This window comes from Acomys minous, assembly GCF_964271855.1.
Source record: "Acomys minous genome assembly, chromosome: 1".
Classification (NCBI taxonomy): domain Eukaryota; kingdom Metazoa; phylum Chordata; class Mammalia; order Rodentia; family Muridae; genus Acomys; species Acomys minous.
Window position 1 is genome coordinate 59,371,640 of NC_140483.1, and position 1,153,433 is coordinate 60,525,072.

General features: G+C 41.4%; 1 protein-coding gene and 1 long non-coding RNA gene across 6 annotated transcripts; one reads left to right on the plus strand and one right to left on the minus strand.

Annotated features, from left to right (window-relative positions):
- Nucleotides 1-54,202: 54,202 nt before the first annotated feature.
- On the minus strand, nt 54,203-891,781 carry THSD7B (thrombospondin type 1 domain containing 7B). Of its 5 annotated transcripts, XM_084778449.1 has the most exons (30): nt 787,821-787,959; nt 787,617-787,706; nt 784,083-784,160; nt 743,438-743,610; nt 588,409-589,219; nt 569,688-569,936; nt 555,854-556,023; nt 518,519-518,674; nt 506,092-506,289; nt 438,785-438,976; nt 436,249-436,483; nt 427,772-427,887; nt 398,577-398,706; nt 392,965-393,068; nt 305,791-305,985; nt 301,157-301,423; nt 267,439-267,617; nt 141,643-141,776; nt 135,543-135,693; nt 99,858-99,999; nt 98,179-98,294; nt 95,963-96,080; nt 79,316-79,461; nt 71,624-71,783; nt 70,332-70,505; nt 70,134-70,229; nt 67,870-67,952; nt 65,506-65,698; nt 62,634-62,721; nt 54,203-55,412 (listed from the first exon to the last, which is right to left on the minus strand). In XM_084778449.1, exons 4-30 carry the CDS (start codon nt 743,574-743,576, stop codon nt 55,331-55,333), a joined length of 4,824 nt encoding a protein of 1,607 aa, XP_084634575.1. In that variant the 5' UTR covers nt 743,577-743,610; nt 784,083-784,160; nt 787,617-787,706; nt 787,821-787,959; the 3' UTR covers nt 54,203-55,330. The 5 variants fall into 5 exon arrangements, with proteins under 5 accessions (XP_084634575.1, XP_084634576.1, XP_084634578.1 ...); XM_084778450.1 differs by lacking the exons at nt 784,083-784,160; nt 787,617-787,706; nt 787,821-787,959 and adding an exon at nt 891,499-891,781; XM_084778452.1 differs by lacking the exons at nt 784,083-784,160; nt 787,617-787,706; nt 787,821-787,959 and adding an exon at nt 814,943-814,964.
- A 173,431-nt stretch (nt 891,782-1,065,212) lies between these two features.
- On the plus strand, nt 1,065,213-1,082,107 carry LOC311595726. Its single transcript, XR_014778554.1, has 4 exons — nt 1,065,213-1,065,376; nt 1,068,259-1,068,381; nt 1,071,332-1,071,432; nt 1,080,720-1,082,107. It is a non-coding gene; the product is annotated as an uncharacterized lncRNA (long non-coding RNA).
- Nucleotides 1,082,108-1,153,433: the final 71,326 nt, after the last annotated feature.

Sequence of the window (1,153,433 nt, forward strand, 5' to 3'; positions counted from 1 at the left end):
TTCTGACTTTGCTCTTAGTGTTTTCAGCACAGGTGGGGCTGGGATTGCTGATTATTTTTCTGGGTCAGTGGAAGCACCACACTGTTTCTATGCTGTCTTATGTCAACTTACTCCCTATGCTGAACTATCTCAGAACCTTTTACAAAGAATCTATGTGCGTGTAATGTTTGGCGTCTGACTTCTTACTAACATGGCCAGGGACTTAAGAAGATTTAATCAGTGGAATCCAGAGGTTCCACTGGATGGCGTCAGTGGTCTAGTTGGGGCATTGGCTTCCCCGTTATTTGGTGACTGTATTTAGAACTACTTCATATATGTATATGTTTTTTTTTACAAGCTTCTACTGTAGCTGGTTTTCATATGAGTTCACAAATGACGTCATATGATTTTAGTGTTAACTTTCCCTCTTTATATTTCTTTCTTCACTCCTCTCTTCCATCTCCCTCTTTATTTAATTCTCCCACTCCAGACTTCTCTTCTCTTTCCATAACAATGTATTCTATTTCCCCTTACTTGAAGATTTTCTCTTTTCTGCTAGTCCCTTATGAGATACATAACCTCTGTGGTTAGTCAGATTGTAGCACAAATATCGAAGGATAAAGAGAGAGAACACACGATATACGCCTTTTTGGGCCTGTGCCACTCAGGATGATTTTTTTCTTGCTTTCTCTATTTATCTATACATTTAATACTTCTATTTTAAACAGATAAATAATATTCTATTGTGTATTAAATCAGTAGCCAGTTAAAACATATACATACCAATTCAGCCCCGCCCCAAACAATTGTGAAGACCGTCATGTGAAGTTTTAAAATTGGTATGAGATGACTTACTAATTTTTGTCTAAATTACTTGGATTTGTCCAAAGAAAAATTTTGATTCTACTTATTTTCTAGATAGTTTGAAATCTACATTTTATATCATTTAACTGATAACCTAACAATTTGAGAATACAGAGAAAATAGCAAAAAAAGTTAATGGGAAATTAGCTGTTTTGAATGTTTTTAAAGTTTCTAGCTTCATAGGGAAGTTATAGTTGATAACTGACACATGTATTCCTCACGTTATCATCTAGTCAGGTAGGAAAGTACAATGGTTAGGGCTTGGGGGCTGAGTTGACTAAATCTACACCTGGACATTACTCATTTCCTAGCCCTGTAAAGCCTTTCAATTTTCTTAATGCCTCCTAAACTTCCTTAAGTCACATATAATACAGAAATGACGCATATCATATGATTGGTAATGAAATGTTTTGATTACAAAAGCATTAAAGGTAGAAACAGACACAAAGTTATTTTATTAATGGTTGAAAGTTTTAAAAAAATGCTTTTAATTGAAATAGAATTGCATCACTTTCCCCTGCCCTTTCCTTTCTCCAGCCCCTCCCAGCTAGCTGCCTTCCCTTGGACCTCTGCTATGCTTCCTCCCTCTCTGACTGATATCCTCTTCTTCTTTGATTATTATGGTTATGTACAGTGTATATATGCATGTGTATGCACAAATATATATGAATAGCACACAAATAAATATACATGTCCTGAAGAAGCTGGACTTAATAATGGCAGCAACAGGATCAGGGAACTTGTCAGCAAGAGTGACAACAAACAGGCAAAGAGCAAAGTCTCCTTCTTCTATGTCCTTCCAGAAGGATGGCCCGGGCTTAGGATGGGTCTTCTTGCTCCAAATGATCTGACTAAGAAAATCCCTCACAGGAGTTCCCAGCAGCCTGTGTGTTAGTTGATTCCAGAGGTGGATAGTTGGCAGCCATGATCTGCCATCACAGCTTGCATAAAATCCCTGCCAAGGATAACATGTCACCATTGTCCTTATTCTGTACATGGAAGAAGAAATGATACCTATACAGGGTGTATTCAATGTCAAGACAGGAGAAGGGAACGTGGCAGGACATGATGGTTCCAAATGCTCTGACTCAGTTACTTGTATGTTCTTGCTCAAAACAAGTTATAGGGAAGATTAAGTTAATATACTGCAGATATAATCCTCCCATAAGAAAAAGTAAAGAATATATTTCATATAAAATGAATGGGGTCTCCATCCTCAATTCTCTTGCACACAAAAGAGAAATCACATGAGTTAAATAAATACTAATATTGATAAGGATGCTCAGGTCCCAAATTATTATTTATTCTGATTTTAATGATAAAGAAATCACATTTTCTCTCATGCTATATCAGATAGGTTCCCAACAAAAGATAATTTCCCTTTATTGGTCTGGTGCACCTGGATGCAAGCTCTGAACATTGGCCTTTTGTCATGCTATCAGAGTAGGCTTATTGACATGGATTTGGATGTCACAAAAACACTTACATAATGATTTAAACCCAATTTTGAGGGTCCCAGAAGTCTAAATCATAAGCACCAGAAAAAGAAGTGATGTTCAAAAGAGAGCTCTCCAACTGTTACAGTTTAGTGGGGTCACTGCTGAAAACCACTGAATAGAAAGCTAAGCAAAAAAAAACCCCAAACCAAACCAAAACAAAACAACAACAACAACAACAACAACAACAACAAAAAACAAAAAACAAAAACAAAACCAAAAAACTTTGTGAGAGATGATGTTCGGTTTGGGAAATTGCTATTCTGACTCACCATAAGTAAACTACTTCACTGTGTGTTTCTTGAAACGTTAGCCAATCAATCTCCTTTCTGTGCATACTATAATAGTCATCTACTTTATGTGAGTGTTATGATGTGTAGAAAACCGTTCCCAAGGTCACTCACTGGAGCAGAAGCTGAAGTAGCTATGTATGTATAATGTCCTTAGCCCACTTTCAAGGACCCCGAAGACTCCATGGCATTACCATAAGCTTACAAGCTGGTTCGATAACCATCTTATCGATGCTGGTAGTTCATATGGGATTCCTGGGTTAGCGATATCAGTGTTGGCTAAGATATGGGCAGCTTTATACTGTGCCTCCAGGTCCCAAATTCCACATGGTTATATGATGAAAAGCAAACAGCCCTAACACATGCTGTGGTTTGTGATAGGGAAGGACTGATGTGCTCAGGGTCTTAATATATATATATTTTTTTTAGTATGTGATCAGTATGCCTAGGCTTTGCCCCGCAGGGAAAATGTCTTCATTAAATCTGATAGGAAGACTTATTTGTCTTTTTCCTGGATAGAATTATTATTACCATCTTCAAAGGCTGATCACTATACAAATATCACTGAAATAACAGAATGAGAGGCAGTGCTACTTCTCCAAAGACATGTAAACCATGTAAACCATGTAAACCATGTAAAACATGTAAACCATGAAACTCCCTGAAGGGCGTTCCAACCACATCTGACCCAGGGTGCTATTCCTCCTTGGCTTCCATCGTATTTTCCAATTACTATGCTACTCTGTTAGCCACTTGCATTAAACTCGGGGGAGGGCAACAGCATCAATTTATTTCATGTACATCACTTAATTAAGACTGCCGTCACCTGGACTACAAGGAACAAGAGCAGACCAATCTGCAGAATTGGCCATTTTCCACCCCCCAGCAAGGAGATAAATTTATTCCATAAACCATTACAGTCTCACTTAGACACCCAAGTGGTTTATTCTCAAATTTATGCCCTGATATCTTACTTTTTCCAAGTCCCTAATGCAGGTGTAAGGTCCACCTGTGATTTCACAGACTTCATTTTTTCTTGGAAGGAGACTATCTGAAGCATTTTCTTCACCTATCCCAAACCTCTGTGTCACTGTCTGTGGACCATCTGAATGCGGTCCAGAATTGAGCTGGTACTATTGATCACTTCAGCTAAGTCAGGGTCAAGTTTCTAATGAGATTCCCCCACCCTGACCCCCTCTGTGGGGTTAACTGCCCACAGGGCAAATATCAGTAATGCTATTTGATTTTTTTAGGAATCTCCTCAGGGGAGCTTAAAGTTGTTAAACTTTGGAGACAGTTTTCCTGGTTACACATAGTCTATACAATCCCCATGTGTTATCTTAAGGGCATGGGAGTCTTTTTAGGGCAAGATCCATGATCTCAGGGAGAAAGCATTTAGTCCCTTGGAAGACACTCAAAGAAATATTGTTTTAAACTGTTGGTGTTCCCACAGCAGGACCTACGTGGTGAGGGATGTAATTAGGTCCCTCTCCCCATTCTCAAATGTGTCCTTACTGGCCACTGGGCATTTAGCAACGTCCAGTGCTTGGTTGAGAATAGCGGGTCCAAAATTCCCTGTAGGTGTATGCCAACTATTGGTAGAATTATTCTGTTTTGGGAAAGAGGCTAGAGTAGAAATCTCGAGCAACTAGAAAGAAGGATGAGAAAAGACACTTGGATGTGTGGACAGATGCTCCATGTGGGCAGAAGGGAGGGGGAGATATTCTTTTCCAAATAGATTTCATAGTGAGTTTAAGGAGAACAAGGACCAAATCATGGTTACAGAGGGGTTGTGTTGAGACGTAGTAGACTACACAGTCAGGTATGTTTAAGACCTTAGGTCATCTTAGGGGACCAAAATCAGTGACTTCTCCCATGTTAAAGGGCTACCGAGGCAGAGCCGAGAGAGCTAAGAGTCCTTCCTCCTGTGCCTCTTCTTGTGCCTGAGTTGTTCCAACATCCGGTAAGAGTGTGCAGTTCTGCACTGCTGGAATTTGATGGGGTTCATGTCCGTTTCTGTAAGGCCACCTATTGCTTGAATCATCTCCTTCTCAAACCTAGACCTTTTATTTCAGAAAGTTCAAGTATAAAAGAAGCAAGAGTATTTTAAAAAATTGACAAAAGCCCTTCATACTTTCAAATTTGTTCTGAGCAGATCTCTGATGGGTGGAGCCAGGATTGGTCTCAACCAAGGGATCATTAGCGTGTGATCCAACATTATATTGGTCCAACAAGAGAACCTTAGTAGCTGAATCAGTGTAAAAACCAGATTTGGGACTCACTTTAACCCTCTCAAAGCAGACTAATCTGCATAGCCTAGATTTCTCACTGGATGTCAAATAATGATCAAGGGAGAATTCTGAATTTTCAAAAGAAGTCCACTTAATTTGTTCCCCTGACATTGGTCTTGAGAATAACTTAAGACAAAAACTACAAGGAGATGTTTAATTTTGGGGGACAGTTGCATGGGGAAACAAAGCTCCTGTATTACTTTGTGTGAACCAGGAGACTCATGTGAGAAACAGGATTGAATTTTCAGAAGTGTGCTCTAATGCATAGGTAACAAAATCGTGTGTCTGCAGATGGACAGGGGTGTGAAGCTCCACCACATTCCTTGCAATTAACATATTGCCAAGGAGCTTTTCTAATAAAAAGTATCTGCCAGAAGGTATATGGTCTGGAAGGCCAGCCACATGATAAGGATTGATTTCAAGGGCCACCGTTGTAGTCAGACCCTCACTGTGAACATCTACACATATAACCATGGGGCATCTATTAATGAGGCTGTTCGCACAGTTTGTGTATCCAAAAAGCACTTACGATAACTATCCCACTTGTTGTGTACCAAGCAGGGCCAATTAGGTAGCTAAGACGTCTAGAGCTGGGGAAAACTATGAGAGAGCTGGTTGTCTCAGTTACTGTGATAAAACACCTTAAACAAAGAAACTTATAAAGGAAAGTATTTACCTGGGCTTGCGTTGCTAGAGGGCTAAAGTCGGTGATGGTGGCATGGAGGCATAGTAGCAGGAACAGCTGGGAGTTCCCGTATTCAACCGCGAGGAAGAAACAGGCAGAACTAACTCCAATGGTGCAAATCTTTGGACACTCCCAAGCCCAGCCCGGGTGACAATACCTCCTCATCCATCAAGATGACATTTCCCCATCCTCCCCTTCCCAGCCGCTACCTGGGAAGCAAGTATGCAAATGCATGAGACTTTGAGGGAGGAGAATCTCATTCAAAACACCATGCAAAGTTAGAGGGGCTTCTATCCCTGATCCTGAGGTGTCATCAGACTGCCTACAGTGTGGCTTCATGAGTTTTGTTCGGTGAAATTATCTTGGTGTGGTTTCTCTATTTTGACCCTTTACCATCATTTGGACTTACTGCTGTTTTGATGTGGTCACCAGACCTACCCTTTTGGGGGAAAAAAAGATAGTAACTTACCGTCAGATTCTTGTTGAAACTGAGCACAAAACATTCCACACGGCATAAAGGGTAATAATGATTGACAGCCGAGTTCTCACCGGAAGCACCTAAGACCAGAAGAACTTGGCAGGACACCTTCGAATTGCTGGAGCCCTGTATCTACAAAAGTTACTTTAATAAAAGAAAAAAGGAAAGAACTTTTTAGATCAAGAAGAAAGATAATTTATTTCAGGTATCTTTTATTGCAAGAAATGCTCAAAAAAAATCCTCACCCCAATGGAAAACAGACTCAGATGAAGATGATAAAAGCCTGGATTCCTAAAGCCACTGAAGATAACTGAAAATGGAAACATGTGAGTAAATATGAAAACCATAAACTTATTTCCATGTTCCTTCTGGGATGTGTTGTACTACAATCCAGAATGGCTTTTGTGCCATTAAAACAAACAAACAAACAAACAAACAAACAATTTTTACTCTTTGCTGTTGATTCCAGAATTTTTATGAATGACTGGTGCCTTAGGTGCTAAACAGTTTGTTAGTGAGGATGCTGCTGTTTCTTGAGACCCAGGACAAGTGGCTCCAGGCTCCTCCTGCATCCCTTGGCCCCTACCTGCTGTGGGGCCTGGCTGGGATACCCTGCCCTCTTCTATCCTGATTTCCCCAGCCCAGGGGCGGGGCTTCCCCTCTCCCAGAGGCTCTACACTACACAATCCTGACATTTTGGCTCATCCCCTCTCTTCTTTCACTCACTCTTTGTCCCTTCTTTTGGTGTTCCATCACTTAATGTCTTCTCTCTCTCTCTCTCTCTCTCTCTCTCTCTCTCTCTCTCTCTCTCTCCTCTCTCTGCGAGTGTTTCCCCAAACCCCCAAACACCATGGCGGCCAAGAGCTGCTTCCAATAAACCCGCATTTACATACTTTCACTTGTCTTGCACTAGTTCATATTGCCACGTCAGAAGGTTCATCAGGTACGCTAAATTATGCTAAAACTTTCTGAATAGGTAACAGGTAAGTGTAGTTGAGCTGTACTCAACCTTATTTTAATATCAGAACATGCCATTTATTTTATTGCTGGGTCATATTTCATATGGTAAAGAAAACATTCTTTGGCAGATACTGTGGTCTTTGTGCTTAACTTTAAGGATTCTTTATTTGTGTTATAGTAAATAAATGATCTTGAGGGGGGGAAAACGAAGGCTAGCTATGCGTAGTCAAATCTGACAGCTGGGCTTCTGTGGTGGCTCTGGTGGTTTGAATGAGAAATGTTTCCTATGGGATCATGTATTTGAACACTTGGCCTCCAGTTTTGGGCATTGTCTAAGGAGGTTATAGGGCTTTTAGGCAGTAGGGGCTTGTTGGAGGAAGACACTAACGGTAGCCTCAACTCTCCCCACTTGCTTCCTGCGTAAGCATGAAAATATGATCAACCAGCTTCCTGCTCTTTCTGCACCATGCCTTCCCGACCTGGCAGCCTCTATCTCTCTGGAGCTATAAGCCAGAATAAACTATTTCTTACTTTATAAAATGGCTATGTAAATATGATCTTGTTATTAAAAATAATTTATTTGTATTTTATGTGCAGGCATTGGTGTTTTGCCTGCATGTGTCTGTGTGAGGATGTCAGATCCTCTAGAACTGGAGTTACAGTTGTGAACTGACCTGTAGGTGCTGGGAACTGAACCTGGGTTCTCTAGAAGAGCAGCCAGTGCTTTTAACCCCTGAGACATCTCTCCCCAGGCCCCCAATCTTGTTTTGTTTTTGAAGAATAGATTACAAATGTTTAAATCAACGTTTCACAGTGTGCCGGTACAATGAAATGAACACATGAAAGTAGTGGGATTTAAAGTACCGCTAGGATACTGTTGCAAGATTTCTATAATTTACATGAAGAAGTATCAATGCTAGATGCATTATAAATACTACAAGGTTCGTTAAATACACTCTAGAATAATCACTAAATAAAATAAAGCCAGGGCATAGAACAAAAAGCCAGGAGAGAAATGAAAATGAAATTCTCAAAATATATTTGTTACCCCAAAAGTAGAAATAAAAGAAGGAACAGAGTAATGCAAAATAAATAAACCAAATGGAAAATAAATAACAGGTTTATTACAGCCAAATTAAGACAAAAATGGGCTGCAGGTCACTTTCAAAATGCTCTGCACTGTCAGGTTAGATTGAAGGTACAACACTAATATTGATGTGTTTCTCGTAAAAGATGCACAGTAGGCACACAATTAACTTGTACGTGGTTGTTCTAAACTCGAGTCTTAAATTGCCTGGCAATTTCAAGGCAAAATTTGTAAAGACTGAGCAAGGAGTTATATTGGAGCCTCTTATTAGTTTATTGTTACTGTTATTGCTAAGACAGAAATATAGTCCAGGAAAATGAAAACACAATCTAAAATATATTTGAAAGGAAGAGAAAACTGGAACTCAATCCTAGGATTGATATAAGCTATATGCTGGGTACAGTATAAAGGTAAAATAGCTTTGGGCTCATTACAGTGACATTTGCAAATGAGCATTTATTGTCCAGCTCTTCTTTTGAGCATTTGAGAGATCGGAATAAGTGCCACAAAGGAAGCAGACACAGTTCTGTCTGTTGATGTCCTTTCCCCCCTTTTTTCTTTTTTCTAATTTTGCAGCAGTTATTGGTGAATGAACTCTTAATGTGAGCAAAGAGCTTTATACCCAGAGCCTTAAATTTTGGGGAACATAGAAAACTCAAATAGTTTGAGTTTTTCTCACAAAGATTTTTTTTTGTTTTTTTGAGACAGGGCCTCTCTGTGTAGCCTTGGCTGTCCTGGACTCATTCTGTAGACCATGCTGCCCTTGAACTCACAGCGATCCACCTGCCTCTGCCTCCCAGGGATTAAAGGCGTGTGCCACCACCGCCTGGCCTTTTAACTTTTTTTTTCTCACAAAGATTTTACTTCTCTGTATTTGTTAGCTAAATTTTTCCTACCAGAACTGTCAAAATGCCAGGTGTCTTTTCTTCTTACTATTCTTACAGATTCTTGCATGCAGGTTTTCTTTTTTATGTAATAGAAAGGCTTAACTGGCTGAGAAAATAAACTCCAAATACATAATTTACTAATGATGCAAAGAACCCATAGTGCTTGCCTTCCCAATACAACATGCAGAGATACGTACATCACCTAGGAGACCGTGGAGAAAATTCCACCCAATCATTTGACTTCAATAGGGTTGATTCATGACAAAGAAGACACCTACAAGTCAAAGCTGCTTTGATTGATCCATGGAATGCCCAGGCTCATTGTAACCCACCCTGGGAATCTGCCTAAAGAGGAGGATGAGTGGAGAGTGAGCTGTAATCCCCCGTCTGTCCTTGCAATGGCATCCTGTTGGTATCACTCCTAACACATTTTTCCTCTGATGTCAATGATTTAGATTAACTCATGAGCTCATATCAGCAGAGCAAACAGCCTCATAGGGGAGCACATCTCAGAAGGAAATAGTAGGAGTTCAAATAATTCCCAGCTGCTCTCAGGAGATAAGATATGAAGAAATGAACAGAAAGCTGGCTGTAGATTGCACAGGAGATATCAATTACACAAAAAGCTATTTAGGAAGGAGATGATCTACTAGTTTCCATCTGGGTTCAACTTTAGTTAGTGATGTAGTGACTCACTATGGCAGAAACTCCCAAGTTTGTTAAGTCTTCTTCCTGTCTTCCAGCAACACTGGCTTTTATTAAGTCTTGGATCATATATTGTACTTTGAAGGCAGTTTAGAGGAGAACATGAAAGTAGTTCCATCGCTGTTTTCTCTCTCCAACCTTGCTGAGTATCCACAAGGAGGCCATAGTCAGTAGTAACTGCAAATACACAAGGAAACTCATTTCTATCTAGAAAGTTAAAAAGAACAGTGTTGAGTGGAGCGTCTCTCCTTTGGACTATTCATTGATTCTGTTTGTTGAGATCTTGACCTCAGTTTTGATGGGCACTTATAACTGAGCCTCATTAAGCCTGCCTGTCTTGTCTTCCTATTCTATTGCTCCCTCATTAACACACAGTGCTGCTTACCTTTCCCATGCATGTGGGACGCCAAAATCTTCACTACCATTTACCAAGCTGTTGTCCATTCACTTTGCAGCAAAACGTAAAGCTCTCTTTAACTGCGCACTATTTGACAGGATAAAAAAAAAAGACAATAGAAAGTACATAACAGTTCATTTTCACATATAATGAACTCTCAAGAAATCCTATGGTTTTGATATGCGTTGACAGTCCTGATACGTGTGACACTAATACTCTGTAGTGTGACAAGACAAGGGCCTAAAGCTCTGAGCTTCTCTGGTTTCTTTCCTGAGAAGTCTTACAACATCTGCTCCCCTCCTCTTCCTCCTCCTCCTCCTCCTCCTCCTCCTCCAAGTGCTGGAAAGCTTATTCTCTGCCCCGCCCCTACTCCCTTAGCTTGCTGGATGGCCTTCCGTGACAGGTCTCTGCAGAAACCTGCTTGTAATCCCATGGTCTCTAAGGAGTGCTAACTTTGTGGTCTTGATCTTATCAAATTAACTGTAGGCTGCTGCAAGCTCTGCTCCTTCATTGATGGGGCGCTGCGTGCGGTCACTATGGCTTGTCTTTGGGGTCCGCTGTGAGACGGAAAGGGTTTTTCAGAACTTCATCGATGGGAAAGCCGTTTTCTGTTCACCTGGCTCACAGGAACTGTGCTGCCTTCTGGTCTTTCTCAGCTCTGAGGTGCTGCCAGTTACCCAGCGGTAGACGGGGGCGGATGGTAGCCTTTACACATACCACCAAGAAGTCAATTACACTAAAAACAAATTCTGCCACACACATAATTTATTAGCAGCCATGCTTGCAAAACAACCAGGAGATTTTCAATCCATTGACGATCAGGCTTCTAACCATTCCTGTTCCAATATCACCTAAGTAATCACTGCATGTAGAGGGCAAAAGGCCTGTGTGCACAGGCAAGCACAGGAGAAGCCAGGGAAGCTAACCACACAGGAGTGCACAGCTGCTCCTCCCGGACTGCCAGGAGTGTAGTTTATAACCCAGAGATCCTTTGCTGTCCATTGAAATCATCTCTGTCCAGATTCTCTTTTACTACTCCAGGCCATTTCCCCCTAAATCTTGAGCATTGCTTTTAGACCATAAAACTCATTCTGTTGTTTTTTTTTTTTTTTAATAATTAAAACATTTTATTATTATGTATTCAGTGCTCTGACTGCATGTACACCCGCATGCCAGAAGAGGGCATCAGATCACACTATAGATGGTTGTGAGTCACCATGTGGTTGCTGGGGACGGAATTCAGGACCTCTGGAAGAGCAGTCAGTGTTCTTATCCTCTGAGTCATCTCTCCAGCCCCATAAAACTCATTCTTATGAATGATGTCTCGTGTGCTTTGCAACAGCCTAAGTGACTTCTATGTTATCTTAATCCTGACACCCACCTGTTATGTTGACCCCTGTCATTCTCTGTAGACCCTTATCTTGAACATTGTTTCTAAGTCAGCAAGAAACAAGCCGTATGTCCCTTTGCTAAGAATTTCAATGTCAGCATGGCTTAAGCCTTTGTTGTACTCGTGGGGCTGAGTTAGTTGTTATCTGAATACATTCTCCAAGAATTGAGCTGTACTTAAATGTATGGTTAAAGTAAAATGATCTGAGCCAGACTCTAGATGCCTTGGCCTAGCACTGGTTACAATAAAATTGGACTGAGCCGAGCTTCATTCATACCTCACCCTGATCTGTTCTCCCTACCTGCTATAAAGCCGGCAGGGGACTCACCATGGCCACAGATAATGTGGTACCATCCCAGAGGCTGTATATGCTCTATCTAATAGAGGCCCTGACCAAATCTGGGGACAGGTGGTTGTGAAAATTAGCTTTGCATGCTAACCTGATTAGGCCACAAGATGAAGAATTTGGTCAACTATTATTTTGTGTGTTTCCACAGGCTATTGTGATATATTTAGTATTTAGAACTATATGTCCAATACAGCAGATTATTCTCTAATGTTGGTGAGACTTTTCCATTCACTAGAAGGTTTGAATGGAACAAAATCTTAGCATTCCTTTAAGTAGGTGACAATTTGTCGACTGACTCTTTTATTGACCTGAGACAGTGCTTTTCTGTCACTTCCTGTGTATCAAGCCCAGCAACTATATATCCAGGAATTTGACTTTTTTTTTTGCCTATAATCATGCACATTTCTCTTTCTTGTATTTATTTTTTCCCATTTTACTTCACTTGTGTGCTTACATGCTCTCATAGGTACTTGAACTCTTCCACACACGTATAGTGGGTTTTGTTTCTTTCGATAAACCTTAACTAATGCAGTTGTAAAATATAGGTCCAATTTCAGAACCCAAGTCTAAGGCAGCGTTCTGCAGTATTAAGCCTGTTGGGCTTGCTAATTCTTACTCTGTATTCTCACACAGGCTTGGAGTGGAACATAGCTCCAGAAACAGTTGTTATAGGGAACCTCCCAGAGAAGAACACTCAGGTATGGCTTTTAGTCAATTGAAAGTCTTTATTCCAGCCAGCTGAGACTACACTTCGGCATCCAGGACTCGTGTAGCCCTGAGTGTTTAGAGGAAGGAGTTGGTAAAGGCAAAACATACATCCCCTTATTTTACTCAGTAGCGGCAGAGGGAGGTTTTGCACAAGCAAGCAATCTAAAAACAAAACAAAACAAAAACAAAACCAGCAGTTAGTTAGGGCAGGAAGTTTGCCTAAGAAGTCAGCTTAACAGAAGTCAATATAAGCTAGCTGGAACACCTTGACCTCAGGTTCCTAGAATAGAGTTGGCTAATCTCCCACAGGATTTTTTCATGAAGGAGACCAAATTCTAGTTAAAACTAATATGACCCCAGCAGGAATACAAGGTGGAGAAACCTCTGCACTGTCTTGCCCTGTCATACAGTAGCTATCCCGGAGTTCAGATTGTTTTGCACATGGCTCATTGCATTGACGAAAAACCAGTTTAATTCTTTGCATCTTCTCATTTAAGGGCTCTGACGTTGATTAGAGATAAAGACAGCTGAGGTCTGTGGCTTGTATATTCAGCAAAGAAATGCTAAGTATTTACAAACTGTTCCAGTTGCACATTAACGTACAGTTGTAAGATATTGAAAATCAAGTATGGACAATATAATAGATTGGGGCTGTTAATTCAAATACATGGCTAGAGCAGGAATTCTTCCTGCACAGGTTGCGGTTTGCCTCAGTACTACCAGCAGGAGGCTTACCTTTCCTCTTATTCTACATTCTGTATTATAAGCCTATCCAAGAAATATGACACTTCATATTTTATATAAGACCAAATCTTCACACTTACCCTCTTATTATCAATATTTTTAAGAACCTACGGAAACAAGTGTCTTAACATGACATATTCTTATAGGCTTGTGTTCAGAATTCAGATCTCACAGGCTTTCCTGAAGACATGCTATTCCATTGCCCAAGGATAAATGCATCTTGCAAAATTTTCTGGAAGCATATTGCATGGCTTCTGAGGTCTTATGAATTTGCAAATCCACAGGCACAGAACGGATATTGTCTCTGCGTTATCCCAGCCTCCCGGGGCATGTAGCTCTTCACAATGAGCCATACGCATCTCTAGTCTTAGAAAGACTTTGAAAATTATTGATTTTATTTTCTAAACGCTACATAGCACAGAGCTATCCTTTGTGTGAAGCCCTTGCATGTCTATGAGATTGATTAGAGACGAACGCTGGTCACTTCTGGGTGTGAGTTCCCGTGACTCAGCTTGGAGATATCTCCGGGGGCTGAGTTAGGCTGTCATTAATCACTAGCTAACTGCACCCATTTGCAGCTTCAGTGCCACTAGGCAATTTAAATTGCAAAGGGATGAGCAAATAAAAGAAACTGTTTTGAATCAAAGACCCCATCCTGACAGGGTACCTCTTCTATGAAGGTGGCACTTGTCACAGGAAAGACACACAGTATAGGAGATTCTGGGTGTCCTTTCAGGCAGCAGCAGCTGGTCCCCTCCCTCATCTCTTCAAGTCCTGTCAGGCTGCCAGGAAGCCACAGCCACATTTTGGTTTCTCTCTCTCTCTCTCTCTCTCTCTCTCTCTCTCTCTCTCTCTCTCTCTCTCTTTTTTTAATTGAGAATAATTTTGTGTATAATATAGTCTGATGATGGTTTTCTCTCCCTATCTCCTCCCAGATTCTTCCTACTCCCCTCACCCCATCCAACTCCATGCCTTCTTTCTTCTTTTCTTTAGGAAACAAATAGGGAGGAAAAAGGTCTTAAAGGCATAATAGCAATGTATGCCTTAAGGAAGTCTTACTTGGGCTAAAGCCTGGGATATTTCCCTGGGATAGAAGTTTGAGGAATTGGAGTTTCCTTCGAACCTGACAGTAATGAATGAAGTGGCACCCTTTCTAGTGAGGAGTGAGCTCTAAACCATGATGGTCCAATCAGACAGATTCTCACAACACTTTCCAAACCCAAGGGGCAGCAGTTGGACGAGGAAGCTTATCATTATGCATAACTCTCACTTGCGCCTGTGTCACTTTGCAGTCACTGTGCCTGCCCCTGTTGCATTTGAGGACCATCTGAGACAGGCTGCTTTGTTTGAGCATGTTTTTATTTTGCCCAGTAACCTGAGTTCCCAGAGAGCCAGACAATAAAAGATGGTGGCAAAAAAATTATTTGAAACACAATTTGGGTGGGAAGAAGTTTTTGTTTGTTATCTGTTTGTTTTTTTGTTTGTGGGTGTTTTGTTTTGTTTTGTTTTGAAACAGGGTTTCCCTACATAGCCCTGGCTGTCCTGGAACTCACTCTGTAGACCAGACTGATCTCAAACTCAGAAATCCACCTGCCTTTGCCTCCCAAGTGCTGGGATTAAAGAAAGGCATGCGCCACCAAGTAGGCTAAGAAGAAGACATCTCCAAGGTTTTTATGGACAACAGGAAAGAAGTCAGGGGCAGATCAATGACATAATGAGCCATCTCTGCACCCCCACATGGGTGGAGCTTGGACTATGCCTACAACTTTGAGCTCTTTTTATACTTAGGCCTGTAGTCTGTGATAAGGAAATGCAAACGTGGCCAGTGGGGGAGAGGTATAATGCACTCAGTCTCCAAGTGACAAGTCCTAGTTGTCCCACCAGGCCTTGTAAAGAACACACTATTAAAATTGCCAGGCAGAAACCTCAGGCTCCTCAGCCTGTTTGAGGTTCACTCAGCCCTACTGCAGCTGGGCTAGCATTCCAGTGACTGAAGAGGAGGAGCTGAGCAAACGCTATGTGGTAGGCTAGATTTCCAGCCCTTCATTCAGTGAACCTGCCTGAAGAGTACTGTGTGGTTTTCCTTCAAGCCTTGGTCATTGAGAGGCGACTTCTGGCGTCCTATGCCATGGATTCAAGTTGTAGTTCTGCCACGTGGAGCGCGTGACTCCTGACTCTTCTCTGCTTTTAAGTCCTCACCCAGAAAATGAGGCAACGAACCCTTTTGCAAGGCACAATGTGAATGAAAGACGAGCTTGCACCACTGCCTGGATGCTTGCCACAGCCAGCGTGGCCCCCTGAACGTTCTATGCAGTTTCTCACAACCCCCACATCTCACATGAGGCTGTGCTGAAGCCAAAGTCTTTGCAAACCAGTGCTTTCTCTTAAGACTGGGAATTCATGTAATGATGTGGTGCCTCTTTAAAATGAGGAGCTTGAGCTCTGAGGACAGGCAGGAAGTTGACAGGAATTTCTGGGGCACCATGGCACCTACCTGCAGGGAAAAGTTCCCTTAGGAGTGACGGGCTGCCATACACACAACCGGGGGTGATAGGTGGCCTTGTCTTTCCTTTCTGAATCTAACAGAAGCAACAAAGTTCCCTCACGTCTTCTCTTGGTGTTTCTGAGAGCATGCTTCTAGAGAGTTCAAGGTGGTCCAACAGCATTACCCATAAAGCTCAGCTATTTCCTGACTCCTGTTGGAACATAACTTGTGAGTGACAGGGCAGTGCTAAGCCATTCCTGTGTTGAGGGACTGGAGTTCCCTATTAAGTTAATGAAGAACCAAGTCTTCTGTCTGCAGTTTGATTATCTATTCAGTTTTCGTCTTCCTCATTTTCAGAATACTGGCTACGGGAACTAAGTTTTATTTCTTTGAGTTGAAGCAGATTTTTTATGTTCATTTAGCCACTGGGTGGCATTTTTATGTCAAGAAAACCCCATTTAGCGCAGGGAAATGACCCTGAGGTAATAAGCCGTGAAATGCCCTCAGAAGGTGCTGAGAGATTTTTGGCGTTATGAGTGAATAGCAGAGAAATGTGGAGGCAGTGTTCCTTTCCCACCAGGGTTGCCTGAGGAGGCTGCCTAGCAGCAAGACCCATTTACTACACAAATCACCGGGAGGGTGGTGAATCACGATGGCGGTTTTATTTAGTTGCCCTTTTAATTGGGCCAGACCTGGAGGAAGAAGGTGGAGGCAAAACTGTGATATCAAAGCTCATTGGAGAATTAGAGATCATCTTAAAGGGGACCTGCACCTCCACGACCTCATAGCTTGTCTAGTGCAGATGTAGAGGAATGAGCTTTAGATTTGAGATTGTGTGTGTGTGTGTGTGTGTGTGTGCATGTGAGTGTGGGCATGTGTATGTGGGTGTGTATGAGCATGTGTACATATGTGTATTTAAGTGTGCATAGGCGTGTATGTGTACGTGAATGTGTGTGTGTATGTGCTGATGTGTGTATGTGCGTGAAGAGAAAGAATAAGTCTTTATAGGCGTACTCTAAAAACATAATAAAATGAAATCATTGATTAAATAAAAAGCACACACAGGCAGAAAAAGATAAGATGTTAGATAAAAGCAAAGCAGTGGTGGACGGGGCGATGATAAGGAGAAGGAGATACTGAGATGCCAAGGAAAAGGGATTGGAAGGCAGGGAAGAGACTAAAAGTAGAAGCCAGTCTGTCAACTGCTAATGTGTAAGATGCTAAGGGCTAGAACCCTTAGGGAGCATCTTTGTTAAAGGACGGGAGAGAAGGAGAACGGATGGGCACTGCTTCCCTGGTGATTACACAGATAACTGAGAAGAAAGTCTTGCCACTGTCACCCGGAGGGGATGCAAGCTGAGGGCAGCTGTGGAAAATGCCCTGCGTCCCACCTCACACACTTCAGTTTTGTTTTATTTATGTCTCTCCCCTTAGCCTTTGAATGTAGGGACTGAGTTTTCTCCTTGTAACATAATACGTTTGGATGTCTAGCGTGCACATGCCATGGGAGGCTCATATGTAGCATTTGCAGGCCCATGTCTGCTATTTGAAGGTTAATCTGCACCCAGGGTCTCCTGCCTTCTTTGCCTTCATTTCCAGTCATCAAGGAATATGTTTTTGTACAGTTTTCATGTTCTGTAATGGAAGAAGAGAGAGGCAACTGTAAATAAAAAAAGGCACAGACCTCTTGCACATCCCACTTTAAAAGAGGCTCTCTCTCTGGGCCCGGTGTCCATTACTATAATCCCAGCCTTTCAGAAGTGGAGGTAGGATAATCATAATTTCCAGGGTGCCCTGGACTCCATACTGAGACCCTGGCTTAGTAGAGGGACCCATAAAGACAGGGAGAGCCATTGCAGGGGCTGGAGGTAAATCTGGAGCGAGGACTGCTTCTGGGAATGCTTCTATAGGCCTGCTACTGTACATCTCACCTCCCATCTATCCCTACGTGTGGGGGCGAGAGGTCGTGCAGTTTCCTATGTCTTTTGTTTTTGTTTTTAACCGTAGTCCTTTGTTGCTTCACATGAATTAGAGTTTCAGCAAAGGACAGAAAGAATAGCAGGACAATCTTCTTTTTTTTTAATTACACAAATTTATTATAGTCACCATAATAACAGATTGTTCTGGCTTCACTGCTGCTTTGCTGATGATATTTCAGATCAGACAATGTCAAATAATAACTTACTGACAAAAAATAGAAAACATGCCAGGTATGGCCAGGTGCCTCTGTGAGAACTCAGAAAGTAGAAGAGAGGCTCTTGTTTCTTGGGCTAGGAAAACAAACAAGCAAACAAACAAACAAACAAACAAATGCCAGCATGCACAGATGCTTTTAGGGAAATTGAAGCCACTTTTTGTTTGTTGGAATCCTTATGCCTGATCGTATTGTGAGACTGGGAGGAAACAGACCCCAGACCCCAGCTGTTCTCTCTGTAAGAAGGAGACTCAGTCTCTCCAAGGCCACAGCTACTCCGAGGGTTGCCTGAAGGGCTTGTCTATTCTTGTATGGTAGGAAAAAGAATGCCCCAGCCACGTGGGAGACACTGAGAAACACCAGTTACTCGATCTAGCATGTGTCCCGCTATCACGGTGTCTGCACTCAGCTGAGTGCGGAGATAGTGGGCGGCAGGTCACAGGTCATAGGACTTCCCCCTTTAGGAGGGAAATGTTCACCAGAGTGTCCAGTGATGCAATTCGTGTGAATGTGATGCGAGCAGCTGGCTTCAACATCTCTTACAGTATTGGAAGGGTAGAGAACCATGCAGACCCCTGAGTGCTACTAAGAACAAGAGGTCAGACTGAGGTATCACACAGACTTTTAGGGGCCATTAGAATCTCTGGCTAGACTGACTGGCAAAGGCAGTCTCCTGAGGCTGGCTTGTACCAATAGGGAAACATATTAAAAACTCATAAAAAATGACCTAAAACCATCATTACTGCTGTTGCAATGTATAACTTACCTGCAGGAACTCAAGTGGACAATTGTAAAGATGTTCACTGAGATCAGGACAGTAGGACACACACAGAATTTTGGTTCAGAGGTAGAAAATACAGCAGTGCACCAAACAGAAACGACGGCCGTGAAGAACGTAGAAACCGCGAAGGCAGGTTCACTAAAGGGATTCAGCAGCAGCTTGATCTGAGGGAAGGAGCAGAAAGCTGGAAGCTGCCGCAAATTATTCAACCTGGGTAATAAAAAGGTCATCACAAGACAGAAAGAAACGTGAGGGACATGAGGCACAGGAAGAATGCCCACATTATAGAAATCTTGGAGGGAGAAGACAAAAGTAAAGAGACCATAAAGATTATTTAATGATGAGTAAAACCTGTGCATCCTGGGAAATAAAATGATGGTTCAGATCCCCAAAGCCCAAAGCATTCCAAAAGCTTAGCTAGCATTCTTTGGGTGACCTCCAAAGCCGGCACGGCAGCATTGTGCCACTCTGTACCTTGCTTCTGAGGTCACATCTTGTTTTCCTTGTATTCCTTAGGATCCTTGTAAACGAACTTACCTGAGAAAGACGAGGAAGGATGACCTTACCTTAATCATATCTGCCAAGTATGCTTCATCACGCAAGGTATCACACTCACAGGTCGCCAGGACTAGGAATGGGCATCTTCAGAGGCCACTGTTCTGTCTCTTCTGAACAGTTTGCTGGGATTGTATGTTGCACACATGATTTTTTTCATAATATTTTTATTGATTATTTGGGAACTTCACATCAGGAAGCCCGAACACAGTCTCTTCTCAGTCCTTCCATGTCTTCTCAATACCCTTGTGACCTCCCCCAAAAGAAGAAAAAAAAACCCAACAAGTCCAATTTGCATTGCCCATATACTCACTGGAGCTTGGTCAAACTTCTGGTGACCAGTTCCTTAAAGAGAACTCAGCCTTCCCACCCACACTCCTGTCAGAAGCCATCAATTGTTGCAGAGCTGTACTTTAGCATCCTTATCAAAATTTTAAAGTTCTCTTTGGTGGCTTTCTGTCTAGGCTGTTACATTTGGGGGTGGGGTAGGGTAGAGAGATGTTAAGGGTTGTCACAGAAGCCATCTGTTCCTCTTTCTCAACTGTAGTTCGCCTGTCACCAATACCGTGACTGAAGTAGCTTCCTTGCCCTTTACAGTCAGAGAGAACATGGATTATGGACTTACACATGGTTTCTGGATGCTGCAGCACAGACCACAGGCATCCACATGGTCTCTGGTATCAGTATGTGCCATGGACCTCAGCATGATTTCTGGTGACAATACAGACTATGACCGTGAACCCGGACAGCCCTCTGATGTGGAAGGACCACAGCCCAGACCCAGGCATCACCACAGCCTCAGTTTGCAGCACAGTGCATGGACCATGTACACATGAACTTCCAGCTTCAGCACAGCTTGGGAAAGTGGACCACAGACACCAAAGTGGCCTCCAGGGACAGCACAGACCCTAGAGGTCTTTTAAGGAGGTCCAATCCAGAAAATGCCCCATCCTTCATCTTGGACATCCTGTCATTGCAAAGAACCAGGGCAGTGTGTTGGGAAAGCTGTGTCAGAGTGCAAACTCCAGGCTGCTGCATACTACCTACCCTGTTGGTCTTAGGTAACAATATGCTCCCCTGCCCACCAAAGGCTTCTCTCACACCTATCACCACCATTGCTTCTCTAGTCCCGCCTTTCTCCACCTCTCACTCACTGTTCTGTATCTCCATCTTTCCTCTCTCTCCTCCTCCCCCACCATATGCATCTCTCTGTCTCTCTCTGTCTCTGTCTCTGTCTCTGTCTCTGTCTCTCTCTCTCTCTGTCTCTCTCTCTCTCTCTTTCTCTCTCTCCCTCTGTGTATGTGTGTGTGTGTGTGTGTGTGTCTGTGTGTGTGTGTGTGTGTCTGTGTGTGTTGCCCAGACAGCTTTGCATGCAAACATTCATTGTGATGAGTCATTGGTCTGGCTCAAGGTTGCTGGTATCTGAAGCACCATAAACACTGGACCATTACTGAGGCTCCTTTTGTATATATCCTGCTGTTTCCAGAGTGGTGGTGATGCTGCAGCTCTGGTTCTGCAGCACTGGCCCATCCATCCACTCCAGCAGCTTGTAGATGGGGTAGATGTTGGTGTGGACCAACTCATAGCCCTGGTTCAGGGCCCAGATGGTATTAGCTGACTGAGTTGGTCAGCTGGCAGTGGGGCCGGCCCAGCTTCTGCGCACACACAATTTAAGAAAAGTTTTCTGGGGAATCGGACAAGCCAAGAATATAAATAAAAATCCTTAAATTCTTGTGGCTGTGAGTCTGGGTAAAGATTTTTTATGTATAATCCTTAAAATACAGACAACAAAGGCAAAAAATGATAAATCGACTACATTAAACTAAAAGGCTTTTACACAGCAGAGAACTCAACACAGTACAGAGATAAGCTGCAGAATGGAAGAAAAATATTTTGCTGAGTATTCACGAAAAAGGGATTATGATTCGGAATATGTAAGAATCTCAGTCTTAAACAGGAAAATAAAAATCTTATTGAGAAATGGGCAAATTATCTGAATAGATTTTTCTTACCTGGAGATATACAAGCACGTAGGCAAAACCTCAGTGACTCTAATCACTGGAAAAATTGAACAAGAAATGAGATAGCACCTCACTCCAGTTGGAACGGTGTTTATTGCAAAGACAAGGAAAATGCTACTGAAAATGTGCGTCTCAAGAAACAGAAAATTTCACATACTGTTCATGGGGATGTGAAATAGCATAGTGCATGTGAGAACAAATGTGGAAGTTCCTCAATGTCCAGAATGAGAAAGAACTGCTCTCACTTGAGTATATAAGCCAAAGGAGAGGAAGCCAGCCCATCTGCATCCGCATGCTTAGTGTCATGCTCTTACGATCTGCAAAGACGCAATTCTGTATCGTGCCCACGGCTGGATGAGTAAAGAAGTGAGCTGCGTGTACCCTGCAGACTATTATTCACCCAGGACGTCAGGTGCATCCACGTGGATGAGCTGGCTGAGCGTCACGGTAAGCAGAGTATGCCGGGCTTCCAAAGACAGGCTCTGCTTATTCTCACAGAAATGGAAAAGCCTCCACAGCACATGGATCAGAGATTCGTGATTACTAGAGGACTTTGTAGACATTTCCTTCCCCAGATTCACTGTGGTGCTAAGAACAATTGTTAAGATATGAGACGCTGTGGGATGGGCACAGAGCGGGAGCTTTTAAAAAATTTTATTTTATTAATTTATTCATATTACATCTAAATTGTTATCCCATCTCTTATATCCTTCCATTCCTCCCTCCCTCCCACTTTCCCCTTACCCCCCTCCCCTATGACTGTGACTGAGGGGGACCTCCTCCCGCTGTATATGCTCATAGGGCATCAAGTCTCTTCTTAGTAGCCTGCTATCCTTCTTCTGAGTGCCACCAGGTCTCCCCATCCAGGGGACATGGTCAAATATGGGGCACCAGAGTTCATGTGAGCTTTTTAAAGCCTTTCAAAAGGAAGACATTCTGAAATGTGCAACCTCGTGAATACACTTGAGGACACTTTTCTAAACGGACCAAGTCAGTCACAGGAAGACAGACTCTGTGTGATTCTGCTAATATGACATATTGAATTTAGCCAGACTCCCGAAGACAAGAGGGGAAAGAGCTACTGGGGGCAACAGGAAGAGGAACAGGAGTTATGAACAATGGGCATAAAGGTTCAATTATGCAACGTCAATAAGTTTAGTTTGTAGTAACGTGTCTAACTAAAGCATGCCATGTTATATGCATTAACCATTTTTAAGAGAGTGCATATTATGTTGCATACTTTATCAAAATAAGGTTAATTTTGATTTTGTTTTTGCATTTCTGTTTTTGAGACAGGGTTTCTTTGTGTATCCTTGGCTGTCCTGGACTTACTTTGGAGACCAGGCTGGCCTCGAACTCACAAACCCCACCTGCCTTTGAGTCCCGAGTGCTGGAATTACAGGCCCACTCCACCATGCCTGGTTTAAGGTTAAAATGTTAAAATCTGCTGTAAAATGCAATGAAATGATTGCTAAAATCTTCAGTCTTTACATTTAATAGACTTAAAATGAGGGAAATTAAAAAACTGATTTACACAAATATAAATGGGTGAACGATCTTATGAACAAGAGCCATATGAGTAAAATATATGAATATACTACTTGTATCAGTGGCGTGGATGCCCACAAATCTCTGGGAGGGGGAATCATTTGCAAACAGAATTCTTTGTTTTTAAAACTAGTAAGGATATTCCTGTTTTTCAGTTTAAACACCGGGCTTTTTATGATGAGCTGGTGAATTATTTAACTGCATAATTCTCACTGGTCTCCTAACAGAGTCATTTTCAACCTGTAGGTCAAGACCCCTTTGGGAGTCAAATGACTCTTTCACAGAGGTTGTCTAAAGACTATTGGAAAACAAAGATATTTACATTATGATTCATAACTGTGGAAATTACAGTTACAAAGTAGCAATGAAAGTAATTTTATGATTGGGGGGGTCACCACAACATAAGGAACTGTATGAGAGGGTTGCAGCATTAGGAACCATTTTCCTAACATGTCTTTATTACAGTCCTTCTGTTTTAAAGGTTTCTTCATGGACAAAAGTGGCCTCTAGATCTCAAACTATCTTATTTTCCACACAAACAATAAAAAAATCACCAAAATGGGTAAGAGCCGAGACACTGTGGAGTTCCCCCTGGATGGCTTTGCTCTAAGTCCCACATAGGTCATCTGGGTGTATCACACTGGAAGCAAAACAGACACATTGCCCAGGCCCTGTTGAAAGGATGGCATGAGACAGTCATGGCAGGGTAATATCATCACTCTACATAAAAAAAAAATGAGTTTTATATGTTATGGGAGAAATAGAGAGCAGATACTGAATAACAATTAGCACTATCTGCCACAGCAATTTAAAAATAGTCCATGTCTATGCTACCAGAAACAGGTAACTAGCTTACTAGTTACAGGTAATTACTAGAAAAACTAACTCCATGGTGTGTGTGTGTGTGTGTGTGTGTGTGTAAACAAATCAGTGATGGAGGCCAAATAAACAACCCGTTTTAATTTCTGTACACACTTCTCTTTGCACTCTCCACTCTCGTTTTGGGTACCTGCTCAGATTTCGGCTAGCATTTGGTATTACTTCCCTACAGGACTGAAGATCCAGCCTTGAAAGGCTTGTAGAGTAATCAAGGTGCTCACGCAGGGGCGAGAGACGATCATGGCACCCAATGAAGAGAGTGATGCTATGCGCCACTTTAAACCATATGATCGTGGTCATACAAGACCTTTCTCCTTTGGAAGCCGCACAGCTTTACTTCCTGGGCCTTCTTCAGGAGACACTCCCCTCATCTTTTTGTCAGCCCAAACCCTAAATCAGATTCTCAAGTTCTCGTGTCTCATTTATGGCACAAGCCATCAACAAGACCGGAAGTCCTCCACTTCCGGTATACTACATGGCATCCCATAATTAACTTTAAACATATTGAACTCTAAGAACCCCAAGATATACCAAGAGTAGACACTCTTAGACAGACCAAGGTTCTCCATACGCAGCAGGTGGCAATTGCCTATGAAGAATGGTTGACAGGCTCCAGGCTGAACCGCCCGATGAGTGCCAGAGAAAAGTAGCACGTGAACTGCATGGAGGCAAAGGTTTGCTCTGTGTGGACAACAGTGATGAGCACCAAGGAGAAAGGTCAAGCAAGAATCTCCTTTATTCTAATGAGGTCAGACATGCCTCGCCTGCAGTTCACGCTTCTCCCCAGGGTGGTTTCTTTCAACAAATTTTCTTCTGTGGTCTTTTGTGACCATGGTTTCCCCATATGCTTTTGTTTTAAAAAAAAGAAGATGGAAACAGGAATTTGTCTGCTTTTTATTTTTTTGCGGTGGCGGATGAAAACGTTTGATCATATAGGACCTAGCGGAGTCAGTTTTACTGATGTGAGTGAGTGGTTCTCACTAGCCAGTGTGAACCAAACGTGGCTGACTCTGTGACAATTAATTATATAATAAATCCACTTGGGATCAAATAGACGCGATGGTATATGGGACGTACTTAGACTTTTACCCCAGTCACTCAGCATGGGCTCCTCGCCATGCTGCTAAACACTTTCATCTCCAAGCGATCTGGGGCAAATTATTAATCCTCCCTGAGCCTCAGCTGCCTCGTCTGACTAACGGAGATAACGCCATCCTTCTCCTGAGATCCAGCAAGCAGTCAGTAGAATAGCATGCTGAAACCAGCTCCCATGTCACGGACACCGGCTACATTCATTTTCTTACATACTAACTTTTATTTGTTCATTTTTATTTTTATTTTTACAAAAAAATAATTGCTGAAAGACAAAATGCTATCTTATTGCATCTTTATTTCCTCAATCATACAAGGCCATTTTATTTTCCAACTTTTCTTAGTGATGGCAGAATAAAAAACCACTTTAATTCCTAGTAGCTCTAGTCTTATAAGGCAATATCCAAAAGCAGAATAGAGGTGACACAGTGAGTGTAACTTTGGTATCAGTCGTGGGGATAAAGTAGGGAGTGGCCGGGTCTGTCCTCAGCAGAATTGAGCCTGAGGAACTACTGACGATGGCTGTAGTTCATGTAACATGCAGACTTAGAACTGCCAGAGGTTTTCATTTTCCTTAAGAAATTAGGACTCTATATTTTTTGAAACTTGCTGACTTCAGGTATCTTCTTTTAAAACACCGTAAAGCCACTGCCTCATAGGGTCGGCCTGACGTATGGGCTATTGCTTTCCTGCTTCTGCATCAGCGAGTGGACTTAGAGGGCGGGGAAGCTGAGGAGTATGTAGGGGCAGGGATGATTGTGAGGCCAGGGCCTGGGGCACAGTCACTGCAATGCAAGAGAAGCCAATCAGAACCATTGGGAGAACCGGGCAATCTCAAATCCAGGAAATATGAGTTTTCTTTAAAAGAAAATGGACGGGAAACTCATTTTCATAAAAATTAATTGATTGGTAGTAGAAGACAGATGCAATGGTTCAAATTAAGTGGGTTTATTTCTTTTCTTTCAAAATGTTTTATTAAACATTTTTACATATATATTTGTTTTTATACATATATACAATAAATTACCCATAGCAAGAATAACCATAAAACAATAAGGAACTATATAGATGTTACATTTATAGTGTTTGGCTATTTGTATTTGGCAGCTTTGAAGAAAACATCTTTCCTATTTTGGTGAGTCTAAATTCTGAATGCAAATCAATATCTATCATATCTTATCATTATCAACTTAAAACATCTATCTGGACCTAAGAATTCTGCCTAAAAATGGGCAAGCTTGGATGTACGCAAAGTTGATGGCCAAACTCTGCCAAGACAGGGTTAGTAAGTCCTCAATGGTTCCTGCCTCTAAAATATGTCTGTCAGATATATTGGGCCAGAAGGCTGAAGATGATGCTCCAATATTATAGAGAGTTTTGGGAGACTGTTCAGGTAGCAAACTGTCTCTGCCATCTTCTCATTTGGGAAGCTGCTAAGCTGCACTTCCTGTTTACTCAGGTAATTAATTTTATTCTTTCTCAAGTCTCTGAAGGGGTTGAAGACCAGATAGTTTAGTTTTACAATTAAGCTTAGTTGTTTAGGGGATAAGATGTTTTTCTTTTCTTTTTTTAATTCTTTGGGTCTTTTTGTTTGTTTTCTTTCCTTTTCTTGTTTTCTTTTTTTTGCAGAATCTGGTCTGTGACCCCATTTGGGCAGATCCTCCCTCCTCTGCCTCCTCGTTAAGTGTTTAGAAGCTTCATCTTCAATGGTAGGCTGCCTATGCTTGGATCTAGCTCAGAATGTCATAATTGTGTAGCTGTAAGTGACTTATATTTGTCAGTTGCTGACTTGTAAAATATAGTATTTTTGTTCTTTGATAATTCTATACATATTTACTCCAATCTTTGCAGATGCACACCAAGTTTCCACTCCCTTTCTACTTCTTGTCTTTGTTATTTTTTCATAACTCATTAGTCAGTTTATTATGCTCATATGCTCATGAATGTGGGGCCATCGCCCAGAGTGTGACCAACCTTCCAGAGTCCACATCCTTGAAGAAACTATTGACTGCCAATACATCCTCAGGTTTCGCTGAGGGCTTATGGGGTCAGCCCCCTTCATGCTGGAATGTTGACTGGCTCAGTTTTATGCAGATCTTGTATAGGCAACTACAGCTGCTCTGAGGTCATGAGTGTGGAGTCTAGCCATGTCCAGTGGACACTGATTTCTATGTGTACTCCTTGACCCCTGATTCCTATACTTTTTTTTTTTTTTACTCCTCTTCCTTGAAGGTCCTTCAACATTGGGGTCAAGGACTGTGAAGAAGGTGGCCCGCTTGTGCCTGAGCATTACTAGGTCATGCCTAGGTTGTGCACAGCACAGAAACAGCATGCAAAGCATGGCTATTTCTCCCCAATAAACAAAGGGCTCAAGAAGCAGGCAGTTGTATGAAGAGGTCAACTTATAATGCACATAAATATTATACAGTGAAAATCTGGTATCCTGAAAAGAGAGAAGGAAAGAAAAGCATCAAAGAATGGGCTGGAGTCTTTTTTGTTTTCATTTTCGTTTTTCTTTTTGTCAAATAAACCAGTGTCCTACAGTAGATAAAGACCTTGGATTGAACAGGTAGCCATTTAAAGCTGATAGCGATCAAAGAGAGAATTGCCTACAGCAGCCTATGTTTATTGTTCTTGAAAAAAACCTATGTAAAACATGACCCATTTAGCACTGGGGAAAAAGGATAAAGAAAAGAAAACCAAATGAACTGGACAATCAGTGGGAAACGGTGACTTCAGATAGGATGATGGAGGGGTCCTTCAGCAGAGGGAGATTCTGTTGGAGGTGGAGCCCCATGGTGGTGTTATAGGAGAGGACTGTGAGGGCAGAGGTGAAGCGGCCAGGAGTTATTTCAGGTGAGCAAGATGATGCTGAAGAGAGAAGAGCCAAGGAGTGATTCAGGAGAGGGATGTGATGGCAGAGGTGGAGGACCACGGGGTCTTGTGGAAAGGATCATGCTGTTGTAGGTGGAAGCCCCCAGGGATGGTTTAGGAGATGCTCTGATCTATGAGTGTAGCAGAGCAGGACTTTCTTCCACAAGTCAGCTGAGGAGCGCTCCCTACAGGGAGCAGTAGAGAAGTAATCAGAAAGAATTCAAAGATCCCTAAAGGACAAAGGGAAAACGCTGAGATTTCTAGGGGTTCTCATCTGTACAGTACAGAGTCAGCCAGCTTAACCTCTGGATCACAAATAGTTGTCTCATCACAGTGGACACATCTGGTTTACATGGACAGGCCCCAACGGCGTAATGCCACTGCACTAAGGACATAGTCATGCCATTCAAAATTTATCAACATCTGCACTACTGACGTGGTGACTGGGTAGAGCACTGTGGGGACTGTGCTGTGAGCTGCAATGTGGTTAACAGTGTGTCTCTCCTCTATATGCTGAAGCAGCTCTGTTCTGCACATGTCATGACAGAAATGTTCCCTGTCATCAAATGTCCCCCACAGGACAAAATTAAATCCCGCCCTCTGCAATGGAATGGTGGCTCTAGCAATACTAGCCAACCGAGGGTTTCTGTCTTCCACAGGAGAATAAAATAGCTACCTAGGCAAGGAAGCTCCTAGAACAATAAAATTACCACCACTAGGCCTATGAGAGGTAGGGGTCACATATACATATATGCATATCTGCCAAATGGAAAAGTTATGCTTTCAAGTACCTAACAAGTAGGAAAGGATGAAGTTATAAAACTGAAAAAATAAATTAACCATTATATCTGAGCAGATATGCCAGAGGGTAGTATTTTCATTTAGTGGCAAATACAATTAAACAGACATTCAGTTCAAAGCAAATAAAATCCCCCATATATCTGGTGGCATCTTTACACGGATATAAATTGCAGTGAGAGGCAATTTGTATAAATCACTATTATTCCAGAGAGAGAGATATACAGACCAAGCAAATCTAATGTGACAGATGTTATAAACGTTGTCATTATGGTTTTTCATTCCAATTCAAACAGTTCGTAGACTTCCTCTCCGGGTCGCATTAAGCAGGGGGTTGGAACTGCTTCTGTCGAGAAAGAACAGCTCCGCGTGCAGCAAATTTGTTCACTCAGGTTGAGCGTTTTCTGCTTCTCATTGATGAATCAGGCTCCACAATACAGGATACGTAGCAAATCCCCTGGCTTAGAAACAGGCCGAGGATGTGTCACGCAGTAAGATGAAATGAGTAAGAAGCAAAAAGGAACATCTGGTCAGTAGCTAAAACTAATTTTAAATAAGTCTTTGGAAAATAATGATGCGTTTTTAGTATTTTTTCCTCATATACTAAGCATTAAAATTCACCATAGGGATGATAACATTGATGTAAGTATAGTCTAAATTTTTTAATGCAGAGACTTTAAAGGCTGCGTTATAGTGGATGCTGATGTTTTCATTTTCTTTTTTCTTTTCCTATGAAACGGATGATGTAGAGTGAATTTTAGCTGCCTGGGTGTGTGGGTCTCTGAGCTATTTCATGGCTAAGGCTATTTTCTTTTAATGCTTTTTCATAAAATAGGTGGATCTATTGGGAGCAAAGTGACTACTATGCACTCTTAATAGCAAAATACAATCTTCTTTGAGATCTATACCAGAATTACAGGTCTTATACTTGTTAAGTGTGAATGCTTCATAAAATATTTGTGCAATTACCATTAATATAAATATATACATATAAGATCAAAATGTGGTGACACTAAACAACAATCTATGAAAGCTTGACTTTTTCTTTACCATTTTCTATGTATATGTTCATGTGCATGTGTCTGGGTGTCTGTGTCAGAGTGCACCTGTGGAGGTCAGAGGTCAACTTTTGAGTCCTTTAGTTCTCTCTCTTTATCATGTATGTCTAGGGGACTGAACACATGTCATCAGGCCTGGAAGCAGATGCCTTTACCCAACTGAGACATCTCGCTGACCAAAGAGCAGATACCAATATAACCACATTAGCCCCAGATTTAGTAGATAATTTGTACTCCAATGCATTCAACCATACATCATTAAACTGAATCTCTGAACCCCACAGTGTCTGTATTTGGAGACAAGACTTTTACTGAATTAAAATTAAATGAAGTCATAAGGATGGGACTCTAGTTCAATAAATCTGCTATCCTCACAAGACTAGGAAGCTGCACAGGGATATGCTTGCTGAGGGAAGGTCCTGTGAGGACAGCCAGCTGCGGGCCCGGGGAAGCCAAAGCTGTGCGTATCTAGAGCTCCAAGTCTGTGCTATGACATTTTGTTATGAAACCCCAGAAGACAAATACATTAGACAAAGTCATCTTTCCTCAATCCTCCGAAAACCTTGAGGTTCAACATTACCAACTCATAGACCACTGAGAATATCAAAGCTCTGATATCTACCTCTGCAAATATCACCATCCAGCATATAAATGTACATTTATGCAAATGATGAAGAATAGTGTAAGCCAAGTTGTCCTTTGGTCTTCATGGGCAGAACACTACATTCTTGGTTTTAAGTGTAGTTGTCTGCAAAACTTAGGTTGCTACCATTTGAGTTTGTGTGTCACAATGCTAGCTGTAGAAAATCTAACATAGCTGTTATTATCTTGTAAGACTGGCCTGGAAAATTAACTGCTGTCATTACAATTTGGATGTCATTTCCACAGCAAAGACTAGTGTTGCTGGCCCCATTACTGTAGCTGTTGGGCATAGATCTCAAAACAGCAAGGGTAAACTATCCATTCATACAGACCTCATAATTTCATGAACAGAAGCAAAACTTAAATAAATAGTATGATAATTACAGTCAGAGTCCTTATATAGCCAAATTGCCTAACCAAGATTTGAAGGTGTGTGTGTGTGTGTGTGTGTGTGTTGTCAGGGGGAGGGAGGTTGTTCGCTGATGGAACAAATTCAAAGCTGAGGTAAGTATATGGAGGTCTGCTACTGGAAAAGTCAGCTAATAAAGAGTGGTTAGTAACACTTCAGGAATCACAGATGTCAGGGAAATCTGGGCAACACTGTCAGTGGCCATGAGCAACACACTGATAAAGGGAAGGAAAGAAGAGCATAAGTGCTTGCCGGAGGAAGATAGGAGGAGAGCATAGAACCAGATGTTTGCAAACCACATTTCAGATCTGAGAAAAAGAGGCACAAACAGTGCAAAGGCAGGAGAGGAGGGGAAATGGAGAGGAATAACCAATGCTGAAAACCTTGGGGAAAGTGGAAGCGTACTATGTAGGAACCTCCAGGTAGGTAAGTAGATAGGTAGATAGATGGGTAGAGATGGATAGATAGATAATAGGTAGATGGATAAATAGATGATTGATAGATGGATAAATAATAGATAGAGATGATAGATAGATAATGGATAGATTGATAAATAGATAGATAAATAGATGGATAGATAGATAGACAAATGATAGAGTTAAATTGGACTTACCCTACAATGGTATAACAATGCTATTTCTAGACATCATAAGCAAACAAATCTCAGTGCCAGGAATGGATTGCACTTTTTGGAGTTTTGGGCCATGGAGGTCCCATAGACCAGCTCCCCCCTGCCCCCCCCAACATTACAGGCTATTGCCAGTGCTCATGGTTATCCTCCAGAACCTGATGGTGAGAGCCTATTGCTGAAGACACCACATGCCTGAGCTATAGACCACGGGGATGATCTGGAAGCTTCATACCTACTGGCAGGGTTTCACAGTGATGGAAGACAGTACGCACACTGAAAGGACATGTCATCACTAGTCTTAGTCATCTGTGAACCCTGAGAGCTGCAACAATGACCAACCTGACATATGCTGATGGCACAACCATGTCACAAATATCATGGGAATAGCGAAGTGTTTTATAATTGGGTTTAAAGGCTCAAGTTGAAACCTGTATCTCATATTGACTAGGGCTAAGAACCTGTGGCTAGGCAGGTCATAGGCCCTAAAGAAAAAAATACTATGATTATTCTGTCAAATGGAGAGAATATCACAGGACTCTTAATGATTTGCTCTTATACCCATAGATTAGTATGTCTCTCAACTCTCACGAGAAAAGCATCTATTTACAGCCAGTGGTGACTGATACGGAGGCCCGCAACTGCTCAGAGTGCAAAGAATAAGAGACTTCAGGATTCTCAGCCTTAAAAGGGACAACCATACCACAACCCCAACTCCCACAGCTCAGGACTTACTGCAGATGTGGGTGCAGAAAGATCGGGAAAGGCGATGAGGACGGCAAGGGAACCGTGTATTCCAACACACAGCAGGGCAGCTGCAGGTCGGAACTGCCAGCAGCTGGGACAGCGTGTACAAGATCTGTGTCCAAGCTCAAGTCAGACAAAGTCCCACCATGGAGAGCGGGAGGTGGGCACGAAGTCCCGCCCCCTCCTGAGGAGCTATTGGCAACTGACAGCTGCAGGGAGAGGTAAGTCAGTTTTCTCTAAGGGAGGTTGTTGTAGAAAATAAGAAGGTTGTTAATGTTTACTATCAATAGCCTTTAATTATTTTGCTGGTTATTATTCAACCGCTACCATATCACTAAAAGAGACAGACACCTGTTAGATTTTTACTATGCCTTAAACTCTGGGGCTGGGCAGATATAAACAAACTCCCTAAGCTCCCATGTGCCTCGCAGCCCCACATCCCAGGCCATTTGCTCTAATCACTCCTATCTGGGCTACTTCCCATCCAATCTCCATAAATACTTGCACCTGCTTTCCATGTGGGCTGCTTCTCTGGTGCCATGCTAATCCTCAGAGCGGGCTTCTCCAGTCCCGGCTGCTTCTCTTCAGGGAACCCATGGCGGCCCTGACTCCTCCTCCTCTTTCTCCTCTCCCTGTCTCTCCCTTCCCATGATCCTCCTGTCCTCCAAACCTGCGAATCTTAGCTCAGCCTACCTCATCTCTGTCCTGCCTAGGTGTGTAGACAATTTTATTTAGCCAATCAGGGGTAATTTTGGAGGCAAAGTTTCACAGTATCACTTGAGGGACTGCCTTTAGAACAGTAAGAATCTCGGGATGAGGCAAGCAATTTACATCTGAATACAAAGCACTGCCCAAGCCCCTACCTGTAAGAGATGTTGGCCCTGGTGAGTGATTCCAGCCCCCGTGCAAGACCATGCACCTGAAAAATATATAGGCAGCATCAATTGTGCCTGATCCTTTTTAAAAAGAGGACAGCACAAAGTTGGGTGTGTAAGGAAGGAGGGTGGGTCTAGAGTTAGTGGATGTAGCAAAGGAGTAGATACCATCAAAGCACATTGTGTGAAATTCTCAAAGAACTGAGTGAGAAAAAAGCTAACTATCTTAGGTGATTAATTTTTACTTATCAAATAATTCCAGGACAAATTGCCTTGATAATGATGATTTCGTATCTATATTGTCAGTAAGTGAACAGTCAAATGGGATGGATGTGATAGATCCCGTGATGACTTCTCTGGAGCTGTTGTAGACGCAGCCAATTAGCCTGTTGCTGGAGACCGCCGGTGCGTGGAAGCAAAGGAGTGCGCTCAGGATTTGCGGAGCAGTCCTCTTGCTCAGGAAAGAACAGAGTTATGTCTGTACATTTTTACTGGTCCAAGTGGCCCGCTGTCTGAACATGTATAGATCTTGAAATGCTTTTCTTGCCAAACGAGGGATGCTGAGAATAAAAACAGCTCAGAGGGAGCTCAACTGCCTGGCTATTTACCCGTTCTCCTGAAAGAAGACAAAAGTGTGTGGTTCTCTCCCAGTGTTGTCGTGTGTCCTCGTCAGGGATGCTGCATAGGAACTGTATTTTTGATGACAGATCAGCAAAATTAGTGCGCATGTCCCCGGCTCATGTTGTTGTTCGAGGAAAACTCCTGTTTGCTTTAGTCATCATGTCCAAGCCAAAGTAGCCGTGAGAGTCTTAAACAGCCAGCGCCCCTGCTGTCTATTGTAGCCCAGGCCAATAATGTCAGCAAATGGCTCTTAAATGCAAATGGGCCAACAAGGCGTAGAGCCTATACTTTATTCCTAAGCACTTACTATTGTCTACCCTAGAGCTGTTAAAATTGTTTAATTTAGAAAAAAATATGCCTTTAAAAATGAAAACTATGTAATAAGGAATAGCTGTCAAAATACCTCCAGGCACCCAGCAGGGTCTTAAAGCAAGGATAACGGGTGAAATGAGCTTTTTAACGTTGGTATCGATGGCTTATGTGGTAGTGCCTAGAATACATATCTGAGTGCTATAGATAAAGGAGTCTCTGTGTGAGACAGGTAAAATGGCAAACACCTATAATCCCAGCGCTCAGGAGACTGAGGTGGGAAGGTTAGTGGCAAACAGGAGGCCATCCTGGTCTGCCCAGTGAGTTCCAGATCAGGTAGGGGTATAGAGATAAGAATATCTCTTCTGTTGAAAAGTTATCAAGCCAAAGAATGATATAAGAACCATGTTGAGGGATAGAGAGAGAGAGACCCTGGCTCAGAAACAAACGAACACACACACACACACACACACACACACACACACACACACACACACACAAACCCTCAGAAAAAATGCTGTCTGCTAAGATTTTGCTCTCATGTGTTTCTTATTCATCTTGAGAGGGATTAACTCATAATAAAGAGGGATAGCTCTGGTCCACCTGTGTCAGCTAACCTTCAGCAGCGTACCACTGAGCAGTGGCTATATTTACACTAAGGTACACCAAGGGAATGATGTGTGTGTGTGTGTGTGTGTGTGTGTGTGTGTGTGTGTGTGTGTTAAGACAAAGATAAAATATAGAAATCTCTCACTTTTCCTCCAAAAGCTAAGTATTAATGGGAAAGAGAGCAGTCCCTTGACAAATACAGCTATGTGCTGACAGACACCACAATTGGAAGTGTCCTTAGACCAAGGTTTTGGTGTCAGTTGATCATGAGATGTGAGAAAAACAAGGAAAATATTGGGAAGCTTCACATAACATTGAACATATTTTCTTGAAAGTAATTAAATTAATCCTAAAAGAAAAAAATCTTTTCTGGCATTTTGAAGTAAAATTTTTTTTTTTTTTTTTTTTTTTTTTTTTTTTTTTTTAGTTTTTCGAGACAGGGTTTCTCTGTGTGGCCTTGGCTGTCCAGGACTCACTTTGTAGACCAGGCTGGCCTCGAACTCACAGCAATTCATCTGCCTCTGCCTCCCGAGTGCTGGGATTAAAGGTGTGTGTCACTACTGCCCGGAAGTAAAAAATAATTATTCTATGAAATATAGGGCTATAAGTGATGAGATAGGAGATCCTGTGACTCATTCATATTCTCTCTGTTTTAAAAGATAAAAAATAAAATCTGAATATTGTGTGTAATAGCTACTATTTTGAGAGCCAAAGCTCATACCAGTAGATACTGAGCATTTAAGGGATTATCTCTGAGAATCTGGAATTGGTTCCAAAAGACCACACATCACCTGTGTGAAGGTGGGAATTTGGGATTATGAGGTGACAATATCCTCTACCTTTTTTTTTTTCAGCAAGACCCGTGAACTTTTAAAAATCTATCTATCTATCTATCTATCTATCTATCTATCTATCTATCTATCAATCTATCTAAACACTTTATAGCCTGATCACAGCCCCATCCCTCCTCTGCTCCCAGTCCTGCCCTTAAGGCTCCTTCTCCCTTCCCTTTCTTCTTAGGGAAGAGGAGGACTCCCACTGGTACCAACCTACTCTGGCACATCAAGTCAAGGCAGGGCTAAGGGCATCCTCTCCCACTGAGTCTAGACAAAACAGGCCAGCTAGGGGAATGGAATCCAAAGGCAGGCAACCAAGTCAGAGACAAGCCCTGCTCCCATTGTTAGGGGATCCACACGATGACCAAGCTGCACTCCTGCTACACATGTGTAGAAGGTCTAGGTCTAGCCCATGCATGCTCTTTGGCTGATGGCTCAGGCTCCGTGAGCCCCTTGGGCCCAGGTTAGCTTACTCTGTATGTCTTCTTGTGGTGTCCTTGACCCCTCTGAATCCCTCAATCCTTCCTCCTACTCTTCCACAGAACCCACGGAGCTTGGCCTATTGTTTGGCTGTGAAGACCCAGGAACTCTTACATTTAGTTCTAATATTGTTCCTTGACTTGGTTACTTTTTAATAGAAGAGTTAGTAGTAAATACAAGTAAACTAGTAAACATTAAAAAGCAGAAATATAAGGTATATAGAAATTATAGCATCAGACGATGTCTTCTGCTTCCTCTTTCTCTCCCCTCTGTAAGTTGTCCTATGGATGTTGGGCTTGAGTCTCTGGTTCAAGGCCAGGCTGGAATGCATGCAGTCTTTCAGTAGAGTTCAGATAAGTTACCTATGGGCTAAATTTCCAGCCCAGGTTTCAAGGGTCGCTTCCCTTAGGAGTTTCAAAATTATTCCCTCCAGTCCAGTTACTACTGTCTTCCTCCAGGTGTGATGGGCTGTTAAGCCTGATGCCCATGGATATCAATGCATGCCGTTCTGATTTGGCCACACTCACACTTGGATTTAGGGGAGCCAGGATGACTTTCTTCATATACTTGATGTCTTAGCACAAGTGAATTTGCTCCATGGAGTTTTCAGTTCAGGTCAGCCCCTGTGAAATGTTCATGTGGTTCCGAGGTTCTGTGGGTCATATGGTGTCATGCATGGAAGGCGAATATTAGGGTTTAGATATGTGACTATATAACAATAGTTTTCAAATGCTTTAACACTGATGGTCAGAGCCACATTATATTACAATTTTTCTTTGTATTACACTTTGGTCTTTTGTTTTTTCCTTAAAAGCTTCTAATATTTTGTCTTTATTTTATATATTTGTATACACAGTAACTTTGGATGATTCTCCTGCTCTGGGTTTCAATCCTTACCTCTTCCCTAAGAAGAGATGTGTTGCTGAAGATGGTTTAGCAGAAATATCACATTAATCATGCATACATTGATAGCTATATATTCAATTGTTTAGTGATTTTTATAGAAAATGGTAACATTCTGTATGCGTCCCTCAATTTCAACATCTTGCCTTGTTATATGGATATCTTTGTAAGTTAAATGATATACTAATTTATATTGGTACTCACATAGTATTCTGTGATGTGCACATATTATTACCTAACATTTCCTAACTAAGGGACATTTGTTTCAGTTTCTTTGATCATGAGAAAGGCTGTGATTGACATCATTGCACACATGTGATATGCTGCAGTGATATAATTTCCATTGTATGATTCCTTAGGGAACAGATTACTAAAAATGTCCAAACATGCATTTGATTTGGGACATTATCTTTCATATGTAAATTATATACAAATCTTGTGTGAATACCACATAATGTCAAATGTGGAAGATCATCTTTATGATAAACTTTATATGGGATCATAAAGTACAGAATTTCTTGTGATTAAGATGGACTTGTTGAATCAATGCTTCTTGTGCAGTCATGTTATATTATATGTTGTCTGTTTATCTGTCTGTCTATCTATCTATCTATCTATCTATCTATCTATCTATCTATCTATCATCTACCTTCATATCTATTTTGTGTACACAACTCATAATAAGTAAGAATATAATGATTGGGTCATAAGGAATAACTTTATTCACATTAATGAGCAAGTACTCTGAGTTTTACTCAAAGGGTTTGATTCAACTGACAAGTTAATGATATATGAAGATTCCCACTATGCCATGCTTTGACCAATAATTTATAATGTCTCTAACTTTTAAATTTGAATTTTATTATAACTGTTTAATATGATGCTAAATCATTCTGATTCAACCTCAATGTTTTTAAGTAAGTTAGCAATGTTTTTCATTAAACATTTGTATATTAGCTTTAGAATTATCTATTCAGCCAACATTCAGAGGCAGAGGCAGATGTAGGTAGTTCTGTGAGTTCAAGACCGGCCTGGTTTGCATATGAGTTCCAGGCCAGCTAGGACTTTATAGTAAGGCCCCTTCTCAAGATGAATACAATATAATAATATTAAAAATCAACTATGCAGTTTGTTCATTTTCTCGTATTTTTCTTTAATTATAACAGTTCTTCATATATTCTAGGTGTACATATATATGTATATATACAGATAATATATATTATATGCATATGTAAATTTTTCTCCTGCTACCTACTTTACCATTTTTAAATGATGTTTTAGTTAATAGATATTTTAAATTTAATGCAACTCATTAACCAATCTTTTTTTCTATACCTTATGTTTTTATATCTAGAAAAATAAATCTCTACCAACTTCAAGTGTATAGAGGAGGTCTGGCATATTTTGTCCCAGAAGTTTTAGTGCTTCATTTAATCACATTTAGATTTACAGTCATTCTGGAATTGATTTTTGCATATGGTGTGAGCAATGTGTCAAGATTAAATATTTTTCGATATGAATATCTGGTTGACTCAGCATCAATTACTGAAAGGACTCTCTTTCCACGGTGTATTATAGAGTCCTCTTTGAGATAAATCAAGTGACTGTCTAAGTATAGACTTTCCTTCACATCCTTTATGCTGGTTCCATAATTTATTAGTTTATCTTTCACTGTCACCACATGGCTCTAATTAGTATAGCTTTATATAAAGTTTTGATATCTGGTAATAAAATTCCTCCAATTTTGTTTTTCTTTTGTGGACTTATGTATTCTTAGCCACCACATTGTCATGTATTTTAGAACATGCTTGTCCTAAGATTTCCTTTAATTTATAGATCAATTTGGAGATAATTGGCATCGTTTCTATTCTGACGATTGTAATATAGAGAGCCTCATTTACTTCGAGGACCGTAATTTTTCTTAGTGTTGGAGGTTTTCTGTGTTGATATCTTACTAGCAGGAGCTTATGATGGATCTCAATGCTAAGGTAAATGGTATTCTAAGAAAAACTTGCTTCCAGTTGTATCTATCATTATGTAGAAATATGTTTATATATTGAATTTGTTTTTAGACAATTCAGTAAATTGTTTTCATTCTACTTTAATTATTTCGTGGATTCTCTACGTACACAACGATGTTAGCACGGATGGCAACTGTTTTTATATTTCTCCCAACTTAGAGCATTTTCCTTTCTTCAGTTTTTCTCTCCAGGCTGGAACAGAGAGCTTTTTACATCTATTTACAACGTTGAATAGAGTTGATAGCAACGGGCTTACCTTGCTTTAAATTTTATTATAAAAGTCTGACAGACCAGTAATAGTTTGTGTTAGTTCCTTTCCTGTTTCTGTGATAAAATAGCCTGCCGATAACAACTCAGAGAAGGAGGGGCTTCTTTCGGCTCACACAGTCTATCATTGGGAGCAAGGCACAGTGGTAAGCAGGGAAGGCATGGTGGCAGATGCAAGAGAATGTCTGGTCACCGTGCATTCACCACCAGGTGATCAGTGGTTGCATGCTAGGCTCCCTGCCCCATTAATACAGCCTAGAATCCGAGCACAGAGAACCAACACCACGAACCGCAGTGAGGACCTACCACCACATCAGTTAACCTAACCCAGGTAGTCCACCACAGGCTAGCCCAGAAACTTACCTAACCTTAATCAACATTTATCTCAATGTTTATTTATATAAACAATCTCATAATCGCTGTAGGATCAAGACCTAGCTAATCCCAACATTCCAGGAGAGTCATATGTATTCTAATCTTACTCCTAGCGTAGCAACTGGATACAACTAACACTAGGTAGTGAAGGATCTTACTGAAGGAATCCATACATCATTTTCTGGAGCACAGAGAATGTGGGGAAACCTGAAAGTGAAGCCTGGAGGTGCCGAAAGGACAGATACAGCCACAAAGACCACGCTTTGCTTTTGTGCTATTGAAAACATACCCATATGCAGAGTAGTAATGGCTTCTACATCATCCTGAAATGACGTTGATCCCCATTCCTCTGCTGGAGACCGGAAGCAGTGCTCTTTGGTCTTCATATAAGACATTAGTGAAAAGCAAGCCATCTGTTAATTCTTTTGAGTTCTTTATTATGTCTATCACTTTGGCTTCAGAATGTTCACTTTGCAAAGTGAACGTCATGGTGTCAGAAGCACAAAGCGAAGGAACCCCGACATGGTGGGCAAAAAGCAATGAGTGTAACAGAAGGGGCCGGAAACAAAACAGTGCCAAGAGCCCATGCCATGTCTCACTTCCCTCAGTTAGACGCCACATCTTGCTTTTCATCAGTTCCAAAGAGTGAAATTGTATTACAAAGCCATCAAAAGGTTGCGGCAACTCATTATGTTAGAACTCTCACGATAAAATCATGTATGAAATGGGAGGGAGGGAAGAATGGAAGGATACAAGGGATGGGATAACCATTGAGATATAACAAGAATAAATTAATAAAAAATTTAAAAAAATCATGTATGGAAAACCCAGAAGAGAGACACTTGGAGGTGTGCTTTACTCATCACCTTGTAAGAGGTACTGCTGGGGAAGCAGACACAGGGCCTTACTAGCCAGTCAGCCTAGCCTACTTGGAAGACATTAGACCATTGATGGACCTTGATTTAAGAAGAAGGTGTGTAGTGTCTGACTTCCACTTGACTCACACACATATTCATTGCATAGGCACACACGAACAAGCACATTACATACACCAAAAAACCCTCATGATATGTTCAATTTAAGAGGAAGGCATATTTATTTGGCCTCTTGATTTTAGGAGATTCAGCCCACAGTCTCTTAGCCTTGTTGCCTTTGGTCTTGTGGTGAGGCAAGGCACACTATTGGGTAGTACACATGGAGCAAGCTGCTCCCCTAATGCCAACTGGGAAGCAAAGAGGAAGAGGAGAGGCCAAGTTCCTAATATCATATGAAGAGAAGACATTGGACTTGGCCTTGCTTCTTACAGATTCTACTACCTCCCAGCCACACCATGGGTTGGGAACCAAGCTTTTGATTCAGAGACATTTGGGGAGAATGTATAGCAACAATTTGTAACTTTCCACACCATTTTCTTAGGCTGATGGCTGTTATTTATGTATGCTATTGAAAATTCATGGGGGCATAAGGATTCTTCATTTTGTTCCTGATTCAAAGTGAACATTTTAGTATTCCATTCTCTGTTCACAATAACTTTGTACCATGTATATTAGTTGATTTATTGCTGCATAACAAAATACTTTAGACATTAATGGCTTAAAAAATGAGCTTGGTGTAGAAGAATGTTAAGTCAAAACATAGCTGTTGTGGCAAGAGATCACTTCCAAAGATCTTCTAGGTCTGTGTGATCCTGCTGGATACAAACATGCCTTTAATCCAGGAGATAGAGGCAAACAGGTCTGAGTTCAAGGCCAGCCTGGTCTAGAGCAAGTATCAGGTAAAGAAAAGCTTAGATACAGACACAGAAGTAAAGTTAGTTTGTAGAATGAAACACCCATGTTTGAAAGTGATGTCTAATTGAGTGACAGAAAAGGTAATGAATCAAAGAAGATTTGACAGAATAGAATACACCCAACTCTCATGAGAAGAGAGTGAAAAGGGAAGCTACTTAGAGGCAGCTTTTCAGAGAGAGGAGGCACGTTTTACCAGGACAGTAATAGAGAGATGGGTTGCAGAGAGAGAGAGAGAGAGAGAACTCAGGTGAAGATGGAAAAATTCAAAAAACAAAAAGCCAGAAGATTAGAACAGATTGTTGAGTTAGTTTGAGGCCAAGCAGAACAATTCTGGGCTGATAGAGAGGACAGGTTAAATTAGTCAGCTGAGAGAAGAGTTTAAACCAGAACAGCTGAGTTGAACCAGTCACCCCAGAGCTCAGAAAGAGCAAGTAAGGGTGAGCTTACTAAGCAGTAAGTCTCAGAGACTGAAAACATTCTAGGCCTATGTTAGATTGTACAGAGGGTAGAAGCTTCCAGGATTAGGCCTAGGTTGGCAGATAGAGGCAGTAAGCCTCCTAGACAACAACTGAGCCAGGAGAATAAAAGTTACTTTTACAGCTTAGGAACATCTTTTAAAAAAGTTATAATAAAAATTGACGGTTTTTCTGAAAGATATTATTTCTTTTAATTTTTAAATTTTAATTTTTAAATATTTTTTTCAGATTACATCCCTAATGTTATCCCCTCACTGTATCTTCCCATTCCCAACCTCCCTCCCTTTTCTGCCCTATTCCCCTCCCCTAGACTTCTCTCTGACAGAAGAGGACCTCTTCCCCCCGCTATATGACCACAGTCTATCAGGTCTCAACTGGATAGCCTGCTTCCCCTTCCTGTGTGTGATGCCAGGTCTCCCCACCAAGGGGAAGTGTTGGATCAGGGACACCAGAGTTCATGTCAGAGGCAGTTCCCACTATCCCCACAACTGTAGAGAATGAGCTGTCCATTGGCTAGATCTGAACAGGGAGTCTAGGTTTACTGCATGCACTGTCCTTGGTTGGTGCAACAGTTTGTGTAGCCCCACCCCTGGGTCCAGATCTGCTGCCCCTGCCCTTGACAGTCTCCTTGTGGGGCTCTTGAACCCTCTGGGTCCTTCCATCCCCCCATACTTGCACACCACTCTCATTGCTCCACCCAGAGTGCTTAGGGGAGGTGCGATTCTGGTTTGAATTCTGCAGTGTTGAAATCCTAATATTAGCTAGGGCCACACTCATCTGGTAGCCTGCCTGGAGATGGATTGTTGGCTCCCGAACTGGCTCAGGCATACAGCTGCAAGCTGATGCTGGAGTTGGACCCTGGGCAGAGATAACTCATCTTTTCCATAGGCTTCCTATAGGATTTTTTTTGTATATATGTACAACACAATGTCAATCTTTACTTAAGTGGACCACACAATGACAGCAGGTAGAAATCAAACTGTTTTTATGTGAACCTTGAATCACATCTTTTATTTCTATAGTAGTCTGAGTGTACAGATCTACCTGACAGTGTGCAAGACAATAAATAAAATGTACAGGAAGTTGTTTTCTACTGAACTCCTGCAGCGAGCTCCAGAAAATCAAGGCATTATAAAATGAAATCACCCTTACTGGGTGCCATCAAATCAAATTGAACATAGCAACAGAGCAGTTTCCCAAGAAATAGTGAGTTGAAAGCAACCTCATGCTAGATGTCTGGCCAGCGTAGACTAGCAATATGAAGTCTTCTCTCCTTCAGCTTTATTAGAAAGCAACCTCAGAGTCACTCGTCGACTTCTCGTTCATTATTCCTGCTTCATATAACTTTTCTGAAAAACTGACTTCAAGGCATTCTTAAATAAAATAATAGGTTAACCCAAGAAAGGAGGAACCATGGGATCTGAGTAACAGTGGACCCTCCAATAGTGGAGGGTTCTAGAATGTCTCTATAAAGTCCCAAAGAGCAGGTAGTGTAGATTAAGAAAAAGAATAAAGGGCTCTATAATTTGGTAAGTGGTAAAAAGATTTATGTATATAGTCTGTCTTTATGAAATATTAGGCAGATTTATGCCAAATCAATTAAAGGAGAAAGTGATATAGACACTTCAAAGGTGGGAGAATTGATGAGAATGAATCTTCCAGATATTGACTAAGGAAAAAAGTATCCCTTTAGGGAACTGATGAAAGAAAACATCTACTGGCCTGGGTGCCGGCTGGAGAATGTAATCAAACACGCTTCTTGGCCAGAGTAGAGTGCATTAAACATGACTTTGGCATACAGAGGCAGAGGAAATAGAATTGTTAGAACTGATGAAAAAGGTCAGATATGTCATTGTGGAAGACAAGTTTCTATATACATTTAAATTTTAAATATGACAGAGTATCTAAGATAAAGCGAATATGTAAAGGGGGAAAAGGAGAATTATGTGACTTCAATACTATTTCATATCATGTAATCGACTGCACATTTTCAAAAGCGAATAAATCAATAACCACAACTTGTCTGGTTTGCTTAAGTGTCACTGTGATATATACTGACCAGAAGCAACTTGGGGAGGAAAGGGCTTAGGTCACCTTGCAGGTGGCGGTCGATCACTGGGGGAAGTCGAGGGAGGACCCTGGAGGCAGGACCTGATGCAGAGGCTACACAAAGACTGCTTGCAGGCTTGCTTACCTGGCCTGCTCAGCTTCCTTTTTTATACCATCTAGGACCACCTGACCATAGGTGGCACCAGCAGCTGTAAAACGCTCCTCCCACACCCACCATTATCAAGAAAAGGCCCCACAGACTTGTCTACAGGCCAATCCAATGGCGGGAATGCCTCAGCTGCTCCCTTCCTAGGTGGCTCTTGTTTGCGTTAGGTTGATTAAAAACTAAGCATCTCACCAGTAGAAGTGTATTTTCTTAAACTATGGGGCTAGTCATTCCCTTATGCAAAGGCAAAGGAGGGAGTGAAGAAAGCCTGTGTGTCTGCGGCCAGCCACTCCACTTCATCTCAACAGTAGAGTCTAAACGCTCCGAAAACCCACTACCTATAGATAAAACAGTGGGGTCTCTGAAGCATCTCTGCATCTCTATGCTAACACTGTTTCTTGCATACGCTTTTTCAGAATCTGGTTCTTCAAAGAAAGACTTGAATGGTCTGACCCATAGTAGCTCTGGAATTGATAAAACAGGGTCCTGCTGGCCATGAGGAGAGTATATTGGTAATTCTAACCCCCGATGCTTAATGCACATCTGAGTGAGAGGTACCAACACCACAGACACGTTGGATAAGATACTCATGGAAAAATATTGGTTAATTTGATCAATTGCCGGACTACAGACAAGTAGAAATATTATGAACGTGTTCTGGGGTGACCACCTAAAATACAGGGCACTCTGATGGCTTGTGCGTAGGACTCACTGGTGGCTAGCCAATGAATATTGGGACAATGTACTGAGACATCATGACAACATTACACTACCTGGGGCATGGTGACTTTTGTACATGGATCTGTCTATAAGCCCAGAATTTGTTGATGACAGCTTCAGCTTTTCTGGTGAAGCTAACCCTTAATGGTGATGCAAATCCACAACCTGCGGCTAAGCAGACTATAATGGGCCACAGCCAGGTAAGACAGTGATCTCTCGGAGGCCATCAGCATGGCATAGGATTCAATTGAAGCTGCAAGCCTGTTATAGGAAGGCATCCACATATTGTGGGCTATGATTTTCTCTTACTTTTGCTATCATGAGAGATTCTTCATAGTATCTATTAATAAACTGTGCTTAGACATATATCCTGCAGGTTGTAGGAATGACTGTCTTTCTTAAGAGAGCCAAGGGCAGCCCGTTATTCCCTCCAGCCTCCAGGAACCAGCATGCTTTAACATATGTAGCATACATTACAGGTCATCTTAGTTTTTTGTATGAAAGGGATTGAGATCGTTTTACCAAAGAAGCTCAGTCAACATACACGGAAGCTGGGGCAGGTACATTAGCATCTCAGAGGATCAAGTGGTATAACAGGTTCAACTGAATAAAGCCATAATGTACATTTCAGAGCACTGTTTGGAATGAAAATCAATTCTGTATTTGAACTGAATTCAAATAAATCTATCTCTGTGCACTTGCACGCCATACACCCAGCCTAGGATTTCTATCAACTATTTGCAAGAACATCTTATTTAAACTTTCCAGAGGTGCATACAGTTACCATTTGTCATGAACTGTAAAGCCAAGCCCAAGAGATTTAGAGAAAAACATTTTAACCTCCAAAGTAACAAATGCTGATATTTTGTTTTCCCTGGTTCTATATAGGTATAATTATTAAACATTTAAATTTATAAATTTACTCACTTTCTTTAAGGCAGATATGTAAGGTAAAATGTAGTATCATATTAGTCAATGTCAAAGAGGCTTAGCATGGCAAATATTTGGGATTTCCATATGTTGAGGGAATAAAGACAATTTTAAGGGAAATCTAGGAAGGTAAGGAGTTAGAATTAGAATCCAGTGTTAAAAACATTTTTATTTTCTCTGAATCCTAGGCTGGGACACAATAGTGATTATTGTCGTGTTTGAAAGATACACACCCAAGAAGTATGCAAAACTCTTCTGCAAAACAACTTCAAGATTCTAAAGAAAGAAACTAAAGAAGATATTAAAAGATGGAACCTTCGTAAGGTCATAACAGGCAGATTTAATGTTGTGAAAATGCCTACATTACTGAAAGCAAAGTACAGACTCAATGTAATCCCCACGAGACCTCCAATGGCGTTCTTCACAGAACCAGAGAAATAAAACAATCCTCACATTCATATAGAAGCACAAAAGGCTGTAAATACATAATGCAACCTACATCAAGGAAGGACTCACAACACCCAATCTCAAATTATGTTATAAGCCATAGTGGAAAAGGCAAAAGAACACATCATGTTCCTGGCACAGAAGCAGATATGTAGCCTGGTGGGATGAAGCAGATGACTCCAAAATAAAAGTACAAGTTGCAGACATTTCACTTTAACAGGTCTGAAAGGAATACCCAGCAGAGAAGTGACAGCATCATTAACAAATGTGCTGGGTGCTGGGGAAACTGGATTTCCACATACAGAAGCATGAAAGTAGATGACTGATGTCTCTCACCCTACATAAGAATCTACCAAAATGGATCGAAGACTTGATGGAGGGTCTGGGACCATAAGAGTTCTGGAGAAAACCATACACAAAACACTTTGAAGTAGAGACACTGATGAAGGTTTTCTGAGCAGGACTCCAATAGCAAAGGACATAATCTTTAGAGTTGACAAATGGGATTATGTGAAACTAAAACACATTGGCACAATGACTAGTCAAGAGGCAGCCTACAGAACAGGGAAAATGCTAACTGCATATCAGCAGTAGTGTGTTAATATCTGCAAGGAATTAACACCAAATCCTACAAAATATCTAACCACCATCTAATATCTCATGAGCTAATGAACTGAACAGGCCATTCTCAAAAGAAGAAATACAAGTGGTCAATAAAAACTTGAAAGTGTTTTTCATCTTTAGCCGTTAGAGAAAATGCAAATTAACTGCCTTTGAGAGTCTGTATCAGCCCAGTCAGAATTACTATCAGCAAGAAACTAAATATTAAGTGCTGACAAGGATGCTTTGGAGAAAAGGAACCCATATACTCTAGTGGTAAGAATGCTGACTGTGTCAGACACTTCTGAAACTAGTGTAGTGTTTCCGAATAAAACTAAAAATGCAACTACCACACCAACTCTACCACTGACACATGCATCTAAAAACTCTAAACAACTCAGCCTGGGGATTTTTGTTGTTTCATGTTTATTGTTGTAATAGAAACAGTATCCATGAAATGGAACAGCCCAGGTATCCATCAACAGGTAAGGATAAATAAAATACGGAGCACATGGCCAATGCACCTGTAAAGAAAGGTGAACGTCTCTTTGACATCAAGAAAACCTCATTTTGCAACAGAGAAAACACAGTCAGTCAAATGTAGAGTATATATCCCCAATGGATATATCTACAAGACATTCCCACACCTAATGATCAGGGAACATTGCAGAAGAGAGAGTGGAAAGATTGAAAGAGGATCAGGGAGTTTGCGATGAGATTGTGTTTCCTAGTAACATCAGAAGCTACCCCCGCAAAGACTCAGTTACATGACTTCCCAAAGGTAAGCTGCACAGGGATGACACCAACGGGCATGCCAAATTGGATGAAGAAAAACCAAAGTTGCCCCAGACCTACACAAAGAACCCCTAGGCAACTGAGGAAAGCAGGGAGTGGGAGAGATCTTCCTCCCCAGGGAAGAGCAAATCAACTGGTTGCCCAGTGTCAACTAAGTGTTCCTGAAAACATACATACAAATAACATTATATGAACTCAAATGATGATATTTAGAAATATGTATGTATATACAAACACATAATACAACAAACAATAACAACTAGTGGGAAAAACAGAGGCCACGAATTTGAAGGAGAATGAGGTGTAGTACATGGGAGGGTTTGGAGGGGGGAAAGACAAGAGAGAGAGGGTGTAATTAAGGTATAACCTCAAAAATAAACTGCAAAAAGAAAAGCAACAACACAGCAAATGTAGGAAGATGAATGCAACTGGAGATCATCATGTTAAGCAAGATAAGCCGGACTCAGAAAGACAAATACTGCATGTTGACTCACATATGCAGAACCTAAATTTAAAATTTTCTCTCTCCCCCTTTCTTTCTGATCCTGTCTCTCTCTGTCTCTGTCTCTCTCTGTCTCTGTGTCTGTCTGTCTCTCTGTCCCTGTGTCTGTCTCTGTGTCTGTCTGTCTCTGTGTCTGTCTCTGTCTCTGTTTCTCTCTCTCTCTCTCTCTCTCTCTCTCTCTCTCTCTCTCTCTCTCTCTCTCGCCTCTCTCTCTCTCTCTCTCTCTCTCTCTGTGTGTGTGTGTGTGTGTGTGTGTGTGTGTGTAGATCATGAAACTGGAAAAGGGATCACGAAGGGGGAAGATCTTAAGGGAGGTGTGAAGGAATAGAGTGGGCACTGGAATTCAGGAAATAGGAAAGTAGCAGGAGAAAGAAAGGGAAGCAGCACTGAGCTCTATTAAAAAACACCAGGGGCCTGTCCATTGGCTAGATCTCGGTAGAGGTTTGAAGTTTACAGCCTGTATTGTTCTTGGCTGGGAGGAAGTCCCCTCAGTCACAGTCATAGGGGAGGGGAGTAAGGGGAAAATGGGAAGGAGGGAGGAATGGGAGGATACAAGGGATGGGATAACCATTGAGATGTAATATGAATAAATTTATAAAATAAAAAATATTAAAAAATAAAACAAACAAACAAAGAAACAAAATACTAGGGGCCAGAGGGATGGCTCTGTACAAAACCCAAGGCCCATATGCCTACTGGACAAGTGCTCTATCACAGAGTTAATCCTAAAGTGTCTTAAAATTATTTTTATGCTGATGGCTTTGGATCCATCTGATTTCAATTAGTAACTGCAACTTCCTCTCATTATTTAGGTCCCATTCGTCCAATTGGTCTGCAATTTCTCACGGCATCCTATATGTTGTTCTAAATTAATGTTCTCTTATTACCTTTCTGTCATATATGATGCTGTTTTTTTTCCTCTCTCCATCTTAACACAAGCTAGTGTCATCTGGGAAGAAGGAACTTCAGTTGGCAAATAGCCAACATCAGATTGGTCTGTAGGCAAGTCTATGAAGACGCTTTCTGATTAATGATTAATGTGGGATGGTCCAGCCTTCTGTGGGTGATGCTACCACTGGGCAGGTGGTTCTTTATTGCACAGATAAAGAGAGATGAGCAAAGCAGAAATAGGAAGCCAAGGCCTTCAATGGTGTCTGCTTCAGTTCCTGCCTCCAGGTTTCTGCGTTGAGCTCCTGATTTGGCCTCTCTTGATGGTGAACTATAACCCATAAGTCAAATATACCCTCTGCCCCTCCAGTTGGCTTTGCTCGGTGTCTTATTGTGTAAGTAGAAAGCAATCCAGGACATGTAGTTGTGTTGCCAACTTGCTAGGGGTGATGAGCAATAAAGGGTGTGGTAGTAGAAAAATTAGGAACGAATAAAGCATGTTTTCCCACTTTAAGGTGAATCTCAATAAAAAATGTTCGCATGCAATTCATTTATGAAGGATGAGTGGTTATGTGCAAAACATCCCTTTACTGCTCCCTTTGTGTTTTAACTATGTAGCAAATCAATAGGTTTGATAGAGAGATATTTGGAGATTTGAGAAATAAATTGAAGTTGTATTTTTATGAACAACAACAACAACAAAAAATGAGACTTAAGCAGTTATTCATCCCTCAGATGAAAAACAATCTTCTAGAAAATCGACATGGGTATCTGACACCATCATGCACTTGCAGCCACCCAGAAATATAGCTCTGATTGGCTATGTATCAAAAGTCTCTCGAGGATTACATCCACAGTTCTAAATTTATGAAGATAATACACCAAAACAGAGCCATCTGTCAGACTGTGGTAAACTACTGGCTTGGGGTAGTTCATATTTCAACATGGGATTATAGCACGTTTCTTCCGATGATGTCACATCTTTATGAAGCTGGTTATCATTGACCGCTGTGATGAAAATCAATAGAGAGCAGGAAATAAGGGGGCGGTGGCTGGTCTCCTTCGCAGGTCTGGAAGGCTGCAGGAGCCCACAGTCACTTAGGTGTCTAGGAATTTGAAAATTGTGGTTGTTTAAAAGTTAAATAAAGCAGCAGTTCTCTCTTAATTTATTGTCTTAAAAAAGCTACTGTATTCTTAAGCCATGAATTATTATGCTTTTGTTTTGGGCATGGCCAAATCTTAAAACAGTTTAGAACTGGCACGGGGATGTCAAACGCAGCAACAGGATTACTGGTGAACTGAGGGCCCCTGAACCAAGCAAGCTTGGTAACCTCTAAATCATAGTGTTTGCTTTCTGATCCTGGTAATCCTTTAAGTAGGTTCAATTTTCTTTATGAACAACAAAGGAAAAAAAAAAAAAACAAAGGAAGGCCCAGTGCCACTTTAAGAAATTGATTTGATTTGTCTACACGTGGAAACATATGATAAGTGGGCTTGTGGTTAAATTCCCCTAGCTTCTTAGTTCCTCAAACATTGAATTTGGGAAGAGTTTTAATTAAGTGGTTGAATAGCGCCCATGATTAATTCCCACTTCTAGAATGGTATTTCTGAGGCTGCACTTTGGTAGACATGGACTATACACCCACTTGGAGGAAGCCTCTAGCCACTGAGTTCCGGGTGTTCAGAGATGTGGGGAGCCGAGTCGGTTCATTCTCCTTGATGAAGGACCTGATGAAATAGCATCCTTGGACCAGCCCAGCACTGTGATGCTTATCTTTAGTCACATTTCCCCCGAAGGACTGTTAAAATAACCTTGAATCTTTGGGACAGCAAATGATCAACCACCTCTCCCTTTACCTCCAACAAAATGACTTGATTCTTCAACGTGTAGCCAGATGTTTAGTTCTCCCAAAGTCTTTTCTCAGTATTCTGCGTTCAATCCTTCAGGATTGTATTTATGAATTCATTTATATCACTATCAAGATCACAGGAAACTTTAATAAATTGTTCTAATGAGCTGAACAATCTTAGGAGTAGCTCTGAATCTTTTTTTTTGTGTGGAAAATGCATATTAACAGATTTTAATTGGTATCCATTGTCACATGCACAAATTTTATGAGATTTCATAGACAAGGATAACACAGAACCCAATAGCATCAATGGATGAGGCCATTCTAGTTTGGCTTTCCTCAAGCCAGGGCGAAACCGCTATCTGAGCATCTGTGTTAGGCATGATCAGAACGCTGCTGTGCTCCAACACATCAGGGGGCAGCGAAGCTCTACTGTAGCTGGGTTATATTGAAGTTGGAACTACGGTGGCCTGGCCTTGTCATTTCACCCCACTCTTTGACAACCTCCTGCAGCTGTCTGTGGCATCAGGAATACGGTATAAGTCACTCACTGTGGCTGTGCACTGAATACTATTCATTTCTATACTTCATGTAGTTATTCCACAGACATTCCTTGAGCACCAATCATATGGCAAATAGTTGAGGTAGTTTAGTGAAAAAAAAAATAAGATTCTTGTCTCAATGGGGTAAATATCTTAATATGAAGACAAAAGAAACAGTATGTTATAATGTAAAATAATTAACAGGTTCAGGTTGTGAGAGACAGACAGACAGGCAGACAGGCAGACAGGCAGACAGGCAGACAGGCAGGCAGACAGACAGACAGACAGATAGACACACACACACACACACACACACACACACACACACAGAGACAGAGAGAGAGAGAGAGAGAGAGAGAGAGAGAGAGAGAGAGAGAGAGAGAGACAGAGAGAGAGAGAGAGACAGAGAGAGAGAGAGAGAGAGAGAGAGAGAGAGAGAGAGAGAGAGAGAGAGAGAGAACCAGAAAAAGTAGGAGAGGCTGGTACCAGCCAGAGGCTGTCAATTGTATGTGTCAACAGGGAAGGTGGCGGTAATTGTTTTTCTGGGTAGTCTAGTCAGCTCTGTGGGCCATAGAATCTCAGATCTCAGATGTAAGGATCCACACTGCCCCTGGTACAAAAGGCCACAGATAACCTATGAGGGACTGGACATGGTGTCCATTCTTGTCTCTTGTCTAGGTCTCCAAGTTATGTTCAGAAAAGAAAAACATGTCCAGTGTACATTAAATATTCTGGAAATACCTTCGATGAGGAGGCTGCATGCCCTTCCTGAAGAGTTGGCCAGCAGTCCGTTGATAACAGCGTTTATGTTACTATGAAAGTGGTAACGAAAATCTGAAATTTCCAGGGAAGCTAGAAATCCATATGTTTGTTTGAAATGTCTAAGTTAAAAAAGTTAAACCAAAAGTAAAAAAGACCTTTTTCTTGTCAAATGCAGTATCTCCATGCTACCTACCTGGGTCGTGTGTTGTGTGCCTTCAGTGATACACAATTGGCTTTCTTCAGATCTTCATTATTCAAGGTCATTTTATTGTTTTAATAATTTTTCATATATACAATATATTCTGACCATACTCTCCCCTCCCTCCCTATCCATCCGACTCCATATTCTTTTACTCACCTTTCTCCCCCCGCCAAAAAAAAACCAAAGAAAAGAGCAAAGGTCACAGTAGACAAACAAAAAGTGCACACACACATACACACACACACACGAACAAAAAAACAAAAACAAAAACAAACCACACACATGCCTCAAAACCCAGGATGGCCTCTGTTTTGTGTTTGCCAACTACTTTTGGACCTGTGTCCTGCCCTGGAGAGTGGTTGATATACCTAGTGACACTCCGTTGAAGAAATCCGATTTCCCTTCCTCAGAAGGTACCTGTCATAAACGGCATCTTGACTGGAAGCAGGACGTTGTATACACTTCCCCTTCTCCATGTCAAGGCCCTGTCTGGTTGAACTTGTGCAGGCCTTGTGCCTGCTGCCAGTCTCTGTGACTTCATATGTGCCTCAGCCCTGTTGTGTCTGGACAGTGTTTCCTTGCAGTCATCAACCAACCCCCTCTGGCTCTTAGAATCTTTCTGTCTCCTCTTCCTCATAGATCCCTGAATCTATGAGGAATTGAGTGGCTGGAGAAGACGTCCCACTTAAGGCTGAGTGCTTCAAGGTGCCGTTCTCTGTGCGGAGCAGCTGTGGGTCTCCGTGCTAACTGCTGTCCGCTGCAAGGAGAAGCATTTGCGATGAGCGTTCAGCGATGCTCTGATATATGGGCGTAGCAGCGTGGTGTTAGGAGTCATGTTATTGCTTTGTTCTTGTAGCAGGAAATAGTAGTGAGTTGAAAGGGAGACGTTAGATGACTTAAGGCCAGTAGCTACTACGTGGCTCTATACTTCTTGTCTTTAGACATACCCTTTTATACTCAAAAGAACTACATAGAGTGAAATTATTATTAACTTTTTGTTTTACAAGTCATATGCTTCATTTAGATAAAGTACTGATATACCTGGTGGATAAAGTGTGGGAGCTGATGTCAGCTCACGGGATGTATTTGTATTGGTAATGTTTGGCTGTCTTTTCTACAGCAGGGTAGAGTTCCTGTCTTTAAATCTTTGCGGCATAATATTAAAGTACTATAAAAGTCAGGAAAGACTATATTTTATTGATTCAACAATGTACCTCTGAGCACTGTGCCAATTTTTGGCGGATGTTCAATAAATATGTATTGTTTTAATAAATGGATAGACTATATTAGAATCTGTGTGGGTAATGTAAGTAAATGAAAATAAACCCATTTTGTGTAATTCTGTATTATTGGAGAAACAATTTTACCCAAGCCAGAAATGTGCAAAATCTAATATTTTAATGCAAATTCAATATATATTATAACAGTTGAATCTGTAATGAATGAGGACATGTAATGACCCCAGGGCCCCAACCCTGAATGTGCTCTAAAGTGCTAATCACAGGATTTATTGTGACGCTACTGAATAACGGGCTTTCATGCTTACTAGCAACATGCATGTTTAAAAAGGGTTTATCTCCCATCTTTGGTTATAATTTATTTTCCTGTCAAGAGTCACATGGGCAGTGAAAGGCAGTATCAGGGCAGTAAGGTAGGTGCGCTTGAGCTAATTTGAGCCTGCATGATATTTCAGAGAAACTAAAGAAAGAAAGCCCAGCTCTGAGAGTGTTGGTAGTAAACAAATCTCTTTCACGTCCTGTTTCCTGTTAAACATGGCTGCATGGGTAAGAGCAATTATCAAAGGCTTACTTATCTGTTAACAGATGTCACCATGGAAATTAAAACACCCTGGTTTGCTCCTTCGCATGTTTCTGCCTTTACCAGTTTCTTAGCTCTCTTGGGTCATTTACATATCAGAGTTTGCAGGATTACAGCAGTTGGTTGGTCTGATATCATCTGGGTTACTAATCTTCCACACTGCTCAGTGTCAGTGATTGACGCCTATATCTTGGCACAGTTGATAACACTGAGAAACCAAGGCTTCTTTTTCTCTATCAGTGATTTTTATCTGCCAATCCTTAAAACGGTGGCACAGGGAAATGAGTATTAAATTATTTCTGTCAAAGCCCAGGGCTTTGGAAGTAAATAAATATAAACCAGCCAATGTTACAGTCTTTTGAGCACTTTATTTGTTATAAAGACAAGTCCATAGCACACAATGGCACCTTCTTACTTCCAACATCCGGGATTACAAACGATTAGCTCATAAAATGGCCTCATTTTTTTTTAATGTGTTGTTTTAGATATTATTGAAACCTTATAAAAACAAGACTTGCTACAAACAGGATTGGTGTTCAATGTATATTAAATGAGGTCAGATAATTAAGTTCAAAATAATTTATAAATATTCAGATAAGAAAATTGAAATTACAAAAGCATATTTTGGTCAACATTAAACTGAATTACAACTGTGTGTGGTTGATGCTATATCTACACAGCTAAGTGTTTTGTTAAAATACAGATTTAGTTATCAAACAATCTACCTCATTCTCCAGCTCAATCAGTAGACATTTCACCCGGAAACCACCCACTCTACTCTAGCCCAGCTCTAACACACACTCTTACGTCTCAACAGATGCCGCCCACAAAGTGCCATCATCCCCTGGCTACAAAATAAAATATAATATTTAAAGGTTAAAAACTCAGAGAACTTCTGAAATGGGTAACCACTCTCCTCTGTGTTCATGAAAATAGGCAATCCAATTTACAAGTTTTCAAACCAATGTAAACTCTAGAAAACTCATGTTGAAGGATGTGGAGAAGGACTCTGCACTAATATAGTGCATAACAATACAGTGTCAGACGCCATGTACAGTGAATGCCTCCGTTAGACCTTTCCCCGTGGATTGTCAATATGCGGCTGAAGATCAAGTTTACTCAAGTCTGTGCGAAATCCTTCACGTTTTTCTTCCTCTCATTTTCAAACAGGAAGAGAAGGGTTTTCAGGCCTCTTGGGAAAACCAAAAAAGAAAAATAATAAAATAAAATAAAATAATAAAAAAATAAATTAAAACACTCACACCCACAAACAACTTGAAAACAAAAACGGCAGACCCAGTAACCCTTGACTCCACGTCCAAACGAAGTTGAGGGGCGCTATGACTTTTGCAGTAGTTGTTCCTGCCCGAGTTATCACGTTGTGAGATTCCTCAAAGAACTGAGAAGTCTGGGAGCTACAAAAGAGAAAGCATTTAAGGCAGCAGTTGATGTCTACACTTGGATTCCTTTGTCAAGTTACATGTCCAAGTCCCCATCGTAGGCCAAGGTGAGTGGCTTCTGATGGCGAGGTGTGCTTTGATGTGGTTTTGGCTTCTTGCTGCAAAGGGGGAAAAAACAAGAGAGAGAGAGAGAGAGAGAGAGTTTTTCAAGTAAAGGGTATAGAGCTTTCCTTCACTTGCCAAAGACAAGCTTGAAGACTAGAAATTCGAGTGGAAAAATTAGAAATGGCTCGTTTATCAGTAAATAGGAGTTTTCTCTTTTGAATATGTCACGTACCTCTTATCAATGGAGTGCACTGTGGGAAGATTTACCTTGGTGTGAGCAGGATAGCTCATGCTCTCCCAAGCTAAGCTGAGTCGAGCTTCGCTGGGTCCATAGTATAGGGGTATATGCAGCCAGCATGATTAGACACTGCAGGGTGGTTTGTTTGTTTGTTTGTTTGTTTGTTTGTTCTGGTGTATGGATGTATTCCTCAAATTAACTCTTTTAAAATATAAACCACCATATTTTCAAAATGAAAAAAAAATGGCTTAGTGGATTGAGGAGAAGGACCATTTTCTGGATTTGTTCTTGCCACACACACACACACACACACACACACACACACACACACACAGAACAAGGTGGACATCTGTTGTTCACTAATTCCTAAGCTACCGTGGCCTCTCGCAGCATCCCAGAGGTTTAGCATTTTAAGCAGCTGGGGCAGCCAAGCTCCTGTGTCTTGATCTGGCCTTGGTTTTAAGCAAACATATTTCTGCTCTGGCCTGAAAACTAGTGTTTCGTTGCCAAGTCACTGTCACCTAGAAGAACAAGTTCACCAGTTGTCGATAAAACCACCCTCGCCTGGTCCTCAGTCTGTGAACGACAGTTTTGTCACATTGAAGGAAGCTGTTTTTCCTATGGATACCCTGAAAGACCAACCACACGGCCATGCACCATGTACTTTTATTCTTGTTTCTCATTTATAACTGAAATTTTGTTGTATATTCCCTTTTCCACACAGAACCCCCTTCTTCCCAGAGCCTGGCTTGGTCACATCTTCAGAGGCTAGCCCTCTTCCTCTGTCCTCATCAGGGACCGACCTCTCTCTCTCTCTCTCTCTCTCTCTCTCTCTCTCTCTCTCTCTGTCTCACTGTTCTGGTATATAGTAGCATCTATTATTTATTTTTATTCAGTTCAGACTGAGTGCCAAGTCCACGCTGGACATTTTATATTTATTCTTTCAGTAAGTCCCAGAACTACTTTGAGAGAGAGGTACTTGTTAGAAATGGCATTCCTCTTTGCCTGGAAAAGTAAATTGGATTTTATATCCAGACTGAATTTAAGTTAAAATTAAACATTTTAGTTTATAAAATGCAGTGGTAGCATTTACTGTTGTGTCATCTGCTGTCATCGCCATCTGTCATGGGAGCATCTTCATCACTGAGCAGTGTCCCCTGTTTCCTCATGTTCCCTGGCAACTGCTAATCAACTTTCTGCTTCTACGCATCTCTTAATCTGATCCTGGATATCTCACAGAAATGAAGTCCACCGGCTGTGGCCTTTTGTGTCTAGCTTCTTTCGCTCAATGGTTAAAGTCCCGTTATCTGAATTTATTTGAAGATGTAAGTTTGACAGAACCAGTGGTAGGAAGGATTTCCTAATTTAAAATGCTCAAGTTCTAATTTAAGGAGCAAAATTAATTTTTCTGATTGATGTCTGAAGCAAGCCACAGGAGTTAAAGAGCTAAAAATTATTTCCGAAGCTCCACTGAATGGAACCACACATTCTTTCAAGGGCCCTCATCCAGCGTGCAGCGGGCTCCCATGGAGGATCTGGGCACAGGCTGCAGGCAAACAGCTCCCAGGCAGAGAAGCTGAGGGCGGGCGGCAACTTGATTTAGTGTCTTCTGCAAGGAGAGTATAAGCTCGGCATTTCCTGCCTTCCAGGCCCTCTCCAGTTCTCAGAGGGGCATTGCACAATTACTTAACTAGCATCCAATTTAACTTCGTCCACTTGAATCATAAGTGTATTCCTGAGGCTTTCTTTGCAGCTGGGTGGAGCTTCTAGCGTGAATAATAAAGCTGGCTTCAAGCAGGGTTCTTGGCATGCTGACCCATGTGTTTAAAGGCAGTAAGAAAACCAAAGGAGAGGCTGGGATGTCGTGGAAGTGACACCTTTCTTCTGAAGTAATAGTAAAGATGTCCCCCTATCCCTGCTCTGTGTGACAGAATAGGGGACAGAGGGTGGAGAATCGTGGAACCTACAAACCGTTTTTGGAAGTCTGCCCTTATTTTGTACGTGCTACGTGCTCCTAGCTGAAGAGACACGGGAGCTGGGGACCTGGGGAGTGAAGACCGGAAACAGCAATGGCTAGATTTGTATGAGGAGATAAAAAATCACTGCCTGGGAGGCATGTAAACTTGACTAGGCTCTATGAATAGGACCTGGAAAATTCTACTCAAAATGTGCACCGAGGTTTTTAATGTCTGCTTCCATAGGTAGATTTCTGGGCACAGTGTCCACCTCTGAGACAATGGAGGGGTGGCGACCTCAGTGGGCCATGATGGCGTGCAGTCCCTGAGACCAGAAACCCATTGTCTGTGAGTCATTTCATAGTGTGTGTTCCATGGACCCTATGAACCCAATTGTCTTAATTATGAATGCCTAGGATCTGAGAACCTTTGGGTTATTTAAAACAAATGAAATTCCTCCTAACGCTAATCTGGAAACTCTTTAATACAGCCCCCCATGCAGCTGTAGTTTAATAAAACTTCTAGGCCAGTTAAAAAGTCTCCTAAAAGAACAGGTGAGCATGGCCTCTGAGTGAAAGCCCATCAGCTAAGACGCCTGTCTTTGAAGATCTTGGCTCCCTTTTCTTCTGCTTTTTGGAGCATGTCTTCTTTAAATTAAATGCCTCTCATGTTTTTTTTTTTTATCCCTAAACTCTGATGTCAGGAAAAGCATAATCACCTTTCATCCCCAAGCAAACTGAGGAACCACAAAGGCTTGCACAAAATCCACCACTACGGGCGCCCAGCCAGTGTCTATCCCCTCATATGTCACTCTCCTGCCGAGCCTGGCAGAGTGCTCTGGACAGCCACTACTGCTTACAGAGTCACCCAAAGCATCGGGCCACAAAGCAAAGTGTCCTGCCTGGGAGAGAACATCGGAGACACATTTTAAAGTGACCTCTTCCGAGAATATATGCATTTTTAGCAGAGGGTAAATGCATATATGTTTAGTAAAGGCAAGCAGACTGGCAGGCAAGAGGCTGACACTCATAAGTGCCTTGGAATGGCACCCACAAGGAACACCCCTCGTTGCATAGTTTGATGGAAGCAGCGGACATTTTCATTTGGACAGCTGCCTTTGAGGGAAAAGCCATTGGAAGGCGGGGCAGCACTCTCAACCATCGATGAAGAAGCTGTTACCAGATGTGTTGGCAGTACGGGCACAGCTACCAGAGTGTCTTCCCGGCACGGTGTTCAGGTTAACTCCAAGCTCACCTAGTGAGCAGCTTCAGCAAATCCTTCTCTGATGTTTACTGCCAGGGAACCTTTCAAAGTCCCCAACTCTCATGGCAGGTGCTCAGAAGGCCGTCACCGAAAGGAGTGCTTAGGGAGACTGCTTTTCAGCTTTTCTCAAAAGTTCTTCCAAGTTTTATTATAAAGAGCTTTCATTTAAAGTATAAGTTTAAGCCCTGGCATATGGTAGACATTTTACTACCATAAACTTTTTATTTTGGTGGAAAATAGAACATCTCTAAACTGTCACCCTTTAATGCTGTTGCAAGCCGTTTTAATAGAATGAGCTGCCATGAAAACATCTATTTGGGTGTCTGTAGGCAGCTCCTTTGAGGCAGGCAATGGCAAGCGTGTTTCTTCAGGGCTGTGGCTTGTTCACTTTACCTGTAGAACGTATGACACCTCAGGTGTTTTGGCGTAAAGTGGAAAGGACAACTATGCAAACACAACGTCAGCAGGAAGTAAATGCCACAGAAAGGAGACACCGACAAGCTATTCCAGCCTCTTAGAAAAGGAGAAAGGGGGATCTCCTCCCCCGGAGGGGAGTAGGGGGGGGAAGTGGGAGGAAGGGAGGGATGGGAGGATACATGGGATGGGCTAACAACTGAGATGTAATATGTATAAATTAATAAAAATGTATTAAAAAAAATTAAATAAAAGTTACACTCAGGTAAAAAAAAAAAAAAAAAGAAAAGGAGAAAGGCTGGGAGCTTTACTGGAAGCATGGGTTAAGCTCCAATAGCTAGTCAAAACTATGGGTTTTTTTTGTTTGTTTGTTTGTTTGGTTTTTTTTTTTTTTTTTTTGGTGAAAGGGTCAGAAGGATTAAACTGTGAGAAATACCTTTGTTATATGGAAAAGTTTTATTTAGTGGATGTTATAAGCAAACACACAGGACAACTACAATGGCCTAAGAAATGTGACCAGATAGAGTTGGCTGTTGGGATAAAACATCTGAAACAGCGACACAGATCGGCACACAGTATCTCAACCGTGTGTGTGTGTGTGTGTGTGTGTGTGTGTGTGTGTGTGTGTGTGGAAATGAATGCGGTACAGAGGAAAGAGTAGACTTGATTGTCAATGGAGGAGCAGATGGGATTGGCAAGTGGCAGGTGTGAGAGCACACGTGAACAACGCATAAAACTGCCACTACCACGAAATGAGAGAAGCCGATACTTCAAGCTGAATATCGATACATGGCACAGGCTTTGGGATTGAGTTTGTGATTAAACATCTTGATTAAATACTTGAGTAAACATTTTAAAAACTTAATCTAAATAGAAAAATAGATTTAAGCTGGTCAGATTTTAAAAGACACTTTCCTGCTGTGAGACAATCAAGACAAATGATTTGCATTGATGTGGCACACGTTAGTCAGTCCAGGATCCAGGGAATAGCAGAAGATGGAATTAAGAGTTGTTTGGTTTCTGGTCAGGAAAGACTTCAGACAATGGAACCTGAGTTCATTAGTAAAATGAGGCATTACTAATGGCTAAAGGAGAGAGGTGATGGTCACTGGAGGTATGTTTTAGGAAGACCAATAGGCCACAGAATGAAGGAACAATAGTGTGTAAATCCAGACGTGGGTCTTTTATGCAATGTGAGTAGGTCACTTAACACACAAGGGAGAAGAAATTCTACTGATGTTTTGTAATTGGATCTTCTCAACAAGCATGGTGGTATACTCTTAGTCCCAGTGTTGGCAAGATCAAATTGAGTTTAGATCAGCCTCCTCTTCTGGAGCCTCAGAGGAAGGGGGAGAATGAGGAAGGGGAAAGGTAAGAGGGAGGGATAGAGAGAGGCAGACAGACAGGGAGGGAGAGAGGCAGAGACAGAGACAGAGAGATAAAGAGACAGACACACAGAGAGAGGCAGAGAGAGAGACAGAGAGACAGAGAGACAGAGAGGGAGGCAGAAAAAGAGAGACAGAGACAGACAGATACACATAGAGAGGGAGAGACAGAGACAGAGAGACATAGAGGCAGAGAGACAGACACAGAGGAGGGATTGGTTAAAAAAAAAACCTCTTACCACCAGAATTCAGAATGCCAGGCCTGGAGTCATATATATATATATATATATATTACATGCGTGCCGCTGGAAGAGTGGACTAGAGTTTTAAAATGTGTAAGTTGTAAAGAAGGGAGAAAACATCGAAGAATGTATTCATGGGCTTACATGAATATTCTACATGCATAAATATTAACAACTACATGCCAGTTTTCAATTTCTTGGGTATAACAGTGCAGAGGGAACAGCAGAATCTACACTGGGGTTGGGGCTCTGGGTGGCGAGGATGTCACTTGTTTTTATAGGCCCATCAGGAACCTTGAAGAGCATTGTCTTATATACCGTAAGTACCTTCCTGTGCTCTCCCATGACTTCTAGCACGTCCCCTTTCTAACCTCTTCTGGCGGCGGGTACCTCGGTAGACCCTGAAACTCCTAGAAGCTTTCCAGCCCTCATTTGTTCATTATGACTAGCTGTCCGCAGTGCTTGCCAAACTTATCAGCTGAAACCCTTAAGCTGGTCCAATCATTTGATTGCAGGGTGGATCACTGCCGGAGACAGCGCTTTCCACTACAACACTCTGGAAATACTAGCTGGGTAGAAATCTTATTTCTAGGAATTCAATTTTGATCACTACAGGTGGCAAAGGGGATAAAGTCAGCTGATTTTCCACCAATTTTAACTGACCGAAAAAACAAAGATGTAAAAGTCTGTGTAGCCTTGGAAATAGAATCTGAGGATAAATATACAGATTTGAATCAAAATTAAAACTTGAGGAAAAATTCTCAAGAAATATTCTACGGGACAGACGAGGAATGTAAATATCTCAGTTGGGAGTGGAAAAAAAATCCAAATAACACTTTGATCTCATAAAAATTTTCTTGAAACTGTTGCTTTGGAAGCTAATATGATATTCTTCACATGCTTTAAAATATTCAAATTTATTTATGTGTATGTAGTCTCAAGAACTGCTCATCAACTAAAATATATTCTGTACAATAAACTAATTAGAATTTCCAGAGAGTAGGCAGTAGGGCTGACAGTCAGTTGCAATGCAGGGGCCCTGGAATGGACAGCTCGTTAGATGTGAGCGGTTAATGGTCTCTTTGTTATCTGAAGTGCATTAACAAGGGGGGAGCAACTGTTTGATGTATCCCCAATTTCTCAAAACAAGCCAGATTAAGAACTAATAATAATTAAGAATGATTTAATAACTAGAATTATTTAGTGTGGTGTTCTCAGATTGGCAACTGATTAGAATTGTCTGGGGAGTTTACATGTGTGCAGAAGTCCTGGCCACACTCAAAAGTAACTAATTTCAGATCCTTGAGTGTGGAACTCAGCACTGGTTTGTAGGAGATGTCTTATATGCACAGTGATAAGACCATATTCCAAATCAAATGCTAAGTGCAAAAGTGCCCAGACATATTTTTAATATCTTCTAATATTAACAAAAAGCCAAAGCCGGGCGTGGTGGCGCACGCTTTTAATCCCAGCACTCAGGAGGCAGAGGAGGGCGGATCACTGTGAGTTCGAGGCCAGCCTGGTCTACAAGGTGAGTCCAGGACGGCCAAGGCTACACAGAGAAACCCTGTCTCAAAAAACCAAAAAAAAAAAAAAAAAAAAAAAAAAAAAAAAAAAGCCAATACTGTTAAAGATCCCATATTTCAACTGATAATTTCTCATTTTTTTAATGATCTGGAGATCCTGTCACTTTCATCAATATTAAAAAATATGGTTTCCTTTTAACATGCTACACACAAAAACAGGAGGTATACAGTTTTCATTCTTTGGTACTTACCAAACGAGATAGGAAGTAAATACTAGGAAAATCATGATAAGAAGACTGCCACCCGAAACGCCATAAACCCAAATTTTTACTCGGCCATCTGTTTGAGAGAAATACATAACAACCTTAGCACATGAAGTCTACAACATTTAGGAGAGAAAGTGCACACACAGAGTACCCTAATGCTTGACCACCCAAAGCTGTGGCTAATTCTAGACCTGAAATGGGCTCCTCAGCTGGCTGATTACTCAGTGGGAGAAGTTAGCCATGTTTTGGCATGATCTGTGAGATACCCCATGGATTCAGATGCTCTGTCTTGAGCATCACGAGAATGTGGATTATTTACTAGAGAGATACCTGAAACAATGGTTAGAAAATATAGGCCACAAATTTGAATAAAAGCAAGGAGGGGCACACGAGAGGGTTCGGCCGGAGGAAGGTGTGCGATGTGTCTCATAGGTGCACTGAAGTAGGCTAAGCCTGCTTTTGTGGCCTAGGACTAGCACTAACCCATCTACACTGGTTCAGCGTGCCTATGAGACAGGTCGCACACAGTTGAAACATGATCATGAATATATGGTATTCCATTTATGGGCATCTCAATCAGTCATGTAAGAGGGATCATTTGCATTCTTACCTGTATGTATGCGCAGGGGGGATTATTTAGAGAGCAATTTCAGATCAGACTGTGTGGCAGCTGACTTTACTCTGACAGCCTCCATGTGCCCTGAGGGTCTGGTTCCGATTACGCTCTTACCGTCAGGATTACAAACTGACCAGGCTTAAAAGTGTTTTGGGGAGACTGTTCTGTGATTGCAGAACTTACCATACAAGTGTGAGGAGGACTGGAGTTCAGCCACTCAGCACTCATGGAAAAGCTAGGCCAGCATAGTGGCCCGCAATCCCAGCATTGGAAAGTCAGGCGAGCCCCAGAGGCAGGCAAGCCCCAGAGGCAGGTGAGCCCCAGAGCGAGCAGCCAGATAGACTAGCTGACCTGGCAAACGCTAGGTCCGGCTGAGCGCCATTGCCTCAATATATAAGGTGGAGAGCAATGGAGGAAAACACCTGATGACAACCTTGGGCCTCCATACACTTGTACACACAAATACACAAGCATTTACACAAGCACATGTACCCCAGCACATGAAAACATGTACATACACATGCTGCCATAGCACATGCAAACACACCTAAAAATGTTGATATATCTACACATATAGATCTATACATATATATATGTACACATATTTAGAAGGCATCTATACATCCTCATGTGTGCATGCATATACATTTTTGCATGTGTTTATACACCTGTATACATGTGTATTTGCACATTCACTATTATTTATCTATACAGTGACACATGATTGTTTACACACACACACACACACACACACACACACACACACAATATTGCTGGTGCTGTAGTTAGATCCATAGTCCACTCACAGATTAGAAATTAAGGCTCTCCCCTCCTTCCCCCATCCCCCACCCCCTCTCTGTTTTTTTGAGACAGGGTTTCTCTGTGTAGCTCTGGCTCTCCTAGAATCCACTCTGTCGAACAGGCTGGCCTCAAATTCAGAGACCTGCCTGCCTCTGCCGCCCAAATGCTGGGATTCAAGGCATGTGCCACTGCCATCCAGCAAGGATCTCTTTTGTATATATGGAGATTAATTTCAGTTCTAATCATTTTCTTGAAATTGCATGTGTCACAGATGAAAAGTCTACATGGCATATTATCCCCACCAGCATTTAAATCTGCCCCTGCTTTGCTCTTAAACCTAAAATGTTTTTAAAATATCTTTGACAATAAGTGAATCAGAAGTTGAGTGAGACGTGCTGCTCATTCTGAGGAGCCAGTGTATAAACCTGTTTCTCCAACAGGATGGAGCATCCTTTGCACCCTGGCTCTGTATTAAACGTGCCACCAGGGGACTATGATCTAAGGCTTCAGCCCAAAAGGAAAGTTTCCAGAGTCCACCTGTTTGTCGCTGGTCCCTAACAGGTGCTGTCACTTAGGTGGCTCTGTCTGGTAGTTTGAAGTGTTTCACTTTGAAAAAGAGGTTAGTGTGAGAGATAGAGATGCTCGCCCAGTCCACAGAGTGGCACGTGAGAGACTTAGTTACCTGCACCTCGAAACTCACACTTGTCACTTTCTGCTGTGATCCTGGTGAAGTTACCCGGTGCTGCCAGTTTTGGTTTTCTTAATCTCCCCAGCAAGGCCGATGGTGTTTGGCACGCAGGCACTCAGATGGCATTCGGCACGTTTTCTTCCCTGCTCCTAATAAACACTAATTTCTCAGCCCTAGAGGATGGGACGCTCGGAAAAGTGGGTGCCACCACACTGAGCTTATAGGTAAAGGAACTGAAGCAAAGCAGGTACGAAGTCACACTTGTTTGAACGCAGGTGGTTCAGGCCGGGGTGCTCAAAAGGCCCGCTTCCCTTGGAAACGGGGTCTCCCTACCATCTCCCCAGTGTCTCTAAAACCACAACAGGTCTGGGGGGGGCGCATTTCCTGTAAGTTGCTGTGATTCTATTCCAGTTTCCCCTTTAATTTTATTTAAATGCACAAATCCAGTTATGGAAGCAGCATCATTTTCCAAGTAAAAGACAGTTCTCCAGGGTACCGCATTGTCCCTTTACCTCACTACCTCCTAGACTGTGATTGACAGGCCAATAAGCATGCATGAAAAAACACTTTATGCTCAAATAGGACCATGCATCCCAAACCACTCAAATAAGAGAAACCTTGAGCGGAAACCATGCGCTTCATCCTTCTTCCCCCATTCCTTCCTTCCCTCCATTCTGTCCACAGGGACAGATGGTCACAGTGACAGCTCACCGGAAGAAAGTTTGCGTCCCTTATTTACAGCGGAAACACACCTGGGTCCAGAGGTTGGAGAGACCATCCTTTAAAAATATCATGTATTTTGGAATTCACGGGTCTGTTTTTTCCAGAAAGGTTTTTCACATCAGCCTTTTTGTCCTCCGAGCCAGGGACCTTCATGCAGTAATCCAGGAAGCCGCTTGATCTCATGATCTCTGTGTAGCCTTTCTCACAGCCGCAGACTCCGCCCTGCAGCACAGAACGCACACACTTGTGGTTACACGGGAGCTGTGAGAATGAGTAAAGAAGTATTCAAACACCAGTTAAATCACCTAATGTCTGCCTTTGATGTGTCTTGGAAATGTGGGGGTTTTCCACAACTGATTTACCAATGGGATATGTGATTCCGTTTTCTGCATCCAGTGTCAGCACTAATTCGCTAGGCGTTTTTAATGTGCATATAGTTCGGACATTTTCTAAGCATGACGTCATAGTTCTTTGAGAACAGGGTGTGTTACTATGTTGCTTCTAGTCTTTTAAGATGTCTATATACCATTTTTTTTAAAATCAAAATTTCATCTTCAACTTTCCCTCACTGGTTTCAGATGTCGCCCACAGGTTTCAGTTTCTCTTCACACCGCAAAGGAAAGCCATGGGTCTGTGCACAGGTTTTCTTTGCATTAGGTGATGCCTGAGTGCTGTGATTATCCCAGATGCCTGATGCTTTTATCACTCTGTGTCATCTGTGCTTAACTACTTGTGACTGCCTTTCTGCTCCTAGGGTGGAGATCCAGGTGGAGGAAATCACATATAAGAAAAAGATGCCATCTCTCTCCCTCTCTCTCTCTCTCAATTACTCTTCACTGTAGTATCTCAAGTGCTGCACTATAACACATCCCTACTTGACATCATGACAACGCGTCCTTTATATTTGCTTCTGCAGTTTTTGGTCACTTTCGTGTGTAATGGGTATCTTTGACAAGCTGACAATGATGAGAAATATTAGACAAGGGTTCCTATGTGTCTTGTGAAGTGAATCAGAAAATAATTCCTCTTAGTTCAACAGACAGACCCTGGAAAATCAGAGAAAAGAATGAGGGTATGATTATCAGCATTCATGACTCTGCCTTTATGGCTCTGTAGGTATCATTCACCTTCTGGCATTTTCTGAACCATCTCCATCTCTTGGAGCCACTTAGGCCAGTCCTCATCAGCTAGGCTTGCTGGGACCATCAGTTGTTGACTAAATTTGATTTTAAGGAGCAAATAGTTACTGAAACTGAATAAGGCACCTTGATGCTCTACAAAAGGCCAGATGGCAGACAGAAAAGCAAGTGCTATAACTAACTGCCCACTGTTCAGTATAGAATGAAGCTATTGCAATCCTCTGCATTGTCTGTTGAGGTAAGGTATCACATGGTGGTATTATTGAAGGCATCTTTACAAGAGGAATCTCTATTGTTATTCTGAGAGAAGAGTTGTATTCAATTTGTTGTATATGCCAAGGGTTTAGGCAGAGTTATTTATGTTTTATTAACACTGGTATCTATAAGGTTAGGGAAAGATTTTGCAAACATTTTCAGGAAAAACAAATAAATACTTATTTATTTATTTTGTTTTTGTTTCTATCTTCTGCAAACCTGACCATATCTTTTCTGTAGTAAAGAATTAATTTGTCTTGAATTATAAAAGTCAGAACACATGATTGGGTTCTTAAGTTAATTTCATTACGTTGCTTTTCAGGATACACACACTGCAGAAAGAAACCTGCCTCTCTAAGATATGCAACACAGATTTAAAATACTATATATGCATTGTAACTAGTAAGAGCCACTAGTTACAATACAGTGCACATTTTACATCAGTTCCCAAGCAGAAGTATGTGGAAGGAATGGGGAAAAAACAAAAATCCTGCATAAAAATCATATATATATATAAATATATATGTATATATGCATGTGAACACACACACACACACACACACACACACACACACACACACACACACACACAGGCAGATTTTTCCAGCCATGGCCATATGTTTAACTCTTCTTTAGCAAATTAAAACTTTAACTCTCTTAGTTCAACAAACAGACCCTGTCTGTATTTCAGTACAAGTTTTACAAAATATCTTTTATCAAATACGAACAACACATACACATTGTTCAAAACAGTTCAGTCGTATGAAATGTTGAAAATAGAATACACACAGTAACTAAAAAAATTATTGGTAGACAGGTGAAAGGCAGATTTGACGAAGTGCAGCCTTGGCTGATGGTGTTCTCTCTCCAAGTGCCTCTAGATGGCGATATAGGCACATAAGATTGCTGCCTGGTCTTAGGTGCACGCCCCACACTGCGCATATAAGTACATCTTGCTGAAACTATAGTGCCTGTAGGGGAGTCCAGAATGTGACTCACCTGTGTGCAGTAAGAGAAAGGTTTCCTGCAAGCTGGAATGCATTGCCGAATAGCAGCGGGACGAGCCTGAGGGGAGCAGCCTCCTACAAAGAAAATATCACTGTTATTTGCTTTATCTATGAAAATCATATTTAAAAGTTTGCTATTCCCCTCATACTGGGTTCACAGTGATTATTGCTAACATCATCATTATTTTATCATGGCTTAAATGTATACATCAGCCACGTGCTACAACTCAAGCTTATTAATCACTCTAGGATGTGTTTAAAATGAGACATATATAGTGTTTCCCCGCACCGAGAGTCTATCGTGTGTCTATAATTGAGGGCAAAGCCTGTGAGCACCAGGATCAGTATAAGAATTGATGAAATCTCCAGTTAGGCTTAAGAGCAGTAAACACCACTGCTTAGAGACTCACCCCATGTGGGTCTGGTTTCTCCAGTTCTTCAAAAACTAGGCTGATTCCAAAAGCCGAGCAAAAAGAACGTCATCATTGCTCCATGGGCCACAGTGACAAGCACCGTGGCAACGATTTTTATATGAACCAGGCATAATGAACATACACAGTCACATAGGATCTCTCTCTTTATCATGTGTGCAGAAGTGAAGGCATGAAGTCTAGACGGGCAGTCTGATGCCTGGCACAGCACTTGCAGGTGTTATGTACACAGCCGAGGGAACAGAAGGAGTGAAGCGTGTCATAACAGCCTAAAACCCACCCTTGCACTACACCGCGTTTGCCTTCCTTGAATCAAAGTGCTAATAGACACGAAATAAGTTTCAAGATAATTAGATTGAGAAGTTGATGCACTTAAGGGCAGTGTGTAAACTATACTCATATGATGCCAGTGGAATTTATAGGCTCTAGCTTTGCGGTGCAATGATTGTCAACCAATTACACTTTATGGTGTGGCGGCTGGCAAATGGGTTTCAGGCTCAAGGCTATATAGGAAAGAGGGAGGCTTAGGCATTTCCTGGGAATGAAGCAGCTAAGTTGTCACCACCGCTCAAAAGCTAGGACAAATAACAGACACCAAAATTAGAAACACAGCAAAGCACAAAACCGCTGCAGTCTAGAGGTAGCACCTGGGAGTTGAAACTGGTCATGTGGCCTTTTGTAGTGACGCCCACACAGTACCTGCCTGTTTTACCATCATGGCTGGGGAGAGGACATTCACTCTTTACTGCAGTGGTCTCCGAAGTGGATTGCTCCAACTGGCACCGATTACAGAACATGGTTTTAAATTTTAAGAGTGAAATTGGGCTCTAGTTATATTTACCAGGTGATCCTGATGGCCCACGCTTGCTTGTCTGATGGCCTCGTGCATGCCCCGTACTGAGGAGGTCCACTATGTTAGCAGAGCCCTCACCACTCGGTAAGCTTTCTGCTCTCTTTTGGTTCCAGGCTAGGCATGTTTACAGAATACTTAGTTTTAACAGCTTACAGAATGAAAAAAAAAAGTAGCTCAAAATAAATTACTGTATGGATTAAACTATGGGTTAATACCAATAATGTAAAGGCATGTAAACAGGAAGAAGGTGGGGCCACAATTCTCCTGCCTTTGCACACTTCTCCCAGCCTTGCATAAGCTGTTTGTCAGTTGCAGTACTAAAGAAAAATCAATGTCGATTTAATTTGCTTTGACAAGAAGACATCAAAAAATCTTTAAAATTATTGAGAAAACCGTTTGTACAATCAAATTGAACCCTCTTTTAAGAATAAGGAATCTTTCCTTCAGACTATTTTTAGGCATTAAGTAATTGCCCTAACCAGGAAAACATGCAGAATCAGCCTGCAGTGGGCAAATAGGAGCACTTAAAGTTTCTCTTTGCATCATTAATGAAAAGCATTTCAATTTAAAAATGGTGTGTTTATCAACACTTAATTGCAGAGTAGTTAGAGCACGTGGGACTGGAACTTATGGTTAACCGTTCAGTGTGGTTACAAAGATGGCACATGGGTTAACAGTTTAGGGACCGCCATTTTATAAACTAGCCTGCATCTTCCTCAGATTTATCTGAGATCATGAATTTAGGACTATTTTATTGTATTCTGACTGGATCTGTTGGCTTATATATTCTATGAGTCTTCACACAGAATTGTTGATTTCACAGATGGGAGTGAGGGTCTAATGAAAACCCGCCACGCAGGTCATCTCAGCCACCTGCTCTTCAACCTTGCTTCCATTTGTAAGCGAATTCCTCAACAGGAGCACACTGTGAGAGCTTTTTGAAGGCTCCACATGAATCTTAGGAAGGAATACCTGTGACATTAAGGCCATCTGAACGCTGGCACCACACAGTCCGCTCATTATTGTTCCAAAGGCTGGCTTTCCATATATAGTGGTAACATTTGCCACCTGCAAGTGAATTATGAAAACAGCAATTCTAGTACATCTCTCTTGTCAACAGAATAAGCATCACCCATTCCAAGGTAGAGCACTGAAAAGTGGTCCTGGTACCTGTGCACGGTCTTGTTTCTAGGACCTGTTGGGGGCAGCTGTCTTGATTCTCGAAAGACTGGATTATGAAAGTCCTTGACCTAGATTGGCGTCCCGTGGTCTCGAAGCTTCTTCCATCGATGCAGGTTAACTCACATTTGCTCCACTCAGACCACGGGGTTATATGGCAGTCTCCTGGAGAGTCACACAGCGCAGGGCAGGAGAAGCATTGTGAAACCAGGTGCTGGACATCAGCGACCGGAATAGGGCACGCAAGGGGCATGTGGTGGAAACGTAGGAACATGGACAAGTCCAAATATTGGCAGTTTTCCCAGTCTAGAAGCACTAATATTGGTGAAATAACTTATAGTTTGGTCTAGTTTAGTAAAAGATTACAGATTGCCATAACTCTGCTTGAAATGGGAGTTGTCACAAGTAGAGCATAATGTGGCTGCTAGATGGGGTCTGGGAGAAGTTGGTGGGAGGAAAACAGAAATAAGAATATTTTCTATGACAGGGGCTATTTTCAATAAAAGAAAAGTAAAATAAAAATTTTAAAGGAGATGTAAATATTATAATGACTTAACTTCCAACATTGTAAAACGGGTGTGCCCAGAAACCATGGAAAAGATTACTTAAGTAGACTGTGCATAGGCATATTTAGTTGGAAATGTAAACATATGGAATAGACATATGGCACATAACAAATATAAACATGTACATGTGAATGATATACACGTAAAATATACATGTGCATATGTAACATGGTAACATCCATACATATGCACATACTGTATTGTAAAGAAATACTGTGAAACCTTAAATCATTCACTGCAAGCTAAATTGCATAGTTAGTATCAAAATAAAACAATCACTTTCTGTTTCTAGTAATGATCTTCAGATCTACACAGAAGCTGAGGGCATATAGAGTGAACTCACAAGCTCCTTGCTTCACTCGCATCAATCTCAAGATCCAGGGAGCATCATGAGTGTGGGGGCAATGTCGAGACATTGCTGGACCAACCTGTTATCTCGATACTGACTCCACTGCTCAGTGAAGCTGGTGAAATGAGTTGAGATTCTAGCATAGGCTTGTTTTCAAAGCCAGTACTGTTTTTTCCCCTTACTCTGTGTCTTTCAAAATGTTGCTATACAGTTCAAACGCATTAAATCTAACAAATAACTCAATGTTGAGGTGATAGAGCTTTTCAAGGGAAAAACTCAGTGTAAATAAAATAAAATAAAATAAAATAAAATAAAATAAAATAAAACGAGATCACCCATCACCACTGGGGGCTCTGCTCGTTGCACACCTGGGCAAGGCACAGAGCACAACTGCTTCAGGACTCCTTCTTGGAAGGGCACTTCTCCACACAGGGCATCCTCCACGTGGACAGCTGTGTGGGATATGGAGCCGTTGTGGACTACACAGGAAAAGCTGCGCACCTGGACTCCTTCCCCACAGTCTCCACCCTGAGAGAAAAAAAGAATGCGCTCAGGATTAGCCAGATAGTTAGACTCTCAAAGTTTTGGTCCCCAATGAAACCATAAGGACACACAGAGCAGCTTCTTTCTCTTTAGAATTCCCTCTTGACCACTGACAACAAAGCATCACTGAGCTTCTTGGGTTGACAAGGGAAGTGACATAGAAACACAAACACATGCTTTAGTGTATATATCCCCAGAATAAGACCATTTATTTTGGGATTTGGGTAGATTTGCCAAAATGAGAAAAACCTGCATAATTTGCCTCTGCCTACAAGAGAACACAGTCTGATCTACAGTCATCTCCCAGAGAGCATGCACAGCCCCGGGGTATGAATTTCTCTTTTATTTTCCTAATTTTTTTCTTGTACAGAATTTGGTTCTGTCTCACACAGATCAGATTGGGATTCAAATACAACTCTGATATTTCTCTGTTGCTGTTCGAAGTGATTTTGCCAGCTCGGCTTCTGTCTTGAGTAATATCCTTTGAGGATGTCTCATGCTAGTGCCACTCAGGAAGCTGAGCGATGGGGGAAATTTATACAGCCCCTGATTGAAAAAGAAATGTAAAGTATAAGGCTTGGTAGTTACTGAGCTCAGCCATCTACGGACGGAAATAGGACTACTTTAAGGCTTTGGCAGATACTCGTGAGATGGATGTCTCCCCAGGATTTCACGTATTTCAGAAGGAAGTCCTTTGGAAATTTGGATGACTTCAGCTGACAGCTACACTGCCTCACATATGCTTAGGAAGCAGAGCTGGAGGCGAAGCTTTAATGTTAAGGAAGCCCTGTGCCAGAATACCAGTGGGGAGGGGGGCAGGTAGAACAAGAGCCAAGGAGGAAGGAAAGCAAACCCCAGGCAATGCATTACACACAGGGCTCAGCGTCACAAACAGCTACAGATGTGTCTTGGTTGTTCTTAATACCTTCCAGGTATGGGATCCCATGCCTCAGTACTACCCTTAAGGGATAAAGAACCAAAGGTGTGTGAAGGGCAGGAATTTAGGATGCCAGAAGCTCTGAATCCTAGTCTCACTGACTACTGTTCATCCAGGTTTCCATTTACTCACATAACCAAATTGAATTTGTGTCCATTAAGTCTAAGAGCTGCTGGAGAGCTAGTTTTCAAATTCTTCTTGCTATAGTGACTACTCTGTGTGCCTGCCTGTGAAGAGGTGGGGCAGAAAAAATGCAGATATTGCTTCATTAGGTGACAGTGTCACAACCCTATACAGTAGAAACTTGGGTTTCACCCCTTTCTTGCTCCGTCCTCTCTACTGAGGATAGATGCTGCACTTCCTGGATGCTCAAGACTAAGGTGCCAGTAGGTGGTTCCTCATAGATGGGACTTCTGCATGTCCTCAGTAGCAAAGGACAGTCCCCTTGGTTCTTTTTTTTTTCAGGATGATAGGACATTTCAATCCCCTCCTATGGATATCACTCTTCTCTTATATTAGTGGCCAGTCTTCAAAGTAAGAGTTATGAAGAGCCCAGACATAACACAGCAGAGTGAGATTCCCACACTGGATCTATCAGGATCTTATCACTACTAGGATTGCTCGTGTGACATCACTTATTTATGGAAAGTAACATAATTTTAGGTCTAAATGCATTTTTTGACAGAAGAAGTGTAAAATCAATCCACAGCACAGCTTTCAAAACAAATGTTCTAATAAAAATTCACTTCCCAGGTGACCTTGGGAGAAGAGATCCTTTGGCCTGTCACTGTTGGCCCCTCGGGGGCTCACTTCACCTACGGACACTTGATTTTTGACAAAGAAGCCAAAACCATACAGTGGAAAAAAAAGATAGGATCTTCAACAAATGGTACTGGTCTAACTAGATGTCCACATATAGAAAATTGCAAATAGATCCATATTTATCACCCTGTAAAAAAATAAAGTCCAAGTGGATTAAAGACTTCAACATATAACCAGGCACCCTAAATCTGCTAGAAGAAAAAGTGGGAAAGAGCCTTGAACTTATTGACACAGGAGACAACTTTCTGAACAGAACATCAATAGCTCAGGCTCTATGGTCAACAATTAATAAAAGGCACCTCACGAAACTGAAAAGTTTCTGTAAGGCAAAGGACACTGTCAAGAGAAAAAAAAATGACAGCCTACAGACTGGGAAAAGATCTTAATCAACCCTCTATCTGACAAGGGGCTAATCTCCAAAATATAGAAAGAACTCAAGAAATTAAACACCATCAAACCAAATATACAATTAAAAATGGGCTACAGAGCTAAACAGAGAATTCTCAACAGAGAAACATTGAATGTCTGAGAAACACCTAAAGAAATGCTCAAGGTCCTTAGTTAGTTATCAGGGAAATGCAAATTAAAATGACTCTGAGATCCCATCTTACACCTATTAGAATGGCTAACATCAAAAACTCAAGTGACCACATATTCTGGGGAGGATGTGGAGAAAGGGGAACACTCCTCCAATGCTGGTGGGAGTGCAAACTTGTACAACCACTTCGGAATCCATCTGGTGCGTTGCCAGAAAATTGGGAATAGGTCTACCTCAAGACCCTGCTATTCAACTCCTGGGCATAGAACTGGAAAGATGCTCCATCATACAACAAGGACATTTGCTCAACTATGTTCATAGCAGCTTTATTTGTAATAGCCAGAATCTGGAAACAACCGAGGGACGTCCCTCAACTGAAGAAAGGGTAAAGAAACTGTGGTACATTTGCATAATAAAATACTATTCAGCTATTAAAAACAAGGAAATCTTGAAAAATTCAGGCAAATGGAGGGAACTAGAAAAGATCAGGCTGAGTGAGGTAAGTCAGAAAGACACACATGGTATGTACTCACTTATAAATGGATTTTAGCCTAGCATAGAATTCCTCTGAGACTCTCCATCTAGTCGCTGTTTGGGTGTTTGGGTCAGATACTGGGACTTGCAGCTGGACCTTGGGCAGAGAGCTGAGAGTTGTATGGAAGAGGGGAGGTGGGAGGGGGAGGGGAGGGGATGGAAGGACACAGAGTGTCAGGAGATCACTCAGGCCATCGGATCTAGACCCAAGGGATCTGCACAAACTGATGCACCAAGCAAGGACAATGCATGCAGAGTACCTAGACCCACTGTTCAGTTGTAGCTGATGGACAGGACAGCTCATTCTCCATGGGTGTGGGGAGTGGGGGAGAGAGGGGATGGCCTCTGACATGAACTTTGGTGCCTGCAGTGTGATCACTGCCCCTTGTGGCATACAGAGGAGGGGGGTGCAGGCCACCCTGATGAGACCTGATAGACTGTGATCAGACGGTGGGGGAGGAGGCCCCTCTCCCCCTGTCAGAGGTCTAGGGGAGAGGAATCAGGCAAAAGAGGGAGGGAGGGTGGGAACTGGAAGATAAGAGTGAGGGGGTTTAATGTGAATAAATTATAATAAATAAGTAAATTTTTTAAAATTGAAAAAAAAAAAGAAAAAGAAAGAAAAAAAGAAACAAAAAATTTACTGCCCTAAATGGAAAACAGGAAGAATAAACTACATTTCCTCATTGGTGGGGAGTGCTCCTTCTAATGTAATATCCGGATGATGAGTCTGTTGAATTTTCTGGGTGCATTTTTGTAAACGAGTACTAGGACTTTGTGTACTTGGAGACAAGTCTAAAGGTGCTTCAGCAGATGTGGGCTTTGAAAGTCCTGATGCCTTCAATAGGGTGAATTGAGGAGAGTTTCCTCTGACATCCCATCAGGCAGCTTGTGCAGCAGTGCAGAAAAGGAGCCTGCCCTAGGGATCATCTTAAAAACCAAAAGTAAACAGCGATAGGCTTCTGCTGTGTATCCTAGGATCAGCCCACATTCCACCTTAATCCCTTATGCTTTTAAGGGCAGCTACCGCGTGAAGAGAAATCAGCATCACAGTGGCAATTCCATTCGGAATCAAACACTCCCTTGCGCGGGAGTTTACACACTATGGTCTGAAGGCAGACTGAAGCTTCCTAGTGTGAGATGGTAAATGGGGCCATCCCTCACTCACCCTCACTGCCTCCATCATCAGTGGGGTTTTGTATACATTTGAATTTTCACTCCTACCTCAGATGTGAACAGGCAGATGACACTAATAAACACAATCATAATTTCAATCAAATTTATGGTAGCACATATAATTCACCAAGCTCTTAATTTATATTAGGTGCTGTGCGAAGTATTCATATAAATTATCTAAAAAATATCTGCAAGAATCAATATTCTCCATTTTTGGAGTTGACCAATCGAAGATTAAAATTTTTGTTAAAAAAACAAAACAAAACCCAAACTTCCAGATTAAACAGGCATAGGTTTTCTTTTTGTCATTATTCCTTATGGTATATAATATAACAAATGTTTGCATACCATTTACCTCCTAATAATTAGCACTATGATTAATGAAGAAATACTAATATATACAGCCAAATGAAGAATATAGGTTATATGCAAATTTACATGAAGGATTGGAGCTTCTAAAGCTGTTGATATTAGTGATGAGGGCATCTGGGAGTCAGTCTAGTTCATATTTACATCATTTAGATAAGAAAGTGATGCTTGGAGTGTTTATATAATTGGAAAGAAGAAGCTCACAGCTAAAACTTGCCAGAACTGAGCAACAATATGGTTGCTAGGCTCCAAGACCTCCACTCTTTTTTTCCCTAATGTTTTACTATGAAAAATAAAGACTGACTTGTAACACTCACGGTGCCATTCGCAAGCCTCCATCAGTACTACCTGACACTTCCCGAAGTCAAGCAGCCACTGACATGCTATTGCCACCCTCAGTGAGAGACGGGGAAGCTTTGGGGGACAGTCAGTCTTCCTTTGTGTGAAAGGCCTGCAAGCATTTTGACCAGCAATACCAGGAACTTAGCTATACATTTAAGAAAAGATAACATCCGTGAAAATATTCTGAGTGCTTATTTCAGAAGAGGCAGCAGGCCTCAGGAAAGTCAGATGCATCTGGAACTCAGGACAGTCAGCCCAGGTATCATCGAGGTGGTGCCTTTCTCTTGTGCCTCTGCTTTACTTGTGTTTTCTTTGGAGCTATCTTGCTTTTAAGTGACTGACTTTATCCACCAGGTGGAAGAATGCAGCAGCCAAGACTTTGTGATGGCAGGATTTTTATTTATTTATTTTTCTGTTTTTTTTTTTTTTAAGGGAGACCTGGTGGCACTCAGAGGAAGGATAGCAGGTTACCAAAAAGAGACTGGATACCCTATGAACATATACAGGGGGAGGTAATCCCCCTCAGGAACAGTCATAGGGGAGGGGAATAAGGGGAAAATGGGAGGGAGGGAAGAATGGGAGGATACAAGGGATGGGATAACCATTGAGATGTAACAAGAATAAATTAATAAAGGAGAAAAAAATTAATTTATTTTCTCATATATTACACCCCGGCCACAGTTTCCCTTCCCGCCTCTCCTCCTAGTCCTCCCTGCACCCCACCTCATCCACCCCTCCTCCTTCCCTCCAGCAAGGGCAGACTCCCAGAGAGATCAATAAAGCATGGCATATCCAGTTGCAGTAAGACTAGGCACTTCCCTCATATTAAGGCTGGATGAGGCAACCCAGTAGGAGGAAAAGGGTCCCCAAAGCAGGCAAAAGCATCAGAAAGAGCCCCCTCTCCCTCTTTTAACGACTCCCACAAAAATGCCAAGCTGTACACTATAACATATACACAGAGGGTCTATGCTAGATCCACTAGGGGTCCCTGATTGTCACTTAGTCTCAGTGAGCACCTATGAGCCCAGGTTTGTTGATTCGGTGTTTTTTTTTTTTTTTTTTCATGGTGTCCTTGACCCTTCTGGCTCCTAAGATCTTTCCTCCCCTTTCTTGGCAGGATTTACCAAGTTCTGCCTAATGTTTGGCTGTGGGTTTCTGCTTCTGTTTCCATCAGTGACTGCAGGTTCTATAACCAGGTTCAAATCACTTCAAAATCACTGGAAGGGACGTTGACTGCCCTTGTGTGGGTGGGTACCCAGGCATGAAGTGAACTGGAAGTTTCTCCCTGAGGACATGGAATGCTACTGGGTAGGACTCACCCTGGGGCCTCTAAATCAGTGCCCCAAGCAGGGAAACCACCACCCTGCACCCACACCAGTGCCGCCACAGACCATGCTCACTGCCCGTCTTTGTCCCTGCAGTTCTGGCAGAAGCTCAGCATGACAGCAACAAATTCTGTTGGGCATTTGCCCAACATGATTCTGTGAGACAGGTCGCTGGAGGTTATCAAAGACTAAAAGGCTGCTGACACGCGAGAAGGAAAGAGGAAAGTGCAAAGACAGAAGAGGAGTGCATGCTGGGTAAGACTTGGAAGGTAGCTGTTCTCTGCCCCTGAGCTTTTCTCTTTTCTCATACCCGCCTCTGTTTTTGTTAACTTTATTCTCCTTTGCCCTATAAAGGCTCCTTAAACCCTTAAACCCCTTATTTACTCTTTCAAAGTTGTCATAATTAGAAAGGGAACCATTTTGTCCCTTTTCTTGGTTTCAGTCATTTCAGATAGTGCCTCAAGTTGCCAAAGACTTGAGAGAGATCATCAGACAAGTCGACAAGGTTTAAATACTTAGAGCTATTGGGTTATTTCTGAGTTCATCAATTTGCATGACTACCTTATCTTGGAAAAACAAAACAAAACAGGAATACTGAACAAACATGACACATGATTTTGGTCCTCTGAGACCTATTACGATACATGGGTGTGTAATTTCTGCAGGATTACAAAACTGCTCAATATGCTATCCTGGCAGGGCACTAAACATCTTTATGGGAGTACTCTGTAGATTTCTTAATGTGTAATCAAAGTTACTGTTGCCTAATTAAATATGCTTCAGAATATGAGCTGAGGGATAAACTATTAAAAGACAGAAGTAAAGAAAATCAATACACCTTTTCTTAAGCCAGAAGTCAGAGATAACATGTAGTCAAATATCTTTGCTGACCAAGCACAAGCTCAGCGTCTGCCACATACGATGATGTCATCAAGCATTTATATTTAAGGTCAATAAAAAAGTAATTATTGAGGAAAGGGTAGTAACCTTTCTTCATGTAATAATGTTAGAATGTAGCTTTTTCCACTTTTTTTCATCCACTTTTCATCTTCTGCCCATATGCAAGGCATTGTCAAAGCTGAAAGCTAACTTTTAAGAAACACAGCCCAAAGCAGGCTGTGCATTTCTACAGAGTCAGGGTCTTGCTTAATTAAATAATCCATTGATACTCTCAGCAAGCAAAGAGAGAGAGAGAGAGAAAAAAAGCGAAGAAATTTTGAGGATGCCAAAGAGATCAGCAGTTTTGTGACCCAGCTTATTACAATCAGTGCCCAATGAATGGCTGTTTACTTTCTTAGCAGTGTCACTCTGCGTGACGCTAACTCACTCGCCTGCATTTTCCCATGTTCTCCATTGTGTTAAAAATAATATGTGCACAGAACCTGGTGCTGCGTAATTTATTCAATTACTGTATTTGATGAGACAAGTGCTTTGCACATACTGAGAAGCATTCTCTAAGTGTCATTGCAAGACCTACCTCCAATTTACATGTAGACCAGTTGCCAAGGACCCAGCTGTAGCAGGGGGTCACTGGGCAGGGCTTCTGCTGGGTGAGCTCTGTGGGGCATCGCCGTCCTTCTCCCTGGGTTGGCATAGTGATAAACCGAGTCCGGCTCATTCGACCTGAAATAACAGGGGAGGTGGCAGTTATTGGTTACAGTTTGGCTTGGAGATGGGGGGGGGGAGGGAAGAATTCTTGCCTTGTGTGTGTAAGTCTTCATTACACGACACTGATCTTGGGCTTGTCTTACTAGTTTTCTGGTTTTTGCCATTTCACTTTAGATTTCCAGAGACACAAACTATCTCAATATTGATATTTCAAAAGATCTGAAATTCTGCCCAGCTTCTGCATCTGTCAAACAGGCTGGCTTTTATAAATGTACTGATGTCTATTTACTTAACAAATATTTATTTATCAATCTTTATCGTGATCAAGGCATCTTGCTATGCATTAGCTTTAATGGTAAATTAGTCAGATATATCTTCTGCCTCTAACAGGGGGTGCAGATATTAAACATAAATAGAGAAAGTCCCACAATTTTGTCTGTTGGCGTCTGAATTAGTGAGGTATGAATGTCACATGAGCCAAGCTACTTTAAGACATTGCACAGGAAGGTCAGTTTCCACGGTTCTCGCAGTTTTCCTTGGTTAATTCAACACAGACAATTTCCCTAGAGATTGGGGATTCATTTCTTCCTTCACTGAGCACAAGGGAAAAAATTGCAGGTTGGCTTATGTGGAGGAACCAATGCTACTTTAAAAATATATATGTATATATATACACATATATATTCAAATAGGTGTATTCCATGTCACAGTGAAACGAAAGGGTGGATAAATGAATGGCTGAGGAAATAGCAGTGTTTCTTCATATCACAGATGCGCTTCCATAGTAAGCTCAACGGAAATGTGAATGGAGTGACCCCAACTCTTTAGTCATATGCTTTCTTCTGTTTCATGGCCCCTTCATTACTGGTTTTCTTACTGATGAGTACAAGACACATTTAGTTCAATTATTATCTATTGTGATTCATCTTATTTGTGAATATGATATTATTTCTTTGTTATAAAGTAAATCATGCTAGTATATTTGACACATGTTTAAAAAAATCAGAGTTTATGGGAGTGTTCACAGAAGCATGCTCCCCTTTTCCCGTGCTAGAATGAATCAGAGACAATTTTCATGAAAAGCTGAACTTGAAACAGAAGACCTATGAGCAGGTGCACCATGAGAAGAGAGGTCTGTGCACGGAGAGAGGAGGGGGTGCCTCAAACTTCAGGGAAGGAGCCAAACCTGACAACCTGACAGCAGCCACAGGGCTCGGATGATTGTGAGGAAGGGAAGGTGTAGAGAAAATTTGGGGTCTTTTAGCAAGCATGAAAGATTCTACGTGTATATCCAAAGAGAAATGGAATGATGCTTTCATAGCGGTCACTTGAAAGCTTAGGGTAACACACTTTCATAGGACCAGATCTCTTACTGTCAATCAGAATATTATCACAGACTTTAGTGGTCAAATAAATCTCTCCTGGATGGGTGTGGTGGTGTACGCCTGTAACCCTGGGAGGCAGAGGCAGGTGGATCGCTGTGAGTTCCAGGCCAGCCTGGTCTACAAAGTGAGTCCAGGACAGCCAAGGCTACACAGAGAAACTCTGTCTTGATAAACCAAAACAACCAAACCAAACCAACCAAACAACAACAACAAAAAAAACCAAGCAAGAACAACAACAGCAACTTAAATCTCTCCTTGAAGTAAGTTGAGAAAAAACCAGGTATTTCCTGAGAATCTAAATTTTTTTGATGGTTGAGACCTGTCACTAACATTGTACTCTCTATACATTAAGTACTAATTGAAAAGAGTACTGCTTGAGGGGTGCTCAGTGGTAGAGCACCTTCCTAGCATGTGTGAAACCTTGGGTTCTCACTAAAAGACAGTCGCTGAAAATTTCTTATGTGTTTATTTCATAATTTAAAATAAATATCTACATTATATTAATATCTACAATGTATGATAATATAATAATATCAAAGTGCTATTGAAAAGGTATCATGTGCTTGACAATACTCTAAACAGGTTAGATGTACTGACTCATATAATAGAACAACCCTGGGGAAAAAAATCTATTGGGAGATGGTCTGAATGTTTTTTGTTGCTAATTTTTAAAAAATTTCAATATTTTATTTTATTTTAATTTTTTATTGATTCATTCATTTTACATCTCAATAGTTATCCCATCCCTTGTATCCTCCCATTCCTCCCTCCCTCCCTCTTTCCTCCTACTTCCCTCCCCTATGACTGTGACTGAGGGGGGCCTCCTCCCCCTGTATATGCTCATAGGGTATCAAGTGTTTTCTTGGTACCTGCTATCCTTCCTCTGAGTGCCACCAGGCCTCCCCATCCAGGAGACATGGTCAAATATGAGGCACCAGGGTTTGCGTGAAAGTCAGTCCCCACTCTCCGCTTAGCTGTGGAGAGTGTCCTGACCATTGGCTAGATCTGGGTAGGGGTTCGATGTTTACTGCAAGTATATTCCTTGGCTGGTGTCCTGGGCCCAGATCCACCGTCATAATGTTCTTCTTGTAGGTTTCTAGGACCCTCTGGATCCTTCTATTTCCCCATGGCCCCAGTCAAGTAGAATTTGATTCTAATTAATAAAAAGCCATCCCACCTGGGCAGGGCAGAGGAGATAGAGGTGTGACTAAGGTACCTGGGCTGGGGGGGGGGTGTGGTGGTGGCGAATCCTGGTAAGAAGAAGAAAGAGGGACTCAAGGAGTAAGGAGAAAGACCCCAGGAGACGGTCTCAAGAAGAGAAGGAGAGAGACCTGAGGAGAAAGGAGAAAAAGGAAGGCCGCCATGGGTTAGATGGAGGAGAAGCACGTGGCAGGCGTGGATGGAGATTTGGCCCAGATGAAGAGCATTAGCAAGTATTTGGCGTTGTGGATGGGAGGTAGCTTGACAGAAGTTATTAGAAACAGATGTCATGGGATTGTGATACCTGCCTCACTATGGGAAGGGTTAATGTCTGCACTGCCCCAGGTTAACTAAGGGTATTTTAAAATATAACAAGTGTCAGTGTCTTAATTGATAGCTTGCGGGCATACTAATAATACTGATAATTTAAAAACTACAAAAATCTATTTTTTGTCTGTATTATCAGTGAAAAAATAGTCCTAAAGCACTGAGGGCAGATGCCTGAAGTTAAACACTAATCAGGAGGAGAACAAGGCCGTGCCTAGGAAGCTTCAACGATGCTGTTGGGTTGAACAGCGAGATTAGGTGAGCTAACTACAGAGGAAGATTATAGGGGATATTGAAGGAATCTGTATCTGTGATAATATGAGATTGCTGAATCACTGTTCACCTTGAGTGCAGATATCCTGTATATGCATTTGGACATTTCCCAGAACCATTAAAGTCAAATTATAACTCGGGCATCATTCATCAAATGCGATCTATAGCCTATGACCGTATTTGGCTCAAGATTTCATATGAATTTTTGATCAACAACTCAAGTTTACATTTTATGTCTACATTATTGGCCCAAACACATATTGCCTAATGTGTGAGAGTTGCATTGTTTTCTGGTTTTGTAACCATATTTACAGTGTAATGATAAAAAAAATACTGTATCTTATTATGAACAAATAATACTCCTCTGGGCTTTTTCTCAACTTGATGGTGTGTTGATGGCCAGTACTTAGAATGATGTCATTTATTTCCATTCAAGTGATATATATTTTCTGTTGTAGATGAAAGTGGAAGAAATCTAGTAAACGCAGAGGAAAAGTTGATGGTGTTACAGGTGGTACAAGTGGAAAAGGGAGAGAGAATTAGTTTTCTCTAAGGGCGTGTTCCCTGGTAGGTCAACCGGGATGTAGTAATTGCCCCATATTATGCAGCTCAAATTGTATTTGTCAGTTTTAAAATAAAATAAAATAATAAAGAGAATATGGCATTGGGGAGTGAGGAGGTGGGAGTGGCTTGGGAGATATCATGGGGAGCAAAGGATGAGGAGATGGGGGCTGATTGGAAGATATTATAGAGATGAAGGGACCAGAGTGACCAAACACATAGTATAAACTTCTCAAAGAATTAGTAAAAGTATTGATGAAGTAATTTTTTTAAACAATGAAACCCTAAGGCCAGTCATCAGGAGTGTAACCATAAGGACCACTCTATCTTTTGTTAACCAAATGCAAAGATAAGAGGCCCATGGGGGCTCACAGAGTCTGAACCACCAACCAAAGAGCATGCATGGACTGGACCTAGGCCCCCCCCCACACACATATGTAGTTGATGGGCAGCTTCATCTTCACGTGTGTTCCCTGGGATGTTGAGCAGGCGCTGTCTATGACATGGGCTCTATTGCCTGTTTTTCGAATCACTTCCCCCTAATGTGGGCTGCGATGCCTGGCCTCAGTGGATGAGGAGGAGCTCAGTCCTGATCTGATTTGATGTGTTCGGGGTGAGGTGGGGGCATTTCCTCTTTTCTGAGGACAAGGGAAAGGGGGATGGGGGAAAGAGGGTGAGAGGGAGGAACCAGGAGGAGAGGAGGGAGGGGGTTACAATTGGAATGTAAGGGGAATATATAAGCTAAAAATAAAATTGAAAAAATCTTCAGATGTGCCCATCACCAGCAAGAAACATACAGTAAATATTTATTCAAAGCACCGTGTTATCCAAGGCTGTTTAAGGTGCCACATGAATATTTCCAGCGAAGACAGGAAAGATGAACAGACCCGGAAATTCTACAGGCACTTCCCACCCCCCATTATGTCATCTTTTCTTTTTTAAGCCAAGAATATTTTTTATTATATTAAATAGCCAGTGTGACCCTACAACTAAAGGCTCCCAAATTCTGAGCTTTCTCTGTTCCTCCCTCCCTCCCTCCCTCCCTTTCTTCCTTCCCTTCCTTCCTTCCTTTCTCTTTTTTTTCTTTTTGAGACAGGGTTTCTCTGTGCAGCTGTCCTGGACTCACTTTGTGGACCAAGCTGGCCTCAAACTCACAGAGATCCTCTGCCTCCCAGAAGTGCTGGGATTATAGGTGGGTGCCACCATGCCTGGCTGATTCTGAACTTTCAAATTAAAAAAAGGTGCAGACGGTACCATGATGTGGGCTTGATCCTCCTATAACAGAGATCCAGGCTTCTCAGGATCCACTGCAGACTGGACAGAACCCACAACCTAGATGTTTCTTTCTCTTAGCAGTGCTTATTAGAGACCACAAGCCATAGGAGCCTGGATGACCTGGTTTGTGGTTATGAATTTTGCTGGGGGAGGAAAAATGTGAAAGATATGGTCAAACGACAGGAATTAAAAAGCCTAATAGGGATGGAGGAAGAAGATTTTAAACCAGCTGAGGCACAGTAGAAAGAAACTGGACTTGGCACCAGTCACCCATAGTTGGAAACAGTGCTTTCAAATTAACAGCTAGGAAATGATGTGACCGTATGGAAGCAATTTGAGTCCTCTGAGCATGAATTTCCTGTTCTGTAAAATAAGACTAAGAATACAGAAGGGCCTTATTATCTGAGGATAATTCAGGTTGGGGAAAATGACATTTAAAAGTGAGTTTCTTTTAAATGGAAATGAAATTATTTTTAATAACTACTAAAAATGTTTAAATGGGATTCTTTTTCTGGAACTTAGAAGTCTGTAACTGAGTTTATCCAATGTCGAGTGCCATCCAGATCATAATTATCATGGTGTGCTCACCATCAGGATAAAGAATAAATCAGCCATGCAGGTTTCTTACATAAGTTCTGATTACACTATGAAAATACATTTTTCCATGAGTGGTATTTGTAGCATGATCATAAAGTCTTTGATCTTTCAGTCACTTTTCTGTGCCTTGGCCTCCTTTGAATCTTCAATGTGAAGACCATGCCTTTTAATAATGCCTTTGTTGTGGGTCCGATTCTACCTGCGGCTAGTGACTGATTAACGCATTAGTTGGCCAGCGGTAGAACGGTGTGCTACAGAGGAAGCCAATGGAATGGAGTCTGGGTTGTCTAAGCTCATGCGCATTCTAACGTGATGCGGGATACAGAGTCCTGGAGACCCACATCAAGAAGACTTGGGTGCGGAACATTCAGGTGGTGAGAGTAAGCTTGATATAGCTCACGCTCTATGTGGACGGCCTACCTATGGTGGGATCTAAAATATAGTAAACATTTGGTAAAATGTTGACAGTTTGAACTTTTGAGATTATAATTCCAACATTTATCCTTTTCCTTTCCTCCCTTCAAGCCTTTCCACACACCCTTCCTTGGTTTGAAAAATTATATTATTTTTTCTTCAATTGTTGCATACATAGTATATAGGTATATATTTCTAAATATAATCTGCTCAGTCCGTGCAATGTTCCTTGCATGTGTGTTTTTTCAGGAATACCGTTTTCCATCTCTTCTAAGGACTAGCCTGCAAACAGGTCTGTGATGAATTCACAAACCATGCTTCCTGTTGCCTCCTGTACCTTGTTGCTTATGGGGTGTATATGATGATGATGTTCATAACCTGCCACATCCCTTATGTTCTGGCTGGGGTGTCTTCTGTTTTCTAGGTGACAGTAAACAGTGATGCCGTATGTATCCCAGGATTCCAAAGTGAGAAGGAGGAGTTTCCTTGGGCACTTTCTTGCCTTCTCTTGCTTGCACTTATATTTCTCAATGAAAGCATGAAAGAAGACCCCAGCCATCCAGGGGAACCTGGGTTTGGTGAGGAGTGTGGGCAGCAGGTCTAGTGACTGGCATCTATGAACGGAGGGAAGGAGGTGACTTTTCTTTGTTCAGGTTCAGCCTGCAAAATGATCTCCCAGTTTAAGAAGGACCTAAATTATGATGGGTCAAGTCTACTGTCAGCTAGCAGGTTACCTCTCTGAGCTGTTTTGTTTTCTTCCTATGGGAATACCAAGACCTTGTTATAGCAAACATTGGTACTGTACTTACTATCAAATTAGCAATAGTTACCGTGAAGGACAAAAACAAAACAAAACAAAACAAAAAGCATCCAAGACCTTCAGAGAAAAATAAGGCATATAATACTAGTTATGAAAACTGAGCTGAAAACAGAGACAGGCCAGTCCTGGTCCTGACATATTGATTTGAAGTATATATTGGCACGGTTCACATTCCTTTTGAACCCAGCAGCCTTCAGACTGCATAATGAGGCTACACTGACAAGGTGCTTGAGAGGCATTTTTAAACAAATTCTAAAGACCTCCAAGTTGACTAAACACTTGTCAAGATTTTTCACAGAGAAATGAAACGAATATAAAGATTCCTTTTCTAAAAGCTTGTCTCAGACAAAGACAGCACAAGTACAGCAATTGGCAACTCTGACTGTACAACCAGATCCCAGCGGCCATTGTGTGTATTCCTGCAGCTTCAGATAAAAAGTCTTCTCAGGCCTGGCACAAAGTTGCTGAGTTAGCTGTTTTGGATAACTGTAGACGGGTTTGATATGACCCAAGAAAATAAGACAGTGGGTAGTATATGTCTAGGTAAGGGATGATGGATAGAAGGCAAGAATAACAAAAAGAGCACTGAGGAAGATGTCCATGATCTTCCACCATTAATTATAGGAAACCCCTGAGCAGCCCACATAAATACACTGATCGATGCCTGGGCACTGAGTGTGCAGACATGGAGATGTACTATGTGACCTGAACATGAAGTCACACGGCCTGCTGATGTGCTTTCGAACCTTTCGACTTGTGCCTCACTTTCCAATACAGCACAATTTATTTCAAACATGAGCTGAATCCCGTAAGCATATACTGCAGTCATTGGTGTGCAAAGGCCTTCAGAAGCTGAAAGCTCAAGGAGCTGGTAATAGGGGACTGTGTCATGAAATTCAGTGTAACACAGATCTTTCCAGATGGGCACACACACACACACACACACACAAAATTTGTATAAAGTATTTCCACTTTCTACTTCTTACCTCTACAGATTTATTCTTATTTTTGGCACTTGGTTATTTACTCTTGCTTGGTAGTAAACACTAGCAGATGATAAGACAACTGAGAGAGAAGCCGATAGACGGTCACGGTCCCCTCGTTAACTTAATCATGTTTCTCTATGGTTAAGGCATTTTCTGGAGAAGCTTAAGCCTGGGAAAGCCCTACCAAGGAAGGATGGGGCCATGGCTGCCATGTGCTTTGATACAGGGATGATATGCCCGTTCTTGCTCACATCCTTTCTCGCCCTTGTTCTGTTTGAACTCCCCTCATAGTAACCTCCAATCTGCATGCCATTGGCCCACCAAACAAATCGTTTCCACAGGACCTCGGTCTGGGCTGCAACTCAGGAGCACTGTTACTAATCTTATTTAAGGCATGACTAACTGAAACTTACAGAAGTTACACTATATATATATATATATATATATATATATATATACACACACACACACACACACACACACACACACACACACACACACACATATATATATATATATATATATATATATATATATATATATATTTGCAGAATCACAATTAGTAGTGGGTCACTTTATCCCAAAAGCATGTGCTTTCCAGTAAATCTCATGTGTCTCCTGTCATGGGTGTTGGGTGCTATAATTCAGTTGCTAGGTCTCTTGAGGAACTTCAGTATTACATTTAGCCTTGTCCTCTGCGTTCCTATGAATTTGTCCCTTCACAGTTTCCTTTAGCAAAAACTGACCCATAGTAGCATGTCCATGCCTTTCTCCTATGAAAAACTATTTATGTGGCTTTACGTACTCATCCTAGGAAGTTGGCTTAGAGGTCAGGATAGACTGTGGTAGCAGAAGAGGTCTTTGAAAGGAAGATGATTAAGTTCCGTTATGTTCTGCTTTGTTGTGAGAGCTCTAGGCTTGCGGTGGTAGGCTGCGTATGTGTGACCGAGCTCTAGGCTTTAGGTGGTAGGCGGCTGTGTAAGTGTGATTTAACAGCTCACCCATTGTTAGTTCTCAACCATCACAGCAATTCTGTTAAGCACCACTGAAAGCTGCCATGGCTTTGTAATGCAGACAAACAGTGAAAGTACTGACTTGAAGAGATCTGAGAGGGTCCAAGGTCACAGAGAAGGGCTTAGCAATCTTGTAGCTACTCTGTCCATTCTTTTCTGAAAAGAGCATCAGGACCATTAATTTCCTGTCTATAATATTAATAGCTATCATCCTAGAAGACAGATGAGACATTACATACTATTCTGGAGACTATATTCAGAGGGGATTTCTTTCTTTCTTTCTTCCTTTTCTTTATTTCTTTTTCTTTTTAGAAAAAATATTCTTTGAGAAGTTCATATAACATGTTTGATTATATTCACCCCTCATTCTATTTCCTAAAGCACCAATGTGCCATGTTCCAAGCTAAGATAGAGTTCCCCTGCTTCTTCTGGAATCTATGTGTGGAATACAATAATTTTCATAAAGTGGTGTAGCATCAAACCAGGATCATGTGCATAGGAGGTGCCTACAGACTATCAAACGCAAAGGGGCCTTGAAGCCATCTGCACCCAGGTCCCAATGCAGCCTCTGCATCCCGCACACTGTGTCTCTGTGCTGGCTATGTTACCCCCTATGACCCAGCTGCAAATTAGGAGACTACAACATGCAACCATTATGAAAACATTACTAAGACAAGTCTGGTGTTGATAATTGTGCCCCTGACCAATGGATATTTTACAAAATGCCACTCTGATATTTCTCCATTTTATAGAATAAGATGCTAGGAGCCCCACACAAGACAAGTTAGCATTTCAGGGCTCTGAAATTTTCCTCTGGGAAATCAGGCTCTGAAGCCAAGGTCCTGGGTCTTTGTGTCTGGCCTTTTGCACTCTCTCAGGTATCTTCCTGAGCTCCTGTCATAAGAACCAATTATCCTATAGTAAATGAGTTTGAACTGTCATAATGATTAGTCTTGTGCCTAGTCAAGAATTCCACTCCAGTCAAATTTTATGCAGACACCGAAGTAAAGACCAAAATGCAGACACTGATTTGCCTTGACACTGTGAAACTTATATAATAATAATAATAATAATAATAATAATAATAATAATAATAACAACAACAACAACAACAATGAAAAATTTTCATGCTTTGGAGCCATCTGGGAAGCACAAGACATAGCCTGGATAGTATGGTATAGAAAAATAATATCCACTCAATGCACTGAATGAAAAACTATAAAATAGAAAAAAGTCATAGTCTGGAATTAACATTTTTACAGTCTTACTTGGTTAAGTGATAGTTATGAATAATTCATGATATGCTAAATATAGGGAGTTCTACATTCCACTGAGTCGATGAAAACTCAATAGACAAAGAACATGACTAATCCAAATATTAAGCCCTTCTATTACTAGCTTTGATCTTGGAGAGCTATCTAAAAAGATCCCTCAATGAAGCTGAGACCCAGCCTCTCTCTCTAACCTGGAAGAAATTGGATTCAAACCATTCTGACCTTGAAATCGTTAACACAATTAAAAACTATATGACAAGCTCCAGGTGTGCACTAAAGAGGCAGCTCGCAAGCTTGGAAGATAAAGTCAGAAGCCATTTCAAAATTTCCATCAGATCAATGACAGTGTGCGAGTTTGTTGGCAAAATGTGGTCCACTGGTCCAACAACTCGGTGAATTCGTAAACAGAGGGAACTGTGTGAACTTCTGCGTTTGATACAGAAGTCAGCCCTGAGATGCAGGTGTGCTGAAGGCTGACTCTCAGGTAACTCCCTCACTCCTTTAATGTGACTGTGTACACTTTATCTCATCTCTCTGTCCCCTGGCCATAATCATCAGGACAAAAGACTGGCTCATACAGAAAGCAGACACAGGCACACTGCTTAGCACAGACAAGTATGTCTGCAGATGTTTCCCAACGATAGCACTCAACCTTTTCAGCTCCAAGAATAAGTCTGTGCAGTACATCTCTGCTTCTGATGGGAGCTGCTTGTTTCCTGTCTCCTGTCTGGGGCATGCAGAGATGAAGGCATGATTTAGTACAGAAATTTTCCCAGTTTGCAAACAGGGAGGAGTGCTGCCCCAAAGGTTGCAGCAGATAGGCTGTATGGTGGGGAAGTGGCTGATGGGGTGCAACTGTGACTGCCATTCCTTCCACACGGTGAGGGAAGGCGCTTAGAAAGCCAGTGGCCACATATACAGTTCTCCTGTGTACTGTGCTATTTACTCACTTTTTAATCTATCAAATCAAGGCCAGGTTCAAGTCTATCTAAATAGAATGATGCTCATCTTTACATGTCTGTCTGTAGGTTGTAACCTAACCATTTAACACAAAACACTGTCAAAATGCTTAGGAGATTAAATGTTGAACATCCTTGTAATGGTTTTACTAGCTTTAATTTTTAAAAAAAATTTATTATAATTTATTCGCATCACATCCTGGTTGTTGTCCCCTCCTCATCCTTATCTTCCTGTCCCCATCCCTCCCTCTTCTGTCCTATTCCCCTCCCCTAGACCTCTAAAAGGAGGGATGCCTCCTCCTCCATGGTGGATCACAGTCTATCAGGCCTCATCAAGGTAGCCTGAGGATGAAGGTACCACCAGTTTTATGGCACACCTTCCTATTCAACTTTGGCATAGTATCAAGCTCTCAGTGTTGCCCTCCGGGTTCTCTCCTCACAGAGTCTTGTGATTTTTCCATCAGTTTTACTTTGCCATATCACGTAGTATTTCTAATTCCTGCATTGGTCTCATCACTCATCTTTGCACTGGGAAACTGAAGGTTGTGTCCTTTGCCCAAGAGCTTACTTATTCCATGCAGTTTATTCTGAGCCACTGGAAGAGGGTCTTGCTGGAAGGGGGGGAGTCTTACTGTTATTTCTCAGTGACTTGTTACAGTGGCATAATTAAGCTTTGCAGGACAAGTTACAAGAAATGTGCTTTCTGTCTCCACCTGTTAGACACATTCTCTTGGAGAACAAAGGATTTCATTGCTTAGGCGGAGAGAAAGGAAAACATCCAGTGACAGGGGCTGGCTGCCTTTAGGCTCAAGAGCCAGGTTGCAAACTTGCCTCCACTTTGAGTTTACTTCTCATGGCCTAGAGTCATCTGGACAAGGAGAGATGACAACTGACATTCTTCCTGCAACACCTACAGTGTGCTACACTGGGACAGAGGAGACTGGCCCATGCAGAGTCAAAACAAGGGTGGCAGCCTCTGGGGAAACATGGACATGACGTTGAGGAAGCAGCAGTGGTAGTGATGGGAAGACGCTCAGTGGAAGGGAATGTGCCGAGATGGAGAAAAGTATGATCTGACCTGGATAGCGCTGGGAATAGCCTGTGCTGGAGCAGAGGGAGGCAGCAGGTGGGGAGGCAAGAGAGACAGTGTGAGCAAGCTCTCTCCCTTAAGGCCCATCCTCACAAGAAAAAAAAAACCACACCCTTTAACTGCTTTTGCCTGTTACCCTTTACTTCCTGGGGAGTAGAGCACCCCAATATGACCCTCAATCAGACTGCAATGCATATGGCTGAGGTGTGTCACCTCTGGGCTGAAGAGAGATGGCTGTGGTGTTGGGCATTAAATTGTGAACAACACCGTCATCTGTGTAAGTCTTAATCAGCATGCCCTGCCCTCTGCCTGTTTCTATCCGTTGTCCTCCAGCTAGACTGTAAGCTGTATGAAATCAGGGAAATTGTCACTGTGTTTCCACTGTGGCCCCCTCAAGACTTACAGCACCTTTAATATTTGTTTAACAGATTTAATGAATGCGTGAGCAATGAGAAGTCAGAAAGAAAACACTTGACATTGTCCCTTTAAAATATCACTTAGTTTAATACTAAAGCATGTTGGATTAGGGTTAGAGAGCCGGCTCAGCGCTTAAGAGAACATATTGCTCTTGCAGGGAACCTGGAATTGTTTCAAGCACCCAACTCCAGGGGCTCACAACAATCTGACACTTCAGCTGGGGGAATATGACCCCCTCTTCTGGCCTTTGTGGGTATGTGCAGTCATGCACAAAGACACAAATATCTACATGATTAAAAAAGCAAAATTAGAGTTTATAAGAATGGTGAATAAACTAAAAGGATGAGTTATAAAAGTTGGAACAAAGATGATTGAATCTATTGGAGAGTTTTAAAACATATCCCAGGGGCCTTGAAATCTCCAATCATATTGATGGGTAGGAGGTAGAAATTAGCATAAAGCAAACACTCCAATAAGACAGCTGTTATACTGTGTGCTGGATAGTTTTACAACAATTTGACACAAGCTAAAGTCATCTGAGAGGCGGAAACCTCAATTAAGAAAATGCCCCCAGATCTTGAACTGTTTTATTGATTTCCTTCATCCGGTTGTTTGTATTCCACTCCTTGGAATATACCCAGAAGATGCTCCACCACACAACAGGAACATATGCTCAACCATGTTCATAGCAGCCCTTATTCATAATAGCCAGAACATGGAAACAGCCTAAGGTTCCCTCAGTAGAAGAATGGATAAAGAAACTGTGGTACATTTACACTATGGAATACTACTCAGCTAGTAAGAACCAGGAATTCCTGAAATTTGTGGACAAATGGATTGAACTAGAAATGATCATAATGAGTGAGTTCACCCAGAAGCAGAAAGAGTCAAATGGTATAGACTCATTTATATCTGGACACTAGCACAAGGGGCATGTCTCATGAAAATCTTTACTTACCAGGAAAGTGGGTCAGAGGGAAGGACATCCTATTGGGACTTTAGGTGAGAGAAGCATGGGAGAATGAGGAAATAAAAGGATCCAGAGGGTCCTAGAAACCTACAAGAAGAACATTATGATGGGCAGATCTGGGCCCAGGCATCTTGCTCAAACTATGGCACCAGCCAAGGACAATATGTGCAGTAAACTTTGAACCCCTACACAGATCTAGCGAATGGACAGGACATTTTCCACAGTTGAATGGAGAGTGAGGTATGACTTTCATACGATCTCTGGTGCCCCATATTTGACTATGTCCCCTTGATGAGGAAGCCTGGTGGCACTCAGAGGAAGGCTATCAAGAAGAGGCTTGATACCCTATGAACATATACAGGGGGAGGAGGTCCCCCTCAGTCACAGACATAGGGGAAGGGAGTAGGGGGAAAGCAGAAGGGAGGGAGGAATGGGAGGATACAAGGGATGGGATAACAATTAAGATGTAATATGAATAAATTAATAAAATATTAAAAAAAGAAAATGCCCCCATATAAGCCTGTAAGGCATTTTCTTAATTAGTGACTGATAGCGGAGAGCCCACTGCATTGTGCGTGGTGTCATCCCTGGGCTGGTCATTCTGGAGTCTGTAAGAAAGCAGGCTGAGCAAGCCATGAGGAGCAAGCCAGTAAGCAGCACCCCTTCACGGCCTCTGCATCAGCTCCTGCCTCCATGTTCCTGTCCTGTCTGAGGTCTCATCCTGGCTTCCTTCAGTGATGATGGACTATGGTGTGGACGTGTAAACCAAATAAACTCTTTCTTCCTCAGCTTGTTTTAGCCATGGTGTTTTATTGCAGCAATAGAAACCCAAAATAACACACCAGGTGACTTCTTAAACCTCATGGGAGCTGCTGACCCCAGCAAAATCAAATGCCTGAATAGCTAGGTACAATTTGAACCTGGATTGATCTGATTTTGAAGTGGTCCCTCATGGAAGCTGCCTCTCAGGCATGTTTTAGGAACTGTGTATAACAATCACTAACACTTGCTTCTAAGACAACATTTGGTGTCCAGTGGCTTTTGTTTACATTTGTGCAGAAGATTACCTACAGTATCTGCGATGATGATGAGGATGATGATGATGATGATAATGATTAGAATATAAGATTCTCATACTTTCATTTTGAGTGATGTTCTTTGTAAAACAGCTGTTGCCCTTAGCTACATTTTCCCAGTGCACTTTCTGGTTGCTGTTTTCATCTTTGCCCTCTCTGGGATCTTACAGCTGAGTTCTCAGATGAGCTCCTGTTGCATGCTGGCTTCTGCCTGGCTCCGAATTGAGCCAGGACTAAGACAAAGACTGAAGAACTCCACTATCCTGATTTGTATAGCTTAGAAGGAAGCTCATGCCATAGTTCAGTCTTGGGGTTTCTAGAAAATGGTTTCTGAGTATTGCTGGTGATCAATGAGATCCAGATCTTTAAAAAATATTATTTTTTCACTTAACATCCTAATCTTAGCCTCCTCCCTCCTCTCCTCGCAGTTCCACCCTTCCTCCCTCTTACCCGTATTGTCCTTCCCATGCTCCTCAGAAAAGGGGATTCCCCACCCACCAACCCACCTGAGTACAGCATCTCACATCAGGACTGAGCATATCCTCTTCATCTGTTGCCTGGTGAAGCAGCCTTACCATGAGGAAGTGTTTGAAAAGCAGGCAAAAGAGCCCATGTCAGAAACAGTCCCCACTGCGTCACTAGATGACCCACATGAAGACCTAGCTGCCCATCGGCTACATCTGTGTAGGGGGCCTAGGTCCGCCTGTGTGGTTCTTGGTTGGTGCTTCAGTTGCCGTAAGCCCTCCTGGGCCCTGGCTGGTTGGCCCTGTTGGTATTTTTGTGGGGCTACTGACCCCTCTCTTCTATCCTTCCCCCCCCCCCAGCTCTTCCCCAAGTCTCCCTGTGCTCTGCCCAATGTTTGGCTGTGAGTCTCAGCATCTGTTGCAACCCACAGCGGGGCGGAGCCTCTCAGAGGACAGCTATGTTAGGCTGAGAGCCAGATCTTAATGTCTTCTTCTATGCTATCCCATGATTCCTCCAACTTAAAGGTCCTTCCTTCTTCTGCTCTGCCTGGTGACTATCCATAATGTCAAGATTTCTTCCTGTGTTTCTAACATTTACTTGCTGATAACCTGCAGCCCTTCAATGATCTGGCCACTCTATGCCCACTGTATGCTTTTCTTTCATGACCCTCTCGCCCACAGATAAATGCTAAGACTCTTGCTTTGCCTACTGCCTAGCTTCCTAAAATTGTCTGCCATCGACATCCCCTGCCACTGTGTATATTTCTATACCAAAGTCCTGAGACTTTACCAGTGTGACTGACAGCTAACCACTCACCAAGACTCACATCCCTCCACATAATAAGGGGGAGATTTATTGAGAAGCAGCTGGCCATGAGAAACTACAGTTCTTGTCCTAACCTTCTTGCCCTGAGTTTGGAACAATGACCAGATTTTCTTTCATAGAATATATAAGGAAGAGAGGTACACAACTCCAAACATGGCTCTGAAGAACATGACAAGGATGTCACCATCCAGGAAAATGGTGTTGTTAACATCCTGTAATCTCTGTCAGCCTGTGGGCTTGATTAACTCTTTGATGCAGAAACAAGCCCTTTCTGTACATGGGTGGAAACAAGTATCTAATCATTGTGTCCAGCTGTACTGGTATAATACGTAGTCTAAGACCACCATGGCCACATGTTTTCATCTGGTAGAGTTTAGGACCTTCTGACAGGCCACGGACCCACAGGTTAGCCAGCTCTTCTGCGACCTGCCACTTTAACAGTCATTTCTTCCACCTTTGAGCCTTTAGCACTGTTTAGAGGTCTGTTCTCCTCTGGGTCAGCCTTGTGTAAGCTTCGGCTTCTCATTACAGTTTGTTGCAGTTGTCAAGCTACTTTTAGTACTAGGAACAAACAGGGAAAAGTGAATACCTCCTTGGCCACAGGACTGTGAGCACTCTGTCCATGCCGTCCATCCCGAGAGCTGACAGTTGACCACGCATTCCACCAGACAGGGAATACTCATTCTCTGGGGCTTTTCCAGATTACGCTGCAGATGCAACAAGACACGCCTTCAATATCAAACCAGATCGCTATTCTTTTATGGGCGAGAGTGCCCTTTATTCTATAATAAATGACCTTCCCACATTGTGGTGGGAGAGCAAATGTCCATTGCTTTATAAATTGGTAGCCACAGAAATGACTGTTGTTATTTGACTAGCCATTTAATGTTTGGTCAGTCAAAATTTCTTATTATAAACTCTGAGCACGAGCAGGGGCCCACCACTCAAGTGCTGGGAAAGTATGAGGCCACATGGCACAGAGATCTACCATGCTGCTCAGTCAGCAACAAAGTAGGAAGATATGTCATCATTCCATCCAGAAGCCCTGGGATGAGTTGGCAGCCCATGGAGACATCAAAATTGGTAGCGAAGCTAGTACCACACAGAATAGGAACAAAGTAGAACACATGACTCATCTGAAACCCCAAATGACCAACTGGACAGTGTAATTACAGCTCTAATCTGGAGACAAATTGATAAGGCAGTGTATGTTCTTCTCTGAAATTAGTGTTTAGACTAAATGTGTACATCACATTATGACCAAGGTAGAAGACATCTCAGTGAAGGAATAAATTACCTAAGAATCTGATAGCAAATACTGAGGTCTGACTGTATGCTTGATTAGGAAAGGTTTGGTACCCAACACATGTTAAATATTATTAGTACATCTACCCAAAGCTAAAATTAGGTATCACAGCATGATGACTTTCCAAGTGGGCAACACAGAAAAAGCACCATAAAAGGATCTGTGACTATTGCTGTGATACAGAAATATTAGCTAGGTTAATAGCTTGGGACTTCTTTAAACGAATAGTTGCTAAATATATGTTTGATACATGCCATTCAGAAAAAAGAAAACTGTTATTTTTATTAATGAGTAATTTACATCTCTTCTTGCATCAAAAGAAAGTAATTTTTTTTACACACCTAGGAAACTCAAAACTGATAGCTAACAAGGTTCAAAAAACAAAATAGGGACAGAAATAAAGTCAGCAACTCATCTGAACTGCTATAGTCCAACAGTATGCTCCTGTCAGTTAAAACACCATTACTTTCCTTCTCACTTACGCACTGGGAAGGAATATTAACTTCGTAGGGACAAGTCTGTGTGCACCCATTGTTTATCTGGGACAGTAGATGGGTGACTTCTTTCCTGGGGCAGTCAGTATATTAGAGGCCAACTAAATGAGATTAAGTCTTCAAATAAAGCAACAATTGGCAAACAGTCTTCTATAGGACATGAGCCATTTTCAGAACGCTGTCCATTGGGGCATCCAGTCTTGGGCAGACTAGTTCCTAGTGAGCATTAGGGATGACATCCGCGCTGCTAGGGAGCAATTGTGACGATACTTAGGGTTGGTTTAGGAGTGGTGGGGAAGTCTTTGCTTTAATTTCTGCTTACTTCTTCTACATATGTTATAACAACTGAGGCAGACCTTTGTCTGTCAACATGTTACAGACAATGCCTCTGATTGCGGGTGCCCTATCCTCAATCCTGAAGACAGTTTCTGTGATGCCTGCCGTATGATAACATGTCCATTTCTGTTGAGCTGTTCCTATCATCTGGGCAGGGAGTGCCAGCTTCTTTGGAACGTGTCTGACTGCAGTTTTTCTCCAAATTCCATAAAATTAGAAATAAAATCAGAACTATGAAAATTGACACAGAGATCTTTTGTATAGATTGTGAAGAAAAAGACAGTTGTACTGTTATAGCTGGAAAATATTTGTTGAGAAAATTGTCAATGCATTCAACATCCAGGGTCAGGATCCATCTTATGTGAAGAGGACACACTTATTGTGCGAGCACAGGAATCACTTGCTGGTATAGGGGAGTCACACTACAGTAGAAAAGGGCACCAAGAGTTTGTTGGAAAACAAGAACATTTTAGCAAATTCTTACGAGTAATGACTCTATTTCTTACCAGCCCCATTTCTTCAATGCAAAATGACCTTCCGCCACTATTTTGAGTAAGGCCATACATACAACTGCTGCGCACCACATCTTCAGTCCGTGTCTGTAATGTCTACCAGGTGTTGTGAAGGTTGAGGACTAAAGCTAAGAGATTCCCATCACGCACAAGTTACCTGCTCGCAGTGGTCCATGCCAACTGGCCTGCCATCACTGCGCACACAGCTCAGCAGCCGAGTCCTCACACCCTGGCCGCAGGACGCATTTTCGCTCAGCTGGCATGTGCTCCACTCTATAGGAAAAGGAACATAAACACTGAGTTTTACAGGTCTAGGAGTTTGACATACCCAAACTATGATCTGTGGGTAAATCCATAGTCTCCCATCTTCCTAAGTAGCTTTGGAAAGCCTTGTACGATCGTTACAAAAATTGTGTCAGAAGACAAACATGTAAAAAAAAAATGTACTGAGTTAATTTTCTGTTTTATTTGTTTTGTAAAACAAATTAAAATGAAAAGCCAAATGGTTGTACTAACCATTTGATAGGATAGGAGAGACACTAGCAAGAGAGTAAAGAAAGACAAGTTTTAGGAAGCAATTTGCTGTAGATAATTGAGAGAGAAAACAATCAAAGCATGGCACCAAGCCTATGTTTATGCACCAATCCCAGGCCCGTATCCTCAAATCTTAACTTCCAAGATGGTATAAGTAGGGAGAGGGGCCTTTGGATGGTGATTGGATAAAGACAATGGAAAGCTCAGAAATAAGATTACTGTCTTTTTGGCAGACTCTAGGGAGCTTGTCTGGAGACATCCTGTGAGAGTGCTCAAAGGGGCCATCTCTGGGCAAATAAGTTTTAGAGGGCTGCCTAATGATATTTTAAACTGACCATGGCCATGCAAGGTGACTCCCCTCCATAATTAATTTGATTTAAAACAACAAAGGAAGAAAACTTTTCTTATAGGTGTGTGTGTGTGTGTGTGTGTGTGTGTGAAAGATCCTTGACCATGTTAATAAAAAACTCTTCAATTTTTTCTATATCTAAGAGTCTAATAACATGTATGGTTAAAGAAGATTTAGTGTTAAAATAAATGCTTTCTTCGTAAAACAAAATTCCATTGTACTTCTGAAAAATTACTATAAACACCAAAGACCCAAGGAGGAAGGGTGAATCTACCATGCTGTTGTTCACCTAGGAAAGAACTAGACACCTGCATAGCATTTCCAAGGTTTTCATCACTAGGGATCTCAGCTGTCCCAGTGTGCACAGAACAGGGAGGCTTTGTGCAAAAGATGTTGCTTTGTCCACGCAGGCATGTGGCATAGTGTTCCTAAGCACGGACTCCAATGCTTAGACCTAATGTGGTCCCACATTTGGTGGAATTTTCGCCTAGCCTCTGCTGGGGGGAGGATGGTAGGAAGCAGATGAGAGCAATAGCAACTCTTCTTTTGGGCCACGTGTGTTCAGACAATCAGAGTGGCCGAAGAAGTCACCTAATGTGATTTTCATTGCCTCTCAAACATCCTGACTGGCTGGTCAGGATTCTCTATTTTTTATATTACCTATGAGAAAAATATGCCATAGACTTGAGTTACAAAATTTATGAAAGGCGTGGGACTCCATTTCAGTATTTTTTTTTAAAAAAAGTCCCACTGTTCTTCAGAGACCATGGGTGGCCTTGATACATTTAATACCATGAATGAATGTTTGTTTTCATGAAGGGCAACGGGAACCAAGGCCTCAGCTCTTCATGTGTCCACATACATTGTCCTCTCCTTCCCTAATGCCAGGAAGGGATGCACACACAAAGGTTAGACAGTTCAGGGAGAGCAGACATAGTGAGTTTCAAGTATACCTGTCACGTTGTACTGGAACTGGAAACAGTTTTCATTGAGGAGACAGGGCCGCACCTGTGAGTCTTCGCCACACGTTCTTGAGTTCAGCGAGGGCCTCAGCAGATGCCGAGTTCTTCTCTGCATTGCATGGGGGTCACATGACTATGAAAGTCAAGAGCAGGCAGACAAGGACACACAGTGAATGATGTGTTATGCAGGTTACATGTGCATATGCAGGCATAGAACAGCTACAGAGAGAAAACTGTAGTTCCAGCAATGAGGTCCTGGCTTCACCTAAAAATGTTACAGCTGTGGTTAGCAGAAAGAAGGCTTCTGCAATGCATAGACGTCTTCTATTTTCATTTCATTTGACAACCAATATATGTTCATCTTTAAATGAAATAAAAAATGACTTCAGTCACTCTAGGCTAACAGAAATAATCACACAGAATATTAAAATGTGAAAATAATTTTTAAAAATCCCAGGATAAACAACTCCATGTAAGAATGAAATTATAAAACTAATATGGATGAAGTAGAGCCTTCTTTTTATTTGGGTACTCTTTGACCCAGGGGGATGAATTACTATATAAACTTGTCCAACTCCATCAAAATAAATGTATAAAGGCAAACTCCAAAGATTTACTGAAAAATCACCATTACCTGGTGCTGCCTGTTCTTTCACTGTATTGGACCATGTAATAATGGTAGAGGCAGATAAATCTACTTGCCACATTTCATACAACTGGTCTACCCAGAGAAGAGCTTCCAGCTCCTGCTTGGGAACAACCTTCTTTAATATGTCCTTTACACCTAATTCTTCATCTTCCCCAGAGAAGTAATTCATGTTTGTTCCCCCAAAAAGCTGACTTCTAATGGTGCTAAGTTCTTCTTTTGTTTATGAGAAAATTTTACTTATCTCCATGGATTTGTCTATGGATTTATTTCTAAATACATATGTGCACATGCTATGCCTGTCTTTAAGCTGACATAATTTCTTTATTACTTGTTTCTTCTTTAAAAAAATTCATTAAGGCATGATGGACAACAGCTTCTGATTCTCTTATTACCTAGTGGAATCCTGAAATAAGTGGTGTAAAGCAGTTTCCCAATAAATATCAGGAATATATTCACAACATGAAGTTTCAGACACTGAAAAATCAGAAAAGGTTTATAAGCTGGAAGAATAAAAGGTTTTGAATTGTGATCACTAAATCACCATTTCTGCACCTGAGATGTCATTTTATTTATTCTTCTCCCTTTAGCTTTTTTCAGGTAGCACAGTAAGAATACATTCTGTATACTGAATCTTGGCTGATTCATAGTGACAGTTTTGGATTACACTGAACTGTGGGGGGAAAATCATACATTTTCCCTCTAAGGTTTAGGTAATTGAAACATCTTTGCTGTCCATGTGATCTCACACTCAAATACTCTGTCAATACTCTAAAATTTTATATATTGTATTACATTGTATCCAGAAGATCAGGAAGGAACAAACAAGTAATTGATTATATGTACACAAATCCTACCCTAATGCTTACCAATAATTTATTTCTATTTTGCCATTTATTGGAATTCATGTCCTTATGGGGAGGAATAAAATCTTAAGGAATTTGTCAATAAAGGAAAGTGATAGAATCCTGGTGGATTTTCTAGACTAGGGCTCTGCTGAAATTGTTTTTTTTTTTTAATAAAGTAATCAATCAGTGTTTGAAATAAGTGACTGTGTACAAGGACCTATGTATCTGATTAGTCTAAACCACCAAATAAAAGAGAAGATGAAACAGACACACAAATCAAATGCATCTTCAGTGCTTGGGGGTCAGCAGTTTTGGGATTTGGACATTTTTCAGACTTTGGAATATTTTTTCAGCTTTAGGGATTGGCATGTCTGCTCTGAAAATACAAAGTCTGAAACGTCTAAAACTGCATGAGGTAAATTTGAACAACCATGCATGGTACACTGGTCTTCACGTAAACTTGCAGGAGACAGGTGGATCACAAGCAGCTATAATTTGATGAGATTTTTAGGATTTTGTCTGTAGTGCATACACTTGTTTAACATGGCTTTACGTTATCCTCTTAGGCTTAACTTTCTGTTTTGACAATCTAGATATATTGAAATCTAACATTAAAGCTAACTCTCTTATCAATTCCTTATCCATAGAAGGAGTTGAAGAAGAGCCCATGGTTGCCTGGAATTCACATAAATACAAACTCTTAGATTTTTTTCTTATGAAAGAAGCAGCTCTTATGAAATTCTTCATATGGAAATTATCTTGATATTGATAAGCGAGAGATTGATGTTTCCTCTTATCTTTTTCCTATTAGGTATTTGTCAAAACTCAGTGGTCATGTCTTTATCACTTCCTTTTCCTTAGTAGCTTTTACAAGACATTTAAAAATGTCGTAGCAGGTGAAGAAGAAGTAGAAAAAGCTTCTAGGTCAGTGGTTCTCAACTTTCCTAAAGCTGTGGCCCCTAAATAGTGTCCATCATGTCCTGGTGACCTCAGCCGTAAAATTATTTTTATTACTACTTCATAGCTGTAATTTTGATACCATTATTAATCATAATTTAATGAAGTGTGATGTTCAAATGGTCTTATGTGATCCCCGTGAAAGGATCCTTCAAACCCCAAATGAGTCTCGACCCAAAGGCTGAGAAAATCTGCTCTAGATCTTGTGATGTGAGGACAGTTAACTAGAGTCAGCTCAGGATCGATCTTAAAACGATTAAGGCACACAGCTGTTTTCTAAGTAGCCTGTAACTGGTAGAACCACTTCTCCTCTAGCTCTTGAAGTCTTCACAAGAATTGGCTTTATAACAGGTGACAGATAAGTTAAAACATTAAAAATAAATTCAAATTGAAGGCATTATTTGATATCACTGAACTATTAAAAATTTCAATTTAGCAAAACCTGTGATAGGGCTAGGTATTTGAGAATATAGATCACTCTGCAGATTCCTTGCTTGGGGATGAGTATGACGTCAAAGCTTGCTCTTGCCAGCTCCCACTGGACACAGGAAGTCAGTGCAGTCACTGGGTTACAGTTTATCTAAGAACTGATAGAGAGCTCCTCCTTCAGTTGTCTGGTACTCACAAGGTCATTGGATGCATGCCCCTGAAACTCCATCTTTCTTATTTGGACACACGTAGCAAAAAGTGTGCAAAGGACTATTGGGACGCTTTGTTAGAATTTTAAAAAGAAATTAAACCTTGCTTGAAAGGTTAAGAAAAATCTGAGCCTAAAATATTTCTCCTTATGCATTTCATGAGATTCCAAAGAGCTAGCAAGTCACATAAAAAGGGTTTTGCACATCAAATACAATGGGACAGCAAAGTCAAAACCAACAGAGAACATTGACTCATCTCCATAAGCCTGAATAGCGATTGAGTGAGAGGCAGTGGTAGGACTGTACAGGATGCTGATGACATGGGAGAACAAGGCAGGACAAAGCAGAATAGGAAAATGGGACATGGGTCAGAGCTATGGCCACAAGCAGACAAGAAATGGAGACACAGAAGGTCTGCATAAAGGGATAGGAGCACAAAAGACCTGTGGAGTGCCCTGGGGGTCCCTGCTCCTAATTCTTTAGCTCTTTGTACCAATAGGCCAACCCTCCTTCCAGAATGCTCTACAGCCCTTCACCACACCACTGTAGACAAACAGATTATTAGATCTTCAAACTGAGACAATCAGGAAGAGCCACTTCAAAGGATCAGGAGAGTCTGCCCAGAGCAGCTGGAGGGGAAAGAGAAATCTGGAAATCTTAGGGTAGCAGATTTAGTTTTGGACAGTCTCTTCTAAAAGTTCACACAAGTGATTTTACAGAGCAACAAACAAAGGAGAACAAATCCAAATTCCACATGAGAATCATTAAGAGAATAACATCTCACAGGTAAGACAGTGAAGCAGAGAAGTGGGAAAACAGACGGGAAAGTGTACTTTCAAAAGGAACCACGCTAGCGCGGAAATGACTCAGGAACAAAAAGATGTAAACATGAATAAGAATTATAGTAACTCAGAAATTGAGTAACTGACTTCAGTGAACAATTCAAAGTAAAAGGAAAAGTCACTTTCGGAAATGAAAAAGAACAGGAGATTAAGAAGTCTAACAAATCATGTCTTTATAGACATTTAAAAAAACCTCAAAAAAGCTGAAATAAAGAATTTGAGAAAAGCTGGTGAATAGAGAAATGAGGCAAAACAAACATCACATATTGTAAGACTTCATAAGAAACTAAAGCAGAGGCACAGAATCTAATGATTAAAACAACAACAACAAACAAAAACAAGACAAAAAACCTTTAAGGAAATGAAACAATAAAAACAAAAATGATTTGAAACTGCCCATTGCAAAGAGCACACCAGAGTTGTCAATACTGAAACACATTCTTGTATAATTATTTAGCTTTGAACAGGAGGGAGCAGTAACTTTGAATATCTAGGAAAGGATGCCAGACAGCTTATAGAGGACACAAAAATCATATTCCCACATTGTGACAGGGGAACTTTACGTTAGAAAAGCACAGAAATATAATAAAGAGTCACATTCAAACGGGTCTGAGGATACCATTACACAGCAGGGCTGACTCTCAATTACACAGACTGAAGATGAACTGTCAGTAATGTACAAGTACGTAACAAAATTGCTGCTGTGAGCACAGTCTTCAGGACTTACTGGAGACTAATTTAAGTGTGTCCAAGTGGCTAGAAAACACCAATGTACAGCTAGGAAATGAACCAACCTTATATGTAGGACATCTGTAAAGGCTGAGTGCTCTAGAGAAACACACACAACACCAATGCAAAAGAGTAAAGCACGTCCAAAAAAATGCTCAAAACTTAAAGTATCTATATTAGTGATCATTTAGTGATCATTATTATCAGGAGATTTGCCCCTGTGGATTTGGAATAAAGAATGTAATCATGATCTATGCTATGCCTATAATCACCCATTCTCCCTGGTAACTTCATTTATATTATGAAAGCAGGTGAGATACAAATACGAGAAAGAGCACACGCGGACCTAGGTAGTACCACATGCAAGTGATAAACACCAACATGAGGCGTCTTTATGTTTCATCTTCAAAGTAAAGGGAATAATAAGCTACACTTCAAAGTGCTGCCTCCGGAAGCAGCTTAGAAACAAGGGCACACTGATGCACGGGCGATGAGGCAAACTGTGCTCTCTAAGTGAACCTTCAGGAAGAATCCTTTATTTTCCATTTTAAGACTATGCATAATTGGACGTGGATATTATTAAAATCAGATGCATTGTGAGAAGGGGCTTGTGCCTTAGAGAGCAAGCTTATACAGATTAATATGTCAGTCAAAGCCAAGACCCTTCCCCACTACACCCCTTAGCAACAATAATTGGCACCAAAGGCCCTTGAGTGTCTTGAGTCATGTGGCCTGTTGTCTTGGCTGCAATATCACCCTCCTTTTGGTCTTGAGTAAATTTTTCCTTGTTACTTTGTCATTCATGTGTGTTTACTTCAATTCCCTGACTAGGGTACCAAGAACCTAGAAATACTCATCCCAGATTACAGCTACTTATAACATAATCTATACTGTTTACTGGACTCTGACTACAGGTATGAAAAGAAAAAGATGATGTAGAAATTAGGACTTGTCTTTTGTGGGGAAGGAGAGGTTCCAAGCACAAGGGAGGCAGGGCTGGGAGGTTCTTCCAGGGCACTGGGGAGGCTGTGCTGCCCTCACTGCTGTTTTGAGGAGTTAATTGCACAGTTGTTATGTGTCTTTTATATTTGTGTTATAACTAGCAAGTTAAAAAAGTTAAGTGAAATCTCTTACTACTCTTAGAATAAGAAGATTGCTTCCACTATGAGATTTGATGGAATCTCATCAATGGTCCTTTTCAAAGTGTCTTGTTGCCTACAGCATAATAGATGCCAAGAAAGAAAAACAAAACAAAAACACCGCCCGGCCCTGCAAAGACATTAGTTAAGCATCTAGAGTTCATTGAGCTCAGTGTGCTAAAGAAGGATTGGTTTTATTTTTAACTCACAGAACTGAACTTGTTTGGCATAGTCTCAGTTTGCACTGAAACCCTCTCCTTTCTTTCCAGGAAATGGATTGGACTGTGTATCTCAGCTTTCCTTGTCGAACCATGTGATTAGGCAATGGCTGAGTTTAGATACTAGCAGGTTGAGAGCATATGTAATCCCTCTACCCCCCAACCCAGCTACCTCTCACATCTACAGGTGATCCTCCAGGCTCTTCCTTTTCTTTGAGGGAGGTACAACAGTGGTCTCAGAATGGCCTTGGAAGCCAAGCTTGAAGTGGCAGATTTGTCATCTGACATGAGGCTCTAAGCCTGGAAATCAACCCGGGACTGTTTATATTTCTTAGGATCTTCCACAGTTTGAGGTAATTTGCTTTTTTACAAATTATCTATATTTGCTACAATTTACATTGGACTTTCTACAACTCAAAATTTAAACATTTTAGCTTTTCATGTAACATTGTGTATTACAGAATCAAAAGACATTAAGGAGTACCAAACACTTGTTAATTTATCCTCTGTGAATTCCTTAGAGTACCTGAAAATTCATGTTAAGGTCTCTTTTCATTTAAAAAAATAACGTTTAAATTAAATACAAGGCATCACAATTATGAATAAAATACCACTACACAGATTATTTTTATATTCTGTAGTTTTCAAGGATCATAACTTGCTTTCCCAAAAGATATACAATTGTACTTTAAAGGAATGTAATAAGGATTTTTTTAAAAAAGGGGTTATTTTATCTTCTCTTTCAAAGAAAAGTACTTGTTAAATTTGCTATAGAAGAAGTTAAGGTTATTTTACTGATATTTTGTGCATTGAAAGTTAAGACAGCAGACATCTTTTTTTTTCTAATGTCTCCTTGAGAACATACATTAAAAACACAATTCAAAGGATGTGTTTCAGCTCACGGTTCAAGACACAGTCACTTAATGGCAGGGAGTCAAGGCAAGAGGAGCTGTAGTAGCTGACTGTGTCACACTCAGTGGGAGGAAGAAGGGAGTAAGGAGTAAGCTTGTGCTCAGCTTACTTTCCTCTTTTTTTATAGACTCCAGGATCCCACCCCAGGGAAAGGCATAACCTACACCAGGTGGGTCTTCCCATCACAATCAGGATGGCCACCTAGGGTAGCCTAACCTAGATGCTCACCACAGGCCTGCCAAGAGGCCAACATAAGCTAGATCACCCTCATAGGTCTGCCTTGAGATTTTTCTCTTAGGTAACTTGGATCATGTCAAGATGACAATTAGCACCAACTGAAGGGAAGGCTGTAACATTATTGTTATTTCCCAAGGACTTCAAGTCATTACACAAGTGGGGTGTGAGAACAACAATTTAGTGAACATTTTTCTAATGTTTCTAGGTACCAGTCTAGCCAATTACATCTAGGTTCTTAATTAATTCCACCCATTTAATGCATTGTAATGTGCATATATGGTGAGTGCCTTTATGCTGATGGCATGGAGATATTAAATGATTTCTTTCATATCATACCATGAGAGTAAGGAATAGAGACAAGATTCAAACCCTATCAGTCTTATAAGTCCCCATTTAAGTTATATCTTTTTGGTCTTCAATTTTGTTTCATATTTAAAATTTTTTTTTACATATACATTTATATTATTATACATATATACAATAAACTACCTATAGCAAAAAGAACAATGAAACAATTAGGAATTATATAAATGTTACATTCTTAGTGTTTTGGCTATTTGTATTTGACAGCCTTGGAGAAAACATCTTTCCTGTCTTGGTGAGTCTAAAATTCTGAATGTAAATCAATCTCCAACACATCTTGTCATTATCAACTTAAAACATCTACCTAGATCTAAAACATTGTAAAACTAAACTACACGGTCTTCAACTCTATCAGAGACTTGAGAAGGAATAAACTTGCTTACCCCAGTATCCCGGTAGTGCAGGTTAGTGGCTTTCTAAATGAGAAGATGACAGAGACAGTTTTCTACCTGAATAGTCACCCAAAACTCTCTGTAATGTTGGAGCATCTTCTTCAGCTTTCTGGCCCAATGTATCTGACAGACATATTAGTGAGGCAGGAATTATTGAGAACTTGCTTACCCTGTCTTGGCAGAGTTTGGCTATCAACTCTGCCTGCATCCAAGCTTGCCCTTTTTAAGGCAGAATTCTGTCTGTGGTAGAAATGTGGAAATTTTGCCCAGTGGCTTGTTTACCACATTTGAAGCTATCAATATAAGGAGGTTCTTTGATGCTCATCATCCTCTTTGAGGTAGGCTAGGCGTTGCCAGGAGTTAACCTGTCTCATTGTCAGTGAATCTTTAATAAAAACATTTTTAAAATGCTATATTCTGCATGTCTCTGAGGTTTTTGAAGACCTTATCCAACTATCCTACCTTATCTTTCTATAGAATCATATCTATCTGTTACACCTAAGATCTTGTGATAAAAGTAGACTAGTAATTGACATGACCATGATTTAATAAACTAACAGTTAACTTGTATAACTTATTTATCATAAACAGCCTGCAATAGTTCTTTCAAAGTATTGGAAGTAAACTTTGTATTATAATTGAGTTATATGGGTACAATAACTCATATATATATGTGTGAAGAATAATCTTACATTTGAATTCTATACCACTGTCTCTAGACTTAAACATATTTTGCATCTACACATAAAATTCTATACCAGTGAATTAAAAATAATCTCATGAGTGACAATTGAGGCATTAAGTTAAGGAATACATTCACTAATCTATAGTTTGCTCTATCTTCCCTATATATTTCTTTTTTTTTTTTGTCTTCTAACCTGATCAATCAGTAGAGACTTGATTACAATAAAATTTTGCCATCGGCATTGACCTGATATTTGTGTTATGTTGGATCTAAGCAGACCCCAAAACATTTGATGCATTGGCTGGGATTCCAATCTCCCTACCCAGGTCCATGGTTTGTAGTTATCTGCATTCTTTTTTTCCTTCTTTCTTTTCAACACATATCTTCAAACCTAAGAATGTAAGGTAATGGAAAAGAGAGACATCATTGAGTCTAACCTTGTTTTCTCTCTAGATAAGACTAGTAATAACTTTTAACCAACTCCCATTGATAATAATTCTCTATAGCTCAAGAAAGAAACCAAAAACCTACCTGGCTCCCTTAAAGGAAATGGGGTGTCCTTCTCTTAAGGTTTCTTCATGTTGATTTGGGACGAATGATACATTTGTAGGGGCCCAAATAAAATTGGGTAAATGGTTAAACAAGCTAGGAATAGCATTTATAGAAAAAGAAGGTCATTACCAAACTCATTCTGTGAGGCTACAGTTACCTTGATACTTGGTCTTCAACTTAATGTGTCAAAATTGGTAATGTAAAAAATGACAGGACAGAGTATATAAAATGTATCATGTACTTAAGAAAAATAATTATTTTATAGAACTTTTATTTTTGATATTTATACTCAGTGATGAAACAAAAGTAGCTATGGTCAAAGTGTTTACAAGTCAGCAATCTAATTAAGCATCTTTATCAAAAGAGCCACTTTAAAGCCTATGACCATAACTTCAAAATTATTTCTGTACTTAGATTTGCTTTGTTTGCCTGTTTATTTTTTGCAAGAACCATTTTCTCACCACAGTATTTCCCTGTAGAGCAAGAACTGTTTTCTACTTTCTAATACCAGGATTAATTTCATGATAAAACAACTATTGGATTAAGCTTGTACCTAGGAAACACATTTATTTTCAATTACATGGGATAAAAACTATAAACGCAATCCCCATGTTTCTTATGCATATCCTTTCCCATAAGACATGTGTGTAAGTGATGCCTGCCCTACTTCAAACTGTACCTAAGCAAAGATAGGATGGAAAGGGTACGTCTGTAACTCTTCCCCTGTTAGAAAAGTGACCCCATCCTCTATGGTACAGAAGGTCCCTGGAGTAGCATGGCTTGTCTTTATGATATTTAGACGTTCCAGTTGTGCAAAAGTGGTGTGAACTAAGTAGAAACTGTTTGTGGTGTTTGAGTTGGCACTAAACTCAGGTCCTTTAGGTGTATTAGTCAAGTCTTCTACTGCCAAGTTACACCTTAAATTCCTAAAGGATTTGTGATTTATAATATTTTTGATTTCTATTATCCTATGGCAAACCCAGCATCAATTGTGTTCCTGTTTCACAGAGTATGTATGAAGTACAGCTAAAACTTAAAAGTTCAGACAAGATCTGGTGTGTTCTGAGTGGTATGAACATGGAAACCTAACTGCTGTAGAAGCATCCTAAAATATAGTCATAAATGAAGAGAATTTAAATGGTGTTATCCTATAATAGGAAAACAATATCCTAAGTAAACACCACATAGCAATAAAATGCCCAGTACCAGGTACTGGCTACCTTGTGGAAGAGGCTCCCTTAAATCCCCAAACACTGCTGGCTTTTGTCAAAGCTCGTAGTTGCTCTCCAGAACTTGGCCGTAAGACCTTATTCCAAGACCCCACACATTTGAATCCTATATAGAACATGGAGAAAAAAAATCAATCTAATACTCATGTGGAAGCCTCATCCTTATTATGTAGCTTTCACAGTACCGGCAGGTGTTATGCCTGCTACCAGATGAGAAAAGTCTCACCTAGCTACGAAGACTATCAGCTATAATATGGATTGGCCTGACAAGATATGGCTACTGAAGCCGAGTGTGGTGGCACATGCAGGAGGCAGAGGCAGGCAGATCGCTGTGAGTTCAAGGCCAGCCTGGTCTACAAAGTGAGTCTAGTACAGCCAAGGCTACACAGAGAAACCCTGTCTCAAAAAACCAAACAACCAACCAACCAAACAGATATGGCCACTGCTACAAAAGTGTCATGGATCTTATGGGAGTAACCAATCATTTTCTGATTAGGTCTATACTGGCTAGTTATATGTCAAATTGACACAAACTACAGTTACTGAAAGGAGGGAACCTAAATTGGGAAAAGGCCTCCATAAGTTCTGACTGTAGAGCATTTTCTTAATTATTTGGGGAGGGTTCAGCCCATTGTGAGTGGTGCTGTTCCTGGGCTGGAAATTCTGGGAAGCAGGCTGAGCAAATGTTAGGTGGAGCTTGGAAATCCTGCTGAAGAGGGGAGGAAGAATTGTAGGAAGCAGAGGAGTCAAAGACACCATAAGGAAACACACAGACTCAACTAACCTAGGCTCATAGAGGCTTACAGAAACTGAACCAACAAAGAGAGAGCCTGCTTGGGCTGACCGAGGCACTCTGCAAATATGTTACGATTGTGTAGTGTAAATGTTTCGGGACAAATGTGAATGTTGTTTTCATTTCTTGAGATGAGGAGATGAGATGAGAGCCACACCCAACTTGTGCAAATACACGGCTTGGATTGAGATCAGAGTATTTCTTTCTGTGTTTTAACTATCCCTAGGCCTAGGCCTGAAAGCTTCTAGCCTCTGGTCAATCTAATCTTTTGTAACCCGAACCGGAAGGCTTCAGCTTGCAGTCTCTGTCGGCTAACCTAGGCCTAGAATGTTTTCAGCCTCTGAGACTTACTGCTGAATAGAGTCACCCTTTCTAACTCTTTCTGAACTCCCTCTGGCTGGTTCAACTCAGCTGTTCTGGTCCAGACTCCTCTCCAAGCTGACTGATTCCATCTGGCTTTTCTCCTGACTTCTGACTGAATTGCTCTGCTTGGCCTCATACTAACTCTGGCCACATGATCTAATCTTCTGGCTTCTTCTCATTCTCTGGTCCATTCTCTCTGTAGCCTGTCTCTGTAAAACTATCCCAGTAAAACTGCCACACACATTATTACCACCACCACGTCTTCTATGCTACCTTTCCTTCCTGGCACTGCTCTTAAGTAGCCTCTCTTTCCTGTGTTCTTTTTTGTGAGAGTTGGGTGTATATCCCATCTTTGACTCATTTTGTCAAATCTTTCTCTCATTCACCACTTTGTCTTCCCTTCTTAGATGTCACTTTCAAACATCACTGCTTCCTTCTATAAACTAATCCTACTTTTATTGTTTGAGATTAAAAACATGTGCTAAGGGTGCAATTGCGTTCCAGTCAGATCATACTGTAGACAAGGGTGTGTCTGTATTCCTGCCAGATCACATAAATCTAGAAGGTCATTAGAATGTGATCCCTTGCCAGAGCAGCCATGTTGCTGAATCAAAATTCCTCTACAGTTATAGACTGGTGTTGTTTTTTTGTTTTGCTTTGTTGTTGTTGTTGTTGTTTTGTGGGCCTCTTTAACAGTAGGAGAATGGGCTATCTCTGACTCTTTTGCCTGACCTTGAGTCCCTTTTCCTCATACTGAGTTGTCTTGCCCAGCATTAATATGAGGGGAGGTGCCTAGCCTTACTGAAACTTGATACACCATGTTTGGTTGATATCTGGGGAAGCCTGTCCTTTTCTGAAAAGAAACAGAGGAGGAGCAAATAGAGGAGGGCAAAGGGGAGATGGGAGGAGAGGACAGGGCAGAAACTGTATTTGAGATGTAAAAAAAATTAATAAAAATAAAATTTAAAAAGAAAAAAAAATAAAGTAGTCTGAGAAAATCATGATGAACAAGCTAGTAAGCAGCACCCCTCCATGGCTTTTTACATCAGCTCCTGACTCCAGGTTCCAGTCCTGATTGAGCTCCTGTCCTGGTTTTCTTCAAAGATGGACTACTGTTTACCACCTTAATTGGCAGTGTGAACTTTTGAAAACGGAGCCTGAAAATGAGGTGCACTAAAGTCTCGTGCAATACATAACATTATTCAGAGCATCAGAAATTTATACCCTGAGGACTGAAAGTCCAATTATAAAAATAAGTCGCACATGGAGGGCAAGCTTCATGAGGTGGAAAGCGGCACATGGCAAAACCATGTTTTTCAATAGAGGCATATAAACAAGTAACAACAGCCAGTTATAATGAATAATCTAAAATAAACTCACTGGTATCTGCTACACCTGAGAGGGGCAGGAAAGCTCACTCCAAAACCAATTCTGCTTTTTTTTTTTTTTTTTTTTTTTTTTTTGAGAAACTGAAGTCATGAGACTCTTGTACTGTTTTCTCTGAGTTTTCTCATAAGCACTCAGAATTCCCTCATGTGACTCCATTCTTGGACTGTGCTCCTACAGATTATGATGTGGCAGTATAAGGCAAATAAACCATTTTCTCCCGGCCTGTTTTTAGTCATGGTGTTTCATCACCGCAAGAGAAAACCCTAACTAAGACAAGATCTAAGGCCTGCTCCATGAGATAAAGCCCTTAACTGGCCCTGCTAACAGGACCAAGAGTCTAGAGCCGTGTAAATCTTAGACTCTAGGGAAGACCTCAATACTACAATTCTGTTAAGTGCATATACTATTCAACCAACTCCTAGACTTAATGTCATACCTATAAAGCAGCATATCTCTCAGCCTTCTTCAGAAAAAAACCTTCTTCTTTCATTAGATGGCAGTTATCATAGAAGCTTTAAACTGGCCAGTATGCAGAAAGTAAGAAACTGTGGGGTGCTCAACCTGAAATGGAATGTATGTATCATCTCCTTTCCCCAAGGCCCAGGATCTTCTCAGAAGAGATGAGCAGGAAGATTGTAACATAGAGGACACTGTTTTCCAGATGCCAGATGCAATAGAGCAGTTGTCATGGTGATTGTTATAGCATGCTCAAGACCTGTTCATGCTCAAGCAAGACAAAATACCAGCATGGCAGGTTGAAGGTGGGCATGGAATCCAACCACCTAGATGAAGAGCTATTGCTTGGGAAAGGGAGAGCCAATTTCCACACATCAGTTCCTGCTTCCTGGTTCCTGCCTTGAGTTCCTGCCTTGACAGTCATACGTGATTCGCTGTGGCCTAGAATTGCACAATGAAATATCCTTTTTTCCTCCCCAGGTTAGTTTTCATAGGTGTTTTATTACAGCAGCAGAGAGAAAATGAGATCACCCGAGATCATTTAGTGTGGACAGTGGTAATAAGGAAAGGAGGAGAGATGACAGTGACAAGAAAACATCTCATGCACCAACCAAGATCAAGCAAAATCAGAACGGAGTAGGAGAAAGAACCAAGGGATAGCGTGGTGAAGAAGGCTTGCTGCTGCCTTTGTGGAGTATACACTTCATAAAAGATGCGCACATCTGGAGACCTGGCTTGTCAAATTTAGAGAGTTAATTGGAAGGAGGAATGCCAGGTACATGTCTCAGCATAATGGGACTGACAAGAGCAGGGCAGGAGCTATGATCTAATCAAGATGATATAATGTTCCTTATAGGGCTTCCCTGGCCTGCTGTAAAGAGGAAGTTAGGAAAATGCATAAATATCAGTTGAGTTTTGCTTAGCTAAGGTGTTTGAGTGAGGATTTTATAATGGCCAGGGACATCCCCACATAGTCTTTCTGGCCAGTGTTTTATGACACTGAGGAGTAGGGACAGCACATATTTGGATCCAATCAGAAGCTTGGGAACATATGAATGATGGATGGTACATCCAATCCCAGAATTTCAGGCTGTCAGCTGCTTATATTACAGCTGTTGCTTAGGGATAAAGGAAACAAAACGACCTGGTTATGATCCAAAATCTTGGCCTGAATTCTTCAAAACTGTCAATGTCTTCTTGTTGAAAGAGAAAGAAAGAATGACGAGATTAAAGAGATACCGCCATTAAATGCTGGAGAATAGAGGCTCACAGTGTGGTTCTTATACTCACAAGATTACAAATGCTGGGCAGTAATTATGGAAGAAACTGAGGACACTGAAGCCTGGCCCACAGATCAGCCCACAGATAGAGCATCACTCTTATAGGCTTTGCAATTCTTCACTATCTGCACCTTCTTTGGAGAATGTTCATTCACTTAGGAATGCTTGCTGCATATAAACATTAAAGGGTAAGAGGGATGCTGGCTGCAACATAGACTCAACTGATTCAAGAAATGAAAACACTATACATATGTATACCCATATGGGAGGAGGATATGAAACGGGGAAGCATGTGTAGTAAATGTAAATATTTGTGTTGCAATTTTGTGTCAATTTGTATATGAAATATTTCTTTTCCAACGATACAGAAACAAGTGTCTATGGCACAAGCCCCATGTTTGTGAGACAATGATGGATGAGGAGCGAGCACATACTAGTCACTGTCTGGTTTTCATCTGGAAGGTTCTCAGGTAGCGATTGCTATTTCAATTGAGACTGACAAACCCTCCATCTGAATTCCAGGCATGCCTCCTCTCTTCCTTTTCTTCTTCCTTCTCCTCCTCCCTCTTCCACGTGACACTTCTCTTCCTTCACTCTAAGTCTCAACCTTCCAAGAACAGACAGAAAGTCTGTCAGAATAAACAATGCAGCATCTAAAGTCTTCTGTCTGTGAGGGCTCCAGAGTGCTGTCTTGGATCAGAAATCTCTGCAGAGTATAAGTGTGCTGGGTCTCTCTCCTGACACCAGAACAGTACAAAGTGGGGGCTCTTCTGTAACATTTTATTTTAATGTCTGTGCCTCTTTTCTTACCACAATTTCTCATACACCAAAAGGACCAGATAGAGTCTCCCTTACTTATTCTCTTCCATGAGAATAACTTTGGGATCTTCCCTCTCAGGTGACTCTCATCCATGGTTGGTCAGAGGCACCTGATCTGCTCATTAAAGGTTTATTCAGCTATACGCATAGCCTACTGTACCGAGAATTTGGTGTCTTTAAAAAACACAGAGATGTTATGGGAATATATTTTTGTTTTAATCCCAGGTGTGGGATATAGGGCTGCTTCAGATTGTCCACAGAAGCTGACTGTGTTTTCTCTTTGCTTGGGTAGGGGGCGTGATCTTGCCAGATGCACATAGTTTCTGCAAGGGCATGACTTTTGGAATTCAGTGGACCCTTGAGAGGGGTTATAAATTCTAGAGCCCCGAGAGGGGATGTGGAGGCTACCACTCCTCTTCCTGTTGGCTGGCATTTGCTGCTGTTGAGGTTGGTTGCTGTTTGTCAAGTGGTCATGTGTAAAGAGTTGAGTAGAAGAAGAAATTAAATATTCCTTGGGGCTCAAACTTGCCCCAAGGAACTTGACATCTTTAATTAGCAGGAAGTAGTTTAATGATATTAATGTCCCCTTTCCTCTCTAACTACCTAATGTTGGGGCATTGGAAGGGTGGAATAAGGGTGAAGCAGGGTGGTAGAAAAATGGATCCACAAAACAGCCACTAGTCCAGCTACAGTCTAGCACCAGAGAGGTCTCACACAAGCTCAGGCCTGTTGGGTTCTTTCTGGACACTACACTGCTACAGGCTCTTTCTTCCTCGTTGCCTCTGGGACCTTTCTCCCTTTATTTTCTTCCTCTTTACTCCTCTACTCTTTCTTGCCTAATTCACTCATCTCTCAGGTTCTCTTTCTGATGACGAAGAGTCATTGATGCTCATTGGAATTAGGACAGTCAGTATTTGTCAATCAACATGCCCTCACTCAGCATGCTTGGCCTTTCCTCTTTAACACTCTGTCTGTGGACATGGATGTTGATTTTTTTTTTTTGCATTCCTCACTGAACTGTAGTTTTCTGGGGTGCAGAATCAGTATCTCCATGTGGTAGATGCTGATGAGGAATTGAATCGGTTAGCAGCCTTGACTTGGTTTTTGTACATGTGCATCATGTGCCTTCTGAGGTGATTTGTATCCATCCATCCTGGCACTGTCTTAGGAGATGCCTGATTTACTGAAGTTACGGTGTCATGCCTATATGTCCACACAAGAACGGAAGAGGGAGGAAGGGAGTGACATGCATGTGTCTGCAAAGCTCACTTCACATGGTTGTTTACTCAGCTGTGCTAAGGACTTAACACTCCCCTTTCAACACAGAAATTAACACTGGGAAAATTGAAAAGGTCCTTGCATGTAGGATCCTCTAAACAGGGAAAACCACCTTGAAAATGGAATTCTCTACAGAACTTATTCTTAAAAGCTAATATCAAGGTTAAAAACAACCACAAGACTTTCATAAGAATTTTCAGAATCATCTTTATCACTTTCCACTTACGTAAGTTAAAAAATAAAAGCCCGAAGTGGTGGCTCATTCCCATAAGCATAGCAGATGGAAGGCCCAGGCAGAACTGCCACAAGTCCTTGGGTATGTATTGAGTTGCCCAGGCTGCATTATGACAATTTGCCCCAAAGAACAAGCAGACAAACAAGCATATAAACAAAAACACTGTAAAGACAAATATACAGAACTAAGACATAGACATCATAAATCTAATACAGACAAATATATTATTCTTTAAGAAATGTCATTAACTTAAAATTATTCTTTTTTTTTTTTTCAATATATGGTCTCTCTGTGTAGCCTTGGCTGTTCTGGACTCGCTTTTTGTAGACCAGGCTGGCCTGGAACTCACAGAGATCTGCCTGCCTCTGCCTCCCTAGTGCTGGGATTAAAGGCGTGCACTACCACACCTGGCCTTTTCACCTTTAGTTTTGAAGGCAACAAGTTCCATAGGATGCTAAGATTTGGTGATGAAATCTATACAAAGAGAATGAGAGATTGAGGTGTCTGCCATCAGCCCACCACTTTATGTGCAGGTTTATTGTCACCTGGGACATATCTCCACACTCTTCCCCAAATTAACCAACTTTGGGGATGGAAACAATGCAAGAAGGACACGTAGGACACGTAGGATGGAGGAAAACCTTCATGTGCTTTCACGACATGGTTTAAATTTGAAGTGAAAGTTTGGCCTTTTCTTCTTGGGCGTGAAGCCGACATTTGCGATGAAATAGGAAGTGCAAGGAAAATGGATTATAGATCACACACTCAAGTTCAGAGCTGGTAACGCACTACAGTTTGACACAGGAGTTTTAATAATAGCCAGCATAATTATGAAATATCATTGCCAGTGAGGACCCATGTCCCAGAGTTTGGAAATAAATTGTCATTTAGAAGTTTTAAATTTGTGTATTTTAGGGACTGGAGAGATGTCTCAAAAGTTAAGAGCACTTGTTCTTCTTGCAGAGGACCCAGAGGGTCTCTATATGGTGGCTCACAAAAGTCTGTAATTCCACTTTCAGGGCATCAGATACCCCCGCCTTGCTTCACTGGCTACTGCATGTGGTGCACGGATATATATGCAGGAAAAACACACACACGTATGAAACACATCTTCAAAACAATTGTATTTTCAGTATTTTATAAACTTGTTTAAAAGTTTGTATATGTTTGCCGAAAGCTCAGAGCAGTTAGAAATATTTATGCCATTATTAAATTTGACTTCTTAGTTTTGTTTTGAAATTTGTAATTGTGATTTTTGTTGTCATTTAATTTTTTTTTAAAGTCTGAGAGGTGCTATGTAGCTAGGGCTAACCTAGAGCCAATATGTAACCCAGGCTACCTTGAAGCATGCTATCCTGCCTCAACCTCCCAAGCACTGAGATTATAGACATATGCTAACAAGCATGCCCACAAATACTACATAATGCTAATATAATCAAGATCGGGCCTCCCACGGAACAGACTGTAGAGGAACAAGGTCCAATAAGACTAGGTACTAGAAGAAGTTATTATATTCTGTTTTATAAATCTGAGTGTCAGCCACCTGTCAAGTTCACTCAGCGTAATAAGCAAAACACAGGCTGGAATCAAGACATCCTCTCCCACTGCCTTCCTGGGTGTCAGGTGCCCCCTTCAGCACAGTCTCAAAGCACCTGCTCCATGTTAACTGCAATCGCTCCATCACTGCAGTAACGGGCACTGAGGTTTCAGGCTGCAGTCTTACTAACTGGGTGAATCAACTCTTGTACGTACAGTGTTAATGATCTAGATGTTTGAATGTCCAAAGTTTGAACAAACAAACAAAAAGTCACTCTCTAGAAATAAGTTCTTTCTGTGCATCTGAGTTACTTTTCTTTCTCTCTGGTGCTGGGGATGGAAGCCAGGTGGTGCTCCTGCCTTCTAAGCCAGTGCTCTGTTCCTGGTATGCTCCTGCCCTCCAGCCTCAGTTATTTCACTTGTAACTATTCTCTATGCTATCACCAAGGATATAAAGAGGGAGTGAGGTAAGTGTGGGAAGGTGTTAAACAGCACAAGGCAGTCAACAGCTATGAAGGGAGGTTGCCTAGGTTGCCCTTGCAAAGGTGTCGTGTTGGTGGTGATGAAGCTCATCCATAAAGCACCATAAAGCTCCATAAAGCACCACCTGAATGGAGAGTAGGCTCCACTGAGGATCAAATCACCATCTTTATATAGGGGTCACAGTAAGTCAATCAAATGCCAACAGAAATGAAGAGAAATTGGGGGGGTCACTAAATAGAGATGGTGAGATATATCTAGCGCATGTTGAGGGGTGATGACCACAGAAGGAGGATCTCAGGGTGTGGAAAGTGCCTGGACCCTCCCCCCCCCCCATCCCAACCCCATCACAAGCTTTTCATACCTATGTAGCCTAGAAACAGCATCGGATAGAACTGGAATGTTTTCCCTTCAAGTAGCTTAGAATGGATTTTCTCTAAAGCTAAAAGCCCCAAATGATCACAACAATATATATACTTAGGAGGGAGCAGCAAACTGCAAAGTTGGAAACCAAAACCCAGCTAACAGGTGTGAGCATCAGAGTGCTCAACTGCAAAGAAAGGGCGACTTTGCATCAGATTATAATAGCTTGCTACAGCTGCAAACAGGTGGATGTGAAAGAGCACAGATGTGTGGTTTTTGAATTAGGCCTAATTTCAAATATTGGATCTGCAGCGAACAGTATCATCTTTGACTTGTTATTTTACTTCTGTGTCATTCATTTTACTTACCAATGCAGGAATGAGCTAAGCATGCTTTGGGTTGAGCATTAAAGGAAATGATATATACACCCTGGGCAGAGGGGTGGGGGCAGGACTTTTGATTTAAAAGACACACTGAAACTCATCACAAAGATACTTTCAAAGCTGAATGCTCATTTTGAATGCTTCCGATGTTTTCTTACACCTAGTGAGATCAAAACATTCGCACACTGATTCCTGAAAAACAAGTGGTGTGTGTGTGTGTGTGTGTGTGTGTGTGTGTGTGTGTGTGTGTGTGTGTGTGTATACACACAGTGTATGTTTGGGGATGAGGGGAAGGCAGAGAAAGAGGCAGAAGGGGAGAGAGGACAGTTAGAGGAGAGACCAACACAGAGACCAACCTGGAAGTTGAAAGCATTGGAGGATTGTCACTATATGTGTGCTGCCAAAATTTCTGGGCACTCCCATGACAGCTTGGCAGAGAAAAGGAAGAAAAATGCTTGGATGGTGAGGCAGCCATGTGCACGGAGAGTACGCCATATGCTTTTTGGTTTTGGTTGAACCTTTCTTATTATACATTAAATTATGTAGATTTTATTAAGAAAATTCTGCTTTATAGAAACATTCAAACATTTTTCTCAGCTAGATGCTTGTCAATATTCTACAAAGAGTGGGAGAGGGAAGGAACAGGAGAGCATTCTGTGAGGTTTTCTTTAGAGGGTTGCAAATCACAGGGTTATGAGTTAGACAGATATTTACAAGCTTGGCCCAGACAGAGCAGAGTAATCTATAAATGCTATTCAAGTGATTTACAGAAGGACTGTTCTAGAACATTCACGGTATCTGAAAATGTATTTAATTTATTCTCAGGGCTGCACATTTGCATTATTCACAACAAGCCATTTACAGGGAAATGTGCCGCCCTTAAACTAAAGTGTCTCTAGTGGGTTTGGAGCAGTTGTAACTGTCTAATAAATGCTTCCATCCTCACTTACTGTACAAGCCCATGTAAATGTTCACCAGCCATTCGGCAACCACTTTATTCTACGGGTTGAGGGAACGGTCTGAGGCGCATGGCTGAAGGCTACACCCTGAATGATAAAGAGCCTGTGTGGTAGAAAAGCCAGTTTCCTTGCTGGGTTTTGCAGGAACACGGAGAGAAAGCCGCACTTTCCTGCAGATGTTATCCTGTAGATTTTCCAGCTATAGCGGCACGACCCGACTCAAGCTTTTGAGGCTCTGCTAACAAGTTGGATATTCTGAAAAAGCTGCCACAGTTGTGACATTGAACAAATGTGCACTCTTCTGGCACTCAGGATTAAAAAAAAAAAACTACATTCCAGATTTTGGTGTATTGTTATAAAACTATTCTTCTGTTCTCACCAGGAAGTATAGGGTCCTATGAAAGAGAGCAAGCTGTGTAGAAATGACTGGAGAGAGGAGACTAGGCCCCCCCACAGGCTTGTATTTTGAATACCCTGATCTTCAGCTGGTGGTACTGTTTGGGAAAGCTGTGGAATACTAGGAGATGGAAACCCACCAGAAGAACTAAATCACTGGAGACAGGCCTTGAAGTTTTCAAAGCCAGGACCACTTTCTGTTTACTCTCTGATTCTTGACTAAGGGTACAATGTGACCAGCCCCACTTCCTGTTTACTCTCTGCTTCCTGAGATACAAAGTGACCAGTTCCTTAGGCTATGACTTCTTGACATGGTGGATTAAATCCCCTCAGCACTGTGGGTCTAAGTCCTTCCTCCTTGGAGTGAGAAAGCAGCCAACAGACTCAGGGAAAAGAGAGGAAGGGAATGACAGAGGGAGAAAACCAGAGAGCGAGCTCCAAGCTGAAGCACCTGTAGATTGTGTGTGTGTGTGTGTGTGCGTGTGCGTGTGCGTGTGCGTGTGCGTGTGTGTGTGTGTGTGTTGAGACAGGGTTTCTCTGTGTAGCCTTGGTTGTCCTGGACTCACTTTATAGACCAGGCTGGCCTTGAACTCACAGTGATCCACCTGCCTCTGCCTCCTGAGAATGGAGATTAAAGGCGTGCGCCACTACATCCGGCACACCTGTAGATTTCGTGTTCCATTGTCTATGTGTCTCAGGAACCCTTAGAGTAAGAAGCGCTATCACTGTGTCACAGAGGTGGCGTTGAACTTGCTTTCTTTCTGCCTGAGCTGGGATCATAGCCATGTGCTGCCACCCCAGGCTGCTACTCTAGTGGCTCATATTTTAACCCTAAACACTATCAACTCAGTTCCATTAAATCTGAAATAACAAAGCTGTGAGTCCTTTGCAATCTTCCTCCAGGCCACACAGTATAGAGTATATTTCCTTTCTACACATTGAGTTTCCCCAAAAGGATATGTGAGACCAGACTTTTTTTGGGGGGGGGTCTGAGACAGGGTCTCTCTGTGTAGCCTTGGCTGTCCTGGACTCACTCTGTAGACCAGGCTGGCCTCGAACTCACAGTGTCTGCGTGCCTCTGCCTTTCAGAGTGCTGGGATTAAAGGTGTGCGAGACCAGACTTTTTACTAACTGCTTGTCCTTTGTCCTGGGAGTGGCCCCAGCTGCTGCTCATATGTTCCCGGTCTCTCGGACACTGGTTACCTTTTCCTTTATATCCATGCAATTTAGGGCCCTATAAGCTGGTTCTTCGTATCACAGGCATGTGAGTCTTGCCACAGTGCTCACTACACAGCCAACTGACTCTCTTCTGAAGAAAAGCATCATTCTTTTGCTCACTGAATCCTTTCGGTCAGAGATTCTGGTAGCCAGTGCTTGCTCTCTGGTCTGACGGACACAGGAACCAAGAAATCCTAAGTCAGTTATGCTGGGGTTTGATAATACAGGAGGGCTCCAGTGAGTCTTCAGCTCATTATAACAGGGTTGTACTGAACAGTTTATTTCTATATTCAGTTCGGTTGCCTATGACCACAATCTTTTCTTTTCTTTCTTTCTTTCTTTCTTTTTTTTACAATTATAATAATGTACCAGTATGCTATTTCCCGTGAGGAAGGAACCTACGATACTAGAATTGCTAGTATCAAATATTATTTTTAAGTAAAATATCACAAAATGGCTCCTGAAATATTTATGAGGTCAATGAAATAGTTACTGTGTCCTGGAATCTCGTCAGTTACTGCAAAGCAGTACTGCTTCATTATCTCATGAGAAATCTTTGAAATTAGCTTGACATGCACAGTAACAAAAGAGAAATAATGCTGAGCAATTCTCTGCCATTGGACCCCAGTACTCAGAACCCTGAGAATGAAGAAAGGAGAAGGTTAGTGAAGAGAAGGGAGGGGGCTGGAGAAGAGGGGAAAGAAAAATAAGGCAGGGATAACGGCTTGCTCCTATAACTACAGCATTCAAAAAGTTGAAAGCTGGTGAGGATGTGGAGAAAGAGGAACACTTCTTCATTGCTGGTGGGAATGCAAACTTGTACAACCACTTTGGAAATCTATCTGGCACTTTCTCAGAAGACTGAGAATAGGGCTTCCTCAAGACCTAGCTATTCCACTCCTTGGAATATACCCAGAAGATGCTCCACCACACAACAGGAACATATGCTCAACCATGTTCATAGCAGCCCTTATTCATAATAGCCAGAACATGGAAACAGCCTAAGGTTCCCTCAGTAGAAGAATGGATAAAGAAACGGTGGTATATTTACACTATAGAATACTACTCAGCTACTAAAAACATGGAAATCCCGAAATTTGTGGACAAACGGAAGAGACTAAAAGTGATCATACTGAGTGAGTTAACCCAGAAGCAGAAAGACTCATATGGTATATACTCACTTAAAATTGGGCACTAGCCCCAAAAGCATGTCCAATGAAAGTCTTCACTTACCAGGAGATTGGGATAGATGTGAGGACATCCCCTTGGGATGCTAGGAGAGAGAAATATAGGAGATAGGGAAATAGAAGGATCCATAGGGCCCTAAAAACTACAAGAACATTATGATGGGTGGATCAGGGCCCAGGGTGGTTTGCTCTAACTATTGCACTAACCAAGGACAATACAAGTACTAAACATCAAACCCCTACTCTGATCTAGCCAATGGACAGGACATTCTCCACAGTTATGTGGAGAGCAGGGACTGACTCTGACATGAACTCTGGTGCCCCATATTTGACCACCTCCCCTTGGTGGGGAGGCCTGGTGGCACTCAAAGAAAGAATAAACAGGCTACCAAGATGAGACTTGATAGCCTGTGATCATATAGTGGGGAGGAGGTCCCCTCGATCATAGACCTGGTTGGGGGAATAGGGTGAAAGCAGGAGGGAGGGAGGAATAGGAGGATACAAGTGATGGGATAACAATTGAGTTGTAATCTGAATATATTAATTAAATAAAAAAGAAGTTGAAATAGGATTCCCTGACTATGAGGCCAGCCTAGTCTATATACTAAATTCTAGGCTAGCCTGCACTACAGAATTCCTATGAAAAAAGAAAAAGTGTTCACATATTTACATTAGGGACTCCTAGCACCCATCCTGCGTTAATTCAATTTGTGCACTGGTTAACTTTATTAAAGTCATTTTACTTCAGTGTATGATAAACTTAAGCTGAGCCACAGATATAATTGCTTGATATTTGATCAGAGTATGCTTAACCATGATTATAACATTTTCATTTCAGGAGCTATCCAAATGAAGTCTAATTGAAAACCTTTAATAGAAATTTTGACAGAGCTTACCAATGATTTCAAAACACATGAAACATCTTTATAATGACAACATGAAAATAATTCTTTAATATACCATTCAACGCCTTTGTTATTTGCACCAGCATAAGTGATTGCTGTTGCTTATTAAGAACTGTACCCTACCCAGGTGTGGCAATCCTAGCCTGCCTCTGGGGCGCGCTACTGGTGTCAAGCCCTTTGCCTATGGTGATTTTTCTGTGTGTTCTCTATCTTTGTAAAGCAAAAGATGGCTTTTTTTTCAGGCATCTTTTGGTCTATCTGACTTAGAATATTTTATTCTTTTCTTTTTCTTTTAAAAAATTTTTAATTTTAATTTTATTAATTTATTCAGATTATGACTTAATTGTTATTCCATCACTTGTATCCTCCCATTCTTCTCTCCCTCCTGCTTTCACCTTATTTCCCTCCCCTAGGTCTATGACCAAGAGGCACCTTTTCCCCCACTATATGGTAATAGGCTATCAAGTCTCATCTTGGTAGCCTGCTTATTCTTTCTTTGAGTGCCACCAGGCCTCCCCACCAAGGGGAGGTGGTCAAATATGGGGCACCAGAGTTCATGTCAGAGTCAGTCGCTGTTCTCCACATAACTGTGGAGAATGTCCTGTCCATTGGCTAGATTAGAGAAGGGATTCGCTGTTTACTATTGTGTTGTAACCTGCTGAGCCATCTCTCTTATTTAGGGATGAGCAAGTAATGTAATAAATACCTCAAAAGTACAAAACAATATATAAGTTCCCTAAAATATTCCCAAAACAACTCAAATCATTAAAAACTAGTTCACCTTTTATTCAAAATGATGTTGAGTATTTCTGAGCATTCAGGACCAACATGGTAAATGTGGAATTGAGCTTTCCAAGACTGATAATTGAAGAAGTTTGACCCTCAACAGAAGTTAGCTAAGAATTGTATAAAGAGGACAATTCAATTGCAGGAAACTCAGAATTATTTTTGTATGCGTGTCTTCCTATTCCAGCCCCTTTGGGAAAATATTTATCTCTTGGTGCCTAGGATGTTTACCTAGTTGTCTATATGCTAAAAATGTGGACATCAGGTCAAGGTGTTCTGGCATTACTACCTGTGGGAAGATACAGGGAGAATGGGGAGACTTTGAAAGATGGAAATACAATGAAGATGAATAATTTTCATGTGTTTTCCAACTACAGTTTGCCATGTTGAGAGGGTTTGGCTTTCTTTCTTTCTTTCTTTTTTTTTTTTTCGAGACAGCGTTTCTCTATGTAGCCTTGGCTGTCCTAGACTCGCTTTGTAGACCAGGCTGGCCTCGAACTCACAGCTATCCGCCTGCCTCTGCCTCCCGAGTGCTGGGATTAAAGGCGTGCGCCACCCATGCCCAGCATGAGGGTTTGGCTTTCAAGGCCACGTGCATGTTAGCGTTATGAAATATCACAAAGGAATGAGTCTATCTCAAACACTGGAAAGATGTTCCCACAGAAAGAATGATTTTTGCATTAGTAAATCTAGCACCGCAGTCAGATATAAGGTTAGTGTTTTAAAATTAATTGAATGCCTGTACAAAATGAGGCAACAAAGAGAAAATGAAAATAGCAATACAATTTCACCTGCAGCAATATTAAAGACATGCAAACACAGTAATAAATTAAGAGATACATGACCTTTGTGGTGAAAGCCACAAAGCATTGCTAAAAGACCTTGGCAATGGTGTTCCACACCATGTTCAGGACTTTAGTAGCTATTTATAAGACTAGTCCTGTCCACATTGATCTAGAGACACTATGTATTATCTGTTAAAATGCAATAAATTTACTGTAAGATAATACCAATTTAACTATAAAATTTCTTTGAAATGCAGATATAATAGTTATGATATACTTGAAGAATTAAATAAAAATAGATAATTCCTATTATTGGCTTTTGAGATGTTCTAAGTCTCCAGTAATTAAGGGAGTGCCATATTAGTGTGTGCACAGATGAGTAATCAGTCAGTGGATTAGGAACAGACCGTTTGTAAGTACTCAGTTGATGGTCCCTGAAAGCAACAATGTAATCGGAAGATCCTGTCAAATGGTGCTAGAGAAAATGGCTGCTTGATAATGGGGAGTAATGAGCCTATAGAAGATAAGCTTGGAGCCTCGCCAGCGGCCTGGGATGCTTTCAGATTTGAGGATCTTTTGTGCCTCTCTGCCTGACTTATTGCTGCTGACCTGTGCCCAAGTCTCTCCAGTGACTGCCATAGGAACTCATCCTACACTTTCAAATAGATTTGAAAGTGCCTAATAGATTTACCAGCCATGCAGGTACCACCAGGACCAATCAAGTGCTGTATGAGACAGAGCTGACTTTACCCCCAGAAGGCAGATTTCTGTAGCGTATTGATGGTCCTCCTGGCAGGATCTAGGACCATCTTGGCTTCATCTGAAATTGTGATTCTTTTTTTTTTAGTTCTTCCATTTTCTCCTCATTTACCTTGGTCCGTGTTTCTTCTGGGCACTGTGAATATTTCCTTTACAAATAATTTGCAGTGTATTGTTAGCTCAGGATCTACTCTTGGAAGAACTTAACCAGATGGACACACATGCATTTGCACACACACACACACACACACACACACACACACACACACACACACACAGAGACATGTGTGGGTACACACACACACACACACACACACACACACACACACACACACACAAGCTGAACAAAAATGAATACATCATGACCTAAAATACAGATCTAAATGTTAAAGCTCATCCTACAAAAATTACAGAAATATAGAGTCATGTTTTCATGGCCTTGGATTAGGAAAATACTACTTCAGATAAATTTTATATTCAGTATAAAGAAAAACAGTACATTTGGCAATGATAAAACTAATATTGTCTAATAAAGAAAAATGAAACATAGTATAGAAAGTAAGAGATGCAAAAGCCTGGGAATTTTTAACAGTACACATTATCCGATATAGCATTTACACTCACAATGTGGCAAAATTTCTTTAATCAATGAAAATTGGGTTATTAAAAATAAATTGCTCAATAATCACTTTTAAAATATAGCTTATTTAATACTGTTTGAAGATTTCTAATAATAAAGTTGTACCTACCCTTTGTGGCAAGCTATCCTACTCTCTAAATATGGGCTTATGAGTAATGACTGCACAGCTTTGAATTCTTACAATATACTCACAGTGACCACTGTGTGGCCATGCCCCCAAGCTAGAAATGATACAGTTGCCTTTTAACAACATACACAGGAAGGAATGCTACTACGTTTCTCACTCAAGCAGCAGAAGGGCAATCTATGGACCTTCCAACAACACTTGTAAATCTCATAAACACTATGCTAAGCCAAAAGAACAGAACATTAAAGGACTGTGTGATTCTTTAAATATAAGCAGCAAGATACAGTGTTAACTAATAAAATCAACATAAAGGGAACATGAAGTAACAGAAGTTCAAAGCAGGTAAATTTTTTGGGTGTAGAAGTAAGAATGATAACAACCTTTGGAAGAAAACTATGTGCGTAAACTGAAAAGTCACATCAAAGATGTAGTGAGCAGAAGTTGACTCACATTTCTATGTGTTTGATAGTTAATAAGATAAATATAAAAATTTTAAAAAGCTTTAAATTTCCTAAGATTAGAAACAAAATATGTACATAAAACTATAGACCTTAGCATACTCAGTAACAGAAAAAAATGTAGTTGGATAAAAATGCATCCCACCGTGTGAGCTGTGAATTCAAAATTAAAAGTCATGGTCTTCAAATACACTAAAGCGTTTGAACTTGGAATTTGTCACAGCCAGGTAAACATATTCAAGGGCTCATTCCCGCGTGCTCAGGGTGGGTTTTCATAAGTACAAGGTGCATGATAAAGAATAGCACACCCCTTCGAGCAAAAATAGTCTAAAAGTGGACAACGGATGAATATTTTATAAGCAGATCTGTAAATATGAATTATTATGTGAAACAGAAGGTGAAAATATAACCGTCTATGTCCCTAAATACAGGTTACATTCATAAAGATAGGAAGTTTGACAGAAAAGGGAAACAAAGTACATTGTGGCATTAATTCATAATTCATGATTTTGTTCCTAATTCAAATTCTCTCACATTTGTATGCAGAGAAGTATGTGTGCAGAATATATATTATATGTTTTTATGAGAATGAAGAGAATCATTACTGTATTTAACCAGCCAAAAACACAATACCATTTCCTTAAAAGAAAGGCAGACCAAAAAAAAAAAAAAAAAAAAAAAAAGTGAAGATACAGAAAAAAACATAAACAGTAAAAGAAAAGAAAGTGACACTATTTATCAAACAAGTCCAAGGAGGAAGTTCTGATGTACAAGCTATCAACTGAATATTACAGAGGCCAGCTTTTGTGAACTTCATTGTGTTAAAGAGCATGGTATATCGTATAGGGGTGACCTATCATAATAGCAGGAAAGATGTGATTGAAATATAACTGCCATGGCATCCCTAGTAGATGGCTGCCATCTATAGCTTTTCAATTTGCTAATGGCAAATAATGACTCAAGCATATTGAAAAATATAATAAATGGAGCTGAAAATGTCAATATAAATGTACCCTCATAAAAACATATGATGTTGGCCAAAAATTGCAATCTTATCAAATTTGAGTCAAGCAGCCATTGCTTATATATATCATACATATATATGTATGTGTATATATATATGTATGTATATATATATATATATATATATATATATATATATATATATATATATATAAGAGCAAACCAAAATTACTAAATTAATGCTTAAGCAATTAGAAATTTTTTGAAATTTAAAAGCTGACCTCAATTTTGTAAATCTGTTCAGGAAAGGATACTTATATCTTTGAGGGCTTTGTGACAGTAGTGACTGTGGGAGCACCAAGTGTCGGAGTCATCCCTGACTCCTCCAGCTAGGCTGCCATGCTCACAGGTGGATTAATAACCTCTACAGGTCTCGTCACTACAAAACATGCTAGTTAGAAAATGTACACATTGCAACCCAAGGGAAGTGGCATGAATATAAGAAAGAACTTAACATATTAGAAAACAAGAATTTAAAAATTAGCATCAGTATAGATTAAATCACTAAAACTAACTCCTGACAAAATGACATAGGTATGAGAAATGAGGAGAAAAATTTAGTGAGGCAATAGGAAAGGTGAAATCTACACACACACACACACACACACACACACACACAGAGAGAGAGAGAGAGAGAGAGAGAGAGAGAGAGAGAGAGAGAGAGAGAGAGAGAGGGAATGCGCTTTTTCAAGGGGATTTTTAAAAACCTGTATCAGAAATAACTCTGCATAATGAACTCAGAAAGAGATTCCAGTCTTGTGTATACTGATCAGCTTGAGAGCAAGTGAGAAAGTGATCCCCATCCCTAGACAAAGCTGCTGTGCTCCCAGAGAATCACCACATTCTCCCAGGTCCATTCACGGTCTCAAGCATGCAAAAATGCAGTTCATTATATAGAACTAAGGTGCCAAATTTATAGCATCAGTTCCTCAAAGAAGAAAGTAAACCAACTCATGTACAGAAATACATCACAAAAGTGCTTCATTTTGATTACGTAATGCAGATAGAAAAAATTTTCACAAAACCAAATGTTCTATTTTAAAATGCAATGCATTCTTGATGAAGGGACTTTTTTTTTCCAAGACAGGGTTTCTCTGTGTAGCCCTGGCTGTGCTATACTCACTTTGTAGAAGCGACTGTCTTTTAAACACACACACACACACACACACACACACACACACACACATCCTTGTAAAATAGCATAAAATATATTGGTTTGCATATGTATATGCAAATCATCTTTGAAGTTCATGCTAAGTACTCATTCAAGAAAATCTAAAATCTATACTATACTTGCTGTCTGGAGAGATGGATGGATAGATTAGATAGATAGATAGATAAATGGACAGTCAGCAAATAGGTGGTGGAGAGAGGGGAAGAAAGAGATATAAATTTCAGAATATATACCCCATGTCTGTACTCCAAGTTAATAATATTGAGAATCAAAGAGATGAGACTATATTAAGGAGAATCATAACAGCCATATCAAATTTCAAATGAGAAGTTGCTATAAATGTTTTTTTATTGGGCTCTTGTTTTTCTGCTCCAATGCATGAAGTGAGTAAGATTTCTGCTGCTCAGCAAGAACGCTCTTCCCACGTAGCTCTGGAAACAAGGCTGGCCCTAAAAGAATATTAAACCTGAGAGTGCTGGGGTAAAACACACCTCCACAACCCAGAGTGATGAACTGTTGTCTTTGGCCAAGCACCAGTATCGGTTTAGAAATACCCAGATTCACAGTTGAGATGATGGGAAATCACCATCCTCCTCTAGCTGAGATTCAAAAGAAAAATCTTGGGTAGCCCAAGGACCTTGGTCACTCTACTTGTACTCCAGAGAGCAACATCTCTTGTTAAAGAAGGTTGGGGTGGGGGCGGCTAAAAAAAGTGGTTGTAGCACTAGACACTGGGGCAAAGTGCTTCCTGAAACCCAGCTTGCAAAAGTACTGCTAAGTGGCATCCATCTCTCATAAAACCTCCTGGCTCACAGACATCCCCCAAGTCAGGCCAGAGCACTGTGAATACAAAAGAAATGGATCGATTCTCAGAAAATAGGCATCCATTTCTCTGTGTCTTCTAAGCAGAGTCGGCCTGGAGGAACAGCAGCCACGTTCTGCCCTGGCTTGCACTGGAAGTTGATGCACTTATGCAGGGTTAGGCAAAGAGGGGAAGGGTGGAAAGGGGGCGCATTGTGCACAGGATCAAGTCAGTGACCAAGTTCCAATTCCAGATTACACTTCAGCCCAGTGCAGGTTATTTGCAAACCTCCCCTCGTGATTCATCAGAGGTTGTCCCTGTGACAATACCCTGATGTCAGTGTTTGATTCTGAGTGTTCTGAACTAGTCTTCAGTGAGCATCCGGTTCCCTCTGGCTGAGGGGAGGAGACATCATCCTCCCTGCCTGCATCCAGCCCTGCTCTTGTACCTGCCAGAGGGGATCTGTTAAACTTCACTCAGGTTTTTGAGCCTAAGCCATAATTTCTCACCGAAGTTCTCAGTCTTGCTTCTGTAGAAAATGATTCAGGTTGATATTCACCGGCAAGATCTTTGCTTTCTCATGTCAATATTTATTTCTTAAGCGATTCTGTTGGCAAACCTCCAAGGGCAGCCCTAAATAGAAAATCTGTATCACCCCCATGGAAAACTTCAGCAGAGACTGGTAGTGTAAATAAATCATCACCCGGATAGTTTCAAATATGTAAGACAGACGAATAAAGAAATTTGTAAACCAGTTTGAAGAATATGGGATTCTAAGACTACCCGAGAGGGATATAGGATCAGGGGAAACAAGAGAAATGCACTAGCTAAAGGGGAAAATATGTAATAAATAAAGTCTAAGTATACCACAAGCATTTGCTTGACTATATGAATTCAAATATGCATATGGTTATACGCACATAAAATACCTCTCTCCCCCATCAAATAAATGTCTCATGGCAACAGATGCAGACCATTACAGAAAACCACAATGGATCAAAACATAGGGAACAAGTGACTGTGTGGTGGTGACCAGCCCCAACTGATACTAACTGGTACCTAAGTCTCAGAGACATTATGGAGGAGTGAGTGGAGAGATTTTCAATAGCCAGAGGAATGGCAAGTTTGCTGTGAGATTTCGTGTCCTAGAAACGTCAGAGGCTACACCCCTGAAGTCTCACTGGTACGCCTGCCTAAATAAGACCTGAAGAAGGATGACACTGGCAGATACAATCACACAGAATGGGGATAATCTCATGAGTTCTCAATCTCAGACAAAGGACTACAGCTAACTAAAAACGATGACAGGAAAAAATGTTTCTTCTGTAGGGAAGAGCACACAAACTGCTTGTCCAACAGTATCTAGTATCAAGTAGCTAGCCCTGAGATCATATACAAACATAAGGAGTGAGCAGACTCCTTATATATATGTGTGTGTGTGTGTGTGTGTGTGTGTGTGTATATGTGTGTGTGTGTGTGTGTGTGTGTGTGTGTGTGTGTGTGTGTGTAAAGGGTTGGGGCTTGCAAGGGAAAAGGAGAAAATGTAATTATATTTAATATCAAGAAATACAAATGTTTTAAAAAGGAAACAATAGAGAGGCAAGTGGTGAGACCAATGTACATTTCAAGGGGTCAGCACTGTTGGGAAACCTCTTCTAGGAGCAACCACGATTGCGCCGGCACCCTTTCATATTAAAGGTCCACAAAGCGAGTGAGTGGGAATAAAGAATACATGACATACATGTGTCATGGGAACCAACCATCGCCCATGCATATGAAATAGTAAATCATGAGAGCCCTCATTTCTTTCAGTTTCTGCCTTGGACTGACTTGGCTTTCCTCGCCTCACTGTTAGTCTCCAGCTCTCGCCCTCACCACTTTCCCAGTGCCCTCCCTACCATTTCTAACACGTTGCCTTGTTCTTCTAACTGTTTTGCAGTGAGCAAGGTCATCGGTAGCCCAGTCATTCTCTATCCAGTGTCTTATTTGGGGGATTTTGATGAAATAAAACAAAAAAAAAATCATATTTCAGGAAAAGAATGTCTTTTTATTTTTGTAAGATTGAATAGGAACTTGCCTGTGTAGAAGAATAGATGTTTCCTACAGAGCTCAAAAATATCCTGCTGCAGGGCTCTGGCTTCCCACCCACACTGCAATCGATACACAGGGTCAACTAGAGGCTCCTTTTCTCCCCTCTCTCCTATCAACTTGATAGTACAAATACCCTCACCTTCTACATGTCATTTCCAGCCTGAATACCCTGGAACAATAGTTGCCATTGTCCTTGTGTCCTGACAAGGACCCTGTAGCCTAGAAGTTTAATCACCATGTCACCATCACACTTGAAGACATATGAAGGTCATTTATATGTTGGTGGAATAGAAAAAGAAAGAAGAATAAGAAATTAGTTTCAGTTATGTATATCACACTGACTATTAAAGGAGAATTTGGCAAGATAACAGTGAACAGACCTGTTAAATCAACACACGGTACAGGGGATAATTATGAAATAATGCTTCCTCTTCCTCAGGAAATGTGGATCAAAATGCTAATTAAACTTTAGGCACAATGATCCAGCTTCCTGTCTTTGCAACGCTCATCTCCATCATCAGCACTGATTAGCTCTGAGGATGCTGGGGCATTATGCAAAGATCTCACAACTTGATACAACTGTGCAATATACTTAGATATAGGCAAGTAATCAGCTGTAAGTCCTCATTACCATTCCCACTCAAAGTCTCTATTTACAGTGAGATTAGCATGGTGGATGAGAGAAGACATGGCCCCAGTGGTCAGGGCACTGACAAGGACCTGGCACCTTAACTCTGTTGTTACGAAACAGTGTTTCATCCATCCATCCATCACAGCGATGCCTCCATGAGACTGCTCAGAGTTATTATTGTCAAGGCTACTATTACTATCACTAAGTAATGCTGCACAAGCTTTTAAAGGAACAGCCTTCTCATTTCACACTGACATGCGAGCAATTGTCTGTATCATCTTGAAGGTGCATGAATGGAGGTTAAAGTATTTTCTCCATCTCTACTTTTTCTAAACTTCTGAAATACAGAACGGTTACACTGGAAAACCTTAAAGACAAATAGGCCTCCCAAGGAAGCAAAAGCAGATGGCCATCATGCCAGAACACAATCAGAACTGTTCCTGCAACAAATAAGTTATCCCAATCACCAAATGCTTTCACCTGAGAACAAGACTTCCATAGCAAACTTAGGACTTACTGGCACCTTCTGTGAGTGAGTTAGAACAAGTGAGGAAGGCCATAACCACGGATGTACTTAAACTCCTTCAGGCTGCTTATTCTTCCACATGTAGATTAATAAAGACCATGTCAGTGTACATCTTAATGTCAGGGCATGTATCCAGTCACGGTAAAGCTATGCAGATAGTTAAAACATGTTGCTGTTAAAGTAAACACTACATTTCAAAGAAAGAACAGTGTTCAGTCCAGCTAGACCTCAAGTCTCCCAAAATTAGGGGAGTCAAATGATACAAGCCCCAAACCTCTGGCTTCCTCAGACAGAGAAGATTCTTGTGAGATCAGCACTTATTAACTTGAGAACTTTGTCCCAGCTCCCAGCGGAACAGTCACCTACTACTAAGAAGTACCTAAGCAGACAGAGTAATGAAGCAACTAAAGTTAACATCCCTTGCCTGTGCCTGCCTCTAAGTGGCCCCAGATCTTAACTTTCAGTGTAGTTAAATGGTCCATACACAGATGATGCTGAACTGGTGACGCGTAGCGTTACCGTGGAGTGCTCTCCTGGTGGGTCACCTTGGTACAGTACTGCCTTCGGAACCACTCAACAAATAAAGATAGTACATAGTGGAACTCACATAAAGGCAGCAGTCATTAGTAAGGAATCAATAATTAGTACATACAAATGTGAGTTATTAACTTGTTTCAAAGATACTTTCAATTGCAACAGCACGGTTTCTCTAATTGTTCCACACTCCACAGTAGGGCAGTTTAAAACAGCGTAACTTAATGCATCCAATTTATTTCGTCACATTATTTGGAATTCATCCTTTATTTTTCTTTCCCTATCTTCAAGCAGAAATACAAGTTTAAAACATCAAAATTTACCATCTGGAAATACCATTTTGATTATGCTATTTAATAATTTCCATTTTGCTATTACATTTCCATTTTTCTAAAAGAGGAAAAATAAGGCAAATGGTTCATCTTAATTTTTTTTGTCAGCTCTGGAAGAAGCAGGGACATAGGAAAAAGAATGTGTCATCGTTAGGAAAACAGCAAAAGGCAAATAGAGAGTCACGAATAGAAGCAGCATTGCATAGTGGGGTTGAACTCTTAGAAGGAAACTGACACTTCCAGGATGAAAATGGAACAGAACCAAGACATTATAGTGAGAGTCATTTGGTGCTGGAGAAGACTCATTAAAAAACAGTGCACAGTGGACTCACAGTGTGATCGTTACAGGCTATTTTCCGTGGTCACAATCTCAACATAAGTGTTTTGGAAGAGGCAACAGTATTTTAAACAGCTCATTCACATTTACAATTTCTTTCATTCTCTTCAAGTTATGGGTGGGTTCTTGCAAAATATTTTTTCCATGTCACTAGAGGAGAGCCTAGAAAAGTCATTCTGTAAATTTATAGAGAAGAAAGTAGAAGGAAACACTGGGAGATTCAGGGATCAACAAAAGAAATTACCTGTGGGCATTTGCTCCATGTTCCCCACTCAGACATGACACACTCACTGGGACACAGAAGAGAGCAGGCCTGGGTTTCTAGGGGAGCATCTTCCTGGTTGCACAGGCTCCTGTTCACTGCCCCGCCTTCACTGTCTGCAGTATTCACACACCTGTTAGGCAGTGTTGGTGATAAAGATAGATACATTTCAATTAGGATGAGCAGAGAAACCAGGAAAAGCAAACCAGCAACTTGATCTTCCTTATTCAGTGAGTACCTATTGAAATGACAAGTAAAATGAATGTTTCTGGTAGTGTCTGTCCTGTGCAGTGCCCACTCTCCAGGGGCCTAGAGTGTACCCAAGTTCAGAGCTAAGTGAATATTCCTTCCATTTTTACAAATCTTGAAAGTTTCCTTCTGTAAATACTGAATAGATGACTTTATTTCAGCCAGAACCTTCATAGTTTCTGTGTCTCAAAGTTCCCAAACCATCTCAGCATTTCCTCCGCATATTGTAGGGGATAGGAAAATAATGTGAAAGTAATCAGTCATTATTACAAGCTTTGCATTTTACATGGCTTTGTGGGAGGCAGCTGTGACAATCAAAGGATGATGTGTAGACACTGCCATTTCCCACAACACCCAAGGCTATCCATTACACCCGCATGGCCAACCAAGCCTCTACATCAGCTTTGAGATAAAACACACATAACGACATCTGTCATCGAGTTCTGGTTACACACGATGAAAAGTTCATCATATCTAAATCAGTGTTATACCCAGAATACCTGGACAGTATCAAGATTTGGCAGAAATGTCTGTAAATCACCTTGCATTGTTGGTTGGAAAGCACTGAAAACAAAACAGGACGGGTGTTTCTACCCCACATAATCTGGCATTTAAGAAGAAATGTGCACAATTCACAACGAACCAACCACAAGCTGGAAATGTACTTATGGTGGCAGCCTTCATACAAAACCCAGCTAGAAATAGTCCGACTGTTCAATATTAAATAACAGTTGCGCCCACTGTGCTAAATTCCACTGAATCCAACAAAGGGTGATAATGCTTGGAGTATTGGCATGCAAAAGGACATGGGAGGCGCAGATATGCTATTAAAGGTTGTCACACACAAAGTGTCTATGCTCTATGATGATTCTTTCATATAGATGTTTAATGCAGAGCAATACTAATTTGTGAGATCAGACTAGAGGTTAACCTTAAAGGAGTGGTTGGTGGCTAATAGGGCATAGGTAATACCAGAAATATTTTGCTTCTGACTTTGGGTTTGGTTCTAGAAGAACACTGCTTTAGGAAAACTTGCCCAGCCACAGTTACGTGGTCATTTATTTCTATTTGTATCTCAGAAATATATTTTAATTTTCTCTCCCTCCAAAAGTTAAAGAATGTGTTATCCACCGGGCTCTTTTGCTAGATGTCAGAAATTATTTATTGTCAATACTTATTGATTTAGTCAATTTTTGAATCAAGGTCTAATGTACTCCAGGGTGCCCTTTGAATCTCTAATACTCCTGGCTTTACCTCTTAAATATTAAAAATTATAAACATAGCACCTGGTCTTATTTAATAAATAATTTTGAGGGCTTACTATGGCATCACTGCCCTAACTGGTTATTGAGGTACAAAACCATAAGAAAATTAGACAGTCACTGTGTTTGTGAGTGTTTTGTTCTAGTGATGACAATAAAAATGAAGATAAACATGGCAGCAATATCTAGACAGTGGTACACACTTAATAACTCAGGTCTTAGGAGTCTATGGCATGAAGATTGTGACTTCAGGGCTGCTAGAGACCAGCTTGACACACGGCATTTGCTAGGCTAATAATGCCAGATATCAGGGTGTTCACTGCATCCATCTTAAGAGCAATATCCCATGGCACGTGATGCCTGCCCCCTGCCCTAATTATGCTATCTTTCACCCTAAGAGTTCCTTTTAAAACATTAAAACAGAAACTTCAGGAAATGGGGTGGAAAATTAAAACAAGCTATATGAGTGAAGTAATGAAAATTTAACCATTGTATACAGAAGAGTAACAGAGTGTGGTGGGTCAACAGGAAGAGTAAGGCCAGGCACAGCATCATCGCTAGTTTTCATTTCTTCTGAGTTAGGAGTCAGTAGGAGAAGGCTGGTCCATAGAGTAGCTTCAGCCTCTTTCCTGGGACAAACTGAAAAAAGCCAGGAAGTGCTTTCTTTCTCGACTGCACAAACTAATCTGACATTTCTTTGTTTCACTGAGAAAGAGACGTAAGTCTTCTGGATGGTGATAGCCAGCGGATGCAGGCATTGATTTCTGCTCACTTCCAATACTCCACAAAGCCAGTAATAAAGGCATTTGCCACCAAAGTATAATGAATGGTGATGATTAGAAGAATCACATCTTCCTCTTCTCGCCTCCCCACGCTTACAGACCCTGGTGAACAAACTGTGGGGTGAGGGAAGCTATGTCTCCCAACTACTAGGAACATGGGTACCAGATCTTTGCAACAGATCAGATGACTCACATTGAGTAGTAAGGCTTTAAGAAACATTAATGAAAATAACTACATTTACATTACAGAAACCTCTGATGGAAAATTCTAGAATTTGTAGTATCAAGTATTTGGGGATATGTGTTGCGGTGAAGATGGGTAAAACACTAGATGGCTCTGAGAACGTGTGTAAGAGGTATATAGACCCTCAGATGCCCTCCTGCAAGGCACACCATGTGGGGATTTGTCCCTCTTCTCTCTGCAAGCAACTCGAGGCTTAATATCTAGAGAAGGTATCCAATGGCCACGGATTAGAGAATCCTTGGCACACTAAAAGACTTTATATGTCAACAGGAATTCCAGTAGTACCGACTGAAAATGACATCATCACTAACTTAGTGGCTTAATCAGTGGGAGGTTATTTTCTTATACCCATGCAGCACAGATACTCAACATAGGTTTTCTGGAGCCTGAGTGTAGATGCAAGGGTTGACAGAAATGCAACCACTCGCATTCTTTGCCTGGCACTTTCCTCCATCTTCAAGACAGGGTCCTCACACTTTTCATATCTTCCATCTGCTGCCCCGTCTTTCTCTTTTCTCGTTCCTCTACTATTTTAAAGTCTCTTGTGAACAAACCGTGCCCACCCAGACAGCGCAGAATTGTTGTCTCGTTGCAAGGTCTTTACCTCAGCCATGCCTGCAATTCCTTTTTTTTTTTTTTTTTTTTTTTTTTATGAAACACACACCAGAATCTAGGAATTGGAATGCAAACATCATTGGGGGCTGCCGTCCTCTTTGCCACACTAGAATTCTTCCAATGCACACCAAGAATACTGGCTATTAGAATTATCTACTTGATTCATGATTGGAGAAGAAGCGTTTTGGGGGATTCTGAGCAGTCCACACGTAAAAGACTTAAAAAGACTGAAATTGAAGGTGTTCCCCAGTGAAGTGCGGTAATCCGTTATATATCCATGTCATCAATTTCCTTGCCCAACTTCCCTTCAACAATCACTCACTTCACTCAAATGCTGCAAAACTGCTTTTAGGCAATTTCTTTGTTTGCTGTCAACACTTCCTGCCTTTTCTCCCCTCCACTATTACATCTTGAACCGCTCTAGCTGTGCTTCCATTGTCACTGCAGATAGCCCTCACATCGAATCATTCAGAGACTCCCCACTGCCAAGGTCTGAGGTCAGCGCTTATCTTGGGGAACCCAGTGGCAGTTGAGACAATTGATTCTTGCACCTTCCTTTTTTGAAAAAAACAAAAAAACCAAAAAACCAAAAAACCAAAACCAACTCTGATTGAGTTCTTATTCCCTTTGTTTTCTTCTTGCTCCCCTGGATATTTCTCAGCCTCATTTTTAGAAATATTGTCTTTGAATCTTTCTAGCTTATAAATGTTGGAGTTACCAAGGGCTCAAAACATTATGAACATATACTGAATTTATAAGCTAATGGCAGTGAAATTTATAACCTTAATCTCTCCTCTGAACATAAACCTATAATAGCTCAGTTGGAAAGCTAGTATCATATCTCAAATTTAACGTGTTTGAAAGCTAACTTGTTTTCCTGTCAAGCCTGATTCTCACATTTCCCAACTCAACAAATGGCATCACCATTACTCTTGTTGATCAGCCAGTTAACAGTCGTCTCCGCATTTCTTTCTTTCCCATTCTCTGGTCATTCAATCATCATATCCTATGTTCTGTAGCTTTGGAACTTATTCTAAATTTGACATTCTTACCATCTTCATTTTATTAAACCAAATTCAACTGACAGTCGCTCTCACCTGGAATTCAGCAATGGCCTCAAGATTGCATATTTGTACCCAAACTCTGTACCCTTTAGAATCTTTTCTTTACCACCCAGGGTAGGTTCTTTTTGACAAGTTATAAGTGGTACGTCATCTCTACCCCAAAACTTCTACAGCTTTCTGTCTTCATGCTGAAGTTAAAATAACATCCTGCCTTTGCCTTCTTTCAGAACACAACATGATTTTCACACCAACACCAGCAATGTGGGATACCTGGTTATTCTCCCATCAAGCCAGGAAGTATCTGTCACACATTGCTCCTTCACATCCAGGCACGTCACTTATTTTATTCAGGTTCCTGACCAAATTTTACCTTGTTGACCAACCTCTCTGAAATGGGACCTCCCAAACCCACTTCAATTTTATTCTTGGCATTTCAAAGTGAAGCCATCTCATTATAAATTAATTTATGTATTTAAATTTTGTGAGTTTTACTTTTCATTGAGGAAACAGATATTGCTTGTTCACTATTTTATTTCCTAGACCTCAAACAATGTCTGGGACACAGGAAGCAAATAACTGTAACTACGGCTTGAACTAAGAATCATCACAGTCATGAATGAACCGTGGATTGGTATTCTAGCACTGAGGTTGTAAGCAGCAGAACAGATAATGTATCATTTGTTGTAGCTATCTCACATTAAGGTCAATAATAATTTGTAGTTCAAGGTGCCGGGAAGATTTGCTTCACGTATTTGAATGTGACATTACAGTGAATGTGTGTTGGTCAGCTAGGGTCACCGTACCAAAGAGAAAACCACTGTGAGAAAGTAGCACAGGCCATACAGATGTGTTTTCTCCTCGTTCTAACACCTAGAGATATGAGAACAAGTTGCTGGCAGATAGCTTTTTTCCTTTGTGCCTGTGGTCTTTCCTCTGCATATATCTGTGTCCTTCTCTCCTTTATTTTGCATTATAGAGAGGGCCTCACACAGCCCAGCATGGCCTCAAATGTCTGTTTCTTCTTTTTGAGCCAAGGAGTCCGTGGAACAGCAGTGGACACAAAGAAAGGGGGGTTAAGTTCACTGCTAGCTTTTTGTTTGGGCTACTGAAAACCGTCTTTATAATTCTTCTCTCAGCTGATGTTTTTGCCATGCCTTTCTGAGACTTTGAGGCATTGGAACTGCTAAGGTGGCCATTATGGGGCGATTTACTGAATGATTAAGCTTCTTAAGGATCACAAGCAACACAAGTAAATAGGATATTCCTTGGACATACCTAGACTCCCAGCTAAGAGTTACCTCAACAGACAGCTATCTGAATCAGGCATTATCTATCCTTTTCTAATGGAGTTTTTTTTACATCTGAATAATTAATGCCCTATGCTATTCATGTGGGTAATTGACGACACTAATCTTTGTTCTTATTTTACACACTGCTAACTGTGCATCCGTATTTTGGTTTTTGCTTGTCCAAATGATAACATGTATATTACTATTATGCCATGTTGGGAAGGCAATTCTTTGGTTACAAGTTATTTCCAAATGTGCCAACTCGGCAAAGTCTAACATAAGATGTTATTTGGTTCCAGGGCTTAACGTTTAGGACAAAATCCTTTGACAAGCTTCCTCAGAGTGACTGACCCAGCATCTATTATTATTTTTTAGATATGCTTATTATGTCATGGGATGGGCTAACAACTGAGATGTAATATGTATAAATTAATAAAAATGTATTTAAAAAAAAAGAATTATAACTGTTATTAATAGATCTCACTGAACATCAGTGTCTAGAGCTAAATGTCATCACGTGTCTGGACAGCGTTTTCTACAAAGAGCACACACGCTCCACCACCTCAGGGGCACACACCTGATTCTCCTGGATTGTGTTCCTCTTCCACAACGTGGGGATCTCAGCTCGTTGTTGATTTTGCATGGGGACCAGTGTTCCACAACCCAGGAATATTGATCACACTCACTGTAGCATGGGACTGCCTCATGAACCTGTCAAGAACAGGAAAGAAAGAAAATAATATTATATAGAATGGTCCAAGTCATTGACAATCCTTTAGTAATGCCTGCCGAACAGAACCTGAGAAATGGCACTGTTGCCATTAGCCAAATTACATACCCCCAGAGGAAGACCCTCAAAGGCTTCTCTGAATTTAGTGAGCTGCCTGAAGAAGCATAGAGGGAAATCAGCTGAAGTCAGATAGTGTGCCTTCACAGACAAGGACAAAGGACAGCCATGCCCCTGCCAGGAGCACGAATCCCATTATCATTTCATTTCCTCAAAACGCTGGCTCATCTGTATTAGGTGCCAGTTCTCAATTAGATGGTATACTGTATCCCCAGATGTACTTTAACATGTCAATTGAAACAAAAACATGCAAGGCAAATTTACTCTTGAATATGAGGGGCTTTTAGAATGCATAAGAAAAGTAGAATTATTTACACAGGAAATCTCTTTCTTTCTTTCTTTCTTTCTTTCTTTCTTTCTTTCTTTCTGTCTGTCTTTCTATTTTTTTTTTTTTTTGCCTCCAAGTGATTAATGCTAATAGGCAATCATTTGGCTTCCTTAGCATGTGGCTTCATAGGGATGTAGTTATTTGTTGCATGGTTTTACAGCATAGCTAAAACGAGAATATGTTCACAAACATAAGCATACACACACACAACACAAGATAAACCCCTACCAAAACATTACTCATTTGATATGCTTACTAGGGACATCTATAATTTTATGATTAAAAAATAAAACAGTGAAGACATTGAGCTCTCCTTCTTTTCCCTCTCATTTGCTTATGGTAAGGCTTTCCTGAATGTGCCACTGTACGTCACAGGTACCCCACGTTTATTTGAGGTGGCCTTGGGCATCCATTGCTGGTCATCACAGACACGGGACCCTTGTAGTGTAAGAGGCATTGGGAAAATAAAACCCTCTGGCTTATAGCGATGATCCCAGTACTGACAGTGAAGAGGAGGGACCTGGTCTCTTATCAAAGATATAATTAAGCTTTTCTTTTTAAACAAGTATTAAATATCAGTTTCTTTCCACAACTTCCTTTCTAATTCCATAAAACTGAAGAAGGAGACTAAGCAGAGCTATCTGAACGGAGGCACCACCTATAAGTTCCCATCACGTGCAAGGAAAAGCACCGAGCAACGGAACAATCAGAGCAGGATTGGAGCTCTGCTGGCGTGCTCACGGAAGTCACATGTGAGCCAGTGACTGGAGACACCAGTTCTTAGGAATCACAATGTCAGGGACGATCTTGAACCATAGCGTTCTATTTAGTCCTGGCACATAGGGCACACCAGGACGAGAGTGAACCCAAGGTGAAGGAAGTGTATGGGCACAATCAAAGGGGGAAGGAAGACAGAGGGGAGATGGATGTGTGGAAAGAGAAGAGTCAAGTAATAAAATACAACACCTTCATGCTGTGGGTGCTGACAAGAATGGGGTGGCATGGTTGGAACCCTTGCTATAGTAGAATAAGGGGGCAGCTACTTACAGCTGAGAAACGTCTGCTGCTATTCCCAGAGGACAGTAGAGGGAAGAGAAGAATCTCTCCAAATGGAAAGGCAAGAATTCTATCAGATAGGAACTCAGCTAACAACCATAAATCTATGGCTCTCACTGAATATACATGTTATCTGTCTAATTCTTTAATACACATGAATATGTATTTTCATAAACACTTTCATATGCCACCCATGACAAACTCCTTCAAGCAACTAAGAAATAGATAAAAAATCATTTAAAAAGCTATTTTTTCTGTACTTCATGAACAAGCTGGACAGAAAATAGGTGGAAAACCCTTTTGGGGGAATGCACTCAGTTTTCTTAAGCTGGCAATACTGTGAAAATCTCGCATGTCTACACCACACTCCCTGCCATGTAAAGCTCCAAGATTAGACGGGAAATGAGAAAGTGCTCAGCTGCATGGACCTGCCTCGTCATCACTGGCTTTCTGTCTTTTATCCCTTTACTCTCCAGTGATCCGAGAAGCAAGCCACAGTGACAAACTGCTGCAAGGCTCAGAGAGGACCTGTGTAGGAAGATGATGTGCCATCGTCTTGTCTGGGAGTGTAAAAACCCAGAACCTCTTCAAAGCCAGCCACGTGGAGTTACTTGGCATTTTCACTTCTCCATATGTACATTCCAGTTTTGTCTATTTTTAGCACTGGAAATTAAACCCACAGCCTTGCTTATGCTGAGCAGGACTGTACTGGTGAGCAACATTCCTAGACCATAGTCTCTATTTTTAAACCTGTCCATGCTGTTAATTCTAGCTGACGAATGTCTGCCCTCCCCTTAAAGCCCAGAAAATTTAACACCTTAGTCTCCATAGACAATCCTCTCAAGGTCCATACACACCAGCCCAGCATGGTGGTTAGTGCTGTCGTGTGCATGACTGGGGAGCAAACCCACAAGAATATTCTCACCTCTACCCTGTCTGTGGTTGTCTTTTTTTCTCTCAGCATCTTAATATTTTTTCACTTTGGGTGTATTAACAATCTGTATAATTTGTACCTTAAATAATGCTGAGAAAATATACTAACCCTCACCCTCCATGATTTATACTCTACATACATGTATTTGCTTTTGATCCTAAATAAAGCCAGACCTGTGCATGTGTTTCCTGGAGAGAAGAGAAGAGAAGAGAAGGGAAGAGAAGAGAAGAGAGACTATATTTATTAGCAATCTGTGGTAGGAGGCAGGGAAAGCATACATTTTGGGAGGTCTTATTTCATAAAATATGGAGTGAAGGAGGATTCTCTATTTTGTTTGTTTGTTTGTTTGTTTGTTTGTTTGAGACAGGGGTTCTCTGTGTAACCTTGGCTACCCTCAACTTGCTTTGTAGATCAGGCTGGCCTCAAACTCATGCCTCTGCCTCCTGAGCACAAACAAAACATCCACAGTAGGCAAGAAGAAGATTAATGCTATAGGTTCTGATTTCTCTCTGCCATCTCTTCATTCTGGCCACTGTGTATTGCTGTTTGCTGGTTTTATTATTATAGCTTTATAATGAAATGTGCTAGTGCGTGGACTTTATCAGGGAATCATACGAAAATGTTCTGCAGTGGAGAAATGAGCCGTGGGAAAGTTAAATGAAAATCAGTTCTAAATGGCACAAATTAGGGGAAAATAACAGCTTTTAATAGGGCCATAGATGCTAACTACATAGCCGAAAACTCTAAATCCTCTGAGAGAGGCAGCAGTTCACTCTCCTAGAAATGAGTCCTATTTATTACGTCTTCGCTGGGGACCTCAGTTTTTATAATTTTGCCAGCCCCAGATTCATATCATAAACTCGTTCACTGAGTCGGTCTTTTAATATTCATGAAATAAACCTGTACTGCGGCAGCAGATCAGTTTAATTAAGCAGTGCTTTCAGAGACCCCTTTCCAGCTAGCTGGACTTGCTTGGCATAAGCTTGAAAGCAAGATCTCAGTGGGGATCAGAGGTTGTCTTTATTGTGTGTCACCATCTTAGAGTTCAATGCCCTTAAACTAAATTATCATGTGGCAAAAATGATTAATAAATGCAGAGGAAGTGAGAGAGGAAAGATGGGTGGGGATGGGGAGAAAGGGGGCGGGGCTCACAGCCTCTCATTTGCTGTTACTATAAACCTTGTAGGGAAGCTGTCATTGACGGCCTAGGTAGAATACTTCCACTCCAAGGCTTTGTGTCTCAACACTGGAAATTTGGCAGGATTTAAAAGTCTGTCCAAAGGTCCATTTTGGATCAAGTTGGAGCCAGGCTCTACCCTACTGCAATGAGATAAGATGGTCTGCAGGGGCACTGACATCCGTAGCACAGTGTGCATCCTTCTGCCCTAAGTGTTGTGAACACTTCACATAAGAGGCATGAATCTACCTCTGATGAAGCCAGGACTCCTAGCCCATAATAATTCTCATATTCTCTCTCTCTCTCTCTCTCTCTCTCTCTCTCTCTCTCTCTCTCTCTCTCTCTCTCTCTCTCTCCTCCATGGCTCCCTTTTTCTCTCCAGATGGGTTCCCTCTCTCAGCTTATCAATATGATCCTTTTAGAGCTTAGTCAATAACTTTCACTCATCTCTATTCTGACTGAAGTTTCAGATTACTCCAAGAGCTTTTGTTTCCAGCTTCATCAGTCTGGTTTGTATGTGGTCATGCACCGTGTAATGCATGTGGTGGTGAAGATCCGATAGAAAGCAGCTGTGCCCACGTTCTGAACAACTGTGCCATCATGACCAATAAAGGTACCACAATAATCCTGTGTGTAAAATATTCTGCCTCAAATCTTCATCATCAGCATCACTTGAGTTTGGCAAGGCTGGTATGATCCTTATATGTAGCTAAAAGCCTGGATCATGGGAGTGGCTGTCTGAGATTTCCACTCTGGAGACGTCTGCCCCCATAGGTCTGCTCAGCTTGCTGCAGCTAGTTACCAGTCACCAAAGGACGGCTTGTATTAATGATATTCTTGTTGCTGTAACCAAATATCTGGTGGCTAGCTATGTAAGGGAAGAAAATTTTAGTCTGCTCATGCTTAGTGTTACAGTCATTCCTGTCGGGAAAGACAGGACTCGAGGCTTCAGCAGCATGAAATAGAATGGGTTGTATGCCACCATCAGGCACAAAGCAGAGAGCAGAGCAGAGCCATGGAAGGGCTACAAAACCTCAAGTTCACCCTCCTCCGGAGAGCCTCTACACACTAAAGGTCAGCAGTGGTTCTCAGCTTTTGGGTACTGGCCCTTTTTTGGGGGGGGGTGTCAAACAACCCTTTCATAAGGGTTGCCTAAGATACTTAGATTATGATTCATAGCAGTAGTAAAATTACCGTGGCGAAGTAGCAACAACAATAATCTTATGGTTTGGGGGGCACCACAGCACGTGGAATTAAGGGGTCACAGCTAATATCAGAAAGATTGGGAGCTGCTGCTTCTCTACAGCCTCCGCAAACAGTGCCACCAACGAGGGGTCAAGTGTTTAAACTGTGAGTCTGAGGGGGGACATTTCACCCTGAAAGCTTAAGAATATTGCCTGCTTCTTCAGGGGTGCAGATGACGTTGATAGTCAGTTCTCCATATTTTCAGGCCAACCAATCACATACCACGAGTACTCAAAAGGAAATATTGCAGCTGTAAGATTTTTTTCCATTATCATTACCTTCCTAAGTAATGAAACAACCATTTCTACATCCTTTATATTGTATTACTTATGATAAGTAATACTGAGTTGACTTAAAATATACCTGAGAAAAATGCATAGCCAGTATGCTAATACTATGCTATTTGCATAATGTACTTGAAAGTGTACAGACTTAAGTTTCTACAGACAGTCCTGGGACCAGCCCTTTGAGGACAGTGAGGGATAGTTACAATTTAAAATTCCTACAAAAGGAAAACCATAAAATAAGTGTTTGAAGTCTATCAGATAATGTCTGGTTTTTCATATAGAAAAATTGCACAAGTAATTTATTCCTAATCTGTGGGTATGGAGGCTCCTTTGACAATTTCAAAAAGGCAGACTATCTTTTTAAAGAAACAACTTCTGAAATTGAAGCAAGAGCAGACATATGTCTTTCGAATGGTTGAAATTATTTTAATTAAAGAAGGTGGATGGAAGAGAAAAATCCATAAATGTGTTCAAATTGGTATCTACAGGCAAATCATCCTGTCTGTGATTTTGTGCTGGGGCTCCTTGCAGGGAAATGTGGAGTCGGTTTTCTCTGTAGATTCTTTCTAGGTCAAGTGAACAGTGCTCAGAAGTGTTGGCAATTGCCAGTTTAGTTCACGTGCTGCCATGAGGTTGGGGTCCCCTCTACTTCCCAGGCATGTTTACATGCTACATTTGTGCGGCTACTGAAGGGGCCTCCTCAGACTGTCATCAGTCCGGGCTGGTTAGTAGTCACCACTGGCTTTACTTATGCATTATATATTTCCAGTTTTGATATTAAAAATGATCCTTACAATGCTAAATGAGCACTGTTTACAAAATCTCCTGATGAACACATTATTGAGAAATGTGATGTTAAATAGTAAAGAAAATAGTTGCTGGCTATATTCTGTCTTCCCATGGTTTGTAGAGTCTGAGGAGGGATCAACACGCCAAACTTATTTACAGTTTCAATGGACAATGTAACCTGAGCCACATCAGTATCATCTTTTGTCAAAAGATGTGGCACTGTTGTGATTAATGAAATTGTAATTTAGTTTGAGAGCCCTGCTGCATTTGAATTAGTTTATCTCTCATTAGGAGCTTTTCAAACCGTGGCTAAGGTCTGGCTAAGCTGAAGGTCCTCGTGGAACAAGATGAAGGGACAATGCCCATGAGCAACAGGTATGCCCAGAATGCAACCCTCAGGTAGCCGCAGCCACACTCCAGCTCAGTCCTTTCCTTCTCTAAGCTTTAGTTGCTTTTGGCGATATATAAGGATAACATCTCCTTGTTGAACTCAAGGAGACAGGGAACTCCCTCCTCTTCACGTAAGAAAGAAACTGACTTTTAAGAAGGCTAGACCCTAAATTTGCAATGCTGCTTAGATTTTAGTAAAAGGCATTCTGCATGGAATAGCTTTTCCCCTGAAAGTAATAATGAAGGCTCCTCCCTGCCCCAGAAGCTCTCAATGCCATTTTCCTTTCCTCTCTCCTTTCCTTCCCACAGATGTACAGTCTTCTTTTTGGCCTAAATCAATGATAATTTTTTTTTGAAATGGGGTTTCATTATATAGCCCTTAGAGCTCACAGAGGTCTGTTTGTGTCCCATTTGAAGCATTAAGATTAAAGGCTTGTGCCACCTGGCCACATTAGTCACCCTTTAAACACTGAGCACTCAAGGCCAACACCTTTACGATGGGACAACTGTTTGTGTGGCTTTGACTTGAATGTAGTTGTCCTACTTACTCTGAGGTCACGTAGGGATCCAGGACCCAAGGTCTTATACTGTGAGATTGAAAGTAGAAATCCAGTGTGACTATTGCTTTTTTGGTTTTTGTTTTTGTTTTTGAGCGAGGCTTCTAAGAAATGAATAGATTAGTAGATTAGGTGTCATTTGTCAGGAACTGTCATTACTAAAGGTATGGTGGCTTCATGAGGACCAGGGGAGGACACACATGCGCAGAAAAATGTGTATTCAATCCATGGGTGATTCAGCCTTTCAAGGACGAGGTGTTGCCACTTGGGCTTCCAGTCACAAAGATTGGTGATTAAAAGTACATTTCTACCCCGGGTATTTATTACAGAAATGAAAATCTGACCACAGCATGAGTGATTCACAGAAATCTACTTCCTTCTTTGTAGTGACAGAAATGAGACTAAAGTACACTAAACTGAATGAATCTGTATCCATTTCTTTCATGCCCTCTTGCCTTCTTCAGAGACTTCACAGAGCATCAGGTCATCACTACAGAATGTGGCTAACAGAGAGGGTGTGCAAGGCTCTCATCTAAAGGCCCAGAGTCACCTGTGCTGACATAGTTTAGATTATTCAAGATGACAAATAATTGGAAATAATTTAATTAAAAATCTCTATATACCTTGAGTATCCCTAACACAATATCCAGAATATGAAATATCCCCAAATCTGTGAGTTTTTGAGTCCCATGGGATATCATAGGTCAAACATTTCACATCTTATCTCCTGAGATGGGCTGCAATGAAAACACAGGTATACCAAAATCCTGCAAAAATTAGCTTCAGCTTATGTGTATAAACACAAATTATTTTCATGTGTGAGCTCAGTCCCCATTGCCAAGGCATCTTATTATGTAGACACAGCATTCCAAATTCAAAATAAGTTCCCACATCCTGTCTTAAGTATTCCAGATGAAGGTACCCCACCAGTGACCCTCTGTCTTCACTTATACCTGATTTATGATTGTTACTGTGTCTTATTTAAGTGAACGTGAAAACAAGTCATGGTCTTAAAGTGAAATGCACCATAAAGAGCAGTCAGTCAGCAACATAAATTATTATTATTTTTTTTCAGCCCTATAAACTGTGTGATATTGTACAAGGACAGCAGTAACATGCATGCATGCACACTTGCCATGTCTGGTGCAGCTTACAGAGCAGAGAAAGCATACCAACCTTGGCAATGTGGGAAAGTCGAACTAAAAAGCCTAACGGGGCCTGACAGCCCTTGACAGATAATCACAAGGAATACAGAATACAACACGAGGAGGAATCTCTTTCTCAGAACTGAATGCTTTGCCTGTGTCAGTGCTTTTGGGAGAGGCTTCTTCCTGACGTGTTCTGGGTAGTATGAAATCGTGAGAGAGTGTGGAGATTGTTCATGGAATGCAGGGATCCCAGACACAGTGGCCATTCCACTATTTACAGAACAGATTGCAGTTATCTGTCAAGGTCAAATGAACAGCAGCCACACCATGACAGCTACGCTTGATGTTTCCAGAAAATACTGCATGAGGCACATGCCTAGCACTTCAGAAAAGAGATCACAAATAGAAAGGGCATGAAATGACTCAATCAGAGAAGGACAGGTACTGTGCGATTCTACTTGTACCTGGTGTCTAAAACAATCAAGTAGACGCGAGTGAAGAGCAGGACGGTGGGTATGAGAGGATGGGACCCAGGAGATGGAACATTGCTAATCAAGTGGTGTAAAATTAGTTACACAGGCTGAGTTATCGAGATCTTCCACATGGCACCATGCCTGTAGATGGCAAGTCTGTGGTATATGTGGAGATCTTTAAAGTGGTAGGTTTCATATTTAGTTCCCTTATTACGATAGAACTGTTTAAAAATTGGAAAAGAGGATGTCTCTCTCAGAGGAGTTTAGGGTACATGGTACATTGTGTGCAATCTAGTGTGACAGTAAATGCACGATGAGTAGATGATAGGAGATGGTGAAAAGGTGATGGGTAGAAATGATGGATGGTGGATGAAAGGTAGATGATAATTAAACTATTGATAGATGACGGACACAGGTGACAGGTATGTGACAGATTGGTAGGTAGAAATAGATATACAGGTAGACAGGCAGACATAAAGACATACAGATAGCAAATCTGTGTCCTAAGATATCACAGACAGAAATCCACCAAGAAAGCAGTTTTTTTCTGGGTAATAGAAAAGAGACTGGGAGCTGGAGAGAGGGCTCAGTGGTTAAGTGCCACACCGCTCTTACAGAGGGCCAGAGTTGGTTCCCAGTTCACAACTGCTTGAAGCTCCAGCTCCAACACCCACTTCTTGCCTCGGTGGGCACCTGCGCTCCCATGTACACAATCAACATACTCATATAATATAAGCTTAAAAAATTAAAAGGAGATAAACTAAGATGTGACTGCCTTGGCAGATGATACAGGCTATTGACCTCCCCTCCAACTCAAAGGAATAAGGTGGGGCTGAACTGCCCACTGCTTAACAGATCTCTTGTCTCAGGAACAATGTTCTTCTAATGGTAAGTTCATCAGAAGATATTTGGTGGTATTTGGTATTTATCAAGAAAGGGAGATACCAAGGTGAGACTTGATAGCCTATGACCATATAGTGGGGGAGGAGGTCCCCCTTGGTCATAGACCTAGGGGAGGGGAATAGGGTGAAAGTGGGAGGGAGGGAGGAATGGGAGGGTACAAGTGATGGGATAACAATTGAGTTGTAATCTGAATAAATTAATTAAATAAAAATTAAAAATAAAAGAAAGGGAGAAAGTGCCTGACATTAAGCTTACAGCTTTTTATTCTATAGAAATGCAAGCTCTGGCAGGGTGGGGGCAGAGAGGGGCTTTCTTCATGGGCTTCTATGGGGAGAACGGACTTCACAACTTACTCCCAGGGGCTCAGAGCTTCACACTTTCTCTGTTCTCTAGGTTACACATCCCCACCTACCACTCAACGTGTGCAAGAAGCCTTTGGAGAACACTCAGGAAAATAAAATCATTTGTGTCATAAAGAGTCTTTGAATTAGGAAGCAATATAGCTCGAGGTACCCATTCCCATGGCAGGAAGTCCAGTAAATGTGTGCTTAGACTATCAAATGCAAACGCACAGGGATTAATAGCCCTTCTTAGTTTTAATCTAAATTGAACTGATGTGGACAAGCAGGTGGTTAGTCAATCAAGAGAACAAACGAATCTAAGTGTAGTTCTCATGAATGGTGCAGAGATGCCATGATTCACGAAGGATGAAGCCTGGGGACTCGAGGTAATGGGGTAAGAAAAGGGGAGAGTGATGACGTAAGGTTTTATAAGACTTATTTCTGATAGTCATACCAGGGTACGTCAAGGGACAGTGGGGAGGAATAGGAAGCCATCTTGAATGGGAAGGAAATGGGAGTGAGCAGGACAGCCAAGGGAGGAGGAAGGAAGGAACCTGGCGTGGTCTCAGCGTGAGGTCACGGCCATGGGCTAATGAGCATGCGAGTACCCTAGCCACTGTCTTCAGCGCTGGTCCAGGGAGCTTCTAACATGTAAGGAGGAAGAAGATGCTGCAAGGTGCAGAGGTGAAAATGAGAGTCGATGAAAATTATTTAATGTATTCTAGATTGGAGGGGAGTGTTCAAATGCTTGTGTTATAAACCACAGAGTGAGGGAAAGGAAAGGTATGTGCTCGCCGACCAAGTGCTCTGATTCGAGAAAGTACCCATCCCTCAGGAGAGGAGCAGCAGAAGCCGCAGGGTACCTGCCAAGAAGAGCACTTCCTCGTCTATTTTCTCCTTATTCCCTTCTGTGTCACCTGACTGGGATAAATCCCACGCCAGGTGTGACCTGAAAACAACCCAGCCTTCAGAACATTTGCTCCCAACTGGCTACATTCCCAGCAACAAGACCAAAACTCAGTCTATCTTGAATTCCAGGAAAGCTCATAGTTAGCAGGAACCGCCTTTTCACACCGCCCTCTCCATCCCACTAGGGACCTCTGCCCAGCTCTGCAGTGTGTTAATCACCGTGCCGGCGAGCAACCCTTCTCTACTGCAAAATGCGCCAGAGTTCTTGGACATTGCTCATCCACAGCCTGTCAGGAAGCAAGGAGAAACCGTGCACATATCCTTTATTCTGCCCAGAAGACTAAGTTTTAAAGAAAAAAAAATCCCAGTCTCTAAGCGGTTGCAAACTTGCCCAATGTTCCAAATGAGGCTGTCACCCTCATAGTGGGGAGGAGTTGTTGCACAGTTCGAGCAGGTAGACAGATTACTATAATCTTGTCAGTTGGAAAAAATGTACAGATTAAAATAATAATAAAACACCCCTAAAAAGATCTTTGTATAGAAAACACCTGCTACCAATATGTACATGTGCACACACACACACACACACACACACACACACACACACACACACGCACACACAATCTCCCAGACCCCCCAAAACAAAACAAAAAAGCCATGTGGTTTTCCTGCCCTCCCATAGAAAAGTGGGATGATATGCTCTCTGAATGCAGGGACCCCTAATGAGTTAGAGGTTAAGGGTAGGCACAGCACAGAATCACTTAAAAATAGGAATTTGTAGTCTATGTCCTTCCACTGTGAACTTGATCTGTCTAGGATGAAAGTAAAGTGGAAAGTAGAGGCCGAAGTGGAGGTTTATAATCACGGGGCACAGAGCCCAACCTCTGTAGAAAGTGCAGCAGGATTGATTGAGTAATAGAATCCCCGCCATTCACTCACAAGCCAATAAATTGGGATCTTGGTTCTGATTTTCACCCTAATTCCATCAGTCTGACACATGGATTAAGGACTAATTGAAAGCTGCAGGTTTTTTGGAATAAAAAACGTTTTGTTCCAAACACTCTTCCTGTGAGGCAGCCGGAAATGGAGAGAGATAAAGGCAGAAGTAGCCCTCTGCTCCATCCAGAATAAAAGCAGGATATACTGCTGAGCAGAGAGCGGTCGTCGAAAGCCAGTCTTACTTGTCCTTTATCCTAGTAAAATCATGTGGTCGAGCAAAAGAAAAATAGCTGATGATCCTGCTTAAGCAACGCACAGTAAGTGGAACTATTAGTGCTAGGAGCCAGTCACGTGGGCTTTCAAATGTGATTCCGAATGGCTGAGTTATTCATTATGTAAAGAGGGCAGGCTTTTGTAAGTTTGGCTTTGGTGGTGAGTTAAAATGGAAAATTCACAAACAGATAATGCCTGAAAACTGCAAATGCTGTAAGTCACATTTTTGGAAACAAAAATACGAACTTTGGCCCACTAAGAAAAAAAATGAAGACTATCCTGTCCACTGGCTAGATCTGGGTAGGGGTTTGAAGTTTACTGCACATATTGTCCTTGGCTGGTGCAATAGTTTGAGCAGGATCCCTGGGCCCAGATCTGCCCATCATAATGTTCTTCTTGTAGGTTTCTAGGACCCTCTGGATCCTTCTATTTCCCCATTCTCCCGTGCTTCTCTCCCCTACCCAGATCTAGCCAATGGACAGGACATTCTTCACAGTTGAGTGGAGAGTGGGGACTGACTTTCACATGAACTCTGGTGTCCCATATTTGACCACATCCCCTGGATGGGGAGGCCTGGTGGCACTTAGAGGAAGGATAGAAGGTACCAAGAAGAGACTTGATACCCTATGAGCATATACAAGGGAGGAGGAGGTCCCCCTCAGTCACAGTCATAGGGGAGGGGAGTAGGAGAAAATGGGAGGGAGGGAAGAATGGGAGGATACAAGGGATGGGGTAACAATTGAGATGTAATATGAATAAATTAATAAAATATATTAAAACAAAGAAAAAATGAAGAAAGCAGACAGAAGTGGGTACAGTTCGGTTCAAATATGTGCTCTAGAGGGGTGCACTGACATACACGGAGCAAAGCACTGCAGAAATACTCCAGGCAAGTGCCCTGAGGTCACACACTCTGATGATGCTGTCACCAGAAGCTAAAACTTCTGTCACTTTTACTATCTGTGTAAGAACTGTCAAATTTGGCCCGATTTCCTGTCTGATTGCATTAGTAATCTGATTCCATGTCAGGATGGTTCTGGAAACCCAAGTGAATCCATAGCCTTGAATAATTCTTACATTTATGTGAACCTAAAAGTCATCCGTCCATCTCTGATTGATCTGAGCATTGCTGACAGCAAAGGAAAAACCTTACTCCGCTCTCCTGTCCCAGCTAGGAATGCCCTAGGTTAATTAAGAAAATAGATGGGTGGTTCTGAAAACTCCCATTTCATATTATTTCCATTCTGTTCCAGGTTGGGCATTCAACATTCACTGTGCACAGTTAGAGCCAGACTCTGCTGGCATGGGGTGGGGGGGAGGTTCGCAGTGACAATTTGCATTCAGAACGTAGCACCCGTGTCTTAACACAACATTTCTGTTGCACACAGTGTATGGTACGAGCAGGACTCCCCAAAGTTTCCCATCAGTGCATGTGGGCTAAGTTCTAGGAAGTATAGAGCTTTTGGTTCTAGGCCTGCCAGGGTTGCCTGTTAAGATATATCCTGCCTTAGCAGGGAACACACCGCTTCTAATTGATGAAGTGACATTTTCAGGACAGCTTAAGGGATGGGAAACATCAGGCAGTTTGTTCATATTGGATTCCTGTCCTTCACTGTAGAAGTCCTATTAAATTGATAATGCAATCCTCTCTGTGGGTGGCTTCCTCTCGGAAAAGGGTGAAGTGAGTTATTCCATTGGGGGAAGTATGATGTGTGATGGCATGGTGAGCACGCCAGGCTGAGGGAAGCCTTGAGAAAGGGCTTGTTTCAGGCTCTGCCATTGATTTTTAAGGCCACCCATGTAGGGATCCCTTGGGCCTAGATATTCACCTCATAACCTGGCACTAACAGGTAGCATTTTCAGAGACATGTAGCAATGGCATACATGTTTGGGAAACCAAAAGAGTTCACTGTATTAAGTACCATTTGGTTTGAGTGTTATTATGATACGAAGGCAAAGTGATTTGAAAGCCACAGATCAGCCTCATGTTCACCATCAAATGATGCTCCTGAACTCCCAAGTAGTCCAATCCAATAAACTTTAAATACTTGCTAACACTGCACCCTTAAAGCCTGGGCGAAGCGAGAGAGAGAAATTAAATGCATGCCTTAAAGTTTTATGCTTTCACACCCTCAGAGCGCTGATAAACTGCTGAGAACAAAGGCTGCCCAAAAAGTAACAGCTGAGCCAGCAAAGTGCCCCAGTCACCCAAAAATAGCTTTACTGTGTCTCATAAAGAGACAAGAGGGATGTACTGTCCCACACTCATGTCAACTCCTGGCATTTCTCGAGTGTGGAATGTTTCTCCCGGAAAAGTCCTTCTATCCTGAAGGGCTTAATTGAAATCACATCATTTCCTACTAAGGGAAGGCATACTGGGCTCATCCAAGGTAAACAATATTGATGAAGAATACAAAGAAATGAGTGTATGGACCTCACAAAGTGACTCATGATTAAAAATAAACATCTGATAATGGCAGTTGCAGATTGTAATTTTTCTTTTTTTTTCTAAAATTGATTTTAATTTTCTGCATATGAGTCTTTTGTCTGAACGTATGCATATGTGCCATGTGCATGCCTGGAGTCCTTGAAGGCCAGAAGAGGACATCAGCGCCCTGGGACTATAGTTATAGATGGCTGTGAGATGCCATGTAAATGCTGGGATCCAAGCTCATCCTCTATAAGATCAACAAGTGCTCTTAACCACTGAGCAATCTTTCCAGCCTGGAGATTATAGTTTTTTCACTTGAGCCAGATGGTCATGTTTATTCACTCTTCAGTCCATCAGACCCTCCCTGACGTCCGCTCAACCTCCTCTTCTTCCATCAGCAAACACCAATCAAGCTCTGCCCTATGGAGCTGCCTGGTTTTGCACATTTCAGACAATGAATCAAATGAACATGTAATCTCTGCTTTATTACTACATTCATATGATATGTTTATCATTTATAATGTGCACATAGTCTACATTATTTTTTATGATTGAATAATAGCCAATTATATGGGCAAAGTCCGTTGTGTTCATGTTCTTTCTTCACATACTGGGCACAAATGGCTCCAGGCATCTATGAACAGTCACATGGCAGCTTTTTAATTAATGCATGGCATCAAATTTTGGGGTTACAAACCTATATTGCATGGAGATGGCATTTACTTTTCAGAGAAACTGGAAGACCACATAACAAACACATTACAGTTCACCAGCAATGATGAAGGTTACCGTGTGTTCACCTCCTTACCAGTGCTTATGGTCATCTGGCTATTTTAGTATAGCCATCTAAATAGGGATGAAGGCTTACTCATTTTAGCTTTCATTTGTATTTCATATACTTTGTGGAAATTTGTATATTGCCTCCAAGGATTTGTTTTTGTAGAAAAGTATAATCAAAGTCATGTCTGTGTAGACTTGTCTGTTTAAGAGTTCATTATATAGCCACAGGAGTAGGTCTTTACCAATATATTATTTGAAAGCATATCCTTGCCCCATTTGTTGCTTTTTTTCCCACACCAGGTTCTTCTTGTTTTTATGCAAGGGAAGATTTTAGATCTTTGTCTACAATTTTGCTGATATTGCCATTTTTTCAATCATGTTTTAGTGGGCTGAAGCTCTGCTTGTTTACACATATGCTGTCTGTGGAGGAGCTGGATAATTCTGGTCAAATTGCCTGCAAAGTCTTTTGCATAGACCACATTCTCCTTGGATCACTGTCCATCTTGCATGGGACACTATAAACTGTATCAAAACACTAGTTTTTTTTTAATTTCATAAAGTGTTGCTCAGTTTGGGGGTTATTTTCAAACGTGTCCTCTTAAAGTGCAAAATGAAGTAAAACTGATTATTCAGTGAAAATTGATTACTCAGAAGGAAATATGTCATGAATTAGGCTAATGTCCAACCATGGTCTTCAGCCTCAAAAATGACCTTAAGAACATGGTGAAACTTTTTGAGTAAAGAAACTAAAATAATCAGTGACGTCCTATGCATCATGCAGCATACTACACAGTTCTACATGCAAAAGGACATTATTTGTAAACAGAGAAAAATTTCAACAGGATTAGAAGTATTCTTTTTGATCAACATTCATAACAATTATGGGAGTTAAACATAAGAGCAGGAAATATACCTTTAATTTTATCAAAATCATCTTTTGCTCAAGTTGGTTCTACTTGCCCAGAGCATCAAATGGGGGCCAATCTCAAGAACTGCAATGATTTTTATAGACCATAAAACTCAAAAGGCCAAATTGAGCATTTTAGTTGGAGCACACCAGAAAGTAAGATCGCATAAAATTTGTGGATCTGAAACTCTGCATGTGGCCACCAATCCGCAGAAGACACTCATAGGTCTAGAATTGGACATCCCATAACACCCCAGCCCATGAGATCAAACTATAAACTCATTTTATTTTCCTTTTTAATCCTTATAAGACTCTGAATGTGAGGGGCATCTGTATTCTCCAGTGATTGATAAACTCACTTTAGCTGCACTTAGCTCCCAGCCCCTGAGGCGTCATAAACATGATTCCAGCCTACACTGCTTCTAGCCTCTAAAAGCATTACTGATGTTTTTATTCATTATATGACCAACAGTATTTCAAACATGAATTGGGTTGGACTGAAATAGCATGTGGATTTATTTAAACTATAAAAGTAAAGAACTTGAGATTTATATGATATATTGATGGAATCTTGAAAGCAGATTAATGGCTGTAAAAAATATGGAATGAGTGAGAGAGCAAGAGAGAGAGACAAGACGGAGAGACCATGAATCTTATGAGTGCAGTAGCTGGGGATTTGGAGGTCCTAGAAGCAGTGCGGAATTCTTAAACACTATTTGGAACTATCCGGAGTGTGCATCTAGAATTCTGAAGACATTTTGAAAGCGTGGGGCAGATTCCATAGCAGAAAGCTTTTGGAGGATGGTGTACTGTGTGGTTGTGAAACCTCAGGGCAGTGTTTTCTCCCCAACACAAGGAAGGCAAGCACAGCACATTCAAGCAGGTATAAGTCATTTGGGGGCTCTCTGAATCAGCCATTCTGACTCAATAAAGGAACTCATTTGATAGCAACGATTTAAAAAACTGAGTTCTCTATGGGATGCTTTTTTCCCCCTTCCATGTGTGAACGATGTTTTGATCAGAATTTACAAAGGGGGAAAAACGCTGGCTTGTGAAGGAAAAACCATCAAAGCTTCTTTCACTAAATGACAACAGTAAAGATGAGAACAGACAGCAGCACCAACCTGAGCCTTTGTAGGATCCGTGTTAGCAGTGCGTGACGAACAAAAGGGAAAGAAAATTATAGACGCATTAGTTGAGCTGCTATTACAACACAGAATTGAAAAAAAAAAACCTAAAAAGTCCTTTCCCCTGGTCATTGATTATTGGTGGCTCCACTTGATTCATAGTTTGAATGCGTTCCTCTCAAGCCTGTAAGTGAAAGAGCCCTCTAGGTGGAGCCCAAACATGCGTGTTGGGAATAGAGAGCACACAGCCCTGAGTGACTTTCTCAACCTGAATCTTAAGATCAGGGGCCCAGTGAGAATGGGGTGTTGAAGTCTCCCACTATTAAAAAAAAAGAAAAACAATATTAACCACAAATATTTTCACAATGAATGAAAATACATCTATGTTATGTGCCACAAGTTTGAAAGTAAGCAGATTATATCTGTTTTTTAGCCAATGGACAGGACATTCTCCACAGTTGAGTGGAGAGTGGGGTCTGACTTTCACACATACTCTGGTGCCTCATATTTGACCATGCTCCCTGGAGGAGGAGACCTGGTGGCACTCAGAGGAAGGACAGCAGGCTACCAAGAAGAGACTTGATACCCTATGAGCATATACAGGGGGAGGAGGTCCCCCTCAGGCACAGTCATAGGGGAGGGGAATAAGGGGAAAATGGGAGGGAGGGAAGAATGGGAGGATACAAGGGATGGGATAACCATTGAGGTGTAACAAGAGTAAATTAAAAAAAAAAAAAAAAGATCAGGGGCCCAGGAATTGAAATGAAACTCTGCAGCTGAACTCAGGCTCCTGAAGAAGAGAAGAGCTGTTGTCGCAGTTCATCAATTAGCAAAATTCACAAGAATTGTTATTTCTGCACATTTGCACATCACACTGACCAGACTGACTTAGAATACAGATCCTGTCACACTTATTCCAGGCTCCCTTATTTTTACAGAAGCTTGAAATTTGAATTTATGTGAATGATACTTTAACTATTGTCATCTCTAGAACTGGACTGTGTGTTCTCTGAGGCCATGTTGGAGGTTTTCTTATTTCTAGCATTAGAGTCTTAATACTTAAGTCATTCATATTTGGTATACAGCCTATATTTCAAAATCTGTAGAGAGATGAATGAATTCATGAATATAATCCTAAGAAAATTAATTGTAAGTGTTTTAATATGGCTGAAAAACTATAACCCCAATCTAAAATCCATTTTTATTTTAATTCAATGTTTGCTCTTTTATATAATAAATTAAAATCTTAATTAACAGAATAGTATTTCTCAGGGAGCTAAGTTGGGTAGGTCAACTAAATACCCATATATTTGGTGTCTTGAAGGTTCTAATTATTTTTGAATCTACCCGTCATCATCTCAATTTGTAAGTAATGGTAGCTTATAAGCAGAAATCACTGTACAACAAACTAAACAGGTGGCTACTTTTGCTCTCACTATTATGGAAATTTCACTAAAATAATTAATTTTAGAGTTATGAATTATATCAGCTCATCAGAAGAAGAATGCCATTGGCTTTTTATACAAGTATAAGCCATTAAAATATTTAATGGTAAGAAGCTAAAAAAAATCCTTGACAGAAATGTCTGCTTCATAATATATGCAGACATAATTAGCCCAGAGCCAAGCTATCAATGATCTCTGAACAGTGTTTACACACTTGCTTTACTGCACATCAATGCCACGTTTTGGCAGAGGAGTACATGCTGACTGACCATAGCTACCAAATCTTGCCAATGGTTGCCCACTGATTGGAATTTAGACTGTTGACTATGGAAACTTGAAGCTATGACTAGGTTCACTCCTGCCTTTGGGTGGGTCTCCAGAGATTTCCTGTGTCCAGAACTCTGAGTGAGTAGAGCTCTTGGGATGGAACTGAGGGGTGGCCAGACTATTTGGTTTCATTTCATTGCAGCAAAGTTCAAAGTTTGTGCTGGGCAAATATCAAATTCATCAGTACTTTAAACATCATTGGTACTATCTCATTGAAAACCACTAAGGAATTTCCTCAATCTGTTAAATTTATATTGGGTAACAATTACACATAATCAAAACTTACTTTTGACATTTATAAGGGTACATGGCAAAGAATCTTTCAAAATCACTAACAAACATATTACACACAGGAATTCAGCCACACCATGAGAAACTAAACTGTATTTGAAATTACATATATATTATTTTTCCTTTCTGTCTTTTATGATTGCTTCAGCATCACACTTATTTATTCTTGGTTAAAGTGTGAACTTCCTGAGCACAGTGAATCCTCTATTGCTGTTGAACCAAGTTCTTTAAGATTCCCCAGTTGCTGGACCCATATTTGTCACCTTGTACAAAACTCAAATCCAAATGGATTAAAGACCTCAACATAAAACCAGAGACACTAAATCACTTAGAAGAAAAAGTGGGGAAGAGCCTGGAACATATTGGCACAGGAGACAACTTCCTGAACAGAACACCAACAGCCCAGGCATTAATGTCAACAATTAATAAATGGGACCTCATGAGGCTGAGAAGCTTCTGTAAGGCAGGTGACATGGTAAAGAGAACAAAGCGACAGCCTACAGACTGGGAAAAGATCTTCACCAACCCTACATCTGACAAAGGTCTAATATCCAAAATATATAAAGAACTCAAGAAATTAAATACCACCAAACCAAATAACCCAATCGAGAAATGGGGCATGGAACTAAACAGAGAATTCTCAACAGAGGAATATCAAATGGCTGAGAAACACTTAAAGAAATGCTCAACCTCCTTAATCATCAGGGAAATGCAAATCAAAACAACGCTGAGATTCCATCTTACACCCATCAGGATGGCTAAGATCAAAAATTCAAGCGACACCACATGCTGGCGAGGATGTGGGGAGAGAGGAACACTCCTTTATTGCTGGTGGGAATGCAAACTAGTACAACCACTTTGGAAATCTATCTGGTGCTATCTCAGAAAAATTGGAATAGGGCTTCCTCAAGACCCAGCTATTCCACTCCTTGGAATATACCCAGAAGATGCTCCAGCACACAGCAAGAAAATTTGCTCAACCATGTTCATAGCAGCCTTATTCATAATAGCCAGAACATGGAAACAGCCTAAGTGTCCCTCAATAGAAGAATGGATAAAGAAACTGTGGTACATATACACTATGGAATACTATTCAGCTATTAAAAACAAGGAATTCCCGAAATTTGTGGATAAATGGATTGAGCTAGAAATGATCATAATGAGTGAGTTAACCCAGAAGCAGAAAGACTCAAATGGTATATACTCACTTATATCTGCATATTAGCCCAAGGGGCATGTCCCACGAAAGCCTTCACTTACCAGGAAACTGAGACAGAGGAGAGGACATTCTAGTGGGACTCTAGATGAGAGAATCATGGGAGAAAGGCAAAGTAGAAGGACCCAGAGGGTCCTAGAAGCCTACAAATAGAACATTATGATAGGCAGATTTGGGCCCAGGGGTCCTGCTCAAACTAAGGCACCAGCCAAGGACAATACAGGCGGTAAACCTTAAGCCCCTACCCAGATCTAGCCAATGGACAGAACACTCTCCACAGTAGAGTGGAGAGTGGGATATTACTTTCTCACATACTCTGGTGCCTCACCTTTGACCATGTCCCCTGGAAGGGGAGACCTGGTGGCACTCAGAGGAAGGACAGCAGGTTACCAAGAAGAGACTTGATACCCTATGAACATATACAGGAGGAGGTAATCCCCCTCAGGAACAGTCATAGGGGAGGGGAATAAGGGGAAAATGGGAGGGAGGGAGGAATGGGAGGATACAAGGGATGGGATAACCATTGAGATGTAACAAGAATAAATTAATAAAGGAGGAAAAAAAAAGATTCCCCAGTTGCCTTTATCTCTCTGAATAGTCTTTCTCTTTTTCTTTAGCTTTATTCAAACTACTCCTGTCTATTTCCACTGTCAAATACTGCTTCCAGTGGAAAATTGATGTGTCAAAATTGTTTAAATCTCTCACTGGGCCAACTATATATCCATATATTTAAATATTACTCTCTCTTGAAACATAACTTGATCTTTCACTATTTCTTGCAATAAATTTCCTCAACTCTGTGCTGCCATCAATCCCGAGACAAACCAGACAGTACTGCAGGTTTGGATTTGGGTACACAAAGGTTTCTCTCCACAGAGAGAGACAGAGTCAGTTGCTCATCTTATGCCATCATCCATGGAACTGACGCCCACTTGCTCATCTTTCCATGTGGACTCACAGCAGGCAGCCCCCAGGCTTCCAGTCTCACATTGATGTTACATTATTGGCTCTTTATGCCCTGAGGCTTTCAGCTTCTTGAACCGAGTAGCTACTTGTGCCTCTGGCTCTTCAGCCTGCAGAAGGCTATGGTTGGTCTTTCTAAGCCAAGCAAACAACTCAGTTTTCTTTTGTTCTATTGGCTTTATTGCCCTAGAGTCCAGATTCTTAATTCTTGAGTTATGATCCTGCATGGGGTGGAGGACATGTAATTGAATATGGAGGCTACAAAAATGAGGTAACAGTAGATGGTTTCTTAATATACACCGAAGAAAAATTAATTCGAAGTGAAATGTGTGATCACTCTTAGGTGTTTCTGGTGGCTCTCCCATGTGTTCACTTTGGAACACAGAGTGTGTACACACTGGCAAGCATTGTCTCAGTTCAGACTTGATTTGAGACTATTGATTGATTTTGGAAATTCAGTGCTCTTACTGTGCATGCAAAGTTTTCTGCTCTCATAGAAACAACAATTTAATTATGGAAATGAAGACTTTTAATATTGTTCTACCATCATTCCTTAGCATGTAACATATCAGGATAGCTTTGAGTTATGTTCTACTAGAATATTTATTTTAAAAATTGCTATGTGTGTTACTGATTTGAGTTTCATTAGAAATCACTAAATGGATTTGTCGTGAGATTAGAATGGGATTTCTTAACATCTCAGATTTAGCCTTAAACATACATTTGTCACTTTGTACTGTGTTCTTAGTGAAACTCAATTCTCAGCACTGATGAGTATAAAGTTAAACTACAGATCTACCGTGGTAAGAGTTGAAGATACCTACATCCTACAGTAAGGATCTACTCAGCTAAGATTTAATTCTTCATATATTAAAAAAAGTCCCACAACTATCTCACTGGCATGTAAATTAGTACTGGTAGCATATATACCAAAGAATTGTTTCAAAGTGACTATCTTTGTAGTTTATTATCAGTAATACTTGGATTCTGTGCTACTTTTATCCGTCCAGGCTCATTGCAAAAGTTGGTAGGGGGTGAGTCATGAGTGGGAACATTTAAGAAAAACCCATCTCTGAGACTCATAGCACTCTGCTCCATCCTCCAACCCCTCAGACCACACATTTCTCTCTGCCTGAGAGTTCCTTCTCTGTCTCAGGCCATCACAGCACATTTCCTCATGGACTGCACTCTCTTTACTTCCTGACTGTTCTATCCTGCAACCCAAATCTTTTATTCATATTACCCTTCTTATTTGCAAATACATCAATATACATGCATACACATACACAAACACCCCTGCTCATGCATTTCTCAGCAAACTATTTCCTTCACTAGAATTTGACTACCTTGGGCTATATTAGATAAGTGCTTATTTAGCAAATAATTATTTCTCAGTGGGTAAGAACCTACTACATCTTAACTAAGGACTATGAGGAGTCATAGCTACAGAGTGAGAAGATATGGTGAGAAGACACATCGAGGCGATATTATAATGCACGGGTCATTACACAGAGAAATCGGGAGGGAGCTTACAATCCGTTTTCATTAAATTGGATTTGCTCATTACGTGAAATGAAATATAATTTATAGCTAATGCAAAGGGTAATTGAGGTGCCTCGTGAGGACATATGAACCTGTCCTGTTCCTCAGGATCAGAAAAGCGCATACCATCTCTGCATACCGTTTCAGTGTAGTGCATGGACAAGAATGCCCAGAACCACTGTATACCTGCACCACACATCTGAAAGCACCAGATTTCATAAAGTTAAATAAGATGCTAAAGAGTATGTGAACATCTGTCCTTATAAAAACAACAGAGAAAAGTAAAATTTTGAATGGATAGGTAATTAAGTAGCACTTCAACAGACAAGTCAGACTACATCCTTAGGGGGAAAAATAAAATTTGAATGTATCTATTTGTTCTTGTGAAATTTTATATTTTTATGAGTAAATGAGACATTATAACTAATGGCCATAACTACTTTGCCATGAGATCGCTTGAAATGGTACATTATACGTTTCTATGTTAAAGCTCCCTGGTATGAGTCCTAATTTAGAATGTCAAAGATGGAAATTATATGTTTACTGCTCAGATAAACCTATGTGTGTGTTTCTATAATTTTAATATGAGGTGCATAAAACCTTATAATTTAAGTATATCTTGCATGAAGTGAGGAATTACATTCATTTTACAGGCAAAGCAAAAGAAAGCTGAGCAACACAGATACAGTCCAAAATCCTCCAAAATTCCTCCTTCCTGGGGTGCCTGCCTTCTGAGGCCTCCCCAGAGTCCGATGAGGAAGAAGATGCATTGCCTAGGAAGCTCAGCTGTGGTGTTGTGAGTGCAGCTTCCAGCTGGTTGTAAAATGCTCTCCCATGTAACACGAGAGGGCTCGCTATACATGACTTGGCAGCCACCAGCAATGCTAAAAATAGCTGCACCACTCTTAGAACTCTGGTTCTCATTAATCCTTAAACCCTCCACAAATAGAACAGGAGACAGAAAGAGGTGACTATTTGTTTTTGACAGCCCAGACACAAGCAATGCAGCAATGAATGTAGATCACAGGCAGGAGGAGAAATGGAAGGATTAGAAAATAATCAGTATTTCAAACATGGGGGAAAACCAAAATTAGGACATAAAAATGTTTCCTCCCATACCATTGTGGGGTATGTATGTGTGTGTGTGTGTGTGTGTGTGTGTGTGTGTGTGTGTGTGTCCTTGCACGTGTGATGTGTGTGTGCATGTGTGTGTTCATGTGCACATTTACACAAATGGGCATAGTTGTTGTGTTTACTGTTCTTTTAAATTTTAGCTAAAAGAAAGTAATATTGGAGAGAGAAAACACTTAAGGATGTCACTTCTAAATTGTCTAGTCAGTCTTTACTGTGTTTTTATGTAATAACAGAGACAATCTATCAAGCAGGCAAACAACCCCGTCAAGAGCAAACGGCTGTTTCCCAGAGTGCTTTACTCATAAGCAACTTACAGAATTTACCCTAGATAGAACAACAGCGCAGATTCAGCCTCCTTGCCTATAACCCTGTGAAATGGTTGTAATAATTTGGAAAGAGAGAGAGAGAGAGAGAGAGAGAGAGAGAGAGAGAGAGAGAGAGAGAGAGAGAAACTCTTTCTTTACAAAGGACTCATTTATAGAACTCTTGGCCCTCACTTAGTGAACCAGGTCACTAAGCCCTCTGTAAAGGGGGAAGATATCAAACAAACAGGCAGACAACAAAGTGAGAACAATGACAAGAAACATTCAGAATGCTGTGCTGTCTCACGCTGTGCATCAGGGTGGATTTGCGGACACACGTGTGGCTTTGTGATGAGGGATAAGACTGAAGTTACTGGGTGCAAGTGAGTTCAGATCTAATGAACACATAGAAAAGAAAGTGTCTTTTGTGGGACTCTGGAGGAGAGCTGACTTAACCAGTGTTTGAGGGCCAGACCTTGCTCACATCTGTTTCTATGGGAGAAGAGTCCAGACAGACTCTCTGAAGAACTGAACCATTCTAAGATGCTCCAACAGGTATATGAATGCATGTTGACCAAATTGCTCCCCTGCCTGTTATCTGTACTTTCATTTACATATGGTCCCACACACATACATGGCATTATATGACTACATAAAATCTAGGAGCCACAAATTAAGAAAAGATGACATTTCTCCCTCTGAGACAAGGTTAATTTGTTTAAATCAATGCTCTCCAGTTGCATTCATTTTTTACGCAAACGACATAACTTTGTTCTTTATGGATGACAACACTTCCGTTGTCTAGTCTTCTGTTGATGGCACCTAGGTTGGCTCCATAATCTAGTCATTTGTGACTAGTGCTGCAGGCAATATGGACATGTAAGGATCTCTGTAATTTATTGGTTTGCAGTTCTGGGGACAGGCTCAGGGATGGTATGGCTGAGTTAATGGTATGTCTTGTTCTTGCACTTATGAACCCTCCATATTGAGTTTTATAGACATTGGACTAGCTTGTGTTTCCCAGCAGCAGTGTGCAGGGTTACTGAAGTCAAACATTCTACCACATTTCAGCACTGGAGGAACAAATCAGGAGTGATTCATTCTGAAGAAATTAATTTAATAATAGTAAGTCAACTGTATTTAAACAAAGTTTTATGATTGATGATAAAGGAAATATATCCCATCTTTTTTGCTATATCATAGATACATTACTGAGTAAACATTATGTCAATATACCTATCTGAATAATTATCGATTTATATATGAATATTATTGTGTGTTCATATATTATAAACTTTCTATTACATATATAGATATAGGCACAGATTTGTGGTTATATATGAATCCACAATTCATGGAAATATATATATCTTAAGGTTTTAATGTGTATACTCATTAATTACCTTATGAATATATTTCAATTATGTAATTTTAAATATTAATTATTAAAAGAACAACTGAGATCATAAAATCTGCAGAGACAGAACAAGAAATAAAATCAGAAAAAAAATAAAGCAAAGGCCAATTGTATTTCGTATTTGAAACTAACTCTGAAGGACACAGACATGTTTTGTCTATTCCTTAACCAAGTAGCTTAATAGTTTATAGCAAGTCATTTAATTTCTTACACTCTCTAATGAGGATGTCTTATCTTGGAGATGTTAAGTTTTCCCCAAGGGCTGTGAGTCCATGAAATTAAACCTAAATTAAATGTGTATCATAGGAATTGAAAAGTAAGTTATAAAGCCCATAGAAACAAAACAATCTAGACTAATTTTTCCCTTTGATCTAAAAGGTTTTCTTTTTCTATAATTAGATTATGTGCAGTTGCTTCAACAAGTAGTGCTGTATGAGACTGGAGAGCTTCTCCTTTATATCCTGAAGCAGTAATTGCTTCACGTGCTTATAAAAACATTCATGGCTGACATTTGATGTGCAGAACTAGCTGGATATGTTATTCTTGGCTCTACTGACACCCTAAGATGCAGATTCAAGATTGTTCTAAGAAAACCACTAGTGTTGTTTACTCATTTGTTAAACACGCATTCTCACTGTAACACTAAACCATGACAAACAACTTAACACACTCAAAATTAGCATGAGACATGATGCTGTGGTAGAACACACCAGGATGTTAGCAGAAGAAAACGGTTGCATTGGTGCCTTTGTCTGAACCTCACCTCCAGGCGCTGCAATTAACTACAGGTGTGAAAAATTATATGCCGCCGTAATTACGCCTAAAAATACCTAGCGCAGGTGTAACTGGTCAGTTGTATCCTCTCCAGGGAACTGTTGGTTAATTGTGCCAATTATTAGATAATTATAAATATAATCACACGGATTTCCATGTAATTTTATTGCTTAAAAAGTCTAGTGCCGAGAAAAAGCCATAAACATAAGCTTTCATTGAGGGTGCCACCAGCTGAGCCTCAAGAGCTGAGGATCTAGCTCTCACAGTGATCATTTTGTGCTTGGTCACCTGCTTCTGAATCGTCACTATTTACTTAGGACTTGCTCTCTGTTCAGAATAGGGATGAAGATGAAGGCGTCTTCATAGGGGTACTGTTGTTGGTCCAGTGTGAAGCCTTAATGCCATGACAGAATGCAGAAAGCTTCTGCGTGTGGACCAGACTGCTTCACAGGTCTCATGAGTACAATCAAGGTGAATGATGTCCACCCAGCTAGGAAAGCAGGGTGTGCACCCACTGCGTAGGGCATTAGTGCTCGAGGCTAGACTGCTTAACCTCACAGAATGATCTTGTCCACTGTGGTTTCGTCTTATCATCTGGTCATGCAAGCGATGGATCTGTAATCTTCATAAAGACATTAGCTATGACCCAAAATAGCTTGCCTTGATAGAGAAACTATCTCAAACATCACCTATTCTGATACTGGACAGCAGAGGAAAGTTCTGTTCATGATGTGTGTGTCCCTATATCAGAATTCAAGCATCGATGTTACTTGTGGTACCCTGTGTAACAATTTCAGTAAGTCAGCTCTTGCCACGTTCCTTGTGGGACCAATTCCACTCACTTATTGTTATCACGGTGATAGGCTCTGCTTCTCTTCCACATGCTTTAGTTTGTCTTCTGCTGACTGTATTTGCTATTTCCAGGCTTCCTGGTATACTTCTCACAGAAGTATCCTGGCTCTATGTGAACCACTAGAACCCTACAGACTGAAGGTGTCCCCTGTAAAGATCTAGGTGTTGCCCCTGGAGTGGTACTGGGGAATGGAACTTCTGGAGATGATGAGGAGATGAGGTCTTCTAAGTTAGAGAAATTAGGTCCTTTCTTAAAACACACATGGTGCAATGTTTAGTCTCTTGTTCATCTCCCTTCTGCTCTCTGAACATAGCATTTCCTCCTTTGGAGAATGCAACTCTCAGTAGCCTGCTAGGTCTTTGACTTTGAAGCCTCACAAACGTTAAACAATGCATTTAAAATGATAAATCATCCAGTTTATGGCATTTTGTCATAGCAACACACCATGGACTAAGACACCCTCCTTATTGCTGATGTTGGGATCTCCCAATTTTGTCCATAAACACCCATCTCTGATGGGTTACATGTCTATGCTTGGTAAAGCAGCTTAGTGCCCAAACAGTGTCATTTAAGCAAGACAGGTGTCTAATGTGTCTTGGCGTTTTCTCCTGTCAACGTGGTGGTGGCTCATAGCTGGAAAGTCTTTGCCACAGTACCTACTAGTGCCATATATGTTATGATTTGGTGACTCTGAAGTCAGCGGCTACAGTACTGAGAAACACAGTAGACTGGCAGGACACACAGCCATATCCAACAGTGTCTCATCAACTCTCAATGATCACCGAACAGATCAGACTTCAGCATCTTGAGTTAAAAGAAAAGGATGCAAATTCACAGACTGTGCAATCATGGCCAACTTAGTAGTGCTGATGTTGTGACTCAACTGGACATTTAGAGTGAATATACAGTCCTTAGGTTTGGTTCCTGCAATGTCATAAAAATCATCTATGGTCACTTTATGAGATGGTGCTCCCTCCCCCTACTCCTCCCTCCCTATACTGTTTCTAACAATCTCAAAGATGCTTGCTTTAACTAAGTAAAATCATGGCTTTCATCCTTATTCCAACATGGACTTTTTGAGTTGCTTAACATTCTGTTAATAATCTTTCTAGCATCTGTAGAATATGCTCTGGGAGTCATCTCTCAGAAGCTCCAGTGTAGACATAAGCTGCTTTTTGCGTTCACTTCTCTTGTGTCCTTGCAGCTTCTCTGCCTGACACTCAGTCAATTATTAGCTACTGCGAAGTTTTGGAGTAACAGAAACATTTCTGCAGAAGAAGCATCACTGGGGCATTAGTGTGAGACTGAGTGTTTTCTTCAGACACACCAACTTTGACTCCAACTCTCCCAAAGTTAATACAGAACATGTTATGTTCCTAATAGGAATTAGTTTCCATTTAACAGCCACTATTTAAAGGGATAAGGAAACAAATCCTAAAGTCCACTTTCCACTTAATGTTTCCCATACTCTGAACACATGCTTCTTTTCTCTTTTGATGCTAACTGGGCCATCATTCCCTCCTCTCTCAAGTTCCAAGGTCGTAATAGAGATATACACAGTTGGACGGTCACTACCACCTCACTTGCCTGTGTTTTCCTGTTTCACCTCAATCACAGCAGGAAAGAATGTTTGTCTTAAAACACCAATTTATATCTTCTGATTGTTTTAAAGTCACAAGCTCTCAAGAAGTTTTAACTTCCAACTTGAATGTCAATTTTCTGTCTTCTGCTGGTCTTTTAAAACAAAGGTACCCTGTGTGTGCCTTTCTCCTTTGACTTTCTTTTGGCATCATTGTTTTAATTATTTTTAAGTAACTAAATAATTAGTTTTACATCCCAACTGCAGTTTCCCCTCCTCTCCTCCCAGTCATCCCCCTTCCCCTCCCCCTGCATCCATTTCTCCATTTTTCTTCAGAGAAGGGGAGGCTTCATATGGATGCCAACCAGCCCTGGCATATCAGGTTGAAGTAAGACCAGTTTCTTTCTCTCCTATTAAGGTAGATGAATCAACCCTGTAGGAGAAAAGGGTCCTAAAGGCAAACAACAGAGTCAGGGCCAGCTCCCGTCCTGCTGTTAGGAGTTCCATATGAAGACCAAGCTGCACAACTGTAACAAATGTGCAGACGGCCTGGGCCAGCCACCTGTGGGCTTCATGGTTGACAGTTCAGTCTCTGTGAGTCCCTATGGGCCCATGTTGATTCTGCAGGTTTTCTTGTGGTGTCCTTGACTCCTCTGGCTCCTCCAATCCTCTCCCCGCCCCTCTTCCACAGGATTCCCCAAGCTCCACCTAATGTTTGGCTGTGCATCTCTGCATCTGTTTCTATCAGTTGCTGGATAAAGCCTCTCTAATCACAATTGTGCAAGCTCCATCCTGCTCTACCCATTTGTATTTCTTAGGGAGAGTCTGTAAGATACCTGGACACTCTACACCTGTTGACTTCTGATGCTTGTTTGCTATTCTCAACAAAGCGACAGCCTACAGACTGGGAAAAGATCTTCACCAACCCTTCATCTGACAAAGGTCTAATATCCAAAATATATAAAGAACTCAAGAAATTAAACACCACCAAACCAAATAACCCAATAGAGAAATGGGGCACAGAGCTAAACAGAGAATTCTCAACAGAGGAATATCAAATGGCTGAGAAACACTTAAAGAAATGCTCGACCTCCTTAGTCATCAGAGAAATGCAAATCAAAATGACACTGAGATTCCATCTTACACCCATCAGAATGGCTAAGATCAATAACTCAACTGACACCTCATGCTGGCGAGGGTGTGGAGAAAGAGGAACACTCCTGCATTGCTGGTGGGAATGCAAACTAGTACAACCACTTTGGAAAGCTATCTGGTGCTTTCTCAGAAAAATGGGAATAGGGCTTCCTCAAGACCCAGCTATTCCACTCCTTGGAATATACCCAGAGGATGCACTACCACACAACAGGGACATATGCTCAACCATGTTCATAGCTGCCTTATTCATAATAGCCAGAACTTGGAAACAACCTACGTGTCCCTCAATAGAAGAATGGATAAAGAAACTGTGGTACATTTACACTATGGAATACTACTCAGCTATTAAAAACAAGGAATTTCCAAAATTTGTGGACAAATGGATTGAACTAGAAATTGTCATAATGAGTGAGTTCACACAGAAGCAAAAAGAGCTAAATGGTATATACTCACTTATATTGAGACACTAGTCCAAGGTGTACGTCCCCATGAAAAACTGTACCTACTAGGATAGTGGGTAAGAGGGGAGGACATCCTATTGAAACTTTAGGTGTGAGAAGCCTGGGAGAAAGAGGAAATAGAAGGATCCAGCGGGTCAGGGAAAACTACAGGCGAGTCTGGGCCCTGGGGTCCTCCGCAAACTGTGGCAACAGCCAAGGAAAAAATAGGCAGCAAACCTCGAACCCCTACCCGGACTAGCCGATGGACATTCTCCACTGTTGAGTGGAGAAGGAGTTCTAACTTTCACACAAACTCTGGTGCCCCATATTTGAACATGTCCCTTGGATGGAGATGCCTGGTGGCACTCAGAGGAAAGATAATAGGTCACCAAGGAGAGACTTGATACCGTATGAGCATATTCAGGGGGAGAGGTCCCTCTCAGACACAGACTTAGGGGAGGGGAGGGGAGTAGGGGGGAAGAGGGAGGAAGGGAGGAATGGGAGGATACATGGGATGGGCTAACAACTGAGATGTAATATGAATAAATTAATTAAAAAAATAAAAAAATAAAAATATTAAATGAAAAAAAAGGATCCACTATCAATTCATTGTCTTTATGAGGTCTCCCAAAAAAACTCTTTATGTGGGATCAACATTAGCATCCCAACATGCACAGAACTCCTGATTTTTCAGTAAATTTTATGTGAAGGAGCTGATTGTCGGGCTCCACTGAAAATGGCAGTTTTGCTGTCTGTTGTGTTCTCAGTGACTATCCCAATTATCAGTCTGTGGTTTAGCCATTCATTTATTCAGTTGACATCGTTAGAGCATCCCATTAGGTAAGGGTGATCATACATGGGCCACTGATAGTCTAGTGGAGGAGAACAGCAGAGGACCACAATTGTGTAAAATAATTCCTGAAATGGAAAGTATATTAGAAAGAAGAACTCTTTTGTGAACTGCAGGAAAGTGCTTGGGGGAGGGGTATGGAGATCCAGGAGATTAAGTTTAGCTGCCATGATGCATGAGAAAAGGGATTTGTGGGATGAAGACTTTTCAGATGAAAGTGATTGAGTATACGGAAATGCAACCTCTAAAGAGAACTGTGTGGTGTGTGTGTGCTTGAGAAATGCAAAGACTATTTGATGTGGTGGCTCCAGTGGATAATCAAAGGGTAAGCCTGGGACGTGGTGGGTTGCAAATGCTTTGTTTTCCATGCCACTCATCAGGGTCTTTTCCCCTTCACTAGCAACATGCTTGGCTATCGGCATATTGTTCAGCAGCGTCTTATGCAGGAGGCTGGAGATTTGTACCATGGACAGCTCTAGAGATTGCAACACAAGTTTTCCTCAGATAAAACAGTGAGAAAGCTTATCGGTATGCAGTGAGATGCTCAAAGGAACTGTTGCATAGGCAGTGTGGGGACAGATACGCTAAAGAATGTACACCCACTGTGGGATGAGGATGCTAACAAGAGTAGTATTAGTCTTAACGAAGATGATGAGCAGCCTGTGATTCTCCTTAGCCACTACTAACTCTACACAACACAGCATTGCACCTGTGTGGGTTGGTAAGCGAAGGCATTGACATACGTGTTCTCTGTAATCTAGTTGCTATCATTCTTCTCTCATTATACAACACATCCCGTCACTGAGGCCTCAACAACCTCTTAGGTAGTTCTTCCCTGTTTCTGTTTAACACACAAGGAAAGGAGATCTTGGAGAAGTGAAATAGCATATGGTATTGTGAAGAGTAAAACTGAGGTCTCTCTGATTCTTTTCTTCACCGGGCTATTTTGCAAACAGTTGTGATTTAATTCCAAACGAGGGATGGTGCAAGCAAGCAAGCAAGCAAGCAAGAAAATACAACATACAACAATTTGTTCCCAACAAATCTGAACAGGAATTTGATTGTTATTGCATTTAAAAGTACGGGTAATCCAACTAATGTGTGTCAAGATTGCTCTTGCACCTGACAGAAACCAAATCCTAAGAGGTTTAAGCAAAATCATTCCTTATTGATTCTCATGGCTGAAAATTCCATGACAGACACTGGGGATCAATCACTCAGGGAACCATAAAGTAACTTTATTTCACTGGCGATGATGGTAAGATGGCTTCATCCTGGAAAACTCAGGATCAAAGTTCAGAGAGCCTTCCTTTCCCCAAGTGGTCCCTGCTCACTGCTGTTCTTGCTGGTTTAAGGTCCATCTCAGAGTCAACGCCTATATCCAATCATCTCAATGCCCTGATTGCCATGTGGGAGTGTAATGTTTGCCCTGGACACAGCCCACAGTCAACACCATTCACATGCATCAGACTATATGACTGTGTGCAATACACACATGTGTTGATGGGCTTGAGAAAGGAAGCGTCTACACGATGAGAGCCACACTGACAAATACCCACAGTGCTTAGTTAAAATAGAGTAGGAAAATTCAACATGGCTTTTATGACTGGGGCAGAATCAATTAACTCATTGATTCATTAGATGATGTTTTCCTAAATTTCTTAATTTTTTCAAAAGGCACCCCACCACAAAAATGATAATTATTTTAGCAAGAACTTTTATTTTTGATGGGTTCTAAACAGATACAAACAATAACATTGTGCCATTTCCTATAAGAGTGTTTTTTAGACATGTACCAAATCCATTCAAATAAAGTTATTCTGTAAGCAACTGTTGGAATTCTTTTTTTGTTTGTTTGTTTTAAAAGTAACACAGTATTCAATCAAATTCAAGCCCATTTTTGAACTTTAAACTAATTTGTTTCTACATATAGCTAGAATCATTCTTCAGCCCAAACACATGGGTTCCCTTAATCCTTTAATCAATATTTTATTCTAGCTATTAATTTACTTTTTCTCTCAAGATCATTCATTTCTCTGAGGAAAGTGGCAGTTTACTGACTCATCTTTTTGGTGGTTTACTACAAAGTAGATTAGCTTTCAAATTTCATTTACAAAATGCTTTCAAACACTACTGTTTAGTGATATTTTATTTTATGTCCACTTGGATGAAGTTGTTTTAAATCTCATTATAATAATAAAATTAATTATGCTATTAAAAATCCCTGCTTCCCCTGCTATTAACTGGAAACTCATTGAAGTCACAGGCATGGGTTCGCCTTCTTAGCTCTCACCAGTTTCTCCAAATACTAATGAGTAGACGTCTATTAATCAACACTGAAGGTTGCCTTTTATCAGGAAGTGGGCTTCGTGTACTCCTCCCAAGGGAATTGGTATGGAATAGAATTATACTCTGTAGCCAGGACTCCTATTAATATTCACCAGTCAGGGAGAAAATGGTAGAGCATGTGGCTCTCTTCCCAGCTCTGTGTATGCAGAAAGTGTAGGAAACCCAGAGAAAGGAGAAGTGTCAGAGAAAGTGGCAGACAGACTGACAGGGTGGAAGGGATGGTCTGGGTGAAATGTCTCCAAGTGAAGTGTCATGTTAGGTAAACAAAGAGAAGAGGTCAGGGGCTGGAGAGAACTCAGTGGTTCAATTCTAAGCACCTACATGGCAGCTTACAAATACCTGTAATGTCAAGATTAGACACCCTCACACAGAATTACATGCAGGCAAATCATCAATGCACATAAAATAAAAATAAATTATTAAAAAGGAAAAGAAAAGAGTTCAGATAAGAGGTCCTTATAGACTAGGTAGGGAAAGGCCAGCTGGTACACCAGCTATGGCAGGAACTTGGAGAAGGCAGATTTTATTTGACTCACCAGGGAAATATGACTACATTTGGAGCTAGGAAAGTGAGAGTAATTTGGATACATAGCCACTTACTTATGTAGCCCCCTCTGACTCATTAAATACATATAAATATGTGATTTCACCAGTAGCTCTTTGCTCTAGCTTTCTTTCTATTAGATACTAGGCTGTAACTATATTATTTCCATTTCTAGGCATGGCACATTATAAAATATTGGTATTAATGATATTTATACAAATTAAATTGCACCATTATGTTTGCAAAATGTGGCCCACATCTATCAACGCAACAAATTACAGATGCAAAACACTACTTAAACTGCATAATGACAGCACACTCTAAAATGTATCCCTGAGCGCTAGTTAGGAATTTCAAGGGAAGAGAGAAGAATTATACACAGCTAGGAAATAGATACATAAAAAATAAATAACTCATTCTTGGGAAGGGGTTTACCCAATCAAATACATGCCTCAAAGATATGCAAATGAGCTGTCTTTCAAAGTGCAGAGACCTTGGTAAGTACCCAGGAGCTGGCAGCTCCCGCACCAGCTACTCTCTGAAGCAATGGCTCTCCTCTAGCACGTGAAGAGTGAGAGTTAACTGGGATGTTTGGTGTCAAGGCTAGTGCCGGAAAGAATGCGTGAAGTTTGCCTTCTGTTTCCTCTGTAGTGAGCCATGCTGTGAGTCCATCGCTCATGGGAACACAGTAGTCATGGGTGATTCCAGCAGTCTTTGCTCTCTTTTGATCTCTTACTCAAACAACAAAGATTTATTTCACATCAAGTGCCAAGGCTGGTGCCAGGCATGTGGAAAAGTCTGCTACATAGAAAGCCACCCACAAAGAAAAACCACACCTAATGAAACCACCGTAAACCATGACGCAGGAGCCCTCGTTGCCACCGAATTAATGGAGGACACAAATGAAAAATAAATAACAGGATGCTATCTACCATCAATGTGACTGCAAGTTCAAACTGTGACTGTCTCTTAAATACTGCACATCTGGCTCGTATCCATTAACCAGTCCCCAGACAGACAAGACAGAGCCTTGCACATATCACTTCTAATAGGAAGGGTAGCCATTGTGTACGAACAATGCCATCCTGGGAGGCTCACTTCTGTTGCATGGCACATTACTTTCCTGACCTTATGAACATATATACTTACATATATATGTGTATGTATATATTCTTATACTATAATATTATTTACACTATACATATGAAAACTGTCTCTATAAATATATACATGTAAGCATGCATGCATGTATATTCTTTTTCTGCACACTCCACACTTGCAAAACAGATTTTAAACAACTCAAGTATTGGGATCACTTCTTGGGCAATGTTTAATATGGGACAAATATATAATAATACTTTGAGGGACATACATAAAGATGCGGCCATCATGCTGAGAACTGTAGTGGCTTCAGACCAGACTGCTTGGGGGAAGTGATCAGGCAGCTTGTACACCAAAACAGGTTGAATTTCCAATAGAGGTGACCATGAAAGAAAGTATGAGCAATGAGCTTTAACAAATTGGGGCCTCATGCTCGGCCAGGCAGGCGGTGGCTTTCAGTGGCCCCTAGTGTGCAGGTGATGCCGAAGCTCGTCCAGACAGCTTCTTCATGAGTCAGAAACGGTAGAATGTCCACAAGCCAGCTGGGGACATTCCAGGGGCTTCCTGAATATCCTGTTAGTACCCCAAGGCACTCCTTCAAAATGAGTTTTTGGTGCCAAATCTTTTGACATTTTGATCGGATACAAAACTCACAGCATGAGGTGTTCCACGCCTGCCAACACTCAAGGTTTAGTGTAGAAAACACACAGGCGCTTTCACTTATGGACGGTAAATGGAGTTGGCTGCAAGCCAGAATTGATTAGCACAGTACTTCAATGGAGAAAACCATTAAAGACTAACTTTGCATAAAATGAAATTCCTTCCCTTTACTTTTTAAACTATGAGCCATGTGTTGACACTACATTTGTTCAGTATATGACCCAGAATTGGTTTCATATCTAGAGTTATGTGGGGATTATTTTTAAATGATGGCACCTGAATTCCTTGCGTAGTTGAGTTTTCTTTAATTTTTCTTTTATGCAAATGAGTGTTTTGAACCCTTTGTGTGCCTGGTGTCTGCAGAGGCCAGAAGAGGGCATCAGATCCCCAGGCATTAGAGTTACACATAGCCATAAGCCACCATACTGGTACCAGAATAGAACTTAGTTCCTCTGGAAGAATATCATGTGTTCTTAACCTTTGACCTATCTCTCCTGCCCTACCATTGGGATTTTTTAAAAATCTTTTTAATGCTGTTCCTTAGATATTTAAATGAAGATGAAAGAACAAAGTCTTAGGCTGTCTGGAGCGGGCAAATGTAGCATAGCTATGTTTGTCTCCAGAGACTGTTTGGTCATTGTGGCTGAGCTGGACACAGATCCAACTGAGTACTCTTGGGTTCAGTGAACATGTGTGGGAATAGCTAAATAAGTAGGACAGGAAGTGGAGAGAAAAATGGCTGTTGCGTAGGCAAGATGTGCGCGGGCAACTGACTGTGGCTGCCATACATTGTAAAAGTCTGAAGTCACTCCTGAGACTGTGGAACGATGGGGAGAACTCGCAGTCGAAGATGAAGATGATAGATCCTGACCCATCAAGTACTCCAGCGCCCTTCTCATTTCATGGGAATACACAGACGTAGCTGGACCTACCTCAACTGGCCCTAGGTCCAATCATGTTTAGCTTCTTCTTACCGATAAGAAAATAAGACTTAAGACATGGTGGGAAATCCCGAGCGTGAGAAGAAACCAAGGACGTCTGGGCTTGACAAGTGATAGTCTCATGGAGGCATACCTTGGTCACATGATAGATGGCTAAAGGTTGTACCGACAGCTACAACTGGTGTGGCAAAGTGACACTTCTGAAGTAAAGGTTGGCAAGGCCGTTAACAAAATAACTCAACCTACAGTAAGGAGGATGATGACTGTGCACAGTCCAATTTGACATTCTATGACACGTGGCATGTGAATGCCGGAGTCACATGACATTATGTGAACCTGAAATACGGTTTATGTCTTTGAATTAATCTGAGAAATGTGCGTCACTCTGCAGAATTTGTGGGTTATAGGATTGCCGCCAACATTCATTTTTAAGCATATTTATTCAAAACATATGCCTGTTTAATAGCTGGTGTGGGGACAGGACTCTACAATGCAGCATGGATATTTAAAGCTGAGTGGGGGTATAATCTTGCCCTTCAGACAGGTAACTTGGTCTGAATGTAATCAATGCTGAGTCCTACATGCAGAAGTGACCAATCAAATTCCTTGGAGCTGTTCTCTGTCTGCAGCCTGCCTGTCACAGTCTGCTTTGTTCTCATCTAAGTAGTGGGGGTTTGCTACAAACTTTTGCCTCCATGAAGCTGGATTTTTCAATGTCAGTGACATAACAGGAAGAAGCATGAATCCCTGAGAAAGTGGAGCAAGGGGTGCCCAACTACAATGGAATGCCATAGTGGCTTTAATTTATATAGTCTTTCTCACACAAATAAAAGGCAAAATAAACAAATGGCGGAAATAAAAATTGAAGAAAGAACTCATAGTAAACTGTTTATTTTTCCCCCCTCATCATTAGTTTATTCAACTAGCATTCATCCAGACCTTCTTTGTGAGAAGGAATGGCTTAATGTAGTGAAGAGAGAGATGTATACAGACAGTCTAAGTTCCTTGGAATTCCTGGGCTATAATCAGATGCCGACTTACTAATGCTAAGAAGGAACAAGCAGAGATACAGGAATTAGGCTTATCTCCCATGTGCCCAGATGCTGTCTGTGTATTATCTGAGGGAACACAGGCTGTCTACAAAGAACTCTGCAGGACTCTTAGAACTGTGCCCTGATAAACATCTCAGGCTCACAGTGTGACACCTTGTGGGTGCTATGGTTATCAGAACCACAGGGGTTTATCTGAGTTGCTCCAAATCTCAGAAACCGTCAACACCACCAACATAGTCCTCAGGATGAGTTGAGAAAAAAAATACAAAAAGAATCATCTCTGTTTAGGAGACTTTCGTGGTTATAAAGTGTAGGACTAGAGTAAATGGCCATGGGGTGCTGAGTGCTGAAAGAAGACAGTGTTGCACACCAGGAAAGAGTCCACCAGCATCCCAGGGGCATGTGCTGGGAGAGCCTTTCAGTGATGTGGACATCTCAGGACTAGACAGGCTGGCCCTTTGAAGCTCATCCCTGTGACCCATTGACTATTAAGCACTCCTGCACTGGGAAGAGCCAGATTGTCAGAAAAGTTTCCAAAGCTTGGCAGATGGCAGCCCACACCCCTGTCCCTTATTGGACAGAATGGTCTTACCAGGTGGAACTTTTGCTTCTTCCAGTCCTATTGTTACCACAGAAAACAAATAGGGTGGGGACACTAACAACTTTATCCCATTCTCACTACAGCTCTACACCAAGATGTTCTCAGTTAATGGTTAATGGAGAAGAAAGGAAGTCTGAACTGAAGACACAAAGGGAAGAGCAAGAATGTGCCTCTCCCAACTTTCTTTGCTCTGAACGTGGAATGCTATATTTTGCATATACTATTATGACTGAAAGACCTTCCTTTCCATACAGTACAAAAGCATTGATGACAAACATGGTTGATTGATATGGTCACAGCCCCTACCTAGCACAAGAGCTCTGAAAATATCTGTTTTTGTTGTTTGTTGGCTCTTGTAATAAATTGGCGTGATGAAAAATGGGGGAAACCAATCAAGGGCTGCAAAAATTCCTGTCCTCTGAATCCTGAAGTTCCTGAAACACCTCCTTTCCAATCAGACATGAGTATAAATGACACGTATTCCATGGAAAATGGTCAATTTTTTATTTGCTTTGAATGCAATGTTACCCTTTTGGCAGCAACATTACAAAGCATTAAAGATGATCCCGATGCAACAATGCATCAGACGAATGAATAGAAATGGTGGCTGTATATCTTAGCTAGAGATTTTATTGCTGTGATAAATACCATGACCAAATGTGGCTTGGGGAAGAAAGGGTTTGTTTCATCTTACAGCTTGTAGTCCATCATCTAGGGAAGTCAGAGCAGGAACTCAAGGCAGAGGGCAGGAGGCAGGAGGCAGGGGGCAGGGGGCAGGAGGTAGGGGGCAGGGGGCAGGAGGCAGGGGGCAGGAGGTAGGGGGCAGGGGGCAGGAGGCAGGGGGCAGGGGGCAAGAGGCAGGGGGCAGGAGGCAGGAGGCAGGGGGCAGGAGGCAGGGGGCAGGAGGCAGGGGGCAGGGGGCAGGGGGCAGGGGCAGGAGGCAGGGGGGAGGAGGCAGGGGGCAGGGGGCAGGGGGCAGGGGGCAGGGGGCAGGAGGCAGGGGGCAGGAGGCAGGGGGCAGGGGGCAGGGGGCAGGAGGCAGGGGGCAGGAGGCAGGGGGCAGGGGGCAGGGGGCAGGAGGCAGGGGGCAGGAGGCAGGGGGCAGGGGGCAGGGGGCAGGGGCAGGAGGCAGGGGGCAGGAGGCAGGGGGCAGGGGGCAGGGGGCAGGGGGCAGGGGGCAGGGGGCAGGGGGCAGGGGGCAGGAGGCAGAAGCTGATTCAGAAACCATGGAGGAGTGCTGCTTACTGTCTTGCACCACCTGGAGTGGCTTTATGCTCAGTGGGCTGGGCCCTTCCACATCACTCATCAGTCAAGAAAATCCTTGATAGGCTGGTGCACAGGCCAATGTGGTAGAGGCATTTTCTCAGGTGAGTTTCATTCTTCTAAAATAACTTTAGCTTGTGTCAGGTGACATAAAGCTAGCCAGCATGAGGGATGATTATTTTCCTTCTATCTGACCACAGAGTTTACAATACTTTAAATACGACTTGCATGGAACTTAAAAAGTGTCACCAAAATCCAAGTGCTGATGATTTTGAACTCTGATTATGATTCATCTAACTCTCAAGATTATATCATTTAATTAATAGAGATTACACCATCATCTAGCAATATAAAAGGGTGATTTATATATTTATATGTACACTCATATACATATATATATAATTTCAATTTAAGTCATTGCTATGTTTAAAGGGTTCCTGGCATGTGCACTGTGGCATACAGCTGATGAAGATGAAGGAATCTGTGCTAAGAAAAGGAATGAGAAGAGAATGACAAAAGGAAACCAAGCCACAAACTAACCCACCCACTGGGCAAGAGTTCTTGCCTTTCTGATGCCTTTCTCATGAACCTTGGCACACAAAATCTACTTGCATTTATATATGTCTTCCTTGTATGTGCTCATTGTTTTTTTTCTTTTTTTTTACTTTATTAATTTATTCTTGTTACATCTCAATGGTTATCCCATCCCTTGTATCCTCCCATTCTTCCCTCCCTCCCATTTTCCCCTTATTTCCCTCCCCTATGACTGTTCCTGAGGGGGATTACCTCCCCCTGTATATGTTCATAGGGTATCAAGTCTCTTCTTGGTAACCTGCTGTCCTTCCTCTGAGTGCCACCAGGTCTCCCCCTCCAGGGGACATGGTCAAAGGTGAGGCACCAGAGTATGTGAGAAAGTAATATCCCACTCTCCACTTTACTGTGGAGAGTGTTCTGTCCATTGGCTAGATCTGGGTAGGGGTTTAAGGTTTACCGCCTGTATTGTCCTTGGCTGGTGCCTTAGTTTGAGCGAGACCCCTGGGCCCAAATCTGCCTATCATAATGTTCTATTTGTAGGCTTCTAGGACCCTCTGGATCCTTCTACTTTGCCATTCTCCCATGCTTCTCTCATCTAGAGTCCCAATAGGATGTCCTCCCCTCTGTCCCAGTTTCCTGGTAAGTGAAGGCTTTCATGGGACATGCCCCTTGGGCTAATATGCAGATATAAGTGAGTATATACCATTTGAGTCTTTCTGCTTCTGGGTTAACTCACTCATTATGATCATTTCTAGCTCAATCCATTTATCCACAAATTTCGGGAATTCCTTGTTTTTAATAGCTGAGTAGTATTCCATAGTGTATATGTACCACAGTTTCTTTATCCATTCTTCTACTGATGGACACTTAGGCTGTTTCCGTGTTCTGGCTATTATGAATAAGGCTGCTATGAACATGGTTGAGCAAATTTTCTTGTTGTGTGCTGGAGCATCTTCTGGGTATATTCCGCTCATTGTTTTCAATAGGGACTTGAGACATAATTTCAACTCTAGGCTTAGTTACCATTACATAACAAGAGGACTAACTTCACTTGTTTATAGTTAACTTTCTCCGGTGTTAAACTGAAAATGCTTTAAACGTATTAGCAATGGTCATTCCAGTACATTCAGGGGACTTATTCTGGTGCCTGCAGTATGCATTGGACAGCACTCAATAAAAGTGCAATTCACCATCATCATCATCATCATCGTCGTCATCATCATCATCACCATCTTGCTGAAACAGCAGTAAAGCTGGACAAACCGCAAGAGAATTAACTACCCTGTACTTTCAATCCTCTCTAATGGGAAAGTGCAGCCAGTCTACTAATGTATTATTAGTATCACCCAAACAATCAGTAGGAAAACAAACAATAATTATTTCTGTAATAAAACACCCTGGCCAAGGTGAATTAAGGAATACGTCTAATTTGGGCCTTATGGTTGAAAGGGTTAATTAACGACTATCACTGCGTGAAACCTCAACACCAGTATCAGTGACTCATCTCCTCCAATAAAGGCTACATACAACTCCTAATCGTTTTGAAACAGTTCCATTTTCAAATATATAATTCAATGAGGAACATTGTCACTCAGACCATCACAGTCTCCTAACTCTCAGTCTAGAGATTTTTCACACAATAAATTTCTAAATAATAGGAACTTCTTTCAGTCAGAAAGGGCACTGGGTAACTGGGTAATATCAGGAAATAGATAATGCCTGCCTTTCAGAGTCTCTCGTACTATGTTCAAGTTACAGTGCAGAACACATTGCAGGCTGTAGTTTCATCTGCTTAGCTGTCTTCAAATGCCAGGGGGAGAGAGAGAGAGAGAGAGAGAGAGAGAGAGAGAGAGAGAGAGAGAGAGAGAGAGAGAGAGAGAGAGAGAAGATAGAATAGGTATTCAGATATCTTATTCACTTTTGCAGAGATTCCCTCATTGTCTGAAGCATGTTTCTTTTTCAAGCTTTTATGCACAAGTTAAGTTGTATTCTTCCACTTGAAATATTCATTAGGCAAGCCTAAGGATTTGGGTGGGGAAAGGTATAAGATATTCTAAAAGTATAAGAAGAGGAGCACTAATGACCATCTATGGCAGGTATTTTATCCTTTGCGTCCTCTAGTGTATTAGATACTAACCTATTATTGAGTCTCAGACCAGTCCATTTCCTCTCTGCTCCTTTAAAAGCGGAATAGTGTATAAGCTATGATGTGCAGGCTTCCTTGCTAGCAGATGTCTGGCCATGTTTGACCAATCAGAAGCCAGATGCCAAGATGGAAACCAGCAAGGAGATAGTCATTCTCTTTCTTTGGCACATGTTCCTGTGCTTTGATCATTAAACACATCAGAATTCCATCCAGTGAAGAGACATGCTCCTACTTTTTCCAGCTGCCACAGCACCAGCGATGCTGACCGCAACTCTTCTAACAAAGCGACTTCCTCTAAGGCAGTGGCCCCAACATGGCACCATCTTGCTAGTGTCTGGAGACAGTCTCTTCCCCTTCTTCTCCAGCCTTTCCAGCACCTTTGTTAACCTTCTTGAAATAAGTCTTCTGATTCCAACCTGACTGGTGTTGATTTCCCGAATAGACAGCGACTGAAAGATTCACTTAATTCTCACAATGCCTCTTCAGCAGGCCTGTTTATTTTTGCCTTGCAGATGAGGAAAATAACTCTTAAAATAGTTAAGAGACATGACCAAAGCGTTCTGACAAACAAATAGAAGGGCTAGAATTATAACTGTAGTTGCAAGAGACACATTTTCCCTTCTTACCTGACGTTAAAAACTACTTAAGTGTGTTGAGAAAACACTAGTGTAATATGTTCCAATTTGAAAGTGCACATGCATAGCAAATAGGTAGAATTTATACGGATATAAGAAACTAATATTGCCTTTTATGTTTCCCAATGACCTGAATACCACGTGGTCAGTGTTCATGGCCTTTGATGAATGTGGTGTTCATTACAATATATATCACATGCGCTGTCACATATATCATCAGGAACAGAAAGTGCAAAGTCAAGTCTGAGGCATCCATCAAATTCAGCTAATGTCTCACGGCAAAACAGTATCAATACTGAAAAAGGATACGTCGTCACAGAAAGGGGGCAGGGCAGAGAAATGTGGTGAGTGGCAGACACAGAAAGTAGCTGGGTTGCCACTTCGAGATAGTAAGATCAGATTCTACTAATGTGACTTAACAAAATAGATGTGTGACACCAACGTGCATACATCCTTTCAGGTCTGTAGATACCATCTCTGTCTCACATCACTGAGCGGGGCCATAGAGACTCCCAGATTCCATTACTGGCTAATCTTCCACCTCTGCTGGTTGCCTGGGAGACCTCTGATCAAGTTTCAGGTCCAAAATCAACTCCCACTATCCTTGCTATATCTCTTTCCATAGAGAAATTCATCCTCAGCAAAACAATCAGCTTTTTAAATTAGGTTATTTTTGGCCAGCTTTATACTAGATGGTTTTTGTTACCCTTAGTATGTGCGGGTATATTTTATTCGTCATGGGCAGATTAGAATCATGATGATGCACAATGTACAACACTCAGGTCTTAGTTCTCCCACCATAGATCATTAGAAGGTTTTATCTTTGCCTTTATGCTCCATTGGTCAATCTTGGATTTTTATGTGATATGCAAGCCTACAGTTTCCAATCCTTCAATTAAAACACCACCCTTATGGTGAGGCCATCTATTTCAAATGATGTACTTTATTAGGATCTTTCAGAGGTGTGTTACAGTGAAATATACTCTCCTCTCAACTCAAAACAGGTATGTTGAATCTCAATATCATCTATCGCTTATTATTCTGGTTCACATGCGAGATAGGAGGGATTCATTAGAGATATAAACAGACAGAGTGTTAAACATGACAAGACAACCCCAATGGCTTAAAAACTGAGGTTCTTTAATGAGATAAAGCTTCAGGAAAAGACTGGGAGGTGTCAGAGTTCTGTGCAGCTTTCAGAGGTTTGCAGTGCTGTTGTTTGGACATTTTTTCATAACTCAGCGAGGCTCAGGAGATAGATAATAGTCCTTAAGGCATCACACTACCCTTGGCCTATGCTTCCCATGGTGCGAAACTGGAGCATGTGAAAGGTCACGCTGACTATTGACTGCTGCAGAAATACAAATCGTGGCTTTGCTGTTAGGGAACCAGTGGACCTGGGGCATGTTTTTTTTTTTTTTAAATCATGTCTCTGTTTAGTGTATTCTTTTGTTTTGTTTATTCTTTAGGATAATGATAATGCTGCCTTGCTATTATTACATGAAAAGTTTATAGCAAGTCACCTGCATAAGTTAATTTCAAATATACATACTATTATCATCATATGTTTTCAAGCCCATTAGGAATCCTCAGTAAGATGGACATGGTGGCACACACCTTTAATCCCAGCACTCTGAAAGGCAGAAGCAGGCAGACGCTGTGAGTTCAAGGCCAGCCTGGTCTACAAAGTGAGTTCAGGACAGCCAAGCTACACAGAGAGACTCTATCTGAAAAAAAAAAAAAGCTCTAAAACCCTTATAGTCATGGTTGGTGGTTTGTGGTTGTTCATGGGGATTGGCTTCAGCTTGTTAATAGTGGTGCTCAAATAAGAAAAAAGAAATTAGATACAAGGATCTCTCTCTCTCTGTCTCTTCTCTCCTTCTTTCCCTCCTATCTAGTAATAGGGGTGACACTAGGGTAGGGGACAGGGAATAAAGGGTAAGAAAAAGAACCCACAAAGTAGCAAGGACAAGCTACAAAGTAGGGGTCTGAGAGATGACTCAGAAGTTAAGTGCACTGGCTGCTCTTGTAGAGGATATGGTTTTGGTTTGCAGTACCGACATGCAGGCTCACAATCATTTGTAACTCCAGTTTCAGGAACTCTGATTCCCTCTTTTAGCTTCTGAAGGCACTGGTACTCATGTGATGCACATATACACATGTAGACAAACACTCATAAAATGAAAAATAAATCTGTAAAAGTTCTCAGTGATGAGTAAAACGAACAAGAAAATACAAGTAAACCAGACTGGCCTTTGAGTGATTTATAAACTCAAACTCATTTAAGAAAAAGTTAAAGAAATTTACTTTTTAAAAATAATGTCTTGGTCTGAAAGGCTTGTGATGAAATTCAGAAAACAAGCCCAATATTTGTCAACATTATGAAGAATAATCATCTTAGGATACTGAAAATGTTACTGCATGGACTCAGGAGGAGGCCATGCCAAGCTGTGGGCAGTTGATTGCTTGTTAGGGAAACCAAGTCAGCTTTCTTGTGGGACATGTCCTCCAAATGCATTCTCTGGCACATGGCCTTACCCCCATGCATGTACAGGCAGAGCTAAGAGTACTCAGAATTTTAGTAAAAAAGATCACAAGAACTTAGGAAGGGAACGTGGTGGCCGACATAGGGTAGAACCCAGAGGGCAGGGAATGGAGGTGGATTTGATCAAAACACACTATGTGCAGATTTAAATTTTTGATCAGATTTAATATTTAATGAAAGAATGCCATTATAAAGCCTATTCTTGTAAACAACAATATGCTCTAATATAAGAAATATTCTTTGAAGTTAAGAATAAAAGACCAAGGTAGGCAATGGTGTGAGAATAGGTTATTCCTGAAACACTACCCGCTCTGCAGAATGAGCAGTGCTCTGGACCATAAGACATGGGCATCTCTCTCCCCACAGTGAACTCAGACAGTCTCTCAGGCTTATACTTTTTATTTTCAACATACGTGACCAAGCAACAGAACATTTAGTGGGAAATTTTGAAACCGTTGCTCTATAGTGCAGCTTAAGATCCAGGATGGAGATTCCTCTAGAAGATCTTTTATTGTATAGGGTCATTTTAGCTATTCTGTTTTTTTCCCATATGAAGTTGAGAATTGATCTTTCAAGGTAATTAAAGAATTGTATGGGTATTTTGATGGGAATTGCATTGAATCTGTAGATGGTAAGATGGCCATTTTTACTATGTTGATTATCCTTATCCACGTGCATGGGAGATCTTTCTATCTTCTGAAATATTTTTCAGATTGTTTCCTCAGAGATTTGAAGGGTTTTTTTTTTCATAGAAATCTTTCACTTTCTTGGTTAGGGTTACACCAAGATACTTTAGGTTATTTGTGGCTATTGCAAAGGGTGTAGATTCCCTAACTTTTTTCTCAGTCTGTTTGCCATTTGTATACAGGAGGGCTATTGATTTTTTTTTAGTTGATTTTGTATTCAGCCACTTTGCTGAAGGTGTTTATTAGCTGTAGGAGTTTCTTGATAGAATTTTTGGGTTCACTTATGTATATTATCATGTCATCTGCGAATAGTCATAGTTTGACTCCTTCTTTTCTGATTTGCATCCCCTTGATTTCCTGTAGGTGTCTTATTGCTCTATCTAGGACTTCGAGTGCTATATTGAAGAGATACAGAGAGAGTGGACAGCCTTGTCTTGTCCCTGATTTCCTTCCCAAGTCTCTGATGGAGTTGAAGACCAGGTAAATTAGTTTAAAATGAAGCTTAGTTGTTTAGGGGTTAAGATGCTTTTAGGTCTAGATAGATGTTTTAAGTTGATAATGACAAGATGTGATGGAGACTGATTTACATTCAGAATTTCAGATGCACCAAGATAGGTGAGATGTTTTCTTCAAGGCTGTCAAACACAAATAGCCAAAACACTAAGAATGCAACATTTATATAATTCCTGATTGTGTCGTGGTTCTTCTTGCTATAGTTAATTTATTGTATATATGTGTAATAATATAAATGTATATGTAAAAAATAAAACAAAGTTTAATTAATAATAAGAAAAGAAAAAAAAGAAAATTTGAAACTGAAGGAACTGTAGAAAAAGTGGAGTAAATTATCCTTCTATTCATCTCTGGTTTTCTTAAATTCCTCTGCAGAGGGCACAGTGGTGATTTAGGTAAGAACAGAAAGCCTGGGGAGAAGGAAGAATCTGTTGCAACTTGGAGTCCTCTTGTCAATCAACACATAGCTCAGGGGGCAATGGCTGGAAGGGTGACAGGATTGTGGAGTGCAGATGTGACCTCTGCAAATGTCATTGGCTGACCATCAAATGACAAGGGCACCAGGCAATCTAACACTGAAAAGACTTGTTGGAGACCACACAGCATGGCCCCCAAGCGCCACAGTTTAAGCCCACATATATATACATATTAAAATAAAATAAAACACACAAACAAAAAGCAACATTCCTTAGGAGGAGGGAAAAATTAATTTGCCAAAAAGTAACTGACACATGCCTCCGTTGTCTAGGTTCTCACAAAATTAATTACTATTATGCAAATAAGTAGGAATGCACACAACACACACACACACACACACACACACACACACACACACACACACACGAAAACAGCTTATATAGGGGTGCCTAGGGGTAGATCTGGACTTCAGAGTAGCTGTTTTATATATTCTCAGATTTAAAGAAAATATATTCAAGAAATTAGAAAAGTATGTTCAAGTGTTTTAAATGGAAATATTGAGTGAACAAATTGATATGTGAACTTATGTCTAATTCAAAGAATCAGACATGTGTTTAAGTGACAGAACTCTTTGATACAATGTCAAATGTTCCCATAATCTTTTAAGTATACTTCTATAAGGGAGGAAAAAGAAAGAAGAAGAAAGTCAGTTTACCTAACGACAGAAACCTAAGTTGGTGAAAAGTATTCATTTATGTGACTAAGCATATTAACATTTCCACACTGCAAAACAAAAGGAAGAGGCATCAGGCAGTTTTCTCAGTTCTGTGATCAGATATCTGACAGAAACAGCTCATAGAAGGCAGCATTCAGTCTGCCTCAGGGTCTCTGGGTTCTCAGCCCACAGTTGCCTGGCCTCGTGCATGTGGAAAAAGAAGCTTCCTCATACATGATGGGTAATAGCAAAGAGGAGAGGGGAGATAGGCAATGCCTAGACCAGCCTTTCTTCAGCCTCTCCACCTCCTCCTCATCCTATGCTATCGTATTATGATTCCATCAAGGATGAGTCCTCAAGACCTGTCAGTGGAAACTCCTTAACGCACACACCCAGAAGCAAGCTGCACTAGCCCCCAAGTGATTTCACTCTTAGGAGAATTAAGCATCTTAGGCCTGTCCCTAGACACTTGACGGACTATCTTCTGATAGACACAAATAAAGAGAGAATTCTGAAAACAGCAAAAGCGACAACCCACAGCTAATAAAAAGTACACGTTTAGAAGCAGAATGCTCTTCAGGAACAATGTGGTGCAGAGGAGATATTGGAATGACATTCAAACTGTTGACAGGGGTGGGGGGTGGGGAATGCTAAGGATTTTATATCTAGCAAGACCATCCATCAAAACTGAAAGAGAAATAAGACTTTTTCAAGTAAAGGAAAAGCAAAAATAATTCATTGCCAGGAGAATTTCACGACACAGGGTACCAAAGTGTCCTTTAGATGATGGAAGGAAAGTAACAAAAAATGATAACTTGCCCTACACAGGAGATATGAGGAGCACAGGGAACAGTAAGCGGGGGTTGGGGGGGGATGGATGCTTCAAACAACCAAACACACAAACACACAACCTGATACTCATTTTTCTTAATTTCTTCAAAGCTTAGAATATTTTAAGGAAACTATGCACCTACACTTTGGGGCTTAAATTATATGGATAGCACCAAAAGAACGTACATTTATATTAGATTAGCATACATTAGTGATGCATATTAAATACCTAACTGCTTCAAAAAGCATAAGAACTTGGCTAAAAGTTAAAGACTAGGTGATATGATTATTAAAATATGTAGAGGGTAGGGATATGGCTCAGCGAGTAAGGACACCTGCTGCCCATCATGAGGACCTGAGTTCAAATCTTACATCAAAAGCTGGGCATGTGCCCACACTCCCAGTGAGGGACAGTGACAGGGGATCACGGTACTTGCTGGGTGCCAGCCAAGCTCCGTTTCAGTGAGAGAATCTGTCTCGAGCGAATAAGGTAAAAAGTGATATCTACATCATCCTTGGGTTTCTGCATATGCACACACAAACATATGTACTTTCAGACACATATATGTGCACTATATATATATCACCTACACTGCACATCCACCCACAAACACTCCCCCTATGAATATGCATATGCTTAAGATAAAATATGTAGTTATAGAAATCAGCTAGATTCTATTTCTAAACCCAAATATATCAATTATGATATTAAATGTGAGTCCAGTGAACACTAAACAGCAGAGACACTGGTGTTTGGAAGCAGTTCGGGTCCTCTGAAATCAGTGTGCACACACTCTTCTAGCAGCCTCGTCTCACAGGACTCTCTAAAGGCACGCTGCTTAAGCTCTGAAGCATGGCTCAAGTCGGCTGATCCTTTCGGAATCCAGGAACTGCATATGGTGCCCCAGGCTGGCCACACTGTGGGGAGTCCTGGGACTCATTGGTGTGTTCTCGGACTCACCGGTGTGTTCTGGGACTCACTGGTGTGTTCTGGGACTCACTGGTATGTTGTGCTATTGACTTGAACATGGAGCAGAAGAGTATGTTGTGCTATTGACTTGAACACGGAGCAGAAGAGTCTTTCAGAGGAAGGCACTGGAAAGGGCCTGCACTGCAGTGTGTCTAGGTCTGGACTAAGGCTTCTCCTGATAGTAATATGCAGTCTTGATGACTCTAGGCAACAGGCATTTTCTACCAGAAATGGTATTCCAAAATGTACTCTCCTCTGGGAAAACCTGGGGTTCACTTCTTCAGAGTTTAGGGCCAAATTGAGAGGAAACACGTGGACATCCTACCTGACTAATCTGCCTTAAATGCTTTCTTTCAAACAACTGAAATCTGTGCTCAGCTCTTTTTTTTTTATAACATGATACAGTGTCTTATTTTAAAAATGTAACAACTACTATATGCAGTCAGTATTTGAGACGCAAGTATTTAATTTATAAATGTGACAAGCTTGTGATGTAAACGTGGGCATTTTTGTGCTTTTCCTATCCTTTCAAGCCTTTTAAAAACAGGTAAATGTACAGAGAGGCTTGCTTTTCCCATGCTTATGGAAGACAGGATTTGATCCCAAGGAGCTTGGCTCTCTACCACTCACTTGTAATCATTGTACTCTGTAAATTAAAGCCCAGATCCACTTACAATTGATTCATTGTTTTTAGCCCAAATCATCCTTCGGAAATATCCATTTCGCCCAGCACAATCAAAACAAAAAGGAAGTAGAGAAAGCAGGTACAGGAGGGTAAAAGGGCAAAGGGACTTAAATATAATAAGGAAGATTCAGGGTTTGGAATTAATCTAGTTGAAAGGCAACCACAGCGTTACAGAAAGATTTACGGCCATTCATTGCCTAATCCGGGTCCTTATTAAAGCCATGGGGAAGGAATGAAGATTTATGATCTCATGGATGTTAGGCATCCACATAGAACACAGCGCTGGGCAGTAGAGTAGCTCAGGTCGGAAAACTGCGTGGGAATCAGTATACCCTCACTTCTTAGACCCCACAACCCCCTTCCTTAAGCTTTGGGTCAGGCTTCTGGACACATTAGTTATATAAGACATACTCATCTAAGCTGGCAACCTGCCCCTCCAAGGATGAAGGCACCAGGACAATAAAGGTAACTTCAAAATTTGTGGGGACATTTACCATGTCCTGGGGCACATCTCCAGGAGAGACACCCAGAGATCTCCAGCCATTGCCAGGCACCTTCTAAGAACAGCTGAGCCCTTAGGTAACCTACCCCCTCATGACACTGGCCTCCTCAAGCAAAGAATCTGTTTTACAAAAGCCAATTCCTTCTCCAAGGCTCTCTGGCTAGGTCATTAAACATCTTGTGAAATATTTGGAGAGCACTCCCTGGCGGTCACTCAAGCAGCTGCAACTTCTTCCTCCTCTAAAAGAAGGCTATTCCTATTCAATCCATTTGTCCACAAATTTCGGGAATTCCATGTTTTTAATAGCTGAGTAGTATTCCATAGTGCAAATGCACCACAGTTTCTTTATCCATTCTTCTATTGAGGGACACTTAGGCTGTTTCCAGGTTCTGGCTATTATGAATAAGGCTGCTATGAACATGGTTGAGCAAATCTTCTTCTTATGTGCTGGAGCATCTTCTGAGTACATTCCAAGGAGTGGAATAGCTGGGTCTTGAGGAAACCTTATTCCCAATTTTCTGATATAGTGCCAGATAGATTTCTAAATCATGAGTGAGTTAACCCAGAAGCAGAAAAGAGTCAAATGGTACATGCTCACTTACATCTGGACACTAGCCCAAGGGGCATGTACCAAGAAAGTCTTCACTTACCAGGATAATGGGACAGAGGGGAAGGCTTCCTATTGGGACTCTAGGTGAGAGAATCAAGGGAGAATGGGGAAATAGAAGGACCCAGAGGGTCCTAGAAACCTACAAGTAGATCATTATGATGGGCGGATCTGGGCCCAGGCTTCCTGTTCAAACTATGGCACCAGCCAAGGACAATACGTGCAGTAAACTTCGAACCCCTACCCAGATCTACCCAATGGACAAGACATTCTTCACAGATGAGTGGAGAGTGGGGTCTGACTTTCACACGAACTCTGTTGCCCCATATTTGACCACATCCCCTGGATGGGGAGGCCTGGGGGCACTCAGAGGAAGGATAGCAGGCTACCAAGAGGAGACTTGATATCTTGTGAGCATATACATGGGGAAGAGGTCCCCCTCAGTCACAGTCATAGGGGAGGGGAGTAAGGGGAAATGGGAGGGAGGGAGGAATGGGAGGAAACAAAGGATGGGATAATCATTGAGATGTAATATGAATAAATTAAAAAAAATATTAAAAAAGAAAGCTATTCCATGAGTACCCATGAGGCTCTGTGTGGTGTTCAACTTCCCTCAACTCCTGCCCTTGTGCTTCCCGCTATTTAATCCTAAAGCTTGTGTCAGTTTGCTGAATGGAGGGGTTAGGAGGCACTCAGCCTCCCTGTCTTCCCTTCTGATCGTGCTGAAAATTCAATCCCTGCTCGCCTTTCATAGTTATGTTTCCATTTGATCTCTGGGGCGAGGAGCTGGCCCTGATGTGCTGGGAGCTCCCTTAGCTGGGCCTCTGACCTAGGAGAATGTTAATAGTAGCAGAGAGGATCCTCTGAATTAACCCTTTTTCATCAAACGTCACTCCAGAATTTTCAAATTACTTCTCTGCAACATCAGGGCCACTTGCCGCGGTGAGAGAACAGAGGACCCTGAAGGGGTTGTCAAGAGTTCCATTCAAGGATTCAAGGTCACCATTATGTCAGCTGCTGTTCTTCCAAATACTCCACCTTTCTGGAAATTTAGTGTGCAGGATTCTATTTGGAGTCTTATATTCTTACTAAGATGCCAGGAGCCAGCAGACCTCTTACAGTAGCTTTCAGAATATTCCTAAACAGCAAAGACTTAAAGCCCATTTACAGCAAATATAGTGTACATCATACGGACATCACAAACCTTTTTTAAAACTTCTTGAATGAGGAGGCGCTGGTGAGGGAGCCAGTGGCTGGAAGAGCTAATGGAAAACCTTGCTTATGAGTTGTGTTGAACTTCCCCACCCTACGACTTATCTAGGCATCCCACGCCTCCTCTGCTTTCCACAAGACCATGTTTGAGGGGCAGAGCTGTCAAGACTGGAAGCCAGGCAGCTCCAATCTGCTTAGAGGAAATGAAGGGTCACTTTAACTGGCTGCTACTGGTATAAAAACAAGGGGTTGAATAAGTTTCTAGTCAAGAACATTAGAAAAGCTGAGAGAAGGGAAGATAATTCTTATTCAGACTAGAAAACATTTTCCCCAAGGGTGTAACAAATCTCTAGAGAAAATCCAGGTGTATGTAGTGCAGCCAAGAGCTGCATTAACCTTTTTCTACTTTGTGAACTTGACTATTTGGCCTCTGTTCTCCTTTCAGCCGCTGGGCATACCTCGTGCTGGGAGGCTGGGTAAACCACTCCAGTCCCTGACTCCTCCTACACCTCTTCTTCTGTGGAATCCGTTTCCCCAGTGGTGCACATCTTAAATACCAGACAACCTGGAGTCCATGCCTCACGTTGTGTTTCATGCTACCTCACCCAGCATCACACTACCTGTTTGAAGGACTCCATAACTAAGCATTAGTCAATGCGAGAGGCCCCTATGCCAACAACTTAAACTTGCTACACTGAAGCTGGCCTACTCTGCCTCTCCCATTCTTTCCTGGAAAGCCATAGTGCAAATTCTTATAGCATTTCTTCCCTGGCGACCTAGGTATTGTCCAGTGTGAACTCCAACGTGTGGCATGACCCTCTTCCTGAGTGTGTGTTTTGAGTTTGCACACTGCCATTTCGATGGTAGGCATATTGACTGCTGACCACAATGTATCTCCAATTCCCATGATGACAACGTATTTTTAAACACCAGCTACTTATTATGGGAGGCCACCAGCCATCCTTTATACAGTGTTATCCTAGAAGGCTGACACAAAGCACTGCTCCAGGGGTAATCGTGTGACACCGAGTGATGATCTACGCAGGGATCTTTAGTTCATGAGTCATCAGGTACAAAAGCTCTGTGGAACTAGTCTTCCTTGATTGCAAATGAACCTAGCAACAGCACGTGTACATGGATGAACCCACGCCCACAAGTAAATCAAGCTGCAGTCCCATGTAGCTGGCATTAGTGGGTTCTAAGAGTTTGTTAGAGCTACAGAATCTTGGGTCTCTCCTCAGCCTTCCCATATCTGCTCAGACAAGATTTGCCTTTAATAAAAACTCCTAAGTGATTTTCATTCTCATTAAATTTAGAAAGCACCTTGGCGGTCAACAGGATACATCTCTCAGGGCCCCGGGTGGCTGAACCCTGAGATCTTCCATTGCATTTGCACATCATGCCGTGGTGCAAATAGCACTTTTCCCCATGGCTGCTCCTAACCTGTGACTCAGAGATATAAAGGCAGTCTCACTCCTGGACCTGGGAGACACAGAGTTGGTGGCAGGACTCTCTAGTGGTTGGCTGAATTTCTCTTAGAACTGACTTCTGAAATGTCTCAACCAACCTTCTGTCCCTCGTGCCTGGACTCTAGGTCAGAATCCAGGGGCCCTCCAGGACCACTCCATGAACACTTCCTCCTAATACAATGCTTCTGAGTCTGTTTTTAAAACTTAAATTTCTGTGAGCCTAAAACTCTACAGGAGGAACCCTATGTTTTCTGTTGGTCATTTTAGATAAAGTCAGTGGTGTCTCCTGCTTTGAAGGACAGTTTTTGTTTTTGTTTTGTTTTGTTTTTAATTTTTATTTTACTGATGGGTCCAAATAGTAGGAATTGTTGCTGTTATCTTGCACTTGTCAATAATACTTTATCTATATAGGTTAGTTGGAATCTATCCAACATCCAACAATAGCCCTCTGGGCATCACACTAAGAGGTAAGATAGTGACTGCCACTGTCTCAAAGACAATGGCAGCAGCAAAACACAAGCTGAGGGACAGACTTGGCCAAGTGTATCGTGTGTTATATGTGGCCATCTCTAGTTTTCACTAACTTCTGCAGTATAGACCCTGTTACAAACATAGCCGATCACCCCTGAAGCCAATATCATAGACGATGACCCACGGAGGCTGGAGAAGGCACGGAGCTGGGGTTAGTGAGAGACAGTATGCAAATCAGAGGAGAGTTGAGAAAGGGATGTCCATAATGATGAAGGTGAATGTCTCCTCGCTGGAGGCGCCCCACATTTCATTCCACCTGCCCTTCTATATCCCACACCTGAGCAACATCTCCATTTAAAAGAAAAGGAATGGGGCTGGAGAGATGGCTCAGTGGTTAAGACTGCCACCTGCTCTTCCAGAGGTCCTGACTTCAATTTCCAGCAACCACATGGTGGCTCACAACCATCTATAATGTAATCTGATGCCCTCTTCTGCAGATAAAGCAGTCATACGCAATAAATAAAATAAATAAATCTTAAAAAAAAAGAAAAGACAAGGAAGTCAGGGTTTACAGAGGTTAGGTCACTTGAATTGACAGCTATGACACAAAAACAAGCTAACCTGAACATGAAACCATGTCTGAAGTATGATCAGCTCTGTGCTTGCTTATTTAAGGCATTGATAATGTTCTTCTCATGAGAATGGCATAACTATAAGATTACTTGGCAACAGTACCTCACGTACAGACGCATCACATTTTTCAAACTGTTCCTTCCGTATGTCTCTGCTCCCGGCACATGCTATGGCTTCTTTGTATGTAATGGGAAATGGGATAGAAACAGAATAGCTCTGAGTTTGAGCCATGCCCTGCAGGTGAAAGCAAGACAGGTGACGGTTGGCAACAAATGAGGAAAATGTGTTGTGTGGGAGTGTGGTAAGTACTCAGAGTTAGACTAGAGTAGTGATTACACCAATCCATAGAGTTGCTACCAATCACTCAGCAGTGCTGAGGACTGCACTTTGTCATCTAATTACATCATACAAATGTTGGTTTTCAAGTCAAGCGAAAGCCCCAGGGTTGTAGCAGAGCTTATGGATAATCGTATACATGGTCTCTTTGGATGTTCAATGCTCTGCAAAGAGTAATTATACAATGGAAGATTTCAATTGAATGTTTGTTCTTCCCTGCTGGATCTTTGGAACAGTGTCTGGCTGTTATGGTGATGCCAAAATATTTGGCACTTTAAAAAAAATACAAAGAGGAAAGTTTTATTACAGGTATGTTATATCCTTATATGAACATATGCTCTATGTACAACTTTCTAAAGTACTCTAGAGCAAAAAACTTAGCAACATAAAAAGAAGCATTATAACCATCATTCACAGAGTCTGTGACGCTGCGCAGGGCTGAGGCTGAGAGAGAACACAAGGGGCCATCATAGTAAGACTAAGCTGTGGACAGGTTATAGTCACACTGTGTGAAATGGCTGATTGCCTCAACAATAAAAATTCCAGTTCATTAAAATTGATACAGTGATTGTATGATGGAAAAGAGGAGGGAGGGAAGAATGGGAGGATACAAGGGATGGGGTAACCATTGGGATGTAACAAGAATAAATTAATAAATGAAAAAAAAGTTAAAAAAAAGAAAATCTCAACTTTCTCAAGTCAGTTGGCTTCCCCACATTTCACTCAATGCACAAGAAAGTCATCTTGACTCCATAGATTTGGCTTAGCACTGAGGACCAAGCTTAGGAACTCACTAGCTTATATTCCATTGCCCTCATAGCTTAATTAATAAAATCTGTGTATTCTGTCCAAATGTCAAAACTGTTTCTTACTTTTCTCCCATTCTCCCATTTCCCTGCTCCCTTTCTACATATATGTTTATAGATTTATAATTTAGAAACATGTGTGCATAAATATAAATGGGGTTGTGTTGCATAGTGAGCTAATAGTCTAGTGTAGTACACAATGTAACTAGAAGATGCTCAAATCATCATGATGACAGAACATGAATGATGAATAATAAATCCAAGGATCGTGTTCTTGGTGCACAGCTTGACTTCATCATTGGTGTCATCTGCTATAATTTCCTATTATACCAACATGCTTCCACAATGCATCATTTGGTGGCTTATGAGTTTCTTGTATTTAGGTTTAGGAGAAGTACTGAGAGCTGTCAAATCAACATGAATAGCTATGCTTTGCTCATCAGTGCACATTTAGTCCTTTCCTGTGTAAATTTCACAATCCATTAGGAAGGCTACAGCTGCCAAAGCACTTCCGGTTGTGTTCACCGGAAACTCAGTCTCTCTACTGGAGAAGAGCCCTTGCTCAGAGTTCTCATGGCGCCTCCACATTAACCACTGGATTTAACTTGATTCTGCTCCTGACTATGTCAGAGATGTAAAGTTCCTTGCTAGCCCAGACAATTTACAAAGACTCATGGGTATTTTCCTTGAAGAAGTCTTGAGTGAGATTGTATCTCCTAGAAATGTCACAAGCTATACCCATGAAGTTTCACCAACATGGCTGCCTAAGCATGACCTAAAGATGGACAATACCAACAGACATGCTAACATGAGATATGGAAGTTCAGGGGGCCTCAACCCTAGCAAAGAACTACAGGCAACTAAGGCATGCTGAGAGTAGGGAAAATAGTCTTTCCTGGGAAAGAGCATACCAATTAGTTATCCAATACCAAATGGTCAGGCTCAAAAACATACATACATGTAACATTATACAGACAAAACAGTTTGTATTTATATATTTATGTAATGAAAATTAAAGAAAGAGAAGTCTGAAAATTAAAAGAGCGCAAGGGGGTGGGGCAAATGGAAAGATTTGATGTGAGGAAAGAGTAGAGGAAAAGTATGTAGTTAGAATCTCAAAAAAGTATTTAAAAGTTGTCAATCACCTAAATGACCTCTATAAGGACCATCACAGAGGGCCATGTAAAATGATCACTCTAGAATACAAACTTACTGCTTCTAGGCTGGTTTCCTCTCAGCAGAGAGGTCAGCTAGTAATACAAAGCAAAATGTGTGGAAGGATGGGCACATGTTCACAACAACATACTGAGAATTATATATTTTGACCTCTTCAATAATACACCCCTGTCAAAACTGTTTATATGAGGGTAAATTCACAGCATATTGGTGTGCTACTGAAGTGGCTAATACAAGAAAGGAATCCATGTAGCCTTCCCTGCTTCCTGGGTGTGTATTCTCTCACAGGCCCTTCATGGATGATGAGGATCGTACTCCAGTGAGAGGTACTTTCCTTAGATTGTGGACTCTCTTCCTTTTCAGCATGTGAATGCTCTTCAGCATGGATAACGAGACATATTTTCATGCACCAGTGGTACCTAATCCCTAAAGGAATGGATGAAGTGAACTCTTGGTTCTGATCAAAGGAAGCTGGAGATAGGGGCACACTCCCTACAGAGCCATCTTTTTGTCGGAAATGTCACAACCCAAGGTAGGTCTAATTCTAAACTGCTTCTGCCACACTGCTGATTTTACCCTTTAAGCATTTGTGAGATGTTTTCAATCTCAGGCAACAGGCAAAATTTGGAACTTCTTTTAAAAATGTATAACGTGAAAAACCTTGTAAGACCTGAAATGTGCAAACTCAACATTTCTCTGTAAAGTTTTAAATAATCTCTCTTGTGCAATTATCAAGCTCCAGGCTCCAGATGAGGCAGGAAGGAGGCATCGAATGATGGACTTGGTGACAGAGGTTGCTATGCTTCTTGGGAATGCACTGACATGTTTAGCTAACGTGTAAACGAATGAAGGCTGCTAATGAATGCTTACTGAATTCCAGACTCTGTACTGAGAACTGTACCTATATGGCTTTGTTTAGCTCTCATAGAAATTCTCGCAGGACTCAGAAACATACTGTATTAGCACTTTGGCCCATCACATAATGAGACATCCTAATCAGATGATGAGCTGGTGGAGCTCAGGATGGTAGAGTTTGTGCAACACACACACACACACGCACACACACACAGACAGACACAGTCACAGACACAGACACACACACACACAGACACAGTCACAGACACACACACACACACACACACACACACACACACACACACGGCCCTGGGCTAGACCACAGGCAGGATGGCGATGAGGGAAACAAGGGAAAGGTAGAAAGGGCCCTCTAACATAGTCTTGAACGTGGATGCAAAATTAGACTGACAAGAAAAGGAGGTGTTTCAGTGGGTAGCAGGGGTGGGTGGTGGGGGTGGGGTGGTATTGTGTCATTGAAGACGATTCTGACTACAATGTGCTCAGGCTGAAGCGATCCATATCCACTTTCACTTTGGAACCACAAAGTTTCAGCTTTGTGATTTCTCAAAATTCTCCAGCGTGGATCACCCCTTGCGATCTGTATGTGATCTTGCTAACAGGAGGACTGGACACTGTAGTAGAAAAAGTGCTCTAAGTAAATGACACTGGAACTCACTGTTAACCTAGGCATAATTGGCCCTCCTATTACAATCACTAAAAATTCATCAATTTTGTCTCTTCTGCTCATCTCAGATGTCCACATATACCCCTCTCCTCAGAGACTCTCTGGCCTACTTCATAGTTCTTGGTAACTCTGGACAAGAGCTTAGAAGCCTGTAGCCAGGCCATCCCATGACAATCCGTCATGAGAGCCATAGTCCCTCCATGCTCACTCTGCGTTGTCATGTTGACTGTGTAGTGGGCATGGTGATCCTCCTATATCCTGGCCGTGTGTGCAGTCTGCCTCTGGTCCTCCAAGGCCAGTACACAGTTTGTCTGGAGGAAGTGAGGGATCTACTTTTCCTCAACACAGTAGGGCCCACTTTCATGCAGGCTCTAGGAACCTTCTCGTTTCCTGAATTTTATAAGGGACATGATGAAAGTAGCACTCACCTTACCTTTTCTTCTTTTTTAAAAATCTCTTATAACAAGTTAAAGTAACTAACTTCCCTTGTTTTATTATTTGTGACCGTGGTGGTTTGGATGGTCCCCCATAGTCTCATATTGGATTGACCTCCTCATCTCTAGTTGGTGGGTGTTTGGGAAGAATTAGGATGTGTAGCTTTGCTGGACAAATTATGTCACTGGGGTGAGCTTTGAGGCTTCAAAAGCCTTGCCCCCCATCTCTTCCTTGCTGGGACCACTGGCACATACAATCACTTACAGTTTATGCGCTGCGAGTGTCAAACCCAGTGCTTTATGCATGCTAGGTAAACACTCTACCAAGTGAGATAGATCTCCATTCCCTTGTTCTAGATTAGCTTGAGAAGATACTTAGGGTTAGCTCATTAGATTATTTCACTAAAGTTTAAGAGAGTTAGAGATTGAGATCCTAAAGGAGCCGCTAATGTCTCAGGGGCATGTGGTTTTAAATAGTTCAAATATCTGTATCCTGACATCATGTTCTCATTACACAAAGAGTTATAAGATACACAACGTAGAATTTTTAAATCCATCTTTATTTCTCATGCATAGCCCAATATGTAGGAAGTGGGTAAGGACTAGATAAATACATCTTAAATGAGGTAGAATAGAACCCATAAGAATCTCAGGGTCTAATTTTATTTTTATCTGAAAATCTGTAATGTGCCACTGGAAATCACAGCAGCTATTAGCTGTCATGATATCATTTCATATTTGAGAACTTTCTTTGTGCCGTAGATAATTCAAATTGCAGTGAGAGTGCAGTCAGCAGAGTATGGGGCAGAGGTCACTCTCAGCACTCAGTGTTCTGCATAAACTGTCATTGAGGTGAAGTTCAAACAGGAAAATTACTTTTAGCTTCATCTTGGTAAGAAATATATGGCTAGGTTTCTAGTGCCAGGCATGATTTCCCTCTAGTTGAGTGAGCTTTAAGTGCAATTCAACAGTTGTTGGTTTCCAGCCAGATATGCGCACCACTATTGCACCTTTAGGCAATCTTTTCATGCAGGTCACTGCTGTGGTTCATAGGTGTCAAAGATCAGCAAGATGACTGATTTCTTCACTCCCTTGGAAGCTTGCACAGCACTTCTAGTACAACGAAAGCGAGGCAGCAGGAAGGATAGACAGAAGTTAGATACAGCTAGCCCAAACCTTGCAAGTCCTGTGTCCAAAGTGTGCAATGTGTCCAGGACTTATCTTCAACATCTGAGAGGTAACCAAGGGCAAGAGCAACAACTTATATTGTTTTTGGACACACACACACACACACACACACACACACACACCTCCCTACACCTTTATGTACTATATATAATTTAGGTGAATATAAGATAACATGGTTCCTTGAGGTTTTAGCAACATCCTTATTTTGATTTCTCCCTCTTCCCTTCTTTTCTTTTTATGTTGATCTCTCCTCCCACTTCCCAATTAAAGCCTCCTCCACATCTATCCAATTTCCTCTTCATATCACATGTATCTTGCTGTCCATCTCTTTAGCTCTCCCCCATGGTCTCTTCTTACTTTACTGGTTTTTGTGGTTATATCATGTTTCATACCCACACACAGTGATTTGCAGATAGGAAGCACAGATGAGAGAAAAAAGAAGCTTCTCTTTTCAGCAAATTGAGTGCATTGTGGAAAACCACAATTGGTTAAAATGCAGAGATCAACTGATCAGGGGAATCTGTCCTCAGTTGATATATCTGCAATACGACTTTTGCATACAAGGCTTAGGGAACATCAAAAGAGAGGCAGCAGAGATTGTAAGAGCAGAGGAGCAGGAAGTCTGCTGTGAGAGTGTCTGAAACTCTGGGGCAGATTGTAGGAGGTTGTGGACTGCTCATGCTGGGAGTTGATTAAGGGTGAACGCATTCTTTGCTTGTGGAAATTCAAACTTGTACAGTCATTATGGAAATAAGTGTGGTGGTTTGTTGGGAAGCTCGAAATAGATCTATTTCAAGATCCAGTTCTATTATTCTTGGGCATATATCCCTATGTCTTACTACAGAGACGCTCTATTTATAATAGCAAGAAATTGAAAACAGCCTAGATGTTCATCAATGCATGAACAGGTAAGAAAAATATAGTAATAACATAACAACAAAATATTATTCAGATATTAAGAAAGATGAAATTATAAAAATTATAAATTTCGTTGGTGAATGAATGTATCTAGACAAAAATCTTGATTGAAACAACCTAGCTAGGAAAGACAGAAACTATGTTTTCACTTATATGTAGATGATACATTTTTAGCTTTCCGTATGTGTGATACAATGTATATACCCAAAGAGGTTAGGTACATAGTAAGGGCCTAGAGGGGAGTAGAAAATCTCCCAAGGAAGGGTAAATACAATACATTTTTATGGAGAGTCAAAAGTGCACATAGAATACGAGGAATAAGTAGGAGTTAAATAAGAAAGGGAGAGAAGGGCAAATGGGAAAGTATGGGGAGGAAGACCTATCACTAAGGACATTTCCAAAGCCATATGGAAATTTCCAGAAGCTTCCTAAAGTATGTACATATATTAAAGGAATCTAAATGAAGTCACTCAATAGCAGGGGATACATTGCCCCAATTAGACATCTGATACCACCAAGTTAAAAATAAACCCTTCAGTGTGAGGAAGCACTTCATCTTGTGTCATGGTCAAAAGGAGAAAACATTTTGGAAATCCCCAAACATCACAGGCTATTACCAAGGTGTTTGGTAACACTCCACAACCTGATAGTCAGGCCTCTATTACTGAAGACAACACTTGCTTATGTCATCAAACATGTAGAAGCCAAGGGGATGCCTAACTAGAAGTTTCACACCTACTGACTAGTATTCATGTTACTGCAAGTTATTCTGGATGATATTAAAGGAGAAAAGTAATCATCAGTATCACTCAGCTATGAACCCTGTGACCTACAACAATGACCTGCCTGTAAGATATACTGGTGCAACAGTTGCATAAGTGTTACAGAAGCAACCAACCAGTTTTAATTCCCAGTCCATGATACATAATCCATAAGGAAACACAATTAATGTGTCCAAGAATCTGAAACTATATAAATCACGGACCTAGGGGAAAACCTAATACTATTATTACTGTGCTGAAGAAACAGCAACAAAATGTCTTTGCATGACACACTGCTATACATAAATGCCTTTCTCAACCCTCATTAGAGAAGCTTCATCTTGCAGGAGATGGTAACTAGAACAGGAATTCAGAAATGGACAATGTGCTAAGTGTGAGACACTTTGGAACACTCATTCCCAAATGGCATTTCTCCCCTCATAGGTGTGTAAAAAGAGGCAGAAAGATTATAAACGTGAACAACAGTGGGTAGTCCCAAGGAAACCATGTCCTCGGGACATAACAGGACTGAAACGCATATAAACTCACACGGCTATGGTAATACATACAAGACATGCACTGGTTCAAGTCAGACAGGGTTCCAGAGCTGAGAGCGGGATTTGGACAAGGGCTGTCTCACTCCAACCCCAGCAGCTATCTACAAATTGGTACCTGCGGGCAAAGGGACGATTCATTTTCTTCAGTGGAGTCTCATGGATATTTTGATCTCAATCCATGTCAAGCTCCATACTCAGGAGTATTTGGTCTATGCAAATCAAATTCAATGGTATTTTGTTTTATTGGGGTGTGTGTGTGTTTGTCTGTATTATTGGTCTTTTGCTTGTTTATATTGACTTTTGGTTTTGTGTTTATATGGAGTTTGCGCTTCTTTTTTGTTTGTTTTTATTTTTTGTTTACTAGATTTTTTTTGTTGTTGAGAAAGAAAAAGAACATAAATTTGGGTGTGCAGGATGGTGGGGAGGGTCAAGATATATTATATAGAAAACAATGTTTTCAATGGAAAAACTAAGTAAGAACTTTTGTTAAAAGTCTGTTGAAGTAAAAAATACTTAAAAGTTATTTTACCATAAACATTAACCAGCAGATTTTCATTTTTTTTCCAAGTAGAAATCTAATGCAAGAGCTACTATGTGTTCGGAGGGGAATGAAAGAGGTGTGTGTGTGTGTGTGTGTGTGTGTGTGTGTGTGTGTGTGTGTGTGTGTTGTGCAGAGTCCCACTCCTCTCAGTGCTTTAGAAAGCATTAGACACTTATTCTGGATGTCTTTAGCTGTATTTCATTTTGAATACTTGTTAGTGTGTATTTGTAATATTTATTTACCTACTTTGGGATTGTAATCATTTGAAAATTATGCCTATTCTCTGAAGAATGACTATTTCTTCGTAGAAAAAAGTGAATGCCTATAAAAACAACCATTTGATACTCTGCCTGCCATTTGCGATGATCTGCTGACCCCAGCTGAACTAGTGCAGTAGACAACTGAAACTGCCCAGCAGAAACCTCTGGTTCAATTTTTATATTCCTGTGGCCAGACATGCTGTAGGCACAAAACATTGCCTGAATAAAAGATGATCATTATGAAAAAAATTAATGAGAAGTCAAACCCTATGAAAAGAAATTAAAATCCATTTTGTACATGTCCCTATTCACTGGGTATTTACAACATAGTGATCATTTGCGCACCCTTCCAATTACACGAGTTTGTCTTATGAATAAATAAATCAGAAACTTGTGTTGCCAGTAGAGATCAACTACTGCTTATATTTTCTAAACAGTGTGGCTTAAGGAGAGGAATTACTGAAAGAGCTATAATTACAATGGATGATATTGTGAAGGAGAGTGCCGTGGAGAGAAATCTATACAAATAACCACAGGCAACAGAGGATAGCTGGGGATGGAAGAGAGAAGAGCACATCACTTGCTTGTCCAGTGCCAAATGACTAGCCCTGAAAATATACATACAAGTCATATTATATGGACTTAGCAGGTTGTATTTAGGAGTGTGTGTGTGTATGTGTGTGTGTACATTCCTAAATATATATTTATTTCTATGTATGTATGTGTGTACATATATGTACACAATAGCAATTAGCTAAAAAACACCGAGGCCACAAATTTGAAGAACAGTGCTGAGGGGTTTATGGGAGGGCTTGAAGACAGAAAAAGCACGGGAGAAATTTTGTAATCAAATTCCAATCTCAAAAAAAGCCCCTACACATAATAAAATGCTAGCTGTGTATTTGGAAGTGTGAAAAAGACACACACACACACACACACACACACACACACACACACACCAGAGAGAATTCAACAATGTCAGAAGTGGGCCTCTAGTGTGGCAGAAGTGTGGCAGAAGTGTGGATGGTGCCATGATTAGCATGTTTTTATCTATGTTTGTCTATTTTTTTAAATTTATAATTTATTCAGATTCTATCCCGATTGTCATTCCCTCACTTGTATTTTTCCCATTCCCTCTCCCTCTTTTGCTCTTTTCCCCTCCCCTAGATCTCTGACAGAAGGAGGCCTCCTCCCCCACCGTATGATCACAGTGTATTTATCTTTGAAAGATGGAAAGTACTAGACTAGCCAAACTTGACAATGCATTAATTTTATTGTTAGGAAATGAGTTTCAGTCCTCATCTATTTCTCCCTTGGCTATGGAAGAATCTAGAAATGCTATCTTATAGCACTGAGTCTGGAGCCAACACATACCCTGTAAACACAAGAGCATTATTGGGCTAAATCTCAATGTCTATAATACATTTTAGATATTGTCTTTCTGCAGTACATCTCTAGTTGTATAATTTCAAAAAATGGCTCACATTTAAACTTCTTGTATTTTTTCTTATATTTTGCGGACTTGTTTCTGGAGCATATATTTTAAAGTAAAACTAAAATGATGAAGTCAAATAAGTAAGTCTGAATCGAAATGTGATTCAGTAGGCACATTTTATTTTTTTTTAATATTTAAAAGAAATTACCTGTGCTCTTTGTGGGAAAATATAGTTTGTAAATGAATGTAGCAGGATCACTATGCAGAGAAGCATAATTTGTTTGTTGGCTTTGGAAGATCTCAGCATTTAATGGTGTGAGGTGTATATTTTCTTCCAGTACTGCTATCAAAGATACTTTGGAGCAGAACTACTTTGTGAAGGATACAAATGTTTCCTTTTAATTACACAGCCCCTCACAGTTGGGCAGTTGGAGCATGTAGACAAAAGCTTCACCAACCACTGAGTGGTTTAAGAGAGATGAGGCTTAGGTATTCTAAATTACCAACAAGTCATTCTACAGTGTCTCCCAAGACACCCCTTAGAGTGATGGAAAGTTCTCACTTGGAGATGGTTTTTTACATGCAGAGAAGAATCAGACAGATAAAACTGTTCTATGCCTTTTTAGATTCTGGGGTTGCTGTAGGTAAAACCTTGCGTGACTGAGAGGTAAAAATCTAACTTCTTGCCAAAATCAGGAAAGGACAGAGTGTTTCTGCTAAGCAGAGACTAAAGGTATATTGCTTTTTTGCCTAGTGGTAGCAAATATTAAACCTATTTTTATTCCTTGAGAATCACATAATTCACTGAATCACATAATTCACTGAAGTTCTTAAGCTTTTGTTTTAGATAATTATAATATAAAATACAAATTCAGTGGGTAGGAAATAGGCATATGGTCCATAGCACAGTACCAGGGACTCCATCACATAGGAATAGAAAATTAAAGGATGACATTATAGTAAGCCATGAGTGTTGGAAGATGCCCTAGTATTTTTCTGAATGCAAAATAGCTTGTCCTGTGGTTTGGGATGGAGATGACCTAATCAAGATTCTTGGAGAAGGCAACTAGCAAGGAATATTAATGCACAAATTCAGAGAAATGGATCAGAATACGAATAAAACAGAGGGCATTGTTTATGAGACAGAAGGTAGGCTGGATGGAATTCTAGATGACAGGGGAAGGAGCATCTACAGAAACGTATCATCAGGCCATGAAAGGCCATCCTTGCACTGGTAAGAACAGCACACATTCTCTTGGTATAGTAGTTGGTAGCTACAAAACTTGTTTTGTCAATAACATATATCTTAAGAAGTTAAAAGTAAATTTAAGATGGCAATATTCAGGAAGGTAATGGGGTGTTAGGTAGGCATGATCAGATAGTGCTTGATAAATCCTTTTTTAAAATTTATATAATTTATTCAGATTACATCTCAATTGTTGTCCCCTCACTTGTATCTTCCTGTTCCCCTTTCCATCTCTCTTTCACCCTGTTCCCCTCCCCTAGATCTGTGACAGAAGGGGACCTCCTCCCCCACCACATGATCACACCTATCAGGTCTCATCCTGGTAGCCTGTTTCCCCTTCCTCTGAGTGCCACCAGGCCTCCCTACCAAAGGGAAGTGATCAAATAGGGGGCACCAGAGTTCATGTCAGAGTCAGTCTTTGTTCTCCACACATCCTATTGGGACTTCCAGTGAGAGAAGCATGGGAGAATGGGGAAATAGAAGGATCTGGAAGGTCCTAGACACATACAAGAAGATCAACAAGGCTGGCGGACCTGGACCCAGAGGGGTCTGCTCAAACTACTGCACCAACCAAGGACAATGCATGCAGTAAACCTAGAATGCCTATTCAGATGTAGCCAATGGATAAATCCTTTTTAAAGTAAAACTAGCTTAGCATTTTGTTTCTACTTGCTACCAAATCTTTAAGCAGCCAGAAAAACATGGACTTGGAGCCCACAACATGCATTGTGAGAAGACAGGTTCATTTTAGATCAGATATAGTATTTTAAGCAAATAGTACCTTCTCTTATAATTGATTCACAGAAATAAAGATATTTGAAGAATAACTGACAAAGTAAAATTGTATTCCAACGAATACAGTTAGTGGTTGCTGTCTGAGCCCTCCTATATCTTGCTGGTCTTCATTTGTGGCATTGTTGTGTACAAAACCGACAATATTAAGGAAATTCAAGGTGCCCAATCATCAGAAAGTATGCCAATTGCTTAGTTCAACACATCACATTCTATTTAATAAGGCTGTGAAGTACACTAGCAAATTTTAAGCTATTTCCAAGAGCAAAGACTAAATTAGTAACTTTGTAATAACCACAGCTTAAAATTTAATAACAAAGGCTCTTCTTGCATCTGTGTGTAATCAAGAGGCAGGAAGATTGATTTCTGTTGAGAAAATGATACACCATTGTTCATTTATTTGTTGTATTTTATATTCAAAACTTAATGTATCAACTAATATTATTAGCCAGATAGTTCTATGTAAAATAGGTAAAGTACTATGAAATGCAAAGGTTTAAGCCAGGATATATTAACAGAATCATTTCCAAATACTGTGGAAGACAAAATATACACTGGGGAGTAGCTATTTGTTTCCCAGTATTGCTATCATTTTTATTAAAAAGTACCTGATCAAAATGGAAGAATAAGAAGCTAAATACAGAACATCAACCACTCCTAGTATGTCATTACTTTTTAGATGTTCGAAGCTGTTAGTATCTTAGCTCACATCTGTGTGGCTTTGTTTCTCTCCAGCCCATAGACAAAGGTGAGATTGGACCTATGAGCTGACCTTCATCACCAGCCATTCTCTTATTTGGAAATAGTAATGGTTTTTACTTGCGGCAGGAGCCGTGAATTCCTAGTGCCCACATTCATCTTACTGTTCAGGTGTGTGAGGTGGTGGTAGGCAGGGAGGAGCTTAGCATCACAGAGAGCAGACAGAGCCATGTCATGTTTTATTAGCCTTGGGATCTTCTCTGATTACATATAATAAAGTTAATCTCTTGCTGACATTTAACTTGCCTATTTTTTTGTGGCCAAAATAATAAGATTTGCTCTACAAGCAGATAGAGAAAGCAATTGTAAAACTGTAAAGGGGGAAAAAAGCTTCAGTAAATTTAGTACCTAACTTTCTATAAATCCCTTTGGAGAATAACAATGAAGATTCATGCATGAGGTACGAACGACATATGAGAACAACCACAGAATTGTTTTCTCAAAATATCTTCCTTAGCTCACTGCCAAAGTACATGCCACCGCACCCTGTCTTAAGTGCCAATTTCTTGTGGCATTTAAGAACTTCTAATAATATATCCTGCATGGGATATTTGAGATAGTCCACCCAATTGAATTCTGGTAAGAGTCCTGTAACCTCTGCTATTTGTTTATACAGAGGAGGAAACTGAGAAATGAATGGGATCAGGATGGCAGCACAAGGCCCCAGCTCTTTCCATTAAGCCCTCCTGCTTTCCTCCTTATGAACTTGGCATTTGAAATATTTCCTTTAGAAACACGTTATCCCAGTCAGACAGTGCCAAAAAGCTACATGTACCAATGTGTGACATGTTGATTCAGTGGCTTATCCTCTAGAGGTGAGTTGTCAATGACATTTGAGGTGGAGAGCAGGGGAGCAGGTCTGAGGAGGACAGCTATGGTAAGAGGCTCCTAGTAGGTAGGAGTCCTGAACTCTGGAAAACAAAACTCAGATGAGAAGAGAGGGCCATTTTCCCCAACTTAAGCTTTATCATCGTACTGATAGCTAGCTCTCGTTAGCTGAGGTTGGAATTCGTTCTGAAATGAGCAATAAGCATAAATGGAGTCCCTCTTCACTGGCTTTGTAACAGCAAGTAGATGCATGTGTCCTAAAGTGGCAGAGGAGGAGTTGGGGTTAAATGTAATGGATAGAGCTCAAAATGGAGCTAATCAAGAAATTGCTCTGTCTCCCTTATTGAGATGCAAAGATTAGCTTGAACCAAGACTAGATTAGAAGTAATGTGCCTTTAAAAAAGGGAGCAGGTTCTGCAAATCTCAAACTCATCACTGATTGCTTAATAAAGTCGGGTAATAATCAAGGCACGTAGGACACTAGAAACTTGTTCATTAATCTTCTGGGAAGAACTTAATTCATCTCCCCTCCCCTTTCCTTCGGTTAATAGTTAAGTTGGGAATGCAAAAGCCTCCTAAATAAATCAGAATATGATTTCACCAGAGTATCATATTCTTGGCCTTAGTATGACCTTATGCCCATCCAAGTATCCAACTCACAGTGAGCCTCTGATCATCTGTCATAGTGAACTTTGGCTCTTAACCTGACACAAATGTTGAATCACCTTGGAAGAGTCAACCTCAGCCAATGCATTGTTCAGATAAGACTGGGTATGGCTATGAGATATTTTTTTAAATATTTATTTATTTATTTATTTATTTATTTATTTATTTATTACTATGTATATGTGTACACCTGCAGGCCAGAAGAGGCCATCAGATCACACTATAGATGGTTGTGAGCCACCATGTGGCTGCTGGGAATTGAACTCAGGACCTCTGGAAGAGCAGACAGTGCTCTTAACCTCTGAGCCATCTCTCCAGCCCCCGCTATGAGATATTTTTAAACTACTAATTGATTACAGAAGTACCAGTCCACTGTGAGTGGTGCTACTCCAGGAAGGTAGTGCTTGATGGTATAAGAAAGCAGGCCAAGCAAACCAGAGTAAAGAAGCCAGCATGTCGCATTCTTCCATAGTCCTTGCTTCTGTCTCTACTATAGGTTCTTTGCTTTGTATCTCTTAGTGGTGGACTGTTTCCTGTAAGTCAAATGTTTATTTTTTCCTATAAGCTGCTTTGATCATTATTTCATCATGGCAATAGAGAAGCAAACTAGAACAGAAGTTGACACTAGAGTGGCCTCTTGCTGGTATGGACTTGACCAACCACCTTGTTTTGGGCGAGGATTGTGGAAGTGTCTCGAATTTGGGGCTGGAAAAAACTGTTGCCTGCTCAGAGCTTAATGAGTCCTTATGGGACCTTGGAAGATAAGAGTGTTGAGAGAAGTCCAAACAATAAAGGCCTGATTTATGATGATTCAGATGACTCTGTGTGATGTTTTAAATTAAGAGTCTGTGGTTTCTGACCAGCTGGGGCTGGAGAACCACCTCTAATTAGTAAGAGACCAGAACAACAAAAGTGAAACTGGGGCAATGAAAGAAAGCTAGTTAGCTAGTACTCAAAAATCAGCTCATTAATAAGAGGTTAGTATCATCAAGACAAAACGTCCTGAGGGGCAGCACACAGTTTCTGTGGTCCAACAAAGGCCAGGGCTGCATTTCAAGCTGGAGGCTGAGCCTAGCAATGTATAAGAGTGCCTCACATGGTATTTGTTCTAAAGGCATGAAGAGGGCATGGAGAACAGCCAACACTTGGCACTGTGTTTCATAGTCAGAACCTCCCTGAAGGGAGAACGGGAAAGACCATTGTTGAAGTTGAAGCCTCAGGTGCAGTGCAGTCCCCAAGATATTGAAGATTCCAAGAACTTACGATGTCTAGAAAGAACAGGGACAGGCATGGTATATAGTTGGTCTGCTCCTTTGAGAGAGGCTGTGGGTGATGCAGATGACTAGGCTAGAGAGGAAGGGTTACCTGAGCCCTTTGGAGCCCAGAAGATCATGAGTGAGTTCCTGATGCCAGACATTGAGTTTTTTATACTATTAGACTTGGGTTTTGTTTTGCTTTGATTGTAACTCTGATGTAGTACTTCTTTTGTATAAAAAGAAAACATGTAGTTTATTTGGTGCTTAACAGGAGTTCATAGTAAGAGAATTTGTATTTTTAAAGAAAACTTGAATATTTAAAGTGTCAAAAATGTTAAAGAGTGTGGAACTGTTAAAATTGAAGGGCACTAGTACACTTTATATTGTGACTTAAAGAAATCCTCAGTGTCCTTAGTCATCAGGCAAATGGCTGATGGGAGTGAAAACTTGTAGAACCACTTTGGAAATCAATCTGGCTCTTTCTCAAAAAATTGGGAGTAGTGCTACCTCAATATGCAGCTTTAGCACTCTTGAGCATATACCCGAAATGAGCTCCACCATAGAACTATGTTCATAGCAGCTTTATCTATAATAGCCAGAATGTGAAAACAACTTAGATGTCCCTCAACCGAGGAATGGATAAAGAAAATCTCATACATTTACACAATGGAATACTATTCAGCTAGCAAAAACAAAGAAATCTTGAAATTTGCAAGCAAATGCATGGAACTAGAAAAGATCATCCTGAGTGAGGTAACCCAGACCCAGAAAGATGCACTTGGTATATACTAACTTATAAGTGGATATTAGCCCAACATAGATGTCCCCTGAGAGACTCTACCCTGCAAGGGATCAGGACAGATTCTAGGACTCACAGCCAGACTCTGGGGGATGCACTGTAAGTTGTATGAAAGAGTTGGAGGATGAAAGGATCGAGGGGGTGGTTGTCAGGAGCTCCACAAGGCCAGTGGATCTGGACCCAGGGGCCCCTGCACAAACTGTTGCACCAACAAAGGACATTGCAAGCAGAGAACTTAACCCCCTGTTCAGACGTAGCCAATGGACTGCTCATCCTCTACATGAGGAAGAGGGGTGTGAGAGCTGGGGACTACCTCCAATAGAAACTCTGATGCCCCTGATTTGATCACTGCCCCCTTGGAAGAGAGGCCCTGTGGGAACACAGAGCAAGGGGATGCAGGCTATCCAGAGACCTGATAGGCTGTACCAGAGAGTGGGGGAGAAGGACCGTACCAGTCAGAGGTCTAGGGGAGGGGAATAGGTTGGCAGATGGAGGGAGAGTGGGAACAAGAAGATAAGAGGGAGGGTGATTAGAGTCAAGATGTAATGTGAATAAATTATAATAAAATAAAATTTTAAAAAAGAAAGGAAAAGTTGTTGTTTAGCTGTGATGTGATTGTCAAAGGTGACACAGAATGAGATGTCATTATTAGCTTTAGCTTTCAACTTGTCATAAACCTAGGGTCACCATCAGAGACAGACCTCAACTAACTTAGATTGGACTGTAGATATGACTATGAGGCATTTTCTTAATTTCAAATTGTTGTAGAAATGTCTAGAACATGGGGAAGTACCATTCTGAACTGAAAGCTAGCTGAGTAAGCTAGAGAGAACAAGCCAATAAGCAGCTTTCCTCCATGGTCCAAGTTTCTGCTTCAGTTCCTGCCTTGGCTTTATGTGATGATGAGCTGTAACCTATGAGCCAGGTAAGCCCTTTCCTCATCTAAGCTGCTTTGGGCAGTGCTTCCTCACAGCAGCAGAGAGCCCATTGCACTGCCAGCCACCATGCCAATCTGCATCACACCATAGCGAAGTCGCGGTTTGTATACTTAAAAAGAAAAGAACAAAAGGCAAGGGTCTAAGACATTGTCTGACATCATCCACAAACAACTGGGCACTTAATTTTTCATGCATCTCCCCCTGGATTCTGTTCCAGGAGTCCAGGTCAACAGGAAAAGAGGGAAACAGGAAAAATTTTCTAAAAGGTAGCCATGCCTGCAATTATTGATAGTTTCCCATAATTGGTTCGCAAAGAAAGATGGGCGTGCTTTCTTCTTCTCTCTCTTGATTTTGCCTTCTCTTACATCTGACTGGGGAGGGGAAATGACAGACCCTTTCATGCATATGTGTGGAACATAAATCTCCATAAGGACTTGGATTTATGCATCTCAAACCTAAATGTATAGGGCCTGTTGTGGGCTTGCATGAGATAGCCTCCAAATTTGGGGGCATTTGAACACTTGGTCCTCAGTTGGTGGTGCTGTTCATGTAGGTTTGCTGGCGTAGCATGCCAGTGGGAAAAGGCTTTGAGGTTTAAAATGTCACACACTATTCCAAGTTCATTCTCTTTGCTTCCTGCTTATAGCTCAAGACGTGGACTCTCAGTTTGCTGCTCCAGCTGCTATCCTCATCTGCCACCTTCCAGCATACTTGCACGCCACAATGATCTCTCGGCCCTCTGGAACCGTAAGCCCAAATAAGCGCGCACTCTATGTTGCCTTAGTTACAGTGTTTTATCACCATGAAACTTAAGACAGGGCTGTAAAAATAAATCTGAAAAGTTGCACCAGTTGGTGAATTTGGGATTTAAGATCTTAAAGAAAACCATCCAGTGATTGTAAATACAAAGGCCAATAAAATTTTGAGAAATTGTATTGGGATATTTAGTGTTTATTTGAATAATTCAGAATATGTTTGAGATTTTTCCTTGCATAAGAATTACACCTGTTATTAAGAGATAATCATAAATATATGCATACATAATTCTATAGGAAAGCCTTGTAGGCCCTTAGACTGTGTTTATTGTCCCTTATGGATTCTCAGTCTCCAGCAGGAAAAAAAATCTCTTAATACAGAGGATTAATATATTTATTACTTTCATTGAATATTTCTCTTAGCATCCTGTGTTGGACAAAATCAGGCTTTTTTCCTTTTGTTGGTCTGTCTTGTCTGACTTCAGTGTAATAGCTCTTTATTTATCTTATTGCATTTTAAAAAACAGGAAAGAAAAAATGAATATAAATCTAGTCATTAGGGTAAAGGTGAACAACAGAACCATCATTTATACCTGCTGGGAGAGGGAAAATCAGTTTTCCCCAATGGAATGACCCTGGCTATATCAACACTCCAGGGCAGGTCTCATGCTCAGGAGTAGCTGGACCACAAATAATGGACTACATAGGTTTTTGTGTGTGCTTTTATTTGTTTATATTTTGGTGAGGGATTTTATTTTTGTTTTTTGCTTTCCTTTTTGGGTGATATTGTATTTTATATTTTACATTTGGGGCATTTTGTTGTTGCATTGGATTTTTGTTTCATTTTCTGAGGAAGAATTTAAAGTTTGATGGGTAAGGATGAGGAGGAGATCTGGTTGAGCCTGTGGAAGGGGAAGAATATGATCAAAATGTATTTAAATTTAAAAATTGCTTTAAAAATAAAAATTAAAAGATATATGATAGAAGAAGTAAAAGTAAAAAGTGAAGTAAAACAATTAAATCTAAGGTAAATGATGGGTTCATTTGGAAAGATGCACACATGTAGGCCCATGGTGAGGGATGCTGGTCACACAACAGGCTAGCAAGTGTGACTGTGTGGTACATGGGGGTTTTTGTTCCTTTTGCTCAATTTTGCTATGACATAAATTTGGCCTAAAAAATTACTTAAAACATAAATCAATTTGAAAAGAATTTCTTGTACAAAATGCAAGGAGATTTCAAGTAAGCAGTTTAACACTATATCTCATGAAACTATAAATGCAGGAGAAAATAAAAGAAGGAAAGTTGGGGGGGATTCCAAGATGGCGTCGACCAGTAGGCACCATAGCTGATCTACTCTGAGGAGACCAGGGATGTGATTGAAGCGATAGGCTGCTGAATTTTGAGAACTGTAGGTGATTGGGGCCCCAAACTCCGCAGACCACCAGGGGGTCTAACCCCGGGGCAAGCAACAGCCTAGAGGTGCTAAACGCACTCCCCAAACTCTGAAACAGAATCCACAACCAAGCTGCAGCCGGCACATAAAACCCAAACTCATCATTTGGGGAGGGAATCTTCCAGAGCCCCCAGCCTGAGGAGTCTCAGTGAATAGGGTGAAATTACCATTGAACATCTCCATCCACACCATGCCAAACTGCGGAGGTCACCTGCCTAGCCCGGGTGGAAACACAGGTGGCGGGTCTCACCAAAAACAGCTAGAACTGGCTTATAGCTCGCATACCCCGTCCTGAGCCCAATCTGAAGCCAGACACAAAGGATTGACCCTGCAAACAGAGGCAGTTAGAAACCAGCGTGGACTGCTCCCACAACCCAGTGGGACCGCCAACGATATAGGGAGCCATGGGTCTTGCTTGCAGGGTCTAACTGCTGACCTAAAGCGACCTGGGAGCATTCTGGCTTTCACTGGCGGAAAGAGAAGATAAAGGGGATTCCCGCCAGCGGTCTGAATCGCCATTGTCGCCAGCCACAGGGCCAGGCTGCCGGCACTGACCCGGCACTCCCCAAACAACAGAACCTAGCTGGGTCCATTCTTGCGGGTGCAACAGGACTTCCCATGATATAGGGAGCTGTGGATCATGCTTGCAGGGTCTAACTGCTGATCTATAGCAATCTGGGAGCATCCTGGCTTACAGGAGCGTGGAAATTGCTGCTTCCTTGGATATTGCCAGTGGCCTGAAACCATATTATCTCAGGCACACCAGGCACTGATCCTGTAATCTCCAACAGGCAGTACCTAGCTGGGTCAGCTCCTGCAGACCCAGCAAGAACTCCCAAATTCATGGGAGAGGCTGGATGCTCCTAAAGAATATAGAGGCAGAGCTAAAAGACAGCTACAACCCAGAAGATCTGATCCACCTGGGGTCTTGGCTACAAAGCTACAGGAAAGACAGGCAGCTGGGACCAACCTACACAACCAGAGAGCTTGTGTGCTGACCTTACTTTAGATCCCAAAACTGCCGATCTGAGTTGCAGCAGTAAGGTGAAAAGGCCCAAACAGAAACCTACTTTGAAAGACTCAGCCTGGAGCCTAAGGTGTTGAGAAAAATCTCCAGGAGTAGATTCTGAATCACCTGTCTGGTCCAGGGAAATACTCCCTGATCCCCACAGGCAAGGGCACCCTATGTATAATCAGGCATCAACTATCCACTCCTGAACAGGGAAGGTCACTACAAACCACCTCCCAACATCAGAGTAACCAAAATGACAAGGGGACAATGAAAGAACACTAACAAAAACTAAAACAGGATGACATCTCCAGATCCCAGCAATCCCAATGAAAACAACCTGGAGAACTCAACAACAATTGATATACAAGAAAACGACCTCAAGTCCTTAGTAAGTAAGATGATAATGGAAGAAACAAATAAAATCTGTAAACAAATGCAGGAGGAGGCAAACAAGAGAGCTGAAGACTTAAAAGAGTCATATAAAGAAGCATTTGAAGAATTTCGGAAAAATACAAATAACCAGATGAAGGAAATCATTAAAATAGTTCAAGACCTGAAGATAAAAATGGAAGCTATCATAAAGGAACACACGGAAGAAAAACGTGATCGAGAAGCATCAGAAAAGAAAGCAAGCATCTCAGAGGTGGCCTTATCTAACAGATTGCAAGAAATGGAAGAATGGATATCGGGACTTGAAGATACAATTGCAGAACTGGAAACAACCATCAAGGGAAATTCTAAATCTGAAAAGTGCCTGACACAGAGCATTCAAGAAATCAAGGACACCATGAAAAGATGAAACTTGAGAATAATAGGGATAGAGGAAAGAGAAAGCAACCGACTCCACAGCCCAGAAAATATCTTTAATAGAATAATAGAAGAAAATTTCCCCAACTTGAAGAAGGAGATGCATATGAGCATACAAGAGGCATACAGAACACCTAATAGAATAGATCTGAAAAGAAAATCTTCCCACCACATAATAATAACAACACAAAATATACAGAACAAAGAAAAAATATTAAAAGCGGCAAGAGAAAAAGGCCGAGTAACATATGAAGGCAAACCTATCAGAATTACTCCTGACTTCTCAGCAGAGACTATGAAAGCCAGAAGGGCCTGGACAGAGGTTCTGAAAACCCTAAGAGAACACAGATACCAGGCAAGAATACTATACCCAGCGAAGTTATCAATAACCATTGACAGAGAAAACAAGATATTCCATGACAAAAACAAAGTCAAACAGTACCTAACCACAAATCTAGCTTTACAGAAGTTACTACAAGGAAAACTCCACCCCAAAGGGTCAAACTACAACCAAAACTACATAGGAAATAGGTAACTATACCATTGCAAAATCACAACCTCACAAAATCTCGACTGTTACAAATACCAAAAATGAAGGGACTTAGCAATCACTGGTCATTAATCTCTCAACGTCAATGGTCTCAATTCTCCAATAAAAAGACACTACCTAACTGAGTGGATGCATAAACATGACCCAACATTCTTCTGCATTCAAGAAACACATCTCAACCACAAGGACAGATATTGCCTCAGAGTAAAAGGTTGGGGAAAAATATTCCAAGCAAATGGTCACAAGAAACAAGCTGGGGTAGCCATTCTAATATCTAATAAAATAGACTTTCAACCAAAATTAATCAAAAGGGATGAAGAAGGACATTTCGTACTCATGAATAGTAAAATCAACCAAGAAGACATCATGATTTTGAACATCTCTGCTCCTAATACAAGAGCTCCCACATTTGTAAAAGAGCTATTAACAAAGCTTGAGCAACTCATTGAAACCCACACATTAATAGTGGGAGACTTCAACACCGCACTTTCACTCAAGAATAGGTCTTTGAATCAAAAACTAAGCAGGAAAATAACTTCATTAATAAATGTCATGAATCAAATGGATCTAACAGATATCTACAGAACTTTTCACCCAAACACAAAGGAGTATACCTTTTTCTCAGCACCTCATGGAATGTTCTCTAAAATTGATCACATAGTAGGTCATGAAGCAAGCCTCAACAGATACAAGAAGATTGAAATAATACCTTGTATCTTTTCAGATCACCATGGTCTAAGGCTGGACTTCAACAACAACAGAAATAACAAAAAGCATACTAACATATGGAAACTAAACAACTTTCTACTTAATGACACATGAGTCATGGAAGAAATAAGAGGAGAAATAAAAGACTTCCTGAAATTCAATGAAAATGATGGAACAACATATCCAAATTTGTGGGACACATTGAAAGCAGTGCTAAGAGGAAAATTCATAGCACTAAGTGCCTTTAAAAAGAAAATGGAATCATCCCACATAAACAACTTAACAACACATCTGGAAGCTTTAGAAAAAAAAGAAGCAGAAACACCCAATAGGAGTAGACACCTACAAATAATCAAACTCAGGGCTGAAATCAATAAATTAGAAACAAGGAGAACAATCCAAAGAATCAACAAAACCAAGAGCTGGTTCTTTGGGAAAATTAACAAGATAGACAAACCAGTAGCCAATCTAATGAAAAGACAGAGAAACACTATCCAAATAAACAAAATCAGAAATGAAAAGGGAGACATAACAACAGACACCGAAGAAATACAAAGAATCTTAAGAACCTACTTTAAAAGCATTTATGCCACAAAATTTGAAAATCTAAGGGAAATGGACATTTTTCTCGACCGATTCCATTTGCCAAAATTGAATCAAGACCAGAAAAACAAATTAAATAGCCCTATTTTGCCTATAGAAATAGAAGCAACCATTGATAGTCTCCCAACCAAAAAAAGCCCAGGGCCAGATGGTTTTAGTGCAGAATTCTACCAGTCTTTCAAAGAGGAGCTAATATCAATACTATTCAAGCTATTCTGAAAGATAGAAATAGATGGAATATTACCAAATTCATTCTATGAGGCCACAGTCACATTGATACCTAAACCCCACAAAGACTCAACAAAAAAGAGAGAATTTCAGACCAATTTCTCTTATGAACATTGATGCAAAAATACTCAACAAAATACTTGCAAAGCGAATACAACAGCATATCAAAGACATCATTCACCATGACCAGGTAGGCTTCATTCCAGGCATGCAGGGATGGTTTAACATATGGAAATCCATCAATGTAATCTACCATATAAACAAACTGAAAGAGAAAAAACCACATGATCATCTCTTTAGATGCAGAAAAAGCATTTGATAAAATCCAACACCCATTTATGTTTAAAGTTCTGGAGAGATCAGGAATATAAGGCACTTATCTAAACATAATAAAGGCTATATACAGCAAACCAATAGCCAACATTAAATTAAATGGAGAGATACTCAAGGAAATCCCTCTAAAATCGGGGACCAGACAAGGCTGCCCACTTTCCCCATATCTCTTCAATATAGTTGTTGAAGTTCTAGCCAGAGCAATAAGACATCAAAATGAGATCAAGGGGATCCAAATGGGAAAGGAAGAAGTCAAATTATCCCTATTTGCAGATGATATGATAGTGTATATAAGTGACCACCAAAATTTCACCAGAGAACTCCTACAGCTGATAAACACCTTCAGCAAATTGGCTGGATACAAAATAAACTCAAAAAAGTCAGTAGCTTTCCTATATACAAATGACAAACAGGCAGAGTAAAAAATTAGGAAACTTACTCCCTTCACGATAGCCACAAGCAATATAAAATATCTAGGAATAACCCTAACCAAGTAAGTAAAGGACTTATTTGAAAAAAAAATTTAAATCTCTGAAGAAAGAGATTGAAAATGACATCAGAAGATAGTGGGATCTACCTTGCTCGTGGATCGGGAGAATTAACATAGTAAAAAATGGCCATCTTACCAAAAGCAATTTACAGATTCAATGCAATCCCTATCAGAATACCTACAAAATATTTTGAAGATATTGAAAGAACAATTCTCAACTTCATATGGAGAAACAAAAAGCCCAGAATAGCAAAAACAATCCTATAAAATAAAAGATGCTCTGGAGGAATCTCCATACCTGATCTCAAGTTGTACTATAGAGCAATAGTAATTAAAACAGCATGGTACTGGCACAGCAATAGGCTAGTGGATCAATGTAATCGAACTGAAGACCCAGAAATGAATCCACACACATTTGGTCACTTGATTTTTGACAAAGATGCCAAATCCAATCAATGGAAAAATGACAGCATCTTCAACAAATGGTGCTGGTCTAACTGGATGTCCTCATGTAGAAAAATGTAATTAGACCCCTACTTGTCACCATGCACAAAACTCAAGTCCAAGTGGATTAAAGACCTCAACCTAAAACCAGAGACATTAATCTAGTTAGAGGAAAAAGTGGAGAAGAGTCTGGAACACATAGGCACAAGAGACAACTTCCTGAACAGAACACCAATGGCCCAGGCCTTAACGTCAACAATTAATAAATGGGACCTCATGAGGCTGAGAAGCTTCTGTAAGGCAGGAGACACTGTCAAGAGAACAAAACGACAGCCTACAGACTGGGAAAAGATCTTCACTAACCCTTCATCTGACAAAGGTCTAATATCCAAAATATATAAAGAACTCAAGAAATTAAACACCACCAAACCAAATAACCCAATAGAGAAATGGGGCGCAGAACTAAACACAGAATTCTCAACAGAGGAATATCAAATGGTGGAGAAACACTTAAAGAAATGCTCGACCTCCTTGGTCATCAGAGAAATGCAAATCAAACGACACTGAGATTCCATCTTACACCCATCAGAATGGCTAAGATCAGTAACTCAACTGATACCACATGCTGGCGAGGATGTGGAGAGAGAGGAATACTCCTTCATTGCTGGTGGGAATACAAACTAGTACAGCCACTTTGGAAATCTATCTGGCGCTTTCTCAGAAAAATGGGAGTAGGGCTTCCTCAAGACCCAGCTATTCCACTCCTTGGAATATACCCAGAAGATGCACTACCACACAACAGTGACATATGCTCAACCATGTTCATAGCTGCCTTATTCATAATAGCCAGAACATGGAAGCAGCCTACGTGTCCCTCAGTAGAAGAATGGATAAAGAAACTGTGGTACATTTACATTATAGAATACTATTCAGCTATTAAAAACAAGGAATTCCCGAAATTTGTGGACAAATGAATTGAACTAGAAATTGTCATAATGAGTGAGTTCACCCAGAAGCAAAAAGAGTCACATGGTATATACTCACTTATATCGAGACACTAGTCCAAGGGGTACGCCCCCATGAAAAACTTTATCTACTAGGAAAGTGGTTCAGAGGGGAGGACATCCTATTGAGACTTTAAGTGTGAGAAGCCTGGGAGAATGAGGAAATAGAAGGATCCAGAGGGTCCTGGAAAACTACAGGTGGGTCTGGGCCCTGGGGTCCTCCTCAAACTATGGCACCAGCCAAGGAAAATATAGGCAGTAAACTTTGAACCCCTACCCAGTCTAGCCTATTGACAGGACATTCTCCACCGTTAAGTGGAGAAGGAGATCTGACTTTCACAGAAACGATGGTGCCCCATATTGGACCATGTCCCTTGGATGGGGAGGCCTGGTGGCACTCAGAGGAAGGATAATAGGTCACCAAGAAGAGACTCGATACCCTATGAGCATATACAGGGGGAGGAGGTCCCCCTCAGTCACAGACATAGGGGAGGGGAGTAGAGGGGGAAGCGGGAGGGAGGGAGGAGTGGGAGGATACAAGGGATGGGCTAACAATTGAGATGTAATATGAATAAATTAATAAAAATTAAAAAAGAAAGAAAGTTGGAGAAGGAAAAAAATAATAGGCAACAGCAAATGTATAGTAAAATATACTTTTATATTTTATAAAATAGAGTTGTTCATTCATAAAAATAAACAAAATTGTCAAACCTTTAGGTAAATATACTCAGAGTAGACATTACAAATTACACCAAAGAAATAGAAAGGATAATTATACATTATTATGAATAAGTATTGCCAATATGTTTGAGACATAAAAGAAATTGGAATGTTCTGCATAATGCCATAGATGAATTATGAGAAGAACAATAACAAGTAATACAATTACATAATTAATAAAAAGGCCCATTTCTGAGAAAAGCCCAGGACCAGATAGCTACATTCCTAACTTAAAAATGTATGTAGGTATATATATATATATATATATATATATATATATATATAGATATACATATATGCAGATGCTGACAATTAGGAGAAAAGGAGGCCATGAATGTGAAGGAGAGCAATATGGGCATATGAGACTTGTTTGGAGGAAGTAAAGGGAAGGGAGAAATGCAATTATAACATCCAAAATTACAGGCCAATATCCTTAGTGAGCAAAGACACTAAATTACTTACCAAGATGCTTACAAACCACATCAACACTATACTAAAAGGATTACTTACTGGTCAAATGGGTTTGGTCTCTGAGGTGCAAGAATGTCTCATTGTATGTAAATAAACAGACACAATACAAGACATCAGCATAGTAAAGGACAGAAATGTCAGGACTGTCTACTGTCCAGAAAAAGCATTGGATGAAAAGATGAAAGCTTTTGCCCTAAGATCTTGAATTGGAAAACAGTTTCTTTCAACTTAGGACAGAAGGGCATCCAAACTGAAAAGAAGTGATATCAAGATATTTGGAACCAGTTAATTAGAACTCAACACATTTGGACAGTATAGACACAAACAAAACCAGCATTTTTACACCCCAATAGGAAATTATATGAAGGAAAATTTAGAGAGCAAACTCACATGGTTGCAATAAAATATCTAGGAATAAGTTTGGTGGCACTCAGAGGAAGGATAGCAGGTTACCAAGAAGAGACTTGATACCCTATGATCATATACAGGGGGAGGAAATCCCCCTCAGGAACAGTCATAGGGGAGGGGAATAAGGGGAAAATGGGAGGGAGGGAAGAGTGGGAGGATACAAGGGATGGGATAACCATTGAGATGTAACAAGAATAAATTAATAAAAAAATTTAAAAAAAGTTTAACCGAAGACTTCTATGATGAAAACTACAAAACACTGAAGAAAAAAAAATGAAGATGACACACAGAAAATGGGTAGATACCTATGTTCATGAAGGAATTGGTACTGGTAAAGTGTTCATGCCTCCTATGTAGAACACAGGTCTGAAATAATCATTACCACCATAGTAGTAACATTCCTCACAGAGTTAGGATAAAAGTCTTAAAATGTGCACGGAAACAACAACAACAACAACAACAAATACAAGACTGATGTGGGAGCATCTTTACTACTTGTCACTGTTGATTTTGCAGCATATCCCAGTGCTTCAGGATATTGAAGTGAGTATAAGTCTTTTAAAAGGGGATCCCAAAGACATGGGACTCAAAGGGGAAAAAAAAAAGAGGATTACAATAAGCTAAAGGCTTACATATAACAAAGATATAATAATGAGTGTGAAATGAAGCCTAATGAGAGAAACTATGAGCAGACTGTACACTCAGCAAAAGTGTTCAGAATATAAAAACAAAACCCAAACAACAACAATAACAACAAAAAAGATCAATAAAAACTCAATTTAGAAATGGGTGATAGTCAAAGATAGTTCCCAAAAGAAGACTTATAAATGACTAACATATGTATGAAAAGATGTTCAACATCATAATTCATCATGTAAATGCAAATCAAAACCATTTGCTTCCTTTGTTCAAAATAATGATTATCAAAAAGATACAAGGTAATAAATATTGGCTAACATGTTTAGAAAAGGGAGCACTTGTACACTGTCCATGGGAATGAAAATCAATGTAGATACTATGTAGCTACAAATCAATGTAGCACAGATGTTTCTCAGAAAATGGCAAATAGAACTTCCATGCCATCCAGTAACCCACTCTTAGGTATTAATCAGAAGGACATTAAATCACTACACCAAAGAGACATCTGTGTTCATCGTAGCACTAGCCCAGGAGCCAAGAGATGGCAACAACCCAAATGTGCATTAGCTCAACAGATGAAAAAGAAAATGAAGTGCATGCACTTATTCAGCCATAAAAAAAAACCAAAATCCTTTCCTTTGTGATCACATGGATGTGACCAGAAATGACTGAGTAAATGAAGAGAGCTGGACACAGAGGTAAGCAGGTACTGTATGGACTCACTCGAATCAAATGCAAAACTATTGACATCATCAAAGGGGAGAACAGAATAGTACCAGCGGCTAATGCACACAAGGATGATCAGGAGAGATATTGTGCATTGTGTGTCTTCAAGGGCTGAAGGGAGGATTTTATAAGCTTTAACTTTAAGAAGTGGTGTTTGGAAAGACATACAGATTTACCCTTGTTACACTACATGTACAAGCCTTGAAAATATCGCACCATGCCCATTATTCTGTACCCTTTTACCTCTCATGTATTGGTTAAAATAAAGTCATAAGCACAAATAACTTTTGAAAATAAAACAAGATTTTGGGTATTTTCACAACAAAGATGGATTTTTTTTTTAAGAAGATGGATACGCTTAAGCCAACTAACCATTACATTGTGCATGCATGGATCAAAACATCACATGGTTGGTACCATATCAATATGCATCATTTCTATGGGTTTTTTGTATCAGATAAAAATTACTTTAATAAATAAAATATAAATATTATATAAAAGCCAAATAAATAATAAAAAAGTAAAGTCTTCTGAACAACAAATTGTCCTGGTTTGTTCTCTGTTGCTGTGAAGAACACTGTGGCCCAGAGCAGCTCGAGAAGGAAAGGGTTTATTTTAGCAAACAGGTTTTAGTGTGTCACTGAGAGAAGCCAAGGCAGGAACTTGAAGTAGGAACCAATTGGACACACTGCTTACTGGTTTGCTCCACAGGCTGGTACTAACCCAACTGTCTTACACAATGCAAGGTCAATGTCAAGAGGCAGCATGGTCTACCATGGGCTGAGCTCTCCTACATCAATTAGTCAACCAGACAATATCCTACAGACATGCCATGGGCCAATCTGTTGGAGGCAATTCCTCAACTGAAATTCTCTCTTCCTACCTAGGTCTTTCAACAGGCAAGACTGGCTACCAAACAAATTTTTAAAAATTCATAACTTTAACTCATCTTACTTTATAACATCCATATATTTGAAAACACATGCAAGAGTGATGGGGCTTATTAGGGTAGGGGGCCAGTTTGAAGAGACCACAAGATAAGGAAGGGAGAGAGATAGAAGAGGCTCATTACAAACTATGTATGAAGGTCCTCTAGTGAAACCCACTATTTTGTATACTTTAAAAAAAATACAAATACACATAATTGTTGCCCTTAATTGAATGCTGAATGAGTCCTAGTGGTCAAATACCATAGCCAGAACATATACCTTTTTACTGAAGTCACTTCAAACCACCAATAATGTCTTCATTCCTGCTAGCTAACCCTTAACATATTGTTTGTTCAATGTATTTGCATTGCTTCTCAGAGGAACTCAAATTACCATTGATTTCTCGGATGGATTTTTCTAGTGAATTACCATTGTTCTCGGCCTGTTCCAAATGTTTCCAGTATGTGATACCACATAGAATTGAAAAGAAGGTTGCTCTATAGACTTTGCAATCCTTTGGGACACATGTGGTTGAAAGAACATTGATAACGGAAGGAATGACTTTCCCTTGAACTGTGGATGCTTTAAGGTATGGTCAAGGATCTAGACTGGAAAAGTACAAAAACATTTCATGGCAAGAATGTATGTTGAACTTGCTTGTGCATATGATCATGACTGGCCATTGGGAAAAATGCTGAGTTCTGATCAGAACCTCTTGTTCTTTTTTCTTAAATGTACATTGGTGTTTTGCCTGCATGTATGCCTGTGGGGGGTGTCAGATCTTGGAGTAACAGACAGTCGTGAGCTGCCATATGTGTACTGGGAATTGAACCCAGGTCCTTTGGAAGAAGAGTCAGTGCTCTTAAATGCTGAGCCATCTCAGCCATCTCTATAGCCCTGAACCTCCTGTTCTTAACCATCCATAGTATGACTAACCTGCACCAGATACAAAGACTTCATCAGTAAGATATATTTTCAGCAATGAGTTTGATTGAAATTTAACATAGACCCTAAAAACCAAAACTCAAAGCTAAAGCACTAGTGGCCATTAAGTTTATAAACACCAAAGAAAGAAAATTAATCATTCTGATTGTTATGAGATTAGATATTCCAACATTTTCCCAAGATAAGTAAATAAGTTCTTTGTTACACCATAAGTTGAACTAGTTGATAGGAGAAAAAAAATCATTTCTCCTAAATTTTTAGTCATTTCTAATTTAATTTTAGTTTGGTTTGTGGTTCTTCTCATAGGGCAAGACACCTGCATGGCTGATTATCTTGTGTCAGGTTCTGTCATGTGGGAAGAGGAAACCTTCATCAAATCATCTCCTCCATCAGACTGGCCTGTTAGCATATCTATGGAGGCATTTTCTTGATTCATGACTGATGTGAAAGACCTAGCACACTGGGCAGTCCCACTCCTAGGCAGGTGGTTCTGGGTTGTATAAAAAGGAGGATGAGCAAGCCATGGGTAGCACGTGAGTAGGCAGTGCTCTTCTGTGTCCCCTGCTTTTGTTCCTGCCTCACACTGCCTCCCCAGCTTCCCCAGTCAATGGACTAGAACCTCACATGTGAAATAAATCTTTTCCTTCTCTAACTTCTGGTACTGGTGTTTCTCACAGCAGCAGAGATGCCAGAAAATGCAACAGGTGAGCTCCATCATCTCAAAGAAATGGCCAGAGCATCCCTTAGCTTTACCTTGGGGGGCTTCTGGTTCTGGGTAACATACTAAGCTCATGTACATATGCATGTGTGGAAGGAAAGCAGACACCATGAAAGAAGAATGATGAAATGACATTTTCTGAGCACTGCTCTCTCAAATGTAAGAATCATTCCTTGCAAGTTCTTTATTTTAAAGGTGACAGATAAAATTACATGTAAGTCCAGTCTTAAAGATTTCCTTCTATTTTAAAGGCTTAAAACTCAATGTGCTTTTATACAAAGTATACACATACAATCTTTTATATATAATGAATGTGATGGATATATATTATTTATATATTAAGTTTTACATATACAAATAGCTATGCACAAGTCAAAATATCAAAACTAGTTAATGGCACATATTTCACAGTATATATAATGTATGGAGTTTAAGTTATTGTATTTTAAAGCTCTGTCAGTTTAAATGTTATACTTTTTCACTTCCACCTCAGTCTGTACTTTACTGGGAATTTTGTTGTGCTTCCAGTCTAAATACTCCACTACTGGGAAGCTGAAGCCAAATACCTTAAAAAAAAACCTCAACTAAGCCTGCTGACAGCTAACCACATGATCCCGTCCAACCCTTGGGGTAGTCTCTGTCCACTAATGGCTTTATTCCAGCAGCCGCCCAGCCTTGAGAAGTGATCTTCCTTAGCACTCTCTACCTCAAGTTCCAATCCATCAGTGTGTCCTATAAATTCTGGAAAAGTATTCCTGGGGCTGCAGCCACTGTTCTGGACAGCACTCTGCTCCCTGTCTGCACCAAGGCCTTCTGGTCTTCCTTTCTGTTTATTAGAGTCCCACAAGCCTGGCTCATTCATTACTCCTATGAAATGACCCCTAGCTTCATTGACTAGAACTAGCTGCCCCTGCCTCAGCATTTTCACGACTCCTTCTACTGAGTGAGCAAATAGATGGGAGTTGGAATTCAGTGGAACAGATCCTGTGAACATGTCTTGAGAGAGAAGGTCAGATCATGTTCACTTCTGAAAGCTTCTGGTACCTTGCCCAGCACCCTTAATGATTGATGGGGGCTTCTGTTCCTGAATCATTAAGGAGTAAGAGACACCTAAGAATCTCGATATACTCTCTCTTGTGATTTGTCCCATATTCATGACTTCCGAGCTATGCAACTTTTGTCTGCTACATACACTTCCCTGAAAGAGTCACTTCAGTCACCCTCTAAAAAGGTGCATGGCAGCAGCTCCTACTCCAGGGTGTGATTCAAGAATCAAAACAAATAATGTCTGGAAGTACACTGTTCATTACCTTGAAGTTTCAATCGTATTATTATGTCAAGTAGAGTCACAAGAACACCGGGATAGCTGGTATCTCTGATGGCTGATAGCCAGCGGGAGGGGAGCTGCCTAGTGTGATAAACACACTCACTGCTGGCCATTGACAACCTTTCCCCATGATCAATATGCTTGCTAAAAAGCAGTAGCAGCAAGTGGTGACGTGCAGACATCTCTACCTAAGCGTCTATATCCACAGAACGCAACCTGTCATTATTCTTTGCTCTGCTCTGGATCAAAGTGAGGAAGTTGGAACACAAACAGTGGTGAAAAGAGAAAAGTAATACTCTTACTAAAGCTCAAGGGCTGCCCAAGAGAAGTGTAGCTATTCCTCGGTGGCTGCTGGGCCTTTCTGCTGGGACAGAAGTTTTCCGAGGGCCAGTAATACTCAAAAATGTGCTCAGGAACCCCCAGGCCCAAGATGATATATGTGAGTGTGTTTCAAAATGTTCCATGTACCATGTGTGATGGCTCACTAGAGATCCTATGAAAGGTATGTTTAGAGAACACAGGGTGCCACATCTATCCCTCCCCCTTGGAAGTCCTTACTTTGCCTTGGTATGTTAAAACAATAAATTCTACAGTAGTCATGATGATCTTGTAATATGGACATGTAAATGCAAGCAGTTACCTCTGTGCTTAAGTCTGAATTAATGGGCAAAATATAGAACAGAAGTTGCCTGGCTTCAGTGTTAGTTATTATGTAAGCCAACCTTTCATCACTGGGAGAGAATGCACTTAGTCCGGCTGTGACTTGAGGTGCCAGGGTGGATTGGTACCCGTTAGAGCCCCCTCCCTTCTCTGAGAAGAAGAGGAAGGGGAGATGGGGCAGAGGGGACCATGATAGCAAGACTGGGAGAAGAGGGTCCAGGGGGCTGGATCAGGCTGTAAAGTGATTAAGTAAAATACTAATAATAGTGACTAACACTGTCATCAGCCAACACGTGGCTGGATGGACTAGTGGTGAAGCTCTCAGAGAATACTGTTGCAGGGATCCAATGGATCCAGGCCCTTCAGGTTTGCAGGCATCATCCTGTAAATGCAAGAAAGGTCTGGAAGGATCTGCTCCTTTACATATGTGATGTCTGAAACTGTTCATCTGTCAGAGGTGGAGATCCAAGGCAAAATGTAGCACTCAAACCATACCCAGACCACTGTCTTTTTACAAGTAAAGTTTTATTGAAACACAGCCATGCCCATTAATTTACTTATAGTTATAAGTTGCTTTTGTAACACAGCAAAAAAAAAACCACCTTTGTAGTTATGACACTGAGTGTGTGATGATATATAAAATATTTCCCCTCTGCTCCTTTACTGAATTAGGATATTTTAAATTTAAATATATTTATTAATTTATTCTCTTTACATCTCTATTGTACACCCCTCTCACTTGTCTCCTCTAGGTCCCACCGTTCCCCCTTTCCTATTTCTCTCTATGCCCCTACCTTAGTCCTCAGAGAGGGGCCATTTCCTCCCATACCAACTGACCGACCCTAGTCTATCATCAAGTCTCATCAAGACTGCCTGCATCCTCTTCCTCTGGGGCCTGGTAAGGCCACTCCACCAGGGGGAAGAGCTCAAAGATCAAGTAACAGTCTATTATAGAGACAACCCATGCTCCCCTTACTAGAGGACCCATATGGAGACTGAGCTGCCTACTGGGTACATCTGAGCAGGGCGCATAGGTCTTCTCTATATATGGTCCTTGTTTGGTTCATCAGTATACAAACACCCCCCTGGGCACAGATTTGTTGGCCCTGTTGGTCTTCTTGTGGCGCTCTTGTCCCCTCTGGGTCATTCTTACCCCCACTCCTCCATATCAGTCCCTGCCCTCTGCCCAACGTTTGGCTGTGAGACTCAGCATCTATTGTTGAAGATGCTATCTTTCTTTCCATTGTATGGTTTTGGCTTCTTTGTAAAAAAAAAAGTGTCCATAGGTGTGTTTATTTCTGGGTCTTCTATTCAATTCCATTGATCCACCAGTCTGTTTCTATGCTAGTACCATACAGTTTTAAATTACTGTTGCTCTATACTACAGCTTGAAATTAGGGATGAGGATACCTCCAGAAGATCTTTTATTATACAGGATTGTCTTAGCTATTGGGTTTTTTCCATATGAAATTGAGAATTGTACTTTCACGGCCTGTAAAGAATTGTGTTGGTATTTTATGGGAATTGTATAGAATCTGCAGGTTGCTTTTCGTAAGATGGCCATTTTTTTACTATGTTAATCCTATCAATCCATGAACATGAGAGATCTTTCCATCTTTTGATATCTTCTTCAAAATTTTTCTTCAGAGACAGTCCTTCACTTTCTTGGTTAGCATTACCCCAAGATATTTAATGGGCTATTTTTGTGGCTGTTATAAAGGATATTAGTTTTTAAATTTATTTCTCAGCCCACTTATCTCCTGTATACAGGAGGGCCAATTTTTGAGTTGATTTTGTATTCAGCCACTTTGATGAAGGTATTTATCAGATTTTGGAGTTCCTTGGTAGAATTTTTAGGGTCACTTATGCATACTACTATGTGACCCACAAATAATGATACTTTGACTTCTTCCTTTCCAATATGTATCCCTCTTGATCTCCTTTATTTGTCTTATTGCTCTATTGAAGAGATACAGAGAGTGTAAACAGCCTTGTAGTTTCCCTGATTTCACTGGAATTTATTTACGTTTCTCTCCATTCAGTTTGTTTGGCTAAAGGCTTGCTGTGTACTGTCTTTACTAAGGTTAAGTATGTGCCTTGTATACCTGATCTTGCCAAGACTTTTAACATGAATGGGTGTTGTATTTAGATTTTAAAAACACTTTTTTCAGCATCTAAGGAGATGATCATGTGGGTTTTTTGTTTCATTTTGTTTATATGGTGGGTTACATTGATGGATTTCCATCATTGAACCATCCCTGCATGCCTGAGATGAAGCCTACTTGGCCATGGTTAATGATAGTTTTGATGTGTTCCTGGATTTAGTTTGTGAGTATTTTATTGAGTATTTTTTGCATCAATGTTCATAAGGGAAGCTGGTCTGAAATTCACTTTCTTTGTTGGATCTTTGTGTATTTGTTATTTCTGTTGTTGTTGATGTCCAGCTTTAGTCCATGGAGGTCTGATAATATTCAAGGGATTATTTCAGTCTTCTTGTATCTGTTCAGGTTTGCTTTGTTACCAAGTATTGGTCAATTTTTGAAAAGGTCCCATGAGGTGCTGAGAAGGTATAATCTTTTGTGTTTGGGTGAAAGGTTCTGTAGATGTCTGTTGATTTATGACATGTTAGTGCCATTATTTCTCTGCTTACTTCTGTTTTGTTGACCTGTTCTTTGGCGAGAGAGTGGGTGTTGAAGTCTCTCACTATTAATGTGTGGAAATTGATATGTGGTTTAAGCTTTATCAATGTTTAATTTACAAATATGGTGCTTTTGCATTTGAGGAATAGATGTTCAGAATTGAGATGCCATCTTGGTGGATTTTTTCTTTGATGAGTATGAAGTGTCCTTCCTCATCTCCTTTGATTAATTTTGGTTGAAAGTTTATTTTATTAGATATTAGATTGGCTACTCCAGCTTGCTTCTTGGGTTTATGTGCTTGGAAAACCTTTTCCTATCTCTTTACTCTGAGGTAATGTCTATCTTTTTGGCTGAGGTGTGTTTCTTGTATGCAGCAGAATGATGAATCTTGTTTATGAATGTTTATACATCCATTCTGTTAGTCTGTGCCTTTTTATTGGAGAATTGAATCCAATTGATGTTCAGAGACATTAATGACCAGCGACTGTTGGTTAATTTTATTTTGATGTTGGTTATGGTAATGGGATTGTGTGCTTGCCTTCTTTGGGTTTTGCTGTAGTGAAGCTATTTATATTCTGTGTTTCTTGGGGTGTAGTTAACCTTGTAAGGTGGGAATCTTCCTTCTAGTATCTTCTGGATGACTGGGTTTGTGCATAGATATTGTTTAACTTTGGTTCTGTTGTGGAATATCTTGATTTCTCCATCTATGATGATTGAAAGTTTCACTGGATATAGTAGTCTGGATTGGCATTTGTGGTCTCTTAGGGTTTTCAATACATCTGCCCAGGACCTTCTGGCTTTTGTGGATTCTGCTGAGAAGTCCGATGTGATTCTGATAGATTTGTCCTTATATGATATTTGGCCTTTTTCCCTGGCAGCTTTTAATAAATGTTTTGTTGTTTGTACATTTAGTATTTTGATTATTATGTGGTGAGAGGATTTTCTTTTCTGGTCCAATCTATTTGGTGTTCTGTAGGCCTCTTATATACTTATAGGCATATTATTTCTTTAGATTAGGGAAATTTTCTTTTATGATTTTGTTGAAAATAATTGTTGGGCCTTGGAGCCAAGAAATCTTTTCTTTCTTCTCTTTCTATTATTCTTAGGTTTCATCTTTCATGGTGTTCTTGACTTCTTGGATGTTTTGTGTCAGGAATTTTTTAGATTACATTTTATTTGACAGATGCACAATTTCTTCCATTGTATATTCTATGCCTGTGATTCTTTCCTCTGTCTCTTGTATTCTTTTGACAATGCTTATCTCTGAACTTCCTGTTTTATTCCCTAACTTCTCCATCTTCAGGATTTCCTGAGTTTGTTATTTCTTTATTGTTTCTACTTCCATCGTCAGGTATTGAACTGCTTTATTGACATCTTTCACCTCTTTGTATTTGTCTGTATTTCTTTAAATGATGTTTTTAGTTCCTTCACCTGTTTACTTGTATTTTCTGTATATCTTTGATGATTTATTCATTTCCTCTTTTAAGACCTCAGTCTGTTTGATTCTATTTTCCTGTATATCTTTAAGTTTCCTCTTTAGTATAGCTTTAAGGTCAGTTTTTGTGTTTTAGTTGTGTTATGGTATTCATGGCTACTTGCTTGAGATAACTTTGCCCTGTAAATGCCATATTGCTCTGGCTTTTGTTGATTGTTTTTATGCTGGCCTTTAGCTATCTGTTTGTCTACAGCATTGGCTGGTAGTGCCCGGTGCCTGCTAGAGTTCTCAGATGTGCAAGAAGAGCCCTGGGCAGGAAGCTGGATGTTCCTGCAGTATCACTCTTCAGAATGGTGGGTATGGTCTCTGACTGGAGGGTGGTTCTCAGGAAATTGCCTCAGATGTATGATCTTCAGGGCTCACTAGGTTTCTCAGGAGTCTGGGGGCCCTCCTCTGCCAGAAGTCCTAGAGTCAGCTGCCCTGCTACTGGATTTCTTGATCCAAGGTTAATGATGTCCAGCTGCCCAGCCATAGTGTTCACGCACTATACTCAATGGGCACAGCCATTTTGTAGAACCCATGAGCTCAGAGGTCTGGCTGGTCTTCTTGTGGAGACTCATTGAGCTTTGGAGTAGTATCTGGAGGCCTGAGGTTGGAGTTGCATGCCCCTGGTACCCAGAAGGTATCCACAGAATGCTGAGAGAAGTAGGTTGCTAGAGGCTGAGACCAGGCTTCAGCAGAAACCTGGGAGATTTCCCCATGATTAACTAGGTGACCTGAGGTTGGGTCCATTTGTTTTCCCCACCATGGGCTCTCCTCTCACCTGTGACTCACAGACGTTGGCATTTTGGGGTACACAGCAAGGCCTATCAGTTGCTCTGCAATTGTTGATATTTGGCTGCTCGGATACCATGCAGGATTTATCAGTATCTCCATCTTGAAAAGCTTGAATCAGGTTGTCAATCCTGAATCTTAAGGTTTTTTTTTTCATTTAAAGATCAATTCTTAAAAAAAAATTTATTCATATTGCATCCAGATTGTTATCCATTCATTCCCATCTTCCTATTACGACCCTCCCTCCCTCTTCTACCATATTCCTCTGATGTGGGGGTGAGGAGGGGAGGGTGCTTTCCTTCCCCACCATCTGACCACAGCCTTGCATGTCTCATCAGGATAGACTGCATTCCTTTCCTTTGTATGCCCTCCAGGCCTTCCCTCCAAGCAGAAGTGATCAAATTGAGGGTACTAGAGTTCATGTCAGAGACAGTTCCCACCTCATCAAACTGTGAAGAATGAGCTGTCATTGGATGCATCTGTATAGTGGGGTCTGGTTTCTCTGCATTCATTGTCCTTGATTTGGGCATCAATTTGTACAGGCTCTTCCTGGGCCCAGATCTGTTGACCTTGATGGTCTCCTTGTGGGGCTCCTTACCCTTCCAGGTTCTTTCATCCTCCCACTCTTCCATACAACTCTCAGTGCTCCTCCCAGTTGTCTGGTTGTGAATCTCAGTGTCTGTTCACTGGGTGGAGTTTCTCAGAGGACATCTATGCTGAGCTTATAGCCATTTATAAGTGAGTATATATCATGCATGTCTTTCTGGGTCTGAGTTATCTCATCCAGCATGATCATTTCTAGTTCAATCCATTTGCCTGCCAATTTTAAGATTTTCTTGTTTTTAATAGCTGAGTAGTAATCCATTGTGTAAATGTACCACAGTCTCTTTTTCCATTCTTCCACTGAGGGACATTTAGGTTGTTTTCAGATCTGGTTATTATGAATAAAGCTGTTGTGAACATAGTTGAGCAAATGTCCTTGTTGTATGGTGGGGCATCTTTCTGGGACATGCCCAATCAGATGACAGTTTTCTATGAGAAATCTTAGAGGAGATGTTAGCCAAAAATAATCTCAGTCTGGAAAATGTCTAGCTAATAACCTCCTCTAATGCCAGGACATATACTTGGGACTATCATAGATATAAAAATGAAACACTTAAAGCTGGCATTGCCCTGTGAGCTTTGAAAGCCATAGCAGAAAGTAAAACTCAGCATCCTGACAGGTAACTAAAAGTTGCATACACATGTCTGTTTGCATTACTACAAAAAATATTCAAAACTGGACGATTTATGAGACATTAACAGTTTAATTGTAGGAATTCTGAAGGGTGGCATGTCCAAGACCACAGTGCCAGGCCTGGGTTTGGTGAAGATAGCTGTTTTCCATGTGATATTGTCAAGCCTGCTTCAAGAAACAATGAGTGTCCTCACATGTGACAGAAGGGACAGAAAGATGAACTTTTCTCTGACCTTCTATCCCTCTGTGTGGTACTAACCCTATTCATTAGCATCCTATGCTCATAGATCACCCACTTTCTAAGACAGCCCAATTCCTAAAACTAATGTGATAGTGATCAAGATCCAGCATTAATTTTTTAATGAAGTCACAAATCTTCAAAGTTCAGCATGTAACCATTTTAATTACTTTAAAATTCTGGTGTGATTTCTAAAAGCATTTCTAAAGTTTTTTTTTTTAAACCATCCAGAGACTTTTCTTGGCCCTTCCCCTGGCTAAACTTTTAATCTGGTTAATTATTAATGTACTTAAATTTAGCCTCTTCTGAACACTAATGAAAAATCTCTATTTGAATTATAATTAATTGGGAGGCTCTTGAAACATGTACTTTAGCTTAATCAAAAGTGAAAATTCTCATCTTTTCTCAATAAAGAGAGAACTTCAACATAATTGCTCAAACTGCAGAACACTCTACATGTAAGTTTAATAAAATAATCTAACATGTCCAGCTCATTTTAAAAATTGAATTGCAGAATTTGATGAGAACTACACGGTGCCTTGATAAATGTCTTAGGTTAAATTACAAATTGATATAATATACTATAAATCAAAAATAAGTTCTCTACAACTTCACAATATAAATGTGCAAATATTGAAATCATAGCCACAACTTAAAAACTCTGATGAAAGTATGTTTTGAGTATACACATTCTTTATAAAACTGATAACAGTGTTCTAACACATGCTATGTTCCTTTTCTAGATATTTAAGATGTCCCATAAAAATCTGATAAAATGACAAACTCAAAGATTTATCACTAAGTGGGTACCTAAGTATATACTAATAAAATGGCCCATGCAACTGCTTGCTAGAAACATTCCAGGAGAACATATGACTTTACCCCCAAACATAGAGGGCACTACACTGCCTGACAAGGCTCGTTTCTTTCTAGACTCCTAGGAAAAGAACCCAAAATTCCACAGAAATTCATGATTAGATATAACTGTGAATACATCTGAAGTAATGAATTAAACAGAATATAAGTACTTCCTAATCGACTAACCTTGCAATACTGTCTATCATTCATAAAAGATGGTTAATATACAATAGACTTTTGGGTATGAGCTTGTCTACTGCCTTTTCTAGTGATGTACATGCTATTGTCACCATTGGTGATGAAGTTGTTGGAATTCTGAGAGTTTAGTCTAGCTCAAGTAATTAATATCTATGATAAAAAAACTTAAGACAGTAAGACCAGATCTTTGAAACAATGTCCCTAAACCCACAATAGAGAAACCCATTGATAGAAGTAAATTTAAATATGGAAAAAGCATTTACTCTCCAAAAATCTCTCAGTATCTGTATAATGTAATGCCCTGGATTAAAGTAATGTCAAGCTAGTGGGAAAAATAAAGGATTTGTGTGTGTGTGTGTGTGTGTGTGTGTGTGTGTGTGTGTGAAATAGGTACCTCAGTCTTATTGACAGAGTTCAGCTGATGAGAAAGTTTCTATATTGGGAAGATGGGATGAAGAGTACCAGGGATAAAGAAAAAAAAAGGCATACACTGGAATTGAGATTTAAACAGTGAATTTTTAAATAAATCTGCATTACTAAAGACTAATGACTTAAAAGTGAGCAGGAACAAAAAGAAAGGAATTGAAGGAGAAAGGTAAGATGACTAGAAGTCCATCAAAGTAGTGAAGTTTGTGTAGCCAGAAAGCAGTGTTCACAAAAGGGAAATGTAAATGATGTTGTAAGTATTGGATTTAAACTTTAGTAGGAATGATCTACATAATGAGTTAGAATGAAGCTTTTCAAAAAAAGAAAGTGTGTGTGTGTGTGTGTGTGTGTGTGTGTGTGTGTGTGTGTGTGAGAGAGAGGGGGGGGGGAGGGAGGGAGAGGGAAGTGGGGAAGATTTCAAGTCTTGTTGGCTAGAGGGACTATGTCTATAGAGGCTTTAAACTATATTATGTCCACAGGCCAGAATTACCAGGGATACTAGAAAGAATATTCCAGTGTGGATGGAAGATTAAGCAAACCCAAGAAGATGTAAGAAATAATCAATCCCAGAATGGTTAACCAAAGATGTCTAAGAGAACACTACCAACACCACAAAATAAATAATGAACTTTTAAAACAAGAGCTTTCAATATGAGCAATCTTAAGACCCCAATAAAAAGACACAGACTAATACATTAGATTAGAAAACAAAATCCGTCTTTCCGCTGTCTCTCAGAAACACACCTCACCACCAAGGACAGATACTATTCTAGAATAAAAGTATAGCAAAGAAGGGCATTCACCAGCAAATAAAAATAAGAAATAATCAGTTATTTTAGTATCTGACAAAATAGACTTCAAACCAAAACTAGTCAGAAGAGATACAGAAGGAAACTATATATTCATTAGAGAAAGACAAAATTCATCAGGAGGATATTACAATTCTAGATCTTGCCACATCAAGCACATGGGCACCCAATTTCATAAAAGACATACTATTAGATCTAAAAGTCACATATTGATCCTAACACAGTGACAGTAGGTGACTTTAGGATCCTACTCTTACCAAATGTTAGGATCCAGATAAAAGCTAAACATAGAAACTCTGGAGGTTGAATAATATCCTAAATTGCCAGGCATGGTGGCGCACGCCTTTAATCCCAGCTCTTGTGAGGCAGAGGCAGGCAGATCTCTGTGAATTCGAGGCCATCCTGGTCTACAAAGAGAATCCAGGACAGCCAAGGCTCTGTGTAACAGAGAAAGCCTGTCTCAAAAAACAAACAAACAAACAAACAAAATAGATATAATCAAATGGATGCAATGGACATCTACAGATCATTTTACTCAAACACTTAAAAAAAATGCTTTCTTCTCAGCCACTCATGCAATATTTTCCAAAATTGACTGAATGTTAGGACACAAAGCAAGTTTCAACAAATACAGGAAAATTGAAATTACACCCTGAATTCTATCTGACCACCATCTGTTAAAGCTTGATTTATTGTTTTTAAAATTACATGTACTATCTGTAGGCCTGGCTAGCAATCAATCAAGACACACACACTTGTTATATTTTAAAATAGCCTTAGTTAACCTGGGGCAGGGCAGATATCAATCCTCTAAATTGCCTCCCATAATGGGGTAGCCATGGGATCCCTGCCTCAATCCCATGCCATCTGCTTCTAATAACTTCTATCAAGCTACCTCCCATCCATAATCCCAAATACTTGCTCATGTTCTTCATCTGGGCTGGATTCTCCATCCATGCTGTGGGCCATGTGCTTCTCCTCCAGCTAACACATGGCGGCCTTCCTCTCTTCCCTTCAGGTCTCTCTCCTTCTCCTCTCCTGATGGTGGTCCTTCTTCTTCCCAGAATTCCTCTCTCTCCTAGCCCCACATTTGCCCTGCTCAGGTGGGATGGCTTTTTATTAAGCAAAAGGTTGGTCACAGAGACAGTAAGCATTCAAGAAACACATCTCATCAACAAAGATAGACATTACCTGAGAATAAACGGCTGGAAAATTTTCAAGCAAGTGGTCTCAGGAAGCAAGCGGGAGTAGTCATTTTAATATCTGACAAAATAGACTTTCAATTAAAATTGATCAAGAAAGATCGAGAAGGACACTTTGTCCTAATCAAAGGAAAAATCCACCAAGAGAACATCACCATCCTAAATATCTATGCCCCAAATATTAGGGCACCTGCATTTGTAAAAGAAATACTTTTAAAGTTTAAATCACCCATTGATCCCAACACAATAATAGTGGGAGACCTCAATACCCCACTATCCCCAATGGACAGATCCTCAAGGAAGAAATAAAATAGAGAAATAATCAAGCTAACAGAGGTCATGAACCAAATGACAGACATTCACAGAGCTTTTTACCCAAATAGAAAAGAATATACTTTCTTCTCTGTGCCACATGGAACCTTCTCCAAAATAGACCATAGAATTGGTCACAAAACAAGCCACAATAGACACTAAAAAATTCAAATAATCCCTTGCATCCTATCAGACCACTATGGCCTAAAGCTGAGCATCAACAACAATAGAAATAACAAAAAGCCGGAGGATCCAAGATGGTGGCGAGCAGTGTGGACCGTGTTTGAAAGCTCCAGTGAACAATTCAGGGAATTGCACAGATTTCTGAGCCAGGAACACCAAGGTCCCCACACCACGGCAGCAGAAGTGCTCCATGGTTCGGAGGGACCAGGGTGCAGAAGACCTGCTTGCCCCGGCACATGGGAGGAGCGCAGACTTTCTCGGATCAGAGCAGTAGCGGCAGAGACAGCAGTGCCACCAGCGGCACCAGCGGCACCAGCAGCTCCAGCGGCACCAGTGGCGGTGGCTGAGGTTTGCAGCTCAGAGCCTTCTAGTGGAGGCGATTGGTGTGGCGGATGGTGGGAGTTGCTGCGGGAGAGGGGACTCGGGACAGGATTTGGGTCACATGGTGCCTTGAGACCCAAACTGGACTCAGCAGACAGTTCAGCCCCAGAGTCCTGGGTTTGCACAGTGAGCTGTGCCATGGGGAAGCTGGCTCAGCTCAGCAAGTAATTCTGCCTGAGGCACAGCTCCCCTGCTGTGACCCAGGCTGGGTGGAGCGCTCACTTCCACCCTAGGCGCTTGCTCAGTGTAGTCGCAGTTCTCGTGCTGTGGCAGACGGTTCAGGCCCTGAGAAACTAGCTGAGCTCAACTGGTGGTTTAGGCCCAGTATCCCTGGCTGGACTTGGCAGGGGACCCAAAAGGTTGTGGATACCTTGGCCTGATCCAACGCACACTCAGAGACCCAGAACGATTGCAGGACCCACAGCAAAGGGGAGCTGATTATCACTGGCTGTGAGAGCCAAAAACTACAGGGCTAACCTCCTGCCATCCACACCAGTGAAGTATCATGGCTTCCAGCCTACGGAAATCGTGAGAAAACAAGTGAATCTATCATCAGACTCCCTCCACCCAACTCTGGAAGTTACCCAACAAAAACAGAGACAGCAAGATGTCTAAAGGACAGCGTAAAAGCATACGCAAAAACCCCCAAAACAACATGGCGTCTCCAGTTCCCAGCCATCCCAAAGAAAACAACCCAGAGAACTCAAATACAACAAAACACAAGAAAATGATCTCAAATCCTTGGTAATGAGGATGATAACGGAGGAAACAAATGAAATTCGAAATCAGATGCAGGAAGACGCAGCCAAGCAGGTGCGAGACATAAAAGAAGCACATAGAGTGGAACTGGAAAATTTTCAGGAAAATGTAAACAACCAGATGAAAGAAATCAAAAAATCCATTCAAGATATGAAGATGAAAATGGATTCAATGATAAACACACAGACAGAAGAAAAATGAGAACGTGAGGCCTCAGAGAAGAAGGCGAATGACACAGTGCTGAGCTTTTCTAACAGAATCAAAGAGATGGAAGAACAAATCTCAAGTCTAGAAGATACAATAACAGATCTTGAAGCAACCATTAAAGAAAATGCCAAATCTGGAAAACTCCTGACACAAAACATGCAAGAAATTAAGGACACCATGAAAAGAAGAAATCTGAGGATAATAGGCATTGAAGAAAGAGAAGATATCAGACTCCAAGGCACAGAAACTATTCTCAACAAAATCATAGAAGAAAATTTCCCCAATCTAAAGAAAGAGATGCCTATAAACATACAAGAGGCATACAGAACACCAAATAGAATTGACCAGAAAAGAAAAACTGCCCGTCACATAATAATCAAAACACAAAACATACAGAACAAAGAAAAAATATTAAAAGCTGCAAGGGAAAAGGGCCAAATAACATTTAATGGCAAACCTATCAGAATTACACCCGACTTCTCAGCAGAGACCATCAAAGCCAGAAGGGCCTGGACAGAGATCTTGAAAACCCTAAGAGACCACAGATGCCAGGCCAGAATACTTTACCCAGCAAAACTATCAATAATCAATGATGGAGAAAACAAAATATTCCATGACAAAACCAAATTCAAACAGTACCTATCCACAAATCCAGCTTTACAGAAGGTACTAGAAGGAAAACTCCATCCCAAAGGGTCAAGCTACAACCAAAACTACTCAGGAAATAGATAACTATACCATGGCAAAAACACAACTACACAAATGCTCAACTGGAACCAACATCAAAATTAAGACTCTTAATAGTAACTGGTCATTAATATCTCTCAACATCAATGGTCTCAATTCTCCAATAAAAAGACACAGACTAACTGAATGGGTGCATAAACAGGATCCAACCTTCTTCTGTATTCAAGAAACACATCTTACCCATAATGATAGGCATTACTTCAGGATAAAAGGTTGGAAAAAAATATTCCAAGTAAATGGTCACAAGAAGCAAGCCGGCATAGCCATTTTAATATTGAACAAAATAGACTTTCAACCAAGATTAATCAAAAGGGATGAGGATGGACACTTCATACTCATCAAAGGTAAAGTCAACCAAGATGACATCACAATTCTGAACATCTATGCTCCCAATACAAGGGCACCCACATTTGTAAAAGATCTGCTAAAAAGGCTTAAATCACACATTGATCCCCACTCAATAATAATGGGAGACTTCAACACCCCACTCTCACTGAAGGACAAGTCATTGAAACAGAAACTAAGCCGAGAAATAACATCATTAACCAATGCCATGGGTCAAATGGATCTAACAGATATCTATAGAATCTTTCACCCAAACAAGAAAGAATATACCTTCTTCTCTGCACCCCATGGAACCTTCTCCAAAATTGATCACATCGTAGTTCACAAAGAAAGCCTCAACAGATACAAGAGGATTGAAATAATACCTTGTATCCTATCAGATCATCATGGGCTTAGGGTGCAATTCAACAACAACAGAAATAACAAAAAGCCTACACGTGTGTGGAAACTAAACAACTCTCTGCTAAATGACACCTGGGTCAGGGAAGAAATAAAGAAAGAAATCAAGGATTTTCTGAAATTCAATGAAAATGAAGGAACAACATACCCAAATTTGTGGGATACATTGAAAGCAGTGCTAAGAGGAAAATTCATAGCACTAAGTGCCTTTAGAAAGAAATTGGAAGCATCGCACATAAACACCTTAACGACACAACTGGAAGCCCTAGAAAAAAAAGAAGCAGAAATACACAAAAGGAGTAGACGTCTGGAAATAATCAAACTCAGGGGTGAAATTAACAAATTAGAAACTAAGAAAACAGTCCAAAGAATCAACAAAACCAAGAGCTGGTTCTTTGAGAAAGTCAACAAGATAGACAGACCATTAGCCAAACTAACTAAAAGGCAGAGAGACAGTATTGAAATCAACAAAATCAGAAATGAAAAGGGAGACATAACAGACACTGAAGAAATACAAAGAATCATAAGACCCTACTTTGAAGGCATATATGCCACAATATTTGAAAATCTAAGGGAAATGGATGGTTTTCTTGATCAATTTCACTTGCCAAAGTAGAGTGAAGAACAGATAAACAAGCTAAATAGTCCCATTTCCCCTACAGAAATTGAAGTAGTCATTGATAGTCTCCCAACCAAAAAAAGCCCAGGGCCAGATGGTTTTAGTGCAGAATTCTACCAGACCTTCAAGGGCGAGCTAACACCGATACTCTTCAAGCTATTCCAAAAGATAGAAAGGGATGGAACATTACCAAATTCATTCTTTGAGGCCATAGTCTCATTGATACCTAAACCTCACAAAGATTCAACAAAGAAAGAGAATTTCAGACCAATTTCTCTTATGAACATCGATGCAAAAATACTAAGTAAAATACTTGCAAAACGAATACAAGAGCACATCAGAGATATCATTCATCATGACCAAGTAGGCTTCATTCCGTGCATGCAGGGATGTTTTAATATACAGAAATCCATCAATGTAATCCACCACATAAACAAACTGAAAATAAAAAACCACACGATCATCTCTTTAGATGCAGAGAAAGCATTTGATAAAATCCAACACCCATTCATGTTTAAAGTTTTAGAGAGATCGGGAATACAAGGCACTTTCCTCAATATAATAAAGGCTATATATAGGAAGCCAATAGCCAAAATCAAAGTAAATGGTGAGATACTCAAGGAAATTCCTCTAAAATCAGGAACAAGGCAAGGCTGTCCACTCTCTCCATATCTCTTCAATATAGTACTCGAAGTTGTAGCCAGAGCAATAAGACAACAAAAGGAGATCAAGGGTATTCAAATGGGAAAGGAGGAAGTCAAATTATCCCTATTTGCAGATGATATGATAGTCTACATAAGTGACCCTCAAAATTCCACCAGAGAACTCCTATAGCTGATAAACACCTTCAGCAAATTGGCTGGATACAAAATTAACTCAAAAAAGTCAGTAGCCTTCCTATACACAAATGACAAGCTTGCAGAGGAAGAAATTAGGAAAACTACACCCTTCACATTAGCCACAAGCAATATAAAGTACTTAGGAGTTACTCTAACTAAGCAAGTGAAGGACTTGTTTGAAAAAAATGTCAAAACTCTAAAGAAAGAGATTGAAGATGACATGAGAAGATGGAAGGATCTTCCTTGCTCATGGATCGGGAGAATTAACATAATAAAAATGGCCATCCTACCAAAAGCAATCTACAGATTCAATGCAATCCCTATCAAAATACCTACACAATTTTTTAAAGACATTGAAAGCTCAATTCTGAACTTCATATGGAAAACCAAAAAACCCAGAATAGCTAAAACAATCTTGTACAATAAAAGGTGCTCCAGAGGAGTCGCCATACCTGATCTCAAACTGTACTATAAAGCAATAGTAATTAAAACAGCATGGTACTGGCACAGCAACAGGCTGGTTGATGAGTGGAATCGAATCGAAGACCCAGATATGAATCCACACACATATGGTCATTTGATTTTTGACAAAGAAGCCAAATCCATTCGATGGAAAAGGGATAGCATCTTCAACAAATGGTGCTGGTCTAACTGGATGTCTATGTGTAAAAAAATGCAACTGGACCCATATTTGTCACCTTGTACAAAACTCAAATCCAAGTGGATTAAAGACCTCAACATAAAACCAGAGACACTAAGTCACTTAGAAGAAAAAATGGGAAAGAGCCTGGAACATATTGGCACAGGAGACAACTTCCTGAACAGAACACCAACAGCCCAGGCATTAATGTCAACAATTAATAAATGGGACCTCATGAGGCTGAGAAGCTTCTGTAAGGCAGGAGACACTGTCAAGAGAACAAAGCAACAGCCTACAGACTGGGAAAAGATCTTCACCAACCCTACATCTGACAAAGGTCTAATATCCAAAATATATAAAGAACTCAAGAAATTAAACACCACCAAACCAAATAACCTAATTGAGAAATGGGGCATGGAAATGGGGCAGAGAAATGGGGCAGAGAATTCTCAACAGAGGAATATCAAATGGCTGAGAAACACTTAAAGAAATGCTCAACCTCCTTAATCATCAGGGAAATGCAAATCAAAACAACTCTGAGATTCCATCTTACACCCATCAGAATGGCTAAGATCAAAAATTCAAGCGACACCACATGCTGGCGAGGATGTGGGGAGAGAGGAACACTCCTTCATTGCTGGTGGGAATGCAAACTAGTACAACCACTTTGGAAATCTATCTGGTGCTATCTCAGAAAAATGGGAATAGGGCTTCCTCAAGACCCAGCTATTCCACTTCTTGGAATATACCCAGAAGATGCTCCAGCACACAACAAGAATATTTGCTCAACCATGTTCATAGCAGCCTTATTCATAATATCCAGAACATGGAAACAGACTAAGTGTCCATCAGTAGAAGAATGGATAAAGAAACTGTGGTACATATACACTATGGAATACTATTCAGCTATTAAAAACAAGGAATTCCCGAAATTTGTGGATAAATGGATTGAGCTAGAAATGATCATAATGAGTGAGTTAACCCAGAAGCAGAAAGATTCAAATGGTATATACTCACTTATATCTGCATATTAGCCCAAGGGGCATGTCCCACGAAAGCCTTCACTTACCAGGAAACTGAGACAGTGGGGAGGACATTCTAGTGGGACTCTAGATGAGAGAAGCATGGGAGAAAGGCAAAGTAGAAGGATCCAGAGGGTCCTAGAAACCTACAAGAAGAACATTATGATAGGCAGATTTGGGCCCAGGGGTCTCGCTCAAACTAAGGCACCAGCCAAGGACAATACAGGCAGTAAACCTTAAACCCCTACCCAGATCTAGACAATGGTCAGAACACTCTCCACAGTAGAGTGGAGAGTGGGATATTACTTTCTCACATACTCTGGTGCCTCACCTTTGACCATGTCCCCTGGAGGGGGAGACCTGGTGGCACTCAGAGGAAGGACAGCAGGTTACCAAGAAGAGACTTGGTACCCTATGAACATATACAGGGGGAGGTAATCCCCCTCAGGCACAGTCATAGGGGAGGGGAATAAGGGGAAAATGGGAGGGAGGGAAGAATGGGAGGATACAAGGGATGGGATAACCATTGAGATGTAACAAGAATAAATTAATAAAGGAGGAAAAAATAACAAAAAGCCTACAATACACATGGAAACTGAACAATCTTCTACTCAATGACAACTGGGTCAGGCATGAAATAAAGAAAGAAATCAAAGATACTTATTTTCTAAATGTTGTTTGTAGATACCTAAGGGTGACTGGCACAGTATCAGAGGTTCCAAAATACTATTTGTTTTTTTGTAAACCAATGGCATTAGTAACCATAATGTAAAAGCACGAAGGGCTGTTTATATAAAAATAAATGCATCTTAATATAAAAAAAGCCCTTAAGGACAAACTGCAGGTACCTAATATTAATCAAAAAATGGCACCGAACTGCACAGGCAATCATTGTAGCTTTTGTCACTGAAAACTCAATTTTATATTTTTATAATATCTATGCAGCTGACTCTGAAATGAGTACAGAGCAGTTAGGCTGCACAAAGGAGCTTCACTCCATGGCTTTTCTTTTAAAAAGGCACTCACTGGTTTCCATGACTCTGGAATAGCTTGTAGACACATAAGGCTATCTCCTCTTGCACTATTTGGAGATTACTTCTCAGATAATGAATGAAGGAAAACAGGTACTGGTGCTCATTTGCAAGGACAATATTCAATGAAAATTAGAATTTTGGCTGGGTGGTGGTAGCACATGCCTTTAATCCCAGCACTTGGCAGGCAGAGGCAAGTGAGTTCTGTGAGTCCGAGGCCAGCCTAGACTACAGAGCGAGTTCCAAGACAGCCAGAGCTGTTACATACAGAGAAAGCTGTCTCAAAAAAGAAAAAAAAAATTAGACTTTTGGAAAACTTTCTTCTACCTCCATCTTCCCAGGAGCCCTGTAAGAGCTAAGACTTTTCTAAGTCCATTGATGGTATTAAAGAACATGACTGCTTAATTATATGTGTTAAGTACATTAACCTTTATTGTATGCCAATGCTCAAATATCTCTAAAAGTTAAACACATGATATTAATAAAATAATGGCTGTATTGCTGATTTACCTGCTAGCCCAGCAGATTTTAAAATTCTGAAGAATAAAAAGTGACTTCAGGTTCAACACTGCCATTGACCATGGGAGAAAACTGTCATTTGCCAAGGTTTGCTCTAACATCAGACTTTAGTAATGGTATCTTAGATGGCTATGAAAACACTTGTGTGTGTGTGTGTGTGTGTGTGTGTGTGTGTGTGTGTGTGTGTGCGCGCACGCGCGTGTGTGTGTTTGTGTGTGTGTGTGTATAATAAAATACTGCATTTACAAGTACATTCAAGAACTTGGTTATATTTTATAATAAAGGAAGTGTGCTAAAATATAAAAACATGTTATGTAATGAAAGCTATACCATGTTTGTGAATGTAGTTTTTCCTTTTTTAGTAGAAATTGCATTGGTATAGTGTAGCAGGTAGTAGGCCAATTTTAATGATTTTAGATGACCTAACAGTGTATTTTTTTTTCAATTTTTCTTTCAATTTTACCATAGCAAACATAAAGAGATGCAGGTCATATAAACAAACATTCTTTTGGATGGATTTTTGATTGAAGCATAAAAGATCCTGAGACTAGAAAGTTTGAGTATCACTGGTTCTAAATATTTTAATTTTTTATTCATATGGGGATGTCAGTGGAGGACAGAGGAAAGTCTCAGGCTTCATAGCACTGAAGCTACAGGCCCTTGTGAGTTGAAAGACATGGATATCGAGACTGAACTATAGTTCTCTGCAAAAGCAGCTAGTTATAACAGCTAAGCCTTCCCTTCAGTCTACAGATCCAATGTTGTAAGTGTCCTTTACTAGAAGGCTTTTAGGTGAAATTTTTCTATCTTTTATCCTATTTCAACTGGAATAATTTAATAAGTGTTCTACATGTTTCATACTCTGGAGTAAAGATGAGCAATTAAGATGCATGAGCAAACACTAAGTACCATAAATACAGCATTCAAAAGAAGGGGAAGGGAAGGAGGCTGACCAACCGGCAGCACAGACCTTGAGCAATGGCAGATTCTAGGCTCGTGACCTAAGTCAGTAAAATCAAAAGCCTCCGTTAAGATCTAAGGCCTCTCCATTTCTATGAACCAGTCCACATTGCTTCTCCTTCTTTCATGTGAGACTATTCAAGAGAAATGTAAATTTCAAAAGCAATTGCTTAATTTGAACGACACCGTAGACAACAGTAACACAAGCCACAGAATGTGCTCCAGGCCAGCTGCCTTGTGTGGGCATCTTTTCCTGCACCTCTCCACAGCCAGGGAGAACCTGTAGCATCAAGGCAAAGCCACTCCTGACTCCTAGAGATCACTTCTCTGAACTTTGGACCCAAGAAGTAGCTTCCAAATGGATCCGGGCTGTCATTCCTGGTTTGTGTGAATCTTTCTCCTCAGATGTCCCTAGCTGGGGGCAAGAACTGCTCCTGCTTGTGTGAGTCCAGCTAGGGCTTCGGTGTAGGCATGTCTGATACTTGTTGCAGATATAGCTTGCACAAAGAGACTAGGGTGCCTCGGACAGCATAGAGGCTGAAAAGCAGGGTATAAGATACAGACTACACACTGACTTTCCTAGTACCACAATCTCTCCCAGAATTTTGTCAGTCCCAAATTTGAATTTAGCTTTGAAGGTTGTAACAAAGATGTGTCTATCAAAGCAAAAAGACAATCATGCATGTTATATGACTAGTTTTATCTTGGTTTATAATGCAATTATTGAAACATGAAATGTCATTTTCTATTTGAATTATCTCTCCCCAAGTCACATATAATAAAGCCCAGCCTGGCTGTTGATGCTTGGCTTAAGAGTTCCACATCCCTCACATTGACATGAAAACAAGCAATTACTGTGGATGAGCAGCTACTAAGAACATTACACATAGCATTTCATATGGTCAGGAGGACAATGACTAAACCAACCACCTAGACCCTGAATACCCATGGATTCTAGGCATCTGATACAAACAAATAAAGCCGTCTTATTTAAGAATAAACTATAATGTATTTGAAGGGAGACTAAATTCAAAGAGTGATTACTGCACAGTCATGAGGACTGGGGATCAGATTCTGGCACCACGTAACAATCCGAGCATCCTGAAAAATGCCTATTAACTCCAGTTCCAGAATAGAAAACCTTCCTCTGATATCATGAACCTCTATCATAGCATGTGCTTACACACACACACACACACACACACACACACACACACACACGCATATATGCACATGCACACAGGGGACATGGGGAGGGAGAGAGAGAGAGAGAGAGAGAGAGAGAGAGAGAGAGAGAGAGAGAGAGAGAGAGAGAGAGAGAAGAGAACTTTAATACAGGAACAGGAACAACCTTAAGGGACTTGGGAGTGGTGTGAATCAAGATTGTCACTGTACTGTTATATTCTGTTTGAATAGAACAGGCATTTTCAGATTTAACTCAAGTTTATCAGATATCCTGATATCGGAAGGGATTAGGAATTCAATTTTTATTGCAAGAATTCCTAGTCTAAAATTTTTAATAACAAACTTAAAAATAATATCAAGAAAGCAAACACTAAATAGTCCAAATGACCCATTCCCTGGCCCAGCTCTGTCCCCTACACTGTAGCCTCTGGTCTTGTGGAATGTTTGTAATACATGGGGTCACCAAGACCTTCTGAAGCCCCATTAGTGGTGCTGTGAAAATAAGAACAATGTCAGTTATATCAGCTATGGATAACAACATGCCAGGCATTACACTATAGCTGCTTTTTCTCAGCACCACCCGGAATGCAAACATGTCACATCCATAGGAATGTTTTGAACCAGAACCATCAGTCTTCACTTAGAGGCAGTCACCTTTAAAATTATTTTTGTCAAGAAATCTGTTCATGTTTTCCTCATCAACTTGGCTGCAGCTAAGTGGAAAGTATGCGGCATACATTTGAACAATTTACCTGGTCTGCAGAGGGATTAAACCTTGGCACAATCTGTAATTAAGTGAGTTAATCGGCTTCTCATATTGATTTCAGATTTGTAATTCAATCATAGTGAAACTTGAACTCTTTTGAGAGATGTAGGCATTGGGCATTAAAAAAAAAAACTCTTTTGTTTCTGTGCCAATTAAATGACAACTCTTGGTTATAACTCTTTTTATAGCCTTTCCATAACTCCTTCAAATGTTCTTCTGGATGGGCTATAAAGTAGTTAATCAGAATAAATTAAAATTTGTTCTTAGTACTAAAATGTAAATTAATTGTATGTTTCTTCCCAAATCTAGTCATTCGAAACATCTGGTACCTATATATTTTAGTGCTCTGTTCACTCTAATGGAGATAGAATTTCCAGGTTGTTGAGATTGCTTCTTTCTTCCTCACAGAGTCATTCAGAAGAAACAGCCAGTGTCTCAGCACCAGGGCATCTCCTACAGACTCATTAGGGTAACAGTGAGTCCACGGTGGTTCATCTTAACATAAAACAGAGCCAGAGCAGAGAATTACCCTCTGTGCTCAGCCATCCAGACAGTGAAGCTGTGTCCCTCACTGTGAAGGAAGAGTGAAGTTTCCAAGAACCAATGGCAGTAAGTACAAAAAATTAATCTTTCAATGCCAACTTTTATACTTGCACATATCAATTTTCCCAGCTGTGACAGCTTCCTTTGTAACATCTGCTGGAGAGAAGGAATGCTTAGTGGCTGTATTTAAGCAAAGGAATACCTTTCTGATGATTAGAGCAAACAGACTTATGGGAAATTGGTGACTCAGAAATGATATAAATTATATATAGATTGAAAAATGCTCATAACTTGCTTTTAATTAAGTAATAAGCCAGAACAGACTTGGGTATTTCTGAGTAATGTGCTGTTCCAGATGACAAGCAATAATTCATGTGAAAAGGCTCATATATTGACTTCAAGATGCTCATTTTTCATTCCTTCACCACCAAGTTCCTGCCTTTTATCCTCAGTTCTGTTCTCTCTGTTTGGACCTAAGTTGCTACCTCAACCGCTTTCCACAGGATTTGCTCAACATTTTACTCAATCACCTTTCTTTGGTTTCCTAGACACTGGGCTCTTAGATTGCAGTGCCTGTAGTCAACGGAGCTTTATCTTCCTAAAGTTAAAGAGTCTAGATGGATCCAGGCCAGTGTAAACTCACCCAGAGTTCCAGTTTGCAAGGCTTCTGCCCTTGAACTTTATCACACCTATCACGCCTTTCATCCCCCTTCCATATACGTCCAGTCAGCTACAGGAGAACCGGTATTTGTTAAAAGGTGCCAAGGCATACAGTTGCCAAGTCAGTGGAACAAAAGATGGCTCAGTAGTTTTTTCACCAAAAAGAGAAGAGTGAGCCACACCAAGTCACACAAGCCACACATCAGTAGTAGATGAAGCAAACATTCCTTTTCTTTCTCTCTACCCCAGGCCTCGACTCTACCTGTCAAGCTCCTAAGTTTGGTTGTTATGCATAGAATGAGAAATTCACTGTAGGATGTCTCAAAAGCAGTAAACATAATGCTGAAATGGAACGTGGACAGAACACACTTAAATACACATGCACGTATGATTCTCCAATAATAACATGCAATTCACTGACAGCAAAAGAGAAAGCAATAATTTCATTGTGTCAAAGGGCATAGTCTCACAAAAAAGAATCTGTCTGTTTCTAAAACTTTTTTTCTCTTTATATCATTAGGAAGTAACATGAACTTTATTTTTTATGTTTTATGTTTATTGTTGTAATTAGTTTATAAAGGGACAGGTTTAAAAAAGAGGTGTCCATGTTATACTTTTGTTGCTTGTCCCACAGCCTTTAATCCTTGTGTTCCCCTCGACCAACTGATCTCTTTCTCCCCCACTAATTCCACTTTGCTTTGTTGTCTTCCCCCAACCCTTAAAGCTTTCCCCCTCCATTTTGATGGCCCCTTTCTACTCTCCTGACTTTACCCATATTTATTCTTGCCTGGATATATGTAATTAACAGCTATAACCTGAGACCCACATAAGAGAATACACACACTCTCCCTCTGAGCCTGGCTTGCCTCCATGAACACAATCCTTTCCAGGCTCCTTGATTGGAAGATTTACTATGATGTAAATAGCTGCATGACCAAAAGCAACCCACATATTCACTGCACTCTCTACCAAAATTTCAGCAGCAGTCTTTATAGAACTGGAGGAAAAAAAATCTTAAAATTCATATGGAAACACAAAAGGCCACAGATAGCAAAAGCAGTTATAAGCAGAAAGAACTCAGCCAGAGGCATCATATTATCTGAGTCCAAATTGTACTACAGAGCCATAGTGACAGACACAATATGGTTTTGGCACAGAAATGGACATATAGATCAACGAAGCATTATAGAAGGCCCAGAACCAAACCCATAAAGCTGCAAACTCCGGTTTTGACAAAAGTGTCAAAAACATACAGTAAAATACAGGGATTTACTTGTGAGTGCTCCGCCCTTTGCGGATTAAAACAGAATTAGAAGGCAAATTACCTGCTTCTAACAGCCTTGGGATTGGAGGGTGTGTGTACGCAGACATATATAAAATGAAACACTTAACTATTCACAAAGACTGCACATGCTAAATCAAGCTTTAAGTCCCTGGTATCTTGTCCCTTATCTCATTCCGTTGTCTCAATGTCAGACTCCAGGAGCTTTTTAACTCTGTAAAACAATTGGATGTCAAGAGCTAAGTACATCAACCTACTTAAGTGCCTGATTTTCACTAAGGTTTCTCTTTCATTGAGGTCAGGAAAACCAGAGAGGAAATGTGGTTCATGACTACATTGCTTATCTGGTTTGGGAGTCACTTATTTATCGTAGGAGCAAGGCACCTGCAGGCTACTTACACAAATACCTGCCAAATGACATCAGGCCCTTTTCCTCATCACTTCAAAAAGAAAGTATCATGGAAGAGCCCTGGGCAAGGCAACATGTCATCAGAGGAAAGCTTTACATATTTTTCTTAACAGTGACATTTCAATTTTAAAAATCACTTAATTTTCCATCTCAATATGTCCAAATGTTAATTTAATGAATCATACTCATAGATTAGGCATGCTGTAGTGAGAGTTTTTGGTTTCTTAAAAAACCCAGTTATGATATGCGAATATGTTTTTGTTTTAATCCCAGGTGTGGGATATGGGGCTGATTCAGCTTGTCCACAGCCATTAGCTATGCCTGTCTTATGCACTAGGAGGGATGTGATCATTGCCTGTTGCAGATAGTTTAATTCTGGGGACTCTAGAGAGGGAATAAATGCCAGAGCCCAGAGAGGGACTGGGTGGCCCTAAGAAGAAGGAGGTTGTGGCTCCCTGCCTGCTGTTTCCGGTTGCTGTTGTTGTGGTTTGTCAAGTGGTCATGAGAAAAGAGACTAGAAAAAGAAGTTGAAGGTATCCTGACTAGAGGAAGATTGGACTTTCCCCCAAGGAACTATGTTCCTAATCAGCAGGAGGTAGTCTATAGAGGTCTGTGTCCTCTTTTTCCCCTCTAACCTTCCTTCTCCCCTACCTAGTGTTGGAGGATTAGAAGGGATTAGGGTAGGACAAGGGTTGGAATGGAGGTAGCGCTATAAGATCCCAAGTAATATAATACACCTATAGCATCCAAAAGAGAGGAAAATCAAGAGTATGTGGCGAGCTTCTAGGTTGTTTCTCAATGTGCCCTCTGCTCCTGTGGTTAGTCACTAAATGAAATAATAATGTGTAAGTAATGGCACAAATGCACTGCCAGTTTCCTTTCCAAGTATTTTCAATTATTTGAATTATCTTTTTGAAAACCACTAGCACCCATCCAAAAAAAATCACTAACACTAAAAGTTCTCATTCACACTACTCTAGCCTGTTATCTTAAACACCACCACCCCTAAAGTCATGTGGTCCCTATCTTGACACTACTGGGAAGTATCATAAACTTAAATAGGTGGGACCTAGTGGAAGACAGGTCTAAAGGAATAAGGGTAGAATGCCCTTTAAGGGGTTTGTTGGGTACCAATACCTCTTTTTTCTTTTTTTTTTTAATTACCCATCTATGATGTGTTTACTTTTTTACACCACTTAATCCCTCATCATACAGTAAAAAATAACCAACTATACAACCAACTATAGACAGGAATCTACAAATCTGTAGCTACAGTAAGCATTTTGTCTTTGGAAGATGATTTTCTCACATATGTATTGGAGCAGATTAAATGCATATATTTATTATGCATTTATTATTTTATTCACCTACACAAAACTTCCACCTGCCTATTTTTGACATCTCTAATTACATAGCATGAGCACAAACATGCAATATTTGTTAAAGGTACAAAGAAAAATGCACTGACCACTATTTCAGTTATTTTTTCCTCAGTATTTCAATAAAAAATTAATTTTCTATGTGCAGTTTTCAACCAGCACCATGAGGCCATTAGATATGGCACATTTACCTTTCTACACATGGAGTTATATATAATTATCCAGGTATACCCACACCTATATGGGGGTCAGACAACTGTTAGTTTCTGTTCAGTAAAACACTTCTTCAAGAGATTCTTGTGTATGGTACAAGCCACTCAATGTTGGTGGCACAAACAGAATGACGGTCAGACTAAAGTGCTTCGGGATGAAGTCAGGATGCTCCTTGGCTGTTTGCCTATGAGAGACCAGTGAATGTGATGTTTCTCATGGCACCTGTGATCATTTGGATGGGAGAGATGTCCAAGAGGGGAAGGACAACAGGCTGGGAGTCAGGACCCTCATTCTAGTTGGTAATTAGATGTCAAGCCACTTCTGTGAGCCCTGCATACCTCATTTCACAAGATAATGTGCTCGCTGGAGACACCAGTTCTTATTAGATTCACTAGAGATTTAAGAAATATCGACAGTTAGATCCTATCACCAGAAATTCTGGCTTAATTGGTCTGTAGGTGAGGTAGGATGCACGCTCAAGAAAAATCTCATGTGAAGCCATGATGGAGAGGTCAGCCAGTGAGATTTTTGAGGTTTCTTGACCATTTGAACTACTTATCGTTCCCAAAGCTAGTCCACCTGGGGACTTAGCTTTATCTGGATCGGAGGACCACTGGCTGAGTGGCTCACAAGCAAATCCACCTCATGCTTATACCTATTTTTTTTCCAGTGAGCAAAGCTATACTCTGAAGCAAAGATAGAAAAGATTCGATATATGAGCAAGCCCATGAATGAAAGAAAAGGAGGATACACAGCAGGTAGCTCCAAGCACTTTGAATTTCATTATGTCCCTAAGAACTGGGTATAGCTTGGTCTCTGCAACTGGATTTACTCATTTCCTTTTCCCACCAAGGACAAGGAGTGAGCACTAGGTTGACCACAGGTGACCAAGCAGCCAGTGCCATACTCCATGTCAGCCACAGCAAAGCATATTCTCAGTGGAAAAAAGGCACACTTGTGGTTTGACATAACACTGACAAATCATTAGTCCCAAGAAATGAGCTGGGTCACTAGAGTGTTCCTATCCTTGCCATGTAGTGATAAACTGACCAGCAACTTTTCACTATGCTCTGGTCTCACTCCAACACCGGTACTTGCATTTCTGCACTTAAAGGCTTTGTCTTGGCCAGAGGGAGACTGCTTAGGTGCAGCCTGCAATGTATTGACCTGACTTTCCTTCAAATAGGTAAAAACTTGCAAGCCCCCAGGCCCTTCAGGTGTAGTTAGTTTGAGATATGTGTACTTCAGTCTCTGCAAGCTGCCTGCAGGATTAGTGGCACCATGGCTCCTGGCTCAACTGCATACCACTTGCTGGCTTCTTCCCTTCTCTGCTATATTTAAGGGTGTTCCCTAAGTGTTTGAGAAATAAAATTCTTGTTCTGGAATGCCATCTCTGACACTGCTTCTGGGAGAATCTGGCCTAAGAGAATATGACTGCCAGGCTTTAATTAATGGTGGTGGTGGTGGTGATGATGATGATGATGATGATGATGATGATGATGATGATTGTGGTGGGGTGGTAGGAAAAGAAACAGTAGGAATGACACAATATGGTAGGAAAAGAAAATTCAAGAAATGTCCACGAGAGGAGATACAAGAGATGGGGGGGAGGCCTTGAAGTTGTATGAACTAGGTGAACAAATAAGGAATGGGAAGAAATTGAATTTCAGTAACATTTTAAAGCATAACAGATTATATGTGTGTATATATGTATATATGTATACATATATTCCAAATGAACAAACTATATGTCCAAGACAGTTGTTTATAATTTTCCACAAAAAACAGAGAAAAGTAATAGCTATGTCAGTGACTCTTGCATTATGGATTTCACACTGGTTCATGCTACGTTGTCCGTGTTTGGCCTCAGTTTATATAGGCTGTATCAGAGAGCCAGGTCAATTCACACTGATTCTTTTTTTTTTTTTAATTAATTTATTCAGATTACATCACAATTGTTATGCCGTCACTTGTATCTACCAGTTCCTCCCTCCCTCCTGCTTTCAGCCTATTCCCCTCCCCTAGGTCTATGACCAAAGGGGACCTCCTCCCCCACTATATGGTCATAGGCTATCAAGTTTCATCTTGGTAGCCTGCTTATTCTTTCTCTGAGTGTCACTGATTCTTAATGTTGTTACTCGAACTAATTTGCCTTTGGTCTAATAATGACAAGGTTGTTCTGTTTCAGAGTAGAAGATGGGCTTTGGAGAGTGTGTGCTGTTTGGAGAAATCCTTCACAAGTATACATTATAATGAACTCTGTACCTGTTTTCAGCATTAATAATAAACACCATGTCTCTTCCTTGTCAACCAAGCAAAAGAAATTTCTCTTGTGATAATAAGGCAACAACTCTATTCTGTCCTAAACAATCTATATTTAAATGACAGTGGGACAGAATTTTAATGCAAATGCAATAAATTTGGTGGATCTTTCCTACAGGAAGGGCAATAGAGTAGACTCAAATATGTAATGTCATTAAACAATGTCTCATTGTGGCAAAGTAAATGGAAAATAGAATTTCTGTAAGAAGATACTGTTGAAGAATGTGAAACTTTCACACTCTCTGAGAAATCCTATGTGAGGGCTGACAGGGAAAGTAAAAGACAGCAGTCTAGCACCCCTAAAACAGCCCCATCATGATGGCCTTGCTATCAATGCATGTAACCTCACACTGGTACACAGAGTTGGGGTTCAATCATAAGTCTGAGAAAACATATCATATAGCTGGCACTTCATGTACAGACAATAAAGGCCCCCTTTATTATATGTAGATATAAAATAAAAGAAATAAAATATATTATATTTAGATATAATCAGATTTGGGGCACAGAGAACTCCTGAAACTGCTTTGTCCATAACAGAATGCAGGACAGAGGAGAGTAGAAGAAGAGGGACCGCGATAGCTGCTCGGGAGGAAGACAGGCTGAGCGCACAAGGGAGGGGATGCTCGTGCTGTTCCTCTGTCTGTGGAGAGACATAGGGGTCCAAAGCTTGCTGGGAGGGAGGAAGAGATGAACAGTCACTGCACCCACAGGACAGTCACGTCTCCTGCATGGTGGCAGACAGGGGTCTATTTCAAGGCAATATATAGAAATAGGCATTCTCTGCACACAGGAAGACCTATGATAGTGCAGATCCTGAAATGCGTGCTGTCCCTGATGCTGAATGTATGTTATTCTACAGTGAAGGAGCCAGTTTTTCAGTAGGTATGTGAGAGGACAGACGTTGCTAAAAGGCTCATGGCTAGAGTAATGTAGCATCCGTGAGCACTGGCCATTCGCAGTCAGAGTCACATACCAACAGATAGGATTCCCCTAGAAGCCTTTACAAGAGCCTGTGAGCTCCTCCTCAGGGTCGCCACCATTTTGTGTGGATGGTTGACCCCTGCATGCAGGTTGTTCTGCAGAATAAATGCTCTTTGTCTTTTACATACTGTTTGGGTCTGGGGTCCTCCTTCAGCGATGTTTGGACTCTTACATATGTATGCACTGAAAGATCCATATAAGAATGGTCATAACAATATTATCTGTAATAATTCTAAACTACAAAAAAAAAAACCCAACTGTCTATTAACAAGGAAATGATAAACTGTGCTAAATATAATACCACAATGAATATTGTATGAGGTAAGTAAGGGTATGTGCTGAAGTAAGTAAAAGGATGTGTTTGACTCTCACAAACACAGAGAAAAGAAGATGGAGGAGACACAGTGCCTCTTCCATTAAGAGCAAGGTGTGGTTAGTCTGTTAAGGGGACCGCATTACCAGCCTGCACCCTAGCCCCCTTAGGCAGGGAAGGGCAGTCATGAAGGACTATGGAGACATTTTTATTAGTCACTGTGTTAATGCTACCCGTTGACTAGTGATTGAGTGACAAAGTATGCTTTGTGGAAATTGACAGCGTTATGTTTCTGTCTCTTTCTTTCTGTTTTCTTTTTTGAGACAGGGTTTCTCTGCATAGCCTTGACTGTGCTGGACTTGCTTTGTAGATCAGGCTGGCCCTGAACTCACAGTGATCTGCCTGTCTCTGCCTCCCAAGTGCTGGGATTAAAGGTGTGTGCCATAACAGGCTAGCTTACATTTATGTCTCTTTGTCGTCTGTCAGTTCTTCAAGATATTTAAAATAAACCATAAAACTTCAAGTACACAAAATTAGTTTTAACTGCATTAGAGTTGTTCTTAGTTCTTCTACTAAGAAAAAAGTATAGTACCAAATAGTATGTGTGAAGGGAGGTCTAATGGAGTGGGTTGTTTGTTTGTTTGGCTTGATTTGGTTTTTTTTTCCTAAACAGCTGAGTAGAGTCCTTGCAACCTACACATCTGACTACAAATGACCCTGTAGCTGGATGTAAAAGGAAGCGCAGCCTGCACAGATTAGCTCCGGGAGGCTGAGAGAGGACAATTATGTGTTAAACGTTAGGAGGAAATGGTCTTATCTAACATTCCTCACTCATTTATTATGTGCCAGGGTAGTAAGATGGCTTCCAAATTAAAGGTGCCTGCTGACAAGCCTGAGGACCTGAGTTTAATCTCAGAGGCTCACATGGCAGAACGAAACTCCCTTAGTTGACCTTTGTCCTCCATTTGTATGGTGTGGTACGTATGTAGATGCCCACATGCACACACAGGTATGTACACACCCACATAGAAATAAACAAACAAATGAATGAATGCATCAATTGTGGGTCAGGCAATGAGACAGGAAATGAACACTGATATTTAATACCAATAAATTCAGAAGTGGCTATCAGCTCCCTATCTGAGAAATTATAAAACTGAGACTCAAAGTTTAAACTTGAGCCCAAACCTGACTGTATCTTAACATTTTAAACACCCACCCCCACCATGGCTGGCACTGGGCAGCTGAAGCTTAGGCTCTTCTGTAAGATGGAAAGGTTTCTGATGGTTTGCCCTGAGGAAGCCAATGAGTGATTCCTTGTTTGAATACACAAGAAAAGCTAAGTCAGCAATCTAGCTGCTCTTTTTAGGGCTTAATTTACCAACAGTTCTGGCTTCGATGAGCGAGTATCTCAACAGCAGCAGCATTCAGGAACCTTTCTGACCAGAACAATCAGCACACAGGAAACATTTTCAGCAAAGCCCTGGATCCTGGATCCTCTCTAGTGTACTGAGTCACAGCGTGGAGGGCAGGGTCCTGGGACACCGTTGCCATGGCAACTCCTCAACCTCAGTGTTCTCTTTGTGCTCAAGATCAATAGCAGTTATGAAATAAATGACTCTGGGGTTCAGAAGTCAGAGGCAGGCTTTTTAGAGAAACAACTTACCTTGACTCCTAAAACCAAATCACCTCTCTACAAATGCTATTCTACAAGGACCTACACAGGACCAAAAATTTACCTTCTGTGAAAAAAATTTGGGGAAAAATTCTTGAAAATAATATCAACTGAAGAACCAGAGAATCAGTACACCATTTCAAATATGCTTTCAGATATGGCCTAAGACTTTATTTTAAAGTTGATTTTCTATTTAAGAAAGCACCACAGCCCATCAGTTTGGGTATAAATGCCCTAACACTCAACTCTGAACAGCAAACCACACTTACAGTTTATTTCAAATCCATATATTTTCAGGGACTGAAAGGGGAGGGGCTTTTCCTTCCATATTTATAACTTAAATGGAGGACTCAGGAAAGATGGAAAGGCAGACTTTGTCAATACTTTTCTAGGAAGTGCTCAATAACTTCTGCTTCCTATGTGCTAAAGAAAAATGGTTTCACAAAAATTGAAAACAGATGATGCGACATGCATGCCAAAGTTGGTGTCATCTAGTACTTCAGCGGGGTTTAGAGTTGAGGGGTTAAGTATAATTTGAGGCTTGGGATGACAAGAAGGAATTATAAAATGAAACCTCACAAGATCTCCCCACTTTCTAATTTTACAGCAGCATAAAGGCACCATGTAGGAACTGTGCTGGGACACTTCTAGAAGGTACATAGTTAACATCCTGAGAGGCAACCTAAGTGACTCCAAGTGCAAACAGGATAGCAATTTATCACATTAGAATAAGAGCAACAGTAACAGCAGTTCTGAAATGGAGGATGAACGGGCAACAGGTATAAGCACTGTTTTCTCCGGAATGCTTCCAGGGGCTCTTAACGATGAAGGTTCACAGGTGCTCACAGGCCAGAGGGATGCGGCTTTGGGATAATGAAGGGTAGGGTATCTATGGACACAGGTGCTGGAGGAGGGGATCTCTGAGAAGCAAAGCAACAGCGTGTCTTGGAGATGGCACCTGGGCAAGAGCTGAGGAGAAAAATCAGGCTTTTTTTTTTTTTTCCTGTGAGCTCAATAAAGGCCATGCCACACCCTTAAAGCACAGAGTTAGTCTGGCAGCTGGGTGTAAAGGTTACAAAGTTAAAACAGCCCATCACAGGGGCTGTTTCCCACTGTTCACAGGTGGGGTGAGGTGGGCCTGGGCTTTGGGATGACGACAATGTGAGAGAGGGAAAGGAAGTGTGCTATGAGTTTCCAACCTTGCTGAAACCTTCCAACCACTCTTAAGGATGAAAGCCCTGTGCAGTCCTTCACTCCTCACCACATGGTGTCCCACAGGGAACACAAGTTCAAAGGTCAACCACCAATCACCCTCCCCCACAGCAAGAGTCCGCTGGCTGTCTAATCCCGGGTCAGTTTGAGTCACCTTCCCCCTAACTCTGAGGAAAAAGGCTTCTTCCTCCACTGCAGCCTGAGGCTCTTGCCAAAGCACCGAGTCTAAGCTAAGCAGCTAGGAATGATTTGGTGGGAGTCAGGACCTGTGTGAAGATACCCAAACTGGCTAAATCAAATTAAATCTTAAGTGTTAGTCTTGTTATTTTTCTGGATCAAAATGACAACAAAACAAAACAAAACAGAAAAATACAGAGAGGATAACAGTGACTGTCTGAAGTGGACATATGAACGGACGCTCATATAACTAAGCGTGAGCCCAGGCTAGCCTACATAGGACCCTTTGCTCAGCCTCAAGGCCTGTACGGAAGATGGATTAATGGCAAAATACATTTACATATCATTATAAAGAAACCCTTTAAAAAATGATTACCCTGGTTTGAAAAATAAAATACATTGTCCTCATTTGTAAATTTAGGTCACCTTTCACTGGGGAGGAGACACACCTTTAAAATAGCAATCATTTCTAGAGAACTCGCATACTTAATTCATAGTCTCCAAGTAAATCAGAGGCACTAAAGTCCTCCAAAATGTGTTTAAGTAAAGTGTACCTTGAAAATGTGTAGGTAATGAATCTCTTTCAAGAATTGTTCTCAAACTGTGAATACAGTGCCTTTGACGTATAAACAAAAAGCGGTTTTTCTAAAGCACCCCTGACTTGAATCATGTAAAGAACTCTTAAAAGGAAAAACGTAAGTCCAGTGGGGCTTTATGGCCCTCATATTTAATCTGCTAATAGCATCATTTCAAAGAAAGAATATATACAGTGCAAGTGCATTCAAATCCATTCAACACATGTAGACTGTAAAAATTAAAATATATTGTCTATTTTATTATGCACAACAGAGTCAAGGACATCAGCCAACTGACCTGATAATCCAATAAACTGTGTTGAAGGCATTTCTGCCTAGATAAGAGCTCAGGGATCTCTGCATTGTGAGCTATTTAGCATCACAAACACACTTAGCAGAAGCTGCTCAAGTATGCCTGTCACTGGGGCACTTGCAGAGCAAGAGCTAGTGGGTTGATAGGGTTTGCTTTAAAAGGGAGGCTTTCATGAGAGATTATAAATATTGATTTCACTGAAGGAGTCAGAACAGTTTATGGGTGTGTGTACATGATGCCAACCTCTCCATTTATATTATTGGGCTAGTCTTCAATGGGATCTAAATGTCAAAGTTTTTCAGGGCAATCTTGAAAGACCTCTTGGGAAACAATTTGGAGCTTATTTCTTTCTTCTAGAAGGACTCAAGCTTTTGAGAATATAAATAATGATTTTTACATGAGAGACTACCCTAATGTGTTTGGTGACTTTGATGGAGGCGCCCTCTCTCAGCGGGGAAGGATGCTTTTCATTTAGGCCTCTCATGACTATAAGTTGACAACCCGCAACCATACACCAGAGAAAGGAATGTTTTTCAAAATAAAGAGATATTGCTCTCAAATACACTCCATGTGCCAAAAAGAAACAGACTGAGAATGAATATGTCAGCGGACTAATATTTACCCAGAAATAGTAGTTCAATGTTCTTATGAACAGTGTGCTAGATTCAATGTGACACACAATGCATTTTCTTCATGCCAAAGTACTGAAGAACTGTGCCCCTCTTGCTACTGTAATTTGGTTACTTCTGACATAAACAGTAAAGCTGGCACTATTTTCTAAAGAATAAGAGTCACTGACAGCCTATATCTTTGTTAGGTAAACTGAAAAGTATGAATTCAAACAAGCTGTATATGCAGCACAAGACACACATTCGCACACGCACACAAACACATGTACATACAGACACATGTACACACACACATATATATGCACACACATCCATAAGCAAACACACATGCAGAAGATGCTACTACAAGGCAAAGGTAAATATATAATGAGGCCAGCACAGATAACTTCCCACAAATTACTTGATAAGGGTCAGGGGTCTTGCTTTAGAGATGGAATTAGTCTTAGGAGAATTTCTTTTAAATACCTTTCTTTGCCCAACTGAAGCTTCCTCTGTCATTCACAGACTTATGAGTGAGGGTGAGGATTTACAACTTGCCCTGGTCAATTAATATAGGTTAAGATACAAATCATGTGTAGGTAAATAAAGTAGAATTCTTACACATTTTTTTATGGAATTGTAATATAGAACATTTTTGGAGGTTTGTTATAAAACTGAAAATAGAACATGCTTCTGCAGTCCTGGGTCTAGTGTTTACCATGACAACTTGAAATCGGTATGTTAAAGTGATGTCTATACATCCTTTCTCTGTGCATTGCCACACTGCTCATGGTTGCTAAATTATACAATCAGTCTAAGTCTAAGATGAGATGGAAAAGAGTATGTGGTACATATACGAAATGAACACTGTGTGCCCTCTAAAAGGAAAGAAGTGTCATTAGCGGTGAACATGTGGATAGATCTTGAGCCCACTGTGGTGAGTGCAGGAAGCTGGGCGCAGAAAGGCAAAGCCTGGCTGTGCATGGCTTCCCTCACCTGTACTCCCAAGACCCCCAGGGCTAAAGCAGGGCAATGCCAGGAAGTTCAAGGCCAATCTGAATTGCATAGTGAGTTCCAGGGCAGCTTGGGCTGCAGAGTAAGACCCTGTTGTCTCAAAGGCCAAAAATGTAAATATGTAGAACAAAAAATGCGTGTTCTTACATAGGTTTGGGGTCTAAAACAAGCCAACTCAGAAACAGAGATGGGTAATGGGGAGGGGGAGGGGGAAAATGGGTGGTGGCCACCAGCTGCCTGAGACATCACTTTCCTTTAGCTGAAACCTGTCATGGCACTCTTAAGATAGTTAATAAAAGCATACTGCACATCTCAAAACTGCTGAGAGTAAATTACAAATGTCCTTAGCACAAAATAGTTGAAGTGAACGATTTCTATTATACTGATTTAATCACTTCATGTTATATTCATAAGAAATAACATCATTTCACCCCATTAATATATATAACTATCATTTGTTAATTTGCAATGAAAATGAAGGTTAAAAATATAGGAGGTAACCTGGGTGTGATGGCACATGCCTTTAATCCCAGCACTCAGGGAGGCAGAGGCAGGTGGATTGCTGTAATTTCAAGACCAACCTGGCCTACAAAGTGAGTTCAGGATAGCCGAGGTTACACAGAGAAACCCTGTCTTGAAAAACATATATATGTATATATGGAGAGAGAGAGAGAGAGTACAAATTGAGGTTACTTTTTTACTTGTACATACTGGCCAGGTGCCTAAAATTTTGCTATATAATAATAAATTCCATAATAAATTCTGTTCTGCTCATTAAAGTCTAGGATTCATTTCTGATTATCACAAAACCAAATGACTTTGGCCACTGCTCCCTTTTTTAATTCAAAACTTAGAAACATGCCCTGCAGACAGCCCTCCTTTGCTTAATTTTCACTTACCAGATACATCTAAATTATTCTTAAACTTGGACTTAATTTCTAGTTCATGCTGCCTTTCAGGGTTATACGTGTTATGTCTTAGGTAAGTATGAACAACAAATATTCTCCAAGTCAGAGCAGGCAGAGTTCTGTCATTAACTCCTTCCTGTTCTCACATTTAGCAGACGGATTTCTGTACATTTCCCCTCACCCAACTTCCTCATTTATGAAAGCAGAATATTACAATGAATGGTTGTCTGTAGTTTTACAAAGGCTCAGCTTTCATTAGTTATTTTGAAGAAGATGAAATGATAAATGTAAATGCTCATAAATACGGCTGCTGAGCAGTTCTTTTTTCCATTTTGAAAGCCTGGGCAATTCCCTGGAGATGGGGGAATGTTATTCACCCGAAAGTCACCCTCCTCGATGCAAACCTCCATTATTACTCTGTAAGGTTTATTTCTGCTGTGGCTGTTCCTTCCCATTTTTATTAATACTGTTTCACTCTTTTCTCCACCGAGCTTCTGTACCTATGAGGGCTACTCACCACTTTATGCTGTTTTCGTTCTCACAATCCTTTGGGGTTCCCCCCCCAAAAAAAAGGTTTACATGTTGCAAGAAGATGTAATAATCATTATTTTGCAATTAAGAAAACAGGACACTCATATTAAGTTTGCCTAATTTTACAACTTAAATCTTTCTCAGTTGATTGCTAACTTGTAGTAATTAATATGTTGGTCTTATATGTGATAGTTGCCCCCTCCCATTAACAACTTATATGTTATCAAAATCAAAAGTGGGGCTAGGAGGAGAGAGAGAAACAAAAAAATCTGCAATAGATGTTTGTGGAGCTTTCTGTTGAAAGTTTCCCAAGTAAAATGATAGTCAGAGTCATGTGAGATACACCTCACTACCTTTATGACAGAGACCTTTTAGCTGGCTTCACTCATGTGCTATCTATTAAATTGATTTGTAAAATCATCAGCCCTGATCTAATAATCAGTATGCGGCTGTGGATGAACTCTGAGTTCTTCATTATCACTCTTATTCTAAAGTTTAGGCGCTGGGTGGAATAAGCTGGAGTGTGCTACCGTCAACTCTGACTGCGGAGTATGACATTTTTATTAGACAGCTATATGGAAAGGTATCCATCAGGACGTCACTTGTAAAAATAAGTATGACTTCTGGGGAAACACGTAGAGAAATAGTCAAAATGGATCTGGAGAGTCGTAGAAGAACTGGCAAGATTGACAGCAATGAAAATTAGAATAGAGCCTTAGGTAAAAGGAAACTAGAACACCACTTCTGGATTTTTTAAAAAAAATACTAGATTATGAATATATTATCATGAATTAATTGATAGTATCTGAGTTTTATTACTTATGTTTAAACAATATAAGTATTTTTCACATTTTAAAATATCAAATTGTGCTATTTTAAATCACTTATATGTAATTTATATATATAATATTTCTAAGGGTGCCAAGTTGGGCTCTTCATTGTGCAAGATTGGGCAGAGCTTACTGTGTACTCTGCTATCTCAGTTCCGGCCCTTGCTCCTCTTTCACCTTTGGGAGGCTCTCTGTATGAGAACAAGTCCATTTCCAACCAGAAATACGTGTATGTTCAGTAGTAGTTCACTTTACCTGATTCTTGAGATCCAGTTTGGGACATGGTCGACCTCCACTGTAAGGCTTTTCTTTTAGCCATTTAGATCGAATTCTCACTCCAATGCCACAAGATGAGCTGCAAGCCCCCCAGCTGGACCAGTCACTTAGCTTGCAGTCAAACGGGCAGGGGATGATACATTCTTCTTGAATATAACCTGAAAGAAAAATCTTTCGGTGAATACAGGACAGTATCAGACATACTGCTCAAATTATCGATGTCTACAATTACAGCTCAGATTTATCACCGGCGCTGCCACTGTGTCTCCAACACACTTCTATTTGTAACGACAGCAACATTTGAAGAGACATAAATATATATATATATATATATATATATATATATAAAACATCTGCATCTAGTTTGTGTTATTCTGTTTGCTTCACTGAAATTCTAAATGGGAGAAACAGCATAAGAAGAATGGAAGTAGTTCAAGGTAAACAATGTGATCATCTCCGCTCGGTGATCCTTGTATTCCCCAACCTAAAATTCTTTTTTTTTATTTATTTACTTATTTTTACAGTAAAAGTTCTTTTTTAAAATTTTTTTTACTTTATTAATTTATTCTTGTTACATCTCAATGGTTATCCCATCCCTTGTATCCTCCCATTCTTCCCTCCCTCCCATTTTCCCCTTATTCCCCTCCCCTATGACTGTTCCTGAGGGGGATTACCTCCCCCTGTATATGCTCATAGGGTATCAAGTCTCTTCTTGGTAACCTGCTGTCCTTCCTCTGAGTGCCACCAGGTCTCCCCCTCCAGGGGACATGGTCAAAGGTGAGGTACCAGAGTATGTGAGAAAGTAATATCCCACTCTCCACTCTACTGTGGAGAGTGTTCTGTCCATTGGCTAGATCTGGGTATGGGTTTAAGGTTTACCGCCTGTATTGTCCTTGGCTGGTGCCTTAGTTTGAACGGGACCCCTGTGCCCAAATCTGCCTATCATAATGTTCTACTTGTAGGTTCTAGGACCCTCTGGATCCTTCTACTTTGCCATTCTCCCATGCTTCTCTCATCTAGAGTCCCACTAGAATGTCCTCCCCTCTGTCTCAGTTTCCTGGTAAGTGAAGGCTTTCGTGGGACATGCCCCTTGGGCTAATATGCAGATATAAGTGAGTATATACCATTTGAGTCTTTCTGCTTCTGGGTTAACTCACTCATTATGATCATTTCTAGCTCAAAATTCTTACAGTTCTCCATCGAGAACAGGCAGCATATGCAGATGAACCTTTCATCCATCTGTTACCTGCAAGGTTTCAGCACTGTCTGCTTTTCCCGAGGTCCTGAGTTCAATTCCCAGCAACCACATGTGGCTCATAACCATCTATGATTAGATATGGTGACCTCTTCTGGTGTGCAGGTTATACACATAGGAAGAACACTGAACACTGTATATGTAATAAATAAATCTTACCAAAAAAAAAAAAAGACATTGACTCTCTCTTCTATGTATTGTAACTTGAAGGTAGAAGAGAGATAGGGAGAAGACTGTAGTACCATTGGAAGTAGAAAGACACTAATTTCTGCCTGACATTACAAAGAGAGAACAATTTGGGGTCAAGAGATGAGTTGAGAAGTATTGGGCCACTTCAGAAGCCTGATGTGAGCCTGGGACTGGCGGAGGATGTGTGGTTCAGCAGAACTGTTTGGGATTTTTGACATAGGAATGGTGATGAGTATTAGTGTATGGTCAGAAGGACTGAATGTGATAAGATGTGTTCTGCTTGGTTCATACCTTGGCTGTTGACAACTACATAACAAATTGCCACAGAGACTGCAATGCAAAGCAGCCCTTCTTAGGCCACTATTTCCATGAGGTAGGAGTCTAGATCTCCTCTGTCCTCTGCTTAAGGGTCTCACGGAGAAGTAAAGCATGGCCTTGGTTGAGTTTCCATCACAGGCTCAGCGAGGAGAAGCTCTTCTTAGGAGCTCCCCTAGGATTTTAGCAGAGTTCACCGTCATATAGACTTATAATCTCCATTTGCACAAAGGAACCAGCTGGGAGTTTGCAGCTGAGGAGCCAGGACCACGCAGGGTCATCTCCAGTCTGATGACCTCACATCAGTCAGCTGAATTGGCACAGGAATTATGGGAGCTACCCCTACTATGGTCACTGTAGCCTCATCATGAGACCCTGTCACAGGCACAAGGAAGTGAATTCCTAAGAATGCAGATCCAGGTGCAGGGGTCTGGGGACATTGTGCAGAGTGCAGATCACATGGCTGAAAACCACCTCAAGCTTGTGATGGCTCCCCTCCTTCTACCTCCTGTACCTTGAAGTCTTCCTTCACGAGGTACTCCATCACCAATACCTGACACACCTTTGCTGATACAGAACGTGCTCTTTCCTAACCAGCTAGCCTCCCTAGGTCTGACTTCAGCCTCTCTCTCCCATTACCGCCATGCCAGGGGCCAAACTTTCAGACTTTGGCCAGTCCTGTTGCCTTCCTTCTCTGTGCTTAAAGCCAACTGCCACCAGAGACAGGAAAGTGCTAGGTCTGTACCGATGGCACTTCCTGGTGTGCTCCGTTTTCGTTCCGGTACTTCTACTGCCTGAGAGTTCTTCTTAGTTTCCTTCTCATTCACAGCAGACCTTTCAAATCATCTCCATTCACTTTAGATACTACTCCCAGGCTAGAAACAACACCAAGGCTGGAGCACAATGCCCTTGATTTCCTGTGCTGCCATGGATGTGCAATCCCAACCCTCTTTCTTAGGGTTCAAATGGAATGGCGCCCACTTGCTACACAGTGCCTTCTTCTCCTCCACCTGGCCCTGGCTTCTCCAAGTCTTCAGACTCCCCACTAACCTCTTTTCCTTGCATCTTTCTTCTTCTCCCCTCTCTCCCTCACCTCTTCTTTTTTATTGTTATCTTTATTTTTTCCTTTCTCTCTCTCTCTTTCTGTTCGCTTCTCTTTCCTTCTCCTTCCATCTCCTTGTCTTGATCCTTCTCTTCCCATTATTCTTTGCCTTTTCACTCTCATTTTACTCATATGCTTGTATTTACCTTAGAATATGATTAGAATTGTTTGATGTCATCTAGGCAATACTTATCAATAAATGAATACCCCAATTTCCAAATGACGGAAAAGTTTCTTGGAGTTAGAAAATAAAACTCCTCCCATTAAGATAGTTAAAAGGATAATATGTTTGCTATTTAAAAGCCTTAATTCTTATTAATTTCTAGTGGGGATTTATAATCAACCAGATATTGGCAACATGGTCAATGTTACTTAAAGAATTAAAGAGATGCCACATAAATTATATCATTTTATAGAAAAAACAAGTCACAAAGTGATTTCATTGGTCACAAAGGGAAAGAATAGGATAGGAATTTAGCATTTATCCTCATGACATATTGAGTTCAAATATGCAAATATGAATGTCCAGAATATTTCACATAAATATTAAATATTTGAGTGTCTGTGTAGGTCCTATTTTAAAACACACTTTCAACTAGACAGCCTTCTAATTGAGTGAGACTTTAAATCCTCCTCATCTATGCTGCACACTCAAGGACTTTAATCAGCCAGCCTGTAGCAGTAGTTTTTGTCTTCTTCCCATGATAAGAGGTAAACCCAGAGGATCCTCATGAAAGTCAAAGTTATAAATTCAATGAGCGTGAAATAATTTTGAAGTTCAGCAAGACTAAGCAACAGTGACATTTATTTTTCAAGAAAATTTCCATGCTAGAGTCTACCCCGAAGGAAAGTCCATAGTGAGGCCCATTAATAACTGTACGTTCTTAGGCTGGGTCATAACTGAAAAGATTGGTTTTACCCTCACACTTAATGCTTGCATATTTTTGGCAATAAAATATGATGAAATATAACCGTCACAATGTTAACATTCTATATGAGAATTTCAATAGATAACCGTTGAAACAATACAAATGTTTGAAAGACTAATTTTCATAGACTATATGACAGAATATCTGTTTCCTTCTAGGTAACACTTCATTGGCAACATTTTATGTCTAAACCTAATTTCTGTGAAAGAAAAAATACTTTTATCAAAACTGCATTTTCTACTGGCAGTCATATGCATAGCACATTGCTTGGGCCACTGACTGACCTAGAAAAACCTTGTTGCTCCATTTCACTAATCTACACAACTACAAATTAACTTGTGAAGTAGTCAGTATGTAATTATTTGTGCTGCATGCAATCAAATCTTAAGCCATATACATGGCATACATGGCAGGGGGCCTAAATAGCTTACCATGGATGAGGATGGACTGATGAGGACCCCTTGCAACCATCTCCACCAGTGATGAAGGTAGAGGTATTTGTTCAATGACATAGTAGAGACACTGTATAGAATGGCAGGATCCTTGTCACTATTCCTCAAACCTCCCCCACTAACATGCATTAGGATAAACAGTTCTGAATAAACAGTCTTTTTAATGTAACCACTTTCCAGACTTTTGCCTTGTGTTCTTTATTTCACTCCCTAACACATTTCTCCCATTAAGATCTTGTTTTGGAGGATGTAAAAGAGGAAAATATTGATTACAGGAAGGTTAAGAAAACAACCCAGACCAATTCACTTGCACTTGCTTATGCTGTAAAGCAGTTATCAATGGACATCGTATGAGACAGTTTATGTTTTACATTCACCAACTCTGCACTCAAATTATCAAAATAGGAAATGAGGTAAAGTACAATCATATCGCACTATCCCTTCCCTGTTTTAAAGATTTGATGTTCTCATTTTATATTTTAGTACTTCCAGGTTTGTTATTTTATGTATTTAGTGAAAATGCAGCATGCTAAAACCACAATGGACTCTTTAAGGAATATTGTCATGAGAGTTGGGAGAAAATTGTTATGTATGCTTTTAATATCATCTAAGAAAGATGATTAAAATAAGTTAGAACAATATTTCCACTGTCTTATGATGGTGGTGGGCACTCTATAGTAGCAGGTGCATGATGAACACACGGAGGGACTGCTTGACCCCAGCAGCAGGCTTGCAGCAAGCTTTGCAATCGTGCTTTGGGTATGGAAAGCTGCTGTGAAGTATCTGCCCGCCCTCAAAGATGCTTAGGTCTGTAGGGTGTTAGGGAGGGACGAAATGGAATCGCCCAAATTATTGTCACTTCTTTTGAAAAAGTTGATACTAAAATATATTTTGAAAAGGCTGTTATTTAACAGAAAAGTCATTTTATTCAATTATGTAAACTTCAAAGATATTGGAACAGGTGAATAGATCCTGGATAGAATGCTGCCAACCCAGGAAACAATAATAATAATTAGCAAATAGGCTTGTGCCGAATTTAAAAACTTTCTGCATAGTAAATGGTACACAGGGTGAAGAGGCGGACTTAAAAAAATAGGATGGCTTTTTAAACAACTATTTATCTGACAGAGGACTAATAAAAATTGCTGTACAGAAATTGAAAAATTCAACACCAAGGGATGGGTTACATTATGAGTTACTGGGCACATCACCGAACAGACAGTTCTTGAACTAATTATGCATGACCTAAAATTACTTAAAAAACATCTTTAGCATCTTTGACATTGTAAAAATGCAAATATAAATGATACAGAGATTCCACATCAGCCCAGTCAGAATCAGTAAAAAATGCCAGTGAGGATGGAGGATGGAAAAGAAATCACTTGCCCTGTTGTGGGAATGAACACTAGTCTAGGCGGTATGGAAGTCACAGTAAAATGGCAGTCCTTCAAAAGAAACCACAAACAGAGCTACCATAGGAGCCACTCACATAGCATAAGCCCCAAGGAACAAAGAATCAGCTTAGAAATACCTGTGCACCCATGTTTAGTGCAGCACTATTTCCAAGGATCAAGATATGGAATCAGCCTGTGTGTTTATCAACGGACAAATGAACAAAGTGTGCTGTATGAGTACCATTTACCCTGGAAGAATAAAATTATGTCACTCCCAGGTAAATAGATGGAGCTGTAAATTATAGCATAAAACAAAGTAAACCAGACTCGGAAAGGCAAGTGCCTTATCTGTTCTTTTTCATGGGAAATCTAGAGAGACTAAATATATACATATAAATGAACAATGTGAAACTAGAACAGGGTTTCTTAATGAAAGAAAAGGCATCCAGGGAAGATAATGCAAGGAAGGTTGGATGATGGCAAAGTAGATTATATAAATATGGGATTTCACCATTGTGTGAATTCAACACATGTTAATAAAAATGAAAACTATACTGATGTGCTTCAATAACTAAAGTGCTGTTTTCAAATTCTGAACCTATTTTGACACCTGAAATATTGCTATTTTAAAATACTCATAAAGTTCAAACAACTTACTGACCAGTGTGCAGCTAGATTCCATGAGACTCAAATATTGTAAAGCATCCTTGTTGAATATTTCACACCCATCGAGAAGCCATTTATGAGAACCATTTTTTAATTAAAAATAGAATTCAATCTATAGGTATGTTTTGCGTTGTGTGTAGACGAATTACTCACTGAGATTTAGACAAGAGGTTTTGTGTAAAAGCAGAAAGTAGAAAAGAACCAGGACCCAGAATTGACTGGAATTTCCAATGAAGCATCAGGAAGAGCAAGAAGTGACGGAGGACAGCTGTGAAACAGGACTGCCCAACATGTCAGGGATGCTGTGCATGGGAACTCACAGCAGCTCTGCTGGCCCACACAAGACCTGCACATGACCAAGCCTGTCGACATGGTAACATAGGTGGGGGAGAGGTACCTGAGACCCATCTCTTAGTTTAGTTGCTATTGGCAGTTGATGGCTTGTAGGGAAGAGAGCATCATTTTTCTTCAGGGATATGGCTTGGGGTAGGCTGGCCATGTACCACTGAATAGCCCTACGCTCACACACTCATGTATTGGTGACACCAATCAGACTCTAAGTTAAAAACAGGGCAGGAAGTAAAGATGGGGAAGTGATGGTGAGATGCTGGAAAGAGAATAGAAGGTGGCTCTGGTAAAACACATTCATGTATGAAGTTCATAAACAATAAAACAAAAAATTGAATTTTAAAAGTGAACAATAAATACATAAAGGTCACACTGTCCCCAAATATTCATGTTACAGTGCTATAGTGGTAAGGTGTAAAATTATGCTACTATTGAGGTTAATTACTATTAGAAGGAATCATTCTTATGAATGAAGAAAAATTGGCTGTACATTCAGAAGCATAGATTATCTGATACGAATTCTGCGATGATATACGGCAGCATGAATGGATGCCAGCTTTAATTTCCTACTTTTCATTTGAAAGATATTTCATATGGTAGATATGGGGCTTTGACTTAATTGCTGGGTCTGGTTAATGTGCTATAACTAAATGTCTTGGGTGTCAGTTTAATATAACACCATAAGGAACTGATCTTTTAAATTGAATCATCCAGGCAATTTAATCAAGACAGAATCACCAGTTGTTCATATAGACAGAGTTTCAACAGGAACTCCCTGTGCCAATTTCCTCCAGGCGGAGAAAAAAAGACATTTTTTTTCCTTAGAAGCTATTGGAGATATTAGGGAGAAAATAGAACACTAGACACAGAATAATCAGGACAGTTAGGACTGTACATACACCCACAGTTTCTCTCATTACTGCAAATAAGTGCTGTTAAAATTAAAGTGACTGAATGGCTCACCGCATAATCAGCTTGGCCTCAGCAGCATGGAATGGCACACAGTTTGTTGACAAGGCAATGTGACCCAGTGATTCTTGCCACCGTGGCTGCCGCCTATGCGACGTCCCCTCATCACACCTCTCTGCGGTGAGATAGCTGCACGGTGAACTATACCCCGTGCTCTACATCTCATGTTCCCTTTGCAGTTTCTAAAAGCTGACCTCTGAGCATATCTGGTATCCATCAGGCTCTCTCTCAAATATCTCAGCTTCCACCCCAGGGCAGGTGCTAAGGTTCTACTTGTCCCTCCGAGCTAGGTTTGACCTTATTATTATCATCTGCTTTGACCAATTAAACATGAGCAGAAGTGAAGCAAGCTTCAGAGCTAAAGTACGTCTGATCCTTGGTTTCCTGTTACTACTGAGGTCAGCAATGCACTAGACAGTGGCTGCTCAGTCATCCAGGGGGTCAAAAGCAAAGCTGACTGGAGCAGAGGCCCCAGACCATTCCTATAGACAAGGACAGCAAGTGACCTCGGACTGTTAGCCACTGGCCATTGAGATTAGGAACTTGTTTCATTTGTTCCTTTAAAGTACCTTATTCTGATGCGATGGACCAGCCCTGGCACAGAAGGTGGCCTTCAGGGGGTCAGAGTACATGGAGCGCACGCCTGGAGCAGTTTAGGGAAAGAGGAAACATTCTTAGAAAATAAGACCATTCTGTTTCAGTGGTTATCACAAGCTGAACAGCAGCACTAGCAACAGAGAAAGTGGCTTTGCAGAAGTTGACTCTCTCTCTCTCTCTCTCTCTCTCTCTCTCTCTCTCTCTCTCTCTCTCTCTCCATATGTGTGTGTGTGTGTGTGTGTGTGTGTGTGTGTGTGTGTGTGTGTACGTATATATATTTCAGGAGCATTCATTATTTATTATTTTAAAAAAAAAAGGCCTAGAAAAATGGATAATAAATCAGGCCTAACCTTATGTGATCTGAGATAAAATATTAAACCTTAATATTTGAGCTCCCCTGTATTGAGATAAAAACATAGCAATACTTCCCCTTTGTACCTCCCTATAATACTGTAAGGTCAAAAATATAATAAGTATAACATTGTGGAAAAAGATTACTCTACACTATAAATGACATAGTAATATTTTACCACTACTTAAGTCTATATGGTAAAGTTAAAATATCCTCTCCTCGTCATGGTCTTGGTAGTAATGATTGATAGAGAATATAATTCTGAAAAGATATTTTAGCACAGAGATTACAGGATAATAATTTTCAAATTTGGATGCCATTTCCCATTGCAGATCATTTCCATGTAAATTAAATCTGGAATAACAGTGACGCATGAGAGATGCTGCCTTGGGTCAGTAAATCAGTTGTAGTTTGATCCTATCTTCCTCTTTCCAGCTCTGCCACCAGCCAAGGCCAAGCATTCATTATATCCCAGTTGCACTGCTTTAACACTCTATTTACTGGACTCCGGGTCTCAATTTTTTTTTAATCCAGTTGATATCTGATCAGCTGTCGTATTAATATCCATAAAGCAAAAACACTACATACACTATAGTTTGCAGTAAAATAAATAACCTTGACAACACAGCAGAATTTTGACGAATAGATGGCATAAGAGAAAACACATATCAAATACAGAAGGTGGAAATCAGCCCTGTGTGCCCACTAATCAACAGAGAAGTCCTCATAAGAAGAGTTTCCGTTTGACCATGAGCATGAACTTGGCTAGATCAGTGAGAGGCCACTCTGGGAAGTCATGGCACACAGCTTAAAAAAATGATCAAGAACACTCATGTTAGTTTGGATACGCATATTCATATACACACACATTAAAACCTGTAGACATACATATAAACACATACATAAACATAAGTGCATAATCCAACATATACATGTACACAACTATGTATCATGCACACACACACACACACACACACACACACACACACACACACAATTTAGGACCAGGTTGTTAGATTAAAGTGTGTGAATGATGACAAAATATTGCTTATAATATTCCTTACCTATCTGTGGCATGTACACATGGCTGTTACTCACCCTGTTGGAAAGAGAGCTTCACAGTGACTGATGAATATAGCCTTACGGAGCAATTGACTCCCTCTCCAATGCAGCTAGGATATAACCACAGCTGGCATTCTCCTCATGCCAGGGACTGAGCACAGATGGGGACTTCTTTATTTTTGTCTTTATTTCCCTGTGCACTGTGACCTGAGTCTAGCTGCTATAATTGGCCAGCACCATGAACTCATGTATTGGCCTCTTGCATAGTTATTTGCTTGTTTCTTTACATATTCATATATTTATTTGAAGGTCCTGAACTTAAATTCAATGATTCCACACGGAAATAAAGATTTCTGACTTCTCTTAATGATATGGGTAACTGGGGACACATGGATATTTTAGATTCTGTCCAGTGCAGCCAACATGAGGCAGAGATGAATGGCAGTGTTTGTGAAATGGAAGTTGCCTTCATGATCCTCCAAAGTATCTAATCTCATGACCTTTTTTCTCTAAATAAAACAAACCAAAAGTGTAGTTATTAGCCACATGAAAACATCAGATACAATGAGGTTTTATCTGAGTGGGCAAAGTGGAAGACACAGAGACCTTCCGGTCACAGGAAGGTGTTTATGAGGAGGTCAGCCGGGCACCCCATCCAGTCTGATATCCCTGGGGGGGACCAGACTATGCCTTGTTGTCAGAACTAAGTATCTGGGCCGTGAAGATAGATTAATAGTGATTTTGTTTTGGAGGTTTCTGTTTTTTGTTTTTTCCTTTCTGGTTTTTTCAAAATACAAAATTGACTTCAGCTGCTTTACTTCTCCACTGCCTGATCACTAAATGCCAACATCAAATGGAATTCTTAGAGGTAGCAAGAGGAGGTATCCCAGAGCCCAAGGACTGCATGGGTGTGGCAAGTACACTCGCCCAACACTACAGCTGGACGGTCACAGTGTGGAACACCATCAGGTATGCAGGAACCAGACTTCCAAGATGAAATTCCATTCTCAAACTTTCCTTTCTACACCACTAGGTCATCCTGACAAATATTTGCATTCAGGAAGAGCGAGAGGAGTTATTATAAAATCTGAGTTGTGAGTTACATGATGAGGAAAATTCACCTCTAAAAGCTTGTGTTTGCTGAGGAATTGTGTCTTTCACTGAGCTAATGCAGAAATCAATGTACTGGAATGAATTCGCAGCACATTAACTCCTTGCAAGTTACTGTAAAAACCTTTGAACTCTCGCCAAGGTGCGCAGCTAAGTACGACTTCTGCTCTTGATTTATATTTGCTGGTAACGGTGAATTTGTTTCACTTATCAATAAATTTGTTTCCTAATGGATTATGCACTATCTACAGATTTACATTCAGGCTTCTCTTGTTTTCACTTGACAGATATTGTATGCTTTACCCAGTGGTATTTAATGATGCATCTTTTACAGGAAGGAAAAAAAAAGCTCAGATGTTTACACTTATTTACCTAAAATTTATTTAACTTATTCACTGAGAAAATTTAAATCGTTATCAATCTCCTTGTTACACTAATATTAGTGTCAGGGGATGACGGAGAATCCCAGATCACACACAAAGATGGTGATTTAAACTCAGAGATGGATCAAGAGGAGGAGGAGGAGAAGAAGAAGAAAACAAAGAGCAGCAGCAAATGAGAGCTTATTAGTTTTCTAGGAGTTTCAATTTAGTTGAAGCTAAGTCACGGGAAAGAAGAAGAAAAACCTGTTCCCATCTAGCTCTGCCACAACAGCTTGCGCTTTTACACCCCTGCACCGGAAGCCTGCTGTCAGGGTGCTTGCAGCACTATGTTCCTCCTTGTATAAGAGAGGGCCCTCCCCTTTCTTCACAGGCTTCCTGTGGACCTCCAAGGGCTGCTGTGCTTTACTTCAACATATTTACTATCCCTGCCCTAATGTCTCAATCCTCTTTCCCTTCTGCTATAAAGACAGCAGTCAGCCTAACCTAGACTGACTCAACTGTCTTAACTAAAGACATCTGCGAAGGCTGCGGTCTGAATGACATCATGTGCATGTGTACTGAAGGTTAGATTTTAAACATGTCTTTTGAGTTATGAATACGGAGGCTAAACGAAGACTGTACCGAGGAACAAACATCTGGGGGCCCAGACACTAGCCACTATTTGACCTAGAACCCAGCTGCTTTTACATGAGATGCCTTCACCTTCTAAGATTTTGGTTTTATTACGGACAACGGTATTTGCAAACGTGTGGCTTGCACGTCAAATCTGGCCTCTGTGCAGAAGGTACAGTTTTTGTTTGCTTGCTTTTAGATAGAGCGACCAACATCTGTTCAAGCACTTCCTTTGTTGGTGATCATACTCTGACAGCAGAGGTGACAGTTGTGACAGACATGGTCTGGCTTACAAGGCTGGACACATTCCCTGCCTTGACCTTTAGCAACACTTGCAGCTTCTCATTAAGAAGTAGGCTAACAGGAGGTATAGCGTGTGATGAAGGGCAAATGCCAAGCACAGTGAGATGTCAATAAGGATGCTTGGCTCTTTCTGACAGAGGCACCGTGCCATGATAAATAATGAATGGCTGAAAAAGCTATGGTGATCTAAACCCCCAATCAGCCTGGACACTAGGTACACATGGCCTTAGACTTGTCATTTAAACCCTCCGTGGATTAATTTTCTCATGAGAAACTGGAGATAATAATTGTACTTCCTTCAAAGAATCTGAGACAAGAGACAAACCATGGTTGCTATGATTATCTTTCAGGCAAAGAGATAAAACATGACCTTCAGTGTATGAGATGGAAGAGGGAGAGAGCAGAGAAATTCTACCATGAAATCCCTCAGGAAAAGGCCCACTGGCTACTTGAGGTCAAAACTTCTGTAGGAATCATGAAGGAATCATCACTGTGAGTTAAATCTATTGTTGAGGAAACAAATCATCTGATGATTGAGATTTAGAGCAATCTATGCCCCTGTGCTGATCAAAGGGACAGTAAAGTGTTGACCAGCTGGTCTGAGACCACTTTTGGTTGGGATCTGTTCACAGGCCTTCAGAAAACCCACACTGAACTAGTAATTACCTCCCATCCTGACCAACCCTGTTCCTCATCTCATGTCCAAGGTCTTTGAAATGCCGCAAAGGGATATCCACAATCTCTTGCTTCTTTGGCCTTCCCACTGTTTAGAAGGTCCATTTCCTTGAATGTACATGAAATCCCATAACTCCTTGCTTCTTTGAATGTAACTTCTCTGTGTAGAGCTAGAAATAAAAAAACTTCTAGAGCTGGTATGGTGTTTTGAATAGGAATAACCCACGTGTTTGAATGCTTGGCCTATGGGGAGTAGCATTATCAAGAGGCGTGGCCTTGCTGGAGAACGTGTGTCACTCTGGATGTGGGCTTTGAGGTGTCATATGCTCAAATTACTCCCAGTGTGGCATACAGTCTCCTGCCGCCTGTAGATGTTCAACTCTTGGCTCCTTCAGCACCATGTTTGCCTACATGCTGCCCTGTTTCCCACCATGACAACAATGGGCTAAACCTCTGAACTGTAAGTCAGCCCCAATTAAATATTTTTCCCTTTATAAGAACAACCATTAGTTTATTGGAATAGATCGATGGTTAGCCCAGTTGTCATCAGAGAGGCTTTCACTCAGCAACTGATGGTAATGGATACAGAGACCCACAGCCAAACATTAGGCAGAGCTTGGGGAAGCCTGCATAAGATGGGGAGGAAAGACTGTAGGAGCCAGAGGGGTCAAGGACACCATAAGGAAATCCACAGACTCAATTAAGTTGGTCTCATAGGGATTCATAGAGACTGAGCTGACAACCAGGGAGCCTGCATGGGACTGACTTTGGGCCTCTGCACACGTTACAGTTGTGTAGCTTTCTCTTCCTGTGGAACTTCCAACAGTGGGAGCAGGGCCTATCTCTGACTTTGTTGCCTGCCTTTGGGACCCGGACCCTTTCTTCCTACTGGGTTGTCTCATCTAACCTTAATAGAAGAGGAGGTGCCTAGTCTTACTGCAACTTGTATGCCATGGCTGGTTGATATACATAGGAAACCTACTGTTTTCTGAAGAAAGATGGAGGAGCCGATAATGGAGGAGAAAAGTAGGAAAAGGGTGGTGTGGGGAAGGGTCCAGGAAGAGAGGAGAAAGAGGAAGTGGTAGATCAAGATGTTAAAAAAAATAATAGTTTCCCTGGTCATGGTTTCTATTCAAACCAGTAAAACTCAAACTAAGACAAATGGTACAAGTTTGCACTCCCTGAATCAATGAAGGAGTGTTCCCTTTCTCCACATCCTCACCAACATGTGCTGTCACTTGAATTTTGATCTTAGTCATTCTGAGGGTATAAGATGGAATCTCAGAGTTGTTTTGATTTGTATTTTCCTAATGACTAAAGACATTGAGCATTTCTTTAAGTGTTTCTCAGCCATTCGATATTCCTCTGTTGAGAATTCTTTGTTTAGCTCTAAACCCCATTACTTAATTGGAAAGATCTTCCTTTTTCCATGGATCGGGAGAATTAACATAGTAAAAATGGCCATCTTACCAAAAGCAATTTGCAGATTCAATGCAATCCATATCAAAATACCTACACAATTTTTAAAGACATTGAAAGATCAATTCTCAATTTCATATGGGAAAACAAAAAGCAAGAATAGCTAAAACAATCCTGTACAGTAAAAGATCTTCCAGAGAAATCTCCATGCCTAACCTCAAGATGTACTATAGAGCAATAGTAATTAAAACAGCATGGTTCTGGCATAGCAAAAGGATGGTTGATCAAGGGAATAGAATAGAAGACCCAGAAATGAATCCATACACATATGGACACTTGATTTTTGACAAAGAAGCCAGATCTATTCAATGGAAAAATGCTAGCATTTTCAACAAATGGTGCTGGTCTAACTGGATATCTATATGTAGAAAAATACAAGTAGACCCATATTTATCACCATGCACAAAACTCAAGTCCAAGTGGATTAAAGACCTCAATATAAAACCAGAGACACTAAATCTGTTAGAAGAAAAAGTTGGGAAGAGCCTGAAACTCATTGGCATAGGAGACAACTTCCTGAACAGAACTCCAACAGCACAACAATTAATAAATGGCACCTCATGAGCCTGAGAAGCTTCTGTAGGTAGAAGACACTGTCAACAGAACAAAGCAACAGCCTACAGACTGGGAAAAGATCTTCACCAACCCTACATCTGACAAATGTCTAATATCCAAAATATATAAAGAGATCAAGAAATTAAACACCACCAAACCAAATAGGCCAATGAAGATGTGAAGCTCAGAATTAAACAGAGAATTCTCAACAAAGGAATATCAAATGGCTGAGAAACACTTAAAGAAGTGCTCAACATCCTTAGTTATAAAAGAAGTGCAAATCAAAGTGACTCTGAGATTCCATCTTACACCCATCAGAATGGCTAAGACCAAAAACTCAAGTAACAGCACGTGCTGGTGAGGATGTGGAGAAAGGGGAACTCTCCTTAATTGCTGGTGGGAATGCAAACTTGTACAAGCACTTTGGAAATCAATCTGGCACTTTTTCAGAAAACTGGGAATAGGGCTACCTCAAGACCCAAACTATTCCATTCCTTGGAATATACCAAGAAAATGCTCCACCACACAACAGGGACAAATGCACAACCTTGTTTATAATAGCAGCCTTATTCATAGCAGCCAGAACCGGGAAACAATCTAAATGTCCTTCAGTTGAAGAGTGGATAAAGAAACTGTGTTACATTTACACTATGGAATACTACTCAGCTATTAAAAACAAGGAAATCCTGAAAGTTGCAGGCAAAGAGATGGAACTAGAAATGATCATACTGAGTGAGTTAACCCAGACCCAGATAGACTCACATGGTATATACTCACTTATAATTGAACACTAGCCCAAAAGGGGATGTTCCATGAAAGTCTTGACTTATGAGGAGATTGAGATAGATGTAGAGACTTCCTATTGGGACTCTACGTGAGAGAAGTATGGGAGAATGAGGAAATAGAAAGATGCAGAGGGTCCCAGAACACGGGGGGGGGGCTCTGCTCAAACTACTGTACCAGCCAAGGAAAATACATGCAATAAACGTTGAACCCCTTTTCAGATTTAGCCAGTAGACAGGACACTCTCCAAAGTTGTGTGGAGAGCAGGAACTGATTCTGATTTGAACTCTGGTGCCCCATATTTGACCACTTTCCCTTGGTGTGGAGGCCTGGAGGCACACAGAGAAAGGATAAGCAGGCTACCAGGATGAGACTTGATAGGCTGTGACCATATAGTGGGGGGAGGAGGTCCCCTTCTGTCACACCCCTGGGGGAGGGGAATAGGGTGAAAGAGGGAGGGAGGGAGGAATGAGAGGGGGACAACAGTCAGGATGTAATCTGAATAAATTAGTTAAATAAAAATAAAATTAAAAAAAAAAGAGGGAGGACTGAACTACGAGGCCGCTGAAAAGGAAGCAGGAGTTGAAGTCACATGATCAGCAGTATCTTAGAATAGACAGAGAGCCAAGGCACAGGTCAAGTTGGATCCCTTGACCTTACTGACTAGAGATGAATTCTCTGTCCTTAGACTTGATATGTCACTTTCAATTAACCATGGCACTAAAGTCTGCTCCTGTGTGCTTGTGGTTGGGAATTTAAAACAGCCTCCTACCACATTAGTTTGATGAGTCAGAATATGAAGAATGTTGGGCTGAGGATAAAAGTTAAAGAACACAGAAAACTGTTGTAATGGCATTAAAGATAATTTGTTACTTTTCTCTTCAAAGTTCTTCAGTGGACAAAGAATGGAAATCACAACAGAAAAACAAAGTAGTCACCTTCCTTATCCATAGATTTAAAAAAAAAATCACCTCTTTTATTTTAGGAATTATAATAAAATTACGTTATTTCCTCATTCCCTTTTCCTTCATCCAAACCCTCCCAAGTACCCATCCTTGCTCTCTTTCAAATTTATAGCCCTCTTTTCATTAATTATTGTTATATACGTATTGGGTGTACATATATATTTTCCTAATACATAAATAAAGCCTGCTCAGTCTGTATAATGCTACTACTATGTACATGTTTGCAGATTAATCCTTTGCTGTTGGATAATGGATTGTTTTGCTCTACTCTGAGTGAGTCTGTTTCTCCCATTCTCAGCATTCCTCAGTTACCTGTAATTCTTTGTCTAAGTTTGAGAAGCCCTGGCCGTTCCCATGTCCATATTAGTATGTCCATTGCTACTGTCCTTGTTCCGTTCATGCTTAGGTAGTCGTGTGGGTGGGGATTCATGGGTGTAGCTTCTGACATCAATAAGAGATACAGTCTCATAGCAATCTTTCCTCCCCTCTCCCACAGTGTTCCTTGAGCCTTAGGCATGGGAGTTGTTTTGTAAATCTGTTCATTGGGACTGAGCTCCACAATTCTGCCTTTAGAGAGTTAGAGCAATGCTAATCAAAGCCCACACCTCATTCTGGACAGAAATAGAAAAAAAAACTATCCTAAAATTCACATGAAGCCACAAACAACCCCCAGATAATATAATATAATACTGGGCAAAAATAGCAATACTGAAGGGACTTCCATTCTAGATATTAAGATATATTACAGTGACATAATACTAAAAACAATATATTTACTATCAAGTTCTGGAGGGCAACCACAAGCATTGGCAACAGTCTGTAAGGCTTCAGGGTCTATGCTTCATCACTGGCCAACAACTCCAAAGAAGATAACCATTACTGAAATTGAACTTTTTATTTATTAGCCTGTCGCATCTCGTAGGGACCGTGTCACCTCATTATATGGCAAATCTGTTTGAGCTATTTTTGTATATGTGCATGTATATATTTTAAGACGCCTCTATAGTGGTGAGCTTCCATATGACTTTTTCAGAAGGTGTTTAGTTATTCCACTCCATTTTTCATTCTACCCTTCACCCTGCCCTTCTACTCTAAACCCCAGTTTAGCCCTTTCCACTCCATTATTTCTCTTTGTGCTTTATACCTTTGTGTCTTATCGCCCTTACCTTGAAAACTTCCTCTTTATGGCTCCTTATTAATTTTCTGATCTCTACTGGTATTCCAAACACGCATATCTGAAGATTCAAAACTAACATCTACAAATGAGAGAAAATATGTGACCTTCGTCTTTTTTGAGTCTGAGTTACCTTACACAGAATGATTATTTCTAGCTCTATCCACTTACCTGGCTTTCTTAAGATTTTTGTTTTTCTTAACAGTTCAATAATAATCCACTGCATAAATGTAGCATGTACTTATTATCCATTCATCAGCTGATAGACATGTAGGTTGTTTCCATTCCCTGGCTATTATGAATAGAGCCTATTATTCTCCTAAATGGACATAGCATTAAATCAACTCCTACTGAGTTATTGTTATTAAGACATCTCTCAACTCTCATTTGACAAGTTCCTTATGAAGTCAATTGCAGTTAGCATGAAGACTAGCAACTGGTCTGGGTATTAAGAAAATGTGCCCTAAATGGTACATCTATATCATACTGTCTTCTCCCAAGTCTCAATAATCATTGTGGCATAGGGGATAGAAAGGCTCTAAGAGTCTTTTAGAAGAAGTTTTTGAGAAAGGAAGAAAAGGCAAAGTACAGATAGTACTAAAGATGACTATCCTATTATTCAGCCTGAGATATGTAATAGGCCCCTGGAAAAATTATTAAGAGCAACTTCAAAGGATGAAAAAGATGTTTTTAGTTTATATGAACTATAGGACATAAAGCCGAACTTGACAGTGAGAAGAAGCAATGTCATCAAGCTGAGAGCATGACACACATCAAGGCTAGATATCTCATAACAAGAAATAGGGGAGAGATTGAGGAACAAACTTATAGGTCCCATGTTTTTTTAATTTTTATTTTCATTGTTGTGATAAAACTAACCAAAAGCAACTTGTGGGAAGAAAGAGTTTATTTGGCCTACACTTCTAGATCACAGGCCATCACTGAGGAAACTGAGGGCAGAAACTGAAGCAGAAACCACACAGGAACACCACTTCTGGGCTTTCTCTTTTGATCACTCAGTTAGCTTTCTATTACAGATCAGTTCCATATACCCAGGAATGGTGCCACTCACTGTGTGCTAGGCTCTCACACATCAATCAAGACAATTTCTCAGAGACATGGCCATGGGCCAATCTGTTAAGGGTATTTCCTCAATGAAGTTCCCTCTTCCCAGATGACTCTAGGTTGTATCAAAATGACAGTTAAAAACTGACCAGCACAATCATCCTTGACAGCTTGATGCACTAACATATTATTAAACTACAATGATTTCTTTCTCTGTTCCCAAGATCTCATGCTATTGTCATAATATAAGACATGATACAACTTTTAAAAGCCCCAACATCTTTCAAAAATTCCTACACTTTAAAAGTTCAGTGTTTCTTTAAATGTTAAAACAACTTAACTATGAGCTCTTGTAGAATAAAAGTAACATAACTTTCTGGAAAGGAAGGACTACAGGAAAATAAAACCCATACCTTAGCAAAATTAAGTTCCAACAGTATAGCTCAGTATCTGACATCTTAGACTCACTCACAATCTTCTGGGTTCCAAAGAGTTTGGGCATCCCTACCTCTGTAGCCCTGCCATCTGCAGTACCCTCAGTTTGTCTCAAAGACTAACACCACAGTCCTGGCATTTTCAGTATCCTGGACTCTCCACTGCAACCTCTTGAATTATCTTCAGAGACTGACCCTGCCACATGGTGCCAGGCCTCAGCCACGCTACACAACCTCCTCAATCTTGCATATCTCATTCCTTCAAAACCAGTTTAACTACTAGCTTGAGAAAAAGAGAACATTTGCTGCCTTCAGTTACAGCTTCTTTATGCTGAACTTATAATACTTCCCAGGAGATGTCACTTTAATGATGCAGCTCTCACATTAACCACAGTTGATTTTCAACGCCAGCACTACAGAGTCTTAATCTAAAGCACCACACAAATGATGCTGGTCGCCTTTTTTTCTGTCCCAAACCTCAAAACCCAGCTCTCTATTGTCTGCATTTGCATTCTGCACCCCAGCCTCCATTAAGCTTTTAGCAGTCAGGATCTGTTCATCTCAAAAATTCCAAAATGCTCCATAGCTTTCCGCCATAGTAGTCTAAAGATATAAAAAGTTACACAGTCAGGTTCATCACAGAAACCGCAGAATGGGCAAGCAAACCCAGCAAGGAAAGACTGTTCTGCACAAGGTAGAAAATGTTCTCTTTAGTCGTAGCACACATTGCTTTACTGCCTGCTTTGTAGCGCTGCAATCTGAAGAGAACAATGAACCAGCACCATACCCACTCTCCTCGAAGGCTGTAGAACTCAGCCTGGGTTTTGAGCCATTTAGATGGTTTACCCAGAAAAGTTGGGCTTCCCTAGGGAATGATGCTGTTCAGGAGTTTTAAGTGAAAAAAAAATCTCTCATGGTGTCAGATTCTGGCATACTCCATGAGCATACAAAAAAGAGCACTTGGGGGCTGCAAGAAAAAAGGTGGCATTGAAATGAAGTCTTTTGGTATCTTCAGAGAAAGTCATCCAATTTCCTACTTTATGGGTCTATTCAGCTTGTAGAGAAGACACAAGATAGCAAAGAGAAGGATCTAACAAAAGTTCCCGTGGCCTTCTCATAAACAAACAGGAGACAGTGGATGGAATTGTGTGGTTCCACAGGCAAGCTGATTAATTGATCAGTGCCATCCTGGGGGACATCTTTCTGTACCTGATTGCTGATAGGAAAAGTAGGTCCCATTTTACAACATTTTGATTAACAACTTGGATATAGACACAGATGGCATGCTTATCAAATTCTGGGATGATATAAAGCCCAGAGTTATAGCTAATATGTTGGATGTCAGAGCTAAAGATTTAGAGCTCTTAACAAGCAGGAATAATGAAGTACAGCAAAAACGCTGAGAGGGTATAAGGTAAAAGCAGTTTTGCATTTTGATCCCCAAAAGGCTGCTCAACATGTGTGCTCAGAATGGGGCATACAAAACTTTATAGCAACTTCTAAAACACAGACTTCAGGTTTTTTTTTATTGCAAAATGAAGCTGTCAATAGCTACTATATTGCTGTGCATTTTACCTACTTTAACGTAGATGTCATTTACCAAGAAGCATTTGAAAATATTTATAAAACATATCCAAAAACAGTACTTACCAGGTTCAAAGGTAACAGGAAAATAGGGTAGGGCATTGAAAATATTACATTCATAATTAGTTTTGTTTGTTGATCATCTGGCAGAGAAGTGTCCCATGCCTATTGGCATACCTAACTGCCATTGGTGTTTCACAGCATATTTTCTCTTCAGTATTTTTGACCAATCTCCAATTTTTAATGTACCTCCATTTAACTATGACCCTTTTTGCATAGCAGTTAGACGTATTCTTGGTGCTGTATCTTCTTGATATCTCCCAATTAGATAGAGCTCAGGGTTTTCTTTATTCTAACGCTATGTATCAAACATGTAGCATAGTTCTTAGCACATAGTAGACATTCAATAAGGATGTTCTACATCAGATGTTAAATGAGAAAGGAATTCAAGGGGAACAATGGAGAGAGGAAGAAAGATGCACAGAGAGAAACCCACCGTAAATCACAGCCCACGGAAAGCACATTTAAATCTCCCTGGGAAGCTGGGGAAAAGGCTTCCATAAGAAATGGACTTCCATTAATGCTCAACAGGTCAGAAAAAGGTCACCTTGCAAAAAGTCTCCAAATACAGTGGGAAAAAGCATGCAAAGCAGCTGAGTCAAAGAAGGGGCATATGATGCGTGGGGGCCAGTGAAAGGATGATTGGAGCATACGGGACAGAGAATGTGTGCAGGAAATGACACTGGGACACCATGTTCTCTTTTCCATCATTTAAGTGGCTGCTGCCAACTGGAAACAAGCTGAGAAAAAGCCAAGCACAACGACGAAATGAGGCTCGTCTGGCATTTGAATAAAATTGAATACTTAGCCTGAATATAAGATGTGGGTAAAGGGAAGGGGCATCATGTGCCTTTTTCAAATTTTTGAAATACTTTTTATATAGACTGTGTTTTCAATTCATATTTAATTTAATAAAATAAATTAGGAATCAATGGACTATTGGAGCCTTGCTAAAACTTAAAAAATGTTTTCTTTTTCTAGTTTCAAGGGCAATCAGATAGGTATGGGAGGTTCTAGGAAGCTGAAACAGGCTCCTCTGTCAGCCCTGAGGGACTAGTTCATAAGTGCTCTGGTATCTCCATTCCAGGTCAGTCCTTTCTTATAGCCTATCATGCTACCTACAAGGTGTTGTGAGCTCTACGCCCCAAATGCTGAAATGCATTTCTTTCTCTCAAGTTCAACCAAGTAGTTTCATTTGAGTGCATTTGCATCCTCAGCATTTATTCCGTTCATTATTCCCATCATCCAATACCGAGTTTCCCAACTGCTCACTTATACGCTAAATTTCCATTTTCAATGTTAGTCCTGATTCTACCCTATTTCTGTATCTCTAACAAAAGTTACCCTTGAGCCTCTGTCATATTGACCTTCGATCTCTAACTTTTATATGGCTCGTGGGGACATTGTTTCATGTGTTCCATTTCCCCTAATTTCTCTACCCTCCAACTTTAACCCAAATAAACACATAATGTGATCATAGCCCTGGGCACTATGTGTACCGTGTACCATCCAAAGTAGCAATATCCTGGTGATTGCGGGTGGAAGAAGCACTGGGGAGACCAAGGTAAGTGAGGACAAGGGCTCTTGTGTTTCCCACCCCAGCAGGTGACCATTTCCATTTGGCCTGGCAGACCCCAGCAACACAGCCCTTCTGAAGCTGTAGAGGAGCCACCAGACTAGTCACGCTGAGAGTGACGGCTTCCAGTTCTCTCTTGCTGTCCTCCACATACTTGATCTCTCCTGTTCCCCTTCCCACTCCCTCTCCTTTCCAGTTGTCTCCCTCCATCCATCACAGATCTATATTTTATTTCCCCTTCTGAGTGAGATTCAAGCATCCTCCCTTGGGTCATCCTTGTTACTTTGCTTCTTTAGGTATGTGGATTGTAGTATGTTTATCTTGTACTATATGGCTAATATCTGCTTATAAGTGAGCATATACTATGTACATCTTTTTGGACTTGGGTTATCTCAGTCAGGATGATCTTTTCTAGTTCCATCCATTTGCCCAAAAATTTCATGATTTCCTTATTTTTAATAGCTGAATAGTATTCCATTGAGTAAATGTAACACATTTTCTTTATCCATTCTTCAGTTGAGGGACATCTAGGTTGTTTCCAGTTTCTTGCTATTACAAATAAAGTTGCTATGAACATAGTTGATTAAGTGTCTTTGTTGTGTGGTGGAGCATCTTTCAGGTATATGCCCGGGAGTGGTATAGCTGGGTCTTGAGGTAGAACTATTCCTAATTTTCTGAGAGACTGTCAGACTGTTTTCTAAAGTGGTTGTACAAATTTGTATTTCTACCAGCAATAGAAGGGTGTTCACCTTTCTCCACATCCTTGCCAGCATGAGCTGTCACTTGTTTTTTGATCTTAGCCATTCTGAGGGTGTAAGATGGCATCTCAGAGTCATTTTTTATTTTGATTTCCCTAATGACCAAAGATATTAAACATTTCTTTAGGTGCTTCTCAGCCACTAAAGATTCCTCTGTTGGGAATTCTCCATTCAGCCTTGTACCCCATTTTAATTGGATTATTTTGATTGTTGGTGTTTGATTTCTTGAGTTCTTTAAATATTTTAGATAGTAGCCCTCTTTCAGATGTAGGGTTCATAAAGATCTTTTCCCATTCTGTAGGCTGCCATTTTATCCTTTCGACCGTGTCCATTGCCCCACAGAAGCTCTTCAGTTCATTCCATGAGATCCCATTTATTAATTGTTGGTCTTAGTGCCTGAGCTGTTGGTGTTCTGTTAAGAGAGTTGTCTTCTTGAAGGCATTTTGTTGAGGAGGTTGTCTCCAGTGTCAATGCATTCAAGATTATTCCCACTTTTTTTCAATCAGATTTAGTGTATCTGGCTTTATGTTGAGGTCTTTGATCCACTTGGACTGAAGTTTTGTGCAGGGTGATAGATATGGATCTATCTGCACTTTTCTACATCCAGACATCCAGTTAGAGCAGCACCATTTGTTGAAGATGCTTTCTTTGTTCCATTATATAATTTTGGCTTCTTTGTCAAAAATCAGGTGTCCATATTTATGTGTGTTTACTTCTGGGTCTTTGATTCTATTCCATTGAACCTATTTTTAACACCAATACCATTTGAGTTTTATTATAATTGCTCTGTAGTACAGCTTGAGATTAGGGATGGAATACATTGGGAGAGACACCTGAAATCAGTATGGGGGAGGGCATCTCTTGGACAAGCTAGAAATCTAGATCAATGGCAACTCCCAGAAATCTATGTGGGTGTCCCAGCTAAGACCCCTAGCAACAGAGAATATGGAGCATGACACAGTCACCTCCTGTAACCAGGAAACACTTCCAGTGGAGGGATTGGGATGCCAACTTAGTCACGAAACCTTTAACTCATAATTTTTCCTGCCTATAAGAGGGTCAGAGATAAAAAGAGAGCATAAAGTGAGAGAATGGCCAATAATGAGTCCCATGCCATGAGAGAGAGTCCACCCCTGGCATTATTAATAATATTTTGCTCTATGCGGAGACAGAAGGCTAGGATAACTGTCATTTGAGTGGCTTCACCCAGCACTTGTTAAAAACAGTTGTTGAGACCCATGGCCAAACATTAGGTGGAGCTCAAGGAATATTCTGGAAGAAGGGAGGAAGGATTGAATGAGCCAGAGAGATCAAGTACACCACAAGAAAATCTACAGAGTCAACTAACCTGGGCTCATGGGGGCTCACAGAAACTGAACCATCAACCAGAGAGCATCCGTGGGACAGAGCTAGGCTCCTTACACATATGTAACATATTCATAGCTTGGTCCTTCTGTGGGACTTCTAACAGCAGGAGCTTTCCTTTAAATCCCTTTCCACTAACTGGATGGCCTTGCCTAGCCTTAATAGAAAAAGCCCAGTCCTATTACAGCTTAGTAAGTCAAGGAAGGTAGATGACTACAGTAGGTTTTTCCCCTTCTCTGAGGAGAAATGGATGGGGCATAGAGGGATGGAAGAGAAAAAGCATCTAGGAAGAGAGGAGGGAGTGAGAGGGCGGGACTGGAAAGAGATGATGGAGGGGAAGTTCCTACCAGGATGTAAAGTAATTAAATAAATTAATTAAAAATGCTTATCTCTTATTTCATTAAGCTATACTCTAAGACCATAAGCAGAACATGTATAATTTGCTCTTGATATATAAAATAATTATATATCATATGCATATAATACAAATTATGTATAAAATGATTGTATTTAACAGTGAAGATCTGTTAATTTGTTTCCTTACAAAACCTCCATTTGTCCTTGAAGTCTCAAATTAAACACCCTTTCTGCTGAGATGCTATTTCAAAGCCCAAGACAATCCCAGAAGTAATCTATTTTTTTCCGGTCACTGTATTCATATCTTCTTAATATATTCTACATTTTACTGATTATCACTGTCTATTTTATTATGAGAGTCTACAGCAGAGACCTGAGATGAGCCAAGGTCCCAAGTGCCAATGATTTGCATCTGAGTATGCCTATGTGTGTGTTTACTTTTTTTCTTATGCTTTAAGTGTCATAAAAAATCATCACCAAGACCTGTATTGCTGAGATTATGATTTAGTTTATGGTTTTGAGTTTTATGGTTATGTGTCTAGTATATTTGAGTTTATTATTATGGTGTAAGGGAAAAATCCAGTTGCATGTTGGGTGCGTGTGAATACAAGCGTATCAACATCATTTATCGGAGAGACTGTCCTAGATACAGCATGTGTTCTTAGCACCTCTGATAGCTATCCTTGGCCGTCAACTGGGCTACAGCTGGGTTTAACTGAAAAAACTCCAGCAGCTGGGTACACTTGTGAAGGAATTTTTGTCTTCATTAAATAATTTGATATGGGAAGACCAATTTTTAATCTGAATCTTTACAGATGGGAAGATCCACTTTTAATCTGGGCCATAGCTTCTCTGCCTGCTTGCTCTCACTCTCACAGCAAGTCCGTTCCTTCACAGACATTAGAGCCTACTTTTGGGTTCTGGTGTAAACCGAAGACCAGCTGAGACATCATATTTGTGGACTGAACAACCACTGGATTCTTGGACCTTCTGTAGACAGTCATTGCTGGACTAGCTAGACCACCCTGTAAACCACTCTTATAAACACCCTGTCTGCCTATCTATCTATCTATCTATCTATCTATCTATCTATCTATCTATCCATCTATCTTCTATAATCTCTGTCTCTCTCCTCCCTTCTCTCTCTATGCACATAAATAGTTATTCTGTAAGTTCTGTTTCTCTATAGAACCATGACCAATAAAGCACACTTGTGTAGAGATTCATAGAGTGTATGCCTTTGGTGCTTATTTCTGGACTTATGTGCTTAAGTCTACTCTATTCTACTGGTTGACGTATCTGCTTTTATGCTTGTACCATACTGTCTAAATCAATTGAGCTTTGCAATACTATATGAAAACAGGAAGTGATGATTTCATCTCTGTTCTTCTTGTTCATCATACTTCAGCTATTCTGGGTCATTTATTGTTCCACACACTTTTTAAGGTTACTTTACCTACTTCTCTGGAAAATGTTACTGGAATTTTGATAGTAATGGCATTGAATCAGTAAATTTCTTATGCTACAACGGATATTTTGACCATATTACTCCTTTGATCCAGAAATGCAGGCTATGCTTCCACTTACTATGTTTCCTTGATTTCTTTCATCAAGGTCTTTTAGAAGTCAGTGAAGTGATCTTTTGTTTCCCTGTTTAAATTTATTACCATTTTATTTTATTTTTTAGAAATTTCTGTAAATAGAATCATTTAAGTTTTGAGATTATAATATAATTATAACTTTTCTCTTTTCTCTTTACTCTTCCGCCCTTCCAATTTACCATTTTCCACTTTTCTTAAAATTCAATTATTGCAATAAGATGTGCACGCATGCACACACACACACACACACACACACACACACACATTCCTAAATATAGCCTGGTCAGTCTGTATACTATTATTTGCAGGTATGCTTTCAGAGCTGATTGTTTGGTATTAGATAACCAATTGGTGAGCTCTTTTTTAGAGATATCCACCTTTCCAGCACTCAGTTTTACTCATTGCTTATAGTTCTCTCTCTTTTTTAATTTAATCACTTTACAGCCTGATACCACCTCCCTCCCTCCTTTCCTCACAGTCCTACCCTCATGCCTTCCCTTCCTCCATTACACACCTCTTTTCCTCAGAGAGGTACCCACCCTGGCACCTCAAGTTGCAGCAGGATTAAGTGCACCCTCTCCCACTGAGGTCAGACAAGGCAGCCAAGACAGGGGAAAGGGATCCAAAGGCAGAGAACAGAGTCAGAGACAGCCCCCACTCCAGCTGTTAGTGACCCAGTGTGACCCAGGCTGCACATCTGGTACATATGTGTAGGGAGTTTAGGCTCAGCTCTTTGGTTTGTGGTTCAGTCTCTGTGAACTTCCATGGGCCCAAGTTGGTTTATTCTGTAGGTTTTCTTGTGATGTCCTTGACCCCTCCTGCTCTACCACAAAACTCCCTGAGCTCAGCCTATTGTTTGGCTGTGGGTCTCTGCATCTGTTTCCATCAGCTGCTGGATGAAGCATCTCAGGAGACAGTTATGCTAGGCATGTGTCTGCAAGCATAGCAGAGTATCATTAATAGTATCAGGGGTTGGCTCTCTCCCATGAGGTGGGTCTCAATTTGGGCCACTCATTCGTTTGCCATTTCCTCAATCTCTGTTCCATCTTTATTCCTACATTTCTTGTAGACAGGACAAAGTTTGGGTCCTATATCCATTTTGCATTGAGCTTTGATTTGGGGTGAGGACAGTTTTAAGCTTGATCCATTTGTATGTCCACATTTGCCAGCATCACTTTTCGAACAAACTATTCTTTTCTTATAGAATTATCCTGGATCCCATGCTGAACATCAGTTTCTTATAAATGAAAGCATGTACTTTATTCTCAGCTCTATCTCATTCTTATATGTTCCCCTGATGACAGCATCCATGGTCTTAACAACTGTGTCTTTGTAAGATGTTTTAAAATCAGGAACCACGGTCTTCTCCTCCAAGATTATGCAGACATTCCTGGTTTACTATATTCCCATACCATTTTAGGATTATATTTCAATTTATTCAAAAAATGAAGCCAAACTTTAGGCAGGGATTACACTGAATCTGTAGTTAAACTAAGAAATACTTGAATTTTAACCATTTTAAGATTCCCCATTCGGAGGACATTCTAGTGGGACTCTAGATGAGAGAATCATGGGAGAATGGCAAAGTAGAAGGATCCAGAGGGTCCTAGAAGCCTACAAGTAGAACATTATGATAGGCAGATTTGGGCACAGGGGTCCCACTCAAACTAAGGCACCAGCCAAGGACAATACAGGCGGTAAACCTTAAGCCCCTACCCAGATCTAGCCAATGGACAGAACACTCTCCACAGTAGAGTGGAGAGTGGGATATTACTTTCTCACATACTCTGGTGCCTCACCTTTGACCATGTCCCCTGGATGGGGAGACCTGGTGGCAATCAGAGGAAGGACAGCAGGTTACCAAGAAGAGACTTGATACCCTATGATCATATAGAGGGGGAGGTAATCCCCCTCAGGAACAGTCATAGGGGAGGGGAATAAGGGGAAATTGGGAGGGAGGGAAGAATGGGAGGATACAAGGGATGGGATAACCATTGAGATGTAACAAGAATAAATTAATAAAGGAGGAAAAAAAATTCCCCATTCATTCATTACCATGGTGTACTCCCATTTATTTAGGTACCTGACTTCTGTCAACAGTGCTTTATTGCTTTCAGAATGCATGTTCTGAATGTTTTTGTTAAAATTTCTTGTTAAGTACACTGGATTTTCTGATGCTATTATTAATACAAATTTCTTCTTAGTTACATTTTGTGATTATTCCTCTTTAGTGTATACAATTATAGCTGATTTCTGAAATATGATCTTGTACCCTGCAAACTTACTGGGCTCATTTATTAAGTGCAGAGGGTTGGGGAAAGTGGGCTTCCTTGAGGTTTTCTATTTGATGGTGCACATTACTTGCAAGAATAATGCTTTTTCATCTTTCTTTAAAATCTTGGCACTTTACAACTTTATTTCATTTATTTTGCAATTTGCCACTTTGCTTGGGATAGACTCTCCAGGGCAATGCCTAATGGAAGTTGACAGTACACATCTTGGCTGGTCACCACTCCATCTTTATATTATATTATATTATATTATATTATATTATATTATATTATATTATATTATATCATTGTGTGTATGTGTGTGTGTGTGCACGCGCGTGCACGCTGTGTAGTGATGCAGATGCACATGCATATGTGGGTCTTTGAGCCTGTGCAGAAAGTCTCTCTCTTCTTGCCCCAGGGAAAAAAGTCTCTTACTGAACCTGAAGTGTACTGATTTGGTGAGGCTGGTTGGCCAGAGCATTCTTGGGATCGATTTTCTTGACCCCCAAATGCTGAGGCTATTAGGCACAGGCAGCAACGTCCAATGCTTTGCTTTCTGTGGGTGCTGGATATTGGGGATTCAAACTAGGTCCTCACGGTTGCAAAGCAAGGGTTCTTTCTCAGCCTCTAATGTATTTTTAATAGCATGGCAGATAATGAGTTACTTTGCAGCTCTTCATAGGATTTCTACTTGTTTGCACTGAAGAAAATCAGGAAAGCCTATTGACTAATTAATTGAAAACCACGTGTTTGCAAGTTGTTTGCCATCTCACTCAGCATAAACATATAGCTCTTAATTACACTTAGGCTGAAGGAAGTTAGACATGGTTTCATATTGGGATTCTCCCTTTAAAAGAATCAAGATACACCCTCTTTTCTCCAGAAAGGCATTAAGGGCTCTGGAAAAGTCTTACTCCATACCCACTGCTCTTTAGGAGGTTAAGGCATATGTCAGAAGATCAAAGTCCTTGCAGGTGGCTCCTAAAAGGATACTGTATGGGGCTGAGAAACCAAAATGGCAATGAAGACCCTGGAAAGAAAGACTGTCTGTGTGCAGAGCCAACATCAGGCAGAGGGCATCAGAATGAGGACCAGCACTACCGCAGGGCTCGGTTTACCTTGGGCATTGTCACCGGAGCTCATATTGCCCTGTTGTGATCTGAGGGATCCAGACAAAGTTTTCATATTTACCCTGTTAGGTCAGCTTGCTTTGGTCTAATAACTTCTTTGCTTTTTCTCTATCCCTCTTTTTTTTACTATAGGAAAGCATGCTGTGTCTACTTTTGTATGCGCAAATATACGTTTTCATTTTGATTTTGCATGGTTCACAATGAAGAGTTTACCTAGAGTCTCACAAGACACTTGGAACTTGGAACTTTTGTGCGATGCTGGAAGGGTTAGGACTGCAAAGGCTGTTGGAGATGAACTAAGTATAGCTTGCATGGGGAGAGAAACATGAGTTTGAGGGTATTGGGAGTACTAACTGTGACTTTCAATTTGACTGGGTTACTAAACCCCAAGGTCACCTTGGGTACGTCCATGAAAATGTTTCCATAAGGACTGACTTTGAGGAAGACCTACCTTGAATGTCCTAGGCTGAAATCCTGCACAGAAGAACTGGGGGGAAAAGAAAAAAGTCAGCCTAGCATTGACATTCCCCTAATCTGTGTGAAGGGAGACTCATATTCCTTCCCCCACATCCATGAGCATCTCCTGTAACCATGCCTCCCTGCTATGAAGGACTGTACCTTCAAGCCAAGGACCGAAATCATCACTTCTCCCTCTGACAAACTGCTTTAGTCACAGTCACATGTTTTATCACAGTGCCAAGAAGAGTCATTAGTGTAGGGGTCCAGGGGTGAAATGTTAAAGGGAGGATGTGAAATGTTCTGTACTAAAGTGCATGTGTAGTGGGTATGGTCTCCAGCAGGAGCTGCTATGGAGAGGTAACTGGATCACGAGGTCATTTACTCTTTCAGTGGGTTAGTCTGCTGGTGAGTTCATATTAGGGCTGTGACTTGGAAAAAGCAGTAGTAGCATCATGTGTTTGAAAGCTGTAGCTTCCTCCCACCCCCTACCCCCGTTCTCTCTGCTCCCTGGAAACTGTGAGGTGAGCAGTTTTCCTCTACCACATCATAGAGTTATATTGTATCTTTGCTACAGGTCCAAATGCAATGGGAGATGGCTGGCAATGCATTGAAAACTCTGGGACAATGACCTTCACTAGCATGTACCCACTTTTGAAGTTGCCTTCTTGGGTATCTTGTCACCATGATGGCAGAGCCAATTAACAACACCCGAAGATGACTGTCCTTGTGAGCGAAGAATCTCTTCAACTCAGTGTGCTGTCCGTACTCTAAAAGGCAGCTCTTTGTGTATCTTTATCACCCATCCTCTCCTTTCCTCCCACCAGGCCTTGCCTTGGCTAACAGCCATAGTTTACAGGGCTGGGTCTCTTTTCCCTTTTTAAGTCCTTCTGCAGACAGTGCCTAGAGGCAGTCCTTTTGAAAGATGGATTGCATCTGCTGCCCTCTCCCTCCCTGCTTATTGCTGGAGCTGAATGAGGTCCATGCTCCTGGGATGCCTTCATAAAACTCCGCTGACTTCAACCTCACTTCATGCAGCTCCTGCTCACTGTGCATTCACACTACATGTGTTCCTTTTTGCACTCTTATTTTCCAGAGCATCCTTCCTGCTTGAGATCTTACTGGGGGAAGTGGTCTTGTTAGTCTACTCTCCAGCCTTCTCATCCTTCTGATCCCAGGTTGATACCATGCCAGTGGGCACCCTTCCTAAAGTCTAGCTAAGTACTCTCAAGCCAGCACCCTCAGGGGTAACCAGGACTTAAATTCCATTTGTGCATCTTTAAATGTCAATCTCTCACTGTAAAAATTCTTCCTGGGTCACTCTAGAACCTCATACTAGTAAATGCAAATTATAGAAGATGATTAAGTATACATCTGGGTGATCCTAAACCTCTGGAGCCTAGCAGAGATCAGCCTTGTTGGCATTTGGACAGAAGAAGAGGAGGTATGCAGCAAATAGTCAATATATATGCTTTTACATAGTGAATATATAAAAACCACTATGTACAAACAAGCTGAATATCACCAATTCTGGCTTCCTTATAATGTTTCCAAAAGCCAAATCATTCCATAAAATTAAGAAGACAAACCAAGGAACCAGGTGGTGGTTCAAAGGACCACTGGGCCTTGAGTTGAGTCTAACAATGATGTAGGCATGTCTTATGTAAAGATGACCTAGCACACTGTCTATAGAAGAACTGCCATTATCCCTATGCTTACATTAGAAACAAATTTAATTTGTAATCTCTGGTATTAATGACAATTTCTAGACACATGACATTAATGACAAAGAATAATCTGCTTCCACAATTAGCCAAACATAAATTTCCTCATTCTCCACTCCTTAGCAGAATCCACACCTTGTTTGGTTTTGTAAACAAGGTAGCCTAGGAGGAAAACTAAAGGCAGCATTAAACTACAACTCAAATGCATAGACCCCATCCTGACCACCAGCTCAGCCTTGCCTGCCACCTGCACTGCAGCTGAATTTAGCCTTCCATTCACACACGGAAGCGCAGAAATTCTAAGGCTCAAAAATTCAAACTTTCTCTCCAAATAACGTCTAGCAAAACTCACCCAGAAGACCCCATTAATTTCCATCATCTTATTCACTCCTATGCATTTATATTTACACTGGAAACACTGAAAGTCAAATTTTTTCATTGATATTTTATCACCTACCTCAGATGAAACTCAAGAATGAATACACACACACACACACACACACACACACACACACACACACACACACACACAAAATCTGCATTCATTTCTCTGGGGCTTGAGATCTCAGTGAAGAGGAACAACCATGCTGACAACTGGGAAATAAGTGACCAGTAAACCAAAGAAAGACATGGTAGGAGGGTGGGGGGTGTGGAGGTTTAGGGGTATAGAGAAATTTTAATTCAGAAAATGGCTGCTGCATATGCAAAGATCTTCTAGGTCTATGTGATCTAGATGGGATACCAGTATGCCTTTAAACACAGGAGACATGCAAACAGATCTGAGTTCAAGGCCAGCCTGTATAGAGCAAGTTTCAGGTAAAGAAAAGCTTAAGTCCCCGTGTGCTGAGTGATACACACATTTAATCCCAGCATTTAAGAGATGGAAGTACGCAGGGCTCAGAGTTCTGTTCAGGCAATTCAGTTGAGTCAGTGAGTTGGGAAGCCGCGTAGTGAAATTGAGTTCATGACAGTTCAGTTTGTAGAATTCAGAGGCAGTTTTTACAGGGAGAGTTTTACAGAGAGAGGTTGAGGAAATAACAAATTATACACAGGTGAAGACAGAACAAGTCAGAGAATGAGAAGGAGCCAGAAGATTAGAACAGATTGCTAGAGTTAGTTTGAGGCCAATCATAACAATTCAGTCAGAGGCTGAGAGGGAAGTCAGGTTGAATTAGTCAGTTGGGAGAGGAGTTTAAGCCAGAACAACTGAGTTGAACCAGCCAGCCAGAGTTCAGAAAAAGCTAGAGTGAACTTATTCAGCAGTAAGTCTTAGAGGCTGAAAACATTCTAGGTCTAGATTAGATTGTACAGAGGCTATAAGCTTCCAAGACAGGGTCTAGGCTAGCAGACAGAGGCAGTAAGCCTTGGAGATGAAAATTACATCAGGTGAATAAAAGTTGCTTTTACGTGGGAGAGTTGAGGAGTGGGTGGGGGCCAAGCATCTGCAGTAGGTGTAGTTCAGATAATAGTGGAGATAAATATGTGTGCATTTCCTCTGCTCTGAGTTTATGGTGACAGTATGCTACTGGCAGATGAGAATGATAATAATTCTTTAAGAATGGATCAATGACAATGGCCACACTGTGGACAAGCGTCCTGAGCTGGGTGCAAGTTCCCATCTTCCACTTCTCACCCTTGGCCTTACCAGAGCTGTTGCAGAAGGAGGGGTCAACAGGTCTCCCATTTATGTCAGAGCACGCTATTGCTCGAAAGCGCACCCCTTCTCCACATTCCTTGTCTTCTCCTTGCACCCACAGTCCTCCTCGCTGGGAATCCCTTTTGCCTTCCGGTAGAATGCAAGCCGACCAGTTTCCGTAAGGATGAGCCATGAATGTGTCACAGGGACAGGGTTCCATTTCCACCAGAGGGTACAGGGCAGCATCCTGACACTTCTCCTTCTTCCTGCTTTTGCCTGTTACGACACAATGCATGGCGCTATTAATTTGTATCTGATGCTCTGTTAAAAGTCACTCACATTCCTGTACATACAACCACTGGAACATTAAACCTTAGATGATGTTTCTTTTTTACTTTTTTTTTTGCCATGGAAATAAAATCTAGGACAATGTAAGCAGTATTCTAGGAACCTATGATGTTCAAATTAATTCAAACATAATTTTAAAAATATGGCACAAAGCATTATGCTTAATATGTCAGTTCAGTAATTAGAAAACTTTTATTAATTTGTTTTATGTTTTCTCTCTCCTAATCCAATACTAACCCAGCCAGACTTGTCTTGGACTAGCTGGGGTGTGCACAGGTGGTGTCACTGTCATTCTGTTTAGTAACAACAGTTTGGTTAAGCCTGTCTTCAAGGGAAATCAATAAAAACATAAGCAGTAAGCTCTTTTCTTTTCCTGAAAAGAGCTACAAGTTAACTTCTCCAAAAAGCAAAACTTATATTCTCCATCTAACAAGCTCAAAATGAATTTGGAGTTTACTTCAGTGCTATAGAGTGTAACTAATCTTGTTTTCTGAAATAAGATAAGCATAAATATTAACACTAACAAAAATTGAAATAAAAGATCAGACCATGTTCCATGGTTTGAGAAAAATCAGTGACCTTCCATTTGAGAGTCCTCTGGACTTGAGCACCTGGTGTAACATCACCTTACACACTAACTTTGGTGGGACATTTAGCTGTTTGCCAACTTGGAGTAATAACTGTGTAGAAACATTTGCAGGCCTGTGATTACTTAATAATAGTGTTTCCTGGGTTTCAGCTTGGTCTGAGACTTGATGCGACTTTTCTGGCAACATGTTTCCTCTATGTTGCTAAAACGTTCCTAGATGTAATAATTTCACCATTTCTTCCCTCATTGGTGAGTCATTAACTAGAGTCATAGCTGGTTATAAAAATCAGAGGCAGCTTTACTGGTCTATTTGTGGGCTTTATTGCTATCTGGGAAATACTTCATATAAGCTGATGCATAGGAAGTCGTCTCCTTGTCACATGGCTTGCCTCATGCAGTTAAACAAATTCTGCCTGGAGATTGATTTATGGACACATCATTTATGCCTACAAATAACTTGAGAAATTCCTGTGGAATCTGAATCACTCTTGTGTGAGCCAGAACCAGCCCATGTCCCTGAACTCTTCTACCATAATGTGCGCCAACTAGTGGCTTCTCAGGGTCTGCCATTATGAACACAGCTTGGGAAGCGCAGATGTCATCTCTCCCTGAGAACTTTCTGACTATGACGTTCATCACTACACAGTCCCATTCCCTCCTCACATGAAATGGTGTTGAACTTCACCTCCATTTCTGCACCTTCCTCGCTGTTTTCAGCCTACTTAGTCTTGGATTCCAAGCTGGCCCTGGACCTTGGCATCATTTTTACAAAAGTGATAAACAAACCTAATACATCAGGAAGCAATTTCTTATCTTTCAAACTTGGCGATCTCTCAGAATGCCAACTACAACCTTATTTTTGAGATATTCTTCCTAAATTCCATCATAATATGCACCTCTCCCCTTACTCCTGTTCTGGCTTCTGCCATCCCTCTAGCCACATTTCATTACTTACTGCTTTACTCATTTAGTGAATTTTCTCCCTCTTCTTGGCTGGTGAGATCCTTCACTGGACCATCCTGGGTTCTCATGTCTTGGTTCCAATATGTTCACCCTAGCTGGGAGCTTAAACTACTATGTATAATTCCTATACTCCAAATTAATTAATTTGATCTGCAATATCTTGCTCCAATTTTCTGAGGCAAAGGATGCATAGTAACTTTGACTTAAAACCAGACTCACCCCTGCATCACACACACAGTCTCCCTGTGTTTGCCAACAGTGCCAAGCGGAGAATACAATGCTGTCACACTTGAGTTGTTTTGGTACAATCCATGCATAGGACTAATGACAAATTCTAGGCTAATACTCCAGGGGCCCTTAAGCCATCTTTTCTTTCTTTCTAATGACAGCACTGTATTTGCTCACACCTCTAGGTCCCTAACTTATTTCTCTCTCTAGAGTGGGAGAAAAATGGAAGACAAAAGGGGTTGAAAAGAAGGAAGACCAGAAAACACAGGTAACATTCATCGGCAAAGCAAACAGAAGTTACCAGCAGAAAAACCATTCTGTACAAATAGATGCTGTCTCTGTTTGTGATTTCTCTCTTAATTACATGGCAGCCCTTTTGGAGGATGGATTGAACTAAGTGAGTTAATTCGGAAACAATTCTCCTAATAAGAAACACATTAGTGCCGGGCCTTCACTTTGATTACATTCTAATAAAAATCAGCGCTGACCTTTAGATTAAGGCCAAGGTAGACTAAGGGGGAAAAAATCAATCCCTAGTACAAAGAACATTTCCCCTTAACTCAAAGTGTAAGTGATCTATTTTGAACACATCTCTATTCCCATACCTGGATAATAAATTGAATATGTCCCTTATTAAATAAACTATTGTTTTAATTACCACTCATTCTAGAATCTGTAAAGATCTAGTTTAAAAACAAACACGGAACACACAGATGGTAAATTAAAAACCCTCATTAAAGTTGTAACAAGAAAAGTAATATTCTAGATGCCCAATATTCACTGGAGTGCCTTGTATTAGGATCTGCGTCACATGGTCTAAATCATATGGTTTCTATTGCCACCCACATTTGAGAATGTTCATTAAAATTTCTGTCAAGTATCATGGAAGAAAGTCAAAATAAAATAACTAACATCATAATATTAAGTTCACTAGTGTGTCCTTGGTTTTTTGTTTATCAATATTGTTCTAAATGGTTGGTTGTGTTTTCATGACTAATATATTTTATGAGATTGATCAATTGTGTTGTCAGCTAGCAGGAGTGCAAAGATCAATTAGCTCCCTAAAATAGTAGCAGCTAATAAAACATACAATAAACCTGAGCAGCCCTTTCGTATAAATAATCACTAACTTTGAATCATAGAATAATTTATTACAACCTTCAATATGTACTTTTATAGACAATACATCTTAGAAGTCATTCATTCAGCTTTTAATGATTTATAACACAAAGGGTGCTGGCTGTAAAATGAGACAAAACAGTTGCTCTTATTTTGCAGGTGCTAAGTATCATCAGCAAACTTCGAAGGCAAGGGATGCAGCTGGCTACCAACTATACTCTTTCCCATCAAAGGAAGTTCTCATTCACCTCAGATGTGAAGTGTTGCTAGGGCAACGGCTCCCAGCACACTGTGCGTGTGCAGGACAGCAAAGTAGCTGCAAAGTGGTCTCTAACTTCAGATTTGGTCTGTCCTGTGTCTCTTGGATCGCCTTTTCTCCCAGGCGTTTTCGTCTGAATCATGTAAGCAGTTACTTACCATTATGTATGGATAGTCATTTTGTATAAAGCAGCAAGGGCAGCATGCCTCATTTATAAAGTCTCTTGTGGTTATATATTTTATCTTTGCTTGCCATGTAGATTTTTGAGGTCCAGTGTGCATTCAGAAATTCTGCAAAAGCTTTAGTCCATCGACTGAACCAATTTTAGAGAGTTGGATTATATGTGTGACCAGGTTAACAGTGCACTAGAATGTTGAGTCTTGGACCCAAGAGACCCTGAACTACCCATGAAAACATGATCATCTCTTCTCAGCTCTGCTATCCTGATGCCAAACATAACTCTGGTATTTTTTCTTTTGGTTTTTACATTCCCCAAATTTAATTTCCTACACACACACAAATGCATGCGTACTTAAGAGAAATAATAGGCATTATCCACACAAATGGTAAGTTTTGTTACTGCAGCAGTGATTTTTACAATGGTAGCAAAAATTGCTCTAATATCTCAACTAAACTAGGATTTGCTTCAATTTCCATTAACCTTTGCAGAGGTACATGGTACTGACAGACAGTAATAAGACACAAATGAGTCTGCATGTGTGATTTGACTTTTACTTTATAATATTAAAGAATGAAAGAGTCAAACTGCTTATCAGGTAACGGCAAAAAGACAATGGTGTCAGTTCATTCGCCTTCTAAAAAAGTAGCAGTGACTGTTTTAAGCTTGGGAAGCTTCTGCTAAGGCAGAATTTGCCAGGAGACATGCAAATAAATTCTGTGGCTATGGAGAACAGTTGATTGACATAATAAATGCCCCTATCTCTCATTCATGAAACACATATTAGCCACGTATATATTGGGTATTGAGCATCGAGGTTAGCCTTAAGGATATGTAGTGGGGATGAGGAGGAAGGAGGTATCTGATCTCTTATCTTTCTGCTGGAACTTATGTTCTTTTATAGATGATATTCAGAGAAGTGTGGCTTGGTTGAAGCTGCAATGGCAGGCACACCCTACCTGTGAGCTGCCGCCTCCTGATCTGGGTTGCTTCACAGTTCTTGGAGCAAGGTGTAAACTTAGACCATGGGGTGAAGGTGCAGTCTTCCCGACAGGGAATGGTGCATTCTTGGACCAGGGCAGGCATGCCATTCATCTGCTTGAGGCATTCTGTCATTTCTGCAGACTGGTTATCATCAGAGATGCATGAGACAGCTAGGAAAGAGCACACGTTCTTTTGTTATTTCTTTGATTAAATCAATGAAGTGTTTTTTCTTTTTCTTTGACAAAATAGTTGAAGTCCCCGGTGTTGGAAAATATGTGATTGCATATGGTGTTCAACATAGCTAACCTTACTGCTCCCTGGAAATTAAATTTTTATTGTTGCCATTGGAGGTATTTGAGGATTTAATTGGTTTCATTATTAATCCAAACCTTGCACTGACAGGAACCAAAATAACTTCGAGTAATTTATTATGCTTCCTTCTTAGGAGCATTTGGTCCCTAGAGATGCAACAAAAGTAGGCAAGCACATCTGTAAAACAGACTGAGATGAGGGCAAAAAAAGACAAACTCATTGTTAGAAAATCCATGCAGACTTTTGCCAGGCAGGGGTTCTTTGGTTGGCTGGTTAGAGGACTGTAATGGTAAGGAAGTCATTTCAGTTACATCATAGTCAGTACTTTAAAGGAAACTTCTGCTATCTCTAAATGTGCCTTTCCACTTTGTTAATAGTTAAGCATCAGTTAACATTTGAATCATTTTCTCAGAACAGTCAACATGTAACCAGATAGTTCCCACTTGGAACATCTTATCAGGTCCAAGTAACTTCTCAAAATTTCTTCCACAACCTTTTTCAATTAAACTGTGTCAATTCAATTACAATTACATATCATCATTAACAATTATGAGGTAAAATACTTTTGAAATTTCATCTGAATTTTATTTGATTCTTTGGGATAATGTCATTTAAAATCCTTGATTAAGAATACTTGACACTTTGATTCACTTGATTTATTATGAACTCTGCAAGGTGTATATGACATATAGCTATGTCTATAGATGAGCATTTCGCAATCTTAGTGCTATTGACATTTTAGACTGTGAAAAAAACACCCAACATTTGTAGGTGCCTGAGTGTGGGCTCTGCCTGATAAGGTATATAGTAGCCTCCCTAGGAGCTCTACCCATCGCGTGCAATTAACACAGACACCACTCCAGGTTGTTACCGCTGGAAACAGCTCCATATGGGCTGCTTTTGAAGAACTGGTTTCCATAGTGCTGTACTAATATGCGTTTCTCTATCATCATCTCTAGCAATATGTTTAAGTCTCCATATGATTCTGATGCACCCTTCACTACTACTCACATTTGGCATGTTGCGATTGGATATTATATCTGTTCCATTAGTTAAATTCTTTGAACGTTTGTGAGGCAATGACTTCATTTCCTTTGTATTCCTAGGTATTGCCTAGAGGACAGTTTTGTTACTTAGGAACCACCATATAGTTCCTTATAAGGACTGAATATGTCTGTACTTCCATCAACACTGTGCAAGAGTCCTCTTTCCTCTGACCCCAACCTTCAGCCCTGTAAATTTTTGTTATCTTTGAATTTGTATGTTATAGTTATTAGCAATCTTTATATACAACATTATTGCCATGTATTTGTTATGTAGAGTCCTAGATTTTATAAACACGTGTTCATATAAATGTATAGTATATTTTGACAATGGCTTGCATACTCCCCATCTCCCTATTCTTCTGTCTCTCGTCTTGTTAGTGCCCTCACACCCTTATACATCTCCCCTTCTACTTTTATGCCATGAATATGTTTACATAATTTTATATATTTATATAAGATATAGGACCTACCAATAAAACAAAACATAGTGTTTATCTTTTAAACTTAATTTAATTTGATTAAAAGGATAACCTTCAGTTGCATGAGTTTTCTTGTATATTGAACAACCGTGTTAATGAATGAATAAAATTCTTTCTGTGTATATATACCATATTACCTTTTATATTTAAATTTTTATTTCTCAAGAAATCATTCATGAGTATCCTATTTATGTCACTTTTACCTTTCCCTCGAGTACATTTCCAACTCATCCAGGGTCCCACCTCTCTCCCTCTCAAATTCATGACCTTTTCCTCTTTAATTACTATTGTTATGGAACACACACACACACACACACACACACACACACACACACACACACGAGAGAGAGAGAGAGAGAGAGAGAGAGAGAGAGAGAGAGAGAGAGAGGGAGGGAGGGAGGGAGGGAGGGCTTACTGAATCCATTAGTGTTTTTTACTGTTGGGGATATTATCTCTGGAAAAAAACAGTTCCCCCTCTTTCAGTAACCATTAATTTCCTATGACTCTTCATCTAGTAGTGGGAACTTTTGAACCCCCCACATTAAACAGGCTTGTCAACTCATACTGTTTAGATTTTGTTTAGGTGTCCATATTGTTGTTGAAATATCAAAGGAGTAGCTTTCTTGTCATGCTGTAATATTCTCTCTGTAAACATATGTATACCAGTACTTTTTGGCTTTTATAATATTTCTGCCTTCTCTTCTGCATAGCTCTCTAAGCCTTGAGAGAAGAGGTTTTATAAAAGCATCCCATTGAGGACTGAGTCCTCCAAAGCCACTCACTCCATGAATATTGTCTAGTTGTGGATCTATTTGTTCTTTGCTATCTACTGTAAAACACAACAAAACAAAACAACAACAACAACAAAAACCCACTTCTTTAATGAGGGATGAGAACAAAACTCTGATATTGTGTTGTAGCAATATGTCACTGAAAGTTATTTTAACTGATATGTCCTTTTAGCATAATAATAGCATTGGTTTTTCTCAATATTGTTGTATTATAATAATAGGATAGAAAATTTCCCCTATACCTTTGATGTATCTAGTCTCAGGTTGTTGGCCACTTTAATAGTCTTATATATGGATATATATATCATGTAATGGGCTTTAAATCCAATTAAAAAGTGGTTGGTTACTCCCATAATACTTGTACCACAATTGAACTAGTGTATCTTACAGGCTGTTGTATGTCACAGAGTTTGTAGCTAGGTGACATTAATGCTTATGTTTATCCTCCAGTGGCATGAAATGCATCTTCCATAACCATGAGCACAGGTCAGTAGCAGTGAAGTTTTCAGATGGGCAGGTGCTCAATTTCTTCATGTTCAATGATATAAGAAGCTTTTTTCCTCAATAGAGCCTTACAATGAGGTTACAGATGGTAACCCACAGGCTTGAAAATATCTTGTAATGTTTGAGTGAGTGGGGGGTACTATGAGGACCTTTTGGCCAATGACTTAAGAAGACATAACCCATTCCTGGCATTGAAATCTTTGCTTGGTGGTATAAGTTGTAGTGATGGGGAATTGTCTTCCCCTTATATAGTGACTTCCTTTTCATTTCCTTCATCTATGTATATATTTTAAGAAGATTCTATAGTAGTAAGTCTACATATGGTTTTAAAAAAGGCTTTTAGTATTAGTTTTCCCTCAAAATATTTTCTCCTTTACCTTGCTTTCCCATGTTCCTCCCCACTTAATTCTCCTATTATTATCTCCTTTTTAGCTCTTTATAGCTCTATGTTTTATGTCTCTGTCTTGCAAAGTATCCTCATCCTTCCTGGTCCCTTACAATTCCACAAAGCAATTCTCAACAGATAAGAAAAAATTTAAGTAGCTCCTTAAATTCTATCTGATCACTGTGGATTTAAAAAGCTGGACATCAGCTAATACAGTTGCAGACTGTATACAAACTCATGGAAAGTGAACAAATCAATACTGATTAAAAATTAGTCAAAAAGATATCAAAATAAAACAAAAATGTTTTAGAATTGAATGAAAGTGAAAGCACAACATGTTCAAACCTAAGGAACACAGTGAAAGAAGTAGTTCAAAGGGACAATGTTATAGCACTAAGTGCCTTCATAAAAGTCTGAAAAAATCTATATTAATCTTAATGACACATTTGATATCTCTATAAAAATGATTAGAAAAATACCTCAAAAAATAGAAGACAATAAATAATCAAAATCAGGGCTGAAATCAATGAAATAGAAACAAACAGAAACAAACATGCAAAGAATTGATGAAACAAAGATGGTTCCTTTAGAAAATCAAAAAAGTTGCCAACCTTTAACCAAATTAGGCAAAAGACAGATTAAATTAAAGATGAAAGGGAAACATAAAAGCCAACAAGGAAATTCAGAATGTTATAAGGTAATACATTGAAAACTCTATATTTTACCAAAATGGAAACACTAAAAGAATTTCTTGAATTTCTTGGTATACATGAAGTTAAGTCAAGATGAAACAAAAAATTTAAACAAAGACATAACCCCAAGTAGAAATTAAAAATCTCCCCTCAAACAAACAAACAATAAAGCTGTGGAACCAGGTGGATCCAGAGCAGGATTCTACCAGACCTTCAAAAAAGAACAACTTTGCTAAAATACTTCTGCAAAAACAGAAGGAACATTGACTAATTCTTTTTGTGAGGCTCCAATTACCCTTACACCTAAACCATATAAAGAATTAACAAAGAAAGTGAATTACAGACCAATTTCACTTATAAACACAGATGAAAAATTATCAATAAAATGCTTTCAGACCCATTTCAAGAAAACATCAAAAGGATTATCCACCATGAATGAGTTGGCTTCACTCAAGAGGTGGATCAACATATGTAAGTCAATAAATGTAATCTACCACATAAGCAGACTAAAAGTAGAAAAACCCACATGATCACCTCATCAGTTGGAGAAAAGTCTTTGGACAGTATAGAACATCTCTTCATGACAAAAGTCATAGAGATACTAGGATACAGGGCTTATACTTGAATTTAATAAAGGCAGTTTCCAGCAAACCCATAGCCAACATCACCCAAATGTAGAGAAACCAAAATATTTCCACTGAAACCAGGAACAAGACAAGAATTTCCACCTCCCCATAACTATTCAGTATAGTACTTGCTAGCTTATTTAGAGAAATGAAAACCAGAGTCTATGAGGTGAATTCAAATATCCTTATTTTATACGTAAAAGACCCTAAAGAACCCACCAAGAAACTTCTATAGCTAATAAACACCTTCAGCATAGTAGCAGGGTACAAAATTAATACATAAAATATCAATGGCTTTTCTATATACAAATGACAAACAGCCTGTGAAAATGATTAAGGAAAGAACCTTTTATTATAGCCTTAAAAATTCTTAATATAACTCTAAATAACCAAGTAAAATATTTGTACAGTAAAAACTTTAAGACTCTGGAGAAGAAGGGGCAGAGGACACCAGATGATGGAAAGGTCTCAGGCCCAGTGATGAGAAGGATTAATAGTGTGAAAATGGCCATCCAACCAAAATTAACCTACAGATACAATGCAATTTCCACCAAAATTCCTACATAATTATTCACAGAAATTGAAAAAAATAATCTTCAACCTAATATGGAAACACACACACACACACACAATCAAATAGGGTAGATTTTAAAAATTCTGAATAATTGAATAACATCTGAAAGTATCATCATTCTAGATTTCCAGTTATATTGCATAGCTATGGTCATAAAACAGCCAGATATTGTCATAAAAACAGACATATTTGACAGGTGGAATAGGATTAAAACCTCATTCTGCATACCCATGGACTCCTTACATTTGACAAAGATGCCAAAATTACACACTGGAGAAAAGACAGCATCTTCAAAAAAAGATACTGGTCAAATTAGACAGATGGCTGCTCCAGTTTTCTTACAATAGCCGTTCTGACTGGGTCCAAAAGGAATCTCGTTTCTCTGATGGGTAATGATGTTGAAATCTTTTCATGTTTATACTTTAAAGTTGTACAGTTGTGCTTTATCTTTTAAGAACTATCTGTTCATTTCTTTTGCTAGTTATTATGTTTTTATATTGATATTTTATTCTATTTTGAGTGTTTTATCTGTGTGTGTGTGTGTGTGTGCACGTGTGCCCTGTGACTGGCCCTCACAGAGTTCACAAGAGGACATTAGATCCTCTGAAGCTGGAGCTATGGATGATTGTGAACCACCATGTGTGTTCTGGGAACTGAACCTGGGTCTTTAACAAGAGCAACAAGAAGTGCTCTTAGCCACCCAGTCATCTCCTCAGCCCCTGTAATTGGGTTATTTGATTCCTGGTATTTAGTCTTAAAATGCTTTATATACCCTAGGTATTAATGCTCTGCCAGGCATGCAGTTAAAAAGCTTTCTCCAATCCTGTAGGCTTTTATGTCACTGTCTCCCTTGCTGGGCTAGAGACTTTCACACAACTCAAATGACCATTTGTAGGCATCACTTCACAAATGACTAGAATCACTCTCCAGAAGCTGTTGCTTAATTCTGTATCTTGAGATGATTTCTCCATGACTTAACAGTTTCAGAATCTCAGGTCCTATGCTAAGGAGGCCTTTGACCCAGGAAGGGTTGGTTTTATACAAGGTGGGAGATAGAGATTTAATTTCACTCTTCTGTGTGTAGACATCTGGTTTCCTCACACAATCTCTTGTTCTTTTCCTTTGGGGTTTTAATTTGTCCACTGTAAAGGTCTTTCATCTCCCCAAGTGAAGCTCAAGGTTAGGTATTTGAGTAGATTGTTCTGAGGTTACGGTGACTTAGGTTGTTTTCCTTTTTTGTCCTAGGCATGTTTCTCATTGGCATATAGGAAGGTTATTGATTTTTAGTGTTCACTTTGTAACTTGCCAATTTTCTCTAAGTGTTTATCGGCTCTAAGAGCTTTCAGGTAGTCTTCGGAGTCTCTTCTCTATAGGATGACAGGATCATTTGAAGTAAAACTATTTTGACATTTCCTTTCCTATTTATATCCCTTTTATTTCCCTCTTGTACATTATTGCTCTAGCTAGGAACTCAAGTACTGTGTGTGTGTGTGTATGTGTGTGTGTGTGTGTGTGTGTGTGTGTGTGTGTGTGTGTGTGTGTGTGTGGTGTTACTAACATTTACAACCCTCAGGTCACACTTCATCTCTGAGGGAACTCAAGCCAGGAACCTGAAGGCATTGCTGGAGGAGAGGTGTTGCTTACTGCTTTGCTCCTCAGGGCTTGCCAGACTTGCTTGATACCCCAGGGCACCTGCCAGGAGTGGTACCACCCACAGTGGCCTGGACCCTCTCAAATCAATTATTAATTAAGACAATGCCCCACGGGATTATATCTTATAATCAGCCTTTACCATGTGGGATATGTTCCTTCTACCTCTCATCTCTTCAGGGTGATTGTTGTGAAGGCATGTTATATTTTTTTCAGACTCTTTTTTTTACATAAATTGAGATGGTTATGCAATTTCTGTTCTCAAGTCTACTTATATATTGAAAAAAAGTTATTGATTTGTCCATGTTGAAACGAACTTGCATCCCTGAGAAGAAATGAACTTGCTCATAATTAATGATACTTTTGATGTGTTACTGAATTCAGTTTGCCAACATTCCTTCATTTAGACTTCTTGCATCTATCTTCATTGTGGGAAATGATCTATGGTTTTCTTTTTGATTATGCTTTTTGATTTTGGAATTGGAGCAACAGTGGTTTCCTGAAAATAGCTTGGTAATATTCTTTCTTTTTCTAATCATGGATTAGTTTGAGGTGCACAAGTGTTAGTCCTCCTATGAAAGTAAGATCACAACTTACTCAGGACTTGGACATTTATTTTCAGCAGGGAGATAGGTTTTTGTTTGTTTTTTGATTAGTGATTCAATCTTCTTGCTTGTTAAAGATTTTTTTTGTTAAGCTGTTTATACTGCCATGGTTTAATGTGTTGTGTGCTCTATGTCTCGATTTTTACCATTTACTTTTAAATTATTTATTGGAATATATTTAAGGTATATTTTGCTGTATAAAACCTGTCACAATTGGGGCATTTTTATTAGAACTCATTAATAGATGCCATGCGACAAAGGCAATAAGCCCTAAATACAGAGTTAGTGTAAGTAAGAACACTATAAGCATCTGTAATCAGGGAGAGTATACATGCAGCCCCTTCAGTTGCCTATTGTTGTATTCTAAATTTATTATTTTTTATTCAGAGCACAAGAGAGAACAAGTTTATGTGAATACTACAAATCCTTTTTAGAGATGGTGCAAGCCAAAGCCATTTAATGTTTAAGGCCAAGAAACTGGCCCATATGAAAATGGAAATGCACATTACTTCCCATTTGTACATCTGTTCCATAGCAGGTGGAGCTATTCATTCATTTCAATTATTTTTTTTATCAACATCTTGGTAAAAAAATCCATTTCACATCAAGCCAACATCACCTGCATCTTTTTTTGTTGAGAATATCACAGCCATTAATGACAAACACAGCAAAATACATTATCTAATGTAGGGTACAAGCAAATGGTATTCGAATTGCACATTTAGATAACCAATTTTGAGTCAATTTAGAGAACTTTGTCCAGACTAGTTAATTTTTTTCCAAGATGACAATACACTGAATAATAAGACAAGAAATTTAAATAATTATAAAAAGCAACACCATCTGAAATATAATCCCCTGATGTATATCAATGAGAATTTTTTTGTCTACAAGAAAATGCTTTATTCCTTTTCTATAATTTCTTATGATCTGGAAGCTATGATGAATAAAAGCTTACTTATACTTGGTATTTTTTAAACCACCCAAATTGGAACACACTAGGGTTTTGAAGTCTGTACTAAGCTATTACAAAATTGTAAAGGAAGGAATAAGGAAGAAAAGCAAGACTCTATGCATGACTGGAGAGGTCACAGACACTAGATCAGAACTAATGTGACCAATTTGCTAAACTGACAAAGTATCTGACTTCCTTCAAAACAGTTACCTTTGTACTCACAGACCTCATCTCAGAAGCTGCTTGTTTCTTTCTTTCTTTTTTTTTTTTTTACAGGAGTGGAATTGTTTGCAGGGTACCCTAAATGGCCAAAATGCGGAGAAGATGTGGGCTGCCCATCCCTGGAGGGTACAGCTACAAAACAACCTTTACACCACCCGAGGCTGGAAAGACTGCAAGAGATAGAGGACCAGGAAGACTGCTGATGTAAAATAGTGTCTCCTGGATGTGACATGGATGCTACAACCCCAGCCTCATAAGGAAATAAGAAAGTGGCTTCCTGCACACCACCACACCAGTCAACATTCCAACATGATGTGCTGAAGGAGGGAGGTGAGCTTTCTTCAAGGACTAGCAACCGGAGAAGTTCATACCCCAGAGGTCAGCCCCACTCCCAGGTACGCAGTGGCAACACTAATTTTACTTATCAGGGTGTGTGTGTGTGTGTGTGTGTGTGTGTGTGTTACAGAAATGTATACATATATGTGTGTATGGATATACATATATAACTATCAAAGAAGAGAAAATAAATTTGAAGAAGGGGTTGGAAAGAGGAGAATTAGGTAGGTAAAATGAAAATCATTATAGTCAGGTTCATAATCTCAAATACTAGTAACAAGAAAGTAAGAGAGAGAATCTAAAGCATCTGATTGAATTCTCGGTGTAGTCAGATGTCAAAAGTACAGATATCAGCTACAAACACAGACTATTTAGGTCTGTTCAACCTTCAGTCTCCTCTTTAAAATAAGAACTTCCATTAAAATAGAGTAGTGAAAATATATCATATACACTACAATCTCAATACATTCTATCAGTTATTAGAATCCTTTAAATGCGTTTTTAAAATATAAATAATCCAATGTGTGCATGCACGCACACACACACACACACTCACATACACAGACACACACACACACACAGACACATAAGCACGCACACACACTGTCCCCTGTGCCTTGCTTGCCAGCTGGCTACTGGGTAGCCATCCAGTAAAGCTACCCTTACTGGAAGGGTAAATCAGGTAAATGCCTTGTTTCAATTGCCATTGACTCACATGCTATCATTATAAATATTCATCATTAACCAGCCAATTGATCATATATGGCAAGACCTCATGCGTATCATTAGCATGGCTACTCTGAGATTAGAGCTGTGTCACTTCTATACAAGACAGTGTGGCAGTGTAATCCAATATGAACAGTCAAGGTCTCTGGGGTGGGGTGGGGGTCACAGAATGTATCCAGTGAAGCTTGAAGTTGGTAATCCCCACATTCCCTGAGCTCCATAGTTCTGGTAAAGAAACCCAATGTGTGGTTTTTGAGAAGGAATTGTGGTCTTCAAATTTTTCCAAGTTAATTTTTATAATGCCAAGTATGAAAAGATCATTGGAAATGAAAACACAATCAAGTGACAATTTCCTTTATGGGAGTGCTCTAATGTAAATAATTTTGTTGGATGAGAATTTATTGAATTCATTTAATTATCCTATAGAATAGGAAAATGCTGAAAAAAATACTGAGTAAGTAGGTTATAGCACTTGAAAAAAAAATCACAGAAAATGAAGCTAGGGGAAATGCAAAAAGAAAAGACCAGAATGAATGGAGACACACAGAGGCCAGAGGCACTAGCTAATTTGGCACTCTTTGCGTTGTACAACCCACAGGCAAAAGCTATTTTTAAACTATATACCTTGCATATAGCCTATGACGTAGCTCAGTGACTGCCATTAAGGGTAGCCAGCTTCCTTAAGTCAGACAGCTTCTTTTGGAGAACAGATCAGAGGCGAGAGCCTTTCTATGAGACTACAGACTTTGGTGCCAAACAGAACTAAGGGCAAGTGCCCAGTTTTCACAGTGGCCTCTGGCAGTTAATGCACTGCTCTTCAGACTCAACTTATTTAAGGAAGGAGAATAGTAAACACCAACCAATAAACTGACTGAGGTGAATTGCTTAACACAAAGCCAAGCACATATGACATTAGTTGTGAGGCCAGGATTAGATCACTGTATTATCAGCCAAACAGCTACCTCCGTGGAATTAAGGAGCAGGAAAGAACCCAAACTCTCCAGTTGTGGCTCAAGAAAGGTATTCCAAGTTTCATTGACTCACTTGAGCCCCAAGTGTGACTGGAGCTATTGACACAACACAGCACTCGGCGCTACAGGCAGCACGGCCTGGAGGATACTGTCTGCTAAGTGTTAAGCCATGTGCTGTACTCAGTGCCTATAGAAATAAGGCATATACGCTATGGCAAAAGACCACAATGCCAAGGAAAGGTAGGAACTCAAATGCAAGGCATGATGGGAATTCTTCCTGGAAATGCTACAGTGCAAGATCTTTAAAAACACTAAATAAGGACTTTCACATGAGAAAGTAAAAATTGGGTTCTTTGCTAAAGCTAAATTGAAGAGGGTCTTAATTTTAGCAAGACTTCAACTCATGTGATAAAGGGTTTCCAATCGTGATAACAATTTGGGCTTCATTGCTGATGGAAAGAGAAGTGAACATAAGATGCAAAGAGTAGTAATTCCTAAAGATCAGACGCAAAGCTGTGAAATGCCACCTTCTCCCTGTACAGGGTGGCTGAGATACTGCACTGTGGTTAAAAGCCTTGATTGTTCATACTTACCTATGGCTCCTTTTGCAAAGCATCTTGTACTGGTTGATCACACACTGAGCTGAACACACACACACACATACACACACACACACAAAGAGAGAGAGAGAGAGAGAGAGAGAGAGAGAGAGAGAGGCCAAAATGCTAACAAAGGTATCATGCATGCACAGAAATATCCATATATATATTATATATAAACATATATCTATAAATAGATACATGGAAGCTGTTCTACAAGGGCATGGAAATGACAGCTGCAGGAAGAAGACAGATATTGGGACAACATTGTCCTTTCCCTGATAGAGATAACTCAGGGAAAGCTTGGCTTGAAGCCACACTTATGCACTTTAGTCTTGAATGAATGGGCATATAATGGGCAAGTTAAAAAAAAGTCATGGGTGAGAATTTATTTGTGAGAGAGCCACTTGGAGTTCAGCTTAGTTGAATTCCAAGGCCTGGATTCTTCAGATAATGACAAATCACTTGCAGGCCACCATCCAGGGGAAGATTTCTCGTTCAGTGCTTTCAAGCTTTCCAAGTACTTTATACTATACTAGTGGGAAATTATTTCCATTAGGGTAAGGAGAGGGGTTCTCTTCCAACCTTCTCTGCCATATATTTCCAAATGGACTGAAACTCCAAAGGGAGTGGCAATTCAGTCCTTCATTATATTTCATTTATAATACTTACAAGACTGCTGGCTTCACAGGAGACAGTCATACTTCTAGGTAAAATTATTGCAAACTGATCCAGAAGGATCTCATTACTAGGCATTGCTTCAACTTCAGCTTTCTTAAGCTCTGGACAGATATCTCTGAGTTGCTGCAGGGATGGTAGGGGTTCTTTTCTAGAAATAAAGGGAATTGGGTTTCTGAGCCTGGCTGTGGCAGGGGTGGGGAATGCTGAAAATTTCCCCAAACCTTGGTATCTACATTACGTCTGCCTGTTCTAGTATCTATCAAAGTCTGTAATGCATGGGGAGATTAGAGAGAGGGGGAGAGGGAGAGAGATAGAGGGGGGGAGAGGGAGAGAAAGAGAGAGAGAGAGAGAGAGAGAGAGAGAGAGAGAGAGAGAGAGAGAGAGAGAGAGACTGTGTATGTGAATATGGGGGAGGACCCAGGTGTTATTAATTACTAGAAGAGGCTATAGAGTACAAAACAATTTGTGAATTCAGAAACAGAATCAGGAAAGGATTGATGTGAATTCTCAGCATGTTTGAGAGTTTTTCAAATGGGAGATGAACTGACAACTGAAATCAGCAGATCTGGACCTTTACTAAGTGGTTGGTCCTCCTGCCCCTTTTCACCTCTGCACTACGCTACCTAGCCACACTGTGATAAGTGTCTCCTCCTTTCAATTATTCTGTGATGAGGACAAGGGTTGGTGGCCTGATGACAAGAAATGATAATGTTCTGCCAGGAAGACAAAATAAGGATGGAGCCGGATACTTCAGATCTATGGAGCCCGTTACTTCAAATCTGCCCAAGCTCATCACCCTTGCCAAGGACACCCAAATCACTGTGAAGTTACTTCTGACCAGAATTCAACCCTAATCACTGAAAGAAAAGGCTAGAATGAATTTCTTTTAAGAGGTCATGTTTCCAGGATCTGGGTGTGAGGTATTAGAAGATTAGAAAGGCTGAAACTATGAGCAGTGGCTGTCCTATGAAAAAGGGTGGCCTCGGATGAGGTTCAGAACTCAGCACACACACACATCCAGAAGCCGAGCAGGTGAGTAGCAATGGCTCAGCACAGCAAACTTCCCTGGTATATTTTCTGTATCTGTGTCCCAGTATGACAGATGTAAAGAGCATAAAAATAAAAATCCACAGCACCCAGGGACTCCAAGAGCCCAGCAGCATAGCCTCAGGCACTGAGTATTGGGTAGGGTTGTCCAGAAAGAAACCATGTATGAAGGGTGAGTGGGATGTGTCCAGGGGGCTAGAACATATGGTGCCTGCAAAGAGAAAAAAAATATGAAGGATGAGCCGGCATTCCATTCTTGTTGCTGCTTTTCATAGACCCCTCATCAACAACGTTGCCATTACATATTCTATCCTATGTATGAGGTGGCAATGCCAAGTTGACTTTACCATGAGGAAAGAATTTAGAACACAAGAATTGTTCACAATCTCAAAGAGCCAAAGGCTAAAATTTAAATGTAAAAATGTATAAGAAATCAGTTTCTATCCTCCTACTTGAACAAATCGTTTACCATAATAAGCAGGCTGCTAAACTCCCTAGTCTTTTGAGATGTTTCCAATCCTATATTTTTTTCAGGGTGTGCTAATTGCTTGTAACTGGTATAATAAATGACCTATAAGGTGAGTGGATAAAAAGAAGAGAAATTCATTCTATTAAAGAATTCATGATTAGAAATCTGAAATTCTCCTCCAGCCAAGAGGGCAACAGACTTGGTTCTTCGTCCTTGCTCTGCTAGAGAATTCATGGCCTTGTCCTGATCAATTTCCAGAGGCTACCTCTAATCCTTGGCTCACAGTCTCTTCCTCTGACTTCAATCCCAGCAAAACCTTCACTTCCCCTTCCATTTTTCTCCTTTACAATACCCTCTGCTCATCATCCTCTCTGAGGAACTACACTTGAAGTGTCTGAAGAATTCTGCAGGATCTCAGATTAGTAGTTGTAATGTAGTCTGGTCTACAAAATATCCTTGGCCGTGGATGCTAACATAGTCTCAGGTTCTCAGGGTTATGAATTAGCTATCAATGGGGCCAATATTCATCTTACCCATACAAATGAGAACAAAGCCAACATCATTTATTTCCAATAGCTGAATAAAAAACAGACCTGACACTGTACCTTTTCATATTTTCTGCTCTTACAAAACTTGTTTCTCCATGAATTTAGCTTTCTTTTTTTTCCAGCTAGCCTACCCATGCAGCTCTTTCCATGTATCCAGCTAGTATCTCCTTCAGGGGGGCAAACTGACAAATCTCTTACCATAGATGAGTCATAATTAAACCTTAACCGCATTCCAATGACAAATGCAATGATTTGAATTATGGAAAGTGCAAATCTACTTTCCCTCATCCAACTCTCATGGCCCAATTGTAGGTTTTAGAATGAGAGACAATCTCTTTAGAACAGTATTAGTGTTGAGAATGGAGTAAGAGTAGCTGGAAAAAACTGAGAGCTCTGTGTCCTCAACAACAAGGCAAACGTTGAGCTTATTTCCTAGGAAAAGTAGGTTTCTGTGAAGTCTTCACTGAAGATATACTCTTAACAATCCACCTCCAGGAAGGACAGTAGCTTTGGACCACTCTCACACTCAAGACCCATCCTCTGGCCTGGGTAAGGAGGCTCTTAAATATGGTGGCAAACATCTTTTGGATAAAGGCCTTCCTCACTTATCTCTGCCTCATTACTTGGGCTGCAAGGAAGGCTAAAGATTCTTCTAGATATTTTCTCAGATGGTAAGTGCTGTTTTGAGGCAGAATAAAGAGGAAGGGCCTCCACCTAGCACCATTTCTATAGGACAGATAATACCCTAGCCTTTCCAAGCCAACTTTTTATTCACAGCAAACCCCAGCCAGTCTCCTTTGGAGAGAAATCACTTGAGCTGGGGTAACTGATATCTTCCTAACTTCATCCATTCACAAGATGTCCAGCAACTCTTTTTCTGTGACAACTATCATCATCAGTGGAGACAGCATTTTTACTTGCTATTTTTCCAAATCAATCAATGTGGAAGTTAAAGCCAGTTCCTGGCATACCCTGTATGCTTTTGTATCCCCCTTGGAGTTAATCACTCTCTGTGCAGAGCCTGGTGGGGAGCACAGTATCTGGAGGCCTTGTTCTGCAAACCAGTGTTTGAGGAAAGCATAGGCTTATGATTGCATGCTGATTGACATGTATGCAACTTTTGAGTGGGAGCAGCATGAGTTGTGGAAATTGAATTAAACAATAAACCTGTAATTGCTTGTTAGGGTGTTTTAATTGACTCCTAAGTGCCATATGTGGAGCTGCGTGGCTGCAGGAGCCCAATTATAAGCTTGCTTATGGAAAGATACAACTCATTTTTGCATGTTGGAAATATATTCCCCAATTATTATTGCCCTCTCCGAAAAGAAGGATTTTCAAATAAATAAAGAATGCCTGTTAAGCTCCTAATATACACTTAGTCCCTAGGTAACCTAGAAGCATTTTACTTAGGTTCTAATACAAGATCAGAAAATATGTAGTTAAAAAATGTACTTTTGCTTTATTCCTAGGCATTTGTTGAGCCCTGGAGCCCTCTGTGTTCCCTGCTAACTAAAGTAATGTGCACAGCTAGGGCTCTGGGCTTCAAGCTATTTGAACCCTCACTATGAACTACTGATGAAAGTAAACACTCTAAGAGAGAGGATAAAATGGAATGACAAACAATTCATTATTATGATTTAAAGACACAGGGATATCTGTGTGGCTCACAGAGGAGAAAGGAAGATGAGACAAAACACCAGCTGCTCATCTGCTGTAGACACCTCCAGAAGCTGGTGTTGGATTTTTGGTCAAGTTATCTAGTTACAGAGGGAGAGAAGACAGCAGGGCCAGCTTTGGGCCTTGGGAATGTGGGGAGAAGTCAAGGTCATAGATGACCCAAGGTAACTTACTGGCCAAAGCCGAAAAGCAGGAGCTTCCCGCTGAGGAAAGAGCTAATGAGGGAATGAATAACTGGGGAATCCAAGAAGAGGAGACAAAAAGGAGGATAAAAATATAGCCTGTGGGACTGAGGAGTTGGCTCAGGGTAAAGAGCACTTGTTGCTCTTCCAGAGAAACTGGGTTCACTTCCTAGTGCCAACATGGGGGCTCCTCACAACCACCTGTAAGTTCAGTTCCTGGAGGGTCTGGTGCCATCTTCTAGCTGCATGCACATGGCACCCAGACACACATGTGGCCAAACCACTCATGAACATGAAATAAAAGTGAGGTCTAAAGAACAATTTAGATTGTCAATTTTTTTTTTAAAGCAGCTTGAAGAGGATGTCGCAAGAAGTAACTACACTGATGCTCACCAACCACGAAGAGGTAAGTTCAAACTGTAGCATGCTTACTGGTAGAAGTGCAAGACAAGACTCTTCGGGGGTGTATATGTGATACACCTGTGCCTACACACATTCACATGTGTGGGGACACATGTATGTCTAAGCCTGGGGTTCGTGTCAGGTGTTTTGTTTAGTGATTCTCCACTCTATACGTTGAGTCAGAGTCTCCTCTTGAACCCAGGTTTGGCGTTTCTGCTAGTCTGTCTGGCCATCTTGTTTTTAGGGATACTCCATCTGTACCTCCATGGTGCTGTGGCTTCTGACAGGTCACCAGGCCCACCTGGCTTTTAATGTGGATTCTAGGGATTGGAGCCCAAGTCCTCATGTTTACACACTAAGGGTTTTATCCACAGAACTGTTTCCCCAATCCGCCCTCCCCCCCAAGGAAAACACTTCCAGTTTCAGCTAGACTGGACCAAATGTGTATTCACGCTGAATGGAAGGAGAGGGAGTGCTGTGAAAATTCAACTTTGAGAGGTGTTCCTGAGCCGTACCTTCCACTTAGGCCACCTCTCTGAACCCTTCCAGTAGAGGACCGCTACAGCCTGAGTTTGAGAAGATTGTTATAAACATGCATAAATTACATCCAGTAAAAGGTTTTCTAGCAATCATTCTAAATAAAGACATGTCAGTGACAGGATGGGGAGGAAGAAGAGATCACTGCAAGCAAACTTGCTAATTTTTATTTTTGAATAGGTCGGCGACTCTCTCCTCAGCTGTGTGGCACCTCAGGGAAATTCCATTTTTCTCTGTTCATTTTCTCCCATCGAAAGTACTTTAGTGGGAAATGGCTGCTAATGAGTTTAGAGTTTCTTTGAGGGGGAATGGTAAATAAAAGTATTGTAGACTTAGGTATTAATAGGGGATACACAACTCTGTGGATATGCTTACTCTCTATCAAACAGCATGTTTAAAAAAATAAATTTCATCTCAGTAAGAGTAACATTAACAACTCATAATTTGAAAATTCCGAATCTTAAATAAATAAATGCCATTGCAGAAAAGCAGTTCAGATACAATTCTACAAATTTACACCAATTCCTTGTTAGATTTCTAGGGATCCTGGGAAACACATGAATTTACAAAATAGTAAAGAGATTATATGCCTAAAGGTTATGTTCAAAATTTGTTCATATAAAATTCATAAACATCTGGGATGGAGAGATGGCTCACTACTTAAGAAGCATGTACTGCTCTTACAGATGTTTCCAGAATCCACCTTGGCCCACAATTCCCTGAATGTCAAGCTCCCTAGGATCCTATGTCTTCTTCTGGACTCCTTGGGCACCTGCAAGGAGACCCACATGCAATTATAAATCAGGGTTTACTTCCAGCACCTTGAAAGTGGTATTGGAGGTTATTCCTTTTTATGTGGCAGGAGTTTTGCAGTTCTTTTTACTTTGTTTTGTTTGTGTTTGGTTGGGGGTGTGAATTGCTTGAAACAGAAACTCTCTGTTGTTGTTTCCAAGACAGGGTTTCTGTGTGTAACAGCCCTGGCTGTCCTGGAACTCACTTTGTAGACCAGGCTGGCCTCGAACTCACAGAGACCCACCTGCCTCTGCCTCCCGAGTGCTGGGATTAAAGGCGTCACTACCATGCCTGGTGAAACAGAATCTTTCTATGTAGCCTAGTCTTTTATTAAACTTGTTTTCATCTTGGTTAGCCTCCTAATGCTGGCAAAGCATTTTACCGTTACGCCTGGAATAATGTGGCTTATTTACAGAATTATGTCTTCGGCATTTTTATTTTAAACTTTCCCCTTCATTTAGTTATAAAAAAAATACACCTATCAGTATGTTATTAACCAAGTAAAAACTCTGTTAGGATACAGTCAGTTGACTATCCCATGTACAGAGACTTTCTGCCCTAAGAAATTTCCCTAAGGCTCATAATCTAAGTAGATTTCTTCATTTTCAAAGATAGAGGAAAAAAAGCCAGCAAATATACAAACAGTTATGAGTCAATTGTGACTGAATATATGCTTAATATCCAAGCACTGGGTATTTGCTTGCTGTTTAAGTTTCTTACCACGTTATACAAATCTAACTCCTCTTGTAAATGTGAGTTATTTTTTCCTAGCTTCCTTCTACATCACAGCCTCATTAGAGAAATAAACTAATGACGAGGTACTTTCTAGTGTTTCTGAGTCATTTTTTTCTCACCACTATTAAAAAGACATCAGCTTCCTTTGGAAATATGTCTCCCATCTAAGTTCTGTGCCTTACTGTGAACAGAGTCCTCAGTTGAAAAATCACATGAGCCTTTCTGGCACTTCTTTTATATATACGAGAAAACTTGTGCACCTTCCATTCTACAGACTGTTGCCTCTTACTATCTGCAGTGGTAGAAGCTTTATGCTCCTCAAACCCCTATTTTATGTACATCTACAAGGAAAATGCACATTTGACAGGTATGAGGGAATAAATATGCTAATTCACACGCTGCATGTGAAAGGTGACTTATCCCACTTTTGAAGGGACGTGGCAGTATTTACCTAAGTTTTTACCTGTATCTCTGCAAACAGCTGTTGTGCGAGTAACTTCCAAATCAGGAGAAAACAGGAAAGAAAGGCTGCATAGGTTTTAATAGTTGCTTAGAGGTTGACGGACGATATGCTTTGTCATCTGCTATAGTTCATAAAAATGTCCCAGGGAAGAGTGGTGCCATAGCACTGCAGCCAATAATGGAAAGTTATTTAAAATGCACTTAGAGAGGGAAAGGTAAGACTCTTAAAAGGCCTGTCTGTAACTGAAGTTCCAGCCCTGTGTGCCACAATATAAGCTCTTTGCAGAACACATGCTGCATCATTTATCAGGAAGCTAAACTTCAAATCACATAATTATTCTAGCAGCAGCAACTAAGTACCAAATGAGATGTGAAACATGAATTGAGGGATAATTTGGCATTCTATATTGAAAAACAAAAGCAAAGATCCAAGATATTAATTACCACATTGCTACCGAGAACAATAAAATATTACAGTATCCGCATTTATTTTCACCACTCGCCAGAGGCTGCTACATCTTTGTGGGTTCTGGCTTCTAAGAAAGTCTTCTAAAACATCTCACCTTCCTATTTTAATATTTTTTTTCTCCATTTTCCACTGAAATGTACTGCCTGCATGTATCCCAAGGTGCACTTAGCAGAGGGTTTAGTACAGGTCTACGCTGCATAAAGATCAGGCCGGAATAATTGGCATATAGACCACCTTTGTATTAAAAACACAATCATGCTTAGCTATTTTGGAGAATTCAGTTACTTGCTGTCAACCGTAGTTACCCACTGTGCCTTAGATTACCCTGCTGTTGGGTAGCAATGCGCCGTTTTCTGCAGACGTTCCTCCGGTGGCTCGCTGGGAGTACGCAGCCTTCACACATGATCATTATCCCCATCATTAAAATAGATCGTCTATTAGCACAAAGCCAATGCCACGTCAGGAAGGCATTTGTTTTTATTTGGTCCTCCTTCACCTGCATAGACCCTGCCATGATGCCAGTGGAACTGAGTTTATTCATCTTCATATCCTCTTCCGTCCCTCAGGAAACTGTACATTTGCTACAGTCTTTGTGAAAAACACATTCGTTGCCCCTGAAGTCTGCTCTCGAATCTCAAACTTAACAAAATCCTATAAGGCGAGTCTGAGAGATGGCAGGTTAGGTGGCTCATGCTGCAGTTCTTACATAGGGCGTACACGCGCTGGTGAATCAGCATAGTGTGCCTCGCACAAGACTTTACAGTGAAGAACAGCACACTTTCTGTAATGTGTAGATGTGCTCCCAAGAAAAAAACAAGAAAGGATGGGACAATGAATCTATTTTAAGGCAAAGGGAATCCTGCTGGTGACAGGCTTTCCATCCTGGATAATGGTATTTAACCTAAGACTTATTTTTCATTTTAAACACATGTTCTGCATATGTGTAATTGAATTTGCTTAAAGTGCTAGGCATTGCAAAAGCAAAAAATAAATGACCTCCGATTTCCTGTGTGTAATTTTTACCTGCTAAAGTGAGCTAAGAATAAAATATACTTTCAAATATCTTGGAAACTGTAAGGCCTTAGAGTAGGGAACTTACCTATTTTTAGCATTGAACACTGAATGTAGCAAACCTTAAAGCAAGTATATATAATTCATACATCTGTCTGCTTTGAGGTAGTACTAGCCACCTTAGTGATTAAAATTGCCCAGGTTAGCTAACTTGTAACCAGATCTTTTGAAACAATACATGAATTGATACTTGGCTAGAATTTGCTTTAGGTCATAGTTCATTCCATGACCAGGCCACCAGCACCACAGCCCAACAGGCAGCAAGCTGTAACAGCGGGGTATACTTCTATCAGTGGTTCTCAGCTTCCCAGCGCTGAGACCCTTTACTGCAGTTCCTCATGTTGTGGTGACCCCACGAACCAGTCATAAAATTATTTTGCTGCTCTTTCATATCTGAAATTTTGCCACTGTTATGAATCATAATGCAAATAATGGTATGCAGGATATCTGATATGCAACCCTGATGAACAGGTCCTTTTAATCCCAAAGGGGTTGTGACACACAGGTTGAGAGCCACTAACTTATATGCAAAATGAAGAGATTGGATCAGGATGTGTGGGCTTCCTTCCGGCTCTGATACTGCAGGAAACGCTACAGTCACAAACTGGCACACAACGTTGTCTGGAGAGCTGTACTCCATGGCCCTCCTGAGGACTTCTCAGATGAGTGCAACCAGATTAGATGAAAGAAAACGTTTGTGCACAGCTATTTCCTGTTTGTTTTAATTGGTGCCATGTTGTTAGGAACACAGAGCATACTGACATGCTACATAAAAATACATTCTAAAATCTTGGTTTAGGAAATATATTCCTTAATTAGGAAGACACTTTCCAAGGCACATTTGAGTCAGGTGTCCTTCTAGGTACCAAGAGCTGAGTCAAACAAACCCTGAGTTTCTGCTTCCTTGCAACATCTCTGAAAGTTCGTTAGCCCTTAACACATCAGGAACAAAGAAAATGAGAAAGAGCAGAATGGCGGTGTTCTTCTGGAAATCATATAACAGTGAATAAGAGGGAAGGAATGGCAGAGGGGAAAGGAAATCATAAATTAAGATAGCAAATTGCAAAAGTATTATAGCAACTTGAATCGTATCACCAAATATCCCAGAATATTACTGAATACTGCAGGGACTGGGATGAGAGAAAATACCCAGAATACCACCAGGCAGTTAGGTACCACTGCCACCCTCTCGCCCCTCCCCCACCCTGTGCACTTGCTGCCAGTGAGATGGACATTACCATGTCAGCATGCTGATCTTCCCTTTCTATTGTGAGACTGAGGTTAGGCTCTCTGAGCCAGCAGTGGCAAAGACATACTTGAAAGAACTTGACCTAGGTCCCATGAATCCGGAGGCCCTCCAAAAACCCCAGTTCTCAAGAACTGTGAGAACCAGGCTTTCTGCTTCAGGTACCACCAATCTACCTCTTCTCTGGATAGTCCAACCAGTGCAAGAGAAGGACTTGGCCAAGTAGAGTCAAATAGACTGCCATTTTGTTCATCTAGCAAGGCAGGCAAACTCATTTAATTTAATCTTTTCACTCACTCCCAAAGAGAAGCAAAAACCCAAGAGTTGCCAGACACAAAAACTGGTCAAAACAGACTAGGACAAGTAAAAATATTGTAGAAGGTCAACACTGAACAAGAAAACACATACCCCAAATATGTAAAAAATACAGTAAGTTACAAAATAATTCTATAAAATGAGTAGATGGCTTAGCATGTAAAAGTGCTTTCTGTGTAAGCATTAGGACCTCGGGTCAAATCTTGAGCAACTGTGCTAGCGGCTGATTGTGGCTGTGTGCACTATGACTCCAGCACTAATGGGGAGGCAGAGAGTAGGAGGTTCCTGGGGCTTGCTGGCTGCCAGCCTAGCTACAGGTTCAGTGAGAAATCCTTATTCCACAGAAGAAGATGGTTAGTGATAAAGGATGCTATTGACAGGTGATTGGAGCCTGATGGTCTAACCAGGGATGAACTCACAGGTAAAGGGGCTGGCCAACCTGGGGCCTGCTTGGCGGAAGTGAGTCAAGGAGGCACACCTTTGAAGGGTGCATTTCATCCCCTGCCCTTCCTAGTAGCTCTGTTTCGTGGCTGTTGTTATGCGAACAGCCTCCCTCCAACCATGCCTGTCTTCTGTGGCACTCTGCTTCACCACAGGCTTTACAGCAAGGGAGTCAATCAACATGGAAGCTCTGAAAATGTGAGTCAAAATAAGTCTTCTTCCTTGCAAGGCCATTCTGTTGTGTATTTTGTTATGGCAACTACACAGTAACTAAGACAATTAGTCAACACCATTGACAGCAGTTGACACAGGTGAGGGGCAAAAGATAAAAACAATTCAACTACTTAATTTTGAAAAGATTCTGATTACAGAATTTGAGTCTTTAAGCTGTGGGGCACACACATGTTTGATAAAAAATAATATGTAAAGCTAAAAAGAATAAGGGACGAGATAAAACAGCAAATGCAATTTCTTTGAACTACTCTCATGTAAGCTTATACATTAGTGCTTTTAACACAAACTATGCCATGTATTTCTTTATAGGCAAAAACTTCCTGGTTGTCCCATCTGTTGAAGATACTCTAATTGAGCCTAAGATTAGAGTTCATCTCCACAAATATTGTATTTCTTTATTTCTCATCTTTTAAAAACCAACATGACACAAGAAGAGACATTATTCTCTTTGCGTTGCATACCCACGGTAGGGCAAGGTACCCATTCAGTTCCCTGATTGTGTCTGACTTCATGCCAGGTGATCCATTAGGCATTACAGAGCAGAACTGTACAGGAGAAAACGCAGACCTTGGCTTTTGACTGTGTAAACAGGCAGCTGAGGAGAATGGTGGTCAGATAGCAGATGCAGTTTACTTTTAATATTTCAAAAATTCGAACAAATCACAGAGAAAGAGCTCTTGACAAGAGAGGGCTAAGGGATGCAGTGGAATGAATGGGAGGCTTGTCCATAGTGAGGGATGAGCTGGCTTGAAGTCAAGGCCTGCCTAGGAAAAATTGTGAAGCTGGGCTGTGTGCAAGGCAAACGCTGCAGGTGACTTAGCACCTCAGAGGGTCACTTTCCTTACTTTGAATGAATCTACTTTGTTCCATTACAACCAACACCCAAAGATTATTGATTTAGAAAACACGTGACCTCGGATGGCATCCCTACCCGTCTACTTCCAGGACAGCGGCATTAATATCTCATTAGGCACAAAGACACAGTCCAGTAGGAATTCAAATCCAGAGACATGGATTCAGGTGTTATGGGTATCTCAGGCTTTTCCAAGTTGATGCCAGGAGGGCAAGCAAAGCCAGACGGCAATATGAAAGACAGCTGACAGCCGCACACTCACCCAGGCCAAAAGAATCTCATTTTACTCTCAGCCAAGATAAACTCATTAGCAACTATGAGGTGTCTGCTTCCTTCCAAAACAGAGTAACCTTGTGGGGAAATAGAATGTAAATGCACAGAATTGCCTGAGGTTATTAAAAACAGAAAACCAAAACAGAAACAGAAGCCAGAAAGAGCGTAGCAAACCCACGTCAAACCAATTGGTTTCACAGTGATAGAAACTAGTATTTGCTATGGCACATTTAAGGAACTATTAACTTCCCAATGCCCTAGCAGTCTATTTCCTGGGAACTTTGAGCCTATTAAGATGTAACAGCTGATATGAAAAGGAGACCCAAGCCCAAGAAATTCCCAGCAGAGTTCTTAAGACAGTCTTGCTTAAATATGACTGAAGATTCTAAAAATTATATCATAGCAATCTTCCTGTGGCCAGGATACCAAGATCAGCTGGCATTACGAAGGCATTGCATTCACTCCCACCTGCAATATTCATAACTGGGAATAAAGGAATTGCCACGGAGCTGACACTCAACATGCAGAGTACCTCAGGCTCAAGATGAAAGCTCCTTTCTTTAGAAACTGATTTTCCAATTTTTTAGCAGCGAAATTCTCTTGCTTCTGTGATTGTCAGTTCTGATCTTATACATTGGCACCATGAAATACATTTAGAGTCAACACATACTTGAACAGGATAAAGACAAAAATGGCCTCCTACACAGTTAATAGAATTCATAATGACCTCTACAAAAAGATAGAGTGAGAACAACAGAATTAATTTAGATAATACTATTGTTTTTCGATAACAGGGTTGTTATTGGGCAAATCAAAAGATCTGATCAGTTCTTAAGTTCCACTATGTAAATCCTTCATTGATACTTTAGTTTTTGTTAAAAAAAAAAAAGTCAAATTTAAATTGTCCTGTGGATAAGAAATGCTGAATGAAACTGCAACATTTTTAAATGTGGAGATTTGAGTTTGGGATTTATATTTTATCCGTGCCTCCTTCATTCTGCACGCTGGCAACTTTTACTTTCCAAAGTACAAAATGTGGCCTCACGTTTCTGGGTTTCTGTCTCAGGAATGTGAGGTCTTTGGTCCTTTTAACCAGGCTTATAGAGGAAAATGGCCTGGAACCCTTCAACATCACTAAGCATAAAACCCACTCTTCTGGACGTTTTGAGGAAAGGCAGACAGGCCGTGTTAGGCCTGACCGTTTGTGTCTCTCAAATCCAAGTTTTGTTTTGTTTTGTTTTGTTTTAATTTCTTTCTTTTTTTTTTTTATTAATTTATTCTTGTTACATCTCAATGGTTATCCCATCCCTTGTCTCCTCCCATTCTTCCCTCCCTCCCATTTTCCCCTTATTCCCCTCCCCTATGACTGTTCCTGAGGGGGATTACCTCCCCTTGTATATGCTCATAAGGTATCAAGTCTCTTCTTGGTAACCTGCTGTCCTTCCTCTGAGTGCCACCAGGTCTCCCCCTCCAGGGGACATGGTCAAAGGTGAGGCACCAGAGTACGTGAGAAAGTCATATCCCACTCTCCACTCTACTGTGGAGAATGTTCTGACCATTGGCTAGATCTGGGTAGAGGTTTAAAGTTTTATGGCCTGTATTGTCCTTGGCTGGTGCCTTAGTTTGAGCGGGACCCCTGTGCCCAAATCTGCCTATCATAATGTTCTACTTATAGGTTTCTAGGATCCTCTGGAGCCTTCTACTTTGCCATTCTCCCATGCTTCTCTCATCTAGAGTCCCAATAGAATATCTTCCCCTCTGTCTCAGTTTCCTGGTGAGTGAAGGCTTTCGTGGGACATGCCCCTTGGGCTAATATGCAGATATAAGTGACTATCAAATCCAAGTTTCGAATCTCCTAACTGCAACGTGATGCTATTTGAAAACACAGGTCTTTGGAATGCAATTAGGGCTTTATTAGTCTTGGTGGTGGAGTGATGATTTTGACACCTTGTAAGAGAATAACATTCCCATGCAGGGACCTCAGATTCCCAGCTTCCCAAATCATGAGAAAATAAATGACTGTGGCTTAAAAGCCACACCCATGGTGTTTGTTACATCATAAGAGAAAACTAACATAAGTTATGCATATTATAGAACATATGTGAACATAGAGTTGACTTATTCTGAGTCAAACCTTGGCGACTTTTGAGTTAGATTCTAGATAAGATTTGCTTTTTTTGTGCAGGGAATTAAAAAAAAACCACACATTGTGGAGGGAAGTGACAACCACAACTTTACACAGCCTGCCACTTCAACTGCCTCACTCAGACTCTAATAAGGCAGTTGTCCTAACCCACTCCATCCCCACAGCCAACTGCTGCCAACTCCTTTCTCTTGTAGGTGAGGAGATCTTCAATGAAAGGTGATCTGCTCAAATGGAGACAGAAGGATCTAGAGTCCAAGTCTTTTGCCTAATTGTCTCTTGAAAAATATCCATGAGGACTTGGGGTTGTTCATTTGTTTGCACCAGCTGAGAGCATCAAACCATCTGAAAATGGCTGTGAGGAGTACAGACATCAGGAGAGTGAGCACCAGGAGGTTGGGTACCAGAGAACACGGCTGTGTGAAGTAGGAGTGAAGGGAGAGGGATGTGATCCAAAGGCATTGGGTGTCAGAAGTATAGGTGCCTGGAGCATGGGTGTGAGGGATGTCAGTCCCTGAATCATGGCTAGCGGTGGCATGGGTACCAGGAGCAAGGGTGCTTGAAGCCATGGATACCAGGAGTACAGGGGCCTGAAGCACAGGTTCCAAGGTAAAAGGTCAAGTGAGAAGAAGAGTGGAAGCTCTTTAGACTTTGGCTATACATATCTGTCCAGGTGGAATAGTTCCAAAATTAGAGGAAGAAGAATCAAAGTGAACAAGCAAACAGAGCAAATCTTTTCACTGTATTCCTTCAAATTTGTCTCTTAAGTTAAACAACTGAGAGAGGCCAATAAGGGTTGGGGGAAGAAAACACAATAGTAGAAGTTACCAGATGGGTGAAAAACAGAAATGGCAGTTATCAGTATGCTATACAGAACAAATGCATCTGCTGTGGCTTATATGTTAAATGTGCGTGACAGCCTCATGCATTTGAACATGTAATTTCCAGTGGATGGAGCTGTCTTGTCTGGTTCTGGAACCTACACTGAGGAGGCAGAGTCTTGCCAGAGAAGGGCACTACAGATGTGCCTTGATATTTTATAGCCCACTCTCACTTACTGTCTTCTCTCTGCCTTCTGAGTGTAGATGCCACCACGTGCCAAACCCTCCTCACACTCTTGTCTCTGTCTTCCCCACTGTACGCCTCCAAACTGTGAGCCAAATTATGCCTCCCTCCATTTGTCTTGCACTCGATCAGAGCCACAAGCAGCTAATACACCTACTAAAATGTTTATATTTAAACCTAATTACACAAGACCCTAGAAAATATTAATTATTAAAATAAAAGTTTTCTAAGTTGTTCCTTCCCACCTCGTTATTTACACTGGATTTTTATTCTGGTATTATTTTCTTCCCAAACTATTCTATTAGCATAAATAGTAAATGAAAAAAAGGAGACAAACCAGGCCACTGTTGCACTTTCCTAACATAGCCACGCAAGATCTGGAAATGCTAGGTAATCAAGGAATTTTTTACTGTGTTAACAAGCCTCTGCCTCTGCTTGGTAAAGGAACTGGGCATTGAAGAAAGTAATGCCGTATGCAGGCTCATGTGCAGGAGTTGTCCAGAGGCAATGTTTACTTCCCTAAAGAAGGAAGACACTGACTGTCCTAACAGGTGCTGTGGTTATGATCACTATGTGATACCCTTCTTCTTTACAATGCACGTTAGGAATAAATCTATATGATTAGCCAGGTTCCTGTCTGTAGCATCCTTCATACCTACCTAATTACCCACCTTAACTGAGAGCCGAGGCAGAACCACCTGTCGCCCTACTAATGAGCCCTAGGAACCATCACCAGGATCTCTTTGCTCTTTCCCACTACCTCTACTCTAATGTCTTCACCCAGACTGGCCTCAGTTTACCTTTAAGCCATTTTAAGTAAATGAGGCTTTTTCATGTCTTGGTCATACATCCCAACAGTACTTTGTGCCAAATACAAGCCATCAAAGCACACTCTCCTCCTACAGCACACCCACATCCAAGTGATCTGGCTAAGGTACTCATGTGATATCACCTTCAGACACTAGGAGTGATGGATGTGAGTATGTGTGACATTAGGCAGAGGGACAAACTAAAGAGAGGGAATATGTGGCCAATGAGCTCTCTTTGGGCTAAAGCCCAAGGTTCTTGTGGAGGAAGACTATAAAGATGAGCACGTATGATGTCCTAGAGGGCCTTAGATGCTATACTAAAGGTCTCACAGGTCATGTGAATCCATGGATTCATTTACAGAAGAGAAGTAGGTGTTCCAAGGCATACAAAGTTCCAAAGTGTGAAACCTTTGAAAACAGCTGCAAGCAGTCTGCCTGCAAACCCATACATTCCCTGCCAAGCAGGGGAAGCCATGTGAAGGTCAGCCATCAGAGTGTGATGATGGGAGGACTAAAGTTAGGAAGACTGCAGTGAGACAGCCACCCACCTAGAACTTTCTAAATGTGAGATGCTGTGCTTGGCACGGAAGGCTAGCCATAGCTTAAGCCATGGCAGACGACTCCTAAGCACTTCCCAGCAAACTTCCCACGTCATGACAACTGACACCATGCCTAGAAGGGAAGCCACTGGAGCCTCAGTGGCGTTGCTGAGTGGAGAGGCAGCCTCCACAGCAGAGACCCAAGTGTCCTGAGATGCCATCTCCCACAGTTCACCAAAGGCCATGGCATTGTTTAAGACACACTGCCAAGCAAATGTCACATATTCATATCCAGGCTTAAATAAACATTTTCCTGTACATTTGAGCAGCTGTAATAAGCTTATGTCTGAATCATCCACCGTCTTCAAATTAAATCAGCCCTTACTCACAGCTAGAAGTGCTTTTATAGATGCTATTACAGGAGAGTGAAAGGTCAGCTCTGTTTAGAATCAATTTATAAAACATGAGACAGAGAAACAAGCTTCGCATTAGAACCGTGATGAGCAATTTGGGAAAAAAAAAAAAACAAACCAAAAACGTGTGTTTTCAGAGAATCCCTCTAAGGAAATTTGAGTGGGAATCTTAGAATTTCTCTTAGGGGGAAGAAAGATAACTGAAGGGTCTTCCCTGCAAAAGGCTTATCTGTTTTTCAGGTGTTTGAAAGCAGCAGCTCTCAGGATTGGGGCCTGAGGGCATCGGTGCTCACTGCAGCAAAAGAGAGAGAGAGAGAGAGAAAGAGAGAGAGAGAGAGAGAGAGAAAAAAGAAGATGGAAAATCACTGCAAGAAAGGGAAAGTGTAGGCGAAGATGACACTAGAGAGTAAGTGAAGAGGCGCTTCCTAGGAAATATGAAGAAGAGGCAGAAGTGAGCAGCACACCATGGGGTGAGACAGTCCTCTGCCCTGAGACACTGGCTGTGTGACAGTGTGACCTACAGATGGCCCAGGGCTTCCCAGTGTTACAGCAAGCAGAAGCTGTGGCCACACCTTGGGTACCACCCCTGTGGGGTAGGTAGTGTCTTAACACTCAGGGCAAGATGCTTAAAGGGAACTGCTGGTCCTGTAACATTCCTCAGATGAGAACGGCAAATTGAGATATCCACTTTCTTCAGTTTTCCTCCCCAAACATCAATTCTTTCCAGTGGCTTGATTTGAAGTGCTTCCAGACGGTAGGTCACAGATCTAGCAAGATAATGGCAGAAACAAACAAACAAACAAACAAACAAAAAACGCCGGACACAATCTGCAGCTACGAAGACACAAGGGCTTAGGATTTGGCACAAGCCTTGTGAACTCATGGTCTGTTAGCCACAAGAACCCTGTAAATGAGCTAATGCAGTGTCCAGTCTGTAAATGGAGAGACTCAAACTCAAACAGGCCCATTATTTTATACCCAAATCTGAGAGCTGGCAAAAAGACTGAGATTTAAACCCATGGCCACCGAGTTGGTAATTTTGAAACATAGGTACATCGAGAGATATTTAATTGTAAATATCAATTTTTTTTCCTTGTTCATATTTTCCTTAAGACTGACTTTTAACAATACTTAGCAAAATATTTTCTGAGACATTCATAAAACCTGTGGTGATACTAATTGCGCACATGCAATATTTTTAATGAGTTCTTCCCAGTACAATATGGAACTATGTATTTCCTATGAAAACATAATATACTTTCAGGACAAAACAGTAATGTCTGCTACTGAAGAATGCAAGTACACATATGTGTTTTTTCCTTTTCTTGGCAGGAGGATGATGGGAATTAGTTCAGTTTGAAATAATAGATGAAGACACTGCATCAGGAGCGTATACCTGCATACAAGTAACCTCGGAGTGAAGGCTTAAAAGAAATAATGGGTTCCGGGCAGTCCTGGGTTTGCCTGGCTCACCTGTGGACGTTCGTACAGCTAGAAGTAGGACTGAGTTTTCACAGACGTGTGGCTGGATTGCTTTTCCAAGTGCAGACGTGTATTCAGAGAATTAAGATAGGGCTTCCCCAGATTGGGGTGGGGCTGCTCCCCAACAGGACAAGCTCCTCAGAGACAGCACTTTGAAAATCGATGTCTGTGCGTGGTCTTCTGACCAAAGCCGTTATCGTGGGCATGCGCAGGAACAGTGCTGGAGAAGAACCCATGGAAATAGGCACCAGATCTGAAATTCTGTGAAATCTAGCACAGTAGCAGTCAACACCGATGGCTCTAAGTGATCAAAGACCTCAAAGACCTCCTGTGTTCAGGATCTTGAGACAGCTTGTGATTTGAAGATTCATTTAGAAAAGATGTCTATATTTTATGAACACTTCTGAAGGAGAGAAGAGTTGTATAGCTCAGATCCAGAGTTGGGGAATCAAGGAATCAGCCTAGAACACAGCCTCGGTGTGAGTAACAGAACTGAACATGCCGATACACACATCCGGGCACCCACTATGGTTGCCAGCCTGACTGGATCAGAATCAACTGCATGTCTGTGCAAACATGCAAGGGATTTCCTTGATCGGGTTATTTGAAGAGGGAAGACCCAGCCCAAGGGTAGGTGGCGTCAGCTACGTGAGAGGAGGTCCGGGAGGAAAGCTCCTCTTTGTGCCTCACTACCTTCCCGTCTCCTTGGTGGCTGCCATCCACTGCGTTCCCTTGCAGACATCACAATGCAGCATCTTCAAGCTGCCAGGATGAACTGAAGACCAATGGGTCTCCAGGAACTAGGTCTTCAGCACTAGACTGGGGCAGCGGAGACATCTTTCAGATTCTCAGACTCTCATTGTGAAGATATCCACTGTTAGTCTTATTTTGTAAGACACACATATATGTATATATGCACATATATATATACAATATGTGGCTTTACTAGATTATATATAATTATATATCACATATAATATGTTACATATATTATAGTAATATAAAATATGATGTGTATCATATTCATATATCACAATTATATGTTATATAATTATTTATATAGTTATATATTATATATGAATAAATGTAATAATTATGTACATAATATATTACACATTATGTACTATAATATGTTATATAATATATATAATCAACACATATATCATATGTAATATGTTACACCTATTATAACACACATAATTATAACATAACTCATATACTATATCATAGCATATAAAACAAATTATATATCATAACATATAAAATATATATGTTATATATTGCATATAATTTTATTATATATTTTATAGAATAGTTTATTATATATATTCATTTCATCACTTCTCTTCCTCTAGAGAATTCTAATTAATACATCCATCACATGCACTCTTGGCCAAAATTTAAACTCAGAATTGTAGGGCTGCTTCCCCCACCACTCCTACCATACACAGAAGGAAAAAACTACTGAGGACTCAGCAACACTTTATGCCAGTCAACATTACAGATCAATTGCAACACAGTGGTCTTGATTGTAACCCCGTGGCTCCGGGAGGAGACCCAGCTAATGTGGACCACCCCGATACTAGAAATCTCCTCCTGACTTGATGTATGTGACAGACTACCATGGCTGTGATTCTCAGGCGAGAATATCATAAGGAAACTGGGCAAAACGCCTAGCATCACTGGCCACAGTGCCAGATGCCCATAATCTCCAGAGATATGCAGAAAAGCAGGATTTTGAGTGCATGGTTAGTCTGGGGTACCCTGCCTTAGAAAAAGGAGGGAACAGAAAGGGGGAGGAAGGGGGGGGGAGAGAGGTGAGGGAGGGAGAACACACCAGGGAGGGAGAGGAGAGGAGGGAATGAAGGAAGGATGGACATGCCTGGCACGCTGCTGGCCAAACTTTGCAAAGTGTTCATTATGTGCCAGGTATTCTCATGCCCACTCTAGAGTTGGGTCCTATTCTCCTCCCACTTGATAGAGATGGAAACAGGGGCAAGGAAAGGTTAATTAACTTGGAATCCAAGTAGCTACTATACAGCAAAGGCGGGACACCAAGCCAGGAATCCTGGCTCCACAGCCTACCTCAGAACCACTAGTCGTAGTGTCTACTGTCTACTGTCTTCTCTGGAATCGATCAATTAGAAAAGTAATTGTTGTAACTCCATCTGGCCTTGTTTGGAACTTCCATGCTGCATTTGAAAGCACTCACAAATTGGATGGTGCCCACCAATGTGTTTTGATCTCAACTATATTCTGGCCCCTCTGCAGACCTGCACAAAAGTTTTATTTTTTTTCCATGACGAACTTTCTTTATACTTTTAAATCATGTATTATGAGAACATATGGTTATTCATATGTGCCTAAAATGAAATAATTCTAGCTATACATCCTATTTATAGCTGTGCAAGGTATTTCTTAGTAAAATAAATATCAATCCTAATATTTTGCAATGTAATTCAGATGAGCAATGCTGCACTATGGACTTTGTGGCACTTCAGTGGCCGACCATGTTAGATTCTGTGGCAACCAGTTCATTTTCACTGGTCTAAGTTCAGAAAAGGTAAAACTCAATATAGGGATATGAAGCTTTTAAGAGTCCTTAAAACTTGTGGCTCATTCTTAAAAAGCATAAATATTTGAAGTCTGTAATTCATTCATGAGCACTCCTTTCATGAACCACCAAAATACGAGCCATTCCAAACAGACCTATTAAGAAGCCTCACAATGGATCTTCTCTGAAGTTTGTTTTCATTTGGTTGTTTCTTTGCCATTTATCTCTGACAGCAGTGGTCACTGCTGGGCTTTTACTACTACTGTGCAATAATTATTTGCTACTTTCTTAATGTATCCTTATATAGCCTTATGGCTAATTTTATGCAGAATGACTGTGCACTCAAGATACTCCCTTCTCATTGTATGCTCAAGCTAAAAGTGAAATGTCTGCTTGGATATGCAGAAGGTCCTGAAATACAAATCTCAGTCAAAATTAGACTGAAGTGTGTGTGTGTGTGTGTGTGTGTGTGTGTGTGTGTGTGTGTGGTATTTGTGTGTGTATGTGCATTGGCATTCACTGTGTGCATGTCCATGTGTAGTTAACTGTGTCCGTGTGTGTGTGTGTGTGTGTGTGTGTGTGTGTGTGTGTGGTGTTTATGTGTTTATATGTACATCAGCAGTCACTGTGTGCAGATCTCTGTGTGTTTGTGTGTATGTGTGTGTGTGTAGTACATGTGTGTGTATATGTTCGTGGTCATCCACTTTATGCACATATGTGATTATGTGTGTGTGTGGTGGATGTGTGTATATATATAAATATGGTCATCTACTGGGTGCACATGTGTATGTGTGTGGTGTTTCTATATGGATATGTTCATCAGCAGTCACTATGTGCATATCTGTGCATGTGTGTGTAGTATATGTGTGTGTATATGTGCATGGTCATCTACATTGTGCACATGTGTGTTTGTGTATGGTGTACTTGTGTGTATATAAGTATTGTCATCCACTGTGTGCACATGTGTCTGTGTGTAGTGTATATGTGTGTGCTTGTAGATGGATACTCACGTGTGTGTGTGTGTGTGTGTGTGTGTGTGTGTGTGTGTGTGTGTAAGACAAGTAGACCTCAAATGTCTTCCTCTGCTGCTCCCTATCTTAATTTAAAGACAACTTCTTTCACTGAACTTGGAGCTCACCAATCCAGCAAGTCCATCAAGGGAGAAAGCCCAGAGATCTGCCTGCCCCTGCACGCCCCCTCCGAATGCGAGAATTAGGGATGCGTGTTACTGTGCCCGGATTTTGACTTGACATGGGTGCTGGGAATATGAGCTCATTGCCCAGCAAACATTTTACTGGCTAAGCCATCTCTCCAGCCCCGGGTTAAAGGGCACCTATATAAACAAAACTCATTCTTTTTGTTTCTTGTCAATACTAAGCTACATACAAGATCACTGTTGGTCTCACAGCACAATATGTAACCATCAAGGAAACTGCAGAATAGCATTCAGAAGTGTTTGGTTGCTGAAACTTACATTTCAACCTGTTGTCTGGAGGCTATTTCCTATCTGGCAAAATACCCAGCAGATATTTTATAGAGCAAAGTATAGAATTAATTTTTTTTACATCTATAAAAACTAAAATTGTCACAAGCAGTTATGTTATTTTAAAAATTATTTTTTCCAAAACTGTTTAAATAGATTATGAAAGAGAAATGCATGCAATTGGTCTAACTATGAATAAAATAGTGATGTTGCAGAAATGAGACAGGTACTAGCCATGCTTACAAGGTCAGATGGTTTCATCATGAACAGAATAAGCTTGAGACATAGAAGAACCAGACATAGACCCTGATGGAAAACACACACACACACACATACACACACACACACACACACACACACACACACACACACACACACACACACATACACACACACACACACAGCAATATTGCCTCTTTTTTGGCATTTTCAGCTTTTATTAAAAGATGACAAAAAGTTTACTCAACAGAAGTAATTTCATTACTATTCAGGGGAAGGAAATCACCAATATTTTGTGTGTGTGCAAACATTGCTTTAAGACTGACCTTTTTCCAGTAAAAAGAGACAGACTGACTTAGACCTGTGCTCTTCTTCAGACTTTGTCATTTTCTCCTCCTCTCCTTCCCTTCCTCTTTCTCTGTCTCCTTCTTTGGCTGTAAATACAACTTACCAATTTGTACTAAGTGCTCACCTGCCTTAGCTGAACCTCTGTGCCCCATGTTTAACATCTTTCAACCACAAACTACATCCAGTCCCGCACTAACCATTGCCTGGGTTAGCTCTTGCTTAACTCTACCCAGACTCTCTCATCTGCAGTCCCACTCTGTCTGAGCTCTGCTTTCTATTTAGTTGGAAGTGGCTCTGAGCAGAAATGCCCACTAATGTGATAACTTGCCCTGTCTATGTCTAGAAAATATGGGACCTCGCTGATAGTAGTCAAACACATAAGTATGTGGTTTCAGCGAGCTGATCTAATTATTAATTTCACATAGTACAAAAATGACCCTTCAGAACTCATACTGCGTTCTGAACTTGAGCCTTTAAATACCGAAGTTCCCTGGGCGTGGCTTTAAAGCTGTAGACACCCTTGGTGTGTCTCATGCTGGTGGCTCACATCCGAGCCATCAGTCAGTGACTGCTGGAAACAGAAAACCTCGACTGAACGGACTGCAAATTGAGGCCCGCCAATAGGTGCCTCTCTTCCTTGCTGGTTCACTCGATACTTTTGTGTAATTTCAGGTAATTCTCCGTATCGACAGCTGTGATTTTCCAGATTTGAATCTGCAGCCCAGCCATTTTTATATTGCTCCTCTTGTCTATTAAACAGTCTCTCTGGGGCGCCTTCTTAAAGGATCTTCAACCTACCTACCTGAATGTAAGTGTCAATGACAGGTCTCACTTCCAGCTGTGTCCCATGGCGGCCTCACCCTTGGCATGGCATCGTCAGTGCTGTGCTTCTTCAAGCCAGAAATCTAGGTCTGGGCCAAACACATCCTTCCCTTTCTACATTTAGATCCAACTCGCCTTTGGTAACGCATCGTTTAGAGATGCCCTCAGCACGTGCTTTGGTCCCTAGGTCCACCAGCAGCAGCATGGCTTCTACTATTACATCTCCCTTAAGTTTCAAAGGAGCCTCCTATCTTTTCCCTCTCAATCCAATTTTCCATCCCACCCCACAGGCCGCCTACCTCATGCATTTCTCTATCTTTAAACCTATGTGACCCACTCTTCAACTTTAAAGTTTACAACCCCCTTATAAAGAATAAACAGGCGACTGTGACTTATAAACTCCCCATGAACCCCTTGTCCTTTACCACAGCCAACATAGCTCCCCAATTCTACTCTCAGATCACCCCTGCTGTTGCACTGAATTTAGCCACAGTGGACTGACTTGAATTATTCCAATGTCTGAAACATCTTCACATACAGAATTCCACACATTATTTCCACATGTTGGATACAACACTCTTGAGCAAATTTTCTTTATTCAGTCTTATTTTAAACTGTATGTCATCAAGGCCATCTTCAAGGATCCCTAGCCTATGAAAGTTACTCATCGTACCTTTAGTTTTCATTTTTAATACTCATCACAACAACAACTGATAATTTTTATGTAAGTTTGTCTGGTGCATAGCTTTACCATTAAGTCTAAGGGTGTATGATGGTGTCATATATACCATGCCATCTATTCTAATGCTTGAGCCTTCATACATTATAGATAATTAAATGGTAGTTATTCTTGAAAATAAAAACTACCTTATGAAAAAAATAAATGATAGTTGAGAGACATTATTCAGAGTTGCATGGCAATTACACCACTGTATTCAACTCCTGTGTATTCCATGTGAGAAGGATGAGAAGCCTAGCCTTGCAAATTATAATTAACAAATGTCATACTTTATAATGTATCTGGCACTGGGTAGACATGATAGACACTCCAAAAGCCTTTCCCTTTCATTATCCCTGGTGGCTTTTTTGATAGTATGAATTTAGCATGTGATGGTCGTCACTAGTTGATCAGATACAGAATATTTAGTTAGAATGAACATATTTTTTTAAATCAGAGAAAGAATTGAAATTCAAAATAATTATGTCAAGTAATGGCTTATGTATTCAAGAGTCAAAGGAAAATGGGCTCAAAAAGAGCATTGCACACAGCAGACAACGAAAAGAGCCTCCTCTGAAACTACACGGAGCCTGGAGTTTGCAATAACCATAAGTGGGTCAGACAGCTTTGGTCTCCTGGCGTAAGTTTTGAAGGTAATTGAAAGGTTCATGAATTAAAGATAGGACTTTCTAAAACATTACAAATCTATAGCCATCACCTGGCACGTTATTTAACAAATCGCTGAGGATTTTTATGAACTTTGGGCTTGCCGTACATGATTCTTACAAACAGCGCTGGGGACTGCGTCCTCGTTGGCATTAATCAGCTGAGATGGAATGCAATCACCATCACAAATTAATAATCTTCCTTTTCACGATCGTTATCCCCATAAAGAAGTGACAAATGTGGAAAATTGCTGTTAAAAATCAGAAAATAATACCTCCATAGGGAACATCTGTTAGCTTCGTCCAAGGAGGTGTGTGATTGCTTGTGCTTGATTTCCCAAAGCAGTGGGGTTGAGTGAGGCTTCCAAAGCCTTCTTCTATCTTGATCAAAGACCAAAAAAGGGCTTTGCCACGCATGGGGCGGGGCAAGGAGAGTATCACTAACTGTCCTTAACTTTACCACTATCCATTGAAATATTATGCATGTGCAAGTACATATGCTCACACTGGTAACAGCCCACATCTGTTCAATTTTAGAATGTTAGTGATGGTTTTGAAAATATTCAAGTTCATTTTTTATTCTTTAATAACTGTAGAGAAGTAAAGTGAAGTATGCTGACGTTAAGAGAGGTATTATTTACCTGCTTACACCGATACATTTTGTAGATAATAGAGATGCAACTGTGGCATTTAGACCTCAGCCTTGACCTTGACTTCACCTTTAAGTTGTAGTTCTCTGCCCTCTACCCTAACCTCCCGGGTAGATCCAGAGAAGAGAGAAACAGTTTAGAGAAATAGGACACGGAACCATTCCACGCAGCTCATGAAATACTACAACAGCTTCCGATAGACACTTTGATTTAATGTGCTTTGGCAGACAATTTGAAAATTATGACTGAGTCCTTATGTGACATGCATACCCGCTGCAAAGCTTGAATTACTCATTTGTTTATCTCATAAAGTATGGGCTGGTGCAACATAAGGACATTTCCAGCACACTCCATGGAGACATAATCCGTAACTGTTTAAAATGATAAAGGGCTTAAAAAATGGATTGAATGCTATGCTGTGAGGACGTATGATTAACAGCACTCAGAAACTCTTTAAAAATGAGAGAAAACACCACACACACAGACACACACAGACACACACACAGACACACACAGACACACAAACACACACACACGCACACGCACAGAGGAATCTGACCAGCTGGCCTTGCAGCTAGACGCTCATTGGCAAACAATTGCTTTTTTACTGTTAAATCATGCTCAGTTTTTGACACCTGCTCGTGAACTTGAATGTCTCCTGGTGACATTTTAATCATGGCTTCTTTCTAGTACCCACACCACTTGGATATCTGTGGAATTACATTTGCTTCTTTCCTAATACGTCTTTACACAAGAGCCTTAAATTGGTCCAAGCGCTTCCACGTGCATTTTCCAAATCATTTAATTAACACAAACAGATGATTAGTGGTCCAGGTGAGCGCAGTCACTATGAATCTCTGACCTAGAGCCCTTCTAGTGATGTCGTATTAAAAACACAAAGCGCAAGCTAAATTTACGTGTGGCTCAGTTGAGTTCTAAAATCCCTCCTTGGGAATTGCTCATAAACACTTGTCTCCGATTCTGACGACATCTTGACATTTGACAACTAAGCATGTCCTTTCTAGTACAACTGCAACATCGAAGCCACTTGGCATGTAAGCACATTTTACATTACTCTGTGAGTCCAACTTCCTGGATACAGCAGGAAATGGCCAAAGCTTTTGGCCACCCAAAAGTAATCCTAGGGGTTAAATGCAAGTAGTTTTTACAAAAGAAACGTACTCCAAATCACACAACTCCATAGTGACTAAGTCAAGGGGAACCGGCCCATTGTCTTTAACTGTGGTCCTTAACTCCCTCCGTCTTGTTATCACTTTAAGTTAAAAAATCCACGAGCGCAGTCCCATACTGCAGAGCGCCCAGCCTCTCTTCTCCGGCTCCGTGGAATAACTGTAGCTCCTCACTGTCTGTAACTATAAATTCTGTGTCTCTTCTGCTGTTGATTTGTTCGTTGGTGGGACATGGCTGACTTCCCACTATGATAACATTCAGCTGACAGACACATTGGCTCTCCGCACTCCCTAAGATGAGGATGACACGAGTGCTTCTACTTTGATGCCCACCTCTCCTTTCGTCTTTCGTCTCAATTTCTTTCCCCTGCAATTCTGAGTTGTCAAAGCTAGGGGATGTTTCATTCTCTATGTTTCTTCCTGCTTTATCTTCAAGGCAGGGGCAGCTCCTTCTCTTATGCAGAAATGGACCTCTCTGTGTACTGTAGATGATGTGGCTGGCTCGGTAGCTATGGAAACCAGTATGAAAGGTAACAAACAAACAAAACCAAACCTACTGCATAACCAGACATGTTATTTTTGAGTGTTTACGCAAAGCAATTAATTGAAGATAGAATCTCAAAGAGATATTTGCCCATAGAAATTCACTGCAAAACAGTCAGAATATCCCAGATGGGAATTGACTGAGTGTGGCTAACATTTGTAAAGGCTACTGTTTCACCTTACAAAAAAAAAGAAGGACACCCAGGCATGTGTTGAACACTCTTGACCCTTGAGGATATCAGGCTTTGTGAAATGTCTGCTACAAACCAAACAGACCCAGATTCTGCACCGTCCCACTTAGGTGTCTAACGTGTCTTTGAAGACTGAAAGGCGGTGTCTAGGTCTAGACGGGATAGGACACGCGACTGATCAACAGTCAGCTTTCACAGATGAAAATGTTCTAGAAAGTTACAGCACCACACCCTGCATGTGGTTAGCACACGCACTCGTAAAACCATTATGATGGTATGTTTTATGGCACGTGCTTTCTTTAAAACCACAATAAAAATCCTCCTAAGAAGAGCAAAGAGATCCTGTAGAAATCCGAAAAGTGGGGATGGAGACAACACCCAGGCTTCTAAAATAAATTAAGGCAAGCGTCTCTCTCTACTCCCACTCTCCCTAGCTTGTCAAGCAACCTAGATGCTTGATATAGAGGACAGGCACTTACTGCGGCTCACACACCTAGTTTCTGCCTGGATAATTCTTGTCTATGCTCTTCGAGTGTTTAATTTTGCATCTCTGAATTATTCAATTATAAAGAGGTTTCATCTCAAATATGGGGCAGACCATGGAATCTCTGTTGCCCCTTCTTTCTTCTGCCATTTGGATTAGAGTCAACGGGTTTTATGCCCAGCTACGTAAAAAAAAAAACTCTATTCATGTTTTTTTTGGGGGGGGGGGAGTTTCACAGTCTTTTTCCTGTTCTCCCTCCTTCCCTTCATCTCTCGTGTCCTGTCTCTCCCCCCCCCTTTATCCTCTGCCCCTTCTAATCTTTCTTTTCTTCCTCTGTTCTCTGCCTCTTAGTTTGATTGACTAAGACTCTTGCAGAACATTGACTCTTAACATCTCTTGTTATTTTTAAAAATAGTTTTTCTTCTTTTAACCCTTTATGAGAATTCTACATCTGCAAACCATTATACATCTATGCATGGCTCTTTTCCTTTTTTTCCCACTCATATATGAGGAGTGGGTACTTGCCATAAAATGTTCCTGCCCTCTGATGGGCAGGCATCTCTATGGTCATGGATCTAGAGGAGCTGATCAGGAACCCAATGCCAACCCTCATCGATTCTTGGTGTACATGCTCAACCAACTCCTTTCTTGTGAGACGTGTCCACCTGCTGAGTTTAGTAATACTGGTTTTTCTTCAGATTTGCAGTGCTCATAATTATTTGTACATTATGATTAAGATTTTTTCAATAGAGCATGCCATATATTAGCTCTATCGCATATCTGAAGATGGAACTTGAGTAGAAAAATAGTAACTTCTGCCACTTATTTTCAAGCCCATTTTCAGAACTCAGGGAGAACTGGATGGCAGAGTAGGGACTGAGAGAAGATCGCAAGGCCAGTGCATAAGTGGGGCATGCCCTGTTCCACCTGGGTATTGTTGTTTGTATCTGCATACAACCTGTCTGTTATTAGACTGTCTCTCATAAAACATACCCCTAAAACTGCTGCCTGACCCAGTCTGTAGCAGAGAGGATATACAGAGTGTGCCCATACACTTCTGCTCTGTCAATAACTAGCACATTTCTGGACCTTAGACCATCACTGTGCTCATTCTGTCCCTCACAGTCACTCTGGAAGGCATGATGTACCTTTGTCTTGTAACAATTTACTCCTTTGTTAAAAAGACAAACTGATCCTTCTTGATTTCTGATGTTGTTTGTTTGCCTTTTCATGGGAAGGAGGCCTGCAAACTATTAAGAGTCCAGATCTGTCTCATCTACACTTCCTCTTCCCAGGGAGCAAAGGGAATTGGTTGCGGTATTTGGAAATATATGCCATACGCAATGCAATGTATTTTTTTCTCTCTCTCACTCTAGAGTGGGCATCTTGAGGAAATCATGAGTCCTCCCTGACACACCCCCCCCCCCCCGTCCCCAGGTAGGAGCAATTTCTCTAAATGTCAGGAAACATACCCAGTCTAATTTTACCATGACTAGGTGTTAGGGCCACTTCCTTTTTAGATAAGAAAGCTTACTTGTCCACAGATGTTAGTCATATTCTCAAATATTAGCTGGATATGTGAGCTATCATGTCTTTGTTCTCTATTGCTTCAGAACAGGAGCAACAAGGGAGGTGTTCTTGGACAGACAGACCTCTTCAAGGACTCCAGCAAACCTATTTGATACCTTTATCTGCTACTTTATGTTAGCAAGTTGTGGATTATGAAAAACTGGATACACGATAAAACACTGAAGTTACACAATAATAAAATTTTACATCCTTTCTAAGGACCAATAAGTGCCTTCTCTGATTGAAATCTGACATGACAAATAAAAATCTGGGGATCCAGGTCCATGGTAGAACACTTGCCTATCATTACACAAGTCCGTATGCTGCAACATACCAGCAGTGAAACATCATGATTGTGATCTTGATCATGATTATCATAACCATCACCACAGTCATCACCATCACCACCACCACTATGATCACCATCACCGTCAACATCATCACCATCACCACCATCATCATCACCATCATCACTATCACCATCACTATCATCATCACCATCACAATCATCACCATCATCAGCATCACCATCACCACCACCACCACCATCACCATCACCACCATCATTATCATCACCTTCACCATCACTATCATCATCACCATCATCACCACCACCATCATCATGAAGAAGAAGAAGAAGAAGAAGAAGAAGAAGAAGAAGAAGAACAACAACAACAACAACAACAACAACAACAACAACAACAACAACTTGTAGTAAAAGAAATAAAGAAAGTAACCTGTAGTGCAGGAATTCCCACCTTGGAACCTGCACTTTGTATAGATTTCAAAGTGACGAGAATGGATCTTGGTTGTCCTAGGGTTGGGAGGCATTAGTGCCTGGGTTAGAAGTAGTCCTACACAGTGATTCATCCTGTGGCAAACACCACCATGCCCCTGTTGTGAAGCTTAACTCAGGGTGCCACTGCAGTGACTTACCAAGTTCTCCTCTGGAAACTCCACACAACCTCCACCTCCCTTGCACAGGACTTTTACAATTCCATCTGAAGCTTGGAGTTTTAAAGTGAGGTCCAAAGTACACTTCCTTAAACTTATACAATATGGAGGCTCTATCTTAGATTTGTGTCTATTTGATTAAAGGAAAGGAGTGGAAGTAAAATCTCAGTTGAAGATAAAATATCTATAAAAGGGAAAATGATTTCAACATTTATTGACTGTAAATCACAATGATACAGTCTATATGATGCACTTATCTGGTATAGCAGACACTAACTCAGTAGGTTTCCACATCAGACAATGGCATATCCTTTATACCCAGACACCACAGCACAGAGAAGTAGACTACAGCACACCAGGAAACATGACAGACCACCTCCTGCCTAGTAAGTAAAGGATCACACACACACACACACACACACACACACACACACACACACACACACACTTATACACATATACTCACAGACACATACACACATACTCACACATACACACACTCACATATACATTCACACGTACACATGCACACACACATACACACTCACACACATATACACACACTCAACACCATACACACATACACACTCAAACGCATATACATAAGCACACCCGTACACACGGCCCCACTTGCCTTGATAGTGTTGGGTTAAGTAGCACTACAGAGCTAAGGGAGATGATGCTGGTGACAGAGAGCTATGAATGGAAGTGAAAAAGAAACAACCCCTACAACCCTCTTTGCTTCCCTCCTATCTGTCCCAGACCTCACCCACATCACAGGCTGAAATTCTCAGAATTGCTTCTCCCTGAGGTTGATCTTTCTTTTCAAGCACATCTGGGCAAATTATGGAGTCCATAGAACTTTGTTATTTTCAACAACAGGATTATTCATTAACAATGGCTACCTTAACAATTTCTCAACATTCTAATCCACAAATTCCAAATATTTTCAAATTTATTCACTTCAGAAATTTGGGCATCCATATAACCCTATCTGACATGCCCTCACATGTGCACGCATGCTCGCGCGAGCACACACACACACACACACACACACACACACACACACACACACACACACACACTTCATTTTTCACGGTTCCAGTATGGCCGGAGAGATGCTCTCTTGCTGTTTTATCGTCTCTGCCCCAGAGCGCTGAGCATAGCTCAGAAGAGCTGGTCTCATTTGCTTTTCTCCAGTTTTTTTTGCATCCTGGCAAACACACCTGTTCCAGTGACTCCGGATGCGCTGGGCGCTGGCCAGCTGACAGAGCTGTTGAGCTGGTCTGGGAGCAGGACTGCTTCTAATGCTGCAGGGCTGCCCGCAGGGTTCTCAGACACAAGCACCTGAGGTCAGCCTCTAATTGCTTTACAAAAGGTATTCATTTGAAAAAATATGTATTTTTCTTTCTTACCAACTTTCGAGAGAAAGCTGGAGCTGCCACATGTGTCTATATTACAGAAAAATAAATCGTAGTTTCCCGAAGGGGGAGGTCACATCACAGGCCATGCACCTATCTGGGGCATGCACATAAGAATCCAATTAACCAAGCACCCATGGAAGAGACCACTGGCTGCCCCAAAGAGTGTAATACAAAAATGCAAGCGACAATTGTCCCCATAGCCTTTGCCCTAATTTAGAGATGAAGTGTTTCTGAGTGTTGAAGGTTTGGTCACTATCATGGTGCTGATGGGAGGTAGGGAAACATTTAAGCTATGATCCTATCAGGAGGCTTTCGTATAATTTGGGTGTACCCTAGAAAAACACACAGGGACCTGGTCCTCTTCACTTCATCTTTCTTGGGTGGGTCCTATCTGTGAGGGAGCAGTTTTGTTCTTGTAACACACTCCTGCGAAATGTGCTGACTCACAGCAGGCCTACCTGCTGCAAGGAAGAAAGCATTCACAACGGAGCCAAAACAAATGTTTCTATTTCATAAGTTGATTACCTCAGGTTATTTGTTATAGTGTTGAAAAGCTGTCAGCGTCAGGGACTCAAGTGTATTTTCTGTCCTAATAATTTTCTCAACCTGTAAGGATTCCGTGACAAACAGGAGGTGGGCAGGAAAGCTATGCAGTTGAGTAAAGGATGGGGTCTGAGAGGTCAAACTCAAACCTGCTCGCATACGGCAGCCAGTGACACACCTTAAACATCAGCTTGTTTTCAATGAAGCAACATCCTCTGTGTGGAAGAAACGAACAAAGAACAAGGGGAGGAAACAGGAACATAAAACTATGGAAGTCAGTATGAGATCTGGGCTGACTCTTCAACCAGAGAGTTGAGGCTAAAGAAAATTAATGGGGCAGGAGCTGATGAAATCTTAGTATTAAGTCTAAAGATTTTATGGTTATTACATCAATAGTAGTTTTCTGATTTAGATAATTGTAGCACAACTATCACCCAACGTATGAGTAACAAGGGAGGCCGCTACACAAGAAATCAATGCCTAATTATTTTTCTTCATTTGTAGTTGATAAAATATTAAAAATAGAAATAAATATGAAACAGATTCATTACTAAAAGATCAGTATGAAGGGTAATTAGGTCTCACCTAAAATTGCTTCATTCTATTCATGAAAAACACATTTCAATGAATTTGTTTAGAGTTTTTTTTGGGGGGGAGGGAGATTTTATGCACAGAATGCTCCCACAGAAAGTTTCAAAACTAAGAAAAATGCTGATCCATAAACTGAGACTGACACTTGCTATTGTGTTGTCCTCCCTCGGAGAGCACAGCTGTGTCAGGTAACTGCCCCTCCCATATTCTATCACATCCTAGCTCCTCTTGCTGTTCAGCACAAGGAGCAAAGAGCTGCCGTGAGTAACCTGGCGAGCACTCTGCACGTGTGTTGAATTGTGTTCAGTGAGCACCCGCTCTGGAGGTGGCGTCAGGGAGGGAAAGAGTGGGGATTCTCTGACACCTCCTCCATTAAACAGCTGTAATCACAGGGAGACTGGCTGTCAGACCACACGGAGTCTGAAACACTCTACACCACGGTTTCTAATAGATTGGTCCAGGAGTTGAAGAGGTGAAAACAAAAACGTCCCTCGGGTAGAAGTGAGATCAGATAGCCATGCTGTTTCTACCTCGCAGAGGGCAACAGCGTCAGGGGTGGGAGCAGATCACGTGCAGACTCTACTTGCACATGTACTCGCACTGCAGCGTTAGCAGGCAGTTTTCTGAATGTCAGTGTCAATCTTAAACTGCACACAGCTCCCATATTATAAAGTCATCTCGAAAGCTTTCCATGGCCTCCCCCTCCCCTGGGTGGTTTTGTATGCTCCTGCACTCCTGGGCTTTCCATGTTGGGTGTTATTCCACCGTGTCAAGGAAACAACCCTTATCTTCCAATTAAGTAGTAATCATATGAGCTTTGCAAATCAGTAAACATCTACTTTCTTTAAAAATAAAGACTGTTGCATAATATCAATGAATTGTTCATGAGTGCAATGTCTCAGTTGCATTAGAATGACATAAAACAAAAGGACAAGAGGAAGTGAGGCTGGAAGAGAATTATTAAAAACTAAGAAAGACCATACAAACGGGCATGAATCTTTATAATGTAAATATTGTTCATTTAAAACACTCAAAACTGTTCTTCTGAGTGTGCTGTGCCTAGAATCCTAATACCCATTCTCTATGCAGGTGAAATCACATAAAATCAATATTCTGCCTTTCTTAGGCTGTTTCCACCTTGAAAACCTGCATCTGATCTATTTACGTAAGGTGCACCGAAGGGCAACAACCACAATTCAAAATCACCTTACTTCCCCTCTATCCTTAATCTGGTTCCATCCTTCTAAGCTACTGTAAAAACATGCCAAACATTATTTATCTCCCCAATCCAATATCCTCACCAACTGGTGCTCATTTATTTATAGGTAGAAAGCATGGGCTATTAACTTTGGCAGAAAAATGCAATGTGGATGAGAAAAGCCTCCTTCCAAGAGGGAGGAATAAAAGAAAGGTTAGAATAAAATAAACAGAAACTGATGCACCAGCAGCTAATCTCTTCTGTGTTGTTTCACCTACCCTCGATGGAAGGAGGGAAGGAGGAAGGTGAGGCCCTGTCCACAGCACCCACAGACAGTACAACAATGCTTCCATCTTCACAAGATCCCTACATTAGGCCATCCTTGCCTTAAGTGGCATCTAGGAGGATGGTTTATTGTTTTCTAGAAGGTCACATGTTATGATTAATTCAATTTCATTCTCTGAATAACAAACACCTGTATTTTCTAATTAAAATAAAACTGATGAGAGATTATATAAATCCAATTAATCTAACTCTAATATTATCGGTCTTCTTGAGCATCACCTCTATAGAGAAATGCCATTTACCTATACACTTGGAAATGCCAGGAACACATGTCCTCAGTAGCTTTTCCATCAGTGACATCAGTGACATGGTGACTAGCCACAGTCTTTAGAGACCATAGGAGAATGGGATGGGGCACAGTGAAAACATGTAAGCATTTGGTAGGGGGTGGGGGATGTGGTGAGGACTTAGTATTAGGATGAAATGTCAGAGAAAATTTGGCCCAAGCCAGAAGAGTAGCAGAAAGAATGGGAGTCTTCAGATATGGAAGCAAGGTATAGAAGTCAGGGCTATCTTCCTGGAAGCAAGGTGCAGAAGTCAGGGCTATCTTCCTGGAAGCAAGGTGCAGAAGGCAGGGCTATCTTCCTGGAAGCAAGGTGTAGGAGTCAGGGCTATCTTCCTGCTCCCATCATGCCCTTTCCTTTCATCCTCTGATTTCTTTGCAGTTGGTGCTGGGCTGGGGTGAGCTGAGAGGCCAAGAAGACTAATGGAAGAAAACAATGTCACATGTCTCTTTTCGTGTCATCTGCTTTTGCCCACTTACTACTGAAATGGGAATGAGATGGTCCGTGAAAGGATCCAGCAGAAAAACAACCCATCAATGGAATAGGATTTCAGCCTGATTTTAAATATTACTGGATCACAGCCATATGCATTTTGCAGATATATGTCCAAGCTAAGCAGTTGAGCAGAAACCTATAAATCTACAAAACTCAAGGTAGCTAATATTTTGGCTCTTGCCAAAATACAAACAAACAAACAAACAAAAACAATGAAAAAGCACTTGCAAACCCTTGACTTTGAATATTACTGGAGCTCAGGTTTACATCTGGAGTAGAACACCATTCTTTTCTTTTCTTTTCTTTTATTAATTTATTCTTGTTACATCTCAATGGTTATCCCATCCCTTGTATCCTCCCATTCTTCTTTCCCTCCCATTTTTCCCTTATTCCCCTCCCCTATGACTGTTCCTGAGGGGGATTTCTCCCCCTGTATATGCTCATAGGGTATCAAGTCTCTTCTTGGTAGCCTGCTATCCTTTAAACCCCTACCCAGATCTAGCCAATGGGCAGAACATTCTCCACAGTTGAGTGGAGAGTGGGGTATGACTTTCACACGTACTCTGGTGCCTCATATTTGACCATGTCCCCTGGAGGGGGAGACCTGGTAGAATACCATTCTTATCAAGGGAGAGTTTCAACATTTCCATCTCCTCCACCTCACTCCTCTATTCCTAAGCATGCCCAAGTTCTCTATGGTTGCTGTTATACCAGGATGCTATAAAGTGAAAAAAAAAAAGACACCAGTGAAGAGAGGAGATAAAGATTCTAAGTAGTGAGATGAGGTACCAAGCTAGAGATAAAAGGTGAGACGAATGTTCCCAAAGCATTAGAAGAGCGGGCTAACCACTGTGGTGAACTGAAGAAGCTGCCTGTTGTACAGAAGGTGAGATGAAGGGCGCATGGAGTGTTCTTGCTGACTATCTGGCTTTATTTACAGTTGTGCCTGTCTTCTGGCATGTGGTCTCTCTCTTTAGTGAAATAAGGGTCCATTTTCTCAATTAGGCAGTATTTTCCTTACATTCGTCGTCTATATTCTAGTATTAAGAAAGTAACTTTGCTCAGTAACAATCTGTACATATAACACTGATCCTATGGAACTCAAAACTTTCCTTTTCCCAGTGCTGTCAAGGCTACAATAGAATCATGTGTAACTTACATGTTTGTGCTCATACTAGTATGAGCATACTGATTTTTCTGACAGCCATGAAATACTGTATTTAGCATATACAATATACATTATACACAATACTTGATAAATAATGGTGTTTCTGAATTATGTAATTATTATATGTATTTTTACCACTAACTTAGAATGCATCTGTTATCCTTATGAAACTTGTTCCCATTATAATAGTATCACATGTGTGTATGAAGGAGCAGCTTCCTGCAGCTTATGGTTACTTCACCTCTTTGCATTAAGGAAAAACACCTAGTGCCTGACCTTCAGGCAGATGTTAACACACTGTGATGTTTGCACAATGGTAAAAATCATCCAACAGTGTGAATCCTAGACCAGGTCACCCGTTAAGTGACACATGACCATGAATATCCCTTATATATTCCTAGAAACTGGTACAGTGTAGGCGTCTGTTACTACCTCATCTCACAGGCAGTCTAGATTCAGATGGTAGTCACATGCTGAAAGCATTCAGAAAAAAGAGAATAGAAGACTTAATCAGATAGATGAACAATCTAGAAAGTTCAGAGCATTACAATTTTCATCATAAACCCCTAAATTTTCCAGAATTTCAAAAAAAACCCTGGAAAATAAAAAATATTTTATTAAAATTTAAAATTAATTTTAGGAAACTGCTTTCAGAGATACGCATTTTATCCTTTTTATGACTGTTGTACATTTTGTGTTTCAATACAGGGTTTGCACCACTGAGCCATCACACATGAGATTCTATGAGTTGTCAAACAGTAAAGAAACAGCACTCTGGATGCATCCCCTAGGAGGATATAGTATTCAGTTCGTGACATCTGCTGGTTCTCAAGTGCTTCAAAGAAATACTCAGGTAATGGTTGATTTTCAGTGTCAAGTTCGTGGGGTTTGAAATCACCTCAAAGACACAACTCTGTGTCTGTCTTTGCATAGGTCTTCCAAGAGAACTAGGATACATCCTTACATCCTTAGTATGGTGGGATCACCCCCTGGTAACAGGTGTCCTAGGTTGAGGGAAAGGGGAACTTGGAGGGATTCAGAAGAGCACTGACTGGCTGCTGTCTCTGCCTCCTGGCCAGCGATACACAGAGAGAGGCTCCCAGTGCCATGCCTTCTCTGGTGGCATTTTGTTTGTTTGTTTTAATATATTTTATTAATTTATTCATATTACATCTAAATTGTTATCGCATCCCTTGTATCTTCCCATTCCCCTCTCCTTCCCATTTACTCCTTACTCCCCTCCCCTATGACTGTGACTGATGGAGACCTCCTCCCCCTGTATATGCACATAGTGTATCAAGTCTCTTCTTGGCAGCCTGCTATCCTCCCTCTGAGTGCCACCAGGCCTCCCCACCTAGGGTATGTAGTCAGATATGGGTCACCAGAATTTATGTGAAAGTCAGACCCCGCTCTCCACTCAACTGTGGAGAATGTCCTGTCCATTGGTTAGATCTGGGTAGGGGTTTGAAGTTTACTGCACATATTGTCGTTGGCTGGTGCCATAGTTTGAGCAGGAGCCCTGGGCCTAGATCTGTCCATCCTAATGTTCTTCTTGTAGGTTTCTAGGACCCTCTGGATCCTTCTATATCCACATTCTCCCATGCTTCTCTCACCCAGAGTCCCACTAGAATATCCTCTGCTCTGTCCCACTTTCCTGGTAAGTGAAGACTTTCATGGGACATATCCCTTGGGCTAGTGTCCAGATATAAGTGAGTGTATACCAGTTGAGTCTTTCTGCTTCTGGGTTAACTCACTCATTATGATAATTTCTAGTTCAATCCATTTGTCCACAAATTTCAGGAATTTCTTGTTTTTACTAGCTGAGTAGTATTCCATAGTGTAAATGTACCACAGTTTCTTTATCCATTCTTCTACTGAGGGACACTTAGGCTGTTTACAGGTTCTGGCTATTATGAATAAGGCTGCTATGAACATAGTTCTCAATAGAGGAATATTGAAAGACTGAGAAATATTTAAAGAAATGCTCACCCTCCTCAGTCATCAGGGAAATGCAAATCAAAACAACTCTGAGATTCCATCGTACACCCATCAGAATGGCTAAGATCAAAAATTCAAATGACACCACATGCTGGTGAGGATGTGGAAAGAGAGGAACACTCCTTCATTGCTGGTGGGAATGCAAACTAGTATAGCCTCTTTGGAAATCTTTCTGGTGCTACCTCAGAAAACTGGGAATAGGGCTTCCTTAAGACCCAGCTATTCCACTCCTTGGAATATACCCAGAAAATGCTCCAGCACACAACAAGAACATTTGCTCAACCATGTTCTGTTGACATTTTTTGAAGCGTGAACCAAAATAAGCCCTTCCTCTCTTAGGTTGCATTTGTCCAGTATTTGATCATAGAATTGAGATAAAACGATGGACAGGCTCAGTAACCAAAGACTACCTTTGCAACTTTATTCAGTGTAGTGGACTAGGCCACTATCAATTGCCTTCAGGGGAAATTAAAATGCTGATTAATTCAATATCATCACAGAGCTAATAAAATAATAGCAGCATGGTTTTATGGCATTCATTATGTTAGCAGACATTATCTAATTGATTCTTTACATTAAGCATAATCAATATGTGTATAAGGATTATTAACTGTTAGAAACTGAGTCTGTGAAAGATTATATAATTTGGCCAAGGTTACTCAGCCAGTTACTAAAGAAGTCAAGCCTAGAATTCTAGTCAACGTGATAGACACAGATTCATGCATGTCCCTGTGGTGGTTTCTGTAAGGACTGTCCTCTAGGAGCTAACATATTTGCATACTTTGCTCTGGCTGATAGCACTGTTGGAGGTAGCTATGAAACCCTTGGAGGTGGAAGCTAGACTTTTGGAGTGTAGAACCTTACTTTAGTTCTAGTTTGCTTTCTCTCTGCTTCCTGCCTGTGGATAGATTCTGAGCTCTTAACTTCCTGCTCTGGCTGCCTGCTGCCATGCCCTCCTCTTCACTACGGAGTCTCTCTCTCTCTTGAACTGTAAGTCAAAATAAACTATCCCTTCCATAAGTAACTTTGGGTCATGGTATTTCATCACACTAGCAAGCAACTAGTATATTTTTCTGTATTGGACTTTCAGTCAATTTATACAATCATAAATCAGAGTTTCTAAGCATTAGACTAGGTCCTGGGAAATCAAGAGCAAGAGCTACAGGCGTAAGTTTACAGTCAAGTTATTAAGAGTTCGTAAAATGATATGATGGTTTCCTCACATCACTGAGTAGAGTATAGATACAATCAACTAATGACACAAATGTGTAAATGAAAGCTGTGACAGGTGCCATGAAGACAGGTAGTGGTATATGAAATCCTGAATGGTCTAGAACTGGGACAATTCTCCTCCTGAAAGGAGCACTTAAGGATGAAGGACAAATCTGCAAAGAAAGAGTCTTTCTTGAAAAAAAAAAAGCATCAGTGTGGCTCCATCATGGCCTGACGTGCAAAGTTTCCCTAGCTTGGAAAGGAACAGAGGGGAGCAAGAGAGCATTGCTCATCATGCCAAGGATTGGGCCTTGATTCTAAGATTAAAGGATCATCATATGGGTTTTTAGGGTACAAATATTTTATTTGCATACTTACATCATTTGGACTATAGAATAAATACTGAAGTGCTGACCTGAACTACTGTGCAGGTGGTGGTGGGGGAGGTAGAAACAATTTGAGATTATTTAGAAGCTGGAGATGAAGGAAGGTCATGTGTTCAGGATGGCTTCCAAAACGCCAACATGTGTGAGACCCCTCTTCAACCACAGCTGTTTCCTCTAGTAGACCTTCCCTGTCATGTTTTCTTTGAGCAGCTTATGATAAATGGATGCTGTGGCTCCTTTAGCTATTAGAACCATGTCAATGGATACTTCTCGGCCACACACCATGTCCTATGGCTCACTGAAACTTTCTGTGTCAACTGGATGCTAGGCAACACACACACAATGCAGAGTAGTAAAACCAGACAGGCCTCGCTGGATGGATCATTGACTTGCTGTGTCCGCTCACAAAGGGAGAAATATAATCTCTATTTGCATGTATTCACCATGGTGCTTCCTCAGAAGTAGGGAGACAATTTTCTCTTAAATAACATTTTAATGTTTTGAATTAAAATCAGAAATATTTTTCTAGTAATTCAGTGTAAGTATTCTTTAAAGCACAGGGATAAGTAAATTTCTACTGTTTATAAAACTGGCAATTGGATTTATTCACTGGTTCATTTTTGGTGGTGGTGGTGGTGTGTGTGTGTGTATGTGTGTGTGTGTGTGTGTGTGTCTGTGTGTCTGTGTGTCTGTGTGATGTTGTGTATAGTGTATGTGTATACATATGTGCATAGGCTCATATATGTGGGCATATGTGACTGTCAGAAAGGCAGCAGCCGACTTTGAGTGTCTCCCACTATCACTCTCCGCATTATGTTTCAAGTCAGGGTCTCTCACTGAACCTAGAGCTGGCCATGTTTTCTGGCCAGCAAGCCCTAGGGATCCCCTATCTCATCCCCCAGTATGAAGGTTACCTGTGCACACCACCATAAAGCTAAATTCTTGTTGGTACTAAAGCTGATTAAGTTCGTTCACATTTTGTTATTATATGATTTTTCAGTAGAGAAATGCTTATGGGGTTAAAGTTTATTCCCTACATTTATTTTAAAAAATAATATTCTGCCTTTAATAGATTTGGCCTGACATGTTTATCTGAGGGGAAGACATAAACCACATGCACTCGTTATCCCCTACAAAAGGGGGAGTGGAGAGGTAAAAATACCAGTGATGTGTGGAAATCTGATTAGGAAGCAAGCTTATTCTGTGAGTGGAGCAGAGGCGGAGCTGGCCTTTGGATGCTTTGCCTACATGGTGACCTCTTATAATCAACTTGATTTATCTGCTTTTGGAAATGTCAGCATATCACTCACAAAATGCCCCTCAGAGAATTCTTTGGAACTTCCAAAGGCCACATCTGTAGGTCTTGATATCTTTTGTATAAAATGATAAATTACAGTTTAGCTATGATGATGAAACTAAGTACATGTGTGCTAACAGAAATTACAATTAAAGCCAGTCTTCAGCAGTTGTGCGACTGTAGCTTGAGCTCACTGTTTTTGTTTGTTTGTTTGGTTGGTTGGTTGTGTGTTTTTTTTGTTTTCAATAAAAGGTTTTTTTCAATTTAAATACATTTATTTTATTACACGTTTATAAAGCAAACTACATACAGCAGGGAGAACCATGTGACAATCATGGGGATCATGAGTTCTATAAATGTTACATTCATAGCGGTTTGGCTATTTGTATTTGTCCAGTTTGAAGTAAATGTCTTTCCTGTCTTGTTGGGTCTCATTTTCTGAATGAAATTCAATATCTATCCCATCTCAACTCTAATAACTTAACTTCTTTATCTTGATCTAAAACGATCTTATCCCCTAACCAAATAAACTTGATTGTAAAGCTATACTATCTGGCCTTCAATGCCCCTCAGAGACTTGAGAAGGAATAAAACTTAAATTTCTGAGTGAACCAGCAGTGTAGGTTAGCAGCTTACAAAATGAACAAATTGACTAAGATGGTTTGCTGCCTGAATAGTCACCCAATGCTCTCTATAACATGGGAGCCTCATCTTTGGCTTTCTGGCCAGTATCTCCGACAGACTTATTCGCAGGGCAGGAACTATTGAGGACTTGCTTACCCTCTCTTGGCAGAGTGTGGCCATCAACTCTGCCTGCATCTAAAATGCCCATTTTTAGGCAGATTCTGTTTGTGGTAGGAACAAAGCCATTTTGCCAAGTGGCTGGTTTACCGCATTTGAAGCCACCTCCATAAGGAGGCTCTTTGATGCTCATCATCTTCTTTGAGGTTGGCTGGGTGTTGTCAGGAGTTAACTTGTCTTGTTGTCAAAGAAATTTAGGATTATAAAAACAACTTTAAATGCTATATTCTGTGTATCTCTGAGGGTTTTGAAGACCTTACTCAACTATTTTACCTCCTATATCGATAGAGTCATATCTGTTAGACTTAAGATATATATTCTTGTGCTAAAATCCGATAAGTATTTGGAATGCCCATGTTTATTATCAATATACTAAATTCTATAACAATGACTTAGACATAACTTTCATTATGAGTAACAATTAAGGCCTTGAGTTAAGGAGTAGAACAAAATAACTGGACACTAATGCTGGATCAGACCTGATGGGAATCATCCATCTCAGCGTTATGGACACTGACATCCTGCATCCTCCTAGCCCCATCCCTGGATGATTCATTTGCTGTTACCCATCAGGTTTGGACAGCTTCCTGGACAACATTGTAGAAAACTTCTGATCCCATTTGGACCACCATTTCAATCTCCTACTAAGACTGGAATCTCTCAACATTTAGAAACTGGACCACAAGTGCAATCCCTGGCTTGCTTAACCATTTTCTCCAAATTTTGGGGGCCCATTCCAAGGTATTATTCATCCCAATTCAACCTGAAGAAAACTTAAGAGAACAACACCCCATTCCCTCTAAGGGGGCGTTGTATAGGTTTCTCTTTGCTCTCTTGGTCTACAAATGCTTATTCTCAGCAGAAGGTGATCATAAGTCATTATTGGTCTCATACAGAGAAAAAACTAGGTGAAACGTAGGGAGGTCTCTCTTTTCCTTTATCTTGCATATGTAGGTAAGGAGATAGGAGATGAAAAGAAAGAAAAGGAGATATAGGAACATAGAGAGAGGACAGAACAAAAGCTAGATGATTGAGCTCACTGTTTTAAAGCATCCAGCATGGCATCGATCAGTGTGTGTGTGTGTGTGTGTGTGTGTGTGTGTGTGTGTGTGTAGTAGAGGCAGAGGGATGGCAGGGGACAGGAAGTTATGTGCTATAAATGGTCTCCCTTCAGTTCACTGAGTAATCTATAAACACTCTTGCAGCATTTAGTAGTAGAGTTAAGTAGAGGTGTGTATAAGCTACGGAAGCTGGTGTGCTCAGCTCCCTTCATCCTCTGTATTCACTCTAAGACCCAAGCTCATGGAAAGGTGCTGTTCAGAGTCAGGGATGGGCTTCCCAACTCTATTAATCTCAACTAGAAACTCCCTTACACACATGTCCAGAGCTTTGTCTCTTGTGTGATTCTAGTTTCTGGAGAGCTCACACACAATACTGACTGTTCCTGGGAGAAAGGAATAACATGTAAAGGCACAGAGGGTGGCGTAAAGAAGTGTGCACGAAAGGAAGTGGGAAGGAAAGAGTTAAAGAAAGAAGGAATGAGAGGAAGAAGGGATGCCATTGGAAGGTCGGAGGCTGGCCTAACTGGACATAACAAAACTATGGCCACTTTTGATACTTTAATAGAAGTAAAACTCATGCTAATGGCTGATGAGTTCCTTTTACTGCCCAGTGACAAACCTGAGCTAAGTAATCAAATCCTCTAGACCCTGGGAGATGGCAGAGCTGGCGCTCTTGGGACAGACAAATGAAGAGGTTGTAGTATATTCAGAAGATGTCACCAAATGTCCTAAACTTGTCAGACAGTCAGCCTTACTGCCCCACCTCTCTCTAGAAGAGTGCTGCTCTTTAAACCAGGGGAGGTAGGGCGAGAATATGCAAATCCTAAGAAAAAGCTTGCTAGGCTTTCATGCAGAGATGACAAATAGCCACTCAGCAGCAAAGGAAGGAAAAGTTAGTCAAATACAAACAAAACCGTGGCATGTGGGGATGAATGTGTTTTCCAGAAAAAGTCATCCTGCCTAAGTTTTCCAGCCCTGACCTGCAGAGCACTCTTACATATCTATTATTTTCACATTTCAACATTTATCACAAAGAGTACGTAAGCATGCCTGTGATGTGTGTGGAACCACTGTCCATTTTCTAGGCTCAAAAGTCTGTGTTTACAAAGAAAGAGCACAACACATAGAGACACACAAGTTAACAGATCGAGGAACTTCCTTTGATGCTCTTGTTCTTTGAATGGCGGTTGTCAGAGAAGGAGGCAAATTTTTTTCTGGCATCCTTACATTGATTTGTGCCGGTATCCTTTCAATTTGGAAGAACTCAAGTCATTTTCACCTGTGCACATCCAATTTTGTCAACTGTGTTTTAGGTTTCCAGAGAGCATTCATTCCGGTGTCCTATTTATTTTGATGTCTGCAAATGGCTCTGCATTTGATAGGTCTGAAATCAATGCCTCGAACTAACTGATGGCTTTTCTTACCAAGGAGGACAGCGTGGGGGAACCAGCAGGATGAGATGTGTATGGGTACATTTCACAATTTCAAGTAAAAACACAAGTGGAAATCTAGATCAGTTGGTAGACTGCTGCTTGCCTGGCATGCAGGAAGCACTGGGTGTGGTGGCGGCAAAGGCTTGTATTCCTAACAGATGTTCACGTCCATCCTTATCTACGTGCTGAAGTTAAGGCTAACCTGGGCTACCTGAGACCCTGCCCTCAAAGATAAAAAGTATCAGCCGACTAAGTAACTTAAATTAAAACTACAGATCCTTTCATTGGTTAATCAATCTATTGTTTTAGGAGACAGGGTGGCCTGGGATAAATTACTATGAAGTTTCTATAATGTTTGTTTTTGTTGATATTTATATAAGTTTATATTTAAAACATGTTGATAGGGTATTTTTGTTTGTTTTATTTTTTTGCTTTTTGTTTTGTTGAAGAATGTGATAGAGCCATGAGGAGAAAAGATTAAAAGACATACATGAATCTACATGGGAGAAGAGTTGCATGTCATGCAAAGATATGCTTATATCATTATAATACTGTTCACTATGTGTTTTTATTCATTCTTTCTTCTCATGAGAAATGGGTTTCCACATCAACTGGCTGCTGTCATGTAAGGTCCCCTCCAGTGCCAGAGCTAGGCTTGGTGGGTCTGAAGACAGTGCCTACTAGAATGTCTATTCAAGAGACGACTTGACATGAAGTGGTCATTTGTGATACGATGCTCATGATGGACTTGACATGAAGTGGTCATTTGTGATACGATGCTCATGATGATGAGTCTAGAGTGGAATTGTAGGGATCTTAGACGATGTCAATGAATGCAGACTCACCAGACAGAGTCATGACAAATCAGAAAACAGTGGAGCAGGCGGCACTTTTGGACAGCAGAGCATAAATACAGTTGAAAGTTACTCGCAGCATCCTTGCAAATACATTTCTCTAATTTCATCTCATCTTGTAAAATTTGAGAAGTGTGGAGCTGTTGCCATTTGCCTGTATTAAATATAGCTAATCTGCAGACTGTCAGGTGGTATGCTAAACACACATGGGCACATTATCTCGTTTGATTTTTCAAATGACTCTACAAGGCTTAACTATTATTATCATCTTATAGACTATGAAGCTGTTGATGAATAGATAATTTTGGCACAATTAAGACCAAATAAAGCCTAAAGGGGTGCAGGTCTGAACTCCCCCACCCGTGTGTCCACACACACAACACCAGGCTACTTCTGCTAACTATTATTCTATGCACATACATTTTCAACCCGATTTACTATTGTTTTAGCTTTTTCCTAAGGGAAAGAAAACAAAGGCACTTTTTAAAAAACACGACTGCAAAGCAAGTTAATGGTCAACCACACATTCTGCCTTTGTTCTCAAGGCTTCTAACAGGCTCAGAGGTGTAGCTTCTCTCTGTTACTAGTTTGTTTTATTGTTTTAGATTTTTTTCCGGACAACATGGTAAAAAGTGTTGGAATTGAGAGAGTTGATTTCTTATTAACCTGGAGCCATCTGTCTAGGGACTTCTCTTCATAGAACCACCATCCCCAAAAGACACAGTGCTTAAAGCCAACCTACATCAAATCAACAGGTCAGATGTTTTAAATAAAACCACAGAATTGGAGGATGTCTGTCACAGCACATCATGCAGACTGAGCAAGGAGCTGCAAGCAGCTAAGTATGAAATGGAGTTGGCTGACCTCTGTGCATAGGAAGAGATACCCATTGATCAAGTTGACTTAAGGGCCAAGGTTTGCCTCTTCCTGGGATAGAAAGCTCTTGGGAAAAGGGTTAGCTACATGAAGTTTGATTTTGTTTTGCACTGATTTTTAATTCATCATTTTGTCCTTTCCTTAACAGAAAAACTTGCTCTTAAAAATTAGTATCTTCCGTGGTATTATATATAAGCACTGTATATTGCATAACTTATTTTCCTATAGACTTATATTTTTCCTGATATTATTCGCCCACTTAAAAAACCTTTTCTATATGAATAAATAGAAGATAGGGCCAGTGCTATCACACAGTTTGTCTACAATATCATTAAAATCCGGTTAGTCACAATCATTACAATAGCAGACACCATAGAGGTTATCTTTGCATCTCACAAGATGCCTTGTAAACTTCACACTGAGAAATGAATGGATTCTGCAGTAGATGGTAATTTCTCATCAGAGGAAATAAATAAAATGAAAGTAATTAATTATTGACTGACTGCATTTTTCTTGTTAAGAAACTAAGCACTGTAAATTCAGACATGACTTCATAACCCACTAGAAAAGAGGATGTTATACTTTTGGTATCTACAAATTTCTTTCGAGTCCTAAAAGTGTGCCCCAAAACACTAAGCATGGGCCATATTTGATAAAAAAAAAAACCAAACAAATAAACAAATAAAAACAAAACAGAACCTTAATCTTTGCTTTATGGTATTTGGGATACAGAAAAACTGAAAATTGTAAAATAGCATGACAACTGAAAATGGATTTTTTCTGTTCTCCTTGTCACATTTCCCTTTGAAACATATTGTGTTAAGAATTTTGACAATATGGTGCAGGGAGATGCTTCAGTGGTTAAAGTCCTTGCTACTAAAGCATGCATACTACATTCAAATTACTGATAATTACTGATAATGATAAACATTCCAGGCATTGTAGCCTGCAAGCTCAGCACTAGGGTGGCAAAGACAAGAAAATTCTGGGACTTGTTGGCCAGCCAACCCAACCAGTTGATGGGCAGGGAGAGACCTTGCCTAGAAAAAATAAGATGGGAAGAAATTGAAGAAGCCACTTGATGCTGGTCTTTGGCTTCCATATCTACCTCCACCTGCACATGAACACACATATGAACACATGAACACACACACACACACACACACACACACACACACACACACACACACACGCACACACACACACACACACTTTAAATACAGAAAATGATCTAAGCCTGAAGCAACAACAATTGTTCCATGACCACTTCTTGCTATGGGCCTCAGAGAGTGATGTATTTTCTTATTTAAAATTCACCTCCAAAATGATTATGACTTAGAGAAAACATGGAAATAAATGAAAGGTATTACTCTGACAATAACATGGCATTTTGCTTTGCTAGAGCCACAGCATTTGTTCTTGTCAAATATAACCTAATTCATCTTCCCTAAATTTTCTCATATAAAATGATGAATATTCGCCCGTGAAATTTATGGAATTAATATCTTTCAAAATTACCGATCCACTGCAGTTTGCTGCCAGTTTATCTCAGAGACAAATTTGTCATCAGGTTTCTAGTCAACCTCATTCACATAAGCAGGAGACTAAACACTCACCTAGTCACAACTACTTAATCACAACGCCCACTACTCCCTCAACGGCTAATGAGTGTCAAAGATGAGATCCAGGCCCTGAGCTCCGCGAAGCCCAAGTTCTCTCATTATCGACACACTGCTTCTTATTAGAGTCAGTGAAGAGTAGGGGCTTTAATTCACTTTTGAAAAATAAAAGGAAGTGGCTCATGATCTCTCAGTAAATAGTACAGATGTGATCTCAGCTTACTTTCTCAGGCAATAGCAAAGCAGGAGTCATAGAAGCACATAAGATGCTTTGCACAGTAAGTTGTGGATGAGAGAGGAGGGTTGACCATAAGGTGAGGCTACGAGCTCCCTTGTTTTCAGAGTCTTAATCACAGTCTTTGTCAAGACAGCTCTGTCTCGACCTCCTATTTGTTCTAGTTTATGTTCGGTGTGTGTCACCTGTGCTGATTTCCCGCTCTTCTCCTTGGTAGATGTTTTTAATATCGATGGTCTCTTCTCATTCATGGCTGCCTCGTTCAAAGGTTCCAACTAAATGTGACCCATCATGATGCTGCTGGCTTTGCCATCCTTTGGGTTTCTGTGACACACTGTATGTCACTTGTGTGCTCACTTGTTTGGGCCAGTGAGATTTTTTTTTTATGATTGGAAATGTACAGGTAAATGAAAATAATCCCATGTGTATGAGTATGTCTGTGTGGGGTACCTTAATATCACAAAAGCTAAAGAGTTGTCAGGCAGCATCCTATATGTGTCATGACTCAGACAGGAAAAGCCCTTGCTTCCAAATCTTTGCATGTCAGTCAGCCTAGGCAACAGGCTTGGCAACATTCAGAGGTTTTACCAATTTTGAAATGAACTCATGTGCCACCTCAAGGTTAAAATATACTTGTGTCAGCTGTGGGAAGATTTTTCAACTAATGCAAATGAAAGGCATGCAGGAAACCAGCCCTGGACTCATAGTGTGTGGCCTTCAGTATTATTGATTCATACTTTCCCCAGAAATAAGTTCCCCAGAAAAAAAATAAAGTTAATTTCTTTTACATCCAATCCCAGCATAGATACAATGGGCATAATCATAGTATCCACCTTATAGTATTTCTTAAGGACTAAATACATCAATAGATAGATAGAAGTTAGGACAGACACTTAACAGTGACTGTCTCAAGCAATGGCCATTGCTACATGCCCAGCCTCCTGCTATGTACTCGCCTCATAATTTCATTTTAATCATCACTGTATGCCTACTGGGGAACTGTTAGTATGAGCCTTTGACAGAGAAGGTGGTAGATGGTGAACTTGAATTAAATTTTCACAGGAACTTCCAGTGCAGTGATTTGTAACTTTATAAAAGCTTCCACTCAAGTTCAAGATTAGAGCTTAAATTATGACCCTCCACCAGGGTAGAAAAAGGAGTTAAGTTTTGGAATGAGCAAAAGACTTTTTAAGGTTTCAAAATTATGTCCCCACTGGGGTATTAACACTTGACAACCTCAATGCTCTACAACCCTAAAACCCTGCTTAATTCAGCGTCTGAGGAGTAATGGCGGCGCACCGGCTGCAGTGACGCTGAGTCGAGGAGTGCATAAAAAGCATCTGTTTCCCCATAATGCCTCAATGAATCATTATGACAAACAGAAATAAAGCCAATGCATCTCACTGTATAGCTGATGCTGCTTTTCTGCTCACAAGGCACAGAAGTTAATTACTGTGAACAGATGTGCTTAGATTGGACAAGAATTTATACTCCATGAAATTCAGCATGGACTAAAACAACACAATATGGTTGGCGTGTTTGTACTTCTTGGGTGGCTGTTGAAAGAAAGAAGCAGTGCTCCATCTCAGTGTTCATGTGAGGGCCTTGAGGGCCTGATTTATCAGTTGCTATTCTCTTTCAGACACTTCATGTCACACAAATCCAACATGGTGGTTTAAACGAGAGAAATCGTCCCCATGCCCATGTCTCCCACCATTGGGGGTGGTTCCATTTGGGAAGGTCACAGAATCTTTAGGATGTGGATCCTTGTTAGAGGAAGTAGGTCCCTGGGAATGGACTTCGGGGTTTTATAGCCTGGCTTGCTTCCTGATGTCTCTCTGCTTCCTGTATCCTGGGGAAATGAAATCTGCTTCTGGACAGGCAAGCTGAACTCACTTCTATTATTTCTTTCCTGTAATGCTGGACTCCTCCCCCCTCTGGAACTGGAAGCTAAACCAAAACCCTCATTTCCTCTAAGTTGCTTGTAGTCATGGTATTTTTTTTAACACAGCAACAGGAAAGTAACTAATACATGCTTTCTTCTGCATTGATATACTGACGCTGTCTGATTCCTTTGATACCTGTCACTGGCTGCCTGAACTATTCATGTGCCGGACTAATGGAGCCAGTTCCGTATGTATCTCCACATGAAGAAGTTAATTGCATTCAATATCATGATAGGGCATTCTCTTCCTTCTGGTACAGGTAGCCTCAGAAAAGAACAGTCTCATTCCTTCTAGGTTAGCTGACCAGGATAATCACAGAGTCATTAATTTTAATCATGGCATCATTTTCATCCCTTCTGGAGCAGGTAACCAGAGAGCTGAAGATTAATTCTCATGAATGTACACTTCTATAAAAGTTCAAAATGTGTGTACGAGATTCTTATAATCACAGCACAAAGTGTAGAACAATAATTGTTAGCTCATTATATTTAAAAGATGTCTTAGGTTTATTCACCTCAATGGATACATTATTTGCTACTTAGGCCCAAAGTATATAACAGGAGTCGAAAGTTTTTCTCTTCCACACCACATATGGGATGTAAAAACAACTCTACAGCATATGTTAAGTGTTGGCATGGAAAGCCTGTTTTCCCAAAGACTCTGAAGGTGATAATGAAGAAAAAGGATCCTATAATTTAAGGGTTAAATATGAGCTGGCTTCCCTATGGAGATTATGGTCATCTATAACTAACCTCATTTATCTTGCAGTCACTTGTGGCACATGCGTTGCCACTGTTGCTAGTCTAAAGATGAGACCCTAGAGGGTTGGTGAAGCTGAGTGGGCTAAAGAACACAGAGAGCCCACAAGACTGCAGATGCATCGGCTTCATTCCTCTGGGAAGTGATGGAGCCGGGAGGGTAGGTACCCACTCCATGGGCTCTGCTGTTGAACTGGGGAAGGATTCTCAGAGAAGCTACCATGTGACCTGGGCACTTGAAATGCTCCTACAGAGAACTGCTTCAGAGAAGGCTTCGAGAGGTTCCGGGTTCTGGCTGCTGCTCTGGGTTCCAACAGTCCTCTTTGCTGAATTTCTGGTTTGCTGTTTAGTGGGTCTGCTGAAATCCTGGCAGCTAAACCAGTGGAATTGCTTCCAGGAACTTCTCCTGTTCCCATTAACCTCTTTTCTCTCCTATCTAGTGGAGGTGGGTTGGAAGGAAGGTGTAAGCATGAAAGAACCCCAAATAAAGTAGGTTTGAAAAAGTTCGAAGCCTACACACCACCTTAACTTTTGAGACAAGGTCTCTCATTAAATTTAGAGCTCACCAATTAGGCTAGACTGCCTACCCAGTAAGTTGCAGGGACCATTGTCCCTGCTTCCCCAGCTCTGGGATGGCAGGATCACGTAGCTGCATGCGGCCTTTATGTCAGTACTGAAGAGCTGAAGTCAGACCCTCAATAATATGCAGCAAACACTCTATCCCTGAGCCACGTTCCCAGCACTATTTCGCCATTGTCCTCAAAACTTCCAGTTTGATGGTGACTATTCCTAAAACTACAGACACAACACAGATCAATTTTCTCAGAGGTTATCAGAGGCTGGAGAAATGTTTTAGAGTCCAGAGCAAGATGGTGGCAAGCCTTTTCCATTATAAAAATTCTACCCAGTCACTGTTATTTTCAGATGTACAAACTGTTCCTTTTCCATGGTGATGAAATTTCATCTCCATGGACTTCCTGTTGGAGACATGAGAAAACTAGAGGACTGGGGGCTTAGAAGGTAGATTTAGTGATGCACACTTACGACAAGAAACAAACCTCAAATCCAGTGTAATAGATCCTAAATCCTTTGCTGTGTCTGCTAGGGAGGAGTAGAGATTAGTGGTGGATATTGAATTTCTGATGACACCGTGGCCACGGGTAGATTCCCCTTGTTTTTTTGTTTGTTTGTTTGCTTGTTTTTTGTTTTATATGACTGTTTATTTCGGTGAAATTATTACAACTTTTAAAATTGATTGTAATTTATTCAGAGTCCATCCCTAATGGTATTCCCTCCCTCCCTGTTCTGTCCTCTTCCCCTCCCTACACCTCTGACAGAATGGGACCTCCTCCCCCACCATATGACCACAGCCCATCAGGTCTCATCCAGATAGCCTGCTTCCCCTTCCTCTGTGTGCCACCAGGCCTCCCCACCAAGGGGAAGTGATCGAATTGGGGGCAACAGAGTTCATGTCAGGGACAGTCCTCGCTTTCCCTACAACTGCAGAGAATACCAATGGCCTGATTTTTCTTCCAGAGGAGAAGGTATTCTTGCGGTCAGTTTGATGTATTCGGAATAAACCTGGCCCCACCATTGCACTTTCTGGTATGGGAAAGGGATGTCAATTTGGCCAATGGCAAGGTCATAGACAACCCCCAAACAATGGATTAAACATCAATTCCTAACCTTTGCAGCCATTTAAAGGAATATTTCTTGTAAGTCTATGCTTCGTTAAGCCTACACCATGAACCACATTGTCACGCGTGAGGAAGACCTGGGTCTCAAGGAAGCACTAGGGAGGTAAGGCCAAGGAGTCATCAAGGAGCCACAGAGAGCAGTCATGCCTGAAGCCAAATAGAGACTTCAGAGCTCCCATTATGTAAAGCACTGAGGCCTCCTATTCTGCCATTAGCCTACTACCCAGAAGACAAAAATAGTCTACGTTCATTCGAGGCAATTCACAGTATCTAACAGAGGTCTCAGTCTGGAATGGCTACATAGAAGCCAGCTTCAAAGAACCTGCATGCTGTGATTCCTCAAAATGACTCTGTCCTCCAGAGATTTGTTATCTTTTTTTTCCTGGTAATATCTAGTGAACAATAGGACTATTCCAGAGTCCTAATGAGTGCAGGAGAACAGTTATTATATTATGAGAAATTGGCTCATCATACAATATCAATCACGTAATTCTTGTAAAAATACTTATTTTTAGCATATGGATGGATTTGGTGGCTCAGATTAGTCGTGGGAAAGTCAAATAGACCAGGCAACTACAATGGTGTATTCTTATCATAGGCATAAAAATACCTCATCAAAACCCCACATATATAATAGACAACATCATCTAGGAAAATCCACCAACTACGCATAAGGTTCAATTTTCTGCTTTGAAAAAGAATTGAGTATACAAAGGATTTCAATTTAACTTCTAAATATTATATACTTCTCTCCAATTTTTTTCTTTTTATTCTTGGAATACAGATTATGTTAGAACCTTCCAAATCAGAGAATTAAGAAGCCCCAATTAGGGGTAGAGAGATGGATGAAAAATTAAGAGCATTGACTGCTCTTCCAGAGGACTCAGATTTAATCTCAGCACACACACATGCCTGCTCACAGTCATCTGTAACTCCAGCTCCAGGGGATCTGGTGCCTTGTCTGGTGTCTGTGATTATTGGAAACACATGGTGTGCAGAAATACATGCAGTGAAAACACCTATACACAGAAAATAAAATGTTCTTTAGGAAGTTCCAGCCCTAATTATGCCCTAAGGAGTAATGGTTATCCATCAGGCTTTTTTTTCCCTCTGCCCAACTAACCTCTTCCACCTGTTCTGCCTCCTAACGCATCACATCACACAACTGACCACAGTTTCTCTCCAGCAGTTAGTTCTCAGCTAAAGGATTAACTTGTATGAGTCTAAATATTTTTAATACCTGGGGAAAATCTCTTCTTTAAAATGGATGTGGGGAATAAATCCACCAGAGAACCTGCTAGGGTGAATTCCTAATGACTTCTTTCTAGCCTAAAACGTGAACGATTATTTTTAGTATAAAAATGGAGTCTGAGATATTTTTAGATGACTAATTTAGTTTTTCTTATGGCCTTCCGTTTCTTAGTTTTGAGGATTTGCTAAAATACAGGCTGTGGTCAGTTCCTTTTTCACACATACAGGCTACACAAAGACTACAAGCTCTAACAGGTCTGTGAAAATTATCATTACCAATGTAGTCCCACTAGATAAATCTTGCTGACATAGTGTGTTTTACAAGAGGAAAACACCTGAGATGATATCAAAGGACTGTGTAGCAAACACGGTACCAAGACTTGAGAATTAAAATAAAAGCACATTAAATACAAAACTTTATATGGAAATATAAATATATGTCATTATAAAAAGTGAAATGGTAAGAGATTGCCTTAGTAGATGCTGAAATATATTATAACGCTGATTTATGAAAACATGGGTCAAAAAAATACTAAGACTTGGCAAGAAAACTCTACACAAGTCACATGCAAAAGGCTTTAAAAATCATGGGGTATTAAGGCTCAGCAGTTAAGACCACTTGCTGCTTTGCAGAGGACCTATATTCAGTATACAATGCCCACATCGATGGTTTACAACGACTTGTAATACTAATGGTAAGAGATCTGATGCCATCTTCTGGCCTCCATGAACACCAGTCGTGTGTGTGTGTGTGTGTGTGTGTGTGTGTGTGTGTGTGTGTGTGTGTGTGTGTGTGTGCACATAGGCACCCACATACACATGAGGTACAAATAAAGTCTTTATAAATCATGGACTAGTAGGGATGACTGCATGGAGAAAACACACTACATCTGTTCTTTTTCAAAATATAGTCACAAGAATAAAGTACAGCTACATACACTCACAGTCTCAAATGGGACTGTAAAATGTTTTTGATGAGATTCAAGTCCACAATAAGGTTACCATCAGGCATTGGAGCTGCTTCCTGTAATCCCACCTACTAGGAATACTGAGGCGGGAAATGGGAAACATCAATTCCTCCTGTTATTGTTTCTCATTTCCACTTGAAGATAAGCCTGCAGGCGCAGAGCTTGCAAGGGAGGAAGTGGTCTCTGCCTCCAAGGAAATCCCTACATCCTTACTGGATGTAGAAGCTCCTTTGAGGGACTCTTAACAGACATCAGAGTCCACATAGAGGGAGACCCCTGGTGGACAATCTTGCAAAAGCCAGGTTACAAACAAGTCCAGCTAGGAGCAAGAAAGCCCTGAAGGCTTCTAAGACTTGAAAGAGGAAGGACAGCAGGTTACCATGAGGAGACTTGATACCCTATGAACATATAGAGGGGGAGGTAATCCCCCTCAGGAACAGTCATAGGGGAGGGGAGTAAGGGGAAAATGGGAGGGAGGGAAGAATGGGAGGATACAAGGGAGGGGATAACCATTGAGATGTAACAAGAATAAATTAATAATAAAAAAAAGAGAGAAAAAAAAGATAACGGTATATACTCACTTATATCAAAACACTAGTCCAAGGGATACGTACCATAAAACCTTTACTTACCAAGAAAGTGGGTCAGAGGAGAGGACATCCTATTGAGACTTTAGGCGAGAGTAGCATGGAAGAATGGGGAAATAGAAGGATCCACAGGGTCCTGGAAACCTACAAGAAGAACTTTATGACAGGCAGATCTGGGTCCTGGGGTCCTCCTCAAACTAAGGCACCAGCCAAGGAGAATATAGATAGTAAACTTTGAACCCCTACCAAGACCTAGCCGACGAACATGATATTCTCCACCATTGAGTGGAGAGTGAGATCTGACTCTCACATGAACTCTGGTGCCCCTTTTCTGACCACGTCCCCTGTATGGGGAGGCCTGGCGGCGCTCAGAGGAAGGATAGCAAGTTACCAAGAGACTCGATATTCTAAGAGCATATATAGGGGAAGGAGGTCTCCCTCAATCACAGACATAAGGGAGGGGAGAAGGGGGGAAGTGGGAGGGAGGGAAGAATGGGAGGAAACAGGAGAAGGGCTAACAATCGAGATGTAATATGAATAAATTAATAAAAAAGATTATACCTGATAGAAAAAGGTCCAGGTGGACAGAGAATGCAGTCACAGAGAAGACTTTTAAAGTGCTCTTGATTTCAAAGATGTTAGAAAACGTGTGTGTGTATGTGTGTGTGTGTGTGTGTGTGTGTGTGTGTGTGTGTGTGTGTATGTTCACTTGGTAAAGGGCATTGAACAGGGCCCCCTGCCTGACAGGAAGCAAGAGCTTATCCTTTAGACTACATCCACAGATTTGCATCACTAAATAATTTATTATTTTTATTTTATTTGGCAAAAAATAGCAGTATTAGTGGTTTTTTAAAATGGCACTTGCAAACATTCCATAAAGACACTTATGTTAAAAGAGACATAGCTGAAATCTATTTACAATCTGAACAAAGCAGTTTTCAAAAGGAAAAAGATAGAAAGAAATAAATATATTAGAAAATGTAAAGGCAGAACAAGCAGGTGTAAAGCCATATTTATCAGTCTAAATGTAGTATAGCAAAAGGAAAGTATAGAAACAGTAAAATGCAATTCTTTTTTGCTAGGGCCATGTAAGTCTTAAATTTTTTCCCACTAAGTACAGGGCACAATTTAAGAATATTTTCTTATGATAATAAATAATATAAATGATACTGAGAATGACCATGGTTATAATAAACACATTGAAAAATATGTAAAAGGATGGGAGGGAGGGAATAAAAGGCACAGACACAGTTTACCTAAAACTGCATCACAAGAAGCAGAGCTAGGCCTCTGTCTTTGGTCAGTTTGTCCTATCTGACCTACATTGCACAGAATTTCCTTTGTTGTAATTGCAGAGAAAAACATCAATGTGTAAGTAATAAAACTACAAAGACGAGAAGGCCTTCTAGACGTACTGAGTCCAGTGTGGTTTGTGACTTCTATTTAATGTGTACTATGAACAATCATTACTATATAACTTGCCATGGCTCATGTGAAATATTTTGCCATCAAATCAGCCTTTATCCTGTCATTTGTCAACTCAGGATGACATCTGAAAATTTAATCTCATTTTTTTTGGATTAATGATAGCTTAATAAGAAAGGAATTTATTTACATTGAAAACTATTGCTTGCCTACTGCCTGGAGTCACGGATACCACAGACCATGCAATCGGTACCTCCTAAATTAATTACTCAAAAGAAAAAAATCAGGAAGATTTATGTTGATGTTGTGATACAGAACTACATTCCAACCATTAGAAGGTAACTGCCAGGCATAGAAAACTATAACCTCTTAGAAACAGTCTATAAAATACACAAATGACAAATACAACTTCTTCATATTTTCAACATTAAATTATAAAGTTTGAGGACATAATTTTATGTAACAAAGCAGCACTTAGGTGTCAGAGATTCACTCATGTACATCTTTATTCTTTTTTATTTTGTTAAATTAATGAATACAACATGTATACTTTTATTCCTTTTTTAAAAAATTTTGCTAATTAACAAATACAAAAGGTAACATTTAGGCAGCCCAGGTTTCAGGTGGGTCTCCTAGCAAGAAAAGCAGGGCTGTCTCTGACATGGACCTTGTTGCCTGATTTCTGATTATTTCCCCCTGGCAGGGCTGGCTCAACAGGTCACAGGGGAAGAGGATGCACTCAGTCCTGATGTGATTTGATGTGCTGAGGTGGGCTGGTAGGGGCTCCCCTTTTCTGAGGAGCAAGGGAGGGGAGTAGTGGGAGGAGAGAGGGAGGGTGGGTCCAGGAGGAGAGGAAGGAGGGGGCTACAATAGGGATGTAAAGTGAGTAAATAAATTAATTAAAAAACAAACAGAAGGGTAACATTTTATGATAATATTAACGGAGATTTCCTGTGACTGAGTTAAGGATAAATAATTTTCTTCACAATGCAGTAGAATTCTTTTGTTTCTGCTTTTCAAATATTTTAACAAAAACATTAATATTTTTCAGAAACAGGAAAGTCAAATTAAGTGCAAATCTGAGATATTACCTACATATTATGTTATGAAGAGATCATTTTATTATTGCTACTTAATAAAATCTCAACAGTTGTAGTACAGTGTGTTCTCTTATTCTCTCTCTCTCTCTCACATCTCTCTCTCTCTCTCTCTCTCTCTCTCTCTCTCTCTCTCTCTCTCTCTCTCTCTCTCTCTGTGTGTGTGTGTGTGTGTGTGTGTGTGTGTGTGTGTGTGTGTATGTATGTACTTGTACATTTTTTTTCAGGAAGATTATCCACCATGTAACTTTGAATTCATGCAATAAGGGGAAACTTTGGTGGAAGGATGAAAAGGATGAATGACTACATTTTTTCCTACTTTTAATGATTCTAAACTTATTTTATTCAACACAGAAACACTTTAAGAGATGGAGCACATTTTGTCATGCCTTTTAGAACACTGGTTCCTCCATCCCAACAAGCTCTCCTCCCTGTTGGAATCACTCCCTTTGGCTATTATTTCCCCGGGGACAGAAACGAAACACTCCCTTGACAGCACCCTGCTCCTCCTGGCACCTCAGTTGTCCTACCTGCCACCAGAGCTTGTAATGAGGTCTTTTCTTATTGTACCCGCTGCTCTCCCAAAGGCCCTTCAAGGTGTGTTCTTGTAACTCCCGTGCTCATTTGTCTGTTCTTGTCAACATCACTACTGACCCCTCTAAGGGTCAGTCTCCAGCAATGCTCAGCACAGTGAGGTGTCACCCACTCTCCTGTCCTGAGTCCGAGGCCTCATGGTCCTGCTTTCCCACTGAAGCACTGGCGACACCTTTGAGTCTGCTGGTCCCCAGTCTCCTATGTCTGACTTTCCTTTGCACTCACAGATAAAAACAATCTTTCCGGCTGGATCTCACACCATCTGATATCAAACTTGGGCTCATGGTCCCCTCAACGACATCTCTATTCATTCTCGGCTCATCCTTTTTCTTAAACTACGAGCATGTTTCAGTATTCCTACTCTCAAACACATTCAAAACCTACCCAATTCTTCCCGTGTGTGTGTGTGTGTGTGTGTGTGTGTGTGTGTGTGTGTGTGTGTGTGTGTAGAGGGAGAGAGGGGGGAGGCGGGAGGGAGAGAGAGAATAATTGGTATCTTTGCTTGCCCTTCTACTTATTGTCTCTCATCTGCTCAGTGGTCATGTGAAGCCAAGCGCATCTTCTGAGTAAAACCTGCTGTCAGGACCCATTGCACTCACAGCAAGCGTCTGACATTAGCACCAGGCTCTATACAATTGGCTGCTGCCTCTCTGCTGCTCTGGCCTCATCTCTCATTTTTTTCTTTTGCTGGCTTTTCTTGCTCAACTTCACTGACCTTTGGTATTCACCAGATACTGCAGGGCCTTTCCTGTCGGGGAGCTTCTCATCTCACAGGCATAAGCATCTCCACTCCTCCCCTCCTTCTCGTACCTGCTGGAAGATTCCCTTCCTCAGCACGTGTTTCCTGTTGACGTAATTAAACTTAACTGTTCCTTTTGCTCCACTCCTTCATCCCTTATTCTTTTCCTATTCAGTTTTCTCCACAGTGTTCACCACCACTGATAGCAGATACCAGACATTCATTTGGCGTTAAGCTAATTTGTAGTGGATGTAAACATGGTTTTGTTTTGATCCCAACTGTGGGATGTGTGAGGGTGTGTGGTGTTCGTTCACTGGAATCAGACTTGTGAGAGGACACATGGTGTTTGTCCACCAGAAGAGGAACTGCCTCTTGTAGAGGCATGGTCTTTGCCAACCGATAAACATCCTAGTGTGAACTCTGAGAGGATGTGTGTGTGTGTGTGTGTGTGTGTGTGTGTGTGTGTGTGTCTGTGTGTCTGTGTGTGTGTGTGTGCTCCCCAAACCAGAGGCTTGGGTTTTTGGTTTTGCCATTGCTCCCCATCGTTTAGCTGTTCATCAATCCACTTTGAGATGGAGAGAGAGAGAGAGAGAGAGAGAGAGAGAGAGAGAGAGAGAGAGAAAGAGAAATGCTCCAGAGAACGCTTCAAGGTTCTGGGTTCTGGCTGCTGTGGTTGCAGTCACTTTTGCTGAATTTCTGGTGTGTTCCTTAACGGGTCTGCTGGAATCCTGACGATAAAGAGTAGAATTGCTCCAAGGCAATGAGTCTAAAAAGGTCTACTTCTCCTGTTCCCCATCCACCTCTTTTCTCTCCTATCTGGGAATAGATGGGTTGGAAGGGAGGTATAGGCATAAAAGAACCCCAAATAAAGTAGATTTGAAAAGGTTCCAAGGCTACACTACTTCTTTCCATACCACATTTATTACAGAAGATATGGGATGTCTACTCTATCCCTGTATTCCAGGATCTAGAACTGGCGCCTGTAATCTAGTAGGTGCTCACTAACGATCTTTAAAGTGAATGAACATATCCGGGAAGAGATAGCCACACAACCGTGCCTGAAAGCGCCAGAAGCAGCTACAGAAAGCTGCCGAGGTCAGAGCCAGTTGCCTGGGAGCCAGGGAAGGGAAAGGCAGAGCAGCTGTTCACAGAGCAGCTGAGAGCAGTTGGGTTAATGCCTATCATAAACATTAATGGGCCAGCTGCGAGGCAGTGTGCCACTACGCAGTGTTTTTAAAGAGTCAGGAGGAGAGGATTCAGTGTCACAACATAAATTAACGGGAGGTTACCGGGTTCGGCTGTGAAGAGTCTTCTATCCCTGTACCACAAAGGAGAGAAGCTCAGTGAAGAATGCTGCGCCTCCGAGGGGCACACAGTCTTCATTGCCACAGCGCTGGAACCAGAGCTTTCCAGAGTTGGGTGTTTTCGCCACAGGGAGATGCTGTCCATCCCTGCTGGTCTGGCTTATGCTCTATTCTCCTTAGGGGTGGGTCATAAGAGCCTTTTCAGCTTCCCTCCGTACACACTTGTTCAGCCACGTACTCGTCCCATGCTCCAAGTCAGGCGCTCCATTACTGATGAGCACAAACACGGCTCTTTTCTCTTAGCTGCTTTTGTGGTACCCCCTTCCAGGGTCTGGGTTTTATTTCAGGAGCATTATCCTCTTGTAGAGTCTTAGCAATCATCCAGCTTTACAGCTTGTCAGGCAGTGCTCTGTACATGTGAGGAAGTTATCCCCTCTGTTCTATATAGATTTAGTAGTACATTTTTAAATTTTTCATTTTCCATTTGGAGAGGACCTAACGCAGAATCCCTGCATACAAAACACACATTCACGGGAACATTCCATAATCTTTGGTTAAACTGTGCAACTTAACTAGCAGGTGAAGCAGACATGAGACGCAATTATCAGTAAGAGAAAGGAGAGAAAGAGGAAGGGAGAGAGGAAGGTGAGAGGGAAGGAGAGGAGAGGAAAGAAACAACGGAGGAGGTAAATAGACGCTGAATGCTCACAACTTCCTACAAATTAGAGGAGAGCTCGTTAGGGCTAAGTTCTTAATTACACATGATTAACAGATACCGCCATAAGAAATATGGATATTTTGTGAAAATAAATTAACTTCTTTCCTTTTTCTTTTTAATTTTTAATTTTTTTTGGTTTAGAAACTTATAAGAACATGGACACACAGGAATAAAAAGCAATTTAAAAAGCATTAGGCTTTTAAATGCTAAGTATAATGAAATTCCTGTTTGATTTCCCTTAGCACACGAATTGTAGCAGAACAATTCTATCCGTGAAACAATTCTGTGAAGCCGTAATCAACCTTTATCTGATCCCACTCATTTCACAAAGTGGATGACATATTCTCATCAAGCACATAACAGTGGGCACATGGCAATTCTCTTATCAGGAATATTGTTCAATATTTTTTTAACCCAATTGAAAGAACTATGCAGATGACTGTATGCAACATTGTGTTTTCTAGTTTAAAGGCAATCTATAAAAGATACAACAAATCTATAAATATATATAGAGTTTATAACTTTTATCTATCATTCACTTATGGCAAATCAATTTTGCATCCTGCATAGAGAAAAGGCACGATGCAGGAGCAGTGATTCAAACTTAAAACTGTGCATAATATTTAACAGCCAGTTAAGTCTACAAGTTTAGACATTCTTTAACGTGTACAATGAGCTGTCATTCTTCAAAGAAAATTGTCTCCTCAAATCTTTCTATATTTCAATAGAAGTTGGCGGCTGCAGTAAAACATTATTTTCTAACTGCCTCTGAGATTTCTGGCTCTCCTAGAACATGAACACTGTAGCGTAAAGTACAATCAATAGCTCTTGTAGCTCATCTTAGATGCACTTGTGCTTAAATAAAGAGTACACCAATTTAGTTCAGTGGAGTTACAGCATGTTGCCTATGAAGGGGAAGATAGGCACTTTGGGTTCATTCCAGGAGTGTAAGAGGATCAATCATGGGCAGTACCTACTTCATAAGAATGCACTGAGGCACGCTGGGTCTTTGTTTCTTTAAGTTTAGAAGTTGCCATACTTACATAATCAATTTGTGATGGCTGATTTACTTCTTTTTAAATATTTGAGAAATCTTAAGTGGACATTTTTGGCTTTAAAAATGCTATCAAATCTAACCAGAACTCAGTGTGTTTACAGACAAAACAATTAATAGCAGGGCAGAGAGAGACCCCACTTTCTATTTCCTGAAGTCCCCCATAACCTTAACATATAAAAGTCTTCAGAAATGACAAGTCAAAATACTAATATGCAATCCAAGTATTAACAAGATTACAGATAAGGTAGGTGTGGTGATTCAGTCCTGTAATCCCAGCCCTTGTGAAGCTGATCCAGGAAGGTCATGAATTAGAAATGGACATGGCTAAGAATCAAGTTTCAGACCAACCTGGGCTACATGGTGAGACTATCCAAAAATAAAAGAAGTAAAATTAAAAGTAAAAAATAACCAAGAAGAAAATAACAATGAAGCCCTTTCTTGGAAATAAAATAGGACAGGCAAAATAAGAAACACGAGGTAGATATTTGACCCTGGTTTGCCAAAGACCCTAGCTTGAAGTTGGCTTTCACTTAAGGAGCTACTGAGTGTTCTGTGATGGACCATCCAAGAAGGAAGGAGTCACAGGAGTCACAGATCCAGCAGCCACTGGAATGACCGTCTACCCACACCAGATGCTGGCTCGGGATGCTTTGCTACCAGTGAGGGATGAGAAAAAGCGAGCTTCTGGGGGTCTTCAAAAGATCTGCAACTCCTGTCTCCTTACGTGCAGAAGCTTTGATCTCAGAAGCTGCCACAAAACATTCAGTTTTCGCCAAGGTGAAACCAGTATGAAATGTAAATTGCTCAATGGGATTTAAACATCTTCTCTGGAGATTATGAGTCTAGAGCTCCAGGAAATCACGTTGTTCTGAACTTGGGAATCAAGAATCAAGGATGGTTTATGGAATATCTGTGATGTATAGTAAGTGAGAGTCAACTGTCTTATTTACCCACAGGCTAGGCCCTCACACTTGAGACACCTGCATCTCACAGAAAGTTCTGCATTAATTTAGGTAGTAGAGTGGATCATAGTAACCACAAAGACAGACTAGATGAAATTAAATAAATGAAAACGAGAAAAAGAGTCTTTAAGGATAATTGAGTACAGGTAAAGAAAACAGGTGAAAAATAACTGTTAGCATAAGACTAATGATTTACATTTACAGGCAACGTATGGACTGTGAATTCTCTTCACTGTCTAGGAAACTATTCGTCAGTAGGAAACAAACAAAAGGCAATCATCATAGGGAATGATGAAGGTAAGAGAAATGGTATTTTCATGCCGAGTAGGTTATTTCCCCCACATGCTTCCTTATTCACTTAAAACAGACAGAGAATGCAAAGTTGACTTTTGACAGTCTGGGTTATCCTCTTGTAAAGTTACTTAAAGATAATCATAATGGTTTTTTTTTTAATTACACGATGATAACTATAAATTATGTCCCATGAACAAGAGTTCAAGGGTCTTTGTGTCTTCCAAACGCAGTTAGCATTAGATAATTAACAACATAAAACGAAGACTAATATTAGCAGTAAGAGCAACCATGGAGATGTGTATTTTCCTGGTAGTGAAAAGTGTAAAAGCTACTTATAAAATACCAACTGTGCCCACCATAAATTGCATTGTTCCAATAATACCAATACAAATTAAACTGAGCAGGCCCTAAAATACAAACATGGATTAAATAGCTCTTTATGTGGAATATAATTACACCATTTACGTCACTCCAAACCCAGACTCCCAGGGTGGTTGCTGATAAGATGGTACGTTTTTCAACATTTCAGTCTGTGCAAGTATTTCAGAATTTCCTTATGAGTTTAGAGGTTTGCAACAGTCATATTCCCATCCACCACCCAATTATAAATTCTGAAATGCATGTTGAAACAAGTGATTTCTTAAAAATGTGTTTAGCACTACTCCAAACAAAAGTGCATTATAATTAATTTACAACTGCAAGCACAGTTAAGCAATTAGCTTGTTATTAACCACGAGTGCATGCTATAGGAACTGTTATTTGTATGGGCAGCATCTTAAGTAGGCCTGACAATGACAGGATGTTTTCAAAATAAATGAGTCTGTGTAGGAGAAAGTGAAGTTAGATTCCACCTCTAATTATATAGCAGTGGTTTTTAACTGTACGTGGATTGTATCAGAGCAAGAAGAGGGCCACCCTTATATATACGTGTGTGTGTGTGTGTGTGTGTGTGTGTGTGTGTGTGTGTGTGTGTGTGTGTACGAGCACACACATGCACATGCATCTGCACATGTCCCTTGGTTATGAGGAATTCATGCATGGTTAAATAAAGCAGCTCCAGAGAAATAGAGCAGAACTTTTGGCCCAGAGGGGGACGTAACCCCATCCTCCTACACATCTGGCAAGCAGCATTTGACAACTGTATAAATCATGGTCTCAGCATGGGGATCTCAGATCGGTGATATTTAACTTCAACTTAATTTTTGTTTTAGTTTTTGGAGTAATTTGTAAACTACCCATGCTTGGAATAAGCTGACACAGTGTTTGCTCTCTTGGAGATTAGTTTCTTATAAGCACATTTTTTTCACTACCCGAATTAAGTATATATAAACTGTTTCTTAATAATTTTAATATTTCATAATTCTGATCTTATTGTAAAAAGAAATCATACACATATTGAGGAATATCAGAGGATTATATCCTTCCCTGAGGAAGAGGTGAGCACGGTTAAATGTGAATAATTACGATTTGATGCTATCATAGCTGTGAATTCCATGTTGAGCTTTCATTAAGCCTTTATTCTATACAATTTTCTGGTATTTACTGTGAGTTGTTGAAACTGTTCATGGACCATTTAATGGGCCCCTCCCCTTATACTCGACAGGCTGATATTTAACAAGTCCCCATTATCAGTTAACCACTGCCTTCATTACTGTGTGAACATACACTGGTTGTCTTAAGAATGTTAAACCACAGTTTCTTGCTATCAATGTGGCCACGTGCGAGGCCAATGCCAACCCAAGTCTAAAGAAATGAGCTACAAAACCTAAGAACCTAGAGCCATAGTTTCTAGCCTCTCATGTCCAGAGTTACATTAACCCAGTCCACAGGACTTGAGTATGTGCAGCTCAGTTCATAACCCATTGGCATTCAAGGGCCCAAGTCTGCCAAGACCAGAAGAGCTATTCCTCATCCATGACTGACTTCTAAGTGTAGCCCAAACCCTCAGGTACCTACCTGCCTGGTAATAGTATTCTATATGTTTTTATCTTCACATTTTGCTACCATCCTATACTTTTAAAAATTAAGTAATTTATTTGTTCAATTTACATCTCGGTTGCAGCCCCTTTCTTCCTCTCCTCCCAGTCGCACCCTCCCTTCCTCTTCACCATCTCCCCTCACATATTCCTCCTCAAAGGGGAGCCTCTCTGCCTTCCCACACTAGCGTTATCAAGTTGTACCAAGACTCAGCACATCCTCTTCCCCTGTCCACCGTTTATACCCCACTGGCCTGCTCCAGACATGGGCATCTGTTCACTCAGTCCTTGCCGCCTCCTCACAGCTTCTGGTATTTCTCCCACTGGTTAGTTTTGATCCTGTCTTTATATTTGCATGGGATAGATAGCTCTCTTCTTTATAGCCTTGAGCTATATCGTACTTCTTCCTTGGTCTTCTCTGACAAGTATTTTCCATATTACCCACTCATTACCCATGTCCTCCGGATTCTTGTTCCCAAAACTATGAATGCTTTCAACCTTCCGTTGCTGTGCTGAGACTAGGCTTCATCTTCTCAGTTGTACCTATTCAATTAGTAAATATAATACTCGTTCAGTCTTTACACATTTATAAAAATTTGATAATGCCACACACAGTGTTGTTAAAAGTTATACCTCTGTAAATTTTATAATATCTAGGCTCAAAGAGCAGTTCTCTCTCTCTCTCTCTCTCTCTCTCTCTCTCTCTCTCTCTCATTTTTTTTTGAGACAGAGCTCTGTCTAGGAACTCACTTGGTACCACCACCACCAGGCTCACTACTCTGTTCACTGGAGCAATTTGATTACTTTCCACATGCTAGCTCTGTACCAAGCCTTTCCCACAGAAAGATGCTTTGGTCCCACAGCCTCCACCATTTCCTATATACCAAGTTAATATCTCCCCTGATTACCAGCAGTTTACTTTTAAGAACCACATTAGAAATACTCACAGCCCCTCCTTCCGGTGTAATTACTACTGTCTTCCCAGGTTTACAAGGAAAATGAAATTAACAGTTCCACAGAAACTATAACCACTTGTAAAAGCATCAGCAAGATGGAACTATTTTGCCTAGGAAATATGAGGCTCTGAGAAGAGAGCTGACATAACCGGACCAACCCCACACAAATACTGAGAGACAGAGCCAGCCTTTGTCAGACATGCTGCTTTATACTTTAAGAAAAGGACTATTCTTTTGAGACCAGTCTTTCAGTACTGGTCCTCTACACTTTTTTCTCTTGCACTGTGGAATCACATGGTATTCTCTATTATTTTTGATCATACAGTTCCAAATATGTATATGTGGAATGGGTGGCTCTTGATATCTGCTAGGTTGGTTTTAGTGTTAACTTCCCACATCTGGAATCACCTGGGTTGGAGATGTCGCTTGAAGAAGCATCCTGATGGCCTTATTTGAAGGGGAAGAGCCACTCTGATTATAGACAGCCTCTTCCAGCAGACCCCGAGAAAAAGGGTGTGTCAGAAAAAAAGATCATATCGCCTCAGGTTCTCTTGGTCTCTTGGCTCTGTTCCTTAAGAGAACCTGACTAAAATAATATCCAAACAAGGCCTCTCTGACTGTGTGAGTATGCCCCGAGTTCATTTTGTATCAATAATTTATGGCAACTTTCTCCCTCCTCCAACTTGCCCAGTCCTCATTGGTCTCTACTGAGTGCTTTCAACTCATTGCGATGTTTTTCATGGTGTGTAAGATTAGCTACTGGCTGGCATTGATTTCTTTTTCTTAAATGCCTTTTATGTGTGTTCCTTCTAATCCATCCCCAGTATTACTATTCTACTGTGTGCTTCCAAATTCCTTCCTGGCATAATTTCAAAGGCTCCATGAGCTACCACCCTCTCTACTTTCAGTGTCTATTTTTCATAGCCTTCCAGAAAACAGATGACTAGAAGTGCCTGCTTACTTTAATCAACTCTAGTGTGTTTTCAATTCTCACTTCCCATATACCTGGGCTAAAAGAGGGTTATTTAGTCTTTTTTGGTTTACTCGCCATGTAACTTCTTTATAGCATGGTTGGCCTTAAATGCCATTCTCTTTAGGCTTGCACATCTGTATGAATTCAGAGTTTCCATAGAGATGAGGCTTGGCACACCTGGGTAGATTTTACAGCCACTGGCACAAGTGTGAGTTTCTTGTTCAGTTTGCTTCTTTCTGGATTGAGGTCTTGCTTTCATTTGGCAATGCACACAGACATGCACAAATCTATCTCCTTCTGCGACAGCCCTGAGAGGGAGGCCTCGGTAAACAGAAACAAATGCTTTGACCTTACTTGCACCAGTGCTAAGGGAAGACAGGGGGTGCGCTTCTACTTAACGAGGTGGGATTTGGCTCTTCACAGAAGACATGTAATCCTCTTACATGTATACGGTTTCCTGTAGACTTTAACATTCCTATCAGTGTTTCCTGACGGGAACATAGTTCTGTAAGTGAGAATAATATGGCTGGGAGAGAAACTTTTCACTCAGAGTTTTGCAAATGACTGCATTCAGCAGTTGAACTTTCTTTTATCCATCCTCATTATCGGCATCCATTTCTTTAGTGAAACATCATCTGAGGATTTGAGCGGGATGGACATGGGGGAAGGCTGACTCTGCCCTTGGAATCAAAGCTTATTATATTAAAAGCAGAGAGGCTAGTGCAAGGAGATACTACCGAAGCAACAGTTAGTTAACACCATGTAACTAAAGCATTCTGCCTCAGGTTGCCCATCTCCTTTAATATTTATATTTAATTTATCACCGAGTTTTAAAATATGCATATTTTACCTGCAGTTACCACAAAAGCCACAGAGATAATCCTACCTCGAAACACATAAAGGAAATGAAAAAAAATGCCTCCAAGAGGCATGACTCACTTATATTAAAATTCAGTCTCTGCTCTGAACTGAGCCTTCCACTCTTGAAGCCAAAGCCTGTGGCATCATCAAACCCATCCTGGTGTCATGCGCACAGGATATTTCAATTCTGAGAGGTGCCCTACACTGTCAACTTAATTTCTACAGTCTAACCTGGTCACCCTTGTTTTCACACTTTCAGCAATTATATTTAAGAGAGAGTCTCTTTCAAAGAATTACTCTTTAGGGCTGGAGAGATGACTCCATGATTAAGAGCGTTTGCTCCTCTAACAGAGGACCTAGATTTGTTTCCCAGCACCCAGTGGTGGCTTATGATGATCTTCAACTTCAGTCCCAGAAGAGCCATCTCCTGCTGGCTTTATAGCACCATGCACACAGATAGCGCAAAGGCATACGTGCAAGCAAAACACTCACACACATAAAAATCCATATATTTTTAAAATGGCTCTTATATTATTTTATGATACTTGTAATTAATTTTTGGTACCTTTAACCCAACAACAACGGCTTGAGTTGTTAAAGAGCATCATGCGCTTTGCATTCTGGCACTGTTGTCTTTATGTTGGTGGCGATCTGTTTTCTTTAGATAGGGTTTTTAGTGTATAGGGAAGGGTGGCTTTGAACTAAATGCTCCTTCGGCCTCATCCTCCTGAGCTGAGATTAGAGACATGTCGTGGATGTGAGCATGACCACATCGCAGACAACAGTGCCTCAGACACATGAGAATGGCAAAGGTTTCCCCTGGTCTGTGTATGAGTGTTGGCACCCTGTGCAGAAATTAAAGACAACAGCATCGTCCTGCATGTTAACAGCCTGGGTCTGCTTCCCTACAAGACCTCCTACCGAGGTTAGCCAGCCCACCTCCTCCTTCAGCTGTCTACAGTAATCCCATCCTCCTCTATTCAGGGGGAACAAAGTAAATGCTCTGAGTTTCCAGGCTGCTGCTGGTGCATCTCCATCAGAGCACACGGCCCAGCTTTTCTGGACTACACATGAGTGTCTGTCCTTTCTTAATTGTCTTATTACCCCACTCAGGTTTCCAGGACTCAAAGCTGTGTAAGTCGCTGCATCCTTCCATAAATTCACAGAGGGGAAAAGAGATTTCTATCCCTTACAAAAAGGCTTATGGGTAGAAGGGTTTCCTGGGGTGGGTCTCAATGGCCCTCCATTCCTAACTGGCAGGCCCACAGTAAGAGACAACGTAGCTCATTTCTAAGTCTAGAAGTACCCAAAGGAAACCACTGTTTCTTTTCCCCAGAAAACACATTCCTCCCTCCTTCAACAGAAAACAAACCTAATGAAACGACAAAGGCGAAGACTACACACGTCTCCGACTACAGCTCTTAATTACTATAATCAACACGGAGGCATATGTTTCCCCCAGTGAACCTGTGGAAATAATTGTCTGGTTTCGACCTATGTAGGAGAACACGGCGGACTCTCTGTAATAAAATCGTGCCTCTATTTGGAAAATAAAAATGCAAAGATATAGAAGTTTGTTCTTTGTACACACACACACACACACACACACACACACACACACACACACAAAATATATATATATATGTCTGCCCTGGGAGAGAAGAGACTGAGTGGCCGATGGCTGTCCTCTGGATCCTGTTTGTTTCCTGTGCCTCATAGGTAAAGGCTTGACTTCTAGCCTTTGATCCTAGGGGACGGTTGTGGATCCCTTATGAGGAGTGGTGAGAGCAGGGCAGACCACTTGGGTTGCATTCTGGAAGGAGATGCTAGGAACTTGGCTCTTACCTGCATCTATTTTTACAGCCCTACTGTGATGTGCAGCCTTACCACACTACCAGAAGCACTGGGTCAACTGACCATGAACTGGAATCCTAAGAAGCAGAAGTATGATACTTCTTTCCCCCTTTAGGTTGATTTTCCTGAGGTAGCCTGTCACAGTGTCAGAAACTAACACTCGGATTGACAGTTTTGACACCTGATTGCCTTTATCAGACTGTGTTTGCACTGTATTTCTATATGTTTTCTACACCAAAGTGGGTGATAAGATAATGGTGGCTGCTGATCTTTACCTCTCCTTTTCTTTCTAGGAAGAAAATGTAACACAGGACAAAAGTTACTAGTCAGAGAGTTAAAACAATGAGACTTGCAATATGAGTAGTCTGTTCCAAATCCAGTTTATATAACTTATTGACTGATTTAGAGCCTATGATTTGTATAAACTTGGGAAATTGGATAAATCAAACTTTAAAGATTTGATCACAAATTAAGGACTTTAGGAAGAAATTAGATTATGAAAAATTATGACATGAAGCATACCTTACCAACATAACAGACATACAGATATACACATGCAGCGTATATATTTCCACCTTTGGAAACCAAGTATTATGACCACCATTCAATTACAATTTTAAAACACACTGTTCTTTCAACTTTCTCTGCCTATTTTGTACTCTGCCCTTTATTCAAAAATAATCCTTATACTGGGTTAGTTCATACATTTTTAAAAGTAGAAAAAAAAACCACCTTCAGTTTTAGGAGATTCTTTAAAGGCAAAGCACACAGAGTCCCTTAAACTATTGTGTGAGCAGTCTGTGCCTCTCATTGTGATGAAAACTAATTAAGAAAGAACAAAAATATTTTATGATTATAAGACCTGACGTCTTCATTTCTCATAAATATTACGCGGTGAAAGTAAACTGAAGAGGAGTGTTGGCACCTCACGGTGTCGAGAACATCTTAGACACAAACATGTACTCCTCTCTCTCCTGATTCGTCTCCATCACACAGTGCCACAGTGTTGTCTTTCTGAGAAAGGGAGCACTTAACACTTGACAAAGCAGGTATGGTCCAAAAGGAAAATGCCTGGGTGTCTTTTGAGCCAGCTTTAAGGGAGTCACTGTGGGTAGCAAAATGAATATTACTCCACAGATAATTTCACACTTCTAGGAGTTTCAGGACCCTTACTGTTTCCCTTTGTATCACTAAAACTTTTACCCCTTTAAGCATAGTTATTTAAAAAAATAAAAGTATGTAGATTTCTTTCTTCTACATTACCATTTGTTACAAACTATGAACCCATATTCCTTCCTTATTCAAACTGAGCACAATAAAACTGGGTAGAAAAATACCTGGCTCTTTATAAAGGATAGGAATCTCAGATAGTGGACCCTGAAGTCTCGCTGCACTGAATAAAGCACAGATATGTTGTTATAGCTGTAACTCTGTCTGCTCTTTTTCTTCATTCTTCCTTGATTAGAAGAGAATTACATACGTGAGTTTTAAGTGTGCATCCATTAAATAAGTTGACAACATAAACAACAAAATAAAGCAATGGATCTTTATATTTCTAGAAATACAACGATTAAAAATATTAAGTGAATGAAACATATAAGGAGCAGTTAAGATATATATCTAAATTTATTCCTGAGTTAATTCAACATAGTCCCAAAACAAAATTGAAGTCATAGATTTGCCTGGTAAGCCAGGGCTAGGACTCTCCCCTCCTAGGGTGTCTGTCAAATCTCACAGCTATCCTAGAAAAACAGGTGTAAATATACCTAAGCCTTGCTCCACACCAGTGGTTCTTAGCCTTCTGAACTCTGTGACCCTTTAATACAGCTCATGTAGCAGTGACCTCCAACCGTAAAATTATTTCATTGCTACTTCATAACTGTAATGTTGCTACTGTTATAAATCAAGACATGAGTATCTGATATGCAAGATATCTGATATGTGAGCCCTGTGAAAGGGTCCTTTGACACCCAAGGGGACCATGACCCACAGGCTGAGAACCGCTGCTCTAGGCACCGTGACAAATTTTACACTAGAAGAAATGACAGCAAAGCTAGCCCCAGTGTTTGCAAGTGAACTGTGTGTGAACAAATCTGCCAAGCATGAGGTCTCAGCGAGGTCACTTGCGTTTCTGAAACAGCTTTGAATGGCAAGAGGGGAGCGTGACTCATGAGAGTTTACTGTATGGTCATACTCTCTCTGCGCCACAGAGGATCCACCGAGAGAAGACGGAGGCTCCATCAAAGTGGACACAACACACAGAGACAAACCATTTGCAAGGGAATCCAATGTCACTGTAAGCCACAGAGAATTTCCACACACAAGACTCTCTTCAGCGGTAGAACAGAAACATCAGAGTGAGATTAGGACTAGCGGCCGCAGATGTAGCTGGCAGTGCTTCCCTGTACTGTCTATGGCCAGGCTTGTGCACTACTTTGGTCTTGGGCTTACCCCTCGCTGTTCTCTTTTCCAGGGAAAATGGTATCCGTTCCAAGGATGATTCCCAATTGCGCTAGTTCGTTCATATTATACCTCTGGTGATGGGATATATCAGGCAAACTTTAGGGGGTTTTGGTTTCCTAAGATATTTTCCCTTGCCTTGGTCCTTGGGAGATCTTATGATGCAGAGTAAGACCCAGTTTATTAGCCCTCGATGGATTGCTTTGTTCTCTTTACTTTCCCAAACTGATGCTGAGAACTCCTGTGTGCAGGAGATAGGCTTGTAAATTCATCTGGAATGCTGGGGACCACATCACTTTCCTACGTCTCTCAATTTCACAATGATGGGTGTGACGTAAGTCCTTTCTCAATTATTTTGACCTTGCTCAATCGAGCTATGTATAGTTTCCCAAAGTGGCTATTTATTTTCTTGGATTACTTATATGATAATTTTTTTTATATATTTGGCTTTATTTTTCTTGAACTCTAGAAGTTTGGTGTTCATCTTTCTGTATTGATTTTCTGTTTGATTCCTTCCTATTCTTTTCTTTCTTATACTGCAGAACTTTTCGAAAGCACAGTGACACATTTTTCTATTAATTACATAGTACTAATATTTAGAGGATTTTATGGGCATTAGGGGCATGTTTTCTGATAGACATTCAAGAATATCCAATGTGCAACTAACCAGGGCCTGGGGAGCGGGGGCTATGGAGACTGACACTTCAACCAAGGACCATGCATGGCCTGAATATAGGCCCTTTCACAGATGTAACAGAGATGGGTAGCTCACCCTCATATGGATTCCCTAGTAAGGGGGCTGGAGCATGTTTCTGACATGGACTCTGTTGCCTGTTTTTTGATCATTTTCTCCTGATGGGGCTGCCTTGTCTGGCCACAGGGAAAGAAGATGTGTTGAGTCCTGATGGGACTTGACATGCTGAGGTGGGGAGGTAGGGGTGGCTCCCCTTCTCAGAAGAGCAGGGGAGGGAGGAGGATAGGAGAAACAGGGAGGAAGGGCAGGACCAGAAAAAGAGGAGGGAGGGGGCTATGGCCAGGATGTAAAATGAATAATTAATATAGTAAAGAAAAAAAAAGAATAGCCAACGTGCAACCTGACAATATTGATTTCTAAATGTCATTATCTGTAAGTAAGAAAAAGAAATCCAATCTTGTCTAGGTCTCATTGCGTGAATGGAGCTAGAAGTGCAGGGAGGCTGCCCTGTAAGGTGGCAAAAGCCGACGACGGAAGAGAGCTGAGTGTTGTAAGTCCACACTGAGCTGTCCCCAAAGGCTCTCTGGGTCTCAGTCTGGCCCTTCATCTCCTCTGCCCTCTCACTGTTTTCCAATGCCACAACCTCTCATGTCCTGTGTCTGGATAACAAACCAAGAGGCTCCGACAAAAGTCAGAAAAACATGAGTGACAAAGTCATTCTATTTTCAGAATAAATCGCTTCCTACCAAGCCCCATATAGTTAGCCCCTGCCTTAAGAGTGAGGCAGAAAAGGAGCCAGCCTGAGTCACTGGGTGCTTTACAAAGCTCTGCTGCCCTTCCTAGAGGTTCATAATAAAACATCTATTATTTCAGACACAAAAGCCTATCACAATGCCTTTTAGAAATTTTGATACTTTCTTTTTTATGCATATTACACACAGTAAACACACACACACACACACACACACACACACACACACACAACTGTGCTTAAGCCATCATTAATATTAGCCAATTCACCCAGTTATGTTTTTATTCATATATTGAATGAGCACAGAAACATGCAATGTAAACAAAGTGCAATGTGCTTTCATATCTGATTTTGGCATTTCCTTAACACCTTGGCTGATATCCAACATATATTCACAATATAGACATTGAGGTCAGTCGAGATTGAGATATAGTTATTTATGCAGTTTTGCTTTAGTACTGAGATGCAGTGAAAGGTGATAGTTAATTGATATTTAACTGATAACACTCACTAATGCCAAGAGTAAATTTAGTGATAAATATAAATGCCTCAACCCAGAAATAGCCCAACTTGCCCAAATAGAAGAGTCAACAAGCAAGTACAGAATAGTGCGACTTTAAACCACACAGGAACACAAAGCTATTTAAAACTCTGCTTACCTCTTGTCTGCAGCCCCTTCCCACACGCCTCGCTGGTGCCTGCTCTCCCCTGTCTCACAGACTCTGGAACCAAGATACAAGGGCTCCATTTCTGTGGTTTCCACCTGTGACCACAAAGAAGAACAGAACAGGACTGTTAGCACAACAAATATGCAGAGGAAATACTTGAGATATTGACTTAGAAGTGCAGAAATAGAAAGACCAGGATTTAATTAGCCTGGGTTTGAAACAAACTGCGTCTGCTACCATAAGCCTTGCCAGTCACTTATGGCTAGTGAGGTCATGGACCCCAGGCAACTGTAACTTCTAACTGCATTCTAAAGCCTTATCTCTATACCCATGGATAAGTGTAGCTCTAACCCTTCATGAGAGAAATCTTTTTCTGCAGCAAATTGAGAGTATTGGACACATTCACAGTGGTTCAAAGTACAAAGAACAGCCGACCATACGGGACCCAACCCCAACACATACACCTACAATGTCTCAGGGAGTACCACTGAATGAGGAGATAGTGGATTTTAAGATCCAGAGAATCAGGACATCTTCACTGGGATAATGACTTCTATATAAGACAGGAAAGTTGTACCTAAGAAATTGCAAAAAGATGGCAGCCTTGACAAGGCCTGCTCAATGACACCATCCGATGGCCTGCCAATACAAATATAAGACACTTCCCAGGGTCCCGGTCCTACATAAAGAACTACAGGTAATTAATTGATGTTGAAAGAGGAAGAGTACCTCAACCGAAGGATGGATAAAGAAACTGTGGTACATTTACACACTGGAATACGATTCAGCTATCAAAAACAAGGAAATCTGGAAATTGGGGAGGCAAATGGATGGAATTAGAAAATTTCATTCTGAGTGAGGTAACTCAGACTGAGAAAGACACACATGAGCCCAACATAGATGTCCTCTGGGAGACTTCCACCCAGAAAGGAATTGGACAGATACTGGGGCTCAATAGCTGGACTCTGAGCTAAGTGCTGAGGGTCCCATGGAAGAGTTGGAGGACGTCAGGACCTGGAGGGATCAGTAGCTTCACAATGAGACCATCAAGCCCAGGGGGATTTGGACCCAAGGGAAGCACTAAACAAACTGATGCACTAACCAAGGACATTGTAAGCAGAGAGCCTAGACCGGCTGCTCAGATGTAGCCAATGGACAGCTCATTCTCCACATGGAGGGTGGGAAGGGAACAGGGACTGCCTCTCCTACCCATGGTGGGGAGGCCTGGGGAAAAGAGAGGAAGGTGGAAGGAGAAGTAGGCTATCCAGATGAGACCTGCTTGCTGTGGTAATATGGCAAGGGAGCGTGTCCCTTCTGTCAGAGGTCTAGGGGAGGGGAATAGGGCCAAAGAGGGAGCGAGGGTGGTAATGGGAAGATAAGAGTGAGGTGATAGCAATTGGGATATAATGTGAATAAATCACAATAAATCAAATTTTTATAAGAATGAAAGAAAGAGCAAGAGTATGTTTTCTACAGAGATATACTCCATGACAGGTTGTCAAGCCCAAATAGTCAGCCTTAAACACATATATGTATAAAAACGTTATATGTATATATATATATACATATATGTGTGTGTGTGTGTGTGTGTGTGTGTGTGTGTATATACATACATATCTATATACTGATACATTCACACATATGTGTATTACAATAAATGAATAAAGAATATAAAAATCCAGCCTTAGTGAGTGCTAAGGATGGTAAGAGTTGAACTGTTGACTTCACTCTCCAACCAGATTCCTGATTACAGCCGTGATTCTCCTTTGGGGAATTTGATATTTTCGTATAGAAAACTGAAAGGAGAAGCTGAAAAAAAAACACAGATTACTCTGCCTATTTATAGCCATTAAAAAATGTCAAGATGAAAGGGGAACAATCCACATGCCCTACTAAAACAGAAGATTCAAAGTTTGACCATCTGAAATCTTGGGGCACAAACTTCCACCCATGCTCTTGTGCTTCTGTCTTCTTTCTGAGTATGGTACTTTTAGGGTCCAGGCATAACTCTGCCATTTCCAAGAGTCATGGAATGAAATGCAAAAGGTTCCTCTAGGGACTGACTTTACCCCAAGTTCATCTCCGGGAAGAAGCACGCATGTTACCAGACGAGATCGCAGGACTTGCTTGCCTCTGAGGAAATGGTCCCTAAGGAAGCCATCTGGCTTCTCTCTGCTTAGCTCCCTGAAGTTAATAAAAGTGTCTATTTTTCACACAGAGGAAGGCTTCTGCTCTTAAAATTACTTCTGCGCAATATTCCAGAAAACTCAAGGCCAAAGTCTGAGAGTGGATTTTGTTCTTTCTGTTAGTGTGCCCTTATGGTCTGTCTCTTATAAAGCCAAGAACTCAGATGAAACAGGAGCTACTGTGCCCACTGGCCCACACTTTATAGCTCCTCAAAAATTATGACCATTAATGAAAAACATCACTGATCCCCTTCAGATGGCTTCTTAAATGAAAATGACAAAAGAGTTTGGTTGGAAATCATGAAACTTAAACAGGCAGCATGTTCAAGATCAGATAAATCAGCTATTAACTTCCACAGGATTTAATGTACTTTGATTACACATAGATTCCCTCAACATAGTCACACCCACAATAGCTCAGGTGGTGAATCGGCATGTGTTATTCGTGTGGATTCCTCAAGCTGAGTTCACACAGGCTTCTCAGGCCAACGTGAAGCCAGTGTATTCACTCTAGTTTAGTGAGCTGTGTAGACAGAAAGGGATGGAAGGAGATTTCAGAGTGCCTTTGGTACAGTCTCAGGTTTGAGATAATGAACTACAATTCATTCACAGTAAGTGGCAGCCTGAGACTGGACTGTTCTGGTTATGTGCTCATTGGCTCTTGGTTATGTCTCACCATCAATTATGTATAAAGATTAATGTCTTTATGTCATTCTCTTCTTTAATCTCTCATTTAATGTACTGAATGATTCAGGATAACCTAGTTGGCATGTCACCTCTCTTCTAATTTGGTAAAAGTGGACATATAGCCTTAATTTGGTTATGTGAATGAACCAGGAGATGATAGTGATTAAAAGCAAACAAACACTACCTAAACTTGTGTTTTAGGATAGCTTTACCCAGAATACTGGTGTAGGGGAAGCACACTCTAACTGGAATTAGAGTGAATCAGCATTACAGCATCTTTTACGAGGATCAGAGACTTGTGTTCCTTTGGATGCAGTTTGACGTGCACATCAGGAGGTAGGAACTGCATAAGGCAGAAGTGGTTTCTAAGGAAATGGCAGGAGGTAAATAAGGAAAAAAATCAGTTCAAACACACAGAGTTAAATTGAAGGGCTGCCAAATAGCAAGGAGGGGGGAAAACCGACTGGTCCACCAATGGCTTCTGAGATTTCAGCAGATCATAATGGCTCTGGGTTGATTTAAATGTCTGATAACATCAGATTTGGCTAAGTTTTTCACTTGGCTACTTTCCCTGAGAGTGCTGTTCTGGACATAGGAGTTTCAATATTTACCTAAAGCACAAATGGGTAATGGCTGACAGTGATGCCACAGCAGCCCCCGTGGTTCTGGGAGCAGGGACAGCCTGGACCTGATCCCAGTGATTATCTCCATCCTCTCCAAACTGTCCATCAAATTGGCATGATGGCGTGAAACACAGACAGAGCAGTGGGGTTGCACTTCTCGGTGGTACACTTACATCGTACCTGAAGTGAGCTCTCCTTGGAAGTGCAACGAAACTACGTTATTCCTGAATAAATTAGCGCTTAAGCCTCACAGATTTAAGACACAGTTTCTGAAATTATCAGGATAAAACATTAGATAAATTTTCAAAAATACATTTTTGAGTGATTTGGTAAAACTATATGAATTTTAAACCACGAGCCATTATCATAAATCAGCGACTATGTTTAAGATTATTTAAAAGCAATGGTATCATTGAATTTGAAACTTTCAAATTGTAAAAAACTGAAAGATTAAGACTAGAAAAAGAAATTTGGATATGGTTTCATAAACAGTAATTACTAATTTCTAAAAGGGAAGATAGAAGGAGCATAGAAAATTAAGTATTAACCCTTTTCTCTTATTAAAAGGAGGGGAGTTGGGGATAAGTATCATCAAAGAAACATTATATATATTGGTGAAATGTACCAAGAGTACCTTGGGGACACACAGAGGAAGGGTATGCAGGCTACCCTGATGAGGCTCGGCAGACTGTGAGGAAGGAGGGCCCCACCAGAGGTCTAGGGGAGGGGAATAGGGTGGAAGAGGGAGGGATGGTGGGAATTGGAAGATAAGAGTGAGGGCATAAGAATCAGGATGTAATGTGAATAAATTATAGTAAAAAAGACATAAAAAAGAAATTTACCAAGAATGAATAAAAATGTTATTATCCAATTGGCTACTAAACATGCATCTTATTTATTTTTGAGACTGGAGGCCTATCTATCTATCTATCTATCTATCTATCTATCTATCTATCTATCTATCTAATTATCTATCTATCTAATTATCTATCTATCTATCTATCTATCTATCTATCTAATTATCTATCTATCTATCTATCTATCTAATTATCTATCTATCTATCTATCTATCTATCTATCTATCTCTTGAACTCATGATCCTCTTCCCTCAGTCTCCCAAGAGACAGAGAACAGGTGCATGTTATCATAACCAGCTTGCTCTTTAATGGCTTGTTGTAAATTCTAAGATAAGAGAAACAGGGTAAGTATGTACTTTATGGTGTGGTGGTATTTTGTACATTTGTATGTTGTGTTTGCACATGTATGTATATGTATCTGCATGTGTTCATTTGTGTGCATGTATATGTATGTCTATGTATCTCTGTGTGTATCTGTCTATGTGCATGTATATATATGTACGTGCATGTTATGCATGTATATGATTGTGTGAATGTGTATGTGTTTATATGGTGTTTGTGTGTGTTTATGTATGTGTGTATGTGAGTCTGGGTGTATTTGTGTATATATGTGGTTTTGTGTATTTCTCTAGCTATGTGTATGTGTCTATGTGTGTGATTGTATATGTGTCTGTGTATCTGTATGTCTGTGTCTACGTGTTTCTATGTGTATACATTTTTATGTTCATGTATGTAAGTCTGCATATGTGTGTATCTGTTTATATGTATGTACATATATTTTGTGTATCTATATATCTTTTTGTGTGTATGTGTATCCTGTGTATATATTTTGTATGGGCCTATGTGTTTATATGTGTTTGTGTCTGATTGTGTGTGTCTATCTTATACATTTGTGTGTGTGTGTGTCTGTGGTGTGTGTGTGTGTGTGTGTGTGTTTGTGTGTGTGTGTGTGTGTGTTCTATATAAAAATCCTGTCTCTCTTTGGATCATTATCTAGAGAGCTAATTGCAGAAGAGGCAGCATCCCAATAGCTCACTTATAGCCAATCATGCTCCAGTTTTACTCTGCCATTAATTACGTATTCATGTTCTTTATTCCTTTTGAATACATTCTAGTAAAGAAAAGAAAATTACTGAACATTTGCAGGTATAAAATGTTACAACCTAAGAAATTCACTAAGCAACCATATATAAGAGAAAATATGGTACGGTTATGCTCAGGCCTAAGGAAATTCAAAAGTAACTCATTACCGGTATGTAGGACACACTGAGATATCTTCACACTCTCTCTCTTCAAATAAGGTATCTGGGCACTCGTGACCTCCATTGGCTGCTTCCTGAATGATAATCCTGTATCGAGACTGTTTTATTGTGGTATTTCCTGAAGGAAATGAGAAATAAAATTATAGTCCCTGTTACATCGGCACAGATCAAATCCAAGTAGCACCTGGAAGCAAAGTGACAAAGAGTTAAGCTAAGCATATTTGTAATGGGAAGCTGAGATGAGGGCAGTGAATGCTGGGAGCTGGTGCTCAGTCACCCTCCTGGGCAAGAAGCTCTGCGCTGAGGCACTGTAAATTCAAATGTTATTTCAGATTTGTATGTTCTTATGGTCAAAAACTGCTTTCTATGGTCCTAATGTATTTTTAGTTAAAGTGGCTTTTAAAAGAAGCCTTGTGTTACATTTGATGTGTATGTGTGTGTGTGTGTCTTCCTTCATGATGTCTATGAACCTAGTGAGTGCCTTATGGATACCTGGGAATAGCATCTAACCCCCAGACCTAGAGTTACACTCAGCTCTGAGCTGCCTTTTGGGTGCTGATAATAAAACTCTCATCTTTTTCAAGAGCTACAAATACTCTTCGGTGTTGAGCCATTTCTCCAGCTCCAAATGCATTTTAACTTGATGATGCCTTACACATCAGGTGACATAAGAACACCAGATCATGGTGTGGGGCTCATATCCCCTCCTGCAGCTCAGAGAGCAGCTGAAGGGCCTGGATTTCCATTGTTCATCTCCTTCCTCCAGTATGAAGTTTCTCTTTATAGACTGCTCTATATAGTAACAACTCTTCTATTAAAATTAGCAATTCTAATAGTATCTGATTTACTTATAGGTATTAGTTTATTAGGTAACTTAGTCTTCATAATCAATATGTTTGTGAAAAGACAGTACAACTGAAAGAGGACAGAATATTGTTTACTTCAAAAATTTTCTGAGAAGTATTAGTAGGCTACTGACTGGGCATACCACAGTGTTCCCTTGGACATGTCACTCGGTGCAGTTTTCAGATGCCCTCTGCCACCTGCCATCAGATGCCACCACCACCAAATGTCCTCTATGTTACCATGTTTAGCAAAGATTTCATTCACTATATTCAAAATATACTACCAGCTTTAGAATTTCAAATAAAATTCCAGTATGACAGAACTTACAATAGAACTGGAAGTAAAGGGCAGCAGATACAACCCTGGTAGTTAAAAGACACACGCAGTGTAAGGAGGGTCAGAAGATGGAGAAATCATTTATTGTTTGGCTTAGAAAACCAAAGGTTTTACTCTAAGCACAGACAGCTACATAGCAAAATTAAAGCACAAAGGACAAAACCATTTCAAGTCAAGGAAAAAGACTGAGACGTGGCAGTGTGCAGAACCTATAGGGGAAGCCATGATGCTCTCAACGAGAAAACGTGTGTGTGTGTGTGTGTGTGTGTGTGTGTGTGTGTGTGTGTGTGTGTGTGTGTAAGTGGGGAGTGTGAGAAGAGAGAGGCACAGGAGGCATAAAGAATGAAGATGGGTGTGTGCAGAAGACAAAGGAACCAGTTGGTAGATGTGGGACAGGTAATGGGCTTAACCATGTTAATAAGTTAATTTCTAGGAAGCCAGTAAACTAAATGGAGCAAATCAAATGGAGGAAAGAGCATTTGTGGCAATTATGCATGCAGGTGGATTTTTAAAAATTCATTAATACAAGAAGACTTACCTAGAAAGACAAGTGACCCACAATTCCCCTCCCTCTGCCTCCCGCCTCGGAAGGATCACGTCCAACTATTCTTTTTATACTTAATTTAAATCATCTGCTTTTGTTATTACTTCTTGATGTCCAACCTTGAAAATTACATGATGGTATTCTGCTGTAGTTGATGGAAATTTACCTTCCACTAATTTTCAGTTTTTACAATTATTTAGATATTTTCATGCTTTTATTATTATCTTTTAGCCATTCAGTAGCCAATAGTTGTTTGCAGCCCATACTCCTCACTCTTACCTCCTATCTGCACAGTCTCCACTGGTTTGCAGTCCCCATAACTCAGTGGATTTTCCTCTCAGTTGCCACCACCTTATGCTAGTTAGGGCCACACTCTCTGCAAGTTATGTCTGTTTTCTACAAATGTGTTTTGATCTCCTATCTAAGGGCAATATTTCCTCTTATTCCTGAAAATAACCCGTTCCTGTCTTTTGTGAGACCTTCAGAAGGAAAGAGGAACCTAGCATCTGTGCATGTCCTGACCTTGAGCCAGAAGTGAAGATGTATAGGCTCTTCGCCATTTGCTCTCCAGATGCATGCTGTCCCTGTATAACCTGCTGGGCACCTGGGGAGGGAGCTAACCATGCCAGGATGCCATCAGCCCTATTGCACACTGGCTCGTTTGAGGTTTGTCTAATGGAATGATGGTCACACGACTGGGAAGGGGACCAAAAGAGGGCAGGAGACAAGAGATCATAATGATTACTCCATTAGACACCTTCCTCCCAGTCACCTCCCTGCTGCTCCCTCCCCCATCTTCCGAAAGCCACCCTTCCTGTTTTTACACATCTTTATTAACACTTGTCTCTGCCTTTTGGTTACGGTACTTGCATCCTTCCCTATCATCGATCAGTATCCCAAATGTCTCTTGCCTGGGTCTCAACCATCATCCCTTGTTAGATCAGGATAACATTGTATATTCCATGGAAATTACCCCTTATTAAACTGTCCCATCTGAAGGACTTGTTTCCTACCAAGGAGCGCCATAATTCCAAGGAGAGAGCTGCTCTCAAACAAGGCAAATGGTATGATCATCTGCCTCCCCAGGTGGGCTGGGAAAGAGTGAGGGAACAGCAACAGTCACTGAAATGCTGCTTCAGGATCACAGTCTCTTCATCTGGGTATTGACAGCACTTATAGATAGTCACAAGTTAGGAGGAAGTCTCCCCAAACACGCTCAATCATTCCAGACATTACTCTTTAGCTAGACTTTGTACATGAGTGTGGGCTTGTATGTATGCCACTCAGATATTACCTTGGGAGACATGAAATATATATCCAAAATAATGGGAAGAAATGAGTGAGCTGTGTGACAGCATTACAAAGGCGGATAAAGATTGTTGAGGAAGGCCTGCCCCTTCCACGGGGATATACAGGCAGTTAATGGTTGCAGGGGGTAAGATGGGCATTTTCGTCCCTCGTTTAGTCACTAGTCAGTTGCTCATGCTCCTGGCTAGAACCCATTCACTCATTACCCTGGAAACAACCCTAATTGAAGCACCTGAATAGGGTCAGGGCAAAGGGAAAAGGAAGAGACAGACAGACAGACAGACAGACAGACAGACAGACAGAGACATAGAGAACAACCAGTGAAGGCATGACCAGAGGGCTTAATAGACTCAGTTCTCTGTCTCTCTCTCTCTCTCTCTCTCTCTCTCTCTCTCTCTCTCTCTTCTCTCTCTCTCTCTCTCTCTCACACACACACACACACACACACACACACACACACACACATTTTGCTTAGATGGTGTGACTCCAGAGTAAATTGTTCAAAGTCTGTGTAAGAGTTACACTAATAGGTTTTTCAGATGGAAGCTGAAAAAGGTGGATTCTATGGTTAAAAAAAAAATCAACTAGCATATGGGTAAATTCTCATAGAGGGGAAAATAATGGTCTCTTTATATAATTGAAGGAAAATATATATGACTTTAAAGATGGGCTTAGAATTAATAAGGAGCTTGAGATATGGAAACAGTACCAGGATGTATAGGACATCCATTAAATTCTCTGTGTTATGGCCTTCTCTTTGTATGGTCATAATGAACAGTCAGTCCTGAAAGGTTTTCCAGGAGTCTGTCACGAGTAAAAGATTTGATACAGTGATCCCTGTGGCAAAGGCAATGGCGGGCAGTGTGCCCAAGTTGAGTGGGGAAGCCAGCCTCAGGGCTGTGAATTTGTATCTACTCAAGACAAATAAGAAAAGCAAAGGCTTTGGCAGCCTCCATGCATGGTGTGAAGGCAGACAAGTCAAGGTAAGCAAAACCGAGGGTCCTCTCATGAAATCACAGCAGACAACGCATTCTTCCTTTACACACTACACAGAGAGATACTTTCTGAGGAGCAGGTGTGGAAGTAGATACGGTGGCCTGCAGATAGAAGATACCTGGACTACGTATACATATGAAACCAAAGGTTCTCAGGAGTTGTCCATAAGCTTAATGTCAGTCCATTCTGAACATTTTACACGTACTGCCTTGTTTTATTATTATGACTCCTGGGAATGAAATTAGTATTATTAACACTATCATTATTATTGTTCCCACTTTACAGATAAGAACTGGACAGTGGTAGAAGGAAACAGTTTCTAAAAATCACTTTTATACAATCAGACTGCCATACACAGACATCAAAGTCTGTGATCTTTCCACTAAGAGAGGGAACATTCCAGAGGAAAGAGTTCCAATCACAGCTCATGGTTTCAGGTTTCCTTTCAAACAGTTCTTCAGCTGCCCTCAGATCTGCAGAAGGCTCAAATATCAATGATGTGAGTGATGTTTCCCACCTCATTAGGCCTATGAAAAATAACAATAAATTAAAGCGCTCATTTGCAAAATAAACAATTGCTTAAGAATGATTATGGCTAACAAACATTTCTCTTAAGTTCAGTTTTGATTTATGCATGTACTGTCATCACTAAGTCATCAGGGATAATTAAGCTTAAGTTATTAATTATAGTGGGAAGATGTAACATTTAGAAAAGATGGCAATTTAAAGATCAAGAATTAGATTTAACATAGAAAATACATGTGAGTGGGCTGCAAACACTAAGGGATATTTATAGAGTTACTGTGGGGGCTTATATCACCAATTTCCAGCACAAATGGTAGCAAAATCAGAAGAAATAAGTATGAAAAATGACGTGGGAGATTTTTCAGTTAGGTAGACTGGAGTACACCACACTGAATTAAATGCCACCAAGTGTTGATCCCTGATGCTGGATGTTATTCAATTAGAGTTTTGGAATAATGAATAGACATTAAGTTTATAACTGACTGAACATGCTAGTGCAGATGGCGAGCATGCCTGACAGAGCAGGGGTGAAGCTATGAGACCCAGGTGAACACACATGGCAGGAAGCTCCTGGAGCTCAGTGGGTATATAAAAATAAAACAGGATGGTTGGCTATTAGTAAAACAGGAGTTACTGCAACATCACAGGCAGCATTCTGATTTCCCCTCTTGTCTCCCATCTAACGCTCCCTCCTGCCTCTCAAATGTCCCCACTGTTGATAGACCTCAAGGATGCAGCATGCCTCATGACACTGATGCTCCTCCAAGCATTCCATCATGAACCCTTCCTTCTCAGCCTACTCCCTTTCACAGAGACAGTATGCCATTCCAAGAAATAAATATGCCAGTAAGTCCTCTCTAGCCATCTGGAAGCAAAAAACAAAAACAAAAACAAAAAACAAAACAAAACAAAACAACAACAAACAAAAACAAAAAACCCCACCATGATTCCAATGATATTTTAGGATCTACATTTTATAAGCAGCCATGCAGTAACTACCGCCTAGGCACACATACCCCTCTGCAACTCCAGTAGCTACTAGAATCCAGGCATTTCCTTTACAACTTCCCTGGCTATAAAAAATGTTTCTTGTTTCTGATTGATGTAAAAATGTCATGAGATATCACATATAAAGCATATGCACATTGCCCAGGATGGTGACCTTTTCTAGTGCAATTTTAGTTCATGAAACAAGGTAAGAAGAAAGAAAACAGAGTGAGTAAAACATTCCAGTAGTTGAATCAGCTCTAATTTTCTGAAAGGTGAAGAGAAGTTAGAGGCTAATCTTTTATTCCATAGTGTGTGCTTTCAGAGGTGACCATCAATAACTTCTCTCTACCTTATGTTCCTAGTGAGCTGCCTTCTCCTATCAATGAAGAGGAAGAGATGTGATGGTCAGATGCCTTGTTTGTTGAGAAAAGTCCTGGGTAATGTTGCTGTCTTGACTTGAAGAGCAATAGTTTGTTGGTGTACTTTTACAAGTGCCTCAGTTTGCATAAACATTTTGACCACTCAGACGAACATTATCAACACCATCACCTATTTGAATGTAAGAAAAATACCAGATTTGGCTTCTTCTGAAGCCCAGGATTTCATTTTAAGAGTGTATAAAAGTCAGACTACACCGCGGTTCCCCAAATCATCTACATTACCTGGCCACTGACTCTTTTTATATTTTTGAATCCAAATATGATTTGAGATAGCAGCTCACCCATCTGGCGAGTAAGTACTATTTGATGCCCCTAGAATTCTTCTTCCTGAATCATTAAATTAAGAACTACAGGGGAAGGGAAATGTACTTTAGATGGGTGCTTAGGGTAGAAGCATCACAAATAAATGCTACACGTGAGTGAGAGTTGGCAGCCTCTCAGCGCAGTGCGTGGGCATGAAGGAAAGGGGCTCACACTCAGCTTGTCAATCAACTGGCAAAGACTGTAGTCTGCGGTAGGGCAGCCTGAGTCTCTTCATTACATCCCTGGGTAACTATACACAATAAGAGAATGCCTCTCTACCGTTTCATCACAGCTCTTGGAGAAAGTTGGAGTTGCCTTCCTTTATAGAAAATGGACAAAATCAGGGATTTGGTGCTAGCCCATTGCCCATTTGAATAGGAGGTCATCAAGACTCTTGAGGTCTCAGAAGGAAACCCTTGCATATGCAGTGATGTTATTGTTGGTAAATATTTACCAGGCATCTGCTGTCTATGGGTCATTCAGCTGGGTTCTGTGCGAGAAACTGGGATGTACATACCCACATTGTGCAATTTCCTTGCGCGGCAAAAGTGAAACTCAGTGGGCAGATAACAACGCAAACTTTCTCTTTGAAAACCTTCATACAGTTCTATGTGGGCTCAGAGATGATAATATAAGCTCTGCATTGATTTTCCAAAGGCCACCAGCCTTGTATTCTCACTCTTTGTTCAAGGAGAAACAGAAGCATAAGTGGTTTAAAAAAAAAAAAGTAGCAGAAGAGCTTCATGCAGAAAGTTTTTCATATAGTTCCTTCCTATTCATCCTGGCACCGTGTGTTCAGAGCTGGGACATCAAGTACAGCCTTGAAGAACTTCAAGATGCACAGGAAGCCACAGACCCCATCTATGCTCGGGTGAAACTAAGCGAGATTGCCAAGCTCTTCTGTCACACTTTCTAGGAATGCGGGAAACAGGCTCTGGTTTATGCATCTATTTCTTTCACTTTGAAACATTGCCGGAAAAGCGCGTCTTCTGTACTCTTAAATTTTCATAATCATCCCTCACGTTGCAGCAGAAACCAAATTCAATGGAACTGGCAACAGGCAGGACCTCTGGGCGGTGGTGTCTAATCCCAGCTCATTACTGAGCTGCTACATGACCTTGGGCGATGCACTTAACACCTCAGAACTTCAATTTTCTTACTTGTCCTGTGTGGGTAATATTGCCTGGCCAATTCACAGGGCAGCTGTTAGGGATGCCTGATTAAATGGGATTTAAAGCACCTTGCAAATGGTGGAGATGGGGGGTGGGGTGGGAGGGGAAGCAACCAGTGAACTTAAAATGCTCTCTGTGTAAGCCTTTCGCATATACTTCAGAGGGAGCAATTCATGTTTATATTTGCATAAACTACGCAAGATAGGAGTCAAGACAAATAAACATTTTCTCTCTTTGGTAAGTGCCATGTACGTGATAAAGCCTAAGCAATAATTTTTAACTTCCAGGGCCTTTCTCCACTTTCTCCTACTTCCTTTCTCTGATCACTGCTGCTTCTCCCCAGCCCCACCCCCAATCTCTCTCTCTCTCTCTCTCTCTCTCTCTCTCTCTCTCTCTCTCTCTCTCTCTCTTATTCTTCTGTCATGCAATACATCCTGACCACAATTTCCCCTCCTTTCACTCTTCCCAGTACCCCTATGCCACTTTCAGATGCACACATCCTGTTTCCCTTCAGAAAAGATCCAACCTTCCAGGGATATCAACCAAACATTGCATAACAAGTTACAGTATGACTAGGCACAAACTCTCACATCAAAGCTGGGCAAGGCAACCCAGTAGACAGAAAAGGGTCCCTAGTCAGGTGAAAGAGTCAGAGACACCCCTACTCCCACTGTCAAAGTCCCACATAGGCAACATTGCTTCTCTTAAAACACCTACAGTTTAAAGAGCTTATCTTACAGAGCATGGATGGACAGCCCTTGAGCTTGTACTCTCTCCATCATCCCGCAAGTCACCCACGCCTGATCGCAAGGCCCTACTCAACTTCTGTTGCTAAGCCTGGCCGCAAATCAGAAGAATCTCAAGAGATGTTGTCCCAAACTGCCACCCCCTACAGGCCAAATAGTTCAATCAGAATGTCTGTGTTTTTATGGTGACAACAAGAGAAGTTTTCAGGGTGAGGAAAAAGCTGATTTTGACTAATTATAGCAAAGTCCACCATTCACTTAGCAGGTAGAACAAAAAAAGGAACACACAGTATGCTTAGCCAAGCCGCAGGGAACCAAGGCATTGAGTAAATCACTTCAGATCTGAACCCATCTAAAACTGCCACCTGCCCTCCAGCCAAGCACATTGTAATGGGTATCATTAGAAATGTGTACTGTAAACAAGGGAGTTAACTACATCACTTGCATTGATGAGTTTCACTCGTCTTTTCTTCTCATTGATATGACAGGGATTTATCCATCCCCTGCCCTCATCTTGACCTCTTTTCCTTTTAGATGATGAGGTGGTGAGTGGCTGCCTGCTACAGGGTTCCTAATGTGTTGTGCTCCATCAGCATTAAGACCAAAACCCCATGTTGTGCTGCACTCAAACAGGTTCTTGGGGCGCAGATGCCCTGTGCAACAGAGACTCAAGATACTGTCACCACCATCACCCAGGAATACCAGAGGACTTATTAGGACAACTTTTTTTTTTTACAGTAATTCACACTGTCTAGTGCTATTGATGCTTTAGGTCCTGGGGGTCAGGAAGGAATGCTGTTTATGTATGAGGTTGTATTAAACGCTAGAGGACAGATTCCATGCAGGTGACACTTCTGGGTCACGGGAGGAGGAAAACGTAGCTCAGAGAGGCACAGGAAGTGGGAAGCTCTGCATAGCCTGGCTCTCTGACTCCTTCCATTTTGTTCACAGGAGGGTGAAGTGTATTGTGTAGCTATCTGCTGTGATTAAGCTTGCTGTGTTTGAAAGCTACCACCAGCCACTGTGGCTTGGCTCCACAAATGCTGGCTTCTCAATGTCCCTTCAAGGATGTATACAAAGTGGTCTACTGTGCACAAGGTCCCAGGTATAGCATGGATATTAAACATTAGTTCTAGGAGTATGGTTTTTATTTGGGGAATATTAAGTAGTAGGGTGGGTTAAAAGAAAGAATTCTGATATCAAAACAGTGAAATTTTTCCTTTTTCACCATAGGTTTTATTAGAAGGTAAACATAGCCTATTGGCACATTTATGCATATGGTATGTTTATACTGGTTCTTAATTTTTTGTTATTTTTTTGCAGCCATTACATGAAGTATCAGCATTTGAAATCATAACCCCTCCCCATATTTGGCTCAGACTTGACATTATAATAGGACTTTTTAGAATCATAGAGTTTGGAAACCGAGGTTGACAAACTTTAGGAGATTATTTTTTAGTGCCTCAAAGGGAGGAAATATTTCATTAATGAAACTCTAAAGCATAATAATTAGGCCCAGGCTAAACTTCTGTCATCTGAAAATCTGAAAGTTTGTGAGCACTGAGGTGAGCACCATCTAAAATAACTTCCAGGCTATGCATATACAATGCATGTAGATAAAAATAAATACCATGTCTGCTCGGTTTCCAGCATACGATATGTCACCATGGTCATGAAAATACTCCCAAGGAAAAAGAAACATTCCCAACCCATAATGCTGCTAGTCTTCGGCACCTCAGAGGAGGAGTCCTCAGTTTGTGGTGTGAGACTGAGTAGTTAGTTCAGGGTCTGGTATCTAGTGAGCAACCAGCATTGCATGAGGTCCACTGGGCTGTGTTTGTTTCCTGTCTCTACAGTTATATACTTCCTTTGCCTCCCTAGAGACAGGGCAGAAGGTCAGCTCCTTCAAGATTTCCCCATCTCCTTCTTCAGGAATCCCTCGGTCTCCCCATGCATGTATAGGTAAAACTTCATTCCCATTTTTGACTCTTCTACTGAACAATGAGATACTTTCAGTCTTGCTGTAGCTCTTTAAACCCAGTAGGCAACCCCACAAACGGTTGTTAAATTAAAAAAGACTATGAATAAATACATAGCCACTCACAACATACTTTTTCATCAATGGTAAAATGGAGACATTAGTAGCGAATAACAGACATCCTTGTAAAACTTGCCTGGCACAGAGAAACTACGACTCAGGAACCGTTTGGTTTTCTTTAAGTGCATTTGTTTTATTTTGTATATTGTAGAGCTTATCAAAAGAACCCAGAGATGACCAGCACCAGCAGAAATCATCAGCTCATGGGTAAGTTTACATCTTTTACAACCCAACCCACTCATATATAGCAAAATCAGTTTTGTAAAAATCCACTATTATAATACTCCCATATGGATGCTTCAGCATAATTAACAAAAGAGTTTTCCTTAAAAAACAAAGCCACAATGACACTATTGACAATGCGATGGCAACACAGTGCACATCATAACACTGATTCTCTTAAATACTAATACAGACTCATCTCTCCTGCGTTACCATCGGCTGACATGCCCCTTCAGTTACACTCACATTCCTTGTTTCCCTTGTGATTTCCTTTGAAATTTTTTCATAACGTTTTACAAATGCATGTTTATAAAAGCAAGAAAAGGAGAAAGCATCTCAGCACCCCAGCCCTCAGGAAATTGTCTCTGTGGCAGTGGTGAGAGCCCTGCTCTTAGGCAGTTGTACTAAATTAAGAAACATAATATAGAGCCTGTGGCCAGAGTACAGAGCAGGCTTTAGTCAAACACTGCCCCTTAACACACACACACACACACACACACACACACACACACACACACACCACACATCACCCCACACAAGAAGAATAAACACACTTTGACTGTGGCCTAGGAAGAAAACTCATGTCCAATAGAGAGGAAGAGTGATGGTTGTCATCCATCTTGGCTTTGACTCTGGGAAGAAGAGGAACAAAGGAGACCCTGCTAGATACTAGGAATCCCCGTTCATGTATTGTGGAGTTACGATTCATACTGTTCTGAGTAGAAGATAAAAACTGTATAGGAACTCTGGACTCTTCTAGAGGAACATCATGAAATTTGCAGGAAGATGGATGGAACCAGAAAAGATCATCCTTAGTGAGGTAACTCAGACCCAGAAAGACACGCATGGCATGTACTCACTCATAAGGGGATATTAGCCATATAATACAGGATAACCATATTACAATCCACAGACCTCAAGAAGCTAAATAACAAGGAGGGCCCTAGGGAGGGCCCTTAACTCTCATTCAGAAGGGCAAATAGAACATATACTGAATGCAGTTGAAGAGAGGGAACAGGGCAGGTGCCTACCTTAGAGGTCCTCTGAAAGACTCCATTCAGCAGGGCATCGAAGCAGCCAAACTTTGGGCAGAGCACAGAGAGCCCTATGGAAGAGTAGGGGGATCGAAGGACCCAGAGGTGACAGGGGCTCCACAAGAAGACCAACAGAGCCAACAAATCTGGGCTTAGGGGGGCTTGTAGAGACTGCTACACTAAACAAGGACCATGCATGGAGAGGACTAAGGCACCCCCCCAAAGATGTAGCTGGCAAGTAGCTTAGTCTCAATAGGGGTTCCCTATTATTAAGGGGAGTAGGGCCTGGCCCTACCATGGACTCTGTTGTCTGCACTTTGACCACTTCCCCCTGTTGGGGTGCCTTACCAGGCCACAGAAGAAGAGGATGCAGGCAGGCCTGATGAGACTTGATAGGCTGGGGTGTGTTGGTAGGGGAGAAGGGCTCCTCCTCTCTGAAGACTAGGATAAGGGAATAGGAGGGAAGAAGGCACCAAGGTGGGACCAGAAGGAGACATGGGAAGGGGCTACGAATAGTATATAAAGTGAATTCATTTTTAAAAATAAACTTAAAAAATTTAAAAAGGAAATTCTGTTCATCTCCTCCTATTGTTTCTCCATGAAACAATAATACAATTTTTTTTTTGTAATTAAGAAAGTTCAGTGTCCTAGCTTTTGTTGTTGTTGTTTGTTTGTTGTTTGTTTTTTTTCTTTGTTACAACCCTGACCAAAACTAACTCGGAGAGGAAAGGAATTTTTTTTTTGTTGGCTCGGCTTACAGGTCACAGTTGGTTATGGAATAATCCAAGGCAAGAACTCAGAGTAGGGACTTGGAGCAATAACTATGGGTGGATAGTGCTTGCTGGCTAGCTTCTCTGCCGAACTTAGCTAGCTGTTTTATACAGCCCAGGGCTCCTGCATGGGGCTATCACTGCCCACACTTGGTAAGGTCTTCTCACTTCTAATGTCAATCAAGAAAATACCTCACAGACAGAGCCACAGGTCAGTCTGATCCGGGCAATTCCTTACTTGAGGTTGTTTCCCCACAACACGATTCAGGACTGTTTCAAGCTGATAGCTGAAACTAACTGTGATATTCAGGACAGAAAACATAACCTTTAAGACAAAGAAAGTTAACCCCTGTGCCCATCACCTACCAGGTTCTTTGTGGGAGCTGACTCATCCCAACTTGAACAGATTGCTAGTCTTGTCAGTTCAACTTTTTGATATGTTTTGTATTTCTTCAAAGTCTAGGTAAGTGCCACACAGGGTTTGGAGCCAGGAAGCCTGGGTCATCCTGTCTGCTATGAAAGGCTCTGCCTTGTTGCCAATTGGCAAAGTGAACATTTTTCAGGTCGTGGTTTCTCCAATCCTTATTTTTTCACAGGTCAGACAAGGAGAATTGCATTCCAATACAATAATATATAAATAGATGAATCATTGGATATTGCAACTATTTGCAGGAATCAAAACTCAAAACTTATTCTTGATGGTTCCCAGACACTAGATGGAACCATTAAGGTCTGTATTTAGCATCCTAGGCATGTGATTTGCTCAGGATGTAAGTGCATTCATGTTCTGAGGCTACAGCCTTAAAATCTCTATAATTTTTAAGCAATAGAGCCTACACGTTCATTTGGATGGGGCCCTGTAAACTATTCATAGGTCATAACAAGAGCAGATGGGAAATTCCATGGCTACTCTCCAATATTTTGCTTGCTGGAAGCAAACTCTCATAGCAGGTAGAAAAGGTTGTTGGCTTGAACTTTTGATACTTCCCCAGTCTTGTTTTGTTTCTCTGGGCACTAAAATACCTTACCCATATGAGTGTGTTTGCATAATCACCTAGGAGTGTGGACTTGCAGGATGGATGGCAGACTCAGCACTCCCAGCATGCTCCAGGTCATGAGGATACTATTAAATGGTGCTGAGTTATGGTCATCAGGCCACAAGGACATGCTGTTAAACAATGCTGTGTATGCTCATTTGTTTGCTTTGCTGAGAGCCACATAATCTATTCAGGGAAATAAATGATTCTCATTTCTTGTCCTCATAATTGAGTGGCTGCCTAATTTCCCCACTAGCTTCCAATTTTGTCTCACCTCTTTATTTACTATGCTGGTTTGTAAAAAAGTACCAAGTGTGATTTTTTTATCACATCGAGGCTTACCATTTAAACTGCTCCATAAGAATTCAAGATAATGTTGAGATTCCTCAGACTGGTATAAATATTTTCTCCAGCTGTCTACCACGTATCTGACCATTTCTCTTATCAGTCTTTCATATGTGTTAAGTATCCTTGCTTCTTAACTAGTAACTATTCCTTCAATTATGCTACCCTTTAGCAAGACCAGCTGCTACACGCACATACATCCCCTACTGCCTGATGTCTCTAAACCCAGCATCTGCCCAGTGACTCGATGGACCAAAGCCCAGGGTTTTTATATATTCCTCAATAGCCTCATTATGGTAAGTTACTTCTGTCTGCACACATGCCTATGTTAATCCAGGTGCAAAGAAACATGCATTTATATTCCCTAGTCCTTTATTTAGAAGTCTGTTAAGAATCCTCATGGTATTCACTTTAATGTAGATAGCAATCATCATAAAATTAGTATATAGTAAGTTCAATGTAAATAATTCCTGAAGTAGTGATACAGTGCTGTGGTAGTATTCACTTAGTAAAAATCCAGCCACTGTTCAGAATTGCACAATCCAGAGCTCACAGTCAGGTCAGAATAATGGGGCTAGTGCTATAAGGAAGCCAGCAGAGAGGTTCCATGACTTTGTAAGCTGTTGACCCCTTCCTTCCTGGGCTGCAAGTGCTTTCAAAGGCATCCATTGTTCCAAGCCTACCTTACACCATAGCTCAGCAGCAGAGTGCACTGCAGAGCATTGCTTATTCCTCCTCCAGATCACACAGGTGACAGCGAGTTCAGGACCTTCCTGCACTGTGGATGGTTATGGAGCCACATGTCACTAGTTTAGGAAAAGACCAGGACTAAGGTCTGAAGTTCCTCTTCCATCGATTGAAAACAGTTCTGTACAGCTGAACAGTCTTCCAGTGATGAAGAAAAGAAAAAGAAGAGGAGTTGCAGAAGTCAGTGGGTCGGGGTCTCTCGGAGGTGATGGCATTGGAATGGAGCAAAGCAGGTGTGAAGAGGCTCCAGTGCACATGCCTGAGAGAAGGAACAGCATATGCAAGTCTGAAATCAATGGAAGAGGCCTGGTCAGAACGGATGATGCCAAGGAGTGGGAGCGGGCAGGCTTGCAAGGCAGGGTGTGGTTCCACATGTGGGAGGGCATAGGGGACTCCCAGTAGGGATCTTTTCCACACAGAGGAAACCCCACAAGCTTAGCCATCTCAGTTCCTGTATTCTTCCAAGCTCTGCTTTGGGGAGTCCATGTGACATTAGTACCACGGCTCTGGGAGAAAGAACTAGATGTGTGTGGCTGATTTCTTGCTCTCCCTTTTCTGGGTGGCCTGTCTGCTCAGAAGACACACAGATTCTGATCTGCTAGTAGAGGTGTTCATTCCAGGAATGGCTTCAGCTGTCTGGTGCACGCTGAGACAGGAGATGCAAAATTGTGAATCAGCTGTTTTCCATTCTCTACTTTGACTGATTCTCAATTCTTTGGGATTTGAAATGGAAAGAAAGAGGAGTGCAGAAAAGGCAGGACTCCGCACAGTCCAAGATGAAGTATGGCCATGTTGGCCACATGCCAACCTAATTCCTAATCTGTGAAACTCAATTCAATATGTAACTACTAAACTGTCTTGTTTTCTGTTAAAAGGCCATTTTTCTCTCTTTAAGATACACGGATGCATGCAAATTTCTGAGTATCTTATTTTTTTAATTTATATTTAATTAACTTATTCAGATTACATCTCAGTTGTCATCCCCTCACTTGTATCTTCCCATTCCACCCTCCCTATTTCTTTCTTTTAAAAAAATATATTTTATTAATTTATTCATATTACATCTCAATTGTTATCCCATCCGTTGTATCCTCTCTTTCTTCCCTCCCTCCCATTTTTCCCTTACTCCTCTCCCCTATGACTGTGGCTGAAGGGGACCTCTTTCACCCTATTCCCTTCACCATATGGTCACAGCCTATCAAGTCTCATCCTGGTAGCCTGCTTATCCTTCCTCTGAGTGCCACCAGGCCTCCCCACCAAGGCAAAGTGGTCACATATGGGGCACCAGAGTTCATGTCAGAGCCAGTCCCTGCACCCCACACAACTGTGGAGAATGTCCTGTCCACTGGCTAGATCTGAATAGGGGTTCAATGTTTCCTGCATGCATTGTCCTTGATTGGTACAGTAGTTTGAGCAGAGCCCCCTGTGTCCAGATATGCCTGCCATGATGTTCTTCTCAACCATGTTCAAAGCAGCCTTATTTATAATAGCCAGAACCTGGAAACAATCTAAATGTCCCTGAGTTGAAGAATGGATAAAGAAACTGTAGTACATTTACACTATGAAATAGTACTATTTTGCTATTAAAAACAAGGAAATCCTGAAATTTGCAGGCAAATGAACAGAGCTAGAAATGATGATCCTGAGTGAGTTAACCCAGACCCAGAAAGACTCACATGAAATATATTCACTTATAATTGGACACTAGCCCAAAAGGGATGCCCCATGAAAGTCTTCACTTACCAGAGGATTGGGATAGATTCTGGCACTTCCTATTGGGACTTTAGGTGAGAGAAGTATAGGAGAATGGGGAAATAGAAGGATCTAGAGGGTCATAGAAACCTTGAAGAGTATCTTATTTTTAAAAGTCATAATTCTTGATGCTTGAACTTGAGTCATCATGGATTCTACACTCAGATATGAAACAGATTATAAAGAATATGGAGGAAATCACTCCAAATAACTACTGCTGACCTAGCCTCCCTGCATGGGATAGAAGTACCTTCTTGGCATACTGCCTCACAAATGCCACATGTTACCTCTATGTTACATATAAGCCCCGAGACTCTCAGAGTTTAACTAATACAGTTAAGCGGTAGCAACACCTGGAGTCCACCACAGTTCTGCTGGACTTTAACAAGTTCTAGTGCTTTCCACTGTACATGAGCAAATCAGAGGTATGCTCAAGACAGGAGATAATTAGGTGCCGGAATGAACAGAGTTAAATGCCAGCCCCGTGCAATTCATCAGTTGATAGCATATGAAATGAATGGAGACAGTCATTGGAAGTTAGCATTAAACACGCTCCCTGTAGAACTGCTGGCCATGAGTGTAACCATCACTCATAGGCTTATTATCCATAATGGTTCAAAGTATAGTCATAATAACTGAATTCAGGTATCAAAAAATTAAATTTAGCTTGGAAAGATTAAATGACAGCTATCCCATCACACCTGGCATACTTCTTTGGGGATATGTTATTTCTTATCACTGAAAACCTGCCATTTGGAATTTCCATCTAATCCATCTTTATGTAGCAACTTGAGTGTGAAGCAACACAAAGATATTCACAGAATGTTCAGTGCTGACTTTTTACATTAGGGAACATTTTCAAATTGCTGGTCGTAAAACATGAGCAATTTACCTCATTCTGAATATGAATTTCATCTCATTGATTTATTATCTTATTTAAATTACTTGATTGTTTTATAAAATCTAAAATTTCAATGTGACATATTAAGATCACAACATTTAACTCTACCTCTAGCTTTCTTGTAGTAGCAAAAGTGAAAACAGTTTATAAGCTCCCTGTCATGTTAGCTGATGCAGTGAGTCAAACTATCTGGAAGTCACGTTCTAATTTAGAATCATATTAAAATGGGACCAAAGCCAAGAAGTATGAAATAATTAATTTATTCTTTTCATTTGCAAAATATTTAATAAATGTAATATTCCAGCTAACTCAAAACTAATTTATTTTATTTGTTCATTGGAAGTACATTGAAAGTCTAAAAATACAATACTAATTAACATGGGTTTCTTGGTTTCTGAAAAGCAACTATTTCTATATATTAATAAGGATCACATTGTATAATCCACAGAGTCCTTGTGCAGGTGTGAGAATGCACCCAACCCAACGTGAAAGCATTTTGAAAGGAAAAAGAAAATTCACATGAAAAAAAGTCACACTTTTGCGACCCGTGTTAATAATAAATCATTCTGAATATCCATGTATACTGTGGAACTTATGAATGGTAATGTAGCTTGGCTGTTCAGTGAAGAAAATTAATAGGGCTTTAAAGCAGTGTTTAGATGCGAAATAAGAAGGCAGGAAGTGGGCTCCAGGTTGAGCTGAAATTCCATTCACCAAATCCACTTTTATTGATTTTATTTGCTTTGGCATTGCTGGGTATGCTGGTTTATGTTTGTAAAACAATACTGATTATGACAGGAGTGGATAGAAATCATAGCTGAGTCATTTGGGTAGGAATTCAAGTACACACAGAATGTGGATTTGGTTTGTTTGAAATACAGCATCTATCTGGCCCAGGCTATGCTCTTGCCTAGTGCTTTTTCCATTCTCAGTTTCTATTCCACATGAAGAATTCTGTGGTCTCTATACTCTCTGGGGCTTCATTTACTCTTTCTGAATTCCTATGTAACTTACAACAGCTTTCTTCCTTGCTTGAGGCTGTGCAAAGAGAAATTGCTGGCTTTTGGATAAAAAAAACAAAACAAAAAACCTGATACCTTCTGCCTGTAGATCAGCACACGGGAGGATGATGCATAACTTGGAGAAGGGGTTACCTCCAAAGCTAAGCTTGAGCATGTTGAATAATTTAGCCTGAACCCTGCACTACCAAAACCCATTTGAGGCCTTGCCCCAACATCACTGCCTGCTGCCCCCAGGCATCACTGTTTCCTTCCTCTCAGGGAAGACTTTATTGGCGGTATTACTCCAAGATGCTGCTGAGAACTGAGGTACCAACATGAAAATAGCAACTGGATGACAAGTTGCTTTCTCTTGGTAGCTGGGAGAAAGAGTTTCCTCCACAGCTAAGTTTGAGCATCTTGGAGAATCTTGCCTGAACCCTAGACCTCCCCAAGCCCATCTTAGAGCTTAGGTACCTCAGTAACATCTTAGAGGAGGGATGTGTCTATTGAGGTTGAGTGTAGGTACCTCAGTAACATCTTAGAGGAGGGATGTGTCTATTGAGATTGAGTGCTGAGTTGGTTTGAAACTAGATGGTCATTCCATTATGAGAGTGTAGAGCAGAGTAAATGCCACGACCCTAAGAGGAATTTCAGTTTTTTGCTTGCATTTTTGGTTCTAACATACAACAATGGATTTTGTTTTATAACTTCTAAACATGCCAGGTATCATGTTATAACCTTAAAATCAAGCCCTTCCTTTTTTTCTAATGAAGCTTCAAGGTTTTTTTTTGTTTTGTTTTGTTTTTTGTTTTTGTTTTTGTTTTTGTTTTTTTTTTGGTCTCACAGACTGAATAGCTTTGATTATAAGAGTTATAGTATGTGTTCATTATGTCTCCTTTAAATTTCTGTTGGTCAGTGATTAAACCATTTCTCCAACACAGTGGTTTTCAAACTTCAGTTTGTCTTAGAATCACAGGGGAAGTTTGTTTAAAAATGTAGATATTGAGGGTCTAGTCCCAATGTCATAATCAGAATTTCTTAGAGTGGAAACAAACAGCCTGCATTATTCTGACCTAGGTATCCTTGAAAGTCACTTTACGAACCAGATCCAGTCATTTTAAGCTTTGCATTGGGGTCAGTCATGACTACAAAAATGCCTGTGATTGGAACTTTCGATTTCATTCTTTGAGAGTTGGATTTTATCAAACAAGAAGCCCCTATAACATCTTGCATTGGATTTCCCTAGGCTATATTACTGAGAACAGCAACTTGCCCCTCTGGTAGTTACTCTTGTTGAAAGGTGAGATTCTGTTTGAAGTGACCTGGGTGAGTTAGCAGTTGACTGAGCCTTTGATTGCCTGAGATAGTCTTATACTTTCGTTACACTTAATAATAAAGTGATAATAGACACATAAATCAATGAGTAAGTAAATAAGGATGATAAGGAAAGTGCTTCCTTCTTAGCTCTGTTTACTAGGAAAACACAGAGTATGATTCTCTAAGTCCATCTCACTTTGTGACTTGCATCAGACAAAACATTCTTACAAAATTTTATGAGAAAAGTATGCTTATAGATGTAGGCCTCCTCCTCTTTACTTTGGCAGTTTTGGCACAGCTGGCATCGATCTGGATTTGTCATGGGTTGCTAAGATCTAGTTTACCCTCTGTTTTGACTAGACATTCCAGGAGGTGGGAATAGCAAGGTGCAAGACTTTATTTAGATCACTGAGTTCCCATTCTTCAGAGGTTAACAAAGCCCCTTTTCTGGGAGCTCCAAGGCAAGCAACCATCCTGACAGGTGACTGGTGGGACCTAGGAGAGACAGGAGCCTTATTTCTAGCAGAAGGGTCAGGTCAGGCTTTGTGGAAAATAGCTCACAGCCTGGTATGATTCAGGCAAGGAGTGATGGTGGTGAGAAAGGCGTTCAAAGCAGAGAGGGAGCAGGCTTTGTTTGGTGAAAGAGGACCCTCTTCCACTCAAGTCTGTTGTCCCTAAGGAAACTGTGCTCTCCATCCTTTAGGACCTAGCTACGTTGACCTTGGCACTCTGTATAATCTACAGCCTGGAAGGATAATGGGTCAATGTCTGGGAGCCAAATATTTGCTGCTGTATACGCGTTTAGGGTCTTAGGTTTTCAAGTGCCTTTGATACATCTTAGCTTAGCAAATTGGGCTCTATGTTTAAACTTCTATTTACTTACACAGAAAATGAAGTAATAACGATGCTCCCCCATAAGGTTGAGGAAAGAATGAAATAGGTTAATGAAAACATTTAAAACTGCTTTTGTAGCACGTTGAAATACACATTATTAATTATAGTCAGGTGATAGATAAGCTAACTAATGTATTGAAGCATTGTACCGTATAGACATTTATCAAAATGTCACATTTTACCCCATGAATTTATGAAAATACAGTTTTAAAGAAAATCAAAAGAAATAAATTAGCTCATTCATGTCAACAGATTATGGTATCTATAAACATGATAAGAAGCAGTGTGATGTGTAAATGTACCAGGGGAAGACTTCCTATTGGGACTCTAGGGGAGAGAAGCATGGGAGAATGGGGAAATAGAAGAATCGAGAGGATTCTAGAAACCTACAAGAAGAACATTATGATGGGTGGATCTGGGCCCAGGGGTCCTGCTCGGACTATGGCATGAACCAAGGACCAATACATGAAGTAAACTTTGAACCCCTACCTCTATCCCTACCCAGATCTAGCCAATAGACACAGATGAGTGGAGAGTGGGGACTGATGTTCACACAAACTCTGGTGCCCCATATTTGACCATGTCCCCTGGATGGGGAGGCCTGGTGGCACTCAGAGGAAGGATAGCAGGCTACCAAGATGAGTCTTGATACCCTATGAGCATATACAGGGGGAGGAGGTCCTCCTCAGTCACATTCACAGGGGAGGGGAGTAAAGGAAAAATGGGAGGGAGGGAGGAATGGGAGGATGCAAGGGATGGGATAACAATTGAGATGTAATATGAATAAATTAATAAAATATATTTTTAAAAAAGAAGCAGTGTGATAAAGTAAAGTTCCATGATTCCGTAGGAGTTAAGTGTGTCAGGTTTTCCATCCTAGACTTCAGGACACAGAAGGGCTCCTGAGTTTGATCTTTACTGCTTTGGGGACTCTCACAATGGCTCCCTTGAGGAGAATGTTTCCTCATATGCAGAGTGATAGTAGCAAAAGACTTTCCTTTGTCACTGAATATCCTGACAGCTATGGGACAGCATATGAAAACAATGTGTAGGGCTTCTATGAACTAAATTTTGCTCCCAGAACATTTGCACTTGTAAGCTCAGTCCCAGGGAGGTGGAGGCCAGAGAATCACTAGGGTTCACTGGCCAGCCTTACCTACTTAGAGAGTTCCAGGTCAGGGAGAGACCTTGTCTCAGAAACACAAGATAGATGGGAGCTGAGAACCCTGGATGGCCTCTATACACACCTACATCTGCACTCACATGCATACCTGTACACACACACACACACACACACACACACACACACACACACACACCACAGAAGGCAATGTGCAATCTATGCAGTGAAACATCTACTTCACAAATACCAGGACTCAGATTCTCTATCTAGGGGCCATTAAACAAGATAAACTATGGGATGATAGACTGCTCTATAGTCAAAGATGTCTGCTCTGCATGACGTAGAATACTCTGAGAAACCTAGTGTAATTTCCTTTTCTTTCTCAGTCTGGGTCTCTCATCTGCTAATAAAGCTTATATTTCCCTCCTGGGAGTAGTGAAAGAGGGAAAGAAGAATGTGGCTGATGACTCTGGACTCCAAATATTCGTAATTATACATGAGTCTCTATTTAAGGAGGAAAAGCAAGAAAAGGGACAACAGGAACTACATCTAGCCTGGAAGCAGGGGCTTCTTTGTGAAGCGCTTCCTGGCTGGACACTAACTGTAGGATGGAAAGTTCTAAGTACTGACTAGAAATTCTTATTCTAAGCCATGTTCCTGCTTGTATAGACAAAATGGTCAGGAGAATCTGAGGTAATGTATGTATACAACATAGATACATAAATACATACATACATACACATTAGATTATATATGTTGAATTTTAACAGAGACAGGCAGAGATGTCATACTTTTAGAAATCTCATGGCAGAAACACAATTTAATCAAATTTTAATTGAGAAAATTTCATTCACTAACAGGTCTGCCATGTGAGTTGGGGGAGGAAAGTGTTGTGAATTTCCATGCAGAACTCCTTGGTTTGGCAGGAAAGTGATTGTCCACTGGAATATCTACAAACTCAAGTGTTTGCCATGCTTCCTATTAAATGATCAGGAATATTTATTGAGCACAGTGATCAGTGGGCTTTAAATTACACACTTATGAGAGAAAATCACAGCCAGCAGCACCCGCAGAGACAAACGCACTCTATCTCAGGCCTGAGTTGAGAGACATACATGAGCTACACATGTCAATTGAATTCTTAAGGGAAAAAAAAGACAGCATTGAAGAGAAAACATTATCCAGAATTCAGAAGGGTAATAACTCAGCTGTGGGTTTTGTTTCTTTATTGAGTAAGGAAAGGGTTACCTTCAACGCTCATCATTTTGAGGCCAGTGTTCTGGGCTCAAAATCTCAATTACTCAAGTGCATGAGAGCCATAGTTATTTGGGAATAAGTTAGCACTTTCTTATCCACTGCTCAAATTGACAAAGGCTTGAATGGGCCTGTAGTCCAGAAGAGGAGAGGAGATGAGGGGCCTGAAATGGACCATGAAGAGGAGTTTGTATGTGCATGCACTGACTGGGAGGCATGTTAAAGTCCTGACTAGAACATCCTAACCGTGGACACTCATTATGACTGTCATATCCTGCCTGGATCTGCTAAAATAATCTGTGGAAGCAAAAATTTAAGAACAAGAAATTATTATGAGGAAGACCTGGAATTCATTAATACATTCATTACTCAATTACTTAATATCTTAATTACTGAGGACCCACTGCATTAGGCTTTTCGTCATTGTGACAAAACACCTGACATGGCAATTTGGAAGGAGAAATGAGTTATTTTGGACCACAGGTTTCAGAGGTTTCTGCTTATAGGCTGAGCTTTACTATTTTGGGATATGATGGGGTGAGCATCACAGGAGGGAAGGTTAGGAAAAGCAAATTGTTCAAGAGATAGCCGTGACCAAGAACACACTCAGTAAACTAGTCCTCCAGTGAAGACCTCTCCTACAGTTTTCACACTCTCCCAAAATAGCCCTGCCCACAGTGGGGCAAGCTGACAAAACGTGAAGCTTTTGGAAAGGAGCAGTTAGTACCCAGATCGTAACACCCATCATATGCCAGCCATCGGAGAATTGAAAATTCTTGTTCTCTGCTGTTCATTCATCTGTCTATGGAGACATGGAAACACATGCCATAATCTTAGCATAGAAAAGACTTCATAATGCACAGTATCCTGGTAACAAAACTCCCTGACTTTCAGGAAATGTTATTTTCATTGTCAGGATCATCATTATCACCTAATAATAATGATAAGGGCTATAATATGTATCTATGAGCCTGACATTTCTCAGCCTCCTTATAACACTTTTATGAAATAAGCACTAATTTATCTCATCTTAAGGAGAAAATTGAACTGCAATACGTTTCAAGTAACTTGTAATTTCAAATCAGGGTTTAAAAGCATGACACTTACTGCAAGAATCCACAATAGTAGCTTTGAGTCAGAGCAACTGTGGAGGTCAGGAAATGGGTGGGAGGTCAGGAGGGGACATTTCAATAGAAGAGCAATGGGACATAGTTGGTGTGAAGGCATAGTGGAGGATGATGGAGAAGAAAGAATTGGGTGGTGTGGGGGGGGTACGGAAGAACAGGTAGAGAAGGGAATGTGGGAAGAAACAGCTAACACTAGAGGACTTTGGAAAAGTCATTTAAAAACCTAATGCTCTAGAGGCTCCCCAAAATACATATGTACACATGCAAAGAAAGAGTTTAAATTAACTGACATTAAAATGGAAGGCAGTCTCTCCCTAGATACCGTGGCTAAAAGGCCAGTGGTAGAAGTAGGCTACCTCTTCGGTGTTGTTGATGTGGGTGTCATAGACCCTCAAACAGCACTGGTATACCAGTTCTTTGTGACACCTTAGAACTTGATGCCAAGATCCTATTGCTAAAGATATCACCTACTAAGTCACAAAATATGGAGAAATAAAGCTGGACCAAATCTGAAAGAGTCATACCCACTAGTTAGCTTTCATAATACTGGAAGACACAGTGCTTGGTAAACAGAGAAAAACAATCATGAATCTTACCCAGCTGTGAACACTGCAAGCTACAATAACAACCCACCTGGTAGGAAGTGCCCGCTGGTACAATAACAGCAGAAATGTTATGGGAGTAACCAACCACTTTCTGATTGGATTTAGGTCCTCTTCCACAGGATGGAACATAAACCTTGTACTGTTATCTTGGCTTATAAATTGTTGCTAGTAGGGCGTAGGTCCTGGGGGAGAATCTACTATTATTCTGCCAAGCAAACATTGTTAAATCAATTTGTAATAACTTGTTTTTATATCTGTAGATTAGTGCATCTCTCAAAGCTCATCAGAGATGCTCCTTTTAGCAGCATATGAAGATTAACACAGAGGACCACAACTGGTCAATGTACAGAAAATAAGAGACTATGGAGTGCTCAAGCCTATATGGGTCATCTCTGTCACAGCCTTCCTCCAAAGGCTCAAGGATAATTATTGAAAAGGAGGGAGTAAGAGTATAAGGGAGAGAGGTGGTAGATGTCTACAAGGAGACAGTGTGCTTTTAGGTATCACCGAGAGGTTGCACATGTGAACTCATAGCACTTGTGATAGCATCTACACATGATCAAACCAGACAAAATCGCATCATGGAGTTGGGAGGTGGTCAGGCAGTTTCAACCTCAGTGCTCAGGTGACTCTACAGCTATACACACAAGCTTAAGTCTTTGAGCATTAGGTCAGCTCGATGGGTTAAGAAAATCTAAAAACAAAGAATAAGCACATGAAGTTAGGATGGAATTTAAAAAAGGAATTAAAACAAGGGAATAAAGAGGTTAAAACTTGATTAAAAACAAAACAAAACAACAAAATACCAAGGATTCCTAATCTTATCTGTTATGACACGTTATCCAAGATTTTCTTTTTAATCACTGATTTTGAATTTGGAAACTTAAGACTTAATTCCCAAGGCTGACACCGGGGAGAATGGAAACCATCAAATGAGGTCGCCTGCTGGCTCCTAGCACAGCCTGCAGCTGCAGGTCTTCCTGTTACCATGGCTTTGCCACCCAGTCACTCCTGGAGATTAAAGCAGGAGGTGCTCCCTGGGCCCTTAATTAGGAGATTGACAGATAATTAACTATCAACCCCAAGGTTTCTTGGAAGGTACAGAAGATATGCTTTGCATATGCTTCATTTCATTCTCCAGACTGATAACTTTATATCCTCCATAGTCTTCCTTCCATAAGGTGGTCTATATATCTAGGAAATATTTCAATTAGTGCCTTCTAGAGAGGAGATGCAATTGGAAAGTTTAGACAAATAAAGAATGCCCTATGCTGTGATCACAGTTCTGAGAAGACATGGAGTGTTTTGTGCTAATTAGATATACATGATACTTAACATTTTATTAAGTTATACATGTGTGTGTCTGAAATTTTATATGCTAATTAAATGTTGAAAATACAAAATGAGTCTCATATAAGGCAGCCTGATAGAAATCTTGTAGGATCAACATCATTGACTTTAAATGTGGTGATTCATATCTGTAAATCTAGCATTCCAGAGCTGAGGCAGAAGGATTTCCATGAAGTAAGATAATAATTGACTAAGACGATTATTTGCAATAAGAAATAAGCAATGTTTTCCTCTAGTAGACTATAATGTTTGTGAATATATATTGTAAAATATTAAGCTCTGTATAAGTGTTTCCAATCCCCACCACAGGGAAGCATCACCTACGGGGAGTCTCAATGCTCTACATGCCCTTTTAACCTGAAGAGATTGAGCCCAGGGTGGGCTAGGGTGATCCTCAGACAAGAGTGCACTGAGGAAATTCCCCAGGGGTGAGAAAGGATGCAAGAGGCATATTACATTCATCATTAATGAGCCAAGATCAGGTCCTTTTGGGCAGACATTTGCTGTATAGGCTGAAGAAGGCATGGAGAAAATAGCGTGAGGGAAGTGCCACAAAAAGCTCCTTAAGCATCCAATTAGTTTATGACAGGGACTTAAAAATTAGAGAGGCCACCACAGGGCTGAGCCCCGACAGAACTTTGATTTGCGTAGAAAGGATGTGGGATGATTATTACCGCTTTAAGGAAAGGCTTAGATAAGGAAGAATGGGAAAAGAAATCTGTTTGGCTACTGGCCAGAGATTGTTCATGTCTTGAAAATACCTTTTAGACTAAGGGATTTAGCTCATAATGCCGACCAGGACAAAATAAATCCTGACACAGCCCACTCATTGCTAAGATACAAATCACTGTTAATGTTCCGGGCTTCTGAACCACCTTGGCTTGTCTGGGGGTTTAGAATAGATTAGGCTGGAGAATCACATAATCTAGTGATTTCCCAATCACACCGCAGGCGCATTAAACCAGACTACCTGACAATAGGATTCAGGAGCTGACATTTTCTTACACTCCCCGGAGATTCCATCACAAAGGCAACTTTGACCAATACACACATACATCACATCACTGTCCGTCAACTCTGATGACCCCACCTAGAGTCAGAAATGCATCTGTCCTGAAGTTAAAAATTACTTCAGTCTGTCCTCCTCCTGGTATGCACATGAGTTTTCAGTAGGGGCCAACAATTTTTTTTCTCAACCCCACCATCACTCTACTTGGGTTTTTAACCTGCTAGTCAGGCCCAAATCTATGAACCCACTTTTGGCTTTGAAGGTGACATGTTTTCTTGCCAAGAAATTGCTAATTATTTCCACTCCACTAAGAGTTTTGCACCCAAAGTATAGGAAACAGCTGGGTGCCTAGAAAGAAACAACCCTCCATGCAAACCAGGTCTACTGAATTAGAATCTGCGTTTAACAAGATCCTTGGGGGATATGATTTCAGTTTCAGGTTTGAAATGTATTACTCTGAAGTCTCATCCCTCAAAGCATTCCTAAGGACAGTCTGAAGAGCAGAGAATCAACCATTTTAGCATCTCTTTACAGTGTCAGCGTCCCATAGCATAGGAGCCAACGGTCCTGGTTACCTACCTGTCTAATGTCTCCTGTGTGTGAGGCAGTGGTCTCAATTTACTTCCCTTCTGACAAGTGCAATTACTGAACCCATTTTTCCAAGTGAAGAAACCGAGGCAGAAAAGACTAGTATTAAGTCTATGACCCCAAACCTGTAAATACAACCCCAGCCACACATCTTCTGCATTAAATACTCCCAGCCCTCAGATTGTTGAACTGAAAGATGCTGAGGTGGGGGCAGTGGACACACACTCAGCATGACAGCAGAGGGGGTAATGTCAAATAAAGGATCACCTTTTGGGCTTCATACAGTTGCTGGTGCCTATCCACAGCTACTGAACCCAGACTCCTAGGCATCAATTCAACAGTCTGCAAATCTCTTTGCTTCCAGGTGATTCAGGGGCAACACCAACATTTGAGAACAGCAGCCTTAAAATGACCATTTGTTTACCAAAGCATCCCCATCTCTTAGCATCCTCTGATTAGCCAGGCCTGGGGCTAAAAGCAAGAGGAAGCAGGAAGCCAGAAGAAATGTAAACATTGAGTCATTACTCCTTCAGGCTCCTGGCTACAAAATTATGAAAGGACTTACCTAGACTTGAAGAGTTGGAGACAAAAAGATACCACAGTGGCTTAGAAATGATAGTTCTTGCAATACCTATTATTTAAACAACTAATTGAGTCTCTGGAAATCAGAGTAAAATTTAAAGTCACTCCGAGAGAACAGTTATACTACAAGGCGTGGCTCTCATACCCTCAGCCAAAGTTAGAAAACCACTCTCGGAAAGCAATGCAAGCCGTATTGCCTGTAGACTGCACAGAGAGGCTGAAGTAATCTCTGCTCACCAGGGTGAACTGCCTCAACTACAGGCATCTGTCTTCCAAAGTGACACTTCGTTATCACCTTAACAGAAGTGATGCTGCCCATGAATCAGAAAGGCAGGAAACACAGACAGCATGGCTGGGACTCTCTAGGGGGAGCAGGAAGTGCTCAGTGCCCCACAAGTGCTCTATACACAACTGAACACTTTCTTTTTCTAGGGATCACACCATGATCACGAGTATGTGTGGGAGATCGTCACCTCAGGGCACTGTGGGTACTGTTTTTACTCTTCTGGCTTTTGTTAGATTTTCCTTTTCTCTTACCATGGCAGGGGACCAGGACTCAGGGTGTGAAACTATTGTGAAAGAGCAAGTTGTTTACTCTGGGCAAATGCTTAGTCTAATATGCTCGCTCAGCTGAGACTTGGGTCTTCAGTGTCCTAACACCCAGGCACACAAAATCACCAGGAGAAATGAAGAAATATCGATCTCATATTTCCAATGTCTGTACTTGTTCAAGGCATACTGACATATTTGCTCTTGTTTCCCCACACAGTTATGCTCCTTACCAGTTTCAAGACAGCGATTATGGTCTATATGTTATTATTGAAACCGAGATGAGTGCACACAGCAGCCCTGGGGTGGTAATGATACTTCAGAAGGAATCCCATAGGAATGGATGTCCAAAGTAAGGCATTAATAATGACGGTCAAATACGTGGTGACTACTTGAAGAAGTCTTCAAGACATAGGCCAGTGGGTCATGTGTATTTTTAGGATGTATACCAGTGGAATGGTGACATAGAATATCTGAACATATTTTCTTTTCCATGTCCTACAGAACATCATATGCAGGACTTTATTTGCACCCCTTTACTCACTCTATTGTCAATCTAACACAGAGATGGATGAAAAAGATGCTTACGTCACACAATCTCCCGCATATGATGTTGTGGGAAATGGATCAGATGTTAGAAGGGAAAGCAGGATAAGAGCAACCAACACCTACCTGGCTGACACGACCGCGGGCAGGGTGTCCACTCGCTGAAAGCAGTCACAAGGCAGTCTTTCTTGCACGGGAGGAAACAGGGTCTCACAGTTTCAGGTCGTGTGGACTCTGGACATCTGTCGAGGCAAAGAGACTATGTCAGTATGTTGGAGAGGAGGAATGGATGACTTAGAACTGTAGGATTTCAGGCAAAAAAAATGTATCTTTTATAGATGATGCAAGAAGGACTCAGGGCATTGATGTCCTTCGCACAGGAGGTCATGGCCAGTGGCAAAGCTCAAGCCAACTCCACCTCACTTGATTCAGGTGCCAAAGTGCTTTTCACTACTGCAAGGAAGAAAGATGCAGTTCTTAAAATTAAGAAAAGAAATAATGTCAACTGCCACACCATCGAGGTCAGTTCAAATAATATTTGGTATTTATTTTTCAGAATGAACAAGTCAGAAATATTTTCTTTCCGGGTAATATATCAAATTATTGATGTGCTGCAAGAAGATGGTGAGGATGCAGAGCAAGGAATTGGTACCCAGGAAGGAAATGTTGTTGAGGTTCACTTAAAGTGTTGAGCATCTCTGAACACTAACCATATTGGAATATTTAAATAGTTGCTATGCTTTCCAAGGAACATGCAGGGTGATGACACAGGGAACACATGATACTGGAAACCACAGGTAACAAGTATGTTAGCTATCACTGAGCATAGAAAGACGTGAAAGCTGTTAGTCCATTGAGGACTAAGTTAATGTGTACAACTGGGAATGGCATGATATAGTCAATCACTTGGAAAAAAGAAAGCTCTGATAAACAACAAAAAAGTTTCATTCTTTTCATTTCTTTCTTGCTTCTGAATATTGAGAGCTGAAAGACATATTGTCTTCTACAACAGAAATAAAACAAGGATGGGGACAGAGAGGCACTTTACTATGCGCATGTGGGATGTCAATCCATAAAGTTCACATAAAGCCTAGACATGTCAGGTGTGTTTTAGGAATGATGATAGATAGCATCAGAGCCATGTGTGGCTAAGTGCTTTCCCTGAACACTTATTTGTGATACCAGTGCAGAGGGATGTTCAACTGAAGGGCTTCCGTAATAAATACTAAACCCCAAACTATAAGAAGACCAAGCACTTGAAAAAGATATACCATAGCAGGAAAAATATTACATAGCAAGTCTAACAGTTAGTAGACTTTCAGTAGGAGAAAACAAGAAACAGAAGAGATAAGATTAACAGAGAGATAATGGGCCAGAGCTTCACAATACCACAGAATAGTAATTCAGAATAAAATCTCTCCAGGTGTGACAAATGACCAAAATGCAAATACTAGGATGCATCAAATTTAAAGACTCATGTTAGGAGCAAAGAGGAAGAAAAAATTGTCAGTTAAGAAGAAAGAGAATCCTGCTGACATTGAACCTTAACTGGTAGAATTATAAATAGGAAAGAAAAACTATTTCCATAATTTGAAAAGCTTTAGAAGCAGCATAGAGAATGGAAGAGGCTGTCCCGTTTGGAATGAGGTGCTCAAAAATGCGGGTCTAGTTAGGTCAGACAAAGATGCATGAGGTATGGCTGGGCATCAACAGTGAGGAGGCAGAGTCTGAGGCCCTTACGCAATGAAGCAAGGGTTCAGAGTCTAAATGAAAGAGGAAAGAAGATGTTATGTGCGGTGGCTTCTCTTGTCAACTTGATGAGATCTAGAATCACCATGGAAACAGATCTTTAGCCATACCCATGAGGGAGCTTCTAGATTAGATGAACTGACTTGGGAAGGTCTACCCTTAACGTGGGCAGAACTCTTCTTCCCTGGCCTGAGGGTTGAGACTGAATGAAAAAGAGAAAGGGAATTTGAGCACCAGCTTCCAACTCTCTGCGTCCTGTTTATAGGTATGATGTGGCCAGTGACCTCCAGCACTGGCCCCAAGACTTCTCTCTTCCACAGTAGACATTGTAACTTGGAGCAATAACTCCAAATAATCCTCCTGTTCTTATGTTGTTCTGTAAAGCATTTTGTCCCAGCGATGAGACAAATCGCTAATGCACATTGGAAGGCAAGTTTGTGTTTCTCGGATGTTGAAACCGTAGCCTTCAAAGTGATAGCACTTGAAGGTGGGGTCTTTAGGAGGTGAGTAGTTTATGTGAGTGAAGCCCTCACAGGAGGACCAGCTCCCTGACATCAGAATGCTTGTTCCTTCTTCCTGCTCATTCTCATGTCAAGATACAGCAAGTAGTCTATTGAAAAATTAGGAAGAAAGAAACCCTTATTCTCCCCTGGCCAGACTGTTAGCTTGAGACTCCGAACCCTCCAAGACTATGAGTAATAATCCTCTAATTTCTGGTCACTGCACTATGCCATTTTCCTTTATTAGAGCAGCTCAAATTGACTAAGTCAAAGCTTCCAAAAATATTAATCAAAAGTATAAATATACACTTCTGGCAGAATGCCCAATCTGCCAAGATTCCAGGAAGGTCCTTACAAGAGGACCTAAGCTTTATTGCTTTGACAGGTAACTAATCAATGGATACATTTTATATTGATAAACAGAAGCATCACATTACTGATGTCTAGAAGTATTTTATTTAAAATTAAGAGGGAAATGAGAGAAAGAAAAGAGGGCTGAGAGTGCATGCATGTATTTGTTGATGCAGAGAAGAATGGATAGCACAGGCAGACAAGAAACAGAGAAGACACAATTAGTGGCCTAGAAGGAGGAGAGAAAGCCTGGGTGCTCACTGCTGTCCTCTCAGGTTTCCATGGAGGAGTTAGGTGAATTCTTACATAGCCAATAGGAAGACACCAGTTGAAAACCAAGTTGTGTTTATGGGAAATCGGGTGTAGAGCTGGGAAAGGCTGGGGACTGAGTGAATTCTGCCATCAATCCTAGTGTAATGTTCACCTCCGCCGAGTATGAAATACTCTGATAAAAGCAAATTACAGTGAAAAAATGTACACGCACAGAAAATAGTTACCAAGTAATGAATAATAAATGAATTCTTATTAGTGGCATTGTTCTTAACCATAATTAATTCAAACAAACTATTATTAAATAGATTTGTTCAATGAGCAAAGCTGTAGGAGGGAGAGGCTCTTTATAAGGATATAGTGTCATTGAAACAACCCACTCCAGTAAGGAAAATTTATAGCATACCTCAGTCAGACAGTAAAAAACACTGAAATCATTCCCAGGACTTTTATTCATACACTGAGGTCTAATAAAAATAAAGTGAACTGCCATTTATCCTAACCCCTCTGCTGCCTTGTGGGCCCCAGAGTTGGCAGCGGAGTGCCGTCTAAGCACCACTGGAGTGTCTCCAGCAATATAGGCTCTTCTGCGGGAGAACATTAGAGGTAGGGCTCACACCCACCTACAGAAAACTCCTTTGAGCAGTCAAAGAATAGATAAAGTTACAGTGATGCTGGCTTTCAAGTTATTCATAAGGTGTTATTACTGTGGGGACTTTGGCCACTCAAGCTAGAGTTAGTACTATTCTCTCCTGGAGAAATGGGAGCCCGGTCCTGCTGACTGGGGAAGCTCACTGATAAGGCATCTCACCTCTTTAAGGTGGACACACTCCATGTGCTCTGCACTTAGGTAGTGAGGAGAAACACAGCCATCTTCTCCCTGAAAAGCCTGGCCCAAGGTTACAGTGCTTTATGGAATCCAGAAGTCCAGGGTTCTCATGAAAGGGTGCATGCTTTCTGATCCAAAAAGAGTCAGCTCTTCTCTTGCCTATGAAATTGTGTTTTTGTTAATTTCTTCCAGTAGGTGTTACCTTTTCCTCCCAGGCACAACTTCCTTTTATTTACGAGCATGTTGTGTAAGACTTCACACTTGATCTCATTTCCAATTTCCATAAATTTCCTATCAGAGTTCCAAAATATCACCATTGTCAACCAGCAGATTTGGTGTCCTCTGCCTGGGAAGACTGCAAGGTTGATTTTCTGCATCAGTTCAGTGATTGACCACACCAAGAACTTTGATATTGTTTGTGTTCGAACTTAGGTATTAATGTTCTATCCATAACACCTGTAACACACCAGTGCCTCTCTGATTGTCGTGATGACAGCATTCTGTCTTATTTACTAAAGATGCCAGGTCCTAGCCCAGTATAAATAATAACTGTAACTGCATCATTTACTATTTTGTTGTTGTTGTTGTTGTTATTGGAGCCAAAAGATGAAACCATTTGTGGGGATATTTTCTAATTTTCTAATTTCTCCAGCTATTTTCAAGTTGAAGTCACAGCCTAAAAACCCAGGAAGACACAAATTTGCTGTTCGATTAGTAGAAAAATCATGGCTCCCTGCCCTTGGAGACTTTCTCCCTATATCTATGGTACTCTGAATTGCACTGCTTTTGATATTAGACATATGAATCTTGTTTTGATACAGTCATTGTCTTAGACTTCTTCTGGAAGGCTCTGCACACGTGGTCTTTTATTCTGGTTTGTAGCTCCACACCGACATGAGGAGTACCAGAAGGAGCCACAAAACCATGCGTGTTTCCACTATGACTGTCTCATCATAGTGTAAGCTCTGTGCCCTAATCACTCATCTGACCCAGCCACAGTCTTATTCATCTTACTCAGCGGGATGGAGCCTATCGGCCAACATTTTATAGACTAGATGTTTAAACACAGCTATTTTTTATTTTACTATATCTTCCCAAATCGCCAGGTGTTTCCATGGTAAAGTTAGGGAATGCCTTATCAGAAACTTTGGAAGGCTTGGGACTGTGTTTTTTAGTCTTTGTTGTGATTATTATTTTTCACTTTACAACTGGAAAACATTGAATAATGAAACAAAACCACAGAAATGCCCATGTGAGCTATGACTTCTGGTTCGGTAGTGTGGCGGCTGGTTCTCATTTTCTGATATGATCAGTTTTATTACTCATACAATGGGAACATTCTCACCCACACAATCACATGCAAACAAAACTCAGACTCAGCAGTGTGAGAAGAGGAACTTTGTGCCTCTTGGTCGAGGCTGTTAGGGACAAAACTCATCACTTTAGCACATCTCTTCCTTCTCTCTACCCCAAAGTTTTCCTTAAAGAAACACTGTTCTTCCTTTATGTCTCTAACCCTCATTTTACTCCACAGAGTTCACAAGTGACAGTGTTGACATGAGCTATCACACTAAAAAGAACATGAGTGTATATATTTTTGGAAAGGGTAAAGCAAGCCTACTTTGTATTGCTGCTAATCTCACGGGGTATTCCACTGGGGTATTATCTTGTTATTTAATTTAATGTGGTTGACCTCAAGAATTTTAATTAAGTAAGCTGACTAAAGTCAACGTACGCTGCTCATATTTAGCTGGATGGTTTGGAGACACAGAGTAAGAATGAAAACTTCATTGTTAGCTTTACAGCTTCATTAATAGTGCATGAAGTAATTAGCATTAGCAATCCCCCAACTCCCCATGTCTGTGTGTGTTATGTGAAACATCCATCAAAGTGCCTTTTGGCCCATGGCAAAACTGGAGGCTATTCACTGAAATAATATTTTATAGTTCATATACAATTTTTCAAAAAATATATACTCCATAATAAATTATTCTTTAATACCTACACTTTTGGTACTGTGATGTATTTTAACCACAGAACACCTTTAAGTTAATGTTCTAGCTTTATCTCTGACCAAAAGAAACTTAGCAGAAGAAATGGTTTCTGGGGTTCTCACTTACATGTCCATCCTAAAGTCAAGTCAGGGCAGGGACTCAAGTAGGAATTTGAAGAAGAAACACTCTCTGATGGACCACTCACAGGTTGATGGTTAGCTAGCTTTCTTATACAGTACAAGACCATCAGCTCAGGGAATGGTGCTGCCCACAGTGGGTTGGCCTTTCTATACCAATAAAGAAACAAGGCAAACCCCTACAGACGTGCCCACAGGCCAATCTGAATTAGGAAATCCATGACCTGAGACTTTCTTCTCAGGTAGTTTTATGTTTTGTCAAGCTGGCAGCAATCCTAACCAGGCCAGTTAACATTTGAAAAAAGGGGTGTGTTCAGACATCTTTATACCTAACTCTTATTCATAGTAATTATGAGATGCTAGAGGACCGCGGAGGCTGCTTAACATACAGATCAGCATTTTTTGTCCTTTTGTTAAGAAATGAGAAAAAAATTTACCTTAACACAAAGTGGATTTTTCCAGCCTTAGTTAAGAGCTGAAAACTTAGGGGAGAGAGTTCAGACTCCAAGCTTGCTAAATTTCTCCTTCATAACAACAAGTAAAATTGTACTCCACGCCAGTCATGGTTGCCCTATTTTTTAAGCTATGTCTGTGTTTCATGAATGGTTTGGCAAAGTTGAAAATTTAGGCCCCAAATTTAATAAGGTTGCAGCCCTTTCCAGAAAAAGAGATCCCATGTCCACACAATACAATTATACTAAAACTCTTATAGGATTTCGCCATGGATCCCATTATATTATTGGTTGGACTGGGTGACATGAAGTGCGTTGTTCAAGTTTGTCTAGAAAACCATTGTTTCATTGACCCATGCAGTCTGCATGTTACCATGGCTACTAAGTAAGTTGAAAGATGCAACTGATGCAAGTTGATACCCTCAAACACCACAAGTACTATAAAGTCAGACCTAGGGCAGCAATGGCATGCTTGCATCAGTAAAACAGGTCATGGTTACAAATGGCTCTTCATGCTCGTACCTTTGGATGCCATCTGTTGTGGTGCACACCTATCTGCATAAGGTAAAAAGGTGAAGCCAGGTTCTCTGGATCTTTTGTCCTGTATGTTTAATCCTTATCAAACCCCATCACTCCCCTACACAGTTATCATTCATTCCTGAAACCCAGAAATGAGTATGGGATTCTGACGATATGGAGGTCAGGAATGCAACAGTAAAGAACAATTAAGGCGAGTCTTCAAAGTTATATTCAGGAAGTCACAAAGGTAAAGGCTTCTAGGCAGTGCTTAGACTCTCGTCAGCTGACTTTGATCATATCTTCAGAACCATCAGCTCATCAGACACACGAGTACCAGGGGTGGGGCCACATCTGCCAGCATTCTTCCTAGGACAGGCAGTTTTGTTCCCTTGACCTTGGTTTCTATGGTTTCACTCAGAGCAGCATGGAAAGGCACAGCCCCTCAATGTGGTGCCAAAGAGTGAAGACGCTCAAGTGTTAAAGTTGCCACAATAGACATACATTGAACTGAATCTGTCAGATGGGAAAAATAAATATGCCTACATTATCTAAAAGCATAGGGGTGTGGTGAGGAGGGCTGGGCATGATGCTGCCTACACTTGTGCTGTAAATATTTCTCCATCTCTCTGAGCATTACCTCCAATCTTTTCTCCTGCTTTTACCACCTGACTACAGCACACCTAATTCATGTGATTAGAGAAATGAGAAAGGAGAGTTTTCTTTTTCCTAGACTGAAAATTCTTATTTCCTAGGGGGACCCTGAATTGACAAGCTGATGTCAACATGCTAAGATTTCTACCAGCATAATTCCATGACTCAGCACTCCTGTGACCTGAGTGGGGTCTTCTGTCACAGCTACAAAGGAATTTCTGAGGATCAGTCAACTACCTCATCTCTGAACATAGTACAGGCCCTTACATCCTCTCTTTTATATCAGATTCCAAGCAAGAGATAGAGCCAGAGATGAAACTGTCCTAGTGGAGTTCAGTAGCCATTTTTTTTTTAAAGTCATCACTTAAAATAATTATTGACATGGTTTTTACAATCTAGATCTAAGCTCCCATGTCAATGCATCCCTATTACCTTAAAAATGTATTATCCTCATTACAGAGGACACAAAAAACACAGGACTATACTCTACATAAATATTTGCATAAATTAGGCAAGCCAAAATTTCCATGGTAGGAGAGATCTGGGAATCTGAACAATAGTAAAAGATTACCATTCAAAGAACAGATCCTGTCTACAGGTTGACCTAATCTCTGTAAGAGCTGAGAAGAGCCAAAGACACAGAGGTGAGCCACAGAAAGCTTGTTTGATTGCTCAAATTTACTTCATGTTTCTGGAAACCATTACTTCTTTTTATTGCCTGTTACATAAGCTATAAATACACTTCTGCAGCATACTATTGGATATACTTAACTTTGAAGGGTACGTGTTAATCTTAGAGGGGTGTGAAACAGGAACAACAGGCTCTGGCGAGATGGTTTGATGGTTAAGAGCATGCACCGCTCTTTAAGAGAACCAGGGTTTGCTTCCTGGAACTCAAGTAGGATGTGACCTACAACCACCATAACCGCAGCTTCAGGAGACCTGATGCCCTTTCTGGCCTGCACACCTATGTGCATGCCCACACGTTACATATAAATAAAAATTAAATATGGAACTTTCAAAGAACAACACACTTTATGTTACTTTAGAACCAAGCTAGGCCTATCAGTTGTTTGATAATCATTGTCTACTGAAATATACAGTTATAAAATGGTCATATGCACTTTTTTTCAGCAGAAGGCTGGAGGTACCTTTTGGTCATTACTTGTCCCACATGACTCTTAATACAGAAGACCCTCCGTGTCTGAATGCCCACTCCACACGTCGCCTCTCCATTCCAGCCAATGGTCACATTGAGGGCAGTCACGAGAGTATTTTCAGAGCAGGGACCCCAAGCAGACGTCTCCCAGTAGAGCTGTGGGCAGGAATGATCATTGCATAGGCGGTACTCTTGGAGCTCCTGGCTACTGGGGCAGGGCTTGCCACCTGTGGGCATTTTAAATGAGAAAGAAAGCATTAGTCACGCTGCTATCAGTCTTGCTTTTGTTTAATTCTGTGACCCGGAGACTGAATCTACTGTATCTTTCTGACTCTAAGACCAGAAATTTTTGTCCTGTGCCACAACCGAAGGATAGTGGTACGTTCTTGTCTTGCAGTTTAACAGGTAGCAAGCAGGTCCATGTTCAGCAGAGCACAAGAATAATTTAGTTTACTACTATCCACATATGGAGTACACATCTCTGAAACGGACTCCAAAGAAATCAGCTTTTCCTTTGATATTATTATGTTTGCATAAGCTAACAAGTGAGATAGACTAGCCCAGGATCTTGGAGTGACATTGTGACAAATGCATGCAATACATATGTTAAACAGTGACATATGGAATAGGCTATAACCTTGGAGTAACATGATGTAAAATAAATGCTATTCAAAATTTTCCTTCTTAAGGAAGATATGTTTCTCTGAGTGCCATTTTACTGCCATTTGAGCAATTCAGAGGCATTTGTTAACATCTGGCAAGAGAAAGCTCATCTTAAACCCTAAAATAGTTCTGACAACTGATGACGCCCTGGCAAGGAGATCAGGCAGATGTCCACCTTTACACCCATGGCTGAATCTGATAACCAAACCTCATCACTCTCCTTTTACAGTTTTATTACAGTGTACAAAGTGGTATGTCCCCAAAGGACTTACCCACACTGTACCACAGTGCTTTGTCCAGTGGGACAAACAGCTCAGATGCATAGCCTCTTGTTAATTTTATTCTAATTAGTACTAATCCTTGCCCCTCCACCTCCCCCCTGCCTCATTCTAGAAATATCAAAGCCAGGATATATCAAAGCAGTTGCACTTTAAGATAACACAATTCTTCCTTTACGATGACCTTGGCCCTATTTCTCATGATCACAGTACTGATATCTTGGTTAAGACACTGCTCACAGCTGGGGTCCCACTGTCAGGCTGTTCTAATGGAGCCAAAGAAAGAGGAAGCCCAGGGAGGACAAGAGGAGAATAAATGTGTATCTAGGGATGGTGTCCATTGCATGGAATGACGGGAGCTGCTGTTCCCCTAATTTGCTCTGAAGTTACTCCTTACATCACCACAGCTCCCTTTACCTTCTACAAAGCTATTTTCATTGCTTTCATGGTCCCTCCCTGGCCCCTGGCACTGGGCGTTCTGGAAAAGGAAACCAGGACAGAGATCAGTACCTCACAGATACTATTGACAGATCTTGGTGGAAATGCCAGGTCTCTTAATTCCTGCTTTGGAGCTCTTTATGCTAGACATATCCAATTATGCTCCCAATTGTACAAGGTAACTGAGCCTGAATGTGTGACCATACTTTGCTTCCTTCTCTAAGAAGTAGAATAATTGGGATAGATGTGAGGACATCCTACTGAGACTCTAGGTAAGAGAAATATAGGAGATGGGGAAATAGAAGGACTCAGAGGGTCCTAGAAACCTACAAAAAGAGCATCATGATGGGTGGATCAGGGCCCCGGGGAGTCTTCTCAAACTATTGCACTAACCAAGGACAATACAATAGTAAACATCAAACCCTTACTCTGATCTACCCAATGGAAAGGACATTCTCCACAGTTATGTGGAGAGCGGGGACTGACTCTGAAATGAACTCTGGTGCCACATATTTGACCACCTCCCCTTGGTGGGGAGGCCTGGTGGCACTCAAAGAAAGAATAAGCAGGCTACCAAGATGAGACTTGATAGCCTATGACCATATAGTGAGGGAGGAGGTCCCCTCGGTCACAGACCTAGGAGAGGGGAATAGGGTGAAAGCAGAAGGGAGGGAGGAATGGAAGGATACAAGTGATGGGATAACAATTGAGTTGTAATCTGAAAAAATTAATAAAATTAAAAAATAGACTATAGCTTTAAAGGAAACATAATGGCACTATCATCTAAACAGTAACCACTTTATACATATTAAAGCTATTTACTGCCATTACTTCCAAATAAATCTTTTTTATGTTAAAAAAAATAAGTAGAATAAAAAGAACATCTCACTCATTAGACTGGACCATATGAGCATTTGAACTAAATCGACTTATGTCGAAAAATGAGCTCAGCATAGATAAAGTATAGAGGACTCACAGAAAAGAAAGAATGTGTGGAAATGAAATGGTTAATGCACATTGAAAGAACGGAGATATCATCTAAATCTATCTACCTGCAGGGAAAGGATGCCTCTGATATATATATATATATATATATATATATATATATATATATAAATTTATGGCTGAAGCAATGGCTCTGTTACTCACCTTCTCCAGCCAACGCCAGGATAGACCGTGACCTGGTTTGTTTCCCATCCGAGTTTTTATTTGAACAGGATTGGGAGCAGGAGGACCACACCGTCCACTCGCTCAGCACACAGTCCATTCGGCAGGGAATTTCACAAGCTGTCCGCTCAGGAGGAGAAGGCATTGGGCAGAGACTTCCTGATACTTCCTCTCCTGTAATGAAACAGTCAGAGACGGTTGCTCAGCTATGAAAACCCGAGGTCAGCCCAAGGAATGCACTGGTCCATTGGTTTCTCTATAATCCCACTTTGTCTTGGAAGCCTTCAGTGGGTGTCTAAACCATAAAGTACAAATATGGAGTTACTGTCAATTATCCATAATGCTTATGTCAAGAAAGCTATGCCAAGAAGTAATGTGATATTTAAAAAGGTAGATAATATGGCCAAATTCTCATTTGTCATCCTCCATAAAGACAACATTGGCTTCTTCTAGAAATGATTTTAGCCACGGATGGCTGGAACTAAGTATGACTGACATGTTAATGGCAGACATATGGATCGAGTGTTCATCCATCTTCAAAGTGGAGACCAGGTGCTCTGAAGCTCACGACTGATGCCAGCCATCACAATCTACCCCAATAAGGAGAATCTCATCAGCATAGCTATCTTTCCAGTGTGTTTGCCTCTGAATACTTACTGTCTAGCAAAGATTATCACGTGATTTTTGTCTTCTTTGCACAAAGGAATAAATAAACCTAACTACAATGGAAAAGCCCAAGGCTGAAATTGCACACTATATTGACAACAGTTGAAAGCCAAGCTTAGGTCCTTTCTAATACATTTGATAATAATCTGAGCAACTTCCAGATAAACAATAACTGTACCTGAAACCACAGTACAAACAAACCAAATATCAGAGATTGCCAGCATTTCTATTGACAAAGGGCCTTTAGTGCGCATCCATAAAAGCCGTTTACAATCTTTTGATATCAGATCCTGCTACAATTTTTTTGTAAGTTCTGAAATAAGGCAGGGTCGTGCTTAACAATGAGCAGATGGGTAAAACAGAGGGGATCATTTCTAAGTTACTTTTCATATCTCAAAAGATAACAATGGTGTCTTGAAAAATAAAGCACTTTGGGGATTGTTTATCATGACGAATTCCTTAGATACAGTAATTCCATTCTCTCTCCCCCTTCCCCCCCCCCGTCCATTCACAGTCCCCTCATAAAAGAGGACACGAAGAATAAAGGCAGCATTCATTATTTGAGATAACAACATAAAATGTGGGGTGACAGCTATATAATACAGGCAGTTTTGTCTGAGTACTTTACAGTTTGGAGATTTCCTGTCGGGATCAACCTGACACACGAAAGTAACTGCCAAGGAGATGAGTATTTATTGAGCGCCTCCTCGATGCAGATTGCTTATTTTGCATACATTATACATGTTTTCATGCACACTTAGGAGAAGCTTGCGGGGGTCAGAATGCTCTGCCCCAGCTCACGGATACAGAGTCTGAGGGTCAGAGTGGAAAAGTGGCTCGTGGTCACCGGGGGAACAGTTGGGAATCACAGCTAACCCTCCTGATTCCTGAGCTTCCAGTATCCCGTTATCCACATTCCAGTTAATCCCCTGGAGATGGATATTCTTTTTCCGAGGAAGTAAATAAGACAAGCTGACAGCAAGCCTGCCTGAAGGAGAAGACAGTGCGTGGTGAATATCTGCATTCATATTTGTAAATGAGGCCAGGCTCATTGCCCTTGAGGTACAAATAAAATTTTTCAAGCATATTATGAGAAGTAATAGAGATTCCGGCAGATAATCAAGCCGGAAGCTGGGATCCAATCATTCTCCTTTCAGCCTCAATCTGTTTTCAGGTTGAGTCCACACAGGGTACCCCCCCGCCCCCCCCCACAGGAAGTCAGCTAGGGGCAGTTCATTTCCACACATGGAAGCCAGCAGGCCAGGAGAAAAAAAAAAGCATCCTACATCTAATCAAAATTTAATTCCCACTCTTGAGGATATGATTAGTAAAATTTTAACACAAAGCTTTCTAAAGTAATAATGGTCTGAAAAAGACATTTCCAGGGATAAGGAATACTCATAGAAAACTTAGGAGCAGAAGAGGTAGACAGTGTGCTGGGATGTACTGGGTTAAACATGGGACACGCTCTTAGAACTGACTAATCTAACAGGATATTGACAATATGAGCAAACACCAAATTTTTCTCAGGAAAAAAAAAAAAGGTGTGTAGGGTCTTCCCACAACAGCTCATCAATGGTCATACAACCACCTGTTAAGGAATGTCTCTCTAAAACAAATAGAGTCCTTTTTTTTTTTTACTATACTTTAAGAAAACCTTGTATTAAAGAATTATAAAATTGGGGCTGGAGAGATGGCTCAGTGGTTAAGAGCATTGCCTGTTCTTCCAAAGGTCCTGATTTCAATTCCCAGCAACCATATGGTGGTTCATGTCCATCTATAAAGGAATCTGATGCCCTCTTCTGATGTCTGGGCATACATGGCAAATAGAGAGCTGTATACATAATAATAATCTTTAAAAATAGTCTTTAAAAACATTTTAAAAAGAGAATTATAAAATTGCCTATTATTTAAGGAGTTAAAACTATTTCCAGTGTCTCTAGTGGAATGAGAACACAGGCTCAGTGTCATAAACTTCTACAGTCACCACGGTCCACATACACACAGACATACGAAATTAAAGTGAATCTAAAAGTAGCAGATAGATGACACAGACAGAAAACACCATGGAGATTCATGACAGAGCACCTGTTGGAATTAGTAAGTACCACAGCATGCTTTTAGATGAAGTAGAGACAGGCTGAGCTCAGTGACAAGAAAGGAAGGATGCCCCAGGCAAGGGGGACAGTCCTAAAGGCACAGAGTCAGGAAAGTAAAGTTATGTGGAAGGCAGACCATACTGATCATCCTCTGAGATGAAAACCCACACACTGGGGGTGTTATTTGACATTGAGTTCTAATGGGTAATGAAATTGTAGAAATGAGTTTTTATTTACCTGCCTTCTTTAAGCTCTCAGTCGGGTCACCTTCTCATGACCCAACTTTTACCTCCTTTCTAGGCATCCCACACTCATACCTCTCAGCATTGACTTCCACGCCTCAAGCCCTTTCTGAAACAAAGCGGTGTCATGAACGGATACGTCTATTGCTGGCGCAGCGCTATGACAATAGACCCAGCAACGCTCAGGCAGCTTGTCCTTGCAGCCTAATGCAGATCTATGAACAAATAGATCAGAGTGGCTTTAAGGAAATCAAACTGATAGCCAAAAGCAGCTCCTGCAAATCCCACATGTCTTTTTGCATAAGAAATCTCACTAAAGAAAAGAATAAGGGGCATTCGAGCAGCAGTGGGTCCCAGCTAGTCAGGTGAGGGTTGTAAGTTTATTGTAGCTACCAGCATTTGCCCTCTTAAAGAAGACTACTTAGCACCATTTCTTTTCTGTTATCTCATTGTAAGAATGAAGCAAGAACATCACGTTTGCAGGAGAGCCCAAGGACGAAGGGTTACTTAGACATCACACATCTAAAGTAATATAACACACGGCAGGCTCATAATAGGAAGGGAACTTATAAGGCACTATTTGCAAATAGGTTAACAAGCAACACATGCATGGACACACATACCAACCACTAGATGGAAAGCCTTTTCATTGATAAATCTCAGCTTTTGTGTTGTAATCATGGAACATACTACTTTTCTGATTCTACTGGGTATGAATCAGTGGCTATGTTGGCTCACACAAATGGCAGAAATACTTATAATCACCTAACCTGTTGATTAACTAACAAATCCTTCAAAATCCCATTAAAGCATCTGAGCCTAAAAACCTCACCCCACCTAGGTTTGTGTGTATATTAAGCCACAGAGAGAGAAAAATCCAAGTTCTTTTTTTTTAAATTTTCTTTTGGATGGATCAATGAGATCAAGTGATTCCAGGCCTGAGAGGGAAACACAGCAACCTATGGAAGAGAAGCTAACCCATTAATGGTGATTATTCATTCACAAGCTCTGAAAATTTAACACCATAGTAAAAAACACAGGTACATTATAGCAAAACTGAATCCGTCTTCCAAAGGGGAATACAAAATTACTCCCAGCTTTCACCAAACTCCTGGAATCAATGCTGAACAAACAAGGCTAGATTGCCACCTCGGAGTAGACTTACAGATGTACTGGGAGCATGGGACTCTTCTGATCTCATCTAATAATTAAAACATAACCAATATGGTGAAATTATATAAAGTTAACTATTCTAAACTTACCACCTGGTATATAACATTAAAAATACATTCATCACTTCAAAGTTAAGGCAAGTTTCCAGTAATCTCTCTGTTGTCCCTTTACCTGGAAACTAAGTAATAGCATTTAGATTATTAAAAAAAAATGCCTCCCAGATATATCAATATAATCAAGGGTTGTTCTTCTTGTCTGTTTCTCAGTACACTGCCATTGAATGACACCACTGACTTATTTTATTTTTAATTATTTTTTTGGTGCAAATCCTCGCTCAGTTGCCCAGCCTAGGTTCTAACTTGAGAGCCTCTTGCTTCAGTTCTCTGAGAAGCCTGGATTGCAGATATCCACCTGGATTCAGCATTAGATGATAATTAAGAACTTTTGTTTTTCTAGCTCCAGTGTATATAGTAGCTAATGGCAAACTGCAAATAGTTTACCACAGGTTCTCCGTGGCCACCTAGCAAGGAACTATTCTAAATTTAAGACTAGAATAGTTATCAGAAATTGGCCTTTTTTCTATAAGAAGAATATATTTAACACTTTCATCTGCTCTGCTCAAATTCCTGTGTCATGGTTCTATTGCCCCCTTTTATAATAATAAACAAATAAACAACATAACACAAAATTCTTAGTTCCGTAACCTAAATTACAAGTGTTTAAATCAATAAAGGAAAAGGAAAAAAAAAGCATGGAAAAAAAGCATGGAATATCCACATAAAATATGCAGTACGATTTGAAACACAGACAGGCATTTGGTTATTATGTCTATGCTAAATGGCATACTTTTCCAGAAACGATGCTCACTAGTTGCTTTATTGATATTTCTACCTGTATGCTACTGTACCATCTATAGAAAATATTGAAGCCATTATCAAAAATACTCTACATGTCATAAAATTTTATGACCTATTTAAATCTCAGAAAAGAATGCCAATAAATGCTGATTAAATGCTTGCCAACAGTGGAGAAAGCTATCAGCAGACTTTCCAGAACAAATTAAGTGGGATACATCTCTGTTTAATTCTATACTTTAAACATAAATGTTACCTCCTGAAATGCAAGTAGCCTCTGTGCACTTCTAGACAGTGATCCTAAGCAAATAAGGACATGCTTTTATTTCAACGCAATAAAATATGGAGCCAAAGCTCCACGGGAGAAGCAGATCACATCTGTGACAGTCTAATATCGTCAGCAATGTGACTGCTGCTTCTGCTCGCTTATGTCAGAAGTTAGCACTTACATGTGTGTGCCTAGTTGACATACACAGGGAGAGGAACAAAGAAACCATAATAGTAATAGTAATAATGACAGTGTCAAAAGCTGTGTGGCCATAGCAATAGAACTAACATTTAGAGAAGTTTATAGTGAGTTAAGCTAACCATTCCTATTAGCAATGACACTTTATTGACTATCCACATTAACATCATTAGTTTAGTTGTTACTATTGTAATACCCAAAGCATAGAGATGTCTAAATTTTAATTTCCTTTCTTTCTTTCTTTCCTTCTTTCTTTCTTTCTTTGTTTTTTTGTTTGTTTTTTGTTTTGTTTTGTTTTGTTTTGTTTTGAGACAGGGTTTCTCTGTGTAGCCTTGGCTGTCTTTGACTCACTTTGTAGACCAGGCTGGCCTAGAACTCACAGAGATCTCCCTGCCTCTGTGTCCCTGAGTGCTGGGATTATAGGCGAGTGCCACCACACCCAGCTTAAAAACTTGATTTTTACAATTTTGCACCCAGTGTCTAAGCTAAGCCTATAATCAGATCTGTAAGACATCGCAGGCTATGGTTTTATCCATTCTGATGTGTTGTCTCCTGGCTTATATCCAATGAGTATCTTTTTCTTTCCGTTCTTTCAGCTGACAAGCAGCCATGGGGATGAGGGTCTGTAAAACTCATTGTTAGGCCATTAGTTAAATGAGTACAGGAGAGACTTGGCCCATCAAGGGAGATGCTTCAATTACCTGGTCCACATAGCACGGGTGGGCAGGAACATCATTTCAAAAATAGAAAAGGTAAGACAATAAAAAAAGAAAACGATTAGAGGTAGAAGTGTAAAGCAGAGCTCATTGGGAAATTATAGACAGCCATTCAAACAGTACAATATACAATGCGAAGTACAGCACAAAAATCATGGGAAAGATGTGAGGATGTTCGCAAAAGGAAAAGCAATGAAGCTCTAATCACTGATATTTAGAGAAAAAAAGACAAAGCGAAGTCTACAATGAGTTCAGACAATGCCTCCAAAGAATTACTACAATGGTAGTATTTCAGGTAAGGAATGGTAATAGACAAGCAAAACATATTTTCAAGGTAAATGTTTTTACAGAGGCCAGGAAGTGCTAAAATTTATCCCTGACACAGGCAAGATGCCCCTTAGAAGCCTTCTGCCTGAGCAGCAGCCCTGATGCTTATAATACTGTCAAGACAGCAGCCAGCCCTTTAGTCATGTAGACTGCCCCCAACACTGTATCTAATGTAATCAGCTGCCCCCACCCCCAGGTCTTAAGGAAAATAAAAACCACATGCATGGTGCTTAGTAGATGCCAGCCCCCAGGGAACAACAGAACACAGGCAACAGGCATTTAAAATTCACAGCAGGAGAACTGTGCTAAGGGTCCATGAGCTAAAGGTCCATGTGCTAAGGGCTTGCACGGCTCTTGCAGAGGAATGGAGCTATGTTCCGTTCCCAGCATCCAAAGGAGGTGACTCACAACCATCTGTAACTCCAGCTCCAAGGGAGCATCTTATAACACTAGCCTCATGTTCATACCCCCCCCCCCCACACACACATATCCCTCCCCATACTATGCATGCACACATCATTTAAAAATAAAGACAGGAGATCTCCAGCGTTTGAAAGAGTTCTACAAGACAAGACCTTTACTAGGCTCGCTTTGTGTGTGATAACCTCTACTTTTGGACAAAGTTTAATAACTGTCTGAGTGCGAATTCCAAGTTCAGTAAGAGAGCGGGAGTTTGAGACTGGAAAACCAAGATCTAAAATTCGTGTCCGAGACAGGACACTCCATTGTCTTCCGTGCTCTCTGTTTTGGAATTCATGTCTTTTCTTTTCTTTCAGGACACTGTCTGTGCCTTCTTGCATCACAGGCAAGCTAAGTCTAGTGGGAGTCAGTCACCACAACATGGCCACATAAACGCTTTATCAGGTTTTTGTCTTTGGTGGGAGAAGCTCTCAAAGTCTGGGAACAGCACAATTCTTCTGTGATGTGGTGTCCTGGTGCTGGAACATCTGTTTCCTGGCTTCTAGTGACATATTCCAGGAGGCAATAAGCACTGTTTTTTATGTGTGTGTAAATGTTAAAAAGTTCACACTATGACTTCATTATAAAGAAAATAAACAAGTTTTACAAAATAAAAAAAAAATCTGTCATTGATCTCACACCTCCCAATGTGGTCAGTGTGTCATTCAGATTCAGATCCAGTGTCACTTAGAACCATGTGGCAAAACAAAATCTTTTTAGAGTGAATGAAGACTTATTATGGGAAAAAAAATTTAATCCCTACTTCTTTTGGTCTTTGTAAGTGTCAAAGAAATGTGTAAGTGCTGATGTTGGACTTTGTAGAGAGATTCACAAGGCCTCTAGATGAACTATTTCTGTCAAACCTAGCTTCTTGGTTTGGCTTGGAAGCACACCTGCAGCCACGGCTGCTGCCTTGCGTCCTGCGACAGTGGCAGATTTCCTGTCTGCATACTTCATACATAGCCACATCCAAACTAAGCAACTTCCTGTTCGCTGACCGGTCAGCAGGCAGGGGCTCGAGGCTCCCTATTTCACAGAGGGTGAGCAGCTGCCAGTTCAAGTCTGTATTGTACATAAACACTCTGCCCTTGTTTTTTGTTTTAGGCAATCCTATAGCTCCGTGCCTGCATTTCGTCACTGCTCACTCCACACACAGAATAGCCAGGAAGCATTTTCTGTCTTCCCTCGGCTAGTCTCCCCTGATGCAAGGAACCAGACAGTGAAGGTCCTGGGTTTTACTGACATTCTGAGACCTACAGCCCTCTTTGTTATTCGAGTGAGCTCGACTAGTCTAGTTCACAGGCTTATTCGAGCCTCCTTTTCCCTTATTATTATATCTGCGATAAGAGCTTGCACCCCCCCTTTTTTCAATAACTACATCAAATCACCAAACCTCTTAACCAGAGGCAAGTGTTGTAGCACACCTCTGTAACTCTGGTGCACAAGCAGCTAAGACAGTAGGATCTTGATTTCAAGGCCAGCGTTGGCTATGAAAGGAGCTCGATGCTACTGTGGGTTCCACAGTGATGTCCCATCTCAACAAAACAAAAAGTACCCTACTTTTTCTAGACACAGTAGATGGCTTAACACAAGGACTACATCATCCAAAAGGCACAGGAAAGCACTTGGGATGGTTCATACCTTGTTGATGTGGAAGCCAAGTGTCTCCAGGGGTTTTTATTTTTTTAACTGAACAATTTAAGTTGCCTAAGTAAGAAAAGTAAAAGGACAAATATTCATCTTCTAGGATACAATAAGTCAGTCTTCAAAGAAAGAAACAGTGAAACAGTGCAATGTTGGAGGGACAGGGGTAGGGGTATTATTATATTAATTAAAATGTTAATTTTAAATATGCAGTGCAATATAAAGTAATAGGCTTATTTGTTTGTTTATTTAGTGTTTGTATGTGTGTGTGTATGTGTGTGTGTGTGTGTGTGTGTGTGTGTGTGTGTGTGTGTGTGTGTTCAGTTTTTGAGACAGGATCTCATAGAACCCAAACTCACATGCCTAGAGATAGCCTTGAACTCCTGATTCTCCTTTTCCTCCATCTCAAACTCTTGCATTACAAACATGTACCATTTAGAGAGGAGGAATGACATCTAGTCAGATTGTCTTGGACATCCACCAAAATGTGACCTTGAAAACTTAAATTTCTTCAGGCCCTAAGCATGTGCAATAAATGCAGAGAGGGCCTGACTGTCACCCTACTTATATTACTTGGGTTGGTGATAGATCAGAGAGCTAATACGAAATAATACTTAGAAAATTGCAAAGTACGATTTATATATAATGTGACTTTTTTTATTATGGGTGAAAATGAGAAAAAATGGGCACTTCAAATAGAGAAATGATTTGGGCCAAAGATATTCATCCCAATTTTGTCCTAGGTGGGAGACTAGCAGGAGAGATGCAGTTATTTTGAAAACATGAGTAATAGCTAGTTAGCAAGCTCTGTGGAAGGATTCAGCTAGTTTCAGTAAGAGGGTTCCCCTAGAAAGCACTCAGGTCCTGATAGGCTTTTTTATTTTAATACTGAAAAATCAATCCTTTTAAGTTAGACCAGACAAGTCAATAGAGTAAACTGATACCATGTCAGTGATGAATAATCACCCCTTCTGTAATTAACCTTCAGGAACATAATTAGGTGCCCATACATAGGAAATGCATCACAATTTAATTGCACAATCAAGAGGTTTTCAATTCCTCTAAATAACACCAATGGCAAAGAACATTCCTGACCACGCCATTGATTGCTTTCCTATGAACAATCCAAAAATGGGGAAAAATAAGCTCAAGGGGTCTGAACTTCATGAGGATTATTCCAGAAAGTATGTGTAAGTTTGCTTCTACCCCTATTATTTACGACCACCCATAACTTTTTAGACTGTTACACATAAATTCACTTTTTGCATTATATAGATCATATATGTTTTAGAAGGTGTATCATTTCATAGACCCTGATATGAGCAATTCTGTCAAAACACACACACACATGCACACACAAACACACACACACACACACACACACACACACACACACACACACACAAAGCTCTACTTTCCCAGTCCTAACCCTTGGCAATAATTGATCTGTTTTCTGTCCCTAAAGTTTTCCTTATGCCCTGAGAATGCCATGCAAATAAAATTATGCAGCCTGCACCCCTGAGGTCCTACTCCTTGTGCTTAGCCAAGTGCGCACGGGTTCATCTGCTCTGGAACCCTATCAATAATTCATCCCTCTAGCTGCTGAGTGGGGCTGGCTGTGTTATGGATGGAGTGTATTTTGTTTACCCACTTCCCTGCTGAAAGACATTTGGGTTATATTTTGGTTTCTATGATTATGAATAAAGCTGCTGCTGAACAGGTTTTTTTGTTTTGTTTTGTATTGTTTTTTTTTTTTTTAGCATGAATACAAATTTTCATTTCCCTTGGGTAAACAATTAAGGGGAAAATGCTGAGTGTCAATTTACAAGGGATCAAGAAACTGTTCCAGTGCCTTGGGACATTTTGCCTCATCATGAGGAGATGAGTAGAAAGCCTAGTTACTCTTTGTCCACACCAGCACTTGCTATATGACCTGATGCTTTGTTGCTCTTCTTTTACTGTCTTCTTATGGGCACAGTGATAGCACACTACACTGTAAATGAGACCTGTGCCTTCCTGATGGCTTACGGTCTTCAATGTCTTCTAATGCATGCCTCTTCCATTAGAACATCTTGTTTGGTGAAGGACCTTTGCAATTTGACTGACAGTTTTAATTAGTCTGCTTGTTTGTTTTACCATTGAGTTACTGAAGTTCTCCATACATTTGAGGGAGACATCTATTGCTAAATATGATTTGTAAATATATTTTCAGTCTGGGTATTTTCTTCTCATCACTTAATTTTATCTTCTGTAAAATAAAGGGTTTACCTTGGGAAAGGTCTATTTTATAATCTTTTCTCCAACTTTGGGTTATCTATGGATGTATAAGGCTGTTTTACAGAACAAAACAAAACATAATTTCAAACAACAACAACAACACACACATACACACACACACTGATGATGTCATTATAAGCAGAAAGAAGTTTTCATTACATGTTCTTGCTGCCAAAACTTTTATGATGCTGACCCCAGACTTGCAAACTGTCAGTTACACAGTAGGCCTCAGCGAATTCAGGCTAGTGCAATAAACAGGAAACATGCTGGTTGATTTCTTGTGTTCCTAAAGCATCGTGTTCATTGCAGCTCCCTTAAAAATCAAATTTCTAACTCCCAAGTTACCTGACAGGCGCGGCACTGCAGTGACTCGGGAGTCAGAATCCCTGACTCAACAGTCCTCCCCTGCCACTTCTTTGCTGACTCTATTTAACTTCTTTGTGGCCCAGCCTTCTCATCAGGCTGTGAGATAGGTTTTACAGAGAGACTTGGAGGCATGAGAGGTTATTTCATAATCTTATACTCTTTGGTTTCTATACGACCAATAATTTGATATGAACACACACACACACACACACACACACACACACACACACACACGCTAAGATGGAAGCTTGTTATAACATATTTATAAATAATATAAAATATAATCTTGTTAGTAACACGTTCAAAGAATGTTTACTTTCTAATACATTCTGATTCCTAGGCCTCCAGGAAGCCTGACTTTGAATAAAGTACAAGAGGAACAAGATAAGTTTGTCTTTTCTTGAGTTGTTAGTCAGATAGTTTTTTTTTTAAACAGGGATGAATCACATGTCTATTGCATGCTTACTATTCCAGCAATCATGATATTTACAGATACTGAACTTATATACCACACATTTCAGACTGCATGATGAATGTGCAATTCATTAGCTTCTAAGAGTTCTTTCCATGAAGAACATCACAACAACAGAGCACATGAAAGCAAGCCAATTTCATTGACTTTATAAATCTTGGTTAATAATATTTTGTGTTCCCTTTCCAAAGTATTCTTGATGTATTTTTCCATATTTAGACCTCCAGCTATTAAATGGTTCCTATTCAATCTTCGTAGAGTGCAGCAGAGGTCTAATGATGAGGAATCCACTCTATGCTAAGGAAGTACAGCAGAAACCATGGAGGAATACTGCTTTTGGGCTTCCTTGGAGGCTTGCGCTTACTTATATAGCCCAGAACAACCTGCCCAGGGAATGGTGCTGCCCACAGTGGGCTGGACCTATCTGAATCAGTTAGCAACCAAGACAATCTCCCACAGACATACTGGTGGGGCAATTTGATCTTACTCAGCTGAGGATTCTCCTCTCAGCTTTCTGTCAGCTTTGCTAGCTTGACAGATAGAGATAAGTGGGACGACAATTCTCTCCTGAAAATGTTGGGAACTAATGAAGATCCTAAAATAATGAAAGATAGTGCTTTTCCTAGTTTGCTTAAGAAAATTGAATTAGATATAGGTTACAACGTCATAAGCTGGGGGTCTCACACACACATACGAACACTCAGCTTCATCGACTATTCATAAGAACTAAGGTTCAAACAGTATGCAGAAAAATCACATTTTTAAAAGTTTTGGTTCAGTCATTAATGAAATAAGACAAATGTAAAAATAACAACATACAATAGAAACTAAGCAGACGAAAATTGGGAAGTGGGGTGGTGAAAAAATAAATATTGAATATATAATTCTAAAACCACATATCACAACCAGTAACTAAAAGCCTGCACAAGTAGGCATGGCCTCACCCTGATGCAATTACACACAGTGGAAAGCTGAAGATGTCTCCATTAAAATCGTAAGTAGGATATGTTTTTAATGTCATATTAAAACTGATCATGATGCCATTTCCTATTAAAGGAATACTAAGCTGCAATAATTCATTTCTCCATCTTCCAAAGTTAATCATATAATCACACAGTTCTATATGACTTAACATCCTAGGCAATATCAAACAATTCTGAGAAGACTATCCTAATTTAAAAATATAAACAAAATACCTAGTGAGATATTTCAAAATAAAAGGAGTAAATTTAAGTAAATGTTTCAAAACTCCCAACACCTTTTCTCACCCTTGCTGATGGTAGCCGTCATGTTATAATAGTGGCATTTAATTCAGACAGGATACTTAAAGGGACATCAGATAAGAACACAGAAAACTGTACACTGTTCTTTCTTTTGCACTAAGAACAAAAAAGGAAACCTGTTCTTATTTCAGGATTATTTTATTGGATGTCTGACTTACTTAAGCGGTCAGGTTCTTAATTACAATGTTAACAATTGTACTGACAGTTACTGCCTGCAAGGTCAGGTTTCACTGGAGACAATCTAAGAACATGAGGCATCTCTGATCATTTATTTCATCCCAACTTACTCACTGGCTTAAAGAAATGATTTTTAATTAATTAATGTATTTATTCACTTTACATTCTGATTGCATCCCCATCCTTTCTCTCCTCCTGGCCCCCCCATCCCTTCCTCTTCCCCTATTCCCTCCCCTGTTCCTCAGAGAAAGAGAGCCCCCCACCAACCTACCCCAGCTCATCAAGTCACATCAGGACTGAACACATCCTTTCCCCCCACCCCCCCACTCCGTGGCCTGGTGAGGCAGCCCCACCAGGAGGGAAGTGATTGAAAAGCAGGCAGCAGAGACAGCTCCTGCTCCCCTTACTAGGGGCCCCACATGGAGCCTGTGCTGGCCATCTGCTATAAAGAAATAATTTTCTAATTCTTCTACATCAGTAGTGCTCAACATGTGGGTCACAAACCCTTTGGGGTGGGTCACATATCAAATAGTGTACATATCAAATATTTATTTACATTATGAGCCAGAATTGTAGCAAAGTTACAGGTACGAAATAGCAACAAAATAGTTTTATGGCTGGGGGTCACCACAACACGAGGAGCTGTATTAAAGAGCTGCATCATTAGGAAGGTTGAGAACCATTGTTCTAGAAAGATAGGCCCATACTCATCTCATTATTTGTGCATAGACATTTACTTTCTGACGTGGAACAAAGATCTGATACAAAGATAAAAGTCACCTAACATATAAAATGACTATAGCACTTGCTTTGACAGAAGAGAAAATGAGTCATAGAAACTTCAGAATCACTGGTGCCTAAAGTAGCACTGGACCCATAGTAATTATTTAATAAAGGTTAACTGAATCAAACTCAGTATTATCAAGCTAAAGAGAGAGAGAGAGAGAGAGAGAGAGAGAGAGAGAGAGAGAGAGAGAGAGAGAGAGAGAGAGAGATGATTTAGCACCTCAGACATTTCTTTGGACATGCAGACAGATGGATTGGCAAAACTATAGTTTTTAAGGGCACATAGGCCTGAGTTTGAAGTCTCAATTGCCCTTACTAATTGTGTAACTATAGACAAATTATTTCTGTTTTCTAAATGCTGGCTTCATCACTTAAATTGGTGAATTACTATACCACTGGAGTTATATGCTGGTGGAATGAAAAAAAGTTAAAGTAGAATTTAGCAAATATTCCATTTGCATTAGCAGTGGCCGTGGTGGGGAAGGTAGTATCATGTCTACCAACCTTCCCTGCAGCCGTTAGATTTTATAGCAGTTTACTGTAAATGCAATCAAGGCTGTGAAAATCCTTATTACATAAAGGAGAAGGAGGCTAGGAAATGACGGGCATAGCAAGAGGCACTTGCGTAAAGCTTGCTGAGGCGCCATCTGACTTGACAGTGTGCTGGCTTTGGATGCTTGGTTTGCTGGCCTAGGATTCTAATTTTGTGGTTTGTGGTTATATTTCACTGACGTCCATTTCCTCAGGGGCAAGGCGGAAAGGGAACATGGGGTGGCAGAAGGGCCACATCTAAAAGGCATATTTTCAACAGGGGCTCTCATTTCAATAACCAAAGATGACTGAAAATGCCGACCGAAAACAATAAAAACTGTACAAGTGTTAAATTCCCACTGTGTGAGTCTCTGGGAAGCTGCTCGTAGGGGGCTTCCCATGGGTGACCAATGGGAAAAACAGAGAGCACCAGCTGATCACCCATGACAATAAGAACCTTGATGTTGGCCGTCTGGCCTGGTGTGCCTTTCTTTTGTGAATCTCAGCCAAGCTGAAAAAAAACCACATTTTTTTCCCCTGTGAAACTTCACAAACTATTAAAGCTTAATTATCAGCACATTTTGAATATGTAGCCAAAGCTAAACTAACTCAAAGATCTTGCTGGCATGCCAAGCCCATCTGTGGACATCTGGGCATCACAGGGCAATGTGTCCAACTCATAAGTAATTGTGTTCAGTTTACTGCCAGGCTACAAGGGAAGGTCCCATAATTTTGTATCTATGAAATTTTAGCAAAGTGGAAAGGGAAATCTGCTTCATTTCTCTCGTTTATTGCTTTTCCTAAAAATCTCAAGTCTGTCAAAGCTAATTTCGGTTCATTCTTCCAAACTGATATGTATAAATGGAAATGGAAAAAGAGTCTCAAAATAAAAAAAAAAATAAGCCCCAAAGTTAGGAAAAGCAATATTGTCTCCCTAACTTAAGATGCATTCTCCAATTCTCTATACTCTTCAGCTATTATAATGGAAGAAAATTTCTTGCCAACTGCTTTCGGCAGAATTTTTTATAACTATATGTGTAAAGAAATAAGTATGTAAACAGAGAAAAATATTAAAACTTTCAATGTTAATCTATATTTTAAAACCCCAGCCTATCTTGACAAACTTTCAAATACAGAATGCATGAAGTTCATAAAATATATATGAGTGTGATTATATTACGGTTTCTAATTTACTTTGCCCCCTCACAAAATTCTGCCTTTGAATGCTTATTTATTATGGCTTTTATTCAATTGAGTACTCAGGCAGAAAATACAATAAAGCTTTGCTAATTTCATAAAATATTGAAACATTGACACTGCAAATAGAATTTCACTGTCTTTATGCACTTCTGGGTCTATCTCACAGTGTAATCTAAAAACCTACTTAAAGAATGCATGATTTCCTAGCCCTCTCTTCAGACAAATTATCTTTACTATCTTACAAAAGAAATATTTAACATCTGAAAATACCATTTCTAGTGGCCAAAAGAAGTCAAATTTTAGTTTGCAGAGATTAAGAAATCAAAAGAGAGAATAAAAGTGCCTAATGTCTTGCCATCAGCCTCCACAGTGTATTTCCTATCCTCTTGCATGCTGTGTGGCATCCGGAAAGTCTTCTCAACACATAACGGTTACTTTTAGATAACTATTTTCATAGATAAGTATTTTAAAAGACCCAGAGTGAGGACCCTGAGATTCTGTAAGTACGCTCCTCTCTGGCAAGCATGTATATAAGCACACTGTAAATTCAAACAAGTCTGTAAAAAGACAGTTGTAGGAGAAGAGTGAGAGTTAGAGAGAATGATGTGCATTTCTTTCTTTTTTTTAAAGATTTATTTATTATTTATACAGTATCCTGCCCACACGTGTGCCTGCCCACCACAAGAAGACACCAGATCTCATTACAGGTGGTTGTGAGCCACCATGTGGCTGCTGGGAATTGAACTCAGGACCTTCGGAAGAGCAGATAGTGATCTTAACCTCTGAGCCATCTCTCCAGCTCATGATGTGCATTTCAAAAGTGCTGGTGCAAAACGTTGTAAGGACGGATGTGATCTGCCATACGTTATGGCTTTGGTGATGAGATTTGCCTGTTCACCGTTACAATGCCATTTCAGATAATAATCTACACGGCCAACCGTTCTTATGATCTACCTTCTCTAGACTATCTCCCTTTCAGAATTGACTTGGGCCTGTTTTAGCTTAAGTTTTTATCAAAGTGCATAAGAAAATGTGTGTAAAAACGTCCACATCTCTTCACTTTCAATCCAAGATATCATTTTTGATTCATGTATTTATGGCATGCCACCCTAGAGACACTTATAAGAGCTTACATTCTTTTTGATAACTGCTTTATTATTGAAGATTTCACATATGCATATAATATATTTTGATCAAATCTACACATTATTCCCTTCTCTCTAATTATTTTATCTATCCACTCACCACTTTCCCTCTTAACTTCATGTTTTTTTTTTTAACACATTGATTCTAGTTAGTGTTGACTATACATGCCTTGCTCTGGAACCATCTCAGAGGCCATGTCCCTAAAGAAAAAGACCATCCCTTCTCCCGGAGCGACAACTGACAGTAGCCCCTGAAACTGTAGTAGGCCTTTGTGAGCTCCTCCCCAGTCCGGGCTGGGACTGTGGCTGGCTTGATCATGTGCAAGCCTTTCACATGCAGTGACAACTTCTACAAGTCCATGTGTGCGAGAGTGGTATCGTGTCTGGCAAATACTCTTTCCCTACAGACATCCAGTCTCTCATGCTTTAGAATCATTGTGTTCTCTCTTCTGAGAGAGAGAGCCTTGTGGGAAGAGGGCACGAGATAGATGTCTCATTTAAACCGGAGAACTCCACAGTTTCTCACTTTCTACACATTGTCCAGTTTTTGTTCTCTGTCTTAATCACCATCTAATAGAAAAGAAGCTTCTCTTATAAAGATTGAAAGACACACTATCTGTGGGTATAAATGTATAAATTTATGGGGCAGTTGACTGTTATTATATATATTTAGGAGACTATTAGCCTTCACTCAGGGTCTATGCCCTAGCCAGCATCAGGGTTTTGGCTTGGTTGATCATATCAGGCATGGCTTCTGCTGTGTAGAGCAGGCTTTAAATCCAATAAGGAAGTGGTTGGTTACTTCCATAACCTACATGCCACTACTATACCAGTGTGTATATCTTGTCAGGCCAGTCATAGTTGTAGGTTGTGAGGTTCAGTCAGGTAAGATGCTTGGCGTCTTTTCCTCCAGGAGCGTGCATACCATCTTCTTGCACTATGAAAGCTGGCTAGCAGGGACAAAGAGTCCAGGTAGGGATCATCTTGATTTCTCCATGTCCTATGACTCAAGCACACAGTATCCTTAGCAATATGATCTTTTCAGTACTTTCTGTGCAGTAACTGACAGATCCAGCAATAGCCTGTAATGTTAGGGAAGTCTATGACACCCTGCTGACCAATAACTTGAGAATAGGTAATCCGTACTTGCTCTTTACTTGATAGCCTCTGGTGTTTGGAGGTGACATTATCCCTTTGTCATAGGGTAATTTCGTGTGTGTGTGTGTGTGTGTGTGTGTGAGAGAGAGAGAGAGAGAGAGAGAGAGAGAGAGAGAGAGAGAGAGAGAGAGAGAGGGAGAGAGCGCAGTTTTTAAAGTTTGAAACATTGTAATTTTTCCATTCACCTGTGCTTATCTATAAAGGATATTAAATAATTGCCATGCCAAAATAAAACTAAACTAATAAAACTATAGCAGAATTTTAATTAATGGTTTTAGAATATCAGAGTTTTAATAAATTAACTCTTAAGTGCACAGAATACAGAATGACACTTTTAGGAGACTAATGGAATAGGGGGTATTGCTGAAAGAGTTAGCCAGCCAGGTCATCCAGGACTTGGATCTGGGACCATTTCTATTGGGTCATCACTGGTGATCATGACCTCCGTTGATATCATTGAATACTGGCTGAAACTTTAAGGACCAAGATCAAATTGTTAAATGTGTTCCTTGATATGCTTAGGCATGAGCAGGCTGTGAGAACACTGAAAAGGACAGGGAAACTCTCTGTTTTACTGTTGAAGTAGTCTTCAGTATCAGTACATAATTATATATTACCTCAAGTTATATTTCTTGGCCTGCTTATATATTAGTTTGGTTCCAGTATTTAACAATATTAAACATACCACATTATATTTCATATTATATAGTCAACTACTGAATTATGTTAAAATTTGTTACTATGTTACATATCTTATATGTTTTATAGCTTAATGGAATAGTAGAAACAAATGTAAACTATGGTATATGTGTTACAATATATGCTATTTTATAGTACAGTGCATTATAGACAATGTAATCCATAGGATTAGAATATGTCAGCATGTATATTAAATATCAACAGTATATACATTATCCACAATTATTTACTAATAGTATAATATTCAAATTGAGGGAAAAGGTGGTAATATATAACACAGGAATATTGAAGATATCTTAAGTATTTTATATCCATATCAACCTATCATCTGTCTACATACCTATCAATCCATCTATCAGTAGAATATAAACTAAAAAATATAGTAACATAAAATATGGAGGCCAAAGAATGCACACTCGAATGATCCAAGTATAGTAATATCCCTTGGTGCATTTTAAATGACATCAAAGGCTCCTTCAAGTCCAGGCTTTCAAAGACACAACACACCTGACATATTTCCCTACCATGTTGTTCAGCACAGACATTAGATTATAGAGTGTAAAACAATTTCTGCTTAGAGGATGCTGTGAGTTCAGAACTAAGTATGAAATTCATTCCTGTCCTTGAATTTCAGTGGAGGCTTGAGCCAGGGAGGGACACTGCTTGGCATTTAGACCACTGGATCGTAACTTCATCTCAGTTGCTGTTCCTCCAGCTCTACACTGTACCCTGCCTTGGTTTTGTCCCTGATGCGATCCGCAAGAGTCTGAGAGCCTTCCTACATACTAAACATGCTTAGTACTCAGCGCAAAAATGCTTCATACTCATTGAGTATGACGTGATGAGCTTCATACTCATCACTGCCCTGAGCAGTGAAGTTTATAGACAGGATAAAAATGATATTCTTTGTATACTAAAAAAAATGCCCAGTTAGAGATGAGACCCGTCTTCCAGTACAATTATCTTATCAGCCTGCAGTACTCTTTATTTGGTAAAGCCACTTGCTCTCAATCTAGAGTTCATTTTAGTTTGCTTTAAAATTATTCTACATATCATTTTTTCTTGAGCACATTTTCAATTACCAAGTCTGATGAAAATCTTGAGATGTCAAATTAGACTTTGAATAATTTTTTAAGCATCCTCAAAGATTGGCAGTATTGGTAAAGTATATCTTATGAACACTTCTCATGAATTTGACCAGAGAGCTTTTCTGTACTATTGAAGTTGTCTCTTAAGTAAAATTAATAAAACAGTCTATTTACTTACTCATCACAAATTAAATTCATCATCAACAACACATGATAACTATGACATTGGTTAAAAACAAGCAGAAGGTGAAAACTGACAAAAATCATAGGGTAGCACATACCAAACCAACATAATTTTATATAAAATACAATATTTCTAGATAGTTAATAAAATGATTATTGACTTACTTGTGTTTATTTGCTTACTAATTTTTTGTGGCATTGGGACTGAACCCAGGGCCACCATGCGTACTGAGAAATCCTGCTACTTTGTAGCTGTATCTGTTGTTCTAAAGTAAAATTTTGTTTAGTTGCTTGGATGGCAATAAGACTATTTTTTCTTTCATTGAAAATGAATTTTTTTCTCACATAATATATCTGGATTACTGTTTCCCCTTCCCCTGCTCCTCCTACATCTTACCTTTTTCCCTCAGGCAATTGTGGAATAATGATAATAATAATAATAATAATAATAATAATAATAATAATAATAATAACAACAACAACAATAAATTATAATAAGGTAAAACAAAAACAATACATGCAAATTGGACAAAACAAACAAACAGAAGGAATGGATCCAGAGAGAAGGGATAAGAAACAACGATCTACTCATTTACACATCCAGGAGTCCCATGAAACATTAAACTGGAAGCCATAATATATACATAAAAGACCTTTAAGGTAAAAATAGAGATGAAAAATATAAATTAAATTCAATTAAAATAAGAAGATAAAAGTAAACCAAGAAAAAAGCTGCAGTCAATAAAGGAACACATGCTTGCACAGTAGGATTGGCAGATTTGTATATAGCAGCCTGCAGCTTACCCAGGGTCAGCCTCTGAACAAGCTGCTCAGTTCCATGAATGCCCTGCCTATGAGCAGCAATAAGATGAAGAATGGTTCATTTCCTGCACTGGATCATCTCAAAAGATGTCAGTGGTTCCTCTGAGTGCCACCAGGTCTCCCCCTCCAGGGGACATGGTCAAAGGTGAGGCACCAGAGTATGTGAGAAAGTCATATCCCACTCTCCACTCTACTGTTGAGAATGTTCTGAGGAAGGACAGCAGCTTACCAAGAAGAGACTTGGTACCCTATGAGCATATACAGGGGGAGGTAATCCTCCTCAGGAACAGTCATAGGGGAGGGGAATAAGGGGAAAATGGGAGGGAGGGAAAAATGGGAGGATACAAGGGATGGGATAACCATTGAGATGTAACAAGAATAAATTAATAAAGGAAAAAAAAACAACAAAAAAAGATGTCAGTGGTTTGTACTTCCCCTCAGTGGTCATGCTTATATCAATGGCCTATACACCTGGTCCAGGCTATGACAAAGCCCAAAGGCCATATATTCATGACCTGTCCCTGGACTAGAAACCAGACAGATATTCTTGGTGCGAGCTGATGCTGAAGACCTGGTGGATGTTTCTGGTCCTCACTGTTTCCAGAAATCATGAAGAGACCAAGTATCGGTACTCCCACGGGCACTGAAGTGACTTGTGGTCACTTGTGGTCATTCTGATACCTCTGAAATGTTGAATACTGGAGAAATATTTTGCAATAATAAACTCTCAATGAGTGTGCATTCCAAGAAGCTTTCAATGTTTCAGGGCAGAGGATATTATATATTGTATATTATAATATAAATTTTATATTCATAATATAAATATTACAAATATTAATAACATATAATATACATATTATATATTTATATAATATACAGTATGTGTGTATTATATAATACATATATAATAACATTATATTATATGTGTATAGAATATATAGTATAGTATTATATATTATATACTTATTATATATAATATTATATATATATCCCATGCCCTGGAGGGGTATATGTATATTATATTTATATATATATTATTTATGACTATTTACTTATTTATTTTGTAGTACTAGAGGTTGACATTAAGCTCTCATGCATGCCAGGCAAGCTCTCTACCAGTGAGCCCTATCATAACTAATGTGATGAAGCATAAATAAAAGTCCGTTCTCTACAAGAGTATGTTACCTACTCATAAAAGAATAGTCCCTATTCCTGCAGTAAACAGGGTTGAATTTTGAAAGAAACACCAGATTATGATTCTGTGCTTCTTTTTTCCCCAAGGGAATGTGTCTTAGCTTGTTTTCTACTGTGGCGACAAACACCACAACCAAAATCTTGCAACTTGTGATGATAGAAAGGGCTTCTGTCCCCTAATCGTTTATGGGCCTCCACGACAGGAAGTCAGGGAATGGACTCCACTAGAAACTCAGGGTCACGAAACAGAGCAGAACCGTGGGGGGATTGCTGGTGACTGGCTTGCTCAGCCTGCTTTCTTACACATCCCTGGGTCACATACCTAGGATTGGTACCTCTCATGGTGGCCTGGGCACTTCCTCATCAATTGTCTATCAAGAAAAAGCTCTACAAGCTTGCCTGTGGGAGCAATCCTATGGGAGCATTTTCTTCATGAGGCTCCTTCTTCTCAAATGACTCTAGCTTATACAAAGTTGGCAAAACAAGCAAACAAAATAATCTAAGCAGCACAGTATCCTCCTAACAACCACTCAGAATTCATGAAAGACAGATAAAAGGTTCAAAAAGTTCATGACATCGGAAAGCGAAATGCACCCAGGGAGCTAAACACCATCTTCCGAATAACTCAACAAAGTGTTTAACTAGAGCGTCATCTCATTTAAGGACATAATGCAAAAGTGAGTGTAGACATTGCACAGGAGGAATGTTAAACACTTTCCGGGGAAATTAATGTTTATAGCTGGAGCCTTTGCGCCTTCTTTCATCTCTACTTAAATGCAGTTTAAATGTATTACTGTACATCAAACCAAGGCAGCCTAGTAATTTCTTATAAAATGCTCCCACTCAAAGTTTATAAAGATTTGACAAAAACTTATAGGTGTTTTACAAAGAGATTTATCCTTGAATGCTTTGAGTGTTTCAATTTGAAAAGAAAAAAATAAAAAGACTCCCACATGATCAAGGACACTCTTCGCGTCAGACCCACTAGGCATTTTTAAATGAATGTGTGTATATGTGTATCTACACATATATGTGTGTGTATAATTATACAGCCTTTGTTTTCCTCATTTATCACCAATTTAATGATGCATTCCCTACTTCATGTGGCAAAATTAAATTTTTATGTGTGTGTGTGTATAAAATATGTGGGGGCTACAATGCTACAGGATGTGTATAGAAGTTAGAATAAAATTGTGTAGATTTTATTTTTCTCCTCCTACCATTATTAGGCTCTTGGGATGGAAATAAGATATCGAGGCTAACATGTTCCCCAGCCAATCTTTAATGTTGTGTGCCTGTATGTGTAGGCATCATATATATATATATATATATTGATCATGTAGCATTAATCGCCTTTGTAATATCAAAAGTCAAACAGTTTGAAGACTATAAAGGACACTGAAGATGCAGCATCATTGAGAAGTAAGTGTATCTTGGGCTGTGCAAGTCCACCTGGGCCCCCTTAACTAGGTGCTGTAGACCCTATGGATAGAACAGAAATTTCGATTGTTAACAGTTCTGGGTGCTGGAAGTTCAAGGTCAAAGGGTCGGTGCCCACAGGATTGGCTTCTTCTGAAGACTTCTTCCTTATCTTACGGACGGTCACCTTCTCACTGTTCCTCACCAGGCTTCAGCGCACAAGCATCCAATGTGCCTTTGTGCCCATCCTTCCTCTTTATAAGGATACCAGCCACATTTGATGAGGGTTCACCTTAGCCGCCTAATTTGAAGTTACACCATTCTTTAAGAATCTATTTCTAGACACGGTTATGAGTTGTTAGATGTTTACAGATGAAGGCTCCAACACAGGAATTTTAAGGTGACGGTGGCTATAACTGTATTATTATTATTTTTTAAATTTTGCATAATGCTCAGCGGCTCACTAACTTCTTACCCTCCAGACAATTGAAATAGTGGGCCCTTTAAAGAGCTGTCTTGTCACAATGTGGAAGCGAGATCCTTTGCAGGAGCCAGCAATGCCTAGTTCAAGGTTCTAAATTTGAATCAAAGAAGTGAGTTTGCAAATATGGCCAGATTCTTCAACACACTCTGCCTGCACAAAAGCCTTAGGTAAACGGCATAACTGTAACGTGGTTTGGTTGTTTGTAACCACAGGTCATTTAATGATATTCATCAGAGAAGGAGAAAACATACCTATTCGTTCAGTCACTCATTTAATGTTAGCACTCTTAATTTAATGAAGGAAGGGGCCGCAGGGCAGCAGCTCTTAAGATTCAAGAAGAGATGGGGCTGGAGAGATGGCTCAGAGATTAAGAGCACTGACTGCTCTTCCAGAGGTCCTGAGTTCAATTCCCAGCAACCACATGGGGGCTCACAGCCATTTGTCATGAGATCTAATGCCCTCTTCTGGCCTGCAGGTGTACATGCAGACAGAGCACTGTATACATAATAAATAAATAAATCTTTAAAAAAAAAAAGATTCAAGAAGAGCTAAAGCAGGCTTCTTAAGAGGATCAGAATACCGAGGAGTGTGCTGTGTAAGCCAAGTGGGCTTCCTGGAAGAGGAAAAAGAGCAGGGTGTGTAGGAACTCACTAACCTCCAGGAGAGAAGCAGCCTCCAGCTTTCTGTCCATCACCTCATTCTTAAATGATGCTTTACCCCCCTCCCTCCTGCCCACCCATTGTATACAAATAATTCAACCCAATACTGCTCCTCTGTACTTTTTCTAAGACTATGGGGACACCAGTGCTGAAGCTCAGCTAATTTCTCTTCCCACCTCTGTTCACACCTCAGGGGTTATTGTTATCATTTCATTCTCAAAAACTATTTACCTTATGCTCTGTGGGCAGAAGATTTGTCGCCACTTGTGGGGCTCAGATGCATTCACCCAATGGTCTTGATTAACTGGCCCTTTATAAAGAATGCCCCTCACACGGCAGTGGGCTTCCTCACAGAGTGCATGCTGGGCAATGAGCAGACTGCGGCCCAGAAGGATGTGGACTTGAGTGGCAATGTCACCCATTTCTAATCTTCTGGCCTTGAGCAAATCATTTAAATCTATGGAGCCGCATTCATAACAAGAGTCCCAATAAACTCCACCTGTCTTAATGGCTAAAACCACCCAAAATGGACATATGCCGCTGAACTGTAAAGGAGTCACTTTTTCTTCCTTTTTATCCCCCAAATCTATTAGCTTCCTTTGGTTCTACTGGATACACTTCTTTTTTATTTTATTTTATTTTGTTAATTTATTCATATTACATCTCAATGGTTATCCCATCCCTTGTATCCTCCCATTCCTCCCTCCCTCCCATTTCCCCTTACTCCCCTCCCCTATGACTGTGACTGAGGGGGACTTCCTCCCCCTTTATATGTTCATAGGGTATCATGTCTCTTCTTGGTAGCTTCGAAGTTAGCTATTTAAATATTTCCATTTTTAATACCATCGACCTCTCTCCCCTCTGAACTTTCCAGCAAAGTCATGATCACCCTTGCCAAGGGTCTCTGGATCGATTCACTTGCACGCCTGGGAAAGCCAGACGCAGCATCCATTCCTGCTTTAAGGAGACAGAATCCTTCTTCACCTAATTGCTTTCATATCTTTCGCTGTACTAATTTGTATTCACTACCCCAACCAAGCAAATGCATCTGTTATGCTGTTTGCATTCATTTAAACTTCAAGGACTCAGTCTAGGCAAACAATGTCTCTATGAGCAGGGACTACCTAATAAAGTAAGACAAAATAGACCCTTGCCCTTGCTCAGAAAACATCTCTCTTGTCTCTAACTCAGCCAGCATTGTCCACACTCCTGCTCTCTTCACCCACGGCCCTGCTGACTTGCACATACTGTGTGTAGCTTCCTCGGTGATTAGGAACAACTGGGATCTTAACACTTATTCGGATGCTGGGACTCGGTCCAAGTCTAACTAAGTCGCTGTGCTTTGAGATGGAGTTGATAAGCGTGATATGCTCTATTTTTAAATGGTTTTTTTCTTTTTGAGGGTATAATATAATTATAGCTTTTTCCCCTTCCCTCCCTTCCCTTCAGGCTCTCCCTCTCCCCCTCTCCCCCTCTCTCAGATTCATGGTCTCACATGTTTTTAATTCCTTTTACATTCATCTTATTTAACATGTGTAAGTGTTTTGCCTGTATGTATGTATGCACAGGCAAGGTGTACAGTGTTCCTTCTAATAGACAACAGAGAGTGAGGCCTTGGGTTGCTACCTGGTACACACAAGTGCGTGCGTTGAACTGAATGTGAACACACTTGATCAATGGTTTTCCCTTATTAGTTATGCTGTGGAAAGTCAGGACCGTTTCCCTGTTTACTTTGCACCATGTAGTAGACATACGCCCTTTGGCAACTCATTTAATGTCTTATGACCATAGTGGAAGATCCTTAGCCCCAGCTGACTCCATGCTGCTGCCAAGAACTACGTGGCCCAGTTAGAGGGTGAACCAGTAGCCACTTAAAAATCACCTACTCAAATAGTGTCTGCCTTCATCATCCTCCACAAGATCCACAAAAGGTGAAAAATGGAGGTTTAAAAAATTAGTCTTAGCTAGCAATATAAACTTTTACATAGTGAAAAAGGCAAAATTGCACTGTCTATTGACTTTAGCAATGCTAAGCAATGTGAGAAGAAGGTATTAATATGTAGAAATGTGCTGACAACAATCATCCAGGGGCATTGTTCTTATTCTGCACACACAGATAAATAATGTAGTAGCAGAGCAGGGAGGGCCTGTGTTAATGCAAAGCACTGTAAAACGGATGTATGGTGAGTGTAGAATCACTTCCCGGGGATTGAAAATGCACATGATATTGAAAGTGAAAATATTGAAATTCAAAAGTAGCCCTCTCTGGGACCTTTTAATAGGGAACTACTCCAAATTGCCTGTAGTTTTTTAGAGAGGGGAAATCCTGAAGGGAAACAGCATGTAAAGTGAAATGACTTTCAAAGTCATCTACAATAAAGTCTTACATCTACTTAACTCAGGGATACAAAGACCTCTGCCGTATCAAAACTAAAGAAAAAAAAACCTGACACAGTTAAGTTAAAAAGATGTGAGCATTCGTTTCATTAATTTCCTGACTACCACCACAGAAAGGAATCTTTCTTTACTTCAACTTTTACAGTGGTGACAAACTTTATGTCATAATTCGCTCACTGAAAAGGCTTTCTTTTGAATTTTACCTGTTTCTGGGGGAGAACTTTGGGATTCGCAGATTCCTCTGTCTCGGTGCCTACTACGCAGCCTCAGGCGGGTTCTACCTGACAGATGTTTAAATGCCCAGTGCTCGGCTCTGCTGCTTACAACAGCCTTCTCCTACCTCACCTCCACTGACACTGACCAGCAAGGAATTTGACGTTAGAAACTGGTGGCCCAAGGACCTGGCTATAGCTACTCCCCCCTGTGATTGAGGAAGTGGGGAAGAATGTATGGCCTTATCTAAACATGGCAGACCAAGGCCAGTGTCAGCTCCCCAATCTAGCCTCTCACACAGTCCTTGGATCTTCTTCAATGAGGAAGACTTCTCACATGACTTTTACACTCTCTGTTTCTCCATTTTCTTGGTAAATCATTTCACTGTTGTTTCAAACTACTTCACTGTTTTTATTTACATTGAGTAAATACACTAAATGTCTATACTAACTTATTATATTATTATGGTGGCTTACATGAGAAATGCCCTGCACAGGCTCACGTATTTAAAGATTGACCTTGGTGGATGGTGCCTTTTAAACATGTTACAGGAAAGCGCAGTCTTGCTGGAGGAAATACGAGATTAGCAGTTGGTTTTAAGAGTCTCTGGCCTTGCTCCACTTTCACTTAGAAATTGACTTCTGTTTTGTATTTATGGTAGAAGATATGAATTCTCTGCTTCCTGTTCCGGCTTCCTGCTGCCAGGCTTTTTCTGCCACTATGGACTCTCCCTTTACATCGGTAAGCCCAAATAATTTCTTCCTTGTATGGGCCATGGGATTTTATCATGACAACAGGAAAGCTTCTAAACTAAGCACGATCTGTGAAAATGATTCATATCCAAACCCCACACTTTCAAGTATGATTTTTGAATATATTTAGTAGACTCGAATCTCTTGATGTATTCCCTGCGGGATGTGTGCTAGCACAAAGCTATGCATAAACTAAGTTGGTTAATATTTATATAAATGCATCAATGTTTGCGTTTCCAAATAAAAATTCCTCATTTCTCAAACAATTTCACTGAAAGTCAACTATAAAATGCTAACCAGATATTTTCAAAATGTCTTAATCTCTAATCAGATGTCAGTCCCACTTAGATAAGGGAACAGCAGATAAATTAACATTCACAGTATCCCTAACAAAATCAATGATTAAAATGTAGCTCAGAAAAATGTGGAAATGTGAAGACTACAAGAAAAGGAGAGAAAAATTCCACATTGTCCTCCTGAACCTGCATTCCTAATTGATGATAACTAATAAAGAAGAAAAAATCTAATTTTGCTAGATTTTGCTTGTATTCAATGCCCTTGATAAGCCACTTCTAGGCATATACTGAAAGGACTGTCAAATATATACAACAATATACCTGCACATCCATGTTACTGCAATACTATTCATGCTAGTCAACTTATAAAATCAGCCTAGGTGTCATTATAAGATGACTGGATTAAAAACTATGCCATATGTACACAGTGAAGTTTTCTTCAACCATAATGAAGAGTGAAATTGTATCTTTTTCTGATAAAGAGATGTAAACAGAGATCATCATGTTAAGGAAAATACATCAGATAAGGAAAAATGAGTGTTGCATGGTTTCTCTCACTAATAGGTCTTAGAATTATTTATGTAGACATACATGGTGTGATGCATGTACACATGTATACACACAGTTTTCTGAGCATAGTCAATGCAAGAGCAGAAGGGACAATTAGGGAAAGTAGGAGAGAAAATAAAAGTGGAGATGAAGGTTAAAAACAGGAGGGCAAATGTGATCAAATTCCACAATATACTTGACCAGAACTGTAGTGTAAAACTGTGTGCAATAAATGTCCAGCAGTCAAGATGAAAAAGATTCTGATATGTTCATATCTTCTTAGACTTAGACCATTTATTTCTTCAGGGTTTTTTTTTTTCAATACCTGTCACTGTCAACTAACAGACTGGAAATTTCTTTTCATGTTGGCCATCTTATGTAGCATGCAACAAACAGCCTGTAGTGTAGCCAGAAGCCCAAGAGGATGAGCAATAAATCTCAAGCAATTATGCTCACATCAGCAATCCAAGGAACACTTGGCATTAATTCCCTTGTAGCTCCAACCTTTTCCCTTTCCCTTGGGACCAGCAGTGTTTGCATTTCTTTCATAAACTCATCATTCGCGCCCAGTTCTCTGTGCTCTGTGCTGACCAAGGAGAGGGTAGCCTCTGGGGAGCCTGTTACTTAGCAGCACGGTGTTTTCAGGGTCCTTGCAGGGCAAACTTTGTTCAAAGGTGAGTGCATGAAGAGAGGCTTGTTTAATGTTCTGCTTGGAATTTCATTCATCCACAGCCTTCCAAAGTGAGAAACCTACTGTTCAACATCTTCTTCTAAGCATTTTCTAAATTTAACAAACTACACTTTTAAATATGCACACACACACACACACACACACAGAGAGAGAGAGAGAGAGAGAGAGAGAGAGAGAGAGAGAGAGAGAGAGAGAGAAACAGAGACACTCAATACCATGCTCTTCTGTGTTTGCTTTCAAGTGTATCAAGTAATCCTCATAGGTACCAATAACTCACATTTTAAACTAGTAACAAATAACAAAGAGTTAAGTTTCCTTATTTTAATTATTAATAACAATGTGCATTTTAAACAGTTGTTCCTGTGGCTCTTATGAGTGGGCTGATGACCTGAGTTTGACCCATATGTCCCATAAAAGTGGGAAGAGACAACAACCCTCCCAGGAGTTGTGCTGTGACTTCAAATACCTCTCTCTCACTCTCTCTCTCTCTCTCTCTCTCTCTCTCTCTCTCTCTCCTTTCACCCTCTCTCTGTCTCTTCCTCTCCTTGCTCCTTCTTGCTCCCACTCACTCTTGCTCTCTCTCATTAAAATACCGAAAAATAAATAAATTGATTGTTCCTATCTCTTCTACAATACAAAATAAAAATATGCTCTTAAACTGCAAACATAAGTAAGATATAGTCCCACATTCACAAAGTAAATAAATAAATAAGTAAATAAAATTAAGGCCTTTGTTTGCATTTTTGTTTTGAGATGAGGCTTTCCATAAATTACCCAGGCTGGTCTTGAACTCCTGAGCTCAGGTAATCCTCTTGGAAGATCGGAGTTAACTTCCCAAATAGTCGGGGTGGCAACATTTCACCATGGCCAGCATAGATTTATTTACTTTGCATTCTACTGTTAAGTATTATACAAATTCAATTAATTAAGAAATGAATTATCCATCTTACGCTCACATTCCAATATCAGTGGCAGAAAATCAAGCACAATGATTTTTCTCCTATTCAGGAAAGAATAAATAAAAATGTAGTTTTATTTGAAATATGAGAAGAAAAATGGGATTCTTATATTCACTGCCTTGTACCATAGTACAGACAATATTTTACCTGAGGATTGGAAACAGTTCTTAATGTTCTATCAAGGAAGTAAAATTATGTGAAAACATGGGGATTTCTTAATTAAAAAATTTGCATCAGACTTTTAGTTATAATGGACTATCTTTAAATATACTCAAATGCTACTAAAATTAGTAACAAAATAAAATGATATATGTCTGTCCATTCATTTGTGATCTGGCTATATTTCTGTGTCATCAATATATCTATGCATTTGTCTGCCTGTCTGTCTGTCCATGCTGTCTATCATTTCTATCTGTCTACCCATCTATCTGAAGGCACAAGAAAACAGCATGGCCAAGCAGGAGCTGCGAGGCCCAGGTCTCAAAGAGCAAAAATCATAGGATCTTTTTCTTTTTAATTAGGGCAAGTCTTACTGTAGGAGAGAAAGTGGAAAGGGAAGATAAAGAAAGACAGAGAGGAAGGGACAGAAGGAGAGAGAGAGAGAGAGAGAGAGAGAGAGAGAGAGAGAGGCTAACTGTCAGGAACAGGGAGGAGCAGAGAGAATTGCCAGAAAGAAGCAGACTGCAGATTGCCACAGCTATCTCTAGAGAGCAGATAGGACAGTCACAGGATCTTGACTATAACCTGGAGCCTGTCTGTTCCCACAGCTGATTCTCAATGTGAATGTCACCAACCAACCTCACAGAGGCAGATGCTTAGGCAACTTTAGTAAGCACTTCTGGGCCTGTGCTAACAAGCTGTTATATACCCAATGTCTAGGACAATGAACATGTATTCTTTCAAGGCTCTAAAGAAGAAAGTGTGAGGTGAAGGTGCTGTCAGCAAAGCCACTCCAATGCAGGCTCCAGGAGACACTGCTCCCTCCTGTGTCTGCTCATAACAGTGCTCCCTTTTGATGCTCACATCCTTCTCTGTTGTCCTTTATGTGCCTCAGGCCACCTCTCTGTCCCTTCCCTTCTCCATGTGTCTCCTATAAGAAAACTTGTGATGATATCTAGAGCTAATTTAAGAAAACCAGTGATTATCTTTTATCTGTTCTTCTTAATGCCTTAACCACAGCCAAACAACTAACACTCAGGTTAGGGACTTTGGAGTGTAGCCTTTGGAGAATTATGTTTTTCATCCAACTGTAACACCCTTAAGAAGAAAATAAAGTACCAACAATCATGAACTCACCCAAGAGTAGAATCTTTGAAGGAAAATAGTAATGTATTTTTTACATGAAAGTGAAGAGCTCATCTTTTTCAAAGAACTGTGCTGTGAAATCAAAAGGGCTCAATGTACCTACCAATGGGGGAGAAAGATTTTGGGACAAAGGACCTGATTGCATGCAGAATGCAGAGAGAAGCAGGAACTTTTGGAAACTAATGGGAGAAAGACAGAGAAGCCATCAGAAGAAAAGGGAGGAGTAAAGGCTTGAACAGGAACTGCACACAGGACATGTACAAAACGCTGGTAAGATTAGTCACCAGGGAGCTGAAAGTTGCACCACAAATGACAAGTAACTACCCTCCCACCCACCCAAGGACCAAATGCACCAAGGCAGACAGGTGAAGCTGCCTTGGGCACATTGGGTTTGTGACCTGTACTGCTGCTTCCGTGCAAGGCTGTACACTCTCACCACTCACTGCGTCAATCAGCATTTCTGCACCAAGGTGTGGCTCAATTTATTTTGGTCCAGTCTTTGTTTTTATTTTTAATTGATGAATACTCCCTGCCTATATGCTTAGGGAAAAGCTCTGGTGAGAAAATGTATAGAAGTTCCTATAAACAAACAAATAAACAAACAAACTTGTCAAATCACTTCTGAGCATGAGTCCAAAGGAATCCACATCACCATTTCTAAGAGAAACCTCACTCCATACTCTCTGCAGCCCTGGAGTTAGCAGGAAAACCATGTAATGAGCCAATGCAAAGCTACAGTGTGCAATCACACCATTCCCCACCTCTGCATCGCTGTATCTCTCTCTCACACACATGCATAGAGAAGGGGAGGGAGTGTTAGAGAGGAATCCAGTGCCAGGGAAGACAGAGAGAGATGACTATGAGACAGAGAGACAGACAGATATGTCAGAGACAGACAAAGAGAAGCCCTACAATTAATTATCTTAAAAAGAAGAGAATTCTGTCCTGTTCTACTGAGGAGCAAATGTAACAAAGTTAGAAATGGCCATCAAAATACAATAAATATATCCATTATTGACAAAAACAGAAATGAATGAAGTGTTGTTTAGAATTAAAAAAAATGATCTCTCTATATAAAACATATCATTAATATTCAATGTGAATGAGTCACGTACATAATACATAATACATAAAATGATGTGAAATACTCAATATCTACATAAAAGACAAAAACAGATAAAAATTACATAATGGAGTTGGGAGTCAAAATATTGGTTCCCTTGAATGATGTGTGTGAGTAAAATGGAGCAGAAGAGGATTATGGGGATTGCTTTAAAAACAAACACGCCAAAGTCATTTTTAAAATCGAGTTTCTGAAAAACCAAGAGACATTTTTTTAAATGTGAAGATTGGTCTAAAACTGCTTAAACATTCAGGTTAGTCATGGATGTATAAGTTCAACAGTCTTGGATGTATATATTACAGTGAGGAGTGAGCTCAACAGTCTTGGATGCGTATGGTGTAATGAGGGATGGGTTAAACAGTTCTGGATACGTATGATGCACTGGTGAATGGGTTAACCAGCCTTGGATGCATTATGTGTTACACTTCAATGCAATACAATGCACATAATACATAATGCAATGATGAGTGGGTTAAACAGCCTTGGGTGTACATAATAAAATGATGAATGGGATAAATAGGATGAATTAACTTCCCTAGCGTCTGTATCATACACAAATTGGATGCGATAGTAAGATATGCAAGAATATAGAGAGGGGAAGAGGAATATTCATGTTCTTAAATGATTTTTAGGCTTCTAGAGAAAAACTACATATACTCCCTATACACATAAAGACACCCAGGCACACATACATACATATAAACATATATATTTACATCACATGACACAGACCTACAAACATACGTATACGCACATGACACACACACACACACACACACACACACACACACACACACACAGATACATGACTTGTTTGAAGACTTTATGTAGCTATTGACTATCTTATACTTTGTTTCTATGATTCACCTAAACCTACAAGTCCACTTTTATGCATGAATGTATAAACATATGTATATATCTTATATGTGATTGAGTGTTGAAGAAAGAGTACACTGGGGTAAAATCAAGGATCTAAGCAATGGAAGAAAACCCAGAGATTGAAAAAAAAAAGCCTTCAATGATCCTTAAGAGTTAAAGAGACTGGGTTACAAAAAGGTTGTCAGCAATTTCATCAGACTCTGGGCTGATTCTTTCACGGTCACAGCATCATCTTCACATTAACAATTCTACTCACCCCGGCCTGTGTGTGGCTATTTAAATCATATTCATATCTTTAAAAATAGTCTATTTTATACCCCCTTCATATTTTTCCCAAAACCTATTTCTGAGTGAAGTTAAAAACTGTAATGCCAGGTTCTCAGATTTGCCCAGTTTCCTTAGTTAAATACAACACATAGAGCGATTTTTGAAGATGTGAGATAGTAAACAAACCATCTTCACCTGTGTCGGTGCACTCATCTGAGACACACTCCTCACAGGCTGAGATAGCTCCGCTACTTGCAGAAATCAGTGTTGAATTCGCTTCCAGCCTTTTAGGAGACAGCATCGCCACACGCCACACCCAAGTACCACAGATCTTCAGGAATTAACTAAAGCAGGTGACAGATACGTCTGTATTGCACGTGTTAGCATACACTGATGTGTGCACACGGGAAGGTTTAAAACATCAAGGTAATAATATCCTAAGCATTGTTAATTCCTTGAACTTCTGAGAGTGGGTGAACCAGAGGGAGGTGTTTTGAGAATGAACTTATTCTAAATGTGCCTGAGCATTTTAGGCATTCACAACATATGCAAACTTTTATAGTGCGCATTGACGCTGTGCAAGAGCAGAGAGAGCATGTTGACTTTCGGTGCAGTTTTGTGGGGGGAGGGGTGAAAAATAAAAGCAAGAGCAGAACACTGCTCTTAAAGCAGGCTTCCCTCAGATGTGCTTGCTGTCCTGTGTGAGGAGCAGTGTGCGAAAGTTTCTCTGTGTAACTCACTTGTACGAACAGGAAGGCAAACAGTGTGGCCCCCTTAGACTTCAGTCACATGGCCGGTGCCAAGGCTTAACGGCAGACAATTGGAACACTGTTGAGAAGTTGTGGAAGCTGGATACACCAAACTCCAATGTTTAGAGTCATTCATTTTAAAGACACTTAAAATACTTTATTTCTCTCCCTGCCTTACCTGTCTTTTTTTTTTTAAGAAGGGAGGCTTTTACAGCTACACATCCCAGATTGATTGCATATTTTCTTTATATAGCATTAATAGTTCTGTAAAAACCAGATATAAAAACGATGTCTTTACAAACCCCACTCTCAATTCCATTTATCTTTTCCTACCGTGTCTATCTGAATGCAGAAAATATCCAATTTTACTAATCTCTGCTTCCCTCTCTTTGTTCTTTAATTTTTCTTGCCTAAACTGGACACATTATGCTAACATGCTGAGCCTTCTGTCTTTCGCTGAAAAACAATCTCTCTCAGCTTCATGGTGTTTCCTTCATTCTCCTTTTCCCTTGAAGGCACTTCACTGTGTCCCCATATCATGGTATTGAACCATCTCATATCATGCATTTTCCTACATACAAACATTTGACTATCAATATTTTTTAGTCTCAAACAATGACACAGTGACTTAGTGCATAGCATGCTTGTGCCAGTGAAAGTGTGTTTGGTGGGTGTATAGTTATAAGTAGGAATGCCACATCAAAATGCACAAGTTTGAGGATACTGCCAAACTCTACTGGCAACATGTACAATGCTTCCTGTGCACCTGTCCATTGCTGAGTGTGAGGCTATGTTTCTTAGAATTGTATCTGTGTGGTTTGCATTTGCTTCAGGAGAAGATGAATCTTTACACCGTTAAAGGTGATGTATGCATAGTTCCCATGAATAATGATTTCTTGTTTTTTCTAAATTTTATGTTGATTTTTAATTTCATCACTAACTTTAATTTTTATCTATTATTTGTATGCCTGTGATTGTATGTTTAAGTGTGTGTGTGTGTGTGTGTGTGTGTGTGTGTGTGTGTGTCTGTCTGTCTGTCTGTCTGTGTATGTATGTGGTACTATCATGCCATGGTATGTATGTAGAGATCAGAGGACAACTTTGGAGAGGAAGTTCTCGTCTTCTACCATGTGATCAGGGGTTGGAGCTAAGGTTGCCAGACCTGTGCAGCAAGAGCCTCAACCCTGAGCCATCCATCTCATTGGTCCCAAGCATTCAAAGTCCTTTCTATTTGTTTTTGTTTTTTCTTCTGGTGCTGGAGATTTAATCTGGAGCCTTCCATGCTACACTACACCCCTGAGATATCCCCAGCTATTAATTCTGAGTGTAAAGTGTCCTTCTATGTTGAGAATGCTAACTCTCTGTCTATAGGATACAAATAAGCAAAACTCAGGAAGAAGTATTTCTCTAATCAGAGAGAATTCTAACACAACCACAAGGTATTATTTGCTAAAAGTCTACATAAAGAAATTTAAAACTGCAGTGGAAATAGCTACTTTCTGAGGGAAATAATCACTTCTGCACAGGAAGTAAAAAAAAAAAAAAAAAAAAACGTAAGCATACCAAATTTCCTAGATGATATTAAAAGACTGACCATACACCTAAGCCACAGGCAACAATCCTACAGAGTTCTATAGAGAGGTTATTTCAAATATTCAAAGACCCGACGTCACCATGCTTCACAGACTGTGGACAGGACAAAATGCCAGTCAGAACACCTAATACTTTGGGAGGGGTGGTGCTGAAGAGACAGCTCAGCACTTGGGTACTCTCTGCTCTTGCAGAGTACTCCTCAAAGTTGTCTTGCAGAGGGTCTGAGTTTGGCTTCCAGCACCCATATCGGGTGGCTCACAGCTGCCTATAAGACAATATGAAGGGGTCTAGTGCCCTCTTCTGGCCTCCATGGGCAGTGTACCCGTGTGCACAGATCCGTGCACAGACCTAAACATAAACACCAAATTAGAGTAAAATCTTTAAAAGTAAGAAAATCTGATAGAGTATGTAAAATAATAGGAGAATTCATTTAAGCAGAGGTGGAAATATATAAATATAGCAGCTTCCCCTTATTACATCAATAGCAACATCTTTAGAAAGTATAATATGCAACAGTTTTTCTATTCTTATTAATACAAAAACCTTCAACTTTTCCTTAAGTCAATTTACTACCTTTCTCTAGGAAAATATAATTGGAAGCATGGCATGATGGGACATCCAGTGAGTAAAACAAAAGTGTCTAGAATACAAGCTCCATGGAACCAGCACGGTATATCTGAAACCAAAACGTCTGAGTGGAAACAGGGCAGGGAGCACACACAGAGTGGACACACTGACCAAGGAGAGGAGGCATGCTTTCATTTGTAGCTGTGGGTCTTTAGAGATTTCTTTATACTACTCACTAGCACATGATGCAACTGAAAACAAAGGAATCTGAGGGAGGATCCAAGATGGCGGCTCCGACCATTCACTGTGTCTGATTGGCAGGAAGGAGCCTACTGTCCTGCCTGGGAGTTACAGACCACAAGAAATGGAGAGCCCTCGGTGAGAGGGCTCTATACGGTGCAGAGCACAGGTAGGTCTGGCCTTGGGCCAGCCAACTGGTCCACGGAGGACAGGTGCCTATTCCCCCAAGACTGGCCGCATACCGACAGTGAGCTGCAGCTGTGCTCTGTATCTCAGACTGGCTATCTGGGACTGAACTGTGAGTGTGAAACACCAGTGTCTGGATCTGCTAGCCCGGGGGGGGGGGGGGGAACCCAGGAGAACCAGTGGATCTGACCTCACTCCACTCTGCCGGTCCACAGAAAGCCGTAAGGCCAGGACCGCAGGCAAAGCCTCCAAAGCCCAGAGCAGCCTATCGGGCTGTTCCTTCACTCTCTCTGACTGAATTGTGAACTACAGAAGACCAGCATCCGTGTCTTCTGGCCCAGTGGAGAGCCCAGAGTGTGGAGTTGGGATAGATTTGACTTTGGATCACCCTGCCCGTCCACGGAGGGACCCAGGGCCCAGGCGCCTGTGGACATGCTCTCCAAAGCCCAGACAGACACCTCAGACTAGGGCAAGGTATGTGCAGCTGACTGAACCAAGGCCCCAGGCTTGGGCAGGCACAGACACTCTCAACCAAAGCCTGAGCAACAGCCTTCAGACTGGAAAAAGATCTTCACCAATTTTACATCAGACAAAAGGCTAAATATCCAATATATATAAAGACCTCAAGAGATTAAACACCATCAAATCAAATAACCCCGTTAAGAAATGGGATTCAGAGCTTAACAGAGAACTTTCAACAGAGGAATATTGAATGGCTGAGAAACACTTAAATGCTCAATATCCTTAGTCATCAGAGAAAAGCAAATCAAAATGGAACCGAGATTCCATCTTACACCCATCAGAATGGCTAAGCTTAAAAACTCAAGTGATAGCACATGGTGGCGAAGATGTGGAGAAACGAGAACATTCCTTCATTGCTGGTGGGAGTGCAAACTTGTACAACCTCTTTGGAAATAAATCTGGACTTTTCTCAGAAAACTGGGAATAGGGCTACCTGAAGACCAAGCTATTCAACTCCTTGGAATATACCTGAAAGATGTTCCACCACACAACAAAGACGCTTGCTCAACTGTGTTCATAGCAACCTTATTCATAATAGCCAGGGTCTGGAAACAACCTAAATGCCCCTTAGTTTAAGAATGGATCAAGAAATTGTGGTACATTTACACTATGGAATACTGCTCAGCTTTTAAAAACAAGGAATTATTGGAATTTGCAGGCAAATGGATGGAACGAGAAATGATCATCCTAAGTGAGTTAACCCAGACACAGAAAGACATACATGGTATATACTCACTTATAATTGCATACTAGGCCAACAGGGATGGTCTCTGAGAGTCTTCACTCAGCAGCAGATTGGGACAGATGCTGGGAATCACTATTGGACTAGAAGTGAGAGTGGTATGGAAGAATGGGAGAGAGAAGGACCCAGGCAGTTCAGGAACCCTACAAGAAGACCATCAAGGCTGGCAGATCTGGACCCAAGAGGGTCTTCACAAACTGCTCTACCAAACAAGGACAATGCATGCAATAAACCTAGACCCCCTATTTAGAGCTAGGCAATGGACAGTGCATTCTCCATGGTTGTGGGCAGAGCAGGGACTGCCTCTGGTGCCCCCTATTTGACCACTTCCCCTTGGTAAAAAGGCCTGGTGGCACTCAGAGGAAGGAAAGCAGGCTATTCGAATGAGACCAGATAGACTGTGATCATATGGTAAGGGAGGAGGTCCCCTTCTGTCATAGGTCTAGGGGAGGGGAATAGGGTGAAAGAGGGAGGGAGTGGGGAATGGGAAGATACAAGTGAGGGGATAACAATCAGAATGTAATCTGAATAAATTATTTTAAAAATAAAAATCAAAATATATACAAATCTATTGGTTCTGGATGTTCCGTTTCTAAGACTGCAGCTATCTGAGTGTAACTATGAGGAGCAAATCATAGCTAAGCAAGAACTGCTACAAACTGTTAGTGAGGATATTCCAGTAATATGTGGAAAATATGCCATAGCATACATTAACAAACAAACAACAGCAACAATAACAACAACAACAAAAAACCAAGGTGGGTTCAATGTTAGAACATCTATTCCTGTGATACCCTGTACTAAAAATCCTAGGGGAAATTATGTATTTTGCCATCAATGCCTATTCAAAAGCCAGTGATATAATTAGGCATTCATTGCCTGTGCAGCTGAGAAAACAGGAACCAGACCAAGGAACTACTAAGGTTCACCGGCATCACCTCCAAAGCCAGTGTTGCTCTTAATGAGGGACACTGGAGGCGTCTCCAAAAAAGTGAGATTTCCAGCTATGTCTACCAGCACTAGTCATGTACTCCTGGTGCACTTAGACAATAGAAACTCCTTGATGGAATAAAAATGTGAAGCGTGTATGCAGATGATATGATTGCTCAATAGAGTCCGTGGAAGAATGAACTCATTGTAACAGAACTCAGCAGAGCGGCAAGCTGTAATATTAACATAAGAAACCAGAACTGCTTTTTTTTTTACATATATAAAAATTAATTAGGGCTACAAAGAGAGCAAAAATATCATTTGCAACACCAACAAAAGAACACAGTATTTAGAATTATGTTTAATAAATGTGCAAAGCTCATATCAGAAAAACACTGACATATCTTGAAATGCAAAGGTTGATTTGAGCCCTTGTGAGCATATCTTGTTTTCTGAGCGGAAGAATCAACATCACACAAGTAAAAGTTCTCTACACATTAATTTATAAAGCAAATAAAATATTCATAATAAATGTATTATAATGCAGATAACAATTTTAACCTGATTGCTTTGCTCCATGCAGCATTGCCTTCTACGTACAAAGATCTGATAGTCAGGAGCCAGTCCCTTTACTGGAAAGAGTGTTTGAAAATGGAGATAAACCTTGCAACCATTTCAATATCCACACCCAGTGATGCTTTGCATCCCTGTGGTAGCTTCTGTCCAGTGTTAGATATGCTGCTAGCCCTCTGTTCCTTTTCCCACATCACAGCCCTTTTCCATACCCCAGCCACCGAAGCCCAGGGAGTACCAGAGAGCTCACTGGCACTTACTCTGCATCCTTCTTCCCAATACAACTAAAAGCTGAGTCTTTGCCTTCATCCGGTGATGCAGATGGGTTATGAGTTTTCTGTACACTTGTCATGTACTCTCATATTTTGCCATTACTTCAGCTTTGGTTGAACTATCAACTCTAGGTGGACTGTGTTGCTCTTACGTCATTTACTCTTCATAAGTATGCTGTGAGGTGTGACTATTAATCCAGTTTCCAGATGAGAAGATGTACTTCTGACTGTTAAGATTCCCATCCAAGGACAAATAACTACAGGGTGAAGGAGTAAGAACTGACAGCAGGAAAACCTCAGGATGATGCCCTCATTTCAGTGGCTCCCATATACATCTAAAAACAGACGGTGCTCTACGATGTGTGGCTCATTAGTACCAAATGCATCCTTTATCCTAGTGGCTTCTGGTGTAACTATCAGTCTTTGAAATAGCACAGCCTCTATTTCCTAGAAATATATTGTTATTACAAAGCCAGGAAGCACGCTTGTCACTGCGTATCAGCAAGGTGGGTCAGTACTTTCAGTAGTATCTGTAGTCAGTCTTGAGCTTCAAAATTGGATTAAGCAGACTGCTTTCTTATTTGTTGTTTGTATCAGTTTGTTTGTATTTTCTGCTTCTGTTTCCAGCTCTCAACAATCAACTATTAGGGCAGAAGCAATGGCTCAGTCTGTAAAATACTTGCCACACATACTTGAAGACTTGAGATTGATCCTAGCACCCTTTTATAAAGCCAGATGTGATGGAACATACACACCTTGTTACCCTAATGTTGGGGAGACAGAGATAGCCAGATGCCCTGGGGTCCCTGGCCAGCCAGCCCAGAGGAATAAGTGAGCCCTAGTTCTCAATGAGAAACTCTGTCTCAAAAATAACACAGATGGATTTCCAAAATGGTTTTCCTAGTTTACATTCCCACCAGCAATGAAGGAGTGTTCCTCTCTCTCCACATCCTCGCCAGCATGTGGTGCCACTTGAATTTTTGATCTTAGACATTCTGATGGGTGTAAGATGGAATCTCAGAGTTGTTTTTATTTGCATTTCCCTGATGAATAAAGATGTTGGACATTTCTTTAAGTGTTTCTTAGCCATTTGATATTCCTGTGTTGAGAATTCTCTGTTTAGTTCTGAGGCCCATTTCTCAAATGGGTTATTTGGTTTGGTGATGTTTACTTTCTTGAGTTCTTATGTAATTTGGATAGTAGACCTTTGTCAGATGTAGGGTTGGTGAAGCTCTTTTCCCAGTCTGTAGGCTGTCACTTTGTTCTGTTGACAGTGTCACCTGCCTTACAGAAGCTTCTCAGCCTCATGAGGTCCCATTTATTAACTGTTGGCCTTAAGGCCTGGGCTGCTGGTGTTCTGTTCAGGAAGTTGTCTCCTGTGTCACTTTGGAAATCTATCTGGCACTATCTCAGAAAACTGGGAATAAGGCTTCATTAAGACCCAGCTATTCTACTCCTTGGAATACACCCAGAAATGTTCCAGCACACAACAAGAACATTTTCTCAACCATGTTCATAGCAGCCTTCTTCATAATAGCCAGAACATGGAAACAGCTTAAGTGTCCCTCAATAGAAGAATGGATAAAGAAACTGTGGTACATTTACACTATAGAATACTACTCAGCTATTAAAAACAAGGAATTCCCGAAATTTGTAGACAAATGGAGTGGACTAGAAATGATCATAATGAGTGAGTTAACCCAGAAGCAGAAAGACTCAAATGGTATATACTCACTTATATCTGGACACTAGCCCAAGGGGCATGTCCCATGAAAGTCTTCACTTACCAGGAAAGTGGGACAGAGGAGAAGACATCCTATTGGGACTTTAGATGAGAGAAGCATGGGAAAATGGGAAATAGAAGGATCCAGAGGGTCCTAGAAACCTACAAGAAGAACATTATGATGGGCAGATCTGGGCCCAGGGGTCCTGCTCAAACTATGGCACCAGCCAAGGACAATACATGCAGTAAACTTCAAACCCTTACCCAGATCTAGCCAATGGACAGGACATTCTCCACAGTTGAGTGGAGAGTGGAGACTGACTTTCACATGAACTCTGGTGTCTCATATTTGACCATGTTCCCTGGATGGGAAGGCCTCGCGACACTCAGAGGAAGGATAGCAGGGTACCAAGAAGACTTGATACTCTATGAGCATATACAGGGAGAGGAGGTCCCCCTCAGTTACAGTCATAGGGGAGGGGAGTAAGGGGAAAATGGAAGGGAGAGAGGAATGGGAGGATGTAAGGGATGGGGTAACAATTGAGATGTAATATGAATAAATTAATAAAATACATTTAAAATATAACACAGATGGCTTCTGAGGAATGATCCCCAATATTGACTTCTGGCCTCCTCATAGACATATTTGGATATGGACTCACAAAAAAAAATGATTAAAATGATGAAAAATTTAAAATGAGTTAGCATAACATCACACAAGCTTATACACATATATCAAGGTTCTGAACTCTTAATCTGTCTTCCTCCCACTCTTTTCTCTCTGTCCCTCCAGTTGTTACTTGTACGTGACAACATAGGAGCGTGACTTCAAAATATTAAAGCACAGTATTTATTAATCCATACTGAAGTATTTCAATATTTACCGACTCAGAATATACTCTGAAAACAGATACAATGTGCTTTTGTGCACAAGCACACACACACACACACACACACACACACACACACACACACACACACAGAGCATACACTTCTTCTAGGCTGTTGAAAAACAAATCAAGATCAGACATAGACGTTCCATGTGAAATCATATATCTTAACCTATATAAACTCATTTTTTTGCTATTTTCTGTCTTTTTGTCTTTAGTTCTAGACTTCCCAACAATGAATATAAGTGGTTGAGTCCTGGTGTTCTCTTTAAATTAAAATATGTTTCTTCTTATGTATTTATTGAATTGAGAAGATTTAGTAACTTTTAAACATATACTCAGAGTATATTACTAAAGTGAGAAATATAAACGTGTATATAAATAAGATTTGTGACTATTCATATGAAAATTTGAAAAACTGACTTCTTTGGAAGGATTCTGGAAGATGCTGGCTGCTTTCCTGCCTCCAACCTTTTCTTTTACAATTCTTTATGATTAGAATTTTCTCTATATATTTTATATTTTCTCCAATAAGCCCAATATACCTGCATTTTGAGTTGCATTTCATCTGAAGGCATCCTGATCCCAGCCACTCTGCAAAAAATATTGCTGATCGATCAGCATGAGTATTATTTTACCACTGACCCATGAATTCCCTTCTCTGTGCAACAATCTCATTCCTGCACTGTAAAATTCTCAGAGTCTAGTTAACACTCCTTTCTGTGGCCCACAATGTATCTGTTATTTCATTCAATAAACTATATACATATATATTATGAATATAAAATTTGAAATTTTTTCTCTGATATCACTCTTTGGAGCACTCTCTGATTTTAATATTTCTTTCACAATATGGTCCAATGCCCAAGCCTGGTGTCATTATATGGTTAGTAATCCCACAAAGCACACAAGGGAACATCAGCAATCTCTCTTCCAGTTCTTCATCCAAACTCATAAGGTTTCAATTACTAGCATATCCATCTCGGCATTATTTATAACAGACAAAATAATTGAAACAACCTCCCGTATCCAGGAGCAGCTGAATTTTTTGTTCTGTTTTTTGAGACAAGGTTTCTCTGTGTCACTTTGGCTGTCCTGGATTCACTCCTGTAGACCAGGTTGGCCTCGAACTCACAGAGATCCACTTGCCTCTGCCTCCCTGAGAGCATGTGCTACAGATCCCGGCTCAGATTTCTTAAATAAAACATAAATGCAGTTGCTCTATGATGTTTAATGAAGTTATTAGATAACAATATGAGAAAATAGAAATGATAAATAAAAGGTTTAGAACAAAGATACTGGCAAGTACACAATACATTATGGATCAGCAGACTTGGGGCTTTGCCTGATTTCCCGTAGGCTGCAATGGGGAAACATTTGGAGTGTCAACTGGAGGGAAAAAAAACTCTTGAGATGAGATGAGTGACAGACCTGAGGGAACAGGTGAGCGATGGGACTATAGTGTATGTATCCTGCAGAGTCTTAAAAACTGCGGCGGCCGCCACTCTATTTGGTCACATAACTGAATGTGAGAGTGGCGCAAAACTTGACAAATGTGGAAGGCTTACAAACACTCAGCAGCCAAAAATGAGTTCAGAATGAAATGTGTGTGATCAAAGGTCTTAGGCTTGTGTAGGTGCTTGGCCAGGTTGTGTGGAAAGGCTCGTCCGCAGCCTAAGCTCTGAGTGCGCATGTATATATACACTTGTCACTGTGTGGGCCAACATGACACACAGGGCCAAAGAAAGACGCCTGGGATACCATACGCTATGAATTGCAGGTTCTTTGGTTTTTGGTTTTTATGCCTGTGCATGTGTACGCATGCACTTTCTACTTTTCTAGAAATGCAGTGGTCTAAATAAGGAAAAGGCTGACTTAATAGTTTTCTGCCATTGTTTCCCACAATGTAAGTGTCAAGTCACTGTCCCTTTGGATTGCAATGTGTTAGAATCGCTTTTGTTTTTTTTTTTTTTAATTATAAGTTGTTGACTTGAGTCTCATAAAAATAATTAAACAAATTTTAGCCTAGGATTAGTAAAACACAACCAGCAATTTCTGCAATAGCTGAAATCTAAATCTAAACATAATTGTACCATTTGTTATATGTATTTAAGAAACATGGCAGTCTCAGCATTGAATATTACAGAATTAAGATATCAATAAAGTTTGAAAAATGCTGAGGATGCCCTACATAATACAATCTAAAGACTTCGATATAATATTGCTTTGTACGGTTAGCCAAAATGTATAATTGCTCCTCCCCCCATCTTCTGCTCTTGGTTTTCTTATAAAACACTGCCCTAAGAATAGGTCGATGTCACAGTTGGGCTCTCAAGTTCTGTGTCCATGGTCATGACCAGATTTGGGGTATTGCATTCAAATTAAACCATCTCTAACTGAAAAAAAAAAAAAGACTTCGGCTAAGATGAATTCTTTATGTGTTTATTCCCATTCACCTTGTTAGTATGTAAATTTATTTTGTCTTTTAAACCATCTAGTTATATGTACACCACAGGATTATTTAGAAATACATTTATTTCTTTATGGTTTATTATCAGTAAAAGCAATTTGTATGCTTATTTTGTATACCCATATAATTGGAGTCGTGTAAAATGTCTTAGGTGAAGTGGAGTAGATGGATGGGAAAGATTTAAATGTCCCAGTATGCCGCAGGCACCAAGCACCCGGGCAGCACCAAGTAAAGGCCCAGGGTCAAGAGGAGTTTAGGATCTAGGTGCCTTGAGTAGTTCCTCTTACATCACACCCAGATACCTAGGAATATCTGCAGTAGCAGCAGGCTGGGCAAGCTTCAGGTCATCTGCTGTGCTGTCAGGATGCTTCAAAGCAGCGTGTCCCTGTGTGTGTCCCATTTTAGTTATTCATAAGAGTCACTGATACATAAGTAAACAGCTAATTTGTAGAAACCTCCAAAAATAATATATATATAATTTATATATACATTTTCTATTCGTTTATTATATCATATAATATAATATATTATTCTATATTATAAAAGAAACACAGTAGTACCTTGTGGTACCAAATGGATATACAAAGGACAAAGTCGAGGAAAGACTCCTGAGTCCTGCCCGTAGAAGACAGTAGGAGAGTGTGCTGAGTGTCCTCTCTTGGTTAAGTACTTGGTGACCCAGGGAAGCAATATTTGTGATTTTACACAGCTTGCCTTGCCCAAGAAGACAATGCCACCTACAAGGGTCACCATCAGAACCTCTGCAGACCTAAAGGACACCACAAGAGGCCTTCCCACGAAACACTCCATCTGTGTGCGCCCCAGGAACTTTGAGAAGACTCAAGGTCTATTGTAGATGTTGGCTCAGCTTGGAGACACTGGCCAGCAGCAAGATCGCATTGGAAACTGCAGCAACTTGTAACAGGGTAGCTATGAAATTGTGTTGGCTTAATTCCCTGATAAGTGATCTGTTTGGAGGAGACATACAGCAGCCTGCTGCCAGTGAACAGTCACCAGGCTGTCGGGGAGCGACCCACTCTCTGAGCAGCAGAGACAGCCGACAAGGTCGTGCCCCATCAACTCTCCATGGGAGAGAGAAGGCACATTCCCAGTAAAAGCTCTGAGGACATGGCAGTTGGCAGAAATGTGTTTAGCTGACTCTGTGAATGGCAAGTTATTTCTTCTCTGAATTAAAGTGGCGGGTATTGCATGTGTGGTTTAACCAGCTCCTGAGGAGTCCTGTGCAGCATTCAGACTGATGCTGTCGTTCTAACACCCTGAATGCTCAGAAGGGCCCTGCTACCAGAAAACTAAAGCCACTGGCACCTGAGAATAACTTTGCCTGGTGTTATCAAAGTCAACGGGTTTGGAGAGAGAGCAAGCTCCCTGGCTGGAGGAGGGTCTGGCAGACTCCTTGTCACTATGGAAATCTCACACTCTCAGCCCTCCTCAGAGACAGCTGGGAGCAGATGTTACATTGCTGATTCTATATCTGCTGCTGTCCAAAGTTAAGCAGCCTGCTTCAGTTCTGCCAGCCATTTGAAGACACACAGACACACAGACACACACACACACACACACACACACACACACACACACACACAGAGAGAGAGAGAGAGAGAGAGAGAGAGAGAGAGAGAGAGACAGAGACAGAGACAGAGACAGAGACAGAGACAGAGACAGAGAGAGGACTTTAAAACCACCAATAAGACAGTTGCTATTAACTACGTAAACTAAGTAGCAGGCATGTCTCAGACTCTGAATGGCACCTGACATACAAGATACTTCCTGGTCTCCCTTGGGGTCTTCACACCATAGCCAACAAGTTGTTCTCATTTGTCCAAACCTGTACAGTAGATAGCAGTAATCCCCCAAATGTCATCTGTAGGAATACTCTTCTATAATGTACCTGGGTGTATATCTCAGATGTGCAGTATACAATGCTCTACACTCCCAAAGATGGACAATGTAAACAGGCTTCTTCTAGAATGCCTTTATTTCCTAATATGTATCAGAGGTTTTGCTAAAAGAGAAGGTATTCAGTCTTTCCCATTCTCACACACAGAGTCTACCTTTTAGACTCTTCACTACCAAGGAGTAGAACTAATGTCCCATGGCACATGATCTGGGAAGCACTCAGTTAAGTGTACAGGGCAGCAGATTTCTCAAAGAAAAATCTACACTCCATGCCTTAGCTCATCAAGGCAAGAACATGGAAGGTGCCACTGCTCTGTGAATGGCAGTAGTGATTTGGTGATGAGCTGACAGGAAAGGCACTTGACAGTATATACAATGACTCAACTTAGGTTTGATGCTACTTCTCTTTGGGAAAGCAAAACTGTTGAATCTCAGTACGGTGGGGTCTAAGTCAATGCTGAGTCATTTCCTCCCTTAATGTATATTCAGTATTCCTTTAATTCTTTGATCCAGTTTCCTTTCTCTAGTTGTGACAAACACCATAACCAATAACAGCTTAGGGCAGGGAAGGACTTAGTTCAGTTTACAGTCCCAGGTCTTAGTCCATCATCATGGGAAATTAGCATAGGAACTCAAGCAGAAGCCATGGAGGAACCATGCTTAGTGGATAGCTCCCTGGACTGTTCTCCTAGCCTTATACACTGTCCAGACTTACCTGCCTAGGGATGGTGTTGCCCACAGTGGGCTGACTTCCTACACTAATCAGCAATCAAGACAGTCTCTCACAGACATGGCCACAAGCCAATCTGTTAAAGGTAGTTCTTCCTTTGAAGTTCCCTCTCCCCAGGTAGCCCAAGGCTTTGTCAAATTGACACAAAAATCTAACCAGGGCACCCCTAAAAGAAATACTGAAAACCTACAGGGTGTCTGATGCCTTACCCTAAATGCTAAGAATACAGAATGAACAAGTTCCATCCTTACAATATGTTTATCTGGCATTCTTTTTCTGAGGAATTTTCTATAAGAAGCTTTTTAAAAAAATATTAGTGTTAAAATCTCCAAGCAGAAGTGAATACATTGCTAAGAGGGTGTACAAGCAGCAGAAACATTTTAAAAAATTAAATGTAATTTAAAATTTTAATTGAACTTGAAAACATTGAACTATACACAGAATTATACAATCAAGAGAATATTGATCAACACAAAATTATCTAAACAACAACATCAGCCTTTCACCAAAGTTATGGTTCCCTCACTCAGGATTCTCAGGCTTTTTTAAGAGTATATAGAGGCTTTGGTAATTATCCAATTTCTCTACAAGCCTCCCAAATTTTATCCAGAAATCTTTGATGTCTATCCTCTCATAAGCAAAATGCTCAAGAATGCATCTACGGAAAGTATACAGCATATCATGTGCATATCTACTACAGTTCAAGACACAAATTTAGCCAACAGGAAGTAACTTCAAATTCAAACCACCATCATCCTCTAAATGCTAAGAAAGAGGATTTCTCTTGAAATTTGCATAAACCACAGTCTATATGGTCTGTGTGTCTATGTGTCTGGGTGGGTTGTTGTGCAGAGCACAGAAAGCTCCTTGGGATGGGCAAGTCTTTCCTTGCTGAGACTCAGCCACACTCTAGTTTCTACACATGCATGCTGTTCATGTTAGACTTTAAGAAGCCAAGCTTCCTTCCCCAAGGTTGCCGCTAACCTCACCGAAAGCTTGTGAAGTCTGTAGATACCTAGTGTAAAAGGTCTAGAAATAGTCTGCACAGTCACAGACAATAGAGCATCTTCAAATGTCATTGAAGAATGAAAACAAAAAGATGGCATGTGTCCATAACCTTTAATTCAATCATATGATCTTCCTATTTGTTTGAACAGAGAGACTTGAAAAGGCAATGGCGAGAAACCTTCACAGTCAGCCCTGAGGCTTGAAAGCTCCTATTGATTTTCAACATGCATGCACATGTGAGCAAACACACACACACACACACACACACACACACACACACACACACACACACACCTAAATTTCACTGAACAGGATCTGTTCATTTCTGGAATGCATTTACCTTGTCATTTCTAGTGCTCATGTTGGAGAGAGAGCCAAATCTCCTGCTTAAATGTCACCTTTATTATTATACACTGTGTGTATACTGTACTGTATTATATACTATATGTATATACTATGTGGCCCCTGTTCCACATATTGCCATGCTTGCATCAATGATAGAAAGAGATACCAAAACAAAGCAAAACAAACAAACAAACCAAAAGCTGCTCCTTGGGACTCTCTATATAAAACTCAACAGAACCTAAAATCTTGTTCTAATACCTTATTTTGGGAAAGCAGAATAAACCTTCTTCCCTGGAGCACATCAGCACTCCCATCAAATCATCTCCACCATTCAACACATTTCAATGCCCATGGACCAACTTCTCCTCCTCAAATCATCCGTCTAAGGAATAAGTGGTTTCCAAAGTAGCCAAGCATAGCACAGACAGCCTCAGGCAAGCCATGTGACTACACTGGTCTTCAGTCCCTCCAGCTGCAAATGGGGTGTAAGTCACTACTGTGCTTTGATGCTCTTTCCACCAAAGTTCACCCATGGAAGCATAGACAGGGCTCTGCCTTAGGGCTTCTCCCTCCTGAAAGGGATGTGGTTCCTGTGAAAGAGTCCACATAACACTGTGCCCGCTCTACCCTCCTTTGCTCTTCTTCAGTGTGAGAGCACAGATCCCCCACCTCCGTGAGATGCAATAACACACAGTCAACTTGGAAATGGAGGTCAGTCCTTTACCAAACCCTGCCCTATCAACACCCTGACCTCAGCCTTGTAGCCCCTAAAGTGATGGGGACATCCTTTCCGACAACTGGCCAGGGAAGATGTTTAGAGGAAATTAAATCAGCTAAATGAAAGGACATGGTTGGACATTGCACATTAGTATATAAATGAAAGGTCTATTCTCAGAGAATATAACTATTTTCATCCTTCTTGCATATCATAAACATATTTGAACCCTGAAAATGAAATTAGCCCAAAGTAAAATGTTAGAACGACCATGAGTCTTTTTTTTTTTACAAGTCAGACATTGATTTTTCCACAGATGGACTTTTCTCTGCATGTGAAAGCCTGTACCCATCATCAACACCCACATCCCTGGCTTGGATGTGGGCATCATTATGGCCAGTCACATGTCTGCTTGCCTTACATCATTGTCAGAGGCTTGAGCTGCTCAGTTTTCTCCCTCTTCCCACAGGGATCCTGCAGGATTGATAGAAAATAGTATTGCTGGCAAGGGGTTTTCTTTAATTAGTTACAAAACATAAAAGCTGTGTCTAGGTACATTATCTAAGCCTAAATGTGGGTTATGGTTTACACCTTCTGCTTCAAAGCTGTGTTCCTTTCATGGTCACCAGGTGAACAATGCTTCTGAATGCCAATTTGGAAGGCCACCAGATACGTCATTTGGGACAATAAGTTTCTAGAATGACTACAATAACTTAGATATTCTTTTAAAACTTCCATATCGTTATTATTTAACCCTCAGAAGAAGTTGTGCTATGCCAACCTTAATTTCTGACTGGTGTTAATTAAGCTACGGTTATGTGAGATGCTCGCCATGAGGCAGTTGGTGACAGAAGGAAGAAAACTTACTACTTTTTAGTCTTCAGATTTTCAAGTTCAAAATTTTAATATAAAATGAAAGAAAAAATTCAGAATCTTTGTAACCATGAGTGTAGAAATGAGGACTTTGAGAAACTAGCATTTTTGCCGAAGCCTCTTATTCTTATCAAGTTGATTCTATAGCATGTCTAAGGAAGATAATTTATACAAAATAAATGATAATATTTACAGCAACAGGAAGAACAGTCAACATATTTTGCAACTGTTGTCATGTACCAGAAATTATCTGTGGAACTTGGCACAGATTAAATCAATATCTATAGCAAAAGCATAATGAGGGCCCTATCTCATTCCAGTTCTCACTAGAAAGCTGAGCTTCCAAGGAGATCTCTAACTTGCTGAAGAGCCCACACCGACTAAACAGCAAAACTAGAAGATGTTACAGAGGATACAACCTGACATTGTGAATAGCAAGATAAAATTCAGGGATGAAGAGGAAAAGCATGAAATGAGGAGGGGTACAATAATTTCGTATTATTAGCCTGGTCAACAGGACAATAACTTGGAGTGCATTCCATCCATGTTAACCAGATGGTCATGAGATAGGCAAGGGTGCTTGACTTAGTTTTGACTACTGTTTCCCCTAAGGATCTCACACAGAAGGCTGATGAATGCCATTTCAAGTGGTACCCCTCCTATGTTTTGAAGAAGCTACACTGAGTTTCCCATCAACACAGTTTAGGTAGCTCACTTAAACAATGCTATGTACCATTTTCTCTGAATGAAAGCATAGACTTCTGGGAGAAGACTCATTAAAGAGTCAGGAAGTAAATACAATCTGTAAATTTCAGCAAGCTCTTGACAAAGGATTCACAAGTCTCCTCCCCAAGATTAGCAGTTGCTGGAGGGAGAAAGATGGCCAGAGCTGCCTACAGGTCACAAAGGAGCCTCTGAGGATGCTGTTTCCATATGCTAGGCTCTTCAGAGATGTAGCTGCATTTGTGTCACCAGTTTTTCTAAGCCTGGCTTGCATGTAGTCATTTTGTTGGCCTTCTGTTTGTCCCAATCCAGGGTGAAAGATATTTTTTTAACATAAAGATTTTTTTATTAATTTATTCTTGTTACATCTCAATGGTTATCCCATCCCTTATATCCTCCCATTCTTCCCTCCCTCCCATTTTCCCCTTACTCCCCTCCGCTATGACTGTGACTAAGGGGGACTTCCTTCCCCTTTATATGCTCATAGGGTATCAAGTCTCTTCTTGGTAGCCTGCTATCCTTCCTCTGAGTGCCACCAGGTCTCCCCCTCCAGGGGACATGGTCAAATATGAGGCACCAGGTGAAAGATATTTGTTCACATCTCCTCAGGAAAAGACACACAGGAGTAACAAGCTAATCTGTTAAGGTAGCTAATCGGTTAAGAGTGCTTGTTGCTTTTGCTGAGGATCCATGTTTGATTCCCAGCACCTGTGTGTTGGCTCACAGCCATCCATAAACCCAGCCCCAGGGATGCAAAATAGCACACATGCGGTACACACGCATAATGTAGGTAAAAACACTCATGCATATTAGTTAATTAAACAAATACATATTTTCTAAAAAGAAAAACAATTCTGTTTAAAAAGTTAAATAGGTTCTAGACAGCTCATACTGTGAGCACACTACACTCCAGTCTAATGATTCAATCAAAAGAAAGATTTTAGAGTGACTGGTTGCTTTTCTTCTGTAGATTTATGGACATGCTTTTGTGACTGGGCTTCTTGACAAGTTCCTACAGCAGAGGGTCCAAGCTCTCTTCTTCTTCTTCTTCTTCTTCTTCTTCTTCTTCTTCTTCTTCTTCTTCTTCTTCTTCTTCTTCTTCTTCCTCTTCCTCTTCCTCTTCTTCTTCTTCTTTTCTCTCTCTCTCTCTCTCTCTCTCTCTCTCTCTCTCATACACACACACACACACACACACACACACACACATAAACTGAGCAAATATTGAAAGAGAAAGCTATTATTTCCCCTCTTAGACTGTTCCTTCATATGCCTTCAAACACCTTATGAAGAGCAAATCTTATTTATTAGCCAAAATGCTAACTAGCTTGTCTAGAGAAGTGAATTTTCTCTTTTGCTGATATATATAAACCAACTAACAGCCTGGTTTTATTTTAACTTTTAAGTGCAGTGTGTTAGAAATATAGTATGGGTTTTCTAACCTTAATTTTATAAATTGTTAAACATTACTATTATGTTAAATAACATTAACAATTAAACAAAAGCCTTTTTTTTTGGAACTTGATAGAGTCAGGATAATATTATTATATTGGAGATAAATGAAGCATGTGCCCTTATTTTACCAAGTGACAAGGGTACTCTGGCAATGTATTTCAGGAGCTTCAGGGATACTAATAATCTCAATTTCAGGACAGTTGAGGAAATACAGAGCTGCACTGTCCAAAACACCAACAGATAGCCCACAAAGTTATCCACCAAAACAATATAGATGCCCATTGCATTGTCTAAGAGTAGGACCCAGCTTAGGTGGAGATGATCCCCAGATCCTGTAGAGCTCCCCACTCAGGTGTCTGTACTCCCTAGATAGAGCACAGATTCTCAGAGTAAGTCAAGATTCTTTCTGTTTCAATTTTTACCAGTTTGTTTGGAGAATAATTCAGAGAAATCACCTTACCTTTTAAATAAATCATCACTTCAATATAATTTGGTAAGCTAATGCAGTAGGAAGGATTGCTTTTGTGCACAGCACTTTGCTTTCATTTCAACAAACTCCATCAGATTTCATAATATGGTAGTATTAGCAATTTGATCATCACCTCCCTCTAAGAATACTTTCACTGTGATGGACTGGAAAAACTACCGCTATTTTTAACAGCTGCTTCCTATCTCTGCTTTGCGTTTTCTCATATCTCCCTTTTTCAGCAAATCTGCTGTTCTCCTTACTCCCAACCCAGCATGCTGAAGAAATTCTAAATTGCTTAGCTGTCTGGATGTGATCAAGATTAGAGTTACAGTTGCCGGGGAAAGCCAGATAACTAAGTCGTGTATCTCTAACTCGACTTCCCTCTGTGCTGGAAGGAAATGTGGGTGGGCTCCATGTTTGCTCTGGGCCCACTGATCTTGCGCTTGCTTTTAGCCCACACCGAGGAAAAGAGAGGTGGTAAGCTCACAGGGTGGCCCAGAAATAGGTTGCACGGGCTCACTGCAGTGACTTGGCATGAATGTCCTCAATACAGCATTGAGAGTGACTCACAGGTCACATTTGTCTTAACAAAACACAACCCCAAGCCATCTTAATTAAATGAGAGCTATCACATGGATCTGCAGGATGTCAGTGCATTCTCTGTCATTGACAAAGTGAAACCAGCACATGTTTAGGCTTTCAAGACAGGAAGCCACAGTTCTGGTGTTAGACCGTTTTGGTGGCATAATTTTAGGGTATCAGAGTTTCTGAGCTGCAAAACTGGACTATGAATAATGGTTCCACAGTAGGCTGTCATGTGACAGAATTTAAATAACTTTCCTAAGCTCAGCAAACATTTGTTGAGTCTCTTAATATACCAGACACTCTGGCACCACCCCAAGAATAAAGCAGTGAAAGAGTCAAGGTTTCTACCCTTGAGAAGCTAAGAGTCAAATAGGAGAAGCAGGCAAGTGAGAAGTAATTTCAATATAATGCAGTAACAGTGTCGATAACTAAATCATAAGGTGTTATGAGAATGCTGAAGCCAGGCACTCTATCAATTAAGACCTTGTCTGAACAGGTGATGCAAACTCTGGTCGACATTGGCTTTAACAAGGAGAAAGGGATTGTCTTGACTAATAGCCAGGGCTTATATAGCCATAAAGAGACATCAAATGTGTCTTCTAGGACCCAGGGTTTCTTTTAATCTCTGCCCCGCTGCATAGAGTAGGTCACACCTTCATTATGAGGCCACGGTAGCCTCGGTAGCCAGCCTCGTTACAGGTTGTAAGCCAGTGAGAGACAGTGAGGGTAAAAAGGAAGACAGCAAAGTGTCGCAGGCAGGCAGGGAAACAGCATGGCCATGGCATGCAGGCTGCCTGCTGCAGATGCAACACAGCAGAGTGGACACTTAGGAGACCTGAGTTCCTAGAAGCTCACCTCACTCTCAGCTAAATATATGGAGTAAGAAAATTATCATTATTGTAAAAGAAAATGATTGGATTCTCTTTCAACCATGTACAGCTTTAATTCCTGTTTTTATTTTGAAATAAATATCTCTGACATCTTTCCATAGATGATTTGTTTTCTTTGTGTCTATAAGACACCCCATTAAGTATGAACTAAATGGCAGGAATGGTACACTATGGAGTCTTAATTTTGACCCACCAATCATTAAAGCGCATGTGTAAAGTACATTTCTTAAGTTTTTCTCACTGTAGTTTTAGTTATTTTAGCTAAACTCTGGTATAAAAATATTGAATGGAAAATTCCAGAAGTAAACAGTAAATGTACATTGCCTGTCACTGAGAGTGGTGTAATGAAATTTCCGTCTACCTTTCCACTCATTGAATAGGTATGGCCCGCACAGGCTCATGTGTTTGAATGCTTGGCCCATAAGGAGTGGCACTTTAGGAGATGTGGTCTTGTTGAAGAAAGTGTGTTAGTAGGGGACAGACTTTGAGGTCTCAGAAGCTCAAGCCCAGGCTCAGTGGCTCATGCTCTCTTCCTGCTGCCTGCCTCTCCGGATGTAGGCTCTCAGCTGCTTTGCCAGCACCATGTCTGCCCACATGCTGTCATGCTTCTCGCCATGGTGATGATGGACAAAACATAAACCAATCGCAATGAAATGTTTTTCTTTGTAAGAGTTGCTGTGGTCATGGTGTCTCGTCATAGCAATAGAAACCCTAAGGCACACCCACTCTATCGTGCCTGGATTATGAACTTTGTTTTTGTCTAATACATTCATGATTCATATGCTACATTCCCATTAGTCATCTATAACCCTCTCAGTGATCAGCCAGTTGTCATATTACCGAAGGGTTGTGTTCATGCCACCTTCATGCAGGATCCTGATCCTCCCTCACCATGCCTACACATGTTGTTAATATCTAACTTAGAAGGTAAACTTTAGCACAGGTACACACATATAGCAAGATAGCATAGTACCTGTATATTCAGAGTCTAGTAGTATGCACAGTTTCAGGTGCGTGTTGGGAATATCAATATACCCTGATAAGAAAGATTATTATATAGTCTCTTTTAGTTTAGTAACTAAAAGATTTTAGTTATAAAAACAATTAAGAATATTTTCTAATTGCTTTTTAGTGGAATAAATGGACCTTCCCAGGAGATTAATTTCATTGTACTTAACCATAATTACATGGGCACATTTTTGGTAAGCCTATCACTGAGGTGGAATTCATCCTAGGGAATTTGCATTTTAATTCATACTCCTTTTACTTTTTCTGCCTATACAGAATGGAGACTGGAAATTGCGTATCAAGAGCTACAGGCATGTGTGATGTGAGACAGCACATTAAGTACATATCTAAGTGAGAAAACTGTAACCCCATGGGCAACACAGTAGGGAGCTCCTATTGTTGATACTCTAATGGTATACAGAGATTGAGGACACACTCAGAGGGAGGTTTAGAGTAACAGCGAGGAAAGACATCTCTCAGGACTTTATCCTAAGAACTACCTTTGGAAGTATTAGTGCAGTCTGTGGTTTATTCATATGGGATGGGCATACACAGACAACTCCCCAAGACGAATTTTGGAGGAGACAGAAAAAGAAGACAGTTCTGTGAGATGCAGGCACCCACATAAGTGGATTTATTCCATCGACACAATTTCTGAACAGTAAAACCTTGAAAAAAAATCAGTGTATACTTAGCCTGATTGGGGAATGTAGGGGGAATAATGATTGCACACAATAATTTATTTAGATGCATCAATAATAGAGGAAAGGGGTGGACGCTTCCGTGTAATGTCTAGGATGTAGCAGGATGGAAGGGGAGGTAATTCAGAACACAATGCCTGTTTATCGGGAGGTGGCACACAGTGACTGTATTTTAACCTACCTTGCAGGGCTTCTCTCTTTAGCATTTAAATTGATTCGCCCGTTTATATCTATTCCCCACCATCCTGCCCAACTCAGATGGTGAAAGCATGATTAGAAGGAGCCTCCATTTTCTCCTTTGGATTCTTTCATTGACAAACAGTATTACAGTTTCATCTTTAATTTTGCTGCAAAACATCTAAATAGAAGAGGATGAGGAGCTTGGCTATAGGAACTCTCCAATTTAATCTCCTTTGCAGTCTGATTCCGGCAGCGTGAATGGCACGGTCTGATCTTATTGGTACTTTCTACTGCAACGCCAGGTTCATTTCAAAATTGAGTACAGTGTATTTGTCATCCGCACACTCTTCTCGCTGTAAGGACTCTGCTACCAAATGGCTACCGGTTGGTGGTCTGAGAAAGATAGCTTGCTGAAAATGAGAACTGTCCTCTAAACCGAAATCACTCATCTCACACGTCCCGTGTCTTCTGTCTTTGCAGGGGACACTATTGCTTTCCACCGTATGATCATTTAGTAATCCATTCAGGTAACCGTAAAGGAAACAGAGGAATATTTACTCACTGCCGGCTTCAGAGGGAGAGTAATGCATTTCGTGGGTTTCACAAATAACTTCCTCAGCAGGAAACAAGAGACAACAGATTACGATCAATCAGTAAGACTGTCGATTCTCAGTGTAAGCCACGCTTTGCACAGCTTTGACCCACTGCTGTTACACTCTGACATGACCAGGCAGCCCATCAGCCCCATCTGGCTCAGAACTGTGGTCCCTGAGTCAGCACTGTCTTCATTACTGAGGAATTTATTAGAAACCCAAATCCTTCCACTGAATCATACATTCTACAACGGCAGTCAAAATGTGTGTCTTTGCAAGCCTTCAAGGGGATTTGATTTACACTAACTTGTTAACTATTGATCTAGAAGAAAAGGGATAGAGTAAAATGATTCTTTAACATCCCAGAACCAGATTTTCCATACAAGGAGTGACTGTTGACTATTATTGCCTGGTCACATATGCTTCACGTTAACAAGTGGAAGGGTGGCGGGAAGCCCATACCCACCACGTTAAATGAGTTTAACCTTCCATTCCATTATAGGATCTGTGACTACTCCCCCTTTATACAGAAAGTCCAGACTTAGAAAACAAACATTATATTTTGTAAAACGAGAGTTTCTGGACTTTCTTCCTATTTTTGCTTCAGGCTGTCTTCTGAAGGTTATGAAGAGGCAATTGTTTACCTCACCTAATTAAACCCCTAGAAAGTTGCCAAGGTTCCATTCAGGGGCCGCAGGAACCCTGAAGACTTCATAGTTCCTCTGCCCAACAGGGCTAGATCTCTCATCTATACACCTCAGGATTACTGCTCGTACCACCTACCACTATCTCTACTACTGTTATCATTGCCCTATGTGCTCTTTGCAGTATGAGTAGCTGTATCTATCTGCACACATACAGACAGAATTAGACAGAGATAACATGGGTCTTCAATCAAGCTACAAGCTCTTTGAGAATAGTGGCTTTGTTCTATTCATGCCCGAGTGCACCATGACTCTTGCTCTCCTGGATGTTTCTAGTCTCCTGGACTTGTCAGCCCTTACCTCTCTTACTCCGTTTACCACTGATAGAGTAGTCAATCACAACCCTTTGCTAGACGAGCTATTTCCTAAGGTCATATGTTCCCTTGTTAGTCAATATTATACTTTGAACCTGATTAAATGTTCCTTGGAATGCAAGGTGTTTAAGGGAAAATATCCACTGAGGAAACTCTGGGCTCTCCTGGAAAACCTTCAGAGGAGTGAGTGTATTTGGATGATAGATTTTCCTACTTCAACTTTATCTAAATTTCTGGGTTTTTTCTTCTTCTTTTAAGCATCTATTTTTGTAATTAGGTTTTATTTTAATTTTTTAAAAAACATCGTGGGGGGATCTGCTTCTCTCGTTATTATGCAGGACCAGGCAATACACTGTGAGTCCACTACAAAGTTGTGTCTTCCAAAAGCTTCATGACAATTGGTGGAAAATAAGACTCAAGACAGGACATGAGTTATCCAAACGGTCAGAATAGGAAGATAATATTGAATGTGATATTAGGTTGTTGTTGTTGTTGTTGTTGTTTTCAAAAGGAGGAACAGAGCAGCATGTATAAGTTCTTAGATTATTAATAAACAATTGACAAAATTAGATATTCAAAGTATTAAGTGGGCTCTGGTTCCTTCTTTAGAAGGGGATTCTTTAAATGCTGTGCTTACTGTGGTACAAGGTATTTGAATCTTCTGTCTTCTGAAGGAATGGATCCACTAAGTCTTTCCAAGCACAATTATCTTTGATATACAACAAGTAAAACCCCAGCAATAATTCTTCAACAATGAGGAGAGTGGGGAGCTGGGACCAGAAAGGGAAGACGGCTAAAGTACATGTAGGTAAACAGTTTCCACAGTAGTTCCTCATCTTACTGGCAGTGAGAGGATGTGATACCTAGACCTCAAGCTCATTTGAAGCACTCCCTGAAGGTTTCTTTCTAGAGTTACGTATGTCCTGGAAAGGCTCCTGTGGCCCGAGAAAGCCCTCAGGTACCGAGATGCACCTGAGTCCGTGAGTGTTTCATGTCTACATGTTCAAGAATGGTCAGTGAGGGTGAATGTTCTGAGCTGGGAACCACAGCTTTTGCTAGGATCCACTAACTGTCATTAATCCAAAAACCCCATTTGCCTGGGCTTTCATTCTTTATGTAAAATACACAGCCATTTTTACCCTCTCTTTGATCTTTTTGAATGGGCCAACATAATTTAAGAATGACATCCTGACGTGAAGGTGGGTTCTTTGTTTTCCTATTTAAAAGTGAAACAAGTGTCTTTCTTTAAAAAAAAAATCCAATTCTCATTATCTATTCTAAAGCACACATCTTAATAAACTGCAGACTTATTTCAAGCCGAGCTACCATGGCTCAAATGTTTTAGAAAATTCGTGTTTGAATTTTGTTTCAGATCTTCTAAATCTCAGCAGTGGCTCTAATTTGAATACATCTCTTTAATATGTCTCTTCACCACCGGAATCTACTCATGTGGTAAAGGAATGTCTATCAAATTAGTACCCTTTCTTTTCCCTCTAATGTTCAATAAAGTAAATCTCATCCTGAAATGAAATTTAGAAAGTCTTCTAAGAGATAGAAAAGGTAAACAGAGGGGGAACTAAAGCTTCGTCTGAGAAACACGAGATGCAGGGTAATCAAAGGGCTCAGAAGTGAAAGACTTGGCACATAAGAGGTTCTCCTTAGAGTCCTCATGAAGCTCACAAACAATGGAGCTGTCTCTGGAGTTTGACATCAACTCCAGAGATGAAAATCGAGACCACTCCTTAAGACAGAAATAGAAAACAAACAAACAAAGCTTCTAACTCCAAGCATCGATTTAAAAAACATTCAGCCATCTTAATCTAATGGAAATAAAGAATATCCTGGCAGGCCTCACTAAATAAAGCCACCCCGCTGTGAAGGTCCCACCATCCTTGGTGTCAGTGCATGCACTTGAGGTAAGAGGAAAGAATAGCTTCTTGGATTATTAGTGGAAGGCAAGGTTGTTTACAAGAATGCCATTGAGGGGCTGGAGGGTTGGGAAGGCCCAATGGTTAGCAGAGTGTACTTAGGCAGGTGGCTCAAAACCACTTCTAACTCTAGTTCTGGGACCCCACCATCATCTTCTGGTCCCTGGGGGAATTGCACTCATGGGAAACACCCCATCCTACCCCACCCCCGCCCCAAACTTCCCCACTTGTAATTTAAAAATTGTTGCAAGCCAGGGTGGCCCGAGGCTTTCTCAGAGGCATGATGAGAGGTCAAAGGAACCTATTCCCGAGTTCTTGACCAGAGGCTGACTTGGAAAAGTCAAGTTGGCAGCTAGGCCAGATTTGTTTTGGTTCTTGGGAACTTGGCTTTTCGCCCTGAAGAGACTCAAGTTGTGAGACCCAAGGCTACTGTCTCTCACAGCCTTGAGATAGTCTGTGTTTCCCTGGTGAGATGTTGCTTCATTGCTGGATTATCTTTCTGATGACTTCTATATTGTTCTTCTCTAAAAATTGTACATAAGACTCTGTATTTTTTTTCCTGTAATAAGCTTGCTTACGTGAGCCATCGGTGTGTATGTGAGACCTCCTGATCCCACATTTTCTTGTCTTCTCATGTCCTGGCTATCATTCCCTCAGGAGCCTATCACTGAACAACAACCTGCTTCTGGGTAGTAGAGTAAAACGAAATCATATAAAACAAAGAATAAGAAAATTTATTTGAGAAGGAAAGCAAAGCCACCTTAAGGCTAGGAAAGTAGTTCCTCACCATTAATGAAACTATTTACATTGCAACGGTCTGATGCAAAGATAAAAATAAGAAGCCTTGTACCTAAGGGATCTTGTGCAGCCACTCAGAAGAATTTAACTCAGTGCACTTGTCAGCATGTGAGCTTTGCTAGTCCTGACGTAGTCTGCCTCAGCAGGCTGGTCCCTCACTTTCTATAAGTACAGAATGTTTTTGTGTCATATTATCTCTGAATATATATGCTTGGTTGAAATATACAAGTAGTTATCTCTCCTTTCAGGAAAGACTATTTGACAAAGCATGGGACAGAGAAGGTGTTGGCCACTCTTGAGTCTGATGGGACATCGGGCAGAGCCACCTTTGTCCCACCTGTAGAATAATTGGCCACTTTGCATCTTCGAGACACGGAGGAAGGTCCAAGTGGTCACCAGGATCCATACTATTAAATCTTTGTTGGTCACCAGTGAAACGCGACTGAACTTACTTTAATTTGGGAATCAGAGCTTAAGCCACAATGAGTGACTATGATGCTCTCTGAATGGGTTGGGTTGGCATTTTTGCAACATTCAAAATGGTTCCGTTGAAGTACAGAAATGTTAATAGCGATGACTCAAGAACAGTGTGTGCGCACTCTACTCGGTAACTTCCACAGACGCATAGTAATGATAAGATGCTGGGGAGAGAAGCATCAAACCCACCCCACCACTCAAAGCCCTGGAAGTCAGTTCCCACGGTTGGGGAAAGGCACAGATAACTAATAGATTGGATCCTACGTGGTCCATAGATCTCATCCTTGTGTGTGGAGGCGGAGGTCTCCATTTGGTTTCTACCTCTGTTGCTTTTTAATCATCCTTTGCAGGAAAACATTTCACAGTGAGCTTGGGGACTAGGAATTAGATATATCCCTGACAGGCAGATAGGGAAGAGGTGGGGTGAGAGAGATTATGAAGATGGCAAATCTCTGGCTACATCTTCATCCCTCTAAGAGAGCTCTTAGACTTTTTTTTCCTGTCATTAGGATCCCTCTTCTGCCTAAGCCAGCAAGCTGGTCAAATATGCTCACACTTACCTGATGCTGCCTGCTGCTCATACCGCACACCCACACACTTCTTTTTTGTTTGTTTAAACTGACCAGCTCAAAATTAGGGAAGAAGTATTGTGCCACTAAAAACATTTAACTCACTCATCCCTCCGAGAGAAAAAGCAGTTTCAGTCCCCTTTCTGCTTTTCAGGGACTCTTTTTCTCTGTCGGTCTCTGTCATCTTTACCCCATCTCACCGTGTGTGTGTGTGTGTGTGTGTGTGTGTGTGTGTGTGTGTGTGTGCATGCGCGTGCACTCCTATGTACATATTTCTCTGTGTGTTTATGTATGTATTTGTGTGTCTATGTACATATGTCCACGTGTGTTTATGTATGTCTTTGTGTATATCTCTGTACATGTGTGTGTTTCCATGTGTATCTGTGAATCTGTCTCTCTTTATATGTCTTTGTGCACATATGTTGTATGTGTGTGTATTTATGTCTCTGCATGTCTATGTGCATGTGTTTCTGTGTATGTCTGGGTGTGCGTATGCTTGTGTGTTGTATTGGTGTCTGTCTGTCTGTATGTATGTGCTTCCCTGCTTCTTCACTTGTAATAAAGTTTGCTACCTGTTGCTGTCTGCTGTGTCTGAGATTTTTTTCTATCTTTTATTATTTATCTGGCAGAGAAAATGAACTGGATCAAGATCTCTAGACGATATCAATTTGGCTGCACTAGCTACCAGCGAACCCCAGAGAGCTTCCTGTTTCCACCTTCCCAGTTCTGGGCTTACAGGCGTGAAGTGCCACCTACGTCCTTTGTAAGGTGTTATCTAGGGAGTCGAATCCAGATCCTCCTGCTTACATGTCTGCACGCTGCCTAAATGCAGCCCCCTAGATCACATTCTTAAGCTGATTGACCAGAGTTAGGGATATCAGAGTGCTTTATCCACTTACTTCTCAGCTTAATATGGCAGACTGCATACTTTTGAACTTCCCCAGGTAACGGTGTGGACAATCCTCCTGGGAAGGGAAGTACATCTACCTTCCTTGTGGTAAGAGGAAAAAGCTGGACCGCTAACAACAGTCCCAGGGAGAGGCAGGCACAGTGGCTGCCTCCTGGCTGTAATCCTAATACTGGGAGTTGGGGCAGGAGATCACAAATCTGAGGCCAGCCTGGGCTACCAAACAAGATCTCATTTCACAAAGTGAAAACTAAAACAAATGAAAACAGATAAACAGAGGTAAACCTAAAGATTCATGTATGTGTGTGGGGTGGGGGGGATAGTTTTCTTGCTGTGCAGGGGAGATGGCTTCAGGGTTAAAGCCCTTGATTTGTAGTTTGAAGACTACAGTTCGGATCCCCTGAACCCAAGCAAATGCCTGGAAGCTGTAGTTACCAGCCTACCCTTCAAGAGCTGAGATGGTGGAGAGGACATTGCTGACATCTATCTGTAGGCTGGCAGAATCATTAAGCTCTGGCTTCAACTGAGCAACAAGCCTCAGTGAACAAAGTAGAAAGCAATTGAGGCAAACCTTCAATGTCAACCTTGGGTCTGCACATGCATGCACACGCCTGTACCCAGACATTTGTGATCATATATACAGACACACATACATAGCATACAACATCCATGAGGTGGGTGAGAATCCTTCAGCTTCTACGTTTGAATGGAGCACAGGTATTTCAGGAGTTTGTGTGATTTCTTTCCCGGATACTTCTATCCGGAATCCTGACAGGACCCAAGAAAGACAAAGCAAGCTGCCCTTCGGAGTTCTAGTAGGCTTCAAGTCTGATTAGATCTAGTTTTGGAGTTTCTCATATCAAGTACAAGACAGTTTCTTTCAGCTACATCCATTTAGCTTGACATGAATTCTAAAACAAAAAGTCTGTGAAGCCATCGATACCTCAGTGTGATAATTCACAGGAAACCATACTTCAAACATTCTTTTGTCCAACATTTAAATGAGTGGCAGCAGCTTTGTCAGTGTGGCGGTTATGTGAAGATACTGATAAAAAGCCCCTGTGGAAAATCTGATTGGAAGCTCCTCTGCTGAGCCTTCATGGCCAGACACAGAGGCACACAGCCAGGCACAGGCACAGAAGGCACACCCAGACCGTGCTTACAACTCCTCACTGAGGAGGAGCTTGCTTCAGTTATCACGAGGTCAGCCTGTTTCAAGCACCATGACGATGGCTGCTGCTTCACAGTGACGCTCACCCACGTATTTAAAAACACACAGACTTCACGGAGCTAAGATGAGCAATCACAAATTCCAGCTCTTTCCACGGAAGCAGACTATGTCAGTCAAAAGGCAAATTTAAGTCCTTTCATAGGAATAAGTACCAGAGCCTGACACTGCTGTGACATGGTAAGGGGGAAACCCTACCACCACTGGAGAGGGCAGAGTCTGTGCTATAGAGGGAACCTTTAATGCTATGGACCTGTGTTGTCATGACAACTTTCCAGTACCTGCTATGAGATGGCCAAAGCACAGTGACTAGTTGCTAAGGGACCCAACCCAATGAGCTTTCCATTTTCTCAGCCGGAGGACAGCAAGACGATACACATATGAAGACCATTCTGATCTTCGTTATGTCCTGCACTGTATAAGACTGCTGTGTACCCCATTTCCATAGGCCAAACATAACAGCACATAGGCATTGTAAGCTTGCTTTGAAAAGCGGGGGGCCAGAGATAGCCCTCATCACATTCATGTGCCTACTTTAACCCTCAGAATCTTAACTGTCAAAGATAGTTTTTAGTCCCACCTCTGGACACCTAAAGGGAAATATTCTTCCATAAGTTAAATATTTTGGCTCTCCTACAGGTAGAGGATGGGGTTAAAATTCCAAGCAGGGTGGAGGGAAAGTCCAGGACTGAACCTGCCACATAGGACTTCTGACACCACATTCAATACAGAATGCTTCCAGGATTAGATCAGTAGGATTTTACCCATACTTCCTTGGTGTGGCGACATTCCTCCTCACCAACTAGGTGTCCTACAATTCAAGTGCACTTCCGTGAACTATTTTCTTGGAAGTGGCTTGAAATCTAACCTCTCATGCTCGCTCCTATAACAATACCCCAAGGTGCCACCCATGATTTAAACCAGGCTCCCTATAAGCTCTTACTCTGACTCAAGAATTTTTCTGGGATAGCGTAAAGAACTCTTGAAAACATAACACTTACATTTGCAGGGTTACTATAAAGAATATTACAAGATACACAGCTAAATAGTTAGATGGGAGAGATGAACTGGCCAGACCAGGCACTTTTACAGTGGTATGCTTACATCTCCATGTAGCCATGTCCATGCAAGAAGCTCTGTTCTCTGATCTCTTTAGTCCAGGGTCTTTGTGGACTTTTACAGACAGGGATGATTAACAATGAGCCCACGCCCTCAGTGTTCCCACTTTCTTGTAGTTGAAGACTAGGAATGAAAGTTCCAAACTTCTAGTAGTAATTTGATCTTCCTGGGGACCAGTTCCACATAGAAGCCAAGCCAGAGAGTCATGTTGCTAGAATAAAAAAACATTCTTATCGCCTGTGAAAACTGCAAAGGACTCAGAGCTCCCGAGCATGAGTCGGGGTCAAAGATCGAGTGCTAGAACTAAGATTCTCAGAGTCCAGACTCCCTGGGAAATCACCAGCAGCCCAGAACCGAGGAAGAAGAACAAATTATAGTGTTCTTATTATAAACTATGATACAAAGTCAACACCAGGGAAGTGATCATATTTGCCTGCTCTACCAAGGCACCCCTGCCCTCCATGAAGGCATTACGTGGTTGTATTAGAAGCAGTCACTATTAGGTCCAACTATTTATTGCAGCGAATGCAATCTGCTGTTGCCTTCTATTTAATTAAACAGCCATCTGGGTTCTGCGGGGAAGGAATAAATCATTTAATATGAAAGTGTATATTTGCCTACTTATGGTAGCTATTTTAGAGAAAGAAAAAGAGGATAAAGTGAAGAAGAAAGGCAGGAGAGAGAAAAGGGAAGAAGAAATTAAAAAAGAGTCTGCCAGATGCCAGCCTTTTGAGGATGCTAATATCCAGGCTGAATCTGCTTTGTAATTTCCTCCCATTCTGTGGATTACTTCACTCCATAAGTCAAAACATTCCATCCCACACACGCAGAGCATTGTGAACGGGGCCTCACACGGCAGAGCTGATTAGGCGACACGCTCCGCATCCCTCTGAGAGACAGAATTCTTTTTAATCTCCAGGATAAAGATTTTTAAATGTCACTTTTCTCACTGCCATATGACTTACATATTTTTAAACCACACTTCATTTCCAGCAAGCATTGTACCAAAAGCTTGGTGATCAAGGACAGACATGATTGTTAATAATTGTGTAAATCCTGACAGCTTATAGTTAAATATAGCTTGTTGAAAATGTTAGCATTATATCCGGAACTGATTCTGGTCTAATGTTATATAAATGAAAAGATTTCATTTAATCTTTTTCCCCTCTCCTTTTCTTTTTTAACCCTGGCATCTTTAACAGGTGGCATTTTGCTAACATTTAATAAAGGCATGTCATAAACTGATCTTTACAAAAGAAAATAAAGCTTGTCCTGCATTCATAAGCTGGGACAACTTTGGTTCTCTTTGCCCTGATTAAAAAAAAACTCCAAAGAATTCTGTGTGTTCAGAGTGGGATATTTAAGTATGATCAAACAGTGCAAATAGTGATATTTTATGATTCTCACATGAAGTGATCATAGCCAAATCTATAGCAAGTTGTCATCCAATTCACCACAAATGCCTTGGTGTAGGGAAGCTGGAGCTTCTCTCCCTGACGGAAAACAGAGCAAAACCTTTGCAGAGCAGCAAGGCCCTTGTTTGGTACAACTTAGCCATCTGCGTGTCACCATCTCCCACCTCGCTCGTTCTGACAGATGGCCTTCAGAATGCGATGTCCCAGGCCACATTTCCCATGGTCAGGAATACAGATCCCTTCAGAAGCAAGCCATCGGTGACACACTGGATCCTCGCAAGGCACAGCCTCTGCCAGATGAGGGCAGCGCCCCATGGGCCCTGTAGACTCCATGAGCACATGGCGCTGTCTCATCCGAAAGCCTGAAAGGAGAGAGAAAGCAAGATTTTTAGTGTTTCACCCCGATCCAGCAAAGGCAAAGAGGCAGCTGCTGAGCAGCAGATAAAAATTTCTTTGCAAACACCTGTAGCTCTAAAGCATGCGTTGCCTTTATATGTTTTACTTATGAGATGGAGGGTTACAAAATGGAAAAAAAAATGAGTGTAAGAGTGTCTTTAGGGAGAACTTGGACAGATGGGATTAGATAAAGTAAGAAGACGGTGTATCCATGGTATCCACAAGCAAGGAGCATCAGTGAAGACCTGCAGCAGGGTCTACTGACAGATATATCCACATTTCCTTCTCGCTATTGCTTTCGGCATCCTTGTTGCTTTACATTAATATTTCTTTATTATTATGTATACAGTGCTCTGCCTGCATGTAGCCCTGCAGGCCAGAAGAGGGCACTGGATCACATTGATTGTGAGCCATCATGTGGTTACTAGGAATTGAACTCAGGACCTCTGGAAGAGTGTTCAGTGCTCTTAACCTCTGAGCCATCTCTCCAGCCCAGTCGTTACATTAAACCACACATGTACACCTCTGTCGGTGCCTAGTGCCTGACCATTCACAGCTTCCTGCTTTGAGAGTTCCCTAGACAGCTTCCGAGAGATTTCTACATCAGCACATCTATCAAGGTAGTGTTTCTATGGTTTCATTGTCCACCATACCTGGACATTGGTTCTCAAACTCACAGAGTCAATAATAAGGACATAGACAGGTCTTAAAATACTACAGAATCACAAACCATACTTTAATCGAAGTAAGGTAGAAGAAAAGGATGAACTGTAAAACTGTAAAATGTGGTAAGAGTATAGGAAGGCATAACTGGATGTCTACAGGTTAAGAAAATGCAAATAGATCTGTATTTATGGACTTACAAAACTAAAGTCCAAATGGATCAACAACCTCAATTTAGCACCAGATGCACTAAATCTATTAGAAGAGAAAGCCTTGAACTCATTGGCGCAGGACACAGCTTCCTGAACAGAACACCAACAGCTCAGACTCTAAGATACACAATTAATAAATGGGACCTCATGAAACTGAAAAGTAAGGCAAATGAAACAGACTGGGAAAAGATTTTCACCAACCCTACATCTGACAGATGGCTAATATCCAAAATATATAAAGAACTCAAGAAGTTAAACACCACCAAACCAAACAACCCAATAAAAAAATTTGAGTAGAAAGCTAAACAGAGAATTTTCAACAGAGGAATCTCAAATGGCAGAGACGCACTTAAAGAAATACAAATTAAAACAAACCTGAGATTCCATCTTACACCTGTCAGAATGGTTCAGATCAAAAGCTCAAGTGACAGAACATGCTGATGAGAATGTGGAGAAAGGTGAACACTTCTCCATTACTGGTGGGAGAATGAACTTGTATAACCACTTCAGAAATCATTCTGGTGCTTTCTCAGAAAATTGGGAATAATGCTACCTCAAGACACTGCTATACCACTCCTAGAATATACCCAAAAGATGCTCTACCATATAACAGGGACATTTGATCAACTATATTCATAGCAGCGTTATTTGAAACTGGAAAAAAAAACCTAGATGGCCCTCAACTGAAGAATGGATAAAGAAACTGTGGCACATTTACACAATGGACTACTGCTCAGCTATTTAAAACCAGGAAATCCTGATATTTACAGGCAAATGAATGGAACTAGAAAAGACCATCCAGAGTGAGGTAACCCAGATGCAGAAAGACAGGCATGGTATATACTGACTTATAAGTGGATATTAGCCATATAATACAGGATAACCACACTATAACCTACAGACCTATAGAAGCTAAGTAACAAGGAGGACCCTAGAGAGGATGCTTAATTTTTATTCAGAAGGACAAATAGAATAGACACTGGAAGTGGTTGAAGAAAGGAAACAGGACAAGAGCCTATCACAGAGGTCCTCTGAAAGACTCCACCCAGCAGGGGGTGGAAGCAGAAGCTGAGTCTCACAGCCAAACTTTGGGCGGAGCTCAGGGAGTCTTACGGAAGAGTAGGAGGATAGAAGGACCCAGAGGGGACAGGAGCTCTACATGGAGACCAACAAATCTGGGCCCAGAGGGACCTGCAAAGACTGTTGCACCAATGGAGGACCATGCATAGAGAGGACCTAGACTTCCTGTTCAGGTGTAGTAGATAGGCAGCACAGTTTCCTTGTGAGTCCCATAATATGGGGAGTAGGAACTACTTCGGACATGAGCCCTGTTACCTGTTCTTTGATCACTTCCTCCTGGCGAGGTGGCCTTGACAGGCCACAGAGGAAGAGGATGCAGGCAATTCTGATGAAACTTGATAGGCTGGGGTCAGATGGTAGTTGGGGAGGGCTCTCCCTTTCTAAGGACTAGGGGACGGGGAGAAGGGCAGAAAGAGACAGTAGATGGGGCCAGGAGGAGATGAGGGAAGGGCTACAAATTGGGATATAAAGTGAATACATTGAAAAAATAAATTAAAAAATATTTAAAAAGAGTATAAGAAAAGGGAGTGTGGGCTTGCTCTCCAAGGCTTTTGTGTATTCAGTGTTCTTGGCCTGTTGCCATGAGAGAACTTGGGTACTCTCTTCTTATCTTCCCATTTGTCTAGATGCTAGAAATAGAAACTATACTTTGTTTTTACAGAACGTGTTTGTTTTTTGTATAATTTAAAATGACATAGGAAAACAGCAACAGCAACATGACTTTAAGAATGAATGAGAACAAGCTGAGACCCATTAATGACATGGACTTGCAACCCTTGGTCCCCTTGATATTTCACTTTTATAGACACAGATATCACCCACCTTATCTCCCACTGTTACATTCGAATTCTGTCAACTGATCTGAGCCCTTTAGTTTCTCCTTCAAACTGGTTCTCATATAACCCCACCCTGACCTCAACCTCACTCCAAAGGTGAAGATGATGTTGAACTTCTCAATCTGCTGTCTCTACTTCCCAAGTGCATGTGTCACCGTGCCTGGTCCAGGCGGTGCTGGAGATTGAATCCAGGGCTTCCTCAATGCTGGGTAAGTGTTCTACCAGCTGAGCTACTTTTCTAGCCAAAAGTCCTTTAATGTATTCCCTCCCCTGCCCAAGTGCATGTGTTCGAATGCTTAGTCATGTATATATGTATATATGTGTATATAGTTCTTAATTTTTTAAACAGAAGGGGGAGGTGTAGGAAAGATTAAGCTTTGTCACAGGTGGAAGCAGTCTTGGCAGGCTTTACCCTTGGGGCACACCATGAATACCTTGTGAGAGACTGTTTGGAGCCTTCCTGGGCTTGGAATTCAGGAAGCCTACCTGGGAACCCCACCGTGGCTATTGTTTTCCTAATTGACCCTCGAAGGGAGGAGGAGACCGCCCTTTGCATGTGACTGCGAAGAGGGTGAGAAAAAAACAACAGGTTGAGAGAAGGCGAGGGGAGAGCGCGGAGAGAGAGGAAGGGACCGGACCAGCTCGTGGGACTGAGACACCTAAGGACCCGTCCTGCCCAACAGATTCCAGGAGGTTTTAATCTTCTGTCCCTTTAACCTTTTTTTTCCTTCTTGTATATGCTAGTTGGGTTGTATAATAAAGTTTAATTGTTAATAAACAGAGCCAACAGTCATGTCCTGGTAATGCTGATCAGGAGGTGGTAAAGCCTCTAGGAAGTGAAGCCTCTGGAGGAAGAAGTGGGTCTCTGGAGCAAGGCCTTGAGGTTTGACCACTTGGCCTCTCTTCCTGTTCATTGTCTGAGTCCTGACTGCAGATGCAATGGGACTGGTCCCCCGGGGGACGTCTGCTACCATTCCATCCCACCATTATGGATTTGATCTCTTGAGCGCTAACACCGAATAAACCTGTCTTCCCCCTGACTTTGACGAGGTATTTGGCCACAGCAAGACAGCAAGAAGAAACTAATAAACTACTTAGACATCATTTAGATGATGGTGATTATTTCCTCAATAATAAAATTGTTAGGTTTAGGGCCAATTAAAGCAATAACAACAATGTATATCATCAGTGTGCTGTTAGTTCTCAAACTCCACGTCAGGCTCTCAAAATACAGCCCACAGCAAGCTCAGCATCCTTCCTTGGGAGCCTCGGGGAGAGTTAGAAGGAGCATGCAGGGCAGTCTATCTCACGGCATAAATCAAGGGCTTCCAAGCATTGCCACCACAGGACTTGAACGACCTCTACTCTTGCCTGAAACACCTGTGCCGTGCTTGTTTACTGGCATTTGGTTGTACTTGTTTAACTTTCATCTTTGAACAAGAAATAGCATGATTTACACTTCTGTCAACCATCTTGGAGCACAGCACGGAAAATGAGCATTCTCAACGGAGGGATTTGGGTGTCCTGTTTCTGGGAGCTTAAGCCAGTGAGGGGCACATGCAGGTTCACTCTATAAATCATGTTGCATCCATCTTGCCATAAATCTATATAGTGCATCTCCTCAGTCAATAAATTCTTTTAGGCTGTGTGTGTGTGTGTGTGTGTGTGTGTGTGTGTGTGTGTGTGTGTGTGTGTGTGTGTATGCTGCCCTTGTCCAAACTCTAAGTAGGATCAAAGCACACCGCTAGCTCAGCATAAAACAAGCACCTTGGCCTCTTGTTAGAGTTCACTTACTCACACACTGGCAACTGTGCCCTCAGTAAACATCAGGACTTTCCCAGGAGTTCTATTCCAAAAGATTTACAACAACTGAGTTCACCGTGGCTGTGTCAGCCAATGTCTCACAACTGTTGAATTCTATGTTAGCCACATAGTATTATTCGGTAAATATTAATAATCATGTGATATTGGTACCCTGTATTGGAGGGAAGGCAACAAGCAAATGTTTAACACTCACTGGCATATAAGTCAAGAAAGGGGAAGAGCATGCACAACAATTAACTACAGCAGCGACAGACGGTTCAATTATAATATTCTGGACTTCAGTCCTCTAGACTTCTGTAAGGTTCTCTTTCCATCTTAGATATCTGAAAACAAAGGCCAGACTGCAATATATTACTTCTCCAAGAACTTGTCACCAGTAGCTGGGGGGGAGGGGGTAAGACATTGACCAGAGTTCTAACTTCATAGACTTGGCTCCTGTGTGGGCTGTCTTTTTGGCCCCATTTCATCAGGTAAGCCTCAAAGGCATCATAGATCAATCCCTTAACCTGAACTTAGACAGACTAGAGAGCATGATTTTGGGCTATGTGTAGGAAACAGTTACAATCATTATTTCATGGCCAGAAATGTACCATGTACCTTTGATGGAATCAATAGTCTCAAGGTTTTTTGTTTTTTAATTTGTTTGTTTGTTTACTTACTTTCTTATGAGTTCTAAACCCAAGATATATAGTTAAGTGTATCACTGTACTATAGGCAATTGAAAAGACTTAATAGTATGCTGGAGGGTAAGGACAGAAGACAAGATGGCAGAAGAGTAGTCAACAGCTTTTAGGTGAAGACAGAGAAAAATTTAAGGGGGCCAGGAAGTATATCAAAGTCTGAAGACTGTATTTCTGCCATGTCATAGAATAACAGTGTCCGTATGAGCTGCTGTAGAACTGTTTATGAATGCCAGTGTCCCCATGCCTACTCTTGGGGCTAGGCTGGAAGACATATCCAGCAGATTACACACAGATGGCAGAAGCCTACTGCACTGCTTGCTAAGCATTGCATCTGCTGTTTGTCTCTGGCAGGCCTGGATATGGGATAAGGATGCTGAACCAAAGCACCTAATAAGACTGTAGTGGTGTGTGTGTGTGTGTGTGTGTGTGTGTGTGTGTGTGTGTGTGTGTGTGTGTGTCTGCACACGCACATGTACACACGCACATGCTTATATGAAGGCTAGAGAACAACCTTGGTTGTCATTCTTTAGATGTACCTTGCTTTTTGAGACAGGGTATCTCATTGGCCTCGGATTCTCTAAGGCTAGACTGGCTGGCTAGCAAGCTCCAGGAATCAGCCTGTCCCTGGCAGCCCAACGCTGGGACCACAAACACACAGCACTACACTTGACTTATTGGACATGGTTTCTGGGAATCGAATTCAGGTCACCGTGCGTGTATGATAAGCACTTTACTGAATCAGGCAGCCCCTCCGCCCTTCACCTTAGAGTAACTCTTTATTTCCAATTCTTTAGATATCAACCTTGCCTGTATGTGTGTCGAGGTACATTTTATAGCGTCATGATTATTTCCAAACCTATTGTACCACAGAAAATAAAAAGCACTGATAAGGTGAAGTCATCAAGAAAAACTTCAGTACTTTGCCTAAGAAATAGGTGTAGCCCACTGTCAGTCAACACACAGACACACAAAAGTAGAAAAATAATTATCCGCTAACATAGATATTATTTGAAATAAAACCAAATGATTTTTATAGGATTTATGGAAATGTAGGACTAGGGCCAACCCAGCAAGCAACAATGGAAACTGGAAATGTTTCCACTGTAAAATTTGATTTCAGGCACGTAGTGATTCCTGACCTCAATTTTCTGTCTATATTAATTTTGCAGAACATAAAGGATTTCCTTAAGAATAGTCCTTACTTCTTCATTTAAAAATATTTTTTTTTCCTGTAGGGACTTTGGAAGCTCTCGTGTGCTGTGGCTGGGGTCATACTGCATTGGAGAGGGGGAGAATCTTCAAAGCCCTACGTGGAGGCAGGTGGCTGTTAGGATGCCACATATGAAAGTCACCATCAAACTCCTCTTCAGAGGAGTGCCTTCCTAGAACTTGTCTGCAAGGAACAAAGGTGTCAGGTAAACCTATTTATCAAGCAGAATTTTTTTTTAACTGCATCAAATCTATGTGTGGGGGCTTATCCATCATCATTTTCTTCAGGCCAACTCTCTTTTGTATTTCTCTAATTATAACACTGTGGGAGTATCTCAGGGATAAAACAATAAGCGGCGACACAACCTGATCCTATTGAAATTCCTCTGGAAGGTGTCCCAGCCTCGCTTGACAAGCACCAACCTGCCGAGCGCTGCTCCCCTTGTCTGCCTGTCACTGACGTGATGGAAGGTGCAGGGCCTGCGAACGCTGACTGATTTTCTAATGTGCTCTGAGTAAGCTGTCAGCCACAAGCCTTAGATGATGCCTGATTGAGGGGTGTCTGATTTAGACCAGCCACAGAAAGATAATTTCTATAATGATTTATTCTATCAGCTAATAAAACATTCCCCATGATCTAGTTACCCCATTCCTTTCTGTTTTTTTTTAATGTGAATAAAAAGAACAGAAGGAAATAAGAAAAAACCTGGTGATTAGGAGGATGTGTGTGTTGGGCAAAAGTCTCAGCCTTTCCATGTCTGCTTCCTTCTTGTTTGCTTTATTTCCCCTCAAATCTTCTATTTTCTTTCTGTATAACATATACTCATATGTGTAACTATTAAAGAATATATCTGTATAATCATATACTTGTGTATATACATAAGGGGGTATAAAGTATTTAGGAATGTATCTACATTTCGGATTTCTGCTAGTGAGTTGATTGATTTCTTGAGTAAGGAATTCAGATACAAACTCCACTGCTGTCCCAGGGGATTTTCAACACTTAGTATGTGAACTGTTGGTCCAGGCTCTGTGGACTTCTAAATTATATTTACTTTGTGCCAATCAGAGACTCTGTCCCAGTCCCATAGGATCATGGGACAGAAACAGAGAACAAGGGGAACACAGACTTCATCCTCACCAGTTGGTAGAAATAACAGGATGATTGCTCCCATCACCACATAGACATGGTCTGCTTGTCAGCACAGAATCATTTCCCCAGAGGAGAGCTCCATTCCTTATTTTTCCCAAGAGGCATTAGAGGCAGGTGGTCCTGCCAGGTTTCAGCAAGACCTACAGGACTGATTTCTCTCTGCTTTAGGGAATTATTTTAAAATAGCGAACTCCCTGCCCTGAATAACAATCACAGAAGCTGTCCATTATTCCTGACTGTGGTTATTCAGCAGTGCAAGAAGAAGCCGTTTTCCAGGTGTGCACTGAAGTTATCCACTTTCAGGCTGGGCTCTATAAAAACAAAGGTACTAACTGTGCCTCCCATATGTCCCCCAAAGGCTTCAGGACTGCTCTGCCTTCAAGTCACAGTTCCCATTGCCCCTAAGCAGCCTTTCAGAACCCAAGATCAAGCCTCTGGAAGAAACTTTTGCCTAGGGTAAAATGCGTACTCCGTAGTTACCTGGTACCCTCCATTTTTGCCCACTCCCGAGAGTGTGGTTCCCTTCCCCTTTTCTATTGGTGACACTGAAGTTGCACTAAGTGTGGTGCCAGCACCACTGCTGATCTGCGGCAGCTCAAAGGTTCCTTCTCAGGGGCCAGGGTTCACCTGGTTCCTTCTGTGCACACCTGGAAGGTGGTTTCTATTCTTAGGTATAGATTTGTGCATTGGTCCAAAAGTCTTTAGGCTTATCAAGGAAATAAACAGATGGATCTTTGTGTTTGAAAATACACTGTACTTGGAATAAGGGAGCACTGGGTCAGCCGTGGCTTAGCTATTGCCGTTTTTATTTAGGTGTGTGTGTGTGTGTGTGTGTGTGTACATGTACACATGCTTCTGCAGGTTCATATGTTTGAATGCTTGTGTGCATATCAGAGAACAGTCTCTGCTCTTGTTCCTCAGACTGCCTATCATGTTTTCTGAGACAAGGTTTCTCACTGTCCTGCAGCATACAAAGTAGAAGATGCTAGCTGGCCAGTAAGCCCAGGGCTGTCTTTCTCTGCCTCCCAGCACTGAGATTCTATGTCTGTGCCAATAAGCATGGCATTTTTTGCATTGAGTTCTGGGGATCAAACCAAGTCCTTCAAGCCTGTAAGGAAGGGACTTTAGCAAATGAGCTGTCTCCATGGCCAAGATTAGCCACTGAGTCACCATAGGGATGCAGTTTGGCATCCTATGACCATTTGTATGCTTCTGGCAACAGCAATGCTAATGCAGAGATATAGAATCTATCTAAACACGGGGAGTTTAGAAAGAAAAAAACTATTGTTTCCGAGCTCTCTAGATTAGAAGAATTAAGTGAAGGAAGCAGCCATGTTCCTTCTGAGCGCTCCTGGGAAGGATGGGTTCACTGCCTCCTCCAGCTTTGGCGGCATGCTCATTATGATGTGCACAACTATGGTTCCCAGTGTCTGCATCCTTCTCCATGTGACTCTCATCCTTGTTTTTCTATGGCTCTGTATCCTCACATAGCGCTCTCCTTTCTGAGTGTCCATCTCTGCCCAAAGTTCTGCTTTTTATAAGACCGTCAGCCATTGTGGTAGGTCTGACCACTTTAGTTTGGTCACTTACCACTACCCCATTTCGGTTTGATTACTTTGGCTATGACTCTTTTGCAAATGCCATCATAATGACTTATTACACACATGCAATATGTGCACGGGACTTGAGCACATCTTTTCAGGGGACAAAACTTCAATGTACATGAATGGTACATATAAGCATGTTTTCAGGAGGTCACATACTCAGGATAAGGCCCAGCCAGGAGAGAGTTCTACACAAAGGTGTGTTGAGGAAACTCACAAGGAGAAAGAGTTACAGCTTTCCCAGAGATGTGTCTGAGTTATGTGAAGAAGGAGGACTGAAATTAAATTAAATATAAAAAGTAGTTCTTCAAAGTGTTTTGTGAAAAATTTGGCTCAAGTGAAAATAAATGCAACATAGAAATAGGAGAAGACATATACTCCAAATTGCCATAAAGTAGCCAGTGGTCCAGAACAAGAAGACTGACAACTCAATATGTATTGAGTAATCACCCACAAAATGTGGCCCCAGAATTACTTTTGCCTTCCTCAAATATCCTTCAGGGGCCATCATTCCCCATCTCACTTTTCCTCTTCTTCACCCTCAGCCTTTGGAGGCTAAAAGCAGCTGAATTACTTTACATTCTGGGAACATTAGGACCTACCCACTCAAGCCACAACCCATGGTCAGAGAGTGTTCAGGGATGAACACAGAGCCCAAGAAGCGTGAAGTTCCTCTCCAGAACTCTTTCTGGAGCTATGAGAGGAGACATTCTCTACTGCATTATTTGCAATCTTAAGCAAAATCCCCTGCTATACTTGGATCTGTGAAGATGGCTTATCAAGCTGAACCTATTATGGAAAAAGAGGGAAGGGGATGACTGCCACTCAGAGACCTGAAAAGTAGAAAGAATGAAATGAGAAAGTCCGGAGCGCTTGAGATTGCTCATGCTGCGGAAATATTGTCCCACTGGCTGTTGTGAATCCAGCTGGATGAGTTAATAAGTCTCTTCTTTGATTGGAAATCAATACAAACTGGGACTCAATGTTACCCACCTCCATAAGTGTCCCAAGCAAGATGAGGTCCACTTGCTGTGTTGAGTGCATCAACATCTTTAAAAGCAAAGAATGGCCTTCTGTGCAGTAAAAGGTAAGTGCATGGAAGTGCCTGGCTATACAGTGGCAGTCTTGGTAAAGCTTGATGTGGTTTGGTTTTTGACACAGTTACCTTAAAATGATGGCATGGCACAGATGAAATATAGTGGGTCCTAGGAGCACACAAGGCACCCCAAGGAGTCTCATGTGTAGCTATAGGAGAACAAGTTCTAATTGTATACTGAGCACAGTTTGTGCTATTATTTTTAATGAAAGCTTTTCCATGTCCATAAGGGTGGAAGATACTGAGATTACGTGATCTACTATTTAGTTTCACATTGCTGTGAGCAAACGTCTGACAAAAGCAACTTCCCAAATGAAGGCAAAGTTTACTCTGGCTCACATAGGGAGCAGCCCACATGTCATGGAGAGCATGTTGGCTGAACAGCCTCCATCCAGAGTGGCTGAACTTTGAGGTCTGGCTAGTTCACATCTTAGAAGACCAGGAAGCAGAGAGGAGAACAGGAAGTGTGGCAGATCTGTAGTCCCCAAACACGTGTTCTCCGTTACTCATGTATCTTAGATAATCCGCTCATCTCAAAGGTTCTACAGCACCCAGAAACAGACCTCCCAGCTGGAAAGGAAGTGTTTGACCACACGAACTTGTGAGGATATTCATGTCATACAGAAGATTAGTTCAACATGCTGGGATCTGTTAAGCATGTTAGCATCCCCCTGTCCCAGATTCAATGTTGCTTTTTCCCCTTTCCCCTTACACTAAAAGTCAGAGTGAATGAAATCGCTGCCTGCCTGGGACACAAACATGGGCATGTGTGTGCACGGGGCTAGCCATAGATGACAATCATGTGAGATTCTGGTGGCTATGCACTGTCTTGCACAGACAGGGGGCACAAGGATCACTGTACTCAACAGTTGGGCATGCGCTATGTCTCTGCATGTAAAGTAGGATTATAGCTGAGAAAACACAATCTGCCATCTGGGAATCATTCAGAGATTTTTTTTCTCTTCAAATTAATAAAAGGAATTTTTTTTCTCAGTATAACACACAAGAAGAAAAGGCACTCGCTAAAAGGTTAGCGAAGGATGGCAAGATGGTTCTGGAAATGGACTTTTAGGGGTAGGAGAAGGACATTTTAAATACAAAATGAAAAAAGCTAGATAACAATGTCAAACTAAATTAAGCAAAACAAACAAAAAACAAACCCGAAAAATGTTACTTTAAGCCTCAGGACACTAAACACCAACCAATATATGCACACATACGTAATATCCCTTATTAAAATATAAAATAGAAAACCAAAAGTTAAATGTGGAAATCTAAAAATAAAGCTGTAACAAAAATACTTGGTTTCTGGTGTATTTACATGAGTCACTCAGGACTTCAGTGTAACCATCACTCACATGAAAGAGTCAGATTTTTATTTTTATTTGAGACAGGATCTTGTGTAGCCAGGCTAACCTCAAATTCACTGTGTAGCCGGGAATGACCTTGAATTTCTAATCCCCCTGCCATACTCCCCCAGTGCTAGGATTAGAGACACATACCAGCAAACCTGGTTTTATGTGGTACTGCAAGTGGAAGGCAGAGCTTTGTGCATGCTAGGCCAGCAATCTGCTGCCTCGGCTGCATCACTAGGACCAACATTGTTCCCAGTTGAGTAACATCCACAAACTCAGCTGTGAGCCTAAAGTAAAAGGCAATCAAGGTCAGCTTCTGCGCTCCACAGAAATGTCCTCGGCTGCCTCCCTAATAACTGAATGCTGCCAAGCCTGAGCCAATTATCTAAATACAAACAAATGCTGTCTTAAGCTGGCTTAGTCTACTGCTGAATAGATGTGTGCACTGGAAGTGAATGACACATGTACATAGGGACTCACCTTTCTTCCCCTGAGGATCATGGCAGTTTTCATGAACACACGGGCCCCAGGATGACCAGGCAGACACTATGCAGTCTGTTGAGCAAGGGACATTGCAGAGCTGGGAGGTTGAAGGGGCAGGTCCCAAACATAATGTCCTTTCCACAGGTCTAGAGACTAAAGGACAAAAAAAAAAAAAAAAAAAAAAAAAACAGAAATGCCTATGTTACACTCTTTGGACTTTCCTAAAATTGTTCATACCCTTATCAGATTTATGATTCTAAATAGTACATGCAGTCAAGACAAACATTTTCTAATATGAAGGTTTAGTTCTAAGTTATTAGCCTTTGGGGTGAGTAAAGAAAGAGACAGAGACAGAGGGCATGTACGTGAGATTCCTGCATTACAAAGGACTCCCAGGGAACTCAAGAGATCAGTAGGGATATCACAGACACAAATTACCGAGAGGTATGATTTAAAACAAAATTAAATGGCTTGGTGAAGTTTCAGGAAGAGGCCATCTTAACTATATAAATGGCTGGGTGGCTATGAAAAATATCAAAGTCGAACCCCTAAGGTGCAGTGTTTAGCATAACCAATCTAGTGCTGTGACTCCCCGGAGGGGTGGAGCTGGCAAAGCCTGGGAAGAAAAATGTTTCTTGGAACAAGAAGAAAAATGGGACTCCAAATGCAGGTCTGGCTTGGGAAAGCAGTTTGCTAGCTGGGTTACCCAGAGGTTCAAGGGCTCCAAGGTAGGAGAACTTCTAGGTGTGCAGATCCAGGGCCTGAGTTAGGTCCCCTTAGGATGCAGTCAGTGCCTGTGTGTCACTTGTGTTCATTGTCCTCTGCCTGGAGATGCACAGCCCACAAGAACACAAGACACAGAAGGGACCACAAGTTCCTGGCCTTTGTGTAAATTTAACCATGGAAACTGGAGCCCCTGGAAATGGAAATGATGTTGATGGCCTCACATGTCTACACCTATAGCAGCATTACTTACTATAGATGAATTGTAGAACTGACCCGGGTGTACATCAACAGGAACATGGCTAAAGGGAGATTTCTTTTTTTTTTTTTTTAAGATTTTATTTATTTATTTTATGTATATGAGCGCTCTATCTGCATGTCCACCTGTCCACCGGAAGAAGGCTTTAGAGGGTATAGATGGTTCCGAGCCACCATGTGGTTGCTGGGAATTGAACTCAGGACCTCTGGAAGAGCAGACGGTGCTCTTAACCACTGAGCCATCTCTCCAGCCCAAGGAAAGCAGAATAGAATGCAGATTCTAAGAAGGGTGAAAAGGGAATAATGGAACAAGAAGGGATAAATATGATGGGTGGAGCAGGAGGAGTAGAGGAGGGAGGAAAGATAAACCTACACTAAAGACCTTTGAAAATGCCTTATGGGGTCCTGCTACTGTAGAAGTGCCTGGAAATAGGCACATGTTCGTAGATAAGAAGGACCCTGTAAGCCACCCCACATATTAAAAACTGTTTTCATTTCTCCTGTGTACCCTTCAGAACTTGGCGGCAAACCTATCGATAAACACATCAAACACTTGCGTCCTAAGCCAAGGAAAAGTGAAGCTGGAGCCAACCCAGAGGCTCTACCCCTACTGGCTAGCTTTCATTGTGCTAGAAGGTTCTGAGCATACCAGCAAGGGAGCAAAGCTGTCATCAGTCTACCCGGCTGTGAGCCATGTGAGTCACATCAAAACCAGTAAGAGATCAAAGCAAGCAGGTAGTATCTCGGAAGGGAAAAATGGCCGGCGGAATAGGGAGCAAATGTGACCCTAGCACATGAAAAGTGCCATAATGAGACTCTGTTTTCAGTACAATGGAGATGTACTGATTCTTAAAACGTACATCAAAAAGATGATTCAAATGTCAAGCTGTTTGCTTTTCTTACACAGAGTTGCCTCATATGGAGAAAGTTTTGAAGCCTTCCAAACTTTGGGAGCAGAAGCTTCAGTTCTGGGAGTTTTTGTCTACTAGCTGGCTTGTGCTAGTTTGCAAATATTTTATATATGTCATTTCCCTCCAGTTGAGGAGGCTGAAAAATGCCTCGAAGGTGGGAAGTGATGTGAGGGGGTTGGGTGGGAGGTCACGCCACCTCCTTTGCTTCCTTGCTCTCTCCGGCTGTGAGGTATGGAAGAATCAGATGCAGTGAAGTTTGCAGTCCATCACAACACTGACCAGAGGAGCTTTGAATAAGAACTAAACAAACAAACAAACAAAGAAAACAGAGAAAATAAACACTGTCGGGACAAAGACACGAGCTGTGTGTCCAGGTGGGGGTAACGATGAGTGAAGACATAATGTGAATCACTCATAAAAGTGACTAAAGGGATTGTGAGAACACTTTTATTCTAAGTGTCATTAATTATTTTAAAGCATATCAAATCTATTTGATTTTACTTGAAATGAAAGTCAAGGGCCCCCAATGTGAATGTGAAAATACGTGTGTCCCGGAGTTGGGCCAAAGAAAGGAGGAGAGAGCAGATATTGGGGGAGTGAGTGGAGCCGCCCAGAGATATTGATGAGGGAAAGTGATTAAAGTGAAGATGGTATTACAGCCGTCAGTAGGATGTGAACCAAAACTAGAGATGGATCAATAAGAGTAAGGCAAGCTACGCAGACACACATCCACTGGGCAAATAACTCCTACACTCTAGATGATGGATTCACCATTGAAACCAGCCGCTCTTGGGTGGGGTCTGTTCATGGAATTCTCTACCAACAAGATTAAGTTAGGCAACAAATTAACAGACAATGGAAGGAGAGGCACCTGAGTGTCCCATAAATAACAGCAAAGCTAGATGTATTAATGTGGAAGTGTGTTTGGCTCCCATCCTATGTGTGCTGGTATTTGTACCCAGAGACAGAAACAAATAAGCAAACCTCTTGCAGCTGATCAGAAGGATGTGGGTGTAATAACAATCATTTACTAAATATGCACAATGCATGCCAAGTATCGGTTATAGCATAAAAAAGATACATTTAGTCTGGTTAGCCTCTCTACGATATGTGGGGTTTTTTTTTTAATGGTGCCAATTTAAATAGTTTTATTAGACATTGCGTTTTCCACCTAGGAGAGATACAATGTTTACAAAGTGCAATGTTCTCTCCCTGTGCATATGTTTCCTGTTCAAGTATTGAGAATGCCCAGTAATTTATTGTAGCAGTTTAATTTAACTGCCATGTAACTTGCTAAATAAATCGGGGTCCTTCAAATGCTTCCCTGTGGGACAATGCTACACCTCAGCTTGGACTGACTTCATGGTGGAGGTGCTCCCCCACTAACGAAGCCACCGGGCATGCATTCCTCCAGGCATCCCGCCAGCACTCTGATGGGGTTGCAGACTTTTTCCAGTTCTTTCTGCTGGTGTGCAAACTCTTCCTTTTCTGCAGTCTTATCCAGCCAACTGATGATTTCATTATACTTGTCTAGAATCTTCTGTTTGTCCTCATTATTGGTCTTGCCTTGAAGTTTCTCAGCTTCAGCTGTTGCTTTCATGGTGAAGGCACAGGACTCGGCTGAATTCTTGGAGGAAACCTTGTCTCTCTGCTTTTCATCTTCATCTTTGCATGTCTCATCTTCTTGGACCATGCACTCAGTATCCTCCTTGTTCAAACACCTCTTGTCATTGGTGATGGTGATCATGTTCTCCTTCCCCGTGTTCTTATCTACAGCAGAAACATTACCTCTTGCTTTCAAATAATAGAACTATAGTGTCGAAATGTTAGCTCACCGGTTGGAGAGATAGCTCTGCAATTAACGTGCAAATTTCTATTTCCAGAACCTATGTGGGTGGCTCATCAACCACTATAACTCTAGCTTGAGAGAATCGGACACCTTCTTCTGGCCTCTGTGGGCACTGCATTCACATATGCCACACAGACATACATAGATGTAATTAAAATTAACAACAAAAATTTTAGCTCACTCACCCTACTGCTCGCCTATCATTCTGAAGAATAACTACTGCATGTGTTAGAAATTCAGCATCATGATAGAAGAGAAGCCTGGACCGTGTGCCGGTGACTTCACAGCATGGTACCCTCCAATACCAAACCATTGTACCCCAATGTATAAAACCCAGGGTGGCGACCTTCATGTGGGGCATGCAGAGCAGCTCACACAGCCATTACTTTCTGTATCTTGGGACACTGGGCCAGGAAAAGTTACGCTTGACTTGTTCCTTGCCACCTCCCAGTAACAAATCTGTACCATGAAACATGCTATACATGAGTGAGTTCTGTCTCACTGGCTTCAAAAAGGTTGATCATCAACGCACAGTGACTCGCCCTTCATTAGTGCTATATGATTAATGGCAGAGTGACAAGAATAACTAAAACAGTCCAAAACCCTCTCTTCATAGAGTCATATCCCACCAGGGTTTGATCCAAATCGCACATGTATCCAGGAGCCCCAGCAAGATGTCAGGGATGTGATTTTTTTTTCTCTCCCTTTCTATTACCATGTCTCTCCTCTTTCAACACCAGGCAAATAACGTATCGGATGCCATAGCTGAGAAGGCCCCATAGCAGCTCAGCCCTAAGGTGAATGAGAGGCCTGCAGCCACATCTCTGCACCTGATGATTGGCACAGGAGCTGATACCGCTCAATCCACCAGCAAAGTCTCTACCAGGACGTGGTGAAATCTCGGTAAGCTTCATGTGATGCTCCCAGAATGCCTGGCAGGAAAGGCTCTTAGGTGGGAGCACAAATAGAAAGAGAGAGGGAAACCTGTCCTAAAGATGAATCTGTCAGAATACCACACCCACAGTTAAAACATACGTGTTTAACTTTGAAGAGAAGTTGAGGCTAAGCAAGTGGTTAAGGGGTTACGCTCCCGAAGTCCTCTTTCAGATATACTTAATTGCCAATTAGTAGACTGCTAGACAATGAAGCAATGGGAAATTGGGAAGTAGAGAGAAGTCATTATTACCTGGAAAAAGATCAGGGAGTAATTTCCTTGGGGACTCCAGAGTGACATATTAGAGACCCAGGGACAGGGTGAAATCATTTGTCAAAGCAGTCATCTTTTTTTTTTTTCCAGCACCTGCTGCTTTGATGGACAGTCGGTCTTAATCCGTATCAATAAATTCTTCCTGCCGTGGTTGACGCATCTAAGATGCTTCACTTAGGCGTGGAATCGATGTGTCTGGGTCAATCTAGTTCTTTCATGACCCCAAGGCCCACCCTGGGACGCATGTGCTCCCAAAATAAATCATGACCACATCACAAAGCACTTAGCTGCTTCAGAACCCTGGAGACGGAGACGGGAGAACATAGAGGCTTCCGCACCTATCAGCTATTAGCCCTGGATGTTAACTAGCTTCGGGGATAACTGAGTTTAATTAATCACGTTGACTGAAAAACTAAACTCCAAAGACTCAGGCAGTTTGTACAATTTCATTCTCAAATCCAGAGGAGAGCAGGTCCTGAGCCTTAGGCCAGGAAGCAAACTCACCTCCATCTGTCTTTCACTTTCTTTCTGTAAAAGGAAGGCTTCAGTTAAGGCAGGATTGGCTGCCTAAGAGTCATGGTCTATGAGAGGTAGTCAGGGGCAGGGCAGATCCAGGGAACCTGCGAATGCTCCAGGCTCAGTTTAACCCTTTATGCAAGACCTAAACATTTCTTCACACCACTATTTCAGAATCCTAACATATGCCCAGATCTAGCCTACTGAGAAAGAAATAGAGAATCCCAAATTTGCTCTGTCCCAGAAGACTTGTTACTTGTTATTCTTTACTCGTGCGGACGATATTCTGATTACCGTATTTTAGGAAGGGAATAGAGTGGAGATGCTCCGTGCTGGAGTTGGGCAATAAAAAGTTCTTGCGTCATTCCATAGGTCCTTGATCCTTCCTTTACCCTGGGTCAAACTTCAGCTACAGTGTTTAGGTAAGAATTGTTGTTTTCCTACTCACTGCACTTTTCCCTCTGAAATGACTGTTAACTGACTCTTGTCATCTCAGGAACAATGACTCCCTGGTCAGTGAAAATCTTTATTTCTGATTTTTTTTTTCCCAGCTGGCTTTCAGTTTGGTCACCTGGAAGCTTTATGCTACACAGACACTGAGCACCTGTTGGACTGAAGACACCATCAGTCAGGTCTTGTGGGCTGTTTGGGCTCTGTAGACAACACTTTCAGCTCTCTCAGAGAGTTCTAATGATGCCTGAACACTAAAATACCAAAAATACTTTTAACTCCGCTAAAGTATGATCTCTGTATCAAAGTCTTTATCAATGCTGAGGAATACATTAATGTATTTTAAGCGATTGCTCATATTCAGTAGTAATTAATATTTTGAATATTCTGGTACCTAACCTGGAATTTTTCATTTGCAGTAGGAAATGATTAAATTGACCTACCTTAAAAGAAATGTTGAAGTCTGCTACTAATGATTGCAAAGTTTCCTTAAATAATGAATCACTCAATGCACAGAATGCTAATTAGCAAGGGGCAAAATATGCTGGTAGGTGATACACTCAATGCTACAAAATGCGCACTGTTCTGAATTCTAGAAAGAAATAAAGTTCATTATTTTCCTTAGGAAAAAAGTGATTTCAGATGCATGCACAGATTTTTTTAAAATGTACTGTAAGGAAAAAAATCTCCTGTTGTGGTTGGCCATGTGGCTACTACATTGATTTACAATAGAAATATATATGTGTAATATATAAATATAATAATCATGTTACTAATTATAATATGAAATTATGAGCACCTTTACAATTTATCCTTTAAAATTACTTCCAGCTAGAATCCTAACTAAATTATATTTAAAATAACAGTATGATATAAATTTTTATGAGAGAATCCCACTTCTACCCCTATTGATGGACATTCTGCATGATGTAATTTGTCTATGTTTTTAACCTTTCAAGCATAAATTAAAGCAAAGTGGGTAATATTATTTTGTTAATTATAAGTAATATCTCTGTAGACCCCTTTAGTTTATAACTCCTTTTATTCATTTGCCTAAAGGAAAAAAGCTATCACAGCAGCCAATGGGTATTTCTGTTCTAACATATCTGTTATTAGATTTTTTTTTAAATGAAGACATTCTTTCAAAACCCACAAAGCAGTCAATGTAATTCTGTCATGGCGCAATGAAATGTACATTTTCTGCAGGACAGAGAGAAGCATCTGGGGAATTACTGACTACAATTTTTCCCCTGGCATTTAAAAGGCTAGAAATGAAAACCAGAGACTATTTTTGGATACCCCACAACCTACATCATTTTGCTGCCTTCCCCCTTCATCGCTATACAAATTAAACCCTCAAAGTTCAGTTGATTTCAGGTAAAATGTGAATATCATCAACACCCACAAAAAGCTTAGACAAGTTACACCCACCCCAAGCTTCTAAGCCTGATACGGGCACTGTAAGCCCCTAGAGAAATCCTGACTGGAGGATGTGGGCCTCCCTTGTCGCCTGGGCTTTCTAAGAAGCAGCTGTAACAGAAACAGCAATTGCTCAAATTTAATTCAAAACTAATGAAAGAGCCTACTTATGTAAAAATGCTGCTTTCTAAATGATTTTAGAGAAGCAATATTGCTTCTGACATATCCATTTAGGGAGTACACTGACTTGGCAGAATTTCAATCCACCTTCTGTTGAAATAAAATGGCCTCTTCTACAGACAGTCAACCGGATGAAGGGTAAAGATAAATAATAACACAGTTTTAAGCATGAAGTTCTTTGTCTTTGAGAAACTTCATGAATTATTTCAGTTACCTTTTGCCACTGGGATTTGCAAAATAATGCATCATTCTTTTAACTTGGTAGACAGAAGAAAAGCAAACCTATCTTCTAGCACTTACAGTCAGCTTTAAGAATTAAATTGTATCTCATCCTATTATACTTAATGAAGCTTAATTTTAGCCATATTGTGACTCTCCTGGCAAAGTACTATGCAATACAATTTGGCAGGAGAATGTGTGTATATACAGCAGATTTGATATCTAAAAAATAATTCCTGCAATTAGAGGTAATTATGAGAATTTTGGACACATGTCAAAAAGTTTCCAAATTTAATTCATTTAATTTAATCAATTAGAAAATGCCCATCCATGGACATATCTGCTATTGCTGAAGACTAAGTACATGGTAGACACCCCAAAAATGCAATATTTAAAATAAAAATGAAGTCTAGATACAGTTTTATAGAGCAATCGACAGCCAATAATTATGTGCTTAAAAAAATATAGGAGCACAACACACTGTGTTTATTATTTTATAGTCTCACTTTTGAGCCCATTTTGAGAAATTCTTTCTGTTTGTACCATAGACATTTAGCTAAGAGCTAAAGGAGGAATGAAGGGAGAATTAGGGAAAAGAAATGACCCAATGATAACATTTTTAACTTTTTATAAAATTAAAACCATTGTGGCTGAGAAAGAAGGGCCTGAGGAGATTTAGGGGGGATGAAAAAGTGACCTAACAAAGAGGAGATTTAGGAGTAGTAGGAAGACAGGTGAAAGACGAGTCCATTATTACAAAAATATTTCTCCTCATTGGCCAAGAAAGGGCAAAGATAAAGATAACGTGTCCCTAAAGCCGATGGGCAGGAACTACAAGGAAGAGTGCACAGGAGAATACAAAACCACTCTTGAGGTGAGGAAGCTGAGGAGGAAAAGGAAGAGGACTGCTGCTGAGAAACAGGTGTTCCCCTTAAGAACAGGAAGCAAATTGGCAGTTGGATTTTACAGCTTGTCACAGGACTCCTGGAAGCCAATGTGGGAGTGTCAGGCAAGACCAAGACCTCCCTTCATTTCTGCTGACTCATGCCTTGGGTCCCTAAGAATAACAAGATGTAGCCATTAAAATACCACAGTCCTGTGAAGAGCCAGCCACAAACTGTAGAGCTGGCAGCTCCTTCAAAGGCATGTGCAATGATTATTTTAGACTCTCTAGAAAGAAGTATGTCTCTCTGAAGTAAGTCATACACCCTCCTGCTTTGAACAGAAGGAAAAAATGAAGGCTTTGCTGTACTCCATGTCCTTGTTAGTGCATGCTACTTAAAATTTGCAAATCATTTTACCCTGAGCAAGTTAATTCAACTTCAAAGGAGGCTTCTGGAAGTCTACAAGAGACAGGAATGAGGCTGTGCTTAACCATTTTAAAATTCAGAATGGTTCATATTTTTTGAAGGAAGAAATACAGTTTTTAAAACCAAAATTACCTGTAATTTGTCCATCCATTAGAAACACAAACCTCTGCCTTCCAAAATCTCTTCCCATTCATTGATTACACAGCTTGCCTGTATAGTCTGTTACTAATGGCACAGAATTCTGATCTAGTCGCTCACCTCCAATGGAATCCAATAGATTTAGCACCAGGATAGAACTGGGACCAAGGTCAATAGACTTAGCATTGTAAGAATGAAATTAATGCCATATTCTCTATGTGATGTATATTCTGCAACTAATGTCATGGTCTGTGAATGTTCTGTGAGAACTTGTCCTCCAGGTAACTTCACTTCTTCCTGCATTCCGGTACTGACCACGCACTGCCATAAACTAGACCTGCCAGCACTCTCTAGAAATTCTACCAGAGCGATTGGATACAATTAACTCCCAATGCTCCTCTGAGATAAAACCACTTCCCTGGAGATTCAACCTCCTGGACCCAACCTGCCTGAAGGTTGACATTCCTGTGACCCACAACTCCCCCCTCCACCCCACTTATGTTTTTTTCCTTACTTCTCTGTGACTGAACCCCCAATTACAGTTTCCCCCTTATAAACCCATTACCCTTGAAGCTCCAGTGTCATTCTCCTATCCTTCTGTGTCAGGAAGGATTGTGACCTGAGCTATGAGCCTGTGATATAGGACCTTGGGTATGTTGTATCGATATTGAGCCCTGGTGGTTATTTCGGGGGTCTCACGATCTGGGCGATCTGGGGTGATCTCGGTATAACATTTGGGGCCTTGTCCATCATCTCCTAGAACACCTCTCTCCCAGGACCCTGAATCAAGGGTCCTACACTGGCTGGTAAGCATGTGTCCGTGTAAGTGTATGTGTGTCGGTGCCGTGGCTCTGTGTTTTCAGGCTTCCCGGGACTTCTGTATCTGTGACTGCTAGGAGTGACTTAGCAGACATGCTATATAGTCATGGCTGTGGGAGTCTGTGAAGATGTTCCAGATCCTATGGGGGGGGGGTTCAGTCCCTATCAGGAGGGGGTCTCTAACCTCCATCAGGGAGGCCTTAGAGGCTCATCAGATGGGGTTCTGCCCCCATCAGGAAGGTGTCTCTGACTTCTATCAGGAGGACTTAGAGCCTCATCAGGGGGGATGTTGGTCCCCATCAGGAGGGGGGTCTCTAACTCCTATCAGGGAGGCCTTAGAACCTCATGGGGGGGGCTTCAATCCTTGTCAGAAGAGGGGCTCTGACTCCCATCAGGAGGACTTAGAGCCTCACATCTGTTTAGTACCTGATCCAGCTTCTAAATGCTTCCCTGGGTGGCTGAGCCAGTATGGGGTGTCTGGGAGATCCCAGACAAGCCCCAAATGTAATACCAAGATTGCCCAGATTGCGAGATCCCCAAAATGACCACCAGGACTCAATACTGATGCAACACACAGAGGATCCTCTATTATGGCCTCACAGCTCAGGTCACAATCCTTCCTGACACAGCAGGATAGGAGAGTGACACTGGAGCTTCAAGGGTAATGGGTTTATAAGGAGGGAAGCTGTAATTGGGGGTTAGGGTCACAGGGAAGTAAGAAAAAAAAACCATAAGCGGGAGGTTGTAGGATACAGGAATGTCAACCTCAGGCAGGTTGGATAGATGCTGGATCTCAAGGGAAAGTTGTGGGTCACAGGAATGTCAACCTTCGGGCAGGTTGGGTCCAGGAGGCTGAATCTCCAGGGAAGTTGTTTTATCTCAGAAGATCATTGGGAGTTAATTGTATCCAATTGCTCTGGTAGAGTTTGTAGAGAGTGCTGGCAGGTCTAGTTTATGGCAGTGCGTGGTCAGTACCGGAAAGCAGGAAGAAGTGAAGTCACCTGGAGGACAAGTTCTCACAGAACATTCACAGACCATGGCATTAGTTGCAGAATATACATTACATAGAGAATATGGCATTAATTTTTTTCCTTATATCATTGAGACAGACCTGGGACCAAGGGATTGGGGAAAACAAGAAAAAGACTTGTACATCTTGAACAGTCTCATGATTAGCAGGCTGAATAATGTATAGAGAATTTTAAGAACCAATTGGAGAAATATCTTCATTAAAGACCCATTAAACAGGGAGGCTGTGTGAACAAGTACATCTCTTACCAATAAACATCAATAAAATAGCCAACTTGGCCTAGAGAGTGTCTTTTCCCTTTGACTCTTTCCTCCCTAAGGAGTCTTTGTGAATATCTATTCCTTAACTGGCTTCTCCTTACTCTTTGCTTTTAACTATTCTGAGCATATCTGGATTGTATAATGTAGGTTTGTGTTTTAAGAAGAAAATTTAAAAATCTTATTTTATTATTGTGTCTCCTTGGATATGATGCCCACACCATCCTAAGGACCATATGGATTGAAACATCATTTGCACGCTATGCAATCTGAAGAATCTGGCTGAATAAGTCAACCAACCCTGTGAGTTAACTACCAAGAGAAAAACCTCTAATTTCTAATAGAAAACTAAATCGTAAAAGTTCCATCCAAGATTCTAGAGTTTGTGTTTGACAGAGACATGACAGGAACCCAAACAGTATGTTCAGACTTTCCTCTTGGCCACTGTGTGAGGCTTCTTCATGTGCAAGATCAGTTGACCTGAGAGCCCTTGCATGTCTTCCTGACTGCAGGGTGAAACGATCATTTGCATTAATCTGCTTTCTGTGTGAGCTTGGCTAAGAATCTTTATGCTGATGCTTTCAGCAAAGTGAAGAGAGAGCATTAGTCAAGATATTTTGGGCAAAATACTGGAGAACGTGGAGAAATTTATATTAAAAGCAGGATGGATATAGTTAAAAATTCTTAAACACAAATTAACACCAAATTTGAAAGTACTATTACTTATCTTTATAAGGATGGGCAACTTGAACTTCTCAAAGTACAACTTTTTCTACAAAATGAACACAAATGTAATAATTTATTATCATTTATACTTTAAGTTGGAGTTGTAGTAAATAAATAATAAGCAAATAAGTTGGAGCTGCTCAAAATAATGAAGTTTCAATGAGAAAACCCGTTTGCTATGGCTAATTTTGTGATGGGGAGGGCCTGGATACTAAAGTGAGTGGTCCTGACCTTTCAGATGAGAGTCAGACATTTGACAGCTCAAGCTATTACAGTAGAGAAGGACATGGAAGCCAAGGTACCTTCCGGAGCTCCTTATAGATGGCACAGCCAGTGATAAAGCACCCCAACTATGACCCAGGGCCAACTCACCCCCTAATCAGCCCAAGAGAACACAACGCATGGCCTCCCCTACTTCTTCATCTGTATTGCTTCCCCTGAAAACACAGTTACCACCACACGCTGCCAGCCAGGAGGCAAGTACCAACAGTGCCTTTGTTGTATGTGGCCACCCAGAGTGACTTTCTTATTTGTGTCTGAAATACACAGAGAAGTAAAAGACTTGATACCAAGTGCGATATCTTGAGAGACTGAGAAGAGACTTGCTTCGCCATGCTTTTGTGTCAGTAGGTTGAATGCTCATTGATCATGAAGCCCTGCCATCCCACCCCCCATGGCATACACCAGGCACATTGCTGCACCTGTGTAAGCCCAGCACTAGGGAGCTGGGAGAGTCGGGGCAGAACTTCAAGGCTAGTCTTAGGTACATAAGGAGTTCAAAGAGGTATGAGACACATGAGACCCTGTCAGAGAATAAAAGAAGGGAGGGAGGGAGGGAAGGAGGAAGAAGAAAAGGACAGAGGGAGGCTGGTAGGAATGAAGGAATGATTGTGAAATTGCCTGAAAAATCTCAACCTCCAGCGTCCCATGTATGCTAATACAACTTAAACCTATAATATTTCATCTCATCAAGGGAAAAATAAGAGATGGGATCTACCTTATTGTCACGCCATGACTCAGTTGAAACACATTAAAACTACCGTTTCCAATACCAGTACCTAAAGAGGGGTTTTTCCTAAATCAATGAAGACTCAATCACACCCCCATGGTCCCTGCTCAAATACAGGTCCTGGGGTTAGGTACGATTGAAACCCTCATCTGAGACTTGAAGGCATATCCATTGTCTTAAGTTCTTGTGAGTTATTTTAAAGGTAGTAAAAAAAAAATAAAAAATAATAAAATATCCTCAGAAGTAGACAAAGAAATTATAGAGAAAAATAAAGGTGACTGGCCAAGAGAAAGATTGTCTGCAAATGAGAACACAGTGGATAAAAAAAAAAAACCTAATCAGTGGCACTCTTAAAAGTGAGATATTAACAATAGTGTACAGCGTTACTAAAAGCGAGGTTAATAGAGGCATTAAAGGTTGAAATGTTACACATATTTGTTAATAATGCCAAAGTGGAAAACTATATATAGAAAGTGTGGACATGCCCTCATTAGGACACTTAGCCATTGCAATCTCTTAGAAATAAACAGTGGCATGTCAGAGGAAATATATTCTACATAAAATAACCTATTTTGTTGGGATAAAATATCTCTCTCCTACAAGCCACTGCCATATATGGCATGCCACCATCATTAAAAGTGGAATAAAAGTGTTGAGTGTCTCCCCTACGCCCCCCTCATCCCCTGCCCCTTTTGATGCTGATGCTAAGCCATCCTGCCCCTGTCTATCCTGGTGCTGCTGAAGATGCAGGGGACATCTTCCTGGGCAGTCTTTTCTCAGGTACTGCAAAAAGTCCCAGAGAGGAGGTTGCATGGTGTGCCTTACTAGCGGGTTTACAGTCTGACTGGAGGAATTAAGATGTTCACATGAAAACTAGTGTTCGTTACAGGACAGGGATGCAGCTAAGCACTCTTGGGAGTAGCAGCAGGTGTGCATGAGGTAGGTCTTGTTCACAGATGGGGACATTGGCAGCACAGGGAGGGGCTGAACCATCTGAAAACACCTGGGGGGATCATGAAGCTAGTCTCCTTCCCCACCTCTTTTTGTTCCTGGAAGATAATTTGTGCATGCATGTGTGTGTGTGTGTGTGTGTGTGTGTGTGTGTGTGTGTGTGTGTGTGTGTGTTTATGGGGGGGGGTCGGGGGTAAGGTAACATCTCAGTCATTTTTCACCTTGTTTGACATGAGGTCTTTCTGTTGTCTTGTGTTTTGTTTTGATTCCTACATATGCCTTAACTAGTCAGCCCACAAATGTCTCTTATCATCCTGTAGAAATGTTACGTTTAAACACACACACACACACATTACACGCCCAGGTTTTTAGAAAAATTATTTTTCTTAATTTTTGAGACTATGATGCAATTACATCCTTCCTTTCCTCCCTTTCTTTTCCTTTCCTCTCCAAATCTTCCCACATATACAACATCCTAATTTGTTTTCTTTTCAGTTCTTGGCTTTTTTCTTTTATTAGCTGAGTCTCGATAATGTTACTTGTATGTATATGTTTCAGGGCTAACCCTTTGGCATTGGATAACCAAGTGCTGTTCTCTTCCTTGAGGAAGATTATTATTATTAGCATTTCTTATTTGTTGATAATTTTTTGTGTAAGGATGAGGTGAGAGCTTCTCCCGTCCACATTAGCACATCTATTGCTATTGGTTTTGTTTAGCCCCTGTTGGTGAGACTTCATATGTATAGCTTCGGGCATTCCTAGGAGACCAAGCCTCACAGCGAACTCTTATTCCTCTGGCTCTTACAATCCTTTCAAACGGTCTTCCAGAACAATCTCTGAGCCTTATGAGCAGAAGTTAGGTAGGAGATTTATTAGCTGGGACTGGGTTCTACAAGTCTTACTTTTGAGTGTGGCTTTCTGTACTGGTCTCCCTCCATCCATTGCAAAGAGAACTTTCCTCAATAAGAACTGAGGACTACAGCTATCTGTGGGACTAAGGAAAATATTTAGAATGTAGCTGGGGATTTTGCTGGTTTAGTAAGCTGGCTGTTGTAGTTTCTCGTACAAGATTTATGAATAGACTATTCTGGCTTGTTGGCTAGGTTTCCTGTACCTGGCATGATTTCTCTCTTCTTAAATGGTCCTTTAGCCCAACTAAACAGCTGTTGTTGGTTACCACTAAAGTGTGTGTACCACTATTACACCCTTAGATTTATCACGTCGTGCTGATGAGTGTTGTATTTCATAGACATCATAGCTGGGTAGGACTGTTGTTTGCCTCCTTAGGAAGCGTGCATGGTGCCTTCTGGTACCATGAAAACTAGTCCTCAGGAAGGAGGATTTTTTGATCAGCACTAGCTCAGATGTCTTCGGGTCCTGTGTTTACTGTCCATGGTATCCTTCTGTATAGTAGTTTACCTTCCAGCTCTTGGAGGCAACCAAAGGTCTATGATGTTTTGGGAGAATCTCAGACAATCCAGACCAACAGTTCAAATGAAGGATTGCCCTGCCTGGTTTTGGGAGGGTGTTAAATATAATATTTAGCTCATAGAGGAAGCATTGTGAGCCCAGGTGGGAAATTTTCATTTAAACTACATACACTTATCTTTATATACCAATCTATATGTATTATAGCTACATTTGAGTCGTTAGTTAATACTACGATTCAATATGACTTTTTCAAACATCCTTGTTCCTTTTTAACCCTCTTTCCTCCCCTTCTGTATTTAATCTCCCTTCTTTTTCCCTAATTAGAGCACCCTATTTTCTCATTTCACCCATCAGATTATGTATATCCCACTATTGCCCCCTCTAATGCTTTCTACCAACGCTGGCGATGATCTTAAAAAAGAAAAAAAAGAAAAAAAAACCACTTTCCCGGTTTATAAAGTTTCTCCAGGGTTTGACTTAAGCTTTCAGATTTGGAGCTAGGGGTTTCACGAGAAAGAACATGGTGCGTCTGTCTTTCTGTGTCTAGATTACCTCACTCAGTTTGATCTCCCCTCATTTCATCAGTTTATGTACAAAGTTTGTGATTTCATTTTGTTTATATAGTGTGTGTACCACATTTTCGCAGTGCATTTATTGGCTGAAGGACATTTAGGTTGTTTCCACTTACTAGCTATTGTAAATAGAGAACAGCAACGAATATGGCTGACCAAGTACCCATGAGGTAGGCTGTGAGTCTTTAGGTCTTATGTTAAGGAGCTAGCTGTAAGGCCATGCCAATGAGCTATTTATTTTCAGCTTTCTGAGAATCCTTCACACTGATTTTCAGAGTGTCTGTACCAGTTTGCTGTACCATCAACAATGAATGAAGCTGCCCTTTCTCTCCCACCACCAGCCTTTGCTGTCAGCTGGTTTGTTGGCATTTGTCATTCTCAATAAGGTTAGATGCAATCTCAAAGTTATGTTGCTTTGTGCTTCCCTATTCGCTAGGGACAATAAGAATTTTTGAGATATTTCTTAGCCATTTCTTTTTCTTTTTATAGCACTTTATTTTTAAATATGAATGATGGAGGTGCGTGCGTGCGTGTGTGCGTGTGTGCGTGCATGCGCGCGCGCGCGCGCGCGTGTGTGTGTGTGTGTGTGTGTGTGTGTGTGTGTGTGTGTGTGTATGAGGATTTGTGCATATGTTCATGCAGGTGATCACAGAGTCAAGATGGAGTTACAACCCCTGGAGCTACAGGCACAGATCATTGTGAGCTGTCTGTCACAGTGCTAAGAATTGACCCACTGAGGTATCTCTCCAGCACCTACAGTTTATAAGGCTTTAGAGAGCTGACTCAGGAAAGGCTGAAAGCATTTTCTTTAAAGTCAGTGATTAGACAACACTGCCCATCTCTCTCTGCTTTTATTAAACTCAATGTTGTAATTTTTTAGCCAGAGGAATAAAGCAAGAATAAAAAACAAAACATATAAATAGGAAAGACAATATTCAATTATCCATATTTTCAGAAGATATAATATGAAGACCTCTAAAGACTCAAACAGAAAGCTCTTAGGTCTAATAAACACTTTTAACAAAGTACAAAGACACAAAATCCACTTGAAAAAATTAGGAGCTTTCTATAAAACAATAATGAACATGCCGAGAAAGAAATCAAGGAAGCAATCTAATTCTACATAGCCTCAAAAATATCTAGAAATAAAGCCAACCAGGGAAGTAAAAAAAAAAACTCTATAATGAAAACTATAAAGCACCAAAGAAAGAAATTGGAAAAGACACTAGAAAATGGGGGGGAACTTCTCTTGTTTATGGGATGGCAGAATAAATATTGTAAAAATAACCAAAAGCAATCAACAGAGTCAATACAATCTTACCAAAATCCCAACAAAATTCTTAACAGAGGATGTGCTTCTAGAAATTTTAGCTCTTGTGAAAATTTACTAGAACCATAATCACAACTAAAATGGTGTCACATGTGTGTTCTTCTGTGTGTATGTGTGCCTGTGAATACATGTAAATATATGTATGTGTGTATGCATATGCATGTATGTGTGCTGTGAGTTCATGTGCATATATGCATATATGTGCATGTACATGTATGCATCTGTATTTATGTATGTATGCATGTTCATGTATATGTGTGTGTCTGGGGGTCATATGGAGTGATATGTGTATATGTGTTTATGTACCTCCATGTAAATGTGTATGCATGTGTGTGCATGTGTGGGTGTGCATATGTGTGTGTATGTATATGTGCCAGTGAATGCATGTGTGTGCATGTGTGAGCATGTATGTGTGAGTGTGCATACTTCTAAGAATTTTTGTCCCTGTACAGATTTACATAACCAGCACCACAACCAAGCTCAGAACTGTCACACCACATGGTTTCCTTCCTGCGTTGCTCATCACAATGACATTCAAACCTTTCCATCACTGCCCCCAGGAAGCCTCTAGTTATTGATCTATAATGTCACTGATTGGCTATATTATTAATATGTTACTCTATGTGTACTTTCTTGCCTGCCATCAGGCTTTATTCTCACACTGTCAACACCAAGCCCCCCACCCACACACCTCCTTTTTACCTCTAGGTAAAGCTTAGGGAAATCTGATATCTCTTTTATCTACTAATTCCAAAGCCCTCTGATGGCTATCACATCTTGTCTCATCTTGCCCTGGCCACGTAACACATACTACTCAGGCTCCCTCTTGCCTCTCTCCGCTTCCCACTTCTCCATGTGAGAACTTCTCTGTTGCACTGGTGGCCTTCCAAGCACACTGGTGCCAAAAGACTTTGCACTTGGATTTCTTCTGCTTGGAATACTCTTCCCAGAGAGGGGCACTGTCCTTCTTTCTAACAGAGCTCTGCACAAATGTCACCACTGAAGAAAAACATTTCTGACCTTCTAACTAAAAGTACTGCACACCCCCTCCCATCTCCTCATTGCTATCTCTTCTCTGAGCCTGCTTTATTTTTCTTCATCATACCGACAAGCATTTAGTGTTTTTTTTTCTGTTTTCTCTCTTCTATTATCAGAATGTAAACAACAGAGAAAGGAATTATATAGCTTTACTATTATATTACGCGTTTCTAAACAATACAGTGGGTACACAATAAATGTTTTTGCATACCTAAACTGTCATTAATGATCTTTGATATACATTATAAATACTAAGACTCAACAAGTTGGCAATGCTTTTATGAGATTATGTAATACAGGCAAAAAGTTAAAACAAAAAACAAAAAACAAAACAAGCATGTTTGGTTAGTGCTTAAAAGCTTAACTGGAACATCATTTGTGGAATAAGTTTTGGTAATACCAGCTAAAATTTGAAATGTTCAAGCAATAATTCTTCTCCAAGGAGTTATAGTAAGCTATTGGCATTTGAATAAATTAGAGAAAGACATTTTTCTCAATATTTTGAGGATGGTTGAGTAGTCTATAATCCTACCTGTAACAAGAAAATTAATTTTAAATATTCTTCTATCTGGCAGTGATAAAATTTAATAGATACAATCTATGCCATGGGCATTAAGATATCATTATGGTAAGGAATAGACTTATGAACCATTGTAGAAAAAAATCAAAAGGCAAAGGAAAGTGGTAGAGAAATATACTGGTGTCCCTTGGTATCTTCAGGAGATTAGTTCCAGAAACTTCCATCATATATCAAAATCCACAGAGGATCAAGTTCTGTACAGAATGTGGTACATTTTAGATGAATCCTAGATGGTGCTCCATTACACTCTAAATCATCTTGAGGTGACTGAAGATACTTGATACAGTGTGAATGCCAAACACATAGTTACTATACTGGATTGATTAGAAATGACAAGTAAATATTCTGCATATGTTTAGTAAGATGTCATTGTTCTTTTCTGTTTTATGGTTCACTAAATGCACATGCGTGGAACCATAGTTACAAAGAATCAGCTATAGTGTATTTCTCTCTCTCCATTATACATTAAATTAGATCAGTACGTATTTATGACAGTTTATCTATATAAATATCCCTAAGATCACTTGCATAGACAGGAAAGAAATGACTTAACTTTTTGCACTGTATATTCTTTATACAGAATTAAATAATATACTTCTTTTATAAATCTAAGTACCATTTAGAAAAATATTAAACAGAATGTAGTCTTACTGAGTTTCTAGAAATTATCCTTGACAGACAATGTCAGAAGACATTTGCCACAATATATTTCCCCTTTACTAAAGGCATTTGCCTTTGAAGACAGTTTTTCTTAACAAAAATGAATAAATTGATGGTGGTGGGATCTCAGAGAGAGCTGTCTACTCTACAGAGCATCGCAGAGCATCCCACAGTGATCAAGAAGCCAGTGCCACCCCCACCACCATCCAAGGACAGCGTGGAAGCCATCCAACCTCTTAGGATGCTGACTGGAAAACAGCTGAAGGGGCTGGCATGGAAAGTCAAGGATTCTGTACCTAGAATTCAGCAGACAAGAAGAGAATCCTTCACTTGTTTAATCTGGGCACCATGTAGCTGTGTTAATTGGGAGCACGCCTTGGCTGCAATTGCAGCATCTGGGCTCGTGGTCCTCAATCAACACTGCTTAGTGAATCACATCTCCACTGCACTGGCTCCGTACTAAAATCAAAACTGCCTCATAAGTGTACCCTTTTTTGATCCAAAACGGCAGATCCTCTCATTACTTAGTTTTCTCAGCCATGAAATTTATCATCAAAAGAGTTTCTCGGGTGTTCTTCTGGGAGAATGAGAATGATTAAGTGTGTTCTAGTTAACCTGGCTTGGAAATAACTCCATGCCCGTACCGGGCTGGCCATCAATCAACACATCCACTTGGTAGAGGCTGTACATTAGCACAGTAGTTAGCACTCAACGGATTGCTGCAGAGCAGAGTTCCAGCTGAAAGTGAAAGGAAATTCAAGGAAAATACCAATATGCATTTGCATGATGGAACAGATGGAGGGCATAATATTGAATGACAGAACAGGAAAATTAAAAAAAAAAAACAAAGTTATGCTCATTACAGCACAGGAATAAATACGTGGGAACAGCACTGGAAGTGGCACAGCCACAACATTGTGCTGGATGAAACTATATATTTAATAGGAGGAGAGGGGAGTGGGACAGTGCAGTTCATCAAAATGCATTGGGCAGGGAGGCTCAGCTACAGCCTTGTACTTAACCCTGCTGAACGGTGCTCACCACCAATCAATTAGATATTACAAAGACCGCCTGGACCCATACCACACCTGTCCACCCTTCAGAATACAGGGTTTTCACATACATGCATTTTCTCACTAATGTCATAGATGTACTCAAATTCCGGGATTCAACACTTCTAAATTTGTGTAGCTGCTATGGATTCATGAAAATAGAGATGAAGGAAGAGGCATGATCTTTGAAGAGGATCCTAAACCAACTCAAGGTCTGAAAGACATGGGAAGGGTATTGTTACCTCAGGCAGAAAGTATATCATTATCCCTTGTCAATGGGATAGGGGTTCAGTATTACAGGAGAGGATATATACAAAGCATATTCAAAAGCCCTTAACATCATCAGCCATGGGGAAGTGCAAATAAAGCCTATAGGAGATGTCACTACACATACACCGAAAGAACACAAAGCAAAAAGGTCGAAACCAAGCAATGTTAGCATGTTTATAAAACAACCAGAATGACATATTTCCATACAGCTGACTAGAGTATAAAATGGTCCAGTCTACTTGGAGATTTATATAAACTATATCCATAAAGTACTCCGCAATTTCATTCTGTGAATAACCCAAGAGAAGTGCACAAAACTCCACATTGTACGATGTCCATGGTAGGTTTATATTTTATAAATAACTGTTTTGAAAAGGAGAGAAAGAAAAGATCCCCACCTAACCCCGATTAATAATTTAATTACTCAACCTTGGGAAACTGAGTTTAAAAAAAAAACAACAACACAAAATAGTACACAGTGTGTGACTCCATTTGTGTAAAATCACTGGATAGGATAACCTAAGTAGTCTGCTTCTTGTGTGGTGGGAATGGAAGCAGAATGGGATGGGTGGGATGGGATGCAGGAACTTTCTGTAGATGATGGACATGCTTAAACAGTCATCAAGACTTACCATCTGAGCACCTCACAAATAAACCACTGGGCTCTGATAAGGTAGAAATAACACTTCAGCTATGCAGAGACTTTAGGGACATAACATCCGGAAGAGCACTGATGGCACATTCATACTTGAAATTGTAAAGAACGCAGGGAAAGGAGCTGTCCCAGGAGAAAGTCCAGGAACTCTGAAGCCATTTGCCATTCATGTGATGAGAAGAGGACACTGGCAGAGAGCTACAGGGAGGCATTAGCTGGGATTCCGTGTCCTACCATTATATTTGGAGTCAGTATACACTCACGACTTTTCTATCACAAACACGAGGTGAATTCCATTGCTTGTAAAATAAGAAGGAGGAGGAGGAGGAGAAGAAAGAGAAAAAGGAGGAAGAAGAAGAATGTTTTGAACAGTTGGCGGAATGCTTACTCAACAGGCATGCGACCTTGGAACCCACCCTGTAGCACTGCATAAAACTGGGCAAAGTGACACATACCTGTAAACCCTACATTTCTAAATGACAGAAAGAAGCATCAAAAGTTCAAGGTCATATATAAACTCCTGTATCAAGAAGAGAACTTCTGGTAAGAACAATAACTAAAATATCTGAATGAGTTCTTCAAGGGTCAAAGGGTCAGTATGACAATAAGGATTTCTGAGTTAGCATTTACTGGATGATTTCTAAGTATTTTTTTTTCTGTTTGGAAGGATCTCGTTATATAGCATAGACTACATAGAATCTGCTGTGCAGCCCACACTGACCTCAAACTTATAATCCACCAGCCTCAGTTTCCTAAATAGTGAGTGGAAAAACATCCACTACCACATGGACTGATTTTGCCCTTCTTCCCCTAACTGTAGCTATTAAAAACCTTAAAATTCACACACGTAGTTCCTATGTGTGACTCACATGAATTTCCCATTGGATGGTGTTGCTCAAAATTGACCCATGGAGGAACACCATTTGTCTTGGAGGTCTCCTGGGAGTTTATCAGATATACCCCAGGGGGAAAATGATATAGAGTTTGAACTTTGAAAGCTGTCCAGTGAAGTTATGTTGAGGAAATACCAGTAAACTTGCATGGCCAGGTTTTAGATAGAGTCACACAGCATTAGATAGAGACTTTCAGTCTCCATGCACAGATATCTTCCTTTTTAATATTTTTAAATACATTTAATAAATCTACAAAGCCCATTAAAATCACCATTGCACATCCTAAACCAAAGGGATTCTGCCCTTTCTGGTTGATTTACAGTGGAGTATTTGGAGAAGTAGACATAGAAGACAAATCAATTCAGGGTGAAAATTCAATGGCATATTTTTACATAGTGGCTACATAGAAGTTAACTTATACTTCATTAGAGGTAATTAGGGTTTATCATGTATCCTTTATGATGGAGTAATATAAAAATATTAGACGGAGGAAAAAGTGGAAGGATAGAGTTCATTGATAGGGCAAGAACACATAGAAAGTACAGGGCAGAGGTCTTTAAAGCTTTGGGGGGGGGTTATACGAAAAATAGATTTTTGTTATACATTGTAAACAAAGAACTTGAAGAAATTGATGCAAATGAAGTACTTAACATAAGAAAAAATTACACTTACTAACTGCCACTCTGCAAAGAACTTCTAGACAGGACCTAACACCACATTCTGGGATGCTTTCAAAAGGAACTGGCTTTGTCTGAGAGATTAGGCACCTCTCATCCCTTTCAAAATGGCGACACATGGTTCTGCCCTCTTGCCTATCTGCCTAAGTAGAGGTAAGGAGATCAGCTAGAGCAAATCTGCCGAAGCTGCATCTAAAGTCCAAGGCTTCACTTGAGCAACCTGAAGAAAACGCACACGTTTGGAGCTGACAGTGACTTAATGTCGTGAACACTTGAAACTCTGTCATATGAACACAAGGAATTTCCCTATGCTGCCAAGAGAGTGGCCTATCACACCAACTCAAAAAGAAACATCCCCAAACACCAACACATATATGGTTGACACAGGGACAGAGACAGAGGAAAGGAGGGAGCAAGGAGGGAGGAGGCTGGGGAAGCCACAGAGTTTAAAGTGATAGCACTCTTGTGAACAATTGCCCAGGACACCCACATATTAAGGCATAATGATAAACAAGCCACACACTGTCTGTCTTTTGGCAAATGTTCCTTCCAGACCCCTTCAGACAACTTCACCTCCCAGTGTCCAAAATTCACTATGGACACACACCCCTGTGCCAGTACTACGCCCTGCCACCGCTTCTCAGTTTCCTTTACCTCACTCTTCAGTGCGATCCCTTCCAACGCAACTTCTTGTTTAACTTCTAAAGGATATTCCGCTGTTCTAGCCTTGACAGTCCCTTATTTAAACATCAAAACTCCCAGACATAGGTTGGTACTTGTCTTCTAACACTAAGTATCGAGAGTGAACACATAAAAATCACTTCCTGACTCATAAACGTCTCCTGCAAAATCTCATCTATATTCTTATATCATAAAAACAAATAGTACAGTACTGAGAACTACAGCTACCTTATAACCAACCCTTCATTACGAGCCTTTTAGCTCATAGTACGTTAAGTAGGGAAGGTTTACCTGGACACGTGGCATATGGAAGTTGTATGAAGCCGAATTTAAGAAAGCTGAGCTGATGTTCAAAATAGGATTAAAAGAGAATGCCAAGCCCTTTTGAGGAAGTCTGATATCTGACATGAAAAGAAGATCAAAATGCATTGACCTGCAAATGGGTCTGAAATGTACCGCACAACTCCCCTCTACAAAAGATAAAGGGGAAACCAGGCAGAGTTAACACACTGAGTTTCAGAATTCTGAGTGAGCAGACTGGTGTGTGGACTTATCTTTTAAAAGTCAACACATCTCTTAAGCTTTTATTCTGTCTCCAACTAGTTGGAAACTGGGTTCAAAATAATTATCTCTTTCTCTATAAAAAGGTTACAGATCTCCCAGGATCTCTGACATAGAATTATCACCACAGGAGTTTCCTACAGGGCCATGAAGAAAAGCCATGCGGCTTATATAAGATATAAGCCTCAACCAACAAATGGGAATCCACAGTTTTAGGTAAAAAGCAATTAGAGTTAGCAAAGCCATTAAAAGCTTTGATGCTGGAGCTGCCATCTCCACACTGTGACCCCACCCCCACACCTAAAGGGATTTTCTCTGGGATACATTCTCTTGGGAGCCCTGTGGTTCCTGGCGCTTCTTTTCAATCCAAGGAACTTGAATAGTTGCCGAATTTAGCTAGGAAGAAATTAGACTGGAGAGTAAATTAGTGTGAGGGAAAATAGCTTTAACTTAGGAAGAAAGGTATACTTCATAGGAACATTCACTTTTTCTGCCAGAAGAAAGGGTGGGAAATTACATATGGGGTTAGAAGTTGAAGACTTGAGGCTTGAGTCTCCAACTCTCCAATTCTAAGTCAGGTCGGCTTAAGCTCCCACAAGCCTCAGTTTGCCCATCTCACAGGTATTGGATTGCATCAGTCTTTCCTATACTTCCCTAGTAGTGAAAATAACCTGAAACTTTCTCATTTCCAGGCCCCACACTGGGATCACAGAACTAGAGGAAGCTGCACTAGAAGAGGCCAGAAAGCAGTGAACTTAGCAGGAATCAGAGGCCTAGTTTATCCTTTTAAATGAATATTGGTAATTCTTGATAAATGGGTGATTAAATTGCCTCTGTCCCCAAGTCCCATTTCTTTAAAGCTTATTTTATTTAATACGTTGCATTAATGTAAATATATGTATAAAGAATTATTAAATCAATACATGATTAGAGTCTATTGTAATGATGCTCTCAGTCTTAAAAATGATAGATTTGGTTGTAGCTACAAGCAATTAAAAGTAGACTCAGGGAATCATGTCAGCCTCTCAGTGCAGTCTACATTTCACATGCAACTTCTGGGAAGACCCTGGAGCATTTCCAATCCATTCCCTTCAACGGAAAGAAGCTGTGGTAGAAAACAAGGAGTGTATGATGCTATCTTCAGAGCACAATTTCACCTCCATGCTCCACGCATCACCTTCTCCCATAGGACTGGGATCAGTACCTTTCTCTACCCTTACCTTTAAAGGGGCCAAGTTGACATTGGTCAGGTAATAATACACCTGTTCAAGGTGAGAGCCACTATGGACAGTACAGAACAGAGCTTAGAAATCCATTCTCCAGACCCCCGGTGTGGCCTCTTCTTACTCATTTTCCTGAAACCAAAGAGCTGATCCTATTATCTCTACCTTCTGTACCCCTGAAGTCTGTAGTACCCAGGTGAACTTGGAGCAACAGGGCGTAGGTGTCACTTGACACTGCCGAGAAGTACACCCTGCCTTTGACGTCCAGAGCTGACTGGGGTGTGCAGCTGAGGCATCAGAAAGTGAGCCCCTCAACACATCTGACACGAGATATCCATATGTGGTACAGAAACTAAAAACCTGAAGAGAGGTGACATAACAAGGCGCAGTGATGGGAAGGAATATACTCGATAACTTTTCTTCAGAGTAGAAGCCAGAATGGTTCACTACTACTTAAGTAAAAGAACAAAAACCTGAGCTAGGAATGCGGCTCCATGGCAGAAATCACTTGCCAAGGATATGTGAGAGACTAGGTCAATCTATTTCACTTCATAAGCAAATAAATATCACAATAAATCAATCTCATAATAAAAAAAAACAACTTTTTCAGAAACCAAATATCCAATGTTTGACTTTCTTAAAATTGGAAGTGATTCAAATAACAAATTTTTTTCTTAAAATACTTGTATGTAATTTAGTAGTGTAGCACACATACCCTTAAAATCTAAAAAAATTACTCAGCATATTTACCCTAAGTTATTATAAAATAAATATTTTAAATTCCCTAGATTTTTCCCCCACTTATCTCCTTTTATGCATCTCTCTCTCTCTCTCTCTCTCTCTCTCTCTCTCTCTCTCTCTCTCTCACTCTCACTCTCTCTGTCTCTGTCTCTCTCTGTCTCTGTCTCTCTCTGTCTCTCTCTCTCTGTCTCTGCCTCTCTCTCTCTCTCTCTCTCTCTCTCTCTCTCTCTCTCTCTCTCTCTCTCTCTCTCTCCCCCCCCCCCCCGCCCCGTCTCTGTGGCTGTCTTGGATTTGCATTGTAGACCAGGGTGGCCTCAAACTCACCTGCCTCTGCCTCCCTAAGTGCTGGGATTAAAGATGTGCACCACCATACCAGGCTGTTTCATACAGTTTTAAGGAAGACTGTTTGCTACTGTGATCTCAGAAGGACATCATTACCTATCAGTGCAGATCTGAGTTTGTCTGAAGTAGATTCCAGTACATCAACCATACATGTTAATAACGATGTTGGAATCATTTTGCATCATATCTCAAGAGTTTTGCAACATAATTTTATTGATCATTTGCCCATATAAAATTTTCTCATAGTTATGAACTGTATGTATATCAATATCTAATAATATTCATTTGATTTAGAACAATGTAAATAATTTCCAAAGCAAAATACTATAATTTTCCAAATAAAAATTTTAATTGTATAGTTTAACTATAATAATTGCCCATGTGTGAACACTACAAAGTGACACATCTGCTAAAATGCTCTACACACACGCTTTACAAGGTTACTTTCAGTCAATCTAAGGTTTTAAGAAATGGGAAAACTGTACTGTTTCATTATAGAGATATCCCTTTGTGGTTATAATTTGAAAACCATCATATTATTTATGATATACAAATATAGTTCCATTTGCATACAGAGAGTAATATTAATGTGTGTGTGTGTGTGTGTGTGTGTATGTGTGTGTGTGTGTGTATGTGTATGTGTGTGTCTATTATGAGAAAGTATGTCATACAAGTCAGTACTTGTTTTGATCAGTGAAATTGCAGCTTGGGTGCCAGACTTTATTTTCAAAACTGTTAGTATAGTAATTAGAGTTGGAAGAGAGAGGTGGTGTCACCTTCTCCATGGAGAACTATGGAGAGCTGGTCCATAGTTGGGCAGTATTATGTTAGGCCATCCCATAAGAGTGTCTATAGGTGTCTATAGGTGGTGTCCACTCCTGTCATACCACCCACTAGGTATATAGGCATTATATGCCCTACATATGTTTCACTACTATAACTGTGGTGCAAGAAACTGACTTACAGGTGATATTTTACTAGGGTTATTGCTGTGGCTAAATGAACCACCCTTTGTCTCAGGCCAAGGAGTAGGAAAGCTTCTGGCAGTATCTATGGAAACACCACAGGATAACATTAGTATCCATAGGGCAAGTGACATCTTAAACTCTTCCATTGCTTGATACATGGTGGGGGGTGTGGGGACTATGTATTCAGATCTAGACTCACAAGTAGTACTTCCTATAATGGCCATGCTCAAGTCCTTTAGAAATTTGTTCTTTGTTAGGTATTTTATGACTGTATATCTTCATTAGTAATATGCCAATCCCAAACTCCTGCTCCTGACTTCATTCTATGTAAACTGTCCCACTACTCCTCTCACATTGCACTGAAGTCCAGTCAGCTTTGAATGTGATGCCCATATCTGAATCCCCAGTGCAGTGGTGCACTATGATAATTTTGGGGTGCACTACACCATGTGAGAACTCAGAGTAGGGGATTGTGTCAGAGATAACAAGTGGTTGCTCCCACTTACCTCATGCCAACATTAAGGCTGTAGATAAAGTGCCCAGTGTCTAGGTCAGTCTTTGCTAGCTCCTAAATACTTACAGCTGAACTTCTTTGCACAGAGAACAAGTAATAAAACTCCACTACTGAAAAAAAAACTTTCCGGTTTGACCAGATTCTAACTCTAATTTTACAGACGAGGAGGCTGAGGCATTTTCATTTTAATAGGAGTTTTAAAGTAAAAGCCCTTTGCTCTTCTAGGATGTTAATTTGATCTTGCATTTGAAATATGCTTTTTATATACCTGAACTATAAGATTCATGGTAATAGACCCATGTAATCTGATTCTGTGTTTCTTCTTCCAGTTGGCTTTGGTTTTCTCACGTTGTGGGTTGATGTATTCATCTCCATTCTAAATACATGGCATAGTGCTTAGCCTGTAGAACTGTCTTAATAAATGTATGAATGACTAATTTTAAAAAATGAATAATTTGTGCTTTTGGAGTCTTTCATAGGTTAGGTGTTGTGGTGTGATTTTTCTCTTCTTTAAAAATGGATCTTCCTGACAGCTCTAATGTTATTTCAATTTTACAGATGAAAGAGCTAGAGTCTTACAAAGGCTGGGTGACATCCTTGTCATCATACAGCTAAGAATGGGACAGCTCATCCCAAACCTGACAACCCCAACCTCAACCAACTGAGCCAAGGGAAGAGCTCTGCCCCTTACATTGAAAAAAATACAGAGCATTCTTCTGTTTCTCAGTATGAAAAGGAAAAGCTTGGGCATGTGTGGGCCTTTACCCATTCCAAATGGTCTACACCTTACTCCATAGAGCCGGTGAATATGTCATGTGATCTAGAATTTTATTCAGCCTATGAGAGAGGGGGGGGATCTAGACAGAAGAATCCTGCCTGCAGAGCTATGCATGGTGTGCATTTTCTGGAAAGGGGTAAGAGAAAGAGGAAATTTCATTAGAAAACATGTCCTTGATATCAATATAAGAAATGGTGTGAAAATGGTGAGAGAGGATGATACATAGAATAAATACATTGCATTTTCAGGTATAAATAACTTTGCCAGGAGACTGAACAAGAGCTAAGAGGCCACTGGCAATGAGCTACCAAAGCATGCATTACTATTTTATTATGAGTCTTTGGGAGAAAGAGATAATTGTAGAACTCTTGGCACATTAAGAAAATCTCTCAGGATCTGGAAAGACAGTGATGAATATAATGTGGGCAAGACCAAATTTAAAAATGTCTATAGATTACTCAAACAGTAGCACATGCATTTAGGTCAGAGCTACAAATCTAAAAGGCATTGGAGAAACACGGGCAGAGTCTTTTCCAGAATCACAAATATTATTAAATTCTAAAGAACAGGACATCTTGGGAGGCACAAGCTCAAGACTTCTATTGTACAGTTAGCAGTGGCCATGCTTGAAAATGGCTAGAAAGTATACAGTAGGGATTCTCACCAGAAAAGCAGATGATGGCAGATACTAAACACTTTGAGTTACTCATCCATCGATCAGGTCATATATCGAAATGTTGCATTGTATACCAAATAAACAAAGTTGCTTATTAATAAAGAATAAAGAGCAGAGTTTTGAAAACCATAAAGGGATGCAGCGATGCATCCTGCTTCGAGACATAGAAGGTCATGTTGTTAGAAGAAGCACCAAAGTGTCGCCCCTTTCCCAAATTTGATCTTGAGGTAGGAATCAATTACTTCTCAAAAGAACCCAAGAAAGTATCCAGAGGCTACGAGGGGCCATTTAGCGCTGCCTGAGCACACAGAGATCCGATTTGTGAGTCTCCCCTCTTGAGAGAAGGCTCTAGTGAGGAGTGAAAGCTAGAGCCCTGGAGAGTTTGGAGAGAGTACTGAGACTTTCCTGCAGAAAGGTGGGCACAGTAATGGCGTGTTCTTGCCTCCTTCCTACTTGCTGTGCATCCACAGAGTTTAAAAGACTTAAATGAATTTGGAAGCAATGACTTTGTCTCAGCTTCTACTGCCAAAAAGTACTTCGTTACCTCTTGGCTTGACTCTCAAAACTAATCGAGTCTAACTTGACAAAAATGAAGTCATATGAGCTAGTCAACTGAAGATTGTCACTGTCCTAGACCTAGTATATTCTTCTGACTCCGAAAAGGAAATCTTGACTGTTCATTAAGGAAGTGCCTCTGTGGGGGAGAAGCCATGCTAAATTCTGCCATGTCAGAAACCCCTCGCTTAGGCTGCACACTGTGACCTTCAAGCTGCTGAGCTCTGCTGGAGGAGGTCTTTGTGTTCCAAGCCATTCTTGGACTATTTACCTTTGAAAGAAGTAGGGAAGTCCCTACTGAGAAACACATGGAGGGTTAAGGAAATCCTTTCCGAGAGCTACTCAGTAATAGGAAGTTCTTACAGAGAGCTATTCAGGCTATTGTGCTCTTCTTGCCTTGGGAGCTAGGGAGAGAGGGATCAGAATAGATCCTATTGACCTTACTATATAAAGTCTTACTCGTCCACATTAAAGAGAATCTTGATCAGAAATTTCCTGACTTGATTCGTTATTTCTTGCATCTCTGTATCCTACTTTCAATCCCTACTCCCTCTTTCAGGTGAACCCTGATTCCATTTTTCCCATGGGGCTGGGACACGACGTGTGTGTGTGTGTGTGTGTGTGTGTGTGTGTGTGTGTGTGTGTGTAAATGAAATGAAGAGGAAGGTATGCCGAAGTTGAAATAAGTGACTCCAACCAAAGAACATAGGCAGCAGTTTACGTGCATTTGCTCAAGAAATATCTACTGCGTTCAGATCTATATTTTCCCCCCAGAGAAAATGTGCGAACTTCTGGGAAGTCTGCTGTGATACCTAAAAGTGTGCTTGCTCTCAGGATTTGTGCAAAGTGAAAGAGAAGAAAAAACCTTTGAAAAGGGAATGATAAAAGTGAAACAACGGGGGAAAAAATCAAAGTTATAAGACTAAAAAGAAGATAATAATATGAAGGAGAGGAAGGGGCTCTGCTTGATCTCCACCTTCCTTCACCACCGGATTCCACCCCCCTCGCCCCCTCCCCCCAACCCGCAAGCCCCCCCACCTCCCCCCCACCCCCGGTTCTAACTGCTGACTGGCTCATTCCTTCTCTCAAGGCATGGGCATCATGTTTAAGGGCTCACCCCTTTAGAGGATAGAATACATATGAGAGTTTGTGCTAAATGCTTTATTTGGGCAGTGAGATATCACTGAAACAGCTAAACTCATATCTACCTCTAGTCCTTGACAATCCTTCCCTTCTGTGATGCTACAAGCTTTGTTTCTGTAACACATAACGTGGGATTGTCAATTTAGCTGGGCTAATTTTGAATATATATATTTCATTTCCCAGAGGGAGAATACCTGATTTTCTTCTTTGCAAAATCAGATTAGGCAGGACCCATGTGTCAGCAAGCATGGCTATTTATCTATAAGCCATTTCTTTTTCCGATGAGCAATGTACTCTGGGTAAAGTATCTCTTTCAGCTAATCCTGTATCTTGGTTTACTTTATTTTTTTATTTTTTTTTGCTCTCTCCTGTTCGCACTTAAATCATGTAAAGTATATCTTGAGCTAAATAAATTACGAAATATATAATGTCAAGAAATGCCTGATAATTTAATTAATGATTAAAATAGGAGCTCTTCAGTGGTTTTGCTAATCATATTAATGTAATAAACCCATCTATATCATACTAACATAAGTTTGTTACACTTGATTGAGAAAATCGCTGAACTTAGATTTTTAAAAAGCCATCAAACACAGCCAATAAAAACAAACCTTAATTTAGACTTCCAATGACCAAGTTGCCTCTAAATATTTAATAATCCTTTTTGCCTCTGCAAAATGTTTTACTTTTTAGAGAAAAAAAATAAAGCTATATTCACTTATGTCTTTATTTCTATTTGTCAATCTGTCACCTATCTATCAACAATGCAATTAAACAATCAATCATATGGTTTATGTTTGCCTCTATAAAAAATAAGGTTTAAATAATGGCATACATATATGCATGTATGTATACTACTATTTTCACTAGTTTTTTACTTTCTGTTATTTCTAGAAAACTTGACCACACTACCATGTTTGGGCACTGTTCTAAGTAGTCTCCTTATATAAGAAAGAGATGGAGTAAAACTCAACCTTGGAGTATTGTACTCAGACTCTATGAAAATAACTTATGGATATATGACTTTCAACTCCCAAGCACCATCCTACAGTGCACAGGTTTGAGATAAAAGGAAAGGGATAACACGTTCTAATAGAGCAGGTCTCATGGGTCACTGAAGCTGGCCTATGATGCTCTCCTTCCCATCTGTCTCTCCTCCTCTCCCTTTCTCTCTCCCTGCCTCTCCCTCCCCCTCCCTCCTCTCGCTCTCTTCTCTCTCTCTCTCTCTCTCTCTCTCTCTCTCTCTCTCTCTCTCTCTCTCTCTCTATTACACACACACACACACACACACACACACACACACACACACACATACACACACTTGGTCTACTGTCTCCACTCTCTCTTCCTATTGCTTATTAGTAGAAAACGTCTCCCTGCCTTCACTCACTCTCTCCCTTCACTGTCTGATTCAATGAGGAGTATGGAGATTAGCCTGCTGACTTCTGCTTTCCACTGCAGCCATATGCCAATACAGAGGGAATTTCCAAGTAGAGATACCTTAGGCCAGTGCTCTTAGTGCTTTGGGCCTCAACTCAGTCCTCATCAAGTGTCCTGCTATGAGTTAGAAAAAGCTATTTCATTCTGTTGCCCATTTCCTTCCTTAGCCCTGACAAGATAAAATGCTACTTCCCTGCTTAAATAGCCCTGTTTCTCCTCTCAGGGTGACAGTGAAGGGCAGTTCCTAGTACCATCCTGATGACACTTCATTCTCACACTCAAATGAGCTTATTGACTTCAAGACCAATCTCTAAACATAAGAAAGGGATGCGTCTAGTCCTTGGCAAGATTGGAGACGATCTTTTTCAATCTCCTCTTAAGAAATAGATCCATCTGTGCAGAACTGACATCCTTTACACTTTGAAACATTCCTGGATAGCCAAATAAGTCTGAAAATGGGACTTGATCACTCATGAGCATTTCCTTAGCAGATGGACATTTTAATATCCTTACATGGAACTAAGCATAGAGAGCTTCATTTTCTGCTTTCATAGTGTAATCATACTATCAAAAATAAAATATTAACTCCAGTGTAGTGCAGAGATCCTTCCTTCCCAATGCCTGTGAAATTCCCTTATTCCCTTAGTTTTCCTCATAGCAGTTTACAGGACAGGTCACTATACAAGCATCTCTATTCAGTCCCTACCCACAATGATATTTCTACTGGTTCATCCATGAGGATTACTTTCAGAGATCCTTTGCCCTTTGCCCTTCCAGGATCCTTAGATGTTTTTTGACCATATGGTTTTTGCAATAATCACAAGACTTGACAACACCAAAGCATAATCATTATATTGCTTTCCTGATGAAAAGATAAGAAATCATTGGAGGGAAACCTTTATAATGATAGTGCCTGGGGTACAGACTAAAGTAAATCCGGCCAGTGACAGAATGCTTTTGAAGAAAAATAAAAGAATATCATCGGTTTATTAAAGGGGCAGGAGAGATGGCTTCAATCCAAGTCTGACAATTTTTATTTGTTCGCCAGGAGCCAGGTGGTTCAAAGAGAGAACTGACTCCCAGGAAGGGTCCTCTGACTTCCACACATATGCATATGCTTGCACATGAATAAACACATTCATGAATTCATTTTAAGTATTTTCAAGAAATGTCATTGGTTTGGGCATCTATTACTACCTTAGCAGACAAAGTTGGAGAAAGCTAAGTCCTTTTGACCTAATTTGACAAGCAATTGCTGTCCTCTTACAATAGAAACTCAACTGTACTCTTGTATTTTACTTGAGTCTAGAAGAGCCTGTCCAGGGTTACATATGAGTGGCGGTAGAAATGAAAGCGTTTCTAAGGAAGGAAAATACTGGACAAATTCCCTTGCCCTACAGAGCAAATGAAAACCTTCTGTAGCTGCTTAAAATTAAGTGAGACGCTATGTCTTGCCTTCCATGTGGCTGTGACACACTAGAAAACAGCTTGATTCACTGCATTCAGCTGTGCACAAGAAGGCATGGCTGAGCTGCACATCAGTGTGTTTACACTCTCAGTTCCTCAGATCTGAGGACTTCTAAAGTGCTTGTTGTTTTCACATGAACTCAGCTGCTAATTCTGTAGTGTGCTCTGACCTAAGACAGTATCTTCAGCTTTATTCAGATGGTACTCAGTCTGGAGTGAACTCTCTTCTTTCTTTGCTCTTCCATTGTGTAGTATTTATTCTTCAATACTAAAACACCCTCTTCACAAGGTTTTCCTAATTGTAATCTCCCCACCTAATCTAGTTTGCTGTCAGTCGCTGTGATAAAACGCACTCTGAACAAAAGCAACATGGAAAGTGTTTGGTGGGCTTCCATTTCCAGGTCACAATTCAGCGATGAGGGAAGAAAGTCAGGGCAGGAACTCAAGCAGGAACTGAAGCAAAAAGCAGTGAGGCTGCTGCTCTGTGGCCCACAACCACCTGCCCAAGTATAGTGCTGAGACAACTGGCTGACCCCTGCACATCACTCATCCATTAAGGCATGCCCTCACAGCTGTCCCCACAGGTTAACCTGATCAAGGCCATCCATCAACTGACGTTCATAACCTCTTCCCAGGAGATTCAAGGCTGTGCCAAGCTGGCAATAAAAGCTCTCCAGGATGCTGCCCACTCTGCAAGTTTCCAGTAGCAAAGCTGGAAATGTGGTTGAAGAAACTTTGGAAATGGGAGATTTATTTTTAAAAGATCATTATGTTTTACAAGAGAAACTATTTAGGAAGAGGAAATTTCAATAGAGGACACAAAGTCAAAGCAAAAAAAAAAAGGCAGGTCATATTTTTATTCAAGGGTTTGTCTTTGACGCTCCTTGAACAGTAGTCATGAGTCACAGGAAAAAGAGAGGTGGAGAGACAGAACACCCTCAACATCGGGAAGAATACCCTGGAGCTTTCAACCTAAAGGTTGTGTTTTCCAAGTTCAGGAGAGTTAAGAAAGTTTTTTTTTGTACTGAAATACAAAATATGTAAGTGTCAATTTTCATAATTGTAATTAGAGCAGAAAAAAATTACTGTTTTTAGGCAGCACTGTCCTAAAAGGTGATCCTTTAAGATCAGAGACATAGATGCTTTTAGAACTCTGGGATTTGTCACAACAATGTATCCAGCAGGAAAAGATTTACATAATAAAAGTCACATGATGCTATGATAAGAAAGCTTGAATCCCATCTTCCCAAGGCAAGTCCCCAAGAGTGGCAGTCCTCATACTTGGGAAGCTCCAGGAATTCCACAGTCTCACATTCAGCCTCGATTCTCCAGGCAGCTGGTAGAAGCCATGGGTAGGTTCTTCTCAATGGAAGCATTGTCCTCCAGTCTTGTTTGTCCAGCCAACACATTTGCGTTAATCACAAAAGTTTCCTCCTATATGTTATCATCACCCCACATGGCGCCAATTGCCCCATGGTAGACAATGCACCCTCTAACAGAGAGCTGAAGTTAAAGAAAGATCTCGCCTTTCCCTTCTCTTCTGGGATTCCCCCCCATCCTTACCTTCAGGTAAATTAAATTTTACCCATAAAATTATGGGTTATTAATATTTGAAAGGGATGTATCTGTAGACTTGCACACACATATACAATTTAATAAAACCAGAAAGATAAGGAAGTAGAGGGAAGTACTAAAACTAAGCCTATATGAAGACGTCTTATGGGAATCACACAGGTGTGTGTGTGTGTGTGTGTGTGTGTGTGTGTGTGTGTGTGTGTGTGTAAAGGCAATTGAACACAAGTCCCCTCCATAGTGGGGTGGATGCTGCTGCTCCTAGAAGATACAGTTACTAAGTGAAAATCTATTCACTGTCTACCTCCCTATGAGTCATTCATCCAGGAGACCCCAGAGGCTCCCAAAACAATAGAAGCTATTGCCGTGGCTATTGGTTGCCAGGCATCAGTTGATGGTAACACCCAACTGCTGAAGACACCACTTGTTTTAGATACAGAAAATAGAGAAGCTAAGCTAAACTGACCAGGAAACTCTCTCCCTGCTAGCAAGCTTTCATAGTATCAGAAGGCATTATGCAGGCTGCTGAAGGAGAAATAGTATCAATGCTGTTAGTGCTAGATCCTACATTCTATAAAACTGACCTTCCTAGCAAGATGTGCCAATTTGTGCAGTAACGCCATGATGGTTACCATCGTTACCACCATGATGATAACCAATGACTTTCTGATTGACTGTTCCACTGGAGGCATTTTATACCTGGCACTGTAAATCTGGTCAAAAGCTCATAAGCAGGGAGACTACAAACTCTGGGAGGAAGCTACTGCTATTATTTTGCTAACTAGTCATGTTTTCAAACTGCCTTATAAATATTTATCTTTATACCCATGGATTTGTGTCACTATCAACGTTGGTCATAGAAGCTTTGGGATGCATCAGGTAAGAATTAATGCAGAGACTTAATAGCTAGTCAAAGTGCCAAGTGTAGGTAACTGTGAATGCTTAACTATGGAGGCAGAATCATCTATCCAAGTCTCCAGAGAATATAACGGAGGAGTGGACAGAAAGTATCTGGGAGCTGAAAGATGAGGAGGAGAGCTGTAAAAGGCAGACTTCTGAGTACATCATGACTGTTCCACACATCGAGAGCACCGATGGTTACTGGCACAGGACCTACTCAAGATCAAGTGGGGGAGGGGCCACTGAGACCCCACCCATTTCCAGGGGCTCTCAGCATTTGGTGTTTGCTGAGTGAGGCAAAAATGAAAGTCGCTCTCCTTTGACTGGCCACCAGTAGGCTGCCCATGCCCCCGTGGTTGGTTCCATAGCTATGTGAATATAGGAAGCACTTAGGGACTTAGGGAACTTGAACTTAAGAAATTATTATCCAAAAAAATCAGGACATGAAGTTGAGAGAGTGATGGAATGGAGGGTGCTATGGGAAGTTGAAGGTAGGTGTGAGTGGCAGGATATGATAGAAACAAAAATACATTTAAAAAATTCAAATAATGACTTCCAAGTTAAGAAAATTACTAGGAATGGTACAGGGTTGGGTGTTCCTTCTGGCCAGCATCACCCTCTACCAGGAGCTGGCTGCCTACCTTCCTTGGCCCTTGATGTGATGGTTGCTGGTAGGCTCTGGGCACAGTACACCTCCCGCGTCTGGATCCCACCACCGCAGATTGGTCCTGTCTCGTGCCAAAGTGGGTCCTGTTGCTCCAGAAGAAGAGAGACTTGGCATTCCTTCCACTCAGATGTTCTCCAAGAATACCTGTTCAGTTTTATTGGTTTAAAAGAAGAAGAGGCAATGAGAAAAGTATACAGCTTCGAAGAAAGCAGGCAATGACATCAAACGTGTATGAAAAGCTCTTTCTCACTGTGGAGAAAGAAGTGCCCTGGCCTAGCAATACTAAAACCCTGTTATTTCCCACTGGGGAAAAAAAAAGAACAGTTGTGCATTGTGGCAATAGATGTCACAAGGTGACCAGACTGAAGGAAGGAAAATGGGCAAGTGATGGTGTGTCTCAGCATGAAGTAGAAGAGAGAGAAGAATTAGAGGAAAGGTCTGGAACCACAATGAAGCTAGTAAGTGGCAGCTGAAATTGCCATTGCCAGTCAGTAGATAGACTTCCAGATATCTGCATGCAAGTTAGCTTTCTTTTCCAATTAGCAGAGGAATGCGTATTCCTTCTCAAATATGCCGAAATGGACTCTAGCATCTCAATCATGTTGTAGGAATCATTTTCTTCCCACTTAACACCTTGACACTGGGATAAAGCAATTAAGATGAATTCATTAAAATGTGTGTTACATGTTTATTAAAATGTGCTATCACTGTATATGTCACTATGTGTCAGTCAACAAATATTTTTCAACACAAGCAGCGTGAAGTTATTTAAACTGACTTAGAAATGGGTCCCCCCGGCTTATTACTGATTGTTTAAGAAACGTTTTTAAAGCAGATAAAACTAAGGTATTAACTTACATGAGGGTTTGTATATGATTTACAGAAAAGGAAACTTCGGTGATAATACCCAGGTTAACATCTTCAGGCATAATACCCCTTTGTGGGTTATTGTAGAGTTCATTGAGACCAGATTATTAATATAACCCGCTGTACTCTCATACATACCCACAGACTCGTTACCTTCTGGAACAACAATGAAAACCTAAGCATATTCTAAGATGTTAGGAAAGAGTTCTCAGCTCTGTGACTGCTTATAATAAAGCTAAAATATAACCATTAACACATGTCACTAAAACCATGGTTTTTCTACAAATGAGAGTGAAATTGAAAAATCAAATAGCAAATATGAAAATATCTAAAACTCTTGGTGGTGATCAAGCTCTTCGAAGTGAATGTGATCCTTGTACAAAGTGTAGAAGCCTTGAATCGCTGGTCTGTGAGGAGCTCGTTGCCGAGAGGGAGGTGCAGATGGTCTAGCCAGGCTTGTTGTACCTCGGTTTCCCTCCCTCACCCTTATTACTTCACCCCACATGACTTCCCCAGGCTTAAACATCTGTGTACAAGGGACTACAGGGGAGAAGGTTCAGCTGTACGAGTGTAAGGACCTGAGTTCAGATGTCTAGCTCACGTGTAAGAAGCCCAGGTGGGGTTGGGAAATGAGAATTCCTGACACTTTCCAGCCAGCCAATCTAGATGCATTAGTTAGCTTCGGAATTAGTGAAGGACCCTGTCCCAAGAACAAGGTGGAGAGGAGTTACAGAAAACACCTGCCACCAACCTCTAGCCGCCACATGCATGTACACAGACACACATGCATACTCTACACACACAAACATACATGTATACTATGAACAACCATATGCACTATGCACACACTGGGGTAGGGATTTGTGGCAAAGAAGGAATTTGGAGACCCAAGACCATCATCTTCCTCTTTACAGGTGAACACAAACAACATTCTTCTAATTCCCTGGGCAGAGAGAAGGTCAGGTCTCCCAAGATCATGAAGCAGCACTTCTCCAAAGGAATAGCTGTCAAACAACCCATCCCCAGCTTCTGACCTCATTCTGTCTGGTCGCATATGTGAAGGGCTTGGCTCTGAGCTGTGGGACATGGGTAGCTCTGTTCTAGGACAAAGTACAGCGTAGTTGGTGACTGACTGTAGGACTGAATGGGTACCCAACTCTTCTCTTTCTGGTGGTCTTATTTCTCCACTCAGTCTCTCTGTCTAATAATAAGCTAGCTACAGCAGTTGACTCCAAGCCAGTAAGGCAGACAGACAAGAGGCATAGTGTGCACTGTGGTATAGACCACAGCCTACTTAAGACTTTCACCAACCTCATTTGAGTAGGCGACTTGCTACTTAGTAGTCCTTCAACTGGATCAACCTGATCTCTACTTCTACCTCCCCATTTATAAGCTGCAGACAATCACAGCAAACGTTGAACCTGGCATATAATGAAAGGGAATACTCTTTCTATTCTTTAAAAAAATATTTTATTAATTTATTCATATTACATCTCAAATGTTATTCCATCCCTTGTATCTTCCCATTCCTCCCTCCTGCTTTCCCCCACTCCCCTCCCCTATGTCTGTGACTGAGGGGGACCTCCTCCCCCTGTATATGTTCATAGGGTATCAAGTCTCTTCTTCGTGGCCTGCTATCCTTCCTCTGAGTGCCACCAGGCCTCCCCATCCAGGGGACGTGGTCAAATATAGGACACTAGAGTTCGTGTGAAAGTCAGTCCCCACTCTCCACTCAGCTGTGGAGAATGTTCTGTCCATTGGCTAGATCTTTGAACTCTTTCTATTCTTTATTCCACTTCATCCCTACTTCATGTGTGCGTGTATGTGTGTGTGTGTCCTTTTTTTTTTTTTAACTTGAGACAGAGACAAATGTATTCCAGACTTGCTTTGAACTCATACTTTTTATGATGTCACCAAGGATAACTTAGAACTTCTGATCTTCCTATTTCAGCCTCCATAGTACTCCAATATAGGTATATAATATCACACCTGGTTTATACAGTGCTAGTGGTGGAAGTTAAGGATTTACATGTGATAAGCGAGCACTTTACCAACTGAGCTATTTCTCTATTTCCTCTGTCTTTTTATATCTGCCCATTGCTGCCTCACTACACACATACACACACACACACACACACACACACACACACACACACACATGGGTTTCATAGGTCTCATCAGTAGTTATATATGAGGTCTAACCTAGCACTGTTCCCTCTATGCTCCAACATAGTCCTGCCAGACAAGATGTGCCCTCTAGGGCAACTGTGGTGAGAGAAGCTCATTTTAAAATGGACAGTGGTTAATGCAAAGACTAGTCAAAGTAATGATAATAATAGACTGTGAATGTTCAGCCGCAGCTGGGACATCTGCATCAACCACTTTAACCTTGAAGTTCAAAAACAATTGAAGAACAGAAGGCAGAGAGAATGCTAGAGCGAGAGGCTGGCGAAGAGCACGTTCCTCGGGACATGACATTTCTGTTGCACACATTGCGCAAAGTCGCTGTGGTTCCTGATACCAGACCCATGCAAAATCAAGCCTAGTTAAAATTCCAGCGTAGATGAAGAAGTGGTTCCCAAGGCTCCACTCCAAGCTGAGGGTTATTGGTGGCTGATGGCTACTGAGAGAAGCAGTGTCATCTTTCATCAGGGCTGTGGCCACTGCTACAGTGTCATTCCCAAGTAATTGTTTGCATATTCATGTGCAGCACTATTTGGACATCAGCTAGCTTTATTTGAAAAACAAAACAAAACAAAAGAAAGAAGATGGAGGAAGTTGTGTTGGGGTTGGAGCTGGAAAGGGAATGTAAGATGGATGTGACCAAGATACATTGTATACCCATTTAAAATTGTCATAGAAAAATTGTAAATGTTTTTAAAATAAAAAAGTCCTAAATTAAGTATTTTTTTTAATGCCACATTCACATTTCAGCAAACAAAGTGTTGAAAGGAGCACGGAAACAGTTTAGCACCATTGCAAGTCAAACCGGGAATGGGTTATCTTGTAAAAACTGACTTTTCAATTAATTTTTCACAACCCTGTAATAATTAGCAATGGATAGAATTTGGAAGTCATTAGGAAGAAAAATGAAAAGGAAAGCTTAATGACTATGGTTTTACATAAAGAAACAAAATCTCTGTTGGTAGCTCATTAACAAGAAAGGCTCAACTTCCTCCATTCACTGGCAAGTGACAAAAATCTCTGAAGAAAAAATGGGGCCTTTATCACTATCACTGTTGTTTCCCACCCCTGAGAAAATACCACCTCAGCAAGAGGCAAGAAAAAAAGCAGCCTAGTAAGGACCTATGCTCCTGTTTAAATGTGAGTCATCTCACACTCTGTGCTCATCTCTTTTCACTTTAAGAGTTCCAAAAGCCTCAGCTATGTTTAGTCACAAATCAGCCCTCAGCCATGAAAACTGAGCGCCCTGAACCTCACCAACATGAGAGAGGGTGTCTCTAGGATCTGAAAGAATAAGAAATCAAAGGAGTGCGCTCAGCTAAACGATGATACTTCAGAAGTGCTCGTGGCTGGCGATAGGCCTTGGCAAAGGCTGGCTCTCCAGCCTGCGACATTCTCTTTAATGGCTGAGTTTGTGTCCAAGACTGCGCTTTGCAGACCCCTGTCTCCACCTCCAGTGCTTTTCAACACACTCTAATTTTGCCCTCCTGCTCAGGAGGGGACTATGGAGTCTTAGAAACCACAGGCTTATGTCCTCTGGGGAAGCAACACTCTGAAAGTGGCTGTGGAAAAGCCTCCAGTGCAGTAGAGGAACACCAAAGGAAAGAAATGAGTGAATTTCCATGCCCCCTACTCTGGCAGGTCTATAGATCAATGTGCTTTTTTCCTGACCAGCTGGGTGAAGAGAATAAACTTGGCATTAATTTATTTGGGCTGTCATAGTGCCAGCATAGATACTTTAAATAGTGAAAAATAACAGCTAACACTTCCCGCCGCCTATTCTATGGCAGGCTTGCATTAATGAGTGAAGGTACAGTACTTCAACTTATACTCTCAATAATCCTATGATAAAAGTAGTATTTATTATTATATATGAGAGAATGGGCATGGAAAATAACCTCCCCAATATGGCATAAGTAAGTGGTAGAGTGGAACTCAAAGCAAAGTTTATTTGACTCTGTAGTAACAGTGAGCAAGAAGGCCACAGAGATCACTCTGGTACAACTGGAACCAAGTTCAGTAAACAAGAGCTGATCTGCTGTCCTGGTTATTTCAAGAACCAGGAAGTGCTGGTACTGATTGGAAGAATTGTATCCTGGGCTAGAATACAAATACCATCCATTGGTCCTTGTGATACTGTCAGTGATGGCTGTCCAATAACAGTTCTCAATAACAAGATAGTCTATCTGCTAGTCACACACAAACATGATTCTAGAACAGCTACCAACTAGTTGTTTTGTAATTACACTAGTATAGAGTCACAGGGTTACATTTCAGCACTTTGGATAGAGGAAAGGTAGTCATGAGAATACCAAGCAAAAGACTCTCTAACTGAAAACTCAAATCATCACTAACAGTTGCCAAAGGCAAGTTTCCTAAGAGGGGAGTGAGTGGCTTTGTCAAGAAAGCCTTAACATCAAATCCCTCATACTGTTCCCTAGTCAGTTCTTCGTGTGTAAGTCAACCACCCACTCATGTGTAAACAACTCTGGGGTCCCTGGTGTCAGTGAGTGAACACACCTCCAGCCATTCTAAAACCTCTACACACGTCCAAGGAGGATAATGTCCTGAGTCCTGAGCGAAAAGAGGCAGAGAGCAGAAGACCAAGTAGACACCAGTGTTCTAGCATGTCAGTGAGCATGTTCAAAAGTCAAGCTGGGGGAATGTTTGGCCCCTAAAAAATGTTTGGCCCCTAAAAATTGTTTGGCCCCTAAAAAATGTATGGTGGGAGAGATGCTCTAAGGGCCGAGACTCAAAGCCAAGCTACAGAGAGAACCTTGCAGGCTGTTAGAAGGGTGATGATCTCCCAAAGGCAATAGGAAATTATGAAAATTGGGGAAATGGCAACAAGATGTAGCAGTTTAGGTGCTAAAAGATCACCCAGGAGGGTAATGAAGAGGTGAGGGAGAAATCTTTGTACACTGCAGCAGCCCTGATGTGTCTGGAGAGAAGCCATTGCAGTCTAGATGCCCTTTAGACAAAAACACCTTTCTATAGATTAAGCACAGGGCAGAAGAGAAAAGGAAGGGTGATGGGTGATTGTTGCATTTCTTCCTTGTCCACATATAAAAAGTAAAAGCCCTTGGTGCCAAATGCTCAGAAGATAAAGCTCCAGAAAGATGTGAAAGTTCCAGATGCCAGGGAGACAGGACCATGCACTGTAACTGAGCCGTTCAGCTCTTTCCTTTCTGTTTACATCCTAGAACCTAATTTCTGAACCCATAAACCCATGCCTAAAGCCTGTTACCCACTAGTGGCCATTCAGCACATCTGCACTAAGTATAAATGCAGATGAGACTCTATCATGCTTAGATACTACATGCAGTCTACATATCAGTGTACCGATAACAACAACAACAACAACAACAAACTCAACAGAGAGTATGTGGCTGAGGAGCCAAGCCAGTGGTTGAGAGCATTGGTGCTTTTGCAGAAGACCCGAGTTCAGTTCCTAGCACCCAAGTCAGGCAGCTCACAAAGCTCACAAACATCTGTAGCTACAGCTCCAAGTTGAACATGCTCTTCTGGCTTCCACAACCACCTGCACTCATGTGCACAGGCACAAAAACACACACGCGCGCGCACACACACACACACACATAGTTACAAAGAAATGATGCATCCTAAAAGAAAAATGAAAAGAGACCACGAGGCTGGGAAGGAGGAGGGATGAGGACACAGGGGATGCGGGTAAAGGGAGAAAGGATGCACAGCTGTGACCAATGTGCATTGTGGAACTTTCAAAGACTAAAAATAATAACTACAGTAAAAGACACTAGCGCTAACTCAAAGAGCAACCTTCTAACTGCGGATATACATTTCTCATACAAAATGCAAGAGATTAAAAAAAAAAAAGTCTAGGCTAGGACAGGGACGACTTGAAGTCCTGGAATTAAGTGACTCCCACTTCTTGGCCTCGTGACTGACGTCCAAGTCAGGGATGCTGCAACCAATCCCATCCCTTATGTTGAGAGATGAAGAAAAGGGAAGTTTAAAACGTTCTCATTCTTTGGGTAATGAGTACAACTCACTAAATGGGAAAAGAAGAAGCATTTGGCAGCGATTCTTTAAAGCTCCCCCATCACACCGGTGTGTCATGAAGTGATTCTGACAGCCTCACGACGCCAGCTCCAATGCAGCCTCTGCCCCGCCACAGCGGGAGTTTTGATGCTCTCGGAAGGCTCAGGGCTGCCTGGAGTGTGGGCTTCCTCTCTCCCTCATCGAATGGCTGAGACGTGACACCAAGAACATGGGATAGACTCTTAAGTGATTTAATGATGACAGATTGATAGGATAATTGCATTAGCTTAACGGTCATGTTTTGATTGAGCACATATAGATTTGCAAACACTCCTGGAAGTGAAACCCCTGTGAAAGGTATTCAGATTAAATGTGTGCGTGTATTAAAAATCAGTGCTCTGCAGTGTGACTAATTTATGATAATGTCTGTTGTCCTTTGGAAGTTGTAAATGCACTTGGAAAAGAATTAACTTGTCTTTTTCTTTTTTTTTCCCTGAGCAGACCATCAACATAAGGGAACTGGTCAAGCCTTTATACATTTTATGCTCTAGTAATTTTTTATTGGATAGAGTGGGCTATTGATTATGGAAAGCTACTCTGAAGTGCAAGGCTCTCTGCTCCGCAGCAGATGGCTTTGCTAGCCAAACTCCACATATGTATTATTAATAGACTTCTATCGCTATGCACAGCACTTAACAGTGCGTTAACTCCCTCACACTAACTGGGGATCAGATCTTCTGTCCAGGAAGACTCATGAAACCACATCCACCAGTAATAGATAGATCCAATAAAGGGAAGGTGCCAGGGTCCCGAGGAAATCATTTCAAATTCTTAGAAAATTCGTTTCGTTTCTAAAACAGAGTCTCCTTAGTGTTCTAGGGTTCCAGGGTACGGCTCCTTTAGTTCTCAATTGCTACAGAAGCTGGTTTAATTTAAACAACTGAAACAATGCCTCCTTAAAGGATCCATTCATCTATCTGACAATCTTCATCGAGCTTGTATTGCACGTGGGGTGTTGGGTGCACTGAGAGAAATCAATGGGAGAAGATTTAAAAGGTGTGATTGGTGATGTATGTTAGAAGCCAAGTAGTGAACAAATCCAGACTGTGATCTCACTCCTGGCCCTACCTGAGGTAATGCTTACAGCCAATGAAAACAGAAGCCTTTTAATCTGGAAAATCAGCCGTGCTATCAGCGGAGACCATCAGAGACTGCACAAGGCCTCTACGGTCATCGATATCTGTGGTAGTTACTACCTGATCATCTCTATTGGTCTAATTTCAGATGCCTTTCACAAAAATGCCTTTCATTGCTTCCCACACATTATATGATAATTATATGCACACAACAAAGTGTACACGCAAAGCATTGTTCAGCTGGCACTTGAGCACACATTCATTCACCCAGTGTTTAGTAAGCACTGAATATGAGTTAAACGTTCTTCTAGGGATGAACAAAGGAAGAAAGAAATGGGGGAGGGGGAAAGATAAAGGGAGGAATGAAGGAAGAAAGGAAGGAAGGAACGAACGAAAGAAGGAAGGAAGGAAGGCCCTACCCATATGTGTATGGGGTGATGTGTGAAAGCATCATTGCTAAGCACTCATAGACGATGTATCATTACTATTTTGTTTGGAAGAACATATGCAAGCTTTGCAGAATAAATACATCAATGTTTTCCGTTTCCTCCTTTCTGAATCACCCACTGATTAACCTCATGGGAGACTGAAGCAGATTTTGAAGGGAAATTGCCCCCAAAGTACTTTCTTGTTTTGTAATTGGCAAAGAAGAAAAAAAAAAGCCAGCCAGGACAGTTTTTTTTTTTCACACACTTTTCCTAACATTCTGATAGGTTCCAACAGTCACTTTGGCAATTCTAGTCCTCAGAGTTTACTCAAGGAAGAAAGAATTTTATCTAGAAAATATAAAATTGATCTCAGTGCTTCAGTGAGATGTTAGGGACATTCAGGCTGATCTCTGGGGCCAGGTAACAAGCAAATCAAAAGGGGATGCAGGAGCCAGGAGATGGCTCTCGGCAGGAGCTTGCACAGACAGACAGTTTTGCCAAGGGCTTCTAGCCTATTCATAATAAGGATAAATTCACACCTAGCAGCAATGAGGAAGGCAGGGTGGTTTCACACAGCCCATCTACTCTGTGCCAGGCCAGAGTATTGAAACCACATTTAATAAATTGTCTTTTCTCTGTGGTAATGTTGCATAGTCTATATGGTACCATTAGCCATGCAGCTTCTGCCTTGAAATTTTCTGAACAGATTTTACTCTGCATTGGTCACTGTCACCATCTAATGCTGCTGCCTGCTATTCAATTTCAAACCTTAAATGATTATGTAAGAGGAGGAACAGCCATCTTCCTATGAAGAAAACTTGTCTCCCATCCACGGGTGATAGAAGTTGCTGGCTGGAGGTGTCATTTCTAACAAAGATGTATACAAGTGACTTTTTAAAATCTACATCCTTGCGTGATCATTACAAGTTCTCCCACTAGAATAGAGTTCTCTTCCTAACTACTTCAGACTGTAGGTCCATCATAGTTTTTTTTTTTTGACACAAGGAACTTAGCATCTGACAGGCCCCTGTCCTTAGCTTTATTAAGACTTTGCAGTACACTAGGCTGCCTCATCTTGCACAATCGTGGCAAGCATTGATGTGTGGCTCTAATACTTTAAATGTTAACTGAGACTCAGGAAACTCCCCCCCCCAAAAAACCCCCAAAAAACAGGTCCTAGTCATTTTTATGTACTGCATATCTTCTAGTGTTTTAGGGCAGAAGATGATGCCTAACAGGCGACAAGAATCCCAAATAACTCAAGGTCACCCATGAAAGGGAGACTCACCTCTCTCCCATGCTTGTCACCCTCAGTTGGTATGTTTAATGTTACCCTGGAGCTGGGGGAAGGAGCATATGTTTGCTTACAGATGTGTGATGTTGGAGAATAGAGCTGTGTGGGCTGTGGTCCTTGAGCCTGTGTCAGAAGCCCACGCCTAGATGAAGTTAAGTGTGTACAGTACTAACTCTTAGTTCTAAACTGTTTTTACAAGCACAAGATAACTAGAGATTAACTCCTTTCCAATTAAGTTGTACAGCTCCTCACACGTTCTCATTCTCAGCAGCACCTTAGACCTGGCTCCTTTTAGTTGCGCCTTTTTCCACACACAGGTGCCCTAAGGACTGATGCTCACTGGTCACGGCTGTGGCGAGTCAGGGCAGCCCATCTGGTGAGGCACCCTCGGCACTACACTGGGGAGAAGACCAATTTGCAGGGACTAAATCTCTTCTCCATCTCATGCCCTTCTTGCAGCATTTATCCCTAACTTCCAAAGAGGTTAGTTATTCACTTTCTTTAAAGAATATCCCCAACCCCAAAAGACCTTGTTTAAATAAAATTTCTCACCTAATACTATTTGATCCTGTAAGGAGTGCTGACAGAGCCCATCACAGCATTCCGCAAGTTTCTCTCTTTACCTAATATTAGAGTATTATATATATTTTTTAACAACTCATGCACCCAAAATAAATTTTATATATTTCTATTGTTCGTTTTTTCATGGAAAATGAAGTCTGTTTCCATAAAGGGAGGACTGAGTGTTTTGCTGTCTGAAGTCTCCCTAGACTTAACCCTGTGCTGGACACAGAGCAGGAGTACTGTGTTTATTAATTTAATGATCGAACATGTTTTCCACAAAAAAAGACAAAGGAAGGGTAAAACCAAATCACAATGTGAGGGTTTAATCAAAACAAAGCGAAGACTCACAGAACCATGCATTTTCCAGCTATGGAAAAACGGCGTGAATTAAATCGCCTGATGTATGTGGACACTCATGAATTCTGGGATGGAGATGGCTATGTGTGCTCCTTAATAGATTTCTGTTTTCATTTTCATTGCTCACAATGAATTTTAATCACCAGTGTCAAATGAGAAACAAAAGCAGAGCCTCGGCCTTTTATGCTGTGCGCTGTATTTCCTGTGGTAGAAGCCACAGCCCAGAACCCAGATAAATAACAAGGGTGGCTGGCGCTGGCTTCTCGGTTGTTATTCATTTTCCTGCCTTGCTTGTAACTAAGGAGAAACATTAGGTAACACATCCTTCTCTGTAGGCAACACGGCGTGGTACTTCAGTGATTCCTTGAAGAAGCCCCTTTCCAGCAGACCCATCATTTGAAAAGGTTTGTTTTTTATGTTTTTAGATAAATGCCAAACTCAGCCGTGTGTTCAAATAGCTGAAGTAGAGGACCAGCTTGTCATCAGAATAATCTGCTACTCTCTATTTCCAGATATCAAATATCAACTGATCGTTACAGGGCCTTGCTTTGGATGCCTGATTATCACGGTCTTAACTTATTTTACGTGTCTCCTGGAGTGCATACCTCACCTGGAGTGATGTAATGGGCATGCATAACCCTTGGAATGATGTAATGGGCAGAGCCTGAGTGAGACGCCACGGTGACAGTGAATAATGCTTAGAGTCCGGCTGGATAGGAATCTTCTTCTATGTACCCTTCATAATGAGTTCATTTATACCTGTTACATTACTGTCCCACAATAGTATATGATGATGAATTAAGATTCTATTCCTACCTGTACACAATGAAAAAAATCTGAATTACACATCCCTGAGAAGAGATTTCCAAAATATACAGAAGAAATTATTTTACTCTTCGTGTGACTTCTACGATATGTCATACAATGAAAGAGAGGATTCTCTAATGTATGCAAGGACCAAGTTATACCTGAAAACAGCAAGAGCAATGGCATCCTTTCTGTACTGCCTTTATGTCGTAAGCATTGGGCCTGGAATTTTATACACACAGTCTCCAGTGTTTCAGTCTTATACTGTAAATGATATAATTAACAATCCCACTATCGATGGAAGTGCCCAGAGAAGATATGGAGCTTTTGTTTGTTTTGTTTCAGTTTTTGAGACGTGGTTTCTCAGTGTAGCCTTAGCCACCCTCAATTCGCTTCATAGACCAGGCTGGCTCCGACTCACAGAGATCCTCCTGCCTCTGCCTCCCTGAGTGCTGGGATTACAGGTGTGATTCAGTGCACCAGGCTGATATGCAGCTCTTTTGAGCTGCCACGGCAAGTAAATGACAGACATAAAATCTGATTGCAAGTATATCTAGCTTTGGAATAGAAAGAGATTCTAGTTACAGCGTCTGCAAGTCAACCGTTTACTACTCTAAATTAGTGTTTTGAAAGGTGGCTGGAAAATGAAAAAGATGTGATGGATTCAATATAATAGAATTAATGGGCAAAGGACCATGAGTCGCATCCTACTGTGCTGCTGAAGTGAGGGGCAATGAAAATCTAAGCAGCCTGGAGCTGCAGGGATGGCTCAGTGGTTGAGCATGTACTGCTCTTGCAGAGGACCAGAGCCCAGTTCCCAGAACTTACATCAGATATCTCACAGCCACCTGAAATTCTTGTTCCTGAGGCCCCAATGCCCTCTTCTGGCCTCCGTGGGCAATGACACTCATGTACATCAATCTGGACACAGATGCACATGTACAGATAATTTTTTTAAAATAATAATTCCAAAAAGAATCTATGAGTCATTTTAGTAAGGCAAATATAGAGGAATATAGATGATATATTATGGATAAATACATAATGGATACATAATAGATAGATAGATGAAAGATAGATAGATAGATAGATAGATAGATAGATAGATAGATAGATAGATAGATAACATACAGATGGTGTTCAGTCAACTCCAACCAAAAAGGTAAGAACAAAATGGGCTAGAAATCTTACAGCAGAGATGTATCTTTGAATTCCACAATATATACATTATTCAGAGTTAAAGAAGGTCAAATGTAACACCAACACCAAGAGACCCATGCTTTCCTCTAGGTTTTTATAGCTATCCAGGCTCAGGAAATAAGAGTGCAAGTTGGGTTCATCACAAAATGATGGATATATGCAGGAAACTGTTTTTGCCTCATTTAATATTTTTCTGGGGCCAGGAATCTATCTCATCCTCATGCCTTTAAAGTTACAATAAGCTATAAAAATATCTTCGCAAATAGATATATATCTAACATATAGTTCAGGCAGCTCTCCATCCTTAATAGACTCCCCAGTAGACAACCAGCCTCGGAGGACTTCTGTCATTATGAGCTTGGAGTTCACAGCAAACCCACAACCTAAAAAGAAAATACCCTGGAGGCCTTTACTAAGTGCAATATGGCCAGTGCCCTTCCCCCGTCCCCGCCATTGCCAAATGAAAATCAAGATGTTAGAATCCAGCTAATAATGGATAGTGAGCCACTTTCCAATATCCTCTGGCTCCCGGGGGCCTCTGGAAGAGAAATTGTCGCACAGACTGCCAATGATACTTCGAGGCCACAGGAGGATCAGAATTTGGGTGCTGCAAAGTCATTAGCAATACAACACGCGGGAACTATTTCATCTCTCTACTGATGACCTCGTTTGCACACAGAGCATGTTAAGAAGGGCTCTGGGCTAGTTACAAGTACCACGCCACATTTCATCTGTGTGAACCACTAGAGGAAATAAATGGCACTAAGGCATTTTTGGAAATCTTGTAACGTCAGTGATGTAGAACCAGAACTTGAATGGTGAGATCCTGAACGGGAACCCCTGCTCTTAAGCCACCGCACTGCACTGCCAAGTAAAGGAATTCCATGCTGAGAAAGGTGCCGTAGAAACAAGAGGAGGCTGTAGCTGTTAAAATATTCCGAAGTGAACTACCTGGGACATGGCTGCAGAAGCTCCCCTTCAGCAATGCAGGTCTCCTTCTCAAGAAGTTCCGGACATTCCTGGCCACCTCCAATAGCAACGTGCTTCACATTCCGGCTCCTGCTTCTAACTCCAGGTGATAGACTCCTGGATCGGCAGGTCTTGGAGCAGGGGCTCCACGGGGACCACTCAGAAGTCTCACAGTCCTTCGGCATCACACAGGGCTGGACTGTCAGTGGGAAGGAATCCTGCATGCAAAGGCTGAAAGAATAATGGCGGACAAGAAAATTAAAACGTAGATTAAACAGATGCAATCAGCATTATGAAATTCTTACTATGAGAAAAAAATGTTTAAAAGTTAGTTTGAGTTGTGCGTGCATGCACACATGCATGTGTGCGTGCGTGTGTGTGCACATACCAAGGCACACAAATGGAGGGCAGAGGACAACTATGTAGAGTTGGTTCCCTCCTTACAACCTGTGAGTTAGAATACGCAGCCATGTTTTAACCTGCTGAGACATCTCTCTTGCACTAATTTGAAGTCTTAATACTAATTCTTTTTTTTTAAGGCACAGGCATCAGGACAAACACTAATATATATTACATGTTATGAATATAATCTCATTGCAAACAGTGATGCATATCTATGGCTCCATCATTCAGGAGGCTGAGGCAGGAGGATGCCGTGAGACTGAGTTCTAGGTAAGGCCCTATCTCGAAGCAACAAAGCTGCCTCATTCAGGGGCGACACCTATAAAAGTAGGTGTGCCCCTCATGATGTAAACTATTAGCACTCACTGACTAGGTCTTGGCTGTGCTCTCACAGCAGTGTTCTGAGATCATCTCTCAAGAGATACACTTTGCAGAGAGAAGAACTTGGGCTCATAGAGCCTATGTAATTTGTCCGCTGTCAAAGGAAGGTAAATGAAAGCTTTAGAGTAAAGTATCTATTCTTAGAACTACTGAGATACTTTTTAAAATAGGGTATTGATTATGTTTCTAAACACTATTTAGCTCTTAGCATCAATTTTTTTCACATGCAAAAATGTGAGTAAAATCAAACAGTTCAAGAGTCTAATTGGAAAGCAGATATATTAGAGCAAATATATACAGTGGCGAAGTCAACACCATGACATTTATGCCACCGAGGAGAAGCACAAGCAAGAGAGACATAAGCCAGCTGGGAAGGATGTCAGTGCTGAGATTTCAAAGGGTAAATGGGAGCTTCCCAGACCCATGAGGAACTCACTTTATTAATGGGAATTGAACTCTTGAAGCATTGAGATATTACCTCCCTGTTGGGATGTGAACCTGGGATAAGTGTGACCCAAATGCTAAATTTTCAAGCAACCTGACTTTACATCAGTAACTTTAAAATGACCAAAACAGGGGGTATTTACACTATAAAAATTGGCCAACTCTATAAATCAACCAATCTCTAATCTCACAAGCCTGAGCCAAAGTTGAAACCCATTCTGTTTTGCTGAAGCATTAAATGGCAAATAGGAAAGTGAAGAGATTAATATTAATATGATGATGATGATGATGATGATGATGATGATGATGATGATGATAAAAGAAAGTAGAGAAACAAGAAGTAGGATCTGAGAGTCAAGAGAGATAGCTCAGCAGCCCCTCAAAGAACCTGAATCTGAGCTCAGTTCCCAGCATCTGTGTCAGGAGTTAACAACTGTCTGTAACTCCAGCTTCAGAAGATCTGACGCCCTTTTCTGGCCTCCGTAGGCACCTGCACTCACATGCATGTACTCTCACAGAAACACATAATTTGAAGTAAAAGAAATCTTTTCAAAAAAGTAGGTCTGGAAAGACTTCATGTTATGGGCTATGGAGCATTAATTGGGAATGAATAATTTTGAGTGGAGGAAAACCAGATCCAGATAAGGAGATAATATTCCACATGCTAACCGGCAGCCCTTTATTTTTCTCAACTGCTCGTTATTAGCCCTCACCTTAATTCAGTCAAAGGCACCCAAAACTTTAAGAGGGAAAGGATAATTATCATAGAAATGTATGCATATCAGTGTTTGAATACTGCATCTCAAAGTTAAGCCACATAGTCTAGCAGAACACTGGGCTGTACAACAGTTTTCAGAATGATTCCTCCATCTATAGGCATAATGTTTCAAGGTTTTTAACTTGGGAAGATATGTAAATAAGCACCCTACTACTCAGACAATGCAGTGTGCAGAAGAAAACATGCTCATGGTTGCTTAGTGAGCATAGTGAGCAGTTTATAGGAAGATTTCCATATCGATACACTTTGCTAAGCTCCTGAGGGTAACTGTCACAATCTTAGAAAATATCATATAAAGCTTTAATCCAGTGTTTAACTTCTTAAATTCCATTTAGAACATTTAGACCACAAACATTTAGAACATTGAGAAAGTGCAAATGGCAGTACATATGACAAATTCTTTAATCCAGTGCCCTTTTCTCTGGATCTGGGATGAAATGCATGAGGCAGAACTGCTTATCCTCCTATCACAGAACATACTGTCAATCTGTGTTAAAGTCAGTTATGGGTGTGTGTGTGATGTCATCCTTCATTGTGACACATTGGAACAGAACACTGCTGATCTACAAAATATTTATAGGATTTGAGTGCAAAATTATGTACTAAGTGTTTGCCTCTAGATGTCAGAATGCAGCATTATATGAGTCTTTGAAAGAGTTAACCAACTTAAAATGAGACATTAGGGTGGGCCCAAATCTAATATGGCTGGCATTCTTGTAAACAGATTACCCTCCTCCCTCCCTCCCTCCCTCCCTCCCTCCCTCCCTCCCTCCCTCCCCCCCCCTCTCTCTCTCTCTCACACACACACACACACACACACACACACACACACAGGGAAGGGGATGAGAAAACTAGGAAGATAGAGGCAAAGGCCATGCACATGCAAGTTTAAGAGGGAGGCTTTGGAGAGAAAGAACCCATACCACAATGCCATGGTCTTGGCTGCCCAGCTTCCAGAATTTGAGAACACTAATTTATCTTATTTATCAACCAACTGTGTGGTATTTGCCATGACAGTCTAAGCAAAGCAATTCAGAAATCTATTTAACTCTTTCCAGTTGGTTCTGGTTTTAGAAAATGGTTTTCCTTTTCCAAGATGGCCTCCCCTGTCCTTTCATAAAGAAACTTCCGGGGCCTGGGGGAGTGTCCCAGTCAGTAAACACCAGAAGTAGAAGTGCAAGGGCTCAAGTTAGATCTATTAGTTTGATTCAGGGATGGTGGCCAATGTTTGCCATCCCAGTGCCGGGGTGTAGAAACAGGTGGACCCCAGCAGCTCACCAGCTAGTTGGCCTCACTGAGTCGAGGAAGATGGAATTGCATGATTGCATGAAGCCTGGAGCATTTTGTAAAGGATGTCTAGTCTTTGTGCCGCCTTTATATTTTAATATAGGGCACATACCTCCTTGAATGTGTGGTTGGTCTCTTTCAGATATTGCTTTTAAAAGCCCACATACCAAGATTAAATTAAAAATAATAACTAATAACATTTTAAAGTACCATATCTGCTCCCTTTTTAATTTGACCTGTGAAATCCTTTGTACATAAGGAACTCTTGACTGCACTGTGTAAGGCATCATCAATATCCGGGCCCTGAATTCTGCATCAAGATCAGCTTAGTCTCTTCTCTACTGAGTCTCACCATCTGCAGAAGACAAGGGCCAATACAGCATGTTGTGCTCAGTCTCCACCTCTAGATTTGTGGTGACCTTTCGTGCGAGTGGAATCACCCTATAAACAACAGCACACAATGAACACTACTGCCCACACCAAAATGGGAATCGATCCCTTCATGGAAGGTGGCGTGCCTTTTTAATGAAACAGGCGTAAGCTGCGGATTTGTCTTTCAAACTGGAGATGCTGTGATAATTGTGCCTGCTTGACATTTATAGATCATGCTGTCATCTGTAAATTACCTCACGAGTACTCAGCTGTAAAGGGAATCTTCGAAACTTTAAAACGACTCTAGCTTCTACCTCTCCTGGAAACGTAAGAACATGCTTGTGCTTACAAATGAACAGAAACTGTTATAAAATAAAAGTCCCTGTTGACGTGCCTTAGGTCATTAGCCCTGCACTCAGGACTGCTTTGAAACAGTACTAAATATTTCAAACATGTGGATAAAGAGGTCCTCTACCTTCCAGCAAAGACTAATAGTCCATCCAGACGCCCTGAAATAAACACAAACCCACAAGTCCATCTAAACGTCCCATGCCCACTGCAAGCCTACTTCCATTTGTTTTTTTTTTTTCCTTTAAACATATCTATCATTTCCATACTGAATTGCCCTATTTCAGGTCATATCTAATACTTTGCTTAAGTATCTATGTGTTCATAAGTAATATATAGTTGTGTCATAGATTCTTAAGTTTTTGCTTAAACGTTGTTTTCAGTGCTATAATTTTTTTTTATCATCTATTCATATTACATCCCAATTGTTATCCCCTCACTTGTATCTTTCTCTTCCCACCCTCTCTCCCTCTTCTGGCCTATTTCCCTCCCTTAGACTTATGACAGAGGGGTCCATCCTCCTCCATCATATAACCACAGCCTATCAGGTTTCATCAGGATAGCCTGCATCCCTTTCCTCTGTGTGTCCACAGGACCTGCTCTGGAAGTGCTTCCTCATCAAAATTGTGGTTTCATGTCTATCCATGGTGATAACACAGAAACAGTCCAGTGAAATTTTATTTCTGAGTACTATTCTAACATATAGGCTCTCTTTAGTGGTCATTCCCTGTTGGAGGCGTTTTGGTCACATTTCCATTTTTTTTTTTTTTTGCCTGTTTCCACAGAATGAAGCATCGGACCTCTGTATATATGTCTGTACTTTATAGACATTGCTGTGGCATGCAGAGTTGGAATGTAACAATGTGAGCTGAACTTCCCCAGTGTTTGGAGGAAGAGGAGAAGGAGCAAATGAAGCTAACTGAACCTGTGGTAAAGATTCTACAAGGCCAAATGATTGAACTCTTTGGGGAATTAGGCCTCTGCAGAGCAGAGCTGAGGAGTCCTGTCCTTACATCTAACCCATCCCATGACTATGTTGGAACTGTACAATGTGTTCTTAGGAAACCACTATCTGCTGCCAATCCAAAAGGCCAGAGTGCCATGAAATGGATTGGAAATCCACAACAAAGATATCCTTTCTTTGTTCTGCAACTCAAATCTCATGAAGCCACTTCTACGACGAGAACTGGGCACTCAGGATAACCTTATTTCCAGGCTGAGGATAGCAGAGGTCTCACATTTGGTTCTAGAGTAAGGATCACCTCTTCTCTTTGAGATGAGAGCTGTGGGTTTGGTTTGGTTTGGGTTTTGTTTTTGTTTTTTTGTTTTTGTTTTTGTTTTGTTTTGTTTTGTTTTTCTCCAGCAAACACTCCACTTTCGGATTAGAGGTGTTTGCACTTCTCCTTTCTTATCTGCGCCCAGTGTTTGGTGTTTTCCAGATTACCCAGGAGTTACGGATAACACAGACTTCCTGACCTGGCCCATCTGGCTAGTGTACTGTGTCAGAATGAAGAAAGCTTCCTTGATCCCCATACCCCATTTCTTAGAATCTATGAACTTGCAAGTTTACATGCCTAAGGGGCCATTGTACACGTACTTGATGTAAGGGACCCATTAGGGCAATGACTTTAGAAACTCTAAGTGCACAGAGAGTAATCCCAGTCTATAAGAAGAGATGGAGGCGCATGATCACGTGGGATTTGAGGATAGCAGAGGTCGTGATGATTCAAGGCCACAAGCCAGGGAATATATGAAATATATGCAGATATAGTGCAAGTTATTTGCGTGAGAAACTCCAGGAAGAACACAGAATTCCTTTCCTCATTTTAAGATTTTCAACTATCTTTAGTCTCTGGTGCATTTGCCTTCCAATCTAGCTGAACTAGGCCTGGGGTGGGGAATAGGGCAGAAGAGAGAGGGATGGTGGGAACAGGAAGATGCAGGCAAGGGGATAACAGCCGGGATGTGAGATGAGTAAATTATAATCAAATTTTTTGAAAAGGAAAACAGTGCATTCATACACATAGCTGCATATAAGGGCAGAACAGAGATTCATTGGAAGCATTTTGTCTGTTACTTAGTGCCTGAAATTCCTAGTGTTCTCATGGGTCCTGTGTTAGGCTCTTACAGGCTACGCCACAGCAATCAAGAAGCTGTGCATCTCAAGGTCCTGTCAAAATAACCATCTCCCTTCATCTCAGCTTCATTTATCTAGTCTGTTCTTTCCCTTTATGGAGGTTTTTTGTTTGTTTTTTGGTTTTTTTTGCAGGTTGTTCTATTCTGATGAGGCTGCCCGTCCAGCCTTGGCCTTCAGCCTCAGGAATACATACATGCATTGGCGTCTTCCAAGTTCACCTTCAAAGCACAAGATGAGCGAGTAGTAATAGGTCTCAGGGTGACTTGGGACATTAGCTTAAATATGCTTAAATGATTCCTTCCCAGGTCATTGGTCACATCTTAGTGAAGTACTGTCCCATGGGCCATGGAAGATGTGAAGATATAACAAACACACAGATGTATGGTTAATGCAGTGTATGTATAAATCAAATCACTACATATACCCGCCAAGTAAAGGAAAAAAAATCTCCATTTTTGCCTTGATAGTTTATTTTCCATTAATGTGATTTTAGTGTGGCTCCAGAATATAGAAGAAAAGGTGTTGTGCTCATCTTGCTATATTTAACTAGAAAGCTAAAAAGACACATGACTCAAGGCCTTGCACAAGCCACAAAATGACCTACTCTATAAATCAATATATTCCTAGAATCTAAATCTACTTCACACATGGCAAAGGGTATGGATTAGAGTAATTAAAAATGTATGAGGAAAGTCTCTAACTGAGAACATATTTCCATGTCTTTTCATTTTGTTCTATATTACAAGAATCAATTTATAGAATTTAATACTGCCAAAGTAATTTTATAGCTAAAAAGCATATTTTTCTAGAGAAATGAAATTGTAACTAAGAGATCATTTTTGGAGACTCCTGATGAAACTGTGGGACATTCTAAAGTGTGGCTGTTCCATTCAAGAAACACTGTTATCAGGGGCTGGAGAGATGGCTCTTCCAAAGGACCTGGGTTCAATTCCCAGCACCCACATGGCAGCTCACAACTGTCTGTAACTCCAAGATCTGACACTCCCATACTAAGGCATATTAAAATTAAATAAAATATTTTAAAAAGAAAAAAAAAAGAAGCACCGTTATCCACAGGGCAGCAGGTTCCTCAGATTGTGATGTAAAAGCGGGGCAAAGGGCTATTCCACAGCTACCAGATTATAACACGGGGGAACATTTGAAAGATCACATCATGAAAACAATACCAAGAAATAAAATTAGAATAGAGAACTGCACCAGAACTGAGGAGCTAGGATTAAAGGAAGACAGACCTGGGAGACCATTCGCGTCTTATGTGATTGCTTTTGCTAATTTTGATACCTGCCACCCTGTACACAGGGACACACAATAGAAACATGACAAGGATATGACTTAAAAGAAAACCTGTATGCACCAAGGCCCATGCAGCTTCTTGGAAGTTAAGAACATCGCTTTAAAAGCATGGGTTCTCAACCTGTCAATCGCGACCCCCCAAAGACCATCAGAAAGCATGGATATTTTACATTATGATCCATACCAGCAACAAAATCATGGTTATGAAGTAGCAACAAAAATAATTTTATGTTTGGGGTCACCACAACATGAGGAACTGTACTAAAGGGTTGCAGCTTTAGGAAGGTAGAGAACCGTTGATCTAAGATGACCATTACTACCCACTGCATTAAAGGATTTTGAAAATAAAGACGTTTGCATAAGCAGAACATTCTAAGTACTGTTTGGAAGATGATTTCCACAAAATGAAGTGACTTCAACTTACCAATAAAAATATTTAGGACTACTGTAAGTCTTTTTTCCCTGAGACTTTGTAAATATTCTCTACAATCTCCTTTCTTGCCAACTTAACTGGTTGTATTTTTCACTTTAAAAACTTATTTACCTAAGTGAGGTCAGTGTTTAGAAATAACGGGACACTTTGTAGGACAGACAGCTTCTTACTCCCTAATGATTAATGCAAACCAACCATAGTGTTAAAATTCCTCTTAATTTTGATACATACAATTTTAAATTTTCCAATAGATAATAAACCGAGAATAACACCGTAAAGCTGAAATAGCAGTATGAAATTCTGTTTTATGTGCTGTTCGGTTGCTCCTATGAGACAGAGATTGCTCTGTAGACACAGATGTAAGCGCACGGATATACTGAGGCATTAAATTCTCCAGGAGGAGTGTCCTCGGTGTGTATTATAGGACTCCGGGATGTGTTTAGTGTCGTGATCATTTCCTGTCACTAGAAAACATTATCCGGCTGAGATTTAAAATGTAGCGCAAGTCTCAGGATATAAGAGATTTTATCTTCTCAAAATTTCTCAGACAGGATACTAAGAATGACGTGTAGGTTCAGAAGGGGGGCGGGGTAGGGGGTGGTAACAGAAGAGAGACGGGAGCTAAAAAGCCACTGCTTTATCACAGAGAAGTGAACTGAGCCTCTGGAAGAGAAGTGATTTTCTTTTCTGGCCAAAGCTAAAATTAAATAACTGCTTTTTAGTTTGCTTTTATGTTCTTTCCTAGTTAAAAACGTTAAAACCTCCTCTTGTTATATAAACTCAGATTTATTAGATTCAAAGGTTACATCAACAAGAAGAGGCCCCTTTTTAGTCCAACTTTTGGGTGATAATAGTTGTGACTTAACTGAAACTCCCCCTCCACATCAACTCCTCTCAAAAACCATTGAGAAGGAAAGGTTATTTATCTTTATATTGCCTTTGCATTCCACACCTGGAGACAGAATGTGGACAAAGTCTCTCTCTGTCTCTGTCTCTGTCTCTGTCTCTGTCTCTGTCTCTGTCTCTGTCTCTCTCTCTCTCTCTCTCTCTCTCTCTGTCTGTCTCTCTCTCTCTCTCTCTCCCTCTCTCTCTTTCTCCCTCCCTCTCTCCTTCTCTCAGTCTCTAATCTCTCTCTCTCCTTTCTTCCCTCTTCCATCTCTTTCTCAGTGACAGGACAATGCCCCTCTCGCTCCTTATAAGAGACTCTAATCGTTGCTATCTGTGAATGTTATTTTAAATGGTCAAAAGTTCTTGGCCCAAGTAATTAAATTCAGAATCTTGAGACAGTAATGCTGCTGTGAAGGAAAAATTTACAGTGCTTAACAGGATTTGTATAGATGTTTCTTTTCACTGTATTTCTAGGATGTTGTTCTTCAGAAAACATACATTCAACAGTAACAGTAATACAGGCCAGAAATATTACTCACTAGAAAATATACATTAACAAAAGTGCTAGAAATAAATATCAATTAATAAAATTAAAATAAAAACAGCATGGGAAATGCCATGACTAGAAAGTCCAAGGCAGGAGAAAAGATTTCACGATGGATGACATAGTGATGTAAAAAAAAAAGTTACATGAAAAAAATGAGCATTTCCATAACTTCAAGCCAGTCTTAAACATGTTCAAGAGATGACCACTGAGAAGCATCAGGGGAGGAGAAGGAGCCAAGGTAATGGCTGAAGCCACAAATGTTTCCAAAGAAAGGGTAGGAAGAAATTACCCAACCTTAGAGAAAGAAACAGACATCCAAATACAGTCGGCATGTAAAACCTCAAACAGACATGGCTAGAAAACAATCTCTCCATGTAGTATCATAGCCACGATGTCAAAATTAGAAAGCAAAAATGGCAATGTGAAAAGGTATAAAGGAAAGTGCCAGCTTACATAAAAAGACGGAAATATTAGAACAAAGGCGTCTCTCTCATCAGCAGTCAACAGAATGAGTAAAATGACATATCTCAATCCCTGAAAGTAAACAACTGCCAACCAACATTTCTATGTCTGCTAAAGTTATCTTTTAAATTTTATGAAGAAACAAGACTTTTCCAAGGGAAAAGCAACTCAGGACATGCACACCAGGACTGCCAAGGGTACATGAACAAATGCTGTATACGGAGGAAGAAGAAAAACAAACCCAACCACCAGATAGTAAAGAATAAATTCCATGAGAGGAACAAACAAAAGATCTAGGAGGAATCCATCTTGCAGAATGTGATAAACCAGCAAATCCCTAATTCTAACATGGGAGGCAGGGAAGCCATAATAATAAGCAAACAAAGCAGGGCTGCGGCCAGCCCAGGAACTAGTGCACTCTCCTTGATAATCTTGAGTGTCTGCATCTGTCCTCTGCCTGCCACCTAAAAGACACAGAGGCGCTTACTCAATTAAAAGATCAAGGTCCAGAAAGAACAGGAAATTGGATGTATAGGGAGCCGGGGAGGATGTAGGAGGAGATGGGGGAGGGGAAAGGATAATGAGTGAAGAAAAAACAAAAAAAGAGAACGTAAATATCAAGGTTCAATTCTCTTGTTTCAAAAAATATTTCATACATACGTCACGGGCAAAAAGAGATGAAAAGGAACAACTGGTCTAAAGGAGAAAATAGCTGTAAATGTGAGTGCACTGAGTGTCTGCCCAACTAAAAGGCATGAGAGCTCGCCCTTGCTGAGCAGAGACAGTGGGTGACTTCAACCCCTCGCTCACCTTCCAGACTAAAAACCAACACAGAAACTGCTCTCTGGGTTAGCTGGGTGTCACTGATGTTTTTAGAATTTTCCAGCCAGAAGAAAGAGAACTAACAATGACAGTAGCTGTAAGATACTCTCAAAGCCATGTTAATGTCCAACATGTTAAAAAATAAAATTATATCCATATGGATGAGGAGGCAAAGCAAATCAGAAAATAAAGAGGTAGTGGGAAAAAATAGCTATTGTCCACTCCTGTTCTCAGTCGGACAAGAGAAAAATCATGTGGCCTCTAACTCTTTCTAAGAACAAATTGCTAAAAGAGTCTGTGAGAGCAGTTGGCATTTGTTTATGTTTTGTGAGGAACAGGAAGGGGAAATGTGTTTCTAAGTACAGTTTAGTGACACTCATAAAAATGAAATAAATAACAATTGGATCGGGGATTATCAGGTGATGGTTCTTTTTATAGTCTTAAAATGTATGATCTTTCAGGTTCCCCTCTCGGGAAATCATATTGTATTTATTCAACTAAAGAGGCCTGAGAATTTTAAAGTGTATTAAGCACATTCCACATGATCACGAGTCTTAAAAGCATGCCCACACCAAATGTTTTCTGGATCAACATAAAAGTTAAATAAACTCATTTGAATTGTATTCACCAAATCAAAACCTATGGATTGGTGTTTTTAACAGGAACTGTTGCTTTTTATTTTTTTTAATGATATTTTTGTTGTTGTTGGTTTTGGTTTTCAAGACAGAATTTCTTTGTGTATCCCTGACTGTCCTGACTCTGCAGACCATGCTTAAACTCACAGAGATCCTCCTGCCTCTGTCCTGTCTCCCGTGTACTGTGAATAAAGGCATACATAACCACTGCCCAGCAAATAAATATTTTTTTTGTTTGTTTGTTTGAGGCAGGGTTTCTCTGTGTAGCTCTGGCTATCCTGGAACTCATTCTGCAGACCAGGCTGGCCTTGAACTCAGAGATCTAACTGTTGCCTGCCTCCCAAGTGCTGGAATTAAAGACATGAGCCACCAGTGCCCAACTCCTATTTGTCAACACAGATGTACTTCTACTTTGGCAATAAAAGGTAAAATTAAGACACAAATGGAGCAGGCATTTCCATTTCACGAGTTAATGTATTATAAAAAGCCAGTAGCCATTGATAGAGAAAAGACTGGCAGGCAAGGGGGCAGGCATCTTAAAGGTAATAATGGAATTGGAGAGTCTCATCAAAATAAAAGAGAAAAAGCAGGAGGTACAATGAGGCCATTAAAAACAAAAGATTTAGGGAGTAGAGGTGTGGCCTGGTAGTTGAAGCCTTTGCCGTTCTTGCAGAGGATACAGGCTTAGCACTTAGGAGCCACAGAGCAGGTTCAACCATCTGTAACTACTCCAGTTCCAATGCTGTGACATCCTCTCCTGGCTTCTGTGAAGACTAACAACACATGATGCACTTACACACGTGCAGGTAACGCACTCATGCACATGGAATAAAATAAGTCGGCCATTAAAAAAGATTTAAATCGAAGAGTCAAATCAATGATGGTGAGCAGGAAGGCACAGATGACCATGCCCTGCCTCTCCTCTGCAAATATTAAATGCAAAGGGAAAATAGCTGGGGGTGTTTATTGAAGGACATGGTGGTCGATGTGATGGCCAGCAAAGGGCATTCATTAGATCTGTGTCCTAGAATGAGAAAGTGACTTTGAGCAGAGCCCTACAAGAGCTGCATTATGGAAGTAGAGACGTGTTTTTCCTATGCCAACAGCATAAGAGTTAGCAGGTGCCATAGTGAAAACAGATGAAATACAACACCGCTGACCCTGCAGCCCCCCAGAGGCTAGCAGAAAGCAGCAGGCCCGACCTCAGATGCTGAAAGGTGTAAAAGCAGATTTTACATATAGACAAAGCACACGGATTAGGAGAAAACTTAAAAGTTTATCTCAGAGCACAAAGACAGTGATGTTTTCCCTTAACAACGAAGGTACCATAGCATGACACAGCCAGGGCATGCCTGACCCTCCTCCTCAGCTGTGATTACCCACACACGACTTACACTAGATTGGCCTCTTGATGTTCCATCACAGGAGAGGGAGAGACTCATAAACTCCACCCCTGCCTAAAGGTCTGTATGTAGCCAATGGTTGGTGGGAGAGGAAGAGAAAGTTTCTTCAGTGGTGTAGTCATGGGTAAGTAGTGCAGCTCCTGTAAATCACCCATTGCCTATGTTCCTGTAAGTAACTCTAACTAAACTCATTGAGTCCCAAAAACAAACAAATAAAAACTGGAGATAAAAATTGAATGGTAATTGTATGAAGAGAGTAAGGATCAGTAGGAGTGGACATATGGTCAAAATATACATGTGTGAAAATGGCTTTATAAAACCAATTATGAATGATCAATATATGCTTGTATAAAACTAAAATTTTTAAAGGAAGGAAGATAGGAAGGAAAGAAGGAATATGGAAAGAAGGCCATTTCTTTGGGGAGATATAGTTCAATCTTTATATCAAATTCCTGTGAGGCAATGCCAGAACAGGTCCCCAGGTCTTTTATGCAATGATGCAGTTCCGTCAGCCACAAGCTCAAATGGCTGATGAGAGCAGCGCTTCTGTCTTGGCAGCAGAAGGTGGAGACACAAATGCCCTTCCTGACACCGAATTTCCTAACAGCTTGATCATTCCATGGCAGTATATGAGGCATTTCATAACCCTTGATGACTAAATGAAATGAATGTTCATAAGATATGATTTCATGGCATAACGTGAGGAGAGCTGTTCTGCTTCAATATGCTGCCTGAAATGTTAAACAGATCACAGGGCCTTCTGGTGCCCATCCAGGCATGCAAGGGAACAGGACGTAGAAGCTACACAGTCCAACAAACAACAAGCCTTCTTAGATCCATCAGAAATCTAATGCCAAGAGGCAATTAACTGACCTGCACATGAGAGAGGCAAGCAGCAGACAAAAACCAATGCAGCCTGTTGACAGAAAGCTGCCCTGCAGCCGTACTGGGACAGGAAAACCTAACAGTGGTTGATCTAGTCTCAGTGCGGGCAGCTAAGAGCTCCTGGAAGACTCAGCCCCCGGGGACCCTTTCATGGATGTTACCTCAAAATTAACAACAGAGAGCAAACCATAGCTCCAGGAAACTCAGGGCACGTCACAGGGCATAAATACTGAAAACAAAAGAAGGAACACCTGAGTGAGGGACACAGTGACATGCCACAACTCACCTCTGACATCACTCATCATAGCTTCAGCAACAAATGCTGGGATGCAGAGAGAGACACAGGGATTCCTTTTCATTGATTGTAGGAATATAAAAATGGTTCAGGCCCTTTGGAAGGCAGTTAACATTTCTATTTTTAATATTTTAATCTAATTTACTTGCACGTGTCTCTCTGTGAATTATATGCCATATGTGGGAGAATGCAGTTGGGTGTCAAAAGAGAGCCTTGAATGCACTGCTGTGTGCTGTGTGCTGTGTGCTGTGTGTGCTGTGTGTGCTGTGTGCAGGAATGCAGCTGCAGTGACTGGCCATTGTGCGATGCCCAGTACGGGTGCTGGCAGGGGACCTCAGGTCCTCTGCAAGGATGTGTGCTCGTAACCATGTAACCACTGAGCAATTTCTCCAGCCAGGCACTTGACAGCTCCTTACAAAAGCCAAGTTCACTCTTCACACAGTCACTGCACTCCTTGGAATCCACACAAGAGAGATGAAACATGCTATGCAAAAATATACATATAATTCTTTTCACTGTAACTGGATTCATAATAGTGCAGACCTAGAAGCAAAAACGATGCTCAGGGAATGGAGAAAGGAACTGGGGTACCACACAATAGTACATTAGTCAGTGATGGGAGTGATGGGAGGGAAGAGGACATGGAGCCTCGGGGGTGCCTCGGGGTTAGGACCTGAGTGAAATCCCCAGCACCCGTATTAAAAGCCTGATGTGCCTGTGCACACACAGATAATTCCAGTGCTGTCAGTGGTGTAGACATTAGGATTTCTGGGGCTTTGTGGTTGCCAGGCTTGCTCCAGATTCAGTGGGAAGCACTGACACGAGGGAATGACAGTTGACATCCTCCTTGGGCCTCTGGGTAGGCAGAGGCAATGTATACATAGCACTCACATACCAAACAACAATAACAACAAGCACTGGCCTAAGTCATGGATAGCTATAGATGAATGTAAATGCACACTGGTGACTGAAAAGGACTTCATCAGAAAGGGCTCCAAAGTATACAATTTCAGCTCTGTGATGTTCCAAAAGTCCATGTTTGAAGATAGCACAATGAACAGTGGCCTCAGGACTTAGAAGGGTCAGAGTTAGAGTCAATTCTGGAAGATGATGCAATGGTGAGGGCATGTTACTGTCCACTTGTCCAATCCCCGTCTATAGGAAAAATGAAGACAGATGCAAACTCCTCACGTCAAATGTATCCTTATTGGCCTTAGCTCATCAATTATCAACAAGGGAATGTTGTAGACTAAATTGTACCCCCTAAATTGAGACTTATACTCCTGGTTTGGAGTTGGGGACTTTGAACATTGACTCAAGCATGAAGAAGACCCTAGGGTTAGACTTAGTGCTCAAAGAAAGGAGCCGGGCCAGGCAGCACTCTTTTCTTTCTCTCTTTCCACACAAGGGCATGTGCAAAAGGCAGCCTGAAGGCTGGGAAGAGAGCCTCTTCATGAGGAAACAAAGTGACCTACTTCTTTTCTTTTAAATGTTTTATTTATTATAATTTATTCACATTATATCCGATTTTTATCCCCTTGCTCCTATCTTCTCGTTCCTACCCTCCCTCCCTTTTCTTCCCTATTCCCCTACCCTAAACCTCTGTCAGGGAGGGCTCTTCTCCTCCACCACCTGACCTCAGCCTATCAGGTCTCATCAGGATACCCAACCAAGGGGCAGTGATCAAATCGAGGCCACCAGAGTTAATGTCAAAGGCAGTTCCTGCTCCCCTCCCCTCCAACCCCCAGGTGGAGATTGAGCTGCCCATGGGCTACATCTAAACAGGGTGTCTAGGTTCTCTGCTTACAATGTCCTTGGTTGGTGCATCAGTTTGTGCAGGTCCCCCTGGGTCCAGATCTGCAGGGCTTGCCACCTGGGTCAGAAACAATGAGTCCAGCAGGCACTTCAGTCTGGCAGAACTGAGCTGATTTACTTCCTGATTTAGGCCTTTCCAACCTTTAACCATAGAAATAAACCAACTCATGTCAAAGATCCTAAACTATATTATCTTTTCCTAACACACCCTTAGCAAGGCTCACAGGAGTTCATGACAGTTAAGAAACAACGTTGGGGCTGGAGAGATGGCTTAGTGGTTAAGAGCACTGACTGCTCTTTCAGAGGACCTAGGTTTAAATCCTAGCACCCATATGCTTGTGACTACAGTTCCTGAGGATTCAAAACACCAATTCACATAAAATAAAAGTTAAAAAAGAAAAGAAACAGAATATTGCTAGCAATAGTTCAGGCTGGAAGTCACAGAGAAGGGTACCAATCAAATCCTTGCAAGAATCTCTCTGAGATGAAACAGCAAGAAGAACATCTAATAAAACAAAATGTCTGTTTATGGGGGCTCTACTGTGCTTTAATGACCCAACTCCAAAGCCTCACTTCATTCCAAGTTAGATTTTCAATATGTGAATTGACCAGGCAGACAAAAATATGATGTAGAACTTAGCTGGGACAAGGGTATCACCCTAACATAATATGCTACACAGGAGCAGAACTGCTTTAGAATGGGAAGGGGCATCTGTGAACTCCGCGCTGCCACTGCACCCGGCTAAGGCCGACTACTGTTCAACTAAAGTGCATCTAGCACAGAGGGGATGGAAGACACCAAGGAAACAAAAGCACGCCTTCTAAACACAGCACCACCAGCCCACACATGGCCTCAAAGAGACTGGCAGCACGCACAGCCCTGCCTGGGTCTGCACCTGGTGGGACCCTAGAACTGAGAGAAGTGGACACACACCTCCCACCCTTAACCCAGAACCTAGCTCCAATGAATAAACTCTTGCCAATGATATGAGTTTTCCCCCAAGGGAATCTCACTGGCTAAACAAACTACTCTTAAGGTTAGGCTCATGCCCAGTAGTAGATGCCAACAGAAAATGCATTCAGAGGCACCTTTGGAGGTTCTTTATTTCAAAATGTATGAATATATGTCAGGGTCTCTCTCTCTCTCTCTCTCTCTCTCTCTCTCTCTCTCTCTCTCTCTCCTTCTCTGCCCTTCTTCCTTTCTTCTTACACACACACACACACACACACACACACACACACACACACACATATGTAATGGCTTCTGATTTTGTATTTCTATGGGATTCCTGTGTATGAGAGCATGTGTGTCTCTGCATCTATATGTGTTTCTCATCCCTTTTGTTCCCCATTTTTTCTTCTGTTTGTTTTGTCCTATTGTAACTCATTTGATTTGTTTTGTGTTGTTTTATTATTTTCCTTGGATGTTTCTTTTCTGGTTGGAAAGGGAGGTAGGGAGGAATTGGGAGAGGTTGGGGATTAGAAACCATACTCAGTATATATTGTATTTAAAAGTGGACTTGCAATAAAAGAAAAAGAATAAAACAAAGTATACTGCCTAACAAAAAGGAAGCTGGTAAACATAAATCAATTATTAATAAAATGGGAATTCTGTCTGTATTGTTCATGAAAGAAGTAAATATGAAATATTAAAAACACAGTGTTTTTATGGAATCCCACATACATGTTCAAATAAATTGTCCTAGTCATCTCTCTAATCTGTTGGGCTTTTCAGAGATAGGTAGTAAAGTGGCAGAAATCAGTCTTCAATGTGCCCACAGGTTGCTTCTGGCATGAATCAGAATAAAGTATCAAAGATGAATTACACTCACTGTGAAGTGCCAGGGAGAAAACACCACCATTACATTCCTAAATGGAGGAGGTCCTCTTCTGTGACCTTAGGAAAAAGCCACTGATGATACCAATTACAGACTGAGAGTAGCATTGTGCTGTCTGGTAATTTACTTGTTATTGAAAGGTACCTTAATTGTGTGTATTTGAGGGGTGTCAAGATTTACTAACATTTCCATTTAAGTAGCAGGGAGGCAAACGAAACACATTTTCAACACGACTCTATGAGCTTATGTTATGATGTCCTGGACTACATATTTAAAAGAATACAGTTATATAATTTTGATGTCTAAATTATTGCTTTTAAGAGTTTGTTTCCTACCAAAGAAAGTAGTTTTAATTACTGCTCATGCAAGTTTTCACTTTTGATTAAGCAAGACTAGAAACTAAAGCAGTCTTGGGTTAAGTTTTGATGCTGTTGCTAATATAAAAATTCATTCAACTCAGCTATTCAAGAATGTCTGTAGTGGTAGAAAAATTTAGTAAAGAAATGGAAACAGGAACAAACTGGAAACACCACAGATGCGTTGTTAAAGGCAGGAAACCCTGACACATTTATATACCAGATCTGGGAGCAAAGCTGAGTCCTTAGCATAAAGAAAGAGCCATTTAGTTCTATTAGGATAAACCCTGAAGCCCTCCATTTATATGTATTGATATTGGGATGAAATGTAGAAATAAAAGGCTTAACCTTTTGTATGGTGCTCTTAGTAATCACACAAGAACTTAAAACATTGTGGGGCAGGTCAGAGGACTAAATGGATAAAGACACTTGCTGCCAGGCCTGACAACCTGAAGTAGATCATGCCAGGCCCCTCATGGTGAATATGTGCACACACACACACACACACACACACACACACACACACACACACGGTAGTAGGAGAGAAAGAGAGATGCAAGATATGTAACGATAGACACACGTACAGAGAGGGACAGACAGACAGACAGACACACACACACACACACATACACACACACACAGAGAAAAGTGCAATAAAAGTGTAAAACATTGGCTGTTTATACTATGCAGTGTCTGACATTCCTAATAGAAACAGAAGACTTCCTAAACGGAAGTCTCTGAAATCCCAAATTACAAACTTGATTATCATTTTCTCTTTGTAGAGATCACAAAGAACTGTTAATGAGTGCGCTGATTAAAGTCTCCTAGATCAACGGAAGACAAGCACGGAGGGCATCCTACCTTAGCAAGGCGTTTCTTCCATCACTTCTGGTACACCACACCTGCCTGGTTTGAAAACCTCTCTCTACATCCCCAGGCTGGGAGTGATGGTGTGCTTTGTAACTCAGATGTGTCAGGGTGACTTGCTCCTTTGAATCAGAGCTAAAATCCTGGACACTTCTTCCGCTGAGGTCGACGTCCTTAAGGTGAGGGAGTCTACATTTGCTCCACGGTCCCACCTTAAGACTGAAGGAATATTCCTCTTTCCCAAGAGGACAGGAAACTGGGGCCTCGCAGGCTCTGGACTCAGTCAGATTCGGGCACTGCAGACCTCCATACAGAGGAGGCGCGATGACCACGCGAGTTCTATGCTGCAGCTTCTTCCCACACCCTTCGCTGCACGTGGACCACGGGGAGAACTCGGATACCACACAATCCCTGGGGCATGGAATGAGGCAGGCTTGCTCTGTGGGGGGCTGAGGGGCAAAGTGTTCACAGATCTCATTAGCCACCATGGTTCCGTTGAGCTTCTGAAGACAGCGCACCGTCCGGTGTTGCAGACCGTGCTGCGCAGTCACACACTCTGCAGCCCGAGACTGAGGCTTGCCTTGGGCCCTGGGAACCAGCAGGCAGCGGTGCCAGTCGGATACTTCCCACTGGAACAGGTCACTGTGCCAGTCACACACGCGGAAACAGCTCCTTTCCTTCGGAGGGCGGCTGCTCTCATCACAGTTCGGCACGGGACTGCTCCACCCTTCTATGTGAAAGCACCACACGGCTCGAGTCTGGGCTCCGCCTGGTCCGCAGTCCCCTGCACACCTTCCCCACGGACCTGAAGTAGGAAAACAAGGCTCTCCATCATTCTTCAACCCTGGTGGAAAGAGAAGGCCATCTACATACTCCACAACACACCCACTGGGGGAAAAAAATATCACAGATTTGGTGTGTGAAACGGAGGAGGCAGTATTTAGTGTTTTAGTTAGTGGGCTCTCTCTCATTTTAAGGTTCTGGAAATCACCTTCCATCTATGTCCAGCAATACAAATTAGGAAAAAATTTTACTTGACTATTGTGAAGTTTCTTTCTTTAGCCACGAAAGGTGGAAAATAAGGAAAAGTGCTGTAAGGTGGAAAAATGAGGAAAGTGTGACCTGTGTGTTGTAAGCCCCGATGGTACAACGTGGTGCCAAGGAAACAAAACTTAACAAGTGATCCAACCATTGTGTTGGTTATGTTCCAAAGCCTCTATGTGTAAATGTGTATATACGTACACACACACACACACACACACACACACACACACACACACACACACACACTCGTGTCTTAGGGGCAGGAGAGATGGCTTTAAGAGTGCTCGCATTGGTTGACCATCCCCTCAGTCTCCACTCCCTCTGCTTTCTCTTTATCCCTGCACATTTTTCAGGCAGGGTAAACTTGGGGCGGAAGTTTTGGGTGGGTGGGTTGGTGCTCCTCTCTCTCTACTCGGAATCTTGCCTAGTTAGAGGGTGTTCACTTCAGACATATGGCCTCTGCTACCTGGAGTCTCTGCTAGAGCCCCCCGCTTATATCCTTCTAGGAGCATACCCCGACTTAGGTCCCCAGCTTGTCACAGAGATGCGCCCCTGCCCCCCGCACAGACTTTCTCTTTTCTCTACAGGCCCTCTGTCCTCCGGCCACCAACCCGCTCCCCAGGTCTGATTTCCACCCACATATCTCTCTGCGTTCCCTCTCCTACCTTGTTCCTGCTCTTCAGCCACTACCTCTGTCTTTTCTCTTTCCCCTTCTGGGTGAGATTTAAGCATCTTCCCTTGGACCTGTTTGAAACAGATGCTGAGACTCACAGGCAAACGTTTGGCAATGTGTAGAGAGTCTTGTGGGAAAGTGCGGGTAAAGAGAGAAAAAGACCTGGAGGGGACAAGAGCTCCACAAGAAGACCGACAGGGCCAACTAACCAAGGCCCAGAGGGGCTTGTGGAGACTGGAGCACCAGCCAAGGACCGTGCACGGGTTGGAGCTAGGCTGCTCTCCCAGAAATCTCAGGTTCAACTCCTAACACCAGCATGGCAGATGGCAAATGTCTGTGACTACAGTTTTCAGGAAATTCAAAGCTTTCTTCTGGCCTCAGGCACCAGGCAAGTACGGGGTGCATAGACTTATATGCAGACAAAACACCCATATTCATGAAAACAGTAAGAATAAAAATATTTTAGAACAAATGCCATAAAGCCAAGATTTTAATAAGATGGGGTTTTTCTTGTTTTCACTTCTTCAGCCCATACGGTACTGCTCAAAACAGAAATACGTTTTTATAAAACCCTTGACACATCCTAATACACTTTTATTTCCTAAATAATTGACCTCGCTTTGAGTTAGTTTTTCCTGTAGTGAGTGCAGGAAGGAAATCAAATTTAACACAAGAACAATAGTAGTGAGGTAGTGAATGACATATGCTTTCACTAAGGAAATTCTGTCCCAGAAAATGTGGTAGTTTTTGTTTGTTTTATTTGTTTAACTTGTTTTTTTTTATTAGAACTTGATCTAAAGCACACATATGCACACAGTGAAATTAACCAGACTCAAAGTCTCTATACCTCTATGTAACTTCCATACAGTTAGAATGGCCCGTTCTGAAGCTGTGGCTTATCACACTAGATTTTACAGTTATTGCTGAGTATAACTTATGCACTTATCCACACACACACACCCCCACCACACACACATCTATGCCAGGGTTAAAACTAGAATTAGCACTGTGATTTCATCCATGACTTGAGTATCCATTAAATGCACTTAGTCCTTCCTTATTTTTAGTTTTTAAAATGAAATACTATTTGGTTCTTAAGACACTTGGTCTCTCTGTGTGACGCTGGTTAGCCTTGAACGCCTGGGATCAGGCAATTCTGCCTCTGTCCCGTCTGCCCACTGTCCCTCTGCCCCTCTCCTCTGCCCCTGCCCTTCTGCCCCTCTGCCCTCTGCCTTTCTGCCCCTCTGCTCCTCTGCCTCTTTGCCCTCTGCCCTCTCCCCTTCTGCCCCTCTGCCCCTCTCCTCTGCCCTCTGCCTCTGCTCCTCTGCCGTTCTATCCTCTGTCCTTGCCTCACTGCCCCTCTCCCTCTCTTCCCCTCTGCCCTCTGCTTCTCTGCCCCTCTGCCCCTCTGCCCCTCTGCCTCTGCCCTCTGCCCTCTCCCCTTCTGCCCCTCTGCCCCTCTCCTCTGCCCTCTGCTTCTCTGCCCCTCTGCCCCTCTGACTCTTCCCCTCTGCCCCTCTGCCTCTGCCCTCTGCCTCTCTGCCCCTCTGTCTCTTCCTCTCTGCCTCTCTGCCCCTCTGCCTCTGCCCCTCTGTCCCTCTGCCTCTCTGTTCCTCTGCCCCCCGCCTCTATCTCCCTGGCTCACTGGAATGGCTATATAGACCACAGTGCCTAACTGGTTTTGACTTCCAATAGGTGCACCCTCCAGGCCAAACTTCCAACATTAGCTTGTAAAAGCAGACTCTTTAATTAATGAGTGTCTATGCAAAAAGAGAGCTGTTCATTGAGAAATCCTTTCTTTTCATCTTGTTTGCTGGCCTCTCTACTGCTGTTAATCAGCAGAGCCTCTCTCAGAGACCGAGGTATTATAAGGAAGCCAGAGGACATTCTCAGAACACCACACACATTTCCTCCCTCTCTCTTTCCATCCCTTTCTCCCTCCCTCTCTCCTTTCCTCCCTCCTTCCCTTTCTTTTTTTAGGGACAAAGTCTTGCCTTCCTAGGTGAGAACTCACCAAGTATCCTAGCCTGTGTGGCTTGCAGGGATCTGCCTGTCTCTGTGTCCTCACAGCTGGGATTATAAACATGTGTCACAATGTCCAGCCTTTTCACATGGGTTATGGGGATTGAACTTAGGCCTTTATGCGTGCAGAAAATACACCTCACCCACTGAGCCATGTCCCATCTTATATAACAAATTGTCATAAGGACAGAAAATAATCATGTTATATCAATGGAAAAAATACCCCACTTTCACTTTCCTTGTATATGTAACCGGAACCTGAGGATGATAGTTAATAAAGCTAACTGTACAACCTTTGCCTACTAGAAAGACTCTGGGGGTCACTGAGGTAGGTTGCATCCTAGGAGGCAGAGGAATTTTACACCAGCTGGGAAAGAAGACACAGTCTTCCTGTTTCTAAGCCTCAGGGACCAAATGCAGCTTAGATACATCATGGGTGTAGTATACATGTCCATCAATTACATGTTTGGGGACAGTCACAAGCATTGGAGGAGTGACATCATCTATGTATCCCCAGAGAAGTCACGTATTTGCATTTGGGTTACCTACTATGGCAAGCTTTGGCATTTTAGCAGAAAAAAAAATATTATATATCATTCTAATGTTCTTGGTTGCTCAGTTTCTTCTCATCTCTTCTATATTCTGGCTACCCATGAGGACACTGCATTGTCAAGCTGCAATGACAATACTTCCTTCAACACAATAAGGGTGGAGTTCATTGTGTTGAAAGGAAAGGGCAATTTATTTTCGGTAACCCACGTTTTGCTCAGCCTGTTCACTTGCAGCATCAACTGGTCATGATAAGGTGACTACACCTGAGGGTGGTGTTCTCAACAGGTAATGACTTGATGAACGTCTTTAGTCCTGTGCTCATACGCATCATGGGAAACCACGGTGTGGGCAAATGAAGATACTTCCTGGATGAGGCATTGCCTGTAGGCTCTGGAACCTAGACGGTGTGCAGCTGTTTCATTTTGAGTATCCTACCCACCGGCCGCTGTGTTGGACAATGTGTTAGTTTCTCTAAAAAGAGCTGCTCTATAAGGGGCTATTAAAAAAAAACATATGATGGTGGGGAGTTTATGTACAAAACCAATCATAGGAGATATTAAAATAATTAGAGATAATAAAGGAAAACATTTTATAAAGTGCCTTGGGCTTTAAAATAATGTCTGTCATGGTATCTATATTTGCTCAGTATTCACAATTCTCCACTCAAGATTTTTGGTGTGAAGTAAAGAAAGAAAAGTAAAAGTCTTCTGCTACTCAGTCTTGAAAAGGTTAGTATTAAACTTCATTCAATTAAAACATACTATCAAGTAGACATTGTACCTTCTTGTTTTGTTTTTGCTTTTTTGAGACAGGGTCTCTCTATGTTACAAGATCTGGCTGTCCTGGACTCACTTTGTAGACCAGGCTGGCCTTGAACTCACAGATATCCACCTGCCTCTGCTTCCCGAGTTCTGGAATTAAAGGTGGGAGCAGTTGGTATTGTACTTTTTAAAAAGCATTTGACTATGACATTTTCTTATCCTTACAATGGCTTTCTCAAATGTCCTTTAGTTACTTTAAAAATAAAGCAGCTAATTTTTTTGTTGGTAGAAACTATTAATATACATGGTCATTCTTGTATGAGCTTTTACATCTTTCATCTATGCAAAAAAATAAATAAATAAAATGTTACCAAATAGCACCATTTTCCCAGATCAATGGCAGATAAAATCCAACTATTAAAAAATGTAAATTGCTACAATCACTGATCTGATTGATGTCATGGTGAAGGCTGCCTGTTTGCTCATCTATAATGCTTGGATAGGATAAGAGGCAGTAATGACAGCAGTGGGTGTGCACAGTGTGTGTGTGTGTGTGTGTGTGTGTGTGTGTGTGTGTGTGTAAACACTGGACAGTTTGTGCAGAAAGGCTGAAGCAAAACAAGTAAATAAGATGCCAGTGCAAAGTAAATGCTGTAAGCTTAGGACAAATGGAAAACAAATTGTAGACAAAATATATACAAGACGAGAGCGCTCTGGGCAGGTGGCCTGCAGTGATTTGCATTTCTCAAGCATGAATAAAAAAATGTGTTTCATGATTTATTCAGTTTTAGTCGGCAATGAACTTTTAGTACACATGAATGAAAATCCCAGACCTGAGGGGTTTTGCCATTGGGGGAAGAAAACCAAACACGTGCATTTATATGAAATGTGCCTGAAGTTTGAAACATGACATAATCCTTCTCCAAGTTTATATACAAAACATAAGCTTAAAAAAATAAGCAGATAAAAAGTAACATATGCAAAAATCATAATTATATTCAGATTATATATCTAAATAAATAATATAAGCAAATTCATTTCATATCTTTTAACATCAGTTCAGTAACTGCATATGTTTTAAGTGGAAAACAGGCAGAAAGCCATGTAGAGTTTGGTTGCTAGGTCAGTATTTCTCTAAGCAATTACTTTGTCACACATCACTCTAGTGAGAAATGTTTCACTGATACAAGGTTTGTGCCTGTTTCCCTGGGCCAGTTTAAGTGAAGTGGAGGTATGCCTGCCACTTACAGTCTTTAATATGAGGTAGAAACAAGTATTCCAGGATTAACTACTACGTGTTAAAGTGTATTTATGTATCTATTTATAAAAATTCTTTGGGAATTTGAAACAATGTATTTTGATCTTCTCAACCCCCATCTCTCACTATCTGGTGCTCTAAGTCATGTCCCATGGCACCCTCCGTCCCACCAAGTCCAAGGAGTGCTCCCTGCATGTTCATCCTATGTGGCCATTCCCTGAAGAAAAAAAAATAAACAAGTCTCACACTCTGTGGCCATCGGTGCCAATGGCTCCTCATCTAGGGATGAGCCCCTAGGCACCTCCCTCAGTACTAGAACGTTGACAGGCTTGCTCTTGTACAGGCCTTAAGGAGACAATCACAGCAAGCCTGTCATGTGCGGGAGACACTGTTTCACTCTCATCCTCCCTGGCTTCTGGCTCTTACAATCTTCCTGAGCCCTCTTCTGCAATGTCCCCTGAGCCTTACCGGGAGGCAGTGTGCAGGGTGACAGAGATGTCCCATTTCTTTTCCAGCTGAGTGCTCCACTAGGCTCATTCTCTGTACTTGGACCAACTGTTGTGTCTTTTAAGTTGTAACAATTTTTAATAAACAAATTGGAATCCTGGTTCCAAGGATATGCTTTGGAGATGGAAGAGTAACAGGAACTCTCAGGTTGTTTTCAAATCTTTGGCTCTGCCATTTCCAGGGTGTTCTGCACATGGTTTTGGCTCCCTATGCAGATATGTCATGGCTGTACTACGGCATTCCCCTGCAGACAGAAAAGGGCTGGCAGATTCTATTCCTTAATTAGGTTACTCTTAACTGGATTCATTTAGATGAATGAATAACCCAATCTAAATCAACCTGCTTGAGACAGATTGCTGAAGGTCTAAATTTAAGTGTGGCATCTGCTACAATCCTTGCTCTACTTGGGAAAAACTGGGACTCTCGAGGTCAGAGAAGAAGAAACACAGTATTCACAGCTCTGCAGGCCACTTGGCGCTGGGTGGAGCAGCAGCCCTGATTTAATACCATTCAGGTAATCGGAAGAGATGTTTGTTTTATTATTCATTTTCCCTAGCCACGGCTTTTACTACCCTGACATTGTTTTATGTTTAAATTGGGCAACAGGGTGGAGGAGTGACATGAGTGACAATGGAGAGTTCAGCATCTTAGGCAGATTATTTGTGGATAATTACTCGGCCAGAACACTCATAAACCTCAACGTCATAAAATCTGACATAAAACAACACAGCTTACTCATCAGGTGCTTCATTGCCAAGACAGAGCTGAAAACATGTATAAGAACTTTTTCTTCTAGAAAAGCTTTCACGCCAGTAATAGAAGAACTAAAGTAAAGCTGGGCATGGTGACAGCACTCGGGAGGCAGAGGTGGGCAGATTGCTGTGAGTTCAAGGCCAGCCTGTTCTACAAAGTAAGTCCAGGACAGCCAAGGCTATACAGAGAAACCCTGTCTCGGAAAACCAAAACAAAACAAAAACTAAAGTAAGGTATCACCTATATAGTTGATGCTACCTAAGAAACCCCAGTACTACTTAAGACCTTTCCTTTCTCTCTCTCTCTCTCTCTCTCTCTCTCTCTCTCTCTCTCTCTCTCTCTCTCTCTCTCTCTCTTTGTTTGTTTTCTAGGTTTTTTTTTTTTTGTTGTTGTTGTTGTTGTTTTTTGTTTTTCGAGACAGGGTCTCTCTGTGTAGCCTTGGTTGTCCTGGACTCACTTTGTAGACCAGGCTGGCCTTGACCTCACAGCGATCCACCAGCCTCTGCCTCCTAAGTGCTGGGATTAAAGGTGTGTGCCACCACGCCCGGCCCTCCTTTCTCTTATAACAAGTATTTAGTACCTACCACTTGGACAGTAGCATATTAGAGTCTGGAAATAAAATAATTAACAAGGTATTAGCTGTCTTAGAAAATCTGGCACTGAAGGCTATGAGAACTTATTCACAAAAATGTTCTTGTGCTCACATGTACTTGGTTACACAGAGTGATCATCTGATAGCGCGTCTCCATCCCACCAGACCGGAAGCATAAAACCCAAAGCTGGGAATGTGTCCTCAAGGCAGGCACATGTAGAAACACTAAGTGGTGAGTGTCTAAATCTACCCTGATGGCCAAGAAGCCCACATTACAGACGCACAGAACCACACAGTACTTCAAAAGCTCTCAAAGACGGAGGTAAGATGGCTGAGTTGGTGAAGCAGTCTGCCACTGACCCAGAATGAAAAGCTGAGTTCTACCCTCTTTCCCTAGGACTCCCAGGTATAAAGAGAGAAAGGATTCCTATAAGTTGACTTCTGACCAACATACTCATATCATGGCACATATATCCCCCAACACTCCCCCCTGCATGCACATTTGCTCATTTTACAATCAGTAAAATCCTGCATCCACATTAAAATCACCTTTCAAAAAGTACGATTCTGTCCTACACGATATGCATGTTCAAATGCTCCAATAACCACCCCACCCCCACCCCCGGAATAACTTAGTGCCAAAAATCAGGAGCTGGCAACCACAATTTCATTTTCATGGGAGTGATGAGGTCTTCTGACTGCTTCTTCATGGCAGTCCCTGAATCCATGAAAGAAGTCTGGCTCAGATGTTTATACCTCACTGGACCGAGTACAAACACCGCTGCCATCTCCAGCTCTTTCCCTGTGACTATGCTTTGTTTGACACTAATAGCACATTGTAAAACCACTTCATCTCTATGGACAGATGCCACTGACTTAAAAGCAAAGCACCTCTGTTATTTATCACTTTTCACTACAAATTATCAGTTGCCAGGGGATACAGAATCCATTAAAAGAAGCAGGGGAGCAAAAACAGAAATATATCTGTTCATTGCTAGGAAGAAAGGCAAATGCACACAGACAGAAAACCACCTTTTAAAAATTGTTTGCTTGTATTTCTGGTTTGAGTCCTGCTTTCCGAAAACTCTAAAGTCTAAAAATCGACTCTTGCATTACCTGTAATAGCACATGAGTCTTTTAAGTTCACTAAAACTTGATCCATTGACTCCCCAGAACTCAGGGATGGATAGGGGGGGGCGGATCTAGCAGCCCACGTGTTTCTTGGGTGGAAGTAAAGCATAGACCAATCCAAATACATATTCAAGTCCCTCTAAGTATTTATAGCAGAAAGAAGATTCCATTTTCATGCATCTGGTCAGTGATTTTTACAATGTACCCTGGCCTCTACTGCTACAATTCTACAACTGAAGAAGGAGGAGGAGGAGGAGGAGGAGGAGGAGGAGGAGGAGGAGGAGGAGGAGGAGGAGGAGGAGGAGGAGAAGAAGAAGAAGAAGAAGAAGAAGAAGAAGAAGAAGAAGAAGAAGAAGAAATCTCAGGAATCATTGTGTCAGGGAGGAGTCAGCGGAGAAACATGTTGAATTCACTCGCTTGGCCAGTGATGAGCTGCTGGGATTCTTCACCCACTTAGTCTCCCACATGGAGCAGAGAGCAGCTCCGAGGTCCTCCCCACATTAGTACAGGGTGGAATCCATCCCGCTCTTATTTGCAGTGAAACCCAGGGCAAGGTCCTGCTTGAGCACATGTGTTTGAGTCTCAGGGTTTAGCTGAAGAAGAAATCCTCAGGCAACAGGCAGAAAGTACGTGTCCCTAGAAGAATTAAAGCAATGGCAGTTTTGCACGCCTTCTATCTCTCCGGTACCACACACACATGACTGATAAAGTTCTATTTTCCAGAGAAGAAGATACTTGAAATGAAAGAATGCTCTAAATAAACAACTCTATCCTGTTCTAAAACTTTCACACAAAATATAGCTTAACTATTATTAGAAGTGATGTGTTTTGAATCATTGAACTCTTACAAAGGTCATGAGACAAAATATATTTAGAAAAGGTGGGTGGATTATGAATTCAGCTATCATGAGGGGCCAAGAGCCCTACCTCTCCTCTCTGTCCTCTCTGTTCCTGCTCAGTGGCTTGGCACAGGAGACGGCTTCAGAACTCAGTGGACTCTGATACCTGTCAAGAGATATTTATGGGGTGTTCTCATGCCGTAAATATGGCTTCACTCAGCTCCGACTTTACTTACAGGAAATGCTTCAGCTAAGCCCTGTGGGTTTCCTGGCGAGGCAGGAGAAAATTATTCACTCAGCTGTTTGTATCAGTTAAGGGAGAAAGACAACTGCTTATGAGCCACAAAGAGAGAAGATCTGGACTTTGCACAATGCTCCTGCAAATTTCTACCCTGGTTTTCTGGCTATTTAGGCATTGGCTAAACTTTAGGAGGGGCAGAAATCTATTTGTTTTACATCATACAGAGCAAGCTGGAACACACACATAGAGAGCTGATATTTTAAAAACACACATGCCTGGTTTAAGCAATGAGAATAATATTCTATTTATACATGGGAGGATCAGTGAATGTTAGGCTGGAAGGAAAAGGTGTCATTCTATGTTGTCTCCTAGATGCTCAAGGAAAAGCAGCTATGATCTACAAAGACATAAAAAAGTAATATACCATATGAATATCTCATTTGCTACTAGGCACCTCAAGAAATAGTTCTGCTTTTTATACAAGAGCATGCTGAAGCTAATAATTCTCTTAGTGGTCCCATGAAAACCACTGTTGTCATGCTTACATGGAGCATATCCAAATGCGTGGCTTTTTCTAGGAGCAGGTATTTCTGCTATGTACTGGTACAAGAGGGGAAAAAAAGCTAGATACATTGGTTAAACAGAATTTTTGGTCCATCTCATTTTTAAAAGGATAATTATTTTTTTCACTTTAAAATGGCAACTTATGGATATGTGAGGTCCTCATTTTCTTTAGAAAAACTAATTTCCAAGTTAACGTATTTTAAAACAGTAGCTGAGAAACATCAGCACCATGAAAACATTACAATATTACATTTTTCTTTGTAAATTACAAAAACAAGAAAACCAAAACAGCAGCAACCCTATTGCCACACAAAGCCTAATGAACATGCTGAAGAGTCCTGAAGATGTACCTCCGTGCCCCTGGAACCTGGCCACACTTCCTGGCCCACCGCCACTAGCTTAGCCATTGTCATCACTCTGCCTCACAGACAAATGGGCTCTACTGTTACATCCCATCTCAGCACTCCACAGCGTCTCTTTCCATACTGCAGCCATGCATTCCTGAATAATGCAGACATGTAGAATTCGGGATGGGGAGTGCCATGCAAATGCCATTCCCATGCTGAAAGCTACTAACAGAATGAAGAACAACAGATTGTTGTTGTTCTTATTTTACATTTAAAATAGTTTTTTTTTCCATCCTGTATATTCTGATCACTCTTCTCCATCCCCCATCTCCTCCTGAATACTCCCCTCTCCTTATCCACCTAAGCCTGTGCTCTTTCTTTCTCTATTAGAAAACTAATAGGAATCTAAAATAAAATAAAAACAGAATAGTACAAAAGCGTTATACAAACAGGAAGGTGATCCAAAGAGAAAGCACAAGAAACACAAACACACCTAGAGACACACATATTCACTCATAGAAATCCCATAAAAGCACACAATCAGAAACCATACTACGCAAACAAAAGACCTGTAAGGGGGGAAAGTCTAGACAAAGCATTGTGACACAAAAACCTTCTGACATACCACTGAGTTTGTTTTATGCTGGTCATCTATTGCTGGGTATAGAGTATGCCCTTAAGTATGGACTATAGTGAGGCAACGTTGGAGAATATTACTTTTTCCCTTGTAAGGTGTTATCTATTGGAGATAGCTTCTGGATGAGAAATAGGGGTTTGTGTCCACATCCCCTCTCATCACTGAGATCTTCTCTGGCTTAGACCAGTTGCAGACCCTGTGCGTGCTGCCAAAGTCTCTGTGAGTTCATATGTGCATCAGTCCTGCTGTGTCTAGAAGGCCTTGTTTCCATGGTGTTGTCCGTCCTCACTGGCTCTTACAAATCTTTTGATGTCCTCTTTTGCAGAGTTCTGTGTGCCCTGGGAGGATTTGATGGAGACATCCCATTTTGCACCGAGTGTTCCAAGGTCTCTCACCCACCGCACACTGTCCAGTTGTGAGTCTCTGTATTCATGCCCATTTCCTACGGAAGGAAGTATGATTGACCAAGACACTCATTTACAAATATAGAAGAGTGTCACTAGAAGTCATTTTGTTGCTCCATCCCTTTAGCAGAGCAGTAGTATTTGGTTTCCCCGAAGGCCCATTGTCTATCTAGTCTCAGTGATATTTTGACTGTGCTGGGCTGGGCATCATTTTCATCTCATAGAGTGGGGCCTTAAATTGAATGAAATAGCAGTTGGTTACTCCCACAGCTTTGGTGACACCATTGCACCAGTGTATCCTGCAGATACACTGCAAGCTCTAGGTAGGCACTGACTTCACTTCTCTGTGTTCACTGAGTTATGTAGGTGTAAACAATAAAATTCTTAACTTGACAGCCATGTGCCCCTACTGTCAGCACTCATCTCTTCTCTTATGTTTCATGACTTGGGCCATTTAGTGTCAGTCTTCTGTCTTGCCAACCTCTCTCCTCTATCTTCTCAATTACCTGCCTTAAGCCAAATTCTGCACACGTCACTGTAGACTCATTCCTATTCACTCTCATCTGATCTTACTGTGTTTTCCTTAAAAATACTCAACACTTTTATACTTGAATCTATTAATAATTATTAAATTCATTGTTTATCGCTCAATTCATTTGACTCAAATACTCAGCAGAAATACAATGATTCCATTCGTATGGCATCCCTAATATAAACTCATCACTTGCTGAGCAGCCAGAATTCAAGCACTTGTGATGGTTGGCTTTTCTTTCTTTTTTTTGGGGGGGGGGGTATCAACTTGATTGGCTCTGGCGTCAACTAAGACCCATGTCTTCAGGTGGAATGTGAGAGTGCCTTCAGGAAGGACTGAGGGACTCAGACCTTCCCAGATATGAAGAGGTGAAGAGGTCTAGTTGTGCTGCTTGCCTAGCTGGCTTTGCTGCTTTCTCTGAGTCTCTCCTGCTTCTGCTCTGCTTCTGTCATCCTTCACTGACGTTGGACTCTGGTATCTTCAGCCTTCCAATCTAGACTGCAAACTAGGAAAGCCTAGGGACTCCTCCACACCATCAGCATTAGACTGGGTCTGAGGGAGGAGGCATCCACACTCATGGAGTGAGTAAGTAGCTCCCGGGTTCCCAGCCTCTCAAGCATACGGATGTCTTTGGTTGGCTTGCACAGCGCTTTCAGTTGTAAGCCATTGGTTATACTCTATTAGCTATTCTCCTCTATAGAACCCTGAATAATATACCTGTCGTTTACAATTGTATCTGTGGTGCCCATTTCTCTTGCTTGCTTGCTTGAGTACACATCTAATTAGAGTGGCTCAGAAAACTCACCCAGTAAGAACAGTGCAGTGTCTGAAGACACAGCTCATACACCTTGTTGTTAATGCCTGTTGTTTCTAAACTTAACAATGTAGAGAGATGGAATTGTGAGGGTCACAGGTTCAGTATCATGACCGCCACAGCAATACACCAAAGTAATACACTCAAAGATGGGTAACAGTCATGTCAATGCAGTTCCTTAAAGCAACCTTGCAAAGCAGACGTATGGCAAGTGGGATTCCAAGACGCTTTGAATATTGTCGAGATTGAATCCGAAGATTGAGTATCTTCGAATATTGTCAAGTAAACAGACAGAAAGAACAAAGTAAGGATGAATGCAATTATAAGGCAACTTACAGTGTGCTAATCTCAGATTTCTAGGAAAATATCTCAGGGGGATGAGTGTGGAAGGTGAGCCCAAAGGTGGCTAGTGTGGGTCAGTACTGCCCATTGAAGAGGAAGCCCTAGAAACCTAATCGTCTGGGGCTAACCTTTCATGGTGATGTGGGGGTCTATGCTGGGACCCAGAAAGTTCAGCAGCCATGTTATCCTAGTCACACCCTATCGGGGATTTTTCCAGCCTTGTTATTCATTCCTAAAAGGGGGATCTGAGTCAGAGACATATGTCTGGATGGTTTAGAGCACCAAAGGAACATTATGCCATAGTACATTTCGTCTCTGGAAATATAAAGTCATAGAGAGAAGGTTATGCAAAAAAAAAATCTCTTCAAATAAAAGCCATCTGCTTCCTGGAACACCTGAGACACTTCCAAGACACTGAGCGGGGCATCCAAGGTCTCTAGGCATTTCCTGGGTCAAAAGGTTTAACAACACGGAAAGCAAAAGGAAGTACTTACTCTAGCTGGGGTGATGGGCTGACATAGAGCCTGCCCAGTAAGACAGGTTCAAAAACCATAAAAACACCAGGCCTCTCCTCTATAGAATAGGTTCAAAACCCACAATTAAGCTAAGTTAAAGAAAGACAAAGGAAACCATTTGCTTTGTGTACCTGGCTTTTCTTGCTATGGTGAATACCTGCTGCAGTTAATCACCATGGCATACAATAATGAAGGGGAATTTGAGAAATAATAATAAATGCATCCTCTTCCTGCCCAAGGGCTGACAGCCCCAGAGGATATGTGAATTCTGCTCAATAGAGCACTGGGGAAATCCATCCTAATTACCCTTTCCCAGATGGGTGGGCACATGGCAGTGGCTTGCAGCCTGTATCAATTTGTTTTAGTCTCTGCATGATTGGAATTTCCCAGAGTGCTTTGTGGGAATTCAAGGGCTAAAGAAAGTGAATTGAAGCAATGTCATATGTGCGATAGGGGTGCTTTATATTTGCATAATGAAAATAATACTTACTGGAGGGTAGCATGTGTCACCTGATAGACTTACAGGTGGAAAGAAAGTGCAGCACGGCACTATCTCCTGTGACAGGGAGGACATTGCTGTCCCTTGCCTTTCCCGGGGTTAATTACCTAATCCAATTCAGGCCATAGAAATGTGTTCAGTGTAAAAAATTTTTATATATCCCTAGGGATCAGTATAAAGGGAGGCCTGTTATTAGATAAACTTCAGAGCAAAATCTAGTGAAATAAGATTTAAAATGCATCATTTTTAAAGATTTATTTTATGTTTTATTTACGTGTCTGTCTCTGTGTGTACAGTATGTGAGTGCGTGTGTGCATGCATGTGTGAGTGCATGAGTGTGTGTGTGTGTGTGTGTGTGTGTGTGTGTGTGTGTGTGTGTGTGTGTGTTTTGTGATATATGTGGTATAATCTGGTCAGTGTGGATGCATACATGTCCATTTGTCCATCTGTCTGCTGTACTTGGACTTACATTCATATGGAAGCCAGAGATCAATGTCCTGTAAGCTGTGTCTTCCAGATTGTTCTCCAGCCAGCCTTTATTTTTGAGACAGACTCTGCCACTGAACCTGCAGCTCATCAGTGTAGCTCTACTTATTGGCTAACAGTCTTCAGGGATCTGCTGTCTGTGACCCCAGTGCTGGGTTTGCAGGCATATGTTACAGTGCTCAGCATTTTTATGGGTGTTAAGGATTTCATGCTGCATAAAAGGCCTTTCCTGCCAGCCATCTTCCCAGCCATCTTTAAATCCTTTATTGCACATTTGAATCCTTCCAAATTTGAGTTTTGTGTGCTAAGGTTCATGAACAAACAAAAACACAATTTGTTCTCCTGTTATTGAAGGAGACAGTTTGTCATTCTAAAATTGCTTAACTTTAATTTCATAACATGAAAACATTTTTAAATAAGTTTACTATACAGAGCCATGTTCCATAAATAGAAGTAAAATTTCAACTTCAGATCTTTTGCAGGATACAAACTCACAGACAATAGGCCATTACAAAGAAGCTGTGAGGCTCACCAATGTCTACTGAAAAAGGATGTCACAAAACACAAGGTAGACACCAGCAGGCTACGTAGGTGCTAGGCCAGTAGGACTAGGCTTAACCTTACAACAACACAAACTGATTGAGAGTGATCGCTGGATCCCCTGGTCACTTGGCGACCAATAAAATGGTTCTTCATGTGGCATTTACCTCCTGTTTTAGATTCTCTGTGTCACTGCAGAGAGGTCACATGCTGTGTTATGGTTTCACCTTAGGATAAGACAAGATGTACTTCAGTGAATTATAGTGAGGTAATAACTGATTCCACTATTAGAACACAATGTTATCGACTCTGTGTACCCTGCCAGGAGCACAGCAGGAATATGACCTTCTGAAAGAACACCTGACAAGTATAATTGGCTTACATATACACCTATCATTATAAGCATGCAAACATGTATGTATATATACACATACATACATGTACACACTGGGGGTAGAGGTCATATATCCTAGATATACTGAACTCATGTAGCTGAATATGACTTTGAACCTCTTTTCTCCCCATTCCCTCTGTTCCATCTCTTACATGCTGGGATCACAAGTATACACCACCACATCTGGCTTATTTGGGGCTGGGGATGAAGGCTAAGGCCTTGTAGATGCTACCAATGGACATATATCCCTAGCATTCTTCATATCAACATTAATATATAATATCAAAACTTGCATAAATTTAAACCAGTTGTTTCTTACCTAAGATATGACTTATACATGCCCATTTTATTATTGCATATTTCTTCTATTACATATAAGTATAGCATATATTATTTAACGATCATGTTATACAATATTTAATGAGCACTGTATACATTTGTGGCTTTATACACTTGTGTATAACATACTACTTAGAATTATTAACCCCTCAGCATATTTCCTTAGGACATCTCAGTTGCCATTCTTTATATACTCCACCTCGGTGACCCAAATTTTCCTTACTCACCTGCCTGTCCACCATTCCATCACCAACCACATCAAGGAACCCTGTTCTGTCTCTATTTTTTTCTATAAAATGGATGATTAACCCCCTTAGTTAAAATGATGTGCTTCTGGATACAAACAAGAGACTACTGATATCCAACATTAAAGAAATTTGATTTCTTTAATCACACAGAGGCCAACATGAAAAATAATGAGCCACGGAAAAAATATTTCCGAACCATCTGCCCAAAATTAATTTATATCCATTGTCATTTTAAGAGTGAACAGCACTCTGTAATAGTACTTGAAAAATCAATACTTACTTCATGGTTTTAATATGGAAATGTACTGTTGACGATAACATACTACTCCCTGGGTGCCAACTTACTGTAATACGCGATGAGAACTTCTAATTCCCCTTGAGATGTCGGGGAATTAGTCTGAGCACCTCATAATTCGCATCCTGATGAAATACATTATCAGGCCTATACACTTTGGAGTAATTGAAGCTCACACTTCCTAATCTACAGTAAGGCTTACTTGAGGTTTCAGTTTGTTCTGCTTAAGACGGACGGAGTCTGCAAGAGTCTTGCTCCTCCTTCCCGGCTGACCACATAAATGGCAGGTGCTCAGTCTACCTGGATCCCGGAAATAAACAGCTGTGCCTTCTGGACTGTTGACTGATGGGAAAAGAAGCAGGAAGTGAGAACGACACTTGTCTGGGAGAGTGGCTAATGCCCAGCTTTTCCATTGGAACACACGTGTGAACTCTGCCCACCCCTCTCACAGAGCTCGCGCCCCCGGAAGCTCTAGGGGGCCACAGACCTTGTCTCTTCCTCTTTGAACTGCTTCTGTGTCCTAGCAGTTAAGATAAGGAATGGGAGAGATCATTGTTCAAGGGCAGTCGGACCCCATGTCCCACTGTGAGGTAGATGGAGACAGATGTGAGCACTCTTGTGTGAGGTCAGAGAGCCTGGTCCAAGGAGGCAACAGGGAAGGGACCAGGCCCAACCACAGATTTTATCCACACCAGAAAATCAATGCTGACCTTGCCTAGCTGGGCACCAAGAGGATAGAAACACAATATGTAAGGCAGGCTGTATGAGTCACTGTGGCTCATAAATTAGTCTGCAATGTTTAGGTCCCCTTTTCTTTGAAATAGTTCAAGCAAAAGGCTGCAGGAAACAAACAAGAGGGGGAGAAGCGAATCGGCAGACTGCTTTTCGAGTTGTGTCAACTGAACTTTTTCAGTCTAGATTTTACTACTCAGTATTTGTGACCTTGAAAAGAAACTTTTCACCTTCTTATCCTTTGGGCTAACACAATGTCAGAGATAACGAAGCTCTCCACAGTGCCTGGCACACATAAGCTCTGCATGAATGCCAGGTCCATATGAGAGGTAGGTTTTTTTGTTTTTGTTTTTGGTTTTTTGTTACCAGATTCTTTTTCTTTTAGGATAGATATTTTAAACTGATGGATGTATCCGTGTGTTTGCATGGTTCTATGTTCACCACAAGCATGTAGCTGCACGTGGAAGCCAGAAGAGGGTGTTAGATTCTCTGGAGCTGGACTTACATGCAGTTTTGAGTTGCCTATATGGGTACTGGGAACAAAATTCAAGTCCTCCGCAAAGCAGTAGATGCTCATAGACACTGGGACATCTCTGCAGCCCCCATTCATGATCTGCATAGGCATCTCTCATATTTGGTAGTTCTCTCATCTAGGGCCAGATCCTTGTTTTTCAGCATCCTGGACATCAAGGCATTGACTGGCAGAAGCACCAGTCTTAGCTGACAATTGCAATAATCCAAGATCTCTGGGTATGTAGATAAAGTTATTCCACAGGGTACAGGCAGTGCATCACTTTGAATAATAAATACTTTTATTCATCAACCTTATGAAATAACATGAAAATTTGTTGTCATGTGTTTTCAAATATCTCTGGAGGAGCAAAATCACCCCAGTTCAGGACTGTTGACGAACAATGCATTTATTCCTGACAAAAATGCTTGGGAGTTGGGAGACTTCTGTCTTCCACCAAAAAGCCATCAGGAGGAGAGACTAAGGACATTGAGATAACAGCTTGAACCTAATATTAGTGCTTCTCGTTCTTTGAATGTGTACTTTAAAAAGAATAAAACCACTGACCAAAATTTAGCACCACAGTAAAGAAAGGGAGAAGAAAAAGGGGGAAAGGTCAATGAAGTGATTCCCAATGATATTGTGCTATACTCTTGGATAGGTTCCTAGCCCGGTCATCATCAGAGAGGCTTCTTCAAGAGAGAGGGGCCAAATTGGAATTCTCCACTGGGTCCCTCCCCCTTGTACTGCAGAGAAGCCACAGAAGAGAGGGAGAAAGGATTGCAGGAGTCAGAGGGGTCAAGGACACCACAAGAACAAGGCCACATAATCAACTAATTATGGCTAATTGCGGCTCACAGAGACTGAAGCAGCAATCACGCAGCCTGCATGGGTCTGAGCTATGTGTTCTGCATGTATGTTAGCGTTGTTAGCTTGGTGTTTTCATGGGACTCCTAACAGTGGGGGTGAGGGGTTCTCTCACTCTTTTGCCTGCTCTTGGGACTGTTTCCTGCCTAATGGGCTGCCTCACCCAGCCTTGGTATGAGGATTTGTGCCTAGTCTTACTGATTCTTGTTATGCCTTTTTCGGTTGATATCCCTGGAAAGCCTTCTTTTTCAGAATGGAAAGGAGGAGGAGTGAATCTGGGGGAGAGGGGAAGTGGGCGGGAGAAGGGGTGGAGGAGCGAAGGGAGGGGAAACAGCAGTTAGAATGTATTATATGAGAGAAGAATTTAAAAAATAACCTTTGATGCTCATCATCCTTTTTTAGGTAGGCTGGGTGTTGCCAGAAGTTAACCTGTCTTGTTGTCAATGAATCTTTAAAATAATAAAAACATTTTTAAATGCCATATTCTGTATGTCTCTGAGGTTTTTGAAGACCTTATCTAGCTCTTTTACCATATCTTTCTATAGAATCATATCTACCTGCTGCACCTAAGATGTATATTCTGGTGATAAAAATAGACTAGTACTTGGCATGACCGTGATTTGTCAACTAACAATTAACTTGTATAACTTATCCTAAACAGCCTGCAGTAGAACCTTCAAAGTATTGGAAGTAAACCTTGTACTATAATTGAGTTATATGGGTACAATACTGCATATTTGAGTAGAAATGTATATAATGTGTATGAAAAATAATCTTACATTTGAATTCTATAATATTGTATCTAAAATTAAACCTCCTTATGGAGATGGCTTCAAATGTGGCAAAAAAAAAAAAAAAAAAAAAAGCCACTGGGCAAAATGACCTCATTTCTACCACAGATAGAATTCTGCCTAAAAAGGGCAAACTTGGTTGCAGGCAGAGTGGATGGCCAAACCCTGACAAGATGTGGTAAGCAAGTCTTCAATAGTTCTTGCCTCACAAACATATCTGTCAGATATATTGGGCTAGAAGGCTGAAGATGATGCTCCAACATTATAAAGAGTTTTGGGCGACTGCTCAGGTAGCAAACTGTCCCTGTCATCTTCTTATTTGGGAAGCTGCTAACCTGCACCCTCTGTATACTCAGGTAATTAATTTTATTCCTTCTCCGGTCTCTGATAGGGTTAAAGAGCAGATAGTTTAGTTTTACAATTAAGCTTAGTTGTTTAGGGGTTAAGATGTTTTTATATCTAGATAGATGTTTTGAGTTGATAGAGATGAGATATGATAGATATTGATTTATATTCAGAATTTTAGATGCACCAAGATAGGAAAGATGTTCTCTTCCAGGTTCCTGAATACAAATCGCCAAAACCCTAAAAATGTAACATTTATATAATTCCTGATTGTTTCATGGTTCTTCTTGCTGTAGGTAGTTTGTTGTACATATGTGTAATAATATAAATGTATATGTAAAAATATTTAATAAAAAATGAAAAAACACTTTATCTTCCCAATGTGAGATTTATGTGATTATGAGCACCATGTGTCTTCTGTTTTTTTCCTTATACTTCAAAAATACTTAACTTTTATATCCTGTGTGTATACATGTGTATGTACATGTGGGTGCATGTGTTGGGCTCACATGTGGAAGTCAAAACACAACACTCAGGAGTAAGTTCTCTCCTCCCCACCATGTGGGTGCTGGGGAATCACACTCAGACTTGCAAACTCAGTGGTAAGCTACCGTCCTTGTCACCCTTCTATGATTATTAACCTTCAAATATGTTTTCAGAAGCATTCTTTCTCCATGTGTATTTAACACGATTTAAATTTAAATACGCTCCACTTACTTTCCTTATTGCTCCCTCCAGAAGTAGCTGCTATCCCTCAAAACCAGACAGCCCAGACTTGAACTGCAGCTGATCCACTTCCCAGCGGGGTGACCCTGTGCACACAGCTGAACGCCGACCTTTCTGTCCTACAGCAAAGCAAACTGGATTCTGCGAACTTCACAGTAGTGCTAACAGGCTGCTCCCTGTTGCAGCTGCTCAGGAGAGCAGGGGTGAAGGCACAGGCTGCAGCTATGGAGTGCAGGCAGACCCTGCCTCCTTTGCGTTTCCCAGCAGGGCCTTCATGGCAGGCAGTGGGATTCCTTCTCTTCCATTAAATGCGCCATGACTACCCACAGGCTTAAAAGGATTAGGTTCACCTTCCCCACAGAAACACATGCTAAAAGCTAATCCAACTTCTCAACAAATTTAGTACAAATTAAACTGAGCCCAGTAGCCCCCATCTTGTCTAAAAAGCACATTCTTTGGAAGCAGGCAGGTCGAGCATGGTTGCCTGTGACTGGGACATTGGCAGCTCTTTTCTGCCAAGGAGCCAAGGTCAGCAGCATTTGAAGTATCCTCGATGGGAGGTGAAGACTTTTAGTCAGATACAAACACAGTGATTCTTTTCCATCTGAGAGATCTGGACATGACCCTTTAGCTTTCAACTCGTTCTCTCTGGTTATTCTGAATAAGGAGGTTTAAATAAGAAACTTAATTTTTTTTTGGACCGAATGTCAAAGATTTCACATTCTATTCACTGTTAGAACTGCAAAAACAAAGCAAAACAAAACAAAAACCAGGAAATGTTCATCTGAAAAGGCAAATTAAAGGATTGATAACCATATACCCATCTTGGCTATATAATAATACAAAGTAAAGTCAACAATTATGAGTTAGATGGAGTTTATCCCATTCAAAAATGTTAAAATAATAATAGTAGCTCAATTGACTTACACATTTAATAGGATGCAAATCATAACTTGTGAATAAGCACGTTGGGGTTACCCTTTTCACAAACTGGTATCATCTCCACTATTTCCACTTACCCAGCATCCTCCCTAACATCATTTAATGTCCTCTGGATGCCTTTCTTTCTGATTTTTTTTTTTTATAAAACATGCAGCTAATATAATCTGGAGTGATTATATTATATCACCTTGTTAAACACATGAGAAAAAAATTTTTCAAGATACAACTTGTTAGTGCAGAAAGTAACTTAGCCAGACAAACCCTCACTTATCATCTTCAAAGACAAAAAGAAAAAAAAAGAAAAGTCCTAAACATGGTTATGCTCCAGGTCAAGACCCACTAGGAAATAGGATAAGATCTCTTCTTAGACTTAGAGCTTTGAAAAATGGAAAGGAACAAAAAAAAAAAAAAACAAAAACAAAAACAAAAAACAAAAAAAAAAAAAAACCAAACCAAACCAAACCAAAAAAAACAGAATGCATTTACATGGAAAAAGTAATTGGATTCATAATAATCTGTTCTTTTAAAATAAAAATATGCTTTTCACAAAATGTAATATGTATCTGTGTTTCTGTGTTTGTGTACATTTATGTACATATGCACACACATTATAAAATGATTTCTGGTTTCAGATAACACTTCATTATAGGTATAGCATACGTATAAAATATGTAATGTCCATTTATACTTATTAAATTTTATATATATGTGTTATTTGCATGAATAACATCCTCAGAATTGAAATCAATTCACATATAGAAATATTCAGCTATGCATTAAATGGTATATTTGGTACCATTTATAGCATCTATATATATGTGCTCATTTCAACATTAACTGCTATGTTTAAAATAAAGATATTAATCATTACAAATACAAGCACATATTAAGGTGCAATCTTTGCTTTCAAGTTGCTTATAGTACTGTATGAAAAGAATTATCTAAAAACTAATGTTAACATAAAGAATTACGAAGTATCCATGCCAACCAATGCACAAAGCCTTTAGAGTTGTTGAGTGGGTGTATCCAGGTGAACAGCTTATTATAAGCACACTACCTTCCTAGGGAGCATGGGGACGGTGGGAAGAAGTGATCATACTTTCAAAATAGAGTAGTTAAAGAACTTTATCCTAAACCATCTTGATTTTCCCAGTAAAATGTGACACAAGAAGACAGAAGTAGGTAAGTGTAGCCACCACGAGCAGTGATCGAAGAACCTAGAGCCAAGAGTTAACAGTTCTTTTCCACCTGCCTTCCAGTGTCCCACTTCACAATATTCCAAAGCACCCTTGCATCTAGGAAGTAGGTGTCTCATCTATGTTTCTACAATAAGGAGCTCCAACTTGTCTAAGTCCCTCTGAGAAAAGAACACACATGGCATTCCAGTTTAGTACCCTCAGAACAGTGTACTTCTCCTGGCACATGCAGCAAAGGAGGTATTTGAAAACCTGTTTTAAGCAGAAGCCTACTTGTGTCAGGTATGTCTTTTTATGTCTCTGGAAGTCACATTTTAGAAGTCATAATATTTCCTCAAGTATCCACAAAATGAGTCACCGCTCTTTGGCAACAGCAGCAGTGATAACGCATTGACTACTTTTGCAGACAGATCCTCATAAGTGAGACAGTATAATCAAAGAAGAAGTGTGGGTGTTTATAAGGAAAAGATATTATACCTGCCAGGTTAGTGACAAACAACAAAGACGCAACAGAATGGTAATACGTGGTGACATGCCATCATCAGCTCTGGGGACGTTTGTATGTGGCCATTAAGTAGAAAGCATGAGAAAAAAAACGTATTTAAAAGAAGTTTTTTAACATAGTTTCCATGGAACATTTGGGTAGAAAGAGTGATTATTTCATGTGAATTGGTGAAAAAAAAACTAAAAATTGTACTATCTATGATAATGTCTTTAAAATTTTGTTTCACACATGAGACGCTTAGGATCAGTTAGTCTACTCCTCTTAAAGACCTAGTCATTTGTTTTAAGGGTTTGCACCTTTAATGTACTTGAGAGTACTGCTGAGGTAGCCGGCAGTACATCACCAACTTCCTGCTACAGCAATTCTAAGGTCAAAGCTATTGCTTTTGGATTTGATACATTTTAGACATGATTTATGAATTAATTTAAAGGAAAATATGTAAGCTATAGGTCCCCCCCAAAGCTTTTTATGGTATTATAACAATAAAACATTATAGTTATGAGTTGCCCTTCATCTGGGAGTATCAAAGTCCTTGTGTGACATAAACTAACCCCTATAATACATCTCAGAAGCAAGGAACCTGAGCTGCCTTTTACAGACCACAGTGAGCATGAGGAACTAATCATAAAAGAGGCTATTCACTTATTCTATTTATTATGAGCCTTAGACACAGGGTACTAGAGCTTGGGGGAGAATGGTATGCATTCACATACACAGAGAGAGAGAGAGAGAGAGAGAGAGAGAGAGAGAGAGAGAGAGAGAGAGAGAGAGAGAGAAGAAGAAGAAGAAGAAGAAGAAGAAGAAGAAGGAGGAGGAGGAGGAGGAGGAGGAGGAGGAGGAGGAGGAGGAGGAGGAGGGAGGGAGGGAGGGAGGGAGAAAACAGTCTGTACTGTACTGTCTCCTGCTGCAATGCATGCAAGAATCTTTCATCCATGGGGAAGAAAGCAATATTTTGACACATTGACATATTTTCCTTACATAGAACCTCACCTTAGTTTGGAAACACACCTCTCTAGGGTATATCTGGGGAACAGAAACCAGTGTCCAAGCAACAAAAATGCATCTAAAAATACAGGAGTTCTTTGGTGTCAGGAATTTAACATCATTACTTCAGAAACATCCATAACAGGTGTGAGTAAATTGGTTTCTAAAAAATAGTCACTGTAACATGAGGGGAAAAAAGTTATCAGGAAATCACTGCTAAAAGTGGATACGTGTATAAAAAGATAGGTCAACAATAGGAAAATAGAGCAGTGTCACTTAAAAGGTAAATATGATAAAAGTGCCCAAAGTTCATAGCATTTGGAAACCAGTTAGCACCAGGATCAGAACACATGTGGCCATCTTTCCCCTGATGACTACTCATCTGTCATTTGCAAGAAGAGCTTCAATGTCTAACCCTCTTCTGGCTGCATCCTTTGGAATAGAGCTTCATAGAGAGCCTATCCCTCGTGGAGTTCACATCTGTAGCCTTGAACATGGGCTACTGTGTTCACCCATGGAGTCCACATCTGTAGCCTTGTACTTGGGCTAGTGTGTTCACCCATGGAGTCCACATCTGTAGCCTTGAACTTGGGCTATTGTGTTCACCCATGGAGTCCACATCTGTAGCCTTGAACTTGGGCTAGTGTGTTCACCCATGGAGTCCACATCTGTAGCCTTGAACTTGGGCTAGTGTGTTCACCCATGGAGTCCACATCTGTAGCCTTGACCTTGGGCTACTGTGTTTACTTATCTTAGCCAATAATGTAGTGGGCGTGTTGACTGGTTCTGGGAAGAAATTTCAAGAGGCCTAGGAACTTCTGGTCCATATACTAGGACTTTCTAGAGCCCTGGGAATCGCCCTAGGCTAGCCTGATGGAGTATGGAAGGTCACGTGGAACAGAGATGAACGAATACTTCCAGATACCTAGGAATCAACCTGATTCCATGAGACACTCATCTGATTAGAGGGAGAGATCGAGTTTTTCCCAGATCAGCTAGATAAGATAGCAACAGAATCAACAAGGGTTGACATACAGACCCTCGTATAATGATGTAAAGTTTTTTGTTTGTTTTAAGCTAACTTTTGGAGAGTCTAGCCTCAAAAAATACCTAACTTGTTTAATTGAACTTAAGCAAATATTAGTTACTCCACAAAACAAGGAGCTTGAGTCAACGGGAAAAATTAAATTCTGCCTTGTGTGTATTTTCTGTTTAGAAAAACATGACTTGTTTTTTTCAATTTTTACGCCCGCTGTATACCACTAAAAAAATACATAAAAAAAAATCTTAAACTTTTGGAAAGTGTTGTCTGATGTGGAGCTTTCAAACTTGAAATCAGAATTTTAAAATGATGAACTAGGTGACACTCAACATATTGCAGATAATATTGAATATTATAGATAAAATGCATTATGATTTATCTATTACTTTAATATACATTAAAAGTATAAGCCATTTATTGAAATCTACCTTTTAGGCAGCTTTTCAGAAGCATATCACTTATGTGGTGGAATGAGCACCTTGGAACTAACATCCTTGGTTCCTGAGGCCACCCAGAACCCCACTGAGGGGATTTTTAAAAACTAAGTCATATGGAAATCCAATTTTATTAACTCTCTCATCCTGAGGGAAGCTACCTCTGGGATGCCCTGAGAGTTGCCCTTTCCCCCCCCCCCAAAAAAAAAGGACCTGAGGAAGGAGGAAGGTGTAGATCACTGTAGATTAAGTCATCATGTGGCAAGCACTCGCTCTCTGCCTCAGCAACTAGCCTAGTTGTTATGGCCAAGAAACCACAGACAGCAGAAGTGGTCAAGAAGGCTGCAGCCATCTTTGGCATGTCAGCTTTTACAAAGTGCCCCAGCTGACTGGAGGTGAGGTGCGCCATCATCCCAGATGAGGAGGAACCAGAGATGATCACCAGAGCCCCCGGGTGACGGGTAGACCCCTAAACAGTAGTGTGTCCATGATGATTTCCTGAGCCTGCTCTAAGTCTTTCTTCATATTCATCTCTCTTGCGTTTTGTCTAGCCCTCTCTTAGACTCAGAGAATAATGCCTAGGTACCAGGTAGGTCCCTGATCCAGAACTGGGCACAATTACCAAGAAACAGGTGGGGCCTCCATCCCTTCTGTTCTTTCTTATTTGTGTCCAGCCATGCTGTACTGTGCCACCACTGGAATGAACCAACACAGTGGACTGAAACTTCAAAACTTTCTGATGAGCAAAAGCAAGATATTTTTCACTTAATATATATTGGAAAAATTTGAAGAAGTCTAGAAGATTCTGGGCGGGACTCAATGAGTATAAAGCAGGAAAATCTCCATGCATGACTGCCACTTCAAAGGGCAAGACTATGAGATAAATGCCCCTTTCCTTGACATGTCTCTCTCAGTTCTGGGAATTTATGGACAGATTAAAGTAAACTTGAGGACTGAAGACATAGCCTAGTTGGGAGAAGGCTTCTCTAGAAATCCCAAAGTTCTTGGTTCAGTACGCAGCACTGAATAACAGGATGCTGGCACAGCACTGTCATTCCTAGCAGCTGAAAGGACGAGAAGTTTATGGTCATCGTTGGCTACATAATGAGTTCAGGGCTAGCCTGGGGTATGTGGGACCCAGCACTAAGTATTTGTTGTTGTTGCTTTGTTTTGTTTTTTGTTTGTTTGTTTGTCTTGATTCTTACAGAAGAAGAAGAAAAAGAAAGGGACACCTAACAGGAAATAGAAATGTCTTTCCCGTTAGTTAGATTTGAAGTGAAGCCCTCTCTTCTTATTTCTCAACTTCATATTACTTGGGGGGCCTGTACCCAGAAGATGACATGTCACACTTTCTCCAGCTGCAGGCTGCCAGCTACGATTTCATCACTGCCACAGCCACTTGCATCATCCTGATGAGTTACCGACAGGACTGATAACTGCATCTGAAGACACTGGTCTGTAGGGCTTTTTATCAGACTCATCGTTGACTCACCATTTTCCCTGAAGGATAAAATAGTACAGCTACTGAAGAAGATCGCACGCAAGAAGATGGGCTACACACACACACACACACACACACACAGAGAGAGAGAGAGAGAGAGAGAGAGAGAGAGAGAGAGAGAGAGAGAGAGGGAGAGAGAGACAATATTGTGGTCTTGGCCACTGAGCTAGCTCAGAGCACTTTAAGTTCTGGTTTAATCTGTTGGCTAATGAGACACATCTCTCAGATCCTGCCTTCTGTTTCTCAGCCCTGTTCTGAACCACAAGGGATGATGCTTCCCAGAATCCTTCCTCAATAGGGGCTTACCCAATAAAAGGCTTTGGCAATGACAGGGTGTATTCCAGTGTCAGACCCTATGAGACCACCGTGCCTTCTGCAGCCCAGTCTCTCATTAACTGCCCCAACATTGCATTGGTTCCCACCAGTGACTTCTGAAAGGACCTTTCCCTTTTCTCTCTTTCAAGACTAGCAATGGTAGCTGCTTCCAGTGGTTACTAGCTTCCAGAAATTTCACATCCCTGGTTTAGCTTCTCAGCTTGTGAAGGTGTATACTGATTGTCAGCTTGACCGATCTGTAGTCACCTTGGAGATAAGTCACTCGGTATGCCTTTGAGGGCAGGTCTAGATTAGGTTTTTGTTTGTTTGTTTGTTTTGTTTTGTTTTTTGAGACAAGGTTTCTCTGTGTAGCCTTGGCTGTCCTAGACTCACTTTGTAGACCAGGCTGCCCTCGAGCTCACAGCAATCCACCTGCCTCTGCCTCCAGAGTGATGGAATTAAACGCTGTGCCACCATCCTGGGCTCCTAGATTAGGTTATTCAAAATGGGAAGAGCCATCCTGAATAGCTTGCAGCACTATCACTGGGGCCTGGGTGCCAGATGGATGAAAAAGAAGAGAAGGAGCTAAGCACCCGCATACACTTCCATCTGCTTCCTGACTGCAGGTACCACCTGACCAGCCCATTCACACTCCTGTTGCCATGGACCTCCCACCACAGTGAGCTGTGCCCGCAAACTGTGAGCTAAAATAAAGCCCTTCTTTTTAGTTGCTTCTGTCAGGTATTTTGTCTTACACACACACACACACACACACACACACACACACACACACACACACACCACTAACAAAGCTTTTCTATCTTTGTACATAGTTTCCTACCAAATTCCTTTTGCCAGGATGCCCGGCAAGGTTCTGATCTATTAATTAGAACGTATCTGATAATAACAGTCTGATATAGCCTTTTACATTTCTTTTTATTTCTTCCATCAAGGACTAGCAAACTGTGGGCATTGGTCCCAATGCCTGCTTTTGTAAATAATTTTATCAGACTGCAGACATTCTCAGTCATTTAAACAGCACAATCCCCACAGCTGGCTTGTGCTATAGAGATAGTATTGAGTAACAGCAGCAGAAACTTTATGGTTCACAAAGTCGACAATGTTTCCAGCTGACTTTTTTTTTTTTTTTCAGAATAGCTTTGCTGACTTCCACAGGGACTCAAATAAAGCCCTCCATTCAGGCTAGCCTGTCCATTTGACCACTATAGTGGAGGGTAGCATTGTTGCAGGGAAATACGGACTGTGAAATGCAGCATTTTCTAGTCATCAAAGTAAAAGGGAACCAGCAAAATTAATTATATTAAACTAATAAAAAAAATGGCACTGGGTTATCCAAGTTAAAATCAATGTAAAAAAAATACAGCTAGCTCTGTATTGTTTTCAAATCCCAGTGTGTACTTCACATAACAGCACATCTTATTTTAGAGGCTAAATTTTTATTGCAAATATTTTATTTCTTTGTGGGTTTTGTAAACTATACTCTCAGAAAAGGAGACTCACACTATTCACCTATCAGAATGATAAAACAACGAACTGACAGAACTAAATTTGGGGGAAGAAACAGAAACTAGTTTATTTGTGTATTACCTGTGAGGATACAACACAGCATATCACTGCTCTGAAAAAAAAAAAAAAGGCATCTGGCAGAACTAAAATTCCAGCAACTGTATGGTTTGGCAGCTTTACTCTTGGCTATCTATGCCATAGAACCTTGGTTTACACAAAAAATGCCCAAGAAAGATCACTATAGTTTAATCTATAATGATCACAAACTGGAAAAAAAAAAGATACAGAAGCTTTCAGCAAACAAATTGTGGTGCAAGCACAGTGTGGGATTTCACTCAGCAATAAAAAAGAAAATACTGATACGCTAAGCCACTGATACAGCTCAAATCCAAGTGGGAAGGTAGTTCAGTAAGTAAAGAAAATATAAAGAGCTCTGACCTGAAGCACCCACATAAAAATCGGGGTACAGGAACAAACATCTGAAAACCCGGTGCCAGCATGGTGCTGCGCAGAGGGCAGACACCCATAGCCCACTGACCAACCACTGTGGCCAATCAGTAAGCTCCTGCTCCAATGAGAGAGGTGTGTGGGTATGTCTGTGGGTTTTGTATGTGTCACAGGATACATGTATGAAGGTCACAGGACAATGACGGAAGTCAGGTCTTTCCTTCTACCATGTGGATCCCACAGATCAAGCGTAGGTTGTCAAGGTTAGGGCCAGTGCTTCTATCTGCTTCGTCACCTGACCCGTACACTTTGTGACGTTTCCTACAACTGTACCTGGGACCAGGAAATAAAGTTCAGTTTTAAGAAAAAGCCGACTCACACAGGCAGCTTCCTCTGATAGAAGAATGTTGTCGAAGGATGACTAAAATGCAAGTGTTTTTTTTTTTAAGCCTAAGCTAATTAAACTTCAATAAAAATTAGAAGCCTTTACTGTTCGGTGATACCAGGCGCATTCCACATATCAGTGCCCACCTGAGGCGGTGGGCAAATCACTGGACAGACAGCTCCAAGTCTTTACCCACATGGCTACAAATACAGCTGTATTTGAATCACTAGGAAGATGGCTCCACAAACAACTGCCAGAAAGCGCCCTTCCTTCAAAACTAAGCATATTCCAATGAGGCTGTAATGCCAAAAAAGGTAACAATGACTCTGGGGTGTTGAGGACTAACCAGATGTGACAAAGTGTTTATAGAAATGCATTGTTCTCTCTAACTGCTCCTCAGCCAGCTGACATTAGCCTGTCTCCGGGAAAAGACACACAATTCCTCCTAAAATTCTCTCCTTAAAAAAAAGAAAAAAAGGAAAAACTGTGTAAAACAAAGGTGAATTATTTCAGCTTCCTTCTTCTGCATGAGTGGTGGCACATGGCCTGGTAATGAGTGGTGACGTCAATCAGTCACATGACGACCAGAGCTGAAGTCTCTTTCTTTGACAGCTTGGCAAGTGTAATCAGAAGAGGAGGCAGGCAGGGGAGAAACAAAGGAATGGAGTGCTCAGGGCTCCTGCACGTGCCTGGCTGCCTGACACAGGAAGGGGTCACGGGAGGCAGGTGGGGAGGCTTGGTGTGGTGTGGTGTGCTGTGGAGCTCTAGGGAAGGAACAGCAGGGGCCTTCAGTTCTCGGAAACTGTCATAGTTGGCATCTAAGCAAGCAACAGTACATCCCAGCACAATGTAACTTGTTCCTGGACAGCTGTATGGTGTGGCCACTCGAGGGACTGCGTGAGGTGTGTTCCTTGAAATGTGTAGAAACAGGATGAGATTGTGAGAAGATAAGAAGGAATCACACTGGAAAGGAGTTAGAGCAGGATGTCTGGCCTGGAAAGAAATCTCCATCCCTCGGTCTGTCAAAGTCTCTCTACTACCTGGCGGGGTTGTCTCTGGGCTATGCAAGATTGCGTCACGCAAGCTGGAACACCATTTGTATTGCCCGTGAACCTTTGCTTCTGCTCCTATTCTGCCCAGTGCATATGTATCATCTCCTTTAATCAGATCTCGAAAATTGAACCCAACTATAAATGCTTCATACTTTGACCTGAGTTCCCGCTCTCATGATAAAACCAGTTGCCATTCACTGTGAGACTGTGTGCTCCCAGCGACATCTTTCTGATCGCTACTTTAATCCTCACAAATCCCAGGCAGGAGTTATCAGATCTGTTCATAGATAGGCAAACTCTATATCAGAGCTGTTAAACAGCTAGACTAAGGTCATCCACTAGAGCTATCAGGATCAGTATCCAAACTGTTTTTTTTTTCTGTTGTCTAGACTCTATATAATAGAGTCATCTTAATTTGGGTATAACCATTTAGCCAAATAACATTTAAGGGAGGTCCATATGGCTGCCAGAATATATATCATATACTAAGTTAGTTAAAAAGGTTCTTACATCATAACACAGAAATATCAGGTAAAGAAATATATAAAGAGTTTAAGGTTTATCAAAGACACAACATCATCATGGCAGGTTTGCAGGATATATGGAAGTGTATTAGGTCAGGTCAAAAGCAGGGGCGGGGGCACGGTGATATGAAAGGATGCAGTTTACACAGAGAAAGTGCCGTGATCAAAGGTACAGCGTTATGAAAGTCCGTGGAGTGTTCACGGTTCTTCAGCAGCCTTCTAGAAGCATTGCCAAGGACAGGTCAGGAGGTTTCCTTTGTCAAGCGGGGCTGAGAAACTCTTCTAAAGGCAGCTTGAAGGCACAGAAGGCATGTAAAGTGGGAGACGAGCAGACCACGAGGGTCTCTTTTTCATTTACTCGAGGACGCCCTGAGTACCAAGCATTATGTTGAAACTGGAGACACGAATAAGAGTTTTCAGATGAATGATGGGGAGAACCGAAGAAATCAACTATTATTACAGAAAAATACAGTGCCTCTTAGCAGAGAGTTATAAAGAGCGGGTCAGGGAGCTGGGAGCACTCTTTGAGATGGGAGGGAGGAGGGGGAATGGTAGGTGTTAGGAGCAATGGAGCCTGTGTCCCTGGAAGGTGCACGGATAATGACTGGTACATTGCAACCGTGAAAAGAAGGAATCTGAGAATTTTTTTTTTTAAAGCAAGAGACTGAAATAGTCCCTGGCTTACTGGAATTTGGGCAGATACAAAGAGTCATAACTTGGCCTCTGTGAATCTTTAGGTAACTGAGTTTAGAATAATGCCTAGAAATTGGAAATAGAAAAAAAACATAGTAAATTTGTGGAGGAAAGAATCTGAAGTCAATTTTATAAACACTGAGAAGAAACCGCCAAAAATTCACCAAGGAAAGTTGTATAGGTGGGAAACACCAGGGACTAGGTTCCAGCACTTGAGAGTGATGTCATGCTTTTTAGTTTTTTTCACTCATAATGATCATTTGCCTAATAATGCTCAATGTTCTAGAGAATGCTTTTTCATGTAAAAAATAGCATTTACTTTATTTAAGCTATAGATTGCTAAAGTAGTTCTTTTGGGTTTGCCGTCTTGTTCCGCAGGTGTCCTGAATGGTGCAAATGCTCTGCAACTCCATAACCTGCACAGACAAGTGTCCAATCTTTTGGTCCAGAGGCTGGATTTTGTGTGCTAATAGCATCCCTCAGAGGCAGAATGAAATATGTGTTGTGAATCCTTATGCTTTTTTCATGGTCTGATGCATAGACATGTATGTTTTCACAGACAATCTCAGTTTGTCTCCAGACTTCAGCGCTCTTAGAAACGTCTTTGACTTTAATCAGCTGTGGTCTTTGTAATTTCATTACTAACAGCTGATCCATCAGTTTGATACGATAATTAGGTTTATTCTTATGCTGAAGCACAATAAGAAGTAAGTGAACATTCTGATCCTATGAATTGATAATTACAGAAAAATAAAACAGTAACTCCTAGAATAGTCTTACAGGGGCATTGGTTTCAATATCATAAAGTTTCTTTACCGGCGTATATTTTTATCTGTGTTGTTTTAATTTAATAATATTCTAAAATAAGACTTAAATACACTGAATTTTCTTTGTATCTAAGGATATATTTTGTAGCTTAAAATAAAAAAGCAGAATTGAAGACTCATTTTCAGCAACTGCCATCTATATCTCAAGATGAAGAGAAAGAATAGAGTTCTGACCCATGGAAGAAAGGCTTTGCCTCTGACACTGAAATTATGACACAGAGCATTGTTCCTTAGGCCCAGTGGATGCTATAACAGCACTTGCCCTATTGGGACATTTGGAAATTGAGCAGTGTAAGCTAAGACACAGCATTAACTCTGAACCCACCCGCTCAGAACTGAGAAAAGAGAAGATTTGGAGATTGTTGATATGATCTTTAAAAGTTAAAAAAGTAGCTTTGTGAAACTGTCTAAGATAAAATTTAAGAATCCACATAAGTATTGTATGGGGTGAGGCATCACTTTTTATAGCCCAGAGAAAGGTAGATGAGGCTTGAAAGACTAGTGAAGCCTGTTCAGACGGCAGTCCATAGGAATGCCTGAGAATTAACACTTTGACAAGCGGTTTCATATGTTCATGTTTGCCCCCAATATTGTTCTTATGCCACTGAGAAGATGACATGTCCCCACTATGATTGCATAAGAGCAAGGTCATGAGACCCTATCTACAATCTCTCACCTGCGTCCTATGAACTATGCACCCCTGCTCCCTCCTGAATATTGGAAACAGCCCTTTTGTCTGACTGTCCCAATGGTTATGTGCCTTGCGTCTAATCTCGTCCCAGAAGCCCCTCTGTCCACTCGATCTTATCTTAAATTACAGTCCCATTTTTGCTGTTATAGATTGTGTTCTAGTTAAAAATAGTAACCACATACATATTATGGGTCCATTGTTAGAGGTTGGTCTCATTGCTGCCCAAATGAACAGACTCGGGTACCCCAAAACGTTTGTAACCTTGCCTAAAACCTTGTTCCAGTTTAACCAATAAGAAGCTAACACACCTGGTCAGGACAAATGGGAAAAAGGCATGGCTAAAGTTCCTGGGATTTTAGGAGAGAGACTGGAAGAGATGAGGAGGAAGAGAGAAGGAAGGGGCCCTCTCCATGGGTTAGGTGAGGAAGAACGTGGCTGGAGGGTTCGGCCCAGGTAAGGAGCATTAACAAGTATTTGAGATTACGGATGGGAGGTAGCTCAATAGAAATTATTAGAAGCAGATGGCATGGGATTGGAACAGAGTATGGGATATTTAGGGGATTAATATCTGCCCTGCCCCAGGTTAACTAAGGCTCTTTTAAAATGTAACAGGTGTAGCTGGGCATGGTGGCTCATGCCTTTAATCCCAGCACTCTGGAGGCAGAGGTAGGCAGATTTTTGTAAGTCTGAGGGCAACCTGGTCTACAAAGAAAGTCTAGAGAAACCTTGTCTTGAAAAAGAAAAAGAAATATAGAAATATATATATATATATTGGTTTCTAGCAGGTTAAAAATACAATAATAATAATAATAATAAATAATAATAATAATAATAAAACAGTGACTACAGTCTAATAATAAACAATTATAAGGCCATACTTCTAAATTAACCACAACAGTCCATGATCTTTCTTTCACCCAGAGTACCAGAAGATACATGTGTGTATGTTTGTATGTATGCATGCATGCACGTATGTATATATGTGTGTGTGCACACACACAAACTCATTTGCTGATTCTAGTCCAGCAGCCACATACCATGGGAATTCACACTTGGAATAAATATTCTTGTCGTACGGACTGAAAGTATCAGCATGGCTGACTACATTATGCCCAGGTGCTCTGTAACATAAATACACTCAGTGTGCTACATTTGTAAAACTGTAAAGCAGTATTTTGAAAAGTGTCTGACCTACAGTATGTAGAGTGAAGAATTATAAGCCTTCGCTGTCTTTCATATTAATCTCAATATTAAGGAGCATTGGGGAAACTATTTACATTCCGTACTTGATTAATCCAGAGGTTAAATTGAAATACCAATGGTTTCCTATTTAATAAGTTCACCTACAGAACTGTGGTCAAATTCAAGCTGCAACAATACATTAAGGTGCATTACCATGTCTAGACACACTTCATACACCACCTAATATTACCAGAGAATGTCTCCTGCCCGAGCATATTATTTTCTTAATGAAATAAACCTCAGCAAAGCCCGTGAGACCCAAACATCAGACAGAGGGAGGAAGCACCTGCAGCCTGCCTCTTCTACCCCAGCTCCCAGCTTCCTAAGGCAGCTTTCCAGATTGATGCATCGGTGAATGGGTGCTTTAATCAGAGCAGGGGCTGCCTCCCATTTGTTCACGTGGTAATGACAAAGGCTCCATGATTCCTACCTGAGGTCAAAGTTGCAGCTATCTGATAAAAAGCCTCTCTGATTTCCACATATCTCCAAACTCTCCCATGTATTATTATCGTCTCAATTTAAACAATAAAAATTGGGCTACCATTCTAAAAATGTCCTGGGGATAGGAACTACATATGATCAGATCAGGAGAGCTTCTAGGAAGTTCATCTGCCAAATTATTCACCCACTATGCCTTCATCAGTATGAGAAGGGCACAGTACTAGAAGGCAGAAGAAGCCAGAAATGCAGGCTTTGAGGTCACACCAGCTGGACGGGTATCTTCACCTGTGACCTTCTCATATGACAACCCCCCTATTTTCTCATCTCTGAAATGACTACCTACGGGCAAGAGTTCTTGCAAAGGTGGAATATAAGTTCCCCCTGAAGCTCACAGCTCCACATCTAAGATGCAGCTCTCTCTGCCTGTGAGAGCCCTGGGTCTGCTGGGCTGACTTTACCACTCACTGCGCCACTGCAAAGAAGACCCCACATTTCCATTCTAATCCTACCTGGTTATCTGTTTTTCCCTTTTCTGGTATGTAAGAGAAATCGAGATATATCTTTGACTAGAACAATTACAACAGCAGATGCTTGTTAGGGACTCAGAGAGCAGGCAGCATGAGGGGTCCCCACAGTTTGGAAGGCACTCTTCAATGCAGGGATAATTTAACAGGAGAGAAATCTCATTCTGCAAAACCTTCTCCAGAGACTGACTGCACCCTTGTAGGTTGCCGTCAAGGCAGAATGAAGAACCAAGGAAACTTAATACAAAATGGGACTGTTTCGTATCTGTTAAGAGGCAGCTTAGAGGCCTCAGATTTCCCTCCTTCACTGAAGCTTCTGTTTCATTCATGACTCTGGTAAAGCAGAAATAACGGATATCTCAGCAGTGATCTCTGGGGACATGTGCTTGGTAGCTGGAAGGCCAAGTGTTAGGATACAACCCTAGCGAGTGGGAGACTCCAGCTGAATATTCTAATAGATCACCGAATTATTCAGTCTCAAAATATGTTGAGTTGTAACAAGATAATATCTTGGACATGTGGTGCCAAGGACGAAATATTATGTGTACTTTAGTTATCTAATCTCTCTCTCTCTCTCTCTCTCTCTCTCTCTCTCTCTCTCTCTCTCTCTCTCTCTCTCTCATGTGGGTTCTGGGGATCAAATCTTAGTCCCTCATGTTTGTGTGGCGAGCACTTTGCTAACTAAGCATTCTTCCCAAACCTCTAAGTCATTTTCCTTGCTCCATATCACCATCTGTGCTAGGCGCAGAGCATACAGGAATAACAAGACAGGAACATGGCTCACTAAGGAGAGACAGACATTGCAGACATGCAGGAAGTGGGAAACCAAAGCCGAGTCTGGAGAACAGAACCAAGCCTATGGGTCAAGGAGAGGACAGAAAGCCAAGATTTAAGCCAGACTGGGCAAACTGCATTCTTTGGGCTCCAGGTATAAGAAGGGAGAGTCTTATAGTGCTGTCAAAGACTCCGGAAATACAACGTGGACTGGTATATACAGACAGCAAGAATGGGCATGCCATATATGGAGGCAGAGGTCTAATCCTGGGATAGATTTTTGTGGCATTTCCTGGCTGGTTGTCATGACAATAAACAACAGGTACCACCCATCCTTACTCCACGGAAATGGCTAAGGGAGGGGCCGGTTCTGAGCAGCCTGTGCTATGAGATGCCTAAGGAAGACAGGTGTATAAACTTTAATGGACTGAGTAAAAAGTACTCCAGGGCTGAAAATAATTGAAAACGGTAAGCTGTGGGCATAGCTATAAGTAAACAGCCAGAGCTCTGAGCTGTTGTGGAAGCCACAGGGACCATTCACTCCTGAGCAGCAGGTGAGGAACTGGAACCTCAGCAAAGGGCCATGCCTGAGCTCAGCAGCAACAGCAGCAGCAGCAGCAGCAGCAGCAGCAGCAGCAGCAGCAGGGCCACAACAGTGTTAATACATTTACTCTGAAACATCTGAGTTAAGTGGGCTTTGGAGACTACAACCACAGGACGAGTTTCAGACACAGGATTCTTGCAGGAGCTGGCACCTCTACTCAGTGTGGTGCTACCCACAGTGCTGGCATTCAGAAGGAAGTGCAAGCACATTTAAACTTCAATTTTCTCATTAGGGAAACAGAAGAAATGGCCCCATCCCCACCGCAAAGTTTGCTTGTTTGTTTGTTTGTTTGTTTGTTTTTGATGGCTAGCCAGGATAAGCTCAAAGGATCATGTTAATTGTGTGCATGACAGCATGGAACTTCATGGCAAGACACATAGCGGGGCATCCCGAAAGTATTAGAGCAGAAAGCCAGAAAGTTCTGGAAAGCAATCACTCTCTACTTGTGCTTTATGTTTGCGTCCATGCTCTCTGCCTTCCCAAGGAGAATTTAATGGATTGTGACTCTCTATCACCCCAAAGTTTATGTTGTATTGTGATGAGTGGTTGCCACTCCTCTCTGTGTATCTTTAACCTCCAGGCCCAAGAGATCACGTGGTTGTCCCAGTTCCTGCCCTGAAGGGGCAGGTCACATTCCCCTGCCTGGTTCCTACGGCCCTCCTTAAGTCAGGGCAGAGGACAGGTGCAGTAGATATATCTTTAAAATGGGAATGGCTTGACATAGAGCCACCAAAGAAAATCTGCCACAGAAAAACCTATGAAATTACAAGGACCATCAGAAAGATGTGCTCTGGCAGAATTCTCATGGGAGGCTAAGGTAAATTTATCTTAGTGCTGTGGAGTGTAATGCTGAATTCCTTTGGGCTTGTGTGAGCCCAGGTAAGTGCAGACACTAGGTGATATATGTGTACACACACACACACACACACACACACACACACACACACACCACTGTTATGTTGGGAATGCAAATAATTATCTTTGTTATTTAAAGGAGGTGACTTTGGAGAGAATGTGAGCCACATTTTTGAGAAACCCCAAAGCAGCCTGTTAAATGTGCTAATGAGAACAGGACAGCCATCCATCATGAACTCTGTGGATGCAGCAGGGAGCAGGAGCTGCCCGCACCCAGTGGTATTAGAGAGCTGTGGCAGACATACACATCTCCAATGTGATTAAAAGGACTTTGGGTTTAGTTCCCCAACATTTCATAATTACCTGGATGCCACACGGGTACTGAATTCACTGATACACTCTGAATAACAAGTTGCGCTTGGACAGAGGAAGAATCGACTGTTCAGGCTTTCCTATTTTTTTTTTAAATTAATTTATTCATATTACATCTTGATTGTTAGCCCTTCCCCTGTTTCCTCCCATTCCTCCCTCCCTCCCACTTCCCCCCTTCTCCCCTCCCCTATGTCTGTGATTAAGAACTTTATGACAGGCAGATCTGGGTCCTGGGGTCCTCCTCAAACTAAGGCACCAGCCAAGGAAAAGTAGGCAGTAAACTTCGAACCCCTACCAAGACCTAGCCGACGAACACGATATTCTCCACTGTTGAGTGGAGAGTGAGATCTGATTCTCACGTGAACTCTGGTGCCCCTTTTTTGACCATGTCCCCTGGATGGGGAGGCCTGGTGGCACTCAGAAGCAGGCTTTCCTATTAATCGGCTAACCTTCCCTTCAAGACAAAACCCAGCTGGCAGCCTCCAGTAAAGCGGGCAAGTGTCATAACTTACACGGATATTTCCCCCCAACAAAATTTCTCCAAAGGACTTTGTTACCAAAAGACAATCAAGTGCGAGGTCTTCGGGGGAAATGCAGCCATCTTTTGCACAAGCTCCTGATGACTAATTCGGAGAACGCGTGCTGAAGTGAAGGACTGGATGTTTAAAGTATTTTTCCTCCAAACTCTAAATCATGCTGGATTGAAATGTTCCTTCAGAAACAGCAACTGTAGAAACTTGATTTCAGTGAGGGAATTGCCATGGTTTTCAGTACGCTTGAATTACAGATTGAGATGGTAAAAATATACTTTTCCAAAACCATTGACTGTGATGAAAGCCATGTCGCTGTTTTTGTCGAACACTGCTGATTATGGTAGGATGGATGAAACTTTTGTCAATAAGATCGTTTATGCTACATTGCCCTTGTTGGTGTTGTCAACTTGACACAGCCTAGAAGCGCCTGAAAGAATGGAGTTTCAATTGAGTAATTGCTAGTCAGTTGGTCTTCATGCATTTCTGTGAGGAATTAACTTGATTGCTGATTGACATAGAAAGGCCACGCCCACTGTGGGTAATACCATTCCCTATGTGAGTAATCTTGGACTGTATAAGGAGCTTAGTAAACATGAGCCCACACAAGCCAGAAATGGACCCAGAGAGCAAGCAGGCAGAGAAAACAGCACTCTTCCTGAATGCTACTTCAAGTTGCTGCTTGAATTCCTGCCCTGACTTCTTCCCTTGATGATGGACTGCAACTTGTAAGCTGAAACAAAACCTTTACTCTCCTAAATTGCTTTTGGTCATGGTATTTGCCACAGCAACACAATGAAATGCCACTACTTAATGACTTTTTTAGGAGCTCTGTGAAGATGGAGATGTAACTATGGCACGATCTCTCTCTTTGCAAATAATTTACAACCTAGTACAGATCAAAAGGTACAAACTTTATAATAATTACCAGCAGTCTCAGTAAATGGCAATTACCCACTGGGAAAGAATCCCAGCCAGAGTCCAGAATTAGCAGATATGAGATGGGCTCTGGTGCTTAGGGAAGCCTCTGCATAACAGTGAACTCCCAGCTAAGTCTGAAGGACAGGTGGGATTCAAAACTAGAGGAAAGAAGGTGGCTTGTTGTTATCTGTGGGAAAACACAAGAGAGGACACCAGAACCCGTCAAGCAGAGACTGCACAACAGCTGCAAAGACAGAAGGTTGCTACCAGGCAGCAGTTTGCGGCCAGGGCTAATATTGCTCCTTAGAGACAGCTGGCAAAATCCCAATGTCTGGAGAGATTTCTATTATTATTATTATAACAAGAGAGGTGGTGCTGGAATGAAACGGATGCAGGTCAGAGATGCTAAATATCCTTCAGTATGCAAATTAATCTCTGTGACAGAGACCTGCTCACCGCAAAACATCATGGGTGCTCACACAGATTAACCTGAGAGTAAAGAAAGGGCCACAAAACACCGTGGAGTGTAGAGAAGAACGAGGCAGAGAAAGATTGACTGTCAGGTACATCTGCTGATAGGCAGGAGAAAGATGTTCTGGGCTGTGGAGATAGCTCCATTTCTCAAACTCTTACTACACAAGCCTTAGCTTATTCCTTGGCACCCATGTAAAATGGTGAGGCTTAGGGGTATATATTTGCAATACCAGCACTGATAAGGGAGAGAAAGGAACACCCCAGAGGGACACTGGCCAACCATCCTAGCTCAGTCAGCAAGCTATGGGTTAAAAAAAAAGTGAAGATATCCTACCATAAAAGTCAAGGCAGAGGAAGAAACCCAAGGATGACCTCTGGTTATTACACATTTCTACACATGCATGCACTATACAATATATAAGTACATATGTACACAAAAGTTCTGATGTACCAGGACAACTTTGGGTAATAATAATAAACTCTACATTCCTATAGACTAAGGGGAGGGGTTTGGATGTCTTTACCATAAAGAAATGACAAGATTTAGAGAAGATAGATATGTTTAAACCTGTTTGAACATGGCAGTATACTATAGGTACGATTAACCCTATTTGAGTATGACACTATCGCACATATATTTAACTCCATTTGAACATGACTGTGTGTACTGAAATGCCACATCACCTCAATCATGTCTACAGATGCTATGTTCAAAAGAAAAACCTTCAGCTTGGATGTATTAGCCCTACTCTATATCTCCCCGAAAGAAGCTTCTATTGCACCGAACAACAGGTAATGCAGAGAGTGGTTGTCAAAGTAGCAAGAAAAAAAAGGGCAGTGGAGTGTTCAGCCCTAAGTGAGATATCTACACTACCTCCTCCAAAAGTCTGGGAAAGTCAAAAATGGGGGAACAAAAAACAGAAGAAAGGAAACATGGAAAGGTGTGTTGCAAACCCAGTCTTCTGGACACAAGGAGGCCTGTGCTGACCCTCAAAAGACCTGCATAAAACCAAACCTTCACACTGAAAGGAAGGAGGATGCCTGAGGCCGCACATATCCCTGAGGGATAGTGACAGTCTTCTGTTTTCTGTGGTGTAGCCATGGATACGTTGCCCATCCTCCAGGAAATACTACTCCACCTCACCCCACAACACACACGTCCATGCTCATTCAAGAAACCCTAGATAAACTCAGTAGGAGGCACACAGCCACACACACACACACACACACACACACACACACACACACACACACACACATACACACACACCATGTAAGTAGAAGAGAGATGGATGGGTTGGGAAGTCAGGTTTCATCAGGAAAAGGGGAATGAGAGAGGATGTGTGCTGAATAGAACTAAAATCATTACAATTACATATGCAACAGTCAGAGAGAAATGCATAAATAAACAACTTTAAAGAGGTAGAAAGAGGGAGGATATCTACTGTTTAAAAAGCAAACAGGGCATACAGCTTAACGCCCCTCTTGCTGGACTCAGCTGCATTTCTACTGTAGGGAAAAAGCCTGACCCACTGGACAGACATTCCCTTCTCCATTGCTAGACCTCCAGTGATAACTCATAGTCAAACATAACCAAAGCTATTGGATGGGAAAAATGCAGAATTAAAGTTTATTAGAAGGGTGCTGTACAACATAACCGTTCCCCGAGACTGCTTGCCAAGCCTCAGCATAAACCCACGAATAAGCAGGACCCTTAAAGAAGTGCAATAAAACCTCTCAGTTTTCCAACAGTGAGATCCTGTCCGTCAGGAAGGCCTCACACTCCTTACTGTTAGTCTGAGACAGAGCAGGGCAGAGGGAGCATCAGGCATTCAACATCAGTATTAAGAGGGTGAGTCACATGACAGCCTTTCCTAAAGAGAAGCTGATACCCTTATGGTAATGCTAAATCACGATAATGATAGAATTATACTAATTATTTCACAAAAGGCCTTCTCTCACATTTTCCAGTCTCAACCCACACTGCTATGGCTTTTTTTTTTTCCATAGCACTTACCCACCTAACATTATCCCAAATTGGATAGAGAGACATTAGTTTGTATTGACCAACCATCCCAAGAGAATGCAGGTGCCACAAACAGAGGGATTTGCCTATTCTTTCACCTGTTAAAATCTTTCTTCGTCTAGAGATTTTCCCATGTGGGGTTTGAAAGGCAGGCATTTCTTGGATGCTTACAAAATTAACAAACAACAGCATATGTGTTATATATGCTAGTAAAAGAAACCAGTTTGATTGCTTTATTCATGAAAGCAACACAGGCTGGCACTGTGGTAGAGAATATGGCTGCAGAAATCCATGGCTCTCTTGCTCTCAAATATGACTACATAGCCATTCTCAAACCCATCTGAATCCAGCACAAACTTCCATTTCTCTGTCCAAGTTTTCAGTGTGTGAGGCAGCAGCAGCAGGCATACTTGTCTCTTAGAAACAAAACAAAGCTCAGCAGATGTCAACACTGTGCCATCCACAGGGCTGGCATGTGTGGAAGTGTGTCTTGTTGGCATGGAAGAAGGATTTCCTGACATCTTGTAGCCTTTTCCATAGCTGAGCTTCCAACACTGATTAAACAGAGTTACCTGGTCTACCTCATTGCTAGAATCAAGTTTGAAAAACAACAGTGTTGACCTAAACAAAGATTGGGGGTTGACAGGGGGGAAAGTGCCTCATTTGCTCAGGGATTCAAGGTAAGACAATGGAACAATTCCACAAGAAAAGTCCCACAGTGGGGTATATGTAAAATGCCACTACAGAGCTCAGGAGGTCAGCCCCATAGCCACAATTTCTGCAACCACCATGTCCTCTAGGTTCACAATCTGATACTAAATTCCTAACCTACACTGGAATGAAAGCATCCTGGCCAGGAGCAAAAGGATTCTACACAGACACATGGACCTCTCCCTTTGGCTCTCAGAAACAATATACTCTAGGAAACTGAAATCTTCTAAGGGACTTCATGATGGGAGAAGGGGCAGACTGAAGCCTGGAGCTAGCTAGGTCATATCTTCCTGAAAGAAATTTCATTGCCAGACCACCACAGTAGAGAGGAGCTGAGACAGTGGTGAGGGGTAGAATCATACTTTGACCAGGACAGCATAGGTCTATCCCTCTACTTAAACATAAACCCTTATGCTGGGTTGACAGTGAAGACAGAGTCAGTGGTTTCTAGAACATTCTTTTCTTGCCATTATGGCCACATTTAATACATTTTTCCCTCTCCTCCTTCCTTCCTTTCTTCCTCTCTCCCTCCCTCCCTTCCTCCTCCTTTTTATTTTTCATGTTCTCACTCTCTCTCTCTTTCTGTCTCCACACTATTAATTGTGGCTTTAATTAGGCTTTTGAGGATGAGTGGCCAAGCTTGGCTTGTTAGGAGGTGATGAGGGCCCAGGTTCTGACCCTAACTATGGTACAACAGCTTATCTTTGTTATAAGTGTTGGCATTGCATGTCCCCTCCAAAGTTAGTGAATTTTCCCTCAGTGGTTTTTAAATTATCCTTTCCTCACTGTCTGTGAAAGAACAAAAGAGTTCATGTGGCATATTAGGTTAGAAACAAACTGTCAAGAGTATTTTTACATCAACCTTTACAAAACAGACCAAGCTGTAATTTCAAGAAATTACACGGTAGTTTGTACATGTGTGTAGAACAAAGCATTCTGTTCAAAAATGAAAGACTGAAAAGAAAGCATTTAAAATCACTGATGTCTCCAGTGGGCAATAACAGGCACACTGCCTGAATAGGCGCTGTCCTTTTGTGAACTGGCATCTTTCATTATGCTCCCCACATCTTACTACATTTTGTTTAATTTATTTTCATGTTTTAGTTTGTTTTGCATGTGTGCAGGCCTGTGTGTGCCATGGCATGTGCATGGGGGTCAGAGGACAGCTGGCAGGATCAGTGTTCGCCCCTTTGACCCTTTGGGTAACCGAGCTCCTCTATCATCACACTATTTGATGATGGTTTTCAAAACCTACACACTCCGGAAAAGGCCTTCTGAGCTCCATTGCAAATGGAAAATGAGGTCATAGTGTGCTTTCCTTACCATGTCCAAGTTGTATACAACCTCTTTCCTGTGTATTCTCTTTTCTGGTACAGGATAGAACAAATATGAAACCATTTAAGTCTTTAAGTTTCTCTGGAGAGGCTGGATCAGTCAGTAAAGTGTTGGCCTTGCAAGAATAAGTATCTGATTGGATCCAGCCACCAGGTTAAACTCTGGGCATCGGGGTGCGCGCTTCCAGTACCAGCTCTGGTGGATTCAAGACAGGTGACCCCTGGGCATCGCTGACCTGCCAATCTAGCTTAATCAGTCAAGTTTAGGTTCAGTGAGAGACCTTGGCTTAAAAAAAAATAAGGTTGAGAGTGGCTAAGGAAGGCACTAGACTCTAACCTCTGGCCTCTATAAACACACATCTGCACACACTCACAGATGATCTGAATAACTGTGACACACACAGATTATCTGGGCAGCTGAATCCTTCAATTAGTTGCCACGGAAGCCTTTCCAACTAGAGTCGGTATTGTTCATGCTCTGCAAAGTGGCCCCACAGTTTATGATGCATATTTGTTTCCTGGTTACTTAAACGAATTAGGGTTGCATCAATTGACCCAGGATTAAAGTGCTATTCAGGTGATTCATAGTTGAATAAAAAACTCACAGCTTAATTCATCACACAGAGTTTGTTGCTCAAGTTTTTTGTTGGTTATAAATATGATCTCTATAGACCTGTCACTGTTGATACGTGCTATAATCTCTCCCTTTTTATGTTAGTACCAAAATGATACAAGTATCTTTGCACAGTCCTTGGGTGGTGGACTGTACCTTTGTTAACAGTTAATGACCCACATGTAATCTTCATGTTCTGAACAGATCACAAACTTCATTTCTCTTTCACCGATGTAAATTTTATGAGCTGTCTTCTACCACGATGTACTTTTTTCATGACTTGTTTATTCTCTGATATAGAAATCTATGACACCAGGCACCTCTAAGATTTCCCATAGATCTCTTGCCTTCAACTCTTCATTAAGCAGCCATCCATCTTGGTCGCCTGTTAACATGACTCAAGTCCACAGGAGAAACCATTAATTGCTAATACGTTTTCAGTATAATTTGAGCATTTCTGTGATAAGCAGTGCATACTGTAGCCACCTGAGTCTCTTCAGACATAGTTTAAGGTGCCCACAGATTGTCTCCCTTATTGTGATAACTGTCTGATTTCACTGGAGCCTCACTGGCTGCTGCCCCCTTTGCAACATAAACATTTACTGCCTGAAACTGAGACAGCCCTTATATTCTCACTCAGGAACATCTGTCTGCATGCAAATGCCTATTAGTCACTTGTGAGTACATGAAATAGAAAACCTGTGCTTATCTTCATATGTGTAAATGTGATAAATAAATGTTGAGAACCAAAAGAACACAAAGATCAAGTTGATTGCAATTTAAGTAGCCAAGGAAGAAAATGTCTTAAACAAAAATTTAGGTAAACTTTATATATTCACCATAGAAAAATACATAGTATCTGAGTATTCTTTTTTTCCAAGATATATATTATTTTATTAATTTGTTCTTGTTACATCTCAATGGTTATCCCATCGCTTGTCTCCTCTCATTCTTCCCTCCCTCCCATTTTCCCCTTATTCCCCTCCCCTATGACAGTTCCTGAGGGGGATTTCCTCCCCCTGTATATGCTCATAGGGTATCAAGTCTCTTCTTGGTAACCTGCTGTCCTTCCTCTGAGTGCCACCAGGTCTCCCCCTCCAGGGGACATGGTCAAATATGAGGCACCAGAGTTCGTGTGAAAGTCTGCATACTAGCCCAAGGGGCATGTCCCATGAAAGCCTTCACTTACCAGGAAACTGGGACAGAGGGGCAGACATCCTATTGGGACTCTAGACGAGAGAAGCATGGGAGAATAGCAAAGTAGAAGGATCCAGAGGGTCCTAGAAACCTACAAGGAGAACATTATGATAGGCAGATTTGGGCCCAGGGGTCCCGCTCAAACTAAGGCACCAGCTAAGGACAATACAGGCTGTAAACTTTAAACCCCTACCCAGATCTAGCCAATGGTCAGAACATTCTCCACAGTAGAGTGGAGAGTTGGATATGACTTTCTCATGTACTCTGGTGCCTCATATTTGACCATTGAATCTGATTCTTAAAGTTCAGCAGTATGGACAAGATGAGTCTCTCTCTCTCTCTCTCTCTCTCTCTCTCTCTCTCTCTCTCTCTCTCTCTCTCTCTCTCTCTCTGTGTGTATGTGTGTGTGTGTGTGTGTGTGTGTGTGTGTGTGAGAGAGAGAGAGAGAGAGAGAGAGAGAGAGAGAGAGAGAGTTGGAAGAGTTTAGTTTTAGTTATAATATATTTACAATTTATTTGTTTGTTTTTGTGACAGGGCCCCAAGTCCCAGCACTGGCTGTCCTTAGAGTGCCCTATTTTTAATCTGTTTATCTACAGAGAATATTGGAGAATGGAAAATACAAAATTTTCCTCTTACCATGTAGAAATATTTTCATATGAAATCCACTTGCTAAATATAAAATGTTCAGTAAAGATGAAGCAAGATATGCAATAGGTAATTAATTAAAATCTGTCATCAATAGCTTGTGCTTAGAAACCTCATCACTTAGATGCACTTTGCTTATTTTTAAAAGGGTCCAGGAAAGCGACCTAGGTTTCCTCTTCCAGCACTGACTGTGGAAGGGGCTGCACAGCACAAGCAGGATTACTAAGCAAACTGGAAGAATAAAGTGTAGAAGAGTTCTGTCCTCCCCTTCATGAACATTCCAGTGCTCTTCACAGCCTGCAGAGGTCATGAACATGGTGTGCTCCTTCAGTGAGCAGTGCAGATAGGACTTGTAGCTGCATGGTTTGGGGGGCAGCCCTTATTTTTCTCATATTTAAAGGTGTACAAATAAATTCTCCCTTGGCTTTGTTAATAGTCTAGCTCTTTCATTAATTGGAAAAGGTATAAATTAATTAGACCCCCATGTCCATGGTCTCCTTGTTGAGAGATTCAACACAGACTGTGAAGGCAGTAAAAAAAAAATTCACTGTGTCTGTGCTGAGCATGTCCAGACATATTTCTACATTTCTTATTTATTTATGTTTTTTTATAATTTCTTACAGGTAAGGTATTTCAGTTCTTTGCCACCACCACTAATCCCCTGGACTCATGCTCTTACTCCCAGGGCACCTTTTTCTCTTCTCAACAAGTCCTTTTCCTGTTTTCACACCTTTGTTTTGTTTGGTTGGCTTTTTGGTAAGCCGTGGAGTTTAAGTAGGGTTGCATTCACAAGTGTGGGTGGGAGCTTATTTACTGGACCCTGGAACACTTGCTGGTGGAAACACCACTGAAAGAAGCAGCTCCTCGGCCACCAGCACCTATCCACACCACTGAAGGTAGCGGCTCCTGGGCCACCAACAACTATGCAATGTACATTTCCTGTAACCGTGCATCCATGAGTTCAAGTACAATATCCATTTTTTTTTCATGAAAGACAGACACTTCTGTTAGTATTTCCCAAGCAACATAATATAACAACCGTTAAATAGCATTTACATTGTGTCAGGAATTTTATATAGCCTGCAGATAGTTTAAAACTCACAGAGGAGCATGTGTAAACTATATGTAAATACTAGGACATCTTCTATGGACCACTGAAGTATCTGTGCATCTTAGTATCTTTGGTGGTTCTCAAATCAATTTACTCTGGACTATGAGAAATGTTTTTATTTATGATTAACCTTAAAGACTAAGTCATAAAGTCTGAATATATATATATGTGTGTGTATGTATTATATGTGTGTGTGTATGTGTGTGTTATATGTGTATGTGTGTGTGTTTATGTGTAGGTGTATGTGTATGTGTAGGTGTATGCATGTGCCTCTGTGTATAGACATAGATATACATCTATGTACATACATAAATGCGTATCCATGTTAGATGAGTCCCTGTTCCACACCCTTGGAGCACCCTGAGGTGTGTAATTTAGTCTATGACTTATTATTTTTAACATAATTCTAAGGCACACAGAGAAATGAAGCCTTGAGAGGGTGAAACCAGCTAACACCACCACACAACTCCTGTTTGAAACGCATACAAAGGAAGCAAGGGGGTGAGGGACGCTTTCCTTCCTTTTCTTTATGTAATTGAAAAGCTTAGATTTTTAGCTCAATTTCTTTCCTCTCTACAATAGATGCCAAATCAATTGGCTAACTTTATATTCATGAAACTTGGCAAGTGCTGAAGTAATAATGACATAGGCTCGCCAGCTGTAGAGGTGTACAATGACTTCTGCTGAGCTGTCTCAGCTCCTCCATGCTGGGATGCCAACACGGTCTGAACCACAAGCGTTACAACATCTCATATCTCCACTGATGTGAACAGTCACAGGGCGCCAGTCAAATGAAGTAAGTGATGGGCAGTTCCACCAATGGCAGAGTAGAGCAGTTGCCCTGGGGACAGATGATATTTCCTGTATTGTCTCCTACATTTCTTTTCTTCGGGGAATTCAAATGTAGAGCAACTGACACGTGCTGGCAGGCTTCATCTGACTTGTTCATAAACATTTGTTGGCTCCAGAGGAAAATTACTGGTAAAATAAGTTTGCTAAGCACTGAAATCACATTTTCATATAAAAGCCAGATGATATTCTAGCTCTCTTGGTTCATATAAATAAAACTCTACAGTAAAGGCTGGCATGAGATAGCCTCTTCAGCTACACAGTACACTTCATTAGGGCCTTCTGATTATTAGCATTTATCTATTAAGATTGTATTTGTTGTATACCATCATTTTATAGGGGTTGATAAAAAATTATAAGAGTGTACTCTTGGGTGAGTATATTCTTGTCTTGGTGTCCTCTCCTGTTGCTGTTATAAAATTCCCCCAGCAAAAGCAACTCGAGGAGAAAAGGATTGATTTAGCCCACAGTTCCACGGTACAGTCTATCATTGTGAAGAACTTAAGCAGGATAGGACTGGTCCCATTCTATCCATGGTCAAGAGCATGTTTAGGAGAACAATGGATCAAAGCATGAAGTCTGTGCTTGGCTCAGCTTCCCCACTCTTACACAGTTCAGGGTTCCCTGCCTGGGGAATGTTTCCACCCACGGTGGCTGGCTGCGTTTTCCTGCTTCATTTAACACACTGAGGACAGTCCTCCACAGGCCAACCTGACCTAGATAACCTCTCAGTGATTCTCTCTTCCCACATGAGACTTGGCTGTGTCCAGCTGACTATTAAAACCACCGACCACACCATACATTAATGTAATATCCAACTTCAGAAGAAGTGCAAAAATACAGCAGCGACGCCCACCTACAGATGTTTCATACAGGCATGTTCCAAGGAAGGTGGAGATATGTTAAAAATTTTAAACTGCCAAATTCATAAAACCAATCATTAGAGAAGCTTAGCGAAACGAAAACTGCTCATGGCTGCCAGTCAATATTCACATGGAAACAAAAACTAATCTAGTCAAATATTTGGAACTAATACAATGTCCACAGAGCAGACTAATAATTTCAACAGAATCTGAGAGGATATCAATGCTGTCATAGTGCTCTTTCCAAGAACAAACACTTGTGTTGCTATGTTAAAGTGGATTCATTTTGAACATCTAAATGGTGCGTTGTGTGCGTGCTTACCTCCATGAGCGTTTCTGGAGGCCTGAGCGTGATTCCTCAGTCACTTCTCTCTCCTGTTTTTGGGGACAAGTTTTTCACTGAATCTGAAGTTCACTGCTTTTGATAGGTGGGCAGGTCACTCACCCCTGGGTTCCACCTGTCTCTGAACCCGATATGCTGGGATTACAGAGTCATTGACACAAACCACTCCACCTGGCTTGTATGTGAATGAGTGTTGTGCATGTCAACTTAAAACCTTATGCTAACCCACACAGCCATCCCCCTGCGCCCCCCATCCCCCAGCCCTGTGTTGTTTTAAATATGGGGAAATCAGAAGAAGGATAGGCTTGAGCAACCATTGCTGACAATGGGCGCGCTATTTGGCTGCTAAGTGGGCTCTACTCCATCATCGGTAAGCTGTTGTTCTCCTCAGAGCCAACTGTAATGACTGCTGAGCTGACTAACGGGAAGACTGGCTTGACACAGTTCAGTAGTCACAGAACAGCTGCTGAGTGCCTTCCTGGGTGAAAATGACCACCCAGGCGAAGATGCTTTAAGGAGACTTTTCAGGACTCAGAGACTGTCTAGGTCCACAGAGATCTCCTTTAGTGGTTTTCTGTGGGCACAGTGCCACATCTTAGGCTTCCATCTTTTTTAAAAATTAATTAGTTAGCTTACTTTATTGTTTGTTTGTTTGTTTATTCATTCTACATCCCAATCATCGCCGCCTCCCTCCTCCCCTCCCAGTCCCACCATCCCTCTCTCTTCCCCCCAATCCCTCCTTCCCTACTCCTCAGAAAAGGGGAGGACTTTCTTGCATGCTTTTCGATGGGGCTGCCTTGCCAGGCCACCATGGTAGAGGATGCACTCAGTCCTGATGGGAGCAGATGTGTTGTTGTTGGCCAGTCCCCTGTGGCCAGACAGCGCCACCAGGGGGAAGTGATGGAAAAGCAGGCAACAGAGGTCCTATCAGAGACAGCCCTGCTCCCTTTCTTACCCAACAGTGCAAACTGTGGGCATCAAGGACTTAGTTAAGCAACACTTTCATTGTTAAACTTCTCTCACCTCAAGAGTACCTCTACAGCTTCTGCGCAAGGCAGGAACAAGAGTCCTCTGAGCTCCTTCAGAACAGGACAGTGTGCCTGTTCACACTCATGGATCGCTTTTCCCCACTTTCCTTTGGGAAACTTTCAAGTTTCTGCATGAACATCACTCCCTGGCCAGCAAAGTGTGCCTCTGAGTTTATTTGCTATGCATGCTTGAAAAGCAATGTGCTCTCCTATTGCATCAACGCTGGAAACCAGCGAGCTCTTCCTGTGAGGCAGACCAGCATACATTCACTCACAACCCAAGAAACAGACTCCCCAGTTCAAGGATCAGATGTTTGGAAGTTCAAGTGCATAAAAGACTTCACAGGACAGATGGGGTTGTTTCACACAAACACCATATCAACTGTCCTCAAGGACTTCAACACTAACCTGCATTTCGTTGCTGGGTTTTACTCACCTGTCTACAAAGAAAATAAAATAACACTAACTATCAAACTTATATTTCCCTAACTCAAATTTTGCCATGCTGCTCTCAAGGGTCAGCAATGGATAACCCATAATGTGGCACTTTGGCAAGCTAAGCACTATGACTAAGAGGAGGCTGGCAGATCTTAGAAATTGCCTGAGTCTAGGCCTCTGAGTATCCCTGTGCTTCTTTCCCAAGGTCAAGTGCAGGAATCGCTCTCTCCAAAGTCCCCTTTCTGAAACAGAAGAACAGAAGATATTCCCCTAAAAGAAATCCAATCATGTGTGCATCTTGGCCCCCACACCCTATCTTTACACAGACTCACAGAGTTCTACTACACAGACAAAGCACACCAGCCAGCCTTGTAAAACCACCTCCTGGAAGCCTTTGCACTATTCCTGGGGAACCTCTGTCTCTTTGCAGATTGCCCATTGCCTTCTATTGGCATGTCGCCCCCTCCTTTGGTGTTTGAAGAACTCCACCCAAGCTATTTTCTACTCATTGGGACCATTTTTTATTTCAACCACTCATTTACCATAAGTCACCTTAACCCTCTACCTGCCATTTCCTTCTCCTTTCTGAAGAATGTATTTAAGTTTTACCCTTTGAGATGCATAGTTAATGGTCCCTATGCCTTTAAGCCAATTAACACATGTGAATATCTTTCTTCTCTAAATCCGGCCAGCCCACTTACTTCAGGAAATTTAAACCTTGAAAGAAAGCAAGAATTCCTCTTGCCTCAACAAGACAAAAAAATGTAAAAACATGAGTGTAAGATCTAACTTAAGATGATTCAGAGAAATATAATTTTAAAATAATGGGGAATAAAGAAGGGCATGTGGGAGAAAAATTGAAAAAAAAATCAAGTGGGAACAATGACATAACATCACACATACACATTTTCAGCAAACAGAAAACTAAAATTCTGAGGTGGTATGAACAATGGTATGTAATAAAATTTAGGAACTCTTGTTGAAAATCCAAACTATGTTAGGTATTATGGAGAATGAGAAACCAGACTTAATACAAAGTAGTAGTGTAGTCTTATTTCTAAGAATTGAAAAATAAGCAAGAGAGCAGGGAAAACAGATATATAAACAGGCTTTTATACAACCTAGAAAGTATCAAAAGAGACTTTCACTCTTGTATGCTGAGCTACATCAGCACAAGGAGAAAAATGTGAGGCATGGAGTTGCCAAGGGTCTATTCTCAGGCTCACTTGGGGTATCTGGCCAGCTCAGACAAAGCACTTAGGATCTCAGTTCTCACCTAAAACTTGGGATTTCCTCCAGGATCCCAGCAATGTAGAGTCCTTTACTGGGGGAAGTAAGAGGCACATCAAAAGAATTCTGTACTAGAATGTTAAAGAGGTGAGGCGAACATATCAATAATGAAAGGTCAAAGAGAAAATCGCAGGCCATGTATGCTGTGCACAAAATCTAGATGCAGAAGTAAGAGTCCTGAGTGTTCAAGCGTGGCTGGAATGTGACTTGGTTGGAGAGAAATATCAGTAACAAGAAGAAAGAGAATTATGGCAAGCAACCTGGGTGACAAGAAGCTCAGCAAAAGCCAGCAAGATTAAAAAAAAATTGTGCAAACATCAAACAATCAAGACAAAGTTCTAATAAGAGTAAGCAAAATTAATTAAATGCATATCAAAGTGTGAGCAAAAGAGAACAAATAAAGTGAAGAAAAGAAGGCAGAAAGTACAAAAGCAACCCATTCTTACATTGATGAATAAAAAATCAGTTGTGGGTAGGTGGAAAAGTGCGTAGAGGTGAAGCACAGACAAATGTTCAGATCTGAGAGCTCTTTTTTTCTGAATCAAAGCCTTTAGCACTGCATCAAAATGGGCGTTGCAAGGTCTTTGCACAAGCCAGGAAAATGCGGCTTCTGCAAGTGTTTCGGCCATCATCCTCAAAGCATCTCCATGCAGGGTGGGTGTGGGGCAGACAGTGAGATTGTTGGAGGATTCTGATGACATGTGGTCTTCCTCCTGAACTCCAAGCCAACCAATAGCGCTGAAATGTGATGCAGTCTTAACAACAATTATCATCTTAGCTAATACGCACTCACAGCTCCCATGAGGCAGGCACCGTACTCTGTTTTAAAGGCGCTGTCTCATTTACCCTTCCTATGAGAAGACAGACACAGTGGAATGTAAAATGTACCCTTTAGGCACCCTATGAACATTTGTTCTCGGGCTCAGGGAAGTGTTTGGGGAAGTTACAGAAACTTTAGGAGATAGAGTCTTGCGGCAGGAAGCAGGCCGCGAGAGATGTGCCGAGGGTGTAGAGCCCGGCTTCACTTTCTGTTCACTCTCTGCTTCCTGTACCTTGGCCAGCCTCTTCCTGTTCCCTCTGCCATAACGTCACAGTCATGACGGACTGTATCTACTGTAATCCAGAACAAACTCCTCCTCTCTGAAGATGTCCCTGGTCAGATATTTCATCGCCGCAACAAGGAAAGTAACTGAGACAACAGAACGAGATGTAGGAGGTTACATTGGTGCAGTTCCATCTTGTTTGACTGGCCTTCTTACACTCCTAGTAAGCATGCGCAGGTGTGGAGGTCAGAGGGGGCACTCTACACCGGTCACCGCTACACCGGGAAGTGTAGATAGAAATAATATCACCTCACACAGGCAAATGCAAATGAATCCACAGCATTAAAAAGAAATCAGGGAAACGTGAAAACGTGAATAGGACTGCGGTGCATAAACGCTAAACGAGGCAATAGAATAGAACACGCACTCTTAAAACCCACAAGCCTCCCATTCTCAGTCTATAATGCAAACATAATATTACTACCTGCAGGGTGGATGAGCAACAGCTGAGGACACTTTAGTGCTCGTGAGGAATAAAATAAAGAACCATCAGTCAACTGTATAATTAACTAGAAGGCTTCTGATGGGACTGTGGGAGGTACCCTTCAGAATGCCGTGGCTTCCTGGTGATGTATCTTTCTAGTAACTAAATATAAACTAAAGTAAAAGAACAACATCTGCAGAGATATGCCTGGTAGTTCTCTAATTAATGATCAAAAATGCATTTACTTCAGCATAATTCTACATTTTTATGTAAAGTCCTATTTGATCGTAATTAGTACAGACTGCAGAACTTAATTAGGACTAATCATTCCTTAATGCAATCAGAATCCCCAAAGAACAATATAAACAGATTTTTATTGGTATTAGTGATGCAAACTTGCAAAATATAGCACCAATTAACCCATAACAATGCTTCCAAAATACAAAATAAAAATAAATTATGAGCGCATTACCAAACAGTTTCATGAGTACACTAGGAATGTAATAGCGGTGTTAATAACCAAGCCCCATGGGACCTGTCTTCCTTCTTAAATGCTAAAGATAGCCACGCAGCCACAATTACGATGCATACTAAAGTGTGTGGGTCCCTTAATGAGATGGAGTTTTAAATGATTTTCTAAGACACTGCAGGTTCCATAATGTCAACACAGCTACCCAGTGTGAGACACAGGAAAGCTACAGTCTCTAGGTCCTGTCACAGAATTAAGCAAAAGCCCCCTTAAATTTTGAAAAGTTAAGCAAGGCTTCTAGAGCTGGTGGGGGGGGGGGGGGCGGAAAGGAATGGTATTTGGGATATTTGGCAGGGAGTACTGCTTTGCATTTTGAGGAAGGAGCAAGTCTGTCTCCCTCTTACAGGCTTATTACTTTCTAGTGCTCAGATTGCTCATCCATACTCCAGAAGTTAGCCTTTCTTCAGAAAAACAGCTGGCCGGTATCGTCAGTTTGACGCTCACATTGCCATTCATGAAAAGACAACGCGTGGGATTTGCCTCCACTAGAAGTGCGGAAAGAAATCCCTCTGCCTGAACGGGAACCCACCCAGGCAGTTAGGAAAACTGCAGGCAATTAGGTCTGGTACTCCAAATGTTCTCTATTCATGTCCTAAAGGTGCCAAAATGAGTGTGTGCGAGCCCAGGATGGACTCCCTGGACCGAGCCCTGCAGGGAAACCTGGAAACTACAAATCAACACACAAACTTCCACCGTCCCAGAATCCCTGTCCAGCTGGGCTTCAGAAAGATGTCAAGGGAGAGACGCAGCACGTGAAATATTTACTCTAAACAGTGTGCTCATATGTCCCAGTGCCGCGTGGTTTTCTCTCACAATGTTGCAGACTTATGGCATCACAGCAGATGCCAAAGTCATATGCTGAGAGGGTCTGGGAGCAGACTCTCAGACCCAGGGAATTAACTGATCTCTCACCTGCTGACATAAGTTTTCAGTATTTTTTAGAGTGAGCTCAGCCCAGTTCATGTTAATGTAAATAAATACTGACTCAAAATCTCCACGATACTCAGAGGAAAAAAATATCCCCAACAGATCTGTATCCTGAATCTACCATTCTGAACTATTTTATATATATACACACACACATACATGTATATATGTATGTATACATGTATGTATATATGTATACATGTATGTATATGTTGTATATGTGTACCCATATATATATATACATATATATACATATGTATGTATGTATGTATACATATATGGGTACCAACAGAAGTGGGCACTGGATCCCCTGCAGCTGGAGTTTCAGGTTGCTGCATGCTGCTTAATGTGGGTGCTGGGAATTGAACTCTGGACCTCTGCAAGGGCACTGAGACAACTCTCCAGCCCACAAAATGCCCTTTAGACAAAACTTCCTAGCTTGCCTTCATCAGTTCTATCTTTAAAAAGTATACTGTGTTTTGCCTGCAGGCCGGAAGAGGACTCCAGATCTCATTATGGATGGTTGCGAGCCACCTTGTGGTTGCTGGGAATTGAACTCAGGACCTTTGGAAGCACAGGCAGTGCTCTTAACCTCTGAGCCATCTCTCCAGGCCTCTACCTTTTGCTATAAGGTGAAATTCATGATTTACCAGAAGCGGCTGAAAGGATTCACCAGGCCCTTCTAAGACCGACATTTATTAGGAACAGTTACAGTACACAGCTTCCACTTCAGCTACTGTTAGTCAAGAGAAGCACAGGAATGCAAGCCACAGCTGTGTGCTCCATGTGTGTGTGTATGTGTGTGTGTGTGTGTGTGTGTGTGTGTGTGTGTGTGTGTGTGTGTGTGTTCCTTGGGTATCATTTTTCTTGTGGGATAGATGAAGTCTCTCAGTGGCTTGAAACTTACCGAGAGGGCTACTATACTGGCTAGCTACTGTCTGGCTATGGCTGTGGCTGTCTGTCTGTGTATTGTGTGTCTCTCTTTCTGTCTGTGTAGTATAGTATGTGTGTGTGTGTGTGAGAGAGAGAGGGGGGGGTGTAGTTTGGTCATCTCAAAACCACGAATGTCACTAATTCTCCTACCCGCCATCAAATATGCCTTTCAACTTCTCAAACTCACAACTCCTGAAATACTTCTTTTGGTGCGGAACTTGTGAACTGGAGACCTGGAAGGAGCGCCCACTAGCGGTCCTCTAGAGTGGCCTCACATGACGCCCAGTGCACACGCCCATGACAGGAGGCCTCTGCGCTCTAAGGCTAGCGAACGTGTCTGCCTTCGCACAGTATTTGTGAGTCTAACACTGCTCAGCAACTCAGGAAGTTGGGGTTAAAACCCAATTCCCATGCAAGAAACCGTATAGACATGGCACTCTCTGCCCATTCGCATCCCAGCTGAGGTACAGAGAACGGCATCACCTGCCTTGGTCCATTTTGATAAGTGACAGATTGAAACTTAATCATAAACTATGTGCACTCAAATGTTCAGAAAAACATCCACACTCCAAAGAAAAGAGAGGGAGGATGACCCAGCAAATTCACTAACAAAGCTGTCTCTGTCATTTCCATGTATGACGTTTAGTCCCTTTCTACTTGAAAGGATGTTCTAGGAACTGATTTTAGTCTCTGGAGGGGCGAGTTTTAGGCTTTCAGTAGTAATGGCTTTTTTCCAAAACACCATCCTGAGAGTAGTGAAAAGTTGACGTGGCACTATGACAATCACATGAGGTCCTTGGGCTTCCTGAGGGTCTTCGGTCAGGACTGTGAGGGTCTTTGGTCGGGATTATGAGTTGGCCCCATTATATCCTGAGCAACTTATCTGTCTCTTACCAAGGCCAGATTAATAGATTTAAATGAATGAGGGAAAGGTTATATTTATTGAATATGTTTTATAAGTAGTCAAGGAAGGTTTTTTGGTTTTGTTCTCTGTCCTATTTCTGTCTCTCTAGAGCAAGGATTCAGCTGTGTCCTCCTGCTCCACTCCGGCTCAGAAGGACTGCCTACAGCCCACGCAGAGGGCTCCAGGCTTTGTGCCCGGCCTCCTTTTATACCCTAGATTGATATCAGAAAACCTCTGAATCACTCCTGTGACATCTCCAATTAGACTAGGGAAGGGGGTTTTATTCTGTGCATGCTCTGTGACATCACAGCACGTGTTGCCTGTCATGAATCTCACCTCTCCCTCTCCTGCCGTCCACTCTCAGAAAGCACAGGATGTAGTCCTATCCTAGGAGATAAGCCCACACTTTCTCTCCATTATCAGAAGTGATAGGAACTGATCGTCAATGGGTAGCAATTTTAATAGCTCAGCATATTCAATTCAATATTTTAAAAATCTTATTTGATCAGTCTTAATATCTGTCACGTACGAAATTAGACACAAAGCTTGCCTAAGACATTTTACGATTTTATCCCCAGTTGGCAAGCCTATGCAGACCTTGTTGTTATTTACATTCTGATTTTAGAAGAGTAAAGTAAATATCAATACAACACTAAGTAAATAGAATTTGGTTACTGAAAGAAGAGAACAAAAGTTTGGAAAGCAAAGAGACTAAACCAGAAGGGGACGCATTTCCCACATTAGGAATTAGTCTCAGCTGGACACCCAGTCAGCACGACCTACTTCATTCATTAACTTTAACAACCATGAGGAGGGGGCTCCATTTGTGGAGCCAAAAGACTCTGACTCCAATAAGGAAGATATACCTGTTTCCTGGGGGGGAGGGGGGATGTGAGGATAATGTATCTCAACCACATATATTTAAGAAAACATACTTTGATCATTACCTATAAAATACATTTAATAAAGGTTTAAAAGTCCCCAATACAGAAGTCCATGGTGTTTAATTCATCCCAACATTAGAAAGGATACAGTAATTAATTAATGAAAGGAAAGCAGCTCTCTTAAAGACTTATTTACACTGCCATGTATTCCTTATGTACATGTGATTTGGCATGTAGCATGCTCTACACGTGTCCACTGAATACTGACTGATTAATGATTAAATTATTTTATTTTAATCATCAATTTAAGCACACACAATTCTCAGTGTGCTTCCAAATAGCATGTTAGAAACGCAATCAGACTCATTTGTTAGTGAATTAAAATATGTTTTTTATGTCTTTCCCAATTAGCTATTGAGTTGTGAAGTGCAGCCCTCAGTTGGCGAGCCTCGCACATACAGACAGGAAAAACAGAAATTAACACTCCAGAAGCATTGCAGTACAAGTGTCTACACATGAAAGATTAATACCAAGAATAGTGTAACTCAAAGCAACACCACCATATGTTTATATGCTGATGTTTAGGGATGTAAAATGCTACATGCCTGTTGCTGGGAGAGGGAGTCAGCTTTCTCATGAGACAAACTCCCTGATAGATTACCTAATCTCAAGTGATCAGTTCTAAAGGTGTAGATATGAACAACACTACATAGACTCGTGTGTGTGTGTGTGTGTGTGTGTGTGTGTGTGTGTGTGTGTGTGTGTGTATGTGTGTGTGTATGCATGTAACAATAATAATTAGCGAAGATGACATGAATTTGAGGAGTCAAGGGAGTTTGGTGGAGAAGGAGGGACAGAAATACAGTGTACATGCATAAAATTATAAAAGAACATAAGAAACATGTGACTCATTCCATGAGATGGAACCCGCATATGATACTGTTAATTAGAACAATACCCTGAGACTAAATAGGTCGTGGGCCCAGGAGAAAACCGATTACTATTATTCTGATAAACAAATTAATAATAAAACTATTCCTAATGACACATTTCTATACCCACAGACAAGAGAAGCTTCTTCCTGCTGCTACAGTAGGCTGCAATTAGCACCGAAACCCATAAATTGGCAATGTGCAGGGAAGGAGAGACTTTAGCATACCTAGTCCTGCCTGAAATGTCTTTCTTACCTCACTACCCCTCGAGGTTCAAGGATCTACATTGAAGAGGACGCAGAAAGACTGTAGAAACCAAAGGTGGTAGAAGATGAGCAAATGGCATTTTCCAGATGCCACGGGGCAGACATATGTCTGAATTCACATAGACTACGACAGAAAGCACAAGATGGGCAAAATCTCAAGCCAGACAATGCCACAGCAAGGAGAGATCACAAAGTCCCATCGCAAGCCCAAGGAGCTATCTGCAAATCATAGCTGCTGTGAGTGAGAAAAAATTTTTTTTCTTTAATGGAGTGACACCAAATATATCACCATACTCCAAGGCATGCCCTATGCTCAGAAGTAGTTGGCCAACACAAATCAGACTCCATGTCTTCTTTTGTTTGTTTGTTTGTCTGTTTGCTTTTAAGATACAGAAATAACATTGAGATGGGAGGCGGCTGGCAGGTGTTGGAGAACTGGAAAGAATATGGTAACATATGTGGTATCAAATTCACAAATAATAAATTAAAAGTGTTGCGTGACCAGAAAAAAAAAATAAACGAAGCTGATTCTTTTAAGTCTCTAGAAGAAAGACATGTTAGAGGACCAAGCGGTGAGGATTGAGACCCTTCCTCTGTAGGACACAGAGCTGTTGAGTCTGGCTGCAGTAATGACATGAACTCTGGCCCCATTCTCCATCTGTGAGCGAAGCACCCAGGAAAATGTTTCCAGGTGGCATGTAGAACTCTACTTAGGACAAACTTTTTTCTATGTTACAAGGAAAAAAGCAGATAACACAGAGCTCCCTTTTTTATGTGAGGTACAGTAGAGGGTGTTTGTTTTGTTCTGTTCTGTTTTGTTTTGTTTCTCCACAGAATAACAAATTCATTACACAGAAATAATGAAATGATTACTCTCTTGTCTCATGCCTTTGTTTCCAGTAAGGGGAAAAATGTCCCTTCAATATTGATTCCATCCTCCTTTCCCAAGATGTCCCTTAGCTGGAGTCACTCCATCTCAAGGAACTAAAGCACACTACTACTAATTTGTAGTAAAATAGCCATGTCAGAGAAGAAGCGTGAGAATAGACTAGAAATAGAGACGGCAGAGATCACTCACACAGGAACGAGAACCCGAAAGGCACCAGTGACCTTCCCAGTTCTCAGATACCTGGCTTTGCTATCTCTGAACCGAGGTTGCTGTCCCCAACCTCACCATCTGCCCCATGTCCTCCACCTCATCTCAGATAGCCTGCATCTATGGGACACCATAGATGCCATCTGTCTGCAAACCTCCCTTTCCATTTTCACTCCTATGCCCCACGAAAGTTAATGTTGAGATAGCCCCTTGCTTTTTTTAAGTGTGTGTGTGTGTGTGTGTGTGTGTGTGTGTGTGTGTGTGAGAGAGAGAGAGAGAGAGAGAGAGAGAGAGAGAGAGAGAGAGAGAGAGAGAAACAGAGACAGAAACAGAGACAGAGACTAAAGGTATATGCCTTACCTGAGGAGGACAGAGGACAATCTTAAGTTCTAATTTTTTGAGACAGGGTCTCTTGTTCTTTGCCACTGGGTCTTTCAAGTTAGCTGCCCCACAAACTTCTGGGGATTCTACAGTCTCCATCTCCCACCTCTGGCTTACAGACTCATGCTACCACACCTGGTTTTAAGTGGATTCTGGGGATTCAAATGCTGGTCCCCATGCTTGTGCAGTGAGTACTCTCCCTATGGACCCATCTCCTCAGCCTGAGACAGCCGTTCTTAGCTAGGGAGTCATGGGCTTGTGTAGAATGGTCCACTCCAGGTGCCAGCAATTGCTGTTGTCTAATGAATAGTCAGCGCTTAACACTTACGCTCCACTGTTAAAGTGACTCCAGGGAACAGCGGTCTTGGGCAATTATACACTTAGGCTAGCTTGGTCATTGGGAAAGGAATAGGCTGCAGCCGGAGACCCGTATATCAAGCAATGCTCCCCAACCTGCACTCTAAAGCAGAGATGGATGCAAGTTAAATACAACTGTCATGCTTTGCAGGAGACATCGCTTGAACCCTTACACACAAAGCCATATGCCTACTTGAAGAATTGAAAAATGGCTTCGCACCTCGAAGATGGGACTTGTTATTATTTCATGAGCAGATGGGTGTATTTCACCTCTATTAAAATGGTCTTCACGATACCACATGCTGTCATTTAAAGAGGAAATGTTCGCCACATGCTCCTGTGCTTAGACACTTGTTCCCAGCTAGTAGTACACTTGGGGAGGCAGAAGAGCCTTTGAGACAAAAGACCTACCTGGCAGACACAGGCCATGGGGGTTGGGCAGGGCTGAGGGTTGTCACACAGCTTCCCGCCCAATTCTCTGTGTCCTGGCCACCAATGTGAACACAGGCTGCACCGCAAAGCTCTGAAACCCTGCCTTGCCCGCTACAATGGAATCATAGCCACTGAGCCTATAACTGAAATAAGCACCCTTCCCTTCTTTGGCTACTGTCAAATATTACATCACAGCAATATTAAATAGAGTCTAGGGAGCTGGGGAAATGGGACCGTGGCAGAGTGCTTGTGCTGCAAGCATGGGGGTCTGAGTTGTGATCCTCATTACACACATAAAGAGCCTGGAGGCATGCACGTGCAATCTCTGTGCTGGATGGGGAGGGAGGGAGGTTCCTGGGGTGTGCAGCTCAGCCAGTCTATCCAGCTGGTCAGCTTGGTTCATTAAGACACCTAATGTCATAAGATAATGTAGGGGACTGGAGAGATGGGTCCGTGGTTAAGAGAACATATTGCTCTTTAAGAGAACCTGAGTTCAGTTCTGAGTATCCGCTTCAGGCAGCTCTGGGACAATAATGTGTCTCTGGTCTCTTTCAGTATCTGAACTCATACACACACACACACACACACACACACACACACACACACACACACACACACACATACACACACACACTTCAGTCTTGGAGAGTGATAAAGGAAGACAGACAGCTTCTGACCACTTCTGACCCCCCATGCCCCCCCACAGAGGCACATTCACCCTCACATTAATGTGCACATATGTACATGCAACACACAAATATCAAATAAGCAAGTAAACTCAGCCTCCCTAGGACTGCAACCCTTTAATACAGTTCCTCTTGTTGTGGTGACCCTGACCATAAGATTATCTTCATTGCTACTTCATCACTGTAATTTTGCTACTGTTATGAATCATACTATAAATATTTGATATGCAGATGGTCTTAGGTAATCCCTATGAAATAGTTGTTTGACCCCCCCAAAGGACTCAGGACTCACAGATTGAAAGCCATTGCCTTAGGGAAAAAATAAACGAGACAGCATAGGCAGCCAGGAATTCTCAGTATATCCTTTCTCACAATCTCAAGCTGTAATCGAAGTCCTTATAAACATCTCCAGACTGCCCCTCTCAAAAAATAACCAGTTTAAACCTCTTATCTTATGACAACCCAATTCAACTACGTACTTCTCTGTATACCGAGCCAGAAAAATCTCTCTTGCAACAGTTGATTCTTATAAAAACAGGGAGTAGATTCTGCGATAACGGCTGACCCGACCTTGAAGGAGGAACATGATGAAGTGGAGGGACTACATGAAGAGCCGTTTCTCTATTATTCTTTACACTCGCAGTTTCAAAGATATATTTAGTCCATTTTTCCTTGACACATTACATAATATGTGTACATTACATAGCTATTGTATATACTTACAACTGTAAATATATTTATACATATATTTGTCATGAGCATATGACGTGATTCTCTGTCTGCCTGTCTGTGTCTCTCTCACACAAGCGCACACACACACACACACACACACACACACACACACACACAAACTCCAACTTCGACAAGGAAACTCTTCTGATATTCCTACATTTTATTATCAATCATCTTGGTTTTATAACAAAATGTGAAAGGCAACAAATTGTAAAAGAAAATATTTATTTTGGTTTGTAGTTGTGGACCTTTTAACTCACGGCCAGTTGGTCCCATTGTTTTGTGCTTTTGGCTTCTGGTTCATTCTAGTACCTTACAGAACTAAAGAGACTGTGGAAGGCCAAAGGCCTGCTTTCTTTTTTTGGTAGTCAGGGAATTTTTTTTTTTATGATAAAGATGAAGAGTCTGTGGCTTTGATACCCTTGGTAGAGCTCCCTACTAGGCCCTGCCTCTTAGAGGTTTGGCCACAGGCTGTGGACCAAGTTTTAAACACATGTGCCTTTAAGGAATAGTGTTAACAGTGAGCATTGTCAACCTGACAGTAGCTAGAATCCCCCAAGAGATGCACCTTTGGGCACATCTGCAGGAGTTTCTAGCTTAGGTTAGTCTATGTGGGAAGATGTGCCCTAGCTACAGGTGGCTCCACCAATGGGCTGGGATCTCACACTGAGTAATAAGGAGAAGGTGAGCTGAGCAGCAACAACCACAACTGTCTGCTTCTTGACTTCAAACCGAGTGTGACCAGCTTCCTCTTTCTCCTGTTGCCATGCCTTCCCCACCATGATGGACTGTGTCCTCACACTATGAGACTAAATAAACTTTTCCTCCTTTAACTTATTTTGGTCATGGGTACTATGACAGAACGAAGACAAGTCATGTATACAATCGGTCACTCAAAGCATAGTCCACCAAGCAATGTATACAGTCGGTCACTCAAAGCACAGCCCACTCTTTTGCCACGTATCTTAAACTAAGTCTGGATTCTTTGCTATCTCTACTTAGCTAGCATACTTTATATGGTCTTAACAGATTTCTGGCAAGGTGCTTTAAATGTATATTAATTTACATATTTAAGACATGTTCAATATCACATGAGAATCCTTAGCTAGTACGTGAAGTTAGACTGGTTCATAAACACTAGGCTGCCATCCCCACGTAGCAGCTGTCTCTCTTTTTATATATCATGCTTTCCTCACTTAAGTGAGCCTTGGCAACTTAAGAAGAGAAGATTTTGAAACAAAGATGGCTTAGCTAAGCTCTTTGTCTTGGCTGGTCTGAAATGCATCTTTATTGCTATATCAATCAACTAAATTATTTCATCCAAGTCTAGAAATAAAGTAATATGGTGGTGTGTTTGGCAAGAGAGACAATGGGGATAAATTTTTAATTTGTTTTCACAAGTGTGACTTTTGTAGCTTATGTGGCTGCTGAAGGGGGGGGGGCGAGTGGTGGTCTCTGCAGTCTCCATTATGGCAGAGTGAATAATGGAAAAGCGGGAACCTAAATGGGAAATCCAGTTTTAGGGCCAGAGGAGCTTCTGAGAACTGAAAACTAAACTGTTGTTTGGCATTCGAAGTTGATGGCCCTGAGTTACGAAGCACACTTGACAAATTCAATTTGGCCTTGGGGCAATGGTGAGGAAATAAAAGAACTTGAGGGAAACAAGCAAAGAGAAGAAGGATTAATGGGATAAAAGGGGCTGGCCATGAGGACAGAGTGCAGGCTGTTAGCCTAAGTGAAGCCTTCAGTCTTGCTGCCTTATAAATGAAGAGCAAACGAAAAAGCTCACCACCAGGGCCTGGGGGTGGGGGTCAGTTGAGAGCACTTGATCCTCTCGCAGAGGACCCAGCACCTACCTTGGGCTGCTCACAACAGCCTGTTACTCAGGCTCCAAGAGATCTGCCTGCCACCCAAGGCTTCTGCAGGCACCTGCGCACACAAATACCCTCCCCCACAGACACATGATTAAAAATAAAATAAATCTTTATGAAAAAAAGAAATAAAACAAAAAAACTTTACCCAAATGCATTCTATTCTGAGAATGTGGTCCCCAAAGATAGGAATCCTGCAGACAGCTCCCTGATCCCTCAGTTTAGGCATTTGGGGTGGCTTCTTGCCCCCGGAAATAGACAGTAAGTTTCCATTTCTTTATTTCCTTGTGGATTTTTGTCCCCAGCAGTAAATTTATATTTCTCCAATATATAGCTCATTTTCCCTCATGTGTAATGGGTCGTTCTGTACCGGTTTAGCCACAGAAGCAGAGGAACGTAGGGTGAGCAGTCTTAGCCAATCAATGATTACAGAGTCAGAGAACAAACCCCTGCTACAGACCAATAGAATAACGAAGGCTGGAAACCACTAGGTAAGATACAGGAAAAGCCCAGGAAAAGCCCAAACCCTCAGAGTCAGTGGTCTCCCCAGCTCTGGGAGGCAGCTTCTGTACCTCAGGTGTCTGTGATGTTTGTCAATAAACGTTCTCTCTGCTGTGAGCTGTGCCTTTTAATTCTCTAACAGATAGACAAGAAGAGCTACTTGCTAGCTGCTCTCAGTCCCACCGACCCACCTCAGGAGCTGTTCAAATGCAAAGGGCTTCTATTAGAACTTTGCAAAAATGTTACAAGTTCAAAAACTAAGAGAGAGAATGTCTCCTCTCCCCACTGTGCACTCAACTATGTCGTCAGTCACTTCCGATGGCACAAAGGAGGCAGAAAAATGGAATTCTTTCCTCCCATTTATCCTCCCATTTAGGCAAGACACCTAGCCAGATCAAGACTGCCTTTTACTTTTCACTCTCATGATTATCATAGATGCTTATTATTCTCAGAACCAAACCTTTTCTTTCTCCTTCCACAATAGCACTTTCTATCAGAATCACTCGTCACTTCCTAAATGGTGAACTAGCTATGACTTGGGATTCTGTCTTGCCCAGTTTTACATCAGCAAAGCCCAGCACTAAATTGCACCTAGAGAAAAATAAATTCAGTTGAAATGTGAAATTATGCACCAATTGCTCTCTGAAGATGTAGAATGCACTTTTCTACTAGACTTTACGTTTTGTCGGGCCTTTGCTTTAAGCCTGTGTTGCTCCTTCTTCATCTTTCTGTGTTGAGGCATTCAGCGGCACGGCCATAGACAGTGGACACTGCATGCAGTCACACACCTCACAGTGCTCAAATTAACGCCACCGGCCAGGTGCTGTGGTGTGTCCACACCAACTTTTCCAGCTCAGAAAAAGTATGAGAGAAAGAGGCGGCGGAGGTGGTGGCGGTGGTGGTGCAAATCCTGCAGACAGCTCCCTAATCCCCTCAGTTTAGCGTTTTTAATGTAAAAAGCCGTTAGAAACTTATCCTGCATTGTGGCAAATGTCTTGTGAAATCGAGCTGTTTCCGTCCATGTTCTGCAAAGCACCTCCATCATGGGGAATTAGTGTCAATGACAGTGTTTCTCGCTGCCCATTCTGGCCCAGCCCATCTGCCAACTGTCCTGTAATACCCTCAGATAGTCCCAGGTTCATCTGCTCCCTGCCTAGCGTGTCCCTCCCGCAGTTCCATCCATCTGCTGTCTTCATTGCTCTGACCTTTTGAAGTCCTGTCAGTTTCATGACTGCTGTCCTAGCTCGGGCATCTTTGATCGCTTTGGGCTGACAATGATCTTCTCCACCATCCCATTGAAACAGCTGAAGCCTCCAGGTCCAGTGGCTCATCTACCTGACAGCATATCTGTCTGTCACATTACGGAGGATGAGAAAAGACACCGTATGAGACGGTAGGCCAGGCAGAACACTGGGAGAAAGAGCATCTGAGGGGAAGCCTGAGGTCTGAAGTCTTCTATTGGCGCTAACATTAACTAGACATATAAACCTAGAAATCTCTGAAATGTCACTGGTTTTGTTCTGGCTTGGGCATCTCAGGTCTAAAATGAGGAAGTGCACTACATTTGCAAAGAGACCATGTCTTCCTCAGTGATTTAAAGTCACTATTGCTTTAAGTTAAGCAACACAGCGGGGACTATTAAATGTACAGGGAAGACAGCTGGAGACATGAGGCTAATAGGACAGAAAAATGAAGAATAGAGAGGCAGCATCACGTTAAGAACCAACGCTCAAGGGCCAGGGATGGAACTCAGTTGGTACAGCACTTGCTTAGGATGCACAAAGCACTGAGTTTGATCCCCAGGAAAGCATCGACATGGCATGGTGGTGTATGTTTGTACCCCCAGCACTTGGGAGGTGGAGGCAGGAGGATCAGAAGTTTAATGTCACCTTCAGCTAAATGGTGAATTGAGTTCAGCCTAGAATGCAATAGAAATCGAATCAACAAAAGAAAAGAGAAAGAATATTAAGAAATCATCAGAGTAGACTGAGACCCCCAACAACAGCCACAACCATTTTTGGCTCTAAGTGGAAGACCCAGCTTCCCCACCATAACCAGAATTTATACCTTGCTCTCAGAGTCAGGTGAAGCAATGCTCTTCTCACTGCCTTTCTCTTCCATGGTTGAAGACAGCCCATACCATAAATGTCCAGTATCCTTTCCTGGGACCCAGCCTGCTCTGGTCCTGCATGGCCCTCCCAGACGAAGCTGAAAACCCTGGCCTCACTTTGGTCTTTCAAACATGAAAAGTGAGCTTAGCTAAACTGCTTCCACGAGGACTTCTGACACATGACCAGCTTGTGAGTCACACTTAGCACATCATCACATGGCTGACTTCCTTGTGTGGTGCCAGTCTCTGTGAACATGTCCACCTCCCTGTGGTGGCTTTCTCTGCTCGGTCTTCTGTGTCATAATCATCATCATCAGTCAGACCTCAGCCTGCTGCCTGAATGGTCCTCCATCTGAGATCACTCTCTGTAGTGGGAGGTCATCACTTATCTCTGCCTCTAAACTGTTGGGAAACATGCCTTATCAACATTCTTAATCACACCCTTTTTATCTCCCTAACCTAGAAAGATAGTATTCAAATTACCAGCTCAGTGGATGGTAAACTGAGGCACAGCACTCCAGGCACTGTGGCTCTCCTGGACATAATAAATGACAGCCTTGACTCTGGATTCAACAAGAGTGACACAGATGTTGATTTTGAACAGAGAACAAAAAATAGGATATTGTTGGTTGGAAAGTGAAATTAGCAGGCCTGAAGTGGAAACCCATAACAGGCTTCTCAAAGAAGCAAGCAGTTTCTTCAGAAAAAACTGACATTTCCAGTGGATGAGGTCACATGCACAGCTGTGCCCAGCCCAAGGGCATTAGCCTTGGGAAGTTTCTCACACTAAGAACCAGTTTACTCACAGTTCAATTGGTGCTAACATTCTCAAGGTAGATCACTGGAGCCACACTCTGGAGATGCTAGTGTGTGTGTGTGTGTGTGTGTGTGTGTGTGTGTGTGTGTGTGTGCATATACTTTTGTGTGTGTATGTTTATATGTGTGTTTGTATGTATGCATGTATGTGAGTCTCTGTGTGTGTGTGGTGTGTGTGTGTGTGTGTGTTTGTGTGTATATGTATGTATGTATACATGTAGGTGAATCTCTCTGTGTGTGTATGTATATATGTATGTATGTATGTATGGGAGTGTGTGTATGTGAGTCTCTCTTGTGTGTGTATGTATATATGTATGTATGTATGCATGTGAATCTGTGTGTGTGTGTGAGAGAGATTGTGTGTGTGTGTGTGTGTGTTCAGGTATACCTGTGTGTGTGTGTAGAGGCCTGAAATTAATCTCAGATGTTGTTCTTCAGTTTGCCATCCACACCTTTGGTTTGGAGACAGGTTGAGTCGGCCAAGCCAGGAGCTCACTGATTCGCTGCTAGTCTGGATGGCCAGGGAGGCACAATGATTTGCCATCTTTGCCTTCCCAGTGCTGCGACTGAAAACATGCCACCAGAGCCAGCTTTTATATGTAGGTTGTGAGGACCGAACTCAGGTTTCAGTGAAATATAACAAGCACATCACTGACTGGGCTATCAAGGCAGCCTCCTGACATCTTGTGAGGAAGTTTCCCACACTCTGTGGTAGCTCTGGAAGATAATTCATATTTGGTTTTGTTTATTCATCTGCCCGAGGCTACTCTTTTCCACAGTTGGTGAAAATAAAAGTGCAGAACCTACCCTGAAGTGCCCCAAGCTGCTGTTCAGCATGACTATGCTACCTCTGTGTCCAGAGACATAAAAGGCCAAGTGAGAACTTTCTGACTCATCTTGATTTTTCCTAAAATAAAGCCACCAGCCACTCTACAGAGATCTGAAGGGCCTTGGTGATTACACGGGCTGGGGGTGAGAAAGGAGACTAATTAGAATAGATACAGGGGACCTGACTGCAAAGACAAATAGTTTTAAAAGTTAGATTACAAAAGTCTCTAGACAACTAGGCAAACTTACTAGTATTCAATTGTGCATCCAAATGCGTAAATTTCATACAATAAAAATTATATCTCTATAAACTTTGCTTTCTGGAGGATAGCCAGGATCTCATACATCTCAAGTAGGTCCTGACTGGGCATGTAGCTGAAGATGACCTTGGGCTGCTGATCCTGACCCGACCTCCAGAGTTCTGGGATTAGAGATGTGCACCACCATGCCTGGTTTATACAGTGCTGAAATGAAACACAGAGCATGCTGGGCAAGCACTCTACCAACTGAGCTACATCTCCAGCCCCTAAAGCTTTTTTTTTTTTTCCAAGAGCTCTTTGGAATTAATTACCTGACTTTCTCTGACTCCCAGTTTCAAGGCAGAATTCTATATAAAAGTGTATTTCTTTTTCTTTCCTCACTTTGGTTTAAGGATGTGAGAAAGTCTCAGCCTAAATATTTTAGGGATTCCCAGGGGAGGTAGCTTCCATACCAGTGACAAGATATTTCTTCTTCATTACTATGTTTTTTTTGAGCAGGTGACTAGGTGTGAAGTTTTTGGTGCATATCATATAATTTACTAAAATGCAAACAGCAGTAGGGAACTTGTATGAAAACATCAAGGCACTACTGGAAACCAGGCTACATACGGAAGAACCTGTCTGAAGCCTCAAGTCAGAAGCTTGGGTTGCAAGGTGGAAAGGCTGCTGAGAAGGGAATTCGCAGGACCCTGGAACTGCTCATCATCCTAGCCTGCTGTCCTGATGCTTCCCATGACCTTGGCTGCCTTATTCTGCTCTCTCACTGATATAAGTTTTCTTTCACCATTAATGGAGCTCCATGAAGAAGTTCACCTTTAACAGAGACCCATGCCTGACTTCCTGCCTATGCCGAGCCTGTCCTCTGTGTGAATAACTCTGTGTGAATTCAGCATCCCCTAATCTTTATTTTTCAGTTTATTGGAACCATGCTATTCCTCCAGGTGCTAAATAAATGAAGAGCCTTGGTGGTTCTTCCTCAAGGAACCATTACAGCTGTGACACCCTTTCCCACACAATGCACCCTATTTTCTCAATTTGTAGGAACTACAGTTATCTTCCCTGGCTAAACAATGCTCAAGAATGCAAACTAAGACATCTCTTCTCTTTGGTCTGTGGCAGGTGGGACCAACCAATCTGAATGCCACATGCGACTTATTTAGATAGAGTGTATTAAATTGGGAATTGAAACACTGTGCCTAATCATTCCCACCTGCAAAATGGAGGTATCCATGACTACCTCTCATGGCAAAGTGACATGACAGCTATATCATAATGTATATGCTGACTCTAGAGTGGATCAACACCTGATGATCAACACTGACTGGCCCCACCATATCTGGACCCTTGGGTGACACCAGTTCCTGCTGACACCCACAAGCCAAGTTGTGAGGGCACTGAAATAGCACTGGCTCTGATTCCAAAATTATCAGCTCTCCTAAGAGTCATACTTCCTTACTAGTAAGGCCTGGCAAACAGACAGACATACGCTGAGTAGCTTATAAAAAGCCACTCTGTGCTGATGGCAGATGCACTTTTCTTCCTTGTAGTTCATGTTAAGTCATATTCAGGAGCCTGACTCCGAAAAATCAAATCTGACATTGCCTTAGGACGTGGATGAGGGACTTTCTGTCTACCCTTGCTTTTAGAAATCTTTGTTATCTGCTTCCAAATATCTGCTCATTTCACTTTCTAAGAAGGAGATGGGCACACATCTCCTGTGGGGAAAGAAGAGCTCACTGGACTCGAGGTCTGCTTCACAGTTCATCACAGACTTCCTTGTGGGTGCCTGTCCAGTTATTTCTCTTTCGTTTGAGTCCTGTTGTTAAGGACATTGAGTGATACTCTGCCGTGTGAGAGCATCTTTCCTGAGGACAGGGACTTGCCTCTACTTCGCATCTTTCACGTGGTGTTAGTTATTTATTCATGGGTTTAGCTTCCAAAAGTTTCCCGTTCCGTTTGGCTGTAGCACATACTAACCCCACCTTAGGAACTTCAAGTTGGCAAACTGAAAAGGTCACATGATTTTTACCACATGAACAGAGAGAGCAATTCATTTACCTGTTCTGACATGCCACATTTCTCTGTCTTGGGATTGATATTTCTTTACTTATAAGTTGTTGTTTTTTTTTAAATAGTTGTAGTAATTCTTTGAGAATTCCATGCATTTATACAATGTATTTTGACCACATTCACTCCCACTAGTTCCGCTAACTCTTGCTGGGTTCACCCACTCTCAATTCCTCCCAACTTCATGGTATTTTTACTTGGCTTATCCTATAGCTCTAAGTCTGATTTGTGCTACCCATACAGTTATAGTTGTGGGGCCAACCACTGGCATAGAGTCAATCTGCCAGGGACCATGACCTTAAAGAAAACCATCTTTCCCTTCTCTGGAATCCATCAACTGTCAAGAGCTCCTCAGTCAGGCTTGTGAGGCCCTCTTAGTCCTGTGCTCACTAGCTGACTGGCTTGACCTTGGGCAAGTCTTGCGCAAGACCCTTACAAGGTAGCCTAGGATAGCTTGGAACTCACTGCATAGCCCAACCTGAGCTTGATCTGTAGTACAGGCTAGTTTCAAATTCAGGGTAAGCCTCCTTCCATAGCATTCTGAGTGGATTACAGGGTGAACAGCCGTATCTCGCTTTGCTTAGTTTTTAAACAGATAGATTATTCCGTATCAGTTATTGTGTGCCTACCTTCCTAAGTAGGTTCTGAGTTCTAATATCATGACCAAATTAGATTTCAGCTGCCTCCTATGCGGTAGTTCTAAAGTCCTCTACCAGAGCCAAACAATGCGACAAGACCTGGACCACAAATGAATAAGATAAAGTCCCTCCAGTGATGGTATTCGCAGGACAGCAAGAAATCATTAGATAATAACTATAAAATAGCATGGTGAAACTAAGACATACAAATTAACAGGCAAAGGGGGCTCCTCCCATCAGCCAGGGAGAGTTACACGCAGTTTTCCAGAGAAGTTACCAGTAAAGAGGAAACATGTTCAGTAAATAAGCAGAAGCTAGTCACTTTGGGTGAACTAAACTTTTTTTTTTGTTTTGGTGTGCTGTCTTTAAGACAGAATCTTACTATACAGCCCAGGCTGGCCTTGAACTTGTGATCTTCCCACTTCAGATTCCTGAAGACTTAGGATCACAGTCATGTGGAAGCACACATGCCTATTTTAATTAGTTCCCTTGGAATTATGAGGTTATATGATGCATCACCTCACTATACTTTAGGTAAAAGAGTGCCCCATATTAATACCTGCCACAGATATGTAGTCATGATACATGTCAGTGAAAACCATAGACTGACCTCTGCCTGCAGGAGGCCAAAGGAAGACCAAGACGAATATGTAGCTAGTGGAGCATCAAAGAACTCAAAAACATTCTCGGGGAAAGAGATATCTAAGCCACCAACTGTAATACATTGGACTCTTGTCCAGGGTATACTTTACCACCTGACTATGTGGAGCCTTGCTCTCATGGGTTCCTTCCACATAATTCACTCCCAGATTGTTATAGATTCATCCTGTTGTTATGGTAAATCACTCTGAGCAAGAGCACTTAGGGGGGAGGAAAGGGTTTATTTCACCTTATACTTCTAGCAACAGCCCACCGTGAAGGGAAATCAGGACAGAAAGATGGAAGCATGAACCATGGAAAGATGCTGCATGCTGGAACACTCTCAGTCTACAGATGATGCTTCCCACAGTGAGGCCCAAGAGCAGTCACATAATCTCTCACAAACATGGCTCCAGGACAATCTGTTCAAGGCAATTTTAATTTTTTTCACATTTTTCTCCTTTATTAATTTATTCTTGTTACATCTCAATGGTTATCCCATCCCTTGTATCCTCCCATTCTTCCCTCCCTCCCATTTTCCCCTTATTCCCCTCCCCTATGACTGTTCCTGAGGGGGATTACCTCCCCCTGTATATGTTCATAGGGTATCAAGTCTCTTCTTGGTAACCTGCTGTCCTTCCTCTGAGTGCCACCAGGTTTCCCCCTCCAGGGGACACGGTCAAAGTTGAGGCACCAGAGTATGTGAGAAAGTAATATCCCACTCTCCACTCTACTGTGGAGAGTGTTCTGTCCATTGGCTAGATCTGGGTAGGAGTTTAAGGTTTACCGCCTGTATTGTCCTTGGCTGGTGCCTTAGTTTGAGCGGGACCCCTGGGCCCAAATCTGCCTATCATAATGTTCTACTTGTAGGCTTCTAGGACCCTCTGGATCCTTCTACTTTGCCATTCTCCCATGCTTCTCTCATCTAGAGTCTCACTAGAATGTCCTCCCCTCTGTCTCAGTTTCCTGGTAAGTGAAGGCTTTCGTGGGACATGCCACTTGGGCTAATATGCAGATATAAGTGAGTATATACCATTTGAGTCTTTCTGCTTCTGGGTTAACTCATTCATTATGATCATTTCTAGCTCAAGTGGCACAATCGGTTAGCGTGCGGTACTTATATGTCAAGGCAATTTTAAAATTTGGTTCCTTCTTCCCAGGCAAATTCTAGAGGTTTGTCACATTTACAGTAAATCTAACCAGGCAGGACACACAGGTTAAGTGAGGGCAGCCTAAGATAGGACACATATCAAACTTAAAGGGAGAGATGACCATAGTGAATATAAGCCAAAAGAAGAAGAGGAAAAAGGGGAGGAGGAGGAGAAAAAAGAAGAAGAAGAAGAAGAAGAAGAAGAAGAAGAAGAAGAAGAAGAAGAAGAAGAAGAAGAAGAAAAAGGAGACAATAATGATGCAAAATGGACAAAACCATCATCTGGATTATTTAAATTGCCAGATATTAAATTACAATTAACAAGGGTACAGCACAGGGCCTGGGTCAGCACAAGCTACTTTTGTTCTTTTACATCAGCTCAAGCTCCTGTAAGGAGAAATCAGAAGCCTTAGATTCAGCACTACTTCCTGGACTCCTGAGTGGCAGCTGGCAAAAGTCAGTCCTGTGCCAAGTACATAACCTCCACATCAAATGACCTTAAGTGCCATAGATACATAGTCAGTTCCATGAAAAAAAATTATCTTCACAATTTTGCACACATCCTAAAGCATAACACATCACGTACAACTTTTTGCACAGGTGAAAATACCCTATTTTAATGTATGAATTATAAACATATTAAACATATCAAGTGAAACATTTAAAAGTAATAATCATATTAAAACATTATAAACGTACTGAAACACAACAGAAGGAGTGAGCTGCTATGAGCATCAGGATGAAAATAAATGTCAAAAAGTCAAATGAACGTTCATTAAATTCTCACATTAAACCATGATGAGAGAATAAACATAATCTAAGTCATCATTACTTAATCATTTCTAGTTAGTCTGACTGTCATTAAAACATAAAATCCTTTCGAAATAGGAGGTTAGACTGCATTTCCTCACAATGCTGTGGGTTACGGACTGCCCCATACTAATTCAAGCCACTGTGGAATAAAATAGCCAAATTCATCAGAATTCCACCCACTAACCTGTGTTCTCCAAAACACCAGAGTTCAAAATTATTACTCTAAATATTAAAACTCAAGGGTGTTACTTTAATGAACTTAATTATGCAAAACAGCGAATGCAAGAATGTACTCGCAAAACAGCAATTTGAAACAGATGGGTGATTACAGCAGCTTGCTACAGATGGCACAGCAATACAACGTATTTTTCAAGTTTGGTTTTGATCAAAAAAGTAAATTGAAAACACTTCCCTACCCATACAATAATGGAGGGAATATGTTAAAAACTTAGAAATCCATTTTCACAAATAATTTTTGAAAATGATGAATTTCCTTGCTTCTGTAATGACAAATGCTGTTTCCAAATAAAAGACCATTATAAGTGCGGGAGGGAGAAATGCATAAAGAAGGTAAACAAAGGCATTTAGTTTTTCAATTTCACCTATTTGCCAAAGTGGAATGTCAAAATGGAAATGCTTTCCACGTAGACAAGGCTGATCCATTAGATAATAGAAAGAGCCCCAAGTGTTGAAGGTGTAAAAACGAGTGAGTTATAAAATAGATGTTTGAAAGGAAAGCGAGGTCAGACAAGGAAGCAGGAAGATCTGAATGCTCTGCTCGTCTTCAGCTCCTGGAGAAGAAAGGAAGATGCTGAGTATGGCTTAAGGTTAGGACTGAGGAGGAAGCAAGACCAGGACCTTCTTTGCTTCCAAAGATTCCTTGCCACTAGCAAGGGCAGGGGGTGGGGGTCGGGGTGGGCACAGAAGACAGGAAGGCCAAGTCTGGAGAGGAGATGTGAACAGAGAATAAGGAATGAAGGATGATTGCCATTCCTCCTCCTGGTGCAACTTATGTCACAGAAATTACATTTAAATTATTATTTAATTTTAAATGGTAGAAGAAGAAAAAAAATCTAATAAAACAAAATTGCTGAACCCAATGAGTCTTAAATTTTGGTATTTCATGGGCCAAACACTAGAATTTTCCAGATGAGGCCTTATCTGTGTTTGTTCCCCCAAATCCTTGGCTTCTGGAATGAGGCTCAGAGATTGCAGCATCTCCTTCACGTAGTCCACAGCGGATGCAACAACTGAACCACAGTTTTCACCGTTAAAGCTCTCTGGTGTGAAGTCACTTTAAACAGAAGCAAATTTAATGCATGTAAGGTACCTGGGTATCTTAAATGAAACCACTATCACCCTTCAAGATAGGCATCAGCAAAAATCCTCAGCCATCTAAACACCTTTCAGCAAAGGATTGATTAGATGTCAAAGCATATGATACATAGAAGGCTACTATTTCAATTAAGTGCCAGGCTAAATGTGTGTTATTTTATTCCAATGATATTCTATTAAATATCCACACAGGCACTGTTTAGAACACCTCGTGTCACTGATAAATGAAAAGTTTGAATGATGAAAAGCTCCTGTGTCCGTCCGTCTTGCCTGTTCGAGAACGATGAGATTACTTTGCTTTTGACCCTGCTGGTATACATGGCCTCGTTTCTCAATAATTAATTTACATTTGAATCTCTTAGTCAACAACATTAAACATCGCATGTTATCATCTGATGTAAATGAGAGCTCAGTCCTCACGACCCTTGGACATCCCCTCCTTCAGAGAAAATGCTAGTCACCAACCTGACATCAACCTTAAGCCCACTGCTTTCTTCACTGTGATGGAGTATGAACTATGAATATGCAAACCCAGCTTCTCAAAGAGGCTTGGGGGGAGTTATTCAGGAGCCTAAGAAAGGTGTCTTAGATTACAAGAAAGATAGTAGAAAAAATCAGCTTTCTGGACTTTCCAGTAACTAAATGTGATGGCTGGAACTCATGGAGCCATCATGCCAACCACTCAAGAATGAAATGGAAACAACGGAATGGAGGACCAGGAGGAGCTCAGCCCTGCCAGCCCTGTGGCTGAGCTCTCGAACACCTACTTCTTACATGGATGCCTGTCTGTTAAGTAGCTTTTCCTGCTGTAATTGGGTGTGTCTTAACCAGTAGGTAAAGCCCATAGGTTTTTTTTTTTCTGCATACACTGGTAAAATTTGAACGTGTGATGTTTGTGTTTATGTGGTTTGTGTATGGGAATGGGTATGGTGTGTGTGTGCTGCATATGTGTTGTATGTATGGTATGTATCTGATGTGTATGTGATTTGTGTGTGACATGTCTGATGTGTGTATGTGATGGGTGAAGAATTTGTGTGTGATATTTGTGCTTGTATGATGTATGTATGTGATGTGTGTGTGTGGTATGTATGTATAATGTATGTGATGGGTGTTTGTGTGATGTATGTGTATGTTGTATCATGGTGTATTATAATTGGTAAGCTGGATATTCAGTATTAGTCGTTTTCATCTGTGTAATTTTTCATCGCTACATTTTTACTGCATTTACCCTTTTTTACAATATCCATGCTCCTTGGCATTTCCAACAAGCCTGAACTTCATCTGGTCTGCTCTCCACCTGTGGTCATTTCTTGTTCCACCATGGCGATCATGCACAGTAATCTGTCAAGGCGGTTTTCATCAAGTGCAGTGACTGCAGAGTAACTCAGTAATTGACCATCCTGCCTGGGACACTTCAGGGAGCAAAAGCTGGTGTCATCAATGACTGTGTCAGAGCTACAGGTATAAATCATGCTCACACAGAGAAAGCCAAGGCACGGTGTGTCTACAGCCCATACAAAGATCTATCAAAGCATTGCAGTTAACAGCTCCCACCTTGGGTTCTTCTTTCTCTAGCTAGAGATAGAATAGCTGTGCTTCAGCACACTGAACGACAGTATTGTAACTTACTGTCACCGACGCCCTGGAAACTACCCTATTTCTTCCTGATTTGGACAGTCCCTGCCAAGACATCCAAGGTTTCCCTTCATTCTGGCAAATGAGAGTTTGCAGTGTTTTCTGCTATATGGTGGTTTACTTCATTGTTTTGATGGAATATATTAGTCTCAGGAAGCCTCCAGGAAAATTGAATTTTTGAATTATGGAAATGTAAAAATACTTTTTATTTTATATTTGAGCTTAATTGACAATCTGGTTAGAATAGGACAGGACCCAAAATCAAAGTATAGTTTCTAGCAAATGAATGTTGTTTTTATAAAATTTGGGTTTTTTTAAATTTCATTATCATTTTAACAATTTATTTTCTACTCAATAATAAAGCTCTTTTATAATTCTTTTTTTTCTTAAGTATAATACCTGTTGTGTTATATCACAGGGTGTTTGTGAACCATACATGTATTTTGAATACTTCTGTGCTTATGTTTATGTGGGTAGACATAAGTGTGGAGACATGAGTGTGGAGACCAGGAGACATACTTTGGTGTCATTCCTTCAGTACTGTGCATCTTGCTTTTTGAGACAGTGTCTCTCACTGGCCTGATACTCACTTCAACTACACAGTGATCACCGGGGATACACCTGTCTCTGTATCGTCAACACTGGGATCACGCATGCACCACCATGACTCTGCATGATTTCTGGAGATGAAACTCAGGTCCTTGTGCTTGCAAGGGAAACACTTCACCAACTGGTCAACCCCTGCTCAACTGCTTCTCCACTTGCTGAGATTCAGTTCTATGTCTTTGTGCAAACATTTTAGCTCTTTTGTTGACTAACCACATTTCTACAATAAATGTTATTTACCATGGCCATACTGGACCTTACTGATTGACAAATCAGCTGCTGTCTTATTTCTTCTTGATTCTTAAAAATTAACTTATAGCCCTACTCAAAATCCCCATCCTGGCTCCCTTCTTTCTCATTTGCTCTCTGGATGTAACATCAGAACAGGGTTAGCTTTTTCTTTTCTTCCAATCCATGGAAAATTAATTCTCCCTGAGCAATATATCTTGAGTCAGCTCATTTGTACTTATATGTACTGGCCAAGTGTAGGTCAGATATTCATCACTTCTTGTCCTGACTCCACCAATGCTGCTCTCTGAACTGCACTTTTTGGTATTTGGACTCTTGCCTGTCATCTAGATAATAAAACAATGGTTCCATCCTGCACTGCCTGTGTCATCTCTGCTGTTTCTCGTGCTCTGAGTAGACTGTGTTACTTACTGCTCATTACATATGAAGGACATTCTATGTCTAAGGTGAATGTTTCAACTTTGTCTAAGTTTTTAATGTGTTCTCGTAAACAGATCCAAGGAATAATTACTTGGAAATTAACTTATATCCCTCATTATTTGTCTGTCTATCTATATATCTACCTAACATACATCCATCTATCTATCCATCTATCCATCTATCTATCATCTATCTATCTATTGCCTATCATCTTTTATCTATCTATTCATTCATAGCTTATTTATTACCTATTATCTATCTAGCTATCATGATCATCATGTATCTATCATTAATTTGCATATCACATTCCCATTCATCCATTCACCCATCCATTATCTATCAATCTATGTATCTATTAATTGATCTATCCATCCATTTATCTGTTTATCATCCATCTATCTGTAATATATCAACCATCAAACTATCAACCTATCACCTCTATATCTAATCAATCATCTATCATCTACGTATGCATCATCTTTCCACCCATCATTTCTCTCCCTCTTCCTTCCCCGCTGAATTCCATATCATTGATCATCTCTGTCTCTGTCCATCCTTTCTTATTTTATCTGTCGTTCCACCCCATTTGTCCTGTATCTGCACCTGCAGTATAAGCTTCTGGGGAAGATAGTGCTGTTTCTCTCTTACTGTGTTATTTACAGTGCTTGGCAAGCAGCTACCTAGAATGTGAGAGAGACCGAGAGAGCAATTCTTTGTTAACAGTTGGAAGTAAGTGACTGTCATAAAATCGTTTAATGAAGGAGTAGCCCTGGACCACTGAGTAAGTCTCCAGGATTCTCGTACACACGTGTTCAATCCACTATGCCCAGTATCTTCTAGTCATCCTCCGCTTTTCCCCTGCTACACTGCTCACCCTCCTCTGCTGTTCCTCTTTGGTACTGGGTTACCTATCATACCAAATGCCTGAGGAAGGTCTTGAATTCATCTTCATTTCTTTTACCTATGCTTGCTACCATATCCTAGCCTTCACTACACCTTATTGATAATAACTGGCTTGTAATGGGCCTCTGCTCCAGCCTCATTCTCTCCGAAGCTACGAGAAAGTCCCTGGATCCTGTTTCTGATTTCTGGCAATAACTCCTACCTCTGTTTCTGAAGTTTTTCTCCAAGTTCTTTTCATGCATTAGAAACTATTTATGCACTTCTTTCATTTATATTGGTGTATACTCAGGAAAAATACATCCAAACGCAAGCCTGAAGAATAATTTCGGAGAGACGGCCAGAAGACCCACTCATCCTTTGAGGCAGGATGTTGCCTCTATCCCCTGGGTATCTTTCTTGTCACACTTTGCCTTCAACCCCAAAGGAACACTCTTGCTCTGGCATTTGTAATAACATTTTCATTTCTTTTCTCTTTAGTTGCCCCTGATGGATGCTTCCCTAAAGAAAATATCTTGGTTTTGAACTTTATGTAGATTTATGCAAATGAAATGAGAGTTCATATGGATCTTCTGAGATTGCTTCTTTCTATCTACGTGGTATTGCTGAGATTAATTGGTACAGTGTGATACAGCCCATCTTTATTCTTCACGGCTTCTATGGAATGAATATTCAGTCTGTTTAAGCCTTGCTAATACTATTGCATATTTGGACTCTATAGATTTTTACAAATAGAAATTGTGCTGTGCTAAGTATATTTTGAACATACTACACAAATTTTATATGTATGTGTGTGATATTCTGTAATATTGGTATCTTGGAGTAGACTGTATGTATGTATGTGTGTATGTATGCATGTATGTATGTAAGCATGCATGCATGCATGCATGTATGTATGTGTGTATTCAATCCATGGTAAGTGGCAAGGTGTTATTCAAAATAATAAAGCCAGTGTACACTCTAATTAAGAATACTAAAGACCATCTACTCTACTCACAATCCAATGTTACTAGTATCCATAGGATGCTTTGAAAAATTATATGCATATTTGTGTGTGTGTGTGTGTGTGTGTGTGTGTGTGTGTGTGTGTGTGTGTTGAAGTTACAGGCAGCTTTTTAGCACATACTGTAAACTAACTCAGGTCCTCTACAGGAACAGCAGACACTCTTAGCTGATGAGCCATTGTTCAGGATTATGGTCTTATACATTAATAAAGTTGTATATGTCTTCACTTTAAAAAGGCATTTGAAATTTTAGCTATTTTTCTAATAAATGATGCTGCTGAGGTTCTTTTCAGATGTGTTGTACCATTTATATTCTTCCTTTTAGAGCGTTCTGCTCGCTGACTTTCCTTTCTTCCTTTCTCTCACTTATTTGTGCTGACTAGTACTGTGTTGGATCCACACAATGCAGATCATCTCCTCTCTGTATTTTTATGTTCTTCATGATGCCTTAAAAAAAAACGGGGTTCTTAATTTCAAAGAGAAGCAGAAACAATGTATACTTAGCATTTCAGAATCCAGAGAGCGTGCCTCCTTCCCTGAGGTGCTACTGATATTGTCTTAGATTATTTCCTAAAAGCTTTTAATACAAAAGCCTGCAGTACATCTTTGATTTTTGTTTATGCTGTCAGGTAGACAAAAATGTTTTTTTTTAAACTCTCCTGGATTTCCCTGTAGTTTCCTTTTCCTCTCATTGGTCCGTCACTTTTCAGAGCTGCTCATATTTCTAAGACATTACTTGGATAGTTTGTGAATGAAAGGGAGACAGCCAGTCACTAACACACAATAATAATTAATTAAGCAAAAGATAGTGGGTAGAAATACATCTCAATGCCACACATAATTGCAATACAAATGAACTGCCAGTTGGCATGCCGACATAAATGGGGGGAAATTACATAAGACTCATCTACAGAGAAACAGCGATAAGCAATTAGTGTCTGGTGGGAGAGGAGGAATTTAGCTTCTCCAGGGATGAGCCCAGTGATGGGCTATCCAACACCAAGGTATCACCCCTAAACACATACCATATAAGGAGCACTAAAAGAACTCAGGTTGTATTCACATGCATGTATGTATATAACAAAGATATTTAAAGAATAAAATGCCATAAATTTGAAAAGGAGCAAAGGAGACACTGGGGGAGTTAGAGAAATAAGAGGGAGTAGGAGAGTGATGTAAATATAATACTCATATATCAAATTCCCCCCAAATATTAAAACAAACAACAAAAACAAATGAGTCACGGTGCAGCATGAGGACAGTACTCAGTATTTTAGCACGATAGCTCACCTGTGCTTGTAGTGTGATTACGGCAGCAAATCACTTGCCTCTTCAGCAATGTCCACAAAGCACCACTGCCCACTCTTGCCACTAACCCTTTCATCCGGAGACTGATGGATTGACCCTTGGTTCCACTAGTGACAGCGGCTTCCTGACCCTGCACTGGTTTGAGCTATTCTCTTCTCTTCTGCTGCCTTTATTCTTCTTCATTTCTCTAGGGTAGTTACTGAGCCGTCCGGGTATACAAGCTGTGTGTGTGTGTGTGTGTGTGTGTGTGTGTGTGTGTGTGTGTGTTGTGTGTACTTGTGCACTCATGTATATGTAGAGAGCAGTGGTTAACATCAAGTGTCTTCCTTTGCTACTCTCCTCTCTCTCTCTCTCTCTCTCTCTCTCTCTCTCTCTCTCTCTCTCTTTATATATATAAAACCTTCTTATTGATTGAAAGAGTTATTTATATGTCAATGAAATGAGTCTCTTTCATGGTTTTCCACTGGACTTAAAGCTCCTGGCCTCAGCTAAGCAGACTGTATGGTAGAGTCCAGGGATCCTCATGTGTCCATCTCCCCAGTGCTGGTGTTACAGGCATGTGGTGACATGTTAATCTGTTTTTTATAAGGTGCTGGGGATTTGAACTCTGGTTCCCATGCTTGTACAACAAAACTTTACACTGACCTAACCAGATGCATCCCTCTGAAATAGCTCATTTTCCCTCTTATCCAATTCTTCTCTATCAGTTATTTTCATTTCTAAGATAAGGTGGAAGGCCTGGGTCGGAGAAAGTCAGAAGGCATGCAGGATAACTGGCCAGGAATCGACGGGCTGGTTGCGCAATGGATACCACTTCTGACAAAGGCATCCGTGCACAGAGGGACCTGAGAAGAGATGCTGAGCAGACCTGCCTCTGTCCCTCTGCTACAGTTTGAACCTTGCTGTTCCCTTGCTCTACCACATTCATTTCCCTGATATCATGTGCAGAAATCAGTCTCCACTTTCCATCCCATTTACACTGTTCTTTTCATCCGTTTGTCAAAAAAAAAAAAAAGAGTAAGACAACAAAAACTACATGATATTTCATGATCAAACTTAAATCATTACCTTTTGCCTGCCTTCTTTCCAATCATGCATATGCCCTGCATGTGGCAAGAAAGAAAGCCTTGCAAATATTTCATTCCCGTAAGAAAACTAATAGATCACTTATCCTTATGAAGTTGTACTTCTCTTCTCGGCAAAATATACACATTATTTTCTGCAGTACTTTCTCTTCATTTTACTGACAACTTTTTCTAGGTCTTTTCAAGCCCAGTCAACTCTTATATTGTCTTTGCCTTCTCCACTGTATTAATTATAGATACAGACATGATATAACACTATCCCAAAGGCATTTCTTTCCTCATTTCCACTTAGATATATTTGATTAGAGGACAAGCGCCCCATTTCTTCACAACTCTGCTTCCAAGGCAGCATCTTCAATTTTGACAATACAGGTTATGAAGAAACAGATATATCTGTATACATATATATATATATGTTTATATATATATGTATGTATGTATACACACATGTTGTACGCATTTTCCTATAACCAATTGACATAAAATTGATGACATAAAACAAAACAATCTGTTACTCTGCCATTTCAGGGGTGAGCAATTTGACTTGAGCCTTGGTAGGTTACAGTCATCTCTTGTCAGAATCAGTTCACTTCAAGGGCCTGGGATTTAGAATCTCCTCCTGACTCTTCTAGCCAGTAGATGCCACCTTTATGGTTTGCCCTGTGATCCCACCTATATTGAAAGCCAGCCGGATTAGTGCAATCTTACTTGAGACACCCTCCCCTGAATGTGGGCCTCGCCATCCTATGGGTAGGGGTCTTGGACTGAGGAAAACAGAGGAAGGGAGCTGGAGCCCAGCATTGTGGGTACCAGCATTGACTGTGGGTACCATGTGACAAGCTTATTCACACTTTAGCCATCATGGCTTCCCAGCCAAGAAGGGATTATATCTCCTGACTATGAGCCCTCTTTCCTTAACTTATTTCCATGAGGTGTCTTGTCACAGCAAAGACATGAGTAGCGTACAATAAGAGAGAACTCTAGTTCACTAGAACCACATTTGGCTTTCTGTCATCTCTCTCCTGAGGAACCGCAGCTCCACACGGGCCTTGCCACACTCACCCCAGAGTGATCGGACAGACCCTTTTCTCTGTTTTATCTTCCTCTGATGTCTTCTCAATTACAGTATCTTTGTGAACTCAATTCATATGCCAGGCTGGAATATTTAAGTCGGGAATAGACGCTCATGTGTCATAAAAATAAGGTCCCATCATAAAGCTCAACAAAATGCCTCATACAAGTTTTGAGGTCTCTGTTCAATCAATCTCTTTTAAAGTTTTGAAGATTTATTTATTGTATGTATACAGATGTATTGCCAGTATCTATGTAGGCATGTAGGCATGTAGGCACGTAAGCATGTAGGCATGTAGGCATGTAGGCATGTAGGCATGTAGGCACGTAAGCATGTAGGCATGCCTGGTACCAACAGAGGCCATAAGAGTGTGCCGGATCCCCTAGAACTGGTGTTACACATGGATATGAGTAGCCATGTGGGTGCTGAGAATTGAACCTAAGTCCTATAGAAGAGATCTAAACCACTGAACCATCTCTCCCGACTCTCAATTTCTTTTAAAAAATTCTCCTGTGAACATAGTTATATGTGGCCCAATGAACTAGGAATAAACACAGCTTCTTGTATTCCTGGGTATATTTAGTCAAACCTATTTTCTACTATTTTTCTTTTTTACATTATATTATAAATTAAATTAAAATATAAATATACTATTTTTTCTTTTTTACATACACACACACACACACATATAGCAAGAAGAATCATGAAACAATAAGGAATTATATAAATGTTACATTCGCAGTGTTTTGGCTATTTGTATTTGGCAACCTTGGTGCATCTAAAATTCTGAATCTAAATATCTATCATATCTCATCTTTATCAACTTAAAACATCTACCTGGACCTAAAAACATCTTAACTTCTAAACAACTAAGCTTAATTGTAAAACTAAACTATCTGTTCTTTAACCCCATCAGAGACTGGTTACTTTTTTTATTTACCAGATAGATATGATTATTTTCAATGGGAGTTGGTTATAAACTATTTTTTGTCATATTCAGAGAGAAAACAAGGTTGGATCAGGGATGTCGGTCTTTTCCTTTATCTTTCTTTCTTAGGTTTGCAGATAAGAAAAGAAAGAAGGAGGAATATAGAGATATATAGGAATGAGAGGACAAAAGCAGATTATTGAATCTATTCCTCCACTTAAGACCTTAATTATTACTCACAAGGTTATTTTTAATTTCCTGGTATAGAATTTTGTATATTGATGCAAAATAAGTTTAACTTTGATAAATTTGTATGGAATTCAAATTTAATATTATTATTCATACACATTATATATTCCTACTGTAATATGAAGTATTTTACACATACAACTCAACTATAATACAAGGTTTACTTCCAATACTTTGAAAGCGCTAATGCAGGCTGCTTAGGATAATTAGGTAATACAAATTAATTGTTAGTTGATCAAATCATGGTCAGGGAAATTACTAGTCTATTTTATCACAAGAATATACATCCTACATCCCCTGGATGGGGAGGCCTGGTGGCACTCAGAGGAAGGATAGCAGGATACCAAGAAGAGACTTGATACCCTGTGAGCATATACAGGGGGAAGAGATTCCCCTCAGTCACAGTCATAGGGGAGGGGAATAAGGGGAAAATTGGAGGGAGGGAGGAATGGGATACAAGGGATGGGATAACAATTGAGATGTAATATGAATAAATTAATAAAATATATTTTAAAAATGAATATATATCCTAGGTTTACCAGATAGATATGATTCTATAGATTGATAAGGTAAAATAATTTTATAAGGTCTTCAAAAACTTCAGAGACTTGCAGACTATGACAATTATAGATGTTCTTATTATTTTAAGGATTCCTCTATTGTTTTTCATTTGCTCATATGTCTGAGGACCTCAGACAGCAATAATCATGTGTTCCTAGCGGCTCTGCTGAGCCAGCAGGTCAGGGCCTGATTTCCCTCCTACTGTCTCCAGTTATGCAGCCTTTGCCTTAAGGGCACGATGGCGAGTTATATTGCTTACTTTTTCTACCTACAGAGCAGTCATTCTGGTCCCATCCACTGCCCTGTCCCACAGCCTCCAGAGTCACACTGTGATGGGCTCTCGCATTTCTTGTTAAAAGCCTTCCCTGATTCAAGCAGTTCGGGTGCCCTGTATTTGCCAACTATCATTGTTTCCCATACCTGACCCTGGCTGAGGCTCCATCTGCGTGTGGAATCACAGATGTCTCCTTACTAGCTCCTGAAGGCTGCCTGAGGGTATCTTTTATTGCTTTTTACAATGCATTCCTTCTCCCTACTTTTTATTGAAAATAAGACTCTTTTCTTATACAATATATCCTGATTACAGTTTTCTCTGTTCCTCCCAGTTTTTTCATCACCTCCCCTTCATGTGTAGACCCCACTCCCTTTCTCTCTCTCTCACTAGAAAGGAAGAGGCTTCTAAGAGATAAGAGAGCTGCATATATATTACAGCTTTCAGTCCGGTGTTTTATGGGACTCTTGAATGAACAAATGGGTCTGTAATACTTGTGTCTTCTCTTGGGCCCCTTTTCCTTCTGTTGATTCACCTTTTCTCACGCCGATGTGATGGGTTTGTTTTATCCTATTATATTTTACGTTGTATTTTTTTTTCTCCTCACTTTCACATACCCCAAAGGTTCCATGTTTTTAAATCCTCAGAAGAATCAGTTGAGCACAGATATAACCTATGCTCCTTTTCCCTCTTTTTAGGCCCCTAGCTGTAAGAAGCAGTGAGCTAACACTTCTATTTCATCCTCTCTTTTATCTTATTCACCTTCCAAGTCAGAGGCTAACGTGGAGGAGTCTGGCTACATCTCCTTCTCCGGTTGCAATTCCTCCTCTGCAGAAATAAGTGCCTGCTTGGCTGCTGTCTGTCTTAGCCTCTGGTGCATTCCTAACTACACACAACAGAGGCCAAGGCATGCCCATCTCTGCTAACCACCAAGCTTGACCCTCTAATGCTACTCTCAAAGACTGCAATTTTTCTCAGCCTTTAAGGCTTCTCAGAGATCTCCACCCTCACACAGTGGACTTCCACATCAAGCAGGCATACCAACCCTTGTGACAGAGGGAAAGGCTGCCATCTTGGGATTTCTCCCAGGGATATTTCTGCTTCACATGGCCCAGCCTTGGTTGCATGTCTTACTAGCGAGAGCAAGCACCACACTACCACTGTCAAGCAGAAGAGCATCCTATCATACGCCACGTGGGAGAGGGCAGCTGCCTCTGAGTTCCTGCCTCTGATGCATGGATCGTAGACCGTTCACGCTCATATGCATGTCTTTCTACCCACAGTCAGGACCACACAATCAGACTCCCACAGCTCATCGTGGTTCTTCTGTATCCTCGTGCGGGTGCTGAGTGCTGCGTGACAGAATTTTCCTCGGGTGATGCAGTGCACAGGCCTGTTTACATCAGAAGTGAGACACACAACAAATGAAAACACTCGCCACACCAATGTCCAATTTGATCAACCAGTGAGCTTTTATTGGGCTCTCTAATAGGAGCACAGATGAAGGATTGCTTCTAAAATCCAGGGATGACTCAAAAGCCGGCGCATCGCTGAGCTGCCTGCCCAACACAACAATGACTCATTAAGGCTACAAATCTGGATCTCTACACAGCTTGCAAGCAAGCAGTTTGAGAGTCCAAATACCTCTCCTCTCTAGTTTTTCTGGTCCAGCTCCACCCATAGCATTTGTGTGCTCATTATTATTATTTTTTATGCTGCCAGGAATAGACACTCATGAACTTTCCCCTCCCTACTACAGAAAATGTTTCAACCCAGAGAAAACAGGTATACAGCATAAATTTGTCTACCCTTGCTGGCAGTGACAGGATACTTTAGGATTTATTATCTTTACTACAGATTCCTGTAGCCACTCCCCTCTGTGACTGGCAGTGTTAACGCTGTTTCTGGGAAGTGTTTTTTTCACCCAGTCATTTTAGCTTACAACCTTTAAGGTTGGGTCCTCTCAATCCCACAGCCCAAATAACAGTTGATAGAAGAAGTAAATGATAAAATAGTGCAAATGCAAACAGAAAGTTGTCCCAGGGGTGGGTATTCGTGCCCCGAGAGTAGGAAAGCATTCTGGTGTGTACATTTTCGGTTAGACCAGGGGCTCTCCAAAGCAGCCATATGGGGATGAAAAGGAAGTTATGACATGGATGCAGCCCAGAGCGTGACAGCTTCAAGAAATCAACTCAAGGGCCAAACACAAGCACAGCCCTGCTCCTCCTAGAGTAACTTAAGCCATCCCCATTCAGTCCATCAGGGTAGGAAGGTGCACAGTGGCTCTAGGGAAGTGTCCAAGAATAAGGCAGCATGCTGGGTCAGGAAGAGTGAGTGTGGATTATGGAAGAAAGTTAAGGCAGTGATTCTGACCAATACTACAGCGACAAACATTACTCCTTTAAGGAAACAACTGATACAGCTGTAGCATCTTCTCACGCTCTATTAGACCTCACTAATGCTTTTCTTTAGTATCTCCTTAGCCTCTGGTCCATGGTGGATCTTCAGAGTACTCCCCGAAGACTATCTCATGGTCTCACTCTTTGTCCACATAAGGATATTCCAGCTCAGGTTTGACCTCATAAACCCCAACAGTCCTATAAAACTGCATTGCCTGGTTACACGGGGTCTTCTGTATCCATTCTCATGGTATTCACACCAAGGCAGAGCCATCTAGTATGCTCTTTCAGAACACATCCATTCCACGAAGCAGCACAGGGTTATATTTCGAAGGGATGTTAGAAAAGACTGAGGACCTGGCTCCTGTTTGTCTGAGATGAGTGCTTAAGATGTGGGTCATCCATCTACAGCAATAGCTTTCGGATCCAAGGAAAAGGCCACCCTGCACCCACTGTGCATGCTTAGTTCCCTGGCTCTCAGCTCTAATCAAGGCATGGATTCGCATTCCCTGTTGGAGTGCCCTCCAGATTAGTGCCCTGGTTCTTGCCTGAACAGAACATCTGACTCCTGTGTTTGAAGGCCTCTTTAGACTCTTACATTCTTCCCATTTGTAACTGGATGCAGACACCCAACACATATTTGAATCTAATCAACGCAGACACGGCCCTATGACTGCAATATATTGGGGAGGTAAGTGGCAGGAACACGGGCACTTCCCTAGACTTCCTCAGCTATGGACGCTGTGCCCAGTTGTCCAGATTTTTAGGACAGAAAGCCTGTGGCTAGAGAAGAGTAATGACTTTAATTAACTGGAAGTCCAGCCAACCTTGCTGAAAAATCAACAAGAGCTTTCAAGATGACTTCCCTGACCAAACCAAATGTATTGTTTGAAAGTGTTTATGAAATGAATGTTTTGGACAACCTGGTAATTTTCAAGGAATGTGGAAAGTAGTATGTTTCTACAAAACCTGCATTTAGGGGCAAAGGTGATATGGTAAAATCATATGGGAAGTTCTATAACAGGAAATAGAAAGAGGTCTTAGTAATTCACTCCAACAGACTCTATCATTGGAAGGAACAGGTACCAGGCTCCAGTGCCTGAGAAGAGAGCCGCTGCCTGCCTCTCTCCATCTCCACATGCGCAAGCGACCTGTGCTCAGAGAGATCTCGGCAGCCTCCACTCACTGTCAGACATCAAGACAGGAAATCACTGAGAAATCTGTAGTGGAGCTCTGTGATGCCAGCACCGCTCCTGACTGTGGGATGTGCTCGAGTCACTGTCCTACCTCAGGAGCCTGTTGGTGGTTCTGCTTCTAATACTACTTGAAACCAATGGTACAGATGAAAAATATAGCAGATTCTAAGATTGGGAAGTACTGCAAAAGTCAAATGTACTTTCCCCTTCTACCCCCTGAGCCTTACCACTGTTACCATACTTAACCAGCCCTACCTGTCTGAATACTCTATGCTCTATCTCCAAGAATGTGTTCCCCACCTATGTGTGAAGAGGGGCCTCAGAGGTCTGAGAGACTGCACTATCAATGGAAATTTTTCCATGTCGGGGTGTTCTGATCGTTAACATGCTTGGTAAGGTAAGCACTGTACCTCGTAGCCCAGAACCACACTGCTCTAAATAAAGTTACTCGTTCACTCGCCAAGTTCCTTGCACTGGATTGTTAACTCTCATGTTCAAGGTATTTGGAGGTGGGGGCCTCTGGAGGCGGTTAAGATTAGGTGACGCCATGAGTGTAGGGTCTCCACGAGATTGGATGGCTTAAGAAGACTCAGAATACCAAACTCACACTTCCTTGACCGCTCCAGCTACTTCAATCCTTCCTCTGACTCTTCCATCAGACTCCATGAGTTCCACTTATTGTTTGGCTGTGGGTCTCAGCATCTACTTTCATCAGCTGCTGGATGAAGCCTCTCAGAGGACAGTTATGCAAGGCTTCCATCTGCAACCATGGCACAGTATCATTAATAGTGTCAGGGTTGGCTCTTTCCCGTTGGGTGGGTCTCAGGTTGGGCCAGTCAATAATTGATCATTCCCTCCATCTCTGCTCCATCTTTATCCCTGTACTACTTGTAAGGAGGAAAAATTTTGGGTAGAAGGTTTTGTGGGTGGGTTGGTGTCCCCCTTCCTCCACTGGAAGTCCAACCTGGATACAGGAGGTGTCATCCTCAGGCTCCATATCCCCAGCTGCTAGAAGTCTCAGCTAGGGTGACCCCCATAGAGTCCCAAAAGATCCCCAGTTCCAGAGATGTTCCCACCACTGATTTCCATTCTCTATCCCAGTTTTCTCCCCTTCCTATTCCTGATCCCTATCCCTGTTTCCCTCTCTACTCCTCTCCCACCCAGTTCCCTCCATCCATCTACTTCAGGTGCCAAGTTTATATTCTTTTCTAAGTGAGATTCAAGTGTCATCCCTTGGGCCCTCTTTGGTACTTGGCTTCTTTGGGTCTGTGGATTGTAGCCTGGTTATCCTGTACTTTATCTATATTACCCACTTATAAGTGAATACATACGTGTGTCTTTCTGGGTCTTGGTACCTCATTCAGAATGATATTCTCTAGTTCCATCCATTTGCCTGCAAATTTCATGATGTCCTTGTTTTTAATAGCTGAGTAGTATTCCACTGTGTAAATGTAATACATTTTCTTTATTCATTTTTTTTTTTTGGGCTGAGGAACATCTAGGTTGTTTCCAGTTTCTGGCTATTACAAATTAAGCTTCCACAAACATAGTTGAGCAAGTATCCTTGTGGAATGGTGGAGCATCTCTTGGGTTTATGCTCAGGAGTGGTATAGCTGGGTCTTGAGATAGAACTATTCCCAGTTTTATAAGGAACCACCAGACTAATTTCTACAGTGGTTGTATGTGCTGCTGGGTCATCGTGTGGGTTCCCTAATGATGGGAGTAGGGTTGTCTCTGACTCTGTTGCCTGCCTTTGGATCCCTTTCCCCTAGCTGGGCTGCCTTGTCCAGCCTCAGTAGGAGAGGGTGTGTTTGGTCCAGCTGTGACTTGATGTACCAGGGTGGGTTGGTACCCATGGGGGGAGCTCCCCTTCTATGTGGAGAAAGGGAGGGGGAGGGGTATGATGGGAGACTGGGGGGAGAGAGGGGAAGGGGCTGTGATCAGGCTATAAAGTGATTAAATAAATTAATGAAAGAAAAAAATAATTATATTTTCTCTAAAGAAAATCTCCCCCAGTCCCCTCAGAATAGTAACAGTTCTTTTCATCTTGTTCCCTCTTTCCTCTGAAACAGCCTATTTTTGATTAATATTTTCCGAGGACAATGTCAATGTCTGATTCTTTATGTGTTTCGATCAGTGCTGAATCACAGGTTACCTTTACCTTCTATTTTCAGGGGACTTTGTATCTGTATTAAATTATACTATATGTGAGCCAAGAAATCTGAATTCAATCTGGTATACCAATCATACAATTAAGTAAAATATCTTGCTAGGGATGATGGCACATGCCTTCAATCTCAGAACTTGGAGGACAAAGGTGGGTAGAACTCTGTGAGTTCAAGTCTAGCCTGGTCTACTAAGAGAGTTCCAGGCCAGCCGGGAACACAAACTAGAGCTATCTGAAAGAAGAGAACCTTAATTGCGAAAATGCCTATATAATCCCCAACTGTAAGACATTTTTTAAAATTAGTGACTGGTGTGGGAGGGCCCAGCTCATTGTGAGTGGTACCATCCTTGCTCTTGTGGTCCTGAGTGCTATAAGAAGGAAGGCTGAACAAGACATGGGAAGCAAGCCAGTAAGCAGCCCCATGACCTCTGTGCTAGCAGCTGCCTCCCTCCAGGTTCCAGCCATGTTTGATTTCCTGTCCTGGCTTTCTTCCCTGGAGGATTACAATGTAGAAGTATAAGCCAATTAGGCCTTTTCTTCCCAAACTTGTGTTTCTTCATGGTATTTCATCACAGTCATAACAACTCTTACTAAGAGAACTATATAGTGAGATCCTGCCTCAGAAATTATTTGGGAGCTTAGGAATGACGCAACAGTTAACCCTCTGCTCTTGCCAAGGGCCCCATTTGGGTCCACAGCACCCATTCTGAGCATCTCATAACTGCTTCAGGGGATGGACACCTCTGGCCTCTATAGACAGTCACAGTCACGCACAAAGATGCATATATATACACATAAATAAAAACAATACAGCCATTAAAGTAACTTCCTTAAGAGTTCAATAATGCCAGTAAGTGGTCTTACCTATGTGCTGATGGGTCACATAGTTTCTCATCTTCTAGTCATTTTCACTGACACCTACTCAAAGGACACAACTACAAATCCATATTTCATAGACGTCTTTAGAGAAGTTTTTTTTTAGGTTGAGACTAATATTTGCATTTTAATAAACTTCAACATCTTTCCATCTCTTCTCATTTTTATTCATTACTTATACATTTAAACAAATTTACATATCAATTAATTAATATTTGAATATTAACTTGACTTGATAAATACATTAAAGTGGTATTATTAAAATGGGAAGTAGGTTTGGAGAATCTCACCACACAATCCAGTGCCATTATACAAAAGGGAACTCTGTTAAGTATCACTTTACTACATACAAATAATTATTCTAGTTATTAGAGACCTTTTCCCATTCTGATTGAGATATATGAAATATTAAACAGCACTTTCAGTTTGTGTGCAAATAATGAACATGGTCATTAGTGGCTAATCTGAAGATGCTAAGGAAGTGCTGCTCAATGAAGTCTACACACTGTTAGCACCAAATACCATGTTAATGCTGGAAGTTCAATCCTTACAATTTACATCCCTTCATCCGCTTTGGAAAACGACTGGCTGAAATTCTGTCCACTTTAATCCAAAAGGTGATATGTAATCATATCACACGAAGTACTAACATATACATGATGTCATTTCTCTCTTGTTAAAGAGGGTACTTTGTTCATTCTTTCTTTTTTTTTTCTAAATCTTGAGACAGGTTCTCAAGTAGCCCAGGCTCGACTTGAACTTCATATGTAGCCAAGGTTAGCCTTGAACTTCTGATTCTCTTGCTTTTCCTCCAGAGAAAGCCACCATAGTCACTCTATATAATTTAGGCTGAAAACCAGAGCTTTACTCATGCTAAGCAAGCACTCAACACACTAGGGTACAACTATAGCACTGATGTAGAGTACTTCATTCATATGCATATAAAAAACCACAGGAGGTTCTACTCTATATAGCAACAAAGAAGGGAAATATTTCAGTTAGAACAAAAAAATACTATATTGTCAGGTCTTCCATGAGTAAAGATAATGATAATTAATAATAATAATAATAATAATAATAATAATAATAATAATAATAATAATAATAATAATAACCACTGTGGTAGCCAAAGGCAAATAAAATGAGAGTCATCAGCTCATACTACTGCAGAATTCTGGGCTGTGGGTCCAGCTGGATCTGGATCTAGCGTGGTCACTCAGCCCTGCCCTCTAGCTGTTGGCTTAGTCTTGGGCTTCTTGTGGTGGCTGGATGAGTGCCAGAACCTTCTATTTCATGTTCTCTTGGAAAGGATGGATTTATCTCTGCTCACCCAGCCTTAGGTTATAGAATAAGTAAAATGACACTGACTGGTCAGACCTAGTCAGTCAGTGCTATCCTTTGGTCCACGTAGGGGACCTCTGATGATTAATCTTCGTTGATCACTGTCACTTGACTGGAGTAAGAAATGCTAGGAAACCAGTGAAGCACACATCTGGATGTGTCTGCAAGGGCAATTGAGAGACAGTTACTTTGGGAAGGCTCTGACCTGCTAACGAATTATCGGATCAACCCTTTTATGGAAGCAGAGTATCACAACATTATTGGGAGGCAGTCAAAAATAGAGGCCTGTCCAGGCCAGGGAGAGTATATGGGAGGGCTTGAAAAAAAAGAAAGGGAGGGAGAAAATAGTGTATTTTTATTATAATCTCAAGATAAAGGGTAAAACAATAGTGACCTGCTCGATAGAAATAACGTAAGATCATATCCATGGGGTGGGCTTGCTCTCTATGTCTCTGTCTCTTTCTGTCTCTGTGTCTCCGTCTCTCTCTCTCTCTCTCTGTGGCTCTGCTTCTCTCCCATTTCTTCCTCCCTCTCTCCCTCACTTTCTCCTCCTTTCTGCCATGAAGGTAAAGAGTCTCGGCTACACAGGGCACGCTGTAGATGAGCACTGCACACTGCTGATGCACACTGAACTCCTGCTGCACACTGTCCTCCTGATACACACCACACACTCTTGCTCCACACTGTGCACTGCTGGGGCACACTGTACTCCTGCTGTGTGCCACACACGGCTGATGCACACAGCACTGGTGATACACACACTTCGCTACTGCTATATACCACACAGTCCTGCTGCATACTGCACATTAGTGCCACACAGTGCACTCCTGCTAATGCAACACACTTCCTCCACCATGACCTTCTGCTGACACACCTGGAGATGAGTGAAACCCTTCTTCTTTTACATTGCTCCTATTAAGAATTTTATCAGAGTAATGACAAAGATACCTATAGCATAAGAGACTATGGGATTCTAACCACAGAGAAAGGTCTTGCCAGATAGAACAGAGGCCAAATCTATAGGAAAACTTGTAACATTGCCAGACAAGTGACCTCTCTCAGGTATGCAAACTCTGCTGGTTTATTCTCCATCTCACCCAGGGCTAAGATCCATTGTCAGCCAGAGATGAATGAATTATTATGCTGACACCAAGTTAAAAAGCATTCATGCATGCTTCACAAAGTACTGTTAAGATCAAAGGTTTAGTTTGAGATTTCACACAAATGGTTTCCTTACATATTTAAGGAATTTGAGGTAACTGTAGTCATATTCCATGCCTGACTTACTGAATTTGTGCTGCCTGAGAGTAAGGTCCTTAATATTTTTATATACAGTGTATCTTTCCTATCTCATTTACAAGAAATCCCCTCAATTCTTAATATTCGCATTCTTTATATATATATATTACATCATATTTCTGTACCAATCTAAGTTCTATTTAAATTCTGAAATTTCATAGTAATAAAATTAAAAAGAAAACAATCTTAATATCCTCCACATGATGGATATTTTTAAGGGGAAAGTACAGCTCTAAAGGAAATCTGGGGCTGATGCTGTGACCAGATTTCCTGAGCTGGCATATTCATCTCTGCATATCCTTTTATAAGCAGCATTGGATGCTATCATTGACACACAGGAAGGGTCTAGACAGAATAGATTATGTCAGGCATATGTCATCTCCCTTCTGCAGCATATCTCACGTTGCTAGGTATTTTTCTAAATGCAGTTACAACAGTTTGTTATCATAGACCAAAACTTGCCAAGTTAAAGATCTGGGCAATTAAAAGTTCTCTAAATTTGTGTTTATAAGTCTGCTGTACCAGGGACTCCTGCCTTATTAAATTCACCTTAAGTACTACACAGTTTCATTGTTTAGTCTTTCGTTCCTAACAAAGACAGAATTCCTGAGGCTGAGGCAATGGAGGTAATCAGTGTACCTCAGAAGTCACTACTGTACAGACTGTGAATATGCCCCTCTCTCTCTCTCATAGCCTTCTTAGTGTCCTCTGAGAAAAGCTCAGTATATATGAAACTGCAGAAAAGAAATTTGCTACCATGTAATATAAATATATACATATGTACATACATACATATATATATATATATATATATAATCTAAACAAGAATTCTCAGTCCCTCGCAGTGGAGCACACCTGTAATCCCAGCACTAAGCGGGGCAGAGGCAGGCAGATCTCTGTGAGTTCAAGGCCAGCCCAGTCTAAAATGTGGGTCCAGGACAGCCAAGGTTACACAGAGAAACCCTGTCTCAAAACAAATAAACAAGCAAAAACAAAACAAACAAACAAACAAAAAGACCAAAGAAGAAAAAAATCAGGAATTCAAACAATTTACCAAAACCAGTTAACCCAAACATGAGTTTACAGCAGCTGTGATGGCCTGCACCAAACCTCCACATGAGGGTCACATGTTTCGGCATGGTGAAGGGTAGGGCTGAGGAGCTAATGACAAGTGATGTCTGCTGGGAGATGGGGAAGGGGAGGAGCCACTGACAGGATGTTCATGCCTTGGTGGGTGTCTGCAACACATGTGTGCATGTGGGAAACTATTTAGATCTACTGGGATACCTTATAAAAAGACATAGAGTTGGGAGGAGGACAGAAGCTATGTTAAGAGGAAGTGGAAGAAAAGACTGGGAGATAAAGCATATCTGGACTTGAGGGAAAACAGACACCAAGAAACCAGATTACGATGGGCCACCACAGAGGAAAAGCAGGTAAGTTGTTGCAGGACACAGACCATTACAATAGACAACTATAGGCCAATGTGTGATTCCAGAATCCCTAATTTTGTCGACTGGTTCTTAATAACTCAGATTTACACTAATTACAGTAGAATCCAGGAGTCCAGGGGTGAAAGCTCGTATGTGATATTTTAAACAAGGCAGAGCCGCTAAGCAGTCAATGTACTAAGTGAGGGAAACACTGGACATTACGTCTGCAAACACCTGACCTTTTTGGCATAACATTTACTATTTTTTTTCATTTAAATTATTTTTAGGAATTTATTCACTTTGCATCTCATTCGTAACCCCCTCCCTCATTTCCTCCTGGTCCCACTATCCCTCCCTCTTTCCCCTAAGCCCCTCCCCTAGTCCTCAGAGAGGGGGAGCCCCTCTCCCCTATCAACCGACCCCAGCCTATCAAGTCTCATCAGGACTGCCTGCATCCTCTTCCTCTGCGACATGGTAAGACACTTCAGCAGGGGGAAGTGATCAAAGTGCAGGCAACAGAGTCCATGGCAGTGGCAGACCCTTAATAGGGCACTCATAAGGAGACTGAGCTGCCTGTTGGCTATATCTGAGTGGGGGGTCTAGGGCCTCTCCATGCATGGTCCTTGGTTGGTGCATCACTCTCCGCCAGCCCCTCCGGGCCCAGATTTATTATTGGTTCCGTTGGTCTCCTTGTGGAGCTCCTGCCCCCTCTGGGTCCTTCTATTCCCCCCACTCTTCCATAAGATTCCCCCTATGCTCTGCCCGAAGTTTGGCTGTGAGTCTCAGCATCTGCTTGATCCCCCATTGAGAACATCTACTGTTTTTTTCTTCAAATGTCTGTTTTAGACCCCGCTTGTGTAGAAAGTCTTTCTAACTGCCAAACCCCATAGCTGCCCCTTCCTTCAAACTTCTCCATCAGGTTTTCCAATTTTGGAGCACATTTCACAATGGAGACTCCATGATGAATAGTGTAATGATTTTACTTTTAAATATCTGATTGCACTGTTGTGAACTCAGTGACTACAGGGATTCAGTTCCTATTCCAGTACCCACTGCCATCAATAAATAGTCCAATATGTAATTTTGGAGGGACTAACTGAATAAACCATCTAATTCACTCACTCCCTGGGATATGACTCTGAAATAAAGTCCTGAGCCACCATTCAGAAGTCTAGGAAAGACTGGATATAGTTATGACATTTTTTTTTCATTAGGCAAGTCCCTCTTATCTCTTTAAATTGCAAACTAGGAATGTGGCTGATATTAATGAGTGCTAGTGCCTAAGAAAGAAGCAAGCATAGTAGCCACGGCAGTGTCCATGGGAGCCTCAGAGGAAAACAAAAAGGCTTTTAAGGATCCACATTATGATTGTCGTTAGATGAATAAATGCTTATTTGCAGGCTCTGTGCTTTAGGACTGATGAGATGACTTTAGTGGCACTCAGAGGAAGGACAGCAGGTTACCAAGAAGAGACTTGATACCCTATGAGCATATACAGGGGGAGGTAATTCCCCTCAGGAACAGTCATAGGGGAGGGGAATAAGGGGAAAATGGGAGGGAGGGAAGAATGGGAGGATACAAGGGATGGGATAACCATTGAGATTTAACAAGAATAAATTAATAAAGTAAAAATAAATAAAGAAATAAAAAAGATGAATGAGATGCCTTGTTCAGTGAAACTGTGCTGAAGGCCTTCTAGTTCATAATGTCTCCATCCTGACCTGATCCACACCAGCTTTATCACTGACATCATGCATCTGTACACAAGGGCTACGGTTTGGACAAGCAACGTTTCAAAGGGAGGGAGAGGGCCATGCAATTCTCTCCTACTGATTCTCTGCTTGAGTTTCTTATTGCTTGGCTAGTAAGTGTTGTGAGGTAATAGGAGAAAGCGGCTCAGACACTGAATTGGGCTCCTGAAGACGGCTTGACTGTATTCCCTAAAGCCAACTGGAGCAGCACTGTGATGGCATTTGATGTCCCGTAAAGGCCATAGATAAGTTTCTGTCTCCTATAGCATCATTACAAAGAAATTTTCATCTCTGCTGAGAATCCCTGACATGTTAATATTTTGTTCTCAATGGAAAATTAAGAACTATGAATAAAGGGCCATGAACATGTGATGTTAGCTATATCTTCTGCTCACTTTTATATTCTTTACCTAAAAAAAGAAATACTAAGGTGATAGTCAAAATTTACTTGGGAAGTATTTATTTCAAACAGCAATACCATGAAACTCATGAAATTTTTATCCCCACTAATGGGACCTTTCACATATACACGAGAGGGAAGCTGAGCCCCTCCCTCAATACCCAACACAGACTCTAGAGAACCCAAAGCTCAAAGAGTATGCAAGGTCAAAGGTGAAATGCAATCAATATTTTCATATTGTCCCTAGAGAACATGTCCAGGCCATTAAAATAATAATATCATGTCCTGACATCAAATTGAACAAAACTTTTTGACTCTCTGAGAAGGACATTTAAAGGCTCTACAGTGCTAACAAATCATGTAGATTGTGCAGTAATTGGCAAGAAGGAAAAATAGTAAACTGACTTGGTTCTCTCTCTCTCTCTCTCTCTCTCTCTCTCTCTCTCTCTCTCTCTCTCTCTCTCTCTCTCTTTCTCTCTCTCTCTCTCCCTCTCTCTCTTGACCAGCCTGTCACTGAAAAGATAGATACTGAAACAGAAGTTTCAATAACCTGCACCAAATAGATTCCACAAGAAAACACTCTGTCCCTAGGATGCTCAGAAGCTACAAAGAATACTTCATAATCAATTTGGCATACCATGAAATACGTTTTTCTGATGCGATGTCAATGACTTTAGCACAAACCTTAATTTTTTTTAGCCTGCCCGCTTTAAAAAAAAACATTAGATATGAAAGTCCACAAAAGGCCCCGAATGACTTCATTGTATTCTGGGTGACAGATTCTGGGCTTTGGACTTCTTTGTGGTTAATTTTTGCTGACCAACAACTGACAGATACACTGCTCTTAACTGCTTTGTCATCTGAATTCAAAACCCCGTCAAAAGTATCAGAGCATCCTCCCTGAGACAAAGGCCCTCTACATCTCCAGCAAAGCAGGCTAAAATGAAGTTGGGAATTCAGAAAGCTAGCCTGAGTAAGAAATTTTAAACAACTTTTCACCCCTCCTTTCAGAGAGATGCTATGCTCTCTCTTGCACTTACAGACTATAGAACAGCACGGTGCTATCTAGGCTTTTCCTCCAGCCCTACTAGCCAAGATGGGCCTGGATACATACATACACATGAATTATAACCACAGCTTCTGCTTTAAAATAGGACTACTAGAGTTGACGGCACTATAACCAGAATCATACTAATATTTTCACCTAATATTTAGGACATATTAATCACTAACCGAGTAAGAAGTGACTCTGATGGAGCCCCTTACTCAGTTTTTAACACTATTTTAGTCTGCAGTCTCAAGGTATGCACATCTGTACCAAGATCATAGCCTATTGATGCACGTGTTCAAATATGTGTGTACGTGTGCACATGGAGAGCGGAGGTCAATGTCAGCTGTCTTCCTTGTCGCACTCCACTTTGTTTTCTGAGACAGAATCTCTTGTTGAATCTGGAGCTCACTGACTCAGCTAGGCTAACCAGCCAATGCACATCAGGAATCCCCTTATCTCTCTTCTCTGGGTGCATAATGTGCCCAGTTTTTTATATTGGGTACTGAGATTCAAACTCGGGTCCTCATGTTTAACCAACTGAGTCATCTTCCTAACATAGCACAGCTTGGTTTTTCCCTTTCTGACCAGAGCTCCAAATACAACATGATCTACAGCAGAGCGGATGATTGATTTGTTCTGCTCATCATCAACTGGAAGCGGTGAACACAGGCCATCAGGCTTCTTCAATGTCCCCGGAGGCAGTGTGAAAATAATTGATGGGGCCAAGAGAAATAGAACACTGTCATTTGTTCCTGAGGACCTCAGCCTCTCCATCAACTTCATCTTAGGAACATAACCACGTTTTCCTAATGGTGATATGGAATGGAGAGAGATATCCCATGGGTAATTTTACTCATAAATAATTCAGACACTGTCCAAATGGGCAAGGATGCATGACTGCACCCCATGATAAAGGATGCCATGGTGGAACACTGGCGATTATTGGGAATGATAGTCTCCACAGCCAGTCAGCATCTTCCCTGCAGATAGTAGGGATAGGGGAGTCGCTGAAAGTTTGTGAGCCAAGCCATGTCTTGTGCACTGTATAGTTTTCAGACAGCCAGTGGCTACAGCTGATACAGTTCTTATGCCACAAGCACGAAGGCCTGACTTCAAGTTCAATACCCAAATTCCACACAAGTACTGAAGAGGTGGAGACAAGCCAATTTGTGGTGCTCACTGGCCAACCAGCCTAGCCTACTTGGCAAATTCTAGGCTAGTGAGAGACCCTGTATGAAAAAAAGTCTCCCTTTCCTCTCCTCCCTTCCCCTCCTCCTCCTCTTCCCCCTCCTCCTCCTCTTCTTCTTCTCCTCCTCCTCCTCCTCCTCCTCCTTCTTCTTCTTCTTCTTCTCTCTCTGTCTCTGTCTCTCTCTCTCTCCTCCCTAGTCTGGCAGCCATGTTCATCCTACTTTCTCTGATCTGGACTCGGATGTCTCTGTCTATTCTTTCCCTCATTATCTACCATAAAAACCTTCTCCTTAACCATGAAAAAGGAAATGTGGGTGGTAATGACAGCTGAGAATGACAGTTGGGATTATCCTCTGACCTACATATACACACATGAACTGTACACCTTTACATAGTACTCAGTACATAGTACACACACACACACACACACACACACACACACACACACACACACACTTAAAGTCAACCTGTGGCAGTATGGCAGTAAAGACAGATCTCATGTGTTCATTTAGCTTGCATCAAGCTAGGTTGTATTGTTGTTGTTACTATTATAATTTATTATTATTAAATTTCTGGCAGAGGAAGGAGCAAGAACTGCTAAGGGAAGGTCTTAGCTTATAAACAAGATGAAGATATTTATGCAAACATAGCTGAGAATTTCACCACAGATATAAAGGCAGGATTTCTAAGAAGGGTGCAAGTGAGAATTCAAGGTGGCACCTTAGTTTAAAGTGCCTGCCAGATGTCCCCTGCAGTGACTCCCACACACCTGCTCTGGGAGCTGGAACACAGCAGATAAAGCAAGGCCCATAAGTGATTTACATGGGCTAGTATGTTTCCAGGTCTCAAGTGTTCCAAGTTTCAGAGATGCAACATCGTGTAAAGAAGAGATCTACAGACTCGTGGATTTTCTACAGAAACTAAGAGTCTAAGGCTAGGGAGGCAGCTCAGCGAGTAAGCATGAGGACTCTAGCTCAACCATTAGACCCACAACAGAGAGCTGTGTGGTGGCACTTAATTTATAATGCCAATGCTGGGCAGGTAGAGACAGGTTGATACCTGGGCCTCCCTTCCAAGTCAATCTGGCCTACTTGTCAAACTCTGAGAGGATGATATGCTCTCTCAAAAACAAGTAACAAAACAAAATATTAACAAACAGACAAACACAAAGATAGATAGCACCTAATGAACACTTAATGTTGTCCCTTGGTATCCACAAGCATGTACAGACATCTATACATGTAGTGCATCCCCATACACTCTCAACACAGATACACACAGACACACACACACACACACACACACACACACACACAGAGAGAGAGAGAGAGAGAGAGAGAGAGAGAGAGAGAGAGAGAGAGAGAGAGAGAGAGACAGAGAGAGACAGAGAGAGACAGAGAGACAGAGAGACAGAGAGACAGAGACAGAGAGAAACAGAGAGAGAGACAGAGAGACAGAGAGAAACAGAGAGAAAGAGAGAGACAGAGAGAGAGAGACAGAGAGACAGAGAGAGACAGAGACAGAGAGAGACAGAGAGAGAGAGAGAGAGAGAGAGAGAGAGACAGAGAGACAGAGAGACAGAGAGACAGAGAGACAGAGAAAGGACGAAGAGGTTTCAGAGTTTATTTGGATCATTCTTTCACATGTGCATCTTAGAATCAAATATTAGTTCAAGCTTTCCCCTGTTGCAAGCCCCCTCCTGCCAAAGATGAAAGAGCTTCAACTTGGAGAAATGACCAGGGTCAAGGCAGACAGAAGGAAGAGAGAGATAAACCAAAATAATCTGCAAATTGGATAATCTCCGCACAGAACAGTCTATTATCACAAATGCTTAGTTTTAAGCTCTCCATTCTCCAGGGAACCATACCCATAACAGAGTCTCTTAAAGGCTAACTCAGCCCCTGACTGGCATGTGACAGGCTTTCACTGTTATTAAAAAAAAAAAAAAAGACGGTGCTGTTTATAGAAGATTCTGACAAATCTGAAAACCATCTGAAACCTGATTTCCATGCCTCTGTACTTACAGGATTTAAAGAAAGGAGAAAGGACCACTTACTATTTCAGAGATTGCACACCATGAGAAGAAAGATAACCTCTCTGATTCTTCAAACACCTGAATTAACTAAATATTTCCATCTGCCCATCATTTTTTATTTTGCTGTCTTACTTCTCCCTTTTCACTTTTGAAATGTGATAATAGCTAAAAGCCTAACGATGAGCAGAGAGTGGGAAAGCTTCAAGGACTTTCCCTGGTACAAGGACAGTAGTGTCGGCTGCACACTCTCATGGACATTAAGAGAGTTGAGATAGGATAGATATTGAATTTCATTGGGAAATTTAGACCCAACAAGACAGGAAAGACACTTACTTCAAACAGGACGAATGCAGATGGCCAATTCACTATGAATGTAACATGTATAGAACTCATTATTCTCATGATTGTCACATGGCTCTCCCTGCTGTATGTAGTTTGTCTTATACATGTGTAATAAAACAAATGTATTATAAAAATACTGCATCAAAAAGATGCAGTCAGGCACTAACATTAGCAGGAATATATATTACAACAACTTCCTGGGTACATTAGTGGCTAGGCAGGGTTAGAAATCATGTCCTCTGTCTACAAAAACGAAAGCTGTGTGCTACCACTGGATACTTTAAGATGAGACAGTTGTAAAAGCTACTAACACAGCACTCTGATGGGATGGGAGATGCCGTGTGGCAGAATACAGCCAAATGCACATGTGGCGCAACAGTTAAATGACAACATCTGCGAGTGGGAAACAAAGAGAAGAAAACAGCCTCCCAAAGTGAGATATAGTACTGCATATGGATTCAGGAAGAAGCAAAGTATATACGTGAGTACCCAGAAAGGAAAAACATCACCATCATTGGTTAAAGAAAAAAAAAAAAAAAAAAAGGAATCATCATAGAAGGGACAGATGAACCGAATACTTTCTGGTTAGAAGACATGCCCCACATCCATGTCCCAAGGCCCATCCATCATGGAAAGAACTCTGGTGTAAGCATGTTGCACACAGGGGTGAAGTCACATAAGCAGAAGTGGCTCTCCATGTTCCAGGGAATGTGACTACCCTGATGTGGTGGTTATATACTGCCATCTATTGGAGGGGTAGGGGGATGTTTCTAATGTCCTTCATTCTAATATTGCCTGGAGAGGCCATGCCAACATATCAGAGAACAACTTGGAGACAGTTGTGATGGTAGCAGCAACCTGAATGCTAAGGAAATTTGAACAAATTCCTTACACACGAGATGCCCCATGGGACTTAGAGAATGAATGAAGAAATGGAATCAAGGAAACTTTAGAGAGCCATGCCAAGGAAATCTATCACATGCTGTCTCCATGAAAGGGTGGGCATTTCATTCATACAGAAGCCCGCATAAAGGACACTGCTTACCAGGGGATGGTCACACAATCTTGTTTTGTATAGGGAAGTGTGTTAGTGATCACTTAGGACCACAGGAATCAAGTCACACACACGCATCTCGATTTTTGTAATAGTCTGTGTTATATCGTTTTCCTCTTTTCTTCTATGAGTTCTCTACTGGTCTGAGTCTGAATGTGAACAAATATGCTATTTCTGCGGTCACCTCCATGATGCTGCAAAACCTCATTTGGGCGTGTTCATCAAATACTCTATTACCCAAAAGACAATGGGGACAGCATCAGCTGGACCCTCCTTGTATTTTTCCCTTCAAAAGCCCTGTCTACACAATGAGACATTAAGTGCAACCTTCATGGGGATGAGCAAAAGGAAAACGTGTCTAAGGACACAGGCTAATATTTGCTATAAGAAAAGAAGAGAGTCAATGCCTGCTCTCCACACAACTGTGGAGAATGTCCTGTCCATTGGCTAGATCTGAGTAGGGGTTCAATGTTTACAGCATGTATTGTCCTTGGTTGGTGCAGTAGTTTGAGCAGACCACCCTGTGTCCAAATCCATCAGTCATGATGTTTTTCTTGTAGGTTTCTAGGACCCTCTGGATCCTTCTATTTCCTCATTCTCCCATATTTCTCTCACCTAGAGTCCCAATAGGAAGTGCCTGCATCTATCCCAGTCTCCTGGTAAGTGAAATTTTCATGGGACATTTCCTTTTGAGCTAGTGTCCAGTTATATGTGAGTATATACCATGTGAATCTTTCTGTTTCTTGGTTAACTCATTCAGTACGATCATTTCTAGTTCCATCCATTTGCCCACAATTTTCAGGATTTCCTTGTTTTTAATAGCTGAGCAGTATTCCATTACTACTTCCCCTTGGTGAGGAGTCCCGGTGGCACTCAGAGAAAGGATAAGCAGGCTACCAGGATGAGACTTGATAGCCTGTGACCATATGGTGAGGGAGGAGGTCCCCTTCTGTCACAGACCTAGGGGAGGGGAATAGGGTGAAAGAGGGAGGGAGGGAGGAATGGGAGGATACAAGTAAAAGGATAGCAATTGAGATGTAATCTGAATAAATTAATTAAATAAAAAAAGAAAAGAAGATAACATTATAGTTGACCGAAAAAAAACCCATAGGCCCTGCATGATTCACCTCTCTCAATAAATACCAAATCACAGAAAAACAAATATATAGGAAATAAATAAAATTACTATATTTGGGAAGTAGTAGAAATAAGTCAATCTTAAGATGTTTGTTTTTAAAAGAGAAATCTCTCTCTCTCTCTCTCTCTCTCTCTCTCTCTCTCTCTCTCTCCTTCTCTTTCTGAGTGTGTGTGTGTGTGTGCGTGTGTGTGTGTGTGTGATGAATGTGTATGTATTTGTATGTGTAGTGTGACAGTGTACATGTTACAATGTGTGTGCTTGTAGTGTCACAGTGTGTGTGTGTACGTGTGTGTGTGTGTGTGTGTGTGTGTGTGTGTGTGTGTGTGTGTGTGTCTCAGATGTGGACATTGGCATCTTACACTACCGCTCTCTATCTTACTTTTTGAGCTGGGTTTCTCCCTGAACCTTCAGTTCCCCTATGGGCTAGGAGAGCTGGTAAAGTCGTTCTGGGGACCCACAGCTCTGAGATTACAAGTGAGCATCTTTCCTGACTTTCATTACATGGCTTCTGGAATTCAGAACTCAAGTCCTCACTCCTCCACAGCAGGCACATTACCAAGTGAGATATATCATCAGCCAAAATGAGACTATCTCTGGTTTCTATTCTCTACCACAGAGAACACCTACCCTAAGTAATTGAATTTACCTTGACCCTTCCCATTTGTTGGCTATAGCAAACTCAATGCCCTAACAGGCCTAGCTGACTTCGTACACAATCAAGGGAAATTCAAGGCCATCCTAGGATACATAGTGATTTCCAGGGTAACCGTAGAAACACAGAAGGATCTGTATGACTCTTAAGTAAGTAACTATTTCATATGTGGAAAAAATACTTTCCTACACAGGTATAAATATTAACTGTAGTCAGGTGATTTAAAAGAATGTAGTTTTTTTTATCTACGCCATTTCTTAGTAGTCTTTACATGCTTGTCTAAATATATCCTCTACTTTTCTTTCAATCTATAACTTCCTTTGCAGGATTACAGTCCTGGTAGATAAAGTAGTAGTATCCCAGAGGAATTTAAACATCTTTAATAGTGTCCTTAACTTTAAATACTTCTTGAAGGCTCCAGAAATAATGAACCACAAATAGGCACTAATTTTGTATGAATTAGTTAATTTTCTAATGTGATTTTGGAAAATACAAATATACATTTCACATTTTACGGGACAAATTGGTAAATATGTTGCAATAGGCTAGAACTATTAAAAATTTTAGATGCACTACAAAAAGGAAATCATATATTAAATTCAACAATAACTTGGGGTCTGGCGAAATTGCTCAGCAGTTAAGAGCATTTCCTCCTCTTGCAGAAGACTTGGGTAAAATTCCCAGAATGCATGTGGGGCAGCTCACAATAACCTGTAACTCCAGCTCAGGTGATCTGACACTCTCATCTGGCCTCCCCAGGTACCTGGACACATGTTGCACACACTCACATAGGCACAAATGAATGCACATCAAAGCAAATCTTTAAAACCAAACTTAAAAAGGAAGATATGCCTGTCTAATAATTCACTGCTGCACTACAGTTATTTTCTCAGGTACATGCTACTAAATAATGTCTTGTTTTCCCAATATCCACCAACCCTAGGACATGTGCAATTGCTGTGTACCTTCATCCAGGGCTGGTATGAGCTTCCTACATTTTGCCGGAAACATAAAAATTCCAAGAGTCTACAAATTCATTTGGCAATAATTTGTTTATGCAATGATAAGGGCACAGAGCTATCCATGTTTAAGTGTAAAACAATGGAAGACATAAATTTAGTTTTACTGGAATTGAGAGAGCGTTCCACTGCTCTGCACAATCCATTAGCGACTATACCTAAACACAGTCTTTATACTGTTATGTTTCTCATTTCATGAATTTTTATAGCTAATGTGTTTCCAGCCAAGAATAATGTGGTGATTAGAAGAGACTTCAATATGAATATGTGTCGGTGCAGTTAGTATAGAAGTTAATGAATTTCTCTGTGACTAGAAAACAATTATTGATCACCAATTTTTGGAAAACTTTAAATCAATTCTCATGTCATTTAGTACAAAAAAGTTCAGAAGCAAAATTCAAGAGGACTTAGATAAAAGATTCTGAAACTAATAAGACATTGATTTTTTTCTAACTTAGTATGCTAATTTGTAGATTTAATAGCTTCTAATTTAATTAGACTAACGCAGTTTGTGTGAACAGGGCTTACAAAGAAACCGCTGCCTGATAAACCATCTGAATTTTGAACTGGTATATTTTCTAAATGGAGAAACTAACATATTTCTGGCTTAGAATTCTCAGCTAATGGCACAAGTGAAGTGTTACAAGTCCAGAGTCTATACCTACTTTCACACTGGACTCATACTCATCTGTTATTTTAGGCCAGTGAAACAGATGAGGAGCAGGTTGAAGTTTTCAGCTGAATTTAACATTTGGTCTTATGCAATTACAACTCGGATATGAAAGAATAAGTGAACCCTTGATTTCTATGGTAATGATGATTGATAGGTGACATGGAGTAATAAAGGGAGGGACAAGGAATTGACTACACAAAAGAGTATCGTTAACAGTGGAAATCCTTTTGCGATATATTAAAGAAATATATCGGGAATCTTTCCAGCAACCAAGAATTTTCTGTGATAGCCACAAGGCAGTCATCACAATAGACCTGAGCTTATTCTTTAAGTCCTACTTAAGAACTCATTAAGAGAAATATTGAATAGGAAAAGAGAGGTTGACAAAGAGGCAGTTAAGACAGAGAGTCTATGAATGAAGAAATTACTCTATGAGTAAAGACTATATTAAAACATTGCCAAAATAACAGAAATCAGATTTATAAATATTGCCATCATTTCATGGTGATTGCTTCTGGCTGTAACACTTTAACAGCACCCAGTTCTCTTCCAGATGTTACCAACCCCATGGTGGCAGAGACAGCAACTGCCAAGGTTCTAACTTTCCCCCATATTATCTCTCTTCTCCTGCTACAGATTTTCACCTTCTTGTCATTGTTCTTGTATCTTCTTTCCCTGACTCAAATAACTCTGCCTTGAGAATTAGGTTTAGCATCTCTGAGGCATGACAGCTCCTGGGACTCTATAGGGTGTGACCCTAGCTGAGACTCCTAGAAGCAGAGAGATGTGTAGCCTGAAGTCACCCCTTCCAGTGGAGGGAAAGGGACACAGATCCACCAATAAAAACCTTCAACATAAAATTCACCTCACCTGTAAGAAGACTAAGGATAAAGATGGATCAGAGATTGAGGGAATGGCCAACCAATGACTGGCCCAACTTTCAACCCACCCCATGGAAGAGAGCCAACCCCTGACACTATTCATGAGACTTTGCTATACTTGCAGGCAGGAGCCTGGCATAACTGTCTTTGGTGAGGGTCTACCCAGCAGCTGATAGAGACAGATGCAGAGACCCACAGCCAAACAATAGGGCCAACTGTGGGGAGTTTTGTGGAAGAGTAGGGGGAAGGATTGAGGGAGCAGAGGGGCCATGGACATCTCAAGAAGACCTATAGAATCAACTAACCTGGGCCCATGGGGCCTCACAGAGACTCAACCACGAACCAAACATCATGCATGGGATGGACCTAGGCCCCATGCACATATATAGCAGATGTGCAGCTTGGTCATCTTGTGGATTCCCTAACAATGCGAGTAGGGCCTGTCTCTGGCTCTGCTGCTTGCCTCTAGTTGGGCTGCCTTGTCTGGCCTCAGTGGGAGGGGATGCATTTAGTCTTGCTGCAACTTGAGGTATCAGGGTGGGTTGGTACCCCTTGGGGGCCTTCCCTTCTCGGAGAAGGAGAGGGGCAGATGGAGAAAAGCATAAGGTGGGGCTGGGAAGAGGGCGGGGGGGGGGGAGGTGGCTGGGATCGGGCTGTGAAGTGATCAAGTGAATTTTAAAATATAATTAGGTTTAGGGCTTATCCACACACTTAACTATGCCCCTTTTTTCTTTTGAAAAATGTATTTTCTATGTTTATTTACTTTTAATTATATGTATGCATGTATGCCCATGTGTGGGTTTGTGCACATGCATGCCATGCCTGCAGAGGCCAGGAGAGGTAGATTCCCTAGAGCTGCAGTTAGAGGCGGTTATCGTCCGCCTGATGTACGTGCTGGGAACTGAGCACAGGGCTTCTGAAAGATGAACAAGGACTCTTAACCACTGAGCTATGGCTGCAGCCCCTGCTATTCCTTCCACTCGCTACAATTCTTGCAACGTTTAGTAAATGAGCTTGAGACAATAAACACCAATTTTGCCTCCTTCTTACCTACAGTGAGCTACCTGGATTACCAACCTTGTTTTAAATTAAGGTAAGCAATTAAATTACAGCTAAGGACTAAAATTCTATACGTTCACATAATTTTTTAAAATTTATAATAAGCTTATACCTTCACAAAATCAATTTTAAGCCAGAAAGGTGATGAGTTGAAATGCATTTAATGCACCTCATCGCCCTAGCTCTCTAGCCTAGTGATGGTGAACTGCAGAGTGTTCCTTTCCAGGCTCCTGTTTGACAGCCTTGGGATTACCTAACACAGGCAGGCTGACCTGAGAAAAGATGAAAGGCCGAAGTTTCAAGTTAGGTTTTTCCCCTCGTGCTTTTAGACCACCTTAACGTCTGTAATTGGAGCAGTCAAATGTCAAACGCAAAGGACTGGGTGTGCATCAAGAAAAAAGCAATCCACAAGTGTACCTGAAAATAATCAGAATCCGAATTATGGACAGTTAGTTTTCATTTTTTCAACATTTTTTCACAGAGCTCGACAGTGGCTCAGGATCGGTGGTGTGCACTGCTTCTCTACAAGGGAGCGGGGTTCAGTTCCCAGCACCATATTAAGAGGCTCATAGGCATCTGTAACCCTGGCTTCAGAGGGATCTGATGCCTCTAAGGGCACTGGACACATGTTCACAGCCTGTCCTAAGTAACACACACACACACACACACACACACACACACACACACACAGAGAGAGAGAGAGAGAGAGAGAGAGAGAGAAAGAGAGAGACCACATGGACCACATGTAAATAAAAATTAAATGAAAACTTAAAAAATAAAGTTGGATCTAGTAACTTTTCACTAATGATAATTCAAAGGTATCCAAACATTTTCTCTCTACTTTAAATGGTCATTTTTATTAAAAATAGATTTTTCTTTCATACAACACCTCTCAATCTCAGTTTCCCCTTCCAGCTCTCCCCATTTCCCCTCTTTCCCCATTTCCCCAAGATCTACTCCCTGTCTGTTTCCCTCCAGAAAAAAATCAGGCCTCCACGAGACAACAATCAAACATGACAAAACAAGATACAATAAGACAAGGCAAAAGGTCTCATACCGAAGCTGGAGAGGACAGCACAGTAGAAAGAAAAGCACCTCACTCTTCACAACTGTTTCCTTCTACTAAAACTTTTTCCCTGCTTGGGCGATGATAGTTTGCTGTTTTAATTGGTAGCATGGAGTATTTCCTGAGTTTCATAGTTTTGTTTTGTTTTGTTTTGTTTTGTTTTACTGGCCAGTGTTTAACTAAACACCCTTTACAATGTAGTTCCTAGCAGGAAGATTGTCCTACATTTTACACTGCTAGAAGCCAGTGGGATAGGGGGAACAAATGCCCTCCATCTTCCTGCTGCACCGAGGCACATGCTACAGTAGTTCTGTTTCCAAGAATATGCCTTTGCAGCATGAGGGAAGAACCAAAAAAAGCAGTTAACATGATTAGCATAATCTCAAGTCTGGAACAGGACCCTCAGCCACAGAGAGGACAGAAAATCTTATGACAAAAAAAAAATAGTGCTGATTTGGAACCAAATTTAGGTTTCAATTCTTAATCTACTTTATATGCGTACACTTATCCTCGGCCATGCCATTCAGTTTTCTGAGCTTTGATGTCCTCATCTGCAAAATGTGGCTGGTTAGGCTTATATTCCAGTGCAGTACCAATATTTGCAGAATGTTTACATGCATAAATATACATATTCACACATATGCATATGTTTCCCTTCTAACTCTCTAGTCCTCGAGATAATCACTTCTTTCTGAATTCTGGCTTTGTCTCTCAGACTTGTGTTCTAGGGCATTATAACAATAGTTGGCAGGAAGGATCTTGTCGTGTGCACGGGGCGGGGGAGGGGCGGAGGGTGAGGTGGTAGGGTATGTACATCTGCACATGACGTGGGTTTGGGTGTAGAAGTTCACAGCCCCACATGTGTGTTTATGCATACAGAAGCCAAAGGGCAGAGGCTGATGTCTTACCCATGTAGCCCTCATCTTATTTATTTTTCTTCTGGGCATGCCCGTGTGCTACAACACACACGCTAAGATCAGAAGACAGTATCGACAGGAGTCAGTTTTCTCCTTCTACCATGTAGGTTCCATGGTCTGAACACAGGTCATCTTGCTTGGCCGCATCGAGCCATCTTGCCAGCCCTCTGCCGTATTTTCTGAGACAGGGTCCATCATTGATCCTTATTAGCTAGACTAATTGGCCAGTGAAATCCAGGGATACACTTGTCACTTTCCCTCAGCACCGGCACTGGGACTACAGACACAGTCTACCATGCTCAACGTTTATGTAGGTTTTGATGATCAATCTCAAGTTTTCATAATTACCCAGCAGGCACTTTTCCCAATGAACCATATCTTTAGCCCTAGTCTTATATTTTTATGTCCTGAGGATAATAGGCTTTTTCCTAACCAATCAGACAAAAATCTGGAAAGTCAATCTTATTGGCCAACACTGAGATAAATAGTCATTGTTAACTGAATGACCACCTTGAACCCTATCTACTGGGAGGTAGAGGATGTCCCAGAACAGATAGAGGTGATGACAACTGTAAGACTTTGCCAATAGCTTGGATTCCCCCACTATCAGGGCTTGACATTCCCTTATATATATGTTTAAAAAGCTTCAATTAACTACTAGTTCTTCAAATACATTCAGCCTAGGTGACTGCAGCCACAATGGCTGAGCATCACTTTCAGAGTAACGTCCCCCGTGCTTTTCCATCACTTACAGCCTTAGGAATCAACAGCAGCTTTGCCTAGCCTGCCTTTGAGACATCAAGCCACAGACAGCCTTGTAGCTTCTTCAGTGTCAGGCTATCCCTTGTCCAACTACCCTCACCTGCTACTATTCCTTAATATGAATGTTTCTTCCAGGATACTCAAAGTTGTCTGGCCATGGCACATTCCCTGCCACGCCCCTGGTTACCCTAATCTCATTACCTCAAATAGTCTGCCCTCTCCATTAAATCCAATAATTCCTGTCCAAACTCTGTCCTATTTTTACAGGCAACTCCCAGTGATCTCTCCCTTCCTTGAATTCTTACAGCATCCATGTGGGCTTGGTTGCATGCTAATTTATTATTCTTTCTAGATTCTGTCATCTCTCTAGTTAGACTACAAATGCTTCAGTGCACAGGCGAATCTTAGAGATTTCTCTCTCATGGTGCCAGACATTCAGACTTAACAGCAAGCACTCTGTTTTCATGCTCTTTGCAGGCCAAAAGTCACCCTCTCTGTATCTTAAATAGTCAAGTAGCAGCAGAAAAAAAAAATCCAAAACAGAATCGCTCTGTGATTAAACTCATATGTCTCATTTCTCTATAGCTGTCATAAAAATGTTATGTTTCTTCTAATCCAACATTTAAGTCCAGTTCTGCTACTGGGTAAAGGTCATTTTTGTATGGTCACATGACACGGTTAAGGCCTGGAAATATGCATAAGTTTGCAACAGCTAAACTGCAAGAATTGTCCCACAGGCAGACTTGGGCCTGTGGTTGAAAAACAGGCAGTGATCTGCTAGTGTAGACACCAACAGTGTGTCCTATAGATGTCGGACAGCCTTAACTACCAAATCTTAAACAGCCAAAACAAATTTCCATCAAACTAAGCACACTATTTCCTCAGGTCCTAACTGGCCTGGTGTTGGTAGCTGCCAATGTGATGAAGTCCCAAATGCCTCACAATGGAATGGCTTTGCGAGCTGCAGTTTGACTCATTCTTCCTATTTGCAAATTCACAGAGCCTAAAACTTAGTAAGAACCACACACTGATGATCCCTGACATTTTGAAGAAAGTACATCAGACCAGTGCCTTCGCAGGCAAAGAAGACATGTACTTTACTAGCACTGATGCATTTACGTAGAAAGCGTTAGACATTGGAAGTCATAGCAAGCCAACACAGGATGGAAACAATAGCTGATTTTGAGTGATAAGTGCTTCAAAACTAAACTGAGTAAAGTAAAGTGGCCATCTGTTTTGTAAACTGAAATGATTAATTTCAAGGAAGTCTTCTGACAGGGCACTTTTTTTTTTTTGGCAGAACATTAATTCCTAAGGAACTGAGCAAACGGGCACTCCTGCTCATTTCATAAAGGATAACTACATTTCCCAGTTATCCATCTGGGCCCTTTTCATTTCAGTGGTTTAATTAAAACTCAATGGCATTATCAATCTGTTACATTTTTCATGTTGATGGTTATTACGTTTACAGTACAGCAGGGGTTCAAGTTAAAGCAAGAAGATGATAAATCTCACCCCTAGATTTCATTTCTGTTTCTCTAGTAACTAATATTCTGCTGTTTTTTTTAATTTTTATTTTTAGCTCACTCAAGTTCATAGAACGACTTTATAATTTTATGATTAAAATAAAGGGGGAAACAGTATCTTAAATTTTCAGTGTATTTTTCCATTTTACATGTATTATATTTCATGATACTTTCTGTCAGCCCACTGTGTAAGTATGCTTAAATTAGGCTCTTCAAAGTTTGTAACAAAATTTTTAATGCCCTTTACTATTAAAACATTTGTCTTTCTTCTTATACATATCTCTTAATGTTATACCTCCTTAAATCAAATTAAGAAATGTATTGATTGATTCTGAACCCTAGGTATTTAAATTTATGCATAAAATATGTTTATTTTCCTCTATCAGTTATGAAGCCCAAAGAAATAGCCACTTTTTCATATTGAGGATGTTTCTTTAAAACTAGCCCACTAAATTGCTTTCTTTTGAGGCAGACCAGGGGTGTGGTCACAGGCTGATAATAATCATACACACAGACATGCTCTCTGTTCTACAACAGTTGCTTCTAGAACATTGAAAATTGTATACCTAGAAGAAAAATTGTAAGACTGTCAGCTCAAGGCTGACCTTGGACAAACTGATAGCCTTCCTCTCCCCTTTCCCTTCCTCCACCTCTAGAGACAAAGAGATCCTTGAGATAAGCACGGATATCCCCGTGTGTCTTTCCAGAAACCCAAGGCCTTTAGCTTGGTGAAGTGTCAGAAACTAAGGCAAACAATCTTCATTGCTTTCTTGACTCAGCCTTCCTAAGCACTAGTTGTTTTCTGGTTTTCTTCCACCTACCCATATTGACTATGATCTACTTCTTTCGACTAAAGCGGGGTTTGTTCCCCAGAGGAAAAAATTAGCTTTGATTCAAGCCAACCTTTCTCAAAAGGAGATACATGCTGCTCAGGAATACCAACTAAACGTCCTACAGCCTGACAAAGTCGAGCCCTCTTTCACATACACCAATGACCTTATCCGTTGAATACTGAACACGTACTCCATCCAGAAAGCCAATTATTTAATAAGAATCCCACAGCATTATCTAAATGTCAAAAGAGACATGTTATAGTGGAGAAGAGGCAGAGGATAAAACTGTTGTTAGCTTCCAGAATTCAATTTGCCTGATGCTCAAGTTATTTCTTGTCTACATAGCAAAGAAAAAGATAATTCTCCTATATGTCAGCAGGTCTAGGTATCCAACAGAGGCATGCCTCTTCTAACCAAGCATTCCTGCATGGAGTGGGCATTCCAGAAAGGGCACGCCTAGCGGGTGGCTCTAGCTGTTCTTGAAAAACATTGAAGTTAATTATGAAGAAACAGAAGAGAAAGTCATCACCCAAGAGGGGTGGGTGAAAGAAGGCTGGAGCTGGAAGAAGGCAGTCACAGCACAATGGCAAGAGAAAACGAGCATTGCACAGTGTGGCTACAGAATGTAGGCAGCTGTATCACCCGGCGTCTTCTTATGCTCTGTTTGAGTGATATCACTGGGAAGTCTGCTCCAAGGAACAGTGGCTCTGGGAGAGATGGGAATTCGGGAGAGGCCCAGGAAGAGGTGAGGGAGAAAAGGCTGCAGTTGGCATGTATTGCATGAGAGAGTAATATTTTTTAAGTAAAAAAGAAAGAATAAAAAATAATAACCAAGTGGGACAGAACAAAGAACCAATAAATAAGTCCTCATGTGTATTGTCAAATTATTATTATCATTATATTATTATTATTATTATCGCCATCATCATAATCATCATCACCATCATCATCATCACCATCACCACCACCACCATCATCAACATCATCATCATTTTACAAAATAGTAAAAACTATACAAGAGTAAGAAGACAATAAATAAATAGTCTTCTATACCAGAACTATATGTAATATATTTAGGGATGTAAAATGGAATAAATATTTTGGAATTTCCTAAAGAAAATAACATTTAAATTATTATTAGGGGCTGGGGATGTAGTGCAGCACACCCCCTTGCTTAGCTTTAGCATTCACAATTCCCTGGTTCCATCCCTAGTAACACACACACACACACACACACACACACACACACACACACACACATCCTCACACACACATATACACGAGCATGTGATAAATAAATAATGAATGAAATTATCATATGATTCCCACCTCTGATTATGTATCCAAAAGAATCAAGAAGCATCCCACAACTATGTTCAGTACAATATTATTAACATGGTTCAGAGATAAAAGGAAACAAGGTTTGCACCTAAGGAGTGGGTACAGAAATGTGATTATGTGTATATATAAAACATATATAATGTATGCAGTATTCTGTGACAATTATAAAGGAGGAAATCTGGCCACATAGATGGACTTCTGGATCATCATGCTAAGGGAATAAGCCAACAGCAGGATGAATGTCCTGTGATTATATTCACGTGTTGTATCCAAAGCTGTAAGGCCAGGGGTGTGCTTATTAAAGGCTGGGCACAATGAAAGGGGTGGAGAAGGTGTTTAGAAGCTGTAGCCCACTGTTCTTTGGTACTGAAGAGGCTCAAGAGATCAATTATACGCTAACATGAACATATGTATCATTACTAAACAATCAAAGAAGTTTACATGGTGAGTGTAATGCGTATTTGTGATGAACAGCCGTGATTGTCAACTGGCTGTGTCTTCGTATTACCTAGGAGACGAATCTCCAGGCATCCCTGTAAGACAGCATCTAAATTCGTTAGTTGGGGTAGGAAGACACAATCCTATGGGCAGCACCCTCTTATGCACTGTGGTCCTAGGACTGGATGGAACGGATAAAGTGAGCCCACCCTTGACACTACAAAGCCTGGCTTTAAATCTCTCTTCCTAACTGGCTGCCTAGTCTAGCCTCACTAGAAGTTATGCCAGGGCTGGCTGATATCCATGGAAGGCCTCTTTTTTTTTCTGAGGAGAAACGGAGAGAGGGATGAAGGGGGCCGGGGAGCGGGGAGATGAGAGGGAAGGACTGTGAGGAGAAGAGGAAGAGGAATCTGTGATAGGAATATAAAATAGAAAAATAAAAATAACTTAAAATAAAACATTTACAAAGACAAGGGCCAGGTGCGCTGAATTCAACAGAATTCAACAACAGAACTCAACTGTGTTTCATGGCTACCAATGCAATGTCACAAGCTGCATCAAGAACATGCTACCATGCCTTCCATACCATGGGCGACTGTGTCCTCAAACTGTAAAGCAGAATAAACCCTCCCTTCCGCACATCGCTTTGGTCACTGTGATTTATTATTATAACAATAATATAAATAACGAAAACAATCTCCCCCAGATGCTACTGAAAACCTTTGATTTCTGGCATGACAATAAAATGTCAAAGCAGCCGCATTCTTTCCATAGAAAAGGCTGGCTATAGTTAGACGTGCGACACAAATCTTATAATGTATGAAGGTTTATTCTAGAAAACTATATAACATTGCGTCAAAGTTATCAAAAACGAACATCCATGAGTCAAATTTTACAAAGAGGATATATAATTTAGCTCATATTGATACCCCAGGCTCCCAGCAAGTGAGATAAGGACACTTGCTGAAGTTTGCAGAGACAGTTTCTGGAAGATGAGTCTAAAGGACATTTGGTTCATAATGTTACACTAGAGTCAACTAAATGAATAATTCCTCTAAAATGCTGTGACTTTGTGAATCCCCTTGCAAGCTCCCCTTTTCATGATCAGACACCGAGGAATGGTACAGTTCATGGTCTCTGTAGAACCTAATTGGGGGGGGGGTTAAGAAGATATCACAATATACAGGTACGACAAAAATGGGCTATAATATACACTTCATGATAGAACTGACACGATTTTTTTTATAGTGGCTGTACTAGCTATCTACATTGAGTTCCCAAGGTGGTCCGAGTGGCCAAGTGAGAATTAAGTAAATATCAGTGCTGCACACAGTCATCTTAGACGTGGTTGCTTCTGCAAACCAGACGGGAAGGCAAGTCGCTGAGAACCAAGAGGCCAGAGAGTGAAGGGGAAGTAAGAGATCATTGCCGAGAATGCTGAATGGCTTGTGTCCCTTTGCAGTGCACGGAAAAGCACATCTGAAATGAGAGAGTGAAAAATCAAAGAGAAATGAATGCTAAAATGCACGGAAGCCAGGCCACAGTCTGTCCTCTCTGAGATCTTTACAGCTCAGGGAAGTTCTGAGGAAGTGAGATGCCTTCTATTGGAACGATGACCAATCAGGAAGATGACACGGGAAAGGCTATCGAATTCCCACTGTCTAGAATCAAGGCAGAATTTCTTATGGTTCTTCTGACCATAATTCAAACCACAGGATTTTATTTTTGCAAATGACTGCTACAAAAACGAAACCTCTGTATTCTACTGTTTAATGTTTCTTCCATAAGCCTGCTAATTCATTTTACAATGAAAGCAAATGGAAAGAATTTTTAGAGCCTCAATAATCAAGTAAATCCTGAATTGAAATTATTGCCTACTTCTTAAGACAGTTAAACACATGAAACAAATCCCAAACCTTCCACCTTTCTCACAAACTGTACTTTTCACCTGCCTCAGCTTAGCTTATGTTACTTGTTCTGTGATCACGCTATTGACACTATATATATATATATATGTGTGTGTGTGTGTGTGTGTGTGTGTGTGTGTGTGTGTGTAGCGTCGATTACAAACATAATAAGGATGCTGCCTGCAGCAATTATTGGTGAGTCCCCTGAGGGATAACTTCCCTGAGCATCCATTAGTACTAACAAGATCATAGATTCTGATCTTTCTAAGGTCTTGCTCATTTAGAATAAAACTATTGGAAGATACATATTCCTATGAAAAGCAGCTAATATTATGAAGTCATTGTTGCAATTCTATCTAAAGGAATCTTTAGATAGAAAGTTTGTTCTCCTACATAACAAGCTGTTAAGAGGTAAGAAGTGTGGTCAGGAAGGCAAGGGGAATACTATTAGAAGGAAAATTTCCAATCTCTGCATTGTCCAAGGCTACTTCTCTTTATCGAAAAAAAATAATCAAGAATACATTTTGGCAAGAGAAAAAACTACTTCTTGCAATTACTGTTCAGGCACTGGCTGCTCTCTGGCTGTTTTATGTGCGTGCCATCTTTAGTCTAAAGCTTGGAGAGAGTAAAAAGGGACTAACGCTATTGGTGTGCCTATTACTTACCCACACTGTCCTAAACTGCATGCATTTTTAAATAAGTCATCACTGGAAAGTCATCACTCTAGGGCTTGGGAGGCACCAATGGAAGGGACTAGAACTGAGTCCATTCTTTACCAGTTATAAGATGCATGTGGAGGAATACTTAGGGTCTAACTGCCTCCAACAGAGAATGCCAAATCTCCTGAGCACTGACACACTGAATTCATGCTCCAAGGTCACTCAGTAAAGGAGAGATCTGTTTTATTTATCCAAGCCACAGGAACAGTATAGTAAAAAAAAAAAAAAGCTAGTATGCTAAAATATTACTGTTCTTTGAAGTCTATGAATAGGAGATAATGATAATAAATAGATAGACAGCACAGTAGTAGTAGTAGTAGTAGTAGTAGTAGTAGTAGTAGTAGTAGTAGTAGTAGTAGTAATAATAATAATAATAATAATAATAATAATAATAATAATAATAATACATGCATGAGAATATATGGGTGATAGATCTAACTGGAGATATAGATGAGAGAGATAAATGAAAAAATGATGAATAATGAAATTAAGCAGATATATAATAAATGATAGGTGTAGAAAGATAGATAAATGATAGGTAGAGATAGATAGACAGAAAGACAGACAGACAGACAGACAGGCAAAGATAAGGAAGTCAATTTAACATTGCACTTCAGGAAAACCATGGAAGCTTTCAGATTCTTCCCTGCCACAGCTGCAGCTGAAAGCTGCTTGGAGAAGTAGGAACTCTATGCTTGCCCTGATGCCATCTTTTTCTGCAAGGACAGTATGTTAGAAGCCCTTCAGGCACTGGGCCTAAAACTCAATCTCCGGGTCACCAGCCACAGTGCACCCCAATGTCTCCATTTACACCTGCGTGTGACAAAAAAAGGAGGGGCAGGCTCAGGGGACAGGTCTCCTCCAGACAAGGATAGGAGCAGACAGAAGGCAGAGACTATATTTGGCAAGGTGATTCAGGCAGGGAAAAGGGGAAGGTGGATTGAGTTCCTCAGTACTTTTCCATTTCAACTCCGCATAAGCAGAGTGAGAATGTGACAGGGAGAGACAATCAGGTGTGGATCCTTCCCTAAAATAGGATGGCATGGTGGGAAGTGATGTAGCACAAAGCTTCGTCTTCCGGGAGTCCTGGTGACCTGTGTCCTGGTTCATAATCTGTAGCTTGCAGAACATCAAGTGGGGCCCTAGAACCAAAGTTCTTCACATACAAGCAAAAGAGATGGCATTAAAATAATCCCGTTCAGACCTAGGAAGACTGGCTCACTTGGTAGAATGTTTGTGTGGCAAAGCACAAGTATCTGGCTCATCAGGTTTCATTTTTAAAAAGCCATTCACAGTGACACACGCTTTTATCCAATTGTTGGGGAGGCAAAGGTAGGCTGATCCTCAGAAGACCAGGTAGCCTAACCTGTTCAGTGCATTCCTGGACAGAGACACTGCTTAAACAAATTAAACAGCACCTGAGGGGACACACACACACACATACACACATACACACACACACACACACACACACACACACACACACACACACACACACACACACTTGTAGGTTGGCCTCCACATACACATAATATACACTTCCGCATGTATTAATCATAATAACAATCTATGTAGCCTCATATGATTCCTCCCTAAGTCTACAATCAAATGCATATATAAACAAGCTAATGCAAACAGATTATAAATTCACAAGTGATAAAGCAAATAAATAACACATGAATGTTTCTGAATCCATGAAAAACATCATATTTACAGATTTGTTCAGACTGTAACTATTCGTGATATTCTGGAACTGCATGTTCTGTTCTAGAAGTTTCTTCCATCTAACCCCTAGCTATTATACTGCAGTTAAAGAACATTAAGCTTGCAGGTATTGTACTCGGGACTTTATGCTACAGAAAAGAACTCGCCAAAGATGCATTTGAACTCTTATAGCTCTAATGATGTCAGCTCACAAGACAGACTATTTCCTTTAGAAAACGAAGAGTCCTCTAGGGTGACAGAACAGACAATGGACCAACGTTTACTTATGGCTCAGGTTACATAGACACTGCTCCTTAAATAATTTATAGGATGTGATCATACACAGGTCTCATCTGCGGGAGCCAGCTGAAGTGAAACCAAATATGTCCCAATCTGTGGGCTAATCACTGTTCAATAGCCGGGATGGAGAGGAGAGTCCATTAGGCCAGCCAGAGGCTAGAGGCTCATACCACTTACGTGCTAAGCAGATGCTCAATTCTGGTTAAAGTGCCTAGTCCTACCCCCACCAACCTCAACCCTCAGCTGAGAGGTCAATAAATGTAAGCTGACTCACTGATTCAATTAGACGAGAGCTGTTATGTGAGGCCACAGATGAACCCAGGCTCCCACCAGCCTCCTCCATCCCTGATCAACCAACTCAGCAAAAGAGGCTATTACAGTCCACTAAATAATATCTGCAAATACTGATGCAGCCTGAATATACTTCCATTTATATACAGGAGCTAGGGGGATACAACCTAAACAAGCAATAATAGTGATATTATTCTCAAGGGAAGATTTTAGGCAAATTCGAGGAAGATGTTTTCTTGTGCTATAAAGTTTGACACGAAGAGGTTTTACTATTTATAAAAATCATAGCATAGTAAAAATGTCCCTACAAAAGAAACTGATTATCAAAACAAGTAAACTTCCATATGAAGATGAAGAAAAAAACCAAACCAACAAACCTTAGTATCTAGTTACATGCCATTTCTCTGGGTATTTCTGTAAACTATTTTTTAAACCTTAGAACAACACTGTCTCTGACACAGGTTGGGTAACTCTAATTGCTCAGTTTATAGATGGGGGCCTTGGGGTCCACTCACAAGAGTACAAAGTCATAACTGAAGAATAAGGATGTAGAAAAAAGATCTCATGTGCACTACTGGTAGGTATGTAAACTAGTTCAGTCATGATGGAAATCAGTATAGTGGCTCCTCACAAACCTAGCAGTGGACCTCCATAAGACCCAGCTAAGCCATCCTGAGTTTCTTACCAAAGGAGTCCAAGTCAACACATCACAAAAACGCTTGGATGTCTGTGGTTTTCTTAGTGCTTTGCACAACTAAGTTGTAGACCCAATCCGGGTGTCCATCAACAAAGGAATGAATAGAAGGCATGCATTACATATGCACAATGGAATTTTTTCTGCCATAGAACACTGACACATATGTCACTTGTGGGAAAATGGATGTAATTGGAAATAACCACTTGAAGGAAATCAAGTCAATCTAAGCAATTCTTATACCAAAATAATAAAAAACTATTAGGAAAAGTGGGGATCATCAAGTATCCCTGAATTTGACCTCCAGGGCTTTGTGAACCTGGTATGGTGCCATATGTCTGAAATCCCAGTTCTTAGAATGTACAGAAAATCATAAGTTCAGTGCCATCCAGTGATATACAGTCTGAGATATGTGAGACCCTGTGTGAACAACTTCTAAAGGTGTCTGTGTTGTCTTGAAGTCATTTATAAACATGCTCCAATTGCATGTACTTAATATATTACTAGATACCTGGAGTTGAATGATCAAGGAGTTCAAGGAAAATTAAAGCTGTATTTAATATTTAATCTTATTGGAACCATCCAAAATTATCAAGCACTTCTTGTAAAGCATCATATTTTGACTCAGACTAGAGAAAGGGTAGGCTAGAGGCTTAGCTGCGCCACCACCTTGCTGAGGAACACTTGGCCAGGTGTCTAACCTCTCTGTGTTCGGTGTCCTTGTCTATAAAAGCAAAACACTGACAGTGACAACCCCTCCTTGGTGCATGAGAGGAAAAGTCTTATACAGAAGACTCTGCAGAGCAAATATGATAGTGCCGGCCCGCTAACAAAAAACAGAAAATGTTAGCAGCCATGCCTAGCTATTACCAGGTGAGATCTCAAGGTCTTGAGAGGAACAACAACAACAACAACAACAACTATTTATTATTATTATTATTATTATTATTATTATTATTATTATTATTATTATTATCTAAATGGGCTAATCTCCTAAGAGATTGAAATAGGATTTTTAAAATAAAGTTTCTAAAACCTCCAGAGGCTTCTATCTCCTATTGCTACCATGAGAGACAACATTATTGGAGCACATTTACATTTGCACCTGACACTGGAGTGTAGCAACGGATGATAAAGTCCTGACTCCATCTCTTGACTGAGCTTTGCTTTGGAAAAGATTATTTTAAGTCCTGTAACTTATTTCTGAGCACAGTGTGGTTCTCCTATGAAAGCCTTTTCTAATCAAAAGGTCTTGGAAAAGATTAACGCATACTCTGCCCATTGGTAATACTATCTTAAAATGAAACTAACCTGAGTTCGGAGCATTTTATTGCTTACACAGTCCAAATCTCATTTGAGTTTCTTCTAGAAAATAAGACAATTATATTTTACCTCGAATTGTTCTATCCCCAAATGACATTTTGAAACTTTCCTTTTTACCAAGACTTACTTTATTTACATGTATGTATGTGTCTGTGTATTTGTATGTATGCTCAGGTGGGTGTCGGTACCCATGGAGGGCAGAAGATGTCAGATTCCCTGCAGCTGGAGCCATAGGTGCCTATTAACACTGCAAAACAAAGGCTGGGAGCCAAATTCTGGTTATACACAAATGAAGCCAGCCATCTCAGCTGCTGATACATCTCCCCAGCCCCTGCATTTTGAAATTTTCATTGTGTTTTCCTTACCCTTCTCCTCTTTGTGTTTTTTCCAGAAATGCTAAAATGCTATGGCTCAAAATTCTATGGCTATCTAATAGCTATAATGATATACATATTGGTTGTATAACTTTGCAAAACTCATTTGAAGTCTCATATCATGAGGTAGTAAGCATCACTTTAACCTTTTAGAGGTGATAAATGGATGGAGAAAGCTGAATCACACACACACACAGTTGGAGAGGATACGTGCCAACCTCCAGCTCTGTTACTTTCTTCTTTCCTCCCTCCCATCCTGCTTTCTACCACTCACCTGCCCATCAATCCACCTGGCCACACAGCTGTCATTTATCCACCTCGCCATCATACCGGCAACTAACTAAGCAATACATGGAAGAAAGAATTAAAGCATACTTTAGGAGGAAATTTGTAATTTACCTCATTCAAATCTACAAGAAGGAGTCAGTGATGATAAAGATCTTACTTGCAGTAGGCTCAACATGGCATGCATTATTAAAGAAACGCAGCATTGAATAGGTGTCAGTTTTTCAAAACACAAAGAGCCCAGCATGGGCAATCTTGTCATCCAGCAGCCAGTTTGCTATCATATGAACATTATATCGGAAAGAAAAGCCAGAATCAACAATTGTTCCTTCGCTTTCACCAGGAAGCAGGCTGGGTTGCAGTGTGTCTGAGCTGTCTTTCCTTCCTTAATGAAACCACTATTGATTTTTCATCTGGGTGAATCATTGCCTTGAAGCAATTTCTTTTAGCTTCAGGTTCTCACATTTAATTTGGATGTATGCTTAAGGGAGAGTTTATCAATAAAATCTCCAGAGGAACACCGAAGGGTTTAAAGTAGAAAGAAACAGTGAAAGCGATTTTATCAATTTTGCAAAGCACAAAGATGATCAAAGAATTACTAATGAGTGGCATTTAGAGAGCAATTTCAATGTGAATATGGGTCATATCAACATAATCATCACTCCGAATGCTCTCAGTGGGGATAAACATTGCAGATTTCCAAGAGCAAAACACGAGTTTTCCCTCCCATAGAGAAATGAGCAATATGTGCGTTGGCACCAAGCCAGCGGCACAGTTGATTTTGCTGACCAAAAAGCCTCTTGACATGATCTTATATTTTGTACCAGTTGCTAAATAAAGCTTGGAAACTCAACTCATTCACTGGATCATTTATTCCTCCGAACTCTAAGTCACATACACTAAACTTCATTCTAAACATAAAGAACGTAGACCAAGAGAATTTAAGAAAAATTTCCTCAAACAAAATTATCATATGGAAGTAATGTGAACTGTGAATATATGTGTGCTGGTTGGGGTTTTGTTTTTTGTTTTTTGTTTTTTGTTTGTTTGTTTGTTTTAACTTGAACGAAACTTAAAACAGACCTAGGAAGATGGAATACCACCTGAGAAATTGTCTCCATCAGACTGACCCGTAGGAATGTTTGTGGGGCCTTTTAATGATTGCTAATTGATGTAGGAGGGCACAGGCCACCAGGTGTTTGTTATCCTTGGGAAGATGGGAGTAGTGTGTATAAGAAATGTAGCTGAGTGAGCCAGAGAAACAAGCCAATAGTGTTCCTCCATGGTCCTTGCTTCCGTTCCTGCCTCCAAGCTTCTGCCTTGAGCTCCTGTTATAGACCCCTTTCCTTTTCTTTCTTTTTTTAAAGATTTATTTATTTATTATTATGTATACAATGTTCTGTCTGCATGTATACCTGCAGGCCAGAAGAGGGCATCACATTACATTATAGATGGTTGTGAGCCACCGTGTGGTTGCTGAGAATTGAACTCAGGACCTTTGGGAGAGCAGGTGGTGCTCTTAACCACTGAACCATCTTTCCAGCCCCAGACCCCTTTCCTTTTCAAGGTGCTTTTTGGTCCTGATGTTTTGTCACAGCAAGAGATAATGTAACTAGAATAACACAAAAAGCACTTTGATTCTCTTCGTCACACAAAAGGCTTTGAAAAGATGTTTAGAATAATTATTGATATAACCGCAAAATTCACATGCATGCTAGAAAATTTTATTTGGTGAAAGAGAAAGCTTACTTTTTAAAATTTCCTTTCGATATTCATGTTTGTGTGTGCACATGTGTAATGCACATGAGGACATCAGAAGACAGTGGACTCAGGTCCTTCCTTCTCCCCTATGAGTTTCCAGATTCTTAGCATCAGTAGCAATCAATCACCTTTACCCACTGGGTCATCTTGCTGGCCTAAAAAAATCATTCTTATGGGACAATATATTTTCTTTAGATTTTTTGCTTTACATTGATACCATAAAATACCAGAGAAGAACACAGCTTCAAGTTCTAGCCCTACATTCCAGATGGTTGGGACTTATGCCTAATGATCAACACAGGGACCTTTCTAATTTTGATTTCTTTAGACTCCATTCCCTTCTTACTAAGAGATGTGCTTAATATAAGCTTTGTTCTGACTATTTGGAATTGTGTTATTTTCTTCCTCAATAGACTGAACATCCTGCTTCCAATTTCCATGGACAGCCCCAGGTGTCCTGAAACCCAAGTCATGCCCTGGAAAGCATCTCAAGCCAGGCTGGGGACATCACTCCGCAGGTCCCAGAACGACTCTCCAATCAGAGGATGGCAATTCATTCTTCTCCATTCACCATTCTATATATGGAGGTAAATAGGAGAGGTGTCTCAGAATTTCAGAAATGCACATTTACCCTCAAAGAAATAGTGAAGAAACCTGTACAGTCATGACACCAAATAGAAGAATGAAATCCTTAACAGCTATCAAGGAAAAGGGCATAAATAGATTAGCTATATCATAAATACCAAGCATTGCTTGGATCTGTGGACTTAATTGCTCCAAATACTACTTAGGACATACACACAATACCCTGCACATTCTTTCCTTGGAAGACCTAGGTTTCTCAAACAAAAGGAAGATCAAACGGGGATTTTCACAAAGTCATTTCATTTCGTATTCCACACTGCATTCATTCCTCTGTTTACACATCTATTGAGCCCCAAAATCAAGCAAGATTCCCTCAGTAATGAAGACCCTGAGAGTAGGGGAATGGAAAGACAAATGCATTCCTATCTAAGGACGGACCACAGTGCAGTGCTAGCCACCCTCAAGGATGCAAGGAGCAGAGGCTTGCTTGTGTTATCTCTGTGCTTTTCCCTGCCATGACTCATGGCTCGCATTTTCCATCCCTCACTTCCTGAAGCCTCTTCCTTGTATCTTGCCTTCTTCCAGATGCCTAGAAGTCCTCATCACTTCATTTCCTTTCAGTTAGCTTGCCCTGTTGCTCTCCTATGTCTGCTTGTTCACTGTGCTGTTTGTATTTATTGAGAAGACAAAGAGCTTCAGTACAAATGCCTCAAAAAAAAAAAACCCTACTTCTCCTTTTACAAAACTCAGATTCAACTCCGTCTTCACAGCTTACTGACGCCTTGTCAATATGCTTGAAGGGACAAAGGTGTGAGCTCACTCTTTCATGAGCATTTTCTCCTCCTCATTTGTCTATTCAGCCATGTTTGCTATGGGAGGATGCATAAACATGAGAAGCCCAGGGAAGGTCAACTCCTCCAGAGTGACTGTGAATACTTGGTGGACCCCGCCCACATCCATTCATACCTGGAAGTCAAGGATCCACTGTTGTAAACAGTTCTTTGGGAACACACACACACACACACACACACACACACACACACACACACACACGTGTGTGTATATATATGTATATACGTATTTTCATGCTATTCTAGCAACTATAATGCAAATGTTATTCTGGTTAAAGTTCCAGCCGTCATTCATTTCTTTCATTGTGTGACTCAATTTCCCCTGAGGTACTATGTAAGATTTAATAAAGTAAGGAACTAATATAATCAGAAACCTAGGCAATAAGCTTTACTATTACTTATCACCCTCTCTTTCAAGCACATCTTGCAGGGGTTGTTGTAAAATGTGTCTTATCATCATTTATTAATTGCTGCCATAGCACAGTGTCTTAGGCAGATCAAGAGACTGAAGGCAAGCTCCGGGGAGCAAATTTTAGCTGTCACACTCAACTTTTCTTAACACTCAGACAGGCACACAAAACTACTAAAAATGTGGCATGTTTTCAAATCAAAGCTGCTAAATTAGTTCTCTGAATTTTTTAAAAAGAAAAGTGAATCATTCCATTTCGAGCACTTTTAAGGCACTAACATTTCAGGGAAATATAAAATCTACAGAGAAGCATGTGGGTTTTTTTTTTTTTTTTTTTTGCCTTTTTTCCCATCTGCCACACCGCCAGTGTCAAATTTCCTCTACTACTGATATTATCAATGTCCCCTAAAATACTACTCCAAATGAGACATCCAACTGCTCTGCGTGAGTGACATTCACTCCTCACCTTGAGATGGAAAAACACAAGTTTCTGAATTGAACTCTCACGGCACAGCAAAAACAAAATGATGAGAACCTCAAATCTTTGTAAGCCACTGGTAAACAGTGACCATCTTTTCACAAGAAGCATAGAAAGTAATTAGACACCACCATGAGCATTACTTTGGCTTCTCTTAAAGTCAAAGGTGGCAAAATTTTAACACATTGGTGAAATGGTTAATTTCACTAAACTGATGTTTACTTATTGGTGAAAGTTACTAAGATGACGGTCATGATGACTTAGTTCCTGAGTTTTACTCATCTCTTTATCCTTTTATCTTGCTGTATTTTGTCTTTTGGCTACCCAATTTGTTCGATATGAAATAAATGTGCAATTCTGGAAGAAGAAAAATGTGAAGTTTTCACTTAAACATTTAAAAGATAAATTTCTATCCTTATAAATGACCCAGGAGCTAAACATTGGTGACTCCTTCATCCTGCACCTTAGTCCTTTGCTTCAACTTTTACGAATATATATTAAAGTACTGAGAATTTCACAATTCTGATTTGGAATTTTTCTCTCAAAACTTTCACTCTGAAATGTATAAGAAGTGTGTAGGCTTGCCTGGTAAGTAAAGGATGGTGGCTTGATTTGGTATGATATTTCAAGTATAACAATAACATTCATGTTGTTTTAGATTCATTTTGAAACCAAGATAACAATGTTGTAAGCTACTTTCATGGAGATTTTGAGAAAAACAAAAAAGCCCCCTAAACAGAGAGCCTGTTGCACTTCAGGCCACACTGGCCCCTCCTGCAGGAGAGAACAGCCTCAGACAAGGAGAACTTGACTTTTCCCAGGATCTGTGGCCTCCCCTTCCATCTACCCTCTAAACAGAAAGCAGAGGATTATATGGAAGTATTCTTAGAATTTTTGAGTCAAGTAGATCATTATGTCAAATTACTAATTCTTTAATTCTATTGTATTTGTCCATGTTTCTTTTATATATAGAGGTTGCATGCTTATGTTAGAGCTTGTGTATGGAATCTCAGAGGCCAGTTTATGGAAGTCAATTTTCACCGTCTACCCTGTGGGTCTCAGGGATCAAATGTGGAGCACCCAGCTTAGCAGCAGCCTCCTTCACCTCCTGAGCCTTCTCTTCAAGCCCTACAATTTTGGTGTATTCATATTCTTGTTTTTCTGTAAGCATAATAAACAAACTAAAAGTAACCAAAATATCTGCTTTTTTAATGTGACTTACCTCTAGCCCTTAATCAATCCTCCTTTAAAACAAAAACAAAAACAAAAAAACCTAGGGAGGTCTCATAAGTACAAATCTGCAACAGTGGATTCAGTGTATGTGATCACCTGTTCCCCTCTTTCTCTCTGTCTCTGCAGCCAGTCAGCCAGCGAGTTATATCCATAGACATAGATATAGATCCACACACGGGTACCACACGTATTATGTGCAATAAAGTTGTAATTTTTCTAACAAGTGTTCAAAAATGCATCTTGGATGATGAGGTAATTTTAAGTCAGAAAGCTCTCATAAAAGACACCAGTCAGCAGTTGAGTGCAGAGTGCTTTCCAAATGCAGCTCTCTTTGAAAATTCTCCCCAATTAAAACAAAATGAGATAAAAGACTGAGTCGGGGACACTGTTAAAGCTCCTATAGAGCTACAGGGAGAGCATGAGTGGGAGGGTCCCAGAAAGGTGGGGCAGAAAGTCTGCAGGCCTGAGAGCTGCTCCTCCAGCTGGAGTGCTGGAACTGTGTCCCTCCACCATGGAAGGAAAACAACCCACACTGGAGGGCTGGCCAGGATGACATGGCTTCACTGGGGCTTTGCATATCCCCATTGGCTATTCAATATTCTCAGCCACATGTATGTTCGCTCTCAGTAGGAAAGGCTGTAATGGAGCCCCAACTCTTTTGTTGTCTGTTGTCCCTGATGTTCCGACTTTGTGTGAGACCTCATGTTCCTTCTATTCCACATCCATAGCCATATCCACAATGCACATCTCAACCTGCAATTGTCTATTTGTCTGAAGCCATCATTTGCCATTGGTGTTTTTGTCTACAATCACAAATGACATGCTAGTCCTGCCACAGACTATTATATTAGATGCCAGAACGTCCCACTAAACTTTAGAGAAGGGAAATCGTCCTACGGTGATTAGGAAAGATGATGATAAAGCTTATTATTAATTTAGGGAACTGGTGCTAGCTTTTTAGACAGTAAACATTGCAAGTCATGCAGAAAACCCATAGCACAGCACTCGATGTAACTCCTGCTGCCTAAACACTACTTTTCATATGATACTTTGTTCTCATCATGTGCTTGATATGTTGCCATCTGCTTTTATTTCTGTAATGGTTCATTTTTGGATTCCTCAACAACAAGTCAAGAAGGGAAATTGATGGAGTGTGATGGGGAGCCCAAAGCATATACGGCCCAGTGGAGCAATAGACGGTGCCAGGAAGGTGTCCATGGCTTCACTGCGTAGAGTCAGGTGAGGGTGGGATGGCTGAACACCTCTAGGGATTTGGGTTTTACATGTACTGAACGATTTCCTGCTTTGTCTGTGGCAAGCCACACCCAGCCACCCACATAGTTTATATGGTACAAAGAAGATCGTGCTGGAAGAAAATATAAGTGTTAAAGCAAGATATTTAGTGAAGAAGCCACTTCCTTTTCCAGATTTAATTTCCAGTGAGATTCCTAGACCTCACTGGAGACAGGAAAGTTCTCAGAGCAAGAAAATCAAAGAATAAGAAAATCACAGCAAGCCAGGCGTGGTGGCGCATGCCTTTAATCCCAGCACTCAGGAGACAGAGGCAGGCGCATCACTGCGAGTTCAAGGCCAGCCTGGTCTATAAAGCGAGTCCAGGACAGCCAAGGCTACACAGAGAAACCCTGTCTTGAAAAAAAGAAGGAAAGAAAGAAAGAAAGAAAAAGAAAAGAAAATCACAGCAGATACAAAGATGTTCAAAATCATCTTTATCTGCAGAGTAAGTTCAGGGAAGTCTGATCTTCATGAGAAATTGTCTCTATAAACAACACACACACACACACACACACACACACACACACACACACACACAAACCTTAACACAGGATATGTACTTTGCCTTTACTCTCTCTTTCTTTTTTATGACTGTTTCATTTCTTCCAACATTATCTCCTATTCAGAGGACATGGAGGTTCCTGGAGGATGTCAACCTCCCCATGTCTCACTAACTAGGAAGCAACATCACTGTCTGAGCACCATCTGTTCCACCCTTGAAGTATCACAGCCAAGTCAAGGTGGCTCTTGATGCAGGACAGCGTGACTTAGTCAGGCCCAAGGTGCTGGAGTTCTGTTGAATACAGGCTTTTCCTCATAAGCCCTTAGTTCTCAATGGATTTTTCCCTGATGAGGCTGCACATATCAAGACCTTGAATAGATTTGCAGTTATCAAAGAGAAGAGGACATGCTGCCCAACTGCCCCAGAGCACTGCCTCATCTCTGCTTACGCCAGGCCTGGAAACGCTTTTTATAAATGGACTCCCACTCTTGCTGAGCCAATGACCTTGGTCACTGCCTGCACTTCCCTGACCCGACTCAGTACCAAGGATCTCAATGGCTTATTCATTTAGATACTCCCTTACATGCCAGGCTGCCACTATAGGATGCCTTTAGAGGCACCACCAGTCAGAAGGTTGACTGGACCATCTCCACCTTCATTACAGTTGCTTCATACCAAGTGTCTTCATGGCCTTCCTCGTGAAGGACAAAGCTAGGTCTGCTAACCTTACGGTCTGTTCTTTCTGGAAAAGTCTATGAAAACACTGGCTGGACTGTGTTCCTAGTGTTCTCAATAATTACAGTGACCTTTGAAACCAATAAAACATCAAGTATGCTTCATCTGATCTCCAATGTGAGCATTGACATCAGCGTTCAGCCTGTTAAATTAGCCTAAACCGCAGCCCTTGCCATCCAATAGGCCCTGCGGAGCTTGCCGCCATCGCTGCTACATTTTCTAAGCTCTGGGCTTTTTAATGGTCCCACAATTTCCATTATGTGACTTGAGTGAAGTCGCTGCAGATTAAGTGGCACCATTATGTTCAGTCTCTGGACATTTAGTGTCGAGGGTCTACAAGGAGATGCCCTACTCTCAGGCCAGCACAAGAGGATTGGGTCTAAGTGACAGACACTCTACATCTGTTCCCTAATTCATTCTGAACACAGTCCCAATGCATCCTCCAAATCTGATTTCAGGCCTTGGGTTCTGCAGTAATTAAATCATTCTCTGAAAGCTGCCTCACCTGTTTCAAAATCAATCAAGGGCAAAGAAATCAGAGTCTAAGAAAGATGAATAAGAGGCAGCCATAGCTTCGTTCAATGCATCACTGGTTTTAATACTGAATACAAAAAAAAAAGCTTTTCAAAAAATATTCTTTGAAAAAAAAATACTCTTTGAAAAGTATACAAGTTGTAAAAATCCAGTGGAGAACATGGTCTTCCTTTCTCAACTGTTATTGTAAAAAAAAAGAAAAAAGAAAAAAAAAGAAAAGAGAAAAAAGTGTCTCCAGGGGAATCTCTCCTTTTGAAGGTTTACTCTAATGGAAATGTCTTCAGCATATCAAAATAAAGCACCTCCCAATATTGCTATAGTGTTAAACGTGCAACCTAAACAGCAAGAAGTACTAACATCTCCATGAAATTCCTCCGGCTTCCTCGCTCTCATCTCATTACAGCCGTCAGTGACCTTATTCTGTGCTTCAGAACCTGGTGAGTAGGAAACGCAAAGGTACCTCACATAACACGCTGCAGCTTCAAGCAAAATTAAGCGCCGAGGGTGGAAAATAGTCTTAATGTCAAATTTTTCAGCCCAGTAAAACTTAGCAGACTATTCTGCTTTGTGCTCCTTTGGAGCGCATGTGCGTGGGCCGCGCTCTCCACCTCCGTGGGAACTGAGCTGCGTCTCACTTACACTGTTAGAAACTACTAGGAAAAAAAAAAGGGTTCAGGAAGATGAACGTTTCCTTATTTACACGGAGAGCAGCTAAAAGGGTATAATGATGGTTTTCTAGTACCACACACTGCAAGGATCCTCTCGATTTGCATCTTACAGGAGACACTTGAGTGTAAGGACCATTTGCTCAATGACACACGAGTGCGAGCATCTTGCCTATTCGTGAGCCCATACCCGCTCACAGACTAACAAGCAAGATGCAGTAAATTCAAGCTCCTGCAGTGCCTTCTTATCTTTCTCTCATAAAAATCGGAGCCTATTGTCTTCATGGATTTTTTTTCTCTTAAAAACTAAGTCTTAGCCAGATGAGACAGCGTGTGCCTATAACTCTCCACATTTGGGAAGTGGGGCAGAAGAATTGGGAGTTTTAGGCATGTCAGAGCTATATGGCACGACTCTTTCTCAAACAGAAAATGGAGAGAAGCATCGAGACAAGTTTATTTTGTCATAAAATATGTATTTATATATTCTGTAACCATGGAAATGAGAGGCTATGGTATATACAAGAGATGGGTTTATAATAACAAGTATTACAGAAGAACAGGACGTGCAAATTCAATGTAAGCTGAAAACACATAGAGAAAGCATGCTTTTGTCTTATGAGATAGAATGAGTAGCTTTTAGATGATACTATTAAAACATTAAAGAAGGCTTTTCAATTAAAAGAGAAGTTTTGGTGCATACTATAGTGTGTCCTCCCATCCCATCCCATCCCATGTATGCTCTCTCCCTCTCTCTCTCTCTCTCTCTCTCTCTCTCTCTCTCTCTCTCTCTCTCTCTCACACACACACACACACACACACACACACACACACAGACACTGTTGTACTGTGTTATGTTATAAATGACATCCTGGCTTAAGAGAACTTAATTCTCTTGATCATTAACAACACACGACTTGAAAGCTTCCACAACGGGGGTGGGGGTGGGGTGGAGTAAAAGGAGCCAAAAGAACCCTTTTTAGCTTTTGCAATTCACTTATTGCAGAGACGTGGGCAATAAGAACTCAGACTCATGCTGTATAGACAAAAGTGGATTAGCAACATGCCCAGCCTCCATCAGACCCCAGGCAGGTATGATGCTCAGCCACAGTGATACAGGCTCCTCATGTACCCTCTATGGAGTTTTGATTGGAATCCCTTTCAACGTACGCCCTTTCAAGTGAAATTAATCAATCTCTTTATCACCCTTGCTGCATCTGGAGCCATAATCATTACCCAACTGCTGAGAAAGAAATGAAACCACTAATCGCACAGGGAGTGGAGCTCAGTGTTCAAAGCAGGAAAGTTTTTTTTTTTATTAAGTTCTAATTTGAAAACGGATTTTTTCATGACTGGCCATAAAGAGCATGCTATGATCCAGAAGCAATATTCCTAGTGCCGCCAGCTAAGTCCTTTAGGGTTATCACCAACATGTGAGCAGCTACAGACGCTCTACGGCATTTAAGTTATTCACCAGCTAAGTCTCAAGATCAGCTTTGTAGTATCAACATGTGAGAGTTGTTTAATTCTCTGAATTCAACACAAATGTTGATGAAGGGCACACACACAAATGCCTGATAATGTATGACCCTCCAGTATTCCAACCTGCAGTCTTGGTCTTCCATTTATAACAGGGTAAATTAGCTAACACTCACATGCTTGTCTGCTTTGAATATTATCAAACTGTAAGTGACCAAGGGGGTAATTATGGCTATCCTTCACTCTAAACCAAAGCACAGAAACTATTTGTATTAACTGAAATGTACAGTCTGTTTGGCTTACCTGATAAGATTAAGCAAAATTTACCAGAAGAAAAGTTGCAGAGTAAGAGTAGTTCGCAGTAGCATTTAAGAAAGCATTAAGCATTTGTCATGCAGGGATGTCTAAAGGATAAGTAGGGGTTACCCAAGCCATCTGCTAATTAGTACGCAATACAAGTGAGTACTGAAACAAAAACAAGACATTTAACTGCCAAGGGATTAGAGTGTTAGAACACTAGAAACAGCCTACAGAAATCATCTTTAAATAAAGTTTTATTGAAATGAAAGTAGTACAGGTCTTTCTCATTTGAACGAGGCACTCTCAATAGTATACTTTAAAAAAAAAAAGGACACTGGACAGGTCCTAGTATTTTAAATAGTTTTTCATTTAATTGAGAAATTTTTCCTTAACATCATTCATTGACACTGTACAAGGAATATATATATATATATATATATATATATATATATATATATCATGTATATAAATGTGTGTGTGTATATACATATATATATATATATTGATTTGTTGGTTGTAATAATGACTTTCCTGTGATCATGAGAAGGGTCACTTTTCATTACAGAATTTCCAGTGACGTTTAATACATTATGAGCTTCTATGAAGCAGAAAGTACTGAAAATAAGCTCATTTCTGTTTAATATTAAGAAAGTTTAGAAAAAATCCATGTAGATTTCAAATATTAATGTTAACATGATACAATTTTTTTCCTAAAAATATTTCTACACATTATCTAGGCTGAACTCAAAGTGTTGGATTTAAGAGCGCCTCTTGTCTCTGTCTCCTGAGTAGCTGTGGACTCCTGTATGTCACCTTAAGTCATCAATTTAACAGGACAGAGTCTTAGTCATTGAATAAAAACAAAGATGAATCACAACAAAATACAAGCTGTGTATGTTTAATCCACTGTACTTGTTCACGATCAGTGAATAATCTGATAAAGGAATCTAGAGAACAATTACATTTAAAAACCATACATACCAATAAAAGTAGTTACTGAAGTGCACAAGACTTGAACACTGGAGGTTACAAAACATTGGTGACAAAGTCAAGGTCATAAACAGATGTTCTATGGTCACAACTTTGGAAAACAAATAAGAATATTTTCTTTCTAATTTGACAAAATTTCAACACATGGATCAAAATTCCAATAGATTTTTTTTATAGAAATTGTCAAAAATCAATGAACTAATAATGACAAAATATCTTTGAAGAAAAAAACTTGATAAAATGTGACTTTTCAATTTAAAATGACAACTACAAAGATGGTATGATAAAGCAAGTGGTAGATAATTGATAGACAGAATTACATAGATACATAGAATTACACGGATACATAGATAGGCAGAATTATAGTAATAATAGATAGATAGATAGATAGATAGATAGATAGATAGATAGATAGAGGAATTGACACATTGTAGATTGATTGATAGAAGACAGATTAGTGATAGATGATACATTAGAGGTGGGTAGATAGATAAATAGATTACATGATAGATATGTAGGTGGACAGATAAATATATAGATGCATATGTTGATAGATAGATGATAACATGATAGATACATAAGAGGTAGATAGGTAAGTAGAATAGATAGATAGATAGATAGAGATAATATAATGTATATATATATATATGGATGAATAGGTATATAGATGATAGATTGATAGATAATAGACAGATATTTATAGGATAGATATGACAGTCAAGGCAAAAATTAGTAACTAGGGTCAATTGATATTTTTGTCATTATGTTTTTAATTACTTTGAAAACAGACCAAGCAGTGGTTTTAATTATGGCTTTTTCACACATATACATCACCATACTTTGTTTCTATTCCCCAACTATTTCCCCAAACTCTGTTAATGTTTTTAAACCCCCCTCTCTCTCCCTCTTTCTCTCTAACACACACACACACACACACACACACACACACACACACACACACACACCACTTAAATACAAATTCCATGTAACAGAAAATATGTTTTTGTATTCTTTCCAATTTTATTTATGGCTAATGTCAAAGCTACTGAATAAGGACAGCATAGTTTTATTTCTCTATATTATGGAGGAACTGAATATTCATACACAAAAAGTAAACTTTGGAGCCCCTTAATATCATATTAAAACTTTATATAAAGTAGCTCATAAATATATAAAAAGAAACTTAGATAATAATATAAGACCAAATTTTTTGAGATAACAAGTAATGCTATGATTTCTTAGATATAGTAGACATGATAGCTAAAGTATAATTCATAACAACAGAGGTAAGTTGGACTTTTACCCATAAACAAAATATTCACATTTCAGAAGATAACACCAAAGCATAAATCAGCAAAGCATATGATAGTACAAAGTATCCATAAATATGGTCATATGCAATAAGGGACTAAAATCCAGAAGATACCATGAACTCTTGAAAATTAATAGTAAAACAAACGGTCTGACTTGTAAATGCAAAAAGGTCTCTAGAGACATTTCACCAGAGAAAACATATTAATGGTAAAACATGCTTGCAAATGTAATACTACCATCCATTAGTGAAATTCAAACCTAAGTCATTAGAGATTATACCTCACTCCCACTGAATTGATAGCAATGAAAAAGGCAGCAACAAACATTCAGTAGAAAATGGAAAGACGGGAGTCTCATGCATTACTGGAAGGAACACAAACCATGGTAGAAAGCAGTTTTTAGCTTTTAAAAACATAAACCTGTAGTTGCCGTGCAACCCAGCAGTCTCACTCCAAAGAAAGATGAAAGTGTGTGCCCACCAAGTTTTATATCTGGTATGAATAGTATAATTATTTATCGTAGCTAAAAACTTGAAACAGTCCAGGTGTTAATTAATTTGCAAATGGATTTAAAATAAGTACTCTCAGAGAAAAGAGAAACTGTGGGGGGCGGCATCTGTGTGGCAAGTTGGAGACCTAAGTCAGAGTAGGCCTCTGGAAGAATATGAGGGAGAGTGTAGCTAAGACTCCTAGTCTCAGGGGCCATGGAGACCAAAGAGGTCACTAACTAGACAAGACCCCTAGTGGAAGGAGGGGAACATCAAATCCCCCACAAGAACTTTGATCCAAAACTTACCCTGCCTGCAAGATATGCAGGGATAAAGATAGAACAGAAAGAGTAGAGATAGAGGGAATGTCCAGCCAAAGCCTGGTCCAACCCAAGACCCAACTCGCAGAAGAGAGCCAACCACTGACACTCTTAACGACACTTTTCTATGATTGCAGACAAGAGCCAAGCAGAATTGTCCTCTGAGGGTCTCCACCCAGCAGCGGTTCGAAACAGATGCTGAGATTCACAGCCAAACATTGGGGTGAGCATAGGGAGTCTAGTAGAAAAGTGGGGGAGGGGGGATTTAAAAGGGACATAGAAGTGATAAAAACTATACAAGAAGACAAACAGAGCCACTGGGTAGCCTGTGGAGTCTGAAGCACCAAACCTAGGTCCTCTACATAGATGTAGCCGATGGGCAGCCCAGGCTTCATGTGGGTCCATCAGTAAGGGGAGCAGGGGCTGTCTCTGACATGGACTCTGTTGCCTGGTTTTTGATTACTTCTCCCTTATTGAACTGCCTTGCCAGGCCACAGGGGAAGAGGACAGACTCAGTACTGATGTGACTTGATGAGCTGGGGTAGATGGGTAGGGGGTGCTCCCATTTTTGAGGAACAGTGGAAGGGGGTGAGGGTGAGAGGGTGGGACTGGGAGGAGGGGAGGGGGGGAACACTATCAGGATGTAAAGTGGATAAATAAATTAATTAATAAGAAATAAAATAGAAAAGTGATGTCATCACACACACACACTCAAAGTATTCAATTCATAGAATAAAAGAGTATTCAGCAATAAAGACAAAGATGGACTGGGGGGTGTGTCTCAGTACTGCTTGTCTTGCATGTACAAAGTCCTGAATTTGACTCCAAGCACTGCTTAAAACATGGAGTGGTTGTACTCACAGCCCCAGCATGTTAAGGTCAGAAGTTCAAGGCTATCCTCAACAACATACAGAGTATGAGGTCAGCCTGGACTACATTAGATCCTTTTTCAAAATAAAAAGTAACAAAGTACTGGCATATGTTATAATATGATATATTTCAAAAACACCTTGGGAAGTGAAGATAGCTAGCCGTGAGACACCATATTATATGATTTCATTTATAAGAAATATGTAGAAAGGGAAAATCTGCAGACAGAATACACATTTGTGGTTGTCTAGGGATTGGGTTTGGAAAAGAGATAAGGCATAAATGTCCAGGCAGAGTTTCACTTGGTTGATGAAAATGATTAAAATCAAAACAGTGGCAATAGTTGGAAAGTTCATAGACACACTATGAAGAGAATACTTAAATGAGTCAATTATATATTGTACAATTATAATTCATTAAAGATGTTCAGAGAAGCCAGTCTTTTGGGATAATAGTTGTTCATATAAAATTCTATAAAACAGAAGCTTCCATTTGGCCTAAAACATTTTTCTTTCTGGCTTATCGGCCACCCAAAATGTTAACCAATTAAAATGAAATAGAGGAAGTACAAAAATGGGTGTGTTTTTTAATGAAGTTTTTACAATGAACACTAGCAACATCATAAGCAGTTGCAAGTTCAGAGTTTCAAAATACTTCAATCTAAGACCCTTTCCATGATGAGAATCCAAGCAGGGACAGGACCCTCCTGGGCTCATCTCAGCTCTACCATTAACGAGGTTCATTTCGGCTCCCTCGCTAACTGTTTCACATGCATTTCCTTCAACTGTAACACCAGTAGGGACCTGCTCTGCTACTATGATAAAACACCCTGACAATAAAAAACAGGAGAAGAAGGGCTTTAATTGGCTTTTTCTTGGGTGGGAGGGGGAGCTGAAACTGGAATTCAAGCTGCCCGTCATATCACATCCAAAGTGAAGATCAGAGAGAAACCAATGCTCCAACACTGCCCTCTTGCCCTTTTGCTTCACCTATCTCTTGTCAAACCTCCAGCACAGCGATCAGTGCTGCCCTCAGAGTCTGGGGCGGTCTTCCTATCACTAACAAGCTAGACAACCCGTTCATAGACAAAGCCACAGGCCCACCTAATCTCCATAAGTCTCTCAGCTGAGGATCTCTTCCCTGGCAACTCCATGCTGGGTCAAGATAACTAAGAAATAAGCTTCCCAGGGTCCTTGTCCTGCCTGGGACATCCTAAGACTCCCGTTAGGCTCATGTAGGACAACTAAGAGAGAAGGTGCCAATAAATATAATATTTTTCAACTGCTTGTCAATTATGCAGGTGCCACTTACACTTTAACCCTTCCTCACTCCATGACTGAGGCTGGAGGAAGTCAGTCCTGGGCTGCCACCTAACCCCACATAAAGCCAGCCCTAAGAGAGTTTGTGACTATGCTCAACCTGGTTAATGCTTTCTGCAGAATCCACAGCCCCATACCTCTTATTTTGAAACCAATCAAATAGAGCTTTCATAATAGAAATGCCAGGAGGTCCTATCAGAGGTCTAATATTCGAAACAACACAGGTACATGAGTAATGCCACTAGAAATATGCAAAAAGATGGTCATTTTGAAAATCTTATTATAGAACACAAGCTATAAAAGTGCAGCGAAATAACATCTGTCTTTGTAGAGAAACCACACTCATTAGGTGCAGCCTATTTATCAGAACTACATTATATTCTGCACGTGAGCGTTAGAGGACACAGATGGTCTCCTGAGGTACCCTTGTTAATGAACAAGGGATAAAGCGGCGTTATTTAAGCACTTGGCATGATATTAGCAGGCAATACTAACTTCAAGCACAGAAAATTCCGTTTGTGATGGAGTATGAGCCACTTCCCCAGCCAGAACCTAAGGCCTCTCATAGCAGAAAACTGCAAACACTCAGTGTGGTCCCCATCTCCGGGTTCTCAGTCTTCCTCTATCTTACTTTGTAGCATCACTTCCTCCGTAATTCACAGAAGTCAGAATTCGGAAATGAAACATAATTCTGTGCCTGTGTGTGGCTAAGTGATTAAACCTCAAACCTGGTTCTTAAAAGATCCAAAATCCGTCCTACATAGTGAATACTTAGCAAAAGAAATCTTTGAGCAGCTGCATTCAATTTAAAAGTTATTAACCCCAAGAAAACACCCACCAACAACAAACTCCACGTTGCATTCACTGTATATGGTACAACTTTTATATTGACAGGTATTCCTGAATGGAGGTCACATTTACATAACTCTAATCATCTCTCAAAACCAATTTTCATTATTTTATATTTGAGAGGAGTTGATCAGTGCATGGAGATAAGAATATCATAGGTTACCTACATGATTTATAGTTTAGTTTCAACAGTAAAACTAAGGGAGAGGGTGGAGAAACAAAATGCATATTTTGCTGGGAAAGCAGGTTTTTTTAACAATGTATATTTTTGATATATGAAAGTGACTATGAGTGATACTAAATATCTACATTTATTTCTCTTAGGCTTAGGTATGATCAATAGCACTAGTATGCGCTGTTCAGATGTCATCTGTGGCTGTATGTTTTTAGGAACTCCATTGAATTGTTCAAATAATGTTGCAGGTGGTGTGAATTCAGAGGAAGCCGCACGGAGAAAGACCTTGGACTACCGTCCAGAGTGCTGGTGATTTATAACACCAATGTTCATAACCAGGAAAAGTGGGAAAAGGCAATGTTTCTTTTACGTGGATGTGGGGACAGGAGGGTGTACATTTACATATGTGTGGGCTGGGAGCACATGTGTATGGGCCAGCACATGTATGGGAGCCTCATGCATCTCGAATGCCCTCCATCTTATTATTGGAAACAAAGTCTCTCTATTGAACCCAGAGCATGCCCTTAGGTCTAGTATAACTGTCTAACTTTCCCCAACATGCCCTTTCCCTTCCTGTGAGGGCTGGAATCATAGGAGAGGCACCATGCCCACTCAGCATTTACATGGGTTTGGGAGATCTGAATTCCCGTCAAGGGCTTCACTTGCTAAAGTCTTATTAAAAGGTAAACTTTATTAAAAGGTAAATTTTTAATATGCTTGCTTCATTCATGCACAGTACTGTTGCATATATCTGTCCTTTAATCATGCCACAGGCTGACTTTGATGTCTGACTTGTGTTGAATTTTGTCTCACAATGAACACTAATTAAAAGTCTGTAAGTGGAATGAATTGACCCCTTGATCTTTTCCTCTGTCCTTTGTCGAGCCAACATAGGAAAATAGCAAAATGCAATTCCTCAAGAGAATATCCCTGAAGTGAGCAAACAAAACAGAAGGCAAGGATTGGCTACCCAACTCAAAAGAGGAGGGACTTAAGTTCAGCTCCTTCTGCAGAGGCCTCTCCTCCTGCTCTTTCCTTGGAGTCCAAGATAAAGAAGGTTGTTTCAGATGATAGCGAGGAACCCTTTACCACAGCCTGCTCACTCTGATCAACTGGTAGCCTCCTTACACGGCTACTCTGTGTGGCTAGGAGTAGCACGGGGCAACAGTTTCACTAAGGAATGTGAAAAGAAGTGATGGATAAAGATGGCTTGAAACCTGCCTGGGTGTGGTGATGGAGAGATATCTCAAGCAATAAAGTGCTCAAGGACCTGAGTTTGATCTCCAGAAACTATGGGAAAAAACAAACAAAACCAGCTATCTGTGGTAACACAGGCTTGCAATCTCAGGGAAGAGACAGGATTTACAGAGCCCACTGGCCAGCCTGCCTTAGCTTACTTAGTAAGTTCCAGGACAGTGAGATACTTTGCCATTACTAAAAGGGTGGGCAGTGCCTGAGGAAGGTCATCCTCTGGCAAGTGTTTGCCCATCCACATGGACACTTATGCATGCATCTGTGTGTGTTGGACACAGACAGACAGACAGACACACACACACACACACACACACACACACACACAGAGAGAGAGAGAGAGAGAGAGAGAGAGAGAGAGAGAGAGAGACAGAGACAGAGACAGAGACAGAGACAGAGACACAGAGAGAGACACAGAGAGAGACAGAGACAAAGACAGACAGACACACACACACACACACACACACACACACACACACACACACACAGAGAGAGAGAGAGAGAGAGAGAGAGAGAGAGAGAGAGAGAGAGAGAGAGAGAGCTCTCGGAGTATTTTGCCACTTTTATCAAGAAATGGAGGACAAGCATCTTAGAGCTATTTGTCACCAATGGATTGAGGCAAGAGCGGGCAGGCTTGACTTCCAGGCTAAATTGGAGCAAACTATACTCTTTGCAGTTCTCTGTGGAAGCTTGCCTGGAGGACTACAGCCATGGTGCGATAATCCTCATTTTCTGGAAGACTCTGCATAAAGATATCACACAGGAAACAGAGATACTAAAAACCCCAACTCCCTTGACTACAGCTACCTACATTTTCATAAGCTAGGTGGTAGGCAATTTCGAGATAACCCAGGTCCCTGCTACCTGTCCAGAGCCCTAAGCAAACAGGACCTCAATATGTGAAAAAAAAAATTAACGTTATCACTTTAAGCCACTATCTTTGTTGGGGAATATATATATATCAACAGAGAATAGGGGCACGATTAGAATCACCATGTCACTTCTGTGAAACCCCTGGTGTGGCTTGGATAAACAGAGAAAGATGAAGTTCTTAAGACAAAATAAAAACATGCTTGGCTGAGTAAACATGCCTGCAGTGCTGCAGGTCGATGGGGCCCACAAGGCATGTGATATTCATACAGAAGACGCATGAGTACCAGTGGCTTCCAAGCCAGTGCATTTGGGGACCTCTCTACTGTTGTCCCCTAGATGTCCCTCCCAACAGCATAGTCCCAGGGTAAGGATCTTTAAGGATGAAACCATTTGGATCTGTAATGAACTCATCTCTGGTAACAATGTCAGCTCACTCACTCTTCAAGATCTGAGAAAAACAGAGAACCACTAATTATCTAAAGGTGTGAAAAACTATATAGACAACCAGGAGAGAGAACTAAGGGCTCCACCTCTCAGAGGCTATTGATAAACAAATGAATGATTAAAGTAGGAAGGGGAAGTTGGAGAAGTGAAAAACAGTATAGAGGAGACACGCCATCAAACTAGGATGAAATGCTTTGAACAGAAAGCTGTTAGGTTTATGAGACACGGGCAGTTTAAAACTGTTTGAATCAGTACAACATATTACAAAAAAAAAACCCTACGATATCTGAAACTTTAAAATATTGAAAAGAAGCATCAAGAAGCACAGTCTTGTGATCTCAGACACTCAGAAGGACAAGGCAGGGAGACCACACTTCAGGCCATGCCTGGCTACGGACTGAGTTCGAGGCCAGCCTAAGGAATGTTGTCAGATTATGTCTCCAAACTGAAAGGAACTGAAAAGAGGGCTGGGTTTGAGCCTTTGCTCAGTGCACTTGCCTGGTATTGACAAAGCCCTATGTTCAATCGGCAGTTTAAAAACATTCGGGTGAAGAAGAAAAATTTAGAAAGTAGAATTAGAATACAAACAAAAACAAAGACAAAGGGCAGGGGGGAAAGTATGAAAAAACTTAACATCAGCTAAAGAGGTCAATGCCTCTGTGTTAAATTCCAAAAAGAGTAATGGGAAGGAAACATATATGATAATAAATCTCAGGCCTATAGGACACGAGCAGAGCAAGGAAAAACAGGCACAATTCTAAGTGTATCATCATGGGGTTTTAGGAAGTCACAGGTAAAGATGCTGGAACGAGGTGCAAACAAATAGGTAGGACTGCACCAAGAGGTGGTCACAGCCTCATCAACGTGTGCAGTCACAGCACTGGGAGCAATCAATAAGAGAAATCAGCTTCAATACTGGACGTTTGGAGGGAAAGTGTTATTTTTCTTGACCTCTGCACCTGAGCCAGCCTAGTTTGCTTTCTATTGCTGTCATAAAATACAGTGTAAAACCAACCTGGGGAGGAAAGGGTTATTTTGCCTCCCATTTCCCCATCAAAACATATCAATAAAGGACTTCCGAGATGAAACTCAAGCAGAGACCGTGGGAGAATGTTACCTAACGGCTTGCTCTCCATGTCTCACACAACTTGCATATATATCTACGCACTAGGGATCACCTGGCCAGAGATGGCATTGCCTAAAGTGGGCTGAGCCCTCTCACATCGACCATATAACCATGAAAATGCCCCACAGACTTGCCTACAGGCCAATCTGATGGAGGCATTTTCTCAGCTGAGCTTCTCTTCCCAGATAACCCCAGCTTGTATCGATTTGATTTAAAAAAAAAAAAAAATCTAACCAGTACACAGGCTGTCATTCAGGTATGCAACAAGCCCAGAGACCCTTTCCAATATGAAAGTTTTTAAAAAATGGCTTCCAACATACACATTGCTGAGCGACAGTAGTGGAAAACTTCAGTAGGCCTAGAAAATGCAATGAGAGAAACAGAAGTGTGAGCAAGGGGTTCGGGAAGCAGGGACGACGATGTGCTCCCACTTGACACCTTTGCTGTACTTCAAGCAAATCAGGAATGGAGGCCGTGGAAAGAAAGCCAAAGTAGATGGAACGCCATAGAGTCTTTAGTTCTGAGATTGATGATTGGGCACATGGAGCACTGAGCGGAACATTGGGAAGAAGCAGCACCAGGCCCCCCCAAAAAAACAAGGGAAGAGCACTATAGTGTTTGGATCCGCAGAGAGAATATGCATAGAAGAAAGTCATTGGCTCGAGTAGCTTGATAAAAATACTTGGCAGGATTGCATTGAGGAGGACATGAGGAGGGAGATGGGAGAGAAATCCTCTACCAATCCAGGAGCTGATCCATGGCAGGTATCAGGTGCATATAAGCCAAAAGCTCACAGTAAGGAGCATGTTACAGTGAAATAGCGAGGAGGTCGGGAGAAGCTGTGTGCAGCTATAAGCCCCACTCAGGAGGCTGAGACAAAGACTTCCAGGACTTTGAGGTCAGTCTGTGCTGTAAAGCCAGACTGTGCTTCCGAAGAGGGATAGAGGTAGGAGAGAGAGAAAAAGTGATGAGAAAGAAAGGAAGAAGGAGACCGGGAGAGAAGCAGATAGAGACGGACAGGTGGAGGTAAATATCAAATTTCATTTCCCGAAAAGATATTCCAAAAAGAATTAAGATGGACTGGTTACTGCTGTGGATTCCATCTTGGCAGTGAGGTACCTAGACCACCTCACGTGGAGAGCTCCAACAGCATGGAAGGCTCACACAGCTCTCTAGTCTGTCTTCTTTTAAATAAAAGTTATACACCATCACAGAACACGATCAGAAATCACAACGGAATGAAGCAACAGAGAAATATACATGCAGGCAGACTTATACCAACACCACAGAGAGAAGGCAGAAGAGGAGGGGAGAGTGGGAGGGGTACAGGGAGAGGAGGAAGGCAAGAGAGGGAGAGGGAAAGAGTCCCTATTCTCCTTAAGGTGGAGATGGCTTATGCAGTAGTTAGTTTTGTGTGTCCTCATTACTTGGACTAAATCAAAATAGCAAAATCTCCTGTTACCATGAAGTCTACATTTTAGTTATATTTAGAAAGAAATAGAAGAGTAATTTATTTTGTTACATAATATAGATTTTTTTTCTTGCCTCCTAGGAACATTATAAAATTAGTGCTTGAGGTCTTTAAGGAAAAATAATTATAACTTTTAGCAGTAAAATCCATGCTATATATGCCAAGGCTTTCTTATATTACAGAAATAACACCACCAAGAGTCTATTAAATACATGCCCCTTAGATGATCTAATGTCCACAGAAGTAATTAAAATGATTTCAATTTAACCCAATTCCCAGGGGAACTGTTTCATGGATTTCTAACACATATTAAAACAAACTCTTTCTTCTAAGAACATTCTGTTTTCTTTAAGAATCTAGAAGTTTAGAATGTATGTGTGCAATATATATAATGCAATTTTCCTTATAATACTTTCCTGCTGAAAATATTATTTAAGCTGTGGTTAACTGTGAACATAGATAAGATCTTTTATTCTTTTGCAATGTCACTGACATAATGTATTTTTATTCCAAGTGAAAAATCCTATTTTATTTACTTTGCACATAGAATAGAGGTCATTATTCTTACACTTATCATGTGAGAGCTGTTGAAATTAAATTTTTTCTGAGAGTCTAATATAAAGACAAATTTATACCTCAAATCAGTAAAATCGCTTCTTAATAAAACACATGTAGCTATCATCAAGCAATACTTATTTCGTATGATTAGAGAAGTAAATTACACAGAAACCTCAAAGCACAGAAACATGGATATATCAAGCACAAAACTATCACCCAACAATGATAGGAAAGGGCCCGGGAGGGATGGCTTAGCAGCTCAGAATCTATGCTGATCTGGCAGAAGAACCCAGCTTGGTTCCCAATACTCATGCTAAGTGGCTTATAGCCATGCATTACTCCAGAGCCAGCATATCTGATGCCCTCTTCTGGCCTCTGTGGGCATCTGCACTCATGGACACCAACTACTACACAGGCACACACAGATCATTTTTAAAAATCTTTAAAAGGGAAACAGAGACAGTAGCTAAAATTCTTGAGTAATCAGTTTTCATTATATATTGCAATATTTTATCCTACACTCCAAAATAATCCTACAAAATGTTGACGTCCTCACTTTCAGATAAATAACTGTGGTTCTGAAGGGTGAAATAACTCTTCCCTGCAGACACTCAGGATTTGGAGGTGCCTCCCTGTAGCATAATTTATGCTACTAAAAGAGTTAGTTATATGTTGACAAAAACATTTTTAACTTATTATGAAGAAATAACTACAGAACTTGTTTTTCTTTCCTTTCAAATTTTATTATAAAAAAAAACAAATTTGTTTTCCTGTCCTTTTATAGGCCTACTTGTAAAATGTGACTCTGGCTAGTGAAAACAATCTGGAACAAGGTATCGGTGAATGCTCCAGCTCTCTCTGTGTGCTCTAAATCTCACTGAATTTTACACCTTTAAAGCTGCTAAAATGGTAAAGTTTATGTTACGTGCATTTTAGCACCGTGATTTTTTAATGTCATTTGGCTCCCGAAGGATATAATCAAAATGTTATTCTCTGCATATACAGGATCACAAATTCTGAGTGCAGATCTGCATCTCTAAAGCTACATTTAATTTCAACATCTTTGCTGCTGTGTACACTGCATCTCTCTCCGGTATTCAGTCTGTATACTCAACTTTGTGATAGATACCTGCATAGGAATTTCATACAAGGTCAAAACATGAATGTGGCCATTGCCAAGCACCTCAAGGCATACTCTCTGTTTCCTCTACAGCACAGCAGAAACGAAAACTTTAATTCAATATTCATTCATTCAGTGTGTGTGTGTGTGTGTGTGTGTGTGTGTGTGTGTGTGTGTGTGTGTATGTGTGTAAGTGACATGTGCCACAGCTCACATGTGGAGAAGAAGTGAGGGCAACTTTTACAAGTTAGTTATTTCCTTCCATCACATGGGTTCTGTGGATTGGACTCAAGTCATCAGGCTTAGTGGCAAGTGAAGCGGTAAAGTCACACTGAGCTACATGACCTAATTTACTTCACTAATCAAGGTAAAAATCATCCTCTCTCTTGTGTCTCTCCTTCCCACCTGGGGTGTTTTAATGAGAATAGCTCTCTAGGCTCATAAGTTTGAATCCTTGGTGCCCAGCTGGTAGAATTGTTTGAGAAGGATGGGGGTGTGGCTTCATTGGAGAAGGTGTGTCCCTGGAGGTGAGCATTCAGGTTTTTAAAAGCCAATGCTGTTCCCAGTTAGCTCCCTTTTCTCTGTGCCTTTTATACTTCAGGATTAACATAAGCAGTAACATAAGTTACTGCTCCAGCACCATGCTTGCTTGCCAACCATCCTACTTGGGCAAGGTATTGTTTCTCACTGCCACAATGCTGATGTATTCTACCCCTCTGGCACCCTGAGCCCCAGACTAAATGCTTTCTTTTGTAAGGTTCCTTGGTCATACAACAGAAAAATTAAGACACACTCAGTGGCTTTACCTTAATTCAAGGCTTTTCAATCTGGCCCTTAAAGTCAGTTTCAGGCCTGATATTTTGTTCTGGGGTGGGCACTACCTTGATCATTTTAGGATGTTTAGCTGCTTCCCTCAGTGCAGGTAACACTCCATCTCCAACAAGCAGAAGTATTTCAAGATACCATCAAAATTGCACCTGGTGATTAGATGGATCTGCCCTTCAATAATAAGCCTGTCCTTAAATATGTCTTCTTAAAACACATCTGCCCCTCAATATGTCTTAAATATCTAAGTCTGTTATTTTATACATCTTTAAGTCAAAGTCCTCACACCAGCTTTGCTTCCATGATGTTTGATCTAACCTGCTCTTTGGTCTAACTCACTCTTTGCTCTTAGCACCACCTAACCAGACTCCCTGACATGCCTGTCAGGTCTTCCCACAGTGATACCACTCAAATCTTACCAGAAAGAATTTCTCTAGCATCTTTCTGTTTTCTTCAGAATCACAGCTGTGACAGATGAGTACATGGCTACCATGGCCCTGCTACTTGTTTGTCCTGAGTTCTTGTCACTTTCCCTGAGTTGGCTAGTTGTGAACTCATCCACCTGTATTTGTCTCCTGAGTGTTAGCATTAAAGGTGAAGGCCATTACACCAAGCTCCTCCCCACGCCTTAAATAACACCACCCTGTGCTCCTGCCTCGGTACCACATGCTTGCTGTTTTCTCTCACTACCACCCCACCCTACCTCACCACTCCCCAGCTCATGCCTTCACTTCCCCTGGGTATTTTATATAGAGACACTTCCTCAATGAAGTGTTCCATTGACAGCCTTCAAGTCTCCAGTCTCTCCTCTACCACGTACACCTATGTCTCTACCAGGGCTTTACTTCTTACCAAATCACCTATTTTCTGTTGATGATACTTAGTACAGGTTTCTTAGAATGAAGGATCTAGTTTATTCTCAATTTTTATCTCTCCTCTGTCCTTCTAACATGGCCCAGAATGCAGGACTCAGCAAAGATTAATTGAATGGACACACTTCTCAAAACCACTTCCAAGACCTTTGAGGTAAATAATTTTCGATGACTTCAGAGACTGTGGTCTGGCCTCTCCTTAGCAAAGCAGGTAGTTACAAACAACTACAGATTTAAACTTAAAACAGTAAACAAGGTTAATTCTTATCTGATACTCATGATGGGCTGACTCTTCTTTCTCAAACATAGACGATGTGCTGGCTGTCTGACACTAAATAGAGACCAGATGTCCTCATGAGGAGGACAGGTGTTGGAAATCTTTGGCACATCAGTAGCCCCTTACCTGCAACTTACCGAGCACCCCCAGTACAGCAATCCTTAACAACAAAGCACAATCCCTAAACATCATCGGTCCACTGTGCTTCCAAAGGCAAAAGCTTGCCTAGAAATGCCTCTCATTTAGAGGAGGTTTACTGACATTTAACCTTTTAATTAATGGGAAAACAATGAAGATTAGCAAGGACTTTAAATGGAAGGCATCCAATCTAAATGAGAAAGATGATTTTCAGGTTTCTAGTAGAAGATATGTTTATCTGAGTTTCCAGAAGTTTTTTCCAGATTCCAAATTATAGTGGACTGATATTCATCTGTGTTCACAGATCTGATAACATACTATACACATGTAAATAATTTTAACAACAAAAGTTTTTATGTGAAATATAATAAAAATCATGTGTGTGTGTGTGTGTGAGAGAGAGAGAGAGAGAGAGAGAGAGAGAGAGAGAGAGAGAGAGAGAGAGAGAGAGAGAGAGAGAGAGAGAAGGGAACAAAGATATCAAAGGCAATTTTGAATGAAATGACCCCAAAATATTTCAGGGGATGTGATAACCTCCTAAGATCAATTATTGCTTACCTTTAAAATAATATAGCATTGTGTATAATAGCAAGAATTGAAACCACTGAGGTGCTAAGCAGTGAATAAATCATTGAACAAAACCACGAAAGAATATTATACAGCCTTTAAAAGAAGAGTTAGCAGTGTGCAACCTAATATGTAATATTCATTAAGACATTGTGGTATGATAAAGGCTAGCTATGAAAAAAAAGTAAAGATTCAACTGTATGAAACCATATGTATTTATAAAAGAAAGGACATTTTACAAAAGGCACAAAGGAGACAGGGTATGGGTTACGTGGCCTAGAATTTTGCTTTTGCTTTTTCAGTGTTGACATTTTCCTGCTTTTGAAGTTAATGGTCATGTACAAATACTTTAGTTTAAAGACATGAGAAGTAGACAGTGGAGAAAAAGAAAATGATTTTTATTTTAAACAATGCCCCGTGTCTTGTTGCGTTGTTTGGAAAGGTTTCCCTCTCCAGAAACTCAATTGCTTACTCTTAGAAAACACGCACATAAATTTTCTTGTAAACAAGCCAACTTTCCTAATGCATCTCATTAATGCTGCAGGTTTGCTACTCTCCATTTTAATTGCATTTCTCAGAGAACATCGGACAGTAAGGTAGCCAGATAAAGTCTGAATTGATGAAGTGTTTGCCTTTTGTGGGCCAGGGAGATAGTTCATTTTGTAAAGTGCTTGCCAAGGTCAAGAATTGGGTTCCCCAGAAGCCAGGTAAAGAAAGACCAGGCATAGTGGCACAGATTTACAGTCCCAGCACTGGGGAGGCTGAGACAGGAAGGTTCCTGGAGTATGCTAGCTAGTCCACTCTAACCCAATTGCTGAGTTCCAGGTCAGTAAGAAATTAAACTGACTTCTACCCATCCTCCACACACTCACACACAAATGTTTGACTTCTGTGATTAAAACAATATAGCCCCCTTTATAAAAATGCAGTATTGACTTAAAAGTTTTCTCCAAAGCTTGGCGATCCTACTGTGGGGGGGGGGGGGGAGGACACAAGCCACTAGTGTAGTATTGGAGCCTACAATTAAATGAATTTATAGAGATTTTAATGTAATTAAGTTTTCTCCAGACTGTATCTCTAATGGCACAGGGGTTCTTTTACTTAATATACTTGAAAACATAATTCACTTTCATTTTTGCAAAGTCATTTAAATATTACGAATATCACTTTTATATATATTTCCATGGTGACAATATGCTCGCAGTCTATTTAATTTACAGATGATGGGACCAAAATGAAAACCCTCTGAGGACCATAGATCTTCTACAGCAGCATGCTCCCCTTTCAAGATATTAAGTGTGTAAGTTATCTGTGCTTGCAAGAATGGACTTTTGAAGCAGTAATAAATATTGTAAATGATCTGATTGTGAAACTTCAAGAAAATTAAAATCCATAACAAAGAAAGCATTAGAGATACAAAGAGCCATGTGAGAGTAACAATCTTATGTTTAGGGTTCATAACTTAAGCTAATACATTATTAGGGCTGGTAATTAAAGTGAACTAATCTTTTACACGGGAAAATTAAGAGCACAGTTATAGAGTAAAAGTTATATATGAGCTTGAAAACCTGAAATCAATTCTTTCCCATAAATGCATAAGCAACTGTATTCAAGATAGCTGAAGATCTCTAAATACTGTAAGGAGATTCTGTAGTTAACGCCCATAGGCAAAGCTGTTCAGATAATTGTGCTTAAGATTTTTGTACGCACGTGTGCCTGTATGTATGTATGCATGCATGTGGATGCCTCTGGAGGTCAGCAAAAGTGTTGACTCCCTTGAAGCTAGAATTGCAAGTGGTGATGATCCACACGCAATGGATGGGGTACTGAACTTGGGTCCTCTGTAAGAGCAGCAAGGGCTTTTAACCACTGCATCTTCTTTCTAGCATAAGCCAGGTAGTTCTTTTTTGCTCCCAAGCACACATGTAGGTAATCTGTGCAGGAAGATATTTAACAATAAATAGATAATGGGTTTGAACCTTGAAAGAAAGACATATACAAAACTGGTCCAGAGCCTTCCAGCTGAGGGGATCAGCTCCACTTAGATGTCATATTCCATTTCTCAATTGGCAAAGAAGGAGTAGATGTAACCCTGGAAATGATAACTGTAGTTGACAACAACACAGAATTTCTAAAGGATAACGAGTGTCGCTGGCATGGGTGGCAATTAAGCAGAAATGAAAATCTAATGTAAGGGGATGGGGAGATGGCTCAGCTGGTACCAGGACTTACTGCAGACCTAAGTTTGGTTCCCAGCACCTAGGTGATCAGCTCACAGTCACCAGTAACTCAAGCTCCAGATAATCGGTACCCACTTGGGCATGTACACACACACACACACACACACACACACATGCATGCCTGCACACACGCATGCACCGAAGAAGCAAACAAATAAGTAAAATCAATATGAAAGGAATATTCTCCTAAACGCCTGTGGGACAAATGAGCAGCCAGGACACTCTTACCTGTCTTCCAGATGAAGTGATTGTCCTTTCTGCCTTCCAAATGAGCTGCTTGGGACAGCAGGAGAGAAAGCACCAGAAAGAGCTCCCTCATGCTCCTCCGAACCCAGTGAGTGACAGTCAGATCACTCCTTGGAAACATTCTTCAGATTTTCAGCGTCTTCACTTGCCTAATCCTGGAAGCAAGAGAAAGACAGGTGAGTGCCAGGGTTTGGCAATCATGACATGCTCTGACTGCAAGTGACTTTCATGCGACCATATAAGAGACGCCCCATGACATAGTGCTGTATTCCTAATCGTAAGCAAGTTTAGGGGCTATGTTTCATACATTTGCCTCCTTTTGTTTAGATGAGTTCCTTGAGGGGCTCACAACTGAGGAGAGAAATTGACAGACACAAAGAGGAACGAATCTCTCTAACAGCAATGAGTGGAGTGACAAAGGATGAGGCCATTGCTGAGATAAAATGGAGGGAAATACACAAGAGGAGATCCGAGACGAGCCTTAGGGAGACATAAGGGCTTGAGAGAATCAAGAAGCACACATCCAGTGGACAGAACGAGGCACTGAAAGCTAGTTATGTTTGTGCTAGGGGACTGGTGATTAAGTGACAGGCTGTTTTGAAGGACATGAAGGGGAGGGAGAAATGGATGGAGATGAGGTTTGGACTGGCTGGGGACCAAATTGTAAAGGGCTTTGAGCGTCAAGAGGTGGTTTTAAATCAGTAAAGAACTTTTTTTAAATAACTAAGATCAGTGGGCGTCATCACTTACTAGGCCAATTGCAAGTCGGGGCTGTGAGCCTGGTGAAATAGTGCTAGCAGCCATAGATAAGTGAAACTATTAGGAGGGGTTAGAAATAGAATAGAGACTGGGCAGGAAATACTCAGTGCAGGTAAGAGGAAACACTCCAACAGAATGATAAAACATAAAATGAAAACATATGAGTGAAGAGTTGGCACCCATCACCAAAAAGGTGAAACCTCTTGTGACACAGGTTTGAAAGGGAAGATTCAAATAATATGTTTTAAGTGAAGACTTTCATGGGACATGCCCCTTGGGCTAGTGTCCAGATATAAGTGAGTATATGCCATTTGACTCTTTCTGCTTCTGGGTGAACTCACTCATTATGATCATTTCTAGTTCAATCCATTTGTCCACAAATTTCAGGAATTCCTTGTTTTTAATAGCTGAGTAATATTCCATACTGTAAATGTACCAGGGTTTCTTTATCCATTCTTCTACTGAGGGACACTTACCAGGAAAGTGGGATAGATGTGAGGACATCCTATTGGGACTCTAGGTGAGAGAAATGTGGGAGAATGGGGAAATAGAAGGATCCAGAGGGTCCTAGAAACCTAGAAGAAGAAAATTATGATGGGAAGATCCGGGCCCAGGGGTTCGGCTCAAACTATGGCACCAACTGAGGACAATACGTGCAGTAAACATCAAACCCCTACCCAGATCTAGTCAATGGACAGGACATTCTCCACAGATAAGTGGATAGTGTGGAATAACTTTCACATGAACACTGGTACCCCATATTTGAACACGTCCCCTTGATGGGGAGGCCCAGTGGCACTCAGAGGAAGGATAGCAGGCTACCAAGTAGAGACTTGATACCCTATGATCATATACAGGGAGAGGAGGTCCCCCTCAGTCACAGTCATAGGGGAGGGAAATGGGGTGAAAGCATGAGGGAGGGAGGAATGGGTGGATATAATGGATGGGATAACAATTTAGATATAATATGCATGAATTAATAAAAAACAAAAACACAAATAATGTTTTAGAAATAATATGGAATTTGATATATCATATATACATATGTGTGTGTATATATATAATATATATATTTTTTTTTGTGGAGTGTTTTTTCATTGGTAGAGACAGAACCCAGGGTCATTTGCAAGCTGAACAAATGCTGCTTTATCTATTTGCTACAATCCCAGTACCAGATAGAATTTTCTAAAAACAAAGAAAAATAAACCTAGAGCCAAAAGGAACTAAAATAAGATTGATATTTGATTATGAAAAAATATATAAACACATGCGTATGTGCACATTGGCATATGTATGTATAGATAGATGCATACATGCATACATATATGTATACATACATACATACATACTTGGAAATTCAAAAGCCTGCAGAGCATAAAAGTATCACAGATAAAATAAGTACCTCTTACATCTATCAAAATTACCAAAGACAAGTGGGGACTCTGACTCTAAGCATCCTACTGACCAATGAGAAAGAAATAGACACTACAATCCTGAAGTCCTTACATGCAATGTGATACAAGACACCTCTTGTGAGGATCCGTTCTGATTACAGAGAGAACCTGGGATTCTCTAGATTCTCAGTGTAGCATTTGCTAGATCGGGCTTATGTGCTGACACACCTGTGGAGGGTTGTCTTGTTGCATTGGCAGATATGGGAAGACCTATTCTGAAAATGAGTGACACATATCCTTCGTTCGGGTCCCTACACTGAACCAGACTAGAGCACAAAAGGTTCGGTGGGCATTATGCACATGTGCAGAGTCATCTCTGCTCCTGGTTGCGGCTGTGACTCACAGGTTTCAGGTTTCTGCTGTGGTCTCCACAGCGATGGACTGTAACCTGGATCTGTGAGCTAAAATAAACCTTTCTCTGTTAAGTTGCTTATTCCCAGGGTATGTTTTTTTTTTTTTTTAATCACAGCATCAGAAAGGAAACCAGGGCATCCATCTTTGTTTGTTTCCTGGTAAGGAGCCATTGCCCTATTACTACCCACTTATAGAACTCACCCAGCGCCCCTTATAGATACAGGTGATGCTGAATGATCCCTCACCGGATAGAACAGAAAATGACAATTGCCACCTGATGCAGTCTCATGGCACTCCAAGGATACACTAAGCGTACAGTGGTGAACCACAAATGAGTTTAAAAAATGTTCTAGAAGGAGCAGGGCAATGAACTCTGAGTCCACAGCTTCTGGTGGCCTGCCTCCAGCCAGGGATGGATCATAGTGGGTTTTTTATTATTAATTTATTCTTGCTACATCTCAATGGTTATCCTATCCCTTGTATCCTCCCATTCTTCCCTCCCTCCCATTTTCCCCTTACTCCCCTCCCCTATGACTGTGACTGAGGAGGACCTCTTCCCCCTTTATATGCTCATAGGGTATCAAGTCTCTTCTTGGTAGCCTGCTGTCCTTCCTCTGAGTGCCACCAGGTCTCCCCATCCAGGGAACATCACACGTACTCTGGTGCCTCATATTTGACCATAGTGTTTTAAAAGACGACCCAAAGCCTCGCTTTGGATTTATGTATCACATACCAGAATCCAGGGGAGTAAAAGTGGAGGGTTCTGGCTGAAATAAAACAAATCCACTCGTTGGCTGTTTATTCTCAAGAGTGGCCTGTTAGTAGATTTCATGACTCCTTGGAGGCACTACTAGACTCGGCTCTAAAACTTCTGTCCTTGGACACTGAACTGAGTGCACATCCTTGATAGCAAGAGCCAGGAACACAATTTATCACAGCTGTGCTTCTTCTAAAGTCTGGGCAACATGGACACTAAATTACAGTGTACTCTAAGGTCACTAAAAGTTCGTGTGTGTGTGTGTGTGTGTGTGTGTGTGTGTGTGTGTGTGTGTGTGTGTGTGTGTGTGTAGCAGAAAAAGAGATTCCTTCTCAAGGAGAAACACTCTGAAATCAGTAGGATGTTCTGGGTGTGAGTTCTTTTCCTGGACCCCAGTGGTTAGTGTTTTGGGCAACATGCATAGGTGAGCATGTTCTAACTGCCTGCTTTGTGAATACCACACGCACCATCACTGGGAGGCATGTTTTCCCTCCCACTCTGTTGGTGAGGAGAGACTGCTATCTTCAGAGCTGGGACTTGACAGAGCTAGAAAGGGTCTTAAAGAGACAGAATACATCCCCAGATACTCTCTTTTGCCTCAATTTCTCAAAAGCCATGAATAAGAAACACATGTACCATGCCTAGATATATCGTGATACGTTAATATCTGCCCAGGTCTTTTGTCTCAATAGACACTTCCGCTAAATCCAAACTGCTATTTTACTCAGAAAGTAATATAGTAGTTTCTAAACACATGCACACATACATGACACACACACACACACACACACACACACACACACACACACACACACAAAGTATTGTATAATATAAATTTGATCTAGTCTAGACAATGGGGTAAGACATCATCGCCAATTACTCTGCTGAGAAAGTAGAATAGCTACATTTCCCCCTAAAATAGTAAACCTTTCCAAGACTCCTATAAGGGTGAAAATATACCTAGACAAAATCAAATGAGTTGAGTATTATACAATGAGAGGTCTAAGTCAGTACTATGTCAGACTGAGTTTAATAAAATATGATGATTATATTTGAGGGTAAGCTGTGATTGCCAAAGTGAAAAAAAGGACCAATTCTCTACTGAAGCCATGTATTTTCATGAGATGAATTTAGCATGGTATAGGTGGTATTGCCTGTTCTCATTAGTAGGATACATTTGTATGCATCCATCATATGTAAAACTAGATTGGAGTCAGCTGGGCATGGTGGCACATGCCTATAATTCCAGCACTCAGGGAGGCAGAGGCAAATGGATCACTGTGAATTCAAAGCCAGCCTGTTCTACATAGCAACACTAGGACAGCAAAGGCTACACAGAAATATCCTGTCTCAAAAAACCGAGAGCAAACAAAATAACTAGATTCTTGTCACTCAGATGTAAACTGAAAAAAAAGTATATTTTTTCTTTTTAAAATCCCTATAAATAGGAAGCCAGCCAGATATTGGCACTAGATTATGAGTTCTGATGTGACCATGCATAAGCCATAATGACCAGCCAAGGATTCATTCAAGGATTCAAATTAATATTTTCCCTTGTACATCAATCTTCGAATCTTACTTAGAAAAATAGTATTGCCATACAGCTTACTCTGAGCCTTTATCTCATCACTGGCCTAAAGTCCACCTGACTCTTCAAAGGGACCCAATGCCTTGAGACCTCCTTCTCTGATTATCTAGGGTAGGACTCTTTCCTCAGAGTCTAACGTCTCCAGGATGAACAGCCTTCATAACCTCTGTGGTCCATGGTCACCATATGACCAAGCTATCACCTATCAACAAGGCATCATAGCAGTATGGCATATAGGAAAGATTACAAATAACAAGATCTAAACAAGACATGTAAGAATGCACAACAGAGGACATTACAGCAATTATATTCCCAAAAGGGACCCACACATTTTGGGTGTTTTCAGTCCTTTTACACTGTACCTAATGATTACTTTTTTTCCCCTCAAAGAAGCTTAAAGGTAAAGTATAGAAAACATGTTTTTATGGAGAGTCACCATAAGTCAAGATGCATCATTTCATATGTAACAAAGGTGGGACACTGCTGGCCTAATGTACCATGTATAATGGACCCTGAACACAATTCTGTTGCTTTTCTCTTCTAAACGCTTGAAACTCAACAAATTATTCTTTGGGCCACACTGGGAGTCATCCTTACATCTGCAACTTGAGAGTTCACTCTGAACAAAAAGAGGGGAAATAGAAGAACAAGAGCCCGTTCCTCTGTTTGTATAACCCCAATGGGAGGAAAATGCCTAAACTGATAAAATATGCTATGCTGGAGATGCCACCCATGATGATATGAATAATTTACATTACAGAGGTCGCAGAATTTCCAAATCAACTTATTTACTATATCTCTTAGCACCCAGGATGTATTTGCAAGAAGAGCGTGAAAATGATGAATACTAAATAAGAAACACAGTTCTCCCTTTTGCCTCAACTTTCTAATCACACAAAGGCCATTTGGCCTAAAAAAAGTGTGTCAGGCTTATGCATTTCATTTCCCAGTAACTGAATTCTTATCATCAGAGTCCTTGAATATTTAAAAGGTACAAAACTTAAAAAAAAAACATAGAAAGTATTCCAGTTTATCATCAGCCTGAAGGAACAGGGATGAGCGGGAGCCACACTGTGCTTATGTGTTTCCCTGTAGCACTCCCTCACACTCTCTGTGGTGAAGACAGCTCATCAAAGATGGCTGATGCATTCTCATTACAGTGTTATGTGTTCTACTTCATCTTTCATAAAGTACTCATCGCATGTTAACTCTACACGTGACACTGACTCAAGGGCACCACTGAAGAGCTGCATGCTAAGTCTTGCGCATACTAGCATTCCAAGTACACACACAGGCACTTCATTGTAGAGATGAGGAAACCAAGGTGTGGGAGAGTGGCACAAGACGTGAAGCTCACAGACATGGTCAGCTGTCTGTGAGGGCCCTCGTTAGTCTTCCTTGAAAGGACAGAGACATGTACTGTTCTTAAGAAGTCATGCAAGAGTCCACGATAAATCAATAAAATGAAGAAGAAGAAGAAGAAGAAGAAGAAGAAGAAGAAGAAGAAGAAGAAGAAGAAGAAGAAGAAGAAGAAGAAGAAGAAGAAATTATTCCACCCTATGTATCCCACAAATGGGAAAAATTGCCTTAGCTATGATAGAATTATGTTATTCTGGGTGCATTATAGCAACACGAGCAATTCCTCATGCCCTCCAAAGTGAAAAATCCGAGCCTTCAAACTTTGTAGGTTCTCTCAGTGGCTTGTGCAAGGCAAACTCTTCTATCATTTTATTTAACTAATAAAAATGTCACAAGCAAATATTCCCTTTTTCTGCAAGAGAGAATAATCATAGGGATACTAAATAATTATTCTAAGATCATCTCAGCTAGAAGGAGTTCAGTGAGCTAGGTCAGGAAAAAGTAATGCAACCACAGCCACCTGTGTTTACTGTTACTCCTGGTGGATCTCTTCAGATCACCCAACTGTTGCGGGCCTCCATAGATATAGAGAGTCCATCTCATACTAAGCTAAATTCTCAGAAATAGCTTCAGAGTCTAATGTCCTAGACACATATAGACCACAATGTCTCACCCCATGTTTCATTGGTTAGCACCCAGCCAGGACCAAGACCTGTCAGCTCTTGAGTGAGCTCTGATTGGCTGGCCTAGGTCCAGGCTGAGCTATCAAGGAAAACACCTGAGACACTTCAGATGTACGAAGTCACTTATGATATACCAGGTGTGAAATATAGTATAAAATGTACAGTGAATTCAATAGCTGATTGGATGTCCATTACCATCACCTTAATTTGTGAGGGATTTTGGGAGGTTTTTGTGTGTGTGTGTTTGCTTTTTGGGTTTTGTATTTTTTTTTAAAGTTGCTCTGCTCTACCCTCTGTGATGTGTGTAGTATGGATTCCAAACCCATTGTCTCCAGAATATATCAGTTCTTGAATAAAGGTAATTTTTGTCTGCTTGAAATTGCTTCTCTTCCCTTCCCTTCCCTTCCCTTCTCTTCTCTTGTCTTCTCTTCTCTTCTCTTCTCTTCTCTTCTCTTCTCTTCTCTCCCCTCTTCTCTGTTGTAGTTAATAATAATTATAGGGCTAATAATAATAATTATAGGGCTAATAATAAACATTATTAGGCCAACTGATAAATTAATTGTAACATCTCTCTCTCTCTCTCTCTCTCTCTCTCTCTCTCTCTCTCTCTCTCTCTCTCTCCAGTACAGGGTTTTTCTGTACAGCCTTGGCTGTCCTAGATTTGCTCTGTATGCCAAGCTGACCTCAAACTCACAGAGATCCACCTGCCTCTACCTGCCTGAGTGCTGGTATTATAGGCTGTGCCACCACGCCTGGCTGACAACATGGTTTTCATAGTGGATCATTTCCCAAATTCTCACCCCCTAACATAATAACCTCAGATCTTCAGCATCCTCAGCCATAAAACAAGGACAGTTGTCCAGTAACTCTATTGGGAAAAGTTAGAATAGAGGATTGAACAGAAAGTGTGTCAATATTGTTCTGCTAGACAGTGAGTTATCATTATGGAGTTTCTGGGAAAAAATTATGACTTATCCTCCTCAACATTCAGGAGATCCCTTACTCTGGAGTAAGTAACAACTGGCTTATTCAGTTGGTTTGTTGCTTTTGACATAAGGTTTCATGCCATAACAGGTTGGCCTGGAAACCACTATGTAGTCCATGCTGGCCTCAAAGATCCATCAAACCTTCTGCCTTGGCTTCATGAATGTTAAGGAATATCAAATGTAGCCTTGCCCTGCAGAGATGCATTTTCAGCCTCATGGTCATTGTTACTTTAGATGTACCTTTGAAGAGTTAAGAGCAAGCTGTACTGAGAGTCTAATAAAATCTTCCTACTGACCTTCTTAAGGATAAAACATATATCATCTCTATTTCATGGCAGTATGGTCCTGGTCTAGCAATGGCACAATACTTAGTTAACTGTCCCCTGGCTTTTAACCACTAGACACTTCCTTTGCATACCGCCTTTACAGAGTGCATACTGGCACTCTCTGTGGCTCACTGAAGAATCCTAATAACATCACATGTAAGCATATAAATATTTGTATGCTATATATATGTGTGCGTATGTATTTGTGTTTGTGTTCAAAGTGCTTAGTTCTCTCTATTAGTAACTGAAATATTTTACATCATAAAATAAAGCACAGAAAATTCTGAAAAATATTTACATTAATAACATACCTCCCCTCAAATAAACTTTTTCCAGAGAATATAGTGTATTTTAATGGTGGAGGGCTTGAAATGGGATTTCTAACCAAAAATACAACCTATCAGTAAATGAAGATACTTCCGTATTCCCCATTTCTCTCAGAACTACAGATTTTAAAATATATCCTGGTTAAGAAAACAAAAGAAAATCATATTTTCAGATGTGCTAGTGGTAGCCCAGCCATGACACAGTTCTGGCAAATGATTTATAGGCTGCAGGGTCAAAGCTATGGATACCACCCGTGTTCAATAAGAAAGACAGTTCGCTGAAAGAAAAAGAACAGGCCCTAGCAACTGGCTTCTTCTCTACAAAATGAGAATGTCATCTTCAGACTAAAGATGGATGTTACACCCTGAGCGTGAAGGAGGAGGATGTGGAAGAATCCTAAGACTCTACTTTCTTCATCCAAGTGCAACTATGATCCAAGACTGCCAACTTTAAAATGATTTTCAAGAAAAACCTGCTTTTTACTAGCCCAAGGGGCATGTCCCATGAAAGCCTTCACTTACCAGGAAACTGGGACAGAGGGGAGAACATCCTATTGGGACTCTAGATGACAGAAGCATGGAGAATAGCAAAGTAGAAGGATCCAGAGGGTCCTAGAAACCTACAAGAAGAACATTATGATAGGCAGATTTGGGCCCAGGGGTCCCACTCAAACTAAGGCACCAACCAAGGACAATACAGGTGGTAAACTTTAAACCCCTACCCAGATCTAGCCAATGGACAGAACATTCTCCACAGTAGAGTAGAGAGTGGGATATTACTTTCTCACATACTCTGGTGCCTCACCTTTGACCATGTCCCCTGGAGGGGGAGACCTGGTGGCACTCAGAGGAAGGAGAGCAGGTTACCAAGAAGAGACTTGATACCCTATGAGCATATACAGGGGGAGGTAATCCCCCTCAGGCACAGTCATAGGGGAAGGGAATAAGGGGAAAATGGGAGGGAGGGAAGAATGGGAGGATACAAGGGATGGGATAACCATTGAGATGTAACAAGAATAAATTAATAAAAAATTTAAAAATAAATAAATAAATAAATAAATAAATAAATAGAAAGAAAAACCTGCTTTTGCTCTGACACTCCTCTCTCTGCGTTCTTATAGCATAAGCTGAAGGCATGTCCCATGTCCTACAGAGTCTGAGGCATTTGAAGCAGAGGGTCTGTTCATAAACAACAGTTTGTTTGGCTGTCTCTATTGCTTCTACAGATTGAAACACACCTCACACGTGATTCAAGGAATGATACTGAAATTTTCTGCTGAACCTGAACACAAACAACCCTGATTTTGTGAAGACCAGGCTAATATCTTCTCCGTACTGACTTCCTCATCTACATGCATCTTTGGACACGTTACAAAAGTATTATTCCTTGATATAAAGGGATACTTCATATAAGTGAAAAGGGAGAGGGATACAATCTGAGACGTAAAGGGGACAAATTTTAAAAAATAATCTTTTTTAAGAATATGATAACTACATACAAGGAAACCATAGGAACTGGTTTGTTTTCCTTGGTCAATCTGAGGCTGCTGACCAAAAATAAGGAGTAATTATTTTTGTAAGCTAATTCAGTTTCCCCTATGAAAATAAACTGCTTCAAATATCCAGGGTAAGATAAGAACATATTAGAGAAACAACTATCTAATTTTTTTCTATACCCTATAAAATTTGAGACCTCTTTAAAACAATTATTGTAGTTTTATAATCAACTGGCCACCGCCTCATAGAGAATCATGAAATCTTTTTATGACTTCATAGAGCCTCCCCCACTTTCTTCACTCGGGACAAGTTGTGAAACTTTTGTGTCGGCTCCTTCTTTCTGGCATCCTCTCTGTGGCCTACACCATTCACACATCCTCCTCATTTTAACATTCGTAGTTGTGTGGTTCTGGCTCTGTCCTCAGATTCCTTCCCTTTCCCACTTTGTTCGCCATCCAAGGGGAGCTTATTTGGTCCCCCAGCTTTAAATAGCACTTGTCTCAATTCTCTATTCTCCACATTTGTTCCTGTATCTCCAGCCATGACTTCTTCCCTGATCTGGACCATACACCTACCACTATGTATCTCCACATGGATAACTGAGACCCAATTCTCGCATATTAACAGTCAGTGTTTCCTCTGCAACCATAGGCCAGTTCTCACTCAGTGTTCCCATGTCAATAACTGTCACGTGTCACCAGGACAGGCCCAGTAGCTCATCACGACATCCTATTTTTCTCTCAGATTCCCACGTCAATGCATCTGCAGATCTAGTTTCTAATGGGTCAATAGAAAACATGGCCATTTTAGGGATGTCTTTGGGTTTAAGTTTGAAATCTCCTTTCCATGCTTAGAAAACCCAATTTCATAGTTACACAACTCTGTGCCCTTGAGCTGGCAATTTGTTTTACTTTTTGTAAATAATCTTACTCTACCTGGCCCCAAATCATAACAATAGAAAAAGCAGAACATTGCCTATACTTTTTCTCAATATGAAGACACTTCAAGGAAGGTAAATAAAAAATTTAATCATTGAAGAGAAACAACATAGCATAGCCAATAAAGAATATATGTATATACATATACATATATATGTAAATGTGTGTATATATTATACAGAGTTTGAAAGAATCTAGGCTAACCATAAACTAAAAATTAATATATTTTAAAAACCTTAGAGATGGTAAGAAAATTAATATAAATATCTCTGTAGGTAGCTTAAATAAATTAAAAAGATATGTAATTGTGTCTATTTTGTAATGTATCTTCCTTCAAGGAGAATAGATGAACTTAATAATTACTTTTTATATATGTAGTTTACTAAACACACACGTGTGAACGTTGCAGAATAATATGTGTGGGCTTACAACCAGTTGCACTAAAGACTCATTTAAAATCCAGGTTTGGAAGACTGTGTGAATGAGATAAATTTCTCCTTTCAAATGATGTTGACCTTTAGAATTAAAAATGCTTAATTACTCATTAATATTTTCTATAATGTAAGATTCTAAATATTTAATGCCAGGACAATTATCTGGTTAAACTGTAAGTACGGCTTTGTGTTTTCCTGATTAATTATGCATCTAATGTCGCAAGGGAAGCAATTGAAAAATGTGTCCACAGTTGACATCAAAATAATAACATGTTTATAAGCCTATGAAATTCTTAAGCAGTTACTCCCATTATCTTTTATAAGCTTTCACTTATTATGGCTCCGTGTCAACCATTAAGAAGACGCTCACTAGATTCAAGAAATTTAGTGGAACCCTCCCCATATTGTATCCCGAATCAGCAGAGTCAAACCTGAAGGGAAATAAGTAGAAATGAAAAATAAAGTCTTAGGCTTTTTAAAAGAAAAATTATTGTAGTGAGAACATCCATCAAAGAAGACAGATTGTGTTCTTTTAAAGAGCATCTTCAAATTGACCATGTTTGAGTGCACGGACATGTGTGGGGATGCTGGCTTATTTTGCCATTAGTTTAAAATCAGGATAGAAAATGCTAAGTACTGGGGGAGAGATCCAAGATGGTGGCGCTGATCACACTCTGCTTCTGATCAGCAGGACAAACCAGGACTGTACAGTGACCTGAAGACCAAACTGAGAGCAGCAAAATACTAGTGCTGCTGATTCCCAGGTGAGAGGGGTCCACACAGTGTGGAGAATGGGTTGGTCCGAACCCTGGCCACCTAGCTAACCCACAGAAAAGTCCTGGGGGACAACCCCCATGAGCCACCATCTTGATAAAGAGTGTGAGACACCCATGCAGCTTTGGGCTCTCTCCACCTGAGGTCTGCTACTTACTGGATCTGAGACACAGAGCAGACAGGCAGAGATGAGTCCTGGCACTGGTCACACTTGACATTAGCTGCCATCCTACAAGCAGATTCAGGCATGGATCTCTCTCTCTCTGCCTGCCAGCTGCTTACCAGCCTAGTCCATCTGGGTCACAGAGCAGATAGGCAGAGCCCTGCCATCTCCAAAAGGACTGTAGGGCACGTGAGCACCTTTGGGCTTAGAACTCTATCAGCCTATTCCTCTCCTGCCTGACCCAAATGGGATATTGACAAGGAACCCAGATGAGCTGAGATGGGTGCAGGCTTCAATGTCCACAATCCTGAGGAGGCCTCTGGGAAGCCATAGAAAACAACCTTTTGCTTGGAGCTCTCATTGCTTGCTCCCAAACTGCATGGCCCATATGGGATACAGACAGCAACCCCATTGGAGCAACCTCTAGGCCTGATAACAGCAGAGACAACTAGATGTCTAGAGGCCAGTACAAGAAGACTATCAACATAACATAGAGCCATATAACACCATCAGAAAGTAGTGATCCAACCATAGCAAGCCATGGAGATATGAACATCCATGAAGCACATGAAGAAGACTTTAAATCTGAGGTTATGAAAATAATAGAGGCCTTGAAATAGGAAAATAAATCACTCAAATAAATTCATGAAAATATATTCAAACACATAAAAGAATTGAATAAGCCTTATAAAGAATTACAAAAAAAAAATACATCCAAACAGATGAAGGAATTGGATAAACCTTATAAAAAATTCCTGAAAAGTACATCCAAATGGGAGAAAGAAATGAATAAAACTACTAAAGACCTAAGGAGGGAATTAGAAGCAACAAAGAAAACACAAGCTGAGGCAATCATAGAGTTGGAAAACATAGCAAAGAGAACAGGAACAAGAGGTGGAAGAGAACATCTCAAGTGTGGAAGATTGAAGATATGATCAAAGTTATTGACACATCAATGAAAGAAAGTATTAAAACTAAAAAGTTCCTGACAGCCAAGAAATCTGGGACACTATAAAAAGACCAAATCCAAGAATAATGGGAATAGAAGGAGAAGACTTCTAGCTCCAAGGCCCAGAAAATATTTTCAACAAAATCGTAGAAGAGAACTACCCCCACCTAAAGAAAGAAATGTCCATAAACATACAAGAAGCTTACAGAACTCCAAATAGATTGGACCAGAGAAGAAAATCCTCCTGCCACATAATAATCAAAACATTAAATGTACAGAACAAAGAAAGAATTTTAAAAGCTGCAAGAGAAAAAGTTCAAGTCACATATAAAGGCAAACCCATCAGAATTACACCTGGCTTCTCAACAGAGACTATGAAAGCTAGAAGGGCCTGGACAGATGTCATGCAAACATTAAGAGACCACAGATGCCAACACAGACTATTATACTCACAAAACTTTCAATCACCATAGATTGACAAAACAAGATATTCTATGACAAAACCAAGTTTAATCAGTACCTAGCCACAAATCCAGCTCTACAGAAGATACTAGAAGGAAAACTCCAATTCAAGGAGGCTGACTACACCCAGGAAAACACAGGAAATAAATAACTCCACATCCACAAATCCAAAAGAAAGGAAACACACACACACACACACACACACACACACACACACACACACACACACGGATGTATGTACACACAGAAATAACATTATACACACTGAGCATTTTGTATTTATATTTTAGGAGTGTGTGTGTGTATGTGTGTGTGTGTATGTGTGTGTGTGTATGTGTCTGTGTGTGTGTCTGTGTGTGTACATGCATGTGTGTATATGTGACAACAATTACAGAAAAAGAGGCCATGAATTTGAAAGATAGGGTGATTAGGAGATCCAAGATGGTACCTCCAAACACACAGGTTATCTGATCTGCAGAACGGAGATTACAGACCAGGATGGGACCTACAGACCACAAGACCTGAAGAGCCCTAGCTAAGTGGGGTCTGCAAATCACAGAGCACAGGTGGGACTGGCCTTGGGCCACCCAACTGGCCCATGGAGGACCAGTGTACAGTCACCAGAAACTGGAACCATACTTGGCAGGGAGTTGCTGTGTGCACCTGGGTACTCCGTATCTGAGACGGAACTGTGGGTGGTGTAACTCCAACTGGGAGCTGTGGGCCCAGAAAAAAAGGAGGAATCTGACCTCAGACCATCCCATGAGTTCTGAGGAAGACCCAGAGGTTGGGGACACACAGACACAAAATCCAAATTCCAGTGCAGCTAAGATTGCTTGTGGCTCTCTGTATCCCTCTATGGCTGATCTGTGGGACGGCTGGCCCAGGAGGACCGGAAAGTGTGGAGCTCAGACCACAGTCCATGGAGGGACCTGGGGCTGACATTGAGGCTCTGGCAGCTGTGGACACACCCTCCAGCCATAGCTTCAAAGCTGCACACTTGGGCTGACTGATCTGAGGCTGCTCTGTCTGATAAGATCAGGTAGAAACCCCTATTCGAGTGGTCTGCTCCTTTACACCTGGGCAGAACTGATTTGCCCTAAATGGACCAGGCAGATGTCTAGTCAGCCAGCATAGCTCAGCTGGGGCTCCCATACTCTGGAGAGGGTCTGAACTGGCCTGAGAGGGATCAGGCAGAAAACTAGTCACCTGCTCCAAACCAGGGAGCCATTCCAGCAAGCTCTGGCAGAGCCTGACCAGCTGGCACAACCCAGCAAGAGTGCACACACACACACACACACACACACACACACACACACACACACACACACACATACACACACACACACACACACACACACACACACACACACACAGAGGGGACTGAACCAGCCTGAAGAGATCGGGCAGAAGCCCAGCCAACTCCCAGAAGCCAGAGGGCAGTACCTGCTCTCTCAAGTGGGACCAATCCTAGGCCCCACAGCCTGGAAGGAGCGGGCAGAATCCTATCCAACGCCACAAACCAGCAGGGGTTCTAGTACTCTAGGGTGGACTGAGACAAAGCTTACAAAGCCCCAGTGCCCTAGGGCAAGGCTTTCAAACCCAGCCAAAGGCAGAATAACCAGCTTTATCTACACTACCTAGAATTGATCCTTGGGCTGCAGAGCACCAGCACCTACCTCTGCTGACCCAGTGAAGAGCCCGGAGTGTAGAATAAAGTCCCCTGTACTGAAACTAGATCACCTGCCTGATCCAGGGAAGGACACCAGAAACTACCTCTCAGTGTCAGAGATAGCAAGATTGCTAGAGCTCAGCATAAAGACATAAACAGCAAAACCCAAAACAATATGGTATCTTCAGGTCTCAGCTATTCCAAAGAAATCAACCGTGAGAACTCAAACACAATAGAAACACAAGAAAATGACCTCAAATCCATGGTAATAAAGATGATAATGGAGGAAATAAATAAAATCTATAGACAAATGCAGGAAGATGTAGCCAAACAGATTGAAGACATTAAAGAGGCCCAAACAGATTGAAGATATTAAAGAGGCCCAAGCAATGTGACAAACTACAATCAAAATTACATAGGAAATAGATAACTACACCATTTCAAAAACACAATCACACAAACACTCTACTGCAAGGGTCACTGGTCATTGGTATCTCTCAACATCTATGGTCTCAATTCTCCAATAAAAAGACACAGACTAACTGAATGGATGCATAAATAAGGCTCAACATTCTTCTACATTCAAGAAACACATCTCAGCCACAAGGATAAACATTACCTCAGGGTAAAAGGCTGGAAAAAGGTACTCCAAGAAAATGGACACAGGAAGCAAGCTGGTGTGGCCATTTTAATATCTAATAAAAATAGGCTTTCAACCAAAATTAATCAAAGAAGATGAGGAAGGACACTTCATACTCATCAATGGTAAAGTCAACCAAGAAGACATCAGAATTCTGAACATCAATGCTCCCAATACAAGGGCACCTACATTTCTAAAAGAAATATTAACAAACTTTACTCCATATATCGACCCACACACATTGATAGTAGGAGACTTCAACACCCCATTTTCACCAAAGGATAGGTCAATGAAACAGAAACTAAATCGAGAAACAATGACATTAAGCAATGTCATGAATCAAATAGATCTAACAGATATCTACAGAACTTTTCACCCCAATACAAAAGATTGTACATTCTTCTCAGCACCCCATGGAACCTTCTCCAAAATTTATCATAAAATAGGTCACAAAACAAGCCTCAATAGATACAAGAAGATTGAAATAATACCTTGTATCCTATCAGATCACCATGGACTAAAGCTGCACTTCAACAACAGAAACAACAAAAAGCCTACACACACATGGAAACTAAACAACTCTCTACTTAATGACACCTGGGTCAGGGAAGAAATAAAGAAATTAAGGATTTCCTTCAATTCAATGAAAACGAAGAAACAACATACCCAAACTTATGGGACATATTGGGAGTAGTGCTAAGAGGAAAATTCATAGCACTAAGTACCTTCATAATGAAACTGGAAACATCTCATATAGGCAACTTAATGACACATCTGGAAGCCTTAGAAAAAAAGAAGCAGAAACACCCAAAAGGAGTAGATGGCTGGAAATAATGAAACTTAGGCCTAAAATCAATAAATTAGAAACAAAGAGAACAATTCAAAGAATCAACAAAACCAGGAGCTGGTTCTTTGCGAAACCAACAACGTAGATGAACTGTTAGCCAAACTAACTAAAAGACAGATAGACAATATCCAAATCAACAAAATCAGAAATGAAAATGAAGACATAACAATAGGCACTGAAAAAATACAAAGAATCATAAGGTCCAACTTCAAAGGCTTCTTTGCCACAAAATTTGAAAATCTAAGGGAAATGGACAGATTTCTTGATCATTTCCACTTACCAAAGTTGAATCAAGATCAGATAAACAAATTAAATAGTCCTATTTCTCCTACAGAAATAAAAGTGCTTATGAATAGTCTCCCAACTAAAAAAAGCCAAAGGCTAAATGATTTTAGCTCAGAATTCAATTAGACCTTCAAAGAAAAACTAATACCAATGCTCTTTGAGCTACTATAAAGAATAAAAATGGATGGAACATTACCAAACTCCTTCTATGAGGCCATAGTCACCTTACTATCTAAACCCCACAAAGAAAGAGAATTTCAAACTAATGTCTTTTATGAACATTGATGCAAAAATACTCAATAAAATACTTGCAAACCGAATCCAAGAACACTTCAAAGATATCATTCACCATGACCAACTAGACTTCATCCCAGGCATGCAGGGATAGTTCAATATATGAAAATCCACCAATGTAATATACCATATAAATAAATTGAAAGAAGAAAAACACATGATCATCTCCTTAGATGCTGAAAAAGCTTTTGACAACATTCAAAACTCACTCATGTTTAAAGTTTTGGAAAGATCTGGGATACAAGGCACATACCTCAACATAATAAAAGCTATATACAGCAAGCCAATAGCCAACATCAAATTGAATGGAGAGAAACTCGGGGAAATTCCTCTAAAATCAGGGACAGACCAGACAAGGCTGGCCATTTTCTCCATATCTCTTCAATATAGTTCTTGAAGTACTAGCCAGAGAAATAAGACAACAAAAGGAGATCAAGGGGTACAAATAGGAAAGGAGGAACAAATTATCTCTGTTTGCAGATGATATAATAGTGTACATAAGTGACCACCAAAATTCCACCAGAGAACTCCTATAGCTGATAAACACCTTCAACAAAGTGGCTGGACACAAAATTAACTCAAACAAATCAATAGCCTTTCTGTGTACAAACAACAAATGTGCTGAGAAAGAAATTAGGGAAGCTAAACACTTCATGATAGCCACAAGCAATATAAAATATCTAGGAATAACTTGAACCAAGCAAGTGAAAGACTTGTTTGAAAAAAATTTGAAATTTCTGAAAAGGAGACTGAAAAAGACATCGAAAGATGGAAAGATCTCCCTTGTTCATGAATCAGAAGAATTAACATAGTAAAAATGGCCAAGTTACCAAAGGCAATTAACAGATTCAATGCAATCCCTATCAAAAGACCTACACACATTTTGAAAGACATTGAAAGATCAATTCTCATTTTCATATGAGAAAAACAAAAAAAACCCAGAGTATCCTGTAAAAAAACAACAACAACAACGATCCTCCAGAGGAATCTCCATTCCTGATCTCAAGCTGTACTATAGAACAATAGTAATGAAAACAGCATGGTACTAGCATAGCAACAGGCTGGTTGATCAATGGAACGAAACTGAAGACCCAGAAATAAATCCACACACATTTGAACACTTGATTTTTGACAAAGAAGCCAAATCTATTCAATGGAAACATGATAGCATCTTCAACAAATGGTGCTGGTCTAACTGGATGTCTACATATAGAAAACTGCAAGTAGACCCATATTTATCACCTTGTACAAAACTCAAGATCTCAATATCAAACCAGAGACACCAAGTCTGTTAGAAGAAAAAGTAGGGAAGATTTTGAAATGCATTGTCACAAGAGACAACTTCCTGAACAGAACTCCAATAGCCCAGGCCTTAAGAACAACAATTAATAAACAGGACCTCATGAGGCTAAGAAGACTCTATAAGGCAGAAGACACTGTCAACAGAACTAAGCAACAGCCTTCAGACTGGGAAAAGATCTTTACCAACCCTACCTCTGAAAAAGGTCTAATGCCCAACATATATAAAGAGCTCAAGAAATTAAACACCACCAAACCAAATAACCCAATTAAGAAATGAGCTTCAGAACTAAACAGAGAATTCTTAACAGAGGAATATCGAATGTCTGAGAAACAAATAAATGCTCAACATCCTTAGTCATAAGAGAAATGCAAATCAAAATGACTCTGAGATTCCATCTTCCACCTATCAGAATGGCTAAGATCAAAAACTCAAGTGACAGTACATGCTAGTGAGGATGCAGAGAAAGGAAAATGTACTCCCTTCATTGCTGGTCGGAGTACAAACTTGTACAACAACTTTGGAAATCAATCTGGTGCTTTCTCATAAAACTGGGACTAGAGCTACATCAAGACCCAGCTATTCCACTCCTTGGAATATACTCACAAGACATTCCACCACACAACAAGGTCATATGCTCAACCATATTCATATCAGCCTTATTTGTAATAGCCAGAACCTGGAAACAACCTAAATGTCCCTCAGTAGAAGAATGGATAAAGAAACTGTGGTACTCCATAGTGTATATGTACCACAGTTTCTTTATCCATTCTTCTATTGAGGGACACTTAGGCTGTTTCCATGTTCTGGCTATTATGAATAAGGCTGCTATGAACATGGTTGAGCAAATTTTCTTGCTGTGTGCTGGAGCATCTTCTGGGTATATTCCAAGGAGTGGAATAGCTGGGTCTTGAGGAAGCCCTATTCCCATTTTTCTGAGATAGCACCAGATAGATTTCCAAAGTGGTTGTACTAGTTTGCATTCCCACCAGCAATGAAGGAGTGTTCCTCTCTCCCCACATCCTCGCCAGCATGTGGTGTCGCTTGAATTTTTGATCTTAGCCATTCTGATGGGTGTAAGATGGAATCTCAGAGTTGTTTTGATTTGCATTTCCCTGATGCTTAAGGAGATTGAGCATTTCTTTAAGTGTTTCTCAACCATTTGATATTCCTCTGTTGAGAATTCTCTGTTTAGTTCCATGCCCCATTTCTCAATTGGGTTCTTTGGTTTGGTGGTGTTTAATTTCTTGAGTTCTTTATATATTTTGGATATTAGACCTTTGTCAGATGTAGGGTTGGTGAAGATCTTTTCCCAGTCTGTAGGCTGTCGCTTTGTTCTCTTGACAGTGTCTCCTGCCTTACGGAAGCTTCTCAGCCTCATGAGGTCCCATTTATTTATTATTGACATTAATGCCTGGGCTGTTGGTGTTCTGTTCAGGAAGTTGTCTCCTGTGCCAATATGTTCCAGGCTCTTTCCCATTTTTTCTTCTAAGTGACTTAGTGTCTCTGGTTTTATGTTGAAGTCTTTAATCCACTTGGATTTGAGTTTTGTACAAGGTGACAAATATGAGTCCAGTATTAAAAACAAGGAATTCCCGAAATTTGTGGATAAATGGATTGAGCTAGAAATGATCATAATGAGTGAGTTAACCCAGAAGCAGAAAGACTCAAATGGTATATACTCACTTATATCTGCATATTAGCCCAAGGGGCATGTCCCACGAAAGCCTTCACTTACCAGGAAACTGAGACAGAGGGGAGGACATTCTAGTGGGACTCTAGATGAGAGAAGCATGGGAGAATGGCAAAGTAGAAGGATCCAGAGGGTCCTAGAAGCCTACAAGTAGAACATTATGATAGGCAGATTTGGGCATAGGGGTCCCGCTCGAACTAAGGCACCAGCCAAGGACAATACAGGCAGTAAACCTTAAACCCCTACCCAGATCTAGACAATGGACAGAACACTCTCCACAGTAGAGTGGAGAGTGGGATATGACTTTCTCACATACTCTGGTGCCTCACCTTTGACCATGTTCCCTGGAGGGGGAGACCTGGTGGAAGGACAGCAGGTTACCAAGAAGAGACTTGATACCCTATGAACATATACAGGGGGAGGTAATCCCCCTCAGGAACAGTCATAGGGGAGGGGAATAAGAGGAAAATGGGAGGGAGGGAAGAATGGGAGGATACAAGGGATGGGATAACCATTGAGATGTAACAAGAATAAATTAATAAAGGAGAAAAAAAGAAACTGTGGTACATTTACACTATGGAATACTTTCAGCTATTAAAAATAAGGACATTCTGAAATTTACAGGCAAATGGATGGAACTAGAAATGTTCATCCTGAGTGAGTTATCCCAGACAGAAAGACTCACATGGTATATACTCACTTATAATTGGACACTAGCTCAAAAGGCATGTCCCATGAAAGTCTTCACTTACCAGGAGATCAGGATAGATGCGGGGACTACCTTTGGGACTCTAGGTAAGGGAAATATGGGAAAATGGGGAAATAGAAGGATCCAGAGGGTCATAGAAACCCACAAGGAAAACATCATGATGGGTGTATCTGAACCCAGAGGGGTCTGCTTAAACTACTGCACCAACCAAGAACAATACAAGCTGTAATCTTCGAACCCTTATTTCGATCTAGCCAATGGACAGGACATTCTCCACAAATGCAGGAGAGCAGGGACTGACTGTGACATGAACTCTGGTGACCCATATTTGACCACTTTCCCTTGGTGGGGAGGCCTAGTGGCATTCAGGAAAAGGATAAGCAGGCTACCAGGATGAGACTTGATAGGCTGTGACCTTACGGTGGGGAAAAAGGTCTCCTTCTGTCAAAGACCTAAGGGAAGGGAAAAGGGTGAAAGAGGGAGGGAGGGAAGAATGTTAAAATAAAAGTGAGGGGATAACAATTGAGATATAATCTGAATAAGTTAATGAAATAAATTTTAAAAATGAATTTGAAAGATAGAGAGGGAGAGAATATGAAAAGTGTTCAAGAGAAGAGTGAAGGAAAGAAATCATAGATGTATTATAGTAAAGAAACTATAATAAAAATAAACACATTACATATGATGTATATATGTACTCATATAAGCATGTATTAAGAAACTAAAAAGGCAACCAATAGAGAGTCAAAAGAGGTGCTGGGTATAAAGGGGATGGTGGTGACGAGAAGGACTTATATGTCATGAGAGTGGGAAGAGGAGGGGGGGGATGGAAGATACAAGGGAAGACAACCAGAAGGTGGAGAACATTGAGCAGGTGAATCTGCTGAAACACACTTGAAAATGCCATAATGATACTTAGCACTTTGTTTTTATTTTCAAGGACCCCACATTTAATTAATTAATTAATTAATTAATTAATTTTACAAAAATATGAGATCAGGTATGCCATGCTTTCTAATGGAGAGTCACTAAGTCACTAAAAGCATCCCAGAAACTCAGCATATTTATTTTATACATCTGCATTGAGGAGGTAGGTTTAGATAATCTCAGGAGAAGATTATTTTATTAAATATTTTTACATACACACTTATATTATTACACATATATACAATAAACTATCTACAGCAAAAAGAACCACAAAACAATAAAGAATTAATACTTATTATTTTCATACTGTTTTGGCTATTTGTATTTGGCAGCCTTGAAGAGAACATCTTTCCTATCTTGGTGAGTCTAAAATTCTGAATGTAAATCAATATCTTGTCATTATCAACTTAAAACATCTATCTAGACCTAAAAACATCTTAACCCCTAAACAACTAAGCTTAATTGTAAAACTAAACTATCTGGTCTTCAACCTTATCAGAGACTGGAGAAGGAATAAAATTAATTATCTGAGTATACAAGGATTGCCAGCTAGCAGCTTTCCAAATGAGAAGATGACAGAGACAGTTTGCTACCTGAGCAGTCACCCAAAACTCTTTATAATGTTGTAGCATCATCTTCATCATTTGGCCCAATATATGTGATAGATATATTTGTGAGGCAAGAACTATTGAGGACTTGCTTACCCTGTCTTGGCAGGCTTTGCCTGTCGACTCTGCCTGCATCCAAGCTTGCCCATTTTTATGCAGAATTATGTCTGTGGTAGAAATGAGGGCATTTTGCTCAGTGGCTTGTTTGCCACATTTGAAGCCACCTCCACAAGGAGGTTCTTTGATGCTCATCGTTTTCTCTGCAGTAGGCTGAATGCTGTCAGGAGTTAACCTGTCTCATTGTAAATGTATTTTTGAAATAAAAAAAAATCTTTAAATGCCATATTCTATATGCCTCTGAGATTTTTGAAGATCTTATCTATTTTACCTTATATGTCTATAGAGTCCTATCTATCTGTCACACCTTGGATGTATATTCTTGTGATAAAAATAGACTAGTAATTGATATGTCCATGATTTGATCAACTAACATTGACTTGTATAACATGTATAACTTATTTATCCTAAACAGCCTGTTGTCATGCCTAGTATTGGAAATCTAGTGAACTAGTTGGGGTTAGTCATCTCATAGATCTTGGAGGAGCACCAACAGTGTCACATTACTAGGCCAGCATAATTCCTAACTACATTCTAAATACTTAGCCTTATACCTACAGATAAGTGTCGTTCTCACACCTCATCAAGGGAACTTCTCTTTTCAACAAATAGCAGTTATTACAGAAAACTGCAACTTGCCAATGAGAATGAAGAGTTGTGGAGCTCAGTCCAAACTGATATCTCTACAACACAACCTTGTCTGGCACCCAAGGCACAGGTATCATTAAAGAAAGATTTTAGGAGCCAGAGAAACAAGGACTTTACTGTGAGATTGTGTCTCCTAGAAATGTTAGAGAAACTACACTAACAAGGTCTAACCGACCTGGTGCTTAGACAATATAAACAAAGCCACCCAGCATAAAGGCAGTTGTTGAGTTGTTGTGAAGTGTATTTCATGTATTATTTCCCTACCTTAATAGCAACCATATGTTTATCTAAACAATTCTACCCACTTTCTGTTTCAAGGGCATGGACAGAAATCAATGACACTAAATAGAAGCCATCCTTCCTTATTGTGTCTCATGACTAATATATCTCTATACACAGAAGCAGATATTTTAGAATTATACATATGTGTGGGTACAGTACAATATTTCCTTATGGGTGCAATCGGCATTTTGATCTACTTAACCATTTATCATTTCTTAATGGTACTAAGCTTCTAACACTTCCTGTCTAGTTATTTAACATACATAATAAATTATTATGAACAATAGTCACCTTACTGGGGTTTATATCGCCATAAATTATTCCTCTTTTCAAAATGTATTCTGATGTCCATTATGTACATCTCTATGTAACCCTCCCTGTGTTTATTGGTCCTTACAAAGAGCACATTCCACAGTCTGTTTTTATTAAATCAAGTGTATTTAGCCATATATGTGAGTGAGAGCATGCTATAGTTGTCTTTCTCTATCTGTCTAATTTCATCACGTAACACAATACTTTCCAGTTCTATCTATATTTTTACAAACAACAAGATTTCATTTCTTTTTATGACTTAATGTTATTTTGAACAAGCCCACCCAGCCTCGAGGCATTGTCATGCAGTACATTTCATCTCTCATTGCCTAGCATGGTACAAATATACCACACGTCCTTTTCTATACGCCCACTGAAACATACCTCAGTTGATTCCACACCTTGGCTATTGTGCATGCTATAGCAGTAAGACAGTATAGATGGGAGGGCAGGCATCTCTTTGGCATGCTTATTCTATTTCCAATGGTATACGCCAGGGAGTACAATAGCTGTGTTAATGTTACTTCCATTTTTGGTTTTCTAAGGTGTCTGTTTGCATAATGGCTACCTTGATTTATATCCCCATAAATAGTGCAAACAAATACTTTTAAAATGATAAACTGGCCAAGTTATCAAACCCAATTTTTTAAAGAGCATTTTTCTCTCAGAGAAAGACAAAAGTTTGCTGGATAACCTGGCAATTTGCCCCTGGAAATTTTACATTTGGAAGTTTAATTACAAACTTAGATAAGTGGATTATAATGAAAGATATCTCTAGTGAGGGAGCCCAGACAGATGCATCGTGAATGCATTAAAGAAAACACCAGAGAGAGAACTTTCCACCAGCAGAGAGATTTTAATTAAACAGCAATAGGATGGATCTCTTCTGTGAAATGATTTTACTGTTACCCACAGTTCATTAAAACTATTTACGATAGTCTTGAAAACTAGTCCACTCTGGAAAGGACATCTAAACCTGTCAGTCTCCATTATAAGGGCAAAAATTGTGGGTACGAGCAAGGAAGATTCATTGGACAGCTGTTGGGTAGAAATGTATTTCTTAATATGCTGATCTTGGAAAACACAGAGAGCAGAGTTCTAAACTACACATAGACCCAAGGCCTTCAGAGAAGTCAAAGGAGTGACTTTTACCTCCAAGCTGCCAACTAAAAGTGCAAGATCCTTTAGACACAATCAGAAGGAAGGCATTTCTGTTCCCTTACAAGTGAGGTGAACTAGATGACTTACTTGAGAGATTAGCCCATTAAAATCACACCTCCACCAACAATCCTGTGACTTTGGAAGTGTCCAAACAAGAATGCATGACTCATTGTGAAAGCTAATATGTTCTCCGTTTTGTATGCCTGGATTACAGCCCAACAGCTAGACTCAGTGAGTGCACTGTAAACGTGAAAATCATGAAGAAATGAATGAAACAAATAAGTAGAACCAAGTAGATTCTGTTCAAAAGAATGGACTGTGAAATTATAAGACAATAATTATATATACATTTACATATATACATATACAATATTATATAATATATGTAACATATGATATATTTAAAACATAAATATATGTATAATAATAGAAGGATATATATGAAGGAAGAGTAGCTGCAGGGATGTTACCACACCAGTTAAGAAATTTTGCTTAGAATAAGCATGACGACCTAGCTTGGTTCCCAACACAATTAACAACAGTCTGACTAACCAGTCACAAAGCATCTAATGTCCTCTTCTAGCCTCTGTGGGCTCCACAGCCATGTGACATACACACAAACATAAATAAAAACAAACATTTAAAAAATAAACTAATAATATATAAAAATAATTGGTCTAAGAAAAGTGAAGCCTCAACCACTTATAGAAAGTGCCTTCTCAATTGTAGTGCTCAAAATAACACATTCTTTTTTTTTCTCAGATGTCTAACTTCCCTGCTCACCCCAAAAGTATTACAATTTGAATAATAAACATTTTCCATGCTGTCATTAATTACAACACCAAGTGAGCATCTACAGACACCTTTTTGGAGGGTACCTGATGAGTCAAAAAGGACCCTGTAGTCAAGCACAGTGGGACACCCCTGAAATCTCAGGCCCAGGAGGCTATAAAGGTATGATCACTCCAAGGTCAAGGCCAGCCTGGGCTATGCACTGGCACCTTGTCTCAAAATGCTAACTCCCTGGGATGCAGTACACTGGTGACATACTTACCTGGCTTGTCCAAGGCCCTGGGTTTGGTCCCCATCAGCACAGAAAACCAAACTAGTCCAACTTTCTGTACCTGACATCATATGCAGAGGAATCACAAACTGATGCTTTGAGACAGAAAGGGGTGGCAAATGATGCTTTGATAAGTAGACAATAGTTCATGATCAAGGAAAGCTCTCAGATGGAACTAAATAAGTTTTATTCCCTGGGCTCACCATCTGGAATGTCACATACCATGTAATTTCTACAACTAGTTCCCTCTTTTTTTATTTTCAGTCAGGAGTGATGTTCAGGAGCTCCAGAGGACCTATAGGCCTTTAAAAATACCGTTTTAATAGAATCAATTTTCTATGAAAGTTCAAAACATAACTTCCTACAGAACTGATTTTTTTTTTTTACTGTAGCAGAGGACTAGACATTAACATCAACACAGATATGACCTCTGTCATTTTGGGGGTGAGAAATAACACTCCAAAATCTGAAGGTCGGAGGGAGATGTCTGTTAGAACAAAGAAGCCATCAAGAGAGAGGAAAGCCATATCAGAGATGTCTTGACTGCATTAAAATAAAAAATGACACCCTCTAAATGCATCTACACAAATACAAGGTGATATCACGAAGTCTCAGCAGCAGAAGAGAACATCCCAGGCCTCCCACAAGTGACTGTCAAAGAACTGTACTTTTCCCTTGCTGGCTACATCACCGGACAAGTGGCATTCACACCAAGTCCACAGGTGTCGAGAATCCCTTAGGGAAACCGAAGATACAGCCCACCATCCGAGCAGATCAAATCACACTTGCATGGAATTATATATTTATGAGACCAAAATCAACACAATATGTCACCCTGTGGGCCAAATGTCACTTTTTTTGTTTGTGGCCACAGCTGCGCTTTGATCCTGCAGCTGCTTTATACAATGCTTGTCCTTGGTCACGGTGTGGGGGTTCTGAGCCAGCTCTGCCAAGATGGGAGTGTAACTGAAATTCCATGCCAAAGTTCACACTGGAGAAGAGATATTTTAAAGACCAACACTTGGGTTCCTCCCTTCAGCTCTTAAGCTATCACCTTTTCTCATTTGCATAATTAGTGTGCTTAACAAGCATTCAGGAGTTCAACTTGAAGTTGACCTCTAAAGCTAAGAAAAGACACAAAAGATTGCAGTCCTTCTCAGAACACTGTGGGAACTCTGCAAGGCCTGGGGTGGGGAAGAATCTCATAGGCACCACCCAAAAAAACCCCGCAGAGGATCTTTTTTGCTATTAGATGCTCCAGTGTTTAAGAGCTTGATGCTTTTCTAGAGGACTCACGTTCCATTCCTAGCACCTACATCAGGTGGTTCACAACCGCCTGTGAATCTAGTTCCAGAAGATCTGTGACATCTTCTTCTGGCTTCCATTGATACTGTGTTCATGTGCACATACTCATACACTTCACTACACCTACACACACACACACCTACACAACTACACACACACACACACACACACACACACACACACACACACACACACACACTAAAATATTAGCGAAAACTCTGAGACAGTGAAAATGCATCCTGGAACCAATCTGTCTGAGCCACCTTTGTTTTAGTGAAGGCCCCGTTAAAGTGACTCACACCTAAATTTACATATCTTCTGGCCTTTGTCTCATAGTTTTCTATGATTCACAAGAAGGCCATAGACAGGGTAGGAGGAGAAGATGAGATTTACCTTGCCTCATATTTGACCGGACTGTGAGTCCACTCACGGTCCCACATTAATTTGTTTCCTAATTGTTTTTGGAGCACAGACAGGCTAAAGATTTCAGTGCTGGGCAATAGAGTGACATATTCCAACAAAGCTTTAATACTATATTTAAAAATACTGTTGGGTCCAACAAGATGGCTCCGTGCCTAAGGTTGCTTCCCACCAAGACTGACAACCTGGTCCCATGCCTGGAACTCACCTGCTGGAAAGAGTAGTTCCACAAGTAGTTCTTGGCCTCCAGAAATGCATCTGGTATGCCTACCTACCTACATACAGGCACACATAACTGCACATAAGTTTTCAATCACTGTAGAACAACTGTCACTGCAGAGGAGCAGTCTTGTGAGAAAAGAATCATTTGTAACAGATGGTGGCTGGCACACTCCTTCAATCCCAGCACTTAGGGAGGCAGAGACAGGCAGATCGCTGTGAGTTCCAGACCAGCCTGGGCTACAAAGCGAGTCCAGGACAGCCAGCCAAGGTTACACAGAGAAACCCTGTCTCGAAAACAACAAACAAAACAAAAAGAACAGGCATATCTATAAAAAAGGAAATGGTGGCTTGCAGTAATGACATGTTCCTGACGATCAAGTCTTCCTCAACAATTCCCTGGATGCACCAGTGTTGCCACAACCTTCCCTTTACCTTCCCTAGAGCAACTCTTCTGGCATTTCGTACCTCCCAGCACAATTAGAGATGAGTGCAGATGCCCAGTGTGGAAATAAGAGAGAACATTCAAAGCACTCTCATGGACAAAGGAAGGACCAAGGAACTGAAAGGATGCTGAAAGGCAGCTTTGTATTCCAAGCTTCTCTAGTACCCTTGGCAGCAATAAGATGTTTCCAATGACAGTGAACACCCTCGATGTCTCACCAAGCAGCTGCCTCCTGTTTCCCATAGCTCACACACCTTAATGGTGTTCACCTCGGTTTCTTTCTTAACTTGTTCTTGTAATCCAAATCATTTGGTTTTACCTCTTCCTCTAGAGTTGAAGCCCAGTTATAACTTACGGTCATCATGACAAAACCCCAGACACTTCCTTTCTAGGCTACACGTGTCTACCCTCTTCCAACCTCTTCCTATCGATCAAGGCTTCCAGCCTCCACCGAAGTAACCTTTCTTCAGGCATGCCCCCACGGGGTGAAGAGTCTGCTGAAGGATGGAGCTGTGAGGTCTGAGCAGCCCTCAGTGGAGGCATGTTTGTCACTGGAGTAGCAATTACTCTAGAAATAACCCTAAGGATTAAAAATTTAAAAAAAAAACTGTCCACACCAGTGTTCATATCAGGGCTAATTATAAATGTTAATTAGAAACATAGTCATGTTAATTATGGAGGCAGTAACCTAGAAGTCTATTATAGGGACATGATTAACTTCATTATTACTTTCTCAATGAAATACTGGTAGCCATACAGTTCAGTTATGAAGAGAGTAAAAAATCATTTAAAAATACATGTGGGGTGGATTGAAATGAACCCCCAATATTGCACTGTATTGGAATGAAAGTGAGGAAAATATATACCTAAAAGTATTGGATTCTTCTTATAGAAAAGTAGAATGTGTGTTTGAGGGAGGTAGGGTGATAGCTCAGTTGGTAAAGCTCTCGTCACACAAGCATCAGGTCCTGAGTTCAAATCCCCTGAACCAATGAAAAAAGCCAGGCGCAGTGGTGGGTGCATGATTCCCATCCCAGTGATGATGAGAAGGAAGGCAGAGTCTGGCAGTTTATGAATCCCTGGAAGCTCCCTGACTAGCCAGCTTAGCCAGCTTGGTGAAGTCTCAGGCCAGTGAGATACCCAGAGGCAAAAGTGGAAGGTACTTAAGGTTGTTTCCTGATCTCCAAAAGCAAGCATACATACACACATGCATTGGCCCACACAAACATGCCCATAAACACACACACACAAATTATTTACTTAGATTAATTGGGGAATAAATGGAGTACAAAGAAACAAAATGAAAGGCAAGTTGTGCCCATCTATGTAACAGTGACATGACCGGTGCAGGCCTGTTCAACTGTGTTGACTGCTCAACTGCCCTCTGATGGGATTTGAAGTCTGTTCCATGGGGAGGCAGGGTATGACTCATGCCTGCATTTGTGAGCCCGGCTAACAATGCAGGTCTGAAGAAGTAGTGGGCCCACGTGGAGAGCTTATTACTGATGGCTAATTAAGCTAGCACAGCCACAAAATGCCTTCTAAGTACTTCGGCTTATACTCATCAACAAAAGCAGCTCTCAGCAATAATTCTCTAAGCCTCTTCTTATAGCCAGTGGTGGTGAATGCAGAGACCCGTGGCTACTCCAAGATGCAGAGAACAAAAAAAAAAATGGATGCAGGTTAAGCTTTAAGCAAGTCACTTATACCACCTCCTCTAGAACATTATGGAAGAGAGCACAGGAAGTATTTCGGAGCCTGGAGACAGGACAAAGGGCTATAGGATCCCATCTTTAGACTGCATACAACCATCTCAATTATTAACTCACAAGTGTAGTTATCTGTACTAGACCCTCACGAAGCCACTCCTATTGACAGTTAGTCAAGGAAGGGCGCAGGAAGCTCATGTGGCCTTTTCCTTCTGAACTACTGGCTGTCACTGGATTCTGGAAAGTAGGAACCACTGTCCTTAGTTGTACACCCTCTGCTGAGACCATCAGGCTCCCACAGTCCCACGAATGGCTCTGGTCATTCTCAGTGGGTCCCAAAACAAAACAGCCATGCACATGGGAGAGAAATGTGTGTGGGTAACAGTTTATGGAGGTGGTAGAGAGGCAGGGGTTTATAAAGATCAGTATGCGTTATGTACAGGACCAGACCACTCTAAAAACAGATTTCACTCAAAGGAATGAAAATGAGTGAGTGAACAAATTAATTACAAAAGTGGTGACTACACAGTGTGCCGAACCTCAGATGCAGCACAATTGGCTCATGCTCTGGCTTCTTAGGGAAGTCTCTGAGCCTGCCTGACAAAGCCATCATAGCACAGGCCGTTTCCCTGACTGTAGACTCTGATGATTTGTCAGTGAAACGATGTTTTTCCCAGGAAGGAAAATAATCTTGCTGCAAAGAAACCTTAACGACTATTTTAAAAATAGTGTGTTTCCCTGTGTAGCCATTCGTCCCCAAGTAGCAAAGAGGGGACACGCTTTCCTTCCCCCCTGTGCACCACAGAGCTCATCTAAACAGGGAGTTACTGTCAACGTGTAATAGAAATGCCTGGAGCAAGCTAGTAAGCAGACCCTGGGGGTTCATGGTCTCTGGTAAATAATCAAGGTTTATTGTGGGATACTTTCCTATCTTTTACAACACAAATTGAAATGAATGTAAATGATGACCTTCTTTCTAGAAAGTACTTTCAGTTTGATTTACTTTCTTTGCAACTATGACTGCATTTCATAAAGAAACGCTAAAAGCCAAACCAAGTTGGGGACCTACTCCTCTGTCTTTGTAGTCTCACTCCAAATGGTTCTGTCAAACATGGGACCCATTTCTAGTTCCCAAAGCCAACCAAGGCCATTGTCTTTTGCTACAGTCCTACTGAATTCAAAGACCAAATGACAAAGCCCATTACAGTGACAATCACTGCTGCAATTGCCTGGCTCTTCTGATTCTGCCACAATCTGATATACAATTAATCATGCATTATTATTCATGAACAACACAAGGAATAGACCCCCATGGTCCTGTTTTACCATTTAACATCATGTTCCACAGCAAATATTAGCATCACAAAATATTTAACAATTTACAGAATGCAGAAGCAAAGTAGAGAGCCTGGCTTGGATGCAAGTGAGAGAGAACAGCCTTAGCATCTCCTTTGATGATATTCATCAAGTCACTGAAAATCACTGAACACAAAATAAGTAAAAATTTCATTACTTCATTCATTTCATTTATACCTTGTGCATGTGCTCATGTCTCATTCCTATAATGACCACAAGACAATACCTGTGTGGTTTCTATCTGTTACTATGCAAAAAAAAATATATATATATATATATATATATATATATATATAAACAATTTAGAGGAGGAAAGGGTTTATTTGGCTAACACTTCCAGACCAAAGTCCACCTCTGAGGGAAGTCAAGGCACAGACTAAAGGCAACAGTTTGAGAAAAGTTGACCTACTTGCTATTCCACACAGCATTACAACTGACTGACCAGGGAACTCACATCACAGCGAAAGACGTAGGGCAAAGAACAGTGGAGGATTTGGTTTGCAGGATCATAGATAGAATTATACTCAAGTAGAGGTTTTTGTTTGCTTGCTTATTCATTTGTTTGTTTTGTTTTTTAATTTTCAAGACAGGGTTTAAAGCAAGTCCTGGACTCACCTTATAGACCAGGCTGGCCTTGAACTCACAGAGATTCACCTGCCTCTGCTGGGATTGCAGGCGTGTACCACCATGCCAAGATCAGCTAGATTTTTTTTTATCCAGTTCAGGACCACTTACTCAAGGAATGGTGTCACCCATAGTGTCTGGACCCTTCTACATCAATTAATTAATTAAGGCACTCTCTCAATACATGCCCAAAGGCCATTTTGATTGAGGCAGTCCCCAACTGATGCTCTCTTCTCAAATTACTCTAGGTCATGTCAAGTTAACAGCTGAAACTAACCAAAACCATCTGAAAAAAATAGGGAGGTTTTAGCCAAGACTTGAGATCAGGAAAAAAATATCATATCAACCAAGTGAATGGAAATAACTGTGTACTGAGACTGGAGTCTTAGAAGTTAATGGAAGTCATGTGGAAAAGACCCAATATGTAAATGATTCTGATTTTCCTCAATAAGCAATGTTTGGAAAATACGGTTCTCTGTGTTGATAGATAAGTCCACAAAGCAAAATCTAGGGCAAGTTATCCAAGTAAGCAAAAGTGGTACAGGGGGAGCCTATAGTCTGTCCATATTAACAAGGAAGAAGAAGCAGGTTTTGATGGTGATGCTGACTTTTTTGGTACAATGTTCCCATCTGCTTTCTCGCCCTATGAACTTGTCTGCAATTTTCAAGTGCTGGTTTAAGCTTTCCCTTACCTACAGGGCCTTTTCCATCTCATCTTAACAGTTACTCACTCTGTAACACATGCATGGTCTCAAATAACATGATGCAGCCATTACTGATACATCTTTCCCCCACATGCTACAGTGTAAGGTTAATGAATGAAGATTCTGTAGTATGGATATTTCTAGCCAGTATTTGGCATGGAATGAGTTAATGCTTAGTAAATATTCAATGTCCAAAGTCTAGAAAACTGACTTGATAGAGGGTAGAGGACTACACATATCCTGGAATATTCATAATAATATCTTGAGTTATTTATAGAATAGGTTTCTGCTAAAATTATAAGTAAGGCTGGAGGTATGTACCAGGAAGGAAGTGTGTTTTAGATATGGGAGACCAGGAGATATTAGTTGACAAAAGAACAGATGGTGGGAGCCAGCCTTGTACAGAAGAATAATTCCTTCCCACACTGAATATAAAATTATTAGACTGAAGGCTTGGGAGATGGCTCAGCAGTCAAGAAGGCTTGATGCTTTTGCAGAGGATCTGGCTTCAGTTCCTGGCACTCACATGGTGCCTCACAATCATCACCACCTCCAGTTCCACAGAATCTACTGTCCTCTTCTGGCCTCCATAAATACCAGGCACACACACACACACACACACACACACACACACACACACACACACACACAGTGCACACACATACATGCCAGCAAAACACTCACACACTAAAATTTTAAAAGTCTAAAAGTATTTTTCATTGTCAAAATGACAGTAAGTAACCTCTGAAGTTCACCCCTAGCTGATGTCTGGACTAAAATCTCATGGCAATTGCTACAATGGAACCATCTAGTTTGGCTGCTCCCAGGCATCTGACCTACAGGGAAATAGGACAAATGTCTGCTGCTCTTTTAAGCTGATAAATGTTGGAGTGACTAGTTACACAGCAGTTAAGGGCTAGTACTTATTCTATATCTCTAGATCTCCTCTGGAAACTGAAGAAGACAAGAAAGTATAGTCAGTAATAGTGGCTGTCACAGTGCACACTCTTTATTCTCACGGATTAAAGACTGGAGACACAGCACAGTAGATCTGAAACTAAGAGAATCAAATCCAAGCCTTTTCTTTGCCCTGGCTCTCGGAAATTTCCTTCACCCTTCTTAAATGGCATGTCCTCTCCTACACAATGAGTGAATGATATAAAAAAGACAGGCTGAAGTGATCTAAAGTTTCCTAAGCACTTCTCCATGGGTCTGGTATATAGTAGGTGTTTAAATGAGCACAAGTTGAATAACAACCTAGGAACAGCTCTCAGAGAATCCAGGTTAAGTGAAAGCAACATCTATAGAAAATAAAACATAAAATAAGAACACTTTGAAATACAACTTTTGATTCATTAAAAAAACCTTGATGCCTAAGCATGCCTCCTACATGAGACAAAATAACTTCATCTCATTTCTTCAGAAAATCTAATCCCTTCTATCATGGTTAACTTTAACTGTCAACTTAGCTCAAATCATCTGACAGGAGAACCTTGATTAAAGAATTGCCTTGATCAGGTTGGCCTGCAAACATGTCTGTTGGGGGTGTCTTGATTAATTGATGTAGGAGAGCCATGCCCACTGTGGGTAGCATCATTCCCTGGGTAGGTAATTTCGAACTGTATAAGAAAACGAGCTGAGTAGAAGCCAGCACGCAGCGTTCCTCCATGGTTTATGCTTTAAGGTCCAGCTTGAGTTCCTGTCCTGACTTCCCTCACTGATGGACTACATAACCTGTAAGCAAGCAAGTTGCTTTTGGTCATATTGTTTTATCACAGAAGCAAAAAGCATCCTGGGATGCTACCCATGCCACAGCAACATAATTGAAGGCAAATTAAATCTCTCAGAAATATTTAGTGAATGCCTACTAAAAGTTATTATCATTCTTAGACAGCTAAGAGTATAGCAGCACAGAAACAGAACTCTCAGCAGATGGGTGATGAGTTATTTAGCCATCAGGGGGAAAGTATTCTAGGCAAAAGAAATAAGTTTCAAGGTCCTACAAAAAAATAGAGGGAAACATACCAGGAGAATGACAGGGCAGATAAACACCAATGCGGCTTTAGAATCCACTATGAGGAGGAGTCGCTGGGTATTTTTAGCAGTCAGAGGAAACCATGAAGATCCCATTCTAGCAATATTACTCTGACCACTCTGTGTAGAATAGGGTAGGGGTGCGGGGTGGAATGTATAAACAGGAAAGAAGAAAGAATATTTCAAATTCTGGAAACATACTGAAAGCAGTGACAAAACAATTTGTTGATGGATTAAATATGAGTAAGACATAAGACTCAAGGGTGACTCCATTTCAAAGATGAGTAATTTAAAGACTAGAGTTGCTAGAAACAACCAGGGAGCTCTAATACACAGACCGAACCCTGTAACATTGCAGCACAAGGCAATCTACAAACTTCATGACTTAAGAAGTTCATAATCGAGGTATCAGAAAAAAATCACCAAATTCCTAAGCAAGATCATGATTTCGAATCGGATGGCACTCATAGCTAATTTGGTAGCATGTGCCTCAAAGGCAACAGGTTGAACATACCTATAAGGTGAAACAGAAATTTGGGTGTAGGTGGGTTATCTGGGACCCAATTTGGTATATTTAGACTGAAATGCTTATTATATGTCTTATTTATCTTTAGTTGCTAGTTTAAAACAACCTAGAGTCTTCTGAGGGATTCAGTTGAGGGATGAGCCTGCTATGTCTGTGAAAGGTCATCTTGACTGATAATTGATGTAGGAGGGTCCAGTCCACTGTGGGTAAAACTACTCCCAAGGTAGGCAGGTCTGAGCTATAGAGCTGACAGCTATCTAGGGGAGAAAGGGAAAGCCAGAGCATGGGCCAGTTAGCAAGCAGAATCCTCATTTGCTGCTATAATTCTTAGTTCTGAGTGAATTCCCATGTTGGAGGTCACTCTGCATGTGGTAGCAAGCAGTCCTGCCTTCAGGTTTCCCCACTTTGCGTTACTGATGTGGCCTCCCTCAAGGGTGGTCTGTGACATGGGACTGAAAGATGAAATAAATAAATCCTTTCCTTCCCCAAGTTGTGATTTTAGTCAATGTGTTTTTTCCACACAAACAGAAATCAAACTAAAACATATATCCGCATTATATATACAGAAGGTAGATGTCAATCTGGACTCAACAAACCAATTCTTCCATTATCAAAACCTAGAATGATTGGTCTTTCTTGCTGCTTTTTTTTCACCCAGAAATTGCACTATCTTGATTCTAATGAACACAGAAACACCTATAGTATCACTTCAAATTTGTAGTAGAGTAATGCAGTCTTCCCAAATGAAGGGTCAGGCATCAAATGTCATTATATCTCATCTTTCTTGGTGACTGCTACTTACACTTCCTCTGCATTTGCTGTTAGAAATTTTGTAATTTTTCTTTCCTTCCTTTCTTTGATTTCTTTCTCTTTCATTCTTTCTCTCCTTCTTTCTCTCCCTCCATTCTTTGTTATGGTGCTGAATACGGAACCAGGTGTCCAGTATGGTAGCCGAAGGCTTTACCAGGGAACTACATCCCCTTTTCCGCTGGTTTCCATGATCACAACCCAATCACACTTTCGTGGGAGTGTGTTGCTTTTGAGTTTTCTTTGCATCAGCTTCATTCACTTATATGTAATTTTACTGTTGTTTTTCTTTCTTTAATGGTGCCAGGAATCAAACCCAAGGCCACATAAGTGCCAGGCAAAGCAGCCTCATGCTGAGCTACACTTCCAAGTATAGAACGTTGAGTGATGCTTCAAGCAGGCATTGCATAACACTTAGTCATAGTATTCATAGGTGTACAAATGTCCCATTTTTTTCAGTTTTAAAAATGTAATACTGTTTATTTAACTTCAAAAGCATTTCAGCACTCTAAACATACAAAAAAAAAAACAACAATGCAAATTATGTTTAGGTACATAGTGTTCTTGAACTCTCGTGGATGCAGTATTTTTGCTGACAATGATGAGTTCTACAGTTTGTTTAAAATCTACCTCACTTAACTAAAGAAAAAAATCCAAACACTTCTCATGCCTCATGACCCCTCCCCCTTTTCCATCACTAAGACTATCAGAATGCTATGCCACTATATACAAAAACAAGACAATCTGAAGCTAACTGGACGTCAACTGCAGTATCAATAGGTCCAGCCTCACAGTGCACGCCCTGAGATGCGGCCCCTTCCAACAAAAGGCATCTTCCCCTCACAGCCTCCATGCCAGACAAGAAGCATCAAGAATCTGTCTGGGTTGCTTGCTCTCTTTACAAACTATAGATATATGCAGTTGACAATCCAGGATTCCTAGCCAATAACCATATAGTTAACACTATCTTACGTGTTGAAAACAAAATGCAGAATTCAGAGCAGAATAAAAATCCTCACGGAGGTCTTTTGTGGACATTAGGGGTTTTCTTCTTCTTGGCTCCTTTAGCTGGTCCATTGTCTTTCATTTCCTGATCGTCGAGAGCCCTATCTGCCTTTGCCATTTCATCAAACTTGGATTTCTCTTTGCCAGACACCGTCTTCCACCTCTCGGAGCACTTCTTGGAAAACTCCGCAAAGTTGACTACAACCTCTGGGTTTTTCTTCTTTTGTTCTTCCCTGCATGTCTGCACGAAGAAGGCATCAGCAGACATCTTGCCCTTTGGTTTCTTGGGGTTACCTTTAGCCATTCTGACTGTATTGTTCACTAGTCTGGGCAGCACAGGGCACGATGTGCGGCTCCAAACATCTCATTTCTAATACTCTAAGAAAGGTAACGTTTGCTCCTTTTGACAACAATGAAATGATGGCTCGTCAAGATTAAGTGACTTCTCTAAAGACATGATTCATGGCACAGACTTACAACTCTCTATTTGTAACCTGTTAACACATCACAGTTGAAGAAACAAGTTGATTGATAACAAGTGTCAACAAGAAGACACTGCTAATTTCTGAGGACATTAGCTTCTTGATGTACTGTGGCTAAACCCATCTCACAATCTCTTCCCACATGCAGGAAAACGATCAGGAATTGTCTGCCTGACCAACGCACTTAGAAGGTCATAAGAACTCAGCTTCAGAGTGTACCCTGACTTTATAATTTGTCCTTCCCTGCAGTCAGTCCCATTATGGTTCAATTAGCAGTGGAAGCCTGGAGCGACTAGAGGAACATCTGTCACATCCACCTGGAAATAACTCAATCAGAGCACACTGTGGGTATCAGATTACATTGTTGTCCCCTGCCCCCATTTTCATACTGGGTGGTAAGATCTATTTAGTAGGAGAGAGAGAGAAAAGAGTGCCCGATCTGGAAATACTAGATGAATTCCCCATGCTGTACATGCTAACGCATCTTTGAAAGGACGAGGAAAAAAAATAGCAATGTAAATGAATTGTCCTAATGGAGCTTCAGGATCACAGTGGCCTCGCTGTTTTGGGTAGTATAAATAAAATATGGTGTTGGCAGAAGTTGCTCTCAAGCTAAGCGTCGCTGTCTAAACAGTGTAAATTGTCTCAAAGGATGTATTTTTGATGTATTACCTTAGTGTCTCAAAGGATGCTCAAGAACGATCTCAAAATGGACAAAAAGTGAAGGGCCATTAGCCCTACATTGTGTAGAATGAATAGACAATTATCGCCACAGCTTACACTAAGCAGGGACTAAGCCTTGGCTCAGCACATCTACAACCCCCACATTTCCTTTCCCTGGACAGACATATAGATTCTTCTGGAAATGGCCATTATTGGCTTTCCACCCCCCCCAACCCCTTCAAACCAGAAATTTGAAATTCCAAAAAGGAATAGTTTTAAAGCATCATGGAAATGACCTGCACACATGTTATTTATTTAATAACCACAGCTTTTAAAATTGATTTTTAATTTGTCTATTCAAATCGCAAATCTCTGATCACTTGCACTGTTAATTATTTTTTTCAAATGCTGCATTCATCTGTGTTTTGTAAGTCATTTACTTAAAACACAACCCCCATCCAAAATGAAGAGTTCAGATGCAAGAGTAGAGGAGAAAGGCTGCAGGAAATACAAATGTATCAGAATTAAAAAGGCAGGCAGCCAGGTCATAAATATAATCACCTCCAAGCAACACAGTAGGAGAAGCAGACAGACTAGAGGGGCAAGCAAGGAGCATCTACTCTCCACAGATGCCAGAACAGCAAGAAATTAGTTTAAACTGCAGGCACAAAACATAGGATTTAGTTTGGGCACACACACACATACACACACACACACACACAAAAAAAAACTGACACATCTGGTGTTCAACAATTTAAAAAAACATAATTATGAAAGAAGTGCCCTCCATTTTATCAAATTAGTGTCAAACCATGAATATTGTATGAGATTTATTGAAGTCATCTTCTATGACTTCAGTGCCTCTCATCTAGTGGATCTTCAAATAATTTCTTGAGGGATGTGGGGGTGGCTCATTTTGTACAGGGATTGCCTTATCTGTAGGAAGCCCTGGGTTATGTCCCCAGGACTGCATAAACTGAGTGTGGTATCACAGACCTGTCACCCCGGCTCCTGGGAGATAGTAACAGGAGGATCAGGAGGTCAAGTCATCTCTGACTATATAAGGGGACTTGAAGCCATATAGGTCCATGAAACCATATAAGGTATATGAAACCCTAACCCCTCCAAAAAGGTAATTGCTCTTTCACATATTGATTCCATCTCCACCAAACATAACTAATTCATTTTTCACTAAATCTAAATTCATTCACACAATTCAATATATAATTATAATAATTAAAACCACATAACTCTAATATATACACTATCTAATTATACATAGGTATAAAAATACATTGAGAATGGTGAATAAAGATTGATCCAAAAGCAAAATTACCCAAGGTAGAAAAATCACAAGAGTTACCCTGAGAGATCTTAGAAGCAGACACCTGATTTCACACTCTGGGTCAGGAACTGGAAAAGCTTCCCACAGGCCACAGGCTCAGTAAATCCAACTCTATCAGTCCAAGGCTTGTGCCGGGGTGGGCATACCACACTTTACATGGTACGCCTGACCCTGGGAGCTTGAGAATTTGCCATGCCACAGACTTGAGCCAAGGCTTGGTGAGAAAGTTAACTTGCTTCAGAAGCATGAAGACTTGAGTTAAATTCCCCAGTACACATCTAAAGAGCAGAGCATAGATTCCCTACCAGAACTCCAGTGCCAGAAGATGGTACACACAGATAGAACACTGAGCTTCTTTACAGTCAGCCTAGTGCCAAGCTCGTGGGATTCAGTGAACACACACAGTGTCCTTTTCTGGTCTCTGCATACACAAGCAAATGTGCACTCCCATACACAGAAGCATACACATGCATACACACATACACACGTATGTAGTTTTATTTGTTATTGTTATTAAATTTTTAAACTTTGTCACACAATTTCATGAGTTCACATTTCCTAAGTGATGTCAGTATAAAATAAGCATACACAATTGAAGGCTCAACTTCGTGCTTACCTGTCAAGTGATATTTCATTAAAGATAAGCCATATTCCTGGTGAGTGTTGAAACAAAACAGTCAAATGGAAATGAAATCTATGAAAAAAAAGAATATCCCAATACAGAGAATAATCACATTAAGAAATCATACAAGGGTTTTATTCTAAATTAATGAAATTAAACATGTCAGAAAAGTGGTTCCTCTTCTCTCACCCTCCAGCTCTTTCTCTCATATCAAAGTATTAACTTTAAGGAAAAAATCTGAACAACACTGAAGTCACTGGAGTATCTGGCTTACTCTAACTGAAGGAGATATATATATATATATATATATATATATATATATATATATATATATATATATATATAGTTGGGAGTAAGTAAATTGACTTAAATTCTAAGACAGATTTAGGGCTGACATTAAAAATCATTTTAAAGGAAATCTGGAAAAGAACCAGGGCACAGAATGAACTAAAACAAGCCCCTTTTAGTGGACACAAGAAGAGGCTGTTAAAAAGCCAGCTGGGATTGTTAAGACCCTATAACTTGAGTTGAGTTTGCCCAAATCCCTTACTGGCCCATACTTATTTTTCTCTCTTCTGTGTGTGTCTCTGACTAGGTATATATACTTTATGTGTGTGCATGCTTCCATTCATGCACAGGTATGTGAGTGTGCATGTGTGTGTGCATGTGCATGTGTGTGTGTGTGGGCACACACGTGTGTAAGCCAGAGGACAACGTCAAGTGTTATTCCATGGATGCTATTTGTTTAGAGGCAGGATCTCTCACTGCCTGGGCTGGCTGGCCAGCTAATCCAAGTAGTCCATCTGCCTGTTTCTGCCTCTGCTCTTGGATCACAAGCCCATCACTAGGCCCAGATTTCTTCTTATGTAAATTCTCAGAATTTAACTCAACTCCTTGTGATTTCAAGACAGGCATTTTACCAACTAAGCTGCCTCCCCAGTCACGGTCTGTTTTCTCTTATTAGCCTGAAAATTACTCATTATTTCATTCACTCTGAAAGAACTTTATTGTCTGTGCAATGCCAATAACTGTCCAAGAAGAGAAGAGCCTTAAATTCAAGGAGTAAATATTTATACAGAATCCTGTCTGAAGCTCCTAAGTACTATGAAGTACTATGAAGGAAATAAAATCCAGCAATATGACAGAGAGTGAAGTGAGGAGGTAGACATGGGTGATCTAAAAGAATACACGTCCTTGAGAAAGTAATGTTTGAGTTGAGACTTTAATGCCCAGAAGGAATTGGACTGGCCATGCAAAACTCTATGGAAGGGAAAAGAAAATACAGGTGAAGGGAAGGATTATCCAATAACCACAATGTTTTCTTTTCTGATATGGAAAGGAAGCTAAAATTCTTCATAAGGGATAAAAGACCACAGTAAGGTTTATTACATGGAATTGGCCCTGGGAAAGAAATTCTGTGATGGTTATCACCTGGGAACAGTCTCAACGGGGGATTGTTCACTGTGGTTTAACCTGTGGATATCTCTGTTGGGCTTAGTTCATTGATGTGGGAAGGCCCAGACCACTGCAGGTAGCACCATTCCCTAAGTTGCTGTTTGTAAACTGTGAAAGAGTGGAGAAAGAGACCTATGCACAAGCAAAAAGCCAGTGAGCATGCATGCATTCCTTTTTCTCTGCTCCCAACTATAGATGTGATGTGACTAGACTTCTGAAGTACCTGCTTTAACTTCTTCCCAGTGATAAAGTGTAACCTGGAAGTAAAATAAGTCCTCTTCTCCCCAAAGTTGTTTTAAGCCAGGATATTTTGTCACAGCAGAAGAAACGAAATCAGGAAATTTCTAAATGCTACAGTTTGAATATTAAATGTCCCCAAAGATATATATATGCATATATACATACATATACATACATGTGTATCTGTCCTTTGATGTGTGTGTGTGTGTGTGTGTGTGTGTGTGTGTGTGTGTGTGTGCTTGTCTGTCTGTCTGTCTCTGTGTGTTTCTGTGTGTCTGTGTGTTACCAGCTGATGAGTTTTTGGAAGGTTATTAGGTCTTGATATCTTGGCCTAGTATTTCTCTCTTGTTGGACTTGACGTCATATAAACATAAACAGAGGACTGTGCAGGGTGTGGCCTAACCAGAGGAAGAACGTTGTCTGAAGCATCTTTGAAAGGCCCCTTGTCCTGGCCTCTTCTTACATTCACTACTTCCCACTTGCCATGAGCTAAGCTTCTACCCCACCTCATGCTCCTGACTATGACCTTCAGCCCTGCCTCAGCCCCACAGCAATGGATCCACCTGATCCTATACTAACATTTCTGGGGGGAAAATGAACCAAAGTGAATAATTCTTCCCCTTTATGTGGTTTTCTCAGGCATCTATCACATGTGAAAAAAATCTAACTAATATTTTTTTTGGAAAAGAGATACAAAAAAATTAAATGTAAGGAAGGGTTTGGAGTTTGCTATTAGCAAATGACTTTTCACAAAAGCATGAGGACCTGAGCTTGGATCACCAGAGCCCACATAAAAAGCAAAGCAGAGTAGCGTTTTTCTATCATCCTACAAATGGGAAAGGAAAGACAGGTGGGTCTCTGCTTATAATTAGCCAGCTAGTTTTGCCAAATATGTGAGCTCCATGTTCAGGCAGAGACCTAGATAGAGTAAAACACCTAACATCCACCTCTGGCTTGCACTCAAATGAGAACATACATGAACAATATCAGCCTCACATATCTGCACTCACACATATGGACACATGCATACATCACACATACAAACACAGATGAATCAATTTTAATTTAATTTAAAAATCAATTCCATCCCGCTTCCTCCCTACTCTCCTCCCCTAAGTCTGTGACTGAGGGGGACCTCCCCCCCCATATATGCTCTTAGGGTATCAAGTCTCTTCTTGGTAACTTGCTATCCTTCCTCTGAGTGCCACCATGCCTCCCCATCCAGGGGACGTGGTCAGAGATGGGGCACCAGAGTTTGTGTGAAGGTCAGATCTCCTTCTCCACTCAACAGTGGAGAGTGCCCTGCCCATCGGCTAGTCTGTGTAGGGGTTCGAGTGGGAGGGAGGGAGGAATGGGAGGATACAAGGGATGGGCTAACAATTTAGATGTAATATGAATAAATTAATAAAAATAAAGGTACCAGGCTCCAAACAGCAGCTGCATGACCAGGCATCAGGCCCAGGCCAAATGCCAGGTGGTAGACTTAGCATAAACTCTTGTCCTCTCAGAACCCCCCCCCTTTTTTTTTAGAGTAAGATAAATAAAACACCCAATTTTCCAATAAAAAAATCAATTCCATCTATTACCCAGGCAAAGGCTAGCGTAAAACAGTAGGAAGAGGGATGATGTGAAGATCAGCAATCAAGAACTGAATAAAGATGTGACTAGCTCTGTGACTCCCATGAGACAGGAAGGAAAGTTGCCTCCATAAAACCCTCTGCAGGGAATGGTAGGTGTGCAGATAGCAGGAAGACTCCTGGACTCCTACACCGTAGCAGCTGGCTAGCTGCTGCCCCTTGCGTGTCTTCCCTTCCCAGCTTCTATTCTCATCACCTTTTCTTTCCTTTTCCGGCCTTGGCAAACAACCTTGCAGAAGCAGGTTACTGAAATAATAAAGGCCAAGTGAGGTTCATAGGAGGGGACCTGGAAAAAGTAAAAGAAAACAGAACAGGGGTGGTGTCTTAGGGTCTCTATTGCTGTGACGAAACACCATGACCAAAAATCAAGTTTGGGGAGAAAAGGGTTTATTTGGCTTACCATTCCACATCACTGCTCATCACTGAAGGGAAACAAGATAAAACTCAGACGAGGTGGGAACCTGGAGATAAGATATGATTCAGAGGGCATGGGGGGTGTCTTATTTACTGGCTTGCTCCTCATAGCTTGCTCAGCTTCCTTTTTTATAGAGCCCAGAATCACCAGCCCAGGAATAGCACCACCCACAATGGGCTGGGCCCACCTCCATCAATCACTAATTAAGAAAATGCTCTACAGGCTTGCCTGCAGCCAGATCTTATGGGGGCATTTTCTTCATTGAGGTTTCTTCCTCTCAGATGATTACAACTTATGTCAAGTTGACATAAAATTATCCAGCACATGTGCTCAGTGTCAAGATGGACAGACAGCATCTAAAATGGAGGGAGCGGGAGTGGTCAAAAAAGGAATTTCACTGAAGCCAAGAAGCAAATAAAGATGACGTAAGCTATCTCACTTCCTAGGTTTACAACATAAGAAAAAACAACCATACAAAATAACGCTAAAGTATTCTAATTGGAATTGGAGGTTTTCCTAACAACTTGCAGAACTTAAACATATATAGATATAGGATTGGCTCAGCCTACATATATACACACGGGTACATACACACATAAATGTATGTAAACATTTTGTGCATAATTTATATGTATTCCCCAGCCTCTGTTTCCTACATTTTTCCAATTCTGTTTCCTGGTTTGCCTAGTTCCCTTTCTTGCCTTTCTCTTAGCTCTGTTTTCTAGTTTTCACTTCTATTTCCAAGAAGCAATAATGCTCTAGTAAACATGACTCAGTCTTGAAATAACTTCCCTCAGGAAAAATAGTTGATGATAGGCTGGTCAGAAAACACAAGATGGGCAAGATGGGTTTAGTATCTCTTTCTGTGACAGAAAGCAAGGAATACTTAGAGTGTGCAGGGGAATCTCTGTCAGAAAAAAAACCAGCCACCACTGGCCAAATCAAGGACAAGCTAGTCATAAGAAAACAAAACCGTAATGAGAATATTGGATTACATACACCCAAAAGTATGAACTCCTGAGTCTAGACTAACATAATTAAATAAATGATAGAAGAAAGAGGGAAAGTCTCTCTCAAGTTATGACAGCAATTTGCAAAAACAGCAAGAGTGGCTGAGCGGTGGTGGCGTCTGCCTTTAATCCCAGCACTTGGGAGGCAGAGGCATGCGGATCGCTGTGAGTTCGAGGCCAGCCTGGTCTACAAAGTGAGTCTAGGACAGCCAAGGCTACACAGAGAAACCCTATCTCAAAAAAAGAAAAAACAAAACAAAACAAAACAACAACAACAACAACAACAAACCAGCAAGTGTGGTGGGTCTAAATGGCCATCTTTTAGGAGTCAGGATAACAGTTGATATAAGCCAAAGTAAAGAAGGACTGGAGCCATGTCTCAGTATGACAGAGCTCCTTATGAAATGCTAATCAGACATGAAGGGCAAGTAGTAATTTCAAAGGCAAGAGACTGTAAGGCACACTCTTGACCAAGTCACCTTGTCAGCATCACCAGCCTTTTGAAGTTTTTAGTCACATATGTGCCCTGCTATTCTGCATTGAGAACAATGTAAATAGCATGTGCCATGTCTTACCAAGAGGGTATGGTCTAAGTTAGAGACATTGGACAGGCCTATGCTAAGGAGCACCCACAGAACGTAGAATTGATTTTCTGAGATTGTAGAGAACAAGAGAGGTGAAGAAGGAAGGAGGAGTTCGTTGCCAGATCAGTGAAGTCACAGAGTCACCTTTCCGTCTCTGAAATGTGCTACCCTGTACCTCACAGGCTGCTTGTACTTAGAATATCTATGATATCTCTCTCCTCTTTCTCACACATTTTCCTCTTCCTCTTTTCTCACATCTTTCTGTTTTAAGCCAGAGAAAGAGCTCTGCTTTGAGGTGTATATGCGATTAGATGCCCTTGAGTAATCCAGGGTAATCTCCCTATTTTAAGGATATCATAAATTTAGTGAAGTCTGCAGGATCTCTTGGTGATAAACACATCAACAGTACTTAGGATATGGTTGTTCTGGGCAGAAAGGGGATTATTCTGTTACTGCAGAGATCAAATGATTGAGTTGTTGGAGATTTCGGTATTGATCTCAGTTCTTTACCTTTTTTTGTGTTTACATGCCTGGTCACTCTTGAGGAATCTCTCCTATAACGGCAAAATATATGTCTATACATATTGACATTGACTTTTGGTCTAAGTCACAGCTAACTAGAATTATTTTCTCTAGTAAAAATAAGTTGAAATGATGCAAAATGGAACCTCTGTACAATTTGAGTGGCCCCTGCCTCTGTATAGTCACCATGAGAATATTGTTCTCCAGCCCAGAGGTCCATGGAACAAAATCACCTTAGCAGAACCCACACAAGGCCAGCTGCATCCAAGTTTACCTACAGAGATGAAAACAGTAGTGAAAGATGCAAAGGGCAATAGATTTGTAAGGAAATTTCCTAAGTAACAATAGTCATAAAAGTGATCAGAAACATTTAATGAGTAAAAAATAGAGGCAGGTGGATCGCTGTGAGTTTGAGGACAGCCTAGTCTACAAAGCGAGTCCAGGACAGCCAAGGCTACACAGAGAAACCCTGCCTCAAAAAAAGAAAAAGACAAAAAGAAACTAGAAAGTAAAACTGAAGAATTTACCCAGAATCCAATATGCAAAAGTAAAGGCGGAATAACTGTAAAGGGTAGCTAAGATACAGAGTGTAAATGGAAGGACTATAGAATGCATAACTGCTAGGATCTACTTTTTTTTTTTTTTTTTTTGGTATTTTGAGACAGGGTTTCCCTGTTTAGCCTTGTCTGTCCTGAACTCACTTTGTAGATCAGGCTGGCCTCGAACTCACAGAGATCCGCCTGCCTCTGCCTCACAAGTGCTGAGTTTAAAGGCGTGCGCCACCACGCCCGGCTCAAAAATTTTAAATGTAATTCAGAAAATGGCACCAAGAATATTTATAGGAATAAAAAATAAAAGATAGTAAATTTAAAAAGTTGTAATATTCTGAACATCAAGCAAGGAATTTATTGCAGAATGCAAAAGAAATAATCTATAACAGAATAGTTAGTCTATGATCAAAGTTTTTTATCAGTGACAAAGACAACTGAACAATGTGTTTAAATAGATGACGGAAATTTTTACATCTCTGTTTTTATAACCAGCTATACTATTGCTTGTGTATGAGTTCAAAGGAAAACCATATTTAGACACATAAAGATAGCAGGCATCTATGAAAGTCGCTAAAGAATATATTTTGGAAAAGATAAAAAATATATGAAATATACAAGATACAAGGAGTAAAAATGAGCATAAACTATTGATATTAATAAGTTAAAACATAATTACTATTAGCTTTGAAATCGTTCTCCATTCAAAATCATATTTTATTCATTGTTAAGTAATGTGTCAAAAGATTTCCCAGTTTTATTAAAGAAATTAAAAATTAAAACTTCATTCACATGTCGGTTTGTATTTCCTAGGCTAAGTAAAGCCTAAATGAGTCTAGCATTATAAACTCTTGAGAGAAAGAATCCTAAGACCTTCTGGAGGTGGAATGCACTGGAATAGCCTTTCTGGACACTTGGTCATCTCCTAAGAATTGACATTATGCATGTCCTTTATCCCTGAGTACCAGCTTCTAAGACAATACTTGTTTGTTCTTACTGTGGACACATCAGAACATTTTTTGCAGTGTACTCAATGGTAAAAATGTATTACAAATTTCATTACATTGCTTTGTCACAGCACATTATTGAAATTATTTAAGAGCCTTTTGCAAAAGAGAGAGATAAATCATTTAAATGTATACACAGAATATTGCACTGTGCAGCTAGGCACATTAATAAACAGAAATTACATTAATCAACAAATCCATGCTCTAGTTTCATTTCTGTTGCTTTGACAAATGCCATGACCAAAAGGAACTTGGGGGAAAGGAACAGGTTTATTTCGGCTTACAGACTTCAATTAATCACTAAGAGAAGTCGGGGCTGAAACTCAACCATGATCTTGAATCAGAAACCATGGAGAAACGCTTCCCGGCTCGAGGCCAGCTCATGGTTAACTAAATTTCTTATACAGCCCAGTACCTCCTGCTCAGGGAATGGTGCCACCCACAGTGGCTGGATCCTCCTCCTCCAATAATCAAGACAATCCCCTACAGACATGTTCACAGGCCAATCTAATCTACGCACTTCTTGTATTGAGACTTCCTTCTCAGGTGATTCTAGGCTGTGTCAAACTGACAGATCAAGCTAAATACAACATTATATATGTATATAAATATATGTATATACATATAGATGTGTGTATGTATACGTATGTATGTATGTATGTGAGAATATGTATATAAAGACATATATTTGATTGAAAGTGAAAACTGCAACATGACATATAAAGTGCAAAATTGGCTAGGTAAAGTTTGACAATATCAAAGAGTGTGTTTTTATAAGTGCAGATAGATGAAAATGATGATATAAACATTTATATTGCACAGAGGTGGATGGGTTGTGGTTGAAATAAAGCACCTCAGAAGATTTCAATGTAAAAGTTTAAACACTTAACAACCGACACCAACACAAACCACTACTAGGATTTGATAAAACTGATTATCAGTATATAGAAAAGTAGTCTATTATTGGATGTAGCTTTCTGTATGTCTCTAAGACTTGGGGGAAAATATCTGAACAACTTTTCCCTAGATGATGTGTCCTACTTCTGTAGATGGCAAAATGGAATCCGGGAAAGTGCTTTAGTGCTTTAGTCCATGCAGGGTGTGGGCACATTTGCAGAAGGCAACTGGAGACACAAGGTCTACTTTACCAGCTGTGAAGCATTAGTGTGAAACACTAATGGACAGATACCAGCCTCTCCAGACACTGAGTGTGTCTCACTAGGGAGCAAGGATACAGAGGCTGGAAATCCTGATCCACCTGAGGCCTCTCTAGCGAGAATGCTGCTACATCCATGGGGAAGTCTGACACTTTGGTAAAGGAGGACGGCCACTGTAATCGTATTATAAGATAAGAGCGTTTCAAGGCTGAGGGAACCACTTGACCAGAAGATGAGTTGAAGAGACAGGAAAAATTTGAGTTCAAATACATTTTCCCCAGATTATCTGGATAAGTCTCTTGCCTTCAAAGCTGTAGAGTTCTCATTTACAAAATGAGATTGGCATTAGTTTGCTTGCAGAATATAGAGAGACATAAATGAAATCACATGTATAAAACACGTCACACCTGTAGGCACTCAATAGTTAGTCTCTTAATTATTTTCAAAGGAAAAAGATCAATGAAAACGAGATAAAATCTTTCAGAAATCAGATAAAATCATACACTACCAAACAAGGAGACACTGTTTGAGAAACATCTGTGGGTGATTTCGTTGTCCGAATATCCTGCAGAAGATTTACACAGACTGTCTAACATCAGCCAGGCAAAGGGAAGGCCTCAGCTCCATCAAAATCTGACAGTACCACCGCTGTGAGCAACCTATTCTTGTCCAAAATAGGACCGCAGGTAAAGGCTGGACATGATTAACAAAGAGGAAGTGGGCTTTGAGATGAAGGTTGTGGGTCCTTTCAGCTATGCTCTCAGGCTACATAAGCTTTTGAATGAGTTACAGAGTCTTTCCTAGTGTCAGTCTCATGTGTGAAATGGGAATAGTAAAGTTGACTTTTAGAGTTGCTGGGAGTCTTAGCCTGGGCTTCAAAATGAAGCAGTAGAAATAAAAGGGACCTGGGCACTTGATAACCAATAGTTGTTTGTGATAAGCAGCTTTACGTCATTCTGAAACAGTTCGTGAGATAACAATTCCAGAGTAATTGGCTCTATTTTCTTTAGACCTGTGGCAAGAGAAAGTATCATGAGAGAAAAGTGTACCCAAGAAAAGCAGCTTATGTTATGGGAGGCAGGGAGCAGAAAGAGAAAGACACAGGAACATTACAGAGATAAGACACATGTTTTGGAGACAGCCCTAGGAATGACCTACCTCCTTCAACCAGACCCTACTTTCTCATTGCTACAGCCTCCTAATAATGCCATCAGATAGTGAATCTACTAGTGGGCCAGGCCACTGGCTATGTCCAAATTCTTACCATTATTCCTTTCTTTTTTAAAAGTATATTTTATTAATTTATTCATATTACATCTCAATTGTTATCCCATCCCTTGTATCCTCCCATTCCTCCCTCCCTCCTATTTTCCCCTTAGTCCCCTCCTCCATGACTGTGACTGAGAGGGACTTCCTCCCCCTGTATATGCTCATAGGGTATCAAGTCTCTTCTTGATAGGCTGCTATCCTTCCTCTGAGTGCCACCAGGCCTCCTCATCTGAGGGACACGGTCAAATATGGGGCACCAGAATTCGTGTGAAAGTCAGACCCCACTCTCCACTCAACGGTAGAGAATGTCCTCTTCATTGGCTAGATTTGTGTAGGGGTTTGAAGTTTACTACATGTATTGTCCTTGTCTGGTGCCATTGTTTGAGCAGGACCCCTGGGCCCAGATCTGCCATCATAATGTTCTTCTTGTAGGTTTCTAGGACCCTCTGGATCCTTCTATTTCCCCATTCTCCCATACTTCTCTCACCTAGAGTCTCAATAGGATGACCTCCCCTCTGTCCCACTTTCCTGGTAAGTAAAAACTTTCATGGGACATGCCCCTTGGGCCAGTGTGCAGATATAAGTGAGTATATACCATTTGACTCTTTCTGCTTCTGGGTTAACTCACTCATTATGATCATTTCTAGTTCAATCCATTTAGGTAATGTAGTCCCTGAGACTCTAGCTGAGCTCGGTGTGCATTATTCCTTTCTAAGAGGTCTAATCTTTGTTCAGAAAACACATTCCTTCCACAACATCCTACCTCCTCATTTCTACTACTTACCCGTGATGCCATCAGATCATGGGCCAGTTCTTGGTTAATTTATTGGAACATCACAACACTCGTCACCCAATCCCTTCACAGTTGACCAGCCTCCTAAAATGAATAATGTTTGAGCCCCATGCTAGATCTACCGGATTCAAAATTATAAAGATTAATCTCAAATTTCTGTGCTTTGCAAGATTTCCATGGACTTGTAATGTATGGTAAAGTTCGAGAAGTATTAGAATCTAGCAGATGACCTGTAGTTTATGTGTGTTGAGAATAGGTTACTGTTACCTATAAGACCAGCCCCACTCTATAAGAGGTACTCTGATTATAGGAATTCACACACTGGCCTGCAGCCTGGATTCGAACCCTTCCAAGTTCCCTTGCATCTTTGATGCAACAACTAATGATCCCTGAAGTTGCAAACATGCTTCAAAACAGAAGAGGCAACTCTCTGCTCCAAAGCCTTCTGCCCAGAAAGTTCTGTGATAACTATCCTGAGTAGCATGAAAGAATCTTTCAAAGAGAGGCTAGAATCCCAGCAAATATTTCCCTTTAAGAGGAAATAATTAAGGTCTAGTTGACTATGAAGCTTTAGAAATCCACATGACCTGCTTCTCACATAATCATTCAAACTAAAGAAAGGGCTTAAGCACCAAAGCACCTTTCCAATGTGTGAGTTCAACACTAAAGACATTTAATGGAATCTAGAAGGCCAGCTATTGGCTCCCAGATTACAGTGGCTTTTGAAGGGTGAGGCTCAGATTGCTGTGTTAGACATTGACAGACAAATGACAGAATTCAGAATTCCACATCCTATTGTGATTCAAATAATGATATATCTTCTCTATGCAAGGATACTACACAGAACACAGTAACATGCTGTGTATAAGAACACATTTAAAGATATGTTTACCATTTCAACATTGACACTAAATCTAGAAAGTTCCACTTTTTTTCTAAGATTCCCACCATAAGGATCTAGAAAAGGATCCCCAGGAATACCCATCCCAGTGCTTTAGGAGGCAGAAAGCTTCCTGGAGACCTCCAGAATATTCCTTTCAGGCTTTACCCTTCACCACCACAGAAAGAGGATCATCATTACAAGCTCTGGGTTAATTCCAGAAAGTTCTACACAGAATAAAAACCAGTACCTCCAATGGGTTTTCATTTCCATCATATAACGCCCACTGCCCTCAGAGCCCACAGCCCAAATTTAAATTTCTCATGTCGTGCTTGTGCCCTCTTGCCTGTGACTTATTAATGGAAGAAGTACCCTAGCCAGCAGCAGAGTTCTTTCTAACTAGGGTAGCAAACTGCCCTGCCAGAAGGCTTAATCAGAATCAAAGTGATTCAATTTATTTCCATCCAAATTAAGTTGTGTCTACAAGACATCTCAATTCCCATCTTCAATGCAGGAAAAAAAAACTTTCTTTTGGGAAAAAATACAAGTATTGTGTCCAAGGAAGTCTTTTCAAGTGTGTCCCTTGTGGCCAGAGCTAAGAGCTAAGCATTACATTATATAAGCTAGAAGTACCCCATATGATTACATATAGACTCAATAGGATATATAAACTATAAGGCATTAAATTTCCATAGGGTAAGAGCATCCATAAATGATTCTCCTGTTAATTATTTAGCACAAGCTTTATAAGTAGAGAAGACCAGGCAGGTAGTGGGGCCATTATTCCTATTTCTTGTAATATATACATTTTATTATAAAATTTCTATAGTAGAAGGTGTTTTTGTTTCTTTTATGAAAGAAATGATGACATTTTTCCAGTTATGGCTCTTTTCCCCACATGACACTAAATATATAAAAAGATCCTAAAAGTGACTAGAAGACGTGTGCCTCAGTATCACTTTAGAGTCCACATTCAGATGCCGAGGAGAGCAGGCAGTGCCTCAATCCAAGTCAGTGAGGACATTGTCATGGTTGTCTGTAAGATCAAAGATCAACCATAACTAATTAGCATCTCCTATCATCTATCAACCATCACTCTTAAGCCAGCATCAGGGACAATGATGGGAAGATGCCCATCTCCTACTTAACTAGAGCCCCCCCCCCTTGGTTTTTTTTGAGACAGTGTTTCTCTGTGTTAGCCTTGGTTGTACTGCACTCACTTTGTAGACCAGGCTGGGCTTGAACTCACAAAGATCTGCCTGCAACTGCCTTTCAAGTGCTGGGATTAAAGGCGTGTGCCACCACGCCAGGCAACCATCAGGCCACCCACAGGAAAGCTAGCACCAAAAATGCTCCAAATCTTCCTTTTGCATACACAGCATCTCTTAGAAGCTATGCAGTGTCCCAAGAATTTGGTGAGAACCTTTCATTGAAGTTTCTAAGTATAATAACATTGATGACTTTTTTCTTTATTGTTGTATAAAGCATTATTTGATTTTTTCATTCTCATGGTTGTACTGATGTGATTTGAGATGCATGATAAATGTATGTTTTCAGAATACCTACCCCCAACCTGGAATCACAAAAAGTACGCTTTGCCTCTGTGGAAGCCACAATTCTCCCTAAATCAAAGTTCACAACCATCAAGCCCAATGTTCTACAGTGCAATTGCGGTGTCAATGCCTTCCAATGTCTTTCAAGTATAAAAACCCATGTATGAAAAAGAGTTTGCATTTAAGCAATAATCTCTTCTACTTATCTGCTTATGCTTTGTGACCTTAAGTATCTATGGAGCAAAAATATGAAGTGTTATGCAAAATTTTGTTGGAGAGTTTACTTAAAATCCATAGGCCTCTTTCTGCCACTCAGTGGACTGTGTTTCCTTGGATGCTTCAAATTTGAAAACAAAGACCTGTTGCACTTGTTACACCTCCTTCTGTCTCCCTGGAGCAGATGTCCAACCTAAGTCCTTGCACTACCTCCTACACTGAACACAACAGTTCTTTTTGTTAAGATTTTTCACTGAACCCAGATTCCTTCCTTCACCACTACCCACCTGTTCAAGCCTGCCATCTTTTTGCTTCCTCTGATAATGCTCCCACTCACCCCGGAGCTCAAGGCACTTCATTTTCTTTGAGGCTTTTCAAGTATTATGAAAAGAATTACTACCTGGATTCCCCTCCCAGACTTATACATATACATATGCACATATACAAACAAACACATATACATATATCAACATAAATAACATGCATCCTGTGTGTCACGTCAAGCAAGGTCACTATTATCTCATAGAACTGGGGTTGGAGGCAGTTATGTATCACCCCATGCTAGCCATGGGAACTGAAACCCAAACACTGCAAAATCAATGTCTTAACCACAGACCGATCTTTCCAGCCCTCAAATCCTGTCCTTTTCTTCCTCTGCTCTACATCACGTTTGAGGTTTGGGGTGATGAATATGTCTCTGCTCAACCCAAAATTATCTGGAATTAGGTTTTACATGCAACAAAATGCAACCAACTTCAAGGAAGGCGTGGGCACCTGTGATTTGAAGAACAGAGATACAGTCACAGGAAAGAAGTGGACTATAATTTGCTTTATCAAAGAATTGGATGTATTCCACCTCAAGAGACAGACAGACAGGCCTCATACATTCCCTGGTTCCATCACCAGAGGCAAGCTGTCAGGATGGAGCATTACCCATCAAGCAAGCTATCTGTAGCTGAGACAAAGTGGAAATGCTGGCAGCTGGAGGCCGTCTACCCATGACACTTTCTGCTTGATTCTCCCTCGCAGGAGGAGGCCCCACCACATCCATCCCAGTGATCTTCACGTGCTTCAAATTAAGCACAACATCAGGCTTTAGCTTTCCAATGACCGTTCAGAGGTTTCCAACTTCCTTGCTGGTTTTGCCCCACAGGAGGCACTGAAAGGAGTTTAGAGAGCAGAAATAAAGGAGAACCTTGAGCTGGCTATGAAAATAGATGTCTGCCTTCATTGTGGTACTGGGATTACCACATCGGCTCTGTGAATACCTGTCTCTTCCATTGGCGTAACCCTTGTTATCAAATTTCAGTAAAGTATACATGCTTTAAGACTCCCAACTATGAAAATGTCTCATTTAATGTTTTCTCTGTTTTCATAGTTCAATATGAATGTGACGTGGTTGCCGCATTGGAAAAAGAACAATGAGACATTCCTGAGGACCATCCCATCGTGCGGGATGAGAACATTAATGAACGCACCATCAGAGCCAACTTTCAAGGAAGCCAGGATTCCTCCTAGGATATGCATTTTTAAACCGACTTGAGAAAACTCTATTGTGTCTCCCCACTATGCAGCAATAACTCTAACTATGGGACATAACACAACTTGCAGTCACTGACTAGCCTCAACGATTGACACATAAGCAGTGTTTTAAGACCTATTGATATAGAATAATATTATATTATATAATATATAATATAGGATAATAATATATAGGATAATATAGGATATATATATATAATATAGGATAATAATAGAATATGTAATAATAGAATAATAGGAAAGAAGCATTGTCTTAGTCAGAAGGGAAGAGAAGACGCAAAAAGAACAGAACCATTTGGAAAGGCTGAGCGGAGACTTGATCTCAAGATTTCAGTATCATACTTTGGGCAGGAAGCCATGTCAGTGGGTGTCTGGTTATGCTTTATTACTTGTGAGTGAGACAAGCAGTGTTTAGGAAATGGTGATGGCACATGAAGGCCTGTGCTCAACGTTTTCATGGGTGCTTTCTTACTCAACCCCTAAAATAAGTCTAGACAATTGATTCTTAACCAGTAACAACAAAGGATCACAGAGACCCATAAAAAAAATTACAAGTGGTTTGTCCAAGCCAAATAGTAAAAGGAAGAGGCTGCAGAATCAGAGGCAAAGTGACCGAGTGCCAATCTGCATGTGTCTTTACCACAACTCCTCCACTATGTGGGTGACGAGTTCGCTCTACTAAATTAAAATGTTTTATTATTTTAATAACAGGCTTTCCCAAAGCATGGAGAAATGTACTGTGTATTTTGCTTTGGAGTGTCAATTTTAGGGGCAAACTCAGCCTTTATTCTTCTAATGAACCTGAGGTAGAAACCAGAGATTTTTTTTTTCATTGTGGGCTCTTCTCTTGAAATTGCCTCACTAAATAATGTTTCTAATTATTGCTTTTTGCTAAGATAATATCTGTTAAATGCATGCCTATCAGTGAACTGATACTCTTCCACTTATTATAATTAACCTATCTTTGACCCTCATAATGGGACCAGATTGATATAGTTGAGATTAATGAGTCAATTATTTTTGGACAAGGTACAAGGAACACAAACTGTTCATACTGCTAGGCCCTCGTGGCGTTCTCAACTTCCTGTGTAGCTCGTGACATCTATAAAATGACCCAGTGCACTGTTTTCTCTTTCCAACTTAGCCATGATGAATGCTGGTATTTCCCCAAGAACACAGAAATCATTTGGATGAAAAAGGAACTGATAACACAAGAGGGCAAGCTATTCTTTATAAACAATTGTCTTTAAATCCTTTTATTTGACAAATTCATGCCTCCATGGGTTTAGCTGCCTCCAAGTGTCATTTTTATAGTTCAATTAGCCTTCTAGGAGGACTTAGGTCCCATTATTGGTAAGATGGGCGACGGGAGACACTGACAACTTAGCCTCAAGTAACACGGGAGGAGAGCGCCTGAAATCCCCAGGATCAAGAAGGGCTTCCTTCTCGCAGCACCATGTACAAGCATCCATTCAAATCTGCTCCCATCACTGGGTCTTTGATTTCTTCAGACAAAATTAGAAATATCATTCTCTCTGCAGAAGTTATGTACCCAAATACTGGCGAGAGTTTTAAGAAAGGTTTGTTTGTCTTTCCTTTTTTAAAGTGTGTGTGTGTGTGTGTGTGTGTGTGTGTGTGTGTGTGTGTGTGTGTGTATGTGTGTGTGTGTGTGTGTGTGTGTGTGTGTAAGAAAGAGAGACAGAGAGAGACAGAGACTTGTATGTGTTAGTGCCCCTCTGGAAGCCAAAAAAGGGTGTGTCAGCTGTCCTGGAGCTGAAGGTGAAGGCAGTTGTGGGCCCAGCATGGGTGCTAGAAATGGCATGCACCCATTGTGTATTTAATATGTATTTAATATGGAATAGCACCAAGTGCTCTGTACCATTATGCCTTCTCTACAACCCCATGTTTCTCTTTTTAAACCCACTCTCCATCTCTACCTGGTTGTCCTCAAGCCCACCACATTTCCCTGTTAACTATCCACAAAACACTAGGAATAAGGTCTCTTGAATTCAAGCTGACTAATACTTCTGCATTCAAAACTCCCATATCAAGATAAAGCCCAAATTGTTTCTCAAGACAGTCAAGGTTTTTGTTCAGCTAGATTTAATTGAAATTGGCCTTCTCATTTCTAATCAGTCCTTCTCCTCCTACTTCTGTGGCCACAACATAAGTCTAGTCGGAGAGCATGCCTGCTTGGCCTCAGTGCTTGGTGCTTTTACTAACAACTCTCCCCTTCTGCCTGTCAGCCAGGCTGACTTCAGGGAGCTTTTCTGAGCCACCCTGCAACTTCCCAGAGAGAGCAGGTAGCTTAGTTCTCTGTATTACTTTACAGACTATAATTCCACACTATCAGTTTGCCTCCTGCCTACTTTTGTATCTGTGTTTGCTTTAATAAACTGGGTTCTCCTTTGGGCAAAAACCTGTGGCATTTTAATTTGATGTCTCTAGATCATAACACGATGTCAGGCACAAAAGTGGGACTCAGTTGAAGCTTACTGAATGAATTCCTTTGATATGTAAAAGAAAGCACTTCAATGCCATTTTAATAAGCTCAGTAACATGAATCTCCATATGCCTGTTTCATTTCTACTTTGGATGTTATGAATGAGCAAGACTAACTTAAGCAGGTGAGATCCAGCCTTATGGCATCTTTGAGTCACATGACGGTGAAGTGGGTTGGACCACATATTAAATACACAGACACTAATGAAAGCTGATGAGGAAAAAGTAGAAGAAGGAAAAGTCCTATGCATAATTGTGTTTCCATTGTCACAGACAAGAAAAAAAAATCCTCATACAATCAGGGTCTGGCACCAGCCCTGGCCTGGCACCAGCAAAAAAAGCAGGCTGTATAGGTTGCCTACGTATTATCATCATTGAGATATTTAAAAGAAAACACAGATGATTCCTGTGAATTTTTTTTTACCTTTATACCTTCCACTTTGAAGGTCAAGTGTCTTCTGGGAATGGCGTGCTGTTTTCCATCTGAGGGAAGAAAGTCAATGCTAGACTCTTGACTCTCAAAGCCCAGAGCTAATGAATCCATAGCGAGACAACACTCTTGAACGTCAACATGTATAGCATTTCTTCAGATAATGAGAAGCACTGAGACCCTAAGCAGGAAAGGAGAACAGCAAGGGTGCTATTTTAATAGAGCAGTTTTCTCTATGGCATAGGGAGGAAAGCCTTGCTGGTATCTGCGCGAAGAGTAATGATTGCAGGCTGAGGACGCAAAGCAAGACAAGCATCTGTTTGGGGGGAAAATATTACAAGGCAAACTGGGGCCCCAAAACGTTAGTAGGAGCTAACGGAGGTTACAGATAGATCACAGTAAATGAACTAAGTACACAAAGGGAATGATTGTAAAAATTAACTGCAGAGTGAAGAGCAGTGGGGAAAACATGGAGCACCCAGCAGGCCATGCTGAGGACTTGGGACTTCTCAGTAGGACATGACGCCTTTAGAAGATGGGAATGACAAATGAGGTTCATGTTTTGGGAGCCTGATTAAATACAGGAAGTCAAGCAGAGGGTATCATTGACAGACCATTTGGCAGATGATTTCGGCCCTAGGTAGAGATATAGCAAGGGACTGTAGGGCTTGTTCTAGAATCTACATGGAATATATTTGTATAGTATAGATCTTATGAATTGCTCATAGATTAAATTTGAAATTAAAAGAGAAAGTTCAAGAATAATTTACGGGTTGATTTCCGCCCAAGAAACTGGTAAAGGGTAGCAGCCTAAGACACTGGGAATGATTGCATATTCCTGTCGTGACAGTACTCTAGAGACAGGGAAGGAAGAAAGGCGAGGTCTGCTCCAGCCTGAACTGCAGAGAGGGACTCTTTGGGAAGGAAGGAAAGAAGGAGGGATGAGAGGGTATAGAAGGGAAAGGAAGAGAAAAAGAACAGAAAACACTATGGACAACACAGAGGAGAGATGTAGACTTGGGAGAGGGCAAGAAGAAGGAATCAGCTCAGGTCTGAAGAGATGAGCAGTGGCTAAGAATACTTGTTTCTCTTGAGGAAGACCTAGGTTCCGTTCCCAGAGATGATTTATAACTAGCTTCAACTCAAGTTCTACAGGATACGATACCTTCTTCTAGCCACTCTGGGCACCACACGCATGTGGTTCTCATAAAGACAAGAAGGTACATGTATATGCAAGTAAAATTTTAAAAAACAGTTATCATTTTAGGCACACTAGGCATACTTGAGATGATTTGGGACATACAAATAGAGGTATGTAGAGAAGAGATAAAGGTGTGGACACTTGGAGCTGGAAATAACAGTATACAGCCTACAGATGTCACTTAAATTATGGGGTTGGGCAGAATCACTGAAGGGACACGTATAGTTAGATGAAAGCAGTGGACCAAGAATCAACCATTGGACAGCACCAACATTCAGATGTCATCAAATGGTGAAGCAAATGGTCATAAGAAAGAACAGCCAGTGAGGGACCAAAATCCCTGACAGGTTACAAGGTGTTTTTTGTTGTTGTTGTTTTTGTTTTTACCAGTTGTCACAATTCATATATAAAGCTAATGACTGCACAGCAGCTGCATTTCATCCCCATGACCCCAAAGCCTCAGACAACATACAGCTGAAGTATAATGAGGAAGACAGGTTCACAGGCATCTCCCCACAGCGCCTATGGAAAGGGCTCCCGCACCATCTTTCCCCTATGTGCATCTTAGTTTCAAATCCACTGCATCATACGACGAACTTGCAGTACATGTTCAAATCAAGTTTGTGCTGCTTGCAATCTCCATCAGAAAAGATCCTTTTCCCAGTGAGCAGTGGTTAATGCAGAGACTTATAACTAGCCAGAGGATTAAAAGTCAGTGAGTGGGTCACCTAGGTGAACCCATTCCCACCCCAGGCCCAGGAGACTGCCGAAGAGAAGGCAGATAGAACATAAGAACTAGAGGGCAGAAAGAAGAGCTGTGAAACGCTGTCCTCTGCTTAGAATATGGCCCGTACATACATGAAATCACACGCTGTGGCTGTCTCCACAAGAAGTGCACAGGGTAAGGGCAGTCAGGCCTCCAACAGGGTGGGAAGGGCCATTTGAGGGCTCACTTCTAATTGGGGAGCTACAGGAGTTGATGGCTACCAAGAAAGACTATTACTTTTCCTAAAGGATGTGGCCACTGATAAGTTACGCAGCTCCAGTGGTGACCACACCGGAAGCGTGTGGCCAGCACCACTGGACTCAGGGTATAAGCAACATCAGTAACAACAGGAGAGGGAATGACATCAGGAAGGAGATAGGATGGGGACGGGAGGAGTTAGTGACCATAAGATCAAAATACATTGCACACATGTAAGGCATTTTCAGAGAATAATTTTTTTTAGATGGGGAGAAAAGAAGAAAGGTAGTAACGTAGAAAACCAGAAAATGGCTTCTCATCTCTCATTTCATCTCTGTCATGAGTAGAATATGGATCATCTAAAACTGGGAGCTCAAATTTATACCTTCTGTTGTCAACGTCCAATTAGCACCTGGAGCTCAGCCCCAGTGAAATTTCCTTCATGATTAAAACCCCCAGGATATTTAGAAAGCACTCCCCATACCTGCTTTGAGAATAAGTACGTTTTAAAAAATGAAACAGCGTTACCAAGAAGGCCTGCATTGTTTTGACTAGTGGGTTTCATCAGCTCCCAAACTAACTTTGAATTCATTAATTTCATATTTAAAAAAGAGACGGAGCTGAATGTTCCTCCCACATGCAATGATCTCCTTTCTAATAATGTGTGCTGCTGTTTTCTGAAACAAAGATTAAAGAGTACAGTCAGAAACTTCCCAAATAACTTTGATGAGATTAGTTTAATTTCTTCCCTGAAAGCAAAGATAAACAGACATTAATTCTCAGTCGTTTTCTCTGTCCTCATGTAACTGGAGCCCTTGTGTTTTTCTTGTTCTTTTTTATCAACAACAGGAAGCAATTCAGTCCTTTGTGGAACAGCACAAATGTGTATCAGTCTGTCTTCTTGGAGCTCAAAATGTTCTGGAAGTATGTTAGAAATTGTGTGTGTATGTGTGTGTGTGTGTGTGTAAACAACCAAAATCTTTCATGTATCCACTGCTTGTCCGGAAGTCCATGAAATGGCATCTGAGATATTCCTCTTAACGAGGCATGAAGACACTGAAATAAATTGCTGCTTATTGGAATGCTTCTTCCAAAGACCAGGGACATAATTCAAAAGGTTTCCCACAGAGTGGAGATGGAGAATGGGCACACAAGTCAGTTTGCCAAAGGGCTGAATCTATTTCTGACATTAACAGAGGGACAGATGTTACAGCCGGGGCCTCCTCACAGCTGCAAGACTTAATGAATTCACATCCCACATCATGATAATGCACATCATCAATATTCCTAATTTTGAAGTTTCTCAACACTCAGTTATTAATGTCTCCTATGGGGAAAGCTAATGTTTAAAAGCCATGCCTCGGTATTCATGCGGAAGTTATATCTGAACTCGGTTAACACAGCACACCACTCTACACTCGCTCTCTTTTCGTGGATCGTGGAGAAACACAACGAATGAGGTTTCCATTTTTATACTGTAGGGCATATTGCTGTTTTGTTTTATGGCATGAGGATTTTCTATAACTTCAGATTTTCCTCATTTAAAGTGGTGCGCTGTCTGTGGAGAGACATAATTGGAAGATTCTGTCTGTTCAAAGTCAGGCAGAGAGGAGTTGCATGGAGCCACCCGGGGTGCCTCTATCTTCGCTCCAACAATCAGAATCATCTGGCTTCCATAAACATGTTTCCCGAAGTGTAACCATTTCCTCTGAATTGATACATTCCTTTCTGGAGAGGCATAGCGTCTTTTAAAGATTTGGGAAGTAAAATTAAAGATTACCAGGGTCAGGACGTTCCTGAAACTTACAGGATTCACAAGGCTCCTCCTCAGGGTTATGTAAGTAGCAGTGATGGCTGTGGAGAAGGGACTCTGATGGAACGGGCAGCAAGTTGTCAGGGAGCTCCAGGGATACAGCTTTTGCAACTTGCTGCCCATGCTATCATGAGAATTTGAGAGATGCAGCCACCTTTGAGTCATCCATGGTCCTGTAAGTATTCCTCATCCATAATCTGTAAGGAACCTCAGTAACTTACAGGTACACAAGAGTGGTCTTGGGTGGAGTAGTTTCTTTGGTCTGTCAGTCATTGATGCCCTATTTGAGGTGAATAAGTGTTCACATTTCCCCAGGGAAAAATCATACAACAGTAATAATTTACATTTAGAAACTGGAGCCTTCCTCACTAGTCTTATCAGGATAAAACAAGGCAATAGGTACACTAGAATATTTATAACCAATGACATTAATTACATAAAATTGCTATTGCTAAAGTACAGAAGATAACATTTATCTTGTAGTAGTCCTCAATGAGTGTAGTACTTTTTAGAGGAAAGTGCTCATGTGGGACCTGATATGTAGGCCATGAACAGATGCAAGCCACAGCTACTCCCAACTACACCCTTGATGGTTGTGTTTGTTTCCTAAGTTTCTTAGGACCATTTTATTTTAAATAAAAAGACATTTCATGCTTTCTGGAATGTACTTCCATCAACACTTACAGATTAAAAAGGCTACACCCTTTGGTCCTAGATACCTCCAGCATATCTCTCTGAGAACTCTGCAAAAACGTTTTTTTAATTTTTATTATTAATTTATTCTTGCTACATCTCAATGGTTATCCCATCCCTTGTATCCTCCCATTCTTCCCTCCCTCCCATTTTCCCCTTATTCCTCTCCCCTATGACTGTTCCTGAGGGGGATTTCCTCCCCCTATATATGCTCATAGGGTATCAAGTCTCTTCTCGGTAACCTGCTGTCCTTCCTCTGAGTGCCACCAGGTCTCCCCCTCCAGGGGACATGGTCAAATATGGGGCACCAGAGTATGTGTGAAAGTCATATTCCACTCTTGACACCTAGAATATACTTCTTTGTATGTGGTTAGGAAATGATATCAGAAAAAAAAAAAACAAGAAAGCAAAAATAAGCACCGTTCCAATGACTTTTGCCCAGAGGGATGGGAGTTTGTGTGTGTGTGTGTATATGTTTGTTTGTGTGTATGTGTGTGCGCAGTGAGTGTGTGTGTATATGTGTGTATAGTGAGTATATGTGTGTGCACATGTATGTGTGTGCATGCATGTATGTGAGTATATGTGTGTGTGCACATGTATGTGTGTACATGCATGTATGTGAGTGTATTGTGTGTACATATATGTTCATGTGTGCACACACAAACGTGTGCATGTGTCTGGATATGTATATGTGCATATGTGTGTGCATGCTTATGATATGTGTGTATAGTGTGTATGTGTGCATGTGTATATATATATATTGTGTGTGTGTGTGTGTGTGTGTGTGTGTGTGTGTGTGTGTAGTGGAAGTTTGGGTTCTTTAAAATCTCATTTATGTTATGTAAATATGTTATTGTTTTAACCCCAAGTGTGGGACATGGGGCTACCTCAGTTTATACACAGCTAAAAACTGCCTCTCTCGGCTCAGAGAGGGGAGTGGTCTATGCCAGCTGCAGTTAGTTGGATTCTTAGAAGTTGGAAAGGATACAAATATCAGAGCTGGGGGGGGGTGAAGAAAGAAGAAGGAGGAGGAGGAGGAGGAGGAGGAGGAGGAGGAGGAGGAGGAAGAAGAAGAAGAAGAAGAAGAAGAAGAAGAAGAAGAAGAAGAAGAAGAAGAAGAAGAAGAAGAAGAAGAAGAGTTGGCTTCTAGGGAATGCTTGGAGGAGGACGAAGACTGCTGGTGCATGTGCTGTTTCCTGGTTAGCTGGGCTGCTGGAGATCCTGACCACTGAAGTTGGTACTTGCCCAAAGAACCCAATGAGCCTAATAAGCTGGAAGTAGTAATGAGAACACCACCGCCTCTCCCCACCAACCTCCTTTCTCTCCTACCAAGTGTTGGATGATTGGAAAGCATTAGGAGGGAATTTTTAAAAGGTGTTACATATATGTATGTGTGTGTGCATGTATGTGGGTGGATGTGTGTGTTTGTGTATCTGTGTACACGTCTGTGTTTGCATGTGATCAACCTTGGGTCTTCCTCTTCATGGGCTTCATAGGCTTTGCTTGTTTGACTGTTTTTGTTTTGTTTGAGACAGGTCCTATCAATAGGAGAGGAAAAATAAACACCAACTGGGAGAGACTGACTAGCTGCAAGCTCCAGAAATCCTTCCATCTTTGCCTCCAAGGCTGGGATTACAAACACATCCTATCACATCACCTTTTCACGTGGCTCCTAGATATCATGGTAACCAGGTCCCTATCTTTTCTGACTGAGCCATCTCCACTATCCAAGAAATGGGAAGAAAAAAATCATAGTATCTACAACTTGAAAGAACTCACTACTATTTTGGAATTGGTGTGTCTGTCAGAGAACATTGCAGAAGACCCTCAGTTTTGTAGGCAGCAAAGAAAAAGCCATCATCCACCACGTGCTAGTCAGCATTTGCAGGAACAGCCAGGTTGATGTTCTAAACACTTCACTGGCAACAGCCAACTACTTCCTGAGCAGGATGCTTGGCAGCTTCTAACTTACTGCGTGTGCCCAGATCAAGGTAGTGATATTTATTAGCCAGTAGGTACATGTTACAGTAGCCAATAGGTAAATGTTACATTATTTTAACAATTTCTGTGTTCTCTACTAGCTTCATTTCAGTCATGGGAACAACTGGGCAGGAAATGTTCTGATAGGAGTTATTCATAAACTAAGGGGTGCCAAAAACAGAGGAATAAATTTCAAAAAAATATGGCAGTTATTTTTTCATTTATTTGTAAGCTTTTGTATATGTGTATGTTGTACATCCCTGTTGTCCATTTAATGACCCTCACTATTTGTAATATGCCTTTTCCTTCTATGCAGTTTTGAATTATACTTTTATGACATTGCATGAGTGTGTAGTATGTGTGTGATTTTATATATTTATATTAAATCTAAGAACAATAAATGAGAGAAAAACCTATCTATCTTTGTGTAACTGATTTACTTCACTGAATATGATCATCTCCAGCTCGTGGCACACATTTTAGGCAAATGAACATTAAGTGAACTTAATTTTTTTAGTATAAGTAAATTTTATAATTTTTGTGAGTTGAAATGGTTTCTCACATTTCAGTAAACTTTCTCCCATCTGATCTCAAATCCCTTCAATTTTTTACCTTCATAAGAAGCTAGCAAGTAGACTTATGATACAAAATAAAATACTACATGATTCCACTTAACCTGCATTTTCCACAGAATAAAATGACTCCTTCTGAAGACAAAGCCTTAAGTCAGCAGTTTTCACACTCCAACATATGACTTTGAATACCCAAAAGTAAAAGTTGCAAAGGGGGATATTTTTTAAATACATTCTTTACAAACTCTTTAAATTATGAGGGCCACACTTGACCTTTCATAGTTCAACCAGCTGAGATTAGCTCTAATTATCATCTTAAATCCGAAAAGGAACAAGATAGGTCATTAAAAGTACCAAACAGCTAATTGAAAAAGAGGCTCCTAGAAAATAATCAAGACCTATGCACACAAGTGTCTGTTCCTATTAAACTTCTTAGAGCACTGATTTTGACCACTATGGTTATTATCCATCATGAATATCATTAAATACGATGTTGTAAGACAAACAATCTACCCACAGTGCATTATCTATATCAATATTTCCAGGTGGAATCGAGGAGAACCAATACTAATGTCACACCCATGGGAATAATACCTGTCGGGCTTCCAGACGCAGTGTGGTAGAGGAAAGAGAGCCTTCTGCATCTGCTGTGCTGGGGAGCTCTGAAAAAGTTATGTAATGGAGTCCCAGGTTTCAGTTTCTCAAAGGTAAATCGGAAAGACTACACAGATCCATTAATTGCCAGATACAAAACAAACAACAGCCATGTGTTTGAAAGGTTCTCTGGTGTCTGGGCTATCCAATAGCAATTTGATTAGGGATACTGGAAACAACACTGTCTTGTGACTGTCTGGTGATGGTTGATACTTCTTGTTAGCCTTACTGGGCACATGGCCAGGTTAAACTCGGTTTCTGAGCATGTCTGAAGTCTAGTTTCTTATGAGCATAGCATTTGTGCAAAAAGAGTAGTAGACAAGCCTCTGCACTGTGGGTGTGTAATCAGCTGAGCTCCTGAATGGAACAAAAGGAAGAGGAAAAAAGTCTGTCCTGTATCCTTGAGTACAGGAGCTAAAACATGGGGTTCCTGCCCTCAGATTGGATACATACCTAGCTCAGTCCCTAGCATTCAGGACCGAAGGCTTGACTCAGCTCTGCCTTCAGCTCTCTTGTTGCTCTAGTTTGCAGGTCTGATGATGATCAGACTTCACATTGAACCAATTTCCCATGATAATCCCCCAATTACTCAGCCTGCCGGCCCCTATGACTGTACAGACATCTATAGAACTTGTTTCCTGTTGGTTGAAGGACCCTATTCACTAGTATTGGCTTCCTGTTCCTCCCTGTACAGTCCTGACTAGTATATGTTTTAACCAGTATTTATTGAGCCTACTGTGGGTAAGCTAAGGAAATACAAGTAGGGTTCTGTCTTCAAAGGAACTTAAATCCATTTGAGGTGCTGAAGTATTTTCAAGGAAACTAAGCTAACATTTGGATTACTTCTTCACAGAGAATATAGTTATCATGGAAACTTTCTAGAAGGGGGAGGTCCCAGTCTCCTGAACAACTTAGAAAAGGCCTGGACAGAAGCACCGTCCTGGGCTTGAGGGAAGCAAGAGCTTCTTCTATACGTGTGCTGGGATGGAAAGCAGAGATGGTATGGCTGGAGTGAAAGGACTTCCCTGAAGTTTCTTAACCATCTGACTCTTATGGGCATTTCTTTATGGTGCCCCAGCATTTGCCGGGGTCACTTCTAGCTAATGTCCAGAGTTTTTCCTAGGAACGTCTGAGCTAACGGACAGAGAGACATGATCTTCAGCAAAGGTCTCTTGACGCACAGCTCCAGCATCTACTTACAAGGTAGCAACTTGGCCAGGATCACAGGTGTGATGGAAAGCCCGAAGGGCCGAAACCCGGAGGAGTGGACTAGCTGCCCCATCTCGGCCATGCATCGGCCACACGCTTCTGCCTGATCCATTACTGCTGTAGAGTTCCCACCCAAAATCTGAGACTGTAAGCATCTCCCTGCTTTCAAGGATGAAGGGGATGGGAGGGTGAAATGAATGCCGGGGGGGAAAATGATAAGCATTGATTGCTCACTATTACATTATTTTTAATCTTTAGCCATCATGCTTACTTCTCCTTAATGAGAAAATACTAATAGGCATATCATTAGGAGTTGTTGTTGATGAAAAGGAAACGAAATCCGATCCACTAAGAGACAATATCCCAGCGGCCCCCAGCCCAGAGCACCACCCAAGAAAGGCAAGCTGGAAAGTGCAGCTCAGCTCTAGCGGATTGAGACATGAATGCCAAAGAGCATCACTGATAGCAGGTACCATCTGAGAGTCCTTATGTACTTATAATCAGCCCATAGATGTCATTCCTGCCAGGCAGTGGGACTCTACATTTCTGGAAAAAGAAAAAAAAGTCTGAAGGGAATCAAAAGGTGTTTATGGTTGGCTTACCATGGGATTTAATTCCCTGTGTCAAGGGATTTAATAATTGAGGCAGAGCAAGGAATATCGTTCATTAAAAGGGAGAGCTGTTCCATGTAGGGTGAGCCAGGTACCAAATTGTACAGAGAACTAAGCTGAATGAGAATAAAATAGGCAATTATGCATATTTAAAAACAAGCCATTATCCGCTGAAAATATCTAAATAAAGGTGCTTAGAGGGGAGAAAGTGTCCAGAAAGTGGGAGGAAAGGGCTTAAAGGAAAAGATGAAATTTTGCATTTACAACAAAAGTCAATATGGAGAAGAAGAAAAGCATTACAGTGTCCTATTGAAACTCTCTTTCTACCTACTCTAAGGTTAACACAGCTCAAAGCACCTTAAAGCAGTATCTATATGAGGTGAGGCATGAAGGCAGAAAACAGACCCCCCAAGAGGCAATAAAAATCAGACCTGAGTCCTTGGAAAAAACATTCTGACCACCAGGAGCCTGAGTTACTTGTTTGGTTGCGTTTTTCATTTTATTCCTTTTAGTGGAAGAAATGTTCATTGTGGTATGCAGCTAATTTTCCATCCTTTAACTTAATGTACTAAAACAGTTTTGCACCAAAAAAAAAAATCTCATTTGTCAAATGCCAAACAGCTGTACCCTTGCTTACAGATCTGCTACTGAGACTCTGGCTTTGCAGGTACCATATGTCAGTGTTTCTCTGCAGCTCTGTCATTGCTTATGAGCTTGCAGGGGTGCGCGTGCCTGTGTGTGTATGTGTGTTTGTGTGTGTGTGTGTGTGTGTGTGTGTGTGTGTGTGTGTGTGTGTCCATGCACATGCGAGGTTCCACAGATGCACAAAGAAACTGACATCTGGTGCCTAAAACAGGAGGAGAGGGATATGAGAAAAAGCAACCTGATATTGTTCATATGCAGATATGAACCAAGCTGCACGCACAGCTGCTCGCACCTATAGCTTATGATGTGCCTTGGCATTACAAGTTGGAACCTCAAAAATAAAAATATTAAAGAGACGAAAGAAAAGAAGTGAACAGGATACTGCTAAAAAGGTATTTTAATGTCTAACTATTATACAGTTGCAGAGCAAAGGAGGAAAGCATGAATAAAATGGATACGATTTATATATCTCAGACAAAAGTAAGCTGCAGGTTAGGGTTTTTGTCAATACAAGACCCTGTTACTTCTGCCTTCTACATACCCATATCTCCCCCCCCCAGCCCCCACCCCAGCACCTTAGGGGCTCTCCCTGTCCCTGTTAATTTCAATTCCCAGCATGTGCCACTCTTTGTATTAATGAGAGCTTCATCTTTATTTTCTAAATTTAAATGTGACAGCCCAACGAAGAACAGTAGGCCTGGAGTCAGGGGACAAGTGTTATGGTCACAGCGTGCTTTCTAATTAGTTATGCAACCAGATACAAGCTACCTCACATCTGCCTCCTGTAAGGTGAGTGTTTCTCCTCTCTGGGTCCCATTTCCTGATCTGAAACATGAGGAGTTGAAGCCTTTGTTCTCTCTGGGTACATAAGCTCCTGTTTCTTAGAGAAAGAGTACAAATGGGGTTGCTCCCTACACCTCTCACTTACTTTAACCAGCTCCAGAGCTGCGGCAAGCAGAGGGTCCAGGCAAGAGAGAAGTGCCGTGTGCAAAACATCACGGTTGAACCTTCACATGCGTGTAATCAAAGGTGGCCTGTTTTCTGCATCTTGATTTACTGCCCCGACATATGCTTAGGTGTGCTACGGCAATGCTGTGGGGCTGTTTTACAGGGTAAGATAATCTCTGTCTTCACAGAACAGAAAGTCTATCATGACAGAACTTGACTATCTAGTGAGAGCACTCTGAAACAAAGCAAGAAAGAAAGCCCACCCTCAAGTGATACAGGCTAGATCACCCTGAGGGAGGAGAATGAGAAAGGAGAGTGACGCAGATGTTCTAAGTGCATAGCACGGGTCAGGTGCAAACAAATAAGCAACCACAAAAACTGTCCCTGTTCTCCTGGAGTCTACATTAATAAGAAGGCCCAGGATGTTAGTTAGAGGATATATGGGGAGGGACTTTCTAAGGAAACTCGTAGGGAGTATTGTATCAGTGACACTCATAATAAAAACCCAAGGACTAAAGGACTTGGGTCAGCCAAGTAGAACAGGGTCAAGCTTACTGTGATGTAAGTGCACTGCATTACAAAGGTTTGTGACAAACGGATGCCCTGGAACATGTCTGTGTAGCTAGCCTTTAAGCAACGAGGCATGGAAGATAGGCCTGAGTAGTCAGAGCTCACAAGCCACATTATCGCGCACAAGCACCTTCAGATGCGAATGAGCAGAGATGGAGAAAGGACAAGGCAATAGTGGTTACGGGGTGATGCCCCAGACACAGCCTCACATACCTGGCGGGAAAGGTATGCTGGAGGAAGAAGGTGCTGTGAAGATGTGGGAGGAAAGATGCCCATGTCTGCTGGGGTAGTGGGCGTGGGCCAAAGCAGGAAAGAGTTGTCAAGGGGAATCCCCCTGCTTCCCGTCAGAAGACCAGTGACTTGTCTCACCATTGAATGAGAGGGTGACACCAAAACAGCTGCTTGGGGCACAAGATGAGATTAACTAAGAGAGGAACTACTTTCAAGACATGAAAAATTTTGGAGGCCTCAGTAGTTAGAAAGGAAGACAACATAGTTCAGCATGCCAGCAGCCCCTGTTGGCATTTTTCAGCACTTGCATTATATCTATAGATGCATCACACATGATTCACCCACACTCACGTGTGCACACGCACACACACACACACACCACTTATTATAAACTGTCCCTCAATAATTAAAAAAAAAAGTAACTGGGTTAGTCAATCTTTGTATTCTGAAATAATACAAAATATATAATTAACTATTTCCTTTTATCTTTCTCCTCTCCCTCTCTTTTCTCTTCTTCCATCTCTTTTCTCCTTTTCCATCTCCCCCTCTCTGTCTCTCTCCGTTGCTCTTTTCTTCCCTTTTCCATATCTCTTTCCCTCCATCAGTTCCCTTGTATCTCTCGGCCTCTCTCTTCTGTCTCTTGCCCTCTCTCTTTCCGTCATCTCTTCTTTCCTCAGCCTTCCTTTTTCTCTATATCTCCCCCCTCTCCCTACTCCATTCTTTCTCTTCGTGTGGTGTGTGTATCTCTCTCCCTCTTTCCTCCCCTTTTCTCTCCTTTCTTCCTTCTTTAGCCCCTATTCCATCCTCTAATTCCCTCTCACTAATTCTCTCTCTCTCTAAATAGTCTTTTGACAAAGAATCAACTTTACCAGCTAGGAGTGGTGGCCACGCCTTAAATCCCATCATCCAGGAAGTCAGAGGCCAGCCTGGTCTACAAAGAGTCCAGGACAGCCAAGGCTATACAGAAAAACCTTGTCTTAAAAAAAAAAGGAATCAAATTTACCTGTACTTTCCTCTAAACAGAGAGCCCCGCAGCACACCAGGGCACTGGGAGGCTCTGCTTTGGGTTCAGCCCAGTGCCTGAAGCCCAGAGGTGTCTCCTTACTGGTCATCCCACAACCAACCTCCAATAAAGAATAGGAATAAGGAATACTTTGGCCACAGAGGCGGGCCGCCAGAGGGACACTGAGTTATTCTTCCATGAAACAAGACTTTGCTTTCATCCTCTGGTGTATAGACGGATTGTTACCCTGGCCTCAACAACTGAGCTTTAGTCTCTGCTTGCTGCCACAGGCCGCACATCCTTCCTGCTGTCTGTTTGTCCCAATGGGGTCAGGATATCTACTTGTTATTATCTCTGGAAGATGACAACCATAAGTCTGGATATGAGAACATCACAGACATGAATCTCCAAAACACCTGGATGTTATGTATCTTTCCAAGTCAACAACAGCTCTCTAGAAACACAAGTTCAGAAATGTCAATAAAGGGTGATGCTATCTTACCATTGCTGCAGTGGCTTCCTATGTTGCTTTTTTTTTTTTTTTTTTTTTTTTTTTTTGCCATTGTTACCCTGAGGTATCAAAACTAATTGCTCATCATAGAACAATGCATGTTACACCAATAACATGTTTTCTTTTCCTACATTTTTCTCTGCTTATGTCAATTTGTCATCACATCATCTTTTTTTTTGAAGGTTAATATTGATTGTCAGCTTGACAAGATATAGCATCCTAATAGACAAAGCTCTAGGCACTTCTGTGAGGGAACTTCTTGAGTGGGCTACTGAGGTAAGAAGACTGAGCCTGAGCGTGGCTAGGCTGAGGTCTTGGCTTAGAAAAGAGAAAGCTAGCTGTACACCAGCATTCATCTCTCTGCATCTGGACTGCCACGGCAAGGGGACCAGCTGCCTCACACTTCTGCCACCATGCCTTCCTTCTCCACCTTGGTAGACTGTATCTTTGAACTGTGAGGAGAATTCAACTCTTCCTTCATTAAGTTGTTTTTCTCGGGCATTTCATCAAAGTGCTGGAAAATCACCTAATGCATTCTTTGAGAGAAAAGTCAGTGGGAGGCTGGGGAGATGGCCTGAGTTCAACTCCCAGCACCACATCTGAAGGCTCACTGGCTTGGTAACTTCAGCTCCAGCTTGGTAACTACATCTCTGGCCTCTGTGAGCACCTGGCACTCATGTGTATGCCCCCCCCCCTACACACTCACACACATATTTAAAATTAAGATTAAAATAAAATATTAAAAATTGAAAAGCCAGAAACTCTCTTTATAGCTAGTGATGAGATTGTAAGCATATAATTTTTTTTGTAATACTTGTTACATGTTAGGGGAGGCACATGTGTCATCACTCATACAGGCAGAGGTCAGAGGACAACTTGCAGCAGTCAGTTCTCTTCTTCCACAAAGTGGCTTCCAGAATTTGAACTCAGGCTTGATGTCATGTGTCTTTGTCTTCTGAACCATCTTATCAACATCAATATATACTTTCATCCACCAATTATAAGCTGTACTCAAAGATATCCCTGAAATACACTGTAACGAATTATGCAGAGACAGGAGCATGGTCCACGATGAAGGAAGAAAAAAGGGGAGTGTGAGGAAGGACCCTCCATGAAGAAATTTCTCTCCTGCTCATCTGGTTTCATCTACGAATCTGTCACCTCTTTCTTAGTGTTTCAGTGACCTACTTGATGTCACAAATACACTTCCCCAGGTGCCATGAGTGAAGAATCTAAGAGCAGATCCCATCAGGACAGAAGGATCTGGATCCACATGCCTTCCAGGAGTGATAAAGGATGATGGGACTTGGAGCAGGAGAAAGGAAGAGGCTTAGGGCCACATCAGAGCCTTCACTTGGGATTTTTGGGCCAGTTCAAGAGCAGAAAGGCTTTTTTTCCCCCACAGAAGTCAACAGATGAAATGAACAGCTCAGCACTGAGCATTCTCTCTCTACAGAAAGGAGGAACTGGCCTCAACCTCCTGCAAGGTACTTACAATTCACTTGGGACTTTATTTCAAATGAACAAAACAAATTCACATCAGAGGCAATAACAAATTCTGTCAATGTTGATCCCAGAGAACTGGCTCTTCATCTGAGGCTGGTGAGAAATGCTCAGAGGACAAGAGCTCTTTCTTTGAAGTCATGATGACCCACGTCAATAGCCCCAAAACCCATGTTACAAAGCTCAACATGACTGCCCAGGCCTACACCCTAGTGCTCAGGAGGAAGACAAGGTACACTGGAGCTTATTGGCCACCAGCCTAGCCCAGTTTTAGTAAGAGACCTTGCTCAAGTAATTAATATGGAAAGTGATTGAGTAGGATACCCAACGTCTACCCCTGGCCCATGCAGCACACATATGTACAGCTGCATACACACACACACACACACACACACACACACACACACACCCCACAGCCAAGAAACTATGAATATATCCCCAGCCATCACAAAAAGGACACTGCACAAGTTGGAAAGGTGAAGGGCCCGAGGTGAAAATTTTGAACATTTAAGTCTTTTCAGTGGAGACATGTTTCTTCTTGGACTAAGGAGATAAGAAGAAAGAAAACAAGAAGAATGGAAGCACCCAGGACTGGACTGTTCATGTAGGCTTTGAGGACAAAAAGGGAAGCAAGAATTAAAAAATAAAATGCACATGGCCATTAGGACATAGGGAAGAGGCTCTCTAGCAGAACCACATTCCTGTCCATACCTTGATGTTAGCTCAGTAATTGAGACCTACAGCCACTTCTAATCTGAAGATTAATAAAGCAGTGCGGAGCCAGGTGTGGTGGTACATACCTTTAATCCCAGCACTTGGGAGGCAGAGGCAGGCAGATCTCTGAGTTCAAGGCCAGCCTGGTCTACAAAGAGAGTTCCAGAACAGCCAGGGATACACAGAGAAACCCTGTCTCAAAACAAAACAAAGCAAAACAAAACAAAAGAACCCTCCTAAAAACCAGTGTGGAGTGTGGAATGTTCCCCAAAGGTTAATGAGTTAAACTCTTAAAATTAATTAACTAAATCACTTTATAGCCTGATACCAGCCCCCTCTCTCCTCTCCTTCCAGTCCTAGTCCCACCCTCCTATTGTCAGGGGACCTACATGTTGACCAAGGTGCGCATCTGCTACATATGTGTATGGGGTCTAAGTCTAGCACACCCATGCTAAACTTTTGGTCCCACCAAGCGTTAACACTGAAAGATAGTGGGACTTTTAAGAAGTAGAAACCAGTGAGAGGTCTTAGGCAACTGTGGCGTGCACTTGCAGGGTATTGTGGGACCCTGGTCCCTTTCTGTGTCTCTGTTCTTTCCATTTTAACTGCCTCAAGGAAAGCAAGCTGCCCCACCATAAGAACCCACCATGCCATGTGGCCTTGCCCAAAGCACTGAGCTGATCACAGAAAGGAATCTCAATGCACCAGGCTAAACCTTTCTTCTTTTTAAGTTTATTGATCTTTAGTACTGTGATATAGTAACTGGAAGATGACTACATTGAATTATAAATTTATCTCAGGCCATTAAATGTGTGGTGATCTGTTACAGCAGCCATAGAAAACTGCCTCGTTTTTCTTTATATTTTGCTCAGTGTAAAATGGGAACAGGTTTCTTCTCTTTTCTTTTAAATGGTTGCGAACATAAAAAGGGCACACACTGGACAAAGACTGTCATGAGAGCAGCGCGGGAAGAAACCAATTTAGAATGCTCTTCAATGCACTTCCTTTTCCATATTCCACAAGATTCAGTCAATCAGAAAATAAATCAGAAACCTAATATATCTTAACAGTTTCATGGCTTCCCCAGGTAATCAGAGGCAGTCTTTCATATTGATCATAATGTAAAACTAGGTGAGTTATAGAGACACATAACCTGTCAGTTCTTTGGCAAATAGGAAGCCTCCCTTGGAAAACACAGTAATGAAATATTCTCTGATTCAGTATGCAGATCTCCAACTGCTAGGCAAGCTAATGAGATGCGTAGCTGGGGACTTAGCATGCAGCTCCAGCCCTGGTTCTGCATAAGAAACACAGTTGATTCTGATCTCATCACCTTATCCATTTTTTACAGAAGCATCTATCAGCAAAGAGAAGACATTCCATGTATTAAAAGTTTCCACAGCCACCCTCAGCTATCAGAACCAGGACAGCAGGCCATGTATTAGCGCTTGCAAACTCAATAAGGTATTTTGCAAGGAACATACTTAATCAGTCAAACACTGATTATATTTGGTACGTCCAAAATACAGAAGCCTGGCTTCATGAATGATTTGTCAACATTCCAGGAAGGGACCTTTAAAGAGACATGACTTTGGGATTTATTGGTTCAGACAGGCAAGAATTGAGCTTCCAAGCCAACCTAACAAAAATCATCCTGTGGGTATACATGAAAACAGCATCTCAGCCTTGTATACTATTTAAAAATCGTGTATACAACAAGCATTCAGAGCCTAAGAATAGTGTTTTCATGATTATTTTTAAAACAGAACAGAGAAGAGGGAACATGTGTGCTTAAAGTAACTATGAATATTCAAGTCTTGGGTACAGCACTTACTGCCTTTGTCTCCTCCAGAAAGCTTCTGAATTTGTTTGCACCTAGGTTCCCACCCACCCTCACCCTCACCCCCACCCCTACCCCACCCCTCTGTGAGTGGAGGTAAGTGGCCACTGTCTAGGGATGCTTGAAGAAGACAGGAGCTACAACAACTCTGAAGTGTGAGAAGTTACAGGGCGGCCACAGCACCTGCTAGGATCACATTTATCAGCATGCTTATCATGTTCAGGGTAGGAATAATTTATCATAAATCCCCCCAAAAAAAGAATCCAGGCAGTGGTCCAAAGTTCAGCAGACCCATTTTCTCCCTGTCTGGGTCAATTTCTTGCTATCAACAGGAGCAATGCAAAAGAAGGGACCAGCCCAGATGCTCTTTGTTAAGTTAGTTAAGCTCTATAGTAGCAAGGAAATAGAAGAGGCTTAGATGCCCAGCAACAGATGAAGAGATAAGGAAAATGTGGTAATGTGGTGTACGTACACAGTGACATTTTATCCAGCTGAAAGCAAAAATGAAATTATGAGATGTGCAAGAAATGAACGGGAAGTGAAAATATTATATTAAAATTGGTAAACTGGGCTCAAAAAAATAAATACTACCTACTCTCTTATATATGAATCTTAGCCTCTAATTTTTATACATGTGCACTTATGTGGGGGTTAGTGTGTGTAGATGTGTTGGGAACTCAAAGGGGTCCCATGAGAGAGGAATAAAGAAGCTTTAAGGAAGAGGGTTGGGGAGGGTCATAGAGCACACATGATATCAAAGTGAAAGGTGAGATGCTAGGGCCGTGGAGGCTTAAGCAAGGATGAGGCAGAGAAATGGATATAAGGGAACATGAGGAAGTCAACCAAGTAAATAATCATTTTAAATTACAAAGAGATTTGCCTAGGCTAAAACTATTCCAAAGCAACTGCATGGTAATACACTTGACACCCAGAAGAAAGGAAAAGTAAACTCAGGAGGAGAACAAAATGAATTTTTAAAAAAAAATTTTACCCAGCTAATCAATTGGCTACAAGGAGTTGTTGGCGGATAATGAGGAAACAGGAAGGTCATGAAGTGTAAAAGGTAGGACTGGCTCTAAATATAAAGGAGCAATGTTGTAATAGTACATTTTTTTCAAATGAAAAATAATAATTAAAGTGGTTACACCCAAAAGACACAAGACTTCCTAAAGCAAAAAGACCAGGAGGAAAGTCCCATGTCCCTTATATGGAAGCAGGTTGAGTTTTCAGCTGTTTTAACATCAAGTGCTGGGCTAGCTACAGAGACAGCTCAGTCAGTGAAAGGATTGCTACAAGAGCATAGGAACCTGAGTGTGACACCCAGGGCCCAAGTAAAATTGCCAGGAGTGGTGACACCACTTAAAATCCCTGTGGCGGGGACATGGAGACAGATAGGTGCCTGATGCTCACTGGCCAGCCAGCCAAGCCTATTGGTAAGTTGCAGGTGAAAGAGAGACAGAAGCTCTGAGAAAGAGAGAGAGAGAGAGAGAGAGAGAGAGAGAGAGAGAGAGAGAGAGAGAGAGAGAGAGATACACATACACAGAAGGCTCGATGACATCTGTAAAATGACACCCAAGGTTCTTCTCTGTCCTACACATACACACACACACATGCACACACACACACACATACACACACACAAGCACACACACATATACACATATACATACACATGCACGCACATACAATCATCTGTCATGAAGAAAAAGACAATAAAGCCAAAATTAAGCAACTACCAAAATGTTTTTTATTTTCATATCATTTATTATGATTTATTCACAACACATCCCAATTGTTATCCTCCCCTTGCTCTTATCTTTTTCCCCTCTAAGATTCGTCAAATCAAAAGAACTTAAATTGCCGATTTTTATAGGACAGTTGAGATATTTCCACATTTTCTTAGTAAGCTCATTCTCCTTGGTTATACACTCTCTTTGTCTTCACCTGTGAAAAACCAATCACTTCATTCCACGATCTGCTGCCTGATAATGTCCCTTGCACAGATGACACACACCTCGGCCGCATTAAATAACCAACCAAATAAGCAGAAAATGTGTCTTGGGCCCATTGTTCTAAATACCACCCGTGTCGTTAAAAAAAGGGAGCGAAGCAGACGCTTACCGGTAACATATGCTTAATTGGATCCCAGACATCTTAAAGAATGACTTCTCACACTACTCCACAGAAGAAACTAAAGTACACAGGTTTTCGTAGAATAAACAATTTCATTAGGATTTGAGGTCAAATCTAGCTAACTTTCCAAACCAATTCAGATATCAGAAGAACTCAAAGTGCTTTGAAAAGCCTTAGAGTCTCCATGTCTTCTGTGACTCTTGAGGCCTGGCTTTCGACACATTCCATGGATACATCTGATATGCAAATGGCTGTGCCTTGGCATTTGGTCCCTCCTTTAGTTAGATACATTTTTTGCAATGTATTGATGTGTTTACTTGTTTATGTATACGCAGCTATGAGCTATGAACACACAAACCTAACTGCTGTGGCTCGCATATTCATGGCTGGGATCCTGGACTGTGTAAGTGGGAGAGAGAACAGGGCAGCAGCATGCATTCGTGGTGCTCTCTTCCTGAGAGTCGCTGTGACAGAACGCAGCTATTTTAAACTGCTATACCTTGACTTACCCACCCTGATCTGCAAGACAGAATAAACCTTTCTTTCTTAATCTCCTTCCCCCCCCCCCTGCCCCCCCACAGCATACTGTCACAAGGGGGTAAAGAAATGGAAGAGTTCAGTGGAAATGCGGTCTCAGTTCCACAGTTCCTGTGCTCCTCAGCAGTGGGCTCGGGGGAAGGTGGTGGTGACCACACCCCCACACCACTCAGATAATAAAAGCAAGCCGAGCTTTATAACTCCTGTCCTTCTCCAATCACATCCTAGTTACTCTGTTTTGTCTAAAAGGAGTCTGACTTCTTCGGTGTCCAACATGAAATGGTCTCATTAGTCCTCAGTGACTTTGCTTTGTCTAGAGTGAGCATGCTTCTCTATGAAGTATGGCGCAGGCGCTTGAGATGAAGAACGGTGAGCCGTGACCTGGGCACCAGACAGCTCGTTATGTCCCTGGCAAGTCATGATTGGGTATAATTTGTTGTGTGCTCCATAGACATCACGCAGTCAAGGAACAGTTACCAGGACTTCGGCTTACCGTGAGTCACTGGCCTCCTAAAGTTGGCCTTGGAGCAAGAGATTTGTCAGCAAGGTTGAGCCACGGCACATGTCCTTGTCGTAGGGTATACAGAACAGTGGGAAGGGGCTCCGAGTAGTCACGCAGTTTGAAGCTACAGCAGACTACACGCAGATTCTACTGAGGACGCCAAAGCAGGAAACGTTCAAAGCAAACACCAGCCGTTCACAGAGAGGAGACGTTGCTGTCGTCATAGCCGGCTATCTGAAGCAATGCTTCTTACACTGTTAGAGTGGGAGCCTCAGGCTCAGCCACCTGCCCTCAATAGGCCAGTGACAAAAATAACAGTGAAAAACAAAATGGAGATTTACTCAATGTAGTTACATTGATAGGAATAAAGAGGTCCAGTGACCCGCCACCACCCCCCGACCCCGACCCCCGGCAAGTACAATACCTCCTCTCTGAGGTTTGAACACAGAACAAGAGGTGTGCACAGCTAAACAGTTCTGGTGAAGGTGTGGTCCTGCCTATCACCACGGTCTCTGCCCTGGCCTGGTCTGCAAGGCAGCCAAACAAACTGTCAGAACTGTGTGAAATCTCTTTCCAGGAAACTACCCCCACCTCTTGGTGGCATCCAGCCTTTTCTTTTCCTAGAATGAGAATACCCTTGCAATTCATTTCTACTCTAAGAGTTGCTATTTTAAAACATATATCAGTTTTCATTTGCTCTTCACTTTCATTTTCTATTGGTGATATTTATATCATTTGCTCCTTTGCCTTTCCCCTATTCCCCCAGCCATTTGTGTGTGTGTGTGTGTGTGTGTGTGTGTATGTGTGTGTGTGTGTGTGTGTGTGTGTATGTTTAGATAAATAAACACAGATACCTATAGGCATAGGTATAAATGTAAAACAGAAATAAAGATATAAAAATAGTGCCAAGAACTTACAAATTTTAAATATAAAAATTTACTCCTAAATATTGTAAGTGTATTTAGTATAAGAGGAGTCATTTTCTCATAGTGATACAGTATATTTATCAAATCTGGGAATTTGAGATTAATAAGTTTTCAGTATCTAATATCCAATAATCCACATTTTTAAAAAATCTTCTAAATAATAATCTTCTAAATCTTCTAAACAAAAATCATGTCTAAATAATGACCCCACTTTTTCCCCTAGTCCAGAGGCACATCTTGCCTTTATTTGGTGTCTCTTTTACTAGTTTTAATCTGGGTTGTTCTTGGTTCATCTGCAAGATCAGTGTTATTGAAGAGTACAGCTGGTTGTAATGGAGACATTACCCAGGATGGAGCTATCTGATGTTGCATTGAGTTTATAGCAAGATAATGCAGAAGCGATATTTTGTCCTTCCTGGTGTCTCACATTGGAAGGCAAAGGGCTACTGTTGGGGACATCTGACTTAAACGCCTTGGTTAAGACAGTGATCTTCAGGTTAGCTCATTGCATAGGTTAGCACTTTCTCCTTGTAGCTAGAAAGCCATCTCTGGGGAAAGCAGCCCCGCCCCCCACCTTAGATGCTTCGTATTAGTTCAAGGATACCTATGGAGCCTACACCCCACCCAGCATTGTGAGAAGAACTGGAAACAAAACTCTTCTGTCAAGACCCAGGTAGAGGCAAGGGGATACAGACTGGGAAGGCAAGGAACACAAGGAGCACAGTATTTAGAATTCTAAAAGACAGCAGTTTGGGGCATTTACAAAGGGTTTGTCTGCTTTGATTTTAAGCAAGGCAATCCAATCGGGAAAGGTCTCTTTGAGGAGTGGATGTTTGAGAAAAAGACACAAAGAAGTGAAGTCTGGAATTGTAGGAAAAAGAAATCTGCCCTGAAGAAGTCTTTCAAGCTTTCAAAGGACTCTGGCACCTGACATGCTTTATTAAAAAGAGCAGAGAAAGCAACAGGTTTCTCCGGAGTCCTTCCTTTGCAGCTGACTGGGCTGCTCAACATCCCACAGTCAATTAAAGAGGAGAGGACTCAGAGCAGATTAGAGACTTCAGACACCAACAGCACAGCTATTTTGAGCCTCAGCGGGAGGAGGGGCTAGAGGGAGCTGGGAGAGTCCATTTCCTCTCTTCCTGCTCTAGCCCTCTCAACCTTTCATTTCCTCCGTCAGTGGTGGCTCAGACAGCCAGTCCAGTGCAGCCTTTCACGGCTCTCACCTACTCACTGTAGTATTAGCCACACGCACATTGCTTTGACAGAATCCTCTGGGAAGAAGAAATCAACTGAAAAGGAGGAAGGAACTAGTTTGGCCCACTGCTCTGAGAGAGTTCAGTCCATCATGGTGTGCAAGGTGTGGCCGAGTAAAGTGGCTAACATGGTGGCAAACTGGAAGCTGAGAAAGGAGAAGCCTATCGCTCAGCCTGGTTTCTCTCTAGTCCCCTATTTATGCTATATGAGGCCCAGCTCATGGCATGATCTGACCCACACCTGAGGGGATCCTGTAGGGTGGCCATGGCAGGCAAGGGGACAGATCCCAAGGAGGGGAGAATGAAGACCGGGTTCAGATTCACTTGGTCAGCCCAGATTATGACTTAAGGGAGTCTCATGCCAGGCAGTTTATTCCCAACAAATTTAAACACAGTATAATTTGGAGGGCGGGATGGGGGAGGGAGTTTCCTGGTATAATGCAATACCCATTGCACAAGAAAGCATAACTACATTGGAACTCAACTCAGGGGACGTGTCATTTCTTCCAAGGAGCTGGCTTCTATAGACAGGCCACCTGTACTGGCTTAAATACCCAGGGAAAGATCTGGCCTGGTCTCAGTCATACACATACCAAAGAGGCCATTTGGGTTATTATCCACCTCTGGTCTTGTTTGGGGGAGCTTGGGGGAGCCCCTGGCTATATAGATAAGGCAATGGTCATTTAGACAGTTAGGTACTGGTTGTGTGTGCTTGGGAAGTCCCTGGCTGTAAGGGTCATTTAGATTATTAGCCACCTCCATTCCTGGTTGTAGGAGCTTGATATGCCTGGGCAGATAACAGATAACGCAGATCACCAGGCTGTTGGTCACCTCTGATCCCCACCTTTGTGAATGGAAGAATGGATTTATTTTTGGGTACATTCTGTTGAGAGGACAATTCTGTGTGCTTACCATCCCTGAGGTTCCTGGAGATCTGTGGGTACAAGAACCTTCATGCTGTGCTTCTAACACACATTCAGCGCGGGTCTTTTACCCTCCATTTCCCGAGAGGTCTGGAAATGTCCTCATGGATATGCCCCAGAGTGGTTTCACCAGTCTGCCGGGTCATTCTAAACCCAGTGAGGTTGAGAATGTAGATTGTCACTACCTCCCTTAGGAAAACAATGCTTCTTCCAGACACACCGAGGACAAATTCTGAGGTCAGTGGCCTTGCCATCCCACCTAGGTTCCCAGTCTTTTCCTCAGGGATAAGGCCTAGGGAACGGCAACCAGAGGGGGGCTTGGATCGACACTGTCTGAGTTATAAATCCATCACAGGGTCAGCCAATCCTACTCCACATCACAGTGAGAGAATGACCAAGGGCTAACTCTGCACAGGTCCTCACTCAGAAGAAAGGAAAAGGGTGTCCTGGCAAGGACAAGTGGCAGATGTGCAGGATTAATTTAAGTAATTATGTTGTCCCCCTAATAAATAATGCTATTAACTCCTAAGATCCTAGTAAATGACATTCTGAGTGCCTCTGCTCTCTCTCTCTCTCTCTCTCTCTCTCTCTCTCTCTCTCTCTCTCTCTCTCTCTCATTCTCTGTCTCTCTTTATACATATGTGTTTTATGTAATGTTTACTATATGAAACATATATATATAGACAGCCAAGGATACTAGCCCAACCCCAGTTTGACAATGAAAATTGGTAAGAAATTAGCAAAACAGTGAATTAAGCACCCAGCTTAATTTTTTTCTGTGATTTTTTTTCACATGACAAACACAGAAAAAGGCTTTGAAAATATACAGCAGGTGGTTCTGTGATCATCAAATCTGCTTCACCTATGCATAAATACCTAATTCTCCACTGAGGTGCTAGGATACAGGGAACATAAAAGTCTGATAGGACCTAAAGTGACAATTCACTTCTATAACAGCATAATTTTATTAGAGCTATAAGTAGCTACATCTAGTCCTCTAAAAAAATCAACTTATCTGAAAGCCAATGGACATTGCTAAATGAAAGAAATTAGAAATGAGAGACCAGTGACATTTATTGTTCCAGTGGCTTTAACACTCATGTTGAACAATTTCATAGAGAGGCTGAAAAACTAAATTAAAGCATAAATTCCATTTTAAGCTAAAAGAAGCGAGGGACGGTAGTCATTTTCTAAACCATTACAGCCTCTTTGTGATGCTAACCACAATTCAACATTCTTTATTAAGAAAAAATTTGTTTCTTTTTTTTTTTTTCTCAAAGTTGACGACTAAGACTAAGCAAACCCCTAACATTTCTATGAACTCAGGCGCTGAACAGAAGCACTTGCGCGGGCGGACCTACCCGCCCGGGCCCGCCCTCATTAGCTCCTATCTGTAGTTCTTTTTTTTTTCTAGTTGTTTTTTTTTTTTTACTTTTTTTTCTCCTTTATTAATTTATTCTTGTTACATCTCAATGGTTATCCCATCCCTTGTATCCTCCCATTCTTCCCTCCCTCCCATTTCCCCCTTATTCCCCTCCCCTATGACTGTTCCTGAGGGGGATTACCTCCCCCTGTATATGCTCATAGGGTATCAAGTCTCTTCTTGGTAACCTGCTGTCCTTCCTCTGAGTGCCACCAGGTCTCCCCCTCCAGGGGACATGGTCAAAGGTGAGGCACCAGAGTATGTGAGAAAGTCATATCCCATTCTCCACTCTACTGTGGAGAGTGTTCTGTCCATTGTCTAGATCTGGGTAGGGGTTTAAGGTTTACTACCTGTATTGTCCTTGGCTGGTGCCTTAGTTCGAGCGGGACCCGTATGCCCAAATCTGCCTATCATAATGTTCTACTTGTAGGCTTCTAGGACCCTCTGGATCCTTCTACTTTGCCATTCTCCCATGATTCTCTCATCTAGAGTCCCACTCGAATGTCCTCCCCTCTGTCTCAGTTTCCTGGTAAGTGAAGGCTTTCGTGGGACATGCCCCTTGGGCTAATATGCAGATATAAATGAGTATATACCATTTGAGTCTTTCTGCTTCTGGGTTAACTCACTCATTATGATCATTTCTAGCTCAATCCATTTATCCACAAATTTCAGGAATTCCTTGTTTTTAATAGCTGAATAGTATTCCATAGTGTATATGTACCCACAGTTTCTTTATCCATTCTTCTATTGAGGGACACTTAGGCTGTTTCCATGTTTCAATAATTCCACAGTCATATTGAAGTCCTTCCCCAAAGGTTGAGTTTCCCCTTCATGTGGGGATGGCCCTCACTTCATCATGCTTGACCAATCCCTGCCTTTATCCTGGGTCTCCCAAGTAAACGCACAACCTAATTTGTTCTTAATCAGTTAGAATGGTGTTTTCTAAACATTAGGTCATTAGTTTACCTAGCTTAGGGAATCTGACCACTTTCTTGTTTACTTTCACTTAAATACTTCAGCAGGGTATCCATAAACCTTGGGTTTGATGTCATGATTATTTTCCTGATAGGTCTTCAAATCAAAGGCATTGAAGGAAAATAAGCATATGATGAATTATCTCAGGCAATTTCATTGCTATTGATTCCGATAAGAAATACCTGGGAATCAGCAGTTGAGTGAGTGCCAATATGTGATGTGGGCTTCACTCCCATGCTCCACCAGGAAGGGCAATGTCTTACCCCAGAACAAAGACTTAGCCTGAAGAAGTCCCTGGCCTATGCCTGACCATTCAGATAGTCTGACAAAACTGCTTTAGACCACGAGGGTTAGTCATGTCACAGCATCTATATTAAACTGACAGAAAATAAGACACATATATGAACATCTGTCCATGAGAATATCTTTGCATATATAAAACATTTATTTACTAAGGAAATAAAACCATGAGCCTAGTCAAAAATCACCTTTTTAAAGAGTTTTAGGAAAAAGCATAATGAGTGTCATTTAATCGTACATATATTAATGTCAATTCAGAGACTAACCAAAGTGAGTATGTACATTAATAATAGAGTTCTAACCTTTCCAACTTCTCCCCCGTTAACAGGAACTTAGACAGCATCATCCAGGAACAAAGTGATCTATGCAGTTCATGTAATGCTTATTCAATAATTAAGGAAATTGCAACCATGTGCAAAGATCAATGAAAAGTAGATGTGAAAGTTCCTGGCGTGGGGCTCTCAAGAGGAGATACTGGAAATCAAATAGTAACATACTAAGTCTGGAAGCCTGGGTTTGCCTGTCTTCTCTATCCATGGCCAAACCAAGAGAGCAAGTCACTGTGTAAACCAGCTGAGATGAGCTCTTCATATGCAAAACAGCCACCACTGAGCCCCCAAACTTTCTTGAAACCAAAGTAGAAAGAGCTTCTAGATGGGAGAGAGTAGAAAATTGGGGTGAACTAACTCAAACTGAGGATGCATGGACAAGCCGTACCCCACTATTTAGTAATCTAACTAAATTTTGAAATTAAAAATCAAAGGTTTGATTAGAGATACCCTACATGGGTTGATAATGCTGCTGTCAAAGAACACGGATTATGGAGAAAAATCTCTGTACCAGGCATGAGACATCTCTCTGTGTGTTGTTCCTCAGGGCGACCCTGGACTATCACGGACTATCACCGTTGCTCTTGCTTTCCCACCATTACAAGCTAGTAAGACATATTTGTTAAAAAGACATCAAACAGTTTGGTTGCATAGCATAAAAGAAATCACACTAGACCCTACCAGGAAACTTCATTCCTGATGGCTAAACTACCAATCTGCCAGCAAAGATGGCCCATTAGTGCAATAGTGACGTGACTGTTAGAAGGGTAACCAATGATACTTTGAATGGAACTAAAACCTAATGCACACAAAATGGAATTCATTCCAGGTCATGTAAGCCTGGTCAAACGAGATGATTCATGAGGTCACAAGGCCTCCTACTGTTACTTGGGTAAATGGTTACCTTGTCAAACCACCTTTTAACTGTTTGTGTTTACACCTGAAGAATGAGTCCTGCTCCCCACCTTTGTCACAGAAGTTTCTTTTTACAGTGGGAAGTGGTTAATGCCGACAGTCATTATTGGTGAAAGTGCTGAGAATAATTGACCGTGAGTGCTCACCGGGAGATGGGGCATTTATATCTACGTCCCTTCATTTCAAGGTTCAGGGGACATTGGGAAAGCTGGCTAGAAAGAACACGAGAGCCAGAGGGTAGAAAGGAGTTTTGTGAAAGGTTGTCTCCTGGATACGGCATGATTGTTAAACTCGTGAACAGCTGTAAATACCTACACCAGACATGTCAGCAGAGAGCAGGGTGGGCTCACGAGGCAGCTGATGAGCTACTGAGAGTTGGGGGATGCTTTGTCCTCTAGCAGGTCCCATAGGACCATCCTATAAGTGGTCCCATATCATGTGTATATGAGCAGCATTAACTGGCCACATGGGATATAAAGAGTGGACAGAAAGGGATATGTGGAAAGTGAATATATAATCGAGATAAGTGATCAAATCTCAAAACTTTCAAAATATGTACAAAATATTTTAATTTAAGAATGGATAAAATAAAACAGCAACCAGGCTTTTGTGAAATTTTAGGCTCCTTAGCTGGGATGATGGCTCATCTGGGGAATTGCTAGTCACCCAAAAATAAGGACTTAAATTCTATACCCCAGACCCAGGGTGTTTGTTTGTTTGTTTTAAGCTGGGCATGGTGGTGTGCTTCTTTAATCCCAGTGCTGGGGAGGCTGAGACAGGGGGATTCTTGGGGCTCACTGTCTTTAAACAGGGTAATCATTGTACTTGTAAGCAAAGTAAAACACGATACTAGTGGTAGGTTGGAATTCAACTTTGAAATGCCAAGGATGCCAAATGAATCTTTACTTCTGTATAAATGTGAGTAACACCTTAGTTAAACAAAGATATGGAAATAAAGAAAACTAAGATTTATGATACACAGAATGATATAAAAGGTGGACATCTGCCCTCTATATGCACATATATGCGAATACACCCATACAAACTCTAGTCTCTGTCTCTGTCTCTCTCTCTCTCTCTCTCTCTCTCTCTCTCTCTCTCTCTCTCTCTCTCTCTCACACACACACACACACACACACACACACACACACACACACACACACACACACACATACACACACTTCAACTGTTGCAGGCTGTGTAGAAACAGCATGAAGTTAATGGAATCAAAGAGAAATTCCAAGCAGTCAGAAATAGAGAAATAAGCTGATTGTCTTCATTAAGTAGCAGAACAAGCAGCATCACTTAGAGGAGCATGGCCATTATTTTAAACCTGTCTCCAGGAGCAACACAAACATCCCTCCGAGCTTTTGTATTGATTTGTGGAGCTCTCTGAAAACATGACAGAATAGCACGTGAATTGAATCATGGCATTTTCATAAGTATTATTTGTGACTTTGTCATTGTAGTTCAAAGTCATGTGAGTTCAAACTTGAAATCAGGAGCCAAAAAACCCTCAGCTGTCTTGAAACTAATATCAATGTAAATACAGCCATTTGTCAATTCTCTCTCTCTCTCTCTCTCTCTCTCTCTCTCTCTCTCTCTCTCTCTCTCTCTCTCTCCCTCCCTCCCTCCCTCCCTCCCTCCCTGCCTCCCTACTTCTTTGTGTCTCTGTGTCTCTGTGTCTGTCTGTCTGTCTGTCTGTCTCTCATTCTCTCTCTCTCTCTCTCTCTCTCTCTCTCTCTCTCTCTCTCTCTCTCTCTGTGTGTGTGTGTGTGTGTGTGTGTGTGTGTGTGTGTTTATCTCAAGAAGCAGTCACTCTCTTTCCCTCTTCTCTTGGGAAATGAGAAGTATCCATCACTAAGTTTCCAGCCACCCTGGGCTCTGTAGTCACACTGTGGGGCTAATCTAAAGAGTTTGAAGGCACAGCAGGGTCATGTAAGCCACAGCAGGTCTGAGGGCAGGTTAAATGGCTTTAATTAACAATAATAATAAAAAGGAAAGATTATTTGACACATAGGTCAATATTTTTTTGTGTCAAACTGATGTAGTCATACTAGGAAAAAATCATTATCCATCCATCAAAAGGGAGTGGGGAAGGGCTCAGCAAAGACACTAATTAAAGAGTAGAACAATAATTAACAAGAAGAAAATGGTGGATAAAAGAAAGCTTTTATCCAACCACACTACTGTTTTATCTTGTAAGTCAACTGGTTAATAATAATTGAAAACATTTAAGTGTTGATTGACTAAATGCCAGCCAGCATTGCATTGCTCATTTGTGTCAGTGACCATGTATGTATGTATATACATGTATATGCATATATATATACATATATATTTGTATTTTCTCAGTAATGATATCTTATGTGAAGTTTCAAAAATAATATGCCTTTAAATCAAGGCTTACAGTAATCCGTAAACAGCGGTGTTTTACACTAATTAGACCTGTATGTAAATCCCAGTTTATATTGATATTTACTTTTAAATTTATGTTCATTTGTAGTATAACTTAAAATATTTATGGTGGTGTTATCCAAGTATGACAGGCTCAGAGCTATATTTTCTGTGGCCCATTACTGTGTGACCTGATGCAAAGTTCTTAGGGTTCTCTCTCTCTCTCTCTCTCTCTCTCTCTCTCTCTCTCTCTCTCTCTCTCTCTCTCTCTCTCTCTCTGTGTTTGTGTGTGTGTGTGTGTGTGTGTGTGTGTGCATGCAGAAGCAAGAGGAAGACTCTAGGGTCATAGTCTACTACTCGTTCCCTTATTTCCTTGAGACAAGACATCTCAGTAAATCACTGTCGGTTAGACTGGCACCAAGCAAGCCCCAGAAGATTGAGTAACTGGGATCTATGTTCATGCTTAGCTTTACACATTGGTGCTGGGATGTGAACTCAGGTCCTTATGCCTGAGTAGCAAGCACTTTACCTAATGAGCCTTCTCCCCACTTTCTGTAAGTTTCTTAACCTTAGTCTTCTCACCCATGCAGTGAACATACTGAGGATCGCTGACCTTTTGAATTGGTTGAGGTTTTTAGGAAATTATGGTATGTGATGAATTCAACATGGTATTGACATGTACAGACTTCTCCATAAAGAGTCATCACTGTTACGTCACCACTTTCATAACCACCATCACCATCACCGTCACCTCCATCATTACTAGTTGCTCAGCTTCTGAATTTTAGATTATAACTACCGCATTAAGGTCTCATCAGAATCATGGAAGGTACACATCGAATACAGTTTTACTGTTACAAAGAACAAAACAAATACTAGAAATTATTCTCACTTACCAGTCTTCCTATCTATTTAGCACTACAATTTTAATATTTTTTTTAATAATTCACTTGCTAAGCCAAAAAACTTCATTTTGTACAATGTTGGCCAATTTAGGGAGAAAAAAGGCCTCATTTTTAAGATGAAGTAGTTGAGCATGCTCAGAATGTGCTCTGACAACTTTCAAAGGGCACGAGAATGAGCTTTCAAATTACTGATATTTTAAAAACAAAGCTATGAGCCAGGCGGTGGTGGCGCACACCTTCAATCCCAGCACTTGGGAGCCAGAAGCAGGCGGATCTCTGTGAGTTCAAGGCCAGCCTGGTCTACAAAGTGAGTGCAGGACAGTCAAGGACACACAGAGAAACCCTGTCTCAGAAAACCAAATACCAAAAACCAAACCAAAACAAACCAAACCAAAACAAAACAAAACCCAAAATGACAAAAACAAAGCTATGAAAGCTATGGCTTAGTATAAATGAATCATTTCAACATGATTCTAAGAATTTGGAGAAATATTGTACTCACCAAGGAATTTGCCCTTTACAAATAAAGATTCCTTTTATATCAGTTTAGACTGGAAATGGAACTGTTCGACATAGTCTGAGAGGAATTTACTCCTCAGATCCGAGGACTTGAACTCCGGAACCTTGCCAAGGCCTGGAGGGGTAGGTTAGCGAGCAAGAAGTGTGGTGGAAACTTGAAGACACAGACCCCCACCCTTCCACAGAGGACAACTGCCACTGAGCATGCGCTTACAGGCCCCCTGTGCGAACAAGACTCTGTACAAACGTGGTCCCCATACACAAACAAGATCTTGAAATATGATCTGAAAACATTTCAAAGAAGCTTAAATATGTTAAAATAGCTATAAGGCACTGTGCTGAGAGAGAAAGCTCAGGAAATGTAATTTTGTGATGAATAAATAATTCTAGAGTCATAAGTTAATTCCGTAAACCTGAAGATGCAACCCCTTATGACCTCTGATTTAGCTTATAGACCATCCCAAGAAGGCAGAAGGCACAGAGGTAAAGTGAGAAGAGCATTTAGTCATCCTCATACCCCCTTTTAAGATGTCCCAAGGGAGTTACTTAATTATTGATGCCTGGGACTCCAAAATGGGAGAGATGCCATCCATCTCCAATGGTTAATATTGTTAGCCAACTTGACATGATGTAGAAACATCACAGAAACAAATCTCTAGCCATGTATCTGAGATAACTGAGGTGGGTAGGTCCACCCTGGATGTGGGCAGCACCATTCCACGGTCTGGTGCTCTGGACCAAATAGAACAGAGGGAACAAGATGAAAGCCAATATTCATCTTTTTCCCATTCCTGGAAGCAATATGGCCAGCTGCCTCAAGGTCCTGCCACTAGGACTCCCCCCCCATGATGGAGTGTCCCCAGATATGATATGACCTAAGATAAACCCTTCCATCCTCAAGTTATTTTTACCAGACTCCCTGTAGGAGCAATGCCTAGAGCAAGGAGCACGCCGCCTCTACACAGTGAACACATGAAATAAAATTTGCACTCCAAGCCCAAAGGAAAGAATACACTTCGTTTAAGGGAAGAGAGCCACAGCATCCAGGCCAAAGTTGGAGTCTCAACATTGGGGCAGAATGAGAAAGGACACTCAAGCCCTCTTCCTGTATTGGACCTGGACAAATCCACTTCCAGGGCCTAAGTTGTGAGACTTTTAACAGCCAACTGCTCTGCAACTGACTTTAGTTCATGTCACTCCTTTAAAGACAATGTAGAGCTACGTGAAGGTCATGACCCATTGGAAGACCCTGCTGCTTGAGGTCGCAGTGGCACAATTTGCCGGTGTAATCTATCACCCAATATTTCCTGCATGAGTCCAGTAAGATGCCCATAAACACCAGCTTAAACTCTCTCTGCCAGGAGCAGCGCCAGTGCAAAGGGTTTGACATCACCGTTTGATTTTTTTCTCATGCATACTCAAATTTGACATTGTATCCATGTCTACCCATAGAGGAAGTATTCTTACTCGTGTTGGCATGAGCAAGTCAAAAGGGATGTGGTTCAGTCTGTAGAGAACTTGGCCAACATGCATGGAACCATAATCAGTCCCTGTCGTTGCATAAACCAGGTGGTGCGCATCTGTAACCCCAGGGTTTGGGAAGTGGAGGCAGGAGAATCGGGAGCTCAATGCCATTTTCATGTACATAGTGAGTTCAAGGGCAACCTGGGATGCATGAGAAACTATCTTTTTAAAAAGTTACTATGATTCAGTTAAGGTCAACAGTGCTTATGGAACACCTTCTAAATGTCCATGTAAATTATTACCCTTGCTCTCCCAGAGACCCCACAGTGGTAAAGAAACAGTTAGTAAGTCAAGGACTAGCCAGTGGCCAGCTTGAATAAGATATTCTTGAGGAAGCCAAACCACCCATTTCAACAGCTCTAGAACATTCGACATACCTTTTTTTTTCTTTTTTTCTTTCTTTCTTCTTCTTTTTTTTTTTTTTTTTACAATTGTGTGTTTCCTATAAGGTGTATATGTAGACCAATTTTGCTACAGAGAGGAGGAGATTAACTACTAGACACAGCTTGAAAGCTGGTATGGTGAGCCACAGCTCTCTCCTTTTATATTTAGTGACCACTTTATAGCTGTATAGAGACATTTTAAAGGGAGAGTTCACTTTTTTTTGCTGCTCAGAGAGAGAAGCCTGAAACAAATGACTTGGGTCTGTTTTCCATCTCGTCCGGCAGAAGCAATTTCTTTGAAAGACGACTCTCTGGGAAATTCCAAGTTCAGCTGAGCCCCACTGTGGCTACGCTGCTTTCCAGGAAAAGCTTTCATGGGCCATGAACTCAGGCAGCACATGACTGAACAAGTGAAATCTGCAATGGAAACGTTCTTGTCACACTTGCCTGCCTTATGTGTTAACTACTGAGGGTCTCCTGCACATAACCTACCCACTTCTTACCCACAGCACAGCTAACGCACACCCTGTCCCTGCAGGACTAAGAGAAGGGCATTCCTTGCCTTCAGGGAGCCGGGCTTGCAAAAACAGTGCCCTGTCTGTGCTGATAAATCACAAAATGAACAGTTTCCCCCAATGGAATGTGCCTGGATCGCCAACCCGACACTGGCTACTTGCACGTTGGCCATGGCACTACATGCAACGGTGCTAGCTGCCTTGTATCATGACTGCCATCACCACAACTCATAGACTCTTGCACTCAGACCCAGGAGCAAGCTCTCAGGTGGTCTCTCCTATTCCTCCTGAGAGGATTACCTATACAACAGATACAATAAAACTTATACCCCCCCCTTTTTCAGTTTAATCACATCACTTCCATCTAGCAATCATCTTAGGTAATTTTACCTCCATCAGAGAAAAAAATTAATCGCACTCACCAGCTTCACTACCACTCACTCATAGGCCAACAGGGGGCAGCACCGCCAACAGGAGCGCAGTAGAAATGGCTACACACAGGTCTCAAACCAGACCCACTGAGCTAGCATCCAACTTCCCAAGTAGTGTCTAGACTGGAGGAAATTCAAGGATCACTCGCTCAACTGTTAAACCTAAGCAGAGCTGAGAGCACAGCGGGATCTTCATGCCTCTCCTCCCTTGTGTGTGACTGTCCTCATGGACACAACTCAGGCCACCGGAGTCCTGCTGTTCTCCAGACATGGCAAGCATATTGCAACCCCGGCTCTTCCTTCAGAACAACATCTCAGCTTGGCTCTTTCACTCAATGGCTTCTCACCCTTACTCGCTGCCATCTTTAAAAAAAAAAATTAATTAACACAATAGTGGTGAATATTTATGGACTACAGGATGATATGTCAATATATCTACAATGTGTAATGATCAAATCTGGATAGTTGCTTTCTCCAGTTTGTCAGATCTTTATCATTTCTTTACACCTGGAACAATCTAAACCCTCTTCTGTTATTTGTGTGTATTTCTCTGGGTATGTGTACCTGCTGGTATGTGTGTGTGTGTGTGTGTTTATGACTGTAGAAGCTGGGGGTTAACACCAGATGTTTTCCCTATAGCTCATCTAATATCTCTCTTTGTCTCTGCCTTCATTTAACCCCTCAAGTCTAGCCTCTCCCTTTACTCTTTATAACGCTGAACTCTATTCCTCCGTCCTTGGAAGACTGCCTTCCTTCCCCTCCCCTAATCCTTTGCTAGCCACCTAACCACTGTGGTTATTGAGATTGAAACACAGGTATTGAAAGCTTAAAAGCTATCATTTATATATAAGAGGAAATATGCGATTTTGGTCTTTTTACCTTTTCTGTGTAGGTTACCAGACTCACCTTCATCTACTTACCTGCAAATTTCATCACTTCATTTGCCTTGAAAGTTGATTAATATTCCACTGTGTAAATGTACCACTTATTTATTATGCATTTTAACCTACAAGATTCGGCTACACTACCCTTGGGCATATACCCAAGGAGAGACCTCAGGGTCTCTCACTGAGCTTGGAATTCACTGGCCCACCTTGGCCAGCCGGCCAGAAAGCTCCAGAAATCCCCCTGGCTCTGCCTTCTGGCACCAGGATTACATGCATGTACCAACAGCCTGCTTTTCCATGGGCTGGGGGCAGTTGAATTCAGAGCTCCCTCAGGCTTTGAAAGCAAATACTTTACCAACTGAGTGATCTTGCCGGGACTTTCTTACAGTTACTTTGAATCCGTGCGTGATTAGTTGTTATAAACTGTATTTAACCCCACTGTGTGCTAGGATGTGGAGCCGTTTCCTCCTGTCTGGCTGCCTTTGGTACTCACCATCCAGCTGCTGTCTCCTCATGCTTCCCACCCTACAGTGACCACAATTCTAGCGTCCTGTTCTATAACATAAAACTGTCACTTTTTTCTTATAGAAATAGGGTCTCTCTGTGTAGCCTTGGTTGTCCTGGACTCGCTTTTGTAGACCAGGCTGGCCTTGAACTCACAGTGATCTGCCTGCCTCTGCCTCCCGAGTGCTGGGATTAAAGGTGTGCGCCACCAAGCCCGGCAACTATCACATTCTTATTAAGCTATTCCCTCATCTCAGTTCTCTCCCTGCTCCAGGCTTTGACTGACTGCAGCATCTGCTGGTACTAAATGTATGTTTTGTTATGTGGCAGTGTGTGTGTGTGTGTGTGTGTGTGTGTGTGTGTGTGTGTGTGTGTGTGTGTGTGTGTGATAGTGTATGTTGTCATATTTGTTTTCTTCCTACTCCTGTGACAAAACCCCATGACCAAAAGCAATTCAGGAGGGAACGGGTTAATTTGTCTTCAGTTTCCCCTTCATAGTCCATCTCGTAGGGAGTCAGAGAAGAAATTCAAGCAAGGCTTGATGGAAGTATCTGAAGCAGAGATGGCGGAGTAGTGTTCACTGTGTTCACTCAATTTGTCCTTCTGTACCAGAACAGTTTATTTACCCAGGGGGCAGCAATACCCATTGCAAGATGGGCCCTTCTACATGAATGCATCAATTATTAACCAAGAAAAAGCCCCATAGACATGCCTGCGGGTCCTTCTCATAGAGACCTGTCTCAACTGAGGCTTCCCTTTCGCAGATGACTCTAGTTTGTGTCAAGTTGACAAAACTAGCCAGAAATACGGTCATATGAAATCTTTCTCTCCCACTTTTTCTCCCTGGCCCCCTACAGAGACCTGAGGCCTTGTCGTTTATTTATTTCACTGGCTTATCCCCGCAGCCCAATACACGGTAGGTATTCAATAAATATTTGATGAGCAAATGAACATATGAAATTAGGGCCTCTAATGAACTGTGGCCGGGGCAAGGATCCAAGCTTGTTTTTATAGATCTTGAAAAGCTATCTTAGGAATGCAGTGCCAACTTCTGAAATAGCATGAGCTGTAGTTTGCAAGTAACTTTGTTCAACTTGGAGAGTAAGGGAAAGATCCAGGGCCTGCAGAGCTGGCTCAGCAGCCAAGAACACTTGATGCACTTGCAGAGGACCTGAGTTTGGGTCCCAGTATGCACATGATGGTTCATAACCACCTGTAGTTTCAGTCACAGGACCTAATGCTCTCGTTGTGGTCTTGTGGGCACTGGGCATAAACAAATACAGTGCACATACATACATTCAGGCAAACACTTAAATGCATAAAAGAAAAATATGAATCTTTTTAAAGGGGGAGGAAATATTATCGAAGGAAGGAGGAAGAGAAGGAGGAGAAAAAGATGAATTTAGGGGTCTGTAACTCCAGCCAAAAGTTATAGGAAAGATAAAATAAAAACAACAAAGAGAAAAAAAGAAGGAAGGAAAGAAGGAAAGAGAGAAAGAACCTAGCCTGGGTAGAACTGAAGATGTAGCCAGGTAGAATGTTTGCTTAACATTTCTAAGGCCCTGACTTCAATCAACAGCACTGCATAAACCAGGCATGGTGCATGGTGGTGCTTGTTTTAATCCCAGCACTTAAGAGGTGGATACACGGGGATATATGATGTGTAAGGTTATTCTCAGCTACATAGTGCATTCAAAGCCAGCTTGAGATAAGTGAGACCCTGTTAAGAAAGAAAGAGAAGGGAGAGGGGAAGACAAAAATAGAAGGGAGGAAAGGGGGCTATCATAGGAGAGGGGTTGGGGGAGGGGAGGGAACAAGAAAGAAAAGAAAGGAGAAAAACTGCCACGAGCTTAGCTTTAGACACTTATGAAGAGGGCATAACTCCAAGCTCCTGCCTGGTAATGGAGACACAGCGCACAGGAAGCATGTCTTCACTGCTAATGGGATGAAAAATGAAGCACCCTTTAGGGACAACTAGCACACTGGGCTCTGCCCAACAAGTTTAAAAACATACATCCACACAAAAGCTACATGCAGAAACCCACAGTGGTTTTTTTTTTATTAATAATAACCAATTAGAAGCAACCATGATATCCTTCAATAGGCGAACATCCACCTTCAAAACACAAACTATAGTAAGTTTGTACGAGTGAGTCTAGGAAGCGATGACAAAAACAAGATCAAGGCATTAGTCTGTGCCACTATGGGGATAAATGTTACACATACATGGAAGGATACTTCCACTTTGGCAGTGACTGGAACCAAAGACGAAAGGAGTCACTCGGAGCCCTGCAACATATTAGTGGAGTGGTTTCTCTCGGGGAAGTTAGCAGTTCTGAAAGTTGAATCCATGCATCCCCACATGGAACAGGTAAAGTGAAGGATGGGTCGTCACAGTGAGGTGGAAGGTCACAGGAAAGTCAGAATAAAGCAAGGTGTGACAGATCAAAGCCAGAGTCCTAAGTAAAAAGTCAAGTTTCATTTAGTGTATAGTCGGGGTTTCCATGCTTTGTTTCCTGCATCTGCCACTGAAGGGCTCCACAAGCTATGACACCATGGTCTCAAGGAATGTGCCCACAGCCAAAATTTTCCTTTTTTTCTTTTTCTTTCTTTCTTCCTTTCTTTCTTTCTTTCTATCTTTCTTTCTTTCCTTCCTTCTGTCTTTCTGTCTATCTGTCTTTTTTTTCTTTCTGTCTTATTTATTTTTTATTTTATTTAAATAATTTATTCAGAATACCTCTCAATTGTTATCCCCTCATTTGTATCTTCCCGTTCCCCCTCCCTCCCTCTTTCACTCTATTCCCCTCCCCTAGATTTGCTTTCTAGTTCTAGCAAGAGGAAGCAGTGTTTCTTGGGGAAGTGAGTGGTTGTAGGATTGGAGAGGGCTGAGTTAGAGTTGGCCCACATTTCCAGCAAATAAGGAAATGCTCAAGAGCAAAATATGGATGCTTGCCAGAGGCACACAGGAAGCAGCTGACTGAGCACCTGATTGGACAACATGAACAAAGAATCAGTAACACACGGTTGGCTAGCAAAGTGAACTACAAACATATATTCACAAGTCTGTACTGACATAAATAAATGCTTGGGTAAATAAATAAACAGAGAGGAGGAAAACAAGTCTCCTGTGCAGAGAAATTCTAAATAATTCAGGCAACTTCCTCCTCTCCAGGAGAGGGTACTTTACATTTTACTCCTTAAATTTGGGCTCTGGTTGGTGACCTGCTTCCACACTGCAGAGAAAAGGAAAGGCAAGTCTCCAGAGCAAGTTTCTAATGGGGGAGCTTGCCAAACACTTGCTCAGCCAGCTGAAGAAAGTTAGAGTTAATAGTGGAGCTGGGAAGGTAGTTCAACGTACTGGGCTTACCTTGCAATTCATATGAAGACCTGAGTTTGACCCCCCAAATCCACAGAAAAGTAGATGGGCATGCTAGCCCCCGACCTAAAGTCTTAGCACTGGTGGATCACCTTGCAGAACACTCCATCTTGACTGAAGCATTTCCAGGCTGAAATGGGTCTGACACGTATCAAAGAATTGAGTTTGTTTTCCCCAGTATTATCCTTTGTCTGTACAAGCATTCAGGGGAGAAGTGATGGTGCTATAACACAGGAGGGATGCTGGAGCCTGGGGTGAGGTGGCACTGGGCTCTGACCTCTGCATGTCACTCACTACACTTGAAGGAACACCTTAAGGGAAACCTCTACATAAGAAGCTGGGTAGAGAAAGAAATCCCACTGCAGGAGACCTCACAGCTGTTAGTGATCAAACCATTGCTCTCCGGACAAGCTTTTTCCAAGGTTTCTTGCAGACGCTAGATCATATGAAGCTTTGCATTTTTATGCTAACTTTGTGTGTCACATTAGCTTGTCTAAGAGACATGGGTGCCTCTCTCTCTCTCTCTCTCTCTCGCTCTCTTTCGCTCTCCCCCCCCCCCCGTGTGTGTGTGTGTGTGTATGTGTGTGTGTGTGTGTGTGTGTGTGTGTGTACATATGCACACATGGCACACATGCATGGCTACACATGTGTGTATGTACATATGCATACATGGCACACATGGCTGCACATGATCATTATGATGTTTTGGAAGAGATGACCATTGGGATAGTAAACTGAGTAAAGCAGAAGCCGTCTCAGCGCCAAAAGGCAGGGAGACACCACTAGATCTTTTAAGGGTCCAAATCAGCACTTCTCAACCTGGAGTGACCCATTTGGGGCATGTATTATCAAGTATCCTGCATATCAGATATTTGTATTGTGGTTCATAACAGTAGCAAAATTACAGTTATGAAGCAACAAAAATTTATTGGTTTATTGATAGATAGGTGGAGTAGAGATAATTGAAAATAGGTGATATATAGATTGATTAAAGTTCGTAGACAGCTAGGTAGATGATGGGTATAAGTAAATGTTAGTTATAGATAGATGATGAATGATAAGTGGATAGATATAGTGGAAATAGGTGGATAGAGAAATATAGGACGATAGATAGAGGGATGGATAAATACACGGATGGATGGATGGATGGATGGATGGATGGATGGATGGATGGACAGACAGATAGATGATAGATAAATAGGTAGATGATAGACAGACAAAGAAACAGAAAGGTAGACAGACAGACAGACAGACAGACAGACAGATAGACTGATAGATAGGCTGATTATTGAGAGAGAACTGCATCCTTTAGCTTCTGCTTCTATGAATAACTCTAAGCCAAGGACACAACTTCATCTTTATGTATTTTTTTTTCAAGGAAGTTTTTTTACATTTTACTTTTTGATCTGCTGAGAAATAAATGGGTCATTTCAGCTGTACATTAAAAATACTTCTGGGAAAGGACCAACAAAATAAATTTTACAAATATAGTCTCAAGGAAACTGATACAATCCAAAGTATATATCCTAGAATTTAAGAGAAAAACATTGATAAGGAATAATCATTGCATGGTGGGTTCTAAGTGCTTTCACAACATAAACTAAATTGGTGCTCTCAACAATGTCCCTTATGATATAGTGTAAATATAAGGGATTTGCTAATAAGCTAAAGTATAGCTAGCTATATAATTATATGGACATCTTTATGTATTAAGCAGCTGGACAAAAGTTCTCCCTGTTTTTCCCACAAAAGAGCCATTGTACACACTTAAATCCCACTGTCCCTAAAGTTCTCTATGTAAAACTTTCTTTCAGAATTTTAAGTAAAATAACTTTTACGGTTAAAAAAATAATGTCCCTCATTTTTTATAAAAAGAATTTTGCAACTCAGTCAGAACTATCAGGAAAGTCTTGACAGATGGAAGTCTTGTCATAATAGCTAGTATTGGTTCTGACAGTAAATTTGACTTTTCATCATTTCCATGGTCTTCGGTGCTCATTGCATTAACGTATTATGTTCCTACGGAACTTCAAATAAAACAAATCAAGAGTCTTTAAAATTACGTATTTATATGCATTCATATTTTATGATTTAATTCATGATATGTCTAAATGTATATAATAGGAATCTTTATTATCAAAGCTGTTCTTGAAGGGTTCGTCGAGAGTTTTTTTTTTTTTTACGATAACCACATTTATCTTGTGTGCATCATGCCTCATAATTTTTATAAACAGATTTTTTAGTAAAAAATAATAGCAATAACTAAGATTGTTATGAATCAGTTGTATTTGTTACAGACAAAAATGCTTTCTGGCATGCCATCATTAGGTGGTAATAATGACCTAAACGCTAATAATGGTGTTAATAATTCATTTGGTGATACAGCAAGTGTCCCTCTAAGTGGAGCAGAAGGGCTCACACTTCTAAACCACTTTGTAGCAGTTCAGTGAGTGAATTAAATATTTATTAGTCTACTCAATATTTCATTGGCGACACATCCTAGGTTTTGCCTAGTCTTGGGTACAAAAGCTGTGATCAAATACACACCTATATACATTTAATATATAAATCATCTTTAAATGTCTTCTAGTCAAGTGCACATAGGTAGGGGTGTTTGAAGGACTCTTAACAGTAAGCTATCAAAAAAAATTACAGCTCTTTGTTTTCTGGGTATTTTTTAAAAGCCGTTCAGAACAAGGATCTAGGGACAGGTACGTGTTTACTCCTACACTGTGCAATTCTGAAATCAAGAGCATTGCTCTTTTTACAAAAGAATTCAGTGCTTCAACCAATATGTCTTGGCTCTCTCTGCAGCATGGCTTTCCTCTTGCCTTCATTGTATGTATATTGCTGAAATCTGTTTGGAAATGAAAGGAAGTTAATTCTCCGTGGATCCAGGGGACTGTGTTGCCTCTGGCTAGTTTCACTTCCTCTCCCACATGGTGTGTTTCTGTCAGCTTTGAAAGTTCCTCGTAATGGTAATTGGCAGCTTACCCCCATCAGTGTTCCCCCTTATATTTAAAATGTTTCCCTCATTACCAGCTATTTCTTATTCAGTCCCTAATAATGGGGAAAAATAATCCATCTCTCACCAGAGTTGCAATGACTTGAGGAGGTTTACAAGGAATTGCTTATTAAACAATTATTAACTGTTCGGAAACCACACGAGCATTTGTGTTATTGTAACAGGCACTCATTTCAGTAGCAGTCGCTCACTAAATATGCATAAGCCATCTCTCTGCAATAACAGTTTAACCGCCACGCCTGCATTATGCAACCGGAATGAAAAAAACGTTCAGTTTTAAGATGCTATCGTTCCCTTCTCTGGAGTCTGCTCTTCGCGCTAGCTCTCCAGATCACAGCATGTGCTGAAATTACCGCCTTCCTTTTAGCCATTCAGCGCTGCACAATCACACCCCAGCCCTCAGACACAACCCCAATGGCTTGCCAATTGCATTAAAATACTATTCAATCCATCCCCCTTGCTTTCAAAATGCTCTCACACTTGTTAGAGCTGCATCAGTGGGCCTGTCCTTTGCTCTGTTGCATTTTTTTTCTCTTCTAATGTAAGTGCTGATGAGATACTATGGAGACAGAAAGAATAATAACAAGTGAACTATGTGGAATATATGGAAAAGGCAGACATAATGGGACCAGGCCAAGAGCAAAGCTCCAGAAAGGGCTGGACAAGTGCCACCAGCTCTTTCTTGAGATGACGTCTACAGCATGTGTGTGTTGTGCGCCTATCTAATGTCATTCAGACTATTTTATGAGAAAAATCTACATACTAGAAATTGGTCCATATGCACATACACTTTTCTCATCTGTAAAATGAGACTCTTAACCAAAAATAGAATCTCCAAGAGTTCTTTTAGTTCTAAATTGGTTGGTGCCTTCCATCCTTTATTGGTCATGTATGATTGATTCCACTGGAAGTCACATCATTTGGCTGGTGAAGATATGGGACTTGTAAGTGACTAATTACATGGAAAGGCAGAGTGTGCTGACCAGCAAGACTTAGGACTGTTCTGACATTGATGCTGCTCAGCCAATATAGAGCCTGCCTAATAGGCACAAGATCCTTGGGTCTATCTCCAGTGCCCCATAAACTCTTAGAATGTAGAGGGTCTAAGGAAGAGGACCAGGAGTTCAAGGTCATCCTTGCCTACATTGAGACTTCAAAAATAGTTGGGATTACATGGAAACCTATCCCAAAGCAAAGGACACAAGGAAATGCTTGGAAAGGAAGGGAAACATTTGCCAAGATGGGCCATTTTTCAAAAGATACAGATCGGTGTAGGCTTCTGCAATCATCTCATTTGTTTCCAAAACATAACTATTTCATTCAGTTTGCTATAAGCCCTAACATTTTCACTTAGCTGCATGATTAACAGATTAAAAACAGGCTTTCTGCCTTGGCTACTAGTTCTGAAGTTTGTATTCAAACTTGGCAGCCATGAGGCATATTATACAACTTGCCCTGTAGAGATAACATTCCCTTATTAACAGATACCAAGACACTCACAGCTAGTTCAATAACAATGAAACAATCGATGTAACAATGGGGATGGCTGAATAAGGCAGCCTTAGGCAAGAGCCTGTGGTCATTCTGGGAAGATTTCACCCCATCCCAAAAGGAGAGGACAGTCTCAAAAAAGTAACTATTTTAAAAACGGTGCTATCCATGTTCACTGGTGCTCTATCTGTAAGAGCCAGAAATTGGAAACAGCCTAGATGTCTGTAAACTGATGTAAGGATAGTAAAAACACAGTGCATTTATACAACAGAATATAGCTCAACTATAAAATAAATGAAATTCTGAAATTTACATGTAAATGAGTGGATCTAGAAAAAAAAAAGTCATCCTGAGTAAAGCAATCCCTCCACACAAAGGGTGAATACTGTATGTTTTGTCTTATATGTGGATATTAGGTTTTAAGCATTTAATATGTGTGTTTCAGTCCAAACAACTACAGAGGTTAAGTAGCTATTAAGGGTAGGCAGGAGGGTGAGAGGATCTTCCACGGAAGAAAAAAATAAATAAAATATAGTGTTCTAAAAGTATAAGGGAGAGCAAGAATTGGGGTGTTAAATAGAAAGGGATATGCAAGAGAGGAATAAAGGAGAAATATGGTGAGAGATAATTAATACTAAAGGCCTTTTGAAAACCCATGTGAAAACTCCTACTCTAGAAGTTTCTTAAAATGTATGCATATATAAAAGGAATTTATGAGGAGTCACCATTTAAAAACAGTCATTACTATTAGCCAGCTACAAACCCTGTGACCTATAATAATAACCACCTGCAAGATATACTGGTACAATAAGCTTTATTGGAGTAACCAACCACTTTTTGACTATATTAAGGCATACTCGATGAGATGGAACCTATACAGAACACTGTTAAAGCGGCAATAATAATAATAATAATAATAATAATAATAATAATAATAATAATAATTTGAGACTAGAGAGGTCATGGTCCTAGAGGAAAGTATTCTACTAATATTCTGCTAAAGGAACATGGCAATAAAATGACTCCTAATGACATAATGCTGTACACCTAGATCAGGGCATTGTTCAACTCTCATCAGAGAAACTGCTTCTTGCAGTAGATGGATGTTCACACAGAGACTCACAATCGGACAATGTGCAGAGAGTGAGAGACTTTGGAGCCCTCAGTCCTAAATGGAAGTCTTTATCAAACTCCTCCCCTCAGGGCTCAGAGATCTATGCAGATAGGAGACAGGAATAGTATAAGAGCCAGAAGCGGTGAACAATGCCAAGGAAATAGCATCTTCCACACATAATAGGACACATGCACATATGAACTCTCAGAGTCGGCTACACATGCATAAGGCCTGCACAGGTTTAAAACAGATAGAATCCAGCACTGAAAATGGAAAATAGACACAAAATCCCAACTTTAGCCAAGAAGCTATGATACCTGTTGGGAAAGGGAAAATCCATTTTCTCCAATGGAATGTCACAAGGCACATCCACTGCAAAGAAGAGCGGGCCCCATGCCCAGGAATAACTGGCCAACATAAAGCAAATTCCACAGTGTGTGTGTGTGTGTGTGTGTGTGTGTGTGTGTGTGTGTGTGTGTGTGTGTGTTGGTGGAGAGGGTGCATTCTTTGGGGGATTTTTTTTGTTCATTAATTTTGATTTATTATATTTTAGTTCTTGCTCATGCAGAGCACCTTGAACTTCCTCTATCTTGTCTGATCTCAGAAGCTAAGCAGAGGTGGGTCTAGTTAGTACTTAGACAAGAATTTGTTTTGATTTTCTTTTTTTTTTTTTTTTGTTTTGTTTTTGAAAGCAGAGAAAAAGAACATGAAATTAACTTGGATGGGTAGGGAGGCGAGGAAGATCTGCGAGGAACTGTGGTAGGGGAAAGAGTATGAGCAAAACATAGTGTATGAAAAAATAGTCAAAAAGAAAAATAGAAACACAGTTACACATTCACACTTATTTAATGGAATTTTGTAATCTGGAAGTTAAATGCTATTTCAAGTATACGCTGCATAATGGATTATAGACTCCACTGACAGCCTGGATGTGAAGGCTCAGGCACTAATAGACTATGGCTTCATTACATCAAGATGCAAAGATTGTTGCTTCCCATTCATTCCACCTTGTACAGTCCATCACTAATGGGTGTGCTCTTCTAGTCCACCTAGGACGGATGCATGCCTAAAGGTAATCGTCTTGAGAGCTTTTCTTTTGCTGATGTCACAAGGAATGTTGCAGAAAGCCATTTCATGTACACAAACATTTTACTCTTGCCTTGCTACTGAGGGCTGAAGCTAATCCACAGTGACCCATGTTAGGATAAAGAACGAAGACACCCCCATATCTATGAGCTAGATTCAAAGGAAATGAGTGGCTTAGGCATATATAGCTTATAGTCAGTCATACCAGTCCATGGTAAACACTGAGACCTGATACTCAAATCTCCACAAGTCCCGCTTATTCTAAAGAAACATAGAAACAGGGGAAGTATCTCTTAAGCACAAAGTAATACTCAACACACATATCATCTGTGTTTAAATGTGAATGAGTTCAAATGATCTCCACAGATAAAACTTGACTTTAAAAAGCCCACTAGACTCAATGACTTACAATATATTAGAACTGACCTTGACTAAATTATATGTCAGTGTACTTGAAGGTAAAATTGGATTGAAAACAATAAAACAATGTAGTCTATGAAAGCTATTGATGAACAAGTAAAATATCATTTTTGTCAACGAAATAAAATAATAAGCCGCTATTAATAGCTCCAAATATTTTAAAAAAAAGTAGATGTCATCCTTGTGAGACTTGTGTGAGAAAATTATATTTCTCAGTCTTCCACCAACATTTCCAAGATGTATTTTATGCTTTAAAAATTAGATTGTTAGAGTGTAATTCAGTAATAACATTATAGTAACATCCCAGGGCAAGCGAACATAATTTTCACCATATGAAAATAAATAATTTCTCTTATTCGACTGCCAGAGCAAACCATTCACAGCAAGCTTTTGCTGCTACTTAGGCAAGAAGAGTAGAAATTTGTTCTTGTTTTGTGTTTATCAATAAGAAAATAGAGCATGGAGCCTGCGAAGTGGTACCCGGACAAAGCAAGAAAAGCTACAGATCCACCTCAAAAGCAGCCATAGGAACAGTCACTCGGGTGGGAAAGTGGCCTGAACACGGGGCACTGGTCGTTAGGCAGAGCCTAAAGGGGAGTACATATGTATGCCTATCTTGAGTGTCTTTGCTTAATGGGTATGGGGACCGGGTTTCCAGAGGAAGCTGGGTAAGGAAACTGCCAAGCGATTATGTCATCTTAATGCCTTCCACAGAGAAAGCGAGTAATCACGGGCCTGTGAAATTGGCCAGGATGGGTTTGCATGACAGTAGAGGGAGCCAGTTGTACCATTGCTCATAAGGTGCCGCTTTTCATAGGCGTCTCCTATAGGATGGGCAGATATTTTTGCTTAATGGAAAGTAAAAAAATTCGCCATTTAGGAGGCAGGAGAAGGGAAACGATGTTAAGTATTACAGAACGTCCCGAGTAGTCTGATACAAGGGAGACATGTCCCACCCAAAACTGCAGCTAGGGACGCCTTTAAGAAACACTGATCGTAGCCCTAGAGAGAAGGCCCAGTGGCTAAAAGCACTTGTTGCTCTTGCAGAGGACTCAGGTTTGGTTCCCCAATACCCATACAACGACACACAACATTCTGTAATTTCAGTTCAAGGGGATCTGACTTGATGTCCTCTTCTGGGCACTGGATACACAGACATAAAAAAATAAAGTAAAAAGTTTCTTAAAACCTTTACTAGGGATGGAGAGAAGACGCCTGGCATTGCCACCTTGACATTTTCACAAATGGGGGGCGGGGGGCGCTGGAAGGACTTTTCTAAAGTTGTGAAGAAATCAAAGAACCCAACTCAAACTTGCCGAAAATTATCCCCAAGTTGTCAGGAGCCGGTCAAAGCAAGTCACCACCAGAAGAACGGCATTATCCTAACAGGTAATACAGAGGGCACTAACATGAACTATTCGGAGTGTTGAGACTTAGGGTGCTGATCCACTCACAACTGAAATCAAACTGAAGAAGTTAGTTTCAGAACAAAGACATTTGAGAGCTCGGTGTGCTGCATTGGCCAAAAGATAAACTCAGGTAGGGACCAAAAGATATGTGATCCAATCAGTAAGAGGTGACAAAAGACAGTGTGAGGGGGAGGGGACATAGTGTAAGGTAGTGCTGGTGACTGGTCTGGAATTGTGGGAAAGGTGGGAATGAAAGGCCTTCGGGTTCCCTGAAAACTATCACACTCCGTAGCTTTTGCAAAGAAGTAATTAGTCCGCTGCGCTTAAATACAAGTAAGTACCAGACATAGCCCAGGAATGCTAAATAGCACAATAGGGACTTCACCAGCCATCTGGCATAGATATGCATCAAACTCCACCTAAAAGTTACTGTTTTAGGAGGGGCAACATGGCTCAGAAAGTGAAGCAGCCTGCCACCAAGCCCAGAAGTCTGAGTCTGGTCCTCACTATGGGCATGATGGGAAGAGAGAACCTACCACCACAAGTTGCCCTCTGACCTCCACATTCATGACATGTGTATTACAAGCCTTCGTGCACTAATTTTTGAAGACTCTATTGTTTTAAATAACAATAAACATTTGCATATGGTAGAGAGTACTTTGCTGATATTCTCCCTTAGAGAAATGTATAGTTGCTTTAAAATATGTGCCATGTAATATGCTAAATGCTTACTTTGAAGGACACGACCGAAGGGAAAGAAGAATAAAAGGTAAATGTCCCCCTAAAGCCTAGGAGAAACAGCACCAACACTCAATCCAATTACTAGGACATGTGCAGAGTTGTCTTGCTCCGTGTCTGGCCAGTCTGGGAAGATCATAAACAAGTATTCTGTCTAATCAATGGCCCATCCATCTGCAACACGTGGACAAGTCCACTTTAACTAAGCCCCATGTCATGGTCTTTCTGGGTTGTTCATCTCCACTATTGAGAACTCGCTTGGCAGACATCTGCTCTGTGTTTATTCATTGAGACGCAGGTGCCTATGGACAGAAGTAAAATCTCCCAGCTATTTGTGAGCCTATTCATTCCAAATGCACAAGAGTTGCTTAATTAATCTCTCCATTAGTGACTCCTGGCCTTGAAAGAGTAAGAGCATTCCTTTAAATTGTCCCCTTGATTTAAGCAGAGAAGGAATAATGAGTATTTGAACCCGCAGGATTGAATAGTTGTCCAGAAAGAAAAGAAAACTTTCCTCTCAAAACCTGTTCAGGGGCTGCATAGAGGGCTCAGCACTTGAGAGAAGGCATTGCTACTACACAGGACCCCAACAGGGTTCCCAACATCCCAACTAAGTAGTCCAAAACTGCCTGCAACTCCAGCTCCAGGGCATCTGATGTCTTCCTCAGGCATCCAAAGGCACTATGCTCTTGTGAGCATGCCTTTACAGATGTATAGAATTAAAAAGGTTAAAAACAAAACAAAGCCTGTTTAAGATGAAGGTAGGTGACATTCAGGAATAGTGCGCTGCTGTCTCTGACTGTCTCCTGAGAGGTATTGGTTTCCACGTACTTCACTTTTTTTTTATTGATTGCTATTTGTCCCCCTCTTGACAAAACAAATGTCTTCAGCTCTTTTTTATGTATCATCAAATATAGTATGAATACCTTACTCACTAAAATCTACATTATATTCTTTTTTATGTGTACATGCGTGTTCTTGTGAACAGGTGTCTATAAGGGTATTGTCTGTGAATCTGGGCACAAATGCATGTGGAAGCCAGAGGTCAGATGTTTTTCTCAATCACTTTTCACCTCATGCTTTTAAACAAGTTCCCCTCAGTAGCCTGGAGCTCATCAGTGGCCCCAGTTTGACAAGCCAACATGCCCCTGTCTCCACAGCCGCAGCCCTAATGTTACAGATGTCAGCCACCACATCCATCCGGCTTGTCACGTGAGTGCTGGCTATCAGAATTCAGCTCCGGATGCTTGCTCGGTACTCACTTTACACACAGTGCCATCTCCCCAGACCCCAAATTTATGTTATAATCTATTCTCGTGTTACAAATATTACCTATGAATCCTTCACAAGTGTCAGAAACACAGAAAAGGAAGTTTTATTTACAACTTTAAATCACATAAATTCACGCGTCTTCAATTTAGAAGTTTTCAATGTTCAGACCTCTGTTTACTTAGTGTTTGTGTTGTGAGATGCCTGCAACCTCATCAAAAGTCTCTTTCTAAATATAAAAAAATTGTTATCGTAGGAGCCAAAAATCCTAAGTTAAAATACTGAAAAGATTCGATCCCATGGTTCAGCAATTCATCTTTAAAAGTTGTGAATTACATTGGGCAACTGAATGACTCTCTACTGCCACCTACAGGCAGTACCCAGATCATAATTCAATGAAAAAATGGCACTGTGAGGGAAGTTCAGCTGCCCAAGGTACCATCCCCAGCACTATATAAACTAGCTGGGTGGTACACATTCGTGATCACAGCATGCCAGCGCTCAGGAAGTGGAGGCAGGACATCAGAAGTACAAGGCCATCCTCAGATACAAGGCAAGTTCAAGGCCAGCTTGTACTTTGTAATGAGTTATAGAGTGAGACACTACCTATCAAGAGAAAGGGGGTGGGGGGGAAGAGAAGGGCGGGCGGGAGGGAAGAGGAGGAAAGGGGAAGGAAATGAAGAGATGCTTATCAAAATCTCGCAAAGTAACCCTTAGTAATAAAATGATGGCTTGTGAAGTCGTTTTTTAAAAGCTAATCGTGTGTGTGTGTGTGTGTGTGTGTGTGTGTGTGTGTGAATACATGCCTCATGTGGGACTCAGGTCCTCTGGAAGAAGGACCAATCACTCTTTGTCACTGAGTTACTTCCCCAGGCTGATGTAAAATCTTTTTATGATCTTTCTTACCAAAACTGAAGAAGAATAAAAGAAAACATAAAGCAGACTTATCAGAAATTAATGATGTGTAACATAATACACAAGTAGATAATGAGGGGATATTATGAACAAATTTACAGCAATAAATCTGTCAACCAAGATGAAAGGATAAACTCACCAAGAAAACCACAAATTACTAACATTTTTAAGGGAAAACCACAAAAACCTGAATCCATAATTACAACCCCTGCTACAAAAAGCAGAAGGCTTTAATAGTGAATGTCTCATACATTTAAGGAGAAGTACCCAACTTAAATACACTCACTTATGGAAAAATGGAAACACATTCCAATTTACTTTATGAGTCCAAGTTAACCATGCTACAGGCACACCTAAGGAACACATTCTAAGAAAGAAAAGTGAAAATTATTGCTTGTGCACAGAAAGACAAAATTCTTCAACCAAATATTAGCAAATTAAATGTCACAGTAATAATATATCAAAGCAGAAGGCACAAAAGGTAAAATGACTTTTAGTGCCACGATGCAGGGTTAATTTAACCCCCAAGTCAACGTGGCATGAATAAAAGATGAGGCTTGCTCTAACAAAATTGAGTGATTTCTCCTTCAAAAGATGCTGTTAAAGAAAAAAATTCTCACATTATGGAAATATGTATGAGCCATGTAAATCATTGAGGACTTTATCTGGGTGATACAATAAGCCATACAAGCCAATAATTTTTTTAAAAAATTAAAGAAAACAAAATAAAGATTTGAAACTTACAGAAAGAGGAAAATAGTCACATTAAAAGGTGTTTCATGCTATCAGTCACCAGGAAAATGTAAATAAAACCTAAGAAAGACATAATTTTGTTAATCGACTCTTTTCTAGCAAGCATCTGCGCTCGTTGTTTCAGAGGTTTCTTCCACTGTCCCTGGATCGGGTATTTCGTTTACTTCTTTGCTTCAGGCCAAGCAGAATACCATGATGAGAGTATTTGATGGAGGAGGCTGGTGACTTGGTGGCCATCAGAAAGCAGAGAAAAAGTCACAAGGGGGCCAGGAATTAGATACACTTTTCAGAGGCAACACCCCAGTGACAATCTGATGAAGCCCCACTTACGAATCTTTCACAGTGCCAGCGTATTATCAGTCCACTGGCAGATGGGTGTGTTGATTGGGTTAGGGCTGCTATGATCCAATGGCCTCTAAGTGATTGGGTGAGCTGGCTGGGCACCACGCCTTCAACACAGAGGTTACACTTCACACCCAAACTATAACACACCTGCAAGAATGAATACAATCAAAAATATCTGCCAACACCATGGATTGCTAGCAAGAATTTAAAATTATATTGCAACTTCAATAGAGACTTGAATTGTGTTTAAAGGGTTAAATATTCAGGGGGTGAAAAGACATCCCAGAAGTCAAGAGCAGCAGCTGCTCTTCCAGAAAACCAGAGGTTGGGTCTCAGAACTCACATCAGGTGGCTCACCATCACCTGTAACTCCATTTCCAGAGCATCCAATGCTTTCTGCAGTGGTTAGTGGGGCTAAGGAGGGGTGGGGGTGGGACTGGCAACCACAAAGGACTTAATGGGGAAAATAATCCCAAATAAATTTGTTTCTATTTAAAAATTTTAATTTACTTTTATATTGCATTGATTTATAACTACTTGATGCAGCAATGTCTCTCAAATAATTATTATTGTAAAGAAGGATAAACATCTGTTCATATGAAAAGTCTTAGGTCCACATGTTCACAGAAGCATTACTTATGAAAATACAAATACAAATGGTTTTCCCATGATAAGAAATGATCCGAATGTCTTATGTGATCAAAATGCCATAGTGTTAGAACAGTGTACTAAGCGTTGAAAAGTAATTAGCTGCTGATTCCTGAAATGGTGTGAGTGGAGCTCACAGACACCCTGGAAGAAAAGGAAGGCGAGGACAGAATGTTTCATGATTCCATGTGAATAAAGCTTTCAATACAGACAGTCAGTCAAACTATTTCCATAGGAAAAGGTTGTGGTATTATCTCTTTTTCATTATGTGTATTATTGCATGTGTACATGTCTTTGTGTGGGAGTGTATGCATGTCACAGTGGGTATATGCTCTGCTGTGTGTGTGTGTGTGTGTGTGTGTGTGTGTGTGTGTGTGTGTGTGTGTACAACAAAGGACAAGTTGCAGCAGTGGATTCTCTCCTTATACTATGTGGGTTCTGAGGGTTGAGCTCAGGTCCTTGAGTTTACTCACTGAGCCCCCTCACCTCTCCTTGCCTTGATTTTTTAAATTGTTATTATTATTATGCAGGTTTCCAATGGCCATTTTCCTCCAAGTGCATAACATACTTGGCATGTAAGAAACTCACCATCCTTCCCATCTCAGTGTCCCCTCCCATCAGTCCAATTTGTTGCATGAGCACTTTATTTGACTTTCATGACCTCTATGCACATCTTATGACATCTATAAACCTTAGGACCCACAAGTGGGAGAAAAGATGTGATGTTTATCTTTCTGAAACTGACTGGATTACTGGTATGGGCAGTTGTATCTGTTTTCCTGCACATAACATAACTGTATTCTTCTTCATGTCTGAGAAAAACCCCACTGTGTGTATAGACCACATTTTCCTTATCTTGCGCTGCATTTATGGACACTTATCTATACCACTCCTGCGTATTTAACAACAACAACAACAACAACAACAACAACAACAACAACAACAACAAAAGTCTCTTTATATAAGCCCACCAGAGGCCCTTGCACATTCATATTTACTGCTACAATATCTACAACAGCTAAGTTATGAAACTGAACTTACTGTTTAACCTCAAAGAAATTTGTAATAGACTTTAAGTTTTAGTGTAGTTTAAGCAAAACTGAGAGGGAGGGAGAGAGTCCTCACATACTCTCTGCCGCCACACAGACTCCCCACTACCCACAGCCTGTGGGGAGCTGCACATCTGTAGTGTCAAGGTGTGTTTCACAGGAAGATGGATTAGGAACTCAATCCCCAAACTCCCATGTTAGTGGGATTTGAGGGTGGAGTCCGTGGAACGTAACTGCAGTGGGATGGGGTCAAGAAATGGGAATCATCTGGGCAGCGTGACTTCATGAGGACGCGAACAGAGAGAGGAACCAATAGCCTCACTCTCACCACGAGAGACCACGACCATTCACCGAAAACCAGGATGACTCCTGGTCTTGGCTTTATCCTGCAGACTCTAAAGGTCTATAAATTAGCAGCCTGAGGTCAGTTTGTTACAATCCACAGCAGTTCATCACCTGAAGTTTGAAATGTGTATGAGAGCCCACCCTTGGAGCTGCACATTCCATGGCTTTGATTACTGCATGGTGACACACATGCAGAGCTATGATAGCAGACAGATTGACTTGCTGGCCTCAAGAGAGTCCTATGCTCCATCTGCCCACCCCTCCCTCCTCTGTTCTCCAGAACCCCTCCCCCAACACACACACAACCACGCTTTCCCTAATAATGACTCCGTCTTTTCCAGAATGTGATAGCAGGAGTTATTCAGCAAATTGCCTTGTTAAGTTTTCTTTCTTTTACTTAGTAATATATATATTTGGTTATTTCCACATAGTACCTTTTGAGAGGTAGTAGGAGTGTTCTAATTCAATGTTGTGACATGAAAAAGAGTTCAGTGTCAGTCATGATCAAGAAAATACAAATGAAATGTTCAGTGAGCTACAGGTTCATTCCCTCTAGTGTCAGAAACACAGAGGATAACCAAGGCTGGCAAGGAGGCGGAGACACTGAAACCCCTCTCCATTTCCAGCGGGAATGCAAAACGGTGCTTAGGAAGCCAACTGATGGTTCTTCAAGCAGCTACACATAGGTACTTATGACATGGTAATTCTGCTTATCTATATAAAGAAAGACATGAAAATAGGCCCACAAATGGGTCTGTAAGCAAATGTTTGTGCTGGCAGTGTTCATAACAGGCAAAGGCAGAAACCCAGATGTTGGCCAATGGATGAATATGGTACATCTATGCAATGAAATACTATTTGGCAATGAAAACAAATGAATCATGAATGTATACTGATGAATATAAATGAACTTTGAAAACATAAAACAGCAACAAAAAACTAGTAGCGAAAGATAACAAATTGCACAACTGTGTTTATGTGTCATGTCCAAAGTAGATAAATAAATCTAGAGGGTCAGAAATATAGGGCTTGCCTAAGACTAAAGAAGGTCTCAGAGCCCAGGGGTGACTGGGGTTTTTTCTTTAGTTAATGAAAAACTAATAAAGCTTATTGTGTTTCTAACAGTTTTGTGAATATCCTAAGATGACTGACTTTAACAGGGCCAGTTGAGTGTGTGTGTGTGTGTGTGTGTGTGTGTGTGTGTGTGTGTGTGTACATGTGTATGTGCTTGCTTCCATGTGTGGGTCTACATGCATGTATAGGCTCAACATGGGTAGAGATCCAAGGCTACTGTCAAGAGTCTTGCTGCAAGCCTCCCCAAGCTCTGCCTAATGTTTGGCTATGGGTCTCAGCATGTTTCAAAACACAGCTGGGTGGGGCTTCTCAGAAGACAGCTATACTAGGAGCCCATCTGCAAGCATAGCAGAGTATCTTTAATAGTACCAGGGCCTGTCTTAAGCACCTTAAGGAATGAAAGGGTTGTTTGGGCTCAGATTTGAGAAACCATGGCAACAGGGATGTGTGGCAGCTGGTCACATGGTATCCATAGGCGAGAAGCAGAAAGGGATGAAGGCTGGTGCTCAGCTCGCTATCTCCTTTTTATTCAGGGCCCAACACATGTACCAAGGATAGCTATGGTGTGTCTTCAGTCCTCACTATTCCTAATCTGAAAATGTCCTCACAAAGAAGACCAGAGATTTGTCTGCTAGGTGATCCTGGATCCAACAGAGGTGATACTCAGGGTTAACCACCTTAGTGTGCACTCTTGCTCTCTGGGAGCATTTCTTGTGTTTCCCACCATCTTCTGCTTTCCCCCTCTGCCTTCTCCTAAGTTTCTCTGGGAGGGTTGAGTATCCTGCTGCTTAAAGGTTGCCTGGAGTTTGCAGTGTCCTGGGTCTCTTATTGTGACAGGGTTTTGCTCTCTTTCTCCCCCTGTGTTCTTTCTCTGAAATGCACAGGGGTAGATTTGGGCTTCAGTAGATACTTTATATAGCGGGAACCTAAAAGCCCAAAGTAATATTTTTACTGCTACCAATATGCTAACTGCTGTGATGGAAATGAGAGTAAATTACAGTCCTTGAAATCTGTAAGGACTTTCATCTATGCAGGGAGAAAATGTTTCAACATAGACTGTAGGAAGCAAGAATAGAAGCCATGTGCAATAGAACCTTCTATCACATACAGAAAGTGTACACGTTATAGATATTTGTAATAAAAGTGGAAATCACTATGACTTAAATTATTGATAAAAGCTTCATAAAGAAGGCAGGGTTTTACTTTAATGTCTATGAAAAATATGATTTCTTACAGATTGGAAGCCTGGATCTTTTTAGCAGTACCTAGTTCAATAACTGTGGTGAGATACCATTTTAATATATTTGAGATATTAAATAAGAAGGCTTATTTCCTCTACTTTTTCATACATTCTCCACTCGTTCCTCCATTCAATCAGTGGGGTTTATTATTTGCAGGAAAATATGATTTTTCAAAATCCTTGATGAAACCCTGGGCAAATTGAATGTGCAACTCATGCTAGGGGAAAAGACGCCACGGAGAGTTAGAGCTAAAGGTGAACTTAGCTTTTGGGGAAGACCCTTAAAATAAAGCATCCTCCCCAAGATAGTAAGATCAGCCACAAGTCTGAGGGTTAAAAGAGTGTGGGGCATCTCTGAGGAGGGCCCAGTCTTGCTATCACTTAAAAACTATGGATTCTTGTTCAAGGAACGAGGAAAAGCCAGCCACATTCCTTACTCTCTAACTTATACCCTAGAAATACGCTAGGGTTCAGTGTCAGTCATGATCAAGAAAATACAAATGAAATGTTCAGTGAGCTACAGGTTCATTCCCTCTAGTGTCAGAAACGCAGATAACTAAGGTTGGCAAGGAGGCAGAGACACTGAAACCCCTCTCCATTTCCAGCAGGAATTCAACTGACGGTTCTTCAAACAGCTAAACACAGGTACTTATGACATGGTAATTCTGCTTATATATATTCAGGGCCCAATATATCTATTCTATATATATAGAAAGACATGAAAACAGGCCCACAAATGGGGTCTGCGGGCAAATGTTTGTGCTGGCAGTGTTCATAACAGGCAAAGGTAGAAACACAAGTGTTTCTGCAATGGTGTCCACCATAACGTTAATGGATTTTAGACACAAAAGCCAGTCCTGGAAATGAAATCCATTCCATTTATATACAGAATTCTTAAAGTGTCGAAGTAGAAGTGATTACTCCCACACTCATGAACTTTCCTTCCCAGCACTGTACCTATGTAAAGACTCTACAAGGATGGTCTACTGATTACAACTGTGAGTGAGGGCACTTTGGATGGCTCAGGTCCAAAGATAAATTATCCTGGACTATCACTGGCTATTCATCACACCACCTCTGTGTCTAACCTGACATCCTTATGTGTCTGTCACATAAAAATCCTTTGTGGAACGTATACCCTGACCCCTAGCACCCACCAACCCAACACTAAGAAAGAGATCAGACAGCATTTGAAGCCAATAAGGGGGATTTCTCCCCTTCACTGCAACCCGCCTACCTAACCTTTCCACTAATGTACTTGAAAGTGTTTTAATTTATGGCTTTTTTTTTCTCTTACCATGTTTTTTGTTCTTAGATCATGATCATCCATATTTGCTTCCAGAATAAACCATCTCCGTCCCTTGGAGGTAAGAACTGTAGATTTTTTTGTGTGTTGGCAGCTATGATACCCTCATCATGTCACAAGCTGAGTTACACACTCCCTATTTTCTGTCTGTCCCCTTGGGTAGATTGCAAGCCTCTTGGTGACAGAGAATGAGTGTTTGAACCTTTACAGTACCAACTCAGCAGCTGACCAATACACAGTAGATGCCTGGTGAACTGGCCTGAAATGACCATCAAGATGAGAGGGGTTTATCAGCATTATAAGAGAAAACCTGCAAATTCACTTTTGTGTGCGTTAAAAATAGAAGACAAACATGTGAACAAGCAGGCTGTATACACATACCTACATAAATAGATATGTGTATATAACAATAATTACCAAGGAAAAAGAATTATCAACTTGTAGGTGGTGGGGCTTGGAAAGGCTTAGAGAGATCAGTAGATGGAAGGGCCTGGGGAAAAGTAAAAAAATTCTATTTCAATTTAAAACATTGGGGAGAAAAGATTGCCTTTTGCTGAAGACTAAAGTGTAAAAGGAAATGACCTGGAAGCAAATTTTAAAACTTTAAAAACTAAATGGCTATAATTTTAATTATTCAATCTTGGCAATAATATCCCTTTAAAAAGTGGTTTAAATATCGTTACACCTCCAAGAACCTCATTTTGCACTCAATATGCAAATCCAGAGGTCATTTCATTTAATAAACACATACTTCCTAATCAACCACATGCTAATGAAGTTAATCTAAAGCTAAATTTCAATTATGAGTTATAGACCCTGGGCTGCATTTCTTGATTGCCTGAACAACAGGAGAGAGAGAGAAAGAGAGAAAAAAAAATACTTAACTCTGGAAATTTCCAACACAGCAAAAGAGATAATGGGAAATGGCACTGTTTTAAAGAGCAGTTTTATTCCACCAGGTGAGGTGAGGGTGGACATGTTCCTGATTCTTACTTTCAGAGTAATTCTCGTTATGTCAAAGAGGAATTTCTAACTCCTGAGCAGGGAGCACAGCTAACTCCGGCCGTGCTGGGCGGGTCCCGATGCTGGCTCAAGTCAAGAAACCTAAGAGGCCTGAAGTTTGTAATTAAGGCACACACTTCAGCAGGAGTATTTATCCAGACTCACTTCTGAGGAATTCATTTGAACTGAGGGGAGAGCGGCTTCTGCTCCAACTGATAGCTCACACACTTTATTCTAAGCATGCTCTTTCCTAAGGAAAAAAACAATACATGTATATCAAACACATGAGATTTTTTTCTTTCTAAGCTAAGCCATACATCATCTGACATTCATACTCATTTAAAAATTAATTTGTGTGACTATAAAAGCAGCAGATTGTGTTATTTCACACTATGACATTGTAATTTGAATAACTATCTCAAATTACATACCCCCAAAAAAGAAAATAATTAGAAAGGCCCGGCTTGTTTTCAGTTAATTGTTCTGTCAGACAGCTACTATTAACATCCAAGTAGATTCCGGCTACAGTCAGTGCAAGTCCCTGCACTGCTAGTTAACAACCAGGACTCCTCATGTTAGGTTTGTATGCTGTCTCCAGTGGGATCATCACACTTTTTTTTTATTAGTAATAGAGGGTATATTTCTTTATGTGTATTCAGGATTGGCTCTCTCCTTCTATCATGTGTGTCCCAGGACTGAAACTCAGGTCATCAAGCTTGGTGGCCTTCATACATTAAACTACCTGGCCAGCCCATGAGCCATTTTATTAAAGACATTTATGTGCTTTGAGTGTATTCCCACAAACACCCCTCCTGATCCCCAATTCCTGCTTTCCCATCAGTCTCTTTTTCCTCCAGACATTTACATTTCTACTTTCATCTCATCCATGCAGATATGATATTATGTATCTATGATATCAGGGCCCACAAATGAGGAAAAAAAGCACACTTGTCTTTCTGAGGCTGCTTTAATTCACTTAATGTAATCATCTCCAGTTGTACGCCTTTTTCTCTAAACTATGTGATTTTGTTTTTATTATTACTATTACTATTATTATTATTATTATTATTATTATTATTATTATTATTACTGAAAACATACCATTGTGTAGGTATACCACATTTTCCTTATTCATTCTACTGTTGAGGGACACTTTGGTTCCATAACTTACAGTATAATTATACATCATATAGTATATAGCATATAGTATATAGTAAAGTGCTATTTTGCAAATATAGACTCCTAGGTCCTCTGTGTGCTTAATTGGAGCCCTTTGGGAGAATGTTCAGGAGTTGGCTCAAATGTTAGGTCTATTTCCATTCTTTTCTGGCAGCTTCATAATGCTGCCAGAATGATGCTAAATGGGTGACCAACTTAAATTTCTCAGCCGTAGCCTCTCATCAGCCTCTGCACAAACCAAAAGCACAGTGGCTCTCAATCATCATGTTCACTGCCCATACATTATAAATATTCATCACAGCCAAGAGAGCCAAGGTGAAAGATGAACCTCTGATACATGTGTCCAATCCATGGCCCAAGGGCTGAGTAAGCTATGAATGCATTTCAACAGAAAATTGTAAGTGTGCTTAAGACATTAGGAAATATTTTTTACAGTTTTTTAAACCCTGTCAGGCAGTTCTCTGGCATGAATTTTGTAGATGACAACATCACGCCACATTGTCAAAATGCTGGATCCATATCTACCACTTTGGGGACATGAGAACACAATGGCTTTATTCCCATATGGCTCTTGAATTGTCTATTTAGAAGAATCACCTGTAATTACCTTCTCTATTTCATCATCCAAAATAAGTCTCATATCCACATTATATATAGGAGGTGCCTAGACAAAGGACAAGACATTTCTAATAATATAATAAATTAAGGAAGAAATGCAGTAACAATCTATCAAAAATACCATAAAGCCTCAAGTCCTTCTACTTGACAAGGAAAACTCTGGATTAATCTCCAGGGGACTTGGAATCGAGCCATGTAGGAAGACAGAAAGACACTGAGCGTATTTTACAAAACTACTTCTTCCAAACAAAGATAGACAACTACCGAGGAATCCAGGGCCTTACCAATACAGTCCCACCAGCAAGGCCAGAAGCAGGTCACTGCAGTAGAGAACAGGGTAATTTACTCCCAGAAAACAGGAAAGAATAGTTTACACCTAGAGAGCTGAAAAGACAGAATATAAATATATATAGATAGATAGAAAGATGAAGAAGAAAATACTCTATCTAACTCAAGACTTTCCTCGAAGAAAAAGTCACCTTACACAGTTTTTTTTAAAGCTTCTTGGATTTCTCTTTAGGTCCAGTCTATAATTTTAATAACAAGGGGTTATGAAATTCTCTCTTTCCAAAATTTGCCCCCCAGTAGCCCCTTTACATATAAACTTTCAATGTCGCTTGTGCTAAAAATCACCTCTACAGTCTAGTCTCTTTGGCATGAGAAGGTACTCTGCAGGCTATGGAAAGACCTGGACACCAACCCAGTTAAAAATATCAACCTACACTCTGCAAGATGTGCAGGAGTAATGGTGACACAGAACTTGTAGGAGTGGCCAACACATGTCTGGTTTAACTCGAAGCCCATGCCACGAGAAGGTGCCTGTGCCCTACCCTTCCTGAATGGCCAGGGAGACTGGCTGACATAGAGGCTTAAGGTAAAAGCAATTGGGACTGGAAAAAAATCAAGGAAACGGAGTCCTAATGATATTCTGATACACTCAATAGAATTGTGTCTTGTCCAGTAGTCATCAGAGAGGCTTCATCCACCAACCGATGGGAGCAGATACAGAGACCCACAGCCAGACATTAAGCAGAGAAAGAGTCCAAATTGGAGATCTCCACTGGGTCCTTCCCCTTGGAGCTTGGTATTACCATGGAAGAGGGGGGTGGGAAGATTGTAGGAATTAGAGGGGATTGAGGACACCAGGAGAACATGGCGCACTGAGTCAACTAAGCGGAGATCATATTGGCTCACAGAACTGAAGCAGCAAGCACTGAGTATGCTTGAATCTGTACCAGGTCCCCTGCATATACTCCTAACAGTGGGAGTGGGGGTGATTCTGACTCTTGTGCCTGCTCTTGGGACTCTTTTTTTCATACTCAGTGAGAGTATCTGGGGGAGAGAGGAGTTGGTAGGAGCAGAAATTATGGTTGGGATGTGCTATATGAGAAAAAAAAACTATTTTCAATTTTTTTTTAAATTACCCTACGATTTCCTTTTTAAATTTAAATTTATTATAATTTATTCAGATTACATCCTGAATGTTATCCCCTCGATTTTATCTTCCTGTTTCCCACTCCCTCCCTCTTCCACTCTATTCCCCTCCCTTAGACCCCTGGCTTAAGGGGGCCTTCTCCCCCACCATATGGCCACAGCCTATGAGGATATGTCTCATCCAGATAGCCTGCATCCCCTTCCTCTGTGTGCCACCTTAGTCTCAGTTTTTGATATTTCTGACAATTCTTTGTGGTCCTGACCAGAGATAACTATAAAATCCGGGTGCTTCTTTTACTAAACAGACAGCAGAGGCTTCTGTTCACCTTTCTGTGGACATTCTACAGTGCACCATGCCCAAATTGACACTCCTACACACTTCACCCTTTCCATTTTAACCAGTTTTGCCCATTTTGATAGGAGCCAAAGCCATCAGAAGTTTTACTGTACGTCATGTCATGACTTTCTATCTGGAAGAGGAAGCATGTGAGTAGCCAAGGGAAGTGTCGGTCTTCACACTAATCCAGTCACCAATTTTATTATAACATAGATAAGCTTGGTGTCAGGCTAGGGGACATCTCAGTCAGGAAAATGCTTCCATAAAACCACAGGAACTTGAGTTGGATCCTCAAAAGCTATGCTAAAAGCCAGGCATGATAAAGTGTGTTTTAGCCCCACAGGGAGGCAGGGTCAGATGGGTCCCTGGGGAGCACTGGCCGGCCAGCCTCTCCTTCTTGGTGAGTTCCAGGTAAAATCAATAGGAGAGTCTCAAAAATCACAGTTAGGTAAGCAGGGAAGAAGGGGTGCATCTTGGAAGAACCAAGGGATGAAATGAATATGACCAAAACACATTGTATAAAATTCTCAAAGAACTAACATTTTTTAAATAGACAAGTCCAGTGGTACCTGAGGAAGAATGCCTGATGTTGTCCTCTGGCCTCCATGTACATTCACACACGTGTACAAATGTTCCCCATAGGCATGTATACATGCACACATATTAACACACACATGTACACACATGTGCAAATGCACCAATATACATGTCCACACATACATATGAACAGATATGTACACATATGTAAAACTGCATCCACACAAGTATATTCCCATATTGTGTGGGAATATACATACACACATGTACAAATGCACCCACAAATGTGCACATATATGAACATATATGTGCCATGCACACCCAAGAATGTATAATCTAAAGAATGTAAAATCATCATTGTAGATGAATCCAAGCATAAACTATGTGTTGGAAACCATTTAGAGAGGCCCAGTGTGGGGAGAGAGAAAAACACAACATCTCAAAGAAACAACGAGAAGCATCTAGGCAGGACAGCTGGACAGGACTGTTCAACAAGCCAACAGTATCTGGAAATAAGCAGCTCTCAGTTAAAGTAAATAAGTACAGTACAAGAAATGAAAGGAATATGAGCTCCTCTTCTGGAAGCTGGCTGGCATAAACGGCAGTGAAAGATATTGGCGGAGGGACTAGAAATGTTTACCTATTCTTTGGTACAAATTGGCTTATAGAGTTTGGAAACTATATGAGCATATATGTCTACAGATGAGAGGAGGAATGGAGAGGGGTGCTAGAGAGGCAGCTCAGAGTTTAAGAGCACTGGCTGCTCCTGCAGCAGAGCCAGGTTCGATTCCCAGCATCTGCATGGCAGTTCGCAACTACTTGTTAACTCCAGCTCCAGGAGACCCGACACTTTCTTCTAAACCTCCCTCAGCACCTGCACCCATGTGTGCAACACCCCCCTCCCCCGACACACACACACCACACACACACACACCACACACACACACACACACACACACACCACACACACACACACACACACCACACACACACACCACACACACACCACACACACACACACACACACACACACACAAACATATACACTGTGGTGGTTTGAATAGGCGTAGCCCCCCATAGACTCATGTGTTTGAATGTTTGGCCCATAGGGAGTGGCACTATTAGGAGGCGCGGCCATGTTGGAGGAAGTGTGTCACTGTGGAGGCCAGCTTTGAGATCATATATATATGCCCAAGTGCTGCCCAGTGTGGCACACAGTCCCCTTCCGCTGCTTGGGGGTGGGGGTGGGGCGGGGTCAAGGTGTAGAACTCATCTGCTCCCGCACCATGTCTTCCTACTCGCTGCCATGTTTCCCACCATGATGACAATGGACTAAAGCTCTGAAACTGTAAGCCAGCCCCGGTTAAATGTTTTCCTTTATAAGCGTTTGCCTGGGTCATGATGTCTCTTCACAGCAATAGAACCCTAACCAAGGCATATACATAATTAAAAACAAAATGAAAATCAAAATATTAAAATAGAAAAACAAAATAGATCGAGGCAGATGTGCACCAAGGTTAACAATGGAAACTTCTGCACACGGAAACACATGCATGTGCATTCTCACTTCTGCGTCAGCACCTGTCTAAGTTTCTACAGTGCATATATGTGGCTTCTGTAATAACCCCAGACGGCTCTTTAATGGCTTTGCCTCGGCGTGATTGTATGGTTAATACTTTGCATTACAGCCTTGAGTTGGTTTTCTGATTTCATTAGGTCCGGTGTATCTACTCCAGTTTTATATATATTATTTCTAAGCTGTGAGGGACCAGGAGCTCATGGAGGATCAAGCACTGCACATTCTGGATGGTCACTGGGCAAATCTATCATATTGAAACTTAATAAAAGCTATACAAGCAGGACGCTGTAATTCCTCTTTGAGGGATAAGAAAGCCTGCTCCTAGGAGTTACACAATAAGGTTTATGAAGCACATTGGAAACTGACTGAGATGCCATCACTCCAGCTTTATTTAATTTCTTGACTGGGATCATAAGATCTTTATCCCCAACCCCAAAGCCCTCTGCTGAACTGGCTGTATCTCAAGAGGATGCCCAGGAGAACCTAAAAACGGAACCCTCGGTTTGGTCACTCAGTTGACAAACTGGCCTTTTACACGTACTTCAATCAGAACACAGACATCTGAAGAGAAATCAGAGAAGTCTGAGCTTCTAAGCAAGACATTTCAGGAAACAATTAGACCTCCTGGAGCCTCATTTATTCTCTTTCTTGGGACTTCAGAGATGGCCAGTGTCCCCTAACCCTAACTATCATGGTACCCTTGCAGCCAGAAGCGAAAGTCAGGGCAGGCATGGCAGCAGTGGCTGGATAAGGGCGAGTTTGCTTCATGACGCTTTCTGCACAGCAGAAGGAGCAAGGGCAAGGTCGCTATGTGACACACATGGCAAGCAGCATGTTTAAAAGTGAGAAAGGACAGCTGCGATAAAGACACAACAGGTGGACACTGTAATAATGTTCTACTGAGCCAGCGTTAAGATGGCTTGACAATGCCCAAAGTGAGCAAACACATCTTGGGGGCTTCCATCTTAAACCAGGGTAGACGCCTGAGGGACAGAGCCACAGCAGGCTTCAACCAGAGAAAAGATACAGGAAGATTATCTGAATCATTGTATATTTTTTAATGTAGTGTGTGTGTGTGTGTGTGTGTGTGTGTGTGTGTGTGTGTGTGTGTGCATGCGCATGCACGCACACACGTGCATGCACATGCAAAAGGCTAATATTACGTGACCACACTGTTCTTCACCTTAGTTTTTAGATGAGGTCTTTCACTGAACCTGCAGCTTTCAGCTTGTCTAGATCAGCAAGTCCCCAGGATCCCCCGATCGCTGCTACTCCAGTACTGGAATTACAGACAAGTGCCACCATGCCTGGCTTTTTACATGGGTGCAGGGGATTGAACTTGGGTCTTTATACTTGTTTGGCTAACACTTTTACCTACTGAGCCATCTTCCCAGCCCCAGAAAATCTGGAACTAAATGATGAACAAGAAGGCATGACAAAGTTAACTTTCTGCAAACGGAGATCACATCTGCTGCATTTGGGCTGGATGGAGTTGTGAAAACCAAGATTGGCATGCAAGTGAAAAAAAAAAAGAAATATACTTATTCAGCATCTTAGAGATATGTGACATAAAAGCACTGCATCTGCCATATTTTATGCCTGTGCAGAGCCAGTAGATGTGACTGGGACTTGCCTGTAAATTGGACTTCATCGCACTACCAATGGGAAACATTAACAAATATTTCATCATGATGACAACTTTACACAGGAAGAATAAAAAGTGTCTTGCACTTAGTGTCTGTCAAGACCAGAACTAAGTACTACTAGATAGAAAATACAATATTAAAGATTTTTTTTACTAAATAAGGTATACAGATAGTAAATACTTATTAAATTAATAAGGTGGTTTTAAAATTAATTTACAATTTATATTTTCTCTTTGAAATAATTAATTGCTCAGCACTTAGATGTTATTTTGTTTTAGATTTTTTTCCTTTCACATATTTTTACAAAATACAAAATCAAAAAGTGAATCTATATTAAATAGGTGTTCTATTGCTGTGATAAAATGCCAAGGCCAAAAGCAACTTGGGAGGAAAGGGTATATTTCAGTCTACAGCTCTCAGGACACACTCCATCACTGAGGGAAGTCAATGCAAGAACTCAGGGCAGGAACCGTGGAGGTAGGAACTCAAGCAGAGCCCAGGGAAGAACACTGCTTACCAGCTTGCTCCACGCAGCCTGCTCTGTCTTTCTTATACGCCCCAGGACCGCTTGCCCAGGATGGCACCACACACAGTAGACTGGGCCCTCTCACACTGATCATTAATCAAGACCGTGCCCCTACAGACTTACCTGCAGGAGAATCTTATAGACGCACGTTCTCAATTAAGATTCCCACTTCCCAGTTATGTCTAGGTTTTATCAAGTTGACTTATTACCAACCGACACAGGAGCCTAAGGAATAAATATTGCCTTTTCAATGACCTAAGCCCTTTAATATCTTATATTAGCCATTTCAGCAGTATAAAAACCATGGTGCTAACACCGAATGGAGGGACTATAAAGGCATCCCAAGTAGGAGGACGGTTATGGGTCTCACAGGGAATCCAGCCTCAAAACTGTTATTTCTAATACCTCTATTTGATTACTTTGGTTTTGCCCTGAAGAGAAGTTTAGCATGCAATTGGAAGCATGATTTCTGAAGGACATTATTTTCTGTAAAAATGCAAGGAAAGCAACAGAGATAAAGGCTTGGAGTGCCACGCTGTGTTGGTGAGTGGAACCTGCTAGCGAGAGGTTCCACTTTGCCACCTGTAACACACATGGCAGCCCTCGCCCTCTCTGGCTTTGTATGGCCTACATTTACCCTTTCACCATAAACTATCTACCCCCAATGAGTTCTCTTGAGGAAACTCTAGCTAAGGTTCTAGCTGCCATGCACCATAGGGCACAGACAGAAAGGACGTTCACATAGGACCAGGAACAGCATGGATGGCATTCATTGACTGATTTGTTAAATGAAGCAGCAAGCGGGCACATGGACTCTTGACCGCAGCTTCATCTCCTACTCTTTTCTCTGGAGGCAAAGACAGATTCCAGGAAACTCTACTCCTCCTGATCCCTTGCCAACTGGTTCCAGTTAGGTGTTTGCAGTGGGAAATTCTGCCAAAGGAATGCCCCCCATCTCTCTCTCTTTCTTCTCTCTCTCTCTCTCTCTCTCTCTCTCTCTCTCTCTCTCTCTCTCTCTCTCTCTCTCTCTCTCTCTCTCTCTCCAGAATTTTCCACAATGATTTCTCGATGGTTCCAAGTGCCCCTTGCTACCTCCATTCCCAAACCTCAGGACTCGACCCCTGCATAAGTCTTCTGCACGCAGTGGGGCCGCAGGTGTTTTCAATAGATAATCCCTGAATTCCTTTTCTCAGAAACATCCTTCAAAGGAGTACCCATTAAACAAGCGAGCAGTGTCCTCAGCACAGTTCTTCTAGACATAGGGGACCATGCAGATCAACCGTGAAGAGGCAACCTCATGGTTTTGCTCTACCTACCAAAATCAGCCTCTCACCTGCATGGCAGATGATGAGAATCCGCCTCTCCCCCCACAAAATATACAAGAGAAGTGGACAGGCATAAAGACCCATTAATTCCTCATTAAAATGCCCAGCACTAACCAGGCAAAGCAACAGATGTTGGGACTACACAGATGAGTGGGAAAGAAACCACCCTTGGGGTAGGGAGGAGCCCTCTCACAGAAGGCCACAACGGTCAGCATATAATCGTAGCCATGCACAGTCGGCTCTGCCATCACGCTTTTTTTAAAAACATGAAATATACATATGGTGGGATACGTGGGTGGAGCAGGATGCTGTGCTGGCTGTGAGCAGTTCCATCTCTGGCGAATTCTGTGTGGACAAGAGCCCCATAGCACAGAGACAAGGAGCAGCGTTGGCAGGCCTAAGCCACCTGGAGCCACACCAAACAGGTATTACCACTTCTACAATTTTGCCACACATAATCCTGGTCTCCCCCTTTGTAACAGCTGCTTTTCTGAAACACGTTTCTTTTCTTTATTTGTTTATTCACTTTATATCCTGGTCACAGCCCCCTCCCTCCTCTTCTATTGGTCCAACCTGTCCTCCCTTCCCCCCAATTACTCTCTCCCCTATTCCTCAGAAAAAGGGATCCCCCCTTCCTGTCCACCCCAGCTCAGCAAGTCACGTCAGGACTGAGCATGTCCTCTTCCCCTGTGGCCGGCCGGGCAAACAAGTCCCACCAGGGGAGGTGATAAAAAGCTGGGAACAAAGTCCATGTCAGAGGCAGCCCCGACTCCTGTTTCTAGAGGACCCACATGAAGCCTGAGCTGCCCTTGGCCTACATTTGTATAGGGTCCGGATGCTGACATTGGCTGACATAGCCAAACATTGGGTGAGGCATAGGGAGTCTTGTGGAAAAGTGGGAGGAAGGACAAAGGGCCTAGATATGACAAGAGCTCCTCAAGAAGCTCAACAGAGCCAACTAACTACGGTCCAGAGGGGCCTGTGGAGTCTGAAATGCCAATGTGAAACACATTTATATGAGTAAGCTTCACTAAGGTAAAACAGTACATTCACTGTCATGCGAAGCCGCCTTTTGACCATTACAACCACACATTATATGACTGATGTTAGCTTTGTTTTCAGTTTGCTTGATTTTTTTTGAGATAAGGTCTCAAGCAGGCTATCCTCAAATTTCTTGTGTAGCCCTCAAGTCCTCTGCTTTACCTCCCCTGCTGGGATTAAAGATGTGCACCACTTCTTTTGGTTTATTAAAGCTTTGGGTACAAACCAGGATTTCACAAATTCTAGGCAAGCATTCTAACAGCCTAGCTGTAGCCACAACTAGCCACAACACCTTGTGGATATATATATATATATATGTATGTATATATATGTATGTATGTATGTATATGTATGTATGTATGTGTATATATAAAAATATATTATTATATATAACATATGTATAATATATTATAATAATATATATTTAATATATATTATTTTACCAGTTAGTGGTGGATTTATTTATTTATTTATTTATTTATTTATTTATTTATTTTCAGGGATCTATCTACTTTTGCCACAAGGCTTGAGAATTTCCATTAGTGAGTTTCGGCATCATGAAGGTACTGTAACAAAACAAAACAGAATAGCCTTTAAATGAAAGTGTAGTGGCTGTTTTTCCAGAAGAGAAGGGAGGCAGAGACCACAGGGATAGCAAGAGCAGGGCATAGGGATAGGGCACTGGAGGAAGGCCAGCAGAAGACATCTGAAGAACACAGAGGCAATAGTGCCAGAAAGCTGGAGTGTTAGGTGGGGGCTGTGTGTGCAACCTGTCAAGCACCAGAAGATGCCAAAGAGGACCATCAGGAGGGAGCTGGGCATTTAACAGGTCAACAAGGGAAGTGGTAGGTGAGCTAAACACAGTTATCCATCTGTAACGTGTGGGAGGCTCATCCCAAGACCTTGAAGATACCCAAATCCAATACAGCTCAGTTACTATACATAGAATAACACAGTGCTTGAATACAACCCATGCATATCACCATGGAGGAGTACCGCCTGCTGGCTCTCACAGGATCACTCTTAGCTCGCTTTCTTAAACAACTTACCTAGCCCACCTGACTAGGGACAATACCAGCCACAGTGGGCTGCACCCTGAGGCATCAGTTACCGATAATGATAATCCCTCATAGGCATGTCTACATGTCAATCTAACTTAGGCAATCCCTCAATCAAGGCTTTTTTTTCCCCCCTCAGATGTCGCTAAGCTGTGTCAAGTTGACAATTAAAGCCAGCTAGGAGAGCAATGAAAAGGCAACATGCTCAGCTGTTTAGGCGATACTGGCAAGAGAAAAATGTCTATTCCTGTTCATCATAAAGACATTTCTAATCTACTTATAACGTTTAAGCTATTAATCTTGTGATAGAATTATATTTAAATAACTTCACAGGAAAAATTCATTGATTTTATTTTTTTTCATTGGCTTAATTTTTTGAGGCAAAGTCTCATGAGGAGGATAGTCTTGAACTCAATGTGTAGCTCCTGATCTTTCTGCCTCTACCTCCCGAGTGACGGAAGTATAGGCATACACCAATACGACAGGTTTATGGGGTGCTAAGATCAAGGCCAGGGTCTCAGACATACTAGGCAAGCACTCTACAAACTGAGCCAAATCCCCAGCCCCAATAGTAACCTTTGAATATTGCTTTTCACACCCACACATCTCATGAGGCCATTTGCTTATTTGTTTGTTGACACAGGGTTTCTCTGTGTATCCCTGGCTGTCCTAGAACTTGCTCTGTTAGACCAAGCTGGCCTCCAACTCAGAGATCCCCCTGCCTCTGCTCCTGAGTGCTGGGATTAAGGATGTGCACCACCACAATCAGGCCACTCTTGCTTTTTTCTAGTTCTCCTCCTCCTGTACACTCATCATTACGTACACACATACACAGCCCAGGCTGGGATCCACACGTGAGAAGTATTTTGTTACACTAGCCTAGACGGGCTGGAAGTGCTATGCTTTTAATGGTTTTGCTCCTTCCAAAAATAATCATGTGTTGAAACTTAAGCCTCAAGCAGAAATGTTGGGAAACAGTTCCCAAAGGAGTGTGTTCTGTTTGTGAACTTGTTAATATCCAAATTGGAAATATTCGTGGGAATGGGTTCTCTTTTATGTCACATAAAAACACAGGCTCTCTCCTCTCTTGAGAGCATCAGAGCAGGGCAAAGAGGTGCTCCACCTGCCAACTTCTGCTGCTTGAAATACAAAGGTATGTCTTATAAATTCCCTAATCTCAGACTAAGTCAGTCAGCCAGCCAGCCAGCCAGCCAGCCACACACACACACACACACACACACACACACACACACACACACACACACACACACCAAACTCATGGTATATAATTCATACCCTTTACTAACCCACCCCTTTAACCCTGACCTTGACATTATTTTTCCAAGATTCAGGTCCAGCTCCTTTTTTTTTTTTTTTCTTCTTCTATAATTTCTACTGTATTCTAAACACGTGACCTTATTAGCAAGCTTGACATCAGTTCCATAGCATCAGTCTCATAGCATTCAAAACTAGTCTGTGTGCTTTATTCGGTAAATTTCTTGTTGACTGGATGGTCTACTTTTCTGCTCCTTTTATAGTAAAATGCCATCTATTATATGCCTACAATCACAGAAAACTTAAACATAAATTATAGTCTTATTCAACGGCAATTGATTTTCTTCACATTTCTGGGAATGCTCCAACTTCCTACAAGTACTCTAAGTTATCAGAGAAAGATTAGCCCATGTTCAGTGGAGCCTTTCCCATCCCTTTTCTTATTCTAGTGCACTTCATTTAGGAAATGTTTAAATTAGCTCCCAGAGGATACAAGGCAACGCGTTCAGCACCACGGAATGTGTCCAAACACAGTGCCAGGCTCGCAAACTGCAGGGAAACCAGGACACGTACACTAGAACAAGATTTGTATTGATGCCATTCATCAATAAAGACACAGTTTTTTATGCTCTTAAACATGGTCGCATACTGGACGATGAGGACCTCTGCGGTGGCTCAGTGGGGGACATAGTGTGCTGCTGTTACTGATAACATGACTTTTATCCCCTGAGTCCACATGGTAAAAGTAGAAAACTCACTGCTGCAAATTGTTCTTTGAACTACATACGCATGGTGTGGTATACATGCATGCATTTCTCCCTCCCCATAAATAAATAAATGTAATAAATTAAATATTTTCCAAAGGAAAAATATTATAAATTATAATTAGGAGTTGCTTTTCTGATTGAAGTCTTGTCATTGGCACTCAGAGGAAGGATAGCAGGCTACCAAGAAGAGACTTGATACCCTATGAGCATATACAGGGGGAGGAAGTCCCCCTCAGCCACAGTTATAGAGGAGGAGAGTAAGGGGAAAATGGGAGGGAGGGAGGGAGGAATGGGATGATACAAGAGATGGGATAGCAATTGAGATGTAATATGAATAAATTAATAAAATATATTTTTAAAAAAGAAAAATATACATGACACAAAGTCAGTAATATGCCACAAAACAAATATATCTCCAGGAAACTCTGATATCCACTAAATGAAATATGAATGTCCCTCAAAAGAAATAATAATAATGTAGAAATCACACCGTGGGAATTCAGTGTCCTCAGGCATGTATGTAGCACACAATGAAACTATCATATAAACTCGAATGTGTTATAAATTTTACTTAAAGCCTGTTCTGATGAAAACAACTGTGGCTTTGCTTGACTTGTTGGATTTGAAGGGTACTTTGGGGATGGTTTTGATGTTCTGAGTTTCTTTTTTTTTTTTTTTTTTAATGAGCTGATGTGTTTTTTTCCCCCATCAGATAAATCTCTGGGCCAATCACCTAGCTACCCAGAGTCTTCCCTCACCTTAGAGCTGGCTTCTGGGCTCAGTGATGATGCTCAGTAAATGCCTGCTCCTAGCAGTTACAGCGGCATCACTTTGTCTCTCCTCTTTTCAAAGAACCGATTTAACATTTCTCTACTTCAGTCTCCCTTAGCTCCTTGATTTCTTTAAATTGACAGTTCTTGACTTAAACGAACAGAGGGAAGGAAAAGTATGTCTGAAACAAAACGGGGAGGCGCATGCCTGAAACCTCAGCACTGGGAGGGCAAGGCAGGAGGATCACGCGTTCCAGGCCAGTCGGAGCTACGCAGAAAAAAAATAAAAAGAGAAAGAGAAAAGTGAAAGGAAGGACGGATAAAAGGAAGGGGCAACAGAGGCGAAGGGAACATATGAGAGGATAGTAGAAAAGACAAGAGGGTGGGGGGAGGGGGTGACAGAAAAAAAAAAGGAGCAGCGTAACCCTGGAATAAACCCAGAATGTGAAACACGCGTCTAAAATTTCATCGAGAGACCCCAGCAGCAATTATTAGTTAATAGAGATTCTTTTAAAACGTATTATAGGCACATCAAATCATTCATCACTAACTATAAATCCCCAGCTTGTCTTGTCTTTGGAGTGAATTCCTGTGCAGAATGCAAATGGACTAGCACTGGACTGGCTGGGGAGGCAGAGTCCGCCTGTCTGTCAGGGAGGAAGCGGTGCGGGCATTCTGCCTCCTCATCTAGGATGTGGAATGAGACACGGAGGCAGGTGGAAGAGGTGCCCGTGCCTATCCTGAGCCACAGAAAGGAGAAACACACCGTGAATGCTTCTGTGCCAAATGAGGCTGCCCCATGTCTGCAGGAGGAAAACACGCGGGGAAGCAGAAGAGCAAGGAGATCCCAGAGCTCCAGGCTTGGAGGGACAGTTTGAATAGCAGGAGCCACTGGTGAATTTTGAGCAGGAAAGCAAGGTGTAAAAGGAGCCGGCGGAGCCAGTTTCATGGCCATAACACGACCAAATAAATAGAAAACTGTTCAAAGTGGGTTTCGGGTGTTCTTGGAAGAAGACGTTATCGACAATGCTGTTGACCAGAATAGTCTGCAAGCACGCCCTTCACTCTCTCTACGGTCTGGATCAATACGCGCAGGAGGCTCTGGGGGCACCTGTGTCAGAGAGCATGCTCATCCATACACTCTTTAAGCCTCCGCCCCTTTAACTGGCTGCCAAGCCCTCTTGGAAGAGGAACCCATCTGTGTTCTTGCAGCACTTCCCCTACATAGTTAGGGGTCTATGTGCCGTAAAACGTTGGTATCTCGTGAATAAATCAGAACTACGCTGCTTTTGCTGCACTCTTGGCTTGTGTAATCGGAAAAGGCAAAAGTGCCACTTTCAAGACGAGTTTGCAGCTATTCGTATTTCCTTTCTTTCTTTCTTTCTTTCTTTCTTTCTTTCTTTTTTCTTTCTTTCTTTCTTTCTTTGGCAAAGTGTGCTGCATTTCACTCTCCTCCGGTTTGCACTAAGTGCAAAATTACTCATTTATCTTGTCTGACTCTTCAGTGTTTATGTTGGCAACTTTAGAATAGAGAAACAAAACGGCAGTGTGATAAGAACTTTATCAGTGCATACTTGGCTCCTACAGTGTAGTAAGACTCGTGTGTGTGTGTGTGTGTGTGTGCGCGCGCGCGCATGTGTACATGCAGAGGCCAGAAGTTGATGTTGGTTGTCTTTCTTAATCACTCTCTATCTTAATTGGTGAAACAGGGGCCTACACTAACCTGGAGGTCATCACATCAAGACCAGCTGCCCATCAAGGCGCAGGGACCCTCTCATCTCCACCTCTCCAGCACCGGGACTGCGGGCGTGCATAACCACCGTCAGCTTGATTGTGGTTTCAGGGGTGGGGCTCAGGTCTTCAAGCTTGCCCGGCTGGAACTTCCACCCAAATCACCTCTCCAGGGCCAGGTGTCATCTCCACCATAAACAGGGACTGGAAAACAGCTACTGAATTTGCAGCTTGGAATGAGTTTGTAATCCAGACCAGGAAACTTTGAATGTAGGTCCAAAATGGAGATACTGACACGCTACTCACAAAGCTAGACTTCGAAAAGAACTGAAGATATGAAACTGTCACTGGAAAGCGGTTCAGGAGGAGAGCCCCTGCCTGTCACATGAGTGACCGTGTAACCACTATGGAAAAGCTCTTTCACACTCACCGTGTCACCCACAGTTTCATTTCCCACCACTTGTTGCGGCTCTTGGTTGTGGTTTGAATGAGAATTGTCCCCCACAGGCTCATGTATTTAAAGAGTTTCCCTGCTGTTTGGGAAGCAAGTGGAACTTTGAGGGGGTACAGCTTTGTTGGAGGAAGTATGTCACTGGGGCCAGGCTTTGAGGTTGTATAGCCTGTCCCCACTTCCTTCTCTCTGTCTCTGTCTATCTCTGTCTATCTGTCTGTCTCTCTATCTCTGTATCTCTGTCTGTCTCTGTCTCTCTATCTCCGTCTGTCTCGCTCTCTCCTTGAAATTGGATGAAATGGAATCCCTACACTTCCTGACTGGCAGGCTGTCCTTACGCTCCTGCTGCCCTGCAATCCCACTATACGGACTATATCCCCACCTCCACGACCATAACCCAAGGTAAACCATTCTCCCCTATGTTTCTTCTTCTCCTTTTTTTTTTTCAGGGTATCCTATCACGCCAACAGATACCAAGCACAGTCTTACCCATAGAGTTTTTCTTAATTGCATATAATACACACTCTGACAAGGCTGTAGAGATTTCTCTACCCTTAGCAATTGCTTAAGTTCCTGAGGCAATACGCTTTCTTTCTCTCTCCTCCTTCCAGTCAGTCCTTCCACTCGTTTCAACTAAATACTCTTTGTGAACACGTCTGACACCAAAAGCTAGGAACAGTTTTTTGTATTTCTTCATTACTTCTCCTCAGTTTGCATTCCTGTCACGTGTGTGTGTGTGTGTGTGTGTGTGTGTGTGTGTGTGTGTGTGTACCTATACCTATATACCCTACTACATCCTAGTCTCCCTTTTGTACGTCTAAAAGGCCTCATGGCATAGACGATTTTGTGCTATTTTGAGCACTTTTTCTCTCAGCCGTTGGGGTTGAATGACTGCCTTGCTATTTCAGGTGCTTTTATCTTGTCAGAATTTACCAAACATGCATGCTTGCCAAATGTATCACCAAATCAATGGGCAATTCTGTCCCTACCACACAATGGGACACCAAGACAAAACTGCCTAAATTAGAGTGTAAGGATTTGGATCTCACTGAATTTAGACTGTGAACCTCACAAGCTTAGAAGCCACAGAGGTTGAGACTACTGTGCTGCTTTTCATGGACCAAAAAAAACAAAAAAACAAAAAAACAAAAACAAAAACAAACAAGGATAAGGCCGTGTGGCCAACCTGACTGCAGGGAAACCCTGAAGGAGGTTTGCATGTCATCAACTTCAAAGTGCTACATGCACTGTGATTTCAGAGAGAAGAAGCGTAGCAGCAGTTAGCACTAAAGATCAGTGTGTATACGCAGGATCAGAGAAAAGAAGCTGGAAGAGACATGACAGAAACAAATAGATTGATGAGGACCTAATTATCTCCTTCTGCATACAGGATCTCTTCATTGATAAAGTCCTCATACATGCAACTTTTTTCTCTGGAGCATTCTTTTCTCTTTTCCTCATATGTATACAAAACTCCACAAAAACTCCTCCATGCCTGGTAAATTGTGGGGTATCACTGTACACCCCAGCTGGGGAAAACAGTACGTGAAACTGTAGGCAAGCAGTGTGGAAACATTCACTATGGTCTGGGAAACTGAGTCTATTAGAGTTAAGATCTAGACTGATGGCATTCCCACAGCCAATTCTACAACTTACATTGCCCCCATAATCTTTTCATGGAATCTTTTTGTTCACAGATACTAAACAGTAAGCCAGGTATTATTTAGCCTTATATACTTTAGTAGGCACTGCCATCTTCACACGGGCATATGGAAACACACACACACACACACACACACACACACACACACACACACACACGGGCAAGCATGTGAATGTGATGCTGGAGGTCAGGTCCAAGTTCACACAAATACTTGGCAAGTGATTTACAACTGAGCTATACTCTCAATCAGTACTCTTTGCTGAGCTATGACTACGGTTTCATCGCACTGCGTACTTTTTAGGAGTACGAAGCATAGGTGGATGAATAGGTTCTTCACTCTTAGTGTACTTTTAAAAAATCCTGACTGTGTCCATAGCTGAGTCCACATGGGCATGAGCCCCACCCCCACGCCACGTTGAAAAAGATCCACATTGTCTTCCTTATTTTAGAAGATTGCAATCTTATTCTGGTCCAGTTGGTCTGTTAGAAGTGAATAAATTGAATCAAAAGAGTTGACCAGTTCAGACAAGTAGACGCCCACAGCACGATGGCTAGAAGAAGGCGTCAGATCTCAAGGAGCTGGAGTGGTTGTGACCTCCCTGACACAGGTGCTGGGATCAAATTCACCTCCTCTGCAAGAGCAACAATCACTCTTAAGCATCAAGCCATCTCTCCAGCCCCAACACGTGACTTCTCAGCCTTGCTCCCCACACGTGGATGAACACACAAACAAGGAGAGGTAACAGGGCAATTCAATTTGCAAAGGAAAGAATATGAATATATCTCCTCTCTACGAAATTTCTAAGTTGGAATTGGTACTTTATACTTGGTTTTATCTATCCCATGCTATGGGCACAGCAAGTACTCATCAAATCACCTTTAGGTTATTCTTGTAGCTTACAAACACATATTCTACTTTACACGAGCTCGTATTGCTATGTACAAATTGTTTAGTTTTTCTTTTCAAGGAAAGCCAAGAATAAGAGTTTTACTGGGAAATAAATCATTTCCACAAGCATTATGATTCAAGTCTACCACCTCTGTACTCTAAAGGCAGGGTCTAGTAAGCATGCACGTGGTATTCGATGACATATCTTTAGAACGTGTCTTCACAAGGGACTCCCTTACCATGAAGTTTAGAACTCTCAATATCTCCTTTAATAAGCACCTGAAGTCTGTTTAAGATACCTGTGTAGTGTGTCCCCACCAAAAATGACTTGAGGTTATTGAAGTCTCACACTAGCATGTTCCGCTCATGTAGCGTTGCCGTCACAAAGGGAGGACAAGAATCTGTGTGTGTTCCTCACAAGGAAAGGACTGCCATACTCTGATTTTTCAACTAAATGATGTCACAGCCCAGAGGGCCAGTTCCTGTCAGAAATTCAACTTGAGAAAAGCCCTTCAGCTCTCTGAGAAAAATGCAACCTGTCAGGAAATGAATCAATTCTACCAAACAATTACTAGAATTTGGCCAGAAATATCACTCTAGTGGGTCTTATGTCACTTCTGTCTGCAGTCATCATAACAAGGATGTAGGGAGTGAGGACCAAGTGACCGCACATCAGGTGTGTACTGGCAATCACTCGGGCTCACCTTAAAGTTTATCATATATTTTTGCACTGTCCCTGAAAATGGGCAGATTTTGGACAAAGTCTATTCCCTATGCGGTGAGCTATACATATGCTCTAGCAAATCCACGGAAATGCATGGTGAAAAGGACAAAGGAAATGGGGTTACTGAGCTGAGAGACAGGAGACAAGGTGATTTGGGGGCTTTGCAAGGTGCATGAATATTTATCAAATAGATGCCAGACAAAAATATTTCATCTTCACCAGTAGAAGGCATGTATATGTTCACGTCACATGGCCATGTCTTCCTCAACCACTCTTCAGCTTAATTTTGAGACAGGGCCTTCTCACTGAATCTGAAGCCACGCAGCGAGCCAAGCTGTCTACTAGGGAACACCAGGAACCCACCTGTCTCCACTTGCCCTGCACTAGTGTTGCAGATGTGTGCACAAAGCTTGGCCTTTTTTACCAAGATGCTAGGGATATGAATTCATGCAGCTTCTCAAACACTTTACTGACTAGGTGATCTCTGTGGTTCCTAAAAGTCACCCCAAGACATTATTCACACTAGCATTCAAAGGTAAACTTAATAAGCAAATTACAGACTGAGATACATGATTGAGAAACTAACCTGGTAGTCAAAAGCAAATGGGAGACTGAGGTTATTGTGAGTGTCCGTTCTAGGCTTACACAACACCATGGCCACCAGCTATGCACAGCTACAAGCTCTTGGTACTCACTGAATACAGTATGGTTTGCAAGTGTAAAATAAAGATGGGATTCTGAGACATATTATATCCATAGCATTTCATGAATTACTTTTCTATAATCCACACATATTAAAATGAAATAAATGCATAGGTGTACAGATTTAATATTTTATGGATATTACAATTAATTTAATATTTTATGGATATTACAATTAATTTTTCTTTTTTTTTTAATATGACTCCTAGGAAATGTAAGAGTGAACATATGCTTTTTACTCATGTCTCACCATCTATTTCTGGTGATAGTATTGTTCTAGAGCCGGACTGTGGGGATAGATCCTGAGCTATGTCAATTCATTTACTATCACTGTATCTACAAAATAATGATCATGATGACAAGGACAACAACAACAACAATGATGGTGATGATGATGATGGTGGTGGTGGTGATGATGACGGTGATGGTGGTAGTGATGATGATGATGGTGGTGATGATGGTGATGTTGATGATGGTGATGGTGGTAGTGATGATGGTGATGGTGGTGGTGATGTTGATGATGGTGATGGTGATGGTGATGGTGATGATGATGATGGTGATGGTGGTGGTGATAATGATGATGATGGTGATGGTGGTGGGATGATGATAGTAACAGGAAGATCTGGATGTGGTGATGAACATGTTAATCCTAGTGCTTGGAAAGCAGAACCAGGAAGGTTTCTGTGAGTTCAAGATCAACCTACTGTATATAGTAAGTACCAGCCCAGGCAAGGTCACACAGTAAAACCTTGTCTCATTTTTTTTTATTTAGGCAGGGTCTCTTGCTGACCTAGAACTCACTGACTCAACATCCATTGCCCAACCTTGTTGGGATAATCTGTTGTATTTTGATGCTAATTACTGCTTGTTGTCTGACCCACCTTTTGTTTAATAAAAAGCCATCCCACCTGGGCAGGGCAGGAGATAGGTGGGGCTTAGAGAGAAAGGAATTCTGGGAAGAAGAAGGACTGTCAAGAGGAGAAAGGGAGAGACCTGAAATGAAGAGAGGAAGGCTACCATGGGTTAGCTGGAGGAGAAGCACATGGCCCGCAGCATGGATGGAGAATCCAGCCCAGATGAAGAACATGAGCAAGTATATGGGATTATAGATGGGAGGTAGCTTGATAGAAGTTATTAGAAACAGATGGCATGGGATTGAGGCAGGGATCCCATGCCTGCTCCACTATGGGAGGTAGTTTAAAGGATTGATATCTGCTCTGCCCACGGTTAAGTAAGGCTATTTTAAAATATAACAAGTGTCTGTGTCTTGATTGATCGCTAGCCGGGCCTATAGACAATACAGATAATTTTATAAACCAATACAACCTGGTGGAAACAGAGGCTGTCTCTGAGTTAAGCATATGCAAGACATCATAGTATGGGTTTCATTTTTATTTATTTACCTATTTGTTATAATTGACTCATTCCACGACCCGATTGTTATCCCTTCACTTGTGTTTTCCCATTCCCACCCTTCCTCCTTCTTCTGCCCTATTCTCCTCTAACCTCTGACAGGAGGACCCTCCTCCCCCACCACTGGTCAGATGGTGGTTTTCATATTTTAAAATATTTATTTTATTATTTATTTGGGTGGATGTTGCATGTCTGCTCAAACATGAGTGCAGGTCTCTGCAGAGGCCGAAAGGAGGCCTGGGCTGCCGGGGAGCTGGAGTTGTGGTCTATTGTGAGCCACCGCATGGAAGAGCTGGGGACTGAGATCAGCACAAATCACCGAGCCCAGTGCTTTCAGCTGGATTCTGGGGAACTGAGCTCAGGTTTTCATTCTCTGAGACAAGAACTTCAGCAATGAAGCCTTCTTTCCGGCCCCTCAGCAGGTTCTAAAGAGGATTTCATAAACTAATACGTGTACAGCAGCACCGGAAACGCGGTGGGCGCACAGAACACCGCCGTTCCATGCACCCTCTCTGCATAATACCCTGTAATATAGTTGTTTATCCTCTGCGTGAGCAGCCACAGAGATGGGGAACTCGCATTTCCCTGAGACAACCTATCACATTTTCAGACAGCTCTGAATATGAAAATGTTCACTCCTGGAATGAGTAAAAATCTCTTTGCAACTCCAACTCTTTTGCACTTCTTTATATATGATTCTGTCAGAAGCAAAGAGGGAACCTGGTCATATTCCAAATGCTATATTTCTGTGCAAAATGTTAAGAAGCATCAGTGTGGGACATGGGCAATCCCACAGAACTCCATGTCAAAACAAACAAACAACAACAACAATGACAAACCCTACTGACCTAGTAAGGTCCTTTCAATAAAAAATAGTTTTTTAATTTTAAATAATTTTTATTTTTGTTATTCTCTCTCTCTCTCTCTCTCTCTCTCTCTCTCTCTCTCTCTCTCTCTCTCTCTGTGTGTGTGTGTGTGTGTGTGTGTGTGTGTGTGTGTGTGTGTGTGACTGTAGGTACACATGTGTTATGCACAGCATGTGTGTGAAGGTCAGAGGACGACTTTTCCAAATCAATTCTTGCAATTCATTGTGGGTTCAGAGAATCCAACTCAGTTTGCCAGGCTTTTCCAGAAAGCATATTTACCTATGGAGCCATCTTGAAAGCCCAATAAAAAATATTTTAAAAATATGACTCAGGGGCTGTAGAGATGGCCCAGCAGTTAAAGACTGCTTGGAGAAGATCAAGGTTCAGTTCCCAGCCCTTACTTGTAGTGGCTCACAGTAGACTGTAACTCCAGCTCCAGGGCAGCTGATGTCTCCTCCTTTTGGCCTCTGCAGAGACCTGTGTGTATGGGCAGGCAGTCATCCGTTCCTCCAGACAAATAAATAATAAAATAAAATATTTTAATGAAAAATATGATTTCTCACATCTGCCTAACTCAGGAACAGGCCCTGTTTTCTCAGAGAAGTCACCTCCTAGGGCCAAGGAGATGATCAAGGGAACATACGATGCAGAAACAGTGAAGAGGAACGTCACCTGCCCAGCTCTCTCAACCCTGTCCCAGGAATGACCAAGGTCACTGCCGTCTACTCCTATTCCCATCTGAAGATGTTCCATTCCCGTTCCTTCTCTGCTCCACACAGCTGGTCGAACAGTTCTGTTTTAATAAGTCACTAATGAAAAGAAACACGAATGTGGAGGAAATCTTCCAGGTCTGGGTTTCCTGAAACTGGTATTATAGTTCCTCAGGAAGCCAACTGAAATGAAATGAAGTCTTGACTCAGCTTTTTGCAATTCCCTAGGCCTCAGACAAGGTAACTTTTAAGTAGTCATCTCCAGTGAACTGAAACCATCCTCCACCCCCTCGCCCCACACTCACCCCCAACACCATTCCCCTGGTTCTTGAACATTCAGGAAGTAACCAAAGTTTACAAGGCTCACAAAGTCAACTAAAACTCACAAGTCCCCTTCCTAAGTCTACATACCAAATAATTGCTGGGGGTGGGGGGGGGGGTGGGGAGAGAAGACTCTACCTGCCAAATGCCTTAATGTCATTTGAGGAACTCCAGGTATGCAGCTTGTGTGTGTTATCACTCACAACAGAGTGGGCCTTCAGTGAGGTAGCTATTTTTAAGGCATCCAGCCTTTTGAAAGTAACCCTAATAAACTAACTGGTTCATTAAAGTTGACTTGAAAAGAACTGTTTTTGTTTTGGTTTCTTTTGGTTTTTGTTTTTTCTTTTTTTTTTTTTTCCTTTTTTTTTTAATGAGGGTGGGGTGGGGGTTGTTTTGTTGTTGTTGTTGTTTTGTTTGTTTGTTTGTTTTTCTTAAGTCTTTTGGGCCACGGCCCTATCTTTGGTTAACAGATGGTTTTTGTTTGGGTTTGTTTGTTTGTTTGTTTGTGCCAAGGTTCCCTCAGTCTCAGCACCCTAATATGAAAAATGAGACTGAAATGCTTCCTGCTTTGAAATGGCAGTTAATGGGCTTAGACACAGCCTGCACTCAGCCTGATGAGGAGCACGTGGGAGTCGGAGGTCACCGACAATCGGCAGCCCCTGCCCGTGTCCATCTGTGCACTGCTAGGCCTCTCCTAATGTGTCCTCAAATGACTATTGTCACCCAGGCCCCTGTCTCTTTCTCCTCTGTAGCACTTTTCCAGTACTCTCATTAGGGACGGCTGCCCTTTCCCAGTCAAAGCCCTTGCCACCAGAACTCTACCAATAGATGCTAATGAGGAAGCAGATTCAATCAAACAATAAAATTAGATTTTACCCTCTGAGTTGTTTGGGGAGGAAAAAAGAACTTTATGAACTGCCCGAATGAGAGAAATCTCAGTGGAAACATGATTAAAACTGGGTTTTAATTCACTGGTAGAATTTGGATAACTGCTGAGAGAGGAGGTGGAGAGAAAAAGTGTCTGCGGCGTCGAGGGATAAGTGTGAGTCTTGTGGGTGTCCTGAAAGAGACACATTTGATAGAAAAGGGCAGGTGACAGGAAGTTAATGACTGGCACAAGTGCAAATTGGTATAGGATCGAGAATGTTAAACTTCTACCTAAGTAGCCTTTCTACTTTTCAGGGACCAAAATAAGTTTAGTCACAAGAAATCCACAATGGCTTAGCAGGAAAAGGTGATTGCCACCAAGTTTGAAGACCTGAGTTCAAGCCCCAGAGTTTACACGGAGAAAGGTGAAAAAACTGACTCCGATTCCTATAGACTGTACTCTCTGACCTTCACATAGGCAAGATCGATCTCTCTCTCTCTCTCTCTCTCTCTCTCTCTCTCACTCTCTCTCTCTCACTCACTCTTACTCTCTCTCACTCACTCTCTCTCTCTCCCCTCTCTCCTCTCTCTCTCTCTCTCTCTCTCTCTCTCTCTCTCTCTCTCTCTCTCTCTCTCTCTCACACACACACACACACACACACAACACACACACGCTAGATAAGTCAATGTTTAAAAAAAGATAAAAAGGAATCTCAAAGAAAAATATTAAAGAGTTTTCCTCAGAGTCTTTGACGTCATCAACATCTTGCCTCTCTGTGGTTGGTCAGGAGACATTACAGTTTAAATAATGTGATAATTTGTGTAAACCAAAGCTTCAAAATAAATGGAAGTCAGTTTGAAATAAACTGAGTTTAATTCTAAAGACTAGAAATGAAGGAGGCAGGGAAAATAACTACTTTTTCCTTGGAAAAAAAAAAAGTCCTATCAAATTCTTCCTGCACACATGATTTAGATGAAGGGCCTGAACAGCTGCTGGGGCCTGATCTGTCCCTGCACTGACCTTGGTTAGACATTTGCCTCTGACCCTACAACAAGCATTCTTATTGCATGCTTTTAGCTTAAGCACGCTTATGTTTCTTTAGAGAACCAGCTCAAGCTGAAAGTGCGGCGGGTGTATATGAATTGATAACTTAGCCAAAAGGGGTCTTGATACCGGGAGGCAATAAGTACTCACAGGTTTAAATAGAAATAAATGTTACAGTGAAACACTACAGGATAAAGTCAAGCAGATTTTTCAACTCAACTACACACGGTGCCAATGGCTGCACTCATTCTTGTCATGAAGGAAAACATCCAGAGATAATATTAAAATATTGCAACTGCTAGTCCTTGGGTGCACACCAACTGAACAATACAGTAGCCCACAGGGAGTGATGTTTCCAGAAGCTGAATCAATACCATTTAAGGAAAGTTAGGGGAGCCACCTACCGGACACCAGGGTAGTAGAGTCCCCAAGAGATCTGCACTGGACCCATGTACCTATGAGTACAGAGATACTTTGATATTTTTATATCCTGTAAGGCTGTATCAACCACCATGGCCAGATCACACCCTCCCCACCCCCATGCCCCCTGGGGGGGAAAAAGCTGCCTCACATAAGCACAAAAGCACAAAAATCAATAGGGAGCATCCAGATGCAAACTCAGAAAGACATTACTGCAAGCTTTGGCCTCACTATAATTAAAACACTTCACTTATGCCTACAACATGGTATGCTTTCTAAAAAATACCATCTCAAAGACCCCCAAATTAAAATACGCGTCACTGCAAAACTACAGACTACGACCAAGGCAACTGTACCTGACTGCCATGAAGCTTGGAGTGACCCCTCGCAAAAGCCACGGGCTGCTCAGGAGCATCACACCAGGCTCCAATCTGGAGCCAGCCTTCACGCAGGCAAGAGGAACCCAGCAAAGAGTTTTTTCCGCAGTCAAGGCGTTGAGGAGTCAGTTGTGTGTTCGTTACTTGGGATTCTGTTTTTAGCTGCTGCATATTTAATTACAAAGGGCCCGCAATTAAAATATGCCTAGAGAGGCAAAAATCAAAAGCGAGCATTGTAGTCCTCCCTGCAAAATGTCTTCTCCTTTGGTGCTGATAGCTTTTTTGTTGCATACAGGAAACAACACTACCACTGCTCTGCGTTCACGGATTTGGATTCCCTGCTCTAGGTCAAAGTCACAGGTTTCCCTTATGAGGACCATTTTTAACCTATTAAAGAAAAAATAAATCTTCCAGATGTGCATCTTACAGGAGTTACTGCTTTAGAATTTTTTAATTGCAAACACTGAACAATCAAAGCTCATATAGTTTTTGAGATGCTTCAAGATGAATGCACTGTATTTTATCCAGCTCTACAGCTCAGTCACATACTGAAACGCACTTCCTCTTACAGGCACCAACTAGGTGACTTGACTGCTCACTTGACAAGCTGAGTTGTGAGTTCGAATCTCCACGTTTCTCAGCAGCCTCAAGCGTTTGCCGATGGTGAAGTCTGCTCCACAGCATTCTAATATTTCACCAAAGGAGAGGAAGTAAGTAACTGAATTTCACTAATCTTCCGCTTGCTTCTTCTGATGGAATACTTGATCTAGTAGCTACTCTGTGCTCATTTTAAACCAGCAGCTGGAAATTTGACAACTCTTCCAAGGTTCAGGGAATGGGAACTTCACAGAAGAAAAGGCTCAAAGAATGTAAGAGTTACAGGTTCAGGAAGAGTTCTGTGAAAGTATCTCCTGGACAGGATATGGCCATTGTACTGGAGGACTCACTGCAGCTGGGGCTACCAGCACAACACACACCTGTGACTGCACCCATCATTAACCCATCACTGACAGGAGAGTGATTCATAAGTCCAATTCAGCACTGAGAGACTGGGTGTCACTTTCTTTGGTGATATAGCCATCGATACATTTCCCCCACTTTCTAGTAAACAACTCTGCTCAGGAATGCAACCCAACTCAACACAATGGGTCAAAGCAAAGAGAGCAAAGTAGAGTGGCTTTGGCAGAATGAAGAAAGATCTTAGGAGACCAAGAAGGACTAGCAAGCTTAATAGTAGGTGAAAACTCAGTGTATACCTATGTGAAATTGTCAAAGAATAAAAAAAATAATATAAAAAGAAATGGACAGTGGATTATTGTGAACAACTGGCCATATTGCTAGCCATAGCTGTTTTCTTATGGAGGGAAAAAAAATCAACAAAATAATCTCAATTAATGGAGACGTTCTAAAGAAGAAAACGTAAAGATTAAACAAGCAAACGTTTAACTTGGAGCAAGGGTGTCAGTGATTTGAAGAGTGATAAGCCACAGATTCCAGTCAGACTCACAATAGTAAACTTGTAGAATTAAATCAGACCTGAAAGTCCTCCCACTTTTCACAGGTTTGATGTGTTAATTATCACTTAGATATTAATCCTGCTAACAACTCTAAATTAAGGACTCATGGTATAGCCAGGGAGCTGCCTGGTGCAAAGTGATTATGGCTGAGTGTCTTTTAAAGTTATACGATGAGAAATAGCTCCTTGTGAAAACATAAGGAATGTACGTTAAATTCATGCTTGGAACTCCAGAAACTGATGATGCCCGGGCCAGTGGTTTAGCAAAGTGAGGTGCCCTTCTGATGTTCACGGCTCGGTCCTTTATGCTTCTTCTAAAGCCTCTGAAGCTTTGTTGCTAATGGAGCTGTTCTCCCCTCCCCCCACCCCCATCAACTGGTATAGTTGACACTACTTAGAAATCTTTAATCTGTTTATCTTAATCATTCACTTAATACATCGTATCATTTGTCATTTTGACTGTTGACTGAATAGGACCAGTCAGCTCTTCTCCATCATTCTGTTCAAGCTTTCCAATCAAAGTTATTGTGCTAATGCCTCCTAATCTTTACAACGGTGTACAGAACATCAAAATTGCAGTTTGGGCAAGGCTGCTGGTTTTTTGTTTTTTGTTTTTTTCTATAAAAGAATTGTATTACGCCAGCTCTTCCGACTTCTGAAGTACAATTAAAATGGGTTGACAGACAGAAAATTGCTCAGACACTCCTCTTCCATTAGCTGCCATGCTAGTTTTTCATCCTGTCTGTTTAGCCAATGACTTAAAGGCAAACTTCACTCTTACAGATATAATACAAAAAGATTGTTCCTTCAGAAATAAGGCTGGTGGCAAGTAGACGAAGTTCTCAATGGCCTTTCCGCAGAAGAACATCTTGGCAGACTTCTTTTCCTCCCATCCCCTGTCCTAACTCTTGAAAGGCAAGCTCAGCAGACAGCAGAATCGCACATCTAGGCACCGACTCATTAATGGCAATCCTCAAAACAGCACTCTGTGTTTACATGGTTTTTATGATCGGTAATTATGTCCTGCCTGTCTAGCCTTTCAAGTTTTTAACAAGAAACAGCTTAGGCTAAAAAAAAAAAAAAGATTAAGAAGTATTGCAAAGATCATTTTTTCAAGTAGCTTTTTAAATATTGAAGTAAATATTAAGTGAGCCCCTTATGGTTCAATCTCAAAATAGACCTATGAGGTCCACCTTCCAGGAAATCACATCTTCAAGCCCTTGGGAAGTCCTCAGAAGCCCGAAAGGGCAGCGGGTATTCCGTTCTTCTGGGCTTGTCTGTGAGAGCATGCAAGAGTTGCCCATAGCCTCTAAAACAATGTGATCCCCACAGTCCTTTAGAAGCTTATGTGTAAGTTGCCATAAACCAAGATAATTTTTTTTTTCACTTACATTTGGAGTTTCCAGTCCACAGCTTCCAGCAAGTAGGTACAAAGTACACAATGGCCAGGCAAAGTGGAAGCCAGGCTGGAAGATTCCACTCCCCCCTGCTGTTCAAGCACACCACAACCACCACCACCACCACCACCACCACCACCACCACCACCACCACCACCCCCGACAACAGGGAACTTGTCATATGACATTTTCAAAGGAAGCTCTTGTTAGTAATGGCACTGAGGTTTAAAGACAGGATAGCATCGTCGACAGGAACTTTCTATAACCTTTAACCCGCAAAGTCCAGAGCATGCACACAGGATGGAACAGAACTTTCTGTTGTTGTTCTTAGAGGCATCCTTAAATAGTTCTCAGAAAGCCTTAACTGAGTATTAGCAAGTGTGTGGGGTGAGGGTGTGGTGGGAGTGGGGCGAGGCTCTTCCCTGTAGACTCTTCCCCCAGGTCCTAGATAACCCCAGATTGCTTTCTGAAATGCCACAGGGGATAAAAAGATCTCTCTGGCATCCAAAGATAGCCTGGCAAGAGGAAACTCCAGGTACACAAAATACACACACACACACACACACACACACACACACACACCACAGGTTGTTTGGTGTGATCCTTGCCTGCATGAATGACCCCTCTGATAATAAACACTCACAGGTATGTTGAGAAAACACCAGGTAGGGGCTTTCTGCTAGACCACCACATACAAGTGCACAGATGCACTTGAAGGAGGGAAGCAACCAATTACCAACAGACCACCCCAGCAGCGAAAAGAGCACCAGGGACCCTGGTGCTTCCTACGGAGAATGCTAGTCTCCCAATATCATTGGACTCCACTCACTGAACAGAACTAAATCACATGGTTCTTGAAGGATGCTCACTCTTTAAGAATTTCAAAAGCAAAAAGTACCCTTAGATGGCATGTCTGCCTCTATAAAAGTGTGTGCTTTATGAGTGTGTGTGTGTGTGTGTGTGTGTGTTTGCGTGCCAGAGAATGCTTACTGCCTTCATTCCGACTACACACACACACACACACACACACACACACACACACACACTCACTCACATGCGCGCGCGCACACATACACCAATCTTTCTAACTTCAACACTCAATGTATGGGGACGCCAGAGAGCTGAGGTTTCATTTCCCTGTTCAAATAACTTTAATAGTGTATAGAGCAAGCAAGATGCAAGGTGGGAGCGGTGGGAGAGAGCATGCTTCTCCTCCTCCTTGCCTCCCACTCTCACATGCTGGACCCGTTTCCCCCGCCCCTCAATATGCAATGTGGCATCACATAGGACCAGTGGGCTCCCTTCTCCCCTAGGACGCCCCTAGCCCCCTCAGGGACCATGGACATGTAAACTGTTGCTGTGGCCTTCTGTCACTGCAGGGATAAATCAGAGGACACCGCAAAACTTCTTGGCTTGCTCAGGTATCCTCTCGGGTCCCTGGACACCCACTCACGCGCAGATTTAGCAGTCTGTGCTACCAAAGAGGACCCTTCCTTAGACCAGTTTGAAAACCCAACAGAACTCGCCGCGCTGGGATCCGAAAGCTCCAAGGTTCCTCCGCACAGGATGGGGAACCGCCAGCCTCCCTTCATAGGTTCCCCACAAAGCAAGCCGGGGCCCCATGCTTTCTCAGTTCAAATGTCTGAGACCTATATCCAAGTCGCATGAGGTGTCCCCGCCTGCCCCCAGGCTTAGAGGGTCCAGGCATACTGCATCCCGGCAGCCAATCCTTCTGACAGCCCAAAGCCAAAGGCTCCGGTTCCAAGTTCCCGCTACTGGCTGGGAGAAGGGACGAGGGAGGCTGCCTGGCTAGGAAAGTCTGTGTCGGGGCAGCTATCTCCTCCATCCCGGCCGGCCAGCCAAGAAGACTGGTGGCATCAGTCCCCGCCAGCTTTGAGCACTGCGCGGTCTCACTCACCAGCCTCGCCCGAGCCGAGCCGCAGCTGCAGCCTCTGGGAGCTGCTGAGCTCCGAGCTTCCCCAGTGAAGACGAATGTGTGTGTCGGGAGACCACCCATTCCAGCGTCTGGCAACCCGGCGGCGACTCTGGCTGCTCAGCACTGAAGCAGGAGGAAGAGGAGCACGCCGAGGAGGAGGAAGGAACGGCGCAGTCGGACGCCATCTGCTGTACACCTCTGCGCATCCATTGGCTGCCTGGTGCGTCCCCCCGGAGCCGCGGGGCGCCCGGCCTCGGGGAGCCACCTTGCGCCTACCCTCCCTCAGCAGCTGCTCCCGGTGCCCCTCCCTCATTCCTTCCCCTCCTCCCTCATCTCTCCTCCCTGCCCTCCTCCCTTTCTCTGGGTTAGCGCACCCTTCAGACCCCAGGGCTCCGCAACCAGCTCCCCTCAAAGCAACTGTTTTCCCAACTCTAAAGCTTCTGGAAAGCAGGTGCTGGCTAGATGAGGGAGACTCCCCAGCTGGGTTGAGCATCTGGTGCCTAACCTACAGAGCGCCACCGGCAGGGAACCACTCTGAGCCTTGGGATAGGCACAGGGAGAAGTCCAAGGAAAGATGAGGTAAAAAGAGGAAAAGGGGTGGGGTTGCTCTTGGCACACTTGTCTGCAGGCACTTACAGAGCTTCCCCAAGCCTTGGAGTTTCTCCCAGAGACAACTGAAAAAAACAGAGATCCCAACCGGTTGCCTCCTGGGAACCATGGGGGTACTAAGGCATAGCCCTGTTCTAAGACTCCCAGAGGCTGTCACAACAAGTCAATCAGATAGCTAGGGGAAAGCCTTTGCTCTGGGGTTTTTGGTTCACAGGATCCTTGGTCCTAGAGCAAGTGTGCAGGAAGTGCAGTGTGGGAAGTTCGCCTCCTAGGTAGGGATGTCAGAAGCTGCTAGGAACTGGAGAGGCAAAGCCTGGCCAGGTGAGGGAGGCAGGAATGCAGCCCAGACAGCTTGCAGGCAGGCAGGCAGGCAAGGAGGAACAGACAGAGCTTGAGCTCTGAAGGTCCTTTGCCTACTCTGACACTTGTTCCAAACCCTCCTGGTTTCTGACAGCTTTGATCCAGAGAACTTCTTAAGCTTGTTCAGAGAGCTGAGGTTGCTTCAAAAGGCGAGAAGGAACAGGGGGAGGGGAGGGGGAGTACCGACTACCTATTGCCAATTAGGGGTATTTTGCTTGTTTTAGCTCTTTAAAAGTGTGAGGCCAGAGGCAGCAGGGAATATATCCCTCTTATTTTATCCAGTGCCTGGTACACCATGGGTGTCTAAAAAGAAGCAAAAATAATAATGATAAAATTAAAGCTTGATGTCACAGTACAAATTAGATTAAAGAGATAGAGTAGCTAGGATCTGCCACAGGGGGACAAACAAATCAAAAGAATGTAAGTGCCATTGTAAGTGGAGATGTGAATATTTTGGTGAGCATCTTGCTGTGGGACAGGTTCTGAGAGTGTCCTGGCGAGCTCTGTGCTCACATTCAGGGTTATGACTCTCTTTTCTAGATCATTGTCTTAAATATATATTAGCTGTCCTCCAGTTCTCACAGTATCTCCCCAAATCCAAGACCACATGATTTGTTACCCCCAAGTGGTAAAAAAAAAATGCCAAGGAGAAATGGGTCCATTACATTTATTGTATATATATACAGATCAATAGCCAATGGCTTTGATTTAAGTAACTTGAGAAACAACAGCCAGAGAAAACCATTTCTGCTTTCCTGAAGTGTTACACCAGGACTTCCCAGGCTTCAAGCTTCTCAGAACCAATTTGGCATCCTCTGGCCCCATCCCATGCTCATACACTCTGATCACAAAGCTTGGCTTTGAAATCTTTCTTGAATGGGCCATCAAAGATGACTTGAGAATACGTCATTCGTGGACATCTTGGTACTTACCCTCTCCCCAGAAGCATTGGCTTATATTTTTTTTCTTAGGCTGGTGATTTGATTTGAACCTGTATTCTAAATTTAATAAGAGGCTTATCCTCACTAATCCCATATACTACCTCAGCAATCATTTATGATGCTCATAAGGATACTTGGATTTCGTCTAAGGCCAAGCTTTCTCTCTCTCTCTGTCATTCCTGTTTGGTCTCCAGTATTTGGATCTACAAATATAGATTATACTTATATCCCAATTATGTTCTATGCATTGGGCTTCTTCCTCTATGTGTGCATACCCGTGTGCATGGTATGTGCGTGTGCATGGTTTATGAATGCATGTGTCTATGTGTACGTGCACATGTGTGTGGAGACGTGTGTGAGCATGCATGTAGAGACCAGAGGTCAACATTGGGCTCCTTCTTCACCGTTTCCCCTCCTTACCTTTTTTGAGACGGGGTCTCTGGTTGGTCCTGGACCTAGCTAACTAACACAGCTGGAGGCCTGAGCCAGAAGCACTGAGCTCAGCAGCTCTTCCTGTCTCGGTCTGCCCAGCTGCTTGGTCACCAGCACACATCACTGCTCCAGCTTTTTGTCTTGGGTGCTGCGGATCAGAACAAGCACGTTATTGGCCAGGACGTCTTCCCAGCACCTACACTTGGACTTCTTAAACAGAGAACAATTCAGAAGAATAAAGTCTAAGTGAGTCCTAAATACAAAGAGTCATGAGTGTTTAACATCATTACTTCTCTTTCCTGTTAGCTGGAAGATAGTCACTACCCTTTATAGCATCATGCTGACCATAGTATTTCAGGAAAGTCACAGCGTAGAATGACAGAATTTTACCTGACGTTGTATAATAATGCATAAATCTGGTAGAAGGAAAATATAGAACAAAGACTCGTTCTAACCTCATCTTTCCACTACTAGCCCCAAACCTCTGGTTTATGCTCAAGTGGGACTAAAGTACCAATTTCATCCTGAGAGAGTCAGCTTTGTTCCTTAGAAGAGCCCGGTTCTAAAACATCTGCATTCGATGAGAAACATTTAAAGGATAGCCTAGGCAGGAAGATGGGCAAGAAAGACTGTGAAGCAGGAACACAGATTTTTACAGGCTGCAGGACCAGGGAAAGCATTTAGAAGAGCATCGCCTTGAGAGGAGGTGGCATCATTATGTGTGAGGAACAGATCAATAGGGGTGGAAAATAAGCCGGAGGCTATATATTCCTGTAACCCCCATACACAGATGGCAAGGGCGCCAGTCGCCACCCTTCTAACAAGTGCAGAGGAAACAATAGAACAATAGGAGAGGGGAGGGCAGAATCCCTGTTGGGATTCATTCCCTAGTGCAAGGCAAAGAGAGCTAGCACTAGAGGACAGTAACCCTTGCTATCCAGGCTCAGTTGGAGTTTAAATGTTCATTCTGTTGTTGTTGGGTATGTTTGCCACGGCTACTTATGAGCACCATGTTCTCCATACTGTATAACAAGCTTGGGTGAGAAAATCTCATGTAAACAAAATAAACAAATAGTGACATTAAACAAGAGATAAAGAAGGCATGCTGATAAGGAAGCCCAATTTAAAACAGGAGTGGGAAATGCAAGTGCTGGCAGCTCAGGCTTGCCACCCTGCACATCTCTCTGCTTGGTCTACAATAGCCACGTGCAAGGAAGCAGTGAGCTGAGCTGAACACTCAGCCGCCACTTTGGGGGAGCAGAGCAGGAGGAGGAGGGAGAGAGAAAAAAAGGACTATGATTGTCTCATTTACACAATTCATTCGGTCCAATTCCAGGTTGGCTGAGATCCTGTGGCAAAACTGAACATTTTTTTTTCCCTGCCAAAAAAGAGCATTTAACGTTGGCATAGACGTGCAAGTTTTGAGTTTGGCCCAGTAATTTGATTTTGATATGTCAACATCTTAAAATACAACCTAATGATAATGTCTCGAAAAGTAGTGCAACAAAACTCAACTGGCCTTTGGCCCAGCTCTGTTGCTCTGAGGCACCAAGGTCTTCCCAGAAGGCCCTCAGCATTCCCAATTTAGTCCCAAGCCATCAGCCTCAGTCACACATTAATATATTTGCTGTATGCCTAGTGTATGCTTACTATCTCCGCATTGGACATCTGCTATATGGGGATTTAGCTGGCTGAGCCCTTTGTCCACACAGAGTTTATTGTCTAATAGAAAAAGGAAACACACAAGCTTACATATGCTTATGACTATATAAGATGAAAAAAAAATAAAGAGTTCTGTCTAAAAAGATACAGCCGAAAAAGAATGAAAAAAAAGGTGGGGGGGGGGGGACGCGTTCAGGCAAAATCTCACAGAGGAAAAGATGTTTAGGCTCAGGCACAGAAAATAATGGGTAGGGGGCATTTAATATGTTCTGTCCTATATACTCGGTGTTGAGCTTAAGTCATTCTCACATATCTATACAACCATACCTGTTAGGCATACACTATTATCAGCTCCGTTTGACAACAGAGGCGCTGAGAATACAATCAGCTACGTCACACGGCTGATGAGTGACACTTGGGTCTGATCCCTAACCCCAGACAGCCTGGTGCTGTGTGCCTACTCAGTCACTGAGCCATACTGCATCTCTCTCACACAGGTAGGCTTCAGCCAGGCATGTGGAGAAGTGAGGTACCGTGCCAGGACCATGTAACCGACAGCATTCACACACAAATGAAATAACTGGAGTGTGATGACAGTGGCAGGGAGGACCATCAGGCAAGATGTAAGAGGCAGGCAGGTGGCAGACCTGGCCTGGCCTGTAAGCCAATGAGTAGTTTTAGCTGCCTGTATGATGCGATCTGATTTGGATGATAAAACATCACTCTGGTGCTGTGCGTAAGCCAAGCAGATGTATAACAGGGAAGCCTGTGGTCCAGGCAGGAGATGATGATGGCTTCCTGCAAAGGGAATTGCATTTGATGGATATTAAAAAGATGTCATATATCTCTTCCACTTTGCTTCTACCTCCCCAGTTCTGACATGTAGTTATTTTAGCATCTAGAATCCTAAAAGCAAACCAAACCAACAACCAACCAAACAAACAAACAGCAACAACAACAAAAAACAACTTAATTCTGCACGTCATCCACAGGGTGGGAGACCCATATCCTTGTCAATACTAACATGGTATAGAAGGTCAGTAGCCTTAAGTTCCCCACTGGTACCCTTAGAAATTTTTACTTATATGCAATATTCTAGTAAGACCTCCTTCTAGCCCAATGCTCATGATCATCCCAGTCCCTTTCTTTGATTGACAGCTTTTCCTCCAATATTATGTACCAACTAAGAGATCTGAAGGTCAGCTGGCTCTTCTCCCTGACTGCTCTACAACATCACCGAACCATCATAAAGGTTCAGGAAAGGCTGAAAGGTAATCTTCACCTACCAAGGGAACATGGACCAGCAACCTCCATTGCCACAGGAAACAGCTCAGAATAAAGTAGAAATAATAAAACCCCCAGAGTGACAACTTGGACCACATTCATAATGACTTGGGTTGTAAAGACCAGGTGTTATGTAGATGGGAACTTGTTATTATCCAAAGACTTGGCAACCTGAATCCTCTTCTACTGGGCACCAAGCCATGCAATACACAAAGGCCTAACTTTGATGAGAGAGGTAGAACTTGTGTCTTCTATTTTGCTGTTTTGCAAGGACATCAGCATATTCGGTAGGAAGCAGGTTCTTTCACAGGGAAGAAAGACAGGAAACTTCATATGTACATGCAAACATTTGTGCCTGCCCTCCTACATACACGTAAACACAAGCATGCACATCACAAACATGAATATACACATGTACCTGTGTGTACATCTGTATATACATCTGCACATATATAAGCACACATCCACCTAGACACACATGAATACACATACACACACACACACACACACAAACATGCATATAAACAAACAAGAGCATCATACACAAAGGAAACAAATAAAAAGAAGCCCTTGTAAGAGATGTTTCTAATATATTCATCTCATACTTTGAACATCAGGAGCTCCTAGCTGCTAGCAACCTCAGTGGCTTTCCACCTTTCTCTGTTTCGCGTCCTCTTCCCTGGGCTCCTTGTCATATCACTTTGATTCCCAGAAACCTATTGTCTTCATCCTGTCACTTGATAAGAGTCCTTTCATAAATATCAGCCTCTCGGAAAAGCCTTCTTTGACCTTTCTTTCTAGAAAATGGCATGTGCCGTCTCCATGCTTCTCCTCATCTGGTCTTACTTTTCGTCATAGGACTTGTCATAACTTGAGATTCAGCTGCGTGACATAATCATCTCAACAATTTTTACTGTCTTCCCATAAAAAAAAAAATAACGTAAGGGTGGAGAGATGGCTCAGTGGTTAAAAATGATTGTTGCCCAGTCATGAGGACCCTTGCTCACATGTCAGGAGGCTCCCGAACACCTGTAACTCCAGATCCAGGAGCTCTGCTGGCCTCTTCAGGTACTTAAATATACATGTGTACATAACACACACACACACACACACACACACACACACACACACACACACACACACACACACACACACACCCCACATTTAAAATACAGCCTCAGTGAAAATGTCACAGTCAAGCAGGCAGCATGACGTTGCCTTATGACCTTTGGAGATTCTTTTTTAATCGAGAGCACCCCGACCTCGTACTCAGGTTCATTTCTGTTTCCTAACGTGGACCGTTAGTGAGGGTCACAGGAGGACTGCCCCAACTGCCCTCTCACACCCAGTGAAGCTCTCCAATCCAGTCCTTTTTCCTGCTCCCCTCCCAAAGCTTCAAAGCTCCCCCCTGCCCCGCCTCCTCTAAGAAATTGTCCTAAACCTAATTTCATTTCACATTTATCTATTTCTTCATTTACTGGCTACAATAATGCACATCTTTGTGTTTTTCAATTAACTGTTGACTATTTCCCACCGTTCTCTAATGGGTTGGTAACAATCAGCCTACTCCCCTCAGCTGCATTGTCAGTTCCCCGAGGGCAGAGGCTAAGGGAGGTATTGCCTTCCCCTGCTCATGTTGTTTTCATGCACAGCAGGCACTCAATGAGTACCTGTTGATGAATCTGAACAAGAGAGTTAGCCTTCCTGTGTCACATGACGTTACAAGACACACATTTCATGTTAGGAGTGTTAACAACAAGTCCCCTTATCAGCTTATATCTATGGGAACTGACCTTGGTTGGGACCAGGCTCCACTGTCCATTTGTTGAACAAATACAGACAGAATCTGCTTCCTGGCAAACATTGCTGTAAGCAATGGGGAAAGTCCTGGGGGAGGTTGCTATCTGAGAAAAGACATTTCAATCACAATACAAGCAGCCTTGCAGGACACTGGTGGGCTCTCCAGACAGGGACATCTAACAGACACTGACCACTGGGTGGAATCCATCTGCCTCTTTTCACATTCAGAGCCAGGAAAAGTAATCTTCGGATTCTGTGATTGGCTGATTCTGTCACTGCAGCAGCTTTACTGTGCTGTACTCCAGTCATGACTAATTCTAAAAAATGACAGCACAGACTCTCTCACAACTAATGCTCAAGGGAAAACAGTTGTCATCATGATGTCCGCGCAAGCTGGAAAACCATTCTTTCTCCTCAAATACCTAGCACTTGGACAGTGAGGACACAGGGCTTTACTTCTCTTAGCTTCCTTAATGCACACAGCCCTTGCGCTCCTCAGCTCAACCCATACATGTTAGAGTACATTAAGGTTCTAGACTAGATCCCCAATCTTCTCTGTCTAGTCTCTCTTCTTAAATGACTGTATCTTATTTTAGATAGTACTCTCTTAGTTCCAATGCCTTCATCAATGTTTTTGACTACAGTAGTCAGTGTGACTTAGGTTGTGCTGTAGTAACAAATCAACCCAAAAGCCTCAGGGGCTAAGCACGAGAAGTATGTCAAATGTAACAAATCTAGATTAACAGGTTAATAGGCTCTGTTTCAAATAACCACTCAGGGTCCTAGGCTGGACAGGCTCTATAAGTGGAGCATTGCTGGTCACTGTGGCAGCAGTAGGGATCTTAGGAAAATCAATATTGACTTCTCTACATGTCAAGTCATTATGACGTTGTATGTTGTACATTGGCCAGAGCTGGTCATGTGACTACCAAAATTTACAGTGTTCAAATATATGAGGAAAAAACACAGATAAGTATGTAGTAAGCAATGGCTGCCTCTCCCACTCCTCAGGGATCCAGTTCTATATACAAGGGCTCTCTGGACATCAAACTTGAACTTCAAACTAAACACTTTTTTTTTTCTGCCCAAAATTCTGGGCATGATGCTTCATCCATTGTTTCTCTCATTTTGCCCATATAGGAATCTCTAGTTACATGTATCTTTTCTCAAAATGAATCTCAAATGCATCTACTTATTTCCCTGTTCACTCTCACCATCCTGATCTAACCCACGGTGGCCTTTCATTTTAGAAGGTGTGGCAATTGTCAACAAGGTGGCACCGAGCACTCACTCCTGCAACGTCTTTTCATGATCCAGTTAGGAGAGGTATGACACCCACTGCCCCCTCCCATGGCAACCCAGATAAGAGGTGAGAGGAAGAAGGGAACCTCTGCCTTGCCCTGCTTGCGTTTGCTCTTGCTGGCAAGTTCATCTATCCAGTTGCTGATGCTGATGCTGCTGCTGCTGCTGCTGCACAATTCCTTCCCTGGTATTAGGACCAGTTTGGGGTGAGGGATAATAGCAGCTATTCTGGAATCTCCCAGGCCCTCAGTCCCAGATCAGGATTGCTGAAATATTCAGGCTCTGGGCCCATGGACTGGGAAACTACAGGTGTGTACGATAGCCATTATTGGACTACCCAGATCACATTGTACTAGTAAAGGTAATAAATTTATGATCTCTTCCTCTACACAACACTGATGAACACAGAGGTATTAGCAACTGTTTGACGTACCCCTTTCTTACACTCTGCTCCATAAAAATCCTCTATTCCTTATAGTAACCACAGATACCTCATCAAAATATATTTTGCATAAAACCCTCCACTAATTGCCCAATACGCTTAGAATGAATTTCAGATTCTTTACGAGCCCTCACCCTTGCTTTTTCTGTGAGAGCCATCTGAGACATCTTCCCTGCTTCCAGCACCTCCTCCTCTGCCCTGTCATCCCTGAATGCAGCCATATGTTCCAGGTTCAATGTTGTTTTCAGGCCTGTGTGTGAAGTCTAGGCTGTGTCTAGAGCATTCGCCCCCAGCCATGCATGCAACACCTCTCTCCCATCACCCAGACCTCAGCGACAACACCAGATCCATGGAAACATCTTTCTGGATGCTTATATAAGGTAATCGCAAGTCATGGTGACTGCTTGGTTCTTTGTATAGTACCAACCATACTGTACTCAATGGCTTCTTCGGTATCTGTTTTTCCACTGTAACGTAAGCCCAGATAGTTGTGGGGCTTGATTATTCACTCTTGTCATCCCCTGTCCCCAGAGGAACATAACCAGGTACAGAGTAGGCACTTACTAAACTCAAACAAAAGAAATGCACTTGCCAGTTCACTTACAAACTGTAGAGCCAGCGCTCAGTCTCGCTTTCAACTTCAAAGTGAGCATCGCCTTCCCTTTTTATATATATTTTAGCACAAATCAAAAGAAATGAAAGAGTGAAGGGATCACCAGTGTGCTGGGAATTTGCCGCCTTCTCCTTGCCAATCAGAAGGAAGGAAACTAAGTAAGGAAGCAGCTCCTTGTCACATCTAAAAGTTCTTTTGACCCCAGTGATTAAGATGACGTGACTGATGTGGTGAACTTTTGTATTATGTCAGCAGAGAACTGTGAAAACAGTCCTTTTGTCACACTGAGTTCTCAATTTTGGTGATGGCTGTCACAGTTCCACAAAGAGATGACTCACCCAGTGTGAGGCAGGACAAAGTGACAGCCCGGGAGACGGGATTCCAAGTCCAGTGAAATAAACAGAAGGTGCAGGTGCCGACACACACAGCACATCCGATGCCATTGTGTCATTCCCTTGTGCACATCACACCTCAGGTTCTAGAACTGTCAAGAAAGAAGACTTTTGTAGCCTCTGTGGGATTTTCTCTTCCACATTGGGATTGCACAGAGCAGTAAAGGCAGCATGTATCCCAGAACTGGGGCATTCAAAGATTATCAGAACTGTTAGAAAGAATAGCTGAAGCCACATAAAGGAAGAAACTCCTGACATCAGCTTTTGTGAGCCTCTGCCTTGCTGACACTTGTCAGCTTGACCCTGGTATGCTACATCATTGGCTCCTCCATATAGTTTGGTGTGTATGACCTCCACTTGCCCCCTCGATCTGGTGACATTCAAAACCTATGAGATACTCAGTCACAATTGTCGCCTTGACGAGATCTAAAATCACCCGGTAGAGGAATCTCTGGCCAAGTGTGTGAGGGAGTATCTTGGCTGAGTTCACTAAAATGGAAAGAGCCATTCGCTGTGGATGGGACCATTTTGTGGGGCGGCATCTTGGATTGTAGGAAGGAACATGAGCTGGGTACAAGCCGTCAGAGAGGCCCTCTCCCCAGCTGTGGAGACGTGACTAGCCGTTGCTTCGATTCAAGTTCCTGCTGCCTCCTCTGCCATTAAAGCTTAACCCTCAAATGTGAACCAAAACAAACCATTTCTTCTTTAAGTTGCTTTTGTTGCCACAAAAGAAATGGAACGGAAACAGGCTGCTTTTAATTGAAAAATGGGCTTCTTATGTCAAGCACAATGTGGTCTGTCTCTCAGGTAGTAGTATCATTAGTTGCTTAAGAGTGATACCCTACCCAATGTAGTGAAAACACCGTGTGTGTGTGTGTGTGTGTGTGTGTGTGTGTGTGTGTGTGTGTGTGTGTGTTTTGTTTTGTTTGTCAGAGCAGATACTCTATCAGGATTTACCCCTGCTAAGTTGTGGCTTCAAGTTACAACTTCCTTAAAAGGACAGTCATTCACTGATCTGTGCATTTCCCCCAAAGACTGTTCTGCTAAGTTCTATTATTGTTGACCCTTTAAAGCCAATTGGGGGAAGAGGGGAGGTCTCCTGGATTTCCAGACTAAATTTCTCAGGATTTAATTTAATTAGAGCTTCATACAAAAATGTAAATTTTGACCTTGTTAAAAAAAAAAATCTTCTGATTTCAATCCTATAAAAAGGAATGTTTTTCAGTCTTTGAGGAACCGTTATTGCAATGGTATTTGATCTATCCCTGATTATACAATTATTAGCCTTTTGGTGATCTAGCCAATGACATTTAAATGGCATTTAAGTGAAAGGCTTGAATTGTGGAATTACAAAACTTTGGAGTTGAAATGGACCTCAGAGAAAATATGGTACAGTTTCTGTATTTAAAAGATAAGAAAAGTTGAGCCCCAGATAGCTTGAGGTATCTTGTACAAGGTCACATTGATTCCAAAAAAATAATAATATAAGGAGAAACATGTGAGACAGGCTTCTTGCCACTTCACTGGTAGTAGAAGAAACATATTTTAAAAGATATAAAGGAAGAGAAATGGTTTGAGGCGCTTACAAAATAATGACAAGCCTTCTAACATATTTTATACACTTCAAATGTGGTTTGTCATTAACACAGAAAAAGTCTTCAGAACACAATAATATTGGCAGATGATAACTTTGAAAAGAGAAATTGATTCCCAGAAGATTGAGATGGAGAGTGGGAGGTAGGGGGTTGGGTAGCAGAAGTCTTAACATTCTAACCTGAAGCTGAGGATATGGCTCAATTGTAATGTACACACACACACACACACACACACACACACACACACGGGGGTGGGATATTCCAACCGAAATCCCTTTAACCAATTTCTACTGCTGCCAACCCACAGGGAACCTTTTGTAAGTAAATACTAGAAATGTTCAGCTGCACATGGATTTCTGTATTTAGCACACAATCTCAAAGGGGGAAAAAAGAAAAAAAAAAAAGAAACCAACCAACAACAACAAAAACACCATGTTCTCCTGTAATTTGAATCTTGATGATCTAATTTTCGCTTTGTGGTTCTCCTACACCAGCAACCACCTGCTAAACGGCTGGGATAGACATTACAACATTGTTAACAGCCTTTGGTCTCCATCGCTTTCTCACTTCACACAAAATGTTGTCGCTTCCCTCCACTCCATAGCCTGAACTTGAGGGTGCCAGACTTCAGCAGCAGGTCTGACTGCCCATATCTCTGCCTTGACACGACATAAACCTCCAAGTCTAGCACTTGATGAAGATGTCATTTCTCCATGACCCCGGGTCTGCCTCACCTTCGTTACACATCTAGGCTAATCATGTCACTAGCCACTCATTGAATCTCATAAGCTGAAATATTAGGAGCATCCCTGACTTTTCCTTCTGCCTCACCAGCCATAACTATACAATATATACTTAACAACTTCATCCCATTTCTTAAGTATTTCTGAGCAGGTTTTCTACTCACTGTCCCCTCAGCATCACCTGCCCAGTATCCAAATTCTGTCACCACTTCCTAGACTACTGTAATGCTCTTCTAAAAAGATAATGATATTATTGTATTTTCTCTACTGTCTCCAAATCCAATAGGGCTGTGCTTAAAAGCCCTTCTGTGGCTTACTACTGTCTGAAGAATAAAGTCTGAATTCTTTAAGATGGAAAATAGATAACCTTGGATTTACTTACCTTAAATTTGTAAATATTTCATAAAAATTCAGGAACCCAACTTGTAGCTTTTAGCCATTAGTGATGGATCATCTCTGAGAGGCCACACAGAGTTAGGATCAACATGAGCTTCTATTCACGGGGGACTGACTATGCATTATGGTTTAGACCGCAGTGACTCTCAACCTGTGGGTCACAACCCTTTCACAGGGGTCACCTGAGACCATCAGAAAAGACAGATATTTACTTTATGATTCATAACAGTAGCAAAATTACAGTTATGAAGTAGCAACGAAAAATAATTATATGGCTTTGGGGGGGTCACTACCACATGAGGAACTGTATAAAAGGGTCACAGCGTTGCGAACTCCTGGTTTAGGGGAAGGACTCTGAAAATGGATGCACCTTGTTTAAGTCTTGACTCTGCCATTAGAGACCATTGTGAACTTAGCACAAGTTCTCAGACTGTATGCCCTTGTCTGTAAAATGGAGGTGATAATAGCCCATAATAATGATTCAGGTTGTTGTAGAAATTATAGGAGATAGTGTGCAAGGAGACCACTAACCAAAAGTGCCAATTAATGGTTCGGTATTATTATTAATGCCATCATTATTAACATGACATCTTTAAAATAAATATGGCATGAACTGGGGATACAACTCGGGTAGCTAAGTGTTTGCCTTGCGAGCATAAGGTCTGGAGTTGGATCCCCAGAATTCACTTTTAAAATAGCCAGCGATTGGAGGTATAGGCAGTGAAGACAGGGGGATACCTGGGACTCTCTGGCCAGCTGGCCTAGCCTGCCTGGCCATTCCCAGATCAATGAGATAGCAGCTGAAGAATGAACCCTTGTCTCCTGGCCCCCACATGGATGTGCATACATTGGCACCCCACCCTTCCCAACCATCTCATGTGATTACTGCACACAGTCTTTAGGTTCCAAAGGTGTTTCCTCCTTTACTCATCACAACTTTACACCTCTTTATTTTAGTGTGCACTCCCACTCCCTAAGTGCAGCTTTCAAGGAAACCTCAGCACGCCAGCCACAAACTCCAGATTAGTCTTTGGTTTTAGAGCCTGCGCCCTCTAGGTTTTGGTTGAAGATCATTGGCAGGAAGTGAGGGGAAAGATTTACACTTCCTTTATGTGGCTTTCTACAACAAAGCTATCAATCTCACACTGTTTGTCAGCTGTGGATTTACAGCCATTTTAATAAGTAAAACAGGGTCTTGTTGGCCGAGGAGCAAATGGCTTCTCTCTTGCTATGACAGTGAAAATGATATCAAATAGAAGTTTCTATTAAAGAAAGATAAGTGCTCAAGAAGTCAAGATATTGTTAGAAATGTCTTCTAAATGTCAACAGATGGGATTGAGCAATGAGCTGGTGATATCCAAACAGAATATATTTATTTGGATTTTTTTAAATGTTAATCAAGTGATTCCACAACCAAAAGCACTAAGGAATTTCCATGCAATATATTCAGAATGTAGTCAGGTGAATATTGAGGATGCCTTGAAATAACATTATGGGACCTGGAGAGATGGCTTAGCAGTTAGGAGCATTTGCTGCTCACAAGGACCAGGCTTTGTTTCCTGGCACCTACACTGGGATGCTCACAGCAACCTGTATCTCAGGCCCCTTCCAGCCTCTGTAGATACTGCACTGACATATATAAAACCCCTTACTCACCAGCACACATATGTACATAATTTAAGATGACAGAACAAATAAATGAATAAGAATTCTGCATAAGAATGCTGTGGGCAATCCCTCTGGAATCTAAATACATCAAGCCTAATGTTTCCTCAACTATTTAAGGATAGGAAACCCATACAGATCTCTACTAATTCAAGTATAAAATGAGGGTTAGAGGCTAGGGAGATGACTCAGTCTATAAGATGCTTGTGAAAGGAGCATAAAGACCCGAGTCCAATACCCAAAGCCCATGTGAAAAAACAAAAAACCAAACGAACCAAACAAACAAAAAAACCCCAAACGGGGGTGGTAGTGTGTGTTTGTGCCCCAATGCTGGAGAGGAGGAGACAGCAGAGTCCCTAAGCTTCGTTGGTTGGCCAGTCTATCATGTACCCAAGCACACGCAGCACACACACACACACACACACACACACACAGAGAGAGAGAGAGAGAGAGAGAGAGAGAGAGAGAGAGAGAGAGAGAGAGAGAGAGACACGGCAAACACAAACCTATTGTATTGGAATGAGAAACAAATCACAAATGATAGGCAGATTTGGGCCCAGGGGTCCCGCTCAAACTAAGGCACCAGCCAAGGACAATACAGGCAGTAAACCTTAAACCCCTACCCAGATCCAGCCAATGGACAGAACACTCTCCACAGTAGAGTGGAGAGTGGGATATTACTTTCTCACATACTCTGGTGCCTCACCTTTGACCATGTCCCCTGGAGGGGGAGACCTGGTGGCACTCAGAGGAAGGACAGCAGGTTACCAAGAAGAGACTTGATACCCTATGAGCATATACAGGGGGAGGTAATCCCCCTCAGGCACAGTCATAGGGGAGGGGAATAAGGGGAAAATGGGAGGGAGGGAAGAATGGGAGGATACAAGGGATGGGATAACCATTGATATGTAACAAGAATAAATTAATAAAGGAGAAAAAAAAGAAAAAAATGCACAAAGCAGATCTAATATGGTGCCTGGTTCACATGAAGCCTTCAAGTTCCGGCTGTGCCCAATTGTGGTTAAAGGACACAGCATTGCTGTGAAACAAACTCACTTTACCTTGGGTTGTTATCCAAGGCTGCAGCACCAAGAGAAAGATTCATTCCACAATTTTCAAATTTGGTCGCATAAAAATAAATACATGTAGACTTTGCACACTCAAGTTACCAGCTAGTCTATCACTGGGCAAATGTGCTCTAAATACAGTGCGTAGTTCAGATCACTGTGTTCTGTACATCTCCCTGGTGCAGAGACTCATAAACTCTAAAGAAATGTTATCCTTAACGTTCTCTTAAAAGTTAGCACTTACTAATAAGTCAAATCATCATGGCTGACAGTGTTCTCTGAAGTCAACCATGTGCCATCTGGCACCAGTGTTGACCAGAGCAGGGAAAGGTCCTCCCACAATTCTCACCAAGTAGAAGGGTAGCTTTATTTGAGGGTTGAATATGCAATATGACTGCTTCAATCAATTCATACTTCTGTGAATCTAGAAAATATTATGGTGTGTGTGTGTGTGTGTGTGTGTGTGTGTGTGTGTGTGTGTGTGTGTGTGTGTCTGTGTGTTGTTTGTGATGCTCTAAGACATGGGCTAAATGGAAAAGCTGCACTTAGCAGGAGCTGTTCAGTTCTGTCCTGGGAGGGAGCCCAGGAACCTGCTACATCTCAGGTCACTGGGAAAGGTTAAACTGTACTAAATCAAGCCTGAGAGCATTTGGGAACCTTTTGGTGGCTTGTGCAGACTCTTTGGAGGTACGTTTGAGACTGAAATTATAGCTAGTGCTGAACAAGGCTCCATCAATACTGGTTCTGTTAACACTGCCATGTTCCCTACACAGGGTTTCATGTTTTAGATCAACCACAGTGCAGACACCCACTGCAGTGACCTCTACATGCAGCGGGATGCTTCATCCTTTCTGCAGCTACTTGTCTATCACAGGGTAACGTCAACCCCAATATAGCAAGGATGTACGATTTAAATGTACCTCAAAAAGTTAAACCTTAACATTTCAAAGAGCTACCTAATCATAGCCAATCTAAGAGGGTTTGTGGGGGCCAGCAAACCATTCTAGAATTCACTGAGTCAGAGGGAGCTTAGGCCATCTGCTGCTCTGCTAGGAGTCAGGTACAAATGCTCTACCTTTCCACGTCCATCGATGCATGGAGTTCATGTGGAATTAATTAAGCATTAAACTCTGGATCACAATTAACTATGATAACTCAATAATGAATGCTAAGATGCATGTTTAATGGGTCCTTCTTCCATTCATAATCTGGGTAGATAAATTAGCTACACATTCCATTAATTCAAAAATGTATAAAACCTATTTTCCTTTGATTGATCAAAGTATGTTTGCCGATGGTAAATTAACATCTTTTAAACAAAAGGCCAGGATAGAGAAAAATGTTAATGATGTTTGCTAACACATACTGAAGGCTAGGCACTAATGTGTCTGTAGTTCTGAGTATGCTATGGATATCTGTCTGGTCACTTCATCTTCATAATACTCCTGTGAACATGCAATGTAGATATTATTATACCCATTTTACAGAGGGAAAGTGATGGCCCAGAGACATGAGTTGCCCAATATCATACGGCACTACTCAGTCAATAAGCTAACAGAGACCAAGCATTTTAATGAAGTGTCTTTAAACATAACATCTACACCAGTATTTCTTGAACAGGAGTCATTTTGTGCCTGCCCCTCCAGCCTCCAAGAATACTGGCAATTTCTAATCATTGTTTTGATCTAACAGCTGGGAGCAGAGGAGAAGCCAGGCATACTGCTAGCCCACCTGCACCTGCAAGGCACTGCCCACCTTTAACACTCACAGACAAGCTCACCCCCCACAGGCTTGTCTAACTGCTCAAACCCCTGTGCTAGGTTTCCTGAAGAATAAGTTAAAGCATCTCTGGGAAGCTGGGAAGCTGGGAAGTGTGGAGTGCAGATTAGCAGGATGGCACTAGATAGAACTCATTATAAAGGCTCCCCCAGACCCACTAAATTAGACTATCTGCATTTGAATACAGTCCCCTGAGGTCCGTTTGAGAGGTAGCATTGTCTAGCACTAACACTAGATTCTGCGACACATCTTGAATGAGACAAACATAACATGTGGGAAGGGAATTGGGTAGACCTCACAGATGTGTAACACCAGAAACTAGACTCTTCCTCAGCAGAGTACTTCCTGAAGAGCAAAACCAACCAGAAGTCCATCTCAATGCAAGGCTAAGAAAGAGGAACAAGGACTGGAGAGATGGCTCAGTGGTTGAGAGCACTGCTTGCTCTTCCAGAGGTCCTAAGTTCAATTCCCAGCAACCGCATGGTGGCTCACAACCATCTATAACGTGATCTGATGCCCTTTTCTGGCATGCAGCTGTACATGCAGATAGAGCACTGTATACATAAAATAAAGAAATAAATCTTTAAAAAAAAGAAAAGAAAAGAAAGAGGAACAAACTGCAAGAATGCTGGATGCAGACAGGACAGCAGCCCAGTGAACAGCTTCGTGGGCCATAGGTATTGGGAGCTAACCCAATTCAGATATGAGAACCAGGGCAAGGGGCTGAAGAGATGGCTCAGGAGTTAAGAGTTTGAATGCTACTGCAGTGGACCTATACTGAGCAGTCTACAATGTCCTGAAACTTCATCTCCAACAATTCTAACTCTCTCTTCTGATTTCTGCGGGCACTGGCATATGCAGGCAAGCATACATGCAAGCATACACATAAACACATACACAGAAAAAATAAATCTTTTTTAAAATGAAAGGTGGACAATTATTAAGGACATACATCCAAACCAGCCTCTCTGGAAAGCCCCTTGTACATGGATACTGGGTGTGTAGACCAAGAATTGGCATAGTGAGAAAACAGTGTGAAGAAAGTCGTCCTACTTATTTCTTGAGGTTCCTATGTATTTCTTTAACATGAGACTTCTAGAACATCTTTCTAACCCTCAGCAAGGAAAAAGTACTTTTAAAAACTCCAACAATATCTTCCAAGAAAAGATTATCACCCTTCTAATCAATGGGTGTTAATAAAAAGCAGATTCAGAGTTCCTGCCTGAGAGTTGAGCCCAAAGTGCTCAGAACCAAAACTCCAGTGCATCGGCCACTAGAGGTTTCATGTCTGTAGATTTAAGACAATACTTTCGTCAAACACACCTTTTCTCCCGCAGGCTTTTCAGAGCAATAAGCAAAACAACAATGTTTTGTGAGCTTTACCAAATGTTAACTGGGAAACCCTACTGTTTTTAATTGTGCTTGAACGAATGCAGATCAAGATTCATGTGAACAAACAAAGTGTTTTCCCCCTGCTCCGCTCTGCCTTCAAATCAGCTTCTCACTGACAGGTGGCCATTCTCAGATGCAAGGGCAAGATACAGCAAGAGCCAGGCAAAGCCCCGAGACCAGTCACCATGAAAGCCTTTTCACCGGGCACTCATAATGTAAGGATACTATTGTGGTTATCCAAAGAATTTCCCTTTCAATCTTTTTGTTTCTAAGTCACCACCTTAGCTGCATGCATGGAAACTGTAAGATCTGTGGGCCAGACTGAAACTTAAAAGATGACTTTCAGGGTTTTCTTCACTTAGGAGAGAAGGGTGAGGAAGGAGCATTTAAGAAACCTTCCAAAGCATGTTGGGCTGGACTCTTAGGAGCATTTTATTCCTGACACTGCATAAAACAATGAGATGTGGTGAACCACACTCGTTATCAAAATACTCAGGAGGATCAGAAGTTCAAGGCCACCCTCAGATGGGGAGTTTGAGTCTACCCTGAGATACCTTCAATTCTGCCCCAACAAACACAAAACATAGATTTTCTTTAAAAGATAAAACAAAACATACACTTGCTTGACTTAGCCCTTGGGTCTGTCCTACACTTGAGTATCCAATTCAGCAAGTATTAGGTGGGCCCAAGGGATTTGCACTTTGAAAAGTCATTCTCCCTATTACCCAGATCCTTTTCAGACTCAGCATGAATGAGAGAAGGTACTCAGTCCAAGTCTCTCATTTGATTAAAAAAAATAACAAAAAGGAAGAAAGAGAAAGGGAGAGAGAGAGAGAGAGAGAGAGAGAGAGAGAGAGAGAGAGAAAGACAGAGAGACAGAGAGACAGAGAGACAGAGAGAGACAGAGAGAGACAGAGAGACAGAGAGAGGAGAACTAAAAAGTCATTCATGGTAATCTAAAGATAGCATCCTAACCTTCATGCTTTTTTTTTTGTGACCAATACTATTGTACTTTGTGGGGTCCCCCCCACATTTGATCAAAGATGGTTGGACCCAGAATCAAAGCTCACCACATGCAGAGGAATTTAGAATTTGGATCTAGGGACTCCTCTATTCGCCTCACTCTCCATTGCTGGTCATTTCAGTCTGTGTGAAAATGACAGCCATCTCCCTGTATTTCTGACCACCAGCCCCCTGTGCTTGGCATCAGAGCACAGAACTGCTTCGCTGTCTACAAATTAACTGTGCAATCAGTGATGTTCCATAATTATGCCTCCACCATTTTAATCTTTTAATGGCTTTGTTGTTCTTGAGTTCTCATGGAATCTCCAACAAGCATGCCTGATAGAAAAAAATCACATCATCATAACAGAAGAGTATCAATATGCTGTCTCAGCAGTTTTGTTTTATTGACTGACGGATGTCAATTGCTATAATCAACATTTATCCACATAGGTATATATATTTTAAGAAGGCAGTAATGATACTAACAAATTGGATGTTTCCTTAAGTTATCCTTATTGGCGTTCTTGATTTTTTTTACAAGCTGTTTTCACCAATTTTTTCACAGAACAAATGCATTAAGAAAGAAAATACAATGCTGGAGAGATGGCCCAGTGGTTTACTGTTTTTCCAGAGTATTCTAGTTTGGTTACCATTGAGCATCTGGCTCAAACATACAGGACTCTAGTTTGGTTACCCCGTGTGTGGCTTAAAGACACAGATGCACACAATAAACTCAAACAAAAATGTAAACTTTAAAAAAGAAAGGAAGAACAATGAAAAATTAAAACAGTAGTATTGTTTATTCTGGGGGCATTTTAAAGGAAAGCAGCTGTGCCTACGACCATAAAAACCAACGCCACACTTGTTGGGGGACATTTTAAAGAGTGAAAAAAATCAAAAGTACCCCCAACTGTTAATTTATTTGTAGGAAATCCTCATGCCAATTTCGGAAAATATAGCAAAATTCTAGATAAGCTCTAGCTTGCTCTTCTCTTTGGCATGCATTCAATAGTGAAGTCTGTGTCTATTTTTAGTCTTCCAAAATGTAAAAGTAAAACTTTAAGAAAAAAAGACAGAAGAAAGGGCCAGGAAACCCTAAACATAAAGAATTCCATGTCAGTATACCTTCTACTTCATTCAGATTAGCACTCCTTTTTTGTTTCCTAATGGCAACATTATTTTCCTTGGTATGATCAGATTATCGTATGTTTCCATGAAAGATTCTAAAGCAAATAAACAAAATACTTGGTCACTTGAGACCCTTCCTCCACTAGGAAACCTTCCAGAATGGTCCAAAGTCTCTCTTCTTTTTAAAAAAAATTTTAATTTATTATAATTTATTCAGATTACATCGCAATTGTTACTTGCTGATTTGTATCTTCCTGTTCTTACCCGCCTCCCTCTTCTGCCCTATTTCCCTCCCCTAGACCTCTGACAAAATGGGCTTCCTCCCCCACTATGTGACCACAGCCTATCATGTCTCATCTGGCTAGCCTGCTTTTCCCTTCCTCTGTGTGCCAGCCTGGCCACCCCACCAAGGGGAAGTGATCAAAAGGAGGAACCAGCGTTCATATCAGAGGCAGTCCCTGCTCCCCCTACAACCATGGAGAATGAGCTATCCATTGCCTATATCTGAACAGGGGCATCTAGGCTCACAATGAAATCCCTATCAAAATACCTACACAATTCTTTACAGACCTTGACAGGTGAATTCTCAACTTCACATGGAAATGCAAAAACCCCAGAATAATTAAAACAATCCTGTACAATAAGTGATCTTCTAGAGGAATCTCCATCCCCAATTTCAGGTTATACTATAGAGCAACAGTAATAAAAATGGCATGGTGCTGGCATAGAAACAGGCTGGTTGATCAATGGAATCAAATCGAAGACCCAGAAATAAACCCACACACCTATGGACACTTGACTTTTGACAAAGAAGCCATATAATGGAAAAGGATAGCATCTTCAACAAATGGTACTAGTCTAACTGGATTTCAACATGCAGAAAATTGCAAATAGATCCATATTTATCACCCTGCACAAAACTCAAGTCAAAATGGATTAAAGACCTCAACATAAAACCAATCACACTAAATCTGTTAGAAGAAAAAGTGGGAAAGAGCTTTGAATTCATTGGCACAGGAGACAACTTCCTGAACAGAATACCAATAGCTCAGGCTCTAAGACTAACAGTTAATAAATGGGACCTCATGAAACTTAAAAGTTCTTGTAAGGCAAAGGACACTGTCAACAGAACAAAATAACAGTGTACAGACTGGGAAAGGGTCTTCACCAACCTACATCTGACAAAGGGCTAATATCCAACATATATAAAGAACTCAAGAAATTAAACACCACCAACCCAAATGATCCAATCAAATCTCTCTTCTTATACAGAAGGCCTCATATATGTCTATACCTTTGGTGGTTAAATTGTGGCCCTCATACCCATGTGATCTGCACCAACTAGAAACTTAAAGAAGTTCAGGATCCTCGTGCTCCTTTAAACCACTTAAGATTTGCATTTTCTAAGTGTTCAGATGAGATCTGTGAGAATTAAAGTGTGATGCACTTTTGTCATATTAGCTATTGATGAGTTTGCTACAAATCACATCTCCTCCAACTAAATTATTTATTCTTAATTGTTAAAGGTTTGATTTTTAGAGCTTTATCCTGTGTGTGAATGTGTGTGTGTGTGTGTGTGTGTGTGTGTGTGTGTGTGTGTGTGTGTATGCAGTTATGTGCATGTGAAGGACAAGAAAGGTTTTAGATCCCCTGGAGTTGGAGTTATAGGTCATTTTGAGTGCTGAGAATAAAACCCGGGTCCTCTGAAAGAACAGCAAGTGCTCTAACTGCTGAGTCATCACTCTAGCCCCTCCAACTCAATTCTTTCCTCTTATAAGGAACAATTTTGTGTTCCCTCAGTATTTGGGGACATAAGAATTTATTACAGAGTTCAAGAAACTGACTGTGTAGCAGACACTATTTGTTTTGGCCTAACTATAATTTCTCCTTGGCTCTTTCCTTTAATGACTAGAGAAGAATGTTTAGGTATTATAAAAGAAATAATAATAAACCAGGAGTAGTAGTGAGACTCATTGGGAAAAAGAAAGTGATCAATGGGATTGGAAAGCGGGACAAGAAGGGTGAATATTATTAGAAGTATATTACACATATATGTAGTGACAATGAAATCTATTTTTATGTATAGTTAATATGTACCATATAAAATGTCTTTTTAAAGTATTGTAAGTGATAGAGATGTTGACTGAAATGTCAATCAATAGCTGATGGTATATATCATCTTTGAGCAAAATTATCTTATGCAATTGTGATGTCAGTTCCTCAAGAAAACATCTACTAGTCCCATTGTACTGGCTTAAACACTAAACTTTAAGGAGATTAGTATTTCCACAATTTGAGATTTAAACCCATGGCTCCCTCATTCTACGCTGGGCATCTTGCTCATCTCTCCTGTGACCTGACCTGTTAATAGCCACAGTAATTCACTCACACTGTCTTGTTGGTTGCTGGTGACAGTAGATTTCGGGGATGATAGTTTTCTCACTCAGGCTCGGGAGGAAAGCCTTTTACAGGTTTCCTTGAGAGGGGTTTCTTATTTGCTTTACTGATGGTGCTGGGTTAGCAGATGCATGGGCTGTGGAAAACAGGAGCAGGCTCATCCTGCAAAACCCCTGTCCTCTAAGAATCCTATTGCATGCCAAGCAGACTGGAGATGAATAACACAAGAAAAGGTTTGCAGAAGTATTCGTTGTGAAGAGACACTGTGCGTTACACAATTAATGAATCCTTCCAAGAGAGTTGATAACAACTAACCAATTACAAATTCCTGACACGTACACAGGGGTCCGATGGGAGATGAAACCTCTAGAAGTGGAGTCAGAGGAAGTCATCATACTACACTTCTTTTAATCTATGAGCTCACTTTGAAAGTATGTGGCCCGGCTTGTAGATTTGTTCAATTGAAGAGAGCAACTGCATTCATTTGTTCAGATGTTTTGTCTGGAAAGGGAGATTTAAAAAAATATCAAAATATGTGGACGTCTCCAAAAATCGCCATGTAAAAATTCTTTCATTTGCTGTCGGCTCCCGACATGTGATGCCTGTGATAGAGACAGCCCCTGAAACCAGGCTAAAAGCTTCCTCAAGCCCAGAGTCCAAAATGACAGGAGATGAAAGGCTTTTTGACCAATCTCTAGCTCCCGGGGGAGCGTTATTCTTATTCTTAGAAATGTCATTTCTCTAGGTGCTCACAGATACATAACAAGCAGCGATAATTCAGAACTAAAAGGAGAGCGCAAGCTTGGACACAATTAGCAACATTAAAGGCTGCGAGCTGGGTTTCTGCCAAAGCAGGGTCGCATCCTCTCATAAAATTGAAGTCTCTGGAAGGTGGCCTTCTGTTCTCCATGTGCGGGCTATGCTTGGAAGGTCAGTGCCTGTGGACACAACACTCAGCCCAGCTGTTAATTAGTTAATTCGGTCGATACAGTGGAAAATTCCGGGATGACGATTATGTAATACATGCAAACAATGTTTGTTTCTTCATTTTGACCCCAAAATTGTCTCTCAAATGCATTGTTAGAAGAGAACAGTTATTTCAGCTATAAGATGAAGTAATAGTGATTTGGTGCAGGTGGAGGCACTGCCAAGTGACTTTGTAAGTTGCATTTGTTTTACTCACTTATAAGAAGACCATCAAGGCTGGCGGATCTGGACCCAGGGGGGCCTGCACAAACTGCTGTACCAACCAGGGACAATGCATGCAGTAAACCTAGACCCCCTATTCACATCTAGGCAATGGACAGCGCATTCTCCACAATTGTGGAGAGAGTGGCGACTGCCTCCGACGTGAACTCTGGTGCCCCCTATTGGACCACTTCCCATTGGTGAAGTGGCCTGGAGGCACTCAGAGGAAGGGGGAGCAAGCTATCTGTGATCATATGGTGGGGGAGGATGTCCCCTTCTGTCACAGGTCTAGGAGAGGGGAATAGGGTGAAAGAGGGAGGGAGGGAGGGGGGAATGAGAAGATGAAAGTGAGGGGATAACCATAGGGATGTAACCTGAATAAATTATTTTAAAAATTAATTAATTAATTAATTTAAAAAGAAGCATTTCATGCAGAACATTTTATATGCTTAACATAAGGACCTTGTCTCATTGTATTAGAAATCAGTTACTTGTTCTCAAGCTAACAAAAACAAACAAACAAACAAACAAGGACATAAGGCTTAGCACTTCCTTGTCATGGTTTTATCTTCTGATTGAGTCTCTCAGTTCTGGTAATTACGAGGAAGAGAGAATACATCTTGGAAGACACTCAGTTGCTGCACTTCTGTATCTTCCACTTTGGCCTATAATCTAACCACTGAGTTTAATGTGTTCTCTTCCTGATTAAAAAAAAAAATGAACTTCCACTCATGTTCATTAGCTGGTTGGTTGGTTGTAACAGGGTCTATTTAGTCCAGGCTGGACTTGGTGATTTTATCACTGCATCCAGCAGTGTATGAACTACCAACCCCTGACTCAAATCTACATCTTTCTGAGAGAGAGAAAAAAAATCACTTATATTAACCAAAGTAGACCTATAATGTTATGGATAATTTTTACATTGTTTTGGACATGAATCTCCAAAATAGTGATGGAAGATTCTTTTAAACTGTAGATGTTAAAGGAAGCCATAAGCAATTTTAAAAGGAGGTAAATCAATTAATAAGCTGAGATAGTACTGATAGTCTAATTGAAAATAGATACATATATTTAAATTTTTGTGTTCAGTAAAAATGTCAAAAGAGTAAAAAAATCCTTGATTTCTTCCTTTTCTTTTTTCTTTTTCCTTTCTTTTCTTTTCTTTTTTTTTCTTTTTCTTTTTCTTTTTTTCTTTTTTTTTGTCTTTGAGACAAGATTTCTCTGTGTAGCCTTGGCTGTCTGAGACTCTCTTTGTAGACCAGGCTGGCCTCGAACTTACAATGATCTGCCTGTCTCTACCTTCCAAGTGCTGGGAATAAAGGCCACCATGCCTGGCCCTAATTTCTTTAACACAGATATATGCATACAATATTTTTATTTTTAAAATGTCAAACTACAGTGATGATTCATGGTGCACAGCACCCAGACCTCATGACTTGAGTTCCATTCCTAGAGGCCACTATGGAAGCTATGAACCAGTTCCAAAAAAGTTGTGCACCTACACACACTGCTACCACCACCACCACCACTACCAAGGATGATGATGATCACAACGATAGCAGCAGCAGCAATAACAACAATAATAATAAAAATAAAGTCTAAATCTGTGATCTGTGAGACACAAGAAACCTCTGAGTTAGAAATCTCCTTTTGTCTTAGCTCATGTCATCAACCACATGGATTGTGACACCTAAGAAAAGAGAGACTAAGTTTCTCTCATGTTTTTAGCCAATTCTGAGCTCTTCAATTCTTACTTAGGAAGGCCCTTCACTCTCAAATATTAAGTAATAAAAATCCATGAATTTTTAACAGTTTTGGTAATATTTTCTGCCAGAGATACGTAGTTACATATTTAATATTTTTAGATTTATTTTTACTATTTACTTATGTGTATGTGTGTAAGCATGAGTGTGTGTGTGTGTGTGTGTGTGTGTGTGTGTGTGTGTGCGCACATGTGTGTTTGGGTGCCCACAGAGGTCTGAAGAGGGAGTTGTGAGCCACCCGGAGTGAGTCCTCTACAAGATGAGTATACACCAACTATTGAGTCATCCCTCCAGCTCCTTACTTGACTGTGTGTGTGTGTGTGTGTGTGTGTGTGTGTGTGTGTGTGTGTGTGTGATGGGCTGGGCTTTTCTTCTTAAATAAGGGGATCTTCATGTATGCAGTGTTCAAAATGAAGTTGAGTGGCAGTCTCATTTTTTTTTCCCTTGGGAATGTTACTTGCAATGCCCATAGCATATGACAGGACACTTCGCAGAGCTCCCAGAAAGACAGACATCCTTTGTATTGGCTTCTCAGGGAACCTGTTAAAGCTAATACTACGCTGACTATTCTCACAGGTGAATAAAGGTTTTCTTCTATAAAGAGAAGAAAAATGTAGTTATAAATGTGAAATCTAATCGCCACGGGGGTAGAGCAATATAAGGCATTTCTCTCTCTCTCTCTCTTAAAAATCATTCCCACCAGTCAGCAAAGATTAAACAATCTTTGAGTTCAAAACATTTGTAAAGAGGGCTTTCTTTGGAATATGACTACAATTCAAGACATCTATATTTCATTTTTCTCCTCGAGATAAAGATTTGCTGACCAGCCTAAGTTCTGTTCTTCAAGATCTGCTTTGAAAGAGTGATGTACACAATATTAGAAAATGGGGGAAGATGGCAAAATAATCTACTCCTTCAGTTTTTATTACATTTCAAGGTTGGAAACCCTCTCTGTTTCTTTATTTCCCCAAACCCCAACAGACGATGCAGTAGGAGAACAGAGTTCAAAGAATGTCCATTAGAAGTGCTCTATGATGGCCAATGGGCCCTGCGTCCTCTCATGAAATTCAGCTTTCAATTTTGTACCTTATGGGCATCCATTATCCTTCCAACCTGATAACAATGTGACTAACTGACTGTATTCCAACTGTTCCAACTGGCTGACCACCAGTGCGATGAACATTGCATGTTCTCCTGACCCTGTCCCTTCCTAGAGCTACTGTGACAAGTATTTTTTGATCAATTGTCCTCAATTCATTGTCTTCTGACAGAGCCAGCTTGCCTCATTTCTGTTCGGGGCCCTGTCTTCCTTGCCCATCACTGCTAGAAATCATTAAATAAAAACTTCTCAGACTGAGAAGCTTGCTCAGTTTGATAAGCTATTTTTCTTACAAGTGTGAGAGGACTTGAATTCAATCCCTAGAACCCAGTGCCAGCCATGGGTAGCACACATTTATAATTCCAGAACTAGGGAGACCAAGATAGGTGGATGGATGCTTGGGGCTTGCTGCCCAGCTGACGTACACTAATCAGCAATCTGCAGGACCCAGTAAAGGACTCTGTATAAAAATACAAGGGTCCTGCTGGTGAGGAGATGGAGCAAAGGGAACACTCCTCCATTGGTGGTGGGAGTGCAAACTTATACAGCCACTTAAATTTGGTGATTTCTCAGAAGTTTTGGAATAGTCCTACCTCAAGAGCTAGGTATACTATGCCACTCCTGTGTAGATACCCAAAAGATGCTCCATGATACAAGGACATTTGCTCAACTATGCTCATAGCAGCTTTATTTGTAATAGCCAGATATTAGAAACAACCTAGATGTCCCTCAAACCAAAGAATGGATAAAGAAAACGCAGTATGTTTATACAATGGAATACTACTCAGATATAAAAAAAAACCCAAATACATCATGCAATTTTAAAGCAAATGGATGGAACTAGAAAATATCATCATGAATGAGGTAACCCAGTCCCAGAAAGACACATATGGTATGTACTCAAATTATAAAGCCATAAAGTACAGGATAACCATGTGACAATCCACGGAGGCAAAGAAGCCAAGTAACAAGGAAGGCCCAGTGGGGGAAACGTGTAAATCTTACTGAGAGGGTAAAATAGGATAGACATCATAAGCGGAGGTGAGGAGGGGACCGTATGGGGGTTGAGGTTGGAATGGTAACTGGAGGGACCAGTTGGGGGAGGGATAGAGGGAAAGAGTACTGGGAGGGACAATTAGAATGGGGGAGCATCTCTGGGACAAGCTAGAAACCTAGGGCAACAGAAATTCTCAGAGATCTGTGAGAGTGACTAAGACTCCTAACAATGGGGGACAGGGAGCCTGAACCAGCCACCTCCTATATCAAGGTGATGCTTCCAATGGAGGGATTGGAACACTAACCCAGCCACTAAACCTTCAACCTACAACTTGTCATGCCTACAAGATGTGCTGGGTAAAGGTGGAACATAAATGGAGGGAGTGGCCAACCAATGACTGGTCCAGCTTGAGACCCATGCCATGAGAAGGAGCCTACCTCTAACACTGCTAATGATATTCTGCTGTATTTGCAGACAGGAGCCTAGTATAATTGTCACTGAAGCGGCATTACCTAGCGACTGATGGAAAAAGATGCAGAGACCCACAGCCAAACATTAAGTGGCGCTCAGGGACTCCCGCTGAAAAGGAGAGGCATGATTGTTGGAACCAGAGAGGTCGAAGGCAGCATGACAACCCACAAAATCAACTGACCTGGGTCCGTAGGGGCTCACAGAGACTGAACTGGTACCCAGGGAGCCTGCACGGGACTAAATCACACCCTCTGAACATATGTTACAGTTGTGTAGCTTGAACTTCGTGTTGGACTCCTAACCATGGGAGCAGGGGCAGTCTCTGACTATGCCGACTGCCTTTGTGACCCCTTTCCTCCCACTGGGATGCCTCATCTAGACTGAGTAGGAGAGGATGAGCCTAGTCTAATTGGAACTTGATATGCCAGGGCGGGTCGATATCCATGGGAGGCCTCCTCTTTTGTGAAGAAAGATGGAGAAAGAGTGAATGCACAGATAGGGATAGGGGAAACACTGGGAGGAAAAGAGGAAGGGGAGACTGTGGTCAGGATGTAGAATTAATTCATTGAGTAATTTAAAAAATACATGGCTGAAATAGTGGCACTTACAGCTTGGATTAATCAACAGCTGTGTAATTGGACCCAAGGTCGGCTCACTAGGAGGGAGTAAATGCATGGAACTGTAAACCTAGCCAACTAGCCACCGCTGGTGAGGTCCTGAACACTAAAGGAACACCTACAGTACTATCCTAAGCCAGTGTGCATTCTAAGTCCACTATTAAAACTTATCCTTATAACAGTATTAATGCCTAGCTCTTATCCTGCAGCAGATGGAGACTATTACAGAAATCCACAACCAGTTAAAATACAGAAAGCAACTTATTTCAAGGTGCCCAGTGCCAACAGATACATCAGTGCAACCAGCCCTAAGGTTCTGGGGAACGTTATGGAGAGGGGAGTTGTAAGATCAGGAAGACAAGGGCATCTGCTGCAAGATGGTCAGAGAAGACACACCCATGAAATCTAAAAAATATGATCACCTAAAACAGACCTTCGTGATGACCACACCACTCGAAATGCCAGCTCAGATCAAAGAAATCTCACAAAGTCCTGTGCCTTGATGAAAAACTAAAGACAAATAATTGGCAGTCAAAGCAGGAAAATCAGTCTTCTCCATAGATGAGCCCCTTAATCAGTTGTCTATTCCCAAGTGGCCAGCCCTAAATGCATACAAGTAACACTGAATGTACTCAGCACAATATAATACATACAATTAATACAGTAAAATAAAATACCAGTAATAATTTGAAAGGACATCATGAATTTGAAGGAGCGTGAGGCAAACTGAGGGGATAGGAGGAGGTAGAAATGATGTGAATACAGAACACATGTAGGGAATCCTAAAAAGAATAATAATTTAGAAAAAAGTGGGCAGTAGTAGTTCCTGAGGGCCATCCCCCAAGGTTCACTTGTGGTCTACACACACACACACACACACACACACACACACACACACACCACAGAGAAAGTTATTTTTAAATGAAAAAAAAATGCTTCCCTTGCAAAATTCTTAAGAAAATTTTTATATGGGGCTCCAGAATGTTATGACAATAATAGAAAGCAATTCACCTATAGTAGAGGCTGATTCCCTTGCTTTTGTTAATTACCCTGGCCCCTACTTTTGCAGCATGGGGTGATTTCCTAACCACCTTACCTGTACTCCACACTTTTTTAGGTTCTGAAGAGAAGCCAGCCTCAAATTTCAAGAGGGTAATAACCAGCTCCATAGTTAGCTATGAGAACCAATTTGTCATGAGCCAGTTCCTTTATTCAGAGCATTTATAGGCCTAAATTAGAAAAATCAACATTAAATGACTGTTAGGGTTTCTATAGCTGTGACGAAGCACCATGACCAAAGGCAACACGGGAAGGAAAGGGTTCGTTTGGCTTACACTTACCTATCCAAGGCCATCACTGAGGGAAGTCAGGACAGGAACTCAGCCAAGGATGGAACCTGGAGGCAGGTGGGCTGATGCAGAGGCCATGGAGTAGTGCTGGCTTGCTGGCTTGCTTCTCATGGCTTGCTCAGCCTGCTCTCTTACAGAGTGAAGAACCACCAGCCCAGGCATGGCACCACCCACAATGGGCTGGGCCCTCCCCCACTCATCACTAATTAAGAAAATGCCTTACTGCTGGATCTTACAGAGTCATTTTCTCTGTTGAGGCTCCCTCCTTTCTGATAACTCTAGTGATTACATGGGATCCTCTAGAAACCATCAATATGAGGTTGGATTCAGAACTGCTCTGAGCAACACTCTGTAGATATGGTAAACTGACACCAAGAGGGCCTTATATTGCAGACTGCTTCCAAATACTCAGGTGCCTCCCAATACCAGCAATGGTAGACACTGTTCACTAAGATCTGTGTGCTGGGCCCTGTGGGTATTTGCGTTTTCACTTCATTATTTCAATGATCCTTTGAAATAAGCCAGACAGATCCCCATCGCCTCTATTTTGTAGGCAATGGATCTTGTCCTACCACAGTGCCTGCCAGATAAACAGACTTCATACTGCACTTGCTTTTTTTGGATTAAATTGAATTGAGATTCAATTCGAAAAAACACAAATCTGTCCCATTTTCCTACTTCTGTTCATAGAAAAATGAAATGAGCCTCCATCATCACAAATTTTCCAGAGAGTTCTACCTATGTTCTTTGACTTCCTATTCTGAGCCTCAAGAGAACAAAGAGAAGAGGTTACTAATATCTTCAAAGGAGGAATAGAGTTGTTGGACGTATTCAAACAGATTAATGGAGTGGGTTTATGGAATCGGAGGGAACCTCAGGGGGCTAGGTGGCTTATAACCAACCCTCCAGGCAGAACTACCACAACCTATCAGGAACACTATTGTGTCCACAGGTCAAATCACATTGTAATCTGTGGTGATTTGGTTTTCCAAGTGATGAAACGATCTCTCTGACTTAGCAATTACCCAACTCATAAAGAAAAAAACAAAGAAATATTTTAGTGGATTAGAAAAAAAGAATAAAAAAAGAGTTGCTTGCTTTGTTTTTAATTATCTGTATGTATGTATGTGTGTGTGAGGGAGGAGGTGTCTATGTGCTCAAGTGCAGTGCCTCCGGAGGCCAGAAGGGGGTATCAGGTCTTCTGGTGCTGGAGTTTCGGGAGGTTGTGACCTACCCAGTTGGTACCTGAGTCCAACACAAGAACTGTAAGCCCTCTCAATGGCTCACCAATCTCTCCAGCCTCAAGAATTCCTAAACCCTTCAAAATGGCCAAAGATGCAATGGATTTACATCAACATATTCTTTTTTAAACTGAAAATCTGAGGCTCAGAGGAAATTAAAGAAGGGGGGGAAAAAAGAAATTCTGAAACATTTCAATATGGCCATAAAATAAATACCTATTTCTTATAGGCCAGAAATAAATGATCATCATTACATGGGTGGCTTTATTGAGTTAATACACATGACCTTGTTCTACAGACCCCCGGGCAAAAAATACAACAAAGCACGAACAAGAAAAAGAGGCAAACGATGTCTTCAAGCACCTTCTAACCCAACAAGTAGGTTTTTATGTAGGCTTTCCCCATTAAAAGGTAAAGATCATTTATGAAACTAGGATGGTCCTAATGGGGCCTAAAGTGCTCACACAGAGCCCCTTTATAACCTGGTTCATTATCAAACGTTGCTTTGTGCACAGCATAATGCAGGACGCCCTTTTTGAGAGTGTGTTTAGTAAAGCAGTTTCAAGTTGATTAAAGCACGTACTCAACTCTGCCCACCCACTTTAAATGAATGATGGCAATTGAGTGTGATGAATTAGCTAATCAATTAATTAAAGATATTTAAAAAGCATCTTCTACGCTTGTCCACTCAGGATGGAGATACTGATTTTTGTGGAGGGTTGGCAGAACAATAATAGAAATTGAAGGAAATATAAAATACAAAAGAGGGTTAGTTTTATTCTTTTTACTCGTCTTAGACGCTTTTTCCTGTTATTGTAAAAACAAGAAGTCCCTGACAAAAACAACTTAAGGGGGAAAGCGCTTGTTTGGGCTGATGGTTCAAAGGTGCAGTCCATCAGGGCTAGGGGGTCAAAGTGGCAGGAGCTTGAAGCGGATGGGTCCTCTGTGCCCATAGACAGGAAGGAAGAAGCAACGAATGCTGGAGTTCAGCTCACTTCCTCCTTCTTATGCACTCCGGAATCCAAAGGCACCTTCTGGGGAGGAGCTTCCGGCTTCAATTCATCTAGTAAAGAGAATCCTTCATGGGCATGCTCAGATGTTAATCTAATCCATGACGCAGGCATATCTGGTCACACCAACGTTGTGCATCCTTATGCTGTCCCTTTCTGTGCCAGCTCTTTCATATCTGAGGCACAGACCAAAATGCAGGCTCAGAGCTTTTCTGGCCTTTTCAGATTTCTTTTGTTCCGTTTTTGCTTATCTGTACTAGGGAAGAAACATGTGCGCGTGAGTATGGAAGTCTGTGGAAGCCAGAAGCCACAAATACCCTTGGAAATGGAGTTGCAGACAATTGTAAGCCTCCAGACATGTTTGCTGGGAACCGAACACTAGTCCTCTGCAAAAGCAATACACACTCTTAACCGTGACCCGTCTCTCCACTCCCCAGTCCTACCCTTCCCAAGCTGGAAGAATACAAGCTGAAAACTTCTGTGTTAGGTAAGGGATGCTAAGTGCTGCTACACAACCATATGCTAGAGGCACAGAACCAAAGGCATCCTTTTCACACATGTGCTAGGGACCACTCATCACGAGCCTGCTGCTGTCTACTATGGTTAAGGGAAAGAGCTGATAAAGTGGCTCCCAGTTTCTTCAAGCCATGAGTCAGAGGTGACATGAACCACTTCCTCAGATGCAAGGAAGGTTTGGAATTCCAGTCCTTAGCCACATAGCCATTTCCTGGCTAAGAGTCCCAATGCAGATAGCATAAGCACGCTTTCCTAGACAGTTGACCATCTCCCCTACTGCTGTTTTCCCTCTGACACATATACTTTGATATCTTCTGCCATACTTACTTGTTGGCTGGGTTTCAAACAGGTGACTTTTCTATGCTGCAGAAGTGTTTGATGAAAGCCTCCGCTCTGCCCTTGGTGAACTTGCTTTACTCAGAGGCAAACCATTAGGATCATGTACATCTGGATACAGGCTGTGTCACATATCTAAGTGGCAACTCTTCTTCTTGCTTCCAGATCCCTAACTGTAGGAAATCACATTGTTAATATTGATATTTTCAAAGCAACTTGGCCACTCAAATGTGAAGTTCTATGTAGATCTTCTTTTTTCAAGTAATTTTTGGGACTTTTCTGTCCAAACCATTAATAGATCCCATGACTGAAGCTATGACCTTTATATTAAACATTAAACAGAGAACAAAGAAATCCTAATAGTATTTCTAACTTATTAATTTAAACTCCTACTGTGAATATATTATACACAAGGTGCTCTATAAGACTTAGACATGTCCGTGATATCTAGAATACAGCCACATGTCTCAAAAATACACACACACACACACACACACACACACACACACACACACACATAATGGTATCCTATCTACTCAGAAGTGAGGTCCAGTAGGGGACAGCACACACACACACACACACACACACACACACACACACACAATAAATGCACACTCAGTCACATGCATGCATACACACATGTGCATATACATAGGAAAACACATGCACATTCTTCCACTGGTTTCCTGTAGAACCTGAAAATCTAGCTAAGGAAATGGACATTACTAAGTATACAACCAATCACAATGTTCTTTGCACGATATCCAACACAGGGCGGGTAGGTTGTGTTGACATTTAAAGAGAAGAGACATGTAATGTGAAGGAATCAAAGATTTATAAATAAACAGATGCACTTTAAGTAAAATTAGCATTCTGAAAGATAGCAAAGAGCAACCTAATTTATTCCCCATGCCTTAGTAATTGTTTTAAAAACACAGTGTCCACAGAATGCAGTAAAAATCCACTTAGAGTGAAGACACTCTATAATTCAGCTCTATTATCATATTACTATGTTTGATTTGTTTTCTCTGAACTCTGGTACAGCTAGGAAAATGAGAAAATCAAGTGTAACATTTTTCCATCAGTGAAAATAGAGATAGATGGAACCTAATTATTAAAACTGTCGTGTCCCTTAGTCACCTGCATGCTTAGATAAATCGTCCACTTCTCCAGCACATTTTCGCCATGAAAAGGAGCAAGAGCTAGGCTCTAACTCATTAGCACGGTATGAAATTGTTCACTTTATTAATAAAAGATTATAATCACAGAAGCTTGTGGGTACATAAGAGAGATTTATAGCTAGCATTTGTGGTTGTTGGTGGGGGGGAGGGATGTGTACATTTGCTGTTAATAAATTGAGAGCAAGTTTTTCTCCTGTAATAAACCTATATACACAGGTTGTGTAGTGTGTTGTAATGACGGCCTTTAAAGCAGAAAAGTGCTAAATTAGCACATCGAATGAGATCAATAAATTCTGGGGGAAAAAAAATAAAAGAATCTTTGGGTGGTTTGCAAGGAAAACTATTTACCATGGCAAAGCTGCCCTTCCAGTCCACAGAGTGCTGACTAAGCACCTTTCCGGAGCTGCCTAAAGATTGAGTGTCTGTGACTGTAAGAGCAACCTGGGTGTGCTAAGTACCGAGTTTGGACAGTCCTACTTACAACAGCAGCAACAACAAACACCGCATGTTATTAGAAGGCAGAAATGTTGTGTTGGTAATGGTAAGAAAATAAATGATTCCCCCCACCTCTTTCCCAGATGGGTGTAATTAAGGTGTTGACAGACCCAAACCTGGCAGATAGCTGTTTGCAGAAACCCTGGGTCACACGAGGTGTTTTGTCCCTCCTTCCACGAAGGTTACAGCCCATCAGATTTTTCTCTCTGACATTTGGGTTTTTAATAACTGTATTGGGTGTCGGCATAAACATTTGTCCTGCTTTCAGACCGGGTTTGAAATGGGGGAGAAAAAAAAATCAATACTTTGTAAGACTGGGTGTCAACATGACCATACCCTTTTTTCCACTTTGAACTTTCTCGAGCATTAAAAGGTTTCATTCAATTTCTTGCCTCTGAATTCCAAGTGTTTCTTGTTCCCTCTTTTCATCAATTCTTGAAAATGAAAAAAGAATAGAATAATTCAGAATGCAGCTTTGCCGATAAAGGAGGGAAGCTGGGTTCCCATTACCTGCTCTCTCTGCTGAGGACAATTTCCCAAGTGGTAATTCTTGCAAATATATGCATCTTGGTAGAAGGAGCAGCTTAGGGAGCTCCAAGTCCTGCCCAGGGGGTGGACTGTTAGCAACCTACCCATTTTCAGCACAGAGAGGAAAAACAATACGATGTCCTATTATTGATGATGACTTTATTTAAAAGACTTTTGTAAAGATATGGAAACCGAATGACTTTGATTTTAAAATAATACATTCCCCCTCCCCCCCCCCCAAAAAAAATACTGCGTGGAAACTGTAGCATCTCATCGGCTTCTACTTTTCACATATTCTTATTTCTATCGGAAGCTCCGGATGTTGATTCCATTGCTGTCTCAGAGAAGGAAAAGGATTGAAGCTGGCCAGCTCTAAAAGTCCTCGGGTTGTTGAATGTTAAGTTTTATAATTTCTCATAGTTCTTCAGTCACTTATCCTTCCCGGCTTCCAGGGAGTGCATTGCGGTGCATGGGGTGTCCTACTCTATGCGACACATGCAAACCACAGATGCGCTGGGAAGCAGGAAATTCTCAGGCCACTGAACAGCAAATTGGGGGGGGGGGTTTCACCTCTTGTAAAAAGCTGTGACCTGCTCCATACTTCTATCATTAATGCTCTGTAAGAGGCTTCTCGCAGCATCTTCCTGAACACCTCCTTGGTGATCAAAAGATTTTGCATCTTGGAAGAGACAGCAAAGACAATTTTTATTTAACGTCCCACCAGAAAGTGCCTTGGCAAGTGTCTTCAATGATAACTCCAGCAAAGAAGCTCCAGGGACTCCCTTCTCCGGCTCCCAGTTCCCAAGCCAGGAAGTGATGCTGAATGTGACAGAGCTGAACTGTAATCCTACTCTAGCGGATTCTAAGCGTGGATTCTCCTGGACCCCCTAGTGGCCCATCATCAGAAATAGGAACTGGACCCCAGGCCTCGGGAACAAGCTGAGGACTTCTGACAGCATCATCCCCAAATGTCAAAGACTATTTTCTAGTTCCTGTCTGGGTTCTTATCTCTTCTAATCATATTTTCTATGAATTTCTAGTTACTATCTAATTATTAAGGTGTTTTTCTGTTTTTTTTTTTCCTTTTTTTATTGTAATTGTTAGGATAGAACACACTCATTCCAAAACTCATTACAAATAATAGCTGCTCTTACTGATAGCTGATATGTCATGGATAGCAAACTTCAAGTGCTGTCACTGGGAATTGTAGCTAATGCCATTTCTTCCTGCACCCACACAAGAAAACAGACATTAGACAAATCCACCTATGGCTTAGTTACTACCTCCCACATAAAACCCCAAAAGAACAAATTATTAAAGTGCATTGACGAGACTTTCCATAATTCGTTGGAATTCAACAACCTTCCTAAATTATAGACAAAATTATAGGGACCTATAATACATCAATTCCTCCAAATGTGGAATCTAGCTTCCTTCATACCTAGTGTCCCCTTCCTTTGTAGTCAGAAAGCTTCATCTTTTCTTCCACAAACTAGCACCTTCTTTGTGTTAGAAATGGTATTCAGACACTTGCCTGTACATAGGGATCTTATTTTTTAAATCACCAAGACTGGAGAGCTGTGTGTGTGTGTGTGTGTGTGTGTGTGTGTGTGTGTGTGTGTGTGAATGTGTGTGTGTGTGTGTGTGTGTGTGTGTGTGTGTGTATGTGTGTGTTGCAGGCATTTAAACTTCAGTTTGGTTCCTGGAACCAACATTAAAAACTCAGGTGTGCTGACAGACACTTGTAATCACAACACTAGGGAGGTGAAGACAGAGGCAGGCAGATCCCTAGGACTCACTGGCCACTGGGCCTGGCACACTTGGTGAGTTTCGGACTTTGTTTAAACAAGTAGAATACAGTGCCTTTGAAATAATTCCCAAGCCTATCTTTGCATCCCACGTGCATGTGAACACACACACACGCACACACACACACACACACACACACACACACACACACAAGTGGGAACAGCCCAACTCAGATAAAGGCTCCAAAATGAAGCCTATTTTGATTATGCAAATAAAATATCTGGAGAAACTGCCATCTTATTATCCAGGCAAAAAAATCAGAACACTGTTTCCATTGGTAGGAATTATGCAAATAGAAAGGGTTATGATAAATGTGGTGTGAACTCTGGCAGAAATGTTCCTAGATGTCCCAAAGTCTCTTCCACTCATTGTCAAATTAGTGGTTCTTTCTTTCTTTTTTTTTTTTTTTCTATAGGTTTGTTCTATAGGTCTGACTTAAGAAGATGAGGCTCCTAATTCCAAAGCACCACAACACATTGTCAGCTGCTCTGACCTTTGGCACAGGGGTTCATGGTTTTGTATTATTGAGTTCTATTGGAGGACATATGATAATATACATCTGTTCCCCCAGGTGATTGCCAATGTGATCCAGCAGCAAAAAGCTCAAGGGAAGATCCTGTTGTCATTGACAATGAGGACAACTCAGCAGTGTCCAGGAGATGGTATCTGATCGCTGGCTTTCCATAAATTATCCAACCTCTCACAAAAGAAACAACTAAAGAAAAGGCGGAATGAAGAGACTGAACATACAAGCAGGCATACGCCGTCTACTGAAGGAAAACCCTGACCCTCAGATATTGTAGTAATTCAGCTAAGGAATCCACAGAAAGCAATTCAGTAGGTCAACCATAACCCCCGAGGAAGCCACACCAGACCAGTCATCATTCGATCAAAGACTTTCTTTTGTCTTGTCCCTGGCCCAACACAGAACCACCAAAAAGACTCAAATGTGCTTTCAGAACCAACCGTACATTTCACTCTATTCTACTCACTTTCCACTCATTCATGTTAAAACCTTCTAATTAGTATGTACCTAAAAAAAAATCATCTTTTTCCCTGCACAATAAGACCTGTCTTTGATTCTCTCAAAACACAAATGGCAGTGACACTTTATTGTGTGGAAAGCTGATCATGACTAGTCTCTGTCTTTATCACCAAAGAGGAAAGTGAGGAAGGATCCTGGGTGATCCCCCAAGTAAAGAATATACGGTCAGAATCAGAGGAGCATTTGATATTAATGATGCTATGGAGCTGGTCCCAAATCTCAGAGTGCTTAGATCAAGATATTGTATTCCACTTTATGTCAGCCCTATGTAAAAGAAACTTTTATTATAGTATGAATTCTAATTTTAAAAACACTATCTGGGGGCTACAGAAATAACTCAGTGCATAAGAGCATGTGCTGCTCTTGCAGGGGCCTTCAGTTCACAACAGCCTGTAATTCCAGCTCCAGGGCATCTAATGCCCTTTTCTAGGCTCCACAGACACAAGCACTATATATTCACGTAAACACACACACACACACACACACACACACACATACACTAACTCTTTTAAACACCCACTTAGTTATCTTTGGCAACAGAAACAAGTTATTAAGAAGTTTCCTCCCAGTAAAATTGTTGATTTGTTTAATTAATGGCTATTAAGGCACCAGGATTTGGGACTATGTGTAAATTGTGGTGTTTAGGAAGGTGCACAGACATATCAGACTTCATTAGCAACTAAAATCTTATTACATTCCGAATACTTCTAGGCACTAATAAAAGATTATACAGGCAGAAGAGCATCCAATAAAAATATCTTAAAAGTTAACTATTCATTTATAAAGATCTATGCAACTACTGAACTGGTAGTAACAAACAGATATGGAGATTTTTTAGAAGAAAGTATGATTGTTGATATATGGGTTTCTATATTTTTTATTTTTTATTTTTTTTAAATGAGTGCCTTTTAAATTAAACAAGGCTTAACTGCTTACACTATACTGTAGATGTTTTCCATAATGACCTTTTCTCAAAAATAAAATTAGAGCATACGTATGTGATCGTGATCTCAGTACTGAGACTGGAGAATCAGCTCAAGTGCAAGGTCATCCTGGGCACGCAGGATCTCGAGACGTTTTTTTTTTTTAATTAAAAAAAAACACTATCTACAATCTGCATTAAGTTTTACAAGTTGACATTCATAGCATATAAGTATGCCGACAGCACAGCTTCCCTTGTTTTGTGTGCTAAAAAATATCCATCATTTTATTATTTCTACAACTGAACTACTAATTGTTGTTTTTGTATCATAACACGAAAGGCACATTGTTCAATTTTCATTTCATTTTTTTCTTTTTTCAAATTAAAATATAATTACATCAGGTTCCCCCTTCCTACCTCTGATCCCTTCTATGACTTCTCCCTTTCAAATTCATAGCTCTTAAAAATTAATTGCTATATATAGATACGGACATAGATGTAGATATAGGTGCAACCTTTTGAGTCCATTTAGTATTGTTCATATGTATATAATTTCAGGGCTTACTGCGTGGTGCTGGATAAGCAACTGTGGGACCATCCCCCTGGGGAGACTAATTCTTCCACTTTCTTTTTTCCTTAGTTGCCTGTAGTTTTTGTGTAGAGGTTAAGACACCATGAAAGTCCTCCATCCATGTTACTTCATCTATTGGTGCTGTCCTTGCCCAGGTCTTCTTTAGGTACCTACTGCTGAGGCGTCATGGGTGTAGCTTCTCTGTCATTTTCTAGAAGACACATCTTTACAGTATATTTCCTGATCCTCTGGCTCTTACAACATTTCTACATTCTTCCCTGTGATGTTTCCCAAACATGAACTATAAAAGTTGTGCTATAGATTTATCCTTTGGGGCTGGGAAAGCCACAATTAGTTGTTCTCTGCGTTTTAACCAGGTGTGGGTTTCTGTACTGCTCGCTGTTTATTGCAAAGAGAAGCCTCTTTGGTGAGAGGTGAGAGCTACATTTATGAGTATAAGGATAAGTATTTATAGAGTCCAGTTAGGAATTATGCCAACCGACTAAGCTGGCAATGGTGCATTCTTCTTTAAGATCAATGACCTCACTAAGCCTAGGTAGTTGACTAGGGTACCAGCAGCAGCAATAATTTCCTTTTTGTTGAGCAGGCCTTGAGTCCATTAGACAGCTATTGGTTACCACAGACATGATTGCCACTGTCACACCCATAGAGATATCTTGTTATCCATGCCATTGTTGCTGTTCATAGATGTCACAGATGTGTAGGAGTATTGGACACTTCTATATATGAACAGTCTGCATAATACCGTTCAGCACTATGAAAGATGGTCCTCAGGGAGGGCAGAGTCCTGTGTCTGAAGCCCTGATGTCTTCAACAATGAGACTTATCTTTAGTCTCTGGAAGGCAACCAAGAAAAATAGCAATAGCCTAAACTGTTAAATTTTTTTAATTTGTCTGTTTTAAGAAAGTGTATCCATGGTCCAGTGAGATAGCTGAGAAATTAAAGGCACCTGACACCAAGGCTGAAAAATTTGAGTTTAATCCCCGGGACTCACATAGTAAGAGAGAACCAGCTCCTGAACTTTGTTCTCTGATCTCCACACGTGCAGATGTGTGCATGTATACACACTCACATGCATGAGCACAAACACACATGTTAAAATAAAGAAAGCTCAAATTTCAAAAATTAAGTTCATTATGAAAGTAAAAGAAAAATTAGAACAATCTGATGACTAAACCCTGTCTCTTTTAGGAAAGGAGGAAAAAAATTCAGCATTCACCTCAGTGTCCAAAGTCCAACAGCCATCACCCAGAAAATAGACTACTGACACAGACCTTCTGCACTGGGAGTGTATTGGGGGTGATCTACACTTAGAAAATTCCAGAAGCATCTGAAATAACTGTAAGAAGTAGCTCCTTTCTGAAAGCAGCTCATAAGAATTCTAGGTTTGGGGGAGCTACTGTAGAAACACCGAAGAAGGTCATAGTGATCCAGGCACCCCCAAACCATAGCTGATGAGCATGAGCAGTGTGGGGGAACCAGAACTCGGAGTAGAAATGTTCCTACATTTTCTCAGACCAATGGTTCTCAACATTCCTAATGCTACAACCCTTAAATAAAGTTCCTCGTGTTGTGGTGACCCCCAACCATAAAAATATTTCCTTGTTCCTTCATAACTGCCATTTTCAACTGTTACGAACCATAATATCTGATATGCACAATATCTGAGATGCGAGCCCAGTGAGTCATTCACACCACCCCAAGGAGTTGCAACCCACAGGTTAAGAGCCACTGCCTCAGACCTTCCAACAGTCAGAGGGAGGCAAGGTTCAACTCATCTGCAGTTTTTACAAAGTTTAACTTTGTGCTAGAAAAAGAAATGAAAATGAACCAGGTATCTCGCACACTGACCCTCTGATGACAACGGAACTTCTGATATCAGCCCAATCTCATGACTTTGATATTTGTACCCTCACATGTTTAAAAATATTCTATACATCACTAAGTGACACAGTGCTGTTGCGTGGAAAGTTTCTTCTGTGCTGTCACTAATCCATACTTTTAATCAAATCAAGCAGAATATTGCTGTTACTTCATCAGACTTAATTATGACACTGTGAAGAATTTTCATAGATATTAAACCGCTAGTGTTCACAGTATGGCCCACCTAAGGAATAAAAATAGAGGCTTATAATTCATCTCTCACCCACTAAGGTCTACAAATGGCACCCTCCGGTTTGCGTGAAAAACTCCCATGCAAATCTTATACATATCTTTCAGAAGCATTGTTTCTATTACTCAAGTCATTATTGGAAAGAGACAAATCTAATTGGACTTCTTGTCTTGCTAATCCTTAAAAACAAACACACATTTATTACCTACATGGACAACTGAATTATTAAATATAGAAACTATTTGAAATATAAGCCAAATAAGCATTGATGATGATTTTGTACCAATATACCTTATAATCTATGATCAATTTAGTATTGTGTTTGATTTATCTTAAATTGTGTATAGATGTGCATATGAGTGCAACTACCCAGGGGTCCAGAAGAAGATATTAGTGCCCTGGGACTAAAGTTACAGGTGGTTGTGAACCATGCAAAGTATGTTTTCAGAACTGAACTGAGGTCTTCTGAAAGAGCAGCAGGCATTCTTTATGGCTGAGCTGTCTCTACACCTTCCAATTTTTTTTCATGTCAGATCCTACTGTTCGAAGCTAAGATTCCCTAGTTAGCCTAGATCTAACATACACCCCGTATTCCTGTGGTAATGGGCTTTGTTCAGAACTCTGGACAGCAGCCACCTTTCATTATTGACAAAATACAGCAGTCAAAATAATGATAGCAATTAAATAAAATGTGATTTATTATCACAGAGGCCTGAAGTATAAGGTCTTGTTATCTGTGTTTCTTATAAAGAAATAGAAGGCAGAGAAAATGAATCATTTCCTCACTAGCCAGAAAGGAGAAAATCCATTAGCTTGATTCATAACTCCAGTCCACTCTGCCTCTACCACTGTAGAACAGAGTCAACATATAAAAGATACAGTCATCTCCAGATACTGAGTCTTTATCTTGAAAGAAGACACTATGCAAAGTTGCAGTGCCAAGAAGCTCTTTTTAGAAAATCAAATAAACAATTTTAGTGATGGTCTCTTTCCCACAAAATCATGATACAAAATTGGGTACATATTAGGGTTTGAAAGACGGTTCGGGGCTTAAGAGCTCATATTACTCTTGTAGAGTATCACGTTTGTATCACAGTATCCATGTGGGCTATTCCCAACCATTTATAATTCCAGCTTGAGGAAATCAACACACTCCTTGCTTCCGTGAGTACCTTCACCCACAGACAGACAGACAGACAGACATACACATACACACACACACACACACACACACACACACACACACACACACACACAGTTTTTAAAGTCATGTGTTAAGGTAAGAGCACAATGCCAAAACGTTTTGAGGTGATACTCCATTTTCAAATGAGGATTAAAAAAAATCTAAGGATACAAAAATGAATGATGGTTGCAATGAACTGAGAAAGTGCAAATAATTCAAACAGAAATTTTGAAGAAGTGGAGTGAAGCAAATGAGAAACACAAAAAAGATTTAACTCTGAAACTATTCATTCAGTGAAATTTAAAGGCTGACTCTGTCATCACAAGCAGGGGGCAGCTACATGCATACAGCTTACTGGGCTGGGTTGGAGAAGCCTTCTCCTATAGGAGAAAATTCAACTAGTAAAGTGAGCAAAAGAGATGCCGGTAAAGATCACATGAACTTCCATGGATACCTGGATACATATGTGCACATGCACACACACACACACACACACACACACACACACACACACAGAGAGAGAGAGACACACACACACTGAACCAACCAACCAATAAAATCAAAACAAAATAAATATTTAAACAGTATTTTAATAAGTAACAAGAAAAAATTTAAAATATTCAGTAATCAGGAAGCTTATGCTTAGGCAGACAAACAAGAGTAGTGACAATGATAATGCTATATAAGGAATGTTATACCCAACCAGGGCTCTGATCATATTCTAGGACAGGAGAACAGCTTATTCTCTACCCGAATTTATGAATGTTGAGCTTCTACCACTGAAAAGTAGGGGTTTATTCTTCTTTGTCCCCTCTAAACTTTCCTGCCTATTATAAATTGCTCTAAACTTTTAAATCAATTAACTAACATATGCTCTCCAGACACATGCCATGGAATATAACAAATAACGTGGGGAACACTGAGAGATGTGAGGGCATGTCTTTCTTTAATTGGGTGATTCCTTAATGAAGTTATAATTTGCAAGAAATTTTAAATAAGACCTTTCTTGGCATGTCCTTAAACTCGGCATTGAAAAGTGCTATTTATAACTTCTAAAAATTTTTCTACTCTGTATTTTCATATAAAACATCCAATTCAGTGAGGATCTCAAGCCCAGACACCTTCTGAAGTAAGATAAATATTCATCCTAAAATGTTATGTCTTATTTTTAGCTGCAAGGGATCTACCTGAGGACAAAGATGGCACAGAATGAAGAGAGAGAGAGAACTTGAAAGGAGACAGATTTACACATGTATTCAATCATGAACATGCTCTGTGAACTACAGTAATAGACAGAGGGCAGGCACTGGCATGCTAAAGCTAAGGTGACTCCACGCTGCAGCTCACCGTTAGCTACACACAAGGATAAAGGGAAACTATCCAGGATCTTCAAAGGAAAGGAACTCAGAGTTCAAGCAGACAACAGCATGATTCAAAAGAAAAACCCTGGTCCCAAGAAAATGTAAGACAGCCATGAGCCAAATGGTAAAAGATGAAGGGAGGTAGAGAGAAAAGTTAGGCTTGAGAAATAAGGGAGTGACTGAGGATCCGTGCGATTTAAGAGAAAATATGAAGAGATTTGATTTCTGTTCCATTGACAAATTAAGATATTCCACATCTAAGAGAAAAGAACTCCTTAAGATTTTCTACCTGATAGTTTCCATTTTTATGTATGAATTATTCAATATTTCATTATTTTCATTCTTATGAAAGCTAAAGATGAAAATTAAAGCAGAATTTGAGCAAGAGAACACCAACCTGTTACACCCAGCTGTAACCAGATTCTAGACACAAAACTTTTAAGGGGATGTTATCCCTGCAAAAGGAAAAGTTCAGCAAGGAGAAGGAAAATACTTCTGCTTTCAGCATATGACTCTATTGTCATATAAGGGAGGCCATGAAACACTGACCAGCTGTGAACACCTTAGAGATGGGCACTCTGTCATCTCCCTCTCTCTCGTGATATCTTCCTTATAGCTTGGTGCAGGGTAGAATAGAATTAACATGGGTCGAATGAATACAAATGTGGTCATTGATATTCTGTAGAATAAATAAGGTTAAGAGTCAGGTGTTTTTTTCCTACTGAAATCAGCCTTATACCTGGGCATCTCACTTATTAGCAAGATACTTGCTTCAGTGTAGATGCTCTAAGTACCTGGCCACTTAATGACTGCATGAAATGAATTAAAAAGACTGCACTGGCTTTTTCACTCAGCTTCTTTGGTGTGTGTGTGTGTGTGTGTGTGTGTGTGTGTGTGTGTGTGTGTGTGTGTGTGACATATATGCAGAGGGAGGCCAGAGGTCAATCTTGGGTGTTGTTCCTCAGGTCACCATCCATCCTGTGTGTTTGGGCCCACCACAAGATCTCTCTTTTATCTGGAAATCATAGATTGATCAAGGCTGACTGGCCAGTGAGTCCCAGGGATCTGTCACTGTTTCTGCAGAGCTGAGATTATAGGTGCATGTCACAGCACTATATATATATATATATATATATATATATATATATATATATATATATATATATAGTATTAGATGTGTCAGCCTACTTCACATAGGTTCTGGGAATCAAATGTAGGTCCTCGGCTTTCTGCGGCAAGACTATAACCACAGAGCAATCTTCTTAGCCCCTCATTTAATTTCTTATACAGACAACTAATGGCACATTCAGGGCCAGTAGGTACTAAGTGAAGACATAGAGGCCAGCCCCTCTTTGCCAGTTGTGTCTCACAGCTGTCCTAGTGGGTACAGGGACTATGGCTGCAGCAGTCAGAAGCCAACCTTTTTCAGAGGGACTCTTCAAGTCCTCCAACCCAGTTCATGGAGATAGAGCTCTAGCTTTTAAAACAAGAATATGTGACTCCCTTCTGTATGTTCAAATGAAAGGTCCAAGTTTACAACTTTGTGGCTGTTTACAGAAGGGCTTTTGCATGCAACTGCACTGTCTATTTGGAGAGCACACTGTGTGCCCAGCGCTGGAAGACTGCTCCCGGTTTAACCAAAGGATTTGAATCTCTCCTCACATGTTGGTCTTGCTCCACCTCACTACGCTTGATGAACAGGGGGCAGTTGAAGATTTTTTTTAATGTGACTAACTTATGGTTGCCTCCGTAGCGGCCCTTTAGATGTAGGAGACCCCAGTTAGGGAGTTTACATATACACAGGATGCAACTCAGGCTATTTATTATGATATATCTGAAATTTTCTTCAAAGCAGATAGTGAAGCAAAAAGAATCTTCCAGGATCCTGTATTTCCTACAAAAATATAAAATCCTATTTAGGGGCCAGAGAGAGTGTTCAGTGGTGAAGCATGCTTGCTGCTTTTCCAAAAGACCTGAGTTCAATTCCAGGCACCCAATTTGGATGCCTCATAATTGCCTAAAACTGCAGCTCCAGCAAAGGTAATGCTGTCTGTTTGCTTAGGCACACATACACACCCACACATCACACGTGCATAAACGTGTGGGCACGCACACACACACATACATGCATGTATGTATAAAATTCCATCTTCTCTGCCTTATTACCCATATTTCTACCCAAAGTATACCACAGGAGCAGCCTCTTTTGCTAATAGGGAATAAATGTCATGCTAGACTCCATATCAAGGAGGCTCCATCCTCAAGCTGGCTATTAAGCAATTGCAGGAATAATGTCTTCCTTTGAGTGTGAATGTAGAGACAAAACTCCCCAAAGGGAGAAGCTTGAAATTGAACTGGAGCTACAAAAGTTAAGGGAAGGTTTATTAGAATGAGTTTCTCAACAGCAGCACTGTTCCTTGTTAGCATAGAGTCCCTGGGTGGCTTTTGAGAATATTATAAATGCCGCGGCTCCCTCCCAGAAACGCACACATAGACAAGGGATGTGTATACTGCAGGTGCTTCCCACAGCCTATTCATGAGATTCTAGAGACCATCTGGGTCTCAGCTTAAACTCCTGCTCTGAGTTCTGCTTTTTTGGAAAGAAATTTCCTGCATTAGTTAGAGTAGAGGAAAGGGAAGAAGAGGAGGAAGAAGAAGAATACAAAGAGGAGGAAAAGGAGTTCACAAGGTCCTGAAAGGAAAGAAATGGCCATGTGCTCTTTTTTGTTTGTTTGTTTTGTTTTTCGAGACAGGGTTTTTCTCTATGTTATTTTGGCCATCTTGGACTCGCTTTGTAGACCAGGCTGGCCTCAAACTCACAGCCATCCACCTGCCTCTGCCTCCAGAGTTCTGGGATTAAAGGCGTGCGCCACCACACCCAGCCAGGACTGCGTACTCTTAACACCTGATCCAGCCTATTATTTCCTAATAGAAGCTGCAGTGCATTGAAAGACCCTGAGCACATGATGCATTCTTTTATTCCCCAAGTACTTACTGAGCATCTCCCTTGTGTGAGGTGATGAGGTAGTGACTAAGGTTAGAGCGAGAGGTCCCCTTCGGTTCTAAGTAACAGCTCATGAGCATACACAAGTAGTGCAATGTAGTGAAAGGTGCCAATGTGGGATAAATGCAGTGTGGAAAACACCCAAGGGTTGAGGAGAGTGGGGAGTGGCTGAGAGGAAGAAAAAATTCTCCATCCAGAAGATAAGAGGCAGCATGCATCATCAATAGGAAGGAGACACAAGGAAGAGGGAAAAAAATTGGCTAACACACAATATGCACTGGTATAGCAGTCGGAATGAATATGACAAACAGTGCTATGTCTGGGACATTAGAAGTGCTGAAAGAGAATGCTGGAGGTATGGGTAAGTTAGCCCTTGGATAGCTTTATGGAGCATCCTTAGAACCTGGGATTTCACTGAAGGGAAAGAAAAGCCACTAATGGACTTCAAGGAGAGTCATGATGTGTAGTTAACAATTTAGAAAGGCCATTTGTGAATGCAAATTTGTTTCAATTGCTTGACTGACCAATAGTTCTAAGATTTCATAGAAGAGGCATTGGTCATTCTAAATCTGGAAGATTCCAAAAGCAAAGAGTAGCGTGAACCTTGCGGGCACCCGTAGCTCTATAAACGCAGCAGCATTTAACTTTGCTGAAAGTCATTTGAGATATATTGCATAACGACTACGTTTCCAAGATGGAAAGAGGTCTTTGAAGTACAGTGAACTGGTTTCCCATTGTTGATAACAAATCACTATGAAGTTAGTGGCTTAAAACATCACAAATTCATTATTTTACAGGAGGTCAGAAATCTGACACAAGTCTCATTCAGCTATAACCAATGTGTTGGCTGGGCTGTAATCCTTTCTAAGCATTTGAAAGGATAATTTGTTTCCTTGCCTTTCCTCCCTTCTAGAGGACACCTGAATTCTTGGCACATATCCCCCCCACCCCCATCTGCAAAGCCAGCAAGTGGAGACTCTCTCCAACTTTTCCTCAGTGATAGCATTAGCTGGGGGAAGGTTCCACATTTTTAAATATCCTGTGATTAGATTGGGCCCATCTGGATAAACTCAAGTAACCTCATTCCAAGGTCTTTACTGTAAACCACAATTACAGTAGAATCCAGCACCTTAAAGGTTCTATGGACTAGGGTAAGGACATCTTGTGGCCTTGGGCAACAGGGAGCATTTTTTTTCTTGCTACCAAAAAGATATCTATCATCTTTGCTTGCATCCAACTGTATTGCTGGACCAGGGACACCTCACCAACAAAATGTAATGTAGTTCGATATGCTTTGGTGTATCATTAACTCTTAAGGCACTTAAAGTGCTCAGCAAGATGCATAGTTCTGCCTTTAAAAATCTCTTACTTCAAAACATCAGATGTTTTCAGTCATCAGTTGAGGACTGTGTTAAGCCTTGAGTGTGTTCTCAGTACATCAAACACTGCTCAAAGTGGGCAATCAGAGAAAAGAATCAGTCCCAGGCAGATCAGACAGACTTTGACAGGAATTTGGGTAGATGGGAGCTAAAGGAAAAGGCAGTGACTGATAAAGGACTTGGACAGTGACAAGACTCCCCTGGGACTAAGACAAGATGCAAAGATGAAAACAGTACCAGAAAAAAAGTGAAAACTTGGAAAATGCAAACACACACATGCACTTAAAATGGGCTAATAATCTCAAAAGTTTGCCAGCGCTTTTCTATCTACCTTCTCTGTTATCAAGGCAAAGTTATATATGCTTTTTAAAATATTTACTGTCTCATGTCTCTCTGTGTGTACATGAATGCACATGTGTGAAGATGATCCCATTGGAGGCTGGGAGAGAGCTTGAGATCCTCTGGATCTTGAGATCCAAGTGGTTTTGATCTGCCTGCTCTGAGTGTTGGGAACAAAACTCGAGCTCTCCATACAAGAGTATATGTCCTAACTGCTGAGCCAACTCTCCAGTCGAGTATGATTTTGGTTTTATAAATCAATAGCTTATTGCCTAAAGCAGTATTGGAACATCAAACTACTACGGCTAAAGCACATGAAGGTTTCTACTCACTAGTCTTATCTGGAGATAGGTTTTCAAAATCCAGAATTCTCTGTCCTTGACTTTCGCCATTTTAGGAAGCTACATATTTATAGTACAACCTCATATGCATCAAAGTACATGCTTTTCGACCTTCCCTTTGAGGATAAAGGAACAAGAACATATATTAATCAAACATTAATAACCCACCTCTATTCAAGATATGTTTTGAATGCCTGCTATCTAATCAGACTCAAAATTCATTACTTGTTCAACTTTAACATGTTTTTAGACTCTTCTATGTAGTCTTGGCATTCAGGCTGTTTTATATTTTTGTATTTTTATTAATTCATTCATATTACATCTCAATTGTTATCCCATCCCTTGTATCCTCCTATTCCTCCCTCCCTCCCATTTTCCCTTACTCCCCTCCTCTATGATTGTGACTGAGGGGGACCTCCTCCTCCTGTATACGATCCTAGGGTATCAAGTCTCTTCTTGGCAGCCTGCTATCCTTCCTCTGAGTGCCACTGGGCCTCCCCATCAAGGGGACATGGTCAAACATGGGGCACCAGAGTTCATGTGAAAGTCAGTCCCTACTCTCCTCGTAAGTGTGGAGAATGTCCTGTCCATTGGCTAGATCTGGGTAGGGGTTTGATGCTTCCAGCATGTATTGTCCTTGGTTGGGCAGGCTGTGTTTTATACACATTTAAAGATAAACTGAAGATCTTCTTCTTTGAGAGATGAGATGCCTGTGGAGATATTGAGGTCATGATGATATGAGAGGGTTTGATATAAGAACAATTGTGTTCCAGGGTCCCAAGAGGAGGCCAACACATTGGGTGATATTTGAAGGCCAACTTCAGGTCTGAGATGCAGCGCTTCAATGACGTGAAGGACCCTGGAGTGCTTAAAGTGATGCAGGCTGGTGTTGACCTGTGCTGGAGGAAAAATACAATTCTAGTTTCATTCTGTTGCTGTGATGAGTACCATTTCCAAATGGAACCTGCAAGAGAAGAGGGCCAATTTCATCTTACTCTTCCATGCCACAGTGCATCACTGAGGGAAGTTAGGGCATGCGTTCAATCAGAAGCCTGAAACAGAAGCAGTAGAGAAATGTGCCTTGTTGGCTTATTCTCTGACTTTCTCATGGATTCAATGTTGCATAGCTGTTGATACACAGCCCAGGACCACCCATCTGGGAACGGTGCAGCCTATGGTTACTAGGATCCTCCTGAACCAATTCATAATCCAAGCAATCTCCCACACACATGTCAACAGGCTGACCGCAGTTTCTGAAGCTATTACTCTGGGCTGTATCAACTTGATAGTTAAAACTAGCTAGGACAGAGAAGCTAGAAAATTGCCTTGGAGGACCTATGCCAGATCATGTGACATGAACAGAGATATGTAAGCCAGTCTACAGACCAAGTAAATAGCCAGCTATGGGGTGTGGTTTTAGAAGCAACAAAGGTTGCCTCATTGAGACAGAGAGTCCCTCAGGAAATGAGAGATGTAAGAAATATAACAATCTTTGTATCTGTTAAAAGTGCAGGAGAAAATTTAATGAGCAAATGATACAATTTTGTGTTTAGAGACTGAAAGTGAAATCTTGAAGGAAAAGTCTGGAGAGAAAGAGAGAAAGTTGGAAGGGACGTTGTGTGTCCTCTCATCCAGTCTCTCTCTCTCTCTCTCTCTCTCTCTCTCTCTCTCTCTCTCTCTCTCTCTCTCTCTCTCTCTGTGTGTGTGTGTGTGTGTGTGTGTCTGTCTGTCTGTCTGTCTGTCTGTCTGTCTGTGTCTCTATGTGTCTGTGTGTCTGTGTGTGTTCCTTACAGAGTGTTCACCATATAGAAGAATTTAACGGTTCATAAAGTCTGGGCTCTTACTTGAAAGAAATAACAACTAAAGGACAGGAAAAGGGTAGGAGCAGAGGATCCAATCTGCAGCCACCTCAGGCAAGTTTGCTATAGGAGACTGAGACAAAGGAGGCCAGCTCATGAAACGGTAAAATAAAACACTAGGTGTTCCCATGGACATCAGCAGAATGGTGTTTATTTATTTTCTTTTATGCTATTCTAAAGAACATTGCTCTTGGGGGTGGGGGAGAAACAAACCTTCAGACTCATCTGTGGTATTAAATGGAGAGGGAAATAGACTGTGTTTGCATAGACATGTTTGTGCATGTGGCCTGAGTGTACCTGGTTCAGGGAAGCATTCGGGTCTGCTAACAGATCCGAGCAGAAAATCAAATGCCTGCTAGAGAAGAAGAAAAGAGCATGGGATATTCCAGTGTCTAAAAGTGGCATGCTTCCAGACGCCCTTTCAGGCAATATCTTGATCTGACTGTCATGAGAGCTGTAATCGGAAGGTTGGAAAGCAAGCGGAACAAAGTGACAGGTCAGAATGTTTAAATGCAGAGGAGAATGGTAAACAATATCATTGGGAGGACATGTGAAGTTGCCTGTATATCCAGTCCCTACTCTTAGCGTAGAGCCTGTCCACAGGCCAAGTAGAGGCTGACATCAGTGACTGTTTATGCTGCGCGGACTCATGGACCTTTCAGGAGGCCAGTATATGGTTACAGGATGTTTTATTTGTTCTCCCCATGAGCAACAGTGTTTAAGAAATTCCTGCGTTAGTTTCTCATTGCCATGACATAATGTCCAACAAGAACAACCTGAAACAAGAAGGAATGGTATATTGTGATCCAGTTTGAGGGTATGGTCCATTGTGATAGAGATGCCCTGGTTGCAGGAACAGGAAGCAGCTGGTCACATCACATCCACAGTCAGGAAGCAGAGAGATGAGTGCTGACTCTCACCTCACTGTCTTCTTTTTATTCAGTCTAGGACCTCACCCCGTCAGTGGTACTGGCCATATACAAGGTGAGTCTTCACAGATCAGCTAAGTGTCCCTCACAGACGTATTCAGATTTTGTTTTCTAAAGGACTTTTAACTCCTACCAGGTTCATAAAATTAACCACCACCCACCATCAAATTCAGTGACCCTAATTTTAAGATTAAGATAAAAAAATTAAATATAAAGGCAGACATACTTAAAGAATAACAGAAATAAGACATTATGTACAGTTTTGCATGCACATTTGCGTGTTCATCATCCACCTGTCTTTGTCTCCTCATTGCTGGAATTACAAGTGCACAACACCACACCTGCCTTTGTAATGTGAATTCAGGGCACAGTGCTTGCATGGCAAGCATTTTGCTGAGTAAGCAATCCCTGTGGCCTGGAAAAACCATATTTTTAAGCTAACATTTTTAGTGATTCACTCTATTTGTGTATTGTTCTAAGTATCCTTTGATCCTTATATGAAATCTCCAGTTCAGATAGGGGACTTCAGCCTGCAACTACCTGTAACTCCAGCTCTGTGGGATCAGATGTCCTCTTCTTGATTTTGTAGGTACCTGCACTCGCAGGCACACACTCCATCACATGCAATTAAAAACCAAAATGAATATTTGTGTGAATATACACATATACACACATATTTTGCGCACACACACATATAGGTATAGAGAGAAAGGTTTAGCTTAGGTGTAAATGGGGGGGGGTTGTTACTATAAATTGAAAGAAAGGCTAACCTTGTTACTATCTTGCAAAGAAGTTGGCCAAATTGTCATCTTGTAGTGCTTCAAGGAAGACAGGACTTCAGAGTGGTGATTCAGGATGTTTGGCAGAAGGCAGAAGGTAGCGTTAAGCAAATTGTTGAAGATATGGTGTGTCTTCTCTTGACTGCTCACAGTAAAATTAAAGGAGAGAAAAACAAAACACAGATGGAATGTATAATCAAAAGGGAGGCAGAATTTAAAGAGTTGGAAATTTCTTAGGCTGTAAAGAATTTTAAAAAATGTCTTGGAGAACACTGGAAGGGCAAGGCAGAAGCTACTTGTTGTCTGTCGAGACAATGGAAGACTAACCCTAACGGCCTCAAAGATGGCTGCGTGTTGTCCTTCCCACCTCACAGCCAGAGCACCAAGTATTTGTGAGAATAAAATTTTGAAGAAGAAACTGACAACCATAGGGTCTCACAGCTCGCAGGCACGAGTCACATCTGAGGTATCCGTTCCTGCATCTTTGTCACCGTTCTCCATGGCCACATTGGGTATAGATCCATCCAGGGTGTCCAGGTGCCGCATGGGATGTGACATCCACCTAACAGAAGCTGCAGGCAAGAGAATCTGGCTGGCTTCCTTCGTTAAGATGTGGAATGTCATCTGCGAGGCTACTGAGGCCCACCGACAGATCCTGGGAGCCTTGAGACCCAGGCAGATGAGTATCATAACCATATACATGTCAGACCACAACACATAGCCCCTGTGAGAGCATGCCCCAGCAGAATCATGGAGGCAGGGTCACTCTAAAGACCCCAGAACCATAGCACTGACAACATATATCCAACGTCAGCCTGGAGAAGCCTATAGTGGTTAATGTTGACCACCAGTTATCAGGATCCAGAAAACCATAGGGAGAAACACTGAGAATGACTACAAAGGAATTACAAGACGGGTTGACTGAGGAGGGAAGATCCACCCTGAATCTGAATGACAACATCCCACTGGCTGCCATGGACTTGGATAAAAGGGAAAAGCAAGCCAGGGAGCCACATTCTTAATTTTCTGCTTCCTGACTATTTATGGGCCAAGAGCATCTGTCTCATGCTCCTGCCACGTTCCTTCCCCATCATAAAGGACCGTGCCCTCAAACTGACCCACCAGTGAGGAGCCCACAAGAAACGTTGTCTCTGACCCATTGCCATTCACTAAATACGGTACCTGAGCTTCCAACTCTACAGACTCTAAGGAACTTCTGTTGTTATAAACCTCACAGTCTAAGGTAGTTCTGTTACAGTGATGAGAACAACTTAAGATAGTGCAAATTAGTAAGCCCTGCAAGGTCATAGAAAGGATAAGCACTAGAGCTTGGGTTTACACACCACATTAGTGTGGCTATGGCTTCCGGGTCCTAACCTCTGTAATACAGTCTAATTGCTCTCCTGCCACGCTGAACAGGAGGATGGCATTAGATAATTATTTTGAGGCATGATGTGCATTTTGGGAAAGGTTAATCATGAATGATGGTGGCTGTACAGCAGAATCTCACCCAGTCTTCTTAGTAATTATTTCAGAGCAGACTATTATTACAATTTTTCCACTTAACACAGTTGATGAGGAACTATGGGAGAATGCAACAAGGGCCAGCATGGCCACTTTCTTATGTCCCTTTGTAAATATTACATTGGCACCATCATCAGTTCATGGGATTTTTTTTTTATAGAAGTCTATTTACTATTTCTCACCTCACCCAGGAGGGAAAGTTTAAACAACACCACTAACCTCTTAGTACACCCCCAACTCCAGGGAGCCTTTACCTCACTACATCACAGTGAGTTGAACTCAGGTCACCTCCAGTTTTCACGTGATACCTTGGTGCTCTGGAAGCTTTGTGTAGAACACGAAGAGCTGATTGTCACAGGAGTTCAGTGGGGCCACGGTTGTAAAGCTTGAAAATTGTATTTTTAAAGGTAAGTGTTAAGCTAAGATTCTGGAATGTTTACTACACTGTAAAACATTGTTTCCTGCATCAAGAGTATGTGTACTCTACTCTGGAGACTGTTTCTTTATCAAGGTCCAAAGTAGGTTCCTCTGGTTTTATGTATGAATCTACTAGGCTGTTATCCAAATATGAATGCTTAGGCTTAAACCTGTATTTTTTGAATGAGAATTTGGGTGCAGAGTTTAGAGAATCTACGTTTTTATTGACTTTTAGTCTTGGGTATGTAGTTCGTTTGGTAGAGTTCTTACCTAGCAAGCACAAAGATGTGGGTTTCATCCCAGTAACACCACATAAGCCAGGTGCAGTGGTGAAAGCCTGTAGTCCTAGCACTCGGCAGGTTTGAGCAGGAGGCTCAGAAGTTCACAGTCATACCTTGCTACATAAAACCCAATCCCAACACATTTGTGTGTTAGGTCAGTTCTTCAGACAACTCTTCTACATCCCAGTGTTAGAAGAGACTCATTCAGTGCTGCCTGGCCTTTGATTTGGTTCTAGCCCTGAGAGTGCCATGAGCTCTTCTCTGCCATCTAAGCATCTGTCTCCTGCTCCTGGGGAGCCCACAGTAAACACTGCTTTCATTGTGTCTCTGAAGGTGTTTCTGGTGAAGATAGGGATTCAATCCATGAACCTAGTGAACAGTCACCCTTGACTGGTGAGGTTTCTTCATCTGTCCAATAAGGGACAGTTGAGGCAAGAGAGCAATGAAGGGGCTCCTCTCTTTTTTTAACTCCTCTCTAGCCCTGAGAATATTATTTGTACCATTGTGTCCCCAGGCTCTTAAGAGCTTTGGATTCTATCTAAACCATAGCACCAGAGTCTAAGCTCATATCTGGCAGATAATGAAACTTTTAATCTTTTGTAATTGTACAGGTCAATCATTCATTAAAACTCTCCTGTCTGTCTGTCTGTCTGTCTGTCTGTCTCTCTCTCTCTCTTTATCTCTGTCTCTCTGTCTCTGTCTCTCTCTCCCTGTCTCTCTCTGTCTCTGTCTCTGTCTCTGTCTCTGTCTCTGTCTCTGTCTCTCTCTCTCTCTCTCTCTCTCTCTCTCTCTCTCTCTCTGTGTGTGTGTGTGTGTGTGTGTGAGTGTGTGTGTGTGTGTGTGTGTGTGCGAGCGTGTGAGTGCGCGTGTGTGTGTGTGTGTATGCATGTCTGTCTTTCTGTCTGTGTCTATGTTCTGTTTCTTTGGAGAAACTACTGATTCTGATTCTCTGGAGAAACTGAGCAATAATGACACTGTATTAAACCTGAATAACAAGATAATGAGCAAGTATAGCAATTTTCTTCCCTACACTGGGAATCCATCTGGATGGTACCTTGAAATGACTCAGATGCTGTTGGTTTCTCTACTGTAAGCACACAGGGTTTGGGGAATACATTTGGCTTTCCTTTGCAATATGCATAGCCCTTAATCTGGCACCATGCTACAGTAAATCATGGCCTGTGAACAGCTTTTATCTCACATGACATCTGGTTAATTCTGAGTGGTGATAGTGTTCTGTGGACAAACATTCTCAGACTGAATTGGGCACAGTGATCCAGCTATTATGCATTATCCATGGCTACACAGCAACAGCATGGAGAAGCAGTAGCTAAGACAGAAATGTGGCCACGTGAGGTGGTTTCCATAACATAGCCTCAACATATATTCATCAATAAATGCAGAAAGATATTCCACACAATGTGTAATGTGAGCAAATCATCTTTTATGCAGAGATTTTCATATTTTCCCCCAGGTTTATCTTTATAACTCATTAAGAACCCTGAGAAAATAATGACTGCAGACTTAGGTGTGTGGGTAGAGTGCTTACCTATCATGCACAAATCCTGGGTTAAATTCCCAGCACCACATAAACTGACTGAGGTGGTATACGCATGCATGCAACCTCAACACTCAGAAGTCATAGGCAGGAGGATCAAAGTTCAAGTCATCCTCAAACATTTGGTGAGTCCAAGACCTGCCTGGGATACATGAAACTCATTCTCAAAATAAGAGGAATTGGACAGTGACTACCAAGAGTGCAGATCTTGAGTCCAGAGTAGTTGAAAGCTGTAGAAGGCAGGCCTTAGACAGTTTCATTTTATTACCACTAAACAAACACACACACACACACACACACACAGAGAGAGAGAGAGAGAGAGAGAGAGAGAGAGAGAGAGAGAGAGAGAGAGAGAGAGAGAGAAATTTAAAAAATAAAACTCTTTTGCCAGGCGTGGTGATGCACGCCTTTAATCCCAGCACTTGGGAGGCAGAGGCAGGAGGATCGCTGTGAGTTCAAGGCCAGCCTGGTCCACAAAGCGAGTCCAGGACAGCAAAGGCTAAACAGAGAAACCCTGTCTCGAAAAACCAAACAAACCCTTTTAGATGTTTCTCTCTATACATTTCAGGACGTTTCTATGGTAGTAGATTTCCATGTGACTTCTTTGAAAGATCTTTAGTGCTCGTTACTCCTCGTATTTCCTTCTCTACCCTTGCCACCCATTCCCATTAAGCCCCTCCTGTTCCATTGTTCCCTTTGTCCCTTTGTGCCATTGTATTTTTATCTCTCCATGCTTAAAATCACCTCAAGGTCCTCTGTCTATTTACTGACCACCAGGAGTATTCTAAATGGAGCAAATATACCTAAAGGCTCAAAGCTAGCATTCAACAATAAGAGAAAGCATACAACATTTATATTTCTCAGACTGGGCTACCTCATTCAGAATGATTGTTTCCATCTCCATCCATTTACTTTTGAATTTCTTCATTTCATTTTCCTTCATAGCCAAATAATATTCCATTGTGTAATTGTATTACTTTTGTTATTTATTCATCAGTTAATGGAGTTTAACTGGAGTTATTCTGCCATGGGACAACAATGTCTCTACTAGACTACAGGTTAGCAAATAAAAAGCCCAATGACAGGAATATGTTACCTCTTTTGCAGTTGTCCAGTGATGTCCCATAGACCCACCAAACATTACAGAACATTGTGAGTGTTCTTAGTTAACATCCAGAATGTGATGGTAAGATCCTACTGCTGAAAGCACCACGTACTTGGGTCATGGAACATGAAGAAAGCAAGCTGGTGCTTACATGGAACGCCCATCTGTAATAACTAACTCTAGTAGTGCTAGAATGTGCTAGGCATGCCAGAATAGGAGAAAACTAATTATCAAGCTTACCCAGCTGTGAGTTCTGTAAGTACAATAACAACTGACCTAACAACATATAACCACTGATGCAACTGTGACAAAAATGTCTTGGGAGTAACCAGCCATTTTTCTGGTTGAATTTAAAGCCTGCTCCACAAGATATAGCTTATAATACATACAATTTTCAAAGCCAAGAATCTATGATTAGATAGGCCACAGATGCTACAAGAGGACATACTGTTATTATTCTTCCAAATGGACATAGCATTAAACCATCTACTAATGACTTATTATATCAATAGATTAGTGCATCTCTCAACCTACATCAGAGAAGCTTCTTTGGGGAGTAGATGGTAATTAACACAGAGGCCAAGAACTGATTAAGGTGCAGAGAATAAGAGACTGGAATTCTCAAGACTAAATGGAATATCTACAACATACTCCCACTTCTAAAGGCTTAGTCATCATTACAAACTGGGGTGGGTACACAGGAGGATGGTAGGAACTATAGGTGGTGGGATACTACAAGAAAGCAGAGCCTTCCAGACACACAGGGTAGTTGCATATATAAACTCACAGCAATTGTGACAGCATGAACAAGACCCTCAAAAGCTCAAGCCAGACAAAATGCCAACATGCAGAGGGGAGGTGGGCAGGAAGCCCCACCCTAGCCAAAAAACTATTGGTAACTGATAGCTAGGAAGAGAGGGAAAGCTATTTTTAAAAAGCTTAGCCCCTTTAAATTTTTAATTAAAATGGAATTACATCATTGTCCCTCTTCCCTTTCTTCCTTCTAACCCCTTCCATGTCTCTCTCAGTCCCTCGGAAAATTTGACTTATTTTTCTTTAATTGTCTTATTACACATATGCATAAATACATAAATATACAGAATCTATTTCCTGTTTCTTGTAAGCATATGACTTCAGACCTGATCACATAGAACTGGGCACAGTTAGGGGCTCATGCCTGGGGATGACCAATCCTCCCTCTCTCAGCACCACTCAGTTACCTATAGTTCTCTGCCTAGGGGGTGACACCCTGGGAGACTCCCAGTTTTCACAGTAGTTTGGACTTGACTAAATCTGAAACATTTGTAGATATTGATGCCAGATCATCCCACAGATATTTGGCTTTTTTAGTCTAAAGCTTAGAAAGAAGAGATTTTTCTGAAGATAAATATTTGAACTCATCAACATCTAGATGGAAGTTACAACTATGAGTGTAGGCAGACTGAGTTATACAGGAGAGAGGCAAAAAGGAGAATTATTCATTATGTAGAATACTTCTGGAATTATATCTCAGACTGTGCATATACGCTTGAGATAATTTATATCAGTATCTCTCGCATTCTAGATGCAAGGATGGGGCTGAGGAGATGGCTCAGTGGGTAGATATTGTACAAGCAAAAGCATCTGACTTTGGATCCCTAGAAAGCATGTAAAACTCCAGGCATTGTAGCATGTACTTCTAACCCCAGAGATGCAGGGTGGGAACAGTCAGATCCTCGGAGTCCATTGTCCAGCCAGTTTAGCTAAATGATAAGGTCCCAGTTTTGGTGAGAGACTGACTAAAAACAAAAGAAGACTGAGACACTACATTAATGGGACACTACAACTTTAATCTCTGGATCCCTCTTCATTTTTTACCTCCTGGGTAAAACCATCTATACATATGCATGCAGCAACACAGGCACACATATGCTTCCTGTAACCTCCATTATTATTGGGAAAAACGTGAATAGGATACCAAATCCCAACACAACTCCTCTTCAGGAAGATAATTCAGGAGAAAAAACAAACCTTTCCATTTTAGAGTACACCAGTTTTGTTTCCTCCTTCTGGTGGTGTTTATGGTTGAGTTATAGCAATCTGGAGCCAGAAAATCTCTGAGTGCTGCCCAACTCTGAGCTTTCTAATTACTAATAATCAATACCTGAAGAGAGCTGAGAGATGGTGCTCCCGCCATCATTCCTAGTCTGCTGCAAAAACCAAAGAGGGTCTGTGGTAGAGAGCTCTTCTGCATCTCTTGAGTGCTCTAAGCATCACTGGAGTTCTAGCACTGAAGAACAGCCCTCAGCCCCCATTGAGGATAGATACATTGCTTGCATTAAGGTTCCCCCCTACAGAAACGGCTGTGAATGGAGAATGTCTTTCTTTTTTTTTATTTTTATTTAAGTAATTTATTCACATTACATCTCAGTTGTTATTCCCACACTTGTATCTTCCCATTCCCCCTCTCTCCCCCTTTCATGCTATTCCCCTCCCCTAGGTCTGTGACAGAAGGGGACCTTGTTCCCCCACTATAAAGAGAGATAAATAACTAACTAGAACAGGTAAGAAGGAGCATTAAAATTATTTTCAGGTATGTGTTTTATTAATTAATTTATTTCCTTTACATCCCAGTCACAACTTCCCCTCCCTCCTCTCCTCCTAGTCCCTCCCTCTCATTTCACATCCCCCCATCTCTCTCTTCTTTTACTCTCAGAGAAGGAGAGGCCTCCCATGGACTTCAACCCACCTTGGCATATCACTATGCAGTAGAACTAGGCCCATCTTCCTCTATTGAGGCTAGACAAGGCAGCCCAGTTAGGGGAAAGGGATACAAAGGCAGGCAACAGACTCAGAAACAGCCCCTGATCCAGTTGTTAGGGGGCCCACATGAAGACCAAGTTGCACATCTATTACATATATATAGGGGGCCTAGGTCCATCCCATGCATGTTCTTTGTTTGGTGGTTCAGATTCTGTGAACCCCTATGGGCCCAGGTTAGTTGATTCTGTAGGTTTTATTGTGGTGTCCTTGACCCCTCTGGCTCCTCAGATCCTTCCTCCCCTTCTTCCACAAGATTCCCTGAACTTCACTTAATGTTCAGCTGTGAGTCTCTGCATTTGTTTACATCAACTGCTGGGAGAAACATCTCAGAGGACAATTATGATAGCCCTCTGTCTCTAAGTATGGGAGAATATCATTAATAGTGTCAGGGGTGGATTCTTTCTTATGGCATGAGTCTCAAGATGGGCCAGTCATTGGTTGGCCGTTCCCTCAATTTCTGCTCCATCTTTACCCCTGAAATCTTGTAGGCAGGACAAATTGTGGGTCAAAGGTTTTTGTAGGTGGCTTAGTGTTCCCATCTCTCCATTGGAAGTCTTGCCTGGTTACAGAAGATGGCCATTTCAGGTTGCATATCCCCTATAGCTAAGAGTCTCATTGAGGGTCACCCTCAATTCTCAGGAGTTTCTTAGTCTCTTAGGTTTCTAGTTAGTCCCAGAGATCCCTAGCCCCACCTATCCCAGTCACCCCCTCTCTCTATCTGTCCCTCCACATTTGATCCCTCCTGTTCCCCTCTCTATGCCCTCTTCTACCCAGGTCCCTTCCTCTATCCACACACCAAGGCTTCCACATGCATGAGCACACATACATATGTTTACCTGTATACACAGCAATACATACACAGAGCCATTTATTCTTTTGTATATACACGTTCACATGCCACAGACACATTTTGTTTGAGAATCCAGGAAAGAAGCTACAATGTAAAGGCCAACGCAAAATAAGAGAGCGAGAAGGTGGATGAAAAACGCTGTTCAATATTAGGAATGTTTTTCATCAGAGAGAGAGAGAGACAACCCCAGCCAGCCTTTTCACAGCTGGAACAAAGAGGAGCTTGTAACCACACAGCACTCTGAGCTCACTATAAAAACCCTGCACAGTTCCAAGCCCGAGCATCGATAATTTCATGCCTGCTTTCCATATGCTGTACTGTGCTGAGGGCTCCTTTGTCACACTTAGCAGGCAGCTCCCTGGTGCTGCCCATGTGTTCGCATTGTGCTGTCTGACAGAGCTTGTCTGCACATCAGCACAGACATTGTTACAAGCCCGGAGGGCTGAATGCAGGATCCAGAGAGGAGGGCAAGGGTTGGGCAGCTAAGGGAAACCAGGCAGTGTGGGACCCACAGCCTTCTAGCTTCCCCCAGCTTCTAACTGTGACTCCTTGTGGGCATTGGCTTGTACCCAAACAAGCTCTATGAAGGTCTGCCCTTGGGTTTCGAAGCAATACTGTAAGACATGGAACTGGCTGCCACTCAGTCCACCTCTGAGCCTTTCTGATGACACGTATGAGGGGAACTGATTGGAATCTGGACACTGCATTTTTGTTCAAAATACAATGGTACTATTCTTGCAACAGGTACACTCAATAAACAAGCAACTGCCATTAAATCTATATAGATTTCTATTAATAGGAAAGTGCAATAATTCTTCTGCCTCATGACTCTTTGGAAGCTAGAAAAGCCTGTCATCCACCCACTACTAGGAAGCATCCAATGGCTTGAATTACATGATCTCCCTGCCATCTATGCAAAGCAAGGAGACTGCCTCAGAGTCTCATTTTACATGTAATGCCTTATGGACAATGCACATTGTTACTCCACCTTCAAAGTGAGGGAGCTAATTTCCAAAATGAATCACCCCCCTAACAGGAAGATGCTTCTCATTCTCCTCCCTTGAGTCGGGGCTGACAGAGAGGCCCTGGCATGAAACACAATCATAACATTCTCAGGCATAGCCGTTCTGCGCTTAATGGGATTTGAAGACAGCCAGTTCTATCCTACGTGTTATCTGAATGCTTGAAAGGAGTCTTTAATAATTAGAATACTCATTACCTGCCCCCCTCCAGAAGTTGCCGTTTTAATTTTCACTTGCCTTTTGTGTTAGAAGGAGAAAAGAAGACGAAGCGTCAGGCAGATCAGAGGAGAGCTCTCTTCATAGGCAAGCTCTGTCTGTCACAATGATGACACCTCCTTAAATATATGTCGCCTTGTCCCCCTAAACAAATAATGTTAATAAAATCTATTCATATCAGTAAGATTGGGTTACAATAAACTTGCCTCTCTACTCATTCGGTCTTTTACCAACTAGTGAGTCCTTACCAATGCTCAGGATGTGTTCACAGAGCTAAGTGCTTCATCAGCATCCAACTTTTAGGGCAGAAACTTTAACATAGAAAGCTGGAAATTCCAGAGTCAAAGACATAGTGTTGTGTTCTCTTTCTTTGTTTTTAAGTAAACCAAAGGTCTCCATCTGTTCCTTACTTTTCTCATGGCTGTGGCCAGTACCTCACAAGAAGCTTCCTCCTCAGCATCCTCTGGGCTTTTACTCAAGTTGCAGCCTGTCTTAGTTAGGGTTTTATTGCTGTGAAGAGGTGCCACGTCCATGGCAACTCTTATAAAGGGAAACATTTCATCGGGGCTGGCTTACAGTTCAGAGGATTAGTCCATTCTTATTATGACAAGAATCATGACGGCGTGCAGGCAGACATGGTGCTGGAGAAGGAGCCAAGAGTTCTACATCTTAACCCACAGGCAGCCTAAGGAAGCTGTGTACCACAGTGGGTCTAGCTTGAGCATATATGAGACCTCAAAGCCCCGCCTCAACAGTGACACACTTTCTCCAAGACCACACCTACTTCAACAAGGCCACACCTCCTAATAGTGCTAGTCCCTCTGGATCAAGCACTCAAACACATGAGTCTATGGATGTCATTCCTATTCAAACCACCACACAGTCCAGTTTCCAACTTCCCACACTTGGAGGAAAACAGTCCTTGCTGCCTTCATACCAAGAAAACCAGAAGTCTTTCTGCTTCTGGGTTAACTCATTCATTATGATCATTTCTAGTTCAATCCATTTGTCCAAAATTTTCAGGAATTCCTTGTAAATGTACCACAGTTTCTTTATCCATTCTTCTACTGGGGGACACTTAGGCTGTTTCCACGTTCTGGCTATTATGAATAAGGCCGCTATGAACATGGTTAAGCATATGTCCTTGTTGTGTACTGGAGCATCTTCTGGGTATATTCCAAAGAGTGGAATAGATGGGTCTTGAGGAAGCCCTATTCCCAGTGTTCTGAGAAAGTGCCAGATAGATTTCCAAAGTGGCTGTACTAGTTTGCATTCCCACCAGCAATGAAGGAGTGTTCCTCTTTCTCTATATCCTCGCCAGCATGTGGTGTTGCTTGAATTTTTGATCTTATCCATTCTGATGGGTATAAGATGGAATCTCAGAGTCATTTTGATTTGCATTTCTCTGATGACTAAAGAGGTTGAGCATTTCTTTCAGTATTTCTCAGCCATTTGATATTCCTCTGTTAATTCTCTATTTAATTCTGAAAGACTCAAATGGTATATACTAACTTATATCTGGACACTAGGCCAAGGGGAACTTCCCATGAAAGTCTTCACTTAACAGAAAGGGGGGATAGAGGGGAGGACATCCTACTGGGACTCTAGGTGAGATAAGTATGGGAGAATGGGGAAATAGAAGGGTCCTAGAAACCTACAAGAAGAACATTATGATGGTCGGCCTGGACCCAGGGGTTCTGCTCAAACTATAGCACCAGCCAAGGATAATACATGCAGTAAACTTCTAACCCCTGCCCAAATCTAGCCAATGGATAGAACAATCTCTACAGTTGATTGGAGAGTGGGGCCTGACTTTCACATGAACTTGCATGCCATGGATGGGGAGGCCTCGTGGCACTCAGAGGAAGGATAGCAGGCTACCAAGAAGAGACTTGATACCCTATGAGCATATACAGAGAGAAGAGGTCCCCCCAAGTCACAGTCATAGGGGAGGGGAATAGGGAGTAAGCAGGAAGGAGGGAGGAATGGGAGGATGCAAGAAATGTGATAACAATTGAGATGTAATATGAATGAAGTAATTAAAAAACATCTTCGATGGAGGAAAAAAATGGAAAGAAAAGAATACCAGAAGTACCCAGGGTAAGGCCACTTTTCCCCTACAACATGGGGAAGGAAAACACAGCTAAGACCATCCAAGGACAATACAGGTGGTAAACTTTAAAGCCCTACCCAGATCTAGCCAATGGTCAGAACATTCTCCACAGTTGAGTGGAGAGTGGGGTATGACTTTCTCATGTACTCTGGTGCCTCACATTTGTTCATGTCCCCTGGAGGGGGAGACCTGGTGGCACTCAGAGGAAGGACAGCAGGCTACCAAGAAGAGACTTGATACCCTACGAGTATATACAGGGGAAGGTAATCCCCCTCAGTCACAGTCATAGGGGAGGGGAGTAGGGGGAAAATGAGAGGGAGGGAAGAATTGGAGGATACAATGGATGGGATAACCATTGAGATGTAATATGAATAAATTAATTTTTTAAAAAAAAGGAAGCACAGCTATGAGGCCAGTATTCTTGTTTTATCTCAGTTTCTGGTATTTTCCCAAAAAGAAAGTGCAGGTTCTGTGAGGGTCTTAGGTTAATAAGACCAGTACCTATTGATGGAGACCAGTGGTACTTATGTTTCTCTTCTCTTCCCTCCCACTGGTATTTACTGGGGGCAACTCCCACACGGCAGATGCAGGTAGAACTTTGTGCAGGGAACTGATTGCTCCCCTACTCAGTATGCTTTACAGTGATGATTCTCCTGCACTGTGCTTTACCTGATACACGCAAAGCCCTCACTTCAATCCCCAATGAGGAAAACACTGTGCGTGGTGTTGCACACCTGCTATCTTAGCACCTAGGAGGTAGATGAATGGTGACCAGAAGTTCAAGAGCATCTTCAGCTGTATTCTGATTTTATTTGTTTGTTTTTTTTTTGTTGTTGTTGTTGTTGTTGTTTTTTGTTTTGTTTTTTGAGACAGGGTTTATTCTGATTTTAAAGCCACACTGGGAGCCTAACTGATACTGGTGATTAGGATATAAATGCTTAACTTGCCAAACTCCAACAGAATTAGTGGACATACATTATCTCAAACATCTCAGAGAATGTGGGATGCGTTTATTTCATCTATACCTCTTTCTTTTGTGATTGTATTGTCATACTTTAACTATACTTTAAATCCAATCGTGCATTATTATACATTATATAGTGTATATTAATTTAGATTTGTCCACAAGCTCAGCCTGTGAGGTCACTAGAAAAGTCAGAATCCATGTTAGAGACAGAGTACATGCTGTACAGAAATGAAGAGGATATCCCCATCTATTGTTTACACATCACAGTTTGTCATCTGAGCACTGCAGTCACACCACGGCATAGTGTACAAGCATATTCGTCAATTTCCCACTGCTGACCTGGGGAGGTAGCCTAGTGTGGGAAGTACTTGATATGCAGTTGTAAGGATCTGAGTATGGATATCTAAAAAGAGCACCCACAAAAGCCAGACAGGATGGTGTGCATATGCAACCTGGGTTTTTCAGATGTGGAGCAGATATAGGCAGATCTTAGGGGCTTGCTGGCCAAATCATAGCTGCAACATGAGCTCCAGGGTTAGTGAAAGAGTCTGTGTTGGAAAATAAGGTGGAAGCTGCTGGACATTGATTTCTGGCTTCCACACATGCATGCACAAAGTATACACCCATGCATATAAGTGCAAACACACATACACACACATACACACACACACACACACACACACACACACACACACACACACACACACACACACACCTTTCCAAATGCCTTCTCTTTTTCAGATGCAATTATGTCACCCCAAGGAGAGATTTACATACAAGGAGCTCCACACGCCAAGTTTCTCACAGGAAACAAACAAAACACTAAATGTCTGGATTACAGAAATTACCTACATCTGCATGTATTTCCTGTTCTAGTCAGGGTTTCTATTGCTGAGATCAAATGCCCATGGCCAAAAGCAAGTTGGGAGAGGAAAGGGTATATTTGTCTTACACTCCCAAGGTGAAGGAAGCCAGGACAGGAACTCAAACAGGCAGGAACCTGGAGGCAGGAGCTCATGCAGAGGCCATGGAGCCTGCTTTAAAAAAAAATAGAACCCAAGACCACCAGCCCATGGATGGCACCACCCACAATGGCCTGGCGTCCCCCGCCCCTGTCAATCAGATTTTATGGAGACAGTTGCTCATTTGCACTCCCCTTTTAGACTGCTCTAGGTTGTGTCAAATTGACATAAAACTAGCCAGCCGATGTCCAGACCCTTGGACTTTCCTGGAGGTGGTTAAGGTTTGGTAGCTCCTTCTAGAACACAGGTTAGAGGCATGGCATATTTTTCTTGACAATAGCAGTTTGTCAAGTCACAGTTGGAGACAGTTTGAAGAGTGCTGAGAAAGAACCTTTATAAAGTCAGAGAACCTCAGAAGGGAAAAAGAAACTATTTGAGTGTTCTCCTTTCCCTAGGCTCATCTTCCTTTTATTGGATTTTTTTCTCCTTGGTGAGCTGGCCCTCAGGATTGCAATGACAAAAATGTTTTGGACTTGCCATCATGTAAGAACAAATGAGCTTTAAAACATTTTCATACTTTAGGGCATCACTGTAAGCCAAGATAAAACATGAGAGATGCAAGCTTCATTTTTTAAAAGGGCTTTGAACTGGACTTCTTAAATATTTCTCTTTTAATATTTTTCTTTACTATGGTCCCTTCAAAAAGTGAAATTGTTTGGCAAGGCTGACACCTGTTCCAGAGGTGAATGTGCCATAATTTTCTCTGTCTTATAAATTGGCCCATTTACTCTTCCAGTAGCAAGGACATTGGATAAGCTAAAATTGTTTAGGAGAGACTGTGGATTACCTTGAGTGACTTGACTTTGTACCCACAGCACCATGGGCCTGTTCTCTTTGTTCTTACACTGAGAAGACACATTTGGAACCTCTCATTGTCTGTGGTGTGTGACTTGGTTCCTGGTCCGGCTCTATCATCAGTTTTATGATACTTTCAAGTAACTACACTGCAATTACAGTGTGAGGTTTAGTAAACATGGAGGGAACTCAGGGATAAGGAGGGGTCTGCTTGAGCGGCTGGGGATTTGGCTCACTGGGGTTTGCCTAGCATGCCCAAAGCTCTGAGATCCAGCCCAAGCCCTGAGTAACCTGGTCATGGCAACACTCCCTGAACGTAGGATAATAAAAGAGCATTGGTTTAAATAAAAGCATGTATATGTTCGGTTTTAAGTATATAATAGCAACTGTGCACATGGTTTCCATGAGGAGAAATTCCAAATGCACGCTCATACATGCAAATGTTCTCTAAAAGCATAGGAGAAATGTGAGGGCACCGTAAAAACAGCAGAAGCTAGACTTATTTTTAACTATATTTACTTTGGAATAATTTTAACCTCATCCTACACATGATAGGAATCCACAAAGAAATAAGTGAAGCTGGAGAGATAGCTCAGCTGTTAAATGTGCTCACTATTTTTATAAGAGACTCAATATCAGTTCCCAGCACCCACATTGACAGGTCACACCTACCTATATCTTCAGGCCTGTGGCATCCAACACCTTCTTCTGGACTCTAAGGGCACCTGCACACGCATGTGCACATATATTCAGACAAATACACACATGCATAAATAGTAAACATAAATAAAAACTAAATAAATGGAGCTAAGGATGTAGCTCAATTGATAGGCCACTTGCCTAGTATGCACAAACATCTTAGGTTCATTCCTCCTTATTTTCAGCTTAGTATATGAGTGTCTATGAGTGGGTTTGTGCATGTGAGGGCAGTGCCCATTGAGGCCAGGAAGGGCATAAGATCCTTTGGCGCTGGAGTTGCCGGTGGCTGTGAGTCACCTAATATAGGTGCTTGGAATTGAGCTCAGGTCATTTGCCACAGTGGAGTGTGCTCTTAGATACCGAGTCATCTGTCCAGTCCTGTGCTACTTCTTTGATGGGCAACTTTGGTGAGATGGCCTGATGCGTAAGGGCCTCAGTTTTCTAGTCTGTAAAAGTTTGCATACTATAGCTGGCTAGCCTCATGACATGGAAATGCAGTAAGGGGGGGGGGGTCATCATTATGTTAGCATGTCAAAAGAGCACAATGGGGGATGACTGCTGTGTCTTTCATTAGAACACATAAAAATAGCCATGGGGAATGGGAACTATTTGAAAGTGAGCTTTAATTTATCATCAACTGAAGGGATAAACTCATAGAGAATAAAATAAACCAGAATAAGTGGTCAGGCATACGCTATGCTTGTGAACATTAATGTGCCTTCTCTTGTTTTATGGACCTCATGATCGTCTCTGATGACTAGGTTATTCAGATAAATGTACCATGTTAAAGAGAAGGTCTATTCTACAGAAATCAATCATTAAAACACAAGCCAGATGCGGCAGGGGGAGGACAATTGTTTAATTTGATCTGTTTGTCTCTATGTCTATGCCCCATTTGTTGTGGCCATACCTGAGGCGAGCTTCAGGAGGTAGAGGTAAAATAACCTCTAGGAAGAGCCAAGTCAACCCTGGGGACTGACAGAGTAGTGCAGGTAGAGTGACCATAAGTGTCTGAATGGTTTGGGGCATAGAAATGTGTTCTCTCCTCATTATCCTAGACAGCCATGTGGAATAAGGGGTAAAGCCAAGAACAGGACTAGACCCTACACTATAGATTTGAACCTTCTTCATAAAAAAAAATGAGCCCAAACCAAATAAAACATAAAGAGCACAAGTGATTCTCATCTGAATCGACAGGAGGAAGGCTGTGTTAGATACTTCTGCCCAGGAGCCAAGAACAGACGTGTGCTTGGTCCTGCAGACACAGATAAGAAAGCAAGAAGCTAATAATGTAATCAGCTGTGGGAGGAACTGTGATGGTCACCTTTATCTGTCAACTTGACACAATCTAGAACCACCTAGGGAGAGATTCTCAGCGAGAGACTGTGTTGGGTTGGCCTATGGGCATGTCTGTACAGTATTGCTTTACTTAAGTTAATCGTTGGGGGAAGCTGTGGATCCCACTGTGAGTGGCACCATTCCCTAGTAGAGTCTTGAACTCTCCAAGAGTAGAGACATCAAGGTTGAGCACAAGCAAGCAGGTAAACATGCATGCGTTCTCTCATTTCTCTCTGTTCTTGGCTCCTAGGTACGCTGTAACTGACTACCTGTAGCAAGTTCTTGTCTCGGTTTTTTTTCCACAGAAATTTTCATCAATCTGAGATTATAAGATAGATAAATACCTTCTTCCCTATGTATCTTATTTGTGAGCACATTTTGTCACGACAGAAATGAAAGCAGAACAAAGATTAGTTGATGGAGCATCATCTCATGGCTTTCTGGTAGCTCCATCTGAGATTTCCTGGAGAATTTCTACCATAGGAAGAATGTACCCATTCTAAGGGATAATGCTGCTGTGGAGAGAGAAATAAAACAAGTCTGGTTCCACTGAGATGCTAACACCCTGTCTATGGACAGACAAGTTGTTTTCCTATACATTATGTCCTCCGTTTGCTTCTCTTACTTCACCTCACGTTGCTGGCACTTTACTCAGGTTGGACACCACCAGCGCATGTCCTGTTTCCTGGCTGGAGTGATCCTGTGGCAGTATCAGGGCTCCTGCTTTGCTGTTCTTTCCTGTACGTCTGGTTGTGCTGGTAAAGATGAGAATTATCCAAGGGATCCTCCTTAGAGATGCCTCCCAGGGTCACTATGAACTTTTTTTTTTATCAACCTGGAGATGTTTTATCTTTAAAGATCATGATGGTCTTTTAAAAAACTGAGGGTCAGCTTTACAGCACCTGGAATCACCTAGGGAGACAAACCTCTGGGCATGTTAAGAGGGAAGTTTCTAGGTCCAGTCATATAAATCAAGACTACAGGCATGGAAAGATGGCTCAGTGGTTAAGAACATATGTTGCTCTTCCAAAGGACACAGGAGTAGTTCCACCCAAGCACCCACACAGTGGATCACAACCACCTGTAACTCCAGTTCCAGCTCAGCCAGTGTTCTCTTTTAGTCTCTGGGGACACAGAATGTATACAGTGCACACAAATACACATGGGAAACACACACACACACACACACACACACACACACACACACACACACACACACATATATATATATATAAATCACTAATTTAAAAAATAAAAGTAGGAAGACCTACCCTTAAACATGGACATCATTCTACAAGGTTGGGTTCTAAACCGAACAAAACAGCTAAGGAGAGCACCAACATTTCTCTCTCTCCCTCTCTCTCTCCTCCCCAAGGGTAGATGCAGTGTGACCAGAACATATGCTCTTGCAGGCATGCCTTCTCTGTCCTTATGCACTGACCCCTGAGAGGCACACCAAAATAACTGTCTTTTTCCTTAAATTGCTTTTATGAGTTACCTTGTCACAGCAAGAAGCAAAGGTAACCAATAGAAACACAGACAGAATATGGTACATAAAAGAAACTGAGGCAAACAGATCTAACAAATGAGGATCTGTACACATCTTGCTAAAAGTTGGGTTGCATTCACTGTTTTCTATGGAACACAGCATAGCTTGTCCTGTTTGTAACCTTGTCTCTGTCCTCTTTATTAACTTTGGACTTGTTGGAGCTTAATAGGCACTTTGATCCTAACCTCTGGTTAGAACACAAGAGCCCTTCTTGTGTTGTACTTCAAGTGTGGGGAACCTTTGATGATATGGCCTTAGGCCTCAGTGTGGGAAGATGTGAAGCCTTCCATGACCCAGGCTGTGTCTTAGTTTTTAAGTGTGCCTGTGCCCTTGGGGTACGGCTTTTACCCATACTTCTGGACATTTGGTCCCTACTGTGAGAGAGGAAAGAGACAAAGGACTGGTATTTATTCCACAACCAACCCCTGCTGGTTAGACTCTGGTTAAAAAAAAAAAAAAAAAAAAAAAAAAAAAAAAAAAAAACCTACCCCGCTGCTAGAGTGAGGAAGGGGTTATCAGTAAAACACTTACATTACAGACATGAAGATGTGAACTCAATCCCTAGGATGAACACTTTAAAAAATTGATTGCACAAACTTGCACTTATAATGTCACCATTAGAGAAGTGCATGCAAGTGAATACTTGAGGATCCATGACAAGCCAGGCTATTAACATTGATGGTTGCCAGTCCTCTATCAAAACACAAAGTAGGGTCAATCAAGAAATGACACCTGAGGTTGACCTCTGCCCTCTCTATATAAGTATGCCTACGCATGTGTGGGCACACATACACACACAAAATCTTCTCTCCTTCATGTACAGTGCTCAAATGCACACACACACACACACACACACACACACACACACACACACACACACACACCTTTCCTGAAGGTGTCATTCTCCACTTACAAACTTTCCTGTTAACACCCAAAGTCTCTCCTTTCTACATGTCGCGCAAGCATCAGTATTCTCACCCAGTCTTTGGAAAAACAGGAAAACAAAAGAGTCTGGCTGTCTCAGAATTAAGCAATCATTAATTTATTTCTTTCTGGTTCTATTTATTTGCAGCCTCATGTGTAAGATGAATAATGCTTTAAACACATTAGATCGTGCAGCTGGGAGGATCAGAGTTATTATCGGCAATAATGACTATCGCTGCATTTTTATAGAACAATTATTGATTGTCTGGAAGAGTGTAGAGCTGAAGGTATGCCTACCATTAAATAGCCAGTTAAAAACTCCAAGAGATTCATTATTGCTCTTTAAATATATATTATGAGAGAAATGGGGTTGCATTTTCCAGGTTATAAAGTGAAAGGCATAAAGATGGCTGATCCTCAAGAAGCCTACACCGTGATGAAAAAGAAAATGAATACTGTGGAGGAAAATATTGGCTAAGATGAAATGAGAAAAGGGCAAACCAGTTTAAAAATTCAGTAATGCTTCAGCAATTCAAACTTCTAGTACCTTATTAATATTTAGTCATCAGATAAAACTGGATTTTTAAACCTCTGTAATTTGAATGGTGATTATGTGAACATAGCAATCCTATCTTGCCCGTGTCCTCATCTAGCTCAGGTATGGGTCTTTTAGGGACCTGAGCTGCTACTCTTTGTATTATATTTTTGCACTTGGTGTGCCCGTGGGGGGTGTGCATGAACTTGTAGAGGTCAGAGGTTGATGTCTTTTGCTCTCCATGGTTACCCGCCTTATTTTTTAAGGAAGGGCCTCATAGTTAACTTAAAGCTCACTAGTTGCCTGGACCAACTGGCCAGTAGGCCCTCAAGATCTACTTCTCCCAACTTACCAATAGCATTACAAGGTGTATCTCACTGCACTTGGGTTTTTACATGCCTGTCCTAGATCTGAACTCAGGTCCCCATGCTTACATGGAGAGCACCTTAGCCGCTGAGCCATCTCTATAGCCCCTGAGCTTTTATTCATCTTAAAAATTATTACCTTGGATTTTGTAGATTATAATATAATCATAACATTTTTCCCTTCTCTTCTGCCTCTCCAAACGTTCCCATGCACCCATCTTTATTATTTTTCTAGTGTTTATTTCATTTGCCCTCACTCTGCCAGGGAGCCTGCCTCTCTATGGACCATGAGTCATCTGCTCCAATCCCACTCTGAGCGGTCAGATAAAAATAGTTACCATCTTGTCTTTGCCAAAGATACTGAGATGTCACTGCTTAGCTCATTTCTTGAAAGCATTTCTAGATCTTTCCATGCTGTCAAAAAAAAATACCTGCTAGAACCTACATAAAAAGGAGACATTTTATTGCAGTTTCAGATAGGTCAGTCCATGACAGCAGGTCAGGTGTGTGAGAGCAGAACAGCTCACATTCTGGAGGCCAGTAAGCAGAGAGAGAAGGGCAGGAAAGCAGGAATAGAGACAATACACTTTGGGATCTATCTCTAGTGACCTACTTCCTCCAGCTAAGCTCCACTTCCTAAACTTTCCAGGACCTTCCAAAAATAGCATCAGCATCTTGTATAGGATGTTTCATAGCCAAAGTAGAATGATTTTTAAGGGGCTGAAAGCAGATCTGAAATCCTACTTTGCCTAAGGTCTCATAGGTCCAAGGCATGTACCATTTGAAGATGTTCCTTGTCAGAGGAACTGAGGAGGGATTGTTGAGAGTGGTACCAGGTGGGATTCGGTTTCACACACTGTGTTGCTTAGGACAAGTCCTTGCCACCCAAGACCTTTACAACCCAAAAGTAGCACCAAAGTTAAAAACAAACAAATAAAAAACAGATCTCAAAAGAATCACTAACTCCCTGGTTCTGAGGCATCCCAAGTACACCCCTATGGCTGCTATTGTAGACACTAAAGGTCTACTGAGCTTCTGTGCTATGGGCAAAACAGTGTTAGGTAAAGGAAAAGGCATACACCGAGTCCATGCCTGGTAACGATGGAGTCTTAGGCATGGGATCTAGGAATGTGCTATTGTAAGACTCTGGGATGTTTGGACTATCTTAACACCAGCTAGCTCCCTAACGGTTCCATGCTACCCAGGACCCTGTAAGCTAAGCACAGTGCTGTGTTTGCTGTTACTCCATACTCCCCATTTGCCCATTTCCTGCTCTTCCATGTCTCTCTTTTCTATATTCACTACTTTGTTCAAACCGATCCTGCGCCCATCCTTCTGCCTTGTCTTTTTACATCCTTCCCAACATGCAGCAGTTTGCAGCTACTGTTCTTTTCATGCACCATTCAGGACTCAGGTCACTTAGGAAAAAGGATATCAAGTGAAGGACTCTCCCAGGATGGGGAGATGGCTCAGAAGTTAAGAGCACTTGGTGTTCTTCCAAAGGACCCAAGTTTGGATCCCTGCAGGAAAGTCCTGCAGATCACAACCACTTATAGCTCCAGCCTCAGGTGATTGGACACACTCCTCTGCCCCCTAAGGGTAGCTACATGCAAGTACAATTCATTCACACAGATACACACATATAAATAACTTTTTTTAAAAAAGAAAATAAAGGATCTTCCTCACCCATAGAATTTCGCAAACCCCCCATGGTAATACCTCCACAGCACCATAGAATCTGGGCAGTAGCAGGGCTTGAGGGACAGGAGATGCAGAGTCTGTGGCCAAGTACTGTTAGAAGAACCACACTGAATAGGGAGATTTCTCTACAGCGCGTCTCTCCTGTAAGAACCCACAATTGTTTCCAATACTCTCATTCCACCTCTGGACCTAACTAACACCGTAGCCCAAATCGTACCAGATGAGGTATGAAGGCGAAGAAGAAGGTAAAGGTGAGATCAAAGGTGGAGATGAAAGTGGAGCCTAACAAATGATAAAACACATACAATGCAGAACAGATTTTATGATAGTATGTTCATTTACATATTCTGAGGGTGTGTGGGGTGACTCAGTCGGTAAAGTGCTTACCTTGGAATCATGAGAACCTGAGCTTAATCCCACAAAAAAACTGCATTAAAAAGCCAGGTGTGGTGTGGCCTGTGGTTGTCATCTCAGCACTGGGAATGCGGGTACAGGCAGATCCCCAGGACTTGACGGCCAAATCAACAAGGTCCAGGTAACATCAAAATAAGATGGGCAGCACCTATAGAACAATGTTCCAAGCTTGACTTGAGGCCTCCTCATGCATGTTCACACAGAGCACAGGCACATGTGAACATAGAAACACAAGGGGGGGGGGATGGATTTTAAAATGTACATTCTAGGAGCCTGAAGAGATGGCTTCATGGTTAAGAGTACTTGATGTTCTTCCAGATGACCCAGATTTGGCTCCCAGCACCCACATTGCTTAGCGCCCAGCTGCATGGAACTGCATCTCTGGGAGATCTGATGCTCTCTTCTGACCCTGACAGGCATCTGCACTCAGAAGCACATATCGCACAGAGACACACATACAGACGCATAATTAAAACTAAATGAGTTGGAAGATGCAGAAATGGTGTAGGAGTTACATGCATACTGTTTCTGCCATTCCCAGCACCTTCATGGAAGCTCACAACCACTCTAATTCCAGGTACAAGGGATCTGACATCCTACTTTGACCTCTACAGACACAAGGCACATACTTGGTACACAAACCACTCATAGGCAAAAAAAAAAAAAAAACAAAAGAAGTAAACTATTTGAAAATTAAAATTAGATCTTTTGAGAAGAGCATACTGTGAGAGCCTGAAACTCTTTAACCTTGCAGGTTCATGGAGAAAATAGCACTCTTGGCTTAGGTTGATGATTGCTAGATGTGTTTGCTTTGTGAATGATAGGACTTTATATCAAAAGATAAACCAGGACAACCAAAGAACAGAGCCTTAAATAATGTGTGGAGGTGGTAACTTAAAAGATTCCTGGATCCTATGCAAACCTCCAGTCAGAAATTATATATCTCTTTCCTTTTCCCATAAAACATACTCCACAATAGAATATTTCACCTTTCATCTAAAAACATCTCTCTTGTCCTCGCCTCTGCCTCATAAATAACAGTAGTGAAGGAGAAAAATTAAGCCAGCACCCACATTGTCTGAGATGTGATTCAAAGGACAATTACTTTCTATAGCAGTTTCCAGATCAAAACGGTATCACGTTTTCTCATGAGTTAGGTCAAGGAGCCTAGTGTCACAACTCGGGTAATGTAAGATGAAGAATTCCTTGTAGCGTGCACTCTGTAAGCTGATACTAGCAGAACTTTTGAAATACCGGCAATGTGTAAGACATTAACAGATCAGGAATAGTCAGTAGTTATGATAACAATAAGCAGAGGTTGAGGAAAGACATTTGTACCTGCTGTGCAGTGCTCGGAGCCACACAGTATCTCGTGGGATTTACAGTCATTTTTCAATTCTCCATGAGCTGGTTTTGAGGTTGACATGTACATGGCAGAGAGAAAGACAGGAATGGAAAGTCCTTGGCTTATATGCAATTAAAATGAGCTTTAAGGAAAGGATTTTAGTAAAATTAAACACAATTAATTTTGAGTAAATACATAGCAGACACAGAATACACTTAAGCATCTGATTACAACACCATGGAAACAGACATGGGAGCTAAAAATCTACTGTTCAGGATTCTAAACTGTGGGATTAGCACAGAGTAGGAAGTGAGATTCTTGTTTGCGAGGTGGAAATGCCTGGGGTACCTCATCAAGAACACTGTTTTAGTTGGTTTGTTCATTATGACAAGATACCTAATAAATGCAATGCAAGGAAGAAGATGGGGCTTTTTGCTTGCTTGTTTTGGTTCATGAATTAAGGATATACAGCCAATTGTGGCAGGGGAGCCATGGCTTCAGGGGCATGAAACAGGTGCTTTATTGAGTCCACAATCAGGAAGCAGAGAGAGATGGATCACAAGGCTTAGCTTGCTTTCTCCTCTTAATTCAGCCAGACACCCCAGGCCATGAAATGGTGCCACTTCCATTCAGAGTACTGACCTTTCCGTTTAAGAGATAAGCTAGGAACTCACTCATTGGCACATCCATAAATTCATCTCCTAGGTGATTCTAGATCCTGTTAGTCTGTCAGTCAACATTGACCGCACAACAAAAACCCAGTGAGAAAGACAGCACCCCTTTGGCACAGAAATATTTAGCACATTATGGACAAGCAAGTTATAAGGGAAATAAAATACTTGGCAGGAACTAGCAGACATGCAGTGGATATGGGAATGGCCAGCAAGTACCTAGCAAAAAAGTAAATAACAAAATAGTAGAAATTGGCCCAACATGTAGAGCCTATAAGATAGTGTCAGGAGGGTAAAGGAGCCTACAGCAAGCAACCCTGCTTGATCTCACTCAGACTTCCAAAGTGTAATTCCATCACATTCTTACATGATTGTGATGACCCAGTGGCATTCAAGTCAGTATTATTAGTGGAATCTCATTGGCTCCCCTAAGATAAAGTCTAGAACAGTTCAAGTTGTATGTGATAAAGAATGGATCATAGCAGTGTGACATTGACTTGGGCCTTTGGTGACAGGAAAACTGATTTCAGAGTTGTATGTATGGTAGCTCTTACTGGAAAAAAAGATATCTCTCTCTCTCTCTCTCTCTCTCTCTCTCTCTCTCTCTCTCTCTCTCTCTCTCTCTCTCACACACACACACACACACACACACATACACACACACACATGTGTTCTCTCTCACACACACACATGCACACATACATATTGTTTTCTCTCTCTTTCTCTCTCTCTCTCTCTCTCTCTCTCTCTCTCTCTCTCTCTCTCTCTCTCTCTCTCTCTGTCCCCTGGTCATGTTTTCAGGTGACAAACTGGGAGGCATGGCTGCCTAGTCTATGGCTCTCAGAGTAAGATCAAACCATTGAATGTTCATGAATAGTTGGCTGATTTGGGAAGAATTGCTGACTTGCAAAATGTGTTGGTTATACACAGTAAATCACTATTCAGCCATAAAGAATGCAATCCTGTCATTTGCAAGATTAATGGAACTAGAGATCATTATGTTCAGCAAGATAAGCCAGGCACAGAAAGACTAGCTCCACTACATCTCATTCATGTGAAGAATCCAAAACAGTCAGAGCTGAGGTAATGCCTGAGTGGTTAAAGGTGCTTCCTCATCCGGAGGACCAGACTCTGTTTCCCACCAACTCACTGCCTCCCCTAACTTATGGCCTTTACCAACACCACCCCACACAGCATATACTAACATAAACACGTACAGACACACAGACTCTCTCTCTCTCTCTCTCTCTCTCTCTCTCTCTCTCTCTCTCTCTCTCTCTCTCACACACACACACACACACACACACACACACACTTATAAATTATCTACACACATATTTATAAATAATTTAAAATGTTTCATCTTATATGAATTGAGAGAAGCAATGGTGGCTACCACAGGCTGTGAGTTATGTCAGAATAAAAAAAAAAAGACTGATCAACATACTCAGCCACAGATAGATCAAAATGAACATGTATTGGTACTATTCTATACTACTACATGGATGATAATTGTATGCTGTGAATTTCAGAAATCTAAAAGAAAGGATCTTTGAAGCTTTCATGACAAATAAATAAATAAAGGGTTAGGAAAAAATTATAACCACATTTAAATTGATGCAATGAATGTGCACGATGAACACTAAGTGGTATCCCATTAAGACATATAAAGCCCATGTTGGCTGCCTGACTAGCAGAATGAAGAGCAGACACAGGAAATATATGAAAATTTACATAATTGACTCAAGACACACAAAAATGCCAATTTGAAGAATAAAAAGAGCCAGGGTGGTAAACAACAACACCTTCTAATCAGTTAACATGTCCGGATGCAAGCACAGTGTTGAGGCTACAGCTCAAGAAGGCATTATGGCACTTGTTGTTAGGTTGAAGTAGAAAGAGACATGGAGAGAGGAAGAAATTAAATACTTTGGTTTTGAGTGTTAAATCTTCCAATTCTTGAGCATGGCCAAAGGCATTTTGAGTAGATCGAAAGACTACCAAGTTTTGAAGAAGCTGTATTTAATGCACAATTACAGCTTTGGTTCTTCTAAAACACAGTGTCTTCTGTGTCCTGCCATTTGCATTAACAGAAAGAAAGGTGTGAAAACTTTATGTTGCCAAGTCCCTGTCACCTTCTACTGATTTGTTCAAGAAGACTTCAAAAGGAAGACTTTTTAAAAAGGAATGAGCCAGGGCTAAGGAGGATAATGCACAAGATAGTAGTAGTCCCCAAGAGAGCAGTATCAGGTCGTTACCAGGATGTTCTCACAGTCAATGTGAGGGGCCTTCAACATATGTGGGTTTCTGTAACTTCTAAGGGAATGACAGTTGCATATGTCATTCCTTTTCCCAAACTGTTGCCTGACCTGAGGTTATCCCATATCTCCTCCATCAGTGCATATCAGATGAAGGGATGGGTGTGATAATGTATTGCTGAATTAAGAAGGACTACACCCAACCCTGATGTCCATGTCAATCAGACATTATAGGCTTTCATCTGTATAGAAGGATCAGAAAGGGATTAAGGTCAATGCATCTTTGGGGGCATGAAATTATGTCCTATGTAATAGTCCAAGGGTGTGTGGATACTTAGTACCAATATACTTGGTGATGGGTGGTTTTCCTGACCACTGAAATTTTATTGGTGGAACTTAGGGTAAGAAGAAGCTTCCAGGTGGGACTACATTTCCTAGCTACTTTGCATCTAAATCAGACCATATGATTATTTCTGATGAGGGGAAGTTGAGAAGAAATGAATTATGTCACTTCTAGTCTATGGTAGTTGGCATATAATCTTGTTCTTGTGAATTGACACCTTACGGGCCACGTAATGATGCTATCTCGGGACATAACAAGCCCATGTTCCAAAGTATCTACTTCAAGGAAAGCCACCAAAAAAAATGATATATAAAAATACCTATATTGGGAATTGAACAAAAGGCAAAACTGGGACTCCAAGATGGTGGTGAGCAGCGTGGACCATGTTTAGAAGCTCCAGTAAACGATTCAGGGAATTGCGCGGAATTCTTAACCAGGAACACCAAGCTCCCCACCCCACTACAGGGGGAGTACTCCATATTTCTAAAGGATTAAAATACAGAAAACCTGCGCACCTCTGAACACAGGAGGAGCGCGGATGTTCTCGGACCATAGTGGCAGCGTTGGCTGCTGAGCTTGGCAGCTGGGAACCCTCTGGCAGAGGCTATTGGAGTGGTGACTGGTGGGAGTTGCTGCAGGAGAGGGGATTCAGTGCACGATTTGGGCCCCAAGACTCTAACTGAGCTCGGTGCACAGTTTGGGCCCCATGACCCAAGCTCAACTCGGAGGGCAGCTTGTGCCCTGAGACCCAAACTGGACTTGGTGTGCAGTTCGGCCCCTGAGAACCTGGCTGAGCTCCACACATAGTTTGGGCCCAGATATTCTGGCTGAGCTTGGCGCGCATTTTGGGCCCAGAGTCCCTAGCTGAATTCGGCGAGCTCAGTGTGTGGTTTGGGCCCAAGACCCTGTTTGGACCCAGTGCTAACTGGACTAAGCGCTTGGGTTGGGCCTCAAGACTCGTTTGGGTCCAGAGAAGCGAACTGGACTCAAAGACCAGGTTGGGTCCATAGACGTTAACTGGACTCAGTATGTGTGTGGTTTCGGCCCTGTGACACTAACATGGACTCTGCAGGCGGTCTGGGTCCTGAAACAATATGGGTAAAAACAAACCAGCAGAGCATCAGAGCTCTGGGGCTAAGAAAATCTCGCAAAGACAGGGAGTAGCGTGGCCATCAGACCCCCTCTGCCCAACCTGCATCAATCCCAGGAGATCTCTGGTACCACAAGAGGATCCAGAAGGCTGTGGACACTTTGGCCTGACACAGAGTGCATTCTGAGTCCTAGGACAATTACAGGACCCACAGTACAGGGTAGCTGGCTGTGAAAGACCCAAACTATGGGGCTGGCCTCCTGCCGTCCAGACCAGTGAAGCATCAGAGCTTCTGGCCTAGGGAAATAGTGAGAAAACTGGCGAATCTATCCTCAGACTCCCTCTATCCAACTCTGGAAGCTACCTCCCAAAAACAGAAATGGCAAGATGACTAAAGGACAGCATAAATCATACGCAAACAAAACAAAACAATATGACATCAACAGATCCCAGCTATCCCAAAGAAAACCCAGAGATCAAAATGGGAAAGGAAGAAGTCAAATTATCCCTATTTGCAGATGATATGATAGTGTACGTAAGTGACCCCCAAAATTCCACCAGAGAACTCCTACAGCTGATAAATACCTTCAGCAAATTGGCTGGATACAAAATCGACTCACAAAAGTCAGTAGCCTTCCTATGTACAAATGACAATAATGCAGAGAAAGAAATTAGGAAAACTACACCCTTCATGTTAGCCACAAGCAATATAAAATATTTAGGAGTTACTCTAACCAAGCAAGTGAAGGACTTGTTTGAAAAAAATTTCAAAACCGAAGAAAGAGATTGAAGATGACATAAAACGATGGAATGATCTTCCTTGCTCATGGATTGGAAGAATTAACATAGTAAAAATGGCCATCTTACCAAAAGCAATTTACAGATTCAATGCAACCCCTATCAAAATACCTACACAATTTTTTAAAGACATTGAAAGTTCAATTCTGAACTTCATATGGAAAAAGAAAAAAACCTAGAGAAGCTAAAACAATCTTATACAATAAAAGATCCTCCGGAGGAATCTCCATAGCTGATCTCAAGCTGTACTATAAAGCAATAGTAATTAAAACAGCATGGTACTGGCATAGCAATAGGATGCTTGATCAGTGGAATCGAATTGAAGACCTAGAAATGAATCCACATACATATGGTCACTTGATTTTTGAAAAGAATCCAAATCTATTCAATGGAAAAAGGATAGCATCTTCAACAAATGGTACTGGTCTAACTGGATGTCTATGTGTAAAAAAAAAATGCAATTAGACCCATGTTTGCCACCATGCACAAAACTCAAGTCCAAGTGGATTAAAGACCTCAACATAAAACCAGAGACACTAAACTGGTTAGAAGAAAAAGTGGGGAAGAGTCTGAAACACATTGGCACAGGAGACAACTTCCTGAACAGAACACCAACAGCCCAGTCATTAAGGTCAACAATGAATAAATGGGACCTCATGAGGCTGAGAAGCATCTGTAAGGCAGGAGACACTACCAAGAAAACAAAGTGACAAAGCCTACAAACTGGGAAAAGATCTTCACCAACCCTACATCTGACAAAGGTCTAATATCCAAAATATATAAAGAACTCAAGAAATTGAATACCACCAAATCAAATAACCCAATTGAGAAATGAGGCTCAGAACTAAACAGAGAATTCTCAACCAAGGAATATCGAATTGCTGAGAAACACTTAAAGAAATGCTCAACCTCCTAAGTCATTAGGGAAATGCAAATCAAAATGACTCTGAGATTCCATCTTACACCCATCAGAATGACTAAGATCAAAAACTCAAGTGACACCACATGCTGGTGATGATGTGGAGAAAGAGGAACACTCCTTCATTGCTGGTGGGAATACAAACTAGTACAGCCACTTTGGAAATCTATCTGGCGCTATATCAGAAAACTGGGAATAAGGCTTCCTCAAGACCCAGCTATTCCACTCCTTGGAATATACCCAGAAGATGCTCCAGCACACAAGAACATTTGCTCAACAATGTTCGTACCAGCCTTACTCATAATAACCAGAACCTGGAAAAAACCTAAGTGTCCTTCAGTAGAAGAATGGATAAAGAAACTGTGGTACATTTACACTATGGAATACTACTCAGCTATTAAAAACAAGGAATTCCTGAAATTTTTAGACAAATGTATTGAACTAGAAAAGATCATGAGTGAGTTAACCCAGAAGCAGAAAGAGTCAAATGGTATATACTCACTTATATCTGGACACTAGCCCAAGGAGCATGTCCCATGAAAGTCTTCACTTACCAGGAAAGTGGGACAGAGGGGAAGACTTCCTATTGAGCCTCTGGGTGTGAGAAGCATGGGAGAATGGGGAAATAGAAGGATCCAGAGGGTCCTAGAAACATACAAGAAGAACATTATGATGGGCTGACTGGGCCCAGGTGTCCTGCTCAAACTATGACATCAGCCAAGGACAATACAGGCAGTAAACTTTGAACCCCTACCCAGATCTAGCCAATGGTCAGAACATTCTCCACAGTTGAGTGGAGAGTAGGGACTGACTTTCACAGGAACTCTGGTGTTCCATATTTGACCATGTTCCCCAGATGAGGAGGCCTGGCGGCACTCAGAAAAAGGATAGCAGGCTACCAAGAAGAGACTTGATACCCTATGTGCATATACAGGAGGAGGAAGTCCCCCTCAGTCACAGTCATAGGGGAGGAGAGTAAGGGGAAAATGGGAGGGAGGGAGGAACGGGAAGATACAAGGGATGGGATAACAATTGAGATGTAATATGAATAAGTTAATAAAATATGTAATTAGAAAACACAAAACCACTTTTTTGTTGTTGCTTTAAGACACTGTGATTTATTTTTTTTATTACATCAGCTTACATTAGTTAGCCTAACTAATATATGCTAAGCATAATCTAGAAGCATGAAGATAAGAAATATTTTGGGGAGAAGAAAATAGAAAATGGTTTTGGGTTTTCAAGACAGGGTCATGGACTCCAGTCTGACCTGGAATTCACAGAGATCTGCTTGCCTCTGCCTCCCTAAGTGCTGGGGTTATAGGTGTGCACCACCACACCCAGCTTGGAAAACAAAGTAGCTTTATATGACTGAAAGTATAGTATAAATAGGAAGGTGTTGTAGATAGCGGAGCTGTGATGTGGGAAAGAATAGGTAAGTGTAGTTCATAAATATTAAATAAAAATTCTTTGGAAGCTGGAGAGATGGCTAACTCAGTAAAGCCCTCGCTATGGAAGCAGGAGACCCCATGCCAAATTCCCAGGACCCACAGAGAGAAGCCTGGTATTTTGTCATGAGCTTGTAATCCTGGCCCTGGGAAGGCAAAGAGAGGTGAATGCTAGGGGTTTGCTGGCTAGCAAGCTTACCTAAATTAGCAAGATCCTGACCCATGAGAGACACTGTCCCAAAGAATAAGGTAGACAGCATTTTTGAAGAACAAAAGGTATGTTGTCCTGTGGCCTCCATGTGTACTTGCACACACATACACACGCATGTAAATGCACATACCCACATGAATGCACACACACGCATTCACAAATCCCTTGAGAATTTTATCTGAAATGTAGGTTAAGAAGTTTTGGCTTTAATGTGAAGAATCAGAATCTCTTAAGAGAACCACAAAGTTAAAAAAAAAAAAAAGAACCAAGTGATTTAGATGAGCCCAGTAGGTTAGCAGTTACCTGGCTGGATGACGAAGATTCCTGTGTCATCTTAAGATGCTTTATTGTACTCAACTTGGGTCATTAGAGACCAGCGGACGTTAGACACAGAGAACGAGTGTGAGCATCTCTGTAGGGTGTAGCTCAGTGAGGGCGTCAACAGCTTGTATTTTTCACTACTACATCTCTAGTGGTTGCTCAATAAAAATTTATTGAATGAATGAATCAAATTTGAGTTTTAAAATGAGAATTGCCAAGTAGATGTGGATAATGAATTGTAGGAAAAGATAATGGCTGCTGAGCATCCTGCTAGGAGGCTATTAAAATTGTTCAGGTGTGAGATGATGTATTTTTGAGCTGAGGCAATGGCTGTGAGAAAAGAAAGGATGGATCTGAGGTACGTGTGGAAAAGTGGTATGACATGGAGAATTATTTAGGAAAGTGAAAGGGAACAAGAAGGTTCTAAAAATCCTTCCCCCACCCCCAGTCAAATGAAATTGATAATGGTGATATCCATGGGGACTTATAAATCATGCCGGGGGAGAAAGTTTTCATTATTATACAAACTGAGTTTAAGTTTTTTTTAAAATCTGGATACTCAATACATATTTGAATGTCTAACTTTTTAAGCCATTGAAAAGAAATGGATACATATAGATCTGAGATTCTGCCATGTATATATTTATTGATCTATCCATTAAGCAAGTATACACCAAATATCTCTGCTTTAAGATAAAAGACTAGGGATTGCATGAGACATACAAATAAACTGCAAACATGTTACAGATTCAAGCAAGTACTAAAAAAGGTAAATACATGTCCGGGAGTGGAGGCAGACAGGTGCGCTGGAGGCATCTAGGAGTCTGAAAATCCGTGGTGAAAGCCTTAAGAGAAGTCGAGCAGGAGCATGACTGTGCGTAGAAGTCAGTTGCCCCAGACAAGCTGCACTGCAATAGGGCGAGCAGTGAACGAACGGGTGAAAGGGAGTTAGGACGATGAAGTCAAGACAGCTCTTTCATAAAACTTTGATGAGGAGAGAAGAAGAGAAATAGGTCGTGGGCTAGAAGGGGTCACTAAGGAGATCCAAAGATTCTATTTAGAAAAGGAGAGAGTTGAGTATGTTTTCTTGAAGGAGGGCAGATGAAGGTTGAAGTTATGAGAGGAGACAGAGAAGGCTTGGAGGAGCTCACTTGACAGAATGAGCCTCTGACAGGAGGTGAAAGACCTCTTCCATGGCTCAGAGTGGGAAGGAAGTGGGCAGGGTGAGGTTAAGTCTCTTAGTGGGATGGAGGAGATGGGAGAGGGCAGGATCGAGGCACACGCATGAAAAGCATCGTTAGAGGTCTTAGGAGTGGAGGGCTGCACAGAACAACGGAAAGAGAGAACTTCCTCTGTGTTTATGAGAAAAGGACAGGGAAGAAGGCTGAAATCTTTAAGAAGTTGAAACCAGTCCTGAATGCATTATAGAAGATTTGTGCTGTCTAGGAATAATAATCACTCTTTTCTTCTTTTAAAAAAATTTTGAGATATTACAATGACATCATTTCTCCCTTCCCCATCTTCACTCCAAAAAATTCATGGCCTCCTTTTTCATTGTTATTACATGCATATAAGTACACACATATATATTTCTAAAAATAACCTGTTCAGTCTGTATAATGTCATATATATATATATATACTTTTATGGCTTATCATTTGGTATTTGATAACCAATTGCTGTGTTCTTCCCTGGGGAAGACTATTTCACCCATTCTCAGCATTACTTAATTGCCTGTAGTTAGTCTTCTGTATAGGGTTGAGGCTTAATGGGCCTCCCCACCCCAGTCCACTTTTTAATGTCTATTGTTGTTGTCAGTCTACAATTCATGTTTAGACAGCCATGTTAGTGACTTTGTGGATGTAGCTTCTGACAGTACTAGGAGACACAGACTCAGCAAACACCCTGGTCCTCTGGCTCTTATCTTTCTGCTCCCTCTTCCTCCATGTTCTTAGATGTAGGAGTGTTTTTTAGATGTAGGTGTCCATATGTGTCCATTGGGGCTGGGCTGCACAAGTCTGCATTTTGATTGGTTGTGGTATTTTATAATGGTCTTTGTTGCAAAAATAGATGTTTCCTTGATGAATGGTGAGCATCTGCATATATAAGAACAAAAGTTTAAACTATAATTAGAGATTATGCTGGTAAAGGGGTGTGTGTGTGTGTGTGTGTGTGTGTGTGTGTGTGTGTGTGTATGTGTGCACGCGTGCGTGTGCCTGTGTCTGTGTGTGTGTGCCTGTGTGTGCACATGGTGTATGTATATGTCCATCTCTTTATGTGCACATGCACATATACACACACACACATGTGCATGTGGAGCTCTGAGTTTAATATCAACTGTCTTCCTCAATAACTCCACCTTAAATTTTGAGATTCACTGAATCCGGAGCTCACCAATTCAACTAGAGTTGACCAGCAAACCCCTGCTCCTACCTCCATCTCTCTAATGCTGGAGTTACAGGCATGTGCTACTGTGCCCTGATTTACACGCACAGTGGATCTGAACTCAGGTTCTCCTGTTTGTGTGGCAGAAGACACTTTACTGACCAAGCCACCCACCCCGCCCCCCAGCCCCTATATTCACTGTTGCGGAGATAAGGTTGGTCTCAAGTTATGAGAATTCCAAGGCATTCCGCAGTTATCTTTCTTTACAGACATGCGCCTAGGAGAGTGACAATGCCAAGGCAGACACTGAAATGGTGACTTCTGTATGATTTCTGACCCTGATCAGAACCTCTAGAACATTTTAAAATCTACTTCCGACAGTCATAAATCCTGATTATAATGGAGCTAATACACTAATTAATCCTAATCACTGACAATTAAAAGTAACAACCTAGGATCTAAGTAAAATAGCTTCTCATAAGGGCAGCGGACTGACGAAGATGACAAGCGTTAAATCCAGTAAGCCTGCACAGTTTGCTGCAATCGGGAGAAAATAGCTAGAATTCATGACACCACTCTGGGTTGCTCAGCGCTTCATGGGCCTCTTTATATTCTGACAAAGAATCCTTTGGATTTAGAGTAAGATTTAAATAATCTCCTAAAACAACATATGCTCAACTCATAACTGTTACCAAACATATGTTCAGAATGGATAAGCCAGGAGCTGTGATTTATGCACAAAAAAGACTGCAGGATGCATCTCCCTATCCTTCCTCCACGCGCAGATTCTCTGCAGATTCCAATTGAAAAATAGACATGAAAATGTTGTCATCTCGTCTATTTGGAAACCCGAAGAATTAAAGGAGAATCCAGCAAAGTCTACGAGGAGTCATTGGTAGTTAGTGGCTGCTCGGAGAGGAAGTCACTTTAGGGAATGGGGTGACAACTAGTTACCGATGCCCCAGTGGCGCTCACACACCCACGGGTGCATGGAAATCTCTAATGGAACTCCATGGGTTATTTAAAAAAAAAATAAAATAGGACATGGAGTTGAGAGAAAGAGCTGTATTGTGGGGGGCAGGGGTGGTCCCCTGTAGAGTTTGAGGGAGTAAGGACGAACATGACCAAGATAGATTATATGTGTGTGTGAAATTTTCAAAGAAGAAATTGAGCTGGAGAAATGACTTAATGGTTGGGAGTGCTTCCTGCTCTCCCAGAGGACCTGATTTTAACTCCAGCATCCACATTCAGTGGCTCACAACGGCCGGTCATTCCAGGGAGATCCAACCCCTGTGACCTCAGCAGGCACCTGGAATCATGTGGGCACGCATGTGCATGCATGCACAGACACATGCACACTAGACATAGATATACACAGATGGATGATAAAGATAAATAGATGAATAGATGATAGATAGATAGATAGATAGATAGATAGATAGATAGATAGATGGTACCTATTTTAAGAGAAGAAATTAATAGTACATGCTAGAGAAAATTCCTTAAATTTTGAATGTTTCCACCATAACCAACAGTACCAACACCATCACTTAGAGCACTGACATGTTCCAAAAATAGCAAGCCTTTTTACAGAACCATGTGCAGCACCAGAGGGTTAAAGGCGCTTTACGTGGACTTGGATAGCCTCTCCAGGCCAGGTAACAACTGGAGGGACAGAGCACATAAACTTGTAGCTAGATACACCGTGCCCCACTCCTGTGGCCCAAATCAGCTCATACTTGTGTCATTAGTTGCCAAGGCTGACCAATCATTAAAAGCACAACATGTCTATTATCTCATTGTGAGAAGATTCCCGATAGAACTGAAGAAGCAAATGTTTGTTTTGACTGACAGTTGAGGCCACAGTACATCGCGGCGGGGAAGACCCGGCAGCAGAAGCGCTCGGCAGCTGCCCCTATTGGACCCCAGTCAGGAAGCAAGGAGACATGAGTGCTGGTTCCGGTCTCGCTTTCTCCTTCTCAGTCAGCTGACAGCCCCAAGTTTACGGAATGGTGCCTTCCACCATAGGATATGTCTTCCCTCCTTAAAGAACCTAATCTGGAGGCTAACTCACAGAGCGGCTCCAAAGTCTGGCTTCAGATGGTCGGCGATTGTAAAGCCCGCCGGGATGATACATGTGAAGCTAAAAAAAACTAGGGTTGTATAGACCTAATTTCCGTTTGATGAGACTCCGAAAGGGAAGACGATCTGGGAAAGCCACTCGCTGGTACTGTCAAAGCCTCGTGGATTCTTTCTTATTATTACTCTGAGATGCTTGAAAATTCACATGGTTGTATTAAGAGAGAACACTCGGGTGTATTTTTACCACCATTCTCGATATGAAACATCGTTTGAAACTGTAACACAGGATCACAAGAGAATGAAAAAGTGGATAAAGCTACAGTCCACATATCAATACCTATCCCTTTCCTGCCTTTTCAGTGACTCATGCTTCACCAGTAGCCTGTCACTCATTTCTATAGTTTGTCACTTTAAGATTGTTGTGAAAACAGAACCATATGATATGTGATCCTTCGGAATTAGCTTTTTCTTCTGAAAGTATTTTGCTTGAGTATATCTAAACTGTTGTCAGTACCACTAGTCGTCCCCCCCCCCCCAACCCCGCGTATCATTGTTTAGCACTGTTCCACAGTTCAAGTGTTCACCTGTTGAGGAACACCCACACTGTTGCATGTTTTGAGTAATTGTGTTTCCATTTTTCTGTGAAAATAAAAATTTTTTTATTTATTTGACATTGTCTTAAAAACACATTTCCTGAGGTACATGGCACCTGTAGATGTTTTTAAAATACCACTAAGTAGTTTTCCACTGTGCTCTATTGTTTTATCTTCTCACTAGCATCTCAGGTAATTGCTACCTCCTTCCCTTCACTCAGCATTTGTGGCAGACACTCTTTCTTGTTTTAGCTGTTCTGTGTCCCACTTTGGTTTAAATTTGCATTTACCTGATGGCTAATGATGTTGGGCATCTTTTCATATGCTTATGGGCCACCTGCATATCCTCTTTAATTCTTTATCCATTTTGAAAGTAAATGGACTTCTTTTTAAGTGTTGGCATTGAAAAAGGATTATTTTTTCTTTTTTCTTATACATATTTCAGAGGAGGAGACTTTAATAGATGTGTTAAACATGGATATTTTCTCTCTGGTTGTATTTCTTTTAAATCTTCTTCTGAATACTCTTTCATTGAACAGAAATTTTTAGTTTTGATGAGATTTTGTTTCAATTTTTCCCTTTATGGATTATATTTTCATTATCAAATCCAACAATTTTGATAGCCCTACACACTTTAGTTCTTCCCTTGCTTTTTCTTTTTTCCCTCTAACATTCTATGCCCTGTTTTTAGATGTTTTATTAATGAATATTAATTGTGGAAATAAAGCATCCATTTTTTGTGCATGTATTCAGGGTGCTTTGGTGCTAGTCAGCTTCCCCCACCTACACCTCCCAGTTTTCTTCCTAGTTCCCAATCACTCCCATTCAGAGTTTTTCAGCATGCAGGGCCCCAATGGCTTAGTAGGTAACCAAGCCTCATGACCCAAGTTGAATCCTCAGTCCCTCAGGACAGAACAGACTCCCACAAGTTTTCCACTGACTTCCACATACATGGCATGGCAGGAATGTTCTCTCTCTCAATCTCTCTCTCTCTCTCTCTCTCTCTCTCTCTCTCTCTCTCTCTCATACACACACACACACACACACACACACACACAACTAAATAGATGTAACAAAAAGAGAGTGACAATGTGGCAAAGTAAGGGAGTATGCGGTACTTGTTTTAGCCTAGCTTGTTTGACTTAACACAGTGATCTCCATTTGTTTTTCTACAAATGACAGAATCTTGCTCTTCATGATGGCCAACTACTACTCTGTTGTATACATATATTGCATTTTCTTTGTCCGTTCGCCTGTGGATAGGCATGTAGGTCTACTCCACAGATAAGCCACAGAAGCTAAATCAATCTTGTACAATAAAAGATCCTTAGGAGGAATCTCCATACCTGATCTCAAGCTGTACTATAAAGCAACAATAATTAAAACAGCATGGTACTGGCACAGAAATAGGCTGGTTTGATCAGTGGAATCAAATTGAAGACCCAGTTATGAATCCACACACATGGTCAGGACATTCTCCACAGTTGAGCAGAGAGTGGGGTCTGACTTTCACACAAACTCTGGTGCCCCATATTTGACCATGTCCCCTGGATGGGGAGGCCTGGTGGCACTCAGAGGAAGGATAGCAGGTTACCAAGAAGAGACTTGATATCCTATGAGCATATATAGGGGGAGGAGGTCCCCCTCTGTCACAGTCATAGGGGAGGGGAGTAAGGGGAAAATGGGAGGGAGGGAGGAATGGGAGGATACAAGGGATGGGATAACAATTTAGATGTAATATGAATAAATTAATAAAATATATTAAATAAATTAAAAAACAGAAAAAATATGGCTTTATGCATCATGTTTAAGTCCATAGTCCATCTTGTGTCAATTATTTTAGTTACAATATTTAGATTATTATTAGTATTAGTATTAGTATTACTATTACTATTATTATTATTATTATTATTATTATTATTATTATTTCAGATTAGATCCTGATTGTTATTCCCTCACTTATATCTTTCCATTCATACCTTTCCTTCCCTTCATCCTATTCCCCTCCCCTTGGCCTCTGACAGAAGGGGACCTCCTCCCCCAACATATGACCACAGCCAATCAGGTCTCATCCAGATAGCCTGTTTCCCCTTCCTAACTGTAGATGTCTTAGGACCATATCCTGAAAAGTCTGCCACACTTCTGCTAAGTTGCCTTTTGAACCTTTCTCAAAAATCAGTCAGGGGCCTACAAAGTGGCTTACTCCAAAAAGTGTCTCCCATGAACACCTGAGGGCTTGCATTTGGGTCTTCAGCCCCCACCTGAAATTCAGACATGGTGCCCTGTGTCTGTAACTGTCGTGCCAAGGCAGCTCAATCCTTGGAGATGGTTTGTGTGTTGAGACCAGGGCAAACACACCCACGGAACTGGAAGTTGTCACCACTTCAATATATATAGTGAAATGAAGAAATGTGTGCACTTTTTGAGATAACAAAAAAGGTGCCAGAAATGCAAAAATAAAATAGTATAATTATTAGGTACAGTAATTAAGTTGACCTAGCCAAATCAATGAGCTTGAGGTTAAATGAGACTCCATCTCATAAAAGGTGTCAAACAACAAACTAGGCAAAACGCCTGATGCCGACCATTGGCCTCCACATGCACATACACACACAATGAGTTCAGCACACCCCTGTGCACAATGTCTGTGTGTTCTGCTCTATTTATCTGTGCATATATCCCTCCAAAACCACTCTCTCTCCATTAAGATAACTACTTAACAAGCCTTAACTGGAGGAAAGCGGACCCTTCAGGACTCAGTCTTCTACATTAATATGTTTAACCTGTTGCAGGGGATTCATATTTCCATGCAAATTTTAGAACCAACTTGTCTATGGAAATTCTTGCTGGGACCCTGGCAGGCAATGCACTAAGACAAAGGATCACTTTGGAGGAGTGACATTTTTAAACCGGTGAGTCTGTCTTTTTTTTTTTTTTTTTTTTTTTTTTTTTACAAGCGAGTCTTTCTCAGTACTTCTTCAAGTCTTCTTTGATTTCCTTCATCAGAACTCTGTGGTTTTGAGCGGGCAGGTTGCTCTAGTTTCCTTTCTGTTGCTGTGATAGAATGTTACAGCCTGAAGCAACTTAGAGGAGAAAGGGTTTATTTTAGATTCAGGTTACAGTCCTTCCTTGAGGAAAGTCAAGGCAGAAAGTCAAGGTTGGCTTCGTGGTTGGCTAGCTTTCTTCTATAGCCAGGACTACCCGTCCAGGACATTGCTCTGCACACAGTGGGCGGGGCTCTCCTATATCAGTTAACAATCCGGGCAATCCCGGCAGCCATGCCCACAGGCCAACCTGATCTAGACACTCTCCGCTCTGATGACTCTTGGTTGCATTATGCTGACAGTTTAAGCTAACCAGAACAGAGATCTTGGATGGTTTTTCAAGTATCCGTTCATTGAGAGGAATTACAAATGGTGCCCTGTTTAAACTGTTGGCTCCATGTGTTATTAGTAGAAGCGATATTATCACCACACAAAAACATGGCATTTCTTGTGCATTGATAGTGGTGTCCACAGTTTTTGTTAATTTACCTACTAATTCTGCCATTTTATTTCTAGGAATTTTTGTACTGTAGATAACCGTGTCATTTGTAGGTAGTTTATTCATTTCCAACCTGTGAGGTTTTTGTTGTTTTTAATCTTTCTTTTATCTTTTTAAAGTGGCTCTAACTTCCAGTTCCACGGGTACTGTTTGTTCTGGTCTCATTCTTAAGTGATATCTATAAGAGATTCAAATTTAAGAATGACGTTTACAATGAGATTTTGGTACTTGCTCTTTATTAGGTTAAGGAAGCTTCTGTCTGTGTCTATTCAGAGATTTTTTAAACTTCATTTTATCAATTTATTTACTTATTTATTTATTTGTTAGGGGGTGGTGGTGGTATGTGTTTGACATGGCATCCAATGGAGGCCAGAGAGCAGCTTGTAGGAGTTGGTTCTCTTCTTCCACCACATGGGTCAAATATGTTGAATTCTAGTCATCGTGTTTGGCAGCAGTTTTTTACCTCCAAGCCATCTTAAGAGCTCAGAGATTTCTTTTAAAACCGTGAATTATCATTAGGTTTTACAAGATTCTTTTGCTATGCGACTTGTTTATATCAGCTGATGTTTCTTCTTTAGGTGATTAATAATGTGGCTTCTACTAGCTAATTTTTAAATATTGAGACTGCCTTGTAATAAATCATATTTATTATAATACATAATTTGTATACATTGTATATTTGGTTTACTAGTATTGTATGAGAATTTTTACAATTAACTTTACAGCGGATAAATCCTTTTCTGTCTGTGTGGTCTTTGTCTGGTTTTGCTCTAAATGTAATTTTTCCAACCCTTCCCTCCGTGTGTGTGTGTGTGTGTGTGTGTGTGTGTGTGTGTGAAACATTGCCATTAACTCTTCAACCATATATAGGTATATCTATGTAGTATACATACATTTATATTTTAAATATATTATTCATTATATATGAATATTGCTGTTAATTCTTCTTAAGTGGAAAATTTCTCCAGTATAACCATATAACCATAATCAAAAGATTTCATTTTCCTGAGCTCTCTTAAATCATAGAACTATTGAAGTTGTGTGCTTTACCTTGGATGAATTTAATACTTTATAGTTTTGTGGTATTGGCTCATGTCTTATCAACTATATTATTTGATTGTTAGTTTAAAGTTTTTGACAGCATTTCTTATTGTTTTCTTTAAGTATTTATGTTATTTTCAAATGTATGTATATGTGTGTCTTTGTGTGTATATGCCATATGTTTACAGGTGCCCTCAGAAACCAGACGAAGGTGTCAGAGTCCCCAGATCTGGAAGTATAGGGGGCTGTGAAACACCCAGTGTGGCTGCTGGGAATCAAACTCAGATCTTCTTGCAAAAGCACTACATACCCTTAATTGCTGAGTCATCTCTACAGACCAAATATGTGTTTTGAGCTAATATTTCATTAATTCTTGGAAATGTTCCTACATGCACGCAGTATATTCTGATCACACTCACTCCGCAGTTCTCCTCCCATTAATTCCTCCAGGATCCATGCCCTAGTCTTCTACCCACTTCTCAATTCATCTCCTCTTCTTTTATACTACTGAGTCCAGCTAGTTTTGTCCAGTGTGGACCGGTGTGGGATCATCCTCTGGAACATGTTCAACCTACCAGGTGCCACATCTCTGCCAGGGACTCTCCCGTCCTGAGCAGTACAGCCCCAGCTATGAGTCCGGGTTCATAAGCTCCTCCCTGTTCCCTGGCCGACCGGCTTGATCCTGTGCGCGTCTTGTTGAGGCAGCCATAGCTGCCTTGAGTCTTATTATTATCGATCCTACTGAAGCAACTACCATGATATTCTGCTTCATTCACGATACTGTAATTTGTCTATTCTCTTTTTATTCGTGTTAGTCTAATTAGAGATTTGTGAAGTTTGTTGTTGTTTGTTCGTTTGTTCAGTCAAGACTTCTTTTATTTTCCCCAGTGATTTTTCTTTTTGTTCCTTAAAAAATATATATCTTATTCACTTCTGCTTTCATCCTCATTGTTTCTTTTCTTCTTCATCACCTGGGATTTCTAGGGTCTTAGCTTCAGATCTTCTGTTGCTTATTTGGGGATCTCTTCAAACGCTAGCGCGATATCGTCAGTTTTCCTCTTGGTCCTGTTGCGGCTGCTTCTTGGAGGATTTTTTTCTGTGTTATTTTCCTTTTCATTCAGCGCTATACATTCTTTTATTTCTCAGGAGACCTATAGATAGCACTCAGGTTATTTAGAGTGCTGGTTAATTCCTGCCTCTAGAAATGCTCCTCTTACCTTTCTGTGGCTGACTTTTAGTTTAACTCCACTCTGATCAGAGAATGTGATGTGAGTGACTTCAATCCCTTTACTTGTCAAGTTCTTTTAAATGACTGAGGATATGGCCTATTGTGATGAATATTATGTTGATACCTAAGGAGATGTATATAGTGCTGCTTAGGGTGGACTGTTCTATGTGTCAGTTGAGTCCTGTTCATTGCGTTTCCTGATTTTCTGACTAGTGTTTTTACTAATTGCTAAGAGTTAGGTATCAAAGCTCCCAGGAAGCTTTGCAGACTTATCTAGTCCTTAACCATATTCCAGCTTTCCTTCCTGTATTTGAAAGGTCTGTTTTATCATTTAGTAATTATTTTTCTTTAGTTAGTTTTTGCCACAATGTCTATCTATTTGATATTAACATAATGAGATTTTTCTTAATGTTCTTTACCAAACTATCTATTTTATCTGCTATTAATGTAACTACACCTAGTTTTTAATTAATATTGATTTAATATAACTTTTTGATTTTCAATTTATGAATTTTGTTTCATTTGTAAGAAAAATATTTTTAAATGTAGTATTAGGGTGTTCTTTCTAATCTGCTCTAATCTAATGTCTGTGTTTTAACAGATATATCTTTACCATGAAAATTTAAGGAATTATTGATAACTTTAAACATATTCTGTTACTTGCTTTCTGATTATCATTCTAAGCTCATTTCTTCCTGTGTCCTATGGGGCCTTTTTGAACATCAAAAAGTATTCTTTAAAAAATAAGTAAATAATAAATAATAAAACAAATAACCATTTGCTCAGCCTTTGCTGGAGGCCATTTGGATATTTGTGGTCTGGGCTTTCACCCAGAGTCATACTGATCTGAATGGCTTGTGCTGCCACTGAGGGCCATGTCTGGGTCCCATGGTCCTACTGTGGCCAGGGTCTGTGTTGATATCTCTGGCCCATGTTACCATGCAGATGTCCATGGCTGTAGCCTGAAGCCATGCAGATGTTCATGGGCTATGCCACTGCTACAGGACACATTAATGTGAGTAGCATGAGTTGCCACCTGAGACCATGGTGCTGTCTCTGGTCTGGGCTGCTTCTGGTTGTCCTGTCTGGGTCTGTGGGCCTATTACAGCTGGGGGCAGTGTTTATGGTCCATGTTATCACCAGAAACCATGTAGAAGCCCATGATCCATGCCTCACTGACTGAAAAGAGCAAGGAAGCTACTTTTGTAGTGATATAGATGATTCCGTATGCATAGTTTAAAAGAAGGACATGCAAGGCTTCTGTGACAACACCCCACCCACCTAACCCCACAAAATAGTATCCTAAACAGGAAGCCATCAAAGAGAACTCTTTAAAAAGTGTGATACGGATGCTGAAAAATGAGCATGATGGGGGTTTATGATGTTAAATTCCCAACGAATCAATAAAAATATTATGTTGGACAGGGGTCCACCCTCAGCCAAATCAATTGGTGCAGGTGAGTGGAAGATGCCCAGAGGCCCCCGACCCCATGGCCTGCCCACTACACGGGCCACTACAATGTGCAGGTGTATAGTGGATGGATGGGAGAGAAAGAGAAATGGAACAGTTGGAGCATTATGAAAAGAGGTGGAACTAGGCAGCGACGAGAGAGGAATAGCCTGTTGTTTGTAGCCATGGTCTTACCACCTGCAGCCACGGTGAAGTCCCAGCCCATGGTGTCTGGGTCTGGGTCTGGGTCTGGGTCTGGGTCTGGGTCTGAGTCTGGGTCCATGGCTGTACAGCAGCAAGGTCTGTGTTGATGTCCATGGAGCATATCATCACCAAAGACCATGAGGACACCTATGGTCTGGGCAGCCACCTGGGAATGCTTAGATGTCCAAGGACTATGTAGAACTGGCCCAACCCATCACTGGCTGCAACACTTTGGATAGCTGGCCCCACCCCTGCTCTACTGCAGCACTGGGGGTGTGGCCCCTGTACCTTACCCAGCAGCACAGTGGAGCTGGTCCTGGTGTATGGGGAGGAAGATGTGGCCTGATGTCATGCCCATGTTAGAGATGACCTCACCATTTATATGCCATGAGGTGGTGTGGGCCTGGAGGTGATGCTCTCCATGCCCCTCACCTCTGAACACCTGTGTCAGTCAAGAGAGCTATCCTCCAAGGTCATGAGTGGGGGAGAGCTGGCCATGTTCCTCAATGGCTGCAGCTCTTGGAAAAACAGGCCCTGTACCTTACCTGGGTAACATAGTGGAGCTGGCTCTGCTGGTATGAGTGCAGATGAGTGTGCCCCAAGGGCATGAGAGGAGAAGAGCAGACCCTGCACCCACTCAGCTTCAGCACTCGGTGAGCTAGCCAGGCCAGTGCTGGAGCACTCACCCTGCTGATATGGACGGAGGAGAGCTGGTGGGCTGACCAACTCAGCTACGACCCAGGCCCAGATCACGGGGTTTCAGTTGGCCCCACCCCAATATCTATCCCATCAATAAACTGCTGGATCATGTGAAAAGGCCAGTCTTGCAGATCCCCCAAAACTGCAAGATTCCCCAAGAGACAGGGCAACACCAGGATATCTGAAAGGAGTACCTGTGAGGATCCAATACTGATACTGTAGCAGAAGACAGAGGCCTCAAACCAGACCAATGACTCATTGCAATGAACATTTTCAAGTAAAACTGTGTGGACAAAACTGTAGACTGTGTGACACACTACAGCTTCCATGAAAAGATCTTTTCTTTTCTTTTTTTTTGTGGGGAGGAGTTGAAAAGGCAAATAATAGATACAAAGGGACAGGGAGATGAGTGGGGTAGGGGCACATGGTGTGAAACTCACAAAAAATCAATAAAAAGTTAATAAAAAATAAAGTTATATAATTATAAAGATATGTTGAAAATATGATTGTTTTGTTTTCCTTTCTTTAATTTTCTTAACAATTCTCTTACTATGACAGCAGCACTCCTAACTTAAAGTGATCCATTGGTATCAATTTAGCTTTTCAAATGAATAGACACCTTATTTCCACCTTCCATTTTCTTATCTTATGGAAATATCCTTCCTACAGATTATCTATGGAATGTCCACAAGGTACCATATATTACAAGTATGGCTTCCACCTTGGTGTTACTAGAAGACAGATCCTGGTGGAAGGTCTTAGGCCACTGAGCACATATTTTTGAGCATTCAGGGGACCTTTCGCTCTTCCTTTCACTCCTATAATTTGAAGCCATGAGAGAGGTACGATTTTTATCCCCACATTCCTATATATAGTGGGGTTCAGCTATATCCCACATGTGTAGTGAGGACACAGTGCCCGACTAAAAACCCTATTCCAATGGGACAGCTCATATGAGCTGAGGCCTCGGAACCTATGAGCAAAATCACCTCCATATGTGGTGATTATCAATTAACAGATGTTAATTCTTTGGTCTCCGTGTGTTCCTCATGCTATGTTCCGTTTGTAGTCAAGCTGTTTTTCTGTCTTCTGTTGATCCTTAGTAAATTCTATTGATCTTTCCTGATCTTTTATGAATTCTGCTCTCTGACATCTCCAATATGCTGCTGAGTTCATCCAGTGAGGTTTCTCTTTCAGTTATTGCATTGCTCAGGTCTGTCATTTTCATTTAATAACACTTCAAAGCTTCCATGTCTTTGTTGAGGTTTTCTGTAGTTCCTTTTTTCCCATTTTACTTTGAGACAAGTCATAATTGATCACTGGAGGATTTTTAGGGTGCATACTTACAAACTCGTGTCAGATCATTTTCATGTCTGCATCATGACTACATTAAAATTTGCTGGTTCTATTTTGCCTTCATGTGACTTTCTTGGAGTTTTTCCTGTGACTGATTGTTTTCCCATAAATCCTTCACACTTTGCATATTGCAGTATAAAAGTTTTGGAGGTACAGTATTGCTAAGCATCCCAGACACAACTTGAACATACTATGCAGCTTAAGCTGGCCTTGAACCTGTTTCAGTTCTCCTGCCTCAGCCTCCCAAGTGATGCCACTGGAGGTATGTCCTACCGTGCATTTTAGTAGCCATTTCCTTTGTTGAGATGTGACCTGAAAGCAGGTGCTTCTGTGTGTGCTTACCCTCTGGTTGCCCCTAAGATACTACCCAGCATATGCAGTCCTGATCCATACCTCTGTGATCCCCATAAAAAGTTCCTCTCAGACCAAGCTGAAATACAGAATTACATGACACCCACAAATTTTGCCTTCTCCATAGTCTGTTCTTTCTGAGGTATCCACGCTCATCTACCCTTCTTGTGTACTTGGTGAATTTCTATCTCCTTGGCCATTTTTCATATATGTTTAGCATCAAGAACTTCTGGCTTGAACTGAATGACTGTTCTTGGAAGTGTGTTTTCCCTTATATTTAACTGCTGGTTTGAATGATATGATGGAATTCTAGATATTGATAAAAAATAACCTTCCATTCATTGCTGTGTCACACCAGACAATTATATGGAGTGTGGAAATTATAACAACAGAAAGCAAAAAACAAAAACAAACAAACAAATAAACAAACAAACCAAACAAAAAACCATGAGCCCTTTTCTTCATGAAGCTTATCTTTTAGTGACAGGGATAAGAAGGATGCTTAGAAGGTGAAACTTTGCACCCAGCATACTCCTTATTTACTTCTGTGTCGCTGCACAGTAGCCACTTTCTCTTGCCCCAGTCATTTGGAATGCACGCTCTTAAAAGTATAGTCTAGCTCCCAGGAACTTGGAAGACTATTATTCAGAATGTGTTATCAGGGATGAGCAGACACTTGATCAAATGTCCATGGCTTGCAGCATCTTACGTAAGCACAAGAAATCCATTTCCTGAGCTCCAGCATTACACTGCCTTTCCCCTGTTCCAAGTGCCTTTCAGCACAGCATGTCAGACATCAGTAGCAGCCTAGCGGAGGTGGATGGAGCATTTTCAGAAGAAGGAATGAATCACCTCACAATGGAAAACTTCGCTCTTTCATAGGAGAACAGGCAGGCGTTTTCTAAAAAGTTCTCATCAACTGTGTCACCCACCCACAAGCACAGATGGACCCGTGCCTTAAAGAAATGTTGATTTTGCTTCCTCCCCAGGTGCCAGTAGCTATCAGTCAGAATGATCTCCTGGGAGACGCTGTCCTCTGGACATTACATGTCTGTGATACACATGAGCTCACAGCAGCTGTGGTTACCTGCACAGACTGTACAAACCCAATTACAATAGGGAGAGGAGAAGTGCTCCTGAGGTCCTGCTTGGAGCTGGTGAACTATCAGAAGTTTATATCTAGTAGGGCAGGGCAAATCACTTTGGGAGTGGGGAGAAGAAGCCACTGGTACATTGCCAGTGCCCTATAAGGTGACTCTATATTCATGGGCATATGTGCAATATTAATTGGACTCAGTGGCTCATAAAAAGAAAGCGTAAAGTTGGGAGAGAGATCTGTTGGAGGGTCCTGGGGAAAAACAGAAAGGAAGGAATAAAAGAACATAGCCAAGATACCGTATACACATGTATGTAATTCTCAGAGAATAAATTTTTAAATGACATTAGAAAAAAAGAGAGAAATGAGCCTCTTGGTGACATATATCAAGCATATCAAGGAGAGCAGAGTTTACTCCCGCAAGGTAAACTGAGGCCTTTTGTCTTATCTAGGAAACAGAGCCAGTGCTGGCAATCTCCACCTTTCCCAGACCAGCAGGAATGGCATAAAAATTTCTTCTATCTATATAATCCACAGATTCATTCTCACATACTCGGTGCACTGGCTCCAAAGTTTAAAGAAGTAGAACAGATTAGGATAATAATAGACTATGCTGGGGTGGGGGTGTTGTGTGATGATGGAGTGCTTACATGAAACCCTGGATTTCTTCTCCAGTACCCCCTGTACCCGATAAACAGAATGTGATGGTACACACACCTGTACTCGTTGCAGTTGATAGATAGGTCAGAAATTCGAAGACAGCCTCACCTACACAGAAAACTAAAGGCCAGCCTGGGATACATGTTTCAAACATCAGCCTCAAACTCAAGTTCAAAAAGAATACAAGGTGGCTTCAAAAGCTTAAGCACAGTGCCTAGAGATCATATTCATGTATATGTGTATATCTACGCACTTGAATAGTAGCACCACGTGAAATATATTTCTCCCCATGGATAGGAATGTTTAAAAGTTTTAAAACACTGAAATATGTTGAGACTAAAATCTGGAGGCAGAGGAGAGGAGCATCTTCAACTCAGACCCATGGAGGGCTTCTGCTTGTCATACTAATGTGCACAGCACAGAGCGTGTCCTCGCCTCTAATTGGAGACACTCACTCCAGCAATCACCTCTTAGGGGACATCCCCTCTGGCTTCCTTGCCCAGCCAGGGCCCATCCTGACCTCTCCTGAGCTTCCCTGCCCCACTGCCCTTGTTCCTCTTGCCTCTGTGGAGCAGGGCATTTGCTTACGTGTCTGTTTTCCCAAATGGGGCTGCCGTGCAGGATTCTAGTCCCTGAGTTCATATGTAGGGGGCGGTCGGTGAGTTTGTCATTCAGCATTACAAATAAGGCAAGAGTTTTCAATGGATGCACAGACCGCACAGCACAGTTTTAATGAATGTGGGGCTATCTGTGATTTAGCTGGTTCTGTTCAAGGACAGTCCTGTAACAACATACTAAAGATTTGAAGAAAGGATAAAGAAAGAAAAATGCAAAGTCTACAAATCTAATAAAAACGAATAAGTGAGTTTAGGATAGACACCAACAGCAACTCCCCAACAATGATCTGATGTCTAATCAATCCTAGAAGCACCTTGATTGCAGCTCTGTAATTCACATTTGGAAAGCCTTCAGTGGTTTGATTCCAAGCTCACAACTCAGGAACAAAGCCCAGAGTTACTTTTTGAAATCTTTTTTTTTTTTTTGATAAAACATCAAAAATAAGAGCCACTGGCTATGTCTGTGTGCACTACATCTTATTTAGCAAGACTGATGAATTGCTTAGGAATTGTAAGTTGGTCAGTGATCAGGCTCCTCAGTCAAAATGCTAAATGATCTCTGCAATCCAAATTCCCACTGGCCGTGAGAATAGACCAGCTGCCTGCCCCTTACCCACCACACCCCTTTCCAGGCATGTAGGTAGCTCTGTGCCAAGCCAACCCCACTGAAGTTTTCCTAAATAACTTTATCCTCTGTTTAGAGGAGAAAATTCCCACCAGCAAGACCATGGAGAAAGAAGTTCCTTGCAATGTTTAAATACAAGCTTATGCACATATGCATTATTGATACTTCAAAGGTGCATGAGAGTAAGCCTCCATTCTCCACTCCGTGCTACAGCAGCAGAAAGTAGCCCTATTGAAGGATGAATCAAATGATCAGTTGTTTGATGTACTCACTAATCAGGTCATCTCTTTGGTTCCTCCTCAGCAATTTTACCAAGCAACTGTTCAAATAGTTTCAACATCATGGAGGCACAAATCTAAAATGCCAACATCACCTCTTGGCCTTGGAAAACTGCTGAAGGACAGTTTCAAGGCAGTGGGCAGTGGACGCCTTTGGTAACAGAATCCTTTCTGTGGGAGACATGGCTTAGGTCAGTAAAGCATTTGCCTTGCAGCATGAGAATCCCCAGAATCTACATAAAATAGTCAGGCATTGTGGTGCACACGTGTAAACCCCAGCACTGCAGAGGCAAAGAAATGTGGGTGTATGGGGCCTACTGGCTGGCCAGCCTAGTCTACTTGGCAAATTCCGGTGAAAAATAAGAGAATCTGTGTCAGAAAACAAGGTGACGAGCACCCCAGGAAAGATAAATTCTGTTCTCTTCTGGACTCCATGTGCAAGTGTACACATGTGCATTTGTACCAATACATGTATACTTGTACACAATATATATGTATATATATATATATATGTATAAATACAACATACAATAAAATAATATATATATATATATATGAAAACTGAAATAGAGGAAGAGAGATAAGAAAGGAAGGAGAGAGATAAGGAAGGAAAAACTAAGGAAGAAAGGAGGGAAGAAAGAAAGAAAAAAGAAGGGAGGAAGGATGAAAGGAAGGAAGGGAAGAAGGAAAGAAGGAAGGAGAGAGGATGGAAGAGATGGAGGGAAGGAGGGTCACCTATCTCTGAACAGCTGCTGGTTGGCTCCAATACTCAAAGGTTGAAGGGGAAACTGGAAAATGCAAGTAGCAGGGGCTTCTATGTTCTTCCTGAACAGAAAGCTAAGGAAAGAATACCTCAGACTAAATGCACTCTCAAGCTCCCCACCAGCCTGAAGAGTTCCTTTTTATCCATGAAAGTCACATTCTGTGGCTCTGTCTTCCACATCTCTAGCATCTTATGGCTCAGAGAATCCAAAGTCAAACATGATCACTCCAAACAGCTCTCAGAATAAAATGCTACGTGATGAAGATTAGACTGCCTTCTATTTTAGTTACTTTCATACACTACTCTACAGCCTGTTAATAAGAGCGCATGCAGGGAAAAGCAATGATACATAAAAGAAGACGATGGCAATAGAAAAAAGAAAATCCCAGACTCCCATATTAATTGAGACATAAGTCACAGCACAGTGAATGACTGAAAGTTAACTGTGTAAGGATCACTTTCTTAACTAAAAACGGGAGTTTGGGTTTGGTAATCTCTAAGACCACTTCTGTTTCTGAAACTTGACACTTCTGCCTGATCTTCATTGTAGGAATCACCAGTTCCAGGGTCAGAGTAAACCAGAAGGAATGTGTTATCCAGGCATTCCATAGTCAGGCTCATTCTCAGAGGAAATTTTATTCTAGGTTTTCGTAACTAGCCATAAGGGTAATGTTTATGCATGCGTAGTATGATATACAGTTAGGATAGTAGATAGATAGATAGATAGATAGATAGATAGATAGATAATATAGGTAACCTGTTATAGATCATATAATAGACAAATGATAGCAACACAGATGATAGTCACAAACATCCATGCACATATATAATATATACATCCTCAATAGTACGCTATGTATATATTTATACAACACGCAAGGGTATTTTTAATGCCTAATTACAACATTTCACAAACAAACTGGAATCACTATTCATTAGTAAAGGAGACCAACTTAAAACATTGCAAAGGTCACATTTACACAAAATATACGGAACGTAGATGTAAGTGTATTGACTTAAACCACAGACAAGCCACAGGACTGGCAGAAAGATCCAGAATGAGAGGACAGGGAGCTTCAAGAAAGACATCCTCAAAGACATCAACATGCAGACCACACCAGCCTGTGCATATTAAATGAGAGCTCAGACAACACGCAAGACAGTGCTAATGTGGATAAAATATGGATAAGGGGAGATGAGATAGAAGCTAAGTGAATAAAATTGAGACATTGGAAAAATGAAACACAGCCTTTTGAGCCAAGTGACCAACATCAATATCCAATTCAGAAAAGTTGAGAAAGGTGATGCACAGACTACCGAATGTTGCGAACAACTGAGTTGTTTGAATAGTTACCATTTCTTGAGCACTTATGGATGGGCAGAGATGCAGGGTCCTATAGGTGAGTGGGGAAGTGGCAAAGACTAAGTGCAAGACTTTCCATGAAACATCAGGGTGTCTGCATGGTTGAGCACAACCTAGAAGTGTGTTACTTCTCTTCCCATCTGTATCTCTTCTGCTAAACCAAGAACCACCCATTCTACTTCTTTCCTAGAGTCCTTGAAGGACTTAATGAAAGAAAGGATCTACTCCTTTGGAGCCATGCCTCATCCTCTTTGTATTCAAATGTAAACATTGCTGTATCTGGCTATTCTGAATCATTGAGGGAGACCCTGGAGTGTAAGCAACACTCGCATCTGGGAGGAGTTTTGCCAGGAAGCAGCTAACATGCAGCACAAGACTCCCAAGCCACCCAACTTCCAAGAGTCCAAGCCCCTTAACTCACACATGACAGCACTCCCTACTGTACAGATACCCTCCAGCACACCCTGCCCTTCTGTGCTCTCAGTATCTGATCATCTTCTGTCTGTCTACTTGATAGTGAGTGAGTGTCACAGACAATGACTGCCATCTTGTTTTCATTCCCATCCTGATCTCAGTGTCTGTAGTATGGTCCTTGTCTGACTCTATCACACCAACTTCCAAACTCCTTTATACTTGCAGCCTCTAGAATTTCTAAACTATTCTAATTCCACAGTCTGATCAACCCAGCTATGACATTCATTTTTATTCTGCTGTGATCATCCTTTCTGTTACTTTTTGAAAATTTCAAAGCAACAGATTCTCTATATAAATTTTCCTATCTATTCAAAAGTATAAAAAGAAAAATAGCTCTTGATCTTGCCCTCAGGGTAAGCTAAAGGCATAATTTAGAAAAGGCAGTTTGTGAGTGTTGAACCAGATGAGGTCTCGGTACAGGTGGTGTTTCACTGCATGTAAAGGCAGATCTAGAATAAGGGGCCAAATTAACATTTCCCTTAGACATGTGACTTCCAAAGTATACTGCTTAGGGCTATAGGGAGATGTCTCCAGTCCAGAGAGGAAAGAGTCTTTTGACTCCTTCAACTAGAGCACCTTCATTTTCTGTGTTTCTTACACTGCAGCTCTAGTAAGATGACACTGGAAGAAAAAAGGAAGAAAGAATAAGAGGAAGGAAGGAAGAAAGGAAGGAAGGAAGAAAGGAAGGAAGGAAGGAAGGGAAAGAGAGGGAGGGAGGGAGGTGGAAAGAGAGAGGAGAGAGAGAGAGAGAGAGAGAGAGAGAGAGAGAGAGAGAGAGAGAGAGAGAGAGAGAGAGAAACCTATTCCTTAGAGACTATCGGTCCTGATTGGATTCTGGTAAGTGCTACGGAGCTGACAATTTGAGGTTATTCTCTCTGACAAGTGTCTGGAAAGCAGATGGTCTATGTTATTGATTGAGCAAAGACTGGTATACTTTAAATACAAGGCAAAAAGAAGTGATTGGTTTGATATTCTGTTATGAAGTCTTCAGAATGATACAATGAGATTCCCTAGAGGAAAGGACAGCATCCTACATACTTGTATATTTCTCAAAACCATTCTTAACTACAGCTTGCAGTTATTCACCGGGTGCTTGAACTATAGTGGACCCATTTCAACCATATTTTCCAACTACATTCTTCTAATGCGTGATGTGAGTGGTAAAAACCTATTCTGGTTTGTTTTCCTGTGTCTGTAATAAATGCTACCACAAACAGCGAGTTATAGAGGTAAGCATTTATTTAATCCTATAGGCTAAAGTCCACCACCAGGAAGCAAATGTCGGAACTCAAGGCAGGAACGGAAACAGATGCAGTCGAGGAACACTACTGACTACCTTGTTCCTAGGCTCGCAGTCAGCTAGTTATCTTTCTTAGATAGCACAGATGGACCTGCCTAGGGGTGATACCTCCCAAAATAGGCTGCGATCTCCTACATCAAATTAGCAATGAAAAAATGGCCCCATCAAATATGTCTTCAGATGATCCCACAGAGGCAATTCTTCAGGTGAGCTTTCTTCTCCCTACATGTGTCAAGTTGACAGCTGAAGCTAACTGTAACAGAGCTGTTGATGTCAGATACTGAGATCTTAGTGCCCCAGCTTGTTTTACACATCTCCCAAAAAGAGAGTTGCAAGTAAACACTTTTAACTATCAGAAGACTCCTCCTATTAGTTTACTTTCTCCCAGGTCTCAAGTTGCATCCCTGAGGTGCTCTTTCCAGACTGGCCCACCATGACAATGCTCCATCTTGTTGAATTGTAGTACCACCAATGTTTCCTTCTTCCAGACTGTGGAGATGGCTCAGTGGGTAAGAGTGGTGTTGCCCTAGCAAGATGACCTGAATTAGGATTGCCAGCAGTTAGCTCCAGTGCTGCTGTCTCTCTCTCTGTCTCTCTCTCTCTGTCTCTCTCTCTCTGTCTCTCTGTCTCTCTCTCTGTCTCTCTGTCTCTCTCTCTGTCTCTCTGTCTCTCTCTCTGTCTCTCTCTCTCTCTCTGTCTCTCTGTCTGTCTGTCTGTCTGTCTGTCTGTCTGTCTGTCTCTCTCTCTCTCTCTCTCTCTCTCTCTCTCTCTCTCTCTCTCTCTCTCTGTGTGTGTGTGTGTGTGTGTGTGTGTGTGTGTGTGTGTGTGTGTGAAGAGACAAGAGGATCATCAGGGCTAGCTGGTCTACCCCAGTTCTAGTTTCAGTGAGAGATCCTGTCTCAAGGGAATAAGTTGCAGAGTGTTAAGGCAGGATCCTTGACATCCACCTCTTGCCTCCTCATGGGGGCGCAAGCACGCGTGCGCACACACACACACACACACACACACACACACACACACACACACACACATACACACAGCACTGCTTTTCTTTGTATTTTCCTTTCACAGAGGACCAATATCAAAGAGGTCTCCCTTTCCTAATCTTTTAAATAGATGTTCTATGTCCCAGGAACATATTTTACTCCACCTGATCTGACAATGTCAGAGTTAACAAGTCCATAGAAACCTGTTGTTTATGATGAATGACTGCATTCCTACCCCACAATAAACACTTTTTTGGGGCAGAGACTACTAATGACTAATGTAAAAAGTTCAGAGGTGATGTTTTGAAGTGACAAGAGTTTCTACATCAGAATAAGTGAATGACATCATAGTCCTTTCATGCCTGAGTCTCATTCCATTGGTATAGGGAAGTAACTCTCATGCTTTATGCCTCCGTGAGAGTCAGAAGAAATGACTCTCTTCCCAGAGCCAGATTCATCACAGTTTAAATTTTGTGGCATTTACTGACTATAGTGATTATTAAGTATCTGCTATAGTTCAAGCTATATGCTAAGTCCAAGATTTCAAGAAAGGAACTGGCCAAGTTTTCTGTATTTGTGGGCATATACAGTGGGAAAACATACTTTTGTATTTTTAAATGTAGTTAAAATATATTATAGGCACAGTGAAAATCCACATCCCTGGCTGGAAGGCCACTGCACAGACTGTAAGGGTATGTTTTCTCTGTCATCAGCATTATGATCACTTCCTCCTCTCTGCTCCTCAGCTTTGTGAGGAAAGACTTAATTCTAACAAACACTTCTAATACATGCATTCTAAGCATTGAAGACAGCCTCTAACAAAAGTCGTTGTACATATCAACTCCTCGGTTAATACGTGTCATTTTAATAATGACAGTGATATAAAAAGGAAAGTCCAATGCATATAAAAATCAGTTTTGTTTTCTATTAGCTGTACAATCTCTTCCAAAATCAAGAAAACTGACACATTGAGTCATGCTAAGGAACTCCACAAGGAAGTTTGTTTTGCCCTTTGTCACCAAGGCTCCTGTTTGTTTCATTCAGAAAAGTTGTCTTCTAAGCTTCCAACGTCCACCTTTACAATCTAAAGCAGAGTGAGCACAGATGTAGACCTATGGCACAGGATCTTCCATCTTGAACACCCTGGGGTAATTTTTCCAGGTGGAGGACAGTAATTAAGGAGTTTTTTTTTTACTTGTCCTCATATGGTATATTTTAAGCTGGAAAAGATCCTTTCTTGGGATTAAGGAGGGCCAGGTATGAATGGAAGCAGAATCAAAGAAGAAAACATGTAGGAGGCTACCTTCTCTAGGTTTTAGGTGGAAAGATAAGAAAGGAGGGAGTTCAAAGTTTCTAAATGGTTCAGTCCTTCCAACTGGACTAGAAGTACAGCCAGGACTTGGTATGGAGAGCAGTGGGAGACAGGACCTTTTTTTTTTTTTATCTATGGTGATCTCCTTCTATTCCTCAAAGTGTATTGAAGAGGTTACAATTTAGAGATTCTGGCTGTGGGAGCCCATCATAGACATAAACAATTGGTTGGAGGAATAGAACACAGAATTAGAAGAAATCCCAGAAAAGATAGAAGGCACATGGAGGTGTTGCCAATGTCATCAACTTTTTCCTCTCTGCCAATGCACATGAGGGAAGATTCTGATCTCTCTTCTCTTCAACTAGCATTTTCTTCAGGTTTTCAGGAGAAATCTGTTTCACTTACAAAGGTATTTAGTGAGTACCTGTTGAACATTAAGTGCTGTGGCAGGAAGCATGAAAACAAACAATAAAACATTTGAAAGTTTTCTACTCCTGCTCTCCAAAAATGCAATAATGCAACAGGGAAAAAATATACAGACAATTAATTGTAGCATGGCATTATAATGCTAATAAAAGCACTAGCCAGTGTGTTTGTGGAGGCACAAAGTGATGCTACTGCTTAGGCGAGGTGGCAGATATTCCTAGCATGTCCTTTTAGGGTTATCCCTCAACATTACCCGTTGTTATGTTCCAGGTGGCTTCTCTGTAGTAGAAGCTTCCCTGTGGCATGTGGCATCCTTTTTCTCCCATTCCTCTGTCCTCCCCTCCCCTCCATTCTTACCTTCCTTCCTCTCTCCTCATCCTCCCTGTCTGGTCATAGTCAATCATGAGTGCTGGCAGGTGGGCTCAGGGAGGTGGGAAAGAAACACTAAGGTGATTGTCTCTTTGACACTCTTCTTACAGGTTAAGAGGCTGTGGAGTGGCTGCCTCACTCCTGCATCCTTCTTTGTGCCTAGGCTCTAGTAATAGCTTCCTTGCCCAAGGAGGCAGGTGACATTCTTTGTGTAATAGCTTCAGTGCAGTGACTACTTTATGATTTAGGGCTTCTCCCAAGTCTTACAACATCTCTGTAGATCGTCTCTTCATTAGACTCACCTTAAGTTGTAGATGAATGAGCTATGTCTTGCCCTAGAGTGACTGCTGTATAGTTATTTTTTTTTAAATCACAGAGAAATGATTTGAAGGGCTTCAATATGGAGATTAGAGAATAAAGAGTGACAGGGAGCAGGGAGAACAGATAATAAGCAAGAAGGGAAAATAAGAGCTGTATGTGATGCTTATATTACTAACACATTATCTTCCACATAGATATGAGAGCCATGACAGTTGGAGAGGAAGGTAGTACTGGGCGACAAAAGACTTTTTCTTCCACATCAAGAAGTCTGGACTTGTTCATGCTACTCAAATGCATAAGACCAGGCTACAGCAGCCACACCAGGTTAAGGTCTTCCCCATGTCTCTGTCATTCGCTCTATGGTTGCTTTCTCCTCTTGCTTCATGAAAAAATAAAAAGGCCGCTCTTCATGGCATAAGCACTCCCAGTCCATGCCTTCTGGATGCTGAAGGCAGCCCATAGCAAAAGTCTTTGTGAATGTCAAGTGCCCAATTAATGCATGCTGACTTTAAAAGTCTACGATGGCATTCTGAGACTCAAGGCAGAAAGGCCAGGCAATAGGCTGCTGCAAAAGTTATATTTTGAAACATAACATGAAAATGCTTTTTTCTCAACAAGGAGACTCCACTAATAAACACACTCACAAAGTGAGCAATAAAGAAGGGGATGAAAGATAAAATTAGGGGAATGGATCTAACAAATGACAAATAAATTGAAGAGGTCAATGACAACGAAGTGTTGACTGGCTCTTAGATTTTCCAGAAGAAAAGATGGTTGGGACTGCAAATACACAAGGAGGAGGATTTTAAAGGGGATTCTAGATAGTTCTGTTTCTCCTTTCAGTGGTTAGTGTAAGCTTCAGAATAACAGCGGTCTAGAATTAATATGTGTCATCTTATATTTAATGAGCTTTGAATAAATGGAGTAAGCTGATTCCATTAAGTAAGTGATCCATTCTTCAGTCAGGCATAGCCCAGAAAGAAGTGTTTGTAGGTGTTTCATACAACCTAGCTTCCCAAAAGCACCCACATACACATTCTCTCGATTGCTACTTACTGCTGCTTATGAGAATTCTGTACATACCTGTGTAAAACAGTCTTTTAAAGTTAAGGCTGTAAACTATGAATCTGTAGGGACAGTAATGGCAAAATAGGGAAAAATGTTTTCCTTTTTTCAACTGAAAGTTGCATTTTCATTTCTAAGGGGTGATTTATTTAATTTTAATGAACTATAACCAGAGTTTTTTTTAATCCATTTCACAGTATATTGGTGTGTTGAAGGATGTGCAAGTGGATGAAGGACAGAAAAATAGAAAAAGGTGACTGCAAAATATTATTTCGAATGTCCAGCCTCCAATGGTGATATTTTGAAATCCACAAATTATCTCCATTTTTTTTGCCCTAACATCTCCCAGAAGAATGGGCTCTGCATGAGCAAAGATTTAGACTTGATGTGGTGCAATTTCTTGGTTTTAACAGGTATTCATCACAGAAGAGAAAAGAAGGACCAAGTCTAGACTCCAGCTTTGGAGGTTCGCCAACGTTCTGTAAATGATGGCAGGATGCATGCAGCTGGGCTTCATCATGCCCATTGCCAAGAGAGGAGGGATTTTCTGATTTGATTCTTCCATGAGGCAGTAACTTCTTCCAAACTTAGATGAGGACCTGGTCATAGTCCAGAGCTATCTATCTATCTTATGGCCAAATCAAAGAAACAATAAAACAGATGAAAGGCTGGCGTGCCTTCCTCCTGGATTCTTCCTTTTATACCTGTGTTCTTTAACCCACTTCTCTTGTCTTCATCCCTTATGCTCCTGGCAACCCAATATGGAAAATCAGAACAACAGCGCAAGCTTACACATGAATCAATTCCTCCATAAGCCCACTAAATCAGAACCATGACTCCCTCCACTCCAGGATCTTCACAACTTTCTATCTCATCCTGTTCTGCTTTTCATTATACACATGTGTCTCACCATCTACTAATCTCTTTTACTGTTCTTTGGCTTCCTTGGTGAAGGAAGGTATCTTATATGTCATCAACCTGACCCCTGGCTCATGGTCTGGCTGATAAGTGTTAACTTAGTACATGAGAAATGACAGTAGGCCCAATGTGAACACAGTGAGCCAGTGTGTGACACACCCTGTGAGAGGGACAAACACCATCAAGCAAGAGAAAAGAGTGTACTTGGTGTGACAGCTGACCTTCGCACTCAACACACAGTCACTCATGTAGCCATTGTGACAATTAGATTCCGATTTACGGATGAGGAAAGGTGAGGCATGCCTTTTGAAAACTGTGGAGCCCGTGTCAAAATCTACTCCTTATCCTTTGTGCTTCTCTGCTTCATAATTAAAGTCAGCACAGACATAGCCTGTAGAGTGGGCCATGCTCCAGTAGGTGCCAGTGGGTGTGGTCACATCAAGTCAACCTTATCCAATAGCTGGTGGCTTGTTTAAATCCAGTAGCCTCAGTTATCTTTGGGACAGAAGTGTGTGTGCACTAGTGTGTGTGTGTGTGTGTGTGTGTGTGTGTTTCAAATGTAAGCATATGAAAGTGCACATGGGTGTGTGTTCACGAGGAAGCCAACAATGATCCTTGGAAGTCATTTTTAATGTGATGCCCACCATTTTTTAATTGTTTAAGAATTTCACACATGCGTATGTGTTGTGATGAAATCCACTTCATTCTCCACTCCCTTTACTTCCCCATTCCTCCATCACGTTTCCTCCTTCACAGCTTCATCCTGCTCTTCCTTAAAACCTACTGAGTTCACGCAGCCTGTTGTATGTTCAGGGTGTAAGTACAGGTACTGGAGCACGGGTAACCTCTTTTATAAAAGGATTTATTTACTTATATTTACACAGCATTCTACCTGCATGTGTGCCAGCAGGCTAAAAGATGGTGTCAGATCTCATTATGAGCCACCATACTGTTGCTGGGAATTGAACTCAGGACCCTTGGAAGAACAGCCAGTGCTCTGAGCCATCTCTCCAGCCCCTGAGACAGTTTCTCAGGGAACCTGGAGCACACTAAGGAGACTGGGCTGACCGGCCAAGAAGCCTGAATGCTTCACTTGTGTCTACGCAATAATGCTAGGATTACAGGTGTAGACTACCACACTCAGCTTCTTCATGTGGCTTCTTGGGGAACTGAACTCAGGTCTTCATTCATAGGAAGCAAACACTTCTAGACTCTCACGCACTGTTATAGCCACAGGTTATTTTTCTCTGGGTGGTATTCCATGGCCTTACTCGCTTTAGGGATGGTCTTACTCTGTTCAGAATGCTGGGTGCAGAAAACACCCACAACTGTGTCTAAGTCTATGGCAGGACCCCCATAATGCACATACGCTGGAACCAGACCATACACAGAACACCTAGCCTGGTGTTGGTTTGTTTAGCTGTATTGTCAAATTATCCACTGAAGATAGAAGAGCTACAACTGTGTGGTATTAAAAATGGGATCAAATTCAAATCTGCACTGAAAGAAAAAGTCACGGTGAGGTAAAGAAAACATTCATCTTGGAACATCTATATTAATGAATTTAATCACAGTTACTCCACCCTATCAGATATATAATTCAATATGCAAATTCAACATTTAGATAACAGCCTTTGGGGATGAGTATGTTTGCTTAATAAATTAGTATTGTCAAAATATTACAAAAAAGGAAGGTTATAAAAAGGGAATCACCAGGATCAGTCTATAACATTAAAACCAGCCACCACTGTCCCCAAAACATATTTGAAATGCTAAGAAAAGCCAATGTGAGTTTTAATTTTAACATCAAATAAAATTTCTGAGGATTAACCTATGTTCTCACATTTAGTGAGAATATTGGACACATAGTCACTATTTGTTTTGAGCCTCAGAGATCAAGGGTGGTGCCAACACAGTAATAAAACTAACAAAAGACAATGAAGAAGAAAAAGATAAAAGTTGATGTACAGTCTCCCTCTCTGAGTAATGGTTCTGTGCTTCTGGAAAAGTTTTAATGAAAATAAATCCCTTAGGTCAATCTGACCTTCTCCAGATGGTTGCTGGCTGGCAGAAGATGTTTCTCAGAATTCCATCAATGTTTCTGGAGAGACACAGGCGGGACTGCGGTAACCCCAGCCAGGCCAGCGGCAGTGCTGACAGCTGGACAGTCAAGTGGCAGTCCTGACTGAAAACTCAGATCCGCCAGGAGCATCTTCCTCCCAGCATGCTGCTCAGGACCGCAGACTGCTCTATCATTGATCGCCTTGCTCTTGTCACTTAGAGGTCCCGTGGCTGTGAATCCTGCAACTTAGCTTCTTTAGTCCAGTGCCACAGCGGAGAGAAGGCTGCCCACTGCTTCCCAAGTGAGTTTGGTCCTAGAGTATAGTTCTAACCACCTACGTTTTACAGTTTAAACAAATCTTTCGGGGTCTCCATCATCTCAAGGAAAATAGCCAAGTTCTGGGAGAATCTGAGCTCTCCAAGGATATTTTGTGTGTGTGTGTGGTTTCTCAGTTTTCTTACTTATGGTTCTTTCTAATAGCATCTTTTGATCATATGTTCTTTACCAGAGGTGTTTCTAATCTCCAGGCCTTTCTTTTTTTAATATTTACTTATTCTTTATTATTATGTATATAGTGTTCTGTCTGCATGTACATCTGCACACCAGAAGAGGGCATTAGATCACATTATAGATGGTTGCGAGCCACCATGTGGTTGCTGGGAATTGAACTTAGGACCTTTGGAAGAACAAGCGGTGCTCTTAACCACTGAGCCATCTCTCCAGCCCCAACTCCAGGCCTTTCTATCAAGGTAAATAACACTTGGACTACCCTAGCAGACTTTTTAAAGCATTTCCATGGCTGCAACTTTCAGATGAGATCAGAAGCATTGCCAAGTCTCTCTCTCTCCAGAACTCCCTACTGCCCTACACATACTTCTGCCATGCATACCATTGAGCTTACTTAGCCTGGTCATTCTGTCATCTTATGTCTACCAAACAACTAACAGCCGGGCACAGTGCTCAGGATTATGTTCTTTTAAGAACGCCCTGCTGGAAGGTGTCAAGTATTCACCACCACTATTCTATGTGTTAAGTGTTAGACTGGAACTGTCACATAGCTATAGGAGGGTATAGGAAGGGCATTCATTCTGATGGGCAGAGGGGGAGGGGATGTACGGTCAGAGGAGCTCCATCAGGAAAGTCGGCTGAGATACTGAGACCAAGCTGGAGTTGATTAGACAAAGTGAATATAACAGAAGTTGGAACGGAGAAGGCAAAGACCTAGAGGTGAGGGGGGAAGAGCACTGAAGAGAGAGTGAGATGACAAACCTCATGGGAAAGGAGTGTCTCCACTTTGCCCTTGCTTGGTCTGGGGCGTCTAAGAGACCGGAAACCCACATGGGAGTTCTAGGCTAGAGATTCAGAATCAGAAATCTGCAGCACAAGTGCAGGATTGTAAGCAATAAAACGGCAGGGAGAAAGAAGGGACAGCATTGGACCATATACTCTGTCTCCCGGTCTTCCTTTACACTGCTAAGCTTGCTCTGGACTTACACAGGTATGTCCGTGAGTTTGAAGCAACCAGCCCGAAGTTTTCCTCTCCTCTAGTTTGGGGTTTGATTGAAAGTGCTCAGTTTCTCTCCACGTGTTCTAGAACTCTATGATCAATTTGAAAAATCATCTATCTGGGGGAGAAGGTGGGCCTAGAGAAAAGTAGGCTTGCACAGAAAACAGAAACCGTGAATGGGTCGTCTCTGTGACCAGTTGGAGACCTAAGTCAGGATAGGCCTCTGGGAGGATATGAGGGGGACTCTAGCTGAGACTCCTAGCAGCAGGGGCCATGGAGACTGAAGAAGATGCCTTATAACTAGACAAGACTCCTGGTGGGGGGAGGGGAACGCCAACTCACCCATAAAAATGTTGATACAGAACTTACCCTGTCTATGGTGCAGGGATAAAGATAGAACAGAGAGAGCAGAGATTGAGGGAATGTCCAACCAATGCCTGGCCCAACCCAAGACCCATGCCATGAAAGACAGCCAACTCCTGACACTATTAATGATCCTCTGCTATGCCTGCAGACAGGAGACAAGCAGAGTTGTCCTCTGAGAAGCTCCACCCAGCAGAGCATTTGAAACAGATGCTGAGTCTCACAGCCAAGCATTGGGCAAAGCATAAGGAGTCTAGTGGAAAAGTGGGAAGAAGGATAAAAGTACTTGGAGGTGACAAGAGCTCCAGAAGAAGACCAACAGAGCCAACTAACCAAGGTGCAGAGGGGCCTATGAAGCCTGAAGCACCAGCTAAGGACCACGCAGGGATTAGACCTAGGTCCCCTACATAGATATAGCCAATGGGAAGCTCAGGTTTCCTGTGGGTCCACTAGTAAGGGAAGTGGAGGCTGTCTTGTCTCTGACATGGACTTTGTTACCTACTTGTTGATCACTTTCTCCTGACAGGACTGCCTTGCCATGCCACAGGGGACTTGATGATCTGAGGTGGGTGGTTAGGGAGCCTCCCCTTTTCAGAGGAATAAAGGAAGGAGGATAGGGAGGGAGGGTGGTTCTGGGAAGAGACAAGAGAGGAGGCTATGACTGAGATGTAAAGTGGATAAATAAATTAATTAATAAAAAATAAAAAGGCAAAAAAGAAAAGAAAATTGTCTGCTTGTTATTTTATCCCTCTGAGACTTCAGTTAAGTATATGAAGAATATTTTCATTTCATTTCTGACCCTTTTCTATTTTTCATTTACTTATCTCTATATTTCCTTCAAGGTGATATTTGTAAATGTTTTCTGGAACATTCTTGAATATTATGGAGCATATTCATTCTTCCTTTGCATCCAATCTACTTTATACATAATTTTTTTTAAATTTCATTGGCTATTTTTTCTACTCCTAAACATTATGGGTTTAGTCCTTCCTGAGTCTTCCTGGTTCTAGTGGTATCCCATTTCTTATTTCTTTCATTTTTATTCAAACATCTGAAGGGCACACACTGCTTATATTCTGTCAGTTATTCTCGTATTTGCCTTCCTTAGAAGTCTTACTCTAGACTGTTGTTTTTACTGACTCTCATCTGCCTGGCATTTTTTACTCAGTAGGTTTTGACTGTCATCCTCGATGACTTCAAACTTTATAGTAATTTGTAACACAAACCCAGACAGAGAAAACTCACATGTACTCTTTGGCATCCTATCCTGTAACATACATATATGCACACACACACACACACACACACACACACACACACACACACACACACACAAACAAACACACACACACGTAAAGCCTAAAAAAACTAAAGTCAAGAGGGGATAAAAACAGGTGCTAAGGATGGATGTGGAGTTAGAGAAAAGATCATGAAACAAACGTGAAGAGAGACCTGGGGAGAGGATATGGTGAGCAGGAGATTGGGAAATGGGGGCGAAAACCTATTAAAACCTGCTCTGTTTGAAAATATAATCCTGTCTAACACATTTTTCTAATTTTAGGAATTTCTAAATGCATTAGAAATAAGAAGAAAAATAAAAATTGTAGACCTAGCTTTAAAGTGTGTTTTATGATTAAAATATCACAATTTTTTGCATGCATCCATGGACACTAGAAGCCAATGGCCTTTCCATCTAAGGAGTTTATGTATTTTCCCATCTGAACTATATAAGTCGCCACAGATTATATATTCCAGTCTTTCCATTTGAAGAGTGAGCATATGGAATAGTAACTCATGGTGACGTTTACTTTCTTTCTTTCTGTAAATCATTTATTTTTATACTTATTTCTTTATTCTTCAAGAATTTTATACATGTACATAAAGCATCATTCTTCCCATCCTCCCACCTTTCCTTAGTATCTTCCATCACATCTCCCTCCTAACTTCATTCCTTCTTATTAATTAATTAATTAATTTTAACCAACTGAATGCAGCTGTTGTTGCCCATATGCACATGGCTATGGTGCTCATCCACACAAGAGGAAACCAATAGTCACGGGGGAAACTTGGCTGTGAAATGCTGTCCTCTGGACATGATGTGACTGTCGTGCACATGAACTCACAGAACTGTGTGTACCTATACAAGCTCTTCGTAAGATCAAACCAGTTAAAAATTTCATAATGGGTTGAGGAAGGTCTCCTGAGCATGCACACACACACACACACACACACACACACACACACACACACACACACACTCATGCACACACACACACCTTAGTTGATGAGCTATGGGCAGTTTATGGCTATTTGTGAGCAAGAGTCACTCTTTCTCTTTTCACTGCACATGGAAAAGGCAGCGACCCTTGTATTAGAAAAGATTATGTTCTAAATCATATACTACACTTGTGAGGATGGTAGCCTTGCATCAAAGCTTTTAGTCTAATCTCCAAGTAACATACACACACACACACACACACACACACACACACACACACACACACACTTCCCCAACCTTTATTCCCTAAAAACTTAGGCTCTAGAATAACGGGGCATTGTGCCTGTATTGGTTTTTCTCTGCATAGAAACAGGTGCAGTCCTCAGGTAGGCCTTGGACAAGCTTCCCCCTGGAAGTACGCCCCTGCCCTCAGCACCATCTTCAGCCCCAGTGCAAATCAACCTCATAGAGCAACATACTCTTCCCATCTGTCCTCTCTGCTGAGCCCCTCTATTTCACTACGAACCCAGCCACACTTTGCACATTCACACTGAAGTATTTTATCTACCATTTTTATCTGTTCCATACCTGGGAGGGTTTATCTGCCCATCTCCCATCATATTGGCCGAAGACGGAATCTGTTCATTTATGACCTAACTTTTACAACACATTTTGGAGCCATCCATCAATCCGCCCTTACAGTTCATTTGAATTGAACAGGCCATTTCTCCACTTGCATAACACTGTGAAAAGCCCCCCAGGAGCACAGGCTGTGTCTCTGGATCACTTAAGAGGTCTGCAGAGAGCCGGTCGCAGCCCCTCCCCTCCAGCTGGGTTGGCACTCTGCCTGCTTCCAAAGTGTCTGCAAGCCACTTCGTCCCCTTCCCTGCCTTCCCATGTCTTCCTCTGCTTGGCTGAGGTGTATGCCAGGAATTCAGAAATAGCTGTAAAGGCATGTGAGAGCAGTGTTTTCAAAGATTAATTATCACTCACTTTAAAAGTCAATTTTCTTTAAACTAGGGATGTAAATGAGAAAACAAATGAAAAATGGATCTGTGGGAGAAACACGTTTCCTGCTATTCAGCAGGAAATCAGCCTCACACCCTGATTAAAATATCGAGATTGCTTCATATCTTGTTAATCTCCAGGGAAGTGGTGATGTCACTTAAAATTAGTGAAAATTCAGCAATATGAGAGGCAATCCCAAACAGAGCATTTATTAATGCTGATTCACCAAATAGAGCATTTATTAATACTGCCTCTCTATTTTTATATGGTTATTTTTAAACCAGCTCAACTTTGGTTGATGATGGTGGTGCCAACTAGTTACGTGTAATCATTATTTAAAGAGGTTGGGATGGAGGGATTTCTATTCCCTCTTGCTAATTCCCCCATTGACTAGTATTAGGAATAGTAACAGGGCTAGTCCATCATCATTTTGAATGAAATCTAGTAGAGGAAAACAGATGGAAGATAAGTATAGACAGTAAAGGGCCATGAGTCCCACAACTATATCCCCTGAGCTATGTAGGACATGGGTCCATGGAGTCATTTCTGAGAGACAGGCATTACAGAGTAGATAGATTTAGATGATGAAGTGAGGACTGGCTACCCTCATCATTGGGCACTCTTTCCCAGGATATTTATGCCTTTCCTCTGGTGGATAAAAGATCAGGCAAAGCCCATGGAGAGCAGAGATTGGTTCCTAAGCACACATTAGGAGTTTGGAGGCAAGCAATGAGCAAATGAAGATATCAAATCTCCAGAAAACGGCACAAGAGCTGTCAGCCCAACTGTGGGTCTTTGTTCTAGGAGTGGGAAGACTTGCCTCAGATTACATTGCTGTGGTTGTTTTATTTTTTTTTCTTTTTTTTCTCCTTTATTAATTTATTCTTGTTACATCTCAATGGTTATCCCATCCCTTGTATCCTCCCTTTCTTCCCTCCCTCCCATTTTCCCCTTATTCCTCTCCCCTATGACTGTTCCTGAGGGGGGATTACTTCCCCCTGTATATGTTCATAGGGTATCAAGTCTCTTCTTGGTAACCTGCTGTCCTTCCTCTGAGTGCCACCAGGTCTCCCCCTCCAGGGGACATACTCACCTTTGGCTGTGGTTGTTTTAATGTGAAGTGTGCACCCACAGGCCCGTGTGTTTGAATACTTGGTAGCCAGCTCTTAGATCTGCTAAAGAAGGTTGTGGGAACTTTAATGAGGTAGAGACTTTCTGAAGAAAGTGGATCCTAGCTACCTAGCCCACTTCTGTTCACCCTCGGAAGCCTGACTGTGAGTGCAGCACGACCAGCTGATCCCGTTTCTGCCTCCATGAATTCTCCACTATGAGGATTGTGTCCCCTCAAACTGTGAGACCAAACACACTCTTCTTCCCTTAAATAACTTCTTGTTAGGAACTTGGTCACAAGAATGAAATAAAGAAATAAATAAATAATACAACAGCCTTTGAGACATGATGAACAAGTTATGTGTCCACAACAGTGGGGACCTAGTCTACAGAGTGAAGTCTCAGCAGCAGGAAACTACTTACTGAGGATCATAGAGATGCAGTGAAGAAGGAAAGGCTCAGCACATAGCTCAGCAGAGAAGGCTGGTGCAGACAGAGCATATCCCATGGGGCAAGTACCAAGCCAGTGTTTCTGTCAGGTCTGTGATCCAGCCCAATCAACTTCCCAGGCTGTCTTTGTTCCCTGTTTCCTGGGGCTACTCCCAGAGGTATCAGACTTCCCTGACTGAGCAAGCCTGCAGTAGCAGAGCACAGAGATTCTGAGCTGCAGCAGAGAGAGTTACAGAACAGGAGTGTCATCAATGCGCTCGCTTTTCCATTTCTCCTTTGACCTCTCCCACATGCGTGTGTGTTACTGTCCTTTTAATTCCTTATTCATTCAGAATTGATTGTGTATGGGCCAGAAGGGCAATAGACTGCCCATTTATTATTGGTAGACTGTGGAGACTATGACCCCAATTCACCTCCTTTTATGTGGGGCAGATGCGCTGTCAACGATCTCGAAAGTAATACGGTCTGGTGGTCTTCTGTGATGATCATGTGCAGCCCAGGGGTCTGGAACAGCATGCACACAGGCTGGGATTGGTTCGTGTGAGGCCAGGCCACCTTTAAACCTCTGCCTGGCAATGCGTTGCCCAAAATTTCAGATCAGCTGACACAAGTGTTTTTTTAAAGCCTGCTCAGCAAGTCCCTCTAAACTATTCAGTGCCTCTGTAGTCACTTTCTCTCTTTAATCCCACTCTCTCTTTCTTCCTTTCTTCTTTTCTTCCTCCATATAAACTTTTTGTAAAGTTTACATTTCTTCCTTATAAGGAATCAGAAAAGGATATGAAGACTTATGTTTAGCTGAAAGATGGTTATATCGTTGTTTGTCACCAGCTTAAGAGTGACTCAGTTAGGAGCGGCTCACCTGCAGATGCAGTGGCCAAACCTTGGCATGTGAGGCCTGTTTCCACACTGAAGTCACAGGTAGTTTGTGGTCCCTTTATTCCTACCTGAGCGCCCAGTCTTTGCAGTGTTAGGACTATTTTCACTACTTTCCTTGAAACCAGACCAATTACTTGGTGCAGTAAGGAAAATATTAATCTCAATTAATAGATATGGAATCCAGGATTTGTATGGATTAGGGCTCTTGCCTAAATTCCCAGAATTAGAAGCCTCTCAGGGCTTGTGGTGGGTGAGTAACAAACACCCCTGCCCCCAGCCACCTGGTAGTCCGCTAGAGAAAATCAAATAATAGTTAAGTATGTAAAATAAAGGATTATGAGTATCACAAATACTTCTTTTACTAAGCATAGTGGGCATGGAGAGAGGGGGCAAAGGTCAGAGAGGTTAGCTCTGAGAGAGCAGGCAGCTACAGTGGCATGGTAACCGGATATTTTCATTACTGGACCATGTATGTGGTTTTGTTACCTGTAATAAGTGGGGTTTGGGTGGCTAGAGAGATGGCTTAGAGGTTAAGAGCACTGCCTACTCTTCCAAAGGTCCTGAGTTCAATTCCCAGAAACCACATGGTGGCTCACAACCACCTATAATGAGATCTGGTGCCCTATTCTGGTGTACATGCAGGCAAAACACTATGTATATGTGATAAATAAAATGATTTTTTAAATAGGGTTTGATTTGAGAATCCTGTCGTGGGGAGATGAGAAAGAGAAGCTTCTCCTAAATCTATAACCTTGTTTTCTAACACAGTTCTACACAATTTTACAATTATACCTTCTAATAGCATTCTCTTAGATTTCTTTTGCATACATATTTATTCATAATCAGATGATAAAGTCTACTAGCTCTATTGATTGGTAAACGTTCCCAGAACAGCTCCGGACTTAGAGAAAACAACATAAAATAATTATCAGTTTCTCAATTGAGCATTGGGGACCAAGGGATGCCTATGATGAGTCCTTAAAAAGAACCATCCAGAGAAACAGCAAGGCCCCTGTTTGTTTCAGAAAGACTACCCTGTTATATCTGACCCTCCAATGGCATCCAAAGAGCATCAGTCATGTTAAATGCATCAATATGATGAGGAAAAGAAAGCATTCTTTGTAGCAACCCAGCACTGAGTGACTCCCTTCTTCTTCTATTCCAGCCATGTAGGATTCATTTGTCACTTGTCAGTTCAAAAAGACGCTGGTGAGCTGGGGGGTGAAAGTCCAGTTTGTAAAATGCTTGTTCCGTAAACATGAATGCCTGAGTTCAATCCCTAGACCTTATATATACAGGAAAGGCTGGGCACAATGACTCACATTTGAAATCCAGGTGCCCCAGAAGCAAGATAGGCAGGTGCTTAGGGTCTGCCGACTGACCACACTAGCTTATTTTTCAAGTTCCAAGCCAATGAGAGACCTTGTCTTTAAAAAAAAAAAGTAGGTGGCACCCAAGGAAGGACAACAGTGTTGTCCCTTGGCATGCACATGTACACGTACAGATGTGTACATGCATGTACGCTGAATGAAGACACATAAGCACAGGATAGATATTTAGGGAGGGGCAGACAGCTTGGGTCGTAAATGTTCAGTGCAAGCATAAGGATCTAACTTGAATCTCCCAAACCCACACATAAGAGCCAGCCAAAGTGGCTGCTTTGTCCTCATGTATGTTAAAGCCAAGAGCACGTTGAGCATGGATAAATAACCAGTCACCTTCAGTAAGAATTGACCACATTTTAAATTGGGACCCAAGATCAGTGGCAAGACCAGTGGTGCTAGGGAGATGGATTCATCGGTAAAATGTTTGCAGTGACTTCAAACCTCAGAATCCATGGGAAAATCCAAGTAGGGTGTCATGTGATTGTAATCCTAGAGCTAAGAAGGTAGATTCCTAGGGCAAAGGAGGTGTAATCCTAGCTCTAAGACAGGCAGATTCCTGGGCCTCAGGAAGCCAGCCAGCCTCACCAAATTTGTGAGTGACAGGCTAGTGAGAGATGCTGACACTTACACACACACACACACACACACACACACACACACACACACCAAAAAAAACAAAAAAAGAAACACTGCTTATCAAGGGCCTGGAGTGCATACCATGTAGGACTCAACAGACAAGCACAGGAAAACGAGGACTCAAGGTGACAGCAGGTGGGACATGACCTTCCATGAGGAAACAAAGCCTCCCAACTGGGGTTGTGATGGTATTGGGAGCAGCTTGCTTTCATTTTTTTTTATTATTCTTTTATTTTAATGAATGGTTTCTCTACACTCCCTCCTGCTTTCTCTCCTTCTCTCCTGGTCTATGAACCTTGTCAAGAACAAATAGAGACAGATAGTAAAAGTAGCAGGAGGGCATCCCAGAAATAAAGACAAATACCGAGGAAGTTTAGGAAGTCGCCTGTGCTTGTCATGGTCCATTAATATGCGCTGAGCTTTCTCCTCCTCCTCCTATTTTATTTAGGAATTTCAAAATTGCCAGATATGACTTTTTAGAGCTGTGGTAGACGGTATCTGGATGCAAATTTGTGACTTGGAGAGTTTATAAAAGAATTTGGAAAACTCACTGGCCTTCTAAAATGATGAGTGTGGGAGCTTTAAAGAATTCACAACAGGCACACTGAACGAAAGCAAAGAAAATTGGGCAGCTCAGAGGGGCAAGCGAATCGCCTGGAAGAAGGAGCTCCTACACTACACAGTGGGAGGAGGGAGGCGATGTGAATGAAGCCAGAGTCAGTGGAGCTTGGGAGTGTGCAGCCAGGAGGAGGAATGTGTGCAACAAGGTGGCAGTCAGAACTGAGGTCCTGATCTCTGGCCAGCAGCGGAAATGCTTCTCTCTTGTAGGACATGGCCAATGAGCAAATGTTGAGACTTGGTATCAAGTGAAATAATTAAGGCTTATAAAACGAGTTTTTTTTAAAGTCTAAATTAACCAAGATAGACCCTGTGGTAGTTTTAATAAAATGCTCCCCCTCCTCCACAGGCCCTAAGGAGTGGTACTATTTGGGTGTGTGACCTTGCTGGGGTGGGTGTGGTATTGTTGGAGGAAATGTATCCCTGTTGGTGGGTTTAGGGGTCTTAGATGCTCAAGCCATGTCCAGTGGGGCAGTCTTCCCTTACTGCTTGCAGATCAAGATGTAGAACTCTCAGCTCCTTCTCCAGCGCCATGTTTGCCTGCATGTCACCACACTTCCCTCACCATGACAATAAAACCCTAAGACAGACCATTAGTTTTGTTGAACTAAAAATGTGTTCTGAGGGCTATCCTGAGTTGAGTTGAGTTTATAAGATCACATTGATATAAGCTGATATAAGAAAATCATAGTAGAGACCTTGGGGAGACAATCAGTATTTGCTTTCATCACCATGAGGATCTATATTTGGTCCCTAAAGATCATATCAAAACATTCAGTTCTAGTGTCATGCTCTTGTAATACCAGCCCTGGGCATGTGGAGATAGGAGGATTCTGGGGCCTAATGGCCAGTTAGTCTATTCTATTGAGGGAACTCCAGGTCAGTAGCAAAAAAAAAAAAAAAAAAGGAATAAAAGTATGTATTAGTCAGAGTTCATTAGAAGAATAAAATTATAGAGACAACCTCTCATATATATAAAGAATGGCTTATAGGCTGTGGTACAGCTACACCAACAATGGCTGTTTACTAACAGAAGGTCCAAAATTCCAGTAGTTCTTTTGCCCACAAGGCTGGATGTCACAACTGGTCTTCAGGAGGTGCCATAATCCCAAAGAAATAGTCTATAATGCCAGTGAATGAATGAACTTGCTAGCAAGATCAAGAACAACCAGGCATTAGAGATGGGGCTGGGAGACAGGGAGACAGGGAGACAGAAACAGAGAAACAGTGTAGGCTCAATTTTCTTAACCAATATATTTTATTAACAACTTAGTGACCAAGCATATGTCACTTGTAACCCGACTAACCACAACAATAGGAAATGAGGATTAATAGACACAATAACAAAACCGTAAGAATATCAGCTCTGAGGAATGATTCTCCTGGCACAATCAACAGGATTTCTTCTGCTGGAACCTAGAGTAACCAGAACCCAAGACCTCAGTAGGAGCCAGAGCCCTGAAGCCTTCCCTCGAGTGGTTCTCTCTAGGATTGTCTCAAAGTGCAGCGATTAACAGCCAAAACTATCCCAAGTCTCCAAAAAGCCCCGCCTCCAGTTCTGGGCTTATTTATATATCTCCTCCCAGAGTCTGTTCACAGGATCCTTTCAGCTGGCAACAATCAAGCTCCCACATGAGGTGGTTGGTCTTCTAATGGATTAACCTCACCTGTTCTCTCACAAGGCCGTTCCGGTCCCGTGCTTGGGATCCTAAAAAACAGGTTTATCTCTCCTTCAACAGGGAGACAGAGACAAAGACAGAGGCACAGAGATCAAATTTTCTCCCATGTCTTTTATACAGGCTGGCAGCAGAAGGTGCAGCCCAGATTAAAGGTGGATCATCCCACCTTAAGAGTTCTGGATTTTAAAAAAAGACCTTCCCTATGACAATATACATAAGCAATACCAAAAACTCTGCCAGGGAACTCCTACATCTGATAAACACCTTTAGTGAAGTGGATGGACACAAGATTAATTTTTTAAAAATCAGTAGCCCTCCTATGCAAAAATAACACACAGACTGAGTAAAGACTCAGTAAAATAATACCCTTCAGAATAGCCACAAGTGACATAAAATATCTTGGGGGTAATCCCACAACAAAAATGTCAAGTCTTTGAAGAAAGAAATTGAAGAAAACAGCAGAAGATGGAGTATCTCCCATGGTCACGGGACAGTAGAAGTAACATAGTGAAAGTGGTCATCCTACCAAAAGCAATCTACAGATTCAATGCAATCCCCATCAAAATTCCAACACCATTTATAAAGACCTTAAAAGGGCAATACTCAACTTCCTATGGAAAAACAAAACACCCAAGATAGCTAAAACAATTTTCTACAATAAAAGAACCTCTGGTGATATCACTGTCTCTGATCCCAAACTGTACTGCAGAACTATAGTAATAAAAGCCACATGTTATTGGCATTAAAAACAGACCAGTTGATCAATGGAATTGAATCGAAGACCCATGCATAAATTCCCACACCTATGGACACCTAATTTTTGACCAAGAAGCCAGAAATGTACAATGGGATAAAAATGCATCTTCAACAGATGGTGCTGGTCTAACTGGATACCAACATGTAGAATGGAACTAGAGTCTTTTCTATCACCCTACACAAAACTCAAGTCCAAGTGCATCAAAGATCTCAGGATAAAACCAGATGCACTGAATCTGATGGAAGAGGAAGTGTGGAATATCCTAGAACACCTTGGCACAGGAGATAACTTTCTGTTTAGCTGTAAATCCCCATGTTTTTAAATTGGATTATTTGGTTTGGTGGTGTTTATTTTTGAGTTCTTTATATATTTTAGATATTAGCCCTTTTAAACAGAATTTTCAACAGAGGAATCTCAAGTGACCAAGAATCGTTTTTAAGAAATGTTCAACATCCTTAGCCATCAGGGAAATGCAAATCAAAACAACTTTGAGATTCCATCTTACACCTGTCAGAATGCCTAAGATCAGAAAACACCAGTGACAGCACACGCTTCCACAGATGTGAAGCAAAGGGAAGGCTCCTCCATTGCTGGTGGAAGTGCAAATTTGTATAGCTGCTGTGGAAACCAGTATGGTGGTTTCTCAGAAAAAATTGGAATGTATCTACCTTAAAGCCCAGCTATATCACTCTTGGGCATATACTCAAAGGATGCTCCATCCTACCACAAGGACACTTGCTCAGCTATGTCCATAGCAGCTTTATTCATAATTGCCACAAACTAGAAACAACCTAGATGTCCCTCAATTGAAGAATGGTTAAATACAATGTAGTACATCTACACAATGGAATACTACTCATTGTAATATATTAAAAACAAAGTTTAACACTGATTTAAAAAAAAAGACGAAATCATGAAATTTGAAGCTAAATGCATATAACCATAAAAAAAATCATCCCCAGTGAGGTAACCCAGAACCAGAAAGACAAATATGGTATGTACTCACTTATAAATAGACATTAGCTGTTAAATAAAGGATAGCCATGCTGCAATCCACAGAGCCGGAGGGGCTAAGTAACAGGGAGGTATGCATGGATCTCACTGGGAAGGGAAATTAGAATATATTATGTGGGTGGGACTGGGGTATGTAGGAATAGGAACAGGAGGGATCAGGTGGAGGGTCGGAAGGATGGATAGAGACAGTATTGGGAGAGACAACTGAAACTGAGGGATTTTGTGGGGTGATGTAGGAATCTGGTTCAATAGAAACCCCCTGGAATCTACGAGGGTGACCCTAATGAAGTCAGCTAGTAATAGGGGATATAGAGACGGAAGTGGCCGTCTTTTATACCCAGGCAAGGCTCCCAGCAGTGGGACTGGGACATCAACCTGGTGACAAAACTTTCAACCTATAATCTGCAATCTCTCTGGCTGCCAAGAGGTAATGGTGGTGCAGAGCTTAACCAATGACTGGTCCAATTCAAGGCCCATAGTGTGAGAGTGAGCCCGTGCCTGACACTGCTTGGATATGGCCAGAGGCCCTAGAACCAAACATGACTGGCAATTAATTAAATTATCTTCAATGATATTCTGCTATACTCATGGATACCTAGCCCAACTGTCATCAGGGAGGCATCAGCCATCAATTGATGCGAGCATATGTAGTATATGTAGAAACCCACAGCCAAACACTAGGTGGAGCTAGAGGGAGCCTGCATAAGAGGGAGAGGAAAGATTGTAGGAGCCAGAGGAGTGGCGATCACTATGAGAACAAGGCCCTCAGAATCAACTAATGGGGCTCACAGAGACTGAAGCGATAAACCTGGACTCTCTATGGGTCTCAGCTCGGTCTTCTGCATATTTGACATAGCTTGGTGTTCGTGTGGGACTCCCAACAGTGGGGATGGGGCCTATCTCTATTGTGCCTGTGCTTGGGACATGTCTCCTCCTACCAGGTTGCCTTATCCAGCCTTGATGGAAGGTTTGTGCTCAGGGTTACAGTAATTTGTTACACATTTCCATTGACATTTCTGAGAGGTCTGCTCGGATTTTCAAGGGAACAGAAGAGGAGTGGATCTGAAAGAGAGGGGAGCTGGATGGGAGGGACTAGTGGGGGTGCAGGGAGGGGAAACTTCACCAAGGATGTAATGTATAAGAGAAGTTTTTTTTTTTAATCTTCCCACTTCAAATGATGTATTTAAGAAAAATAAATCTGTCACAGGTGTGCCTACTCATTTGGGTTTTAGTTCATTCCAGATGTAGTCAAGTTGACATCACACAGTGCCTGAGGAGCAATACCCAATGTTGACCCAGAGGTCATACACTGGTGATGAGGGAATGTACCTGAGTCAGGAGGGTACCAGATATCCGGCAGATGCTCTTTCTCAGAAGCACATGGACTAGGTGTACTGCGACATAATGGTTAGTGGCTCTCTCTCATGCGGTACCTTCTTTCTGTGTATCTGTGTGTGCATGAGTGTATACATGTGTGTGTTTGCATGTGTATGTGTTCATGCGTTTGCAGGTGCACATGCATGCAGGTGTGTGTGTGTATGTGTGTGTGTGTGTGTGTGTGTGTGTGTGTAAATGTCAAGTAATAATTTAAGATGTGATGCCAGTCAGGCAGTGGTGGTTTGTGCCTTTAATCCTAGCACTCAGGGGGCAGAGGCAGGCAGATCTTGAGTTTGAGGCTAGCCTGGTCTACAGAGCAAGCCAGGGCTACACAGGGCTATTGTAAAAAAGCAAACAAACAAACAAAAAAAAAGATGTGCTTATTTAGGTGCCCTTCACCTTGTTTTTAAGATAAATTCTCTCAGTGCCCTGGACCTCACCAAGAAGCCTAGACTAATTGGCCAGTGACCCCAAGAGATCTACCTATCTCTGCTTCTATAGCAGTAGGATTGATTATAAATTCCTGACACCATGATCAACTTTGTTTCTTTAGGTTTAGGAATTCAAATTTAGGTCCTCATGGATATGCAGCCATGCCCCAGTCCCCAGTGGTACTTCCTTTCAATGGTGAACCCTCCTTCTTTCTTCAGTGATGCTGTAGATTATATCAGGTCTACATGAGCAACATTTCAAAGCATGGTCAAAACTTAAAAGACTAACCTTTTGAGCCAAAGAATGATCTGACCTGTTATTTCCTAAGCGTGTTCTCCTCAGTGTTCATGCAAGTGTGTCAGACCCTTGATTCTGTACACCTCTCAGGGAGAGTTTCAGTATGGAAGAATATGTTAAGGCCTATAGGAAATGCCAAACAAGCGTGGTTGATGGAGCATGAGACACCAAAAGCCTATAAGAAGTCCTGAAATAAACAAGTTTCCTTTTTCCCAGTGTTCTCCAAACTTGCTGATACCAAATACTTTTATTGGTATGAATCTGTGGCAAACAGTAAGCTGGCAAAATGCCCTCCCTAACCCCACATGAGTGGAAACTGAGACAAACACAAGGACAGCAGCTTGACTAAGTTCCGAAGACTAATGAGAAAGCTGAGGTCAGAGAAGGCTCCTTGATACTGTGCTCTGGTCTTTCCATCTCACACTAGTAGTTTCCTGTGGCTTACACAATGTGGGAAGAAGATGACAATGAGCTGACTCCAGGCCTTCTCACCATGGCAAGTCATCCTCTGGGAAGACCTTCCTGGCTGTGGGGCTAATTCTAGCAACAGACATCTCTAGGCAGAGTGTTGTCAGCTTTGAGACATAGGAGTGCTGCCTGAGGCAGAAGGTCAAGAAAGAAGACAATGCCTCAAATATAATTTCATAAATTGTCTCTGAAGACTCAAGAAGGTGGACAATGGGTGATAATAGAAAAAAATCAGCTGACTGACTCACAAGTCACCACCAGCCAAGTGATAATCCTACCAGGAAAACTCTGCCACTCTACAGGGATAGTATAGGAGGGTAGACATGTTTAAACCAGGCTCCACTGGAAAGGCGTTTGGGGCTGGCCTGTGATAGAGGAACCGAGACTCAGAGAATTTGACTTCAAAAAGATGCAAGGATAAGGCCAAGGCCTGGACATCACAGGATAGAAAAAATGCCACTCGCAGAAGGCCTGAGTCCTGCACCAAATCATTAAAGTAGAGGCAGTCACGGGAGTCAAGGAGCTGAGGAGCCCTCAGGCAGGGCAGGAGACTGCTCTGATCCTGAGACTGAGGTGGTCTTTTCCCCTAGTGGATGCAACAGATCCTCGACTTCTCCAGCCAAACTGCAAAGCAAATCCCACTTCCAAATACTCCCCTACTCACCCAGTCTCATCTATCATTATAGCATGAGCTTAGGACCATGTTCAGGGACTAAAACACTGACTCTAGATTTTATTGTCTAGCAGTTTACAAAGACATTGATCAAATGGCTTACACGCTTGGGTAGCTATCGCAGTAGTAATGAATTCTATGGAAGGACAGTGACCAATGTCCAGAAAGTTTATACTAAAGGTATTTGACCTGGTCAGGGGTAGGAGAGGATGATTGCCAGGAAACTGAGAGCAAATGCAAAGGAGCAATGCCTAGAAGAAAAAAACTAGAAGGATATGGGCAAGAGCACATGGTATTTGGTCTTGGGGTCTGAGGAGATAGCTCAATTGGTGAAATTTTTCTTGGGCTAACATGATGGCCTGAGTTTGGGTCCTGGTACCAAGATTAAAAAATAATTGAGATACGCATAAAACATCAGCTCTGGATGGATGGAGGCAGGAGGATGCCTGGGCCTTGCTAGCTGGTCATTCTAACTGAATTGTTGCTCTCCAGCTTCCATTAGAAACCATGTATCAAAAACTAAGATAAAAGCAATTGAAGAAGATACCAGATACAGACCTCTGGCCTCACTGCGCATGTGCACCTGAACCCACACGCATGCACACACACACACACACACACACACACACACACACACACACACACACACACATGAAGAGAGAGAGGAAGGCATATCTGCACACACTCCTACACACACACACACACACACTCCTACACCACGCATACAAAGAGCCAGACAAGCAGACTACACAATAAATTGAATTTTATTAAAGAATAGTCATATTATGAGGAAAATGAATCCAGTAAGTATCTTAAGCAGGAAGATATTTTGTGTACATTTGTGTGTGTGCATGTGTTGACAGCTACTGTGAAACATTTTGAAAACACATCAAAATGTGCCAGTGGAATGAATTCCCATCCCTTGCATCTCTTCGAGAGCGATCACAGATTCACCTATCCTGTTTGATCTTCCTTCTGGCTGCCGCCTTTCTGAAATACTTGAAACTTCGTCCCAGTGATACAGCTTCATCTAGAAATGCTTCAGTATGCATCTCCAGCTGGTAAGGAACCTTTTTTCTTTTCAGATTTATGTTTTGAAATAATAATGCCAAAGAAAAGACAATATATGACCCAAAGGAGATGTGGGTAATTTTGTTGAACTGGGCTAGAGGAGAGGTGGGCTTGAACACACTCAGTGGGAGCAGCAGAGGAGAGATGGAGTGGACTTGGGAGATAATTATGGAGTGAAAGCAACAGGATCTGGTAACAGACTAGATATGGAAGGTGAGGAATAGAAGGTGTTCATGGTGACTAGATAGGTGACTGATGGACCAACTCTGGGAGGTAGGTATGAGGTGTATTTAGACATGGTGAATTTAAGTTTAGCTTAGCAACCTTTAAGACACATTGTCTGCTAAGCTGGTGAGGATAAAGTTCTCAGCTGGAGAAGTCTTCCCTCCATGTATGCATGTGTGACAGGGTCCATCAAAGAAACTCGATGGAGGCCATGGGCATGTGTCAATAGGAATTAGAATTCCTATTGCTGCAATAAATGCCATGACCAAAAAGCAACTTATGGAAGAAAAGCTTTCTTTCATCTCACAATTCTCAGTTCACAGGCCATCACAAAGGGAAGTCAGAGCAGAAATGCCAAGTGGAAAACCAGAGGCAGGGGCTGACGCAGAAGCCATGGAGGAGTACTGCTTACTGGCCTGTTACCCATGGCTTGTTCGGCCTGCTTTCTTGTACCATCTAACACGGCCTACCCAGATGTGACGGTGCCCATTGTGGTCTGGGAAGGCCCACATCATTCAATAATTAATAAAATGCCCTTCAGACTTGCCTACAAGACAGTCTTATGGAAGCATTCTCTCAACTGTGATTCTTTCTCAGATGACTCCAGCTTGTGTCAAGCTGACAAGTCATGCCAACCAGATAGCATAACACTCTTAAGAAAGGAGATGTGTTCAAACGAAAACAAGGAGAGATGCCAGGACTAAGAAAATCTACACTTACTGGCTAAGTAGAGGAAAATATTTGGGGGGAAGAAGGAAAAGTAAAAAGAATTAAACTTAGATATAGGAGACAGTTCAAGTAGCTAAAAAAAAAATCTTTGTTTAAAAAAATCATAAACCTTCTCATGGGTGATAGTTAATCTTAATTTCCAACTTGATTGGACTAGCATAGAGTAAGAGACACTCTTCTGTGTCTGAGAGGGCATTTCCAGTAATTATTAACTGAGAGGGGAAGGCTTTGTACCATAGCAGGTGAAACCTTTGATTGGCAGCCTGGCTATGAACAGGCTCAAGGGAAGGCAATGCTATTTGTGCACCTGCCTTTGCTTCTTGCTGCTGAGGGCATCTATCCTGTTGTTGTGGCTACTACTGGTGCCTTCCATCAGTGCCATCAGAGGCTAGCTTCTTCAGTCCTCCTAAGGGGCTGAAGATGACTAGGGCTCCAGGAATCCACGAGGTCTTCATCAGCAGATAGTTACTGCCAGGCATCCAATCTTATGAACTGATCAGGACCAGATATCTAGCCTCTCCGGTGTGCAGACAGCCATGGTTATACTGAGCACAGCATAGCATGTAAGCCAATGCAATAAACCCCCTTTGTAACATATATCTGCTCTATCAGTTCCCTTTCTCTGGAGAACCTGACTCATACATCATATTCTTGGGGAGTATACAGAAGGCCCTAGGTGACCCTATTGCCCAACCCTAGGAAAAAAATTATTATAATACTTGGAATGCATGGGTCTCCCGAGTCCATCACACATGTGTGACACTTACAGTCAATAAGCACCTCTAGATGTTTCTGGAAGTATCATGATGCCTTCGTGAATTAAGTCAATAAAAAAGAAAGGAATTAAGTCAATCATAGAAATGAGAGAGGAAACTGCCTTCACAGAAATAAAAATGATGGGACTGGAGAAATAGTTCCAGGCTAAGAGCACTTGCTGCTCTTCCAGAGGACCCCAACTTCTGTCTTTGACACCCATCTTGGATGACTCAAAATGCGTGTCACTCCAACCTTGGGGGTCTGACATCGCTTTCTGAACTTTTGGGGCACTTACATGTGCGCATGCCCACATACAAGGAAGCATGCATACACATAAATAAAATGAATAAAAATAAATCTAAAATACAAAGGAGTCAAAGCTGGGATTGGAAAGATGTCTTAGATGGTAAACTAGCTTGCTACACAACGTGAGGACCTGAATCCAGACCCCTACTACTCAGGTAAAAGGCACATATGTACAACTGCAGCACAAGGAGGCCAGACGATGGAGGCAGAAAGCTCATGGGCTACTCAGTAAAGCCAAATCAGTGAGCTCCAGTTGAGTGAGAGAACCTTTTTCAAAAAAATAGTGTGGAAGACACCTAGTGTCAATACCACTGACACCCACTTGCACCTGCACACATGTGCACCATGCCCATGTATATAAACAGAGAAAGAGAGAGAGAGAGAGAGAGAGAGAGAGAGAGAGAGAGAGAGAGAGAGAGAGAGAGAGAGAGAGAGAGAGAGAATTATTTCTTTTAAGATTTGTTTATTTATTATTATGTATACAGTGTTCTGTCTGCATGTACTCCTGCAGGCCAGAAGAGGGCGCCATATCACATTACAGATGGTTGTGAGCCACCATGTGGTTGTTGGGAATTGAAAGCAGGACCTCTGGAAGAGCAGTCAGTGCTCTTAATCGCTGAGCCATCATGCTCACGCAGGTCACACAATGATTTCTGGAGGTCCATCTTCAGACCTCTGAGCCTGCAGCTGAAGCATGTCCTTGCTCTCTGAGCCGTCACAGACACTCAGGGCTCAGCACAGATGGAATAAAATTAAATACAAGTGACATTTGGATTATCTGCACCGTTGCCCCCTCCATTAGCATGAATAGAAAGCTAACCGAGTTCAGTTATTGAAATTTTTCTTTGCCAGAAATATTGTTAATGAAGCTTTTAATCAGAATTAGCCTGCATCATGTCAGTGGTGTTTATCAGCTTTCACCCCTGGGCTCAGGCCTATGTAACAGGCTCCTGTCATTTTACTCAGGGATGGGAGTAAATACACAAGAGAATCTCAAGAGACAAGCTTTTCTGCAGCAGAGGATTCACAGAACTACCACAGCTCTCTGCAGTGACGGCAGCAGCAACAGAGCAAAGACACTAGGCTCTTGAACTCTGAGTAAGAGGAGAAAACCCTAAGTGTGTTGTAAGGGATGGAGAGATGGCTCACATGAAGAGCATGCGCTGCTCTTGCAAGGACCCACGTTCTATTCCCAGCGCCTGTGAAGCTCACGGTCTCCTGTAAACTCCAGCTTCAGGGGCTTTGAAACCCTCTGCGGGCACTATACTCATATGCACATGCTTACACATAAGACACATAGTTAAAAATTAAATTAAAGTATGGTGTGGATAACCAAAAGTCATGGAATATTATGGGGATAGCTGTGTGTGTCTCTCTCTCTGTGTGTGTGTGTGTGTGTGTGTGTGTGTGTGTGTGTGTGTGTGTTTGCATATGATATGTGTATATGTGCTCATGTGCGGGGTGGGAGTGGGGGGAGTTGGCTAAGTCTACCAGTGCAGAAGGAAACACTGGGTATCTTCTAGGTGTCTTCTATTGCTCTCCATCTTCTGTTCTGAAACAGGTTCTCGTACTGAACCTGGAGCTCACTGTTTTAACTAGACAGCTGAGCAGAAAGCCGCAGGACCTGTTTGTCTGGCCTCAGCTATCCAGTGCTGCTGTCACACATGCCCACCAGCCGGCTTTTCTCTGGGTATCTGACCTCGAGTCCTCATGTTTGGCTGGCAAGCACTTCACCCACTCAGCCATCTCCTCACCCGCCGAAGACTACTTTGATGAGTCGAATACAGACAGAATGAATGTCTAGATGAATGGAGGAGCCTCCACTCAAAAGCTCCCCGGTGTTTGTCATAATATCACACAAGAAGAAATTTCAGAATGCCCCACTTCGGTTTCTGAGCCCAGATGAAGGGCATGGTGGATGAGAGAGCTTGGCGAGTGGAGGGCCACATCGCCATAGAGAGGGGTTCTGTGCATTCACACACACACACACACACACACACACACACACACACACACACACACAACTTCTAATATCCTCCCCCCCCCCAGATCATCATGGGGCCTGATTAAGGAGCCAGCACACTGTCAGCTTATTCCCCCATGCCTACTTCCCAGGGCTCCACTGTGTTCTGAGGGTGGAAAAGTGGAGTGAGTTGTCTGAAGGCAGAGACCATGTTTGTTTTTGTTTCTAAATTTCCAGATCTTCACACAGCTCCTGCTCATCACTGAAGCTTAATAAATATTTTTTAAATAAATGAAAGGGGGAAAGCCCCAGTTCGTTGACTTTATCATTCAGTTAACTTGCGACACTATCGCAAATTACATCCTCAAGGGTCACAAAGTTTATCTAGTTCCATCTTCTCAGGTCACAAGGAAGAAAACTGAAAAGCCCACAAGCTTACCTCACATGCCTGAGACCATGGTGGTTTCTTACTGTGTGGTGCTCCCGTGTTTACAGGTTGTCACACCAAACATGCCTTTGCTTCCCTACCCTCTAAGTGCTGTCCCAAGATAAGCAACCAAGGAATGCGCATGCGACTCCTCCAGGAAAGGTCCCCAGGATCCCAGGCTATGAGGATCTGGAGAGAACATGGCTATTGCTAACATGATGGCCATGCAAGCATGAAGACCGGAGTCTCCATCCCCAGGACCCTAATAAAGACAAAGTCAGGGGAGGTGGAGATGGCAGGGTCCCCAAGGCTTGCCAGCCAGTCTGTCTGAATTGATAAACTGAGGTTCAGTTAGTGACCCTGCCTCAAAGCATAATGCAGAAAATGATGATGTCATTGGATGTCAACCTCTGGCTTCCACATGCATGTTCACGAATGTGAGCACACACACACACATACACACACACACAGAGAGAGAGAGAGAGAGAGAGAGAGAGAGAGAGAGAGAGAGAGAGAGAGAGAGAGGCAAGAATTCTATCCCATGCAATTTTCCTACCAGAGAAACCAGAAGGTCTTTACAGATCATAAGCCTTTAGCACCACTACTATCCACAAACTAGGCGGGAACAAGGATTCCAGCTCTCGCCGTGCCTCTTCCTGACACTTAGAATTTATAGTCCAATTTTGTACTTCCTATCCTCAAAGTCTCTCCAGAGCCTGTGACCCAGGAACCTAAAAGAAATTGTGTCCTGACTCATTCAACGACACAAATGTTACAATGGCTGGATTTTTCTCAGTCCTGTAATAAACAGCCTTGCCTCAGGCAGCTGCCATTTTTAGTACCACCATAGTGTGTGTGTGTGTGTGTGTGTGTGTGTGTGTGTGTGTGTGTGTGTGTGTCAGACTCCAGCACTCCGCTTTCCCCATGGATGTCTAGACTGAGGTCTCTACCCTTTTCACGGGTGGTGTACTTGAAATCTTGAACTTCACTCCGTTGCCCTCCACTTTTTGTCAACTGTTGCAATTATATTTTCAAGCATATCTGGTCTTTCCCAGCCCAGTGTGGGATTGGAGGATGGGGGGGGGGGAGAGTGGGTGTGGGGAATCATCTCAGTGATCCGTGGATAACTAGCAACTAAAAATTCCCAGACTCTGATTTCTAACACTACTGAGAGTTTCTCATAGAGCAGCCCAGAGTTACTTCTTAGCCAGGGACGCTGCGTACACATTCAATCTGGCATCTAACTGTGATCTTCAAGCCTGAGAATGAGGGGAGTGACTTGGATCTAAATGGGATAATGGTAAGCTAGAACTCCCAGCCAGCTTCTTCACAGACACCTTCTTTGTGCATTCACACACCCTGTGCATGCATGTGGAATCCAGAAGACAAGCTCAGCCCATCACTCCTCATGTGCTGTCCGCCTTGTTTCTTGAGACAATGTCTCTCACGAGCCTGAAACTCTCCAAGAATCTGCCCATCCCCACCTCCTAGTATTCCCCCTAGTATTGGAATGATAGGAATGCCTCTATGAATGACACAAATTGAACTCAAGTCTTCCTGCTCACTACGCAATTGCTTACAGACTGACCCACATCCCCAGCCTGTCTTTCTTGACTATGATTTTTTCCTTTACTACAGGGAGCAGATCTTGTCCCGGGAGACAACTTATTCTGCCCGGGCATCTTCCTTTTCTTGGAGGTGTCGAAGGCTGTCAGTTTGAGTAAAGATTTGGAGACTTAGGTATTCAGCTGCGATCTGTCTCAAGGTGATTCTTATATTGGAATGACATGGATCACCGCTCCGCAGGCAGCCCGGTCCAGAAGTAAACTCAAAATAAAGAGTGTCTATAAATTCAGGCACCCAGGGGGCTAGCAGGATTCTGTAGACCAACTAGCCCAACATGGTAGCACAGCACACTGAGTTTGGATTTTAATTATGCCAATAAAATATTGAGTCTCCCACTGTACAAACAGTTTTTTAGCCAAGGTCCCAAAGTGGTTAATGCAGCTGAACCTGCATTTTAGGGACCCTTTAGCTTGCTAGTTATAATGACATAGTAATAGACTGAAGAAACCAAGGTCAGACAACCAAATCCCTAGTCTTTACCTATGCCCAAAGATGAAGATTTTTAGCTTTCATCTGAGGGCATGCCAGTGCCTCAGGAAGAGAAGAAACAAACATGGAGACTCAACATTTGTCATAAAAAGAGATCATTTCAAAAGCAATACTCTCATCTCATCCTTTCTTCATATACTAAAATTCATCTATACAATCTGTTAGGAGCTTGTATGGAAAAAAATGGGCAGATTCGTTGAATCATTCAACATACATTGATCAGCTGCTGGCTTCCGACAGCTGCCCTAAGCACTGCTCTAGGCTCTTGGAGTGTGGAAGCAAAGAGAACAAAGCTAAATCCCTGCCGAGTGGAAGAAGACAGAGATAAGCATGTAAATATAAAGAGAAATAACCTTAGACATCAACGTTAGAAACAAAATAAAATAAGTCTGTGGGGGTGGAGGGAGGAGAAACCTTTTTTAAAAAGATGTTGAATAATTCTCCCAGAGTGGTATCTTAGTACACTAGGGATTTGGGTCCAGCCATCTGGTTTCAGAACAAATGTTCTCCACTTTTTAATAAATGAGCAAATGAGGTAATGCTAATAAAAAGGAAAAAAACTTCGTATGAATTGAAAATATATTAAATGATTGGTTAACATCTAAATATTGTTCAGTCCAAGGTGTTCTAAAAGTTGTTGTTTTCCCTCAAATCCCTCCATGTAGGTGACAGGAGGAATGGCCTTTAAGTTAAAAAAGAACCCCCTGTGATGGCAAATGAAGCATCATTGTACCAACAACCCAGTAGACTAGGGCTTGTCCTAGCACCAAAGCCTGGGCCTTTTTGTTTTACAATTTTATGGAAGAATCCATTCTTTTTTTTAGTTATACATATGTGCGTTTCCATGTGTAGCTATTTAAAGTTGTGGACAGGAGGTTATGGAGGCCAGAAAAGGGTGTGTGGTCCCCTGGAGGTGGAGTTAATAAGGTATTCTTGTTGGTGGTGGTGGTAGTGAGTGTTCTGTTGGTTGGTTGGTTAGTTGGTTGGTTGGTTAGTTAGTTGAATGGTTGGTTGGCTGGTTGGTTGGTTGGTTGGTTGGTTGGTTAGTTGGTTGGTTGGTTGGTTGGTTGGTTGGTTGGTTGACCCAACATGGAGAAGGCTTGGAGAGGCTCCATCAGTTAAACTGGCATGCATATATACATAAATACATACATACATACATACATACATACATACCAGAAGTTCAGGGGAATTGATGTCACTGTAGGTTTTTGATGATGGAGATAGTAGCTGGTGGATAGATTCTTGCCTCTTGACTGCATAAAATGGACACCTTCCAAGAGTATACTACAGGTACTTAAAGCTGCCTGCCTCCACCACAGCCTTCAGCCACTCACAGCAACTCACTCAGTAGTACTCATTTCCCTTCTCTGTTTTACTTCCCAACGCCTGAATTCCGCTCGTGGAGGTGAGTTTTCAAAATAAGTTGCAAATTCTCATCTTGGCATCAGTTTTTGTTTTGAGTGTGCCCACATTAAGTCATCGTACACACATGGCCAATGGGTTCAGTGATGAACGTGAGGTAGACTGTCACCTCAGAGATTCGCAATCAGGACCAGCCCCAAGCATTTAGGGTCAATGCCAGGGCTAATCTCTGCTTCTATTGCTGAGTAACTTTAAGCAAAACACATAGTTTCTCTGTGACTCATTTTTCTTATTTAGTTAACGGATAGAACGAGATCAATATATCTCAGAGTGTTGGGTAGAAGATGAGCATGAAGACAGAATGGTAGACATGTATAGAGTTGGTAGATTTTTAGATATATTAGCTGTTCTTTACTGGTGAGAGTAATAGTAAGACTATATAAATGACCAACCTCTACAAAAGCATACCCATGCTTATTTTCAAAAAAAAAATTGTCTGCCTTCCAGGATTAACTATGGTCTCAAAGAAAAGGTGGTAGCCTTCTTGAACATGCCACTGGTTAATTTAAGAGGCAAATCTAACAGTCCTGAATGCTTTGTTGGTATCATGGCCCTCTCCTCCGAAAGCTATACGACCATCACAAAAGAGGATAGGAAATGGTGTCAATGAGAGGAGGACTGGAGCAAAGAAGCCTCTCTCAGGCACGAGAAAGCCAATGTACTCACAAGCTCAGAGCAGCTGTTGTTGCCTGCACAAGACCTGCGTGAGAGCAAGCCAGTGGTGGTCCAACATGTAGAGGGAGGGGCTCACAAGCCTCCACCTTTATCTGAGGAGTTAATAATAGTTAGTGGCTTGTGGGAGAGGGTCAGATTTCTTTAAAGTTGTGACCCCTGGTAGGTCAGCTGCATTCCAGTGGATGGCCCCATATCCATGAGTAAATGAGCAGCACAAACTGGATTTGATGGTCTATAAAATAAACAAAAACTGCCTCTGTCATCTTCTCATTTGCAAAGCTGCTAAACTGCACTCCCTGTATACTCAGGTAATTAATTGTATTCCTTTTCAAGTTTCTGATAGGGTTGAAGACCAGATAGTATGATTTTACAGGTAAGCTTAGTGGTTTAGGGGTTAAGATGTTTTTAGGTCTAGATAGATGTTTTAAGTTGGTAGAGATGAGATATGATAGGTATTGGTTTACATTCAGAATTTTAGATGCACCAAGATAGGAAAGATGTTTTCTTCAAGGCTGTCAAATACAAATAGCCAGAACACTATGAATGTAACATTTATATAATTCCTGATTGTGTCATGGTTCTTCTTGCTGTAGGTAGTTTATTGTGTATAGGTGTAATCATATAAATGTATATGCAAAAATATTAATTAATAAATAAATAGAAGATACGGATTGCGAAGAAAGGATTCAGAGATGGGAGGGGTGGGGGAGTGGAATGTGGGCATGGGAGGAGCTGGAAGAGTAGTGAAGGATGGACACCTTCCTTCCTGTGGAGATGACTCGGTGATTTCTAGTCTTCAGTGCTTTCTAAGAGGACCAGAGTTCAGTTCCCAGAGCTTCCGTTGGGTGGTAACGAACACATGTAACTCCAGATTTAGGGCATTCAACTACTCTTTTGGCTTCTGTGGGACACACTTAAAAATAAATCTTTTTAAAATATAGTTTATTAATTTATTCATATTACATCTCAATTGTTATCCTATCCCTTGTATCCCCCCATTCCTCCCTCCCTCCCATTTTCCCCTTACTCCCCTCCCCTATGACTGTGACTCAGGGGGACCTCTTCCACCTGTATATGCTCATAGGGCATCAAGTCTCTTCTTGGTAGCCTGCTATCCTTCCTCTGAAAGTACATTTTCCATGTATGAAATTCTCAAAGAATTATTAAAAATACTTTGTAACACCTGTCAGTGAATTAGGCAGTAGAAAATGCTAGATCTTTTAAAATTTTGAGCCACACCAGGCAAAATTTCTGACCAGAGTGGCCCCGAAACCTCTCTGTGTTTGGAGTCCAAGAGTGGTAATTGCACAATCAGAGTGAAAAGAAATGTTTGTTTTTATCCTGGCTTTCATTGCCTTCACGCTCACTAAAGTTGGGAAAACATGATGCTCGTAGCACCAGGTAAACAATAGGATGAACACTCACTGGCCACAGAGTTCAAGGCAGATCTGTTCTTGTTTGTGGCCACCAGTGTTGGACTGGTATACAGTTTTTCACTTGGAATGACTTCCCTCTTGGTCTCTGCTTTGTACCTCACCTTCAATGATTATTTATGACCCACATACCTCTGGCCTGGCTATTACAGGCAAGGGCAGTGGATGCACCTCTTGGACTGTTCAGCCAGCTGTTTGAAAGGGTTTTGTGGGGGCAAATTGCTCTCCTGTTTGATTGCTGAGGAATAGTGTTTTTTGAGCCAGTACAAAGAGTCTCAGTACAAAGGGTCTTGAATTGTGCATGTGCCTACTTTTCTTTCTTTCTTTCTTTTTTTCTTTCTTTCTTTCTTTCTTTCTTTCTTTCCTTCTTTCTGGCTGAGCCAAAATATATACTCTTTGAGGAGTTTGGGATTGTCCTTTTCAGTCTTTGCATTTCATCTGGAAATATTTATATTCAAACACAAGGCTTGGCTTTTTATAAGTGTATGGCAGTCCCATCAATTCGGGATGTTAATTCTCTTTTCGGTGGGGAATGGAGTGATTCATGGCACGCAGGAGTTGGACACACGAAAGCTTTTTCTATTAACACTTGGAGCTGACTATGGAGGTGAAAGTCAGATCTCACAAAAAGCACCATGTCCTCTAGGAAGAAAAATGTCACTTTTGTAAGGTTTGTTCTTCCTTTTGTTTGTGTGTGTGTGAAGATGAGATTTTTTTCTTTTACCTTGAGAAATAATTTCTATCTTGTTGTAAAATGTCACTGCAAAAATCTGTTTGAGAAAATAGGAATGAATCTTTCTGCTTATCCTTTTATTTTTTTTATTTTTTGCCCTGTTCATGAAAAATATCACCTGAAGCATGTGGTGAAAATTAAAGGAAACCAGGACATTTCTCCTGATTTTGTAAATGATCAAATTTTTTATACTCTTCAATTCTGTGAGAATAACAAAGGAAAATTTCCCTCAACTATTTGATTGAATAAATATCAATGTCTCTTCCTCCTCCTCTTCTTCTTGTTCTTCTTGTTCTAGTTCTTCTTCTCCTCCCCCCCTCCTCCTTCTTCTGTAGAAGTGGTGTCTGTGTATATGTGTTATAAGTATGAGTGTCTTAAGGTGTGTACACATGTACATACAAGTGCATGTGCAAATGTGTACATGTATGAAGGCCCAAGATCAGTGTCAGGCATCTTCCTCTAGCACTCTAACCTTTTATTTATTTATTTATTTATCAACAGAATCTTTTACCAAACGTGGAGCCCACCAATTTCTGTTTATGCTCCCTAGCTCTGGGATAACAGCATGTGAACACTATCTGGTACTTTTTTTACATTGGTTCTGGGGCTTTCACTCAGCCCCTATGATTGAGTAGCAAGTGCTTTAGCAGTTGAGCTATCTCACAAGTTCAGACATTCTTCTTTTAAGAAAAGATTTATTATGTACACGTGTGTCTATGCATGTGTACTTGTGAGTGCAAATCCCTCTGGAGGCCAGACACATCAGATTCCCTGGAACAGGAGTTACAGGCAGTTGTGAGCTACCCAGCATAGGTACTAGGAACTGAACTCAGGTGATCTGCAAGGGCAGTACATAGCCTTAACCACTGAGCCATCTTTCCAGCCCGGTAAGCTATTCTTACAGCAGTGCAGATTTCACTTTCCTTGGTTTTTTTGCTTTGAATGCTGACTCTAGTTGGTTATCAAGGAAGCCTGAGAATTATTAACTGGATAATAACGATAATGATGAATGTATTGATAAAGTACTAATACTATTAATCTTAAGAGCCATTAGTCACTGACTGTAGTGAAGACACTATGCTAAATGATTTTTATACTTTATCCCATTTTTAATTCTTTAAAATACCTTTCATGAAGATGATATAGTAGTCACTATTCACACCTGAAGAACTCAGCTAGGTTCTGAAGGTAAGATATAATACAGTTGTAAGTTGAAGTAAGGTACCCCGACTCTGAACGCACAAACATTTAACATATCATAAGCATATGTACTGCTATTTATATACTGTGATATCTAACCTGCATCCTCTGTCAGGTTCTACTACCAGTAGACGTAAGCACTTTAGATAGATTGTTTTCTCAGCTTTACTTCCTAGGTTTGGTAAGCCACGTGGGATGACTGTTTGGGCACGCGCCACGCATGTTTTCCAAGACCATGGATCAAGCAGCCAAGAGGTCAGACAGTACTAAGAAAAGCAGGTGGCAAAGCACCAGGTATCTCATCCTAGTGGGTGTTGTGGTGAAAGTGTCACCATGTGAGCTATGAGTAGAAAAACAGTCTGGAGTTTTGCCAGCCTCCCATCCAGTGTGGGGGTGGCAGATACAATGGAAGCTTGGGTTAAGCTTGTCTAAGCACAGGTTAAGGCAAAGATCCTCACAGAGAGCTTTTTATAAAGGATTTGTTTCATTTTTACATGTCCATTTCTTTCTGGGTGGGTATGTGTGCACATGAGTGCAAGTGCCCTCAGAGGCCAGAAGAGAGCACTGGATCTCTTAAAGCTGGATTTTCCACCAGTTGTGGGCCACCCCATGAGTGCTCAGAACTGAACTCAGATCCTTTGAAAGAACAGTGAGGACGCCTAACTGCTGAGCCATCTCTCCAGCCTAAGAGAGCTATTTTCTTTTATTTCTCCACACACTGAGACCACTACTCTTTATGCATGAGTGATTCTGATGGGAGCTAGAGGTGGCCCTGAAAACAGGGGGCATCGCTGATGGGGACTGAGTCACACTCCCAAATCAACAAATGGATTTCCTCTTGGTGAAATATTGACCAAAGACTTTTGCATCTTAACAGCATTTTTGTTACCTTTGGGCCCCTTGGGGGATAGTCTTTTCTCATTTTTACATTAGCATGGATTACACAGACATGATGATAGATTCTTGACTGTGAGGAAGGGCAAAGGAGAGAATCATCTAACCCACATGCCTTAGTGTTTCTATTACTGTGAAGAGACACCGTGACCACGGCAACTCTTATAAAGGAAAGAATTTAATTGGGGCTGGCTTACCGGTTCAGAAGCTTAGTCTATTGTGATCATGGCAGGAAGCATGGCGGCATGCAGGCAGACATGGTGCTGGAGAAATAGCTGAGGATTCTACATCTAGATTGGAATACAGAGAGAGAGAGAGAGAGACTGGCTTGAGTATTTGAAACCTCAAGGCCCATCCCAGTGACACTGGCTCCTCTAACAAAGCCACACTTACTCTAATAAGGCCATGCCTCCTAATACTGCCCCCTCCTTGATGACCAAGCATCCCAACCTATGAGTCCACGGGATCTGTTCTTATTCAAGCCACCACAACCACTAACCATCTGAGTGTGTGCATGTAGGCCCAGGTAATCCCTGCACACGCAGGACCCAGACCTCCATTAAGACCAGTGGACACTTAGTGGGAAGGCACCAAAAATGGCTGGGAGAAAATCTGCCCCCAGTTTCCACTGCTCTTCTCTACTACAACTTTCCTCCCTGACTGGCAAGTTTATGACAGGGGAGATCAGTCGAAGTATAGAGGGAAACACAACACCGGTGATGAAAAATCACCGCAACTTTTGAAAACCCAGGAAGCAAACTACATCAAGGCACACACGGGCTTCTACTTTTAAATCTCTCAACACATTGCCAAAAGCATTCTTTCATTTTGTGTCTTGCTAGGCATGCCACATAAGCGCAGAGACATCTTCAACAGTCGGGAATCCTGTTTTGGTGTGCGAGCGGCATGGCCAACAAGCTGGCCACATGCTAGCCGGGGATGTTTGGTGACTGGTTCTGTAGCAAGCCTGACCTTGATTTCTTTTAAAATCCATATCCAGTGTCTATTGTTCTAGCAAGCAGGTCATAAGGTGACATTGTGGCATGCAAAGGATGGTTTTCGGGACATCCATGCACATATGGACAGCACAAACAACTCAGTGTGTCATCAAAAAGATGAGACAAAAGATATGAACTTGGGAAGAGGACATTTGGGGTAAACAGGGGGGTTTGGAGGTGAGAAATGGGTTAATATAATTATATTCTGTTGTTTGAATATATGAAATGCTCAACAATAAAATTTAATTTAAAATATTAAAAAAAAAAGGATGGTTTTTGGTCCTACTAAAGCTGTGGACTTTAAAGAATGTACTAGCAAAAGCCCAGAAATTCTAGCTGTGCTTCTCTAAAGATGGGTGTTGACTCTTAACTGAATAGGAAGCTTGAGGAAGAAAAAAATTCCGGATAGCTTTCTGATGGACACAGACTTGGAGAATTCACAGCATGTGTCCCCCCTCACTTCTGTTCATGTTTCTTATCAGTAAGAATGTTGAGAGGTAAATCTGTCCCACTGAACTGTCTTCACAACTAGATGTGTCCAACATCTCTACTGTCCAATAACCACACTCATCCATTGGACACGTGAGCTGTCAGTAATAGGACCCGAGGAACTGAAGTTTTATTTTGAGGCAGGGTCTTTCTATGTACCAATGGCTGACCTCAAACATGCCCTTCACCTGCTTTAGCCTTCAAAGTGCTGGGATTGCAGGTGTGCACAGTCACACACATATTAACCAATCTACATGAATCTTCTAGGGACAAGGGGCAAGATCGCACCATAGCTAGTCTGTAGAAATTTTGAAGCAGACAGCCCAGGAATTGGGCCTTTAACCCTATTCCATGTCAATTTAAATACTTACATGAGAGGAGAAAGTTTGATTAAAAAGAATATACCACATATGTACAAACACACACACACACACACACACACACACACACACACACACACACACTATGACCAAATATATTTGGTCATATATTTGGTTCCCAGAAAACCAATAAACATACCCTGCGTTGTATGTGGATGAGTGTAGTTAGTCTAAAAATATTCTATGTCTATCTGAACTGCAAATTCATTTTTGTGCTAGTGAGTTTGTTGCTACTATGACAAAATCCCTGAGATAATCAGTTTATAAAGAGGAAAGACATCACCATGATGAGGACTGTGGAGTCAGTATATCATGGCAAGGAATGTCCACCACTGGCAGCTAAGAAGCTGAAGAGGAACAGTAAAATGAAACCATCTTCCTGGAAAGGCACACACCCAAAGACCAGATGACCTTCCACTGAGGGCTCCCTCTTACTGGTCCAGCACTCCTCCAGAGCACCAAGCTGAGGGTAAATTAGTGACACCTGGGCACTGGTGCCCTGCATTTTGATTTATTCCCCAATTTTGGTAGTCTTATTTGGGCATCCGCTCTTGATAGATTGCAGCATTGTTCAAAAATACTTATGGCCAAGTCTTCCTCCACATTGAAATGTAGAAATAAACCCTCATGATGCCAAACAATGATTGAAATCGTGTAACTTGCTTTGATGTCACAGGAGGTATAACCTATCCCACTTCAGGACCATGAAAGGGACCTAGAACAACAGAACTTTAGCAAATGTGCAAGCAAAACTTGACCTAGTTTTCACAGTAAGATTTCTATTCTGGTGGTGTTTTGGACTCCGGGATGAATGTGAAGAAGAGCCCTGGGCCCAATGTACTGTGAGGAGCTGTACCCAGGAACACAAACTGTGTGAGGGAAGGTTGCCCAGCTGACCTCCGGCCCAATAAGGGTCCGTATGCATTACTTTAAGAGCTGGATTTTAGACCTCTTTGTTACACAGCAACCTATAGTAAGCAAATTGATTTTAAACATAGAGCAAGTGATTTTATTTCCTTAAACAGCTTCTCAAAATAGCCAAATGCTTTCTTCATCTAGAAATTCATATCTGACTGTCTGATAAATAAACAAATGTATGGATACAGAAAGACACACAAACATACGCAATCTCTTCATTTCATCAAAACTTTTAACATATGCTTTATGATAAGCAGAAAAAACTAGATCACAGTGATAATGTTTCCAGAGCGCTGATGGGAAGGGCAGGAAAGCTTTCTAGAGTAAGAGGATGGTGGGAAAGACCACATATCTTGTTGATATAACCATCTTTGTCACTTATGCACATGCATCTTTACTGTGCAAAGATCACCTCAGACTTTCCTTCATAGGACCTAGAGCATTCATTTAGAGATCAACAAGCTGTGCTCATTCCACGAGAGACAGTTAGACTCTCGCAGCATGAATGTAAATGAATTGGTGGAAGCGAAGGCAAGGGAGAGATGCACAAAGTCCATATGAATCGATTTGACTGAAACTGTCATTTCCAAGAAAATTGGATTCACCTTTTCTTTTCTTGTGTTCTTTGAGGTTTGATTGCATAAAGTCTAATTTTCATGCAAAAGATTTAAACTTTTCAATTTATGTTATCTTTGATAAAGACCAAATGCATGCTTTAATCTCCCAAAGCAAAGAATCATTAATCAATTTTTCAATCAAAATTGATTTATGTAACTATTATCCTTTTAAGTAGGGCTCTAGACTTTATTTCAGACACCAGAACTGCATTTCAAAGTGTGAGCAAAGATTTGTGTGTGTGTCAAACATGGAAATCCAAGCACAGATAACATCGGGAATGTCCTTAATGAAGACAGTACTTCAGAAAACTTAAAAAGATACAAAGAGAAAGAGAAAGAAAAACTGTCAATTTTAACAACAGTCTTACAGATCATCTATGCACCAACTTTTACTAGGAAGTTAATGATCTTAGTGAAAATAGAACATCAGAAAAATAAGAGACAGATACAATAAAAGGAAAGAGGGCTTCAGGAGACGGTTCCTTTGGTAACAAGCTTGCTGTAGAAACACAGGCACCTTAGTTGTGTTCCTAGCACAGTCACGAAAAGCCAGATGTGCCAATGTATGTATATTATCCCAGTGCTGGGGGAAAATAGAGACAGAATCCCTGAAGTTCATTGTCCATCCTCTATAGGCAAGTAGGGGAGCCCAGAGTTCACTGAGAGCTCTTGCCTCAAAATAATAATGTGGAAAGTGATAAAGAAAAACACTTAACATCAGGCACATCCCTCCAAACACATTCGTGGTATATGTTCACACTTATGAGCACATTCATGCATGTGCATACACTAAAAAAGGAAAAAGGATTATATCTGGTAACAGTTATACAGAGAATCAGTTGTGAGGCATTTATTAAGAAACTATGTACACTGAATGTTGAACATGTCTGCCCATATAAAAATGGTTTCTGACCTAAAAAATGTTTGCAACTCTGTGTAGGATACAGACAAATAGATGAGTGATTATGATACAGAAAAAAATTATCCATGGAGTGTCAAAACATTAGACAGGGTTCCAAAGAATGGCTATACAAAGGGGTTGGGAATTTGGATAGATCCTGTTCAATAGGATTCAATACCTGGAGATAGGAGAGGGTTTAAACAGAACTCAATTTCATAGAGTCCACTCTGCCTGTATTACGAAATCAGGACCATGAAGAAGATGGTCAGAGATCACAAGCGAGAACAAGTTCAAAGTTATCCTGTCCCTAACTTCTTAAGACCCTCTTTTCCAGGAGCAGCCCTTTATACTCTTCAGCTTAACTTCTTGACTTTATACACGTGTACATCCAACTTTTTATTGTAAAAAATTTATTATTTTTAATTATGTGTGTCTGTCTACATAAGTGTGTGCACATGAGAGAGAGTTACCCAGGAGCTGGAGTTCCAGGCAGTTGTGAGCAGCCTCGGGTGGGTGCTGGGAATTGAACTTGGGTCTTCTTTGGCAAGAGCAGTGTTCTTATTTACACTACTAAACTATCTCTCCAGCGCTGGTTAATACAGTTTTCTGTGATCTTTGCTGTCACTTTTTTTTCTTTGCACTCTTGATCTTCAGGTGATATTAAGCAGTGTTTGTTATCTAAAACCCTCTCTGGATGTAATTTTCTTGGATTTAGCATCAATAATCTCTCTGGGAAATCTAGTGCTCCACTTAACAGGGATGAGAAGCATGAAAACAAAACAAGGCAAAACAAACAAAATCCAGGAGTAAGTCAAAGCTGAACTCTGCTCCTCCAAGGGAGACAAACAGGCTTAGCAGAACAAAAAGGGAGGAGAGCAAGCCGACCCCAGGAGCCTGAGTTCAAGCACAGGTGTCTGCGAATGAGCTCTCCAGCCTAGACCTGTTCATCTCAAACTCGGCATCATTTTCAGCTTCCTTACCTTGGTGCCTGAAAAGCTGGAAGTTGAGAGAAATAGCCTCGAGCGTTGGAAACTCTGTGACTCTATGATGAGAAACCTAATGTTCTTCTTATAGCCTAGTGCAAACCACGCTCTATACTGAGCACACCACCCTTTCAGTTCCACCTGAATCTTCTGTAGGACTCACCATCTTTTTTTATTTACTGACACTTTATTTTTTTTTACTTTTTTATTAATTTATTCATATTACATCTGAAGTGTTAGCCTATCCCTTTTATCCTCCCATTCCTCCATCCCTCCAGCTTTCCCCCTACTCCCCTCCCCTATGACTGTGACTGAGGGGGACCTCCTCTCCCTGTATGTGCTCAAAGGGTATCAGGTCTCTTCTTGGTAGCCTGCTATCCTTCCTCTGAGTGCCACCAGGCCTCCCCATCAAGGGGACGTGGTCAAATATGGGGCACCAGAGTTTGTATGAAAGTCAGTCCCCACTCCCCACTCAACTGAGAAGAATGTCCTGTCCATTGGCTAGGTCTGGGTAGGGGTTCGATATTTACTGCATGTATTTTCCTTGGCTGGTACCATAGTTTGAGCAGAACCCTACGACTCACCATCTTAAGGCCATTGTCCCAATGAGAACACTGCCATCCATGAACCATAAACATGGAGATTAACTAACGCTGAGAAAATCATGATCAAAAGTCAAATCTTTAAAACCAGTCTGTGGTTTGAATTGTTTCCTACAATATTCTAAACATGGGGTTAGAGGCTACAGGGGTGGGTCAGCACTTAAGAGTGACCCAGGTTTACTTCCTGGGACCCATGTTAGGTTGCTCACAACTGCCTCTAACTTTAGCTACAGGAGAGCTGACAGTCCTAGGCCCCTGGAATCATGTGCACATAGCCACACACAAACACGTGATTTTAAAAAGTAAACATTCTTATAGGGCATAATGATGCACACCTTTAATCCCAGCACTTAGGAGGTAGGAACAGGCAGAACTGTGAGAATTCAAGACAAGTTTGGTCTACATATGAAGCTACAGGCCAGCCCAGCTATATAATGATGCTGTGTCTTGTTAAATAAATGAATAGATCTTTAAATTAGGAATTAATGTTGAAATTTCAGAATTAGTAATATAAAAATCATACAATGTCATCTTTTTTTCCCTTTTTTTATTAATTTATTCTTGTTACATCTCAGTGGTTATCCCATCCCTTGTATCCTCCCATTCTTCCCTCCCTCCCATTTTCCCCTTATTCCCCTCCCCTATGACTGCTCCTGAGGGGGATTAACTCCCCTGTATATCATGCAATGTCATCTTACATCTGCACCTAGAAATGTAATATTAGAATGGAGAAAATGGTTCCATAAATTAAAGGACTCACTACAGAAGCAATGAGCACCTTAGTTCCATCCCTGGGACCCACGTGAAAAGCTGTATTGATCGTTTATTTGTCTAAACACAGCAAGCATTCAAAGATTCCTTTTGCATTATGTCAAAATATGTTTCTTGACTGACATCTGAAAGGTCTTGGGTAAGGGAGTGCAAGAATGATGTTGAGATAGATTGTTGGGGGTAAGGAGTTTAATAGATAACTTATTAACACCATGGACAGAAGACAAAAAGAAAATACTCTGAGGAGAGTTCAGAGTTCAGGTCCCTGCTCTGAAGACTGGACACCGTGTCAGGGATCTAAGGAGATGAGTCAGGCATCCTGTGGGAGAGACGGGAGGCTGCGGTTTCTCTTTTTATACCTTTCTGAGGATAAGGGAGGTTTCGCCTATAGGCAGGCTCTCTGATTTTACAGTGTGAGGCAAGGAAGAGTATAAGAAGCAAGGATGGGTGGCCATCAGTATTCCCTTGGTGTGACTTACTTCCTACATGAGAGATCCTAGCAGTCTTGGAGTCTGTGTGCCAGAGATTCACTGGCAGTGTCTCTGTAGAGAGTTCATATCTGTGAGAGAGGAATGGCCGCTGCAGTTTTGTGTCCTGAGTGCCATCAGGATCCTAACATATCCTTGTAACATCCAATTCATAGAGGCGCACACCATGCTCTCATTCCTAAATATTGTCAGGGCCGTGGTTCTCTTTAGAGTCTTTTGCAAATGTGGTACAGTTATATCAAGTGTTTTAATTAGCCCCTGTTATTAGATATTGATATTATATTCCTGTTGAGTTTTTTTATAATAAATGTTAAACATCTTTTTTTTTCCTTTGTTAATTTATTCTTGTTACATCTCAGTGGTTATCCCATCCCTTGTATCCTCCCATTCTTCCCTCCCTCCCATTTTCCCCTTATTCCCCTCCCCTATGACTGTTCCTGAGGGAGATTACCTCTCCCTGTATATGCTCATAGGGTATCAAGTCTTTGTGCCTCACCTTTGACCATGTCCCCTGGAGGGGGAGACCTGGTGGCACTCAGAGGAAGGACAGCAGGTTACCGAGAAGAGACTTGATACCCTATGAGCATATACAGGGGGAAGTTAAACATCTTTTTACTGTCATAGACTTTTAATGCTCCTTGTCATCTAACAAAATTTAAGCAATTAACTGTGACCCACCTCAGCAGGCACACTATAAAAGTGACTGTTTAATGTAAATCTTGCCTGCATCACTTTCCTACATCTTCAAACATTGCAATCTAAACTAAGAAGTCCCTAATGCCATATGCTGCCAAGGATGGCTATAAATGTGTCCCAACACAAAACCATAAACTAACTTAAAACATTATGAGCTTGTTCTTTTTTGCTTTGTGTGTATAACTCAATTGTTTACATCTCAAATGTCAGCTTTGTAAGTGACAGTGTTGTGTCACAATATCAAAGGGTTAGAAATGCCTACAATTATATTATTTCTTTGTTTTTGAAAGAGATTGAGTAAGGGTTCTGTGTTGGTTATTTTGATTTCAAATTTGATGCATAGGTTGCTCTTATTTTCTCCTGAAAACTGAACATCTTACGGAAGGCCACATGAGTGGTAGCCTTAGAGATTCATGTCTTCAACTACCTGTTGGGCTTAGCACTTCCAAAATGAAAGAATGTACCATTAGAATCCAGACCAAACTGCTGCTCAGGCCACAGTACCTTCAGCAGGCCTTCTCCTCCCACAGACACAGTGTCCAGTGTCCCTACCTGGACACTGTCTGTGAGTCTCTAGCTAGTAGGCTTCCAGGTGCCAGGGAAGTGAGTTTACATCAAAAGAATTACTGGTGGCTACACATTCTGTGCCCTACTGGGCAATCAGAGAGCCCTCCCACAGGGTTGTGCCATGAATCCTCCCATCCGCACAGGCATAAAAGAAGAAACCAGGACTCAGGCACATGAACCTGATATCTCTCCTCAGAAGCCCTTCTGTGCTATTGTCTGTCTGTTCATGGTGTCAATAACTCTTCTAATAAACTCCTTATTCCCCAGTATTACATCTCATGGCCCCTCTTGAACACACATATGAGACTTTCCAAAATACTCAGAGGATAAGAATTTATGGGGGGCTGAAAAGATGGCTCAGCAGATCTAGAGATTTAGGTACCAGCACCAATACGGTGTCTAACAACTGTCTGTAACTCCATTTCCAGGGAAACCAATGCTCTCCTCTCAACTCTATGGGCACTGTACACACGTGGTATGCATATATACACGCAAGCAAATACTCACACATATTAAATAAAAATAATGAAAACTTCTTAAAAAGAGTTTGTGCTGGTTTTTTCCTCACTGGAAAACGTAAATTTGATTGTGTGTGTGTGTGTGTGTGTGTGTGTGTGTGTGTGTGTGTAGTGACCAAGAGCCTATATATTGAAACAGGAGATTATTTTAAATCAGCCATTATTCCACTGTGTGTTTAGGGGTGTTTGTGACCATGAGTACATATATGCATGGAAACCACAGAACTCCTGAGCTGTTCTTTCTCAGGTCACCATTTCTTTCTTTCTTTCTTTCTTTCTTTCTTTTTTTTTTTTTTTTTTTTTTTGAGACAAGGTCTCTTGCTAGTCCAGTGGGAGAAGTTAGATGACCAGTAAAGCCCAAGGATCTTCCTATCTCTGCCTTCTCAATGCTGGATTATAGGCATAGACCAACAAGCCCCAACTTCTCTACGTGGACTTGGGGATCAAACTCAGGTCTTCAAGCTTGCAGTGCATGCAATGTACTGACTGAACTATCTCTGGGGCCCATAAATCAGTCAGTCTTGACAATCAGTGGCTATCCTGTGCCATGGTGCCCAGAGGCTGTTATGCAGGTGATTAAGTTTGACTATTATGGTCTCTAGGAATGTCCTGCAAATCTTCCTGGCACTGCCACATTACCTGTGTGTTGCAATGACTCCAAGTGCTTTTTAACCAAGAAGCTAGCCATCTTCACATCAGGGAAGTAAATATATGTGTCCCTGTCCCCAACACCTACTCACTGGCTATCGATGGTCTGATAAGAGAAATTCCATTCCATTCCATTGTATAACCCAATAAATTGACTTGTCTTGATTTAGCTGCCTTTGTTTCGGGAAGAGGAGTTGAGTGTGTATGGGCATATGTGGGCCTGTGTATAGTCACAGAGGCCAGAAGATAGCAGGTGTCTTGCTCTAAAACGTGACAGGACACAACAGTGTAGAGGTTCTTCCACCTTGGATAATTGCTGAGGTCATTTAGGGTTTAACTAGAATTTGATCTCCTTAACGGAGAATCCCATGGAAAATTACTCAACTCTATTTTAAGAGTCCCAGGTCAATATGTCCTACCTAACCTGTCTTAGCTTCTGTTAAACTGCCCTCTTGTTCAGAGTCCACCTCGTGCTAACTGCTTATCTCAGCTTCTGTTACACTGCTTGCTTGTACAAAACCTTCTGCCTCAGCTACCAAGACAGTAGGGTGTGGGTTTTGCCTTTAAACATATCTTATCCTAAACATTGATAGCTGCACTTGGCTCCTGAACACCTGAGTATAGCCCATCTCTGGTGGGTTCCCCATAACAATGCTCTATGTCTTCTTCTATTGAAACAGGATCTGTGATTGACTGACAGCCATCAAACCCCAGCCATTTCCTTTCTTCCTGCATTGTGCTGGGTCTAAAAGTGTATATACGGCCATAGTCAGCTTTACACAGGGAACTAGGGATTCGAGCTTAACCTCCCAAGCTTTCATAGGAAATACTCCTGAGACACTAAGAGCTAGACAAACTCCCCACCTGGCAGATAAAGAGTGAGAAGGGCCATGGTAGGTAGGTAAAGGTGGTGAATTTCCAAGATGGCTAGCTTCTTCTTCACCCTCCTGACTTAAGATCAAAGCTTTGCAGCTTAAAACAAAGGCGCTATAGACCTTTGTCTCCCACCAGCAGACCACCTGCCAAGGGAGTGGATCAACGAGTTCAAGGCCTGCTGAGGATGTAGATGTGTCACACAACAGTTCTGAGCCAATCAACCGTCTTAGATTCCTTCAAACTAGCCAACCGTAAATGGGGGTGGGGGGAGTACTCCTTAGAGAGTCTAAAATCTCCAACATTCAAGAAGTGACTTTTTGATTTTCTGAGGCTCTCCTCTGTGGGGCTCTTGGACTGTCCCTCCAGTGGGATTGTCACGGAACTACCAATACGGAGCTTGTTCAAATCCCAGAAAACTGAAACTTGAAACTTAAGATCTCGTGCTGAGAATGGAGGGTGTGGAACAAAGCTCTCTCCTTGTTGCTGTGCCTGCCTCAGGAGCACGTGACACAGCCCCAATATAGTTACAGAGGGTCAGGCTGGTGAGCCTGTCACCTGTTATCTTTACCTATGTAAATAGAGCATTCCCAACATCCTAGTCCCAGCCATTGACAGGCATTCATCCTCAAAATCCCTTCCCATTGCCCAAGGTTTATAAGGCCCTGCTTCACATGAAATAAAACAAAAACACGCTCTGAGTCTGGCTGTTTATTCTGAGTTGTAGCACTGGGGAAAGAAGGGCTCCCCTTTCTCCCCGAGGCTTGATTGCTGGCCAGGCTGCCCCTGAGGGACCATCACGGTCAGGTCTCCATTGCCGCCTTGGGTTTCTGCTGCTGCTTGGCTCAGCTGTAACCCAATCAGGTGCCTGTGAACTCTTTTCACTCACAAGGTCTGCCACTAAAGCGGCCGTTTAAAAGAACTATAACACCTTGCTGCTACGGTAAAATCTTTTCCTCCTGCACCCCTAGCTGGAGCAGAAACCTTGTGGCATGGGTCTTGCTCCATGCTCCACGGTCTGGAATAGACATTCCTGAGGAGAGCCTGAGGGACACCACATCTCATCCTTTTGCAAGGGTGAGGCAGGCACTTCTGTCTTGGTACCTGGTGGCTTTTCCTGGAGACAGGGAACCACACCCCTCAGATTTGCATAAGGTCTTTGTCTCTGTGTGCTTATGACATAACCCCATCTCACCTCCTAAAAAAAAACAAAACATAAATATTTTTTCAACTGTTGATTCTGTCCACAGTGTTAGAGTTTTCTCTCCTGATACCTCTTGTGCTTCAGAATTTCCTGCCTTTAAATTCTTTAACCAGAAAACAAAACAACAAACAAAACCAACAACCTGATCAGAACCCCAGGCCAATGCACCTCCAAGACCCCTAAACTACCTCACTTTTACCCACTGAACCAGCTCTGTCGTCCCCATGTTTTGACTTTGGGCTTTTGAAAGCCTGAGCCCTTCCCTGTGAGTGAGTGCATGTACCTAGATCTCTGCTTACTCTGTGGCACATCCACTCTTGCAGATAAATGTGCATTAGACATTTGCAATTCCCTAGCACTATGCTTGGCACTGAAGACAAAATAGTAAGAACATTGAGCACAGTGCTGTATTTCACAGATTCTGGTGAGAAATCCCCAACCATGCAGCCTCAGAAATAAAGATGACTAGAGCCAGTCCCTGGCAATCACAGCAAAATATCAAGTTAGTCAAGGGGACTTGAGTGAACGCCACAAGGCTCACTAGATTTAGTCTTTGGGATGACCTTTCTTGGGTACAGAATAAATTTGGGGTGTGTATAATGTACCTTTTTATTCCTAAAGTATCATGTTATTTGAACTCACTGAGAAGCTGGCTCTGAGAGCAGAATTGCACTTCCCAGTCCCCATTTTAGACACAAGAATGTTAGTCTCCAAATGTCTAGCTAATCTTTTTTTTTTTCTTGTTCTAGTTCTGTCTTGGATTTTTCAATTTGGGTAGTAGATAAGCACATAAAAATATATTTGATACCAAAAGTATCAAAGTATCACATGAGAAGCTTCACTTCTCCCATTCTAAATGGTTACTCTAACTGCATAGAAGTTCGCTAAGACGTATAGATTTTGGGTCTGGTTAATTTCAGCATGTATCAGCTTTGGATTTTTTGTAACTTGTTTTATAATGAAGTTTTTAAAGTAAAGTGAAAATACTGTTCCTGAAAATACTTTGTCTGGAAATAGACTGACCTTCCTAACTCTGTGAAATGGAAAGAGTGTAACAACAGAACAGTGTGTTCTTCACTTACGGACCACAACAGTGACTAGCACAACAGAATAATCCTAATGGTACAGTAGTGGCACACATACTGGGGTGGCAACCAACCGCTCTCTGATTGGATAGTATCACTTAGTGAGTCCAATTTGAGCACCTAGGGAGATGGATGTTCCATTCACAGGTAAGTACGAATTGCCCTCTAATTTCCTTTCTCCAAGTCTCAGTTTCCTGATAACCACTCATGGCTTAGTCATTCCTGACTGGGGGAAAATACTTTGCAGCAGCATTCTTCCACTATTTAAAAAAAAAGCTCCCAATTTTACCCCTGACATTGGGCTCTAGGGGCAGAAATGGAAGGAAGAGGGGGAAGAGGAAGTTTTTAAGGCCCAAAGACTTTAAAAAATATATATTGCTTCTTTATTATCTAGAGTAACTTTTATAATGTCCTCAAAACAAAAGGGGGAGTCTAACAGTTCAGCACTATAAAGAGAATATACCAATGGCCTGGAACAAGTCATTTTAAGACATGTATTGTTTAGACTACAAATTCTGGACAACTTTGCCTGTTTCTATTATACTTTACCAGTTTATTCCTGCTCAACAGCCATAAAAATAACGTGAACAGAACAATGCCTCATTTCACCTAGAATTATATTCTCTTCCTTCTGCTTTTTTTTTTTTACCCCAGCAACCATTTTCTTGTATCCTTCAGGCAAGAATTGACTGAGATAACAGCCCTGAAAGCAGAGCCCTCGCAAATGTAATGTCACCCCATATCCTTCTCCCAGCCTAAGAGATAGCACGGCCTTCATTAAACTTATCTCCAGGAGACGGGGAGGCACCTGGTAGTCACCACGCTATTTGTTCAGTCTTTGCCCCTGTCAGCCTCCTCTCCACTTTGCTTCTTTATCAAATGCCTGCTGGAGGAGCCGCACCAGACTCCGTGAACAGTAGCTAATTGTGAGTTACTTCTTCCTCTCAAATGGGAAGCCGTGCTGCAGACACTAGCAGGAGGTGGAGAAAATTCTGGTTCCTTTTGTGTTGTGATAAAACACTCGGACCCAAAGCAACTTAGGGAAGAAAGGGGTTTATTTCAGCTTACAGGTCACACAGTCCACCATTGAGAGAAGTCAGGGCAGTGGTGTGAGTTAGAAATCATGGAGGAATGCCACGTGACTGCTTACTCATAGCCTCATGGCTAGCTGGCTCTCATATATTGTCTAGGACAATGTCTGCAGGAAATGATGCTGCCCACGGTGGACTGGGACCTCCTACAGTGACCAATTAACAACCAAGACAACTCCTCACAGAAACTCCCACTGGCCAAGGGGACCCCACCAATCCTTCAACAGAGACTTGCTTCTCAGATGATTCTAGCCTGTGTCAGGTTGACAAAGATAGCCAGGACGGGATGTAAGGAGCCAGCTCATGGTGTCCCATGTACCTCAGGAAGCATCTCTCAAGGGCCGTGTCAGAAGCAAGCTCTAAGATGAGCCCAGGTTGGACTCCTACGGTCACTGCTACTTCAATGGAGTCCAGAGCAGATCCCAGACTCATCCTTGTCCTAGCTCATCACATACACCTTTGGCAAGACATCGTTCTAAAGCGCAGTTCAGATGATGCTTCTTTCCAGCTTAAGGCGTTCCAGAGCTATTATTCTGCACAAGTTCTGCAGCAATGGGCCCTTACTCTGTTGGCTTTCTTCCTTCAGTTCTTTTCCTTCTGGGTTTAGTTCATGCCCTTTATACTCCTCCTCTCCAAATCTTTTATGTCATTCCAATCTTTCCTCTAGTCTGATAGCCTTTTCTGGTCGCTCCTTCTGTATGTCACCCCCTCAAACGTTCCCTCATTCCCTCCCAAATCATGAGAAATAAAGGACATGTTTGTGCTTTAACTGTCCTGGTAGGAAAAACGGTAATCAAGAGAGCTATTTTATCCCTCCCTCCCTCCCTTGGCTATCTGATTGTTGAAAGAGTTGAGCCCAAGATATTAGAATTTCATTGGCAATCTCATGAGAGATTAAAAGAGAAGTAAAAGAGGAAATGAGAAGTAAAAGTTTGAGCCCTGTGGCCAGCCAGAGGTGGGGGGCTTGTCACCCAGGGAAGAGATTTCACAACTGTCAACACTTTGCAGGCAACCTTACAAGAGAGACTAGAGACCAGGCATTGAGAGGTCAGTGATGCCGGACCATACGGTGACTGTGACTAATTGGCTACATGTATTTTTTGCTTTCTATTTACAACTGAACCTCATGTCAGGACCATCATGGGGGATGGACCTTGGGAAGAGGGAATGGATACTGAACCTCTTTAGTTGTTCTTCTTCTCGAGGTGGCCACACTGAATAATCTCCTTTTCCTTGCCTTTCACTATTGCTTATTCTTTCACCTGGACTATTGATGGAGGTGTGGCCCATCCTTGGTTTTAGAACTGCAGAGACCAGGCTTTGAAGCTGACAGCTGTGGTAACAGTGCCATGGGAAACTGATGGTGACTCTGCTGCTGCACTATGAAGACCTGTCTTTAAGCCATGTCTTTTATATCCCATTTCTATATTAATGTGAAATTGAATTATCTTGCCTTAAGCCCTGCTCATATCATACATGCCATATAGACAGGCGCTATTTTTGTTCTACAGATACCTGTTGTACTGTTGAGACTCAAAAGTAAGAAAGACTCAGTTCTTATAGACAAGCAGAAGCAGAAAGAACTGTGGGACAAACAAGCCACTGATAATTATATAATGAGGAGAAACTATTTCACAAGAGGCTAAAAATGTATACATTTTATTCATATTCTGTACGTGTGTGTGTGTGTGTGTGTGTGTGTGTGTGTGTGTGTGTGTGTTTGCTAGAGGACAAGCTCAGTAACACTACCTCATCTCCTGAGACAGGGATGTTTATGGGCCTGAATCTTACCAAGTAAGGTAGGCTGACTGTCCAGTAAGGCCTAGGGATCCACCTGACCTTACGCCTAGTGTTAGGATTACAAGTGCACACCAACATGCCTGGATTTTTACATGAGAAATCAAAATCAAGTTCTCCTACTTTCCAGGCAAGCCTACCATCAACTAAGCTATTTTCCTCACCCACATAAATGTTACTTCAAGGGAAATAAGAATATGAGCCTGAGAACATGGCTGCCTGAGGCTGTTTCATCTTTTGTTTGCAGTGATAATAGTAGATAGTGCTGTTTATTAGGACTCTGGATTCTTCTAGTCATCAGCGTGAATACAAATCCCAGCCATGCTTCTTGTTAGCTCTGGAGACTTGTGTGATTTGTTCAACTATTCCATTGCCTGATTTGGTTATCTGTAAAATGGGCCTGTGAGGATTGGATTAAATACAGTACAGAGGGAGAAGATGTTACTTCTTGGACTTTATTTGCTTTTATATTTTAAGTGTGTGTGTGTGTGTGTGTGTGTGTGTGTGTGTGTGTGTGTGTGTGTGTGTGTTTACGTGCATATGGACCCAGTGTATCCCATGGGCTAGAAGAACACATCTGAGTCCCTGGATCAAGAGATGCAGGTGGTTCTGAGACTGAGAAGCACGACAGTGCTGGGAACTGACCTTTGGTCCTCTGGAAAAACAATGCAAAACAGCTGAGACATCTCTCCAGCCCCTAAGATAGTACTTCTTAATTGATACTAAGAGCGAAAATCTCCAAAAACCAATACCCTGAGAATTAGTTGGTCATCTCAAGTTTAAGTTTTTAACTGTCTTCTCCACTCTTGTAGTTCTGCCAAGCTGAGGAGCAGAGGCCTCAGAATCAGGTTAGAGCCACACCAGAAGCTTCAGCAGCGGGGCCATGAAAGAGAGCAAATCAGAAACACAATGCCAGACAAGCGTGTCTCAGGCATCCTCCCCTGGCCTCCCTTTGCAGAGCTGACTAATTAAGATCCAACACCTTTCTTCCTTGGTCCTTTTCCATTTTCACAGTTTTGATTCACGGAGAAAGTCAGTATCAATGTTTCTTAACATGTTCCAATTACTTTTTCTTTGTGAAAATAAAAAGACAAATTAAACGCATCCTGCCAGAGATATTCCTCATTGTTTGTTCACAGTGGTCCAACTAAATTTTTTTTCTGTCCTGCTCAAGAATAAGAAAAAATAAAAGCATCCCTTTAGCAGCCTCTTACGGGTATGGGCAGACTCAGATGATGCTTTCTTTTCTGGAATGCTACGTCTACGTTGATGATGCTCTCCAGCAGCTCCCTGAAGGAACGACTGATGGATGAACCTCTTCACAAGCTTCCAGGCAAGAAGCTAAACCAGGTTAGCATGAGAGCCACAGCAACACCTGGCTCCCGCACGTATCCTCCACAAGGGCTTTCAAAGTGCTTTTTGCAAGTCTATTTTAAGGGCTTCTCTCCTTACCCTGCTATGTCCCTGACCTCACAAGCTTCAGTACACCAGCTCAGAGCTATTTTTATGCCTGTGGTGATGATTTCTGGCTAAGGCACAAACCTATCGCCTTTGCCTCTGCCGGTCCTCTTCCTGGCAGCACAGACTGGAGCGAGCTGGGGATGGTGGCTTTCAGATGCGGGGCAGGGACTTGGCTTTATTACTGGCCTGTTTGTCCTCATACAGTCTTGTTGCACTTGGCTTTAACTTTCTTTCCTCGCACTTTTTGGGTTAGGTTCAATGCCCTATTCCTTTGCTGGTTCTTCGCTCCATGCTTTTTAAAACGTCTCTGAATATGCTGCCTCCTCAACCTTCAGGCCAACCCAGTCCTGTGTCTAGATTGTAGGCCTGACCAGTAGGCTTTAATAGTTTGGTGTAGGGGGGGGGGCATAGTTGTAAGATTATTTGCCTTGCCAGCATAAAAACCCAAGTTTAAGCCTCGGGAACCATTTTTAAAAAGTTTGTGGTGGTGTGCACTTGTAATCACAGTGCTGAGAGACAGAGACAGGGTCACTGGACAGCTAGCCTAGCTTATCTGATGGAGTCTAGACTAAGAAGAGACCCATCTCAAAATGCGTGATGTACAGTACCTGAGAAATGACACCTGAGGTTGACTTCTGTCCTATAGATACACAATCACATGTATGTACATGCACATAAGCACAAAAGAATTTACTTTGCTAATATACTCACTAAAAAAATGTTTAAATGCTCTTATGTACACTCAGGAACTTTTAAACCTGTAAATAAATAATCTTTCATACATTTAATGAGTCAAAAAATGTGATTCCAGGCTGTATGGTGTCTTTTTTATTTAAAAGGTGTATATAACATATTTTTATATTATTTACCTTCCTCTAACTTCATGCAGATCATGCCCATCATCCTTCATATTCTCTTTCTCTCTCTGTCTCTGTCTCTGTCTGTCTCTGTCTCTCTGTCTCTGTCTGTCTCTGTCTCTGTCTGTCTGTCTGTCTCTGTCTGTCTCTGTCTCTGTCTCTGTCTGTCTCTGTCTCTCTGTCTCTGTCTGTCTGTCTCTGTCTCTGTCTCTCTCTCTCTCTCTCCCAAAATTAAACTCAAAACAGATAAATTTTTACAAATAAAATCAATAGGACAAAAAATATTAAAACAAAACAAAAAGCATACACAAAAAACCATGAAATTTATTTTGTGTTGGCCAACCACTCAAGTTTGCTTGATATGGAAGAAAAATTGATATCCCTTTTCGTAGCAGATGAAAATTGCAGGGGGCTTCTCGGTAAAAGATGGGACTTGTATCCACTTCCCACTCTCTTTCCAGGGATTCTGTGTGAGTTGAACCTGTGCAGGTCCCATGTGCGCTGTCACGGTCTCTGGGAGCTCATATGTGCATCATTCCTGCTGAGTCTGGAAGATGCTGTTTCCTTGAAATCGTCCACAACCTCTGACTCTTACAGTCTTTCTATGTCCTTTTCTAAATAGATCCCCAAGCCTTGACAAAAGAAGTTCAATAAAGATACATCACTTAGGACTCTGTTCTGACATTTCTCCTTCTATGTGCTGCCCAGTTCTGGATCTCTTTGTTAATTATCATCCGCTACACGAGAAGCTTCTATGGTGCATGTTAAGAGCTGCACTGACACATGGGGATAGAAACATTTTATCAGGAGTCATTTTCCTGCTGCATTTCTTTAGCAGAATAAGAGCAGTAGATTTCCTCCTGGGCCCATGACCTAGTAGTCTCAAGTTCCTGGCCACTTTAGCAGCGCCATTCTGGGTTACATCTCATGGTGCACACCTTAAATCCAGTTTTTAAAATAGTGATTAGTTACTCCCTTATCATTTGTGCCACCACTGCACCGGAAAAGCTTGCCCATCAGGTTGGTGGTGGTCACAGGGTTAGTACCTTGGTGATATTGATCAGTGCTTTTCTTTTCTGATAGACTACAGAGTACCTTCCACCTCCATAATTGCTAATGAGTCGGGGGTGAAACTTCTAGATGGGTACAAGCTCTAATGCTTATGTCCAATAGCATATGAAGATTAACAAGGAGCTTTAGCAATAGCTTGTTAGGTTTGAGTGGCATCTATGAGACTCCTTTTGCCAATGACAACAAAATGTGACCTATTCCTGGCACAAGGTTTTACTTGTTGGCTTAAGATGTCTATTTGGGGCATTGTCCTCCTCCCACACTCTACATTATAACTCTATTTAATTTTTTCATACATGTATTTATTTTAGGAAGTTTCTGCAGTAGTAGATTACCACATGGCTTTTCAGAAGGCCTTTGCATTAGTCGTCCCTCCCTGTATGTTCTTTGTCCCTGCTTTTCTATCTTCCCGTTTTTGTTTCCTCTTTATCTTATTATAACCCTATTTTCCATCTCCCCTTCTTGAAAGAACCTCTTGTCACCCCTTGTTTCTTAGTAGATACCTAAGCTCTGTGGTTGCTCAGATGATAGCACACATATCAACAAGATTAAACACTAACAACTACATATAAATAAAAGAGTACATGCAATATACAACGTCTCTTGTGGTGTGAGTCTTCCCACTTAGGATGAGTGTTTCTGGCTCCATCCATTTACCTGCAAATTTCATATATTTGTTTTCCTTAACAGGTGAATAATATTCCATGTGTAAATGTACTACAGTCTCATTATCCACTTGTCAGCTGATGGACATCCAGGCTCTCTGAAATTTCTGGCTAATATGAATAGAGCTGTAATAAGTACAGATGAGAAAATCTCTAGTAATATGTAGAGTACTTTGGATGTATTTCCAAGGGTAGTATAGCTAGATCTTGTGGTAAACTGATGTTTAGATTTTTGAGGAGCCTCCACACTCCTTTCTGCAGGGGCTGTACCAGTTTGTGTTCCCACAAGCAATAATCTCTTTCCCAGCATCCTCTTGAGCATGTGCTGTCATTTGTTTTATTGATCTCAGCCATTCTGTCTGGAGTAATATAAAATATCAAAACACTTTTATTTAGCATTCCCTTGATAATTAAGGACGTTGACCATCCTTTCAAGTATTGCTCAGCCATTTGTGTTTCATCATTTAAGAACTCCATGCTTATTTCTATATCGAATTTTTAATTGGATTATTTTCTGGGTATTTCGTTTTATTACTTCTTTGTATATCCTAGATACTAACCATCTATAAAATCTATAATTGGTAAAGATCTTCTCTCTCACTCTGTAGGCTGCCACTTGGCCATCCAGAATCTCTTTAGCTTCATGAAGTCAATTATTAACTCTTGTCTAAATGTCTGTGCTATCGGTGTTCTGGTCTTAAAGTCCTTTCCTATGACAGTGAGTTCAGGAAGATTCACCACTTTCTCTTACATCATATTCTCATCATATCGTATGTACAGATCCTTGACCTACTTGGAGTTGAGTTTTGTGTATGGTATTAGATATGATTCTTGAATACATTCTCACTCTTCTAGTACAGCTATCAGTGTGACAAGCACCAGTGGTTGAAGATGTTATCTTTTCTACCGTATGTATCTTTGGCTTCTTTGTCAAAACTCGTGTGTGCGTAGGTGAGTGAATTTATGTCTGAGTCTTAAATTCAATCCCATTGATCAACGTATTTATTTATATGGCCTTAGTTTTTTTGCTTGCTTTCTGCCTTGCTTGGTTTTACATTGCTCCGTAATACAACTTGAATTCTGAGATGGCAATATTTTCAGTTCTTTCATTATTCAGGATGGTTTTAGCTATTCTGGTTTTTTTGTTTGTTTGTTTCTATTTGAAGTTGAAGATTGCCTTTTCAACTTATGCCAAGAATTTCGATGGGTGTTTCATTGCATCCGTGGATTGCTTTTGGAAGAATGGCCATTTTACAACATTAATCCTACCAGTCCCTGAGTATGGGAGATCTTCCAATCTTCTGGTGTCTTCTTCAATCTCTTTTGTCAATGTCTTAAAGCTTTTATTATATAAATCTATTCAACTCTAACAAAATATTTGGGTTTTTTATAATTATTCCAAGAAATATCTTTTTAAATCTATTGCTAAAGGTACTGCTTCTCTGATTTCTTTCTCAGTATTTTTATTATTTGTAAACAAGAAATATGCTGTTAATGTGTTGATTTTGTTTTTTGTTACTTTGCTTAAGGGGTTTATCATCTATTGAAGTTTTCTGGTGGGTCTTTAGGGTCTTTTCTATGTAAAAATGTATCATCTGCAAATAAAGATTGTTTGACCTTTTTTGAATCACCTTGGTTTTTTATCAGTTATCTTATTGCTCTAAGACTTCAAATACTATGTTTAATAATTATGGAGACTGTAGATATTCTTGTCTTCTTCCTGCATTTAGTGGAAATCCTTGGAGTTTCTCTGTGTTTGCAATGATGTTCTCTGTAGGCTTGCTATAAACTGCCTCTATTAGGCTGGAGTACGTCCCTTATATCCATAGCCTCTCTTGGGATTTTATCATGAAAAGATATTGTATTTTGTCAAAGGCCTTCTCTTCATCTAATAAGATGGTCATGTGATTTTTGACTTTTAGTCTGTTTAGTGGTTAATAGTACCCACTGCTCTTTCAGAAGCACCCGGGATCAGCTTCCAGCACCCATGTCAGGCAGCTCACAGCCACCTGTAATTCCAGCTCCAGGGGCTCTAACACCCTCTTCTGGCCTCTGTGGGCTTCTGTAGGCACATAAACACATGTAGGTGCGTGCATACACATAAGTAAAAATTTAAAAAAAAGAAACATTGAAAAGAAATTGAGTTGTGCTGTCTGAGAATCAGGAAGAAGAATGACACATCAGGAATCCTGAAGTCAAAATGCCTCAGCCCCAAAGTGAGAGACAGCTGTAGAGGGGAGTTGTTTCAGGTAGCAGCAAGCCCACCACTGGATTGAACAATGGAGGGTAGCTGGAACCTCAGACCTCACCACTGAGACAAGAAAGTGGGTATTGAAGAGAGACAAGGGGATGAACATATGCAAAAAAAAAAAGCTATTTCAAAAAGAAAGGCTAGAAATCTACTCCCACCTGGGCCTCATACAAAACTGAGCATGCTCAAAAAAAAAAAAAGCCCACGCTATACACTATAGGGAGACCGATGCTCCATAGAGGGTCTTGCAGCTTATGGCCCAGCACTTCTCAGCACAGATTATTCTGTGCTCTCACTAGCCCACTCTCTTTTCCAGGAGATGCTTTTCTTTTTGTTAATACACTGCTTCTACTTCTAATTCTAAGCATGTAGCCCTAGTCCAATTCTTTTCACTGAGACACAAGGGTTCGGAAGCTTCAGTGAGTGCTTCTGGGCCCCAGGTCCATGCCAATAACATTGTCTTGGAATAGTTATAGAATCTGACAGCCCCAAACCTAAGGTCAGTGGGTGGCTGAACTTTAGCAGCTACCTGTTTGTCCTGAGTTTCACTGTCAAAGGGACTGGAAACTCCAAACCTTCAGTAGACAGACATAGTCTACTGAAACAGAACTAAGAATTAAAACAAAACCACTACAGCCACTGAATTTTTGACAAAGGGGTCAAAAATGTACCTTGGGGAAAAAAAGGCAACCACTTTAACAAACAGTGCTGGGGAAAGTTCATGTAGAAGAATAAAACTCGATCTTTATTTCTCATCCTGTACAAAAATCAATTCAAAACGGATCAAAGGCCTGCATGTAAGACCTGAAACTCTGAAACGGCCAGTAGAAAACATCAGCAAAATACTTTAAGACTTGGGGGTAGACAAGGGCTTTCTAAAAAGGGCTCCAATGGCTCTCAAATAAATTTAAGAATTGACAGAAGGAAATTTCATGAAATTAAAAGACATCTTTATAAGAAACAGAGCAATCACCAGCATGAAGAGACTGCCTGCAGCATAGGAGAAATTTTATGCAAACTGTACATATGACAGGAGGTTAACATCTAGACCCTATAAACAACTCAAAACATTAATTGTTATTGCATACATATAAGAGGCATGGATCTGAAGGACGAGAGGGGTATACGCCAAGGTTTGGCGGGAGGAAAGGGAAGGAAATATGTTGTAATAAAATTATAATCTCAAAAATAAAAACATAAAGATAAGTGTCAACTAATTACTCTCATGCGAAGAACCTAATGTTAGATTATGTACATGACAGCTAGATCACAAATAAATATAATGTTGATCGATAGATGATATATCATATATATGGATATGTGATAAGTAAATGTGATAGATGATCGATAGATGATTGATTAATAGATACATAGATTACAAATAGGTAGAAGGGGGGAAGACCAAGATAGGATAATGGGCATAAGAAGGATAAAATATTGCCTGTGTTCTCTCACATGTGGGATCTGCATGTAACTGCATGTGTATACATATGTATGTATATACATACATAGGGGCATTATTTGGAGAAGGAAGGGAAGAGATCAGGGCAATGAAGAGAACAACAGAGAATAATATGGGAGGTGAACATGAGCACCTCCCATTTACCTATTTTAATATATATTATTTATTTAAAAGTGTTTTTCACATGATCTGTTTTGATCAAGGCAAGACCATTTAGCCCTGAGTTTCAGCCCCATCTTACAGTAGTCTCATTTACCTGCTGGGGAAATTCTGAGGACTTTTCACAAACACCGGCTTCCTTTTCCTTTTGAGAACAGGTAAGACTGTTTGCCCACATCCTTGGAAGTTATACTTGCTATAGCCAATAAAATACAAAGAGTCTTCTTATGGAGGACAAGGTCTCATGTAGCCTAAACTATCTTCAAACCCTTTATACAGCCAAGGATGACCCCAAATTTCTGATTCTCCTGCCCCCATCTCCTGAGTGCTAATATTGAAAACATTTGTCACCACTCCTGGGTTATTAAGCTCTGAGAATCAGACCCAGGAATGCTTGCATTATAAGCGGGCATTTTACCATATGAGCTACCTCTGCTCTCCTACCCCGAAAGAGGCATGGCAATCACGGAACTACACATTCCAATGAAACGTCCTATCATCTGGGTCCCTGATTTACAGTGAACAGAACACCCTAATGGATATTCAGAACATCCAGTAGAATGGGAAAATATTACACTGGCTGTATGAAACCACTGAGACTCTGGGGGAGTCTGGGTGTCCAGCAGAGAAGCCTGATTAATACGTATATTAAGTGTTGGTGTTCACACTGGGTTCCTACCAGCTCCTGGGCCAATGCCTCAATTCATCTGAAACTTGGCGGCTAGAGAATGATTTATGGTCCAGTCTACCCCAGTACTCTCTGCATAAGCTTTATCTACCCTGCTTATCCAAAATTCCTCATGTTATGGCTTAATATTGCCCTTTTCAGTCATTTCAGTACTATTGTCATTTCAGTAACCCCTTCATTCCTGGGAACCAGATATTTACCTGAATGTGCATCTTAAAAGGCCCAGGAGTTGAGCAGGTAGAACAGACAGGTACTGGGGAGATCCAGAGAGAAGTCTGCTCTAGAGATATTTGGGCTTACAGCCTGTGTCTCCCTTTCCTTGGTTATCTTCCTGGACTTTCTCTGGAACCCACTCATTTTGTAATGCGAGTCAACTTCATCCTGGTGGCTTCTGCCTCCCTGGACAGAGGCGGCTATCTTCCTTTCTAGGTTTCCGCACACCCACTATACCCACTGTCTTCCATGGACTGTGCGTGAGACCTCCACTGGATCTGCACTGCATATGGTTGAGGGTAGCAGGCGGGAGCACTAGGAAGTGTTCTTGACATCTCTCTGCTCCCAAACACACTGAGCTGCCCCCTGTCTATGCATGCACCTGTTCTTCAAGACTTTCTTCAGTCTTATCTTTAGCTCTTTTTTAAAAAGTGACTCTTTCCCTTGCCAGACTGAGAACTAGCTGAAAAAAATCTATTATTATCTATATTTATGTCTTGGGCTTTTTGTTAAGAAAATGGAAGAATGAAGTTCTAGTATGTTTAAGGAATGAAAATTTCTGCTTTCTTAAGCTACTGTTTCATCCTAATATCATATTGTTCATGACATTTAACAAAAAAATAGCTTGAAAATCTACCTGAAAACTATATAGGTGAAAATAGAATGCACTTTAAGAAAAAGGATAATTGGGGACAACCCAATTACCATCAATTGCCTCTGAGATGCTGGATACTGATTGTCAATCTGGTAGTATTTACAATCTCTGGACACTATTTCAATGAGTTTCTATCTTGGGTCCTACCTTAAGCATGGACAGCAGCAGCAGCCCATGTGCTGGGTGGACTCCCAGACTGACCAAAAGGGAGAAAAAAATAAGCTGAGCACCAGCATTCATCCCTCCCAGCTTCCTGACTGCGGGTGCAATGGGACCGACCACCTCACACCCCTCTGCCATGACTTCCCCCACCATAACAGACCACACTCTCAGACTGTGAGCCACCTCGATCCCTTCTCCCCCTGAGATGCTTTTGTCAGATGCTTTGACACTATAATAAGACAAATAACCCAAAAGACTTGTTTCTAATCAAAGGCCATTTAACTAGAACTTCTCAAATTTAAGAATATCCCTGCTTCCAACTAGCTTTCACAGCCGAACAAAACACCGGGCATCTAGGGCCAGGGATCTGACAAGGTGTGAATGCGTGGAGGACTCCATCTGTGAGGGATTCCAATTGCTGGGGAGAAATCGGGCCCTCTGTATCAGCAGCAAGCAACGCTACTTCGTAAACCCTAACAACCAGACAGCGAGCAACCCACACACTGAATCTGAGGCACTGGTGTCAGATGCAAGAGAGAAAACAGCAATCTGCTTAGGTGTTACACTTCAAGCAAAGAAAGATCTTATTCCCTTGAAGATGATGTAGACTTTGGGTTGTATCCAGAAGCTGTAATTCATGAATACTCTGGAGAAAAGACAGCCCAGGAAGCCATGGGCTTGGGTTATAGGCAACCTAATGAATGGCTCGGACTTCTGACTACAACAGTGAGCAATGTTCACCCACCTCACAGAGTCACATTACAGACAGCTGAAAGCGAGAACGCATCTTCTGCTGTAAACTTCTTTCGATTTGCGCCATGGACTAAGGACTAGATAGATAAAGAGTGAAAATGGGGATAAGAGGAGATATGGGGATTTGAGAAGCTCTTTCCATAATGGGCAGGATATATTACATTCTCCCAAAAGGGCCTAGAATATACTACAAAATTTAATTCAATTCTGTTCAAGAACTTGTACAAACATGAAGTCCACATCTCATAGAGATGAGGGTCCTAGTGTGACTAGAAGTCAGTCTCTGCTACCTGGGGACTCATGGTCTACTGGGTAATACAAACTGCTAGAAAGTAATTGTTAACAAAGTTCAATAGCGTTTTAAATTCTAGGTGATGGTCCTAATAAAAAGACAAGTCATGGTATTTATTGAGAAGAGGAGGCAATTGCCAGTCAAACCAGAAGGGAAACCTTCAAATGATGGGGAATGCACTCTGAAGGCTATGTAGGAATTGGCTAACTGAAATCAAGGCGATAGGACACTCATGGCAGAAGGACGTCATTTCTAAGGCAATGTGGCTGAAATGTAGAATGTCCAGCAAACCACAAGAAGATGGGCAGTTTGGAACAAAGCTGAATAAAAAAAAATCCAGATACTCCTACCTATGGGGTTCATTTGTAGGTGTTTTCCTGGACCACTGTACGGCCTTGTGGGGTCTAGGAGAGGGCTCATTCAAGAAGCCAAGACTCTCACGTTCCTTCTATTTATGGCTGTGAGCCTAGCCTTTAATGGCTGAGCCATCTCTCCAGCCCTCGCGTTCCTTCTAATGGGCATTTGAGAACATATTGCCCCTGCTTCTTGGTATAGTGGCTGTTCCTGAGAGGGAGCCCCAAGCCAGGCTACACAAAGACATGTAGTGGAGAATGAGCTTGGAATTCAGGGGTAATGGTGGGCCACGTGACTGCCGGAAACATACAGTGAGTGTGAAAGAGTGTCTGAGTCAATTCTTACACACAGCAATAGCTCTGAGTTTCCTATAGTTATATGAGTTCTCTGCATAGCGGAGCTGTGGACGCACTACGGTGCGCTTTATTTGGACAGTTCTCTTCAGTGGGCTGTATTGTTGCCGTGGGATGTGTGCATTACACAGTGCTCTGAATACAGACTCGCAGAAAGCTGCAGTGCAAGCAAGGAAGCAAGGAATAAGCAAGTCTCCGTTCTCTTCTCGGTGACCAGGAAGCCTGAGCCACTCCTGCCCCAGTAGGGATGATCCTGTGACCGGAACTACATCAAAATGCAAGTGCGTATGCACTCAAGCACATACCTTCACAGGTAAAGTATGCAAGGGGCCTGCAAATACACCCAGGCTTTCCACTAGAAGGAATTGTTTTTTATCGTCACCTTTACTAGGTACTAAAAAGATTTTACGCCTGAAACTGCCAGCAAAAGCAAGCCTGTATCCATCACTGTCTCCTCTTTTCAAGTCGAGGCTAGGTTAATAAATAAAGAATAATGAAAAATACTTCTACCAGTCCAGAATTTAATCTTATATAATCTAAATTGCTTGATTTGTTCTTGCTTCTTTTATGACCTGTAATCCAGCCAGTCTCCTAAACAGAGCATCATACCTTAGGACAGTTACAAACTGCACACTATGTCTGTAACTGATTACTTCTTATTTTCCTTACCACAGACCTCCATTTCTATCTCATGAGTTTTATCCAAAGTTGCCTCTGTTATTGGATCTCAGAACTGTACTTTAGGGAGTTGTGCCGACAAGAGATGCGATTGGTTCATTTTTCATGAAATGGGAGAAAATCTTACTAGGAACAAAGTGTATTTCAAAAAAAAAATCTTGGTCAAAAGAAAGCTATCTAAAAGTTATGTTAATTATTTTTAGAAAAGTTACTTGACTATAGACATCATGACAACCCCACAGTGCCTTCTGCTTCTATATTATACTTGGTTTTTTTTTTACTTTGTCCCCCATCAAAAACTGGATAAACAAGTATTTACTTCTGAGTGCCAAAATGCTCATTTCTATTTTAAAAATGGAATATCAACATCAAAAATAAGTTGTAAATTTTAAATTTATTTTTATTTTATAATGTTGATATGAATATTTTGAGAGTTTCATTCTATGTTGCACAAAACCATACACACACCATCTCTGCCATTTCTTGCTTCCTTGTATGAGGGGTGGGAGAGGGCAGGCATGTGCTACAGCGCATGTGTGGAGGTCGCAGAACAACCACGTCAGCATTCCCCTTCCACCTGTCTCTGACGGACTCTGCTCTTTTTCCGCTGTGTACTCCAGGCTAGCCCGCCTGTGTAGTCCAGGGATTCGTCTGTCTCTGTCTCCTATTGCGCTGTCACAGTGCAAAGATTACAGATGTGTACTGCACCATGGACCTTTAGGTGAGTTCTGGGGGTCCCAAACTCAGGTACTCACACCCGTACGGCTGGCGCTTTACTCCCCGAGATGCCTATCAAGTGCCTGCTGCTCAATTTTATAGCAACAGGGCTTAGGTAAGTAGATTCTCTGATATGAAAAGAAAACCGTGCAGCTAACAAGTGGCGAGACCAAACTGAGAGGGACCTGCAGAACCCTCCCAAACAAAAGTACTGCAGTGCTTTCCAAGCAGGCTTTGACGCACCAGCCTGTTTGATGTACTACGGGGCCCATACAAGCTGCTATGCACAGTCTGCACAGGCTCTTGGGCCTCAGATTTCTGTACCTCGGCCCTTTTGCCATTAGCTTTACATCTGCAGCCTTTTGACACAGGAAGAATACCTCATGCAAACCTTAGGGTCTGGGTTTAAGTGGGAAAAAAATAACCCTGATGTTTCTGAAACTCCCATTCCAAGCAGGAAGATGGACTAGTTAAAGGGCTCGGGGGCCATAGCAGAGTAAGAAGTATTAGAAATCTGTTTTACCATCCAGACGGCAAGTGCACAGCAGAACCTGTCTGATGCACAGTGATTCGGCTTCTTGGAGTCCATTAAAGTCTCGCCACTCAAACACAGTGGCTTGCGTGGTATAATGCAAACGGCAGCACATGCCTATCGCTCGCCAAAGCCCCGTGGCACGTGGCCATACTTTAGTCTTGCTCTTCTAAACTGGGTGCCTGGGTGGCCGAGTGCAGCCTCACAGAGGAGCAGCCACTGTGTGGCCCTTGTTGTCCTAGTCAAAAGGAACCCAGGAGATTGGAAGGGCTAGTATACATTTTATCTGCTCCGTGTTCTCCTTTCCCTTTGGGGTAAGATAATAAAAGACTAAGGCAACTAAAAATGGCCGCATACATGGAGAGAATTTAAATGTCATGAGCCATGGTCACAGAAAGGTATAGGTTCAGAAAAAGATTTGATAGAAACCTTAACTTTAAGATTCAGGCTGGGTCTTAGTACATAAACACCCCGGGAAATAAATGCAAAAGGAGAAAAATCAATGTTAGAGTTTCCACATTATGGATAATGTTCAGCTGACAACAAAGTCACAAGCCACACAAGCAAAAAAGTATGGTCCATTGAAAGGAAAAATTCAAACAGTCCTGAAAATTACTCACTACCTGAATACTAGAATAGTAGGCAGTGACTTTAAAGACTCATTTTTATGTGTGTGGGAGGGTTGTATTCCACATATTTTGGGGTGCTCATGGAGGCCAGACAAAGGCATTGGTTTATAAAGCACCTAACATGACTGCCAGGGACCTAATTCTGCTAGTGCTTTTAACTGCTGAGCCATCTCTCCTGTACAGAAAATGACTTTAGAACAACAGACTTTAATATGCTCAAAACAAACAAAAAAAACTACATGGAGGAAGTCGAGATGATGAGACATCTACAAAACTTAAGTATCAATAAAAATGCAATAAATCTCCCAAGTCAGAGTAAGTCTGGGACTGAAAACTGTAATTACTGAAATGATCCACTAGAGGGAGTCAAGGGCAGATTTAAATAGCAAAAGGAAAAAGCCAGAGCTGGAAGACAGAAGATGAAAGTCACTCAGCCTTTTATTTCCCCACTCTCCCATGCTTCTCTCACCTAAAGTCCCAATAGGATGTCCTCCTCTCTGACCCACTTTCCTAGTAAGTGAAGACTTTCATGGGACATGACCCTTGGGCTAGTGTCTCGATGTAAGTGAGTATATACCATTTGACTCGTTTTCTTTTTGGGTGATCACTCATTATGATAATTTCTAGTTTAATCCATTTGTCCACAAATTTCGGGAATTCCTTGTTTTTAGTAGCTGAGTAGTATTCCATAGTGTAAATATGCCACGTTTTCTTTATCCATTCTTCTACTGAGGAACACTTAAGCTGTTTCCAAGTTCTGGCTATTATGAATAAGGCAGCTATGAACATGGTTGAGCATATGTCCCTGAGGGTCCTAGAAACCTGCAAGAAGAACATTATAAGGTGCAGATCTGGGTCCAGGTGTCCTGCTCTAACTATGGCACCAGCCAAGGACAATACGTGCAGTAAACTTTGAATCCCTACCCAGATCTAGCCAATGGACAGGACATTCTCCACAGATGAGTGGAGAGTGGGGTCTGACTTTCACACAAACTCTGGTACCCCATATTTGACCACATCCCCTGGATGGGGAGGCCTGGTGGAACTCAGAGGAAGGATAGCAGACTACCAAGAAGACACTTGATACTCTTTGAGCATATACAGGGGGAGGAAGTCCCCCTCAGTCACAGTCATAGGGGAGGGGAGTAAGGGGAAAATAGGAGGAGGGAGGAATAGGAGGATACAAGGGATGGGATAACAATTGAGATGTAATATGAATAAATTAATAAAATATATTTTTAAAAAAGGAAAGTCACTCAGCCTGAGGTCAGAGAGAAGCAGAAATCAGGAATGTAATCTGAAAAAGGAGACTGGAGGGACAGCATCTGGTAAACTGGCACTCATGTTGAGAGTTCTAGGAGGACAAGACACAGAGGGCAGGGGAGAACATTTAAAGGTCAAAAAAGAACACGCACACACACACACACACACACACACACACACGCACGCACACACATTTGTTGAAATTATTTTCCATTTTGTATGTAATTTAAGATGTTGGTACATTTTCCAGGAAAGAATATTGAAATTTTTGTCTAAATTTTAAGTTAAAATTAAAAAAAGAAACAGCTATTAATCTAAACCCTTGTATCACAACCCCACATTTTGTTTTCTACATAATTTAAGAGAAAACTGATGTCCTTAAAATTGTTAATTCCTATTTTTAGATGTGGTTCGCCCTATTGGTTTTTTTAATTTTTCTTATATCAGTTCTTTACTTGTTAGTGTTTTGTGTGTACGTGCATAAGAATGCCCTTGCAGCAGTGCATATGAGGAGGCCAGAGGACAGCGGGCAAGAATCGACCTTCTCCTTCCACCTTGCAGGTCCCAGGGATCGCACTCAGGCTGGTAAGCATGGCGGTGGCAAGCACCTCTACCCACTGACTCATCTACTGGCCCAGGACACACATTTTTTTAAATTTTATTTGTTATTAATTTATTCTTGTTACATCTCAATGGTTATCCTCCCCTTGTATCCTCCCATTCTTCTCTCCCTTCCATTTTCCCCTTACTCCCCTCCCCTATGACTGTGCCTGAGGGGGATTACCTCCCCCTATATATGCTCATAGGGTATCAAGTGACACACATTTTATAAAGGGGTAACACGAAGCATCAACAGCTGGCGGAATCGAGATGAACTTGTGAAAAGGCAGCACTCATGTGTGCTATTGAATGTAAGGTGCTGTAAATACAGTGCATTATAATATTAAAACTTTAAGTGTGATCTCCGTTATAAGAACAAAAATACTATAGAACACCATATAGATGATGGATGGATGGATGGATGGATGGATAGATGATAGATAGATAGATAGATAGATAGATAGATGATAGATAGATAGATAGATAGATAGATAGATAGATAGATGATAGACAGACAAAAAGCAGATAGTGTAAGACCGGTGAGATGGCTTAGCCTATAAAGCACTTGCTCTAACCACTTAAGTTCAATCCTCAGAACACGTGTAAAATGGATGGAGAAAACTGACTCTGAAAAATTGTTCTTTGACTTCCACACACGTACATACATGTCTGCATTCACACATTCATACGTGCATGCATGCACAAACATAGACACACAAACACTGTATTACTACTAATATGATATTAATTTAAATGATATGAGAATTCAAATACCTTACTAAATATTAACTGGACACAAGAGAAGCTAGTGGTGTAAAAAAAAAATTAGGAAATTAAAGAACACTATGAGGAGCATAGAAAGACGTAGTCAGGCACAGAGTCACAACCTAGCTGTGTTGACTCAACCTTCCATCTGCACATTTGTAAGGATGATAGGAGAATGAAACCATAAAAAAGTAGGTGATTCAAGAAGTGCAGCATGTAACACAACACTAGGAGAACATTTAAAAAGTAAAGATGCAACAAATAATTTTGTGTGTTTAACTTCTTGGCTCTGTCATTTTCTAGCTGTGTGCCTTTGGGGTAATTTAAAATAGCTCCAAATTCCATGGCTTCATCTATAAAAGTAACAGGGCCTATCTCCACATATTGGTGTAATGGTTAAGGGAGATGAAATAAGTAAAGAATCTCGCTGATTTTGTCAGAAATTTCTTACTGGGTCATAGTATGTAATTACTCAGACTTTTCCTAAACAAAGCGATTTTATAATCACCTATTCTACTTAACCTTCAGAGCCACATGTACAGTTAGGGCTCCCGTGGAATGAGGTCCTCCACACAGCTGAGGTGGCACATTATGAGCAGTTCCTCCCTTTCCCTGGAATTACACACTCTCTCACGTCTACGTCCTGACCCTTAAGTGCTTCTTGCATATGTCCATTCCCTTCTGTGATAGAGGATGTCCTCACGCCCTGGAAAACATCTTCCAAGTTTACCGAGTAATAGTCACAGAGTATAAACCACAGTTGCCACCAAAAATTCTGGAAGCCCCTTGAAATGGAGTCAGCTGCCCATCCTTTGTCCAGTAACTGTTGCCAGTGATACAAAGATAAAAAGATAAAACACAGCCAGTCTAGTATCCTTGTGGTACCTGACACCGTTCAGGTGCTCAATAAGTGAATTTTATAGTCATTACCTCCCCAAATGCCAGGACAAATAAATACTGTAGCACTCATCCAATAACCTTGCCTCCTCATATGTGTGAGATTCATCTCTCAAAGATAATTACAGAAAAACCTAGGGAAATAGGCTGTGTGTCATGTTCTACGGTACATTGCTGAATTCCAAGGAATTTATTCTTCGGGATGAAATTGGAAGACTGGAATTGCTCAAATAAATTCGATACCCAAATTCAACCCCAAACTACTTAAACGTGAAGACTTTCGATAACTGCAGTTATTGAACAAGAGGTGAATTTTCCTCACAAGGATCCCTGGAAGGAACCAGCACTCAGTGAGGGGCTGTCGATAGGGCATGTCTTCCTGCTTTTTGTGGAAGGTTTTATTTGATAAACTTCTTATTTACTGCAGCACACTGTGGAGAGAAATCTTTACAGATGCTGTGGGTTGCTTAAACAAGGCCAGACAAACTCAGCAGGGATGACATGCGATGAGAATTTAATGTTTATGTGATCCTAGTGTCTCCTGTTCAGGGACCACCACACACTCATCTCAAACATCGTTGTCAGTATCCATGGCTGTTCAGGGCCAGCGTGGAGGCCATTTATCCAAGGTGCGCATTTACAGTCACACGTGGTGTGGATAAGCCATGAACGCATTATGGAAAGGGCATGGTTTTGTGGATTCCATCAGACTTGACTCTGGATGTGTGTCACCAGCTGGCACAGAAGCTTACAGCAGGGGCTTCCTCTCTGATGTTGTCATCAGTGTATGTGAAACATGTCTTGATTTATGATGTTCTTGTTCTTGTTCTATGAAAACTTCCTCAAACTGTTACTTTGTTTTAACATGGAATTTAACATTACCTAATCCATGTTCCAGAATCATTGTAACTTATATTTGTCTTCAGAATAAAAGAATTCTCAACTCATTTGAAGCTAGTGTTGTATTTTTGTGTCACACTTAGAACTCAGATTTTTTTTGTCTTTCATATGCGAATGCTTGCATTTCAGGCACACACCGTCACATTTGGTTGTATATGGTGCTCGAGACGGAACCCAAAGCCCCATGCTTGGTAGGCAAGCACTCTGCCAACCATGCAGTCTTCATCCCTACACCTTCTCTCCGTTTCACACAAAGGCACCGTTCTTCCTCGCGTCTTATACGAACTGAATTCCCAGGAGCATAAAAACATAACTGGGGGAAGAGTGTGTTTTGCTTTCTTGGCACTTCATCAGAAATCCTTCATTGTTTCAGGAAGGAAGGAAGGAACTAAAGACTGTAATGCCATTCAGGCATGGGAGTGAACAACAGGACCCAGCAGGAAGATCCTTCATTCAATGTGATTCTCCCTAGAGGTATAAGAACTTAACAACTTTATTATGTTTTATTATGCATTTGAATGTTTTGGGATACATATTAATTAATTATAAATTGCTTACCTAGTATACTGTTGCCTCCCAGATAAGGTATCATGTTGATTTTTATGAATATGGATAAGTAGATTATATTATCTATACCACTTATTTGAAACTTGTGGAAATGGAATTATACAATGAAAAGTGGGTGGTAAAATCCCTAGGGTGAGAAAACGCTGATGTAGATACTGGCTTTAGAAGTAAACTCTGGAAGAAGCCTTCAATTCCATATTCTCAATGCAAAAGTCTGGAAGGAAAACATGAAAGTAACAGGTTATTGTGGCTGCTATTAGAGTCTCAAATGCAAGAAAATGCAGATAAGAAAGTCACACTGCAGAGTGTGGCCATGGGTCATTAGGGAGTGAGATTCCTCACCTTTTCCTGCTTGCTTTTTCATCGACTCTTTCCCATAACATCAATGTGATTTTAATATGAGTCTTCCTCAGGATAAAATTTTATATAGTTATCACCCTCTAAAATAACCACTGTAATTAAAGGAAACCACATATTTAATTAAAGAAATCTGCTTATTCGTGGGGAATGGAGCAGGATTGTAATGCCTATGCTTAAACCAGAAGTGCAAGGTAATGATTTTGTAGAACAACCATTTGAAACTGGAATTTAAATGAAAACCAACCTCTGGGAAGGGCACCAACATATTGATTTAAAGAAAAGTCTCAGCTATTTCTCTTTCCTGGCCTAGCATATCTTAGTGAGATTCTAACAAGTGGATGAGAGAAGTGTTTGATCAGTTCTGAAGTGGTCTGGATGAAGACGTGTTTGCTGAGATGGTCACACTTTTGGCTGGGCTGCCCCACATGCAGATGGATTTGCTGGTTTGAGCAGCAGGCTCCTTTCCACCAGCCCTCTGTGACGTCATCACAGACACAGAAGTAACTCATTTATGATGCCTAGGTTGCTTCAGAAAACCCTGAGCTTCTGCTCCATGATTCCTCCAACCACTACAAATAGAGTCTAACTGATCTTCTGGAGTAGAATGAAGTGATTTTCATCTCAGTAAGCACTGAAGACATTCCCCACACCTCTTAAACATAAGGAATTACACGACAGAGGATAGACTGGCAAGGGCCTTTGTCCCACAGGCTCCTCCATTGTGACTTCTGTGGGTGGAAAGCATGTGCCCTGCATTCCATCTCTGATGATTATTCTTAATTGTTGTCGGTTGTCAGCTTGATGGAATCTAGAATCACGGTGCGGGAAGACCCACCGTGCATGGGTGCTGGGCTTAGTAAAAACGAGAAAGTGAGCTGACCACTGGCATTCGTGAGTCTCTGCTTCCAGACTGAGGAGTCGATCTGGGCCTCACCCTCCTGCTGCTCTTCCTTTCTCACCATGATGAGAAAACGTGAGCCAAACTACTCCTCCAAAACCACTCCTTCCACTCTTTGAGATGCTTATGTCGGCTAGGTGACCACAGCGATGACAAAAGTAACTAATACACCGGCCTCAGTGAGCTCCCTTCTTTATAATGAAAGGTATATTTTATTACTGTTGGTAACAAACAAACACATGATGATTGGCTCCTCTAAAAGTTCTCTTTTCTTATAAAATAAAACATTGCCATGGCTCCATTACAGTACAGTGAGCCCCATGGTGATGAAAGTCCTAACTCATCTGTTGCCCTCCCATTCTGATGACCTAGGAGAATCACATTACTTCACATTCCAGGCAAATTCCCTTAAAAGATATTGAGAACTACGGTGGTGTACATAGGTGATTGATCTAATCAAAGAAAAGAGCAAGTATACCAAGAAGGAAGACACTATAAAGGAAACATAGAACTTTCTAGAACCTTTTTGAAGTATAGTGCCCATCTCCTTCCCTGACCACCCATTGGGTTGCAGGTGAGAATTTACAAAGTCTGAAGAGCACCTTGGGTTGACTCTCTAGCTCCTTCTTGTAACAGGATTTTTGGCTGCTTTATTGGGTTCTTTTTCCTATCTCCCTACACCACCCCTCGCCCTTACACCTCCCAACACTAGGTACAAGAGAAAGAAGCTTAGAAGGGAACCAGGGGTGTTGATATCCTTAGACTATTTCCTGATGCTTAGGGGGATCAAGTATCTTGGGGAAAGCTTGATTTTGTTGCCAGGATATCTCCAACCAGCATCCAGCAATCCAACAAACAGTTAACAGCAACAGCAGCAGGGATAGCAGGGGAAGCAGCAGCTGCCACCCTTCTCAGGGCTCTGGAATTTATACCTTCTGAAGAGTCCCCACAATGCCAAATATAAACTATCTTCAGCTGGCACAAATCACACTCCCTCCTAGAGCACGAGACAAATCATAGTCAGCTGCTGTGGACAATCTGAAGTAGCCCCATATCTCATACCTGGGATTAAAACAAAAAAATGCATTCACATAACATTTCCGTGGTTTTTTTTTTAAGAAACCAAAGTCCTCAGTACACCTGGTCTCTGCTCAAAAGGCTCAATCCCAGCATTCTCTAGTCATACTCTGACTCATTTTCATTTATTGTTTTCTGTTCCTCAGTATGCTAAGTTTCGTTCAGTCTTCACAATGATTATACTTAAACGTTTAAGAGAAATAGACACCAAAGCACCGAGCGATGGAGTCTACTGACCAGCCACCCAATTAACCAAGGTTTGAACTTGAATCTCTGACACCCAAGAATTTGTTTTCTGACCTTATTCAATTGCCCTGCAACTGAGCTCTTTTCTTCCACTCACTGACTGAATTCCCATTCTCTTTCCTTAGGCCCAAATTCCTGCCTTAAAAGCCTACCTGGAAGCTTCAAAGCAAGGCTTTGCCCTTCATTTCCCTTCCTCTCCCCACATCTGAGCCTCCTCCCCACACATTACTAATTCCAAATAGCTTGTCGCATTCCTCTACCCACCTGCCAGTACAGCCACCTCTTGTTGAACGCCCCTCGGTGCCCCTGGGTCCACCTTACCACAAATTCATTCATTTATGTGACATTCGGTGAGTCTCTGACGATCAGCAGCCCATTAGGCACTTCAATACTGACCTTTTCCAAGATACTGTAGCTCACTGGAGGGGAGGTGCGTGGTGCGCATAGATGTGAGGCGCCTCTAAAAGACTCCCAGCCCAGACCTCCAGTCTGAATTCTGTCCTTCACAGGGCCAAGCAAACTGCACCTGTGCCCGGGCACCCCCATGGACTGCATGATCTTGCTGCTTCTTAAGGGGTGCCTTAAGCACAAACTGCCAAACTCTTTATTTGGAGGGTTCTAAAATGTTTGGACTTCTGAGCACATTGAAGCCTCTTAAGGGACCATTCCTCTCATTAGTCAACCTGCCTAGAGAAGAAGCAGGTTTTTTTTTAATCTTATTTCCCTATTTACACAGGAATTTCACTGTAGCACTCCAAAGTGGAAATCGGTAAGGTACAAATCTTTCCTCGAGGGGATTTATTCAGTGAAGTGCTGAAAGACTTCATTATTAGAAGTGGCCTTACCTTTAAGCCAGCCCCATGTCACAGACCCCATGAACAACAGAATAAATAGGTTTCTCTGAATATCTTGAAGTTCAATTATTTATTTAAGGCAGAATCAATATTTCATGTTAATATCGAATAAAGAAAAATGTCTTCATAAAATACCTTCCTGCAGGGGCACCCTCAGCCTTTCTGGGCTCACTCTTTTTGCTGTGTATTATTTTTACTCTGCCTGTGACAGCACTGGGTGGATAAGGGTACTGAAGACTGAAATCTAAGTGCTGTGCTATGAACCACTGTGCTTTACACAAGAAACATTTCATGAGTCAACAATGAAGATATTTTGGCAAGATTCTGCCCATAGACCTCAGCTTCATAGCCTGTGCATTGTTTAAATGATTAAGAATTAATCTCCCAGGATGGGAAGATGAATCACTCATTCAAACACTTGTCTTGTACCCTATTTAGCATGAACTGCTCACTTGACATAGCCTAAAAATTTCCTGAAAATAGAGCCTCAATTGAGTAATTATATTTATCAAGTTAGTCTGTAGGCATGTCTGTGAGAGACTGAATTGACTGTTGACTGATGTAGGAATAACCAGTCCACTGTGGCCAGCACTATTCCTTAGGAATGTGGTCCTGAGCTGTGTAAGGTATCTGGGTGAGCATGAGCCTGAGCCTGTGAGTGAGTGAGCAAACAACATCTCCAGTGATTTCTGCCTCCATTTCATGGCCCTGAATTCTTGCCTTGACTTCCTTCACTCATGAGCTGAGACCTATAAATCCCTTTCTCCTCTAATTGCTGTTGGCTAGAGTGTTTTATCACAGCAATAGAAAAAAATTGGAATACCTTGTAAGCATGCGGTCATGGGCTCCATCACCAGAAATGTGGAACATGGTGACGTGTACTTGAAATCCCTGCACTGGCAAGGCAGAGAACATTGGATGCCTGGGACTCACTGGCCAGACAGCTAAACGTACTTGATGAGTTCCATATTAATGAGAAATCCTGTCTCAAAATCCATGGATGGCTCCTGAGGAATTAGCACCCAATGTTGTCCAGGAGTTAGCACCCAACGTTGTCCTCATGCTGTCACATGCATACTCGTGTATACCCATGAAAACACACACACACAAGTGCACACACATACACACACACACACACACACACACACACACACACACACATTTCCTGAATTATTGAAAACTTTTAGAGTAAATTCCAACTTTTCTAAAAATACAGTTAAAGCCGGTAACAATTGGCATGACTTCCACCTGCCCATAATCAGCTCAGGCAGAGAGAATATTTACGTTCAGTAGTTTTTGTAGGTCTCTCCCTCTTTCACATCTTAATCTACTCCTGGTACCAGCCTGTCTGGGAGAAACCCATGTCATTACTTGGCCTCTGCAATAGTAACTTGTTTGAATGAATTATCCCCCACATTCTGCTCTTTCTCAGTCAACCTGTATACCACTCAAGAGACCATCTCAAAGCAATAGAGATAAATAAATGAACAAAAGGCCACCTGGTAAGAAAAACGCAACAAAGGAAAGTCTGGAGGTCTCTCCACCTAGTTCCCTGTCCTGTGTTTGATGGCTATCCCATGGCAGGTTGTACCAGCTTTGCAAGCTTTCAAATCTCAGAAAAGCACATCACCTTTGGGGGTGGGACGCCAGTGCTGGGAGCTGTCCGTCACAGTTGGTGCTGAAATGAAACGCAGGCCAGAGGTCTGATATAGATATAAGCAATGTTTGTTCATTCTAAAAACAGTTTAATAGTAGCTAACAAACATGCATTAAGCAACTTGCAATTACATATGTAATATATAATATATTAATGTATAATGAGTTAAAAACAAGGGATTAGTAGTAACAAGGCATTATAATAACAAAGGTCATTTAACCCTCTGCACTTCTAGCTTAAAGAAAGCCTCTGAACTCTGAACAACCAACAGGAAGAGTGGAAAATAAACAGGTGCCAGCCTTAATAACTGATTGGGAAAGTGAGCTAGTTCAATAGAAACAAACCTCCTTCGGGCACTGATATCAGAAATTTCTCGTGTCTACAGAAAGGACAAAGGAATGCAATGAATTATGTCCTTGTCAAAATCTTTAATGTAAAATTGGATGCTACTTTCATTATGTTTCTCCTTATGTTTGAATATGAGCAAATGGATTCTCCCAAAGTGATTAATAAAGGGCCAGCTAAGGCAGGAAACAGGGACGAGGATTCAATCAGATATAGTTGATATTAGTTGTTCTCATTTTTAAAATGGATGGTTCTAGACACCAGCGGAATGGACCAGCTACTTTTGGACAGAGACTTGCTCTATCTTTTTCCTCCTCTGTCTCCTTTTCTCTCCTCTCACAACTGTCCTTCTACACTCATTTTCTCTTATCCCTAGACAGCAGAAAGAGCATAGGTTTTGAGATACAGTTGAACCACAAAAGTTCAGAGGCTGTTCACTAACACAGTGATATTTTTTTAAACATTTTTAATGTATTGCCTTTGCTGTGCTACTAATTAGCTGTGTGACTTTAGCTCTTCTGTGGTAAAGGATCAAGAAGTGTAAAGTGAAGAATGGCTTGGATGCCTTGGCACAGACTGTAGTGACACTATACAAAATTTTTTTAAAAAGCTAGAATGAGCATAAATCTAGAAATGAGGGTGATAAATTTATTTGGAAAATATCAGTGTGCTGTTCTTGTGAAATTTCCGCAAGCAGGGGTCTGGCAGACAGAGATGTGATTCCTAAGTCCATGGTGATGTGAAGCTTTTGATACAGATTCGTGACTCACCATTCATTTCTTAAGGGTGAGTTAAGACTAAGAATGCGTACCTAATTAGAATGTATAAAAACTTAGTTAGGACATTTCAGGAAAATGGACTTGGTGGGGGAAAGGGGCCGAATGAAAGTGGGACTTGAGGGCAGTGAATTCCGAGCATGAGGAAGAAAGTAAATCAGATATCAGGGACAATCGGGAGGGCAGGACAAGGAGGAGAAAAGGGAAGAACTGTTTCTAGGTGTGGTGGTGCACTTCTGTAATCCCAGCACTTGGGAGGCAGAGGCAGGCAGATCTCTGTGAGTTTGAGGCCAGCCTGGTCTACAAAGTGAATCCAGGACAGCCAAGGCTACACAGAGAAACCCTGTCTTGAAAAAAAATAAAAGAGGGGAATGTTAAAGGTGTTGATGTGGCTTTTTCTTAATTTTAATTTATTATAGTTTATTCAGGTTACATCCCAATTGTTATCCCCTCACTTGTATCTTCCTGTTCCCACCCTCCTTCCCACTTCTGCCATATTTCCCTCCCCTAGACCTCTGATGTGGTACCCTTCTCCACCACCATATGACCACAGCCTATCAGGTCTCATCCAGATAGCCTGCTTCCCCTTCCTCTGTGTGCTTGCTGTTTCTCTCTACCAAGGAGAAGTGGTGAAATCAGGGCACCAGAGTTCATGTCAGGAGCAGTCCCCACTCTCCCCACAACTGGAAGAATGAACTGTTCATTGGCTAGATCTTAGCAAGGGCTCTAGGTTCACTGCATGCATTGTCCTTGGTTGGTGCAACAGTTTGTACTGAGTGCCCTGGGTCCATATCCACCTGCTTTGATAGTTTCCTTGTTGGGCTCCTGAACTCTCTGGATCCTTCCATTCCCTATTCTTCCATACCAATCTCAGTGCTCTGCCCAGAGTCCAGCAGTGTGTCCCAACATCTGTCCTGACCCTGATCTAGGTGGAGTCTCTTGGAGGATATCTATGTTGGGCTAATATCCGGTTATAAGTGAGTATATACCGTGCATGTCTTTCTGGGTCTGGGTTACCTCACTCAGGATAATCTTTTCTAGTTCCTTTTATTTGCCTGCAAATTCCAAGATTTCCTTGTTTTTAATAGCTAAGTAGTATTCCATTATGTAGATGTACCACAGTTTCTTTATCCATTCTTCAGTTGAGGGACATCTAGGTTGTTTCCAGATTCTATTATGACTAAAGCTGCTATGAACATATTTGAGCAGAAGTCCTTGTTGTATGGTGGAGCATCTTTCAGGTATATGACCAGGAATGGGATAGCTGGGTGTTGGGAAAGTGCTTTGAACTCGTTGGCACAGGAGACAACTTCCTGAACAGAATACCAATAGCTCAGGCTCTAAGATCAACAATTTATAAATGAGACCTCATGAAACTGAAAAGCTTCTATATGGCAAAGGACACTGTCAACAGAACAAAATGACAGCCTACAGACAGGGAAAAGATCTTCACCAACCCTCCATCTGACAAAGGGCTAATATCCAAAATATATAAAGAGCTCAAGAAATTAAACACCAAATAATGCAATTAAAAATGGGGTACAGAGCTAAACAGAGAATTCTCAACAGAGAAACATTAAATTTCCAAGAAATACCTAAAGAAATGCTCAACGTCCTTAGTTAGTTACCAGGGAAGTGGAAATTAAAACAACTGAGATTCCATCTTGCACCTATCAGAATGGCTAAGATCACAAACTCAAGTGACAGCACATGCTGGTGAGGATGTGGAGAAAGGGGAACACTCCTCCATTGCTGGTGGGAGTGCAAACTTGTACAACCACTTTGGAAATCAATCTGGTGTTTTCTCAGAAATTTGGGAATGGTGCTGGTGTAGCTTTTTCTAAACATAGAAATAATCTGATGGACTAAAACTCATGTTTCTGGGATTCAGGACATGACTTGGTAGTTTTTTTTTTTACAAACAAATGAAATCCCTAAAGCCAGATGTGATAGCACACATCAATAATCCCAGAGCTCCTGTGGGGAGATAGAAGTAGAGACAGGAGAATTTCCTGGGCTTTACAAGCTAACTAGCATTGTATATGCTGCAACACTAGCAAAGAGGCTCCACCACAAAACAGTTGGAAGGTGAGGACTGACGTCAGCATGTGTGCTGTGCCATGCACATCCCCTGGCCTCACATACACACAGAAACATGCATGTTCACACAAAGATGTCATATAGACAAAGTAAATAAATAAAAATTTTTAAAGAGCTCACATTTCTCTTTCATTAAGTATTTTATTCCGTATTCATTCATGCATACATATATAACGTGCTTGTTTCCAATATACCCCATCTCCTCCCCTAATATCCTTCCTTCCTGCCCCCCAACACTTTTTCTCCTCAACTTCAGGATTAATGCCCACTGAGTCCGTTTAGTGTGGCCTGTGAACACACAGGTGTAGGATCATCTACCGGAGCATGGATAGTCTTGCTTAAGTAACATACCTAAAGAGAAGTAATTTTTCCTCTCCCAGGACACATCAGCCACCAATAGCTCCTCAAGAGCCATGGAACCTCATGAGCCCCTCTCCATCCAAGCTTGGATTTGGGTGGCCTGATGTTGTGCAAGCATCGTGCACACAGTCTCAACTAGGAGTTCATGTGTGCAACTGGGCTGTGCTGCCTGGCCAATACCTTTCTCTAAAGACTTCCAGTCCCTGAGCTCTTACAGCCTTTCTGCCCCCTCTTCTTCAATGATCCCTTAGCATTTGCAGAGGGGTACGTGATAGATGTCCCATTTAGAGCTAAACACTCAACACTCTCTTATTTTCTGCACATTGGTCAGTCGCTTGTCTCTCTATTGGTTGACATCTACTTCAAAAAAAAACTTCTCCAATAAGGGTTGGAAAATGCACACATCCTGGGTCTGCAGCTCTCACTGGTGCTGCTGCCAGATCAGAGCTCATATTTCTTGAAATGACCCCAACAACGTACCTTCCTCCTAAGTTTTATTCTTCTCTTTCTCACTCCCTCAGTTCCCACTCCTCTTTCTAGAGTCACCTCCTGCATAGACAAACTGAGCGTATGGCTCTGCCTTCAAAGGAAGTAAAATCAACCTGGAAGAGGAAAAGAGAGGAAGGGGAGGAAGTGAAGGAGATATGAAAGAAGGAAGGAGTTATTTGCTATTATTGAGTGATGAAAGTCAGCTCACAAGAAAGAATTCTTCCGGCTTATATTCCTGAGCCCCTGTTTTCTGCTACCCATGCCTATCACACACCACTCTCAACTCAGATAATAATTTCTAGACCTTTTGGCAAATAGCAGCTAAAATTTGATATTTGACCAGACACGGTACTGAGACACCATGGATATCCCAAATCCACTTTTAATATTTCTGGCATCAGATGAAGGTGAGCCGTTTGCAGACAACTCCTCCTTTGATGCGTGTGGTAAGTGGGGGAGTGGAGCCCTGAAGAGTAGTGTGGAAGTGGTAAGGTATCAATAACTGCTCCCATCTAAAGCCACCAGCACAGTGAGGATGCATGGAGTAGGCCACAAGGAAAGGTCCAGGGCCACAAGGGCGTTCCACCATATGCAGGTACGCAGGCCATCAAGAATAACACCTAGAGCTTTGTGGCCCTCCAACCTCCCGCAGAGCCCACTCCACCTCTCATGGGCTTTGGCCAAGCTTCTTTACCTTATGTAGTAGGAATCGACCAAAGAGCCCCAGAATTAATCGAGGCATATGTGTGCTGCTCTTTCTGGACAGCTCAGCTTGCACAACTGCAGTTGCATGGACACTGATGGTGGTAATGGCTACTGCTTGTCGGTCCATCTGTGTTCCTCCTTGTTCCTGCTGATACTGCGGCATCCTTCGCTGATAACAAAGGCCATGTTGCAGGAGTCTTTCCCACCACTCTGCGATCTCCTCAAAAATGGCTTGGGGCAGACTCGTCCGTCCTGTACCTTCACTTGTCCTACAGTGTCTGGGCAACAAGGGCTCACCTCACTTCTCATGGAGTTTCTTTCTCTACCAATACAGATTTTTATTTGTCAGGGAAGGACAAGACCTCAGAGGAGCTGAGGTTAATGACCTCCCCCTATACCTGCAGCCCATAATTCACGTCCTCCCACTCTGAAGATGTCTTTTTAGGTAAAAGGAGAAGACACTGAGACTTCCTTTGTTTTCTGTGTTGTCTCTTTAAGCTCAGACAACCATATCCATGCCCCTCTTTGAAACATGATGTTATTCATTACCTGTTATTTATTCTCAATGTTGAAGCTTTATATAAAATCCTGACATGAAGATAATGCCTTCTTTAAAACCTGTTAGCAGAAAACTTATATTCGCAAATACATAGAGTGTAACATGTCTTAAATAAAATGTTACTTTGTGAATAAAAGCTGAAAAAATAATTTAACTGAGAAATCAGATTACATTCTGTCAAATGCATCCTAAGAGCTTTCCATAGAGCTAAGCAGTCTAGGAAAATATACATTTGAGGCACTTAAAGCCTACTAGAGGAGAACCCTAGTTTGGGTCAGAAGTCAAAAAAATAGTTGGTATTTAGAAAAAGATGATTTGTTTCACTTTTAACTCTGTGTGTGTGTGTGTGTGTGTGTGTGTGTGTGTGTGTGTGTGTGTGTGTGTGTGTACACAGTGCCTCACAGAAGCTAGAAAAATGCATCTAAAACACATGTACATGAGAGCAGTGGCCCTGGAGCCCAAGTTAGGGTAATAGATGCCCTGGGGTTGGGGTTACAGACAATTGTGACTCCTGATATGGGTGCTATGAGTGCTGTGAACCAACCTGAGCCATCTACAAAAGTAACAAGCATTCCTTTACTTTCTCCCTTTTATTAAAAATAGATATTTTTCTCACACAATGCACTCTGATTACATCTTCCCCTCCCTCCACTCCCACCAGTGTCTTCCAACTCCACTACTACTCAGATCTCTCTCTTTTGTCTCTCATTAAGAAAGAACAGGCTTCTAACAAAATGTAACAAAATAAAATGTAATAAGATAAAGCAAAAGCTATCACATCAAATTTGGGCAAGGCAAACCAACAAGAGGAAAGAGCCAAAGAGAAGGCACAAGAATCAGAGACCCACCCATCCACACACTCAGGACTCCCATAAACGTACTAGGTCAGAAGCTATTAAAATATGTATAAAGAGGACCTGAGGCAGATCCGCATGGGCCCTGTGCTTCCTGCTTCTGTCTCTGTGGGTTTATATGAGCTTTGCTTGGTTGATTTAGAGAAACATGTTCTCCTGGTGCCCTCCATCTACTTTTGGCTCTTAGAGCCTTTCTACCTCCTCTTTCTCAGGGTTCCCTGGTCTCTGGGAGGCAGGATTTTATGGAAACATTTCATTTAGAGTTGTGGTTCCAAAATCTCTTTCTGTGTATAATGCCTGACTCCACAGACATCGCTGTATTTGTTCTGTCTGCTTCAAGAGGAAGCTTCTCTGATAAAGGCTGGATAGGACACCGATCTAAGAATAGAGCAGAACATCCTTATGAATCATTTTGTTGTTACTTTTTTTTTTAGATCAGCAGTACTAGGTATTACATTAGGTCTCTAGGCTGTCTACTCAGTGTTGGGTATGGGTTCCAACTCATGGGATGGACCTTAAGTCAAATCAGACTTTGGATGGTTACTCCCACCATTGTGCCCCCATTGTCTCAGCATATTTTTCAGGTGTGGAGAGCCACAGATAGCAGCACCCCCTGCTGCTTCCCCGGTGCAATGTGCCCCCTTTTGCGCATGCGCAGTGAGTAAACCTTATGCGCATGCGCAGTGAGCAAGCCCCTTATGCGCATGCCTGAAGGCATGGTGTGAGATGGCATGATTCGAACAAGTCATAGCGTGAGGTGGTGTGATCTGAACAAGGCATGGCGTGAGGTGGTGTGATCTGAATGCACCAACCAGGAGCGACAACGTGGCAGTTTCTAATAGGACCAGGCACACTATAAAGGTTCTGTGGGAGCTTTTCCCGGGGTCACTCCAGGATCCTGAATAAAAACTGCTGCAAGAAGAGTTCCCGGTGTTGGTGTCTTTCCTGCTGGACGGGAGCGGCATCAGCATTCAGGCAGGCCAAATTGTAGATCAGAGGCTGGGTTGGGGCTTGAGTTTCTCTTTTGGTAGCCTTCAGAGTACCTTCCTATACCAACATGTTAGAATGTAGGGGTGAAAGTTCTATGTAGGCACCAGCTCAACCATATCGCATCCAGTGAGTTATGGAGCTGTTGCCTTCAGCAATGAGGCCTTGCTATCAGTCTGTGGAGAGTGACTTAGTGTCTAGGCAACAGCCTGGATCATTTGGAGATTTCCATGGAATCCCTTCAGCAGACAATTGAATTGGATAGAACCCAGTCCCAGTACTGGAAGCTTCATTTGGTGACAAGGAATAGCCATTTGGTACTCTGTCTCCCTCATTACTTGGAGAATTTATTAGGATCGCCTTCATATATTTTTGAAAGTTTTCACTGCACTAGGTTTCCATACCACTCCTCAAATGCTCGGTTCTAGCTAACTCCCACCCCCGCCTTCCCTCTCTCAACCCCATCTCCCCTCTCCCTTTACACCTGACCTTCTTATTCCCACCCCCCCTACTCCCAGTCCACCCATAACATCTGTTTCCCCATCCCAGGAAGATCCACGTGCCCCCCCCTCAGTCCCTTCCTCTATACCTAATCTCTATGGGTCTGCAAATTGTAGATTTAACAAGCACTCTTAACCACTAAGCCAGTGATTCTCAACCTGCCTAACGCTGCCACCATTTAGTACAGTTCCTCATGCCATGGTGGCCCCAACCATAAAATTATTTTCATTGCTATTTCATAACTGTAGTTTTGATACTGTTATGAATCATAATGTAAACATTTTTAAAGATAGAAGTTTGTCAATGGGGTCCCGACCCACACATTGACAACCAGTGCGCTAAGCCCTCGCTCTAAGCCCTTGCATTCTTTGCCTTCCCTTCCTCATTCTGCAGACACTAACAGGCCCCAGAGCCCATACACCTGCTTGGCTGAAGGACTAAGACAGGATAACCCACTTTCAGGCCTTTCTGCAGCTCCCTGCTGGCGGCTTTCCACCATTCTGTTGTTTTCTCTCGTTCCCCAAGCCTGTGACCAGTACTTCTCGCCACAAAACACCTTTATAAGGTATTTGATTCTCAGCAGCATCTCAGTGTCAGCTCTAAAGCGAAAGTTCAGGAAAAGCAATGAATGGAAAAAAAAACATCAGAATTACTCGTAGTCAGCAAAGTAGCCTTGGGGCACCAGATATAGGGGGAAAGTGGGAGGATCCAAGGGATGGGATAATAATTGAGATGTAATATGAATAAATTAATAAAATATATATTTTTTAAAAAACAGAAGGCAATGAGTGACTAAAATCAACCAATCAAATTACATGTCTCCAAATACTCATTGTATGTGACTGCACCGCCATGAAACATTGTGTGATTGTGTGTATGTTTGTGTGTGTGTGTGTGTGTGTGTGTGTGTGTGTGTGTGTGTATGTTCATGTGTGTTGGAGTGCACATGTATGGGAGTATGTGTGCATATATGGTCAAGTATTTTTGGAGGCCAGAAGCCAACATTAGGTATCACTATTTGAGTGTTATCCACTTTATTGTTTGTTTGTTTGTTTGTTTGTTTGTTTTATTTCGACAGGGTCTCTCATTGGGGACCAAACCTGGCTGGTGAGGCTGACTGGGTGGCAAGCCTCAGATATATATGCCTGTTTCTACCTCCTAAGTGCTAGGATTACAAACACATGCTACTTCGCCTGGGTTCTTGCTGTGGGTCCTAGGAACTGAACTCGGTTCCTCATGTTTACACAGGAAGTGCTTTAGCAACTGAGCCATCTCCCCAGCCCCGTTGCTACGCTACTGCTCTTGAGCCTCAATTTTAAAGCTGGTCGATTCTTACTGGATGGGACCCGCTATCTATCAATGCTTATACTCAAAGCGCTTTTGACTTTAACATATGTGAGAGTAGCTTAGTTCATGGCATAATTTTATGACTAGGACTGCACCAGGCGTTTTTCAGTCTCTCACAGGAACTGGGGAGGGGGAGAGGGGAGGATTCCTAGCGTCTTACAGTTTCTCAATTTATAAGCCATTTTCATCTTGTGAGTATTTTAGATATTTCATACATGTGTTCAAGCCTCATCAGAAGCACAACGCCAACTCTAATTTTTGGTGGAAGTCAGCATCGGGAGCAAGTCAAGAGGGTGGCTACAAAATATGTTTTATTTATGCGGAGGACCGGAGATACACTCCTGCAAGTGGAAGGTGGGGCTTAGCAGGAGGCGATGAATTTTTACAAGATGTGATTTACTCCCTGTTCACTTCTACTTTACAGCTTCCTCAGAACAGAGGACAGGTTGCTTTCTGCTCTTTAGATGGGGAATATGCTTAATATTCTGAGTGGCGCGGACTGTTTATTAGGAACAGGAGTTGTTTAGTAACTCGCACTGTGTCGCAGACTAGGATCTCTGAAAGATCACTAAGGGCTATGGAAATGGGAGTGCCTGGCTCATCCCGGGTAACCACAACGGCTGCAGAAAAGACGTGTGGTTTTGAGTGTGAAATGTCCCCGCGGGCTCATGACTTTGAAGGATGCTGTTTGGGAAGATTGTGGGTCCTTTAGGAGGTGGAGGCTCCCCCAAAGAAGTGGGTTATAAGAAGTGATCTTTGAAGTGTGATATCCAGGCCCCATTTCCTGGTCACGCACCACTTCATGAGTATGGATGCAGTATGACTGGCCATTTGTCTGCCCTTGCCACTATGCCTTCCCGGCCGTAATGGAATGGTCTCCCTTGAGCCATAAGCCAGAATCAATCTATTCTTCCTAAAATTCTTCTGGTCAGACATCTGGTCACAGCAACTAATGCTGTGGGGAAAGAACATTCCTCATTCGGGAAACTTTTCTCCCTTTCTGAAATGGTGCAGTGTCAAAGATCTCACTGGCCATGGGATCATTATTCACTTCAGTTTATTAACATCTTCAAATTCCACAGTGGTGCAAAAGAGAAGTAACCAAAAGGAAGAAGGACTTTTGCCCTTACCACAGGTTGGTAATTATTATGTTATTAGCAACTCTCAGATCAATTACGCTGAGACTTAGCATAAGATGTGCTAGGAGAGACAGCTGCCAGAATTCTGGGGATCCTTGCTTTAAAGTGGTGTTATCTGACATAAACAGAACATGTGCCACACCTTAATTTTTTCTAGTAGTCACATTTTTTAAAGTCAACCTTAATTTTTTCTAGTAGTCACATTTTTTAAAGTAAAAAGAAACAATTGTAGCAAGGCAGTTTATATTTTAACAGCAATCATATCATATTAATGGTAGACAATATCAAAATTATTTATTTGGTACTTTGCATTCTTTTTTCCCCTTCAATAGGTGCGGAAAACACTGCACATGAGGGATGGAGAGATGCCCCAGCTGGTAAGGAGCTTATCTTGAAAGGCAAGCTTGAAGAGCCCATGTGTAAGAGCCAGATGTGACTGTACATACTTGGAATCCCAACCCTGGCGAAGGCAGAGATGGGTGAATTCCTGGACCTCACTGGACCCCACAGCCTATCTAGCAAGTTCCAGGCAGGTGTAAGCATAAGGCCCTGAGTTCAGCCCCCACACCCAATGCATCCCATTCACAAACTCCAGTCCTAAAAGTGTGTGTCTATACTCCAAAGCTGGAAAGCAGTTTAAAAAATGGTCCCTGGGGTTCCCTGGACAGTGGCCTAGATAAGTGAGCCCCAGGCCTGTGAAAGAGCCTGTCTAGAAAATCAAGATGGATGGCTTTGGTTGACTGTGGCTTCTACATGAGTACACACACACACACACACACACACACTGAATATTGTGCTTGATGCTGAGGTTAAAATGTCAAGTGTAAGCTAATATAGCCCTATACTGAGGAAATTTTACAATTAAGTCTATGCTCTATCTACTGAGCCCTGTCTCAGTCCAGCCTGCCACTGTGAGTCAGCTAACTCCACACTTGCTATAGTCAAACTTATACTAGCTCATGGTATCATGTATCTGTTGTTGGGCAGAGCAGCTCCAGGCTTGACGCTGTTCTTCAGTGTGCGTCTCTGTATACATGTCCATTGTTGATAACGACACCATTCATAATGATGGGCTCCTCTTTTCTGAGGAAAAGGTGAAGGAGGTGTATAGAGGGAAGATGGTGGGAGGGTGGGACCAGGAGGAGAGGAGAGAGTGGATTATGATTGGGATGAAAAGTTAATATATATATATATATATATATATATATATATATATATATATATATATATATAACATCATTCATAATAGTACGATATCTACTTTACTTCATATGAGATATTCTTAGCCCTAGTAATTACCCCTTAATCATGGATTCACTTTCTGTGATTTCGGTTACATATTGTCAGCATCAGCCTGAAAATATTAATTCTAGACAACTCACAAATTTTGAATTATATGCCATTCTGAATCCTGTTACAAAATCTTGCACCATCCTATTCTGTCTACAGTATGGGTTCACTGCCTAGAGTATGAGTCATCTTTGACCAGAGTATCTGTGCTGTATAAGCCACCCTCCCATTAGTCATTCCGCAGCCATCTCAGTTACCAGATCAGCTGTAATGGACACACAGTTCTTGTGCACGGGTTTGTTTCTGTCCCTTGTTTTAGATATCTGCTAGGTGGGCTTACGACATATCCCCTTTCGATAAAGAGAATGTGTATAGTTAAATCTGCAACAACCTGTTTCTAAATGTGGACACATTCTGAAGTTCTGAGAGGTAGGACTTAAATGTGTGAGTTTTAAGTGGATAAAGTTCAGCCCAGAGGATACACACACACATACGGTTTGCATAAAATTTGCTATAATTGTGTCTCCAGAAGATACAAAGGGCAATTTCATTTTGTGCCTATTCTCAAGAAGAGATTACTAAAGATCAGGGACATCATGGGACTAAAGGACTCCAGTGTCAGGGCTCTGCATTGGGTTAAATATTTATCGTCTATTTTTCTCTTAGAGCAGTGTGTCTCTCTTCTCCATGACATCATCTATATCATCCACCTCCGAGCTGTCAAATTCCTAAAGGATCTGACCTCCAGTAGCCCAGGGCTCAGGTTCACAGCAGTCACTGTGGCGTTTCCCAGCCTGTTCTGACAGAAAACTGGCAGTGGAGTTCTGATCCTGGCACAAGGATCAGAGCCTGGTCTATCATTTGGCACTGTGTCCAGACCATCCATTCTGCACCCGAGAGCTGTTGGCATCTGCGGAAACACAGAACGAGCCAGTTGAGGCTGAAGGAACTAAAGTCCAATACATTTTTCAAACAGAAGGGCAAGCTGCTTGTCACCCCAGTTCCACTGAAAGACTGCGAATGTTAACATATTTCTGTGTCTTCAAGCATCTCTGACAGGCTACATATTTAATCAGCCGAGGCAGTATCCTAGATTGGATATAATCCAGTCTTTAAGCTAGATGATCAGAAAGTCTTCCCTTAATCTATTGTTGGAACAAAATTATTTATTTTTAAAAATGTGCCTGCACAGGAGAACGAGGACATTGTCTTGAAGGATATGACGAAGTAAATCTACAACAAGTGCATATAACTGCATGACAGTATGAGCATCATTCCCAGAGATGGGTCAATGGAAGGTGGCTACCAAGACATATCAACTGCCTAGAAGCAGGAAGGGGGGATTTTTTTTAACTTAAGCTAGCTGCCCAGGAGCTATGCTGCTGACTAGCTGAAAGAGAGCCAGGGACACCAGCTGCGACACCTTGGCCACACACTTTGATGCCTTGAACTTCACATTCCCTGGTTGTGAAGCAAAGATAGAATTTAAAGATTCCATGTCACTTCTCGTTCTAATGTTTGGCCTTGGACATGGTGGGGAGGGGGGATAAAGGAGGGGATTCATTAAACAAATCAACAGCATGCTCTCTAAATGAATGGTAGCTTCCAAAGGGTAAGTAGCCCCCAGGCTGTTGACAGATGCCAAGTCCTGGGAGGCACCCTCTGATGGAGTGCCTTCTGGCACCTTAGAGACAGGAAGATTATAGGTCACCACGTGATGTCTAACTTGATGCTTCTGAGGGCACCTGAGTCTGCAGCCTTCAAGCCCCAGAGTAGCTCAGAGTCAGACATGAAGATGGTACAGACTTCTTGAGACCTATGTGAGAAAGGATAAGTGTCCTAGGGAAGGCAAACACTGCAATAGACAACATGGAAGAAAGCAATAGCCTGTATGAAAGCCTCAAGATCAGGTATTTAATGGATCAATCTCCAGAAAGCAGAGATCAATAATTAATGTCAAAACTAGAGACTGGGGACAATGGCTTAGTCAGTAACATGCCCGCCTTGCAAGTGTGAGAACCCAAGTTCCTGTGTGATGTTACTGGTGGTGGTGGTGGTGGTGGTGGTGGTGATGGTGGTGATGGTGGTGGTGTTAGTGATGGTGGTGGTGGTGTTAGTGATGGTGGTGGTGTTAGTGATGGTGGTGGTGTTAGTGATGGTGGTGGTTGTGGTGGTGGTGGTGATGGTGGTGGTGTTAGTGATGGTGGTTGTGGTAGTGATGGTGGTGGTGGTGGTGGTGGTTGTGGTAGTGGTGGTGATCGTGGTGATGGTGGTGGTGGTAGTGATGGTGGTGGTGGTGGTTGTGGTGGTGATGGTGGTGGTGGTGGTGGTGGTGGTGGTGGTGGTGGTGGTTGTGGTGGTGATGGTGGTGGTGGTGATGGTAGTTTAGTTTTCTCTCATACAATCCATCCCAACCACAGTTTCTCCTTTCTTGTCCTAGTGCCCCCCCCACCTTCCCTCTCTCCCAGATCCACTTCTCCTCCATTTCCCTTAAGAAAAGAGCAAGCCTCCCAGAGTTATCAACTGAACACAACATAATAAGATGCAAGATCCAAGACTCAGAGATGGGTCAATGAAAAGTGGCTACCAAGGAAGCTCAATTGAAGCCTAGAAGAGGAAAAGAGGCGAGAGATAGGCACAAACCCTCATATCAAGGCTGGAAGAGGCAAACAATAGGGGAAAACCGGTCTCAAGAGCAGGCAAAGGTCAGAGAAACTCCCCACTCCCACGGTTAGAAGTCCCACAGAAAGCCCAAGCTAAACGACCACAACTTATATGCAGAGGACCTAGTGCAGACTCAAGCAGCCTCTGTGATTAACACTTCCATCTCTGTGAGCGCCTATGATGCCTGCTTAGTTGATTCTGTGGACCATGTTCTACTGGTGCCTTGACCCCAGAGCTCCCCTAATGTTTGCCTGTGAGTCTCTGCATATGCTCCCATCAGCTGATGGAGAAAGCCTCTTTGACAGCCCACACTTTTAACCAGGTTGTAGCATCCCTAGCTGAAGATCAACTAACTGTCTGCCTCACTGCACATCCACCTGCCTCCACACTGCCTCACTGCACATCCATCTGCCTCCACACTGCCTCACTGCACACCCACCTGCCTCCACACTGCCTCACTGCACATCCACCTCCCTCCACACTGCCTCACTGCACACCCACCTGCCTTCACACTGCCTTCCTGTTCTGTCAGCCTGCCTCCACACTGCCTCACTGTATGTACTTCAACCCACCTTTACTACTGTACATAGATAGACCCCCGCACCCCATCCCAGTATATCATAGGCTCAGTGCACAGCTACATAGCTAATGGCTGCTTTTTTCTCTTCTCCAGAAATAAAGTGAATGAGGGCCAATCATAACAAACTTGTATTTGGAAATGCATATGAGTTTGTCTCTGACAGGCTTCGCTTCCTAAATAATAACCATGGGCCAGAGGCAGCAGCCATCAAATTCCTGCAGGAAAGATACTGGAAACAAATTGAATGGCATGATTAGATAAAAAGTGACAGACTCATTCTGTGGAATATTATGTATCTACCAAAAATAATCAAACCACTGGCTCTCAGCCAAGGGAAAATTTCTCCCTTTTGTATACTTAGAAATGTCTGGAGACAACTTTTAACTTACCCTTTGGGTAAAAATAAATAAATGTTGTGTGCTTCTGTGTAATATATAGAAGATAGTAAATCTTTTTAAATTTTCTTAGTCTGTGTGTATGTTTGTGTGTGTGTGTGTCTGTGTGTATGTCTGTGGTGTGTGTGTGTGTTGTGGTCTCTATGTTTGTGTCTGTGTGTATCTATATATCGTGGTGTCTGTGTGTCTGTGTGTACATGTGGCGGGTTTCTCTGTGTGCAGTGTGTGTCTGTGTGTATGTGTGCATTTTGGTGTCTATGTGCGCGCGCGTGTGTGTGTGTGTGTGTGTGTGTGTGTGTGTGTGTGTGTGCGCGCGCGCGCGCGCATGCTCACATCTGAGAGTACAGGTACAAATGTGCCACATAAATCTTCACACTGTGGTCCTTGCCTTCCACCTTGTCTGAGGCAGGCTTTCTTGTTGGTCCCTGCTGTGGACACGAGGCTCGTTGGCCTGGCCCAGCAGCTTCTAGACATCCTTCTGTCTCTGTTTCCTAATCTGAGGAAAATAGATATTTCTGAGAATATAGATATTTGTTTCCATGTGCAGCCTTACCAAGGTTATGAGCATCCAAATTCAAGCCCTTGTGCTTTCATGGCAAGCACCACACTGACTGGGCCATGTCATTGGCCGAAGAACAGCAATTCTAACGTTCTACAGTGCACAGGACCACCCTTCACAACAGAGAACCTTTCAACCCAAAGATGCAACTGTGCTGAGTTGAGAGAAATCCAGAGTTAAATCCAGACTGGTGCCCAGAGAGGTTCTCAGAATGCTAACAGAGAAAAACATGGTGCAGAGATGTATGTATCATTTATAACAGCAAACAAAAATGAGGCCAGGGCTGTGAGAAAAGGCATGGCAGTAAGATTTGCATGAAATTGGGTGATTGTAGATCGATATGCATAGAAAATTTTGTGAAAGAATAGGTCACCAAATGTTAGTAGGAGTTATCTCAGGGTGTTATTGTTCCAGATAATTTCCACTTTCTGCTTTATACTGCTTGGCTTTGTGCAAACATTTTTAAATGATTATGACTATTTACATAATCAGAAAATACGGTAACAATGTTTTCATTTTGAGAAAAATATCAATCGATGGAACTAGAGAGATGGCTCAGTTTGTAAAGTGCCTGCCACACAAACAGGCACATATCCACACTCACACACACACACTCACACACACACACCCATGCACACACACACATACACACACACACACATACACACACACACACACACACACACACACACACACACACACACACATCAATAGACAATTGACACACATCACTTTGAACTTTAACTTTGGGCCATGTACAAAAATGCTTATAACTGGCTGGCATCTCTCTTTTCTTTGTTCCCCTGCTAAACACAAAGGGTCTTCCTTGCCAAGACAGGAAGGACACATTTCTCAGAAGTAGAAACCCAGATGCCAAGTCAGCTCTCAACATTTAGAATGAGGGGCAGGTAAGCACACAGGAGTTTACAAGACCAGGATGTTTCTCTGTCTTTGGGGAAGTTAGTTGCTTCTCAGTGCCATTCCCTCTCAGAAAAAAAAAAACAGAACAAAGGTGCACGGTCCTATCTGTCACAAGCTTGGACATCAGTTAGAAGATGGAGAAAACACACTACAACTTAGTGACAGGGTGAGTATACAAAACCCATTGCAGAGATGCTACAGACAAGTCTACCTGGCTTCTAGCCAACCTGTCATAGCATCACAATTATTTGTGGTATAAGGAGTAGAGACTTAGGCTGCATGCCTGCTGAGCCAGCAATTCAGAATGTTAAGGTGTGAGGATTGCATGTTCAAGGCCACCCTGAGTAACTAGTGAGACCTTATCTCAAAGCAAATAGATAAATGATAGATAGATAGATAGATAGATAGATAGATAGATAGATAGATAGATAGAGTGAGTGAGTGAGTGAGTGAGTGAGTGAGTGAGTGAGTGAGCCTTTGGGATCCAACACACACACACACACACACACACACACACACACACACACACACACACCTCTGAATTTAGTACTACAGAAGCCAAGCCTACTTTCCCCACAAAAAGCAGGGCTCTCTGCAATGTCACAGGCTCCAAACCACTGGAGCACAGCCACACTGCTCTGGACCTGCTAAATCAGACACTAGCATTGAGTAAAGACTTTTCCTGGCAGCGGCTCTCAGTTCCCTTCATGTAGGAGTTATCACTGCAGGCTGAAGGTAAGAATGGTCTCACCCCTCATCCTCCTGTGCACATGTCACACTGGTGAGTGAAACAGCCTATCTGTAAAATGCTTGGATTTATAACAGCCTGGATCTAAAACATTTGGGATTATGCGCATCTTTATTGGTCATCTGAATTGTGGAACTGACTTTTGTATGAAAACAGGTAAGAAATAAACTATGCATGTACCACACTGTACCTCAGTGGGTGAGTCTCAGAGACATGAAGATATGTACAGTGCTCGGGGTAAGAATGTATGCCTAGGGCGTTCTCTCTAAGGGAGTCATGCTCACATAGGTGTGTCTTGCTCTCTGCAAACCTCTTAACTAAGGCAACAGCCATGGTCTTAGTGTGCCACATTTTCTCCTAAGCCTTGGTGCTTAAGCCTGTATTAAGATATACTTATTAAATCCCAGCCCTACTTCATAAAAAAGATTGTAAGCTTAGCAAAGAATTTATTATGTATTTTTTCAACAGATTAAATTTAAGTTAAAAAAAAAAAGCTAGTCTATGAGAATGGAAGTAGAAATAACACTTTCTAAACTGCCTTGGGGACAAGGTCTCACACTAGATGCTTTCTGATTATCATTGGAAAGAACCTACTGAGAGGTCTTAATATTGCCACTCAGCAGATGAAGAGACTAAGGTTCAGCAAACGTTCATCTGTCACCCAGGTTCATCAATCCAGAGCTAGAGAGATGGCTCAGAGGTGAAGAGCACTGGCTATTCTTCCAGAGGACCTAAGTTTGATTCCCAGCAACCGTGCAGTGGCTCACAACTATCTGTAACTCTAGTCTCAGGAGATACAATCCTCTCCTGAACTCTTTGGGGACACAGACATACATGCAGGCAAAATACCCATACGCGTGAATTTAAAAATCCAAAAGGTAAAGACAAGCTTCAGCTCATACCTATGCAAGCCCATTGATGTGTCCATTACTCCAAGGTCTCTCCACATTTGCTCCCTGTAACAACAACAACAACAATAACAACAACAACAACAACATCGGCACTACACAAGGTGATTCAGAGAACCTAAAAGTGTGGGCTGCTCTCCCAGAGGACCCAAGTTCAGCTCCTAACACCCAGATGAGGTGATTCACAACCAATTGAAACGCGAGCTCCAGGGTGTTCTGGCCTCCAAGGCCAGAGGTATTGATATGCACATAACCCACAAATACACCCGAACATATAACCTTGAAAATCAAATGGTTTGCTTTCTGTTGTTGTGATAGAGACCATGACCAAAAGCAACTTGGAGAAGGGTTTCTTTCTCCTCAAAGGTTACTACAGTTCATCATGGAGAGAAATCAGGGCAGGACCTAGAGGAAGAAACTAAAGCAGGGAACATAGAGAAAACTGCTTAATGAGCTTTGGTCTACTTTCATGTCAAGTTCAGGACCACCTGCCTGTCCAGGGGTGGCACTGCCCTCAGTTGGCTAGGCATATATAGCCTTGCCCAAAGGCAATCTGATGGAGGTATTTTATAAATTGAGGTTTCTCTTCCCAGGTGACTTTAGCTTCTGTCAAGCTGACAAAACTCTAACCAGGACACTGCTGGTTTTCTGTGTTGTATATTTATATCAAACATTTGGTGCTGTTTAATAGATAATAGCCACATGATGGTACAGTATTAGGGAAGTCAGGTGCAATAGCAAAGTGTCTGCAGGATTCGCTTGAGTGAAACTGAAAATTTTATGGCTATGAACATATCCAGTAGTGTTGCAATTTTTGGAAAGCAAAATAAAACTAACCAATGATGCTGGGACAAATTAAAGAACCCAGAGAGAGGCTGTCATCCATTTTGTATCTGCAGTTTGCCCGAGGATTATTAATTCTAGCTATTGAAGTATAGAGCAGGGTTCATTGTGGTTGAGACTGTGAGTTTCCTGTAAAGAGCAGGTGAGCATCAATTAAAATGCCCATGCTTGGGAGTCTCAGCTGGCTTCTCCTGGACCAGTCTCTCCTTCGATGTAGGAATGGGTCTCTAGGGATTGTCTCCTTGGATTACAGTGACAGCTTTGCTAACTTCATCAGCAGTGATGCTTGGCAGTTCCTACAGATTTTTTAAATTGTATTCTTCATTTGGTGAATATAACATTCTCGCTGAGTTACCCATAAAAATAAGGCTAATAATGATCATAGACAGGCCCCTCCTGTTGATAATTTATGTCACTAACAAAGACAGAAGCTGTCTTCAGAAGATCCCCATGAAGCAAAATTATTCAAGCGAAGGAAAGATCACTTGTCTCACATTCTTCTGGAGTTTTATTTTTTTAAATAACACGGTTTTGTTCAATGTGGTTTTGTCTCCGGAATGCATTATATTAGTGAATATGCTTTTTCAACTGCACCTGACCCGCCCCGCCCCATTTCTTCTGCAAAGAAATCCTGAGTTTTCTCTCTAGGATGTCCAGGCAATTGGTTGAGATTCAGGGTCCTAATGTTTAATTAACTCCAAAAATAGGAGCAGAAACTATTCGCAGACTTTGCTCATCCATGCTCCTTCCCCCTGCTGAGGAAGCAAGCCAAGTCCTCATTTGTGTGAGTGAAGGGATTTAAAAGAGAGACACACACAGGGGAAGGAAGAAGAGCAGGAGAGCAGAACCTTGTGAAGGGATAAAAGGGAAGAAAAGATGCGCAGCCAAGGGGCGCATCCAGGAAACTCAGATTATAGTGAATAGGGGAGATCAGGACTACAGTAGTGTTTGAATTAGTAACAATAACCCTTATTTACTAGAACCTCCTCATGTGGTACAGAGATTGTCTTCGTTTGCATTTTTATCGCTGAGAAGAAACACCACGACCATGGGAACTCTTATAAAGGAAAACACTTAATTGGGGCTGGCTTATAGTTTCCGAGGTTGACCCGTTGGTGTAATAGTGGAAAGCGTAGTAGCGTGCAGGCAGACATGGGGCTGAAGAAGGAAATGAGAGTTCTACATCTTGATCTGCAGGCAGCAGCGGGAGAGGCAGTGAGCCCTGAGCCCACCCATTAGTGACACACCGCCTCCACCAAAGCCACCTCTACTCCACCAAAGCCACACCTCCTATACTGCCACGCCCCTATGAGCCTATAAGGCTATTTTTTTTTTCAAACCATAGAGGTGGAAGGATAATAGTGAGTAAGTGTGTGGGTGGATGGATGGATGATGGGTGGGTGCAGAGCTTCATGGATGAATACTTACATTTAATTTAAAGATTTAAACATTATAACAAAAAATATAAAATAGATGTCCTGTCCCATGTTACATTGAAGAATCTGAGAAGTCATACCTGTAGGGTCTTCTCCAGGGTAGCAGAACCTGAATACAAAGCCCGTTCATCTGCTCTAAATCTCACACAGTTAATTACACTACTCATTTGTAAGAAGTGTTAAAGTCACACCTTTTCTTGTTGATGGGAATCACTGGGAAACCACTCCAGAAATGTTGTTTAAACACACTCTTGACTATCTTCAATGGTGAAACCACACGTCATCCTTTCAGACTGGAGCTTGCTTAGGGGAAGCCAGAAGCCACTCAACGTAAAGCCAGTCAACACTGTGGGCACCTCTGCCAGTGACCTCATCTCAGGTTGAAGAGAAATCAGCGTGGTTATCAGGCATGTCTTATGAAGTATTTCAGAGAAATTCCCCACGGTATGCAGCTGCCAGGTTCTGACGTGGGGTTCCATAATGGCCATAAACACAGGAACCTAAGATGACCCCCTTTGAACGTCGGTATTGAACTGGCATATTTAAAACGCCAGACTTGCGGCAATAAAGTCACGAGTTTCATCCTTCAGAGAAAAATCAATTGAACGCTGCTTTAACTACTGCTGAATCAAATATTCCATAAAAAGAATTTTAAGAACTGGGTAAGGACCTAATAATCTGTGAAGTCAATGTTATTTTGAAGATCTTGTGCCCTGACTTGTTGCTGAGAAGTTAAAAAAAAAAAAAAAGATGGTAGTGACCTTGGGCCATTACTGCCATTAAACTTCAAACGCTGACTGCCACGAGAACGCTGACAGATGCATTTGGGATAGAACATCGGCCGCCCTACTGTTCTCAAACCACCTGAACTGTGGGCATCTAGTAGGGCCGGTTTATTTGAAGAGTGTCGTCATATTTGGGCTGAAGAGACATCGCTGCTGTTCATGCTTTGTGTGGCAGGTGCTTGTCTCTGAATGGTTACTGTTTTTCTCTAGAGCTGCTGCTTTTCAGTTCTGTAGCCGTGTATTGGAGGAGTGCTGAAATGTCACCGGAAAACAAAATCCCTGGGCAACTCCTCTTCTCTCCATTAGAATTTTGGCAAGCAGAGTAAAGCAGGGGCAGACGAGATAATGACAGGTTACACAGGCATTTATTTCATTTCATTTTTCATTTGAGAAAGTCCTAATAAAATTAGGAGTGTCCTAACAACGGCAGAGATTATGAAAAGAGACATTTATCAACAATGTACGATTTTCCTAGTGGAATCTATAATAAACTTTTCATATGCAAATCTCCTATCAATGAGCACACAAAGGGCAAGGCAACGAGGACGGAAAATGACATGAAGGTAATTCTCTATCATCTCTGAAAACTAGGAAAATTGAAATCCTCAAAGTTAAGGGGTAAATGTCCAAAAACTTACATTATTTCATTTTTCCATTTTTCACATGTGTCTGTAGCATGATTGTGGTGGTGGTGGTAGTGGTGGTGGTGGTGGTGGTGAGGTGGTGTCTCTGTGTGTGTGTGTGTGTGTGTGCACATGTGAGGGGGTGTTTGAACATGTGTGCATGTGGAGGGTGTTGTTAGGAACTGTACTTGGTGGCTTTTCTACCTATTCAATGAGGCAGGTTTCTCAGTCAAACTCAGAGCTTGTAGACATGGCTAGAGTCCCTATCCAGCTTGCTTTGGGGATAGCTCACCTGCCTGTCTCCTCCCTCTCAGACAAGAATTACAAGCGGGCTGCCCCGTCCCCCGCTGGAATTCATAAGTTTCTAGTAAAGGAAATTACCGTCTCACACTTGAACAGACAGTACTTTAAGTCCCCAGGCCTCCAAACTTAACTTTAACCCCTCTTTCTAATCTCCTTTCTGCCATGGCCCAGATTCTTACAAGAAATGAGGCTGAGTCCTCTGCATCACAGAGATGGAGTCAAAATAGTCCACGTCTCATTGCCTGCTTCACAAGGCTAAATATCCTCTTAGGGTCACTCTCGAGGTAAAAGCTGTCTGTAATTCCATCCTCTCAGTCTCTCAACCTCATTGGGGGGGGGGTGATGTCATACATCCTAAGCTGAAAACAGGTCCCCTAGAAGTTTATCACGCTATTGCCTCTATGCAGAACCCAGCCGGATCCTCCCTTCCCCAGAGGCTTTCATACCTAAGCCCCGCCTCTCTGGGCAGCTTTCTTTTCTAGGTCTCATTGAGCTCCTGATGCCTCATGTGTATGCTGAGCCATCAGCTCAGTGTGTAGTAGCAAGCCATCTCGGATGCAGTATGTCCTCATGGGTACCACTTCTCTGGGAGAATAATAAGATTTCATCATACTGATAGTGTACCACGTGAAGACCTGGAACAAGCATTTGCTGATTGGCTGATAGATCCCATGACCTATTTCCTCATCCTATGGAGGCAGGCACAGACCAAACACCAACAAGATGAACACAGCGAAAGGAAAGTGGGGAAGGGAGGGAGATGGCTCAGTGGATAAGAACACCTGTTGCCCAAGCATGAGGACCTGAGTTCAAATCTCCAGCACTCACATAAAACCCCAGCCACGGCCACATGATCCCTGTAACCTTGAGACTCAGAGACAGAAAGATCTCTGGGGTCCGCGGACTTCCAGCTCAGCTTCAAAATCAATGAGCCACCCTGTCTCCGTGGACTAAGACAGAAGTGATGGGCCAGGACACCCAAGATCTTCCTTTGCCCTCCACACATGTGCATATACAACACATATATGTATGCTACAACACACACACACACACACACACACACACATCAAAATTAAATAAACAAAAGAAACATCTAATCTACAGAAATTCAACAATCAACATTTATAAATGAAAAGCGTAGTATATACGTAAAGGAGGGCAGACTCACCAACGGTTGCTTCAATCGGCGCTAAATGTCTCAAGGAGTGTGATAATTTGATCACGGTAACCTTAGTAGGACTCGCGGGAACACCCAGCAAAAGCACATTTGTGGACAGAGCTATTTCTTCCATTTGAACTATAAAGTCATAAATATGGTAAGGGATTTCTTCCCCATGCCACTCTTAGCTCAAAGCGTAAATTAAATCCACTACCGAGATATTCCGACACACCGATGGTGCTGGTCGCTCCTGCTGGTAGAAAAATGAAATACCACTGTCTTAGGAGCACACAGTGGCTGCTGTTCCTGTACAACTGTTTGAAGTCTCCATCTATCTTTAAAGGCTACAACTGCACTGTGCCCTTCAAGAAAGGCCCAGGGAGAGGCTGCCTGAGGCAAAGGTGGTGCCTAAATGTCTATGAAGCCAAGGCAGTCATGACTTGAAAGTGCCAAGTATGAGGACTGAACTGACTCTCATCTGCAGATGCAAACTGCATGTTATCTCTTATCTCTGGATCACTGAGGGAGCCAGGGGTACAGGGTCATTTCTCTCCTCCTTGCTTTTCTAGATGCAGTTTCGTGAGCACAGGGGTTGGGATCCATTCCAGGGCTGATCACTAAGAGTGATTCTGTTGCTGGAACCCAGCATTTGGTTATTTGGTTTTTGGGTTTTGATTTGGTTTTTGTTTTGTTTTACTTGGCAACATTTTTTAAAACAATTATGACATGAGATGGCTATAAACTCTAGTGCATTAGCAAGGCATGTTTCTAGGAGATGCAGTACTAAAGTAGTGTACACTCCAAACGGCCAGCACATCCCACCTCACAAAACAACCCTGTGTGCTTATGTGCTATTTATTTGTAAAGCAGCATATAGAAATAGAGGAAATGGTATAAAAATTTTAAAATGCAGAAAAGATAGTATGAAAACAAACTTTCCCTTTTTTCCATAATTGGTGTTTTTTCTAATATTTAATTTCTTAGAGAAAAATCTTCCTGTCACTAATTTTGTTATACATTTAATCCATTTTTAAAGTTTGTTCTTCAATAATTTCATACATTGTAAAATGAAATGTGAGCATATCTACCCTCTTCACCTCCCTCCAGTTCCTCCCAACATGTTCCTTCCCAACTTCTTTATTTTTTTAAAAAATAACAAAGTCTAACTATAGTTGCCCATGAGTTCATGGCTATGGAGTCATCCACAGCCCATGTGAGCATGGGCAACCAAATGAATGATATAGGATTACTAATTAAAGCCAAACAACTTATTCTCTCAACATATATGTCACACTCAAGAATATATGCCTATGCATATGTTCAAGGATAAATTATGCTCATCAATCCACCTTGGAAGTCTAGTTAGTATTGGTCAAGCGACCTTTATAATCCTCATAGACAATGCCTCTACCTAACATTTTTCTGTATGGAGTGGAACTTTTTTCCTACATGAGAAATACAGCTCTGTGAGGGGATTGTATCATTGCTATGGTCTGTCTTCCCCGCAATGGGCATTTACTGAGCAACAGTTACATTTCAGGGTCTGTGAAGGCGATAGGCCCATCCTGCCCTCATGGAGGCTACGACATAACAGGTTGAACTATCAATAGGGAGTGAGACTCACATTGCTCTTTGAACTACAGTATTTTTGAAAAGACTTAAATCGTGCCACCCCCATATGAACGCAGTGACCACAGGGACTGAGGAAGTTAACTGTAAGTTGAGTTTTAGTGGAGGGGTTCACAAGAAAAGAGGGAAATGAGGGATGGGACCTGAAACACTCCAAAAAGAAGGCGAGTAAGACTCGAGAAGTAAGCAAAGCCAGGTCCCCGAAACTGAAAAATGTGCAAGAGCCTTCCCCAAATATATAACAGTTGGCGAGGAGAGGAGAGTCTCCCTTGGAGCTGCTTTCAAGTCTCTCCATGCCCTCTCTCTCTCTCTCTCTCTCTCTCTCTCTCTCTCTCTCTCTCTCTCTCTCTCTCTCTCTCTGTCTCTCTGTCTCTCTCTGTCTCTCTCTCTCTCTCTCTCTCTCTCTCTCTCTCTCTCTCTCTCTCTCTCTCTCTTCTCCCCACCTTCTGTCTAGTTGAAGGTTGAGGATGTAACTTTTGTGAGTCATCACCCATACTGGGGTTGGGTTAGTCTGCAAAACATCTGCCTTTGAGTGGTCTATGCACTGCCCCCTTATTAAAGCAGCCCCAATAAATTCATCGGTTTGAGCTTGACTTGGGTGGAAGTGTTTCTTTCATCTGTCGTCAATGTCCTGTTGAGAGACACATAGATTCTATTCATGTCTCTCCCTCAAAAAGTGTCAACAACAGGTGCCCGGGGAAACCATAGGACCCAAGACAAAAAAAAAAAAAAAAAAAAGAAAGAAAGAAAGAAAGAAAGAAAGATGAGTAGAGGGTGAATGGGACCACATGGAAGGGATGAGAGTCAGCTGCCCCAGAGGTTCTTGCAGTAGTCTTTGAGAGGAATCAGTAGAGTAATGCTTGGAAAACGGAAGCAACAGTGCAGTGGGCAGGGGGGGAGGAACTACTACAGAGAGATGAGCCAAGCAGAAGACGGCAGATGGAAGACTACATACTGAGAGGAGGGAGCCTGAGAGAAAACCCAATTTTAAATCTGAGTGATGGGTGGGTAAAGATGATGACACTGAGTGTCACGTTCTAAAAATGCAGCAAGACTGTAATTCACTTAGTCCCAGAAATGAGCTGACAAAGAAACCTAGAAGTTTCCCCCCCATCAACTGTTCACCTACATAGTTTTAGACTAGTAAGAAAGTATGCAAATCTTCAGGCTAAAATAGCAACTCGAAAAGAACCAACCAGCCAGAACTTGAAAGTAGAATACTGGTTCTGAAAACTTCTGAATTGTCACTTACATCATTAAAACTTCGGAAAATGGGGGATTTCTACACTTATATTCTGGACACATGTGTAAAGGTCCTTTGAATATAGAACTCATGGGTCTTGGGAGATGGCTCAGTGAATAAGGTGATAGCTGTGCAAGATTAAGGACTGGGAGTCTGGACCCTTGGAGCCGACATAAAAAGCTGGCCAGGTGGGCATCTTCCTATGACCCCAGCACCAGGAAAGTAGAAAGTGCATATCAGAGCAGGCTGGCTAGCTAGAGAAACAGTACACTTCAGGTCCAGCAGGAAAACCCTGCCTCAATAAAGGAAGTAGAGGGAGGAATGGGAGGATGCATGGGATGGGATAGCAATTGAGATGTAATATGAATGATTTTATTTTTCAATAAAAAATACATAAATAAATAAATAAATAAATTCTAGTTAAAAACATCGAAAAAATAAAAAAAAATAAAGGAAGGAGAGAGGCATTGAAGAAAGTATCCAATGTCACCATCAGGTCTTCACACAGATGTACACACATATGTGCCCATGTATATATGTTTATACACACGCACACATATGAAATATACACACAGGAAAGAATTCACAATGGATGCTCTTGTTGTCAGACAGGTTGTTCAGTTGCTGCAGAATTTACATTAAGATTTCAGAAAGCTCATCCCTGCTTGTGAGAGTGCCAGGGGTCTTTTGGAAATCTTCACTGAGCAGGGATCCCTGAGGTTCCTATTGATTGGACAAGATCAAACAGACAGCTTTCATCCCCTGCCCCCCACCCTCAGTGCCTGCTACTTTACTGGCTATTTAAAAGATAATTTGTTTAATTGCTTTTGCCCTTGTATGAAAAAAAATCAGTGGGTGATAATAAAACAACTAGTGTTTGTTCCTAAATAATTCTTACACAGAAAGATAACCAATGCCTGAAACTCTTGGCTCCTATTTTCAGTGGTGCCCAGGTCTGTGAACAGTCTGTGGGAATGCTTTTCTCTTGGCTGGCATGATTCTCAGTAGACACTTTCCACAGTAGCCTTGCTCAGCATACAATTTTATTTTTAATGTCACAGGCTTCAACTCCAGATAGCATTGCCAAATTCCTCTCTTATGTGACATAATCTCTTCTTTCCTATTTGAATGGGCATTTTCTTCTGGGCCTATTGTAAATCACACAAGGGAGCAGGTGGGGTGGGAGAAATAGGTGCTTTGTAGTCATCCTGGATACTCAAGAGAAATGCAAACATTCTGGGCACAGACACAGGCGAAAGATTAGAAATATGAGCCAGGGCTCGCTGTGCATACCCTGGATGTCCCAGTGACACATAATTTCCTAGCAATGGAGTTTAATAAGGCCAGGCCAAATGGATAGGTGTTGGGCTTTCTGTTATCAGATCTACTGCTTTGGCTTCAAGGCGGAGGCCTGTGGGGAAGGTAGGGCCAGGCACAAGCTGCCATGCTCTCCAACGAAGCTGAAGATCAATGGTACATCGAGGGCCAGAACAAGTGTTTCAGAGAATAAAGTCAAGGACACCCCCTATCATGGACCAGCCTGACTATTTCTGAGCCTAACATTTAGTTCTTTGGACACAGCCTGCTCTCTTCTGCCAGTATTGTGTGACTCGCGCAGAAAGAAATGTTTGCTCTATGTTCTCAAGCATTTGGTTTTCACAGGCAAGCAGAAGGAATATGGGAAAATAATTTTTAAGATGTTCTTTGAAGGGAAATTGAAACACTGTTTGTCTCTCATGGTTCATCTCTAACTCACGTGCAGATAAATAATACAGAACTCTAGCTTCCGGCGCTTGGGTTGTAGGTTTGCCTGACACATGTGCCAGACAGCTGTCTGGACCCAAACACCTGCTCATGACTGTGTTGATTCTTCCTTAGGCAAGTCCAGGCTGAAATCAAGTTACTTCGCTTGTGTCCAAATGTACCACTGATACAGCAGAAAAGCTCCATCTACCTGGATTCCTGGACCCTGATTACACCTACCACTCTGTTCGCTTGTTTACCCGTGCCTGCCCCTCCCATTTCCCTGCCTCTAACTAGATCCCACACTTCTTAATGTGGGGCCCATAGTTTGTTCTCTGTGTTCTAAGCATTGTGTGAGAACCCTACTATACTTCCTTCCTGTGGTGACAATGAGAACCATTTTTCTAAAACCACGTAGTAATCTCAGTGCATAAGCATTGAGCCAGTTGTGCTTGTCTCGGAGTGAGATTCAGAGATAGAGGAAAGACCATTCAAACCACTTATATCTTTTCTCTTTTTTTCTTTCTTTCTTCCTTTCTTCCTTTCTTCTCTCTCTCCCTCCCTCTCTCTCTCTCGCTTTAGGATTTTTGGTTTTTTGACACCGGGTGTCTCTGTGTAGCCTTGGCTGTCCTGGACTGGCATTGTAGACCAGGCTGGCCTTGAACTCACAGAGATCCTCCTGCCTCTGCCTCCCAGAGTGCTGGGATTAATGGTGTTCCCTACCATGCCGGGCTCCACCTATATCCTTAGTCTACAGTGATCATCAAATGAAAATTAGTCTTGTTTGCCTTGAATGGGCCCACAAGAAAAAGCATACCCTTGCCTTTATTTATTTTAGACATGTGGTGAGAAGTAAGCTATGCGGAGTCATCTGCTAGTCCTATATTTTCTTGAGCTAGGATCTTATGTACTCCAGGCGAGACATGAACTCACTTTGTAGCTGAGGCTGACCTTGAACTCCTGATCCTCCTACTTACACCTCCTGAGTGCTAGGACTACAAGTCTACACCACCATGCCCAGTTTATGCACTGTTGGAAAGCACTGAGCCAAACAAGTTACCCCCTCAGCCCCATTAGTCCTGTTGTAAATACTGTGAAGAGCTTCCTTGATGTTTTTCATAACAGCTGTACCAATTTACATCCCAGCAATGTGCAAGGATTCTCTTTTCTCTGCATCCTCACTAGCACTTGTTATCACTTGTGCTTTTAATCATAACTATCCCAACAGGTGTTGGGAACTATCTTACCGCAGTTTTAATTTTCATTTCCTCTAGTGACTAGTAATCCTGAGTGCATTTTTACACTCAGTTGCCTTTCAAATGTTTTCTTCTGATAAATGTTTTCTGTTGAGGTCTTTTGCTTACTTTAAATCCAATTATTTTTGTGCTCTTGAGTATATATACTATATATATAATTACAGCACTTAGCCCCTTCCTTTTTCTCCTTCCAGTCCCTCCCAGACATCCTCCTTCCATCTCCTCCAATTCCCCAACCTTCAAATTGATAGCCTCTTTTTCTTTGATTATTGCTGTTACACATACATACACACATACATTTATACACATACATTTATATGTAATGTGTGTGCATAAATATGTAAATATAACCTGCTGAGTCCATTTTAGTTGTATGCATATATAGTGTTTTTTATTTTATTTTATTAATTTATTCTTATTGCATCTCAATGGTTATCCCATCCCTTGTATCCTCCCATTCTTCCCTCCCTCCCATTTTTCCCTTACTCCCCTCCCCTATGACTGTGACTGAGGGGGAACTCTTCCCCCTGTATATGCTCAGAGGGTATCAAGTCTCTTCGTGGTAGCCTGCTATCCTTCCTCTGAGTGCCACCAGGTCTCTCCACCCAGACAAAATGGTCAGTTCTTAAACAATATATTTGTTGTTGTTGTTGTAGAGGAAACAAATATACTGTTTAAGAACTGACCATTGTGTCTCGAATGACGAATTAAGGGGCGTATCCCTGGGAGGAACCAATCCCCCTCTCTCAGCACTCGTTCCTTCCCTGTAGTTTCCTGTCTACGGGACTTCATGATATTTTTCATCTTACATGTTGGCATATCTATTGACATTGCCATTCTTCCTATATTGTTTTTACAGCCATTTCAGGAGAGACGCCTCACAGAAGACTTCCTTATGCTTTGGCCCTGAGAATCTTTGTACCCCTATTCTGTAACGTTTCTTGTATGCAGGCGCTGTGGTGTAGATGTATCTACTGGGGCTAGAATCACCAGAGTCTTTTGACCTCTGCACTGTGTCCATCTGTGGATTTCTGTGGTGGCCTCCATGTGCTGCAAAAGAAGCTTCTTTGATGATGAGGGTGGTAGTCACACTCATCTGTGTGTATAAGGATAAGACTGGGAGTTCAGTAAGGAATTATGCTGGGCTATCAGAGTGGCATCGCTAGATCTTTTTTCTAAGGTTCATCACCTCACTAGCCCTGGAAGTTGGCTAGGTTTCTAGTACCAGGCATGACTTCTCTTCTGTTGTGGGACAGTAAAGTCTAATTAGACAGCTGTTGGTTACCACTGACATGTGTGTGCCACTTAATGCATCTGTATTGATTCATTGTCATACTGGCCATTGCTGTGGCTCGTAGCTGCTGTATCTGGTAGTCGCCTTGCTTGATGACTTGCACAGTATTTTCTGATATCATGGAAGCTAGAGAGCAGGAAAGAGACTTTTACGTTAGATCCAGCTTGAATAGTCCAAGTCCTATGTCTTAAGCATGTAGCATCTTCTGCAATTGGGGCCCATCTTTCACTCCTGAGAGGCAACCTATGCTTACATCAATAACCTATATAGTTTTGGGAGTCATGATTCTAAAGATGGTTTCTCATGCCTGGCACTAGTGTTTGTTAGTCTATGGTTCTTATGAGGGGCATGGCCATCACTACAGATATATAGGATCAATTAACAAGACATGGATAGATACTCGAAATTTTCTAAATGAGTGAGTGTTAACAATTCTGAGTAAGACCTTCTCAAATGATAACCATACAGAATGATGAGTAGCCCCTGATCTCATGCTTTGTTTCATAATTAAACCTTTAACAGAACATCATGACATATGTGTGCAGTTTTTAATCTGCCAATTATACATCAATAAATCTAGAAAATAAGAGAAATATATCTTTTAGTGAGAGAGATACTTGAAAAGTACCATCAATGTAATTGCAAGGGCTCTGCAGTAAACAAAGGGACAGAGGGACCAGCAGCCTGTTTCTGATACAGGATGGAATTCAGGCATAGCCGTGATGGCCACTTTGAGATGCCCCATGCATTTGCCATGGCAAGCTGCATTCCAGAGCATATGAAATTTGTCAACTGTTGGACATGCAGTTCAAATGCATGGCTAAATAACCTGCAAGCTTATGAAACATGAGTGGGCAAGTAAAAAATAAAAATAAAAAATGATAGGTTGAAAACTTTGGAAAGAGTACAGAGTTGTATCTAATTAGGTGACAATAAAAGAACTGTGAGGCTCTAGGGAAGTGACCACACATGACGAGAAGGGTTTATATGCATGTTTTGTTTTGCAAAGTTTTGAGTTCCTCCATCTCAAGAGAGAAAAGAGACAATGTGCAAAAAGAGAGTATTTATCCAAATGCTTCCTACCAAAGCTTTGACCTTGACATTGAACTTAACCTTGTACCAGATACCAGGAAGGGATATGTGCTTGCAGAGATCTAGACCCAAATGAACTACAGATGCATTATCTTTCTCAGATTCCCATTTTAAAGAAAACTTTATATAAAAACACCTGCTAGGAGCTGGGCATATAGCTTGGTCAGTAAGGTGCTTGCTTTTCAAGCATGAAGAGCCTCCTTCCATGTCAAGAACCCAAATCAAATGGAAAAGGTTAGGGTAGTGTGTCCTCATGATCCAGTGCTGGGGTGGTGGGGACAAGCAGGTCTCTGGGACTCACCTTCCAGCCAGCCTAGCTTATCTGCTGAGTTCCAGGCCAGGGAGAGACCCTGTCTCAAAACACAAAATGGATGGAACCTGAAGAACAGCAAAGTTTCCCTGTGCATGAGCTCCTGTGTGCACAACACACAGAAATACACATATAAATATACGCATAAACACACACAAGTACAACAACAAATAAATACACAACTACTAGTCCTGTAAACGTCATATTAAAAGGTTCTCGCCATCCGCTCACCCCTCCAGAGCTCAGTTGAGAAACTGCTCAGGAACTCAGCAATGGCAAGATAGTGGGGGTTGATTGTGATTTGGCACATAAAAAATAACAAAGAGACCAGTGCTTGAGACTGCCTTTCTGCTACCTCCCCCACCCTACCCCTCTCTCTCTCTTTCTCCTTCTCTCTCTCTCTCTCTCTCTCTCTCTCTCTCTCTCTCTCTCTCGTGCTTTTGAAACTTTCTAGGTCCATACAGCATATTGATAAAAATAAAGTACATAATTAAAATCAATAGTAACAAATAGGAATCATAAATCACACCTGCCAAGCTGAGTACCTTACCTTCCAGCAGGTCACCACACAGGCTGGACATGGCCATGCTCCTGTTCTCAAGCAGTCAGTTGAGCAAACAGAATGCTTGAGGTCCGGAACCATGGCTCTGGAGAAATTAGACACGGTAGCTCTTCCTGCCGGAACCATGGCTCTGGAGAAATTAGACACGGTAGCTTTTCCTGCAAAGTTTGCATTTCAACAGTCTAAGGCAGGCCAAGCTACATTTAGTTCTTTATAAACACAGTAAGACAGGAATTAGGTGGAGAAAAAACGAAGTAGGAATACAGCCGGCTTCCTGCTTACATCCTTCGGTAATTCCATGTTCTGTGTTATCTAAGCTTCTCTTTCTGCTGTTATGATAAAAACCCACTGGCAAAAGCAACTTAAGGGTGATGGGATTTATCTCTGCTCACAGTTCAAGGTTACAGGCCACCACTGAAGGGAGAAGTCTAGGCTACATGGGAGCTTGGGCAGCTAGTCACCCCAAGTGAGCACGCTGCACACGTCCCCTTCTCCACCCCTATGCAGCTGTGGTCCTTCTGCCTGGGAAATGGCACCGTCTCCAGAGCCCAGGTCTTCACACTCCCAGAATGTAATCAAGATAAGGCCCGCCAGCAACTCTAAAGGCCCATCTAACAGAGGATAGTTAACACTAACCATCATACCTCTAGAGGGATACTGGACAGTGAAGAGCAGAAAACCAAATCATTCTGTGGACTATGATCAGAGTACTGTTTTCCTTAGGTTCATAAAAATCAAGATCATAGAAAAATTGTTAACTGCTTTATATTATTTGGAGGCCAAAGCTCAGGCATAGAATAAGGTAACACTCATTAGAAGTAGGGTCGGAACCAGAAATTAGGTACTACGCTCGATTTCTTTCTTGAACATGTGTGATAGCATCCCATCTCTTTGATTAACAGTCTTCCTTTCTGGTTCATACCCCCCAAAGATCTTGAGGAAAAAAAATGAACTATTCAGAATCTTGAAAATGTACTTCTTTTAAAAAGCCAGATTTCCCAGATAAGTCAGTTTGAAATTTTTAACAAGTCAAAGAAAGCTTTAACAAGTTGAAGAAATTGTCAAGTTATCTACAACTGTATGCCAGTCCTATGACTTTGTGGGGACAAAATACTTGTAAGTTCTGAAAGATTTATTCACTGTGCTATCCAACTTCGGAACACAGATTTCCAATTACTGGAAGAAAATCTAGTCAGAATCCTATCTAAATTTCTTTCACTCAGCACGAACTGGCTCTCCTCTCCCCACCCCGACTCCCGCCCCTCCTTGAGAAAGCAAGGCTTGAAAGCCATATTATGAGAGTCCCCAGTATCTTTTGTTACATTGGTCTCCACATAATTCAGTTCATACCTTGTTTCAGAGGTGCCTACTATTTGCAAGTCACTAAATGAGCACTCATAGTGTGCAAAGGTAATGTGAAAGATGAAGGAAGGAACATTCCACGTCATAGAGCTCCCAGCCATACAGGGCTGTACCAAGGCTTCAAGCACAGACTAAATCCAGGTAAAGGAATGGAAGAGCAAAGAGTAGCTTGGAGAGCTAGGGAGATGCCCAGTGGTTAAGCACACTGGCTGCTCTTTGCAGAGGACCCAAGTTTGGCTCCTAGCATGCACATGGCATCTCACAACAACCTGTAACTCCAGTCCCAGAGGCTCTAATGCCTTCTTCCAGCCTCTCTGAACACAAAGCACATATATGGTGCACATACACACATGCAGGCAAAATGCATGTAACAAATAAAAACAAACACATTTTTTAAAATGTGTTGGAGGGATCGGGGAGATATCACAGTCAGTAAAATGTTTGTTGCACAAGCATTCGGAACTGAGCTCAGATCTCCAGCACCACACAAAAAGCCTGACGTGGCACCTACCTGTAATTCCAGCTCTGGGGAATTGGAGCTAAAATCTACAGAACTCACAGATCAGCCAGTTTAGCAAATCAATGAGCTTTAGGCTTAGTGAGAGACAATCTCAAACAATTCCATGGAGAACAATACAAGAAGATTCTCGATATGGGCTTCTGTCTCCACCCACAAGCACAGGTACATACATACTTTCACATGGGGCACACACACATACAAAAAATGAAGGAGGGAAGGAAAAGAAAGAGAGAGGGGAAAGGCAGTGTTGGTAGAGACACAGAGAAGCTGGGATATAAAGAGAGTAGTTACATATGCCAGAGAAATAGAAGACTCCACTACACACACAAATTTACCCATAAATAATAGGATATAGATATAGATATAGATATAGATAGATAGATAGATAGATAGATAGATAGATAGATAGATAGATAGATATGCTATACATATATCATGTGTGTGTGTGTGTGTGTGTGTGTGTGTGTGTGTGTGTCTTCACCCCTGCTAATCTCCCAACCTCTGAAACTAGCCTATAATCATTCTCCACCTTTGAATTCACTCTTTTCATTATTTTGACCAGTGACCTGCTAATCCCTAGACAGAAGTGTAATCTTTTTCCCTTTGTAAACCCTACTCATCTGACCCTTGGACCATCTCTGGCTTGCCTCATCTGCTGTCTCCATCCACCCTAGTCTCTCTGGACTCTTCCTCCCAATCGCCTTGTTTTCATCAGCTTCTTGCTCCTTCTTTTAGGATACACACGTATTTCACCACACCCAAGCTTATAACTTTTACCTAATACCGATAAGATAGAAATTTTAAATCTCACTTTCTATCATTTTCCACACTCATATGTGGTAGTCTACAGGTGCCATCTTTCTTCCTAAGCTTCTTCTCCCTCTCTAGTGATCCTTGACGCCACATAAAACTCTAATTTCTGTACCTATTCTGTGCCTCTGTGCCTTTTATATTCCAGTGTCCTTGCTGGGTATGTTTTCTACAGATTATCTAATGAGAAAATTTAAGCCTTAACTCATGAATTCACATATAACCTGCTCTGTGGTCACCAAAAGCCAATGTAGTGTTCTGAAAAAAATAACAACAATAACAACAAACCCTCTGAATTCTGCTCCCAGCATTCCTAATAAAGTCAACCAGCCTCAATGCCAGTAAGCTTACGTTTCCTTGGCTGTAATATCTCCCTCAGTGGGTTGTAAGATTCAACTCAGGAGATGTGTGTTGAAGAACGTCATGCAAGAAATGGTAAATAGGAGGTCCTGTACGTACATATGTCATCCAACTCTCTCTAGTTATTAGTGAATATATACCTGTGTTCCAGGATCATTGATTAATAAAAAAACACAGACCCCAGCACCTCCAGGATCTACTGTAGATGTTTGATGCTCTTAAGATCGAAAGTAGCTCAATACTCACCCTTGTCAGTTCTTCAGCTGCTGTGAATGGAAAGACAATGAGACTATTCAGAAGAACTGAGACACTGAAGATGAAACAGCATGAAGATTTCAGTTCAAGGTGTGTTAGCTTGTAAGATGCAGTAGGAAGGTAAGAATTGGTGGTGTGCCTGGGCATGGAGGAGGGAGAAGGTACATATAAGTAACAGATTAAGAGAACAAAAAAAAGGGGGCACTGGGGGACATAGGGACAGATCAGTGATAGAAATGAAGAAAGAAGGGGAGTTGTTCTGGGAAGAAAGCAATCTATGGTGCCAAATACAAAAGAAGTTCCTAGAATTAAAACATAACAAAGCAGTTCTGGGGGTTTAGTTAAGAGGAGAGAAATTAGCTTTGATGGAAGAGCAACGTCAAACCAGATTGCAAGGAGTTGAAAAGTGAGTGAGTAAGAAACAGAGGGGATGTCTCCAAGGTAACAAAATAGCATCCTAGCACCCATGTGTTCAAATGTGCCAAGTTTCCCCTGGTTTGCAACAGCAGCAGCACGGCTGATGCCAGAGTCCAGGCTCACCGCCTCCCTCCCAGGTGCTCCTGTTCCACACAGGCACTAGAAGATGCAAGTGTCTTCTGTGTCTCTTTCTCCTCCCTAGCATCACCCCCAGTGCAGCTACACGGCTACGTGCCTCTTTTCCTTGCAGCCACATTCTGTGAAAACCTCATGAATTCCTGCCCATGTGAATCACAGTTTTATCACTCAGAAGGCTGAGGGGGCACCCAGAGGAGTGGCTTCTCCCTCCGTTAGTTCTAATCAACAAGCAGTCTTCCGTGACAGAGCAGAAGTGATGGGAACTGGGAGGAGGAAGGAAAGCTATGGTCTTGTCCTAGTCAGAGATGGAGGGAGGCTAATTAAAGTCAGACAGGCCCGTGGTACTTAGGGAAGTAGACTTTCTGTAGGACTTTCCACCCTCCTATCCACAACTTGGAGTTCCTAAAAGGAAAACAAAAAAGCTCCGAGCCCAGCTTTGATTATTTAATTTCTTTAATTAATGACTTGGCTAGATTTATGCAAATTAAAATTGAAGATGGCACAAAACAGGAAGAGAGCCACTTGGAGCCCTGGATCAGGACCTCAGAGTCCCTCACCAGCCAGAGGATGATTGAAACTAATGAGATTAATTTTAATTAGAAAAATATAAAGCCCTGTCCTAAGGGTGAGGAAAAATACAGAAGAAACACAGAACAGAAGCAAGATAACAATGTTAAAGCAACATAGGCATTTTTTTTTTAAAAATAGGGAGAAAAAAGAAAAAGAATTGATGAATAATCTCTAAAACAAAAAAAAAGTTAGAAGGAATACTAAACATTTTAAGAGTGAACAGTTTCTTTTTAAAAAATGAAAAAAAAAAAAATGGGAGCAGAGCCAGCAGGCTGATGGCTCAGTGAGTAAAGGCATTTGCTTCCAACAGTGAAGACTTGAGTTCGATCCCCAGGACCAAATACAGTAGAAGGAGAGAATTGAGTTTGGCAAGTTGTCCCCTGACTTCAATATGTGTATCATGGCACATGACACAACCACAAATGCACAGGTGCACACACAAGCACGCATGCACAAATACGTAAATAAATCCATTTAATTTATTTATTTTTAATCTGGGAGCAATCTGTAACTTTCAAATAGAGACCAGAATGAGCACTTTAAACTCTAACAGAAAACAGGAAAGGAGAAGATGAGAATAAAACAGGTGAGTTTAAATAAAAAAGGAGTCCGGTGGTGGGCATTTTAGTAAATGCAAATGAATAAAATTCAGAGTGTCACCTAAAAGACAGGAAACCCTGGATCCCATCCCCAGCTCCACAGAAACTGGACACGACAGCACCGACCTGTAATCACAGCACATTGGGAAGTAGAGGCAGGAGAATCAAAAGTTGAAGGTCATCCTGAGTTCCATGGGCAGTTTGAGGCCAGCCTGGGATGCACGAGAACTCGCTTCAAAACAAAGAAATCTGAGTATTGAATTGGGGAGAGAACTAAGTCAGTAAAGTGTTTCCTTTTTAAGAATGAAGACCTGAGTTCCATTCATGGAACCCCTGTGGGAAAGCCAGGTATAAAGACCAATACTTGTAATCATTGCCCTGACGAGCAAGAGACATGAGGGATCCCTGTGGCACACTTGCCATTCAGACTTCCAGACACAGGAGAGGCCCTGTACCAAAAATCAAAGCAAGGCAGGTTGCATTTAAGGAACCTGACCTCTGGACTCCACAGAAAATGTACCCTGTGATGGTTTGAATAGGTATGGCATGGCCCCGTAGACTCATGTGTTTGAATGCTTGGCCCATAGGGAGTGGCACTAATTAGGAGGTGTGGCCTTGCTGGAGTGGCTGTGGCCTTGTTGGAGGAAGTATATCACTGAGGCCCTGTGAGCTATCTTCTGTCCACTTTAGCATGTCTATTGGTGCCTTCCCTGTTCAGCTCCTATTTAGGCAGTCACGTTGGTGAGACTCATGGGTGTGGCTTCTAACATTTCCAGTATACACAGTCTCACAGTAGGCTCCCTGAGTCTCTGGCTCTAACAATCTTTCTGCACCCTCCTCTGTAAGATGAGCCTTAAGGGCAGGAGTTGTGTTGAAAATACATCAGTTGGGACTTGGAACCACACTTCTGCATTTTGATCAGTTGGAATCATCTCCAACTGTTGCAAAAAAAAAAAAAAAAAAGTTTCCTTGTTGTGGAATGAGAACTACACCTTTCTAGGGATATAAGGACAAATACTTGGAATATAGTTAGGAATCATGCTAGTCAAACCAATATTTTAATTATCCAGCTATGTTCCTCTACACAAGAAACACCCTAAAATGCAATAGCATATAAAAGCAAATGCAAGTAAATTTTCAAACATGCAGGGAAAGGCTTAGCAAAAAAATTCTAATGCTGCAATATTTTTACACACACACACACACACACACACACACACACACACACACACACACACACACAAATATATATAGAAAGCACCAAGAAGAAAAAATGAGGTCCCTACCTAAGGGACACTAATCTAGGGAACAGTTAACAGTCATCAAATTGCGTAGAGGAACATTGGTTAAAGAGACCTGATTTAACAATAGGTGATGAGGAATTTGTGAGTCTTTTCTACCCCATAAGTGTAGTGAGGACCCTTGTGTCCGCAAGATTGCTTGCAAGGAGTCCAGCAAACATTTGATGTGCATACCAGGGTGGCTGAAGACCTGATTTCTCTGCTCTGTCAGAACTTGTATGGAGTGGAGAATTCTAGCCTATGTATACCATATGGAGGCAGATTGTGTCTATCTCGAGTGCTTTCAGGAAAGATTTGGCAGGATGTAGTACAAAAAGCATTGTTTGAAATGCAGTTGAAGAGCAGCAGGTATCAGGCGAAAAGGAGGGATTAGAGGTGGGTGTCAACCAGAGTGGCAGAGTGGTGAGCAGCTCTGCCTGGGGCAAAGCAGGTCTGACGACAGTCAGCACCCAGATGCTCATACCCACCTATGGAAATTTAATAAATCACTTTCAGAATAGAGAGATAATTCCAGCCATAAAGTATCATGAAAGCAGATCTGTGTTCAATCCCCAGAACAGGTGTAGAAGGCCAGGTACAGTGGTGTTTCCTTGTAATACCATCGGTGGGAGTGGGATTCGGGTGGATGGATCATTGTATCTTGATAGACAGCCCACCCAGCCTAATTTCCAGGACTGTAAAAGACCCTGTTTCAAAAACAAGGTAGATAATGCCTGAGAGATGACACCCAAGATAGCCTTGTTGCTTCAACATGCACTTCCACATATGTGTACACACATACACATATGTACACACATACGCACAATCACACATACAAACAAAGACAGACAGACAGATGGACAGACAGGCAGACAGACAGGCAGGCAGGCAAACCTCTGCCATCATGGCTTAAAGCTTTAATCAGAAAGCCACGTTGCAGAACAAATGATGCCAGAACTGTTGGATCTTACAACAGCTATGGTTTACCTGTCACTCGCTCACTCTACAGGCCACTGTAAGTGGTTGTTGCCATGACTACTGCATCTTCACTTTAGAACCCAGTCTCCACCTAGAACTGCCACCATGACAGAGAGCAGTGCAAATGGCATCCCTTCTACTTTCCTCTCACAGGTTGGAATCAGCTTTGTGGACAAGGCCATAGAGATCAAGAGAAAGTGGCAAAGGTGATCACATTTGAGCGACCAGAAAAATACCAACCACAGCATTCAAACCTGACACTCTAACTCAAGAACTTTTGACAGAATGGTCTTCATGTCTGAGTTTCACAGTCCTTGCCTATCATATGGGAATGGGGGTTTCTGTGCTGTGAACTTATTCTGAAGATTAAATTAAATCATGTTCATAGTGCTTGGCATGTGGCTCAATAGTGCCAGTGCATAGTAACTGCTCAATAAAATGAACTACCACATCAGGCTGCAAGTTCCTTAAGTACAGGTACTTCTTAACTGTTCTTTACCTTAACAGATCACCAAGCACACTACAATTGCCTCAACAGATGCTGACTAGGTAGAAGAATAAGTGAGTGAATATATATGTTCATTAAGAAAATTTAAGAAAAGGTAGCAGGAGTCTGTGGATGGCTCAGGGCTTGAGAGCCATGCACTGTTCTTGCAAAAGACCCAAGCTCACCTTCCAGAAATAATATAAGGTGGCTCAACCTGTCTGTAACCCCAACTCCAAGGACTCTGATGCTTCTGGCCAGTGCGGGTACCTGCACTCACATTCACAAACCCACACAGAGACAAACACATACACACGTACATATATAACTTTAAATAAAATTAATATTTTTAATAAAAGATGCTATGATGGGGATAAACTCTCTCATTATAGTAAAGGCACAGGAAAGGAGGTCTTCTTCCTACAAGCAATCTTTAGTGCACAGCCGTTCTTGTTCTTCCTCACACCTGACACTAAAATCAAAGTATAGCAATGGCTCTTTAGACACCGGGCACTACTCCTAAAGAGCCTTTCTATGTAAGTGGGGACACTGTGTGGAGATCACTATCTAGACAAAAGTCCTGGATTGTGCTGGGAGCCTTTGTCAGACTTGCTAGTGTTTCATTTTAAGATCTGTAATTAAGGCTTATACCAGAAGATATGGAAAAAGAAGAACTGTAAATAATAATCACAATTTTGGCCCACCTTAACTAAGCAAAAAAATCCTACCTGCTTCCTCTCTGCATGCCCCCTCCTTCTGCTGTATCAACTACATATTGAATTTGCTTGTATAATATAAATTTTTCATTACCAGAGAGCCCTCCCAATTTGCATGCCTTATTACTACAAGAGTTTGCTACAGGTTAGAGAAAATTTAATATTATAAAACCCTGGGTCTTTAAAACATAGCATATGTATGTGTTTCTTGTGCTTTTTTGTCTGTTTTTGTTTTATTCTTGTTTGCCTTTATTTTTACCTTGTTTCATTTTATTATTATTTTATAGATGCCTGCTTTCTAGGGAGAGAGAGAAATAAATATTGTTGATTTGGGTGGGTGAGGAACTAAAGAGGACTTTGGGGAGTTGAGGGAGGGGACTATAGTCAGAAAATACTGTATAAAATAAAATCTATTTTCAATTTTAAAAGTTAGGATGAATTAATTATATAATATAACATGTTTCATTATGACACTCATAAATATGGAATATGTAATTATATTATATTATTGTATTATATACATAGTCAACCTTCTACTTTCATATCATTATTTAGCAACTTGGTGGCTTTGCTTATGGGTACTTATAGAAGTGTAGGTGAGGTGTTATTTACAGAAACATGGACAACTTACCAGTGGCTATACAACTAAAGAAAACGGCTCTTCTTCCCTCAGCAACTATTAGCTGCATATAGATCCTCATGGAAGGGTGAGACCTCATGAGGTCCAGTTAACTGACCATAGAAAGCTTAGTTAAGCTAAATTCCGTGGCAGACAAGGGGTTAAGGGAAGTGTGACATGGGCACAGATGAAGGTGTTTGGCCCAAGTGACTGCAGTTTCAGAGAAGTGTACCTGGGAGCCATGAAGGAGAAGTGATTTCAGGACTGATTTAAGGTGACACTGGATGCCATAAGAAAATGCAGATTTTTGTCCAAGTGGTCCTTGTTTACAAACTGGTAACCAATCAATGTCTTTTTCCTCTAAGTGCCAATGTGTAGCCAGATTTCCAGCTACATTATTAGATTCTTTTTCCTACCTCCCTATACCACCCCTATCCCTTCCAACCTCCCAATACTAGGTAGGAGAGAACAAAGGTTAGAAGGGCAAAGAGGTGTTGATTTGCCTAGACTACTTCCTGCTGATTAGGGGTACAGAGTTCCTTGAGGCAAGTTTGATCTTTATTATCAGGATATCTCCAACCAGCAACCAACAATCCAGCAAATAGAAACAGGAAACAGGAGCAAACAGCAATCAGCAACAGTAGCAAACAGCAAACATCAGGAACAGCAGCAGTAGCAGGAGGAGTAGCAGCCTCCACAGCTCTGGGCTCTGGCATCTATATACCCTCCAAAGAGTCCTCACAATCCCAAATGTAAACTATCTTTGGCTGGCAAAAATCATACTCCTGTTAGAGCATGAGACAAAATTATGCCTTAACAATCTGAACTAGCCTGATAGTCCATACCTGTGATTAAGGACAGCAGGTTACCAAGAAGAGACTTGATACCCTATGAACATATACAGGGGGAGGTAATCCCCCTCAGGAACGGTCATAGGGGAGGGGAATAAGGGGGAAATAGGAGGGAGGGAAGAATGGGAGGATACAAGGGATGGGATAACCATTGAGATGTAACAAGAATAAATTAATAAAGTAAAAAAATAAAAAATAAAAAATAAAAACATAATCCCAACATAACTGGGTTTTTTAAGAACCCAAAATTCTCACTATACCAGTGCTTCTGAAAGTACCTGACCTCAGGACCAGTCATTTAGATTCTTGTGTTATACTGCCTAGAAATTCCACATTTGCATAGTGCTTGCCTTCCCTGTAACTGCTGCTAGAGATTATAATAAATTGCTAGAGATTTTAAAGTAGAAAGATCAGATTATTAGGAGAACCACTAAGACAGAAGAACCATGTGTCCTTTTGCACTGCAATCATCTAGGCAAGGGACCCTTTGGCCAAATCCTGAAGAGTAATGGTGAGAAACATGAAAATGCAGATATAGAGCCAGGCGTGGTGGTGCACACCTTTAATCCCAGCACTTGGGAGGCAGAGGCAGGTGAATCGCTGAGAGTTTGAAGCCAGCCTGGTCTACATAGCGAGTCTAGGACACCCTAGGCTATACACAGAGAGGCCTTGTCTCGAAAAACCAAAAAGAAAAATAAAGGAAAAAAGAAAATGCAGATATAGAACTCTTGTGCCACAATTTGCTCTTATCTGAAACATTCCATCTCACATGAAGACTCCTTAAGACTCAGAAAAAAAACATAACTTGTCATCCTCAAGAAAAAAACAAATCTAAATCTCAGGAAGCCCTTGGCTCCTCACTTGAGCAACTACCATCCAAGGTTATATAAGCAGGAACAACTGTTTAGGAAGGAGACCCTCTCACCTATCCAACTCTGCCTGGAGGTCATGCAGGGAGCTCAGAAATGCAGCTTCTGTGAGTTAACATAGGCTGATATGGATCTTACCATGAAGTGGCTGCCTTCGATTCATCCATGCTCCTATAAGTAACCCTTTCCCCACCCTTCTGTAAGAGACCTCAGTAAACACATTAGTTCACCTAGTTTGACTTTGGTCTGTCTTTGGTGATCTATCTGGAATGAGCAGATGTTGTTAACATTTTCCCAGGGAAAGTCACATGACAAGGGCAGGTCTGAAGAAGAGGGCTAGAGAACAGGAGAATCTATAAATGTAGGGTCTGTGTTTTATTCCTTCCACTCTGCTTCCATCAAAGCTCTAACGTGTGAGTTAGAGAATAACACTAAGCTCTACTTCCTACAACACACAGGAGAGATAAAAAAAATTGTCTACCCTGTACAACCGTTTTAAGGATTTTTAATAGTTCTTATAAATCACATAAAAGTCCCTATCACATAGCCTGTCATATGGTAAGCATTCACAACGCATGATAAAATTTTTACATGATTACTAAAGTGTAATTGTTGGGTTCGTGCATGAGTCTAGTTTATTAGAAAACTGGAAGAAAGAGAAAAATCCAAGATTCCCAATTATGTTTAATAAAAATTTAAGGTGTAAAAGTGAAGAAAGGAATAGTTTAAATTTTAGATATCTTGAGTCCCAAAAACAATGGCTTATAAGATACAGCCAAGTAAAAATTTCCAGCTTGAACATAATATGTCCATGCAAGTATGAAGGCATAAGGCTGAAGTTTCCAATTAACTAGAGGCTTGTGCTGCAAGGAAGCAAATTCTTGAAATACACTGGCTTAAAAAGTAAGGAAAATATCATAGATCCCTGAATGAAAACTTAGCACTGGGTTAATTATCATAAAGGCTTGACAATGTCCTGAAGGACTCAGGTTCACCCCACCTCCCCTCCACCAGCCTAAGCAAGTCACTTCTCTACAGAAATGGTACCTTTACGATTGCAGGCACATCAGAGCCAGCTCAAACAATGACACAGCAATGAGGCCATTCCTTTCTTATCAGATAGTCCTTAATACATCTCTCCTCTTTTATCTCTTGTTGATTTGGGATAAATTATCTTCCTTGAGTCAATCATAAGCAAGAAGAATTGAATTCACTCACCTTAGTTCACATAAATCTGGACTTACTGAGATTTACCCTGGGTCAAAAGAAAATGGCAGTAGATGGAAGATGAGACTTCCCCTGGGTAGGAGGTCTTGACATGTCACGTGACTGAGTGAGTCTTTTGCCATGCTATAGTTCCCGTGAGCTTTTCTTCACAGTCACATGACTCCAGCTAAAGGCAGCTGCCTTATGGCTGCTGTCTCTCCACCTTCTTTCCAGAACCTGGGTATTCATGTCCTTCCAAGAAAGACAGCTGTCACTCAGTTCTTCAAGCCATCCAGGGCAATGCCACTGCCACAGACTAATTAAATGAAACAAGACAAAATGAGTGGAAGCCATCCCTCGTCCTTCACACATGCCACCTGCAGCCATTCCTGCCTTGGCTTTGTCTCAGAAGAGTCTGGATGGATTGGTTCAGCTATGTGAACTGCCTGGCTCTTCAGAGCACACAGCAAGCAGGAGGCTACATTGACTAGATGGACAGCAGATGGTAGCAAGGGTAGCCAACAGATGGTTAAAGATCATCCTGTTGCCAAGAGGAGCAGTCAACCCGGGTACTAATAGAACAAGGGTCCTTTGTCTCACTGATGCATGTGACAAAATCACTTTTACTCAGACACTCAATTCCCTCTTTCTTGAAGTCTTCCTTGTTTAATGACAGACTGACCGGGAGATGGCACCCAAGCATTGTACAGCACAGCTGACTTCCTACAGTTCTTGCATAGGTCATAGGGAAAGAGTAGACATAAACTCAGTCCTCTCACCTCCCTCTCTCCGAAGAGGATGGTCATGAAAATTGAATATAAAAATTCTGCACTTAAAAGCCACCTCCCCACATTCTACAAGGTCACCTAGAATCCTAATGTTCTCTTATATATTTTATGAAAACTCAAACATTTCTATTGACTGTCTTTGTAACAAACACACTCTTAAAGAGATGGTTTGTTTTCAAGGCTGGGGCTGATACGATGGCTCATAGGTAAAGAACTTGCCATGCAAGAAAGAGGTCCTGAGTTCAGAGCGGCAGAACCCAGATGCATCTGTAGTCTTAATCTCAGTGCTCCAAAGCAAGATGGGAGCAGAATCAAGAGAATTCCCAGAAGCTCCTGGGCTAAGGAGGCTGTTGTCCTTAGCAGCAAACAGGAGACCCTGTCTCAAACCAGGAAGAAGGCAAGAACAGACACCCACGGTTGTTCTCGGACCTCCGACCACACCATGGTACCAAGCTCACACATATAGGCAGAGAGAGACAGAGACAGCGACAGAGAGAGACAGAGACAGACAGACAGACAGACAGACAGACAGACAGACAGACAGACAGAGACAGACAGACAGACAGACAGACAGACAGACAGAGACAGAGACAGAGACAGAGACAGAGACAGAGACAGAGACAGAGACAGACAGAGACAGAGAGACAGAGAGAGCTAAAAACTTCTTAGCCCCTGATTCTGAAAGTTTTTCATAAGTTCTCCACAAAGAAAATGCTTAATCATCTTCTCCCTGAGTTGAGCCTACATTTTAAAACTGGTTACCATACAAATAATTTTTCCAAAAGTAACTAATTTTCTTTCTCATCTTACATGATGAATTGCCATACATAACTGATAAGAATAAAAACCAGAAATAGCTACAGTGTAAATTTTCATTTCTACGTTTTTTGAGACTTTAATTGAGGTGTGATCCACAAAAGAAAAGCTTACATACCAAAATCATATTGTCAAATTTCTCTTGACACACCAAGCACATCCATCAAGACAGCATCCACCTTGTTAACAGCGCCCCAAACTTCCCTATCAGCCCCCTTTAAGGTTTAGTCCCTATCCTGACTTTCAGTTGTACCAAATAGTTTCCATTGTAAATGACTTTTATGGTCAATTTGTGTCTGCCTACATTCACTCAACATCAGCAAAATTCCACACTTTGAATAAATGCCATTCTCGAGCTTAATGCAATTCTATTGTGTAAATATATCAGAATTTATTTTTTACTTCTAATGTTGACAGACATAGGTCATTTCCCAGTGTTGGCCATTTCCAACAGTACCACTTTAAATTATTTGATATGTATCTTTGGGGGACTATATATAAGTGTTTCTATATCTAGTACACATACGTAGTAAAGAAATTGCTGAGCCCTAGGGTACGTGTGTACTCAACTTTACTATATAGATTCTGACAAAGTGGTACCATTCAACAGCAGACATTTTTGAAATGTAGAAAATGGTTTATGGACCCCACAATGGCCCTTGTGGACCCCTAAGCAGCCTGCAGATGTCAGTTAAGAATTCCTGCTTAAAAGAAACCTATTTTATATAAACTTACTCCACTGAAAACTACTAACAGCATTATTTATAGAACTTTGAAACTGATAAGCTCCTCTTTGATGGCTTACATTGGCTGTCAAACTGATTGGGCTAAGGAGAAGTGGGTAACTGGTAAAAACTACTGGGTATGTCTGCAGAGGGCATTGCAGGAGGAGAAAGAATTGGAGTCCGCACAAGTTGAGTAAAAGAAGATAGGACCTTGGCACAGGGCATTTTCTGAGGGTCGAAGAGGAGCAAGGAGGCAGAGGTGAGGTGGTCAATCCTCACCATCCCTTTCTTATTCTCTTCTCTCCTTCCCTCTCCCCTCTCTCTCCTCTCCACCTCTCTGTCTTCTCTTCTCCTATGTTTTCCTCTTGGACTTCTCTGTTCTTTCCTTATTTTCTCTTCACCTTCTTTCCCTTCTTTCCCATTTTTCTTGTTCTTTTCTTTCTTCCTCTTGCTCCTTCCACAATCCCTCCTCTCTCTCTCTCTCTCTCTCTCTCTCTCTCTCTCTCTCTCTCTCTCTCTCTCTCTCTCACACACACACACACACACACACACACACACACACACACACATCTATCCTCTGCCTTCCTATATTTGAGTTCCTGGATCTCCATCCCTTGCCCTTAGAATGATCTATGCCACTCACTTCCCAGAGGGTAGTAGTGTACGGTGGGCACCTTTCTGTCTCTGCAATCACATGACCTATTTCCTTATATGTTCCCTCGAGTATCCATATAAAGCCTGTAGATTTCTAACTAATATAGCCATACACCATCCTGTTATCCTCAGGCCATTAGCCAGCTATTAACAGGCAAAGCAAGGGCTCCATGTTCCCCTGAGGCCTGATGAGTGATGAGGACATTGCATCTTAACACATCATGTGATCACAAGTAGTATATATCTGGATGGGATCTAAAAATCATGTCCTTAGGCCACACAAGTTCCTCTCTTTTTCATCAGGCAGTAAGGGAGGTAGAGAGAGCAGGAAATGTACACATTTTGATGTCAAACAGACCTAAGTCTGCAGAGTGATCCAGCATGGCCTCCACATACCTGTGCACACGTATGTGCACATGTTCAAACATACACAAAAAGAATAAGAACTAAATTCCCTGCTGGCCTCAGCTCCTTTCTCCTCTCCATTATTCATGATGGTCTAATTGGATGAGTCCTCACTTCTCCCTCAAAAAACCCGGTGTTTTCTCCTTACTCTCCTTTTGATGTCACCTCCTTGGAGTGTCCTGTGCTTTTCATTGTCTCAGGAAGGCTCTTCCACCATCTCATCCATCTTAATAGGTTTTAACATGTTTTTTTAATGTACCTCATCGTGGGACATTACACTTGTGTATTCAGTGCCTTCCCACAGCTCAAGCAAAAAACTCCACAGGCACAATGAGCATACTTCTTAATGACTGCTTCGGCCTCAGCATCTAGAGGCAAAGGTCCCTAACAAATGTTTGAAAACAAATGATTGAGATACAACTCGCGGATTGTGCTGGCCCAGGTGAAGCCATCGCCAATTGCCAGCTTACCCACCAGCGTTCACAACCGTCTCCTTCTTGAATCTAACGTCAGCACATTTTCTTGCCTTAGAGATGCTCAACTGTTGCAAGGACCCAGCATTTCCATTATTTCATTTCAATAGATCAATACTGTGAACTTTTTGAACCCACAGACTTGAACTAAGATCTGCAGTTACTTGTCAGTACACGAAGACAGCTGGTTACCCTGTCGAAAACCAGGACTACAGACTATGGAAAATGTAATCCTGGAAGCTGAGGGCCCATTGAGATGGTGATGCTGCTCTTTCCAACTCCCTCTGCTCTCATGCCAAGACAAGATCAATGGGGAAGACACCCACAGAGAGGCCCTCTGTCAACCTTGCTCACACTGCTCTGCCAACTCAGCAAAGCCAAGAAGCAATGGTCTGCTAATTGTGCTGTGTGGCAGCAGCCAGGAGCCTCAAGCGATTTCCCAAGCACTGCCAGGAAGAAGGGGCATTCTGTGTTAGAAATTTTCCAATTTAGGATGATCATTTCTAGTTCCATCCATTTGCCTACAAATTTCAATATTTCCTTGTTTTTAATAGCTGAATAGTACTCCATTGTGTAAATGTATGAGACCTAACAGGCTGTAGCCAAACGGTGGGATAAGAGCCCTCCACCCATATCACAGGTCTAGGGGAGGGGAACAGGGCAAAAGAGGAAGGGAGGGTGAGAAAGGGAAGATAAGAGTGAAGGGATAACAAACAGGGTTTAATGTGAATAAATTATAATAAATAAAATATACATAATTTTTCCCAATTTAAAAACAATATGGATCCATGGTTTTGTCTTTTCCTAAAAATGTTCATTCTATGGCTATCAACTAATTATGATTTTCTTTCTTTGCTAATTTCAGTGCTGATCAATACCTGTAGGATACAACATAAAAACAACAAGATGAAATGTCAAAATTATGCTGGGAATCTAAGAGTGTTCATCAGACCAAACACAATAAACAGGATTTGTCTGACAGAAAATGACAAAACGATGTCATCAAGACTAATCAACTAAAGAATTTTAATGCTGGCCTCACCCATGTCCTTAAAGCTGACATTAAAAATAGCATTATAGAAGCAGGGGAGATGGCCTGGTAGGTAAGAGCAATCGCCTTACAAGCATAAGGAAGCTGAGTTTGAATTTGAACCTCTAGAAGTCACATAGAAGGTTTGGTGTGGCCATCCATACAACTGTTATCCAGTGCTGTGGGAGTAGAGATTGGAAGATCTCTGGGGCTTGCTAGCTGTCACGCTAGCTCCAGGTACAGTGAGAGACCCTATCTCAAAAGCACACAGTGGAGAGTGGTCGAGCAGAGCACTTGCTTCCTCAGGCCTCCAGTACATGCATTCACATTTATATAAGTATGTGTACCACAGACGCACACAGATACATGCACGTGCATGCACACACACAAATACTCTACACACACACACACACACACACACACACACACACACACACACAAAATTAGCCTCTAATATCTTCCCATGACTCATACCTTAAGCCATCTAGTCCAACTCAACTATAAAACATAACCCAAGAGCATGCTCTCTCACCAGAGCATCACTTGTCCTTCCTTTATGACTCAGATTGGGATTACTTCCAACTCTGCCATGTACTCACCCCAATTACCCACAGACCCCAATGCCAGATAGTCCCCCTGGTTCAGTACTAGAGAAGACAGAAGAGTTGCCTACAGCCATGCTTCCATTCTGAAACACCCATTAAGAACTCCTTTACAAAATCCATAGTGCAGCCCACAGTAGCTATGATGTCAAGCTGTATCTCATAATGATGGCAAAGGCCTCATTCGGGAGCCCATAGCATAAGACTGAGATCTTTGCTTAGAGACTTTTACTTTGCGAGACTGACATAACAAAATCCCCATAGAACATTATCTACCTATTCTGAAGGCTAAAAGTCAGAGATTTAACTATAAGTGGAATTGGTTTCTTCAAAGCCCTGTCTCTTGACTCTAAATGCCTGCTATCTTTCTCTTTCTCTCTCTCTCTCTCTCTCTCTCTCTCTCTCTCTCTCTCTCTCTCTCTCTCTCTGGTGTGTGTGTCTCTCTGTGTCTCTCTCTGTCTCTCTGTCTGTCTGTCTGTCTCTGTCTGTCTCTCTGTCTCTGTCCCTGTCTGTGTATGTGTGTGTGTGTGCATCTATCTGTCTGTATTGTATGTGTGTGTGTCTGTGTGTTTGTGCATATTCTGGTAGGTGTGCATGTGTGTGCATGCATGCGTGCTGTGTGTGTGCAGGCCAGGGGCCACCTCAAGTGTGATTCTTCAAGACACCATCCTCTTATTGCTGAGATTTAGTTTCTCTCTTTTTACCTGGATCGCGTCAAATTGGCTAGACTGTTGACTAGCAAGCCCCAAGAGATCTTCCAAATTCTGCCTTCTCAGACCTAAGATTAAAAACCACTTTTAAAAACTATGGGCTATGAGAAATCCATGTCTGGTCCCTGTACTTGCAAAGAAAGTACTCCACTAGCCAAGCCATTTCCCCAGCCCCAGATGATTGTTTTTTCCCCTGTATTTCTGCAGCCTTGTCTTTGTCTTCACTTCCTCCTCTCATAAAGACGCTGGTCATGTTGAGGTAGAATTGTGCCCAGTGCCCTAGTCCTAACCAACCCAATCCACTTTTAAGATTCTATGTCCAAACATAGCTGCTTCTTGAGGTCATGATGCTCCAGTGTGTGAACTGAGAAGAAACAATGGAGCCTCAGCCAGGTCCGTCAGTGAGGCTTGACAGCTGGCATTTCACAACAACAGCATTACATGACTAGAATCTACGGGCTCTTTTTTACCTCAGATGTGTTCCGTGAAGTGCATAGAGAAGTTACTACACAAGAGGAGAAGCACAGATATCTACAAAAGAAACACAAAATGCTAAAAAGCAGGAGAAATCACCTTCCCCAGGAGAGAGCACCCAGTTGATTATCCCATGCCAAAGGGTCAAGCCTAAACACATAAATACAAATAACATTACTGTGCTGGGTCATTTTATGTCAACTTGACACACGCTAAAGTCATCTGGCAAGTGGGAACCTCGATTTAAAAAACAAAAAAGAACTCCATAAGATTGGGCTGCAGGCAAGCCTATAGGGCATTTTCTTAATTGGTGATTGATGAGGGAGGGCTCAGCCTGTTGTGGGTAGTACCATCCCTGGGATGGTGGTCCTGAGTCTGTAAGAAAGCAGGCTGGGCAAGCCATAAAGAACAAGCCAGTAAGCACCACCCCTCCGTGACCTCTGTATCGACACCTGCCCTCCAGGTTCCTGTCCTGTTTGAGTTCCTGTCCTGGCTTCCTTCAGTGATGGACTAAGTTGTGTGAGTATAAGCCAAGTAAACCCTTTCTTCTCCATGTTGCATTTGGTCATGGTGTTTCATCAAAGCAATAGAAACCCTAACTAAGACAATTACAGAGGCTGTGTATAATTAGGTGCTTATGAATGTGTGCGTGTGTATACACATCATATATAAACATATACATAAGCAATGTAAAAAAGAGGTCACGAATTAGAAAGAGAGCAAGAAAGCATATATGGAAGGATTTAGAAGAAAGAAAGGCAAGGAGAAATGATGTAATTGCATTATAATCTCAAAAATTAAAAGAAATATTTTTTTAGAAAAAGAAAAGGGTTCTTCAGCAATGTGGGCTTTACTGGGACAGGTAAATAACATAGATTGCAGCTGAAAGTACACAGTAGTCTGGTTAATTACAAACACTAGCTCCATGCCTCATAGGCTATGTGAATCTAGATAATTTTCTATGCCCCATCTCTTAAAAAAAATCAAGAGTACTTAGCATGTCTAAAAGAACAACATTTAAGGTAGTAGTATAGTTGCTGATAGTAAATACATCAGGTCTCTGTATCCATGGGTCTCTCACTCCAAATCACCAACCATGGGATAGAAACACCCAGATGGAGCCAGAAATGTAGTTCAGTTCATAGTTCTTCCCTAAAGTGCACAGAGCTCTGGGTTCCACTTCAGCAACACATAAAGGGGCATGGAGCACGATGGGCCACACTTGGCATCCCAGCACTGACAGGTAGAAGCAGGAGGATCAGGAATCTGATGTGACTCTCGGTGACATAATGAGTACAAGGTCAGCCTGGACCACATGAGATCCTGCAGAGAAGGAAAGAGGGAGAGGGGGAGGGGAGGGAGAGAGAGAAGCTGGGCGTGGGGGTGCACACCTGTACCAGCACTCAGGGAGGCAGAGGCAGGTGGATCTCTGCGAGTTCAAAGCCAACCTGGTCTACAGAGGGAATGAGTTCCAGTATAGCCAAGGCTACACAGAGAAACCCTGTCTTAAAACAAATTAACAAAAAACACAAAATATCAAAAGAAAGAAAGAAACAAACAACCCAGAAAAAATTAACTGTGTGAATTGAGCATGTATAGGTGCTTTGTTTTTTGGTTTTTTTCCCCTTGTCAATGGTCACTAAAAATACAGTGTAACAAGTGTTCATACAGCAGTTATATCACGTTAGGTATTTTATGTAATGCAGAAATTACTTGAGTAGTACAAATGGGAGGATGCTCTATCTGTGGATTTTGGAATCCAAGAGGGATCCTGGAACTGGTTCCTGGTGGGTACCAAACAATGACTGTACACAATAAATAATTATTACTATCATTATTTCTTACTTCTTTTTAAACAAGTGGTTTTTAAAAAAATAAAAAAGAGTGAACCTCTTGCCCATTAAAGCTTCTGTCTATGTGCCTGAAAATGTATATATATAATTCTATCACAGTGTCACAATGCTGTCTCAGAGTTTCCCAGACAATATTAGAAATCCTAAGTGAGAGGGAGAAAGATGTTAGGGTAATACCTTAAAATATGGCAATTAAAATCTTTCCTGATGGCTGAGCTTTCTTTTCCCTAAATCTCTTTCTTCCACCTACCACCAAAACCATTTCCATATGCATATTAAGCCCAGCTCCCCATGGAAATACAATGCCATCCATCCAGGCACAAGTCATGCTTAATAAAGAATGTCAGGGCAAGGTCACTGGCAAAGCTGTCTGGCTCTGCACCAGCCGTCCCACATGGAAGACGAACTCACTGCCACTCAACCCCACAGTCCTGGACCTCCTCCAGGAAAAGTGACAGGCCCACCATGTGGGTAGCCAAAGGCTCAGAGGTGGTGGAGATGGACTGGGAGATGGGAGAAACGGGGTCAGGGATGTCGGGAAACCAAACAGATGGCATGGCCTCTCGGCAGGTGGCCCAGGAACCATGGAAGCAAGCTGCCAACATGGGCATATGTGTGGCCAAGAGGACCAGGAGAGGGTTGGGGAAGGTGAGCCACAGAGGTGCCAGGCTTGGCAAGGAACAGCCAGGAAGCAGGGAAGGGCGTTCAAGAGCTTGTGAAGAAGCAAGCCTTGGCAGAGGAGGGCCTAGGCTGGGCTGGAGGAAGGTGGCAGTGCCAGTGCGGGCAGGGATAGTCAGCAAGAGAGGAGAGAGGCGGAAGCTAGCCTACCAGGAGTTGAGACAGCAGCGATAAGGCAAGGCTGGCTGGTACAGGATGGTGGACAGAGTTTCTGTGTGTTAAGGTTGGGCTTTTCTGGTGTCACAAAGCTGGGTTTAGTTGCATTTGCATTGGAAGCAATTCACTGGGCTTCTCAGAGAAAGCTGCTGTGGTTGGGCATGCATATGTATCATCTGAATAACAAGACAGATGTGAAGTGAGCATTTGTCTCTGCTTCCTGACTGCAGATGCCATGTTAAGCCCAGCATCCTGTGGCCATAAAGCCCCCACCTTGATGGACTGTACCCCCAAACAATGAACCAGAATAAACTCTTCCTTCCTCACACTGCTTTTGTCTGAGGATTGTGTCACAGCCATCTGAAAAGTAACTAATATACTTTCTCGATGTTCACGTAAGACATTTGGATACAGGGCTATTCTTGTACCTCAAGGCATTAGGATGGAGCGGTGTCTGCCTGAACCCACCACAGGAGGCCACATGTACTCTGGTCCATGTGCCAGGGGGAGTCCATGCCAGCTGCAGCCTTGGCCCGGAGCCGTCTTGCTCCACATCTGGGTTAATCTCACATTGATGGCTGATGGCTTTCTCTATTATGCCTCATCTGGGGTGGCATGCAGCTGTGTCTAACAGCTTTCAGCTTCTTTCTACCCTCCTTCTGTACAGATTTCTCATAGCCTATGAGGCTCCCCGTGGCTGTCGCCAGCAGCACTTCCCCACCAGGGTGTCCTCCTCTTTGGGGTGCCTCCCATTATAACCCGGTATTTTCAGGGCAACATGCTGGCATCTACTCCTGAGCTAATGATCACATTTTCTTCACTCAAGGAGCTGAGATGGCAGGAGGTTTGCAATTGATGTCTGAGCGACGTCTACTGCATGGTCTTCTAAGGGAGCAGATAGAACCCAGAATAACCTTCTTATGAAGCAACGTCCTGATTTATGCTCTCATCCTGTTAACATGTGACTTTAAGGAATATGGTCAAGCAAGATATACATCTCAGAGGCCCCATTAAGCTCTTAACTGTTCAAGCAGTTTCTGGAGATGAAACAAAAGTCTTTATGTATGAAGTATGATGAAAGGGTTCCTTGGCAAAATTCTTGTCAAGCAAATAAGAGGACCTCATTTCAGCATCCCCCTAAAAGAAAGAGGGCATGGGCTAGAGATATAGTTTAGTGATTAAGAGCAATGGTTGCTCTCCCAGGGGATCTGGGTTTGATCTTCAATGCCCCTGTGGTAGCTCACAACCATCTACCCCAATTCCAAGCAATGTGACGCCTCCTCTGGCCTCCAAAGGCATCAGGCACACAAGTGGTGCATAGTACATTCAGGTAAAATACCCATACACATAAAAGTAAAGTTAAAAGCTAGGCAGAATAGCAAGCATCTCTGTGACCCCCGTGTTGAGGGTTGGACACAGCAGAGACAAGAGGGATTCTGGAACATACTGGCTGCCAGTCTAACTGAATCGGAAAGCTCTAGGTTCAATGAGAGACCCTGCCTCAAAAATTAAAGTGTCAACCCAGAAAGCATCTGATGTTGACCTCTGGTCTCTGCATGTATGTATACATATACATGCACATACACAAACAGATACACGCGTGCACGCACCACATCTTTGGATATTCCCATTCCACAGAATTGTTACTGATGAAAAGGAAAATAGTTCCTGGAAAAGAATAGGAAATGAGGGAGAGGCAGAGAGAGAGAGAAAGAGAGAGAGAGAGAGAGAGAGAGAGAGAGAGAGAGAGAGAGAGAGAGAGAGATAGAGAAGAGAGAGAAAGAATAAGGGGAGGGAGGGAGGAAAGGAGGGGGAGAGAGAGAGTACTAATCAACTAAGACATACAAATCAAAGCTGGACATGACACTTATCTCTAAGCATTGTGAGTATTAAGTAATGTTGAGTCCTAGAAAATGTAAGTGATGCATAAACGCTAAGCTATTTACAGCTCACCAAGCCATTTACAATGCTTACAAGAGATGCTGTGCAATGCTGATATTCTGGAAGATTAATCCCCTCCCCAAAGCGAATGACTTCCAAAGTGGCCTGACAAATGACAGGGAAATGGCAGAATCTAATACTGATGCTCTCTGTGACAATGAAAAGCACATTAAAAGAGGAAAATCTTTCAATAACCTCAGGATAATATTGCCACATCTAGGTGGTGGTACCTGGCTTCCCAAAGAAGCCAAAGAGAGAGGCACAGGCACTTAAATGCTAACACTATGCCAAAACCTAGAAATTGAGTAATAATGTGATCCCTGCCCCACCACCCCTGTGGTAACTCTCCTGACTTCTCTGTCTTGACCTCTAAATACCATCTCCGCAACGACCTAAGTCTCCATAACTTGCTATCTCCTTCCTCAAGTCTAGAGGATGGGATAAGGCCCTGGTCAATTTCTCCACTGGATGGGACTGTATTCAGCCAAGACAACTCTTCCATGGGCCTGAAAATGCTCTGAGGCAGAAAAGCAGAGAGGTACAAAGTATCTAAACTGTCCTCCATATCTGTGGTTGACCCAGGGATGTGACATAGGATACCTTAGTGTTCCATCAATTGCACCAGTCACAGAAGGACAATGAGCAGGAAGATGATGAAATGAGCATTAAACATATAGGTAGGGAGAGTTTAGAAATATACTACAGAAGGAGGAAGACAGAAGAGAAGAAAGTGATAAAAGCAAGAAAAGATGGAGAACAGCAGGGCGAGTTGGCCCATGCCTGTAATCTCAGCACTCAGGGAGGCAGAGGCAGGCAGATCGATGTGAGTTCGAGGCCAGCATGGTCCACAAGCAACTCCAGGACAGCCAAGGCTACACAGAGAAACGCTGTCCGGGGTTAGGGGGGTGGCAGGAAGGAAGAGGAAGGCTAGTGCTTGCCTGGCAAACACAAAGCCCCAGGTCTGAGCTCTACCACTAAATAAACAGTGCTGGTATGATGGAACACACATTTAATCCCAGCTAACAGGAGATGGGGGCAGAAGTATCATAAATTAAAGGCCATCCTTGGATGCATAGTAAGTTCAAGGCCACAATTTATTTTTAAAAAATAGTGATGAAAGGGAGGAGATTAAAGGGAAAAGGCAAGAACAAGGTGGCAAGAGAGAGAGAGTAGTTAGGATTCAGAAATGTTTGGGTTGCCCACTGAAGGAAAGAAAGGAGAACAGAAGCCAGGCCCCCACACAACCTGGAGAGCTTTGCAAAGAGAAGCCAACAGGCTGCTCAGGACAGTAACTGGAGCTCTAGGAGGCTCTCAGGATCTATCTGAGGCCCCCACAGAGTGGAGATGAGCAAAACTAACAATAGACACCAGCTTCCTCCACACATCCAGTGATATTCTGAGATAATTTTTTCTTTTTTCTTTTTTTCTTTTTTAATTATCTTTATTTGATTATTCACTTTACATCTTGGTCATAGGCCCATCCCTCCCCTCCTCCCAGTCCCACCCTCTCTCCCTCTCCTCCATTCTGCCTTCCCTATTCCTCAGAAAAGGGAAACCCCTTTCCCCTCCCCCAGCTCATCAAGAACTGAGCATGTCCTCTTCCCCTGTAGCCTTGCAAGGCAGTTCCACCAGGGGGTAGGTGATCAAAAATCTGGGAACAAAGTCCATGTCAGAGACAGCCCATGCTCACATTACTAGAGGACACACATGAAGCCTGAGCTGTCCATCGGCTACATCTCTGTAGGAGCCCTAGGTCCAGTCCATTCATAATCCTTTGGTTGGTGCTTCAGTCTCAGCAAGGCCCTCTGGGCCCTGGTTAGTTGGCTCTGTTGGTCTTCTTGTGGAGCTCCTGTCCCCTCCAGCTCCTTTTCTCCTTTCCCCCACTTTTCCACAAGACTCTCTGTGCTTTGTCCAATGTCTGGCTGTGAGTCTTACCATCCATTTCAAACTCCTGCTGGGTGGAGCCCCTCAGAAGACAACTCTGGTTGGATCTTGTCTGTGAGCACAGCAGATTATCCTTAATAGTGTCAGGGGATGGATCTCTCCCATGGAGTGAGACTTGGGTTGGTCCAGGCATTGGTTGGACATTCCCTCAATCTCTGCTCTCTCTGCTCTCTCTTTATCCCTGAACATTTTATATTATAGACAGGGTAAAGCTTGGGTCAAAGTTTCTGTGGGTGGGGTTGGTGTTCCCCCTCCCTCTACTAGGAGTCTTGTCTAGTTAGGAAGAGTCCTCTTCAGTCTCTATGGCCCCTACTACTTGGAGTCTCTGCTAGAGTGCCCTGTGCAACTTCAAGGATGAGCAGTGACAGCGGCCTGGGTACTAGGCCCTACAGTGCTATAGGCAGCTTATTGCAGGACAAATGTGCTTCCTGCTCTGCACCGGGGCTTCTGATAGGGTAGGATCGGTGTTTAAATGCAGAGATGTGGTATATATGTAAAGCGTGAACCTAGACAGCCTGTCTCTTCCAAAACCAACTTTCTTGCTAGCTTATTGGTACCTGGAATTCTATGCTATTGTATTTTGTAGGAAAAAGAAAAGAAAAAGAAAAAGAATGGCCAGATAATGGGTGTCTATCATGCACCAAATCTATGATGGAAAATTTACATAATTATCTCATTTAATCCTCACAACACTCTCTGAAGCAAAGACATTTAATCCTCATTAAACAGAAGAGGACATCAGAGCTGTATTCATTAGGCCTCTTGTTGCTGTGACAAAATACTTGAAAAAAAAAAAGAAGAAGAAGAAGAGCAACTTAAGGAAGGGAGGAATTATTTGGGACCACAGGTTTAGGGCACAATGCATCACAGTGGGGAAGGCATGGTCCAGGCTCACAGAGCATCCACAGTCAGGAGAGAGAGAGAGAGAGATGAGCGTTGGTGAGTGTTGGTGCTCAGATCACTATCTCCTTTTCATTCAACCAGGGACCCCAACCTCCTTAATGATGCTGCCCCCTTTTAAGGTGTAACTCCCCGTTTAATCTAATCGAGATCCCTCACAATAATGCTCATAGATTTGCTTTCAGGGCAATTCTAATTCCCATTAAGTTGACAATCAAGATTAACTGTCACAAAGGCTAAACTTGGCTAAAGAACATGTCCAATGTGGCACTAGTAATAAAAGGCAGAGCCATGACTGAAACTATAGCTTTCTGCACCAAAAAAATGTCAAACTCCTCCATGCACACATGTCTCTCTTGGACCGAATGCTTCATATATTAATGCCAATGTCTCTAAAATAAAATGACCTCTACAAACAGTCACATACTTTTACAGTTAGTTAACCTCTCTCATTTTTTCAAAGCTCAACTACCCAGCACCTTGTTGGGCCTATGCATTTGACATGTCTATTCACGGAGTCCTACTTTGTGCCAGCATTGTGCTGTGTGTTGAGAATGGTGTGCCTCCGTTGGAGAAAGGCACACAACCGAAAGACACACAAGCAAAATAATTGCAAATCATACTTGTGAGATGTGCCAGGGAGGGGCTAACTGAAAGGCTGTACAGAACATACCAGGGGAAGGGTGACATCAGATGATACTAAAACACCATCTGAAGAAGGAGAGGAACAATAAGTTGATGCTGGAAAAGTGGACTTCCAAGCAGCAAGGAACAACCATGAAGAGACTCTGAAGCAGGCAGAGGCACTGAAGAAAATACACCAGACTAGAGGATGGGAATAAAATGAAGACAGAAAATGAGGTTGCTTGGGAACAGAGAGAGCAGATCTTGTAGGGGTCATGGGGCTCTCCTGATACTCTGGGTTTTATGCTATATGCAAAGACAATCAAGATGGAGTACAATCAAGGAGCAGGTGCAAACCAGCTCTGACCTTAAAGGCTTTCTCTGTCTGCTCTTCCTTTGCTGTGTAATTCCATGTATGGCTCCTCTACCTATCAAATCTCCTCAGTAGAAACCCAGTCATCCCCTTCCTGCTCCACAGCTGATCGACTAAGGAGTCCTTTAGGCTCAGTCTCCAAAGCGTCTCAGAGCCAGGCGCTTCTCTCCTCTGCTGCCCCCACCACGGGTCTCCTGCTGCTGCTGGCCTTTCTTGTGGTCTTCTAGCCATTCTCCTCACAGGAGCTCTCATTTCAAATGTATGTGGGTGCATGAGGGGGGAAGGCATGTGTACATGGGGGAAATACACAAGTGCGTGGAGAATGTACACATGTGTGAGCATGCCTACAGAGGCCAGAGGTCAACTTCTGGTGTCATTTGTTTCTCTTCAGCTTCATTATTTGAGACATGGCCTCCCCCTGGCCCTGGAGCTAGGTCCAGCTAGGATGGCTGAGCACTGAGCCTCAGGGCCCTTCCTGTCTCTGCCTCTCCAGCTTGGAGATTACAAGTGTGTGCCACCATGACATGGGTTCCTGGGATCAAAACCAGGTCCTCTTTCCTGTGCAGCAAGCACTTTGCTAGCTGATCTAGCTCCCCAGCCCTCAAAATCCTGATGTCTGAAGTTTTGACTTGCCAATGAGACATCAAGAAGAACTTTCTGGTACAAACAAACAAATGAACAAAAACTGGCTTTATGAGTGCAAGATTCACAATGGAGACCAAGCCATAACACAACAATTCTGGAGATAGGAGAGTAAGGAAAGAGAGCATGTGCATGTGGGCTGCAAAGATGGCTCAACACAAGACCCCAGGTTTTGCCTCCAGCATTCACATTTGGTAATTCACAACCACCTATAACTCCAGCTCCAGAGGATCTGATGTTCTTATTTGACGTCCAACGGTACCAAGACACATGCACACACACACACACACACACACACACACACACACACACACACTAGAAAGAGTAGAATGCCAGAGGAAAGGCCAGTGTCTAGTAGAAGAGGAAACTGCAGCTAAGAAGGCAGGGCAGGAACAGGCTGCGTTATGAGGAAACTCAGAGGGAGAGAATCTGTTGCAAGGTGGTTCTAAAGTTGCAGAGAGGTGGGGAGAAAAAAAAAACCTCAAAAGCAAAATGATGAATACATTATAATTCTCATTCCAGAAAAGTTCATACTGTGATGAGAAAGGCTGATATGATTGATGAAGAAATAAAAAGCTAGTGTAACATTTATTGAGCACTTACTGTATGACACAAAGTAAGGGAAATGATTTACATGTGTCATTATCAAAGCCCCCAGTGAAGCAGGAATCATTATCCTCATTTCAAACACGGTATTCTGAAAGAGTTAGAAACTCACCAAAGGTCACAGAGTTGGTTAGAAGTGTTGGGATTTAAAGACAGCTAACTCCCAGGGAGCCCCTAGTAACCACAGAGGTGCTCTTCTGGTTAGTTTTCATCTGAAGGCTTTCCCAGACCACACTGGCCTGTGGGCATCTTGATTGCTAGCTGATACAGGAGGACACAGTCCACTGTGGGCAGCATCATCCTTTAAGCAGATGTTCTTGGGCTGCGTCCGAAAGCTGGCTAGGCAGGAGTCTGTGCATGCCATTAAGCAGCGTATACCTCCATGGCTTCTCCTTCAAGTTCCTGCCTTGACTTCTCTCAGTGAAGGACAGCGGTGCCTTGTACGCTGAAATAAATCCATCGATCCCCCAAGCCCCTTTTTATGATGATGCTTGTCACAGCAGCACAATGAAACTGTAACAGGCATCCTCCTCCAATTAGAGACATGGATACATGACCAACCTCAGTCCCGGATCTTTTTTGCCTTATTGATTGCCTCCCTACCCCTGTTTCCACATTCCCCTGGGCTTGGGTCCACTCTTTCTCCTTCAGTGCCTTTGTTCAGTGTGATAAGTGCATTGGTTACTTTTCTTGTTGTTGTGACAAGGTAACTGACCAAGGGACGCTAAGAACAGAAGGGCTTATTTTGACTAATAGTTTGAGGGAATGGTCCCATCAAGGTCGGAAAACCATGGCTGCAGGGGCTTGAGGTACCTAAGCCATATTACACCCACAGGCAGAAAGCAAAGACAGATAAATGCTGGTGGTCAACTCACTTTTTCTTCTTTATTCACTCCAGTACTACGGAAACTGAGATCCAGGAGATGGTAAAGGAGATAGAGTCACCAACCTGGGAAAGAGACTCCGGAGACCAGCATGGAGTGCAGAACTATTTTAATTTCATGGCAGCAAGTGTTTTTATACAGCCTTTGAACCAATAGGAAGTCAACACAAGTTCTGAGGTAGCCAGCCATCCCATTGTCACTATGGGAAGTGTGCCAGGCTGGTCAGCACCCAAGGGAACTTCTGTGCAGATGGGGAAAGCAGCCACCACCCTGTTCAGATCTCATTCTGAGACTCTTCTAGTTTGCTAGGATCCTCCATTTTGTGTCACAAGGTATGCCTGCTGATATGGGCACTCCTGCTACAGAGCTCTATGGAAGGCTCCTTCACCATCCACCAGGACCCACCCAGGGACCACAATATCTACCCAGGACCCCATATGACAGCGCCACCGATGCTTAAGGCAAGGAAACCCCTCCTCAACTAACCCTTCCTGGAACTGTTCACCTGGACTCATCCAAAAGCAAGTCTCTTAGCTGATTCGGGACCCAACCAAGTTGACAATTAAGAGTAACCATGGTGACCATGTCCAGAGTGACAACCCCAGGATAGGGCTCTTACTACACGGGACTTTGCCCACCCCAACTCCTTACGGATCTCCCTAGCTTTGACAGAACAGATACCCTTGCTCAAGACTCCTTCACTCAACTCTAAGACCTGTACCTTGGTAGTTCAAGCTTCGCTTTGAGACCAAAGGCAATTAGATCAGTCCCAGACACTTTGGATGTGGGCTGACACAGCAGAGATACAATGTGGTATCAAAGTGAATAATCATTGCTGATAAAACTGAGGAAAGTGGAAGAAAAAGCCATTTTAGTGAAAATTGCTTCCTATAAAGCCATTTTGAAAGTAAAAGGTACTATCTTCTTGTCAGTGTTGACACCTCTCTTGCAGGATATGTGAAATTATGCCTCTATAGATGAGTAAATCTCTCCAAGAGGGAGGTGACAGTTTGTTTGGTGTCTAGAGAGGAAAGATTTCCTCAGGTGAGATTGACAGCTTTACTGATGTGTGGAGGACATTGGCAAGGCACACAAGTAGCCATCCCCAGAGCTCTGGCTATGCCTTAGGGACCGCCTACTGTCTTTAACGAGGGCATGCCCGGAACTCAAACTTTGTCTACATTAATCTGGTTCAACTGCCTTGATGGATATTTTCATTTAATTTCTGCAATTTGTTTGGATGATAGATACAGCACCCTAGGCTACTGCTTTTCTCTGTCTTATTGTCCCAACTTGTCCCTCCAACTAAAAGCCATCGCTATTCAGATTGGCATCTATGAACTCTTTGCCATAGCCTGCTGAGCCAGCTACCAGGATGGTCTATTACCTGTTCATATGAGATCAGTATCACAAAACTGAAACTGAAAAAGGTTAATCAAACGTTGCTTGGGGAGGTGTCCTAGCCAGTAATGAGCTAGATGTGAAAGTATGAGCAGCTGAGTTCAGATTCCCAGCGCCCAGGCATGGTGAAGCGCATTGGAATCCTGCACTGAGGTGGAGACTGGAGTCCCAGGTCTTTCTAGCTAATTAGTCTAAACAAATTGGGGAACTCCAGGGCCAGTCAGAGACTCCCTTCTCAAAAAGTAAGAATAGAGAGTGATTACAGAAAATGTTCATTGTTGGCCTCTGACCTCCATACACGTGCACATGTGGGCTCGCACACACACACACACACACAGACACACACACACACACGCAACATTGCACAAAAGAAAATAATATTATAAAATCCGTTTTTAAAAACTGAATCTAAAAACAATTTTAAAATATCTCTGGTCCTGCACCAACACTCAGCACTCAAGCCTCTGACCTGAGGGAGTGAAGCTTCCGGGTTTCCAGCCTCACTTCCTCTCCATCTGAGTGATAAATGGCATGCCGACTCAGCCTGTGACAGTTAATGCTCAGGCATCTAAGTAAAAAATCCACAAGCCCTGCGGCCGCAAAAGGCATCATTCTAAGGGGTAAAAAGCAATTCCTTGCTGTGGACAAGAGCCAGGGGCCTGTTACTTCATAGCCGCTGAGCTGAAGCTCAGTTTCTTGGCATCTGCCGGAGCTGAGAGTGCATTCTTGGGAAACCAGAGTTCCATAGCGAGAACAGGAAGCTGACCTGGAATGTGGGGAGACCACACTCCTGTATGCATGGATGCAAGGATTCTGCAAGGTGTCGAAGGTCATCTGCATCCCGCCTCGTGGTGCAGGTCTGCGAGCCGGCCTGTGGTCATCGTAGCTAGCTGGTCTAAGCCATGGGAGGCACAAGGCAACGCATATGAGAAGCAGGGAAGGGACAGAAGAATTTAAAGAACCACTCAGAAGGAAAAGCTTAACAATGTTCCTGGATCCAGTCAGATTCTACATAGGTGATGCATGTGTTCGTGGGTGTGCAGGTGCACTGCAGGGGGTGGTACCCATTCGTGTGGGCATCTGCGTGCTGAGGCCAAAGAACAGCTTTTGCTGTCATTCCTTCTCGGGTTCTGTTCACCTTGGAGTTTCATGTTGTTGCTGTTTTAATTCTAATATAATTATATCGGTTCCCTCCTTCCCTTTCCTCCCTCCAATTTCTCCCATGTCCTCTCCCTTCGGGCCCTCCCACCCCCCACTTACTCCTCAAATCCATGGTTCTATTTTGTTATTATTGCTACATATATACATATATTGCTACATATATGCATCTAAAAACACAATCATACATATAAATACAACCTGCTGAGCCCATTTAGTGTTGCTTATATGTAGTTGATTTCAGAGATGACCGCTTGGCTCACCCTCAGAGGAGACCACTTCTCCCTCTCTCCTATAAATGACAGGAAAGCTGCAATCATGGTACCACTACAATATGGCTGCCTAAACAAGCTCCACCTTGTTTTGTTTCTTTTTATTCTTTTTTTTTTTTTTTTACTGTTTATGTGTATGAATGTTTTAATTACGTATGTGTCTGTGAGCCACACACCTTCAGTGCCCATTAAATGCAGAGGAGGGTTCTGAATCCTGTGAGACTAGGGTAACAGACAGCTGTGAGCTGTCAGCTGGGTGGTGGCATCCAACTGCAATTGTCTGAAAGAGCAGGCAACACTCTCAACCTCTAAGCCATCTCTCCAGCCCCCTACCTTGTTTTCTAAGGCAGGATTTCTAACTGGTCTGCAGATTGCCAAGTAGGCTGGACTGGCTGCCCAGCAAGCCCTAGAGATCTGCCTGTCTCTGCCTTACCAATACGGAGATTACAAGCAAGAGCCATCATGCCCACTCTTCTGGTTTGCTTCCTGTCATTCTTTGACCAAATACAACAGAGATAGAAATGGTTTGTTTCAGCTTACATGTTCAGTAATCTGTCTCTGGTGGAATCCAAAGGAGCAACTCAGGCTGGGACTGAATCAGAAACCGGGGAGGAGGCCTGCTTACTGGCTTGCCCACTTGGCTCATGTTCAGCTGGACTTTTATACAACTCAGGCCCACCTGCCCAGGGAATGGCACCGCCCACAGTGGGATGGGCCTTTCCACATCTATCACCAATCAAGACAACACACCACTGACCAACCCACAGGTCAATCTAAGTGAAACACATCTTCTACTGAGGTTCCTGCTTCTCAGGTGACTTTAGGTTATGTAGAGTTGACAATAATAACTAGCTAGCACACCCACCTTATTTTACATGGGCTCAGTGGTAGAACTCAGATTCTTTTGTTTGTTAGGTGAGGACTTTACTGATTGGACCATCTTTATGAAGCCTGAACTGTAATTTTTATTTTTACCAAATAACGTTAGGTTTTTTTTTTCTGTTGCTATGAAAAACAAAACTGGGTTTGGGCTTTATTTTTTAAAAGGATGTATTTAGCTCATGCATTTGGAGGCTGAAAATGCAAGACTGGGGATCTCTACTGGTTTGGTCTCTGATGAAGCTCCCCTAGCTATGTCACCATATAGAAGATGCCATTGCGGCTGGAAAAGACATGACAGGAAGTGACCACAGGGAATTACAGGAAACAGAAGATGTAAGAGTTATGTTCACTATTTCATAACATCCCATTCCCAAAAGAGCTAACTTGCTTTGGTGGGCCAGCGATTAACTTCCACTGAGATCAGTAACCCCCTTGACCTAGCCAGCTCCCACTAAGACTCATGTGGCAAAGGTTACACTATGTATTTCTTCCACTACTGGGAACTAAACTCCCAACACATGAGCTATTGGGAGACAAGCACAGGCAAGCCATAGATCAGTCATGAAAACACATAATAGAAACCTAACTTTCAACGTAACAGGGGAGAGGGAGCATAGTGGAGTGTGGAGAAGAGGATACTGAAAGCCTATTGTATCCTTGTATGAAAATGGATTCGTGTAACTGTGCAAAACACAAAAGTTCTAATTGATAATGTGATAGTTGACATTGGCTGACTGCTTGTGAGACCCAGAATCACCTAGCTGACGTGGGTCTGGGTGGCTGTGAGGCAGCTCCTAGAGTAGGTTCATTAAAGTGGAAAGACTCACCCTACTCACCCTAAATGGAGGCAAAGCCATCGCATGGGCTGGAGGACGGGATTGAAGTAAAAAGATTAGGCTTACTGAGCGCCAGCATTCACCCACCTCAGCTCCCTGACTGTGGACAGCAGTGGTCTCCTCACACTCTTGCCAAGAGGACTTCCCTCAAACTGAGAACCAAAATACGCCCTTCCTTCCCTTCTCCCGTCCTCAAGTTGCTTTTGTCAAGTAGTGTGACATGATAATAGAAAAGTAACTAATCGAGGTATCTTCACATTTCTTCCTATTTTTTCTCTCTTCTTGCCTCCACCTCGCTCACCAAATAAATCAAATTTACAACCCAGGATGTGAGTAAAACAATATGTGGCATCATTCTACAAATTATCAAAAGAAAAGAAAAGTTGTCAATTAAATCCTCACACACATACTGGTTTCAGAGAGTAAAAGCAATCATCATGAAATCTATACACTGTAGTGTGTACTCACACACCTAAATATATACACATATGCACATAACTCATACACATCCACAAATATATACATACAGATAAGCACATACACATTCAGATATATGCATACACAGCCAGGCATGGATACACACATGCATATTTCACACACATGCACATAAGCACATACTTCTCAAATAAGACCCATCAAACACACACACACATACCTACACATACCTACACACAGGTACACACACACACACACACACACACACACACACACACACACACCACATAAATTAATCTCCCTAGGGATAAGAAAGCTGATATCATCCTGGCCTAATGGCTCATACGTTTAATCCCAGCACTTACAAAGCAGGGATCGGTAGATCTCTGAGTTTGAGGCCAGCCTGGTCTCCCTAGTAAGTTCCAGACCAGCCAAAGCTATCCAACGAGACTTTGCCTCAAAAAGAAAAGAAACAAGAAAATTACTATCAAGAACAATGCATGCAGAGAAACTAGACCCCCTGTTCAGATGTAGCTCATCCTCCACATTGGGGTTGGAGAGTCAGGGTATCGGGGACCGCCTCTTACATGAACTCTGGTGCCTGCGATTTGATTACTTTCCCTTGGTAGTGAGGCCCTGTGGGCACACAGAGAAAGGGGACACAGGCTTTCCTGATGAGACCTGACAGGCTATCATCAGAGAGTGAAGGAGGAGCCCCCCCCCATCAGAGGTCGAGGGGAGGGAAATAGGGTAGAAAAGAAGGGAAGGTGGGAATGGAAAGATACAAGCAAGGGGATAACAATCGGGATGCCATATAAATAAAGTATAATAAATAAAAAAAAAAGTAAAGATTTTTAAAAAGAACCAATTTTAAACACATTACACTTGTGCCAATCCTAAGGAAGGGAAGAAATTTGGATTTTGTTTTAAGGAGTGCATTTGCTGGACAAAGACAAGCCATAGTGCCACTGACAGACGAGGAACCTGGTTTCCTAAGAACCCAGTCTTATATTTTAAGACTGAAGGCAGAGACGCTCATTAGAGTTGCCTTCACTCTCCCTTAGAGTAGCAGGCCCTTCCCACCACCCCTGCTCCTCTTTGATGGCCCCATTACCTGTTTTCTCTTTTCTTTGTATGCATCCTTATTCATTCTCTCCCGCCCCCTTACTTCACACCCACCTCACTCTTAAATTTCTCATTTACTTGCTGTCATAGCTCATTATATGATCTGCTTCAAAAGTCCTTGATAGTGTCTTATTGTGCCCAGTTATTACACTTGATAGGTAATTTCACTGAAGCCCCTGTTGTCTCCTGGATTGCAGGTAATCTCATGTCTCCATGCCTGTCATACTGTCCCTACAAAAGTAGTATTTTGGCATTATACATGTTTGATATAACCAGGGAGCTCATAATGGGGATGTGTGAAGCTGAAAAGCAGCGTAGCGGCTCTGTCTCCCAACAGCTCTAACTATAATGAAGATGACTTGCATTTATCTGGCATAATGATCCTGGTACATAGTGGCCATTATTTCTTCAATAAGAGGGATTTCTTTAGATCAGCTTATTCATGATGTGGGTTGTTTGTTAAAGCCATAACTAAGTGGATACCAATTCATTAAAGTTTAATTATTCAAGTTACCACTTACCACATCTAAGTTTCACCCTGACACTCTAAAAAGGTCAAGGACTCTGACAGGTCCTGGCCTATGACATAGATTCTGACCTCTAGTTTAGCAGAAATGAGAAACAAGGAAACCCATGGCTGGATGCTCTCCAAACAGTAAGTCAGCAGTAGTCTACCAAGATGTCCCCACTTGACTTATCATTACCCATCATCTTAAAGAAGAGAAGACTTAGTATGGCCCATGGTTTCAAAGCTTTCAGTCTGTGGTACCCAGTTCTATTGTTTCATGGCATATAGGGATGCAAAGCTTAACAGAAGTGGATAGGGAGGTGTGGTAGTTAATGTTGTCAATGTGACTGGGTCTAGAATCATCTCAGAGATGAGCCTGAGCATGTCTATGAGGGAGACTCTAGATTAGGTTAAGGTAGAAAGACTCCCTCTGAACATGAGCAGTGTACCATTCTGCAGACTGAACTCTTGACTGAATCAAAAGAAAGCAAGCTGAGCACCAGCACTCGCCTCTCTGTGCTACCTAACTGTGGATGCAATGTCACCATCTCATGATCCTGTAGCCCTGACTCCCCCATCCTGCCAGACAGTGCACTCAAACTGTGAGCCAAATGAAACCCTCTCTCCTCAAGTTGTTTTTTTTCAGGTATTTTGTCACAGTGACTGTAAAAGTAATGAACACCACAACCCAATCATAGCAGAGGTGCCCTCTGTCAAATATGTTGTCCACATACAGGAGGCAGGCACACAAGTCTAATCTTCATGAACCATGCCTTTACATAAAGGGTTTTCTTTCCAAGACCAGCCTAGTTACCATCAAATTAAGAAATTTCAGTGAAAGAGGTCCCCCTCAGTCACAGTCATAGGGGAAGCGAGTAAGAGGAAAATGGGAGGGAGGGTGGAATGGGAGGATACAAAGGATGGGATAACAACTGAGATGTAATATGAATAAATCAATAAAATATATTTTTAAAAAAAGAAATCTCAGTGGCCTCAGAGCAATGTCAGGAGAAATAGGGGGTATGAAGAAGAGGATTATCACTTAACCCAAATACAAGACTGGGAATGGTATCACCTTTTTAAACCTCAAAGGCTACCCCCAGTGCTATAGGTGCTCCATTAATGCCACACCTCTTAATCCTTCCCAAACAGTTTCACTAACTGGGATCAAGCATCCAAGCATAGGGACCTATGAGGGCCGATCCCATGCAAACCACCGCACACAGCAAACACTTTACTTCATTGATCATCTCCCCAGCCCCCGGATTTTAATTCTAGTCATATGCAACTATTAGCTAGAGAGAATTACTCTCACATGGAAGCTGTGGGGTAACTGAGCCAGTGACCTAAGCTAGTATTCAAAGAATGTACCCTTAAAAGCCCAACCCTGATCCTGCTTCTTCTACAAACAATGAGATATGTTGTGGTTTGAATAAAAATGAACCTCATAGATTCATGTGTTTGAATGCTTGGTCCATAGGGTATGGCACTATTAGGAGGTGGGATCTTGCTGGAGTAGGTCTGGCCATATTGGAGGAGGCGTGTCACTGTGGAGGTAGGCTTTGAAGTCTCCTATGCTCAAGCTAAGCTTATTGTGGCATATAGTCCCTTCTGCTGCCTGTGGTTCAAGATGTAGAACACTCAGCTCCTTCTCCAGCACCATGTCTGCCTGCATGCCACCATGGTTCTCACCGTGATGATAATGGACTAAACCTCTGAACTGCAAGCCAGCCCCAACTACATGTTTTCCTTTATAAGAGTTGTTGTGGCCATGGTGTCTCTTTTCAGCAATAGAAACCCAAACTGAGACAAAGTACTTGATATTTCTGCTGGTATTCTTCACTCACTTGTGAAAATATTTTATTCAAGGATTCAAAAAGACAGGCTTCCAGAATTTTGAAGTAATAAATCAATTTATTGCATGTTGAGCTGGCCTTACGGGAACACTGAAAAGATAGAGTCCAGCTTCTAGCTATCAATCAGGGAGAATTTGCAAAACATCTTGTATGAGTTGGTCCCCTAGAAAGAGCTCAGAAAGGGTGTAGGGGGTCATGGGCCTGAGAATAATGGACCTGCCCTGAGATTAAATGGGAGCGTATGCCTCAATCCTTTACTTCAAAGTTCTTAAAAGAACTCTCCCAAATGTTTTAAAAAATAATAACCACAGAAGGCAACTTGCACAGCCACAATGCCTAAGAGGGTCTCTTCTTCAAGCCTCTAGCCTCGTATTCCTCTTAACGTTCTTTCAGAGTTGCTCAACCATAACTTACTCATGAAATGCAAATCAGAAAAGACACCATCTTGACACTGGTTCCACACTTGAGAAATGAATCTTCACAAGAGTCACATCATGTTTTCCTTGAAGAATGCTGGTGTGTGCCTGGACACGAGAGGAGCCAGACAGTAACAGGCTGAGGCTAGTTCATTCAGCTTCTCTTTGTGTGAGATGGGAGCTAGGTATGTGTGCACTTGGATTAGAAGCATGCAAAAAATTTAACATGGTTTCTTGGTATTGAACTTGGGCCTTCATAATTGCACAGAAACACTTTACCCACTAACCGTCTCCACAGCTAAGATTGGGTTTTGCTCAGCTTAACTCCTTAGCCAGTTGTCTGAACTGCTGCATGTGCCCATATTTTTCTTCTTGTTCTTGCTTAATAGAGTAGTCTTATGTGGACGCATCTCAGTCTCTTTTCTAGAAAGGACATTTGACTAGCTATCAGTTTTAAGTGATCCTGCGGGAAGTGGCTACAAACATATGCACAAATGTTGGTAAGTGTTCTTGGATATGGAGTTGAGAGGCCGCGTTGTGGAGCAGGCTCCAGTTTTAGGTGTCCACTGAGCATTGGGCTCACTCTGTGGAGATGAGCTGTCATAGTAACAGCACTTGTAGCCCTTCACTGCAGGGCCAGGTGCCAAGTCTCTGGGATTCACAAGCTCTTCACCATATGGTCAACAGTCAACACCAGGACTGGTGTGGGAGACCCTCAGCAAAGCTGGCAGACAAAAAAAGACAAGGTGCATCCACCTTGATCAGAGGGACATCAAGTTAACTTGTCCTAGTCAGCATTCTGTCACTGTGAAGAGATGCCATGGCCATAGCAACACTTATAAAAGAAAGGATTTAATTGGGACTTGCTTGTAGTATCAGAGGTTTAGTCCATTATCTTCATGGCGGGGAGCATAGTGGCATGCAAGCAGATACAGTAGCTGAGAGTTCTTCATCCAGATCTGCAGGCAACAAGAACAAGGAGACTTTGAGCTCGTTATGGGCTTCTGAATCTTCAAAGACCACCCCCCAGACACACCTCTCTTCCAACAGGGTCACACATCCTAATCCTCTCAAGTAGTGCCACTCCCCAGTGACCAGTAATCAAATCTATGAGCCTGTGGGGGCTATTCCCATTCAAACTGCCGCATAACTAAAGTCTGTCTTATTCCCCATCTTTTCCAACCATAATTATAGAGAAAGTACCCGAGTAAACACAGCAGATCCTTCAGCTCCATATCAGAGATTGGATACAGTCTGTCCAGAGTGATCCTAATAACCTACATTTATTTATAACAAGCAGTCCAGGTATGGCACAAACACTAAAGTGGCTCCCTGAATCTCCTCAGTTTTCACAGTTGTCCTTCCCTTGGATGTTAATGGGGCCTCTGACTTGTTTGTAATTAATATGATATGGCAAAGAAGATGAAGTTCCCTTACTCAGATCAGGTGGTGTTGTAGAAGACACAACCTGAGATGGTAGGTGACTCTTACTCTAAAGACTCTCCGTTGTGGCCTGATAGAGTCAGGGGCCGTGTTAGGAAACCTCATGTAACAAGGACTGTAAGTGGCCTCCAGGAAAGTCAGAGGGCCTCCAGGAACTGAAGGTGGCTTCCTGGAGATAAGGTAGAATCCAAGAACAACAGTTGACTTATAGGAATCCTAGGTCACCTTTGTAGATGGTGTCCAAGAACTGAAGATGGTTTCCAGGAACTAGGGTGATCTCCAGGAACCAAAAGTAGAGTCTGCAAAATACAGGTAACATCTAGGAACCCAAGATGGCCTCCAGAAACTAACAGCAGCCTTCAGGAATATAAGGTAATAGCAGCCAGGGACTATGGCTAATATCTAGTCTCCAGCCAGATAGACACTATGACCCTCATTCCAGCTACCATAACGAAGGGAATTCTGTCATCACCTGAAAGAACTTGAAAGTGGATCCTTCCACAAATAACTGTGCAGCTGAGAATATAAGCCAGGCAACATGTTGCTCATAGCTTCAGGAAAAGCCCAGTTGATCTCAAACTGTACTATAAAGCAATAGTAATTAAAACAGCATGGTACTGGCACAGCAACAGGCTGGTTGATCAGTGGGATCAAATCGAAGACCCAGATATGAATCCACATACATACGGTCACTTGATTTTTGACAAAGAAGCCAAATCCATTCAGTGGAAATAGGATAGCATCTTCAACAAATGGTGCTGGTCTAACTGGATGTCTATGTGTAAAAAACGCAATTGGACCCATATTTGTCACCTTGCACAAAATTCATATCCAAGTAGATTAAAGACCTCAACATAAGACCAGAGACACTAAGTCACTTAGAAGAAAAAGTGGGGAAGAGCCTGGAACATGTTGGCACAGGAGACAAACTTCCTGAACAGAACACCAACAGTCCAGGCCTTAATGTCAACAATTAATTAATGGGACCTCATGAGGCTGAGAAGCTTCTGTAAGGCAGGAGACACTGTCAACAGAACAAAGCAACAGCCTACAGACTGGGAAAAGATCTTCACCAACCCTACATCTGACAAAGGTCTAATATCCAAAATATATAAAGAACTCAAGAAATTAAACACCACCAAACCAAATAACCCAATTGAGAAATGGGGATTGGAACTAAACAGAGAATTCTCAACAGAGGAATATCAAATGGCTGAGAAACACTTAAAGAAATGCTCAACCTCCTTAATCATCAGGGAAATGCAAATCAAAACAACTCTGAGATTCCATCTTACACCCATCAGAATGGCTAAGATCAAAAATTCAAGTGACACCACATGCTGGCGAGGATGTGGGGAGAGAGGAACACTCCTTCATTGCTGGTGGGAATGCAAACTAGTACAGCCACTTTGGAAATCTATCTGGTGCTATCTCAGAAAAATGGGAATAGAGCTTCCTCAAGACCCAGCTATTCCACTCCTTGGAATATACCCAGAAGATGCTCCAGCACACAACAAGAAAATTTGCTCAACCATGTTCATAGCATCCTTATTCATAATAGCCAGAACATGGAAACAGCCTAAGTGTCCCTCACTTTACACTACGGAATACTACTCAGCTATTAAAAACAAGGAATTTCTGAAATTTGTGGACAAATGGATTGAGCTAGAAATGATCATAATGAGTGAGTTAACCCAGAAGCTGAAAGACTCAAACGGTATATATTCACTTATATCTGCATACTAGCCCAAGGGGCATGTCCCACGAAAGCCTTCACTTACCAGGAAACTGGGACAGAGGGGAGGACATCCTACTGGGACTCTAGATAAGAGAAGCATGGGAGAATAGCAAAGTAGAAGGATCCAGAGGGTGCTAGAAACCTACAAGTAGAACATTATGAAAGGCAGATTTGGGCCCAGGGGTCCCGCTCAAACTATGGCACCAGCCAAGGACAATACAGGCGGTAAACTTTAAACCCCTACCCAGATCTAGCCAATGGGCAGAACATTCTCCACAGTTGAGTGGAGAGTGGGGTATGACTTTCTCACGTACTCTGATGCCTCATATTTGACCATTTTCCCTGGAGGGGTAGACCTGGTGGCACTCAGAGGAAGGATAGCAGGCTACCAAGAAGAGACTTGATACTCTGTGAGCATATACAAGGGGAGGAAATCCCCCTCAGGAACAGTCATAGGGGAGGGGAATAAGGGGAAAATGGGAGAGAGGGAAGAATGGGGGGATACAAGGAATGGGATAACCATTGAGATGTAACAAGAATAAATTAATAAAAAATTTTTAAAAAAGAATTTATGCTGAAAAAAAACTCCAAATGATCCTATTAGTAGCCCAAGTTACTAATTCACAGAAACAGTAAATTAACAAATAAATATATCTTGTTTAAAAACAGTGACGATGGGAAACTTGTTGTGCAGCGATGGAAAATCAATATACCTGGTGAGTCATATTTCCACACTAATAAGTAACTAACATACCAGCGACATGTGGAACGGTAAGTACTTTCCCAAATCAAGCCTGAAAAACCACATGCCTACTGTGAAGTTGAGACTGCAGTGGCCTCTGGTACCATCTCGCATGAACCACTTCCTGAACCATGCCATTCAGAGACTTGAATGACCTTCCTCTTCCTTGTCCTCAGGAAACTCCTTCAACCCTTCAGGGGTATTTTAGAATTTCAAAAACAACTGTCATCTGCCAATCTCAGTTATCATTTAACTCTGATCATTTGACTCTGAGCTTGCCCAGAGCCCTGTGTTTGGAGAGCCAACACTGGGTACTTTGTAGTCCACGTCACTGTTCTTTGAGATAATGAGGATTTCTGGAAAAATCCTTGTAGTCTTGAGCACATCTACTTAGCTTTTTTTGGGTTTTGTTTTTGTTTTTGTTTTTGTTTTTGATACCTGATTGATTATAGAACCAACATTTTAATGTCAAAAAAGACTGGTATGTACATGTATAGTCACATAAATAATATAATAAAAATATATATAATATATAATCTAGATATGACTGTCTTTTAGTATCTGTTTTCAGAGGGAGAAAGGGATAAATGCAAGATCCATAATGTAAGAGCAGGTACTTTTTCTGTAGTATTAACTGGTGTCTCTTTAGAAACAAAATTTTACCCAATTTATATTTTCAGGTACAAAACAGTACCAGAGAGAGAAGGGAGAAGAGAGAAGAAGAATAGAGATGAGGAAAGGAATTAGGGATAGGGAGGATGGCTGCTGGTGGACTGCTCTGATGACTGAGCTAAACTAATCTGTAGCAGCACTGAGGTGTTCCTAAGCGAGTGTGCTCTACCCTCTTCTCATCTCAGGGAAGTTGCCAGCAGGCATGCTCCGCTCAAGCATGGTGGCTTAGGTAGGGACTAGTGCTGGCTGTACAGTTCACCTGCTCAGAGACAGCAGGCATCATTACTGAGTCTTTCTCTGTCACAGCTACCCCTGGAGCCTTCAGTCAGCCACAGTGTACAGCCAACTGAAGACAGCATGCCTATTTTTAGAAAGTCTGATAGTGACACACCACTGTCCACCTAGGAATCTCTTTAATTTTTTTTAATTTATAAATTTATTCACTTTACACCCCAATCGACAACCCCCCTCCTTGCTCTGTTCCTGGTCCCACCCTCACATCCCCTCTTTCCCTTCTCCTCCCCTTCTCCTCAGAAAAGAGGTTCCCCACCACCACCATACCAACTCACCCCAACACAAGTCACACCAGGACTAAGAGCATTCTCTTCCTCTTAGACCAGACAAGGCAGCCCAGCTAGAGGAAAGGGATCCACAGGCAGGCATCAGAATCCATGCCAGAGACAGCCCCTGCTCCACCTGCTAGGTAGCAGTCCCACATGAAAGCCAAGCTACCCATCAGCTATATGTATGTAGGAAACCTACAGCCAGTCCATGCGTGCTCTTTGGTTGGTGCCTCAGTCTCTGTGAGCCTCCATGGGCCTAGGTTAGTTGACTCTATTGGTTTTCTTGTGGAGTTCCTGTCCCCTCCAGGTTCCTCTATCCTTCTCTCACTCTTCCACAAGATCCCCTGAGCTCCGCCTAATATGTGACTGTGGCTCTCAGCATTTGACTCAGTCTCCTGCTGGATAGAACCTCTCAGAGGACGGTTCTGCTGGCCTCCTATCTGCAAGCACAGCAGAGTACCACAGGCAAATGGGTGGAGCTGGAAAAGATCATCCTGAGGGAGGTAACCCAGACCCAGAAAGACACACATGGTATGTACTCACTTATAAGTGGATATTAGCCATACTGTACAAGATGCCTGAGTAACAAGGAGAAACCACGGGAAGATGCTGGAGTCTCGCTCAGAAGGGAAATATAACAAACATTGGAAGTGGATAAAGAGAGAGAATTACATGGGAGAGAGCATGGTAAGGGGAACAAAGTTGGGGATCAATCAAGTGTGGGGAGAGTGGGGGTGGGAGGTGAGAGAGCTTGGGGGGGAAGGGAAACCAATGGGGATAATCATCTCTGAGTCAAGCTGGAGACCTGCAGCCGGATAGGCTCCTGGAAGGGTATGAAGGTGACTCTAGCAGAGTCACCTAGCAGTGGGGGACATGGAGATGAAAGTGCCCCTCCTAGCCTGGCAGGACTTGCAGTGGAGGGAGAGGGACACCAACCCACCCACAAAACCCT

Excerpts from the sequence above, each read along its gene's own strand:
- THSD7B (XM_084778450.1), bottom strand. The coding sequence starts at position 743,576 with ATGTTTCCAAGGAGTGATCTGACTGTCACTCACTGGGTTCGGAGGAGC. Across the intron at positions 436,484-438,784 it reads CCTGGCGTTGGCTGGAGAAG|GTGGCAAGCCCTGCCCCAGT; the intron begins GTGAGTAACAGA and ends AAATGCCCACAG. Across the intron at positions 96,081-98,178 it reads GCATGGACCACTGCGAGCAG|CGTAATCTGGAAAAGCCCCA; the intron begins GTAACTTGTGCG and ends TTGCATCTGCAG.